This window comes from Mustela lutreola, chromosome 17 (assembly GCF_030435805.1).
Source record: "Mustela lutreola isolate mMusLut2 chromosome 17, mMusLut2.pri, whole genome shotgun sequence".
Classification (NCBI taxonomy): Eukaryota; Metazoa; Chordata; class Mammalia; order Carnivora; family Mustelidae; genus Mustela; species Mustela lutreola.
This window is the reverse complement of record NC_081306.1, coordinates 36,254,270-37,332,779: the sequence shown is the minus strand read 5'-3', so window position 1 is coordinate 37,332,779 and position 1,078,510 is coordinate 36,254,270. Positions and strand designations below refer to the sequence as shown.

The 1,078,510-nt window shown below is 44.4% G+C and overlaps 1 protein-coding gene, 3 long non-coding RNA genes and 4 pseudogenes across 6 annotated transcripts; 3 read left to right on the top strand and 5 right to left on the bottom strand.

Annotated features, from left to right (window-relative positions):
* Nucleotides 1-110,077: 110,077 nt before the first annotated feature.
* Nucleotides 110,078-110,143, bottom strand: LOC131820247 (U4 spliceosomal RNA; annotated as a pseudogene).
* Nucleotides 110,144-155,249: 45,106 nt separating this feature from the next.
* On the bottom strand, nt 155,250-1,022,367 carry SDK1 (sidekick cell adhesion molecule 1). 3 transcript variants are annotated; one of them, XM_059154465.1, is made up of 45 exons: nt 1,021,885-1,022,367; nt 665,469-665,628; nt 653,672-653,778; nt 651,411-651,558; nt 498,921-499,054; nt 388,579-388,690; nt 387,745-387,935; nt 379,775-379,858; nt 376,103-376,297; nt 373,685-373,801; nt 372,366-372,533; nt 370,369-370,471; nt 368,020-368,196; nt 358,801-358,937; nt 337,152-337,299; nt 336,107-336,247; nt 329,938-330,119; nt 303,674-303,789; nt 301,740-301,932; nt 291,707-291,805; nt 285,592-285,783; nt 282,873-282,994; nt 262,002-262,111; nt 260,281-260,431; nt 259,450-259,687; nt 250,697-250,812; nt 249,164-249,353; nt 247,091-247,189; nt 233,808-234,002; nt 230,894-231,095; nt 226,599-226,702; nt 224,147-224,217; nt 217,572-217,707; nt 216,091-216,150; nt 214,058-214,159; nt 195,520-195,635; nt 193,418-193,604; nt 191,719-191,856; nt 185,379-185,540; nt 184,426-184,551; nt 174,364-174,528; nt 171,306-171,443; nt 168,467-168,587; nt 167,870-167,999; nt 155,250-156,444 (listed from the first exon to the last, which is right to left on the bottom strand). In XM_059154465.1, exons 1-45 carry the CDS (start codon nt 1,022,111-1,022,113, stop codon nt 156,193-156,195), a joined length of 6,564 nt encoding a protein of 2,187 aa, XP_059010448.1. In that variant the 5' UTR covers nt 1,022,114-1,022,367; the 3' UTR covers nt 155,250-156,192. The 3 variants fall into 3 exon arrangements, with proteins under 3 accessions (XP_059010448.1, XP_059010449.1, XP_059010450.1); XM_059154466.1 differs by lacking the exon at nt 216,091-216,150; XM_059154467.1 differs by lacking the exons at nt 155,250-156,444; nt 167,870-167,999; nt 168,467-168,587; nt 171,306-171,443; nt 174,364-174,528 and adding an exon at nt 178,113-178,421.
* On the top strand, nt 273,045-291,836 carry LOC131819414 (uncharacterized). Its single transcript, XR_009349179.1, has 3 exons — nt 273,045-273,181; nt 279,695-279,907; nt 291,732-291,836. It is a non-coding gene; the product is annotated as an uncharacterized LOC131819414 (long non-coding RNA).
* Nucleotides 584,594-595,609, top strand: LOC131819415 (uncharacterized). The gene is made up of 3 exons (XR_009349180.1): nt 584,594-584,695; nt 593,400-593,527; nt 595,356-595,609. It is a non-coding gene; the product is annotated as an uncharacterized LOC131819415 (long non-coding RNA).
* Nucleotides 656,215-667,930, top strand: LOC131819413 (uncharacterized). The gene is made up of 3 exons (XR_009349178.1): nt 656,215-656,346; nt 660,677-660,806; nt 667,581-667,930. It is a non-coding gene; the product is annotated as an uncharacterized LOC131819413 (long non-coding RNA).
* LOC131820246 (U4 spliceosomal RNA) lies at nt 661,555-661,624 on the bottom strand (annotated as a pseudogene).
* Nucleotides 734,043-735,301, bottom strand: LOC131819411 (glyceraldehyde-3-phosphate dehydrogenase-like; annotated as a pseudogene).
* A 29,881-nt stretch (nt 1,022,368-1,052,248) lies between the features above and the next one.
* LOC131819393 (small ribosomal subunit protein uS2-like) lies at nt 1,052,249-1,053,090 on the bottom strand (annotated as a pseudogene).
* Between the last annotated feature and the right edge of the window lie 25,420 nt (nt 1,053,091-1,078,510).

Here is a 1,078,510-nt window from a genome sequence, read left to right as displayed (position 1 = left end):
CCAAGAAGGTGGACCGATGCCTGGGTTCCTTCAGCGGCTCGGGTCCCTGGCTGCGGTCTGTCCTGGAGCCTTGAGTCACGCTCACGACTCCTGCCTCCTTAGTATGCCAATCCCATCTGCTGTTGGTTGTAACCCAGAGCCAAGGAAGTCCTACCTCACATGGAAACCGAGGCTCCCTGGTGTCCAAAAAGGCTTGTCATCAAAGTGGGATCCAATTATGTTTATTAGCCAACACTTACCGAGTCTGGAGAGTAGAGAGCTTTACAAGACCAAGAATCAGAGCAGAATGGCTGCAGCTCGACTCTGTCAACCAGAAACACAATTAATCAAAGCAGTGCGTTTCCCAAGCTCCCTGCCAGCCTGACGCTTTACGGTATTGGGATATGATTTAAGAGGAAGCCGATGTTACAAAGCGAGGGGACTGGCGTGCCTTAAATACGAACACTCAGACAAACAAGGGAGGGGAGGGGTGGTCACACTGATTGCTCCGGGCTACACGTAAGGTTCCTGGAGGGATGCCGGATCTCCTACAATCAGACGGGGAGTCTAACGCGGGACGCTTCCTCCCTGCTCCACACACAGCCCAGCTTCCCAGGACACAGGGTGGGGACTGGGCGCGGATTCGGTACTGGGTCTGCCTGGTACCTTGCAGAGACACCGCCCTGGGTCCTCAATGGTCGTCTTCCTCCAAGAGCAAACCAGGCAGCAGCCTGCGAGGGAGCAGTTTCTCTCCTAAAAGGCAAATGTGGAGTCTTAAGTCTTTTGAAAGCAGAGCGAGGATGCCAGGCACATAGCGGGTGCTCAATAAATAGTATCAAATAAATGGGTGAGTGAATGAAGTTTACTCTTCCCAAGCCGCCCGGATTCCAGGGGAGGGGACACAGGTCCTGTCACTTTGCGGAAGGAGCATCAAGTTAATATTTTTAGAAGAGCAGGTGGGACAGGAGATAGGGTTGTGGTCACTTTCAGAAAACGCGACCTGCCGAAGATTGGAGGGAGACAGTGACGCCAAGGAACCAAAGATTTGGAAGAACCTCCTGCCAATCCCACCCAAGGCCCCTATTTCTGATTTACATAAGGGAGAGGCAGCAGAAGGGGCGTGGTCTGTGGTCCAAGCTGGGCTCCTCCCTTCATTCCCAGAGTGACCTTCGACCCGCACCTCCCCCACATGTGAGAGCTGGAGTGTGCAGTGAGTGGTGGCCGAGGTGCCTGTTAGGGTCACTGCCCCAGGTCAGCTGCCAGGCCCTTCGCACGTCTTAACTGCCGTGCATATGGTCTGTATGTGACACGGCTTGTGCTGTCAGGAAGACTGATGTCTACCACAGACTTTGTTGGGACAGGCAGATTTTGCGGCAGAGAATTTTTTTTTAATTTGACAGACAGAGATCACAAGTAGGCAGAGAGGCAGGCAGAGAGAGAGAGAGATAGAGGGACAGAGGAAGGGAAGCAGGCTCCCTGATGAGCAGAGAGCCGGATGCAGGGCTCGGTTCCAGGACCCTGGGATCATGACCTGAGCCGAAGGCAGAGGCTTTAACCCATTGAGCTACCCAGGTGCCCCCTTTTTTCCTTTTTTTTTTTTTAGGGCTTTTTTTAAAGTTTTTTTTTTTTTTTTTTTTTTAAGATTTTATTTATTCTTGAGAGACAGAGAGAGCGAGGCAGAGGCAGAGGGAGAAGCAGACTCCCCACTGAGCGAGGAGCCCTATGTGGGGCTGGAGCCCGATGTGCGGCTCAATCCCAGGACCCTGAGATCATGACCTGAGCTGAAGGCAGATTCTTCTCCGACTGAGCCCCCCCTAGGCGCCCTAATCTGTGGCAGAGTATTGCCAGAGGAGGAACACTGGGGAGAGTCCAATGACCCAGAGGTCCTGCATTTGTTGAGAGAATGGCTTGGACCCAGGGAACTCGGAGAAACAATGCTGGAGGCAGCCCCGGTGGGGTGGGTCTCGGCTTGGCAGCTCTAGGTGGGCTCTGCTGTGTGCCTATAAAATCAGAATCAAGGGATTTAGTCTCTGGACTTAGATAAATTCCACGATTCTCTCTAGGTGAGCGCTGCATCTCCCACGCCAGCCTCCAGTAAGTCTCTGGCTCAGGGTCAGGATCAGGATGGGGCTGATTCTGTATTCTGCCTTGTAAAGGGAGATGCCCAGTCTGGGCCCCCACTCAGAGGCTGGTCTTGGGCTGACCCTAGATTGCCCCAGGTGTGGAGGGAGCAGAGGAAGGCGCCGTCAGGTTGGGGGCCCCTGCACCTTTCTTGGGATCCGGAGCTCTGAACTGAGCTTTGGCAATGTTCGTTGCCATCTTCCGAGCAGCTCACGGTGCACGTTTTGTGCCTGTGTGTTTCCATCTGCAGGATCTCTCCTCATTCTCTAACTACCTCACAGGGATATAAAATGCCTGCAAAGTACTTTTTTGTTCGTTAGACAAAAAGAGAAAAAAAGGCCCTACCGAAATAGAAGATATTATTAATACCGCACGATGGTAAAAACGGTGATCAGGGAATTGAGAATTAAGGCATTATGGGACAGCCACGGCAGTGAATATTTTAGAAATAAAACATACATGATAAAAGAATTATCACAGCTACTAATTATAGAACAGGGACTATTAAGGGAATGGAGGAAAGTCTGTGCCGAGGGAAAAATGGGAAGAAAATTGGTGAGCAGAGAAAGTGGAAAACGGAGTGGGAGAGAAATATTTATGTGCATTGTCTTTTCTGTTAGTGCCGTCTGAGATGTGATGTGTGGAAGGGAACAGAGTCCTTTGGAGATGGAAGGGACCACTGCTGAGTGAGAATGATTTATTTTAAATGTTTATACTGAGGAGGTGTAATTTACATCTAGCGAAATTTACCCTTATTAGTGTGCAGTTCTACGAGTTTTGACAAATATCATCATGGACCCTCCCCCGCAATGGAGTTCTAGAACATTCCATCATCCCCCAAAGCTCCACCTCCTCCTTTTGACCTCCTACCACAATCTGCCTTACACCCCCATCCCATCTGGAGATGTCCCACCCCAAGGCTGGGAATGACTTCTTGATAACCAAATCCAGTCGATGCCCTTGGGACAGGTTAGCTGTCAATGCAATGGAGTGGGGCCAGGAAACAGGTGTGCGCAGAACGGAGGCCCCGGCCCTGAGGGGAGTAGAGAGTAAAGGAGACATGGAATAATTGAGACCTGAGGGTCCTGATCCCCTTAAAGGGAGAGGCCAGGCTGCCCATCTGAGGGATGAGTTTGGGGCTTTGGATAAGGTGTGGGAAAGGTGGGGACAGCCGGGAAGGATCAGGAGGAAGGGGAGGGGGTCACACTGTGGGGGACCAGAGCTGGCCTCTGGGCTCCGTGTGGTCAAGGAAAGGGGACGGTGAAGGGAAGGAGCAGGAGGTCAGTGTGCAGCAGGGCTGAGGGTCTGGGACAGCTGCAGGGGACAGGGGGCACAGAAGCAGTGCTGCGTTGGCTCCCCACAAGCTTCCTGTCACCAGGCCCTTTCTCGGTGCAGCAGGAGGAACAGGATCAGGGCTTCCATTTTCCAAAGCACCTGTCTACAGCCTGCTTTTTTTTCCTGATCAAATTCACCTTGAGCAGACAGTCCTATTAGACTCCCTCTGCACCTGTCCTACCTCCGGGCAGGTGGACATGTGCACTCAGCTCTGACAAGAAGACTTCTGGTGGTTTCTGTCTCCAGATCCAACTGGAAGCCTGCGCAACTCACATGCCAAGACCGAGTGGCCGATGCCAGGCTCCCTCCCAACCTTCCATCCTTCCTGACGAGTCGAGGAGAGTGTGTCTCGGGGTCCTGCCCTTGCTTCCACTCACTTCCTCGGTGATCTCGGCTGCACTTAGAGCAGACATCCAGCCGCAGCTCTGTCCGGCGGCGCAACTCCCGAGACCACCCTGCGGAGCCTGCCTGGAATACCTGGTACACGGCTCCCCCAGTGCCCTGACTCTCCTCCATGACACACACCTGTGCACCCCCACCTGGGCCCCGGTTTTCTCTCGTGTTGCTGGTCCACCTGTCCACCACCCATCTGTGCCCAGGCCCCTCTCCAGGGGCACCAGGACATCCCCTTCCCGGCAGATCTTTGCCGATATTGGCACCTGCCTCCGGTTCGGGTGCCCTCCTCGACACAGAGAGTCTGCCAGATGTCTGGTGGCTGGTTGGTTCAAAGAGCCAAGGTCAAGACAGAGCTGTCTCTTCGGGCCTCATTCAAACCAGGTCAGGCCAACCTGAACCAAACCGACAAACCAAACAGCTTTCCCGTAAATCAGACTCGAAGGGCAACTCTCCTTGCCTGTGTGCATCTGGGAGGAGTGGTCGGTCGCTCAGAGCTCTGCTCGCACAGGGCAACGGGCGACCTTGCCGTCTGATTACAAACAGTTCATACCCAGTGCAAAAAAAAACCTTGAAAAACAAAACAAAACAAAACAAAACAAAATGAAAAACAAAACCCCTAAACCAACCCACAGAAAACACAAAGATTAAATATCCCTCACGAAGCCTGCTACCCGGAGATAACCACCACCAATACTTTAATAATGACCCTCTCTGGTTTTTAAATATCTGTATACACCCACCCATAATACACATTCTACGCACTTATAGGATGATTTCTGGATGATGATAAAATTATATATTTGTACAAAATTAAAAAGAACATGTTTACAAAGCTAGCAGCATATTGCAGAAGCTCTCTGCAACAGATTACGAATTTCTTTCCATCATAAATCTTCTCCTCAACCTCAGTTTCTATAGCCGTACTGTGCTAATTGCCCAATTATTGTTATCTTTCAAAGATTTTATTTATTTATTTGACAGAGGGTGGGAGGGGGAGAGAGGGAACAAGCAGGGGGAGTGGCAGAGGGAGAGAGAGAAGCAGGCTTCCCACTGAGCAGGGAACCTGATACGGGGCTCCATCCCAGGACCCCGGGATCATGACCTGAGCCAAAGGCCGATGCTTAAGAGACTGAGCCACCCAGGCGCCCCTGTCCAATTATTTTTTTAAGGGGAAGTTTCTTGTGCATTCTTTCTAACCTTGGGTGTGTTCCCAGTTTCTGTCTCGTTTAGCTCTCAAGGCAACTGGCCAGGAAGTCTTCCTGCCGTCTTGCAGGAAACACGGCTAACAGGAGCTTTGTGAAGCTACGTGTTTTTTGGTACCTGGAGTCAGAACTCCTCGCCAGGTCCTCTGACTTCAACCGACATTCTCTCTCACTCTATCTCAGCTGCCTTGAACTCACCGACAAATTAAAATTCTCCAGAAGTTATCTCTAAGGCGATTTTCACTTCTAAAATGATCTTTTAATAACTTTGAAGAGCCTACGCGATCTCTCCAGACTTTAATATACATTTTATATGCAAACGATGCTGGAATTCATAAAGAAGCATTATGTGTTGTCATGACTTGAATCACTGGTTCTCAAACTTTGTTCCTTGGAGCTGGGGTGCCGTGGGGCCCTCCCAGCACAGGGCAGAGAGTGAGGGGGTGGGCTGGTCCTTGTTCATTTCAATCACAGCAGCTCTGACTGCCTGTGACTCTTCATATGGGGGCTGGGGGGGGGTGTCTTTGTATCCACAGTGACTTTTCCTTCGACAGAAGCATTTAGATACTAATAAATAAAATATAACCGAATAAGATGTTCTCTGTGAGTTTATGAGAGATGGAACTGCACACCTCAGATTCTATAATGAGATGATTAAAAAGGCATGATCCTGCCATCCAGCCGCACAGCCACACTCAGAGGAACAAAGCAGACATTTGGTCCACACATGGTTTTAGGTGGCTTAGCAGAATAATGTGTACTAAAAATAGGAACACATACAGAGATAGAATCTGCCTCAGGGGGACACGCAGGACAAAGCAGGACCCTGAGGAAGAGCTGCCCAGGGAGGGAAGGGGAGACAGAGCAGCGTGGGGATGAGGGCGTCCACCCCAGGGGGCTTCTGGCCACACGTGGTTCGTGAGCCCATGTCACCAAGGAGCCTCTGTGGGACCGGAGTGTAGGGAAGGGGAGGTAGGGGTAAAAGCTGGAGAGCGTCCCACTTCTCAGAGCAGGTGGGACCTGGGATTAAGACTGGGGCATGGTTAGGATTTTGGGCTTGATCTTAAGAAAAGCAGAAGCCATGGACGGTTGTAAGAGGGTGTCCTGAAGGATGGAGTGGGAACAGGTGTGTGTGCAGAGCCCAGGGCAGGGGAGGGGGAGGAGGAGGAGAGCTGGGGCTCAGACACGGTGCAGAGACGGAGGGACGTCGGTGGAGTCTGGAGGGCTTTGGGAGGTGGAACTGGCACATCTCTGGTTGGCTTTGGTTACCCCCAATTAAGGGAGAAGACAGTGAAAGTGCTTTGTAAATGGAGAAACTGAGCCGAGAACACGTGAGTTCTGATGAGCACTGAAGGGTTTTCTTGGGTAATGGATCTGGCAGGACTGTGTCCTTTCTCTGGCACCTGGTGAGAAAGGCAGCCCTGGCTTCCATTTTTAGATCGTTTTATTTATTTTATTTTCTCGTTGAAGTAGAGTTGACATACGGTGTTATCTTAGTTTCAGGTGTTCAATACGGTGATTCCACAGTCCACGCCATACACGGTACTCATGGCAGTAAAAGCACTTCTCATCTCTTTTACCTCCTTCACCCCTCCCCCCACCTGCTGCCCAGGGGCAGTTTGCTCTCTGCATTTAAGAAGCTTTTTGTCTCAAAAAAACTGAGGTTAAAAAAAAAAAATTACATTAAAAAAAAAAAAAAGAAAGCTTTTTGTCTCTTTCTTTGCCCGTTTGTCTTGTTTCTTAAGTCCCACATATGAGTGAAATCACACGGTATTTGTCTGCCTCTGACTTATTTCCCTTCGCACGATCCCTCTAGCTCCATCCACGTGGTTGCGAACGACAAGATCTCCTTCTTTTTTTTATGGCTGAAGAATATTCCGTTGGGTGCATACACCACATCTTCTGCATCCATTCACCTGTCAGCGGACACTTGGCTGGTTGCAGATAATGCCGCGATTCTAAGTACAGGCGTGCGTGTGTCTTTTCGGGTCAGTGTCCTCCTCTTCTTCCGGCTGGTGGTTTTGTTCACCGTTGGAGGCAAGTCTAGCCCCTGCTGCCGCAGACACACCTCCATGTCCCAGGGCTCCTGTCCCTGGCGCCCCCTTCAGGTCACAGGCTGATGCGGGCGGGGCTTTCTGGAGCCACTGCCAGGTTCCTTGTGGGGGGGGAGGCGGCAGATCTGCTGAGAGATAGGGCACCTGCTCTACGCCCTGCTGAGGGGAGACAAGGTGTCCCTCCTGTGGATGCTGGGGACGCAGATTCCAAAGACGGCCACAGTGATCTCTAGTTCCGTGTGTTCTTCTAGAACCTTGCCTCCTTCATCAAGCTTCCCTTTACCTTCTGAAACCGAGCAGCCCTTCAAGACAGCCTCAGGGAACACAGTCCGGCAGAAAGATGCCATGTGGCTTCTGAAGCGAGGTCTTCGACGTAGGGCATACTTCCGCCTTGTTCTTGTGTGACACTTGCTCTCGGATGTGCCACCATGCAGTGAGCGGGCCCACGCGGCCACGCAGAGACCACACGGGGATGCTGAGTATGGGTGCACTGGCAGCCCAGTGAGGGCTGAGCCAATGGACCAGCCACCAGATGTGTGAGCCAAGACCCCCTTGGGAGACCACCCCGACCTCCAGTGAGGCCCCCACAGCCTGGGAGCCCCAGGTTCTCTGACCCTGCCATGCCCTGCCCAATTCCAGACTCACAGAATGCAGGCACAGAACGACACCCTTGCAGCACTCAGGTTTTGAGGACAGAACCTTCTGGATGCCCCCGGCTTCCTGGCCTGCCTTGTAGAGCCTCAGCTGCCCGCTGCCTTCCCTGGGCAGGGGGGCCTGTGTGGGCGGCGTGTGAACGGCTCCGTTTGTTGGGTTGAGCTTTATGTGGTTTGGTCCCGAGAGAGCCTTTGGAGCTGTTGCACACCCTCTAAAACTCAAACTAATTAAGCTCCAAATTAATTACAAACATAAGGAAATTGATCAGAAAAGCAATGTATATGGAGAGGAGAAAGGAAGTGGAAGTCAAGCCTGAGACAGAAGGCCAGAGGCTGCTCCACTAGCAGACGCCCTCCTGTTGGGGGCGTGGCTGTTTCTAGGCAGGGCCCCTGCTGCTTCCTCAGCATCAAGGTTCTGGAAGGCTCCACCACACCACGTGCACGTGAGGTTCCCTGCTTCTTGGAGCCTGACGACTCGCCCCTCTGTCAGGTGGAGGGAAATTTGGCCCCGTGGAGGCTGTGGATGTCACCCTCGCTGTGACGCACTGAGAAAAGGTCCTGGTAAGGAGTGCCGTGCCCATGTCTGCAGGGCTCCCGCGGTCCTGACCCATCATAGTGTGAGCTGGTTCCACCGGAAGTGGGGGGCCAACCCACGGAGGGCAGTGGATGCCCCTGAATGGTTCACCTGAGAATGGTTCACTTTAGGTGATGTGAATCTCACCTCTGTTAATGATTGCAGCAGCAATGAGAACATGAGAACACCTCCGAGGAGCCGACACTCAGATGAGAAGGACTGTGGGCCCAGAGGGGCCGGCCTGGCTCCCAGCGGGTTTTGGGGGAGCCAGGATCTGAATCCAGGAGGCCTGCTCTTGAAGCCTGAGCTTTTCACCACGGAGCAGTTTGCAGCAACATTTTCCAGGGAGAGGGATCCTTCTTCACACAGGGCCACAACCTCGGCTTTTTAAAAAGACGTATTCTAGAAAGTACTTTCCTGCTGTGAGAAGAGGGGCCCGTCCTCACTGTATGTCCCCTTGCCGTGGCCTCCTCGGCTGGTCTCAGTGCTTACTGGACGCTGGGTGGGCTCCACAATGCTGGTCCCGTGGGAAACCCAGAATCAGAGTTGGGATCCGCTTGGCAAATTAGGGTTTAAGTCCAAGCAGCACAGGGTGCCTCCTGCGGTGGGGACGTTGGACTCTTGCTTTCGGCTTAGGTCAGAGCCCTGTGTCGGGCATCTGCCTGGGGTTCTCTCAAGACTCTCCCTGGGTCCCTCCCCCTACTCTCGTACATATGTGCACGTTCTCTCTACATAAATGAAATATTAGAAGAGTGTATATATTTCCAACATAATAATAATCCTGAGGTCATAGTTTCCAGAGACGAAGCCCTGCTCAGGACCTCATGGCTGCTCAGGCTTTTAGAATCTTCTATCCAGAACCACAGGTAACTCTGTGCTAATTCAAAAAGAAATTCTATGTATTGATGGGGATTGGGCTACATAGGGCGTGCTTTTGTCCAAACCCTTTTAAAAATCTGTGCATGTTGGGGCGCCTGGGGGGCTCAGTGGGTTAAGTGTCTGCCTTCAGCTCAGGTCATGATCCCAGGGTCTGGGATTGAGTCCCAGGTCTGTCTCCTTGCTCAGCGGGAAGCCTGCTTCTCCCTCCCCCACTCCCCGTCCCCCTGCATGAGCTCACTCTCTTTCTTTCTCCGACAAATAAATTAAAAAAAAAATCTGTGCAGGGTGGCTCAGTGGGTTAAAGCCTCTGCCTTAGGCTCAGGTCATGATCCCAGTGTCCTGGGATCGAACCCCACATCAGGCTCTCTGCTTGGCGCGGAGCCTGCTCCCCCCACCCCCTGCCTACCTCTCTGCCTACTTGTAATCTCTGTCTGTCAAATAAATAGATAAAATTAAAAAAAAATTTATGCATATCATTCTATGCAAATTTACATAAAGGATAGTAAACAGACTAGATAATGATATGCATGCGGATGTATTTAGGAAAAAGCGTATTGATATTTGCAATTTCTTTGGAATGCATCAAAAAAAATAAGGGAGGGGCGGGCGATGTGATGGATAGATAAGCGATAAGGTCAGCACAGCTGAGTGTTCACGGTGGAACCCAGGTGTTGGGCGTTGACTGCAAAATTCCTTCCACCTTGCCGCTCATTTGGAACATTTCATGATAAGCTGTTGGGGGAAAAGCGCACTCTGGGGTGACCCAGTCCCGGGGGGCCAGGTTCATCAAGCCTCCCGCTGGCTGGGTTCCTGTCCCACTCCCTCCCCTTGGGGGCGGTGGGCTGTTTGGCAAAGCACAGCTGGGCAAGCAGGAGCCCCTCTGTGCAGCCCACCTTCATGAAAGCCCTTGGATTCCCTTTCAGATTTATTTTTTTAACGTTACAGACATTTCATTTCCTGGTGAGATGAACATGCCCAGCTTAAGGCTTTTGTTTTTCTTCTGAGAGGCTTCTGAACCTGCGCTTGTCCTCTGGAGTCATTTCTAAACCGTCTTAGTTACTGTGGCTTTGTAACAAGTCCCATAGCAGAGTCCCTTCTGCTTCTTCACGCCTCCTTCTCCGGCAGTGCCCTGTCCCTTCCTGGCCCTGCGTGTTTCCCCGTGAGTTTGAGTAGGCTTCCTTTAGAAAACTGTTCAGCCGTAGCTGCTGAAGCTGACCTGTTTCCGCCGTCCGGCCGGGAGGATCTCCCACCCGAGGTACATGTGCCAGTGAAACGCATGAAGTCCCCCGCGGGAAGCCCCGCCCACCCGCTGGCCAGTAGGGGGACGGGTGTGTGTGTTGTGCATGGGTGCCGCTCGGAATGCTCCGCAGCCGTGAAAACGGAGGGATCACCACCACACGCGGACTCATCTCACAAGGGGTGACTTTCAGTGAAGCAAGGCAGACGGGAGGCTCCATCCCACGTGATGGCTCGTATATAAAAGACAAAACCAGCCCCGTCACCTGTGCCGCTGGAGTTGAGAGAGAGGGTACCGTCTGGGGGGAAACAGTGGACTGGAAGAGGGTCCCGGGGCTTTTGGGGTTCTGGTCATGTTCTCTCTCCCCTCCCCCTCATGCCCTCTTCCTCTCTCCCACTCCCGCCAGGCCGGGAAGCCTTTCCGGTCTCACAGGGGAGATGCCTTCTTACCCTATTCAACTTGCTTCTCCAATCTCATGACATAGGAGAGAACGTTCTAGGCCTCTGGGCACAGATTTTTGACACTCCCTCTCTTCAGGTGGTCCTGCCACAGACTGGGGGTGGGGGGCTTATAAACAGCAGACATTCATCCCTCACCATCCTGCAGGCTGGACGTCCAAGGTCAAGCTGCCAGCACGGCCAGGTTCCAGCAAAGGCCTTCCTGGCTGGCAGATGGCAGTGGACTTGAGGTGCCCTCACGAGGTAGAGGGGGTGGGCAGCGCCGTGGGGCCTCCTTTATGAGAACACAAAACCCGTTTGTGATAACCCATTTAATAGGAACCCTCCACCATCATGACCCAAGCGCCTCCCATAGGCCCCGCCTTCTAACACCCACACCTTTGGGGGTTAGGATTTTGACATATGAATTTTGGGGGTCACGTTCAGAGCGCAGTGATGGCTTCCTTTCTTTCTGCATTTCTGCTCTGGCATTCATTGACTGAAGCACTACCAGCAGGGTCAAAGGACGTCTCGGGCGTGATAAGAGCATCACTTACGTTTTGGAATCACAGGGAGGCGATGTGAATGTATCCCAGACCCCATTGTGAACGTACCCAATGCCACCGCACTGTCTACAAAAGTTCATTTTTACGTGGTGCGGCTCTCACCCCAAGAAGAAAAAAGAAACAAAAGGCATTCGTTAAGAATTCAAAAACAGGACCGACCTGCATTGTGGCACAATTTCCGAGCCGGGTGCAGGGAGTGAACCCAGCACCTTTAAATCTATCCTTGCTAATTGCGGTGAGCTCAGACTCCTGGCCGTGGCCAACCGACTTTATGTGATTAATTTAGCAAATGTCATGGTCAAGAGGACAAGCTGTGGAGCGTACTGAATGGGGTGGAGGCTCGGCTCTGCCACTTACGGAGTTCTCTGACCTTGGCGAGGTTTCTGATTCAAGAAAAATTGTTCATTTATTATCAGCCGCCCGAGAGGGAAGGCCTGACTCTTCTCGCATAGCCTGTGTTTAACTTTTAAGGTCTCGTGAACTTTCCCCCTGGGAAATGGCAGATCCGGCCACGAGACGTCCAAGAAGAAAGGGGGTAATCAGAAGTCCTAACACTGCCCAGATGGTGCCGAAGGTTAAGAATAAAAAAACAAACCACGGGCCGACTGAAAGCGCTCTGGGAGTCACAGATCGTGAAATTCTTTGTGCTCCTGTCCCTTTATTGGTGAATCGGGAGTGATCACGTGACCTGTCTTGGTGTGGGCAGGATAGGACGGGGGTGTTCGATGCCCAACCCGGCAGCTGAGAGCTTTGCTGGTCTTCCTGTAATTCTTTTTTTTTTTTTTTTAAAGGTTTTATTTCTTTCTTTGACAGACAGAGATCACAAGTAGGCAGAGAGGCAGGCAGAGAGAGAGAGAGAGAGAGAGGGAAGCAGGCTCCCCGTTGAGCAGAGAGCCCGATGTGGGGCTCGATCCCAGGACCCTGAGATCATGACCTGAGCCGAAGGCAGAGGCTTTAACCCACTGAGCCACCCAGGTGCCCTCTTCTTGTAATTCTTATTATTATGAATTCACCTGCCGGTTCTCAGGGAGTTCGGTGAGGGCAGAAAATTGCTTGTTTTCTTCCGTGCTATAGACTCAGTCTTGAATAGCATGCCTGGCCCTCGATAAACAGTTCAGTGAGGAATTGAATGAATTATGTTAATATTCAAGATGCAAACCAGCCTGTGCCTTTATCTCTGGTCTGAGGTTGAGCCACATCCTTCCGCTGCTCTAGGTCTCACATTCCTGGTGCCCCCCTTGTGGTGCCCAGCAGAGCCCCCGGGAGGCTCCAAGAACACGTTCGCTGAATGAACGGCCACATCACGGACACTCATTGGACTCCTTGAATACAGAAGATTCCGAGGAGCCTGGCTTTGTGGTTGGGGAGAAGTGTTTCCTGGGAGTTGAGCCTGGTGGGTGCAGAGTCATCGATGCTCTGGGTGACTCTGGACAGTGTAGGGTTGGTGGGACCGGCCAGCTTTGTCTGAAGCAGCTAGAGGGAGTCAGCAGCTCTGAATGGCTCCTGCGTTGTGGACGGGTCCTCGGGGCCGGCAGAGCCGAGGAGCTGGATGGCCCGTTGTAACCCTTGCCGCGGGAGTCACTCCTCACTCCGGGATCCGGCCAGGATCTCGGCTGGCCTCGGCGGGGCGGGGGGGGGGGCGGTGAGCAGTGATTACTGACCCGTGGCTAGCGTGGACCAGTGTGCGGGCCTGAGGCTGCAGCAAAGCCGTGGCCGTGAGCATCTGAGGCCCGAGGACCTCCCATGAAGATGAGGCTGGTGGCCCAGCAGAACCAGACTTGGGAAGCAGTCGGGGGTCAGGGGGACACACACACTGTCACCTTCCACTGGTTGACCACGCTCTGTCTCCAGGTCCTCCTGCCCTTTCTGTCTGTAACTCTGGCTTTAGCAGAACCCTACTTTTGTGTACCACTCGGCGGCTGCCCCGACACCTGCTTACGGTGACCCACCTGTCACCCACAAGGAAGATGAGCTGACCTGCTGCCTCCTGGGGCCTCGCCAGGTCAGTACGGGCCTCATTTTCTGATCAGCAGGTCTTGTTTGCCCAATTATTGGAACAGTTTAATTGCATGTTGCCTTTGTAGGTCACAGCAATGCTCTTTTAAGTCCCCGGGAGCTGGAAGCAGAAGCGGGATGGCTTAGAACAGAAACGTATCCTCATACGGGTTCAACATCAAGGTGTCGGGGGCCACACACCCTCGGAGGGCTCAAGCCGAGGATCCTCTCCTGCCTCTTCCAGGTTTTGGGCACTCCGGCGTTCTGTAGCTCGTGTCACATCACTCAACTCTCTGATCCTCTCTCTCCCCCTCTTCACAGGACTGTCTTCGGGGGGCACCCCACATCTCACATCCCCCCTCCTTCTCTTACAAGAACCCCCATCATTGGGTACGGGAGCCACCCACAACCCAGGACGAGCTCATCCCAGGATCCTTAATTACAGCCTCATGGACTCTGTTTCCGAGGAAGGGCGGATGCACAGGTCCTTGGATCAGGACTTGGGCGCATCTTCATGGGGGACACTATCTGATCTTCCAGGACACTCTGGTTGCCAAGGATGAGAAAAGCACTTGAACTCATTCCTTGTTCAGGATCTGGCAGGCAGTTGGGTCCTGTAGCTGGGAAGAACAGGTGAGCTCTTTCCACTTAGGATCACAGCCTTGATTGTTGTCCCCTAATGCGGTCTTCTTCCAACCTTCGAGGCCCTATTTATGAACCTACGCACACCTTTACAGAGAAATGTCTCACGTGCTAGCTCTAGGTTCCTGGCTGGAAACTGGGTGGCTGGAGATCTTCTCAGCTGGCAGGTGACGTTGGGTGGACGGAGGGGGAGGCTGGGTTGCACCCGGTGCCTGGAAGTGTCCTGTTGAGGCCCCGTGGGCAGTGGGCAGGCACTAAGTTCGTCGTGATGACTCTGAGTGTGATATGCAAGACACAGCCCCACCGGGACATCCAGGATTTCTATCGTCCACACGTGGAACTCCGTCTGGTGGGAACGAAGGGACGGGAGAGGACATGTGTCCAGGAATGAGAAGGAGCAAAGCGGACAGATGTTGCAAGAAGATATATTTATCCATCCCTTCTTTAGCTAAAAATTCGTTAGGAAGCAAGAGGTTCCTTCTCTCCCTCACCTGCTTCTAAATCAGACGAGATCGGGCGCGTTCAGGGTGGTATGGCCGGAGACACCTGCTTCTAAATCAGACCGATTTTTATTTTAATACTTTTTTTTTGAAGGAGAGAATCCTAAGCAGTCTCCACACCCGGCACAGAACCCAAATGGGGCTCGATCTCACGACCCTGAGATTAGGACCTGAGCTGAAATCAAAGAGTTGGACGCTTAACTGTGCCACCCCGGTGCCCCCAGACTGATTTTCCTGTTTAAATGTCAGGGAAAGTTTTGATTCCTTGCGATAACATCATTCATTAAGAAGGCCTCATGTAGCGTGCTGGGGAAGGCTGCTATCAGCCGTTGAAATTTATCCCCTTGGCATTTCATTCGGGATTGGGAAGCCTGGGCAGGCCATACGCTACCTTGTTCTGCCTTGTTCAGCTTGGACTTACTGCTCGATGCAGCAACAGAGAGTGTGGGCTGCAAATCCCGGCTCTCACCCCTCGGGCCCTGAATAAGACGTCTGAACTTCTTTACCAAAAATCAGATTCAGATATCCCTTCTCCATATTCAAGTGCAGTGACCTCCCGCAGGCTTTGTCATCTCTTTTTTGCAAGGCTTTATTGAAACCTCTGGCTCTGTGGAATATTTCTCGGGTTGCAAACCTAGAAACGTGCGCAGTATGAAAACACTACATTCCTTGCATCAAAACGTTATCCATATTGATAATTAGCTTCCCGTTTGCAACCACAATCGCTCCCACTTCCCTGAGACGCCCACAAACGTTCACTTATTTCCTAGGGTCACGTTGTGTTTCCCGCATTTTCCCTTCTTTCTGCCTGTTTCTCGTATTATGGCCTCGATTCACGGTGGTCATCGTCCTCCTGACTCTCTTGAGTGGGCATATCATTGCCGCTCATGGCCACGATGGTCTGAACATCCCTCTTCCTTCTCCTGTTCCCCCTTAAACAAGCCTCCTAAAAGTGTTTTTCTAGACAGGCCTTCATGATTCTCTTTCTTGTAAACTTGACTAATTGGCTCCCAGAGCCGTTCATGGGGAGGCATTCGTGGGGCTGGGTGTGGGGGATTCCCAGAGAGATGTTAAGGCCGCTTAGAACAAAAGACATATTCGATAAGGTTATGGGAAAAGAAAAAATAAATCCAAGCCGCGAAAAGGAACAAACAAGCTCCCTCAAGGACTAAGTCACTGTGATTAAATTTCATATCTGGAACTGGAAATCCTATTGGTCTGGGCAGTAAGAGAAGTCGTGTTGCCTGAGTCCCATTATTTAACGGGGAATAAAGCCGGCCCATTTGTCATTTTCCGGTTTCAAACGATAAAAGGACTTTCTCAGTGATTGTGACACCAGGGACACTGAGCAAAGTAATGTGCAGGACAAAAACAAGCTCGACCTGAAAGATTCCTGCCCCTCCCCCACGCAGGACCTGGGACATTCCCTCCTCGGGGACGCTGCTGGGTGACTCATCGAGAACACCCCCATGGGACTGGAGAGGGTGCCTGCTCAAGCCAAGAGAACGGAAGAGCGCGTTTCCTCATGGGGCAGCACCAGCTGCACACCTGCGTAGACGCTGCTCTCTGCACGGCGGCTTGCCGTGGGCCCTGCGCTCCCCGGAGCCGCTCTGGGTTTCCGATGATAAGACGAGCTCGTTAATTTCACCTGGGGACGCGGCAGCAGGGGGGCTTCTCCACGCACCTTATCCTGCTTCCCGGACTGTGCAGCCTTGCCCCTCTGGCTTCGGCACTCGGCCCCCAGTCACCACCTGGACCCTGGAAGGTCTGCAGAAACAAGGCTGCTGGCCACGGCGCATCCGCCAACTGCTCGGCTGGCCTCTGCTGCCTGTTCGTGGATCCGAGGGCTTTCCCTTTCTCCGTTTCTTCTTTCGCTTTGGGAGAGGGCACCTTCTTACCATCCCCCCGCCCCCCAGCTTCCTTGAGCTATAATTTACAAATAACATTGTGAAAGCAAAAGGTGTACAACGTGACAATTCGATGTGCGTCTGTGCTGCGAAATGCTCCCGGCAAGAAGGCTGGCTAACACGTTCTTCAGCTCCCATCTGGAACTTTCCAAGAAGTGATGCATAGGAGTAGATTTGTTTTGTTTTGTTTTGTTTTGTTTTCTTCTTTTAAGAACTTGCATGCCTGAATAGAATTCTGCTTGATGGATAGTTTAAGCATAGAATTCTAGGCAGGGCCGGAGCCTTCTCTCTGAATTTGAAGACACAGATTCTTGCCGTGATGGTCTTTTTAGGATGTGATTCACTTTTACATCAGTACCTTGAACGAAGCATCTTCCTCTCCACGATGGGGGGTGGGGCGGGAGTGGGGGTGGTCATCCTGCTGGGTGACCAAAAACTAGGCACTGAGGCTTAGCCACGTTGACCCATAATTAACCATCCCAGCACAAAGAGACATTTCCTCCGGACTTTTCACCGAGAAGAGAACCTCCTAAATGCTGGGAGAGTCAACACCTCTGTCTTCTTTTTGGAACTGCGCTGGGCTACCGTCAGAGAAGCATTGTTTAGGTATCCTTTTTGCTCCTTATGGTTGTAAATCCTGGCTTAGTTTCATCGTAAAAACGGTCCTCCTCAGGAAGAAGGGCTTAGGTTTCAGAATTTCCAGAAGTGGGGTCGCGGGCCCCACCCGGCTCGTGGCCAAGTCTACACGCGGGCTCTGGTGTCTGCTGTTAGGAGCACCTGTGGCCAGCGGCACGGGGGACAGCCCCCTCCTGGGCTGATTCAGCCCAGGACTTGCTGTTCCAGCTTTGTTTCTGGCAGGAGCAGATTCCCAGGAAGGCATCATTGTACCGGGTATGAGGAGAAGAGCATCAAGAGGGTCCACGCTAGGATCCACAAGGCTGCGTATGCTAGAGTCAGACTTGTCTGTTCCTAGTATGAGCTCTGGGCAGCCTTTTCATTTTCCAGGATGGCTCTGGAACTTCAAATTATCGGGCAGCCCAAGGTTCAGCTTCGGGAAATGTGCACATACTTGAATCCTCTCAAGAATTGAACTCCCAGCCCCCTGCGGTTACTTCCAAGCTCAAACTCACCGCTGGCTAACGGCGACATCTCTGGGGATCCGAGTGCTTGACCCAGAGCTGTCTGCTTTACTTCTCTACCTTCAAGGGATGCCCCTTATGGCTGAGTTGAGCTTGGAGGGGAGAGGGTGCTTGTCTACGGACTTCAGACTTTAAGCTTTGAACGAGTTATGTGTGTGTGTTTATATAAAGGTAGAATCACTCATGCACTACAAGAGAGATGCTTGACGTTATCAATGAGAAATTACTGTACTGAATGGGATGTACGAGCCGATGCACAGACCGATGGTGGTAATGTTGCTGGTAATCCAGCTCCGATGCCTTGTCCTAGGACCAGCTTCTGGACAGGAGGTTAGGAGCTCATGTCTAGAAGGCCAGTGGGCAGTCCTAGCTGCAGGCTGCTCTCCACTGTGGGGTTTCCTTCCCCCAGACCTGAGGCTTGTTTCCCCAATCTCACTCCTCCCTGCTGAGACCCTGGGTGCCCAAGTACTGTCGAAGAATTTCCTGGACATCTTCCCTCTGAAAACACAATAATATTCTTTCGACTTTTCCCGTATCAACTCCTTAGTAGAGTTTTGGGACCCTGTTTTGCAGTTAAAATACCCAAATCACAGCTGAAACTCAGTGATGGGAAGTTTTGTTGTGTTGTTGGTTTTTTTTAAAAGTGACAGAAGTGAAAACTCAGAACAAGTTTTTTTTTTTTTTTTTTTTCCTTTAGCAGTCTCCATGCCTAGTGCATTAAGGCAATAAATGTGGGGCTCGATCTCATGACCCTGAGATCACAACCTGAGCTGAGATCAAGAGTCGGACGCCCAACTGACTGAGCCACCCAGGGGCGGCACAGGACAGGTGTTTTATTTTCTCTGTCCTTTGTGGACTGGTGGCATTGTTCCCACTTTCTGTGCTGAGCTGGACAACTGGAAGGGGAGTCTGCCTTGTCATTGACTCATTCATCTCTCACTTATTCACTCAACAAACATGCCTTAGACTTCTGTAAATCTGCTGGGCTAGAAGAGGTCACTGGTGTCTGAATTTCCTAAACCCACTGGCGTTCCAGTAGGGCTCAGGAGATCCATGACAGAGATGCTGACTGGGCGTTCGGACTGTCCCTCAGCTCGGGTTTCCCACGTGTCCTTGGAGGTAAGAACTCAGGGGTTCTGAGATTCAGCAACAACACAGGCATAAGCCAAACTCGTCAGACAGACGGGGGTTACGCTGGCCCCACAGACAGGGTAAGATGATCAGTACCTATGATACTCGGAGAGAATTCAAGAGGGACTTGGAATTCTGTTTCCATATACCCTCTGTTTTCTCTCCTTTCCTGTATGTCACCTGTGAATAGGAGCTCCCCTCTAACTGCCCGGGAGAGGGAGCAAGCTGCATTTCATGTGATCTGAGTCCTTGTTGTCCCTGTTAGAAGGAGGGTTCTGGGTCTTTAGATTAGTAATACGTTTTGTTTCTTGCAGGGTTTTGTGATTTTGATGAGAAATGTTTTAGGAAGTATGGTAGGATGTGGGGGTGAGTATTCTGGAAACTTCCATCGGATAGGCTTGTTGTGATGAGGCCCCCGTGGTGTGGACAGTCTCAGTCGTGAGCCCCTTGGGATGCAGCTGGCTGTGGTAAAGCTTCTAGAACCTCTGCTTCCTGGGGTCCCAAGTATCATCTGGCGTGCACTGGTATCCAGGAGAGTGTGTCCAGGGGTGTATGTGCACGAGTACATGGGTGTGTGTACATGAGTGTGTGTGCGTGTGTTGATCTGCTCAGAGGCTGAAGATCGCTGCCGCCACAAGGCAGTGCTGGGTGAGGTGCTGGTCAAGGGGCAGACTCTCCCTGGGCTCACCAGCCAGCTCTGCCAGCTGAAAGCTGGGGGATCGAGTTATTCAACCCTGGGGAGCCTCAGTTTCCCCATGTGTGCTGCAAGGACGATCCTAGCACCTACCTGGGGATGTCTTCTGAGGACCGAGGGCGTTCATGGCAGGTGACGCTCCGACAGGACTCCAGGCACGAGGCGAGCCGCCGACGCTGCTGGCCGAGGTCACGGAGCCCCGCACTTCCTGGCCAGGCCCTCGTGGGCTGCAGAAGGCATGGAAGTCTAGATGGGTTTAGACCAAAGAGATAGGTTTGCTGAATGACTCCATCACCGGCTTCCCGAGGATCGCTCGTGGGGCTTTAGACCGTCCCCCACCCCCACCGCTGTGTGAACTGCTCGTTCCTACAAACACACTTCACTCTTTTCTATCAGGACTGAGGCCCTGCCTTGACATCGCCCGCTGTCTGCACTGTCCTCTCTCTGTCCTACCCCGCCGCCCCCATTCTGTGGGCACACGGGCGCTCGGGTGGGCTTTCGCATAAGCCCACTTCGTTGTTTTCTCGATTTAAAAAAAGATTTTATTTATTTGAGAGAGACAGAGAGCTCGAGAGGGGGAGGGGGAGGCAGGGGAACAAGCAGGCGTCCCACTGAGCAGGGGGCCTGTCGCGGGACTCGATTCCAGGACCCCAGGATCACAACCTGACTGAGCCACCCAGGCGCCCCTGTTTTCTCTATTTTTGTGGCGTTACCTCCCTGTCTCTAACAGGAAAATGAGAGTGACAGATTATCCTGGACCTTATTGTCTTACAGTTTTGGCGAACTGACTTATCTTGGATGAAGAGCCAGAAGGCAGCTCTGGGCTCAAAGCCAGCGGCTCCAGATGTTGGCCTGGTTGGGACAGCGGCCGCCATGGCTAATGCTCGACCCTCCCTGTCCCAGTGACTTGCAGGAGGCTTCCAGCATCACGCCGCATGGCCGTGTGTGAATGTCACAAGGGCTGGTACTGGTGACTTGACTGGTCTGTTCACAGAGCGGTGTGACCTCTGCACTCTGTGTCTGTCTTGGCCCGTTCTGGCTGCTGCAACAAGATACCGCAGACGGGGCGCCCTAGACACCACAGACCTTTTTCTCTTCAGTCCTGGGGGCCAGACATCCAGGATCAAGGCTCCAGCAGGTCCAGTGTCTGGGAAGGCTGCTTCCGGGCTGACAGTTCCCTGGGACGTCACAGGACAGAAACAGTGAGGGATCTCGCTGGGGTCTCCTTTATAAGAAAGCCAATCCCAGTCTTCGGGGCTCTACTCAAGCGGCCCCCTCTTGTCCTCATGGCCCCTCCCCCTAGGACCACCACCGTGCGGGTTAGCATTTCAATATGTGAATCCCCCTGGATTTACAAGGTGGTCGTGCCAAGCAGAGAAGATGTCCTCATTCACAGATTCATTCAAACCCCTGTGGCCCCCGAGGCACCCTAGGAGCCCGGGCTGCAGAGACAAGCAAGGTGCAGGTCCTCCCCAGGAGGGCCGCACAGTGTAGCAGGAGAGACAGCAATGTCATTATTGCATATACGGTGTGACCAATGTCACGGTAGGCACGTTCGTGAGGCACCGTCGGGTTTCAGAGGAAGAAGTCGGGTGAGGAGGCGTGAAATCCTCACGGTCCCACACCACCTGCGTGGGAAATGCCCAGATGACCTTGCTTTAGTGGCACTTAGTGGCCAGGACACCTGGCCTGTGGGGTTTACTGGCAAACAGTGACAGCATCAATGACCTCTGTCACAGAAGATATTGCCTCAGGGTTTCGAAGGAGCTTCTGAAATTTGGAGAAACATGACGGCAGAGGTAGCCAGCACCGGGCCCTATGACTCAGAATCCGGAATTCAAATCGTTCGTGTGTTGCTGTTTAAATTTCAGATGAGCATTTTTTAATATTTAAAGGAGCTAGAATAATACAGTAAAGACGATGTATGCTCTCTACCCTCTCCAGTTTTAGTCTCTCCTTTTCTCTCTCCAGAGGCACTATACCATAAATTCAGCTTGAACTTGTCTACTCTGTTTATAAGGATTTCACCACGTGTCCATGAACGTATATTTCTATACCGAATGGTAGAGAATCACTTCATGATTTTTCCACTTTCACGGAAGTTCTCTGTTTTGTATAACATAACATCCAAAAGCTTGAGTTTTTTTTTTTTTAAAGATTTTATTTATTTGACAGAGAGAGATCACAAGTGGGGGGGGGTGTGGGAGGAGGAAGCAGGCTCCCCGCCTAGCAGAGAGCTCGATGCGGGAATCGATCCCAGGACCCCGAGATCATGACCTGAGCCACCCAGGCAGCCCGAAAGCTTGAGTTTTAATACAACATTGTGTTTTCCAAGCCACGGGCCTCTTGATACATATATTAGCTTATTAATTTTAAATGCTGGATGGCATTCTTCTATAGAATGGCTGTTCTAGGATTTATTTATAATTTTTTCCTACCGATGGACCTTTAAGTGGTTCTATTTTTCTGCTCTGACCGGCGATGTTGCAAAAAGCGCTGTTCCCACAGCTCCTGGTGGGAGCTGCCAACATTTCTGGACTGCAGTTTGTGTGTCTGCTTTCTCAGATAACGCCACGTGGCTCTCCACAGCAGTCGTGCCCTTTTTCAAACCCGGCATGCGGTGGGGCCTCTTTCTATGAAACCCTTGGTGGCCTCAGGCTCTGTGATTGGTCAGCTAGATGGGAGACACGGTAGCGTGCCGCAGCTGTGGGCTGAACTGGTCTAGACGCCCACGACTGCTCAATGTAGCTTTCCCTGGAGCTGGGTTCAGGGACGTCATGGCATTTGCTGGAAATCGGCCCTGATGGCAACATTTGCACCACGGAAACTGGCAAATGGCTGCGAGTCAGGATTTTCCTCCTGGAGATTCAGGTGATAAGCACTGACCACCATGGCTCCGAGGTCCACTTTCAGCCCCAAACCCCGTCTTCTTCACTCCCAGGTAATCAGACCCGGGACAGACTCCACCCGTTGGTGGCCGTGAGTCTTAACACTGTGTAGCTGTGGCAGCTGTCATTGTCACGGAATTAAGCACGGCCTCGGCCACGCTGCTTTTCTGGACTGAATCGGACGCCAGCGAGAGGCTCTTCTGGAAGTGAATTTTTAAAATTGATATAGACTGCACGGGGTGCCTGGGTGGCTTAGTGGGTTAAGCCGCTGCCTTCGGCTCAGGTCATGATCTCAGGGTCCTGGGATCGAGTCCCATATCGGGCTCTCTGCCTGCTTCTCAGCCTCCTTGTGATCTCTGTCATATAAATAAATAAAATCTTAAAAAAAATAAAATTGATATAGACTGCAATGGAGTCTTTATTGAAAGGCTATGCAAACACACATTTAAATACATTACTACCCCTGTTCTGAAACTCCTTTACCAGTGAACTCTTTTGAAGCTTTAGTTCTCCCATTTAACAATATTTTGGGGGAATCTGTTATACAGCATATGCCATAATCTGCTTCACGCCTTTTTACGGGGGCCGAGTCTCCATTTTATGGATATGCCACAAGCTGATCAGTCCTCCACTGACGGGCGATGGGGCTGTTTCCCATCTTTGCTTATATACCAAATGCTGCAGTAAACAGGTTAATGCCTGGGCCGTTTTGCATTTTTGCTAAGGCGTATTAAGGATAGATTTTTGGGTGTAGAGTTTCTGGGTAACATACAGAACACTTTTCTGGGGGAACGGCTTTACTGAAGTATAATTTATACAGCATAAAACTCAACCCCTGTTAAGTGCAGGTTCAAGGGTTTATACTAAACTTACACATTCTGCACCCATCCCTGTGATCCGATCTTAGAACAGTTCCGTCACCCCTCAGATTTTCTCGTACCTGTTCCCGACCTCAAAGTCAGACAATTACTGATCTGCTTGCCATCTCTGAAGCTCTATCCTTTCTAGATATTTCCTATGAATGAAATTATACAACATGTTGCTTTTCGTCTTGAGCTGCTTTCATGTAGCATCTTGCTTCTGAGTTACCTCTGCGCTGTTCACTGCACCAGCAGCGAACCTTTCTAGTGGGGGGTCATGGGCCACTGGGCGGGTCCATCATACTTTGCTTATCTCTCCACCAGCTGATGGACACCCGGCTGTTCTAGCAGGTGTAATCCCGCAGTGGTTTTAATCTGCATCCCCTAATGACTAAGGATACCAAGCATTTTTATCTTCTGCTTATTAACTATCTGCCTAACTTTTTGGTGACCTGTCTCTTCAAGTCCTTCGCTCATTTTTAATGGGGTTCTTTGTCTTCTTCTTACTGAAATGCAGAAGTTCCTTATATATTCTGGATACAAATTCTTTATCAGATACACCATTTGAAACTATGTTGTCTTAGCCTGTGGCTTGTCTTTTTGTTTCCCTAATGGTGCCCTCTGGAGAGCTACAGTTTTTAACTTCAATAAAGTCGAATTTATCTCTGTTTACAAGGATTGTGATTTTGTCGTCAGATATAAGAAATTTCTGCCTAACCCAAAGTCACCAAGTTTTTCTTCAAGGCCTCTCTTCTAGATGTTGGAAGATTTTCATTCTTATTAGGGATTTTCATTCTTATATTAAGGCCTATGATCCACTTCGAGTTAGTTTTGTACGCGATGTGAAGTAAGGATTTTAACCCTGTTTTCCCTTCATGGGTATTCCGTTGTGCCCACACTGTTTACTGAAAAGGCGATTTCTTTCTCTGTGCGTGGCCTTGGCACTCTTGTAATAAATCACTGAACTACCCGTATGTGGTCTAATTCATAATTCATTTCCTTCTTCTATGTATCTCTCCCCTTTCAATAGGCTTTTACATAACCCTTGGGGGTATCACGTTTTTTTTTTTTTTAAATTAGTCTCTTTTACTGTTTGCTGTAGGAGCTCCTCTTCCAGGAACTCTAGCCCAGGTACCCTGAAGGGTTGGATAAGACGAGGTCTGTGTAGGTGTCCAGGGCTGTCCTTTGAAAGTGTTTTCATTATTCGGCCCACTGCCCCAATCCCAGCCCTCCTGCCCCCCGGGGACCCAGTTTATGGGACTCTTAACCTTGGACCTGGCCAGGAACCCACCCACTTCCCATGGGTCCTGGCTTTGCCTGGAGCCTTCCTGAGACCCCCTAGAGATGTCTAAAATTGCAGTAACACCAGCCTGGGAGCCTCTGGTGTGCTTACCATTCAGGGAGGTTAGGAGATGCCCCACAAAGTCACAAAGTGTGCATGTTTATGGCCAGTATAACCCCTTTTGAATTACACTCCATCTCCAGATATTTGGGTCTTTGCTCTCTGCCCCAGCTGGTTGAGAAACTGCCGGGTAACCGCCAGCTTTCATGGGCCCTCCCCACACAGTCCTGGCCGACTCTGGAAATCTTCATCTTCCAACACTGGAGCTCTGGCCCCATTAAACCCTGACTCCCTTCCGCATCCCTGGGACCCACCTTTCAATCTCTGTCTCTGCGTGTTTGACTGCTCCAAATGGAAGGGCGCTCGGTAATAGAACCGTACACCATTTGTCTTTCCGGACTGACCTTTCACTCAGCATGACATCCTCATGGTTCACCCACGATGGAGCAGGTGTCGGAGTCCCCTTCCTCTCGGAGGCTGACTGATATTTTCCTGTACGCGCAGGCCATATTTTGCCTCTCCGTTCATCCGTCCACATGCATGTTGCTGCTTCCACCTTTGGCTAGGGCGAGCAATGCCGCTGCGAGCATGAGGGTGTGAACACCTCTTCTGGACCACAATCTCAACTCTTGGGGGTCAATGTCGGGAGGTAGAGTAGCTGGATCCTATGGTAATCCTATTGTTAACATTTTGAGGAAATACTGTATTTTTTTATATTCCCACCTGTAAAGCCCGAGAGCTCCAATTTCTCCACATCCTTGACAACACTGGGTATTTTCTGTGTGTGTGTTTTTTTTCCCCCCTTTTGGTTAGAAGCCATCGCAATGGGTACGTCTACCCCATTTTGATAAAAGACTCATTTACCCCTGAGCCACTAGATTATAAAGATTGGCTCCAGATAACTGGCTCCAAGGACTTGACCAAGGACTTGATGGAGGTCAATCAAGGCTGGGTTCTTCGGCTAGCAACAAGTCAGTGAGGGTCGTTTCTGGATCTCAAACACCAGGTGGTATTTTCATTACAGACCCTGCAGGCATGCTCCGTTTCCCTGGCCGGAGCTCTGACTCCTCCTGCCGCCGAGCCCTGTTCTCTGTGCGCCGAACTCTTCCTCCTTCTGCAACAAGAGAAGAGGGGAGCGTGTTGAGCCGATAGAGGGTTAAGAGAGAGCAGATGAACGTTAGGGGAAAATGAACGTATCTCTGAGCATTTCCACTAAAAGCTGGGAAAACTCACCTTTCTGTCTCCCCTCTTTCTGTGAGGGAAATTGTGTGAGACCTTGGCTTCCTTGAACCGGGTGAGAAAGTGTTGGATGTTCTTGACATGCCCATGGGGCCGTTATAAGGATCAAATGAGATTGTAACTGAGCAAGCACTCGGGTTTGAAGTGTTACGTCAATGTATGGGATTGTTATTAGTGTCCCGTGGATCTCTTAAGACAGAAAAGAAAAAAATAAGCCTCCTCCCATGGGGTGTCCCTGGCAAAGAGATGGCCATGACTCTTGTCGCCCCTGCCACACCTCCCTTTCTCTGCTGGGGCCAAAGTCCTGGCCCCAGGAATTTAATCGCCATTGCGGATTATTTTCCATTAGACTTTGCTGCAGCTGGACGTTCCCACTCTATTCTGAATCAGGTGCATTTTGTTTTGCTTGCCCACAGAATGTTTAAAAATTATTTTATTTTGTTGGCAAACTACAGAAGTCAGGGGAGTCCCCAGCCAAAACCCCCAAATCTAGGTTTCTGCCTTTTTGGGAAAAGCAAGAAGACAGGGCTACCTCGGGATGGCTCTTTCCGCCTGCTAACCGAGGTCCTTTCCCCACCGGCTTGGCTCACCCTGGGGACTCGAACTACAACTCTGATGTGAACCAAGAACCCACATGAGGATGGTAAGCATGAAACACAGCAATGGTCTCTTTGGGGAATTTGGGAACAACACTGAGTAGACTCGGGGAATGTTTGATTTTGGGGTGTGTGTGGGTGTGTGTCCCTCCAGGGGCCTGGATGGGGTCATTGTCCTCATCTCCCGGTGAATTAAATCCCTCCAGAATGCCGGGAAGCCAAGTCCTCTGGTGGATAACTGTATCAAGGCTCAGAGAGATTTTGAAAAGAGGCGATTCTCAGGGTAAGCCTACAACCTTGAGTGTTCCATATTAAGAGGAAAAAATCCCAGACAAATTTGCAATATAATCAGGTAAGAGGATCCAGGATGGTGAGGGGGTCCGGATACCAGGGTATGAACTAAAATCCTGGGGTAATGCCAGCAAAGCGGACAAATAAGACATCCCCCTGCCCCCAACAGCCATGTGGCATCAGTCCGTGGACAAGAGTGTCTTTGTGGAAGTCCCTGGAATCCAGGTAGGAGACTGTAGCCTCAGCACAGTCCACGACCAAGGAGAGGATTTTAATAAAGAAGGGTTCGAACCCAGGCAGCTGGTTCGCCAACAGTGGTCTTGGCCACAGCCCCAGAAATAGCTCTGGGTCCCCGAGAACTTGGCCACGCCCTGCTGGGCTTGGTCTTGTCACCATCACCAAGTACCAAAGGGCTCAGGAGTGGTTATGTCCACCCATGTTGGGGTAGTAGGCACACAGACCTCAGTACTCGCTGTGACCTCTAAGTGGCTTGTGAACTGGCACCAGCCCTTCTTGGTTGTGGTCTGGGGGCTGCCGGCGAGAAGCCCATTGTAGATTCTGAAAGTGCCCTTTAATGGACTCCAGAAATAGACATACAATCCTAAAATTCATATGGAACCACAAAAAAGCCTGAGCAACAAAAGCTATGTTGAGGAAGAAGCTATAGTGGTCCAGCAGCACGGCGTGGGCATGAAAACAGACATGTGGGGGCGCCTGGGTGGCTCAGTGGGTTAAGCCTCTGCCTTCGGCTCAGGTCATGATCCCAGGGGCCTGGGATCGAGTCCCGCATAGGGCTCTCTGCTCAGCAGGGAGCCTGCTTCTCCTCATCTCTCTCTCTGTCTGTCTCTCTGCCTATTTGTGATCTCTCTCTCTGTCAAATAAATAAATAAAATCTTTTTTTTTTTTTTAATTTTTTATTTTTTATAAACATATATTTTTTATATACATATATTTTTATCCCCAGGTCTGTGAATCACCAGGTTTACAACAGATGAATGGATCAAGAAGATGTGGTATATATACACAATGGAATACTATGCAGCCATCAAAAGAAATGAAATCTTGCCATTTGCAACAACATGGATGGAACTAGAGCGTATCATGCTTAGCGAAATAAGTCAAGCAGAGATAAATAAAATCTTTAAAAAAAAAAAAAAAAGAAAGAAAACAGACATGTGCACTGACAGAACAGAACCGAGAGCCCAGAAACAAATCCTTGCACATACGGCCAAATAATATTTGATTGTAAGGCCAAGTTAATGGGGGAAAGAGAGTATTTTCAATAAACAGTGTTGGGAAAACTGGATATTCACATGCAAAAGGCTGACACTAGATCCCCATCTCACGCCACTCCCAAGAATGAACTCAAAATGGAGACAAGACTTGAATGTAAAACCTAAAGCTCTAAAACTGCTGGAAGAAAACACGGAAAATCCCCTCGATGCTGGTCATGGCAATGATGTTTTAGATACAATACCAAAAGCATAAGCAAAAACAAAGACAAAACAAACTTCTGCATGGCCAAAAAATAAAAAATAAAAATAAAAATCAACCAAAAGAAGAGGTGAACTGCAGAATGGGAGAAAATATTTGCAAACCATGTATCTGACAAAGGCTTAATGTGCAAAACACATAAAGATCTTACACAACTCAATAACAAAATAATCAGAACAGTAATAATCTAATAAAACATGGACACAAGGGGTGCCTGGGTGGCTCAGTGGGTTAAAGCCTCTGCCTTCAGCTCAAGTCATGATCTCAGGGTCCTGGGATCGAGCCCCACATTGGGCTCTCTGCTCAGCGGGGAGGCTGCTTCCTCCTCTCTCTGCCTGCCTCTCTGCCTACTTGTGATCTCTGTCAAATAAAGAAATAAAATCTTAAAAAGAGAAACAAATAAACATGGAAAAAGGACCCAAACAGACAGTTTCCCAAAAAAGAGATATGAATGACCAACAGGTCTACAAGAAGGTACTCAACATCACTCATCATCAGGGAGATGAAAATCAAAACCACCATGAGGTCACCTCACGACTCCTAAAATGGGTGTCATCAGAAAGGCAAGATCTAACAAGGGTCCACGAAGATGTGAAGGAAAGGGAACCCTTGGGCACTGCTGCAGGGAATGAGATTTGGTGCCATCACTACAGAAGGCAGTAGGGGGGTTCCTCAAAAAATTCACACCAGAACTACCACGTGATCCATCAAGCCCACCTCTGGGTATATAACAGAAGGAAAAGAAAGTACTGTCTGAAGGAGAGGTCTGTACCTCCATGTTCATTTTAGCATGATTCCCAGTAGCCAAGACGTGGAAACAACCCAAGCATCCATCAATGGATAATTGGATAAAGAAAATGCGGTGCATATATAATGGAACATAATTCAGCCTTAAAAAGAAGGAAGTCCTGCCATCGGTGACATGGATGGACTTGAGGCACGATGTTAAGTGAAATAAGTTAGAGAAAAACAAATATGATATGATCTCATAGTAGAATAAAAAAAGAATGGTGGCGATCAGGGCTGGGGGTGGGGGAAATGGATGGGTATTGGCCAAAGGGCACACACTTGCAGTGATAAAGTGGAAATGTTCTGGGGAGATCTCAGACTCCACTTAATGATGTTGTATTATATTCTTGCAGTTTGCTGAGAGAGTAGATCTTAAATGTTTTCACCCCGAAATAAAATTGTCGTGATGTGATGGATGTTAACTAACCCGGGGGTGGGGATCACTTTGTAACATGATGTTCAGACTTTTGAGGTTGTTGTGCATTGTCTTCTAGCACCATTGTTGCCAAAGAGAAGGTAGAATCCAATGTGATGTTTGTTCCTATGCAGGCAATGCTTTCTCCTTCTGCCTTTTTTTTTTTTTTGGCCTGCTTTGTAATCTTTTAGGACTTTCCCCTTGTGAAATTTCCCAGGGGTGCTCTGTAGGTGCTAATGTGTTTCATGCATTCTGACCAACTTTTAGGGAACTCAGTCAACCCCATACGTGTGTCTTTTAGAACTCTGGATAATTATATTAAGAATTTTTTCTTTTCCTCATTCCCACAATTCTCTACATACGAGATTCATATTAGGTGTCTCTCGGCGTGGTTTCATTATCCAGAAATAATGCATCTCTAGCTGCATCGGTCTGCTGGTCATCTGCTCTGTTGAGTTTAAAATTTTTAATACCATATTCTAAATTTCTTTGACTTGTTAATCGGTCCTTTTTATAAAATTCAAGCCACCCTACCTCACCCCGGCCTGCCCACACGTATCTGTCTTACTCTCACCAGGCACTGCTTTATTTGGGGCAACAAAGTACTTCATGAAAAAACAGAAACCTTTTCGGTGTCAGTTTCAGTATTTCAAAGAGCTTGAAAATTATGTATTTGTGGTTGACCTTCACCTTGGTCAAGTGGGGAAAGATCTGAAGAAAGTAATGCAGCTAGAAGTGCTACTGTTTTCAAAAAATTACTCCTGTCAAGGCTAACGCTACCAATCTTGAGATTCATTTTAAACTGAAGCAACCTGGGACTTATTCTATTCTCCAAAGAGGGACAAGTGAGCTAAACAGACAGTGTCTGAAAAGCTTTAGGAACTCTGCCACTGCTATTCTGACTTGTCACACAGTTCTCTCTACGCACCTAAATTTAGATTGTTCCTTGTTATGAAACCAGGACATTCCGTTTTTGTTCAAAAAGGAATGACACAGAAGTCAGCTCAGCTGCTTTTAATTCATAAAACAGACTTAAATTTAGCCGAGGAAATAAAGATGTTAATTACGGCATTATTTATAATAGCACACACTGGAAACAACCCAAGTGGTCAAAAAGGAGAGCAGAAAATAGACCATGGTACATTCAATCAAAGTATATTATGTAGATATCAAAAATGATAGCTACGAAGATTCAGCGGCACGATGGGAAATACTTCTGTAAGGTTACATGAAAAACGGGACAGAAAATTGCAGGTGCACTACTGCTATCATCATGCGTATGTAAATACACTTGAAAATGGGAAAATAAAAAAGAAAGATAAAAGAGAAAAGGGAACAGATTAGGATGTTTCTTTCATGAGGGAGTTTTTGTTTTTATTTATTTATTTTTAAAGACTTTTATTTATTTTTTATTTTTTTATTAACATATAATGTATTATTAGCCCCAGGGGTACAGGTCTGTGAATCACCAGGTTTACACACTTCACAGCACTCACCATAGCACATACCTTCCCCAATGACCATAATCCCACCACCCTCTCCCTATCCCATTCCCCCACCCCCGACAACCCTCAGTTTGTTTTATGAGATTGAGTCTCTTATAGTTTGTCTCCCTCCCGATCCCATCTTGTTTTGTTTATTCTTTTCCTACCCCCCAAAGCCCCCACATTGCCTCTCCACTTCCTTATATCAGGGAGATACGATAATTGTCTTTCTCTGATTGACCTATTTTGCTAAGCATAATACCCTCTAGTTCCATCCACATCGTCGCAAATGGCAAGATTTCTTTTGATGGCTGCATAGTATTCCATTGTGTGTGTGTGTGTGTGTGTGTGTGTGTGTGTATGTATATATATATACCCCACACCTTCTTTATCCATTCATCTGTTGATGGACATCTAGGTTCTTTCCATAGTTTGGCTATTGTGGACATTGCTGCTATAGACATTTGGATGCACGTGCCCCTTCAGATCACTATATTTGTATCTTTAGGGTAAATACCCAGTAGTGCAATTGCTGGGTCATACAGTAGTCCTATTTTCAACTTGTTGAGGAACCTCCATGCTGTTTTCCAGAGTAGCTGCACCAGCTTGCATTCCCACCAACAGAGTAGGAGGGTTCCCCTTTCTCCATGTCCTCACCAGCATCTGTCATTTCCTGACTTGTTAATTTTAGCCATTCTGACTGGTGTCAGGTGGTATCTCATTGTGGTTTTGATCTGTATTTCCCTGATGCCAAGTGATGTGGAGCACTTTTTCTTGTGTCTGTTGGCCATCTGGATGTCTTCCTTGTAGAAATGTCTGTTCATGTCCTCTGCCCATTTCTTGATTGGATTATTTGTTCTTTGGGTGTTGAGTTTGATAAGTTCTTTATGGATTTTGGATACTAGCCCTTTATCTGATATGATGTTTGCAAATGTCTTCTCCCATTCTGTCAGTTGTCTTTTGGTTTTGTTAACTGTTTCCTTTGCTGTGCAAAAGCTTTTGATCTTGATGAAGTCCCAATAGTTCATTTTTGCCCTGAAAAGCAGGGGGGCTTTTGGTGATGTTCCTAGGAAGAAGTTGCTGTGGCTGAGGTCGAGGAGGTTGCTGCCTGTGTTCTCAAGGATTTTTTTCCCCAAAGACTTTATTTATTTACTTGACAGAGAGATCACAAGTAGGCAGAGAGGCAGGCAGAGAGAGAGGAGGAAGCAGGCTCCCCGCTGAGCAGAGTCTGATGCAGGACTCGATCCCAGGACCAGAGCTGAAGGCAGAGGCTTTAACTCACTAAGCCTCCCAGGCGCCCCCTCCTCAAGGATTTTGATGGATTCCTGTCTCACATAGAGGTCCTTCATCCATTTTGAGTCTATTTTCGTGTGTGGTATAAGGAAATGGTCCAGTTTCATTTTTCTGCATGTGGCTGTCCAATTTTCCCAACACCATTTATTGAAGAGGCTGTCTTTTTTCCATTGGACATTCTTTCCTGCTTAGTCGAAGATTAGTTGACCATAGAGGTGAGGGTCTATTTCTGTGCTCTCTTTTCTGTTCCATTGATCTATGTGTCTGTTTTTGTGCCAGTACCATACTGTCTTGATGATGACAGCTTTGTAATAGAGCTTGAAGTCTGGAATTGTGATGCCATCAACTTTGGCTTTCTTTTTCAATATTCCTTGGGCTATTTGAGGTCTTTTGTGGTTCCATATAAATTTTAGGATTGTTTGTTCCATTTCTTTGAAAAAAAAATGGATAGGATTTTGATAGGGATTGCATTAAATGTGTAGATTGTTTTAGGTAGCATAGACATTTTCACAATATTTGTTCTTCCAATCCATGAGCATGGAACATTTTTCCATTTCTTTGTGTCTTCCTCAATTTCTTTCATGAGTACTTTATAGCTTTCTGAGTATAGATTCTTTGCCTCTTTGGTTAGGTTTATTCCAGGTATCTTATGGTTTTTGGGTGCAATTGTAAATGGGATTGATTCCTTAATTTCTATTTCTTCTGTCCTATTGTTGGTGTAAAGAAATGCAACTGATTTCTGTGCATTGATTTTATATCCTGACACTTTACTGAATTCCTGCACAAGTTCTAGCAGATTTGAAGTGGAGTCTTTTAGGTTTTCCACATAGAGTATCATATCATCTTCAAAGAGTGATAGTTTGACTTCTTTTTTGCTGATTTGGATGCCTTTAATTTCTTTTTGTTGTCTGATTGCTGAGGCTAGGACTTCTAGTACTATGTTGAATAGCAGTGGTGATAATGGACATCCCTGCTGTGTTCCTGACCTTAGCAGAAAAGCTCTCAGTTTTTCTCCATTGAGAATGATAATCGCGGTCGGTTTTTCATAGATGGCTTTGATGATATTGAGGTATGTACCCTCTTTCCCTACACTTTGAAGAGTTTTGATCAGGAAAGATGCTGTACTTTGTCAAATGCTTTTTCAGCATCTATTGAGAGTATCATATGGTTCTTAAAGATTTTTATTTTTAAGCAATCTCCACACCTAACATGGAACTCAGACTCACGACCCTGACTTGCCTGTTCTACTGATTTGCCTGTTCTACTGACTGAGCCAGCCATGTGCCCCTTGTTCGCTTTTTAAAGCCAAGATCTTGCCCTCCCTTCCCCTATATTCATGTTTTGTTTCTTAAATTCCACTTATGGTGAAATAATATCATATTTGTCTTTCTTTGACTGACTTGCTTTGCTTTACCCTCTAGTTCCATCCATGTCATTGCAAAATGCAAGATTTGGTTTCTTTTGATGGCTGCATAGTATTCCATTGTATATATATACACCACATCTTCTTTATCCATTCATCTGTCAATGGACATCTGGGCTCTTTCCATAGCTGGGTTATTGTGGACATTGCTGCTATAAACATTTGGGTACACATGTCCCTTCAGATCACTACATTTTTTTTTTTTAAGATTTTATTCATTTATTTGATAGAGAGATCACAAGCAGGCAGAGAGGCAGGCAGAGAGAGAAGGGGAAGCAGGCTCCCTGCTGAGCAGAGAGCCCAAAGCGGGGCTTGATCTCAGGGCCCTGAGAAAATGACCTGAGCTGAAGGCAGAGGCTTAACCCACTGAGCCACCCAGGCGCCCCAAGATCACTACATTTTTATCTTCAGGGTAAATCCCTAGTAGTGCAATTGCTGGGTTGTAGGGTAGCTTTATTCTAAACTTTTTGAGGAACCTCCATACTGTTTTCCAGAGTGGCTACACCAGCTTGCATTCCCACCAATAGCATAAGAGGGTTCCCCTTTCTCCACATCCTTGCCAATATCTGTTGTTTCCTGACTTGTTCATTTTAGCCATTCTGACTGGTGTGAGGTGGTATTGCACTGTGGTTTTGATTTGTATTTCCCTGATGCTGAGTGATGTGGTACATTTTTTTGTGTGTGTGTTGGCCATTTGTATGTCTTTGGAGAAATGTCTGTTCATGTCTTTTGCCCATTTCTTGACTGGATTATTTGTTTTTGGGTGTTGAGTTTGAGAAGTTCTTTTTTTTTTTATTTTTTTTTTTTTTATTTTTTTTTTTTTTTATTTTTTTTTATTTTTTTTTTTTTTATTTTTTTATTTTTTATAAACATATATTTTTTATATACATATATTTTTATCCCCAGGTCTGTGAATCACCAGGTTTACACACTTCACAGCACTCACCAAATCACATACCCTCCCCAATGTCCATAATCCCACCCCCTTCTCCCCAACCCCCTCCCCCCGGCAACCCTCAGTTTGTTTTGTGAGATTAAGAGTCACTTATGGTTTGTCTCCCTCCCAATCCCATCTTGTTTCATTTATTCTTCTACCCACTTAAGCCTCCATGTTGCATCACCACTTCCTCATATCAGGGAGATCATATGATAGTTGTCTTTCTCTGCTTGACTTATTTCGCTAAGCATGATACGCTCTAGTTCCATCCATGTTGTTGCAAATGGCAAGATTTCATTTCTTTTGATGGCTGCATAGTATTCCATTGTGTATATATACCACATCTTCTTGATCCATTCATCTGTTGATGGACATCTAGGTTCTTTCCATAGTTTGGCTATTGTGGACATTGCTGCTATAAACATTCGGGTGCATGTGTCCCTTTGGATCACTACATTTGTATCTTTAGGGTAAATACCCAATAGTGCAATTGCTGGGTCATAGGGCAGTTCTATTTTCAACATTTTGAGGAACCTCCATGCTGTTTTCCAGAGTGGCTGCACCAGCTTGCATTCCCACCAACAGTGTAGGAGGGTTCCCCTTTCTCCGCATCCTCGCCAGCATCTGTCATTTCCTGACTTGTTGATTTTAGCCATTCTGACTGGTGTGAGGTGATATCTCATTGTGGTTTTGATTTGTATTTCCCTGATGCCAAGTGATATGGAGCACTTTTTCATGTGTCTGTTGGCCATCTGGATGTCTTCTTTGCAGAAATGTCTGTTCATGTCTTCTGCCCATTTCTTGATTGGATTATTTGTTCTTTGGGTGTTGAGTTTGCTAAGTTCTTTATAGATTCTGGACACTAGTCCTTTATCTGATATGTCGTTTGCAAATATCTTCTCCCATTCTGTCAGTTGTCTTTTGATTTTGTTAACTGTTTCCTTTGCTGTGCAAAAGCTTTTGATCTTGATGAAATCCCAGTAGTTCATTTTTTCCCTTGCTTCCCTTGCCTTTTGCGTTGTTCCTAGGAAGATGTTGCTGCGGCAGAGGTCGAAGAGGTTGCTGCCCGTGTTCTCCTCAAGGATTTTGATGGATTCCTTTCGTACATTGAGGTCCTTCATCCATTTTGAGTCTATTTTTGTGTGTGGTGTAAGGAAATGGTCCAATTTCATTTTTCTGCATGTGGCTGTCCAATTTTCCCAGCACCATTTATTGAAAAGGCTGTCTTTTTTCCATTGGACATTCTTTCCTGCTTTGTCGAAGATTAGTTGACCATAGAGTTGAGGGTCTATTTCTGGGCTCTCTATTCTGTTCCATTGATCTATGTGTCTGTTTTTGTGCCAGTACCATGCTGTCTTGATGATGACAGCTTTGTAATAGAGCTTGAAGTCCGGAATTGTGATGCCACCAACGTTGGCTTTCTTTTTCAATATCCCTTTGGCTATTCGAGGTCTTTTCTGGTTCCATATAAATTTTAGAATTATTTGTTCCATTTCTTTGAAAAAGATGGATGGTACTTTGATAGGAATTGCATTAAATGTGTAGATTGCTTTAGGTAGCATAGACATTTTCACAATATTTATTCTTCCAATCCAGGAGCATGGAACATTTTTCCATTTCTTTGTGTCTTCCTCAATTTCTTTCATGAGTACTTTATAGTTTTCTGAGTATAGATTCTGTGTCTCTTTGGTTAGGTTTATTCCTAGGTATCTTATGGTTTTGGATGCAATTGTAAATGGGATTGACTCCTTAATATCTCTTTCTTCTGTCTTGCTGTTGGTGTAGAGAAATGCAACTGATTTCTGTGCATTGATTTTATATCCTGACACTTTACTGAATTCCTGTATAAGTTCTAGCAGTTTTGGAGTGGAGTCTTTTGGGTTTTCCACATATAGTATCATATCATCTGCGAAGAGTGATAATTTGACTTCTTCTTTGCCGATTTGGATGCCTTTAATTTCCTTTTGTTGTCTGATTGCTGAGGCTAGGACCTCTAGTACGATGTTGAATAGCAGTGGTGATAATGGACATCCCTGCCGTGTTCCTGACCTTAGCGGAAAAGCTTTCAGTTTTTCTCCATTGAGAATGATATTTGCGGTGGGTTTTTCATAGATGGCTTTGATGATATTGAGGTATGTGCCCTCTATCCCTACACTTTGAAGAGTTTTGATCAGGAAGGGATGTTGTACTTTGTCAAATGCTTTTTCAGCATCTATTGAGAGTATCATATGGTTCTTGTTCTTACTTTTATTGATGTGTTGTATCACATTGACTGATTTGCGGATGTTGAACCAACCTTGCAGCCCTGGAATAAATCCCACTTGGTCGTGGTGAATAATCTTTTTAATGTACTGTTGAATCCGATTGGCTAGTATTTTGTTGAGTATTTTTGCATCTGTGTTCATCAAGGATATCGGTCTATAGCTCTCTTTTTTGGTGGGATCCTTGTCTGGTTTTGGGATCAAGGTGATGCTGGCCTCATAAAATGAGTTTGGAAGTTTTCCTTCCATTTCTATTTTTTGGAACAGTTTCAGGAGAATAGGAATTAGTTCTTCTTTAAATGTTTGGTAGAATTCCCCCGGGAAGCCGTCTGGCCCTGGGCTTTTGTTTGTTTGGAGATTTTTAATGACTGTTTCAATCTCCTTACTGGTTATGGGTCTGTTCAGGCTTTCTATTTCTTCATGGTTCAGTTGTGGTAGTTTATATGTTTCTAGGAATGCATCCATTTCTTCCAGATTGTCAAATTTATTGCCGTAGAGTTGCTCATAGTATGTTCTTATAATAGTTTGTATTTCCTTGGTGTTAGTTGTGATCTCTCCTCTTTCATTCATGATTTTATTTATTTGGGTCCTTTCTCTTTTCTTTTTGATAAGTCGGGCCAGGGGTTTATCAATTTTATTAATTCTTTCAAAGAACCAGCTCCTAGTTTCGTTGATTTGTTCTATTGTTTTTTTGGTTTCTATTTCATTGATTTCTGCTCTGATCTTTATGATTTCTCTTCTCCTGCTGGGCTTAGGGTTTCTTTCTTGTTCCTTCTCCAGCTCCTTTAGGTGTAGGGTTAGGTTGTGTACCTGAGACCTTTCTTGTTTCTTGAGAAAGGCTTGTACCGCTATATATTTTCCTCTCAGGACTGCCTTTGTTGTGTCCCACAGATTTTGAACCGTTGTATTTTCATTATCATTTGTTTCCATGATTTTTTTCAATTCTTCTTTAATTTCCCGGTTGACCCATTCATTCTTTAGAAGGATACTGTTTAGTCTCCATGTATTTGGGTTCTTTCCAAACTTCCTTTTGTGGTTGAGTTCTAGCTTTAGAGCATTGTGGTCTGAAAATATGCAGGGAATGATCCCAATCTTTTGATACCGGTTGAGTCCTGATTTAGGACCGAGGATGTGATCTATTCTGGAGAATGTACCATGTGCACTAGAGAAGAATGTGTATTCTGTTGCTTTGGGATGAAATATTCTGAATATATCTGTGATGTCCATCTGGTCCAGTGTGTCATTTAAGGCCTTTATTTCCTTGCTGATCTTTTGCTTGGATGACCTGTCCATTTCAGTGAGGGGAATATTAAAGTCCCCTACTATTATTGTATTGTTGTTTATGTGTTTCTTTGATTTTGTTATTAATTGGTTTATATAGTTGGCTGCTCCCACGTTGGGGGCATAGATATTTAAAATTGTTAAATCTTCTTGTTGGACAGACCCTTTGAGTATGATATAGTGTCCTTCCTCATCTCTTATTACAGTCTTTGGCTTAAAATCTAATTGATCTGATATAAGGATTGCCACTCCTGCTTTCTTCTGATGTCCATTAGCATGGTAAATTCTTTTCCACCCCCTCACTTTAAATCTGGAGGTGTCTTCGGGCTTAAAATGTGTTTCTTGGAGGCAACATATAGATGGGTTTTGTTTTTTTATCCATTCTGATACCCTGTGTCTTTTGACAGGGGCATTTAGCCCATTCACATTCAGGGTAACTATTGAGAGATATGAATTTAGTGCCATTGTATTGCCTGTAAGGTGACTGTTACTGTATATGGTCTCTGTTCCTTTCTGATCTACCACTTGTAGGCTCTCTCTTTGCTTAGAGGACCCCTTTCAATATTTCCTGTAGAGCTGGTTTGGTATTTGCAAATTCTTTCAGTTGTTGTTTGTCCTGGAAGCTTTTAATCTCTCCTTCTATTTTCAATGATAGCCTAGCTGGATATAGTATTCTTGGCTGCATGTTTTTCTCGTTTAGTGCTCTGAAAATATCATGCCAGCTCTTTCTGGCCTGCCAGGTCTCTGTGGATAAGTCAGCTGCCAATCTAATATTTTTACCATTGTATGTTACAGACTTCTTTTCCCGGGCTGCTTTCAGGATTTTCTCTTTGTCATTGAGACTTGTAAATTTTACTATTATGTGACGGGGTGTGGGCCTATTCTTATTTATTTTGAGGGGCATTCTCTGAACCTCCTGAATTTTGATGCTTGTTCCCTTTGCCATATTGGGGAAATTCTCCCCAATAATTCTCTCCAGTATACCTTCTGCTCCCCTCTCACTTTCTTCTTCTTCTGGAATCCCAATTATTCTAATGTTGTTTCGTCTTATGGTGTCACTTATTTCTCGAATTCTCCCCTCGTGGTCCAGTAGCTGTTTGTCCCTCTTTTGATCAGCTTCTTTATTCTCTGTCATTTGGTCTTCTATATCACTAATTCTTTCTTCTGCCTCATTTATCCTAGCAGTGAGAGCCTCCATTTTTGATTGCACCTCATTAATAGCTTTTTTGATTTCAACTTGGTTAGATTTTAGTTCTTTTATTTCTCCAGAAAGGGCTTTTATATCTCTCGAGAGGGTTTCTCTAATATCTTCCATGCCTTTTTCGAGCCCGGCTAGAACCTTGAGAATTGTCATTCTGAACTCTAGATCTGACATATTACCGATGTCTGTATTGATTAGGTCCCTAGCCTTCGGTACTGCCTCTTGTTCTTTTTTTTGTGGTGAATTTTTACGTCTTGTCATTTTGTCCAGATAAGAGTAAATGAAGGGGCAAGTAAAATACTAAAAGGGTGGCAACAACCCCAGGAAAATATGCTTTAGCCAAATTAGAAGAGATCCAAAATCGTGAGTGGGGAGAAAGGGGATAAAAAGAGGTTCAAAAAGGAAGAAAGAAAAAAGAAAAAAAAAAAAAGAAAAGAAAAGAATTTTTTTTAAAAAAGAAAACACCTAAGAAAAATGTAAAAAAATATATATATATATTAGATAAACTAGTAAAAAATCGTTAAAAAAGAAAAAGGTAACAGTTAAAAAAAAAAAAAAAAATTTTACCCGAAGGCGAGAAAAAAAAAAAATGAAAAAGAAAAAATTAAATTAACTGCAAGACTAAAAAAAATCACAGGAAAAAAGCCATGAGTTCCGTGCTTGGCTTTCTCCTCCTCTGGAATTCTGCTGCTCTCCTTGGTATTGAAACCGCACTCCTTGGTAGGTGAGCTTGGTCTCGGCTGGATTTCTTGTTGATCTTCTGGGGGAGGGGCCTGTTGTAGTGATTTTCAAGTGTCTTTGCCCCAGGCGGAATTACACCGCCCTTACCCGGGGCCGGGGTGAGTAATCCGCTCGGGTTTGCTTTCAGGAGCTTTTGTTCCCTGAGCGCTTTCCGTAGAGTTCCAGAGGACGGGAATACAAATGGCGGCCTCCTGGTCTCCGGCCCGGAGGAGCCGAGAGCCCAGGGCCCCACTCCTCAGTGCGCCCTCAGAGAACAGCGCCCAGTTACTCCCGTCTGCCTGACCTCCGGCCGCGCTCCGAGCTCACCGAGCCTGCGACCGGTTCAAGGTAACACGGAGCTGCGAGCTTACTGTCGGCTCTGTCTCTGTAGCCGGCTTTCCCGTTCCAATACCCGCAAGCTCTGCGACACTCAGACACCCCCGATCCTTCTGTGACCCTGCGGGACCTGAGGCCACGCTGACCCCGCGTGGGCTTCGCTCCGGTTTAGCCTCTGGAGCGATGTCCCTCCGCGGAACAGACTTTTAAAAGTCCTGATTTTGTGCGCGGTTGCTCCGCCGCTTGCCGGGAGCCGGCCCCTCCCCCCGGGGTCTATCTTCCCGTCGCTTTGGATTCACTTCTCCGCCGGTCCTACCTTTCAGAAAGTGGTTGTTTTTCTGTTTCCAGAATTGCTGTTCTTCTTCTCTTCGATCTGCCGATGGATTTTCAGGTGTTTGCAATCTTTAGATAAGCTATCTAGCTGATCTCCGGCTAGCTGAAGCAGTCTCAGCTTGCTACTTCTCCGCCATCTTGACTCCTCCCCCCTCGAGAAGTTCTTTATGGACTTTGGATACTAGCCCTTTATCTTATGAGACATTTGCAAACATCTCCCATTCTGTTGGTTATCTTTTGGTTTTGTCAGCTTTTTCCTTCATTGTGCAAAAGCTTTTTATCTTGATCAAGTCTCAATAGCTCATAGCTTTTGTTTTCCTTGCCTTAGGAGACATGTTTAGCAAGAAGTTGCTTCAGCCAAGGTTGAAAACAGGAGGGGGGGCGGTGAAGGGCGCTGGGCATTAAGGAGGTCACGTGATATCATGAGCACTGGGTGTTATATGCGACTGATCACTATACCTCTGAAACTAATAATACACTGTATGTTAATTAATCGATTTAAAAAGGGCAAAATTTTACAATCTGAGAGTACTTTTAAAATATTACATTATTTAGGAAAATCTTTAGTGAAGATAGGGAATATGGTAGAGCAGTGAGTGGCCAGACAGAGTTCCGGAGTCTGGCCTGGGCTTGGAGGTTCCCCAAACTGTGTTAGCTTTTGTGTTGCCTTTGGGCTATTGTCTGCTGTGTTTTCCCCCTCACTAGCTCATATGCTGTGTACTTTTTATACTTCAAACAGATCTTCTAAAGTTCTAGTCTAGTACCATTATGTATTTCTTTTCCTTCTTTTTTTTTTTTTTTTTTTTTTAAGATTTTATTTACTACTTTGGCAGACAGAAATCACAAGTAGCCAGAGAGGCAGGCAGAGAGAGAGGGAGAAGCAGGCTCCCCGCTGAGCAGAGAGCCTGATGCGGGGCTCGATTCCAGGACTCTGGGATCATGACCTGAGCTTAAGGTAGAGGCTTTAGCCCACTGAGCTACCCAGGCACCCCATGTATTTATTTTTTTTTTAATTGTATTTTCTATCATTTTATGGGATTTGGAGTCAGAGGAACGTGATGTTTAGTATATTATTTTGCTTTGTCCCTGTTGTTTATTCTTCGTGGACTAATCAGCGATTATAAAGGCAGCCTTGTGCACAGTCTTTGTTCTTCTAATGCTGATTCTCCCATAAATCTTTTTTTTTCCCCCACCACAAAGCCTTACCGATTGTTTCTAGAAGCTTAACCCATGAAAGCTGGGCGCAGAATAGCATATGCTGTTTCTAGCTATACTGTAGGATTTATTTCAGTCTTTAGTGATTTCTTTCTTCTTTGAATCATATAAGCTCCATATTACTCATGGTATAGATTACAGATTCTCGCTCTTTGCTCTGTGTAGCGTGGGCAGGAGGAAATGTGAAGCATTGATGTAACATCACATTGAAAGTCGCAACTCGTGGGCTTTGAATTTGGCTGAGGCTTCCCCTTACGGACCAATTTAATCTTACTACGTCAAATTTTGTTTCACTTGACACATATTTCATGATAGACCATTACCTGGGTTGGCCAGCCTGGACCTAGTCATTAAAAAAAAAAAAAACCAAAAAAACAACCCAGCACCAGTGGGGAAATATTTGGGGCCAACTAAACTGTGGGTTATTAAGACAGCAGTCCCATAACTATCCACCCTTGAAAATGTGTCTACTAGAAATTTCAAAATTACATTTGTAGCTGACATTTACATTTTGCATTATATTTACACTGGGTTGGGCTAAAATAGAGAATCCAGAAACAGGTCCATACACATATGATTAAATGATTTTTTGACAGGGATTCCAAGGCAAACCAGTGGGGGGAAACAGTCTTCCCAACAAATGGCATTACAGTAATGGGATATCCGTGTGGGAGACAAGTGAGGCATCATACCACAGACAATATGAACTCGGAATGGATCACAGACCTCAATGTGAAGGCTTAAACTATGAAGGTTCTAGAAGAATGCATAGAGCATTCAAAAAATTTTCAAACAGGACACAAAAAGAAAGTGGTGAAATTTTAAAAAATGGGTAAACTGGACTTTAGAAGACATTTAAAACTTTCTGCTAGGGGCGCCTGGGTGGCTCAGTGGGTTAAAGCCTCTGCCTTTGGCTCAGGTCATGATCTCAGGGTCCTGGGATTGAGCCGGCATCGAGCTCTCTGCTTAGTAGGGAGCCTGCTTCCCTCTCTCTCTGCCTGCCTCTCTGCCGGCTTGCGATCTCTGTCTGTGAAATAAATAAATAAAATCTTTAAAAAAATAAAAAATAAAAAATAAATTTTGGAAAAAAAAACCTTTCTGCTAGAGAATATCATTGAGTAGATAACAGGGCAAGTCACGTGATTGGAGGATTTGTTTGTTTGTTTGTTTGCAATATTTGTCATACACATATCTTACAAAGGACCTGAATTGTACAAACATTCTTACAGCTCAATAAGAAGACGGATTGCCAGATTAAAAAAAAAAATGGGCCAAATATTGGAAAAGACAATTCACAAAAGGTGATATTGTTGGAAGGCGAATCTCCATGGGGTTCTTGTGTTCCCGCACGGTGGAGGCCTTCCGAACAAAGAGCTGGCTCGAACAGCAAGCCTGTGCTGCAAGCTAGAGAAACTGCCACTGGAGAAATTTAGAGAAATGCCTCCCTGGGGAGGTCTCTGGATAGGAAAGACACCATCTCCTTCGTCTTCTTGAAATATTTGCTTACATTTCAGGGTAATGAATAATCTCTCTTCAGAGGCGAGGACCAGCAGCTAAGCAGCCACAGAAAAGGTCAGAGTCTTTTAATTTTAGGGTCCCACGGTGCACCCCACTGCGCGTACAGGTAACATCTGGCCTTCGGCGCCTGGCCCTGCGGGAATTAGGGTATGGGGAAATGGACGAGATGCTGCTCTGTTCATCTGTTTGCTGTGAGTAATAAACCTTCCCTGTCTCTGCTCCAGGAGTCTTGGGTCCTTCTGTTGCAGCCTGTGTATAAAAATTTGGCAAACTAAATAATTAACTTGCATGTCGGGGAACATCCCAGGCCCTGTCCGGATTCTGATTTCACGCGTCCAGCAACGAGCCTCGCGTGACATCTTTGGCTGTTGGGGACAGAACGGGCATGATGATCTCGCTAACTGCAGCCTCTGGGCTCCAAGGGGAGGCAGCCTCCCCCACGAGAGTCGCCACTGAGGAACCCGTGGGGCTCTGGGCTGGCATTTCAAGGCTGCTCCTGGATCACGTGACCCTTGAAAAGCAGCTGTCCACGTGCTCCTGAGCTCTGGTGGAAACGGGATGTCTGAGCCCTGGATGTCTGGGATTCTCTGGTGGAGATTTCCACTGCTCTGTGACCGGCCCGTGGACCCGGAGCATTGGTGCTGTGGACAGCCTGGCCCCAGCGGTATCTTTGCTTTGTATGAGAAAGTGTCTGGGGAGAACGCTTTGTCTCCCGCTCTGCTGTCTGAAGCCACACGGGAGTTGCTGGCTCTGCTGGGGTCCTTCATTCACAGTTCACAAAATCTCCCCCGGACGGCTGACCCCCGACAATGTCTGCTAGGGCAGGACAGCCTCGGCCTGAGCGGGGTGGGCCAGCTCCACTGGCGAGGGCAGCTCAGACTCTTAGACCTGGGCAGATCAAGGACATCCCGAGCTGGGGTCATGCACTGTGGAAACAGAGCATGGTTGCTTATGGAACTGTCCAGATCCCTCCCGGTGGTGGCCGTGACAAAGGCCCCGACGGGAGGGACCAGATTCCTGCCGTAGGTGGGAAGGTCCGCAGTCACTGGGCACTCGCTGTGCTCTCCAAGCAGACCCACGGGAGGCACGCGGTGGATGGAGCCCGAGATCTGCTCTCAGTTTTCCACAAACAAAGCCGGGTCAACATCCAAGGGCACTCCTCCTTGGGCACGAGAGGAGGGGCAGATGCAGAGAGACAGAGCTCTGGCGAGGGAGGGAATGAGAATTTAAAATGTTTCTAGATGCTGATAAATTGCCTTCCAAAGCAGGATACAAATGTTTTGTGTCCCACCCCTTGTGCTTTTCAGTACAGGGTTTAAAATATATTTTACTGAAATACAGAGCATCTGACTTCTGTTTTATAGTACTCTTTTTACTTGAAAAGCTCTAGAAGTCTAGCACCTGATGCACTGCTTTTCACTCAGAAATATTTTCAGAGCACCTCCTCCCAGCCGGGCGCTGTCCTAGATGTGAAAACGCAGCTGGAAGCAAAACAAAGACCCGTTCCCGTGGAGCTTCTGCCAAGAGTGGGCCCAGCCCGCAGCACCCAGCAGGATTGCAGCACAGGCGGTGGCCGGCACTAGGAGGAGGAGTAGCATAGGCCCGGGGGCTGGGGGTGGGGAGCGGAGGGGGTCAGGGGTCAGGACAGTTTCCTGCAATGTGGTGTCATTTGAGCAACAACCAAAAAGAAGCCGTCGGTATCAGGATCAATAGATATTGAGTGCCTGAAGGTATGTTGTATATAGAAAACCCAGGCTCACAGCCGCATGTGTCCAGGAGAGGTCACACGACTGGCCCCAGCCAGTGGCTGCAGAAGGAGGGCCGTGGATTTGAACAGATCGCAGACCCTGCCTGGACCAAACGGACCAAACTGACAGCATTGTCCAGACCAGGGAGCAATAGGGCTTGTTTTAACCAATGGTGCACACACCAGTGGGCTCATTCTGTTCTACCCACAGCAGAAGCTGTTGGTTATTAATTAGCACTCCCCTGTCCAGAACTTAACCCTGGCACTTCTGCTCTGTGCGTTTCCTTGTGGGCCCATGCTCCTACTCTGCATTTGCAAGGGCTCTGCTTTGTACATTTTCTTTAAGCTCTGGCTGTCTTTGTTTTTATGTTTCGACCGTATCCATTCTGATCGGAATAAAATAAAGATACAAAGAGTCAAAGATCTGAAAAGGCCAAAATTAATTTTATCTGCAAAGCCTTGCACAGGTGAGCATTAGTTCCATTTTGGTTTCTTGGTGGTCTGTGGCCTCTAGCATTCTTCCTCACTGCTGCCGGTCCCTGCTGAAAGGTGTTGGCCTGGCGTCCTCACCCGGCCGTTGTGCCATGAACGATGACCACTGGTGGAAACCAACTCCCACGAGGCTTTCCGAGCAGGTCTTGAAGCCAGTACAAGGCCAGGAAAACAACTCCATGAAACTCAGAAGCAAAAGACAACTGACTTTCTATAGCAGATGGACTGCCAGAGGTTTGCAGTGGGGCTTTCAGCTGCCCGGGTCTCTGGGGAATGTTGTTCTGGGGTTGGTCTGGTGTCTGCTTGGCTACTCTCTTGGCCCCTGGAGCCGAGAGCTGAGCCACGACTCAGCCATTTTTGCTCAGGGTGCTGAAGATGTCCGGTAGCACAGTATCACTTGAGGCACAGACTTTGTCCTCATGGTCTGTAGTGTTCTAGGACGCCATTCAGTAAAGATATAAATTGAACACAAAACATACTGTCCAATGCCTCGTGTATGTCAAAGTGGGATTTATATACTATGCTGCTCTCTAATATAAATTACTATTGTTGTTATGTTTCTAATATAATGATATGATAGAATATAACAATATAATGTAATATTCATAGGATGACTTGGTTGTTTGGTCATCTTAGTCCTTGGAGGAATAGCTTTAAATCAGACAGAAAGAGCAGAAATCCAATTTGATTGTTAAATAGCTGGGATTTAATCCACCAAAACTTTGCTCAGTAATTAGGTTGGAACTTTGCGTCTTGAGCTTTAATGAGCACATAAATCGATGGTGATCCTGTTTAAAATGCGAAGTCTGGCTCAGAACGTCTGGGGTGGGCCCTGAGAACCTGCGTTTCTGACCTGTTCCAGGGGGTGGGGGGATGGGTGCTGCTGGGCCGTGCACTGCATTCTGAGCAGCAGGGGCCTGGGGCCTCCCCGTGGCCAGCCTGGAGACCCCGGTGTGCTGGGCACTGAGATCTCTCTCTGCAGCAGACCCGGGGGCAGTGGGGGGCCCTGCACGGCCCCTCCTGAGCTGAGAGCAGTCCACCCTTGGACCCCAGCTGTGCTGCTTTTCTCCACGGGCCACACTGGGCTAAGAACTAGCTTTGACTTTAGATACCAATGGGACCATAGGTATCATCACATTTTTTAGATTTCAAGGGACAGAAAACCACAGTCCGAAATGATCTTGATGAAAAGGAGACACTGGTTCATGTAGTTGGAACATGTGGGAACAGGCCTGGCTTTAAGCCTTCAAGTGATGTTACCTAGACCCGGTGTTTTGCTACGTTCTCCTGGTTCCACTTACCACCAGGAGGGGGTTGGCTCCCACCGTGTGTTCTCGGACTCCCATCCGACCCAGACAAGCCCCAGATGGCTGGGCCACGTCAGACCTCATGTCCTCCAAGTTCCAACCTAGAATCTTGGCAGTGTCTTGTCTCCTATTGGGTCACAGATGCCCCTGCTTGTATGAATCACAATCGGCGAGAATTAAGTTGTGATTGAATGGTGTCCCCAAAGAGATGTTGAAGCCCTAACCGCCAGTAACTGTGAATGTGACCTTATTTGGAAGTAGGGTCTTTGCAGATATAATTAGTCAAGACGAGGTCTTGAGGGGCTGCCTAACCCGGTATGACCGGTGTCCTCATTAAAAGGAGACAGCCGGGCACGGGGATAGAAGGGCGCACAGGGAGAAGGCAGGCATGGGGGTGAGGCCTCCACGAGGCAAAGAATGACCTAGACTGAGAGCAAACCATCTGAAGCCGGGAGACAGGATGGAAGAGACACTCCCTCACGGCCTCAGAGGACCCCCCGCCCCCGCCATGCCCTGCCCTCGCCAGCCCAGCCTCCAGGCGGAGGCAGGACCTGCACGTGGGTTAAGTGACGCGGTCTGTGGACTTCGATGCGGCGGTAGTAGGAAAGGAATGATGCCGCCTAGGGCCGGCGCCATCAACCTTTGCATCACCCTTGGCTCTGTGCCCACCCCCACGACCACCCTGGGGCTGCCCTTCCTTCTCTCCTCTGCAGACCGCCCCGGCTCCTTCAAGCGGCCCAGGGGAGAGAGGCCCGCTGGACCACTGATGCCCCAGATGGAGTCCCCGGGTTCCAGGGGACAGGTAAGAACCCCAGGCAGCTGAGCTCCAGCCTGAGTGTCTGCTTCCTGAGCTCCGGCCGCCCTGACAGGCGTCCAGGCCACGCTGCCCTTGCGCTCTGAGGACCGTGCTTCGAGAAGCCCTGCCCGAGCCATCCTGTCCCCGAGCCTCCCTCATTTGGGAGGCTTAGCTCCAAGTCTTATGTTCACCACCTCGTGAGACTGCTCAGACTTTCCTCCCTGCCCATCTCAGCCCCGGCTACGCCTCGGGGAGCGGAGTGTAGCCAGCCTCGTTTAGAACACAATAGACGCGCAAATTGCCCATTGGTGTCTAGATTTGGAAGGAAAAGCTGAAAGCCTCTCTGCGGTTTGTGCGTCCGCAGATGGACCCTTTTACCCACGACATCTTTCCTTTCAACGTCCCCAGCATTGTTCACGTTTATATACATCTTGACGCGCCTCACCCCGGTTCCCCAGGACCCGGCCTAATTTACAACGTTAAAAAGTGAAATCGCGCTTGCTTTCCCCAGAGATTTAAAGTAGGGAGTCATTAGTGCAAGCGCCGTTGGTCTTCGGCTGTCTGTTCCTCCGCTGTGCTGCATGGGCCAACTCGATCATCAGCCCCCTGCCAGCTGCCGGCCACCGGCCATTGCCCCATGCCTTCTCAAACAGGGGGATAACGGGCTCAGTTCTTCTTCCTCCCGAGGCACCCTTTACACGGGGCTGGCAAATCCCTTCGTGCCTCTGACCAGTGTTCCGTCTTCCTCCTCCCGGCTGCTAGGACTCAGGGAAGAAAGCTTACCCCAACCGGGAAAGGTCCCGTCCTCGCCAAAGAATCTCAGAGCAGAGTAAGGGCTTGGTCAACAAAACATCAAATCTGTGTCTCATTTACCCAAAAGGGACACCCAATCCACCGTGCAGGCAGGGCTGTCCTCTCCCTCAGGAGGAATGCGTGGCTGTAGAGGGCTGCGTGGAACACTGGTTGATCGGGACAGAGGGCACGGGGACGGACACCTGAGCCCGCGGAGGGTACAGCAGGTCCAACCACTGGTCACGTTCCTTGAATGCTCCCTTCTGTGGGCTTCCTGGCCCCCCTGTGGCTGGGCATTTGCTCTAGCCAAAGGGGCGTTAGCAGGCTTGACACGTGTAGGAGCCCGAAGTGTGCTGCTGGGATTATGCGTACACTCCTGGCCCTTGACCTTCTACCTCGACAGAAGAAGAGCTTCCCCTGAATTGTCTCTGCCCTTTTCATCTGGACCCCCAGGGAACACACGCGGTGTAGACTAGAGTCTGAATCCTGGAGGTGGATGGGAGAGACCAGCCAGACGACTCAGAGACTCCTCAATGAGCCCAGCATCGATCAAGAAGCACACGCCAGTTTTCTTTGCCGCTGAGGTTCTGTGGGCTGTGTGTTACACGGCGATAGCTGACTGGTACAGAGGCAAAGGCCCTGATGGAGAAGTTGAGATGCGAAATAACAAAACTGCCTCACCTCCAATTTACCTAGACGGGCCCTGCTCCCCTATCAGAAACCGCAGGTCCGTGCGTGGACTTTTCAAACACCAGACTCGTTTCTGCCTCCCTCGTTATGATTTGCAGGGTAATGATGTCATTAAACCGCTTTTAAAACGTCCACATTAGCCAAGTGATGGGATCATAACCAACACTTTGGCGAGATTTCAAAACTGAAGGGGAGTTGTGAGGTGGGTTCATTTGTAATAAAATGAAATGACTCGGAGGTTTTAGTTTTCAATTATAAAAGTTCTAGTGCCAAAGGCTCAGCTGTGCAATTTAGTCCTTAGCGATTTTCACTCATATCTTCTCAGCACTTGACATCTAAATACCGGGGCAGTTGACGGCTGTCAGGGGGTTCCACTCATGCGTAGGGCTGTGCGCGGAGCTGGGGGAGGAACAGAGTGAAAATGTTCTCCGCTCTTGGGGAACGTAGAACTTAGAGTATATACCTGAGCAGCTAAATAGATCAATTATTCACTTAAAATGCTGCAAGAGCTTTCACAATGGGCTCTTTAGGAACCTTCTCTTTATAAACCATTATAATGATTTGTGTTTATTTAAAATAATTTACCCAATATAAAAAGGCACAAAGAAAACACAGATTGCCAGTCATCCTAACATTCAAATAACCGCTGTTAACATTTTAATGAATAACTTCACATTTTTTTTTCAACGCACATACTAGGTAATTTTGTACACGCATTTCTTTCTTTCTTTTTTTTTTTTTAAAGGTATAATATTGCTTTTTTCATGCAATGTAACATGGCCAACTTTGCTGGTAACTGCTGATCTATGGCATAATTATAGAGGCTGCCAAGCATTCCTTTGCAAGGATATGCCATGATTTGCTTCATCAGTTTTCTATCCATTTAGATTATTTTCTGATTTTCTGGTTGTAAAGAGCAATGCAGTTAACATCCTTATACATTTGTGTATGTCCAAGGGTCCCCTTATAACCAGAAGACAAATGGCCCCCTGTGGAATTTCTAGATCAAATGTCCGCTTTTTTGAATCAAGCCCTGGATATATTTTGGTACACTGACTTCCAAAGACTCTGTTGTAAATGTCTTCTCTAAAAAATGTTCATTATCTTGATTGGATGATTATGTCACAATTCAAATACATAATGGATATGAATCTCTCCCCATGTCCAAGGCTATGTCCATGTTAAATGTGTAAGTTGGTTCTAAAAAGTTGATGTCCTTGTGACTCCGTCAAGAGCTCTGAGTTTTGGTTCTTTCAACGCATGTCCGTCAGTCCTTCCCTTCCCTGTTGTAAGCTCTGCACCTCTCCCCCCACCCCGGGGGGGGGGCCCAGCCATACATGTGCAGGGGGAGGGGCACAGGCACACTACTGCGTCTCTCCTAAGACTTGGGCTTGACCTTGCTCTGCACACTTCAGGCACCTCCCCCGAGCCCACTGACCCACGAAAGTGGGGTTTTCAGTAAACCAGTACTAACCTCCTCTGAGCAGCTGGGAAATCACGGGACTGGAAATCACGGCAGCCTGTAGGTTCCCACGGTTCCTGGGTTCCCCCATGGTTAAGGCTACTCCTTCAGCCACTTTCACTCCTGCCTTGTTTCTGCGGGTACAGGAGTGCCCTTCTGGATCTCGTTTCTTTAGGTTTGGAAAGAGAGGGCATTACAAGCAGATAGGGAACTCGTAAAGGGATTCATGTGGGTGCTGGATTTCACGGCGCCTTGTAGGATCAACGGGTCTGGGAAGGAAGCACTTCCCGCTGTGACGGGGAGGGCTTTCCACTGCGTTTCTGGGTTACCCCCTTCAGCCTCTGGTCCCCGAGTCCTGTGTCTGAGCCCGTGGAATGTGAAGGCAGCTCAGAGACGAAATATAGGAAAAGCAGAGGTAAGGGCAGCTGGAGGCTGTGACAAGGGGCTCCCTCTGGCCCTCCCCATGGAGTCAGTCCAACTTGCTCTCCCCCATGGTGCTGGCGATTCCAGATGCAGCGCCCCCAGGGGGCTGGTGCAGGACACGGACCCCTTCCTCCAGTCCAGGCGATGTGGCTTTGGAGCTCTCTCTGGGGGCAGGGGAAGGTTGCTCTCCGATTTCCCACTCTTTCCCACCCCATCCCCTGTTTTTAAGAGGAACATCTCATTAGGGCATTAGGCCCACAGAGGTTGAAAATAAAAGGATGGAGGAAAAAACTCATTGGCAATATACTCCCCCAAAGACCACCGGGCTCAGGTAAACAGCAGACAGATTAGAGTTGAAGCTGAGACGCGTGATAAGGCCTGGACCTCGTCTCTGCCTAACGGTCACAGGTTCCAGGCAGCAAGAAGACACAGCTGTTGGAAGGACGGAGCACCGGACAGAATGGCCCCCGCACAGAGGGGGCTAAGAATGCACAGAGCGGCAGGGGAAACGGACAAACCCCCTTTTGCAATGATTTCAATTACTGGAGGATAATCAGGCAAAAGCAAGCAAGGATGTGGGAGAGCAGCACGGATCGCAGCAACGGCCTAGCGGACCCTCGCGGAATAACACGGTCAGTGGCAGGGCCGCAGCAGAAGCCAAGGGCAGTGAGTGGAGGTCGGAGGCTGCACAGTAGCCCCCCCAGCCCCAGGCCAATGGGAAGACTTTTACATGGCCCCTGTCCTCCGACCACGTCGCGATTAAGCCAGAAGCTAATACAAAAAGATGAAGTTTTAAAAAAAGTGCACTGGTTGGGAATTTAGTAACACATGGCTAAATTAGTTGTGGGTTAGGGAAGAAATCTGTTTGGAAGTAGAAAAAGAGCCCAAAGTTGATTCTTTGGGGAGGGAAAAAAATGCACAAATACACAAAAAATACACACACACACACATACACACAAAGACAAATTTCCGGCGAGTCTGTTACAATGGTCGTGTCACCAATGAAGAATTATAATTATTTAAGATTTAAACAAAGAATGCTATTAACAAATACAGCTGATCTGGGTTCTTCCGGCGTCCGTGTTTTATTAAGTGACCATGAACTCTGAGTGAGTGAGCACTGAACCCCCACTCCCTGGGGGAAGCCGGCCTGCGTCGCTGCCAGCCTCTGGTCACAACGTTTTCATCAGGCGATCAATACATCACCTTGTTTTATGTGTATTTCTCTTTAAAGACACCTTATTTAATATATATTGTTGATTCATTAACAGCAAACCCACAGCCAACAGTGCTATAACTCACGCCTGAAGGAACCTTGACTAACTTGTGTGACTTCTCTGCAAACGGCCTCTAGGCACGTAGCAACGTGCGTTATTGCTGGGCTTTGGGGACATTGTAAACAGCAAAGAGCTTAAAAATGCAAAAATCACACCAGCTAGATGCAGGAAGGACCCTTGCTTGTGCTACGAGAACCGAACGAGGGCCACGGAGAGGGTTGGCTGGCTCGGCCATGGCCAAGAACCTGTGCCTTGTGTCAATGTTCTGTGTGGGTTGGGGCTCCGCACACCCACGGCTCTGCGGGTGCTTATTCCGAGGTTACACGTAGGCGTTAGTGCACAGGCAAAATCGGGAATTTGGAATCTGTAGACAAGAGGGATTGACTTCGCGGACCAACCTATTTTTTTTTTTTTTTTTTTTTTTTGAAGATGACTTCCTTTAGAGCAGTTTTAGGTTCGCAGCGAAATGGAGAGGGAGACGCAGAGGTTTCGCATATGCTCCCTGCCCCTCCCCCAGCACAGCCTCCTAGCTATCCACATCACTCACCGGGATGGCACCTCTTTCTCGAGGATGGGTCGCAGTTTACCTTAAGATTTGCCCTTGGTGTTGTACATTCTGTGGGCTTGGACGAATGGATAATGGCGTGTAATGTAACAGAGAAATTCACTGCCCTAGAAATCCCATGTTCTGCTTATTTCTCTCTCCCTCATCCCCCAACCCAAGAAACCACTGATCTTCCTACTGTCTCCATAGTTGGGCTTTTTCCAGAATGTCCTGTGGTTGGAATCATACAGGACAAAGCCTTTTCAGACTGCCTTCTTTTGCTTGAAAACATGCATTGAGGTTTCCTCCTCCTCCTCTCAAGGCTTGATAGAAATGAGCTTAGTAGCTCATTTCTCTTTTGCGCTGAATCATATTCCCATCTGGTTGGACCACAGGGTATCCGTCACCTACTGAAGGACATCTTGGCAGCTTCCAAGGTCGGACAGTTATGAATAAAGTGGCCGTAAGCGTCTACGAGCAGGCTTTCGTAGGGACGGAATTTTCCAGTTCGTCTGAGTCAATTCCCGAGGAGCGCCGCTGCGGGAGCCGCTGGTGAGGGCGCGTGTGGTTTTGTGAGAAACCGTCAGACTGCCTTCCACAGCAGCTCTGCTGTCTCCCGTTCCCACCAGCCGTGCAGGAGAATTCCTGCTGCTCTGCGTCCGCGACAGAATTTGGTGGCGTCCGTGTTCTGGATCTGGGCTGTTCTGCTGGACGTGCCATGTTCGTTGTTTTAACCTTTAACAGCAACTCTTTGTGGTTTTGACTTGGGTTTCCCTGATGATACATAATGTGGGACATCTTTTATGTGCTTATTTGCTTGCCATCTGTAACAATTTCGCTAAGGTATCTGGTAAGATCTTTGGCCAAGGTCCACTTTTATAAAGGTGAAAGAAAGCACAGAGCTGGGATGATCTGAAGAATTTAATCTAATTCCTGGACTCAGCTAGACTATCATCTTAATGAGGGCGAAACCTTGTGTTTTGGTCATTGCTGAGTTTCTAGCCCAGAGAACGGTGCTTATTCCATGACAGGAGACCTACCGGTTGAATGGGTCTTGACCATTAAGTAAGACATTCGTGGATTTGTACAGGGTCAGCAAGTGTGGCCTGCAGGCCAAATCTGGCCCTCAGTTTGTCATTGTAAATAAAGTTTTATTGGGACACAGACACACCCATTTATGTACATGTCGTCTAAGACGGCTTTTGCACCACGAAGGTGGAGTTAAATATTGCAAACGAGACTGGTTGGCTCCAAAAGCTGAAAATTACTATCTGGCCCTTTACATAAGTTGTCACAGCCTCGGATTATCTGTCAGGTCAGTCTGTTGCCCGAGGAGGGGCAGCACCCTGGAGAAGGGACGGGGCACCCTTTTTCGAGTCCCCAACACTTCCTTTTACTTTATGTATCATTGGTTTAGTCTCACACGGTACCGAGGCTTCAGATGCTACGGATGGCCAGAGAGCGGCACCTCCTTCCTGGTGTCCAGTCTGGTGGGGCAGAAAGCGATGTCAATACAGGTCTGCTAGCCTCACAGGTAACTCCAAAATTCAAAAGTTCTCCAGATTGAAAGTTTTTTTTTAGAACTCTTTTGGTTGCAAAACCTGACCTGAACTGATGAGAGACTATTTATAATCATTATTTTCCCCACTTAGTCTGAATATTCATGTGTTTTCCTGCAGAAATATTAATGGATTTGATTACAGGGTGCTGCCCCTGGAGTCTTCGGGCTTTTTAATGTAATACAGAGCATCCGCAGTGCATTATCTTTTGAAAGCCGCAAAGTTGTGAATTCCAAAACACATATGGCCCAAGGGTTTCTGAGTAGGTACATGGGCCTCTACTGGTGACATGACACGGTATGGTTATAATTCAGTTGTAATCAGGCCTCAGCTTTGATCAGGAGAAGGACAGTTCTGGAAGGTGGGGCTTGGTGAATGGGTGTGGGGGGGGCGGACTCAGGAAGCAGCCCTTTGCGGGCACCTGGCAGCTGAGCCTGGGCTATGAGCACAAGTAAAGGATTCAGGCTGTTTGGGACGAGACAGAAGGACGATGGGGCTGTTGTACCAGAAGGAAATTGCGGGATTTTCCTAGGATTCATTCACCTCCAGGCAAAGTCAGGACGTTTATACTATACGGGTGTTCTGCCCATGCTCCCTCTAGCAGGCAGCTAACTGCGCCTCAGAATGGGGTCTGCGAGGGTCTCCATGCCCCTGCAATGACAGAGAGCCCCCTCCCTTGTTCCTGACGTCATTAGCCCGGGAGTCAGTGCAGGTGGGCAGCGTGTCCCGGGCCGAGCGGGAGCTTCGGGCCCACAGGAAGGCAAGCGCCTGGCCCTGAAGTCTTGGCCACTCCCACCCCACTGCAAAGGGGTAGAGGGGGGTTGGTCGAATGCTCAAAGGGGCTGAGATGCTGGCTGAGCAGGGTGAACAGCAGACTGGGAGTGCCCTGGAGAAGCAGGATGACAGGGAAGCAAGATGGAACCAGAAAACCAATGAGACCATCCACTCATGGCTGGTGTTGGTGGTTGGTGTTGGTGTTTCCTTCTTGTGGGAGCCAATCTTTTTTTTTTTTGTTTGTTTCCTCTTCTTACTTGGGACCAAATTATGCTTCCAAAAGCTAGTCATTTTTTATGGACTGATTGAATGACTTCATTGACTTGAAAGAACTTTCTGCCTACTACCTTTAATTGCTTTTTTTCCTTTAAATCAAAGGTGCTTAGGTTCAGTCCTGGATCGGCTCCAAATTAAGTGATTATACGTTGTTGCCTTGATCCTCACCCCTAATTTCCTTCAAGTAAATGGACTATTCACATCCCTGCATAAAAGTAACGACCCATTCACAGAAGGAACACCTGCCAGGGTGGGTGACTGGCTTCCCAGGGAGAGCTGAATTTGCACAGGTAGGAAACTCCCTCAGAAGTCTTACAAAAGGGACCAAACCAGAGAGGGAAAGGGGGATGGTTGGTTGCCAGGATGACAAATTAAGAAGCACGGTGCTGGGGCGCCTGGGTGGCTCAGTGGGTTGGGCCACTGCCTTCGGTTCAGGTCATGATCTCGGGGTCCTGGGATCGAGTCCCGCATCGGGCTCTCTGCTCGGCGGGGAGCCTGCTTCCCTTCCTCTCTCTCTGCCTGCCTCTCTGCCTACTTGTGATCTCTGCCTGTCAAATAAATAAATAAAATCTTTAAAAAAAAAAGAAAAGAAAGAAAGAAGCACAGTGCCCGTGATGCGGTTGCTTTTCTTTTTGGATTCGATTCATGAAGCCATGGGGGGAGACCATCTGAGGACTCATCCTGCCTGCAGCGGGGGGGCCTCTGGGGACACGGGGGGACACCGCTGAGGGCAGTCCTGGGGGAGGCACGGCTCCAGCACACAGAGGGCAGTCCTGAAAAGAGGCACGATCGGCTCTCATGACCATGTTTCAAGCGGCCGATGCCAGGTCTCTGGGTCCATGCCCGTTCTCCTAGCTTCTGCAAGAAGATCTTTTTGTGTGACACCAAACCCTTTGGAAAGCCATTTTTTTTCCTGGGGTGCCCCGAAAAGCGAAGAACACAAGTTCCTGTCATGGAATATAATCTAGTTAGAACAAATTTCCCAGGCATGAAGGTGAATTAGCTACAGAGGCGCGGACTGGCGGGGAACTGCCTGATTTGGTGATTGCCATCTGCTCAATTATCAGGGTGATAATTATTTGAAATGACCTTCCAGCCCATCTCTAGGAGAGCACAAGAGTAAATATATCCCTCAATCCGTTAACTGTTTTTCCCCCCCTTCTTCTTTTAACTTTCGTGTCTTAGCTCCGATTGAATGCAGGGAATTTAGAACAAATGGACAGACTGGATGGGGACACACGGGTGCCTGTGAGAGGTGGCAGAGTTGGGAAATGCATCCCAACCGCATTTTCCAGATGGGAGGGTTCGGCCTGATGGGGACAAAAGCAGAAGAGAATCCAAGGTGTCTCGACAGAGGAACGAAAGAGGAAGCCAAGCTCCTGTCTTGTGAGAGCTGCTCTCTCCTCCTGAGCTCCTTACCTCCTGCACACATCACCTCCATTGGTGGCCTCTGGGGACCTTCTTGGAGGCCCAGTCTGCCAGCATGGGTGCCTTCACTAACGTCCTCTCTTAAGTCTCCCTCCAGTGTTTCCAAGATGCCACCCTGCGAGGTGCCAGGGAAACAGTGCTGCGGCAGAGGCAGGCGAGAGTCCCTCCAGGCTTGTGGTGTAGAGGAGGACACAGAGGAAGCCCTTGTAAACCATGAATAAATCATGTAATTACAGACTGTGAACGGCTACAAAGGGGGGAAGGCAGCGCAGCAGACCAGCAGATGGAGAACGCCTTATGTAAGAGCTGAGGGCGGGTTTCTCAAGCCAAGACCTAGGGGAGAAGGAGCTCACCTTGCAAAGGAAAGATTGTTCTGAGCATGAGGAGAAGCAGCTGTAAAGGTCCTGTGGCAGACTGCCGCCAGATTTGTTCTGGAAACTAAAGGCAGAAGCAAATGTGGTCGCGGTGATGTTGCTTAGGTGTTGGATTCATCTAGGATAGATTTCATCAGTGGTCATTAAGTTCCCTGAGTATACGGGTTGTATTCAGCAATTTGGGGGAATTTCTCAAATTGCTAAAGCAAAAAGCCCAGAGTGGTGGCAGTGAGGAAATTTTCACAGAAAGGAGTTGTCAGCACCTTCCAGAAATCAGGGCGCATGGCTTGGAAGCCTGACACGCCCACCTTTGGCTTTTCCTGTGGGTGAATTATTTCTCGTGTCTCCATGTTGGGAAGAAAAAGAATTAATAACCCTCCAGGAGCATGCCTGGGCCCTATGGTTTATATTTAAAGATTTAACATCACCCATTTATAACATCTTCATTAATTTATGAGGTTATAGTGTTGTTAGTTGCCTAAAACTCTCGTGGAGACACTGTAGGATAGGAATAAATACGAAAGTCATTACCGTGATCGTGTCTTCTGAGCCTAGGGAGGCTGAAAATAAACCATCAACTGGTTTGGGCGATTTGCTCGACTGACCGCAAACCGCTGCTTTGTTGTTAATAAGTTCAGTAACGGCAAGCTACGGAGACGTCGGGAATAAAACGTCGCACTCGGAAGAGAGCTTCATATGGATTAATGACATCATGTTGGAGGTAGGGAAGCAATCGATAAACACACAATATGGACAGAGGCCAGAGGCCCGTCTAATGCTATGTGAGAAGCCGGGCTCCGCGGGCTCCGCAGGCAGACCCAGTCGCTGCTCAGCGCGCATGGCCGGCTGACCTCGGGACGTCACTCGAACTCTCATGCCTCAGTTTCTTCACTGACGAGAGGATGGCTTCAGTACTACCCCCTCTCACAGCGTGATGCTGGCCAAATGCGACCTGAACACCTGTAGAGGCTGTGAGCTAAGACATTTTTTGCATTTTTATAAAAAGATTTTATTTATCTACTTGACAGAGAGAGAAATAGCCACAGGCAGAGGGAGAAGCAGGCTCCCTGCTGAGCAGGGAGCCCGATGCGGGACTCGATCCCGGGACCCTGGGATCATGACCTGAGCCAAAGGCAGACGCTTGATTGACTGAGCTACCCAGGCATTTCAATAGAAATACAAAAACAAATTCCAAACAATTTTTATCTGCTTGTTAAGTCGAGTTCAGTAGGACCTCTATTTTCTAGTCGTTGATTTTCGAATGTGTATAGGGTTAATAGAACTGCCATCTTCAATGAATATCTCAAAATGAAACTTTCCATTGCGTCCGAAACCAGCTCTCTTTATAACCAGTGCACTGGCCGTTTCTTCTGCATTCTTTCTCAGTTCTGTGCTCTGTCGGAACAGGAACTCGACCTTCACACGACCTTCCATGTTCACTAGGTCTCAGCCAGAGACAGTGGTCAGTCTTGACATTTTTTGCAGCCATGTTTTCTGTTGGTGGGTTTCATATAACTTGCAGGAGTGGGATGAGGCCCCATGGGACCCCCAAGGATGGGTATCCCTGGGGTGCATTCCTGAAACATGCTTTGAGCCATGATGACTTATCAGAAAGAGAGGGCAGGGCATTTCTACTCCTTTCCCTGAAACATCCGTTTTAGGTAACTCGTGGTCTTCCTCTGAAAGTTTGAGGTTCTGTGATTTTTGGTTTTCCAAAAATAGTTTTCACTGCGGTGTTTTCCAGAGTCCCAGGCAGCTGCCTTTGGACGGAGGACTTCTTTCAAAGAAACCGCGGTCACGCTGCTAGGGATGGTTTTGCCCTTGGAATGGATACGTCCTTAAGGTATGTTCTGTCTGGGGTCTCGGCACAGATGGGCAGATTCCTTTAGCATTTCAAAGTATTTCTAATCAGCCAAAAATATTTAATAGGTGCTCAGAGTTATAGTCCTAGATGCTAGAATTTCTAATAAAGAGCAATCATTGTCCTTGTTCCCACATGGCTCACGGTTTGAAAGGGAAAAAAGGCTATCGGCAGACTCTGTTCTAAAGACAAAGTCACAGAGGTGTCACGGGACGTGTACGTGGAAATCTTTGGTCTCCGAGCTTTGCTGGCGCAGGCAGATGTCCGGTGTTACCATCAGCCTCAGCCCGTACAAGAGAAGGCAGGGAATTTACATGGGAGGCGAGGAGACGGGCAGGGGAGGGGTTCTTTGGAGCGGGAGAGGGTTGGTGAGCCTTTGCAAGAACACGTGGGGGAACCTGGTGTGAGCCCCGTGGAGTGGGCACGTTATCAGAGTCCCTCCCAAGAACTGCAAGGTGACAGGGCTGTAGGAGCGCCCCCTGGTGGCAGGGCAGAGGGTGAACAGGTTGCCAAGGGGCATGGGACCACATGCTCCGCGCTGGTTGCGGTGAGCAGGCAGTGACCAAATGTGGACTCAAGCAGGGAGCCACCCGGAAGGTGACTCCCATCCAAGGAAGGCTGCCTGGGAGGCAACATGGACTCGGCGGGCGGGTGGACGGCAAGAAGTCTGGGGTTGCTGGAAGCGGTCCGACGGAGGAGGCACTGCTCGGGTTGGGGACAGGTAGTGAGATTTCCTGTAGGGAATATGCAGGGGAACCCCCAAATACCCTCAGAGCCTCTTCCACACGCAGGGTGTTCCAGCCCAGAGCACGACCGCACCAGCCAAGAGTCGGCTTCCCTCCCGGTCCCTCTCCTCCTCCCCACGGAGCCTGCCCCGGGGGTCCCGACGGTAGCAGCGGGTGAGTGTGTGTGGAGGCGGAGCGGGACGAGGAAACAAAGGGCCCTTCTCCTTCCCGTAGACGTTTTTTGATCCCAAGGGCAGCTCAGCTGATGGAGGAAAGACATTTGAGAGTCAGTGATATTAGACCATTTTTATACTTTATCCCTGAGAAAAAATGCCGCTTGTTGATAGTTTCTGGAAGTGGCCCAAACCTCTGTGCGATCTGCCGCAGACGTCATTAAGGAGTCTGAAGAGCCAGCAGCAGGAAGGACAAAGCGTGCTCCTGTCTCCCGCTCCGGTCTCGCTCTGTCCATCGGTCTCTTACATGGGGTTTTTGGAAGGACAGGAGAGCTCAAGTCGAATAAGGGATTCATCCCCATAATTCAAGAGTCACCATCCTTTCCAGGCGACTCTAGAATTCATGGCTTATCCTGGCTCTCCAAACATCTACCTTAGAGGAAAATGTTACCAGTGTACACGGCTCATGACGCCCCGGGACCGAGGCATTTACAAGAGTTTTGTTCAAGCCGCGGTTTTGTGGCCGCTGGAGCCCAGCGCCTGGGAAGGGGCCGGGAGGAAGCAGGGAGAGCCTGGCCGCCATACAAGCCTGGGGGGCTCCTGGCAGGAGTGTGTCTGTCGGATCACCCCCTCTCCCAGGCTGAGGGGGCCCTGGTGGCCGCCCGGAGCTCCTTCCCCAGAGGTAGATTCCCCCAGGAAGAGATGGACTCTGCAGCCGAGTCTCCCGAAGCTGGGGGTCCCGTGGGCACAACCCAGTGTCCGCCACTGGGGGTATCTCCTGTCTGTCAGGATCTTTGAAACCAAGCCCTCGAGACTGGCTGTCTCCCTTCCCTGATCCACTTCCCTGCTCGGAGCATCGGGCAGACACATCTCTCCCTGCTACTCAGAGAGCTCAGGTTCATGGCTATAAGCAGCTCATCTCGAATGCGCTATGAACGTTATTTCAGAAGGTGCTCAGATTTTTATTGTTATTTATTTACTTTTAAAAGATTTTATTTATTTATTTGTCAGAGAGAGAGAGAGAGAGAGAGAGAGAGAGCGCGCGCACAGGCAGACAGAGAGGCAAGCAGAGGCAGAGAGGGAAGCAGGCTCCCCGCCGAGCAAGGAGCCCGATGCGAGACTCGATCTCAGGATCCTGGGATCACGACCTGAGGCAGAGGCAGCAGCTTAACCGACTGAGCCACCCAGGTGTCCCAGTGCTCAGATTTTTAGAAAGCAACACACCTGAGGTTCAGATCCGTACCTTTCTCACGAGACACACACCGTTAGAACTTCCAGAATTCCCCCACTGCAGTTTCCGAAGGGCCAGACCACCAGCAGGAGAATGCAGAGACCACCAGACAGAGGGACAAGAGGAGGCATCCGTGGCTCCTTTAAGCGCCGACCTGCTCCTCGTGTCTGGAATCCGGGCTTTCCCCTGATCGCACCGGCCCCCAGCCCGACCCGTCTCGCCCGTGACAGGTTTCACCTTCACCAAGGGTGTCTCCTGCAGGACGGGGCTCGAACCACCCAGAGGAACGCTTGCTGTTTGCCTCTCCACCCTCCAGCGGCACCCTCATCCCTCGCTGGGCTGCAGAGCAGCAAGGAGAGGGGGCTCAGCTGTCAGAGAGCTTCATGTCAGGAATGTCAGGTCCTCGTGGCTGTTTTTCTCAATTGTGTTTTCTGGATAAACATATTTCACTCTGCTTGAGAGCTAGGTCAGCATCCTGTTCAGCTTTCTGCTGTGGAGAAAGCCCCCCGGTTCTCGCTTGGTCTGCATGTAAGTGTGAGAAACTGTCCCTCTTGTCCACTTTCAACTTTTGATTCAATCTGGAAGAATTTAATGTATTCTAAAAATATGCATATGATTGGGACGCCTGGGTGGCTCAGTTGGTTAAGCGGCTGCCTTCAGCTCAGGTCATGATCCCAGCATTCTGGGATCGAGTCCCGCATCAGGCTCCGTGCTCGGCAGGGAGCCTGCTTCTCCCTCTGCCTCTGCCTGCCATTCTGTCTGCCTGTGCTTGCTCTCTCGCCCTCTCCTCTCTGATAAATAAATAAAAAAATCTAAAAAAAAAATTATAAAAAAAATATGCATATGATTGCATTAGTTTCCCAAGCATATTTAATGGTGCAAGTAGCTTCTAATGTTTAAGAACCAACCGACAGATAGAAAAAAAACAAGATTTAACTTGAACATTGACTTTTATAAAATGTGTACCTTCATTTAAAAGGAGAAGTACAAAGCTGTAGTCTGGGAGTTTGCGGTTACCTTACTGGATATGGAGTCATCTGGAACCCACTGGAAAACCGACATCACATTTTGCTCAAGAACTGCTTGTGTTTGGAGTGCCTGGGGGGGCTCAGTCAACTAAGCGTCTGCCTTCAGCTCAGGTCATGATCCCAGAGTCCTGGGACCGAGTCCCACATCAGGCTCCTTGCTCAGCGGGGAACCTGCTTCCCCCTCCGCCTGCTGCTCCCCCTGCTTGTACGCTCGCTCTTTCTCTGAAAAATAAATGAATAAAATCTTTTTTTTTTTTTAAATTTTATTCATTTATTTGACAGAGAGAGAGATCACAAGCAGGCAGAGAGGCAGGCAGGGAAAGAGGGGGAAGCAGCCTCCCCGCTGAGCAGAAAGCCTGATGTGGGGCTCGATCCCAGGACCCTGAGATCATGACCTGAGCTGAAGGCAGGGTCACTGAGCCACCCAAGTGTGCCAATGAATAAAATCTTAAAAACAAACAAACAACAACAACAACAAAAACGTGTTTATTCACTGTTTGCCTGCCAAGAAACGCCCCTGTCCTAGAAGAAAATGGGGTCAGAGGGAACAATTCAGAAAATGAGATCCGAGAATTCTACACTGATTTTCTTTTTTTTTTTTTTTTTTAAAGCAGGCTCCATACTTAGCATGGAGCCTAGTGTGGGGTTTGACCTCATGACCCTGAGATCAAGACCTGCTCTCAAGTCAAGAGTCAGAAACCTAACCAAGTGAGCCACCCAGGTGCCACTCCCACACTGACTTGAGACAACGCGGGTCTACTTGGCTACGCACGTCTCTCTCTCCATGGACTCCGTGACGGTCTTTACCCCCCGGTGCTCATTGTGGTCCAGCCTCTTCCCATTAGGGTTCACGGCAGAAGCGGCAATGCCCTTCCCAAGTGACCCGTCAGTTTTGGTATTTAAGAGCGAGTTCCTATTTGTAGGAATCCTACTCATTTCTTTAGGAAACGCTGATAGGGCCGATTATGAATGCTGCACTATGGAGGGCGAACGCAGATGGAAGCCATCCTCTGTCTTCAAGGGCTCGGTGTGCTCCTTGGGAAGGTAAGGCATGGCCACAATGACTAGTGTACAAGGTGGCATGGGAGAGATGACACAGGACATCTGCAGGTGCTACGGACACCTGGGAAGGCAGAGCTGACCTCCAGCCACACACCGGATTATTGTGTCTGGAGGCGAGGGGCACATTACCAACATGGTGGGCCTTGATCCGGACTCGGGAATGTGAGCAGGCGTGCAAGCTTCTCCCGCCACCCCTTATCATGTGATGGGAATCTGTTTCCTACGTGATGGTTAAGCGAATGTCCCAGTTTTGAAAAAGGCTCATTAACTGGAAAAGTTTCAACTGAGTCTTATTCTTACTTCCCAGAGCGTTAGCCCACAGGGGTCGGCTTCGCCTCTCATCACTGATGACGAACATTGAGAGGCGTTTCAGTGTCCTCGTGACACACAATAGTGGGGTGAAAAACAATTTTCTTTTTTGAAAATTAGGAACTGTAAGAATGCACCTGTAAGCAGAGCCTACCTGAAATCTTTGGCTTCTCTAGTCTGAATTTAGTCTCCTTGGGAGATGGAATGTTAACTATGCTGATCTAACAAGAAGTATTTTCTTCACTGTTGGGGGGCACCTTTATAAAATATCATCTTTCTCCGTAGTCTTGAAGAGAACCGTGTCTTCTAGATGTTTCCATTGGGAAAGGCAGTCTCCTGTGGGTAACACTCCCACCCCTGCTCTGCCTCACAGGCACAGACTTGGGTCCGGGGCACATCCTCACCGGGGCCAAAGAGCTCCGCCCGCACCTGCTGACCGTCTTGTGGGGAATGCCTCCCCTCCTGCAGAGCCAGCGCCTGTCCTGGGCTCTGAGTGTGTCATACGTGCATCATAGGGCACCTGGCCAACCTCACTGCTGCATCTGTCCTCCTGGGGTGAGGCGACAGGGCCCCCTTGCTTTGGCATGAAAAGGTACGTGCAGGTTTCTGCCCAACACCAGCAGCCAGGAGGGACCCGGGGCCACGGGGTCAGACACCCACCACTGAAGTGGATCCTGTGAAGCCTCTTCTCGGGGGGGGGGGGCACGGCATCCCAGCCAAGAGGCCGTGGGCACAAGCACATGGAGCTCCGCGCCTGGTGACCGGTCTCACCCTGGAGAGCCCTCGGTGGAGGGGCTGGCATGAGTAGGGAATGGAGGAAGGCCAGGAGCTAGAATACATCAGGTCATGTCCAAGGAAGCCGTACATCACCGGCGGCAGTTCGAGACTCCCAGCCCGGTTGTAGGGTACGTGGAAATGCTTTTACTTCCCCTATTCAGTAAGTTCCGGGTCCATAAATTCCCTGGCACTGTCACTGGTATGGAAATGAGAAACTCTCGACCAGCATAGTTGATATGCACTCAAGATTCTGAAGTCTGATCTGAAGCATGGCACGAACATCGTAAGCATTCAACCTATCTCCCCTTGATCATGAATTTAGATCAGGAACCTCGGTCCATGGGATGGAGTTGTCTGGAGGCTCAGAAGGAAGGAAGCTGGGCGGTTTGCTTCACACTCACCCAGAGCCCAAGGCGCCTCTAGACACGATGACCAGCGTGTGACCCGGGGGTAAATATTGATGTCTTGAGTGATCCAAGCACTGGATGAAAAACTCATTTGTGTATCAGTTATCATTCTTAGAATGTTGTTTAGAAATGGGGCTCTATCACAGGCTTGCTGCTGGCAGAGGAGGAGCGAGACCGACATTCACAGCGTCAGGCACCACACCGACAACGTCTGTCTCCATGGCCGTGTTCCTACTATCTCTGACTTAGGGAGGGGAGAACACGGCCAGTGCAGCCGTGCGGGCAACCTGCCCCACTTACAGCCAGCTTCCCAGAGTCCTCGCCCTGGCTGAGCCCCGAGCCCTCTGCTCACCTGGCAGTCGGAGATGCCGGCTCTGGTGGGAAGCTCCAGCAGGCCCGTGTCTGAGGTCCATCCCTTTCGAGAACTTTCAAGTAGGCAGCTTTGCAGGTCAGGAGAGACAGATGCTCCTTGGCAGCGCTTTTTGTGGAAAAGATCCGTGAGTTTCTGTTAATCACAAGCTGAATGTGAGCCGAAGCGCCATGCGACGTCCAAGCAGTAACGCTAGTTGCTGGAAACAGGTGGTTTAAACCAGCCCCTGGTCGTGGGAACCGACACTGCCAGGAACAGGTCCGTCTTCCGGAATGCCTCTCCTTTATTTCGAGAGGGACACTGACAAATGAAAGAGAATGGTGATGTGGGCGGTGGGTCTGGAAATTCCTTCATGTGGAGGAAGCTCGCAGGAAGGAATTTGGTGGGGGAGGGTTTGTTCAGCCAATGTCCAGGAAACCCCTCCTGTATGCTCAGCTCTGTTCTGGATGCCAGGATACGGCCAGAACCCAGTGGACACGATACCCGCCATCAGGTGACTACAATTCTGGGTTGGTGGGGGGACGGACACAAAATAAAACAAATCATTAAGCAGTCTGCTAGATCATAGGGAAGTGGGACAGGGCCTGTGTGGGGTGAAGCTGCAATTTTCAATGAAAGCGTCGGCAGGGACCCTATTGATGATGTGACATCGGAATGGACCTCCAAGAGGTGAATGAGGGTGCCACCTGGGAGATGTGAGATGGGCAGCCAAGCAGAGGACAGCTTCAGCAAAGGCCTGAGACGTGGCAGGCCTGACCCCCCAGCAGCGTGACAAGCCGGGGGTGGGCAGGGGGAGGAGGGAAGCGGCCTGGGTCAAGGAGCTCCTTGTGAAACCCCGCCTGCACGGGGAGCTGGGACCTGAGGATGTGGTCGGCAGGGAGGCCGGAAGGGGAGGTTAAACCAGCAGAAAGGGGACTCAGGCTGGGTCCTGCCGTGGAAGGGGTGAGGAAGGGGCCGGTGTGCAGGGCCTTGAGGGCAGGGGTGCAGCAGCTGTGGCTGAGCAGTGGATGGACAGAGCTGCATTCACTGAGCCCGGAGCGCATGGAGTGCTCGGGCGCATAAGGGTGGGGGGAGCCTGTTGGAATGGGAGGGAAGGAAGTGGGGTTCTGAGTCTGAGGGTCGGGGACGGCTGGGCTGGGGGGGCCTTTCGGGGTCCTCAGCACAGCAAGGAGATGGAACCGAAAGCCCCGAGCCCGGGTGGGGTGGCCACTAAGGGAGCGTGTGGAGCTGGAGAGGGTCCGGTGTCTGCATACACCCCAAGGTTCCGAGGATTGGGGGAGAGCAGGACGCAGCCCAGGGGTCTGGGAAGGAGCCACCGGAGCAGTGGGAGGGAAGCCCAGAGGGTCTGTGTCCTGGAGGCCAGGCGGAGAAAGTGGCTGGATGAGAAGGGGGTAACCACATGGCATGTCACGTGTTTTGCTACTGGAACCAGCAAGAGGCAGGCTGAAGACCGAGCGTCGGATTTGACAGTGTGCAGGTCCTGGCGGAGTCGACAAAGAGCCGGCGACATGAAATCGGCTGGAGAGGTGGCAGGAGGGGAACGGGTCTCGGCTCCAGAAGCAACATCAGGACCGGCGGGTGACGCTGGTAGGAAAGAGCATAGGCCCGCTAGGATCACCCATGCGGACCCTGACCAACAGGGACCTCCCTGACCGGACCTGGCCCAGCGGAAACGGATGTGCACGTTCACTGGGAACATCATGGCAGGATTCCTGCAGCCTGTGGAAGGCGGCCTGCTGTGACTTAAAAGGTCACTTAACAGCTCTAAGACTCGATCATTCACTTTGTCTTGGGCTCCGTGAAAGTCACCTGCCAGGGACCACACCGTCCTCGGGAGCGAGGACATCCCGTCCTGGTGATAACATCAAGGCAGACAGGAAGCCTCTGTTTCCGCCCCGTGTTCTTTTTCTTTCTACAATTGTATTTACATCCCCAGCTCCTCTTCCTAAACTGCTGAATGTAGCCCAACGCCCCAAAGGAAGACAAGAATTCTTCGTAGGATCAATACGCAAAATGGAAAGAAAAGCGTCAGAAAGGAAGCTGCACAGTAAGCAGGGCCTCCTGGTGGAGAAGAAACAAACGTTCTAAATGAGTAATGAGAAGGAGCCTCATTCTGGCGGAGCCACATGGGGTGCTCACAGGCGCAGCACAAAGAGCCGGGGAACCTTTGTTTCAGCGGGAGGACGATGTCCGGGAGCTGCCGAGAGCCATCTCGGGAGGGAGGCAGAGCCACACTGGCACTTTGAATTAGAAGGCGGCTGGAGTTTTGAAAAAGAGGCCTGGTGTGCGGTGTGGTTTTTCACAAATATTATTTTTATGTTTTGGCCTGAATTATTTGTTGAATATCGCTACCCCGTTATGCCCTTTGATTTCCTGGGAGGCGGACATCGCTTCCTTAATGCCTATGTGTTTCCTGCCTACGGGTCCTCGCTGAAATGTAAGCTCCCGGAGGAACCTTAAAGACCTTCTCTGTCTTGTATACGGCTTGGCATTTCATAGAAGCTTGATAGGAATTTGTTTATTAAATTTGATTTTACGTGGTTGAGGCTATGAGAACAACCTCCTTTTCCAGGGTTGGGAGTAGGTGAAGCTCTAGGATGGGTCCAAATAAAAAAGAGATGTTGTCTGCCAGACAGCAACCATTCCAAGCTCCCTTCTCCTTTGTTTATCTTCCACTTTCAAGAATGGAAAATGGCCAGTTGTTGGCTTTCCCGTATTTTAATTCTTTTTGCCACAAGGGATTATCATAGACCACAATCCTAAGGGAACATGATGATGGGTTTCAATGAAAGTTTTTTCTCTGTTGATAACAAGAGAGAACCATTACAGGAAACGATCTCTTGCCACTGCCCCCACTGTTTCCTGCTTTTGAGGTCATGATGCCTGGAGCTGCAGCAGCCACCTTGTGACCATTAGGCAACAAGCATGAGATCAAAAACTCACTTCTTGGAGATGAACGAGCAAAAAAAAATGAAGTGATCTTGGAATTCTGACAACCCTTTTAAGTTAAGGGCAGCCACCACTGAGGACTCTGAGGCACAGAAGAGTTTACTAACCTGTTTAGGTTCACCTAGTGAGCTCAGCCACCAGAACTTGGCCTTAAATCTATGTTCAGATCAATTCCAATTTCCCATGGACTCTGCACCCATGGGAGGCAACTGACGGAGGCAGTGCCAGCTCAGTGGGTTGGGTGTGCATGGTCTGGAAGAGATGTGGAGGAGCTTTTTCCAAAGCGAGCTTACCTCCCTGGTTGTCTGGGGGACTCAGTCCTGGAACCAGCAGCTATGGGATGAGGAAGCCCAAGTAACCCCTGCCGAGAGACGGCACTGAGGTCACAGGTGAGCCTCCCAGCCCCCAGCCCAGCAGGGGTGCCAGTGAATGGCCAGCGCCAGCCGCCAGACTCAGGAGTGAAGCTGACTCCCTGTGCTGTCCGTGGGGTGGTCACCAGTCCTATGTGCTCATTTCAACTTAACAACTGAAATTAATAAAGTTTAAAATTCAGCTCCTCAGCTGCACTAGCCCTGTTTCAAAAAATGCTCAAAGGCCATTGAACACCCAGCTTTCCTGTTTGCCCAGCTGCGGCCTCAGACAGGTGAAGGAGCAGAGACGGGAGACAAGCTGTCCCAAGGGACCTATGTCTAGAGTCCTGACCCACGGAGCCTGGAAGCAAAACGAAATGGTCACTTCTTGCCTCTGCGTTTTGGGGTGGCTTGCTGGAACCCCACAGAAGGGTGTGCTGGGATTGCATAGCTGGACAGGCATGGGCAGTGCCTGGGGACAGGCTCTCCGTCCCAGCAGCCAGGCACATTGGTGCAGGGTCTGGAAGGGACAAGAATCCCTTGGCCAGGGATACGGTTACTCCTGTGTGAAATGTCCTCTGCCTGGATGCCGGTTATCGGGGAAGTTTGCATTCCGGCCTTGTTTTGACTATGGCCTTGGAGCTCCTCTGCGAGTCATCAGAAGCTGAGTCACTGAAGAGGGGTCGTCCTGTGGACAAATCTGTTTGTCTCAGCTCCATTTTACTCCCCTGTTTTCCCCTAAAGAGGTTACCAGTGACTCTTTCTCGGTGACTTTTGGACAATAATAAAAATACATATATATAAATTTCACCTTGGGTGTAATAAAAATCACATATATTTTATAAATAGGAAGGCAGCTGCTATGACCAAGGTGTTTTATTTTTTGGGCAATAAAAGGGAATGTGTTTGAAGGTTCTTTTTTTTTTTTTTTTTCTCTACGGTGCATCTTGGCTATCAGAAAATCTGTTATTTGGAGTAAAAATCAGTAAAGAGAGTACAGAGTGGAGTACACAAAAGTGTTGATTTGCAGTAACATTTCAAGCAGAGGAGACAAAGTTTAGATCCGTTATAACTACGTATTTGGTAGCTATTTTTCTCTGTGAGTTTCCTCCCACCTGCGAGGTGTCCAGACGCAGAAATGGGGGTGTCTGAATATAGTGGTGTGTGGCCCTTGGACCACACTTTCTGCCACGTCTAGAGAGACGAGTCACAGGACCCCTGGAGCTGGCTGAGTGACTGGTCCAAGGGAGAGTGGTTTTATTTTCACTCCGTTCTTTTACGGTCATCTAGAACATGGGGCAAAGTTTGGGGGGCCCAGAGCATAGCGTAAGTGTGAACGGGGGTAACCAAAAGAATCTGTGTTTCACGCCCATTCTGTTCCTAGGCTTGGTTGAGAAGACATTCAAACAAGGAGTTCTGACAGCCTATATCTGTATCTACCTAAATATCATGGTGGTCAGTTTTATGTCAACGTGACCTCCACGGGGCACCCAGAGTGAGCACTGCTCCTGGGTGTGTCCATGGGGGTGTTTCTGGCTGAGACGAGCTTTGGAGTCCGTGAGCGCAGGAAAGCAGACGGCCCTCCCCGGTATGGGCGCATCTCTCACCCCCTCCCTTGAGGTTACCGAATAGAGCAAAAGATAAATTCCTCTCTCCCCGTCTTCTTCCTCTGCTCCCTCCACCTGCCCCCTACCCCCCATTCCAGTCTGGGAAAGCTTTAGTAAAAGCCATGGAGGGAATCCTATTCAATTCCACGCACAGGGGCTGGTCCGGGTCCTGGGGGGCAGAGACCGTGCCCCGCCCGCGGGAGCAGCTGTCCCTCGGCCACTCCGGGGTCGGCCCCACACTCCCCCAACACAGTGCAGGGGACCCTCACCGGCACGAGAGCCACCCTCGTGATGGCTGCCATCTATTTCCTCCGCAGAGAAGGCACAAACCAGGACCCTCGAGATAACGCACCTGTTTCTCCCCAATTCCTCCTTTCTCTCTTGATGAATTCGCATTTGTGGTAGAAAAGCCAGACAATGAACTCAGCAGAGAGATACAGAAGGGAAGTTGCCAGAATTCTGTCCCCACCGCGGAGCCCATCATTAGCGTATTAAGGTTTTCTCGTCTGTACTGATTTCCATGCAAATGTGCGCACGGTGTTTATGGTATCAGGTAATGCTGTGATCTGCTTCTCTCACTTAAAAATATATTCTGTTTCCCATGCAATTTTCTTTGCAATCAAACGAACTTTCCAGCCTGAGTCGGGAAGGACAGGATGGAATAATCAATGCTTTTTTATGCTTATTTGCTAGTTGAGATTTTTATAAAGATTTGGCCTCGTGGGTAAGGGTCACAGGATCCAAACGTATTACCTGAAGGTAATATTAACTAGAGGTTATTAACTAGAGGATTTAAATAGGTTCAGCAAGAAAAGGAATTGACAACATGAGTCTCTAAAGGATGCAGTCTGCGTGGCTGGGTTAGTCCTAAAACAGCTCTTCCAGGGGTGCCTAGGGGCTCAGTCAGTGAAGCATCTGCCTGAGCATCTGCTCAGGTCATGGTCCCAGCGTCCTGGGATCAAGCCTCACGTTGGGCTCCCTGCTCTGCGGGGAGCCTGCTTCTCCTTCTCCCTCTCCCCCTCCCTCCCCGGTCATGCTCTCTCTCTCAAATAAACAAAATCTTAAAAATATATATATAAAACAACTCCTCTAGATGTGAACCAAGAGTATGGAATTCAGCTAACGGAAGCAAGAGGGCAGTCTGTCTGTAGTAAATGTTCTCTCCAGGATCTCTTTGTTAGAACTTAGGAAATTCTGGCTAGCTCCATGGGGTTAAGGCCCTTGCGTTTCAGGGTGAGGGCAAGGGCCGTCCGTGATTAGTGGTTGCGATGGACTACTTGTGTCTCCTCCAAACTCCTATGTCGATATCCTGAATGTGAGAGTTTTAGGAGGGGCCTTTGGGAGGTGACTAGTTCAGGAAGGAAGGTGGGCCCTCCTGAGGGCATCAGTGCTCCGAGAAGAAGAGCAGGACGTTTCCTCCATCTCTCTCTGCCACACAGAGGACACGGCGGAAAGCTGTCCATCTGCACACCAGGAAGAGGACCCTCGTCGGGAACCCGACCCCGCAGGGACCCCACTCTCAGACTGCCAGCCTCCGGAACAGTGAGAAAGACACGTTTGTTATTTTAGCGCCCGGTCTGAAGTTCCAGACAGTTAGAGTGGCCTGGACTGAGTCCGACGGTAGTGAGCAGAGGGGCTGAGGCCGGAGGTGCCTCGCGGTGAGACATTCCAAGCGTGCCCGGCGTGAGCCTGCAGTCCGGGGGCCTCCCGCACCACCCTCGGGTCCAGCAACTCACTAGAAGGGCTCGGACTGGAGAAGATGCTACAGTCCCAGGGAGGTTTATCGCGGCAGAAGGGCGCTGGCTGAAATCGGCCAAGGGACAGGCACGTGCGGCAGAGCTTCCTGTCGTCCCCTCCCGGGGAAGCCATGCGGACAGCACCGATTTCTCCAGCACCGACGCGTGACCATACACACGGAGCACTGCCCACTGGGGACACTCACTCATGCCTCAGGATCCGGAGCTCTCACTGGGAGTCCGTTACCAAGGCATGGCTGACCATCCGTGTGCCCGAACTTAGTCTGCAACCTCTCCAGAGACCAAGCTGATTCTGTGTGGCCCCAGGAGGCCGCCATAAATCTTGCTGTTAGTGTCGACTGTCTGGCAGGACCCAGGCGTCCCCCCTCCCCCGGGAAACAAAGGCACACTCGTATCAGGAAGGACATTCTATCAGGAAGGGCTTTAGCAGTGACCTCCCAGGAGCTGGTCAAGGGCAAACCTTCAATGTACACGGTTCGGACACCTGGGCCTGATGCTCAGCCCTTTTCAGCCCCAGCCCGTGGCATCCGTGGCTCCCCACGCATTTACACTGTGGTTCAGGTGCCCCCCACGCCGTCCATGCCCTTGACTTGAATTTGTCCCAGGGTTGAGATGACAGCTGAGCAGGGACCTGCCAGGGACTGCCTCCTGTTCAGCCGCTTCTCTTTTTTTTTTTTTTAATTTATTTTTTATTTTTTTTATTTTTTATAAACATATATTTTTATCCCCAGGGGTACAGGCAGCCGCTTCTCTTTATCTTGCTCTTGGATCTGATTGAGAAACTAAGAAAGGATTTTTTTTTGGGGGGGGGGGTGGGAGGGGACAGGTGGTGACATTCCCTCTGGTATGTGGATAGGCAGAAAGTAGGGGCCTGGAAAAGGGAATGCTAGCTAAACAGAACCAGAAAAGCTTGGCTTGCGGTCAAAAGAGAAGGGAGCTGTTCAGAATCTCATGGAACCACACCGAACTGGAAGGGTTTAGCCTCTCTGGGTACTCGTGGTTTAATGAACACACCCGCGGGCAGCTGTCCAAGGGAGAGATCAGAGGGAAGCTACAAACAATAACATCCTGATCAAAATAGAGTCCTGTTTCCCAACACCACACTTTAGTGTTCTAGTGGTTCAAGTCATTATTACGATCTCCGTAAAAGATACCGTGAATAATCGTCACAAGCATTTTCCCTAGGTGGCTCGAAGAATTTTGCTTGAGGATGTCCTCAAGGTGCACAAAGAATCCACACACACACACCTACACACCCCAGCCCCTTCCCGTGTCACATACACGGGCTTAAGGAATCAAGCGCTCAATACCAGACTCGTGTTTTTTTTTTTTTTTTTTTTTTTAGGCATTCAGTGGACAACAAGCATGTCCTCATTAAAGATCATGGAAATGCAAATGAGAGCCTTACTTACCGGTCGGAGAGATGGAGTGGGAAACACTGGTGAGGATGTGAATCAGTAGGAATAGTCACGGATGGCCAATGACCTTGCAGGGCCTCTGGTGACCATACTCAGTGCTGGGAGTTGCCCACCCCCTGCTGGAGAGTGGAGAGCCACTCCAGGGCCTGGCATATGTCTGCAGGGACCCATCTGGGCAGGTGCACAGTGGCAGTGTCTACAGAGACAAAACGACGGGAAGAATCTAAGTGTCCGTCACGAGGAGACGAGGCAAATGCGCAGTCCTGACCACACGATGGACACCACGGGTGGTTCCTGTGAGCGCGGACCCTGCTTCCAACTGCAGGCACCTGTGATGGGAACCACCCAACCCTCCCTCATGCAGCAAGGCTGCAAGTTCTCGGTGTTAGCAGCCCCGAGAGCCATCCTCCCGCGGGGGCTGGGGAAGCCGGCGGCTACAGAGCTCGCTGGCCTGTCCTGTGCATCTCTGAGACGTGTCCCGGGGCTGGAGCCCTGTGCCGAGCCTTTGTTTATTTGGAGGTGATATAAAGAGGTCGGGGGTGGGTAAGAGAGGAGATGTTATTATTTAATAGTTATCGTTTATTACTATTATTTTTATTTCCCTCCAGGTAAATGACCCAGCCCCTCAGCCTCGTCTTAGGGTTGGGCCTTTGGGGGAAACACAGGCTACGACCTGGCTGGCCACAAGCTGTCTCTGGGAACATTCCAGCAAACCTTTGCAGATGTCCCGCAGGCTCCTCTGCGAGCAGGAAACATTAATTGTCTCTGCTTCACTCGGCTCTCTCCGCTGACCCTGTGCCCTCCTCTCTGTAGCCCTTGGCCAGGAGAGGAAGGCTCCGACCTCCCAGATGTGCCCTCATCTGTCACCAGACAGGAGCCCCCGTGGCCGTCAGCTCCGCTAACTTGCTAATGACACGCCAGAGAGAGGTTTATCTCCTTAAAATGCCTCTGTGACACCTCTACAGCTCATATTGCAAAAATCTCTCTTCCGTTCTAGGATGTTCAGGAACTGTAGCACACGCTAGACTCGCATCCGAGCAAAAGCACGCGGTTCTACCCAAATGTTTGATACAGAACCTTGTTACTCACTTGCATCTCCTCATCCTCATACTCTAGGGTCCTCCTACCCCACAGGCGGGGGAGGGGTGTCCCTGCCCGGGTGGGGGGGTACTGATTTTCATAGTAAACATGGGATGACCCCCGTCCCCCGGAAAAGCGTGTCCTCCACACGGTATCTATAATTGGCTTCTTGGCAGTTACGACCAGTCAGCTACATTACTAGGGACGAAATAAAATCAAAACCAGTGATCCTGGTTTTGTTTACAGGAGCAGCTAATCAAACTGGTGTCATTCTAGCTTGAAACTGGTCATTTTATTTTTAACAAGATTTTATTTATTTATTTGTCAGAGAGAGAGGGAGAGGGAGAGAGCACACAAGTAGGGGGGAGCGACACAGGGAGAGGGAGGGGCAGACTCCCCGCTGAGCAGGGAGCCCCATACGAGCTCCATCCCAGGACCCCGGGATCATGACCTGAGCCGAGGGCAGACGCTTGCAAGACGGAGCCACCCAGGTGCTCTAAAACTGGGCATTTTAACTAAACCCAGGACAAAGCCTGAAGAAGGGCTTTGAGCCTCCAATATATGCCTGACTGAGGCTGAGAGCAGGATGGCCCACGTCTTTTTATGTTGTCTCAGTCTCTTCTGGAAGACAAAGGATGATAAGATAGGTGAAAGCAGGTAATTTTTTTTTTTTTTTTTTTTTTTTGGTCTCAACTAGGAAAATCCCAAATGAAAGAGTGATATGAAAAAATAATTAATTTAAACAATATTTATATTTTGGCTGGCGAATTAGTTTCACGATCTTGGTGGGATTATAACACAGTTCTTTTCAAAAAACAATTTCCAAAACATCACTGTTAAGAAGGTAATGAAAAGGGCGCCTGGGTGGCTCAGTTGGTTGGACGACTGCTTTCAGCTCAGGTCATGATCCTGGAGTCCCGGGATCGAGTCCCGCATCAGGCTCCCAGCTCCGTGGGGAGTCTGCTTCTCTCTCTGACCTTCTCCTTGCTCATGCTCTCTCTCACTGTCTCTCTCAAATAAATAAAATCTTTAAAAAAAAAAAAAGAAGGTAATGAAAAGCTACATGCATTAAAGGAAAAACAAAGTTACATTCTTTATATGTAAGGGCATATCTACAATATTATATATTTAAGATCATGTTTATCTGGACGCTGGGGAATCACATGGGAAGAATTGGCCCTGGGAGCTAGTCACACATTTCTGTTTTTAGCTAGATCTTCTCCTAATGTGTGATCACTGGTATTCTTCTGAAAAGCAAAGGTTTTCAATGTTGTTCTATTTTATTTTTCACCAGGTTGCCTGTGGACTTCTTCAAAGTGGTTTTTATGGTTCATGAATTGGAAATCCTGGACACCCTCAGTGAATTCTTCTCTGGTATTCCTAACGCTTTCGATGACAAAAGCTGACTCTCGTGTGCAGGTGGGGAGGGTCCCGTGAGCACAGGGCAATGCCAGTGAACGGAGGTCATGGTCAATTCTATGACTTCCGTGTTTAAATGTGTAAGCATTTTAGTCCAATGTGTAAGCATTTCAGTCCAAATTTTTACAGATCCCATCTTTCTGCTTCCATTCAGAATATTCTCAGTTGACAAATATTTTCATGAATCAAAATTCATGAAGGAAGTTTACTCTAGGATTCTTTTGAGCGTTTTGCTGATCAAAGATGTGGGCAAACGACACGTACTCTGCAGTTAAAAATCAGAGCGTCATTGAGAGAGAGTCTTCCTGCGAGCCTAGACCCAAGTTTAGAATCTTAAAATGCAGTCTTGTCATGGTTTGAACGCACACGATTTCAGTTTACTTCCACGCTGGCTTTTGTGGGAACACATTCAATACCTTCCTGATTGCTGACTTTATTTTCAATAATTGCATTTTGCTAAGATCCTCAAGTGCCGAAGATCCTTTGGAAATCCTTGATTACTTTAATTAAATATTTCCAACTGATTTTGTAAAAAAAAAAAAAAAATGCACCCAAAACTTGGAGGATTCATATATTTACAAGTCACTTACCATTACTGGATATTTAAATAGTTTTCTCTGGGGGTGCCTGGGGTGGGTGCGGTCAGTGAAGCATCTGCCTTCAGCGCAGGTCACGATTCTGGAGTCCCCGGATCGAACCCCATGTCGTGCTCCCTGCTTGGTGTGGAGTCCACGTCTCCCTGTCCTGCTACCCCTTCCCCAGCTTGTGCTCTCTCCCCATCTCATATAAATAAAATCTTTAAAAAAAAAAAAGTTTTCTTTAAAGGTTCAGACAGTTCTAAAAATGCATCTATGAGAAACGAGGAGAAGTGCTGAATTTTTCAAAAGGTTTGCCATCAGTTTTATTTCAGTGTTTTTGTAGTTCAGTTACTCTGTGCATAAATGAAACACTGCAAATTGTGACAGGCCCAGTTTCTGTTTGCACTGGCAGAATACCGCCGTGTATCTGGAAATAATTATGTGTGTGGCCCAACCAAGTTCCGGATGTGTCTTTGCCCCACAGAGCTTATGGTTTGGTGGGAATGTTGTTCTGGCCTTGCTAGGAAGGTTCTCCGGCAAGTGCACTGAGTTATCACAGTCCCCGCGGTACGATCTCCAGCTCTGGACTTTCTAGCTGAAGTTCCCACAGCATTCATCACAGTTTTAGGTATTTTATCTTTGGCGGTATGCATTTTCAAAGGGGATGGGGAAAAAAGAATCAAACTACAGCTGGGATGAACTGAAGTCCTGTCGGACACATTTCTTGGCCCTGACACAGCACTGACCTCCCGTGGCCGCTGGTGGAAGCCTCCGGCGGAAGAAGCAAGGACATCAGCAGCTTCTGCTCCACGCTCGTGCCCATGTGCTGAAGCTCGGGAGCAGGAACGAGCCATGCGAATTCAGAAGAGCCGTCGTTGGATCTAAAGGCAAAGTCACGCCTCAGAGATGGCCGTGTAAACGCACCGGCACACGCGGTTCCACGCTATCCCCGAGCGGAGCTCAATGGCAGTGAACTTCTGAAGCTGACGCTGAGCTTCTCCAGCGAGTGTGCCCTTGCCTGGTTTGCGTGTAGGGGGAGGGGGATCCCAGGGCTCCCGTGGCAGGTGCTCAGCATCCACAAGCAGGGTGTGTCAATTCTGTCTCCATCATCAGGCGTTACCAAACAAGAGGACACATAACAAGAGGACACATAACTAGTCATGGATTTACTCCGCGCTAGATGTCCACGCTACGAGAGCGGCGCGTTCGGGGCATTCTAACAGCCCTGCCACGGGGCCACCCACCCTCCACTTCCAGACGAATTTCTCCTGCGTCCCTGTGCTTCTTGCTGGCCTCACCAGATGGGGGCTGGCAAGTCACCGCCTTTTGTAGCTGAAGCCCGGATAGCTCTGCTGAATTCTCTCCCCCAGCCCCACTCTGCAAGTAGTCATTGGTGTCTAGCCTCTCCTGTCCGAGCCTGCTCCATTCCAGCAGCTGCTTCCATTCACCGAGGAGTCCCCCACGCGCTGTCCTCTGAAGAGAGGTGTTAGTGTGTGTGCCGGGAACGGCCGGTCACTCCGGGCGCTCCCACGTGTCTCCCATGCTGCGGGACGATGGCTTCCGGACACGCAGTGAGCTGTCCGAGGGGGCTTCTTCGAGGGCAGCGGCCACAGCGCTGTGTTGTTAGACGTGAGGAGTCCTGGGCCAGCGGATGTAAGCCGGTGCTGTTTCAGGTGACAGGTAAACACACAGGTAGCTCACAGACTGCACACAGAGGACAGGCGACGCCGACAGAAGACGCATGACAGACAGTTCTGCTGTCAAGGACTTCTGAAGCCAGCTGGGCTCCCGCGGACCACGGATATTTGGCGCACGGGCTCTTCCGTGACATGTGCGGTTGTGGTGTGCACGGAGAAGCCTTCTGCGTGAGAAATTTGTCATTAACTCGGGTTTTAGTTTCCTTATTTTATTTTACTTTACTTTTCAAATTTTAGGTTTTTTTAAAAAATTTTATGTATTTATTTGAGAGAGAGAGCTCACACAGAGGGAGAGGGAGAAGCAGACTCCCTGCCGAGCAGGAAAAGCTCAACACGAAACTTGATCCCAGGACCCTGGGACCATGACCCAAACCTAAAGCGGACCCCCAACTACCTAAGCCATCCAGGCGCCCCTAGTTTCCTTATTTTAAAAATGAAGAAAGATGCACTTCCTCATCCTATGAAGGTGGGATACCGAGTCACATGAGGGTAACAAGCATGCTTTGAAAAACGTGAACAAAAAGCCCTCCCTTCACCTAAGAGAAGGATGTCTGATCTAAGAATTCAGTCTTCCAAACTGCATCCACATTTCTGCCTGTTCTTCTTCTTCTTCTTCTTCTTTTTTTAATTAATTTATTTATTTGAGAGAGAGCACGTGAAAGAGAGAGATCATGACCAAGGGGTAAGGTCAGAGAGAGAAGCAGACTTCCTGCTGAGCAGGGAGCGTGACATGGGGCTCGATCCCAGGACCCCGGGATCGTGACCTGAGCTGAAGGCAGACGCTTCTTGGTGGAGTCCCCCCCCCCCCCCCCCCCCGCCAGGCACCCATCTGCCAGTTCTATCAGGGAAGAGAAATGTGGTATTTTTCATTCCAGCAAGGTAAGAGACAGGGGTAGAGATGGCGGTTTCTCTATATTCTTTTTTATTTTTTTTTTTAAGATTTTATTTATTTATTTGACAGGCAGAAATCACAAGTAGGCAGAGAGAGAGGGGGAAGCAGGCTCCCCGCTGAGCAGAGAGCCCGATGCAGGGCTCGATCCCAGGACCCTGGGATCATGACCTGAACTGAAGGCAGAGGCTTCAACCCACTGAGCCACCCAGGCGCCCCGGTTTCTCCATATTCTTATATGTGTTTCCTCTTCTTCCAACTAAAAGATACCACTTACTATGCTTGATTTTTTAAAAAAATATTATTTATCTATTTTATAGCTCTATTGAGAGAGGAGGGGAGTGGAGAAATTGGGCAGAGCCCAATTCGGGGTTCGATTCCATGACCCTGAGATCATGACCTGAGCCAACACCAAGAGCCAGACGCCTAACCGACGGAACCACCCGGGAGCCCTGTGTTTGATTTTCTTAAATTAAAATATCTATACACACATTACCTACGTGTAATTACAAAATCAAATACCATCACCAGGCTTATATCAAAACCCAGTGCTCCTTTGTCCCGAGTCCTGTTCCTCACAGAGAACCACGTGTCATGTTCCTATCATGGCAAGATGCACATATAATTTACCATTGCAACCATATTTCAGCGCAGTCTCCGTGGCATTGAGCACAGTCACGCTGTTCTCCAACCTCTGCCACCGTCTGTCTCCAGAACACTTCGGTCTCCCCACACAGAGACTCCGTCTGGCTTGCTCTGACACCCACTGCCTCCGCAGCTCCTGGCAGCTACCATTCTGCTTTCTGTCTCTGGGAACCCACGACTCCCAGGACCTCACAGAAGTGCAAACATACAGGATTCCTGTTTTGGGACCAGCTTACTTTACGGAGCATAATGTCAGGGTCCGTCCCTGTTGTAGCGGGCGCCTGAATGTCTCTGCTTTAAAGGCGGAATAATATTCCATTTATGCATAAATTTGTGGAAAAATGGAACATGCTGTTTATAAACCACCACATACAGAATGTAGTGGGCACATTTTGGCTCTCCATTCCTCTGTCCCTGGGCACTTGGGTTGTTTGTACCTTCTGTCTATTGGGAACAGTGGAAAATCACACCTGCCTCAGGTAAGGTGAGGCGTATGGGTCCCTAACTTCTCCTGTGGGTGTTGGAATGTCTGGGCTACAGAATCCAAGCTGTGCTGCGAAGGCGCTGTGCCCCCTCCACCTGCCGGAAGGGGGAGCCCGTTTGCAGGGAGTGAGAGACACGCGTCAGTACACCTGTTAGCAAACCTAGGGAGGAACCGTGAGGGCCGTGAGGGCCGCTGTGGATCACCCAGATCAAAGTAACCAGAGATGACAAATGAAGATGTGGTAGAACCTGGAACCTCGGGCCCCGAAACTGCTGACTCCTTTCCGATCCCTCCCCTCAGGAATCTTATATGTCCCGTCCCTTACCCGTAAATACTGTTTCGGAGCGCCCCGCCCCAGATAGCCATGGCCACGGTTGGCTGCGGGGGGAGGTGATGCTCTGGGGGCACCTTCCAGCAGCCCTGAAGCCTGACAATGGGCCTCGCAACATCCCTTCCAGGATGCGCCTTCCACTGGGCCTGCATCGTCCCCTCCTGGGGACCCCCCTGGCTTGTCCTACTCGGTGTCTCCCTTGGTGGTTGCTGTCCTCACGGCCTGGGCCCGGGTCTCCTTCCTTCCTGCTCTAGGTGTGTCGTTCTTTTTGGCTGGGATCCCACCAAAAAAGAGAAAGGAGCCCCCAAGGTGAAGTGTAGGAGGTTGCAGGTCACACAGCAGGGTCCTGCGGCCACGCCGGCGAGCGCAAGTCCATGGACGCGGGACTCGAGCAGTCTCTGCAGCGAGCTTCCTCGATGACCTGCCAGCGGCCCGTTCGTCATTCTGACAGTGCCCTGACAGTGCCAGCTGCTCCCTCCTGTGGGACTTCCTCATGCCTGAGTCCCACCTGGCTCACAGTCCTGCGGCACGGTCTCAAATGTTCACCCACACAGATGTGCCCGTAAAACATGGCTTCTGGGTTTCCTACCCCGGGTCTGATTTTCCTTAGGAGGGCCCCACCTGGCTGGAATCGGGGGTGGGAGGGAGACTACCCCTTCGTCTAAGCAGCCTCTGCCACCCTGAATACCATCTTCTGGATGCATGATTCAATCTACCAGTGTTCCTGCTCTCCTGAGGAGGCTTCTGTGGGTAGAGGAGCGTCAGGGAGCACCCCTGGCCTCATACCTGCTGGTCTCCAGTAAGAGGGGCTGCTCTGCCCCATGTGCGTTCTCTGGCTGGTATCCACTGGGGAGCTGTGCTCACGGTCCCACTCCCAGCTTCAGCGGGCATCTGAAGCTGATTCCTAGCTGGGCTCATCGATGATCTGTTTTCTTGCCATAGTTCCAGGAAGCCTGGCCAGTGCCATTCCCGGCAGGGTCACTCCTTGGTGGGGTTGGCGCTGAGACCCCCATCCCATGTCGGGGTCCCGTACTGTCTTGCTTTGGTGCAACTTGCATCAGGAACTTCTCCAAAACCAACTTCTCTCTGAACCCTTTATTTCCCAGACGCACTCTAAGACAGAGAGCTCAACCGGGCAAAACATTTGCTTATCAAACAACTGTACTTATCAAAACTTCTTGATCCTTGCCTTACGGCGCCTGCCGAACCCCAGCTAATGTGTGGAGAGCTTGCAGGATCCCCCTGTGGGCTCCCTATTGAGAGATCCACCCTAAACCACTGAAGACACATCGTGGGCTGGAGGGTGGCCCCAAAAGATACGTCCGCATCCTGATCCCTGTAATCTGTGCTTGTGGCCTTATTTGGGAAAAGGGTCTTTGCAGATGTAATCAAGGATCCTGAGATGAGGAAACCATCCTGGGTTATCTTGGTGGCATCCGAGTCTCGTCACCGGTGTCCTTCCAAGGAACACAGAGACAGGAGGGGAGAAAGCGCTGCGGCCGTGGAGGCGGAGCCTGGAGTGGGGCGGCCGCAGGTCCAGGAGCACCAGCAGCCACCAGGAGTTGGGGGGACGAAGGGCGGGTTCTCCTCTAGCGGAGAGTGTGGAGAGGGGGTGTGGGCCTACCGGCGTTTAGTTTTGGACTTCCGGACCCCAGGACGGGGGCAGGAGAGATGTTTTCTTTAAAGCTGCCCAGCGTGTGGCGACTCGGTACAGCAGCCACAGGAAACGACGACAAGCCTCAATATCAAGACCCCTTCTGTGTCGACCTCTGACCCCTGTCTGGGGCGCCGGCGACTGCTGAGGAAGGGTGATGGCCGCACGCCGAGGGTCTAACCTCAGCTTGCCTGGTCGGCACCTGTGCGTGGGCGATCACTCTCTTCTCTTATCTTGCCTACTTTGTCTTTGCCACCGGGTTACCGGGGCTCCCGAGACCCTGCACAGGACACACCTACACGAGTGTGGAGAGGTCCCCGATTGAGAGAAAACCACCCCAAGAATGCCCCTTCATGTGCGGAGTTGCGCCCTGGGACCCGTTGCATTCCTCTGAGGCATCTCGGTCCAGAAAACTGACGAACTGATTGGTCTGCCCACTGGCCGGACATCTGCTGGATGTACCTCTTTGTTTGCTTATGCAGCATTTTACCAAGACCCGTGGGAAACCGGAGTTGGTGCAGAAAAGTAGTTCATGGCGTAGAGAGTGGAGAATACTTGAATAAAACAGATCAGGTGGGAAAGAGGATACAGATCCACAAGGAGCATCACGGGTGCTCTGGGGCCCACCACTGTCAGAATTACTGAAGCTTTGCCCGCTAAGAGCCGTCACCGCCAATGACAGAATTACAGCATGCTTAAAAACACAGAAGTGAAGGAAACGCGCATTTTTTAAAAGATTTTATTTATTTGACAGATAGAAATCACAAGCAGGCAGAGGCAGGCAGAGAGAGGAGGAAGCAGGCTCCCTGCAGAGCAGAGAGCCCAATGTGGGGCTCGATCCCAGGACTCTGGGATCATGACCTAAGCTGAAGGCAGACGCTTAACCCACTGAGCCACCCAGGTGCCGCAGGAAACGCGCATTTAATAACGTGGGTGTTTCAAGACCTGCTACTGTGTTGGGATTGGTAACAGCCAGCGTGGCACCCACACGCCTGGGTTTCCCAGGACAGTCCAGCTTTCAAATGCTCACCTTCTGGTCGGATTCTGTGTTGTAACTGGAGCCCCAGGCTGTAGGAAAAACCCAGTTACCCGGGAGAACGATTCTGTGCTCTTTTTCAGGAAATATCCAAGTGGCACCAAGAGGAAAGTCACAGATTTTGGACTCTGACACCATACTACCTGTGACCTTGGGCCAGTCACTTTACCTCTCCCGGAATCTGTTTCTGTATCTGTAGAGTAAGGATGGTAGCTGGTAAGGGGTAAATGAGATCACTCGTGTTTAGGGATGACTGTGTGGAGAAGGACCATGTTCCTCCTCTCTTAGTCCCTAAACATTGTCACTTGTAAGGTGATGACCTCCCTGGTGGCTCCCAGCTCGAGGGGAACTGGAATATCAAACCAAATCATGGAATTTCAAGTTTTAAAAAATTAGAGTCTAGATGGAAGGTAAAGAAATTTGGTATAAATATTGTGGAGTCAGCATCCCCAAATTTCATGTCACCCTGGAGGAAATAACATCTGAACGGGGGGGGGGGCGGGGGCAGGCAGTAGGAAAGAGAGCTGACGTTCAGATGCCGGCGAGGGTTCTGCAACCCACATCCTCCACCAGGTGGACAAGGAGGAGAGAATCTTCTGGAAAGTTCCAGGATCTGAGCATGGAGGGGATGCCTGCCCTTCCAACTTGGGAGAAGTCCTCTTTAATTTGTTACACGGCAAGTGATAACCACTACACCCTCGCTCTCGGTTACCACTGGGTAACCGTGAACACTGTGCTTCCCATTTTTCACCCGTAAAATGGAGACTTTAACACCAGTGCCCCGCCTACATCCCCCTGGTCCTACCGGGGGTCTCTGCAGATGGGTCTTACACTTACTCGCAGCTCCCTGTGTCCCCCACCTAAGTCCTCTCTCTGCGGCCACAGGAGGGCCCCGGGCCCAAGCACGTTAATGTCCCAGGAGACACCCTCGGCCAGTGCAGAAAGGGGGTGCTCGGTGAATGCCCCAGCTCCCTCGCTGCTGGGGGAGGGCAGTTAGGGTTGTTGTGCTTGCAGCCTCTGCGAGAGTTCTTTTTCCTGCCCCCAGCATGGAGAAGGCCTTTTATTTATTTATTTCTTACTAATTTTTTAATTTTTAAAATAAACCTATAATGTATTTTTATCCCCAGGGGTACAGGTCTGTGAATCGCCAGGTTTACACACTTCACAGCACTCACCATAGCACATACCCTCCCCCATGTCCATAACCCCACCCCCTTCTCCCAACGCCCCTCCCCCCAGCAACCTTCAGTTTGTTTTGTGAGGTTAAGAGTCACTTATGGTTTATCTCCCTCCCGGTCCCATCTTCTTTCATTTATTCTTTTCCTACCCCCCAACCCCCCCACGTAGCATCTCCACTTCCTCATATCAGGGAGATCATATGATAGTTGTCTGTCTCCGATTGACTTATTTCGCTAAGCATGATACCCTCTAGTTCCATCCACGGTGTCGCAACAGCAAGATTTCATTTCTTTTGATGGCTGCATAGTATTCCATTGTGTATATATACCACTTCTTCTTTATCCATTCATCTGTTGATGGACATCTAGGTTCTCTGCGAGAGTTCTCATGGCGAGAGCCTTCACATCCACACACCTGGTGGGGGATCCGCCCTCCTCCTCTGTCTCCTTCCCCATGTCCTGGCTGTGCTGCTCGGTACCACCATGAGATACATTCCTTGCACCCAAATCTTTGTCTCAGGCTTTGCTTTATGGACGACCCAACCTAAGACAGCGACAGTAACCTGCTCTCTGGGTCGCTGGCCTGACCCACTGAGGCGTTGTGAGTGAGGATCAGCTGTTCCTTCATGGACACTGGCCAGGGGTGCTTGGAGGCTCTGCCCTTGACACAGCCTGACTCAGGGCCACTTCAGCCACAGGGGACTCGGTCGTGGGTGACTTGGCCGCGTGTGGAGTCCCTTCCCTGCCCCTTGCTTCCCTCTTCCCTTTCTTCTTGATCACATCACCAGCTTTCTATTTCTTCTCATGGAAGAAACAATATGTAAACACAGAAGGTTCGAAATCTGAATGCCACGTTGATGCATAAGCAGAAGCGTTACCCCGATAACTATAATCAGCATCTTTCTTCCTGAGTGCTCCCTCTCCTAAAGGAACAAACCGTGCCATCCCGATGTTAGGGAAGGCTTTGCAACCTCCGTAAAGGAGGTTATGAAAACGCCTGGACGGTCGGGCCGCGTGGGGTGAGATTCCTTTGGGGGTGGTGCGGGGGTGGTGGGCAGTGAATGAAGTAAGTTAAGACGAAAGGCAGTTCAACGCGCCTCCTTCGGCCTGAACGGGCATCAGGCTTCCATGGGTTCTAAGTTACTCAGAGTTGTGTCCCATGAAATTACCAGGAGCCCCAAATTAGCAAATTCTGGATTTTTTTTCTGGGGAAGCACAAGGACAAGCTCCTGAAGCCCCCGGTCCGATTTTCGTCAGCTGGTCAATAGTTATTTTGTGCTATGTGTGCCGGTGTCTACGGTCACCTTAGGGCGCACTGTTGGTTGGTTAACTTTGACCTCTGGACGATGGCATCGGGACACGGGCCCGAGCAAGGCTCATCTCACACACACGCATTTTGTCCGTAAGGCACGTGGCAACCTCCCAGGCTGGGAAACATGAGCCAGCACCTCAGTGCCACGCCTGAGGGCCGTTTTAACAGCAAAATTCCCGACAGAAAGCACAAACAGGGGAATCGGGTACATTGTTCAGTGTCCGTGAGAAGGACACTTGCTTACAGAGGGAGCTGCTACAAGCGGGCAGTGCGTGGCCTCGTTCCGTTCTGCTCCACCTCCGCCGGAAACGTGTGCGCCGTGTGACCGTGAGGGCCACGTCCCCTCTGCTGGTTCACGCACCGATGTCCTAACTCTGAGCACCCCAGACAGTGGCTGTGTGGGAGACAGGCCTTTACAGAGGCGACTGAGGTAAACTGAGGTCACGGGGATGGGCCCGCATCCAGTCTGACTGGTGTCCTCAGGGGAGACTGGACGCAGGGAGACCGCTCTTGTGGGCCGAGGAAGGGCCATGCAAGGACCGGCGGGAAGGTGGGTTTGCAAGGTGAGGAGGGCTGACCCTGTGACATCCTGACCTCAGACTTGCAGCTTTAAGACTGCGAGGCAACACATGTCGGTTCTGTGAGCGCCCATGTGCGGTGCTTGGTCCCGACGACCCCAGAGGCCTGACAGGCACCCCGTGGTGTTGCTGGCCTGTGTGGGTTCCTGGGCGAGCCCAGAGGTGCTGTGGGCACTGATGGGGGGTTTCAAGTCACTCTTAGCCAGCACACGGGTCCCTGAATGCCGAGTCCATAAATGGGGAGGGTCGGCTGGGCTGCCACCAACTCCAGGGCCCGGAACATTCTGTGATGCCCCGATCAGGCATCTGGGCTTCGACGGAATCCTAGCCCCTTCGCAGAGGACAGGCCAGGATCTCAGAGGTGTGAGAGGGTAAAACGGGGCCTGAAGGAGAGAATTTCTCATCCAGAGCCCGGCTCGGATTGTGTTCTGTGGGCTCTACTGTTTCTCAACGCAGTTATAGCTCCAATTCCTTCCACAAATATCACTAACTTTGTTTGAAGTCCTGAACACATTTTAGGGGGCCAGAGCCCGACGGATGCTATAGGACAGCCTGAAAACCAAGGGGCACTGACCACCGCGACAGCCTGACCCGCAGCCACGGGGACGCACTCCTCTGTTGTTTCCCGGCAGGGGTCACTGATTTACACAGACACAAGTGCCCCCTTAACCAGCAACCTCTGGTCGCTGGCTGGGATCTCAAGCCTGACTGGGAGGGGTGAGCACTACTCATGATCCCCCCAAACACCGACCTTGTGACACTGCCCGTGCGTTCGGCTGCTCTCATCATTTGCAGATTCTGTCTCTGGGAATTCGCTTTCCTGCTAAAATCTGCCCGCGACCCCCAGAGCCAAGCTCGCGGTGTGTCCGCGCGCACCAGCAGACGCGGACAGGGCAGGGGGGCATGGGGAGGGTCTCGGCTTCCACGTCCCCAGCAGGGGTCCGGCGGAGTCCCGCTCTGCCCTCCGCCACTGCCACTGCTCTCTCTGGGAGTTAGTCCTTCTGCGACAAGTTCTAACTGGTTCTTGTTTTATGGATGTTAAATCACTTCAGATATATGAATATTGTTTCTTTCCCTGTTTTGGCCTGTGGCTTCACACGAGGGCAAGTCTTCCTTCTACTCGTAATTCCCATTTCGCCCCATTTCCTCACGTTCACCCTGCACTTCCTGGGGGGACTTCTGTCTCCGGCGCTGGTCTTGGCTCCCGTGGCTACCGCCCAGCCAGGGCCTCCCTCATGGCTCTTCCTGAGACACGCGGCCACAGTCAGTCGTATGTCTTGCTGTTTGCCAAGACATTCCCAACCACCAGAGAAGACACTGTGGTGACAGCGGAGCTTAGCGAGGGGACTGGGGCCAGGCCTGAGGACGCTGCTGAATCCCTAGACTGGGATGAGCTGTACCCCTGGATTTTTGTGAGAAGCCAGCTTGACTCGAGCCATCCGGCTGCCGCACCAAAAGCTTCCAGTGACTCAGGCACGAGCCACTCTTCATCCTGGCTGTCACTGCTGTCACTGCCTAGGGCTCCAGGTGACGGACCCTCACTCCCACCATTGGCAGACTCCTGGCTGCGGGTCTGGAGTCACAGCAGCCACCACCGACTCGTGGCCCCCGTCCTCGCCACAGTGCAGCCCCCTGGAGCTGCGGCTTGGCGGTGACTTCCTGGATTTCCCCTGAGGAGCCGTGTGCCTGCTTTGTGTTTCGGGGGGACCACCGAGTGACTTTTCTTTGCTCTCCGAGCAGCGCCCTCCCTCTGTTCATCTCCCCAGCTGACCCCCAAGCACGCAAGGTCCAGCACCTGTAATAAACCTCTATCCCATCCGACTCAGGGCGGCTCTGCTGAACCCCAACAGACATACCAAGAAGAAAACGTGAAATGGTTAAAATTCCCCAGGTGGCTGCTGAGACTTGGAGTGGCTGGAAGCCTTTGCCTCTGACCCCTGCCCCCGGCCCCGTGGGGCCCGTCAGGAGCTGCTGCTGTGAGGGCGAGTGGGAGTCTGGCCCCGAGGGCAGAAGCTCACATTTTGGACAACGGACATGTTGTCATTCCTTTTTTTCCTGCTTGGTCGAGCTCAGGCCACTTATGAGATCTTCATCCTTCTGGGCTTTTCTTCCTTTCCAATTCTTGGTTGACTTTCGGATCCTGTCCATCTGGGTGACGCTGTTTCTGAGATCCTGGGTCTGTCTCCAGCAGCCAGAGCCTAGCGAGTGGGCCTCATGGGGAGGTTCCAGCATTTAAGGTTGTGATTTCATTTCTGGTACGGACTTCAGGTCAAATGTTTCTTCCACCGCCTCGAAGTCTCTCTGTAATCATTTCCAGGTTTTCCTGCAGGGACTGTTGCGGTGAAGATTGCTCTGGTTGTAATGGCGGGCGGGGGGGGGGGGACAGGGTGGTGTGATTCCCCCCCCCCCCATGTTAACTCCATTCCCAGTAATCTTTTCCCCAACATCCCAGTCTCCAGTCTGACTGAATGGTGGCAGATTCATGGAGGCCACACATGCTTCCTTTTTGCTTGAAAGGCCCGCTCCTCCTTCCTGACCTGCCCGCAGGCTCTCAGTCTGAGTCACTCCGCTGGGAAGGGCTCGCTGGTCTCCCAGCAGGAGCGGAGCCCTCCACGCCGTCTCTGGGTCTCTGTGGCTCATACATCTGGAACAGCATCTACCTGCGTTGTGCATCTGGGACCAAGTCTTCTCCCTCATCCGACTGTGAGCTTCTCAAACATTGGGAACTCCGTTTATTAAACTTTTACAATCTGCACCACGAGTCTGGGAAGACTATACTATACGTGTGCATTGGTCAGCTACGGCCACAATCACTTTGCATAACCAATCGCTCCCAAACTCACTGGCATTGAGTAACGAGCATTTATTTTGGGCCCACATGTCTGCTGGTTGGCTGGGACTGGATCCAGTCTAGGTATGGTTCTGCTTGGTTCCCAGCAGGCGTTCAGTTCGGGTCTGCTCTGGGTGTCTCTCATTCTGCAGGGACCCCTGAGGCACGTTCTTCACACAGGGATGGGCTAAGGGCAAGAGGGCAAGTCTGACTGGATGAGCATATTTTGAGCCTTTGTATCTCACTGCATTGGCCAAGACATGACGTACAGCCAACCCTGTGCTGTGTTGTGGGGAGACCCTCTGCCTGCCACGGAGCCATGGCAAGGACGTGCCTACACGACTGCACGGGGGTAAAGAGTTCACACCTGTGGTTCGGTCTAACCCAGGGCACTTAAAACATCTGTTGCATCAAGGAAGGAGTATTCAAGACATTCAGGAAGATTCCTCAAGGTTGCATAGAATTTAGCAACTTCAAATTCACGCACGTGTGAGACCGGACTTTGGGAAGCTGCTTCCTCTGCATCCATTTCTTTTTTTTTCTTTTCTTTCTTTCTTTCTTTTTTTTTTTTTTTTAAGGATTTTGTTTATTTACTTGACAGAGATCACAAGTAGGCAGAGAGGCAGGCAGACAGAGAGGAGGAAGCAGGCTCCCTGCAGAGCAGAGAGCCCGATGTGGGGCTCGATCCCAGGACCCTGGGATCATGACCTGAGCCAAAGGCAGAGGCTTAACCCATTGAGCCACCCAGGCGCCCCAGTCACGTCCATTTCTAAAGGAGCACTGTTGGTCTCAGCATCAGCCAGAGCCTCCGCATCGTGAACTGACAACAGCCCAGCGTCGAGAAGCCACACAACACAGCGCCATCTGGGTAACCCTACGTCCAGCCCTCCTGTTCCCTCTACTGACATTCTCGTATGCATCAAACGGGAGCAGAAGGCTGAAACCATGTTAAACTTTTGGAGACCATCTTATTTTAGCAGACCATCTCTGCAAGATGGGTTTTGGCATATGTACGGCCCTCTTAATAAAAGCTTTCGAAAGAACAAATATTTTGGCTCCTTACTGTTCTTTTCTTAATGTTTGTTCTTTTGATTATTTGTGAAATTCTATTAAAGAAAACCGAGGGAGATGGGCCCTTTCCAGCTCTCAGCCCATTGACGTTAATCCTAGGGATTTTTATGCAGTGAAATTTGTTTTTCAGGTTCATTTTTGTCGTGTTGGTGCAGAATTTCTCTTCATAATTTGTAGAGGTCCAGAGGTCAGGCATCATACGCATAAATATTTATTTCCTCAACAGTTAATTCTTACTCCAAAAATGACTTTGGAAAGTTGAGGGAATAAATTTTCATTATGGAGCAGAAAACGTTGAATAATTTAATCGGCGTTTTCAAAGACCTGCCTACAAAACAAAGGTAAGGCACATAGAGGGAGGAGGGATGTTGGCATAGTTCATATGGGGAAGTCTGCCTGGTCCTGAGGGTCAGAGGGGGACAGGCAGGGACAGAGGAATCACATCAGGGAGTGACTCAAAAACCACCAAACCTACTTCTGATCTGATTCCCCATCACCTGAAGGTGGAGAGAAGTAAGGTGCGGTCATATCACTAATTGCCAGGGCCGGGAGGTCCTGCCCCCCTTTATGTCTTGTGTATTTCATTCTAGAAGGCCCTGCTCTAATACTTAGGGAAGGAGATGAGGTTGGGCTAGGATATGTCTCATTATCATCATTTCTATAAAAACCACATGAGCTGTTTTGGACAATCTCTCTCTCTGTCATGGCACAGTTGCCCCACGAGATTTTATAAAACACATCATTTGGGTGGGCATTCTTGACAAAAGATACCCAGCTTGGGCACTGTTGGCCTTCCTTGTGCGGCCGCCCGGTGCACAGCAGGGTGTGGAGTGGTGTCCTCAGCTCTGACCACCTGACCCCAGGAGTTCTGCTCCCCTGGGTGGTAACCAAGAATGTCTCCAGTCATTGCCAAGTTGCTCCTTGGGGGTGGGGGGGGCAGGATAGTCTCTGGTTGAGAATCACTGCTGTAGCCCCATCGAAGAACCATTATGTGGTTGGTAATTGGGTACATGCAAACTAAAACAGGAATTAAATACTATTTGCCTCACGAGGTTTGCAAGCACATCAAGTTGGATAATGCAGAATGTCGGGAAAAGTGCAGGGAAACAGGTTGTTCCTAGCAGGAGTGCTGGAACAGGTGTGGGGGTGGGTGTGCAGTTGGTAGTTTCTATTAAAATTATAAATGCAATATGCAATGACGGGAGACTTCCTTCCAGTATCGACCCAGAAGAAACAGCCACACTTCAGATGAGGAAGCATTTAAACAACATTCATTGCAAAATTACTTGCTATAGTGAAAAATGGAAAGTCTACGTGTCCGTCCACAGATCAGCAGCTAATTACATTGCTGTGACTGCCGCTACGGACTATTTTGCAGCAGCCAAAAATAATTAGGTGCCTCTGTGTGTACTGACGTGAGGGAACATCGAGATGCAGCATTAAGAAATAAAAGGCAAGTTACCAAATGAAAGATACAGGATAATTTCTTCTAACTTCCACTCTCTCTCACACACACAAACACCCCATTTTCCTCAGCTACGCTTTTGTGTCTGTAAATAGGAAAATGTAGAGAAATATGGGGAACACTGGAAGCGGGAGGGCCACCAGGACCGCCATCTCCTCTTCCTTCAGGATTGGGGAGGGCTTTTGGTGGTGAGTCTAGAAGGAGAAGGGGGGTGAGCTGAGCGGGAAGCGAGGGCTTTGAGAGCCTGCCTTTCAGAACTGTGTCAGCTGCTGAAGCAGAAGGAGAGAGGTCCTGGTGAGAGAGAGGGCAGGGGGAAGCATTTGGGGAGACAGTGCAGGGCAACGTTTGATCAAAAGGAGGGCATCAGACACGCGTGTGCATGGCAGCATTATTCACAACAGCCCAACGGTGGAAACAACCCGGGTGTGCCCCGAGAGGTGAATGAGTAAACAAAATGGGATCCGTCTGGTGGATACTATTCAGCCACAAAAAGGAAGAAACGTGACACCTGCTATGACACGAGTGAGCCTTGGAAACACGGCGCTCAGGGATGGGAGCCTGGCACCCAGAGGCCACACTTTCTGGGATTCCGTTTATATGAAATGTCTAGGGTAGGCAAGTCTACAGGGGCAGAAAGCTGGCCGGCGGCTGCTGGGCGTGGGTGGGGTGGGGAGTAACTGCTGATGGGGATGGGGTGATGGGAAAGTTCTAGAACTAGATAGAGCTGTGGCTGCACAACGTTGTAGATGTGCTAAATGCCAGAGCTGCTGACTTTAACACGATTAATTTTGGTTTTTTTTGTTTGTTTTTATTTGTTTTTTTTAAAGATTTTATTAATTTCACAGAGGTCACACGTAGGCAGAGAGGCAGGCAGAGGGAGAGGGGGGAAGCAGGCTCCCCGCTGAGCAGAGAGCCCGATCTAGGACCCCGGGATCATGACCTGAGTCGAAGGCAGAGGCTTAACCCACTGAGCCACCCAGGTGCCCCAACATGATTAATTTTGTTACAAGAATTTCACCTCAAGAAAAAAAAAATATAGATATATATATATTCTGAAGTAAGCGCATCTTCCTCTGAGAACTAACGAGGAAAGAGGCCAAGTGACTCTTCTGTGACACCAGAGCTCAGGGTGAACCCTTTGCGCAGTTCGTGTTTGTCGTGGAGGACATGGGGAAACTGTTCACTCTGTTAATTAGCTTAAGGCAAATACTTGGATTCCTGACAAGACACTGAGGAAATAACTTTGCCAAATGCTTGTTTCAAAAACATGGAGAAGGCGCTGCCCCGGCCCTACCTGGAGCGGAAACAGTTGCGAACACAGGTAACCTGTGATAAGCAGAGTGCCAAAGGGTGCTTCTCGTTTAGGAGAAACACAGAGAAGGGAATTCTCAACTCCAACTCGACTCCAACTCAAAGGGAAGGAAATTTCCGAGGTGGGTATTCGGTTTTGCCGGGGTGTGGGGGCTCAGCAGGGGTGAGGCTGAGCCCCTTTAAGGGCAGCCGAGCACCCAGTTTGAGCAGGGGGAGGCGGCAGAAGGAAGTTTCCCTCCAGCGGGACAGGCCTAAGGGAAAGGCTCTGGGTGGTCCTGCACATTCTCACACCCGCTCCTTCGTCCGCTCCCGGACTGTTCCCCATCTCCCTTCAAACCCCTAACCCAGAGCCCTCCCCACTCCCACCCTTGTTTTAAGAAAATGACTTTGTGTCCTTCGCAGCTGGGGCCACCAGACTGAAGCCCTCTGACTCTCGCTTCTTTCCACCTGCTACGCGGGGGCGGGGGCCGGGAGCCACCCCCAGGTAGGCCTGAGCCCTCCCCACCGTAAGCCTGTGCTTCCCATCGCCCCCTGGCGGTCACACGTGTTACTACAGACGAGCCAGCGTGGCTACGTGATTAGTCACTCAAGCCCAACAGTGTACGTTAGGGTTCTCTCTGGGCGTCGCTCACCCCGTGGGTTTCCGCCGACGCGTAATGACACGTACCCGCCACCACTGTATTGCATGGAGTAATTTTTCTGCCCTAAAGATCCTCTGGGCTCAGCGGCTTTATCCCGCTCTCCGCAGCCCTTGCCATCACGTCTCCCTAGTGCCACCTTTTCTAAACGCCGTGTCGTTGGAGTCGCACAGCGTGTGGCCTGCGCAGGCTGGCGTCTCCTGCTCAGCGACCTGCATTTAAGGTTCTTCCACGTCTTTTCAGGGCTCGATGGCTCGTTTCTTCTCACTGCTGGGTAACAGTGTACTGTCTGGGTGGGGCACATCTGTGTCTTCATCACCTCCCCGAGGGCGTCTGGCTTGCTAGAGCACCGCTGCCCTGCACACCGGCCATGGGGGTTTGTCCCGTTGGACTTCCACAGGGGCCAGCGCCGATGGCTCGGGTCCTTCTCCACTCTCCTCCCTCTTTGTCTCTCTTTCTTCCCTCACGCCAGCTCACTGCTCAGCTCGGCCCCATCCTGCAGCCTCTCATGCATTGCGGTTCTCAGATCGTGGTCCCCGGAGCAGCGGCAGCTGAGAACCCACCAGAAACGCAAAGAAACCCCGAAATCAGACAGCGGGGCGGGCCTGGGCTACTGAGTTGGCTCGCTCTCCTGGCGGATGCTGGTGGGTGTCCAAGTTAAAGGGCCACCACACTCCTAGACAGACAGCTCCGGGCTGTCCCGGCACAGCCAGGCTTCAATCCACCCAAAGACAAGGTGACATCTTCACGCCCCGTGGAGCAGACGGAATCAGTCGGACGGTCACAAGGGTCAGCGCAGGGTGCGCAGAAGCTGGAAGGCTCGGGCGCTGCTGTGTGAGAAACGGGCCGGGGGCTCCCCAAACAGTGAAACTGAGTTGGGGCCCGACTCAGCAGTTCCCTTCCTCCACACCCGTGAGAGGGGCAAACGTGCCCACACGTACATGCGCACGGCCCTGCTCGGCACACTGTCCACCACGGCCGGGCGGCAGAGCGCCACCCAGCCACGAGGGCTGGAGCAGTGACCCGCGCTGCAGCGCGGCCGGACGTGGACAATGTGAAGCTCAGCCGGAGAAGCCGGGAACCAGGCAGCACGAGCTGTGGGATCCTGCTTGCGGGAAGAGTCCAGAGTCTGCAAAGCCACGCAGACAGCATGTGGGTCAGACAGCATGTGTGGGTCAGACAGCACGGGGCTGTGGGTGGCGGGGTGACAGCTGCACCCATCTGTGACTACACGAAGAGCCACGGGCACGGTGCCCTCGCAGCGGACCAGCTGCAGCTCAGGGGGGCTGTTCAGAAGCAAACTCTCGAGGGTTCCCGCGTGGCTTTTAATTAGCAGGCTGGACCCCACCCTGCTTGCCCTCCTGCTCCTGCGGCCACACGTCCTGGGCCCCACCGCCTCCCTCCTGGGGTCCCGCGTCTTTCCTGGGCCGTGCCTGTCGCAGTCTGTCAAGTGTCTCTGCTTTTGTTTCACTGGCACCCGGTTCTCTCCCGGGACCCTAAGCTCCATGGAGCCGGGCACCAGCTCTCAGCTCTCCAGCACCGAGCACAGCGCCCGGCTCTGCAGAGAGGGGGCCGGATAAACACTAACCATATTAACTAATATTAATGGAAATGCTAATTTGCTTCCCCACACCTGGCGGGAATGCATCACTCTTCTCCAAATGTGTGTAAGAATCATGATCACTGCTTTCCTCCTTAGCTGAGAATAAATTTCTTATAATTACCCATCTTTTGAGTTTGAAATAAGCATGAAGAAGACAGAGTCACTGATTGTATTAGGCTAACTGGCCCATACTCCGAGCTGACCTTTTCGTCCCCAGACTCCTGTTGCTGGAGGAGGGGAAGGCCGGGTGTTTAAACTGGGCATGTTAGAGACACCCAAGCTAGAACCTGGAAGTACCCCCTTTGTTAGCCCATCTGAAAGGCGGGTTCTGCTGGGATCTTGATGGGAACTTGTCAGACTTACTCACTCAACGTCAGTCTGAGGTTTTAAGATAGTTATTATTTCCTGAGAGTCTATTACAAGAAAGTCACAGAAAAGCATGAGAATGAGGGATTGCTGTCAGGGCAACAGATTTTCCCAAAAATAAAGTCAAACGACACTCAGCAAACAAATTCTCTGATGGAGCCTGGCTTCTGTCCAACCACCAGCCAGTATCAGTCTGCACGGGGGGCTGTAACAAAAGCCCCACACACTGGGGGGCTTCGGCAACATACACTCATGCTCATAGTTCTGGGGTCTGAAAGTCCAATATCAGAGTGTCGGTAGGGTCGGTGTCTCCTGGAGCCTCTCTCCTTGGCCTGGAGATGGCCATCTTTTGCGTCCTACGTGGTCATCCTTCTGTGTGTGTCTGTGTCCTCATCTCCTCTTAGGCGGACCCCAGTCCCACTACAATAACGTAACTGTAACTTAATTATCTCGCAAGAGACCCTATCTCCAAATGCAAGCACATTCTGAGGTGCTGGAGGTTAGCATTCAACATTTGAATTTGGGGGAGGGACACAATTCAGCCCCCACTACTATCTACGTAAGTGACCAACGGACAAGGTCAGAGAGGACCCAGGCATATTTATAACCCCGTCCGGAGTCGTTAAGGCAGGATTAGATATTCTTTGAGTGATACTTGGATCAAGAGTAGAGAAAACATGCCATCACTCACGGGACACACAGTTTTATCAGTTAGGACATGTTTACTTATTATCTTGATTAATTTGAGAGCAGCCTCCACAATTTTGGTAAATGTGACAAAACTGTCACTGGTGGGTTCATTGCTACTATGAACAAAGGCCGTTTCTCATCTGATGGCAGGGCTGGATCCAGCACTTTTCTCTCTGGCCAACTTCTCATGCCTTTGGAGACAATTCCTCCTACCTCATTTCTCAGCCCACTGGCTGGTGGGAGTTTTCAAGCTGTGCAGATTTGTTAAGAGGTATTTTTAGGCAAACGGAGCCTGTGGACCTTCCCTGCGTTTTTCTCACCAAGGGTCCCCGACGGTGCATCCTTTAGCTAGGGGCTGGGGCTGAACTATCCTACTGAACATCTCGGCTAGCTTTAGAAAAACAAAAAAAATACACTGCCTTTATGATTTTCCTTAGCAGAAGACCTAGAGAAAAATCCCATTTGTCCCACTCAGTGTGCTTCTGCAGCCACTAGCATCTGCCAAGCATGACGTAAGGTGCTCCTCTGGCGGGACCCCTGAGCTTGTCTTTGATTCAGGGTCTAGTCTCTCCATTCAGCAGTGAAAATTTTCTAGATGTTTCTCAAAGTGTGGTCCAAAGATTTCTTTTGGTCAACTGGGATGCTTGTTAAAAATGCAGATTAGAGGGGGTGCTTGAGTGGCTCCGTGGGTTAAAGCCTCTGCCTTCAGCTCAGGTCATGATCCCAGGGTCCTGGGATCGAGCCCTGCATCCGGGTCTCTGCTCAGCGGGGAGCCTGCTTCCTCCTTTCTCTCTCTCTCTCTCTCTCTCTCTCTGTCTGCTTGTGATCTCTGTCTGTCAAATAAATAAATAAATAAAAATCTAAAAAAAATGCAGATTAGAATTCTCTTATGAACGTATCTGTGAAAATTTCCTCCATGGTCCAATAAAAAAAAAAGACTAGTAAAAAATGTAAACTTCATTTTCAGCTGCTGAAAACATATGGAAACACACTGAGGACAGATCTGAGTGCAGGCAGCCCAGATGCCACAAAGCTCGGAGCAGAACAGCAGAAGCACATTTCTGGAGCACTGGAGACACAGCCTGATGGGCAGATCCTCTCGTTGGTGGCTCTGATGAGCGCAGGAAGAAAAAAGGTGGACAGATGCCCCCAGATGCCGCTCAAGTCTAGAGACGTCTGCACAAAGAATCATGGAGATGTGTCACGTTCCAGGAAGCAATCTGTCCTTGCTGCAGCTCCCGAGACAGACCAGGTGCCGTGAGAGTGTGTGGGCTATGATGCTGCGGGGGCCTCCCTACCTTAACTCATTCAGTAATAATATGCATACACATCTAACGTATACATAAACTGTGTGTGTGTATATCTATGTCTATATATATACACACATGCATGTCTAGATACATGTACTGCAAGAAAAGAGAGACAGCAGCAAACATTTACAGACAAAGACTACTCGAGATATTTTGCATTTCCTATTGCTGCTATAAAAGATCATCACTAAATTGGTGGCTTTCAAGAACGCAGATTTATTATCTTCTAGTTCGGGAGGTCAGACATCTGAGAGGGGAGTCAGTGGGCTGCGTTCTTTCAGGAGGCCCAGGGGGAGGGCTGTTTTCTTGTCTTTTCTAGCTGCTGGTGGAACCCACATTTCTTGGCCCATGGCCTCTTCCTCTAGTTGTCAAGCCAGTAATGGCTAGTGGAGTTTTTGTCGTATTTTATCACTTGGATTTCTCTCTCCACATTTAAGGGGATCTGTGATTGCATTAAGCCCATCTGATGAGCGACCTTAACTCCATGTGCAACATTTATTCCCCTTTGCTACACAACACAGTGTAGTCACAGGGTCCATGAGTCAGGATGTGGATATCTTGGCACAAGGTGGTCGGGGAGGACAACATTATCCGGCCTACGACACCGCAGCACACAGACGAAAACTGTATCTGCAAACAAACATCTCACCGTGGGTTTTTAAAACTTAAGGAAACAATCTCAAATAGAGGAGATGGAAAATAAAATGTCCAAAATATCAGGTGAGAGAGAAGGAAGGTAAAGCGGAAAGTTGACAGAACTCAGGAAAAAGATAGAAGAAAGAAAACCGTCTCAGGAAGGCAGAGGGGGTTGGAGGAACAAAAGGGATACCATCAAAGCTAGAACCAATATAAAATAGCAAAGTGGAAGCCTCCTTCTCAAGTAGAGGACAGAAACAAAAAGAAAAAAAATCTAGAAGAGACAGTTTTAAAATGGGGTACGGAGAGGGTGATTCAGAAGCCGTGGGAGAAGAAAGCACATATGGAACTGGGGTCCCCGAAGAAGGAAGCCAGAAGGGCAGAGAAGAAATATATCAAGATACAACTCATGAAAACATCTTCAAAATAAAACAAGGCTTGAGCCTGTGTGATGAAGAAGCACAACATGGTACCTGCAGGTCATGCTAGAATGTTCCTGGCCGGTCACTAAACTTCCAACATAAAGAAAAGCCTCCTTTGGGCGGTCACGCACGAAAAGGAAGACATGGGGAAGAGATCTCAGATGTTTTTATAGTAATAAAAATAGAGGAAAAGAACAGAGAAATGCTTACAACATCCTCATGGAAAGAAGATGTCATGATTACACCTCCATCCAAACTCTCCATAAAGTAGCAAACCTACCCACAGAAATACCTCTGACCTGAAAGAGCTATGAACACGTCATTCTACGAGTATGTAGAATGTAGCATACACCCAGAAAAAGGAGGAAATTTTTCAAATTCTTTTTACGAAAAGAGCATACCCTTGACATTCCTACCCGCCAGACAGCAGCGGGAGCAGACACGGTAATGGTAACAATAATCTCTCACGCACGAATGCAAATGAAAAAATTCTAAATAAAATCCATCTACGGCAAGATTCCATTCTTTTTTATGGCTGAGTAATGTTAATTATACTTCAATAAAAATATATTAATGAACTAACCCAGCAACATTTTCAAATCCGTCATGACCAAGTACGCAATTATGTGAGGAATATACGAACAATTCAATTTGAGGAAATCTAATAAAATAATCTAATTCAAAGGAAATGAAAAGATCATCTTTGTTTTAGGCTAAGAAGGCATTTGAAAAATTTCAATATGCATCCTTCCTCATCCAGCATGGATGCGTAATAAAACATATTTGTCCCAGCTCAAAATCCAGCATCATTCCTAAGGGCAGCCCCCTAGAAGGGCTTTCACTACAATCAGTAATGTGGTAAGGATGCTTGCTTTCGCTATTATTAGTGAACATTGCACTGGAGATTCTAACCTATGCGAGTAGACAAGAGACACCACCTAGAGTCTTGCCGGAGGGATGAAACGGGGGCCTAATAAAGCCTCTGAATCCAGGGGCCACTTTGCAGGAAACACAGAGACCAGGGGGTCACGCTGAATTGCACTGTGGGATTGCGATCAGCCAAAAATACCCCAGAACTTTCCACAGGTGAATTGCAAGGAAAAAAAAAAAAAAAGGATGGAGGGCAATTGTAAAAATAAATGAGACTTAAGAGGAATTGCATGATTTTTAAAAAGTGGGGAAGACTGAATGATAGTGTCCTACGGATATGCCCTGGGTGACCAATTTATTCAGAAAAGCAAGGAGGCTGGGCGCCTGGGTGGTTCAGTGGGTTAAGCCTCTGCCTTCAGCCCAGGTCATGATCTCAGGGTCCTGGGATCAAGTCCCACATCGGACTCTCTGCTCAGCCAGAGCCTGCTTCCCCCTCTCTCTCCGCCGGCCTCTCTGCCTGCTTGTGATCTCTCTCTGTAAAATAAAGAAATTAAAAAAGAAAAAAAAAAAAAGAAAAGAAAAGCAAGGAGGCAATGACCCAAGGGCTCAGGAGAGTGGTCACTCTGTGAAGGGGGAGAAGTGGCAACGGGACAGATGGGGACGGTTTCCAAGGAGGCTCTTCTTGTCCTGGGTGTTGTTTACGAGGGTGTTTGCCTTAAAATCACTCATTAAGCTATCCATCTCTTTTGTGTGCTTTTCTGTGCCCATGCATAGAATTTTATTTTCCAATAAAAAGGTTTTTAAAAATGCCTAACTCTGCATGGCTATAAACCACCATAAAAATCAAAAGTCAAAAAGCAAACTGCAACACCGTGTTGGCAGCTTCTATCGGAAGCAAAGCGTCGGCGAGTTCCTTCACATTAATAAGGAAAACCAACAGCAGGTTATTACCAACTGACAAAAGCCAGGAATGAGGGGCTTGAAAATATACAAAAGGGCCTCCGCTCCCACCTGCGGGGGCACCCGTGGCGATGCTTCCCCTCTTTTCTGGACCCCATACCCTTGAGGTCATGTGACTGGCTCTGGCCAATGGCATGCAGTGGAAGTGAGACATGTCCCTTGCAGGTGGAGGCATTAAATGCGTGTAGAAGAGGCTCTGGTCTTCTCCCCTGCTGCCAAAACAGTCCTGGGAGCACAGTTATGACGGGGGAGCAGAAATGACCCGTTACGGGGCAAACAGCTGCGGGGACATCACTGGGCCTCACTGGGGACTTCACGGGAGCAGGACACAAACCCCTCCTGTTCTAAGCCACTGAAATCCGGGGGCTGTTGCCTGGCATCACCTAGCCTTTCAGAGTGTTACGGATGTCCTCAGTGTGCCCTGTGACAATTATTATCTCGGTCCAGACTAGGCAGAAAAATGCTGCTGTTGCCAGCGGTAAGTCATCAACTGCATCTACAAAGCGGGGAGACTTCGAAAATGCAGCTGATAAGATGAAAAAAATGACAACCATTTTCGTAAAGCGGGATATCTTCATATTTCAAAATGATACAGCACAGACAATAAGTTTTGATGACCCCACAATTTCATTTATTTTGTGATCTCAACAAATGCACTCTATTAAAGAAATAGCCGACACTTTCTTTATTTCACTTATTTATTCAACAAATATTTATTGAGCGCCTACTCTGAGTCTGGCACTTAGCTGGGTGATATATCAGGGAATAAAGGAAGTAAAAATGCCTGCTGGCCTATAGTTTACATTCTAGTGGGGAGACATGGACAATAAACACACACGGTACATAAATACGGGGCACAGCATGACAGAAGGTGTTGAGGGCTACAGGGAAAAAAATAGAGCAGGATAAGAAAGATGGGGAATTCTGGGGGAGCTGTTGGTACTTTAGATGAGTGGTCAAGAGAGAACTTATTGAGAAGGTGACCTTTGTCACAATTTGAAGGTAGAGAGATGCTGTCAGGCTGTCAGTGCTCTAAGGGAGATGAAGCAGTCTGTGCAAAGGCCCTGGGGTATTAAAGGGAAAACAAGGAGGCTGGAATGGAATGTAAAAAAATGTGTGAGTGGAAAACAGAAAAGGAAAGAGAGAGAGAGAGAGAAAGAGAGAGAGAGCGAGCAGTTGGAGGACCCTGTAACAGCCTAGCATATGGAAGTACGAGAGGTGATGGGGGAGCTCAGATTCTGGGTTCCTACTTTCAAGGTGGAGGCCAAAAGATTTCTTGACGGTTTGACTACATGAAAAGTGTGTATGAGAGAGAAACCAAGAATGTCTCCAAGATTTTAGGCTGAGAATCTGGAAGGAAGGAGGCAACCAACTTAGGTAAGATCCTGAGTGCCATGGCCTCAGGAGGAAGGTGGAGCTCAGTGTCAGATGTGTCAACTGTGACATGACAGCAACACTGGTTCCTCGTAGCTGCCATAACAAATTCCCATGAACTATATGGTTTAAAACATGAGAAATTTCTTCTCTGACAGTTCTGAGGACTAAAGTCCAAAATCCAGCAGGGAGCTCCCAGGGAGAATTTGTTTCTGGCCCCTTCTAGTTTTGGGGTGATGATGAGTATTTCTGGGCTTGTGATGGTACCATGCTAGGCCCCACTCTGGTGATCACCATGCTTTCTCCTCTTCTGTTTGTGTGTCTTTTATAAGGGTGCTTGGCACTGGGTTTAGAGCCCGTGATATAATTCAGGATGATCTCCTCATCTTGAAGTCTCTCAATTACATCAACAATGACCCACCCTTTTACCCCCCTAAATAAGGTCACATCCACAGATTTGAGGGATTAGCACATGGACATATCTTTTGGGGGGGGTCACCATTTAGTCCACTATGTGTCTTCAGTGGTTTAGGGTGGGTTTTTCAATGGGGAGACCACACCAGGATGGCACAAGCTTCTCCATGTAATAGTTTAGGTTTGGTGGGCATAATAAGACAAGGATCTATCCTTTGGGTAAACATTCAGGAGCACAATTGCTGGGTCATAGGGTAGCTCTATTTTCAATGTCTTGAGGAACCTCCATACTGTTTTCCAGAGTGTCTGCACCAGCTTGCATTCCCACCAGCAGTGTAGGAGGGTTCCCCTTTCTCGGCATCCTCGCCAGCATCTGTTGTTTCCCAGCTTGTTAATTTTGGCCATTCTGACTGGTGTGAGGTGGTATCTCATTGTGGTTTTGATTGGTACTGCCTGAGGCAAGTGACGCTGAGCACTTTTTCAGGTGTCTGCTGGCCATTTGTATGTTTTCCTTGGGGAAATGTCTGTTCATGGCTTCTGCTCATTTCTTGACTGGATTCTTTGTTCTTTGGGTGTTGAGTTTGGTAAGTTCTTTATAGATTTTGGATACTAGCCCTTTATTTGCTATGTCATTTGCTAATATCTTCTCCCATTCTGCTGGTTGTCTTTTGGTTTTGTTGACTGTTTCCTTAGCTACGCAAAAGCTTTTTATCTCCATGAATTCCCAATAGTTCATTTTTTGCTTTTGTTTCCCTTGTCTTTGGAGACACGTCTAATAAGAAGTTGCTTCTGCTGAGGTCAGAGAGGTTGCTGCCTGTGCTCTCTCCTCTAGGATTTTGATGCATTCCTGTCTCACATTGGGATTTTTCAGCCGTTTTCAGTTTATTTTTATATAAGGTGTTAAAAAGGTTGTCCAGTTTCATTCTTCTACATGTGGCTGTCCAATTTTGCCAACACCACTTGTTGAAGAGACTGTCTTTTTACAAACATAGTGATCTGAAGGGGCACCTGTACCCCAGCGTTTACAGCAGCAACATCCGCAACAGCCAAACTATGGAAAGAGCCCAGATGTCCATCAACAAGTGAATGGATAAAGAAGATGTGGTCTATATAGACACAGTGGAATATTATTCAGCCATCAAAAAAAAAAGAAATCTTATCATTTGCAGAAACATGGTTGGAACCAGAGAGGGAGACAAAGCATCAGAGACTCTTAACTCTAGGGAAGAAACTGAGGGTCGCTGGAGGGGAGGTTGGGGGGAGGGGGTAACCGGGTGACGGGCATGAAGGAGTGCATGGGACGGAAGGGGCGCTGGGTGTTCTGGGCAACTGACGAATCCCTGACCTCTCCCTCTGAAACCCATAATACACAGTATGTTACGTAACTGAATTTAAATTGAGAAAAAAACACGGATCTAGAAAGAGTTTTGATAAATATACAATTGTTTACAAGTAAACCCATTGCCCAGTTGGAAGGACCTTCTTGGGAAATCTACGGTTCATGTAAGCTGATCTGACAAAGTTCCTCAAGCAAGTGGAGAAGTCTGCACTGCTTTACAGCCGTGTGTGTCTGAGCGAGAGCTCCCAGTTCCCACTTGGGATAATTAAGCTGGACTCAGCTCTCAAGAGGGCAAGATGATATCCTGATCTCCTATCTCCAGGCCAAAGCCTTGGAGTGCAGGCACGTTACAAAGAAGACAAAGGAGAAAGCTGACGGTAGAGAGCCTCTGCCATGTCTACTGCTGGCACTCTTGGTGGATACTGGTTCTACCAGGGGCCCCGCAGGCCTCCAGGGCAGGGGGACTGTGGCAGGGGGAGGACAATGGCACCACCTTTCCATGCAGGACAGTGCTCCAAGTGGAGACACCAAGTCATACCAGATATTACCCGTTAGCCCCTATTACATCACATCTCTAGAGCTAGAGGAGGTCTTCAGGTCATTTGCTGTAACTCCCACATTCTTGGGCAAGGACCCCAGGGACATACCAGTAAGAATCTCACTGTGCATATCCAGGGCACTGATGAGAGGGCTGGGTTCAGATCCCAACTTTTGTCCTTCCCGTAACATCTCTGCCATAGCTACCCACAGATCCAAGGAGGTAACCCTTAGAGGAGGGAGCGGTTCTTGGTTAGGGTTTTTAGTTCCAAGCAACAGAACCTGAATCTAGTTAATTAAAGCAGAAAAGGAACTTATAAGAGGATTTTAGGGAGCTCCCAGAACTCCAGGGGATCTACGAGTCAGGGATAGAGGCTGCTTTGCTGTGAACCGTGTCCCAGTTCACACTGGCAGGAAGATGCTGCAGCCGCCACCTTGGGGCCCTGCCACGTCAGCTTCCCCCACTGGCCTCTCTGGTCCTTAGCACTGGGGCTCTGGACACTGGACACAGCTGCTCTGTGGTGGCCGCTCTTGGCAGACTGTTCCCATGAGGTCCCTGCTCCTTTGCCTACAGGCTCTGATTGCAATTGGAGCCAGGAGCCCTTGTCTGGCTTCCTAGGAGGTGTGAAAGCAAGGAGTTGGCACTTTCAGTCTGTCTGATGGAAGGTCTACAGGCAACCGTGCCTGGTTCCCCAAACACAGAAGAGATGCTCAGATGCATGGGGGTTGGAAGTAGCAGCAAAGTTCACAGCAAGAAGCTGGGATCCCCCCACCTGAGATGGGGACACAGTAATCAACCTCCCCCAACAGTTTTGGTCACATCACACTCTTACACTAAAATTCTTAGTGCACCCCATTTCATGGCAAAGCGCTCTGGTCACCTGGTCAGGGCTCTGTGGTCAGCATCAGCCTGCCTGTCCGGGCTACCTCTCAACAGAGCCCCCCACCCTCCCTCTGCTTGGGTACAACAAGCCACTTAATCACCCCACCTTCTCTGTTGGTTGGTTTCTTTTTTAGGTGAAATTTTCATACAGCAGCATGTGCCAGCCTTAAACGTGATGACCTACGTGACGACCTGATGAGGGCTGACACATGCGAACACCTGTGTCAGCCGAACCTCTATCAAGATACAGACTTTTTTATTTATTGCCTGCCTCATTCCCTCCCCAGTCAGTCCCCAGAAACAACTACTGATTTGCTTCCTGTCACTATGGATCTGTCTGTTCTAGAACTTCTCATCCATGGAATAAAACAGTATGTCCTTTCATTGTGTCTAGTTTATGTCACTGGCAAAATGTCTGTGAGACTCATCTATGCCATGCCGTCGTGTGGGTTAGCAGTTAGCTTAGGGTTCCTGCTCAGTGGGCCTTGGGAGACCGTAGAGCTAATGGGACCTCGGTCACTTTCAGTTGATCCCCGAGACTGGCCGAGGAAGGAGGAAAGCGGGTCACATGGGTTCAGAACCACCTCAGAACCACCAGACTCAGGCCCGGTTTTGTCTTTTTATACACCGATGCTTTGGGTCAAGTTTTGTTTGGGGATGAAAAGATGATTTTCTTTTCTAAACATCATGTGGGGACCACGAGCTGGTCACCTTAGGTAAGTGCACGAGTGCCTGTCCCCTGAACTGAGAGCACCTTCCAGGCAGAAACTACTTTCATCGTTGGGTGAGCCTGAGATTTTTATAAAGTCTGTGAACATACATTTGGCTGCTCGACATGCGCGAATCTGGAAGATTCCCCAAACCTCAAGACCCTACCTGCAGCGGTCTGGGGCCTCCCTGGTGAGATGAGACACAACACCGGTCAGGAGTCCTTGCTGCGTTTCCACAGTGAGCTAGACGCGGTCGCGTTCAGAGAGCAGGGGCCTCGTGGAAAGCCAGGAAGCCTGGTAAGCGCTGGCGGAGCCCTGGGAAATACAAAGAAAATATTAGAGGTGGGGGACACACGCGATACGCTCACTGTGTGATCGTTGCCAAGCCATTCCCGTGTTCTTGCACAGTCGGGGCTTTCTGGGCACATGCTCCTGAAATCTGAGATCCTGGACGAGGAACAACTTTGGAACTTGGCTGGCAACAGCGTGGTGGGAGGATTTCAGAGAGATTTGAGGCGAGTGGTGGGGAGTAGGGGCTGACAGCTCGTGCGAACCCAGACCCGCCTCTCCCACACCACGCCCCAGGGTTCTCCGTCCTGGCAGAGACGGGTGCTCCATGCTACACGACGTCACGCCAGACCCAGGTTCCTCTCCTCCTGCTGCTCCCCCGTCCCCTAGACTCCTGTTCCCACCGGACACACTACAAGCACCATTGCTCCTGCACCTGCGTTCCAGCCTCTGGGAAAGACTGACTAAGGGCAGACACGGGAAATTCGCAGTTTGCTCTTAGGCCAAAAGGGCACCTTTCTCTTCTGCTCAGTTTCCACTGGCCCCTGATAGTCACATGATCATGAGGGGGCTGAGAGGGAGGCTGGGAGAATCCCTTCTGCTCACAACCCTCTGATTGGCCTCTAAGGGTCACATGACCACATTAAGCTGAAAGGGAGGCTGGGAGGTGTAGTCTCCACATGGGGGGGGGGTGCCCAATGCCACTGAAACTCCATTAACTTGGAAAAGGGAAAGAAAGAATTTGGGAAGACAGCAGGAAATCCTTGAAGGATGGCGGAATTAATTCATCAGCGCGGATGGGTTTTCTCCTCCCCTGACAGAGTTAGGCTACTTCTTCTCATAAGCACCAGTTCTGCTCTTTACGGATCTGCCCTGCCTCCTGTGCTTCTGTGGCCCAGAGGAGAGGACTGTTCCGGGCCTGGTGCCCATGTCTGTATGTCTCGGGGCAAACCCCTTCTCTTAGGACGGGCAGGCTAGCTGGTGCGCTCCTCAGCCTCCACCAGCCCCCCTCACTCCTCGCCTCCCCCATCCTGCAGGGTTAGTTCTGCTCCGTCTGGGCTGGTTGTCAGTCTGCGCACGTACCCTGAAGTCCGCGGACTATCTCTGTTTTCTGGTTTCCCCAAAAATGGAGTTTATGGGGTTTTTAAGTTCTCCTTCTTCTTTATGCATGATTTCCAGGAGGAGACATAGAAAAACCATCTTATGGAGCTATGTTCATTCTGAAAGGCAATGGACTAGTTTAACGAGTCACTTTATTCTGGTTAGGAGTCAAGGACTTAGCCTCTCGGGAGATGGTGGTAAAAGGGATTTCTCTGTGGGGTGAAGAGACTGCGGCAAGTAGCAATTTAGGCTGGTGGCAGAAAATCGTCTTGATTAACGACAACAAGATCCAACGAGGAGGGGAGAATGCATCTGAGTTAGGGTTGGAAGCAGAACAACCTTGGTAACATAGCTCTGGGCAACACGCGAGCTGGTTTTCCAACACGGAAATTGGTCCTGATGCACCTTTCCTAGGATCATAGGTAATGATCCTATAAGAAAAGTAAAACAAAACAAAACAAAACAAAAAACTCCAGGAAGGGAATGTGCAAGTGGCCCTGGGTGAGTTCAAGAGATTTCCGTGGGCCATGGTGGCCTGTGCTGGGTTCAGCAACTATGCGTCATAGAGATGCAGAGAGCAGAGGTCTGGGAGACGCACTGTCAGGGCTGCAGTGAGTCCCTTCTGATGTCTCCGGCCACTCCAGCCACATCCAGTGGATGTGGCTCGCAGCGTGAAATTTTCTCTGCAGCATACAGATTTGACATGTTTTCCTTCCAAAGCAGATTGCTGGCCAGAACTGGGAACACTTCTGTTCCCACGATGTGAACCACCGCCAGGTAACTCCAGATATTCTTCGATGCGTTTCGATAAGGCAGCATGGCTTTCTTCCAGGAATGCCTCCATTCAGGACATCCTCAGTAAGCCAGGTGCCCCTTTTGGATGCTGAGGTTGGGGTGTTCCATTTTACAGGTAAATAACCGAGACTCACGGCTTCTGGTGTCTTATTCAGTCACTAAGATACGAAAGTGGCCAGGTGGCTGGGGTAGGTACTGCTAACTGTCTCTAAAACTCCTCATCTCCTTCTTCCTTGCTAAATGGAACTCAAATTTAAGGCCACAATGCACCCGGCCCCAAGTGATGACTTATGATTGACAATCATGACAGAGCTGCTTTCTCAATTCCTCCGCCCCTCCTGCAGTTAGATGGAGCCATGAGATTCAGATCCGACCCGTGAAACCCAATGGAAACACTGCTCCATGTGGCTCTGAAAAGAATTTTGCTTTTTTTGCGGGGGAGGGGGGATAGGGGAATGTGGCTCACAGGACTTCTCATAGTTCTCATTGTTTTGTTAGCAGATGTACTATCTGGTGCTTCTGCAGCCATTTTGTAACTATGAGGAGATTGCAGGAAGGGAAGGAGGCAGGAAGGAAGGAGAGATGATAAAGAAGAAAGGGAGAGAAAGAAAGAAAATCAGGAGCCTCAGACTTAACATGGCCTGGGTCCCTGATGACATTATTAAAACAGCTAAAGCAATGCCAGCAATTGTCCACTCCACATTTCTGTGAGTAAAATAATCCTCTCTTTTAAAAACCCATGTTGTTCACATTTTCCCTTAATTGCAGCCAAATGCACACCCAGAAAAGTAGCAGAGCCGAGTTGGACTGTCTTCAGAGCTGTCTGACCCCAAAGTCCTTGTGGTTCCTACTCTGCCATGGGAGCCACTTGGCAGAAGACTCCTCAGGAGGTTCTCAGAATCCAATGGAACATGGCAAAAATGTTACGCAAGAAGGTCGGACTGGAGGAGCCACACGCAGGATGCTGAGTCTCACCTTGGTGGGTGAGAGTCACCTAAGTCCTTCCTGCCTCACTTAGCCCCAAGTCCTCTGGACTGAGGCCGAGCCTGCCCCACGTGTGAGGTCTGAAGTGTGCGGGGGGCGGTGGGGGGGGCGGTATGTCGCTTTGTCCAAGGCAGGGAATCCAGCAGCACCGGTCCTCACCAGGCCCTCTGAATGGACTAGGAAACCACTATGTTTCTGCGGAGGAATAGTTTCAGATTCTGCAGAAACAAATTACCCCAAAACTTAGGGGTGCAAAACAGAATTCATTCTATTTTGCTCGTGATTTGGGGGGGATACGAAGGTGGGGAGGAGGGTTTGGCAGGCAGTTTTCACTTGGGTCCCTCATGCTGTTGCCACTAGATGGTGGCTGATGGTCAGTGGTCTGAGGACTGAGTGGGGATGGGCGTCCGGGATGGAGTACCCAGCAGCCTCCCTCCTCAGGCTGGAGGTCGATGGAGCTGGGGGCTTGAGCACTGGCAGCTGGTCTCTCCAGCATGGTGGTCTCAGGGCTGTTGTATTTTTAACAAGGCACCTGGTTTCCCCCAGAAGCCTCCAGAGCAAGTCCAAAGAGAAAGGGCTTTTTCTGATCTGACCTTGGGAGTCACACACAGCATCATTTCTGGCTCATCCCACTGGTCACCGACAACTCGCTAAGGTCAGCCTCGCTCTGGCTGGAGGGATGCAGAATTAAAGAATTCTAAGCAAGTGTTTTTACAACCAAGCACAATTATCCTGAAGGAGATTCTGCTGGCAAACTATCTAGAAGGGAAATATTCTGTTGGCCAACAGCACTGTGCTGAAGGCAGAGATACCCAGAAATTGTAGACCATGTTTTCAAGCAGCTGTTGTCTCTTTTCTGATCGGAAAATAATACAAGTTAATTGTGAAAGCTCTGGAAAGCAGCAAGTTAAAATCATGCCGCATGTAATCTCACCCAAGACAGAACCATTGGTAACATTCTGATGTGTTTCCTTTCAGATCTTTTATTCCTAAAATAATCTCAGACCACCCTTAGTTCTATGTAAGAAATGAAATAGGATAGGGGCTGGAACAGGCCTGAGGATTGGGAAGTTACTTAGATGTGCCTGTCAGGGGGGCCTCTTGGAGGAGATGGTGTTTTCACTGAAACCCAAATGATAAAAAGGCTTGGGGGAAGAAAAGCCAGTGCAAAGGCCCTGGGGTAGAAGAGGATCTGGTATGTCTGCAGACAAGAAGGGGGTCCAGTGAGCCTGGAGTGCATTGCATTTCAGGAAGAGGCATAAAGTAGGGTAGATGTCATCAATTAGCAATAATCGCGCCTCGGATAAACCTCATTGGCTACGATACTGCCACTGCGCAAAGCTAGGGTAGATATCATCAATGGCAAGGCTACACAGGGCTTACATGCTTTGGTAAGGAGAGTGGATTTTATCTTAAGTGTGATGGTGAATTTTAAGTAGAGCTGGAGAAAGGATCCAATTTAAAAGCAATTTTTCCTGTGTGTTTTAGGTTGCTGGGGCCACTGTAACAAAACACCACAAATGATGTGGCTTGAATAATAGAAGTATATTGTCTCCCAGTTCTGGAGGGCACAAGTCTGAGGTCAGAGTGTCTGTGGGGTGGGGTCCTTCTGAGGCTGAGAGAGGGAGGGTCTGCCCCAGGTCTCTCCCCATCCACTTTTGATGGGGCGCCATCAATCCATGGCATTCCTTGGCTTACGGAGGCATCAACCCAATCTTTGCCTTCGTCTTCATGTGGCCTTTCCCCGTGTGATGTATGGGTCCAAATTCTCCTTTTGATGAGGACACCAGTCATATTGGATTATGACCTGCCCTGATGAACCCATTTTCACTTGATCATCTGCAAAGACTCTATTTCCAAACAAGATCACATCCCAAGGACTCGGAGTGAGGGCTTCAACATCTTTTGGGGGTAGAAGGCTCAATTCAACCCATCAAATTGGTGTTGCATGGGTAGATGAGTTTGGGAGCAAGTGTGCAAAGCAGAGGTCTGACTTCATTCCCTGAGCATTGCGCAGAGTCCCTGCACGGGACTGACAGTGTCCCCACTGGTACCCTACCCCCAGCCCGCAGTTATGAGGCTCCTGGGAGGAAATCAGGTTAATAAAGGGACAGCAGGGACAGGCTGAGCAGCAGTCACCTGCAGGCCGCAAGGGCTCAGGGTCCAGCATTCCCGCCGGTGTGAGCCTTATTCCGGTCCCACCTTGGACCCCGAGTAACTGACGTTCCTGGGACAGTGTAACCGACCTCGTGCTGCTAGCTTTGCTCTCTCTGCACTGCCCTGCATCTTTATTTCCATCACGGGTCCCAACCTGGTAGCCTGACCCCAGCTCTGTTTAGAAGGACGCCCTTTCCTCTTGCACTGAAAATTCAACATGGTGGCTTTGAGAGAGGAAGTATTTAAGATCCTGACACCCTGAATGGAGACAGTAAATCCAGGTGGCTTTAGCAGGGCCTTGAGGTATGGGACTCTTATGGGCTGAACTGTGCCCTCCCTGAAGTCATACTTCACAGTCTCAAAGGTGACTGAATCTGCAGGTGGGGCAGGGAGAGAGGTCATTAAGGAAAGCTGAGGTCACGAGGGCGGGTCCTTCTCCGGTCTAACTGGTATCCTTGTAAAAGCAGGAGATGGGGACCCAGACATGCACAGAGGGCAGGTGCCTTGAAACCATGGGGTGAAGACGGCCATCTTCACCTGTGCGGACCTCATCCGTTCATTCTTCTCCATCGTTTTGGTCAACAGAGATGATAACTTAATTTTCTTTCCAAAATAGTGCAGGCCCAGCATCAGCATTTTTGGCCATAGTCTCCCTTACTGGCCCTACTTTTATATCAACGGCTATTACCGGAGAATATAGTCTGTGCCAGGCAGGAGGCTAGGATGACATCATATGTGTGTGGCCGTGATCCCAAGCGGCACACAGCAGGTTTGGGGAACCTTCCGTTCTGGGAAGGCGGAGGCATTGGGAGAACTCGTCACGTTCTGAACTGGACAACAAATTAGTTGCTCCTGGGATCAGTTTTTTTTGTTTGTTTTAATTATTTTTTGAACTTTGTTTTTACTTTTGGTCACCCGGGGACAGAGCTATCTTTCCATAAGATGAACCATATAAGTCCCCAGAAGATAGGAGAGAGATCTCCAGCAGATTTCAAGAGGGGAGGACTATTTTAAAATAAGGGGTTGAGAGGGCACCTCACTGGAGAGGGAAGAAGAATAAAGTCCTTTTTTTTTTATCCCTACCTTAACTCTGGATTCTGAAGTCTGAAAAGAAAGTACTGCCGAGGTCTCCCTGTTTCCCCCAGATAAAGGACCCGGAGCCACGTGACTATTGATTACAGACCTTGGAAAGGCAGAGGGGGAGCTAAAAGTCAAAATGAAGGGCCATCCAGTAAGGAGAAATACATTTTTTCCTCTATGGAAATAAGCTCTGTATTTTAGCCCGGCACTCATTGGGAGATATAATTAACGTGGGGCAGGAAGACAAGACAAATCACAGCAAACTGATTCAGCAGAAATCATCTCGGAGCTGGTTATTGACCTCAGCAGGGGAGAGAAAAACCAATCATGGAGGCTCGGAGCTGCCGGTAAATGAAATGCACCCTCCGCCCCCCGCCCCCCAACTCGGTCCTCTACTTGGGATGAACAATTGTTAATCTGCACGCAATAAAATAAGAGCAGCACATAAACAATACTCAGTGTCTTAAAAAATGAAACCATTAGTGTAACTGCATATGCTGCTCATCCTTTCCCTCCTGAAATGTATGAAAAATCCCTTCGCCGGGGCCAATTAGGATCTTCTACCCCTTGCGCAAGGAGGCTACTTATTATAGGTGACAACATAATGCTGAAAAGATGCTTAGAAATAAAATCCAAGCTGTAATCATTTGGCTGAGTAAGACGCCCTGGCTTTGGCAGCCTCCTCTATTGGCTGAAAATCCTCCTTTCCGCAAAGGTTATGTCTCTGTTTACTATTTATTATTGCGCGTGTGTGGCTGGCTCGGGGCGGTGGTGGGGGGTGATGAACAGGAAACGCGGCCCACGACGTGGGTGTGCCAGAAACGTTTTATGTCCTCCGTGTCTTTAAATCAACTTAATTTTATCTCCACTTGGCTGGTGGGCACGCAGGAGGCATTTTGATGGCATGTTCCCACTGCAGCTTTTTTCTGGAAATTAAGTCTCGCCTTTTTGTGGAGTTCCAGGTGGAGCAAAGACAGCCGAGAGCAGAGGCAGCCCCTGCCAGCTCCTGTGGACCCTTCAGATCTGAAGCCCCTTTGGTGCCTGTGAACTAGGTTTGGGGTCGTGGGACATCACGTGGCCACTGTCTCTGAGGTCAGGGCACAATTTGGGGTGTCCCTTTCCTGCCCTGTTACTTTTACACCACACACCCAAAAGATCTTCTTCTTCTTCTTCTTCTTCTTTTTTTTTTTAATCTGAAACTCTGTCTCCACAGTTCCCTCAAGGGCTCACTTCTCTCTTCCAACTCTGTGTTCCCAGGGAGCTTAAGCTTTTGAAACTAAACCAGGTTGGGAAAAACGTATCGCGCAAGCACTTCCCTTCCTGCCCCAGATCTCCTAATGCTGACGGAATCAATGGGATGCGCCGTGTGAACTCTGAATTTCTGTCAAGTGGGGACTGTGGCATTTCTGGTCTCTGACCTCTCCTTGTGTCTTGCTGGGCCAGCTCTTAAAGAATCAATAGGGGGAATCAATACGTGTGCGTCTAATGATGCGATCTAGTGTCTTCTAATGGACGTTTTTGAAGTTGGCACTGCCATCAACTTTCTTGTCAAAATGGAAGCTAGTATCTAAGATGGTGGGTTCGAGATAACGGCCACAGGACCTTGGCTGTGGGGTCAGCAGGATCCTGGCGTGTTTGGGTTATGAACCATCTTGAAAAAGTGAGCGTGTCCCCAAGAGTCATTTGTTTATTCATTCAAGCTAGTCTAGAAGCAGCTGGAAATTTCAATGAATATGAATAATTCTTTCAAATCAAGCAGAATTAGATAAAGATGTGCCTGGGCATGCCATTCAGATGAGGGTAATGAAGCCGTCCTTTGTAGATGAGGAACGTGGCTGCCCTACCAGCAGCAGACAAGGGGTTTAATGATCTCCCCAGTAAAAAGAATGGATTCACGCTAATCTGTGTTTCTCTTTTACTTCTGGTTTCTAAAATGCACTTCAGGTTCCAGTTCTGGAATAACACTTCCACTGTATTTTCTATTGTGTCTAATCATAAAACCTGGGCAGTGTGCATGGGGCAGCTACCCGAGGACCCTCAGAAGAAAACCGTGCTGGCAAGACTGGGGAAGAAGACCAGGATTTAAAGGACCTCCAGTGGTGGGGAGTTTGCCATTTTTCCCCTTCAGTGTTGCAGCCTGGATTGGATGTAGCTGGAAACCCACATGGGAGCTCTCGGGGCACAAGCAGAGAGCACTCTGGGGAAGATGCTAGCTCTGGTTTGAAGTCAAAGAAGAAGGGGCTCCTAATCCCCCAGAAAATTCCACAGAAAGCACAGCAGTGCCCTGAGCTTCCTTTTCTTTCTTCCTTCTTGTTTTCTCCATTCTCCCATATCCGGGCCGTTGGATAATCCCAGAGGTGGTGGCTGGTGAAGGGGCCGGCAGAGGCCCAAACTCAGAGAGGGGAGATTCCCATGTTCAGTGGAAGTACGACCCTCAACAGGTCGCTGACCCCAGGACTCTCCTCTCCTTGTCCTCCTTCCGCAAGGGCATGCAGTTCTGACTGCAGAGGGGGCCACCAGACTGCAGAGCCTTAAGCTTTGGCCAGAGGACCATAAACGGGGCCTCAGAGAGAGAAGTGGAATGCCTCGATACACTTAAGGTTGAAACCATACAAGGTACGCTTTCTAACAACAGTAGGGTTCAATGAGTGACTGATGGCAGGAGAAAAATTTGGAAAACTCACAGAAACACGAAATAAAAACACACTTCTAAATAACGTAGGGCAAAAGAAGAAATCACAAACAGACTCAAAAAGTATTTTAACATGAATGAGAAGAAAATGCAACATACCAGAACTTAAAGAATGCAACTGAAGAGTGCTTAAGGGAAATTTATAGTCATAAAAAACAAAGAAAGAAGAGGAATGATTCAAACCAATCCAGCCTGTCCACATTAGCAAACAAGAAAAAGAAAAGTAAGCAGACCCCAAAACAAATAGAAACAAGGAAACCATAAAGAATAGTGCAGAATATGATAAAATAGAGAATAGAAAATCAATGTAGAATATCAACAAAACACAAATGGGTTCTTTAAAAGATCAACAAAATTGACAAACCTTATATAGATTGACCAAGAGGAAAAACCAGAAGAGTCACATTACTAACATCAAGAGTGAAAGAAAAACATGCTTAGTGACTTCACAAAAATAAAGATTATAAGGGAATTCTGTGAACAGTTATAGAGATAACCAAGAAAACAGACGAGAGAGACAAATTCCTAGAAATTCACAAACCACCAAAATTATCTCAGGAAAAAATAGAAAATCTGAATAGATTTATAGCAAGTAAACAGTTTGAATCAGCAACAAAACTTCCCATGAAGGAAAACCTACAACCAAATCATTTCACCAGTCAATTCCATCAAACACGGAAAGAATAATTAGCACTAATGCCTAACAACCTCTTCCAAAAAATAAGAAGAGGAAGAACATCTACTAACTAATTCTGTGAGACCAGAATTACCCTGATACTGAAACCAGACAAAGATATCACAGAAACAAAAATACTCCAACACAATATCCCTTATGCATAGAGATGAAGAATCCTTAATAAAGTCTTAGTAAACGATGTCCAGCAACATATGAAAAGATACGCCACGACCAACTGGGATGAAAAGTGAGGTTGGTTTGATATATGAAAACAAAGCAATATAATAAAAACATTAAGAGACTAAAGGACATACGCCATATGATCATCTCAATGGGCACGGGAAAAGCATTTGACAAAATCCAATACTCTTTCATAATATAAACAGTCAACAAACTAGGGATAGAAGGGAACTTCCTCAACCTGACACAGCATCTATGAAAAACCTGTACCTAGGACAGTTATTGGTGAAAAATTGAAGGATTTCCTACTAGGATCAATAAAAAGACCACCAGGCCTGCTTTTACCACTTTTGTGTCATGTTGTACTAGAAACTTCAGCCAAGGATAGTTAAGGAACAAAAAGATATAGAAAATCCAGTTTTGAAAGGAAGAAGTAAAACCATCTCTATTTGCAGAGATATGATTTTATATTTAGAAAATTTCAAAAAATATGTTTAAAAAAACCCCCAAACCTATTAGGACAAATGATGAGGTTAGTAAGGTTTCAGGATGAGAGATCCGCACACAGAAATCACTCGTATTTCTCTACACTAGCAATGAATGATCCTAAAATAAAATTAAGAAAACAGTTCCTTTTATGATAGTATCAAAAGAGTAAAATAATTAGAAGTACATTTAATAAAGAAAGTTCAAAACTCATACATATTAAACTACGTAACATTGTTGAAAAAAAAGTTCAAAGAGCTAAAGAAATGGAAAGACATCCTATATTCATGGATTAGAAGACTCGTATGGCTACGATGGCAATGCTTCCCAAATTGTCTACGTATTCAAAGCAATCCTGACCAAGGTCCCACCTACCTTTTTTTCTTTTTGCAAAAATTAACATACTCATCCTAAAATTCATATGGATATGCAAGGGACCCAGAATGGCCAAAATACTCTCGAAGAAGAAGAATAAAAATGAGTACTAACACCCTCCCACTTGAAAGCTTATGACAAAGCTACAGTAATCAAGATAATGTTGTACTGGTATAAGGAGTGATGCTCAAATCAAGGGAATGGAATTGAGAGTCCATAAATAAACCCTTATATTTATATTTGATTGATTTAGAAGAGGCTGCTGAGACAGTTCAGTGGGAAACAATAGTCTTTTCAGTAAATGATGCTGGAACAAGTAAACAGCCACATGCCAGGGAACAACGTGGACCCCTTCTCCTCATGATCCACAGGTATTAATTCAAGGGACTGTAAACTCAAGTGTGAGAGCTAAAACCACAACTAGAAGAACACACAGGAAGAAATCTTCATGACCCTGGGTTAGCCGAGGGTTCCTAAGATATGAAACCAAAAGCACGAGCCAGAAAAAATAGAGATAAATCTGACTTTATCAAAATTAAAAACTTTGGAGCTTTAAATAAAAACATCAAGGGGCACCTGGGTGGGTTAAAGCCTCTGCTTTCGGCTCAGGTCATGATCTCAGGGTCCTGGGATCAAGCCTTGCATCAGGCTCTCTGGTCAGCGGAGAGCCTGCTTCCCCCATCTCTCTCTGCCTGCCTCGCTGCTTACTTGTGATCTCTGTCTCTGTCAAATAAATAAATAAATAAATAATCTTAAAAAAAGAATAAAAACACCAAGAAAGGGACAAAACAACCCACAGACCACAACAAAATGTTTGAGGATTTATATCTGATAAGGAACATAAAACCTCTTATAACTCAGTAATAATTGATTTCTTATAAAAGATTATTCATTTATTTGACAGAGAGATGGAGATCCCAAGTAGGCAGAGATGCAGGCAGGGGTGGGGGAGGCTCCCTGCTGAGCAGAGAGCCTAAGGCATGGCTGGATCCCAGGATCATGACCTGAGCTGAAAGCAGAGGCTTAACCCACTGAGCCACCCAGGTGCCCCAATAATAACTGATTTCTAAAAAGTAACCCAATTTGAAAAACATGGGCAAAGGATCTGAACAGATATTGCTCAGTAGAAGATACGTACACGGCCAGAAAGCACACAAAAAGATCCCAAACATCATAACAAGTAGGGAAGTGGGGATCAAAACCTCAAAGAGCAACCATGTCCCACCATCCAAGATGGCTGCAGTCAGCAAGACAGAGGACACGAAGTGTTGGCAAAGATGGAGAGAAATTGTTACCCTTGTGCACGCTGGCAGGGATGTGGGATGGATCAGCCACTTTGGAAAGCACTGGGGCAGTTCCTCAAAACGCTAGACACAGAGTTATCGTCCAGCCTGGAACTTCTGCTCCGGGGTTTCCACCCCAACGGAAATGACAACACAGAAACCTCGTACCTAAAAGCGCACGGCAGTACTACGGGTCATCTCACCGAAGGGGAAGCGAGCCGGGTGTCCACCTACTGATGGAACTGTAGTCTGTGCTCTAGCCATGCAGTGCGATCCTTTTCAACAACACAGAACAAATTACCGAAACATGCTACCATGACCTTCGAAAATATGCGAAATGAAAGAAGCAGTCACAAAATACCACGCTCTCCTCTGTCTCTAGTGCGCAGAATGCAGATCGACAGAGAGAAAGTAAATTAGCGTTTGCCTGGGCAGGAGAGTGGAGGTCACATGGGGGGGGGGCGGGTGAATCCCAAGGTGCAGGGTCTCCACTGGGGGTGAGGAAACTGTTCTGAAATATGATTTACGATGGTTGCAAAACCGAATATACTCAAAACCCATTGAATTGTACCTTTTAACTGGTGAATTGTACAGCGTATGAATTCTTTCTCTCTCCATCTTTGTATGCATATATTTAAAGGATCAGCACACGCTTCTGGCTGATTCTTAGGACCTCTTTACCGCTGACATCAGAATTTGTGAGTGTTAAGATATGACGATATTCTGGGCTAGGGTCTTAGCTGTCGGCAGGTGGAAGGGCAGTGGGCGTTGGCCCTACGCATCACAATGGAAGCCTCCATTAATCTGGGCAAGAGATAGCAGGTCTAGGATGCCTGTTGTCAAGCCCCAAGCAACCCCAAGCCCTGGCTCTCAAGAGGACCGTGGGACAACCCCCACCCCCAAGTTGATGACTCCTCCGGCCTCAGGTTGCAGCCACGCTGCGTGCTCGTGGCCACTTTGGGAGGAAGAACAGAGAGCACGAGATGCACTGAACACATTTCCCTGCCAGAGCTCTGGTCCCTATCAGGTGTGTCCTGCCAAGACCTTTGGGGCTGGACAGACGATGGACAAGGCGTGGCGGGGGGATGGCGGCTGAGGCTCCTCTCCAGTGCCTGCTGCCTCTCAGGGGGCCAGTCTGCAAAGCGTCACATGTCACACGGGACTCCTCTTGGGGGAGCATATGCAGAGCAAAGCAGGGAACCCCCACTTTAGCAGTGCAAGACCCTACTTAATCAGAGGGAGCCATTTTGTTGTTTATGCAGTAAACTTAGATTGACCCTACGCAATAAACTTAGATTGACCCTATGCAGTAAACTTAGATTGACCCTGCCCCTCCCAGAGGAATTTACTTGCAAAGCCCAGATACAAGGGCAGGTCAGGCCAGGTGGAGACATCCAATCAGTGGGGCACGCCTATACCTACTAGGGTGAATTGTAATTCAATTGGCTGCCCATGTGTGACCTAGCAGGACTGTGCAGTTTTCTCTGTGTATTGCAATCTCATTGGCCACCTGTGTATAGCCCGGCTAAACTACCTCTATAAAAGTTAATCTGTGAGGCTGGGAGGGGTCACCTCTTTGCAAGAGACGGCCCTGACCCGTCGTCAGTTTGATTCTCGATGCTTGGCGCAAAATAAAGCTTTGCTTGACCTTCGCTTTGTATCAGTCTCGCTCCTTTGATTATGGACCCTAACAAGCACCAATCTTTGTGTCAGCTCTGGTCCGAGGTCCTGATCTTCGGGGGCCGGGAAGAACAGTTGGAGTCCTAGGAAAATGCCGCCCTACAGGAAGCCACGTGGGGGCTCCTGGGGGCACCCTGGAGGAGGGAAGAGGCTCTGGGAGGGGGAGGTGTATTTTATTAACCATCTCTTCATAGTCTCACTTCTATGTACACCCCTCCCTTGGGGGGGCAATGACTGACCCCGGCTTGTCGCCATTTGGGCAAGCCCTACAGCGGCTACACTGTTCGATGCTTCGCCGGATATCTAGACTCTGAAACCACAGTGTTAGGGCTGTGACGGTACATCCGAGCGAAAGAAGAGAATCTGGAGGAGGTGGTGGGATATACCAGACAGAGTGGCTGGGCTCGTCATGCAGCTGGTTAACATGAATCACATTATGTTGTTTGGCTCAGACATAATCCTACATCTTCTTTATTATCGGTGCTCCTGCCGCTCTCCAGGAATGATGTCGTTAACTCTCATCAACAAACTATGACACAGGCTGGCTCTCCAGGCTGGGAGGGTTTTTGGATTTCAGGTGACATTTTAGACATTTTCGCTCTCTAGGAATTTGGGTCATTCTGTGCGTCGTTAAGGACTTTTTACCACGTGGGAAAATAATCCAGGATTGCGCGCGGTCAGATTCGAACGTGGAGCAGGAGCGTGTTCGGTTGAAGGTCCGTGGCCTTGAGGGGTCACCACCTGCCCCTGGTGTCCACGGGGGCCCTGCTGGCCTCTGAGGTGCTTCTCTGGTTTCTGACAAAACACCTGCCATGAGTCTCAGTCTTTTTCTCCCCCTGACATCTCTACCGACGTCTAAACTGGAATCACATGATGTTCTGATTAGAAGGTCAGTTTGTGCCGATGGCAGAAAATCGAGGAAATGCACAAAATTGTGAACAAAACAAAGACTGCCCCAAGGCACCTCCCAAAAGCCAGCGTTCCCCTCTTGGCGTGTCGCTGTGCTCTCATTTTCCGCCATTGTGCACGGTTTTCCACGGCCTGACGTGCATCAAGCGCTGCTCTGTTCGGGATTTTATTTTCCTCTGTGTCGCTTTGTCTCTGTATTTACTCATTTCAGATTCGGATCTTGCTTTCTGCCCCATAATGTTTTATAGCGCACATTTCCCAAGGCCGTTCTGTAGCGTTTTAACTGGGATGTAGGACGGTCAGACAAGCTTATCATGGTTTATTTAACTGTACACTTATTTTTACATATTTAGGAGATTTCTTATTTCTGGTTGTGAGTAACTTTGTATCTCTATCTGTACCTCTGTGTGTCTGTGGATTTTCTACTTGGGTCGAAGTTGCTAAGTGAGATTCCTGGTCCAAGGTGTAAATAATGTGTGTTGGGAATGCTTCTGCCCCGGGGCTCCTCCAGAAACCCTGGGGGGCTTTCTATTCTGCGAGAAGTTGAATGAAAATGTCCATGTCGTTGCCCTTATACTCAAGAGGCATGCTACCTTTTCTAGAGCCTCGAAATTTCAATTTTTAAAAAAAGATTTATGTATGTATTTGAGAGAGAGAGAGAACACATTAGCAGGGGGAGGAGGAAGAGAATCTCAAGTAGACTCCATGGTGAGTGCAGAGCCCAATGAGGGGCTTGAACTCACAGTCCTGAGATCATGACCTGAGCTGAAATCAAGAGTTGGATACCCAAGTGACTGAGCCACCTGGGTGCCCTGGAATGTCAAAGATTTTAAAAAAGATTTTATTTATTTATTTGACACACACAGACAGAGATCACAAGCAGGCAGAGAGGCAGGCAGGGTAGGGGGGAAGCGGGGTTCCCGCCAAGCAGAGAGCCCGATGTGGGGCTCGATCCCAGGACCCTAAGATCATGACCTGAGACGAAGGCAGAGGCTTTAACCCACTGAGCCACCCAGGTGCCCTCTGAAATTTTAATTTTTAATACTTCATTTTGCACTGTTCTGTATTTTTGGTGAGTACATCAAATATTGTACATGTTTGGTAGTTATTTTTCTAGTTTTAGACTGGCTTCAGAGTCATTGTTCTTCGCGTACACTGTAAATGTTTCTTCCCACTTTGTCTTTCCATTTTTAATTGTGTTCATGGGTCCCCCCCACCGCCGATTTCCGTAGGTTGGTATAATTCCATTAATCTTTGGGCCGTTTATTTTGTCTTGTTATGCCTGAGAGTTCCTCTCTACCTTGAGTCTCTCTGTATTTCTTTCCACATGTTGGTTTGGTTTTTATAGCGAGCTCTTTAGACCATCTATCATTTATCTGGTATATGATACAAGGAAGAAAAAGGACCCCTTTTCATTCATTCACTCCCGATCTTGCTGCATTTCATCAGTGAGCGGTGGGCGGTGTGAGATGTGCTGCCGGATACAGGAATAACGACTCGGGATTAGGGACCAGGCTGCCAGGTTTCATGTCCCCAACCTCTTAAAATGCAGAGAAATGGCGGGCTTTTTTGAAGCATTAATTTACTACTTTTACCTTGAGATATAATTCACATACCCATAAATTCACTGATTCAAGGTGTCTAATTTAATGGTTTTTATTTTTTTAAAGATTTATTTATTAATTTGAGAGAGACAGTGATGGGGGGAGACAATGCATAGCAGGGACAGAGGGAGAGAGAGAAACTCAAGCAGACTCCCCGCTGAGCCCAGAGCCTGACTTGGGGCTTGATCTTTCGACCCTGGGATCATGACCTGAGCTGAAGTCAAGAGTCGCACTTTCAACTGACCGAGCCGCCAAGGTGTCCCTGAATCATTCCGTGGTTTTAAATAAACTCACATTGTTGCACATCTAATACCATCATCAATTTTAGAATGTTTTTATTACCCAAAAAAGTCTATCCCGGATTATTTCCTATGGAAGGAATCACACACCAGGTGGTCCTCTGTGATGAGTTTTTGCCGCCTGGCCTGTTTTCAAGGCCCCCGCACATGGCTGAATTCAGCTCAGCTCCCGGGGTAAGCTGTATCTGATTTATCCATTTTCTGGCGGACAGACACTCAAGCCATTCCTACTCTTCGGCTGCTATGAATCCTACTGCCGTGAATACTCCTGATCATCACGTGCTTTCCTGTCCCGTGGGCATGTACCTAGGAGTGGGACTTCTGGGTCCTACGGTAACCCCATGCCTGTTTGACGATTGGCCCGGCTGCCCCCCAGAGTAACTCCCCCTCCTTCCATTCCCGTCCCCTCCACCTCTCTGTCACTTGTCTGACTTTTTGATGACAGCCCTCCTACCTGCTATAAAACATTACCTCCTTGTGGCTTTGATTTGCATTTCCCTGATTACTAATGAAGCATTTTTTTTCATGAGCTTATTGGACATTTGTAGACCTCCTTTGGGAAGAAAATAGAGAACATATAGAGAACCATAGCCTATGCCTATTTTCAATTGGGTCATTTGCTTATTATTGAGTTGTAATAGTTCTTTATATGTTCTAGATATTGTCTCTTACCAGACCTAGATTTCTATCTAAGCACAGGCCCCGCCCAATATAGGATTAGCAATTTCGTTTCCCTCCACTCTGTGGATTTTCTTTGCAATTTCTCCACGGTGTCCTTTGAATCACAAAAGTTTTGAGTTTTGATGATGCCTCAGTGTATCTATTTTGTCTTTTGTGGCTCAGCGTTTTGGTGTCTTATCTAAGAATCTGTCCTAATATAAAGTCATGAAAATGTACAGTTGTGTTTTATTCTAAGAATGTTACACATTGAGCTCTTGCACTCAGGTTTCTGATCTGTTTGGGGTTGATTTTTGTGACTGGTATAAGGTAAGGGTCCAATATTCTCAGCACCATTTGTTGAAAAGGCTATTTTTTTCTCCCATCAAATGGTCTTGGCAGCCTTGTCAAAAATCAACTGCCACAGACGTATGAGTTTATTTCGGGACTCTCAGTCCTACGGCACTGATCTTGATGTCTACGCTGCGCTGGCACCAAGCTTTCCTGATTGTCACACTTTGTCGTGAGTTTTGAAATCAGGACAAGTGAGTTCTCGAGTTTTGCTCTTTTTCAGGACTGTTTTTGCAATTCTGTGTGCCTTGAATTCCTACGTGTTTTAAGATCTTGTCAGTTTCTTCAAAGAAAGGGATTTAGGAGGAATTTCAACAGGGATTGTGCTGAGTCTGTAAATCACTCTGAGGAGAATTGCTACCTTAAAAATATTAAGTCTTTTGTTCCATTAATACGGGATATCTTTCCATTTATTCAGATCTTTAATTTCTTTCAACAATGGTTTGTAGTATAAAGCGTAAATGCTTTTCACTTCTTTTATTAAGTTTATTCTGATGCTTTAAATTCTTTTTGGGTGCTATTGTAAATGGGATTGTTAAATTTTGGATTGTTCATTGCTCATATATAGAATTTTAACTGAATTTTTTGATTAATTGGTCTCGTATCTTGCAAACCTGATACTAAATTAGTTAACATTTTACCCGGCAAGTGTCTGGCCCATAGTACGCATAATATAAATGCTTAAAATAATGAAATAAAATAATACAGTGAAATGAAATGAGACTTTCACAAGACGTAACAATGGTCTGCATGACTTTTAGGCATGGGGTACTCTAAATGTTCTTGAGTTAACTTTGCCTGCTCATTGTTACCTAAGAAGTCATTTGTCTCTGTTCAGATGTACTGGTCTTCCGTCTCCATTCTGCATGAGCTGGCTGGGGATGCCATAACCGGGTACCACCTGCCGAGTGGCCGGACCATCAGAAATACTGTCTCATGGTCTGGAGGCCAAGGGGTCGGCAGAGTCGCGCTCCCCTGCAGGTGCTGGGGGACGATCTGGTGGCTCCTTGGCTGGTGGTGGCATTGCTCCCACCTTCCTGTGATGTTCTCCACGTGTCTTAGTGTGGAGGTGGATGAGGGACACGGTGGGCAAGGTGTGCGCTAATACAGGGCTGCTGGCAACGGGGAGAGGGAGTCATTGGGCACTGGGGGAGCCGGCATCTCAGGCACACCGTGAAGGACTGTGGGCCGTGGCAGGTATGGAGGGGGGAGAAGCCAGTGGGGCCCGAGAAGCCATGGAGGGGGTGTGGGCATATCTGCAGAAGATGGACACATTCTGGTCCTAGAGCCCGAGGACGGGCACTGTTGAGCCCAGCAGCTGGGCTTGCGGTGGCCACGTATTTGGCCCACGGCTGCTGTGACCGGGGACAGGCTCTGCCGCGAGCCTGCGTGGTGACATTCTCACTCCAGGTTGACTACAGGATTAATTCCCGCTGTGCCTGGCCTGTTGTGCATAGCGACTCAGTCAAATTGGTTCCAGACAATTCCCCTGATGGTGACCACGAGGATTTATGCAAAAAAGGACGTCGACTTAATATCCTTCTTCGAGGCTGTGCTTGTTACGGATCCAGCCCACACGGGGGGCTGCTAAACCTTTCTCGGTCCGCAGCTCCCCGGGCCTGCCTCATTTGTTAGGCTGTGACCCCACGGTGAGGCCGGAATAGGGCTTGCTCATAACCACAGCTGGAAAATTAAATTTTATTTCCAACACATCTTTACCCTTCGTGCTGCTGATCTGTCTGGCTCCAAGCCAGTCTCCCCGTGGCATTGGGTTTAATATGTGGCCATAAACCCCTCAGTGTTGCAGCCACTATAAGCTGGTTCTGGTGTCACTTTCCTCAACACAGTTAATTAAATTCCAAGCACAGTGTGCACACGAAGGTTGTAAAACTCCTTGGCTGGAGAGAGTGGGTTGGACGCATCAGGCGGACATTCAGATTCTCTTCTTACAATGGTGTCAACGCAGAATGAGTGGAAGACATCTGGGGCTGGACGGGAAGCGACACCTCTGAGGTCTTTTCCGAAACTGCACGACGCTCCCACCTGTAGAGACTTACCCAAGGGAAAGGAAGACACAGTCCACAGGAGGCTTTCCCAAGACACAGGTTTCAGCCCCAAACTGGAGATAGTTTAAGTGTCTGTCACCAAGGGAGAGGATAACCGGACGGTGGTACCTCCAGGCCATGAACTATCGCTCAGTAATAAGAAGGAACAACAGAAAAAGCACATCCTGGGCGATTCCATCGTGTGAAATTCAGCGGCGAGCAAGGCTAAGCTGCAGTCACAGAAACGAGAACACCGGTGCCTCGCGGTGGACACAGAAGGGGCGCGAGGAAGCTCCCTGGGCTGATTTGGAAATAACCCATGTCTCGCTGATGTGGTGACCGCAATGTTCTGTGTGTTCATCAAAGTGTAAGCTTTCTCACAGGTGCATTTCGCTCTATGTAAATGTTACCGCATAATAATAATAAAAAAAATAGTTCCACAATGATCCAACCCTGAGAGTTACCAGAAACTGGGGGGCTCAGCTCACTTACCTGCTGCGATGGAACCCCGCGGGCTCCAGCCAGCGTGTGTGACGGACAACGGTGCAGACGGTAGACTGGGGATTGCAACCAGCATTCACTCCCTTGCGGGTTTTCTTCCAGACCTTTCCAGACATCCCCCTGGCGGTAGAGCCTGAGGGATTTCATGCTCTGCTAAGTGCAGATACTCCACCTGGAGAAGGACCTTGAGGGTGGGGTCCACCTGCCGGAGAGAAAGCCATGTATGAAGTGGCTGCTGAATGAGCCCGGGGTCTGATGCTTATAAGGAATTCCGTCTTCCTGAGCTCTGCGAGGGTCCGTCTGCCTGCTCAGAACCGGGAAAGGAATTCTCTGTGGAGCAGGTGCTGTGAGTGTGGGTGACATTGGGGGGAAAGGACCCGAGGCTCGGTGGACGTCGTCACATGTTTGTGTGTCTCTCCCGCCGGGCTGGGGTGGTTTGGGCGCGAGAGGGAGACATACTGATTGCTTTTAGGGTTGGTGTGACCTTTCTTTCCCAGGAGAGCCTGTGTCTTCCCTCACCGGCTAACTCACTATGGCCACACAAAATTCTCCGTCCCCATGGAAGTTTTCTTCCTGGCTCCCCACCCCCACTGCTTCTGTCAGTGGTCCAAGCACCCACCCACTGCCTCAGGCACAAAACCTAGTTTTTCTTGATTCTTTCTTTTTAAACACACCCTGCTCAACCCACTGGCAATCTCATTGCCACCTGGACCTCAGCCTCCTCACTGGGCTCCCTGCCTCTGACCTCACCCTGGGATCAGGTCCCGCATTGGGCTCTCTGCTCAGCAGGGAACCTGCTTCTCCCTCTGCCTCTGCTGTTCCCCCTGCTTGTGATCTCTTTTTCTTTCTCTCTCTCAAATAAATAAATAAAATCTTAAAAGAAGCCCAAACATAGAGACAACTGAAATTTGAACCCTTGTGCACGTTGGCAGGACTATAAAATGATACGGGCACCGTGAAAACCCGTATGACGGTTCCTCAGGACCCTTACAACATGACCCCAGAACCCAACAGCTCCACAAAGAACGGAAAGCAGAGACTTATTTGCTCACCCGTGTTCATGGCAGCACCACGCGCAGTCATGGAAAAGGTTGGAAGCACCCCAAGTGTCCACTGATGGATGAATGGCCAAGGACATGACACACAGACAAATGGACAGACATTGGAATATCGCTCCTCTTTAAAAAGGAAGGAATTCTGACACGCACCACCACATGGATGAACCTTGAGGGCACGACGCTGATGGGAATAAGGCAGACACAGACGATAACACTGGCTGAGGCCACGTCTGGGAGGTCCCAGAGGAATCACGTTCACAGGGACAGAGAGCAGGATGGAGAGGACCCTGGGCTGGGAAGGGGAGTGGCCAGAGAGTGTTTAACAGGTCCGAGTTTTAGTTTTAGGAGATGACATCCTATAGAAATGGATGGTGGCAGTGCCCCTGAACTGGACACTGAAAAATGATTAGAACAGTGAATTTTATGTTGTGTGTAGTTCACCCCAGTTAAAGAACGAACTGAGCTACTTTTAGTCTGGGAGACGGGCCCCTGGACGCCTGTGGGAGGCTACCCTGTTGAGGGGGTTGCTGGTTGGCTGTGCCAGATCCCTGGCCCGCCTGGGCATCAGTCAGAGCCGGAGAGGGGAGAGGTGAGGATCGCAGAGTTGATAGCTCGCCGCCCGCCCGTGTCACATCCGGGACCGTCCCCGCACAGCCAGAAGCCAGCCACCCCTGCCCTTGTCTGCTACCTGTCCACTGCCCTGCGCCCCCCCTCACTCCCCTTCCAGCGTCCAGCTTCAGCAAAAACACTAAGTACGAATTTATTTTCATGTGAATTATTGTTTAGGTTTATGTATATATTTGAACATTCACAAGAGTTACAAAAATCAATCATAGGCCAATTCCTAAAAGACAGGTGGTTGTGGTTTTGTTTCCTCCTAGCCTTTCTTTCCGAGCGTTGTTTACGAAGATGAGCTAACATTGTCCGCACAATCCTGTGTTTTGATGTTTTCCGCCCTGGATGATCATTTTGGCCTTTTCCTATGCTGTCCACATTCTGCGGCGTTACAGCTAGCACACCTGCGTGAGACGGCGCCGTGACCCCGCCCCTGTTCATATGGCTCCTGCTTCGTTTCTAATTGTTTCTATTTTGTGAAAAACGTGCCAATAAGCAACTTTTCTTGAGAATCTTTTATTTATTTATTTATTTATTTATTTTGGTACACATTGCCAATGATCAATGGCCATACTGGAAGAGACTTCCACATTTTTTTTTTTTTTGTTGACGTGGACTCATCAGGTCAAAGGTGGGAATCATTTTAGAATCTCTCCCACACACTGCCACTCTGTTCTGCTAATGACGACGCTTGCTTTCCATATATTTTACTTACCACTGTAAACCTGTATGCGAGCATGGTTTATTTTCTGGGTAGTAGCAGGGCTCAGACAATTTCCTTTGGTGACTGTGATCTAAGCCCTTTTTTAAATTTTTTTATTAATTTTTTTTAAAGATTTTATTTATTTGACAGCGAGAGATCAGTAGGCATAGAGGCAGGCAGAGAGAGAGAGAGAGGAGGAAGCAGGCTCCCTGCTGAGCAGAGAGCCCGATGCGGGACTCGATCCCAGGACCTTGAGATCATGACCTGAGCCGAAGGCAGCGGCTTAACCCACTGAGCCATCCAGGTGCCCTATTTTTTTGTTAATTTTTTAAAAAAAGATTTATGCATTTGACAGAGGAGAGAGAGAGAGAGAGAGATCAAAAGTAGGCAGAGAGGCAGGCAGAGAGAGAGGAGGAAGCAGGCTCCCTGCTGAGCAGAGAGCCTGACATGGGGCTCGATCCCAGGACCCTGAGATCAGGACCTGAGCTGAAGGCAGAGGCTTTAACCCACTGAGCCACCAAGGTGCCCCCTGAGCCTCTTTTACTTGTTTCAGTATTATTTTTGTTTTCTAGGGAGTTTGGAACAACTTCGTTTCACTGAGGGTGTTCATGCTTCCGACTCTTTCCATGTTTCATACATGCACTTAACGTATGTAATATACATTATATAACTGTTATATAATATATGCATGTTATTACATAATAGTTATCCTATAACAATAATTTTAAAGTTCCAACGTGGTAGTCAAATACAGCATTTACCAAGTCCCGTTTCTGGTCACCAGCGAGGTTGAACGTCCTGTCCTCCCCGACGTTTACTTACATTTGTGTTTCTTGTTTTGTGAGTGTCCTTTGAATGTTTACCTGCGGGCCCTGCTGTTCTTACTGATTCACAAAAGCTCTTTATAACTGAAGTTATAAACGAACACTTCATCTGTCGTATTTTTGCAGACCTTTTGCCCACCTCACTGTTGGCAAGCTTAATGAAATGGATCCATGGTATTCCGGACTCTCTCCTCCCCCGTTTCCACGGGGCTCACTGTGGACGGGTGCTGTAAGGGAACTGTGTGGGGGTGGCCTGAGGCGGTAGGTAGAGCCTTGGGGAGTCTGGGGTCTCCAGACCCGAGTTCAGGAAGCTGCTTACCATGTGCATTTGGGTTGCGTAATCTCAGCATCAGAGAAATGTGCAGAACGAGGTCAGTTGGAAGGGAAAAATGGGCCCTCATAAGAGATCACTAGAAGCTATGTTTTTTTTTTTTTTAAAGATTTTTATTTATTTATTTGCCAGAGAGACAGCACAAGCAAGGGGAACACTAGGCAGAGGGAGAAGCAGGCCACATGCCACGAGGATGCCTCTCTCAGACGCCACGCGGAGCAGAGGAGAACGGACGAGTAAGAGCCACAGAACAGGACCAGAGCATGACCACGTCCGCACAGAGTGCAGACACAGGCCAGCCTTGTCCATAATTAAGTGCTGAAGAAGTAGTAACCTGGGGGGTGGATTAGTGGCCAGGCCGTGGAGGACAAGGCGGGGAGGACCATGAGGGAAACTTCTGGAAGCTGGAAGCCATCCGCATCTTGACGTGGGTGATGGTCACGCAGGCGGGAACACAGGTAGCGACGTGCCCGCTGTGCACGTGGGATTCGTGTGGTTTACTATCCTGGAGTTATGGCTTCGTAGAAGTGGGTTTAAAAAGAACTAAGAAGAATCATCACCCAGTCAGATAACTCCGGCAACGAGAAGAACCACACTCCGGTAACTCATGGCGAGAAACTGCTGCCATCCGTTTTGGGAAAACGAAGTCTGATCTTTTGAGTTGTTGTTCTCCGGACGTCCTCCCTGAAGCAGAAACACACACTTCCGCAGACACACTTGTCCAGGCCGTTGCCGGCCGAGGGCCTCGTCACTGAAGTCTGCCACACGTCATCCGTGCTGGGCAGCGGGGGAAATGCTCTGAAGTGCATCAGTATTCACGGCAAAATCGTCCTCCCCTTAACGCTTCATTCAACAGGATGTGTTTCAGAGATTGGAAATATGCAGATTTATTTAGTTTCTAAAACAACGCCCTGTACACGAGGGCCACCGAGTGCGTCTGCAGCAGGAAACGTTTTAAACCGTTTTAACATTCAGAAAACCGTGGGTGGCCCCTGCGGGGCACACCTGTCGCTCCCTCACCGTCGGGCGGAGGCAGAACAGGGCGCCGGGAAAGACACATTTCCTGCTGCGGATCTTCCGTGGAGAAGGGAGGAAAAAGCGAGTTCCGAGTGGTGGTGGAGGTGGTGGGGAGGGGAGGGGGCATCGGACTTGAGGCCCGTAGGAGGCACTCAGGGAGTTCTCAGACGTTGAAGGAATCAAAGGAGATTAAGCAAAACAGCCCAAAGTTTCTCCTCTGCTAACAGCTCGGAGCGGGTCTGGATAGATCATCCCAGCTGAGGACTAGCCGTTCCCCCTCCGGCTCTGCAGTTCTGTCCCCCGACGTGTGCTGCTGCCGCAGGTACACCCAACCCTTCCCGCAGTCATACGTGCTATGTGCTATGCGTGCTATGCATGGTGGGGAGGGAGAGGGGAGAGGTGCACGGGGATTTGCACGTTCCTAGGTGTCCGGACTAGAGTTGCTGCCCCAAAGGGCCCCCGCTCCCTTGCAGAATCCCAGCCAAGTGCAGGGGATACATGCCAGCTCGGTTAGACCACCTCTGTGCTTTGCAGCCTGGCCTGCAGGGGCCGGCGTGAGCAGATGACCGTGGCCTCGGGTCATAATTTTTAGCTCCAGTAAAATCCTCTCATATATATATATATATTTTTACACCTGTTCTAAATTCATTTGGGCTCTGGGCCTTTTAGGCCAGGCTAATAATGTGCAGGGCTGGTAAAAGGCAAATGAGGCTCGTCTGGCCTCGTACTGTCTATAAAAAGGGGAAAAGAAAACTCTGAATATTTATGCCTGGGGCCCTGGACCCAACCCCCTCCATCCATCTGGCTCCCATTCCCAGAAGCCGTAAGGAGCCAGCTGCCACCCCCCTCCGCCCTGACAGCCGAGCTTCCTGCTTCTGTGGGCACCCCTGCCACTTCCTTCCCGGTGTTTGGCACCAGAAATGCTCCAAGGCGTCCGGTGCGGGGAAGCATCGAGGGCACCACCCAAGCCATCCGGCATTTGACCACTGGTGTCGGCATGAGGAACCAGTGCCGAGAAAGACATTCGGGCGGTCGGGGATGCCCGCTTGGCCAAAGTTCACGTTACGCCGTCTCGATTTTAGGAAAGATCTACATCGGTGCCTGTTTTCACGAGGCAAAAGAAACGTGAAGAGGATTTTCACTTTTACGAGAAAAGCTGCTTCCCTTACTAAGGTATGCCATGGTGGCTTAGGAAAGGTTTCATAGAAACATTCTCCTTTTGGTTACTAGGGGAAGCCCGCATCTAACATAAACGCTCCATCAGCCGGCGTCAGAGTCGTTGAAGTAACAGGGATTCTGGCGAATTAAAAGAGGCGTGACATCCTCTGACTAATTCCACTGCGCGAGAAAAAGACGTATTTCATTGTGGTCGTTAAAATGTTTCTGGAGCGTGAGCGGACTTCCCTGTGTCTGCAAACCCCGTCTAGGAACATCGGCCTTTCTAGGACATCAAGATCATCTTGGTTTAAGGAATCCCAGGGCCAGAGAGGAAACGGGCGAGTTCTAGAAGAAGGGGTACCGCAGGCAGGCTGGCGAGTGTGCATCGCTGGCTGTCCCGGGGCAGACGCCTGGATTCCCGGTGCTCACCAGTTTCATGGTGTAAATTCTCGCGCGTGCCTGACTTCAAGCGGCCGGTGTGACATCCTTGCGTGTGAGTGGGGGTGACGTGTGTGACCGGCTCTCTCAGCTGCTTACCAGCCAGAGGCTGTGCTGCTCCCAGAGGCTTTTTATTTATTTATTTTAAATTTCAGCTATGAATTTATTCTGCTATAATCTGGCATCTTTTACCTAAAAATCAAGTGCAAAAAAAAAAAAAAACCAAACCCAAAACAAAACTTAGGCGGGTAACAGTTCCATGGGGGTCATCCTACTGCACCCCAGTCTGGCCAACCTGGGGGCTTGGGTTAGTTTCTGGCTAAAAAGAAAAAATGCTGAGACAGTATAGACTCTGTCTTTTCCTTTAAGATGCTCCTTGATGAATAGGAACTCGTCCGAGAAAGCTCAACTCTCTCTGCTCAGAGACTGGCCTGGACTAGAGGAAGGACTCCACCGTTCCCCAGCACTTCAAGTCACTTCTCGCAGGAGGAGCTGCTCTTTGAAGCACGTCGCAGAAAGCTGCACTCGCTCCTCGTGTGGGCAGGGTCCCAGGAACCTCCTCACCCCCGGCTCCAGGCCGGGAGAGGGTAAGCCACGTGGGCTCTCCACTTCCGGCGGCTCCTGCGTCACTGCCGTTTACCTGCGGAATTCCTGCTTCTAGGTGTCCCCGTGGTGGAGGTGGTGGTTGGGGAGTTGGGACAGAAAACACAAGGAAAAATAGCGCCATGGCTGTACTTATACCTGCAGACTTGAGTCCTGTGGGCCTCCTCCTCCCCATCCATCTTGTCCTTCCTAAAAATACTGGTTCGGTACGCACGTTAGTGGTGTAACGGTGTTGCCCATGTTTCCCTATATCTAAGGGCTTTTGCCAGATTCGGGGAGCTGGAGGTGAGAAAGGTGGTTTCTCCAGCTGAGAGAAGCCAGGATGACGGGTGAGCTCCATCCTCAGGGAGACCCCCCCTGGGCCTGGGTTAGCTGTGCTCACAGAGCTGGTTCTTTTCCGTTGGTGCCTCTAGACGCAGCTCCGCTTATTAATGTCTGTGTCTGGCCCTCCGGGGTACGTCGGGTGATTATGGGTACCATCAGATGCCTAGGAAAGCTGTATTAGAGAAAGATAAGCCGGATGGAAAAGATGACGAGGAAGAAGGAAGAGGAAGGGAACGTGATGATGGAAAATGAAAGGAGTTTTAAGACCCTGACACTGCTCCCCCGTCCCCCGCCCAGGCATCTCCCTGGCCCCCGCGCACCCCCCCCCCCCCCATTCCCCTGCCTGTTCTGTGGGACCGGCTTGCCGACACCAGCCCCCTTGGAGCTTTCCTGCTGGCGAGGGTCCAGGAGAGACCAGGTCTGAGCCGTTTCTGCTCATCATCCTCTGCGAAGACGAGGCTTGATTCCAAAGTTCCATTTCAACCCCCACTTCTAGAGCGGCTTCTGTGACTGAAAACAGGTCTTGCTTGGGGTAGAGAAGTGACTTGGGAGCAACTCCAAGGAAGACCTAGATGCATGACCCAAGGAAGAAAAAGGAAAAACCCACAGGGAATCAGATCATGTGTGATGCCGGCTCTTTCCAGAGCATTCTGAAGAAGTGTGGCGGCAAGCTGGCGGGGCCGACTGCCACGTGCTGACAGCCTTCGCTGCGTGCCAGGCCGATGACTCTCTGTTACCGCGTCCAGGGTCTCAGATGAGTCCCCGCCGCTGAGCTAGTCCATCTGTTTCTTTGCTGGGAGTTAAGCCGGGGGGATGTCATGAGGCGCGGATACTCCTGCTCAGGAGTAAACGATTGGCGTTTAGTCTCATGGAACAGACCTGAGGGAAGACAGCTGAGATCGTGCACAAAGAGGAGCTAATCCCCTGGACTGCCCAATCTTTTTGGAGATGTGAGGAAACCCAGGGGTCTCTGGGGCCTGCTGCTGACTTGAGCCAGATCCGAGGCTGGAAACCGGGTTTGGGAGCTTGGGTGCTAATAATACGTTGAAAAATGTGGGAAAGAAACCTTCTGGAAAACTGAGGCCCAGACTGACACAGGCTGTCCGATGTTCTTTCGCCGTGCAGAAGTGGGGGAGGAAGGATGGCCCAGAAAGGGATTAAAATGTGGTCTTGACCCTAAAGTCGCCACCAGACGCCTGTCCAGCGGTAGAGATTTAGTTGTCCCAAGCAGTGGAGGTGAGAGAGATTTCGGGACAGGCCTGCCCAGGACCTCTCAGAGTCCCCTCCCCGGAGACCGCCGCTGGTGAAGGCTCCTAACCCACAGACACCACGCAGAACCTTGCTGCCCGGACAGCTGGCTATTTCAGCTTCAGCATAAGGATAGATGGTTTTACTCTGGACGCCTCCGTTGGGTAGATCTAGTCATTTCCACAGCGACCTGCCTTTATTTTCCAGCAATGACTGCCAATTTGCAGGCGACTGCTCCCTTCTTGGGTTCTGGCACGGTTGCAAAGAGTCACACCATATTTTTCAAAGCCATCAGAGTATGAAATGAACCTATGACTATGAAAAGGGGCTTCAAGCCTATTAGCTGATGATTAATTCCCATCTCGGGTTGAGAGGGAGGACACGACGTTGCCTGCACAGAGAGCTTGGGTTTAACTCGCTTCCGGCCAAGGACACACGTGGAAGAGGTAAGCGTGAGCTGGAACCTGCCCTTTGGTTGGTTAAAAGGGCATAAGACTCCTTCACGTATAAGAACAGGCTATAAGAACACACGTGATGAGGACAGAATCCAGGATGACCAGGTCGGGCTGCTGCCCCCGGAGTGGCTGGTGCGGACACCAAGACCGAAACCAAATGGGCCATGATGATATTTTAAAAAAACGTGCCTTGAGCCAAAAGGTCCTGGTTGGCTAGCCTGGTGTTTTGATTATTTCTTCTCTGAGAACTTTTGGATTATGCAAGCTCCTATCATTTCCCTCTTTACAGCATACAAAATCTGAGTATTTAATTGTAAGGATATAGCCTAATAGGATTTCTCTACCCTGTTTCCATCCACTTCTTACTTTACCAAAGGCTACAGTGAGCTCCAGCTAGACTGAAAACCTTAGTCTTCACTGTATGTAGAATATTCCAGGAACCCAGCTGGCCCACGTGATCACGGCTTTGGGACATGTAATCCCCTCATTCTGCTTTCGGACATGTAATCCTAAGAGTTTTGGTGTCAGCATCACCACCAAGCAAAATAAAGCACAGACAGGTCCACTGCTTAGGAAGACAGTGGTCCTTTTGCCACCCAGCTTCCTATCCCAAAATCACTTTCTGGTTTCTACTGCCATCGATTTGTGCTTTGGTCTGTTCCTGGACTTCACAGGAAACCCCACACTTCATGTACTCTTTTGCAATTGGCCTCTTCTGCATGACATAATGTCTGTGAGATTCATGCACGCTGTGTATCAATCACAATGTATCCAGAGTTTGGGGCGCCTGGGTGGCTCAGTGGGTTAAAGCCTCTGCCTTCAGCTCGGGTCATGATCCCAGGGTCCCGGAATCGAGCGCCACATCGGGCTCTCTGCTCCATGGGGAGCCTGCTTCCTCCCCTCTGTCTGTCTCTCTGCCTGCTTGTGATCTCTGTCAAATAAATAAATAAAATCTTTAAAAAAAATGTATCCAGAGTTCGTTTCTTCTTATTGGTGAATAGGACTCCATGGCCTGGAGTTTGTTTACGCACTTTCTGAACAAATCCCCAATTTACCCACTTGGCGTTGATGAGTGCTGGGATGACGGACAAGGCTGCCATGAATCTTGTGCACATGGTTTATGTTCACTTCTTCCCAGGGAACACCCAGGTAAAGACTCGCTGGGTGACAGAGTAAAGGTGTGCTTAGGAGACGCGGTTTTTGGATGGGAAGGAGCCATCTTCTGCACCCCCCAACGACGGGGGCGTCCCAGCAGCTCCACACCCTCACCAACGTTTGGTAATGCCAGCCTTTTAGGTGGTTCGCCATCCTGGTGGGCAAGAAGGGGTTCTTCCCCTTCTGTGTGGCCGTCTGCTCTCCATCCTTCCAGACCAATCAGACAGCTCCCTTTCTTGTGAGGCTCTCCTGCTTGACGCTGTTCCCTCCCAGACTTCAGTGGCCTTGCTGCTGAATTTGAACCACCCTCGAGCTCCCTGAGGCAGCAGCTGTGCTTTCTCTGTCTCCGTCTGCCCACCCCTCCCCAGTGCCTAGCAATGTGCCTGGCCCAGAGGAAAAGCCCGAACAAGCCCAGTGAGTGAAAGGGGAGTAGAGACGGAGTTTGAGGCTGGTTTCTGATTCCGAAGTCTTGGCCTTTCTGATTCTTTTAAAATGGGAATTTCGAGAGACGCTGAGGTTAAACTGTTATGGCATTATCAATATATGGATTGATGGTGTCTGATACCATCTCCCGGTCCTCAAATTCCATAGATCACAGCGGGCAGTGGCAGCACAATTTGTTTTGCTTGAGTCCTCAGAGGGCAGAGGGAGGGAGTGGAGCCCCGGAGGCGCTGTCCACGGCGCGCAGGGTGCTGCCTAAACTGTGCCTTTCATATGGACCCGTTTTAATAAAGAAACCGCCTCCGTGTACACTGGAGAAGGTGCTCGCCTTGCTAGGGGGGTGGTGGCGGCTTCTGCTCCGTCCTCACGGGGATCGCCAGCCGTGATCACGTGGGCCAGCTGGGTTCCTGGCTGGTTCTACGCTCTCCCTTCCCCATCCCCGTGTGCTATATGTGAACTGGCCTGGATCTCCCCTACTGGACTCCAGTTTCTCTATTTAGCCAGCTCTGTTCAGCCTTATGCACTTCTCAAGACCCCACTCAAGTTTCACCCAAGCCAAGAGGCCTCTGGAAATTCTAGTCTTTGCCCCGTGCCCAGTTCAGGACCCTGCATCCAGGGGAGGCTCGACTGCTGGGTTAGCTTTGAAGGTGATGGGGCTACGGCGATGCCTCCATGGCCAGGGCATAAGGGAGACTGGGTGTTCTAGAGCTGAGACGACAGTGGGCCCTGCGCTTGCTGCTGTCACCCCCTAACAGGGAGATGGGCAGGTGTTTATACAGCGCGGCACAGGGAAGAAGGCCCCAAAATGCCTTCCCTTGCTGTTGGGCAGAGGATTAAGTGAGAGGCTTACCCCCAGATTTTGCCATATTTCTTAAAACATTCCAGTTCAGGGGTGCCTGGGTGGCTCAGTGGGTTAAAGCCTCTGCCTTGGGCTCAGGGCATGGTCTCAGGGTCCTGGGATCCAGCCCTGCATCGGGCTCTCTGCTCAGCGGGGAGCCTGCTTCCCCCTCTCTCTGCCTGCCTCTCTGCCTACTTGTGATCTCTGTCTGTCAAATAAATAAATAAAAATCTTAAAAAAAAAATTCCAGTTCAAATTCCAAAGTCCTGTAGAAGAAGAAAGTCCTGTTCCTGGTGATCTCCTGCTGTGTCATTGCCGCTTAGCCCCTCAGGGGCTCTCTTCCACCTTCCCAACCACCGTGTCCTGACACAGCGGGCAAGATGGCTGGGTCACGACACGCACAAACACTTGTGGGGTTAATATGAGCTGTTTCCAGGTAAACTAGAAAGACATCTAGCTAGTACCTGTGGTTTAGAATTTCTAAGATACTAATTACTTCCTAAATAAAGCTACACTGATTTAGGTTAAAACGGAAGAACAAAGGTGGACGTTAAAGAAAGTTATGGAATGAATTATAGTACAGATTGTGCTTGGATATGGATAAAATAGTCAATGCCCAAAATTCAGAGAACAGTGCACTAGCCCAAAGCCCCGATCACAACGGAAGAAGACCAGGCAGGAATTTAAATCATCGGCTCTTGGCCTGTTGCGATTCCCGCTCAGGGGCGGGAGAGGAAGTGGTCCGCATGGTCTGCACACTTGTCTGTGTGGCTCAGCTACTTTTCAGCCTGAAAAATTAGCCCTGGTTGGTGCTTGCATTTGCAAAATAGTCCAAGAGGCGGGACTGAGCGGCAATGAATGGGCTTTTCCTTACACAGAGACGTCATTCCCAAGGACGCTCCACGGACAGGGACACTGGGGCCACTCACGTCTGCCTGAGCATTTCCTGCCTTGTTTCCAGGAACTGGAAATCCCCCTCTTTCCTTTTCCACCATGGTTGTTCCAGAACGTTCTGTCTCCCTCTGCTCCACGACACACCGGGATCGCCCTAATCCGCAGCACCTGCCGTCCCTCCTGCCGCGAGCGCCATGTCCTTGGGACACGTGAAGTGACGAGGGTGATCACTAACGTCGGCAGGGCCAGGGCTGACTCCTCACACCTTCGTCAGAGGCCCCCATGTCTGCCCTGACGTGGCCGAGGGCCCCCAGCGTGCGGCATTTCACGCAGCACTTCACTCTGCCTTATCTCCTCCACATTAGCTCCCGCCACGGAGCTCACGTCACTCACTGATGTTGCTGAGTGTGTCACCTAGGGATAAGCAGGGAGCCCTCCCAACACCTTCCTGACCCTCCCCGAGGCCTCATTCTGCTCTGAGAATTCAAGTTTGGCCACCAGGCCCCACTCTGCCCCATCTGGATCCCTGGATGCCTCTGCCACCACCCCCAGGTGTGTCTCCAAGGCCCTAGAGCCCAGCAGGCACGTGTCCATGGGCCTGGAGATTCACAGCCCTCCCACCACCATCTTTACCCCCATCCAGCTGTCCCCAGCCCCCCTGATTCCACGAAAGACACTGTACAACCCCATCCTCCCCCAGTCCCTCCCCCAGATCTAGACAGGAACTGTCGGCGTCCCCACACTGACAGGCCTAGGAAGTCTGGGTTCAGGCGGGAGACTCAGCAGCAGGTGCGTGACACGGGCCACTGGGTGCATCCAAGTCCCCACAGACAGGCTTGGAACGATGGTCAAGTCCTCAGGCTGGAGAGGCCTGGGCAGGCCCTGTGAGCTGCACCTACAGCCGCGTGCCGCTCCCGAGTTGTCCCCAGAGTGCCAGCCCGTGCACTCTCCTGCCTCATCTCCCTTTCCAACCAACAAGAGGGGAAGGCGGTGCTCCCTCTTCCTTCCCAGGCAGGATCTGTGCTTCGGTTTCAAGGTGCTGCGCTTGTTCCTGAGCTGGGGGCACTCAGTGCCACCAGCCTGCCCCAGGGACACACTCCTGAGTCCTGGGAGGAAGGTGTGCTCTCCCTGCCGGACTGCAGAATTTAAAAATGCAGGTTATACAGCGCAGAACACCATGATTTGCGTGGACCCGGGGGACCCATAGGGAGTGACCGGATCTGGACCCGCAGTCCCCGTGCTTGCTTTGCTTCTCTCCCTGCGGTGTTCCCACTGCCACTGCCACCGGTCTGTGTGGTAAGGACATGATTTTTACACCTCCGTGTGACCTCTTCATCGTGTCATTTTCACTGCTGCTGCCAACTGCAGGCACAGGAGCTGGATATGCAGAAACGGTGGTGGAGACAGGCCCTCGGCCTCAGAGGTCTGAAGCTGGGACTGGGGGAGGCCGCAGGGGGAGCTGCCTGGGAGTGGCTCCGGGAAAACGACAGGGGGTGCAGCAAAGATGTGAGACCAATGACGCTGGCACACAGGGGCAGGAGTCTGCACGGAGGGGTGGCCACACAGCCCACTCTCAGGAGGAGGGGTGGTGCGGAGGGTTAGAGAGAGAGGGCTTTGTCGAGCAGGAGTGTGAGACTCACACCTACCCGGCGTACCACGCGACAGGGGCCTCCGCTGTCCCACTGCGGTGGGAGCAGAAGCAGGGGGAGGTGGATGCCCCCTGACCTGAGCTCTCATCCACCATCAATTTTCCCCAAAGACTCTGTATTCTTTTTTAACTTTGCTTTTATCATTATACACAGATAGCCCACAAATATATTTTCTTTTTTTTCACTGTTGGCAGATTTACTGGCATATAACGGACATATAAAACAGACATTTAAACACACACACACACACAGAGTCATCCCCACAATCAATGCAGCTAACATATCTGCTCCCCATAAAACTCGAATCACTCCCTCCTGCACCCCATGAACTGTCTCTCACTTGCCCCTTCCCCAGTGAAAGACCTGCTTTTGTTGATACGGATTTGCTCATGTTTACCCTAGAATCTTACATAGGGTAAAAACCACACGGCACATTCTCTGCTTGGCCTGCCTTCTTCGCCCAGCAGATTATTTTCAAGATTTGTCCATGGGGCTACGTGTATTCTATACCCACTCCTTCTGTGGCTGAGCAGTGTTGTCCCATACGAACGTCCCACGGTTGGCTTATGAGTTCCCCTGCTGATGGACGTGTGGGTTGTTTCCAATAAATATCCTTTCATCCTTTGAGATAAATAACTAGAAGACCTAACTTTTCGGGAGACTCTGAAACTGTTTTCTAAAGTGGTTGTACCTCCTGATTTTGCTACCAGCAGTGTATGAGGGTTCCAATTCCTCCAGAACCTTACCAACACTTGTTATAGTCAGTCATTTTAATTTTAGCTCTTTGGACAGGCACGTAGGGGTACCTCCCTGTCATTTTTAAAACTATTTTTTTACAGGGATGCCTGGGTGGCTCAGTTGGTTAAGCCGCTGCCTTTGGCTCAGGTCAGGATCCCAGCGTCCTGGGATCGAGTCCCACATCGGGCTCCTTGCTCAGCAGGGAGCTTGCTTCTCCCTCTGCCTCTGCCTATGCTCATTCTCTCTGACAAATAAATAAATAAAATCTTTAAAAAAAAAAAAAAACTTTTTTTTTTTTTTACAATGGTCACAGATACACAGGGAGTTGCAACATTATCACGAGTTCCAATATACCTTCACCTGGTTACCCCCAATGCTTTCATCCTATGTGATGCTAGTACAAGAGCAAGGCTGGGAAGCTAACCATGCTACAATGTGTGTGTGTAGCTCTATGCACCCTATCGTATTCTGGATTTGTGGAAACACCACGGCAATGGAGACACACAACGGTTCCGTCACCCCAAACGTCTCCCTCCTGTCCCATCTCCCCATCAGCCATCTTCCCACCAGCCATCCCCAAACCCTGGCAACCACAAGTTTCAAGACTGTTGTATAAATGGGACCACGCATTTGTCTCTCTATTGACACAATACATTGATGAGACTTTTTTTTTTTTTTTTTGAACTGAGCTCATCTGATTTTAGCATGAGGCTAATACTTGCCTCCTAAAATTTGCTGGGAAGTGCTCTCACCTTTTGTTTTCTGGAATGGATTCTATAGAATTGACACTAATTTTTCTTTAAATATTTAGTGGAGCTCTCCAGTGAATCCATCTCAGTGTGGAAAAAAATTTTTTATAGGATGCTTGAAATTATGAATCAATTTCCCTGATAGCGACAAGGCTATTCAGATTATCTATTTCCTACTGAGTGCTTTGTAGTAGTTGGTCCTTTTCAGAAAATTCACCCACTTCATCCAAGTTGTCAAATTTATGTCTGTAGAGGTGTTTGTCGTATTCCTTTATTATCCTTTCAACGTTTGCAGAATCTGTTAAGGACATCCCCTAATTCATAAAATTGTGTCTTTTTTATTCTTAGTCTTGTTGGAGATTTGACCATTTTCTTAACTTTTTTCAAATAACCAGCTTTTTGTTTTACTGATTTTTATCTATTTTTTTTTAATTTCCTTGATTTCTTCTCTTATTATTTCCTTCTCCTTGCTTTGCTTTTATTTTATTTTTTGTCTTTTTTCCAGTTTCTTGAAGTGGAAGCTTCAGTTACTGATTTCAGAATGCCCTCTCCTCTAATGTAAATATTCAGAGCTAGAGATCCCCTACCGAGTTCTTTGAGCTATTACGAATTCAGTGCCATGTGTCTTTGAAATTTCCAAGAGACTCCTTTGCCCCATGGATTATTTAGAATTCTATTTTTTAGATATCAAATATTTGGGGGAATTTCCTGTTACTTTTCCAGTATGGATTTGCAGTCTGGGTCCGATGTGCTCAGATTACACACTCCATACAATTTCACTGCTCTCAGATACATTGAAATTTGTTCTATGGTCCAGGATATGATCTCTCTTGGATAATGTTCCATGAATACTTGAAAGAAATGTGCATGTGGCTGTCTTCGAATGGGGTTTTCTATAAATGTCAATTCATCCCTATGGTTGATGGTGTTGTTGAGCTTTTGTTGTAGCCTTATCAGTTCTTGTTTAGTTGTTTTATCAACTGTTGAGAGAAGGGTGTTGAAGTCTACAATGGTGACTGTAGACTGGCTTGTGTCCCCCCTTTCAGTTCTATATCAATTTCTGCATGTCACATTTTAGTTCTGTTGTTCAGTGCAACACACATTCAGGATTGCTGTGTCTTCTCATCTAACTGACTCTTTAATCATTATATAATGTCTGTTTCTAGTAATTTTCTTTGCTCTGAAGTTTGCTTTATTAGCCATTTCCTTTTTTTTTAATTGGCATTTTCTATTCCTTTACTTCCCACTTACTTATATCATTATATTTGAAATAACTTTACTATAGAAGACATATAGTTTGGTCATTCCCCACTCCCTGTCAATCTCTGTCTTAGACTTGGTTTATTTAAATTATTTACATTTAATGTAACTATTGAAAGGTTAGCACTGCCTTTTATTTTTTGTTCACAGTGTGTTCTCCCTGTACTATGTTTTTTTCTGTTTTTGTTTCCCTGCCTTCCTGGGGGGGTTCATGAACATTTTTTTCTTCTTATTTGTCCATAGTGATTTTCAGTGTCTCTTGAAGTTTTTCAGTCACTGATCTAGAATTATGTACATAAAGTATTAATATACATAAATAAAGAGCCATGGGCACGTCACGTGCATCCCATGTATATAACTCACTACAGTGTATTTGTGTCAACATTTCAGGAGTTCAGGCGAAGTACAGAAACTTACATCTCTCTTCATCTCTTACCCCTCCCATTTATATAATAATTGTCTTAAATATTTTTCTACTTACAATGAGAATACATTAAAAAGTGTTGTCACCTTTGCTTCCTAAGTTGGAAAACTCAGAAGAAAAGCCCATCATATTTACCCATGTTTCTGTCTTTCTGCTTCTTTCTTGTTTCCTCAAGGTCCCCCATTTTTTTTTTTTTCTGGTTTCATTTCCTTCTTATCTGAAGGCCTTCCTTTAACAATATTCTTTTACAGATCTTCTGGCTACAAATTCTCCTAGTTTTCCTTTATCTGGCACTATTCTTAATTTCCCCTTTGTTTCTGAAGGTTACTTTTGCTGGATATAGGGTTGTAGATGACAATTCTCTTCTTTTAGCACTTGGAAAATGTTGTGACACTTCTTTCTGGCCCCCGTGGTTTCTGATAAGAAAACACTATACTTTGAATTATTTTTTCCCTAGAGTTAATGTCCCCGTTTTTTTTTTTTTTTCTTTTCTGAGTGGTGTTAAGATTTTTCTGTCTTTAGTTTTCAGAAGTTGACTATGATGTGTCTCGACACAGATTTCTTCGCATGTATCTTTTTGGGGTCACTCAGCTCTCTGACCTTTTGTGTTTATAACTTTTCCCAATCTAGGGAAATTTCAGCCATCATTTCTTTAAATACTCTTTCATCCCAACCCCTCTTTCTTTTCTCTTTCTGGGACTCCAATGACCCAAATCTTTTATTATAGATTTTTTTGTTTAGCTTCCAATGTCTCTGAGAGTCTATTCATTTTGTTTTTCAGCCTATTTTCTCTCTCGTTTTGGGTTGGGTAATTTCTATCATTCACCGATTCCTGCGTGTATCCTCACTCTTCTCTCTACACTAAGACTTTAGTTCAGTTATTGTATCGTTCTTTTGGTTTTTCTTTCTATCTCCTACTTCTTTGCTGAATTTTTCCATTTTTTTCATCATGTTTGCAATTGCTCCTTGAAGTTTTTTCTTTTTAATGATGGCTGCTTGAAAATCTGTCAGGTAATTCTAATAGCCATGTTTTTTTGGTATCGGCATCTGTTAACTGTCTGTTCTCATTCAGTTTATGATCTTCCTGGTTCTTGGGTCTGGATCTTACTTAAACCTTGTGTTTTATTACCTGGCCTCCTCTGACAGGCGAGGAGGACAGTACCTTGTTCCTGCCAGGTGGGGGCGGGACTCTGGGTTCTCCGGTTGGCTTCCACAGTCTCCTGGGTGTGGATGGGTTTGTCATTACAGGTGTGTGAGTGTGGCCTTTCAGGGTCCCTGTTGATACCACTTTGGAAGGGAGAGGAACAGGCACCTCATGACTGTTCTCCAACTGCCTTCTACTGACACTGGGTGGCAGCGGGGGTCGTCCTACTGCGGAGTGGTGGCAGAAATCCCGACTGTCCACTGTACCCACTTGGCACCACCCCTGCCCCTCTTGGGGAGGCAGAGGAACGCTGTGTTACCTCTAGGTGATGGTGGAAGTCCAGGCTGCCTGTGTGATCTTGGCCCAGTCTCAGCCTTCCCCTTGGCCTGATCTGAAACCACCAGGTGGCAGCAGGAGGGAGAGGTGTTGGGACATCTTGTCACAGTCTGGTGAGGTGGGAGTGTGAACTCTGTTTTTGCTGGCAGGGGTAGGGGATGCCCTGTTCCCCGCCCCCCCCCCCCCCCACCCAGTGGTATTTAGCTGGAGTAGAACAGTCATGGTCTAAAATGTTTCTCTTGCTTTTTTTTAGACCTTTGGTTATGGAGAACAGAATTTCCTTAGGGCTTTTTTGCCTGCACCTGTTCCAGATTCTGTCTTTCCCCGCACCTTGCTGGAGCTACATGAGGCCAGAAACCAGAGACTCTGGCCAGAACATGGAAAATCTGGTCAAAACCCTGAGAAGTACCACTGTGTCCACCACTATGTCGTTCCTTGACTCCTGAGGTCCTTCTCCACTCTGCCAGCTTCTTTCAGTTTCTTCCGTTTGTTTTATCTAAATATCCAGTCCAGGATATTACCCGTATTTAGTGGAAGGAATAGCAAAAAAGAAAAAATAAAGGCAAAGAAAAGAAAGCACATATACTCAATTTTTCCAAAGCATAAAAAACCTGTGCTTTTTCTGTATCTTCTTTTTAAACACTTGACTTCCCTTGTCAGACTCTCCCACCTTAAGATCCTTCCCCAGAGCTAATTAGTTCCCAGTTCCCGTGTTTCTTCATAGCCACGCCCCCCCGTATTTACCTACACACGTTCACACCTACAGAAAAGGATAGTTTTGCCTTCTATAAGTAGTCAAATGCTATATATATTGTATTTTAATTTGTTTTGTCCTTTTATTTTTATAAATGGGGCTCAAACTCATGACCCTGAGATCAACACCTCAGCTGAGATCAAGAGTCAGACGTTTAACTGAGAGTCACCCAGACTCCCCATGCTTTGTGCATTCACTACGTCTCAGGAATCCTTCCATGTCACTACACAGGGACTGTCCCCATTTATTTTAGCTGCTGTTAAAAAGGGAAATGCTGGGGCGCCTGGGTGGCTCAGTGGGTTAGGCCTCTGCCTTTGGCTCGGGTTATGATCTCAGGGTCCTGGGATCGAGCCCTGCATTGGGCTCTCTGCTCAGCAGGGAACCTGCTTCCTCCTCTCTCTCTGCCTGGCTCTCTGCCTACTTGTGATCTCTCTCTCTCTCTCTTTTCTTTAAGGAAAAAAAAGGGAAATGTTCTCCGTGTTATGAATAAATGTAATTTATTTAACCACTGCTATATAACTTCCGTTGCTTATAATTTTTTGTGATTATAAACAATGGTGCTATTAATCCTGGCTATTTGAGTGCAACCCCAGACTGAGTGAAAATATGGACAAATCATGTATCTGATGAGGAACTTAAATACAGAACATATGAAGAACTCTTTTTATTTTCAAAAAAGATTTTATTTATTTGACAGAGAGAGAGATCACAAGTAGGCAGAGAGGCAGGCAGAGAGAGAGAGAGAGGGAAGCAGGCTCCCCACTGAGCAGAGAGCCCGATGTGGGGCTTGATCCCAGGACCCTGAGACCATGACCTGAGCTGAAGGCAGAGGCTTAACCGTCGTAGCCACCTAGGCACCCCCATATGAAAAACTAACTCTTAAAACTCAATGATACGAAGACATGTGGCTCAATTTAAAAATAGGCAAAGAATTTCGATAATTACTTCTCAAAAGGAGAAAAATGAATGTCTATTATGTACACAGAAAGATGATCCAGGCTATTAGCCTTTAGGGAAATGCATATTAAAACCACAACATCCTACTTTATGCCCACTGGGGTGGCTGCGATGACACAGACATACGATTACAAGCATTGACAGGGATGTGGAAAAATGAGAACCTTACACTTTGATGTCGGGAATGCAGAACGGCACAGGCACGTCAGCAAACAGCCTGGCAGCTCCTCAAAATGCTACAGTTGCCCCGTGATCCGCAATTCTACACTCAATGTATGCGCTCCGATGAGATGAAAACCTGTGTCCAAACATTGTTACACAAATACTCACAGTGGCGTTATTCGTCATAGAAAAAAATTAGAAACGACTGATGTCCATCAGCGGCTGAGCAGATAAACAAAATCTGGTCTAGCCACACAGTGGAATATTATTGCGGGAAACAAACAAAAAAAAGGAATGAACTGCTGATTCATGCTACCGCGCGGATGGCTCCTGAAAACGTGATACTCAGTGAAAGAAGCCAGTTCAGTAGGCTGTTTATCTGATGATTTCATTTCTAGGAAATGTCTGGAAGAGGCCCATTTGTAGAGACGGGAGGTAAACGAGGGGTTGCTCAGCCCTGATCTAGACCCATGACCCCCCCCCCCCCCGGCCCCACCTGGGAGGGGGTCCCAGGACCTGCTCTCTCACAGCAGGGGTGGTGGCCTGCCGGGAGGCTCGCGGACACCTCTGCCCTTAGATTCTCGGTGAGTGTTCCACGTACAAGCCAAATCGCACAATGCACTCTGCTCTGCATTTCCTAATGTTTTTATCATTTTTTGTCCCCATAAGCCCCGTATTTTTAAGATCTTATCCACTCAGCAGATTTCTTTCCCCTTTCCTCAAAGAACAACACGGTCAGCTCCTTTTGAGTTTTTGGTGGAAGGCCTTCTCCCGCTCCCGAGGGCTTACTCAAGATGGAAACCAGTCCTCCTGCCCCCTCCCCAGTACCACTCCCACACCCACTCTACTTCTCCTTCTATTATATTTCTCACCCCGAGCAGCTGAAACAATTTCTGGGTGTTGTCTGTTACTTATATCTGGATCCCCTTACTTGGAAGTTGGTTCCACAGGAGGGGTGTTTTGACTCATTGCCTGAGGTGTCCCAAGGCCTGAGACCTCGCCTAGTGCTCAGGAAGAGAGCTGTTCAGGACTGAGTGACTGGTACCTCGTACTTGGCTTTCCTTTTGGTTTTGTTTTCAGAATCAGGTACTACCACAATCATGATCATCTCTTGAGTATTCCGTGTCCTTGTTCTACAGCTGGGAAAACTGAGCTCAGCGTCAGTAAGAACCCAGCGGCACAGCCTGGGTGCGAAACCAGACAGCGGGCCTCTGGAGCCCACCCCTGGGCACCTGCCAGTGGGGGGGCTGACCCCTGCATGGACTACGAAGGGAAAAGGAGATAACTTTCCTTTGGGCATTTTGAAAAATTGAAAATATGAAACCCCCTCACAGGACCTCAGGGAACCCCTAATGGGAATGGGCTGGCCAGTTTAGAAACACTCATGGGCAGTGAGAGTCTACGGCTCCAGAGAGCAGGAACGAATATGCAGGTGCATTTCAATTTAGAGACTGCCCCAGGGTTGTGACCGCATCTGCCGTGGGGCCAGCTTCTGGAGACCCTTGTGGGGTTTCAACTGAGAAGACCCCCCCACAAAGGCAGAGCCTCCAGGGGACGGAGGCAAGCAGCAAGCTCCCTCAATCCGGGACATCTTGCAATGTCCTCATCTTCTGTTTAGCTGCCTCCTGCTGCCCTGGCTCTTTCCTAAGCCCCAGCACGATGATGAGACCCTCTTCCTGTCAGCCAGATAGGAGCAGGGTGTCAACGGAAGGCAGACAGATTGGCTGGTGGTGGATTTGGCAAAACCACCACCTCTCCGAGTGCAGATATGGGCAGCGGGGGTTGTGATTACAATGACTTCATCTAACTGAGTGTTTCTGGCATTAATCTTCTGACTTTCCAATCATCTCTGCTAATAGCCACCAGGATTCTCCGCAGCCTCATTGAGATTCCAGTGCATTTCCAGTTTTAGCCCAAGCTGGATTCTGAGTCACTCAAAGGCAGTAGACAATTCAGAGACCACATTTAGTGGTGATTGTTCTTGGCATGATGAAAACAGCCGTGAGTAGAGGCTATTCAGGAGGCCAGGACAAAGAGGACATGATGGGGGAGGTGGGAAAGAGGGGACAGGGCAGGGGGAGAGCAAGGCTTGGCTCCCTGTGTCTTCAAGTCATGTGTTAAATATGCAAATACTTCCAAAACGTCATTAATAATTTTCAAAAATGTATGACGCTTTCCAGTACGACAGAATTCTAAGTGGAAGATGGGACTGAACCAAGGTACAACTTCTTAGCTAAAAGAGCCTAAACTGTTCCAAAACATGTTGACCGCAGTCTTGTTTCAGGGCAAGGGGGCTGAACCAGGGTCGTGGATTTTGATTTGGATGGGGCTACTCCGACCTAAAAGCCTATGAGCAGGAGGGGGTTGGCGGCGAATTCTGGGTGTGGTTGGTGTGGGGCAGTATGGACCTCTTCGTCAGAGCAGGTGCCATGGCCTTCCACTTCCGGTCCTCCTGTGCGTGGCTGGGCAGCCAGGCTCCCACTGGAGGCCCCATTTCTTGCTCGAGGTGCCCTGAGCTGATGGCCGCGGTGACAACATGAGCCTGCAGACAGCTTTCCTACCTCCTTCTCACTTACATCTCAAAACAGCTTAGTGTGATATTACAGAAAATAAACAACTCTGAGAGCATCCGCAATCTTCCCAGGACCACCACATGGCTAGGTCATGGCCCACTCTCTTTAATTCATGTCCATGAGCAGCAGCCAGGATGCCCAGAACAGACAGGCACTGGGGGGTGGGGAGTGTGTAGCTGTCAGCCTGGATGCCCTGGTACCATTTTCCTCTTCTGTTTGAAAAGATACTGTGTGTGTGTGGTGACAGCTTCAGACCGTGCCCAGGATGGAGGCAACCACTGTGACTGTGTTCTTATCTGTCTTTCCAGAGCTGGTCTCTGTACATCCTGACGTGCATGTGTGTGTGTGCATACACACACACACACACACACACACGAATGAGAGCACACTGTTTTTTGCCCCTAAAGGCATAACCTGAGGACTGCTCTGTGCCCAAAGATGTCATTTCAGCTCACATGTTCAAACAGCTGCGTAAGTTCCAGTGTGTGGACACAACAGATTTCCTGCCGCGGGTGGCCTGGGACATCTGCGCTAGAGGTGGCACTGGGCCAGAAGGGCCCTGTCTCCAGGCCCATGTGGGGGGCGAGTGGCACTGCTGAGGTCGATGACGAAGGCGGTCTCCCCTCATTGGGGTCCCTGGGACACTGAGTGGCCTCTCTGATCAGAGATGCCCTTGGAGACCTTCTAAGTGGCTCATCTGGGTCTCTGCCTGGCTCTGTCACACCTCCTCTCTGGAGGTGACAGTCCCCAATCTTCTGGCCCTGAACGCTCTTGAAAAAAATGTTCCCTATGGAAGAACATTCTAGAAAAAAACGTTCCCTAAGACAGAGAGAGCACAGGACTCTCAGCTGCAGGCTCTGGGCCTCTACCAGCTAAATGCAATTTTCCTCTTGGGCTCCCTCTGGGGACCCCACTGGGCTCCTCACCCCAAGTCATCAGGCCAATTATGCTGTCTGCTGGCTGGAGTATCCCACAGAAACATCTCAGGATGCCTCAGAAATACGAATTTTTCGTTAAAATAGCTGAACCTGGATCACATTCAACCCCATAATGTAGTGGTTTGCTCAATGACTGTGGAATATGGTCTTATCTAAGGAGAAGCAGGACATTTTAAGACCGTGGAGCCCAAAATTAACAGCTTGGAATTTTCGCCCATGCTGGCTGTTAATTGGCTTAAGCCATTAAAGGGAAAGAAATTTTGGCAAATCCTGCAGCACTTGTACAAGTGAGGCTGTGGACACGATCAGACCATTTAACAAGAGGCATCTGGCAAACCGATCAATTTAGGAAAATGGGCTGTTTCATCAGAAGGTTTGCAAAAGCTTCTGTGCTTCCCAAATAGTGCCTGAGAACAGTTCCACCTCGAGACAGAACCAAACGCCTAAAACCCACAGAACCCAGCAACCACCATCGAAGTTGCGTTTTCTGGGGAACATGGTGAGGCCCTGTCACCAGCCTCCAAACCTCTTCTTGCTTTGCCTTTTATCTTTGGGGCAGCGTGGCTTGGTGCCCGAGGTCAGAACCGGGGTAGATAGAGCCTGAGAAGAGTCACCTCAAATCACAGCAAGGTGAAGGTCGCGGGGTCAAGGCCACTCCCCAACCCGGTCAGCTCAAGGCCCACAGCGCATCTCCAGCTCAAGCCCTCTGGCTCCTCTCCCCAGCAGGCAGATGTCTGGTGAGGTGTGGTGGCAGGGCTGGTGAGGGTCCCCTGACCTCCAGAGATGGAGCCCTGCCAGACCAGAGCCATTTAGAAACATTTCATGATTTTTACAGAGTATTTCTTTTTTGTCCCCCAAATACCTCATTTTGCAGAAAACACACTTTGGGTTTCCATCCATAGCTTACTGCAAACAAGGCCCCGCCTTGGCTCGCAAATCTTTTCTGGAATGACCCACCATTTGTGTTACCCTGAAGACAGCCCCAGAGACTTTCTCCTGAGCCCACGGAGCAGAGTGGCTGCTACTTCCAGGCCTGAGGGCCCTTCCTGGCCCCACAGGCTGGCCCCCTCCAGCTGGTGCACGGCAGCCGCTCAGAGAGCTCAATGCTCCCCGGAGGGCGACGACGCCGGTCCTCCCGCAGCCCCCCAGGAGCAAGAAGCAGGGTTCTCCCGCTGCAAGTCTCAGTCTCAGGCTAACCTAAAGCAAATAGAACTCATGGAGGGAAGGTCCCCAGCGTTCTCCATTGGCAAGAACTGGCACAAAGTAAGGCGATCTCCCTAAAGAGAGGCAGAGGCGCCTCCAGCTTGCTCTTCTGCTGCTGGACCCTCAAGTTACAAGGAGGGGCCAGGCACGCCACTCCCTCCCTACAGCCTAGCCTGGGCACTTGTCACCTGGGAGGCGGGCCTGTACCGTGCGGCCTGGGGGAGAGGCGATGCCGCAGGGACAGCAGGGGGGGAGGGGCAGGTGTGCACGGAAAGGCAGCCAAAGCGCGAACCTCCCCTCTCCATGTCTGGCCCAGGGGCCCAGCTCTGCTCGAGGCGCTTAGTGGAGGGCCGTGCCCAGGTCCCCTTTATCCTGTGGATCCGGCTCTCCGTGAAGGGCAGGAGGAGCCAGAGCCCCAGTTCCTTTCCGCGGAAGCCTGGCTCGTGAGGAGGCAAGTCCCCACTGCTTCCCGCCCACGGAGGCGCACTCTGGGCTCTCTGGGGCCCGGCTCTGCCGGACTTGGGGTGCAGGAAGCCCCCAGCCCGCCGCGCTGCTCCGCTCCTCCCCCTCCCCCGTCGCCAGTCCAGTCCCCAGGAGCCGAGGCTCCGCGCAGCCAGAACTCCCGGCTGCGGCTCTCACCCATGTCGCTTTTCCCGCCTGGGGCGGTCCACCTACCTGTCACCCAGCACGGCGGTGGGGTTTCTCTTCCTGGCGACGAATGCCACGTTTGAAAAGGCCTTCCATGAACTTTTCAACAAGGACAGCCGTCCTGAGGAAGCTCTGCGCCGCCCCGGCAAGAGAACGCGAAGGTCTTCGCTGCGTGCGGGAGGCGAGCATGCGCAGACAGGGCGCCTCCTGTGCGCCTGCGCACAATCGCGCAGGTGCCTCCCGGGCACCAGGTGCCCGGCGGCACGCACCCGCCTTTTGAAGGCCCTGCATCTCGGGCCCTGGGGGAGAGCAAAACCCCTCCTAAAAGGCAGTGCCGTGGCTCAGGACCCCGACCCTGCGTGCCCCCAACCACCTAGGTTTGGAGCCCGATCTGCCCCCTTGCCTGCTGGCTTCGCCGGGGCAGGTGGCTGCACCTCTCCGGGCGGTTTCTCATCTACAAACAGGGAGCCCTGACTGTGCCTGCTGCCCAGGGCCTGGGGGAGTCTCGTGGATTAACACAAGTAAAGAACACAGAAGGCCGCCTGGCAAATGGTCGTGTTCAGTAACCAGCCGCTGTCTTGGACGGGCAGGTGCAATGGCAAATCCTGGGGACAGCTGGAAATGTGGAGATTTCAAGGTCCTATTTATGGACGATGGAAATTAGGTGGTCAATGGAGGCGGGAAAAAGAGAAAAATGAAAACGTTCTTACCTCTGGCTTGTTGTTGGCAGAGCTGGCTTCTGGAGCAAGAAGGCAAAATTGGAAGTACAGGCCCCCGTGCCCCTGAGATCTGGACCCCTGTGCTCCCTGCAGGCAGCAGCCCTGCTTTTCCCCAGGCCCGGCCTGCACATGGGAATCACCTGGGTTGCTTTTCAAAAGAGAAGCGGATGTCTGTCCCAGCCCTCAGAGATCCTGTCTTTGCTGGTCCGGCTGTGCCCACAGCACTGGGATTTGCGTGCGTTCCCAGTGATTCTGAAACGCATCACGCACGATGGAGAGCCACCCCCGGATGCAGATGGGGATGTGGGGAGGGACGCCTCTTCTGGGGGCTCAGGAGGGAGGCCTTGCTGTGGGCCGCATTCCCGCCAACCAACGGTAAGTTTGGTAGAGAGCAGTGGAACCTTTGGAGAGCACGGCAGGGGGTGGCCCTACATGGCCAGGTGCCCCTTCACCCCCACCCCACGTCCGTCTCTCCGGGAGAGCCGAAATCCCTCTGACCTCCGCCCTGCTGTCTGTGCACACCTGCGTCTCACCAGAAGTGGGGGCTGGGATGGCTGTGTGTGTGGTTCAGGCCCGCACTGGGGTTCATCTTTACAGCTCTAGGATTCATGAGTCATTGCATCAATTCTTGAAGAAAACCACAAGCGAATAAGGAACAAAATGATGTTTTTATTAAAAATTGTACCCATAGCACCTCTCTGTCTTCCTATAAGTTTTTTTTTCTTTTTTCTTTTCTTTCTTTCTTTTTTTTTTTTTTTTTAAATGAGATCTGGTTTTCTGCACAATTCCAGAAAACGTTGTCGGGAAAACTCCAGGAGTGACCTAAGCTCTGGATAACCCAGAAGGCGATGTTGGGGGTGGTGATGAGGGGTGCCTCTGCAGACTAGCTTGGTTCACGGATGGCTGCAGTGTTTCTGCCTTCCCGACCCTGTTCATGCTCCAGGGATGCTGCGTTAAGGACAGCCGGCTTGGGATATGCGGATGGGTTGCTCATTGGGGGAATAACTACACTGTGTGCCAAGAATTCGTAAAAACTAGAAACCATGCTACGATCCATTACGCAAACACCATGCTTCAGTCCAGTCGTGATCAAGTACAAGCCCAGCATCCAAAGACTTTACAGAGCACGCGCACGACCCTCCCTCCTGGCCGTGTGGCCTCCTCCCGCGCTCATGGGGGCATGGGTCCCCACGTTGCCCTAGGCCACACCGTCCTCTGCTACGACATTTTATTGGGTACTTCTTAAAAGTATGACAGTGAGAGCAGCGGAGGGGAAGGCCGGGGGAAGAGGGGGTCGGTATGGGCCTGTGTATCCAGGAAAAGGTGCGTGAGGCCATGCTGATGTGGTTCACGCCGGCTAGGTGTGGGGACTGCCTGCAGCTGCCCCGAAGCTCATCTGTCTGGGAAAGCTGGTGCCCAGCGGAGGGGGGCAGCCCCATGCATGCCCAGCCCTGCAGCTCCAACAGAGAGCCCGGCCGCTTAGCGGGTTCATTCTTGCTCACCTGTCGGAGCTGTCTCCAGGGACCCACCCGAGGGTGTGCATGGGCGGGGCTCAGCTACTGCTGGCCGGAGAGCACCTGGATGACGTCACTAAGGAGGAAGGCCAGCGGCAGACTTTCCCTCTTGTCTTGGTTAAAGAAATGTTGCTTGTTCGTGTGAGATATTTTGTTTTTCCTCCGTAAAGGTGAGAGGCCGGGAAGTGACGCTGGTCCAGGCGCGCACTGCTGGGGGAGGCCGGAACCGGACTGGAAACCTCCCTTTCCCCGGTGCAGCCTCTCCCGAGGGCCCAGCTGGAAGGTGGATGCTGACGGTCCGTCCGCAGCCTGCGCCGCCTCAGTTCCACAGAAAGCAAGTTCAGGGAAGGTAGAGAAAGCTCAGGGAAGAAAAGGAACCCCCCCCCCCCCAAAGTGTCATGTCGCAGCAGAAACCCGCAAAACAAAGAACACAACTCAAACCAAATCGTCCTCATTCCAACACGTCCTAACCCTTTCCCCCATTATTTAAAGCAAAGTCCATATGGCTTAGAGAGCGAAGTGCACAGGAGGCAGGGTTCGTCGGAGTTCTTCCAAGAAGTTCCGCTTGCAGCCTCGAGGTTTCCTGCCCCCTTTCCCGGTGGTGGAGGCGCGGAGAGGAAGGAGCGGAGGCTCCAGACCCGAGGGGCGTCCTGTCCAGTGAACTGCGTGCGGTGGGTGATTCTCACACACAAGTGGCTTTGGGCAGAGCGTCTAGGATTTTTGGTTTCGAATATTTCTGCCTCCACTCAAAAAACGAAGGCAGCAAGGGAGGGAAGGAACAGGAGGGGATTGAGAGAGAGAGAAAGGAACCTTTGCATACCCTCTAGTTTTCGGAAAAACTGAAAAGGGGCTTTTCACCCAACACAAAACTCTCCTCGGCCTGAAAGCAGAGGCTGCCATGGAGGTGTAGAAGGAAGACAGTGGAGTGGGCACCATGAGCTCTCCACGTGGCCCGGAGATGGGCTCCCCCACCCTCAGGGCACCGCAGGTCACCTGGGAGAACAGCACATGCCTCGCTCCCCTGGGCCTCGGGGGTGTCAACAGAATGGCTGGACAGTGTCATGGCCACACTCCTTCTGGTGAGGTGGGGACACCGGGCCGTCCCCGAGCTCTGGGCACACTCGGGCTGGCATTAGCGGCTCGCAGCATCCACCTGGACCTAGGCTCTGGCCTGGAGAGTCGGCCACATTAGACCCCTCTTGCAAGAATAATGTGACGGCTGGGCCGCACCTACAGTTTGGACTCTCGGTTTCTCAACATAGTTCATGCTATTTTCATGTAGCTAAAAACGAAAACAAAACAATAGCAAAGGGGGAAAGAAAGAAAACGTTTCCAGAAAACCCTTTAAGGCTAGAAGCTGGGCGGGGGTCGGGGGCGGGGACAGCAGCAGCACTGGTGGTCAAGGCAGTGTGCAGTGGGCGCAGCAAGCAGACCCGGGGGCAGCGCTCGGAGGCAGGCCGGCGCCCACCTGCGCAGGAGGCCTGGCGAGGAGGCGGCAAGCTGGGGCCTCGTTTGCTCAGAGCTGTTTTGCTTTATTTGGAGACACTGACGCTTGTCGTCTTTCTCATGTACAAAGCTAAACAATTAATAAAAAGGCACCTGGAGACAGCAGAGACTCATTCATTTCATGTGACATATTTTAAAAAAAGATAAAAAGATTTAAAAAATACTCTGGTTAACAATGCACACGTCTTACACAACAAGCAATTATTCTGCAAGCGCCGTCTGGTTCTCTCTGGGTTAGTGGGGTTGGCCGTGTGCTGTGTTCTCGGGAAGGAGCTAGCTCGCTAAGTGAGGGCCAGCGTGGCGGCTTCCGGCCCCGGGGGTGGTTTCCTGCTCTGCACCGTTGGGTTTAAGGAGAGAAAGGAAGAAAAAGCCCCGGTGTTTCACCGCTGCAGTGACACAGGGTGAGGCCAACGGAGTCATCGCAGGGTCTGAGGACCCCACCTTGCAATCTCTTGCCCCCTTGCCAGGAACCTGGATGCCGATTCCTTGCCTAGAAACTGCGGAGGGAGAATATTTCAGAGGTGGATGCCGTCAGGTCGAAAAGGGCCCAGCCCAGGGCAGACTTCACTCTGCGGCCCCAGGAGGCAGCGAGAGCCCAGTTGGTCGGTGTCACCGATGGGGACCCTGGTGTATGACTGGTTCTCCGGAGGCACAGGAGGTAGAGAAGCGGAAGGAGCGCCCTGGATGCGGGCGGACAGCTCCCTGGATCCCCGCTCTTCCTCCCCCCGCAGCCTCCCTAGTCAGGCATCGGGATCTCGGGAAACCCGGGGCAGGGGGCTGGGGGCTCTGAGGCGTTCCCGCCATTGCACCACTGAAATACACCTTCTCGTAAAAAGAAAAGAAAACAAAGAAACCCGCTTCCTGCAGCGATGTTACAAAAAGCCGTTAAAAAAACCTTCCTAATTGAAATCTAGTGTCCACAAGTAGGTAAAATCATCACTTATCAGAATTCTCTTTAAACAAAAGCTTGAGCTCAGTTATTGGAGTTGATTGTCTTAACAAAAGGAGGCTGGGAGGTCCGCTGAGGCCCCGCTGGGGCCGTCACACGAAGGAAGAGAAGCCGGTGAGTGGAGTCCGGGCGCCAGGGCCCGTGGGCGCAAACACGGCGCTCTGCGTGGTGACCACGGTGTGCAGGTGCGGCCCCGCCTCGCTGCCCGCCACAGCCTCGTACCTGTGCGGGGCACGGCCGCCCGGGGCCCGCCGCTTCCACGAGTTGTAGTAGGTGGGGTCGCTCATGTAGTGGTTGACGAAGGAGTGCTGGGGGGGCGCGTCCTCGGACTCGGAGTCAGTGCCCTGGGGGGAAGATGAGATGTGAGCAGGCGCATGGGAGAGGAAGGAAAGACACGGGGGCGGGGGGGGGGGCGGCGAGTATGGGGGAGGGGATGGGGTGGCAACAGGGAAGGGCAGCCATGAGGGAGCAGGGGGGCACAGCCATGGAGGGACGGGTGGCCACATGGGGAGGGGAGGGGCGTCCCGGGGGGGAGTGGCCACATGCAGCAGGGCTGAGCTGGAAGTGGGGAGTGGCCAGGAGGCAGGACCAGAACTAGCAACCCAAAGTTCCCACCCTCTGCCCCTTCCTCCCCCGACTCCCACCCTGCACACTAGGAGCGCCCACACCTCCCCGGACGGACAGCTCCCCCCACCGCCCCCTGCTGAGCTCAGCATCTCCCTTGTGTTCACATAGGAACCATGTGCTGTCCCAGCTGCTCCTGAGCCACCCTGTATCTGAGCCTGTCGAAGGAGGGGTCTACATTGCTCCTCTGCCCCAGGACAGCCTCCAGGGGGTGCTCTGTGCCCTCACAGGGCAGAAGCCCTGTGTGGTGGGGGGAGTCGGAAAGGCCCAGAGTCCTCCGCTTGCCCAGGCTTCCAGTGTAGGCTGGCCCAGAGCACGGGGAGCCCGCCTTGAGCACACAAGGAGAGAAGCAAGGGCTATCCTCCAGGGGACACAAATTCCGCGTGCTGTCACCTCCAAGAAGACCTCTGGGGGAGGCCTGCTGAGGAATGAGGCCCTAGCGAGCCATGAGCTCTCAAGGACGCACCCAGCCCCTGCTTCCCTAGGCCCCAGAGAGACCTGAGGCCTCGCCGGTGGTACAGAAGAGCCTGCCCTGGGAAGGCCAGTCTGCGAGGGTTTCATTTCCTTTCTTTTTATAGAATAAATCCAAAGTTTCCACAAAGAACATTTAGTCCACATTGTCTCTATGTCTCTATACCCGGTTTCTGGGGGTTGATTTTAAACCACTAGAAGCAAGGCCCGCTGGGGCAGTGGATGGAGGCCGTTTTCCCAAGACAGTGGAAGCCCTCCTCCTTCCCTGCCCCAGAGGCGCTCTGTGGCCCTGGGGCCTTCCTGAACTCTGGGGAGCCCTGCTACCTGCCGGGGTGCAGCCCGCAGTCTGGCCAGGTTCTCTGTCATGCCCCACACCCTGAAAACACAGGGGGTTCCTCCCTGCCCTACCCGGGATGGAGCAGAGACTGTGGACACCTCAGATATGCCAAAAATGGGTCCAGAAACATGTGCCTGTCCAGGCTTTCAAGTTCAAGGTAAGGGAACAGGAGCAGGTGGCTAGGTAAAGCCTCTCCCATTCCAAGATGCCCTGGCAGGGCTCTGTCCCTGACACCCCGCATGCCTCCTCCCTGGGCTCCAGTGCCTGAGCTCTGACCTTTTCCCTCTCTACAGAGGGTGTCAGGAGGCCCCCAAGCCTGTCTCAGAATCACCAGGGAAGTTTCAGAGAGTGAAGATTACTGGGTGTGGCTCCTGCTGTCTTGATGGAGAGGGTCTGGGGCAGGGCCCTGGAATGTGCATTTCTTAGACGCTCTGGAAAGATTCTGATCGGTGGTCAGGGAGTGAGGGCAGGGAAGGGAGAGGGAGCCGACTACTGGCCTCTATCCTACGTGTCGTCTGTATAGAGACTCATGAAAGCCAGAGAGGGTCCTTTGGTACCCTGAGCCACTCTCCCCCATCTGATGGGGAGGGCATAGCCCGTGTCACCCACATGCAGGAAGCTCGACCCAGGGACTAGTGCTGTTCTCCTCCCGAGGAGCCGGTGCTGTGTCCTGTGAGCGGGTAAAGCGGGCAGACGTCCCTTTGGACATCAGGGGGAGCTGGAACCTCCTGGGATTTTCCAGACACAGACTGAAAATCTGGCTCTCGCTGGAACGTTTACAGGAAAGTAACAATAAGTCACGGAGCTGGGACTCCTCAGGACGTGAGACGTAAACTGTTTATGTTTCGACCCAATCAGAGCGCGTCTGTGGTCCCTCTGCTTCTCCCTAAGTCGGAGCTTGCATAAACGCAGGTATGATGAGCGGCTCCCTGACACATCCCAGGACACGGACGGCACCCAGCTCCGCCACCAGCGGACAGCGGTGGTGGAACAGAGCCAGGACGAGCCGTGTTTTAGCAGCCGTTGTGCACACCGAGTGACACCCCCGTCCAGTCTCTTGACACTGCACAGCGGCCGTGAACCGGGGATTTTTATTCCTATTTTAGGGATGAAGAGAGAGGCTCAGAGAGCAGTCATGTGGCCGGTGTCCCAGGCCGAGTGGGAGCCGCCCAGGAACTGGCCGTCCACTCCAGCCTCTCCTTCGTGTCACAACCCCCCCACCGGTCGGTCCCAGACCCACCGTGCTCTGCAAACCAAAGGCTGTTTTTGTAACTCACCCCAAGCCTGACCTGCGTGGGGCTAGTTTGGCAGCTAACCCCAAGCTGAACTGATGTGAAAATGTGTAGTGTGAACAGTGTTTGGTTTTGCTGCAGGAATGCTAATGGGTTTGATCGGTGATGCTGCCCGATCCTGCCGGGGCCGTGGCCTCATGTCCCATGCATTCCCACACCCGGAAAACACCGAGTTCTTCAGTGGATCTGGTCTCAGGAGTTGCAGATAAGAAATGCGACACCTGTAATTCCGGCAGCTAAGGTTTGTTCTTCCTCTGTTTTCCAGAGGCTTTGTGGGGCTTTGAGGTAAAGCTCTGTGTACATCGAGATGGACAGGAACAAGCACAGAGGTCACCTGAAGGATCAGGTGGCAGCTGTGTTATCGGCCCCCGAGCTGGGTTTGTCCCTTCTTCAGCCGTCTTGGCTGTAAGTTTTGCAAGTTCAGGAGCAAAGAGCTCACGTGGAGATGCGTCGGGGGAAGCCCCCTCTTGAGAAAGGCCCAGAACACTCAGGATGTGGACCGCAGGTCCCACAAACTGGAGTCAGGGGTCATGGTTAGCTGAAGACTGGACGTAAGCTTGAAGATTTTCTCCCTCTTCGCACTGAACCCTCCGGTGCTCGGAGGCCGCCCCATGCACCGTCCATTCCAACCATGAAGGATACGCGGGAGCAAGAATGTGAGAAGGAGCAGCTGGATTCAATCTCCTCACTTTGTGTCTGAAAGGACTGAGACCCGCACAAGCATATGACCTTCTCCAGGTCATACCCGACCGGGGATGGAGCCAGGCCAGACCCAGTGCTGGTATCACAGCCGAAGGTGGCAGAAACGAAGCCTCTTTCAAAACACGTTGGACACCTTCCAGGTCAGCTGTATAAAGGGTCAGGTCTCTGATTGGAGGAAATGGCCACACGCAGGAGTCCCCTGTGGCCCTGTCCAACACTTGCTTCTCCCCTGTCTCGTGACCCCGGCCCACTCCTCTTGCTGCTGTCTGGTCATGGAGAAGCCCGGCTCACAGTCGCCAGGAGGCAGCAGATCTAGAAGGGACTCCCATGTCCTTGCAGGAGGCAGCCTTTCCACGAGCACATCCAGCCCGGATGCGGGATGTGTCCCACCCCCACATGCCTGTTTATGTGATGAACTATACAGTCTCACTGGAGAAGGCTCAGAAGCTTTATCATTATGTTTTCTCAAGCACAGACCTCAAAGTCCTACGGAATGGAGAGAGGGGTCTGTGACAGATGTGGGTGCTGAGAGGAAGCCCCAGCAGGAGACAGTCCCGTGGTTGTCTGACTCACAGTGATGTCCCAGTGTGTGTGTCTGGGCTTTGACCTTCCCAAATGAACTTCAGAAAGTGATCCTTCTCTGCCTGTCCTTGTCCACGGGATGGATGGCCTGCCCCTCATTAAACAATGATTGGTTCATGGGCACGCATGCGATTTAAGCTGAGCCAATCAGAATCCTCCTTGGGACTCTACAGGGCATGGGGAAGGGCAGGGTTTTTTAGGTGGCAAAGCTGGGCGCTGGCTGTGCGCCCTGAGTGGGCAGGGCCCAGAGACCCGGCCAAGAGCCCCTGTGAGAGGAGAAGACCATCTTGCTGAAAGACAGGAGAGACAGGAGCCTAAGAGTAGAGGGTCACGACTTGTTAAGTCCAGTCTCCAGGCTCCTGCTCAGCCCTCGGCATCACCTCCATGAGAGAGCCCCGAATCCAAATGCCACCCTCCCCTCCTCTGCCTGCTCTGTTTATTGTTTATATGACATTATTATCTTTTAATGGGGATGTATTTTAGCAAGTTAGAATTATCGACAAAAAGGCAATGCTGCAGGATCCTTTTTATTTTATTTTTTTAAGTTTCCTGTGTGATATGAAGTAGTGATGTGTGTTGGTTTCCCAGGAAACCAGAGAAGGACAGCAGGTGATTGGACGTGGTGGCAGTTTCTAAAGGTGCACAGATGCCTGGCAAACGGCTAACAGAGATAAGCTCAACACTTTCGGCATTATATATGCAAGATGAAAGAGTCAAATATTATTAGGGAATTAATTAGGTATGAGGGGGTTGGTCTAAGTTGGTTGGAGCAGGAGAGGTTTTGAAAACTGTTTATTTAGATTTTGAGAACAGTTTTTCTCATGCGATTTGAAGAGTAGTCCTGTTATGCAGTTGCGTGAAAACCTGGTGACAGACCCTCTTATTCCCAACTGGAGAAAGAAAGGAACCACAGCAGGTGTCCTGAGACACTGAGTGCCTGACTCAGAGCTGCTCCGATCAGGCAGGTCCTGGGGCTCCTGTGAGCCTATTTGCAGAATGTCCTCTTTAAGCAATAATCCTGAAAATGGGTCAAAAGATACCCTGTGGAGAAAGGGACAGCATCACTAGCTTCTTAGTGAAATACTAGCTTCGCAGAAGAGAACTTCCAGCAAGGACCTCGCGGGTTTCTGCCTCCTTCCTTCCTGGGGCTCTGCAGAGGAGGGTGGGGAGGAGGGGGAGGGCATTAAACTCTTGACGAAGCCCAGGGCCCAGAATGTGCCTTACTCTTCACACCTGACATCTTAGCGTGCAGTCGATTTAAACCTAGAAGCTGCCTCCGGTAGAGAGGATTACTATCTGAAATCTAAACCCAGTCCTAGTTGAGACAGGTGCCCAGGTGGGTCATTCTCTCCGGGACCGTTGTTGATCTCTCTGAGGGCTCTGCCTACAGTTCCATACTTTGACTCTGTTTCTGTGCATTTGGGGTTAAGGAGCCAGGTCAGAAGTCATCATTGCCAGATTTAGGAAGATTGTGCATCTCCCCTCTGAATATCAGGACCTTCAGTTATGAATGGAAAAGGTGTTTCCAGAATGGCTGGGGAGGAACTAGCAGATTCTCATCCTGGTGGGAGAATGATTTAACTGAGCAAAGCTATTTTAGAAGCAGGCATTTAAAGTCTCTGGAAATAGTGGCGAGGACATATAGCAAATGGAAAAAGCTTTATTCCTGAAAAATCTAAATTTCTCTAAGAACAGCAAGAGTTGGAGGCATTGAACAGTGACCTGTATCAACGCCCCACCCATGACCCCCAGCTCAGGTATGGCTGAGAGAACTGGGTTCCCTTGCTCACCTTGTCTTCACCCATAGGCTGGATGCCCTACATCGCTTGTGGTGGGCTGGGAATACTGACCCCCGGATGCCCCTACCTCGGCTAGCTTGTAGGGAAGATGATCGACACTGGGAGGGGTGGGCTCAGAAGTCCAGGGACTACCGTGTCTACCCAGTGCACTGCTTGCACAGTGGGTAAGTCATTATGGGAGAGGAGGGCCACTGTACCCACCCCCAGCTTTGGTGCTGTGACATGGAAGAGGACACAGGAGAGAGAGACAGTCCATTAGAACTGAGAGCTTTGGAGCTCTCCTTAGGGGAAAGGCCTTGTTTGAAACAGAGCATGCCTAAGGGCATTGCTGAAAACAGCAGGGTCCTTTGGGATGAGAAATTAAGAGGAAGCTGGTAGTTCCATGATTGTAACAAGTGAGGCAATCAACCAGCCAGAAGTTTAACAGAGAGGACCAGGGAAAGAGAGACAGCTCAGGAGAGCCCTCTTGGATCAGAGCAAAATACAGATTGATAATATCTTGCCCCTACAAAAGGGCTATACTTTAACTGGTGCAAGCTATGGAGTAATGGAGAGCCTGGGGGGGATTGTGAAAAGTAATACAGCCAGCCAGCGGCGGAGGTTAAGAGCTGGGTGTGATACCAACAGGGACAGACCATTCGGAATCTTAACGGGAGTGAGAAAAAGAGACAGAGAAAGCCTGGCTGGGACCATCGTCATCCCTGGTATTCAGGGGGCCTGAATGCATCCCTAAGGCTGTTCCTTCTCAGGGGTGGCATCAGAGTCCACACTGTGGAGGAACCAGATTTCCAAAGAACTAGTCCAGCCCAGTCACTAAATAAGAAACAAACAAATCAGCAAACAACAAGAACAGTCCTTGGGGTGGAGGCTATCAGTATTTGGAGTTGGCACAATGACTAATTTGAAAAAAAAAGGATAGAGTGTGCGGTACATGGGACAAAAAGCAGGCAGCCTCCAAGGAGGCCCAAATGTTGGCAGACATAAGACTCTGAAAGCAACTATTATGATATATTCACAGAACCAAAGGAAGCTATGTTTAAAGAATGAAAGTAAGATGACACTATTGCACGAAGCAGAGAATATCAATAGGGATAGAAATTATTTAAAAAGAGCCAAATGATAAGTTTTGGCATTGAAAAATACAATAGCCAAAATGAACAATTCATCAGAGGGCCCCCACGGTACGTTGGGTCTGGCCGAGGAAAGAATCAGGGCACGTGGAGATATCGACAGAGGTTATGCAATCTGAAACACAGAGAAGAAAGAATGAACACGTACAAGAAAGAATGATGACAAAAGAAGAGAGAATCTGATAAGTGTATAGAGCACCCGTATGCGAGATAGTCACGGCAGCACCAGGATGAGCGGAGAAAGAAAGAGGCAGAAAAAAACAGGGGAAGAAATGACTTAAAGCTTTCCAGATTCGATCAAAAGCATTAATCACACACCCAGAAAGTTCCATAAACACCCAGTAAGATAAATGGAACCAAGTCCGCATCCACCCACCTCAGAGTAAAAAACACAAAGACATAAACTCTTGAAATCATGGGCAAGGGAACTCATGTAATGTTAAGGGTTGGCTTCTAATCAGAAAAAAGCTGGGGGACAGAAGATAATGGGGCAACGTAGTCAAAGTGTTGAATAAAAACTGCCAACCAAGAATCTTCTGTTCAGCAGAACTACTTTCAAAAATGAAGGTGAAATAAAGACATTCTGAGATAAACAGAAACATGAAAATTCATTGCTAGCCAACCTGCCTTACAGGAGATATGGAAGGAAGACGGTCAGGTTGAAAACCAGTGATACAGACAGAAATTCAAATTCATACAGAAAGATAGAAAGTACCAACAAAGCTGATCACCCATGGGTAATTATAAAAGATAGTATGATTGCACATGTCTTCTCCTTTCTTCTCTTGCTTGAGTTAAAAAGCGATTGCATAAAGCAGTATGTATATGATTGTATTATTGGGCCTATAATGTATAGAGATGTAACATATTTAACAATAACAGCACAAAGGAGAAGGTGAAGTAATGGCACCCAGTGGTGACTTGGACCCACAAAAAGAAATGAAGAGGACCAGAAAAAGTACATAAGCAGGAAACACAGTAAACTCTAGAAATAGACTTGCTCTCCCTTCCTCTTTCAACTTCTTTAAAAGACATATAATTCTATAAAGTAGTAACTATAAAAAAATGTATTCTTGAGTTTGTAACAGTACAGATATACAGACATAGCATGTATAATAATAGCACAGAAAGGGGCAGAGGCCATAGAACTGTATTGGAATAAAATATCTATATGTCAGTCAGGTTTAGTATAAGACTTTTCTTTAAAGATTGATTTAGTTATGTGTGTGTGTGTGTGTGTGTGTGTGCGTGCGTGCGTGTGTGTGTGTGTGTGTGTGAGAGAGAGAGAGAGAGAGAGAGATTGAGGGACTATGTGTTCATGAGCTGGGGTCGGGGGCAGAGGAAAGAATCTCAAGCAGACTCCCTGTTGAGCACAGAGCCTGATGTGGGGCTCGATCCCAGGACCTGAGATCATGACCTAAGCTGAAATCAAGAGTCGGAGGCTAAACCAACTGAGCCACCCAGCTGCCCCCAGTATATATCTTAAGTAAATGTTGGTACTAGAGCAACCACTAATAAAACTAATGGAAAAAAATACAGTAGAAGTAAAAACAAGCAAATTAAAATAGTACACTAGAAAATTTTCACTTAAAAAAGAAGACAGTGGGGGGAAAAAGAGGACTAAAGATGTGAGACCTATAAAAGACAAACATCCAAAGGACAGATATAAATTCTACCTTTGCCATAATTACATTAAATGTGAATGGATTAAAGAATCCATTCAAAAGGCACAGATCAGCAGAACAAAACTGATAGGTACCCAGCTACATGCTGTCTGTAAGAGATACATTTTAGATTCAAAGATACAAACATGTTGAAAGTAAAAGAATAGAAATGATACACCATGTCAACAGTAACCAAAAGAAAACCCTAGTGGTTGAGTAGTGTAAGACAAAATAATCTTGAAGACAAAATTGTTACCAGAGACAAAGAGGAACACACTAATATTAATGAAAGGCTCAATCCGTCTAGGAGACATAGCTATCATAAACATATATCCACTCAAAGACAGAGCACCAAAATTAAATGGACTGAACTGGAGTGAGAAATAGATAATTCAACAATAGTTGGAGACTTCAATACATTAGCAGATGGCAGAAGATCAAAAACCTAGGTGGCTTCCATAATACTGGGAATCAGTCAGACCCCACAGACACATAAGGAGCACTCCGCACTCCGCACGTTCATAGAAAAACATGCTCTTTTCAAGTGCATATGGAACATTCTTCCAGCACAGACCGTAAAACGAGACGCAATAAATTTTAAAGGACAGAAATTATATAAAGCATGTTCCTGGGCCACAGTGGAAGAAAATTAAAAAATCAATAACAGAATGACATTTGGGAAATTCACAAATATGAGGAAATTACAAACACTCTCCTAAATAACCCATGTTCCAAATGGGTGAATTGTGCAGTATGTGAATTCCATCTCGATCAAGCTGTTTAATAAATGTGGCTCGAACCAAGCTCTCCCATCTGAGCTGGCACTTTCGAGATGATGAACGTCCCCAGGTCCCTCTGTTGGGATTCCGTGAACGTTTAGTGCCTACAAATCTCCCAAATGCATTAGGTTCAAAGATAGGACCTAGCAAGATGATAAAGTGAAGAATTCTGGAAGAAAGATGGGTCTTCCTGTATCTACCTGAGCACCCAGGGGGCAGACAGAAGCCAGGCATGGAAATTCTCAGCTGGAGGTGACTGTCAGAGCTTTCCAGGGGCCTGGACCCCCAGACCCTAGCTGAAATTCTGCATGTGCATAGAGAGAGTGTCTACACCTCTCATAGGGTGTCTGATAGAGGCCTTGACCCCAAAACCAGTAGGAAGCATGAGAGGCATTTGTGGGAACTTTAAAAGGAACCCCTTCCTCCTGGCACAGGGCTTGAGCTCAGCCACAGTCCTAGAGCTAGGACAACTTGATTCTGTGCAGCAGGTCTGCAGGGACAGATGGAACTGGGAGCCTGGCACTCAGATCTGCCTCTCAAGCCCCCTACCCCCACCCCCCATCAGTGCATATCCAGGAAAGACATACATGTACGCGTGAGTATGCCGAGCTCATTTAACAATCCTCCATAAAAAGCAGCTGAATTTGCATCTCAGTACACCCCATCGACCCATTTTGAGAATGTTTTCACCAACAGAGAGTTCAGAATTCATGCATCTAACCCAGGCTGCTGACCCGGGGGCGCTGAGCTGGAGGGGACGGTGGAGGCCGGGGCTCAGATGACCTCATATTCAGTCTGGTCGGCTGGCCAACGGAGAGAATCGGTCTACGTCATGGGGTGGTGTGAGCAAGGGCTGAGTGTGCCCGACCCACTGTAGGTGCTCCATAGTGCTTGGCCTCTGTTGGCCCATCATGAGCTTGGCGTGCAGGGCTAACGCAGGAAGTTCTGTGAGTCCCGTCTGTGGGGCTGTCGAGCTCTCAACAGCCATGGCCCCTGGGAATTATGGACAGACCCCGGGTAGGGGTCCTGCGAACGCATCTCTAATTGCTGCCACAGACGGTGTCTGCTGGAAGGCCATCCTCTCCTTCCCAATGTGTGGCTTTTGATGGAAGCAGCTAGAACAGCTCCAGAACAGCTGCTCTTTCCTTATCACAAAGCGGCAGCTCATTTTTGCCGCATTTCACTTGACAGCCCCTTGATTTCAGACAAATGTACCTTTCCAAACCTCTGTGGTGCTGCTTGCTGTTTTCCCCAAGCCCGAGGCTACTGGACAGACAGGGTGCCTGGCGTCCTTCGTAACAGAAAGCCGGAAGCAAGCGGGCGCAGAGTCACACGACACCTGCCCTGTGCCCCATCTCACCTGGACTTCATATACAGAGCACAATTTAAGAGAAGCCATTTTATTGAGCCTCGGGGCTTAATAAGGCCTGAATTCAGGTCCAAATGAAGGTGAGACTTATTTTAGATTAAATATTGATTTAGCGTATGAATGCCAAGAGGTAGGGCAGGCCTACGTGTCCAGCAAATGGCTTGGTGATTTTCCTCTCTCTCAAGACTTGGCATATGAGAAATAAAAGAGCTTAGGGACTGATGGAGGACCACCTCCCTACGGCCATATAGCTGGTTTTGCTCGTAAATGCGAGGCACGGAGGCCGCACCCTCGGAGTGGGGGCATGCTGCGGGGGCTCGGGGTAGGGGGGCTGAGCCCCTGAAGGAGCCTCCCTCCGCTGCCCCTGGATGACATCCTCCCCTGCCTGCTCGCTGATGGAGGCCTTGCACCCGGGCGAGCTCAGCTCTGCACATGAACACAGGGGCCCAGAAAACCTTACATATAGGCAGGCCCGTGGGTCCTGGGCAGGGTACATCTCCTTAGGGGCATCTCCCTGGTCCATCTGCTCAGTGAGGACGGGGACAAGTCAGAGCTGCCCAGAGCCTCTAACAGTCCCAGAATGGCAGTGGCTAAGTCCCCCTTCAGCACAGGGAAGCAGGGCAGGTGGGAGGGGGAAGGGCTGCCAGGGCCGGGGTGCCAGGTTTGGTGGCTTTTGCAGGCTGAGGCCGCCCACCCCCCCCCCCCCCCAGCTAGGGTCTACAGGCCAGGTTCTATGGTCACCACCAGAAAACACGCTTTATTTCCTGAAGCCACACAGAAAGTGAGCTCTGGGATCAGAAGCCACTTCGGTGAGGTATTGATCTGAGAGCCGGCCCAGCACCCGTGACCTCTAGGCCTGAAGGGGCTAAAGCATGGACTTTCCTCATCTGTAAAAGGGAGTCACTTGCCACCTGCCCTGTTGGGTCCTGTGGCTTTGAGACGCGGATGGGACCCAAGGGGCGGCACCTTCGGAAGGCAGAGCACTCATCACAGAGGCAGGGGACGGCCGCAAGCACTGACCTCGGATTCCGAAGCGTCCACCGACTTCTCCTTAAGGTTGGCGCTCTCGGTCAGCACAGCTCCGTTGTACTTGTTGCAGATGTCCTCATCTGAGTAGTGCAGCCCGCCGGGGCTGGGCCGGGGCGGGGACCTAGGACAGGGACGGGGCCGCGAGGGACGGATGTGGGCTCAGGGCAGCTCTGGGCCGCGGACACCTCCCCCGGGGGCCTCCTGACCCGCCCTGTGGCCGCCGTCACGTCGGTGAGAGGACATCCTTGCTGGCGATCAGTCCGCCGCAGTGTTGCGTGGCGGTGAAGCGGGACTTCACTAATCACACGTGCGCAGCCGGCCCCCTAGAGGGCCACCTGGGGGCGGGGGTTCTCCTGAGTTCACTCCCCTCCTGTCTGAGATCTGCCTTCTTTTTGTAGTTGCAGAGGAGGTAGGATGTTTCTTGCCCCCTTCCCTTCCTGCCTCCTTCCCAACACTGCCCTGCTGGGGTTGGGTGGGTGCCCGTGGGCACGGCGGCATGTCTGCGGCCGGCCACCCACCCTGGCTGGTTCAGGTCTTCGGGCAGATGGGGGCACACTGAGGGGGTGGTTAGAGCGACTGCAGCCCTACCTGGTCCCGTTCTTCTTCAAGAAGGTGTTCTTGACGTTGAGATGGCGGCTGTTGAGCTCCAAGGCAGCAAACCCTCCGTTGTCCAGGGTCACGGTCTCCTCCATGTTGGAGATGCTCTTACCTGAAGCAGGCACGGGAGAATGGGTTCAGAAGTTCCAGGAAAGAGCCCAGTCCCAGCTGGTCAGCCTACGGGTGTTCACTGAGTTCCGGCCGGAAGCAGAGCCCAGACCCGGGCTGGGGCTCACAAGACAATCGGAGGCACACGGGGGAAGAAGCCGCGTGTTAAGGATGACGCTGGGGCATTTCCGTGTTTATTTTGCCCGACACCAAAGAACTGAACTGGTGTTCTTACCAGTATCTGTCATAAGAGTTTCTAGAGTGCATCATCTTTTTTAAAAAGCAGGGAAATTAAATATTGAACACATTTCAAAACAAAAAAACTCACGACCACATAACAACAAAATCTCAGTAGAAAGTAGATTTACAAGGGGCGACCATGAAGGTAGTGGACAGGGCGTCTTTGGGGTGGTGAAAATGTTTTAGAGTTGGCTGTAATGATGACTACAGACATCTGTCGATATACTAAAAGGCACTCAAAACCTATAAATTTATAAATACGTATGGAAACATATTTTAAAACATGTCAGGAGATCAGATGAATAACAGTGTAGTTGGGAGAAACCAAAGGGCGTGAAAGGTTTCCAGTGGCTTTTGGTCCTCGGGGCCGTCCCTGTACTGGGAACTGGAAGAATCTTCCAGACCTCCTCCTCTGCTCCTAGAGGCCCACAGAGCTCCCCCTGGAGTGCATTTTTGACATACTGGCTTGTTCCTTACTGTCTGCCTTCCATCTTCCCCGGCTGGACCACGGCTCGTGGAATTGGGGACCTCTCCAATTTATCTCCCACTATCCTCCGGAAGGACTCCAGGTTCCCTAAAACCCCATGGCGCCCTCTCTGCTATGAACCCAGCGCCCCTGGACGGGCCCAGATGCTTGACGTGCTCGCAGCAGAGGAAACTGACAGAACACAGGCAGAGGGAGGACGGAGCTGCTGGCCAGTGGGATGTGGGCGGGTGAGAGGGCGAGCAGGAGAAAACCGCTCTCAGAGAAGAAGTCCCGTGAGAAGGGGGTTGTGAGGGGAGCAAGCGGGAGGGGGGGGGCAGGCCGTAACTGCAAAGGTCTGGGTTCTGCATGGCTACCGGCAGCAAAGCAGACATTCCAGTAGATGAGTACGGTATCTTTTATTTTTTTTCCCCCCAGGCTTCAATTATGATGTTAAATTAATACTCCAGGGTAAGGCTGAGTATCAGAAGCTGCAGGTCAGATCTGTCTTTTCAGGCCGGTTTTCGAGATGCAGAAGGAGAGGGAAAAGCAGGGAGATTTTCTATGCACCAGACGCAGGGTTCTGTAATAGCATTAACTCAGTAAAATGACATGCCGTTCATACATAGTAAATCCCATAGGAATAAAGTCTGATTTACGAACACTTGTTAGAAGTGAATTTATACAGAAAAAAATAAATCCTTTCTTGGAGGAATGAATTGCTTAACGTTAGGAAAGCAAATGGCGAAGCGCCTGGTTCTTTTAACCCTTCAGGAGCAGTGAGGGGTGGTGCAGGGGGGCGGGGGCAGGGGGGTAGCTATTCAGCCCAGTGGCTCACCCGTCTGGGGGTTGAGGCACCCACTCGTCTGTGGGAGGACCCCATCAGGGATCCAACTTCCTAAGAAGCAAAGACAGACGGGTCCAGCCATGGGACCCGTCCTCCGCTGCGGTGATGTCACAGAGCTGGTCCCATGCGTGGCCCAGCTACAGTTGTGTGTGTGTGTGGTAGGGGGGAACGCATCACCATCCAGAGCCCAGTCACAGTCTGCTGGTGGAAAAAACAGGTCTCACAGATGATTATGAGAGTTTTTTAAAAAATTGAGGAGAGCAGAACACACGGAGTGTACTAATCTTAAGTCTCCGGGTTGCGGGTAGAACCACCATCCACATAGAGAGTCAGAGCAGAGCACTCTCGGAACCCTGAGGGGTTCCCTCACGGCCCTTCTCTATTGATACTTCTCTGCCAGGAGAAACCATTGTTCTGTCTTCTAGAAACTTCCACTCATTTGCCTTGTTCCTGACCTTCCCATAAATGGGTCCAGCTTTGCCATGTTCCAGCTTTGCCCCATATTCATTTGTCCATTTCTCTGATTCGGGGTGGCTCATGCAGCAACAAACACTTATTAAGCACCTACTGTATGCCAGCCATGGAGCTTATGCTTGGGGAAGCAAAGGTGAGCCGGGCGTCAGAGGGTTTAGAACCGGAACATGGGATGTAAGGTGCGGTACATGCTCTGTGGGTCTACGGCTGCACCCCGTTGTGTGTTTCCACATATGGGTCCGGGAGCCACACCAGCATTTCTGAGACGCGCCTGGGCTCACTGGGCTCATGATACTGAGAGGTACGGTGAGTCATCTGTTTGATGCTCTGTGTGTCCTATTCAAAAATCCTGTTGCGTTTGGGCAATGGTGTGGGTGAGGGAACAGTCTCAGGGAGTCCCATCCACCCACGAGATGGAGAGGATCCAAGACACAAGGCTTGGATCCAAGACACAAGGAGCCAGGATGTGAACCTGGGCCTCAAGGGTCGAGGGCACTTGCCTGCTGCCCAGAGCTGCCTCCCAGAGGAAATCTGAGGCCCGGCCTTGGTCACCCACAGGCAGACAAAACGCAAAGCCCTCACCCGGATCCCGGATTGAAGCAGAGAAGATGCGAACATTTTGGCTCCTGAGTGCATGGGCTCTTCTAGAGGTGGGGTGGGGGGCGGGGCGGGGAGGGGTGACAAGGCAGACGCCCCACCTGTGCTGCAGCTCCTGTATCTCCGGTTCTGTCCGTGCAAGACCAGGGCAAACACCAGCAGCAGGATGACGATCAGGCTGGAAAGGGCCATCACCAGCAGGAACCACCACTCCTGATAGAACGGGGTTTCCACTTGAGCTGAGGGGCACAGGAGCACACGGTCACACGGGATGGACACTGCTGCCACCAGTTCGCGGTGGCCCGGGGCTGGGGAAGAAGGCAGTCTCGGGAAGATGAACTCCGCCCCCTGCTGGGGTGGGTGGGGTGGGGGTGGAGAGGGGCAGCAGGTGGGCTGGTTTCCCAGACACAAGCTCCTTCTCTGTGGGAATCGGCTGGGGCCCCTCGGGCACCCTTGCCACCCTGTCCCAGAGCTCTCCCTGTCCTTGCCCGTCCACACCATGCTTCACGCCATATCCCCCGATTTTATCTGCTTATGGATGTTGTCCGGGGGAAATGGAGGAAGGACCAGCGAGCCTGGATGTCTCTGATCCTCAGTGCTCAGGCTTCCCTCCCAGATGGCCCCTGGGGCCCCTTACCCCTCTCTACGACGGCCGCCACCCTATAGCCCCTTCTGGAGGCTTCCCCTCCTCCTGACATCCCCCCCAACCATTCAGCCACACACTGTCATCAGAGAGATCTTCCTCGATGGAAACAAAGCATCCCTTCCTGAAAGTCTTCAGTGGCCCATATGAGCCTTGGGGCTCAGTCCAAGCCCGTGAACCCCATGAGCTGACTCCTTCTTGCTCCCACCCAAGGCGGATTCCGTCTACACCTGCACGAACACTGCTGATTGCAAGCCCTCTCTGCAGGCCTCTGCCACCACGGGACTCCCCAAGGCCTGCGCTGTGCTGTATTTCCTGCCTCCTGCAAAACTGAGCAGAACCACTGGCCCCCGTCTTGGGAAACATTTTTTGAGAAACAAATAGTTTCACTTAAAAGTTGCTTTGAAGGAGGACACCCTTCCTACTCATGTTTTATTCTGTTTACTAAGAACAGAGACATGGGACTCGCTGCTTGGGAGATGCCGGATGGCCCTGGGGTCCCGCTGGTGCCTTCCACAAGCCCCCTGCAGGGGAGCTGGCTGGGAGGCACCAGATCAACAGAATAGGAAGCCCTTGTCCGCCTCCCAGCTGCTGAAGCCCCCAGAAGACGCTTCTGCCTTACGTTAAATCTCTCACCGGTTGGGTAAAGACTGTGCACACTGGGGACAAGAGCGGGGAGCTGCCTTTGGGTAATGCAACGGTGCAGGGCTTCCTGGGACACGACAGCATTTTGAATCCAAAATATATCAGTGGTTTTCAGGTTGCACATTAATTACTCTGTATAATGAGCCAACAAATTCCAAATGGCCACCCAGGTGGGCGTGGAAAAGAAAGGCCTGGGTGCCCACAGGACCCTACTCCTGGCCCCTGGGGCAAGACCCCACAGATCTGCGGTCAGGGCTGCTGCCCTGAAGGATGGAGGAAGCTGACCACTGTCCCACTGGCAGCCGCGGTTGGCAAGGGCGTGCAGTGGGCTTCAGAGGACAGCCCGGCCATGGGCTCCATGAACAGAAGGGCGAGGGGCTTGTGTTCTCCTGCAGGAAGGAGCCTTTGCCCCTGGCTGTGTGTGTGTGCAATGAAAGGCTCTGTGCATTTTGAATTGCTTTACCTGGGTTCCACAAAGGAACCAAGAGGGGCAAACCTTGACTTGCTCGACTGGGGTGAGGGGTGCCCAGGGTGTCCTTATTCTAGTCTCTCTTCTGGAGGGCATGTTAAATCTTTCATAAGAAAGTGATGGAAATGAGAAGATTTTGATTTTGCTACATCTTACTGCTACAGAAGCCCATGGCGTGCTGGGGCTTCTCTTGGCAGACCCCGCCACGATCCGCGAGGACTCGTGGGTCCGAGACTGCCCGCAGGTACTGTGCTCCCTCCAAGGTCATGGCAAAGAGGGACAGAAGGTATTTTCAGTTTAAACAAGAGCAGTCAGCATCTTGAACGAATCTAGAGGCTGGGGAAGAACAATGTGTTTCTCTTGGTCCCAGGAACACCCCATGTGGTTTCTGGCCTCGCCTGCCCCCTTGCCTGAGCCGCACCTGCTCCCTGCCTCCTCCACAACTGCACGCCCAGCCTGTCCCCTGCCTGCGGTGGGTTGCCAGCTCCCTTTCTAATCGCCTCCGCGCTGCTCCCTGCAATCCCTCCAGCTGCCTGGCAGATCAACAGTAGAGCCCCAGGCGGCATCACCACTGGGTTGGATGGGGTCCCTGCAGGATCGTCCTCCAGGCAACCCCAGGAACGCCAGGTGCAGGCGGGGCAGAAGCTGGCCTCTGCTCCCCTCCTTGCCTGTTGTCTCACGACGAGGACTTTGTCTCTGCTGCTCTCTTCCCCTGTGGCCTCACCCCCATGCACTCTTCTCCAGCCAGACACATGCTCCCTCTTCTGAGAAGCCCTTCCTGATTTCCCCGCATCTGTTACACCCCTTGCCATAGGGCTGGCGAGGGCAGCTAGTCTGTCATCAGCACCCCATGAGCTCTGGGAAAGAAACCTTGCCTCTTCCACCCAGAGTGGAGCCTGGGGGTCTTTGTACCGGTTGGTGACTGGCCCGGGAGGCACATGGGCCCCTCAGCAGTCTCAGGGGAGGCCTGGATCAGACACACCTGGGTCAGGTGCTAAGACACCCCAGCCCTCCCCGTAGCTGCCGGGACTTTGCCCAAGCCTGCCCAGCAAGGAGCGTTCAGCTGACGGGAGGGGCTGGGGGCTGCCTTCCCCTGGATGGATGGATAGACAGGACAGTGCTTAGCTCAGGCTGACTGCTCCGACTCTGGCCTGGGTCTTTGATTAGGAAAAAATGAGACAGAAATTAAGACTTGCTTAAACGCAGCCTGGTGAGGACAGTCAGGGGCCCGGTGGCGCCCGCTCCCCCAGTACCGTGTTCTCCAGGCTGGGCCTGTGCTGCTGGTACCTGCACGGCGCGGGGCGCTGTCCTCTTTCTTTGCACCACGGCTCCCAGCCCTCCCCACCCCCTCCAAGGGAAGAACTGTACCCAGAGTGTCCCCTGCTTGGACAGGGCTCCCTACCTGACACGGCCGTGGAGGGGCTGCTGGGCTCCCCATAGCCCGCCTGGTTCACGGCCACCACCCGGAACTCGTAGGTCACTCCCTGCCTGAGCTTGTCCAGGCTGACAGTGTAGGACGTGGCGCCTCGGGGGATGTCCTTCGCGAACACGTCCCAGAGGCCTTCATCTGCAGAGATGACACAAGGGGAGAGGGGAGGGGTGCTCTTTTTCTGCTTCCGATGCGCCGCTGTGAGCTCCCTGCCGCCCTCACCAACGGAGCCCCCGTGACATGAGAGCCAGAGGTGGGGTGCGCGGCCGGGGGCCGCAGGCAGGGAGGGGGCCAGCCCTCTCCTCGTGCACAGGCTCTGCTGCAGCTGCAGGCTGGTGCACAGTGGCGTGTTGCGGAACGTTCTCCCTGCCGTCGGATCCCATCGGATCCCATCAGACTCCAGGCCTCCCTCTGGTTTCTGACTTATGTCATCTTCTGTTGAGGGTTTCTGGCTCCCTTCTGGCTGGTCGTGGTCCCTCCCGGCCCCAGGATCCCGCCTCCCTGGCCAGCCTGCCCATCAGTCTCCTGCCGTCCCGCACACCCGAGCCAGGGTTCTGGGTTCTTTGGAGCACCTGCCACCCCCATCCTAACTGGAGATGACAATCCCTCCAGAGGCCCAGAGAGAAAACTACACGACAGTGTCTTTACCAGCCAGCTGTGAGCGCGGTGAGGCTGTGGGCAGACATGTCACCGGCTCATTGGGAGGAAAGGTGATCAGGACAACCGGCATAGAGATGCGGGGGGTCAGGGGCTGTCCTTGTTCACCCTCGGGACTCTGCCCTGCCGGCGCACACCAAACCCCCTGAGAGGTGCCCTCCACTTTGCTCATCCGTTGGACTGGCTGCAGCATCTGATCTGCCCGGACCCCAGCTCGCTTTTTCCATCTCTGCCCCGATGCTACCGAATATGAGCGCAAATGAGACAAACACATACTGAATTCTGAACACTTGCACGCCCACGTTCATGGCATTATTAACAATAGTCAAAAGGTGGCAGCAACCAAGCATCTGTCACCAGATGAATAGATAAACAATGTGGTCCGTCTGCACCATGGAATAGCATTCAGCCTTAAAAAGGAAGGGAATGCTGGTACCGGCCCCAGCATGGGTGTACCTGGAGGACATGACGCTCTGTGAAAGAAGCCGGATGCAGAAGGATGAACACTGTGAGACCCCCATTTATAGGAGGCCCCCGAACGTGTCAAAATCACAGACACAGAGAGTGGATGGCGGGGCCAGGGGCCAGGGGCTGGGAGAGGGGAGGAGTTATGGGTTCAGGAGGACAAAGTCTCAGTTTGGGAAGATGCAGAAGTTCCGGAGACGGATGGTGGTGATGTCTGCACATTAGAGTGCATATTCTCAATGCCACTGAACCCCGCACTTACAAGGGGTCACAACGGTGAATTTTATCTTATGTATTTTTTGCCACAATAAACATATTGAATTTATCTAAACTCTGACACATGGGAAAACATTCATAAAGTTGACATTAAAGCCAGAAAGTCAAGATGCAGAAAGACAGGAAGCCAGTAGATCGGACTCTAGATTGTAGGCATCTCCCAACAGGGCCGAGGGAACGTGATCAGCGGTGTCGGTCATCAAAACCTCATAGAGAGCACAGCACTGTGGCTGAAAGAGGACTAGAGTCTAGAAAGTGTGTGTGCCAAGCCTGGCCCTAACATGCCTCATCTGTGTGACCTTAGGTGGAGCGCCCAACCTCTCTGGGCCTCAACTGCAGAATAGTGACAACAAAGGCATCTACATCGTAGATCGGTTTGGAGGGTTAAACAAGGTTCTATCCGTAAAGTGCTTCTAACAGTGCGATACATAGGGGAAACCGTGCATGGCCTGCGTATATATAAACCCAATCTCGAAGGAGGTGCTTTGGTAAAAAGTGGGCTCCGAGCCCAAAATGTTCATTTGAAGTGCTGATCCTTTATGAATTATAATTTCTTTTACAGGCACAGGTATGTGATCTTTTTAAAAAGAGCAGAAGATCTGGCGAGGAGAGGCGCGCTTGAATATGCGTGCTCACGCACAGACAGCTTTCCGGGGAGCTGAGGGTTATCTGGCATCAACCTTATCACGCGCCTCGGAACACCAGATATGCTCAAGTGGATTAGCCCAACGGCACACAGAAAGAAAATTGCTAGTGTACAAGTCCATATTTGCATAGGATTTAGAGTTTGCACCGATTAAGTCCTTACCGCCACAGGTTAATGAAGGAACAGATGTGAATGAGATTTTAAAGGCACAAACCTCTGCAGAGGCAGAAAGAGAGCGCAATGATTATTTGTTTCTAAATATTCACAGTTACACTCATTTCTCACCAAGGTACCCATTACCACTAATAATGTCAAAATGGCAAGCCATAGCTTCAAGTCTCCCCGTTCTGGCCCTAACAGGTTGAGGTTTGCACATGGAATGATGGCTGTCTAAGATGTTCGTTCAGATGTTCTGCACAAGAATGATCGGGGAGTAATGGGGGCAGAGAGTGCATTTTCTCTCCACAAGCCACTCCCTGTGCCTCGGGAGCCCCCGGGCCCCCGCCCCCTGCTCTGCTGCTTCCCATCCACACACGTGATTGTTCCACAGATACTGAAGTTCTCACTCTTTGCCTTGTTCCACCATCGGGGAATCAGGTGAGATTTCTGTTTAGATGAGCAATTCGTTAAGTTCAAGGGCAGGGGTGGACGCAGCTAAACAAGGTCATTCTTCCCTTTCAGACTCTTCTTGACCTCACGCCCATCCTCCAGCAAGAGATGCTTGCTTCCACCAGTGGGCTTTCTGAGCACTCCGTCGCATTTACCTGTCCGCATCACTGGGCCCTCGAGGTTTTCACGAGTTCCATAAATACCTATTGATGTGATTATCTTCCCATCCGTCCACCACCCATCTGTCCATCCACCTCCCCACCCAGCCATTTATTCTTTCCTTCCTTCCTTCCTTCCTTCCTTTCTTCCACCATCTGTCTATCCATCCATCCATCTACGTATCTCCATAGTCCTTTGCAGGACCTAGCACAAGCAGGCTTCTAGTGAATGCCCACCCCATTTTATTTGCACTTACTATGAGTAAGCCACTATTCTAAGGGCTTTAAATGTGGACTGAATTGGGCAGTGTTTTTCCTCTAAAAAGACTGACAGGGGTGCGTGGGCGGCTTAGTCAGTTGAGCATCCAACTACTGATTTCAGCTCAGGTCATGATCTCAGGCTTGTGGGATCGAGCCCCGTCAGTCTCTGCACTCAGTGTGGAGTCTGCTTGAGATTCTCTCTCTCCCTCTGCCCCCATACTGCCTCTCCCTCTCTCTCTCAAATAAATAGAATCTTAGAAAAAAAAATAAAATAAAAGAGTAGACTGTTTTATGCTACTCAAGAAACTAAAGAGAAAAAAAAATAGGCTCTTTTAAATGAATGTTGCTTAAACCATTGCAATGAAGGGGCTAAGCGTGAGAGGTATTCTCAGACTGTTCTGAGTGGGTCTGAACTCTTCTGGAGTGGGTTCCCTGAGTGTCTTTTGCATTAATGTTTCTGTAATGCTTTCCTGCTACCGAAGAAAAAAAAAATTATTTCCCCTTCCTCTGCCATCACCTAAAAGCCACATTTTATTTTAAGTGTTCTGTCATAGCTCCAGGAATTGCATGCATTTTTCAAAAAAAAAAAAAAAACATTTAAAATATTGATAGAGAATCTCAATGCAGAACAATTTATTTAGTGATCCGTTTACACTGAAAAATGTTGGGGGAGGGAGAGTCATAGCAAGAGAATTTCCTCCTGAGCTAACAGAAGAAAATGTCCTCGTTTTTATTTTGCTTAATTTTTCCTTGCCAAAATTAGCGCATTCGGCATTTTGGCCATCGCTTGTAATTCACCGGGTGATCTATCTACACTAACATTTCCATTGTGGTCCTGAGTGGGTAAGGAAAGCCGGCCAGCTGTTGACGCGTCCACTCTGTTTCCGCCGTGGATTGCTTTTCTCATTTGTATTATGCCGTTAAATATCTCAATAAATCAATGATGGAGAAAAGTATCTCTACAAATTAGGGGGAAAATAACATTACAGAACTATTAGCTATAATGAGGTTTGTGCAACTGATTTTCCACGCACTGGGATAATCCCCAGCGCTGGATTCCCATCTCAACCAACACGTGGGAGGCGTGCCTGTCTTTGCACAGACTACAGGCCGCTCTGGGGATCTGACTCAGCAAGCCTCCGGACCCCAGGTGAGGCTGCCCCGTGCCGGGACGCTCAGGGGACCCCAGCCTGGCTTTCCCTCCCCATTCGGACAGCTCCTCCATCACGTTCCTGGGAAACTCAGGATGGGCCAGAAGAGAAGAGCAGAAGTGTCTTCCAAAGCCGCTTCCCTGACTGCCAGGTGTCTGGTGCAGAGTCCCCGGCTGGCACAGGGCTCTGAATGTCCTGGCTGGCCTTCAGGCGGACACCTCCTGATGTCTGTGGGAGGGGGGTCCAGGGCGGGGAGCGAGCCCAAATCACGTTTGTGTGGGGCCAGTCCTCCCTCCCCATTCCTGGACGCCTGAGGGAGCACCTGCCCGGACTCTCGCTACCACCCCCGCCCCCGGCAAGGTAAGTGCGTGGGACACTGCTGCATAATGAACCTTGCAAGAGTTCCTATGGGGATCCCATTGGTCACGCACCCCAAGTCCCACCGGCCTCAAGGGAGGCGCACACACAGTCTGGCTCCTCAGCGGTCACGTGTTTCTTTAAGGAATGTGAACTCTTTGCTTTGTCCTTGCTGCCTTCACGGCCTTCTCTGTGCCCTAAACAGGCGGAGAGGCTGATAGTAAAGGTCCTTAAAGAAAGAACATTTTTGGGGCACCTGGGTCGCTCAGATGGTTAAGCATCTGCCTTCGGCTCAGGTCATGATTCCAGGGTCCTGGGATCGAGTCCGGTGTCAGGTTCCCTGCTCGGCAGAGTCTGCTTCTCCCTCTGCCTCTGCCCCTCCCTCTGCTTGTGCTCTCTTTCTCTCTCTCAAAGAAAGAAATAAAATCTTAAAAAAAAAAAAGAAAGAAAGAAAGAGCCCTTTTCCCACCTAATAGCTTTGGCCACCTCGGAGCCCACCTGCCTACAGCAGACAGAACGTGTCCCTTCTCATCCTGTGGCCCCCGCCTCCCCTCCGCCCGGCAGCAGGAGGCACATCTGCTCCCAGATAATGTCCTAATAAACCTGGAAACATGAACACCTCTCTTCTCAATTGAGATGGAGCCCAGCTCAGGCACATCGGCGGGCCGCTCAATTTACCCCTCCAACGCCCGGAACCGAGCTGTGTGCTGCCGGTACTCAGACAGACGCCAGGCCCCCACAAAAGTTTGATTTCATGGACAATTAAACAGGGTCTCCATGCTGAATGAAACTGTCACTCACGGGCCCCAGATTTCTGGTTCCACTAACTCACGCAACCAGCAACGTGACTGTCAGCCCGCAGCCCGGAGCAAAGGGAGGCCTGTCAGCTATTTATTTCTTAAACACTGCCTTTTCTCTCTGTGTCAGTGGTCAGTCTCCGTTCGAAATCTAACTGAAGCAGTGGGGTTCAAACATGAGGCTAAATACCTTTGAGGAAAAAAGAAAAAAAAAATCACCTTTTATCTGATCTGGTTGAAGGCAGGAGATAAAATGAGATGAAGGTCTAGAAGCAAAGGGTACCTATGCCCAGAAGGAGGCGGGCACCGGGCAGGAGGACAGGAGGGAGCGCCGGGCCGGGGAGGTTGGATCAGCGGCAGCCGCCCGCCTGCCTCCCGCTTGCCACATTTGCTGACTTGGGGATTTCCATCGGTTTTAAACCTTTGGAATAAGGCTGAATTTCTTCTTTGTTCAGCCGGAAAGTCCCAGCGCCAAAGATGGAACATGAACAAAAAGAGCGGGGAGACGCAGACAGGTGTGTGTGGGGGGGTGGTGGGGTGCGATCAGGGCCCGGGACCAGGGGCCTGTCCTCTGGCGGGCCAGCTCTCTGCTCCGGGCTAACCACCCTGTTCGTGAAAAAGCGCTGCCTGTGCCGGGTCGGTCCTAAACTTGAATTTCACGGCTGCCTCGGAGAGGAAAATATATTTATAGCTCCTTTAGTGCCATTCCAGTCTATTGTGTAAATATGTAAATTTGGTTTCGTGAGCTACACAATAAAATGCCTTGGGATAATTTGTGTAAATAAATCATCTGCATAAGCCCACTGCACAGCTTCCATGGCCTTCCGGGGAACTTTGTGACACGGACTCGGAGGAAACGTAGCACAACCCTAGACGGGCCTCTTTCGCAAGGCTGTCCCTGGCTCCGTGCGCTCACTGACTGTCCTTCCCGGGAAGGAGAGAGTCCGCGTTCTGGCCCAAGACGCTAATCTCCTAGCTGCTGTCAAGTGGGCAGTGGGGCGACCCCGCGGAATTTGCAGCGGTTACCGTGACAGTGCAGGAGAGGAAGAGGCTGTGTTGCCACCTGCCCCTGCCTGCCCCAGCCCGCTGGGTGCCTCGTGGCACCAGCCACTAAGCTGATGAGCTGCCTGTCTCCCTGGTGCAAGGCGGAGACTTGCCTGGGTGGGGAGATGGCAGACCCAGCAGACAAGTGACTCGGGCTCTCCAGACACTTGGTGGCAGGGACCCGCGGGGGCCAGGTGGACTCCATCAAAAATAAGTCCTCCTCATGGCAACCTGGGCCCATCTCCCAGATCCCTACTCCCCTCGAAAATCACTCCCCTGCCTGGAGAAAGTCTTGCCAGAGAGCTTCGGTGGAGAAAATAAGATAGAGCATTTAATGTTTTGTGTAATGAGGCCTGTAATAGATGACAGCTGAGATCCAAAGCCCTAAGGCACCAGCAAGGTGTTTAAATATTGACAATCCATAAAAGCATTTCATTTGCCTCTGAGTTGCTGCTGGCCTCTGTCACGGGAGGGAGGAGGCACCCCTCTGTGGGGAGATGGTGAACCCCGAGGCCGCTGTGGTTTGGTCCACGGTACAAAAGGGGAAATTGGGCAGAAGAGAGCAGAAGTGAAATCTTCAGCGCTCATGGAACAAGACAGCATCTCACAGGTCAGCCTCCTTTTGCATCGTGGTCCCCGGGGGTCGGTTTCCTCATTGTGGCGCCAACTGACGGAGCTCAGGGTCCTGCGGATCTCTGGAGGTGTCCACCCGGCCAAGGCCCTCGGGGAGCGAGGCTCAGTGCGAGACCTAGCCCCGCGTCCTGGTTGGCTCTTCACACCACCGTGCAGACTGCCCAAAGCTGTGCTCCTTCCAACAGGCCACCTGCTTCCTTCTTTAGGGTAGATGGAAGTTATGCTAACCCCATGAGAAGCCTGAGAATCAAAACCTCCCTTTTGCTCAGAAGATGCCAGAATATGCTCTCCTCTGCTAGGATTCTGAGCCCATGCAGCCATGTCTGGCTGCTGACGTGGTCCATTCCCCACGCTGACCTCTGACCCGGAGATGCCCTTTCCAAAGATGTGCTGTTGCCCTTGACTCCTTAGGACATCATCGTGGGATACACATGTGTGTATATATATGTATTTTTAAAATCTTAAGCTGAGCTTTACATTTTGAGATAATTGTAAACAGAACCGCATGCAGTTACGGGAAATCATGCAGAGAGAAACCATGTGTCCTCTCTCTGGAGTCCGCCAACAGGATCGTCTTGCTGACACAGCCCAGACATGGAGCATTCCCGTCACCCCAGGGACCCCACTGAGGTCCTGTCACAGCCACTGTTTCAGCGGGGGTTGGCAGGGGGATGGTCCTAACATTCTAGTAAGGGAGCAATCCCTCGGCAGAAGGAGGGGAGTTGGCAGGGGTCCGCTGTGTTTGTGTGTCCTCTAGTGCAAGGCCTCTCACATTTTCTCGGGCCAGAGATTCCATTGGCAGCCTGCTGACTCTGAAGGGACACCTTCTCGGAATGGCTTTAGTTGCATAAAACATGAAGGGAAGCCAGTTATGCTGTTAATGCTTGTAAGTACCTAGAGGTGACCGAAGGTTCCCGGCAGCACCGTCTCCCTGGACTGCGGACCATGTGGGTCATGGGTGGTTTTTGTTGGGTGACCTGTTGGGCTACGTGGTTCTCTGGAAGGCGGGTACACAGGCCTGGATTTTGGGGGGCACTGTAATGCCAGGGCCACGCTGGGTGATGAGGTCTGGGCAGTGTTCAGACGACGAGGGAAGCCATGCTGTGAGGCGCCTGCGAGGCCGGGATGGGGTGGGAAGCAGCGTGACTTCTGTTGCTGCCAATTCCGCAGGCTCTTCAGCTATGCCTGTGGTTTCTTACCTACTGTGGGGGGAGGGTTGAATGGTGTCCCCCCAAAACTCACGTGCTCAAGTTCTGATCCCCAATGTCCCAGCATGTGACTTTATTCAGAAATAGGGTCTTTGCAGATATAATTAGTCAAGACGAGGTCTTGGGGGGGTGCCTAACCCGGTATGACCGGTGTCCTCATTAAAAGGAGACAGCCAGGCACGGGGATAGAAGGGCGCCCAGGGAGAAGGCAGGCATGGGGGTGAGGCCTCCACGAGGCAAAGAATGACCTAGACTGAGAGCAAACCACCTGAAGCCGGGAGACAGGATGGAAGAGACACTCCCTCACGGCCTCAGAGGACCCCCCCTCCCCCGCCATGCCCTGCCCTCGCCTGCCCAGCCTCCAGACAGAGGCAGGACCTCTGCCCAGTGTGGGCCCCGGGGCTCTGGCAGCCGGAATAAGTGAACACACCTGTGCTCACGAGGCAAGGACAAACTGGATTTCAGTTAGGGGTCAGTGATGTCCACGGATCTCAGGAATTCTCAGGAGCCCCTTGCTGGGCCTGAAAGCTCACAAAGCTACCTTTGCAATGAATGCTCTCCCCAGATTCGGGGAGAAAAGCGTCGAGTTGCTTCCTTGGGGTAGATGCGGCCCCCATGGCTCTCGGCTGGGCCCAGACCTCACTGGGCCCGTGTTTGAAGGTCTTGAAGTCTCAGAAAGTGCTCGGGAATCACATGTCCTCAGCGGGGCACCTGCTGTCCACTCTCGGGGCTGCCTACTTTCAGAGCGACAGGCTGGTAGGGGGCCCAGTGGATACAGAAGGCCCATCACCGATTTGAGACCCCTGCTTCCAGAACAGACCAAGTGCCTTGTTCAATACAAGCTCCCAGGACCCCTTGGGTGGACGCGCTGAACATGCAAGTGCTTGAGCCAAAGAATTTCCACATCGCCCTTAAAGGATGCTGTTTTGGTCTCAGGCACCAGATTTTCTACTTCGGACTTTCTGGGAGGGGCTTGCGACTAGTCATCTCTCAGAAGCAGTTTGTCCGGCAGTCTGACACAGGGATGAATGTGACCCTGCGGACCTTCCCTCTCAGTCCAACGGCTTCTTGAAACATCCTACTATAGTGATGCCCAGCGCCGTGGGCGGGCTCCGGCGGTGAGCTTTCTGCTGGCAGCCCTGGCACACCATGGGTTTTCATGCTCAGATACGATTAAATGTGCCGCCCTCTGAAGGTCACTGGACGTGCTCTGTGTTCTTTGTGTTTGGTGACACCCCCTAGCTCCAAGGACTAAGGACTGGCTCAGCGCAGCAGAGACGGATTTTCCAATAATGTCCGTGCTTCGTTATTACCGCTTGCTGGGAGGGAGGGAGCGAAAACCCTTAGGGCGGACAGGGCAGGGAATAGACCTTAGACCTCATTTTCAGGAGCCTAAAGATGGGACACATGACTTGTGGGCTTCACTGTGATCACAAAGGAGTGGGGCTCAACTGGGTGCAAAGATGCAGAGCCCGAGATGAGCCCCTGGAAACACTCTTGGATTCCCACCGCGAACAGGAAGCGTATGCAATTGTCCCCAAGTTTGTACGTGTGTGTTTCTGAGGATGACAATGACCACGCCTCTAGGGACGCACGCTGTGGCGAAACACGGAGACTCTCATGCCCACGAGGTGACGGAGCAGAGGGAGAGACATGCCTAGCATTTCATCAAGTTCCCCTCATGTCTGTGTTGTTAGGAAAAGGCTGTGAGGAAGCCGAGGGCTCGGACTCTCAGGCGTCCACCTTGACAGGTGTCCCGGCCCCACCCCTTACCTGAGGGCCTGGCCTCGATGACGTAGCCGGTGGTGGGCGTCCTGCCTGCATTCCCCTCGGTCCACTGCAGGGTCAGTTCGGAGGCTGACTTGGTGACCAAGACATCTCTGGGGGACCCTGGGGAGCCTGTGGGGTAAAAGAGACAGGGGAGGGTGGAGATTGGCACTCGGGGGGCTCCTCATGCCCCAGATGGTGCCTGCCCTGTCCAGGCTCTGTCTGCTTCTCCAGGCAGATGGCTTAGCCTTGCCTGGTCACACTCTGCTCATCCCAGATGTGGGAAGGCTACAGTGGCCTCACATGGGGCCAGTGGTGGGCCAGATGTGAACAGAGACAAGCCATGCAACAGGCCTAGGACTGTGCCTGGCATGTGGTGGGCCTGCCGTGAACCTAGATCCTGTCACCCTCGCCCTGCTGAGAATGCAAGCAAAGGCCAGAATCGTTTAAGTGGGAAGCTATGGGGCTTCTTTGCACGATGTGAAGACTTCACACTTCTTTTGTATATCTTATTTCCAAAATTCACTCATTTTGGGGGTGCCTGGTGGCACAACTGGGTGGGCTTTTGCTTTTGGCTCAGTTCATGATCTCAGGGTCATGAGTTCGAGGCCTGAGTTAGGCTCCATGCTCAGTGGGGAGTCAGCTTGGGTTTCTCCCTCTCCCTCTGCCTCCAACAAAAGTAAATAAATAAACCTTTAAAAAATTCACTTGTTCTTTCCAAGGCTTTCCAGAAAATAGCCCTGAACATTACGTGTTTAAGACCTAGGAATTTGCTCATCTCTGTTTAACAAGTCCATCTGGAGAGGTTGGTGCTGGCAGGAGCTTTTGAAGATAACCTGCTGCCGAAAGACCTCTGTGTTTCTGTTGCTCTTGGTGGGCCACCACCACCCGGGCTGCTGTGAGGACGGGCCCATCTGGCACGGCAGTGGACAAGGGGCCCTGGGCGGAGCTCCACTTACCCTCCGCTGGCCCGGCTGTGACGTTGGCTTGCAGCTCGGGCCCGTAGGCGATGGTCCGCGCCTGCACGCGGAAGAAGTAGGTGACTCCCTTGGTGAGATCGCGCACCTTCAGCCAGCGGCGCCAGTTCCCCTTCACGTCCACTGTCACCACCTTGCTCACTCCTGCAACCACAGAGAGAGAGCAAAGGCGCGGGGGAGGGGGGGTGTCTGGAGTCAGAAGCGCCAGGAGTTCCACTCATGTTGCCGTGACAACAGTGACGGTGGCCCCTACTTGCAAAGGAAGGATTTCTTACAATTAGGAGGAGTTTAAGTGGTGGTAATGGCCAATTTTCAGCACAGATAAGTGTAATTAGAGTTCAAGGCTGATAAGTGGTGCTAGCAAAGGGAAGAACCAGCCTCATGGGGCGACGCAGGGAGGCGGCCCACAAGTCCCATCTTGTGCCGGGGAGGCTCCCCTCCCCCGTGAGAGGTTCCCCTCATGCCCCAGTCAGGTTCCCCTCCCCACGGACTCTGCGCCGCACAGGCTCTGTGTTGCTTATTTTGGTGACCCAGAGCTTCCCAACTCTGGAGAAGAGAGCACGGACCCCCTCAGAGACCCCTCTTGGGGGTCTCCAGTCCGACTGGGCTGGCCAACCTGTGGCCTAAAGGCCCCCCAGCCACAAGTGAGAACTTGGTCCTTGGACTTGGAAGCAAGGATGAAGAAAGACCACCATACCAAATATCGAAGCCCTGATTGAGCTAGGAGGACAGACAGACAACAGGTCGCGGACATAAATGAAGTGAACGTGTTGTTGGCTGTATTCTGTGTCATGAGAAAATCAAGATTTAACATTTGGGGAGGAAGACGCATAGTGAAAAGTATATGATTGCAGCGTTTTCCAGGACAGAAATGGGGCTCCCTGGTTAAACCAGTTTGAAGATGACGTGTTCAAAAAAAGTCTCGTAAGCTCCAAGGCCAGGATTTCTGAGAATTTTCACCCCATGTGTGTCTATGGGGCATCCCTGGGGGAGGATGAAAGGGCACCCTGCTCTGACATTAGCCAGGAGAGCTGGCCAGGAGAGCAAATGGATCGTCCAGGGTGGCTGTGGCCGGGCCTGCCCTCTGTGTGGATGGCTGGTCCTATCCCCACCCTTCATCCACGTGTAGCCTTGAACTCAGAAGAGCCCCACAAAGTGTGTTCTTTATTACAAAACGGGTTCACCCTTCAAAGTCATCAAAGCCAATGTCTCTTGTCCTACAGTTGTCCCAATACCTTCTGGCAGTTTCACTGTTTTCACACCATGCCTTGTACAGAACATTGATTCAGCTAAATGAGTCTCTTCCAGACTCTTTCAGAATGATTCTTACCATGTTTGAGTGACCTCTGAATCTGAGGTTCCTGGGCCATTTCTGCCCTGAGAGGCTACCCTCCTCACCTTGCACGGCTCAAGAAAGGGGTTTCGGGATGACAGTTTGCACAATGACCATCATTGCAAATGGGTGGGATCTTCTTGGATATAAAGTTATTCTGCATAGCACTTCCCCTCTTTTTAATTAACAAATGCCTTCCTTTTCCCCAGAGCAGAAACAAAGCCATGTGCAGATTTTGTGAATTCCATCCCACTAGGAGGTAGAGCTGGTCCGACCTCCCCTGCATCTCAACGATGTCAGAATCTTATTTATTTAGTCAATTTTTAAACCGTGCCCTGCACTACAAAGCCCTGGGGTGCAATCACATAAAATACTACCGTTTAAAACATTAAAAAGAAACATAAAAGTAGCTCTGCTATAAAATCCGTTCCCCAAGAACATGACTCAGGCTCTGCGTGGCTTGGTGCTCCCCACCATGACCATGGGACTGGCCCTGGGGAGGCAGGATGAGGCGGGCCCATCTTCTCGATGGAGTGACCCCCGGGGCCCACTGGCAGGGGGAGGCTACTGGGCTTTCTGCCGCCTTGGCCTGGGCTGGTGAGTTTGCCTGCGTGAATCCCAGGCACCACCCAGCGCCTGGGCCAGGAGGCAGGAAAAGCAGTCAGTAGAACCACCACTACTCGACATCACCATTTCACAGCGTCCCCCATTCTTGATGGCACAGACGTGTATAAACTCACACGTCATGTCTTCTGCGATCTTCGCAAGAGGGCCAGCATTCCCACAGAGTTCATAGGACTCTAGCCCTCCAGGAAAGATGCCTGAGGTTTTCACTATATTGGCCGCTCCATGTCTGGGGCATCGGGAAGAACCACAAACAGTTCAGAGACCCACCTGCTATTTTCTTGATTTCCTGTTGGAAATCTGGATCCAGCGTGAGGGCAACAGGGGTTGGGTTTCTCCAGGAGACCCCCACTCTAGGGCCCTGCACATGGAGCAGTTTGACCAGCTGCTGCCCTAGGGGAGGGGACCCAATGAAGACTTCCTGGAGCCACAAGAGGAGCCCCCGACTCCTGCCTGCACCCAGGAGAGACAGAGCTGGGTATGGAAGTGGGACAGTGAGGGCCACAGGAGCCTGCCTGAGGTGCAGGGCAGCCTGACCTCAGCAAGGCACGGGATGCCGAGCTGTGTGTTTGCCATCACTGCCTTCTGTTCAGCCCCTCTGGCCTCATCTCTGAGCATCTGGTCCTTTTCACTATATAACGACACACACCGTCCCATGAGCAACTGAAGTTCCCCTTGCCCCTCGCCAGCCCCAGGTCAAAATGCCCCAAAGGGCCTAAGGCTAGAGAGAGGTCACGGGCGAGGCTCTGCCCTTTCCTGGCCAGTGTTCTCTGCCAGGACTGGTGGCTGTGGTCTGGCCAAGCCAGGGATTCTGGCAGATGCCATCCGACCAGGCAGGCTCACAGTGACACTGATGTTAGTGAGGAGCAGAGCAGGGGCACCCCAGAAGATCACAGGGTCAACCAGGGTGGTGAGCTCTGCTCCTCAGCAAGAGCCCGTTGGCTGGTGGCCAGGGAAGCCAGATGATGGGGGTAGGACATGGGGGGCCCGTGGCTGGCCTCACCCCCGGCTGGAGCGGGGGTTAGGGCTGTTTCACGATGGGTTCTGCAGTTGAAATGGAGGGTGCTCTGACTTGTGGAAAGCCTGGAGCTCAGTGGCAGCTTCAGTGTTTCCCATCACCAGCCCCAGGCCTGGACCAGCCACGCGACGGAGCAGGAATCACGGAGTCTGGGATGTGACTGAGCCACCAACGTGGTTCAAGTTTGGGAGTCTGGACGGTTTGCTCTTGAGTGCCCCAGGGACCTGAGGAAGCCGTGAGCCCCGAGATGCTGGAGAAATGCATGAGCTGCCAAACTCTCCTCCTGCCCTGACTTCAGAGTAGATCACGCTCACTGCCCAAGGCCAGGAAGATCCAGGTGGGCGGAACCAGCCCTCCTAACACAGAAGAGACGATGCTGGTGACCCACAGTCTTATTACTTGTGGGAAGAGGCGAAACGGTGCTTCCAAGTGACTCCACGTGTTGTCACTCGAGGGAGAAGGGCAAGCGCCACAGATGGCCAGGAGACACTTTGATGACCACTTGGTACGCTCCTCTCTGTAGCCTTCATGCATGTTTACTTGCAGAAGTACAGGCGTTCCAGAGGTTTCCCCATCATGGTGGCTCTCGAACCAGCCTGCCCCAGTTCAAACTCCTTGTGAGTTCGCAATACCCCCCTGTAGCCCTGGGTGGCCATCTCAAGGGCTCGAAGCCTGAGTTCTAGGGAGATGTGAGTAAAAGCGGCCGCTGCACCCTGCAGCCGCGGGAGGACTCGGACCAGTGCGTGCAGGTGCTTCACACAAGCCTGGTCTGTAGAGTGCGCTGCACCATCGCACCTACGATGACGGGCATGCATGTGGGGCTGTGTTTACAGGGAGCACCGAGAAGCCACGGGTCAGCCACGCACGAGGGACCGGAGTGTCTAGCTACATCATGTGAGTGATGCCGTGTTGCTGTGTTTGCTGGACCACAACCCTGAACACACCAGGGAAACCACATGCACGATCGTCTCCCTGGAAGGTGAGGCGAGGCTGTGGGTTCAGGTACATGGAGAGCCAGCGGGACTCTGGGACATCGGGACAGCGGAACTCGGGGGACAGAAAAGCAGGGCCTGCCGTGGCTCGTGACCAGGCAGGGACAATGGCCGTAGTCTTGCTTGGACAGCAAGTACTTTTACAACACTCGGGGAGCCATTCTGGGTGCCAGGTCGAGGGGTGCCTGCCACGGAGTTTCTAGAGATTCTGCAAACCCATTACTGCCCTGATTTGGAAAAGCCACTTATCTGAGGGAGCACGGGCAGACTCACTGTCTTGGTGAGGAGGTCGCGAATCTTGGTGACCCTCTCTCCTTTGCGTGGCACTAGGGTACAGTGTCTGCAGCGTGGTCTCATGCTGTGTGTGCATGTGTGTACACACCTGGGCATATGTGTACACAATATTGGGCAACAGGATGGACGGTGTCCAGCGGCTCTCTGCCCTTTGTCCAGGCACTACGAGCACGTGCAGATGCTCCTTCTGATTTGTGCCACTGGGACCCTGACCCCCACCACGCCCTGGCCACTTGGTCCCCAGACAGGCACCCGGATCTGAAAGGCACACAGCAGGTGTGACTGAGCCCCCGCGGGGCCAGGGCTGTGCCCTCTGCCATTCCCGAGCCACATCCTGCCCGGCCTCTATGATTATTCAGCAAAGTGTATCAACGGTGTGAGACTCTCGCTGCATGTTTTTGTGTCTCTGATTTGGGATTGATGTTTCCTGCAAGCATTTCTTCTTTCCTAGCACTTCATAAAATAACAATGAATTTTATAGTCAATAATGGCATTTTAGATTCGAAGACATAAAATTTCGTGCTTAAATTTTCTTCAAATCAACCCCCTGTTTTACTTGAACATACTTATTTTAAAAGGAAACTTTTATCATGGCTTTAAATGGAGTGCCAATATTATTTGATGTGTTGGTTGTATTTTTTCCTCCTAGACATTAAGTAATCTGTAATGGTTACAGTCTGGCTGTATGTTTTCCAGGGGGAGCCTGCCCTGGGCTGGTCTCCCTTTTCTGGCCCGGTGCTGGGCAAACAGCAGGCGAGGAACAAAGTCTGTGGGGCTCTCCGAGAGCACGTCAGCTGTTAGTGGGGAGGAGCGAGGGGTATGCGAGAGATTACGGCAGTGCCAGAGAGAGTAACACAGCAAGGACAGGGCTGTGCCCGCGAGCGACCGAGCCCGCGGCTACTCCCTTCACTTCCCTTGCTAGGCGGTGCGCAGTCTCCACTGCAAACACACGCATCCCCCGTCCCCACTTCTCACCCCCAGACCCCCAGTTCCAAGCCCCTTGCCAGGTGCTGCAGTGTCGCTGGTCTTCCCGGGCCCGAACCTCTGTGCTGGGCCGCGACCCCTTCTCCCCAAAAGCTTCTGTATCTTCTCTTTCCATCTCAAATTCATCTTTATGCCTTTGTCATTGGGTCTCTCAGGCTCCTCTGTGTGCAAGTATTTCCTCTGCTCTCCTTGGAGGGTCTGTGCTTCTGCTGATTGATCCCTGGAAGTGTGGAGCTGATCAATAAATCTTTTCATTCCACGGCATTGAGACTGTGGTTGTAGCCAGAGGGGGGCCTGGTGTGTGTGGGCCAGACCCTCTTGGGCCCTGCCACTTCAGCCCTGGTGACACGGCCGTGGTGACACGGCCCTGGTGACCGGTCCTGCTGTTCTCATGTGACCTCCTCCCCACTCCTCAGGCTTGGCGTCAGGACCCCGGGCCCAGCCTAAGTGGCCCATGAGCAGTGGAGCTTCCCTGGGAAGGCCTTCGCCTGGGGCTGGGAGCTCGGTGTGCCTGGATCCTCCCAATACTGGTCACCCTCACATCGCGGACCATTAGCAGGTGTATTGCTTCTCTCCTCACTGGAATACAGACTCATGGACTCAGGGAAGCAAGGATCTTGATAAACAGTTGGGTGAGGACCCCTGCTTCCCCAGCTCTGTGGATTCCCGCATCTAGAATAGTACTTGGCATGCAGCAGGTGCTTAATAAAGACTCGAGGAAATGAAGGCGTGAAGGGTGTCAGCAGATACACCTCTGAGGACGCTGGGGGCTCAGCGCCCTTCCTAGGACGCCCATGGAAGCTGATGGGCCTCTGTGCTCCCTGTGGTCCTAACAAGTGGTGCCCACGGGGACGCAACAGTAACAGGAGAACTTGGATCAAGGGGTGAAGGTCAAAGGTGTCTCATTGTAAGTCAGTCGGGAGAGGGCTGTTCTGGAGCCCAGGGCGCGGGGCTTCTGGTCCCGGCCCTGCCACGACTCACAGGCCTCTTGTGGGTGAGGCTTCCCACAGTCAGCCTAGGGAGTGGCGTGTGTGCCCCAGTGAGGCCAGCCATCCCTGTGCTCCCCTCAGGCCTCACCTTGGACTGGTGCTAAGGGCTCGTAGACCACTCGGTAGCCCTGTAGGACGCCGTTGGCTGCTGCTGGTTCGCCCCACGAGACGTTAAGCGTGGTAGAGGTTATTTCTGAGAACGCCAAAAAGCTGGGGGTCCCGGGAGCTGGAGGAACAGAGCATAAAGGGGCTTTCAGTCAGGCTGCTTTATTGGTCATTTACATCCACGTCTATGCCTCCGCATAGGATAAAAGTGCTATTAGATGTTATTTTCAACTCAGTAAGTCTCCACGCTCTGGAATGAAAAGATTTATTGACCGTCTCTGAACTTCCCAGGATTAATCAGAAACCGGGACCCTCCCGAGAAGAGCAGAGAAAATGACGGGGTTTAAACGCAAAGGAGCCTGAGAGACACAGTGACAGAGGCGTAAAGAGGAATAAGACAGGCAGACGCAGAAGGAAAGGCAGATGGCTTCTGGCTTTGGTTCCAGCAAATGAGGCCGCTGGAGGCCCTGCCCACCTCACCTCCCTTGCCTGTGGGTTCAGGGGGGCCCTCTGGAGCTCCACCCTGGGGCTGGGGAAGGGGGGCCCCAGCCAGCCACTTGGGGCGGGAGAAGCTGCCTGTGGGCCAGGAGGGCCAGGCATGGGGTCAGGGACAGAGCCTGCTCCCTGCCCCCTTCCCTGGGTTCTGTGGAGCGTTTTGGGGTCCAGACTGATCCCCAGAATCAGCACATGTCCTCCTGGCTGCGCTCCCGTCAGTCACCCTGTGACCTGCCAAGTCCTCGGTACCCTGGGGAGTAACAGGTGACCCAGCTTAGATTCCAGAAGCGGCCCCTCCCGGCTGCTGGCTGAGGCCCTCAGGAAGCCACCCTTGCCCGTTGGTCAGTCATCTCACGGGAAGGACCCGTGATGCTCGGGAGTCCCCATCTCCAGGAGATGAAGCACCTGGTAGGTTTCACTGGCTGAGCTCATGGTCCTGCACAGGACAGGTGTCCCTGGCTCTCCTGGCCTTACATTTCCTGGGTCCCACACACGAAGCACCTCTCAGAGATCCCCGGGACCAGCTGCATTCCCTGGGAATTCCTGACCACTTCTTAAGTTCTCCAGGCTGCTTGGGAAGCTGAGAGGTAGGAGAGAATGAGGCTGGAAACACTCTGTGTGTGGGGACGGGCAGCAGGCAGGATGACCCCCGGCTCCATAGAGCTCTTGGGCCTGGTTGGTAGCAGGAGTCAGGAAGGTGGCAGGAGCCGCTTCCAGTGGTCTGTGGCCTGGAAACCTGGGGAGCACCTGATACTGTGGCCTGGGCTCCGTGCACAGGTGCTGGTCTCCCAGTGGTGTGGACGTGCTGGGGTCAAGACCCCAGTAAGAAGCTCCCTAAGGGAACCTGATGGAGGCCTGGGTGCGGACTCAGAGTCTGCCTGCCCTCCGCAATCCTAGAGGGTCCCAGGGAGAACAAGCACCACTCGCAGCCCTCTCAGGGGTACCGGAGGCCGCGACACAGCAGGTGGAGGCCAGGCCCTGGGGGAAGGAGATGAACTGAGCCCAGGCCTGCCCTCTCCAGAAGGCACCCAACACACAGCTGTGTGTTACAGGTCAGGCAGAGCAGAGAGCAGTGCGGACAGAGAGTGAGGCCCGCTGTTTCAGCTGGGCTTGGAGGCAACTATAGGTTTGGGGGCGGAGGGGTGCCCAGTGGAAGCCCGGGGGAAGGAAACACATTGCGCTCCTACCGGCCTGATGGGTGCGTCCCTGCCGGGGGTCACTCTGCGGCCCGTCTCCCGCCGCGTTGAAGGCGGAGATGCTGACCAGATACTGGGTGTGGCTGGTCAGATTCTTCAGCTTCAGCACGGTCTCTGGCAGGAACAGGACCTTCATCTTCTCTGTTTCGTTCTGGCTGTCTGCCTCCCAGTAGTAAACCTGTTGGAAAGAGCCAGAGGTTAGAGGCAGGCCGTGGGGATGGGGGTGGCAGCCCTGTTTTGGAGCTCATTGGGGAAGGGGCAGGCCCAGTAAGCAGGACCGTGGGCCTGAGCCCAAAGACCCTGGGTGGGGCCACGCTGTGGCCGGGAAGGCAGAGAGCAGGGGAGAGGGAGGTCTGAGCCAGGGTCAGGCAGGGGTTCCTCAGCTGCTACTACAGTTTGGGAAGCCAGTAATTTGTGTTTCTGAGTTTTTCTTCCAGCCTTGGAGCTTTGCCTAACTGAACACAGAAGTAGCACTTTCCTCCAGCTCCCCGTGAATGCCTTCCCCCTTCCAGAGCTGGGGGCTTTTGCTTACGGCCTCTGCCCCATTCCTCAGTCTTCTGGACAGGAGGAGACCGACTGTATTCATCCCTGCTACAGCCTGTGCAGAGAACCCGAGGCTCAGCCCTGTGCTCCCACGGCAGGTCAACACGTGAGTCTTCAATCCACGTGACATGAAAAATAGCCCGGGGAGAAACCAGGTTGGGGTCAGCACTGTGGGGAAGGCCCCGTGCTTCTCCCAGATGTGTTTCCCCTCCCCCAGTTCATATGTGCTTCTGGGCGAGTAGATGCCCGAGTACAATGGCTGGACGAGGTGTCCAGGATCGCTTCCCTGGACAACTGGCCGAGGACCGCCGCCCTGTGCCAGGGCCAGCCCGGCTGCCCAAAAACAACACCCATTCATGGATCCACCTTGGCTCTGCGGGCTGAAACCCAGCCAGGCCTTTAGAGCCGCTGGCCCATAAGGCAGCCCGCCGCAGAGCCGGGGAGTGCCTCCCGCATGGGTGCGCACCCTGACCGCGGGCACTGCCGACTCGGCCCGGCGGGGGCCAGCCTCTGCTCTCCCAACTGCGCACATCCGATCCTGCACTTGGTCAGGCCTTACTAACTTGAGATCAATACCCAAGTTCAATGTCTTTATCATTAAGGAAATTAGAAAACATATTTTGGACATACATAAATAGCATCTTGCCTCCAAGCTCACAGGACTTCGCATTACCTCATTCATCACTGTAACAGCCCTGCCGTGGAGGAAGGTATTTATTTTCATCAAACACTGACAAAAATCATTTTTAAATGGACATTTAATTGGCCCAATAGTCGTCGGGGTAGGTTGGCCCACAGAAGCCGATGACTGACTGAACTGGGCCGGCAGAGGGGAGGCGCTGGGGGGGTTTGCCGGGATCAGCCCGGGGCCGCTTTCTTTGGGGGCGCTCTAGCTGGGTCTTCTGAGTTCTCTGCACAGATGTGGCCTTGCAGACGGGCGTGGGGGGCTTCCTGCCCGCCGGATGAACCTGCTCTGTGTTATCACCCATTGGCCCACTGCCTTTCTTTTGCCCCATATCCGAAATGTTTAGCTAATGTGGAATCCTGAGTTGAGTGTGGTGGTTCTCAAAGTGGGCTTCCTAGGAACCCCCAGGGAACGTGTGAGAAATGCAACTTCTTGGACTCCCCCCCCAGACCTCATGAAATATCCAATAGAAACCCAAGGGCAGAGCTGCACTAGAAAACCTGCTCTTCTTTAGGCTGCTCCGTTTTACTCTTAGCAGAGATACTGGAGGCTCCCAGAGTGGGTGCAGGAGCTGGAAGGGTTCCTGGCTGGGCCTGGGAGGGAGGGGCTGCTGGGCACAAGCCAGCTGTGCAGGGCACCGGATCCCCACCCCTGAGCCCAAAAGGCAAGCTCAGGCTAAGCCTGTTCCAGCTGCTCAGGATCGCCTGTGGCCTTCTGGGCGGACGGTCAGCTGTATGTCTGCCGGAAAGACACGAAGTGTGGCCAGGGTTCCAAAAAGCACTTGGGAACTCTGGGGAATGAGGCCACTTATCCTGGCCTACAAGTGACCTGGAAGGAAGAGTCAAACCACGCGAGAGAGCATTGCCTTGTAGCCCTGGATGTTCCCGTTCTGGCTTTCTGGTGGTGGCGGGTCCCATGAGACCTCCAGCTGGCTGGCCGTGAGCGGGGTCACCTGGATGTTCTGCGGAGCCATGGCCGGGGCTGAGGAGAAAACAGCACAGGACAGAAGCTGAGGCATCTGCTGACATGTGCAGGGCCCCTAAGTCCAGAGGGGGCTTCCTGAGAGCCTGCCTAGGCTGTCCAGCTTTTATGCCTGGGAACCCTGCAAAACGTTCCCAGAATCACGTTTAGAGATGCATAAAATACAGTCTGGACAATTACAGAGGAAACGGATTCTATTGAGACACAGTTGGCAGAGTGTTCATAAACAAGGGTATGATCTGCTCATCTGCGTGCCTCGGGAGTGGGATGCGGGGTGGTGCTGCCAGGCTGGGCTAAGGGCTGCTGGGACATCAAGGTGTGACGCGTGCGGGAGGATCTGTGGTTTTAGCACCAACTGGGGGCGTTTGGGGGCCTGTTGCTGAGTGAGTGGCAGGTCCTGCAGGCCTCGGGGCTGTGTCACTACGTTAGCAGTGGAGAGAGGCACTGCGTTTTGGATGGAACATGGAGAGACTAAGACATCCGCGTGCCCATCCCAGAAATCTTATGCTGTTGGGGCCCTGTTCCCTGGGGCTGCAGATGCAAGGCTGGCCCCTAGTGGGGTCAGGAGCACAGACTGCCCTGCTCCCAGTGCCCCTGCTCCGAGGGTCCTTAGGGCTCCAACACTGAGGACCTGGTCCTCCCGCCCCGAGGGCCACACTGTGCCTGGTGAGGTGGGGAGGACACTGCGGCCGTTGGCCCCTGGGAATCTGGGAGAGTTCAGAGAGCACATGCGTACATGCAGAGCCTGTCTCCTTTGTGTCTATGAGCTCTGCGCCGTTTCTGAATTCCTTGCGTGATGGGCCACTCTCTGCCCCCCTGGGAGCTACTCCCTTGTCCTACCTGCCAGTGCACTGCACCAGCGGGTCTGTGCTGGGCTGGACCCCTGGGCCCCAGGAACTGCCTGGGGGCCTTGATCTGTGGGCCCAGGAATATTTCTGGGCCATGCACGGAGACGACACAACAGCTGCTGTCCGAGGGTGACGGCCCCGCACACATGCTCTCAGGAGAGAACGACCTTCGAGAGTCACCCCGTTCCCCCCCACCATGTAGAATAAAATAGTAATTAACACCCACTCAGCCTGACACCGACTATTTATTTTGTTCTAACTGTGCGGCTCCCGAATTATCGCTGCCCACCCTGCCGTTAATGGAAATGTTAATAACCCACACCAGGTTGTTGTGACAGATGCTCGACCTCATTATCAGAAATTCTTATTTACCGCTCCATTAAACAACAGAATCACACAAAAAAACAATTCAATCAAAACTAACTGGAGGAATTTTAACAGCCACATTAATAATCCAAAACATAAATAAAGTTAATGTCTTTTGCATGTTTGCCATCGGCAACTCTATCGCAAAATTACTGTTGTACAATTAAAACGTGAAAGGCAAAATTGAGCACGGCCATTACCCTGGCAGTGGGTTAGAACCTTCTGTGTGTGGCCCCCTGCCCCCACCCCGGGGTTCTCCTCCCCAAAGCTTGGGCTTTCGACTGTTCTCTGGACGTGGAGGTCCACAGAAACGGGGCTCGAGGCGGCTCCCAGAACTCAAGGGCCATGTGCTTCTTGGCTGGGATCGTCACATGCTGGCCAAAACCCACCCACTGTCTTGTGTAAAGCAGCCAAGCTGCATGCACTGCTGTCCCCAAGCTGAGCTGCTGTGATGTGCTCACCAGCTCTCCTGCAGCCCAGAGCTTTTGTGCCATAAAAATGCTGTGGGGAACAAGGATTTTTTTGATGATGACATAAGCAGGGAAGAGAAAAATGCGTGTAAACACAGAGCGGAGCATGTCAGTTTTGAGGCATTATTTCCTTGGTTCCCGAAAGCATTTGAGTCTCCGTGCCAGCAGGACGACCCGACTTAGGGAGGCTCTGCTATTTACAACCCCAGATACAGTGCTTGTTGGTCTTTGCGGGTGTGCGGGGGGATGGGGAGGCGCGGATGGAACTCCCGGTGAGCCCTTGCATGCGTTCTCCCCAATTCGTGCCCGTGCTGCACGGTAAACACAGAAGTCAGACCTGGATGCTTTCTTAACATGCATGAAATCAGGGCTAAAGAGCATTTTCGCACAGCAGTCTCCAGGACACGCTGAGACACAGACTGCCCACAAGCAGCCCCGAGAGCTGGCTTGCAAAGGGGATACCTCATGTCAGGGCTGACGATCCTGCCAGGCTGCTGGGAGCAGGGCCTCTGGGGGGGGGGGGAAGGGTGGCCCCTGCTACCCTGGCCACAGAGGCCACAGAAAGAGCAAGCTCACAGAGGAAGCAACGGAGGAACTTACAGGCTCCTGCACCTGAAAAGTTCTGGAATCTTCAGGGGTTCTGGGTGACTGCATAGGGAGGCCCGGCATGCAAGCTCCCCAGAGCAGGAAGGGCAGCGCTCTGTCCACCTCACATGACCACCGGGCCGACATGCTGCCCCAGAGTGGCCAGCAGCTGCTGGAACCATGTGACTGTGCCCGGCTCAGTCTTAACTTGCTGCTGAGAGGAAAGCACTGGCTCACGGCCACCTAACTCTGTGCCCACCAGGTCCTGAGTAGACCTGGTCACTCCTCAGGCCTGAGCTGTAGACCCTCCCTTGTCAGCATTTAAGAGCTTCCACTATGAGGTCCGGCCCCTGGACAGGCCCTGCCCTGTGCTCTCACCATGGAGAAAAAGAGATGACCGTGGTTGCCTGCTTGAGAGAGTCAGGGAAATGTTCTATCCTGCAAGAATGAACTGTGCAGACTCACCCATCCATTCAAACTACCCACTGCCTCCGAGGAAGGGTGCTGTGGCCTGTGATATCTCCCTCCGAGGGGACCACATGTCTCCCCTTCTGACCCCAGTGTAGTCAATGACAGGGAAGCAGTAGGGACATGTGGGCAGGAGTGACCTAGGCCACCTCCCAGAAGAAGCTTCCTGAAGGTCCCTGGCCTTCGATCTCCCCTTTCCCCACTACCACCTGAGCAGCAGTTCCCCTGCGGGGGCTGACTCCTCAGTCTGTGTCTTGGGGAGAAGACAACAGGGAGCAGGAGAGACACAGTTGGCCGAAGAGAACAGGGAATGTGAGAGAGAAATGGCCGCTGGTGATTAAGCCGCTAGGACTAGGTGACTGGTTGTCGCCACAGTGTAATGTGCTGACATTTTCCTGAGTATCCCCCAGGCCCTAGGCTTGGCACTGAGGTGTGGGTGGACACAAAATGCAGCAACACGTGTAACAAGAGAGAGATCGCAGTCATCATGATAGCGCGTGTAATGGGAAGACAGGTTCAAAGGGCCATGAGAAGTAATTTCTGGCTGGGGGACACGGGGTCTTTCCTGGAAAAGGGTGTCTTTCAATAACGGGGAGGATTCGACATGTGACTATGGGCCTGGGAAGCGAGGGCCACATAAGGGGCGGGAATGGGAAGGGCGACGGGGTAGGGTATCTGCTGGGGTCACATCGGACAGATGGTCATCCAGGTGCTAGTGGCACCTGGGGCCGTGCTGGGCTTCTGCCAGTGCTGAACCATGCTAGGCCATGTCAGACCATGCTAGATCATGCTGAGTCATGCTAGGTCATGGTAGGCCATATCATATCATGCTAGGTCACACTAGGCCATGCTAGGTCATGTCAGATCATGCTAGGCCATGATAGGTCGGGCTAGACCATGTTAGATCATGCTAGGCCATGCTAGGTCATGTTAGATCATATTAGACCATGCTAGGTCAGGTTAGATCATGCTAGGTTGTGCTAGCATTTTAGATTATGCTAGACCATGCCAGGCCATTCTAGATCATCTTAGACCATGATAGGCCATGCTAGATCATATTAGGCCATGCTAGGTCATGTTAGATCATGCTTGATTATGCTGGACCATGCTAGGCTATGTTATATTATGCTAGGCCATGTTAGACCATGCTAGATCATGCTAAGTCATGTTATACCATGTTAGGCCATGCTAGATCATGCTAAATCATGTTAGACTATGCTAGGCCATGCTAGGCTGTGCTAGGTTTCTTTCACTTTCTGTAACCCAGGGATTTATTATTTGGGTAGAACAATTTTTTAACTGATGCCTTGAGGATCACTGTTAACATTTCAATATAACAAGACAAGTATTTGTTTGATATAATAAAAAAATTACACACTCATCAGTTCCCTTTAACTACATCACCATTTTTCTGGCCAAACACGCTGATTTCCTGTCGAAGAAAACAGGAAATAGAATTCTCTAACATAGTTTACCTTCTCGGCAAACTCTGCCAATACAATTTGTTCCTCTCGGCCAAGACACCTGGAGACAGACTCCGGTTCTGCGTAATTATCTAACCTCTGGGGCCTTTGCAATACAGAAAGGAGGCTTAACTAGATCATAGTTCTTCAGCTCAGTGGGGGGCAAGTCAAGACTGGAGACGGAACAATGACTCAGCGCAGGAACCTGGGAAAGGAGCAGAATCTCAAAAGGTGAGCAGAGCCCGGAAACACAAAAGCTTCGTGCACTTCTGGGGCAGGGGCACAGTCCCTAGAAGGAAGATAGGAGAGTCCCTGTTGTCACCCAATGTCAAGTCCAATGCCAGGGGCCCTGCAGGAGGCCAGGCAGCTGCCAGGGCCACCCAGAGAAACTCCGGGTCTGTAAACGAGTGCTCAGTTCGACATCGTACTGCGATGTTTAAAAAAGCCTACGACAGAATTCAAAGTGAGGAGATCGTGTTTTATAAATCTGTAATGAACACAAAAGACACGGATCACCCTTTTCTCAAGCGGAAGCCCCTGCTCGCCAGAAGCCTACAGGGCCTTTGGAAGAGCGTGCTCTCATCTAGTCTGCAGCTGCTGGAATCATGGTGACCCAGCAGTGGGGTGTGACCATGGTGCTGAGGGCGGCGCGGGGGTGCGCATGCAAGCCTTTTGTCTGGGTTCGCCTCACCCCCATAACCCCAGGCGGCGGGCTCTCACCGCTGCCTTTCCTGCACGGGAAGACTGAGAAGGGCCCGGCCCCGGGACTCGACTCACACCGCACTCGATGCCAGGCAGCCCAGCGTCTAGCACAATGCACAAGGGACGGCGGGGGATTCAAGGCCACGTTTCTGGGTTCCTGGAGCAGCCACTGCAGCCCAGCCCCATCTCACTCAGCCTGAGCCCCTCACTTGAGCTCAAATGCCCATTTTTCCTCCAATCTGCTCAGTGCTGAGCGGGAACTAACACAACTCTCAGGAAGCTTAACAAGAAAAATCGGGAAGCAGGTCCCTAAAACTGTCTTCAAAAACAGTCAGTGTCAAGGACTCCAGGCTCTGAGGCTGCAGGTGCAAGGTCATGGACGAAGCCCTGGATGGTGAGATTAGGATCTGGGCTCAGCCTGTGGGACTTGGGACACGGTTCAATCTCTGCGCCTCAGTTTCTTTTGCAAAACAGGAGAAAAGACCAGACTGAACAGGTCTCAGAGGTGAAATGAAGCAACCCTGCGGCCAGCAAGGAGGAGGCACTCTGTAACGCAGCCTGAACACAGGATCTTGCTCCAAACTCATTTGTTCAGTAGGTGTGGGCAGTGTCCTGGGCCTGCTTTGGCTGTGTCCCCGTGGGGACTGTCAGTAGTCCCATCACTGACATGTTTAAACATCCGCCCTCCTCTCAGTTCCTTTGTGGGCCAGGAGCAGCCCAGGTGTGTCCTTGACACTCTAACTTCCACAGCCTTGGAAGCCGGCATCCTGATGGCTGATGGTGGTGGCGCTCCATGGTCCTGCCTCCTGGTACTCACACCCTCCCTTGTGTGATTCCCTCCTGAGAGCACGTGCTTCTGACCAGCAGAATGTGTCAGACACGGAAGGTGGTGGCCCCATGATTGGCTTCCAGGAGACTGTGCTTCCCCACGGCTAGCGCCCATCTGGCTGGCCCTCTGTCCTACCCTTTCCCAGCAGCCATGCAGGGAGGGAGCCAGCAGCCATGCAGGGAGACACCCCCTGCAGAGGCTCGCTATGACAAGGAGCCCAGGGAGGCTTTTGTCCAACAGCCCATGAAACAGAGACTTGCCAACACAAGTGCGCTTAGAAATGGCTCCTTCCCCAGTCCAGCCTTCAGATGAGACAGCTGCCCTGCGTGCCACCCTGGGTGAGACCTAAAGCAGAGGACACAGCTCAGTTGTGCCTGAACACCTGGCTCCCCCCCACGGTGGTGTAGCACATGCATGTTTTTTTCAAGCAGCTGCCCAGGGAACATTTGTCACACAGCCTTTGATAACCAATCGATAACCAATACAGCCAATGAGCATAAGCTCCTCTAGGAAAGGTACCCAGCTGAGGCCCAGTCTCTGCACACTCTGGGCTCAGACAGATTGGCTTGAATTTAGTGTAGCCCCTGTGCTAAATGCAGGCTCTCATGGTGTTCAAGCGACCCACCATTATGGTCACACGTGTTCATAAGCAGCCTGGACCCACCTCTGGGCTGGGCACCAATGAGTGTGCAGAGGAAGACGGCTCTGGCCTTCAGAATGGTGGGTGTGTTGCAGGAAATACGGGAGTCTGGAGCAGTGTAGGGAGTTGGAGAGTCTCTGCCATGGGTGCTTCCCAGCAGGAACAAGGAAGAGGTTGGGAGCCCAGTAGCCCAGTCCCTGCCAGGCCCCACCTTGCTGGCAGGAGACACGGCAGTGAAAGCTGCTCAAACAAGCCAGCCATAAGGCCTGCACCTGTTGTGGGGTTTTCCTCCTTGCCTGTAGAGTGAATTTCCCATCAGAACAAGACCCCGGCCTACAGGCCACGACTGGACTGGGACCGCTGGTGGTCTGTGCAACGCAAACCATGGTCCCCGATTCACCAACCACGTCATATGCAGTTTGTATTTGCAAAACTCACGATACAGGGAGGATGTCTGCTCCCATTCCACACCTTAGAAAACGGAGCCTAAAGGGGCTTACGTTGTTTGTCCCAGAAGGGGCTGGATTTGCGCTGGGGTTTGCATAACTGGGAGGCTCGCTGATTGTCAAGGACAGGCGTCAGGGAGCTTCCCATAAAGGGCCGGGTAGCGTTTTAGATTTTGAGGGACGCATGTTCTCTGTCACAATGACTCAACGCTGCCTTTGTTTGGCAAATTAGTCACAGACAGCGTGTAAATGAATGGGCATCTCAATAAAACTCCATTCACAAAATCAGGCACTGGATTTGGCCCATGGGCCTGCTTTGTGGACCCTGCTCTGGGTCAGTAACGCAAGGATATAGCACCTGGCGAGGTGAGGGTCCATGATCCGTGTGTCAGCTCATCTTTGAACACCCACAAGCCACAGGTGTACTTGGAGATGGCTGGGCTGAAGCTGGGGGGTGCCCCAGCTGTGAAGACCAGCTGTGGGCCCGCTGTGTGGATACAGACAGCAGACGGCACCCGAAGGAGGGTGGGGGCCATGACAAAGGAGCAAGTGACGGTGCTTTTGATGTCGGGGACTGTGAGTCAACCAATGGTGACCAGCTGACGGGCTGTGGGCATGAGGGCTGCAAGGTGTCAAGGCTGCCCTCCAAAGGTCGGCCTGGAATTTGGAGATGCATAGAGGCACTGACCCCGGAGCACATGGGGGAGAAAATTCAGGAATTCCACGGGTCCAGAAGGCACCTAAGGGTGCAAGAATGAGGCAACCACTCCAGGAGAGCAGACTGACAGAGAGAGTGAATGGCGCCAGGGAGAGAGCAGAGGCAGAGCCCGGGGGCTGGGGGTCGTGCTACAGAGACGGGGTCTGGTATTGGCCAGAGTCAAAGGAAGCAGTCCTGGACCTGGTAACAAGGAGCTCAGAGCTTGGCAGTTCCAAGGGCAGACGCGGCGAGGACCCATGGAGCTAGCCCGTCAGCTTCTGCCCATACTCCCGGCATCCCCAGTCGGCGGTGAGACAACACATGAAAGGAGGGGGGGTTCTCAAATTCAGCAAGAGCTTGGCCAGGAAGGAGAGACACAGGCAAGGCCAGGCTCTGCGGAGAGACCAGGGGGTCGGAGCACTTCCAAATCCACAGCTCTGTATTGCCAGCAGCCCGGTGGCCAGGTGTGGACACCCTGTCCCCACGTGGCTGCTGACTCACACACGTGGGAATGATGTCTCCTTTGTCCCCGGGGACAACCAGTGTCTACGAATCCAGCAGGCCTGCCATCCAGGTGGGGCTCTGGAAGGTGTGAAGGCCCCTTGGCCAGCACGGCTTGACCCCAGACAGCCTCACCCACTTACAGGGCCCAGGCCAGGCTTCTCTCTCCACCCAGAGTTTGCGCTGCTCAAGGGCAGGACCTGGGCTTCCCCCTTCAGGGGCCCCTCCAGCTGCTGAGGGAGTGGGCGCTCAGCAGTGAGGTCTCTATCCCCCCCCCCAGTACAAAGCTCAGAGGAGCGTCCTGAGAATCTGCCCAGCCCAGAACTTGGACTCCAGATGGCGTGATGTTTGGGATCTTTTCCAAATAAAGCATTAGGATTCAAATATTCTCCATAACCTTCCTACGCTGATGGAAATTAGGTTAATAGAAATGTCATTTATCTACTAACATTTCATCTGCTGGGGAAGGCAGTACTCTGTGCTGCGGAGCACATGGTGCAGGAGAGGGATACCCAGAGCTGTGGGACCAGGAGATGCTGCTAGGTGGGAAGGGCCCCAGGGCCTGTCGCAGGAGCAAATTCTATATCTCTCCCTATGAACAAGAGGGATCCACTGAGGGGTTGAAATCGGGTTGGGGAAGGATCACTCATGCCGGGGTATGGAAGCTGGGGTAGTCGTGGTGATTCTAGAACTTTCCATGGGTCTCTGCTATAGGGCATCAGCTCACACCTGTGCCCTTGGTCTGGGACCCTCGCGGCACCCCAGCACTGACCAGACTGTGGGAGCTGCCCTCCCTTCCTCTCACCTCTCCCAGGCCACGTCTGACCGCACGGACGGCCTAATCCTGGGTGCAGCCCTGCCTCAGGCCTCCCCTCACCCCCTCAGCACCCCATTCCCCATGTGCTTGCAGTGGCTTTAGAATCAACACAGCTGCCAGACTCTGTTACCTCATTCCCCACGCGGCCTTAGGACAGGAGTTCCTGGAGTCAGGGATGCTGAAGACAGGCTGGAGGAGGCAGCAAAGGCCAGGGCCATCCCTAGGAGCTCTCTCTGGTCTGGGAGGGGACAGGCAATGTCCCCACTCCCTTATCAACGTCTACTGGGTCAGCTGGGGTCAGGCCCAGCAACACAGGAGGCTGTCGCTCTATGGGGACTCTCTAGTCTGGTCTCTGAGGCAATGACTCGGGACTTTGTGCATCAAGAAAGCAAACAGTGTGCTGTGGCCCCTGAGGGCAAGAAGGAGCCCCAGGACCCCTGGCCACCTCCAGACTGGGTGATGGCCTCCGGGCACCCACGGCTCACCTGGGGCCAGAGATAGCGACTGGCCTGGCCCACAGCAGGCTCTCACATCCCAGTGAACACCCGCCACACCATTCATGATCGCTGGCCTGTAAGCCCTGTGTCTCCACCTGCACACTGTATACACACTGCATGGCCCACCACACGACAGGCAGGACCTGCTATGGAAGCTGCCTGTGGTTTTGATGCTGTCAGGACCCGCGTCCATTAGTAATTACCTGGAGATCGCAGTGCATGATGCCGGGGAGAGGCTGTGGCCAAAGTGCCCTTGACTCCTGGCCTTGCACCAGGCTCAGACCAGCAGAGCTCCAGAGCCTTCTCTGGCCCTGAGGCTGGAGCCGGGCCCTGCGTTGCTAGGGGGAGCTAAAACGGCAAAAAAAGTGGTGCCATTCCTCCCTCCTTCCAGTCAGCTGCAATTAAAAACTCCAGGACTTCCAAGAAAGGTAGAACCTGCAGTTCCTAGTAAGTTTCTTGTTCTTTAAAAAAAGAGCCAACCAACCATTCCAAGATGCTCGCAGCCTTGTGAAGGGACAGTCGGGCCCATCATGACCCAAATGGCCCCTAAACCAACCAACGAGTAGAACAGTGCCTGATTCTTTTCCCTTTTAGGCAAAAGTTATTGGGGTCAAAGAGCAAAGGTCAGGGCGCTTTCCACTGGGTGCAGGAGAAAGTTCTGACTCCCTCTTTCGGAGGAATTAACTGTCAAGTCCTTCCTTTCCCTGGGGCGGCAGTCGGGCTCCAGCTACTGTGGGTAGAGTGAGGACAAGCTGCTGGGGGATCAGGGCTCGAGGTGACGATGCTGCGGGGACCGAGTTCAGCAGGTGACCCGCAGGGCAGAGCCGAGTGCAGCTCTAGCAAGAGGCACGGGGAAGAGGTGAGGGGGTTCCAGAGAGGGAGGGTGGGAGAGCGGGATGACTGTGGGGTGCACTTTTCTGTCCCTTCAGAACGTAACACACATCCCGTCCAATCCCAGCAGAATTTGCCGAAATGACTATAAAGTTCCTAAAAATGGCTGAGAAGTTCTGTGAGTTCTGGGGAGTGTTGCGAGACAGGAAGAATGGTGATAACGCACCCACGACAGCGGCTGGTGGCATGAGTGCGACGTCGCAAGAACCCCCGGCCGCGCCCCGGAGCATTGTGGGTCCGGTTGGTCGGAGATGGAACTGGGGAGCGGGTGCGAGAAGCAGCCAATGAGAAGCTCACGTCTGCCCAGCACCGAAACGCATTCCAGATGTGCTCCAGAGTTTCAGGAACCAGGGACCCACGCCAATCTGGAGGACAAGCCGGGTACCTCCCGGGCTCTTGGACCAGAAGCAGACCCTGCAGAGTGAGAGGTTTGACCACAGGAAACTCCGCGACAGACAACAGAACAGGGAAACTGCGGGCCCTATGGGGGGTCGGATGTGATGTCCCTGATGCACACGGAGCTCGCACAAATCACCCCCAGGACACTAAGACCCCGTGAGACATGTCGCCGTGTACGGTCGGGGCATTCAACAGCATGGTAGGGATGACAGGTCAGTGGCCAGAACACTAGTGAGATACACTGTCACCTAACAAGTGAGGCAAGAGCCCAGTGTGGAAGCAGAGAGGCCACATGACCCCCATCCTGGTCCCCAGGGTGCGGCATGTCAATGGGTTTCAGTTTCTTCAAGCAAGAAATGTTTATGTCCTTTGAGCCAGGGAGTCTGCTTCTAGCATTTTCTCCCAAGGACAGAATCAGAGAGGTTATAAAGGATTTGCAACAGTGCTCACAGAGGCTTGATTTATGTCAGCAAACCCCTGCGCCCTGTGTCTGTGCCAGTCCCTCTCTCCCAGATGAACAGCAGGGGTAACCCCGGGGATGGTTTGTGAAGGTTGTCCACCATCTAGACCCAGCCCCGCATCTGGTGCCACCTGTCTCACCCGGGAAAGGCACTCCCTGGCCCTGACCCCCCATTCCTTATACAGCAGTGAGCCCCACTTGCCTGCTCCCCCAAACCGCTCCCATGGGGATATTCTGGTGGCCTTGATGCTTCTAGCCCCAGACGAGTCTCCAGATACAATCCCAGACCTGGCTTCCACCCACCACTGCCAGAGCCCAGTGCAAGGGGCAAGATCGGGAGAAGCCTCTGGAGGCCAGGAGGGGACATCTTCCCTCTCTGCTCTCCATTGAAGAGCCCTGTGCTCCCTGTGGGGGTCATCCCCTGAACCAGCGGGGCAGAGAGAACGGGCACATTCAAAGCATCGGGGGGATCAGCGGGTACAGAGGAACCTCCTGTCCTCTCTCCTGAGTGGGAGCAGCTATGGGCTGCACTCAGAGCCTCTGCAAACAGGCGGGCCCACATGGGTCACCTCATGCACGTTCACGGGAAGGTGCTGGAGGCGCTCATGGAGGAAAGCGGGCATAGAAGCCAGACTGGAGAGCAGACGGACTACACAGGCCTGGCTGCCCTGACCCCATGGGGTTGGCAGTTGGGGGTAAAGTCCCAGCCAGGTTTTGCCTGGGCTTAATGCTTATGGGACCACAGGGATGGGGAGGTTGTGGCCAGCCTGGGAAGGCCAATGCTGGGCTTGTCACCGTTGAAGCAGTGGAAAAGGGGGAGCAAGGGGAGCCTTGAAGCACCGGGCCGCCTGTGAGCTGCTGCCGATGGCCCTGGGGCTCTTGACGGTCAGAGGGGCTGCTCCAAGTTCGGCAGGATTCTGACTTTGCTTTCAGGGCCCAGGCAGACAAACACCTGTCCAAGGCCAGTGACAGCATGGTCAGGCCAGGAGGTGGCCCTGGGCCTGGTGGCTGGACCTTTCTTGTAGCTTCTTTTAGCCATATGCAAAAGGGACTGACAGCTTCCCCGGCAGGACTGCTGTGAAGCCCAACCTTGTGAGCCCATCCTGCTCGGAACCCTCCGTGGATTGCCTATTCCCCTGCGTGGCGATCTCTGTGATGGCAGCTTTTCAAGGCAGAGAGTCAAAGGGTGAGACCGACCCTGTGTTTCCTGCCCTAGAGCAAGACGGCTGCCCCATGAGGCCCCTGAGCATGCACCCCTCCCCTCCATGGCAGCCTGACTTTCCCCAGGCGCCCATGGCTCTCCCTGCCAATCACACCTGGGCCACACATCGACCCCGACTCTGCGGGCTATGCAGCATGCCCCTCATCCTGGAGCCAGCCCGCAGTCTCTAGGCCCCCCGCCAGGTTTTGAACATCAGGTGTGTCCGGGCCAGCAGCTCAGGCCTAGGCCGAGCACTTGGCCTCTTTGGTCACTTCCTGGGCCAAAACTGCTCCTGGCCACCATCACCCTCTCTGGCCGGGGCTTTCTCAGGGTTGACATTGGCTTTCCTTTCCTCTGCCATGATCATCTCGGCTCTGTGGGTGGGCTCCTCTGCGTTGGGAGGGGGGCGCATTCTGCCTTTAAACCTGGACTGAGGCCCAGAGGGGAAGCAGGGCTAGAGGTGGGCGGGGGCTGCTAACCCTGCCTCACCCCTGGAGTGAGGGCGGCATGACTGCTGTCTGTGCATCCCCGGGCCAGGCGCCAGGCCAAGGACCTGTCATTCTTCAGGCTCACTGAATCTTCTCTGTGACCTATGACAGAGGCGCCTGGGCCTGTTGCTTCAGGAAATCGAACCCCAATTCACAGGGCCTCTACAACACTCCTGTCTCCCCAAATAAGACCCTTTGGTACAAGTCCACCCACTCCAGGGGCCTTGGCCTGCACAGTAGAGTCGGGGGGCTACAGGGTCCTGATGGGGCAGCTGGGATGGTGTTGATGGGGTGAGGGCTCCCTGCTCCGTGAGAATGGGGGCTGTTATCCCCCCTCCCTGGCAGCAGGGTGTGTATGTGGGGGGGGGGTCTCTGCTTCTACAGCCCCCACCATCAGAGCCGGAAACAGGTGCTCTGCCTTCAGTGGTCCCCACAAAGCATTCAGGGTGCAATCAATTTTTGACTAAAACAGAACAAGGCTCAGAACAGAAAGCTCTGGGCTTGGTTTGGGGCCAGTCAGGTCTGCTGTGTTGTTTTGTCAGAAGCCCTTAGGTTTCTGGGGTCCCCAGATGCGTGCCCTTCTTGAATGGACAGGGGTGATGGGGCAAACAGGAGCTGGGGCTTCTGAAGCCTCTGTTAGGGCGCTTCCTGTGTGTCCCTGGCCCTGGGGATCCCCACCCCCACATGGCACTGCCTGCTGTCATTCGTCTCCTGTGTCCATGCTTCCGAGCAGGGCTGCCGGCTTCCCTCCTTCCTGTCTAATCTGGTCTTGTCCCTTCCCCCACTCCTTCCCCACAGCATTGCCGGCAAACCATGGAGTCCTAAGGACAGTGGGGTGGATAGGAGGGGCTCTCCGCTCTGTGGAGCACTGAGCACAGACAGACCACAGACGGCGAGTGCAGAAAGCTGTGTGTGCAATGTGTTCCGGAAGAGAGGAGGGAACCCCAGCTCTGCCTCGAGAGAGGCACGGCTACTCCCCAGAGGCACGGCTCCAAAGCAGGGCTGGAGGAAGCCTGCAGGTCCTCCCAGGACACGGAGCAAGAGCAGGGACTCTAGACGACACGGCCAGTGTCTGTTCCAGGGGAGAGCGGCTTGGGAGGCCTGGAAACACAGGCAGCAGCTGATGTTATTGTCCCAGCGCAAGAGGGCAGCCTTTGCCAGAAAGTGGGGGCCCATCCTTGAGGAGCACATGTCTTGAAGGCCAGGATGTGGTCTCCTTTTTCTAGCCCTGTAGTACCCGGGACCCCGAGAACACAGAGATGGGCTTGGAGATCTCAGTGGGGACAACTGGAACAGCAGTTATGTACCATGGCACCCCACACAGGGTCCCTCTCACCCCTCTCTGAAGCAGCTCTGGCCACTGGCACTCTGCCATCCATGCGTGTGGACTGTGGCAGGGAGCACCCATTCCCCTAGGGATCCTTCCTCCCATCTGGCCCAGGGGCCCAGGTAGAGATGACGTCATTGCCTGGCTTTGGGGACCTCAGACCACTGGCCACTGTATCTGGTCTGCAGAAGGCTGTATCACTAAAGGCCAGCTCTTAGGACCGAGTGGGTTTCCTCTGCAGATGTCACTGAAGGGAAGCTGTCTTCTTGCTGCCACAGCAGCGCCACTGTAACAAGGAGCCTCCCCAAGATAGGAGCAAACTGACAGGACAGTGGAGCCAAAACGAACCATCAAACCAGCCTGTTAGGGTGCTGGATCCAGCCATGCCTGAAGCTAGACCTTCAACTTTTCTGTTACATGGGTTAATATATGATTCTTTCAGCCCAAGCCTGTTTGGGCTGGGCTTTTATTTCTGGCAAACTGGAGTCCATACTGATGTATTATTTTTACCCATTTGCGATGCCTGGACTCAGAAATCAATCTCAATTAGAAATTTCCTAAAAATTACCTTGTCTCCATGAGGTGAAACAGATTTAAATCCTGTATGTTTGGGCTAGACCCAGAGACCCCCTATTCTAAACACCTTGCTCTGCAGATGAGACCAAGGGAGTTAAGTAACTCACCCAGAGTCTCAACCATTCATTCACAAATACTGACCCACCCCGTGTGGTCATGTTCTCCACATTCATCCTGTAGGAAGGACAGACGAGTTAGGGACAGAGTTGGCATGAGGCTCTGAGTGTCCTTAGTCCTAGCTCACAGTGCTCCTTTCTACACCGTGATTCCTCAAGTCTGGGGCCCAGAGGGTTCAATTGACTTGCCCATGGTCACACAGTCAGTAACTGGCAGAACTGCCTACGAATGGGTGGACTTTATTCCAGAGCAGCCAATGCACGCTGAGAAGGCTGATTCCCTGTTTTTTCTATCTAAACTCCAAAGACTCCCTGATTTCATCTGCCGGGGCCGTGGCCCTGGTCCTCCCTGACTCCAGCATCTCAAGGCCTAGAGTCCTGGTCAGTTCCTATTTGCATCTGACTTGGGCAGGCAGGTCTTGCCCTTTCTCCCCCGGGGTGCACAGCACACCCTCTCCTGGTATCCGCCAGGCCACTCTGCCTCTGTGCTCCGTGTCCTCGGCTGGTCTCTCTGGAAGGCTGTCACCCACATTACGGTGGAAGGAGTGAGCATACAATTTCCTTCCGTATCCTGCTCCCTCCCTCCCTGCCCCCATCCAAATTTGTGCAGGAGAGAGCAGAACTGCAGGGACGTGCGCATGCGTTCTTCCTGTGCGGTGCTTACAAGAACCCCCTTGCACAAAGCCTAGCCCATAGCACTTAGCAGCCTCTCTGGTCCCTGCTCCTGCCGCCTGCTTGCCTCCCCAGAGTGCACTCCTGTACCCTGCCAGCTGACCCCCTTCCCTGCCCAGGTGCTGTAGGAGCCATTGATGGTACATGTGTGTGCCTGTGTGAGCAAGGGTACTGGGGTCACAGCAGTCACAGGGCAGATACCACTGTCATGTATCTCCTTGCTTCAGGAGGAGACCTCCCTGATTAGCCCCATCCCCCCACTTACTCCCCCCTGCTCTGAGACATGAAGCCCACCCACTTTATCTCAGTCCATCTGGGTGCTTCCCAGTGCCCAGGATTCCCACAGCTGCTCTCCTGCCTCGTCCTCATGGGAGTCTGGGGACCTCTATTTGCAAGGCAGCAAAGGTATTCAGGTCCCCTTTGGTCCTAAGCTCAGGATGGGGAGCACTGTGAGAGGAGTGGTCCTGGTCCCACGGGGAAGGAAGACAGGACCGTCCCATCTGATAATGAAGGTAGAGGTGTCCACACTGCACCTGAGACTCAGGGTACAAAAGGGGAAAGCTGGACCTGTGGCAGGGCAGCGGGGGGGTGGGGGGTGGTGGTCAGAGAGAGCTTTCTGGAGAAGCAGCCCCTGGAGTCAGGTCCTGGGTGGGAGTCAGGGGAAGAGGGAGCACGAGGAGGCTGAGCAGTGCTCCGTGCACAGAGCCCACAACCATTCAGGAGGCTTGAAGAGCCACTTCTCAGCACCTCCTGCAAGGGCCCTCAGCAGCACAGCTGGCTCATCAGAGCGTGCGAGTGGGGTCAGACAGCCCTGGAGCCCAGGCTTACCAGGTAGGGTCCCCCGTTTTCCATCTGGGGGCTATGGGGTCCAGGAGGCTGACACCGAGATGTGGGGAGACAGCACGGGGAGCAGGTGGGTGCCGGGAGGACAGGTGCCCTAGGAGTGGGGGCCCCTCCAGGGGAGTGGAGGAAGGTGAGAGGCCCCGGGGAGCAGAAGGATCCCCCACCCCACCACCTCGGTGGCTCCCCCTGCCTGTCTGTCATGGCGTTAGCTCAGCGCTGCTGGATAATACCGTAGAGGCTGTCCTCACAGCACCTGGATGGTGGGGACCAGCCAGGTGTCCCCGTGCAGACGGGAAGAGACGAAATCTGAGTGTGCACATGGCAAAACGTTCCCCAGGCACGAGACTAGGTGCTGCCGCGTCGGGTGAAAGCACCCCGCTCGTGGGCGCAGGTGCTAGGAGACATTCCGCACAGATTCCTAGACAGGAAACCTCCAGGCCACTGGCTGGCTGGGAAGCAGGATGGGGAGGAGGGACAGCTGGATGGCAGGGGCTTCTATCCGGGAAGTGGGGCTCTCTCCCCGTGGGGGTGACGGCTGCACCACAGCTGTGCACAGGGTGTGCGCTCCAGGCTGCACCCTCCGCTTCAGGGTTGGGGGGGACGGCTGACCTCACACTGCTCGCGGTTTGCCCTGATGCTTGCTAACCCGCCAGCGTGCAGTGGAGCGCGGAGCAGAGCATAGAGGAGAGCATGGAGCACGGCGTGGAGCACGGCACGGGGCGTGGCTCAGAGCCGGAGGAGAGCACGGAGCGGAGGATGGCATGGAGCATGGAGCAGAGGACGGAGTGGAGGATGGCACGGAGCACGGAGCCGGACGTCAGGCCCACGGCAACCTGGCCAGTGCACACAGCCCCCCATGCCTGCCTGCCTCCCTCCCTGGTGCTAGTCTTCTCCTCGGAGCGTCTGCCTGGGCCCCTATAACTCAAGCTCTGCCTCCAGTGCCACGGGCCCCTGATGCAGGCCGCCAGCAGGCTGCCAGGTGCTGCGGTTCCAGCTGGCCGGCAGACCCCCGTGCTGACCAGTGTGGGCCCAGGTGCCAGAGAGGGCTGGAGAGCCCGCCTTCTGGAGGATACTGGGCACGTCCTGTCCCTCCCTGCCTGTGCTCCTGCCTGGCCTCGGCCTGGGGAGGGAGGCTCCTCTGAGGGGAGGCACATCTGCCCAGAATACTGGCTGCCCAGCCCCCATCTCACCACGCCATTTAACCCCTGGGGGCAGACGTACAGCGCCACCAGCACAGCCTATGCTCTAGGCATCACATTTCACTCGGCCTCACTTGGTGCAAATGTTGCTTGACCATTCCAGAAAAGTCTTGCTCAGTTAGTCCCCCAGTGCTGTCATTCAGTTTCTAACAGTAATGTTAGAAATGTTGAAAGGTCTCTCCAAATGTTGAAAGGTCACCTGACAGGTTTCTGCGGGCTGGCCCAGCGGCCCAACCACCGTCTCCTGCAAGCCTGGGGCTCTGACCTCAGAGGGAATTCCCGTGGTTCCCGGCCTGAAGCACGATGCTCTCACCACCCCAGCTGACCTGAGCAGGAGCCCCGGCAGAGGAGGGGAGAGCGGGCAGTGCCCTTGGGTCAGACAGGAGCCCAGTCTGCTCTCAACATAACATGATGTCTCTCTGAAGCCTCCACACAAGGGACAGCCCTGGAAACAAACTCAGGGGCCGCGTCTTATCTAATAGGGGTACAAACAATGATCCATGTGATTTTCCCATACAGGAGACCGGGCAGTTTACTGGGGGGTCAGGCCGATGTGTGCCAAGCCGAAGCTGGGACCCCACCAGGAACTGTGGGACACTGAGCACAAATGTCCTGCAGAGGCCAAGGTCCCCACGCACCTGGATTCCCGTGGAGGCAGCAGCCTCCCCATGGAGCACATGCTGGGAAGCACAGGGAGGGCTCTGGAGGTAAAATCAATCCCTGAGTCTGAAAGCAAGACTGCACAGGTCTCTCCAGCCACCAGGTCAGCCCAGCCCTCGGCAGATCTGTCTTTCCCAGGAGAGAACCTGGAACCTCCCGGAGGTGCAGGTGGCAGTACCAGGCTCCTCAACATGGGTATGCTGCCGGCCCCTGAGGGCGCCATGCCAGGTCTCACGGAGGGCAGTGGTGCCCTGAGCTTACCAGCCTCGCCGACGAACACCTCCACGGGCGCGCTGGCTGGGCTCTCGCCGATGATGTTGTAGGCCGTCAGGATGACCTCGTAGCGCCGGTACCTCTTCAGACCTACAGGCGGAAGGAGACGGGTCAGTTGGCTTGAGACCACCTCTCTGCCTTGGAGCAACACTACAGGGCCACGGGGCAGAGCGGGGGCATCCCCCGAGGGTCTGTGGAGCGGCCTCCTTCTCCTTCCCTGGCCCAGATGAGCAGTTCCTGTATGCAGCCGCAGGCCTGCCACCAGAGGTAAGAGTAGAGGCAGCAGGATGTGCTGTAGGCCAGCCTGTGGCCCAGAATCTCTCTGTAAGAACGGACATGGAAGACCCTGGTGTTTAAGGAGGAAATGCACTGGCAACACAAAGCCCTCTGAGTTTTTAACCACCACGTCCCGGGAAGACAAGGGCAGGTGAAACCACATATATAGGGTTCCACAGGCTGAGCCGAGCGACAGGTTGGAAGTAGCTGACCTGTCAACGAGAACACTCTGGAAGGTTCTGCTAGTTCATACCACTTCATCGTCGCTGGGCTTTCCTGAGGCCGTATGTGCGTGTCTGACCCCTGGGTGAATGGTGACTTAGCTCAGACTTCAGATCTCTCCTCCTGGGGTCCACAGAGGTTCAGTGAATCAGAACACCAGGTTCCTGCCCCTGCTGGCTTCAGGGACATGCAGGGACCCACCCTTTCCTGCTCTCAGCCTGGCTGCGGCTGTGCTGCCTTCTGTGGCTCATGCACCTGCCTGGCCTGTTTGCCCCAGCCCCATGCCTGGAGACCATGTGTCTCCTCAGCATCAATGGAGACAAGCCAGGGTGGACATGGGCACGGTCAGAGTCGAGCAACCTCTCCTTCATAACCCGGACCCGGACTGCAAAGCCTGGAGGTCCAGCCTGGGAAGCCTCGTCTCTAGGACCTGGGTTTCACCGAACTCCCTAAGCTGCTCTTCAGCACGGTGTCATGGGAGACGAGGCGCTGGGTGGAGGGGTGGTGGCTGGGTAGGGATGCGGGGCAGACTGCAGAGCCCTTTTTAGGGGAGCAGAGTGGAGGAGAAAATGGCATGCCTGAGTCTCCCCGCCCGGACTCCCACCCCGGCCATGAGGGCAGGGCCAGCTGCCCAGGCGCTGCCTGTGATGCGGTGGGTGGTGCTCACACACTTTAGGGTGTTGGGAAGGGCCAGCCCCTCCTCCTCCCCCCTTGTTTATCCACATGCCAGTCCAGGGAAGCTCCCGGCACAGGGGGGAGTCACACTGGGGGGCCCCTTCGCCCTACCTCTGGACCATGGAACCCTGTAAGGGCCAGGAGCGTGAGAGCAAGCAAGGTGGCAGCCAGAGGGAAGGCATGATGAATGGGTGGCCGAACAGGTGAGTGCACGCAGTGGGGCGCTATTCAGTCTTGAAGACATGGAGCGTCCCAGCTGTGCCCCAGCAGGGCTGAAGCTGGAAGGGATAGAAGCCAGACAGCAGGGCAAGCACTGCTGCAGTCCTGGAGGACTCCGACACAGAAACAGAAAGGACAGGGTGGGCGCCGGGGGCCAGGTGGGGGAGGGGTGGGTGTTTCACAGAGACGGAAGCTCGGTCCAGGGAAAGGGATGGGCCCTGGAGGCGGGCGGTGATGGCTGCACAGCAGTGTGAACGTGCTTAATGCTCCCAAACTGCACGTTCAGAAACGGTTACAATGGTACATTTTGCACATATTTTACTGCAATTAAATACAGAGTAAAAGGAAAAGGTCAAAGGGAAGCAGAAAGGAGCTCTGGCTCCCTCTGAGTCCCCCAAACTCAAAGACCAGCTGTCAAATGCCTTCCCAGTTTCTGTTCTGGAAGTGAACTTTCCCGTCTCCGCGATGGTTTTGGTGTGTTGAGAAGCAGCGCTGGAGAGGGGGAATTCCAGAAACTAGAGCCATCAATCCCGGCTGCTTCTCACTTGGTCCACTGAGAGGCCAATTGGCACTGGCCCCCGCCTGCCCCGCGGTCACGGCGCCTCCTGCTGAAGGCGGCGTGCACTTACGTGTTAATTCATACGTCGTTAACGTGGAGCTGCTGTTCACGGTCTTGAAGCTGCTTTGGGCTATTAGGAGTAAGCAAAGCAGAAAGGCAGTTAGCAGGCAGGGAACAGTTACTGCAAACGATGTCTGTAGACATGGTGGGTGGGCTGGTGCTGCACTCGGAAGCCGCTGTGCTCGGAAGCCACTGGCCGTCCATACTACCGCCTCCACACTCCCCGTTAGCAACCTGGGGGTCCCCACCTGGCTTCCTGAGATAGCCAGGGCACCTGGCCCACGACAGGGATCAGACGAGTCTCTGGCACGACAGGGCAAACACCACTCGAGGAGCCAGGAAATAGGTTTCTCCCAGGGCGGCAACTTTTCCAGACACCCTGCGGCAGGCACGGTTGTCTGGGTTCAGGTGAGCACCCTGCTTGGACGGGGACGAGCAAGCTAAAGACTGTGAGCGCCTGTGCAGGTAAATGGACCCAATCACATCCTGGGTTCTTTTACTTTGTGGTTTTGATTTTGCTACAAAGCCCAGGAAGATATTATCTGGCCACTGGCAAGGGATGCCTGCGGGGCGGGGATGCGGGAGTGTGACCAAGAGCACGGGAGGCAAATGAGCCCGTGGTTCCAGTCAGCACACTTCTGGGATCAGCCAGACGCAGCCGCCGCCTGTCTGGCAGGCCCAAGGCACAGCCTGTGCTGTGGTGGGAGGTGGACAGAGCAGGGATGCAGTCCTGGAGTTGCACGTTCTGATGTGACACAAGGATGTCACACGGCAAGAGGAATCTTCTGTGATACTGTTTGGGGGATGCCCTCTGACTCCCTTCTGAGACAGGAAGATGCCCTTTCCAGAAGTTCTAGAAGCTGCCTCAACTGCTGTTGGATCCAAGCCTGGGGAGCAGGTGGATTGGCTCAGAGTGAGAGGGCTGTGCACCCCATGAGGCTGGGGTCCCCCGAATGGACCTCATCAGAGCATTAGGCTATGACCGGCCTCTGTTGGCCCCAGATGGGGTGGTGGCATGGTGTCCTGGGAGGGCCTTCCCTCCCTAACATACCCTACCAGCCTCACGCAGGCAGGTGCTCCTGGCTGGCCCACTGGAAGGCACCATCCAGGAGCCCCTTGGTTCTTCTAACCTCCTAAGCACTTACCTTTGCCAGGCCCTTGTGAGTTGTACCTTCCTGTGTCCTCGATGGAATCTCTTTTCCCTGACCACCTATCTCAAATGGCTCCTCCCCCGGGAACCTTGCCCTGATCTCCACACTGGGAGTAAGTCCCCAAAGCCCAGGGGCTCTCTATGGGCTACCGCTCTCTGTGCACACCTGGGCTGCCACAGACCTGTCCACCCCAGTGGCCATGCCCCCTGGAGGAGAGCCGCATCTCCCCTGGCCTTCCAGGGCATTTCCCACCATGCCTTGCATAGAGCTAACATGCACAAGGGTTCCTTTCCTGGGTGCATGGTGTGGCACCTGTGCTGGGATGGGATAGGTGTCTCACCTGTAAGCTCGGCCCGTAAAGCTGAAGGGGTTTTGAGCGTCTTGGACACGGTGGCTGAGGATGCCTCAGACTCCAGCTCCCGGTAGTAGATCCGGTAACCCTGAAGAAGGCCGTTCAGGCTCTCATCCCTTGGAGGCTGCAAATACAGCACGATCAGCGTGCTGGCAGGGCCTAGCAGCCCCGCTTCAAGCTGAATCAGCCAGCTGTGCTGGAGAAGTCACTAAGTCAAACAGGTTGTCCTTGGTTGTTTATGCACAAAAAGGCAGGTGCCACATTCATGAAGAAGGGCACAGGGGACCCCCAGGTAGAGGATTGGGCTCTGAGAGCCCGAGTTTCCTGGTGCCAGGACATGGGCACTGAGCAACTTATCCCATGTGCAGACCATACTTGTAGGAGCCCCAGGCTAAGGCAGGGGACTCCATCCCAGGACGCAGGTGGGCGGTGAAACTGCCTGTTGCCTGGTGAACTCTGAGGAGCTATGCATGTGGGCCGGTTCTGCGTCACCCACCAGCTGGCCCCATCCTCTCCCTGACGGCCACCCGGGCTCATGGCAGATTCACAGGGGGGCCCAGTGACTGCTCCGCATGCCAGGTCACCCCCACTCTTGCACTGACTCAGACCTAAGCCAGAACCCCCGTGGTCCCTCTCATGACAGCTGGTGTACAAAGAGCCTGGGGTAGGGTAGGTAGGGCAGGTGCTCATTCAATGTTTGGACACGCTGTGGACTGTGAATGGTGGGAGACGGGCCCCGAGGCTCAGAATTTAACCCACACCGGGTTGCGCACCAATGTGCACAGAGGTGTCCAGCCCACATTCTCCCTCCCATCAGTTCCTGTTGATTAATGAATCTTGGGAGGGCTGCAGTAGCCAGAGAGCTGGCCTGGGGGGCCAGGGGCTCTGGGTCCCGTGTGTCCTCTGGAACGCTCAGCAAATAAGGACAAGAACCATCCAAGCTGTGACCAGACAGATGGTAAAGGGCACGCCCAGGACCCCTGGCTACAGCAGAGTCATGAAGCCAGAGATAGGGATGGACGTCAAATTCCCCATGACATCCACACGGCTACTGTGTATGGGGGTGTCAGAAGCACCTTCGTAAACGCTGTCCTTGTCCACAGTAGAGGCCACAGCTTTGTTGTAGGAAAACCCCTTGGTGGTGGGTTCAGCTGTGCCCTCCATGAAGATATGAAGGTGTCCTACCCCTGGTATGTGTGGCGGCCACCTTACATGGACACAGGGTTTTCAGAGCTTGCAGTTATGATGTCACACTGCAGTAGGGAGGGCTCTCATTCAATGACTGGTTGCTTTTTCAGAGGGTAATTTGTTTGCATATAGAGTCCTGAGTCCTGCAAATACAAGCTAAACCTCCCAACCCCTGCCAAGCCCCCAAACAAAGTATCTACGGGTCTTTTCAATGACACCCAAAGACAAAAGGACCACCTTCAAGCCTGAAGGTCACGAACAGCACAGCTGCTTGAAAACATAATGGCAAACTTTGGACGGATGAACATGAGCAAAGTATCATAATTGCTAATTCACACGGGGAGCCTGTGTTCCACATTATCAGTTGCTGAACATGAAGACAGAGCATATTTGGAGAAGCAATTTAGGGTCTAGCCATCATTTGACAAATACTGAAGCAATAAGAAGATCCAAAGGTCCTTGGGAGAGCCCCTTGGGCACAGCCCTGGGAGAGCTTCATGGGAGCCGGAAGCAGAGATGGGCAATGTGCTGTGATACCGTGACTTAGGAGAAGAGTATCTATTTCATCATTCAGATGAGCCAAATATGTTCCTCATACATGTGTCTTTGTCCAGAGTGACAAAGCTGTCACTTGTTATGTGAATGAGAATATGGGCTGGTCACCAGGAAAACCAACCTTGTGATCAGAGGGTTGGGACTTTCGGTCCCATCCCTGACTTCTGGGGACAGGAGAGGGGAGTTTCAATCAATGGCCAATGGTCGGTGCTTTCATCAGTCAAGCGTGTGCAATGAAGTAATCAGGACAGCCCTAGAGGATGGGGTTCAGAGAGCTCCCGAGTCCGTGAACATGCAGAGATCCGGGGTGGAGGGCATGGGAGCTCTGTGCCCCTCCCCCAGACCCTGTCTGGTGCATATCTTCCATCTGGAAGAGGCAACAGGCAGCAAACACCCCACACAGGGTGGGTGTGTCCACGCACATCATGGGGCTGGAGGATGGAGGGGAAGGGCCGAGGCCATAGATCCTGGGCTCACGGACACTTCTGATGAAGGAGGAGAGGGTGCTTTCGAGGCACAAGGAGAAGAGGCCACATCCACATCCGACAGGTGCAGCTGCTACCTGTGACACAGTGGGACACACCCTGATGCTGCCCTCTGGGCTTGAGGAGGGGCACAGGTGGCCACGTAGCCTGGGGGCAGCCTCGTGAAGTCTGCGGTAGGTCCTGGGCACAGGAAGGGTAGGCTCCATGGCAACTCTGGGGCCTGCCAACATGGGATTTGGAATTGGGTTTAACCACTCCTTCTATTTCTAGAGTTTGGAGAAAACACATCTGTCATTCGTGAAAGACTCTGGACCCCCTGGGAGGTATCAGTAGGGCAGCTCCATGTGACACATGGAGAATTCTAGAAGCCATGGGCCATGTTCAGGCTCTAGATTCGAGTCCTGGCTCCTTGCAGTGTGGGCTTGGGCTGGTGGCTCGCCCACCCAGGCTCAGCCCTGTGTTCATAGTGGGTGGAAATCTGGCCCGATGGGGTCTAGCGCCTCCTGTGACTCTGGACAGAAGGTTCCCTTTCAGCCACAGATCTGCTCTATAGCCCTCGGTCCTGACCACACTGCAACTGCCGTTTCTGCCTCCACACTGACTGGTCATAAGTCCAGGGCTATATATTTTCGTTGCTGTTTCCCTGCAGCACCCCTGATAAGCTTTGGTCATGGCGGGCACTCACTTAGGGCTTATGGTTGTGAGCTAGATTTGCTGACATCCAAGATCACCCCATCTCGGGTTGGTTTCATCCTGGACTGCTTCTCTGTCTGGGAGACACTGTAGCACAGGAAGCCTTAGAAAACCTGGTTCCAACGTGCCTTCCCTTGATGCCTGGTGCTGAGTCCCAGGGGCTGTCACACCCTTAAGCCTCTACCCAGCTGTGGGTGATGCCCAGATGCCCATCTCTGCCATTTACCTGGGAGCATAGAGCGGGGGAGCGTTCATCTTGCAAAACACAGTCAGAAGCCCCCTCCCAGCTCCCCCTCCACTGTCTTCCCAGTAACACATCCTAGGGCTCTGCCCAGTGAACAGAAGCTCTGCAAGGCCTGGAGTCTGGCTTATCCACCTCTGGGTGCTCAGACCCTACACAGGAGCTGGTCCTCTGCAGGGGATGGAGCCCATGTGAGAGAAGGAACAAACCCCAAACATATCTTGAAGAGCCCTGTGGCCCTCTCTCCTCTTTCTGGGTGGTGGTCATGCTCCTCTGTGGAAGGCGCTTGTCACAGCCCTGAGTTCACACTCTGCTGGGGCCCATGTGCACGATGTGATCTATTGCTAAGAAGTTTTTAGTTTTTGGTTTTTTTTTTGTTGTTGTTTTGCTAAAAAAATGGCCTGAAAATCCACTTAGGGAAATCTCTAGCTACCCCAGGAGGGAACTCCACTTGAGTGACAGACTATATGAGCCACTGGAAGTTTCTGAGCAGCCAGCTTCAATGTTGTGAGCAACTCAGAAAGGCCGGTGTCCATTATGAGTGGCACTCAGTGTGAACACAGTGCCGCCACTGTCTAGAACACACGCTCAAATCCTCAGATTTCAAATTGTGCTGGATCCCATGAAAGGCAGGGATTGATTATCCTACCAGGAAAAATCAAACCTGACAAGTTTCTACAGAGGAGACGTTTAAGTGGGTCAGCAGCCTTGAAATTACAGGCGGTGTTCGCATTTTTAAACAAATTACTGGAAAAAAAGGGGTTTACAGGTGAAACATTTCATTTGGAATGCAAATCTATATTTAAACATAGTCTCTTTGTTCTGTTCGTGCTGATTTAGTAAATTACTCATAATTTTAATTATACTTCAACTGCCTGGCGGTTGATAAGCATTTATTTCTACAATACATCATATTGACCACCTCCTGCTCTGGGCTTCTTGCAATTAGTTTGTTCTGCTGGGCTCTGAACAGGGACAGCTGATGGACACGCATGCCAAGTTCCTTTGGTACAGCTCTCCCCCATTCACAGAGCTGTCCAACCACAACCATGGGGCTCGGAGCCCCCCGCGGGCGTGGGGGCCGGGACGGCGGGGGACGACAGCCACCGTGTGGAGGTGATGGTCCATCCAAGCCTCCAAGCTGCTTTTATAGGAAAAGAGCTTACCTAGTTACCGGCCAGCCAATTGCTACATGTACAAAGAAAATGCTAAATTTCTGGTAAAATTTAGCACAGTAGAGAAGACCAACTTTTGGGTCGATTAAGTTAGTAGAGGATGGGGAGCAGAAGCTCTTGGGACCTGGAATTCCCACTTTGAAAGTCTCCCACCTCCCACCAAAGGCCCTAATGAAAGTCAGGGGTTTGAGACCTAACAGACCTGCCTCAGAGCCCCTGGAGGTCACCTTTGACTTCCCATTTTTACAGAGAAAGAACGGGAGCCGGAGAGGCCTGCTGGGGTCATGTCATCCACTGGCAAACAGGGGTCTGCGGACCTAGAGCCAGTGGGGCCCCAAGACAAGCTCAGGGGATGAGGCCGCCCAGAGGCAGTGGGGGAGCCAGCCCCATGCTTTCCCCACACTCTGGTGAGGCTGCGAAAGACAGAACGCCAGGCAGTGAGTTTCCACGTTCACTGGAAGACATCTGGAACTGTCTCCTGATCACCTGTAAGGGATCCCTCACTTCTGAGACATGTCACTTGGCAGTGGAGTGAAGGAGGAGCCCACTCCATCAGTACCTGGAGAGTCTGCGTGTGGCTCGGAGCCCAGGCTATGTACATCGGGCTCTCATCCCTTCCAGAGCCACCGTGGCAAGTCTGTTCGTTTGACCCGCATGGAGTTTCCACCTGTGCTCCTTGCTCGGGGTCAAACTGCACTCGAGTGGAACTAACAGCCAGGCTGCCACCAAGCTGCCCCACCAGGGTAGACAGCAGGAACCTTGAGCAGTTAGGAGCCACTCCGAGAATTCTGCGAGCCCCCTCATGGCCGACACCCGCATCCCAGCCCTGTCTGCCTGCCCTGACTTCCCGCCCAGCATCCTGCTCTGTTAGCAGCCCTGGGAGGCCGGGAGGGATCCTGACTTCTCTCCCTCTTGCTCCTTGCTGGGCACCAGTTCTAGCCTGGAGGGGTCTCTGGCATGCTCTGTTCCGGCCTACAAGGCCCCTGGAGGCAGTCCCTGTAGGACAGTTCCCCCGAGGGCCTCCTCTAGGTGTCCCGGTACAAACATGGGTGGTTTACCCACCCACGCCCTCTGGGCCATCCCTTTCCAAGGGAGTCCCTTCCAGTCCTCCCCTCTTGCCAGCCTCTGCCCTTGGCTGGGCACAGCCTCTGCCTCTCTAAGCCACAGTTTGCTCTAAGTTTCAACATTACCTGGGCCCCTAAATCTCCTGACCTCGAACCGTCCCCTCCTGCCTGCCTGGTCTGGATGTGATGTTGGCACTCTCCTGGACGATCTCATTGACAGAAGCAGCTCGGCTGCACGGGCCCCTCCATGGACCACCAGCCCAGTGTGGCCACAGTGGACACAGACCGGCACACCTGCTCCCTGCTCCGACCCCACGGCCCCGGCTCTAGGCCCTGCCCTCCTCTGGAAGGCCACCCCATTCTGGGCTCAGGAACTTCCCTGGCTGCCCAGAGCTCCCACGACTTTCTCATTGCTGCCCTCGGCCCTGCCTGTTGCTGTGCCGGTTCTGTCCGGCCTGAGTCCAGACCAGCTGCTGAGCCCTACCACCTGGCCTGGTTGAGCCCTCTCCACAGACCTGTAGGCACCCTCGCTGGGCTTGCCCGGGGCCAGGGCAGCCCTCCACGCAGTTCTCCCCTCTCTTATTTTTGTCTTCCATGTACGTTGCTGTTGACAAGAGTATCCAAATTGGAAATGAGGCCAAGAGAGAGCAGAGTGTCCTTTTGACATCATGTTACTGTTCACGGCCCCCCAATGTTACTTGATTGTCTAGGATAAGGTGCCTTGACGGGACTGTTCCCTGAGAATTAACACCGGGCACGCAGGGAGGATGCACGTAACCCCGTGGGTATTTTGTCTGTTAGTAGATGATTCCTGTAGAAAAGATCACTCCCCAGCCTATGGTTTCCCTGCCCTGTCCAATGCCACCTAGTTCTGTGTGTACCACGGAGGCCTGCTGGACCGTCCTTCCCCAACAGCCTGGAACACTCAGCTCAGATGCCCCGTACCAGCCCTGCCATCCTGTTGGCCCTCCCAGGGAGCCGTGCTCAGGCCCCTTCCCGCAGCGCGGCTCAGGGGGTCCGTGGTGCTCCCCCCTGCAGTGGGCATGCCAACTACGCAGAGTCCCGTGGCCTGCCACCGACCCTCAGACATGGGGTCCAGCACCGGGCAGGTTCCGGCCTCAGATGCAGGTTCAGGACACACCCTGCCCTTCCCGGGCCTTACCCGCCACTGGATCAGGACCGAGGAGGTGGTGTGCGGTGTCACCGAGATGAAACTTGGAGGCTCTCCCGGAACTGGAATCCAAGAAAGGAGAAAGCGAGGATTAGCGGGTTCTGCTTGTACTTGGCTGCTGTTCCGGAGCCAGCTCCCTCCTGGTTCTGGCGGGGAGGCAGGGCCAGGGACCCGCTGGTGGGGTGGGGGAGGGGGTGGGCGGCTGGGGAAGCGGGCAAGCCAGCATCCCTGCCTCCGCCTCCCTCCCTTCCCTGTAGTTGTCCTCCACCTGCGGAGCCCAGCTCCCGCCCAGACTGGATCCTGATGGATGTGACAAGATAATGTCCTGCTTTTGTCCCTACCGCCCCCCAGCCCCCAGCAGACCCACACAGGACATACAAAGGCGCTGGGCTATCTTTGGGAACCCTGCCTGGGGAGCCTTCCTGCTGTCCCCCATCTTCTCAGGGGCTCTCCCTAAAGGAGAGGGAGCATTTGTTGGAGGTACTTAAATCAGAGAGGCTCTGACTGGGACAAAGAGCCCATCCAGGCCTGAGTGCTCTTAGTTTCCGACACTAAGGGAGGGAGGCTGAGTTCTGGGGTGGAGGGAACGGCCGCTATTTTCGGGGCAGCGGCCGTGACCGCTTGGCTCTGCTCTCTGGAGGGATACGGTCAGTTTGGCTCTGCCCGTGGCCATGGCTGTGCCCTCCATGCTGGAAACTACAGTCCTGCCCCATTCGAATGTCCCGCGCCCCTCCTTGGACACGCCTTCCCTACACCTCCGCTCCCACTGAACCTGTGCGGTCCCAGTTGGCATGCTAGGTTGGCTTTTTCATGGCTGCTCACTCTAAGGTCCCAAGACTGTGTACCAGATGCTCACCAAGAGTCACTGAGTGGAACAACTGAGGCTGTTGTCCCCATCCTGCACCTACCTGACCGTCTCAGACTTGGACTCTTGGTCACCGGCTCTGCGTCTCCTCCACACCTGCTGGGGCACCCAGCACCTGGGACATGCCGGCATCAGCCTCACCTACAGCCCCCTGCCTTCTGGGGAGCCCCCTAGCCTGTGCTCTCTGGCCTCCTGCTGGCCTGAGGTCCACGGTGGACCCTTACCCAGCTTTCTGGGATTTCACGCTGGATTGAGGGGGTCTCACACCTCAGCCACCACAACAAGGAAATGTTTATCAGTGAGCGATCCACACATCCAGCCCAGGGCTCCCCCAGCCCCGGAGTCTGTCCGTCCCAGCAGATCTGTTGTTCTGGAGACAATCTAGCCCAAGCACAATACAGTCGACACAAGGGGACTGCAGATCTCGGAAGAGAAAGAGGACAGGGTCGCTGCGGCCAAAGACAGGATTTCAGTAACAAAGGATGCAGATAGGCCTTTGGGAACCTGGAGAGGCCTTCAAATGCTTCCCCCCCCCCCCCCAACAGGCCAGTTCAGCAGGAGCCCAAGCCATGTAAGGGCAAAGGGAGTCTATGATATCTTCCTCACTGGCCTGCGATTTCCTTAGACTCGCCAACAAAATTAGCTTGCTGCATTTCCCTCTTTCTTTTAAGCATCAGTGCTTCTCCCGAATAGAACCCCAGCTGTGTTAAATGTAAGACGAGAAGACGAGCCACAAAGACAACCACAGGGTTTCTGGCAGGGCCTGTCCCAGCGGCAGTGGGAACCCTGGGTGTGCATGATCTCTGCGTGAGGCCCAGAAGCTGGAAGGTTCCCCCTGAACCCCTCCTGTTGGTCCCCAGCTTGCCTGAGGCCTCATGTTGGTGAAGGCAGGCTCCTGGCTTAAAAAGGAGAAACATGGCAACGTGGTGAGTCAGTTCCCAATGCCATTGGGGGAGCTAAAGGCTCAGGCCTGCAGCCCGAGATCCAAACCCCCGCATCTGCAAGGCAAGAGCGATCCTCCCGCCCTAGAAGTCGGCCTGCCAGCAGGCCTGGCAGGATTGGCGCCCGAACTCACAAGGATCTTTGGGCCTGCTCCTCTGAGGTGGGAGAGGGCGGGTAAGAACCACCTGGAGCTCTCGGGGGATCTTAGCTCCTTCACTTCCCTGGGCTTCCGTCAAAGGGCAAAACTGTGGAGTGGTTCGTGAATGAGAAAAATGGGGAAACCACTCAAAATGCAGCTACCCTTCCATATTTATTTTTAATGACCCTATAAATTATTCAATTTCTCGGATGCTAATGGATTGTAGGGGTTTGGAAGCCAATCAAAGGAACCTCCGTTCCACTGGCCAGTCCTTGAAGTCGGCTTCAGGACCACAGGCTGTACGGAGCTCCGAGCAGTCTTCTGCTAACTGAATCCTCCTGCTCGCCAGTCATCGCCCTCCCTCCCCGGCGCGACCCCTTCCTGGCTCGGGATGAAAGCGGGGCCTCTCTCCCTGGGAGCCCTTGTCTTAGGGCCCAAAGGCAGCAGCCGGCCAGGGGCCCGTGTCTACACCCCTGCCTGGGTCCCAGCTGGCTCACCGTCCTGCAGCGTGGTCACTGCATCCGTCTCTGCACTGAAGTCACTGTCGCCGATGTCATTGGTCGCTTTCAGGCGCAACTTGTAGGAAGTGAAGGGTCTCAGCCTGAAACACAGATGAGCCGTAAGGGCCTGAGCCCTTCCCTGTCCTGCCCCACGCTCTGCCCATAGGGAACAGGCAGCCGGGAGGAAGAGGCCCTCGCTTAGGGACCAGGAATCCGTCCTGCTCCTGCCTGGGGCGGCCCTCAGGCAGCCGGCACTATCCTCCCCACCTACCCCCAGCGGCTGAACGTCCTGGCCCGAGGGTGGCTGTTTTACACCGGGCTCTTCCTGTAATTAGAGCCTCTCCTGCAAAGCAAATCACCGCTCTCTGAGGGACTCAAGAATTTCTCAGGAGGAGCTAATTACCGCAGCCCTCACACGATTCAGAGCGTGAAACCCCGGCCCGCCTCGCCGCTTCCTCGCCCGCCCGCCAGCGCACCTTCGTGGAGGCCCGCCTGTCCCTTGTCCCCACAGAGGGCCCGGCCAGGCAGTGTGATTTCCATTGTAGGGATGAGAAAACTGAGGCCTGGCCCCATTAAAGTCCCTTGTCCCTGGCTTGGCCAGGACTGGAGGAGGATCTGTCTTGAGGCTGCCTCTAAGACCAAGGTAAGGCCAACTGTCCGTTGGAAACAGGGGAAAACACCCCCAACTGTCTGCTGAAAGGGATTTGAGGGGCCCTAACAGTCCGGGTGCATGGCTCGCGGCCACCGCGCAGGCCTGCCTGCCTCCCTCCATCGACCCGGTCAGTGTGGATGGTCTGAGCTAAGCTCTGTACCACACAGACAATGGAACAGTCCTCTAAGCAGATGAGCTGCAGTTTCCTTGGGTCCCTGGCTGGCCGGCTCCTCTGGCTGTCCTTGTTGTGACTTCTAAAGGAGCTGATGAGGAGAACAGCCGCCCCTGCCCCATGGACCGCTGTGCTGTTTGGAGCAAAGCTCTGCCCATGTCCATCTCCCGGACCAGGAGAGCTGGGTGGCTCTGGACTCTGCCTGCTCGCCCAGCTACCGGTGGGCAGACCCTCACTGCCTCCAAGCCAGTCCTCTGTCCCCCTCCCAGGCCAACCTGGAAACTCATGGGTTTCAAACCGAGCACCGTGGAACACCAGAAGCTCTGAGGGGTTCTCTAGGAGACCAGGGGGGCTCCCATGCCCTCTGAGTTAGCCAATAGCAGCCCCACTCCCAACTGGTTTGCAAGTGGGATCTGGGGAATTCTTGGCCTAGAGGAAGAATTCTGCATTTTCAAAGACCGATGACCATCTGTGGACACAGGATTGGAAGAATCTTCCTCTGTGTTTTCACATGCCCTCCTGCCTAAGACGGGATTGCACTGGTTCTCTGTCAGCCCCCAAAGGTACTCTGTCGGCTCTTCCGTGCCACGGCTGGTCCGTGACCGCAGGCCTGTCTCCTGGCCTCTCTGTGCCCCTGTTCCAGCTGGAGAAGCCATGCCAGGTGACCTTGCCTTGGCCCTGGCTGTCCTGGGGGCGCTTCCAAAGTTCCACCCTTAACAATGATCTTTGCTCGCAGCTTCTGGGGGAGCTATCCTTTATCAAGTTAAAACAAATAACTTCCCATCTGTTCCTAGCTTCCTAGGAGCTATTTTATCTAATTCTTGTGACAACCGCATGGTTTTCTCCTTTGGTTCCTGCCTCAAACACCTGAGGCCCCACATTTGCATTAGCTTCTCCTCAGATTAAAAGGCGGCCCAGGGCAGTTGCCAGGAGTGAGCACTCTGGAGCCAACCTGCCCCCACACTGACCCCCACATCACCTTGGGCAGGTCGGCCCAGGGCAGTTGCCAGGAGCAAGCACTCTGGAGCCAACCTGCCCCCACACTGACCCCCACATCACCTTGGGCAGGTCGATGAGCTGCAGGCGCCTCACCTGGGCCGACCGGAGCAGGGGGTCGTGAGATGGTTGTGTGGATGGCGTTGAGAAGCGCTTAGAAGAGACTGACACAGGCAGCGCGCTCACTGAATCCTGGCTGCTCTCCCCATCAGGACCCTCTGGCTACAGCTCACAGGCTTCAGGAAGAGCCCGTGCCCTGAGCGCTGTCCTCTAGGCCTGTCCATCCCCTCACCAGCCCCACCGTGATTTGTAAGGAACAGTTTGCTTCCTTGACAACAGTCTGCCTTTCCCACAGGGACACACACCGCGGTGGCCTCTTTCACTGCTATGCCCTGAGCACAAAGAACAAGGCCTGGTGCTCAGTGGGTCTCTGTGAAGGAAGGGAGGGAAGGAGGGACGAAGGGGGTGGGATTCAGGAGGCGTGAGCGACGACGCAGGTGCAACAGCTCGGCGTCTGGCACGCGCCGGCGCGTGGGAAACGACCCCCGTCCTTGAATTCAGCGCTTATGCTCACTCAGCGCGTTACATTTAGGACACACGTCAGACGCATCATTGATCCGTTTGTGTTTAGCACCTCACTGTTTTCCAGAGCTTTCGGAATATGAGGCCAGTGGCAGCTCCTCCTGTTCCCACCCCCCAGGGGGGCACACAGCAGGGGTGAGGTACGCATGTCAGATGGCTGGAAGAGTCCACCCGGGGCCTCAGGTCAAGGGGAGGGTGTGTAGAGAGCAGGAAGCTGAGTTCCCAGCACGAGGCCCACTTCTGGCCCCCTGCATACCAGGACCCCGAGCTGTCTGGGGGGGCACGCAGGGCAAACTCTCGCCTCAGAGTAGGAAGCCCAGCAGGTGACTTTCCCGGGAACCTGGCCTTCGGTGTGTGTCTGTGATGGGCGCGGGGGCCTGGAGGGGACTGACCACAGCGTGTCCCACACCAGATCAGACTGTCACTCGGCAAACTTCCAGTGGGAAGTCCCCTGCACACACTCGTCTGATCTCAGGAGGCCCCGGGGACAGAGGAGGCCACTGGAGTTTAGTTTTCTCCTCTCTTTCAGAGGAGAGTGCGGCCGAGTGTGGTTCATGAAGCCCCCTGGGCACACTGGGCCATGCCTCCCGAGGCCCGGGGTTGTGCCGGGGGTGGGTTTTCTGGGCTCTGGGGGCAGTGAGGGGTGGGCAACCAGCGGAGATCTCCGAGGGGCCAAGAGCAGGGCCTCTCGGGTGGTGTAGCTGCTGTTCAAAGGGTATGAGGGGCACTGGCAGAAAGCTGGGGGACAGAGAGGGACTGCTTTGCATGGCCTTCTGAGATGGCGGCCTGGTCGCTGCCGTCCGTTCCGGAGGCAGATCTCGGGCTCCCAGAGCTGAGAGGAACTGCGGAGTGGCCCCCCACTGTGGGTTCAATGAGAAATGTGGGTGCGATTTCCCAGCACAGGGCCCAGAACAGGGGGCAACAAGTACGTGGTGTTCTGTCTGAAAGGTGAGAGGAACATTGGCGAGCCTGGGAAATGGGGTCTAGGCCTCCTCCCCCGTCCCCGTGAGCAGGGCTGGCTGGGGTACTGGCATCCTTGGAGCCTGTGGGCCATGCTCCTTTGTGGTCCCCGCATAGACTGTTGTGAGCTTCATGGAAAGTGACCATAATCAGGGCCAGAGAAGATGCTGGCCGGCTCCTTGGACAGGCCTTCCCACCGGAGATCCAGGGGGCTTCTGCAAGATGGTGTGAGCCTGTGCAGCCCAGAACCCCCAGGTCGGGATGCAAGGTCTAAGGTCACTGCTGAGAACCCTTGCCTAGACAGTTATGTAGCCCTGGTCCCTCACCCCAGAAAGGGGTACCCTCATCTCTTACTGTAGAGGGGCGTGGGAACACGGGAAGGGGCCCAGATGAGACCATAGGTGCCAAGAGTGAGCTGCGGTGGTCAGTACCGCTCCCCTCCGCCTTTGCCCGGTGGATCCCTCAGTAACTGGATAAACTCTGGGTTCTCAGGGTCCAGTGGGGACACCCCTCCCATTTCCCTGAACAGCTATCACTAATGGATGACGGCAGCCGTCGGGGCCATCAGCCGTGCCAGCTAGGAGAGAGAGCACAAAGAGAAGGTGCGAGTCTCAGCCCGTGACACCCCTTCCACACACACACCCCCACTTCTGCTTCTCAGGGGCTCGGGGGATGGAGCCCACATTTCCAGGCTCCCTGGCCCTGTGATCTGTGCCTCTTCTCTCCCTGGGGCTTGGGGCGTGCCCGCCACCTGCACAGGGCGGAACCTAGAAGGATCAACCCGGGGCAGAGGCTGGCGGGGCTCCAGGAGGGGGAGTCCGGGTCCCTGGTACAGGGAGCTAGAGAAGAGAGGGGAGCTGTCCGGCTGTGTCTCTGGCCCCCAGATTCCCTGCACTACTCCCTGCGGAGGGCCCGCCTGCCCCTGGGTACCTTTCGACAGCACAGGCTGTGGCCTCATGGCTGACAGACGAGGAGTAGGTCTGCCACTCGCCCCCGGGCAGCTCTCGCACCTGCACGGTGAAGTAGCGGATGGGGGAGGCCCCGTCGCTGCCCGGGACCCACTGGAGTCGGAGGCTGCGTGCGGTCACTTCGGCCTGTGGCACCAGGAGCTCTCTCGGGGGCGCTGGCCGCTCTGCAACCGAGAGAGAACAGAGCGGGGACACGTAAGAGACTGCTGCTCCCGGAAGGCTCCCTGCGGGCAAGGGCAGAGAGGGCCGAGGAGAGGGAGTGGACTCCGGGGCCATGGCTGACTCGGACCCGCCCCAGCGGGAGCTGATTGGAGACCCTGGCTTGCTCCCGGAGCGCTGCTCTCTCTCAGACAGCAGACAGACAGTCAGATGGGAGGGTGAGCCCACGCGTGCTCCCCAACGACCACACGTCCCCAGGGGAGTCTCGAGAGACATCCTCTCCCTCCGGTCTTGGGCTCAGAGCATCTGTCCTGTTGAAGTCCTTTCCCTGGAAGCCACCGCGAGGCCTAAGCACAGACAGAGGCCCACTCAGCTCCCCCGGGGAGCTGCTCTGTGCCCAAAGCGCTGGTGACTGGGGATGCAGGGCATGGGGCCGGGAGCTGGCTCCTGAGCCCGGATCACTTCCGTCACGCGTCTCCTCACCCCATCGATTGCAGCGGAGAAAATCCACAGAGGGAGGAATAATTGTTTAATTGTTTATCATGAAGATTATCGATCCTGTTGAGAATGTGTTGTGGGTAATAAAGCAGCGACAGCTGGCTGGCTGGCCCTGTGGTGACAGTGGGGGGAGCCCTGCCCCCTGATGTGGTCTGTGCTCTGCTGGGAACACACGCTCGGGCTGCCCGGTTCTCCTCACCCGGAGCAACAGGCCTGCGTCCCCTCATCAGCCTGGGCATCTGGCAATGGGCAAAGCTCTGCTGGGGTGGGGGTGGGGGTCAGTGGGCCCTGGAAGAAAGCCCCTTGGCCCTGTGGGCCCCAGGCAGCTGGTGCGGGTGATCGGGGCACAGGTCGGGGTACAGGCTGGGATGTGGGTGTGCATCCCCCAGCCCCATCAGTAGCAGACCCGCTGTGGACCGGGGATGCCTCCTAAAAGGCACGCACGTTTATGCTTCCATCTGGATTGAAGTCACACCAAACTATTAGCAAACCTGTGTCTTTCCCTGGGACTTAGAAAGTGCCGGATTCCCTTCTGGGGCTGTATCCACTCTGAGGAAGAAGGCAGGAGCCTTTGCGAGAGGCACTTAGGGCCCCGAGCATGACCCAGACAAGGAGGAGCCGGACGACCTGGGCAGGAGGGATTCTCCTGCGGCCTGTCCTCTGTCTGGCCAGCCCCCACCCCCAGCTGCCACCCTGTGCCAGGACCATAGGTTAGACAGTGTCTGTGCTGATAGCCAGGGCCCCAAGTGTGCTGTCTCTCCATCAGCTTCACGCTCCGGCATCTCCGGTGACTTCCAGGCTTCCGTCCTCCAGTTAACAGTAGAGGTAACTGTTGTCATTAGAGGGGCTGTGCAGTTGTCATCGTCCTTGGGGGACTGAGGCTCAGTGGTTGGTGTCGGGGGACTCACAGTGGGCTGAAGGGTTTGGTCTTCCCCCGGAAGATGGAGCCTTTGGAAGATCCAAAGCCACAGACAGGTGATGCTAGCATCCCTCTGTTGGCCACTGGAAGGGTCAGCCGGGTGTTCTAGCCGGGGTGGCCACCGAGCAGCCGCCGGACCTTGGTGGGCCCTTCCACCTTGTGGGGCACCAGCTTCCCCACCTGCTTGGCCTGCTTGTGTGGGAATTAGAGAGAGAAGTGGGCTGCCTTGCCTGGAGCGTGGCCAGAACATGGTGAGGGCTCAGCGCTCAACAGCCTCCTTTGCCTTCTACCTTTCGTAGGTTTCAGACTGGCCCTTTGATTCTCAAGCACTTCGATTCATCTCATGCCTCCCTTAGACTGTCTGCTCTAGATTATGTCCTAGAGCGATTGCACAGGCCGCGGAGACACGGGCTCACCCTCTGAGCGTGGGCGCTGCACCAGCTCTGCCCCCAGAGGCCTGCGGACCGTGCTGGCCCTCGTACTTCCCAAGAGGCCACCGGGTGGGTGCCAGGGCACAGACAGGGGAAGGGCCTTGTCTGAAGTCACACAGCTCCAGAGCCTGGTGCTTGGGGACTCCCAGATGGGAGGTAGGACAGGTCATTTCTCCAAGCAAGTGCCTTCCTGTCATCCTCTTACTGAGACGTCTGGGACTAGAGCTAGGGTGGCCCTGGGGAGGGAGCCTGCTGAGGCAGATCCCAGAGCGAGGCTGGAGGGCATGTCAGGGGCTTGCTGAGATGAGAAGCCACAGCAGACTGCTGTGGGAAGAGGCGGCCTGGGGCCTGGGGAGGGTGTCCATGTCCCTTTCCCACAGCTGCGTCCCTGGCCAATAGCTGACTCTGTCTGGGCCCCACTTCTTCTGCAGAACGGGGGCTCACAGCACTTCCTTTGCCACGCTCTGGTGAAAATAAACCAAGACAACGTACAACAAGCACCTCACCAGAGCCTGGAACAGAAGCAGTGTCCATGAAGACAGATCTCTGCAGGACCGCTCGGTAGTAGATGTGTTTTTTGAGCACCTGCTCAGTGGGGTACATGGGTAGGAACATCAGAGACCTGGTGCCTCGCTTCAGGGAGCTGCCCTCAAACGTGGTGACTCAGACCCATTCTGGGCCAGTTACACAACCTCTCTGAGAGTGGAGAGGGACGTTCCTGCCTGTCCGGTAAATGTCGGGCTGTGTAGACACTCTATGGTGCAGGGTCTGCCCTGGGAAGCTGTGGCCCAGCAAGATCATGACTCCCGCTCGGGCCCAGCTCTCCGCCCCGGAGCTCCACGACAGTGGATGTGGGCCCTGGGTCTTACCTCTCTTCTCAGTGGTGATGACGGTGGCCTCCAGCGGCTCCCCCCAGCCTTGCCTCGTCTTGGCTGACAGCCTGAAGATATACGCAGACTCTGGGGCCAGCTCGGTGGCCGTGAACTGTCTCACGGTGGCACCCACCTCCACCGTGGTGAACGTGTTGGGGCTACTGCTGGCCAGGCGGTAGGCGATCTGGTACCCTGTGGGTGAGGCAGGAGGGCCATGTGTCAGTCACGTCAACCCCCCTCCAGACCCCCACATTCCCGCCACCCCCCACTCTGCTTTGTTTCCCCGACGTCCTTCCTCCTCCACCGGCATCTGAGAAGGGGAAACGTCGCGGTGACGGACGGAGCCTTGGAACACTGGGCCCCCATGACCCTCATTCCCCTTCATTCTTCCTGCCCCCAAGATGTGGCAACAGTTTCATCTTCCCCACAGCTGCTGGAGCCCAGAGGACGAGGCGGGAACCAGCTGGTGCTCCTGAGGGGCAGGCCCAGTGCTCCCGCTTTTTCTGTCCTTCCTTGTTCCTCCCGTCACCTCCCTTCCCCTCACAGGGCCAAGGGCAGTGCCTCCCTCTGGAACGGTCCTCCAAGGGCGCCCTTCTCCCATGGTTACATGTCCTTCCTCTTGGTCATCCTCCCTATCTGCCCGCAGATCCCAGCTTTGCTGTCAGCCCCTCCTCTGTGCCCACACCCCAGGAAACCCCAACATGGCCCCCGACTTGGGGGGCTCCCCACCATGTAATCCCCCTCCTGCTGAGGAGGCTGTGGGGTGCATGTCATCTGTTCTGGGGGGCTTCTGTGGCTCTGAAGGGCTCCTAAAGTTCCGTGATTATCAAGAGATTATGGGTGATCAGATGTTATTAACGACCGAGCCACCCAGCCAGGCTGTACCGAGACCCCCTCTGCCCACGTCTGAAGAAGCAGCGCCGACTATCAGCCCCAGCCTGGGATACAGCACGCGTGGCCTCCCCGCCGGCACCGACTGCTATGCTCTGCCCTGATTAACACCAGAGCTGGTGGGGCACGGTGGCCTCCACCAACACGGATGACAGCGAGCCTGCTCTGGTGACACAAGGACCTCCTGGGCCAGGGGACGTGGCTAGCAGAGCTGGACTCTGTCCTCCACCAGCTCGGGCTCGGCTGGCTTCCTGGGGGCGGGACAGTCGCCCACTGACCAAGCCCCAGGAACTCCACGCTGCCCTCCCGCCTCTCCGGGTGAGACGCCCCCACTCCTTTGCTGTCCTTCTCGCACCTTCTTTGGCTCAGTTGGGGCCCAGGCCTATGGGTGTCTTCCCAGCTCCCAGCTCGTCATTCATCCAACAACACGAGGAGCCCCAACTGGCCAGCTATGAGTCTGGGGGGGATGGTTCCATGCACCCAGCATCAAGCTGCTGACCACTGTAGGTCACTGCCATTGCCACGCAGACCAGGAGTCGGGCACACCCTGCCTGGTCCACAATGATGGCCACTCACAGGTCTGCTGTTTGCAGGACCCTGTGGTTCCTTCTCCTCCCGAGGATGACCAGCTGCCCTCTAGCCTCTGGCCAGGGTGTTCTAATAGACGACTGTCCTTTACCATTTAGGGACTGATGACCTACAGCCCAGAGAAGCCGAGCTGAGCTTCTCTGTACCCTCTTCCTACCTTTCTTTCCCTGGCCCCATTGTAGGTGGAGGTGTCTGGGGCTCTGGTGCCTTGGGACATTGGTCCCAAGCCTTTGGAGAGTCCTGGACACCTCGCCTCCTAAGGGTGAGGACACCGTGGTCACTGTAGCCACCACAAGGGGCTCTCCTGCTGACCTCCTGGCTCCCTGAGCCCTCACAACAGTCAGGACAGGAAACCTACGAATCCTCACGTGGCCACAAAGCGGAGAGAGGGTAAGTGGTCTGCCTGAGGTCACATAAGAAGCCGCCAGCAGAGCTGTGCTGGGAGCCCTGAGCCAGTCCCACTTTCTTCTGAGTGATACTGTTCCTGTGAAGAGAAAACATCTGCCCCCATCCTCCAGCAAAGGGAGATTCCCCTTGCCCAGTCCTGGCTGCTGGAGACCATGCATCGCAGCACACCAGAGTATGTCTGAGGGATGATAACATGTGGGGTGCGACCAGCACATGCTCTGAAAGCACACCTGCCCAGAGTGCGATTCAGGCTCTGGGAGTTCTCTGCTGTGCCCCCTGGGTCTCCGCATGTTAGGCTGCCTGAGGGGGCTGTGTGGCCTGGATTGACCCGCAGGGAGGGTGCCGACCATGAGTGGAGGGGAGGGAAGGGGAGCTGGGACCCAGTACCAGCTGAGCATCACGCACACTCATTCCAGGTTGTAAAGTGATCACAAAGGAAGGACTGTAGGCAGTTCCCCATCCTCTGTGGCTGCAGGACTCGGCATTCCCACCAGCTCCTCTGCCTGCCGCTCTGGATTGTCCTTGGTCACGTGGCCTCCAGGGAGTTTCACCCCCAGACCTCTGGGCCTCACCCGCACACCTGCTGGGTCTGGCAGCTCCGGGGAAGGGCAGTGAGTGCGAGGGCAGCCAGGGACGGGACCCAGACAGACATGGGTCAGACTCCCGCTCGGGCCCGTCGGAGCTGGGGATGGACCAAGACGTAGGAGGGACACCCCGGCCCTGCCACACCTGTCCAGTTTGCTGTGTGTTGTGCGTTCTGCACTGATCCGGGCACAGAGCCGATGCTGAGTTCAGGCCTTCTGTGCGCGTTGCCTGATAGTGGCCTGTGCTCCGGGGCCCAGACTGCGTCCCTGGCCAGCGGTCTTCTGGCCAGAACGGGGTTTCCTGTCCCGGAATTCGCAATTGCATTCATCTTGGAAAATTCCTCTCCTTAAGCTGCTTTTTTTTTTTTCTTAATGAAGGCATTAAGATGTTCTATTGCAATGTTTCGTCATTACTCTTGAATTGTATTACACTCACACAGCTCACAAATAACATGGGAGTGTAAGGAATGAGCTTAAAGACACCTTTTCCTGCCCAGGCCCCAGCCCGCCAGGTCGGCTCTGCTGGCTTCTTGGGTGTCTTTCCGGAGAGTGTCGGAGAGCACAGGGTTGCTGAGGCCTCCGTGGAGACGCGTTCGTCCTTGCCTGAGTGTGCACGAGCTGGGCCCGCATCCTGCCCCGTGCCGGGCTCTCCTTGGTAGCACCCCTGGCTAGGCATTCACTCGGCCACAGGTCTGGCCCTTCACAAGTCTCGGCATCTGTTTGTGGCCCTTCTCCTCCCCATGCCCGAGTGTCACAATGTCCTCGCCTCTGACGGTCATGATTTCCACAAGGTACTCAGTCCCTAATTCCTCCTACAGCACCCATGGACTTGACCCTGGGAATGGGGTGATGTCGGCGTACGTCCTCCCCCAGCTTGTCAGTCACACAAGGCTGATTGCTTACAGTATTGCTTTTCTTTCCCTGCTGGTCTGTGCGTTTAGCTCTGTTATCTGAGCTATTAACTCTGAACTTCGGCTCAGAAACTTACCCGGGGCTGTAAAAGTTATGTAAATCAACGCTCTTAAAGCACTTCTGACCTCAGGATGCCTCTCTCTGGCTGTTACGAGTCGTGTTATTATTTTTATGTTGTCAGGATTTGCAGCGAGGCTGGTGGGGGGACTAGCGATGCCTGCTCAGCTGATTTAAAGCGGCGCACGGGACAGATCAAAGCTTTCAGGGAAGGCAGCCGCTGTCCCAAGGCCATGTTGCCTGCTTGGGGATGTGGTCCATACACAGGGGCTGAAGCGAGCCTCCTGTAGGACCGGTGTCAGCCAGAGGCCTTGGTGGTGACCCCTTCCCCGCCCACCCCGAGCATGTGGAGGAGGGTTGTCTGCATCCAGAACAAAAAGCACGTTAATGACTGACCAGTGACATTAACATACGCATCTCCCTCAACTAGAGAAAGAAAGCAAGGCAAGATATTTTGCAAAGACAAACTGACCTTTACAATGAAGCCCAGAGGCCACACTGACAGACACAGACGTTACCTAGAAGAACATGAGCAAACATAACATTTTTAAAACCTCAAGAATGACGTGGGACCTGGTGTCAGTGAGTTCGGCCATCTGAATATCGTTCCTCGTGATGCAGAGACACCAGCCCTCCTCAAAAAGACAGAGATTTGCTTTGCGCCGGAAGCAGGCTGATGTACGTGGGTCTGGGGCTTGGGCCCCGTGCAAGGGCACATGGGATTTCTAGGTGGGAGGAGCTGAGCAGGTGCTGTTTTCACCGTGTGAGAACACACGCCTGTGCCCGAGGGAGCAGGGAGACACAGGGACCACCTGCTTGCACACGCTACCCCAGCACCTGGAGCGGGCCGACAGCCCGCCTTGCACGCACAGGTCTTGGCCCCCCAAGGGGCCCAAGATTGCGGCCTGCAGGCCATTCCTCCATACTCAACACCTCGGCCGACCCCAGCGCAACTCCCAGTTTCTCATTTCCAGCCCCTGAAGCAGAGTTAGAGTAGGCCACCCCCAAATATGCCATTTTCGCCTCTTGATTATTTTGGATTAAAGTTACTTAAGAAACGGCCAACGCCGGAGGGACGCTCAGACACTCCTCTGTCCTCCTGAACACAGGACGTCAGTCCCCCTTGATGCACCAGGAGGAAGAGAGCAGCCTTGTCGCCCGCCTGGGACAGGTTAGGGCCAAGGTGGCTGTAGAACCCTGTTCACCAGTCGACCCCCAAGCCCAAACTCCTGGTCTTGCCAACTCCTCACCAATTCACTATTTCTTTAACTCAAAGGCATTAAAAAACAGACTGCTTTGGTCACTTTTGAGCCTCCGATCTTTGGGACTCCTGTACACACAAAATTAAATTTTTCTCCCGTTCACCTTTTGTCAGCTTAATTCTTTGGCCAGCTGTAAGACCCAGAAGGGAAGAGGGAGAAGCTCTCAGCCCTACATTGTTTTGCATCAAGCAAAAACTCGCCCTACTTATTAGCACCTCCCACTTATTAGAGCAGCGTGGGAGCCCCGTTGTGCCCGGGGTGGGGAGGGTCTGCTGCTTCCCCAGCTCCTTCCTGCTCTAGAATGGTAGAATTCTGATGATCTGAAGAAAAGAGAGACAAGTGGAAAATAATCTGGCCATTCCACAGGACATTTGCAAGGAGATTTTGAGGGACGGCAAGGCATCTGGGAACGGGGAGTGGAGGGGCACAAACCAGTGCCCAGGGGCGGATGCCAGCACAGCAGAGAAGCAGGAACTCCGAGGCCAGGGTTCCTCTGGAAAGGATGGGTTGTTTCAGAAAGCAGACAGAAAATCTGGGGTTGTCTGGAGGAGGCTTGGGATACCTGCACCAGGAATAAGGTCAGGGTGGTGGGTTCGGGGCCCCTGCAGCAGGGTTTGGAGTTCAAGCTGCCGCTAGGCATGGAAGGAACATGACAACCCAAGAAGAATGGCCCCCCACCCTGCCCACCCCAATGCCAGAGCCCTCAGCTGCTGGGGCCCGGAGCACCAAGGAGGGGTAGAGCGTGTGTCAGGATGGGAGGTGGCCTGAGGCCCAGGCCCCTCTGAATGTCACATGCCATGGGACGCTGTGGGTCACCGTTGGCCACACCGGCCCGGAGAGGAGAACGGAGCTGATTATGCAGGGGCAGGGGCTTGACAGCCGGGGGCTCTGCTCACACCAGACACTTTCTGTTCTATGGATGTTGTTGCCTGAGTCCTGAGGGGCCCAGTCGGCTCCAAGACAACCCAGGGTGAAGAGTTTGCTGGGGAGGCGAGCCCAGGAGACAGAGGAAGCTCACAGATGGCGCGAGGAAGCAGTTCCCGGGCTGGGCCCTCAAGGCTCTGCCTGCTTTTGGGGGTGTGGCAGGGGTTATGGCAGTGACCCCCCAACCCTATTATGGGCCTGCACTGCTGGCAGGCAACTTCCCCAGGAGCCTGGCCCCAGAGCAGAGAGTGCCTTCGGGCACAGTGCCCTGCTGGCCCCAGGACACAGCAGGCCAGGTTGTGTGGGGCGATGCTGGGGCCCTGAGGGCCAACGGCGTACATGGCACCTACCACCACCGAGGTCACTCTTCCTGTCTTAGGGACTGCTTGTTATCATTTTTCTACACTTATGAAATGGAAACAAAACCAATTTTACTCCAGGTGCAGGCTTTTCATTCGTGTCTTCTCACCACATCTGGAAAGCCTCATTCTTGTCCTTCAGGAGTGTGAGTTTGGATTGGCTGGAATATTGCACCGCGCGGACCTGCCCCCCGAGGCGCTACCAGCACAGAGCGGGAAGGGGGTGTTTGCGGCGGGCTTGTCCTGGGCTCCTCTGCCACCGAAGCACGGAGCCCACAAAGCCCACTTCCTGCAGCCATGGCATTGATTCAAGCAACACACGAACAGCAAGGCCCAGCGTCGCCCCTTTGCAACTGCGGGAAACCCGGCTTGTCAGCTCTGCCTTTGTTCCGGCTCCTAACACGAGCTATTGGGAGAAAGTCCCCAACGTGGGGTTATGTCCTTTCCTCTTCTCTGCCCTCAAGTCAGGGTGATGTCCCCCAGTCCTCATTCTGTGGCCTGGTGAACATAAAGACGGGGCACCTCAAACGTCCTTAAAATGCTACAGCCTCAACGGGCAGGAGAGGAGAGCTTTTCCTGTGCACAAGTGTGGAAGGAAGCAGCCAAGTACCGGTTCCTGCATTTGTCGGGAATCACGGGAGATAGTGTCATGGTGGAAAAGGCCAGTTACGGAATTACACAGCTCGAGTGCCATCAGGGACATAAGCGTGCTGGGTGTCGTGGCATAAGGGCAGAAGGCTGCGCTGGGGGTTAGGAAAGAATGGGCAAGCCGAATGAATACCAGGAGGGAAACACGGCCCGAGTGAAGTCTGATTTGTAAGGTTATCGGTGAATTATGATCATACAGGCATTCTGGGGAGCAAGGCCAAGTATGAGCCGCACTGATCCAAGGCGAAGATGGAAACTACGCGAGCTCTGAACATGCCCAGAAGAGGGAAAAAAAACACGCATCCTGAAAATCAGAATCGGGAAAGGGTGTGTGTTTCAAGCCCAACACCAGTTCTAGAACCTTCTGCTATTGGAGATGCAGGAGGAGGTTCTAAGATGCTTCTGTGCTGGGAGCCTGCTGGGGTGGGTGTGTGGCTCCTGGGAGGGTGGGTCCCAGCTGCCTCCTCAGATGGGGTGACTGTCGACCGCACCTGGAGCCCTCCGGGGGAGCTGCGCACAGCCTGTTGGGGGGTGGGAGGCTTCTCCTGAGTTGCATGCATCCTGGGCGAGCGAAATGCCCCCATCTGAGAGTCGCCTGTTCAGTGGTGCGTCTCTAGGGCCCGCTTGGGGGCCTGAAGCCAAGGCCACCCATGGGGCACGGTGCTGCTAACCCCCTCCGTAGCCTAGTGGGTGGGTGTGAGCGGTGATGGCCCTGCCAGCACCCACGACTTGTTGGGAGAGCCCACAGCCACAGAATGGCCCCTGGAAGGCCCAGCCCAGGCACCGTATGGCTTATCTGCGTGAGGGCCGGGGGCAGACAAATGCAACAATGGATCAAAACTGTATTTGCAAACAGGGATTACAGTCCCTTGCGATCCTAACTCTCAGCAGAGTCTTGGCACCCCCTTCTGTAATAAGCTGAGGGTAAATGTTAGGCCCTCGGCAGGCAGGTGGAGGTGGGGAGAAGCTCTGGTGTGTGTGCGGGCAGCCCCGCGTGGGTTTAAAGAGCACATGCCGCATGTCAGCTTGGCAGCATTTAAGGGAGAGCGGAGTCGCCAGCGAGGGAGGGAGGGTGACCGTGCTCAGGGGGCTCCCGCCACGTCCCCCAAAGGCAGGCTCTAAATGCTAAAAGCTCTCCACAGTAAAATATTTACGCAAATAAGCAAGTGTTTTTCCCTGCAGGCGCTTGGTGCTGTTTCAAGCTGTTAATCTTTTTTGGAAATGCAAGAGCATGTTTTGATATAGATTACCGAAGCCTGGGCTGGGGAGGAGTTCATACATGCGCCCCGAGCAGGAGCACTGATTCGAGGTCTCTGGGTGGGAAGCCAGTGGTGCGAAAAAGATGTTTCCCATTCTCTCCCTCGAACACTGATCTGAATCTTCAGGCACTGTTTTCTCATCCTTCCTACGGCATCTGCAATTTGATGTGCTAGCTGTAATAATATCCAGGTGACGGGCTGCCCAGACAACATTTGTTACCGTTATAACTAAAGGCCATTAACACAGAAGACGCTCGGACGTGGTGTTTTTCTGCATTATGGGTAGACAGAGCACTATTTTACCTTTGCTTTGCCATGGTCAGAATGCACGAGGTATTAAATGATGCTCTCTCTTCACCTGGTTTTTATTTTATTTTATTTTTTATTTTATTTTTTTTTTATATTTTATTTATTTATTTGACAGACAGAGATCATAAGTAGGCAGAGAGGCAGGCAGAGAGAGAGGAGGAAGCAGGCTCCCTGCTGAGCAGAGAGACCTATGTGGGGCTCGATCCCAGGACCCTGGGATCATGACCTGAGCCGAAGGCAGAGGCTTTAACCCACTGAGCCACCCAGGCACCCCTCTTTACCTGGTTTTTAGTGACCACCCCCCACCTGGCACCCCCAGGGACTACAGATCAAAATCCAAACTTTTGAATGTCCCTTATAGCCTGAAACCAACTTCTGCCCTTTCTGGTTCTTCTCCTGTCTTGTCCGTGTGAAACCTCTGCTTGGGATGACCAGCTAGATGCGGGCACCGGGCGAAGACTTGGGGGACAAGAAAGAATTCTCCAGTCCAGGAGACATAATGAAATACTAAATAGACATGCATGTGAGCAAACATTTGTTGAATGCTTACCACGTGGCAGGCGTTGTCCTAAGGTTCTCATGCACAACTCAGTTAACACTACAAGGGAATGTGTTATTCCCATTTGAGGGATAGGGAAACTGAGGCACAGAAGGCCTCAGTCCTGTGCCTAAATTCATCGGCCTGGGCTACTGAGTCTGCAAGCTTGCCCACATTGCTGTTGGCCTGTCCAGAGTGTGGTGCTTCAAACCCGGGGAGAGTAGGGGAGGATACCCAGGATTCATGAGTTTATTATGTAGACACAGCATTTCTGAAGGGAGAGTGTGACATGTAGGGGAAGAACTCTGGAAATGTTCTAGCACCTTCTCCCAGTTAGTCTGCTTCCAGGCCTGCATCCTGAGGAGATCATCAGAAATGCTGTTAAGATTCACCTCTAAGGACGTCGGTCACATCGTTATTTCTCACTGCACAATTGGCACATGATCCATATTTTTAAAAAATTTTTAATTATAATGTATTTGCATTTCAACATAACATTTTTGGGATGAATATGTTTGCATCTTGGACATCCAAGCAGCACTTAAGTATACAGAGAAAAGTCTGCTTTCGGCATCTAGTAAACCAGATGTCCTGAAAAAACTTCCTGTTAAGACATCCCAAACTGGGCCACCTGGGTGGCTCAGTGGGTTAAAGCCGCTGCCTTCAGCTCAAGTCATGATCCCAGGGTCCTGGGATGGGGCCCCGCGTCAGGCTCTCTGCTCGGCGGGGAGCCTGCTTCCTCCCTCTCTCTCTGCCTGCCTCTCTGCCTACTTGTGATCTCTGTCTGTCAGATAAATGAATAAAATCTTAAAAAAAAAAGACATCTCAAACTAATAAATATGGTATCAAGAAATGAAAACCCAAGTGCATGGTTGAACCAGCAAGCGAGAAGGAGAAATCAGAGACTGAAAAGGGAACAGAACAGTAAGAATTGAGATGAAGCCATGGGCAGCCCAGGGATAGGAGCAGCCAACAGACCTGCGAGGCTGGGCGCGCTCATCTGGGGTTGGGGACCCTTCCACACGTGCACCCAGGGGCAAGCGCCAGGACACTATAGATGCTGCATACATCCTGGTCGGGTGTGTGCAGACACAGACAGTGGGGTGTCTACGCAGGAAAGATTCATGACGTGGGAAGAGAAGAGCAAAGTCTAAAAACAGGCAACCATGATATTAGATTTTTAAGCTTAACTTTAACTCTAGGAATATCTTATAGAAAACCGAAGAAGAGATAAACACAAAATCCCTTGGGGGTCCTGGCGGTTGGCCGTGGTGGACGGGGCAGGAGGGACATGTGCAGGTCACCGTCGCTAAACACACTTGTAATACGACGGAGAGGCTGCCTTCTAAGTAGGAAATACTTTGTGCTTACAAGTTTAGAAAAATGATCGGAAAAAAATATTAACGTTATTTTTTGGGAAGTGGGATTGTGGTGATTTTCATTTTTTCCTGTTACATGTCTGAATTTTCTATTTTTTCAAAGTTTAGAGTGAATGTGTTATTTTTATCTTATGATTGTCCTTTTTTATTATAAATCTTTCCAATATAGAGAAAATGCTGGGAATAATAAAGATGGAACACCCAAGTGTTCATCGCACCAACTTGAATAAATTTAGACATTTTGCCAAATTGGACTTCTTTTTTCATATAAGAGAGAAGATGAGACGGGGTAGTTGAGGCCATCCTGTGGCCCCACCAGATCTACTTCAGAGGCAACGTCCCTTCTCAACTCGGGGTGTATTCCTGTCCGTGAGTTCACATGTGCACGGACCGTGTAGACCCATGAATGGTGATAATCACACTCATGGAGGTTTCTATGTACAGGAACCTTCTCCCACTGGGTGTATTCTCCCCCCGAACAGGCTTGTGAGACTTCCTCATGCTGATTCATGTAGGCCTTGGTCATTCCTTTAACTGCTGTGGAAAGTGTCCACAACACACCTTTCTGTGGCCTGACTGATGGACACTCGGGTGTCCTGTCATCAAACACGACATGGCAGGAGTGTCCCATGCATGTCTCCTTGGGTACAGCTGTGAGAACTCAGGCTTATGACCTGACGGGAAAGGTCTCTGGGATTCAGGGACAGAAGTGCTCCCCTCGCCCAGGCATTCCAGATCATTCTCCAGGAGTATGTGAGTGAGTGAGTAAGTGTGTGTGTGTGTGTGTGTGTGTGTGTGTGTGTATGTTTGCCTATGTCCCTGTCTCTCCTGGGTCATATCCGACCTTCTAGGGCTCTAAATCTGAATGCTGTAAATGCCATCTCATCGTGGTGTGAATTCTCTGTTCACAGCGCTTTTTCAATCAGACGTACAAACGTTAGAAATGCCCTTTGAGGTAAGTGACAAGATTTTACCTTTGGACAGTGAGACTTGCATGGTGACAGTGGGCACGGCCAGGCAGGGACAGGCGTGGAGGGAGCTTGCAGATGGAGACGACATCAAATGTGACGTTAGAGGCACAGAAGGGCAAAGGACCCGCAAGTACAGTACAGGGCTGGCCCGGGGGAGGGCAGAGGCCTCAGCGGGAGCATTGGGGGTGGGCAGGGGCTGCTAGGCCTGGGGGGGTGGGGACAGGGCCTCCCTCCTCGGCAGGCTGGGGAGACTCTGCTTCTTGGAGACTCTGGGTACTGCGACAGGTTAGAATTCACATTTTGTGCTCCAGATTTCCTGTCTCGTGGAAAGCTGGGGCCGCTCCCTGGGTCATCAGACGTTTAGCCCAGTTCCGTCCAGGAAAGACAGCAGTTGGCATGGTGCTAAGGGGGCTCAGGGAGGCCTGTGGCCCAGCCATGCACTCTGTGGACCATCTCCTGCCCCAGTCTGGAGCATAAGGCACGGGGCCTAACAGGGGTCTGCAATCCTGTCTCATCTGGCGGGATCCAAAATACACATTCTACCAGCAGCTTCTTCTGTGGCTCATTGTGGTATTAAGGTACCAAGAACCTGTAGTTCTGAAGGTCACCCAATTCAGAAATACTCTTAGCTAAGTATTCCACCCAGCAACCCTGGGAATGGCACCAGGAAGGGAGAGACTGAGCAGGGCCCTAGCCTTGCAGCAGATGATGTCGGCACGCCCCAGGCTCCGTCCTCCCTGTGTTCATGAAGCAAGAACTCAAAAAATATTTGCCTCTCTGTGTAGTTATTACCTAAAAGACAAACCTGATTATGTCACTTTGCTGCTCAAAGTCCTGGGGTGACTCCCTACTGCCCTCAGCACAGATGTTTTAAAAAAGTGTTTTTTAATGAAGTAAAACCCCCTTTCAAACCAAATCTTAGAATCCTTATGTCAGAAGCTGGCGGGTATGAGTGGTGATTGTTACTACCTGTCTGTAAGTCCAATAATCTTCCTGTAACCACCCAGTGCATAAGCAGACACACAGGGGGGTCTGCTGCGAGTCTGGACTGGGGAAACACCCTATTGGATGCTGGCCTGGGTCTGGAGAGTAGACCCAGCCTGGGGTCCTGGCTGTTAGATGCCTGATGTCACCCATCTGGGCCCCTGGGCACTCCCTGCATGGCCGGCCCGACCATCCCCAGCCGTCCCCAGCCCGGCCCAGCCCACGTCTCCAGGCTGGGGTCTGTCTACACTGCCACAAGCACGTGGCATTCCGTCTGGTGAGTGGGTGACCCTCTTCCCTTCCTCCAGGGCTGCAGAGGCCACTCTCTAGCAAGATCCAGCCCCAAGGCTGTCTTCTGTCCGTGGCGAGCCCCTCAGCCCCAGAGACCTGCTTGCGGGGCATCTCGTGAATGGTCATTGGTCAGCTGTCATATTGCATGGTCCTCGTGTTCTCGTGCCTCTCCCTGACAGTGCCAGGAGCCACTCACATCCCAAGGACGGGCACCTCTTGTTCACTCCTTATGGCCCACCATGCACGCAACACCGTGCATGGGAGAGGCCCTGAATTTGTCATGCCGAAAGGGTGACTAAATGAGGGAACTGATTTAAAAAAAAAAAAAAAAAAAAAAAAAAAAAAAAAAAAAAAAAGACTTGCTGCCTTTGGGGAACTAAGAAAAATTAAGGCTTTTCATCAATGCTATCCGAGAGGCCTCCCTGGACAAAACATTAAAAGTAAACAATTTCCCGGGGACCCAAGGCACACAATTCACTCTGGAAACTTCTTAAAAGGATGAGGTGAGGGCCTGGCAGCCAAGGATGTTTCCCAGAACTGGGGAGGGAAACCCGGGTCTCTGGCTCCCATGAGGAATGAGGCGGCTGCTTCCCAGATGCCCATGGAAACAGCCTGGTTATTTCAGAGCTGAAGGAAGGGCCAAAGACAGATGGTTTTGTTGCAAACCCCAAACAAATGGAAGATGTTCTGGGCCAACAAAATGTAAATTTCAACCTGCAAAGGAACCTCAGCACACAGCTTACAGGACAGAGGAGGTACCCTGCTTTCCTTCACACAGAAAGTGCCGGGTGGCGGCAGGCACAATTTTTTTTTTTTTGGTTCAACCTCTTTGATGTGTAATAAAAACCAGATGAAATCAATGTAATTGCTATTTTCCTCTGAGCTATGATCTCTTTAATCACGGCCGCTTCCTTACCCAGAACGATGCCGTTGGGCTCTTCCGGCGGCTGCCACACGATCCGCACGGATGTGAGTCTCACTTCTGGGAACACGAGCCTTACTGGTGGGCCCGGGGCTGGAGGGAGGAAAAGAAACCTGTGAGCCAGGTGTCGATACGGGGCTACAGGGGGACGTGATGAGGTTACAACGTTACACAGGGCTCTGTGGGCTGGCCAAGTGTTTGCGACCATGGGTGACTCTGTTCATGGACCAGATGCTCCAAGGCCACGAATGGATTTTGGAATCTAACTGGCTCCATGTGGCCCCCTAATGGTGTTGAGAAAACACCTCATTTAGAACCCAGCTCAGCTGCTTTTCCAGCCTCCAGAAGTGGTGCTCACAGACCGTGCTGGGAGCCCGTGAGTGCAAGGGGAGTGAGGCTGCAAGTGTGCCAGGCCCAAGGTCAAGATTCTGCCAATGTGGGCTGAATCCTTTCGGGGGCTTGACACCTGCTACCAGGAGTTAGATAAATCCGATGGCCTAAAGTCCCTCCCCATGTTTACAATGAATGATTTTTCCCCTATGCATCGTCTTAGAAAATTAAGAGTTGATGTGCACAAACATGTATAATAATTCTGTGTGGCGTGGTGCCATTGCCTACCAGTGTCATGGCCCTTGTAAATATATTTACTTAAAGGGGGAGGCGAGTGGCCAGTCCAGAACTTCTTGTTGGAACTGAACAGATTCCCAGGTAAGAGGCAAGGGGCTCAGAACAATGAACACAGAGATAGGATTATGGGTGTTACAGTCATTCTGAGGCTGCTGAATTCTGCCTCTCACTATTAAGTAGAGAACAGTATTTAAAATTTTAAACCTGTGGTTTAGATAAATCTGTGACCCTTGTGTTTGGTAACATAAATGTAAGGAGGGTATAGGTTCAGAAGCCAGGACCAGCTGCAATTATGCGAATTTCAACAGCAGGCTTATGTGGCCTCTGTCCCCTGCCCTGTCCCCAAGCTGCATCACTGGGATCACACTGAACTGCGGGAGTGGAAATCGCACTGTGGGAGAAGAAGGAAAAGCATTCTGTGAGTTCCAGCCTCTACTTTAGAAGGAGGCAGTTGTGACTGGCCAAGGTTGGAGGCCCCTGGTTCTTTCCGTTCCTGTAACCCAGGCTGCCATGGGTTCGCAGAGCTCTGCTAACACCCTTGAGGCCACTGCCCCCGCATCAGACCCCAGCCCCCCCGGGGCTCTGCAACCAGGACAGGACAGTGTGCAGAGCTCCTTCCTCTCCTCGACTCAAGCCCAGCGTGCTGCCATCTCCCAGGAGAGCACAAACCACCGTGGGGCTAACTGAATGACCTCGGCAGACGTGTACCAGGAAATCGAGTTGTTGCATTTCTGTGAGAAGCTTCTGATCCCTAAGGTGTGTGTGTGGGGGAGGGGGCGGGGAGAGCTGTATTTTCCCCTAGAATATATACCACTCCTCCCTGACTATTTGCTACAGCCCATGTAAAAATAAAAATGTAAAAAGAGATAACCTTTAAGTGTTTGACATCTACAAAGTGGAAAAACATATGTGCTGATGATTTAGACTTCCATAAAAACAGAGCTGTCAAGAGGCGCTTGTTATCCCGGCCTGGAAGCATGGGTGCGGGGAGTCTGGAGCCCACGGAGCCCACGGAGCCCGCTGCACGCGGGGCACGAACTTCTAGGGACCTCTTGGCGTGCGGACTGCGGGAGCGGCTGGCACCAGGGAAACAGAGGCACCCAGGCTCGGGGGGGTGGGGGGGCTCCTAACCCGATCTGTGCAGACGCCGCCAGCTGGAGCGGCTGGACGTTTTACGGCCCCCACCCAACCCGGCCTTTACTGTGAGGCCTCTTTCAATTTACGACCGAAATTCGCAGAGGTTCATAATTAGGCTGTAAAAATTCACTCCGGGCTGAAATTGGCCATATAAACGCTCAGTGACTGAAAAACAATCCTGTTTTGTTTTTCTCAACTGAGAAAAGGTGGGGAGAGGGGGTGGTGGAAGTGGTTTGAAAATTCAGTTACAAATGAGCAGCGCGCTCGGGTCGCTGGGGCTGCTGGAGCACGCTGTGACCGTACCGTCGTCCTTGGTCCGCTCCAGGACGAGGGGCGAGCTGGGCACGCCGTTGCCGATGCGGGTGAACGCCAGCACCTGCAGCTCGTACAGCACGAACTTGCGGAGTCCTGCCAGCAGCGCCGACTGCGTGTGGTTCCCTCGCACGACGTGACTGCGGGGCTCGGGGTCCAGGTCTTTGGCCCGGAACAGGATCTGAAACCACAGCGTACACGTGTGCGGTCACGGGGGTGTGGGTGCCAGGAGGGGGTCCCTCCAGCTCACGGCCAGGACCAGCTGACTGCGGATTCTCCGCCACAGCAGCTGTGTTCCAGGCTTACGGGTCTAGTTTCCATACACTGGTGTTTTGGGGGAAGCGGGTCTCCGGGGCAGGAGGAGCTGGAGTCATGACCCAGGCCAAGGCTGGGCGGGCTGACCCCAAGCCATGACTAACAAGATCCGAGGTACATGACAGACAGTAGCTACACCAACCGCGGCCACGAGGACGAGGCCTCCATCACAAACGCAGACAGTGTACCTCCGGCAGAAGGAATCAGTATCCCCCCGCCCACCTTGGTTTCCCAGCTTCTTGGGAAATTGGGCTCCTGCCTCAGGACAGCTGCTGTAAGTCCCGGAATCCCGGGCCCCACACACAGACACAGCACCCTGGGAGGCGCTGCTCCATGGCCCTGCCAGCTGCCTCTGGTTTGCTAAGTCATTCACAGCTCACCCTTCCTACGCGGGTCCCTCAGTCGGGGACCCAGAAGGCCATGGAAGATGGAGGTCCTCAGGGAGGAGCCTGGATGCCACAGGCAAGCTCTCTTCGCCGGGACCCAGGTCACTGCACCTGCCCAGTAGCAGTGCCATGTCCAGCAGGGCCCGAGGCAGCCTGAATGCCCAGGGAAACAGGTGGGGAGAACCAGAGACTAGGGATGGAAACCAGGAAAGTGGGGAGTACCCATGCCCAGAGGCCGTGTGGGGTGGGGTGTAACAGACCAGGGTGGAGGGGGGCTGCTGGGCACATCCGGGAAAATCCATCCCTCCGCTCTGGGGATGGATCACAAGCACACGTGGGTAAGTAAAAGTAGGACTGAACCCAGCAAGGGCTCCTGGAGAAGCAGAAAGGCGTACGCCCCCTCCTGCGCCCGCCATGGCCCGGGATTGCCCACGGTGCTGGAATGCCCGTGTGTGAGCAGGTAGTTTGCACTGACTCGGCACAGGCTAGGAGCAAAGCGCTTCTTACAAAATCAAACCCACTTGTTTCTCAGGTCAGACTCAGAGCCAGCCACCACGGGTACTCCTGTTGTACAAGCCTGGAAGCAGAGGCTCGAGTTTACGCAGCCAGCTCCCATCAATGCCTTGTCTGCGCCTATGTTAGGAGGTCGTACCCAGGCCTCATCCCCAGGTGGGAATGAAGTTTAGAGGAGACAACAGATGTGAACGTCACAACACAGGCTCGTGCTGCAGGTCTGGACGTCCCTCTGCGCTCCTTGGTCTAGGGGAGTGACACGCGGGAGCACCTGCATGGCCTAAGCATGGAAGAGTCACCCCCAACATACCTTGTAGCCCAGTATGAGCCCATTCTGGTCCTGTTCAGGCACCGAAGCCCATGTCAGTAAAATCTGGGTGGAGCTGACGGCCTCAGCCGACACGTTTTCAGGCGCGGCTGAAGGAACTGCAAAGGCGAGTAAAACAGATTGGTACCCACAGTCCAAAGGCTTCTGTAAATAAAGGTCCAATTTTTACCCAATCAAGTTGTCCTTGAAAGAGCAATGAATTCTGAGCATTTTGCAGTGATCAGATTAAGCCTGCAGCGGTATAACAGAAATGTAAATCTCTTTAATATTAGCAGCAAATTCCACAAATCCGGGGTACTTAGGAGCTCAATCTTACCTGAATCCACCCAGCAAGAAAATCTGCTTGGTCTGTTTTTATATTAACTTGTGGGACCTGCAGACTTTGATCTTAGATCACTCTCACACACCAGTTCATCTGCAAAATACATGGTATTTTGAGAGGGGGCAGAGGTGCTGGTGAGGAGGGGACAGCATGGTCTGCATTGAAGGGGACGGGAGGGAAGATTTCCTAGGCACTGAGTGCACGTCTTGTCCTAGGGGTCTCGGATCCACTGTCATCTCTAAGAGCCACAACAGCCCTGGGAGGCAGGAGTTATTAGCCCCATTCTGCAGATGGAGAGACCAAGGCTGGAGGACCACCCCCCTCTTCAATGCATTTCAGTGAGGGCTTTTTCACAAGATGGGCCTGCGGATACAAGCTATGCAATTCTTGACCTGTGTATGTGTAGGATTTTATTCTCTTCTGTTTAGGTATATCATTGAACAAATTTCAGTTTGTCTTCCATGTTTGTAATGGTTCGGATAGAAAGTGTGTAAGGACAAGAGTCAAGGTTTAAAAGCAAGGCTTTATATTCCAGATCATCTCAATTTGCTTTGAGAGTTTCCTTGTGAACCCATTTAAACTTTATTCCGACAGAAAAGAGAGATCCCAGAGCTCCCCAGCAAAGTCAGGGGATGCAGTGTTCATGGACAGGCACTGAGCACAAGGCAGTTGTTGGCTGTGGCCTGAAGGTCACACCTCCCACCACCTTCCGGAGCCTCCACAGTTGAACAGGAGATGAAATCCTGCAAGCCCAGTGGGTTTCATGGAGAGTAATACAGGATAGGACTTGGCATTCAACGTGGGAGGGACCACTCTGCAGAGGAAGGAATGGAGGCTCTGAGCGGTCACCTGCCCACATCCCTAGCAAGGGACAAAACCATCTGAAGCTGAGAGATACTGAGGTGTTCACAGGGAAGGAACAAGCTCACAGGCTGCGGAGCAAGAGCAACTCGACAAGAATCCCAAGCCATGGGACCTGGGGAAGCTGCTCTGCTCCTCTGGACCTTGACTGTCCCATCTGTGAAATGGCCAAGTGCAGCCCACCCGTCCTCGAACCTACCCTCTTTCTCCCCTGTGCCCATCCCCAGCACTTGGCTTTGCAATGAGGAGGCAATCCATGGCTCTCTGTGCTGAAGAAAGTGAGACAATGACACCATAAGCTCCCTTCCCTACTGACAGAGGGTGAATGAAAGGCTGCCAAGCCCCCAGCCCTCGAGGCATCCATCCCTTCTCTGCAGGCCACCGTGGCTCTGTGAACAGAAGGGGGCGTGCCCTCAAGTGCACCTCAGAAGCAGGGATGCTCCGCTCACAGGGGCTCTGGCCACCCTCCATCCACAGCCCCACCCACCCTCCTTCCCACAAGTACTCTGTCCTCCTAGCAAAGCAACTGTAGGCAGCTCAGTCATTTGCTCTGAACACACAGTAACAAGGGTTCACACAACAATGCTGCTCTCCGATGTCTGATTCCTGGATTTTCTTCACTGAAGTGATTTGGTCTTCATTATGGGTTGAACTGTGTCCCCCTCCCTGCCGGCCTCCATGTGCTGAAGTCCCAACCCCTGGCAGGTCAGAATGGGACTTATTTGGAACTAGGGTCACTGCAGATGTCATTAGTTACATGAGGCCATACTGGCAAAGGGCAGCTAATCCAGCATGACAGGTGTCCTTCTGAGGGCAGCGCAGGAAGAGACAAACACGCATGCAGGGAGGCCACTGTGGCAAGTCTGGAGGGATGCGGCCATGAGCCTGGAAGCCAGCAGGAACAGGGACAGGGTCCTGGAGCACAGCCTTCCCCAGGGTCTGCAGAGGAGCGGGGCCCTGATGACACCTTCGTGTCCGACTTCTGGCCTTCAGAATGGCAGGAGAGTAAATCTGTGCTGTGTTAAGCTCTCAGTCAGGGGTGCTATGTTACAGCGGCCTGGGAAACTAATACTGTCTTCAAGAAAAAAGCGCCAGGAGTCACACAGGTCCTCGAGGTGCTGTCACCTTATCTTCCAGCTTGGCCAGGTCACCACCACAGCCAGTGGCTCCTGCAGACAGAGGCCGAGAGGAGCAGACCAAGGAAAGCCCGAGAAGGCACGTTGCTGAGGGAACATGAAACCTGGGGGGTAGGTGGGAGGGCTTGGCACCTTCTGGTCCCCAGACAGTGGAGCAAAGACCTTGGCTCCAACCACAAGCCCGATGACTTCCTGGCCTCCACGGCCCAGCGGTGGGCCTGTCCCCGCTACTCACCACATCAACCACCTTCAGAACACAGGCGTTAGTTAGACTGGCTGCTGGTGGAGGCCAGTCAGCGTGGCCCCAGAACAGAAGAGTCACCTGCTGGTGTCTGTCACATAAGGGTTTAGGGATCTTCCTCATACTTTGAGAGAGAGAGACAATGTCAGTCAGCCCACACCTGCAAGATACACCTTTTCTTCCCAAATATGTCAGTCGGGAGTCATTCCTATGGTTTGTCAGTCGTTCAACAAAATAGTAGTAATTTATCTGAGCAGCTAAGTGTCACAAAAAAGAATATTCATAATTTCAAGCTTCCTCAGCCCTCTAAGGGATACGTGCTTGCCACCCATAATTCCCTGTGTCTCCCGTGACTTCTGGTGGCGGCTCCCACAGGGCTCATGCACGTTCTCCGTGTCCGAGGGGGCTCCTGCCATGGCAGTCACCCCAGAACATCACTCACACATATGTTTATTGTGTTCCAGAAACAAGGGATACTCCGCTACCTTGATTCAACTGTGAACATGACTGTGAGTCATGACTCGAAGAACAGGCAAGATGACAATTTATCGGACTCTATTTAGAGTAAGATGAGAACTCCACAGGTGCTACGTGCCCACAACAGCAGTGCTGCGTTCTAAGAACCGTCCCTGTCTGTAAGAGAGAGAGACTGTTGTCATAGCAACACAATGCGTCTGCCTCTGCAATCTGTAATGGTTTCCTGTGGGCCCATGTGTGACACGGCGAGTGCTCAGTCCTCACCACGGATCTACAGATCACACTGATTTTCTAGGATGTGGTAATATGTGCATGCGTGTCCTGAAGGGCGTCCACTGTCCCAGAGAAGGAAGGCCACCCGGTGAGTGGGATGACTGCATGTGGCACCAGGCGCTTGGCTGGGTGTCCAAGGACGGAGCCACAGAAAAAGGCCACACTCGGGATTCAGTGTCAGTGGATTCAGATCTCACTGGGATCTAGTCTGCCATTTAGTTACAAAGTATCTGTGGTTTTAAGATTTGGTAAGAAAAGAAAAATCTTTTCCATTATCTGTTTCGAGGTAGATTTAACTTCCTTTCCAACCTGCCATCTTGCATCTGGGGACAGCGCTAGAGATTCCTTTCATGAAGAACAATTCTGATTAAAATGCTTCTCTTTTCTTCATCTGCTCTCTCTCCAGGATTCCTCACGGCTCAGTCTTTTGAAGTTTAGGGCCTCATTTATCCTTATATCATAATAAATCAGAGGATGTCATGAAGCTAGTTAGAGCATACATCAAAATGGGAAACGTCTTTTCAGTGTGGTTCAAGATGTTCTGCCCTGTGCTCCCCACACCAGCTTTCCGTACGGCCATGACTATGCTATATGAGAGGACCCCTGTGTGGCCATCTCCACAAGACATGCGTCTGCAGTTCTGTTCTCCCCATCGGCTCCCTCCCCCACTTGCCTCCCCATCAGCTGCACTCCACCCCTGGGCCTTGCAACACCTGCCCTCTCCTACCCACCCCCATGGGCTGAGTGGTGCTTGGCAGGATCTGTTCTAGGAAGGGGCGATTCCTCTGCTGGACCAGGGAAGGTAAGACATCAACATTGCTGCAATGGGGAGGGGCCTGCTTGTCAGAAGTGAAGGGTTGCCCCAGTAGGAGGTTCTGGAAGCACTGTTCAAAGGTGGAGGTGCTGAAGCCCCAAAGGACCAGCAACAGTGGAAAGGATGCCAGAGAAGGCCCCAGGTTGGGGGGACCAATGTCTGAGCACCAGTACTCTTGGTGGAGAGATCAGCCCAAGAGGGGTCCTAGGAGCCCACCTTTCCTGTACCCCAAATGTCTGAAGTCTGAGTCATCTCATCTTGAAGATCAATAACCCTATTATTCAATTTGTGATGAAAACATCTGGAGAACCAAAACTCTTCTAATTGAACAAACATTCCATTAAAAGCCAAAAAATAATTTTCTGTAAGCCAGAACCATCAAAATAAGAAAGAATGTGTGAGCATAAAGCAGAACTTACATTGCAAAGACAATTTCAAGACCAGAAACTTTCTCAACAAGCAAATGATGAAATCGAAGTGGTTAGTTCCGGGGGCCTAGTTCCAGCCTGTGATTGTCCTTTAGCTGTGCGAAAATATGTCTGTGTTGTTTTTGTCAACCAAGACAAAAACAAACTCATTGTGCCTTTTTTTTTTCTTTTGATACCAAAGCCGCACCTTGTTATTAACTAAAACACAGAAACACCTACAAAAGCAAACAATATCATTCAAGAGAGTCTCCTCAGAGTTACCAGGTAGGAGGCTACACAAGATTGTCTGAAGGGAACAGAGCTAGAAGCAAGCATCTGGGGTGAGCTGACGCATAGAGTGATCTCCTCCGCATTCTCCTGACCACCGTAAAGAGAGCTTTGCAGCAGCTGAACAAATTTCTATGAAAATATAGTATCACCTCAGCAATTTTGCCATGGGTTTGTCTTTTGAGAATGTTCTTTGGAAACCTAACAAAACAGTATTATTTTCCATTTTTATTACATTTTATTCAACCTTATGTGTTATTTAGCTTACAGTTTCTGGAACAAAATCCTTGAAAAGTAATTTAGCTTTGTGTAACACTTGAGGTTAACAGCTATTTTCCCTCAGCTCCTTCAAGATTATTCTCATTCCATTATGATTCCATTGTTCCATTGTCCTCTGGCCGCCACTGTTCTTGAGAAGTTGGCTTCATATTGTCTTGTCTTCTGTAGGTAAGATGCCTTCCCTCCAAGTGTTTTCAAGATTTTCTTTGGCTTTCATGCTCTACAGTTGCAGCATAATGTGTTTCGGTGTGGATTTATTTTATTTATTCTGTGCAGGATTCACTTTTCTTCAGTCTGATAAAGTATCAGTTCTCAAGCTTCTCGGCTATTATCTGCCTATATTTTCTCATTCTCATCTCCTCCCCCCTTTCCCTCTGAGTCTTATTAGTTATATGTTGGGCCTTCTCATTCCATTCTTTATGTCTTTTAGCCTCTCTGTCACGTTTTCAGTCTCAGTGTCTTTGTACTGTATTTTAAGTTATTTACTCATACCTAGCTTCCGGTTTGGTAATTCTCTCTTTAGCAGTGTCTAAACTGCTTTTCACCTAATGGTAGCATTTTATTTTCAGTGGCTGTGTCCTATTTGTTTTCTTAAAGAGTGCTTCCAAAGTGGCATCTGAATCTTTACCTAAAGTTTTAATGCTTTATTTTCATAATTTAAGACTACAGCCTTATTTTATATTTATTCCAATTCTTATCAGGATATCATTGATGAACCACATTGTGTAAGATTAATGTGTACAACATGTTGATCTGAGACACTTATGTACTGCAAAGAGACTACCACCATAACATTAGCTAACACATTGAACAGTCACAAAATTATTGTCCCTTTCTTGTAGTGAGAGCATTTAAGATCTACTCTCCTGGCAACTTTCAAGTATTTAATGCAGTATTATTAACTATAATGATGATGCTATACATAAGATTACTCAGAACTTATTCATTTCACACCTGGAAGTCTTTAATAATTTTAAACTTATATGAATAAGTAAAGAATTTATATAAGTAATTTTATTCTTATTACATATTCTCTTTCATACATTTTATGTATTTTAAAGCAATCAAGGCCCTATTTCCTCCCTACCTCCTTTCCTTTCTTCCTTCTTTCCTAAAACAAAAAATATCTTACTTTTACTCATACCAGAATATTTCCTTGTGTGTTTGAAAGTTGTAACTTTATCTTTAAAAGCGGATTTTTCTTTGGGACAAGTTGGCTGTGGCAGTATCTCTCCAGAGGTGTTTCCTACTTTGGTTTCCCAGAAAGTCTGGCCTAGAACTGTGTTTCTTTCTTCTTTATTTTTCATTTTTTGTTTTGTCTTTCAAAAAAAATTTATTTTGTTTTTGAAGGATAGTGAAATCATTTATTGGGGTATAATACATAAACTTTCAGGAGGAGTGGATCACTTTTTTCCTGGGGTAAGAAGATTTTCCAGCCAGTGACGATGGTCTTCATGGTCTTCCAGTGATGTAGAAAGTGCACAATCTTGGAACCATACTTACTGTAATATCACTTAACACCTGTGATTGTCCAGCTTGTTTTTAAAATTTTATTTTAAATACCCCCTAAGGTGTTAGGGGTATGAAATAGAATCTCATTGTGGTTTTGGTTTTCATTTCCCTGGCGGTGAATAATGTTGAACATTTTTTCATGTGATTACCTGACCATTTGTATGTCTTCTTTGGAGCAATGTCTGTTCAGATCCTTCATCCAATTTTTAACTGGGTTGTCTTTTCATTGTGGAGTTGTAAGAGTTTTTTTTTTTTTTTTTTAATGTACATCCTGGATATGGGTCCTTTAACAGATGAATGATTTGCAAATACCTTCAATGATTGGGGGACTGCTTTTAATTGTTTTCTACTTTATGGTGTTCTTTGAAGCACAGAGGTTTTTGTGTTAGTGAAGTCTCAGTTATTCTTTTGTGGCTTGTGCATTTGGTATCTGGAACCAAGTTTTCCATTGGTTTCTTTTCTAGGAATTTCTGGACCCAACAGAGTAAATTCAAAACTCAAACCTGAGTTGGGCACAGGACTTAGAGTTACATATATTTTTCCTATTCAGAGTATGGGTAGACAGGTGGACTTCCTGTCTACTTCCTGTCTCTGGGCAGAGATTTTCAGTCTCTCCTTTCAATGAGGGTTCAGCATTCAGGAGCCTCATCTGTGTGCAGAGGCCTTGATTCTAACTCCCTACCTTGTGCAAACTTGTGGCTGAACCTTCTATCCCTGGTTGCAAGTCTCGAAGATCCCAGGATGGATGTATACCTCCCAGGCCAACCCCCTGGGGTGGCCACAGGACTAGCTCAGCACTTATGGGTTCAGTCCATGTCTGCCTCTGACTTCTGGGGAGTTCCTCTGGTTTTCTTATGAGGACATCAATATGTTCTAAATCTCAATGATATTTTGTCCATAATTTTCTAGTTAGTTACAGCAAAGTGTTTTTTTTTTTTTTAATGTTTTCTTGCTCCGCCTATTGCTGGGGTTAGAACAGTCCCCTTAGAATGTTTCAAGTCCTCCTTTTTGTCACAAAGACTGAATAGAGCTTTTTAGAAATCCATGTGAACACAAAGCCACAAGCTGAGTGAGTGTCTCGATCTTTTCTTTCTAATGTAATAAAATCTACAGCCTGAAAGAAAGCCAGGAAGGCATCTGAGCCAGCCCAGCAACTCCAGCAAACCCCTCTTCAAAAATCGGTCCTCTTGGAAGGGGAGCGGTATGCTTCCTTCTCTTCAGGAGATAACCTTGCCATTTCAGACCAGGTGGAAAGAACTGGTCTGTGTCACTGTGCGTCTTTAAACATGACTGGAGCCCTCTTTGTCACTCCACTAACTCACACCAGGCTAGCAGGGGTCCCCTAAACCACAGGTTAGCCTGCAAAGCCTGGCAGATCAGGGGAACTCACTGCAGTCTGGACTGCAGCCCAGACTACTGAGTGCTGACCCGAAGTACTTAGTACTTTTCCTTTCCTCCCCGGGCACCAACAGTAACCCCGAGCCTGGTGGCTTTGTGCAGAGGGGTGCGTGCCATTTATGGACAGGTGTTAGGGGCCAGGGGGTGTACGCTCTTTGCTTCTTCTTCTTCCTCGGGTAGCTGGGCCCAGACAAGGATTGGGCCAATAGCACAGCAGAGTCTAGGTCCCTGAATTATGAGGAAGAGAGCCTCCTGCCAAACAGGACCCCCGTCCTACTCAGTCATGAGTTTGAAATGAAGCTCTGCTGTGTCAAAGGCAATCGAACCTTCGAGGGGCTACTTGTTAGTGCTGGGGAGATGGTCTCAGCCCCTCCCACACACTACTTTGTCAAGAGGAGGTCCGGAGTGCCTTGTGTTATAAAGATCTCCCTCAGAATCACTACACACCCTTGCTTACTATCATTAGGGTGAAAGTCATACCTACGTTAAAAGATAATACCATGAGTCCAGCCCCTAGTAAGACCCATGATTAATTTCAAATTAGTGGCTTGGACTCTAATGACATTTTCCTGAAATTCCCACCGACATTGACCTAATTAATGGGTTAGGAAAGTATCGGCATAGACACGGCGAGGGCGGGCAGAGTCACTGAGATGTGATGTGGGGACAGGGGACACGGAGCCCCATCTCCAGGGATACCCAGGTCGGGGCTGAGCCTCTGCCTCACCTGACTCCCGCGTGCGGCCCCGCACCACCTCGCTCCAGGGCCCGGCCCCGATGGCGTTGAACGCTTGCACCTGGAGCTCGTACTCCGTCCACTCCTCCAGCCCCTCGATGGTGAACTCCCTTTCCAGCCGGTCGTGGATGACCTGCGCCAGCGCCGGGGCCTGGAGGTCGGGGCGCCAGTACTTAATCCTGTAGCCCACCGACTCGGGGTTCCCGTTGTACTGGGAATCAGGCAGCGGCTGGAAGCAAACGACACGCGTGGTGAGCCGACATCTCAGAACCACCCCGTCAAGGTCCCCAAGCATCCGCCAGTCTTAGCAGGCCAAGTCCATAGAAAATACTTTCCAGGGGGAATAGTCTTAGAACCTCTACCACGTTGTTCCCTGGAACTCTTCTTTTGTTAATTAAATGAAATCCTGTCAGTAACTTGGGCTGGACATAATTTCTTTTAATACATTTTGGCTTAGTTTTGTGGGGGAAAGGTTCTGAATAAATGTCAAGCCGCCTCTCCTACAAACACCGAGTGTTGGCTCCGCGCTCACCCAGCTTAAGGACTTACGGGTCCGGCCTGCAGCACCACTGGCTTCCCTCCCCCAGAGACGACTACTCCAGTCCAAGAAGCCAGTGAGTAATGCTACTCATTAACAGGATCTCCTAGGCTGGTCTGCGACCCAACACCAACTGTGAAATGCAATACTTTTTGGTTTAACGGAGAGATTAGCTCTGACTAGGACAAAGCCATGACTGAGACACCGCTAAGCTCTGGCTTCACGTGCAGACCTGGATATTCCAGGCGACTGTCCCTGCAGCCAACATCCGGCCCCCAACTCACCACCCAGCGGAGCCGCAGGCTGGTCTCACTGGCTGTTCGCACAGTGATGCTGGTGGGGGCCACATCGGGGGGGGCCTGCAGGGTCTGGATGACCCGGGATGACTGGCTGAAGGGGCTGGCACCGACGACGTTCACCTGCCTCATGCGAAACCTAGACAGAAAGCCGCGGACAGAGTTATTCTGCAGGAAAGACAACAAAAACCCACCACCTTCTCAGGATGTTCTGCTGTGTGTCTGTGTCATGAAGGCTGTCCCGAGGATGCCCTCTTTCCACCGGCTTTCATGAAAAATGCAAATTGTGTATTTGGCCCTTCCCACTAGAGTCTCCAAGGAATGGTAAATTTGTTCCAGCGCAAAGATTTTAAATTCCCAAGCAAAGCATAACTGAATGGGTTACATGGCCAGAAATCTATCAGCAGATGCCATTGGTTGACTTGTGTTTAGGGTAAGGCCGGGGTCAGAGGGCGAGGAGCCAAATGATGGCCTTCAGAGTCTGGTGACATTTCAATGAGCACGGGTGCCTGGACCCCATTTTCTGTTGGCTCGGGGGAGGAGCACTGGCCCCAGAACCCACACCCCAGGACTCGGACCCCATTGGAACTGAGACCTGAGGCAAATCAGACTTGCCCCCATTTCCTTACCTACAGAATGAGGGTGGCATGGACGTGCTTTAGAGCCTTGATTAATATTTTTGGTTCTCTCTCCTCTATTTATTTGTACAATTACTTTGACTGAACTTCTCCCCAGGAAACACGCCCTGAGCACACACGCGCATTCACCACAGGGGCTGGGAGAGGAGAGGGGTCTCCAATCACAGTTTCTGACCTTGGCGGTGATGATACAGCTGGTACCAGTTTCACAGGGTAAGCTTGGAGCCCCCGCAGCTCACTGTTTGAGAAATGTTTTTTTCCTCTAAAAACAAGTGTACAGGGCCTTGATCCATCTGCTCTGATCTCAGGGAGGATGTCACAAGGAACAGAGTCTGAACAGCAGCTCTCATTAGGCATTGTTTTAAAAAGCTCTAATGTCGGTATTATACCAAAAAGAAAATGTTCTTCATGAAGATGTAATGTCACCTTTTACTCTCTGAATTAGTCATTCTTAGTCTTTTACTCCCTGATCTTATGAACAATGACATTATCAAACCCAACATCTGGTGATAACTGGAAATTTCATCTCGGTCAATGATCTTACGGGAAGTTATAACGTCTCTAACGGCTTGTGATCACGCTACCCTTTGTTAAAGCCAAGGATTTACTGCCTGGATAGGTTTCAGGATCAAGAAGCAAAAGGTTATGCAGCGTGTTAAGTGTTTGATTAGTGAGCCCCGTCACTCCCGCGTCCCAGGATGAGGAAGGAGAGGACGTTCCAGGGAAGACTGCTTTGTTTACGCACGCATGTTAATAGTCCCAAGTGGTTGTGGACTTTGTGGGGAAAAGCCCCACCTCTTGGCTACCCATGGCTCTTGGTATTGAGCCCAGTGGAAAAGTGAGCCATTGCAGCTGGCGCTGATGGCCGGAGCACTGCGGGGCCAGCATTGGGTCTGCACCGGGAATAGTACTCAGCCATGCATCTTGCTCCTAAGGATCAGTGGACCAATAATACCTCTTGGAAATGTCTCAGTTAAATTCATGGAATTGGGTTTTGCTCTTCTAGGCTGAAGCCAACTGTTGGCATTGCTAGCCTTCCTCCTGTGGTGGCTTATCACCTGCTGCTCTCACCTGTAATGAGTGTACGGCGTGAGGTTTGGGATCTCCAACATTTGGGCATCAGGCTCATTCTCCTCCTCGTAGAGGCTGACCCACTCCTCCTCATCACCGATGGCTCCAACCTATGGGAAAGATGATGCTCAGATGGGATGGATGAACTGGGGCACGGAGATGGCCATGTACAAGATGTGTGGCTGCCTGGTGTCTGTCAGGCTGGGCAGAGCCATGTGTGTCTCCAACATGGGCAGATAACTGGATCTGCACACACACCCTCAGCTAAGCCCTGGAGATATGGCTCCTGCTATTCCTGCCAAGGTCAGGACCTAGAGGATGAAGTCTCTGGGAACAAACTCCCCAGGGCTAATCCACCATGGGAGAGGACCTCCCGTGCCATCCTGCCCTTCCTCCTGGTTGACAGGCGAGGACTGTCAGAGAGAAGACTTGGTCAGGATCCCACTTAGGGTCCAGAGCCGTTTCCACTACACACTGACCAAGTGGACTCTGTCTCTCCCTGTTCCCACCCTGCCAATTTCTGTCCCAAACACACACCAAAGAACCAGTGCAGGCCTTGCACGGAGAAGGACTGGGCCCTGCCCTGGGAGTCAGACCAGCGGGCCAAGTCAAGAGAGCCATGAAGGGAGACAACATGACTTCATACCAGCCAGGAAAGCCCTAATTCTCCAACACAGGTTTCTGCATCCCTGTGCCAGGCACACATGGCCTTGTGCAGGCCATGTGGCTCTGGGGGACCCGGCGGACACGTGTGGAGGGAAGGTTGGGAGTGCAGAGGGGGTTTCAGGCCAAACAAGCGGGGGTGAGGTGTGTCAGCCCAGGCCTCTTTGCTTTTAACGCTCCGTAAATCTGTCAGATGACAGTGCAGAAATGTGCTCATTAAGTCTGCGGAGAGATCATTCGGCAAGTGGCTGGAGGTGGCTGGAGGATGGCTTAAGAATTTAAAGTCTTGGGTAACTGGAGAAAGGTTCAGGAGGGCATGGAGGAGGCCAAGCAGACACAGAGCTGGGTGGCCCACCTCCTCCAGAAAGCTAAGTGCAAACTCGAAGCTCGGAACAGCCTGCATGGAAAGCACAGACACAGTCTGGCAGTTCCTCAGAAAGTTAGACAGAGGATGACCCTGTGGGCCAGCGAGTCCACGCCCAGGTGGATGCTGGGATGACCTAGAAGCTGGTCCTCTAGGGAGCATGCGAGCACTTCTGTTCCTGGCAGCTCTCTTCACAGTGGCTACAGGGGAAGGCCTCACGAAGGTTGGTCACAGGAGGCACAGAGGAACACCGTGGTGTGTCCATACGGGGGAGTCCTAGTTAGCGGGACGCAGGCACCTATCAGCCTATGGCATGGGTGAACCTCAAAAACACGAGGCTAAGTGAAAGAAGCCAGACCCTAAACACCACGTTTATATGAATCTACTTCATAAAATTCACAGAATAGGTAAATCCAGAGTCAGACTGCAGATGGCAGGTGCCAGAGGCTGAAGGAGGAGGGAGCTGGGAGTCACTGCTTAATGGGTACAGCGTTTCCCTTTGGGGTGTTGACCCCAAAACCAGGTAGACGTGGAGGTTGCGGAGGGTCTGCACTCAGCATTGGCTCTATGCCCGGCTCAGGGCAGAGCACGTGGCACACAGAAAGCGGGACGGGGTGGCTCAGTGGGTTAAGCATCTGCCTTGAGCTCAAGTCCTGATCCTGGGGTACTGGGATCGAGCCCAACACTGGCCTTCTCTGCTTGTGCACTCTCTATCAAATAAATATATTAAATAAATTTTGATAAGAAGTGTTAAAATGTGGGACAATTGGCCAGAACCATTTAGTAGAAAAGACCTAGAGATCAGAGTCCACGAGCAGCCGGGAGACGAAAGCAGCGAGGCAGTTGAAGGCGGCAGTAAAATCAGAAAACGAAGCAATTTCCACCACTGGCTGGTGACGGGGGGACAAGGCGGCCAGCCTCCTCCAGTCCTCAGCCCTGGGACCCCCACTGGAGCCTGCAGACCCTCACTTCAGAGACACAGAAATGAAAGAGGGAGAAAACAGACATAGATTGAGGCTCAATCCAGATGGCACAGAAGCATGTCTTGGAGAACAGGTGGGTCAGGCCAGCCACAGACAGCACTGCATGCCCGCAGGGCCCAGGGCGGTCACCTGCTGCCTCCACTGTGCCTGTGAAGTGGGAGAAGCCCGGCAGGGGAAGACCGGCCAGCACTGACCATGGCCTGGGTCCATGCAATGCTGCTGGGCAGATGGAGGTGAGTCCCTCTGCAGGTGTGACATCAGGGCAGCGCACTGAATGTCCACGTGGGAGCCCTGCGTGTGGCTCAGTGTCCAGCCCGCAGGAGACGCAGTGGGCGTCTGTGGGATGAACGGCTGAGGGCCGGTCTCGGCTCCGCACAGCTCACAAACGCCTTCTGAACCCCCAGCAGCGGGGCGGGGAGGTGGGGAGGGCGGGAGGGCTGGGACCACGTTCTCTGCTCAGTTATCGCCGTTCTAGACATGAACAAGATTTATGAAGGCCATAAAGCCCAAATGCTAACAATCCAGCTGCCCTGTATTGAGCAGCGGGCCCTGCGGACAGGGCCTCACGGAAGGATCTGGTGGTTTCTGAGTCCCAGGTGACAGGGATCCCTGGGAGACTGAACCAGAGCACCTGTACTCTTCTTGGAAGACAAGTTTGGGGCGGGGGGAGGGAGAAAGAAAGAAAAAAGGAAGAAGAGCCGACTTCAGTTTCGGGGCAATCTGTTCAAGAGTTTTTATTTACCGCCAGATCCCAGGCTGAGAGGGCGCGGGCGAGTCGGGTACTCGGGACACTGGGGGATGGAGGCGAGCGCCGGCCATGGGTACCTGCTCGTGGCCATTGGACACTGCGGCACCGGTGCTGCCTGGTGCCTTCATGTCTTTACGTGTCTGCCCGCATGTGGGGGAAACCTGCTTGCTTGGTGCCACTTTTTGGCTAAATCCCCAGCTCAGCCGTGGAGCTCTCTTGTGTTTCCCCAAAGCCACTCCCCTCCCTTCCTCTCTCCAGGTGCCCTAGCCTCACCCCTCCAACTGTGGTTGGAGCTCCTGGGGCAGAGGGATGTCCCCAAGCTAAGAAACATCAGGGTGGTGGTGACAAATGCTTGGCCTTGACCCTGGCTGTTGGCATTCCACCTGCCTGGTTGCCTCCCTGGCCTAGAAGCATCCTTCTGCCGGCCGGGTGGCTGCCCTGACCCCATGGACATCACCCCTCCCCCGCCATGGCCTGCTCCTGGCCACACAGCTGCCATGGTTGACAGGGCTCGGCATGTGGTCTCAGCGGGGTCAGCAGCAGTCAGCTGCACTGGGTTCCAAGCCCGTTTCACTCACGTGCCTGTAAAGATGGGTGGGGAACTGGCAAGGCCTCCTTCCCGGGCCCGTGGCGGGGCTTTGCGAAGGGAGGACAGGATGAAGCAGCAGGCTCGTTTGGGTCTTGGGCCAGGCTGGCCCACAGCTCCACCGCCAGGACGTGGGGTGGGGGGCATTGGATGAGGACTCCTACTTAGCCTACCTGGGGAAGGGGGTCCCCCAATGGAGGGCCGCTGAGCAGGGAGGGCTCTCCTTCTGGGGTGCCAGGGCCCTGCTCACCTCCACCAGCCCCAGCCTCTTCCCTCCTGAGAAGGTGGCCGCTGGCTGAGGGCAGGGCTGCTGTTCCGCCTCCAGCAGTAGGGCTGGCACTGATGGCTGGGGACCCCCAAGGTCACACTTCCTGCCTTCTCATGGAGCACTCTGTTTCCTTTTGTAAAAAACCTGGATTTGAACGTGTGCCGAGTGAGCAGTGAGGCCAGGTGGCCCCGCACAGCTTCTGGGATCTTCCTGCCACTTCTCCGCGCAAAGCCAGTCTGTCTTTCTGGGGAGGCATCACTCAGCCTTAAACACCTGTACCTCGTGAATGTTCTGCCATCTCTCTGGAGGGCGCCTCCCCCTCCTGCTCCTGTCCTGGTGATTGGTGAACTCCTCCAGAATCCACAGAGCACCTGGGCCTCTGGGAAGCTTCTGCGACCCACACCCCACCTCCCCCAGCTCTGCCCCCCCACCCCCACCAGGCTGCTACCTCTGCGCTGTCGGGCATCTTCCCTGTCCCTGACACACAGCGCTCCTCCCACATGTCACAGCCCCTTAAAGACACGACTCTCCTACAAACACAATGGTGTGTGTCCAGGATTCCTTGTGCTCACAGATGAGGGAACCAGCAAGGGTCTAGAAATGGTTCAGACAATACCAGATTCAAAGAACGCGGGGTCCGCGAATGAGGACGCTGCGACAAGGTGGCCAAGTCAGAAGTAAGGCCAGCTACAAGAGCACGGCGATCATAACCTCTGGGCGTGCGGCTTTCTGTCTCCTCTACGGTTGCATCGAACTTCACAGAGCCCAGCCGAATCATAAACAGTATTAAGACAGATGAGCCTTAGGAGTCAGCGCACTATGGCTGAGGGCCAAATCTGGCCCACCTCCTGTTGTTGTAAATAAAGTTTTATTGGAACATGGCCACACTCGTTGGTTTGTGTACCGCCCGCCAATGGCTATTTCCATGCTCCCGTGGCAGAGCTGTGTGGCAGAGCTGTGTGGTTGTCACAGAGACCATCTGCCCGAAGGCCTGAAGTATTAACTGCCTGGCCCTTTACAGGAAACGTTTGCCAGCCCCCCTCCAGAATTTCACGCACAGGACATGCAGCACTCCCTCTGTCTTGCTTCCAAGGTGTCTTGCCACATGTGTTCTCCCTTTTGTCCGCATGAGAGCCCCCAGGCATGTTCAGGGTCTTACTCCTCTCTGTAGCCCTGGCATCTCCCCCAGGGTTCCAGCCCAGGCTGTTGGCTCCACAGACGAAGGAACATGAGGGAACACGTGCATGGTTTCCAAAATCGATATTGAAAATGGGTTGTCCTGCACTGAGCTCCGAAAGCAGATGATTACCGAAAATGTAATTTTACTTACGTACCTCTGAAGGGGGGATGGGGTGCTTACATTTCTATAATAAAAGGTTTATATTTTGATCTAAAGCGAACAGAATTCTTCTTAGTGAGAAACAGAAGTCTTTTTAACACTTGCTGGGCTCCTCTGGCTCTCTAGTTAGATTTCAAAACCGTCATGATGGAGTGTTCCAGAAGTAACTGGCTGTTCACTAATGATGCACTGGACATACAGTGTGGCAGAGCTCTTTAAAGATGAAACAAATCAGAGCTCCATGGGGAAGCTGGGATTTTGACGGTTTTTTTCTTCTGCTGCTTCTTTTAAAGCTAACAAACAGCACTTTACAATACTTAATACAAAAGCAGAAATGCCACACATTTCAAATGCCTCGCATCAGGGGGTGGTCGTTAGGACCCATTAGGAAGCAGCTGTCCTTCTTAAAGCCCCAGGACTTGCTGTCCTGCCCACGGCTCCGACAGGCACATCTGCTTGGCTGGGAGGGTGGGCTCTTTTGGACATAGGTACTCATTTAATACCTGGTGCGGGGGGAGGTCCCGGACTACCCCCTGCCCTTGCCAAGTGGGTTTTTCCACCAGAGCTGGATTTGTCTGTCCTAGGAAAGCCTCTGCTGTCAGCGGGGCCTCCAAGGAGTCGCGGGGAAGCCAGCCTTCCCCGGGGCAGGACCTCCAACACCCCGCCGAGGCTACAAGGTGAATGGCTACTCAGAGGACGGTCATTAACCTCATCTTATGAAAGGAAGCCGCAGACAGAGAGGGAGCCCGGGAACCCGCATCTGTGCTGGGAGAGGAGGGAGGACGGAGCCGGGCGGGCGGCAGGAGAGCTAGGAGAGGGAAAAAAGAGTCTCCAAAAATTCATTCCATGGAACCCTGCCAAGCCAAGTGCACCCTGCTGGCTGAAACTCTGGTGTCAGCGGGAAAACTTGCGAGTCAAGCAACTTCCACACTTCCCGAGTCCCCTCTTGTTCTGAGTGCTGTCCCCAGCACCCCTGCCAAATGAAGCCCCCACAGGGAGGACGGGGGACAGATGGGGCTTCTCCGCATGGTGCTGCTGGCGGGTCATGCACAACCAGGAAGGGGCTGAGGCCTTAGCAAGGCCCAAGGCCAGTTCTCCAAAAGGCCCCACAGTCATGGGGGGATTGTCCGCACACCTGACCAAGGAGGGATTGTTCTTTGCAAAAACCTGAGCCATGTTCCCCAGGCCTCTCTCCCGTTCACAGCTGGGCTTGCTGGTTATTTATTTGTTCTTTCCTAATTGTTTAACACCCTCTCCATCTTCAGACTCGGGAGGATTGGGAAATGACGGGTGAGTCTTCTACCACGTGGGGCGTCAAAAGCATTGGGTTCTCCTCTGGCCTTCCAACTGTTTCCTCTCCTTTGCCTCCAGTGACCCCAAAATGAAATCTCCATGCGGGTCTGTCCTGGCGCTCCTCCTGCTGTCTCCCTTGGCATCGCTTTCCTCCCTCCGCGGATGGCTCGGACCCTTGTATGTGGCCTTCACTCCTACGGACCGCCAGGTGGACTAGATAAGTTCTGGCCGTCTCTGAGTGAGTCCCTCGGACCCCACAGGCCTGCAAGGGCCCCTGTTCTCTCCCTGCCAGGATGCACCCCTTGTCCGGGTTCCTGCCATCTGGTCACGATACCACAGCCCTCTGTCATCAAGGATGGAAAACCTGGAGCCCCGTCTTGGTGCCCTCGTTCTGCGCCGTGCTGGTGGCCCCCACTGCCTCTCACAGAGATCTGACTCCAGTGATGCAACCCTGGTTTTGAAGCTCCTGACCTGTTGTTTGAATGACTTTGATAGTCTTACTCAGTGAGTTAAACACAGAAGAGAGACTTGCTTATAAAAGACCGAAGGTCCAGGCCACTGACCACTGCCTGTAGGATCCATAGGGCAGTCGCTGGACTGGTGAGTCACTGGCCTGGTGATTTGCCTCCCTGACTGGCTGTTGGAAAGCCGCCAGTCTGATGGCACCCTGACTTGCACCTCCGGGAAGGAGCCCCCTCCTCGCCAGTCACCCTGCACAGCACATCTGCTTGTGTCCCTCAGGTACAGGCCCCAGAATGCTGTGAGTCTCGGCTGCTGTGGCCATAAAGGCGGATTGGGCATGGGGGCAAGGTCTTCCCTGCTGCCCCGCACTCCAGGCTGTCCCTGGCCTCACCTGTGCTCCCTACTACCCAGTCCTTCCTGTCTCACCTCCCCTGGGCTCTCCAGGTCTCCCCGACTTTACACACAGTCCCCAAATGCATCCCCATCCAAAAAATCCTTCTAGGGACAATTTTTCCATGAAGCGCTCCCCTCCCGCGAAGAGGTTTCTCCCATAGGCCCTCTGTGCACTCCTGACAATCACTTTCCGGGAGCCTGGGTTGTGAGCATGGCTGCCTTGAGGCTGGGGGTCCCCTCCTCCCGTAGTGTCCCTGCTGCCGTGGGGATGATGAGCTGCTGTCCCCAGCACCTGCCCCTGCTGATCTCTGAAGTGCAAGTGGCCTTCTCTGTGCCTGTCCCTCCTCACTTATCAGATCCAACTCATCTCAAGGACAAACAGGAAATGCCCACACCTCCCTGTGCTGCTTCCCAAGATGCCGAAATGCCAGCGAGGACTTGGGCCCCATTGTGCTTGGAGTGGGGCCCAAGGGGAATGGCAGGACAGGCATGGGGCCAGGAGAACCGCCTGCTACCTGCTGCCTGCTTTGTGATGCCGAACCCCGACCTTGCCTGTGAAGCGAGGACAGCAATGACATCCCCTAAATGCCACCAGGAGACTCTGACAGGATGGGAGGTGTGAAGGGCAGGGGACACCCGGATGCGTGGCACTATGCTGTGATACCCCGGGGGTAGTTTCCCAAGGACAGTCTTGGGCAGAAACTAATCAGGCCATTCCTATGAGCTCCAGCTTGCATTCCTGTCTCCTGTCCCGCCTGCTCACACACCCACTCTGCAGCCGCCCCGCCTTCCCCCGCAGATATACCGCCACGCTTCCAGTGTCCTTGATGTCTGGAGTTCTGCTGGCCCTGGAGGACTCAGCCCACAGCTCTCCGTGATGCACTTTGCAAATGTAGACCACGGACCCAGAGCCCACACTGCAACCCTCCTCCCCGGGGCTCTAGAGCTTTGGGCGACCGTCCCCCGACCCAGTCCCCCAGGGCCGGGGACCACACAAATAGCCATTATGTCCTAGAGCCACTGGAATTCCTCCAACTAGCCATCCTGGGCCTGCTCACCCCGCCTCGCCCGCTCCTTCCCGGGTAACCCGCAAGAAGGCTCTCACCCACGGGGCGGCCGCCTTCTGCCTGCTGACTGGCCCTGCTGCCTCCCCGTGTGAAATCCCACGCACCCTCCTCTGCAGACTGTGAGGAGGACTCTATTTGTGGTGAGTCATCTCCTGACCTGTTGGCCTCACCCCGCCTGAATAAAAACAGAGTTCAGGTTCTACAACCGTAGGACACGCGCAACTTTGTGACTCTACCTTTCATGCCACCGTGCTCTTGGCTCCAGCACCTTCCTCCCTGCCTAAGGCCTGCTCACCCTACCTCGCCCCACGGCAACCTCGCATCCACAGGAGCCTTCCTTGGCCGCTCCGGCCAGGCCCCCGCTTACTTTTGGGCTCCCTTCCAGCCGCAGGTGTCATCTGTATTGGCCAGACTCCAGGTCAGCCGTCCCTCCCACGTCCCCCAGCCTGGGAGGCTCTGGAGCTCTTTATAATCTGGCACTGGGCACGAGCCCCCAGACCTGTAGCACGGCAGGTGCTTAAGAAATGTTTGCAGGGTGAATGGGTGACTGAGCGGAACAGAAACAAAACCCGACGACTGGAAAAACGAAACACGGGTGAACCTAAAAATCCAACATGAGAATTAGGACGAGAGATGCTGAGCGGTCCTCAAAAAGAATAGGAAAATATTTCTCTTACGACGCTTAATTCGGTTTGACAGTTGTGACTTAGCTATACGTTGACCTCCATTTCCTGAAAATGACATTTGTGGTAAAATGTTTCCCTTGGACTGACCCACATTGTCCCTTGCCCTATGGTATTTTTGGCTCTGTGGTATTTTTTAAAGTCCTGTAAGAGGACACAGAAGGATCTGATAGACTAATGAACAAGAAGGCCAGTTCAAACCGTTCATCTTCTATAGATTTCCCACACTGGTCAAGAAATAAAAGAGAAGAGTCCTTGTCAGGGTGTTATTAAGCACAATCAAGCCGACACTAAACATTTTGAAAAATCCGAGCGTGTACGCTGCCGCCGCCTCTCACCGCGGCGCCCAGACACTTAGGCAGAGGTGTTGTCCCTCTTATCCAGGTGACAGAGTCATCGCTGAAGGAGCCAGAGAGCGGGTGACAGCCCTCCTTTGCATACTCAACAGGCTATTCAGAAATAAAGTCGCTCTTTTTCTTCTGATTACGACAAAGCAATTCCACCAGTCAGAGCTCATGAGCGTCGACACGCTGACAGATACTGATGAAGAGAGCCACCGACGGCCCTAACCTCCCTCCGCGATGAGGGAAAGGGGAGAGAGAATTAGTGATCAGAAGTTCCCACCTGCAGATCTTGAAGTGATGAGGCAAAAAATGTCTGGCCTCTGTTGCTGCAGGAGACAGAACACACTGGAAAGCCTTTCTAATGTCAGCGGTGACAGGAGCAGGTGGACCGATAGAGAAGGAAAGGAAATGTTTAGAAAGCATGGGAAACTCTGTCCCTAGAGTTTGTGCCGTGACCCACACTCCCAACAGGGCACCCTTCTTCCACGTTGTAGGCCCTGTTCTGGGCCGGAGGGGAGTGCCCACAGGACAGATGGGGCCCTGGTCTCACCAGGCTTATGTTCCCAGGAGACTCTGCAGCCAGTGGAGAAGAGCCTTTCTGTGACTAGGAGGAGCAGCTCGAGAGGTTCCGGCCCTCCTGGCTCGTCTGCCTCCTGAGCAGGTGGGATGTCAGTGAGCCGGGGGCCCAAGCTGGCCCAAGCCCTCCAGCCCAGGTGAAGCCTCCGAGCCCAGAGTGACACTGGGAATGCCCCCTGCCATGCCATGCACAGCCCTGGACATTCCAGGGAGAGCTGGATTTGACATTTTTCAAGCTGTGGGATTTGGGTTCTGTGTGAGTGAGTTCTAAGTACCGCCAGCTTGACTCTCAGCGGACACTTTGGGCGCTCCAGCAGGGCTGGCATCCGGCCCCGGGAGCCTGGGCCTCTTCCCAAGGGGCATGGCCTACCGTCACGGGGACTCTCAGCCCTCCTTGGCTCTCTGAGCTGGCACAGCTCCTGCCCTGAACTGGCTTGACTTTCCAGGTGTTTCTGGGTGTGCTCCTGCAGCCTCCCCAAGAACACAGTCTTTCTTCCTCAAACGCTTGCCTTGACCTTATTATTTTTATCATGAGGTTCCATTTATTAAATGCTTGATATGTGTGTGTCCCACGCTAGAGCCTTCAATGCCCAGTTCTTCCCATCGCACGTCCCGGTGTGTGTGGTCTTCACCCTCAGCCAGCTGGTGGGAGCCCATGGGCCCTCCCATACCCAGGGGCCTCAAGGCCAGCTCTGCACCAATGTCCCTAGGGGCCTGCTTTTTGGTGCTGTGCTTTGCTGCTCAGCCTGTCCCTTTCCAGCCTTGCCTGGGGCTGAATGGACCACAGGGGTCCTCGCTGGTCCCACCCATCCTGCAAAGGTCAAGGGCAAAGCTTCCACTATGAGTACCTTATTGCAAGAAACCTCCCATCTCTTGGCCTCCAGATTTACAAATTTGCTCTTTAACACTCTGATGGATTCTTAGAGGGCAAGAAATCACTGAAAATAGTATACAGGCAAGTGGACGGTTTTGAGCAATAGTTTACAGGAGCTGAATGTGTACACCTCCTATTTTCAAACGCAAGGTCTTCATAACTTCAGTCTCTTTGGAGGCCGACAACCATTTGTTCCCCATTGGAAGGCTGGGGTGTGAGTGTCTCTCTATCTGTCAGAGCCACGGCTGCTTTTCCCCGAGGCTCCAGGTTGGTGCAGGACTGGGCCACAGGGAGTGGATGAAAGTGCAGAATGGAGGTGAACCCAGCTGAAGGGAGTGGAGGAGGAGAGCCATGGTTCTAGAATTCTCGGGCTTCACACTTGGCTTTAAAGCCCTGGCAACCTGGGCATGAAGAGAAACACCCAGGCTGTATGGGCTTCTACCTGGAAGAGGAGAAATGAGATACACTGGTCCACCTGGACACCTGCCCCGCGGCTCACTGCTGGGAGAAGTTCACTGCGAGAGGCCACGCTCACAGGTGGGCATCTAGCACCCAGGAAAGAAAACAAAGCCCGGCCATCTGTTCATCAGCTCTTGATCCAGTCCCTCGGCGGGAAGTGCCCCGGGAAGTAGAGAACATTGATCGGCACCTCCACTTTTTCCAGGAACGCTGTGGACGGGGGGCCACCCTGGGTATCTGGGGTGCCCCGACCTCCATCCCCACTGCTCTATAGTTACGGAGACTGCAGTCGGCAGACTGGCGCTTTATTTTATTAGCCCATGACGCTCTCTGAAACAAGTCCTTTTAAGAAAATGGTGCCATTATGCACAAACAAGCAGTAAGCGGGCTTTTCTTCCCCTTCCCATTTTTGGAATGGAAACAGTTTTATCTGTACCACTAGTACCTTCATTACAGGAAACCTGCTCGAAGCAGCCTTTGGAGGAGACCCGATGTTATTGCGGCTGTTAGAGCACCGTGAACGGCTGCAGACGGCAGGGGTTTATGGAGGGACCGAGGAGGCAAACAGGAGCGGCAAATGAAAACATAAAACATTTGCATTTTCCCGTCTATGTGCACCATAAAAATGCAGGGGGACAGGTTTTGCTCACCTACAGTCAGAGGTTACTAATTAAACAAAGCATTACCGAGCCAGAAATGCCTATAAAAGCTGCTTTCTAGAACTTTAACCTACATCTGAGTGTCGGATTACTATAGGGCCTGGCAACGCGCTCCTCCAAGGATTAGGATCTTTTCTTCCATAATTCACTGGAGAGAACGCCAAGTGTGATACAACCTTCCTTGTGTGCTTTCAAAGCAGTCAGAATTTAAAGGAAACTTTTCTGCAAAGATGATGTGATTGAGAAGTGGATCAAAGGGAAGAAAATACCAGTATCCTGTCACGAAGTGTTTGGGGAGCCAAATCTTAACACCTACAAGGCCGCTCGGACATGATGTTCACAGCACCTGGAGATCGGGCGCAGACATCGTCTTCTTCCTGGGCCTCCACCAACCCCCAAACCAGGGCGGTGCCTTCTTCCCGCATTTTGCACAACCCCAGGCTCACTCTGAAATCACCCCCTGCTTTCAGTGTGACGAGTCATCAGATGGCCGCCTCCTCACCAGCCCTGCTGCTCTGGCCTCTTATTCCTCTCTGAACTCTGGCTCGTGGCCAGGTGCAGGGCAAGAGAATGCTGGAGTCTTATGGCATAGAAAGCCTGGGTTCAGCTCGCATCCATACAAAGAGAATTAGGTGAGGAATATTCCAGAGGCTTTGCCTACCCCAGTGACCGTCTCCAGGGCCCTGTTGCTCTGAGTTTAGGAAAGTTGGAGCCTGACTTGACCATGGAACCCACTGAGATGTTCTCAGAGGAGTAGCTGGTAAGCTGAAGGGAGGCTTCACAGGGGGGACTCGACACGGGCAAATCTTATACACAGAGGTCGGGGACATATCTACTGCGGCCCAGAGTGGATTTCATTTGTACAGAAACTCATGCCTAGAGAAAGCAAAGGCGTGCTCATCTTGGATCAGAAATACGACAAAGTGTTCTAATTCTCTCACAACCCCTCAGAGGAGGTATGACTATCCCTGCTTCACAGCCCAAGAGCCTGAGCTGGGTGGCTTGCTTGTGGTTGTGCAGCTGGGACATGGCAGAGCTGGGGTTTAAGTTTCAATGGTTCAAGGCCATTTGCCCTCATGTCCCTGCTTCATATGGGCACCAGGTAGCCTCAGGGAACTTGTCTGTGGCCTTTCCTGGGAGGTGAGTCAGACGGTGATCCATGGATGGTGGCAAACGCCCAGGAAGGGGAAGGATGGGGTTTCCCAAAAGATCTCACAGCCAGAGTCTGGCAGTAGGAGTGGGAATAGGGGCTGCAGACCTGCTCTTCCCCTGGATGAGGGCCAGTGAGCATTGGAAGGCGACGTGCGTGGGTTGGGGTACATTCCGCCAGGACTTTGTAGAGAAGTAGCAGTGGAGTGTCTGCCAAGGTCTTTAAAGAAACGCCCTTTAAAGGCATACCCTCTGCAATACATCTTCGAGATTAGTAGGAACAGGTTGCAAAAAGAAAAGCAGGATTGGTTCAGCCAAAAGGAAATAAAAAAGGATATTCAACCTAACCTTTGCCACATCATCATGAGATTTCCCTGAGATAACTAAGTATATGACTGAAAACGGGTCCAACATGTTCAACCCAAACTGAATGGACTAGGACAACAGAAACCAGGGTCGCAGTCTGTTGAAGGAGTCAGTCCAGAAGTTTGAGGAAAAGGGCACTTTTCATGTGGCCAAGCAGCCACTGGAGAAGGCCACACCAGCTCTGTGATGGAACCAGCTGGGGCTCCCAGCACACCACGTGGTGAAATGCTCATGGCTTGTCTTCTGTCTTCTTCTTCGCCATGACCCTGTCCAAAGGAGCCTGGGAAAAGTCTATAATCCTTACCTTCTGGGCTTTGGAACAGAGCTTCTGTTTATAGATGACTGTTTACTCTCTAGGAACATTTAAACACAAATTGTCCAGATAATGAGCTTCAGAATGAAAAATTCTCTTTGGATTTTCAACGATCTACACCACTACCAGAATCTTTAGGCTTGCTGAGTGAATTTTAAAATACTTTGGAGAGAATAGCTATGAGGGACTTCCAGTTTGAGCAATATGGCAGACAAGATAAACTTTAAGCTTAGCCTCCTGCCCCAAAGCCAGAGCAGTGCTGGATAGGCATGACGGATGTCTTCTCAGATGCCTGCCGGAGTGCTGGGGAGCAAGGGATGTCTCTCAAGACCGACGTGAGTGGGAGTGAAGCTGTAGTCAAACCTACCTTGAAATCTAAGCGAGCACTGCCTGTGGGAGAAGGTGCTTATAATAATCACAGCCTCTGGGCGCAGAGAGAAACACAGTGGACTTGAAATAGGGACATAATCACAAGTGTGACTGGCTCAGAATTAAGACCTAATGATTAACTTAAGATTTTGGCGACTTCAAAGTGCATGGTACAATTTTTAGGGCAGCTGGTGGGGGAAGGTGGGGTCAGGGCCCATGCAAAGGTGTCCAAGCAGGTGCCAGCCCCCTCAGGTGGGAGGACTGCCCACTTACAGGGGGATTTGGCAAATCAATAAATAACCGAGGTGAGTGGGAGCCAATAAAGGCTAGTATGAATGTGGAAAGGGGCAGCTTGCACAAATAGATGCTATTGAAGTGTATTTGGAGGTGCTGGTATCAGCTAGTGATTGTCAGTGTATACAGACAGATACGGAAATAGACCGAGGTGGAGACATGTGTGTGGCCGAGGGTGTGTATTTCCTAGCTCCATGCACTGGAGGAGGCCTGGAGATCCAGGGGCAGTGAGCGCATCCAGTGGCCAGATCTTGGTTTCTAAATACCGCTCTCCACTGAAAGGACCCAAGGGTCCTAGGAGAAATGGGAAAACAGAGCAGCAAGAAGAAGAGGATCCTAGAGTACTCTGTTGTGCCGGAAGGCGAGGGTATGCTTAGAGTAATGGAGGCACGTGAGGAGAACACAAAAGCCAGGTGGGAGGGCCAAAGGCAGGAGGGTCAGAGCACCAACGGAAATAATGATACAGTGGATGAGAATCTGTTCAGTAAGATAGGGATCCGTGTGTCTACACTGATATCAACAAATAAATGAATAAATAAATGGGAGGAGAAAAATTGTCTCCTGCAGGAAAGTCCAAACAATAAACACAGAAGAAATGATTGAATCAGAAATGTTGCTATTTGGCGCCCTCGTTGTTCTAATTACTTCAGGCAAGAAATTTCAGTGGATGGCAAAAGTAGTGGATGTGAGTGGGAAGGGGAATGAGATTTTCAAGAGTCTCAAAGTACCTCCCCACAGAAGACTTAACAAACTGTGAAGCAGAGGAAAGCAGCTCTACCTGGCAGACGCCATTTTAATCACATGAGCAAAATTAACTCCACCAGTGACGGGATCTATCCACATCTTATTCAGCCCAACAGGATGCAGAGGGAAGAGTCCAGCATCACTTCTGTGACATTCTGACCAAAAATGGGTGGCCTGGCTCTACTCATAAAGAAATGTACAGGTCAAATTGAGGGGTCTTCCAGGAAAAGAAGGGCTTATCACCCTCAAAATCATTAATCACCCCCAAAATCAAGGACTGGCTGGGGAACTAATCCAGGCTGAAGGAGACTGGAGAGATGAACAACCCCAGCGGCAGTGTGTCACCTGGGGCTGGATCCTTTTCCCACTGAGGACACATTGGGCCAATGGACCAAACTTGCACGGGGTCTCTGAGTGAAGGGAACTTTTTGTAGTATTCTTACGACTTTTCTGTAATTTTGAAATACTCTCGAGGTGAAAGGCAAACATGAACTTCAGGGAAATCTCAAACTCCCTCTAGAACCTTTAACCACTAGTTGCAAGCCGAGTCGCAGTGAGCACAGCACCCTGGGCCACTGACCGGGGGAGTCTGTGTCACTGACGGCACTGCACCAAGGACCTTCACCACCTGGGACACTCTCACACAGGTACCGGGGGAGCATGAGCCCTGGGGAAAGGCACGGAGCCTGCCCAGACCATGTTTCCCTGTGGAACTGGAGCCTTTAAACCCACGGGAGGAGACATGGAGACGTCAGATCCCTATGCCCTGCTCAGAGACCCAGCGCCCAGAGTCCCTACAGTGGGACCAGTACAACAGGAACCGTGGCTCTTTAATTCACTGTGCCACCCGGAAGTTCTCACCCACAGGACAATGTTCCACCCCATCCCACTCGCTAAAGCTCAGCCAGGATTGGGAAACCCAGAGCGTCTTCGGAAGATGCCCTTGAGGCTCCTGGTCTGTGTCCGAGTTCTGTGTCAGCAGCCCCACCTCTTACCCTGCCTGGAGGACAATCAAATCTTTGCTTATGAAAACTAATGAGAAAATAAACTATTGATCTTAAAAGCCAAACCAACAACCAGAAAAGTCCAAGTTCACTTACAAACATGAAAACGACAATTTCAGCTCCTGACTAAAGCAAACAAAAGAGCCAGCATGACCAAGCTCTGTTTATCCCAGGAACACTGCAATGGCTAGACACTAGAGTATCAATGTACATCATCTTACCAACAGATGATGGAAGAAAAACCACGAACGACTCAACAGACACAAAATAATACTTTGACAAAAATAAACATGAATGATTTTTTAAAAATCCTAGAACAAACAAAAACCCCACAACTCCTAGCAATCAGGATTAGAAAAGAGTTGTCTTAACCTGATATAGGCTAGGTATAAATACAAAAATATACCATAAATGTTGTAAATGTCATAACTGATGATAAAGCCTTAACAGAATTTCTTGAAAGTTAGTAATGAAACAACCACTGTTCTGTTACTGTTTCTGTTCAATACACTATGGGAGTATTGAATTATATTCACCCCCCCATCAAGATTACAGAATAAATACATTAAAAGAAAAAAAAACAGAGAAACAGGATTTCAAAAGAAGAGAAAAAACGGTCATGATTAACAGACAATAGGACTTCTTTGTAGAAAACTAGGGTAGAATTAATAAAATAAGAAGAGAATTCTCAAGAGTTTTCTGGCTACGACCCCATCCCATAAGGCCGAGATGCAGCTTAGTGCCAGTCATTAAAATAAAAAAAAAAATATTTAAAAATCAATTGTGATCTTATATGCCAGCAGAATGTCAGAAAATGTAATTAAAATTATATACACATTAATTAAGCTTCATGGTGATCTTGCAAATAGTACTACTGACCCCATTTCACAGATGAGGAGATTAAGGCTCACAAAGAACTTAAGAAATATGCCCAGGATTGCAGAGCAGGGAAGGAGGGGGGCAAGGCAAAGCACGCACAGGTCTGCTTGAGGCAAAGCCCACACTCCTTCCACAAGTTTTCGAGCCATGCTGATGGTCCCTGACTTTTCCTGTATTTTTTCAGAATGAAGTAAGGGTAGGAATAGATAGCCCAGTGCTTTTGCCAAGAAGAAAACAGCTGACAAAAGTAGATTTAAGCAAATAGAAAGGGTATACGTGTCATGTTTCTGAATAGAAGACCCACCATCCTAGGACATCAACAAGAGTAGCCAGACAAATCCTAAGCATGGCAAGGGCAGGGGGTGCGCGTGTGTGGTGGTAAGGGTCAGGAAGACCTTACCAGATACGAAAAACACATTTTAAAGCCTCTATAATTCAAAAATGTGGCATTTGTGCATGAGTAACCAGACTAATAGAACAGAATAGAGAGTTCAGAAATAAACCCAAGTACCTATGGGAATCTAACATTATAAATCAGGAAGAGGGGGAAAAATGGGACTTTTTATTAAATGGCCTTGGGATAATCACATAACTATTTGCAAAATCACAAAAATGGATTCATACCTCAGTCCACATATGAGGTCGAATTCCAAATGGTTGGGGAGCTAAATGGCAAAAAAGACAGTGGTGGTAGAAGTCAGGTGAATTCCTTCCTAACTGGAGGGTGAGGAAACCTTTCTGCCACTGACAACCTAAAAGCATGCAAGAAATGATAAATCTGACTTCTATTTTTTTTTTTTTTTTGGCATGGCAGAAATTCAAAGATATTGCTGATGGGAATGCAACATGTTTCCACCTGTGGCAGAGGGATCTGTTAAAGTCTAGAGAATTTACATATTCATTGTTGGATCTAGTGATCCCACTCCTAGGAATCCATCCAAAAGATTCAAGATTCAAGGCCGAAGACAACTTTTCAGGCAGAATAATAACCCGACCTGGGAACTCCACACCCTAATTCCTAGGACCTGTGAGTACTCGTTACCTGACTTTGTAGATATGATTACTGTTAAGTGCTTTGAAATAGGGAGATTATTCTGGATTATCTGGGTGGGTCTGGCCTGTTCCGAGTCTCTGCCAGTGGCTCAGATAGGCAGGAGGGTAGTCACAGATAGGAGGAGGAGGAGTCGAAGCCCGAGAAGGACTGGACCCATCACTGGTGGCCCAGGGGGTGCAGGAAGCATGGTCACGGGTGGCTGTGGATGCTGGGGATGGCGATGGGCAGCTGGGTTCTAGAACCAAAAGGGGTGATTCTGACAACACATGAATGAACAAGGCCAGCGACACCCTGAATTTAGCCCAGGAAACCTGTGTTGGCCTTGTGACCTATAGAAGTGTGAGTTAGTGCACGAGTGCTGTTTGAGCCACATAGGGTTTGGTCCTTCAACACAGCAGGAAGACAAGGGGTGTGCACTGCAGGGGGAGCCCTGGCACGTGGGCATGGGGAGGACTGCGTCTGCAGGAAGGGACAAGGAAGATCTGCCTGCAGGATGTGCAGGGGTCCTCAGGACCCGCCTTCAGGCCAATGGAGTGAGAAGCAAGGAACACAAGTGTGTGTATTTGTTTATGTTGCCCATAACAAGGAAGGGTAAACCAAAATCTAACATGGGACTTTTGGGGGACAGAGGCCACAGGATAGAGGGGGAAAGAGGAACATGAAGGTCTCTTAATAGACTTTTTCCATGGTTTTGACTCTGAGCTCATGCGAATGAGTTACATGTTGGAAAATAATGTAAATTTCAAATATTTTAACAACTTTTTAAAGTAAAATGATTTTTCAAGAAAGTAGTCATTAAAAAATGAAAGCAAAAGAACAAAACGAAACCCAACCCTGAAATGAACGGACCTAGTTTTATATGAAGCTGCTGATGTAACCACACAGAGAAAATAACTTAGAGCTCCGTATTTTGTCTGTACATCCATAGCGCGACACAGCCCAAGGACAAATACACCGCATTCGGCGGTCTTATTGTGAGGCGCAGTGTTGAAATTATCACTGTGAAACTCTTTGTACGAGAGTAGGAGAGAGAACATAAGTAATGATGTCAATATTTCTAAAAACACCATTTTAGAAAAAAGGTATTTCAACCATGAATTCAAAGTTAGAGTAATCTTAAGTTTGACTGGAAATACCAGCATGAACTCATGATGCTTTTTTTCTCTGTCCCCTGGAAAGGACTCTGAGATCATACCCTGAGCCTAAGGCAGATGATTTATCGACTGAGCCCCCCAGGCACGTCTGATACAAAGGAATATTTAATTAATCATATCAGGTGTGATAAGGGCATTATAATTTTGAAAGTATCTGTATTTTAATGTGAAGTTTTTATTGAAGGAAATACAGACATACAGTCAAGTACACTGACCACAGGGTGTGCACTCAGATGTCCCCCACATCCTGACTGAGAAGCGACACTCCCAGCGTGCCGGGGCCTTCAGTCACCCTCTCCAAGATGGGACCCCAACACCAAACATTACTTTTTCTTGTTTTGGAACTTTATATAAATGGAATCAAACAGTGTCTCCTCGAAAACCTGAGTCTGGCTTTGCTTGCTCAACACCATGTCTGTGAAATTTTGTCCGCAGTGTTAGGCGCACATATAGACAGAGACGCAGCCTGAAAATTTCATGGTGGAATGATGTGCTGTCTGAGATGTGCTTTAAAACACTGAAGCCAAATCAAACCATTAGGCTGTACACCTTAAACTCAGTGACAGATATATGTCGACTATTTCTCAGTGAAGCTGAGGGGGATAATGTATAAATGTGTATATAGAAATAAAATTACGTCCATGTGTATCTACATATGTATAAAGAAGTTAAACTACCTAACCAGGTGAGTTAGAATTGGTCTTCATGAGATAAAGTGATTTTTCTCCTGTATTTTCCTCTCTGTGTTTTCAAGTTCACTGTTCTCATTTTGGTTTTCATTCACCGGGGACCTCTGTCCTCAGCTCGGTGTGAGGTAGGGACGTGCTGTTGATTATTTCCTAAGGAAACGGGTTGTTCAGGCCCTTCTGTGGATGTGCCCCGACCAGCTGATTCTCACTTTCAGATTCCTGCATCTGTTTTCAGAAATTGTTGCTTAATGGCAGTTTTGTGGAAGCATGTGGACTTCATTCCCTGAGTTACGGCCAGTTTCCGAGAATGAGTTGTCTTACAACAGAATACAAGCACAGCGACAAAAGTCCCTGAGATTTTACTGGAGGAGAGAACTGCTGTGACACTTTCTCTTTCCACAGTTTGTCTCCTCAGCTTTTTATCTCCTGCTCTTGTGGGAACTGGAACTGTGGCTCATGTGGTGCCCCCAGTCCTGGGGAACCCCGCGTCCAGGACCCTGTGGGATTTGTGCCTGGGGCTCCCTGAGCCCAGTGCCTCCCACCCTTGCCCACCCTGGCACCAGTCCTCAAGCCTCTGCTGGTCCTTGACTGTGATGTGTGTTCCTTTCTCCCAAGAAGGAAATTCCTCCTTTCCGTGTACTGCCTGGAATAGTGCTTGGGAACAAACCTGCTCTCTACACGTTGCGGACACGTTCCCTCACGCGATAAAGTTGTACCAAAAAAAAAAAAAAAATCTTATTTGTACATTTGGCAGCTTATTGTTACATGGAATTCAAAAGAAATAAATCAGCTATGCTATCCAATTTGGGGACCTAGTTGGAACCGAAGCTCAAATGTAAAGTCCTCTTATCACTCCATCTACGGTCCATGCAGACGTCAGCCTAACAACCTGTCCCTCTTACCTTTCTACATCCTGCCCCCAGCAGCCCATCGTCTCCAGTCTCTGACTCTCGTCCTCCAAGCCCCCGTCCTGCGAGGCACTGTGCCGCCGACTAGCCATTCTGTAGACGCATTAGACTCCATGGCCCTGACTCCCACGCGCAGGGCCATGAATGACCGTCTGGAAATCCTGCAGTCCCTCCCTCGAGAGCATACCTGACCCTCGACGATCCACCTGGAGATGGAGGTCTTCCCATCGTAGCCTGGTCGGAACTGAAGCGTGGCTGAGCGGGGGCTGATGTTGGAAATGACCAGATTAGACGGGGCGCCAGGGAGCTCTAGAGACAAAGGAGAGAAAAGACATGGAGATGCAAGTTCTCCCAGCTCGGGAAACGCACCACACACGTCAGCCAGTAAATGGTTTCAAAATGCCTGGATTTGTTTTCAAAACCACGTGAGAAACACTGCTTCCCCGGGGACGTGACCACCACACGATCCTTGTGCTCTGCGTGCCACATACTAGGCCCCACGCCTCGGAGGTAGGACGAGGACACATATTCATGTGGTCTCTGGATTAGCCGCCCTGAAGGTCAGGACTTACTCATCTCCGTGCGGGCAGGTAATTAACAGATACTCATTGAAGGAAGAAAGGATGAAAGGATGTGATGCTTCCAGGCTCTGAAAAGAACACAAGCAAACGTCCACCCTCCCCTTGGTGAGGACTGTGATGCCGGGCACGCACAGTGGGGCGGGCGGGAGACAGCAGGTGCCGCGTGGGGCTGCTGCGTGTGCGGGTCCTGAGCCCGAGGCCCCGGGTGTGGTTTCCAAGACAACCGCGTTCAGGTTTAAGTGCAGAGCTCTCCCCACTCTGCCTGAGCTCAGTTGCTCTGGCAACTAAGTGGGTGAGAGGGGGGTTCTGATGGGGCTCCCATCCTGGGAGGTTACCTGGGGCTGCAACCAACTCACTGAATAGAGACCTTCAGCCAGGCTGCCCCCCAACCCCAAAGAGCCTGCCCTACTCACAAGCGAGATGCCGCCAGTCTGATATGCGGGCTCCTGTCTTACCAGGCAACACAAGCTATTCCGGGGAAAGACTCGGGGATGGAAAGAAGGAGCGAGGGACACTGTGCAGGGGGCAGGGGCGGCATGCTGCGTGCACAGCGTCTGAGGGGCGCCTCCTGGTCCAGTCCCTGGTCCTGAGGGGCTGGAAACCCAGACTCGCACGGGGACGATCGAACCGTTTCAGTGATCTGTTGGGCACTGGCGCAAGGGGCCTTTTTGCATCTCGTATAATGAATCTGAAGCGGAAAATGTTGACATCGAAGGACAAATGACACTTGTCTTTGTATGTCTCTGCTCGCTGGGTTCTCTCCATGGTGCTCTAGACACGAACGGATGTGCACTTCCAGCACAGATGGTGGAACACAGTCCTCCAGAGAGATGGACGTCCTGGGGGACGCCTTCCCAGCAACGGGCGACCTGACCTCTCGGGGAAGTGGCAGCCTCTCCAGTGCTTCTATCCCCCGAGCTCATGAGGGTGTACTTGGCACAGAGGGGCTCACAGCAGAGGCAAATCCTCTGGTCTGCACCCCCCCCCCGCCCCCACACTGAGCTGCTTTAGAAGCCCCTGGGGTCCTGCTGTGGGGGAGGGCGCAACTGCTGCTCCCCAGCAGGCAGGGCAGGTGGCTAAGGGCCTCTAGAAAATGTCCTCTGAGCTTGCCCTGTGCAGGGGGGAGGAAGTATGGCACCTCCTCCTCAGCGCCCCCCAACAACTCAGAGGGCTGTCGGGCTCTCTCCAGACAGTCCCTGGGAGGGTTTCCTGCTTTACTGTATGTGTTTTACATGCTTTGCATCCTGTGCAAGAGAACAGTGGGCTCTGAACACAGGTCTGGAGGCGCAGGCCACTCTAGGAGGGAGTGCTGATTTCGGAGGGAGCTTCAGGGCCTCGTGTTCGAAGACTGACCCGCATGAGGCAAACTGACATCTTTTTTTTTTTTTTTTTTTTTTTAAATATTTTATTTATTTATTTGACAGAGAGATCACAAGTCGGCAGAGAGTCAGGCAGAGAGAGAGAGAGAGAGAGAAGCAGGCTCCCGCTGAGCAAAGAGCCCGATGCGGGGCTCGATCCCAGGACACTGAGATCATGACCTGAGCCGAAGGCAGCGGCTTAATCCACTGAGCCACCCAGGCGCCCCCAAACTGACATCTTTTAAAGAGCAAGAGGCCCACAGCAATAATTGCAGAACTGAACCGAGAGCCCCACAAGGCTTCCTCACATTCCCTTGTATTTGTGAATTCCCAGAAAAAACACTTTCATTTCGAACACAAACTTAAAATCTGAGAGAAAGGAGTTGAGTGCAGAGCTCTGAGGCTGAAATGAGTGTGCTGCACATTGAGGAAGGTAATCTGAATTTCCAAAAGGACAGGACAGCAGGGATCACTGGTGCCCACACCGCAGAGTGACCAACAGGCCCGTGGGGACTGTTGCCTGCATCTGGAAGACCTTCCCTTCTCTCCCAGCTCTTCCTACTCCCTTCTCTTACTGCAAACCAAATCGCCATGGTTTTGCTGAGTGAACAAAGCTTTATGCTGCCTATTCTTTGTTTTAATATCCATGCCTCCTCCTGCTCACTCGGGAGGAAGCCTGCATCTCCCTGTCCGTGGACCCTGACCGATGGTCTCCCTGGAGGACAGGATCCCGGGGCCAGCTCGCTCCCTGGGGCACGCCCCCTCCAATCTGCACCCCAACTGCAGATGCTGGAGGACAAGGCCCACGTTGGGTCACGATCCACTCGCCACCCCACTGCCCCCTCAGGAAGCAGACATCCCTCTTCCGAAGGACCCCAGGCCCGTGCACAGGGTTACCACCCACCCAGAACACCAGCAATCTCAGAGCACCATGCCCTTAAAGACGTGGCCGCAGGGTTTTACTGACCTGGGGGCACTCCAGAAGAAATGGTGGATGAGGTGGCCAGGCCAGTCCCTGCGGCGGTGACAGCGGCCACATCGATGGTATAGGTGGTGAGTGACGACAGTCCTTTGATTTTGTACTCATGCGTCGTGTTACTGAGGGAGTGGGTGAGCCGGGAGCCGTTCCTACCGTACACCTCCCAGGAAACCTGGTAGCCTGGGGAGCGAGAACACAGGGTTAGCTGGGCTGTCCAGGCGCTGCTGTTGTCACTGAGGATCTGAACCGGCAGGAGAGCCCGGCAGGTGTGCTGAAGCCAGGAGGGAACCTGCTGCCCCGCCCACACGAGACTGCCAGCCAGGCCCTTCCTCCATCCACGGGGTCCCCATCCCCCTGCCACCAGCGGACAGCGGGAGCCCGGCCCCCAGTGCCCGAGCTGGCTTGAGGGAAGATGAGTGATGGCTGCCAGCCTGCGGTGGCTGATTTTATCTCGTGTCAAAGTGTGAGCGCGTTTCATCAATATTTCCATTTTTATACACTGATATTTTCATTACACACCACTCTAAATCAGGAACCTGCTCCTGGCTTGCCACTAATTCGTGGAAACACGGCCACTTTTTCCTCCTGAAATAATCGATGGACGCTCTCTGCCACGCAAAATGCTTTCCCTAAAAAGTCTCTCTCTGCCGGAGTGCCTGAGCTCTGCTGTGTCCCCACTCTCTGAACCTCCTGTTCCCCTGGTAAAATCTGATTCTCCCCTGGTCTCTGTTCAGTTCAGTGGGGCCTTGTGACCACAGTTTATCCAGCCCCAGATTCCACCGTGACTTCAGGCTCAGAGAACGCCCCAGCGATATCCTGAAGCAGCCCCCACGGAGGGGAGTTTATGTGGTTGGAGGCCTGGCAGAGCATCTCCTCAAGTGGGAGACACTGATGGAAGGCGCTTGTGGGTGCAGAGGCAAGGGGGTGCTGCTGAAAACGCTTGCTCCTCCTTCTTTCCAGTCAATAAACTCAGGGCGAAGCACCAAGAGGCATCTTAAAGCTCATTCTGATGAAAGCAATAAATATAGTTAGAAACTTGTGCTTGCAGGTAAACAAGAATTTAGAGAGCATCTTGGGACTTTAATATTTTGAAAAACAAAACAAAACAAAAAACACCCCCCCCCCAATAAAAAACCCAAATGTTAGAAGCCGCTGCCTGTCTGCAGTCCCACAGCCTGGAGACTCGTGTGTGGACACCAGGCGCGCGGGCTGGGTGGTGCTGACAGGACATCCGGGACAGCAGCAGAGGGGCACCGGCCATGGCCCCTGCCCTGCATGTGCATCTCCCATTACCTTCTGGTCCCAACACAGGCCCCTGTGCTCCGCGCAGCCTACCTGGGCCATGGGCTCCGCCAGACCGCCCACGGCCCTGCTCCCTCCAGACCTCAGACTCTCCCTCTTCACACTCCCTGCGCCCCATGTCCAGCCTCTGCCCTCCTCAGTGCACCAGACCAATCAGTTCTTTTCATTTTGTTAATTTGGGATTTTGGATCTAATGGTACAATCACCAATCAAGCCTTCTGGGCAATGAGTATCAGGACCTTCAAGCGCCCAGTGTTCCCAATGTTCCTGGCGTTCCAAGCACGTCCCCTACATTAATTAGTTCATTCGGTCCTCACAGCAAGACCTCCATGTCATCATCTCCATTTGCAACAGAGAACACGAAGGTGCAGAAGGGTTCACGAGCTTACTGGAGACTGGCAGGGGTTTCTAGGGTTGGCCCGAGCTCCTGGCTTCCCCACAGAGCCTCCGTCCGTGCACGGGCTTCCCTCTGAAGCGCGGATGTGCGTGAGTGTGACTGGCCACCCCCCTGATCTTGGTGGGTCACTCCCGATACATCACTGAACGATCTGATCCTCGGAATCTTTCCTGAACATCCAGGAAGAGAGGGCTTTATGTTCCAAGCTTGTCTGCCAGGTAGTTAACTTGTTTAGAAGCTGTTCTTGATCAACATTTATGAAAACACAGCATGCGGCTCGTCATGGCAACCTGGACTTCAAGCCTGGAGCTTCCAGCATCCTTGGGAGGGCAGCGCTGCTGGGGTCTGTGATGTCAGGCTTGGGGGTAGGGTGGCATCATGGATGCAGATGAGACCAAACGACACAAGAAAAGCCCCCCCCCCCCCATGCTGGCAAGAGAGCATGGCCCGGACAGCTTGCTGCACACAATGGACAGAGCGGGATGCACGGGGGTGGAGGGGTGCTCGGGTTCCCACACCGCTCCTCAGCAGAGGGGTGGTACATGGCAGCTCGGGAATGGCCAGAGAAGGTGGAGGGGCTGCCCTAGCCGGCGCCCGGTGCCTTTGGCGGGTGGGTGTCCTACCTGCTCTGAATGCTGCCTAACCGAGACTAACGACTGCAGGAGCTTCAGAAATAATTTTCTGTTGATCTGAAGTAAATTCTCTACAGGAGAGCAGTACATCCAATCACAAGCTGTCTGTCTGCATCCTGGCCCTCATAAATCAGAGTTTACGCAGGGAGAGTGGAAGATGCTGGAATTCACAATAAGTGCGATGGGCAATTTGCTCGGCCCTCCAGCCACCCCTGCTTGGGGCTGCCCTCTCTTTTGGGCCTGAGGCTGTGCATTGTGGCTGATAAGGAAAGGTTTCTCTCAGTGTCTGGACCAACCAGGGGTCCCATGTGGAGGATCACGCCCGGCCCCTGTCGTCCGCCCCGCAGTGGCTCCAACAGCAGCTGCATCAACAGGGAGGCTCTGGCAGCCCAGTGCATGGTGTTCCGAGGCTGGCTTTGCCCACAGACCGGGCTTTTCTTCCACTCATGGGGGAGATACTCGGTCTGGAGGCTGGGATAGACTGTGGTGCTGCTGGCATGCCCTGTCCAGAGCTCCGTCCGTGGGGAGTGCAGACCTGTGTGCGGGGCAGAGCGCAGGCCCGGCCAAGGGCAGGGGTCACCGGGCAGGTGGCTGGATGGACAAGCAGTGAGGGGCAGGAAGAACGCCATTGGGTTCAGCTCCCATAGGCTTCTTCCTCTGCAGTTTTCCCCAGAGCTCCTGGGAACAGAACTCCTGGGCACAGTTCATAAGGGAAAGGAGACAGCACAAGCCAGACAGAGTAAGACAGGGCACGTGTGGCCACTAGGAGGGTGGAGGACCCCAGTGGGCGGCCATCGGAAGGCCGAGCTCCACGTAGACTATAGGCTCTGCTTGTAACGACACGGATTTGTTTAAATAAAATACGAAATGAGTTCATTAAGCCCTATTAGCTGGCGAGAACAGAGGATCATAAATTGCTATATTGGCAACCAGCGCTCGGCCGGGAAGTGCTGGCCCTGCTCGGGGGTGGCATGTGCCCGTGGCTTCCCTGAAGCTTTACACCAGGACTGAGGTGTGCGCTGTGTTCACAAAGGCCCACACGCGTGTGGAAGGAAGTCAGTGTGGACGTGCCGACGTCCACCCGGGAGCCCTCACCAGGTGGCTGCGGCTCAGCTGTGATGAAGCCCAAGGGGATGCTCCGGCTCTGAGACGGATGGTGAATGTGAGCCTCATTCCAGCCACAGGACCCCCAGTCCCTGAGGGGTCTGCTGGAGACTCTCTGCTTCCAAGGGCAGCCTCCCTCTGCGCGCTTCTGGTGTTTTGCTCTTTTGTTTTCCCTAGCACTGCCCGGCCTGCTTTGTTCTCCCTCCGGATGGCTTAAAGCAAAGTCAGACTACAAGGGCTCCCTTCTCTGCCCATGCCCCACTGCATCCGGCTTCTGGGCTGTGGCGGGGGCCTCTGTGACGGGCACATGCACACTGGCCATCCTGGGCTGGAGGCAGAACGCACGTCCTGGCTCCTGTGGTCCAGTTCCTGTAGTTGCTTCTCCCCTGCCCCGGAGTTCTGTTGTTGCTGGCTGTAGGTATGTCACAGCATCAGCTCTGGGGCCAGACCAGACCCATACACGTACTCTGCTGAAAAGCTGGGGGACGGGCAGCTTCAGAGCAGAGGTGCCCTCTGGGGTCTGTGGGGGGGCTCTGGATGAGCACAGGTGACTTATGTCATGTTCTGTGGATAAGAAGCAGGAGGGGTTGGCACCAAGAGGTTTCCTGACTAATGGGAGAGAAAAGAGGCATTTAGGAGAGGAACACAGTCCCCAGGCTCTGCCCTCGGGTACCCAGAAACCGCCCAGAACCCTAGAAACAGTGCAGGGACACCGTGATGCTGGGCACCTCCCGCATCACTGGGGGTGGGGGGGAGACATTCCCCCAGGGAATGTCCCAAGGGGATGACAGAGAGCTTGAGCTTGAGCTGTTCTCAAGGTTAGCGTCAGGGTATGCTCTGTACCCATCTGGGCACACATCCTGTCTTTGAGAAGCTGAGTTTCTGGTGGTTTCTGTGATACAGAAGCAGACACAGCATGAAGACCCATGTGGGAAATGAAGGAAATTAAGGTGGTGGGGTCCACTCTGACCCCACGTTCAAGAAGGTGGGCAGAGCCTGACCCCAACATCAGGAAGACGCATCCTAGCTGCTTGAAGAAGGAAATACAGATGTTTTTCTCTTTCAGTTCATTTCAAACAGCTGTTAAGTTGTTAGCATATGAATCAGTTGTTTGCACCAAGTGACCTCAGAAACAGCTGTCCGGGGCTTCTTTTGGCCCTAGGTGCTTTGGGAGACTTGGTGAGAGGCTGTGACCCCAGGAAGTTGGGAGACTTTCTCTGGTCTGGGGTTAAGAGCACGTTTCGAATCCCACCACCAGTGTACTAGCATCCCTGTGCTGGCCCGGTCCTCTGCTGGCCCTGCAACATGGGGACAGCACAACCCACGGTCTCAGATGCGGTTTGTAGGAGGGGCTTTGTGTGACTGTTTGAACAGGATCCTGTGAGGCTAAGGTGTTGGCATGTGGGAGTGCCCATGGCTGCCACTGTTGCTGTCCTGACACAGTGTGGCGGTGGGGAGTGGGGTGGTGTGGGGGGGCCCTAAGCTCTGAGGCTGGGCCCGGGGTACACACGTCACTGCTGGTCTCTTCAGTGCACCTGCTAGTGTGTGTGGGCTTCCACAGACTTCCGTGGGTGGCTGGGTGAGGGACAAGGAACGTAGCCCAGGGTCCTAGCAGACTCACAAGGGATGAATGAGCCTCACTCAGGAGCTAGGTCCCCTTGAAGCCTCAGGGTCCAGGCTTAGAGAGTGGAGGTAAAAGCCCTGGACGTGACAGGTGGTGCTGTGGGCAGAGTCCCAGAGGGATTCAGACCTCGTGGGACACAGACCTCTTGTCCCAGACCCAGTGGCGGAGCTGTGGGAACATGAGCTGCTGGCTTGACATTTCAAGAAACACGAAATGGACAGGGGTGCTGGTGGCTGTGACCCTGGTGTCTTGTCCCTGTAGTCCCATGAAGAAATGGACGCTCTGGGAGGTAAGGCGAGGCTTCCACCTTCCTGAGGCTGAAGCCACCTAGAATTTTTTTTTTTTTTTCAAGCCAAGATTTAAATTCACGTTAAAGCTCTTCTGTTTGAAAAAGTCATCAGAGCCCCACAAGACACAGCCTGCAGCCCAAGAGGAATTTTCCCGGACACCCGGCAAGTTGGCTGTCCTCACCTCGGGTCCCAGGGCGCTGGGCAGAGGACAAGGGGCGCCAGAGCCAGGACACCTGGCTCTGCTATGGGGCCCTGGTTCAGGTGGGGAGGGACTGGCCACTGCCTGATCAGCAGTGTCTCAGCAAAGCGTCCTGCACACTGTTGGCGTCCGAGGCACGTGTGCCTCAGGCAGGCTGGAGGCGGACCCTCCAGGCCTCGGCCTCCTCTGTCAGTGGGTCATGATATGGGCATGAACTTTACCGTATCGCTAAGAGAACTGTGGGGGGTGGTGTGTGTAGGGGGGATGTGCCAGGAAATGCCAAACTCGAAAGGTTTGTTAAGATAAGACTCGGCAGCCGTAGGCTGTCCAGGGCCATGCCCCACTGCAGGTAGGCTCCCGGAAGCATGCTGCCTGGTGTGCTGACTGAGCCCTGAGCCGACAGTCAGGTGGACGGGGTCACTTTTCGGAGAGGCCACTGGTACCTGTGCCCCAGCCAGCTGGGCTGTGTACAGCCAGCTGGGCTGTGTACAGCGATGCCCGTCTCCCTTGTTGGGACAAGCTTCTTTTTCCTTCTTCTGAGATGGGGATACTAACCTGTGATGACGCCGTTTCTCTCCAGGGGCTCCTGCCAGCTGACCTTGAGGGATGTGTCCAGGATCTCCGTGAAACTCAGATGTCCCACAGCTCCTGGTTCTAGCAATCAAAAATAAAGTCACCTGTTAACACCAGAGCCCCCTTCTCATTGGGTCAAATGTGTGTGGAAAGTTCTAACCAGGGAAGGGAAGTGGGAGCCCACGCTGGGGCCCACAGGCCGGACTTGAAGGAAACGCCAGTAAGAACCAAGAAGAGGGGAGGGAATTCAAGGTGTAGAAGGCATCCCGGACACATAAATTGTTTCATCGGCCGCATCCCAGCCATGCTGAGAACCAGACAGGCAGCAGGAGGTTCGTACACACCCCATTCTACTTCTCCTTGATCTAGTCTAATGAGAACAAGCAGGCTGGCTGGGCTCTGAGAAGCGGCAGCTGGCACCCAGTATCCCTGGACATGCCTTGCAGCGAGCATCTGGCTGGCATGGGGTCTCTGCTCTGTGCAGCCAGGGCCGCCCACTGCTGGAAGCAGGGTGATGCCCCCATATCCAATCCAGAGCTCCAGGCTCCCTGCCCCCACCCCCTTCCCCTGAGGGGCCCCACAGGGCCGGGCACTGTGCAAAAGTTCCAGCAACATGCGTTCCTTTGCCAGGAATTTCTTTGAACATAGCTGTTCGTGGCATGGGGGGCAGAGGCTCCACGTCATCCATTAAAACGAGGAGTTGCTGGGTTGGAGGCTTGTCCCTGGACAGGTAGCTGCTACTCTTAGTTCCTAGCTGTCTTACCACCCCAACACCATGTCATTTTTCAGAGGAACTGTCTGCCGCTTTGAAAAGCACCCAGAGAAAAAGTCCAAGAGGCCCAGTGTGAGGTGAGCAGTCCAAGGTCATGGACGTTCATTGCCAGGGGCCCTGACCAGCCTCCTGCCCGGACCCCTCGCCCTCTTTGCAGCTGTAGCATGCAAGGAAGGCCAGGCCTGGTCAGTGAGGACCTGGAGCCCCTGCGTGCGGCCCTCTCATAGGGCGGCTTCCTTCCCAGCTCTGTGGGGGTGGGCGTGGGGGGGCAGAGAGAGAAGGAAGCGCTTTACGGGAGGCTGTAGTCTGGGAGGGAACGGAGATGGGGCGAGGGAAGGGGTCAGAGATGGGCTCCACTGCTGAGGGGCCTGGGTGTGGGTCGGTCGGTTGGTTGTCTCCTGCAGCTGGTGGGGCCACTGGCTCAGGTTCACTCTGCCCCCCTAGGCCTCCTCCTTCCTGTGCCCAACTCTGGAGGCCACACTTGACTGAGTCAGGGAGGAAGGAGGGGAGGCTTGATGGGCAGAACCAGAGACAAAGCAAGAACAGGAGAATGGAGAGGAGCCAAGGGACCCACTAGCTCAGCACAGATGGAAGAGGCACACGCCCCGGCCCTGGCCCCTTCAGAGCTGCCCTGCCACATGCCTCCCCTGCTCTGCCCTGAACCTGCTACACAGAGATCTTTTTAACCAGACCACGATGCAGTAGTTCAAGCTTCAAATCGGACAGCATGTAGACAAGGGTGCTGGTTGTCCTGCCCGAGAGTGGAGTTGGGGCATTCCCCCATTCTGGCTGCTGTGGGGCTGGCTCACACAGATAGTGGGTTCAGTACCATCTTCTCACCTGGCACCTGGACAAAGCCTCCTAATACATCTAATTTTAAAAAAAGAAAAAAGATGGAAACAGCCTCAGCAAACACACTCATCTGGGTGAAACTTCCGGAAGACGTTTTATGGCGAAGCTCCAACCCCGATAAAGGCCACTCTTGGGGCGGGGGAGACATAGAACTGCTGGCAAATCCCACTCATCTTTCTCCAGGTTTGAGTTTCCAGAAAGACATTCTGACAGATTTTTGAACGGACTTGTTCTTTTTTCAATCGATAGAGCGGCAAAGAAAGCTTTTTGCTCCTTTTATATTGTCAGTGTTTCTGCTTCTTGGATTCCTGCCCAAATCTGCTGTCCCCTAGCTCTGCTGGAACCAGCTGGCAATGTCTAGCCTTAAAATTTATATTCTGTTTCCCCTGTACTGTGTTGCCCGCCTCCCCCACCACCCACTTGCCCCCCTACCCTGGGCTCTGATCGCGTCGGAGCTTCAGAAAAGGAGGCCCCCGGGATGCAGAGCCAAGGGAGGCGCCCTCAGCTGGAGAGCACATGGGGCCAGGCCAAGCCAGCCTCGACTCCCAACCTTGCCATGACACAGTCCATGCTCTGAACAGCATCAGGCCCCCCAGCTACCGAAAACTGGTGACTCTGTTAGAAAAATTCTAAAGAGGGGACATTGGTTCTAGTTCTCTCAATTTCCAAGAAAGAAATGTCAAATTGCTCTTTTTGCCTACTAATGGTGGGCAAAAATTCCCTTAAGGCTCCGCTTCCTGGCCACCGAGCTGAATGGGGTATGTCCCCACGGTGTCCGTCTGCTTGCTTAGCTAGCAACAACTGGGTTTCCGTCTTTGAGTAAAGAATTCAGCCAGGACTTTTCTCTCTTTTCTTTGGAAGGAGTTACCTTCTGCCACTTTGTCTTTTCAATCAACGTCCTCTGGAAAGTGAAGTCTGATACGACGCAGTTGGACATGGCTGTGGCTTGAGCAGAGTTGTCGCCCGAGCCTCTGCTTTGGTAAGTGAACTAGATGAAAACGTCCACGTAATGCAGAGGTGTAAGGGGGAGCTCCCAACATTTGCCCCCAGCACTGCCCTCCGCACCCCATCTACACACGGAAGGGAGTTGGGCTGAGTCTTCCTACGGATGAGTGCAGAAAGTACCCTATGTCCACGCCAGGCTCCTTCTTCCTCCGAGACCCCATGCGGGCCCCCTGCATGCCTCCCTGCAACCTCAGTCCCACACAACTGGGCCCACACCCCCTTGTCGCACACCTTGGCCCACCAGATCCCTACGGTGACTTCATCTGCTCAGGGGGCTTTACTTGCTGGGGACCTTAGAGCTCAGACACCCTGAGGTGTAATGGATTTCAGATATTTCCATCTGGAGTTAGAGCATATACTCAGTTACCTTCCTAACCCTTTCCTGGAAAGTAAGATCACAGTTGGGAATTGCCAGGACTCCCAAACCCACTCAGACACAGGGGCCCAGACACCCCGCAGTCGCCACACACCAGGCATGCCCCAAGTTGGTGCAACGTCTTCATCCACCCAAGACCCGTTTCCTACTTGGTGGCCTCATTGCCCCCATAGTCACATAAACCAAAGCACATTGAGTCATCCTGGATAATCCCTTCTACCCCCTATCAGAGAGCCCCCAAAGTCCCCATGACGTGTGCTCAGGATCCACCCCCCTTGCCGCTGTCTCCACGGCATAGGTGTGGGCTCTCTTCATATCATGCCTTCTTCCCGGCTTCCTTCACCTTGAGCTCCACAGCCTCTGCACAAAACCCGCAGAAAGAACTTCTGAAACACAGATTGAGTCAAAGCACACCGCTCATGGAGAACCTTCTGTGGGTCTGTCAAAGTGCCTGAACATAGCAGTTGAGACTCTTCTGACTCTGGTTTTCTGGGGCTTGTCCCCTCCCCGACCCCCACATGCTGCACCATGGCCACGCCAAACACCTCGCTCAAGTTCTCTCAACCTCGCATTCTCTCCTTGCTGCTACAGATGTGGTTTCTCCCACCTGCAATGCCCTCAGCTCTTCTCGGCTCATCTGTTAAGACCAGCTCAGCTGCCACCTTGTCTACAAGACTTACCTGATGCTCCTCAACCAGCTGCTCTTCACTGGGCGGCGGCAGCCATGTCTCTTGTCTCTTGTCTCAGCCATGTCTCTTGTCTCAGTGGCACTGGCCTCAGCCATGTCCCTCACGTCTGACTAGGTGAGAATCTCTAAATCTCCACTCACTTATCTTTGCAACCCTTTCAACACCCAGCTGGCTGCCTCGTACATGATCACAGACAACCTGCATATAAGTGTGCATGCTCGTTTCTGTGTTGGGAAGACAAATGAATGGACCGATCAAATGACATTTAGCTATAATACAATCACAGTAGGTATAAGACTTGATGAGACAGGCATACTTTTTTTTTTTTTTTAATGGAAAAGCTGAACTTGATCAGCCTCCTTTAATCCTAAACTCTGGTTGGGGGCAGTGTATACAAATTTATAATGCAAAAACAGATCTCACAGCAGAATACACATTATTCTTCTCAAGCGCTCATGAAACATTCACCAAGACTGAGCATGTGCTGGGCCATAAAGAAAACTTCCAGAAACTTAAAGGAATTGAAGTTTTACAGTGTGCTGTCTGACCATTATGGAATCAGGCAAGAAATCCACAGCAGAAAGACAATAGGAAAATCCCACACCCATGGGAACTAAATGGCACACTTCTAAATAAGGCATGGGCCAAACAAGAAGTCTCAGAGGGAATAAAAGCACATAGAACTGAGTGAAAATGAAACACAATATATCAAAATATGTGGGGTGCAGCTACAGCAGTGTGGAGAGGAAAATTTATGGCATTAACTCTTTATAAAAGAAATGAGGACAGGCGTCAAATCAATAGTTTAAGTACCTACCTCAAGAAATGAAAAAAGGAAGACCAAAAAATAAACCCAAAGCAAGCAGAAGGAAGGAAATATTAACAGAAAAAATCAATGAAACTGAAGACTGGAAAACAGTGGAGAAAATTCAATGAAATAAGAAGCTGGTTCCTCAAAAAAAAAAAAAAAAACCAAAAACAATAAAATTGACAAATCTCTAGGAAGAATGACAGAAATAGAAAAAGAGATTAGCAATATCAGGGATGAAACAAGGAAGATGAGGACATATTCTGCAGCCACGGGAGGATATGAAGGGAATCCTGCCAGCAGCGTTACACGCACAGACACGACAACTTAGAGGATCGGTTCCTCAAAAAATCACAAACTGCCAATGCTCAGCCAAGAGGAAGCAGACAATGAATAGTACAATAACCATTGGAGACACTGAATTTATAATTAAAACGCTCCCCCAAAAGAAATAGCCAGGCCCAGAGGCTTTCATTGGAAAATGCCACTAATATCTTAAAGACAGATTGACACTAATTTTACACAATGTCTTCTAGAAAGCCAAACAGGGGCTGGAGCACCTGGGTGGCTTTGTTGATTAAGCATCTGACTCTTGGTTTCAGCTCAGGTAGTGATGTCAGGGTTGTGAGACTGAGCCCTGCGTTGAGCTCTCTCTGTGCCCAGCGGGGAGTCTGCTTGGGATTCTCCCTCTCCCTCTGCCCCTCTTTCTACTTATGCACTCTCTCAACTAAATAAATAAATCTTTCAGAAAGAAAGGTAGGTAGGAGAAGGGGAACACTTCCAAACCTACTTTAGGAGGCCAGCGCTACCCTGACACTAGCCCGGACAGACAGAAAGTCCAGGAAAATAAAACTGCAGATCAGTATCTCCCATGAAACCCAAATGCAAAACATCACCCACAAAGTATTAGCAAACTAAAACCAACGACATGAGCAATAATTACACACTAGGACCGAGTGGGATTTCCTCCGAGTGTGCAAGGCCACTTCAACGTTTGCAAATCAATATGTACCACTGTACCGACAACTTGCTGAAAAGAAAAATCACAAGACTGTGTCCCTTGATGCAGTGGCAGCAGCTGACAAAACTGAATGCTCGTTAAGGAGGTCAGAGTCCAGGGCTGGGGTGAGAGTGGCTGCTGGGGTTCATCGGGGGTGCAAGAGGTTAGGGGTCTAAGAAATAGCTTCTCAGAGAAGGAAGTGAGTTCACCAGGAGCTCGGTGGGGCAGGGTGAGCACGGAGTTGCCACTTTCGGATGAGGGAGATCTGGGCATATTTGTGGGCTGACAACTAGTCAGTCTTCATCCTCTGATAGAGAGGAGCTGGGGTGAAAACAGAGGGACCCTGAGATGGGAGCAGATGGGGAGGAAGCTATCTCAGATAGCCTTGACCTCTGTAAATGCTGCCTCTGTGAGTACAGTGAAGCTGAGGCCTCAGGGAGCAGGGCAAGGCTGGGCCATGATGCCAGCCACACCCAGAGCCCTATGGTCGGGACAGGAAGAAGCTGGAGGACAGACGAGTGGCAGCCCCCAGTGACTTTTTCTTAAACATATATTAGTTACAATATAAAGAGATAAAGAGAGTACGTACCTACTGTAGAAGCAAGAATATATGGCAAAATCCAAACAAGAACGTAGAAACATGCATGATCACACCACGTAGAGCTAACAACTATGTGTCATGCAAGTGTGTTTTTATAAAATTTGGATCTCCTATAGTTTTGCATATTATTTTTTTTCACCTAACAGTAGATTATGACCATTTCTTCAAAAAACTTTTTAATAACGACAAAATATTTAGTATACTGTCATTCCATAATTTTTAAAATTACACCCCTCTGGAACACTTGCATATTTTTCTTTCTTTTTTTTCCCCAATTACAAATAACTGCAATGAGCCTTCCCATATTCAAGTCTTGGCACACATCTATGGTCATTTTCTCAGAGAGATTCACTAGATGATGTTTTCCACAGGTATCAGCTGGCCCGAGGACAGAGAAGGAGCTCAGTAAAGGTGCTCAGAGGGGCTGCTGGGTTGAGATGCCCCAGGGAAGGTCAGGCAAGGTGTAGCTGGGAGGCCTGACAGGGCATTCGAGAAGAAGGTAAGGGGATCTGGCAAGATTGTGGAGGAGTAGGAGGCCTTAGTTTTGTCTGGTCCCAGGAATCCAGCTAGAAAGCTATCAAATCACTCTGAACACCTGTGAACACAAGCAGAGATGGAAGAAAGAACAGTTGCAGTTCTACAAATAGAAGAGCGACTCTGTAAGGTAGGAGGTGCGGAGAAGTGAATCCAAGGTGATAGATCAGAAGACAAGCCATGGCGGGAGAGAGCTTCCATCAACTGGCACCGGAAAGTGATAGAGCGGGAGAGCACAAAATCAGAACTTTTAGAAGTTTGCTCTGATGAGAGACGGCCCTGCCTGAAAGGCACTCAGGCAGCACAGTGGGGCAGAATTCTAGGTAGGACAGTGTAGTCTCAGGATCCCTGGGATCACAGGAACGCTGGGGTGCCTGACTGTGGCAGAGCTCCCAGGCATCAGAGCGGGGAAGCCACCTGCAGTCAGTGAGCCCAGGAGTGGGGTTCTTAACTCGGGGTTGCCTCATACTGGAACTGTGGCACAGGTGGGTGACCGCACTCCGAGCAGGGGACTAGTAAGTGGCAGGACCGCAGCAAGACCCCCCCGTCCCTGTTCCTGGGGAGGAGCAGTGTGGGTGGGCGCCAAAGGAGTCTGCAGGTTGTGGAGACTCAAAGCATGGTCATGTGCCTGAGATAGACATGTTCAGTCACAGGCCAGGTGAGCCTGGAGTGCGTCCAGAGACCATGGTGGGGGACTGACTGCTTTTCCCTGATGTCTCACTGAGGAGTGGGGCCCCGAGCTGTTACCTCCAGGGCTGGAGACTGGGAGGCTGCCAGTACATTCTTATCCTCAAGAACGGCATGGAAAGGCTTCCGGAAACAAAATCCACATAATACAAACCCGAGCTACTTAGCCTGGTCCCTGGCAACAGTGATGCCATTCACAAGGGGCAAAGACACCTGAGAGTCAATGCAGTAAGGCCCTCCCCCAGGAGACCAGTAAGAACATCCAGCCAAGACCAAGTTTACCGGTCAAGGAGAATCATAAAACTCCAGTGCTAAGGGAAAGCAGTACACAGAAGTCATGGTTTTTTCCCCACGATTTTTTTAGTCTGATAATTTTATTTTTTTCTCTTTCCTTTCTCAACCAATTTCTTATTTTATCAACTCTTTTTAAAAAATCACTTTTAATTTTCATTTTTTATACTTACATTCTTCCCTTTCATTGTATTTAATTTTATTTTTATATATATCTAAGTTTTTCTTTCCTTACAATTTTGAGATGTACTTTCTTCTAACAAAGAGACCAAAATACACTCAGGATATAGTGTATTGTTCTGTTCTCTTCACCTGTCTATTTATATTCCTTTTTTGTCTTTTAATTTTCATTTTTATACTTATATTGTATCCTTTCAATGTATTTAGTTTTATTTAATGTATTTAGTTATATTTATAATGTTGGGATATAGTTTTCTAACAAACACCCCAAAATACACATAGGACTCAGTGTATTGCTGTGTTCTGTTCACATGTTTGATCATATTCTCCTCTCTCTGTCTCTGTCTCTCTCTCTTTCAGTTTCTGGTCTCTTCTGATTTGTTTAGTGTACATTTCTGAGGTCATTATTGCCATTTTAGTATTTGTTCTCTTGTTTATCTATTCTTCTCTGGATAGAATTACAAGATGGAAAAACTCACCTCAAAAAAAAGAACAAGAGGCAGTACCGACTGCCAAGGACCTAATCAGTATGGGCATTAAGTAAGATGTTGGAACTAGAGTTCAGAATAATGATTACAAAGATACTAGGTAGGTTGGAAAAAAGCATAGAAGACACTAGAGAATCCATTTCTGGAGAAATAAAAGAACTAAAATCTAGTCAAGTCAAAATCAAAAGGTTCTTAATGAGGTGCAATAAAAAAATGGAAGCTCTAACTGTGAGGAGAGATGAGGCAGAAGAGAGAATGAGTGATATGGAAGACTGAATGATGGAGAACAAAAGAACTGAGCAAAAGAGAGATAAACAACTACTGAACCGTGAGAGGAGAATTCGAGAGATAAGTGATACCATAAGATGAAACAATATTAGAATAATTAGGATCCTTGAAGAAGAGGAAAGGGAAGCAGATGATATATTGGAGCAAATTATAGCAGAGAACTTTCCTAATCTGGGGAAGGAAATGGGCATTCAAGTCCAGGAGGCACAGAGAACCTCTTCAAAATCAATAAAAATAGGTCAATGCCTTGACATATAGTAGTGAGCCTTACAAATTTCAGAGACAAAGAGAAAATATGAAAGCAGCTCACAATGAGATGTCTGTAACCTACAAGAGTAGAAACATTTGACTGGCAGAGGACCAATCCACAGAGACCTGGCAGGAATAGGGAATGTTGAACATATACACCTGAACTTTTTCACAACTTGAACAGACTGATTTCTCGAAAAGTTGAAAACAGAGCTACCCTATGACCCAGCAATTGCACTACTAAGGATGTACCCCAAAGATACAAATGGAGAGATCTGAAGGGGCACCTGCTCCCCAGTATTCATAGCAGCAATATCTATAATAGCCAAACTATGGAAGAGTCCAGATGTCCATCGACAAATGAATGGATAAAGAAGAGCTGGTGTGTGTGTACACACACACACACACACTCACACACAATGAACTGCTACTCAGCCATCAAAAAGCTGAGATCTTGCCATTTGCAACGACATGGATGGAACTAGATGGTATTATGCTAAGCTAACTAAGTCAATCAGAGACAGACAATTATCATAGGATCTCACTCGTATGAGGAATTTAAGAAACGAAACAGAGGATCATGGGGGAAGAGAAGAAAAAAAAACCAAGATGAAATCAGCAAGGGAGAGAAACCATAGGAGAGTCTTGATCATATGAAACAAACTAAGGTTTGCTGGTAGGGGGATGGGCTGACTGGGTGACAGGCATTAAGGAGGGGAGTGCATGTGGCACAATGTGCACTGGGTGTTGTATAAGATTGATGAATCACTGACCTCTACCTCTGAAACCAATAATACCTTGTATGTTAACTAATTAAATTTAAATTAAAAAAATACTGGAACAAAAAAAAAAGAAGAAGAAGAAGGGAAGGGGACTGGAAGTTGAAATCTGGGGGAAGAAGAGGCCATCAGGACCACAGGTGGACCACATGGCTCAGACCAGACTGTTTCTCTGGCCCTCTGAGCTCTTTCAGTTAGCCTGGCTTCCAGTTCCAGAGACCACCTCCTGCCGCTCATCACCAATACTTCCCACTGACTGATCTCCCTCAGTCACGCAGACTGCAAACTCTCTGAGGACATGGAGGTTCCTGATGACCCTCTCAGCCCCGGCCCGGCGTGGGATAGGACGGTGGTGGGGACCTCCCTGACGCCTGACTTGTGACCGTTGAGAAGACACGCAGTGGAGCTGTACTCACTGTCTTCATGAGTCCAGATGAGCTGAGGCGTGCTCGGAGGCCCATCCCCCGGAGTGGTGAAACACAGAACGGAGGTGAAGTACGCCGTGAACTTCTTCAGGTTCGTTATATACCCGTGGTGGACTCCGTGGAAATCTGGCGCAATGGTGACCACAGTGGTGGCCTCAGGGACCTCAGCTGGCCACGCGAGGAGCTATGATGAGACACGTGGAGAAAGAGATGCTTTTGAACTGCACATCTTCACTCTTGAGTCTGTTATCAGGATTTTTAGTTTGTAATTAATGTATTGTCAAAGAAAGCAAAGTCACAACTAAGAAACTCCATAAAGCCTACATTTTATAATGCCGCTAAAAATCTGGAGTTGAAAAGATATCTCACAGATAACTGAACACAGATATGTACATATACATATATTTTATACATGTATATAAAAACAAAATATCTAACTTTAACCCATGTTGGAATAATAGACACTCCTTAAACCTTCACTTAAAGATGTTCCAGAGTGTAACTTTTTTTTAACACTAAGCAATAAAGACAACACCATCTTTATTCGACTTAATCAGTACAAAGAAACATAAGCACAAATATCAACAAAACATGAACACAGATTTTTTTTCCCCCCCGGGTAGGCATCTACTCTGCCTCAAAGACAAGCCCCTGATTCAATAGGAACGAATCTTAATTATTTATGATTTCTATCACACTGGTTTTCTGAAAAGAATTTTAGGAGGTTGAGTCCAATTTTAAAGAAATATAGTACACGTACGCATTCCAAGGGAAGTCATTTTAACGTTTGGGCAACATTATGTATGAGCATGACTTTTAATTCCTTTGACACCAAACATTTCCCGGGTTAATTAGGTTTGAAGGTTGACATGCTGCAGGACACAAAGCGTATTTGTATAGATCAAACCCACACTGAGCCATTGAATGAATGCTCTGGTCTTGCCAATAAGACTTGACAGGAAAGTCAAGGAGGCAAAATCATCTTGGTTGATCAATATGATTTTCTTTCAGACAAAGCTTCTGAGTGTAGATTCCTCTGGGGAATTGAAAAGGAAAAGAAAAGGCAGGGCAAATTCTTAGCTACCTCTGCCTTTCTAGTGAAAACAAAAAAGTGTTTTTGTAAGTTGAATCCAAATGGGAGAAAAAAAATTTGAACCATGTGTCTAAGGAAATAATACTCTTTGAATCTGAAATTACCAAGAATTCAAGCAGAACACGTGGAGTCCTTTTTCCACAAAGATCTTCCCTGAGTTTACCTGTTAAGGCAGACCACTAGTGACTATGCTGTAGCTAAAACCAGGATGGGATCCCAAGTCCAACCAGGAGCTGATCTAGAAGGCAAGACGGACTACACCTTTGGAAACTGCATCCAAATACATCTATGAAAGTAAGAGATGCTGGTAGCTAAGGACAGAGGGAGGTTGGACAGAGGGAATTTTTGGCTCTAATTCAGGCCAGGTAGGTGCCCTGAATTCACTGAACAGAACTTTCTCTGATGTTGAGATGGGGAGGGACTAAATATCTTCATTTTCTAGAAGTCTCATTCCCTTGCATCGAGCGCCCTTTGTTCTAAGTTGGTGCTCCCGGGAGAGGTCTCTTCTCCAGGAAGATGTGGTTTGCACAAATACTGGTTCCAATCAACCCAGATAGGTTTTCCACTGCTAATTTAAAAATGGATAGCTTTTCTCAAAAGAAGTTGCTCTGTTACGTATGACCACCCACTTAAAAACTAATAATTTGAGTTTCTGAACCCATAGAGCAGAGAAGACCTTGGATAAATGGTGACACCCCCACCCGACCACCAAAGCTAACACACTTGGTAATTTTATGTGGTGGGTTCTCCTCAAAATAAGAAGTGGGCAGCCTTCTCATTGGTCACAAGACTGTGACAGACCAGGATGGCCATCCAGGGCTGAACCATGTACCTTGTATCCCTGGTTGATGCCATTGATGAACTGCTGAGGCGGAGGGTTCCAGAGGAATTGGATGGTTGTGGAATTCACAGCTTCTGTCTGCACGTTCTGTGGGGGTGCAGTAGGCACTGTTCCAAGGCAGTCGTGGAAGACGGCAAAACAAACAGTAGGAGGCCCAGTAGGGAGGAGAGAGGAGAAAGAAACTCTTAGCTGCCACTCATGATTCACAGGCCATTACAGCATTGAGAACAGGGAAGTGTGATAAATGTTTCTGGAAGCTAATAGTGGCATTACAAAGAAAAAGAACTGGGGCTATTTCTCATTTTCTGCGGGAGAATTCTTTAAGGCATCGGCGGAAAAGTGGACCGGATCACCTCATTCCATGGGTGAGGCTTTCTCAGGGATCCCCAGATAAATAGCGAAGGAGAGCTTTCTCCGGTTCATTTCTCAGTTACTCAGGGTTTGAGATCTAGGCAAGGTCTCATTGAGAGACCCCCTCCCCCAGCAGGTACCACTATGTTTCAAGTCCATTAATCCTCTATATGGAAAAACAAAAAACAAAAAACAAAAACCACCCTCTCCCATATGGATTGTTCATTCATTTGGAGGCTAAATTTCTCTTTATCTGTTACAGGGACCACCATTTTGTCTTTCTGTTATTGACCAGTTAAACACTTGCAAAATGGCTTGTATTCCAGAAGTTGCGATCTTGGGGAGATACTCATGCAACAGAAATAAGCACACAGCTCTCTGGGGCAGGGGATGCCCAGGACAGAGCAGTTGACTCTGCCCCAGGAAAGCACGGAAGTCTTCCATGAGGAGGCACCTGGACTAGGTCTGGAAGAAAGGGCAGATGTCTGAAGAGGAAAAGGCCTTCTCCATTGGGAAGATGGAGTGAGCAAGGCCTGCTGTTACGAAACCCTCTTGTACCATGAGAACACAGTGCGCGGGCTAGAGACGGGTCATACAGGGGCAAATGGGCGTGGGAAGTCGCCTTGGGTACTGCCTTGTGCCAAACACAGTGGCTGACGACGTACACGGCACACCATGGGGAATCCAAAGTATATTGAAAAAGGCAACGATGTGTTGTGGCTAGCTGTTGAAGGACGAGGACCTCTGTGGCCTCAGAGGGGACCATTCCATGGGTTGTGATCCAACTTTCTGCCAAAGAAGGTCTTGGTTCTCTAGGGCCTTGTTTCAAAAATAACACACAGAAGCCAAACGGATCCTTGGGCTCCAGGTAAAGAAATAAAGATGACACAGAGTCTCCCAGCACAGAGCACATGGGGACAGAGCATGGTCCTGCTAAAGATGGCTAAGCCTTCCATTATTCCCATCTTGTTAGGCAGAAGTGAAAAAAGCATAAAAGAAGTGAAAAGTGAAAAAAGCAAAAAAATTCCCCCAAGCCCCTCAAGAGTACACTTCAAGTCATGCTCTCTTCTTATCTGCTCTGGACTCTGGCTGTGATATTCCCCCATCCCCTGCCTCTGCACGTCGCCAAGCAAATGGTCCGTTTCCCCATTCCGCATTTTGTAGATTAAAAAAAAAAAAAAAAAAAAAAAAGGCCAGGGGATCCTAGTGCCTGGGATGAACGTGACATCCAAGAACAAGAGGAAGCTGAACTAATAACTATAAAACCTGAACCTCTCTTGAGCCCACAGGAGAGCCAAGGTCAGCAGGGCCAGTGAATGTTGAGAAAAGATGGGCCTCTTGGAGGAGAGAGCGTGGGAGTGCCGGCTCACCTGGGACAGAGCAGGAGAGAGGACAGGGGGACGCCGCATAGGTGGGTAAGGAAAACTCAGTTCAAATTCCTAACAAAGTGCTAGAGGCTCAGTGGGGGCTGGCAGGGAGAGCAGAGTGTGTGTGTAGGCTGCGGACGCCCAGACAAGTTCAATACCGCGGAGACGCAAAGGAGAGAATCACTAGGGCCTTCTCATCGGAAGCCAAGTGAGCCAGGAGCAGTAGAGTGATATGTTTCAAGTACTGACGGGAAAATCTACGGTCCCAGGCTTCTTGTCCTGGAAAAGCGTCATAAAGGCATTTTCAGGAAGACGAACACGGAGAGAATTCATTCCCGGCACACCTGTGCTGTGAAAAACACCGGAGGCTTGTGCGAGCAGATGGACACCGAGGCTGATGATCTATGCAGGGAAGTGGGTGATTTCCAGAAATGGCTAAGATGATGGTAGGTAGAGTATATTTCTTATTTTTGACTCACTCTCAAATATGGCTGACTGTTGAAGCAACCAAGGTAGCATTCCACTGGGACTTACAGCAGGAGTGCGAGTGAGACAAGGGGTCCCAACCCCTGAGAGATGGGGAGAGGCCCCGGGGCACCGACCAGGCTCATCCGCCGTACACGGGACAAACTTTAAGATCAACTGGGACTCAATGAGGAGATCTATAGTAAACCCCAGAGCAATCACTAAACGAGTCCGGAAAAGGGATCTAAGATAAGGCAAGACTGGGGAAAATAATGTAAATATAGGAATATCTAATTAATCCCGAAGCAGGCAGGCCGAAGGAATGGAAAAGGAGAAAACAGGAGAGGGAGCAAATAGAAAACAACTGGCAAGACGATAGATTTTAACCTCATTTTTCAAGTCGCGTAGCATGTAAACAGTACACATACCAACAAAAGACGGGCTATCAGATAAGAAGCAAGGTCCAGCTGTGTGTTGTCTAAAAGGATCTCACTTAAAAGGTGGAGACACAAAGAGATTACAAATAAAAGAACAGAAAAAAATACATGCTGAAAAAAATGACGCCTTGGGAGCACAGAGGGACAGCGCAGGGGGATTTTGGGGGTGAAAGAGATGGCCCAACTCCATTGCGGTTGGGGCTGTGGCTGCCGTGCGTTTATCAAACTGTATCCAACCGTACACCAAAAAGGGGGAATTTTTTTCGTATTCTGTAAATTATATCATTGGGAATCTGACTTCTAAAAAAGTGCTTTAATCTCTTTGATGTTTTTCTGCCCCCGAGAGGTGATGTCTGGGTCTGGGCCCCTTGCACAGAGGCTCCACGGGTCCTCCAACCAGCAGAATACCTCCCAGGCCCTACTGAGCCTGAAGCGTCTATGCTCCAGGCCCAGCCTCTCTGGGAGCACCCGGAGCAGCCCTGTAAGAAGGCCGGGACCCTGACAGCACCCTGCAGTCCCAGGGCAGCCCAGCCTTGCAGCTTTCCCCGCAGAGGCCCTGACTTGTGCTTGGATCCACGGCCACCCCCCGGCCCCCCGCCGCCAGCCCCGCCCAGCTGCCAGTGCACTGAGGAGCCACCCGTCCAGGCCCACTGCGGTTCCAGGCCCCCAGCACGAAGACATCTAAGAGAAGGCTGCTTGTCGTAAACCTCCAACTGTCTCAGGGAGAGGGAAGAGAAGTCCCGGGGGGAACTGGGAGGACACTCCGAAGGGTTTGGCTTCTTTTCTTAGATGCTGTGCCCGCAGGGGCCGAGGAATGCAACGCTCTTTGCGGGCTTCCTTCTGGGGTCTCGTGGGCCCAGTTACTGACTCTAGAATTCCATAAAACGTTCCCATCCGACGCCGCGAGAGTCCCTAGATAACACCACGCTGATCTAACGTTTTTAAAAACTTGGCATTTTTGCATAAATTAAATTGAACGATGATCTCCTAGGGCTCTAAGGGGATGTCTAGCAGCTCTGCATTTCTTTCTGGCACCACAACGGGCACGCGGAGGGGCTGCTGCTTGCCTGAGTCGGCCTGTTCAGCCTCACATCACGTCAGTACAGCTCTTCGCCTGCCCACATCTCAGCAAAACCCCGGGGAGCTGGGCTGCCCCTCATCAAGGAGGCAGTTCTGTCCTCCCTTCTCATTCCCCGGGGTCATGGAAAGTCAGGAGGCCAGCAGGGCTCTGCCGGCCGCACCCCTGCACCCAAGTTCATGGGGCTGGATGTGCGTTCCTTCCCAAAGTCCCGGGAAGCAGGTTCTAGAGCCTGAGATTCCTTTCTCTCGCCCACCTGGGGCTTTGTCCAAAAAAATCACCAGTTGTCCCAGCCACCTTTCAGCTTCTTGTCACCCTAATTATTGTCATCAGAAATGACTCACCAATACAAGGATGATGGAATTAAAAATTCCCTAGAGGGAGAGAAAGAGCTGTAGCCAGGAAATCCTTCTCCGCAGTGTTCCCCACAGAGCTGAATGGCCTTAATTACTGCAGGCCGTGGAACCCTCCTCTTGTAAGGAAAGGCAGGAGCCTCGCTCCCAGGTGGGACTTCTCTGCAGTCTTCACAGAAGAGCTCAGGGAAGCAGGGAGGGGCGCCTCCCGCTGCTCTGAATTAGGCCTCCAGGGATGGTTCCCTCCCCAGATAATTAGCATTTAAAGTGCAGTTCTTTCCTTGTCCCTAACTGCAGGCCTTGAAGTGGTCTGGTAAAGTGACAGGTGGTGTTATGCTCTTTTGTGGTTTTCTTTGCTTAAAAAAAATAAAATAAAAAAAAATAAAAAATCCTTTTTTTTTTTTTCCCTAGATGGTTCCCCCTGCACTGATCCTAGGATGCTCTCAGTCTTTAAATTCAACACAACTTAAACCCTGTCTTGATTCTCCCAGCCAAGGACGAGGAGCTCTGTCACATAAGCAGCCAGCACCCAGCACCCAAGGGCACCTTCCAGCTGTGGCACGTGGAGAGAGAAACCACGTGAGCAGTTTTAGGAACAGGAACTGATCCGTTACAGGCCAGCCTGTGGCCAGGATAAAGCCATGGCCAGAGGTGGGATTTCTTGGGATGGGCACGTAGGAGGCACCAACAGGAGGGAGGCCCTGTCCACTGGGTTATACCAGCACCAGAGTTGCTCATGTCCATCAATTCTTTGTTGTCGTCAGCCGTTGTTCACCGCCGCTGGAAAATTTACAACTGTTAAATTACATTTGAAAATCTTACCCAGGCTCCTAAAGGATGAATACCCAACTTTTGTAGCAACATGGACGGGACTGGAAGAGATTATGCTCAGTGAAATAAGTCAAGCAGAGAGAGTCAATTATCATATGGTTTCACTTATTTGTGGAGCATAACAAATAGCATGGAGGACAAGGGGTGTTAGAGAGGAGAAGGAAGTTGGGGGAAATTGGAGGGGGAGGTGAACCATGAAAGACTATGGACTCTGAAAAACAATCTGAGGGGTTAGAAGTGGCGGGGGTGTGGGAGGTTGGGGTACCAGGTGGTGGGTATTATAGAGGGCATGGATTGCATGGAGCACTGGGTGTGGTGAAAAAATAATAAATGCTTTTTTTCTGAAAATAAATATATTGAAAAAATTTTAAAAAATGAATAAATAAAATATTAAAAAAAAAAAAAAAAAAAGAAAACCTTACCCAGGCATCACGTATTGATGAGTGAGAGGAGCCAAAGTAAAGTCTCTATGCTTTGTGATTCCAACTACAGGATATCCTGGAAAAAGCAAAACTATGGAGGTAGTGCATCCATAGTTTTCGGGGGTGGGGGGTAGGCAGAGCACAGAGGATTTTTTAGGGGAAACTATTGTGTATGATTTCATCACGGACACATGTCATTACCCTTCTGTTAAAAGCCACAGGGGGTACAACACTGAGAGTGAACCCCAATGTGAACTACGGATCGTGGGTGCCAGTGATGTGTAGCTGAGTTCCTGGACTGTAACAGATGCACCCAGCATCCTGGGGGAAGCTGATGGGGAGGCAGCCATGGTGGAGAGGGGTATGGGGTACACGGGAAATCTTTGCACCCTCCACTCAGTTTTGCTGTGAGCTTAAAACTTCTCTAAAAATAAAGTCTATTTAAAACACAAGGGGCACCTGGGTGGCTCAGTTGGTTAAGCAACCGCCTTCGGCTCAGGTCACGGTCCAGGAGTCCTGGGATCAAGTCCCGCATCAGGCTCCCAGCTCCATGGGGAGTCTGCTTCTCCCTCTGACCTTCTCGCCTCTCATGCTCTCTCTCACTGTCTCTCTCTCAAATAAATAAATGAAAATTTAAAACACAAAATGAGCCGTGACTTTGCTAGACGCTTTCTGAATCCAGTCCGTGGTAACGACTTTCCTAGAGCATCCGTAGGGAGGCCCCAGGGCAGCAAAGTGCACAGCGCCCTCCCTGACATCCCCATCAGCCCATCTTCTCAAGTTCACTTCCATGTTCATTTTCACCCCGGCACACACAGAGGGTGTGCGCAATTATGGTTATTTCCTGGTGTGAGGTGTTCCCTGGAAAGATAGGAAGGATTTTTTAAAAATTTCCTTCTTCCTCCTCCCTTTCCCTTCTTCCTGGCTACTCATGTAAATTCAGCAAGATCTGATTCTTGATAGATTTCAACATGAATCCTGGGTTTCAGAAATATAAAAATGTTTTAAAATAATAAGCTACCTAAATAAATCAACTCATTAAAGAGGACAACAGAGTTTTACAGCTTCAAATAATTGACTTTTTGAAATATTTGGGATCAGAGAGTACATAATTAATATTTATAGGTCATGAATTTTTCAAAATTTCAGGTCTTTAATCAAATAGAAACGAACGTGTCAATATTGCCTAGTGGATGCTTCCCTTTTTTTTGGATTTTTTTCACTCAAAAAATTCATCTGTAAAACTTCTTAAGAATACATGTAGCACCCAAAGAACAAATAATCCAACCAAGAAATGGGTGGAAGACATGAACAGACATTTTGGCAAAGACGACATCCAAATGGCCAACAGACACATGAGAAAGTGCTCAACATCACTTGGCATCAGGGAAACATAGATCAAAACCACAGTGAGATACCACCTCACATTGGTCAGAATGGCCAAAAATAACAAGTCGGGAAATGACAGGTGTTGGCGAGGACACGGAGAAAGGGGAACCCTCCTGCACTGTTGGTGGAAATGCAAGCTGGTGCAGCCACTTTGGAAAACAGAATGGAGGTTCCTCAAAAAGTTGAAAATAGAGCTACCCTATGACCCAGCAATTGCACTTCTGGGTATTTACTCTAAAGATACAAATGTAGGGATCTGAAGGGCCATATGCACCTGAATGTTTATAGCAGCAGTGTCCACAATAGCCAAACTACGGAAAGAACCTAGATGTCCATCAACAGAGGAATGGATAAAGAAAGTGTGTTCTATATATACAATGGAATACCACGGAGTCATCAAGGGAGATGAAATCTTGCTATTTGCAATGAGGTGGATGGAACTAGAAGGTATTATGCTGAGCGAAATAAGTCAATCAAGAAAAGACAATCATCATATGATCTCTAATATGAGGAATTTGAGAGGCAGGTCAGGGGATTGTGGTGGGTAAGGAGGGAAAAATATGAAACAAGGTGGGATCGGGAGGGAGACAGACCACAGGACCCTCTTAATCTCATGAAACAAACTGAGGGTGGCTGTGGGGGTGGGGGAGTAGGGAGAGGGTGTCTGGGTGATGGACATGGGGGAGGGTATGTGCTATGGTGAGTGCTGTGAAATGTGTAAACCTGATGATTCACAGACCTGTACCCCTGGGGCAAATAATACCTTATATGTTAATTTAAAAAAATGCATGCAAACGAACTTTTTGAAAAGTTGATTTCTGAAGTCATTGGGGCCCACAGTCCACTGTAGGCACTTTATATTTAAATATATAAGTACTTATTAAAATTATTTATGTCTATATTATTGATACTATTTTGTATTTATAGAGACATAATGAACAATGTTCTGATTAAAGGGGGCCACTGGGGACGGCTGGGTGGCTCAGTTGGTTAAATGTCTGCCTTTGACTCAGGTCATGATCCCAGGGTCCTAGGATCAAGTCCCGCATCAGGCTCTCTGCTCAGCGGGGAGTCTGCTTCCTCCTCTCCTTTTGCGCCCTGCCCCCTTCAACCCTGCTACTTGTGCTCACTTTCTCTCTCTCAAAAAAACTCAGAAATAAAAGGAGTCATCAGGTACACCACGTCAGAGAGTAAAAGAATTTTCTACCCGGGGAATGTCAAGGCGATGATCTGAGACTGAAGTCTGTGTGCTCAGATCATCTTCTTCAGCCTGAAGTCAGTCTTTGATGGCAAAGGAAGGGGATGAAGTGAGCGAGGATCCCAGGCAGATCACGCCAGCCCTGATCCTATCCAGAAAAGACTAGAAGTGGGAAATTGGCTGTAGCTACAAAATAGGAAGGAGGGGTATTTACGAGTTTGGTTACAACCGTATCAGGTTGAGGACAAGAGGCTGGCTACAATGACCGGCTCCTGAGAGTTAAGACCAACGCTCCTCTCGCTGCTGCGGGATCCTCCACATTGCCGGACCTGCACAGAAACTGTCGGCGACACGCCTGGGGCTGGTGGGCACGGGAGACAGGACAGAAACCCCTTCTGAGGAATGTGGTGGGGAGCTGTGTGGACGACACGTCAGACGATGCAGGGATAAACTTAGTGGGAAGGCTATTGAAGCATGACGTTCTGACTCACTCTCAAAAGAAATGCTGAGAACGTTCCTTATGTTGTAAAAATGCACACCTGTGTTAGACCGAGCCTCCTGCTCGTGAAGCATTTCCTGGATCAGCTCTACGGGGGTTCTGGAGATGCCCTCAGAAGGAAGTGGGGAGGCCAGGAGAGCTCAGGAGAAGATGCTCTGCGAGAGGCCGGCTGGCAAGGCCTCAGTTGAGGCCTTCTAGGTGTCCTCACTTGAGTCCGAGGGACTGGGTTTTCCCACGCCCGCAGTAGCGCCATTAGCCACAGACTGGCCTTTGGCGGGGCAGGGAGCCCTGGGGGAGGCAACGGGCCGTTCTTGGGGGGGGGCGGTCACAGCAGTGAGCCCTGAGCTGGCCCTGTTCCAGCGCTGGGGGAGGGCAGGCAGGCCCCCCAGAGCAACTGATCGGTATGGGGGCACCGCAGCAGACACCACTCCAGACACACTAGGAAGGATGAAATAGCCAAACGCTAAATGGATGTTGGGAATAAACAAGGCGTCAAAGAACAGAGTTATAAGTTTTGCATACCAAAGCCAACAGCACGGTATAAAGATTTTACTGCCACATTCAATCCGAAAAGCCTCAGATATAAGAAGTCCATTGTTTTATTCACAGGGAAGTTCTCCTCAGTAAGAGGTGGCCTGTGGCCTCAGACTCCTCATTAAATGATGCTATCGGAATGGTAAATCTAGTAATATCCAAGACCTTTTTTTTTGTTACTGTTTTGTGAAAGACCAAAAAAAAAAAAAAAAAAAAAGAAAGGCATCCCTTTTGACAAAAGATTTCTTTTGAGGGACTGTAGATAATGCTACATGTCAGGTGAGGTTAGAACTACCAGTATTCATCTGCCCGTGATGCAGACTTTTCGGAAATAATGATCTGGACTAAGTGTGTCTCTGGGCCACCTGACGTGCCAGCTGTTGGTCTTCTGATAGCATCACTCGAAAATGGGAATTTTGTTTCCTATTTCTTTCTTTCTTTCTTTTTTTTTTTTTTTTTTTTTTTTTAGATTTATTTATTTTAGAGAGAGAGGAGGGGGAGGGGGAGAGGGAGAGAATCCATAAGCAGACTCTCCTGCTGAGCGCGGAGCTGGATCTGGGGCTTGATCCCAGGACGCTGAGATCATGACCTGGGCCGAAATCAAGAGTCGGTTGTTTAACGGACTGAGCTGCCCAGGTGTCCCCCCCACCCCGTTTCCGACTTCAAGTTCAGATGGAAGCCTATGGACTGTTGGAAAGCAGACCCTCCCAAGGATGTGTGAACTGTATTGTTCACTTTTGTTATCGGTTTTGGAGACTGGGTGTCACGATGAAGATTTGTGGAAGCAGGAGTTATTGGTACTAACAGTGGCTGAGTTAACTGACAATCTTTTTAAAAATATTATTTATCTATTTGAGAGCGAGCAGAGTGAGCGAGAGTGAGCACATAAGTGGACGGGGGTAGGGACAGAGGGAGAGGGAGAAGCAGACTTGCTGCTGAGCAGGGACCTGGGATGCGGGGCTCAATCCCAGGACCCTGGGATCACAACCTGAACCAAAGGCAGATGCTTAACCGATGGAGTCACCCAGGTGCCCCACTAACTGATATTTCTGAGCACCCGAGTGGACAGAGAACTGTGGATAGAGAACTGCCAAGACCTCGTGGAAGCATCCTGACCCAAAGAGGGTCAAAGCAGAAACTCAGCTTGGCTATGGAGTTAACTGTGCACTCGTGGTAAGAGAATGGATTTTATAATTCTAAGGAGTCACTGTTTGAACTCTGAAGGCAAAATATTAAGACTGACAACAACACCTGTGTAGATTCATACAAACACCCATTATTTTGAAATACTTGCTATGAAAAACATTTGCTCAGAATCCAATCCATTCACCTCATCACAAAAAAACATTCAACATTATGTCTGTCAAGGAAATAAAAGGAAAAGCTGTTAACCTAGGGGAACATTATACTCGTAAAGTGCCATTTAAGGAGGCTGAATTATCTGCATTCCGGTTATCGGGAAGGAAGAGGTTTCTCCTAACTGGGGAAAAGGTAGTAAATAATCTTCAAGCATGTGATCAGCTACTTGTACAAGTACTTTCTTGTCAGTGGTAACTTCCACGTACTTGAAGAGGTTAAAAGCCTGCACGCGGTCTGAACAGGGCCATCTCAAGAACAAAACCAGACACTAAGGCCATGACGTTCACCAATCAAGGTCAAGTATCTTACTATAGATCTTGAGAGTTATGATTGGGAAGGTTTACACAAATTCAGCATATAATAGTTTCTGTTACATTATCCAAAGGTGACCAATGAGGCTTAAAAACAATACTGTTATGAATCCATGGGCTGAAATGTATTTGAAGCTTTCCACTTTACTGTAATTATTACTAGCGTTGATTTTCACAGGTTCCCAACTTTAACTAGTGGGAGCCTCTCTAGGTGGGTATGAGTCTTTCCGACAAGCCCTCCCTGGCATTCAATGGTTTCTTTGCTTTTTCAGAGGTCAAGATCTAGCAGGCTTCTCTTACGTATTACCTGCCAGAGACCTGACCTGGAACCATCCATTGACTTATCCAAGAAAGCTTGTTTATTTTTGTGGTTCCTTGGAAGCTCAGTGCTCCTGGGTTGGTTCCAATTTCTAGACCTTTTTAAAAAATCCTTTTTGTTTTTTTCAGATAAAGTCATCATACTATTAATTCAAATTCAGAGTTTCAACTCTGGCAAAAATCTCAGTTCCCAATTTTAGCCTGTTTTTTCCCCTCCGGTTTTTGTTTTTATGCTTGGATTATATCCTGCTAGGGACACACTGTCAAATGATCATGGTTTAAACAGACTTGAAGTAATCGCTTTCTATTTGGTTATGCTACCAATCTGAAATACACTTATACTATTTTTTTTCAAAAATTGCCTTTCATTTTTTTAGAACTTTTTTTTTTTTTTTAAAGATTTTATTTATTTATTTGCGAGAGCGAGAGCAAGAGAGGGAAAGCACAGAGGGACAGTGACAGGGAGAAGCGGACTCCCCATTGAGCAGGAAGCCCAAATTCGGACTCGATCCCAGGACCCCGAGATCATGACCTGAGCTGAAGGGAGATGCCTAACTGACTGAGCCATGCAGGTGGCCCTAGAATTTCTTTTCTAAATGTTTTAAAGTTAATTTAGTTTCATAAACAGATCAAATAGATACATGGGCTTGAAGTTGATGAGAAGCCTGATTTCTATTTGTGTTCCCTTTCCCCACAGGGGCTGTTCTAGGAATGCCCGAGTTCCTTCCTGACAGCTGTGTGATGGTTTATGAGCCGGGCTTTGTCCCGCTACGACCTTGGTGATGGACATTTTGGTAGGTCTGGTTCTCATGGAACCTCCAGGGCTGCGCTGGACAGTCTCCTGGATGGGCCTTCCCATCTTCCCATTTGTTGACATGTGTCTCATTGAAGTAAGTTCCCACAGGTCGGGGGTAGATGGTCTTGCCAGTTAGCAGCATTAGAAGTTCTCCAGTTTTGGGTAGAAAATGAAAAGGAATTAGCAGTATTTTAAGATGAGACAGATAATTTTCATTTTGAAATATGTGAAACTTACAAAGAATCTGAAATTATATGAAGACTTTTTTTTTTAAAACTGTTTGATGGTGAGCTACCAAGGTATGCCCCTCGTCCCCCAAAACCCATGGTGTGTAATTCCTAAAAAAAGACATTCACCACCTGACCACAGGGAGCCGCAGAACCCAGAAAGTCAGGACTGCCTCTAACCCAAAATTTCTCCTCTCCGGTAAGGAGCCCGGCCAGATTCCGCGCTGCTTTCAATTCACGTCTCTTCAGTCTTCAAGCTGGAGCAGTTGCTCAATTCTTCCTCGACTTTCATGGCCTGGGCATTTCGGGGTATTCCAGACTAATCTGCTGTGTAATCTGGGCCCCATTTATGTCTGGTGTTTCTTCTCGACTACGTTCCAGCCACGTGTCTTAGCCAGGAGGAGCACAGAGCTAGTGCTCTGTTCTTTGGTGGAGTCCTCTCTCTGGTGCACGATTTTGTTCTGTCCTGTTGCTGGGGATGAAACCCCCGCTGCCAAGTTTCCCCTCCATAGAGTTATCCCTTTCCCCCTGTCAGTTGTATGCATTTTGGGGGGAGATGCTTTGAGACCATGCAGACCTGTTCCTCTTCGGACGTCCTCCCGCAAAAGGTGGCATCCACCGCCCTCTGCTGCCGGACCTGCCTCTGTTTGTGTCTTGTTGCCTTCCCAGCAGCAGGGAGCAAGCATGCCTGTTTCAGGCCTTATCACGGAATACTGTCAAATTTTCACATTTTTGCCAAAACGATAAGTGAGAAATGGTGTCTCTGTGTAGTTTCTCTTTGTGCTCCTCTTATTTTGGCAAAAGTGAGCATTTTTTCATGTGGCTAAGGCTCATTTGCACTTCTGTTAATTCTCTTTTCTTATTTCTTGACTTCTTTCTCTTGCTTACAGGTCTTTTTTCTTCTCTATTTTAGAAACTCTTAAGGTAGAGCTTAATATACAGCTAATAACAACTTGTGTAGGATAGAATTTGCTTTTTTTCCCCTCCTTGCTTTTTTTTTTTTGTATACAGAGTGTTTCAACTATTTAAACATTTTATGTAGTTAAATTCATCAATTATTTTCATTTATTACTTCTAGAATTTAAAAGAAAAGTTTTCCCCTCTTCCAGGTTATAATGGAATTTGCTAGTTTTTTTTTCTCTAGTACTACATGTTTTTATTTTTATTTAATTTTTTAGTTTTATTTTTTAAGATTTTACTTATTTATTTGACAGAGATCACAAGTAGGCAGAGAGGCAGGCAGAGAGAGAGAGAAGACAAAGCAGGCTCCAAGGCAGAGGCTTTAACTCACTGAGCCACCTAGGCAGTTTTAAAATAATTTTAAAATATTTTAATATTTAATTTATTATTTTTAATTAATATTTTAATTTAATATTTTTAAAATATTTAAAATATTTTATTTTTATTAAATATTTTAATAAATATTTTAAATAATTTTTACAATTATATTATGTAGTCACCATACAGTACATCGTTAGTTATTGGCGTAGTGTTCAATGACTTACTGTTCGCGTATAACACCCAGCGCTCATTGCCATCTGTGCCCTCTTTAATACCCGTTGCCAGGCCCACCCATCCCCCCACTGCCCTCACCTCTGAAACCCTCTGTTTGTTTCCCGGAGTCCATAGTCTCTCATGGTTCATCTCCTCCTCTGATTCCCCCCTTCAATTTTCCCTTCCTTCCCCTAATGTCCTCCATGCTATTCCCTATGTTCCACAAATAAGTGAAACCATATGATAATTGTCTTTTTCTGTTTGACTTATTTCACTCGGCATAATCTCCTCTAGTCCCAACCATGTTGATGCGAATATTGGGTATTCGTGTTTTCTAATGGCTGAGTAATATTCCAAGATTTTAATATGGATTTTTCTGACCCATTTGGAATACATCCTTGAGTATGGTGCAGGGCATGGCTCGACATCCACTCACCTCAATGCAATTTATCAAAAAGTCTGTCTTTGGGGCACCTGGGTGGTTCAGTGGGTTAGGCCTCTGCCTTCGGCTTGGGTCATGACCTCAGGGTCCTGGGATCGAGCCCTGCATCAGGCTCTCTGCTCCGCGGGGAGCCTGCTTCACCCCCCTCTCTGCCTGCCTCTCTGCCTACTTGTGATCTCTATCAAATAAACAAAATCTTAAAAAAAAAAAAAAAGTCTATCTTTGATTAGACATGCAAGATGCCACTTTTATCGTTTACTGAATTTCCAGGTCTAACAGTCCATTTCTAGATTTCCTACTCTGTTCCATTCAACTTCCCTGCCTGCACCAATACTACACTCTTTTAATTACAGAGCTTGATAATATATTTTCATTCCTAAAGGACGAGTCCATCCTTGCTGCTTTTCTTGCTCAGGATTTCCCCTGCTACTCTTGTTCATCTTCTTCTGGATGAGCTTTGAAAGTGAACTTCTCTAGTAAGAAAAAATATTCTGATACTGTTTTTGTTGAGACCATGGGGCATTTCTACATTAAGGTTGGGAGCACCACAATCACTGTGACAGTGGGTCTTCTCGCCCAAGAACACGATGAAACTCTCCATTTGTTTGTGTCTATTTGTATGACTTTCAGGAATGTTGGTAGTCAGCCATTTCTTATTAATTTCACCCCCAGATTTCTTTCCTTTTGTTTCCTTTATAATGCTTTCTGCTATTATAAGTGGGGTCTTCTCTTGGATTATAGCTTCTCGCTGTGTTTTGTGTTTACGGAGTCTCCTGTTTTCCTGTGTTGATTTTGGAACGGGCTAGTTTGATAAATTCTCTTATCGGTGACAGAGTTTCTCCAGGGGGCTCTTTCAGAGTTTCCAGATATCAAATTGTATTGTCTGCAGGTTAATTTCATTTATTTATGATTTATGAACTTACTGTCTGCAGGATAATTTTAGCACTTCCTCTTCAGCCCTAGTGCCTCTGATTGCTTTCTCCTGTCCACTGCTTTGGCGCACAATCTCCCTGCGATATTCAAAAGTGGAGAGTGTGGGCAGCCCATCGGTTCTCGTTAGCAGGAGCACTGGCCGTGCTGCCTCATTAAGTGAATGGAAAAATGGCCTCGGGGGCTGAGGCACCTATGCCCTTTATCAGACTGAGTAAATATGTATGAATTCCTATTTTATGACACCTTTTTACTACGGAGAAATGTCGAATATTGTCAAACATCCAGACCACATTCTTGGATTAAACCTCACTTGGAGATGATCTAGTACTTTTTCACAGGCTGTTGAGTTTTGTTTGATGATTTTGGGGGCATTTTTGCATCAATATTCATAAAGTGAAACACTAGTTTGTAACTTGCCTTCCTTGATACGATTTTTGTGTTCTCTGGAATTGTCTGGGATTTTTCGTGGCCCAAGACATGCTCGATTTTCATAAATGCTCCCCATCCCTTTATAGAACAGGGTGTATTTTCTCTTGCTAGGGTTCACAGTTGATACCTAAGTTCTACCTTGTTTATCGTGTCATTTAGGTATTCTATGCTGTGGCTGATCTTACTCTCTGTCCACGTCTGCCTGGGGCTGAGAGACATGTCAATGTCTCTTCTCGTTAGTGTCTCTCTGTTCCCTTCGCGTCCCATATGGTTTCTGCCTCGTGCAGGCCACTGCTGTGTTCCTAGGTCCACGAATGGATGGGGTTACTTCATGGTGAACTGCGGCTTTTGGCATTAAAACATGCTCTCCTTTGTCTTTTAAAATTTTGTTTTATATTTGGATCTATGGGTCAGAAATCAAGAGTATGTCACCTGCTTTCTTTTATTCCTGTTTGTCTGTATACCTTTACTACATCTTTTTACTTTTTGCCTTTCTAAGTCCCTTCCTTTTGGGTATCTCGTGTCTAGGGTGTCACATTAGGTTTTGCTTTGCCAGCCAATCTGGAAATCTTTTTAATTTTTATAGGCTAATTAAACTCCATTACAATTATTTATTATATTTTACATTTATTTATAGAATCAATATATATTATTATATTATATATTATTATATAATATATTATTATATATATTATATATTACATTTATTGATAGAATCAATAAATTTGGCTTCAGTTCTGTATATTGCATACACACATGTTACATACGTGTTATAATTAGACACACGCTTATTGCTATGTCTCTGTGCATACGTGTACATGTGTATGCTTCACTGTGTGGTCTAATTTTCTCTTTTCTTTGGCATGTTTTGGTAACTGGGAAGGTTTGTATTTTTGTTCTAATATATGCACACACTAACATGTTTACATAGCCCTGAAGTCCTCTTTTTTGATAATCTATTGGTTCCCTGCCATGGGCAATATGGCAATGAGCTCGTGAACTTGCATCCTTCCCTCCCTGGAAACACTGTATGTGATCCCACAAGCTGATGATCCACAGAAACACACCAGCTGGATATAGAAGGATTATTATAATGTGCTGGAAGACTTGTTATTTTGGCTTCAGATTCTCATTTACGCACAGAGAAGCCAGGTTTATCTCTGGTGAGGGCATGCCAATGTGTGAGTCCATATGTGTGTGTATACGTCTGTATGGGTGTGCATATGTGTATACAAATGTGTGTGTGTGCATGCATCTGTGTGCAACGGGGTGTGTGTGTGTGTGTGTGTGTGTGTGCCATGTTTGCATATGTGTATCAGGGCCTACTGTGATCAGGTCAGGTCCTTCCTTGGTGCTTACATGGTGACTATAGGCTTGTGGTCCCTGCCTTCCTGGGAGATTAGCGTCTAGTGGGGTAAGCAGACGTTTGTAATCCCATGCATAAGTGCTACTTGGAAGGTCAACACAGATTTCCCTCAGGAAGACTCTATGGAGGAGACAGGTCCTGAGCCAGATCTTTAAGTGTAAGTAGGAATTACCAGGTGCAAATGTGGATGGCAAGTTATTGCCTGGGTGTGTGTCTAAAAGGCACGGACACAGACTTAAGTCCATGTTCTACAACAACATCATGGTCCTGTTCTACGACATTACAATAACCAGAGCTCTGATACAGAATGCTTCCTCTGAGAAAATGTCACAGAGGCCAGAGCCTGACCAGGCACCCGCTGCTGCTAGTGCAGAGAGAGGTGTGCAGAGCAGAGGAGGAAATGCAAGGGCCCACGTGAGGCCATGGGGTTCACCCACAGCACCAGACCGGTGGCCCATTAGCTCCTGTGGGCACAGCGTCTCGGAGCTTCTCAGACACGGTCTTCCTGCTCTAGAGGTCAACCTGCACCTCTCCTGTGCCCAGTAAAGGGGCTTTTCCTTATTCTCCACTCAAACCTCACCTTCCACTCTACTGGCTGTCCTCCCAGAAGCCTTGGTTTTTCCCTTGGTGAGGGACCTGGAGCCGAGCTCAGGGCTCTAAGCGGCATCCAGCCGAGATCTGACTCCATGGGATTGTGATCTGCCTTGATTTGGAAAAGTGTGGTCTCTACAGGGAGATTGAGATTGTGGTCACAGCTGCCGTGGGTCTGGGTTCACCATACCCATGTGCCTCTTGCCCCCTGTTTTCTGCCAGGAACGTGTACTATTATTTACAACCCAGAGCATCTGATATGATGCCAGGTGAGCACATTTCCTGGACCGTTCTCTGTGGCTGAAAGAGTGTGTCTCAGACAAGTTCTCCAACAATGTTCTCCAGATTCTGTAAAAGCTTACGTGCAATACCCTTGAGTAAACTCTAGCCTGTCGTTACCATTCATTCGTGATTCAGTCTGTGTAAGCGGCAGAATCAGTTTATGGTCATTGTTAATCTAAAGGAAGTGGTGCAGACCACCGGGCTATCTGACATTGTGGAGATTTACAACACGTCAGGCAAAGTGAACCAGGTGACACTGTGGGAATTCATGGGGCCTCCCGGGGCAGGGGCCATGGGTGTCCAGGCCTCTGTGTTAGGACCATGCTTGCCTTCTGCACCCCACTTCTAACCCCCATCAGATGGGGGCAAACCCAGGCTAACGGCTAACGGTGCGGGGCAGCCCCCAATGATGCTGCAGAATCAGCTGAACTGAGCACGGAATGAAATGAGGGTGCTTCGCCCCACATGGTTTTCATCTAGTGAAGGAGCCGGGCTTTATCTATTGCAGATAAACCCGGAAAGTCTGCACGCTGCTGCAGAAGGAGTTAATCTCTTGTGGCTCTCAAGGGCGCTGGGGGGCAGCCTGGTGTGGGGCCATTCAAGGACCACCTTGCCTGGGAAATGGTCTCTTCACCTGGGACCTGTGCGCTGGGGATGGACACGGGCTGGACCGCAGGTCCTGGAGGGGCTCCCCACCCTAGGTGGCGCAGGGGCATTCGGGTCTTTACATCTGTTTTTCATTAGCCTTAAAGTAGATGATTTCACATATTAAGGATTGCAGTGTCTATCTGGAGCGTAGTGGGGATTGATGGGCATCCAGTTCTCCAGGTGATCCTGAGGAATTAAATGTCTCTGCCTTTCAAAGAGGGGAGAAGCCAGCTCGTTATTTGGAAGAATTACTGGCTCCACATCGCTTCATTGATGTATATATTACGATTTGTGTGTCGGGTGTTATCGTTAATTCCAGATCGTTACAGGCTATGGATGAGCTCTTGTGTTGTTATGGTTCTCATGGTTTGGATACACCTGAATGTTCCCACTGCATTAAACATTCCTAGCACATTATTAGCATAACAAATCTTGGACAAATAAGCTCAAGTATCTTTTTTTAATGGCCTGAATAAAAAAACACTTTAATACTTTAAAACTTTAGAAGCGTTGCGTGGCCCTTTCTGAACTTATTTCCCCCGATTTTTTTGGCCAGGAACTGAGGAGAAAACAGTTGTGACCTGTTTTTAGGCCAGGGAGGGGCAGTGCGTGGGGGCAGAGGAGGCGGGCACTGGCCTTTCCTTTGAGATTCTGAGACAAAAACGAGCAGGAGAGAAAGGAGGGCATCATGTTGAATATAGAGATGAAATTGGCACAGTCTTGGAAACTGAGGAAGAAACGAGAAGCATCTGTCTTTAGTCCGGCCTCTACTTACACCTTGTGTATTTTCATATCAGGCACTGTGCTTGGGTTTGGGGACACAGATACCAATCAAAAAAGCCCCCACCCTCGAAGAGTTCCCAGGCTTGTAGGGAAGACCAGTCTGTGGGACAAAACAAAATGCTTGCCACAGCAATTTAAAACTGGTTTGATTGTTCCTTGTGTCTTTCAGCAGTAGCTGAAGGTCAAGTCGTACCGTGGGGAGCCTCCCTTCACTCACGAGGTCATCTGCAGAGACCCAGGTACTGGAAGCTCCTCCAGCCCCCAGATCTTAGCACTGCACCCAGGACCATGACCCCACTCATGCCCCAACTCAGACCCTTGTCTGGTCTTTTATCGTGGGCTTCAGTGGTGTTCTCCTTGTGGACCCTGATCCATCCTACAGGCTAGTGGGAGCCTCTTCTGAGACGGATGCAAGATCCGCTGAACTAAGTGCCCTGTATTGCTTGAATTCAGTGTTCTTCAAACTGTAGGTCACAACTGCATTAGCAGACTGGGAAATCCATCCAGTGGTCACAGCCAGCGTTCATGGGAGAATGAAATAGGATAGAAAATATCGAAGAACATCACACCGTGTAAGGGTGGCTATTGTGCTGTGACTCTGTTGTTTCAGCTGTGTGTGTTTGTGTGTATGTGTATTTGTGTGTGTGTACTGGGTTTCAATGTCAAATAGACTTCCTGTTGTAGACTGCCATCTGAAATGACCACAAATTCCTGCAAACCCAGCTGCCGTGTGAATGGAAGTAAGGTGAGATCCTTCTCTATTCCATATTCAAGCTGCACTGGAAATCTGGAAGTAATTTCTGTGCATGTTTGATACACACAGAATGAAAAGAGCACAAATTCCAGCATTTTCCAGCTACGTGACTTTGGACAAGCTAGCTCCCATTTTTCTCTGTGAAATAGGGGCAGTGACACCTCTCTCACGACTGTCGGGAGATGACCAAGGCGAGGCGTGGTGTGTACGTGCGTAGCAGATGGCAACAAAAACCTGTATAGAGCAGCTTCCTCCCAAATTCTAGTTTCCTATCCTTTCCTTTCCTTCCCTGGAAATTCTCAAAGACTGAATCGAGGCCGTTCCTGATGGAACATCTCACATCATTTTGTACAGTTCTTACTTAATGTTGTAGGTGATTCTGGGAGAACCCGCTGCATTATCCTATTCTGTAGGCAAAGCCCGAGGTCTAGAAAGTCTTAAGGATTGAGAAACAAATCTTTTGTGCAATGTCATTTATGCCACATTGAGAATTTCCCAAGAGGAGATGGGAATGGAGCTTGCAAACAGAGTGTTCATTTATAATCCTTACTTTAGAAAACCTTTCAAAGCCCAAGTGAACACTTAGGAGCTTTTACTAATGTTTTAGAAATGTGGATAACCAAATGTTTTTTCCATCTCTTTAAATATGAAGTATTTCTCTTTCATTAGAAGGTAATGTTCTGAAACCAGAATAAATCATTACAGCACAAAAATACCTGTTACTGGAAGAAAAATGATAAAGAAATAAAACCAGAAAAAAAATTAAAACCTAGGTGTCCTTAAAATGATGATTTATAGTATCATTTGTCTTTGGACCCTTTATAGAAAAATCAACATCTGCGTCTTTGTGAACACAGTTAAGAAGCGGATGGAAGTTCACTCATCTACACGGACATATCTTAGGATGCTGCGGTTGTCTCTCACACTTATGCGCTAGCAGGATGCCATGCTCAAGCTCTCCCGAGATCCCCATGGTCACAGCGCATCTACACCAGGCTCTTCGGGGGAGCTGAACCGTTTTTAACAAAACCTGACTTGGGGAACCAAACACTGTGTCAGTGTTGGATTCGGACCCCTCATTGCTGTAATGACTGCAGTGCTCTCCTTCTCCTAAATGATTGGAAAGTTGCTGACGTTGACATTGGCAGTAAGGAAATGCTTGTAATTATATGGGGCGTTTCGTTATGCGGAACTTACACGCTATGGCCTTTTCCACTCACAGCTGAAAGCATATTGATTTCCAGAGCGTCTTGAAAGAAATTCCTCAGTCAATTTCAGTTATTTCCCATTTCATTTTGGGTAATCATGATGGAAGTTTGATGAGCGGGTCCCACACGAGCCGGGTTTTAGGCTGCAGCTCCTGTGGCCAGAGGGACCTTTCCTCTCACCCCCTTGGAAATTTCACGTGGCTGGCAGTGGCTTAGGGTTTTGCCGCTCGATTTGTAAGTTAGTATGTCGCATTTTAAAATGCCTAGAGCAGAAAAGGTCAGGGAGGCACTGCTAAGATCTATTCAATGGGATTGGTGGACAGGATAATGGCAGAATGGTGGATGGGGAGGGGTGTGAAGAGTCGGGGGAAGTGAGAAAGTTGATATTAAAGAACCCCCGCAATAAAATTAAAAAAAAAAAAAAAGAACCCCCACGTGTCCAAGATGTTTGCCAATGTCAAGAATGCGAAGAACCCAAGTTGACAAACCAGATGTTTATGATGGATCTCAATGATAAACGGGATTAAAAAGAAAGATGGGCCATATGACAGGCAAATAGGAGGGATCGATAGGCCATGGTGTTGACCTCCAGGCACAGATGACTTGTTGATCGTCTTTTGGGAGCTTCTGTGCAGTAAATCTACTCAAGAGCCAACAATCTGTGTGCCCAGCAGCAGGCAGGCGCCTCCCCCGCCCCCCCGGGGTCAATGCTTGTTTGCCCCTCTGTGTCCGCAGGGGGTGCCAGCAAGGGCCACCTGCGCGTGCGTGGCTCTGCCTCCCAGGCCAAGGCAGGGACGTTCCTGAGTTCTCTTTGAGAATGACCAGCCACTATGTCACACACCGCCTCATGGTGGCGGGATCCACACCAGCTCTCCCTGGCATTCCGATGCTTTCTCCAGAGGAGCTAAATCCAAAGAGCTTATTAAAGTCAGGACAAATTACATCTCATTTCCCCTGATGGATCAGGCGTGCCACTCGGCTGAAGGGAGGAGGGCAAAATCAGGCGGGCCGGACGGAAGCTTTATGTTTCCAGAAGCCTGGGTGCTTCCTGCTGTTCCCAGGGTGTCCTGACGGACTCCAGAATTATGTGCATATATGTTCCAATAATTTTCCAAATTAGGCTGAACAAAAAATTAATTTTATGAGTAATTCTCTTCCCCTCTAATAATCAGACATTGAAATTATTCTCTTTCCAGCTGCAAGGGCCAGCTCAGTCCTACAGGCTTTGTCAACACGAGGCAGTAACAGTCATGGGGCACCTTAAGCGCATGGAGAGGGGCCCCCAGTGTCCACAAGCTTGCTGAGCTGGTGCCCAAATGGACCATGAGCTGAGATCCCAATGCTAAGGGCTCGAGGAGCCATGCGGCTGGTGTCTGCTAATTCTTATGTGGGTGATTCCAAGGATCCTGAAGCCCTCCGCATGCAGTGGGCTGTGAGACAGGCCACACAATTTTATGTCTAGAAATTGCATATCCTCTGCATTTCACTCCTCAGCAGGAGTCGCTGTAGAATGCGAGGCAGAAACTGGTAGCTGCCCTCCACTGTCTGTCTCCCCTTCCTTTCTTAGCAACTGGCAGAAATGTATCCAGCCAAACGAGCACCTTTCTAGGCTTTTCTGCACAGAGACAGCCCATGAATTGTATGCCTAGTCAGCAGCAGAGGGAATTTCTAAGAAAGTTCTTCCAAGACGAGCATACTTGCATAGCTGGCTGCATGGTACAACACCCTGCCTTCCTCCTTCTAGAATGTGGGCGTGATAGCTGGTATCCCAGTAGCTAGCTTGCAGCCACAAGGCAAACTCTAAAGATGGCAAAGCAAAAAGAAGGAGCCTATCTGGGGGCCATGGAGCTGCCAGTAAGACCCTGTGCAGCCCAAGGCCCACTTGGGATGGGAGAAAATAAAAACACCCCTTCATTGTGTTTCAGCTGTTACTCTGGGTCTGTTTCCCGCAGCTGGACTCCGTTTCCAACCACTACGGATGGTGGAACCCTAACTCCTGCACTGTGTTCCCACCATGTAGATCCCAATAAAGTCCCTTTCCATGTCGATGGCAGGTTCCTCTGAGTCTCTCAGCTCGCAAGTCTTGGCAGCACACTTGTCACACCGATCTTTTGGACAGACAGGAAGCGACCACACCCGAGCGAGGCTGGTTTCGTGGGTAGGTCTTGCTCTTTCATCACAAATGTTAGTCTCCCCTCCCAGGCAAGGCTGCCCCAAATTGGACAGCGTTTCTGGTGTCTTCCCCACTCTCAGGGCTGTGGCCCATCACGTGACACTGGGCATGCGCTAGGTGCTCCCACCCCTCGAGATTTCCCTATTGGCAGAGATTGACCCCATTTCTCTCAGTACAACCGTCACCGCAGAGACATTCAAATACAAAGCAGATGCCGGGCATTGCCCTGGGAGGAAGGAGGGGGACAAACAGTAGCCACTGGGTATTTGTGTAGGCGCTCAGGGCTTTTCAAGGCCTTGCCTGTGTCTTCTCTCACACCCGCCCGTGAGGCAGCCAAGGGCACACACTCTACTCTTCCAGGGTATAATTTTACAATGGGGAACCTGTGGCTCACAGAGGCGATGTGCTTCTAGAATGCAGATAAGCAGTGACTGTGGAGTCAGGCCTTGATGGGCTAGCCAGAAAGGGCTGTTTCTGGACAGATGTGAGCGAGCTCGTGTGTGGGAAGACAGCTCACAAACCCGTGCTTTCCATCATCATCTCTGTAAATTATTCATGGCCCCTGCTGTTGCCATTTTTCTTCCTAATGCCTCACCTTTTAATCGGATCATTTTTTATCTGGTTTACTCTGCCCCTGCTCGAGACCAGGTCCCCTGCCTCCACTCCCCGGTTCTTCCCATCTGCGCATCTAAATCCTCTCTTACATGTGTCCTGTCTTGGGTAGGAACACTGATGCGGGGCCCAATTTACAAGCTGTGGGGTGGCTGACCAGGATTCTCCTGATGAGCAGGACTGGACCCGCACGGCGGGAGCACATGGCATGCTGGGGCCGGCCATCTCCCTGCCCGGGTACCCCTCCTCATGCGAGTTAAGCGCCGTAGCCACACCCAAGGGACAGGATCCTGATGCTGTGCTCCACAAGCATCTTGGCCCTGATTTGCCCTGGGGCTCAGGTGTGGCCCTCAGAGGAGGGCCAGGGTCGATGGCGCTTCCTGGTGAAGGGTCAGAGGCTGTCACAAGCCTGAGAAGCTCTATCAGGTGACCAAGGGACAGGTAGAGGAGGAAGTGTACAGCAGCATCTGGAACAGCAGGAAAGGACCCACTGCATTCAAGAAGCACAGGGTCCTTTCTCCAGGATGTTACAGGCATGTGAGCACATAGGAAGAGTCTAAAACACGGGTAAAGGAGAGGACTGTGTCCCCCAGAGGGAGGATAAAGACGCCCATGTTTCTTGTGGGCACGCCAGAGGCAGCAACACCAACAGGGAGGAAGATGTGAATTATGAGAACGTCCCCTGGGTGCCCTGAGACCTGCAGGGGCTCCAGGCTCGGGGCTCCAACACCAGCCCTCCAACACCCAGACAAAGGAAGACAACCCAGCTGCAAAAGCTGAGATACAGATGGGGAAATTACACACAGGGCGTCATCGAGGGATGTCAGCTCATCAAGAGTTTAAAAAAAGAATGACAGTATGAACCATACTCGGGCAGAGAACTAAGAGAAGCCACTTGTCACCTAGTGGAGGAAAGCAAATCCTCGCACCTAGCAGAAGCATCCTCAGTCAGTCTCTCCATCATCTGACCCAGAGGTGGGAGCCTGCCCCCTGCCACCTCTGCCTAGGCCTGCGCCCTGGTGTTTCAGACCAGAAACTTACCAGCACGCCCTTCTCACAGCCTGTGTCAGAGCTGTAGGAACCCATCCATTCATGGCCACATCACTGCCCTTGGGCCTGGAGTTGCTGTGGCCACTGGGTTGCTGTGGCCTCTGTTCCCCTGCACAGACGCCAATAGGCTCTTCCTCCTCATACGGCATTTTGCTCCTGTCGCTCACTGCTCTCAACCTTCAATGGCTCCCCAGTGCCAACGAAGCCAAAGCCAAACTCTAAGGCACAAGCCCTTCTCAGTGAGATGGAGCTGTGTTTCCCTGTGCCCAGCACGGAACTCAGACATCCCAGGACCAAAATGAAGCAGTCATCGTTAACAGCAATAAGGGATTGTTAATAGCAATATTCATTACTTTTAAGTATTTCCAAATTTATTGTTATTAAGTAAACGAATTAAAGCAAACATTAATTGTCCAGGTGCTCGGCTGTCTCCATTTTCCAACGAGTAATCAAGCCTCACGTGCGGATGAGCGGGTCCACCCTGGCTGTCTTGCATTTTAACTATTCCTGCCGGTGACACATTTCCCTGTGGAAGCAGAAATGACTGTGCTTCATTTATAAAGGAGGCTTTATGGACTTACGGATGATGATGGACAGCCAATCGATATGGGGTGATGATAACAGTATGTAATATCAAGGAACATTAGGTCTCTGGCATGATTTGGGGAGAGAAGGGGGCAGTTAGAAACCTTATCATTTGACAAAGGTCAAGGCCTGGTGGCAATAAAAACGCCAAAGCAAATAAACTCACACCTGCGAGTCAGCAGCGGCTAGAAGTGCCAAATGAAAGGAGTTGTTGATTTTGTGGGGGAACTGCTTCCCGTGACTGGGATCGGGGTGCTGCGGGCACACACAGCCGCCCCAAGACGGGGTCCATCCATTTCTTCCAGGTGTACCAAGAGCAAAATGTTTCTGAACGCCAACCTTCCTGTGGCTGAGACCCAGGTCCTCCAGAATGTGGTGCGGGGATCAGCCTTAAAATGATGGGGTTGGGGTAGAGCCTATGAAGGTAGGACCCACTGGCTTTATGTCATTCTGCCTGGTCATTTTGGGGAAGGGTGGGCGCCGGGAGGGGTTTTTTACCAACTTAATAAATTGAAATCCAAAAAAAAAAAAAAAAAAAAAAAAAAAGCACCAAGTTGCAAATTCCTTTACCAATAATCACAGTACACTACTCAAAAAAAAATTCTAAATAATCCCTCTCTTTGGAGAACGTCCACAGTATCGCCTGGGACTCCACAGCCAGCTTTACTGTGAAACGTAGCACGGTTCCAATTAGAAACTGGCGACTGCATGAATCTTTCAGCGAGCGTGTGGACCGCTGATGTGTGTGTGGAGACCCTCCTGGCCTTACCACCCAGAAGCAAGCAGCTAGAATTTCATCTGTGTCCCTTTCCCAGTCCTGCTCCACTGTCGGAGCACAGACCGGCTGACGTGATTCCTTTCTCACTGACCCCGAGAGGCACAGTCAGGCCCTTTACTTTTATTTCTAACAAGCTGCAGGCAAATTCGGCGCGCCCTGCTCCCCAGCAACCGTGCAGGAAAGCCAGCTTACCTCCCTGGAGGGTGTATTCGGTCACGGCCCTGCTGAAGACGCCCAGGCCCGCCCCGTTGTAGGCGGCCACCTGGATCTCGTACTGCGTCCAGATGATCAGCTCTGTCACCAGGCAGTAGTTGACCTCCGGGCTGGTGATGTTGCGCTGCTGGTGTTCTCCCGGCAAGCCGGCCAGGCGGTACCTGCAGTGGAGCAGGGAGAAACAGCTGGAACCAGGCAGTGGGCACACCCGCATTTGCTCCACGCAGGGGGAGGGAAACAAAGTCAGCAGACGAGAGCGAGGCCAGAGGGCAGCCCCGGAAAACACGGCCTCCTAAGCCAACCGTTCAAGAGGGGTGTTGAGTCTCCCAGCGATTTTAAGCTCTGGACAAAACTGACATCTCCACAGTGTGACGGGTAAGGAAAAGAGATGGCTTTTTAAGTGTAACTCGTCTGGGGAGCATGGGGACTTAGTACCAGAAGTTCCAACCATGATTTCTGTCGGGGTGTAGCCATAAGTGACAACTTGGGAGCGATGCTCTCTTCCCGCAGCTCTGAAATGTGTGGAAAAGCAGGGAAACCTCTTGGCCTCCTCTTCCATCTGGGTTCTAGATCTGTTCCGTGAGTGTCGCAGCACCAGAACGAGTATCTCTACATGGTGTTCCCATTTTTCCAATGCTAGTCAATGCTACAGGACAAGCTGCTTTGTAGAGGAGCTTTGCGGACAAAATGGGTGAAGGGGTTAACTGTATCGTGACTGCAGGTGGCCAGACTTACCAGGGTCATCACTCTGCAGTGTATGCAAAGTGAATTATTACGGTGTACACCTGACACTAAAACAGTGTTATAGACCAATTTTACCTCACTGTTAAGGAAGGAAACATGTAGAATAAATAGAATAATTCACCCCCCCAAAAGACATAAATTTAAAATTGTATTTATTTTTTAAAAAGTGACATACATATACCACATCTTCTTTATTCATTCATCTGTTGATGGACATCTAGGTTCTTTCCATAGTTAGGCTATTGTGGACATTGCTGCTATGAACATTCGGGTGCATGTGCCCCTTCAGATCACTACGTTTGTATCTTTAGGCTAAATACCCAGTAGTGCAGTTGCTGGGTCATAGGGTAGCTCTATTTTCAACTTTTTGAGGGACCTCCATGCTGTTTTCCAGAGTGGTTGCACCAGCTTGCATTCCCATCAACAGAATAGGAGGGTTCCCCTTTCTCCGTATCCTCGCCAGCATCTGTCATTTCCTGACTTGTTAATCTTAGCCATTCTGACTGGTGTCAGGTGATATCTCATTGTGGTTTTGATTTGTATTTCCCTGATGCCGAGTGATGTGGAACACTTTTTCATGTGTCTGTTGGCCATCTGGATGTCTTCTTTGCAGAAATGTCTGTTCATGTCCTCTGCCCATTTCTTGATTGGATTATTTGTTCTTTGGGTGTTGAGTTTGCTAAGCTCTTTATAGATTTGGATACTGGCCCTTTATCTGATATGTCGTTTGCAAATATCTTCTCCCATTCTGTCAGTTGTCTTTTGGTTTTATTAACGGTTTCCTTTGCTGTGCAAAAGCTTTTGATCTGGATGAAGTCCCAATAGTTCATTTTTGCCCTTGCTTGCCTCGTCTTTGGCGATGTTCCTAGGAAGAAGTTGCTGTGGCTGAGGTTGAAGAGGTTGCTGCCTGTGTTCTCCTCAAGGATTTTGATGGAATACTATGCAGCCATCAAAAGAAATGAAATCTTGCCATTTGGATGGCACTAGATTGGATGGAACTAGAAATTATGCTTAGCGAAATAAGTCAATCGGAGACAGACAACTATCATATGGTCTCCCTGATATGAGGAAGTGGAGATGCAATGTGGAGGGTTTGTGGGGTAGAAAAAGAATAAATGAAACAAGAGGGGATGGGAAGGGAGACAAATCATAAGAGACTCTTAATCTCACAGAACAGAGGGTTGCTGGGGTGAGGGGGGTTGAGAGGGTGGTGGGGTTATGGACCTCGGGGAGGGTATGTGCTATGGTGAGTGCTGTGAAGTGTGTAAACCTGGCAATTCACAGACCTGTACCCGTTGGGCTAAAAATACATTATATGTTTATAAAAAAATAAAATAAATAAAGTGACATACATGACCCTGGACTTAGAAAATGTATAAATTAGGAAATTGCCATGTGTACTGTGAAAGGACTTTGGCAGCATTATTGGGAAGAGCAAATGTTTTTCCTGATTTTGTTTGTAGAAGTGGATTAGTTCCTGGGGGTCGAGCGCGGGGCATATGCAGGGAGGACCTGTCCTGGGAAGACCTGCCTTGGTCATCCTGAGGCTTCAGGAATACCCCAAATCCTGTCCAAGCGGCGGCTCCTGCCTCCGGAAGACACGGCTTCATCTGATGAGGGGGAAAAGGTGAAGACAGGGGGTGCCCTTGAACGAGGGCTCTTGAGGCAGATTGGGGTCTGGCTCTGCACTGACACGGAGCTCCCCCGCGGGCTGCAGCGTCTCTCTGGTCCCTGCGCTGTCCCAGGTGGAGTGTCTGTGCATAAAGGGGAAGGCCATGCCAGGCTGCTGTTGTCAGGAAAAGGAAGACCGCCCCCCCTGCCCCAGATTCAGGCCCTTCCACGGACAACAGCTCTCTGAAGAGAATGACAGCTAAAAATACAGTATGGAAGTCTGGAGAAGGCAGTAAAAGGTTCTTCGTGAACGTCCGAATTTTCTGAGGGCAGTCTTTCAGCTCCTTTTGCTACAAACCACTTGTACAGGTGAGGCCCGTGTGGTGGGAAGATACAGGAGCAAGAGCAGGCAGCACTGGAACAGCAAGAAGGTTCCAGGCATCCTCCTGCCCCCTCCTGTCTGAGAGCAGCAGCTGTTCACAGGGCCAGAGGCGCAGGGACGGCCGTGCTCCCCCGTGACGGGCAAAAATGGAAGCCGATGCCTCACCCTGCATTTTTGCTTCAGATTCCATCCACTTCTGTTGCCTACTCAACTGCCTGCACCAAGCAGGTGTGGGCGCGCTTCCTAGCAGGGGGTAGGTTCATCTATAGGATGTCATGGTCTTCAAAGCCCACAGAGAGAGAGGCCTGGCATCAAATAAGCCACGTGCCAGAAAATCCCACTTAAATTCCCTGTCTACAAAATAAATAGCACTGAGACAATCAGCCATTTGGGAGAAGGCAAGGGTTGGCCCCCACCCAGCATGGCCCGGTGTGTGAATGGTGACCAGGACCACTTACAACCAACATGGCACACACTGGGCACTATCGCTTACAGAGAGAGCTCATTAGCGTGGACCCAACACGACACAATACGCCTTCCAGGGAAAAGCGAAGAAGTCAGCTCCAGAAGGCACAGGCTGGGAAGAAGACAGAGGGGCTGGGTGGCCTTGAGTGTGGTCTTAACGTCACGTCTCTGAGCCTTGGATTTTAACTCCTGAAAATGACATCATCATAATAGCCTTTCAAAGGGCTGTCACAAGAATAAGATGAAACAGTGGGTGCTGGAGAGCTGTGACAGTGCAGAACCCACTGAAGATACTGCTAATTTGGAAACGCCGCGCGTCCAGGAAGTATGCTAAGCAAAGACACTGAAGCCTGCACAAGCCATAGCCTCTCCTAGACGCCTGTTCATATGATCGTGCAGAACAAGCCACGGGATTCGTGTCTTGGAAGCGGGCTGCCTTCCTTTCCGCGGCAGGCAGGTTGGTCCATTCTGACCTGCGGCTCAGGGTGCTTTTGTAATAGTCACAGGATGTCTGGGAAGGTCACAATTAATAACAAAAGTGCAGGGCATTGTCCTCTGACTGGTGGGATACGTTGCCCGGGAGACGGTCTCAGGCAGAACAAGATGATTTTTTTATATGGAAATAAACAGGAGAATGTTTTTAAAGGACATAACCCCTACGCTCCTCTCAAAGAAGCACCCTGCCCATTATTATAAATATTTTATTACTGCACACACATCCTAACCACTTCTTACGGCCTGAGCCACGGTGGTGATTTATTTCCATTTTGTGCCTCCATGGATTCGGCTGTATGTCTGACACAGACACTTGAGCCCTGGAGGGCTCACAGTTGCAAACAGAGCTGATTTGCAGACTGGAGGATTATTTGGAAATGTTTCCAAGTAAATGCATTTTGGCATGGGCCTTTAATTTCTGGAAACTTTGCTATTCACAGGCCTTGGGTCGTACACCCTCATTTTAGGACTTTCTTGATTTAAACCCCTACAAATACAGATGCCCTCTTTCCCAGCACTCAACTCCACTGACACCATCACACAAGATCCTTTTAATGGTGGTAATCCCACAAAATAGAGAAACGAGCAGTTCCTGATGGGGCCTTGTAACATCAGAAAGATTTTCTTATTAAAGTCCTCGCCCCGAGGTTGGTTCTGCGGGTTGACTTTTAAAGTCCTTCCTTGGCAGCTGGAACCTGAGGACCCTTCTCTGTGCATTTGAGATGGAGGCAGTTGGGATGACAGGGTGGGTAGGGCCAGGTGGGGAGGGCAAGGAAATTATTTTCATTACCTGATGAGCACAGGCCATGAGTGACAGCCGGAATGGACAGGAGATCTGGGCCTGTGTGTGTGGGAAGCCCCAGCCTGTTTTTGGGAGGGAACTGGGGACTGCTCCAAGCCCACAGGTGCCCCCTGCCCAAAGGGGCCCTTTCAGTTTCTTATTGAAAGGAGCAGAGTCGGGACGCCTGGGTGGCTTAGTTGGTTGGACAACTGCCTTTGGCTCGGGTCGTGATCCCAGAGTCCCGGGATCAAGTCCCACATCGGGCTCCCAGCTCCACGGGGAGTCTGCTTCTCCCTCTGACCTTCTCCTCGCTCATGCTCTCTCACTGTCTCTCTCTCAAATAAATAAATAAAAATCTTTAAATTAAAAAAATAATAATAATAAAAAAGAAAGGGTCAGAGTGACCAAAGGGTTCCCAAGTGCTGATTCCAGTCCTCTAGTCCCCGTGACCCCTGCAAGACGGCCAGCTTTAAACCACTTCATGTAGATAATGATCTAGCTTGTGTTTAGAGGATAATTCACATGCTTGAGCAAGACCTGAGAAGAGCAGTGAAGTGGTTGTGATGGGCTAATATGTCACGCGTATGGATAAAGGTATGTTAAACCATGAGCGGATGATTGTATCAATAGCTACTGGGAAGAGCGGTCCTCCCTATGCAAAGAGCACAGAGCTAGAGCAGCTACACTTTTGTAACTTCTTATGTTTTTCTAAGACATTACATTTAGCTCCTTTCAACCTCTGTTAACCCAGTATTTGCTGATCACAAGCTCACGAGGGCACGAGCCTGATACTGGGGGGAAGGTAGTGATGGACACCCACAGTTCTTGCCCCATAAGGCTGGGGATGGATGCAAAGTGCAGGTCGTGGAATGAATATGTCTGTCTGTGGCTGTACCGTCTGTTAGAAGAGATTTCATAAATACCTTTTAACATGGCTTTACTTTTTCCTGTTCACTACTTGCATCAACAAACCACTGCAATTATCACATTTGGCGTGATTTCAAGATTAGCAATTTTGACAAAACAGATTTTTTCTCTCCTACCCAGCCAAGTTCTTGTAGAGTCCCCTCAACATTCTCAGAAGGCTGACTGCCCCATATAAGGCAGGGAAAGCAAAGTGGCCACGCTTTGGGCCACATCTGGCCTGTGGAAGTGTGAATTTGGCCTGCCCCATCTTTCAAAACATACAGACTTCATTGCCAATGTTTAGAAACTGTGAGATCGCAGGTAAAAAGTTAGGTTTTTAAAAATTTCTTTGAGTACACTAGGAAACCTGGCAATACTGAACATGTAAGAGCTAGCCTGGTAGCAACTGGTCAATTGTGATAATGTCAACTGCATTATTATTAATTAAAAATTATTCTATTAATAATGCATGCCCTAGGAAAAACTGAAACAGAAAGAAAAAATTTGGAATGAATAGCACACCTTGACCCCAACGCATAATATCCCCCTTCATTCTTCTACCAAGATGCAAGCTTCGATATGTACGCGGATATGCTATGGTTGGATATACAGAGGCTGCCCCTGCAACCCTAGAGTCCGACATCAGCCTGAGTCTCTTGATTACTGTTGGGCTCCTCTAGACCTTTCAGTTTGCGACCCTAGCAAAACAGACCCTGGACTCTTTATAATGAGAACCTAAAAATGGCCAAACACGGGCTACTTGCCTGAGGATATACCCACGCAGCACCCCATTGTGCTCTGTTTCTGGGGGCGGTTGCCACTGGACCATGATGGACTGATTGGTACGTCCACTGGCTACGATATTCTTTGGGGGAGCACTGGGCGGCTCTTCAGGTAACATCAACCTAGAGATAAAACATGGTGAGGGAAAGCGAGATTAGCATCTGAGACAAACGGTCCTCATTTGCATTCTTTGTCTGACTGAATCTGGAGCTTAACTATTTACCAAAATCAAGCGATGAACAAAGCCAGGCACACAGCTGATCAAACTCAGAGGACATGCATGAAATAGGTACAGCAAATCAACATAATAGAGAATCAGTTCAGCCAGCAAGCATGAAGACACAGGAGGTGACCTTATTCTGTCTGGATAACCCACAGCATCTCCACTCCGGGAAGGGATTATAAGCCTGAGCGAGCCAGGCCACTGGCCCACAGCCTGAGATGCCTTCCAAATTGTGTTTTTCCTTAGCCCTTTTAGTATTTCTCATACCAAACTCCCACATTTTGAAAAAAGTCACTTAGATCTCAACTCTCCTATGATTCGGGCCCCGCCAGTGTTCAGGTTGGTTGGGGTAGGCACACTGAAATGGGGGGAAGCCACGGTCCCAGGTCAGGACCATTCAGGAAGGTGCCGTGCCCTGCCAGATGCTTGCTTGTCAGGATGGTGGCAGCAGCTCCCGTTCGGCCAGCAGCCCGAGAGGACAGAGGGAGTGAAGACATGGTCAGCGCCTCATCTCGTGGATACCAAGGCCTGTGCTCTCAGAAACGCCTTGTGTTGGTGTGGCCGGAGCATTAGGGAAGTTGGAGACATTTCCCTCTGAGCATTGAAAGAAAACCTAGCTAGTCCAACACACGAGTGACTCCCTTTCTCTCTTCCTTCTGGTCTTTTCTGTGCATGTGTGGCCGATACCACTAAGGGATGCAGGTTGACTCCTTCTATCAATGTCTTCTTGTTAACTGGATGCTCAGTCTTGCTTTCGGGTCCCAGCTGCCCCGAGAGCCCACCGCGGCTGCGCGAGCACACACCTGCTTGTCTCTGCACTGTACTGGCCTTTGCCCACTTGATTCACGGCACACACCCGGAATTGATAGGTGCGAGCTGGAGTCAGGCCGCGCACGGTGACGCCTGTCATCTCGGGGCCGACATTTGACAGATGTACTTTCCATGGAGAGTCTGAAAGAATGAGCAAAAGGAATTCAGAACCACACAGACACACATCTGAATAATAATAAGAGAATGCAAACTACATTTCCATAAGTTCTCTCATTTCATTTCCAGGGTGGAGGGAAGGGTTATCCCTGTTCCCCAGAAGTGGAAACCAAAGCTTGTGGCCACATGGCTAGCCGCTGATAGCCACTGGGCCTGGCATTGAACTCCGAGACCTCCCGTCGTCCTCATGCTGCTGTCGACAAGCAAAGTGGCTTCTCCTTCAACCCGCATATGGCAGTTTGAACGGAACCAAAATATTCCTCATTCCTGCGTTCCCTGTCAGCGCACACGGTGAGGCAGATTGCAGATTTGTCTCCCAGAAAAGGATGCCGCACATGTCACCAAATGATAAATAAAAACTATATTCATTAACATTTTAATAAAAGAGGAAATGAGCATGATAAAGACAGATGGGCTGTGCATTTTGCAACCCATCTGCGTGGCGGCCCATTACAGCACCGCACCCCTCAGTGGCTTTGGCTGGAGACAGACGTAATGAAATTCGCAACTAGTTTAGAATATCTTTGCACCCAGCTTTCCGGCAGGTGTGCAAGAGCGACTCTGTCAGCCAAATGGGCTCTCGCCTGCAAGGCTTCAGAGGATTCTGCTGGGCTCCCACACCTTTGCGAGATTTTATTTTATTTTTTTTCTTTCAGTGCAGAGTTGAAACATGCTTTCTGGCCCGATCATTTCGTAGAATGATGCCCTGGAATGAACAGGACCTGGCAATGACTTTGAACACCCACTGTCACTTCTCATTTGGAATCGTCATGATGCCTGAGCTGCTTTTGCAAGTTATCAGTGAAGTGAAATTGGGGGAAGGGGGTTCTTGTGGAAATCAAGCCGTCTGCCCCCTTCCTTGGAAGTGGTGCCCGAATCTCTCTCCCCCACACTGGAGATGGTCAGAGAGAAGAGAGCCATGATTTCCACGCTGCTGCCAGCCGTGGGAGCCCTCCACACGTACAATCAACACCTCTTCAGCAAAAACCTACAGACCTAACTATGAGGATCACAGGTCTGTGCCTGGGAACACATGCTGCTCCCTTAGGAGTCACCAAGAAAGAGCCACAAGCCACTTCGAAATGAAATGAGACTCAAGGGCTGGCTCTCACAGCCAGTCGTCTACCACGGAGCTGGAGTTTGGGAGCCGGATTCCTCGACAAAAAGTTATGCCGCTCTGGAGCGGGATGCCAGTTGGGCTACAAAGGCTGAATCTTTTTAATTATTTCGAATAAAGCTGCCTCCAAAAATGGCTTTCTGGGAATGCAGTCCTCAGCACCAGCTGGGCATTTCAGTGTACTTGGCTTTTGATTCTCAGTGATCTAGGTAATCTACGTTGGATGAGGACCCCCTGCTCTTTCCTTCAGAGTGCAACGTGTGCATCCCCAGGCAACTACAGAATTGCTCACACCGATTTCTCTTCTCACTTTGGGAGTCTGAGACCCTTTTAGAAGCATTAAACATTTCATGGTGCTCTGGTCTGCCAAGCAGGCTCCTCTAGCCATTTGTGCACATGGACAACACAAGAACTTTCCCTCGCACCCCTGTAACTGCTGGTGGGGAGCAGCGCCTCTCCCTGCCAAGCCACACAGCAGTGGAGACATAGCTTCCCTCCAGAAGGCAGCCGGTGCAGAGCCGTCACAGCCGACTACGTGTTTCCATTGACAGTTGTTCATTTTTGTTTGAGCTTCTTCTATAAAGCAGGGGGGAGGAGGGGCAAGTCAAAACCACAGGGAGATCCACATCACAACCACAGGATGACTACTATAAAGAAAGCAGAAATGGCATGTGTGGGCGGTGGGGGGAATGGGGGGGAGAAGCTGGAACATTTGTGTCCTGCTGGTGGGGATGTGACATGGAGCAGCGGCTGCAGAAACCAGTATGGCGGCTCCTAACTAAAGGTAGAACTACCGTATGATCTGGAAATTCTACGTCAAAATATACGCCCCGACGAACTGAAAGGAGGGTCACGAAGAGATATTAGTTAAGAACCCGAGTGTCCACTGATGGATGGACAAATGAGCAAAATGTAGTCCATCCCTGCAATGAAATATTATTCAGCTTTGAACAAGAAATTGATACACACTCTGACAGGGCTAAACCTTGAAAATAAGGCAGTCACAAGAAGATGGGGAGTGTAGGATTCCACTGACGAGAGGTCCCTGGAGGGATCAGATCCGCAGACGCAGAGGCGAATGGCAGCTGCCAGGGTGGGGGTTGGGGGCTGGGGAAAGACAGGGAAAGACATTTAATGGATCCACGGCTTCAGTTTTGCCAGATGAGGATAAGAGCTGGGTGGCACGATGTGAATGTACCGACCACTCAACTGGACATTTAAAAGTGGCTAAGATGGTAAAATTTTATGTTATGGTGTGTATTACCACAATGAAACATTTCTTTTTTCAATATGGAAGAAAAAATGGGGAAATAACATAGCACTCCCGAGACTGGCATTGGTCTGAAGTAAGAGACACGTGCTGACTTATCCAGTGCAGAGCCAGGGCCCGGTGGGTACTGGAGCTGGACGGGCCCGTCCGCCTCCCACTACCCCTTGTCTCTCCTCACCTCCCTGCCCCAATCTGGGCCCTGGATGACCTGCCTGGCAGGGCTGGGCTCTTTTTTACTCACCGGGAGATGGCCCAAGACTATCGCATTCTTTACCCAGAGGTTCATGCTCTATTTGGGAAGGTCTACACCACCTCCCTCTCTGGGCTCTGCATCTCCCTTCCCTCTGTGTCCTGAGTTAGCCAGCTCTGGCCCCAGGGTCCTGGTGTCTCTCTCCACCCGCCCCTGGGCAGATCTTCCCTTTGCTGACTCTCTATTTGGATGTTCTAAGTCAAGACAGCCACCTGCTTCTCGTGGGGACCCTGGCCGAGGCAGTGTTCAATAAAACTTACCTCTGTCCCTCTCTTCCTGCAGAAGACCTCAGTGTCTGTAAGCAAACAGCTCACCTGCTCAGTTACCTACAGAGTCCAAGGTCAGAAAGAAGCAAACTCAAAAGGATGGTGGCCAAGTCCACTGACAGAGCCCATGTGTGTCAGCACAGAGGGGGCAGAGAGTGCCTCACGACCCCTCTCCCTCCCTCCCTCCCTCCCAGATTCAGCTCAGAGTATAAGCAGCCCCTCCAAGTGTGGAACCCTATCAAACAGCAGCGAGCCAGCAGATCTGAGGCTCAGCCCCAGTCTGACTCCGCAACAGGGCCTATTAATCTGCCCTGTATCCGGGGGCTCGGCTCAGTCCTTCGGATGCGTCCAAATAAAACTCTTTATTTATTCTCTTCCCTCTCCCTCATAGAAGATAAAAGATCTGGCAGGAAGAGAGATTAAACTGAAAACTAATACAAATGAACCCGATCCATCTCATGGGAACTCTGATTTGAACTGAAAAAAAAAAAAAAAAGAAAGAAAGAAAGTGGTGAGGGAAGGATTTGCTCCCTCCCAAGTCTCTGAACTTGAAGCTTGCTGAGAACTGGTGAAATGTAAAGGGCAGGTCTGTCCCTGACAATCCGTAAGCAAAATCCCTTTAGAAGATGCTCCTCCTGGTCCTCAGAAAGGAGGCCTCTGAGAGGTTCCTCTGAGGGGCTGGGATATAGAAGATTCTTTTGAGAAAGGAAAGCATCCCATAGAAGTTTCAATAGCTTTTTTCCTCCCCTTCAGGGATGCCTCTTGCTCCTCTGATCTAGAAGCCGAAGGAAACTTGGACTTTCCCAGTCAGGCTATTAAACACACCTCTGTTCCACGCGGCCATCACTAATCTTTCTCTTGGCTTCAAGTGCTGGAATCTGCAAGGAGTTAATCACTCCTTTGCTCTGTGGATTGGTGAAAAAACAGGCAGTTTTCAGTCGTCATAAATGTACTGGAAGCTTTTTTTTCCCCCTCAGTAAAAAGAAACTTACCATGTTCTCAGTTAAAGGTATCCGAGGAAGGAAAAGACTTTTTCAAAGAAAATTTTCATTGCCGGAGGGCCTGTAATTATTACTTAGCCCTAATGTCTACATGGTAGCCTCTGTCTGGACACGCACTCACAGCTGTAACCATGAGAATCTCCTTGGGGAGGAGCCATTGTCTCCTCATATGGGTCAGGAAACGAAGACTCAGGGAGGTATAAATACTGTCCCCCTGGCCTTACAGGCCGTCACTTTCCAGACTCGGAGGCAGACCTAACATCACCAAAAGAGCAGCTGGGCCTCCAGCGTCTTCTTTGTGAGATGCAGTGGGAAGTACCGAGCGACATCCAGGCACCAGTGATACACACACACACACACACACACACACATATGGTCCGAGAAAACACATAAAACCAAAAGCTGATGCAAATTCCTTCCCGTCTCTGGGCAATTAAAGAGATGCAGGAACAAATGAAATGACATCCTAAGGAAGCAATCGGCATGGGACATGGTGGGACATCCAGACGCCCTGGCCTCTTCACCAGACGAGAGTAGGGGAAAGGGAAGTGGGGCTCTTGTCGATCAAGAGACAGAAACACCAAAGTGATGGATGGACCTTGTCTGGATCTGGATTTATATTCAAAGAATCAACTACAAACAGTCAATTTTTTAAAAAGCATTTGAAGAGGACACAAAGAAATGGAAAGACATTCCATGCTCATGGATTGGGAGAACAAGTATTAAAATATCTATATTTCCCAAAGCAACCTACACATTTCATGTAAGCCACATCAGGATGCCAAGAGTATTTTTCTCAGAGCTGGAACAAACATTCCAAAGACCTGTAGGGAACAACAGAAGACCTCAAATAGCCAAGTAATCCTGAAAAAGAAAAGTAAAATTGGTGGCATCACAATTCCAGACTTCAAGCTCTATTACAAAGCTGTGATCATCAAGACAGTATGGTCCTGGCACTAAAACAGACATATAGATCAATGGAACAGAAGAGAGAGCCCAGAAATAGACCCTCAACTCTATAGTAAACTAATCTTCGACAAAGCAGGAAAGAATGTCCAATAAAAAGTCTCTTCAACAAATGGTGTTGGGAAAAGTGGACAGCAACATGCGTAAAAATGAAACTGGATCATTTCCTTATACCACACCCAAAAATAGACTCAAAATGGATGAAAGATCTAAATGTGAGACAGGAATCCATCAAAATCCTAGAGAAGAACACAGGCAGCAACCTCTTTGAAATTGGCCATAGCAACTTCTTTCTAGATACATCTCCTGATGCAAGGGAAACAAAAGCAAAAATTAACTATTGGGACTTCATCAAAACAGAAAACTTCTGCATAGCAAAGGAAACAATCAACAAAACTAAAAGGCAACCAATAGAACGGGAGAAGATATTTGCAAAAGATGTATCTTATAAAGGGTTAGCATCTAAAACATAAAAAGAACTTATAAAACTCAACACCCAAAAAACAAATAATCCAGTTAAAAAAATGAGCAGAAGACACAAATAGACATTTTTTCCAAAGAAGACATCTAGCTGGCCAACAGACATATGAAAAGATGCTCATTGTCACTCATCATCACGGAAATGCAAATCAAACCTGGAATGAGATATCACACTAGTCACAATGGCTAAAATCAACAACATAAGAAATAATGAATGTTGGTGAGGATGTGCAGAAAGGGGAAATGTCATACACTGCTGGTGGGAATGCAAACTGGTGCAACCATTCTGGAAAACAGTATGGAGGTTCCTCGAAAAGTTAAAAATAAAAATACCCTACAATCTAGTCATTGTACTACTAGGTATTTACAAAAAGATACAAAACACAGCTTCAAAGGGGTACCTGTACCCCGATGTTTATAGCAGCATTATCCACAATAGCCAAATTATGGAAAGAGCCCAAGTGTCCATTGACTGATTAATGGATAGACAAGAAGTGGTATATACATGCATTGAAATTTTGTTCAGCCATAAAAATGAATGAAATCTTGCCATCTGCAATGAGACAGAGCTAGAGAGCATAATGCCGAGTGAAGTAAGTTGGCCAGAGAAAGACAAATACCGTATGATTTCATTCCTCCGTGGAATTTAAGAAATGAAGCAAATGATCATGTTGTGGGGAGGGACCAAGAAACACTCTTAACTGTAGAGAACAACCCGGGTGTTGCTGGGTGGGGGGAGGTGGGCCGGGTGGTGGGGTAACCGGCTGCTGGGCATCAAGGAGGGCACGTGTCCTCATGAGCACTGGGTATAGTACGGAAGTGATGAGTCACTAGACTTTACACCAGAAACTAATATTACACTGTATGCTAACTAAATGAATTTAAATAAACACATAAAAAAAGCAATTTGGGCCATATAAATATGGACTGAGTATAAGATGATATTAAGGATTACCATTAATTTTGCTATATGTGATGTCATTTAGTTGAGCTATGTATAAAATCACTTAAAGTTGAAATGACATAATTTCTGGGATTTCCTTAAAAATACCCTAGCAAAACAAAACCAAAAAAAAAAAAAAAAGGTGGGCACTCGACGAAACCAATATGGTAATATGTTGATGGTATCAAAAATGAACGCACGAATACCTTTGTGTATGTGTCATATTTTTCATACTAAAAAGTTTCTAGAAAGTGACTGTTTAATCGCAACATGGCCAGCATTGAGCATTGTGACCATCTTAAATCATGTTTGGTAGACGAAAAATGCGATTTCACTGATGCTTTGCCTTATATTTTTTACTATGAATGAGAATTAACTTCTTGCATTAAAACAACTTCCCCTGGGGCGCCTGGGTGGCTCAGTGGGTTAAGCCGCTGCCTTCGGCTCAGGTCATGATCTCAGGATCCTGGGATCGAGTCCCGCATCGGGAATCTCTGCTCAGCAGGGAGCCTGTTTCCCTCTCTCTCTCTCTGCCTGCCTCTCTGCCTACTGTGAACTCTCTCTGACAAATAATAAAAAAAAAAAAAAAAAAAAAAAAAAAAAAAAACAACTTCCCCTGGGTTACAGAGCATTAAGTGAAAGACTTAAGATGCACATTTATTATTTTCTTAATGCTGATTCCACTGTGGTTTTGGCTACAATAGTCTGTGTACTGTGTCTCTTAAAATATAAGCTTTAGGTTATAATAATAATAATATACATAAAAATAATACCCATTTAAATAACCACCCACAAGATAAACTCCGCTGTTTCGATTTTACTCACTATTAGATCCTTCATACCTAGAAGCGTGCCTGACGTGGAGCAGGGGCTCGATCAGTATCTGTTCCGTGAAAGTACCTGCAATGTCCTGGGCACTGGGGTGACTTCATATGTACACAGGTAACCTTCACAAAACCTTGTGGCAGGTATGATCACCCTCACGTTCATATGTGAAAAGGAGACACAGAAGGATGGAATCACAGATCACAGTCTCATCTTTCCACCTTGGCAGAAACTCCCAGGTCAAGGCAACTTTGCTCTTTCCGACTTCTCATTACTGGTCATAGTTAGTATTGACTCCTGCAAGTCAAGAGCCTGGTCCCAGGGATGACCCAGAAGCAGAGCTACACTCTTGGCCCGAAGCTTCCAAGAGTCTCAGCCACGCCACACTAGTGAGAGGCTCTCCTTCCCCATGCTGGTTGTTTAGGATGTAAGTGCTCTGGATTTCTCAGGAAGATACTGCACACTCAGGATGGGTGAGAATCAAAGCCTGGGCACAAATTAAGTTGCTCTTTCCAATGGCTAAATGCCTCTCTGCATCAACAGTGGTAAGGCTGGCTGATGGCACGTACCCCTGATTGGAAGGGACAGGAGTGGCACTTGGCTTTTGTGTTCTTCCTTTTAGAACGCTAGAATTGCTGGTCTAATCATTAGAAGAACATCCCCAAATCCCAACCTAGTGACGTCCTACCAAGCACTTGACCTGCACTCCTTAAAACTTGTCAAGGTTGTTATAAACGGAATGTCTGAGAAACCGTCCTGCCAAGAGGAGTCCAAGCACTGCTAATGCGCTGTAGTGTCCTGGGTGGGATCCTGGGTCAGAACTGAGTGAATGTGAATAAAGCATGGACTTTAGTTAATAATAAATATGTCAATATTGGTTCATTCATTGTGACCAATGTACCACACGGATGGAAGATGTTCCCAAGATGGGAAACCATGTCTGGGCTTTTGGAAATTCTCTATCTCCCAATAACTCCACAAACATGAAACTATTCTAAAATAAACCAGAAGAGAAGAAAAGGCCTGTCTGTTCATGCTGAAGTGGACCAGGAAAGGGAGGTATAAGCTGGGGCAAGTTGCGTGGGACCCACACTGGGAGGCCCTGTGCACTCCGTGGGAGAAGAGAACAGAGCTGGGTGTGCGAGTGCACACAGTTCACGCAGGGAGGCGTGGACAGCAGGCTCAGAGCTGCTGCACAGCCGGGTTTCAAGCCACCGCGACCGTTCCTGATGCTGGAGCCGACGACGATGGGCTGTCCCACTGTTCCAGATGCAGCTCACTTCATCTCTCAGCGTTTGAGGGCCTGCTGTCCATGTGGTGGGGTGACAGCAAGGGGCCATGTCTTCCACAGCTGTGAACGGCAGTTGCTGAGTGCCCTCATGGTCGGAAGCTGGCGTCTGTTCTGGAAGGCGCAAGGACAGATGGGCCTGGAGCTTCTGGCCCACATTGGCACTGGCCCTGACTGAGGCTTCACAGAGACTCCTGGGGCTCTGAATTGTTTTCCTCAATGAGAGCCCCAAGCAACATGAGCCATCCAAAACCCAAGTCCACTCCGGGCATCATATGCCCATGAAGTGATGCGAGAAGTGTAAAAAAAATCAAAAACCAAAAACCAAAAACATATATATATATATATATATATATATATATATATATATATATATATATATACACACACAAAATTTATACTGATTATATATACAACTACACAAAAATTTCATATACATATAAAATTATCTATATATGTATGAAACACATCACAAAAATACATATATATTCATTAACGAAAACTTGGAAAATAGAGTATAAAAAAAAATGAAACCGAACAGGCCCAGGTACATTCTACTGCTTTTTAAAAACCATTTTCATGACTTCTCAAGCACTCTCTGCAATTATCTTCAAGTTTTTCAGACACTACTCTGACCTACGTTTCAGTGTCCAGCTCACTGAGCCACTGAAATTAATTTGGTGGGATGATCACTGTTTGCTTCTCAACAGTCAAGTGCCCTGAACATCCGGTTGTCACGAGAACTGAGAAATGGGGCTTCAAGGCCCAGACAACCTCTGTATGGCTTGGCTGCTCAGACCAAGAGTCAATCCCTGCCCCAAGCTCCTTGTCTGCGACAGGCTGGAGAGGGGACTCAGAGGCAAGCTCAGCGGGCACTACAGAACGGTGTCTCTTGGCTCATTCAAAGCTCGACAGGACATTCCAAGAGAAGCACAGATAAAAACTAGTTCTGCGGGCTGCCTGGGTGGCTCAGTGGGTTAAGCCTCTGCCTTCAGCTCAGGTCATAATCTTAGGGTCTCGGGATTGAGTCCTGCATCAGGCTCTCTGCTAGGCAGGGAGCCTGCTCCTTCCTCTCTCTCTCTACTTGTGATCTCTCTCTGTCAAATAAATTAAATCTTAAAAAAAAAAACAAAAAAACGAGTTCTGCAAAGGGTAAAGACGACTCTGGTTACAAAGTGTTATGGACGAATGGATACAGAAGATATGGTCCATATATACTATGGAATATTTTGCCTCCATCAGAAAGGATGAACACGCAACTTTTGTATCAACATGGACAAGACTGGAAAAAATTATGTTGAGTGAAATAAGTCAAGCAGAGAAAGTCAATTATCATATGGTTTTGCTTATTTGTGGAGCATAGGAATAACATGGAAGACACCGGGAGATGGAGAGGAGAAGGGAGTTGAGGGAAATTGGAGGGGGAGACTGTGGACTCTGAGGAACTAACTGAGGGTTTTGGAGGGGAGGGGGGTAGGAGGTTGGGTGAGCCTGGTGGGGGGTATGGTGAAGGACACGTATTGCACGGAGCACTGGGTATGGTGCATAAACAATGAATTCTGGAACACTGAAAAGAAATTAAAAAATAAATAAATAAAAATTAAAAATAAATAAGTAAATAAATTAAAAAACAAAACAAAAGAAAGTGTTACAAGACTGAGAGGCCTTGACTTTGTAGTTGCGCTGCAGTGTCCTGCTCGGCGGGTGGAAGGCACATTGGGAGGATGGGCCATGCTTGTGACACGAGACAACAAGGTCATTGGGACGGACAGGACGCCACGGAGCCATCACACATATCTAGAAAGTGCACTGAAGCACAAGTTTGGAAGGATTCTGTGACTCGGACCTGCTCACGGCAACCCTGGGAAAGAAGCCTGAGGCCTGAGTCATGGGATGGATGGTCACAACCTGCAGGGTGTGGCGGAGGCCACCAGAGAAACCTGTGTCAGGGAACTCCCTGACCTGGAAGTGGGGAGGCAGCAGGGGCTCTCTCCTAAGACAAGGGGCCAAGAAGCAGACAGTTAAAGTATGGTGCCCCCCACTTAGGGAGAGCTTTCTCTGCTGGAGATATCATCAGAGCAACAAAAAGTGTGCAGAGCCAGAGGAAAGAGGCCCCAAGTGTGGCCTTCAAGGTCGAGAATGAAAGCACTGAGCATCTGGGAACTAAGTGAGCCTCCCTGCCCCCACTACAGAAAGCAGCCAAAGCAACGCCAGGAATGGGCTTTGGGACATTATGCTCTTCACATCCAAGGGACTGGAACCTATGCACTGTGGGTGAGACCTCAGATGAGGCCAAGGCTTAGGCTGCAAGGGGATATGCGCTCCCAGACAGGACACGGGTGCTGAGCTGGAGAAGCCATCTGCTTCAGAGAGGTGGAGAGAAGTCAGGGGGTTGGGAACAGGGATTGGATAATTTCAGAACCAGAGGGGAACGGGGCTGTGGGCAGCAGCCACATCATGATGGTGGCGGTGTGCCCACGCAATGGGTCGGACCTTGGAGAGCTCGAACTTTGGCTGGCTGGAAGCAGGCGGCCCTCTCTGCATTAGCACCAAGCAGTCATAGCAGTGTATGCAACAGGCTTGAAAGGGCCTGCCACAGGGGCGCCCCAGCAAGGGCTGCAGCAGCGCCCCCCCCCCCCCGACATCTTCCTGGAGGGCAGGGAGTGGAGAGGGCGAGAACCCCCAGCTCCCCACCTCAGCCCCTCTCTGGGCCCAACGCACAGCAAGAGAACCACAATGAGTGTCGGTGACACAACTCTGTCTTCCCGCACGGATTTTAAAATTGGAGCAAATGCCATTAATGTGAGGTTCAATATGCAAAAGCCCCAAGAAAAATGAGCTGAGACATAAAATACTTCCTAACAACTCTGAGGCTATTAGTAGATACCTGCGTGAGCTATGTTTCAAAGACAGCATTAAAACGATTGGAAGCATAAAGAACAAAGTCTCTGCAATTTTGGCAAGCAAAACAGCGCAAAGCCTGTCAGCTTTAAAGCACATAATAGCAAGCCGGGATGAAGAAGTCGAACACGCGGTGCAGAGCCAGGCGGGAGTGGATTGCACTTGGGAGCAAACGAGCTCATGGGGAGCGGGGTGCAGCTGCTGGGCGCTGGCTGAGAGGACTCTGGGACCGCAGAACAAAGAGCTGAGCCACACAGCTTAGAGTTATCCCTGTGAAGGACAAGGGAGCCCTCCTGCCTCCCCAAAGATTCTAAGCCCCGGAGAATGCCCCCCAGAAACTGGTCATAGGCAGAAAGTGCCCTGCTTGAGAAAGCTGAGGCCATGGCACTGTCCTGTGCCCAAGAAGACACAGGCTTGGGGAAAGTGCCCCCCGGAGCCCAAAACATCCCCTGGGACTTGGCATGCTCCAGCCAGGTTAGCTGATGACCCGCCCAGGACAACGCCCCTTAGTGGGCTCGAAGATCCCAGGCCCAGCCCCTGGCCTCCCAGGGGTCTTCAGCACCCTTCCTTCCAGGAGCTTCAATCACCAATTCAGAATGAGCAACCTTCCTGCTCGCTCCAGCTGCCTCTGTCCCTCACACCAGGACAGAGCTGCCCACACACCCTGCCGGGTCCATCTGCCAGGTTCAAGTTGGTTCTCACGGCATCACTCCGTGACCTTGTATGGCCCTCTGGGGATCAGAACTGTGGTCTGGTCTCCCTTGGTCTCTGCATGTGCATGTGCGAGTGTGTATATGCACACACACACACACATACACACAGAAGCTTTTAAAAAACATTTCAACATCTGAAGTGAAAATACATATAATATTGGATACAAAATGAAAATGAAAAATAAATAAACCCCCAAATAAAAAATAAACCCAAAATCATTAAGGAGGAGAGGACAGTGCTGAGCTCCTAGGAGGTAGTCCAGCTAAGCACTCAGTTCCGACTGCTCTGGGTTTCCTGGAGGCCAAAGAGAAAAGTGATATGCTGGACAGCAGAGTTTGAAAAGAAAGCTGCTAAGTCACCAGAGAGAGACAGGCATTGTCTCGGTGAGACACCCACCGTGCAGATCCCTCCGGCCTAGAAACGAGTATGGCATTAACTTGTGGAAGATAGTGTTCCTTTCGAAGTTAAGGGAAAATACCTTAATTTGGAGTGTGAGGCTCAAGACCCTGGCATCATGATGGGGACCAAGGCCCTTGGCGTGTCACCTTTTAACTGTGGAGGGCAGGACCTTAGGAATTTACCTCAGGGCTATGAAGCCGAGGACGTTCATAAGAGGAAGTTGTAGGCTATTGTTACATGGAATATTGCTATTTTAGGAATAACTGGCTCGACAGAAGAAATTTCCATAAAGATATTTTAAAAATCATAAGAACCGTGAATAGGAAGAATGTACTAGATCATGAAGAATTGTTTCAAATCAAGATCCTGTTCATTTATATGAGCAGGAAAAGGCTGCAGGGGAATGAGGCCTGCTGAGTGCTGGTCCTTGCAGAAGGAGGACGGACTGAGAAGGGCCACAGGGGAGCCGCCCAGCAGGTGGAAACATTTTGTACCTTACTTGAGGTAGGAGCTATGTGGTGTACGTGTATTTGTAAAAAGTCACTTAAGATCTCTGCATTTCAAGATATGCGAATTATTTACCAGTATGCAACAGAAGATCACTATCATATGTAGTAGCAGTAAACCCCTGGCAGACATTCCACTGAGATCAGAGGATGAACAAGAGACTCGCTACTAGGCTGATTATTCTTTTAAATTATTCTGGCCAACCCTGTAAGATTAAAAAAGAAAAAAGGAAAAAACAAGTCCTTATTATTTGGAGTAGATGTGACTGTCTACCTTGAAAACTTAAGAGGATCAACTGGAAAATCATTAGAATAATAAGAAAATATGGAAAGTGGCTAGACAGAAGACAAACACTCGAACATCAGGACTATTGCAGTATCCCAACAATGTGAGCTACCTCCAAGATGGAATAGAGGGAAAATCTATTCGTAGTAGCAACAGAACAGAATCTTGGCACAACTTTCACACAGAAGTACAGAGCCTGTGGTGTAAGCCAGCAAGCTTCCCTACATGATATAAAAAAGGAGCTAATGAAATGGAGAAACAGGTTATTTTCTAGGTGGAAAGACAGAATCTCCAAGAAGTCAGCTCTCATAAAACTCATGATAGGTTTAACATCACTAACAAAAGTCAATGGAACTATTTTTGAAAGCTGACAAAATAATTCCAATTTTTTTTTCAGAAGAATAAACAGGTGACAAGAACTAGCAAAATTCTTCTTTTAAAAAAGATTTTTATTTATTTGACACAGAGAGAGAGAGATCACAAGTAGGCAGAGAGGCAGGCAAAGGGAGAGCGGGAAGCAGGATCTCTGCTGAGCAGAGAGCTCAATCCCAGGACCCTGAGATGATGACATGAGCTAAAGGCAGAGGCTTTAACCCCCTGAGCCACCCAGGCACCCCAAGAACAGCAAAATTACTAAAAGATGAAGGAAATTGCTTTATCAGTTATTAAAACACATTTCAGAACCAAAACAATTAAAATAGAGACCAGGCAGAAAAACAGACGATTAATGAATGGGTCCAAATAAACCCCAAACAGACCTTTATAGAAATAGGTCCTCTTCATACATAAAAAAGGGAAAAAAAATCCATAAATAAATGGAATAGTCATGGAATTTTGTTGGGAAAATGAATGTCATTTGGAAAAAAATAAAAATCACATGTCAGGGTTTCCATCTAAATTCCAGATGAATTTAAGAGTTAAATATATAAAAAAGTAAAGCTTTAAAAACAAGAAGAAAACTTACAAGAACCTGTATTTTATGCTTGTGTTGAACTATCCAACCAAATATACAAGTAATGAAAGAAATCACAGAGGAAAATATTAACAGATTTAACTATGTAAAAATCAAATACTTCCGTATGTCAGAAAGTAATACATAAAAATTAAGAGTAAAAAGCAAACTGAAAGAATATGTGTCATATAGGACAGAAAAAACCCTAAGGCTCTGATACAAAAGCAGAGGAAAAGAAACAGACAGATCATAGAGAGGAAATACAGAAAGCCAAGGAACTTGGAAAAATGTGTTCAGCAGGACCACTAATCAAAGAAATGCAAAGTAAAAATCTTCCGAACGCAGACATAGGAGAGTATCTTTGCAAGCTTGGGAGGAGGAAAAATATTCTTACAAGTTTCCTTCTAGGTATTTTCATTTGTTGGTGCCCTGCCTTCGCTGTGCCCTCAGGGCCTGGTTTGCTGCCAGGGTAATTCAGCACCATTGGAGCAGGTGACCTGGAACGGTGCTCCCCATCCTAGAGCAGGCCTGGGACAGCTTCCCCCAGAGCAGGAGCCTGGAAACAGTGCCCCCTCCTCAGAAGATCTAGAATAGTGCCCCCCAGAGGAGAAGACCTGGAGAGAGTCCCCCCCTCTCCAGAGAGGCTCTAGAACAGTGCCCACCCCGGACAGGGAGACCTGGGACAGCACCCCCTCCCTCCGAGAGCAAACCCTGGGAACAGTGTTCCCTGGAAGGGGAGACAGGGGACACTGCTCAGAGGAGATGCTACAAGGAGTTGACTAGAGACAGAGTGGCAGGAGTGGGGAGAGAAATCCCGTAGCCTTGGATATTGGCGGGTGCAAGGATCCACGGGCCGTGCCTTGTTGCTAAAGCTAATGGGCAAAGTAGTGAGTGGCTGGAGGTAAGTCTGGAGAGGCAGGTGGCAGCTGGGTGACGAAGGGCTCTGTATATCACGCTCATCAGCCTAGAATCTATTCTTTAAGCAATGAAAGGTCTCTGGTGGAATCACGGCTGGTTGTGTGGCCAGAAGATGGCCTAGGGATCAGTCTCCAGGCCGTGCAGAGCCCTGTATACTCTGGGGGAGCAGAGTACATAGCCAGCCCCGCTGCAGCCCCTTCTCTGAGGGACCTCTGAAAGGTTTCTAGCAGGGGCTTCACTTGGGCACATGTGAATTTCGAGGGCTCCCGCTGATGGCCCCGGGGAGGGCACACTTGAGGAAGCGAACTGGAACGGCTTGTCTGATGGGGTGAAAACTAGTCAGGGACAGAGGCTGCAGGAACAGAGGGGGCAATGGGTTGGAGAAACATTTATGAGGTGAACCTTACTATCTGTGGGGAACAGAGTCAAAACGATGTTTGTTTAACTTGAGAAGGAGCAACTGTGGGGGAAACATGATGAGTTCTGACAGTATGAGTTTGCTGAGCCCATTGGACAGCTGGGCAAGGATGTCTGGGGGACATTTGGTCACGTGAATCTGGGGTCCAGGGCCGAGGTCTAGGTCACAAACACATTTTAGGGGACAGCCCCCTGGCAACAGGTGAGCTGTGGTGGCACGGGGCCACTAGCGGGGGGGGGGGGGGGAGAGGAGGTGAAGACCCATGAGCTGAGCAAGGAAAGAAAGGAATGTCGACATTGTAGGGGAGAAGAGGAAAGGAGGTCTCCAGACAAGTCACAGGAATGGCCAGAGGATCGGGAGAAGAAGGGCTAGGAAGCCAGAAGGAGGCAGGAGTCAAGTCAACGGAACAAGTTGCTCTGGGTGGCGGGAGATCAAGGGCACGGGCTGCACAGCTGTTGGGGAGGACCATAACCGCTCCCTGCATCTGCCCTTCAGGACCAGGAGGCTCTGGTCTCTGCAGAGAAAAGAGGAGGGTAGGGCTGGGAGGAGGAGGAGGGATTTTCGTGAAGCAGAAAGAGTCAGGAGGGAAGGAGAACTGGAAGACAGAGGGCATCAGGCATTAATTCCTGGAGGACCTGGGACAGAGGGGCTGGCTTTCATCTCACAAGGGACTGTCGTGATTGCTGTCAGTCACTGTACTTCAAGTAAGCTCTAGATTTCTATTAGTGTGCATGCCTTTCAATAGTAACAATTACAAAGTTACCTTATATTTTAATTAAATTCAAGTATTGTAAGACGTGATGGCAAAACCACAACTGTGAACACCTGGCTCTATTAAAAAAAAGGGAAGGGAAGAATGAAGCTCCGGGCTCTGCATAAAGGTGCTTGTTCCCCGTGACTGCTCATGGGGAGACGTGCGCTACGGTGTAAAAAAAAAAATTCATAGGAAAGAGACAATCTTTCCAGCTGGAGAAAGACCTCAACTCTTCTATTTCAGCAGTGGAATAAATGCCTTAGCGCAGCTCAGGGACCACATGCAAAGGGCTCAGTTTGAGGATTAGATTAAAACAAGGTTCGCCTCTCCCAAAGATCAGGGTTATCGCGAAAGCTCATTCGATGAGTACCTGTGATTCTCATACTGTATGAGGCCAACTCACGCGTCTGAAAGGATACATTTTTTTTTTTAAAAAAGGTAAAATTACGGCTCTCATCCAAATACAAAACGAACACATGCTAAAGATTTTAGGCAGCTCATTAATTCAGGATGGAACCAGTAAGGTGCTCCAACAGGATGAAAAGTGAATTCGAAGTGCACACTCCAAATGAATTCGCATATAGATGCAAACCCGGTTAATGTCTACAGAGTGATAACCGGTTACTGCAAGACCCACTTATAACCCAGACATGATTTATTTGCATTTCTATGGATGAGAATTATTCTCATTACCCTTCAGTTCTGTCCGAGCCACGGAGCTGTGGAACAGCTTGAAAGCAATGGAAAGTGTGGGCATCTAGAGACAGCCAGCCCCGAAGGCTGCCGGATGAGACGCCTGGTAATGTGGGTTTGATCTGTCTCTGAGTCCACTTCAAAGCCCTCACAGTTTCTTCTGGCAGTCTCCTGCCTTGTTATCATAATCATCTCAAAGAAAGATTATTCTTGATCCAACTCAACAAGCACTTAAGAGACTGGGCCAAATGCTCTAGCTGTTCACCAGAATTCTCGACCAGTTCACTGCATCCTTGCTATGAGGCTCTCTTAACCCAGGACCCCCAGGGTCCCCTTGCCTGCAGACCCCGTGTGCTCTCAGCCCTGCCCGGCAGGTACCTTGAACCAGGCCTTCAGACGCTGCTGGCCTCTTTGAACCCTCATTCAGTGAGGAGAATGATCACACCCCACAGAGAGGCAGTCCTCTGGGTGCCCGCGAGGCCCAGTGTGCTCTCCGTGGAGGGTTTTGACTCTAGGCAAGTGCACAGACAAAGGCTCAGCGGAAGCTGCAGAGTTCTGCTTCATGAAAGCTCTGGAGAGGCCCTCTGGTAATGGCTGGCGTGTGGCGAGGGCAGGTGTTGCTAAGGGCCTGCCGCCACCACAGAACCATGCCAGTTTGGCCCCTGCAGGAGCCACGGTTTCCAGGAGAACGGCATGCTGATCGGCCTGTGAGGAGGAGCTGGCTGCAGAGAGTGGCCCGAGTAGCCGGGTGGATGGAGTTATTTAGAGTCGTCTGCTGGCACAGTGCAGAACGTAGGCCAGATACAATTTCCATTTTAGTGTATTGCTGCTAAGCTGTTCTTTCTGACCATAATTAGCCAGCATGTTCAGCTGTTTCTTAAGGGCATTGCTTCCTAGTAAAAATAAAAACCAGATCCTTGGCTCAGGAGACAGTGCAGGTCTTCCTTTTGCCATGGCAGAAACAAGGCCCACTATGCAACCGGCAAGGCTGTGAACTGTTTCGGCAAAGCCCACAGAAGTATTTTGCACAGTAGAAATCAGAATCAGCACACAGATAAGCACATCTTTCCACTCTAGGTTCTTCATGTAATAATATTTTGAGCAGTAATAGTAAGAGTGTAGATCACTCTGGACTCTTCCATATCACAGTCTCTCTAGGAAAAACAGATGGGAGTTGGAGCCAGCTCCAGAAAGTTCCAGTCAGGAGAGACAGACACTAATGAGGGACTAATGATGTTCTTAGACCCTCAGACCTGCAGGCATGTGAAGCGACTGAACGGCCACAGAGAGGACCCGTGTATGCCAGGCTCTCTGCCGGCTGTCACAGGTACAGGGAGAATCGGGCTTGGCCCGCCCTTATGGGGTTCACAGTCTCCCCGGAAGACACACATGTAGACCAGTAACTATCATACACAGTGCCAAGTACTCAAGGGATAATTTACGTAACGGTACAGAGACCCCAAGGAGGGAAAGAGGAAGCCCGCCTGGGCATGATGGGGGTGTGGGTCAAGGACAGCAGGGAGGAAAGCCATAACTGAGCTAGGACACGAAGAGTGAGGGAGAATTTTCCCAGGCCAACACTTCCACGGCACCTGGCAATGTCCTAGCCCATTCCCCACTGTCTGTCGAAGCTGGCTATTCTCGCCGAGTCTCGAGGCTCATGCTTTGGGGCCTTTGCTGAGGCTGCCCCGTCCTCTGCCTGGCCCATGCGATAACCCTGTCCCCTTCGAAGGTTCTCTGCTTCACCTCCCAGCTGGTCCCTCTTGTACGGGGTCTCACAGCACAAGGGAGTCCTCCCGCGGGAGCTCGTTATGTGGCAGGATGTGGTGATGAGTGTGACCTTCTCCCTGCTGTTAACGAGCAGAGACGGATCACCTCGGCCCTGCAGCCCAGCAGCTGGCAGAGTGCGGGGGGTGAAGCCGATGCGTGGCTGGGATTTAGTGTTGGGTGAGCGGACGCACCGGTGGAAGGCATGACGGCTCAGGAAGTCTGCTTCCTGGAAGAACCCAGCACACATGCCATCTGCCGAGAAAACAGCAGGTATGGTGTTTTGAAACGATGTCTTATTTTGGTAACCTGAGGAGAGTGGTGCACTGGTCTTAAGGGAGAGGGTCTAGGACTGTAGTCCGAGGGTGGCACAAAGGGACTTGACCAGAGAGAGCTTTGTTTTGGTTCACTTGCCAGGTGCCCACCAGGTGTCAGGACTGAGGAGACAGAGACTGGCGAGCCTGGTCCTGGTCTCAAGGACACAGATGGCCAGCGGGGTCATGTTTGTCTGAACCCCGAGGGCAACACTTCTGCTTCTGCCTCCACCATCTCCATACAGAAGGTTCTCACAGGCTGCATGAGCGCAGCAGCCTCAGGAAACCCTCATCATCTCAGGAAGGTTATTTTAATAAAGAATGCCGATGCTATCCCCCCTTGACCAGAGCTGTGGAGCTGAAGCCACGATGGACAGTGACATGCAGACTGGGTTCCATTCATACCCAACCCCCAGAGTTTGAGAAAAGAGACCAGGTGGGCTCTCAGGGGTTCCCCGGGAAATGGGGACCAGGACCTCGGGCATGCCTGGCTCTTAGATGGGGCTCACAACCCAAGCCATCACAGCTAAGGGTGTAAACTGAGAAACCCAGGCGATGGGACTCACATCTTGCTCCTGGGACCTCCCTCAGGGGACCGTCTTGGGAGCCACCACCCTTCAATGAAGGCAGCTTCGCGGAGTGGGTCCCTTTCACCTCCGCACAGATGGAAACCTACGTGTGCCCTCCTGGGTCCGTATTCATCTCAGAACCACAGCAGAAGTGCTAGGAGGAGACTCTGCTCCACGGACAGTCTCTGTAGCTGCCCAACGCTCGTTAAGAGCACAGGCTGTGGAGGCAGACAGCCCCGGGGGGAACCTGCCGTCACCTCCCACGGGCCCTGTGATCCCGGCCAGTGACTGACCCCGCAACTCAGCAGCCTCTGCAGGGACATGAGTGTCAGACAGGCCCTGCTGCAGCGTGAGCATGTGGGGATTAGAAGGAGGATCTCTTGTAGGAGACGAGGGGCAAGTGTGAGAGATCGTTAGGAGAGAAGGTGAAGTTACTCATTATGGGACATGCAGCTGGGTCGGCGGAAGTGAGCAGGGCCCACCAGCCTCGTGCACTCCTGCCAGCCTGACTCAGGTGATGGGACCCCGAGAGGGCACCATTCCTAGCTGTCCTGGAATAGAGACCCATTTATCAAAACAATATCCTGAGAAGACAACCCATGGGCCCGTGACACGGAAGTCCAGAAGCCCAACTCCTTGTGGTCTGGCTCACTCCCCCATGGGGGAGGCCCGGGGAGGACTGCGGGAGCACTGGGGAGATAACATGATAAAGGGAGAGTGGCGGGGGCAGGTGCCACCCCGCAGGCACCCCGGACAGTGGGTTTCATTGTAATAAGCCCTGCAGGGTGTATCCAGGGAGGACACGTCCTTCATGTTTTAAGATGTTTCTGCTTGTGGCAGAATGCTTTGGAAAAGAAGAAGAGTAGAAGCAGGGGGACAAGTTAGAGGCTGTCTTGGTGAGAGAGAACGGGGCCTACAGAGCTGGAGAGGGGTATAGGGACCAGCTCATCCTAGGACACAAGCCAGCAGCGTGGGTGAGCTGGGGACGTAGGCGTGGGCCGGGCAAAGGAGAAAAGAACCAAGGACTCTTCTTGGCCTGCCGGCCTGAGCAACACAGGCCTCCCCAAGGGTGCCGTGGGGCTGGATCCGAGACTTGAATGCTCACACTAATGTGGTGAAGACCGCCAGGGTTAAAAGGACTTGAAATCACAGTCTGAAGAATTCACACAGCCTCACACGGAAGCGTGAGGCCACCAGAGATGGGGAGGGATGATGCTCTGTGTCTCACTCCAGAGGTCCGGGCAAGGATGCTGAAGACCAAGATCTCTTTTCAGGGAAAAGAGGTCCCTTGAAATCACAGGAATGCCCATGACTTCCTAAGAAGAGATTGCAGGTGGCAGGGAGGAGAGATGCTGGGGAGCCTGTCACATGGCCCATGGGGAGGAGGGAAGGACCGGCAGGGCTGAAGCAAAGCCAGAACATGCTGACCGAGGCCAACAGGTGGAAAAGGCGCAGGCCTGGGAATACTTAGCCCTTGTCTGCGCCAGAGGAAACATGCAAAGACGCCAACTAGCATTGTGCTTGGCTCCCAGCCAGCCCCAGGTGGAGGCAGACTGTTCCCCAAGCCCGAGTTTTCGCAGGGGGACGGTGCTGAACGGGTGTGTGCGCGGCCTCCCTGTGGCGCCTTGGCCTCCAGATCCGGCCTCTCACGGGAAGACCCAAGGCTTCCTTCTCATCCCTCCTGGGTGCCCAGGTCACCTTCTATCTCCCCCAAAGCCAGAGCTGGGGTTTTCACTGGAACTCAGCAAAGCATCTGAGCATTTGACCAGTCGTTCGGGGTCTGAGCCCGAAGTAAAGGTGGAGGGTGTCACGTGTGCAGAGAGCAATCTGACAGCTGTCCACAGCAGTGACTCAGCTTCACTACTTACTGTTCTCAGACAGCTCCACGATGTAATAAAGCACCGGGCTGTTTCCATCAAATGGTCGAACCCAAGACAGCATCACTGTGTGGCTGTGGGAAGAGTTCAGGTTGGCCAGCAGATTCTGAGGTGAGTGAGGCAGTTCACTTGGGCACAAAGGAACAAAAAGAGAAGAGCGCACATCAGAGTCCATGTTTAGCCTGGTCTTTACGCTGCACAGTCCTGGTGGGCAACGCCTGGGAGATGGAGAACATAAAATATGCCCCAAACCCAAATGCTCCTCCCCCACGGCCCCCCCAAACCCTTCCTTGTTCACAGTGTTGTTTTTTCTACCAGAAATTTGATCTGATCCTTCCCGTGGAGATTATGCCCCCGACGACTCTAACTTTTGTTGGGTGCGGAGGGCCAGTATCTATACAGTACGAATATTTAATTGAGAAAACTCCATCTGCAATTAGTTCTTACAACTTGAAGCTGTTAATGGAAATGCAGGAAGCCATCACCAGGAAAAAGCTAGGAAGTAAGACTGAACACGAGAGTTTTGGACGCTAGCGCATGGGGTCCTTAGCTGAAGCGCCGCATGAATTCCTGGAGGGCTCCCTACCGACGGCATGGGCTGTGCTCATTCCATCTTCTGCTGGGTAACAAACAGGGTTTGGGGAAAGGACTCAGGGGAATGTGGAGAAAACTGTAACTAATAAATGCCCTGGAAACGGGGACTAACACATCAGCAGGGCTCTAGAATGGAAACACAATGAGAGCAAATGAATACCGCCAACTGTTTACGGGGATTTACCACGGACAAAGCTTCAAAATCCAGCTGCATGGTTTCTGCCACCAAGGGTCCACTGCCAGACGATCCTAAAAGGCCCCAGGCTGGGGTTTTCCCTCTCCATCTCACGGATCGTGGGCAGCACCCTGTTCCATGGCCACTGTTGGTAACGGTTTCTTCTAGAAATGTCTCCAGGCGGTGGTGGGAGAGGGGTTCCACGTGAACCTGATTCACCCACTAGCTAGGTTTTGGTCTCTCTTAGGCATCAATTACTGCTGGCCCACATAGGTCAGCACAAAAAGCCATAATTATGCTTGATATTTTTAATTTTAAAAACGTACTCATTACACTGTGAAATTTATTAAGCTGTTAGATGCTTGTAGCTACCTAAGAAACACGGCTCTCTCTAACCCAGGCACACTGTTAATAAACAGAATAATATTTCCAGGGTAGACTGAAACTTTAAATTAGTACAATAAAGAAGCAATGTGAGCCCGAGACGTTAGCTTGTTTTCCCTTTAATTGTGAGTTGGTTTTAAATCAGAGGGACCTGTTTGTTATTTCTCTTTGAGTTCTCCAGTAACTGATTCTCCCTTAAATGCCCAGTAAAGGCCAATCTGAAGGGAATGTCAGCGTAAAATACTTAATCTTCTCCCACACCCCATTTCCTATTGAGATCAGTTTGTTCTGAAACCTACACCAAAGTTGTTGAAACAGTCCCACGTGACAACAAACTGAGATAAACTTGGATAAATAAGCCGAAATAAGACTGTGGTATCGTCAAGTGTTGGTCTGGTCTTCACCCCAGGATCCTGAGGTAGAACTCTAAACCCCTGGAAGTTCCTGAGGGACAGTCTTAGATCTTCGCGGGGCCCCCGTCGGGCCACACCTGAGTTTATGCCAACAACGGCACTCAGGGTGGCCCCTGCAGAGTTCCAGGAGGGGACTCGCTGTGCTGGAAAGACCAACCATGTGGTTAGAGGGTTGGCTCTTTGAGCCAGTGAGATCAGCTAGACCTTGTGATCTCCTGGAAGGAGAGGGGTGGGAGCTGGGGACTGAGCTCAGTCATGTGGCCAGCAACTAGGACATCCCAGTAAAATCTCTGGACACCGAGCTCGGTTGAGCTTCCTGGTCAGTCATCAGACATCTGTGTGTCAGGAAGATGATACCTCCCGAAGACGCGGAAGCTGCGTGTTGGGGACCCTCCCAGACCTTGCCCTTGCCTCTCTTCATATGTCTGGACTTGATTTTATTCGTTATAATAAGACAAATATCCTAAGTAGGGCACTTGACAGAGTTCTGAGCCTTGTTCTAGGCAATCCTCCACCCTGCTGGGGTCATGGGAAGCTCCAAGCGCTAGTGAGCTGGTCAGAGTCACAGGTGGCCTGGGGGCTGTGGAACTGTGGCTGGTGTGGGAAGCGAGGAGTGGTGCTGGTGCCCTTCAGCTGTGAGGTACGTGCTGACTCGAGGGGATCAGGATCACACTGTAAAGACTTCCCCTAAAGTACGAGGTTTTCTCACACGACAAACACTAACCGGGAAGGCTGACTGGGTTAGTTGGTGTCCCAGGCTGTTTTTCACTCAGGACACTGCCACGCACTGGCCTGAGGGCCACCCCCTCTCACTTCCAAGTCGGGAGGAGAGATGCACATGTAGCCCCAAGGCTTGGAAGCAGATCCAGGAGCCGTAAGAGCCTGGAAGGACCAGGGTGATGGAAAGAGGCACTGGGAGGTCCTAGGAGGATCTCACAGTGGGCAGGAGGCAAGTCCAAGGACACATTTCAGAGGAACAATTTCTGGAGGCTGACACTGCTCATGACTTATTCTTCCCACCAAAGCCAGGGTGTTAGTTTGCTCGCCTTCTCTCAATCAGTGGTTACACACCCATCCCCGCTCCCACATTCACCGTCACACACATCTAAGTAGTCCCTACGTCTGACCTACTATACCTGAGAAATGGCCAGAACACTAGCCCCTCATTGCCACAGACTGGCCTCAGCACAACCGACACTGGCTCTCCCGAGAGCCATGACATGCAACCCTCCCGAAGGGCCTGCTGGCTGCCTCTGCACAGGGTCATGCCGTGAACTAGCTCCCGCATCCGCTGTGACCCCCTCCCACACTCTTTAGCCCCCTCCCCACACTGGGTGCCCTCCTGAGAGCATCAAAATTCCAGCAGCTCCCTGAGCAGAGCCATTGCGTGAGATGTCCCATTGACTGGAGGAGGGTCATGCCAATCAGAAACTCAGGCTCCAAGGCTTGGTCTCCCTCTCACCTTCGACTCATTCTTGAGCAGAACCAATCACTTCTACCTCTTGATTCTCATTGCTGTTTATAGATTTTTCCATTCACCAAACATCTTGAAGCCCTACAGGGGCCAGAACCCCACTGTATCCTGTCTGATTATGGATCTGCCTTTCTCTAGGGTAGGAAATTTCTCTCCTCCCTTCTTAGCCTCTTTCCCTGGATCCCAAGGGAGAGGCTGCTACTTTCCTGCTCTCCCAGAGCCGACAAGCTACGCAAGGAGGGGCATGAGGTCCATATGCAGACTGGGACACCTCAGGTCAAGAGCCACAGGATGGTTCTGAAGATAAGGTTGGGCTGGAATGCAGGGCAGGGCTGCATCAAGGATCAGCTTATGGGGGGGGGGGGCGGGCACATGGCTGGAGGGGTACGGTGGAGATGGAGAGGAGGCTCCCTTAGGCAGAAAGGATAAGGAAGGAGAATGGCCTGATGGCAAGGCTAAGATTGGGGGTGGTTTGGGGGGTAGCGGTGGGAACGCAGGGTTTGCGCTCGGTCACAGAGGAAGGCAAGTAAGAGATACATGTGTTTAAAATTTCTGGGCTAGCTCTGTGACATCGACTTTCCAGGGCTGGAACCGGGACCCCCCGGGTATGGTAGTTCACTGGAAACTGTCCCAGGGACTGGATAAAATACCACATAACATCTGTGTATTGGTCGGGAGAGAGGACAGATTCGGAGATAAACGCTGGGTGAGAGGTTAAGGAGGGAGTCAGGCATCCAGTGAAGGGGCGCACAGCATACTGGGGACAAGCCTGGCAGAGTGGCCCTTCTGGACCTTGAGTTTAGATGAACTGGACCCAAGCCTGTAGGGGAACAGGCTCCTATTAGACAACAGGAGTGTCAGCTTGCGGCCCCAGAGAAACTACTGCGTCTCTGTACACCCTGTCCTGTGGCCTTGCGTGGGCCACGCTGGATCCACTTCTAAATCTTGAAAGCACATCTTTCCCACACCTGGGAAAATATGAGGGGTCTTCCACTCAATTTCAGATCACGCTTCTCTCAGCCTATAATGAGAGCTAAGAAATGCCCAATCTGACAGGTAACCAGACAGCTTTTTTCTGGGGGAGTGGAGTGTTCCGTAGACTATGGGCCAGTCACAGCCACTCTGGGAGTGAGAGAAAATGACCTGAGCACTTGCCCCTGGAGGGTGCTTGTGTGCAGTGCCTGCCTGCCCCTCAGAGCTGGCGGAGTCTCACTCAGGCTGTGATTCTAGTAAGAGTGGTTTCTGACTTCCCTCCTCCTCGCTGATCAAAAGCCACCAATGAACGAGAAGGCCCTAGGGCCTGGCAACATGGCAGCCAGGGGCCTGAGATGGAGGGGAGATTGAAAAGACTTTGGAACTACAAAGACAAAGTAGACCTGAGACATTCAATGTAGGAACAGGGAGCCACAAGCCCAGTGGTGCCCAAGGATATGACGTGATGCATCAAGAAACAATGAGCCTCCATCCACCACTGCCCCCACAGAGTCTTCTTCATGGGCTCAAGGTCACGCCCAAGATGGTGGCCCAATGAGCAGTGTAACCTTTTACATACACCACAGGACTTGAGAGTCGGAAGGAAATTTAGATTTTTTTCTAGTTCCGGCCTCAGTCCTATAGGAAAATCCCCTTTATAGTATCTCTTGTGTTCAGTACTACTTGCTTCTCAATGCAAAGAACTTTTTAATATACATTGGAAACGTAAACTGTTTCTTTAAATGATAAGTTTTGGTTATCAAGAAAATTAAGCTTTGTGCAATACTTGACTGACCCATCAATAACCGATAAAGGAGGCTTTAATATATTCTGAATCCATTTCAGAGAATCTTATCTAATAGGAATAGATTGTGTCTCGGCATTTCTCTGCCAGCTTTGAAAGAAGATAAATGATCAGGACAGTGACTCACAGACAGTGATATGCAGACAGGGTGACAGATGAAAGGGATCCGGGAGCAATGGGAGCGAAGTAGGTGCTGAGTCACGTTGTAATTTAAAGAGAGCTGGGGGGGAGTCACCATCAAGCAAATTACATCACAAGACTATTGGAGATGAACAAGAAACCAAGACTGTATGGGAAGGATATTAAGCCAAGTGCGTTAGGGGAAAACAGCTTTGAAAAAGACATGAAGCAATTGGCAAAATTGTGGCCATGGGGGGATTCACTGTGCAGAACAGGGTCAACTGAGTATTTTTCCAGGTGGAAGCGCTGCCCCTTTAATGCACAAATGATGATCCCGGTCAAACCCATCTTCTCCGACCTCACCCAGAGAATGAAGATGATGGGAGCCTGAGAGCCATCGAGAAGCTGTATTAAATTGTTCACTCCTTATTATGGCTTTGTCAGATGTTGCTTTATTGAGAGAAACCTCGCCCACTGCCTCAGGGACTGATCATCAAGTCAGCTCCATAAATTAGGTTTTTCTCTGTACTCCAGGCTCCTAAGAATTAGTCTCTGATCTCAGAAGGAAAGATGCAAAGCTAATTGGGTCTTTAAATGATTAATAATTACTCAATCCATAAAACCCTAGGAGCCTGGTCCCCTGGGTGTGTTCAATATAGCAAGATGCTTTGGGGTATGGGGCCATCCCAACCTAGCTCCTTCCTGTGAGGCACCTGTGAATTAGCAGGGAAGACACGGCCACCCAATCAGTGACCGGCATCTCATGATGGCCTGCATATGGTTAATTTACAGGGCACAACGTAGGACCATGGGGATTTGTGGGAGCCTCTCATCTCAGGGAGGCGATGAAGGCAGACCCCTCATAAATTAGTCTTCCTCTGTGATACCAATTACACAAGCCCAGTTCAACCTCATGGAGGGAGTTGAGGCTCAGTCTGATGTTTACGGGACATTTATACTTGGCACTGTTCCAGGCACAGAGGGTTCAGCAGCAGAGAGACATACGTAGTGGGTCTGAAGGTCACAGAGTGTGGTCAAAGAGAAAGCAAGATAGAGGGGAAACTTCCTGGCCCTGGGTGTGGGAAGGCTGCCCTTGCTGAAGGAGTCATGGCCCTTCTTGTGAGATGGTAAGGGAGGAAGAGGAGCTGTGATTTATCGAACACCCACCTGAAACTGGCTTCCAGGCCAGGCTTCTACAAACGCTGGTTCGGCCAAACCTCACAACAGCCCTATATGGCCATGACAATGTGTCCAGCTCACGGTAGGGAAAACCAAGGCTGAGACATGGCAGCTAACTTGCCCAAAGTCAGGAAGCGAGGTGTTCAGTCCCGCCTGGCTGGTGGGCAGCACCCCCCTGAGGATCTGCTGGCCCCTGTAGTCCTGCCAGGACTGTGCCTTCTTTAGCACTGTCCTAGTGGTAAGGTGACACATATTTATCTGGCCAGGCTGGCACAGAGAAGGGCACTGAAACTCAACACAGACATGCCGAGAGCAAGCCAGCGGACGGTCTGCTTCAGCAAAGCCCACTTCTGACGCCCCTAATTTCTATATTTAACAAAGTAGCTTTTAACTCAAGTGGGGAGGTAGGGGAAGCAGGCTTTCAGCCTCTTTTGAAGGACACTATTTAGCCGTAAGTACCTCTCAGTCACTTCTGCCATATGAGATTTTTCCTTTTTTTTTTTTTTTCTTTGTCATCTCAGTAAATCACAGAAATGTTACGGAGCTTGATTTGAAAGTTCTCTGAGAAGCAGCAAACACCCTGCAATAGTGACTTATGACTATTATCATTACTGTTGTCATTACTGATGTCGTAGAGTTAAGACCTATTTGGATCTAAAGATAGACCACGCTGTAACCTACAGCTTCCTCAATTCATTCAGATTTGCAAGAGTGGAGTGTTTATTACACTCACAATTCACAAGGAGCCACGGGCTTCCAAATCAGCTCTGCAACCCATTGTACCTAAATTGGTTTGAATCACAAATCTGCAAATATTTCTATATTTAGGGATGAGGTGTTTTACCATTACAGAAAGCCCATTATTTTATAGATACAGCAACATTTGCTGAAAAATGCATTTTACTCAGAGGAAATCAAATAAGCAAATAGAAGGGAAGATATGTAAATCAGTAGAACATAAAAACTGTGCGGAATAAAAAGCATGCACTGTATTGGAAGCAAGCAATTTGGCTTCTGCTGACAGAGTCTTTACGAAATGCTAACACTTATTTATTTGATACCAATGATGGATGATCTAAGAGTTCTCAAAGGTAGTTTTAAAAATGGGAATAGCACAGCGGATTATGTGACTTTGCTGGTCATATACTCCGGTATTATCAAAATACGAAAAAAAAAAAAAAGATCCCAAATGTGACAGAAGGAGGAAAGACAGGAGGAAGAAAGACAGAGGGCCAGAGCCGAGTAGGGGTTTGGGAGTGGGGGGCCTGAGCTCTCCATAGTGGGATCCAAGCCTGTGTGCTTAGGAGGAACAGCCTGGGGCGTGTGAGCCTCAGAGCGAAGAACCAATCAGAAGGAGGACCAGCCAGTGGCCGGTAACCTACACACATTTATCCATTCATGGGCACATCTACCCGCCAACATATATTTATGGAGCCTTGCTGGGGTCCCAGCGCACCGCCATGCACTTAGAGTCCAAAGCCGTGCCATCCAGGTGTGTCCACTTCAGTAGGGAAGGAATGGTGAAAATTCACACCCCGCCCCCAGACAACCAGGGCTCTGGCAGAAGGTCCACTCGAGGGCCAGGAGGCTGTGAGACATCCGGTGTCCTGACCCAGGGGCAACCCCCTGGCCCAGCCCTAGAGGAGGCATGAGCCCTTCAGGGGGGATGGCAGAAAACAGAGGCCCCACCACGGAGGCAGCAGCAGGCTAAGCCTCCGGGCGAGGGCTAGGTGAGCGTGGAAGGCAGAGAGCCCAGGGTCAGCAGGTACGGAAGCTAGAGCTGGGGCGCTGAAACCTGGCACGTCCACACATACTCGGGCAGCTGTCTGGACAGTGGCCCCCAGCACACTGGCCTGTGGCTGCGGCACCAAACCCCCCACAGGTCTCCTGGGGCTGCAGGGCACCCACTGCTCCCTGACTAACAAAGGACGTTAGGTAAGGACGTAAGGTAGACGTTATCTACCACACGAGAACAAGGGGTCATCCTACAGAGGCCAGTGAGGAGGTAGAAGGGGCTTTTCCAGGTACTAGAGGCACAACATAAGGCTTTTCTGGATTTGCTGCTACACATCATTAATCCACCAGATTTCACCAAGAGAGGCTGCACAAAGTGGCCCGTCGGCTCACCTGCTCGTGGGTGTGTGCAACAGACACGGGACGCCGTGCGTAGCACGGAGCCTGAGTTTTTCTCATTCTCATCCCCTCGGCCAGAGTCTAGGGATCCAAAGACAAAGGAGACTGGCCCTATATGCAAACCATTCACACCGCGTGTTCGGGAGTGGCTTTAGTCTGTAGAACCCTTCCCAGATGGAGGGGCAGAGAACTTTCCTACGGGCCCAGCAGGGCCCCTGTTGGCTGCTGGCCTCACCCCCAGAGCTGGCTGTCCTAGGACACCAGGCTCACACGGCTGCCGTATCTTCGGAGTCACTGTCGCATGTGTGCTCAGGGACTGTGTGGGAGGACACCATTCTTCAAAAAATAAATATGTCAGAGAAAGGGAATTTGTCGGCAGGCTCCTGAGCCCCTGCCTGAGAACAGAGAGCAGCTGTCCTAAAGAAGGCCCATGGACAGAGGAGGTCGGTGGTTTCCCACCCGGGCCCCAGAGACCCTCCCAGAAAGTCCAGGTCAGCCTCTTGCTATTCTCAGGATTTCCAGAGACTTCGTAGAGAGTGTCTTTGCCCACAGAGAAGCAGCCAGCTCTCACGGAATGGTCTTGTCTCACCAGGCCGACCCCAACATTCCTCGCCAGTGGCGAGTGCTGGCGGGCATCCTGCCACAAAGCAGACTGAGTGTTCCTCACACATGATACGATGAGCAGGGCCCGCCACGAGGCGGTGCCAATGCGGGAAATGAGGGAAACCGAGAGGAGGAGGATGAAAACCAAGTATCAACTTTCTAAACCAAGAGCGCAATGTTTTAATTTCGAGGATCCGGTGAAACCCCAATGTAAGGCCATGGCCTCTGACTGCTGGCTTGGGACCCACTATGGCACCACGTGTGTTAAGTGGCAGTCACTGGGAGTCAGGACAGCAACCCGTAATCCTGCAGATAATGGGGAGGCAAGGCAGTTAGGCTTCGCGGTGGCGACACTCACATCACCTCTAGCCGGGCCGTCCTGGAATCGTTCCCTCCTTCAGACACGATTTCACAGGTGTAGTCTCCAATGTCACCCGACCACGTCTGGCTAATGAGGAGGGACCCGTCCTTCTCTACCACGATCCTGGAACTGCTAGATGGGGTGATGACTGTGTTGTCCTTCTTCCAGATGTAGCTGTAGACCAAGCACCAAGTCACGAGTTAGAAAAGATCTCCAGTTAGGAGCCAGCCAAGAGCCTAGAGTCAGGATCTGGGCCACAGGCAACGGGCCACCTTGTGAGTGGACCAGAAGCCACAGCACCGTGCTCTTTAAATGGGTGAATTTTATGACATGGGAATAGATCCAAAAGAAAGAAAAAAGAAAAGCAACCAGCTATCTTGGTCACAATACAACAATAGATGCTGAAGTCAAAAATGGGTCAGTGAGGACCATGGAGAACACTGATCTGTTCTTTGGGTTTAGGGATGGAAGTCTGTCGTGTCATGATCACACTTGTCATTTCCTAAATCTACTTCACCTTCCCACCCAGGAATGCGCCTGGAAGAGGGGGTTGTTGACCAAAGAGGAAGTGGTGACTGTCCAAAAACTCTTCAGAGGGGAACCACCCAACTTCTAGAAAAAGACAGATTGTACCTCATAAACGTGTTTTCTTAAAATCCAACCGTTCTGGCAGAGTGTCCTTAAAACTGCATTTCTTTCTCATTTAATTTGTTATTTATGACCACTTTCACACATTTTTCTTTTTGAATGTAGGAGCACTTAAGAGTGTGCCCAGCATCTGGCTGTCAGTGGACAGGAGCCACTACTCACTGCTGGATGGGATCAAAGTGCTGGCTTTCCTTTCCAAAATAATTTGCCTAGACTTACAAAATGTACCCAGTTCTTTTAAAAGTTTAATACACACAGAGCACAGACATTAATAAACTGCTTATCTGCAACTACCCTGAAACAGAACAGACCTGGTCTCCCCAGAAGGAAATGAATAAACTGCTCACTCGGGGGTACAATGTTCAGCTGCGATTGTCCCTTAGGGCCCATGCTCTTGAGGCAGAGAAACCCGGGCACGAGGAGTGCCCCAAGAGTGAGCGATTGAAGTCCTCTTCAGGAAGGAAGCTCCAATTTTGTTTGTTTAATCATACATAAAAGCTCTGAGAAACCCACATGGATCCAGAGGGATTCCATGTAAGCTCACAGAGTAGCAGAAAACCAGCTTATCTGTCCTTTCTTTCTGGAATCCTCTGCCCAAACCATTTAGAGATGAACGGGTTCTTTTCTGGGAATGACAGCTCTCACGAAGATGATCTCCATGGATTCCCTAGATAATCCTGAACCTGTTAGTTTCTGCTTGTTGGTTTTGCATCCGACATTCTCATAACTAAACCAAACTTGGCTTCTGAGCTCTGGGGAACTCCAGAGAGCCAGGTGGAGGCACGAAAATTCATGATTTGCCAAACACCTGCCCAAGAAGAGTGAGAAAGCAGCTCAGTCTCTGAATCCAGTTAATAATGTATGTGGCAGCCACCACCTCCCTCTGCCCAGAGTGAGACGTTCCAGAAAGAAGGAATGCATCTCGATTCTATCCATTTGGCTAAGCACATGCCTTCTGGGCTAAGGCCAGAGAGACAATTCTAGGAGGACTTTATTTTTCTTTCTAGATTTATTTTCCAGGCTGGTTCTGAAAATTAAAAACTACTCTGAAATTGGCCGCTCTTTGGGAAGAAGCTTACCACCCACGGTCACCTGTGTCTGCTGTCACACATTTACCTGGAAAGTCACATGTTTCATTGCTACTGTCCCGTCTGAATCAGACAAAGACCAGATAGTCCGATGCCTTTAGTGGAGCTTCGAGGCACACAGTCCCGTCTTTACAAATACTTCCTATATGCACAAGGGGACTGTGGTTGCTTTTCTTCTGGGTGTGGGTCTCCCTTGCTCCCCATTTCAAAACGAAACCATCCCAGAGCAGAGAAAACCCCTCTTGAGTATTGCACGGCCCAGCGTAAACACCACTGAAATCCTATTCGATCCTTCCAGATTTTTCTCTCATTAAGTATCAGCCTCTGACAAGTACGTTTTACAGATAGTGTATTAACCTTGGCAGAAAAATCATGAAAAGCTGTACCGAAGTCATGAAGTGGAACATAGCTCACTGTAAATAATACATAAGGCTGAAGTAGAAAATGGGATTTGTGTGATTAATGATGGAGCCCAAGACTGTGAGATGCCGTAATCAGGGATCTGTGGCTGAAATCAAAGCTTCCCAAATTCTCCCTTCCCATCTCCACATCAGTTCCTAAGCTCCCAGGACATCAACGAGCCCCAGATACCGTAAGTGACGGAACTGACCGGAGGGCAATCCGGGGGTCGTGAGTGGCTCCACAGTGCAGCGTGGCAGTGGTCCCCTTAATCACCACGCGGTCCTCTGGAGGGTTAACGATGGACGTGCGATCTGTGAAGACATAAGTCACAGCTCAGACAAAATTACACACTCCAGAGTTTTCTCCCTCAGGGGGAGGAGGGGAATGAATTGGTCATCTGACAACAAAACCTCTAAGTTTTCTCTCATCTTGGCAAAGCGAGCGTAAATGGAAGCGCTGGGAAACACTCAGGGAATTGAAAGTGAGCCTTCCCAGGCTACAGTCGTCGGGCCTCCCTCCCCACAAGGGCCGCTCCCGAACCTCTAAACCCTCTGGGAGACATTGAGAATGACAAGCATGTGCCGGGGTTTATGAGGTTCTGCAGTCTTAGGTGAGAATCTTGGTTCTTTCCCAAGATCATTAACATTCTGGTCATTTCTGCTGTCTGCACAGCACTTCATGACTTTGCAAAGTGCTTCCATTTATATTGTTTTACTTAATCTCACAACAACCTTGGGAGGGCTGTGAGAGCACCACTCCTAGGTTTCCGGACTAGAAGGTGGAGCTCAGTCAGAGGCGTGGTGGCTCACCCAACAATGGGCATGGGTCAGGGTGGGGCCACAGCCAAGGCCCCAGCAAAAGCCCTGTGCTGGGGGTCTCCCCTTCTGCATCCCTCTGAGGTGAACACTGCTCTGGTCCCACCAACAGAGCCTGAAATGTGGGAGACATAAGATGAGGTTGGCCCCTAGCCCAATTGCTTGTGGCTGAATGTCCAGGAAAACATGCGAGCTTTACTGTCCGTGGAAGGGGGAGGCAGGCTGTATGAGCGTACCTATTGCTCTAGTGCTATTAGAATCTGAATCTTAGCAGATCTACAGAACTTTCTGATGAGTGACCTACAGACATGCAGACATCAACTCTTCACAAGCTGTTAAATATAAGGTTAACATGTTAGGGACATGTGACCAGTTGGAAGTGGGTGGACACAGTGGGCCACGAAATAAAACAAAAATCTTTTTTTTTTTTTTTTGGGTATCCAAAAATATAGGGGAGGGGATGAGTTCATTTCTTTCTAAAACTCCTGGTGTTTTTAGAATACCCAATAAATCAGTAAGGTCATTGATTAAAGTGCACACAAACTGTATCGTAGAGAGCAAAACAAACATGAAATAAAGCATGGTAATTCGGTTTCTCTTTCAGGATAGTGTTTTAACAAATTCATCACTGATGCAAATTAAAAGTTTTTCTCTATAGACAAACTTTATAAAAATCGTGAGCCCTGTCTTTTGATTTTTTTAACAATGATTTTATTATTATTAATTTTAGTAACATACTTATAGATGAAGCAAAGAGGAAAAAGTATGCCAGGGAGGGAAGCTAAAAGTTTTGGCAGGGGAGGCGGGGGGGTTGGTGGTGGGCAGGGCAGAAATACTCAGTAATGAATCCTTACGTCTGGAAAATGATCTGTTCTCCATTTCAGAAAACAGTGTTCTCGATAAAGAAACAAAAATTGGAGAAATAACAAAGATTTTCTCCAGTTCACTCCTAACATAGAAAACACTCATGTTTAGTATACTAGGAGTGTTTGAGTTGGTTATAATGATATTATAGAAAAAAACCATACTTTCTCTAAAACATTAACTCTTGATTCGGTTTCTTTACGTGAAGCTTCCAAAATTGACCGCCTCACTGGTTTTGTCATTTGGGCTCATTTGGGCTAAAACCCTCTCTGCCACCGACTGTAAAAAGTCCCTCTTTTCTCTCTCCTGAAATGTCCCCATTAAATATTTGAATACAGTTTCTAATTACGCTTTCAGAAACGGAAAAATTAATTACTCGACAGATTTCTATAAATTAGTTGTAAAAATAATCATTCTCTTATGATTCAATTAGAGAGTCCAAGGACATATTGACATCCCTAAGCACAGCTGACATGGCGATTAAGCTGTGATTAACAGAAGGTTCCACATGGCCTGTGGTCCTTACTCCAAACAGTTAAGGCTGCAGACGCGTTCAGGGACCCCTCCGTGTTGGCTGCGTAGCAGGTGTAGCTCCCAGCATCCTGGAGGAAGACGGGGGCGATCTGCAGACCCCCAGACTCCAGAAGCATGAACCTAGGAATCCGCACGGAGCCACTGGCCAAAATATGTTTTCCTGAAGAAAAGTCGAGAAAGCAGGAGGGTTAACACCAAGACCAAGGAAATGACTTGAAACAATCATAATGAAGTGAAAACTATACGTACAACAGTAATCAAAGCCATTCCCTTTAACATAATTTAGGATAATGGAGACCAAAAAAATCTTAATTGTCCGAAATTGAGAAACTTGGTTAAATAAATTATGAACCATGTATGCGGTCATTATCTCTGGCTGACTGATACTGAGTTTCCCTTATATCTGTATGCGCTTGAAGATTTTCTATGTAAAGCTACCATTACGTTCTGATCAGGAGAGCAAAGGATGTGTAAGATAAAAAAACACCCTCTTGCTTGCTGGCCTGGAGCTCCTCAGACTTTTATGTTTGAGCGCCATGGTCTGAGGGTGTGGCGAGGCCTTTACGTGAACCCACATGTGTCAGCACATATTTATTAAGAACGGACCACATGTGTGGTTCATTTAGTGACACATGTGCCTGCGGAAGGAGCTGGAACTAGAGAGCAAGCCCGTGGCATGAAGCCCCTCCTCACGGGGACTGAAAACGTGTGTCAAACGAGCCAGAAGCATCTTTCTCTCTCGGTTTCCTATTTCAGTAAAGCTTCATCCCTCCGCGGCCACTCTGCTAAGGGACACCGAGAAGGACCTGGGTGTCACCCAGGCTTTGGTTTCTCTGCCTTTTGTGAACCGAGGTCTCAACGGCTTACGTATCCTATCAGTTTAAGGTGTGCAATCTCAGCATCCTTCTTTCTTAAAAGAGCAAGGATATTATTCTTAATTTTTAACAGAACCTTCGTTTTACAAATAGGGACACTGGGTCCTGGCGGCACGTCTCTGAATCCACTCCCTGGTATTTTGGGGGAACCCCTTCATAAGCCTAAGGAGCTCTATGAAGGGCTGAGGCAGAAAACAGGGATATTCCCATGTTTTAAAACTCGGCTGTTTCCTCTCATGGAGGTAAGCTCCGTGACGCTCCTGGGAGCCTTGCCTGTCCGGCTCACGCTGGTGGCCCGGGCGTCTGACACTGGGTGGGTGCCCCACAGGTGGCTGCCAGTCTTCACTGAATGAACGAAGGAGGGCGGGACAAAAACACACATGGCTCGGGCCGATGGGCTCATCCCCGTGTGGACCAGGCTGCACTGGCGACCTACCTCTCCTCCATGTGATGGCGGGCTTGGGGGCTCCGGACACCTCGCACCTCAGGACGGCCATCATCCCATCGGTGACCGTGGTGTCCATCGGAAGCTGAGTAAACGCTGGGGCGACATCTAAGCAGGAGCCAACAGGGAGATACTCAGTGCGCTGTCCCCAGACGCGCTCAGACCTGCCTGCCGGGGTAGCCCATATGGGCTTTTATGGGACTAATCACAGAGATAACTGTAGCAATAAAGGAGGAAAACCTTTCAGGAGTGACTATAACCTTCCCTTATTTGTCCCCCAGGAGCTGCCTGTGTTTACAACCTGAAGAGATCTCTAGTCTCGTGGCGGAATGGACACGCAAGTGGGCGAGCGCAGGAGCCCGGAGCAGCTGCTTCAGGTGGACATTAACCAGGGGGACAGTTATTCAGGTAAATCTAACAAGCTCGCCTTTAGTACTTTTGGAAAAATAGAAAAACCGAATTTTTGAATATTAAATATTACCCAAAGGATGACACTTTCACAAAATAACAGATTTGAAGCACATCAGTGAGGGATTTCCAGAAGTGTCGGGGCCCAAGCGCTGGGGGTATCTTTTTATCCTTGGGGGTTGGCACGGGCCTCCAGCTCCCGAGAGCCCCCAGTCAGACTGAGACGGTGGTGAGTAGCTCAGGCTGGCTTTAGCGAGACTCAGCAACTTTTTCTACTCTGATCTGCATGTCCCCAATCCCATGAGGGCCCTGAGGTTCCCAGGACCAGTGGATGAAACTCGGGACCGAAGCACTGCTGCCACCTCTCCTGCTACCACAAACCCCCTATGCCCCATGGATGCCACCACCAAAGCAAATCCCAGAGCCCCCTGCTTCCCTCCCTGGCTGGGGCCCCCAAGTCGACAGTACAGTGGCCTCCTCCCGGGTCCTAAGCCTTCCGCTCTTCCCTGCATTGGACATCCTACACCCGGCCATCGGTGCCCTGTGGAAGCCATGAAGGACACCCTGCCACTCCCTGCCGAAAGCCAGTAGAATCTTCCCTCAGGCTCCTGGGCCTTCACCTTGCTTGTCCCTCCAGACTACCTCCTAGCATGACCCCCGGCTCCACCAGACTGCGTCCCCACCGTCTCCTTGCTCCCTGCACACACACCTCCCCAAGCTTGTGTCTGGAAAGCACCTGCAGCCTCCCCCATCCCGTGACACCCATGTCCCCCAAAGCTTTGCACCTTTGGGCCTCAGCTCCGGCAGCATCACAAGGAACGCAACCTGATCACCCTCAGAGAGGCCTCCCTGGTCACTCTGGGCCCCGCCTGTCTGCTCGTTTCCCAGCCCTCATCCCCGGCTAAATTACCCCTCCTCTGCTGTCTGTCTCCCCGCTTCCTGACCTCTGTCCTGGAGGCGTGAGAACCTTGCATGTCTTCCTCGGAGCTCTGTCCCCAATCCCCACAGTGCCTGACACAGATGCTGTATAAATGTTAGTTAAATGCATGAACTAATATAACACTGTGTTAACTATCCTGGAATTAAAATAAATTAGGAAAAAAAAAAAAGTATGCCCACCTGTGCCCCACAGCCGCCCGGCCGACTTGTAAGATATACTTAAATAATTCTAATTGAGCAAAACTCAGTTTCTGGCATAAGTACTCGATACTATTGCCATCATTTGAAGCGATACTGGTTTCCTATGCTCTAAACCAGAGATTGACCCCTGGACAAGGTTCAAGGTAATGACCCCTACATTACCAAAACACACACACAGAATCCTTAAATTCCTAAGTTCAGGCAGGCGACAGCCGTCTGCATACGGACATGATTTGCTTCCTCAAGTGGCTCTCACACCTGAGGATATCAGCATTTGGATTCCAAAAGGTATAATTCCATAACCACTAAATACGACTTCATTTTAGAAAAATATTACAACTGTGGGGCTGAAAAAGGAAACCCACAGATACAGTGAAAACCTATACCTTCACTTGAGTTTTCAAAGACAGGGTGCCAAAGTATTTCTGCTAATGGGGTAATAAAAGAAACTTACAGAAGAACTATAATTATTCGATAAAACTAAAATAGAATGTGAATATAAAAAAAATGGGAAAAAGATCAAAAGAAAAAAAATTAGGAATGAGCTATTCACTGAACAGTCCTTCCAGTTCAGTCCAGAAAAGTGGAGATACTTGTCCCATCACTTCTCAGCAGAGAGGAGAGCAAGAGGCTCTCCTGAGTGCAGGTCAGGTGGCAGGGCATAGGGACAATGGGGCGTATTTGCTGCCTGGGGGCTTAGCATGTGGGCTTTCGTGGGCCGGAGAGGTGGCCCTCCACAGTGGGTCACTGCTGGTTCCCACATCTTGTCTGTTTGCAGAACAGATGCTACGGTTTTCCGAGTGGGGAGCTCTGGCTGAGGGTCCAGCGCAGGGGGTCTGGCTGCGGCGGGGCAGGACTCACTGGTGACGTCCAGGTAGGTATAGGTCTGGATCTCCCCTCCTTCATTACTGGCAAAGCACTGGAAGACCCCCGAGTCCTCAGGACGCAGCTTTTGGATCCGCAGGCCTCCACTTGACAGCATCTCGTACCGGGGACCCTGGAGCTTGCCGATGGCCGTGGCGTCCTTGAACCACTGCAGAGTGGGAAGAGGGACCCCTGCACAGGAGTGGAAACAATAGGGCATTTGAAAGAACTCAACTGCAAACACTTTATGTGAGGGCTGAGGAGAACATGTTTCAGACGTTACAAGGTGATAGTTTGGCGGCATGTTTCGTCTAGAGTCCCTTTCTCCACCTTGCACAGTGTTATGTGCAGAGAAATGGACACAGAGAAGCAGCAAGAGGAAGTGCAGTAATGAACTCTGGATCTGCTGGGCTGCAGATCATTCTGGACCCCCCGAGCCGGTGCAGACTTGTGCTCTGGTCTAGAGAGAGAGGGATTCCAGCCGTGACCATGACTGTCCTGGGAACAGACAGGGATCAGGAAGGCCCCTGCTGCCCTGTAGTGCCCGCCTCTGCCACTCGAGGCTCAGGGACGGGCCACCAGGACCGGAGACACATTTGGAAGGAAGTGGTCACTGCAACCTTGAAATGCTGCTGGAAGATTAACCCCATCAGCGCATGCAGATGTCCCCAGTGCCTGGCACACGGCCAGTGCTCAGTGGCTAGAATGACTCTGATTAGGACTAACCATAAGAAGAAGGCATCCTATCGTTTCAGCCGTCTCCTGCCGAGGGGGCTGGACATCACCGATCTAAGCGGACGTCCATGGCAGTGGAGGACGGCGGAGGTAAATCACCCGAGGTACATGTGGGAGGAGGCTGAGGGGTCCTGAGGGGCATTTAGCTGTGGACGTGGGAAAAGCTGCCTTGGCTCCCAGACAAATGCGAGTCCAGCAGGAAACAAGGTGGGGTCGAAGGATGGTGCCACCCCTGTCCCTAGGAGCTAAAGGCACTCGAGCAAGGCCAGCACTTGGAGCAGGAGGACGGAGGGTCAGACTGAGGCTGGCTGTGCCTTCCTCATCTCATTCCTCATCTAAATGATGTTACAGTGAAAACTCAGGCCTCGGTCAGTGAGACCAGAGCTCTGCACCACCCAGCTGGTCCAGTGGATGGTGGTGGGGAGGCTGGGTTTGGGAGGAAAGATGCAGGGGACAAAGGGCAGGCTCACCGGGGCAGAACCTGGGTGTGAATGATGGGACTCTGCTCAGCCTGAAAGCGTGAGGACCTCTGTTGCTCGGCCCCGACATGGCCATGCTCAGTGCGTGGAGCCTAGGGCATGATGAGGCGTGTGCTAGTCCCTGGTGCCTTACTGCCTAGGATGACCTCTGACCTGGGAGACCCCAGTCTCCTTCCCTGGGCAGCTCCCACGGAAGCTTGTGTGACTAGTGGTAGGGGACACTGCCACCTGGGTGTGTCTCTGACCTCCTAAGCCACCTATGCCAACTGGGTAGACACAACAGGCTGTGCACAGTCACTCTGCCAAAATACATGTGACAACATGGTCCTGAGCATGGCGGGTGCGTGTATGTTTGCTGTGGGCCCACAGGAAGCATGCAGGAACGTCTAGGCTGTTTCTTTACCCCGGTTTCCCTACCTATGAAATTAATTGAAATAATACCCATGTTGGCAGGATTCACGGTGAAAAGCATACCCAAATCCCTTGATTCCAGATGCCATGTAGGTGTAAGATGTCTTCTTTAATAAATAAAGTTAATGTCGTGGAATATTTCAAGATAATGTATTCTCAGATTCTGTTCTTTGCCTTAATTATGTTTCCTGTCACTTTTCATTAAATCAGGAAATTAAAAAAATCCATTTCAAGGTAAAAGCATAACCAATTCATGTAAAATCTCCTAAGAGCAATTACATGATCGAGCCTTCATGAAGAGTAACCACTTCGCATGCTGCTGTAGTCTCATTGTCAAAATTTTAAAAAAGCAGTAAATTATCTGATGGCAACGTTGAAAGACCTGCTCAGTATACATGTACACGTCTGTATTTACCAAGAAGTTTACCCTGTAGAAATCATGCAAAAAAGAGCATTCTCTTGTCAAGGGAAGGGCTTAAGACTGTCATTTATTGAAAAATAATTGTTAGTATATGGGGAACCGGGAGTCTTTCTGTTTTGGGGTGATTTAGGGTCATAAACAGAAACCTTATCCCCAACAGTGCTGCAGATTCTGGTTTCTAAAGTCTGAGCACTCGAAATGCAGTGGAGTTCTACTTCTAGAGCACCGCTGACCTTGAAAAAAACAGTGTTTATGCCAGGAAGAGAGCAGTGGGTCGCACTGTGGGACATTTCCATATAAAGGTCACATCACTCTCCCCTAACCCATCCCCAGGATCCTGAACAGAGGATGGCCGCAGAGCAGATGTGCCAACAGTGCTCCTGAGACCTGCCCAGGGGGCTGGGGACTAAGCCTCCCAGGACATAGGCTCCAAGTGGAAGCACAGTGGGTAGAGGAGGGTGGCCTGTGGCAGACCCCGATCTCTGCAGGAGCCATCAACACTGCTCGGAGCACAACCCCACTCCCTTTCAGAGACGGACAATGACATGTCCGTACCCGTGGATTGCTGGCATGAGTTCTAGGCCCAAACCTCAGCTCTCTGGGAGAAGCCAAGTGCCCCGGCCAAAGCCCTTGCTTTGGGAGCTGATGGGTCTGGGTTTCATTCCTGTCTCCATTGCCATGAGACCTCTGGCAGGTTGTCTAGTCTTTAATGAGCAGCTCCTATATGCCAGATGCTGGGCTGGGATTTTAGAGGTATCTCATCTCCTCTCCCTGGTTCTGTGCCTTGAGCACATTACTTAACCTCACTTTCTAAGATCTTGTTTTCGTATGTGTACTCTGAGATAATAATTTCTCTTTTATGGAGCTGTTTTGGATATTTACAAAATTACTAATCCTTACCCTCCAAGCTCTTAGAATGAAATACCCACCCTTAAGATGGACAAGTTTAAACATTAAAAAAAAAAAAAAAAAAGGTCTTTTCACTGGCAGTGTCTAGTACACTAACATAGCCTTTATTAATGAAATTGCCTTTAAAAAGCCTGTCTCTAGGAGGGGGGTTCGTATAATTGTTGATGCTGCCTGACCGTGGACAGCTTGTCACCAAGATGGGGGGGGTGAGATTACTAGAATAATGAAGAAAAAGTCAACCTGAAGCAGAAAAAAGAGAAAAAGAAAAAGAAAAAAAGGAAGGCTTCCTGTTCAAAGACTTTAGAACCACCTCTCCCACTGCAGAGCACGCGTCGTCACCAGTGCCCGTCGCCCCACAGACGGAAGAGCACCTCCTGCTCCAGGTCTTGGGGAGTCATGGTCTTGTGCAACCAGAGTGTTTGAAAGGGGTTGAGAGGACAAGGCTGTCCATCTCCGTGGGGACAGATGGGGTGAAGTTTTTCTTCTTGTTCCCTCGGGTGAATATTCTTATCTCTACTCTGCAGGTGAGGAAGCAACAGCTCAGTTAGGTCGAGGTCACCTTCCTCAAGGTCACATGCCCAGTAACTGAGTTCTGCCAGGATCCAAAGGCCCTGTCACTAACATCACACTCAATGTGTGTCCCGACAGTGATGAAAGTGCCCCTTCGGTCCCCCTGCCTCACAGCGGCCCGTGGAGCAGCCGCCCCACACTCACCCATGGCTCGACACACGATGTCCACGGTATCTTCCACTTCCGCTAAAATCCGACTCTCGGGTTCAGCAGTAAAATACGGTGGCTCTTTAAACAAGAAAGAAACAAAATAGCCCCTAAGCAAAAGAAGTGTATTTTGGGAGAACTGTCTGGCCTCAAAGAGCTCAAAACCCTTTTAAAAACTATTTCTGGAAAGTTCTTTCGCCGCCATCGTACACGCGAACTCAGAACTCAGTGAGTGGGGCTAAAGGCGGTTTATCAAACCTACGGTTTCAGAAAGCAAATTACTACTCAGGGTGATGGCTACTTTTCTGTTTATGGGCTTGAATCATGGAATATCTTAATTCACATTTTAGAAGGACTGTCCCGAGAGGTTCATAAAGGTTTATATTTACAGCACAGTGGTTTATAGGCTAGTTTGTTTCCATATCCAAACCAAACCCCAACGCACGCGGGGTTTTATCCAATAAAACGTCACAGCCGGGCATGGGTCTGTGTCAGGGGACCAGGAGGCCCATTAACATATTTTTTAAAGTCTTAGTGGTTCTTCTTCTCCAAAATATAGATTTACTACTTCAATGGAAGGCTAAATAACGACGAAGAGAAGAAAGAAAAAGGGCCTCTCATCCATCTTCAGGAGCAGAGGAAACTCCACGGCTTGTGTCTCTCCAGCTACTCTCCTCGCCCATTGAACAGAACAGTGGCGGGTGTATTCGCAGTGACTCTCTCCTTGGAGAGTGAATTGCAACAATCTTTTCAGTTTTCTCAGCAGAACCTCAACGGTGGCCTGGCCAGATTCAGCCGGTGTGAAGGTGCCAGTGATTTCATTACTGCGATAACAAAGGCTGCTGAATTCCCTTTCTGTGTGATAATTAGTCTCTGGGCACTGTCTTCCTGGGTGGCTGATTGCCACTGTCACCGCGTGGGGACTGGGTAGCGTGGCTTGGCATGCCTCCTGCACCGCCTGGGTCTTTAAGACAGGGTGGGACCCACAAAAGGGAAAGGAGACATGAGCACTTAAGAAAAGGCTGAAGGTTTCTCCGCGGCGGGGGGAGTCTGGGACCCCCTCTGCGATGAGCCGGGTCACTCGGGCACATGTCATCTGCCTGAGGAATGGGCTGCCCCCTCGCCAGGTGGACACGGAGTCCTCGACTAGGTTCTGGGTGTGCGTAGACCAGGCTTTGGAAAGACACACCGCAAAGATTCACGGTCTCTTTTCAAGCTGGTCTTCGCTGCACACCTACATGTTCACATTCAGCTGCATTCCCTTCATCAATAATCATGACAGCAGTGAAATTTATATTCCGACCATCCTGGAGCTGCGTCCTGTCGCAGCCCTCATGTGCGGGTCATGCCCCATATTCATCAGTGAATGGGAACGTCGATATCTACCTCCACGGTCTGATGAAAGAGACATAAGTGAAAAGGAAAAAAAAAAGACCAACTGACAGAGTCAACATTTGTCCGTGATTAATTATGGTTCTCCTTTTTTAAATTAAACATTTTATTTTGAAATAATTAGAGAGTCCCACGCAGTTGTAAGAAATAATAGAGATCCCAGGCTTCCTTCAGTTTCCCCCAACGGTGACACCTTGCACAACTGCAGTCCAACATCACACCCGAGATACTGACCGACCCGACTCTCACCTCCGCCGTCTGCCTTGTATGTGTGCGTGTGCATGCAAGCACGTGTGCGGGCTTAGCCCTAGGGGACATAATCAGTGAGGGCATGTCGACCCATAGTCTAGAGGCAGAATGGGACTGTCCCCCAAGGGTCCCACATGCTGCCCTTGCAGGACCCTGGCCACCCCAACGCCCTTTCCCTCACCTCTGGCAGCCACTCATCTGCTCTCCACCTGTAATTCTTTCACAGTTCCTGAATGATACAGGAATGGAATCATACCATGTGCAACCTTCAGAACTGGCATTTTTCACTTTACCCAAGTCCCGTGGGATTCTTCCCAGAGGAAGCACACTTCGATAACAGACATACGCATAAAGAAATGGTCAACATCTACAGGAACAGTGGCCATCTTGAGGCACTGGGTGCAACGGCCAGTGTCCAGTGCTGCTTCTCCTCCCTCTGTGATGCCACCCAGCTTTCCCCCTGGGGCCAGGGGAGGACCTAGCATGGGGTCAGAGACAGGGGGTGCTCATCACATGTGGCCCAAAGTTGGCTCGAGCTGAGCAGCGGCACGGCTCCAGGCCTGGGGTGCATCAGAGACCTGGTCAAGGCCACTGGCCTGTGAACACTGCCCTTCCCCCCCCGACCCCCCTGCAGACAGTTACTGTGGGAACCTGGCACTAATTCACCCACCCCACACACTCGGCAGCCTGCCTGCAGAGCCACCAGGCTCTGGGTGTCCTGCTGGTGCATGCCAAGGGCTCTCTCTCTTTCCTGGAGCCAATAACCAGGGAGGCTTGCATGGCTGACAACTAGAAAGGCGAGGAATGGCCTGGGCCAAGCAGGTTTGTTCATTTACTGATACTCCGGTCTTGTTCCCGAAACTTTTCCAGGAGGCTGAACAAAGCAGAGCGGGCGCACAGCTGCCAAGACCCCGAAAGGCCCCTGTAGCTTCTGATGGTAATTATATTTCTTTCCCCACCATATGTGTGATGATTTCGCTCAGGGCTGACCCTTCCTGTCGACATAATTCAACAGGTGCTCAGAAGAGACCTCTTCTCTTGATCCCCAGCTACTTTTACACGTAGTCAGCTCAAACGACAAAAGTGGGAGCACACGAGGCGCGTCCACAGTGCAAGGACTGTGGGCTGAACTGGAAGCTGGTCGTGAACTAGTATGGACTCCCGCAACCACTTAACCTCTAAGGGGCAAGTGTGTGTCTTAGCTAATTGGCAGCCACCGTTTCTAGAAAGGGCACACTGCCAACACCGGTGCACATCAGACTTCTAAAAATGTATCACAAGTACAGCGGGTAAGTAAAGCTCGCAATCACAATAACACTTTTCTCTCTCTTGAAACAATATGAAGACATCAGGAAATCAGGAAAACGTTCCCATCCCTGTTCAGAAACAGCCAGTCATGCTGATCATCCTCCACTGGCCTTGTCTCAGAATAGGAGGTGGGATGTCTCCCTGCCAGCCTAAGGGCAAGGCCTTTATTGAATTCCCCACCTTCCAAAATGCCAGGGTCATACAGCACTCACCCTGGCCTCATGGAGGCAGCCATGGCGGATGGCCCCTGCATCCCAAGGATTCCTCGTGCTCTCCTGCTGAAGCCCCCACAGATGAGTGGCAGGGCCTGTCGTGAGTAGGGCTTACCATGAGACCCGAGGGTGTTCCCTGTTCCGTCTTTCCTTCTGCTCCAGAATGACCATCCCATGCCAGGAGATGTCCTTGACTCGCCACCATCATCTACACATGGTGTCTCTGTCTACTGTGGTGGGAAGAATGGCCCCAAGGTGTCCACCCCCTAGTCATGGGGACCAGTGAGCCCGTCACGCTACATGGCAAGATGGCCTCTGCTGGTGTGGTTAAGGCTGTCAATCTTGAAATGAAGAGCTGACCTTGGATCAGCTGGGTGGGCCCAGTCCTATCACCAGAGCCCCCAAAAGCAGTGGCCTCCCTGCTTCTGGAAGGGGAGATGAAGAAGGGAGTTCAGAGTCCTGCAGCACAAGAAGTCCTGGCTTGTTGGAGAAGAAGGTGGAGAAGAAGATGGCTAAGCCAGGGGGAGCAGGGGGTCCTCTGGGATCCCAACCAACAGCAGAAAGGAGGTGAGGACCTCAGTCTTACAACCTGTGCACAGGCTTCTCCCCACCCCGAGTGAGCCAGGAGGTGGCTTCTCCCCAAGAGTCCCCAGAGAAGAGCCCAGACCCGTTGAAGTCTTGATGACAGCCCCATGAGACCACCAGGAGAGGAAGTGGCTGAGCCTGTTCCCTGGGACTATGGGGCCCGAGCAGCCCTCATACTCTGGCTTTCACACAACAGATGCTTGTCTTGTTGGCAAATCCTAAGTCGGTCTTCAAGATCAGCCCCAGTGCCAGTCTTCTGAAGAGTTCCCCCCAACCTCCTCAGGCAGGGTGCCCCCTCCACCTGGGACCTTCCTCGGAGAAGAACTGTGTCCTCCTCGTCTCTGCGCTGGTAGTGCCTGGCACAGTTTGCAAGGAAACACTTAAAAACCCTCCACTGGAAGAAAAGATACAGGAGATCACCGAAGACCTTACAACCTTGAAGTCCTTCCGGGGAGCAGGGGTGTCCCATTCCAGCTCTGCAAAGCCTCTTTCGTCTTCTGCCCACACTGGCCCTTCGGCAGGGTCCTGCACACACCATGTGCTCCACGGATGGTTGGCAGAGCAGCAAGGAGGGCAGAGATGGCCAGGGAGCCGGGAAGGACAGACAGTACATGAAGAGCACGCTCATGGCTCCCTGCCTGCTGAACCCCACTCCATCCCGGGGTATTACAGCCGGCCTGCCCATCCCGCATTCAGAGCAAATGACCCAAGTGCCACTGGGCTTTGCTTCATACAAGTTTCTCTCTTGTTTTAGAAACAGTTCTGTAACAGCTCTATTTTCTGAACTTTACTTGGCAACGTTTAGCTCTACAGGTTAAGTTCCAGCTGTCACATCAGCTCCGATGATTAATGGGGGTGCTTCTAACGTAGGCCGTATGTAGAGCCAGAAAGAAGACATCTTGAGTTTATCCTAAACCAGGGCGGGTGGGTTGCAAGGCCCGCCGCAGGGTTCTGGCCTGGCCTTATGCCCGAGGGCCTCTGCGCCCCGCACTTGCTGTGTGAGCTCAGGCACCTCTGCCCGCTGTGCGCGCTTGCTGTGCTGAGTCATCCCTGCCTCGTGCGCGCCTGCCTTCCACACCAGACTCCTGGATGCCGCGGCCCACGGCTCCTTCTTCGCCACATTGTCATCAATGCCCAGAGCGGTGTCCGAGATGCAAACTCAAGAAAAGTTAAGTGGAGGAAAGGAAGGAAAGCGGGAGGGCGAAGGCATTTTCTGTTAGGATTCAGACAGCAAAGAGTGGCTTGGTCTCAGCCCTAGAGAACCTTCCAGCACAGTTGTAACTCCTTGATTGGAGCATGTATCAGCCTGCCGATGGTGCAAGTAATCTGGGATTCTAATGATACGATTTTGGCATTCCTGAATGATCCATGTCTACAAACACCAGACCAGCCTGAGAGGCACAGAGATGGCTCTGGACAGCAGCCACTCACACTGATGCGTGTCTGAGGGCATGGACACAGACACTCACGGACGCAGGGTAAGCATGTGAACGTCAGTGACAGGAGACAGTGTTGGTCTGTCAGTCTGGAAAGGAAGATGTACACGCTGTCTCACTGAATCTGAGACTTTGCAGCTATAATTACCCTCAGGAAAGAAAAAATGCTTCCAGGGATCCTGAGACACACCCTGAATTCAGGGACAGCTAAGGAGAAAAGTGCATGTCACGTGACCATCGGTAAAGAGCTGAAACAATGCCACAGGTGGGAAAACAGCCCTCTGCCCACACCTCATCACAGAGGCGGCCATCCCCCCGCCTCTGTGACCAGCACTACCTTTACTCCCACTCACAGTATGAACCCTGATCATTTCCTACCTCGTCTACAGCTTACACATGTGGAAACTGAGGCCAGCAGAGGCAAAGGGACTTTTTCGAGCCCATGAGTGGTGCCTAGAGGGTCTGAGCCCAGGCCTGTCCCCACAGCCCAGCCCAGCGGCCCACGGTTTATCGGGGAGGTGATGGAAACACCACCAGAAGAGGCAGGTCAGCTGCAAGGAGCACATGACCAAGTGAGCTCATCTACTGGGGGCACTGGAAGCCAGGACCTCCAGATCACACCCCCGTCGCAGGAGGGCGGGAGCTCAGCTGTCTGTCCACTGTCCATCAGACCCCGCACTTCCAACCTGCCGCATGGCGGGCGCCGTGGCTCCAGTGGCCCAGGAAGGCTGTGAGGGAGGAACGGTGGTGCGAGTAGTTGAAGCATGTGTGGGCAGGCCATGGCATCGGTCTCAGCATGTGGAGTGTGGGGAAACGCTCGGGGAGCATGTGGAGGGCAGGGCGGGAGAAAGAGCTGAAGAGCAGCATCGGGACGGAGCAGAGGCCCCCTGGAGGCCGGTGCTCCCTGTCGCATAGACGGCCACCAGGACTTGCAGCAGATGGGACGCAGCCCGCATTCCTGTATAAACCTCAGAAATCTGGCAATATGCTATTGAAGTTGACAGGCAGAGGAAACAACCACCCGGTCCTGTCTTGTTCCGTCAGCCGTGATGGAAGTCCCTGAAAGCCAGCATGTTTCCACCTTCCTGCACTGGCCTGCTTCAGGGACAGCTGCCTGCCGGGCCCCACAGCGCCCCTGGGAACCTCCTCCCAGTGCACTGCGCCTGGGGCCACAATCTCCCAACCAATCTGGATTCACAGAGGCCCTCCTCAGGACTTCCCCAGGACGACTCCTGCACAGAATCCTCCCTGCCATAGCAAATTCTTATAAATAAAAGGGAATGTAAATCAACATCCTAAAGACGCAGAGTTGTGTCCCTTTCAAAGTCTGAACACAGAGCGGCACACAGCCTGCTTTGGAATTCACTTGTCAATGTGAAACCAAAGTTCATAGGATAGATTTAAATATTTCTAAAGGGAATTATGATGGAAACAAACATTCCAGTTCACAGGAAGATAAATTTCTTCTCTTGTTTAAATCACCTTAAGATGTTTTAACACAATACAGTCCTGTCTCCCGGAGATGGACATGTGCTGAATGTTAATTTGGTTCTATCTATTACACGCTATGCTCACAGGGGGCGGAAGGATGTCATCGCGGGGCACAGGCCTGCGGTGTTTCCCTCCGTGGGGAGCACAGGAGGAGAGGCAGCAGGACAAGCAGCTCAGACCCCTAGTGTGGAGTCTGCGGTGACATGCGACTCGAGGTCTGCCTTCCTGATGCTTTAAAAGTCTTTACGCTCCATTTGGAGGGACGGATGGGTTTGCGTGTATTTGGCTGGGTCGTTTCCAGGCCATGGAGCTATTTCTTCATGATCAAAAGGAGTGTGACACACTCAAGGCAAACTGCCTTTTACTTGGCATTTCCTGATACCTTTGCTAATTTCACAGGAGAACACAGCTTCTCTTTTTTCTTAGTTGGCAAAGTGGCAAGCTGTGACACATGTCCTGTGAGGAGCCACAGTGCTCCCGAGGGCTCTGCCGACCTGACCTTTCTCGTTCTCATTCCCTTCTTCCGGAAGGAGACAAGAGGTAGAGATTTTCCTCCCTGGTGTTGCCTCGGCTCCTCCTACCTGCAGCGGCCACTATCCTGCTGGACAGGTCACGGTGAGAGTGACCACAGCCACTAAGGGGACTAAAAGTATTACAGGAACCGAAGAAACGTGAGAAACAAAGGCACTGTCCTCACAATGTACCATAATCTTACCATAATCCGCAAATACCCTGAGGATTTCCTTGGCCACCAAACAACGCCCACTCCCTGAACACTGACACTTTCTAGCGTCCACAGTGACTCCCGGGTGCTGAATTTTATCTTGCTCTCTTTGGTTCAGGAGTGGCCCTTAGCGCACATCCTAGGAAGCAGCTCTGCTCTCCCCTTTTCACTTAACAGAAGATAATATCCCAAAGCTTCTTTTTTTCTGGGTCAAATAATACCAATAATGGGATAATCTCTGAAAACTGACCATAAACGCCCAGTAAGGGCTACAGCAAAGCTTCGTGCTGGAGAGGCCAGTGCCAGGTGGCATATGTGACAAGGACCTCACCACACCACTTCTCGAGCTTTGTGGTCAGAAGGATTCAGAATCACAATTCTTAGAAGAACTCAGAACATGAGCGCTTTGGGTTCAGTGGGGCTCATGTTCTTGGAGAAAGAAGAGCAGGATGACTCTGGAAAGTAGCCTCCGAGTCACCCTCCTTTTCTGAGTTAGAAAGGGTGCTGGCCAGAGGTGGCTGTTTCCGGGCTGCTCCACAAGGGGCCACGTGCCTCCAAGCCCCGCATTACCTATGATAGCCAGAAAGGCTTGCGCTGTGGCCGCGTCGAACACGCGTCCTCTCAGCGTCGCCTCACAGACGTACATCCCGGTGTCGGCGGACGTCGGGTTGCTGATGGTGAGGCGTCTCCCATGGCTGTGGAGCCCCCCAGCGACCTTCATCCCGTTCCTCTTCCAGGTCACGTGCAGCTCCTCGACAGGCCTGGGAGGGCGCAAGGCATGATTGACAACAACGGTGAATCACATAGGTGGCAATAATCGTAATTTCAGGCATTCAGCACAAGCCTGACAAAGCTAATTCTACCAGGAACCACGGCGGGTTGAACAATGGACATTTAAAAATCAATCCAGATGCGGCCCGACTCCCTCACGGCGCGCACCGACAATACATTCCGCTCAAGGGCTATTGAGCAAGGATAGCTAATTGCGGCAGCGATGGACCATAAGTGCTAATGATTCCATTTGCTCAGGAAAAGAATGTTTAAAATAAATACTGCTAGGGGATGTGGCTACATGGGAGGCATGATCATGGGAACCAAATTCTGGAGCGACCGCTGATGAGGCCGAGAACACCACGCCCTGCCGAGGAGAAAGGTGCTTCTTTCCTGTGCACCCACGGAGGCCCTCCACCAGCACCTCGGTACGTTCAGGGCACGCACTGCAGTCCCAGGCTTGGGAAGTCGGGCCCTATTTTCCCAGGTGTGTCATGTGTGTAGCCCAGCTGGACAAATGAGACCAGCATGACTGCTAGAACAACAAGCACACGCGTGATGTGGCTTTCGACTGAAGGGCCATCTCATCAGTTACAATGGATTTGTACCCCAAGGGTGGGACCCGCTGCATACCTGGCATTGGCGATGCATTCCAAGGTGGTCTCACTGGATCCGGCCACCACACTTCTGTTGCCTGGGGGGATCACAATGACGGGCGCCATGGTTTCGGGGGTGCCAACCTCTCCTGTGGCAGAGAAAGCAAAACTTCATGGGACTCTCCTAAGCATGGAAGATGTCAAGACCGGAACATAACACATGGGGGAGTCTTTTCAAGCCACTCTGATGGGACACCTGAATGTCACGACCCCACGCTGACCCATGAAGGGGAGCCCTTGGGCATGGTCATTGTCCCTGGCCTTCATCGGATCCTGGGGTGGAATCCACAGCTGGTAAGTGAAGATCCCTGCTGGGAGTCAAGGGACCCAGTGCTGGCTCCGCATTGTGGGGATAAGTGCTTTCGAGTGTGGAGCGTTTCCCAAAATGTTTGCTGACTTTATTTTTTTATTGCCTTAAGACTTCGCTTATTGAGTTACCTAGTCCACCCGCTCTTTTCAAGTCTGCCCAGTTCCACAAATATTCCATGTGTCAGGCACTCTACCGGGCACGTGTGCAGTTAGAATGGGGCTGGTGTTCTTACACGGGCGTAAATGTGGCTCTCCAGAGCAAACACATTCAATCAGCAAAGTGTTCTGTTCTGTCCGTGTACTTTCAATCCCTTTTTCTTCTCTGAAAAGTAAATATCCTGAATCCACCTCTGTTTTGTGAGTATCAAACTATAAATAATTTAGCTTATACTTCTGGTGACAAGGGAGAAAAAAGTATGACACGTCTTTGCCACTTTTCTCTAAAATACATGTAATATCAAAATTAAACTACCCACGGTACACTTTACTGCTGTTTATTTAGGGGAAATGAAGACAGATCAAACATTTTTAGAATGGGGATTTCGACAGGGGGTATAGAAGGCAGAGACTGGAAATAAAAATAAATTTAGATTCTGCAAATGCGAAATGCTTCATCTGGTACCTGACACTAGAGAGCTGGGCCCCCATCCCAGCACTGGGGACAGCTGTGGCAGTGAGGCCCTCGAGTGCCCACCACCCAGCACGGCAGTGAAAATGAGGACTGGCCTTGTCTGTGTTCTGCCTCTATTGCTTAAGCAGGATGTGATTTAAAGGTCCATGTGAGGGGCACCTGGGTGGCTCAGTGGGTTAAGCCCCTGTCTTCGGCTCAGGTCATGATCTCAGGGTCCTGGGATCGAGCCCCACATTGGACTCTCTGCTGAGCAGGGAACCTATTTCCCCATCTTTCTCTGCCTGCCTCTCTGCCTACTTGTGATCTCTGTCTGTTGAGTAAATAAATAAAATTTTTTTTTTTTTTAAATTAAAGGTCCATGTGAATCACACACACACACACACAAAGCTTGAGGTGCACGCAGCCACCATATTAATTTTTAGCCTATATGTTGATGATGTTGATGGAAACCGGTGTCTACGAGTCCCAGGGGAGGCGTCAAGCCCTTCCCAGCCCCTCTACTCCCAAAGCTAGCCGGGAAAGGCCTCTGTGGGCACCTTCTGAGGACGCTCTCTGCTCAGAATATTGTAGAGGCCGCTGGGCTGCTTATCGGATTCCTGGGGAGATGCTTGAGCACTGACACTTTCAAGATGGGGCAAAGGACAGACCTGACTGCCAATCAGATTAACAGCCTGCCTGTCATCTGTGAAAGTTGCTGATGAGAAGAAATGACCTGAGAAGCTAATATTTGCAAATAGTTAATGCGAAGTGAAGGAGAGCAGGAGCGAATGCTAAAAGGTCACTGAGCAAGGTGCTAATTTGGCATTAATCACCGCTCAGCCACGGTGGCAGAAGAGGAAACCCATGCTCAGCACTTGTCACCGCCCGGAGAGGATAGGCCCCCAGCTGGTGGGCCTCGGCGGCTCCCTGACCCCGGGACACTGTGCACGTGTGACACCAGGAAGCGCCAAGGTACAGCCCCTTGAGGGCAGGGCGAGTGGGACAGAGCAGCGCCACCCTGTCCAGGGTTCTGGCCATATTGACAGACGGAGCAGCAGGCTGATATTTCTGTAACTCACTGTCACACGTGCTGACATGTGCCAGGTGCCTTGCCTGCGGGGTTGGCTGGACAAGTCCAGTGACTCTTTGGATTTGATTTGGGGCACAGGACACTTCTGGAGAAGCAGGGGGTAAGAGGTGCAGATTAAACTGCGATCGTTCCTCATGGGAGCATTTGTGATCGGGGGGCGGGGGGGGTGAGGTGACCTTGACTCCTGGGAGCCGCCACAGCAAGATCAAAGCCGCGCTTCTGCTGCTGAAGCTGCTGTCATGATATTTCAGTGCCATTTTACCCAAGGAGCCAGAGGGCACACCTCCCAACTGCAGGGGCGGTGCTCACGACAGCGCAGGACGCTAGCACTCCTTTCTTTGAAACACTGATATTTCAATTGAATATGCATGGGCGCATGGATGACTCCCAGGTGACCACTAGGCTAGTGAACTGGGAATTTCGGTCATGTGAGAGACTATTATTCTGCAGAGACCCCAGATCCCAGCGTGCAGAGACTGTCCCTCTGAGCCATTTGTCCTTGGTGGAGGAGAACCTTCCCTATGTGTCCGTCTGTCTGTCTGCCCTATTTAGCTGCTGACTACTCTGCATACAGTAGCCAGGCAGGAAGTAGATTGTTCCAGAGACAAACTATTACGTCTTCCCTCTGTGTCCAGCTCCAGCCCACCATCAGCCCCGCCGTGGCCCAACACACTTCAGGCGTCCCCAGGCCACTACCGTCGCCCCCGCGGGGCCCATTCCGCCATCTGAGAGCATTTCTCCAGAAACCGGTTTCACCCCCCATCTGTGAATCGTTTCTGTCACTTTCTTTTTGTCATTGTGCTCCTCCCGTCTCTTCTTCCTTTACTGCTTTTTAGAGGGTTTTTACTTCTTTTTTAAGTGAGAGGTGGTAATAGAGGTGCTTTATCTGCCATTCTGAACCTGCCATGCTGACTTATCTACCAGGTTTTTTTTCCCTCACATTCAATTTTTAGAAGAGAGATGCAAAGAAGAATACCCAGGCATTTCAAAAAGAATAAAACGACCTCTTTATTTCTGCTATTCCACAGTGTCTGAGATACAAAAGCACTCAAAATCCTTAATGATCGGTTATTTTTTCGTAAGTATTCCACAATAATGAGTCACTATACTTCCACAAGGAATAGTACCCTCTCCTTCTCTCCTTCAATGCTCTATAGTAACACAAGATTTTTTAAATACTATATGCCAATGTATTAAGAATTATTCCTGAAAAGAAGGCACTTTACCAAGCCTCCTGTGTAGCAAGCAAGCCTATTGCTAAATGACTTGCAAATGTTTCCCCCATTTAATCTAATGGCAAGACAATAAGAGACCTATTACTGCCCCCCCTTTTACAGCCGAGAAAACTGAGGCCCAGAGTCACGTGACTTCGAATGTCAGAGAAAGGGCTTAAATAAAGGACCGTCTCCACCCAAATTTGTCAGCTTCCTTTCACTTAATGCTGTCCGCTCCTGGTAAAAACTCTGGTGGTGCTCAGCTAACGAAAAATTAAATTAACTAGAACGCTCCTTCCCCCAAGCATTTCCTTAACGGAGACTTTACCGTTGTTTTCCACCTGAACAGTTCCCAGGCTGGTTGGAGGTGAAGACGCTGAATCAAGAGGCTTTCTGCAGAGGTCAGCAACAAATGGGCAGCAGGGGGCTTTGGTGGCCCCAAGGCTGATGCTCTGTCGTTTTGGAAATCCAGCATCTGAGCCCAGAAACTGCACCTAATCCTCGTCAATCTCCCCCACCACGAACCCCTTAATCACTGGAGAGCTGAGTAGGGGGAAGCTGTCGAGGTTGCATGTAATTAAAAAGTACTTCTAAAGAACATCAAATCTCTCAAAGACAAAAAAGTTCAAAGTTCCCCTGAACTCTTAAAGCCACAGAGCTGTGGAAAAAGGAGGGTAAGCGGCAGACACCCTGTTGTACGGCTTTAGGGGAAGAGAAAGCATCGGGAGACAGACTCAGGCCTGGAACCCAGCAGGAGTAGGGGGGAGTGGGGAGGAAAGCCAGCCTGCGGAGGCCTCGGCGCAGGGCGTTCCTGGTGGGGGATGCAGTGCCAAAGAGCCCTCGCTGCCCGTGGGCTCAGGGTGCTTGGAGGAGCTGCAGGGGGCCGCAGCAGCGCAAGGGGAGCTGTGGGGCAAGGGGCGGGGACGGAGGGGTCGGCTCAGGGAGGGCCCTGGGCCCTGGGGAGAACTCTGGGCACTATCCTAAAGGCAGGCGGGCAGAGGACGGGACAGGGGATGACATAATGTGAGCCTGTTTTAAGACTCAAACCCTGGAATCCACCCTGGGGGTCAAGAGAGGACACGGGAGGTCAGGCAGGTGACTGCAAGCCTGGGTGGTGGGGGTGGAAATGAGGCGTGGGGCACTCTTCGAGGAGTCAGAGTTTGCTGACGGCTGGCGAGGGGGGATGTCTGTGGAAGAGGAGCTGTGGAGAGGGAAGCTGCCGACTCTGAGAGGGAAAGACCAGGTGGGGTTCAGGCTTGTGGGGAGCAGTTCAGGAACGGGGTTTGGGATGTGTGCTGCGGGGTGGACGCCAACTCCTCGCGCGGTTCTGCAGCGACCCCGGCATACCCCCCCACCCCCCACACTTGTTCTTCTGCCTTTCTGCTCCCAAAGTTCCCTCTTCCATCCTGCCTCCAACACCACCGCTGCCCATTCCTCAGAAAGCTAAAAATTAAAAATACAACTACCATATGATCCAGCAATCCGATTTCTGGGCATGGACCCAAAGGAAAAGAAATCACTGATGCCAAAAGATGGCTGTAGCCGCACGTTCACAGCAGCGTCATTCACAACAGCCAAGACATGGAAACAACGTACACGTCCACGGATAAAAAACTAAAGAAAATGTGGTGCGTTTATGGAATATAATTCAGCCACAAGAAGAAAAGGAATCTCACCATTTGCTATAACACAGATGAACTCTGAGGACGTTGTGCTAAGTGAGAGGAGTCAGAGAAAGACAAACACCGTGTGATCTCACTTGCATAAGGAAACCCTAACAGCGGAGCTCACAGAAACCTAGCAGAGACAAGGGTGTGGTAAAGGCAGTCAAAACGGACCAAGTCTTATTTCTAAGATAAGTACGACCTGAGGATGTAATGTAAAAAATAAAAGTCTCTAGGCACTGACAAATGTCCCCTGTGCAGCTCAGCTGTCCCCAGCTGGGAACCACTAGCTGGCTATAGGTCACACTCCTGGTCAGTAATATGGTCAGGAATAAAAAAAACCTTTCTTCAGAGTTAAAAAGAAAAGGAAAGGAAAGAAAGCAGCCCCCTGCTGTAGGGTGGTAAGCAGACAGCCTCTCCCTAACCAGGGTCTCTGTGTCCACCGGGACACAGCCTCTTGGGGCTGTCCCCAGCACAGCACACCAGACACTAACGGAATTCAGCATCGGTCTCTGCGCGCCTGTGTCCTGAGCCTGTCGAGACCCGGTCCCTACCCCAGGTGGAGCTCAGAACCGCTCCTAAGGCCTACCTCGGACACTACCACCCTCTAACATGAGGCTGGTCTCCTCCTGTCCTACCAGCTGTGGTCCCCATAACCGTGCCCACCCTGCTCGCTGCTATTTCCTTGCATTTGGCTGCAAGGACATCCTCATCCTGAGCACAAGCAGTGATGACCTGATCACTGTTGGCCACTAGCCCTTCTGTTGGACACGTGGACATGGGGATGTGGGGTGCTGGCCCAGTCTCTGGGAACAGACTCCATCAGGTTCCTCTGGCCTGGTCCCCTACTCTACTCCAAGCTTCTCTCCCTGCCCCCAACTACCCTAGGATGAGGGTCCCACAAGTCCAAAGGCTGAAAGGCACAGTTACAAAGAGAATAGTTTTGAATCCAGTCAACCTGGAAATGCCACCATAGCTCCTAATTGCTTGGGAACAGGTCACCTAACTTCTCCAAGCCTTATGTGTTTTGTTCGTAATCCGATAAGCATGTCACAGGGCCGTTACAAGCATGGGAACATGTATGTGGATCTGTAGATATGTGTGTGTACATGGGCCCGACACAGAGAGAGAGCACTGTCCTCCCCACTGGGGTCCTGAAGGTGTTTGGGGCCGGTGTCCTGGCTCATGAATATGAATACTCCAAGCCCCGAGAAGGCCTGGAGCACCAGGTCACAGCTCACAGGCAAAGCAGCACTTGGAGCCCGGAGCAGACACCTTTCCCCCACACTCCCTTGTTCCACAGATATCAACATCTCATTAAAAAAACACAGAGTTCTTTCTTTCAAAAAAGAGTCTGTGCCCTAAAGGAGTGGAATTTTCCAGGCCATCTGAGACAGCAGATCCCACGTTTTGGTTTTCACTATTAGCACCACTATCTCGAGTTTCCTGATTCACTGGTGGGTGCTCCTGGCAAATACGCCTCAGGAAAGCTTTGCAGCAGGCAGCTTGGGCAGGGTTGAGGTCATGGGCTCAGTTGCCCGCATGCTGCCTCGTTTTTTCCCGGGGACACGCCAGAAAATAATGAGGTCGAACTCTGCCCTCCACCAAAGGGTGCTGAGTCCCACTGGCCCTGAGGTACAGAACCCGGGCACGGCTCCCACATAAATGCGTGCGAGACGAGCAAGCCATGGGCCCTTCTCACACACAGCGGACGTGTCCCGGGAGAGGCGCCTCTATGGGAGGAAGGACGGTTCTAGGACAGCTCTGAGATCAGCTCTGCTTCCTCAATGCTTAGTATTGTCTGCAGCTACAGGGTTTCCAGTTTTCCAAACTAAGCATCTCATCAGGAAGCTTGCAGGTTATGGAATCTACAGGACTATTTGAAATCTCAAAATCTTCCTGCTCCGAAAAGAATCAGCCCCGAATTTGGAGGAACAAAGGAGACAAGAGGGTTGAAAACAAAGGGAATAATATAAGACAGTGAAGGCTCCCAGTGTTGAGCAATGCGTTCCTCGGTTTTGTCTTTTTTTTTTTTTTAAATCTTTCTTCAATGCCAATAATAATAACACATGTTGCTCGTGTTGAGCAGATGACATTAGCAGTTACAGAAAAGCTTTTTAAGATTCAGGCCACCTGCTTTCTGGACAGAATGGCAGCAGCCCCGCCCAAGCCAGAGGCGCGGGTGCCCCGGCTCCTCCCGCACGTGACTCTCAGGTCCCCACATCACCATGTGCCCGTGGGTCTGTCCACCTTTAAAAAATATTTTTAAAAGATTATATTTATGTATGTGAGCGAGCGAGAGAGAAAGAGCATGAAAAGAGGGAGCAGCAGGCAGAGGGAGAGGGAGAAGCAGGCTCCTTACTGAGCAGGGAGCCCAACACGGGGCTCAGTCTCAGGACTCTGAGATGCTCACCGACGGAGCCCCCCAGGTGCCCCTAGGTCTGTCCACCTTTTGGAATAAGGAAGGATGTATGCATTAATCATCTTGGTATGAACCAATGTGCTTTGGCCATAACAGCCCTTTCTGCAGGGCCTCATTGAATGAAGAACCAAGGCTTGTGCACATAGAACAGGGTTGGTTATTGTCAGCAGAGCATCTACGGACAAGAACAACATAAAACTGCCTTGAATTTCAAGTGCACAGTGGCTAGGCACGTGGTGGTGCTGGGGATTCCAAGTTTTAACCCCCAAGGTCAGCGTCATCCAGGAGGCGTGGGTCAGTAGCGGAAGCCGCCCGCTGACAGAGGGAACGCGAACAGACTGTGTGTGGCTAGGAAAGGAGAAGGCAGGGACACCCCAGGACAGGGTGGGTGTATGACAGCGAGGTCCATTCTTCCAGGGGAATCGGGAAAGCCTGAGCCATGTCCTTGAGAGATGGACAGGCATTCACCAGGCAGAAGAGGGAAGGAAAGGCGTTTTGGGAACAGAAAATGAAGAAGGTGGAAACCCGTCCAGCGTGTACGGGAAAGTGTCAGTTCCTCTGGAAGCTGAGGGGAAGTGCTTCTGGGTGCGCCATGGACTCTGTCCAGTGAAGAGGACCCTGACGAGGGGACCGTGCTGAGTAGGAGACGGTAGGACACCATGGGGAGGAAGAAGAGAGAGCAGAGGTACTCTTGGTGCACAGAAGTACTCCAGGTGGCTGGCCGGTGTGGTTTGGGCAGGCAGCAGAGCGACTCAGGGGTGAAAACTTGGAAGAAAGAGCGGGACTGGGGGTGAGGACACTGGCGTGTTAGGATGGAGGAGGAGGAAGGAGTTTCTGGAGAAAAGGGTCATGTTCAGGTGCCTGTGGGGTGTGTAGGGGACATCGGCTGGTCGGCGAGGGAGCAGTGACTGAAACCCTGAGACTCCTAAGTAGACCTCTCTGGGAGAGAGGAAGAGTAAGGACAGGAGGCAGGACTGGGGCAAAGCCCCGCAGCGCACCTCTGAAGGGCGGGCGGCCAAGTCCATGTAGGACTTGGGGAAGGGAGGAGGAGGAGAAGGAGTTTCCGGCGCCACCAAAATTAGAGTCTATGCCGTTCTTTCGTTCCAAGTGGACAGGAATTTCCATGTATAAAATCAAGGCTACTTCTGCTCAGTTTTTTTAAAAAATTAAAAAAAATTTTAATTAAAAAGTTTTTAGATTTACATTCAATTACTTAACGTACAGTGTATTATTAGGTACAGAGGTAGAAGCCAGTAACTCATCAGTCTTCTGTACCACCGAGTGCTCATTCCATCCTGTGCCCTCCTTAATGCCCATCACCCAGTCACCCCATCCGTCCACACCCCCAGCAGTGTTTCCTACGATTAAGAGCCTCTTATGGTTTGTCTCCCTCTCTGATCTCATCTTGTTTTCTTTTTCTCCTCTTTCCCCATGCATGCTCTTCTGTGTTGTTTCTCAGATTCCACGTATGAGTTAAATCATGTCGTATTTGTCTTTCTCTGACTGACTTATTTTGCTGAGCACCATACCTTCTAGTTCCAGACGTGTTATTGCAAAAGGCAAGATTTCATTCTTTTTGGTGGCTGTGTAATATTCCATCGTATATCTATTCCACATCTTCTTTATTCATTCACCTGTCGACGGACGTTTGGACTCTGTCCACAGTTGGGCTGTTGTGGACATTGCTGCTTTAGACACTGGGGCAAGGGTGCCCCTTCGGATCACTGTGTTTGCATCCTCTGTCCTGCTTGGCTTTTGAAGACCAACCTTTGAATTTACCTTGTGGGGCAATGGCTAAGGAAGGCAGAGCTACACGCAGCTGAGACGGCTGACCTTCGGCAACAAGGGCTGCAGTGGCCACAGACACACAGAACAGAGCCGGGGGTGCTCTCTGGTCACTTCCGTGGTGCAGTGTCTGCCAACAGCCTGGCTCTAGCCATCCTCAACCTGATTTCTGACAGTACGGAGGGTCGTTTAATTGGTCAGTCTTGTGATTCTTGACCTTCTCCCATGCACAGCAAGGGACGCTGGTGCTCTTTCAGGGGAGGAGTGAAACTGCTCCAGGATATTCCGCTTCAAGAAAATCAGGTGGCTTTTCTGTTCATCACTTACTTTTGCAACCACTTGGAGTCTGTCATCTTTCTCTGCATTATTAAAATGGCTTGATAAAGGGATTAAGTGCTTTCCTGCCTACAAGCACCTCAACAGGTATGTTTAGTTTGATTTCCCGCCACCCTGGGGGGCCAGCGTCTCAGCAGCTCGAACCGCCAGGTGCACATTTTTAAGAGAATGACATACACCCAAGTCCATATATGTAATTTATATATATATCTCCAAGGATTCTGAGAAATCAGTAATTTTTTTCATTAAAATGTGCTCCATGGGACGCCTGGGTGGCTCAGTTGGTTAAGCAGCTGCCTTCGGCTCAGGTCATGATCCCGGCGTCCTGGGATCGAGTCCCACATCGGGCTCCTTGCTCCGCAGGGAGCCTGCTTCTCCCTCTGACTCTTCCTTCCACTCTGTCTGCCTGTGCTCACTCTCACTCACTCTCTCTGACAAATAAATAAATAAAATCTTTAAAAAAAAAAAAAAAAAAAAAATGTGCTCCAGTGAAGGGTATGTCGGTACCACAGACCAGGTCATTCACTAGGACCCCATGAGGTGATTTTTCTTGTGGCAGGACGCGGACAACGTTAATAGGAGCGGTTCTATGAAAACTGAAATAAACAGCATGACTTCTCTCCTGATAGGAAAAAAAAAATCTTCTTCGCTAAGGAGAAGGGTCCTCCTACCTCTTTCGTTCCCCAGGTTCACCTAATTTCTCGTCACCTGGCTCCGGAAGAGGCGAGGCTGAGTCCTAATTTCCGGGTTAACAATCTGTGGTGAGAGGAGGTGTCTAAGGAAACTTCCCCACTCTTCGAGATGCCGTGTCCCTTATCATTTGTCAGCCAGAATGTGGTCTCGAACTGCGATGATGTCACGCCGGTGTGGGGAGGGGGAGGCGGGCGTGTGGCACCGGCGACAAGCTCGGGGCGGGGTGGGGGAGGCAAACCCCATCACAAATGCTCTGCCAGCTCTCCTGAGAGGAGCACGCACCAGCTGACCCAATCCTTCTTGTTTACTGTCCAGTAGGAGGCGGGAAAGAAAAATGGCAGGAAATGCAGCAGTCTATGCCATTCACAATTTTATCTTTGCATGTACTTCCATTTTTATCTCACTACACTTCTGGACTTTTCTATTGACAAGAGACGATAAATAAAATAATATGACAGTATGACGAACAATCCCCCAGTTTCTTTTCTTCTCGTTTATAATGTATTTGAGAACTTGTGCATTTGGAAATGAATGGAATGTAACAAAGAATGTGTTTGCATCAGCTCTGTACTGGGCCGAGAAAAATGAAGGAGATAGAAGACAGCTTTACAGTGGGCTTGTTTACCTATTTCTTTGGGGATGAGCATAAATTGGCAGGCAGAAGGCAGGATTTACCATGCCTGGACACTAGAGTGACCCAAATATCTGATTCGAGATATAGGAGCTGATAAACTGTTTTTCATTTAAACACCTAAAGGCACAATCTACCACTTCATGTTACAAGAACCATAGCCAACAGAAAAACTGGTTCTACAGGCAGGCCGGGTGGGCTAGAGGGCTAAGAGAATCTGTTTTTCAGGAGAGTAGGTCAATTTCCTGAATGGCAGTCTAAAATTATTGAGAATGTAATTAGGAACAATAACAGATCACTTTTAGCTTTAATGAAGACATTCCCTTGAGTAAATGTGCCAAACATGCAAATCTGGGCATGGAGCCCAAGCCCACCAGGGCAGCTGATGCCCACCCGGGGCTGTGAGCAAGGGCGAGGGGAAAACACAGGACCCCTTGGCAGGGGCCTTTGAAGGCTCCGTCTTCCTCCACCACCCAAGCTGGAGGAGTTCTCTGGCCAAGAGTTTTCTTCAAAGTTCAAAAGAGAGATGCAAAATATTTAGAGGTTGGCAGATCTGTAGGAAGAAGATCACTGCATTTACTAAGGAAGGGATGAGAACCACGTTCGACTTTTTCTAATGACTACCAAGCCATCATGTCGAGGACACAAGCGACCCTGCCTGGTGATCTCCGCCTCTGCCACCTGGAGGGCCCTGTGCCGGCCCCCATGCCTTGCTCAGCTTTCCCCTGGCCCTTCACCACCTGACATACTGCTCACCGGACTTGTTAGTTTTGTTCGTCCGTGTCTCCCCGCAAGCTTGCAAGACCAGGAGGCTCAGACAGTACCTGATGTTTTGTTAGGTGCTCAATAAAAACCTCTTACGTGAACTCGGGTGGAGGTCTGGGACAAGTCTTTCCTTCTGGTGTTTTGGAGAGAGCTCTACCAGGCTGGCTGCCACAGGGCTGAGGAATAACGGTGTCACTAGGGAACATTCTGCTCTGGGCCCTCGGCCATGCCACGGACAGCTGGGTCTTCTGTGCCTCAGTGTTTCCCTCAAGGCTCCAGAGTCCAGAGTTTCACTGTCATCAGACCCCATGGCATCCAGCCGCCCCCTTCTGACCTGAGTGCCCCACATGACCTGCTCCCCCGAATCCCACCCATGCAACCAGGCCTGGGAATGTGTCACTTCCTCCATGAAAGTTTCCCAGGCCCACAGTAAAAATGATCCTTCCACTTTGTACGTGTGGTGCACTTTTTTTCCTTATTGTGGCTAAATCTACTTAACAGAAAGATAAGCATTTTTAAGTGTATGGTCCCATGTCATTAATTCATTAATTAATGAATTAATTCATTCATTAATTCACTTTTTTTGTAACCATCACTGCCAGCCATCTCCAGAACTTTCTCAGAAATCTTCCCAAACTGAAATTCTGTCCCCAGGAAACACTGACCTCCCCCCATCTCCCCTAGTCCCTGGCACCGATCATCTACTTTCTGTCCCCGTGAGAGTTTTATTCAAGGTGCCTCGTATAAATGGAACCACACAGTAATTTTCCCCTTTGTGACTGGTTTATGTCACTTAGTCTTCAAGGTTCACACGTGCTATAACGTTTGCAAAATTCCCTTCCTGTTTAAGGCTGGATAATATTCTGCTATAAGGACGAACTGCATTTTGTTTATCCAGATCATCAGTGAAGTCGATCATCTTTCCACGTGCTTGTTGGCCATTTGTGCACCATCTTGGGAAAATGTCTATTTGCGTCCTTCGCTCGGGGTCTTATGTTGAGGGTTGCAGGTTGCTTGCTGTGACGTAGGAGTTCTTTACATATTCTCGATATTAATCCCTTATCAGACCTAGGATGCGCCAATATTCTTCCTATCTCATGGGTTCCCTTTTTACTCTGCTGATAGTGTCCTTTGAGGTAGAACTTTTTAAATTGTGATGGGGTCCAATCTATTTTTCTTCTGTTGCTTGTGCTTTGGGTGTCATAGCCAAAACAGTGTCACTAAATCCAACATCATGGAACTTTCCCCTGTGTTTTCTTCTAAGGGTTTTATAGTTTTTGGCTTTTGATTGTTCTGAATACAAGTGTGCTGTCCATAGTTATAAGGTATGTGGTGCACCGTTTACACGTGTTGGAAACATCCTGTAGCTGGTGGTGCCCGTGTCCTGCCCGCAGTCTCTGCTGCTCACTCCTCATGGACAAGCCCAGGGCCCTCTGCTAGAAACTGGGGTTCACACCTGAGGTTACTCGAGGGTCAGGTTTATGGCTGGCCCTCTGTGGGAGTCTCAGCCTATCAGTAACCTGTGCTGTGTGTGGATGGCCTTGTGGTTCTTAGTATGATTACAGCATACCTTTCAGCAACAACCACTGGGGCTGCTTGGGCAAAATGAAGGTTTATTAATCATGAGACTTGGGAATTAAGCAACACTGCCAGGGCCATGCAGGGAGGCGGCAGGTAGAAGGGGTTCTGCTTCTATGGGGGTTGCGGGTGGGGGCCTACAGTTTCATAGGCTCACTCTTTATTGGTGCATTAAAAACATAAAAGCAGTCATTTAAAGTCCAGGAGGAGAAAAAGTAAGCGGCCCAAGTGGTCAGTTATCAAATTCAACTCTGAGCTCTAAACAAAGAGCCTCGGTACGGAAGGCAGCCTGGGTCCACGTCTGGTCTCGCAGCTGGCCGAGTGTTTATGCCAAGACCCCCATCTCTGAAATGGGTGCTGGACATTGTGGCTTAAGTCAGGCACTTGCATCACAAAAGGGAAAAATAAAAAGGCCTGTCAGGGACATTCCACGACTCTGGCCCACAAGTGTGAGGTGGATACACAGGCCAGAAGGCCAGTAAATTAATATTCCTGAAAGTTGTACTCAACCAAGAAGGCGTAAGTGGCACTAAAGTGGCTTCTGATCTCTCCCCGAGGTCTCCTGGGTACTGAGAACAGGTGCTCACAGAGGCGATGGGCACGCTGTGTTCTCCATATCGGCGCCTTGCTCTTCCCCATCTCCCTTACACACCCTACACCCCTTTACGTGTGTGTCTGGGGAGCATGTCTAAGTAATCTATTGCACTCACATCTTCATCAGGCTCACATACTTGGTTTCTGGGGGAAAGTAGGACAAGATCCTCTCTCCTCCAGACAAGGGCATCTGTATAAGCTCTCTGTTCCATCCACGCTGAACTCCTTAAAGGCGTGTGATGTTCATAAACTCCTTTATGCTCAAAGCCTCTGGCAAATCGTAAGTGGCCTAATAGATGCTTACCAGACTGAACGAACCTAACTTACATTTTCCAAATAGATCTGCAGATCGATTCCTAAAATATCAACATCTCTTCCCAAGACAAGAGTTGTACACACAGATGTCTGCAGAGTAGCATTGCTGGGCTCCTGGGGTATGTCTGTGACTAAGTGCCAAGCTCACATCCTGCGGAAAATCAGATGTTCTTTACAAAGCATGGGATTCACAGACAGAATCTGTAACTAGAAAAGTGTCTTTAATAGATAAAACAAAGAACAAAGGAATTCAATCCTGAGTCCCTGGAGAAAAAAGAAAATTAACTTAACAAATGCCCTGAGCACATGAGAGAAAGAAAACTAAAAAGGAGATAAGTAAGAGAGAAAGGGGTCACAGTCTGTTCAGCAGAACAGAGCTCAAAAGTCACAACTGTGCCCTCCTCCTTAAAATACAATAAGGATCTTTAGAAAACCAGACTAAATTGAAGTTATTTTCCCTTGCAACAGATACTACTGTTCAACTCAGAGACTAGAAATTATGGCCGTCGGAACTCCAGGTGAATTCGTAGTCTGGTTATAAAGAAGCCTGCCCAGGAAACCATGCGGCTGGTGAACAGTCCCAGGGCTGTTATATTTTGAAGACTTTGCTTGATTGGAACAACATAAAATAGAACGCTTTGTATTTTTATATCCTTCCCCAGCCGTGTGAAAACAGACAAAGCTGAGGGCCAACATGGGATGAGAAATGCATTTCTCAAGGCTCTGGCTCCTCGCCAGAAGTGGCACCCACGGACCAAGAGATGACCCTCTTTTGATTTTTCCATATGAGGCTGATACTGTAAATAAAACCAGAGCTTTTCAAATTAGGAATCCAAAGCCAAATAAAACCCTCATTTCCATTATTAGTATTTCGTAAAACTTAAAATTCTCAAAGGTGGTTTATACAGAGAACTGAAGAGAGATTTTATCAATCGCCTGGCATTTTCTTATGTATCCCCACTCTAAGCACAAATGTTCACACAAATATATTGATGAACATTCCCCTTTGCAGTGTTTTGGGGTCATCAGTTTCGCATTTATTTCACTGTGGAGGAGGGCACACTCTGAAACAGAAAATCTTGCAGGATTTCTATTCCAACCATCTCAAAGCAATGGTGAAACGTAAATGTTCCCAGACAATAAACAGTGAGTGAGCAACCTGAAGGACAGCCAAGCCCCTCAGCCAGATGCATCCCCAAATCAGTTCAGGAATGGAGCCGTGGTCCGCTTTCTGACTTTAGGATAAAGGAGCATTTCCCTCTGGACAAAGGAGCGGGGACTTTACCTCACCTCTCCTCTAGGCAGGGCGGGCAGGGGCTGGACCCTCTACCATCAAGGTGGCCCTGACTTCCCTCTGTGCCAGGGCAGGGGCTCCGCGGCTCATCAGCTGTTTAGCAGCCTGCTCAAGGAGCCCTGACCCTGAGCAGTGTAAATAATCAGGCTCAGAAGTGGGCTGCAGGAGAGTGCCACATCCAGTCTGACCACATGGGTAAGACAGGACTGCGGGTCTTGGTGCTCTCTCTCTCTTCCTCCTATCCATCATGTGCACTCTTTCTCCCCCTGTCTCTGGGAATTAGGTGGGTCCTTGTCCTTGTAGAGGGGCACAGCAAACAAGGCCACAAAATGAGGCAGAACACACAGATGCTTTGAGAGTGAAAAATGAGAAATCACAACTGTAGAGGTATTTCCCCGTCTGTTTCTCCTATTTTATTTTATTTTATTTTATTTTATTTTATTTTTTGGAAGTTGCTATATCAGAATTACCCTTGGGTGTCACAACATAGGTACAAACAAATCAGGAAATCTTAAGAGAAGAAAATATTTCTTTTCCTGTCTGCCCTAGCTTCCATTAAATGAATAAAGTCAGTCCCACAGTGCAAGAACAGAGTACTCAGCTAGAACAAGACATTTTCTGATGTGACCCAAGGTTATCTATTTAAACCGACTGGTTCTCTACTCCATCTGCTATGAAGCAAGGTTTTTTAAAATGTCAACAGAATCTCATTTATATTTTGGTCTAAAATCAACACCTACAATAAATCTAAGGTTGATGACAAGAGATGGAGAGAATGTATAAAGCAGAAGCTGGTTATAGAAAGAATTAAGTACAAAAACAGAGCTAAGATCCCTCTTAAGATACATACTTACAAATGCATTATCACGAGTGTTACTGAGAGCAGAGTGTATTGTTGGTGGAAACATAAGAAGTCTGTTCACACAGACAGGACGGCAGGTGAATAAAAAATAAAGCCCTAATCCCATTTATGCAGTTGTTCAAATATATTAAGAAAGAAGCCGGTCAGTTGGGCCTATTTAAAATGTGGAAGGTCGATGATTACTCAGCAAATCTGGACTGTGCAAACGATCAGTTCAAACAAATGAACACTAAGCGCATTTCACATACTTAGCAGTCTTCTGTAGATTGCAAGCTGCGTGGGTGCTCAGCTTTCTGTGAGGCGGCAGGAGTAACAGATTTATAGAGAATTTATAGGAAATCCAAAAGCGATTATGGCAAATCATTAAACAACAGGCACCTCCACCAAACCTCTCCCAAAGCTCCCAATAAGAGGATGGCATCTATTTATTCCAAAATTTGACTTAGTCTCTGTTCAATTGCTGAGACAACTTGTCGATAAGCAGTCAAACGCCCCATAAGCCTGCACACAGGGAGAGAGGGAAAGGGGCTGAAGGCAGGAAGGCACTCTCTGGGTAGCCAGGTCGATGGGCCTCGGGATGCCTGGTGAAACTCACCGAGGGGAGGCAGAGCGGAGTGTTAGGAACCTGGAAGTGACCCCATACAACTGAGTATAAGTCAAGAATTCTCCCCAGAATTACTCCTCCACAAAGAGGAACCTGCCTTTTGTTGAGTCTTTGCAACATGTCTGAAACAAATACGTATTTTGAAATTTAAGTACTGTTTGGGGAAGACACAATAGTCTAACATAACCTCAGCTGGAAGGCTGTGGTGGTTACTTGAAGGAGTCCATTTTTAGAAGAGGCATAGAAATTTAACATGGGTTTTTTTTTTTTTTTTTTTTTAACATGGGTTTTGTAATTATTTTCTGGGGCTAGGACCTCTCATGGGTGAGTGTAGGTTACTGTTGTGTGAAAGACTCTTAGACATCATCTGAGAAGCGAAACGTGAATCTGGTTCTGTGCAAGCATAAAACGTGATGAGAAAGCTCTCCCGGGCTGGTCCAGGTAGTTCCACGGTACGCAGACACGGGAACAGCACTGTGCTGAAAGGATGAACAATGGGTTGCTTGGAGGGAGAAAAGGGGGCAGAAATAAGACTATCCTGTGAATATTTGTTATTATTTACACAAAGAAAAATAACAAAAACAACTCAGTATAACAGATGAGGAAATCATTCTCTTATAACCAGGCTTTTGTAAATAATGGTTATAGATAAAGATGCTCTGAACAATGACAGAAGTAACCAGTCTTACATACATTTATAAATATGCTTTTCTTTTCCCAAACCTGGTCCAAAATTTACTTTCCTTTGAGAGTCCTTTCTGGTTAATTTCAACCCACTCACTAATTAGCTTAGTTTGACATCAGTAGTTTCAGTTTCCAGAGCACTGAAGACCACATAGGGTTTTACACCCACTTTTAAGAACTTTTTATTTGTATCTTCTAAGTCAGTGCTTCCCAAACCTTCAGGGGCAGAGGGGGGCACCACCAGGGTACCCTGTGCACACGCAGTCTAAATCAGGTTCTTCATCTAACCAGCCGCCGGGTGAGGCCTATGGGAGGAGGCAAGCCCCGGGACCACCAGCAGGGAAAAGGCAGCAGGAGGAAGCTGAGTCCAAAGATCTCTGTGCAGCACTGACATTCCCCAGAGAGTGTAGATAACAACCATCTGTGGAACTTCAGCCCTGCACGAGGGAAAGCAGGGGGAAGATGGGCAGAGCCTTTGCAAGGTCAAGAGAGGACTGATGTGCACAAGGAAATAATGATAATGGGGCCATCACGGTGCATAAGAAAAGACTCACAGATCGGTCGAGCAGACACGAATTAGGTTTCAATAAGGCAAAGTGAGCAAAACTAGGGATGGTGGATGGGAGGGAAACTGTGAATAGAATTACAGATTCCATCAGCGGAAAGTTTTCAGAGATTCTAAAAATGACAGCAAACATTTCTTATCTGTTACATATGGGTAGACACTGCGCCAATCATCTTGCGTTCGTCAATATGTGTATTTTTTATTGCTCCCATTTTGACAGAAAATTGAGACTCACAAGGTAGGTCACCTGCTCAGCCTCACAGGGCAGAGCTGGGATACAAACCATCCAGGGCTCTAGGGCTAGAATTTGTGCTCTTAACTGCTGCCCCAGCCTGGCTCCAGTGAGAAGGTCCAAGGTGCGACCATGTACATGCCACCGAGGGGAAAGCCCACAAAGAAGACTGAGGAACCCCACAGCCAGAGAGGTCATTTCAGAGCCAAACCCAGGCTGATCTTCCTGAAACCCCGGCTCCTCATTCTCAGACTCTGACCGCTTCCCCAGTGCCCGTTGATTCAAGCGTCACCGTGAGCTAGGGAGGGAGGCGTCACCTTCGTGATTTCACCCCGTTCTGATTTCGTGTCTCTAGACCTGAACTGTGCTAAGCCACAACTTTGGGCAGCTGCTTTTTTATTTAAAAAGTTTCATCACCATAATCAAATAATATTTGTCCATGTAGGTGAAATGTGCACACGGTCATAAAATTAACTTGCGAAAGGTGTTCAATTATATCAAAGAATCGAGGCATTTTAAACTAAATAACATTATTAGCTCACTACAGGGAATTATATACTGAAAGCCTAACGAAAAGAGGTGTTCAATTATCCAGAGAATTCAGACCAAAAATCTACTTGCACTTTAATCAGCAGGCTTGGCAGCCCCGATGGTTCTGGATACAGTAGAAAATGACTATAATTTATGTGAACTGAAAATTCTATTAATTTTCCTATACCTTTTTTGAAGTTCCATCATTAATTGCTACTAATGCTTCCTAATCAAGACGGAGCCAGTCACCGAAACAATTAACCTATTTCTGAAGGTGCAAATGGAAAGATAATTCATCAATTTCCTAATTTTTCCCCTGCTGCAACACCCGCCTGGCTTTTGTTACTAAACACTCTTCTACTCAGAACACGCAGCGGCCGCTGTCAGCAATCAGGAGAAAACAAAGAATGTGTTCATTCGTACGGGTCAGTCCTGTAGTTGTGGGCAAGGAATAATCATTTGTTAACTTACGTAAGAACCTCAGGTGCAACCACAATTTCCCCTCTATAGACATAGAACGGAAAGAAAGAAATACACAAAGAAATACACCTCCAAATCCAACCTGTTTATGAGATTAGAGGATATGATTTTTACTCAACTTTCCCAGGTGGCCTAGGATGGGTCCCGACAAGCAAGCTGGACTAATGGGTAGCAGCTGTGGCAGACGAGTCCTCTCCTGCGGCTGTGGGGGATACGTGTGCTCTGGGACCGTGGCGTGCTGTAGGCCCTGTTCAGGGCCGGGGCCGGGGGTCCCAGGGCCCAGGAGTCCGGGTTCTGGCATTCTGCCTCACCAGCTGCAGGAGAAGTGGCTTAGGCTGTGTGAGGACTCAATGAAATAACCTATGTAACATGATTATAACCCACGTCTGGCACATAGCAGGTACTCAACAAACTGAATGCCCCGAAATACCTGATTAAAAACAGGATATTAATGAAAGAACCCAACATTTACTGAATGAAAACAGATAGTCTTTTGATAAGTCATGTGAGGGCTCTGGAATGTCATAAATTTTTAAAGCCTTCTTAAATACCAACATGTTAGTGACCTTTTACGCATAGATAATGTGAGGTCAGACCTGGTTCAATGAGAAACCCCAAACCCACACCGTGAAATCTAAGGGAGAAGAGAGTGTTAGCCCCTACCAGCCCATCAAGCAAAACATGAGCCAATGGAAGCCCGCTGGTGGATGGATCAGGAATTCATCTGTGGCCTGAAACCCAGTATTGGGTATCCTGAAGGGCCCTAAGGGTGACGGGGCAATCCAGGCCAGTTTTTCTTTGTGTTCAGGTTCCTGTGAATCCTGCTGTAAATATGGCTTCTGCCTCCTCTCTCTGATAAACACAAGGGATTACTGTTCCTGTTTTACACATAAGGAAACTGATGTATGGGAAGTCGAGTAATTTGGCCTGGGTCTCCCAGTGGCTGAGCCGTTGAGAGAATGTGATCCGCACAACCCAGAGCCTGCATGCTTAACCACCAAGCCTTACTGCGTCTTAGAGACCCTTGTAGGAACCCCCTCGGTGTTGGGGGGGGGATTGTAAACTCAAAACCCATCTCATGACATTTCTCTGTAAGCAACCCCAGGGGACACTGGGAGCAGAAGATCGTGGCAAACCGACACTTGTGGACGCCTGCTCTGGGCCATGCTAAGTGTCCACACCTTGAGGCCATTCCTGCTGCTCACCATGAGCCAGAAGGCCTGTCATCTTGATGCTGGGAGTTCAGATGAGGCGGCCCCTCTCCTGTTAAGAAGGACCATGTACAGGTCTGCTCGGCACCACAGCCCCGATCTTTCCACCCTGACTCCGCTCTCACTCCCCACCCCTCCATCCCAGCATATTTGAGGAGGGGCTTATTCTGGGGCCCAGTGATGCAGCTGACCCTCCCCCTGGAGCGGCCACAAAGACTCCCCACGGGCTCTGGGTCCACAGGGTCACACACTCAGCAGTCCCCCTTCCCTTGAGGATGCAAAAGGGGCACAGAGTTTGTGGGACTTACTACTCTAATTAGAAACTTGTGGAAATACAAAGGGTTATTAAAACAATTCAGTGCACGCCGTGGATGGCAGCTTCCAGCGGGAAGCTTCCAGGGGAAACTTGGGCATGCTTCGTCCTGTGAGCAAACCGAGAGCGTGGGGCTATCACTTTCTCCTCATCGCTTTCCTTGTTTTCAGCACCGGTTGTGTTCACAGAGGGTGCAAAGTTCCCAAGGTGTCGAGGGTTCTTTGCAGATAACGAGGAGTGATTCCACCTGCTTGTGCTCTGCCTGCTCCCTGGCAAGAGGGCACCTGGCTTTGATTCTAAACCAGGCGGTGGTGAAGCCTGAGGGCACTGGGACTCAGCTCCACCAGCCCCTCAGAGAGCAGGCTGGCCTGGGTGCTCTACTCTATGTTCAGCATCAGCAGACAGACTTGAAGTTACACCTGGATAAAGAGAAAGAGGGAAAGCGAGTGGACACAATTAACTGTCAAGGGTCAGCTGAAGAGGCTGGCTGCAGCAGGTCACAGAGCACTTGAGACTCTAGCGGACGTCCCTAGTCGCAGCGGGGTGAGAACTAGCGCGGCTGTAATCAGGAATGAGGATCCAAGAGCTGAAACAGCAGACAAGAGGTCCAGCTCCTCTGAAGGCTGGCCCCGTCACCCCCATCACACACATACGGGAACGGAAAACAAACACTCCGAGTGGGAGGAATTATGACAGACAGGAGGAGGGTAATGGGTGAAGAAATTCATTATTATCTTCAGTGCCACTTGGTAAACTTGAAAATTAACATGCCAAACTCTCTGAGGGATGGCTAGAGGGAAAGCTTCAAACATGGACATGGTGGAGGGGTGGTGAGCTTCAGGGCGGTGCTGTTTTTCCCTGTGACTTTCAGGAACCTGGAGAACGTCCTCAACACTACTTTCATCAGCAACAAAATGGAGTGTAAGAGGCCCAGAAGGAATCGGGTGGCACCATTTCTCCGTCTGGTTTGCTGTGGGACATAAGCGCGCTTGTGACCAGCACTGCCCGGGACGAGCCTGAGCAGGTGAGGCGGCAGCTGTCCGTGCTCTGAGCACCTGCTCATCCCGTTGTCTTGGCTACGTTCCCTCTGCTCCGGAGTGGTTTCTGCTCCCCATTCCCACCTCCAGAGCCACCATTCTGCCCAAGCCAAGTCCAGTTTGCCTCTCTCCCAAGAAATCATCAGGGGCCAAAGCAGAAAACATAGCCCGCCTCACCTCTGTCCTCTCTCATCCCCTGTCATTCCATGGGTTATCAGGCTGGGTCCCTGTCCTCTGAAACTCACGGGAGCTCAGCTTTTCCCTGTCCCCATACCACTCGCTGCCTCAGGCAGGCTGTCCTCAGCCCCACCTGAGGATCACAGCTGCCCACAGCCCTGTGAGTCTCTGAGGTTACAGTCCTTAGATCATCTTAAATGCCCTCACTACAAAAAAAAAAAAAAAAAAAAAAAAAATCGAAGTTCTGCCCCTAGGTGATTTGAACCCACCCATTTTGCACTTCTTAAATCCCTACAGAAATGTCCAAAGGATAAAGAAAAAAAATAGGGGAATAAATATATTGATACTGAAAACCAGGATAACCACCATCCACAGGAGAATTTTTGCAAGAGGGCACTAAGGCACCTGGTTTGAGCAAAGCCACTCTGATCTGGAACCCCCCCCCCTCCCCAATCTGCAGAAGGAGAGCCGAAGGGACGACCCCTGCTAGACAGCCTCTTCCAGAGAGCACATCAGAGCAGTCTGTGGGGCTGGGGCTAGGGGCCCAACTGTGACCTCCTCAGGACAGAGCACTGGTTGGTGTTGGCATGAGAGGCTAAACATAAACTCGCATGGTGCGAACTTGTTAGGGACAGAAATCAGGTGACAGTAGACAAGCAGTTCCCCATCTTTGAAGTGCATCTGTGTCACTAGAGGGCTTGTTAAGGCACAGATTTCCAGGCCTTGTCCCCAGAGATTCTGCTCCAGTAAATTTGGGGTGAGGTCTGGGAATCTGCACTTTTAACATGCACCCAGGTGACGCATATTACCAGGACACAGCTGGCCTGGGTACCCAACTTTGAGAACTTCCCCAGAGCAGCGAGCACACGTGAGAGAGGAGCAGGGCCCCGGCAACCTCTGGATTGTGAAAACTACGGGGGAAAGAATTCTGACGGCCCTGAAATAAAAACTGCCTTCGCCCCATTAGGGTGACCTGTAGATGCCTCACTACCATCTACACGTTCCCTAATGTGGCAAAACAATACCTAAATAGTCCTAATAACAAGGCCATAGCGGAAAAGGTCCATAAAATAGAGATTGATTAATTTAAAGACTATGAAGACATATCCCTTTTTGAAAAAGAACACTTCAGGAAATTTCTAAATCAAATTGATTCAGATGAATCAGAAAATCTGAATTGAATAAAAGTCCCATTGAGAGGGATTAATACATGAAAACAGAAACATCTTAGATCAGGAAAGATGGGTTTTTTTTTTTTTTATGAGAATACAAATTGCCAAAATTAAAAATGCAACAGATGCCCCAGAGAACAGACTGGATAGTGCATAAAATCAGATAAGTGAATTTGGCTGGAATTGAGAGATTTTCCTAGAATTTAGAGAAAGCAGATTAAATGAGCTATGATGAGAAGATGAGCAAAATGGAAGATTGATCCAACAGATCCAGTGTGAGCACAATAGGAATTCCAGAAGGTGAAAATAGAGTCTGTGAGAGAAACATATCAATCAAATTAACAATGTGGAAAAAGTCCCTGATGTGAACAAAGAAGATCTGCATCTTCAAATAAAAGGGGTTTACTGAGTACCAAGAAAGAGAGAGCCACTATAGTCATATCCCGACAAAAAGTCTGAGCTTCAGGGACAAATCAATAAAACTTAGAGTCTAGATACATGAAACATGGTATCAACCAGGAGAAAACAAAACCCAAACCCAAAACCCAAAACCTTCCAAATTTCTTCTCTGCAGCATGAACTGATAGAATAAAGTAATATCTATGATGTTTTCATGGAATTAAATTGTCAAAAGCCTTCTTTTATTCTTTTTTAAAGATTAAAAAAAATCTATTCTATGGTGGGGGGCAGAGGGAGAGGGAGTTTTTTTTTATTTTTAAAAGATTTTATTTATTTATTTGACAGACAGAGATCACAAGTAGGCAGAGAGGCAGGCAGAGAGAGAGAGGGGAGGAAGCAGGCTCCCTGCTGAGCAGAGAGCCCGATCCGGGGCTTGATCCCAGGACCCTGAGACCATGACCTGAGCTGAAAGCAGAGGCTTTAACTTGCTGAGCCACCCAGGCGCCCCGGAAAGGGAGTTTTAAGCAGATTCTGTGCTGAGAACAGGGCTCGATCTCCTGACCCTGAGATCAGGACCTGAGCCAAAACCAAGAGTCAGAAGCTTAACCAACTGTGCCCCCCAGGTGCCCCTGTCGAAAACATTCTAAAGAGGTCAGTCACTGGCCATGCCTTTTTCTCAAGGAGTCTGACAATTGTATTCCATGTGACACCCAGTGGTTTTCTGATAAACACGGAACAACCAGCCCTGATGCGTACTATTCGCCAATTTCCGAGGTCCAAGCACGCCGGCCACGGCAGATCTTCAGCTGCAAATGTGTTGTCATGGAGTGCGGATTTGGGAGGAGATGCCCACAGTCAGCTCTCACTAACTCACAACTGACCGAAACCCCTCTCTCAACCCTCAAAGTTAATTGGCCAGGACTCATGGCTGTCAGGATCTGCCCATCATTTTTATCTAAAGGACAGACATGACTATCAGCCACCAGAGCTGTGTGGTTGAGCACATAAAATTGAGTCTGGTGGCAAAAGGAAGCAAAAAGGCTGGTGAAGGAGAGGACAGGGCCTCGAGACCTCCTGAGTAGCTGGAACAGAGTTCTGGGTCCAGGGAGTTTGTATTTCTGGCTTTTCACTCTGGAGGAATCTTGTTCTCAAGTTACATGAGACCCCCCTCCCCCATTTCCTATTGTTCCTATGAGCCCCATGCCCCCATTTTTACACTGGAGCTAGCAAATCTGTATGGGTGTCTATTTCTTATAACTCAAAAGCTTGACTGCAACATAACAGCTCTGCTTCTAGGAATTTATTGTAAAGAGATCATTTTGATGTTCGCACAGATGGAGCTAAAAGGATATTCACCATTCTGTCTGTAACGGTGAAAATCTAGAGACAATCTAAATGCCCAATGGTTGAGAGCTAGGATGATACACTTATAAGACTGATAAGTTTGCTTAAAAAAGCAAATGAGGCAGCTATTTAAAAGGAGACAGTAGTAGATAACACTGTACAAATAATGAAATATTAAGTAATGAATCTCACAAAATAGTATCTATGGTATAATCCTGTTTTGCTAAAAATGTTAATTTTTTCTGTTTGCATGAAAGTGTGGGAAAGTGTTAACTGTCCCGAGTCTGGGCTATAGAGTTGCGAGTTACGGATATCTGCTTTTTGCTTATTTGTATTTTCTCATTTTCTACAGTTAACATTATTACTCCTCTAATAAGGAAAAAAAAAAGTTCTTTTACTTATATATCAGTTACAGGAAGCAGGAAGTTAAGCTGAAATTTCTTGGTCTCTGCGGCCTTCCCCTAACCCTTCCCTGAGGACCGGGACAGCACTTGTGCACCTGTGCTTGCAGTTCCTGTGGCTGCCACAGGGGGCACTCAAGACACCACAAAGCCTGCCTGCCTTCTGCAAAGGGCCTTCAGTCTTTTCACAGGGGGTTCCACAGCCCCTGCTTCATGCTGCAGCTGTTGGGCACTTACCACCTATTGCTTTCCACTAGTATCTGTCCTGTTCCTTCACTATTTAGTGTTGGCTCGTCCTTCACACACCCTCCCAACCACCTTCTTCTTGGGCTATTTTCTCGGGGGTCATCAAAGCCACCCTAGAGTAATGTCTCCCAAATTTCCATCTCCAGCCTCATTCTGGGAGCTTAGGTGCTGAATTGCCTTCTGGAAATTTCCATCTTGGGATCTAAAATAGTGTATCAAAGCAGAATCCACTGTCTCGTTGTTCTTCCCATCCTGCCATGCCCCAACCCCAAACCTACTCCTGTATCATCCCAACCCCTGGGAACATCACTGGAGCAGCCACTCAGGCCAGAAACAGGAAAGTCACAGGAGATGCTGCCCTCTCTCTATCCCCATAAATTAATATGTGTGGCCTCTACATCTCCCCCAAACTCCCAAGTGTGTCCTTTCCTCCACCCTCACTGCTGCTCTCTTAGTTCAAGTCCTATGACCTCACATACAACACACTCAAAAGCCTTCCTTTAAGCTGGACACACAATGTAGCCAGATGATCTTCCTCAAACACTCCTAGTTTTAAAATCCTTCCCTAATGAATTACTGTGACCGCAGAGAGAAGTCTGGAAGTCTCGGGTATGTACAGCATGATCTTCCCCTCCTGAGCCCAGATCCCCTCTCAGCAGCCATCAGGCGGGGTCATCACCTTCCTGGGATGCACCCGTCTGCACAGGGTTCCCTCTGGCTGCAACTGAACTTTCACCCAGCCCTCCCTGCTGCACCCCTGCATCCAGAAAAGCCAGCTAATTATTGTCTCCTCTGTAAAGCTTTCCCAGACTTGGCCCCTCCCTCAGGCTAGTGAGGTGCCCCTCCTCTGTGACCCCAGAGCCCCCTGTGCTGATGCTGGTGTCACAGCACTGACCGCGTCTCTAACTGTTGTTTTGCTCTCCTCCCCTTGGAGGACTGCAACCTGCCTGAGGTGCAAGTCTGAGATGTGAGGTGTGTGTGCAGCCTGACCTGTCCCCAAGTAGACTGTCGATCCCTTTAAGCCAGCAGCCATTAACTGTCCCAGGGGGCCCGGAACAGCAGCAGGCAGACAGTTGATAAATCAGACTTTTTAAAAAAGGATTATTTATTTATTTGAGAGTGAGTGAGAGAAAGAACACGAGCTGGGGGAAGAGCAGAGGGAGAAGGAGAAGCAGGCTCCCTGCTGAGCAGAGAGATGACATGGAGCTCGATCTGGGACTCTGGAATTGTGACCTGAGCTGAAGACAGATGCTTCACCCACTGAGCCACCATGGTGCCCCTAAATCAGACTTTCTAAACGCTCTAGATGCTGGTGCTCTTAGAAACAGAATCTATGGCGCATGAAACGTGATGTTTTGGTCAACGCCCTGATGTTAGTGACACTGTCCACAAACTTTTTCAGTTTACCAGGAGTAAGGGAGGGACTCTGGTCCCTCTGAGGCCGCCAGTCTGCTCCTGCCCCTGCTGTCATCCATCGCCAGAGGTGGGGCGGGGGGCGGGGCATGCATGGCCTTTCTGACGCTCGCCCTGCAACATCAGAGGGGCCCTGGGGCCCCAGCAAAGACAGAGTCCCACGTCAAGACAAGAGCGATCCTGTTGACGCTGGTGCACCCTGTGAGCCATGAAGCCAGGGGTTCCCCCTACCTCTTGCCTCTGCTCTGCAGACCAAACTACGTGTTGGTTGGTTGCCAGGTCACTTTCATTCTGGCCCAGGAGAGAAGCCCGGCTCCTGGGATCTGCGGGGAACACAGGCAGGGCCAAGGTGAAGAGAAGTAGAGGGAGATGAGGCAGCAAAGACAGATTATGGAAGAGGAAGTATAGTTAATAACAGTAATTATATTAGTGATAGCATGAATTATTCATATTTAGTTAATAGTTATTGTATTAGCAATGATAGTAATAGTCATGAGTTAGCGGGCTAATGAGGATCCCACTGAATGCTGTAATAATAATGGACGGAAAGATAATTCCAGGCCCACAGATCAATCTGAGAAGTGGTGAAATATAACCCTGTCAGTGACGTGGACGGGTCCATGGGAAGAAGGCAGTGAGAAGCCGCATGTGCGGAACAGCATGTAGACGGATCGGGCGGCAGAAGAAGGCAGGCTCTCTGGAGAGTGGTGGCTCCGACAGCCTTCCCAGAGGCCCCCAGTGGCCCCAGAACTCAGAGACGCTGCAGTGTGGACTCAGAGCACACGCAGGAGTGAGGACTCCTCCCAGGACCCTGGCCTCCCATGTGTCTGGGGCGGGAAGGCAGCACCTGCGGCGGCAGGTCTCAGCCCCAGCCCGAGGATACGCTGCCCTGCCTCTGCCCATGAGGGGACGCCTATGGAACCCTGAGCCTGTGGGCACAACAGAAACCAGAGCTGCAACAGAAGCTGTCTGGGCATTAGTAGGAGTTTGAGCCGAACCTGTGAGCACCCTCCCCCCCATCTTCCCAGGGTGCCCATACAGCCCGAGCACAGGGAGAGTGGGTGGGTGGGTGGGTGGGTGGGGGGGGGGGTGGTGTGTGTGTGTGTGTGTGTGTGTGTGTGTGTGTGTGTGTGAAAGCAGCAACGTCACTCAGAGAACATCTGTCAGGTGTCCAGCGGCTCCTTCCTCAGAACTGGAAATACATGGCACGACTCATGTTTTTAATTTGACAGTCAGTTGCGTGGGAGCGCCTGTAAGCCTAGCTGAGGCAGCTGGCCGCCCTCCAGCAGGAGTCCTGACTTCCTTCCCACGGCCCATGGCCGCCTGCCGCAGGGGCAGGTTCAGGTTCAGGTGCTAAGGCCTGCCCCACCCCCGGGCGCCCGCAGCCCTCCCTCAGGAAGCCTTTCTCGGCCTCCTTCCACGTGGGCTCTAAGGACACTTCCCATCTCCTCTGGGACAGGAACCCTCTCAGCTGGACACCTGGCGCTGGAGTCACCCTATGGACTTGCACGGCTCCCACAGAAAGCAGACGCTCAGTCAACGGGAGCTGAACGCCTGATGAGAGGTGAGCTGAAAAGGAGACACTTGCCCACGAGACAACGGAAGGAAATCACAGACTTAACACTAGCAAGTGTTTGATTTTCACTCAGTTCCAGATTAGATTCAAAATGATAAGCCTGAAAATAATGTTGTGTATGTGTAGTCCATGCAACAGACTGAGTCCTCCTGTTTTCTACACTACTTCTGGCGTCATTTGATAGAAACCAACTGCTTACATTGTAGTTGGTTTCTTAAGTTGGTTTGTTAAGGGATGATGGTGGTATATTTAGATGGAGAGCTGCTTTAGGCGTATGAGCCTTTGGGTCTAGGGGAGTTGCTCAAATGGAGAAATGCTATCAGGTACTCAGGCCTTGGCAGAAATTTGGTATGGCAAATGTATATCTGTGCCCAACCAGGAATTGCTGGAGAGCCTAAAACCCAGTATCTGTCTATCTACCTTACTACCTTACCTACCTATCATCTATATAACATTTCTTCTTCCATCAGATGAAAGATAATACAAAGTGTATAGAATTTGGGAGGAATATTACTAAATTTCTCTAATACCTAATAATTCAGTAGAAAGTTGCTGTTCAATGTTTTTCCTAGAAATACAATGTGCGTGCATGCACACACGCACACACACACAGAGGCAAAGTGTGTAATACAGGAAAATGTGAATAATCCCGAGCCAGACTCTTAGTGATTATTTCAGGCTATGTTAAACCTTACCTAGGAATTGCTTAAAATTACCGATTTGTCTGTAACACACAGTCGACTTTCAAATGTCTGTAAAGACAAGGTCAGCCGTAGTACAAATAATCCCTTTTTCTATCAGAACGCTAAAAAGTAACAGGACAGACTTTTCCGAGTTTAGCTCTGTTCTCACTTAGTAGAGGCAGTAGGGACAAATAAATGGACAGACAGCGGTTACAGAAAAAAGAAAAAAAGTAAGTGTCTACACATCTACCAAATGGATAGTTACCCCAAACACACCTGGCCACACCGGGCTTCTTGATGAAGCGCTCCGAGTAGAAGGCGCATACAGTGTGCGAGCGCCTGTGAGTCACCCTGTGGCTCAGTGCTAAGCTCTTGAGGGCACTTATGTCAATTTCCATAACTTGGAATTGGCCGCAGGGAGAGAGAAGTACAAAGACTCCCTGCTCCACCCGGATCCTTCCCTCATGGCCACAACCACCAGCTTTGCCGAAGAGATGGCGAGATTCAGGGAGAAACGAGGCTCATCCCACCCCTGCCGCTGCCTAAGGGTTCATTCTGTTATTTGAGAAATATCCTTGACCCCCTGGGCTCCAAGGTTCACCTCGGCAGAGGGTCTGTAAGGGTGAGTAATCGGGGACTGTGAGATTTCCGAGAGACCTGTGCCTCACAGACTGGACTGACAGACGGCACACAGAGCAGGCCTGACGCCGGCATCCCCATCACCAACCCCCACACATGATGGGTTCAAGCTCCACAGGCACTTAGACCGCAAAACACATGCACGTTTGGAGACTTCCGAAATGATTTCTTTTAAAAGTTCAGATGATGGCAGGGGTCTCACTGAAATTCTCAAAAACCAAGTAGATTGACCAATCAGACTGTATGGACTTTTCTTATCATTCCATTCAGATTTTAATTACCAGACGGGCTGGAGCTGTCTGTCAGCCCATGTCACTGTGCTCCTCGCAGGTTCCCCCCACAGTCTGTCCTCCAGCGAAACATCAAGGTGAAACAGACTTGGGGGAGCACACTGTGTGTGCGGGACCATCCTCGAAGGCCGCCTCCGCCATCGGACAGCCCGCCCAGGAACATCGCAGCAGCACGTAGCCTGGGTCTGTGCGGCGGCTGCACACACACCATGTCTAAGTTCTCAGGAGCAGGAAGTGCTCTCGGTGGCTAACCTTATGCCATCCCATCTCTGCACAGCCTCGCTGTGACTGCGGTGCCATCTTCCCAAGTGTGCCTGTATATACACACGTTTCTTCATTTCCCTAATTTTTGACATAGTCTATGCCTGCCCCCCACTGTCGAGCTCAGAAAAGGGAATGTTATAACCATTTAGAAGATCTGACATGATGACAATAAGATGAAATAGCGTAAGAAACTAAGCAGGAACAGAGAAAAGGCAAACACTGTAATAGCGCAGACAAGCAACTTCCAGCAGCAACTTACTTGCACCTAATTATGATAAAGGCATAAATGAACTGTGTAATGTGCACACTTTAAGCCACATATAAGGAAAAACTGCAAATGGGCTTTCGCTAAATGCAAAACGTGCAGCCACCTCCAGTCCGGGCCTTTGAAATTGCTCCTTACCTTTCCTCAACATATGGAGGGGGCTCTTCTATCTTTATAATGAGAGCAGGCAGCTTCTGGAAAAGCAGGCACTGCTAAGGAAGGGTGTGAGGTACTGTAGGACAAGCACAGGGCTGCGGCCCCAGGGCAGCCATGAACCACACATGTCCTCCGCCAGTCACCTCCCGGGCCATTTTCTTGGCTTGCACAGCACATCAAGAGAAGAACAAAACCAAAGACCAGGGAGAAACGTGAGGGAAAATCAAAGAGAAATGGGTAGAGGCCAGCATCGGTCTGGCCCCACATCAGTTTCCTTATTTTAACCACACACAGAGGCGACAAGAACAGATGAAGAGGTGGCTGTGGGTGAACTTACCCAGGCAGGTTTCGGGGAGCCGAAGGCTGCTATGACAGCAGCGATACATTCTGGGGGAAATAAAGGACAAGCTTGGGGGCCAGGCAGAGGAGAAAGGAGAGAGGAAGGGAGAGAAACGGGGCGATCCAGAGGAGGCCAGAGGCCTGGAGCTTGGAGAATGGCCCTGAATGGGGGCAGCGGGCTTCCAGGTGATGCCCTGAGGGGCGGCCTCAACCTCATCTTTACCCCTTTCACTGACACAATCCTCCTGGATCACAGATTTTGGGCTTAGAGGTGGGGAAGAAGAGCCACCAGAAGAGACCAGGAAGGCACAGCACGCTTCTGGCTCGGGCTTTCTCCTCCAAGGCTTCTCAGGCCGTATCTGTAGGGATGACTGGTACAGCGCCAAGGCCCACACTTCTTGTACCTCTCAGCCAAGTCAGTGTACAAGTGAAGAAACCAGGGCTCCCTGCCAGCCCTCTAGCTGCCAAGCCCCTTAGGTTCACCTTCCTCTCTGTGCCCTCGAGCATCTTGAGGCTTAGGCCCTCACTGCCTACCTGGAGGAGAGGCCAGTCAGCCTGTGGGGCCCCTTGGAGCCCGCTGGGGCCCACGCTCTGGGCTCTGCATCTGGGGTGGGCTTTCTGTCTTCACCCCAGTGACACTCAGCATGGGCAAGCGCTCCTTCTTCCCTCCCTGCCCTTCCCTCTGGAGAATGCCGTGTTCCTGAACCACATCCTGTGGGGTATAGGTGTCCCGCTTGCTTATCTGTCCACACACAAACACTGATGGCTTATTGGGCACCAGCTTTTGGGAAAAAGAAGTTTTGTGGTCAAATAGAAGAACTCTCCCTCTTCTCAGAGTTCACAAGAATGCACATTAGCGTATATATGAAAGCAGAATTGGTAAGAAGCAAGGGCACCTTCCTTTCCCGTGTCCGAGGAAACACAATTCTGAAGGTGAGCCCCCAGCTCCCCTTCTGCACACCAGCCCCATCCTCCAAGAACACAGCTGTCATCACAGAGCTCCCTATCTCCAAACCCTTCCGTGACGACACAGAATATACTCCCAGGTCCCTCCAAGCTCCTCTCTCACCTGGCTCGTCCTGCACACTTACTTCCTGCCCTTGGTCCAAGTAAACGGGGCCACTTGCCCGGCTTTGCTGCCCCGCCCCCATCCCTCTCCTGGGATGTTCTCCCTTATCTCCAAATCCTGCTTCCACGCAACCTTCAAGGTGCATCTCAAATGTCTCCACAGCCAGATGAATTCTTCATCCCATCCCACATCTTTTATGTGCACCCCGGCCCCAGAGTATTTGTGTCACACACCATCATGGGGGACCTGCTTCAGATGTATCCTATTCAACCTCATATATGCGTGACGTCTTTTCCCCAATACCTGATAGAAAACTGGGGACAAAACAATGGTCCAGTAAGGAACTGGCTGGCCCGGCCCACTTACCAGTGGGCCTTGAGGAGGTCACCTAAGTTCTATTGCTGCTGCTTTCCTCAATGGAGGGCACAGGCATGGCACCAGGTAAACACGGGTTTGACTCCAGCCCTTCCACAGGCAGCCAAGGTGGCTGTGTTGAGGACACGTACATTCAACTGGAGTCATGCTTTATTTACGTGTCATTTCACCTTCTGTCCCAGCCAAAAAACAGGCTCTACGGAAATTTCCCAGCTGAGCCACACTAGCTGCCACAGAACAGGGAGCCGGCATAGAGTCAAGGGCGCCGTGTTGCCGAGGCCGCACAGAGCTAGCACAGGAGAAGAGCGGAAAGCCAGGAGAGCTGTGCAGGTGAACTCTAGGAGGGAAGATCCATGGGGCACGGAGGAGGAAGCCCACTGTGCCCCATGGCATGTGTCACATTTATGGGATACAACAGGACGTCGATTATCCAGACTAATTGGGGATTTAATGATCCGAATAATCAATTTTTCTGGGTAAGTGCTCATGATGGATTCAAGAGGAAGAATCAAGGGCTACTCCGGCAGAGGGGCCAGAGACTGACCTTTCAGGGGCCCTAGCTCTAGAGGGTGGCATTGAGGACTACTTGCAAGCGGAGGGCAACCAGGAGATAAAGCGGCTTACTTCTACTCCTCTCATGTGGATGTGCCCAGATTCCACGCTTGGACACAAAAGCCCCACTGGGGTAAAGGGCAGAGGGTAGAGGCTTGGGAAGGCTTCCATCAGGACGGTGGCACCAACAGAACAGAATGGTCTAGCCAGTTAATATCTCCAGTGACCTCGGAAGGCTCAGGCACCTTCCAGAATGCTAAGGAAACAGACTTCCTGGCCACAAGAACCTGGTCCCTTCTGGCGGCATTCTACTTCGTGCGGCCCTTTTCCCTACACGCGCAGAGTCTCCCACACAGACAGCCGTCGGAGGCATAATACAGTTTAAAAATGTGCCTCACAAGAGGCGCTTCTGAGCAGAGGACGGTGCTGGGGCGACGCAGCAGCACAGCAGAATAATCTGGTTTTGTTTCGTCTCTGAAACGTTCCAATTCTCTCTCCTCTGTGGTTCTGGGCTGGAGAGAGAATGAGGTTCAGAGCACTGCACATTCCACCGAAAAATAATGGGACTGTCTGCTGATGCAGCGGGAGGCAGGAGCCACTCGGACAGCATTGCATTGTTTTCCCACGAAGAAACAATGCTCCCACATCAGCACCACCAACAAAGTGAACAGTCCTTTCAGATGGTCTTTCAATCCATGAGCGCTTTTATTACTTTTATACATTTTAAATGAACCTTAGCCTTGGCCTCTACTGCCTCTCACATAAAACAGTCACTTCCCCGGGGGCGTCAGTGCCCAATGATCCCTACTGCTCATTTATGTTTTCAAGGCTGTGCTGTATTTAACTTTCACTGGAAAGGGGCTGATTTATGCATTAAGAGGTATCTTTAAGCACGCAAGGTACACAAAAAGATAAAGCCATAGATCTTGCAAATTAAGAGAAGATTCTTTAATCGTTGAACTCCTCTGTAGTAAATTTCAAACTACTTGTACCTAGGACTTGCGTATTTGTTTATTCTAAGACCTAAGACAAGGTCATGCTGCGTGGCACCTACAGAGCAAATCCATGTGTACACCCTTGTTTTCTGGAGGACAGTACACCCAGCACTGCGGGGACCACTCACGTGGTGCCTGCCCTCTAGGCGCTCCCCAGCCTGCCCTGTTCAGGAGAGCCGGGACCTGTTGGAGTATGAACGTGCACTGGTGCTGCAAGGTGGCCATGCCAGCCTGAGCAGAGGCCGCAATGGCAGGATCAGGGACGGTCCCCGGGATGCGCCCACCCCACCCCTACTCTCCTGGGTGCTCCTCACACTGGCTGATAACACTCCCCATGGAGTAGATGGGGCATGTGCCCCATGGCAGAGGCAGGACTGAGGCCATCTGGTCACCACCTGAGACTTTGCTTGGGCATGAGGCCAAGTTGGAGAACAGACGAGCCCGACGTGGAAAGAAACCCAGTCTGAGGAAGCCAAGTATGTGGGCCTAGCTATGTCTGAAGACCACCTGCCCTTGGGCCCTTCCGTTACCTGTGACAAGAAATTCCGTATCTATTTCTAAAGTGCATTACAGGAATAAATAAACTCAGGGCAACCAAGAAGAAAGTGGGCCAAGAGGCAGAGTGAAACGGGCTGCCTTTCTGACCGACTCCCCACCCCTGTTCGGCCGAGAGAAAGACCATGCACATGCAGCCTCATGTTCTGCTCCTGATGGACCATTCCTAGACCTCCCAACATGACCTGCAGCAGTAGAAAGAACATCTATGGAAGCAGGGGACTTCAACTCTTGTCTCTCCATGTGGCTTATTCCTGCTTCACTGCAAGGCATCCAAAAAATCATTTTGCTCCCTCCCGGACCCCAAGGGATGCTTTCCTTCCCTTCCACCTACTCTAGATATCTGGGAAGACATGGGGAAAACACATTTCTTATATATCTACTTACAAAAGAGACATCAATAAGTATATTAAAAGTGATTTGGAGGAAAGAGGCAATAATCCAATGTTAGCTAAGGTGTGATGAGAGTGTGAGATGAGGGCCGCAGAGTACATCCAGAAGGGACTGTAGCGGCTGGTTGTGTCGGCCAGACTAGGCATCAGAATATCCTGACACGGCCATCATGCCCTTTAATGGGTTGCTCCTTGTGAATCACCCAGCTATTTCTCTATGACCCACCCATTCTGGTCACAGCTGACCGGACCCAGGTGGCCATCCCCCCAGCAGCCCATGAAGGGATCTGCCAACATCACCGAGGCTCATGGCAGCTAACCAGACCAAGCGCTCCTCCTCCTGGATGGAACAACTTTCCCTTCAGTCCTACCTTCCTATTGCCACGTGTGCTCATGCAATGAACACGCCGTCACTTGCTGGAGCCCAGAGGAGCATTTGTTTCTTGCAGCCCATTATGCCAAGTGTTTCAGACACACATCTGGCACCCTCTGCGTTAGCAGCAGAGCTCCGTGAGCACCATGCCGGGCTCTGCTCAGCCCTCCCTACACTGCGCCATCATCCTCCCACCACCTGTCCCACTGACTGGGACCCACGTCTCACTGTACTGCTAGACAGAGCCGAGCACATTGTGGGTGCTCCGTGAATGCTTTTCTAGGGACAGAAAACTAAGTGGCAGTCAGAGGAGTGGAGAGGAAGACCGGGAAGCTGTATTAAAGTAGAAGTGAGTATTAGGTATTAAGCAGTATTAGGGCATCACCTCAAACCCTAAACAAACAAACACTCACCCGAAGGAATGATAAAAATAAGCAATACACACACAAACACACACTCAATCAATTTTGGTACCATCGAAAACCACACTGGACGCACATGGTGCGCATAGCTGAGCAGCACGTGACAAACACTGGGCAACGTGGGGCTAAACCCAGAACATCATAAATGTTATCCAAAGTAGAAGCGAGCTGAAAGAAGACCCTCACTACCTCCGCTGCTTGAGTGCTACATCTCTAGGAGCCATTTCATTTTGCTAATCACATATTTAAAGAAAAAGCAGAGAATTACCACTCCTAGGTCTATACCCCAAAGGACTGAAAACAGGGACCAAGACAGACACCTGCACAGGAATGGTCACTGCAGCACTATTTGCCACAGCCCACAGCTGGAAACAACCCAAACATACATCATCAGGGAAACGCATAAGCTGGTTCTGGTACATACGACGGACTAGTGTTCAGCCATAAAAGGAATGAAGTTCTGCCATGTGCTACAGGGTGGGTGAACCTTGAAAATGTCATGTTAAGTGAAATAAGCCAGACACAAAAGGACAAATAGTGTAAGATTTCACTTATACGAAATATCTGTAATCTGCAGGTTCATAGAGACAGAAGGTAGATTAGGGGTCATGAGGGGTGGCGGGGGAGGAGGGAATGGGTGGTTATTAATATTAATACATAACAGAGTCTGTCTGACATGATGAAAACATTCTGGAAATAGATATTGGTGATGGTCGCACATAGGAAAGCAGTTGATGCCACTGAATTATGCACTTGAAATAGTTACAGCGGTTATGTTCTACATATTTTTAGCACAGTAGAAAAATAATCTATTTACATTTCTGATTTTAGCTATCATGAACCCCATTCCTGGTATAAGCACATAAAAATCTAGATGAGATATAGGAAAGAGATTTAAAATTTAGAGCTAAGCTTGGTAGAAAAAGAATGGCAAGTAGTATGTGCCAGAAAATGACACAGGCCAAAAGGACAAAGGAGTACCACCTGTGTTCTGTAGGAGTCCTTAACCCGAAAAATTCATTTAAACCAATTTCAGACCAATAAAGCCATGGGGGCAATGGCCCAGAGAAACACAAAACCATTCCAGAGCAACACACGTACCGTCCACGAATGTGAGAATCGATTGCTGATGAGGATCAGCTCACCCGCAGTCAAAACACAGCCACCACTGGGAAGAGTCAGTATATTAAAAAGCAGGCTTTCATATCCCTGAATTTGAGATAATAGAGTAATCGGAGAGACCCTGTAAATTAAGGAAGTTTGAAGTTATGAAGAACAAATGAAAATTGGAAATTCTAACAAAAAATAGAATGATGTGAAAGAAAAAAAAGGTAGATTTTAAAAGTAGCAAATAGAAATTTCACAAATGAAAAAATGTAGTCATTGGAATACAAAATTCATAGGTGAGGTTAAACATCAGATGAGACAGAGCTAACGTGAAAATAAAGCTAAATGGAGGAGAGATCAAGGAAGTTTTCCAGAATGTAGCAAAGACAGATAAAGAGATAGAAACTAGGAAAGTGAGGGTAAGAGAAAGCAAGGGGAAAGAAGGCGGTCCAATATGCATTTACCTAGGAGTTCTAGAAAGGGAGACAACCAGAGACAGAAAAGCAGTCTTCAGAAAAAGGAAAAAAGCTGAGAATTTTGGAACTGCTAAGATGTGATTCCTCGGACTTCAGAAACATGGTGACTGTGAAGTAGGACATAAACCATGTTGCAGACAGCAGAGACGTGGAGAAAATCTTAAACACAACCATAGAGAAGGATGACCCGCGAAGACATAATTGAACTGGCAGATTTCTTATCAGAAAAATAAAGTGGCTAGAAGAAAACAGAGTAACAGCATCAAGGGGTTGAAAGAGAGTAAACAATCAACCGAGAACTTATGAGCATCTAGACTATTACTCAGGATCCAGGGTAAGATCACCTCCAGCGGCACGCAGGCGTGTGCAACAAGTATGCACTGAGGCATTACTTATGATCAAAAAATACTGGAGACCATTTAAGTGTTCATATATAGGAGACTGGTAGGATGAAGCATGGTGCAGAGAGTTTGTAATGCTGGAAGAAAGGAACAGGGGAGACCTCTGTGAACTGATGTCCAGGACGGTTAAATGAAAACAAAACAGGAAACAAGGTGGTGATGAGTATCTAAGAAAAGAAATGCTTATATTTTTATTCATATATATTCATATATAATCTAATTCATATGCCATAGAAGTCACCCTTCAAATGTGCAGCTAAGTGGATTTTATCATATCCACAAGGTCCGGCCCCCATCAACACTACCTCATTCCCGAACACCTGACTACCCCAGAAGAAACACCGCACCTTCCAGTGCTCACTTCCCACTGCCCTAAAACCTCGGAAACTGCTAACTGACTTTCTGTCTCTATGAGTTTCCTGATTCTGCACATCTCATATCAAGGGATCACACAGTATATGGGACTTTTTGTCTGGTTTCTTTCATGCAGCCTGATGTTTTCCAGGTTCACCCACTTTGTACCATGTAGTGGTATCTCCCTCTTTTCTACGGCCCAATAGCATTTCATTGTTTGGACAGACCACATCTTATTTCTCCAACCATCTGCTGTGGACATCTGGGTTATTTCCACCTTTTGGATACTATTAATAATGCTATTGAAAACATTCATGTGCCAGTGTTTGGGTGAATGCAGGCTTTCTCTACTCTGGGGTCTCCACCTAGGAGCAGAATTGCTGGGGCATATAGTTAACTCTCTATTGAAATTTTTGAGGAGATTTTAAGTTGTTATGTGTTGTCTGTACAGCTGTACCACTGTTCATTCCCACAAGCAGATAGAAGCATTCCAATTTCTCTGGTCATTTTCCATTTAAAAAAAAATCCTAATCATCATCCTAGTAGATGTGAAATGATATCTCATTGTGGTTTCATTTGCTTGTCCCTTAAGATTAAATATTTTCTCATTTGCTTATTGACCATTTGTCTATCTTCTTTGAGAACTGTTTATTAAAATCCTTTGTTTTTTACCTTAGATTGTCTTTTTATTGTTCAGTTGTAAGAATCCTTTATATGTTCTAGACAATAGACCTTACCAGACATATGACTTGCAAATATTTTCTCCCATTCTCTGGTATATGCTTATTTTTGCAAAAAGAAATTTCTATGATAGAAAGGATATACCAGGAACTTAGGATGCTGCCTGTGTACGGGGAATGGTTGGGAATGGGGTACAAGGTACACATAGGGAAGTGGTAGGGCTTCTCTAAGTGTGTCTTTTTGTGTGGTTTCAACTTTTGAACTATGTCGATTTATATTTCCAAAAATATAATATTATATCAATAGGGACAGAAAAATTTTCCTACAATTGAATCATACGGAAATGAGTGAACCTAAATGTATAATACACCAAGATAACAGTAACCAAATAGATAACACAATACACAGAAGAGGAAAAAAAACAATCCAAGAAAGCTTAGAACTCAATATCTGACTGTAACTCTCCAGAGGGTATCTCCTCACAAGCACAAAAACAAGACAAACAAACAAACAAAAAAACACAAGAAAGAAATCTTGAATTGTGCTTAGTGACTTTGAAGTAGGTGGTTGTATTAGTATGGCAATTCCAAAACAATTTAGTGTGAACTACAGAATTGGGAAAATGAATAAATGAATTAATGCCTTTGGGATTTGGTGTTCTCACTGTTGGAGAAGGGAGATGCAAATATGAAATGGGGGAAGGGAAGAAAAAATCCTAGGATATAGATACTGACCTGGAACTTTGAAGTCCCAGCATAAACTATTAAAACAAAAACTGCTTACATATATATACACATATACATATATGTGTGTGTATATATATATATGCGTGTGTATATATTTGTGTAACACACACATACACAATACACACTTAAAAAGATATACATGATGTAGTTATTACATATCATATATAATAACATATACATATCTATCTATATAAACATCTTCTCGTTCTGTCCAGTGAGAGTCTAGAAGCAATCATAACTCAGTAGTAATGAGCACAACTAATATCCAGATTCCCAGATCTTGGGTTCTAAAGACCACACCCCAAAGGAACCATGGCTTCTTGGAACAATGGCTGATGGCAGGGAAAATTCAAGGTGAGCGCGGAACACCTTGTTTGTCAGAAAGCAAGAAATGCTCACAGTCAGATAAGAGCATATTGAAAAGATAGAGCAGACACTCTGAATGGACTCTTCCCCTCCCCTGACCAAACACGGAGCAATTTGAGTCTCAAAGTGAATAACTGGAGGATTATATTATAACATATTGTATTAATAAAAGCACCCACAGGCCCCTTCTAAAGGATTTTAAAAGTGGAGGTCTGGAGATGTAAGAGCAGTTCTTTGCAGAAGAGTGCTAACCCAACAAACACAGACAGATGGTGGAGGTTCCGAGCATGGTCGTGGTGGTGCCCAGCCGTCACGGTCATATCTGACTGACGCCGAGAGTCTTCCAGGAATGCTGAGCCGCCGCATAGACTACTGGGCGACACAGCAGTTACACAGTGTCAAAGTATCACCGCACAGATTTCTAACTAATTACAGAGGGGGAGTGCACCTTCATGTTTGGAGAAATCTGCTGGCCTCCATTTAATCAAATCATCACTTGACCAAAAATCATCAATAATGAGACAAGTGACACCCAGTGGCTCTGGTGTGGGGCACTGAGATGGGCAGAGTATTGCCAGGATGTCTAACCTGAAGCTAGTGCAGAGGAAACAGTCGGATACATTCAAGATTGAAGAATATTCTATAAAACAGCTGGTCTGGGCTTTTTGAAAGTATCCATGTCAAGACAAACAAAGGGTGAAGGACCTCGCAGATTACAGGGAGGGAGACAGAGGGACGTGAGAACTAATATAGAACTAACACAGAGACTAACATGCGATGCTTAACTGGGCACCAGAGCTGAAAACTATCTCTGGTGTTCTTTATTGTTATAATTAGGGACATTTAGATGTGGGCTATCTGTTAGATAATAACACTAAATCAATGCTCAATTTATAGAGTGATAATTCTACTGTGTTATGGAGGAGAATCCTCGTTCATAGTCCATACATGCTGGAGTACTTAGGGTGGGGGGGGTCTCTGACAAATTCTCAGATGCTTCAGTCTAAAAGAAAGCGGAGGGAGGACAGAGAGAGAGACAGACAGAGAGATAGAAACATAGAGACCAACACACAGAGAGAGACACACAGAGACACAGAGAAAGTAGAAGTACCAAGATGCTAAGAATCACTGAATCTCGGTGGAAGGTATAAGATACATATTTGACTTGTCTTAGACTTCTGCAGGTTGAAATTTCCCAAAATAAAAGAGGAAGAACATGAGTGAGCTGAACTGAAGATATTTTCAGGCGATTCCACAGGAACTGACTTCTGGAGGAGGTACTTGTGGGAGAGGGAGGCTGGGGTGTGAGAAGCCCCAAGGAGTAAACCATGTTGGCAAATGTATCTAAACACTAAGTGTGAGAAGTAATTGTACACATTATTATAACTAACCTGGGGATTAAAAACAGGATAGAACCAACACAGAAAACCACGAAGATAGGAAACCTAGAAGAGAGGCTGATTGCTGTGGAAATTGGGAGAGTCCATTTATATTCAGAAAGTGTTGCCTAATTTTAGACTCCATTAAGTCAATTGTGCATGATAAATATTTGAGGGTAACTGCTTTATAAAATGGAAATATTTATGTAAATTAAAAATACACAAGCGATATTCTATAGAATTACAGGCATGAAAATATGTCATAAAATAGGAAACCCTGGATTAGGAGTCACCCCAAATTCAGGTTACTGTTTTCTCAGGAAAGAGAGGAGAAGGGATGAGAGAGGTTTGTTTTTCAGTAAAAATAACCTCATTTAAAATGTTCCTATTTGTTACATGTTGGTGGAGTACAATGGTACCAAATTACAGCTTCTTACATGTCTGAAATATTTCACTGTTAAAAATTTTTAGGAAGAATCCACTCAAATACTTTTCAGTTCATGTGGTCAGGCAGAATGTGAGCAAGAGAACCAAAACCCAAGGGGAGACTTTCAATTTGCTCAGACAATTCCTGCAGCTGAGCCTGGCACTGACCTGGGGGGAGTAGGGTGCTCAGGGTCAGGAACGGCCCCTGGAGGAGTGTCAGCCTGCAGTGACACCTGAGGACGTGGACAGTGGACAAAGGCATCAGGGCAGAGAAGCAGAGTGGCAAAAACACAGACACAACACAGCAGGGCGTTCAGACCTTGGCTTATGGTAGGAAGGGAGAGGTTCTCACCAGCCTGGAGAGTGCACAAGTAGTAGCTCCCTATCTGGAGAGCTTACCCCAGACCAGGAGCTGAGCTGTGGGCTTTACCTGCCTTAGTGCTCAGTCTCCCCAGTTGTCCAAGGAGTCGTGGCTGCTCCCATCACACCGACAGGGAGACTGATGCACACAAAGGATGGGTAGTTCTCTGCAAGTCACATGGGATGGGGAAACAGAAGACTTGTACACAGGTTCTTCAGAGTTCAAACAAGTTGTGACCTATAGGTGAAGGTGAGGTATTCAAGAACCTTCAACAGAGGAGGGCATGAACAGACATGCCCTGAAAACACCCCAGTGGATGTTTTGCGGCAGGACACCTCTGTAGGGGACTGAGCGTATGATATCAAAAGTAAGGCTGGCTTGCCAGGCCAAGGAGGGGGAGTGCCTCTGTCTCCTAAACCGTTCTCATGCACTGATTCCTACCTGACGATGCCAGCAAATCTGGGGAGATTACAAGAAAGATGATATTATAATAAATTTCTCATAATTAAATCCGGAACCAAAAAGAAATCTAGAATTGTGCTATTATAAAAATAAAATGAGGTACATACAAACTGTTCTACCTTCCTGCGTAATTGGAAAACCATTAATGCAGAATTTATGATAATTCATTCAGGGATTAGGCTAAAAAAATTTACATTTGTACAAAGATAAATTTTTCTCAGCAAATCAACAATATAAATAAGATGTTAGAGAGTGTAGAACTTCTTTGCACTTATAAATGAAAAACGTTCATGGAAATAAAATCACCATCTATTTATTAAAACATGTTCCCAAAGAACTCTAATTGCTTAGACTTAGTTTGATGATCAAGGGTGACAAGATGCCTCAAACACAATAAAACTAAAATTCTAAATTAGTCATTCAAACTTTTTATGAATTCAGATGACTTATCATTAGTCAGAATTACTAAGCGCCTACCTGCTCTTTTGTTTCAGAAGTCTTATTTTCCTAAAGAGAATAGGATGTAAAAAGCAAAAGACGAATGATAAAGTTAGAAAACTTATTTGCAATACACAACGTCTAAAACCAATAAAAAATGGACAAAGTGCATGAAAAATAATTGACTTAATTATCATTGTCTTATTTTCACAATTACATGCATATATAACCTTCCACATTTCACCCTGAAGTTTTAGAAGTTGTTTAAACAGAATTCTTGGGCAAAGACATGGGAACGTCATAGTGAAAAAACACAGGAGAAAGTGTAAGGTTTTCCCGGTTCCACCACTCTTCTACCTGAAGAAGCTCTGGCACCCAGGTGAGACCCACAGTGCCCGGCTCCTGAGGCTGCGCTCGGCTGCCAGACCACCAGGCCTTCCAGGGTCGTCCCCGGCCAGAAAAAGCTCGGCTCCCAGAAAAACAGAGGGACCGGAGCCATGCTCCTCCAGCCATCCCAGGTCCTGCCCCAGGCACGGATGTGCCAGGGCTGACTGTACATGCCTGCTGCCAAGCGCCGGCCATCCAAGCTCAGCCCGCTGCCCACGGTCAACTAGCTGCCCACACCCACTCACCATGTACACAGTTGGCTCACCGCCCAGGCCCACCCACCATGCCTAGGGTCGGCTCACTGCCCACGCCCACCCACCATGCCCATGGTCCACTCCCTGTCCACGCACGCCCATGGTTGACTCAGTGTCCATGCCCACAGTTGCCACACTGCCCATACTCACAGTCAGCATGCAGCCCATGTCTGGCTCGCTGCCTGTGCCCATGGTTGGCACGCAGTCCACGCACGCCCACAGTCAGCTCGCCATCCACAACCATGATCACCATGTCGTCCATGCACACCCACTGTTGGCTCACCAACACGCCCATGGTGGGCATGCTGCGCACGTCAGGCTCTTCACCCATGCCCACAGTTGGCACACTGTCCACGCACACGGTAATCACAGCGCTGGTGCACGGGGGAGAGAGCAAAGGGGAGCAGGCAGGGAAGGAAGAGCAAAGTGCAGGGAAGGAAGGAGGAGAAAGCAGGGAGAGGAGAAGGTGAGAAAGAGAGAAAGGAAAGGAAGGAAAAAGGAGATGAGAAGGGCGAGGCAGGGGGAGGGGAGCAAACGTGGCCAGTTCGCTGCGTCCGCTCTTCTCCTGCAGGGCTACAAAGGAACACGCATGCGCACACACCTGCAAACACTGGACAGCGTGGCCGCGTGGCTGCCGGCATCTGAAGCACATTTGTGGAACATGTGAAGTGCAGGGATGGGAGCATTTTTCTGAAAGGTGGAAGCAACCCGACTGTTCACAGACAGCTGAGGATGAGCGTGGTCCTCACGTACTTAGAAGGAAGGGTTCTGACATGGGCAAGGATGAACCTTGAGGACCTGGCGTTGCGAGAAATTGGCCAGACAGAGCAAAACTGTTATGTGCTTCCACTCCTTGAGGTGCCCAGAGGTGTCAGAGTCATCAAGAACGAACTCAGATGGAGGCGTCGGGGCTGGGGGAGGGCAGGCGGGGAGTGTATGTTTCATGGTGCCGCGGTCTCAGGTGGGTAGACAAAGACTTCGAGGGATGGATGGAGGGGGCAGTTGCACAGTTTGAATGCACTCAGTACTACTGAATTGTGCACTTAATATGGTTAAAACAGTAAACTTCCTTACGTGTATTTTACTACAATTAAACATTCTTTATTTAAAAAGCAACTGGAGGGGCACCTGGGTGGCTCAGTGGGTTGAAGCCTCTGCCTTCAGCTCAGGTCATAATCCCAGAGTCCTGGGATGGAGCCCCACATCAGGCTCTCTGCTCCGTGGGGAGGCTGCTTCCTCCCCTCTCTCTCTCTCTGCCTGCCTCTCTGCCTACTTGTGATCTCTCTCTCTCTCTCTGTCAAATAAATAAAATCTTTAAAAAATAAAAATAAAAAGCAGCTCGAAAGGAATTTTGCTTTCAGCCATGAAAGAAAAGAGGCTTCCGATTTATTCCCCCACCTTAACCAGAAAACCAGACAAGATATATGAAACAATGATTTTTAGAGGCTGGACCACAGGCCGCCTAGGACAATGACCCCGAGAGAAAGAAAGCGAACGGGCGCCCCAGCTCACTGCCTCAGATCAGTTTCCAATGCAGCAGGAGCGAACCCAAATAGATCCTACAAAACAGAGTTCAGCATTTTGGGGGCCAGGAAGTCAAAGCTGGTGGGAGCAGAACCCACAGAGGTGCCAGTGTACACAGAGCCTGAGGGATCTGTGAGGGTGTCCCCTCCAGGCTTTGCTGAGTGCTGAGGTGGGCATCTGGGGTCTGTGCAAGGCGGGAAACCACCAAGGCTGGGGATTTCGAGGTGGAGGGCATAGAAAGGATGGAGAAAAGGAGCAGGCAGCACAGCACCAAGAGCTCAACAAGGCCACAGCTCCCACCACACCAGGCACTGGATAGACTCTATCACCAGCAGAAAGAAGAGGATGTCCACAGGGGAAGAAGAAGCACGAAAAATGGTAAATATGTTAGCAAATACAAAAGGCTTTTGTTTCTCATTTTAAAAATTCTTTTAAAAATCAAACAGGATTAGTAAAGACATGAGACTAGGACAGCTTTGTAACTAACCTGACCTGATAGTTACAAAACATTCCATCCAACAACAGTAGAATATGAATTCTTTTTAAGTGCACACAGAACACTTGCCAATATATTCTGGGTCATAAAACAAATCTCAATAAGTGTAAAAGGATTGAAATCATGCAAAGTACATTCTCTGATCACAAGAGAATTAATCAGAGGTCAATACAGAAAGCTATCTGGAAAAATCCCCAAATAGTTAGAGTTTAACATCACACAAACAACCTGTGAGTCAAAGGAGAAATTACAAAGGATATTAGAAAATATTTTGTCATGAATGAAAATGAAAACCCAACATATTAAAAATTTGGGATGCACCTAAATCAGCACTCAGAGAAATAGGTACAGCACTTGTATTAGAAAAGAAGAAAGGTCTCCAATCGGTGATCTAAAATCCACTTTATGCAACTTCAAACACAAGGAACACAAGACTGGGGAGGGGGCGGGAGAGGAAGCAAGTGTGTCTGGGACCTTCAGGGAGCTGGCATCTGCCCTCATGATTGCTGCTTCACAGTAGCAAGATGTCTGCGCTCTCCCTATTTTTACATGACTTGTTCCAGGCAGGAAAATGAGAGAATGGCAAAGTGGTGCTAGCCATGTCTTTCTCTCTTTATTCTAAGCAGAACACTTTCCTGGAAGTCCTACCTAGCGAACTCCCACTAAATTCTCATTAGTGAAACTCTGTCACATGGTCCTGCCCAGCCAGAAGGGCCTCGGGACTGCAGGTTGGGTCAGGCAACCTACCGTGTTGGCCTCATAGGTGAAAGGACCTGATTAACCATAAATCGCATATAAAAGTGAGGGATTAGCCCAATTATGCCCCATAACCAAACATATGAGTCAATTCTTGTAGTGATTATCTAATCAAATCCATGGGTACCAAGCTCCTGACCTACTTTTTATCACAAACTTCTTCCACTACCATATGATTTTTCCCACACCCTTTGGATATTTTGTGTTCTTCTTATCCTATAGTAAAAACTAAGAGGAATGAACGAGCAAACGTGCACTGTCAGGGATATGTTGACGATGAATAGGTACGCAAGAAGCAGAACATCATTCTGCCTTCGTTTCAGTACATACCGCACATATAGTGAAGCGCACCTGTTTTTGGCACATTCAAGGTCCTGACCCTACAGGTGTCCAGGAAGATGCTCCCATGAGTCTCCAGGAGACCCTGAGGCCTCGCAAGGCTAAGGAAGGCACGGAATTCCTTTCCGTGACTGAGTCCATCTGGGGAGTTTTTTTCCCAGACACCCTGTTAAGGCTCTGTGGGGTGGAGGCCACACACCCCACTTGCTGGGGGCCCTGTGTTAATGCTCTGCAGAGACTTTAAGGAGGTTTCCCGACAGACAGACAAGGAACCATAGCATCCCCTCAGTCAGTCACCAACCTTCCAGGTGCAGACTGTGAAGCCCCCAAGCCCAGAAGGCTACAGGGAAGCTATTAATTTAGCAGGAGCCGTGCACATTTTAAAACTGCTCCTGATTTAAGTTACACGAAGAAGTAAATTAAATTTTATGAAAGCTTTGACTTTTAATACTATCGGCAGTATATTAAAATGTTCTGAAGATTATTTATGGTACATATTTTCTAAAACTGGTCCAACTTCAATGATGGAAAGCATGAACAGCTCCAAGCAGAAGTACTTAAAACCCTCCAAGCCATATTTAGAGTGGGGGACCTTGGGAGACATTGCTTCAGAACTTTCCTTGTCTTTCAGTGAATTTATTCCCGTACCTTAGCCATTGCTGCAGTGGCGGTCATGACGAAACCAGTCAGGATCACCATCAGTCAAACTCAGAGAGGCCCAGAGAGGAAAATGCCAGGCACATGGCCTCGGGCCACAGGTGGTGCTTAGAGCAGCTCTGCCCCGGGTGCCCCTGCTCGTGTAAACCCCGTGTTCCTAGAGCAGACCACACTTCCCAAAAGATGGCTCAGTCTTACAGAAGCTTTGCAGGAATCGGCTATTCATCTAGAGTGCTAACATGGTTTTCTTGCTATCGGAAGATCGAGATTTTTTAAAGAAATCTTAGTTGACGTATGGGGATAAAAATGTTGAGTTATTAACCCCCACTTTAAAAATAAGGAAAGGAATAAGTGACCACATCATAAATTTCAGAAAAATTATAGATTTTCCCCTTGCTTTCTGCTTAAAAAGAGCAAGAAACCACGAGGATTGTGGAATTTTCTCTCCCCATTTGATTCGATTACATCTTTCAGGGACCCACTCAATAGGTTAACCATTCCAGATCGTTAGAGGAGTAAGAGATGCACCCTAATGGAAAATGAATGACTAAATGGTTTATGACATAAGGATTAAGAAGTCCATTGAAGGTAAGCCTGTAAAATCCTTAATACCAGCCCAGGAAATCAAAGTTGGGTAAAAAATATCAGCGGGCGAATGGGCGGCCCAGGAGACAGGGTCAAATGAGTTGAGATAAGCAAGCGGGGTCATGAGGTCACCACCTTCAGGAGAGGGCAGGGCAAGGCCCACAGCCAGGTGAGCCAGCCAGGGGGCAACAGGTGAGAGCTGTGGGCACATTCTGAGTGTCTGTGGAGATATCCGGAGATATCCGGAGTGTGACCGCCCCTGTGGGCATGAGCTCCAGCTTGGAACACATGCTCTGTTCCTTCTCCTCCACCAGACCTGCTGAGGCAGGTTTGCAAGAAGAGAGCTAGGCCGGCCAGAGCGCAGGAAGCTGACACCTGGGGGATACTGAGGGATGGAGACTGTCCAGCCTGAAGGATCTTGGGAGGGCACAGAAGGCACTTGCAGAGCTGCCTTGTGAGGCAGAGACAGCGATCTTCCTAACAGCCAACTAGCACTGGCAGGCGTCGGCATATTTGTTCTCATGGGAAGACCATGGGGTGCACGTCGGGGGAGCTCAGGGACAGCTAGGTGTCCTGAGGCCTTCCTTCCCACAGCCACCCAATCGGGGACCTGGCAGAGCTGGGCCTGGGTGTCAGATGCCCACGCTCCTAACTGCTTTGCTTTGCTGTCCCTTGACACAGGGGAACTCGGGCCAAAGCTCAACAGGGAGGGTCGGATTTGGACTCTTTGCAACTAAAACTTTTCTCACAATGGGAACTGTACAAGAGAATTTGAACAACAGCCCTGGAGGCCAGGTTCCATTATGTTTGTTTCCTAGGCAAGGGAACACACCCAGAGAGTTCAAGATGGCCCATGTTCCACATCTGGTAAATGGCAGAATGAGACTAAAACTCAAATCAGCCTCATTCCTAAACCTATATTCTTCCTGCTGCAGCCCAAGTTTTTTTTTTTTTTTTTAAAGATTTTATTTATTTATTTGAGAGAGAGAGAGAACATGAGAAGGGGAGGGTCAGAGGGAGAAGCAGACTTTTGCCAAGCAGAGAGCCCAATTTGGGACTCGATCCCAGGACTCCAGGATTATGACTGAAGGCTGATCTGAGCTGAAGGCAGATGCTTAACCAACTGAGCCACCCAGGCACCCCAGCCCAAGCTCTTTATGGTGCAGCAGGTGTCCTCACCATGTAAAGTGGTTTGGCAGAGAAAGCGTTGTCCTCAAAAGCAACCCAAGATGCTGTTTAATCCAACCCTTTGCTAACAGTTGAGAAGGACTTGAGATCCACAGAGGAGAAGTTGTAGGCCTAAGGTACGTGAAGGGTTGGCTCAGCTGAGGCCAGAACTCAGGGTTCATAACTCCCCACAAGGTTCCTTCTGCTGCATGGATCGGGATGCATATCTGGGTGACCAGCTGAGGCCGGAGGTCCCCTAGTCCTGTGACTTGTATCCTGCCTAGATTCCGCCTCTCCAAAAATGCAACCCAGGGGTTCTGGCTGATTCACCACCAGGGTCCTTTACAGAGTCTATAGCTAGGAGAGACGGAACCACTTGTTTGAAATCCCCTTATTGTGACTCCCCAGAAGGTAAAGGGCGCTCCCACCCCATTAACTCTGGGCTTGCCATGTACCTCGTGGGAGGAAGCCACAGCGTGACAGTTCCCAGCAGAGGCCTTCTGAGGTAGTGTGTTGCCACTTGCCCTCTGGAGCTCCTGCCCCCCACCACGAGCAGAGTGCAGCCCAGATGGCGGCTGCTCATTCAGCCGTCTTGGCATGAGAAGGCATGGCGAGCACAGCCAAGCTCCACGGAGCTGCAGCTGACTCACAGGATCCTTAAGTGAAAAATAAACATTGGTCGTTGAATGCCACAGCAATCTGGGGGCTGTGAAGTTACTGCAGCAAGAGCTGACTGATGCGGAAACTGGTCCATGGAAATAGGGGCTGCCATAACCCTATACCCATCAGTTTTGGTCTAGGTGATGGGAAACCAGAGGACTCTTATGGGAAGTCGGAAAAATGGCAACCCAAGGTATGCAGCACTGAAACATTTGGCTAAAAATATCACTGTGATAACTTAGAAGGCAGAAAATGTACTCACTAAACCTGTTTCGAGGCAGAATGTTACCTGTGTGAGTTCATTGTTAGAGGATGCCTTTACATCCATGTAGGAAAGAAATGACCCTCCCCCTGCAAAAAATACTTTTAATGCTTTGCAAACACCACTGAAAGGGAGTGTAGAAAATCCCCAAATTCCAGGACTTGCAGTATTTGAAAATGGTACTATTTCTCAGAAAACCAAGGGTGGTGATCAAGGCATCACCTCCTGGCGAAGGCCAGATCGAAGGGACAGCTGTTACCGGCTTTGCTGGAATGTCCAATTAGCTTAGTGTGGCCTTGAAGAAATTGCTCCATTGCACGAAATGCTCTAGGGAAAGACATCCAGAATTTGGTCTCCTGGATGCACTAGGAACTGCAAGTACTTGTGCTTGAGTCTGGAGAGAAGCCCCTGGGCTGGAAGGACTGTGAGCGCAGCAGGCACATGAAGCCACTGGCAGCCACGGCTGGAGACTAAGGCAGTGGTTTCATGAAGCGTGAAACATACTTGAGCCTGAATTAAAATTGACTATGACCATCTGAGATCTAAAATCACCCTTAGCTTCCATCTTTTCTGTGGGTAGGAAACAGGCTAAGAAATCTGTTCGGGCCTATCTCTGAGCACCTTTCTAGAGGTAAACAGCAGACTGGGTTCTCCCAGGGGCCTCTTCGAGGACCAGTCCCCACTCTCTGCATCTCTCAGGGACCTCAAAGTATTTCCCCCACAGGATATGAAGACTCACACGCATGGCTGTGGGGCTTCTTCCCTTCTTCCTTCTATGGGAGTGCTATTGAACTAGTCTGGTCCTTGTTTGAACATTAAATATGGGAGTGGGGGGGGGTGGGAAAGGACGGGAGGAAGCAATTGACTTGCCCTGTTGGTTCATGAGAAGGTGAGTCTAGAGGAGTTGTATCTGGACATGCTGTGGAACTTGACGCCGATGCCATAAATGTATACTACACGTAGGTTGTCTTGAGGCCAGGATGAGTGTATTTCCATGTGGGAGGAGAGTGAATGCGTGTCCACGAGAGGGCAGAGTGTGGCAGGCTCGATCTGGTGCTCAGCATCACTCCTCAGGTCCCCGCCCATGTCATTTCCCAGCAGGGCCCTGCCACGTCTACTCTGGCCTTGGGCACGCGGCCCACTTGGGACAATGGGAATAGGAGCTGAAGTGACAGCTGGCCAGTAATCCCCAGCAGAGGCTTTAGGAGGCATTGTGTGTTTCTGCTCACACTCTGGAGCTTCCACAGGGAAGAGCACGTGACCCAGAGAATGGCCGCTCCACCAGAACCTGGGTCCCCACATAAGAAGTACCAGCTGAGTTGAGCCAAGCCTGGCCAAGCCCAACAGAGCCCCAGCTGACCGGACGACCCACAGTGAGAAATACACGTTCACCGCCTAAACATCTGCAGATTATCTGTTACCGCAGCAAAAAACGACTGATGTAACACTCAGGCACAATAACCCCAGACCCGGGCACCTGGGTGGCCCAGTGGGTTGAAGCTTCTGCCTTCCACTTAGATCATGATCCCACGATTCTGGGATCCAGCTCCACATCGGGCTCTCTGCTTAGCGGGAAGCCTGCTTCCTCCTCTCTCTCTCTCTGCTACCCTCTCTGTCTACTTGTGATCTCTGTCTGTCAAATAAATAAATAAAATCTTTAAAAAAAAAAATAACCCCAGACGCCAGGCTACCTGGAGAGGCTTGGTGTTATCTTTCCTCCTGATTTTTGTATTCAGCAGCTTTATTCAACAGAAATATAATCTAAGTCACACATATAACTTTAAATCTACTGGTGGACACGATAAAAAATTTAAAAGAGGTAAAAAGCTTACAAATATATTTTATCTCACCCAGCATATGTAAACTATTATCATTTAAACATGTGATTGACACCAAAACTTTCTTTTGGAACTATTCAAAACACGAACGCACCATGCACCACTAGCAGAAGACAGCGGTGTGAACGAGCCACATTCTGAGGGCTCAGCAGCCACATGTGGCCAATGGCTACTACACTGGATGGCATGGGTCTACAGAATGGCTCTTCATCCTGACTGGAACTTCCACAGTGAAAAGAAGCCAAGGCACAGAATTCTGGTCCCAGGTCAGTGGCCAGTGGTCTCTGGGACTCTGAGCGAGAGGCAGGTCTGGGCGTGGTCTCAGCATGAGGGAGGAAGATATCTTCCACGCCTCTTGCTGCTTTGAGAGCTCAGGAAGTGTCAAACCAACACAGACTACCCAATCAGTCAGGAATTCTCGGTAAATGATAGAAAGCCCCTCAGGCTAACTCAGCACAAACCAGGAAGAAGGTGGGGAGGTTGCCTGGAAGGTTCTCAGGAGCTTACAAAACTGGAAAAAGGCTGGTGGGCCGGTCTTAGCAGACAGGCCAGCAGGAGCTAAGCTCCCTCTGCAACAGCTCCCTATCTTCTCGTGGAAAGAGTCTGGCAGGCTGCTGGTGGCACTGCTGTGGGACCTGTAACCTTCGGACACCACCACTGTGAGCTCAGAAGTGGCCATGGCTGCTTTAAAGGAGCCTAGCCATGCCTCGGTCTTCATGTCACCCATGCTGCTTCCAGCGTCCTGAGAGTCCAGGGAGATGCCCTGTCTTGGATGCCCAGGGCCAGGATGGGGAGAATCACCATCCTTTAAGATTCACTGCCATCGTCGCCAAGGTGAGGGCTTGCGGACAGGAGGTGCCTGTCCTCCTAATAAGAAGTTTGCAGGAATTCAATGAAATAGTCTTATATCCTCCAGCATTCCATCATTCAGCTGGATTTTGGAGGCAATGATTAGACATCGCTTTCAGTCTCCGTTCTTAGAAGACTTCAAGGAACCAGTAGCGGTTTGTGGGCTTTTAAAAAAAATTTTCAAGGCCCAGAGGACAACAAGAGCTCTGGGCGATTTTGTAAGGATCCTTAAAGTAGTATCAACAGGTCTCCTTTAAAAATTAGTGGCAGCACACGGCACCTGGGTGGCTCAATTGGCTAAGTGTTTGACTCTTGGCTTTGGCTCAGGTCATGATCTCAGGGTGGTGGGAGACTCTGTGTGGAGATGGAGCCTGCTTGGGATTCTCTCTCTGCCCCCTCCCCACTCTCTCCCTCTCTAAATGAAAGAGAGAGAGAGAGAAATCACATTTCAATCAAATTCAAACTTCTTAAAGTTATGGCAATTTTCAGAAGTACGTATGGAATCATTTTTAGATAAAATGAAAAAAAAAACTAACATGAATATGGCTTATATAGAATAGAATGAGAAGAGAATGAGTCAAAAGAGGTGCGAACCCTGCCAGTCATGCACCAGTAACTTACGGGGGAAAACAGCGATTCTCACGATAGGTGCATTCTTCCTCCTGGGAATTTTTGCTCCTCTGTACAATGCAAAACTGAAATCTACTACTCTGCAAGTCCTGATAACCCCAAATTAGATCTCCACTAGAATTCTAAGATCCTGTTCCTGTATAATTTATCAACGTCATTTCTACTGTGGTGATACTGCTATTGTTTTGCGATGATACACTGTACAAAGTGCCGTTATCAAGGAATTACATTCTGTGAACAGTGAACACAGTAGCAGTCTGTTAATGCGGCACCATTGATTTATTCGATACATTTCTCTCTGGGCTTTCAAAAGCCTCTGTCAACCCACTCTACACCCGGGCGTATATTGGCATAAGCCCTCCAGAGGCCGGGTGCAGTGTGTGCCCTGTGCTATTAGCAGCGGAGGCCGGGCTGTGGGATGGGGCAGTGTTACAACTGTGGCAAGGCATTAAGGGATGGGTCATTCTCCTTCGGAACAAGAATTATCTCCACAGTTTTCACAACAAAGAGCCATGTGAGGACAACCTGGGAACAGCTGTAGAGGTAGGACTTCCTCCTTTATCAGCTGGGATCTGTGCAAGTCAGGCAGAAGGCACAGCATCTGTTATTTTCTGATGAAAAGAGAGTCAAACTTCAAGCATCCGTTTCAAGAGAGCACATCCAAGGCCTCTCTAATCTGATGGACTCCTTTTGGCCGAATCATCTACTTTTTAAAATACCCTTTGGAAAGTATTTGTACAGCTTTCGTGTTAATGTGGTAAGACCTACATCATTTGATTGTCACTTTTTTCCCCCTATAGAACAACCCGATAGAGCAAAGAAAGAGATCGCCAAGTGTAGGTGAAAATTTGCAGGTTCCTACACCAGCAACAGACCTCACATCAGTTGCTGGGGGGAAGAAGGGAGTATTCAAATGCATTTTTTTTAGTTGTTTAGGTTTCAAAACAGCTGTGTGAACAACTGTTGATTGATACCCCATGATGATATTTCATTCCAAGGAGATTTATCCCCAACCATAACTTAGAGAGAGAGAAAAGAAAAGGTGTTATAACTAATATGATGTACAATATGGAGAGTATCATCTGCATAAAGAATCCTCAGGACTGGGGTGGCGGGATGGGGGGGATGACAACATGCTTTCTTGATTTGTTAAATAACCAAACAAATACATCTTATTAGTAATAGCAACCTTGGCTCTGGGCATTTCTGACGAATTAATGAGCAACTGACATTTACAGCCCATGGCAAAATTCTTCCAGCCTTTTGGAAACCCCCAGGAAATGCCCTAGGCAGGCCTTGATCATGATTGTTTAATTATCATTACTTCTCTGAGTGGGAAGGACTGTTCTGGTACTCACTGGTGCCTAGGGGTCCTTGCCCTCCAGCCCTTTCTGGGCACTTGGGGCTGCCCTCCTCAGCCTCCTTGTGACTCGTTGGGAACACGTGACAAGGCGTGGGCAATGTAATGGAAACAGAGAGGGCATCATCATTTCGGGACTGAATTATTAAAAACCCAAGGAGTGTCCGGTCACTCTTGTGACCTGCCACAGGTAGGGGTGTGCTTGGGATAAGGGAGACACAAGATCCAAGCTGCCTGATCCTGGAGTCACTGTGTGGCCCTGCAGTGGGCTCTGTGGGTAAGAATTAAACCTTGTGTGTGAAATCACTCAGATTAAGAGCCTTGTCTATTTATTACTCAAAGTTTGGATTATAAATGCATCGCTCCGGCAAACATATTTGCCCAGCCTCATCGGTTTCCCTTCAGACCAGGCTGAAATCTACTTCATGGAAGCGATTTTGCTTTGTACCCCAAGCGCCAAAGACATGTAACCTGGACAGAGGCCAAGCTCAAGGAGCAACTATTGAACTGAATCTCAAGTCAAATATGTGGACTGGCTGGAAGGAGGGAAGTTCCCACAGCGGGAAGAACATGAATGACTCACAAGCGTTCCTGCAGCAAGTTGCTTAGTCCACTAAGACTCGGTTTTATTACCCGTCAAATGAAAATGACACGATGACCTCCCGCAGACAGTGCCGCCTGCCCACACCCACCCACCCTGCCTCTGTGCATGGTGCACACCTGCCGCCCTCCCCGGGACAGCACCTGGATCAGGACCGGGGACAGCTCTCTCTGGCCTCAGGGCCTGCTCCGCCTTCATCCCCAGACGCCAGACCTCCCACAATGATGGCAGACTTCAGCCTCTACCCTACCCCGCTGTCAGACTGACTGCGGGAGAGGTCGACTTCCTCCCTCAGCTCTGAGCTGGGTCAAGGATGCTGTCTGCGCTGTGCACTGAGCTCTGGTCTTTCCGGTACTACCAGAGTGTAAACCTCCAAGGGGCTGCCTTGCCTTCTCTGTGTCACACATCACTCCCATCCTAGGACTGCCTCCTAAATGAACTCCTTGCTCTGAAATTCTTGTCTCAGGGGATGCCTCTGGAACATTAAAAGCTCCTAACTCAGCTCAGGGTCTAAGTGGGAACATTCAAAAGGAAACAACATGCAAAATGCACTCCTGTGCCCTCTCTTCAGAAAGAGCTTAATAGATGTTAGCATTTGTTACTGTCATTGTATTTATGAGGGACTCTGGGAGGAAATGAGAGAGAAGAGAGGCCTCAGTGGAACTGCACACCTAATGAAGGCTGGCACTGCGGTATAACGGGAAATGAAGTGGGCCAGGGGTCAATCCAGTAATTAAGCAGCATCTATCCCGTTTACTGAAAGATGTGATAATGATGCCCTAGCACTCACCAGCTTAGGGGCGAAGACAGGCACACCATCAGGAGGAAAGGGTGAGGGGCTAGAAGTGGCAGCCAGGATGCCCAGCACCAGGGCCAGACCTGGCTGACCTGACACGAGGAAGACACAGCTGGAGAGCTTACATCTAATGAACAACCTGTGTAAAGAGGACAATTGTCCAAGGTCTGCAGGGCCTTCTCAACAAAATGTGAGGACCGCGCATGTAAGTTCTAGCCCCAAGTCTCGAACAGTCAGCCCATGAGCTGCTGTCCGCAGGGCCCCACCCCGCAGGCATCAGCCAGCTCACCTACATCCATTCACAAGGCAGCCAGCCCTGAGTAGCTGCTGGTTCACTGACATCTGTCCCTCATAACCAGTCACTCCAGGCTGTCACGACCCAGCATGTGAGGCCACCCTCATTCAAGTTCCTTGTGCGGCACACACTGTGTTGCAATCCAGAGGCGGCAGACTCACATGTGGGCAGGTTCGGGTGCAGGTAACCCTGACCCACCCCTCCCGCCAGGACAAGAGCAGCACCCAGGGTCTGGGTGGTCAGGGGAGATACCTTCCTTCCCACCCTCTCCCCATTCCAGTTTGTCTACCCGGAGGGACACGGCCCAGTGGTGCGGAGAGGGGCATAAGAAGCCCCCGCTGCAGGTTGCCTGGGTGGTTCAGTGGGTTAAGCCTCTGCCTTCTGCTCAGGTCCTGATCCCCGGGTCCTGGGATCGAGCCCCATCGGGCTTTCTGCTCAGCAGGGAGCCTGCTTCTCTTCTCTCTCTGCCTGCCTCTCTGCCTACTTATGATCTCTGTCAAATAAATAAATAAAAATCTTAAAAAAAAAAAAGAATCTCCCCACTGCTAATCTGGAATGACTTATGGGGGTAGGGGGCAAGCATGTTGGTCCATGTCAGGTGGGGGACGTTCCTGTGTGCTCCTGCCCTTGCCGGACCTCCCCTCCTGCTGGACTTCTCCCTCTGAGGGAGGTGCCTTCCCCCACCCACCTGTGAGCCTCCTGAGGGAGTGACTGTCCTCAGCCTCCAGTATCTGCATTCTCAGCACTGAGCACAGGCCTGGCACACAGTAGGTGCTCACAGACTGTGTGCTGGAAGGATGTTAAATAACAACAAGGTCTGGCAAGGCGCTAAATCTCTCTAGAGACTAAGTTTCCTCATCCAGGAAGTGGAATTAACTATGCCTTCTGCTTAAGGTTGTTGTGAGGAGGACACACAGTCATGGCGATAAAGAGCAGTGACAACAACAAAGGAAACTGTCCAGTGGATTCAGTTCAGACATACTAAACACCCTTTAAGTGTTAAGCATGTGGAATTCAAATGCAAGGGGCCCTCAAGGAGCCCAAGTCCAGGACTGAAAATATGCAGAGTCATCCAAAAGCAGTAAACACAGCAGTCCCTCAGGAGACTGTACCCCGTGGCAGCCTTGCATGCTTGTTCGGAGGTGCGACATCATCTCCGGTGAGGGCAAACAAAGAAGGATTACCTGTAAGGGGGAGGTGACCTGAGCGCACCTGTGTTTTAAAGGTAGGGTTTTGGAGGCCATGTGGAGCTTGAGTAAAGGGAGGAGGCGGGAGGGAGCAGAATGATGACGGTACTGCGTCTGGGAGGACCACTAAGTGTGGGGCAGCTGCGGGAGCAGAGGAAGACAGGGTTCAAGCCCCAAGGTCTCCTGTCACTGGGCACAGTGACCACTGACTGGATACACCATGGGAATGAGATCTGCAGAAGAACTCTTAGGTTTCTGGTTCTGTCTTCACGGTAAAGTCTTCATTTCTTAGAAGGGACATGAAAGGCCTTAATACTGTGGGGTCATCGAACTCCTCCCCTGGCTCATGTGACTGGTTCTGAGGTTACCCTTCAGGGTGAATTTCTGGAAGTCAGTTTTGCAGTGAGGCAGTCTCAAATGACAAAGAGCTTCACACACACACACACACACACGGAAGACATACTGTGACAGCCCAAGGTCTTTCAGATACAACCTTTTACTGATGAGACCAATCTTCCTTTTTAAGTTCGTTTGAGACAGAGCAAAGGACTATACAAAAAGGGCTCTACAAGCTGTTCAACTTTCAAGAATCATTTTTCCCCCAAAAGAAATCTTAGGAGAAACTTCAGTGTGGAAAACAGGAAAGTGGGAGCCATCCTGGATAAGTGTGTATAGTGGGCACTCCTGGAGCCTACCCACCAGCCAACCAGCTCATCTGCTTAACCCTTGGAGGGCCTCTAGGCACCTCCCCAGGAACCCTAGGCTCTGGAGGACCCCATGGAAAAGCCTTTGGGTGTCAGAAGTCGTGCCAGTAACTCAGACTAACAGTTCCTATGTTCCAATTTCTTATGAGGGTCCCATCTGTGTGGCCCTCCCAGCCAACACATGTACCGATCTGTGGAAATGGGGCCAATGTTCCGTTTCAAAAATTACATTTGAAGGGAACGAAAGCCAGAACCATTTCTCAGGTATGCATGAATAAATTGTTTTCTGCACTGATATAGTACAGCAGTTCAGAGGAAGCAGAAAAGTCTAAATTATAGAACATTTTTTAAAAATTCAGTTTCATTCATTTTAACTGCTCAAATGAATTGCTGACCAAGTGGTTGGTTCTAAGGAGAGACCCTGCCAAGCCTGCTTTAGTAAAAAGAAAAAAAGAAAGGAAAAAAAAAAAAAGGTTCACTTGTAAATAGTGACATCAGTGGTATCTGAGTCCTTAAAAATAGTTTGTTCATGTAAGTCGGCAGAACGTGCCCCCTATGATGCTATCTACCTTCTAAATTAGCTCTGTGTATACTTCTCTCACAGTGCAAGGGTAAATTTCGTTCCAGGCTAGGCTAGATGGTCATAAATTCTCAATGAGTAGAATCTAAACAGATTCAAGCACAAATTCTAGAAGGACAGAATCACTCTTTAGGGTCAGATTATAAAGGAGAGAGGAAAGATCAAAGCCCTGAGAGAAGGATGCCTCCAGGAGAAAGAGGGTCTCCCGGGGAACACTGGCCTTGACCATCACTCCCAGCATCCCCAGGTCAACCTGCCTGTACCGCCCCAGCCGCCTAGAGCAGTCTGCTGCCCCCCACCTGCTAATCCCCGCCCGACCCTAACATGGAGGGAGACTGCACGTTGACCTCTCAGGAGAAGGCCAACCTAACACATGTTTAAAGACACGTGGATACAAACCATTTATATACAGTAACCCCTCTGGATTCTTCTGAAACCATGGCCCCTACGGGTAAAGTTCCTCTTCTGAACCTGAGGGTGAGCAGCCACCCGGTTACGTGCGCCCCCTAACCATCCTATAACCATGTGTGGATCCGAAGCCTGCGCTGGGCACCGACTCCAGCCCCATTATCCCCAGGATTGGTGACCCTGGATGCACGGGGTTTCCGAACGCTCCTGCCCTCGCTTGCCGCAGCTCAGAGCCACCGCTGGCCAAGCTTGCTCTCAGCCCGCTCGCCTTGTGACTTTCTGTCCAGGCTGTGTGGCTCCTGCCACGTCCCCTGGACCAAGAGAACATGTTTTGGGGAAAACCCAACATGAAAGGAAGTGGGTGGAAGAAGCGCAAGCAGCCATCTGGGAGTTGGCTCAGGTGCTTCTGAGCTAAAGGATTTTTGTTTTTCACCTGTCTGCGTGTTCTTAAAACAAAACAAAACAAAAACCCAGGGCATTGTTTTAAAATGTCACCACACATCTGTGCATCGCCACACTTGTATTTTCATCTTGGCAGCCCTCCAGGGAGGCATGAAGTTCATGTTGGGCCACGTTCCCACTGCCATGGCCCAAGTGCTAATCACAGGGTCAGGCCCTCCTCACCTGCTGGCGGCTGCTGCGGCTCCCTCCCACCTTCCTCCATCTCTCGTGGCTACTACATGTAGCTGGTCTGCAGCCCCCACCAGCTGTTAGGAACTTATTTCTAATAGAGCTAATATTTTAAAATCAGTCCTGCCAGACACTGAGGCATGCCTGACCATCCTGAAGTCATGGGACATACCCTTCTCCCTGCAGAGCACAGCAAGAATTACGTTCATTAAAAATCTTTCCATAATGACATCCTTACTATCAAAGGGCGCAGAGATGATTGACCTTGGCATCTAGGATTAAGGCAGCATTATTTTTCTTGATTACCAGCAGCAGAATAGAAGGGAAATTATAAAGCCATTGAGAGGATTAATACGGCCTTGATCTCTCTCTCCTGGCTCTTTATCTCAAGTGATTAAAATTCTGCAGGAAAAAAAAAATGGTCATGTAGCATACGCCGGCTGCCACAGACAGATACAGTATCAGCTCCATGCATCAGCTCGCAGTGACAGCCTCGCAAAGGTTAATTATGCATGCTGTATATAGTTTTAGTCACTTTAATCAGAGCACTGTTCACTACAGACTAGGCTATAACTTTTCTACAAGCAGGGGAAGCAGTTCAGGCATGGCGGTGTTTGTGTAGGGGAAAAAAGAGAAGAAAAATGGTACATTAACCACAAAAAAGAAAGATAATGCAAAAGCTATTGACTGAACAACAAGATTAAACCAGGTGTCCATCCTGCACACGCACGGAATGGTAAGTGGCTGGAGCCGGCCGCTGGGAGATGAGGTCTATCACGAATCCTCTCTGCCAGAATTCCCGGGCACAGCCTGGCCCCTGGGGAAGGGCTTGGCCTCCAGGAGTTGGAGGGGGGCTATGGCCCCTCATTCCAACCAGGTCTGTGTCTGCAGGCAAGCGCTGCACCAGATCACCTTACAGGCACTTCAAACTCCCTTCCAGATCCCCTGATGCAAAGCACATGGTTTACTACGGTCCCCCAAGCGTCATCTAGTCCCCGAGAGGTCAGCACCATGTTATGATGGGTGCCAAACCCTGCATCCCTGGTTTTTGACCACTTGTGTGTAGCAATGCACTCTGAGTCACACGTTATTGCAAACCACCACGTTCACCCTTCCAGTTTCTTGGTTTGGTTTCACTGTCAAAGCCTAGAACTACCAAAAGCTTTTTCAGTGCTGTGGATACTATAAAAAATCAGGCAATTTATTACACAGAGAATACTGAGAATTCATTACTCCTACAGAAGAGAAGAGGGGAGACCAGTGGGTACATTCTCCCAAAGAAAAATTGCTGCCTGATATAAATGTTGTAGTTCAAGAAACTGTCAGGACATTTTTTACATTTTTCATTAGGGTTACCTATATTAGAAAATGTTAATAAAAATATTTTTCTGACCTTAACCTGGGTGGCAATTACACAGATGTATTTACTTTGTAATAATTCATTCAGCGAAGATTTTTATACTTTTCTATATGTGTGTTACAGTTTCATTAAAAGAAAACTTAAATGTCACAGGGCAGCCCTGAAGTTAGCAGAAAAATAATGGATCTTCCAGGACTATGGAAAGGAAAAGTGGCTGGCAGGACTCAAAATACTCTTCCATTCTACCCTCTGACTTTAGGCCTCAATGGGTGCAGGCTACCCGGGACTCCAGGATTCTGGAAAATGCAGTCCTCATAGTTGTGTGATGAAAGGACTTGCTTTGTTTACTTCAAACTTTAAGAAGCTTTTTTAAAGGTACTAATTAATTTTAGGGAGAAAATTCTCTTACTTATCAAAGAACATAGAAAGACTTTATTTTATTCTAAAACTTCCAAGTGTGGAGATAGGGATGCCACCTATGCTTTAAGGGGACTGTAATTTGGAACCAGCTTTCCCAAGTGAAGTTGGTGATCTACTTCATTCTTTAAATGTGCATTCTCTCTGTCCAGCAGATCCACATCTAGGAATGCATTCTAAGAAAGTAACCATGTCTGAATGAAAAGATAAACATCTAAAGCAGTTCGCTGGAAGTCCACTGATGGCTTGATGGTTTATTTATTTAATAAGTAAATATCAGTTAAATAAACCAATGGTTTATTTATTTATTTAAATTTAAATAAATTAAATTTATTTAATTTGGGAAGTCCGTATAATGGCATTCTATGATAATGTTATTTACTGACACGGACACGTTTGTGATACAGGAACTAAACTGAAAGGGAGGTTTCAATATATTGTGTTTTATATGTTCCCATCCTCATAAACATTTATGTTTTTACAGGAAGAAGTATGGAAGGATAAACTTCAAAAGTTGACAGTGGTTGACAGGGTTGTGGGTGACCTTGCATTTCTCTTCCATAATTTTTCTCTATTCTCTCATTGTTTTATACTTCCATAGTAAAGATTTAAAAGGAGGAAATTGCCTAAAGATTTTTAGCTGGAAAATAGAGAAATGTCTCCATTAGATATAGTTCACATCTCTATCAATTAACCAACCCCAGAAAGGTGTGACTTCAAGAGTAGGCACGTGGAATTGTGAGGCAGCAAAGGAGCCCACAACAGAGATTATCACTCCCGCCCAGGGAAGAAACTGAGGCTGAGAGAGGATGGCCACTCAGAACACCGGGAGTACGGAAGAAGGGCTGATGCCGGTGGCTGTGGGCCAAAGCGGCCCAGGGCTTAGGGGCTTGGACAGGTCAGGTTGGCCATCATGATTAGTCAGCCACTCATTCTGATGGATCTGGTGGCCACTGTGATTGATTAGCGGTCTGCTTCTGGCCAGAACTTGAATCCAGATGTCTCTGATTCTGAAACTGGATCCTTTCACTGTGTCCTTTATGCTATGAACATGCTGCCCCTGAATCTCAGAATTAAGATTTCTACATAAGGGAGGGAAAGGATAGTGGGAGAGAAGCTATTTACTTAATCAAAAAAGTCTTTGCTTTATGAAAAAAATATAGAATTCATTTAAAAAGAAAATCCCCATTAATATTACAATATATTTCAACTCTAAAAAAAATATTTTAGGGACATGGACTAAAGTATGATAGAGCTGTATTAAAATGTTAATGTTTGGGAAATCTGGGTGGCTCAGTTTGCTTAGTGTCTGACTTTTGGTTTCAGCTCAGGTCATGATCTCATGGATCCTGGGACTGAACCCCATGTTGGGCTCTGCACTTAGTGGGGGGTCTACTTGGGGATTCTCTCCCTCTGCCTCCTCCAACTCCCTCCCTCTCTTTCTCAAATAAATCTTTTCTAAAAATACTAAGGTTTGATGAATCAGCTCAATGTCTATATCCCGCCTTGCTAAAAAGATGTCACATGGAAGTATGGTCACTTATCTTGGTTAAAAGAGTCACTATGACAAAAGAAAAGACAATAAGTATCCATGAACCATCAAAAAAAATCTGTCCTTTGGCCATTTAAGATATATTATAGCATTGCACTTTGAGTCTTGAAATCTAAAATATCAAATGTAGTCTTCAATATCTTAAACTTGAAATGATGTTATGAGCTCTCTGAGGTCATCTCACTGTTTCGACATCTTAAAATCCTAAAAATAACACCCAGATAAAAAGCACTCTTCTGCGACTGATTACTGAAAACATCTATTCACTTAAATAGAACAAGCACTGGTAAGAACATGTTTACACTGGATTCCTCCTGTCTTGTTGAGAGCCCAGGAAACTTAAGTCATGATTCCTTCCACATCCACATTCCACTGTGCAAGATCCTCAAAAGAGGACCACAGCCCTGGGTGTCAAAAATGTGTTTTGCACTTTTTAGCTGATCACACATTCCCAACCAAAAGGAGATTGGTGAAAATGGCACCAAAAAGCTAGAGATTAGAAGAAAAACGGGGGAGAAAGTTGTGGCCTTACCCCAGGCCACATTGAGTCAAGTGACAGGGTTTCTGGGAGATGACGGGAGAACATCCATGTGTCCCCAGCAAACACAGAAGAAAAGGCCCCGAACCTGGCTGCTGTTCCTGCAGCCGGGACTGCCATTTAGAATGTTGTCCTCTTTCCTGTGGTAGCAGGGCCACTGTGGTGGATGTTTCCTGGTGATCACATAAGAGCTTTTGCAAGAGAAATGTCTGGAGAGTGAGGGGGAAGCATTGCACCTGATCTCTAGGGGCTTAGAAAGGGACTGAAGGACCCACAGGTAGAGGGCATGCATTCCTCCAGAGTAAGGGATCCTAGGTGAAGATCCCTTGGCATGAGTGGGTCTCAGGAACATTCTTGGGGCTTTCACAGGAGAATGTCACCTGAAACACGTATGCCAGTTCAAGAGTGTACTGGTCAAGTAAGAACGTCCCTGCATCCTTTCTTTATACTCCTCCCCACCCCAACCTCTAACCAATCTTTCCTGCCCTAGCCCTAAATCTCCACACTGTGAGGGTTCAGTAAAACCCACAGCTAGCCTGGAGGGCAGAGTAGAAACAGCTGGAGACACGAAGGAGAGGCCGATCACAGTCCCCTCTCCCACAGCACCCAGTTCAACACAAGCCTGAAAGGGGAGGAGGATCGACTAGCTCAACAGCATTTTCTGTATGTTTTACCAGACAGTCTAGCTTCTGAACTGGAGATTATCTGGAGTGTTAAAGTAAGCAAAAGGCTATTTATTGTTCTGAGTGACTTGAAAGGGAAATGCTAGGAACCAGATGTAGTGAATTTCTGGCTCCAGCTCCTGCATGTAGACACTCGTAAAGAGCATCCCTGCCCCTCACAACAAGCAGTGCAAACCAACAACTTCTCTTGAACCTGCCAGAGAACAGAAGTGGCAGGGCAAACAACCCCAAATCTAGAAAGAGACAGGCACCTCCGTGGAGAAACAGGACACAAGCACTTGCTTGTTTAGAATGCCACTCAATAGGACTCAGGCACAGAGGAAGATTCTACTAAAAGTTCTAACGAAATGCCTAAGGCCAACAGGGCTAGCATAAGTGCACATTGTCCCAGGGGGTCATGGACAGAAAGGGGCTAACGGCCTAGTGTAGGGTTTTCCTCCAAGAACCCAACCAGGTCTCACAGGGAAGGTCAATGGGGATCAATGAGAAAGCTCCCTCCATGGCACTGGCTGGGACTGGGGAATAGCACCACTACTGAAACTCTGCCCTGACTTCTCTCTTCTGTGCCCTGAAGAACAAAAGCCATAATCCATATGGGGAAGAACAACACATGGCCTTAAGGCACTGGAGGAAACCTGCTGCAGCTGGGAAGGGGGATGGCAGCCATTGCTGCCCACACTCTCTCTCCTAAATCCCCAAAGGAACAAAAGCCTTGATAGGCAGGAGAAAGAGCAACAAAACTATAGCCTCAGGGCATTTTGGGAATCCCACTAAGTAATCCTAGTAAGGTGGGGCAGGGAAGTGGGGGTGGGAGGTGAAGGGGAAGCTCTACCCCAGGGGGAAGGCTGGAATGTATGGTAGACAAGTAGGACAGATAGCAGAAGAGCAGCAACAACTTCTAAGGGGCACACCTCCAAGCCTACATCCACAGGGTCTGCCCAAGAGTGAGGCTTAATCAGAACACAGAACACCTCTGCCCTGGTACCCCACACACTAAAAATCAGTGAGTAAAAATAACTGAGGAATACAGCTGGGGACTCTGCAAGACACAGATTCCTCTGGGGAAAAGTGCAAAGAGCATCCCCAAAGACAAACTGGGGGACTCCAAGAAAGTGGGGGCAGACAAGGGAAACAGAAAAACCCTCTGGAAAATGAGCCCACACTGTAAACAGAAGATGTTGCTAGAGGAATTTGAAGCTCCAGTTGAAGGAGGGCAACCGCAACAATAACAAGCTTTAAACCCAGCCCAATCCCTGACTGAGTTAACACACCCTCATACTAAAGCACTAGCAGAAGAAAAGGCATGCATATTTCTGAGCATAAAAAATATTTAGCTAAGTATCTATCATCTTAGATAATCTGGCTTTCAAAAAAAGTATGAGGCATATGAAAAAGGCAAAGAAGAACATTCCATGAAGAGATAAAACAATCATCACAATAAGACTTAAGATAGGATGTTGATGTTGGAACTAAGGAATTTTAATTAACTATGGTTAATATGTTAAAAGCTCTAATGGAAAAGGCAGATAACATATAAGATCAAATAAGTAGCTTTACACAGAAATGAAAACTATAAGAATTAAATGGAAATGATAGAAATAAAAAAATTATGGTAATGAAGAATGCTCAGGAGTACCTCTGAAAGAAAAGACTACTGAACTCTAAGAGTGATCAATAGAATAGCAATCACCAAAATGGAAATTTAAAGACAGAAAAAAAGGTGAATAAAGCAGAAGAAAGCATGCAAGAATTGTGGGAGAATATAAGCAATCTAACACACACAAAGTTTAAATAATAAAGACAGAAGGAAAAGAGAAGAAACAGTTGAATAATGGCCACACATTTTCCAAAATTAGCGACAGGCTCCAAACTATAGATCCAGGAAGCTCAGAGAACATCAAAAAACATAAAGACAATACAAAACCTCTAGATATCATATTCAAACTGCTGAAAACAAAAGTCAAAAAATCTCGAAGAAGAGGGAAAAGACATTACATGTAGAGGACCAAGATAAGAAACACAGAAAGCTTCTTGTCAGAAACCAGAAAAACAAGACAACAACGGAATTACATGAAATTTTGAGAGAAAAACACATCAGCATAGAATTCTATACCCAGTGAAACTCTCCTCCAAAAGAGAAGAAACAAAGACCTTTTAAAGAAAAACAAACAAACAACCCCCACCTCCAAAACTCAGGGAATTTATTGCCAGAAGACCTGTGATATAAGAAACATTAAAGAACATTCTTCAGGCATAATATGATACAGATCAGGAACTTTGATATACACAAAGAAGTAAAGAGCATCAGCAAAGAAATAAATGAAGGTAAAATAAAATAGGGTGCCTTTTCTTATTTTTAAGTTATCTAAAATACCAGTGACTGTATAAAGCTGTAATAGCAACAATATATTGTATGTTGATAGCATATTTAAAATTAAATATATGATAATAATAGTAAAAGAGATGAGAAGGAGGAATTGGGAATATTCTGTTTTAAGATTATACTATATGTGAAATAGTATATATATTTGAAGTTTGACTCAAATTATTTGAAAATGTATATTGTAGACTCTATAACAGCCATGACAAAAGTTTTCAGAAAAGCTGTATATAATCAATGAAACCAAAACCTGTTTTTTTGAAAATATCAATAAAAGTGATAAACTTCTAGCCAAGCTGATAGAGAAAAAAAAGAGAAGACACAAATTACAAATACTGAGTAAAAGAGGAAACATCAGTGTTGATATCCTATACTTAAAGGATAATAAAAAAATACCACAAACAATTCTATGCCAATAAATTTGGCAATTTAGAATTTTTAAGGACCAATTCCTTGAAAGAAACAAACCACCAAAACTCACTCAAAAAAAAAAAAAAAAGAACACCTGAATAGTTTTATATCTATTAACAAAATCGTATTTGTAGTTGTAATTTTTTAAAAAGATTTCATTTATTTATTTGACAGAGAGAGATCACAAGTAGACAGAGAGGCAGGCAGAGAGAGAGAGAGAGAGAGGGAAGCAGGCTCCCTGCTGAACAGAGAGCCCAATGTGGGACTCGATCCCAGGACCCTGAGATCATGACCTGAGCTGAAGGTAGCGGCTTAACCCACTGAGCCATCCAGGTGCCCGATTGTTTTTTTTTTTTTTTTTAAAGATTTTATTTATTAGTGAGAGAGGGAACACAAGCAGGGGGAGTGGGAGAGGGAGAAGCAGGCTTCCCACCACGCAGTGAGCCTGATGTAGGGCTCAATCCCAATTCTGGGATCATGACCTTTCTAATCTGATCTAAAGACACAATTCACTGTCAATCAACTAATCTCTACAAATATCTGACTAGTACAGTTCCAAAATATCAAGATCATGAAAAACAAGGGAGGAATGAGAAACTATTACAGATTGGAAGAGACAAAGTAGACATAAAAATTAAGTACAATGTAATAGCCTGGAGTGGACACTGCAACAGAAAAAGAATGTAAGTGGAAAAATAAATGAAATCTGATTAAATTATGTTTTAGTTAATGGTGATGCACCAATGTTAATTTCTTAGTTTTGATAAATGTATTATGGTTATATAAAATGTTAACTGGATGGGAAACTGGATGAAGTGTATAAAAACTCTCTCTACTAACTTTGCACCTCTTCTATAAATCTCAAATTACTTAAAATTAAGTTTACTTTCTTTTAAAAATAAGTAAATGGCACCGGCTGGAGATTTCCCTCAAGGAATCAGGGAAAGACTAGTCTAAGGATAATGTTTTAAAATTATATTTGGAGAACATAATTAAAGTTATTTATCTAAAAATGATTATATCCCTCTTAAATTCTGCTTGTTCAATGCAATAGTTCGATGCTTGTTCAATGCAATAAAACAATGTTTTATTCCTGATAACCATCTATTGGCACATAATGAAATCAGCTGCCTTAGTCAAAAGGGCCAGAGAATTAAAAAAAAAATGAGAAGTAGCAACTATTTGATTTATTAGAATGAAAGCATTAACTTTAATATATCAGAAACTCATGGAAACTCTGGTCGCTAGATCATAATATCCTGATGGAGTTTTAAAAGTGAAGCATTATGTAGGTTTACATAAACTTTTCTGAGTGCTGACAAAGACGTAGTATTAAAGAATAATGCACATTTAAATGCTTTTTACTTTTCTGATCATCTTTACTTCTAATGATACAAGGACAGTCCTGCATTTATACAGAACCTTTTACATTACACCTGGAGAGATGATCTAAAATAAATCCCCAAGATGTTTACCTTCAAATACTCAGGGAACAATAAGTATCAAATGGCATTTCTTTTGAATAAAATTACTTAAAGAGCACTTTCTTTTTCTTCTCTGTGGGAACAAAGGAAACCCATATGTGATTTGTTAAAGGTTGCAGGCAGTGCTATATTGGCTTTTAATTTAACTGTACACTGTAGGCCTCCTCCCTTTTGCTTGGCAGCATGATATTGCCATGCCTAGGTGACTACCAGAGAGCCAATGTTCCACCCCAGGTAAGGTCTCAAAATTTTAAAATTTTGAAGAGTTAAAAATAGTGTGTCTTTATTTTCTTACTTGCAAGGAAAAACCACCTGGCCTGTGGAAGCTGAGCACTGGGTGTGCAGGGAGAGAAGAGGAAGAATAGGTATGAGAAAGGCAGGTAGAATTTTGGGTCATTTGGGTTGACTTCAGAAAGCTGGAAGCTGGCCCTGACTCCTAGCCACCACACTTCCCTCTGGGGTTTGCTCCCAATTGAGATCTTGGAGAAGTAAAAATACAGCAATGCCTATCTGCACACTGTTTGTTTCCACTTACTTTTTCAAAAGAAATCTTCAAATGACAGCCTTCTGTAGCCAAGTAGAATGCCCCACACAGAATGACCAGAATTAGCTTTGTTTTTCTCAAATGAGAGATGTCAATCAACTTATTTCCCTCTTATATTATTGCCTTTCAACAAGGTAACACAATAATTTATACTTTCTTATATAGAGCAATGATATTGTACAAGTCCATTATTCATCTCAGAATACTAGGCAGCAAAGGCAAGCAATGTATTTGTCTTGAAGCTAAAATGATGCCAAAGGAAACTCCTTTTTATAAATAGCTTCTCTTGAACATGCCTATGCGTGCACATTAACAGGGTATTTGCCATTTAACTTTTGTTACAGACAAGAAGGTATATGCCATTGTACATATGTGCACAAGAGGTGCCCTTAGTTTCTGAAGAAATACCATCAACAGGAGTGTTGGTTTACATTCATGCTAATGTCTGATATTAGGATGTAAGTCTAGATTTTTTTATCATGACAGAATGCAGAATTAAAATATGGGTAGATACTTGTGGAAGAAAAGTGTAGATGAAAGAATAGGGTTTGACCACAGTAGAAGATCATATTACATTATCTGGCTATGAAGACTTTCACATTTTTTAATCTAATAATAATGCAAGTTATGTTTCCAACAAAAATAGCAAATTTATTAACCAGATGTCACCCAGTCTGTAAAGCCAACTTTGATAAGGTAGCTTTCTTTTCCTATTTCTTTTTTAATAAAGTCTAGTTCCTTTGTATGGACGGTTTTAATCTCATTATATCAAGGGTCTGCCTGATGGTATTTAATAATCGCTGCACTTCCCTGAGACAAACCTCTGCTCTAATGGTACCAGTCAGTCACTGCAGTAAACTAAGCAGCACATTTTTCAGAATCAATGATTGGTGACAGGTTTACTTATTGTTGATTAATAAACAATAAATGGTAACATCCCTGGTGGGTAATGTCAAGTTACTTGATTGTATTTCCTTCCAATTTATAAGGCTGACCTATGGCTCACCAGTTGGGCATTTCTTCTGAATTTACATGCCACCCACGGGCAGTCCTTCATCATGGCAGCAAAATATGCCAGGATTCACATTCTGCTCAACATTTGAACCAAAATCACTCTTGAGATATGAAATAGGGTTTTATATGAGAAGTTTCATGTCATCTGTGAACTTTGATCATCTCTAGAAAGATGTAAAGGATAAGTAATGGTCTGCCAAAAAATATTTATCTCTTCCATGAAAGAAAGAAAAGAGCACGCTAATGCAGTGGTAAACCACATTGCCAATGGATGATAGCTAAGAAGTAAAACACACTATTATTTCTAAAGAAAATTATGATGAAAATTTAAAAAAAAAAAACATTGTCTCAAAGGTGAAAAATAATCTAGAGATCAAAAAGTGTATTTTAAGTTTTTAAAAATGTTTCAATCAGGGGCACCTGGGTGGCTCAGTCTGCTGAATCTTGATTGCAGCTCAGGTCATGACCTCAGGGTCGTGGGATTGAGCCCCGTGTCAAGCTCCATGCTCGGCATGGAGTCTGCTTAAGATTCTCTCTCCCTCTCCCCCTCCCCCAGGTTGTGGGCGCATATGTTCTCTCTCTCAAATAAATCAACACATCTTTAAAATAGAAATGTATCAAAGGGAGCTGCATTTTTATATATCTCTAAACCAAAATAATCAAATTCCCTTTTCTTAATGTGCTTGTGGAAAATACGCTTTCAATGAGGAGTCCACTTTTTCTCTCCTAGGTTGAAGGCCTTCTATTCTTCAGGTGGTTTGAACTCGTCTCCTCAGACAGACTGGCCAGGGCCAATCCTGTTTCATTTGAATCCTACAAGGTAAAATTACTAAACACACTTTTTCTGTGTTTGCTTGAACCTTAGTTTGCCTTTGTTCTCCATTATCACTTGGGGGACTATGGCTTTTCCGTCAGCCCCAGGAATGAAAATCCACACCCACATATACTGGTCTGTCTACACTCCCCTAGTGCCTTGCCCATCACTCTTAAGGACAGAGGAAGGAGGTGACCCTTCTGGTGTCCCTCCAGTCTGAATCCCTGCAGGAAACCCACAGCCAGGTCACCCCACTTGGGGGACATGTGCCATCTTGGTGATCTAGCTCCACAACTGGTGGGATCTATTTCAAATTCTTCAGCTTTCCCCACTCCCCCCGCCCCCTCCCCGCTGCTTCTCCATTGTTGCTGCCCTTAAAACATACACATGGAACAATGGTATACTCTCCCAACCTAACCAGCTTGGCTTCTGCAGGTACCAAAATCAACATTTAGTCTCTCCGTTGAATTAATCTGTGGCCCACAGATGCTGGGTGGGGGGAGACCACTGCCTCCCTTGAATTGTATGAAATGTCCCGTAGGTGTGCTAGTTTGGAGACCCAGTGTAGCATTCATCATCTCAGACTACACTCCCCCTTGTAGCCACAACTCAGCTACTCTGGCTTCTCTCCTTAACCTAACAAATCCCTTCCCTCCTGAGGCCTTTGTACTTCATCTCTGCTTCTACCGTCATCATTCAAAGTACGCATCACTCTCCGGAATGACTGAAGTTAGGTGCTTGTTGACTTGCTTGTCATCTGTCTTCCCTTCTGGGATGGGAGCTCACTAGGGCAGGGTCACCTCTGTCCTGCTCACTGCAGAATTTCTAGAGCCTGAAACAGGCCAGAGTTGTGAGAGATGTTCAATCAATACTTGCTGAATTAATGAAGACCTGAATGAATCAACCTTTCAAAGTGGTTTGAGATCTAAGAAAAGCTCTGATTTGGTTTTTCCACATGATGGAAATCAGCCTCCCAATAATCAAAAGGGCTGTATGTCATATATTCTAAAATATCTAAAAAATAAACTAGCATAATATAATCATAATCTTCTATTCTCTTTGTCTTCTGATCTATTCTTATGGCTCCCTTTCTTTTCAAATGTGCATCAGAATCTCCTTTCAGATATGCAAGCTGCCTTGTTCACTGTTGTTCTCTTTGCTTTTCAAATGCATATTTAAAGTTTGTTTAAAATTTTGTAGTTTACTTTTGACTACAAGGGCTTCCCTTCCAGGGTACCTGGGTGGCTCAATCAGTTCAAGCATCTGCCTTCAGCTCAGGTCATGATCCTAGAGTCCTGGGATCGAGGCCTGCATCTGGTGTCTTGCTCAGTGGAGAGCTTGCTTCTCCCTCTCCTTCTGCCCCTCACCTTGCTTATGCTCTCTCTCTTCCTCTCATTTTCTCTCTCAAATGGTCAAAGGGCACTGGGAAGTAGTGGGAAGCTGCACAAATGTATGGAGAATGTGGTCATGGCTAGGAACCCCAAAATGCCAGTAACTGACATCAAGCTGAAGAGGGAACAGAGGATAGTCTGTTGAATATGGAGGATTCCTACTGGACAGTATATGTCTTATCCACTTCTGTTTTCTTTTTTCGTGGAGAGAAATCCATTCCTGATTTCACTATCTGTCTCTGTCTCTTTCTCTTCTTACTCATTATCTCCCTCACTGCAGAAAGAGGTGGAACTTTACCTAATTCGTGAATGTGGGAAAAATAAATAAGCAACATGTTTAGCTTAGCTTCTCACTCTTTCTCTTTCCTACGCAGGCTCTCCCAAGGACATACACCTGTTTTGGTCCTCCACGCTCCTTGGAGGCAGCACATGTGCTAAGGCCAACTAACACCAAGTGCTAAGTTCAACACTTGCTCTAGTGTTAAAGAAACCCAATTCCCTGCAGATCTTAGCCACATTTTTAAACTCTGCTTTACTAATTATAAAGATAATATCTTAACCTCCTATCCGCTCTACCCATTTGTCATGTTCTGCAACAGATTGAGAACTTAGACTGAAAGGAGAACTTGGCCTGTTTACTGGGCTCCACAAACTCTAACTGTTGTTAACATACATTTACTTTCTCTCACTCCCAAAACCTTACTAAAATGATGTAAAATATATATATTTTTTAATTATTGGCCTATAAGTACAAAGCAAGCCAGAAGAAAAGATACAAAAAATTTTGGAAGAAGAAAAAAATGATGGGAAGTTACAACTCAAGTGCCTGTTTAAGATACCTTTATTTAAAAAACTTTTTAAATTATTATTTTTTTAGATAGGGGAGGGGCAGAGGGGCAGAGAGAAAGAGAATCTAAGTAGGCCCCATGAATAGCATGGAGCCTGACTGTAGGTCTTGATCCCACAACCCTGGGATCATGACCTGAGCCTAAAATCAAGAGTCATGAGTCAGACATTTAACTGACTGAGCCACCCAGGCACCCCTGTTTAATTTACCTTTAAAAGGTGAGGCAATTTCTACTGTAGAACCCAGAAAGGAGGCAGGCCTTGTAGACTGCAGGTTTCACAGAAGGCTTGGTTGAGTGTGAGGCTGGAAATGCTCCACAGCTCCAAATAACTGGAGTCTTCTTCCCAGTCAAAGGTTAGACACACACACACACACACACACACACACACACACACATTACTCAGCCATAAAAAGAATGAAATCTTGCCATTTGCAACACCATGGATGGAGCTAGAGTATATTATGCTGAGTGAAATAAGTCAGTCAAAGAAAGACAAATATCATATGATTTCACTCAAATGTGGAATTTAAGCAACAGAACAAATGGACAAAGAAAAAAGAGAGAAACCAAGAAACAGACTCTCAACTCTAGGAACAAATGGATGGTGACCAAAGGGGAGTGGGTGGGGGGCTGGATGAAGTAGGTGACGGGGTTTAAGAGTACCCTTACCACGATGAGCACTGAGCAATGTATGCCAGTGTTGAATCACTATGTTGTACGCCTGATCTAATATAATACTGTATGTTAACTCTACTGGCATTAAAACGAGAAACTTAATTAACAACAACAAAAAGTTACACTGAAAAGGAAAAAAAAAACCAAACAAACCATGTCAGTCAACTACTTCATACGCCTTGGAATGCCCACTGTGGTTAAAAAGGAAACAGAAATTAAGTGTTGGCAAGGACATGGAGAAGTGAAATTCCCTATTGTTGGTGGGAATGGGGACGTTTGGGAAGGCAGGGTGGTGGGTCCTCAGAAAGCGAAACACAGAATAACCACAGGACCCAGCGATCCACCTGGTGGCACACAATGAAAAGACCTGAGAGGCAGGCTCTAGACAGGTGTCTGTGCAACCCTGCGCGCGGCAGCAGGATTTGCAGGAGCTAAAAGTGGGAGCGCCCTGAGTGTCCACGGGTGGATGGATGGAGAAACAAAATGTGGCTCGCATATGCACAAATGGAACAGTCCTCTGCCTTGGAGAGGAAGGATATTCTGACACCTGCTCCAACATGGACGAACCTTGAGGACAGCAGGTAAGTGGTCAGCCTCCAAAGAACAAATCCTGGATCATCCCGCTTATATGAGGTGCCTGGTCATCAAACTCAGAGATGGAAAGCTGATTCAAAGTCACGGGGAGTGCAGGGAGGGGGTGACAGGCATTTATTTGTAATGGCCCAGAGTCTCTGTTCAGGAAGATAAGGAAAGTTCTGGAGATGGAACAGTGATGGCTGCACAACAATGTGAATGTGCTTAATGCCACTGAATTGTATAAGCAAAAATGATTAAAATGATACACTTTATGGTACGGATATTTTACCACAGTTTTTTCAAGAAAGGACTTGCTAGGCAATCAGGTGCTGAAAAGGTGCTAAGCCAGCAGTTTAAATGGTGAGGAGTGGGAAGAAGTTTTGTCCAGAACTCCTCTCAGAGAAAAATGTCTGGTAAGTCCATTTATGTGAGAAGTGAGGCACTCCGGGGACAACACCTGCTCCCGGCATTCCTCCTGACATGTTTGCATCATTTTGCCGAGTAGAATATTCTAGTAGCTCTGGAATATGGAGCTAAGGGAAGATACCTCAGATACACAGCCCATAATTCAAACTCCAGTTCTGTCAGAAAACGGCAGACCTTTCTGGTACATACAAGGAATGCCACTCACATAGTATTCACTGATATTGCTGAACAAATAACTCAGATGACGACCTTTTCCAAATCAAGAACTGGGAAGCACTACCTGAGGAAGGGATCTTTGTGATTTGGAAACATGAAACATGTAACTACGAAACAAAAAATCTGATAAGGTTGCAGGAGTTATCTTCAGTTACACACACTTAACACACAGCTTTATTGAAAAGAACTAACTGTCAAAAATAATCCTATCCCAAAAAGATGCAGTCTCCATGTCGTAACCAGGCAGACGGACGGCACTGGCCTGGAGAAGCTCCCTCAGCCAGGGTTTCTCCATCCTGGCTGCACCCTGAAGCCTAACAAGGTGCCTGCGCCTGGCATCTTCCCCTGATGAAATGGCTCTCGGAAGGTTCTGGGACTTTCCAAAGCTCCCATGTGGCTCTGACAGGCAGCCAGGGTGGGGAGCTGGTCTAAATAAAGGAAACCAATTTCCCGATCATTGTGCAAGTGGATGGATCTGCAGACGCAGTAATTCAAATGAGATGTCTGTGCAGGAAACTCCCACCACCATCGGCAAGGAGCTTTTTGGAAACTCACTCTCATGAACTTTATACAAAATAATTCCCCCGAGCCTTTGTTCTGTGCTTGGTCACTCAGAGCAGCCAGCTAGGGCCTCGCCCTCGCTCTCAGGGGCCCTGCGGAAAGGGGCCCTGGAGCCAGGAGGCTCCTGCCCCTCACCAGCGGCTGGGATTGTTTTCCACGCAAGATCCCCACCTTTACAGCGGGACAGATAAACACAAACTCCTAATTCAGTAATCAGGACAGATAATTGCATCCTCCTAATTGTCTTCTTTTCTCAGCTTAGGTTCACATTGATGGGAGACGGTAAAATTAGTCCACAAGCCATGTGAAGTTTGCTACTTTGCTGATTAAAGCCTTAATTGATTCAGAATGTTTTACAAATCAATCTCTGTGAATCACTTCAGGCGCATGAAGGCATCTTATAAAGAAGTGTAGCCCCAGACAGGGTGTGGAACGAGCACCAAGTTACCAGACAGCCCTTCTGGTGAAGACATTGAAGTGCTCTGTGGTAGGAAAATGAGTCTTCCTTTCTCCCATTTGTGTTCAAATTACTCATTCCGTTTCTTTTGGGTGGTCCCCGAGCAGCAGGGGGGGTCAACGAAACCTCTTCAGCTGAAGCACACAAGCACTCCCTAAACCCCAGAATGTCTCTGTGGTGATTACCCTCCTTCAGCAGGCACCTGATGTAAGCGCCAGAGCAAGGATGCCCGGAGATGCTCTGATCTTACACAGACTTCAAAGGAAATGGGTGCATTTTGTTCAAACAAAATGGCTTCACTTGAGCAAGGATCAGGAACCTTTCCCCATCTGGGTGTGCGGTGTCGCACAGAACTTCACCCAAAACATTGGGTGCTGGACACACTCTTGCCTAGCTAGCTCCTACTCAGGACCGCGAGGACTATTTCCAGTTGACATCAGTGCAAAGAGCCTTCCATAGATGGCCTTGCAGTCACATGCCAAGTAGTTCTCAGAGCAGTGAACCTAAGGGGTATAGAGCTTGGGAAACCAGCCTTCGTTATGGTAGGAGCTGATGGCTTATCAAAATGATTGCCTTAATCTACACATCAATTTCCAGAGTTTTGAAAATTCCGTTATCCTAAACCCTGCCCAACCCTAGGTATTATCAGACTGGATATTGGATATCACCAAACTTCTTAAATGTTCAACAATTTAATGAGTGAAATTTCTACTCTATTTTAACTTGTATTTTCTAGATGAAGAGTGACCTTGTCCATCCTTGCATAAGCTTAGTGGAAATATGTATTCACCTTTTATCAACTGCCTTGTCATATCCTTTGCCCATTTTTGTCCTTGAGTTACTTTTATTTCCAAGGTAATTACTTCTAGAATATGAAGTCTTTGTATATCAACTGTGTTGCAAGTAATCATTCCGGTCTGTCTCTTGTCACTTAATTTTGCTTATAGGACTCCTCATTATACAGAGGTTGTAAATTTTGATGGGATAAAGTATTTTCCTATTTGTTGCACAGCTTTACATTTTTGTTTCTTAAAAAGGTCTTCCATATACCATTATTTTCTAAGGATTCACAGTGTTTTTGTTTACATTTGTGAATTTGATTTATTTGGAATTTATTCAGATAAGCATGGTGTAATGACAGAGGTGTCAAGGATACTGTGGTTGGCTAATCAGTATTATTTCAATCCCTAAAAACTGGTCTAAGCCAATGACCATTTGGCTCTCCCCTGGTGGCTGTGATTGCCGTTGATCTAATAAGGCAAAAGGGAAGGAATTTTCATGGTGTGGTTTCATCTCCTGATGAGGAGGCATGAAACCCTAACTACTACCAGCCGTCACCTTGATGTGAGATGAAGCCAATGCTGAGCAGGCCGAAGATGACAGAGCAGAGAAGCAAGAAGAATCTGGGGCCCTGGTGACACCATGAGCCACACCAGGACCTGTTCTGCCTTTGGACTTGGTGATTACAAATCTCCTTACAGTTAAAAACAAGTTTGAGTTGAGGTTTTCTGTTGCCTCATGTCCAAAGCAATCTAACTGATAAGTGGATTACATCACATACGAGTGCCACTACCCTGCAGCTACCATAAGTAATGCCCCAGAGAATGAGACATCCCAAAGAAAAGCCACCTTAAAAGGAGACAGCTAGCCCAACCCCCCAGCTGACAACAGGTGGGGCAGAGAAGAACCTCCCAGCTGAGTCCTGCACCAATTCATGAACCATAAGATCATGAGCAAAAAAAGAGGTGATGTCATAAAACAACTAAATACGGGGGATAGCTGTTACACTAGATAACCAAACAGTACATTTGCACATTCCTGCTTCAATGTGACAAATTTATTACCTTATGCTAACAGGGAAATTCTTTCCTCTTTCCGTAGCCTTTGTATAGCTTGTGCTGGGGACTTGTGCTTCCGGGAAGATGGCCTAGATGCATTTCCCCCAAGTCCTCCTGCTAAACAAGCATATCCGAAAACCCTGTGCTTTATGTAGAAAGCAAACTCTGGACGGAGTTTCAAATCCCTTTGAGATTTTTCTCCATTCTGTCCTCATCCTCCCTCTCCAGAGAAAGCCATGGTTTACAGTTTGGCGTGATTCTTTTCTGGATCTTTCCCAATTCATTTATCTGTATATGCATGTACTAATAAAATGTATAAAGGACTCTTTTGTGTTTTTAAAAATAACCCAATCAGGGGTGACTGTGTGGCTCAGTTGGTTAAGCATCTGACTCTTGATCTCAGTGTCCTGAGATCAATCCCCGCGTTGGGCTCCAAGCTAGGTGTGGTGCCTACTTAAAAAAAACAGAGAGGGAGGGAGGGAGGGAGGGAGAGAGAGAGAGAGAGAGAGAGAGAGAGAAGTAAACTAATCATACTATATGCACTATTCTATGACTTTCTTTTTTCCACAGAAAAAGAGTTTTGGAATTGCAGCCATACTCGTATATACAAATCTACTTCATTACCTAGAACTGATCTGTTGTATCTCATCATATGGATGTATGAGGGTTTATTAAAGGCTTCCACATTCATTCTTCAATAAACTTGGTAAGTCTCATCATTGTACTGAATTTATAGATTAATCTGAGGAGAGTTGATATCTTCACATAATTGAGTTTTCCATCCTCTAACATTTTCTACCACCCCATTTGTTCCTTCTTTCAAAATCTTCAGTGAAGCTCTGCAGATTCTTATGTATTTCTTGTTCGGTTTATTAAAAAAATGTTTAAAAGTTTAGCTTACTATAGTGATGGCATGTTTTAATTTTTATTACCTTTCTATTATGTCTTTCTAAATAGTTATTCCTGATGAACAGGAATGTTGATCTTGTATCTAAGCATCTTTCAAGACCTTCTCATAAATCCTAATCCCCAATAGATTATCTTGGATTTTCTGTGTCAGCAATCACACTGCCTGAAATAATGATACTCTGGCCTCTTTATAGTACCTATAACTCTTTTCTTTCCTGTCTTTCTGCCCCTCTCTCTATTCCCCCACCCCTATTATTTCATTTACTGTGCTCAGGATAATGTAATAGCCGATACTCTTGCCCAGATCCAGTCTTTAAACTCAAGACTTCTAATAATTTATGACTAAGTTGTTTCCAGTAGATTTTTGTTAGATACTCTCTATTTAGTTAATATGCTTTTCTTCTACTCCCAGTGGCTGATTAACTTTAACAGTGAATGGGAGTTGAATTTTTTCATAGTGTAATTCTAAACCATCCTTCCATTTTTAGGTGTCCAACCCACCAAATTAATTAAGACTGTCATGGTGTCTTGGCAGATCCCTTCTCAGCAGGAAATATCTTTGCGATTGTGTGTGTGTGTGTGTGTGTGTGTGTTTAAGATTTACTTACTTTAAAGAGAATGAGGAAGAAAAGGAAGGGGCAGAGGAGGAGGGAGAGAGTGAATCTCAAGCAGAGTCCATGTTAAGCATGGACTGCAATGTGGAGCTTGCTCTCAAGACCCGGAGATCATGACTTGAGCTGAAACCAAGAGTTGGACACTTATATGACTGAGCCACCAAGATGCCCCATCCTTTGTCCTTTTTAATACCATCTGATTTGAGTTCTAATTTCTCTAATATCTAATATAATACTGTTAAATCACTTAACATTTGTCTCGTTTGTCTTTGCATCTGGTTACTTTGACCTTCCTACATGAGATGAGAGATATTCCTTAGAAATCACACATAATCAACTGCTTATTAAAAACCCAGTCTGAAAGGTTTTGTCTTTCATTAAGGTGAGTTTGAATTAGTTACATTTACTGAGACTACACATCTTTGTAGTGGTCCTGATATCTTGTTTCATATATTTATTTCCCATGGTTTCTTCATGTCTTTTTTTTTTTAATCCTCTTTTCCAATCCTTTCTGGGATTGATGTGATTCATTCCATTTTTTTTTTTTTCTCCAGTTTGGAAGCTATCCATTCAGTTTCTATTCTTCTAGTGGCTATCCTTAACATTTTAACATTTACTTGGATGTACTTTTTCCTTATGGCTAGACTTAATCAGTAGGTGTGTCCTTCTGAACAAGATAAGAAAGTGTGTATACTTTTTATTCATTTCTCCAGCACTCCCTCCCTCTCTTCTCCCCAGACCATCAATATTTCTCATTGTTGACAATTCTCGGAATTTTGTTTTGTGTTGATAGTCTATACAAAACATTTAATAATAGGTTTAGCATATTCTTTATTCATTTTTACTTCATTTGTATATAGTTTTTTTTGCTCCTGGAGTATATCCTTTATCGATTCTTTCACAATGAGTAGGTGGCAAATTTCTGAGACCACGACTGTCTACAAATGTCTTTGTCACTTGAAAGACTATGGTATAAAGTTTTACATGCAAAGTTATTTTCCCTCAGAATCTCTACTAGAAGTATTCTATTTTTTCTTTCAGGGCTCCTTCAGAATACTGTGTTGCGAGGTTTCTTTGTTGCTATTTCTACTGGCACCCAGTGAATGCTTTAATTTGCTTTGCTTTGATTATGGAAATTCCTTAATATTACTTTGCATAGCACTTCCTTCACCTTCCCCTGACATGAAACACCTGTTACTGAATAAATGCTGCCTGTAGAAATATGCCTATTCACTTCTTCCCACCTACATCATATGTCACAGTTTATCTGTGGCACATGCTAGGGGGGTTCCTAAGCTTGTTCTCCAATTGTGTCCACTGGTTTCCTCCATCTCTTGCATTTTTGTCTCCACAGTCCGTCTTTACTTTCCAGGATGTGCAGTTTTTCCTGATGAAATCTTTTCTTGTATGTCTCCCAGAACAATAACCTGTGTCTCCTCTGTAGGTCTTTTCCACTTGCTCTCTTCAGTGCCTCCTCGAATGAGTATTCTTTGCTGAGTTTGTGTCTCTTTTTCCTGGGGCTTCCCAGATGCCCAGTGACTCTGAATGTTATGTGCATCTTTGTCCTGGATATTCCATGTGAGAATCCTGCTGTGGGAGAAGGGATGGGGTGCTGCTGGCCAGGATGCTCACCTAGATGATCTCCTTTCCTCCTCGTGTATGGCAGAACCCACCATTCTTTAACTCCCACTCCAGTACGCACAGCTCTCACCTGCAGGCAAATGCATCTGGGGCCCAAGGGGGATGGGATGAAGAAGTAAGGTGTGTGCTGACTCCTGTGGATGGAGTTGGCAGAACTCAGGCTCCCTGCGCAGGCACCGGGTCCCATCCTACTCTCCCTGTCTTCTGCCCCTAGTGCTTCTCCCACTGTCTGTAGACTTCCTCTTAGGCACTCCCACTTACTTCTGCCCTCTAGGAATTCCTTGTAATAATATATCCCTCTATGTCCTATCTGTGCTATTGATCGATCTACATATCAATCATCTACCTGTCTTCTTTTTTGATTCTATTATTTGGAGTGAGAGGGGAAGACTATGGTAGATTCTTAGTCTGCCCTCTGACCTAACCCCTCATATATTCTTCCTGTATTTTCAAAAGAAAATACTGCAACATAACTGTTTCTATGTTTTCTAATAAATACAGGCACTCAGAGTTACATGGCTCTTTTTAAAATTTCATGAGCAAATATTCCTTAAATTATATTCCATTGTCATTGTCTGTATTCTGAGATGTGGTCACCATCTTACCCTAGGATATCCAGTCATCATCAACAGTTAATAATAGGGACGGGTAATAAGTATAGAGACTGCAGGCAAGGAGCAGAGAGGGGAACATAATTCACATTTACTGAACGTCTACTGTGTTCTGGGGGCTCTACTTATATAATCTCATTTAATTTGCACACATATTTTGTAAGGTGTGGATTGTTATGTTTATTATTCACATTTTGCAGATGGGGCATCTCACTTAGGCTTGAAGAGCTGCGGTAACCTTCCTGCACTCACAGGCCTGGGAGGAGGAGTTGAGATCTGAATAGAGGTCAGATGATTCCCAAGCCCTGCTCCTCCACCAAAACTCGGCACCAGATTGGGCTCCTATGAGTTTTCCAAGAAAGTGAGGTTTGCTCTATCACTCTCAAGTATTTTATTCCTTGGAGTTATAATCTCTATTCTCAAACTAAGAAATTTATAAGGTTTATTGCTTAAAAAAATAAAAATAATACATATATTTACACGTACATATACAAAATCTAATTAGAAAATTTTTCTAGCAAAGCTTTCAATATGAAAATCACTTGATAAAAAAAACACACACACAAAGTTTGTGAAACATAATAGGTTGTGAGGTCCCTGAGGACAGTTGTCTTTATTACTATATCCCCAGCATCCAACACCTACTAAATGCCCTCCAGAACTGTTGAATAAATGAGCAAAAAACTCCAGAATCTACACTCAGGACTGCAAATGTTTCCCAAATTAGGGGCACCTGGGTGGCTCAGTGGATTAAGCCTCTGCCTTCAGCTCAGGTCATGATCTCAGGGTTCTGGGATTGAGCCCCAAGTCAGGCTGTCTGCTCAGCAGGGAGCCTGTTTCTCCTTCCCTCTCTCTGTCTGCCTCTCTGCCTACTTGTGATCTCTGCCTGTCAAATACATAAATAAAATATTTAAAAAAAATGTTTCACAGATTAGTCTGAACAACAGATTGCTTTCCGTCATTCCCACCAGCAAAATCAATACAAGCACAGGGTATCCTCCAAAGGGCGCACACCCGTTTCTCCACACTGCTGCGACGGAGGACAGAACTAGTTAGTGGCACTGCAAGCTAATCTTTGGCCCTCATGTGAGGTCATTCCCTCTGAAGGACTCTGGGGTCAGTGACAAAAATGACAATGGTACATAGCATTTAAAGACAAAAGAGACATGTTTTTCTTTCCTTAAATAGCATGCCTTCAAGGTAAATTTCAAGAAACAAAACAAGCGGTATCTCCTTGCCTTTTACAAGACTCATACAACCGATGTGTGTCCAGTGGTGAGCCCTGTACCCACAGCAAGGAAACCGCAGCTTCCAAACATGCGGGCTGTCCTTCAGGGACATTCTACCCTCATCACTTGGGCTGGGCATTTCCATGCTTCTACAGGATGCTGGCCCGAATCATTTTTGTAATTGACAATTCAAAATGACTTAAATAATCCCAGGAAAGAGCAAGAGTAGACCCCACTCTTGCACATCACTTCTCATGAGTAAGAGGAGCCAGGAAATCTTACTTGGTTGTCCAAGGAAAAGCAGAGCTCTGGTCCGAAGCAACCCTTCCTTTTCCTTTTGTTCACCCAGATTAACTTCACTTCGGTTCCACAAGCAAGCTCTCAATGCCCCAGCAGCATTAAGTAGTTTAAAATATACCTCAAACACGTATTTCCTATTAGGGACACATTTTTCTCTTATTTGTCAAAATCTGCCAGGGGTATGAGAATGAACTGCTTTACTTATAGCCTGATTCTTTAATAACAATGCTTTAAATCTTATTTTTCTCCCGCTAGGGGGTGTCTGAAGCAATTCAGCCCTTAAGCTTTGATGTTCAGTCCTTCTCCAAAGGCCACCTCTCCCATGTCCACATGGCCACCTATGAGGACGAGGCTTCCCGTAAATCACGTCCATATGCCCCAGTGCCCACAACTGTCACTTGGCGAATGAGGCTCTTCTTAAAAATACACTTCTTCACAGAAGTGTATGATTGGCAAGTTTTCACATCAAAGATATTACTTATCTCAATTATTAGTTCCTTGGGATTGGTATTTTCCAAATATAGCTCCATTAAAGGAAACACTGATGACAGAGCAAGAGTGATACACACACGCTACAAAGAAGAATATTATGCTTCTATCTTTATGGAAAAATGAAGCATAAATTAGCTTTAACTGAGATTCTAAATATGTTAAATACTTATAACATTAGTAACATGAAGCTGAAATTAAATATCAGTTTCTTAAGAAATATGGAAAAAGGATAATTCCTTCATTAAAATGTTAATATCACCCAAATAATTCAATTTCTGAAAAAGACTGTATCATGTCTTCAAGAAAGACATTGTCTCCTAAAAGCTTATTATTCATGGTAGATAGCATCTTTGTCTGCTCTTAACAAGCTTTAAATGCATTTTAATAAAATGATAATTTTTACTCCAATTGTGAGCTACTAATAATGCACACTTCTTTTTTTTAGTCGGCCCATCAGACAATTTTTGGAATATTTCTGAAGTGTCTTATTTTTATTAATAATAAAAATAATAATATACAATAGTTAAAACAAGACAATAGTAAGATAATTACCACTGTACTTAGTAATTCTACAAGAATAATAATTATATAATAATAATTAACATAGGAATGACTTTACTACATGGCAGGCCCTGTTACATACCTCACATGGACTTAACGAACACTCCACACAGTCCTGTGAGGTGGGTGTCACTATTCCCAGCATGAGACAGATGAGGAGCTAAGCAGAGGTAACCAGGCCCACATGCCTGCTGGCAGAGTGGCCAAACTCATGCAGGGGGTCTATCCCCAGGGCTAGTGTTCCTCACCCCAATGGGCCACCCCTGCTTACTGGCTTTGGTTAGAGGACAAGCAGTTTGGAAGACAGTAACACAATTATAGAAGGATACACCTTCCATATATTTTTAAAGATTTTATTTATTTGACAGAGAGAGAGAGAGTGAGTGCACGCAGTGGGAGAAGGAGAAACAGACTCCCCGGCAAGCAGAGAGCCCTACCTGGGGCTCGATCCCAGGACCCTGGGATTGTGACCTGATCAAAGGCAGACACCTAACCGACTGAGCCACCCAGGCACCCTTGCCTTCCACATTTTAGCTTGCTAGGCAATATCGAAGAAACCGTGCTATGCCTCCTGTTCCTACCCAACTTGTGAATTATTGGTAATTTCAACTTGTGAAAATATATCATTATTCCTAACTTCTGAATTCTCTTTTTTGTAAAGCTCATATGTTATTGTGGTGCCAAACACTGCATTCATAATTAAAGGTCTGTCAGCTTCTCTTGTACACACTTCCTATGGGACCCTCCACACAGCTTTTTAAGAAAGATTTGCTTATGATTTTTGAAAGTCACATAGATAGGTACAGTAACAAGAAAAGAAACCAATGATCCCAATACCCAAAGGACGGTGCGTTGTACTATAGATGATGGTTGCTATCAGCAACATTCCAATTTATTATCGAAATGTATGCCCTGTTAGAATCATTCGTCAAAATGAATTCTACTTCCTGCTTTAAACTGAAATTCACCAGTCGGTATACAGCTCAAGAGATCATCCACATTCATAATATTTTTCTGCCAGATTCTCTCAAGTCAAAAAATTACCCTCTCAATCAATGAATACAATATCAAACCGTTTAAACAGATTTTCCTCAGAAAAATGATCTTCCTAAAGAACAACAAGTCAATTTTCTTACAAATATTCAAGAGGTTTAATTTCTTGGCATCTGAAACTATCAATTCCTTTCCAAGCAGGACTCTGGGCATTGTACTTAACCTAGGGACCCAACGTTGGAAGGGAGGTGATGGTCTAGAAGGGAGCTCAGGCCTTGACAGGCGAGGCGGGTGCTCGGACTGCCATGCTGGAGGCATTAGGACAGAGGTACAAATGCACTTAGGACACCAGATACAATTTCACAAGAGAGGGGATGTGTGAACCATCTTGGAAATGTTGAGGGTAGAAGTAAAGAGAGTGAGGGCATTCCAGACCAGGGAACTTTTTTTGAAGAACAGAAGAGTGGGAGAGGGGTGCATTAATTTGGGGAGAGGAGGAAAAAATCTGGAAAACCTGAAATACTATACGTAGGCTGGGACAGGTGCGAAGAGTCTTAAGTACCAGGCAAGGAGAGAAGACCTTAAGTTCTGAAGAAAGGAAGTGGCACAGAAAGTGAACACCGTTGCCTGGGCTTGGGCACCTAATGGAGGAGGCCACTGCAACAGCCCCGAGTGTGGTCTTCAAACCAGGGCACCTCCGACCGGGGGTAAATTGATGCAAGGAACGTTCTAAGCACAGCCTGTTTTAAGAGAACCAACTTCCAGATCTTCAACTTGTATACATATTTTCCCCTAAAACCATCTGCCTGAGAAGCCCAAGCTTCGGGCTCTCCCTCTGCCTTCCCCTTCACCACCACCCAGCCACTTGAAAAGGAAAGGCTATTATCTTTCTACCCTGAATTGTCAAGACTTACCACGTCGAACAAAACCCTTCTGGGTCCCAAACCAGAGAACCAGTTTGAGTTCCTGTCATTAAGGTACCAAAACATAGATACCCTTAAACCTGTCTCATTAAGAGATAAGCTTCCATTAAAATTTGTTTAATAATTATTTATGAAATCTGTAATGATATACTTAATGGTATTCTGATCTAATGTTCTTTGCAAGGAAGTATGATAAGTTGATCAATGACAATTTTTGAAGCATTAAAGAAAATTCTGTTGGGATCAAATTCCACGGGGGTGGGGGGAGCAGAAGTCAATTATGTCCCAGTACCCCTCCAACTGTCCAAGAAAACATTTTTCACATACTCTGGAAATAGATGGCGATATCAAATCACGATAGGAATGAGCTATTCCAGTAGATCCATTCTGAAGAATCAAGTGAGTTTTACTTTTAAATGTCAATATTCATAATAATATCCCTGGCAACTATTTGCACTCATGAAAGTCATTAAAAACGTGCAAGGAGGTAGATGGCTTCCGTTACTTCTTCTGTGAAGAAGAGCAGCGAGAGTGCCCGGAGCCCCCCTCCAGGGTGGAGACAATGAGGGCCTGGGCACGACAATCGGGACGCAGCGGGGGCCGCGAAGCACATCTGAGGCTGAAATACTGGGCTCTGCTGTTGCAACCAGGCTTGAATCCCACCTCTACCACTTACTTGCCTCGTGGCCTTGACTAGCCCTACATCTGCGGGTTCCTCTGTAAAATACGTCCCTCAGCGTAGCATGTTATAGGCCCTGGAAAAGTGCTATATAAAATTACTACTATTTCAGAAATAGAACTGAAAGAGTTTGGGAGCTTTATGGAACTAGGTGAGGAATTTAAGACAATCCTCTGATTTCCAGTTGTAAGAGGTCTCAGTGATAGTGAGACAGTACTGGGTCTGGGCAAGGAAGGAGGCCTGGCAACACAGAGACGCCGGTCCGAGAAGGCTGTGTGAGAGCCCAGCACTGGAACACACCATCACGAGAGCCCACTGGGGCTCCAGGCCCAAGAGACCCACACTAACAGGAAAGGGCTGTGAGGCAAGAACAGCTCGCCCAGTAGGACCTTTAATGGGGAAAGGATGCAAAAGACAGAATCCAAGAGAAATCCTGAGCAAGAGCTGCCTGCGAGTTCACAAAACTGGAACAGGGGGGCGCTGAGGAGACCATCACGTTGCCCACCATCTGGAGATGAGCAGGTCACTTCTGACCTGTTGGTGGCAGTGCCAGTGGGGACCAGCCCCCAGAGGACCACGGAGGGCGAAGGTCCAGGAGAGGGAGTCCAAGGGTGTTTGACAGCAACTGGGGGTTTGGACACGACACCGAGGAGAAGACACTGAGTATGCTTCCATACCTGCAAAGGCAGGGGAGGGGACAAAGGACAAGGCGGAGCCAACCTCCGAGAAGACAGGGTCAGGGAAGTAGTGGTGGGGGTGTGTCAGGGTTGAGCAGGAGCAGAAATGCCCATAGGATGGGTCAACACACAACAGATTTGGAGGGACTTTATAGAGGGATGGCTGGCTACTTCTCAAAGAATCAGGGAGGCGAGCAGAGAGCGGGGGCTTGGGGAGAGGGCATCCAAACGTCAGCTCTGCAGGGAGATGGGCACCCTACATTATGTTCAGAAATGACCCATCACAGATAATCCAATTCCTTAAAGAAATGTCCTTCTCTTTTCAAAATCAGAGGGCAAAATTCCCTTAACGCATTTAGAATTCTTACCTTATGCTCTACTTGTTTATACGCAATAAACATAATTTATAGGAAATCTTTATTGAGATCCCTTTAAGCAGTATATTAACTACAAACCCAAAGGGACGTGCCAGCACATTTTTCTTTTCCTGTGTGTGTGTGTGTGTGTGTGTGCACGCACACATGCCTGTGGTTGGGTGTGGGTCCCCCTGTGAGCTCTTTTATTATTCAGCTCATGAAAATGAGAGTGACATTTATCAGCACCCTAAACTTAAAGTTAACAAAATTTCTACAGCTTTCTCTCCTCCTGCTATGTGCGAGTTACTCTCATTTACTTCAAACAGAAACGCAAATCCGTTATCAAGAAATACAAACCCACCTTTCTTCTTTAAGTAATTGGGAATATGGTCTAAAATTATTAAATTAGATTTCTGTAAGGTTGTATATAGGACAGCAGTTCAAATAAAGTATTTCTACTGAACTTATTCCAGAAACCACAATTTCAATCTGCTTATACTGATGATCCAGTCACTTTCTAAATGTATCCAGTAATTTTCTCTATCCACTCAAATATGTTATTTTATTTGTATTATTTTGGGGCTCGTATAGCAAACAACCTGTTCAGCGTTAAATAAATATTCACTGCAAATGGAATTTCTTTTTAATTGACTCAGCTGCATTTGTTAAAAAGAAAAAAAAAACACGTGTCTGAGAGAACGCGATCTGGGATGCTGGAGGGAAATGCACAGCTTCAAGGACACTGAATCAAGAGCAGGATGTTTCAGAGGGTGGTTTTGTGATCTGTTTTCAAGTCTGACCCCTCCTGCCTCCATTCTGCTGTTGAGCTTGGCTGTAGACCTGGCAGTCTCAGAAGAAGCTTTTCCTCTTCTCCCAGCCTGAAGTAGCTTTGTCCCCCAACTCTGCTCCCCTCACTCTGCTGTCCCCAACTGGGCACTACCATAAGCACGTGTTGGGACACTGCTCTCAAGCCACCCTGGCCCTCGGGAGCCCCCTTTTCTGCCTCACCTCCCTGGGCCAGGCCACTGAGCCCCGTAACTTGTGTGATAAGAGACGTTCTGCTGAAGCATAGATTCTGACTAATTAAGTATTGTGTTAAAAGCCCTTTTCTTAAAGCAACAACATTTATTTGGTAAGTAATGAATGGATTAATTCAGGAGGTTCTACTCATAATGGATTTTGAATACAGGATCAGACTTTTTTTTTTTTTTTTTTTTTTTTTTGGAAGAGAGTAAGTTTATGTTTTTATTTATTTATTTATTTTTTTTTTTTAAATTTTTTATTTTTTATAAACATATATTTTTTATATACATATATTTTTATCCCCAGGTCTGTGAATCACCAGGTTTACACACTTCACAGCACTCACCAAATCACATACCCTCCCTAATGTCCATAATCCCACCCCCTTCTCCCCAACCCCCTCCCCCCGGCAACCCTCAGTTTGTTTTGTGAGATTAAGAGTCATTTATGGTTTGTCTCCCTCCCAATCCCATCTTGTTTCATTTATTTATTAAAATTAAGGCTCTTGTTTCATCAGACCAAGTCAGAAACACGGTAGGTAAATAGATTTGACTTTTGTCTCCAAGGCCTTAGGCAAACAGTGATGTCAAAGGCAGCTTGAAGAGCTGCATTAAGTGGTACTTTTCTTCCCCTCTCTTTCTCAAAATTCTTCATTATCGAAATTATGGTTAAGGAAGTGGATTTTTCTTTGGCTTAGCGACATTTGGTTTCACAGTTGCCTGTTGCAGAAGAGATTAAGTTGCCCAAAGCCGGCTATCTGGGGGTTGATCAGACAAGGTGTAGACTTCAAGCTTGACTGTTCCCTGAGAACCAGGACAGCACATCTGGGGATCCCTCTAGGTCAGCACATCTTGGGGCTCCCCTAGGTCTTAGTCACTAGTTTGGGGTGAACCTGGTGATGCCTGGCTGAGTCTACTGTTCTCTCATCTCCTACCCCTCTGTACTTTTTCTTAGGCTTTTACAACTTACAGTTTTGACTGCCATTCTACATTGGGCTATGAAAATGTTTAATCAGTATAACATTTATATAATTTTTGCAGGTATTCTTCATATATTTTATAAAAATTTAATTTTGTTGGGCCCATAAAACAAAAGTTTAGATAGGGCTCACCTGGTTGCAGTCCTCCTTTTACAGATGAGAAAACTGAGGCCCAGATCGCCAGCAGCCAGATGCCTATAGAGCTCTGTCCTACAGTGGGATCTCTCTGAAAAAGACGCACACTCTGGACCCTGAGGCTGGCTTTATAATAGGAACCTTTCGTAGAACAGCGTCTGAGAGCCCATGATAATATTGTTTCAGTGCTTAAAGAAACTAATTAATTTTCATCAAAAGCATTATGAATAAAAAAAATCAGATGTGCTTAAAAATGAATTAAAACTAATGAAGGAATATCATCAATTGAAAACAGGTTGATTTTAGTTAATTCAGAGAAGAAAGAGCCAAGTCCTCCTTGCAGGTGATAGGGTTTTAACAATTTATTCTTCACAAAAAAAGCTCTTTTCTTAAATAGCTGGAGACAAAGTTAATAAATCATATCCGGCCTGTAGTCATAAAGAAGACAGTCTGAAACCAGAATATTCAGCTTGGTCCAGAACACAAAGCAACATGGGCCGATGCAGAATTCTGAAGTAAACAGAAGTCAATAGAAAGTCAAGGGAAGTGGCTCTGGTTTTCCCTTCGGGGTTCGTTAGCATCCGGCCCCATGCTGTCAGGAGGACTGACCTACAAGCCTGTTAGCCTGGCTGAAGCCCAGCATGGAGGAAGTCAAGGACACGGAGAAGGCACGGCAGCCCTGAGCTGCAAAGTTCCTTGGTCATGAAGTACCTGAAGGCTGCCCACGAGATTCATTACTTCCTAAGTCCGAAGTGACTGAGGGGTATAGGTAGGGGCTGGATGCATCTTCACCAAGGAGGACTATGAGTTGGGCCACCTTCCTTTCCATCATCGACCTATGTTCTTCTGAGAATCCTTCTTCAAGGAGACACGTTTGGTTTCCGCTGGGCCTCCACAAACACAATTTCCTGGCTGCTCCTGTGGTGACACCACATGATCGCTGCTAGACAGATTCAGTCTGTCTGCCCCTGGGTTGAGCACTGAGAGGGAGGCAGGTTCCTGTGGCATAGGTGGCAAGAACAGCCAACACAGGCAATCTCCGCCTGACTATCCTCAGGACTCGGAAGGCCTCTGGATACCTGGCTTAAAACGGGCAGTTCAGAACTGGTCACTCAGTGCTCAGTGTCTACGAGGGCCCAGAAACTCATTAGAGTGAGATGTCTGTCCTTCTCGAATGATGAATAGTGCTCTGCAGCAGAAGGAATGGGCCTGCTCTAATCTGGGGCCCCAAACCGCAACTCTTCTCCTGGGGTGTGCCGCGGACACTCATGGTGTCCCTCGCAACACGGAGGCCTCTGGCCCCATCAGATCTGCCAACTCAGATGAAGCGAGCCTCTGGGGGAGTTCACACCCGGATCTAATGGGCAGCCCTCTCAGATCTGGTATCCAGCCTTCTGAATCCCCAGCACACAGCCATGGCCATGTTTCCAAGGGCTATGTGTGCCAATGGCACAAGGGAAGATGTAAGGTGCTATCGGGTTGCGCCTGCATAAAATTGGCCAGACACCCAGGGCTCCTGGCAGAACAGGGGCCTGTGTATGGGAGACAGATGGAGCTTGCGATGAAGTTTAGCATCTCTCTCATTAGGCTGGGCTTCCAGGCATTCAACTCCTAGCCATCTCCCTAAATTGACCTGAGGCACAGAGCTGGTCCCTGTTTCTCTCTACAGCAGTCCTTCCCCAATTTTAGTGAGTCCCAGAATCACCTGAGAGTTTGTTAAAATCCAGATTCTTGTATTCTATTCCCAGAGACTCTGGTCAGTAGGTATGGGGTGGGAGCCTGAGAATTTGCATGTCTACTGAATGTCCAGGTGAGCCTGATGCTGCAGAGCCCTGGACCACCCTTTCAGCAGCAGCTCTGCTCAAGAACTCTGCTCCTGTACCAGTAGCAGCAGCCCCAGGGAACTTGGTAGAACTCCTGGCTTCCTCAAACCTGAATGTGCATATGAATCACCTAAGTATCTATTTCAGATGCAGAATCCCACTCAGTAGGACTGAGGTGCAGCTCAAGATTCTGTACTTCTAACAAGATCCCAAGATGATGCTTTCCTCTCTGGTTCAAGGACCATACTTTGACTTGAACCAAATAACTTATAGCCCTGGCAACACAGTAAGATCTCGGGGATGCCTTCAAGAAAAGTCCTGAACCCACCCAGGTGATTTTCATGGGCACTTAGGGTTAAGAAACTGTCATATACTTAAAATACTTTTATTCTCCTTTGTCACTTTTCGTGTGATTATTGTTTAATGGCCTGGCATGTTTATAAATTTTGCGAGGTTTGTCCTCTGTCTGACCTTCTGGTTTTCAGACAGTCCTGGTACCCCCACAGTGCCCTCTGGAGGTTCTCCTATACCCTTCCCCACTTCACCTTTCATTTGTAAATCAGTCAGAAAACTCACATCTGGTATTTTTGCCCACTTAGTCCACAAAAGAATTTTGAAAAACTATATCCCCCCTCACATAAACTTTATATTTAAGTATTTACATTTAATTCTAGTGTATTTTAAGTGAAACTTTAGATCACTCTTTCAAATGTATCCAAAGAGATCTAGATATGATTGTGGTTTCATTCCAACTATCCTTTATCCCAAAATCTCTGTTTTAATACCTGGAAATTTTACATCATTCCTTTCTCTCAATCCATGCATAGAATTTTATTTACTGTCATATATATTATGTTTGAAAGTCTTTTATCACACTTCTCTACACAAGAAAGGATAGATATTTCTTTTCTTTTCTTTTCTTTTTTTAAATCCATGATCCCAAAACTTTAAATGTTAAAAAATTCTGGTTGGTCATCCATTATAAAAATTAGTAATAATAATCATACCAACATTCATCATTACCAATTTTGACAAATATTGAACATGGAAAAGTATACTTTTATTAGAAATACCTCTCTTGTGGACAAATGATCCTATTTAAAAAATTAGTTCATGTATTCATGGATGAATATTACTTCCAGCTAAAATCAGAAAGCATTCAGCATCAATTTTATTTCTAGTTTTTGTTTTTATAAATGTATGCAGTGAGAAAACTTATTTTCATACATAAGCATATGGGAATGGAAGGAGTTTTGTTAGAACAGTGTTAATTCCTTGACATCATTCCAATGACTATGCCCTAAATCACACAGTAATTTATCATCAAACATTATTTTTAATGATCTATTGGCTGACAACTTGATGAGGTCCTCCTTCAATTTTGCTGAAAGCTGGGAACTATAGGCTACCTGACCTTAAATAGGATTTCTTACCCCATTGTGAAAGTCACCCACTTTCTCAGCACTGGCCTATCTTTAGAATTGTCCTTGGTCTGGCAGGTGGAGGGCTGGACAGTCCAGAGCAACGCACCAGGGGAGACGAGGGGGGCCCTGGGCTGTGAAGGGAGGTGGGAGAGGACCTCACAGTGGGAGGCGCTTCCTCAGGCACCACTGTCCAGGAGACAGAATGTGTGTCCATCGTGGAAGCCAAGTTTGGTAGAGCCCCCCGCACGGAAGGTCCCTGCAGTGACAGCCCTGATCAGAAATCCCTGATCTGGAGGACTCCAGCTGTTCATGGTGAGCACCGCTGGCATGCCTTCACCCAAACTCCCGCCTGCAGGAACCAAGCAGACAGGCGGCTGAAATCACCCCATCGGGCAGGGTGAGATGCTCTCTACCTCCTTGTCTAACTTTTACTGCCCTATTTTGGACAGAGACTGGGGAGAGCAAGAGTTCTCTACTATAAGAAAAACAGCAGCATGGACATTATAATAACTCTTGCCTGGCTGGTCTCCTTATTAGGGACACAGCCTGGGAGAGTTGTGGCCATGGCCAAGGAGCAGACGTACTGTGGAAAGTGAGTCACATCCGCTCAGCTCAAGCTAACTATTGTCTTGAGGGGGGTGTGGGTCCAGGTCACCAGATCTTCAGTGTTTGGCGGAGTCCCCTGGCTGCTAAAGCACTGTTCCCATTGGGCCCTCTGCTAGGGCAGGGCTTTGTTCTTATCTGGGAAGTGGGTACGTCTAAAGTCTGTGAACAGAGAAGTTTCAGTGGCTGCTCCCTTCATTGTGGTGGCCTTCCTCCCCAGCTCTTCATCTAACGGTTCTTACTCAACCTTAAGGTCACAGTCAAATACCAGTTCCTCAGGGAAAACCTTCCCAGTCCCCCAGACCTGTGTGGGTGCCCCGTGCTGGGATTTCCATAGTGACCTGGGCTTCTCTCTCAAGAATAAGAAGAGACTTCATTTTTTTTTTTTTTTAAACTCTAAAACACCTGCCTCTTATAATGCTTTAAATCTGCAAAAATTTAGGGGTGGCTAATTATTTTAAATTTTGGGGTGGCTCAGTTGGTTAAGCATCTGACTCTTGATTTCAGGTCAGGTCATGATCTTGGGGTTGTGAAATCAAGCCCCACATTGGGCTCCACACTGGGTGTGATGCCTGCCTAAGATTCTTTCTCTGCTGCTCCCCATGTGCCCCTCCACCCCGCTCTCTCCCTCTAAAAAACTTAAGATAAATCTACAACAATTTAAAATCCACAACAAATGTTTTCCCCAAACAAATCCTGCAGTCCCTGGGGAAACAGAAGCCTCAGCCCCCAGAGAATGCTCCAACTGCAGCCCGTCCAAACTGGGAATGTGGGCCCGGCACGGCCAGCTTGTCAGGTGTCATTTAAAACTGAAGAGTTTGTCTTGATGCAGAAATACTAGTTCATATATTTTTAGCGGTATTGGGTGGACTAAATGGAACAGAGCCCACAGATGGATGAAGTGGACACGTCCTCTAGAGGGAGGCTGTACTTTGGGAAAGAAGCCACAACAAGGATGGGGTGGTTGTTAGGCACTGAACTGTGTCCCCCTGAAAGTCGTATGTGGAAACCCTAGTCCTCAATACGTATTTGGAAAAAGGGCCTCTAATGAGGTAATTAAAGAAGCAGGAGGTCATAGGGATGGGGCCCTAATCTGATGGGACTGGTGTCCTTCTAAGAAGAGGAAAAGTCACCAGCTCTCTTCCTGCCACTCTCCATATGCGCAGAGGAAAAGCCGTGTGAGGACACAGAGTGAAAACCTCTATCAGCAAGCCAGCAGAAGAGGTCAACTCTGCCAGCACCTTGTTCTCAGGCTTCTAGCCTCCAGAACTGTAAGAAAATAAATGTCCGTGGTTTAGAACCCCAGCTGGTGGGATCCTGTTTTGGCAGCTCTAGTGCCCAATGTTGTAGTTTTAACTTCTCCATCCAAGTTATTTTATGTGTATGTCTATAAGTTATATACATAACTTAAACATAAGGTATAAGGAAATCAATTTTTACAAATCACATATTGAATGGCTTAAAGATGAAGAACTTTTATGAATAGTCCATTTGTAAAGCAACTCATCTTCTGAATTACAGTCTGACACACTGGGCTCACGGAGCGTGGGTGCTGGCGTTCTTTCCAGGCTCTGGCAGTTTTGCCCACGGAAGGGCCCTGCTCAGGAGAATAATGAGCCCATGGCCCAAGGGCTGTTAATACTACTGACTGGTTCTATTTCTCACATAATCCATCTCTTAAAAATGTCCCCCATTTTCTCTATGTAAGTCTACACCAATGGCCATATAAATAAGATCTATTGGAGCTCTTCCCCCCGAAGTGTTTCTTCAACATACAATCTTGCCTATCTTTATATTTACCAGCCCAATCTTTTACAGCAAGCAAAGGACTAGAAATGGAAGGGGCAGACACTTAGGATAAATGGGAAAATGACTACTCCCTAACTTAGGACATCCCGTATCATATTAAACATGCTTGTTGGCCTTCCTATTCCACCAACATAAGCTGGGATGGCAGAAACCAGTCTACCTCGATGTCAACGTCCGACACAGTGTTGGCACTCACTAAGTCCTTAGTAAACATAGGTTGAGTGAGCAGATTAAAGGATGGATGGATGGATGGATGGATGGAAGGATAAATGGACCAACGGACAGATGGATATGTGTTCTGAAAGAAGCAGGGATTCAGGTGAAATGCTCACGGACAAGGAAGAGGTGGAAATATGGAAAGGCAGTGAGAGGACTCCCTGGGGACTTTAGGAGAAGAGCCTGCTCTGCACAGGAAGCTTAAGGAGACAGGCTAATTTAATCTCCAAGTGAAATTGTGCCGCAAGCAACACAGTGGATGTCTTTCTCAGGGCACAGTGTCCCAAGCACTGCATAAGACCAGGAGAAGCATGGCCTGGTGCGCGAGTGACAGTGCCACACAGAGGGAAGCCAGCCAACAGTGGGCCAAGTGGCCACAGCACAAGAAAGAATTCAGTAACTGAGGCGAGGCTTGGGGACATGCCTTTCATTTCAGGGCATCTGACTAAATCAGACCAATAATTTGAACAATTAGGAGATAATCAGAATGTCACAGCCATCGAGGACTTACACTGTTTCATGCAACTTTCCACTTGAAGACTGAATGCTCAGCCTGGCCCTGAGGTCTGGAGAGAACACCTGATCCAAGTGATACATGAAGTCACAAGAATGAAGGCGTTCTCCAGGGTGAAAACAAAAGAGCAGAAAAGCAAAATGAAATAGTACACTAAGGCCTAAAAACAATGGAGAATCCTCACATTCGGGGGTTAGGAGAACCAGAAGGAGCTATGAACACCAAAAGAGAAAGAGCTGGCAGACGGAGCAGGACAGAGTTGGTGAGCAGGCTCTCGAGGAGGTAGAATTGGAGTTGAGGGAGGATCAGGACGGAGTGGGCGCGCGGAGAGGCGTGCAGCCCAGGGCTAAGCAGCAGAGTTGGGAAGGCAGTGCTCTGGGTTCTAAGCAGTCTCACTCCTTCACTGAATGAGCCCTCACGAGGTCCCACTGCTTGTCATGTGTGCCTCTCGCTACTTTTGGGGAATGGAAACAAAAAGCCTACTCTCATGAAACATCCATGCTGGTAAGAGATTGAGATGGGACACTTAACTGGAATGAGCGTGTAGGAGACGCAGTCTTGCTGGGAACACTGGTAAGGAAAACAGGGAGCAGACAACAGGACAGCGGTTGCAACCATCCTTAGCTGAACAGAGTGTTGTTCAACCCCCAAACTCCTTGCCCTCATCGCGTCACCAGGAGTGCATCTCTCCATAATGAATGAAAAGGTGACAGAGTTCTGCTAAGGATGCTTTTCCAATCTGGGAGCAGAATTTACGCTCCCCAGCCTGCGCTTCCACAACACTCCCACCTCTACACACTCCACTGGGCACCCCACATGTCCCATCCCTGCCATTCACTCGTGGTCTGCCTCTCCTCAGCAAAGCTCGAGCTCGTGAGGGGCAAGAATGTGTGTCATCCCCAGTCTCCTCAGCATCAAGCATCCGGCCGCACATCTGAGATGCATTTCTGTTTTCTGAATGAAAGGGCAGGAATGAAATCTGAATTTATAAAAGGAGAGATTATATGCTGTGGAACAAAAATGAAGTACGCAGACCATAAAGGCAGAAGGAAATCCCAGGGCAGCCTGCCCAGCTGCCTGTTCTGTAGAGACGGACAGTAGGGTACAGAGGTACAGAGGTGCTGGGCGACTCCGGGACCCTAGGCTGAGTACACAAAGTGTTTCCACAATGATGACAAGCTTACTTTGTTATGCCTTCTCGAGTATTCTTCCAGGCTGGACTGATAGTCAAAATCTACACTGACCGACAGAACAAAAGCCGATGGGGGCATAACGGCTTACTACCCATCTGTTGCATACAAACTTATGAGGGGGATATGATCTAGCTAATCTCAGGCCAGCATAGGGTTCAAGTCAACTAGAAGTTCCTGGATTTTTATCAAGAACATGCTTACAGTCATGATTTTGTGACTATTATAACTAAAATGCTCAGAACACTGCCTGTTCATTTCATATTTCTTTATGGTAGCAACATTTTTGCATAATTTTTTTTCTGAGGCTCTTTTCTCATTTCAGGAGTTTTCCTACGTAGGCTAAAAAAGTGTGAATCCACTTCAACTTTCTGAAATGAACTGAGAACCAAAGGTCCACTTCTGTGTGTGGTCTCCTGCGTAAGTCATCCTGATGAAGGTGCTTCCCAAAGACTTAAGGAATGGAAAGGGAGAAGTCTGAATCCTGAAGCACATTTGTGCTGGAAAGCTTCCCACTGGAGAACAAACTGTGGTGTAATTCAACCCTGTCTGCCTTAATACAGCCTCAGAGTGACATCCTGATGGGGAAATATATTGGAGTGCACTACGGTCAGCCCAGGAAAGTGAAGGGGGCAGCACAGCGTGGGGCCTGCCACAGCATGATGGTTATAGCCCCCAAGTCCATTCCAGTTATACAAGCAAACAACTAACTAACCCCCCGGGGCCAGCCGGCGGGTCGCCACTGCTGGTTTCCTCTGTCTCCAGCTCCGATGCTGACTCCTTAGTCCACACTGGGGACCAAACAGAAAGACAGCTATTCTTCTGGGAAATCCACTACGAGCTACTGCCCCTCTGGGTTGGTGTCTGAATCTTGCTCCCCAGGAAAATCACAAAACGGTGACAGCCTTCAGAATTCCCAGATGGTCGTTCAGTTGTGTAGCCAGGGTGGACTGGAAAATTCTTACCTCACATTTTCCTAATCTGTGGAACTGTTGGGATTCCGCCTGAAAAAGCTACACTTAGCAAATACCCCTGGGCAAACAGCAAGTTACACTGACAACCAGCAGTCACGTTTCTTGTAGCCCCTACAACACATGCAACAACAAGACAGAACTACACTAGGCTCCGAGGGTAGAAACCAGCTTTGTGCCTAGGAGGGTCTTCCTGGAGATCGTAAAAGGTGAGAGGGTACAGGTTGGGTGATTCCCTGAAAGAACAAAGAATCACAGGTAGTTCTATTGCTAGGAACTTGCTAAGTAGAACACACAGACTGGGTCTACATCTTAAGACCAATTTCTGGTTCCTATTATTTCTGATATAAATTCCATTGGCTTGTACACCTCAGAATAAAGTGTTTTGGAAAAGTGGGGAGTCCGGCTCTCTGGGTTTGGTAATGGTCTTCAGAGCTGCTGAGTGACCTTTTACTTTAACAGATGCTTTATGCTTGATTTTCTTAAGGCTTGATTTAATATTCACAAGCACACTGTAAAGATCTACAATTTTAATTATGTGCTATAATTGCCTTCTATAAGAGCCGAAAGAACATCATTTACGGTGATCAGCGATAAAACATTATGACAAAGCTGTAAAGGAAGAACGGGACTGTTACCAGAAGGTGACCAGTTGTTAGGCTGCAAACAGAAAAGCAGCAACCGGAGTAAGAACTTTCAACATGAGCTTAAAAGCCGAAAATGATCTGTAATATAAATAATCTCAACCAATAAAACGGTGAAAATCTCTTTGGGAGCAGACAGACTGGGGTTGAAAGTAAAACATGTAATTAACTGTGTGGCTTTGTGTTGCTGTTTATTCCCTTCATCTGCTTCCTCGTTTGTTACATGGGGATAATACTGACCCCTTAGGGCTTTTTTTAAAAACGAGGGCTGAGATTATGTATAATAGTTACACACTGGACACACAGAGCAGACACTCAGCAAATGATGACTGCTTCGCCTACCGCAATACCCTGCAATTTTCGTGCCCCCCGAAGTTCCTAGGTTGAAATCCTAATCCCTGAGCTGGACACAGGAGGTGAGGGCATCAGGAGGGGGGGGCTTCAGAGGGTAATCAGGTCACAGGGATAGAGCCCTGTGAAGGAGATTAGTGCCCTTATTAAAGGGGCCCTTCCTGTCGTGTGAGGGTACAGTGAGACGTCTACAGCCCAGAAGAGAATTCTCACCAGAACCTGACATGTTGGCCCTCTCCAGCCCCCAGAACAGTGAGACAGAAATGTCTGTGGTCTGCAGCATTTTGCTATAGCGGCCCAAACTATGACAACCGTTCTCATACACTTTAATTCCACGTCAGGCCAAATCATGCCTTCCCATTCTTACCTGACTGCTCGAAACCTGGGCTATCATGCCTGCCCTCCACAACCCTGGCCATTACTAAAGACATTGGTTCCTCTCTCCGCGTTCCCTCCATATCAGAAAATCACATATTATCCTTTTCCTGAAGGATGAGCTATGAAGACAGTCTAGCCCAGGTTGGACAATGTAGAGCTTGCAAACCTCAGAAGTTCTGAAGGAAGACAAATTGAACAGGTGTTTCCTGATTAGTGCCTTCAGAACACTGAGCCCATTCAAAAAAAGGAAAGGGGACACCAGGAAGAACAGAGTGCGATTATTTGATCCAGAAAAGAGTGAAAGCTCGAACACCAGGGGGACTAAGCATGGTCGTCGACTCTAGCCAACCACTGAGTAAACACAGCTTTTCACAGAAAACTCTATTTACAACTAACAACTGGTTCTGTGGCCTCATCTCGGCTGATAACCACGACTTCGCTTAGGATCTCCCCAGACGAGATGTGCGATGGATGTATGTTAGAGACGATGAAATGATTGCAGGGAAAATTCAATTTTCCATCTCCCTTGCTTGTGCCCTCTAAAAATCGCTTATCTTTTCATATCAATTATAGCGACAGCAAGAGCAGACGGAGTGCTTCAGTGAATGTGGCATCCAAAGGGATCTGGGCTGGCAAGGTTCTTATCGCATGAGTGAGTTGCAGTGTTGAGTCCCTCCCAAACCATGACAAGTTCCGGAATGTTCTGTTTAATTATTAAGCGCCTGCAATGACAGGATGCTAAGTCCTTGGTCACCTGAATGTGGGCATGCGGCTGTTTGCTGGCTAAGGTGAAGAAGTGAGATCCTAGAGCCAAGGGTAAAATTATCAGAGCCACGTCTAGTCACAGCCCTAGACTGCCATGGTCAGAAGACTTTTATGTTTAGATGTCTGAATATAATATTTTCGATTGGTGTATTTTGCAAAGGGGTAGGAGAAGAGGTAGTTTTGAAAAATATTAAAGATGGACTTTGGGGGAGTTTTAAAATCTGATTAGGCAAATCACTACCAGATGACCCTTTCTGCCCTTAAAAAATCATCCCATATTGGGAGAAGCAAAGGAATATGGATGCTTTGTTTACTGAATCCACTTGGTCCATCATTCTGGGATGTGGCTCACTACCCGGGCAGAATCTGCCACAGCAGGTCCCCAGGAAGGGGTGGGAACACGAGGATGGGTGTGCATGTTGCCGGGACAGACCACGTCTTACTCTGTACCCTGCAGGGTGTACATCATGCACTGCATCATGGGGGATGGCAAGCGTGCTGTTAGGAACTGGAAGTTACTGCTGCACCATCCATCAGTTAGCGCTGACTCTCACCTCTCCCACCACACCCTTTGGCCCATCTGGGCTCTGGTGAACAAGTGGGGTCTCATCACAGCCACCCAAGTGTCCCTCTGTGGTTGCAAAAAGGTGCGAGTCTCTGGGCTGTGTGTATGTGAACAGTATGCAGGCTTTACTGAGACTGTTTCTTGGGAGTGGGTATGGCATTGGAACAGCCTCCCTTTTTAAGTCAAAACCAAGCCCCTCTGAGACTTGGGTATGGAAAAGCCCCTCACCAAATCTCCAGTACAACGGGAGGGCTACTTCCCCTGAGCTCTGCCTTCTCCTCGGCTTCCCTCACTTGGACACAAGTTGACACCAAATCCCATACAGCATCCAAAATATATGCTGTTTCCTTTTCACAGGAAAACCTAGGGGGTTGGGGGCTCAAAGAAGCTCTGCCTTGAATCCCTAACTCCCCACTCACTATTCCTGTAATTTTGATTGATTAACTAACTTCTTGGGGCCTCGGTACCCTCAGATTTGCAGTGGTGTTGGTCATGGATTCACAGGCTGTTGTGGGATTTAGTGGCAAAATGTCCACAAAATGCCAATCCAGAGCTCAAGGCTCATCCGGGCCCTACTTCTGCCTCTCCCTTAGGGACTCCCCGAATAGTACACTTATTTACAAATTATCATCAAATCTGCATATAGCTCAGAAGAGTTTCTGCTCTTACATCACCTAGAAGAATTCTGCAAAACTCTGTGCTCTTCCACAGCTGATGTGAGCCATGTTAACACCTCATGTTTTTTAAGACCGATTTCAAGGATTGCAGAGAACAGAATTTCTCATGTATTTTAATATGTGACTATGCTGATGTATTTTAATAATAGAGAAGGCTGCAGTACTCTTTTATGTGTGTCCAAAGGAATCCAGATACCTGACTGGATCTAAGTGGGTGGGTCTAAGCATCAGATACACATCATCATGCACTGAGAAAAACAAATGAATGAGCTCTAGTGTTTAGTGGCCAGAAATCTGTCCTCACTCCTTTTTCTTCTTGAACCTGCATTTTCATTCCACATCTCCCAAGGAATTTTGTCATAATTTATTACGTTCAGTGATTCAGAGTATTTTATTGATCACCCTATCACACCCTTTGATAAGGTATGCATATAAATTAAAATTTCCCAGCAACCATATGGCTCTGGGGTTAAAAAAAGTTCTCTTGGATTGAGTTACTGTTACAATTATTATTTGTACTCAATTAATCAAAACAAACATATAACCGATTTTGATGAATACTGCCTATAAAAGAAAAAAAAATCACTGAAAATGTATCTCTCCTTGAAATGGACAAGAGGTTTACGCTGATTCTTACCCTACCTCCTTTCTGTAGATAAAACTCCTGTGAAATTATGTTCATGTAGAAAAGCGCATGAGGATGGGAGGAATTTTATTCAAGGATATCTCTGAATTCTTTTAGTCCCAGAACAAAGCCTAGAGTCGCGGTGCTCAGCACACACAGGCTTATTAGCGGCTCTGTAACGCTCCCTACTCCATCAGGTGACTCTCCAGGCTGTTCTGTCCACATGCTGATTCAGATATCTGGGCAGCTTCCAGCCTGTGGCCCAGCCACAGGGAATGGGGAGCACGAAGGTGGCTTGCTGCCTCTTACATTCCTGGCCTGGAGGTTACATACTTCATTCCACTTACATTTCAGTGACTAGAGTGAGTCACATCACCACCACCCCACCCCAAACTGCGAAAGAGCTGGAAATGTCTTCCTGTCCTACAAGTTGGTGCTGTACTGTGTTAGCAATCTTCCCAAATTATTTGTAATAAAATGTCAGCTGACAATGTGTGTGGGTCCTGCCTCATTTGGTGGACAGCAAGAAAGTGAAAATACCTAATTTATAAAATGATATATTTCCCCACTATTAGAGCTCTTCACTTCCACAACTCTGACACTGATGTTTAGGATTCTTCCTCCCTTTGGCGTCTGGTGATTTACGCCCTCACACAAGGCCTGTATTAAAGGTTCAGGATGTGTGTGATTCGAATCCTGTGAGGGGGGAACCGGGGCAGAAAGCCCCTGGGATTCAGCACACACACCTGATTTTAGGAAGAACCCAAGAAAGCACCTGGAAATAGACTCCCTGAAAGGTCTATGGCCTGCTTGCCCCGCAGAAATCCATGTGTCCCCTGAGAGGTCTGCCTCGCCCCGTGTGAAGATGGCTGCTTTGGGAGATTGGGGATATGGGACTATTCCTGATTCATTCAAAGGTTTAGGGCACATTACAATTCACAGTTGAACCTGATTCCCTAACATCTACCAAGGGGGAGACTGGACTGAAGATGGCCAGAAAGGGAAAAGATGGGTAGTGTGGGAAGAGAAGACGAGCGATGGCAGGGGTAGGGAACAGATAATGCAATTTTGTTACATGGGCTGTGGAGAGAATTATGGACTTATTATTGCCTTCCTCGTTTCTGCTTTTTATTTTATTTTTTTTCTTTTAAGCTGAAGTCTGGCTGGGAATCACCAGTTCTACTTGACTCTAAACCTGTCACTAATCCATATAAACATACATCTGTGGTTCAGAAACAAATGTGAGAACAGGCATTTTTATCTGTTTTTAAAACCAGAACCATAAAAAGAAAACTGATCTTCACTAATACCATTTATTACACAAAACACATCTCTGGGGGGGATGGCTTCATGTCATACAGTATAATGTACATGACCTCGGGGGGAGAGCTAAACATGTTCATTTTCAAGAAGGTGCACAGATGTGTTTGTATCTGCAGGCTCTCAGAACTTGCCACAGGTAAGCGTCCTTGTGTGGAGTGGACCCTTGAACAACATGGGATTTGGGTTGCTGCACCCCACACAGCCAAAAATCCGTGCAAAACTCCCCCAGAACTTAACTTCTAATAGTCTACTGTTGCTGATTACATAAGAGTCAGTTAATATACATTTTGTGGGTTAAATACATTATATACTATATTCTTACAATAAAGTAAGCTAGAGAAGAAAATGTTATTATGAAAATCATACAGAAGAGAAAATACATTTACAGAACTGTATTGGATATTGGAAAAATTGTGCGTAGAAGAGGACCCATGCTGTTCAAACTTGTGCTCTTCAGGGGTCAACTGTATTTGGTTTTAACTGAACTAACTCTCACAGAACAGATATGCGGATGAAAGTGACCATGGGAAGAAGTTCAGAGTCAAGGTGCTCCGAGGGGAGCACGAATGAGGATGACAGACAGCAGCACGCAGGTCTGCGCTGTCTGTGCAGGCTCTTCGTAGGCAACCGGACCAGATAAATAGTTCTCCTGAAACATATGTCACAAGAATTTGTCCAAAAAACTAAACCATCATCCGGAAGACCACTCACAAAGTGTTTATTGTGCCATGAGACACTAGGAACTAAAGACCAAATGAATCTGAAAGTTAATAAAGGGGAACCCCACTGACGTGGGCTCAGGGAGTGGGAAGGGAGGGCTGGAAGGGAGAGCCCATGCTTGCCCTCGATTACAGGAGGAACTGTCAATTACAGACCCAAGCAGAATGCAGACCAGGAAAGAATCCTCAACTCCAGGCCCCTACAGGGAAGGACATGTAATGCATCTCCTTCAAGAAGTCAACCATGCCTTTGCCTGGGAGGCTTGGTCAGTTGAGCATCCAACTCCTGGTTTCAGCTCAGGTCATGATCTCAGGGTAGTAAGACTGAGCCCTGCATGCAGCTCTGCACTCAGAGGGGAGTCTGGTTGGGATTCTGTCTCTCCTCTCCCCTGCCCCTCTGCTGCTCACTCTCTGTCTCTCTCAAACAAATAAATAGTCTTTTTAAATAACAGAGCAAAACAAAAAGAAACGAACCACTCCTGCAACTCAGCCAATGAGGAACTGTCATCACCACGAACTCTTGCTTTTCTCCAACAGACTTTTGTTCAAATTCCCCTGCAACTTTCTCCTTGCTCTCCAAAAATAACACTCCTGTTTTGTTTCTTGAACTTGCCTATGGTTTTGCCATAGTTTGCTTGTCCTGAATTAGATACTCTATTATTCCTGAATAAACCCACTTCTGCTGGTAGAATAACTTGTTTTATTTTTGAGATTAGTGAGATGTTGCTGATGAGAAAGTTCCTTGAGATAGCATTTATTTCACCATCGTCGCTTTTGTAGGATAGTTACGTGCTTCTAATTTATAAATAACTGAGTATGCACGTATGAGGTGTGAACGCACAAGGCTTATTTACCGATGGAGTACCTACGGAATTGCTCTAGGGATCCCAGGGTACACTCCATTCTGCTCATAACCAGCTCCAGGATGCCGGGACCAGAGAATGTCTTATGCTTCATTACACAGCCCCCTTGGAAGGTTCGATACATCCTAAATGATTAATTAACTCATTACTCTACCATAAAGTACACTTTCTATTTATGTTTCTGAAAATTCTGGCCGTGAAGTTCCGCCCAGTATATGAAGCTATAGCTGTATTCTAAATTCATCATGTGTGGTGTGGACCCTGTCTCTGGACAGGCTTCCAGTAATATTGCCAACCATTCCTATTGCGTTGGGAATCCAACCCATGTCAGGATACACTTGAAGGTCTTCCGCCTCGCCCTCTCCCAGAAATATCTAAGGCAGAAAGAAAATGCGAGAGAATTTTATCTGGGCACACAAAAGCCATGTTTTACTGGGTGGTTCTCTCAGACGCCTGTTCCTAGACATTATTCTCAGGAATCCACTTTCAACTCCTACACATATATGAGGTCTGCACTTAAATTAGCATTATAGAGGACAAAAGAATGTTAAGTGGTCTTCAGAATGAAAAGCAAGGGTTTGTCAGCCTGAAGGAGGATCGGCTGAAATGATATCCTATCTGCGGATGTGGTTTGAAGAGGAGGCATTAAAACGAAAGAGGTGGAAACACGGGAAGGAGATGGGCACCGCTTCCTTTTCAACCCTCCTCCCCACCAGAGGCTCTCATTACCCTGGCCATCTCACACGCTGGGTCAGACCGAGGACGTGCCAAGGTGTGCATAGTGGCGTCTGCACAACGATGGACTCATCATCCTGCAGAATTCCTCTCATCTCCCGACTCTACCCTTTTTTTCTGATTTTAAGAAGAAACTCTTATTCACGTATTAATTCAGTTCAGAAGATCTGATCCACCAAAGTTCACTCAATGTAAAATCTTCAAAGTGAAAACCGAAAGCAGGTTGACAGGTTTATAAAGCCTGCCTGGGTTCGACCTCAGAATAGAAACGTCTACTCTCGGGTGAGCTCAGCCCATTCTTTTTCTGGCGCGCACCTGAGCTGCGGGAGCGGCTATGAAAAATTCATGCAGGACGCTTCCAAAGTCCCACCTACGTCCTTAACATCTGCTGGCTGCACGTCACATTAAAACTTCAAAGCGAATCCAGCCCTGAGATGGCAGCGGCTTTCGCTGTGGAGCAGGAGAATGGATAGCTCGGAGATGGCCTCTCCTTCTGGACAGGAAGTGTCTGTGCAGAACACACTGCAATTTGTCTTCTTAGCCCCACAAAAGGGGGAGAAGTGGGAAGAGACAGTAACACCACCTCCCAAACATGCACGGAACAGTGGGCAGCGTGGGGAGGGGCTGCGTTTCCCTTCTAATTGCCATGCTTTTTTAAAGATTTATTTATTTTTTATCTCAATCCTCTTCCTATTTTTTCTGCCTATAAGCTTTAAATATAGCCAAGACATTTAGAGACTGAAAAGGGGGTGAGGTTTTGAGCTCTATAGTTCATCACTGTTTGGGAAGATACATTATTTCCTCCTGTTAGCTGGGTGTTAAGGGCATCACTCCTTTAAACGTTTTGAGACAGGGCTGGCCCCTGGGTGTTCTTCCACTTCGACACTGGGCTGTCCTGCAGTTGGAATGGCTTATTATTATGACAGGAAACAAGAGGTGGGGCCGCCTGGTGCTCTACAATTTTAAATTAATTACAGTACGATCCACCAGGAATTTAATTTCCAGTACCTGACCACCTCAATCGTATTCCCTACATAAACCTTCCTTATTTTAGCCTCCTGCTGCCGAAGAAAAATTTATCTTCATTAAATGATAATGGGCGATAATACCTTTTGATTCTTCAAAAATGCTGGCTGGCAAGTTTTTAAGAAATGTCATCAGTCTTGGTTGGTGTTTTTACAAAGCCTCCATCAGAAAACAAAACAAAACAAAACAAGATATCTATGTCTGCAGCACACAGCATGTCCTACCACGAGCACGGACGGGTCTTGAGGACACCTAACCCCATGATAAGCCCAGAGGTGTTTCATGTCCCCCTTCCCTGGCCTCACCAGGTGCTGGCCATGGACCTGAGAGCGGGTTCTGCTGCTGAAAGCATTTGCTGTGATCCAGAAAGGAGCAGCCCTTACACATACAGTTCTGGAGATGTCTACAGATTTATCAGTATTTCTCGTCTTTAGAGGTTTCAAAAGTAGAATTTTCAGTGAGAAAATGCATAATAGAGTGCCATTTAACTTTTAGCTAAATCCAATATGTCAACAGAATGTTATCCTGAGAATCAAAATAAGGCTGTTTCCTCCACCCTCTGATTCCTCGCACGTTACTTGGTCCCAAATAAAAAGCAAAGAATATATAAGGAAACAATATGCAGGTTTTCTCCCAAGATTTACAATAAGTCCATCCACATCATCAACCTCTTTCTATCTCACCGTCCACACATTTTACCTGGTGCCAATGAAAAGATAAAAATATACAAGGGAGCAAAATGCAAGGCAGTTAATTATAATATTCATGAGCTGTTTCCAATATACTTCTTGGTTGGAGTAGAAACTGAAATTATTGAAAAGAATTTACATATTCCAATTACCTAACACCATGGTATTGCATTAGGATGGCGACTTGCAAATTCATTGTATTAGTTTTATTTCCTACTGGCCATTCTAGAATGGGCATGGGGGAAACTACAGGTACAGACTATTCCACAGCTCTGTGATAGTAGCATCATGGTAACCAGATGATTTTTTCCTCCCTCTTCCAACTGGCTAAGGTCAATTTCCTTGTTTCTGACCCAGAATTCTCCCAATCTGACCAATTATTATCCTGGTATATATATTACAATTGAGTGCTAAATCAATTTTCTAACCAGAATAAATGGCTCTAACTGTAAAGCTCAGAAATCACTAAAGTAATCAATCTATTTGATAATATAATTTCCATCCTTTATTATCAATATTGAAAAAAATCTTGGTAAGTTACATTTGTTTCTATTATGATTCAAAGGGTCCTTTAAATAGCACATCATGGCCTGTGTTTTGTGAAGCCCTCATTCAGTCAATGCACATAACTCTCCAAGGCATTAAAAAGGCCACAGTGACAGCCCAGTCTGCACCTAGTCTGTGCTCTGGAGACCAGGATTCAGCTCCGAGGAATGAGGTGCTGACGGCAGGATGACGGCCATTGAGGAGCACCTACCAGGAAGGTGACAGGCCCGTGGCAGCACACTGTGGTCTCCTGCCCCATGTTTGCTAGAGACATTCACCCAGTCAGTCTACTCAACTTCACATAATCATATCCCTCAGGGAGCACAAGGAGCAAACACTGAACACTGTGATCCAATCCTATGTATGACATGAGACTTTCCAAACCACCTGTAGGGAAAAGCTGCCCTTCGAGGTGTTTCCTAAAGAGACAACATCTACTACTACACAGACAAACCCATTTAATTCGTTTTTATTTGATGTGATCATCGAGTTTTGAAATTTACAAGCATTTCCCAACTGTATGCTCTTAGGAACAGTGTCATTGCATTTCATCCCAAGAAACTTCACGCTGCCAACATCTGGTGACCTGCCTGAGAGATGCACATTTTAATCTCCTATAGCCCAGAGCTCTTGCTTCTGGCCATTTCCCCCTGCTGCAGCAATCAGCTCTAGCTAGTAGACTTTTTAGAGCCTTCTTTTAAAGGCCAAATGTTTAAACTGAGTTTCCTCAAACTTAGTTTCCTCAAAGTAAAATTTCCTTAAATAAACTAAAGGTGTAACTGTAATTTGTGTTCTCTTCATTATTCAGTTAAATCAGGTAGGAAAAAAAATGGTCAGCTGATTAAAATTAAGAAATATTGTTAATCTGAGGCACCTGAGTGATGCAGTCAGTTAAGCATCTGACTCTTGCTCGGCTCAGGTCATGATCTCAGGGTCATGAGATCAAGCAAGACCTGTGTGAGACTCTGCACTGGGTGTGGAGCCTGCTTAAGATTCTCTCTCTCCCTCTCCCTCTGCCCCCTGCTCTCTCTCTATCTCTAAAATAAATAGATAAAATTTTGAAAAAAGAAATACTGTTAATTTTAAAGCAACTTAGCATATATGTATTTTCTCAAAGATCTTATTTTTAAATTAAACTTATATAAACTATGCTTAATCTAGTCCCAAAGAAGGCTCATAGTTACAATTCCTCATAAATCAGGATTTTTTGTTGTTGTTCAAAACAGTATGCAGTCACAGTCCGCGGAAGCAAAAATATTTTAAATCCCCACTCAGATAAGAACTCACAGTCAGAATTATCTGTTGTGCTCTGTTTTCTGCATACCACTTCAAAGAAAGCAACTATTGGCACTGAATCCATCTTAAACCATCACCACTATCTCAGAGGGATTTACTGTGAAATATCCCATGAGACATATATTAATTAAATCAAGATTTTTTTCACTTTCAGAATTACCATTTGGAATTTCAGAACTCACTTGCGACACTCAAGTGAATGAGGGGACTGGTCTTGTTCTCCCCGTTCCGCTCGTTGACGGCCTGCGCGTAGTAAGCCCCAGCGTCACCCGCGGTCGCGGCGAGGATTACCAGTTGGTTCTCCAGCGTGATGGCTCTGTGTCAGACAAGAGACAGGGTCAAAACCACTCCATGGGACTTCTTGTTCGTAAGGCAAATTAATTTATTAGGCCAACTAGAAAGGAATGTCCCAGATACAGAAAAGCTAGAAGGATAAAAAAACAAACGTACAGGCAGACCTCAGGAATATGGTGTTGGCTAAGTTTCCTGCGCAGTTCACACTCCTGCGGGGAGGGTCTGAACCCTCTGACCCTTGGCTGTGAGGAAGACAACATTTTGGAACAGATATATCTAAGGTATGTTGAAACTCAAAGTTTCCTATGGGAATGTGTAACAAGTTAGAAGAAAATCCAGAAGAGCTGGTCTTTTCCCTTCAAGTAGGGCTGTTTGATCACACAATGGTCACAAACCTTGCAAATGCAGGGCTAGATCACCCCAAACCTGGACTGGGGGCAAAAGAATTCACTGCAATTTCCTTCACCTCCCAAGGAGCCTCATTAGAGCCTCTGTACCTCTATTTCTCAACTAGTGGGTTGAAGAAAAGTTGCCAATGGGCAGTGCTGACCCCTTCCACTTGATTTTCCCATAACCACTAATGCTAAGACTGCAAATTTTTCACCTGGGCCACCTCCCCTCGTTCCAGAGCACGGTCTAGCCCATCATCATAGAGACCCTCTCGTATGCCCCAGTTCTGCTACAAAAAGGAACCTCAGAGATACATTTGACCCACCACCTTCTCTTTAGAAATGAGAAATAGAAAAGATCATAGAGGTTAAGTTATTTGTTCAAGGTAATAGAGCAACATGACAATACCAGAAGGAGGACCTGTCTTCCCACAGGTGGACTAGTGCTCTGCTGGGCAGATCACACACAGACTCACCAGACTACTTATTTAAAAGAAGAGGAAGAAAAGTAACAAAGATATAACTTCCATAAATCCAAGCAGCTTTCAATGAAAATAAATGTCCTAGGAGTCCTTTGCTCTTGCTATAATTTGCAGAATTTGTTAACAAAGCAAAAAATACAAAGGGTGGACTGGGCGTTGCAAGAAAGACACACATTCTGAGCACCCAAGCACTCTTTTGTCCCAGCTCTTATCCAAATGCCAGAAGCACCCAGGATCTGGAGTGAGCTGTGTTGCTGCCCACAGGGTGTTCCTCTACAGGGAATATGTTTATTTGTTCATTTTAAATCCTAGACAGTTGCCGCCCTTCCAAATTCAGGCAAGATCTCTGTTCTTGTAACATTAAAAAAAAAAAAAAAAAAGAATGTAAACTGCATGACCAATCTGAATTTTACTATAATAATAATATTTTTCTTCTTGCTACTTTCTGGAAAGCCCCTTTAGACACTCTCCACTTTTGCACATTATACAAGATTATCTTACGAAGTTACTGCTTATTCAGGATTCCAAAGGATATATTGCAGTTTGAGGTCTCTGTGACTAACCTACCTCTTTTCTCACTTACGAAAATTTCCCTATTAACAATTTTTCAATTTTTAGTCCCATAAAAATATCTCAAAGAAGTTTTACTCTAATTATTTATGACTCCTTTATAGATTCCTTGATAGAGCCATAGAAATTGTTCCATTTTATTTTAGTATATGTTACGCTGGCACCTAAAATTAAATATGAATATTTATTATACCTAAGTTACACATTTAATAGTACAATTTAAAAAACTGAATATGTCATAACTTCTTTCCCTAACATCTAATTTTTGCTGTAGTAATTTCAAATATGCCTAGTATCTCTCAGAATTATTCTTCAAAAATGCCTATTAATTCTCTATATTATTTATGACATTGTCTCAAGGGTATTGAAAATGAAAAGTACACATAAAGAATAAAAATATTAAAGTTTACATCTATTATAATTTGTATCTTTAAGTTCATTTTTTGCCCTTCTAGGTTTTAATTTCTAGATGATTTTAAATCAAAACTTATGAAGAAAAACTTGTCTAAGCCAAAAAAGACAGCACAAAAATGCCAAAACTTTAGAGAACACTAGATTAATGAGGATCAGTTCCCCAGAAGACTTTATTCTTTCTTCTCATCCAACTCTTTCTGAGCAGAGCATTTATACAAAAGAAACTGAGTTTTTAAAATGAAAATTGAACCATCTGAAGACATTCTTCTTAATTTCAGATGATTCAGATCATTGTTATAATGCTTAAGAACAGCAGTTTTTAAAGACACTGAAGCAGGTCATTTACCATGCATTCATTCTGAGTCTTCCTCCCTAACAGACCCCGATGATTCTGCTGTGCCCACGCCCGGCCCAGGTTGCCATGTATGCCATGAAGCTGGCCCTTCCTAGCACCAGGTTTGGATCTTCGTCATCAGAGGCCAGTTCAGGTACGGGCACCACATGCAAGACCCGAGGAAGTGGCATGGGACCCAGGCTGCCCGGCTAGACAAAGGGGAGGAGCACACTTGGGGGCGAGCTCTCACCCCTGTTGGAGAACAGGCAGGAGGTCCCACACTTAGAGGCCGCCAGCTACCCTCACAACGCTGGGGAAAGCATGTGTAGACAAAAGCAGGAGGGACAGAATTTTGAAAGTCAGAGCACATTAGACAATAGCGTGAAGGAGATGATGAGAAAATAAGCTAAGTGATCCTTTCCTGTGAATCTCCTACGTGTCCATAAAACATTCTGGGAAAACATCAGGTTACTGAGCTGGGGGCTGACTTCCCACATCTATTCCACATCCTCACCATTTTACAGTAGGCCTCTGGTTTGGAGAATTGACCCTAACCAGTCTAAACCAGTCATGGTGATCCAATCCCTCTTGCCAGGGACTGACAGAGGAACCCGGGCGAGAGCCGGTTGGCCTGGGGCAGTTATCTGGTGACTGTCCTTGCCCTGAGGCAGTCACACCCAAGTTCTTCTCACCGGACAGAAGGGCGGGATTGCCATGTCCTCCACCAGACATGAATGAAGAAGCGTGCTGTCCAGATGTTCACCTTGGCAACTTTATGGCCACGAAGGGAACAACCTTAGCATGAAGCTAATGAGGTTGGTGGCAGGACAGAGAGAAAAGGAAGTAGCTAAGTCCTTTGCCTTGATAACCTGACTGAGTCAATGACCCAACCAGCCTGCAGCCCATCCTCTCTGGCTTCCTATTCCATAAGGTGATATACTTCATTCACGTTTAAACTTATTGAAGTTAGGGTTTCTGTTTCCAGAAGTCAAATGAATCCTGACACAGATACAAAACAGCATGGACAGGAGCACCCACTTGGGGTTCAAAGAAAGAAGAGTGTGTCCTTGGTGCATAGAAAATAATCCTGTGTGTTTCTCTCTGTATGTGTATATATAAATGTTAACAGCACTTAACTTTGAGTGGTAAGATTATAACTAATTGTCTTTCAATTTCTGTATTTTAAAATATCTTTCCACAATAAATCACTTTTGAACCAGGAGAACAACTTTCAGAATGAAAGCAAGGCATGCGTTTAGTACTTTGCCCGTCATACAGACTATTTGGCTTTTTTAATCACATAATTCCAAAGTACTAATTTAAAACTTACATTGACCTTACAGGAATCTTATAGCATTAAGTCAAGGAGATTTTTACTTTATTTTCATTTTATTAAAATAAATGTGTGTACGGAATTATTTCCTTAGCCTTCTCCCATTTTAATTCTACATTTCAAAATGAAACATTCTAATTCCATTGGATAGTAATAAAGAAAATAATACAGAAATGAAAAGTTCAACTCACTAAAGCTTGGGAGAGCAGAGTGCCATACTCATGAGGAGCAGGTTGAAGGGTTGCTAGCTGCCGACCGTAAACACAGGGACGGTTCTCAGAGAGAAATTGGCTGTCCTGAGATGCAGTGGTTCAGAGGAGGACTCATTTGGAAGGGCACATTCTAAGTGCTTTTGGGCTCTGCACTTGATTCTCCCAACATTTTCTTGAGGGAGTTGGCAAAATGAGAATTCTCTATTTCAGGGAAGTTAAAACCTCAGAGGCGATCCCTGGAGTCGTTGACCATCAGCTCTGATAAAAATCACCTATGAGGGGAAAATGCCTCTGAACACCTAGATCCAAGGGCTCAGGCACTGTCTGCATGGGGATGGAGGCTGGCAAGCAGTGGGCATATCTACAAGTGAGCTTCCTGCCCTGCTTGCCAGTGTCGGAGATCCTCGCTTTCTTAACGCCATACAGAACACTAGCTTTCTAACCTGCGGCCCTGACATGTTAATAATGGCAGCACCAGCTTGGTGGCTGCCCTACTTGCCCTCCCCCTCGGAGCTGCCCAGGATGGGGAAGGAAAGTGAGGGTAGACACTGCCCGGATTGCTGTAGGAAGACAATCTACTAACCATATTCCTTATGTAGTTACATCTGAGTTCCCAGGCCTACCTCAGAGCAGAGGCCATATGAACCTGAGCAAGATGCACACAGCCCAGGTCCCAAGGAGCTTAGATTCAGTGCTTTTATGAACTACAGGAAGTAACAGGAAACATTTTATTGACTTTCCCTTAAGAGTGGGAAGGGAGAGGGAGGGGCCGTTCAAGCTTTCCACCAGCTTAGTTGCCAGTGTGGTCCATGCCTTGCCAAACACTTCAATTTAATCCATGCAGGGACTCTTTCCTATAGGACGTGTGGTTAATTTCATTAGGGCAAGTATATGGGGAAATATAATTAAATTTACATAAATTCTTCCATCTATTCTACATCAGCTGTGAACCATTAATTACAGACACAAGTGGGGGTACATTAGAGGATAGGAATTCTAAATGATAACTCCCTTAAAACTGTTTGGATCTGAAGCCTGTTCAATACGCACGTGTTCTGTCTTAGACACAGTTGCCGCCAGTATTTAAGCACGGAGCGTGAAAAACATGCACGTATTTATATTGGCATAGTTTCTGTGATTGTTCATTTTTGGAGGAACCCAGGAAGAAAGGGGGTCACCTGACCATTCAGTGAGACTGTACCAAACACCGGTGGTGTATGCAACACTGTCCAGGGAAAGTCATAGGGAAATATAGTTCCTGAACACGAGGATGTAGCTTAATGGGAAGAACACACCCAAAAGACAGAGAAAGAAAATGATAGGTCTGAGAAGTCCCAAATATGTATTTTACAGAATTTTAAAGGAGGAGTAGAGAAGCCAAAGAGGCAGCTGGAAATGTGGAGGTCTGACCACATCTATCTTCCCGGTGACAGCTTCTTAGTACAATGCGGATGAGATGTCATATTAGAAAGACAGGCCAGGCTCTCTAATCAAGAACACATGTAGCAGCTCAGGAATAGGAGGGCTGCTTCTGGAGGTGACACGGGAGGAAGTCCCATCCTCGGCTCTGCCGAGCCTCGCACCTGAAACTCTGGTCAAGGGCTCCTACTTGTCCTGCCCCAAAGGACAAAGCATCCACCTTTCCCCCCAAACTGTGGGCCTGGCCTGGGGCTTCCCAGACTGCTCGCCAGGAGCAGGCACTGGGTGGGCATCAGGGTCAGCTCACCTAGCAGCAGCAGAGAGGGAACTTCCGTGCGCCGTAAAGAGAAGCAAAGAGGGACACCCTCCTGAGTGCACAATGTCTGTCTCTGAGTAAAGCAGAAGGGACACCAGAGCTCAAAGCTCATTCATCTCCAAGACTGCTTCCTGGTGGGTTGAAGTAAAACGTGGTCTGCCTTCAAATTAAAATCTCAAATGGTCTACAGAGAAAGCACCCCCTCGTTCTGCCAGTACAAGATGATTACAGACGACGGGTAGTCAGTCCACAGGTAGACCCAGGCCAAGGGAAGTACAGTACTCTGTGCTGAGAGAGGTCCTGGAAATGCCCAGATTAAGGATGACCTAGGTGGGTCAAGAGGCCTAGAATGAGGTCTGGCTCTGGTTTGTTCCCTCAGGCTCACTACTTGGTTTTGTCATCTATGAAATAGGGGTGACAGTACTCATCACAACGGCCTTTGTGTGCAAATGAGGCAGTGCTGGGAGTGGGGCGGGTACGAAGTCTCTGCTCAGTGTCCGATGGATCTCAGATGTGGTGCGTGTGGATGGCAGGTGGTCAGATAACAAATGTAGTCAACTATCCTCCTTCTAGGGCTAAATACCAGATACTTTTTAGAGTTTTACTGAACAGGTGGCCATACAAACATGGCCGAGTCGCTGATATCATCAAGTCATCCGAAGCTAGTATGACCTGAAGCCATGTGCACAGAGGCCAGAGGGACGTTTCAGCAAAAAGGCCCAGAAAAGCCTCCTTTCCCGGTACCCAGCCCCCCATCTCCCACTCCAACAGCAACACCTACGATATTAGACTTTAATGCTGGAAAAGTCCCTCGCCTCTTCTCAGCACCTGTTGATATGTCAGTAACAGAATCCATCCTTTTCCTCTTGGAAAGATACTGCACAACAGAAGAGAGAGGAAAGAAGGAAAGAAATTTCAGAATAACCTGATATACCACTGAAGGGTCTATTCCATCGGGATTTTCACCCAGGAGAAATGTATTTCTTTACAGCAGTGCTTCTTAAGTTTTCTAGCTACTTTTACGTATTTATTTTTCTAGTTTAGTCATTTGGTTTTTTAAAAAATTTGTTTTTCTAGTTACTTTTAAAAAGGATTTTAATCAATGAATATTTTACCCAGGGTCTTTTGTTATTTTAGGCTAATGGTTCCAGTTCTGGGCACGAATAAGAGGTCACACCCAAATTCTGGCCTGGTCATATGCGGAAGAATGAAGTTGACCGAGGAAGGTTCAAACAGAGCTGAAGTTCAGGCATAAGAATTCCAGCCACATTCATTTTTAACCCCTACCAAACAAAACAAGTAGAAAAAGAAAAAAGGCTCAGCACAATGTGTAGAATGAGTAGTCAGGTCCTTAAACATTGGCTCTGACCCAAACCGTAAAATCTACTCAAACTAGAAACCGTTAAAAAGGATGACAGAAAGACGTCTAGAACCCAGAAAGGCCCCAACCAAATCCTCCCCAGAGGGGGCTCTCCTAAGAGCCTCTCCAAAGAGTGGACAGATCTGAAAAAATTCACTTTATATATGGCATCATAAAAGCAATACGTATGTCAGCCCAGAATTAAATGTGTATTGCCATGGCCAACTGAGACACTCTTCCCTGAACTGATGGCCTGCAGAGTGAGGTGCCGCCAAGACTGTGGACACAAGAACCCCCAGTGAAGGCCCCCAGCCGGCGTGTGCACGCCTGTGTGACCACCAGTCGTTCTGAGGCAGCCATCCCCGCCTAGTGGGCTACGCTGGGAAGGCTGAGCCTGGCAATTCAAACATCCAGACAAGTCAGACAGTTTCTCTCCGAATCTCCCTTCCTTCTGCACATGGCATATGGAGGCTTTCTCCCTCCTGCAGAAGTAGGGGCAATGGGCAGAGCACTTGACCTAGCTCTGCATGGTATCGCCTGGGTGGGGTCATGTCGTTGGGACAGGATCAAGCACAATGAGTACGGCCATGAAAGAGAGTGCTTCTTGAAGAGCAAACAATAGGGAGGAATGCTGGCAGATCTCTGGGGGACAGAATGCTTCTGGAATGTTCTCTCCCTTGCAAGTCAGTCATGGCAAAAGTTTCTCTTTAAAGGAAGGTAATTATGACAAAGAGCTTCTGCTCTTTGTTAAACGGCCTTTGATGATTCAGGGACAAAGCTGTGTCTGCAGAGCACACGTGGCCGTGGCACAGTCACAATGCCTCAAGGATTATAGCTGCTGCTCTGTGGTGGTGCCCCTGCACGTGCTTCAGGGAAACACACACTCCCCTGACTGTTGGGCAAGAGCCCTGTGCTCCAGGACAGAACTCTGCCAGCAGTGAAGATGACAATAAATCTACAAGAATACCTGACGTTCCTATAACTCTTTGCTTCTGGAAACCACCAGTATGGGCCATGGCCTGTGTGTATAAACCAAAGGCTCCACCATACAGCCCACAAGCCTTCTAGGCTCACGTACACAGCCCGGCAAACAAACACAGGGCAATGGCAAAACAGTCAACAGAGCAACTAATTTATAAATAAGGCTGGGAGGTATTTACAATACTGGGCTCCTAAACTAAACCCTCAGGAAGGTTTACCACATCCCTTGTTAATGCGAAATGAAAATATTCTCCGGGAGCGCAGGCTGGGCTAAGGGCCCAGAAGACCTTGCATTATTTACCTTGCACTGGGAGTTACTCCAAAGGTGTGGATCAGTGGATCCAACAGAACTGTTAGCCACAGCTGGGAGATGGACAGTCGTGTTTTTTTCCCTGAGTTCTGACAGGTTCCTCTGCGTTCCATGTCAGCAGGGGTGAGCCTGTCTGTCTTCGATGTATCTCCCTGAGAACGGGCCCCCTGGTTCCCCCCGTTCATTCCATGACCTGGGGCTTCATGCAGTTCCACAGAAGGAGCAAGAAGCCCCTTTCAGCCATCCTCCTCTGCCAAGCTGCTCTGCCTGCCCCACAGAGTAGTAAGGGGCAGACTTTTCTGAGCACATTCCAGGGGCATGGCATGTGCTCAGAGCTCTGAGCACATCGCCACAGCTGATTCTCCCAGCACCCGGTGGTTGTGACCAAGAAGTGGATGGAGACATCACTGCAGGGGACCATCCTCTACCAACCCCCCCGCACCCCCTGCCAGCTGTGGGCACTGAGCAGGCTGCTTGTCTGTCAGTGGGGATAACAAAGGCATCCATTGCTTAGCACTGGCATGAGAAACAAACGAGATAACATAAAGACTGATTAGCGACATGCCTGGCATATGCCCCCAACTCCAAAATGGTGAGCTACTGTTGTCACCTCTACTTTACAGATAGGAAACAGATACTATTAGAAGAGAAGGAATTTTCCCAAAGAAAGCAGAGGAATCAAGACTTTAACCCGGTCCCCTTCACCGTACCCACCTCCACCCCACCTACCCAAGTTCCCTCACCTGAGTCTAGCTGCCTTCCCTCTCCTGGTGGGGCACAAGGCCAGGAACGGTATTTGACACAAACCTTTGTCCTGGTGTTCCAGAGCGTTCCGGCCTGGGTGCATGCCTCTCCCTCCTTCTCATCCTCTCTTCCTCCCTCCTCTGTCTCCATCTCTCCCTGTTTTCATCTGTCCCTTTCTGTCTCTCTCGCCCACTTCTCTAGGACTCAGGTCGGGCTCCCCAGTAACTAAGACAGTGCCCAGAATGAGGCAGTGATCATGGAGCGGGTGATGCACTCGGCTTTGTCAAAGTCCCAAGGGTTGATGTCTACCGGGAGGACCACTGCTCCACAACAGGCCAGAGCTTAGCAGGGGAGCCCCAGGCCTCCGAGGTGAATAAGCAGGAGGTAAGGGGTTCCTCCTCATATCCTGCCAGAACCCACAAGCCAGGCCTCCTTGGTCACTCTGGTAGGAATTAACTTCCCCATGAGGTCCAGCCATTGCTCCTGCTAACAAGAGGCAGAGATTAGAGGCTTGGGGTCGGCTATGAAGATTAGCAATCATTTCCTTTGGAGACAGACAATCCTTTCTTCTCAAGAACTACCCACTTTAGACTTTTCCAGGAAAAGCTTTATAAAACCATTTGATTTGGACATTAGGATGTATCTAAACTGAGAAAATGGGCAGGCAAATTCAGATTTGCCAGGGTAAATGGTGATATGCCCAAAATATAGCCGTAAATAATTTAAAGAGGATCATTTTGGGAAAGTCTAATGAAAACATTATTAACCATGACAATACACCTGTGAGTTACAGGCCGTGTGCGTATTTAGGTAACATCACTCACAGTGCCTAGACACCCCACATGAAAACAAAATGAGGAAAATGGATAAAAATAGAAAGAAAAGGGTAACAGCCACTTTTCCCAACTGTCTCCACTTCCCGCGATTGTTAACGATCATGCAGGTCGTTTCCATGACAAACATAACATAGTAACATAAAACGTAATTGCCTCCGTTTGTCTTCATGGAGAACGGCGCTGTTGTTTGTTAGGTGCTGATGGATTTGTTCTTGGTCCTTGGCCACATTTCTCAACAGGCATTTTAGGTTTGCCCCCAAGCAAACCCGCATCCTGGCCCCAAATGATTACAATGAACCAGGCACTAGGACTGAACAGAGTGAAAGACCACAACCCACTCTTTGCCAGAGTTACCCAAAGGTAAAGCCCTCTAGGAGTCCCTGAAGGAGAGGTCAGCCTTGCAGGGTGGACAGGCAGGAAAAGGTGCGGCCCCCTCCCAGACCCCATGTGTAGCGTAGGTGCTCCCTTTGAGTCTACAGAATGGTGGCCCCAGGGCTGGCCACGTGCTAACCCTCAAAGCCAGTAAATATAAGACCTCACGTGGCAGAAGAACTCTGCAGATGTGATTAAGGATTCTGAAATGGGAAGATGCTACTGGGTGATCTGGGTGGGTCCAAGTTATCACAGGGGTCCCTAAAAGGGAAAGCAGCCAGAAAGAGAACTGAGGGTGCAACTCTGTGGGCTTGAGGGTGGATGAGGGGCTACAGGTCTAAGAACACTTAGAGCTGGAAAGGCAAGAAACAGGTTCTTCCCCAGACCCTCCAGAGGAACGCAGCCCTCTACACACCATCAGACTCACATCAGACTTCTGACCTCTAGCACAGCAAGAAAATAGACCCTGAAAATAGACCCTGGCAAGAAAATAGTCACTGAGTTCGTGGAAATTTGTTACAGCAGCCACAGAAAAGCCTTAAAAACGTTAGTTCTCTGGGATCCGTTTCTTCATCTCTGAAACGAGAGATCTCTGCCTACCTCCCAGGGCCATCTTGTGTATTAAAAAATCAGTTGGAAGTGTGTACATGCACTTAAGCACGGGGCCAGGCACTACCAATACTCAACAATGCACGTCCCACATCACACCACAGCACGGACACAGAGCTTTCTCTGACTGGGTGTTGGCATCCGTGTGCTTATTTATGGTGAGACTTTCAATCAAGGGCATTTGCAATCTCTCTCTTCCTCCCCTGCGGGGTCTTACCAAGCAATCTGGGGTGGCAGCACAGTCTAGAGAAGGAAGAGTCTTGGGAATTCACAACAAGGAGAGAAACAAAGTCTGGAGTGGATCCAGAAAGGGAGAGGGAGACCAAAAAGGCCAGGCTGGTGGGGAGGTCACTGAGAAGAAGGAGAGAGGGTGGAAAGAGAAGTTGTGTGGTTCACAGGAGTTTCAGAATTCTTTGGAAGACTGGTAGTGATTTGAACGTTTCTGACAATCTCCCTCTTAGGTGGGCCATGTTTTATATATATATATCTATATATAGTTTGCCAATGATCAGAGACTAGCACAAAATGTGTTTCACTCATTCCTTCCTTCATTCACTCACTCACTCATCTTACAAATGATTGTTAAACCCTTACTAGGGCATTTCCTGTTAGATAAGAGAATATCAAGGGGTTTAATTAGTCGCCACATTCCAGCAGAGAACTGTGGAGTCAGACAGTCTCTCGCAGTGGTTAAAACCGATGGTTCCAATTCCTGAGGCCAGATGTGGTCTCTAAATGCCATTTCCACATGAAGAAACCAGTTCCTTGTGGAGACATGGTTGATGATGGGCCTTTGCCAGGAAATGTACAAGATACACCTTGAACATGCTATTATCACACAGGCAGGAAATGATCAGAGGCTAGGTCACATCACAAGGACTCAGGATTCTACTAAGGAATTTCCCGGGATCCTAAAAGGGCATGATTTCAGCATCATAAATCAGGAAGGAAGGTTTTAAGATACAAGATTATAAGCACAGAAAAACCAACTGTGTTTCCGTGTAATGGCAACAAACATGTGAAAACAAAAATTAAAGATATAATATCACTCATGATCACTCAACAGATGTGAAAATTATATTTATGTGAAGATCTGATAAGCATGACTAGGACTTACATGTGAAAAACTACAAAAACATTGGAGGAAAAAAAACCCTCTAAATATATGGAAAGACATTGATTTCATAAACTGAAAAACAACAAAGATACCAGTTTTTTCCAAACAGATAATCTGATTCCTATCAAACTCCCAGAACTATTTTTTTTTTTTTTTTGGAGTTGTAGCGAAGATTTTTCTAAAATGCATGGAACAGTATGGTATCGGCAGGTAAACAGACATAGAGACCGATAGAATAGAATACAGAATCTAGAAACACACCCATAGAAGTCTGTCCACCTGGTTTTTGAGCAGGATAAAGATGCAGTTCAATGGAGCAACAAGCATCTTTGCAGCAAATGGTGTTGTAGCAACTGGACATTCATGAGGGGAAAAAAAGGTTAATCTGGACCTCACCCTCATACACCTCATCCAAAAATGGACTCATAACAGATCCAAGGTGTCTATGTAAAATGTAAAACTATAAAATTTCTAGAATAAATTCAAGCAATATTCTTTGTGACCTACAGGTTGGTGTACTTCAAAAGCACAACCCGTAAGAGAAAAAAAAATAATAAACTAGAATTGAAAAAAAATAAAAACTTCTGTGAAAATCCCTGTGAAGGAACAGACATATTACAGATTGGGAGAAAATATTTGCAAACCACAAATCTAAGAACATACATCTAGAAGATATAAAGACTCTCCAAAGTCAACAGTGGCAAAAAAAAAAAAAAAAAAAAAAAAAAAAAAAAAAAAATCCAATTAGAAAACAGACAAAGGACATGAAGAGATGTTTCACTGAAGAGGATATACGGATGGCGAACGAGCCCAAGAAAAGCTGTTCAACATCACTAGCCATTAAGGAAATGCAAATCAAGACCACGATGAGCTATTACTATATAATTACTAAAACAGCTAAAATTAAAAACAGTGATGTGAAGAAACTACATCCTTCCTTCACTGTTGGTGAGAACATAAGATGGTACAGTCACACCAGAAAATTGGCTGTTTCTTGAAAAAGTTGAACATATACTTACCATTTGACCCAGCAGTTGTACTCCTGGACATTTATCCCATATAAAAGGAAAATTCACATTCACACAGGAGCCTATAGGCAAACAAATGTTCATGCAGCTTTATTTGGAATAGCCCAAACCTCGGAACAACTCAAGCGTCCCTCCACAGGTGAAGGGTTAGGCAAACTTTGCCACTGCCACACTAGAGAACACTACTGAAGCAATGCACACTGGAGAACACTACTGAAGCAATGACGGCGGGCTATCTGCAGATACACGCAACTTGGATGGATTTCAAGGGCACTATACCGAGTGAAGAAAGCCAGTCTCAGAAGGCCACATACTGTAGGACTCCACTTACATCATTGTTCTTGAAATGACAAACTTACAGAGATGGAAAACAGGTTAGCGGTTGCTAGCAGGGTGCTGTAGGGAAGGGAGTGGCCTCTGGGAGACCTGGAAGGTTGTGGGGCAGCTCTGTGTCTGGACTGCAGTGGTGGGTACACAGACCTGCACATGTGATAACAGGACACAGAACTAGACACACACGCGGGACCAACATCAATCCCCCAGTTCTGAAACTGCACTGTGGTTATGTAAATATAACCACTGGATGAAAGATACACCAGCCTCTCTGAAGAAAAGAGGATTTTTGCAACTTTCTGTGAATGTATAATGTAGGATTATTTTAGGATAAGAACAAAAGAAAAACAAAACCAAAAAACCATGCCAGAGAAAAGCAAAAGAAGGAACACTCTTAACTCATTCTATGAGATAGAATGGTTTGGAAATGAAAAGCAAGCCGTTTTGTCCTCCCAGAGCAAGGAGAGGCAAATGTTGGAGAGTGATAACAGAATAAAACAGGATGTTCCATGTGAAGCCAAGGTTATATGATCCAGACAGAGAGTACCAAGTGCAAGGCCCCAAGATGGAATAGGCTTGGTGGGGTGTAGGATGTTCAAGAAGCCAAGGAGGTAAGAGGGCCATGTCATCTGGAACCTTCCAGACCTTATCAATGTGAAGCCCACTTCCTGCTTTGGCCAAGCTTGAAGAGAGACCCTCGGGGTCAAGGAGGAGGATGACACGGACAAGGGTACTGTCAGCACAGTGACAACCAACAGTGGACATGAATAAAGTACATGAATGTAGCTATAAGAATGCAAAAATACACAGCTGAAGCCAGTCGGTGAATTTAAGAAAAAAAAGGATTGAACAATTCAGTAGGCTCTCAGGGTCATGAAACAGGAATTTATGTTTTTAATTATAACCTTACAGTGATATTGAAAAGAGAATAAATTATATGCACTATGCTCCAAAAGGTAGAGACATATTAGAAAAGTTCTCATTAAAGCTACCATGAAGAAAAAAAAAAGTTATGGTGAAATATTACTTTTGGCTATTTAAAAAAAAATCCCATTATATGAAATAGCTAATTACACAAGAATGCCTCCTAAATGAAAAAGGGATGTGTCTTATGTTATTGTCTGCATTCATGTCTTCCTTTGCTCCCAAATTCTCAGCTTAGTCCAGCTAGCTCAACTGTGCTTTGGGATGTATTAGTAAAATAAAGGAATTTGCTAAAAACTGCATTTCACTATACAACTATTTGAGTTTGGGCCATTTCAGTTAGGGCACAAGGAACAAAGGAGTTGACAAGAAGAGAAGTTAAAAGTGAGTTAGCTTAAGCAGAACCCAGGCTTAGGACAGGAACAAGTCCACAGAGTCCAGGAAAGGTGAGGTCAGCCTGCTGGTATACCCGGCTTCCAGCATGCCTCTGCAGGTGGGTAAGATATCTCAAAGGACACAAAGGACTTTCCTCTTTTGATGCAGGAATAAGCTGTGTAGGAGGGATATTGATAACTCTGAACACTGTGGTACTTTATGAACCATCTGCTATGTGGAGGAAACAGCACTTTGCATTACAAAAACAAAAGATAATTAGTAGTCATGAGCCCAGTGATAGGGCTAGACATTTTCACCAATGAATAACAGGAATAAAGATATGTATACATCATTACTCAAATACCAAAGTGGCTAAGAGGTGATAGGGCCAGATTTTTTTTATTTTACTTTATTTTATATTCTTTTAGAAATAAGAAAACAGAATTGCTCCCTTTCCTTCAGTTCACCAGACTATAAAGCAGGAAGCCTACCTCACTGAAGCCTGCTCATAAGAGTCTGAAGATCAAGTCAGAAATCCACACCCCTACTGTAATCTAACCAAAAAAAAGTCTGGTTCTTATTGTACGTACTTGAAGATTCTAATGAAGCCTATGTGAAAACCTAACTAGCTGGGAAAAGTATACTGTTTCATCTCAAAAAGACATGAAACCAAAGCTTAAACCAGAAAAGGAAAAAAGAAAAGTGTAGAATACAGTTAGAAAAAAACATGAGTCGAGCACCCATGATAGAGCAATGTAGTCAGTAAGACAAATGTCTAAACAGATACAAAAGCAGAGAGCTCCAAATCTGCCATCCCACAGAACAAGTAAACCCAGAGAGTTACAGAGGCTCATCTGTCAATCTAGAATGAAGGATCATTAACACAGTCACATGCCTTCAGCATGCAGAAGCCAGAAGAGGTCTCGGGAACGAGTGGGGACACAGAAAGGTGTTTCACTCTTCCAGGTAAGATAAATTCTGGACCATAATGATATAATTTCTTTCTAGATTTAGTTGAAAAGTTTACCAACGTTCTAAGGAACACCCCAGTTGAACTTTATGAAAATGGGAAATAAATATTTTTTAAGTTTATAAGAAGAATGAGAAAGTATTATGAGACCGCGAATTGTTTTTTAAAGGAAGAATCAAGATCCTATCAGTTATAGAATGACATTAAACCCATACCATTGTAAGTAATGACTGAATAATGGATGATTGAAGTAGGAAGGATAAATTTTCCTTACAGGAGGATTTAGATTAGTAGATGTGGAAGGAATGAGGAAAGTAGAAAAGCGACTGTGAGGAAGTCGCGGCAAGTTGATGCAGACAAGAGCCGCGTGATGAATGGTAAAATTAGTGAGCAGAACTTTAAGGGAAAAAAGGATATTTGTATAACCTCAAAGTATCCACCGCAAGTATTTATTGTTTGTGGTGGTTTTAAATCATGTCCACACTTTCTCTCCATGGGTGGAGTGTGCACGTGGCCAGACTAAGAACACATCTTGGGAAAGAAGAAGCAGGAGTTTTTCAGGGGACGCAGTCGGCCAACTTCACCTGGAACAAGTGACCAGGGCTGACGTCAGCAGTAATCCCTGAGGCCCTGATCACTGAGGTGAGAAGTTCACCCTCTGGGACCCTTCCTCCTTTTCTACTACACAGATTAACATGAGAAAACACCAGCTAAGCCCAAATTGGGGGAAATTTTATGAAACAACGGGCCAGTGCTCCTCGTCAAGAGTGTACAGGTCAGGAGAGACAAGAAAAGACAAGTGTCACAGGTTGGGGGAGACCAAAGAGACACGAGGACAGACGGCACACGGGGTCTGGGGCTGGAGCCCGAACCCGGCACAGGGTGTGAGGAGAAAGGTTCAGACAAGCGGCACAGAGTCTGCAGCGCGGTCAGCAGCCTCATACCCAAGTGGGTTTCTCAGATTTGATAATGGCCCCAGAGCCAGATAAGCTGGTGAAGGGGGTACCGAGCTCTTGTATGGCTCTGCTATCACTCTAAAATTATTCCAGAATAAAAAAGTGTTTTCACATGAAAGTGAATAAAACCATGAAAAGCTGACATCTCTGCAGAGAGCCTCCAGACATGACACACCCACGATTACCATGCAGCGAAGGAAGCGCTGTGGGTCAACAGGATGGCAAGATGGTCCAACAAATATCAGGGAAATACTAGCCAGCCATTCAGCAAGGAGAAGTAATTAGATCCTTCCCTTATGCATACAGCACTATAAAATTCCCACAAGAAAAGATATTACGGAAGAAGGCTTCATGCGTTGTGACATACACATGCAGGACCCTGCACAACCCTTTTTTTTTTTTTTAAGATTTTATTTATTTATTTGACAGATAGAGATCACAAGTAGGCAGAGAGGCAGGCAGAGAGAGAGGAGGAAACAGGCTCCCCGCTGAGCAGAGAGCCCGATGCAGGGCTTGATCCCAGAACCCTGAGATCATGACCTGAGCCAAAGGCAGAGGCTTAACACACTGAGCCACCCAGGCGCCCCCCTGCACAACCATTTAAAAGACTGAATTGCGGTGCCTGCGTGGCTCAGTGGGTTAAGCTGCTGCCTTCGGCTCAGGTCATGATCTCAGGGTCCTGGGATCGAGTCCCACATCGGGCTCTCTGCTCGTCAGGGAGCCTGCTTCCTCCTCTCTCTCTCTGCCTGCCTCTCTGCCTACTTGTGATCTCACTCTGTCAAGTAAATAAATAAAATCTTAAAAAAAAAAATACTGAATTGGAGGGGTGCCTGGGTGGCTCAGTTGGTGGACTCTTGATTTTGGCTCAGGTCTTGATCTCAGGGTCATGAGATCGAGCCCTGCGTTGGGCTCCAGGCTTAGCGAGGAGTCTGCTTAAAATTCTGCCTTTCTTACCCTCTGCCTTTCCCCCACCTCTCTCTCTCTCTATGAGAAAATAAAAAATAAGTAAAAGACTGAACTGGGGCAATACAAGCTGAGTTCAATGATTTTTTTGTATGCATTGCTGAGTGTGAAAAGATATATAAAATGCAATCCAATTTTTACAAATGGTGGCAATGAAAGCTGTGTGTGTGTGTGCGCGCACATATCTACATGGGACTACATGACTAGACCAAAAATAAACAAAAGAGAGAAGATCCAGTAGAGGCTACCAACACGGGTTGGACAAAAAGAGGAGAAGCGGGGAAGGGAGCCTTAAGGAAAAGGGGGGGAAAGACGAAGGGAAGAACATGTATATGAGCACAGTTATGTACATTTAAAATGATGTGTGTATGTGTTTAAAGATATTAAATTTTAAGAATTAAACATCATAATACAAAAATAAAATTTAGTAAGTGTCTAACTGCTGAAGATAAATGTACTTTTTACAAAGTATGAAAACCGTGTAACATAACAAAGAGATTTATAATAAACCTGACTACATAACATTTGTAATTTTAGTTTATCTAAACTAACAAACAAACAAACAAAATCAGAAGGCAAACTGGCAAGAATATATAAAACAAATACAAAATCCATTAAAAGATTAAAATGGAATATTGCGCATTTGAAAACCACTCAGCATGATGAATAGCCAGAGGAAGGCAAACAGAAAGGGCGGATACCACCACTGTCCTCAAAGAAAATCCAGTGGGGCACACAGTGGTCCAGGTGCCATGGCCTCAGTGGCCATGGGGAGGCCGTCAGAAGTGGTTGCGTCCAGGATATCTGCTGCAGTTGGGGCTGCCAGGAATGTTCCAGGCGGGGTGCTGCAGGTCACAGAGCAAGAAGGCCAGGATGAATGGGACCGGCACTGTGCGAGAAGGCTCACCCCTGTCTCCAGGGAGCTCTGCTTTCAGCAAAGGATACCAATATGCAAAGAGGAAAGTGGCCTCAAAGGCTTGCTCTGAGACCCACTTCTATCTCCTAGTAACTTCCTGAGTAAGAAATGCTTTTTCACTGCCAAAGAAACCTCTCTATTTGATGTCTCTTCCATTTTATCTGGTCAGCTGTGGGCATTCCGTTCTCTCAAGCTTAAAGATCTCATTCGTCTTCCCTTTATTAACCTATACTGATTGCAGAAGTATTTTCTCTCCCTTTCATCATTTTTTCTTCCTCCCTGACATGTCACAGGAAGCAGAACTTAAGACCTCTAAGCAAATCCAGAGAGGGAAAGACAGACAGCACAAATTGTTGTGCTCCACGTTACCGGCCCCCAGGCAGGCTGCCTGGGCCCACAGAGCAGTCAGTGGTTTTGAAAGCCAAAGGTTACGAATTCCATTTCTTCGCGCTATCGTGATGTCTGTGCGCGCGTCTGATCATGAGTCATTACCTTCCCAGAAACACATTTTATGAGAGCTGAAGCTAGATTTATCGTTCTTGCTGATATTATTCTGACTGTAATCAGTCAATTTCACAGATTTTACTACTTGACTCAAGAAAGAATACAAATGGGTCCAAACCCACGCCCGAGACTGTCCTGTAACGGTGCGCTGTGTAGAGAACACCTGCCACTTCCCGGAGCTCACACTTCAGAAGGGGACATTTCACATCAAGCCTCAGCTCTCAGTCTACTGTGATGGGTTACAACACATCTGTGTCACTTTTCAATTTACTGTAATTTAACTTTTTGTGATTAATACTACAAAGGAGAGAATGCCAGCTGAAAGACACACTTAACAACCAGGCGCCCCAGGGACAGGTAAAAGAAGACTTTCTTTGAGTGCAGTCAATCCGCCCCTTGTTGCTCTTTAAGGACACCGAGGCCCCTCTTGGGCTCCATTTCTGAAGGAGGTCTACGCACTCTGTGTCTGTGTCTAGGCCCTTACACATCGCTCTCCGTCATAAACTCACAAGGGGATTGTGAGACTTGACTGGCCTCTCCTACAGGAAGAGCCTGGGGAGTGCACTGACAGCCCAAGCTCCTCTGGCCTGGCATGCCAGGTGATCTCAGTTGACAAGACATCATATCCAATATTCTTGAACAGGAAAAAAAAAAAAAATCACAGGACAGCACATTGTCCCATAGAAGCATGACATGGAACTGAGGAGGCCAAGTCCTCACTAATAAAGTCCATCTGCTCTGTGAGGACGTTTGGGTCTGGCTGAGAGGCTCAGGAGGCCATTTGCTGTGCTACTAACCTTGGACAAGCTGCCCGACCTCATCAGGGCCCCAGCAGATGCCTCCCGGGACCGCCGCAGGAAGGGCATGAGCTGGCCCATGCAAAGCTTTGGGTACAGAGTTCACCTTGTAGCATAATAGTAATGATGACAGCAAGACAATTCTACCAGTATTTTTTATAATCAGCCCATTCACCTTCCCTTAAAGGACAAATTTAGTGCCTAAGAATTCATGTAAGACCACAGGCAGAGGGTCTAAAGCTGATGTCTTCTGGGCCCGCCGCATGGAGGAGTGGCGATGAGGCCCAGCAGGGTGGGGTGTGCCCCAGAGCTTGCCCCCTCGCTACACATTATTTTCCTGCATTCATTTCTTTCTTCCTTCCTTCCTTCCTTCCTTCCTTCCTTCTTTCCTTTCCTTTCTTTAGCTTTCCTTTCCTTACCCTTTTAAAAGTTTTCTGGCCTTACTCAGATATAATTGGTGTATTAACATCTTTCTTTTATTTAAAAAATTATCAAAAAATGAAAGAAGTGGCAGCTAAAATGGGAATGTTAAGTAGGAAGTTCAGGATCATGTCTGCGGCCTGAGGCCGAGACATCCCACACAGCAACACTTTATGCCTTCAAACTGCAAGCCGGGTGGGTGGGTGGGCATTCGCGACATGCTCCTTTTAATCTGGTATTGTAAAACTGAAGTAATTTATTTTTTTCTAAAGGAGGTAAAATTATAAAATATAAAATGAGCTCAAGGAACATATTAGAGAGATTTTATAAAGATAACGTGTTTATATAGAGAACATACTGACAGTTTCCATAGGGGATGGGGATCAAAGAGCGCATTTATCGTGATGAAATAAAATGATAAAAAAGATAACATGTTTATTAAAACTAGGACAGCTGGGCTTGTGCTAAGTCTGAGGACCCCCTTCCAGAGGCTGGGGGGGTACCTTCAGAGTAAGAGGCTTCTGAGGAGGAGGATTTTCTTGGTCTCCTGAGAGCAGGGCAAGGAGGGCCCTATTCCTAGACATCCCTTTTAAGACTTCACAGGGAGGGGTCCTAATCAGGCTCAGGCAGACAGAATTCTGGTTTCCAAGGTGACTGCAGCTGAGCAAGAATACTGCCCCCACCCCTGCCCCCTCGGGCATTCCCCTTCTGTGACCCTGGGGTGACCAGTTGACCGCACTGCACAGCCATTAAGGAACTGGCATTCTGAATGCTGACACCCATTTCTACTTTAGATCTCACTTCCAACAGCTCAGTAAGTGGCAGAGGATTGGAAGGTTAAAAAAGATGCAGTTTATAGCTTCCCAAATCTGAAGAAAAAACAAGATTGCTTAGTTGCTGACAATAGCTATAGAGCAAAGAGACGAGGAGGGAGCGAAAGCTGTGAAGGGCAGAGGCTCAAGGGTCTACTTAGAAGTTCACACGCAGAAAGGAACCTGGAGACCGTCTAAGGCACAAGGAAACCTTTCATAAGCTAAAAGTGACCATCATTGTGTGTGGAAAGAGGCAGCACTCATCATGTCAACGGCTGGGGAGGCTTCTCTTCGAGGGCACAAAGATCTTCAAATACACAGCTTTTCTATTAGAAGATACATCTGTGTGGCTGGTTAATCTATTAATAATGATCACGTCTTTTCAAAGAGGAATGTAAGACGACAAGATTCAAAGCTGAATAAGGGAATCATTTATAGGATCTTACAAGAGGCAAGGGCTGCCCTTCAAATTTAGAAATTTTCTTCTATAGAAATAACCACAATATTAAATCTATACACCTTACACATTACTGTAACTATTTTTAAAAGGATGCTGGGGGGACGCCTGGGTGGCTCAGTTGGTTAAGCAGCTGCCTTCGGCTCAGGTCATGATCCCAGCGTCCTGGGATCGAGTCCCACATCGGGCTCCTTGCTGAGCAGGGAGCCTGCTTCTCCCTCTGCCTCTGCCTGCCATTCTGTCTGCCTGTGCTCGCTCTCTCCCCACCCTCTCTCTGATAAATAAATAAAAAATCTTTATTTAAAAAAAAAATAAATAAAAGGATGCTGGGTAGAGTTTCTCATAACAGGACATTACTCTTCTTAATGGAATGAATTTTTTCATCATCCTGTCCATAGGATTCCAGCCTTTGACCTTTCTTCCATGATCTCCCACACAATTCTGTGTATTATCCTGAAATTTTTTCTTTCCCATGTATGAAAGGCTTGAGTTAGTACAATGTTAATATTTCATTGTTTCAAAGCTACACCTAAATGCATTCACTGAACTTTCTCTGTCAAAAGCTAGGCTGGGATGTGTGCTGGAAGAGGGTACAGTGTATCAGAATCTAAGCAGGAACCAGCAAGGGCTCTGATGTTCAGTAAACAAGCTCAGAGTGAGATGCATGGAGAAACAAAGAGGATGGATGGGTGGATGGAAGGAAGCATGGACATAGGGACAGATGGACAGATGGATTAGCAGGTGGGTGGGTGGGTAGTTAGATTTGTGTCTGGGTAGATGGATAGGTGGTTTGATGGGAGAGAGAAGAAAGGGGAATTCCATTGGACAGTGGGAAAGAGAGTAAGAGCATGAAAGCTGGTTTGTATAACTCATTTATTAAGCAACAAACAAGGGTCAGCTCTTTGCTGGGCCTGCTTGGCAGCGAAACACTGAATATAAAGATGTATAAGCCACAGCACACCTTCAAGAACATATGTCTTAATAAGGAAGGCAAATGAAAAAATTAAGCTTTTAATGTTCACTAGAAAAGAATAAGAAAAAGGGAGGAGGAATGCAAGAAGGGACAGAGGGAGTGACACATACGGGCAGGTGCTCAGGTGCTCTGTGGGTCAGAGCCACGAGGCTCCCCTCAGAGTCAGGATCTGGCCATTATCAGCATAAAGTAGGGGTCCAGGATACTATCCTGAAGCCTGGCAGTTCTAAGAGGTTTACTTCAGACATCTAGAAGCTTTGTTCCTTATTTGGCCAGAGGATCTGGAATCAAATACACATTTTGCCCTGGTCACCTAGAGTAAGGTCTCTTTCAGAATGGATCCCCCCTTTAGAGACAGGGAATTGGAGGCTTCCAGGACCTGAGAGGGCACCTGCTGTGAGTCCCTGCCTCCCCAGTCTCCCCAAACCACCACCCAGGAGCTGTTGGCATCGTCCCATTCAGCCTCAGACTGGGTCTTGAAGGGACGAAGACCAAGCAGGAATCCCGTCAGCAGCCTTATTCCATTATCTAGTAGGATCCGGAACACTATACTGCTTTGGGCTCATGACCAGAGGGCCCGCAGGGGCCTTTGAAGAACAGCTGCCACCAAGTCTTTCCTCATGTCTATACCATGCCTTGGTCCACAGAACATGGTTTCTGCCATTAATTCCCTCATAGTAACTGAAACTCTGACATCTGTCTCATTCAAATCAGTTCCCAAGGGTTAACTGCGCTGCCAGCCTCTCATTTCACGAGCTGTAGTTCTATTAGGTAGGCTGATCTAGCAACTTGGTGCTCACGCTCACCTAAATTTTGCTTCTGTCCACCAGCTCAGCCCTCAGCAGTCAAGCCAGCACTTTCATTATATTTAGCAGATATCAGACACTGCTCAGCCACACAAACATGAAGTAATCCTCCTAACATGCCAGAAACTAGGCACTATTATTAGAGACCGAGGCTCAGAAAGGCTAAGTAACTTGTCCAAGGCCACACAGCTAGTGAGTGCTACGGCTGTGATTCAAACTGAGCATAGGCTCCAAAGCAGAGCTCCTCTGACCACTGTGAAAACTTCAGCTAATCTCCCTGTATTTCCGTCTCTCTCTGATCACAGCAGTTCCCTGTCCCACCTCTCTCCAGGTCCCCAGGCCCACTTTGAAAGGCAATCACTTTCAAGTCTTTCTACCAAGGCAAAAGCCCTCTTTTTGCTTTGCCTCTGTGTGGGCCAGTCAGCGATGATCTCCCAGCCCCAAACCCACCCTGGGACAGTCCCTTACCCTGGGTGCGGGGCTGGGGCTCTGCAGACTGCTTTGCCAGCCAGCAAACTGCTCAGTCCTGTCGATGAGTCCTGCTATGGAGACCCTGAAAGGCGGGAGGAGAGGGAGGAATTCCTTCCCCTAGCCAGCTGTTAGGTCTGTTGGCCCTGACAATGTGCCCCAGGAGCTGACTATGCTCCAGGAACACTGCCATTCCAGCCTCTAGCTCTTGTTCCCAGGACCGGCGAGGAGGCCATGCAGTCTGAAGACGCTACTCTTCATCTTGTACTGCCGCATCCTTTCTGATGGGCATTCAGAGAGTGCTGCTCAGTACAGCATATGAATAAGCTAAAGGTATAGAAATAATGACATGAAAACAGTGCAGCATGCAGAATTCTAATGGAAAACATTCTAAAAATATGGCGTATCTGCCTCCAGGAGCCGACCACGTTTTACATGCAGATCGGGTGGCTGGTATCACGGACAGCCGCTCGACTCCAGCCCATCCCCCTGGGCCAGGCCAGCCTGCTTGGCAGAAGCTAGAAAGCTCAAGACCACATCTGCAGACTCCAGGTTTCACATGGCAATTGCAGGCACTGGTGCAGGTGGTGGAGACGCTTCTCTGACAGGCACAGACACAGGGGCATCCCGCTGTGGTTCTAAGGACCCTGTAAGTCCCTCACTTCCCGAGAGGAACAGTATGGTGCTGTGGATGCTGGCATCCGGGGAGGTCTCTCCTGGAGCCAGCAGGCCCCACAGGTGGCTTCCTGCTTCCCAGGGAAGCAGAGGGAGGGTGGACCAATAGCCCTGCTTTAAGACCACCCACCAGGACCCCCCTCCCAAGAGAGGGCTGGTGCCTTGGCAGTCACCTGGGAATCATTCTCAAGCTCAGTCCAGAGCCTGCCCCCAAAGTCTTCCTGCTGGCCCCAAAGGCGTTGAGCTCTCCTTCGGCTGCTGTCTCTGTTGACTTCAGAGAGCGGCTTCTACCTGCCCGCCCCTGACAATGGCAGCAGCAAAACTCAAGTCCTGAGGCAGGAGGGCCTCCAACGAAATGACCTCTTAGATTTAGAAATGCTTTTATGCAGCACTTCCTGAAGCATCTAAACATCTAAGGGAGAGCAGAGAGAGCAGACAGGTTACGTTTCTGCCAAGTGGGTCAACTTCACTGGAGTTTTAAGAGTGCATCTCTCTGGGGGGCGCCTGGGTGGCTCAGTGGGTTAAAGCCTCTGCCTTCGGATTGGGTCATGATCCCGGGGTCCTGGGATCGAGCCCTGCATCGGGTTCTCTGCTCAGCGGGGAGCCTGCTTCCTCCTCTCTCTCTCTCTCTGCCTGCCTCTCTGCCTACTGCCTGCCTCTCTGCCTACTTGTGACCTCTGTCTGTCAAATAAATAAAATCTTAAAAAAAAAAAAAAAAAGAGTGCATCTCTGAGTTAACTGGTTTATGGAGAATCAGCCAACCTTATATAAAGAAAGGACAACTGTGGATAGGGCTGGCCTTAAAAAAAAAAAAAATCCTCACCTAGAGGAACGAATCTTGCTAGTATAAAAAGGTACTTTGGGAGTCCTGGAGATACAGAAATCAGGGGAATCGGAAGAGGTTTTGCACCAATGCCTTAGAAAAGCTAATGTTTTTAAAACTCGTTTCTAAAAGTACTTACTTCTGTTTATATTGGTTCATGGTTAGGCTAAGAAGATGCTCTTCAAAGCAGTGAAATATGAAACACAAATATGTCTTCAGTGAGATCATCTTTACTTTGTTGTTGTGCTTTGCCACCCTTGCCTTTCTGCAAATGAAAGAAATATTTTCTTTGTACTTTCCAGAATTAATCAGAATTTAGATGCAGATATTTAGAAAACAGAATTTTGTCAAGTATAATTAGCATTCCAACAATGCCAGAAAATTCAAATTAAGTGGGCAAAAAAGGAAAAGAAGATTAAGGACCTCAGTACATGCAGAAAAGTTTTCTTTATGGGATTTAGAAACTGATTTCAATAGTGAGTCTTTTCCGGGATGAGAGAATTTTAATGACAATGAGCACATTGTCAAGAAAAGTCATAGTTCTTATTCGCCACCTGAGGACAAAGGCAATGTTCTCATGGTCACAACTGAAGTGTCCAGGAAAGGACTAGCAACTTGGCTTGAGCAAAGGAGAGAACATGGCTTAAAACTTTCTGCTACTTCTGATTTTATTGTTTTAAAACGATGACGTGGAGTTGCAGGGATACATTTTACATAAGCTGGTGTGTTTCTGGAGGAGGATAAGAAGAGCCAAAGGGATCTGTAGGGTACGAACTGTAGGGAAGCAACTACTTATGCATATTAAAAAAAAATCTTCTTAAAGAGGTAAGCCTACCCCTTTTCTCCCTCTATCCCGGATGCAAGTGTGCATCCCATCAGAAAGATAAAGACCGTAAAGAGCATTTATCGTACAAAGTTCATTTGTTATCAGGACAAAGAGATGGCACAGGGCTTCGGTGCACCCACTGGGGCAGAGGAATAGCGTCACTAATCACAAGATGTCCAGTGGTAGCCTTTGCGTCTTTATCTGCACCCTCTTGCATGGAGAAGCTTCTAAGGGCACTCACTAGATTCTTCTCTCCTTGTTTTGTGTTCCACATAGATGACTGTCACTACGCCAGAATTTAAGATCCTGGACCTAACACGATCTGGTGTGCATTTAGGTGCGAAAGGAGAGAAAGTGCTAAGTAGTGCCCACAAAACAGGTGGTCTATATCAGGAGTTACCATGGTTCCTCTGTGCTAGGGATATTGCTTGACCCTGCAATGGTGGTCAACACCAGTTGCTGGCTTTCCATGAAGATGGCAGCTCTTTGAGAGGACTGAGCCCCAGGTCAGCCAATCCTGTAAACCTTATAAATGCTGGGTTCTGGAAGGAGTGTGGCAAGGGGCAGGAGGTGGAGGGAGACAGTGAAACCAACAGACTGATTGACACCAAAGAAAGAAAAGTGGAACAAAACGAGGGAAACAGTCTGGCCTCAGAGTGCTCCACCGTGACCCTCGCTTTTCGTGTTTGGCATGTGATCACATGTGTGTTTTACATCCATGACCGTAGCCGTATTATCTGACACCACCAGATGACAGGATCCATGACCGAATAAAAGGAGGCAATTCATGGAAACCGTGTTTATCTGAGATTCATAAGACATTTACTCAATATTTACCTACCACTCTGCATAGGGAACAAGATAAGCACATGGTCCTTTTGATAGGATGGTGATGTGAGTCATGGCGGTGGGGGTGGAGGGGCGCCAACTGTGGGGGGTGGTCTCTGAAAATCTGTGGTGCTTCGGGACATTTTTGAGAGACTGCCTATTCCTTCCTTAGGCTCTTCAGACACAGAGCTTGGAAGGGTGCTTGTAATCACCAGCGATTGTATTTTTCAAGCTAAATCCCTGCATGTGCTGAGCAATTTCCCAAATGTATTCTGTTTTCTATCCCCTTTCCCTCCAGTAGACAATTACTTCATGAAGGATTTATGCCAATATTCTGCTAACAAATTAATTATTTAGTTTGTAATGTTTCCCTACATTTTCTTTTGTTTTGACATTTTCGAAGCACACTGGCCTTAGTTAAATAACTATATTCTCCCCAGATCTTCATTTGGTTAGAAGATCCTAACTTTTAAGTGGCATTAAAGGAAAAGAGATGCATATCAAGACCGTTAGTATCCCAATACAAAAACTGGCTTCCACTCATTGATGTTTACACAGAACCAGGGTGGACTTGCCCCATTCTGGCCTTGACTCGAACATCTATGGGACACTTGTTTTTGCCACACTAAAAGAGTGTAGCTTCCTGGGCAAAAACCAAGTGCTAGTCAGTGTCTCCCTTCTGTCTGGAGAGTCACTTGTAACTCCGGTGGTTACAGCACTAAAGATGGATCTGCCTGGCCCTTCCCCCACTTGTAGATGCGAGTTTATTGCACATCTTTTGAAAACTACCCTGGCCCCGATGGAGTTCCCTCCCAAGCCCCAGAGAGACACTGTGGTGAATGTCAACTCCACACTCACCCTAGTTCAAATTTCTCGGACCAGATGGTACACCTAGTCTTAAAGGTAGTGTGTTTATTTTTTATATCAATCAATTCAAAATAATATAATTAGAGAAAAACTCTGCAGCATTCTTAGCCAAATGATAAAAAAAGGAACATCCATAATTTAATACTGTCTTTGTTAATTTCATTTTACTCCAAGGCATTCAATTAAAGTGTCCTGCAATGAAGCGGGGCTGTCGTGGAATCCCAAATCCTATTAAGTGTCAAGGATGTTAAATGTACAAAACTAACAGATTCTTTAGTCTCAAACCATTCCAGGGTTTTACGGCGCTGCCAGCTAGCCTCCCACCTGAGCAGCGTCTGCCTGGAGAGGCAGTTCGTGAGGTGTAATCACTGAAGCCCTTGAAATAATCGACCCCACAGGGCCCTTCAACCTTACTCAGTTTACATTAAATAATTATGAGCTCATCATTTCATTCCCGCTTGTGTTTGAAGCCAGCCATTCCATCAAGTATGTTCTGTCAAGCTTAAATATATTCTAGTTTATGGATCTTGCTAGATTCATGTTTGATCTAAATATACTTGCGTCTGCTAGAAATGTACGGGGTGTACTCGACCATAATGAAACACGAAATACACACTCATGTTTTCGATGCACAAAGACAGATGCACGCGAGCCGTCTCTTCGGGTGTGAAAAAAGAACTGTTTGGTGGAACAGAAATATTCTCTGACTATATTTGTCAGATATAACAAGATAAAGAACATGAACTTTAACCTGGCCGGCTAAATGGAGTTTCTCAAGGACGCTTTTGTTCAAAGTCCAAAGCACTTAACAAAAGGATTATTTTTAGCATCTAAGCCAGGAAGCCTTGTTCTAACATAGAGTATCACTTTGCTTCCTCATGCTGACAGATTTTTCTTCAGGAAAATGCTATTAAAATATGGACTAATGTGAGTTCAGAAAATTCTGGCTTCAGATTAACCTTCTTTCTTAATAGGGAAAACAAAAATTTGCTTAAGGTTAGAAATGTCTTTCATCTCGTTCGTACATGGGTGGTTGTCCCCAAGATGGCAGTCGTAATGTCACAGAAATTGCTTGGCACCATTTGATTTCTCTGAACATAGACCAAAAACATTTCTTTTGCCTAAAAGGAAAATGAGAGAATGATCTCAAGAAAGACCTGCAGCTACTCATGTAAAATAACACCGTGTCAGCAAGCACTGGCTACCAAACAATGTCCATCATCCCCTGCAGACCACTTCTCAGCAGGAAGCCAGCCCTGGTACAGTCTAGAGCTGGGCTGAGCTGGGGGACTGCATTCCTTTCATAATCTCCTTAAAGGAGCAATCCTTTAAGGACTTCTGCAAAGTCCCTAAGCTTCAGAAAATCATTACAAAATAATTTGTAAACACACATCGTAGGACAGTACGAAAAGCTGTAACGTGAGGGTCCATCAAAAACTTTGGCATGCTTGCTCTGGGCTCGGGGCAACACATGACACCAGGAGCTATGAGAGGAAACAGGTGGCAGAGAGAGGGCTCGGGTTCTTGCCAAGTCTGCTGTGGCGGCGTCAGCACAAGAACATGAGCCTCGGTTCCGGTTCCTGTTCCACCGTGGATTTGCAAATCCACACCAGAGGACGTTCCCCTGCCTGTAAGTGACAAGCCCACTCCCTGTCCTGACGGTGACACCAGGTGAGGATCAAGTTGGATTACAGGAGTAAACACTCCGACAGCCGTAGAGGCTTCCTCAAACATTAGCCTATTTGTACAAAGACTTAGGGATATCTATTAAGCAGCATACTAATAAAGGCAAATTAGCGCATAGCCATCTGAATATAAACGATGGGACAAAAGTCACTTGAAGATCAAACTTGTGTTTCACTTCGGTCTGCAGTTAAAACATTCATTTTATGTGTCAAGTGTTTTTATCATGATACAAAGTTTGGGGCCCTATGGTAACACCTTTATCTCGTCCTACATTAGTGCCAAGGGTATAGAGAGTAACACTAGAAAGGGTGAGCTATGAAATGGATTTGAGACAAAAACATCATCATTATTAATGATGAGGAGGCAGGTGTGTGAGGCGCTGGGGAATGCAGAGATGAAAATGAACAAGTGGGAGTGGGGAACAGACAGGGTTCTCCTGCGAGATCAGCATTCATGCAGGTATATGCAGCTCTCAGTGATACAGCTCTCTGCGTGTTACCATGGAGACTTTGAGAAGTTTCACTATATGGTTATGCAAGACTACTACATGACGTTCTTAGGTCTCTGTAACAAAGCCACGGTCCATTTCTGTTGCATGTCCTTTTCAGATTTATCCTTGTCCAGGAAACCATCTTATAGGTACATGATTAGGGTCTCTGCTTTAATTCTTCTAGGAAAAAAAAAAATACATTAGTGAAGCACTTCCTTTTCTCTTTTTCCAGTGGTTGTTGCTTAAGTTCATTACTGTGGGCCATTAGTATACTCGCATTTTGATCAACTGCTCTCATACATGGTAACTACACGTTCAAAATCCATGCCACGAGCTGGGTGATTTACACCCAGTCCCCTATCACTTCCATCCAAGTCTTGCCGCAGCTCTGCAACAGGTGGAGGAGGGCGGAGAAGGGTCACACAATCCTCCGCTGGACTGGTTCTTCACGTGGGACGAGAAATGTCAAATGAAATAGATTTGTTTAGGTGATAGAAACAGAGGCCTTACATTATCCAAACACAAGCCTGACAGGAGATCTTTTCAGGATGTAATTGAGAAGCACGATGTGGGTATGGTATGTAGGAGAAACAAGTCTCCTCTGCATTTCCAGAGCACCTTGTGTGGACAGCCATCATTGTCCTCTGCACACTGGACGGAAGCTGTTTGCTTCTAAGTTCATCTCCCCCGAGGACAGAAACGTCCTCCAAAGCCAACAGCTTTCCTTCACCTACTCACTCTCATGTATTCATTCAACAGACACTGAGCACACGCAGTCGGTCTGTTTCCTATGATGTTCATGAGCTGAGGGCCTGGCCTGTGGCCTGATGCGCAGCAGGTGCTGAATGAAGGACCCGCGGGAGGCCCCAGAGTGGGGAATGGATGACAGCTGGCCAGGACAGCAAAGAGGAACAAGCTTTGTGAGTCAGCATGAAGACCGGTCACAAGCAGTTAAGTTGTAGGAGAAGGAGAATCAAAGACATTAATCAAAAAGGATTTCATTTAAAGAGGTAATAATGACTGAGCATAGGAATTAAACAGGAAAAAAAATGAAGAGAATAAAAATGTTACGGAAGCCTGAAAACTACTTTAAAAGCCTCAGCCTGCATGGTCGGGACAGAAGTGCACATGTCAAGGACAGAAAGATGTCGGGCCTCGAAGAGCCTGCCTGCAGACAGTGAGGAAAGGCTTTCTTGGAAGGTTGGGAAAGCCACCCAAGCAAAGCTACAGGCCGCTTCAGGTAAAATGCAGAGTGCCGGACAACCTTACGCAACTGCCAACATCCAGTTGCTTTTGACCTACAAACTGGCCACTGCACAGAGGCCAACGTAATAGAATTCAAGGAGGCCTAAGAAAAGGCAAAAACAGTGAAGAAAGACTATTAGGAGCTCAAAGAACAAACACCCAGTACTATTCTAAGCCTCTAATTTGACCCATATTTACTGAAAACCAGTGCATGCAGAGCAGCGACCCAGGTAATTCCAAAATGACTGAGACTGAACATTCGAGAAGGGATTTCCTCCAGGAGCAGGAGTGGAAGAGCAGGAACAGGGCTGCTCGCAGAGCTGACCCTGCCAACCAGCGTCTGGACACTGTCCAACCTTCACAAATCCTCAATGGGGGGACCCTCTGGAGAGGAATTATCACCAAGGCAAAAGGCCTCCCTCAGAGAAGAAAGCATGAGTTTGACAATTTAATCTCATTTAGTGGCCCATCATGGTTTGTCAGACTCTGACGGTCAGTTACTCAGATATGAATATCACAAAATGACTTTAAAAGCTCAGGCAAAGAATAGAATTCAGAAGATCATAAATCCTGGAAAAACACCTCCAAGTTTTGTAACTATTTTTTAGATTATAAAATCAATGCACTCTTTTCTTAGAAAACTTGGAAAATACAGAAAACTGTCAAGAAATAATCTGGCAAAGTCACCAATTTCTGAGAAGGTAAAGCATATTGCTTTCCATGGTGGATGGCTTAAACTGGATTTGTTTAAAAACCAAATCCATTCCATGAAGCAAAGAGAAATGCCACAGATGGCAGTTTCTGTAAGCAGTCCCCAGGCAGGTTAATGGGATTCAGAACCCAAGAGACTAACTCAATCCCTCCTATGGGTGACGGAGAGGACGAGGTAAATTTATTACAAGAACGGCTTCGATTCTTCGTCCCCCACCCCACCCCGGATCTACGCTCTTTGCAGTGACTTTTGAGTGCCTCCCATGGAGAGATGGGACCTATCTCCCTTTCCCTGGGATCTGGGCTGGTCCTGTGACCTGTTTCAGCTGACACGGTGCAGCAACGGGGCGAGGTGCCAGTTCCAAGCCAAGGTCTGTTCTTCCGCAACGCGCAACTGCTACATAGATAAGGGCAGGCCGGCCTGCTGAAGGGTCAGAGACCACACCAGGAAGAGGACTGCTGCCTCAGACGAGGCTATCCTCCGTCAGCCCACAGCCAGCCATCCCCACAAGTGTGGCTAAGCCAGGCTGCTTCAACAGAGCCACCGCCTGACTTTCAGCTGACTGCAATCCCATGGATGAGCTCAGCTCAGACCAGAAAATGCACTCAGGTGACCCTGAGATGCATGAGCAAAGATAAATGCTGATACTGAACCAGAAGGCCAACTGGCCAGAGACCCCAGGAGGGAGGAAGAAAGCATGGGACACTCATCACCACCCCAACCATCAAAAGATACTGATCCCAGCCTGGTGTTGCACAATCCCCAATGTGGTAACAGAAGGCAGTCAAGACTGGCTGCTCCCTCACCTGAATTGGACAGAAGTCCCATCGACAACCAAAGGTGAGCCAAGCAGCTCCTAGAAATAGGCTAGGGGTCTATCAGTCAGGAGCACACTAAGAAAAAGCAGTCAAAAGAAGGGCCTTCCTTCCATACCAGGCTAAGATTCCTTTCTTCACCTAGAGATTGCCGGTGACTGGCAGCCACGACCAAGGAGATCTTTTCACAAGTCTCCAGGCTGGAAAGCCCCTTTGTTCTCACAGATTTGAGACCACGCTCACATAGCCAGCTGGCACAAACCTAGGAAGTGCTTTCCACCCCCAACAGGCAGAGGAATCCAACCAAAACAAGGAGCCAGTATCAGAAGTTCTGTCCTTTCTCTCAAGCGTGACAACGCTCTCCAAAGCCAGAGGTACTGGGCAGTCCAGCCTACAAGAACTCTTTCTGCCCCATTAGAAAGCATCAGAACACTAGTGGGAGACCCACAGGCATCAGACAAACTCAGCAGACTAAACCAGCATCACCAGGGCTCTGAAAATGAAACTGTCATTGTCATTAATTTGCCAATGCAAATGAAATGAACCAATTCTTTGAGTCACAAATAGCCAAAATTCAACCAAGATGAAATAGAGTAGTCCTATGCTGTTAAAGAAATTAAATTTGTAAACAAACAAACAAAGAAAAAAACCCACAAAAAATAAACAAACAAAAACAATAAAACTCCCCAAAAGGAAGCTCCCAAACCAGATAGTTTCACTGGAGAATTTTATCAAACACTGAAAGATGAATTAACACCAATTTTATATAACCTCATCAAGAAGATAAAAAAGCTTACACCAAGCTATTTTTATGATGCCCGTATTATGCTGATACCAAAACCAATGATGGCACAAAAAGGGAAAATTATGGTAAGTATCTCTCATAATCTCTGATATAGAAATCCTCAATAAAATATTAGTGACTCTTAATCTCACAAAACAAACAGGGTTGCTGGAGGGAGGGGGGTTGGGGGAAGGGAGTGGGATTATGGACATTGGGGAGGGTATGTGCTTTGGTGAGTGCTGTGAAGTGTGTAAACCTGGTGATTCACAGACCTGTACCCCTGGGGATAAAAATATATGTTTATAAAAAATTAAAAAAGAAAAATTAAAACCCTACAATAAAATACAAATATAAAACTAGATAAAAAAAATATTAGTGAATGGAATCCAAGAATGTGTAAAAGAATTACATACATATGACCACATAGACTTATACTGGGTGTGCCAGGCTGGTTCAACATCTGAAAATCAGTTCATGTAATCCATCCTACAGACAGGCTAAAAAAGAAAAATCACACAATATCAATTGATACAGAAAAACTATTTGACAAAATCCAGTATGCCTGATAAAAACTCTCAGTGAGTTAGTATAGAGTGGAATTATCTAAACCTAACAAAGAATATCTACCACAAACCTACATCGGACTTGATACTCAAGAGCAAAAGACAACGTTTATCCTTAAGGTTGAGAGTAAGAGAAGGATGTCTGCTCTGACCACTGTTATCCAGGGCAGCAATGGAAGTTCTAACCACCACAGTGAGCAAAGAAGAAGGAATAAAAGGCATACAGATTGGAAAGGGAAAAGTGAAATCATCTCCTTTTGCCAATGACCAGATTTTTCTCTGTAGAAAATCCCAAGGAATCCAAAAAGAAAAACCTTCTGGCGCCAATAAATAAGTTAAGCAAAGTTATAGCATACAAGACAAACACACACAAAAATCAATTACAGTTCCATTTCCGTACACCAACAACAAACATGGAAATTACAATTAAAAACACAGTATGATTTATACTCACTCCAAATTAAATGAAAAACTCAACTATAAACTTAACATCTACAGACTCTGTATGCTAAAAATTACAGAATGTTGATGAAAGATATCAGAGAAGAGCTAAATAGATGGAGAGATACACCATTTCTTGGCAAAGAAGATGCCACATGGGAAAGCTATTGGTTAGTTCTGAAGAGGTCTGTAGGGTTAGTGCAACTCTGATCAAAATTCCAGCAAAATATTTATAGATATACAAAGACTATTTTAAAAGTTATATGGAAAGCCAAAGGCACTAGAATAGCTAAAAACAATTTTGACAAAGAATACTGAATTAAGAGGAATCACTCTACCCTATGTTAAGAGAATATAAAGTTACCACAATCAAGACAGTATGGTATTGGCAGATGGGGAGACACACAGATCCAAGAAACAGAAAAGACAACCAGAAATATAGAAATATGCACAACTGATTTTTGACAAGTCACAAAGGTAATTAAATAGAGGAAGGATAGTGTTTTTAACATTTGGATATTCATAGGAAAAAAGAAAATTAACCTCACATCTATACAGAATTAACTCAAATGGATCATGGACTTAAATGTAATACACAAACTTATAAAACTTGAAGAAAAAGACATAGGAAAAATTCTTTAGGACCTAAGACTTAGTGAAGAGTTCTTAGATTTGACTCTAATAGCATGATCCAAAAAAGGAAAACAAAACAAAACAAAACAACTTAACAAATGAGACTTCACCAAAATTTTAAACCTCTGCTCTGTGAAAGAGTCCATTTAGGAGGATGAAAGGAGGATGAAAAGACAAGGTACACACTGGGAGGAAATATCTACAACCCACCTATCCAAAAAAGGATTACTATCTAGAATATATAAAGAACACTTAAAATTCCAAAAGAACAACAAAAAAATCAATTTGAAAATGGGCAAATGAGGAGTGCCTGAGTGGCTCAGTCAGTTAAGGGTCTGACTCTTGGTTTCAGCTCAAGTCGTGATCACAGTCAGGGTTGTGGGACTGAGCCCCACAATGGGCTCTGAGCTCAGGGAGGAGTCTGCTGGAGCTTCTCTCTCCCTCCCCCTCTGCCCTTCCTGCCCGTGCTCTCTCTAAAATGAATAAATAAATCTTTAAAAAGAAAATGGGCAAACAATACAAAGACATATATGAAGGGAAAGATAGATGGCACAGAAGCACGTGAAAAGATATCCCCATCATTAGCCATTAGGGAAATGCAAGTTAAAACCATGATGAGATAGCAGTGCTCACCTTCAAGATGGCTAAAATTCAGCGACAACACCACATGCTGGCAAGGACGCAGGGAACCTGGACCACTCAAAGGTTGCTGATGGGGACGTAAAATGGTACAGGCACCCTGGACAGTGGTTTGGCAACTTCTTATAAAATATGACGTACAGTTATGAAAAATACAGCAACTGCACTCTTGGAAATTTACCAATGATAAGTGAAAGCTTATGTTCATTCCAAACTTATATACAAATGCTCACAGTAGCTTTAGTCATCATAGCCCAGAGCTATAAATAACCCAGGGGTAGGGCCATGGCTGAATGATTAAACACACTGTGGTGCATTCACACCCTGGACTACTACTTAGCAATACAAATGAATGAACTACTGATACATGAAACAGCATGGATGGACTTCAAGGGACTTAAGCTGAGGTCCGATCTCAAAACCAGTATCAAAAGGTTACATACGGGGCACCTGAGTGGCTTAGTGGGTTAAAGCCTCTGCCTTCGGCTCAGGTCATGATCCCAGGGTTCTGGGATCGAACCCCACATCGGGTTCTCTGCTCTGCAGGGAGCCTGCTTCCTCGTCTCTCTCTGCCTGCCTCTCTGCCTACTTGTGATCTCTGTCTGTCAAATAAATAAAATCTTAAAAAAAAATGGGGTGCCTGGGTGGCTCAGTGGGCTAAGCCGCTGCCTTCAACTCAGGTCATGATCTCAGGGTCTTGGGATCGAGTCCCACATCGGGCTCTCTGCTCAGCAGGGGGCCTGCTTCCCTTCCTCTCTCTCTGCCTGCTTCTCTGCCTACTTGTGATTTCTCTCTGTCAAATAAATAAATAAAATCTTTAAAAAAAAAAAGGTTACGTATACACCATATGAGGCCATTTATGTAACCTGAAAAGACGTAATAACAGAAACGGAGGAGAGACTGGTTGTTGGAGGATGAGGGAGATGAAGTGGAGTCCGGGCCGGCGAGGTGGCTCTGAGAGGGCCATGGGAGGGCCGCTGTGGTATGGCATTGGCTGAAACTTGACCACACAAACTTACACGGTGGAGATACACAAACTTACACGGGATGGACTCACACAGATCTAAACACATGCACACAACCAGTACAGGTAAAGCTGGGGAAACCGGAATAAGGTTGGTGAGTTCTATCAGTGGCAATATTGGTGGTGAGATTGCAGCACACTTGCGCACGATATCATCATCGTGGGAAACCCGGGAGAGGGGACATGGGATCTCTCTAGATTCTTTCTTACAGGTGCATGAGCTTCTACAATGATTTCAAAATAAAAGATTTCATTTAAAGTGCTCTACTCTCTGGAACTCAGTGGAAGCCGCAGACAGGGCGCCAACAGCAAACAGGACCACCACAGCCATGCCACAGAGGTCACTTAGCACACAGACAAATCGTGGACATGAGAGAAGAGAGGTGCCGGGAGTCTGACTGTCCCCCAGGGAAGTGCTTCATTCTGCGGTGCTCCTACAGCAGGTGCACCAAACAGGATCTAAGGGAGCGGGAAGGGAAGAGCGGACCAATGACAATCTGGGTCATGGGAGAGGGTGGAAGGAAAGAGGGAGAAGAGGCTTCGGAGGGACGGGCACAGGGCTTTCAGAAACTGTGAGTGCTGGGGACTATTTCTAGTCATGCCTTCAGGACTCCTACAGCGGCGGACCAGAGCTTGACGCTGCACACGAGGCAGGTGTGAAGCGTCAAGGGGTGTGAAAGTCTCTGTCAGGATGTGAGAACATGCATGCATATACTTTGCTGCACATATCCCGTGGCCCTGGAGTTTTCAAGAAGCAGTTCTAGACATCCCAAATGCATGACCCACACCTACGTGCGCTAATCAAAGTATCAGACCGCCTCTGAGAAGGCTGCTGGGCCAAGGACCACGAAGAAGTTTAATGACAAAGACTTGTCTGTTTAATGCAATACTGTCTTTGAGGTTACTAACTTTTTATTTCACTTCCCTAAAATTTAAGGATCAGGATGATAATGAAATATTTCATTGGCATGCTAAACCTGCTCTATGTGCCCATTATGATATTCTTCTCGAATATGGGGGCCTTTACCCTCTGTTTCCTTCCTTCCTTTCTTTTAAGATTTATTTGTTTTAAAGAGAGAGAGAGAGAGCGAGAGAGAGAACTTGAGTACAGGGAGGGCCAGAGGAAGAGGGAGAGAGAGTCCTTAAGCAGTCTCCCGGCTGAGCACAGAGCCTGACACAGGGCTTGATCTCACAACCCTGAGATTAGTACCTGAGCCGAAATCAAGAGCCAGACCCTTAACCGACTAAGCCCTCCAGGTGCCCCTACTCTGTACTTCTACAGCGTACATCTATGCTGCCACTTGTGCTTCAAACCAACGGTGTCTCAGGAGAAACTGCCAGAGGAGAGGGATCATTGCTACCATGGGGGCCATGGCCACAGTAAAGAGAGCAGAACTACTCCAACCTGCAACCAAGAATGAATGGGACATATTCAGGCAGGAACCAGGACCCCATCGGGCTTCTGCCTCTTCCCTGCTCTGCAGCCCTAGGCAGATGACTGTTCTCTGGTCTTCTCAGGCATGAAGGGTGGGAGCAGCAGGGCTGACCCTTTGCCCGTGTCAGGGCTGGAAGGGGAGAGTCATATAAATGACATGAACAGTAACTGGCTCCAAGTAAGCATTCAGAAATCATCGCTCCTTGCTTTAATAAGAAGCCATCCCATGACAATGATGACCTCTAAGGAGGAAAACTGTCAACTTTTTGTCTCACTGCGTATTTTTTTTTCCTTCTAGAGAATTCCAAAGTTGTTTTCTTGTCTTGCTTTGTTTTATGAGGCAGCACATCATAGTTTAGGCCAAGAGTCAGGCCTCTGATTGCTTGGTTGGGGTCCCAGCTCCTCCACCTAACCCTGGTTCCTGGGCCTGTGACCCTGCATCTTGGTGGCTCTGTTTCCTCACCTGTGAAAAGACAAGCAGGAGACTGCCTGTCTCTTAGGGTTGCTGGCAGGAGAAAAGAGCTCAAGTCTTTAGATAAGAGTGGTGCCTGCGTCCAGGAAGCGTTAGCTATCACGGATTTCACTTTGTGTTAAAATGAGCACTTACAAAGAAAATAATGGGAAATAAACAGGAGGAAAGCTTACCATAACCTCATCCTCATAGGTCTTGTCCCAATGCTCTCTCAGTACCCCCTTGTGCTTTTAAAAAATATCTCTCTGGGCTGCTTTTGTTCTCATTCTCCTCAGCAGTTATTTCAAACCGGCTCCGCTCAGTCCTCGGTCACCTCCCTGAAGCCAGCTCCAGAGCATCCGTGGGATTCCCAGCCTTGGAGGATCTCTTGACATCCGCTGTGGGCCTTTCCTTTCTCTGCAGCACCTCCACGGCCGTCCCTCCAGCCTGTACGGCCCCTGTCTTCCCCTCTCCTGGGCTTACCAAGGCACCTCCCTGATGCCCATTCCATTCCATTCTTCTCCAAACTTTCCAAAATGGATATACTGTTTCTACTTCCTTCCTATTCCGAATTCCTCTGGCTTTTCCTGCAAGGATTGCTAACAGGCTCCTTCTTTCCAAATCCAAGCAGCGGCCACTGGAACTCAACCTTCCACTGGGTACTGTCACTTTTCTTTGGTGGCATTTAAATACAACCACTTTGAGCTTGCTCCAAGGAGTAAATATTATCCCTTCGTATCTTTCATTCCCAAGTGTCTACACATCAGAGGCTCAATATATACTGGTCGTCTACCAAGAAAATCTAATTCCAAAAAAATTCATCAGAGCAAAACAATCCCTAATTTCACCATCAATTACTATTTGTGATTAAAAAAAAAATAACAAGCAAAAGCTATTGTTTATTGATCATTTACTAAAACCTGGGCACTATTCTAGGTATCCACATTATATTATTCCACTAAATAATTACGACAACCCTATTTGGTAGGCACAGTTACCACCACCTGATAGATAAGAAAACTGAGGTAGAGGTGTGACTAAATTAGAATAAAAATCAACCTGCCCCGACTTCAGAGACCTCACTTGTAGCCACCATTCTTATTTCCCAAGGTGAAAAATAAGATAACACACTTTGCAATTCGTAGTGGCTGGATCATTTTCTTGGAATAAAAGAACTTCCCAAGGCATGAATTTAGAAAATGTTCAGACTGAGAAAAAAATGGATAACTAGTTTCCTTATTTTACATTAACTAATGCAAATCAGATACCAAAGAGATAAATAGAATCATACACAACAAGAATAATGCCCTCTAAAAATCAATTATTACTAGAATTTTACACGGAATTCAAGATGCCAATCCTCAAACATGACGTTTCTATACATCACAGCAAATCTTGGCCAACTGGCCAGAAATGTTATCTCTTGTAAAAATGCCATTTTAAAATAAATGGTTGGTGCACTTATTAAAAACAAGTTCTGATGAAGAAAATGATTAATTCTTCACAGTGAGGTTACTGCTACTAGGTTCTGTATTTCAGTGGGGATGATGGGCTAAGAAGGAAATAAACAAGGACCTTAAACCAAGGTCCAAGAAGTATTCTCAATCCTGCTGGACCCAAAGCCTACCCCTTTTGAACAACAAATATTTAATAATGCCCACCTACTTCACTCTTCTGAGATGAAATTCACAGATAAAAATAACCAGCCTTCACATATAATTTCAAAAAATCAATATAACACCCAAACAGCAATAGAACGGGTTGGGGGAGGGAAACGATAATGACCGTGTGTTTCAATCTCTAAATGCATAAGCTCCCTACGCTAGAGGCATAATAAGGCTGGTGGATGCTTGTAGCTCTTTCTAATGAATATGTCTGCACGCATAAAATAGGAGTTTAAAAACCATTCCGTATGGAAGTACAGGGAGACAAAAGAGTAGAAGTTCAGGAGGCAGAGAGCAGAGCAAGCACTGCTAGAAAGCAGAAACTGAGCAGGCGGCCTTTGTACAATCAGTAGGCACGCGCTGGGCTAAGGAAAGAGACATAAAAGAGTGTGTTCCTTATTTTCCGCTCATATGAGATGTGAGAATAACAGCTACCTTTAGGGGGGCAGCCATCATGGAAATAGTTCATGCTTCCCAACTGCATAAGGTTTTCATGGTTGTGTGTGTGTATATATATATATATATATATATATATATATATATATATTTAAGAATTCATTGACTGTGGGGTGCCTGGGTGGCTCAGTCATTAGGCATCTGCCTTCGGCTCAGGTCATGATCCCAGGGACCTGGGATCAAGTCCCATGTTGGGCTCCCTGCTCTGCTGGGAGCCTGCTTCTCCCTCTCCTGCTCCCCCTGCTTGTGTTCCCTCTCTCACTGGGTCTCTCTCTGCAACACACATAAACAAAATCTTAAAAAAAAAAAAAAAGAATTCATTGGCTGTGATGTCTTCATATAATAGAGTATTATTTACCAATAAAAAGGAAAAAAACTGCTGGTATACCAAACAGCATGGATGAATCTCAAAACCATTATGTTGGGTAAAATAAGCCTTGAGCACATACAAAGCATGAACAGTATACAGGATTCTATTTGTGTGAAGTTCTAGTACAGGCTAAACCAATGCTTCTCAGATATTTTGGTCTGAGTATCGTCACGCAGCCCTAAAATTATAATTCTGAGAACTCCCAAAAGCTCTGATTTATGTTGGTAACTATTTCTATTTGTCATATTAAATTTTAAACTGAGACACTTAAAAATATTTGTTGATTCATCAAAAATGGTAATACCAAACCTTACATATTAACACATATATATATTATGAAAGATAATTATATTTTTAAAACAAATTAAAAGAATGGTACTGTTTTACATTTTAGAAAATCTCTTTAATGTTTAGCCTAATAGAAGACAGCTGGATCTTCATATCTGCTTCTGCATTCAATTTACATATTAAAACACATATTCATTATGATTGCTTTCTTTTATTTCTCCTTACTATCAAGGTGAGGACATTATACCGATTTTCTGAAATTATATGTGTGGGACTTTTTTTAAATCTATGAATTTCATTCCAGGACAGTAAGGAAGCTCGATTAAATATCTGCTATAAAAAGGTGGGGGGTTATTTTGTCCAGGAGGATTGAAAATAGTGCCTTAGATCATGTTTTATGTATCTCTTCCTCCCTTAGCTCATTATCCTCACTGAAATAAGGACCCTACCAGCAAGAACACTAGCACACAAAACTTGACTTTAGAACGGGGAAATCCCATGGGACACTCATCAGGGAATGAGATGGAAAAGGGCAAGCAACATCTAAGAAGCATTACAAAAATATTTTTGACCCCAGGTTCCCCTTCATGGGTTTCAAGGTCACCAGTGAATCCCAGACCAGAGCTAAGCTAACCAATGACCACAAAGTCCAGAAGAGCACTCTCCCTTGGTGGCTGGAACATGTTTGATGGGAAGGGGCACCAAAACCATTCAGGGGGATGGTGATTTTCCATAGGGTCAGGCTTGCTGTGCAAACACGGATGCATTTGTAAAAGTGGCTCAAGTAAGTAAGTATACTTACTTGCATTTCATTGTGTGCAAATTTTACCTTTAAAAAAGTAAACAAATACTGAACTCCGATTCCAAGTATGTGTGGTGACACATCCTTGGGGTGCCTGGCTGGCTCAGTGGGTTAAAGCCTCTGCTTTCAGCTCAGGTCATGATCTCAGGATCCTGGGATCGAGCCCCACATCGGGCTCTCTGCTCAGCAGGAAGCCTGCTTCCCCTTTTCTCTCTGCCTGCCTCTGCCTACTTGTGATCCCTCTCTATCAAATAAATAAATAAAATCCTTTAAAAAATAGTATGTGTGGTGAAGTATTCAGGGGTGAAGTGTTCAGGGGTAAAGTGTACTAATGTCTGCAAGTTACTTTGAAATGCATCAAACACTAAGAGGGACTGGTAGAAAAACAGAGGTATGGGTCGGTGGATAGACATGTGATGAAGCAAACAGAACAAAATGTTAATTGTAGAATCTAGGCAGAGGATATAAGAGTGTTCACTTTATAATTCTTCCTATATTTGAAAATGTTCATAATAAAATGTTGAAAAAATTCAACGAGCTGTATACTTAAGATTTGTGTGCTTTAGTAATCTTTTCACAAATTTTTTGAGAGAGCATGAACAGGGAGGTGGGTTTGGAGGGGCAGAGGGAAAATGGAGAGAGAGAAATTCAAGCAGACCTATGCCCAGCACAGAGCCCAGGGCAGGGCCCAGTCTCATAATCTTAAGATCATGACTTGAGCCAAAATCAAGAGTTGGATGTTTAACCAACTGTGCTACCCAGGTGCCCCATGTACTTTATTATATGTAAGTTACATGCCAAGAAAAAAGTTTAAACTCTTAAACTATTACAAATACCAAGGTTAGGCTAAGTAATAAGATACTAAGCTTATTTGCAAATGATAAGAGAAAGAGGACAGACCCTTTGAGTATGATATAGTGTCCTTCCTCATCTCTTATTATAGTCTTTGGCTTAAAATCTAATTGATCTGATATAAGGATTGCCACTCCTGCTTTCTTCTGATGTCCATTAGCATGGTAAATTCTTTTCCACCCCCTCACTTTAAATCTGGAGGTGTCTTCGGGCTTAAAATGTGTTTCTTGGAGGCAACATATAGATGGGTTTTGTTTTTTTATCCATTCTGATACCCTGTGTCTTTTGACAGGGGCATTTAGCCCATTCACATTCAGGGTAACTATTGAGAGATATGAATTTAGTGCCATTGTATTGCCTGTAAGGTGACTGTTACTGTATAGGTCTCTGTTCCTTTCTGATCTACCACTTGTAGGCTCTCTCTTTGCTTAGAGGACCCCTTTCAATATTTCCTGTAGAGCTGGTTTGGTATTTGCAAATTCTTTCAGTTGTTGTTTGTCCTGGAAGCTTTTAATCTCTCCTTCTATTTTCAATGATAGCCTAGCTGGATATAGTATTCTTGGCTGCATGTTTTTCTCGTTTAGTGCTCTGAAAATATCATGCCAGCTCTTTCTGGCCTGCCAGGTCTCTGTGGATAAGTCAGCTGCCAATCTAATATTTTTACCATTGTATGTTACAGACTTCTTTTCCCGGGCTGCTTTCAGGATTTTCTCTTTGTCATTGAGACTTGTAAATTTTACTATTAGGTGACGGGGTGTGGGCCTATGGAAATGATATTTATTGAAATAAAACTCCCAGACAAATGACATATTACTTAAGTGAAGAAATATATGGTGTTCTCAGGAATAATGAGGGTTGTTTTTAAATGCAGCATTAAAACAATTTGCCATGTTGACATGGGATAGGCTACTGATAAAGGATCCCAGAACATATAGCTCACATCCACAGAAGCCTGGGTGGCTCAGTTGGTTAAGTGTCTCCCTTCAGCTCAGGTCATGATCTCAGGGTCCTGGGATCAATCCCCAAGTCAAGACCTGTCCCTGCCCCGCCTGGAGCCCCAGGTTGAGCCCCGAGTTAGGTTCCGTGCTCAGTGGGAGATCTAGTTGCCTCTCTCCTTCCCCCTCTCCCTCTGTCCTTTCCCCATTTGTGCTAGCTCTCTCTCTCTCAAATAAATAAAATCTTTAAATACACACACACATATATATAAATAGACAGATAGATAGATATAGATACATCTCAAATCCCTGTCACATGCCAGGCCACAGATCATATGGGGGTCTCTGAGACTTACAAGGAAAGAACTGAAAAGCTGTGACAAAATGACACTGTAGATTACGGGTGGGGGGGGCAGTCTCAGGAGAAGACCGAAAAACAGCAGGCAACCCCCCAAATCAACCACTGAGTTATATGATTTTATAACTTATTTTGTGGGAACGTGTTACAAAAATTAAAATAGAGAGGATGACTATAAATGACATCTTAAAAACTTTCACTGGTGTAGATTCTTTTAAATCTTTAAAGTGTGATATCGTCATAGTTCATGCTTGTGGTTGTACTAATTAAAAAACATTTGGTCCTAAGTCTGTTACAATGAAACCCAACCCCCGTCTGTTACATAGTTGCAGGGCGCAGTCAGAAAGGAAGATGGATACAGGTGTGTTTACTGGCAGCTCCCACTCCATAGGGCATTGCTAAAATTGTGAGTGGCTCCTGGTAACGTTCCCAACAAAACAAAGTAGAAATTTCCCTTAATTTGTGCAGTAATTGCATTTGAAGAATTTCAATACATGTTAAAGCACTACAGAAGTGCTATATGTTTATTTAAAAAATGGAATACTAGGTCCTGTGATGAATAGAGTTTACGTAAACATCAAGGGGACATGTGGAAAACACAGGAGGGCAGGGAGCCGTCTTCAACATGCAGGACCGTCCTGGCCCTGCACATGGTCTCACCTGGCTCCTGTCCTCTTGAATACTGTCCTCACTGGGACCACCAGACATGGGCCCACAAACATCCGTAGGAGACAGTACTCCACCCATTAAACACTGATCTAAGGTGAACAACGGTTTGTTTTAGAAACATTTCAATTTTAATTGCAGAGAAATATTCCCCAAAACAGAATTAAGAGGCTAGCACGTACTCATTCCCAACTCACTCCGTCTAAAAAAATTTTCAATCTCTTTAAACAATCTGTGGCCAAGTTGTTGTTGAAAATAACCACAAAGACATGCTCAGGTTCACATTCATCTACTGGTATTTTGTGACCATCGTTCACCACAAAAAAGTATTTCAAATAGCAGCTAAAGACTTGTCAAATGAAAACAGTATTTGCTTATTCCTGGCCTTGGGCTAGGTTTAAACCACTGAGCAAGAAGTGAAAAGCTCCATATTCTGCTATTCAAAAATCAAAGCCAATTTAAAAACTTCACACTTGTTCTTAAATATGATTCTTATGATTTTGTTATTAATTTTCAGATTATTCAACTTCAATGTTCCAGTACTGCATGATCTCATAGCCTGAATGTTCCCATCTCCACAACTGACCTAGCCACAGCAGCCGTGCATAAATCTAGCCTAATCAGCCTGTATCATCAAAACTCCTGAGTCATGCCTATGTCCTCACTGCTCGTCCCCAACATCCTATTTGGTGTCTGCTTTTGTCTCCTCTCCTCCACCCCCATCATCCCTATATAAGGATTAGGCTCAGTTTTTTAAGGCAAGAAAAGATGAAATGGCACATGAATTCATTCATTTAGATAAGCTGCCACCTAATAACTAAAGAGGTCACTAAGTATGGATCAAAAGAAAAATCTGCTTGATAAATACAGTAACTTCTGGATTTTCCAAAGAAATTAAGGGGAAAAAATCAGTTAACTTTAAAAATCCATATGTAATTTGATAATCAGAAAGTTCAATAAGGAGGGTGCTATTCATTCTACATTTCAGATAAACAAAAATTTTGTAAACACTTACATTAAAATTAAGTGTACAATATCTGACCCACTCCTATGTCCCACGTGAATTAAAAATGTAAGTTTAAAAAAGATTATGCAAGCAAATGTTTATAGCAGCTTTATTTATTTATTCATTTAGAGCAGCCTTATTCATCACCACCCCAACAAATAAAACATCCTTCAACAAGATGAGTATATAAATAAATCGTGATACATTCAGACAATGGAATACTACTCAGCATTAAAAGGAATGTGATGTTGATTCACATAAGAGAATGAATAAATTTTAAATGCACTTGGCTCGGCAAAAGACCTGAAGATCCCATTTGCATGACACCCTGAAAAAGGCAAAACTATGATCAGAAGCAGAGCAGTCGTTGCTGGAGGCTGGAGGGAAGGACTGCAGGGGTTTTGAGGGTGATGGGACCATTCTGGACGGTAGTGATGGACGCGCAACTCTATGCTCCTACGGGTCTCACTGAAAGGTTCACCGTGGAGGGAAGAGGAGTGGCAGGTTGGATAACTAGGGGATGGGAGTAGGGAGCACGCGTGTATGGAAGTGTTGAATTACTATAGTGTACCCTTGAAGCTAATAGAACACTGTATGTTAACTAGAATTGAAATAAAAACTTTAAAAAAAAGAAAGAAAGAAAGGGTTACTACAGAGTGAACTTCATTGTTTACAAGTAAAAACAAACAAATGCCAGCTGGGATACTGGGAGAAGACAGGATGGATGCAGAGGGAGGTAAATGAATGACTAATGACCCAAGTACGCATGTGCCCCAGATCCTCGTGGGCGGGGCTGGGGGGTGAGACCCCAGAGCAGATCCATAAGGCAGTGTGTGGTCACGGCAAGGCTAATCAAGAAAGGGGCTCCAGAGAGACATGGCTCAGGTGGTCTCTCTGTTTCTCATAGGCATACGAGTTAGCAATTCTGAAACAGTGTACATGTACTATAGGGTTAAAGAAGTGAGTAAATTGTAGATAATGGGAGTTAGGTTTCTCACTGGCAGAGAAAGAAATGACAAATAGAAAGCACAGGAAAATGGAGTGGACCCATGGTCCTGCATTATGGTCAGAGATGCCAGCAGGAACTCATGGTTATTTTAAAATATACACAGACAGCTAGGGAAATAGACTTGCAGGTTTACATGGGTCAGAATACACGCATATAATTGCAAACTCTGTCCATGGAGAGGCCTTGGAATGTGGCAGTCCAGCAGCAACAAGCACCCGGCACGCAGATCTTCATTTCTAACCCATTTTCCAATAAAAGAAACCAGGGATCTTATTCTGGGGCTGGTGCAGGTCATTTATAAAAGAAGCCTGGAGCATCTCCTGGTGCCAGAAAGTGAGGAAGTGCTAAGAAAAAAAAAAAAAAATCAAATGGATACAGGAGCCAACCTAGAAAAGCTCCAAGGTCAAAGCTGGAAGAATTTGAGGTATAAATTAAAAACAGACTAAAACCCAAGGAATAACATAACTGTCCACATGTCAAATAAGAAATGACTGAATAGAAAACAGATGAGGAAAGGGACAAATCTGCAGTACAGAAGAAGTCCAGATAGTAGATGCAGAAGAAAAAAAGGAAACAGGACATAATCATAAGGACCATGACAGGCGTCACCTGCAGACGGACGTTAAAACTGGTGGGATGAAAGCTGAAGGAAAAACAGATGTTTGCCTGGCCTCGAAGCACCTCCCCCAGAATACAGTATGTTGACTAACACACGCCCACACAGTACTGGACAGTCTCCCCTCCAATGTGGAGCTCAACGCCCCTCCGCCCGAGTTTGGGCTGGATCAGTGGTTTGCTTCCAAGGAACTGCAGCGTAATGCGAAATCCACATCTGGTCTTTGTCTGGGGTCCTGGCAGAGATTTCTTAAAACCCTTGGGATTTTCTGAGTGATAAGGGTGATACAAGCATCTTTGTCTCTAAGAATACAATTCTTGGAGGGCTCCTATCTTGCTTCAGAGTGCAGAGCACTGATCAAAAACTTATAACTTGCCCCTCAAATCCCCCAACCTCACCAATGACCAATGAATTCATCAATCAAGTCCAAGTAATGGATTTGCCATAAACATGCCTAAACTGAGGGGTGCGTACAGCTTCCAGGTTGGCGAGCACAGGTGGGTGCTCGGAGAGGGACATGCCCAGAGAGGGCTTGGAAACTTGGTAGCTCACCCCCTCCCATACCTTGCCCCAGGACTCTTCCACTGGCTGTTCCTGAGTTGCATGCTTCCGATTATGAAAAATAAAGCATTTTCTTGGGTCATTGTAGGGAATTATCAAACCTGGAGGGGGGAGTCATGACAACTTCTGAGGTTGTAATAGGTTTAGGTAGAAATGTAGGTGCCTGAGCACCCCATTTGTGCCTGCCTTCTGCAAGAGAGGCAGTCCTGTGGGGTCTGTGCTGCCTCTGGGAGTTGGTGCCAGAGAACCGGGGAGCCAGTGTGGAAAAACATCACATATTTGGTTGGTATGAGAAAAAAACTCCCAGGAATGAAATGTGGGAACAAACAGCAAGTGCGCCACGGGGAAGCTTGTCAAGCCCTACCTTCACCAAGTGGTCCAACTTCCCGCCACCAGGAGTAAGTCTTGTTGAACTGTACCCTGAGATAGGACAGCAACGAGAAGGGTACATCTATGGTATTTTCCCCCAAAACCCATAATCAAGAGGAAACATCAAGAGGAAGCATCAGACAAGCTCAAGGGCAGGAACATTCCACAGAACAGCTGACCAGACTCTTCAGGAGTGCCAAGGGCATGGGGTACTGGGGAAGGCTGGGAAACTGTCACAGCAGAGGGGACTAAGGAGACACGAGGATGAAATGCAACATGATGTCCTGGGTGGAACCTAGACCAGGAAAAAGACCTGAGGAGAAAAAGTGGCAAAATACAAATAAAGACTGATGTCTGGTTTTCAAAAGAAAGGTACGAGCTATTGACATACACACAACAGTAAGGACGTGCCTGTGCATTGTGTTACGGGAAAGAAGCCCAATCCAACAGCTCCATTCTGTATGTATCCATTTACATGGCATTCTGGAAAAGGCAAAACTATAAGGTCAGGAAACAAGTCCATAGTTGCTTGGGATCAAGGGGGAGGGAAGGAGCTGACCTTCTGGAGGTGAAGTTCTGTATCGTGATTGTGGTGGTAGTCCCTAGACTCTACATCCTTCAAAAAGACTGAATTTTACTATGAACAAATTAAAAAGTAAATTTAGTAGATACCCCATTGTCCTTCTTAATTTAAAATTTCTCACTGACATATATTCAGTTCGCACTTTGCTTGATATATTTCCCAGTACAAAGTAAGAGATGGAATGTGCCGAAGACCCTGGCCAAGCCACGTACACCAAGAGAACTACGACCCATGTGACAAGTCAGGAAGGCAAACACGTTCTCTGCACCAATGGCCGAGAACGCTTGGGACTTGGGCAATGACCACTGACTTCTCTACTTTTGTTCCCCCAAATCTTTTCCAGCTCAGGACCAACCAGAGAAAGCCAAATATGTTCCCCAAAGCAATCCTCTGGGATGCCCCCTTCTAGCCAGCTGCCTCCAGCTTCCCCCGGGCTACCACCAGCCTCCAAGCTGACTCCCAGCCTCTCCTGCTCTCCCTGCTGAGCTTTTGCCCTTCCCAGGCCCGCCTTTGCATATCCGCCTTGCGAGAGCCAAGTATTGCCAGAGCAAACTAGGAATCAATAGTTTCCGTTTGTTCTCCTTTGCTCTTGGTTCATATCCACAGAAGCAAGCCCACTTTATAAAACAAAGCCTTATCAGAAATTAGATAAAACATCCTCCAAATGCCATGTAATCAGCAATGCAAGAAGCTCCAGCCGCAACCCAACAGTAGAAAGGAGGCTGATGAGGCTCCCCAAGCTGTAATTCACTTTCAAAATCACCAAACCCTTTGAACTCCCGTATTCCCCCAACTAACGCTGGCCTTGTTTGCACACTCACTGTTCACTGAAACAGATACTATCTTGTCAAATGAGGCTTTCTTTCATCATGTTTGAATTGTTCACTGATCGCTGTAACCACTGACGAGGGACTTTGTTATTGTTGTGACTCAGAAACCAGGTCGAGCTGTTAGCGCAGTCAGCAGTCCTGGGAGGACTTGGAGGGGCAGGAGGAGATGGGAGGGAAGGATGGCATTATGGAAAACAGAGAAAGAGACGAAGTGGAAAAAGAGAACTGGCTTTTTCAATAAAAGTTGACTTTTCTTGGAAGAATACAATGGAATTAGTTATGGACTGCCTCCCAGGACTGATAAAATGATTTCACTCCACAATAATTTAACATTTTAATGCTTCCTATAAAAGAGTTTTCTTTCTCACCACCTAAAACAGCTTGCCAAGTTAGTTGAATTTCAGGGGAAATATTAATATGAGCTAAATTAGCTGATGTAAAATTAAATTATTCTGACAGAACAACACCAAGCAAAATTTGCTGAAAGAAGCAATAAATTAAGGAACCTTCTTAAAAATGCAATATTCAATTATAACTTAAATATATCCCTGGGGTATGAACCAAGACAATTGTATTAAAAAGTAATAAGAATTTCTCAGAGAAAGAATTTCAGTTTTGTTGAATAAAACCTCTCCAAGAGGCAATTTCATTAGCCACCACAACATCAATGTATGTGATGCTCCAAGACTCTTGGAAGGACTGGCTAATTTAAAACATCTTTTACAACCAATTTCCATATGGTCTAGTCGTTTATGCTTACACTTTGAGCAGAAGTCTTGAATGGAAAGCCAAGGGGAATACTAGAAATATCAAGTTTTCTTTTAGAAAGATTTGCCTCATCAGATTTTTTTTTTTTGTACTTCACTTTTTTTCAGAATTTTATTTTATTAGTGATGTTGAATTCTTCCCGACGCGTTATATTAAGTGTAGTACAAAGATGAAAAAAGGGCAGTCATTACTAAAGCGTCCAGTTCTAGCTACTTCAAGCCGTGCCTTTTAGAATGTGTTATTTGCAAATCACAGCCATATTCAGCCTACAAAAGCCACTTCACAAACCTAGGGGTGTCATCACAAACATCTCATGGGTGAGAACAACTCCGCCACAGTCAGGCCCCTTGGCACTTCCCTGTGACAAACAGCCTACGGAACGTCTGCTGGCTCCAGTGCCTCAAGCTTTCTAGTGGAAGGGTCCAGAGCCAAGTGCAGTAATCTGAAGGTATCTTCCTATCTTGGGGTGACTGCAATTCCACCAGCTTTACTCCTGTCTTCTCTTCTACAAAAGCCTTCTGCTCTGCATTTCTCTTCTTTTTCTATTAAGGTTAAGTGGCACTCACTCTAGTTTAGGATATTTTCATTTCTTGTTTCTCTAATACTGATGGTGATGTTTCTGCTCTTTTTTTAAATTATCAATGATTTATTACAGTAATGAAATATGGCTTGAATATCTGAAGTTTTGAGAAGAATTCAGAAATCAAGCTCATAAAATGACAGTTTATACTTTTTATTTCCATAAATTCAGGTTATAAAAACTATAAAGAAATTACTGTGAAATTACTATTGAAATTATACTCTTCCAGATATAGTTAAGTTATAAACAAGTTATGAAATCTAGCTTAGGAATGACAGTGTCTGGAAATAGGGCCCCAACCCTCATTTCTCTCAATTTTTGATCATCATCCCAGACATCTTATTGATCTGACAGCAATAGGATTCAAAGACTATGTGGCAGTTCAGTGGATGTCCTTTTATTTAGTTAGAGAACTAAACTATCTTTAGGGTGGGGGGAAAGTATTTAGGAAAAGTTGGAATTTAAAACAGATAACTAGATAGAAAAAATATGCAAATACTTAACTGTATATTTATTACAAATCTCATTGGAATTTCAGAGGGAGAGTTAAGATACTAGACTGTGAAAACAAATGCATGCAAAACAAAATGGGGAAGCACTGAAGGGAGGGATGTCCCCCACAGACCACTCACTCCATGGAAGCCTACCTCACTTATTCCGGCAGGAGGATTTTCTCCTGGCTCAGGAACAACCCGGCTAACAAGACACCACAACCTGGCCAAGGAGAGGCCGCCCCAACCTCGAACACTCACTTGCCTCCCAAGAACATTTGTTCAGAACAACCCCTCCATGCCCATTCTCCCTGCTTCCAGAACCCTCCTGTGCTTTATTCTCCGGACTTGCTTGTGGCTCACCACAGTCTGTGTGTCAATGTACTGCGGTTCTTCTACTATTCTGGAGTAAACCTGATTTTGCTGGCTCAACTGCTTACCTTTTCTCTTGTAAAGGTTGACAAGCCTCACTACTTATTTACAAGTAACAAATCAAGAGTTTTTCACATATTGTTTCCAATCATAAGGCTTTTTGCCTTGGAAGATTAGTCTCTTGATTTATAACAATAAAAATGCAAAGAAAGAAATAAATCCCATACAGATAAAGATGAATTCTAAAATCAAACTCCACCCAAAAAAGCAATTTCTATAAATGCTGTTTCTAAAGGCATCTCCTGATATATTTTTGATTTCTTAAACACAGAATTGCACTTTGACCAAGACTTTCAAACTTCTCCCAATGCTCACTAACAAGTAAAGTTTCCCTATGACCCTTGTTTTCTCATGTTGTTTGCATTTAATTCTATTAAAATCCTAAGGTCAGATGACATTAGAAGTACCGAGAGCTCTTGCAGAATAGTAATTATGTATCAAAGTGGAGGCCCAGAAGCAGTGATGTTCAGGAAATCATTTCAATGAAAGAAAACCAAAAGAAAAGGGTCTTTGAAGTTTTAAACATGCATTAAGATAAAAATAATTGATCTAATAAATTCATTACACAGATTGCAGTTCCTAATAACAGTGGATAAAAGCTTAGGGAAGACAAGTTAACAAAGTCAGTTTCAGGCTCCACCATCAGGCTGGGCAAGATGAAAACAAAAATTGCAGTCTATGTTCATTCATATAGGCAACAACATAGGAAGTGTCTATTAGTTAACCTCTACCAAAAGGTTGTTAGGAAATGTAAATCAAAGGAAGCAAAAGAAATTCTTTTTCCATTGGTGGAGAGTTCATTTTACCCTCTGCTCACTGGAAATATACCTCACATGAAATACTGTCTTAGTCTCTCCCCCGTCATTCCTGATGTTTTTTAAAATTGCATGTAACCACACAAATTTTACAACCAGGGAAAGAAATGGAGGTAGGAAACAATTTTCCCGGGGCTTTCAGGAGGGAGTGGTCATCAGAGGAAAGATCAGGAGGGGTGCTGCGGCCCATGTGTGCCCATTACTGAGTAAGGTGGCCCCAGGACCCCCAATAAATGTCCTGCCTCAGACCCCCTCCCAGAACCTGTGTCAGCTGTGAGTCTGATCAGAGCTCTGCACTGTCATCAATGAAGTGTTGAATCATTTCTTTTGAGGAAAAGGATCTTTTGTGAGAAAGTCTGTATGGCTGTCAGAGAAGCCTCACTGGATGAGACTCAGTCCTGTGGCAACAGTCCATGCTGGACAGTTACCGATGACTAAGTTGCCTTTAGGCTTGGAGAATTTAACTGCATTCACAGTCCGCCCATTTCTCTGCCTCCCAGACTCTCCTTTTTTACAGCCAACTATCTGGTCCTGCCCTCATGTTCTGTTTGCTACACGCAGCATCCTGAGGTGAGCAATTGTGGCGCAGCAATGAGTTATGAACGCAGCACTGACTTCAAGGTTTATGGGACAAGAAGTAAAGAGGGCATCATCCTAGTTTTATAGCCTCTTATTTGATACCTTGAGAAATTTGAGACCTTCAGAAGGCTGAAATGCACATGAAAACCGCCAGCCGAAATTTAAGTTTCATGTCAGTGGGGGCCTCAATGTTCTATAATGTCAGAAGCGCTGGCAGCCAGGCAGGGACTGGCGGGAATGCTAGGGACCCAGGTGGGAAGGGGTTCCCAAGGCTTTCCTGGGGAAAGCAGCTGCAAGGGGGATCCAATCCTGCTGGGGATGCAAGTCCCTTCTAGAAGAAAAAGTCAATCCTCACAAACGAAAGTTTCTGCACACATAGGTATATATTTTTACACAAAGAAGCCTGGTCTTGACATCTGCACCCTCCGTTCTATGGTCATCACCCTGAGGCATCTGCACATCACTTAAGCAGAGAAAGGTGCAGAAGAGAAAGGTGGGAACAGGTGGTAAAAACAGGAATTGTTTATCCCATTTGACTCCGCCAAATATTTTTTATTTCACTAGTATTTACCTACAGAGAGCATTACCTATAAGCTACACATTTAAATACTTTTACACTTGTTGATTTGGCCCATGAAAGTGGATGTCAAAATGAAATGGTTTGCCTTACTTCTCACTTGTCTGCAATGCAATTAACACCTTTCACATTTTTTGCTGTCCATCTACTCACTTTTTTTTTTTTTTTTTTTTGCTTAGATCAAGTGCCTCCCTTTAGAGAGCGCTGTGAGAGCTTAATAAATCTCTAGGCCTTCTTAGCAATGATAAACTGATACTATTAAGTGCTTTTAATTGAAGCATGTCAAAATAATCATATCTTCTAAGAGTAAAAATCTTTGCGAATTTTGTTCCATAAATTAGATCAATTTTGCCCTGGACAAATAAATCTTGTCTTGGTCCCTAAACACGCATCTTACCATAGTCTGTAAAAGCCTGTGTGAGTTTTGTACTAAAAAGTGTGGGGAAAAAATGCCTGGGTGCTAGCAGCAACTCATGTTAAACCAAGCTACGTTGGTTCAGTGGGGAAAAGCTGACAGCCTTCCCCTTGAGATCAGAAACATGACAAGGATGTCCACTCTCACCACTGTTGTTCAACATAGTACTAGAAGTCCTAGAAACAGCAATCAGATAACAAAAAGAAATAAAAGGTACTCAAATTGGCAAAGAAAAATTCAAACTCTCTCTCTTTGCAGATGACATGATACTTTATATGGAAAACCCAAAAGACTTGACCCCAAACTATTATAACTCATACAGCAATTCAGTAATGTGGCAGGATAAAAATCAATGCACAGAAATCAGTTGCTTTCTTATACACTAACAATGAAAACATAGAAAGGGAAATTAGAGAATCGATTCCATTTACTATAGCACCAAGAACCATAAGGTACCTGGGAATAAACCTAACTAAAGAGATAAAGGATCTGTACTCAAGGTACTACAGAACACTCATGAAAGAAATTGAAGACGACACAAAAAGATGGAAGACCATTCCATGCTCATGGATCAGAAGAACAAATACTGTTCAAATGTCTATACTGCCTAGAGCAATCTATACTTTCAATGCCATCCCAATCAAAATTCCACTGGCATTTTTCAAAGAGTTGGAACAACCAATCCTAAAATCTGATGGAAGCAGAAGAGACTCCAAATTGTTAAGGAAATGCTGAAAAAGAAAAACAAAAGTGGGGGCATCACGTTGCCTAATTTCAAGCTTTACTACAAAGCTGTGATCACCAAGACAGCATGGTACTGGCACAAAAACAGACACATAGACCAGTGGAACAGAAGTAGAGAGCCCAGATATGGACCCTCAACTTTATGATCAAATAACCTTTGACAAAGCAGGAAAAAAATATACAGTGGAAAAAAGAGAGTCTCTTTAATAAATGGTGCTGGGAAAATTGGACCACTATGTATAGAAGAATGAAACTCAGCCATTCTCTTACACCATACACAAAGATAAACTCAAAATGGATAAAAGACCTCAACGTGAGACAGGAATCTATCAGAATTCATAGAGGAGAACATAGGCAGTAACCTCTTCAACATCGGCCACAGCAACTTCTTTCAAGACATGTCTCCCAAGGCAAAGGAAACAAAAGTGAAAATGAACTTTTGGGACTTCATCAAGATCAAAAGCTTCTGCAGAGCAAAGGAAACAGTCAAGAAAACAAAGAGGCAACCCACAGAATGGGAGAAGATATTTGCAAAGGACACTACAGACAAAGAGCTGATATCCAGGATCTATAAAGAACTCCTCAAATTCAACACACACAAAGCAGATAATCATGTCAAAAAGTGGGCAGAAGACATGAACAGACACTTCTCCAATGAAGACATACAAATGGCTAACAGACACATGAAAAAATGTTCATCATCACTAGCCATCAGGGAGATTCAAATCAAAAGCACATTGAGATACCACCTTACATCAGTTAGATCGGCCAAAATCAACAAGACAAGAAACAACAAGTGCTGGAGAGTATGTGGAGAAAGGGGAACCTTCTCACACTGTTGCTAGGAATGCAACTTAGTGCAGCCACTTTGGAAAGCAGTGTGGAGATTTCTTAAGTTATTAAAAATAGAGCTACCCTCTGACCCTGCAATTTGCACTACTGGGTATTTACTCCAAGGATACATATGTAGTGAAAAGAAGGGCCATCTGTACCTCAATGTTCATTGCAGCAATGGCCACAGTTGCCAAATTGTGGAAAGAGCCAAGATGCCCTTCAATGGATGAATGGATAAAAAAGATAAGGTTCATATATACTATACGGTATTATGCCTCCATCAGAAAGGATGAATACCCAACTTTTATATCAACATGGACAGGACTGGAGGAGGTTATGGTGAGTGAAATAAGTCAAGCAGAGAGAGTCAATTATCATATGGTTTCACTTACTTGTGGAGCATAAGGAATAACATGGAGGACACTGGGAGATGGAGAGGAGAAATGTATTAGGGGAAATTGGAGGGGAAGACAGACCATGAGAGACTGTGGACTCTGAGAAACAAACTGAGGGTTTTGGAGGGGGGAGGTGAACCTGGTGGTGGGTATTATGGAGGGCACATATTGCATGGAGCACTGGGTGTGGTGCACAAACAATGAATTTTGGCACACTGAAAAAAATTAAAAACAAACAAACAAAAACTCCAAGGTATGTAGGCACACCCAGCTGGGAGAGGCGAGGTTTCTGTTTTCATTTTTGTTTCTTCTTTTTAGTTCTGACTTGGTCCAAATTAATGTTTATTGCTGCTTTTTCCACCAAGATGGCTTTGTTACCATTGCTGGCATATGAAAGACTGGACCTGCAGCCCAGCAAGCACATCAACCACAGAGAAGCCCAGGCCACTGCTCCTGGCACCTTACAGGAGGAAGAAAGAACACAAGGTGCTTTTCTTCTTCTTCTTTTTTTTCTAAGATTTTATTTATTCATTTGAGAATGAGAGAGCACACAAGCAGGGGGAGGGGTGGAAGCAGAGGAAGAACTAGAAGCCCTGCTGAGCAGGGAGTCAGATGCAGGATTTGGATCCCAGGTCCCTGAGATCATGACCTGAGCTGAAGGCAGCTGCTTAACTGAATGAGCCCCCCAGATGCCCCAGGGTACTTTGCTTTTTGGCCCCCCAGAGTTTAATTGTGAGCAAGCCCTGGTGCAGGGGAAGGAGCTAGACTAAGCAGCAGGACCACTTCTGTCTGTCATTAATCAGAATCTTGCTTTCTTTTCTTATTTCAGATTAAGAGTTGGTGTTCTCCTTTTCTAGTGAATGCGCTAGTCTGTCCATTAGTCTATCCATTAGACCATCTGATTACATTCTGGAGGCGCGGAGGAGTGAGACTATGATCTATCAAAACATTTCTATTACTGACATGTTTCCATCCACATATGGGATGTGTCTCTATTCCCGCTCTCCTCATATTTATCCTAAACCGGAATATCATTATTGTTACAGAATTTCTGTAGAACAGAAAACGTATGTCTAGTTATGATGAATCGGATATCCCTGAACCACAGTGATGCTGTGAACAATATTGAAAATAAAAGCAAAGTGTTGCTGAGATTCTGAGTTTATGTATAGTAATTATATGGTTGCACCAAGTACTTTTGAATTTTGAGATTTGTTTTTGCTCGCAGTCAAATAAAACAGGAATGAGATTTAATTCACCCTATGATTTTCCAATGGTAACAAAACCAGAATTTTTACAGTTCAATACATGAAGCATGAAGAAACTGAACATGTATTAGAATTTCTAAAGCAACTGCCTGAGGCTCGCTGATTTCAGTCTCTCTCTCAGATCCATATGATTGAATAATATATTTCAATAAAAACATCGGAGCTTAAGGGTCCTTAATGTAAAAGTGGACATTGAAGGAGACCTCAAAGGGGCAGAGCCAGCTTTAGGCCAGACGCTATGCCATCTAACGAGTATTTGTCAGGATCATATCATAAGCCCATTATAATTTATACAGACTATTCATGTAACTGTTTCAAGATAAAACTGAATGTATTTTTCTGACATAATACATATTTTTTTCTAAGTGAACAGTAATACCTATCCATTTTAGAAGATTTAGAAAGAAAAGGAGAACATAAAAAGCTCCCTTCACTCCAGCACACAGAAAACTCTGGCACAGCCACTAGAAGTTTCTCTCAGCTTTTCCATGTATATACACACGATTTTCTTTCTCAAAACTGAGATTAAACTGCGCCTGCTTTTATCATCTCATATCATTAAATATTGTATCATTGTATTATTGAATAATGTCATATAACATTGATTATATAGTTACTGAATACTATACAATATAATCACAGTATTTATCATATACAATATAATAATGACCATATGCTAATATCATTAAAATTATATAATGTAATATTGAATCATTGCCTTCTTTGAAACGTTATTTTTCCTATCAGTTTCTTGGTTGGAACCTTGGACGCATGAAAAGCCTGGGGCAGGACGGCCCTTCCTGCCTTCCCATGGCTGTCACTAGCCCCACCTCTGGGTCCTCTCTGCCCCATCCCCTTGTTCCTTCCTGCCTGTCCTACCACCGACATTCACACATGCCACTGCTCCAGGCCCCTCTCCCTGACTCCTACTACTTTTCCGTGTTCCAGTGTTAACTGCTTCTCCAGGGCAAGCTTCATGATGGCTGTCCCCAGCACACACAAGTTCTCACACTCAGGCCAAGCTAAATGCTCCAATGAAAGGGCTCTTATCTCTAGCACTACCTCTTTAAACAATGGCGAGCATTTCCTTTTGTTCTTTTATGTTTGTGTTACATGCCTCTTCAATATTTGTCTTCCCATCTTCCCCGCAGGTACCTAGCTTCATTTCCTACCCACTTCAGTTCCGGTACCTGGCATAATGTCTTAGTAAACAAAATACATAGTGTGAGCACTTTTCATCATAAATTCCTAAAAAATAGAATTCTCAAATGTTACCTAATTTTAAATGCCATCAGTAAATATTCCCATGTATCCCTCCAGAAAATAGCACAGCAAGCATGATACTCCACCCTCAGAAGTACACACAAACACTAATTACTAGATCAGTATTTTCTAAATGCTGTCTTAATTAAAAGCAAGTGAGATGCCTTTTCCCATGTATTTGCCTGCTAGTGGCAGATCTTCTATAATACCCTGTTTGTGAGCATATCTGCATCTCTCCCAATTTATTTAACATCATTTTCTAAGTAGTTGGCCATCTGTGTCAGTATTTTTTGAAAAGTCATTTCTATAATCATTGCTTTGATATTCCACTTTTGTTGTTCTTAAATCAAGAGTCTTTATCTTTTTTTTTTTTTTCAAATTTTTGTCTTATTGTTTCTAACTTAGGATCTTCAGAAGTTGAATATCGCTGTATCAAAGTGCCAAATGTATCTTCTAGGAGTTTGGCTGAAATTGCATTTAATCAACCTATCGATCAATTTGGACAGAAATGGGATCCTCACAATGCTGAGATTTCCCATTCAGGAAATGCGGTCATATAGTCAAGATCTTATTTGTATACCTTTGTAAAATTTAGATTTTACAGAGGTCTTATACACCTCTTGGTGTACTTGTTCCAAATATTACATTGTTTGGAGAATTTCTTTCTGTGATGTTTTCTATATGGTTACTGCTAGTTAAACAGGCAAGTTAATTATATGAAAAAAAATTTTAATTGTGAAATAAAAAGGGTGTGTGGGTGGCTCAGTCAGTTAAGTGTCTGACTCTACGTTTTGGCTCAGGTCGCGATCTTGGAGTTGGGAGATTGAGCCCTGCATGGGACTCTGCACTGGGCATGGAGTCTGCTTGAGCTTCTTTTCCTCTCTTCTCCCTTGGCCCCTCCCCCTACTCATGTCTCTTTCAAATAAAAACGATAAATAAACAAAATCTTAAAAAAGTAAAATGAGAAATAACATACATATCAAGGAATATATGAAACAAAAGTAAGTACTTACATAATTATGACCCACATCAAAATTTAGAACCTTGCCAAAATTCTTGCCTGGTGCCCCTAAAAGAATTACCCCTCTTCACACCAAAACGAACAACTCACAAAAACCCTGATGCAATTTTTTTTCAAAGTTTTTTTTTTTTTTTTAATTTATTTGACAGAGAGAGATACAGTGAAAGAAGGAACACAAGCAGGGGCAGTGTGAGAGGGAAAAGCAGGTTTCCTGCTGAGCAGGGAGCCTGATAGCAGAGCTCAATCCCAGGACACTGGGATCATGACCTGAGCCAAGGCAGACACTTAAGGACTGAACCACCCAGGCGCCACCCCCCGGCCTCCTGCCGATGCATTTCTTGATCCATTACCACCTATGCATTCATCTCTATACATCATAATTTAGTTTTGTCTATATTTTGAACTTTATAAAAATGCGATTATAAAATAACCATTCTAAGATACTGACCTTTTAAATTAAGAATGCAAAAAATATTTTATTTTACATTAATTTATTCCCTCTATAATGCTCTTCCATTCTTTATATAGATTAGGGTTTCTGACCTATATTACTTTCCTTCCCTCTGAAAAGCTTCTTTTAACATTTCTTTCAAGACAGGTTTACTGGCAATAAATTTTTCAGTTTTTGTTTGAGAAAATCTTTTGTCTTTTGAGAAAGTCACTCTTGAAGGATAATTTTTACTGGATATGGAATTCTAGGTTGCTGTTTTATATTTTTTAATTTAATGCATAATATTTAAATAATACACTCTACTCTCTCCTTGCTCGAATGATTACCAGCAAGACTTCTAATGTATTTTTTATTCTTGTTTCTAAGTAATGCATTCTCCCCACTGTTTTTTTCCCCCCCAATATTGTCTCTTTGTATGGTTTTCTATGGCTTGAATATGATTTGCGTAGTTTGAATATGACTTTTGGAATTTATCCTAATGGGTGTTCTATGAGTTTCCTAGAAAAGCAGTTTGGTGTTTGTAATTAATTTTAGAGAATTCTCAGCTATTGTTACTTCAAATATTTTTCTCTTCTCCTTTTGATGTTATTATTCTTATTATCATATGTTACACTTTTTGTTAACTGTCCAATAGTTCTTGGACATTCTGTTTCATTTTTTTCTCCTTACATTTCAGTTTGAGAAGTTCCCATGGTCACATATTCAAGTTCACAGATTCATTCCTCATCCATGTCCAGGCTACTCAGAGGCTACCAAAGACTGTTCTATCACGGTGTTTTTGTCATTGTTGTTGTTTTTCCTGGCATTCCCTTTGATTCTTTCCGGGAGTTTCCATCTCTCTGATGAACTGTCTGCTGCTGTACTGTTTTTCATTAGGGCCCTTGAAATACGAATCACAGTTATTTTAAATTCTCTGATAATTCCAAAATCTGTATCGTACCTGAGTCTGGTTCTGATGCCTGATTTGACTCTTCAGACTGACTTCTCTTGCTTTTTATTTAGCATGCCTTGTAATGTTTTTTGAAAGCCAGGGATGATGGATGGGTAGTAGAAACTGATGTGAAGAGGCATTTAGTGTGAGGTTTTGTTTGGCTGGCTAGCAGCTGGACCGTTTAACATCTGCTGTCGCTGTACTGCCAGAAACAAGTTGCCTTGTTGTTGTCCTCCCCTTCTTGTTGTCTTCAGAATCCTAAAATCTCCTGAAGTAGAGCCTATGTCTTGCAGCAGTTTCAGTCGCCATCCACTATAATTACATGGGACCCCTGCTGATGTGGTGGTAGGTGTTTGGAAGGGAGAGTATCTATAATCTTATGATGAAGTCTCAGTTTTTTAGTGGGCTGAGACCTTAAGAAGTATATCTAGACCATTTTTCTCCTTCCTTACATGAGACAAGAAGGCTACAGGAGGCTAGAGCTGGTGAATTGTTCTGCTCCAACATTAGATAAGGTTCTGATGAGTTCTTTTCTCTTACAGAACTGGACTCTGTAGGGAGAATGCTCTGGGTGTATTTCAAAATGTTTGCTTTTTTCTCTTCCCTGCCTGGAACAAGATGGAGTTTTTCTTCCATTTTTATAGTAAGAATATGGGAAGATTCCAGGAGATAGACCCCACAAAAATATGGGAGCCCCCTAAGACTGAGCTTCCAAGAATTTTAAATCCCAGACTAGACCACACTCAGTCTCCAGAAATTCATCAAAACCACCACTTCAGTGTTCTCATCATCTAGTGGCTCAGTGGCTTCTGTTGAGGTAGCTGACCTCATCTGTGATTCTCTGCATTTACCCGTCACCCCAGCTTCTGAGGTGGAGGTCTGCCCTGTGACCTTAATTATCTGATGGATCTTTAACAGTGAGAACATGTAGTTTCAAATTACCATCTAGAATCATGCTTTCAGCTTCTGAAAAAGTTTCTTTTGTGCTTCTCAGAAGGAGGATCTGACAGCAACAACTTCAATTTTTATCTGGGAACGTCTTTATCTTCATTTTTCAAAAATATCTTTGTAAGATACAGGGTTCATGGTTGACAGCTCTTTCCTCTGAGCAGGTTGTGGGTTATCCCACTGCTTTCTGGCCTCTATTATTTCTGGTGAGAAGTCAACTGTTAATCTTATTGGGGGTCCCTGGCAAGTAACAGCCATTTTTCTCTCTTACTGTTTTTAAGATCTTCTTTCAGAAACCGGGTATTTTAGAAAATACACTATTGCAACTCTGGGTGGGTATTGGTTTCCCCCACTATGGGGCTTGTTACTCTTATTTGCTTGTTTACTTATTTATTGACTGGTTGAATTATTTTAGTAAGGTGTATTTCTACCTGAGAATGCTAAGGGTCTGACACTGCTCTTTGGGAATACTGATGGTCACCCTAGATGACAGTGTTTTTGCAGGGTCTTTTCCTGAACATGCCCAGCTGTTAAACTCTACTAATTGCCAGTTGATTGTTTTATTGTTTCCAATAATACCTTGAGGCATAAATCAGTCAATAAATGATTTTAACCAAATCCTGGCTTTTTTGAAAGAATGGATTTTGAAGCCAGTGTTTGTTATTTGTTCTAACTTCAGGGGGATCTCCCTCCCATCACTGGCCAGAAAAAAATCTCTTAGAGCTCTGGAGCTAGGAGTGGGGGCAATGGCAAATTTCTCTGAGTGTCATGCTAGGAACTGAAAAGAGCTAGTGTTTAATTAACAGTTAGTTCATTTGATAAAGTTTTGGAAAGGAAACATTATTTAAGCTGCAAATGGTAACTGATCTCAGATAATATCTTTAACTGAAATGCTTAACCTCCTATTGAATTACTAACTTAACACAGAACAGCTCCATTACAAATTCTAAAATGAATCTCTTTTTGGGTATCATTTTAAACATCATCTATAGTGAATCGAAGTCAGGACGCAGATTTCATGAACTTTTATTAATTTGGATAGATTGTGTAAGGACAAACTTAACATTCTTTTTCATCTAGTTAACACCAGTGTTGATTTATTCTTAAGCAGGCCACAGAATTCAGGCATCCCTCCCCAGTTCCTTACTGAGGACCACCTGTGTGTTGGGCCGCTGCTCCAGAGGGGGCAAGTCTAATGACAGAAGTAAATTTTAAAACAAGTATAATCAAATATCAACATGATCCTATAGGTAAGTGAAGAGAAGTATCGTTCCCTAATTCCAGTTATGGATCATGAGGATGAGACAGGTTCTATGAGCCTTCATCTTATTGGGAACTTGGGCAAAAGGAAAGGAGCTTTCAGTACAGGCACAACCAGGGCATGAAACAGGTCTACATCAACAATTCCTGACATGCATTCTCAGGGTAGATGATCTGAAATATTTTGAAAATTAAACTCTTGGGGCCCACTCCTCAGAGATCCAAGGTCAGAGCTGGGGGATGGGACTCCAGACCAGGTGTCCTTGGTGATCCTGATTTGTATTCAAATTTGAGAGCCATCTGTCCTGAGAACAGTCGTTGTAGGGTGTGAGGACTGGGATAAACTCCACCCAGAGATGGCCGAGATAACAGCCTTCTGAAACACCACCCAGAGAGCCTCTTCCAGTCACCCATAGTATTCCATTCATTCCCCCATTTCATAAATGTGTACTCATCACTTTATTGCTAGTCACCATACCAAGGGCTAAGGCAGCAAGAGCCAAAGAAGACAGACATAGCCTTGGACAGTCAGGGACTGGGGGGTGATGCAGATACTAACTGCATGATCAAAATGGGGTGGGGTTCTAGAAGGCAGCCAGGACACCTGCCACAGCTCCATAGCCACTCACCCATCAGTGCTCTGACCCCCAGAGTGGGGAAACTTAGAACGTACGGCTCTGAAGAGAGGACCAAATGAGTCCACTTAAAGCAAAGAGGATGCTTCTGTTACTGGTGGTCTCCACGTATCAAGGGTGAAAAATAACTCATGAGACAGTCTCTGTTGGATGAAATACAACAAATAATTTATTGTGTGCCACCATCTAACTGAACACATTCAGAAGGCCTCCCAATGTAATAACTATTTTCACGCCATCTTGTTCAAGTTCTTCAGAGAAAGTATCTACTGGGAAACTGAATTTTACTGAAAAGGCCTATTTAAAGAAGCAAGATGCCTCTGGAAGATCCTTTAAAGTCCAAATACGTTATAAAGGTAGGCAGTCATAGTGATAGAACACTTGCTTTTCAAAACCTATCAAAGTGCTTTATGCTTATCATTGAACTGCCTAATGTCTGTTCTATTTAATTGGGGGAAAAAAATTACAGAGCCTCAGGGATGGGGTCACTTGCCAACGTGTTTAGACAAATGAACAAAATGCAAGCCCATAGCTCACCAAGATTACACCCTACAAACTGGGTTGCCGCCCCCCTCCCCCAGATCTGTGGATGACTTCTAATCAAGATACTCAAGCTCCACACCTAGGATGGCCACTCGAAGAAATGTTGACTAGCATGTAAAGGAGATCCAGCTGGCACCCCAACAGTCCATTGAGGGTTAAACCTTGAGCTGGTTCATAGGCTCTTTCTTAGATGCTTATTGTGGCATCTATGGAATCCTGAATTGAAAGATTCACATCCTCTCTGCCACTAAATTCATAGGCATTTCAGCACCTCAACTGAACAAATAAAGAAGATGTATTGTAGGGATTAATTAGTGTTTGCCTCTCAGTCTCAGAACACCTCACATGGAGAAAGCAGAGAAATGTGTTGCGAATAAGAATATAAAAGTATAGTTATTAGCACTGAACAAAAAATATGTGACGAGACAGGACTGAGAGGGGACTGAGGGAAATGAGTAAATATGAATGTTATAAAGCAGAAACTTATTGTGTAAAGTTTTTAAAAAACTTCCTGTCTTTACTTTGGATTTTTAGAAAGTTCCACTTTATTCTATCTAAATAGCTCCAAATAATATGTCAGCTCTCTCCTGACAAAGTGCAAAAGTATATTTTTATATTCATATATGTTTATAAATTCTTCACCCATTTGATCACAACAATTTGAAAACAGGCAGTTTTTCCACACCCTCCTGACAAAACACACCAACAGCTGGGGTTTCCCAGTTCACCATTCTGTACCACTACTCTTAAAAACTGGAAAGCCAGCTGGAATAAACACTCCCTCCTTCATCATTTCCTCTTAAAAATAAAATAACAGGAGGCTTTTCTCCATGGGGATTCCATTCTGTTTCTTCATAAATCTCAATACTTATTTTAGTTTTCTGAACATGCTATATAAGAGTGGTGTTTATATTCCTGGGGTTTGTGTCATCATTATGTAAGTGACAGAATAATTACAGACAATGGGTTAAGAGACAGAAACATTATCTATTTAAAATGCCTACTCAAGATGTCTACTGAGGTAGATCTCAACCACCAAGTAGCTTAAAATACATCATGTGTTTTTCTCCAAAGCAGGAATACCAAAAGTAAAAGAATATACAGGAGAAAAGTCATTCTGACAGCTAGTAGGTATCAACTGGCTTTCTTAGTATTTCACCAGTTCTGGTACATATCTGCCTCCCTGTATCCACTTTTGGGAGTAATGTCCTTCTCTATTGATGCTGGACTTGGTCATGTGACTTGCTTCACATTGGTTCAGTAGCAAATGTTACACAAGTGGCAGCTTGAAAAAGCACTTATGAATTTCTCCTTTCTCTCCTGAAACTACTACTGTGAAAACATACCTGTGTGAGTCTTATGGAAAGATATGGGAAACAAGTAGAAGAGAAATGACTCCATCTGAGGCCATCCTTAATCAGCCATTCCCAGGCAACTTGTTTTCCATGACCATGGATGCAATAAGGAGTCCAGATAAGCAGAACAACCTAGCCAACCCACATACTCATGAGAACTAACAAAAAGTTACTCTTTGAAACCACTAAGTTGGAAGTGGTTTGTTACACAGCGATAGCTAACTTATACACTACTCAATGGAAAAGCAGAGAATATTAAACTGAGAAGCAAAATTATCAAAATAAAAGCTATCCTGAGGTCCATCTGGGACCTTAAGCCTGATGCTGTATTTCAAAGACTGATGGCAGAGCCATGAAAATGCCTCTAGTTTGGGAGCCAAAGCAAAATCTTCAAGGCCAGAGTATGGTGGGTACAGTTGCCAAATAGCTGATTATATATCCTCTTGCTCCCTCCACCCTCTTACCACATCTGAGGCTCTTCCACTTGGCTGCCTCTTGATCTGTTTGCTCTAGCTAGTTTCCTGGAAGGAATATGGGCCTTAATTTTGTGAGTAAAGAAAAATGATCTAAGATCTGGAACCCAAGTCACAACTCTCACATGTCACTGGCTTCCTTCCCAGAGAAAAAGGCCATTTGTCACCACAGCCTCTCAGTCCTACTGCCAGGACACTTAATCTTCTGATGGGCTCTTCCCACTGGCACCAGTCCCCTCTCTTCCTTCCTAGAATCTTCTTGTTCACATCTCTATTACCCTCCATGTCCTACACCCCTGTCATTTTACAATCTGCTCTTTGAAAAAGTGGACACAGATGGTCCCAGAAGATTCAGAGTCTTGGCAATAGTCTTCTCTATCCACTGGCTTCTCTCCCGAGCTCTTACTCTGACTAGGGCTAAAGAAAGCAGCCTGATGCCTTAGCTGCCAGAGTCCTTAAATGACAGGCGGCAAGGCATGAAAAGTAGGGGAGAGCCTCCACCTTCATTCACAGACATTTAATAAGCAGTCACTGTGTGTGGAGATGAGATATCCCTTCTATATCCCAGACTGACCATTTCTTAAGCTACAGATGTGAGTATTCATAGGTCACCTATGTCTCAAAGGAATACTCATTAATTATTCCCATTTCCAAGCTATTTGCCAGTTTTCCTTGTGAGGGCAGATTTCCTTCCAGGGGCCATCAAATCCATATGCATCTGCATCTAAGCACTAACTATAGACTGAATAAACAGTGGATTTCACACAGGCACCGATTATTATTTTTTTTCCAAATGTTCTGATTAACAAAATACAAATTACTGTAAATGCCGCACTAAATCTAGAGTCATGTATGTGTGTGTATGCATATGCACTGGCACCACTATGCATTTTCTCAGTTATCAAATAATAAGAGTTCAATAATTATGAGACTCCTTGGAATTTTTGGTCATTAAAAAAAGGTCTTCATATTCTTTTTTTTATGTTAGTCACTACAATACACCATTAGTTTTTAAAAAAAAATTTTAATTTAATTTCTTTTCAGTGTAACAGAATTCATTGTTTATGCACCACACCCAGTGCTCTATGCAATATGTAACCTCCATAACACCCACCACCTGGCTCCCCCAACCTCCCACCCCCCCGCCCTTCAAAACCCTCCTTGTTTTTCAGAGTCCATTGTCTCTCATGGTTCATCTCGCCTTCGAATCTCCCTCAACTCCCTTCTCCTCTCCATCTCCCCATGTGCTCCGTGTTATTTTATATGCTCCATAACACCATTAGTTTTTGATGTAGTGTTCCATGATTCATTGTGTATAACACCCAGTGTTCTATGCAATCTGTGCCCTCCTTAATACCCATCACTGGGCTAACCCATTCCCCACACCCTTCCCCTCTAAAACTCTCAGTTTGTTTCCCAGAGTCCACAGTCTCTCATGGTTCATCTCCTCTTTTATTCACCCCCCCTTCATTCTTCCCTTCCTTCTCCTAATGTGCTCCATGCTATTCCTTATGTTCCACAAATAAGTGAAACCATATGATAACTGACTTTTTCTGCTTGACATATTTCACTTAGCATAATCTCTAGTTCCGTCCATGTTGATGCAAATGTTGGGTATTCATGCTTTCTGATGGCTGAGTAATATTCCATTGTATATATGGACCACAACTTCCTTATCCATTCCTCCGTTGAAGGGCCTTTCAACTCTTTCCATAGTCTGGTTATTGTGGACATTGTTGCTATGAACACTGGGGTACATGTGGTCCTTCTTTTCACTACATCTGTATCTTTGGCATAAATGTCCAATAGTGCAGTTGCTGGGTCATAGGGTAGCTCTATTTTTAAATTTTTGAGGAACCTCCACACTGTTTTCCAAAGTGGCTGTGCCAACTTGCATTCCCACCAACAGTGTAAGAGGGTTCCCCTTTCTCCATATCCTCTCCAACATTTGTTGTTTCTTACCTTGTCAATTTTTGCCATTCTAACTGGTGTAAGGTGGTACCTCATTGTTTTTTCTGTTTGTATTTCCCTGATCGCTAATGATGATGAACATTTTTTTTCATGTCTGCTGGCCATTTGTAGGTCTTGTTTGGAGAAGTGTCTGTTCATGTCTTCTGCCCCTTTTTTGACTTGATTATTTGTTTTTTGGGCGGGTGTTGAGTTTGAGAAGTTCTTTATAGATCTCAGATATCAGCCCTTTATCATACAGGGCTTCATATTCAAACAGACTAAGTGGAAACCACAGTTGTAGCAGTCATTCTAGTACATTCTAGTAGTTTCATTCTTAAGTTGACCTAGGGTCACAGACATTCTCTGGGGTTATCTAACATCTTTCAGACATTAAATATAAATAAGTCTCAGGGTCTAGGGGAAGGTGCACCAAACAAAAACTAGAGACAACATAACCAATTATGTGTTTCTCAATCTTGGCACTGTTGACATTTTGGGTCAGATTGTTCTTTGCTGTGGCTGGCTGTATGTGCATTGTAGAATGCTCAGCAGCATCATTCACCCTTCACCTGACCTTCACCCTTCACCTGGCCTTCACCCACAAGATGTCAATAGCACCCCTCCACCCATTTGTGACAACCAAAAACATCCCCGGATGTTATCAAGTGTCTCCTAGGGGATAAAATCCTCCCCTGCCCCTGAACCACTGATCTAGACTACCATGAATATCTGAAGATAGCACTACTAGAGTGCATACCTTCAACATCACACAATTAAACAGTATGTTCCTTTGTGAAAGCCTATTTTCCTTTGGGCTAATAAGCAATTTCACACCCGAATACATGACTGTTAACTTTGCCTCTAAATTGAAAATAAAATATTATGTGATTTATAAAGATAAAGACACTTAATTTCACTGGACCTTACATCCAAACTTCCACTAATACTCCAAAATAGTTTGATGCTGTGTTTGATGCCTGCTATTCCAGCAGGACAGTGCTGCCCACAGAGATTAAACTAAGTTATCAAGTGGAATCCTACACTGACAACAGCTAATCTGAAAGGCTAAGGTCATGAGGTCTACGGAGATCCTATATTCTTCCTCAAGTTGCCGTCCTTTTTTGTTTTTAAATACAAGTTTTTCTACGTATCTTGTTGACATGAACAAATTCATTCTTGAATGTTGTCCTTTTGATGGAAATTTGAGGTTGTTTTATATTGCATTTCTTCTATGAGTTATAAGGGCTTCTGTTGCTGTTTCTGTTTAGAAGATCTGCTCTGTCCTAGGCACTAGACTGGTGCTCGGGAGGCATCCGACTCCGTCCTTATAGCACAGGCAGATGGACCCACTAGTGGCAACACAATGGGACACATGGTAGAAGCCAGAGACAGAGCTTTCCGAACACATTCACAAGTGCTCAGCTCTGAAGACATGGTCTCTGACTGAAAGTTAATATAGGGGAAACTGTCAGATAAAATAAGAGGGAACACCATAGGCTAAGAACAGGTAAAAGCTCAGAGTTCTAAGGAGCAGGAGTCCAGGAAGGTCAACCTCCATGGCAGACAGGGCTACATGTCATGTATCCTGGCAGTTGGCAAAGGCAGGCCAGCAAAGTGACAGATCCAGAGTATTTTTTCTCAAAACTCTGGCTCCCTCTCAAATATCTATTTGCACTCCTAGATTAGCCACTGGAGTTTGCTAACTCACAACTATGTAGTCTCTCCCCTCACCTCACCTCAGTAGTACAAGGCCCTCCTCCACCTTTGACTACAAAGCAATTCTTAGAGGAGTTCGGAGGTTCTCCCCAGGTGTAAAAGAAAGACAGTAATTTTGATATGTTGTGGAATCATAGTGTGGGTCACTCAGCTAAGAGCTGGGCAAGTACTTCCCACCTTCCTTCCTAACTCAGTTCTCAATAAATAAGTCTTGTTTCCAATAAGTCACCTATGGTCTAATAACCCACAAAACTGATCAGATTCAAAGGAATATACATAGAAGGCAGTGAATCCTGAAGTAATCTTTGTAGTACAGACAGAATATACTAGGTAGAAGTAGTTAAAAAGAACCCTGCAGTGGAGAAACCAAACACACACTTCAGCCAGGTGGTCAAGGTCAGCGTCAGCAGTGAAGAGTCATGTTGTGTTCACAGGGCATGACCTTGATATAACATGGTGAGAATAGCATGTTACTTCTGTGGTCCTCTTCCCACACACTTTGAACTCCTGTCTAACCATGAGGAAAAAATATCAGAAAAACCCTAGTTAAGGGACGTTTTACATAAATATATGACCAGCATTACCCCCGAATCATCAAGGTCATAACAAATAAACAAGTCAGAGAAACTATCACAGACTGGAGGAGCTTAAGGAGATAAGCTGACCAAGTGTAACTATGGGTTCCTTGGAGGGGATCCTGGGACAGAAGAGGGACATTAAGTAAAACAAAGAAATTCCGAATGAAGTATGGACTTTGGTTAATATGCCTTGTTCTTCATGATTCCTATTTAACCACTGTCCCTGGGAAAAACACAAGGTTGGGCAGGGGAGAAGCAGCCTCATGAGAGCAGAGAAATAACGCAGAGGGCTTCAATGCCTGGCAGTGACAAGCAGGTGGTTAAAGATCATGGTAAACCCAACATCACACTTTCCTTCCAGAATGCAGAGCACTGGAATGAAGCTGCTTCCTATTTAGGGATTCTGATTACACATTACATCAGCAAGCACAAACAAATAGAACTCTGATTAAATCAATATGGCAACAAGGTTGCTTTTTAAAACTAAAAGTAACTTGCTCCTCTATCTGCCATGTAAACAATCAGGGAGGGATACTTTCTCCAAGGCCTATTTATGATGGCAGTGAAAATTTTAAGATTCAATGCCCTTCAATAAAGGGAAACATAGTTGTCTAACAGCAAGCCTGCTTTCTTGTCACAAGCATGTCATGGCTGTAGAGACCGAAACGCACGTTCCTGAGAGTGTCACTTCAGAGACCTACCTTATTCATGATCTATTTATCACGGAGACAGGCAATTACAGTTTGATTAGCGTGTAATGAATGGCATTTCTTTCCACTATATCTAGCAAAGTGGGTGAGCAAAAACCTTTTGTTGTGACTTACACCCCTCTGGACTACACAGGGAAGAGGGGGTTAGTGACAAGGTGTTGGGTGAAGGGGGGAGCTGGGCCCGGAGGTGGACTGTTCACTAGAACTGTGCAAGCAGGAGGTCTGCTGGCTCTGCGGTGAGCTATGACTTCCCTTAACTCCTGAGTGCACGGGAGAGCCCAGAGTATTTAAGTTTTTGAAGCATTAAGTGTGTAACTCTTTCAAATTCTCATTTGTAATCTTAGAAATGATTCGATAACAAAGAATAAAATCAGAAACAACAGCAATGCAATGGATTAAAACCAATAAAAACAAATATTTTAGAAAACTTACTAACAAAACACAAAACAAAGAATTCACGTATTCCCTTAAGTGAAAACATGCAAAGAAGTGACAGTTGGGCCTAAGATCTTGCCATAAGGCTATAAAACAAAAACAAAAACAATCCACTTTGCGTAAGTAAGAAATGCCTATTGCTGAATTGCTACTGCCAATTTCGTTGTTTGCATCTATCATCTATCTTAATATTCAAAAGCCTTAACTTTGTTCTTCATTAACTGATCAGAGTTCATGGATTTTGGTAAGCATCCCTCTAAATCCAATCCTTAAAAAAGAACGTTTCTGTCAATTAGGTGGCCGTCACTTTTTGCCTTAGTATGAAGATCCTTACAAACTGGGGGCTGGTAACTAGGTTAAAATGTTCTCAGCCAAGAACTTCTCAGATCCTGAGACTCTCTGAGGTGGGAATTCCTGCTTTGTCTCACTGGGATGCTGGGGTGCTGGGATGGTGGAAGGCGATGTGGCTTCAAGCATACTTAGAAGATCAGCAATTTATTTTCCCCTAAAGAATTTTAATAGTGTCCCTCTTGCTCAGAGATATCGGTGCCTGAATACAACCTTATTTCTCTGAAACTAGTCATTATTTTGTGATGTAAGCATGTTTTAGCCCAGAATCAATTGACTGTTCAATACAATTGAATTCCTTCTGCAGTAATTTTAGAAACTTTATTACAGTAGTAAATTGTGGTTTCAAATCAGATGTCATTCATGGCCAGGCTTACAGGGAGAAGAAGACCGTATGCGCTCAGGCTGGTAGTCGCAATTTTCTTCCCTCCAGTGGTCTTGTTTTGGGCAACTGTGAAGTTGGTCGGCTTCGGGCCAAGTCACTGGGAGCAGAGGGCATTGAAGACCTCCTCAGTGCAGCTCCCCTCTCTGTTCCTGGGGCCCCCATATCTCTACTGGTTATTTATATAGAGAGTGGAAGGCAAGAAATAAACTGCAATTTTGAAATTATAATAATGTTATTGATAGTATTAATGGTTGCTTGAAGAGATCCTTAATTACAGATTCTTCTGTCACTGTAAGTGGAAAACTTTTTTAAAGTATGAAATTGGTCAAAACCTAAGTCGTCTTCTAATTTCAAGGAGAAAAACCAGAGGGTTATTTTCAAAACAGCGCATCTGTGGACCTGCCCCGCCCTTGGTCATACAACAACACCCTTAGATGCTGAGGTCTTAACGCCTGAGTTGATGAGGCCAAGCTCTCAGCTTGTAAAACTCCCAGGAGTGGCACCCAAAGACTCGTTTCCTTCACCCTGCATTACTGTACCTCTCCGGTAAAAAGAAGTATGTTTTCGTGAACTTTTCAGAACCCCCCAGCAAGTTTTCCTTCTTGACTGAACTCTAATCAGAAAAACCAATTCCTTGACCAACTGAAAGTGAATTCGGCTTTCTAGATCTTTCTCTTTAAAGTACTTGTTTACACCCGTATTTGGGGGGAATGTGGCTGTGAAAGAAATTATAAGCAAATGCAGCTGAAAAAAGCTCCCATAGCAGCTGGGTTGGCTGTCCACCAAAATCCATTTGTCTGTTTGTTTGTTTCTAAAACACACATTTCCACCTGGAGAAGTGCCCCTCAGGCAGAAACTGTAGGTCCAAGCCCTCCTGCAGATAGGTGTGGCCACAGGACAGCACCCTTCCCAGGAATACCAGCACGGATGCTGTTAAGGCCTCCAGGCCAGGCTCTCACAGGGGAGCCAGAGCAGAGGGCACTGCAGAGCGGCCTGAGCCCGTGTCTCTGGATCTCCTCAAGGAAGACAGCAGGCCAGGGGAAGGGAGCACCTCTCCTGAGCTTTGCTGGGAAACTACTGGATAGTGTTTGAACGCCACGTCTGCGTCCATTTGTCACCACAGCTTGACAGAGGACCCTCACCTCAGAAGACGTAAACACAACCGCATAAAAAGTTTTCTCTTGACCTCACCTCTCAGCACACAAATTCTGCTCAGACATAATAAGCTGACAGTGCAATAGAATGACTACTTAATATGCTGTGTTTTACATGAACACAGCATGAACTGTCTTCTTACAGTACTCAACCTTCATGAATACAGTACAGCTAGAAATTCAGGTTTTATAATGAAAAGTTACATTATCATTAGGTCAACAAAACAGATCCAGTTCTCTCACTGATGTCTCTCATTTTGTTATTAATGTGTGAGTGAAGAAAAGTGAAGTACTGTCTTTCAACTTCTGTGCTTGTTAAGTCAGCAAGACATTGGAGTAGCCCTTACAAGTTCATTTTTAGCAACAACTATCTTATTTTTCAAGGGCTTATATTTAAGATATAAAGATTTTTATTCTAGTACTTCAGGAAAGTACCCTCTGATTTCTATGGTAATCATATAAATTTATGTCGATACCTCAGCACATTATTTACTTTCTCACTTCGAACTCTTAATTTATTACTCAATAGGGACAAAGCTAAGTTTTGAGTTCAGAGGTTTTTTATTTTAGAACACACTTGAAAAAGGCCCGAGAACAGAATTATAGAGTTACAAATGCCTTCCTAATGGATATGCTCTCTGGCCTTGCAAAAGTGACTTAACCTTACTGTTTCTGTTTCCCAAGTGTGAAATTGAATATTATATGTTACCTCTTTCTTCTCCCGAAGAGTAATGTGAAGTTTAAAATTTGTAACGCAATTTCAAGGTGAAAGGAGTTTATAAATACTAAGTACTCAGGCTGCTTCTCCTCTCTGCCTTGGGGAAATACATATTTCCTGAGAGTGGAGGAGAAAAGGCCAGAAGGGGAATGCATATGTGGCCTTGGGAGCCAGAAGCCCATCTGTTCCAGGGTTGGGTGTGACCCAAAGAATGGGCTGTGGGGTATGTGACAATCCCTGTCTCCAAGGGACCAGGGACCTGGGACCAGATGTGGGGGTCTCCTGCTTTCCCCGGTGCACATGTCTGGGTGCCGTGGGGATGTCAGGGCACTGTTAAAGGCATTACAGCCCTTTAGGAGCACCCCTGCCTGTCCGGCATTGGGTGGTGCGCTACGGAGTGTTCTCAGTGCCTCGGTGAAGAGCTCCCCGCTCTGTAAGAGCCCAAAGACAGAAACCAAGGTCGGAGGCAATCCAGGCCAGGGGTCTACTGTGTGCTCGACCCCTGGGGGTGTCCCTGCAGGAAGCAGGAGAACCCCGTGGCTTCTGCTGGTAGAAAGCCTTGTCCCCACAGCTGTGGCCCAGGTGGACTCCCTGGGAGAGCCACATTTCTGGGCTGCAGTGCCAGGAGACAGAAGCTGCTCTGTTTCTTCAGCTCAGCCATTCACTGTTCAGGGATTTCCTGTCTGTGACAGCGGCTTTGGCATAGGATGTGGCTCCTGGCCTCCCCTTCCTCCATCAAGCCCCCCAAACCAGAGCCCTCTTTTCATGTAAATCCTCTTAGCAAGATTTAGGACACATAATTAGGAGAAAATCAGGGGATAACTGCCATACGAGGAAGAGGTGACAGGACAGCAGACAGTCCACGATGGTGCTCTGCTTCCTGCTCCTAAGTCTTAAGAAAATAGTGAAGAGCACATTTCCATAAGCTCCCAGCTCAGAGTTTCTTTTCTTTATGGGACATATCTCCTCTTCCCGCTTCTTGCCCTTCCTCGGGGAGAACACAGTGTACTCTCCAACCCTGTCCCTACTTCCTTGAGAAATTCCAGATTCCATGAAGTCTGGTTCCAGCAGAACTGACAACACAGGGTCTTTTGCTTCATAAGGGGACACCAGTGGAGGTGAGAGCAAATCACTGCAGGACTGTCTCTGAAATTTGGGAGCTTACACTCTCAAAGCCTTGCTGTTATTTGATTTTTGCACATTCAAATATTATTTGTTACTTTAAGAACTCTGGATTTGAAATAACTATAGAGTCATAAAAAGTTGTAAAGAACTATACTGGAAGTTACTTCCCCTAACCTGAGAACTTTTATCATGGCTGCTGAGAATTTTTAACATGAAAGATAAATGCTTTCTCTGTGTCAATAGATATGCTCATAAGAGTTCCCCTTTAGCCTTTTGATATGATGGATTACATAGATCAATGTTCAAATATCGAACCAGCCCGGCATACCTGGAATAAAATCTACTTATTTGTGGTTTTGAGTTCTTTTTATACTTTGCTGGATTCAGTTTGCCAATGTTGTGTGAAGGATTTTTGCATCTATATTCATTAGACACATCTGCTGATAATTTCTGCTTTTGTGCTTTTTGATTGGCCTCATAAAACGAATTGGGAAGCGTTATGTACTTTTGTATTTACTGGACGAGACTCTGTAAAACCACTGTGTTTTCATCCTTTAAATGTTTGGTAAATATCTCCAATGAAAAGATCTGGGCTTGGAGATTGGGGAAGAGGAAGTTAATTACAAATTAAATTTCTTCAGTGGCTGTGGTACTGTTCAGATCATCTATCTCACATAGGGTGAGTTTGGGTACTTTGTAACTTTTAAGTACTTGATCCAATTAATCTAAACACATTTATGAGCCTGATGTTGTCTGTAGTTTTGTCTTTTCACTAGCTGTAAGAACTGTAGTGATATCTCCTATTCATTTCTAATATTAGTAATTTATGTCTTCTGTCTTTTTTCCTTCTTCTGGTATTAAGGAAGGCTCTTAAATTATTGATTTGAGACCTTCCCCTTCTTTCCTTCCTTCTTCCTTTCTTTCTTTTTTCAAAGATTTACTAATTAACTTAGTAGGGCAGAAAGAGAGAGAGAGAGCAGGGGGAGAGGTAAAGGAAGAGGGAGAAAGAGAATCTCCAGTAGACTCCAGATTGAGCATGGAGCTCATCTCAGAACTCAATCTCACGACCCTGAGATCATGACCTGAGCATTCAAAGCCAAGAGTCGGACACTCAACTGACTGAGCCACCCGGGTGCCCTTCCTCTTTTCTAGTATAAACATTATGCTACAAAATTTTCCTCCCAGCATGTCTTTAGCTGCATCCCACAATTTTGGTCTTTTCTACCTCATTTCATTCAGTTCCTTGTATTTCTTTTATTTCCTTCCATTATCTCTGATCCATGAACTACTTAAAAGTATACTGTTTAATATCCACATGCTTAGAGATTCTCCTGTTATCTTTCTGTCATTCGCTTCTAGGTTGGTTCTATTATGTTCATGGAACATACTTTGTATGATTCCAATTCTTTTAAACTTACATTGAGGTTTGGTTTTATGAGCTAGGCTAGGTTCTATTTTGGAAATGTCCCATGGGTACTTTAAAAGAATGTGTATTGTGTAGAGTTGTTCTAAAAATGTCAGTTAGATCTTGTTGGTTGGTGGTGTTGTGTTGTCAGTTCTTCCTGTCCTTGCCATCAATTGCTTCTGTCAATTGGTAAGAGACACCAAATAAAACTGGGGCTTGTGCCTCTGTCTCAGTTTAGCTACTGTTTCCCGTGCTTTGAAGTTGTGATGTTCGGAGCACGCACAGTGAGGATGCCTGTGTCTTCATGGTGGAGTCATCCTTTCGTCCTTAAGTAATGGCCAGTTCTTCCTTTTGTAATGGTCTTTGCTCTAAAGTCTACCTCGGTGGATAGTAACATAGCCATCCCTGATTTTTCTTAAATCAGTGCTTGTATGTCACAAATTTCCACCTCCTATTTTCAACCTATATACACATCATTACGTTGAAGTGGCTTTTGTAGTTACGTAGTCTTGACATCCTCTCTGCCAATCTCTGTCACTTAATTGGCATATTGAGACTTTTATTCACTCTGTTTCTCATTCTTCCTTTCTCTTTTGTTGCCTTACTGTGGGTTGTTGAATGATTTCTAGGATTCCATCTTTTTTTTAAAAAATATTTTATTTATTTATTTAACAGAGAGAGAGAGAGATAGATCAGAAGTAGTCAGAGAGGCAGGCAGAGAAAGAAGGGGGAAGCAGGCTTCCTGCTGAGCAGAGAGCCCCATGCGGGGCTCAATCCCAGGACGCTGAGATCATGACCTGAGCCGCAGACAGAGGGTTAACCCACCGAGCCACCCAGGCGCCCCTTCATCTTAATCTACTTATAGTGGCTTTTAGTATCTCATTTTATGTAGTTTTTGGGTTTTTTTAAGCAGTTCTCTAATTATTACAGTAGACATAAGTAACTTGTAGGAACACCGTACTACTCCCTGCTGTCTGAATATAAATGTCTCAAGTACCCCCTCTCCATACACTTAGCACCACTTCATATGGTGTAATTTTTTTCAAGTTCCAAATATAAGAAACTCATAGGAGAAGGAGTCTGTACTGTTTACTTTCATCCTACCTCTCTGTTCTTCTTTCCTTTCCACAGTCTCAGATCTTCTCTGGTCATTTCCTTTCTGTTGGGAGGGCCTCCGCCAATCACGCTTCAAGCACAGGTGTTGTAACGACAGGGTCTCTGAGTTGCCGCCTTCATTCCTGAAGGACATTTTTGCCAGGCACAGATACAGAATTCGCAAATTGCCAACTCCTTTTTGTCAGCCTGAAGAGTTGTAATTTTTCTTTACTTTTTATATGCTTAAGTATGATACATCTTTGAATTGATTTCATTGATCTTTATCTTCTTTGGGATCCACTCAGCTTCTTGAATCTGCAGGTTTGTAGGTTTTTTTTTTCCCCCCAATCTGGGAAGCTTTTAGCCATTATTTCCTTGAAGGCTTTTCCAGCTCCACTCTCCTGCCCCTTTCCTTCTGGTATGCTGACAACTTGAATGTTAGATAGCAGATCCTAGAGGCTCTGTTCTTTGTTTTATGTTGTTGTTTTGTCTTTTTAAGTCTATTTTTCTTTTACTCAGACTGAGTAAATTCTACTGATCTACCCTCATAGATACCAGAAATGTTATTAAATTAAAATATATCTGGTAAGATATATTTTATTCTGATTTATTTATTTTTTTTATTTTGATTTATTCTGGTAAGAATATCTGGTAAGATATTCTATCCTTGTCATCTCTACTCTACTACTGAGCTCATCTACCAAGCTTCTTATTCTGATTATTGGAAGCTTCAATTCACTAATTCTTACTTGACTCTTTTTTTTTAAATTTCTTCTTCTTTGCTGAGATTTTCTATTCTGTCATTTCTTCGAAAAGAATTAATAAATTGCTATTGAGGCACTTTTATGAGGGCTGCTTTAAAATCCTCGTCAGGTCATTCCAACATGGGGTTCAATGAAATGTTGGCTTCAGTTGACTGGTTTCTCATTCCAGTTAGGTTTTTCCTGGTTCTAGGTATGGTGAGTGATTTTCAGTTGCATCCTTGACATTCTGGATATTATGCTGACCTGATCCTATTAAATAATACTTCATTTTGGCGGGCAAGGCTAGTTTCATGTATAGGGTCTACAGCTGTCTTCTGTGTCTGTAGCTTCAATGAGAATTTATTTTGCAGAGCTATTCAGGTTTCATCTGTTCTATGGGACCTGCTCAGGCTCCTGCTCTCTCCCTACTATTGTTATCCCTATGGTATCTCTAGGCTACCTTTGTCACTGGTTACGAGGTAGGGGATACCTGACCATGTGGACTGAGAAAGCTCCTCTGGGCCATCAGGTGCTAGTAGGCTTCTCACTCAGTCTTGGTTGGTACCACCTGAGGAAGGAAGCCCACCTGATCCATGTTCTTCTGGTAGGTATGGATCAGAAGATGCTGAATCAAATAGTTTTTAATTTAATAACATTTCTGGTAATATTAAGTAATTCATCCATTTATAGTCTGTAGTTTATCTGCAAAAAGTGAAATAAAACCTTAAGTCTCCAATTGTATGTGGACAATTTATGACAATCTAGTGTATTTGTGAGTAGTGTTGTTTGATATCTATCATTAACTGATACTAATTACATGTGCAATTTTGGAATATAGTGAACAATAAGGACAATTACAGTCTTAGTATCTAACAGATTTTAAGTCATCATTTGAGAAGTTGAACCAACCCAGAGATGAGCATTCTTTCTATTTGATTCTTCACTTATTTTTTATTTGAGTTTTAATGTATATAATATTGATTCACAACTTGAAAGATCAGAATTATAATCAATCTAAGCCCACACTACACTCTCTCAGAGCCCATGCTAAAGTCTAAAAAATGGTGTCATTTATTAATTTCATTGTAATTTGCACTTAATTAGAACCTCTCTCTGTTTGAGACTTATAGACAAAACAACTCATTCTGGCACAACTGGGAAATAAGATATCCTACAAGAGCAAATTTCTCAGGCATTTAGTGCTCAATGCTTAAAGCCTGGAAACTTGTTTTAGAATCATTATTTAAATAAAATTTTTGAAATTAATTACACTGCAGTTCTCTTCCTTCTTAAATAAAGGGTATTTGATGACATTTAACCTTTTCTTGATGTCTCTGGACCATTTTCACAATTTGTGTGTTGTCCTATAGTGTAGAGCTAATGATACCATCTACTTACATGATACGTACAGAACACAGGGCACTTCAAGGGCATCATCTTACTGGTATGAAATGGGCAAATATTACAGTTAATATTCTCAATTTGGGAGGAAACAGTCTCAGGGAAGTTGAATGACTAGTCGCTAATTAAACAGCCCATTAAAAGGCAGGGAAGGGGTTAAAAAAGCTAACATTCACATTGTGCTTTTATCGAACCAGAGCCCTTTTCCTGAATACTATTTCATTTCATTTTAATAACACTAATTATTATCCTTCATATTTCATAAGGAAAGTAAGGCCTGGAGATTTTAAGCAACTGTCTGGTCACAGAAGGAGCCAGCAAGGCCTCTGCCTCTTGATCCTGCGTTGTTTGGAGTTCCAGGGTTTTTAAATCCCCTCAGATCTGAAGTCCAGGCTGCGTCTGCCGCACCGTATCTGCAGGATTATTCACACCTTCACGACGTGGCTTCAAACACCCAATGCTCTGCGATCCCACTCCACATTTTACATCTTCCATCCCCTCTGCTGCCGCAGGGCTGTTGGCTCACTCCTGGCTGCTGTCTGTACCCTGTCCTCTCACTGTTTCTGATCTGATATTTCAAGTGTGTCTGTGGACCAAGATGAAACAGCCTTTGAATTAGGGTCTGGGGAGCTCTCCCTTTTAAATCAAGCCATGAATTACTGTGATGCCTATCTTGGTTGTGCAAAACCCACTTTGCTGATTCCTGGTTCCCATTCATGTTCTCGATCCCAGTGATTACCAGGTAGAGGACTCATTAACAAGTGACAGGTTGTGACTGTGTTGTCTTACAAGCAATATTACACAAGAATGAGTTAAATATTAAACTGTGGAGTGGTTTTGCTTTCCAGGCTAGTGTATTCTCCAGACGAAAGCTCTAGTTCAGATTCTGTGGCTTAATGATCAGATACTGCAACAGAAAGCTGGGAAAGGTATCTGGTGACCGGCTCTTATTCTGATAGAGTTGGCATAGATTTGAAAAGATAAGTTTCTGGGCTTTCTGGTTACAACTACGAGAGTCTAGACCAAGCCTAATTCAATGGTAAAAGATGGTGTTGGGGAGAAAAAAGTGGGGGGAATCTAAGATCATGAAAGCAACCAACGCAGAAACTCCTGAGGAGAGGCAGAGAAAGTGTGCACTCCTGTATGCCTTTCCTTCCCAAACCCTTTCTTTCTTTAAACTCTTTGGAAACCCCTCCTTCCCCGCCCCCCGCCCCAGGATTTCTTCAGGCACAGAAAGACAAACAACCACAACTGTCCTTTACATGGAGCCTCAGTTCCCAAAGGACACTGAAGTGAAACATCATTATCTTCTATATCCTAACAGAGGAAGATTATGTCTTCACCATCGGTCTATTTGTCGACCAGACGCATGCAGCTCTGAAACAGGTGTTGGTCTCCGGGGTGCGCTCACACCTGCTGGCTTGCCAAGAGATTCCCCGCACCCTCCACCACCTCCTGCAAGCCAACTGGGGCCACGGCCACACAGGGCTGCCCTTTGGCCCCAGCCACACGGCCACATAGATGTCTCCTTGGTTGTATCTCTCCCCTCCAGATAGGTTTGGGGCTAACAAGACAATGGGTTTGTACCTTCTCAAAGACTTTTGAAAATGCTCTAACCCAAAGCAGGGAACTGAGTGGTGTGACCAAAGGGTCTGTGGGGCAGATGCTGTGAGGTGCCGGGGCCCTCACAGAGCCTCTCAGTGGACAATCAGCCACATTTAGACTCAACTCTTTATGTAAACTTTTCTGAGCCTTTCCTCCAGAACAAATTTTCGTGTCCAGGTATACCCCCAAGTGTGTGTGTGTGTGTGTGTGTGTATGTGTGCGTGTGTTTGTAACAACAGAACCTCTGTACACTACATGTCTGTCTACAAGCCCATGTTGCGTATGTCATGAAGTCAATGAAACCTTATCATCTTTACAACAATGGGTGACAGAGGCGCCTGGGTGGCTCAGTGGGTTAAAGCCTCTGCCTTTGGCTCAGGTCATGATCCCATGGTCCTGGGATCGAGTCCCACTTCGGGCTCTCTGCTTGGCGGAGAGCCTGCTTCCCCCTCTCTCTCTGCCTGCCTCTCTGCCTACTTGTGATCTCTGTCTGTCAAATAAATAAATAAATATTTAAAAAAAAATAATGGGTGACAATTATGGTTCATGACATTGAGCACTTCCTTTGCTCCAAACAGAAGCTTTTCACATTGTTTCATAGGAACCTCCCAACAACCTTCTTATGTAGATACTAACATTACTCTCAATTACAAATGAGGAAACTGAGCTTTAGAGAGACTTAAGTCACTTGCCCACATAGGACAGCTGCCTGAGAGAAATCTCCCAAAGGGTCAGCCATGCCAGTCTCTTCCCAGACCCCTGCTTCCCACAGCAGCCAAGTGCAGAGAGGATCAGGCTGCACCCCACTCAATAGATGCTCAGAATGAAATTCCAAAGGACACAAATGGTCCAGAGGGCCTCAAGGGTTCTGGTCCCTGCCTCTCTCCATCCCCACTGCTGGGCTTCTCCTCCTGACTTACCATATTCCCATCCATTCATTTCCTCTTGCTTCTCCAATAAACTTTTCTGCTTTGGGGTCTCTGAGTGTGCCGGGTACCTCTAAGGCCTGGAATGCTCAAACCCCACGTATTTACTGGCTCATTCTTAAACCTCAGGAATCAGCGCAAGAGTCACCTGCGCAAGGAGCAGTCTTCCTTGACCATCCACCAAATGACCCACCACCTGTGTTACATGAATCTGTTTCCTTCATATAATTTCTAGCAATCTGGAATTATCTTGTCTATTCATTTGTTTGTTAACTGTCTGTCTCTGTCTCCCCCACATAAACCTAATGAGTTCAGATATCTTATTTGTCTACTCTTTGATGTATCCTTGAAGTATAAGTGCAGAACTAAACAAATCTTTAATGACAAAATCAGTAAGTTCATAACAGCAAATATGATGGAAAGTATAGTCTCCTAAGGTAAAGGAGAGTATTTATTTATTTTTTTTAAATTTACTTGTTTATTTTAGAGAGAGCAAGCAAGTGAGTGGGGGGGAGGGGCAGATGGCAAGGGAATAGTAGACTCCCCACTGAGTGTGGAGCCTGATGCAGGGCTTGGTCCCACAACCCTGAAATCATGACCTGAACCGAAAGCAAGAGTTGGACGTCCAACAGGTCACCCAGGTCCCCCAAGAGTTTTTTTCATTTTAAAGGGGAAAAAAAAGAAAAGCTGCAAAAGTGTTTAGAAATACTTCTATGTTGTCTAAAAAAGTCAAATGATAACATTTCCTGTGATAAAAGAGACATTATATCAACTTTCTTAAATTACATAATTTGAACTTTTGGACACAAAGCTTTTCTACTTTCTGAACAATAATAAAAATTACTATCAAATTATGGTTGATGAATTCACAAAAGCACCTCCTGGGAGCTCTCTGGAAATAAAATTTAATTTTAAAGTTTGAAAATGACATGAATGTAAAAGAATAGCTTTCAAATGTCCTTGATATTTTAGGAAAAAATCTCTATATTACTCCATGAAGCCAGTAATAAAGTTATCAGCCAGGTAGTTATTGATGATACAGCATTTGGTTTGCTGGGTAACAGCATAAGGCGACCTGAAAACAGAAATAATCAAAGGCCAGTGCCCACACTCCCAAGACATTTTCCAAGATGCAGATGGAGGTTGGCTCCTGAGACTGCTGACCCAGCGGACTCCCTGTGGCCTCCTTCTGGATCCTCGACCCCTCCTGTTCAAGCACTAGCACACCCCGCACGCCCTCCCACCTTTCCGCCTCAGCGGCCACTGTTCTAACACATGACAGAACACAGGAAATGTGGGAAGACTGTTCAAGAAAATCTAGGAACTAGACAACTACTGCAAAGCACTGTTACAGCCTGTTCTCATATCAAAACTGGAAACAACTCCAACGAGAGCTCTGTCCTTAATCATTCCAGCATGTGAACTTCAATAAAAAATGATTTTATTTGAGCAATGCATTATTTTTCCTGGCCTCCTTAAAATGGCATGAAATGAAGGAACAGTGGACAAACAAGCTCCTGGGTGTCCACCATGTAATGATCCCACGTCAGGCTGGTCATCCTGAAGGACACGGGGGTATTTCACATGACCTCTCTTACAAGAAACCCAGGTAGGAAAACAAGATGCCAACAGGGGAAACAAGGGAAAAACTAATTATAGCATACCGGGGGCTATAAGTATCACAGAATTTGTCACTGAAAAAAGACACAAATATCCATTCTCTATCTGTCCTAAAGGAGTAGAAAATAGAAAATATGTGCTAAGCATTACCTAAAGTTAAATAAGAAATGCTCAGAGTTTTAATGTAAGTCTATGTAAGTCTTGGTGCACCAGCACAACACGCTCTGCTCCCTTGAACTTGCAGCAGAGCTTGCAGCAGAGCTCATCATGAGGTCCTAGGTGATAAGCACCAGAGGCGAAAATCTGTGATTTCTAACCTTTGTACGTGCTGGTGAGCCAGAGTCTCCTTTGATTTTAGAAGTTTAGTTCCTCCCACAAAGTAGCTAAAGAGTTTTGCAGAAGCCAAATTTCAAGGTAAGAATTTTACTTTTAAAAACAAGGAACCATCTGCTGATGCAAACCAACAGACACACAAAACTTCACAGGATGAGACCGCAACCGAACAAAGCCGCCTGGAAAAGGGGACAATTCGGACCCAAACAACATCTAAGAAGACTGCTTTTTAAACCCAAAACATTTTATTTTTTGAAACAATTTTAGATTAACAGGAAGTTGGAAAACTAGTACAGAGAAACTCCGTGTGCCCTTCATCGGACTCTCCGGACACATTTTGAGTGCAGTGCGATGAGACACCAGGAGGCTGACGTGGGGACAAGGGCTGCTCTTTAACACATGTGCAGCTGGCCTCACCCCTCCAGTCAGGGTGCAGAACTTCTCTGTCACCACAAACACCTCCTTGGGAGGACCCACTCACTCCACCCCCAACCCGACATCCACTAACTGGTTCTTCAGGTATGTCATTCTGTCATTTCAGGAATGTTCTATAAACACAGCAGTTTGAGAATGTTCAGGGTCTCTTTCCATTCAGGATAACTCCCTGGGCTCTCGCCAAGGGGCCTCGCTGGTAACAGTTCATCCTTTATGACGCCGAGCAGCATTCTGCGGGATGGATGCCTTACCCTTTGTTTACTCATCACCCACTCGAGAACATACAGCCTATTGCCAGTTTCTGGCCACTATGAACAACACTTCTGTGAACAAGCGGGGGCCCATTTTGTGCGGACATAGGTTTTCACATCTCTGGGATGAACTGTTGTCTTAGAATCAGGGTATGTTCTGTTTTATATTTGTTTGTTTTTAAAGAAACTGTCAGACTATTTTCCAGCGAGGCCAGACCATTTTACCTTGCCCCCTAGGAATGTCTGATCCATGCAGGTTCTCCAGATCCTTACAGGCATTTGCTATCAGTTACTACTTTCTATTTCAGTGATTCTAAAAGCTGCACGGTGATATCTCATCGTGGTTTTAATGTGTATTTCTCTGATTGTCAGGAGTGTTGAGTATGTTTTCATGTGCTTATTTGCATTCCCCTGTCCACTTTCATGGAATGTCCCCTCAGGTGGCTTGCCCATTTTAGAACTGGGTTTTCTACCGCAGTTTTGAGAGTTCTATGGTCTGGACATGAGTGCATTTTCAAATACATGGCTGGCAAATACTTTATTGAAGTCTATAGCTCTTTAGCAGAACTAAAGTTTTAAGATTTGAAGAATTCCAATTTAATGCTTTTTTCTTTTATGGACCATGCCTTTGGTGGCATGCCTAAGCACTCTCACCAACTCTTAACCCCACAGATTTTTCTCTTATGTCTTCTTCTGAAAGTTCAGTCATTTTACATTTAACATTTAATCCAACACATTTTGAGTTCATTTTTGTATGAGAAATAGGGTTTAGGTCAAGGTTTATTTTTTTGCCTATGGATGTTCAATCATTCTAGCACCACTTGCTGAAAAGACCATTATTCCTCCTTCATTGAATTGCTTTGTACCTTTATCAAAAATCAGTTGGCTGTACCTATGTGGCTCTATTTCTGGGCTCTCTGTTCTGTCCCATTGATCTATGTATCTATCCCTACGCCAATACCACAGGGCTTTTCTTACTTTAGTTATCTAGTAAGAATTCAAATTGGATGGAGTGATTTCTCCCACTTTATCCTTCTTTTTCAACATCATTTCAACTCCTTTGCTTTACCACATACATTTTATAACCACCTTTTCTGTACCTACAAAATGATCTTGCTAGAATTTTGAAAGGAACTGTATTAAACCTACCTATACATTGGTTTGGGGAAAACTGACTTCTGTCAATCCATGAACATGGCACCTCTCCCCAAATATTCAGATTTTGATTTTTCTCATCAGTACTTCACTTTTTCAGCACCAGGCCTTGAACATATTTTCTTAGCTGTACACTGAATTATTCCTTTTTAAAGCAACTGTATTTGTATTTCGATTTCCATATGTTCACCATTATTATATAGAAATGTGGTTAATTTTTTTAATTAATTTATTTATTTTCAGAAAAAACAGTATTCATTATTTTTTCACCACACCCAGTGCTCCATGCAATCGTGCCCTCTACAATACCCACCACCTGGTACCCCAACCTCCCACACCCCCGCCACTTCAAACCCCTCAGATTGTTTTTCAGAGTCCATAGTCTCTCATGATTCACCTCCCCTTCCAATTTACCCCAACTCCCTTCTCCTCTCTAACACCCCTTGTCCTCCATGATATTTGTTATGCTCCACAAATAAGTGAAACCATATGATAGTTGACTCTCTCTGCTTGACTTATTTCACTCAGCATAATCTCTTCCAGTCCCATCCATGTTGCTACAAAAGTTGGGTATTTGTCCTTTCTGATGGAGGCATAATACTCCATAGCGTATATGGACCACATCTTCCTTATCCATTCGTCCGTTGAAGGACATCTTGGTTCTTTCCATAGTTTGGCGACCGTGGCCATTGCTGCTATAAACATTGAGGTACAGATGGCCCTTCTTTTCACGACATCTGTATCTTTGGGGTAAATACCCAGGAGTACAATTGCAGGGTCATAGGGAAGTTCTATTTTTAATTTCTTGAGGAATCTCCACACTGTTCTCCAAAGAGGCTGCACCGACTTGCATTCCCACCAACAGCGTAAGAGGGTTCCCCTTTCTCCACATCCTCTCCAACATATGTTGTTTCCTGTTTTGTTAATTTTGGCCATTCTAACTGGTGTAAGGTGGTATCTCAATGTGGTTTTAATTTGATTCTCCTTGAGGGCTAGTGATGATGAGCATTTTTTCATGTGTCTGATAGCCATTTGTATGTCTTGATTGGAGAAGTGTCTGTTCAGATCTTCTGCCCATTTTTGATATGTTTGCCTGTTTCGTGTGTGTTGAGTTTGAGGAGTTCATTATAGAGCCTGGGTATCAACCTTTTGTCTGTACTGTCATTTGCAAATATCTTCTTCCAAAGATAAACTCAAAATGGATAAAAGACTTCAACGTGAGACAGGAATCCATCAGAATCCTAGAGGAGAACATAGGCAGTAATCTCTTCATTATCAGCCACAGCAACTTCTTTCAAGATATGTCTCCAAAGGCAAAGGAAACAAAAGCGAAAATAAACTTTTGGGACTTCATCAAAATCAAAAGCTTCTGCACAGCAAAGGAAACAGTCAAAAAAACAAAGAGGCAACCCATGGAGTGGTTGATTTTTTTATGCTGTATCTTATGATGTTAGAGTTTTTTTTATTCCAGGTCTTTTATCCATTTTGAGTTTATCTTTGTGTACGGTGTAAGAGAATGGTCGAGTTTCATTCTTCTACATATAGCTGTCCAGTTTTCTCAGCACCATTTTTTGAAGAGACTGTCTTTATTCCACTGTATATTTTTTCCTGTTTTGTCGAAGATTATTTGACCATAGAGTTGAGGGTCCATATCTGGGCTCTCTACTCTGTTCCACTGGACTATGTGTCTGTTTTTATGCCAGTACCATGCTGTCTTGGTGATCACAGCTTTGTAATAAAGCTTGAAATCAGGTAACGTGATGCCAGGAAGGTTTGTTTGTTTTTTAATATAGATTATTATTATTATTTTTTAAAAGAATCCTCAAAATTGGGATCCCTGGGTGGCTCAGTCAGTCAAGCCACTGCCTTTGGCTCAGGTCATGATCCCAGAGTCCTGGGACTGAGTCCCACATTGGGCTCCTTTCTCAGTGGGGATCCTGCTTCTCTCTCTGCCTCTGCCTGACACTCTGCCTATTTGTGCCCTCTCTTTCTGACAAATGAATAAATAAAATTAAAAAAAAAAAAGAATCCTTGAAATCTTCAAGGTTGACCATCACGTCAACAGCAAATACAAAGTTATTTTTCTTCTTTTCCTAACTGTATGCCTTTAGTTCCCCCGCTCCGCCCAGCCCTCACTACAGAGCTGGCTAGAGATCCTAGTACTGTGTTGAAGGGGCGTGCTGAGAGTGGAGAGATACCCTTGTCTTGTCACCAAGTATGGGGGGGGGCACACACTCAGTATAGCACCACTGAATATGATGTGAGCCATAGTTTTGTGCATTCTACTTATCAAGTTGAGGAAGTTCTCTCTAGTACGAGGTTGATTTTTTTTTTTTTTTTGAATGGGTGTGAATTTTGTCAAATTTTCTGCATCAATTGATACGATCATATGACTTTTCTTCTTTAGGCTGTTAGTATGGTTTACTGCATTGACTGATTTTTGAATACTGAACCAGTCTTGCATAACTGGCATAAATCCTAGGTGATCACAATGTATAATTCTTTTAGATATACTGCTGAATTTTATTTGCTAACAATTTGTTAAGGCTTTCTTATTTGTACTTATGAGGAATACTGGTCTGCAATTTTCTTTTGTTGTGTGAACTTGTGTGTGTTTTTTTCTGTTTTGGGTATCAAAATAATACTGCTGATTCATAAAATTAATTGAGAATTATTTCACCTTCTTCTATTTTCTGGAAGAGATTGGGTAGAATTGCTGGGGTTAGAGGAAGTTGGTTGTTTTTGTTTTTATTTTAAAGTTTGGTACAACTCTCCTGTTAAACTATGTGGGCCTGCAGATGTCTTTTTAGGAAGGTTAAAATTTTTAAATCAATTTCCTTACTAATTACAGGGCTTTTCAAATTGTCTAGTTCACATTGAGTAAGTTGTGGCAGTTTGTACTGGTTGGGAAACTGACTTATTTCCTCTAACTTATCCGATTTTGCATGTAGGATTATTCATAGCATTCCCTTATTTTCTGTTCGATGTCTGCAGGGTCTGTAGTGCCATCACCTGTTTCAGCCCAGATACCAGGAATTTGTGTCCTCTTTCTTTTCTGTGTGTCGGTTTTATTACAGGTTTGTCTGTCTTACTGATTTTTGTAATTAGCCTTTTTTACACTGATACTCTCTATGTTTTTGTTTTCAACTTCATTGTTTTCCTTCTCATCTTTGTTCTTTTCCTTCTTTCTGCTTACATTAGGTTTACTCTGTTCTTATTTTTCTTAATGTTGGAGCCTTGATGGATTTTAAACTTTTGTTCTGTTCTAATGTAAGAATTTAGTACCACTAAGTTTCCCACTTCATCTGCTTTAGGTGTATCCTACCAATTATAATATGTTGTGTTTTAATTTTTTTTTTTTTTTAAGATTTTACAGAGAGAGAGAGATCACAGGTAAGCAAAGCAGCAGGCAGAGGGAGCAGGGGGAAGCAGGTTCTCTGCTGAGCAGAGAGCCCGATTTGGGTCCCAGGACCCTGAGATCATGACTTGAGCAGAAGGCAGACAGATGCTTAACCAACTGAGACACCCAGGCGCCCCTTTGTGGCTTCTTTGACTCGTGGTATTTTGAAATATGTTGTTTCCAGGTATTTGGACATTTTCTCGCTACCTTTATGTTATTAATGTCTAATTTGACTCCATTGTGGTGAGAGAACATACTCTATGATTTCAGTTATTTTAACTGCATTAAAGTTTCTTTTTGGGTAAGGACAATGACTGTCTTAGTACATGTTTAATGAGAGCTGAAAAGAATGTATACTCAGCTATTGCTGAGTGATGTGTCCTATAAATACCAATTAGATCCTGTTGGTTGATAGCATGTCTAAGTTATTCAAATCCTTGCTGATTTCCTGACTAGTTGTTCTATATAATATTGAGAGAGGGTTATTAAGTCTCCCAATGTAAGTGTGGACTGTGATTTCTCCTTCCACTCTATAACATTTATTTCATGTATTGCAACTCAACTGTTATATATCTTTGGAATTGACATGTCATCCTGGTAGATTGACCCATTTTTGTTACATCACTTCTTTGCTCTAAACTCTATTTTAGCTGATATTAATCTAGTCAGTCCTGAATTCTTTTAATTTATGTGTGCATGGCCTTTTAGGTCCTTTTACTATCAATGTATAATTATTTTGAAATTAGTTTATTTGTAGACAGCATACAGTTGGGTCATGATTTTTTTTTAAACTAGCCTACCAATCTCTGTCTTTTCACTGGTATATCTTAACTATTTATACTTACTGCAATTACGATATTTTGGGGTTTAAATCTCCCATTTATATTTTTGTCTGCTGCCTGTTTTCTCTTTTTTTTTTTTTTTTAATTTCTCTGATTTCTTTTTTGCTGCTCCCCTCCTCCCCTGCCAAATGTTACTTAAATATATCCAGAATTCTATTTTGTTGTATCTGGTGTTTCTGAGTGTATCTCTTTACATAGTGTTTTAGTGGTTGTTCTAAGTATTACATTTTAATCACATAACTTATGATGGTGTGCTTGTGTCAACATTTTACCAATTTGAGCAAAGTATAGAAACCTTAGCTCACTTTAGATTCCTTATCCTACCCCATGTATAATAAGATTATCATCAATATTTCCTCTACATTTCCAATAAGCATTTTGCAGTCTTATACTTTTTGCTTCAACCATCAAACATAATTTAGAAAATTCACAAGTATCCTCAAACTATTCCAAGAAATGTAAGAGGAAAGAAAACTTCCAAATATATTCTACAAGGCCAGCATTATCCTGATACCAAAACCAGATAAAAAACAAAACAAAACAAAAACTCAGACAACAACAAAAACAAACCCACAAAAAAGAATCCTACTGGCCAGATCCCTGATGAACACAGTCGAAGAAATCCTCAACAAAATATTAGCAAGCCACATACAATACATGAGAAAGATCATTCACCCTGACCAAGTGGGATTTATTCTAGGGAATGCAAGGATGGTTCAATGTTTGCAAATCAATGTGATACATCACATCAACAAATTGAAGGATAAAAAACATAAGATCATCTCAATCGATGCAGAAAAAGCATTTCACAAAATTCAACATTTACTCGTGAAAGAACTCTCAATAAAGTGATGTTAGAGAGAATATACCTCAACACAATAAAATCCATGTGGAAAATGCACTGCTAAAATCATACCCCACTGTAAAACAAACAAACAAGATGAGGAACAAGATAAGGAAGTCCATTCTTGCCACTTTTATTCAACTGGAATATTAGTACTGGAAGTCTTAGCCAGAGTAATCAGATAAGAAAAAAAAAAGAAGAGGCATTCATATCAGTAAAGAAGAAGTTAAGCTGTTACCATTTGCAGAGGACATGGTATTATACATAGAAAAACCCAAAGACTCCACAAAACAAAAACAAAACCAAAAACAAACTGGAATAAATGAAATCAGTAAAGTTGCAGGATACAAAGTTAATATTCAGAAATCAGGAACATTTCTATATATTAATAACAAAGTAGCTGGAAGAGAAATTAAGAAAATGGCATCACTTCTAATTGCGCCAAAAAGAATAAAAGACCCAGGAATAAACTTAATCAATGAGGTAAAAGACCTATACTCTAAAAAGTACAAAACATTGATCCAAGAAATTGAAAATGACACAAACAAATGAAAACATATTCCATGCTCATGAACTAGAAGAGTTAGTACTCTTAAAATGTTCATATTGCCCAAAGTGATCTACGATTCAGTGCAAACCCTATCAAAATACCAATAGCACTTTACAAAAAACCAGAACAAATAATACTAAAGTTTGTATGGAACCACAAAGACCCTAAATAGCCAAAGCAATATTGAGAAAGAACAACAAAGCTGGAGGTATCACAATCCCAGATTTCAAGATACAATAATAAGCTATAAAGATCCAAACAGCATGGTACTGGCACGAAAATGGATGCATAGATCAATGGAAAGGAATAGAGCACCCAGAAATAAACCCATGATTATATAATCAATCTATGACAAAGGGTGCAACATATACAATGAGCGAAAGATAGTCTCTTCAATAAATGGTGCTGGAAAAACTGGACAGCTACATGTAAAAACATGAAACTAGGCCACTTTTTAACACTTTACACAAAAATAAACTCAAAGTGGATTAAAGACCTAAACATAAGACCTGAAACTGTAAAAAAATCCTAGAAGAGAATATAGGCTGTAATTTCTCTGATATGAGCCATTGAAACATTTTTCCAAATATGTCATCCTAAATCAAGGAAAACAAAAGCAAAAATAAACTACTGGCACTACATCAAAATAGAAAGCTTTTTTACAGCAAAGGAAATCTAAAGCAAAAGGCAACCTACTAAATTGTGTACGATATATCCAGTAAGGGGCTCAAATTCAAACTATATTAAGGACTTGCACAACTCAACACCAAAAGGAAAAAATACTTTTAAAAAATGGGTAGTGGACACATGAAGAGATGCTCAATATCACTAAGCATCAGGAAAATGCAAATTAAAAACCAAACTGAGATATCATTTTATACCTCTTAGCTATCATTTTATACCTCTTAGATGGCAAACATAAAAAAGACAAGAAATAGTAAGTGTTGGCCAGGATGTGGAGAAAAAGGAACTCTCATACACTGTTGGTAGGAATGCAAATTGATACAGTCACTCTGAAAATAAGTATGGAGAGTCCTCAAAAAATTAAAAATAGAAATACCATATGATACAATAATTCTACTCCTGGGTATTTTCCCAAAAAAAAACTAGAAATACTAATTTGAAAAAAAGACATGCACCCCTACATTTATTGCAGCATTATTTATAATAGCCAAGATACAAGTGCAAGATCTAAGATATAAGCAAGATATAAGTGTCCACTGATAAACAAGGAGATGAGGAAGGTGTTACAGACACACACCCATGCATGCGCATGCACACACTGGATTACACAGGCATAAAAATGGATGAAATACTGTCATTTGAGACAACATGGCTGGACCTAGAGGGTATATATGTGAGATAAGACAGACCGAGAAAGAAAAAAATACCATATGATTTCAGTCATATGTGGAATCTAAAAAAAAAAAAATGAATAAACAAACAAAAGGCAGAATCGACCTTGTTAATACACAGAACAAAGTGATGGGGGTGGGAGGGGAGTGGGAGATAAAGGCTTCAGTTCTGGAATGAATAAGGCACAGCATGGGGAATATGGCCAATGATATGGTAATAGCTATGTATGAGGATAGATGGTAGCTACACTTGCGGTGAACATAGTGTGATGTATAAACCTGCTGAATTATTATATTGTATACCTGAAACTAATGTAACATTGTGTGTCAACTATACTTAAAAGGAAAAAGAAAAGAACATTTATATGGAAAAGGTAAGTATCTTATTTATGCATTTTGTTCTGTTTTTTTTTTCCCTTCTTGATGTTCTAAGATTCCCCCCACCTTTTTATTTCCTTCATCATTTCTGTTTTTTAGAGTGCTTACTTTAGCTATTCTGTAAGAGTAATTATTATAACAATACATACTCTTTTCATTCATCTGAAAATGGCTTAATTTTCCCTTCATTCCTGAAAGATAGTTTTACTAGCTATGGAATTAGTAGTTGACGGTTCTTTTCTTTTCAGTACTTGAAAAATGTTCTGCCACCTTCTTATGCTCTCTGTAGTTTTTTTTTTTTTTTTAAGATTTTATTTATTTATTTGACAGAGAGAGACACAGCAAGAGAAGGAACACAAGCAAGGGGAATGAGAGAGGGGGAAGCAGACTCCCAGCTGAGCAGGGAGTCCAATGCAGGATTCGATCCCAAGACCCTGGAATCATGACCTGGGCTGAAGGTAGATGCTTAAATACCGAGCCACCCAGATGCCCTCTCTGTAGTTTCTAATGAGAAATCTGATGACATTAGAATTTTTTTGTTTACTTATAGGTAAGGTGCTACTCTTTTTGACTGCTTTCAAGACTTTGTCTTTAGTTTCAGAAGTTTAACTACCATGTCTCTTGGTGTACATTTCTTTGGATTTATGCTATTTGGAATTAACTCAGATTATTAAACTGTAGGTTTGCATGTTGTGCCATGTTTGACATCTTTCAGCCATTATTTATTTAAATACTTTTTTAACCCTACTCTCTTCCTTCTCTCCTTCTGTGATTCAGATGACACAATGTTAATTTTTTTTTTGTCATAGTCCCATAAGTCTCAGATGCTCGTTTTATATTTTTGTTTTAGTCTATTTTCTATGTTTTTTTAAATTAAGTAGTTTCTACTTTTATCTAATTTTCTAATTTTATCTTAAAATTCAGAGATTCTTTTCTTTGCCCTCTTCTTTCTGCTGTTGAGCCTATACACTGAAAGACATTTTTATTTAAGTTACCATATTTTTAAGTTCTAAAATGTTTGTTTTGTATTGCTTTATCTATTTCTTTGCTGAGACTTTCGATTTATTTCACAGGACATAATTCCCCCTCCCTCTTTATTTCCAGCATGCTTGAAGGTGCTTATTAAAACACTTTTATGAATGTTGCTTTAAAATGTGGTCAGATATTTCTGAAATCTGTTTTACGTTGGTGTCTGTTAATTATCTTTTGTCATCCACATTGAGATATTCCTTGTTCTTGTTATGTAAATGATTTTTCAATTAAAACTTGGGTATTTTGAATAGCAAGCTATGAGATTCGGGATGATACCTAAATCTTCTATCTTAGCCAGCCTCTTTTGACACTACTTCAGTGGAGGAAGTATAGTCCTCCCCCTCACTACTACCAGGTGTGGGTAGAAATCTGAGATTCCTACTTGGCCTGTACTGACATCCAGGAGTGGTGGTGGAGGCCTCCTCATTAGTGCTGGGTTGGGGTGGGGGTTCACACTCCAAACTAGGTCTGTTGATATCTCTCCGGAGAGGTGGAGGGAAGTCTATCACTGTTCCTGATTTTCCTTCTACTGACATTATCGGGGAGGGGATCCTTTTTGCCACTGGGGGAAATTAAAGTCTATTGGCCTCCTAGTGAGAGGAGAAGGGCACCTTGATAGTACCAGGTCTGAGTAGAAGGCCAGACTCACTGTGTAGTCTCCACTGAGGCTAGGGAGGGGACTCATTACTATCCAGAGGGATGTAAACCTGGGCTACACACACAACTTCTTTTTTATTACTCTGGACAGGTGTGGGGGATAAGAACCTCATAATAGCCTGCCAAGACTGGAAGTCTAGGGTCCCCACTTGGTCTTTGCTTGTGGGGTTTGTGAGTGTGCCCACAGTGTTTTCTGTAGTGTTTATTGCAGTAAGGTAGTTCTTGTCTTGATAGGCTGTTCCCTTTTTATGGTCCCTTAGCTAGAAAGGGAAGGTTTCTTGGAGGCTTTTTTTTTTTTTTTCCCCTGTGAGCCCACTAGCATCTTGGTTTTTGGCTTCTCTGGCACCCAGTTTAATAAATATGAGGAAAATAATAATATCAAGGAATCCACCACTGTGTCATTCATTGAGTTTCAAGGTCCCTAGGCAGTCTACCTCCTCCTCTCCATGATTCAGTCTCCTCATGTTTTTCATACAAAATGTTCAGGGACTTTAGCTGTCCTTTGAAGGGAGGGGTAGAGAAAAGTAGGTCCACTCCGTCTCTCCAGAGACATGAATTGGGAAGATTCTTTTAACAGTTTTTCCTTCTCTTCTACAGATTAATGATCAGCAAAATAACATTCAAGGATCATTAGCACACAGAAATGCCAGAGGAACAATAACAACAGAAAAACCTACACAAGAGCGAAGCAGGAAGAAGAAATGAATAAATTATTAACTCTACACCAAGTTTGAGGGGTTGGGAGGGATGTGCCTCATCTGCTTAGCTTAGGGCAGAAGATGATGACGGAGAGGTAGAGATGGTAAAAGAACTATTCAGGGCAAAGAATAAGAAGCCAATAATAATTAAAGAAAAAGGAAGGAATCAAAGTGTCTTAATATCATATGGCCTTAGGAAGTAAAAAGCAGGAGACTTTTTTTGGGGGGGAGGGGAGAGACAGCATGCATGCAAGCAGTATTGGGCAAAGGAAGAGAGAGAATTCCAAGCAGGCTCCACACCCAGTGTGGAGCACAACGTAGAGCTCAATCTCACAACCCTGAGATCATGACCTGAGCCAAAATCAAGAGTTGGACGCTTAATCAGCTGAGCCATGCAGGTGCCCCAGGAGACATTTTTTAAGGTTTCATGTCAATGTTTAATGCAGCAAAATGGAAGAGAAGTTCTCCATATCATTAGCCTAGTATTGCTCAATTCCATTAGTTGAAGACAAAACCTAATTGCTGAGAAAAAGCAGAGGCATAAGTTCCAAATCAGCCACTGACATCCTAGAGACACACTGTGAATTACAGCAGGAGAGAAAGGGATGAATAATTAGCACTACACAAATTTCAGTATTGTGGTTTTTTTAATGATTTGAAGTCACATAATTTTAAAATTGCCTTGTACAAATTAAATTCATTATTGTTATTTTCTGAAGGTATCAGAAAAAAACCTAACAAGGAATGGTTGACATTCCCTTCATTCATCTCACCTAGCTTTACTCTCAGAGTTGGTCAGAGATAGCTAGAGAAAGAAAATCAAGAAAATAAAGGATATCTTTAACATTGCAATGGATTTATCCCTCCAAAGTCTTCAAAGTTTTCCTATACCACAGCTTTGCTCAGCACTGCTGTTCTATATATATATGCCATGTTGCTTATATATTTTTTAGGGATCACAACAGTAAGTACTATAAGTCTTCTTGCTGCTGGGATTGACACCTTAGGGTGTTAGAAACAATAAGATGCTCCTCCTTTATACTGGATCACCGTTTATAATTACATTTTAGTACCTAAATTCAATAAACTATTTAATACATTAGAGAATGTTATAAAACAATTAAATATGATATTCCTTTCATACTTTAATTTTCTTAATCTTGTTTTGTAAGTTAACACCTAGGAAGTATTAGAAAGAATTCTGAATAACCTTAAATACAGATGGTGACGCAAAGGAAGACAGAAAAGCATACTCTAGAAAGTTGGACTACATATTTCAGAGCACCATCACCCAGTCCTGGAAACAGAAAATAAGAATTATGTAGGAATTGATGAGGGAGGAATTTTCATCATCACTGGTCGGTCCTTCGATCAACCACTGATCACTCACTGTCAGTGCGCTCTACCCCCTGAAGGAGACAGACCCAGCAACCCATGAGTCCTATCCTATGTTCTGCAAAGGGAGAGAGTGTGTGACAAGGAGTCTGGGGCAAGAAGGCTCGTTAGGGGTCAGAGAGAGGAGCACGGATTTGAACCAAGACCACCACAATGGCACATGTTATCTGCGAGTTCTGAGGCAGAGAGAAGAGCAGAGCATGTAAGCTGAGACTGTCGTCTCTAGGAGGCCATTTAAAGACCTGAGAGTAAGAAGAAGGAACCCAGAGAGATTGCTCAGAATGGAAAAAAAGAAGGTCAGATACAGAATGCACCAGGACACCAACATCTTAGTGACAAGGTAAAAAGGAATTAAGAGGAACAGTTCAAGGAAGACAAAAGAGTAATGTTGAAAAGGCAAAAAAGATGTGTCAGAAAGCTGAAAGTCATAACAGTTCTAATGCTGCAAAAGGCAAAATAATGTAAAAAGTAGAAAATGTCCATTAGCTTTGATAACTGGGTTGTCACTGAAGAACCACAAGAAGGCAATGGCAGTGGTGTCTACTGGGTGTTAGTGTCAATCACCTTCAGGGTCCCCCACTACATATACTGCCTAGTGGCTCGTATTTTCTTCTCTATGTCCAGGCATTTATATTACTCAGATTAATAAACAAATTTTACAAAGGAAATAGGAAAATGTTTATATGATATGGATCTCAATTAAATACATTTGGTTGAAATGCTTAATGCATTGGCAATGCGTTTCCCTGTGTTTTATATTTCTGATTTTGTAAGGATACTCATGTCAAAGTATATCACCTCCCTTCTAAGTACAGCAAACTCTAACTCAGCCATTAAAATGATTTTTTACAAAGTTCTTGACAAATGAAAATATCTAGGATATAATCTCAGTTTGAAGATGTTTACAAAATAGTTTATCAAATAGGATCTCAATAAATAAAAACATACATATAAGAAAGCAACACGTGACAAAATGTTTGTAATTGCTTACAGAAAATAGCGTTATGGGAGATTTTTTTCTGCTTACTCATACTCTTCAGTATTTATCTAACATATCACAATAAGCATGTGTTTTATATAACTTTACTAGCCATGAAGAGGAATAATTAAACCCTATTATAAAGCCAAAATCAATTTTCTTTCTTCCCACAAGTGTGTTTATAATGCAAGTTCTTCGAGGGAAATACTTCCTGTATTTGCTGTGTGAAGCAGCCAGAAGAGATCACATGGCTTTGGAAGAGAGCAGTCTCACAACAACTCGAAGATTATGTGCCAAAAATATCTGTAGTGATCAGGAAAGCGTGAGCTCCACAGCACTATGGAAAAGCTGCATATTAGAGTGACTCTGCCTGTCACCTGCAGTCCCCAACGAGCCACCTCTGTGCCTGCTTTCTTGGGCAAAGTATTTATGTACCAAAACAGTTTCAGAGGCGGCTTGATCAATAAGACGATGCACAGAGAGATACCAGAGCATAGAAATGCCTATCACTGCGGGGTATGTGCTTATACACATGTCAACTTTTCATTTCATAAAAGAAATGATTCGCAGCAAGACTTGCAGGTTACTAGGAAGAGTCCTGTTGTTCTAGTGACTGTTTCACAAACATGCATGGTGATATGAATTATCAAGGCCACTTGTGAAAATGTAGATTCCTGGGCCCAACCTCTAGGATCAGAATCTCAAGAGATATGGCCTAGAAACCTGTGTTTTTTAAGTTTTCCAGGACACTAATAGCACCAAGGTCTGAGGATTGTTTTCCTGAGAGTATTTCAGAGCATCAGCTGAACCGCTCACTTTTCCAATTTCCTAATTTTCCTTCTGCAACTGTTCCCAGGAAATTGTGCACACCCTTTTCAGACCAGCGTGAAGAAGTGCCGGTGCTCCTTGGAGATACCCTGGTCTGTAACTATCATTTCAAATTTCACTACTTGTCAGCCTTCCCTCCATGCATCCGGAAAGTCTGCTAGAAGTCAGCTGCTGTCCCCTTTGCCAGGAGTGGCCACCCACTGGTTCCATCTAACTGAGAGGGCCCAAAATACCAACATCATTTCAGCCATTAGTCCCATTTCTAGATTATAAGTCAGACTAATAATCAGAAATGTGACATAAATTTATACTTTCATCACCACATCAGGTAAGACAAAGCAAAACAAACACCAACACATACACAAAAATCAACAGGACACACTGGAATGAGCCCAAATAGAGAACAAATAATTTATGATACATAACTAAAAAAGCATTCCGCAGACCTACAAGATGTTTTTAAAGAGTATTTAATAATATGAGAAATTCTCACTATTTAATGGTCACTTAAAGGAAACAACAAGACAACATACAGTATGGCCTCAGATGCACACAAATGTGGGTGCCTACGCATGCACACAGGCACACAAAGAATATATCAAAATGTTAATAGCAGTTATTTTGGGTGGGTGGGTGATCTTAGATTACATTTTCTTGGTATTCCAATATTTTCTAAATAGTCTATAAGACATATATATATATATTTCTCTCTATATATATATATACACACACACATATACATACACATATAAATACACACATACATATATGTATGTGTGTATAAATATTTTTAAATATATATAATATAATATATTTAAATATACATATATCTTTAAATATATATATTTTTAAATATATATAAATTTTTTTTCTTAAAATATATTTTAAAATATTTTTTAAATGTAAACTCCATGCCCAGACTGGTACCCAACCTGGGGCTTGAATGCTCAACCCTGAACAGAGATCAAGAGTCAGTCGCTTGGGCGCCTGGGTGGCTCAGTGGGTTAAGCCGCTGCCTTCGGCTCAGGTCATGATCTCAGGGTCCTGGGATCGAGTCCAGCATCGGGCTCTCTGCTCAGCAGGGAGCCTGCTTCCCCCTCTCTCTCTCTCTGCCTCTCCAACTACTTATGATTTCTCTCTGTCAAATAAATAAATAAAATCTTAAAAAAAAAAAAGAGTCAGTCGCTTAATCGAATGAGCTACATAGGTGCCCCAGAAAGAATTCTTTAAGAAAAAAAAGTCAGAAGTTACTTGGGGTCTTGGAATAGGAATTATAATTACAGTAATATTTATACAATTAGTTCTTTAATGTTTGTCTCCCCAATTATAAATAAAATTAGAGTCGAAATCATATGCATCTTGCTCACAACTATACTCTGAGTGCCTGGCACATTCTAGGAAGCTAATAAATATTGATTATGAATAAATGAAAGAAAGGAAGAAAAACAGGAAGGGAAGGTGGGAGGAGGGAATGGAAAAGCAAGGTCCGGATGAATGTGGCAGACAAGGAGCTTGTCCGTCAACTTTTTTTTTTTTTTAATATTTCATTTATTCATTTCAGAGAGAGAGAGCACAAGCAGGGAGAGAGGCAGAGGGAGAGGGAGAAGCAGACTCCCCACTGAGAGGAGCCTGACATGGCGTTTGATCCCAGGACCCTGGGATCATGACCTGAGCTTAAGACAGACACGTAAACATCTGAGCACCCAGGTGCTCCGTCTGTCAACTTCTAAAGAGTGTCCCTGTGGCCTAGCTTCTGTGGGGCATATGATAAACACTGAACATGTTGTGTATATGAATAAGTCAATAAACAGATATTTACTTCTTTGAAACTTTTTTCAGCTTTATTGAGGTATCATTGACATAGGAATCCGTAAGATATTTAAAGTGTTTGTCACAGTGATTTAATATACGTGTACCTCGTGAAAGGACCCTCATCCACTGAACACGTGAGGATTCCTTTTACCTGTCAGCTCGACTGGGCTAAGAGACGCCCACATGGATGGTCCAACGTTTCTGGGTGTCTGTGAGGGTGTTTCTGGAAGAGGTCAGCATGTGAACTGGTAGACTGAGTGAAGAAGATCTGCCCTCCCCAGTGTGGGGGAGACCATCCAATCTCCTAGGGCCCCAAAAGGACAAAAAGGTGGAATCAGGGTGAATTCACTCTTTCAGCTTGAGCTGGGACGCCTGTCTTCTCCTGCTCTCTGGCTTCCACACTCCTGGCTCCCTGACCTTCAGGACTGCAATGGGAAATTGCACTAGTGGCTTTCATGGGCCTCCAGGATGCACACGGGACATCATAGTGTGGACCAATCCCTCCTAATGAATCTCCAAACCAGCTCTATGTATCCTATCGGCAGTTTCTCTGGAGAACACAACCAATACACCCGTTAAGAGCACCCAGCGCCCTCTATCGTCCTGAGTCTGCTCAGTGCTCAGAGTGTCTTGGCATCTTCATGTTCTCCCGCTCCAAATGGGCACTGCTTTGGTCAACTCCATATTGTTTCTCTCACACAAAGGCTATCGACTTCTCCCAGACTTCCCAAGCCCCGCTCTGCCCCCAGCTTCTCTGTCTCAGCAGAGGGCCCTGTTTCTTTACCGACACTATTAAGTATAACATTCCCACCTGATTCTGCAGAGCCTACAAGAGGTCATAGATTAGATGCTATATTATCTTAGGGTCCCCTGTACTCTTCTCTCCGTGTTTATCACACATGCAATGGCACCGTTATTCTTGGTTCCCTGTTTAATGACTGTCTTTCCCACTCTGCTATAAGCAACTTAAGAGCAGGGACCATGTCTCATTGGCTCATTGCTGTGTCCCCAAACCTGGCACAGTATTGGCACAAGGACACAGCTAGGTTCTGATCTCCAGGAAATGAGCAGCCTATGGATGAGGTCTAGCAGGAAAGGGAGAGAGGGAAGCACGCTATGAAATGGGCAACCTGTGATCTCTTCCCAGGCCTCCTGCCCTGCTGCTGCTCCTCTTTTCATGAAACTTAACCATCATTAAGTGAACACATCATCCTAAAATTGTTGACGAGACCCCCCTTCAGGAGGATGGGCTGAGGATGCCACTGGTCTCCTTACCCACACCTCCCCCTGTCCCTCGAGCCCCAGGTCCTGCATTCCGCCTGCAGAACATTTGCCATGATCCACTGTTGTAGGAATGAGGCAGCGTCCTGCAGCATCCCCTACTTACCACCCTCTCTTTCCCGGTCCCTCTCCTCAGAGCTCATGGATCCCCAAAGCAGCCACACCACTGCTTACTCCTCCAGCCCCTCTCTCCTTCTCAAGGTTAATCTTGCTCGCTAAAGCTACATTCCTCCTTTCCAGTTTCCCTTTTCCCTTTCTCCCTCTGTCACTTCTGCGTCTCCCTGTCACCTTCGTGCATCCTTCCAGCCGGCAAGAGTTAGGAACTCCCTGATCCCTCCTTACTTTCTGCTTCCCTTCAATGCCAAAGTTCTGGAAAAGCTGTCTCTGTGGCGTTCACTTCCTCCCCACCCAGCACTCGTGGTTTTTTTTTTTTTCCATTCATTTTTTTCCCCAAAAGTTAGTATGTGCTCACAATATAGAAGGTAAAACACTCCCAAAAGTGGCGGTAAAGCACCTTCCTGCCACTGGTGTCCTCAAGCCCCACACTCCCCTCACATGCAACCCTGCTAGCAGCGTCTCCTATATTTTTCCAGAGCACACATGCACGCACATCTTAGTCATTTTTTATTCAAATGGAGGCATTTGTGTGCATTTTTTACCCTTTGCCTTTTTCACTTGAAGTATCTTAGAACGTATCCTACATAAGTGTATCCAAAGCTGCTTCATTCTTTACTGAAATGTAGTTGCCATATGATACCCTATTAGTTTAAGATGTACTGCTTCATTAAGGCAAGAACAAGTGCTATGAGCCCGGATTGTTCTCTCCTCTGACTTGCAGGCATGCTAAGCACAACTGAAACCAGACCGAGGAGCGACGGACATGCACTTGTGTTGGTGCTGCGCAACCAAGGTCAGGGCGGGAGAATCAATAAGATTGGTTCCCATGGATCATGTCAGATAATAATCTTTTTAGTTCTTTTTAAAATATCATACCACCAGAGAACATTTGTCTTCTACTTTTTATTGTGAATACCACTGCCTCCTTATATAGGTCCCTGAGGAGAGGAGAGGGTATCCTGTTTTCTGAACCATTTCTAGCATGTGGCTGCTCCATGGAACTGGTGTTTGTAAATTTCCACAGCTGAGGTGGGAAAGTTGTCCATCCTAGTCTGAAATTCGGTCTGTGGTCCACCTCGCGCTTCGGGAAACAGCCAGATCTCTCCCTATCATTAGACATTCTTCTTCTGTGGCATGTTTACTCTGGTTTGTGACAACCGTACAAGTGAAGGAAAATCTGAGCCATTTCTTTCTCTCAAAAGTTTGACATTCAGAAATTTCTAATTGCTTTTCATATGCATTTGACTTTATTTGTGTTGAAAGGTAATTTTAGGTATGAAACATTGGTGTAATTGTCTGAAATAAATCAGTGGGCTTCTTTCTAAACAATAAAAAATAGGAGACAAGTATCTTTTTTTTTATCATAACTTGAAGAAAATTTCTTCCAAATAATTTTCCTTGAAGAAGAAAATCACCTGATAAGGACAAACACAAAATATTTGAGTATTTCGGGTGGGTCATAGTCTTATAAGGGAACATTAGCCCAGTGAATTGCTTGTAAATCCAGGCTAACATATTAACGTATTTTATTTCCAAAGTGTTTTGAGACCACACAGTATGAAAGGTGTTATATAAATGCAAAGTACCACTTTTAAATTAAATTTTCTTGGAACTCAAAAGACAAGTCATATGGCTTTTATTAATGTAAAGTTTATCTTGACCTTGCAGCAGAGAGTATAATCAAGTTGAAAAAATATTGGTATAATGTTATAGGGGTTAAAACAAACGTGGAATCTTAAAAAGAAGAAATGCTTCCCTACTTTTCAAACAAGATTGACTGTGTGACACTGGCTTGGTGATTTATCTGTAAAAGTTATACCGTGATCTCATAATTCAGTATTGGTAGGGCCACTCAATGCATGATTTATTAGGTTTCTCTTTATCCTAAATGCCAACAAAAGACACAGGCTATCCAGCGGGCTTACTTTTTCACTGACTACATGTAAAATGTGCACGAGAAGCAAAATGAGGATTAAAAGAGAGTGAACTCTTGCCACTATCACTGAAAATTAATAATAAGCCACAAATGAATTATTACAATTTTGGCAAACAAGCAAAAAATTCTATTTACTCATGGTCCTCAGAGGAAAAAAAAATTGTTATGGTAAAAAAAGGTCAATGTTGTCTGGTGCTTGAGACGGAAGTACAGCATGTCGGTTCATACTGGATATGGGGTAATCACCACGTGGAGGCCCAGCCAGCCAGTGCTGGGCATAATGTGAGAGCCAGGAGGAACAATGTGGATTGCCACACTGACGGACGGCCACCAAGCTGTCTGTCCCCCTATTTGTTCAAAAAGTTAGATCTGCTCTGGGTTATAAACTGTAAACCTCTCCTAAGAGCAACACTGTCACTGGGTACTTCTCCAAGGCAATATTCTAAGAAATGGACAAATATATTTGCAAGAGCATTTAGCAAATATGTTTTGTAGCTCAACAGCTCAAATACAAAACGTTCATTTCCACACAGATGATCAGAACAAGCATTTCTAAACTGGAGATATTTTTGTTTGCAGTAGAAACATATGTTCTGGATGTCAAAACATTTCTAAATAAAACATGATTCTTGCAAAAGGTATTTAATTTGGCAAATATGGGCTTGTGTAGACACAGACACAAAGTGTTTTAAAATTATGTATGGACTCATCAAAAGTAAAAATAATAACTTCCAATTATTTGCTTACTCTCTGAAAAGAACTGAGCAAAAGCTTTTTATCTATCACTAATTTAATCCTGGTTTTTATTAAAAGTGAGAAACAGAGAAGGAAGCTGAGAACTGAAGAAGTAATTTGTGCAAAGTTCCACAGACTGTAAAAGAATGGAATCGCATTGGGTTGTAAGCAGTAACAGCAACGAAGATGTTTAAGAGACTTCTGAAAATAGTCCATTTTCTCATATAATAAATACTTAGAGAAAGGGAGCCAGGGGCTAGTGGCTCAGTGATGTCAGTCAACAATCTTGCCCCTTCTACCTTTCTACAGATGGAAGGGAAGCTAGGAAACCTCAGGGAAGGATTAACATAATTTTCATAGAGAAGGGCTTGGCCAACAAAAGTTCTCTGTAAAGAACAGACAGTAAAAAGTTTCAGGTTCACAGGTACATGGTCTCTGTCCCAACTACTCACCCCGACCTGTGTCACTGGAAATTGGCCACAGATGATGCGTGAATGAATAGGTGGTGTGTTCACAACAACACAAGTCTAGTGGAGGGTGCTGACTGGCCTTGGCCAGCTGTGCTGACCTGACGAAGGGCAGCCGGGACTCGGCCAGGGCATGGGCAGGTGCTCCAGGTTGGCAAGAACAGAACCACAGTCCTGATGAGAAAGCCAACCGGCTCCCGGGCCTGACACACAGCACACCTAGACCTCGAAGACTCGGAGTCCACACTCCCAACTGCTATGCAACTCTATCATTTCGCCTGGAACAAGTTCAACTCAGAATCCACACACATGGAAGCTGGAAGATACTCTGCACACGATTTACTCCCACAGAGGAAGATTTTAGATGAAGAAACTAAGGGCTGTGGAGTATGTGACTTCATGGAAGTCACAGGATGAGCCAGAAGCAGAGAAGCAGAGAATTGTGTCTCCTGATGCCCTTGCACCACGAGTCCTTCCCCTGCTTCTCATCGGAGGAAAGCAGCAGCAGTGCTGGCATCTATGGAGCCATCAGAAAGTGCTGGCCACCCAGCACCAGGGTCATTTCTTCTCTGTGACACCCTTCAGTAAAGACACACTTATTCCTGCTGGGGTCTCACTGTGTCCCAGGTCACACAGCCAAGAAGTGCCAGAGCCCAAATGAGAACCTGGGTTGGCTCTGCAACCCGGCAGCCTGTACCAAGCACCTCCTGCACACTCCATTGCTCTCCGGGATTTTAGAAAGGCTTGGAACGCTCGGAAGAAACACGCAGAAAGCCTCAGTTGCTATAAACTGCAATAACGCAATTAATTTGGCGGACACAACACTGAGAAAGGAGTTTGGAAGCAGCTGCAACATTACCACACTCAGCACTGATGGTCCTAAAGCGCTTAATGCTTGCACTGCCTTGAATGTAGTTAAAAACAGTTTCCAGAATAGTTTTCCTTTTGGAAATATTCTAACCTATGGAGAAAAACCTTTCTAACAATCTTGGAACGTGTCACGGCTCTACTCTCGTTCCCTTACTCTGGGCTATTAGTGGGTCTATACTCCATTTATCACTGTGCTGAGCTCACAGAAAAAACAAAGTGCTTCCCATAGTGTATTCAAAGCAATCTGAATCTAGAAACTTTAATTATGATTTTTCTTTTTTCCACACATCCTGAGAAGCCATAGGACGTAAGACCCCATTCCCCCCCTGCCTTTTTTTGTGGGGGGAGGGGAAGGCATCTAGAAGAGGCAAAGTCCTTCCTGTACCTTCCAATGCCTCTTCCCAAGTGACTTCATACAAATTAAGTTCCGTGCTTAGCTTGAGGCTGCATCCCACAAGCATTCCTTCCTTTATCCTCTCAATAAGCACTTTAAAACATCAGATTTTTGAGATCAATGCAGATTCCACTGCAGCAGTAAGAAACAATCCTCTGGTGCAGATACAGAGCACCCCCGCCCCCAAGGACCTCCTGTGGCACCTTTCACAGTCACTGGCACCCACCTCACTGACCCCTGGTGACCTCTAATCTGTCCTCCATCCCTTGAACTTCATCATTTCAATAATGGCACATAAAGAGATTTATAAAGGACGTGACTTCTGGGGTTGAATCTTTTCATCACCTTAATTCCTTGAAGATTCTCCCAAGGTGTTCATTCCTTTCTGTTGCTGTGATGTATCCCGAAGCTTAATTAACATTACCCAGTCAGGGGACACTGGGTTTGTTTGTTTGTTTGAGTTTTCAGTGATTATGAGTAGAAAATACTATGAATATTCATGTATTGATTTTTATGTGAACATGAGTTTTCACTTCTTTGGGAAAAATATCCACATGAAATGGTTTGTTCTAAATGCTATCTTGATCAAGTTTGATCAAATGCTATCTTGATCAAGGACACCCTGACTAGGACCAGTCAGTTCCTCTTGAGCATCGGATAAGTCCACACCCAACCACTTCTCTGACATGGCTCTCATGTTCCAGGACCACTGTGCACAAGCCCTCATTACTCTGGGGCCAGGCAACAGCAACCAGGGACAGCCTCTAGACCCTGCAGGCTACTGAAATTATTCAAATTAGCCAATCCCCAAGGAGCCCAAGAAACCTAGATAATGTCATCCTGCTTGACACGGTATCTGTCTGCCACAGCTCCAGCTTGCAACTACCTGCATGGCTCTACTGGAGCCTGGCCTTTTCCTGTGGAGCTCTAAGTAACAAAGAGTTCTATCTTCTTACCTATCCTAGGGTCAGCACGCAGTGTCTAGCCATGAATCGAATCTTCAAATCTTATAAAATAGTCCAAGACTGCATTTGATGTGTTGTATGTAATGGCATTTTTAATTTTATATTAAAAAAAGTCAATCTACTCCCATAGTTGTTGTACCATCTTACCTTTCTGCCAGCAAGGTATGTGAGTTATAATAGTAGGGTTTTTTTCTTTTTTTTCCCTGATGCTTTTTATCAATTTGAGGAAGTTCCACCTTCATTCCTAGTTTGCTGGGAGTCCTTACCAAAATAAACGTTGAATTTTGTCGAAAGTTTTTTTCTGCATAAACTGATTTGATCATGTTTTTTTCCCTCTTTTCGACTGCTGTTATAATGGGTTACATGAACTTTCCATGTTGAATCAATCAAGATAACTGAAGTAAATCCTACTTAATCATGATATGTAACTTGTTTTCCACATTGTTGAAATGGATTTGCTAATATTTTCTTGATTTTTATGACTAAAGGTGTGAGAAATATTGGTCTATAGATTTTATTTTTTTTTAACTGCCTTTATCTAGTTAGGGTATCAAGGTAATATTATTTTCATAAATTAGGAAGTTTTCTCCTCTCCATTTCTTTGGAAGAGAGTGTGTGAAACTGGCATTCTTTATTTTTTTTAAAGATTTTATTTATTTATTTATTTAACAGAGAGAGAGAGTTCACAAGTAGGCAGAGAGGCAGGCAGAGAGAAAGGAGGAAGCATGACCTGAGCCAAAGGTAGAGGCTTAACCCACTGAGCCACCAGATGCCCCAAAACTGGCGTTCTTTAAAAGGCTGGTAAAATTGGGTAAACTTCTCTGGAAGCTCACTTCAAATGCAATGACACTGGAAACTGTGGGCAATTTTTCATAACAAATTCAGTTTCCTTATTGGTTATGAGACTATTGAAGTTCTCTACTTCATCTTGGTTGAGTTTTGGTGGTTTTTCCTTTTTAAGGAATAGTTCAAGTCACTTAGGTGACCAAATGTATATGTGCAGAGTTATTCATATTACTTCTCTCAGTTTTTTGCAAGGACTATAGTGATTCCCTTTTCATTTCTCATATTGGTGATATTGGTGATTTGTATCTTTACTTCCTTCTAAGTCTTGCTATACTTTTGTCCACTGTACTGTTCTTTTCAAAGATTAAGCTTTTTTTTTTTTTTTTTTTTATCTTTGTCAACTTTTTATTTAAATTTTAGTTAGTTAACATATAGTGTACTATCGGTTTTAGGAATAGAATTCAGTGATTCATCACTTACATACAACACCCAGTGCTCATCACAAGTGCCCTCTTTAATACCCACCACCCATCTAGCCTACCCCCCAACCACCTCCCTCCATCAACCCTCACTTTGTTCTCTATCCTTAAGAGTCATTTATGGTTTGCTTTCTATTCTCTTTCCCCCTGCTACCTTATGTTCATCTGTTTTGTTTCTTAAATTCCACATGTGAGTGAAAACATACTATGTGTCTTTCTCTGACATATTTCACTTAATATAATACACTCTAGCTCCATCCATGTTGCTGCAAATGGCAATATTTCATTCTTTTTGATGGCCAAGTAATATTACATCTTTTATATATAACACTTCTTCTTTATCCATTCATCAGTTGATTGCCACCTGTGTTCTTTCCATAGTTTGGCAATTGTTGAATAATGCTGCTATAAATATCAGGATGCATGTATTTTGAATCTGTATTTTTGCATCCTTTGGGTAAATACTTCATAGTGCAATTAGAACCAGCATTCTTTAATAACAACTTTTTTCCCATTTTTGTTTTCAATTTCACTGGTTTCTACTGCGACCTTTATAATTCCCCTCCATTTCCTTTGGGTGTATTTTGTTCTTCTTTACCTAGTTCCCTGAGGTGAGAGTTTATAGCATATTGAGACTCTTCCTTTTTTCTAATGTAAGCATTTTAGGCTATCAATTTTCCTCTCAGCCCTGCTTTACCAGCATCACAAAAATTTTGACATTTTGAATTTTATTATCATTCACTACTCTGCATTTTTAAAAAAGTTCCTTTGTTTTCTTTTTGGCCCAAAGACAATTTAGAAGTGTGTTGATTAATTTCCCCATGTTCGGGGGGTTTTCCTGTTGTCTTTTTGTTACTGACTTTTACTTTGATTCCATATTCCAAAGAATATTTCTATATGATGTCAATTCTTTTCATTTGTTGAAGTTTGTTTATGGCCCAGGATAATGTCCATCCTTGTGAATGTTCCATGCATACTTGAAAACATTTACTTTGTTTTTGTTGGGTGAGGTGTTCTATATATGTTAAGTTCTATTGGTTGATTTTGTTGTTCTATCATTGTTGATTTGGCATGTTTCTATCATTTACACTTACTATAATTATTCATATGTTAGGGCTTGAATTTGCCATTTTATTGTTTGTTTGTTTTCTGTTTAATGTGATTCTTGTTACTCTATTTCTCTTTTCTTATCTCCCTGTGGGTTATGTAAACATTTTCTGGAATACATAGTTATTTCTTTCTAGTGTTTTCCAGTATCTAGTGTTTAGTACAGTTTTCTTAGTGGTTGATGTTGGTATTACAATATACATATATAATTTACCAATCCGAATGAAGTTTGAAGACCTTACTTTTGCTAAGGTCTCTTTACTTTCTCCACTTTTTAAATGAAATCATTTTAGTATTTCATCTACATATACTAAGCACCATAGCAGATGCTGTTATAATTTTTGCCTCAACCATCAGATACTATTTAAGAAATTCAAGGAAAATAGGAAAATCTAATAAGTTTACCCCTATTTTTATGCATTCCAATGTTCCTCTTTCTGAAGTTTCAAGTTTTCTTCTGTTACATTATTCTTTCTGTTTAGAAAATTTCCTTTAGCTATTCCTTAAGGATAAGTTTGCTACAACAAATTCTCTTAGTTTTCCATCACCTGAGTATGTCTTGATTTCCTTTCATGCCTGAAAGAAGTTTTCACAAGATATAAAATTTGCCATTGACAATTTTTTTCTTTCAGTATTTGTAAATGTAAAATGTTCTTCCACTTCCTTTTAGCCTCCATGGATTCATATGATGGCTGCCATTAAAATTCATGTTCCCCTACAAGTAATGTGTCATTTCACTCTGACTTCAAGACCTTTCTCTTTTCTTTGGTGTTCAGAAGTTTAATTCTCTTGGTGTGAATTCCTCTGCATTTATCTGATTTGGGGTCATTCAACTTCTTGAATTTGTTGGTTTATGTTTTTTTGCCCAGTTTGGGATGTTTTCAGACATTATGTCTTCAAATACTTTTGGCTCAACCTTCCTTCTTTTCTCCTTTGGGTGGGTCCTGATGATGTGAATGTTACTGTCCCACAGATCCTTATGGGTCTCTCTCTTTTTCCCCCCAAGTCTATCTTTTCTCTGTTACTGAGCCAATCCAGTGAGTTTTTATTTTGGTTACTGTATTTTTCAGTTCTTTAATTTCCATTTTCTTTTGTTACACTTCTTTGCTGAGCTTTTCTATTTTTTTCATTTCTATGAAGAAAATTAATAATTACTTTTTGAAGTACTTTTATGACTTCATAAAAAAGTTTTTAAAACTTTTTTTATGAAAGTTTTAATATAATACACTCTATTATATGTATTATATTATATTGCATCCTTTGGGTAAATACTTCATGGTGCAATTATGCACTATATAAATATAAAATATTTCCACATAATGCCAACATCTGATTTCTTTCTGTATTAGTTTACTGGCTTTTCTTGTAAACATTATGATTTTCCAGGTTCTTAGTATGATAAGTCATCTTTGGTTATATCCTAGACATTTTAGAGGCATGTAATAAGTCTTGATCCTATGTAATCTTCTCTTTCTTGCAGGGATCCCCTTGCTTGATGTGTAGCATAAGGGCCAAATGGGTGTTTTATGTACAGCTTTGTACCAGCCTCCTCTAATAGACCCTAGCAAAAGCAAGGGCACTGACTCCCACTACTTCATTGCCTCAGAGTGAGAGCAAAGATCAGCTCTGCTGTGGGCCCCACAACCACTCAGGAAGAGCAGGGGAAAGGCTGACTGCTTTGTTGCTGCACAGTAGAGCTGAAGTTCCTGTTCCACTGGGCCCAGCTGAAACAAATGTGGGGTGTGAGGCCCAATGGTAACTTGGCCATTTCTCACCAGCTCCTTAGGTCTTGTGGCTATTGAGTTGGGGTGATGCTCAGCTATAGTGAACACCAACTATTTTCACTGGGCAGAAGATGGAGGATCAGTTCCATGCTAAGTCCTGCCAACACCACCCAACGGGCAGCTCAGAGTACTTGCCTATATTGATAGAGTGGAATAGGAATAGAACACTGACTTTCACATGATGCAGTAGTGGGGGAGGGAGAGGCATTTTTTTCCCTATTTGTTGGCTAGCGTAGCACAGATGCTACCAAGAAAAAAAAAGGCACCTTTCTCTGAGAACTTTGGCTAGCAGGAAGAGGCTTTTTTTGGAGTGTGTGTGTGTGTGTGAGTATGTGAGAGTGTGTGTGTGTGTGTGTGTGTGTGTGTGTTTTGCTGGTTCACATGAGTGTTATCTATAGGTCTTTGTCTAGGACACATGAGCAATAATAAGAAAACTGGGGGATCTTGCCAACACCTTGATCCTTAAATGCCAAAGTTCCCAGGCAGGGCTTTTATTTCTGCTTTTCCCAGATGTCCTATGACTGTTTGCTGTGTTATATCCAGGAAGTTTTAGTTCTAAGGGAAGAACTGGGGAGCAATGGGGCAACTCCACCTTGGCAGAACCTGAAGTTAATAAATACCTCCTGAATGCCTATTATGTACCAGGCACAGATGAGCTTCTTATTCTCATGAAGCTAACTAAATTTTAATAAACGATTACATAAAAAATAAGGGTAGTAATTGAGTGCTCTTATGGGCATGCCCAAACCTACTTAACTCCCCACAGAAATCTATCTACTTCTTCCAGTCTGAAATTGTTTTTAAACAGAGCTTAAAGGCATATATCTCTTAAAGATAAAAGGCATATACAATCAGTAATTTATTAAACAAGCACAGAGTATGTGCTGGGTCCTGTTACAGGTATTGGGAAAGCAGTAGAGAACAAAATAATGAAAAGACTTACACAGATACAGCTTACTTCTACTGGAGGAGATGGGCAAATACAATAAACATAATTCATAAGAAGTCTATAATCTACATTCAATCAATTCACTCAATGTCAACGCCTTACCAAGTAATACCCTGCCTGAAAATCACTCCCGGTAAAAACGGCTATTTAATTTATAAATCCAGATGCCTTATTTCAGATCCTCCTCTGTTTCGAGAGAGGAGAGAGGCTTTGTAATGGGTGGCATTACAGAGCTGATGTGGGAAAAGAATTCTCAACAAAGAAAAGAGAAAACGCAGGAAGGGGAGGTTGGCGCCAGCTGAAGGCAGACATCCCCGTGCGAGGAAGGTCAGAGTCTTCACCACAACAGGCAAACGGATGCTGACCTGGACGGTTCAGCACATACATGTGCCTTGGTGGGAGCACCGGCATTAGCTCTGTTCCAAATCTCAGAACAACTGCGCATGATTTATGACGGCTTCATTATGAAGCAGCTTTCTCTCCTCTGGAAATGTTAATTTACGAATCAGAAAAAATGCCATTTTCATCAACAAGAAGCAGCTGTGGCATTGTTGAAAAAGTATTAGAATCACAAGACATGGCTTGCTTTTTAGCTCTGCTGTTTAGTAAAACTTGGGGTAAGATCCTTATTTCCTGGTGACTCAATTATCTCATCTGTAAAGTGAGCATAATCATATCTATGCTGCCCATCATCTCCCAGAGTTGTAAGGAAAGGTAAGACACTTGTAAATTTTGATCTAGTATATTTTTAGCATCAAAATCTTCACCCAGTGATCTGACATGTAGGTCCTTTACAATTCCATTAATCAAAAGCTGCTTTAACTGACATAAGGTTATTTTGAGTGTTCCTTATTTCATTCAATGATTCACCATTCCACCACAGAGACACTGATATGTTTGATCACAGGATGCTCCTAGAACCCACACCCACAGTATTAGGTAACACACAGTGTATGGACTGTATTACCCTTCCAAACGATGAAAAACAGAAAACTCTGAATTTCAAAGCATGTCTGGTCTCCAGGGGTCCAGAAAAAAAAACATTCTGGACTCTATCCATTTCAACCTGATCCAATGAAGGGAGGGTTAATCAGTGAAGAAAAGTTATCCTTTGGACATAACACCCATGGCTTCAACAAACAATCTTTAAGTGTCTACTACGTTCGTCCCTTATAAATACCAGAGACACTGAATGGAAAAAAAAACAAAACAAAAAACAAAATGAAGCAATACATTAGGAGCTTATATCCTAATAATGGAAGACATAAAATAAATATTGTAAATAAGTATAAAAGGCAATTAAGTGTAATGGAGAAAATGAAAATAGGCATTTTCTCAAAAATTTGAGACATGCTTGCCTTTATGACCCAGCAATTTCATTCTTTGTCAAAACCCAACAAAAACATGTGCTCACGTGACCAGGGGACATGTGTAAGTACAGTCTTCTAGCAGCACTGTTTGTCATAGTCTGATGAGGAAACAATTCCAAAGTCTATTAATGCTAGAATGGATAAACACACTGTCGTGCACGTATACCATGGAATATTAAACAACAATAAAAATGAATGTTTGCTTTCTCGAACAAGTATGAATTTCATAAAAATTAACATTGAGTGAAAGTGTTCAGATGCAGTAGAATACACACAGTAAGATTTCATTTATAAAAAGTCCAAAAACTGAACGATAGCACTTACATGGCAAAAATGACAAAGAATCACAGAGTAGTTACTATACACAGAAGTCAAGAGAGCTGCTTTTTTAAGGGGGAAAAAGGAAAAATCTGGGGCTTTTCAGATGACACAGTGATCCTTTTCTGGACATTGCTTCTGCAAATACATACTTTATGATAGTTAAAACTGTACAACTATATTTTAAAACCCTAGATATCACATCGTAGCAGATCACAGAAAAATGCAAATATGGTACAGAGAGGTTTAATGTACCCTCCAAACAACTTCCCCTAAAGATAAAATACCAAGCCACAGTATAATGATCAAAATCAGTACAGGTGCTGGTACACTCCCCCAGACCTTATTTAGATCTCCCTAGTGCCAGAGGGACTCATCCGCACGTGCATATAGTTTTATGCCAGTGTAACATGTACATAAATTGTGCAAAACCACCACAAGCAAGACACAGAACCATTCTGTCACCACAGAGATCCCTTGTGCTGCCCCTCTCTATTCACATCCGTCCCTCTTCCTGTGCTGCCCTCCTGAGCCCTCCTGTCTCCCAAGTCCTGGCAACCACTTCTCTACCTCCGTAACTGTGTCCTTTTGAGAATGTTATCTGCATGAAATCATACAGCATATAAACTTTTGCGACTGGGTATTTCTCACTTAACACAATGGCCCTGAGATCTGCTCAGGTTGTAATAGTAAGTTCATTCCTCTTTGCTGCTGAGTAGTGTTCCACAGTAAGGATAGACCACAGTTGGTTTAATCATTCATTCACTGAAGAACATCTGGGTTGTTTCTAATTTTTGGCTAATTACAAACGAGTTTCTAAATTTGGCTATAACAAATAAAGCTGTTGTTAATGTTTGCGTGCATGTTTTTGTATGATCCTAGTTCTTCACTTCTCTGGAATAACTGCCAAGAAGTGTGATCACTGGGTCATATAGTAAGTGTATTGATATTATTGATAAAATGATTATAAATCTTTCAAAAAATATGTGGCTTGCCCATACGTCCTCCCAGTCCATAGTTTCTTATTCCACTGCCTTCACAACATCTGTTACACAGCAAAAGTCTCCAGTTTTGATGAAACCCAATTTACTTACTTTTCTCATTTATGAATCGTGTTTTTGGTGCCATGTCTAAAAAATCTTCACTAATTCCTAGGTCCTGAAGATTTTCTACTATGCTTTTTCTAAAGACTTCCACAGGCTTACATTTTATACCCAGATCTAAACTGCACTCTTAGTTTATTTATGGTTTTTTGCATAAGCTGTGAGTTTTAGGTTAAGGTTCATGGTTTTTGCCTTCTGATGTCCAGTTTCTCCAGCACCATATGCTGAAAAGTTTATTTTTCCTCCACTGAACTGCTTTCTTTAAAACTGTAGTAAAAAATACGTAACATAAAATTTATCATTTTAACTACTTAAACGTACAATTTAATAGCACTGAGTATATTCACAACATTGTGCAACCATTGCTATTTCTACATCTTTTTCAACATCCCAAGTGGAAATTCTGCACCTATTAAACAAACTCTCCAATCCCTTCCTTTTTTTTTTTAAATTTCTTCTCAGCGTTAACAGAATTCATTGTTTTTGCACCACACCCAGTGCTCCATGCAATCCGTTCCCTCCTTAATACCCACCACCTGGCTCCCCCAACCTCCCACCCCCTGCCCCTTCAAAACCCTCAGATTGTTTTTCAGAGTCCATGGTCTCTCATGGTTCACCTCCCCTTCCAATTTCCCTCAACTCCCTTCTCCTCTCCATCTCCCTATGTCCTCCATGCTATTTGTTATGCTCCACAATCCCTTCCTCTCCCAGCCCTTGTAACTTCCACTCTCCTTTCTGTCTCCATGAATTGGCCTGTCCTAGGTACCTGCTATAATTAGAAGCAGACGGTATTTGCCCTTTTGTGTTTGGCTTTTTTTCCACTTAGCATACTTTCAAGGTTCACTCAAGTCATAGCATTTTTCAAATGTTCCTTTTTATAGTTGACTAATTCTCCACTGTATGTATAGGTTGCATTATCTTCATTATTCATCTGCTGGTAGGCACCTGAGTTGTTTCCACCTTTTGGCTATTACGAATGATACCACCACAAATGAGTGTGCAAATATCTGCTTAAGTCTCTGCTGTCAGTTCGTTGGGGCATATACCTAGGAGTAAAATTGCTGGGTCATGTGCTAATTTTGTTAAATATATTGAGGAATCACCAAACTTTTCCACACCAGCTGCACTATTTCACATTCTCATCAGCAATACACGAGGGCTCCAATTTCTCCATATCTTCAACAAGATTTGTTATTTCCTGATTTTTCCTGTTTTTATAATAGCCATCCTAGTGGGTGTGAAGTGGGTATCTCTTTGTGGTTCTGATTTGCATTTCCCAGATGACTAATGATGCTGAGCATCTTTTAATATGCTTTTGGCCATTTTTAAAAATCTTCTTTGGGGATGTATCTATTCAAATACTTTATCCGTTTCTTAATTGGGGTGTTTTTTTTTTAATGGTTGAGTTGTAGGAGTTTTTAAAAACATGTATATTTTGGATATTAATACCTTAACAGGCTTGAATTTGAGGGATCTATTAGATTTCCAAGTGGAGATGTTTCATAGGCATGATAAAGTTTAACTGACAAAGTATGGTCTGTGGGTCAAATCCATCCCAGGTCTGTTTTTATATTGCCCAAGCTAAGAGGCCTGAGGTCACTGTATCTCTATCCACAGAAGTCAAAAGGAATACCAAACACTTCCTACACTCTATTACTCACATTTTTGGCCAATTATCTTCCTTTGCCCAAAAACATTAATCCAAGTATGCCCTTTATCCCGTGTTGCTGAAGCCAGATTCTATTGGCTCACATGTGCCAATTTTGTGCTTTTCTATCCAAATCCATATGAGATGATTCCATGCTGGTAGTTGAAATCTGTTTTGGTGGGAGTATTAACACCACGGAAATTGGCAAATGCTATCAATTAGGATTTTTCCTTGCCAAAATCCAGCTACTAAACATTTAACAGCACAACACTGCCTTTATCCCTGTTGATGGGTAAAGCCCCAGAAGCTTAATTTTTCTCTCATTTCTTACACTCAAACCCCTAGATATCTCTGCGCATCTCCTGCTTCACTGCATCCCTCTTTGGTTCCACAGTCTTTAACCACTCTCAGTGTGCCTAAGGGACTCACAGTTGAACCCCCGCAAAACGCCCGCTTGGTTGGTCCACCTTTTCTCTGAATTTTTCCTTCCTTGTCTTGCTCCACTTGGAACCTGGTTCTCCCCCGTTGACCCTCCTGTGCTTGCAAACCTCTCTGGACTTCCCATAGCCTCATACCACTGGACTTAGAGCTGAGGCAGCTGTCATCCTAGCTTCACAGCTCTGTCCAGTCCACTCTACCTTCTTCTTACCTGCCTCCATCTTTAAGCCTCATGTGATCTAACTTCATTTCCCACTATCCCCTCACCTTCTAGTCAACTTCTGATGTGGTCTCTCCCTTATTTTTTATGATCTATCTCTTGGCTCACCATTTCCACATGCACATTGATAGTCCTTCAATCCACATAGGATCAGTCTGGGCTATCCAGAGATATTTCCTCATTCTCTTTTTGCTTGAACAGACTTCCAAACTTCAAAAGTTCTTAGAAACTCTGTGATCAAAGAAATCTCCCTGTTATCACCTATTACAACTCTTTGAAATAATCCCTTATTCTCTATAAAATTATATGAGTTTTAATGAGATAAAAGCTCCTATGTTCTTATTTCCAAGAATAGTTTATAATCATTTTATCAATATCAACATTCAAGAAGAGATACTTATAATTGAGTTTTATTATATAATTCTCAAATGAAATCAACATTTGAGACATGTTTTCCTACACAGAGGTGAAAACTATGGTTAGCCACATAAGGAAGTGACCATGCCAGCAACCAACTACATAACACAGCAGGAAAGAGAAGCTCATGAAAAGAAGCTTATGTTGATGACAGACCTTTTTACCTTCCCACAGTAGGACAAAACAACCGAATGCATTAGGAAGGCATAAAATTCAAAATATTTTAAGACTATACCAAGGCGTTTCACAATGGTTGTGGATCAATTCATATAGCAACACACCAGCAGGGCTGAGTTCTGCCAATATTTTGACATTTTAAAATTTCTGATTAGAAGTTACTAGGATTTTTAAGATTCTCATATGAGCTAATGAATAAGGAGAAAGGACAGGATGCTGAAAAGAAGAACCTGTTAACCAAAACCATATGACTCGAGGGAGAACACTATTCCAGAAGGCTAATGCTATCCTGTCATCTTCTCTATTGACACTGTCCAGCCCTCAGATATTTCCATCCAGTGAATGATCCTGTTGATCATGAACATCTCCCAGAGGATTTATTATTGCAATGCTTCTTTCTAGTTTCACACTTCCATTCTATCAAATGTAGTCAATATCCTGTCTGTAGGATGAAAGTATTGCAGATAAAAATCAATTCCCTTTGGAACTCATTTTCTGTAAAGCTTGGTGTATCATTGAAATTTAGGAACCACTGCCTTTCAAATTGGTCAAATGCTACAAAAAGGTATCTTAGTATTGTAAGAATTTATTCGCTACCAACCTGACTGCCCCACAGCCAAAAGAAGTTAAAAATTAAAAAAAAAAAAAAAGTTTATCCTCTAAAAATGATAGAAAAAAGAAAATGAAAAGGAAATCACTTGGAATACTACAAAAATATATTGAAAGATGCACTTAGAAAAAAAAATTAAAAAGTTTTGGAAGTTAGTTTGAGCTTTTAAGCCCAACCCAATGCAGGTAGTCCAAAGCAGTCCTTGGGCTGAGGTCTGTTGGGGCACGAGTGTGTCCCTGAATGCTCAGAGCTCTCTCAAGTCCTCTCACTCTCCTCCATATCATCTCCTTCACGGAGCCAGTCCCTGAGTCTATGAATGAGGTTACTTCTGGACCTTTCCAGGCACTGGTTTCCAGTTCATTATCTTCTTCATCTGTGTATCCTCTCTCTTTCAATGATGCCTCAGTTTTTGTCTCAAGAGTTCTCAGCAGAAAGATGAATTTAGATAAAATTAAGTTTTTCATACTGGCCTACATCCAATAAGGCCAAGAAACGAAAGGCACTTCAAGGTGTTGAGGGTGGTGTGGAGTACAGGATGACTTGTCATATAAGAATAATGCATGGTAAGCATTCAAGATAACCCAGTACTATGGAAACAGGACCAGTGTGGAAGCCATCTGGGGGCATGTCTCCATTCTCACTGGAAGTCACGGACCTCCTCTTCACAATTCTCTTCCCCTCAATTCTACAATCCTTCAATTTACACAGAATAGTCACAACACTATGACCCACCATTCCTCAGAGTCACCAAGAAAATTCCTCAAAGACCTCAGGAAATTTTATATCCCAAAGCATTGTTAAGTCCTCCCAGAAGCCAAAATGACTTCAGAGTAGCTATTTCTCTATTTCTAGGATCCTTCTCCATTTAGGTGTAAGCAACTGCTATGTATGCATTTAACAGTTGGAAAGGGAACAGTCAAGTTTAGCAGATTTCCTCACATTATTAAATACAAACAACAAGTAAGCAAACAAACAAACAAAAACACACAGCATGTGTGACCCAATTAAATTAGGGGGAAAAAAAGCCTTATAAAATGGTTTCAAGATTTCCCACTAGTGTTACAGATTTCATTTCCTGCTCTTATTTTCTACTTAATTTCATTACAAAGCTCAATAAAAATGCTTTGGACTTTTCAGGACACTCTCTCCTCAAGGATTATTTTTTTGAATGACAACAGCAACAACCAAAAATGTCTTTAATTGGCTTCCTACCTAGAGAAAGACAAACTTATTTTAAATAATCTTAACTAGGCTTTTTTTCTTCTCCTATTAGCTCAGTTTTCAACTTGTTAACAGGTACAGCAATGATCATATAATCATACAAACTCTATATTCTTCTCATATATATTGATGAAAAAAAGGATAACATCAGTTTATACATTAGGAGTCCATAACAAGAGAAGGGATAACAATCAGGGCTACATTCACTGGGTAATACAGTGATATTATTCTATTTTGGGGGGGATTAAACTGATTCCATGTATTTCTTTAGAATTCATAATTCTAAATATTAGAAAATAGGTAAGAGATTTCTTTGATGTGTCCACACTCATGTAATGTAGAGTCAAAGGAGCTTTAGAGAACATCAAGTACAGCTTTGTCATTTTTCAGGTAGAAACTGAGGCCCAGAAAGAGGACGTGACTTGACATTTAATGGAAGAAATAGGACGAAAGGCCAGATCAGATTCCTAGCGTAGTGCTTCTTCTTTCCTCTAATGATATTTAGGGAGCACTGACAGCAAGTAAGAACAATGTTGTGCAATCAGTGACAATGCCAGACCAGTCAGTTCTCATCCTCAGAGACCTTACAACTTAAGGGAAGAAACAAACCTCAAGTAAAGAGTTACACAAGGACCTGGTAATAACTACAGCAGAGAAAGATGTGGGATGTGTTATGAGAACAAATAGCAAGACACCTGACTTGGTGGAACTGGCGAAGTTCCCTAGAAAAAGTCACTTTTGAACTGAGCATGGGAGGGTGACCATATAATTTACCACACAAGCCAGAAGTAGAGAGGACACCCTAAAAATAATTAATAGGCATTAACTGATCTACAAAAGACATGAACTGGCTCTGCATGGCCCAACGAGGATGGAAGGTATTTCTGGAGCAGAAGGATAAGTCCATATTAACCAGGTGAAATGATGGAGTATCCTGGGCAGAGGGACGAACCAGTAAGAATTCCCCGGGTCATGAAGAACATGGTTCATTCAAGGAAATAAGCTAACATCTGCTGGAGGCTTACTTAATGTCAGGCATTATGTTACCACTTAACACGTTTCATCACATTTAATTCACACACACCCCTATAAGGTAGACACTAATAATTCAACTTCAAAAAAGAGAACCCAACTACGTAAGCTCAAGAATTTGTCCAAATCATAGCTAGAGTAAGCAAAAAAAAACAAAACAAAACAAACAAAAAACCACCAAAACACAAACAAAAAACAAAAACACTAAGATTCAAATTCATGCAGTCTGACCCTAGATACTGCGAGTCTGACCATCATACAAAGTGGCATGGCTGAGTTTCAGACATGGAGATGAAGCCAATAAATTAGACCACATGAGGAAGTAAAGAACCATATTAGATAGACCTCATAGGTTACATTAGGGTTTCTGGTTACTCAGACCAAGATACTAATGGATTTTAAGCAAGGGATTGGCACTGTGTTCACGACTAGCAAATCATTCTGTCCACAACAGGAAGAATGGATTAAGTAAACCAAAGCAGACATAGGGAAAGAAGTTATAACACCCTGGCAGAAATTTATGAGAGATGCAGCAGCTGGGGCAGAGATGGTGACAGAGGTGGACACAGAGATGGGGGTGGTTTTGTGGAATATTAGGTGGTACAATAAAAAGAACCTGGTGATTGGCCCGATGTAGTGGTGGAGGAAAAGAAGCATCAAGGACAATTTCCTGTTCTGGCTTGGACAACTGCTGGATGGTGGTGTCATCTACATAAAGAAAGGAGTACTGGAGGGGAGTCAGGATCTTTGTGAAGTGAAGCGGGACAGAGGGAAAACAGGATCAATGTGCCTTGGAAGATCTAGGAAAATGCCATGAAGAGGGCATTGAATACAGAGGTCTAAAGGCCAAAGAAGTGGCTTGGGCTAGAGAAATAAATTTGTGAGTCATCTGGAAATACTATACTTGGTAGGTGAACTATGGACTTATGTGAGATTGCCTAAGGAAAGAAAATAAGGTGGGCAGGTAAAAGAAGTCTGAGGACCAAAGACTGGGAAGAGTTCAAAGCAAAGAGAATTTTTGGGGTGAGGGAAGTATTTTATACCTTAATTGGAGTGTGGATTAAGAATGGCATGTGTTTGTCAAACTTCACTGAACTGTACCCCAAAGAGGGTGAGTTTTATACTTTTTTAAAGTTAAGGAGGACGCCTGGGTGGCTCAGTGGGTTAAGCCGCTGCCTTCGGCTCAGGTCATGATCTCAGGGTCCTGGGATCGAGTCCCGCATCGGGCTCTCTGCTCAGCGGGGAGCCTGCTTCCTCCTCTCTCTCTCTGCCTGCCTCTCTGCCTACTTGTCATCTCTCTCTGTCAAATAAATAAAATAAATAAATAAATAAAGTTAAGGAAAAAAAGACGTTACTTCTGGGTAGAAAAGACTCAGGGAGGAAGAAGTTGGGAGAGAGACTTGTTCTTCGTGCCCTGTACATAGCATGAGGACACAGATCCCATGAGAATGAGGCACAGTCATATTCAAGAGGACGGGCACTGGAACGGGAGGTGCTGAGCTATAGGGGACAGAGGTGGCATTCTGTCTCCATCTCTCTTTGGGCCTCACACCTCTCATTTCCCTTCTCCTGGTAGCCCCTATGCCATATCCCCCTTTGCAGAATGGCTTCCTCAACGAATTGTGCCCCCTCTGTAACTCTGTGACTCCAAATGATTCATGGCTTTGGTTTTTCCAAGAAACAATTCTATGGGCTTTATAGTGTCTGGATTTCTAAGCACAGCTTTCTTTGAAGATTATAATTAGTCAATGACCAGCCAGTGCATTAATCGCTACTTCAGAGGAAGAGTCATGTGGTTCAAGGATGGTCCACCAGGTTCTGTCCTTCAGTAGGATACATGACTGTAAGGCATTTTCTAGAGAAGGAGGAATAAACTGGAAAGGTTTATTTTATGTCATCAAATAGGATTTTTTAGAAGTTACAGATTTAATGGACCCAGGGACAGTGTAACTGAGACAAAGCAATGATATAATTAACCAAAGGTAAAGAAGTGAGAAACGAGATGTGTTTCAAAAAAATAACAAGTTGCCTAATCTGCGTAAAGCACAATACTTTCTGTAGTAGGATTAAAAAGACATAAGCTGGGACATGCTCAAATGAAACAGATGTCCCTGGGTGGAGAGAGTGCCCGAGAGCCGGGGTCAGGAGCTGAAGAAACAATGAGACATATGATATCTCAGAAGAAAAGGCTACTTTCAGAATTGTGGTGGTAGAAGTTCATTCAGCTGTACTCTGCTCTTCCTGATGGAGGAGTATAATTAGTGAGGGTTGGGGAGCAGGGCCGGTCATCAGGCAGCCTGAAAAAACGAGTTTGAAAGAACAAAGATCTGGCTGTGTTTCTCTGGCCCAATCCAAGAGAGAAAAAGAGATTGATTTGGATGCATATAAAAAACCCAGGTAGACTGCTGTAAAGACAGAACAAAGTGTCTAGCCTCACTGTGGCTCAGAATAAATATTTGTTAAAATGTCCTAGCTCCTTTTGTCTGCACAGAAAGCAATTTTTGTAATACCAACGTGGCTTCCTAGATACTGTGATACTGGAGAGAGGGTGGCCTAGAGAACAGATATGAATATAATGGTTGTTGGAATGTGCTATTCCTCACTGTAAATGGGTGTTTAGCTCTTACATTACTATCTCTCCTCTGAGTAGGATCAATTCCAAGGGTTCAGAAAAAAAGTAAAAATTAAAAAAAAAAATAAACACAGCACTTTGGGATGTGCAGAGCTGAGGACTGATTCTAGACATGGTGATGAATTGCTGTACAAGCCAACTCATCTTCCCTGACGAGATGTTATCTCTTCTTAGTGAAACTACAAATAACAGCAGATTTTTGAGTAGCTCTGAATATGAGAAAAATAGACAAAATTTAATCATGAGTGAAGCAAGTGACACTATGGGGGGTTTTAAATTCATATACAATTATCAGAGTAACATTTAGGAAAATCTACCAAGTAAAGTAACATGGACCATGAACTGGAAGATGAGGGCAGGAAGATAATAAGGCAACAACCAGTCAGAAGATAATAAGAACATAAAATGATGGTGGGTGTGGGGAAAAAAAGGGACCTAGAAGAAGGAAAAGGAAAAACAGACAGGGTTTTCCCTCATGACAAAAATCAACAGCATGTAGATTAGGGACTCAACTGTGAAAGGCAAAACCATAAGGCTTTCAGAAAATAACTTAAGAGAATATCATCATGCCATAGGACATGGAATGATATCTTAAATAGAACTAAAAAGGCATTAACCATGAAGGACAAGGTTGATGAATACAACTATAGTACAAGTAAGTTCTTCTCATCAACAGACACCCGAAGAGGAGAGAAAAGGCAAGCCACAGAGATGTGGACTTGTGCCCAATGTCTCTAAAGAACTCCCACAAATCAGTGAGAAAAGACAGGTAACCTAATACAGGGAATGGGCAAAAGATCTGAAGACTTAAACAAGCACTTCACCAGAGGAAATGCAACTGACAAATGAACATATGAAAATATACTTAACCTCATGAAGTAATCAGGAAAACCACAATCAGAACCACCGTGAAGGGTGACTCTACACCCACTGGAATGGCGAATATTTAAAAATGTAACAATTCCACATGTTGACAAAGAGTTGGAGCTCTTAACTCCTGTGATGATGGTGGGAATGTAAACTGGTTCAACCACTTTGAAAACTGTTTGTGAGATCTAGTGCGGTTGTAGACAGGAATATTAGGGGCCCGTGCATTGGGAAGGATGCACCTGAGTACTCACAGCAGGGCTGTGATTTCTAATCATAAAAACAAACAAGACTAACGATCATTCACAACAGAAGGATAAATAATGACATTCACACGATGGAAAACCATACATCAATGAACATAAAACACAATTATAAAGGACAACATGGACAAATCTCAGACACATAATGTTGAATTAAGATGCAAGATACCAGGGGCACCTGCGTGACTCAATTGGTTAAGTGTCTGCCTTGGGCTCAGGTCATGATTCCAGGGTCCTGGGACTGAGTCCCACATCAGGATCCCTGCTCAGTGGGGAATCTGCCTCTCCCTCTGCCTCCCTCTGCTGCTCTGCCTGCTTGTGCACGCTCTCTCTCTCTCTGTCAAATAAATAAAAACCTTTAATAAGAAAAAAGGAAGCAAGATACGAAAGAATACATTCTATGTGATTCCATTTGTTAAAAAAAGATGTAAGTGGTAAAACTCTAAAGGGCAGCATAGAGGTCAAGTCTTCTGGAGGAGGACTGGAGGGTGCTTGGAAAGGAGCCCCACGACAGGCCACGTTCAGTGTTGGAATCAGAAGTGGTCACATGGGTGTTCACCTGATAATCATGTATCATTCTCTACACATAGGTTTTATGCAGTTTTCTGCATCCATACATATTTCATAATTAAAGTCCCTCCCCACCTCACCCAGTAGTAAAATCTGTAGGATTGACAGTTAACGTACTACAGGTAGGAAAGTGAAAAAGGAAGAGTCCATCACAGAACCGATATGACTGGGAAACCCCTGGTGGCATTAGGTGAAACAGGGACATCGACAGTACAGCTGGGCTGCAGAAGATGACAGATGACAAAGTAATGAGTTTAAGGTGACAGTGGTTTAATACTCATAGAAATACAGAAATGTTGAAGGAGAAACAAAGATATGAGTTACAGTAGTAAAAATACATATTTATTTTTTTCTCTTAATATTGTCATATTATAATCTTAATTCCACAGAAGTGCTCTTCTAAAATAAACTAGTTTATCTAAAATAAAGTAAGTGACATTTGCATGTGTTGGCTGGTAAAATCTCCAGGCAATGTGCCTCTCGCTCTTAACTGAACAGAGCGAGGATGAGCATTATGGATTATGGCTTGCTGGAGCATTAAACCTGCGAGTCCTCTTACTGATGTGAAGCCCCCGGAGTTAATGTAGGGCATGTTCCCGTTACACTATCAGTGGTAACCAGCACTACCAGTCCTCACGAGTCAGCTACTTATGATTTTTCATTTAGCCCTGATTTCTCAAAAATAGCTTTAAAAAAATCATTCTAGGCCAAAATGTTCTATAAATTACTCATATAAAAAATAAATGTGTTATCATTTTAATAATGGAATAAATAGAAGCTGCAGAGTCCCAAAGATGCATTTTTGATAATAATGTAACAAAACTACATTTGAACAACTATATAAACTTCATGGGTATGTATTTCTCAAATGAGAATTTACCTACATTAGGTCAGAATAACCTGGCAGGGTGCAGAGATAGGCACAAGGAATTGCATATGTCATAATTCATTGGGATTTTTATTTCTTTTATCATTTATTTTTCTTCGGGGAGCACTTAATCGAAAAACAAATCCCTACCACACAATTTCCCAGACTATACCAGACTATAAATGCACACAAACTAACAAAGCACAAGTCCTTAAAGAGAAAAGTAAATTAAAAACCCACTCCAATTCCAAGTTCAAAAAGAGTGTGAAGAGTGTGAAATGAGTGTACCTGCAAACCTCCCTAGTGACTCAGCAGACATACAAAAGAGGAAATGTGAGCGTTTATCCCTCATTTCCCTCCTTCAAGACCTGAGGCAGGAAAGGCGAAAGTCAGCATACCCCTACATACCACTGTTAACGTGAGTTCTCGCTCTTTGATTTCTTAATTTCCACTAACGTACTTTAACAGAACACAGTATGAAAAGAAAATTTATAGTAGGCATAAATCAAACAATTCTTTCAAATAAATACCAATTGTTTGCGATGTCCCAGGAACGAATTTAAGGTCTGAGAACACACGGGCAACTAAAACATGGTGTTCATCTTCAAGAAGGTCACAATGCAGAGAGAAACCAACAAGCAGACTGTTCCCTCACGTCGCTGACGGGTGCCACAATGGAGGTACAGGTGACAGGGGACCAAACAAGTCACTCTGAAGCCGGTCTCCAAGAGCAGCTAGGCTGAGGAAAGCGGCCTGAGAAATATTCTTAGAGAAAGTGATAGGGAAGATGAAAGCTGAAGCCAAAGTAAAACCAGTCAGAGGAAGGGCACTGGAGACAGGAAGCGCATGCAGAATGGTCCTGCGACAAAGGAGAGCCCATGGGGGGTGGGCACGGAGTGTTCGGTGTGGTGGGGAGATGTGAGGAGGCCGGAGGGAGGCTGGGGCCAGATAAGGAGGACCCCAGCTCAGACTTCATCCTGAAGACAAGGGAAACCGCTAATGGTCTTTAGAGGAGGGGGCCGTGTGTGACTTGCAGGAAGATCTGTTTAGCCTCCAGGGTAGATGCTGGACTGGTGGAAGTTGGGGACAAAGGACAAAGTTGGCGACCTAGAGATCAGCTGAGAGTTTCTGCAGGAGTTGGAGTAGAAAAGCTGACCATCAGGGGCGCCTGGGAGGCTCAGTGCATTAAAGCCTCTGCCTTCGGCTCAGGTCATGATCCCAGGGTCCTGGATTGAGCCCCACAGTGGGCTCTCTGCTCAGCAGGGAGCCTGCCTCCCCATCTCTCTCTGCCTGCTTCTCTGCCTACTTGTGATCTCTGTCATCAAATAAATAAATAAAATCTTTAAAAAAAAAAAAAAAGAAAGAAAAGCTGACCACCTGAACAAAGGTGGTGGCAGTAGAGGAAGAGAATTTCGGACTGACTGGGACTCGAAGGTGAGGCACTGGAGGACTCCAAGGAACGTGGCATAGAATGTTCTAAGTTTCTCAGCCTTTTCATTAATGAAGCCAACTGAGAGACTGCCTTTATCACTAAAAATCAATGTAAATCTGTTAACAGAGAGAGAAAAAACAAGGAAAATGGCACTCAGTGTTTCCAACAGGAATGGACCGTTGATCTCTTTTCTCTCCAACTCTGGGCAAGGGGAGCTCTCAGCAGGCTGAAGTGTCAGAGACCAGGGTCCCACACCACATCTCAGAGTAACCTCAAATTACCACTCCTCACTGCCTTTTGTTGTAGCATTATGTCTCTCCCAAAGGAAAGGGAGAGGGAGGAAAAAAGTAAGAGATGAACTCCCATGACATCAGGCACACAAAGCTCATTCCTTCACTCCTTCTCACTCATACGTTCATCAAACCAATCACTACCTCTCGCGTGCCAGTGTGTGTGGTGCACTGTGTTGCACGCAGGAGATGCAAAGGTGAACAAAAATACATCCCTGCTCTCAAAGAATTCCAACCTAGCTTGATTTAAGGTAGTAGTAGTAGGAAGAGGAATAAAAGTGTGGTATTCTCTATTTTAATTGATGTATACGTTCATAGGAATTATCCCTTATGTCAAAGAGAGCTTGCAGAACCTGCTTGAAGCTTTCCATAGGTCAGGCTATTAGTTATCAAGTGTGATGGAAAAGGGGCCAAGGCATCGCTACAAGGCGGAGATGAGGCTGCATGCTGTTTGGGGTGCATGGTGGGTCTTCCTGCACAGGGACATGAGCAAAGAAGGCACAGGGAATTCACGCCTGAAACCTACTTCACAGATGAAGGGCCTGTCCACAAGTTTTTATAGGTTTGGAGAAAACAACAGAGAGAAAGTCCACTCTTGCAGAGATTTAATATAATTAATTTATTTCTTTACTTTCATGTAAACTGAAAGATTTCTGAGTCAGTCAAAAGAACCCACTCAAACTTACAAAGGTCTTAATCATTCTGCTGTTAATTTGGTTCATATATACTCTTCCTGAAAATGGCACACTGTTCTTTAAAGTCACAGTTATTTTTCAAGTATGAAGATAGAAAAGTACAATTTGGATTTCCTGGAGGCAGTGCTCTTTTGTCTGAGAGCCACAGCGAGATGCCAAGCTGTTAGAGCTCATGCGGATTTCATCTACTTCCACGACCAGAGGGACAAAAAGTTTCCCTAGAAAGAAATATAAGCACACCAAATGCTGAATCATACCACTTCTGGTTTCCAAATTGATAAGCACAACAGCAACGGCTTTAAGATGACCACAGTAAAGTGTGCAGGGAGAACAGAGTACACATACTCGATTTTCTCACTGCCCTTTCTCACAGCACAATTGCATTTTAGCTGGAGCTGCCCTGAGCTGTGGGGGCAATTAACGGCCTGGCGTTTCTCATTATAAAAATGCTGTGACTAAGAGTATCCCAGTGACACAGCTTGGTGGCACCGTTCTGACTTGCCTTGTATTTTACATCTCCTTCAAGGCATATGTGTTTTTGTCAGGCATTCTACCAAGAAAGAAAAATGCCTCCCTGTGAGCATGCGGGAAACGCTGGCAGAGCTCATTTCAACAGGTGTGCTTCAACAAGCATGAGTGTTGTTCACAAGGAAAATTTGCTAGAAAGCTTGTAAAAGGCGTGACTAGTCACCAGCCACTCTGAGAAGCCAAGATGAGATCCTGGGGTCAGGGAAGATCCTACAGCTGATTTTCCCAAATCTACAATGCCTCGCATTCTATGGGAGTCTATCAAGCTCTTCCTAGAGTGACGCTGATATATTAGGTAGCAAATTGCTTTGCAAATAAATTCTGTCCACAATACATTTCTGCCTTGCTTGGCATTTACAGGATAGTTAGCTAATGTTTCCATTAGCTTCCTCAGAGATGCAGAGCCTTTGACAGCAGTAGGGAAAACATGTTACTGGAATATGGCAACGTTTACCCCCACGGGAGCCATACACAAGCAAAGTGGCCAGCCACCTGGTCTGCCAAGGTAAACATTAGCAAATCTGAGCCCTAAGCTGGGGCAGTCCTGGGCAGACAGAGACGAGCTGGTCACCTACTTGTCATACACGCTCCCTTGCTAGCCACATGGTATAAAAAGTATCTCTGTTTCCTCACCTGATCGAATATTTTCTTGTACAAATCTCTCAATTACAGCACGAAGCTCTCAGAGGACAACTTCATAAAAAGTAAACAAAACCATGAGGAAACCCAAATCAAGACATGTCTAGCATAAATATTCAAGTTCCCTAAATATTTTATCTAGTTGAGAACTTAAAGAAGAAACAATATGCATGAAATAAGCTTTGGTTTTTCTGATAGCCCCCCAAAATTACCCCACTTGAAGACAGAAACATAGATGTTCCTTTCTCAGATCCAGGATGTTTTAAAAGATTTTATTTATTTATTTGCAAGAGAGAGAGAGAAAGAGATTGAGAGAGAATATGAGAGAGAGAGAGAGGTCAGTGAGAGAAGCAAACTCCTTGCTGAGCAGAGAGCCCAATGTGGGACTCGATCCCAGGACTCTAGGATCATGACATGAGCTGAAGGCAGCTGCTTAACCAACTGAGCCCCCCAGGTGACCAAGCATGTTTTATTATCATTGCAAATCTTACTCCAAAAACTGTACCATGATTCTACTCACTTTAAATATGAATAAGAATCAAAACCTCTTATCACTACAACAGATTTTAAAATATGGAAACATTTGATTCTATTTAGTCTGAGTACATTGACTAATTTAAGACAAAATAATCTATGCATTCTTTCAAAGTCCAAAATGAAATCAAGTGTACTAGCTGTCTGATATATGTGTGCATATACAAATACATACATATCTAAGCATGTATGCATATGCATGTGTATATGCATATATTATATTATTTATGTTTGTGTGTGCACATGTATTGGTGTGTATGTGCACAGGCATGTGTGCGTGAATATGTGCACATTGTGTTTATATACGCATGTGTGTACTGAGGTAGCTATGTGTAGACGTCTGTGTACGTACACTCACATCACACATTTGTAGATTTATATGCACATGCACGTATAGGTATGTGTGTACGCATTCACATGTGTGTGTATGCAAATATTACTCTACACTTGGGAGACATGTTTCGAGGACACTAAACACTTGTGCTCTCGATAAATGAGCCATTCCCCTGACCCTGAGATCTGTGAGTTTCTGACGTCCCACGGCAGCCCTTGGTGGCACTGTCTGACTCCTAGTACCTTCTCCAGCTTGTCAAATAGGGTCTTGAAATAGACAAATGGCTTATTCATTTTGGGACTAAAGCACAAGGCACAGAAAGGAGTAGGAAGAAGGGACCCTGCTCCAGGTCTCCTACTGAGAAACATTCCTCTGCTTCTGGTTACCAAAGAGGATGTAGCCCCAAAGAACAATGGGACATGTTCTGATCATATCTTCAAATTCTATACAGCTTAACTACAACCCACCCTGTAAGACCTATTTACTTGAAGAGAACTAACACCAAGAGGATGATACAACCATTGCCTCTTCCTCAATTTGAAACATTCAGATTCCTAAAAATAATAATGAGTAACGCGACTTACTACCATTCTGATGTCCTTCTGGGATCCAGGTGCTGGTCCAAGCCCTCTGATTTCACAGGTGCTACGCAAGTGATCCTTTCCCTCTGATGAGATAAATATTATTAGGAATACCGGCATCACAGAAGAGGAAACTAGGGTAACAGAGAGGTTGAGTAACTTGCCCAAAGTCACACAACTATGAAATGGCAGAATCAGGGTTTAAACTCAGGCAGCCTGATTTCAGAGTTCACTCTTAGCCATGACTTTGTATTGCTTCTTTGCAAGCTGTACGTATTATCCTCTTTAAAGATACTAAGAACAGTAAGATCATAGAAAATGCTAAGACCAGGGCATTTTCCAGTAAATATTTAGAAACAGTATTTTTCTATCTTAATCATTAGATGCTTTTCAAAAATTCCATGATCGCCACAATTCCTTACTTCATTAGATCCAAGAAATGACTAAATTTTATCCAGGGCATTTACAATGTATTTAAATTCGGTCAGAGATGTTAGCCAAGAGCCAGACATCACAGTCACAACTAAGGACCGGAGATAAGCCAGTGGCGGGCTGCCAGCCCCTTCCCTCTCTCTGACTTTAATTAACACAAGTACTCCTGGACATTCATTCCATAGACAAAATTCTTCATTTTATCTAAATGTAGTTCAAGAATATTAACCCACAGATAGCAGTTTCTAGCCATATTATGATTTCTTTGTCCATATCAAGTTTGAGAATAAAAAAAGGTTAATAAAATTATTGACAGTAAATGAGTTATTCGAAGAACTTGGCACAACACAGATTTCTGACAGAATACTAAGCTCAACAAAGCAGGTAAGTAAATGGCCATCTGGATCTTCGGAGTAGGTACTCATGGTTGAGCAGTGATTTCACGGGACGACAGGTACGTGTGAAAATAACTGAGCACAGGTAGACTTCACGTAGGTAATTTCTAAATGCCTGAAACAACTCAGCATGGGTCATTCACAGAACTGCTCCACACATAAACCAAAGACACTGATTATAGAAGTACAGTATGCACATTGTGCATATGACTGAAGGACAAAATTGATCTCTTGGATAGAGCGATTTACCTTGTCCAGTACTGAATGAGCACATCCAGACTGAAGAAGGAAAGGTTCACACTCTCAAAGATGAATGAGTGCTAAGGATTCCTCCCCACGTAGTACCTTCCAAGGTAAACAGTGCAATTCCGTCAGTGGTGATAAAGACGAAGCACAAAAACACAAAGAAAAATTGTCCTAGGTGAAGCATGAACTAGTGCTGTTATGGCTGTTCGATCCCAAACTTTCTAATCTGTCCACAACACATTTTTTCCAGAGGGCCTCCTGATCTGTGGCTGTGGCGGAGAGTGAAACTGGACCTCTTCCCAGCCAGGCAGCACAGCTGAGCCCATTATGTGAAGGTTTTCCCAAAAAGGTGGCGAGAGCTACAGAGCACAGGGCTTTCCCTTGCCCTTCGTCATGACCTCTCCCTCCTGTGCTTTGCTGATCTTCCTCTTCATTTCTACTTGACTTCAAGACCACGTGTGGGCTGGACTCAAGTGAAACATTCTCCCCGCGACTCCACGGCTCCACGGCGTGCAGCGCTCCTGGCGGCCCCTCCCTTTCCTGCGGTCTCCTTCTTCTCATGGGCATCTTATTTCTTGATCCTTCACCAAATGCTGGAGTTCCTCAGCTTGCTTCTCTTCTTTTCTGTCAAAAATCTCTCTCCCTAGAAAGGCTCACCCACCCCTGTGGTTGAATCCCACAAGTACACTACCCACATATGGATGGCTCCCAATTTCATATCCCCAGCTCAGGTCCCCCACCGGAGCTCCAGACTTGTGTACACCCACATGCTTTGTTGATCTCTCCACCAAGATTTCTCACAAGCCTCTCAAACCAAACATACCCCAAGCCCATCCTTACCCCCGTTACCATTATTTCAGTAGACACGTACTGAAGGAGTCGAATCAGAAACAAGAAGTCTGGCTCCCCTATACACCTGCTCCATCTGTAAGTCCTATCGATTCTATTTAGTCATCCTTAATTTGTTATTATTTATTCATATCATAACTATTGATTCTGCTTTAACCAATTAATTTGTTCCGTTTTCCCCATTTCCTCTTTCCCATCTTCTTTCAGGCTATGTAAGCTCCTCTTGTCATGATGTTTGCAAGAGCTTCCTAAGTATTCTGGTTCTACTCTTGCCCCTTACTATCCATTCTTCACAAAGCAGCTAGATTTTCTGAAAGCAAATCAGATCAAGGCATCCTCCATGTCTTTCAACCACACTTGGAATAAATCCGAACCCTCTGGGGTGCCTGGGTGGCTCAGTCAGTTAAGCATCTGCCTTCAGCTCAGGTCATGATCCCGGAGTTCTGGGATCTAGCCCAGAATTGGGCTCCTTGCTCAGTAGGGAGTCTGCTTCTCCATCTGCCCCTCACCCCTCTCATGCTCTCACTCTCTCTCTCAAATAAAATAAAAATCTTTTAAAAAATAATTTAAAATATAAAACCCCAGCCTTCTGCCATGCGTACATAACCAGGCCTCGCTGACCTCATCTGGGACTGCTTTCCCCTCCCACAGCACGATGACCAGGCCAGCTTCCCTCCAGATCTCACACCTCCACTGGGCGCTTCCTGACTTCAGTTTCTCGGCAATACCCAGAATGTCCAGCCCCATTTCTTCCCATTGCTGGCTTCTCTCCTTTAATTCTGTTCTAAATATTATATCCTGGGCTAGGCTTCCCTCATCACCCAATTCTCTTCATGTGTTTGTTTGTTTGCCTATTTTTTGGTCTGCTTCTCCTTACTACTGTAAATCCTGTGAGAACAGGGAGCTGTGTGGTATCATACGCGTCCCTGCCAGAGTGCCCGACACAAAGGAGACACCAGCCAAATGTTTGTTAAAGAAATGAAGGACATCTTTTCTTTACCCAGGTAGAATTTAGCTCATGAAAGGTAACCAAAGAAGACCCACTGAAATATTTAATGATGATCAATAAGGGAGGAAAAAAAGAATAAAAAAAAATCACTGAATAAAGACCATGAAGTGTCAGAAGGTCACAAAGTGTATGATTCCTTTTATATGAAATGCCCAGAACAGACAAATACACAAAGATAGAAAGCGGACTGATCACGGCCAAGGCCAGGGGGCCACGGGTGGGACGACTAGAGGGTCTGGGGGTCTCTTCTGGAACGGTGGAAATGCTCTGTTAGAGAGTGGAAATGATTGTCTAACTCAGAATATACTAAAGATCACTGAATTATACACTTTAAAATGGTGTATTCTTTAAAAAAGAATTTATGATAAGTGAATTACAGCTCAATAAAGCTATTATTTAAGAAAACAAAGAGGCTAGGCCGGATGAACTATGAAGAAGTAGCTACAATCCCTCCCCTCACTAGCTTGTGAGCCCTTCAGAGTCAGGCTTGTGTTATTGATCTCTTTATCCCCAGAGCCTCACACCTGCTGACTGGTGGGCAGACCGAATGAATGAGTGACAGCTTTGACATTCGGGACTGTCCTCTGGATGCAAATGCTTGAGCAATTCCATCTAACTAGGCTTTGGTCAGATCTGATCACAGCGAGGAATGAGCCCGCGTGAGAAAAGGAGTCCAGGTCACACAGACAGGACATTCTGCAACTCACAATAGGCTCTTCTATCCGTTACCATATTTGATTATCACAAACAAAAATGAAAGTGCTGCGAGGTCAATTCTATTATCACCTGCATCTTATTGAGGCAGAAAAGGCACCTTCGGAAGCTTCAGGCCTGCCGCTGGGCACCACATCACATGCAGCATCATGGAGCCGGAGACGGGGTGCCAAATGCCCAGCAAGGACCTTTTCCCCCTTCCCAAATCCCATGTGGGCAAGCTGAGTGTCATAAACATTCCCCAAAATGACCAGAAAGGCATCATTCAGGCACTGAACTCCATCCTTGGCTCTGTCACTTACATTGTATTTGACCTTAAATCACAGAGCCACTTCTTCCCCCACGCAGTCATCCACAAAACTGGTATGGTAAGACATCCTCTGCTTCCTTTCCTCGGGTGCCGTGAAGATTCAGAGCAGCCTTGTGGAGGAAATGCACGAGTCTCCAGAGCGTCCACACGGGCTGCACAGCACCCACACCCAGAGGCCAGCCCGCTTGGCCCATGGCACAGCAGAGCCCCAGCCGACACACTATCAGTGTGTGTCACATCAGGCAGTCACGATACTGCTTTCACCCCGTATCACAGGTAATGGAGCTAAGTTGCTCAGTTATTAAGTTAGGTCTGCCCAGAATCAGAAAATGATTAAAGAATCCAGCCGGTTCTCACAGTCAGCCCTTCTTACTTAAATGTCATGTGCTTTCTAAAGCCTACCCTATCCCCCGCCCCCCAATCTCCATCTGTGTGGGGTCTTTAACTCACAGTTTGTGCTCCTTGATCCCCTTTGAAAACATGATCTCAAGGACTCTGCAGGCTGTACTGTACACCCCCACCCCGCTCCCTGGGCCATCCCTGGAAATGCTTCTCTTCCCACCTGTGGACACAGGCGGCCAACTCTAACAGCACCTCCTGCCGTCGAGCTGGCCCACCACTCATCTTTCTTGACCCGCCCCATTCCCCCAGTGCCTCAGCCTCTGCACATCACAGCCTCCTCATGGTCCTAGCCCCGAAGTGCATACACACCACGAGTCACACATAAGGGGACTTGCCCTGTGCTCTGACCACATCCCTTCCTTCCTGATGCTCATTCCCTTCCTCTGTTGTATGAGAGAACTTCACTTTGGTAGCCAAGATTTCTGCCCAAGGACTCTGGGGCAAGCCCAGATGAGACCTGTCTTGCCGTGACACAGAGCCCCCATGGTGCCTGTAGAAACTGAACTGCACTCCAAGCGCTGGCTCTCCTTGGATATACAAGATGACATGCATCCTGGAGCATCACTAGAAGCTGCCCTCAGGGGCCAGGCCCTATGTGTGGATTACAAAGGAAACAGTGTTACAAAGTCTTCTTGACTTATTAACTATAGCAGTATCCCCTTGGCCAGAGTCCAAAGCACATTTCCTTTCTAGAGAATTTGGTGCTTCAGGAGTAACTTTCATGGATGATGCCAGTGCAATCGGGTACTTGTTAAATGAAGAGACAAGTGAATGAATCAGTGGCCTGTATTTGGGAGAGATAACCAGTGGCCCTGATAATCCAAAAGAGAAGCTAATAAAAGTCACTTACATTTGACTGTGTAATGAACTACACATTAGATGCACAGGCAGCAATGCTTCCCTAATTACCCAGCCAATACCGAGACCTGTTGAATCTTCCAAAGACATTATAACTGGGGGAAGCCGAGGGGGCAAGACTTGTGTTCTGTACCACAAGGTGCCACTTGATTGAGGACAGGAGTTTCATTATGGAAATAACCTAAAGAACCACAGTTCCAGAGGACTTGATACATGGTGGATTTTCAATACTAGTGCACATTCATGTGTATGGAGAGTATACTGAGCAGAGGCAGAAATGATAGAGACCAACAGAGGTACATTACATTTATAGGTTAGAAAGCATTTTCACATCTATAATTTTACCCAACAAATGCATGTTCCCTGTAGTAATTCCAAGAGCTTGGTAAGGTAGCTACTACTCTCTCTGTTTGAGATGTCCCACTATATTACCTTGGCTGGGAATAGTTAAAGGATTTGGTCAAGGTCATGTAGCTCCTAACTGATGGAGCCGAGACCAGGACCATAGTTTTCTGTGTCTTAATTTAATGTACATTATCCTGCACTATCTCCCCAGAATGGGTCAACTACTACTACTTATTCATTCAGGAAATACTTACCCATTCATCTAATAAACACTCACTATTTGGGATGGCCAAGTGTTTTGCTAAGTTGCCGAGCCTTCAAAAACAAAGAAACAATCCAATTAAAATCAGGCAAAGCAGCGGAGTACGCACTTTTCCAAAGAAGATATTCAGACAGCCAACAGTTACGAAAAGGTGCTCAACATCCCTGATCATCAGGGAAACGCAAATAAAAACCATGTCGAGATCTCACCTCATGCCTGTTAGGGTGGGTATTATCAGGAGGTAACAGGTGTTGGCGAGGATGTGGAGAAAGGGAACACTGGTGCACCACTGGTGGAAATGTAAACTGGTGTAGCCTCTGTGGAAGGCAGTTTGGAGGTTTTCCATAAATGAAAAGCAGAACTAGTGCACAATCCAGTGATTCCACTGTGGGGTATAGATCTGAAGGAAATGAAATCACTGTCTCAAAGAGATGTGTGTAGCCCGTGTAAACTGCGGCAACGCTCATCACAGTCAAGGCATGGAAACAAACTAAGTGTCCATCGACAGATGAATGGATGAAGCAGATGTGGTGTATACTTAAACACACACACACACACACACACGTGATGGAGTATCATTCAACCTTTATGAAGAAAGAAATCCTGTTCCTTGTGGTAATATGTATGAACCCAGGGGACATCATGCTACTTGAAGTAAGTGAGACACAAAAAGACAAATACAGTGTGAGCTCACTTACACTTGGGATCTAAAAAACAAACAAACAAACAAACAAACAAAACAAAACCCACCTGAATTCGTAGAAAGGAAACAATTTGGTGATTACCAGAGGTGGTGGTAGGGGGAAAAAGGGGCGAAGGGGGCCAAAAGGTATAAACTTCCCGTTGTAAGATAAGTAGGTTCTGGGCATATGACATACATGGTGATTGTAGTTGAGAATACAATATTGTAGGGGCACCTGGGTAGTGCAGTTGGTTCAGAGTTTTACTCTTGATTTCGGCTCAGGGTCATGAGGTAAAGCCCCACATCAGGCGCCATTATAAGCACAGAGTCTGCTTGAGATTTTCCCTTCCCTTTCCCCCATCCCCGCTTGTGCTTGCTTCTCTCTCTCTCTCTCTCTCTCTCTCTTTCTCTCTCTGGGGTAAAAAAAAGAATACCATATCATATATTTGAAAGTTGCCAACAGAGTAAATCTTAGAAGTTCTCAATAGAAAAAAAATGTTGTAACTGTGTGGTGATGGATGTTAACTAGCTTTACTGTCTGTGGTGATCATTTTGTAATATATATTTTAAATCATTACACTGTTCACCTAAAACTAATAGAATGCTATATGTTAATTATATCTCAATAAAACTGGGGGGGAAACACAAAGAAAAACTTTTCCTTGCATCTAGGGTTTATAACTAGTAGCAAACAATCAACTGTATGCAAGGGGGACAGAGAGATATATGACAGCCACAAAGAAATCCGTTATTTATTAGAAGCATTTAAAGAATGCCTCCCACTCAGATCATTGCCATTGCAAAATGTAATGTGGATACCGATTTAGCAGCTAAAAAGAGAGCAAGGTATGATTCACATAACACATTCTAGGCTTGACAACTTCAGAATTTATTGTTCATTAAAACTGTATTTTAATTATCCTAGTTTTAATTAAAGCATTATGTAGAGTTGGTGAAATGCAATTATGTGCAACTGACTTGAGATGTATAATAGGCTAATATTTGTAAAGAAATGCATTATTGTCACTAGATCTGCTCATGTAAAATGAAGTGGTATTTTATTTTCAAATGAAAAATTGGTACACAGAATATTAAAGTCTTGTCATTAAATACTACACTGCCAACTCAAATGGAACCAAGTAATTCTAAGTTCCCCACCCCTGCCCTTCGGCAACTCAGAGTGGCTCCCTGGCTGAGAGGTAGCCTGATCCCAAAGCAGGAGGATGCTGGAAGCTGCCCACACACTCTCAAAAAACCCTACTACACAGAAAATGCTTTAACGACCTTCACCAAGTCCATCCACGTCACTGATAGTGCAGGACCCACTGTCAGCGTCGGCGACCACCAGCCACAGCCCAGAACCTGATCGAATGTTTAAGGGTGACCTTCCATTTAATAGTGTCAAAATGCCTAACAATCTGAAAGGAAACATGAAATTCTCGGGCAATCTTGGGTCTCCTCCAACCGTGCACAGTGAGGTCTGCCCTGAAGTACTGAAAGGCAGAAACGTAGTCAGCATTCCGGAGGCCATTCGCTGAAGCAATGCCGTGCTTCCCATCTCTCTCTCTTCCCTATGTCCACAGACACTGATCTACATGCCCTCATATCAGCTCAGACCAATGGGACTCCTCCTGGATATGGTCAGAACAACAGGAACTTCCTAGGTGTCAGAAACCAGCACTTGGAAAAGCCCATAGGACACATATGGGAGCAAAGGCAGACTGGGGCACAGTGGTACCCACGGCCTCAGCACATTGTCTACCCATGGGTCCCTTCCTGCCAGTTAGCACTAGGTCCCCAGACATTGACACACAAAGCCATGCACAGAGCCACATGTACACAGGTCATCATTAAGGAAGCATGAGGACACCATGGGGTGGGAGGAAATACAGCATGTATCCTCTTTCACCTCCTCAAACATTAATTAATAAATTACTTCTCATTCATTACTTCTTGTTAAATCTCAGGACAACTCAGGACAGAGACCATCTGCCTGCTCCCAAGTACAGGAGAGGCACTGGGAGGTGATGCGATCCGTCACAGGGTAGACTCCGCCTACGTGGGTGTCTTCATCCATCTGGCTGCTATAAATTCCACAGACGGGGGGGGCGGCCAGTACACAAGACACATTTCTCTCACAGTTCTAGAGGCTGGAGATCAAAGCTCAAGGCACTGACAGACTGGGTGACTGGACTGAGCCTCTTTCTTGTCTGTGGCCACCTTTTGGCTGAGTCCTTATGTGGCAGAAGTGGGGAGGGAGCTCTCGAAGGTCTCCTCCACGAGGGCAGTAATCCCACTCCCGAGGGGTCCACCTGCATGACCTAAGCACCTTCCGAAGGCCCCACCTCCTAACACCATCACATGGGGGGTTAGTATTTCAACAAACGAACTGGGGGAACAGAGGGAAACACAAATGTTCTGTCTACAGCAGAGGGATTCCAAAGTGCCATACGCTGGAGGACCCACCCAGAAGAGCAGTTCCAAAAGGGCTTCCCAGAGCCTAGTCCATCAGAGCAAGGGCCATCAGTGGGACCCCCAAAACTGTCGCCTCTCCTTCCGAGCCCCAGCTCCTCTGAAGCCTTTGTGGCGGAGTCAGAGCTCCCTTTACTCTCCGGAACCCCCTGCTGGGCTTTGACTCACTCCCACCACCTGCTGCAGAAGGAATCTCCTGGCTCTGCATCTCCCTAGTGATGCGGGAAACGGAGGCAGAAAAGAAATGAAGACAAAATTACATGTCCTTATAACCTGCAGCCCACTGACGAATAATTGAGCCAGGCAGACCACAACATTCTTCTAGCAAACCCCAACTGTCTTAATGTTGATACTTTGCTAGAGGGGAAAACAGCCTTAGCTTGATAACAGTAAGGCTCCCAGTATGCCCAGAGTCTTCTTTAAGGGTGCTGCTTCTCCCCCTGCCTCTGCCCCTTTCCACGGCATGTGCACTCCCTTCTTGCTACCTCTGATAAATGAATAAATCTTCAAAAAAGAAGACTTTTTTTTAGCATATCAAAGTCCTTTGCACACCTCCCTTTTTCCCTACCTCCCCCAACCCCCAAGTATATAATCGGCCATTCCTAACAACCGCAGGGAAGCAGCTCTTTCTCCTGTCCTGACCTTTAATAAAATCTCCCTTTTGCACCAAAGGCGTCTCAAGAATTCTTTCTTGACGTTTGGATCCAGACCCCAACAAAACACTACTAATCAAAACTACATCACCAGGACTCCTCCTGCTGCTGTCATCCCACGTGGCTGAGCTCCCCTGCTGGGACCTTGGTGACTAACGCTCTCACCTCTGCTGATACGTTCTCCCGTGCTATCCCCGCCCCACATGCGGGGTCACCCTTCTCAGCCTTGCCAACCCCTACGAGAGTTCATTCTGAAGTCCCACCCCAGACCCCCGACATCACACCCCGGGTCTCCTGGGGAACAGAGTCTCCTCAGCAGCATCTCTGTGGGCCCGCTCCAGGTGCGTGAGGTCGCTGTAAACTGGGAGAAGGGAGAGAGGAGAGAGCACAAAGGAGCCCATTGGCCTCCGCTTTACAGCGTTGACTCGCAGGATGACTTCAGAGAGGAGGCCTGAAGCCACCTGTCGCTGGACAGTCCAGCTGGGGTGGTGTGGCAACTTCTCTTGCTGGTCTGCTCCCTCTCCCCTACATAGACCCATTCTAGGCTTCCATAAGGGTCAAGTTTCACCCTACAAAAATTTAAATTGGGCCATCAGTGTGCATTGCAACACTCACTCTCTCAGTTCCGATGGGAGGAGACACCTGCTGTCCGGGACTGGAGGGAGTGGCCAAGGTGAGGATGAGTAGACCGCAGGGCCCCGCGCAGCACTTCCCCTCACTTCCCCACTCAGTCGTTCCTCTTCCTTCGCGGGCTCCCGTGGTCTTCTGACTCCACACCGCCATGTATGACCACCCCACACTTCCTCCCTCAGATGACTCTGAGTCCACGGAGAGCCATCGCCCCCTTGCAAACTCCCTCGATGTCCTTGTTTTTCACTCCCATGCGACAGACAAACTTCACTTTCTCTGATCCCAATTAGTTGCCTTCCCTACGACTGCAACAGAACCTGTAAAGCTTCCTGAAGACCTCCAGTAGCACAAGCCGCAACCATGCATGTGCACTCAGGTGGTCCCAAGGGCCTAGCATGTTTCTCCATTTGCTTTGAGTCCCGGGGCGATTCAGCACCTTCCCGCTCATCGTGTGCCATACTCCACTCTGAACTCATACCTCCTCTCAATACTCACAGAGGAAAGAAAACCCTACACGCCCTCAATTTCCCCTAAGAACATCTGCCACACAACACACATCCACACCTCATTAAGCTTCTGTTGTGACAGTGGAAGCTGCCCTTGACTCTCTCTAAGGCTCCCTGCTAAAGGCCCCCCATGTACAGGTGTAAGCCTGTGGACCCCACCATGCCAGGTCCTCCCTCTCATGCTGCTTGTGTGTGTGCCCAGGCTAGTGGCCTCTCGCCCTCCGTGGATTTTGCTCCTCTAGCTACATTCACGCTCCCTAGACCCTTCACATTGTCCTTTCCTTCTGAAGAACTGCTTCTGCCAGCATACGAATATTCTCTGGTATTTCCCACCTCAACAGAAAAACCACCCCCTTGATCTCAGGTAGCCCATGTGGACACTAGCCCTTTCTTTGCAGCCATTCCCAGTAAAAATATGCCCAAAGAACTATCTCCACCTGCTCCCTCCACCTTCCTTATCTTTTATTTAAACATAGTAAAACCACAATTACTAAACATTTACTAACAGGAAAAAAAAAATCAAATGAAGACCAACATTTCTAACTTTCTACTTCCTTTCTCCTCAAGCCCACTGTTGGTGGGTCTCTCAGGGGAGCTCTCAGAAAAATACATTCCCAGTCTTGTCCGAAAATATCCTCACACCTCCCTCAATTTGGACACTAGATTAGCAGGATGTGGGTTTCCACAATTACAGTTATAGCCCTTGGGATTTTGAAGCTGTTAGTCCGTTATCTTCTCTACTATCACTGCCCACAGAGATCTAATGGCTGTGCCTTTGAGGCAACGGGAATTACACGTATGGTTGCTGTTAAGATTTCTTCTTTGTCTTTGAAGTTCAACGGTGACATTATAATACATCTAGATTTGGATATATTTTCATTTGTCCTATTTGGAGTTTAATCTGCCTTTTGACTCCGAGGATCCATCATTTTAGGAAATGCTAGGACAATTATCGCTGAACATTATCTCCTTCCATTCTTCCCAATCTTTCCCCCTTCTTCTTAGAGCTCGAGTGATTATTCTATCCTCTTTTTCTCTCTTAGCCTGTCTTCCATATTTTCCATCTTTTTTATCTCTGGGCTTTATTCTGAGTTTTCTTCCTCACACCCACCTGGACAATATTTCCCAATTTAGCTGCATAGTGTCTGCTCTCTCACCGATTCAATTGACTTTTTAGATAAATAATTATATTTTTCACTTCAAGAGGTTTAGTTTTTCCTATTTGGTTCCCTCTAAAATTAACACATTAAATGATATTCAACATCATCAGCCATTAGGAAAATGCACATTAAGAACACCCTGAGTGATAATCACACACCTATCAGGATGGCTAAAACAAAAGACAGTGCAAGCACGAAGTGTGAAAGAAAGGGCTGAGAAACGGGATCGCCCAGACGCTGCTGGGGGCAGTATAGCATAGTACGTCTGCTCTTGAAAACAGCTGGGCCTTTCCTTACAGAAACTAAACATGCAGCTACCATGTGGTCCAGCACCTGCATTCCCCGGTGTTTATCCCAGAAAAACAAAAACTTCTGTTTCCACAAAAACCTGTACACAACTGTTTATAGCAGCTTTATTTGAAATGGTGGAAAACCGGATACAACCCAAATGTCCTTCACCACCAGCTACACAGGCTGTGGTATGTCCGCACCATGGAACACGACACAGTGAGAAGGAGCCAACCACCAATGCAGGCAATGACCTGAATGAATCACAGAATTACGATGAGTGAAGAAAGCCAGCCCTACAACAGATTGCACGATTCTACTTACATAACATGGTCTAAGTGATGAAATTATAGAAGTGGAGAGGGTGGGTGGCAGGGCTGGAGGAAAGGGGCGTGGCCATAAATAAGACTGAATAAGACTAGAGGGACTCTCTGGTGATAGGAATGTGTCCTGTTTTGACCCTATCAAGGTCAATATCCTAAATGTGATATGGTGCAACAGTGCAGCAAGGATCTCACCACTTGGGGAAACTGGTTAAAGGGTGTACGGGCTCTGCCTGTATTATTTCTTACAACTCTATTTGAATACACAATCAACTCAAAATACACAGTTTAATTAAAGAAGAGGGAAAAAAGGACAAATACTGCATGGTTCCACTTACATGAGGAACTCTGGAGAAGTCAAAATCAGGGATAGAAAGTGGAAGAGTGGATGCTGGGGAGTTGTTACTTAGTGAGGGCAGAGCCTCAGTGTGGGAACAAGAAAAGGTTCTGTACATGGATGGTGGGGACAGCTACACAGCAATGGGAATGCACTTAATGCCACTGAACTGTACGCTGAACCAGGGTTAGGATGGTAAAGTTTATGTGATGTATTTTACCACAATCTCAAAACATTTTCCAAAAAAACACAAACTCCACAAAGACTTTTTACGGTATATGGAATAAATCCAGATTCCTTCACAGACTCTGTTGCCTCCAGGTCCCGTGTCTCTTGTACTCCCTTCTGCCTCTTTTCCACACCCCAACCGCACAACAGCCCCTCCAGCTGAGCAAACACGAGCAGCTGTTCCCTGGGTTTGCAAGTATTTGCCCTCTCTGCCAAGAATACTTGTCCTCCAGCTCCATGCAGGGCAGGCTCCTCGCCCTACAGACAGAAGCTGAGAAAGCAAGCAGCACGGCAGGGCAAGTGGGCGCTAGGACACTGACCAGCTGCTGCCCTCTCCCTACCTTAGCAGCCATCAGTCAAGTGGGGACATAACGGGACGACTCATTGGGCTGTTGGGAGGAGCTCACGCATCAGTGCTGGCACTCAGAAATATTAATAATTACTCTTACTAAACACCATCCTGAGAGTATCACAGAAATTGTCTTGAATGAAATAAGCCAGGCACAAAAGATTTCATATTCTATGATCCCATTTATAAGAAATTCTGAAATACACAAACTACCCTCTGGTAATAAAAATTAGATTAGTGGGCAGGGCTGGAGAGAGCATGTGAGTGCTAAGTGCACCAGGGAACTTGACTGGGGGAAGGGCTGACACTTGTCACATATTTGCTAGAATTCATCCATTTGTGTGTTGAAAATCTGTTCGTGTTGTATATAAATTATAACTCAGTAATGTGGTTGTTAAAATGTCGCCTGCCCAGAGAGGCTGTCCTGGGCCACCCAGTGTAGAGCAGCGACCAGATCCCTCCCTCTCCCACTCAGCTCTCCCATCCCAATCCTGGTTCATTCCCTCATGGTGCCTGTCCTCCCCTGAGAGTATCCTGTTTATTAACCTGTTCCCATGGGAGGCCATAGCTCACTGATGGCAGGACTTTCAATGCCTCATTCACCTTTCTACCCCTGGCAGCTAGACCAGTGCCTGGCAAAAGATTAGCACTCAGTAAATATCTACTGAATGCATGAGGAGAGGGAGAGGCAGAACGGGCCTGCCCTTCCACGAACATGGCTGAATGTGAACACCAGAAAGGACTTCAGTGGTCATTTAGCACACCTTCCCCACTTTGACATGAGAAAATGGAAGCAAAGCAGAGAAAGTAATTTGCCCAAGGTCGGACTTAATGATGGAAGCAGGTCTGGAGCCCACATCTCCTAGTCTTTTTCACTTATAGCAAATAGGACTCAATTCACATGTATAGACATACTCTATAAACATTCACAAAATGCCTATAAAATATAATATAAAAATTTTAAAAGCATATTATTTTGAAAGCCCAGTTAACTATAAAAATATTATTACAACCAGATCTACTTCATTCAAGCATTAAGTTGTGACTTCCACTACAAGCGCTAATTTAAACAAATCTTTCTTGAAGCGATTGAAATGAAATGGTAATAAGTTAATGGACATTCGAGTATTTAAGCATGGACAATTACGAGTCAGGCTGTTTCCACGTCGCCTGGGATGCTGTTTACTGCCCATACTTCACAATTCACATCTTCCCTGGCAAGTCATCCTGCAAAAAGCTGACTGGAGGTTGAAATATTTAATCTATAAACTTCGCATTCCCCGGCAAACACAGGCAAGTACGCTGTGCTTCCGCATTCCCGTCAGGTAGGCTGCCGCACGCAGTCTGAGCACAAGAACCTGCAATTAAGCCAGAGAATGGCACAGTACAAAACAAGTTTTTGCGTCCTAATCTGATAACTGCCGACATAAATTACCTCCTGGAGGTGGGAGAAATATTGCACGACATCAACATTCACATTTCACATTCTGAGAAATAAAAGGAAACAAAGAACATATATCAAAACCAAAATAACAGAACAATTTTATTATCAAATTAGACGATATTTATAAGACAAGTTATCCTCACCTTTGACATGCAAAGATAGCAAACTAACTATTTGGATTCAGTAAATCAGAAAAACAAACACGCATTTTTTTTTCATCTTCTTAAATAAAACCTATAATTACCTATTCAAAATTCCAAGTATAACTTAGTCTCATTTCTTTTGAAGTATAGTTTGCCTTTTCTAAGATAGACTTCCTCCTTCATCAATAGCATTTTTTCTCAAGGTTATGTTCCCCCCACTTTTGGTGAGGAAGTTTACAAATATTATTGACTTTACTTCATATTTCTTCACACACTCAGCCATTCCAGGAGTGTGTATCTGCTGCACAAGACGGAGTTCTCAGAACAAGAATGTTTTCAATGGTCAATACCCTGGGGACACTGAAACTCCTGGAGGGAACGACCTAACATGCCACTTGGGAGCGTGACTCTCACCTGCTCATGTCTGAGGGTGAGAAGAGTGAGCACTGCGGGCAGCGGGCACGGGGCCCCCCAGCACTGAACACACCTGCGTTCGTCTTAAGACTTCACCTTTCCTCCTCTGTCCCACCTTCCCAGCTTAGGAGTCTCCTCCTGCTTCTGCAGCCTTCTTCCCCATCTGCCCTGTTACGTGACATAGTTACTAGTTCCAGGAGACTGGACCTCACACTCCTGGAAAGCCATTAAAGTGCTGACTGGCTCCCTGTGACTTGGCCTCGAGCACCGTCCAGGTATGCATCCCCCCACCCTGGTCCCGCCCTCTCCCCGTCCTTCTCCTGGCTTGGTTCTGAAATGCTTCAAGTTCTCCAGTTCATGGTCCTTTAGCTCGGTCAAACTCATCCTCTGTGACCTCTGACCAAGAGCATCTCAACTGATACTATGAACTCTTTGGGCTTCGCTTACTGACTTAGGTGTTTCATACGGAGCATTAAAGAGGTCTAAAAATCACGAACATACTAACAATGCCCAAGTTTAGTGAGACCTCTTTGCTGACCTTGAGTCTTATACAAACAACTATCTCACGACTGGATCCTCGTGACCATCTACTATGCATCTCAAACATGTACAAAACCAATTCTAGACACCCACCCCCAAATAGAAACAGAACTTGCTTTGCCCGCAAATCATCTCTCCCATTCAGGAAATGGTAAGCCCATCCTATCAGCTGTGAAGGCCAAAATTCTTAGAGTCCATGGCTCCTCTCCTTCTCTCATACTCACAGCTAATCCAGCAGGAAATCCTACACAGTCTACATTCAGAATATATCAGTATCAGCCACTTCTCACCAGCCCTCCCCAAACCTGAGTCACCTGAGCTACTGCAGCAACCCCCTACTGGGCTTCCTCGTTTCGGATTCTGCTGCCCTATAGTCCATTCCTCACAGAATTCCTACCAGATGGATCACAAGGGAGATCACACTGCTGCTCTGCTCGGATCCTCAGAACAAATGCCAAAGTCCTCACTCTGGCTAAGTCACCGGCATCTAGGAATCGGGCCCAGCCAGCTCGGGAACCTCCTCTCCAGCCCTCTCCCTCGCTCTGGCCGGGCTGTTCCTCCAACACATGTGCCGTTCCCTTACCTCGGGTGCTCTGCTCACTGGTTTACCCCAGGCCTCCTCCCCAGACTTGTTCCAACCTCTGCTCAAAGAGGTAGTTAGGGGAGAGACCTTCTCTGATTTTACATGTATAGCAACCCAGCTGACGCTTGCGTTCCCCACTCCGCCCCTGCTTCATTTTCTCCTCACTATTATCACCAGCCGGCATGTCATCTGTTTCCTTCTACTTGGAGACAGGGTTCCTGAGGACAAGGACTTTCTTTTGTTTCCTGCTGCATATTCGGTGCCTAGCACAGCACCTGGGATGTGGTATGTACTCTATAAGTACTCAGCAAAAAAATGGGGGAAAAAAGCCCAAAGTGCAATCAGAACTTCGTGAGTTTTTCCTTTACCCTCATTCTGACGGGAATGTGCACCAGCTCACACCCACCACGGGGACTTTCACTTCAGCTAATTTTCTGGGATGGTGATGGATTTTTGCTGCTCCTTTTGCTGCACAATTTAAACCTCCTCCTTCCACAAGTGTATAGCTCAAGAACAAAGAGGCTGTCGGGGATCGGGTGCTGGGTTTTGCACACAGCAGCTGCCCTCTCTGGCCTGCTGCCCCCACCCTGTGCTACACACACTTCATTTCCACCTTACCTCCCACGAGGCCTCTGAATTTCATAAAGCCCATGCCTTAACTAGATAACCATGTTTGCCTTCTCTTTTGTTAAAAACTTCTGAAGTTAGGGACTTACAGACCCGATACATCGAATACATAATACACTTGCAGGCAGGCTCAGGGCTAGATGGACAATGTGTCTATGTGTGACTGTGGCTCACGGCAACCTGCAGTATTTCAATTTGAAGGCTGGTGTTCTAAAAAGGAAGAAATAGGAAAATAAGAAGTATAGGGAAAGAGATTTCAAAAGCACCAAGAAGGTTTGGCAAAATAAAGTAAAAAGAAGAATGAGTGTGATGCAGAAGACAGCATGAGACTCAGAGCCAGACAGGCCTGGGGTAGAACCCTAGCTCTGCCATTGGTCAGCGGTGTGTCCTTGGGTGGGCTGGTTAACATCTCCAATCCTCAGTCTGATCTCTAGAAGCACAGCTAATTATACTTCTTCGGAAGACAGCTGTGAGGATCAGGGAGGATGTGTTTAAAGTAGGTTCTCAATAACAGCTGCTGTTAAAATTATTAATAGGCAATTCAACTGACTTTACAAGTTAGGAAACATTAGAATTATTATTTCCCTTGAAAATGAAAAAAAAATCATTTAATTGTAAGCCAAAGCTCACATTCTGAAGGTCACAGTGGTGAGGCACCTGGGTGGCTTAGTCATTAAGTGTCCGACTCTTGGTTTCGGCTCAGGTCATGATCTCAGGGTCCTGAGATCAAGCCCTGCATAGGGCTTGGGGGTCACGGAGGAGCCTGTTTGTCCCTCTTACTCTGCTCCTCCCCCTTATGCTCTCTCTCTCATGTAAATAAATAAAATCTTAAAAAAAAAAAAAAGTCAGGAGGTAGGGCTGGCAAGACGAGGTTCCTCCTCCTCGTGGCAAAGGATCATCTCCATAGCCATGTTAGGGAACTGACGGGTATAGAGGCTTGACCTGTTTCCCTATAGTGAAACACTTTCAGCCAAACGTTTCAGTTTTTAAAAGACACCTCTAGTGGTGCAGAACAGATCTAAGCCATCTGACTCCTGTCTGCCAACCGCTTGGGCAGGGGCCATGCAGAAATGCCCTCCCAACTGCTATCCAAAGCCAAACTTTCTTAGAAGTATAAAGCAATTTATCTTTGAATGATGTATGAACTTAGGAAGAAAACCACACGGGCACTGATTTATGACATCTTGCACAGCAGGGACTTAATAAATATGGGGGTGATGATGAGGTGGAAAGTATGAAACAAAAGGCCTTGCAAATGTGGAAATATCCATAACCAGCCTCATCTCATCTCATCTCCTAAGGGGGGGGGGGGGGAAGATCACCAGTGTATTATTCTACCGAGATTGGAGATTTATCAATAGCTTCTCAGATCATTTGTTCGATGGGACACTAAGTTAAAGCCTACTTAGCATCTTTACATTAGTGGCTAGCCAGGAATTGAATGGTTTTAACAAGAATCTGCAAGAAGAAAAAGAAAAGCTTATAAAATTAAGAGCTGTTATTTCATTCTATCTCCTTCCATACTTCTTGAATAAATGCTGTCTTGTGAATCTGGCTAGATGGCAAGTCAACAGGTGACAGGCTGTACAGCTGCTTGCTGCTGAGTTAGACTAATCCTTCCACCACGGACTGTGTTCCCACTGACATTACTTAGAAGCACCGATTTTGGAGAGGAACTTAGTTCAATCTACCCACCCTTCCCTAGCATTCATCCCAAGCTGGCCCAGCCCACATTGTGCTCAATACTAGAAATTTCCAGAATACTTTGCAAGAGTCTACCTCAGCTGCCTTTGTTCAGTCTAACAGCCTTCTAAAAGAATGAAAAATTGATCCCTGTTCTTTGTTTCACTGACCTTGAAAGACATTTATTATCATCGGAATCAATACAAACGTGGACACCCAAGCAACTCTTAATAAAATAAAAAGGAAAGCAGTTATCTCACTTTCTACTATAATTAGTATTTTTACTAAATTTTTAAATATGGCCTTTATACACTTCAATATTTTTCCTGTTCCGATAACAAGACTAGAAACATGTTTTCAATAAGGCTAAGAATGGTCTGGTGTCAAGCAGGTTCAGAGGCCCAGGCAGAAGAGCCATAGAGCCTGGTTTAGAGAAGGGACCCCATGGATGGGCAGGTAGGGAGAAAGCAAGTTGACACCTCACAGTGACTTTCAGAGTTACATTTAAAACCTTTCCAGCAAACTATTTTATAAACATATCTGTTTTAGAAAAACAAAACAAAACAAAAGCATTTTCTTCTCATGAATTTTTATATGAGTGCAACCATCTGACAGCGTAAGTATGTGACTTTTAGCCCAAGCTTATAAGCATTTCATGATTCTTTCAGAAATGTTCATCCTGAAATGTTCATATTTGGTACATTATCTTTAAATTATATTGCAGAATGCCCAGTTATGAAATATATACCAAATGTTCTTTTTAATCACTTAAAGCTCCAAATGAAGAAAATCTGTTTGGCATTAGATAAATACCTTGAATGTGGGATAGGCAGGAACACCTTGAAATAATGCTTAACTAATCACAAAGCAACTCTTTTGCAATAGATGGGCGAACCACTAATTAGACGAAGGGAAATAAAACTGTCACGATAGGATAAAAGGATAAAGAGAAATAAGCGGTAATTACTGTTTTATTGTCAGAGAAAGTAGTATCAAACATGGCTGAGTAAAAAGAGGGGGAAAACCCCCACAGCTCTGTAAGTAAATACCAGCACTCATTAAATTAGTACTTGGAGCTAAACACAACTCAGGGATGACGATGACACCTCAAAAAGTGCATTCAAGAAAGGGAAAAACAGACCATAAGGACTAAGTAAGGACGCTTCATTCTGGGCACGCAGCATCCCGAAGAGTAACATGACACGACAATTGCTTTAAACTGCTTAAACATTTCCAAGCCAAGTTTTCCAAAAAGCTGCTTAGAAGGACTGGGGGAAGACTACCAGACCAGGTCATTATTCTTTTCAAGGCTTAACTGATACAGTGAAATTCATTAAATAATAGGTCAATGGTGCCAACAAGTGGAATGAGTTGTGTTTTAAAGTTTGGAGCAACTTACATTCTGTTGCTGGGAATGATCTTGTGCCCTTCTCTGAACCAGGTCACTTGCGGTCTTGGGAAGCTGGTGATGGATGGTAAGTTGAGAACTACTGCATGTCCTTGAGACACTGTTTTCCTCTGGTCTGCATCCATGAAATTTCCCATATCTGCAGAGAAAAATCAGACCCTTTAAGTTCAGAAAACTTTTTTGGGGGAGGGGGAAGGGTCAAAGATGGAAATAACTATACATTACAGCAAAGTCACCGACGTTGCTATAATTAAGCAATAAGACAAGAGAGATTGAGCAGTAATGCTGATGAGTGCAGATCTGGGGGTGAAGCGAAGCATGAGGCAGAGCCATGTGCCTCCAAAGTGCCCACAAAAAGCATTAATCAGCAGAACTTCATGGTCTTTGTGTCGCGGCAACACTACAATGAAACGTTTGCAACTGATTTTAATATTGGAATAAACTGTGGGAAAGCATCCCACCACCACAGAGATAGGAATGAAGCGCCTGCAGCTCGCCCCGCAGCTCGCCCCATCTCCCCCGTCTCTCAGGCTGGTTCCGCCCAGTCAGCCACCATTGCCCGGTTCAATTTCCTTTAATCTGGGGCAAGCAGGCTTTGTTCCAGTCCCTGTGCTACCAGTAAACAGCATCTTTTTAAAAATGGGTGTCACAGAAAAAAACCCAGTCATCAGAATGTAGGTATAAGAGGCCAATTTTTAAATGAGTAACATTTGAAACTTCTGAAAAATGTCTACATCATGCTTAGATACAGATATATGTGTATACACACGTGGCATATGTGTATTCCTTTCAATGTCTATAAATTTGGAATAGTCCATAGAAAATCTTTATTATCTATGCATGTTTTTATTCAAAGGAAATTATTTCCTATGTAATAAGCCGCATTTAATATTCTAGGAAAGAGATGAAACAAACTAATGAAACAGATTAGGAAAATAGTCACGATTATTTTCAAAGTGAAACTTGTTATCAAAAAGGAGGAGGAAAGAGAAAGAAGAGAACATCCAAGAGCCAGAGATAAATGATAGAAACAGGGTACAAATAATTGACCAAAAAAAAAAAAAAAGCCCCAAATAATATTACATATAGCATTTAATACATGATAATAAATTCCAAGCTGTTAACTTATTCAAATATGTTTGGGGTACTGATCTAAACTTTGTATGTATTAGTTATGTTTTCAATTATTCAGTTGAATAGAAGTTCTCAGTTATTCTGCAAAAAAATTTAGCTGAGTAACTTCACAACAATTCAGAAAAGTTGAGCCTTCCTAATTAAAAACATAACTACATGTATACAGGACCAGCTCCTTACTCAGTCACTAATAATTATAGAATAGTAGGGTAGTAAGAAATTACTTTATTTGATATAGTAATGCTGAACACTATAGGCCTTACCTGTGGTCAAAAAAACAAATAAGAAAACATTCTAGTTACTGGTTGACAGCTCAGTTTAGGAACTCCCTAGAGTTCTCTGAAATCTGTCGTAACATAGTAACATGTAACTTAAAGCTTCATAAATACTGCTTTCTTTTCAACGACAAGACATTTTGGTAGTAAATTCAAAACAAAATAAAGCAGACAGGCCATTTTAGAGAGACCTGACCCTTGACAGATTTTGGACTGCAGAAGTATTAAGTGCTTTGCATTGGCCAGCCTGTCTCCAATTCCTTCCAAATACAACATCAAACACAAACTCCCTGCACTCTGGTATCTCCCTCAGTTACTTTTACTCCAAATGGGTCTGCCCCACAGAGACCTCATCGAGTCACTAACAGTAATGCCATCTAGAACATTGCTATCCACCTACTTTTATTGTGTAGCTGAAGGATTTTTAAATAAATCACTGGAAAGAACTAATTATGAACTGACAAAATTTTACCTAACTGGGTTTAATTTGTTGTTTGAAAAACATTTGAACCTGAGTATCAGAAACGCTAAGAGCAGCTAATCATAAAGCAGAAGGCATCTTGTTACTACTTTGTTTTCTGGCCTCCACAGGGCCTGACAGAGCCCCTGACTGCTGGATGGCCAGGGAGGGCATTGACCTCATTAGCCCCGTCACCACCATTGGACCAGCCTCACTGACTGTTTACTTATCTCCTAAAACCTTTAGCAATTATTCTGTTCCAAAGAGAATCCAAGACAGAATCTCGATTCCTACAATGGTTAAAAGTGATTTTGATCAGCATTCCCCACAGACATTTTGTTTCTGTTATTTATCATTCGGAGACTTTTCCAATGCACACATACATGCGACTTGAACTTCTGATCTTCTCTGCAAGAGAGCTCCCATCCTGTTTCGCACCACACAGCGGTAAAACCCAGCATCAAGCCTCTGTAAAGACGGGATAATATACCTGCCAAATACCAAAAAGAAGTGTTAATGCTTCTATATCTAGAGCAGCTCTGGCATCTCAATTCGCAAGTGCTCAACAAATATTTTATTTTTGGTAAACTATTGTCTGTGCAATCCTTCTCTGGTCGACACACTCACCAACCGCCATTTGTGAGATTACGTCATCGATGTCTGTCTCCCCAGCAAGGCTGTCAGTAATTATTACCCCAAGCTAGGTTCTAGATCTGCCTTGTCCATCACTTGCCCTTGGCACCTAGCACAGTGCCATGCATGTAGTAGACAACACTCACAAGTCGTTGAAGAAATGACAAATGTAAAATAGTTATAGGTCATTACAAGTAAACTAGACCTTTCAGTAAAAGGTGTTTATAATTCTCTCAGAATCTCTAGAAGTCATTTCTAGAACTGACAATAAACTTTACATAATGTGTCATGTTACTCTACCTAAAAATTCAAATAACGCTTTCAGGATGAGATACAGGTGTCATCGAGGCAAAGAGAGCAGTGACATGGTCACACAATTCCCCTCTGTGCTCACAGTTACAGACCCTCTCCCCTACCAAAACAACTCACACACTTCCCTCACTTCCTTCTCCGCATGTGGACTGACATTAACTTTAAAAATGTGGGTAACTGAAAGGTGACTTCATTGGTATTTCTCAATGCTATATGACTCTAAGTAATCACGTCCTTCAAATCAATGCCTTTCTAAAAACTTCAGTAACATTTTATAGAAGGAAAAAAAGTAGTTAGAAGATACAGATTCCATAAAAGCCCTGCTTTCGGTTTACTGTTAGCTTTATAACTTAGGATATTTTGAAATCCATAAGCAAGTACAATTTATAGCCAAGGACCACTCCAAGTGAGTGTTATAGCTCCAGAGCCCAAACCTTTCACAAGACCTAAGAGGGTTCATTAATTGGTTTCTAGGCCATGTCCAAAAACAAATCAAGAATAAGGCTGAGTCCTGGACACTTTTTACAAAAAGTGATTTGCCTACCACAAAAAAGAAAAAGAGAGCTAACACCCAATCGAATGGTAGCCTATTTCCCGAAAAGAGAAAACTCAGCGATGCTATCCTTTATTACAAAGATGTTCTGTTAATAGTTATCTTCAATTTAAGAATACTTCTCACAAAGATAATCAGAGAAACTTTTAAAAATGAGGTAAAAAGCACCATGAACGGTACACTTTCTTGGCTCACTTCCTAAGCATAGCTTGAAATTGCTTACATTCAACTGATTGCTCATCTTTTTACTCAAGTATGTCCAATTAGTCAACCTGAAAAAGGAACTTAAAGGCATAATTTTTAAGTGAATAAAACATTTGGACAATCTAGGTAATTCAGCACTAAGCAAATATTAATCAAAGTATGTTTTCCCTCTGATAATGATCTTGATATTCCCACGACAAGATTAATAAAATCTTTTATGAAAAATATTACTGAGTTTTAATCTTCAAAATTTTATTTCATTCTGGGCAATGGCTCATTTCAAAAAATTAATTAGTGTGGATAATAAGAATAGTATCAAACTGAACACAGAGAGTCAATACCATTTATTTAAATTACAAATCAAGGCTAGAAAGATGAGCAGCTTTAACTGTCAGATACCATGATTATAAATAAGGAGGAGTTTTAAGATTAAACTACAATGAAGTCCACAAAAGTTTTTGGAAACGAAATAACACAAGTTATAGGAGTACATACTTGAAAAACTACATGAACAGTTTCATCATTGCAACATTTCCATATTTAAATAATTGTTATCCATTCCATTTTCTCTTTCTTTTTTGCAGTATCCTAAATAGATTTTAAATTCTTATGAATTTCTATAGTAATCCTATGTACTAATGAACAAAAATAGCAGTGTTTTCAAACCACAGGGAGGAGCAGATACAAAAATGAATATTAGGCATATGCTGTTTTGTACCATCTCTTTAGTCTAATGTCTCGCCAGGGAAAAAATATACTAAAAAGTTGCAAAGTACTCCACCTATTACAGGAATTCCTACACAAATTATGTTCACCTAACAGATGGGAATATTCACTGTAAGCCTATTGTTTATAAACACACATTTTTAAGCAGAGAAAGTTTCCTGGCTCTTTATAAGAAAGTATGATAAAATCTTAGCACCATATGCCACTAAAGTATAGAAAATGCCTGCTCCTTTTTCAAATAAACACAGCAGGGAATGTTTGTACTCACTGTAGAAAGGCAGAATTCTACTAGACCAACAGAACATTTACCAGGGCTAGTTCATTATCAGGAACAGCAAATTAAAGAAAACCAAACACAAAATCACAGCAAAACCAAGGGTTTAAATGTCCATTCCTGCTAAGTAGGAGAATACCTCAGCTCTGAAATGCCTCTCAAGATGGGCCATGAGAACCACCCCAGAGGTTCTTTAGCAGTGGCTCGAGCTCTATTCCAGGCCACAAACAACTACTTGACTAGCCCTGCCTGGAGTGAACAATTGACATTTTTTGTCTGCCTGGGATCTACGCCATTTTCCTGTGTTTGGAGAATTTCCACTTGGAGTCTCGGTGGAGGAAGACCCCTGGACACAGGTAGGAGATGATGCGTGACCACTGGCCACATGTAGTCTGGATTTTGGGGTCTCAGGCTGGTGATACACAGGAACGGGGCTAAAGGACTCATCTAACAGCAGTGGTGCCAGGGCGCAGCGGAGCCCGGGCCGCAGGGGAGCAGAGCAGTGTCCACTGCCAGTCAGGACAGTGGCTCCAACAACAGCACCCCGGCTCTCACAGGACTCTCACAGGACTGGCTCTCAGGCTGATTTGGCTCTAGGGGGCTCACCTCACTCTGCTCCTGCCCCATCTCCAGCTTGCCTGGTGACTGATTCTAAGAGCAACCCAATGTCCATGCAACAGCTTCCTGTTCCATTTCATTACGAAAGTTTGTTTCTGTGGCTGGTCCTAGAATTCCCCAAGTGTCTACTCTACAGGACAAAGCAAAAATAATCCCAGCTGGAAAAGCTTCTGAAGCTATCAGGCACTCACCATGGTCACAGAAAAACCCAAATAATGCCTCTTCAAGTCATCTCTCTTTTCAAAGTCGTGGTTTCCTGGTAAAGCACTAAGAATCATTAGGCAATCAACAGTCCCTCAAAAACTGGGATAAATGAACCTGTTAGGAGTTTTCTTGAACACAAAGCACTAAAATTTGAGGAAATGTCTGACAAAATACTGCCTGGGAGCAGACAGGTTACTGTGGAGCAGATCTTTTAGCAACAGTGAGATACTATGACTAAGGACACAGGTCGACAGACCTACGCTGGTTCTGAATAATGAAGGCACATCTGCATTTCTCTCTCTTACGTCAGGCAACATAATTCAATCCAAGAGAGAATTTTCATGCCCATTAAAATTAGATGTAAAGCTTTTTTTTTTTTTTCTTTGAATGGGGGTCTTACATCTATTTCATGCCACTCCAGGTGAGACTATCCCCTACAACTCCAACTTGTTATGCTGGTATAAAAACATCTATTTTGCATGAAAATAAGCAACCAAGTCCTATAATAAACTTCCATATCTTGGCCCAGAGCCCAATCTTACTTTCAAAGGGAATAAATGGTTATGGGGGAAAAAAAAACCCTGAAGTAATTTATACCCTTCCTGAAACTACTTTGATTCTTCTTTTGGAGATGTGATGATAAATAATTAGGCTTTCAATTTTATTTTTATAAATTTCCTACACGAAATTAAAAAAGCATAATCAAAAGTGGGATCAGTCAGTCCACAGCTTTCTTTCTCTTTTTTTTTTTTTTTAAGATTTTATTTATTTGTCAGAGAGAGTGAGAGACAGTGAGCACAGGCAGACAGAATGGCAGGCAGAGGCAGAGGGAGAAGCAGGCTCCCTGCCGAGCAAGGATCCCGATGTGGGACTGGATCCCAGGACCTGGGATCATGACCTGAGCCGAAGGCAGTTGCTTAACCAACTGAGCCACCCAAGCATCCCAGTCCACAGCTTTCTTTACAAACAAAATACTGAAATGAAAAATCGAGACTGAAACATGTTAAGAAAAAGATAAAGGACCCAGAGCCTTAAGCAGTGTGGGACTATGAGGGATTCTACTTATTTTAGCCAAAATGTTCACGACTAATTCACGTGAGCCAAAAATATAACTGTTATTGTGGTGAGCTGCACAGTTCCTAGAGGACAGGGCCAATGGAGAGTTAGCCAACAGAAGAGTGACGATAAACCAAGTCAAGAAAACTGAAGCCAAACAACTTGGGGAACTAAGCCCTTTGTGGGAAGACACAGGCAGGGGTCTGTTCAGTTCAGGGGGGTGATGAAGAAAGCAACTGGTTACATGTCACCTAACAAAAGAGTTCTGAATTCAGTAGACTTTTCCTTTTGGTGAGTAGGGGGCAGAGCAGGTTAAACAAAACAAAACAAAAACAAGTAGAGGAGTCTCCTGTAGCTTAGCAATAAAGCATAATGAGATGCTTCGGCTCAGCATCTTAAGATTTTTAAATACTGTTCTTGTATCCTGTAATATTGCTGAGTCCACTTACTAGTTTTAGCAGCTTTTTAAATAGATAATGCCGCATTTTCTACATAGGTGATCGTGTCACCCTCAAAAAAAGACATTTCTCTGTCTTTCACTTCAGATGCCTTTTTATTTCTTTTGTGTTGGTTTTCCTTACTGCTCTGGCTGGCAAGTCCAATCCTGGCATCTGCTGAGCTTCCTGCCTTGGTGGGTTTACAGTTTTCATCAACTGTAAAACATTTTCAATATTATTCCTTCAAATATTTCTGATCCTGCCTCCTTAGGATTCCAATCACACATGCATTGGAGTTGTCTAGCTTAAGTTGTCCTGTAACTTATTAGCCCTCATTTCACTGTGTTTGATTCCCTTTTATTTTTTCTAACTGTCTTTCATTGTGGATAGTTCTGTTGCTATACCTTTAAGTTTACTAACATTTTCTTCTGCCATGTCTAATCTGCTAATACCCATCCAATGTGTTTTTCATCTCAGACATTACAGGTTTTGTCCTCAGAAGTTTGATGTCTGCCTTTTAATATCTTTCATGTATGTATTTAGCTTTGATCACAGGGAATACATTTATAACGTTTCAATATCTTTCCTGGCTACTTCTAATACCTGTGTCAGCTTTGGCTTAAGAGATTAATAGACTGAATTTTCTCCTTATTATGGATCATGCTTTCCTTTCTCTTTATGTGCCTGATAACCTCTGATTCAATTCTAGACATTGTGAATTTTACCCTGTTTGGTGCTGGAAATTGCTGTATTTCTATAAATATTCTCAAGTTTTACTCTCTGATGCTTGAAAATTACTTGAAATTCACCTGATCCCTTTCCGGTCTTGTTTATAAAATCTCAGGCAGGATCAGAGCTGCATTTGGTCAAGGGTTAATAATCCTCATTACAGACCTAAGATCATTGTGTATCCTCTACTCAATACCCTCATAAATTATGAGGTTTTTTGGTATGGCTGGTGAGAATAGGCCCCCCACCCAGCCCTCCGTGGTGAGCATGGGAAGAACCACCATCACTTCTGGGCAGTCTTTTCCTGGGCCTTGGGGAATCTCTTCACGTGAATGTGCTGATGAAAATTCTAATACTCAACAATAAACCTCTACGGATACCTAGTACTCTTTCTCTGGTACTCTACCTTGATCTCCCTGGATTCTCCAATCTCTCCAACTCAGGAGTCCTCCAGACACATGTGCACCCCTGTGTGTGGGTCATAGCCTGGAAATTCTCGCACAGCATTAAAGCTGGGGCAATCAGAGGGCCCACTGATTTTCTGTTTCTCAGGCATCACCACCTTTGGCTGCCTGATGTCCAATGTCTTAAACACAACTGCTTCATATGTTTTGTCTGGTTTCATGTCTCTTTAGATTTCCTATCTGGGGCTCTCTTTCATATCTCTTAATGAAGTTTTCCACTTCATGTAGGTTCTTATAAAGGTTATTCCCAGGTATTTAATAATTTTTATTGATATTGTGAATTTTTTCATCTTTTTATAAGACATACAAAAAAGTTACTTTCTTCCTTAACCATTCCTATTTTCTTACTGGAATAAAAAAAAATCATCATTATCTATCAAACTTCTTTTATTGATACTGTCACAGAAAGTGAACCACAGAGATAGGTCACCTAAGGAGATGATAAGATTTTTCACAGTTTATAGTATCAAAATATCCCTCCTGTTTATAACAATGAATATCATGCCTACCACTAAGAAATTATTGGCTTAGATAACCATCTATTCATATTGAATATAATTATTTATCTCAAAGTAGAAAATAATTGAAAATAAATATTTTCTAGAAAAAAAAGACAAATCTGCCTATGACAGCTATGAAAAGTTGGTTTAATTGCTGAACTACTACAATTCTGCCTAAATGTGGATACAAGCATCAATATGAAAATCATCTGAAACTCACTGAAATTCATTGTGCAGTTTGCAACACAAGCAGCAAAGAAAATGCTATTTTTGGTCAAAGCTAGAAAAGCTGAGTTTATATGATGTGCCCTTTATAGGATAATTATTTTCTATTGACACAAAGTGGGGGTAGGGGGAGAAGGACTCAATTTCAGTGAGAAAACAGCTACCATTTTCATAAAGTAGCCATGTTTTTCAATTTGAGACTCGGAATGGTCTCCTGAAGGTTAACATATGACAGCTGAAGGTGCTTGTTGGAAGGAAGTAGATGAAAGAGTAATTTGAAAAAATAGCATGAGATTTTTGGGACAGGTTTTACGTCTAAAAAAATGATGACAAAATACAATGGATCCTTGATAACCCATCTGAGTGTCTGAAGCCCTCAGTGAACAGAATATAATTTATCACATCTACCCCAAACCATTCTTGCTTTAGAATAACCCATTTCTTCTTACTCAGTTTCTAGTGAAATGGGAATGAAGCTTGTATCTCATTTTAATGATCCACCCATGCAATCTTGCAATCTTGCTTCAAAGACCCACAATGCTTTGCCTTCCTGTGGATCACCCAGAGTGTGCCAAATTAACAGGTAAATCTGCTAATGCAAAGAGCAATGCAAAAAAATCCCCACCTCTTTGTGTATTTTAAAGTAAACACCAAAACTATTTCACCATAAATCTGAATAGTTGCATGTACAATAATGGCATGGTATATGATTCAGCAATTTTTTAAAGATTTATTTATTTATGTGTGTGTGTGTGTGTGTGTGTGTGAGGGGGGGGGGTAGAGAGAGAGAGAGAGAGAGAGAACCAGAGAGAATCCACAAGAGGATTCCCTGATTCCAGGACCCTGAGATTAGAGCCTGAGCTAAAACCAAGAATCAGAGACTTAACTGAGTTGAGTCACGCAGGCACCCCTGATCTAGCACCTTTTTTTTTTTTTTTTTTTTTTTTAAAGATTTTATTGATTTTTCTGAGAGAAAGAGAGAGTGCCCAAGCCAGGGAAGTGGCAGGCAGAGGGAGAAGAAGTATCCCCGCTGAGCAAGGAGCCCATGCCAAACTTGATTACAGGACCCTGGGATCATGACCTGAGCTGAAGGCAGATGCTTAACCAACTGAGCCACCGGGGAGACCCTGATGTAGCATTTTAAACAAAACTGTTACACTGCTGTTTTACATGTATCCAGTGGAATCTAAACAATGATTTTGAAATCCATATTATCCATTTTTAATAATGAATTCTTTAACAGATAGAACCTTCATACTGTTCTTTTTTATTTTTTTACTCTTTGAACTTGAGTTGTTAATCTATTTACCCCATAGAATTTTATTCCGACCTACTTTCAATTAGCAATAATCGTGCCTCGGATAAACCTCATTGGCTACGATACTGCCACTGAGCAAAGCTCTAACGTATTTTCATGCCTGAAAGATACTTATTGATCATCCAACATACTTATCTGAAATAAAAATACACATACAAATGGCAACTTTAAAAGGATGCCCTTTGATCAAAAGATCCTAAGTGCTTATAAAAAGTCTTCCATATTACACATTCATTGCAATTATTACAGTTAATCAAAACAACATAAATGTGTTAATTTTGAAATACAATTATTAGGCATTTGAAATTTAGAAAGAAAATGTCTCTTAATGACAGGAAAGTGGCTGGGTTTTTGTTTTTGTTTTTTCAATTATTTTAAATTTCATTGACTGGGAAGTTATTTAACACTAGAATAAACAGAATTGGATAGAAATTAACAACAAAGAGAAGGTATTGACCACATATTTGTGGTCATTTAGGTGTTCATTTAAATCCAATGAGTACACAGGAAAAGCAAATAAACAAGTAGAGAAGAGGTGGAAGCATAGCAGCAAGCAAAACACAGGAAAGTAATAAAAAATGGGTATGGATTGAGAATATTAAATAATCTTTTTTGCCAAAGTTAATGAAGGTGTCCTCTGAATAAATGTTTGAGAAAATACAAAGCCCTAACCTTCCTCTTGTGCATGTTCCTTCTATATCAAGATAGAACATGGATCTGATCAAAGTAAGAAGCACTTTTTACCACGTTCTTCCTCAGATCTCCAAATGAGGCCTCATCACGCTCTTATCTCAGAGGAGGGGAAAATGCAGACAGACTGTGCTTCATAACAGAATATTTCTCAACTTCATTCTTCTTTCTAACAAATCCCGAATACTCTCGTCCTACTCTGTGTAAGGGGACAAGCCCCAGGGCACAGCTGTAGGTTTGCCACCTAGATAAAACAAGATGCCCCTGCCTGCCATGGGTCTACCTTGCACACATTCTTTGCTTTGCTCTCATTACCTATTCCTTGAGGCACAATATGTTCTCTGACAGCAGCTGGAGAATGGAAAGGAGGGGGGGTTGTTAAAACTGGTATAGCTCCTGCTGCTCATCTACACAACATATCTGAATTTTTAAAAGCCCAAAACTGATTAAAATATCCCATTTATAGTATCTACTTTCCCCTAAAGAGAATATGTAAAAGGAAAGAAGTTCCTCTGCGGTTGTTTAAAAGAGTCCAACATTTTGTTCAAGCTGAAAATTCTGAACTACACACTTGTCTTGCACCCTGGAGAAGCAATTCCACAGGAAGACTCAGGGAAAGTGAGCCTTCCTTCTGTGAACTGGGAGAAAGCACAAAGAGGGCAGGAAAAGAGAACCATAGTGCTCATACAGAGGCATGTTCTCAGTCAGCTCAACATCAGCAAAGACACATATGGAAACTGAAAATCTAGAAAGCAATTCCTTTGCCACTATCCAAGGCCATGTTCCCCAATTTGAAGACCATCATTATAGATCATCCGTATTACTACTTTTTTATAGGAAGAACAATCTGGAGTCTTCTGCAACTTCATTCCTTTCTTCCTGGGGCATACAAAGCATTATGTCATTTCATTTTTATTAGAACTCTCTTCGGTGGCTTCTTTTTTGTTTGTTTGTTTATTTGACAGAGATCATTAATAGAGAGGCAGGCAGAGAGAGAGGGGGAAGCAGGCTCCCTGCCGAGCAGAGAGCCCAATGTGGGGCTTGATCCCAGGACCCTGAGATCATGACCTGAGCTGAAGGCAGAGGCTTAACCCACTGAGCCACCCAGGCGCCCCTCTTCGGTGGCTTCTATTATATCCATTTTACAGATGACAAAATCAAGATCAAACTGGTTAGGGCACTTGTCCAAAATGACACACAGGAGTTGAATAGAAGTATCTGAATTCAAGGCACCTGCTGCTAAAGCCCATTACTCACACATGGTTCTCCTTTGTAAGCCAGCTTTTCTTTTCCTTTCTTATGCCTCCCCTACAAAACCAAATCCCTAACACCTCATTATACTAATATACAATGTCAACTCGGATTTATTAGCACATTGCTTGTGGGCCAGAAAACACACCATTTTACCTGCATTAGAGCCCTTCAATGTTCACAACACCACAAATGAGGTATGATCATCCCCATTTTGTAGGTATTCCTGGCTTGCCTGAGGTCACATTGCTGATGCTAACTGGTGGTGAGCTGGGATTCAAACCTGGGTCTGCTGATGTCAACGTGCTCTAATCGTTGCTGCAGCTTATGTCATTAAGCTGGAGCTCCAGCTCCAGATGGAAGCTCCAGCTTCCATCTCTCTCTTTCTCAACAATTATGATTAATTGTTCCTACAACAGCAGATACTCTGATAGTATAGGCCTAATAGTGAAAGAGGAGGTCACAAACTTCTATGTCTACAAAGAGCAGATAGATAAGGGAACTGAGCAAAGCACAGTTCTTCTGTGTGGGTCAGCAGAGCCAGGTGGCCAGGCCTTCTGACTGATTAAGAGAGACCAGAAAGCGGATTTTTATATGAAATCTTACAAGTGTTAAATGCTGGCAAGCAATTAAGAGAGATATCCATGTGTATATCCATATATATTTTCAACTGATTTTTTAAATACATACATACCCACATAGTGGGCAGGCTGGATGTGGTTCATGGGCCATCATATTACAACCTCTGACTGTTTTTTAAAAATTTTTAAGGCTTATTTATGAAGTTAACTCTACACCCAACATGGGTGTAGAGATCAACACTGAGATCAAGAGTCACGTGATCTTCTGACTGAGCCATCCGGATGCCCCTAACTTCTGACTTTCAAAGTCAGTGAGTGATGGGCTATGTCCCCCAACCCCTGAGCCATGTTGAGAAGCCCATTACTCTATTTAAAATACCTCTGGGGGCGCCTGGGTGGCTCAGTGGGTTAAGCCGCTGCCTTCGGCTCAGGTCATGATCTCAGGGTCCTGGGATCGAGTCCCGCATCGGGCTCTCTGCTCAGCAGGGAGACTGCTTCCTCCTCTCTCTCTGCCAGTCTCTCTGCCTACTTGTGATTTCTCTCTGTCAAATAAATAAATAAAATCTTTAAAAAATAAAATAAAATAAAATAAAATACCTCTGGACAACCAATTCTCTTATTTCCATTAAATAAGAGCATGACATTGCTGATATGGGGACCTCTGGGACTTTTTAGGCAGTCACTAACTCTCTGTCCTCACTCAGAACTACAGCGTCTGTTACAATAACCTTTCCATAGAAATGGAAGCTAAATAGGTTTAAACCTGAAAGACCCAAGCCTTGCCAGGAGACCAGGAGGTTTAGAAGCTGGTACTGTTGGCCCTGGGAGAAGCCACAGCTTGCGTGTGACCTCATCTCGGCCTCCCCCGACCTCAGTGCTTGTTCTCTGCCCCCACACCTGGCGCAACCTCCTTTTTTGCTGCTGGAATGAGAGGCTCTGCTCATGTCCCTCCCTCACAGCTTCATCTTCTCCCATCCTGACTCTAAAAGTTAGCCCGGTAAATTTTCTGTTGACTGCTCAGAGCTCCAGAAACTCCGGATTTAAAGATCTCTGTTTAAACATTCATGCTCCTTAAATAGGAAAACACTGGTGGGTGGGGCTGTTGCCACAAGACAGCAGATTTATCATGCTAAAGCTGTTATTTGCATTCCTCTGTAACTATAGCTTTTTTTAGTCTGGTAATTTCACTAACGGGCTTCCTTTTACAAATATAATGATAGACTTCCTAGGTGTAAATACAATGTAGATCAGAATATTAAATCACATTCTAATTAATTCTATTCCTTTAATCTTAATGCATTAGAAATTCAATAAAATATTTTCACCCTCTGTGCTATTATGGCCAATAAGGCAAATATTCTAAACACAACTTGAAATGGAATCTTATTTTCAAGCAGTCAATTACTTATATTCGCTGGTGTAGGTGGTGAGCTCACGGTCATTGTGCATCCACTTGAACTCTAAAGGCCAGCTCCCTTCAGCAAGGCAGGTGAGAACAAGGCGGTTGCCTTCCAGGTGAATCTGTGGTAGGCCCGGCTCTGTTTTAAAATACGGCACAACATCTTCTGAAATATTAAAGAGAGAGAGAAAGTGAATGAAGCACACATGAAAATGGCATTCATCCAATTAACCAATCACTTATTTAAACAGACCTACTTTTAAAGAAGTATAAATGACGGCTATTTGGCCCAATTAAGTAGCCAATAATCCTTGACCCCTTAGAAACATGTAATACCCTGAATGATATTTCAGACGGCTGAAAGCTCAATGATCAGCATCACTGGAAAACATCGGATAAGTTCATCCAAGTTATTCCCATTTATGATTAATATCTGTTTAACAAAGGGGCATAAAGGGCAGTCTCTGGTCATGCAAGTCTTGGTTTTAACTAGGCATTATATTTTCAAAGTAACAACCAAGGGTCAACATGGAGGCTCTAAAAGAAATTTCTTCATATAACCTTCAGTTGGTTAAAAAAAAAAATAACTAGGGTAAGCAAGATTAACATGCATACATAAATGACAGGAATCACCATCCAGCTTCCATCTCTCTCTTTCTCTAGCTCACACATACCCCTTGTCTCTTTAGGGCATTCTGCCAGGCTGTAAAACTGGAAACCTGTGTGTATTGATATACTAAAATCCTGCACAGCAATGGGAATGCAACAACTATTGCCACCCACATACACACACCCACCTCTGAATCTCAGACACATGTGGAATGAAAGAAGCCAGAGAGAAAGAAGTTACAGCATATGCTTCCCTCCCAAAGTCCAGAAAAGCTCAAAACCAGACAAAACTAAACTGTGCTCTTAGAGGTCAGGATAAATGTCACCTCTGGGGGATAGGGATGGTGTAGGGGTGTAACAGCATGGCTTATACCAAGCAGGCCAGGACCTATCTCTCAATGTGATTACACAGGGCACTTAACTTCATGAAAATTCATGGAATATTATTCTGTGTAACATTTGTACAATTTCTCTATGTACACTTCAATAGTTAAAAATACATAAATATGAACACAGGACACTTAGCTTCTAGTTCTGGGCCCATCCCGAATTTTCTACATGACCCTGATTAGGACACGGGGTTTCTCTTTCTTCAACACTAAAATAAACAGAATTCTAGCTTCTTACTTTACGAATACAATCCCCTGACACACCTGCCTCCCTCAGGCCCCAGACCCTCTCTACTTACACATGAACACTCTTTAACTCTGAAACCAGGTTGAGCCTCTTCCTGTGTGTTCCTTCCCACCCCCACATACCCCTTGTTCTGTATGAGCTGACTCGTTCTCATCCTTCCAGCTGACAAACCTCTCCCCACCAACATGCCCCAACAAACCATGACATTTGTTTCAGTCACGACACCTACAAGATCTTGAAATTAAGAGTGCTTATAGGTTATCCCAACTCCATGCCCTCTTCTTGACTACTTCTGAATCCCAGCACCTAGAAAAATGCCAGAGGCAAAGTAGATACTGAATAAAATATTTGCTGAACAAATAAAAAGAAAAACAACAACACAGATAACAGTTAGAGTTGGTAGTCACTGAGCATTTATTATGTGCTGGAAACTGTGCTAAGCGCTTTGTATGCACTACCTTATTCAATTTTCACGAAAGTCCCATGAGAGAGATGTCACTATTTTATACCTTTTACAGATGGGTAAAGGGAAACCCAAGGAAACTAACTTGCTCAAGGCCACCCAGACAGTAAGTGGTAAAATCACCATTTAAATTCAGATAATCTGTTACGGAATCCCTAAATAGTATACATAATGACTCTAAATGCCATAGGTGTCTTCTTAAGGAAATCTCAAGAACCCGCATTTTAACTTCAAGTTTGGATAAATTTGTGGAATTATTAAACTAGGCTTGTAAATTACTGTATTTTTAACAAATTAAGCATCAAATGGCATATTAACAGTGTTAAAACTAAGACCGTATTTTTACATTAAACTGTAGTACATATAACTGGGTTTTTTTGTACTTAATATATACAATTTAATTTTTTAAGGTTTGCTTATTTGAGAGAAGAGAGCGAGAGAGAGAGAATGTGCGTGCACAAGTGGGGAAAGGGGTAGAAGGAAAGAAACACAAGCAGACTCCATACTGAATGTGGAGCCCAACTCAGAGCTCGATCGCATGACCCTGACATCATGAACAAAGCTGAAATCAAGAAGCTGATGGTCAACGAACTGAACCTAGGCACCCCAATATATATTACTTAAATATATACTTGAACAACACAGGGGTTAGGGCCACCAATCCCCAGAGTCAAAAATCCACATACAACTTTGATTCCCCAAAAACTTAACTACTAATAGCATACTGTTGACCAGAAGCCTTATCAATAAAAGAAACAGTTGATTAACACATATTTTGTATATTGTATGTATTATATACTGTATAATATAGTAAACTAGAGAAAAGGGATGTTAAGAAAATCATATGGAAAATACATTTATAGTATTGTACTACAAAAAAAAATGTATAAGTGGGTCTACACAGTTCAAACCCATGTTGTTCAAGGGCCAATTGTACAGAGTTTATTTTGCCATTGTGCTGATCACTACATTCTATTACTGGTACATGGATAATAGAATATTGCCAATCTCTTACTACTATTCATTCAGGTAACTAATGTTAAATTGCACTCATGAATGTGTTAAGAGCCTATAAAAAAAGATTTAGCTTAGTCAATGGGATGTTATACAGAAGTTAAACAGCAGTAGGATTCAAAAACTCAAGTAATACCATGTGCAAAGGCCCTGTGATGGTAGCAAACATAGTGAGTAACCCTGGGAAGTACAAAACACTGAAAAACAAGCAGATCTATAGACGCATAGAAGACAGAGCAAATGGAAGCAGGGTGAACAAGGTCTAAGCTCTTCTTACTGGTTGATGCAGGCAAGGCAAGCTAAGACCCTTGTTTCCATGTAATCTCTGTAGGATTTTCAATGGCACCACTTCACATTCAAAAGTGTCCTTGTGTGAATGATAAATTGTATGACCACCCTATTCACTGTCCTTCGTCAAAGTACTGCCAGTATTATGATGATAATGATGATTAGCCTTTATTACAGAGGGACAGCAGACAGCCTTTGAAGGGGCTGTGCTGTTAAAAGCTCATCTGGCCACACTAAGGAGAAGGAATTAACAGGGGCCAGAGCGGTGGGAATAGACCACTTAGGGCCACTGTGGTGACCCAGCAAATGCTCTCAAAGGTGATGGGGGGTTGGGCCAAGGTAACAGTAGTGGTTGTAGTGGTGGAGATGGAGAGAAATGGGTAGCTTTAAAATAGTATTTACGTAGCAAAAAAGAAAATTAGTGATGGACTAAATATGGGACTGAGGGAGAGAGGTATCAAGAAAGATTCTTAGGTCTCTGACTTGCATGATTTTCTGTTCAACACACACACACACACACACACACACACACACACACACATTTTGTTATTAGTGCTGGGAATACAATGAGAATAAGGCACAGTTGCTGTCCCATAAGAGGATACAGGCTAGGTGTGATGCAGGACTAGAGGTGGCAAAGTGTCCAGCAATGTGACTGAAATTTGTGACTGACAGGAAAGCAGTCAATCCTCGTCCTGTTCCAACGTGCTGCGGCACACCACCCTCTCTGAGTTACGCTGCAAGGGCATCCCCAGGCTGCCCGCCAGCAGTGACAGCCTGTCCAGGGTCCCTCTTTGCTACATACTTCAGCTCAAAGCGTCTGCTCTCATGGCCTCATAAGGCTGAAGTGTGATGACTACAGCTTTGAAACCTTGAGGCTGACTGAGCTCGGGGCTTCATTAGTGCCCTGCCATGTGCACCGTATTTAATCACTTCATATGGCTCCCGTGTCCTACAAAAATGAGTCATAGAAAATACATCTTTTAAAAGAAAAAAGGCTTCAAAATAGACACTCAAGGATGTGAATTTGGTTTTACAATCGACAGAGTATCGATTTAATATATGACTGTTTTTAAATGTAAATGATACCATTTCATTTTCTCCTAGAACTCATAGTTTAGTAAACACGTCTATACTCTGTACAAATTGTGCTGCATATTCAGAACAAGCAGGAAAATAAATCTTCTTAAAGAATAGTTTCATGCAGCTGGCAAGCAAATATCTTGTGATCCAAATGATGACAGAAGTGTGATTAGTGCAGACACTAATATTTATGGTAAGAGGAAGGGGAGGCAAATGCGTCCATGCTCTGGGATCTTACGTGTGTAGGTGACAGTCATTACACGACACAGATCAGTGTACAGAGTAACAGGGTTATTGCTCTGAGCTCAGAACTATTTACCACTGAAACACATGCAGATCATGAAATTCAGAGGGCATCAAGGCAACAGAGCTCAAAAGCTTTGGTGACCAATAAAAGAGACGGAAGGATTGGTATTCAGGTCTGCAGAGACCTGACAAAAGCATATGATCCTTATATACCTTCAATGGAACAGAGAAAGGTCTGAAAAGATCCATAAAGACAAAAATGATTCAGTTACCTCTAAAATAAGATCATCAAACTTGGACCTGGGGAAAAGTCAGTGGTCTACCTGGTGCTTGTTGAGGTGTTTGTGTACATGTGTACTTATGTATGTGTGTATATGTGTGCACATATGTGTTTTCCCAAATAATGACTAACAGTTCTCCCTCTTCTTGGGAAAAATGAGTAGACATTATTAAGCCAGCTTCTTTGTCCTTAACAATGAACACTGTAAGACCCTGGGATGAATTACTATGAAAAACTCTGAAATTTCCATTTCCAAATGCTTTTAAATAGAATAGAAATCAGTTATGAACATGAGAGTCTTGTCTGTCTGGATAACACAGACTTCAGGCTCAGCCAAAGGAGGGGAATGCACGTTATGCTCTCTCGAGATAACATCACCATTTTATGATGTAGAGGTCACTTTCCCAAATAGACTTTCAAGGTTTTGATATAATGTAAATGGATTTAACTTTACCCATCTGACATAGAGATAATCTTCTGCTCGTGTACAAGGGGACCACAACCCATCTTCCACAGCAAAGATCATTTACTTCTGGGGGAAAGCGGGGTAGCAGAACACGGTCCTATGGCCCCAGGTTTTCCTACCCTGAAGGAGGTTTTCCTACCCTGAAGGAGGCTGAGCTTGCCATGGGTTTTAATTATCTGCTCCATCATGGAAAACCATGGGTCTACTACCAGAAACTCTCTCATGGCAGAATGGATAGGAATCAACAGCTTGTTGCCAATAGAGTCCAATGTCAAGCTCATCTGTGACTCTGCCAATGAGAGAGGTAAGCCCACGTAATCATGATCAGTTCTAGGACCTCACCTTTCTCCTCCACTTAAAGTGATAATGAATACGAGTAATTATTATTTCTCCCACACAGCAGAGGAGCCAAGTGCACCACAGATGAGGGGTGTCTAACACAGATGAACCCCAAACGTTCTGGTAAAGTGACGATGAGTGCTATTAGGTCTTGGTAATCAGTGCTGTCGATCAGGCAAGGGTCCGGCGGGAAGGATTAGGAATTGCAGCATGAATGGAGCAATCAGCTGGAGCAGGACCTTTTATTACTGAACTCGGCTTTTTCGACAGCTGAATTTCCCAAGGCGACTAATCTTTTGGTTTAAACCACTAATCTTCCTTTCAAAACTTCTTTTATATCAAATTCAAACATTTTCATGCCCCAAGCTTATGAATTCACAGCTAACGGAAAGTTTTATTTTTCAAATCCCAGGGAGAAACAAAAGCACAGGGCATAATGCATCATTTGTGAACACCTATTCTGAAAAATACAGGTAGAAGATCCTTTTCTGGTAAATATAGTCCTTCAAATCCCTGCTGCTGACAGGTCATTAGGCACACCTACTGAAGCCGGGGCTTCAGTCTCACAGTGTGTTGTGCTTTCTCATGATAGTAATATTCATCTTTTTAAAAGCAGTAGTTGTGCATTTCAAGTGTATTTCTGAGGTAAAAATGTAAATATGATCAGGTATGTTCTACTACAGTTAAATACGTAAGTATGGAAAGGTGAACCCTTCAATGACGTGAGATGATCCTAGAAGATAATTCTCTCTGGAGTGAGTCCTCCATATGCTTTAGGACAAGCTGATGCAAACTGTGCTTTCTGAGACCACCTACAGAAGCCCTTGCTGTTTACAGGTGAAATGAAGGAGGAGGCAGCTCTATTACCAGACTGAGTTCTCAGGCTTCATTCTCCTAGCTTATCAGAAATATTTATAATTATTTTCCATCATATTCTGTGTGTCTAAAAGAAAAATCAGTCAACGTCTTCTGTATGTCACTTTATATATTTCCACCACTGCTTTATAAAATAAATAAGTATCAGAAATCTCAGCGCAGAAAGTAGCTGCAATTATGTATACTCTCGAGCATGTCTTAGTGGGGGACTGCAAGTTTCACAGCAAGGCCAGTCGCCACTCTGTCCTCTGAGAGCCAGAAGACCCTTCATGCCCTCCTCATACCCACAGGGCCCAGTCCAGGAGAGGCATGGCCTGGAGCTCATGGTTGCTAAAGTCTTGTGGTCCCTGGTTCAAGCATTTCCTGAGAGTCTCAGACAGCTGATCCCTGCCCCGAGGAGCCACAGTCCAGGGAGTGTGATGCTGGTTACCAAGCCAAGAGCAATACCAAGAAGCAAGAGGACAGAAGCAGGAAGCTGCTGCCTATGGGACCCTCAATGGGGTCCCTGTGGCAGAAGTGTCTACAAGTCAGCCAGCGAAGGAGCTGAGGGGGCATCAGTGCCCAAAGAGCCCAGGGCAGCTAGACTCAGACTTCCCAGGGGCCCAGGCTCTAAGATCTCACAGAAATGTGAGGGCCTGGGTCCATCTCTTAGCGCTGCCTATGCTGCACCATGGCTTTCAAAGGCATCTGAAGGCTTATTAAAGAACCATTCCATCCTTGATGACAAATGAGAATTTTTTTAGATTACAGCACATCTCCACCCCAATTAAGAAGTGAGCCTGTGCAAGCCTCTGTGTGTGTGTGTGTGTGCGCGTGTGTGTGCGCGCACGCATGGGTTTGCGTGTGTCTGGCCCATGAAAGGTAAGCAGGGCTTAGGAGCATCCTGGCCACCCAGGGGCAGCCTCTGAGGGAGAGGGATGGCCTGGTGTGGAGTGGCAGTGACTGACTGCTAAGCTCGGTCAGGGGTTGACTTGGGGGAGCCTGAGCACATCACGTAAGTACACCTCACCCCTCTCCCAAGGCTCTTGTCCCTTTGTCTTTTGGAGGGCACTATAATCAGAGGAGAGAAAGCAGAACAAAGCTCCCAGTACATATTCCCAGATCTCACCATAAAATAATCATTTTGGACTCAAAAGTTTGACTAGAAGTGTGGGATTTTCTCTGAGTAGTGTCTGCAGTCTTCTCTTGGGATCTGGATCTGTGCACACGAAAACCCAGAAAGCAGAGGGGCCCTCAGGTTTCCATTAAGCAGTGCTGCAAACAGCTGGATGATACATTCAGTCAGGGGGAAGTCAAACTGATTATCTCTGTTTTCTCTGAAATCAATGCGAATTAACAGAGTATTTAAGAGAACTCATGGGGTAAACCTACCCTTCCTAAAATTTCCCCCTAAGAAACCATTCAAGCTTTCAGTGAGATTAATCTACAGCGAAGCTTATGGTAGAAACATAAATGGTTGTATTTATGTACTGGTTTGATTCTGCACCGTGCTAATATATTTCAGCATATAAATTAATAATAAGAAGAGGCAGTGGGATAAAAGCAATTCCCCTACTTCTCCAAACTGAAATAAGCTTCCAGCTCTCCAATATTTTATTTCAAAGTAGAAATGCACTAAATTGTCATTCTATCGTTTGTAGCAAAAAAGTAGGACCAACCAATATAAGAAGAGTTATCAGAGATAACAAACATTCTTCTTGAACATGGTACAGTATTTCTTTCAAATAATCCTGGAAGTCCAACTCTGATTAAATAAAAGGCAGAAAAATCCATGGAAAGAAATTCACAGGTGATTTACCTTGCCCTGCTTAGGCGCTTACCGTGAATTTATGCCATGTATGTACTGACATCAAAAGTGAGACTCAAAGGTACCCCAATGGCAAAGATTTAACTTTAGACCAAGAAAATTACATGGGGAAGAAACTTCTTATGGATATCAACGTTCCAACAGATAAGGCCCATTGATCTTGGCCAACTTACAAACTGTAAAGTCTCCCCACTGAGAAGTACTGGTATATGGTGGCAACTACAGCAAGGATCCTGGAACCAGACCGCCCAGGTACAGATCTCAGCGCTAACCATTTCTAGCTCCTGAACTTGGTAACCCTGCTTCCTATGCGTGGGTTTCCCAATCAACAAAATCATAAAACCAACCTCCTTTACAGCAACAGTGAGCAGACTTGCTGGTCTCAGGAACCCTTTACACCCCAAATTCTTGTTTATGTGAGTTATATCTTTCTATTATATATAAGAATGTAAAACTGAGAACTTTGGAAATATTTATTAATTCATTAAAAATAGTAACAAAGTTATCATCCTATAACAAGCTTTGAAAAATTAATTTTCCCCAATTAAAAAAAATTATTGAAAAGAATGGCACTTTTTTCCCAAAATTTATTTAATGTTTGGCTTAATAAAAGATGACTAGATTCTCATATGTGTTTCATCTCCTGCAAGTATGTTGTGTCTGCTGAAGGACATGAAAAAGTCCCACCTCTCACAAACATGTAGCTGGAAAAGGGAAAAGTATTTTAATAGCCTTTTCAGATAACTGTGAATATTCTTGCTACTGCACCAAAACTGAACGAGTAGCAAGATTCATAAAGATTAGTTGCCATTTGGGATCTGTAACTCTATCAGTGAAATTCTGGTGCCTTGCTACATTAAAAACTCTTGGCCTATCTCACACTTTGAGTGGATTTCTTATGCCTGCATGACTTTGTTGGTTTGCTAACTTCTGTAGCTCTTCAAAATGTTGACATACTTTGTTATGCAATATAGAAAATACCGTGTTAATATAGCTCCATATCTCATCAAAAAATCCCTAAATAATGGGAATTGTCCAGCTCAGGGTTGCATATATAAAATTTCCAAAATTCTAATTTTTACTTAAGAGCTCAGTTTTTAGGGGTGTCTGGGTGGCTCAATTGGTTAAACATCCCACTATTGACTTCAGCTCAGGTCATGAGCTCAAGGTGTTGGAATTCCCTTTCACCCTCTCACCACCCCCACTCACGGTCTCTCTTTAAAATAAAAAGAGAGAGAGAGAGAGAAGGAAAGAGAGAAGTAAAACCAAAAATCAATGGATCAAAAGCCTGGTTTTTTAAGGAAAAAGAAGTGTAAAGCTCTAATAAGATATAGTGAGAAATAAATAGTGAAGAAATAGTGAAGAAATAAACCACCAATAAGAGCAATGAAATAGGGGATATCACTACAGATTTTGCCATCACTAAAAATACAATGAGTAGCTTTAAACTCATTAATTTGAGATTTAGAAGATGTGAACTAATTCCTGAGAAACTATAAACTACAAAAATTCAGTCAAAATGAAATCTACAGCCCAAAGAGTCAAGGTCTAGCCATTGAAATAAGGAAGAAAATAAATAAAAGTTATACATATTGGAAGGGAAAAATGAAATTGTCCCTATTTGTAGATGACATGATTATATCTGTAGAAAATCCCAAAGAAGCTACAGGCATGCACGCGTGTGCATGCACGCACAAACACACACACACAATTAAGGAAAGTGAATTTGTAATTAAAAAGCTTCTGAGAAAAATCTCCAGACCCAGATGGTTTCACTAAAGAATTCTATCAAACATTTAAAGAATTAACATCGACTTTACATATTCTTGTCCAAAAACCAGAAGAGAAAGAAATGTTTCCCAACTCATTTTTGAGCCTAGTTTTACCCTCATATCAAATCTTGGCAAAGATAATACAAAAAAGTCAATTATATACCAATATCTCTACTGATCTTAGACACAAAAATCTTCAACAAAATATTAGCAAGTCAAATACAGTAATGTATTAAAAGAATTATATGCCAAGATTGAGAGGAATGTATTCCAGGTATGCAAGGCTGGTTCAAAATTTGAAAAATCAATCAGCATAATTTACCATATCAATGAGTTAAAAAAAATCTGTGATCTATAAAAATGCAGCAGAAAAAGCATTCAACAAAATCCAACACCCATTCATAAAGTTAAGAAAAAAACCACTCTCATCAAATTGGGAATAGAGAGCACTTTCTTTATAAAGAAAATCTACCAAAACCCTACATCTAATAACATCTTACTGAACAGTTAAAAGACTGAATACATTTCCCCTAAACTTGATAACCAGTCAAGAATGTCTGCTCTCATCAATCCTAGTCAAGGTCTAGCCATTGAAATAAGGAAGAAAATAAATAAAAGATATACATATTGGAAGGGAAAAATGAAATTGTCCCTATTTGTAGATGACATGATTATATCTGTAGAAAATCCCAAAGAAGCTACAGGCATGCATGTGTGCGCACACACACACACAGATACACATATCCCTTCTAGAATTAATAAGTGAATTCAACAAGAACTGCAGGATACAAGATCAATACACAAATCAATAACATTTCTATAAACTACCAGTGAATAAGTAGAAATCAAAATTAAACAACAATACCATTTACAATTACTCCAAATAAAATGAAATGCTTAGGTATAAACTTTAAAAAACTTATCATGATCTTTATTCTGAACATTATAAAATGCTAATCACAGAAATCAAAGAAGACCTAAAAAAAAATTTAATGATATACCATGTTCATAGATTTGAAGACTCAACATAGTGAAGATGTCAATTCTATGCAAACAGATGTACAGGGTTAATGGAATTTTTGTAAATACACCAGCGACATTCTTTGTAGATATACACAAGAGTATTCTAATATTAATACAAAGGCAAAGCAACTAGAATATCTAAAATAATTTTGAAAATGAACAGAGGTGTGCCTGTGTGTCTGAGATGGTTAAGCATCTGCCTTCGGCTCAGGTCATGATCTCTAGGTCCTGGGCTTGGGCCTCACATCTGGCTCCCAGCTCAATGGAAAGTCTGCTTCTCCCCTCTCTCTGCCTCTGCCTCTCCCCCTGCTTGTGCTCTGTCTCTTTCAATGAATTTTAATAAATCTTAAAAAAGAAACTAAAGAAGAAAATGAGAGGTATCAATCTTCCTGATTTCAAGATTTATTATATAGCTATAGTAATCAAGACAATATGGTATTAATAGGAGATAAGAAATTTGAGTATCAATGAGTCCAGAAATTCTAACCAGTGTGTGACAGAATTCCCCTAAACTTGATAACCAGTCAAGAATGTCTGCTCTCATCAATCCTAGTCAAGGTCTAGCCAGAGTAAAATAAAGAGGAAATTATTAAAATATTGATACACAAAATATTCTCTTAACTGAGAGATGTAAGTATTCAAATTAAAAAGCCTACTGAATGTATAGCATAATGAATTTTAAAAATCCCCATATCAGGTTACGCTGCTATGAAATTTCAGAGCATTGGGGATCAAGAAAAGAGACTATAATGTCCAAGTCAGAAACAACTAGTTCACATTAAAAGATGGTAAATATGAATGTCATCTGACTTCTCAACAACATGGTCAAAACTAGAAGTCAGTGGAGCACAGCCTCAAATTTTGAATAATATTTGCATCTCAGAATTCTACATTCAAATTATCAATTAAGCATGAAAAGATACATAATATATATTTTCATATTAATACCTATTGACACTTTCAGGGTCTCAAAAATATTTCTCATGCATGCTTTCTTATGAAACTACTAAAAGACGTACTCTACTAAAATTAGAGTATATATTATGGATGAGAAAGAGATGGAATTTAGGAAACGAGACAGGAGCAATGAGAAGGGCCAGGAGCACATCTATATGGAATACCTAGAGCACAGCTGGGTCAGGAGTCTTTAAGAATAAAGAAAAGAGGATGCATTGGGCTGGGTGGGAAAATCATAATCTCAGGGGCTGGAAGTCTGAAAATAAATAGTAATAGGAACATAGACAAATAAGTGAGGGGAAATTAAGTAATTATTAACTTCAGAAAGCAAATATTTTGAAGAAATATAATTACAAAATATTTTTAAAAATTAGTCAAACATTTTAGATTGCTTTAACTAAAAATTTTGATATAATTATATTTGAAAAACAGAAGGGAAAGCATGAATGTTGGACCATATAAGGATACAAAGTACTCATCTTCATAACAAAAAGCCAAAAAGGGGGGAAAAGGATAAAATTTGATAAATGAAGGACTAGTATTCAACAAAGAATAATTTAGGGAGGAGTGGAGCAAGAGACTTCTGAGTTTGTTTTGTTTTTAAATTTTCCTTTATCAGCCTTGCAATTCTATTGGATTTTAGTAAAAATTTAACGTGACTTTAAAAATGAAATCAATTGTCACATATAGCCTGACCTCAGCCAGTGGTTATGTGTGAAGTTTTCAACTAACGAGATTGCAGCATGCTACAACCCAGTTAGAATGACAAAGGAAGGGAGGAAGGAAAGAAGGGAGGAAGGGAGGACAAGAAAAGAGGGAAGAGAAAGAAAAGAAAGAGAGAGTATGGTATTGGCAGAGACAAAATTTTAAATCAAAAAAATGAATAGAGAACCTAGAAAAAGCCCAACACAAGTACAGCCAACTGATCTTTTACAAACGTGAAGGACAATTCAACAGAGAAAAGATTGGGGTGCCTGGGAGGCACAGTTGGCTAAGTGTCTGACTCCTGGTTTCAATTCTGGTTGTGATCTCAGGGTCACGAGATCAAGCCCTGTGTCTGGCTCTGCACGTAGTACAGAGTCTGCTTGAGATTCTTTCTCCCTCTCCCTCTGCCTCACCCAATCATGCACTCTCTCTCTCCCAAATAAATAAGTAAATATTTTTTTTAAAAAAAAGAGTGAATATATGCAGCCATCAAAAGAAATGAAATCTTGCCATTTGCAACAACATGGATGGAACTAGAGCATATCATGCTTAGCGAAATAAGTCAAGCAGAGAAAGACAACTATCATATGATCTCCCTGATATGAGGAAGTGGTGATACAACATGGAGGCTTAAGTGGGTAGGAGAAGAATCAATGAAACAAGATGGGATTGGGAGGGAGACAAACCATAAGTGACTCTTAATCTCACAAAACAAACTGAGGGTTGCTGGGGGGAGGGGGTTTGGGAGAAGGGGGTGGGATTATGGACATTGGGGAGGGTATGTGCTTTGGTGAGTGCTGTGAAGTGTGTAAACCTGGTGATTCACAGACCTGTACCCCTGGGGATAAAAATATATGTTTATAAAAAATAAAAAATTTTAAAAAAAAAAGAGTGAAGACAGAGCAACCGTATATCCAGAAGATTAAAAAAAAAAAAAAATAGAGAACGTAACCTTCTTATTTCATATAAAAATTAACTCAAATCGGTCATGGTTTTAGGTATAAAACCAGAAAACTGTTAGAAATAATATTAGAGAAAATCTTTAAAATCTACAGCTAGGCAAAGAATCTCAGACCTGACACCAAAAGTACAGTGCATTAAAAACAACAACAATGGAGCGCCTGGGTGGCTCAGGGGGTTAAGCCTCTGCCTTCAGCTCAGGTCATGATCCCAGGGTCCTGGGATTGAGCCCCGCATTGGGTTCTCTGCTCAGTGGGGAGCCTGCTTCTTCCTCTCTCTCTGCCTGCCTCTCTGCCTACTTGCAATCTCTCTCTCTCTCTGTCAAAGAAATAAATAAAAAATATTAAAAAACAAAAAACAAAAAACCAACAACAACAAGTTGAATCTTACCAAAATTTAAAACATCTGCTCTCTAAAAGCCTCTGACAAGAGGATAAAAAGACGAGCACTGATTAGGAGAAAATATGTCCAAACCACATATCTAAAAAAGGACTAGTATCTAAAATACATAAAGAACCCTCAAAAGTCAACCACACAAAACAAATAATCTAAATAGAAAATGGCTAAAAGATATAAATAGACATTTCACTGAAGAGGATCAATGGATAACAAATATATACATGAAAAAATGTTCAACATCATCAATCATTATAGAAATGCAGATTAAAGCCCTAATAAACTTATCAGCACATATCTATCAGAATGGCTAAATTAAAATAATAGTGACAACACCAAAGGTTGATGATGTGAAAACAAAAACAGAACTGGATTACTCATACACTGCTGGTGATGCATGAAGTAGTACAATCATTCTAGCAAACAGTTTGGCAGTTTCTGATAAAACTAAATATGTATCTACTATACAAAGCCAGCAATTGCACTTTAGACATTTATCCCAAAGAAATGAAGAATTGTGTTTACATAAAAACCTGTACAAGATGTTAATAGCAGCTTTAGTCATAACAGGCAGAAGCCAGATAGAACCCAGATATCTCTGTACACACTACAGGGCATCCAAACCATATTACACCGCTAGGTAATACAAAAGAGCAAACTACTGATACACACAACAACCCAGATGAATCTCCACAGAATTCTGCTGAGTGAAAAAAAGGATCTAATCCCAAAGGTCACATACAATAGGATTCCTTTTATATAGCATTGCTGAAATGACAAAATCACAGAAACAGAGAAAAGACTGGTGGTTGCAAGGGCCAGAAATGGGGGTGGGGGGAAAGGGGGTGGGGAACATGGGAAGGGCAAGAACATAAGAGATTCTCTGTGCTGACTGCATGGATGTCAGTTACCTGGTTGCAATCACTGTTTCAGATATTTCCATTGGGGAAAACTGAGTAAAGGGCACAGAGGTACACGGGATCTCTCTGTATTCTGATAACTCGTCTGGATGTAAGAGTCTCTTAAAAAATGTTTAATTAAAACAATTGCACTGTGAAGTGTATTGTTAAGGAATGAATATGAAAGCCACAAAGTGGAAGAAAATATTCTGGTTACATACATCTTGAAAAACTTGTATCCAAATTATATAAAAATGCCCACAACTCTAAGAGTAACATGGAAGGAAACAAATAAGTAAAAGGAGCCAAAAGGCCTGAACATGGACTTCACAGAGAAAAAGGAACCAACAGCTAATAAGCACATCGGAAGTGCTTAACATCATTTGCCGCTAATGACTACATGGCTCAGTGGGAAAAAACAGACAACACTAAATGTAGGCAAATGTGTGTTGCCACAGCAGCTCTCCTCTGTTCCTGTTAAGACTGTACAAATGGCACAACCACTTGGGGGAAAGGTTTGGCAATTTCTTACAAAATTAAACAAACATCTACCCAATGACCCAGAAGTTCCAGGCCCAGATATTTCTTCAAGAGATATTTCCTGAAGAAAGTACACATCCACTCAAGTAAATTTACATGAAGAATCACAGCAGCATGATTTGTAATACCCTAAACTGAAAACAACAGAGAGGTACATCAATAAAAATGAAGAAACTGGTAAACTCAACACCATGGAGGAATTTCAGGCATCACGCTGGGTCAAAGAGGCCAGACAAAACCACCCATGTTACACTACTCCCTTTATACGAAATTCAAGCGCAGGCAAAATTAATCTATGTGGAAAGAAATCAGAGAAATGGTTGCCTACAGAGACGGAGACTGATTGGGAAGGCATGCGTGAGGGGATCTGCTGGAGTGACAGAAACGTTCTCTATCCAGACTGAGGTGGTAGCTATGTGAATGTATACATTTGTCCAAAACTCATTGAGTAGTACACTTAACATCTGTGAATTTCACTGTGTAGAAACTTGACCTCAGTTAAAAGTCCTTAGGGCCTCCATCTATCCACCCTTCATAATGGAGACACACCTTCCTCACACCACTTTAAGGCAGTACCTGCTGTCCACTCTGGCGGTCACTAGCATTTTAAAACCTAAGCTCCTGTACGATCATGCTAACTAGTTTGCTATCTGTTCTTGGGCTTTCGATCCTCCAGGTACCATTTAACTCTTCAGGTGCATCTTATCTCCCAATTAGATGGAGGAGGCAACATTCTTATTGGACTACTAGCGCTACTATCTAACAATTACTGAGCATTTACTGCATACCCGGGAAGAAATGTTTTAATAAACAAAATATCAGGTATTTCTGCAACAACTCCATCAGATAGAGGTCATGTTTTTATGCCCATTTTACAAATGAAAAAACTGAGAAAGAGATTAGGTACCTTGTTTAAGACCACAGAGACAGTAAGTGGTAGTATCAAGGTCAAACCTCTTTGCCTATTCCATGACCATGCCTTCTGCCCACTGGCCCTCTGGTTCAGAATGTAAACTAAAAATGAATAGAAACATAATTGCATGACAAAATACTAACATTAGTGTTGGTGAGTTTTATATCTGAGGGAGTAATTCATGTTTCTCTTTCAAAAATCAGAAAATGTGCACCAAATATGCCTCTTACCTGAGATTACACGCACAGATAAGCACTATTAGAAAAGCCCCCAGAGATAATCAGTGCCACAGTCACAGACTTCATGCAGGTAACATTCAACAAGGTAAATTGAGGTATAAAAATGAATATATATAATTTCCTACAAGCAAAAATTACATAAACCCACCAACACTACAGAAAAACCACTGTTAAGTGACCAGCTGAATAGCTTACATAATTCAGGTAAGACGGGGGGGGGGGGGGGGGGGACTTTAAAAAAGTGAGAAAAACGGCTACATTTTATTTCAAGCATCTGAGAGTTGCTGAGAACAAACTGGAACTTACAGTGTGACAACAAAGCCATTTCCATGTTGTCAATTTAATTTATAAAATTTAAAACACAAAAGCAAGTAGAGATGAAACCAAACAAAATTATCTCTTTACACACAAACCTATTAGAAAATGATTAAGCTCTAGATACTAATGATGACTTAGCTTTATCTAGAGCTAACATTTTCTTACTGTTAATGAGATGCAGATAGGACTCTTTAAGTATGCTTGACTCAAACTAACTTCACTCTTGTCATGGTTGTAAACTTCATAAAAGCAGAGACTGATATTTCCTATATCTCTATTATCTCTAAACCAGCAAGCCAGTTTTCATATAGTCAATAGTATATTTAGGCTAATAAGCACATGAAAAATGTTCAACATCATCTGTCATGAGAAAAATCAATATTACTATGAGATAACCCATCTCAAACCACCCATGTGAAAGGCTATCATCAAAAAGACACTAACAGGTGCCGGCAAAGATATGGAGGAATTGAAACCCTCAAGTGTTGCTGGTGGGAATATGTGGTGGAAACAGTCTGCTAGTTCTTCAAAATGTTAAGACAAGAGTTATCATAGGACCCATTATTTCCACTCCTGGGTACATGCCCAAGAGAAATGAAATGTGTGGGTTATGTCCACACAAAAATTATACGTGAATGTCCATGGCTAAGAGCCAAAATCCGGAAGCAGCCCAGAGGTCTGTCAAGTGATGGCTGGATAAACAACATGTGGCATATATATCTAAGAGATGAAATATGACCCAACAATTAAAAGGAAGTAATAAATACATGACTCATCCATGCTGCAACATGGTTGATCCTTAGAAACATGTGGAATGGAAGCAGCCAGTCACAACCATGCATTGTGTGTCTGCATCGATAGGAACATCCAGAAGAGGCAACTGCACACAAAGTAGATGGATGGTTACCTGGCAGAAAGGGAAGTCTCGGTGGGGATGGGCCACTAGTAGGTATGAGGATGATTTGGGGATGTTCTAAAATTAGAGTATGGAGATGTTAGCACAACTCTAAACATACTACGAATCTAGAGTTGACACTTTAAAACAGATGGATTTTATGGCTATAAATTCTATCTCAATAAAGCTGTTAAAATAGTATATTTAGGAAATAATAATAGCTATTTGTGCTACACACGGTGAGTACTATTATTTTTACTCTCTTACAGATGAGGAAAGGAAGGCACAGGAGGGTCAAGGAATTTGCCCTGGGTTACACAGTTGGGAAGTGGCAGAGCCAGACTTGGGCCCAGGGAACCTATCTGCAAAGCTTATTCTCTTGCCCACTGTGCCATGCGTGCTCTTGAAAAGAGCCAGCCTTCTGTGTGTGGGTGTCAACTGAGGCCAGTGAGCAGGAGGAAGAGCACGGAGACTGGAAGGGGGGCACAGGAGAGATGACAAAAGAAGTAGGGAAGGACAGTTACCTTAAGTTTACACATATATTCTTGAAAGCTAAAAGGCTCTCCCCAGTAGCAAGGGGTACCCTCTTTTGGATCAGGTCCTTAGACAAGGCTAAGCGATGCAATTTGGGAATGGGATGCAAAATATCATGAAAAGGTGTTCCCCAAGTTTTCTTCATAGTAATCATGTTCCAAATAAGCAGAATTACACAAAGAGGAGCTAAAGTACTTTTAGAGCCACCAAGGTCTCCAACTAAAACAAAATTTGAGGAAAGGTGGGAAGAGATAGCCCACGGGGAAGTGGTCTACACTGACCCCAATTCCTCTAACTAGAAAGGGAGGTCAGGGTCAGCAGGCGTGCATACAAATCAGCAAAGGCCAGGGCCCCTGATGGAAACCCTGAGTGCTGAGAAAAGCAGCATTACTGCCTAAGAATGTCCTTAAGGTCAACAACAAATAAGCCTAAAGATGAGTAAGACTTCTTAAAACAGTACCTAAACCCTAGCTTGTTGTCACAGATACTAACTCCAATACTTTCCTCCACAAGTGGTGGAGGCAGGCTCTCTTCTGCTCCCCCATTAAGCTCCAGCGGCAACACTAATTTGCATGAGAGTCAACAGCGTTTTTACAGAGGAGCTCTCTTCTCCTAGGTTCGTGTCCCAGCTCTTAGTAAGCCGTGGACAAAGTGGGGCAGGAGGGCATGGACTCCAGATTACTCATCCCCAACTGGCTCCTTTCCACCTTCACCCCAAGAATATTAACAATGTATTAAAAACCCTACACCAAACCAGTTTAGCTCTTCAAAACCATACAGCAAACAGACTTTCAAATTGTCAGAAAAAATGTGTAAGATGTGGCAATCTAAGCTTTTTCTGGATGTGTGATTCGACCAAGTTCCTCTTTGTCTAAAGAGGTGACATTTACCCAAACAGGACTCCCACGGCAGGAGTCCCCAAGCTCCTTCTGCCCACTGTGCATTACACAATAGCCATGTATAGGAACGTCTGGTGGCAGTTCAGGAAGGAAACAGAACACCAAGATAAGTAAACAGAGGATAAAACCCAGCTCAGGGAAAAATAAATAAGTAACCTTCACCAGGCCGAATTCAACAGCAGCAATACACAAACTGCATCATTAAAATGACCAGGAGGTAGAGGAAAGAAAAGGGCAGTAGGTGGAGTTATAATTATCTGGACTATTAAAAGACTTAAAATAGATGCAGTTTCTCAAATCTGCAAGGCTTGAACCCTGAGTGCTCCTCATTCTGCAAGGATTCTGTTCTTCTCAAATGTTTAGATGTGAGGGGGAGAGGGGAATGGCAATTATATTTTAAATGGCGTGTAATCTTTTTACCATAGATAGCTGACATTTTATAGTAAGACATCATTTTCATTTCAAACTGTTGGGTGATTCTTATAATGACTTGAGGAGCTCTAAGGAAATAAAGTGCCAGCAGGCGGTCAGTCAAATACTAAGAAATTCCTCACTCCACAGGCAGTAATCAGGTTGAAATACTTCCTCCATTACTTCCAAAAATAGAGCAGATAGTGATACACAGGCCTTCCGAGCTTCAAAACTATGATTTCCACAAATGTTAAAAATATATTCATTTGTTTTTATATGGAACCATCAATAGCCTTGTTTGTAATCTGTATCAGGGTATCTAACAAAAGTAGCTTTTCAGGGAAATTTATTTAAATCTTTGCCTCTCAAAGGTTAGACCCTATCTGAGGCTGACTCTATCTGATCCTGATATACCTACAAAAATTTGAGAATCACCAATTTAAATGTTTTCCTCTCTTTGGACAAATTTTGCAAGCAATTTAAAAATAAGCCTCATGTTTGAAACCCAATAAAAACTGGCATACGTGCATCCTAGCATGTCCATGTGCACACACATAGGCATACACACACACACCCTAGTACGTCCATGTGTACACGCACATGCACACACCCAAATGAGTTACAAAATTTGGGACAATTCCAGCAGCAGTGACCCCAGCATGCCAATCAGCGCTTTTCCACCCATCAGTAAACAGCAGGCCCACTGCAAATTCTATCAAGAAATACACCAAAAGCCCTCGGTGCGTATTCTTTCAAAGGAGAAAGCCCCCGCCATTACTATGATTGTTTCTCTGAGCGTCGGTGTGAGCAGCCAGTATAAGAGATTTCTTTAATTTAATGACTTTCACAGCGTACCCAATGCCAAGGCCTCTGGGCAGACACACAAAGGACACGCAGAAAGGAATTAATAATGGGAAGGCCTCCCTTAGGTGGCCAGTGATCCTCCCCACGTCAATCAGATGAGAATACTGAATTAACAGCTAGGTCCTGCCATACCCTGCAGGCTCAGAACAGTTTAAAAAGGGTCTACTGGGAGGTTTCAAAAACTTGGGTCCTGGCACTCAGTATTATGATGCTGCCAAAGGAAAAGGGTAATCCTTACAGCAACTGCCATCTAAACATAAAAACTTGAGAGATAAAGGTCAGCACTTTAAATTGCCTGTAAGTTGATCTGAGCTCTCCGCCTCAGAAGAGTACAGCTCTAAAGTCAAAATGCTAAACTGCAGAGCTCCATCTATAAAGACATAACCAAATATAATTAAAGAATGATTATAATATAAACAGTGGTTCTTAACTCGGATGCACATTGAGATCCCCCAGGGGAGCTTTAAAAAACACTGCTAGCCAGGCTCTCCCCCAGGCCAGTTACATCTGCATGTCTGGGAGCGAGGTCCCGTCAGTATTGCCCAAGTCTCCCTTGTGATTTTAGTGTGCAGCTAAGGTTGGGGGCCCCTGCAAAGAGTAGAAACAGATCACATACAGTTAGCTGAAACTAGCAATCTTCCCTAAAATAGGTTGACTTCTGATTGTAATTAATAGAACTCTGCTGCATAAAGCAAGAAATTACTATGATTTAGTGATTTCAAACTTATTAAGTATTCATTTTTTAGGAACCACACAGCACATTCTACATTGCCAATTCATTCTTTGGTAGGGTTTACCTAATTAAATTTGTTATGTGATTTTAAAATAATGAGCCTTTGTTCCACAGAGTTTGATTTTCCAGTTTGTCCATAACCTGCCCTCCTGTCTTTCAACTGCAGCATTATCCGCTCACACTTTAATCAAGAGGAAGGCAAAGGATATGGAACCAGGAAAGGCGGCAAAAATTCTCTTTCTTTCCTTCACACCAACTAGAATTCATGAAAGACTACGTATGCTACTATTTCAAAACCACTGAAGTTCAACTTCTAGCTACATGTGCCCATAACAGGTACAGAAACTGGATAGGCACCCCCAAAGGTCTGGGGCACAGCCGGAAGCCACCTGCTCTAAGTGACCCATTTCAATTTCAGCTTTCAGCTTTACAAACCCTCCACGTTCACCCTCTGGCCCTGACACAGTTGTATTTACACGGACATGAAAGCCAACATTCCACTCGTTACCACTTTTCTGTATATCCTAGCACAGAGCCACAGAACAAGTTCAAGCAGCACACAATTCTGGTTAAGTAGGGACTGGGATGAGCACAGATACTGAGAGTTTGGATAACCTAAAGATTCCACTTATCCATACTTTTCACAGTGTTCAAAAAGTATTATCTTAGGATTATTTATTTAGTATTATTACAATAAGACATTATTTTTTAAAGATTTTATTTATTTATTTGAGAGAGGGAGAGAGGCAGAGAGAGCACAAGCTCAGGGAGAGGCTGAGGGAAAAGGAGAAGCAGACTCGCAGACTCCCCACTGAGCTGGGAGCCCAACATGGAGCTGGATCCCAGGACCCGAGATGAAGGCAGCCGCTTAACCATCTGAGCCACCCAGGAGCTCCAGGCATTACTATGTAAGTAATAATCACGGTGCCTTCAAATATTTATTTCTTTATTTACGAGAGAGCAAGAGCAGGGGGAGGGGCAAAGGAAAGGGAGAAGCAGATCGTCCGCTGAGCATGGAGCCCTATAATTGAGCCCCTGTGGGTCTCAATTTTAAGGACTTCAAGATTATGAGCTGAGCAGAAATCAAGAGTCAGACACTGAACCGTGAACCACCCAGGTGCCCCATATATCACAATATCTTCAAAAAGTAGTGGTCATAGCAGCCAACACTAATAATAAATGTAAAAATGGAAGGAAGACATTCAGGCTACAGAGACGTTGCTGATGAGCCAGAGGAGTCTGAGCACTTATGGCAAAGGGCACACACACACCCGTGCGATCGAGTTTTGTTGCCCCTATGGGTGTCAGTCCTTACATCTATAGAAGGGGGATAAAATGTCTACTCCCCCCTCCACAGAGTGCAAACTGCACAACAGCTCTGAGCTAATATCAGTACAAATTAACTCCTGCCCCTCACATCTGATTTAATGTCTCATGTCAAGAAACTAACATCCCAAACCCAAAGGAAGTGTCTCTCGTAGTAAATGACAACTTCAAAATCATTTTTGACAAGCAGAAGCCACGTGAAAACAACTATGGAGAAAAAGGAGAGCAAGTCAAATGCACATTTTGATTCTCTTATTTGGATCATCCAAAGACAGTAATCCAAAGTAACTCTGCTTTTTTTCTCAAGTTTCTCACATCTAACAAATTTCTTTATTCTAGAATGCAGCAAGAAGAAACTAAATCAGCCCATACAGATGTTGATAAAACCCGATCAATTTAAAATGAATAATTCAATCAGTGAGGTGTCCAAAAGGTTTCACTAAATCTTTTCAACATCTTTCTTCAACTTAACATGAAGCTACTGACTGAAGAGATTTCTATCACCTCCACAATGAAGCTGGGAACACACCCTCAGGACCCCGATACCCAGCACCCGTCCAGCACATTCATCACCCTCACACAAGTCACATAAGAAAAACTAAATGCTTCCAGCCAGGATCTTTTAGAAGTGATTTTCTTAGCCAGAAGCTTTTTCTGTTTGTAGTTCTTTGGTTTTTGGTTTTCATTTCCCAACCTGCTATATAGCCTGCAAAACTATTCAGTATAGACTGTAGTCATTAATATATTGCTGAAATAATACTCTGATTTACACAGATCTACAAGTATCTGCAGACTAAAATACATACTGTTAAAGGTATGATGTTATTGATCTGACATTACAAACCCTATAGCCGGGCTCTTCACCAAGTCACTCTCTACCTAAAATAATAGGAATACTTCTCTTTAAGAAACCTTATATTTGACCAACAAATCAGATGGTGACAAGTCACTTAATTCCTCTATAACAGCTTCCTTTTCTGTAAAATGTGAAAAACAGAGTAAAGGACTCTTGGGTTCCCAAAAGATTCACCTAGGGTCCCTTTAAAAAGTGCTGAATGTCCCTGGTACATGTGAAATAAGATTCAATTTACAAAGAATTGATTTACCCATAGTTCTTCAAGAGCAATTCTGTATTGGCACAGACGTAAGTTTATTGGATCAATGAACCATCCAACACACTTTTATTGAACATTTAGTACATGGAAAGTATTGTGTCAGTTACCGAGAACACAAAGGATAAGACAGGGTCCCTGTCCTGGAGGAGCTTACAACACAGATAAGGAGATTGGATGAAACATGGGAAGCTAGGTAACGACCCAACACAGGTCATGGAACATTGTGATGGTTCATTTTATGTGTAACGAGATTGGGCCAAAGAATGTCCAGATAACTGGCTAAACATTATTTCTGGATGTGCCTGTGAGAGTGTTTTAGGAAGAGATTGGCATTTGAATGGACAGATTGAATAAAGCAGATGGCCCGTCTCATCATGGGTGGAGATCCTGCAACCCACTGAAGGCCTGACTGGACAGAAAGGCAGAGGAAAGTTAGATTGCCTTTCCTCTGTGTGACTGAGGAGCTGGGGCACTGATCTTCTCCTGTCCTCAGCGGTCCTGGTTCTCTAGCCTAGTCCACAGATTGGGGTAGAATCTACATCATCAGCCCTTGGGCTCTCAGTCCTTCAAACTAACTACACCACCTTTCCTGGGTCTCCAGCTTGCTTCCTGGGACTTCTCAGCCTCCACAGTCATGGGAGTCAATACTTTTAATCAATCTCCCTTTGTCTCAGATAGATATGTGCTGTTGGTTCTGTCTCTCTGGAGAACCCTGACTAATGTCAAGCAGCAAATGCTCAAAGTCTCAAACCTTCCAGCCCTCTGACTGCCGATCCCTGCCACCTTCTTCCTCCAGTCCTGCGCTCCTGTCTTTGGCAACAGTCTGACTGCCACATTTTCAATTCTTCCCACTGTGTTAAGACTTGGCTGTTGTGTCTGGACCCATAACCAGTCCTTTCAACAAGATTTCACATATGCCCAAGCATTCCTCCCTGACCTACCCTTGGTCCATGTCCACTATGCCAATCCCCAAACCTCTGCACTGTGCCCACTGCCCTCTCTTCCTCCCCCTCCTCCTCAGGCCAGCAATTATGCTGACTGCTTTGCCAAGGTGCTCGCTAACCCTGTATGGACCCTCCTTGCTTTAAAAAGAAATCTCTTATGGAGTCCTTATCACATTGGCTCTCTCACACTCCTCCAGCATGTCACCTCTGCAGAAGTGGCAGAAATCTCTGTCTCCATGGAGTGCTTTCCCCCTTGTCTGCAGTAACATTAAGAAATCCCCCATGACATCCAGATGACAGTTAAGGTTACTCTGTCCTTGGACAGAGGAATAAAATTGCGCTGTTGTCCTTTCCTGCATACTGTGGGAAGTCCAGAGCCCTCCTCAATTTCACTGCTAATCGCCAGAGATGCGTTTTCAGGGCCACATCAGCTGGCCGTACTTGCTCAGCTCACAGCTGTGGACCCCATGGCTCAGTTCTTCTGCCAGTCCATGCTGACCCAGTAGAAATTAGCCCCCACCCCCCTTTCTTGGCATGATTTAAATTCTTCCTCTTCACTTCCTCTTGTCAAAGACACTCATGTGTGCGTGGCCAAACTGAAAGTTAGGACATATGAGCAGTGGCTCCTCCCTCTCCCCCTAATAGTCACACACCTCTGCCTCTCTGCTCTCCCAGGCCAGTCCATCCCCGGAAGTCAAATGCCTCACTCTGTAAAGCAAAGCAATTCAGTTCTCTAACCAACCCCGGCCCCCCAACCCCATCCACTCTGGAGCCACACGTGCGTACTCAACAAAGAGCCATAACGTCTGTCTCCTTTGGCAACACGGGAATGGCAGAGGTCCTGAAATGTGAGTCTTCCACGTAATCCCTCTGCCACCAGTGTTGGAAGGTGGAAGAAATGAGTTATTTCCCCACTGACAAAACTTAGAGCCCATCTTTAGAGGTGAAAGGGGCTAAACCTGTTGTACTGTTGGGTTTTTCTTTATTCATCCCCCAACCTTTTCTCACCCCCGATGTAACTTCTAGTTCCCACCCTCCCTCCCTCCACCGCCAACCTGCAAATCTGAGTGCCACCAGGGCAGCACCCACTGTCTCACCCAGAACTCACCAGTGACCACGTGCTTAATACCACCCCTTCCCTCTGCCACCTGCTCCTGTGCTCAGGGCACCACTTCTGCTTCTGTCATTGGTCCTCATTCTAGCCCGAGCTGCTCCTCCTCTCTTCCCGTGCCAGCATGTTCCCAGTGCTCATCTTTGTCTCCTTACCCCCCCAATCCCTGCAGTCTACACTACCATCCTTTCAGCCACCTATAGGAGACCTCCCCCCAAATCTTCACCTCTGGTTCCTCTTGTTCCCAGTTCTGATGTATCTCATCAGCCACCTACTGGGCATTTCCTCTCCTTCTCCTTCTCTCTATTGTTTGTCTGGACTATTGGGAAGCCAGCCATCCTTAGTACTCAGTGCCCCTCCCTGTCTAGCCCATGTATCCATCAGACCACTCCTGCCCAGAGTGAGCCCTGGGTGACACTCATCAATGAAAAAGGGATTTTGACTTTGTCCAGGTCCTCCAAAAGGCAGAGCCCGAGGCAAGGACTACATGCCAACACTTAACTTGGGAAGTGAAAGCTAGGCAGGAAGATGTGTAAGAACACAGACTCAAGGTAAGGAGAGATGTGAAGTAATGGGTCATCCCAGGTGCTGCCATGGCACAGACTCAAAGGTGCATTGGCTCACTTGCTAGACATGTCCAGGCACACAAGACATCTCTGGAAGGTTCTCAGAAACATGCACACCTTGGAGGAATCCACAAAAGAAGAGAAGATGGGAAATCCACCAGCCTGGCTCTCTGATTCCCACCAATGGAAATTCATCTCTTGAAGAGCTAAGACCCCCAAGACGCTCAGGCCCTTGGGTGCCGATCTGGCAACACTGTGGGTGTGGCATTTTATCCAAGTCCAGATATAAGGAGGCCACTAATTCAGAACTGTGCCCAGACTGAGAAGCCAGGCAGGGCTGGGGCTACATGTTAAACTGGCAGGGAGTGCTGGGAAGACAGCATTCCAGAAAGAAAGAGGAGGCCAAAGAACTCTAATAAGGTGTGCCTGGTTTGTGCCCCACTCAGGTTCTGTGGTCAAACACGTTTGAAATGGCACATAATGTATCCCCTTCCAAAAAGTCACAAAGCATCTCAAAGGCTCTAAGAAATCTTACATTAAAGACCTGTTTATTTCCCAAACTTAATTAAGCACAGAACCCTTTTCACTCACAATATCCCAAATGAGGTCAGTAAAAACATGATTTAGAAAAAATATTCAAATCAACTTACTTTCATGGCTGTACAAACTTTAGAAACTTCTCCATCATCAACGATCTCAGGTTAGCATTGGTGCCTCCTGCGATGGTGAGGGGCAGGGTACCTGACCCCACACCAGGGTTCTAGCCATAAACTGTGGGCATGTAAACTTTACTCCAACAAGACTGGCCCCCAGGCCACCAGGCTTTCCTCTGCTGGTAATGTTTCCTCCACTGCAAATGCCCCTCACCCCCCAACTACCGCTGAATCAACCCACTGTCAGAGACGCTGCCTGTCTCCACACCGGCTCTTCCGGTGGTCTTCCCCTGAGCCTTCCTCTGTATGCCAGCCTCTCAGAGGGCATGTTGGACTCTCTGCCTTTTATTCAATACTTGTTTTATTCTCCTTTTCAGCGGCCAGAGACTAGTATGTTATTCATTTCTGTATCTCAAGAGACCCCCAAGTAGAGGGTCTTGCACGTAATAGCTGCTCCATGAATGATACAGAAATAGGTGCTATGAACTGGACAGAAACAACCTCTCCAAAACATAAACACAGGTGTGGACTCCAGTGTTTTAGCTCCTCATGCAGTTCCAGTGATGGATTGCTGACTCTCCTTGTGTTTTAATACTGTTCTAAACAGAAGCTGATTTCAAGGTAAATAAAATACTCCTTATGAATTAGTCACCTTTAAGAGCAATTTGGCGTCAGAGTAAGAAAGTTTCTAAATAGTAACATAATAAACTGAAAATTTGTTTACTAAGAAAGCAGTTTACTCCCGGAAAGATGGAGAATGTTATTTTAGAGCAAGAACTGCCAAACGTACATACTCTCAAGCATAAATGATAATCTTCATTAGTCTGAGAGCTGTAAACAAGGTCCTGCTGATATACGGCCCACTTGGCTACAGCCAGGGCTGAAATGCAAGAAGCAACAAGAGGCCTGAAAAATGTTTACACCAATCTGTCCTCAGTCTCCAATTTGGTTTCTTTATCAAAATGCTTTTACTCCCCTCTACCCCTGCTCCCACCCCCATTGTCCTTTAGGCCTGGGCCTGAGTGACAGAAGGGAAGACCTTGGGACACAAGTCTGCTCCAGGGTTGTGAACTCCTAGATGTGCACCCATTACTGTGCAAGTCCTGTACTACCCACCCCAGTCCTCTCCTGTATGCGGAGTTTTCCTCTATGGCACCTGGAGATCCCAAGTAACAAAGCCACCGACCACAGAGCTGCGTGGAGACAAGACACTGGCACCAAGTCCATTACTTTTATGAAGCCCCCTTTTTCTGAGAAAATAACAGGGAAAATATCTGAGGTGCATGCGGAAGAGGGGAGGGAAGGTACGGAGAGACCCCTGGGTGCCTCTTCAGTGTCACAAGGTAGAGGCCGCCTCTCATAAATGTTTCTTCCTCTGATCAGTCCTGACAGCTTCGGATTTCCTTCACACTTGGATGCCTGCCTCCTTGGTGTGTGGACAGAGTAGGGATTGCCTGAAGATATAGGAAATGAGGAAATTCTGACTCTGCCCTCAAGAAGCTGAGAACATGGTTGGGACCATATAACCAAACAAAAACTGAGTGCAAGTCCATTCCTTCATTTCTAGAAGAGAGGATGCTTTCTTCACAGGAATGCTGAAGTACTAAGTTCTCAGTTTATGTCACTCCAATTGAACTTAACAGACAGAGAGAGCACTTAGCACAGCTCCTGACACACGGGGCTCCAAAAACAGCAGAAACATGAACACGTTCCATGGTGGTTCCATGGAAGAAGGGCAAGTTGTACTAAGGACAGCACAGAAGGTTGCACTGGGGCCAGGAAGGCATGAAAGAGCCCATTCCTCGGGCACACAGACCCCAGCCAGAAGCACGCCAAGTCCAAGGTGGTTGAGGGGTGGCACTGGCCTGGCTGAACTGTGTAGCCTGCGGCTACGACCTGCCAGAGCTGGGATGTTGGACTGGGCACCTCCTTCCAAATGGTGTTAAGTAAGAGGACTGACCTTGGAGCAGTGTTATTAGCTATCATCATCACTACTGGCAGGAGAGGACTTGTAGAGAAGTGTAAGGAAAGGAAACGCGCAGTGGGGGCGGTGGTGGTATGGCAGTGGTCTGGGATCCAGATGGAGAAGCACAGGTTTAATTTAGGGTGGGCTCAGAGGCAGGGGAAACTCTCCAGCATGGCCAGGCTTCAGGGGGATTCACATGCGGGCTGGTGTCTGCGAGGTGGACCAGAGTCAGGAGTCATGTCAGGAGGCCGAAAAAGCGCAGAGGAAAGATGATGAGAGGCCGCCCTCGGTGGTGGACGTGCAGTCAAAGGCCTGCAGCCAGCGGGGAAATCAAACCACTACTCCCATGGGCAGTCCCAGCAAAGGGCAGCCAACCTCTGTATAATTCACAAATCTTCCACCTAAACCAAGGAAGATCAAGAACAAAATGCAGAAACTCTAGTTTCCGGGACAATAAAACAACACTCCCTTTCATTTATGCACATGGGCTTAACAGGCTGCACACCGCCCCACATGTGACCACGCCACATGCCACAGGGATAAATAAGTCAGGTCTCCTCCACTGCAGAAAATGGTAGACTTCATTACCACCTGTTTTAGGTTATATTTCTAGCAAGTTAAAAATACCAGCAGCTTTACTGTAATGAGACTAAAATTCTCAAGTAAGGCAGTCGTTTGCAGGATCACAAAGGGCACGGCACCCGTGAACTGGATCAGTTCCCTAAAAGACCCACAGGAAGGTATCAGGGATCTCCAGCTGTCACTGCTGCCATCTGGCTCCACACTGGGACTGCCTGCTTGGGCTTTCTTGGCTCACACCCCAGCCCCCAGACGAAGGCACGGGCTTTCCCTGAGGAGTCACAGGCAGCCAACCCTGTTCCCCAAGCCCCTCCTGGTTCAAAGTCAGACTGCGGTGTCTGGTGTCACTTCAGGAGCCCTTACCTGGGCCAGGCCGCTCTCAACCCTGTAAACAGTGGTGACCACAGGGGCCCTACTTGAGGGTGACATCCATAAAAGTGCCGTCGGAATAGCACGGCTTTATCATCCTCCATTATGTGTAATGATCCATAAGAGATCCAAGGCACAAGTGGTTTGATGGAAAACTGTGTCGAGAGCTAGAAATGATTGTGGGGCTTTCTCTAATTACAACTTTAACTCTGTTCTAAAACGTAAAGTCAGATTTGTCATTTTCCTTCTCCACTTCCCTTTTCGCTTTAGCTTGAACACAGTGCAGGTAAACAAACACAGTCCTAACAGTAGCAGCAACACTGAATCACTGCTGACTCGGGTCACACGGGGAAAGACTGGGCAGAGATGAAAGGCTTCGTCTCCTATTTCTCTTGGCCATTCACAGGCCTCGCTCCAGAGCCTGCACCTTTAATAAAAACTAAATAATAGATTTACAGCCTCCTGGTTTGTAACAAGACAAATGCTATTGTGTTTTGGGTTTCAATGATACATGATAGACTGGGAAGCTTGTTTTTAATTCATTCCCGTAACTTTAAAAGAACAAAGAAAACTTGATGGGCTTGAATGCTATTAATAAGTTGATCCCCAAAACTTTCTCCAAACAGATTTACGGCCTTTAGTAAGATGGTCCCTTTGAAGCTCCTACTTAATGGAATTTTATTGTTTACCTCTAGACTTATGTTACTTGATCTTGAAAAAAATCAAAGCCTGCCGAAACCCCTATTTATAGCCATGTGGTTTTTTTTTTTTTTTTTCCTTCAGAAAATGTATAAATGTATTCTTTTAGCTTAAATAAAAATACCAAATGAGATGTTGTTCTGGACTGAATGTTTCTGTCCTCCCAAAATTCACATGCTGAAGCCTTAACCCGCAGAGACAGTATTTGGAGCTGAGGCTTTGAGAGGTAATTGGGATTAGGCGGTGTCATGAGAGTGGGGCCCTCACAAAGGAATTAATGCCCTTACAGGAAGAGACGCCAGAGTGTCCTCCCTCCTCTCTTTCCCCGCCATGTGCAACACGTCTGCGAGCCAGGAAGAGAGCTCTCACCGGGAAGTAAGTGGGCCAGCCCCCTGATCCTGGGCTTCCAGCCTCCAGAACTGTCAGAAATACATGTCTGGTGTTTGAGCCAGCCCTTCCCCTGGTCTGTGGTATTCTTCTACGGTGATGAAGCCAACTCACACGGGTATCAGTTCAAACTTGGGGCCTGTCTTCTGAGAAGCAAAGGAGGTTTCTTTGGCTCCTCATGAGTGTAAAGCAGTAATAAGTCGACAACTTGAAGGGGCTGGAAGGAGAAACTGAGAGAATTACTTCCCTGCCCTTGGGAGATACCAGTGGCTGCAATGGGACACCTCATACTCAGATGACTAGAATTCACACAAAGTGTCTTTTACACCATTAATCTGTGAGCCCTTTAGCTACTTCTTTTCTTAATCCTACAACTCTAACATCCTCATTCCAGTAGATTTTCTTTTACTTTCACCTCTTATCACTTGTTCTTTTATTTGATTAAGCACTTGATATGCTTCATACCTTTAAACGCAATGTTTTCCCTCTGAGTTTCACCCTCCAGGAGGCTCCGCGCTACACCCATGATTACTCTCCTTGAACTGCGCGGAATGCCAGAGTGTGGAGAAGGTCGTAGAGTGGGAGTGGAGGTCTCCATGAGCAATGGTAGGCACCCTTCACACAGCACTCACCAGAGTGGGGGGTGTGGGAAGGAAGCTGGGGATCCTTCCTGAGCTCATACCCTCTCAGCAACAAGAACACAGACCCCACTGGCTACCTTGAACCTAGGTTCTGGCATCAGTAAGCAGCAGCAGAAATGCCAATTCACATACTGGGTCCCCCAGGGACTAGCTAGTCTGCTCTGCAAGGAGAGCTGGGCCTCAGCTGGGAAGCGAGTCTATCCATGTCATCAAAGTAAACTATTGGGATTCCTGCCCTATCTTCAGAACCAAAGTGAAAATACCAGCTCTGCAAAGAATGACACCTAATATATAGCCCTTTCTTTAGTAAGTAATCAGTACAGGCACACAGAATTGATGAAGCTATCAGGAAAAAAAAAAGATTAAAAAAATATAGTATTTAGGTTTGGCCTCATTACACAGTCAGCTTTCCTTCCTTCCTTCCTTCTTTCCTCCTCCTCTTCCTTCTCCTATCTGTCTGAGTGAGCGCTAGAGTGAGAGCGCCAAAAGACAAAGGACCACAGAGGCTTCCAGGGCTCTCCCTAAGCCAGAGAATAGAAGACCAGAAATCACTGTGGCACCTGGCCACAGCTGAGGGGCACAGCCCAGTTCCCAGAAAGCCTTCCATTGTTTAGTTAGCTTTGGCCTTGATGCAATCTGGATAACCCACCTAACCCCTGGGGAGAGGATCATTTAATTATTGTTCTTCCTCTTCAAAGGCTGGCTTTGGAGGAAGTTCCCTAACCTGGTGCCGGGTGTGACTGAAAACACACAGCCCGTGTGTCCTCCCAGTACCACAGGGGTTCCGCAGTGGGCAGCTGCATCTCCTGTCCTGGGCCATGGCTCTCTGACACCTGCTCTTCCCTGGGCCCATGAGTAAAGAGATCCTCCCCATTTCCTGTTGATGACGAGCATACGGAACTCCAGGACTGGCCCAGCAGAGACCAGCCCTCTGCTCAGACCCTCCGGCTCATGATTCTGCCCACTGTCCACACCTCTGGGTCATCTGTGCCTTTCCTGCCCTCCCAACCAACAGCTGCTCAGCGCCAACCTCTTGCACAATTCCAGTCCTGGTTCCACAGCTTCTCCTCCACCAAGCCGGTCCATTCTCAGCTGAGACCACAGACAACTTTCTAAGTTAAGGGTTTTGTCAGATCCTGGCAATATTTAAAACTGATCCACAGCTTCTGCACTGCTCTGGGATAAAGCGCAGATTGCCTCAGAGCAAGCTCAAGGCACCGTCCCAGCAAGGCCTACTGGACCTCACACCCAGGCTGTACACACAAGCTCCAGGTGCTTTGCCCTTTCCCTTGTTTGGGGGGTCACACAGGATGCTGCTTCTGCCAGAACACTGCTCACCCCAGCTCCTGCTCTCACCAGCTTCTACCCACCTTTCAATGGGACACTGTCCTGTACCCCTAGGAACAGGGGAATACCCCAACTGCACCCCATACTTCACCTCTATTGCACTTATACGCTGCTTAGGCTGTGCGCTTGTCTGAATGGCCTGTGTAACTAGAACCTCTAAAGGGGCACTGAGAACGTCTGTCTAGCTCACATATCAACCCCATACCAACCACCATGCCCATCACAAAGCAGGCACTGGATAAAGAGCCACAGATGAATGGCTTTCCATCTTTTCTAAAGGAAGTTAAAGAATAAGAATAAGAAATAAAAATAGGTAACAGAAGCTACCATTTATTGAGCTCCTACACTGTGAGACAATTTGCAAGGCCCTTTCATGTGTTTGGTTTATTTAATCCATGCACTTTCTGGCACTTTCCAGTGGTCTCCCCAATGGCCCTTCAGTGATGGGTGTCTCTCTGGGACACACAAGGAGCTATCAGTCCAGTCAGACACAACGCCTATACCAAGCCCAGGTTTTCATACCCATTATGAAAATGATCTGAAACTCTGGCCCTGAGAGTCTAGAAGATCCTAATCCCTAAGAGGCTCCACATCCTCTCCCATGAGGCATTTTTTTTTTACCTCGGATTGCCATAAATTAAAACACCTCACTTTACAAAAATTCATGAAATACCATTGAACAAATTAAAGGTCTATCAAAGTCATTTTAAAAAGAATGTAAATTACTTGAAATTAGGAACCATTGACTTACTAGTTTTCCTATCATCTATAGTATTCTGATAGTAAATACCCAGCAGATATGTATTGAATTGAATTTTAAAATAATTGTTGCTTCTTGCTTATCTGAAAGTTGAAGTTAACAAGTCAGTGACCTTTCTTTGATGTTAGGCACTAGTAGTTAGCCAATTAATCCAGTGTACATAGAGGTTCGACAAGGAGGTTTTGAAGATTTTCCTATTAGGATAGCAAGTGAGTAATTTAAATAAGAGAGAGGAATAAGCGAGTAAGAAGACAATGAGGGATTTTTAAGGATGAGGCAGGGTTTTTAAGAGTTTACCAATTAGCTTAAAAAATACAAACAGCAGGCCACCTGAGTGGCTCAGTGGGTTAGGCCTCTGCCTTCGGCTCAGGTCATGATCTCAGGGTCCTGGGATCGAGCCCCGAATCGAGCTCTCTGCTCAGCATGGAGCCTGCTTCCTCCTCTCTCTCTCTCTGCCTGCCTCTCTGCCTACTTGTGATCTCACTCTGTCCAATAAATAAATAAAATCTTAAAAAAAAAATATACAGACAGCAGATTTAGCTCAACATTAAGAAAATAAGTCACTTTACATCTCCTCCTAACTCACACCAGAACTGCTTGTCCTCGTTAAAAATCTGATTCTAATTCTTCGATTACCAAGAATGCTATATTCGATGAGCTCACAGGTCTCAGAGTTGATTATTTTAAAGAGGGTTTTAGATGACCTAATGGTTTTTAAGATGCATACTTGGGATTTCCTTGATAACAAACTCTAAAACAAAAAGCTACTTTGTGAACAGCAAAGATAGCCTGGGATAACACCAGTAACATCACGAACAAGATTTTGTGGGTTGATAATGTAAAGCATCCAAAATAAGTTGATATATATATATATAGAGAGAGAGAGAGAGACAGGTATTCCTGCTGTTACACTTAAGTAAATAATGAACTTCAGTAATCCAACTCTAAATCAAATAACATAGGACACTTAACTGGAATATTTAAAACAAGCATTCCAATGGGAAGATCCTAATTTCATTAAATACATATATTTGAGAAAAATATAAAATATCAGCTCCCTGGGAAAACATAAAACAAATTTATGTACTGTGAGTACAAATATCTCAGTACATACTCTGACAGGGAAATTCTTAACACAGATGGTAAACACATAAATCACCATAGATTAAAGAAGCATGCATGAAAAGTCAGCAAAGTGAAATCTGATCATTTATGTATTGACAAAAATCACTGAACAAAATAAAGAACATTAATTTGTGTTAAAATAAAGCACTTTGTGGCACAAAGCCTTTGGGGACCCATTGGTGCAGGAAATCACACCGACTCTCGCCTGCCTCCACATGCCATGCTGGGGGACGTGACCAGGCCAGTGCCATCTGTTGACTGTGACAGAAGTAAATGATCGTGTTGTTATAAACAAAACTATCATTAGGAAACAAGCGGTATCTCTAGATGAGACAGGAGTTGAGAGAGTCTCACAAGAGCAAGGGATTAAACGGGAATCCTCATCACCAGTGAGATGAAGACAGCAGTCTGGGGAAAGGGAACCATAGTTAAGTGATAACGGAAAAAAGACAGGGAGGAAGCAACCTAAGGCTCGTCCCAACCCAAACGGGAGCTGGCACTATGCGAGACAGGAGCGCCAATGGTTTCTGTCCCCGCATCTCTCAAATAATGGAACTGTTGTGTGGGACTGACAATTGTGAGGAAAAGAAAGTGAGAAGCAGAAAAGATGGTCCAAAGGCCAAAGTTAAAGACACTCTGAGCTTCAGCAAGGTAGCAGCATAGGAAGACAGCAGTTTCTCACACAAAAGACACACCAAGGGACACAGCTCCCAGTAAAATAGTAAACCAAGTGTTAGCTGCGTGTCACAGAGAACAGACCCTAACCAGTTTAAGTCAAGTTCTTCCCCTGAAAGTAAGCAGTCTGTGATGCAGGATGAAGATGTGAACATTTCCTTCAGTAAGTGCAAAGCAGAAGCCAGCGATGCCTGGGTACAGACACAGGGCCTAACCGGCACAGGATTGCCACACCAGCATAGAGAGAAGGGCCTTCGCTTCTAGTCCTGGCTCTCACAGCAGGGTCACCTTGTCACCTACGTGGACAGTAGCCCTCCGGGACCCTTCCTAAGGCTTTATAGCCAGGACACTGCTCATTAAACCACAGTGTCCACCGCATCAAACGTCTCGAGAACAATATCCGCTGGTCCTGGCCTCATGAATGGCTGTGCTTCTCTGCAACAAAGAATTTGCTTTCACTGCTGAGCCTTGGGAAGCCCGGGCTGGGATTCCCATGTCCCATGGGCCAATGTGTAGCGCTACCACTAAACTCAGGTATCTTCATAGCAAAAGACCCAGACTCTCCACATCTTTTATCTGTCACACATCTGGTTCTAGCGTGTGAGCCTACTTTCGTTTTTCTTGTTTTTCTCATTTCTGATGTGTTTGTTTTTTGTGCTCTTTGTATCATTTTCACCAGTTTTAAATACATTTTAAAACTAAGCAAACTATAAATTTTAAATGAGTAAATAAATACAAAAAATACAAACTCATTAATTTTTCAAGTGAGAAAATTAAGGTCCGAAGAACCGCTGGTAATGATGTACAGATAAAACATGTCGCACTAAATATTCAGTGATAAATTAGAGCAGCTAAACTAAAAATAAATGTTTATTTATATAAAGAAAAAAAGACACTAAATCAATTTGTCTAATTCCTTTGGGAAAATATCTTCTATTTATTAACGACACCAAATGTACATGCTCCTAAGTCAGAGCAAAACTCGTTGGAATCTGAATGGTGTTTGAAGGGATGTTGACCAACAATATCCATCACATATAATCCAAGTTGAGGTCAGCACAGGAAAAAAAGACTTCATGTCAGGGAGTCTGCTAAAGGTAGGTTACCAAAGGTAGAATTCATTAATTATAAAAGCTCTGTCTGCCAACGGTCTGCTTTTTACCATAAACCATTGGTACAAATCATTTCTGAAGTCTTTGGGAATGTGGTAATGGATATACTTGTTGGTCACACAATATTTACCAGAAAGAAGCCCAAAGGATACCAGAAGAAAAGGTCAAAATTCAACTAGACAAAACTCCCTGAATGTTGACCATTTTAGGCATTGACCGATGAACCATCCACAATTCCTGATCAGAAGCATCTGAAATCTGAGCATAGAAAAATAATGTGGTGTTTACTGCTCTAACAGAGGTACCGAGTTGTGGGAGCAAAGAAAGGGAAGACATTTTCATCTGGACAGAAATTAGGGATGGCATATGGGAGTCATCTCAAGTAGCTGACTAACTAAGATTAATTAAGTAAATGAGCTGATTTATACCTTATCATTAGTGGCCCTGGTTCAGACAACACATCTTTTAATGACTACTCTCTTGAGAACATGTAGAATGAAAAGAAGTAAATGACTCAGACGCTGAGCACGTTTGAACCAAAGTACCATGAAAACTAACCATCTTACATATTTCACTGATTCACTTTTTTCTTTAGGGCGGCAGTTTAGTTCCACCAGGGCAAGGATTTTTGCCTACTTTGTCTAAATGCTAAGACACACAGTGGGCAATAAATATTTGGGCAAATAAATATTTAGTGAATGAACAAACCAATGATAGATTTTTATATTTTTTTTTAATTTTTTTACTTTTTTATTTATTTGACAGAGAGAGAGATCACAGGTAGGCAGAGAGGCAGGCAAAGAGGAGGAAGCAAGCTCCCCGCTGAGCAGAGAGCCCAACGCGGGGCCTGATCTCAGGACCCCGAGATCATGACCTGAGCTGAAGGCAGAGGCCTAACCCACTGAGCCACCCAGGTGCCCCCCAATGATAGATTTTTAAATGTGGTTTGTACCAGAGGTGCCTGAGTGGCCCAGTCAGGTAAGTGCCCTACCCTTGGTTTTGGCTCAGGTTATGGTCTCGGGGTCATGGGATTGAGTCCAGTGTTGGGTTCTGTGCTCAGAGGGGAGTCTACTCCCCCGCCATATCCATGAATATTTAAAAATTAAAAAAAAAATTTGTGCCTAGGTCTACCCCATGTTCTATTTCCAGGAAAAATGCTATAGTGACAGCTGCCACTCACTGAGCATTAATGACGTACTGAACAATCTTCAGATCCTGTTATAAGTTCAACCCATCTAATTCTCAGAGCCCAGGGGCAAGTCACAGAGGGATCAACATCTTGCCTGAGGCCACACAGTCAGCAAACCAAAGAGCCCCGCTCTCTCTCTAAGCAAATAACACAAAATGTGACCCAACAGATACATGCAAAGATGTTCATCACACTGCTTTTAAAAAATCCTACAACGGGATGCTTGGGTGGCTCAGTCAGTTAAGCATCTTTCTTCTGCTCAGAGCATGATGCCGGGGTCCTGGGATGGAGTCTCATGTGGGTCCCTGCTCAGAAGAGAGCCTGCTTCTCCCTCTGTCCCTCCCACCACTTGTTCTCTCAATCTCTTGCTCTCCTCTCTCAAATAAAATCATAAAAAACAAAAACAAAAACCCTAAAACAATCTCCTGAGTTTTGTGGGAGTCTTTTTATTTGACTGTGCTCTTAAAAACTGCAAACTGTTCCACGGCATGTACTTTTAATTCAAATGAATGATGGTGTTCTGCTACTCATCTCATTCAGCCACTTCCTCTCCCCGCCCCACCACTGCTCTGTGACACCTCACACCTTGCCCTCTGTGCACAATAGCTGCAGTTGCTTCCAATCGCTCCATGTGTGTAGTCCCCACATCCTGCCCAGTTGATCTCCTAGAAGGGCACCCAAACTTCCTGCTTCTAGAACTAACAAACATCGCCACAAACACCTTGTCCACATACATTATTCAATTACTGACAACGTCCTTGGGACATAAACCCAGGAGAATAAATTGAACCATTCTGTGTTCCTAATTCTGTTAAGAACTTCCAGACTGTTCTCCATTACAGCCGAAGTCTACATTCCCACTATCACTGCATGAGAATTCCTAAACTCATTTGTCAGCTTTCTAATTATTATTACTAGTTTAATAGTGATGATCACATCATTGTCTCCATTCTCATTACTCTGGTTACTAATGAGTTTGATTGACTTCTTCATATGTTGGCTAGCCTTCTGGTTTACTCTTTGGTGAAACAGAAATTCCTATCTCCTCCTCCTTTTTCTAGTAGGCCTGCTATCTCCTTCATACCATTCTGAAGGAGTTTCTTGCAGTTTTAGACATCGACCCACTAATAATTTCTTACAGGTTTTGGACATTGCATACATCATCTCCCTTTCTATCACTGGGCCATCTGTCTCTGGATGCCAACATGGCATATTCAAAAACTTAATCAAATTCATCAATTTTCTCCTTTTGTTGAAGTTTATCAAGTTCTTCAAAAACAACCAATTAAATTCTGGGAGAGATTTAACTGAATTTAAAGATTAATTTAAAAAGAACTCATGTCTTCTTAATTCTACACCCAAGAGAATAAAAAATCTATTACTCCCATAATCTTGTCTTTTATTAAAATTAAGATTTTTTTTCTCTCAAGTGGCATTATGCATTCTTGATTAGTTCACAGATACTATATAGTTTCTGTTGCTATTATGAGTAATAGCTTATGTTTTATTACATTTTTAATTGGATATTTCTAATATGGAGAAATTATATTGATTCTTATAGACTGAGCAGATATACCCCCCAATGTCACCAAACTTATTAGTTCTAATAAAGCATTTATTACATGCTGTTAATTAAGATGACCTTATTGTCCATAAATAGTGATAATTTTATCTATTCCTTTCAATACTAAGCTTTTATTTCTTTTTCTTTCTGGATAGCATTCCTCAGGATATCAATGCTTGGTTGGTCAAGCAGCAGCAGAGATAGTGAGAAAATGTGACTCAATATCTCAAACTCCATTCCACTCTACCTCTATCGAGATAGGTCTGAAATCCAAAAGCTTAATTTCTCAGGCTTCCTTATAACCACGATTGTGGAAGCAGCTTGGAATCTGTCACTTGAGGGTCACTCTCCAAAAGATTTAGAAGAGGGAGGCAAGCCCCTGTTCCAGTGGATGCTGGACAGGAAGCTTGGGGCAATGTGTTTGTGGGACCTGAGTCTGCATTTGGGTATCTGGTTATTTGCTTGCAGGGATAAAAAGCAAATGATGCCCACTCTCACCACTCTTGTTCAACATAGTATTAGTAGTCCTAACAACAGCAACCAGACAACAAAGAGAAATAAAAGATATTCAAATTGGCAATGAAGAAGTCAAATTCTCTCTCTTCACAGATGACATGATACTTTATATGGAAAACCCAAAAGACTCCACCCCCAAACTACTAGAACTCATACAGCAATTCAGTAATGTGGCAGGATACAAAGTCGATGTACAGAGATCAGTGGCTTTCTTATACACTAACAATGAAAATACAGAAAGGGAAATTAGAGAATCGATTCCATTGACTATAGCACCAAGAATCATAAGATACCTGGGAATAAACCTAACCAAAGAGGTAAAGGATCTTGAGGAACTTGAGAGGTACTCAAGGAACTACAGAACACTCATGAAAGAAATTGAAAAAGACACAAAAAGATGGAAGACCATTCCATGCTCTTGGATTGGAAGAATAAACATTCTTAAAGTGTCTATACTGCCTAGAGCAATCTATACTTTTAATGCCATTCTGATCAAAATTCTACTGGTATTTTTCAAAGAGCTAGAGCAAATAATCCTAAAATTTGTATGGAATCAGAAGAGACCCCGAAATGCTAAGGAAATGTTGAAAAAGAAAAAACTGGGGGCATCACATTACCAGATTTCAAGCTTTACTACAAAGCTGTGATCACCAAGACAGCATGGTACTGGCATAAAAACAGACACATAGACCAGTGGAACAGAGTAGAGAGCCCAGATATGGACCTCAACTCTATGGTCAAATAATCTTCAACAAAGCAGGAAAAAATATACAGTGGAAAAAAAGAGAGTATCTTCAATAAATGGTGCTGGGAAAATTGGACAGCTATATGTAGAAGAATGAAACTCAACCATTCTCTTACACCACACACAAAGATAAACTCAAAATGGATAAAAGACCTCAACATGAGACAGGAATCCATCAGAATCCTAGAGGAGAACATAGGCAGTAACCTCTTCGATATCGGCCACAGCAACTTCTTTAAAGATATGTCTCCAAAGGTAAAAGAAACAAAAGCAAAAATGAACTTTGGGGACTTCATCAAGATCAAAAGCTTCCACACAGCAAAGGAAACAGTCAACAAAACAAAGAGGCAACCCACAGAATGGGAGAAGATATTCACAAATGACAATACAGACAAAGAGCTGATATCCAGGATCTATAAAGAACTCCTCAGACTCAAAACACACAAAACAGATAATCATGTGAAAAAATGGGCAGAAGATATGAACAGACACTTCTCCAATAAAGACATACAAATGGCTATCAGGCACATGAAAAAATGGTCATCATCTTTAGCCATCAGGGAAATTCAAATCAAAACCAGATTGAGATACCACCTTATACCAGTTAGAATAGCCAAAATTAGCAAGACAGGGAACAAGGTGTGTTGGAGAGGATGTAGAGAAAGGGGAACCTTCTTACACTGTTGGTGGGAATGCAAGTTGGCGCAGTCACTTTGGAAAACAGTGTGGAGATTCCTCAAGAAATTAAAAATAGAGCTTCCCTACGATGTGCAGTTGCACTACAGGATATTTACCCCAAAGATACAGATGTAGTGAAAAGAAGAGCCATCTGTACCCCAATGTTTATAGCAGCAATGGCCACGGTCGCCAAACTGTGGAAAGAACCAAGATGCCCTTCAACGGACGAATGGATAAGGAAGATGTGGTCCATATACACTATGGAGTATTATGCCTCCATCAGAAAGGATGAATACCCAACTTTTGTAGCAACATGGACGGGACTGGAAGAGAGTATGCTGAGTGAAATAAGTCAAGCAGAGAGAGTCAATTATCATATGGTTTCACTGATTTTTGGAGCATAACAAATAACATGGAAGACATGGGGAGATGGAGAGGAGAAAGGAATTGAGGGAAATTGGAGGGGGAGATGAACAATGAGAGACTATCGACTCTGAAAACCAATCTGAGGGTTTTGAAGGGGCGGGGGTTGGGAGGTTGGGGGAGCCTGGTGGTGGGTATTATGGAGGGCACGTATTGCATGGAGCACTGGTGTGGTACATAAACAATGAATTCTGTTACACTGGAAAGAAATAAAAAAAAGAAAGCAAATGGTAATGAAAGTGGCAGCAGCAGCAACTTCTGTCCTCTAGACTATAACTACTGTGGGGTGACCTTGAAATCTACCCCCAAGCCTGCTCCCCGAAACCTGCTCCTTTCCAACAACCTAAGTACTTAAGCCACTGCATCTCTTTCCACCTAAAAACCTGAAATGTTTTGTTGTTTCCTGCACTAATCTGTGGCTGACAGCAGTATATTTGTTTTGTTCCTAGTGATATAAGGAATTATCTAAAATTTCTCCATTAAGTTAGACTTTGATACAAGTTTTGGTATGAAACCTTAAAGAAGACCTCTTCCCTTCCTAATATGTAAACTGTGTGTTTTTAAAAATCACAAATAGTTGTTGAGCTTTATCAAGTGCTTTTCCTATGCTGTTTGAGATAACCTTATTTTTCCTTCATTATATTAACATGTAGTACCGCATTCACAGATTTTGTGATTTGTGGCTTCGGTAACATTTAGGGGTTGGGCATCGTTCTACCTACCTTCTATTTTCTGGAAAGACTTGTAAAACATAATAATTGTTTCTTAAAAGTTTGCCAGAAATCACCTATAAAATTCTCTCTGGAGATTCTGGGAAGCAGACTACACGTCTGTGTATTGGTCTGATCATTTACTGATCTTATCTTGTTATCTATTCCTTCTCATGGCAATTTTGACATTTTGCATTTTTTCTGAAAACATACTCATTCTACTTAATTTTATTCTCCAAATTTATTAGTATATAACACTTCTTCCAATATTCTTTTATCATTTGAAAGTGTCTTGGGTTCATGGTTATTTCCTAATTTTTTTTATTACTTTTTCCTTCTTCTTCAGTGTGTCAGAGATCTTATTTAGCTTTCAAAGTACCAGCTCTTAATTTTCTTAAACATCTGTATCAATTTAGTGTTATTATTCTGTACTTTATTTGCTTTTAATACTTATCTTTATTTTCTTTCCTCTTGTTTTTTTGGACTTTTTTTGTCATCCTTTTTTACCAAGATCACTGCCTGGCTCACTTTTTAGTCTTTCTTGTTTGCTGACAAATTTAAGACTCTAAAACCTCTTTAAGTGCTGCCTGGACTCTATCCCACAGTTGGGACATTTCAGTTCTCAATAGATCACGATTTCATTTTTTATTTCCTTTTTTCCTTTATAATCTAGAAATAAGATACTTAATTTATAACCACAGGGATTTTATGAGGGGGGCTGTCATTTTTTGGTAATTTCTTGCCCTATGGTGCCATATTGAAGGACCCTAAAGTCTATCACTCCCATTGTGAGGACCCTCCAGGCTTCCTGCATGGTACAATAATGGTTTGTCCTCTATAACCATTCCCTATGAGCCCCCACAATCACACTCTGTTGAGTGTCTAGTTCTAGGCATATTTTTAATAGCCAACGCTTCTGACTATGTTGTCCAGCTCTTCTCCGTGCCTGCTTATTTTTTCACAGCAGGGTTTAGGTCTCTGAGAGAAGAGTGTTGAAACTCTCCCAACACAATTGTTGATTTTCTCTCTCTCCCCCTCTGCAGTTCTATTGTTGGTGGTATATTTTCAAGCTGAATTGTTAGGGACCCATATTTTTGAGGAGTATGCCGTGTTCTGATGTTCCTTTTATCAGTACAGAACATCCCTCACTCTCTCCCTTATAGTTCTTTTAAGGTACCGCTACTTTCCCTGGGTTCCTGTGTGTGTAGGATCTCTTTTTTTATCCTTTTATTCTCAGCCTTCTACTGCCTTTCTTTTGAAGTATGTTTCTTGTAGATAACTCACTTCTGTGTCTTATTTTTCCATCAGGTCTGAGACTTCCCCTTGATAAAGGATAACCCAGTAACAGGGTTGCAATTACTACCACATTCTATGCTGGCCACTCTTTTCATATTTTCCATTTAATGTAGTCCTTTCTGTCTTTTCCCTCTATCATATCTCCTTCCCTATTTTGATTAGACAGAACAAATACCTTCCTGCTGGCATAAAAGCCCATACCCCTGTGTTTTGTGAGTGCAGTGGCCCTGTAGCCAAGTATCTTTGGCTTCTCTTCCACTCAATCCTTCAAAAATGTCTGGAACTTTAGTCCCAAGTTACTGGGCCTGTGGTCTCTTCTCTTTGGTCCTTGACTTTTTTTTAAAGAAACTGATAAAGCTAATTCTCACTCAGGACCCACAAAATGGAGGCCACCTTCGTGGCCCCATCTATAGCACAAGTCAAATCCTAACCCAGCCTTGAACTACAGGAAACACCTGCCAAGGAAACCTAACACACATCAATCACAATCAACCCACAACGCTTTGGCTAGCTCCCCTTACTCCAGAAAAGGGGACTTGGTAGCCTTCCCAGGAAATCCCCGACCTCCCAGCCCCTAAGGCCCTGCTTCAGCTCTGCTGCTCCTAACACTCTACTAAATGCCCCCAAATCCCTTAGAAACAGGTTCTACTGCTTATGAAGATCCTTGTAAACAATCCGTCGACTGTTTTCCCTTGAATAAAGGACATCAAACTTCTTACTAAATTGGATTTTTTTTTGATCATTTGACAATCAATAAACTTTCGTAGGGGACCTGATCCTCCTTACTTCCCTTGTCTATTGGAGCTGCCTGGGCGCTCACTGTCCTGCATATTTAAATACTTCCTCCAAACATACTTCAGCGTAGGTCTTCACACAGAAAAAGCCTTGTTCAGCTGGAAATAAAACCCAAAGTAGTGAGAAAGGTAAGAGCACAACTTCGTGTAAATGTACTTAGCGCCACTGAACCATAAACTGAAAATGGTTAAAATGGTAAATTTTTATGTTACATATATTTCATCACAACTTAAAAAATAAAAAACTTTCTTCCAGACTCTCATGACACCCCTGGGCTGCTTCCCCACTTCCCAGTGATGCCCAAATTCCAGAAGCCTTCAGTCTTCACCTGGGTCCTCATGTTTCTGTGGTGAGTTCTCAGCACTAGAGTTTTTACACTTTCTCAGAAGTTAGTTTGGGGTGAGGGCATCCATGTCTATGCTACTCTACTTGGTTGGAACTGAAAGCCTGCATGCTGCTCTCTGTCTTTAAAACCCACACAGGAATAGGCCAAAGTATTTTCTACGATGAACAGGTCTTACTTGAATAAACAGAAAATGTTATTCTAAAGCTAGGGGTCAAAGCTGATAATGGCCAGTTATTTTTGGAAACTTTACAATATGGTCTAAATTCTCTGAGACAGGGTCCGCCTTGTACATGGAATCATTTTTCACGAGGGCACCATGGGAGTTCCCAAACATCCACATGATATTCCCCAGGTGAACACTGGCGCCAAGGCAGCGTCTTGTGGTGATATGACATTGCATTCTGTCCTAGATCTACTATGTAAACATAGCTGTGGGTTGCTGAATAACAGACACCTAAAATATTTATTATGATTGCACATTTTCTCTGTATTTTCCTCACTGGCACTTCTGTTAAATTAATCTTTCTCAATCCATTTTAACAAGAAAATGGAAGCAAAAGTGAATTTAGAAAGAAAACCATGAAAAGAAAGTAAAATATTCATAAATTACAGGTTCCTTGTAAAAACATGTTCTAAATGCAAGGCCAGCCCAATGGTGAATCCTATTTGAATACATATTCACAAAAACTTATTTAGCTGGCTTGTTAGAGACAGCACATTCTGGAAGGAAACCTATGTTTCTCATAGCCTGGCCTCTGGCAAGGTCTCCTTCAGCTTCAGCATGTAAAAATGTAAAGGCCACAAGGAAGCCATAGAAAGAAACACTAAGTTAAGTAACCAAATTCAAATTTAGGGGTCCAGTCTTGATTCAAAAATGGTTTACTGAGCACTTACTATGTACCAGGCATCATGCCTGACCAGCAACTAGCAGTGAAGGAAAATGGACACACCTGAACCCTGAGTAGCAAGTCTCTTTAGGAGTCATCTACCCAGGGGAAACCCAGTGGCCACCAGGATATTTACGGTCTCCAGGACTCTCCATTTCTACAACCACACTTATAATTTCTAATAAGGAGAAAGGCACTGGGAGGTGTGGGGATAAATAAGTAACCAGAAAGGAGACAGTATCTTTCTTTCCTCCATGAGCAGTTCTGTCCCTGATGCCTGAAGAAAGCAGCAGTCATGGACAATCAGGAGGGTGGCTTGAAAGTTGGTGCAAAGTTGGCAGAACGTCCTAAAGACAAGAAGTAGGCTTTAGACTTTGGCAGTAAGCTTTAGGGTTCTGAGCCCAAGAAGACAGTGAGGGAAAGTTCAAAGACAGCATTCTAATAAAACTCTAGATAAACATCCCTAAATATCCCCAAAGCTTCACCAGGCTGCCTGGTATGTATTTGGTGCCATTCTATACTACTCTCAAGCTCATCATCTAGAGACACATTTTTTGATAGAAAGGGGGTTGGGGGAGGAGATAATAAATGCCTTCAAAATGTACAAGAGAGTGTATATTAGATACCATAAGTGTCAAGGGATAAAGTGAGAAAGGGGAGTGTGGCTGGTGTTAGGTGTAAAGATTCACGTGGGACGAATGGAGATGACCTCACGGCAAGAGTGACTTCTGAGTAAAGACCCAAGCAAGGTACAAGAGCTAGTCATCTGGATCTCTGGACCAAGAGCAGGTCTGACAGAGGGAACAGCACGCCCAGAGCCCTAAAGCAGTGGCGAATCAGGCACCCTGGTGGCCAGAGTGTCTGGGACAGAGAGGAAGGAGGGGAGGTTCCAGCGAAGGCCTTCACTCCAGTTAGACGGGCCGTGCAGAGCACTACCACGGCCTGCCGTGTGTGTTCGTGCTGCTGTGTGGAGACACAGACACCAGTTACAAGCAAAAACTGGGTGAAAGATGGCAAAAGCTCTCCTGAGGCATACCAAACATGTGAAGAGTTTATTTCAGCAGAACTTGATTGGAGTGGGGCAGCACCAAATGGGGAGTGGTTAGGGCCCCTCCGCCCCAGGGGCTGGGAGAAAGAGCACGTGTGATAGGAAGCAAGGAAAGTCAACTGCGTAGCAGCTTGAAGGCTGGCTGGCTGCTTGTTGTGACCCGTCGTCTCGAGCCTTCGGATTTTGTAATCTTGGGGCATTCAAAGGCATAGATTTTAGTCCTTCTGTAGGCTGCTAGGGCAGTAAAGCCACTTCAGCCCAAGAGCTTCCTTGTTGCATTAACTTAACAGAGATGAGGGTACGAGTCTGGTAGCAGAAGGGGTGGCTACAAGTGATCAAATTCAGGATATATTCTAAGGTAGAAACAACAATATTTCCTAATTAACTCGATGTAAACTGTGAGCGAAAGAAACAAGGATGACGGATCAAGGATGATGCAACAGTTTTTGTGCCCCAAAAAACTGGAAAGGTAGAGTTGCCATGAACTGAGGTGATGAATTCAGGGGTAAGGAAAAGGTAGAAGGCATAAATTTGGTACATCTGCATATTGATAATCCTTCTTTAGGATGTAATTAATTGGACATCCACATTTCTCCAAAGTGAAATAAGTACCCTAGAGATATGTATGTTAGGGATCTTCAGGATACATACAGAACATCTCCCAGTAACATATTATTTTAGGATAAATAACATTTAAAATAATTTTGCAATAAAATAAACATCCCTAATATGAAGTAGGATTCAAAATTTATACGGGTTTTTAAGATAAAACACCGAACTTCAAAGAAATGTGTTTGTGACAGGTTGCTTTGAGCCATATTCTGGTCTCCTGGGGCTGTGTATTTCTCTCTCTGCCAACAGAAGTTTTTCTGTGTTTTTCCAAGTTCTGAGGAGCTCAGTACTTTTTAGGCTTATTCAACATCAATGATCTTGAAATATTTATGGAACGTCAGGCACTACACTGGGAGCTAGGGCTAGCATGGTGAACAGAACAGATCCCTGCCCTTAGGAAGTCTATAGTCTACACTGACAACACTAGATTAACCTGTGCTGGCTTCTGTTCAGGCAGGTTTTTAAAGGAAAAAGCATGGTATCATTTTTGTCTGTACTTTGCAGGATTACTTGGAAGTTCAAATATTTATGACTACGATAACAGTTTAGGAACTGTAAACAGATACGCAAGGGACTTGAATGGACACTGCTTTTATAACAGGGCTGCAGGCAGAAAGCAGAAGTTACTGGAGGACACTTAGGGGCGAATCAGAGAGGAGTACAAATGAACAGTTACATCTGAGGATGTAATGACTCTGTCTGGGTACTGAGTGGGGCTCACTCAAGAAAACATTAAACCACACATTTTTTTGTTTGTTTGTTCTGTTTTCTAGCAGAAGTAACATAGAAATTCACTGGTAAAGAAAACACTGTTTCCTGAAAATGAACCCAAGCTAAATTCACACAGGTCTAAGTGTAAGTCACGCTGGACAACAGGATGGGTGGTCATGGTCACTACCATTTTCCAAAGGACACAACTGCGCTGCTCAGACGGGGACATCCTATGCTGATGAGCTCTGAAGTCAGAGTGCACAGTGGCAAACTACTGAATTACCAGGTCCTTGCAAGAGTCATAATCCTGCACAATTCGGGATTTTATTTACAAGTGCCCATCTGACGTTTGAAACCATCATAATCATTCATATACCATAGCTAGGTTCACCACCTGAGTCACAAACTAAAAGCTTCGAGGAAAATACCTTCAACTGGAGAGGACATGTGAGTCTCCTATTTGCATTCTTCCATTCTTAAAACATACATCCTGTACGTTGCAAGAAGATTGAAAGCATCCAGCCACTACTTCTCATATTCATTATTCATCAGCCTGCCCTCAGACTTTGCTATGTGACCTCAGGTGTGGTAGAAAAAGTGACTGTGAGGAGTGCCTGGGTGGCTCAGTCGGTTAAGTGTCTGACTCTTGGTTTCGGCGCAGATCATGATCCCAGGGTCGTGGGACTGAGCCCCGTGTCAGGCTCTGTGTTTACTGGGGAGTCTGCTTGAAGATTCTCTTCCTCTGGCCCTCCCCATACACTCACACTTTCTCTCTCTGAAATTAATAAACAAATCTTTAAAAAAAAAAAAAAAGAAAAAAGTGTGGATTTGTGGTACAATCATATTTGACCAACAAAAATTTATATTAAAAGCTCATAAATATTATGTCTTCTTCAAATGCTACTTCTGATAGTCTAATTTTGATAGGCTTTTGATTAACAAAAGAAAAATTCTACTAAACTCAAAAGCTGTAACAATTAAGTCTAGTGTGGAGTCATTTTTACATTCACGATTTAACTCTCGTTTAGATGTCTTGTCCTGGTAACAAGAGAAACAGGCTGAGGGGGCAGCTCCTGGACCCCAGTGGTCACCCTGTTGGCCATGTCCCGGTCAGCCCTCGTGCACTCTCCACCAAACCCCTTCATACAGGCACAGTTGCAGGCTTCCTGTCCACAAGACTCATGCTGTACCAAGCACAGCCCCTTGCGCAATGACTGGAAAAGTTAGCCAGGCCAACTTCAATCCTCCTGAACTTTGCAAACAAGCCTCAGAGAGATTTCCTTCCCTTCTCACTGAAAGGCTGTTAGGCAAAGACACTAAAGGCCACAAAGGACCCCACTGTGGAGAATGCTCATCAGCAGCAGAACCCAAAATTTAGTAAGAAATGGAAATAGAGGACGCCTGGGTGGCTCAGTTGGTTAAGCGACTGCCTTCAGCTCAGGTCCTAATGCTGGAGTCCTGGGATCAGGTCCCGCATCAGGCTCCCTGCTCAGTGAGGAGTCTGCTTCTCCCTCTGGCCCTCCCCCTTCTCATGCTCCTGTGCTCTCCCATTCTTTCTCTCTCTCTCTCAAATATATGAGAAAGAAAGAAAGAAAGAAACAAACAAACAAACAGAGAGGGAGGAAGGAAGAAAGAAAGAAATGGAAACAGTGCCTATGTGCCAGGTCCCAGTCTCAGAAGCCCAGAGCTCTTGCCACAATTCCTATGAACTACTCTAAGATCCCTCTATTGAAAATCTTAGAGAGATCACTGCATTTTCACAAGCAGTTGTAAGAAATAATAGAGATTCTGAGTACCTTTCCTCAATTTCTTGCAAGAGTGAGTAACATTATGCAAAACTATAGCAGGATATTGGGAGCAGGACTTACATGGACGTAGTCCACTGTTCTTACTCTGTTTTCCCAGTCTGGCTTTACTCACGAACGTACGTGTGTGACCCTACACAATTTCTGCACATGTGTCAGCTCATGTGTCCATCATGACAAAGGTCACTGGCATGGCTCCTCTGTAACCACAGCCCCTTCCCCCTCTCCATCTCCTCGATGGTTAGAAAATGCCTCATCAGATCATCAGCTGCATCTTGTTTGAGTTGTGGTGGTTTGTACTTCTAGACAAATTGTCCTTTTCTTCTCAGATGGCAAATACAGAGGAATAATAATGCTCCTTATTATCCTTTTAATGGCTTCAGGATCTGTAGTGTTACGCATTTCATTCCTGATATTAAATGATTTGTGTACTATCTCTGTCTTTCTTAGTCTTGCTAGAGGCTTATCAATGTTATTGATTTTTTTACGAAGAAGCAGCTTTTTGCTTCCTTGATTTTCATTATTTTTTCTTATTTTCAATTTCATTGGCTTTGGCTTTTTACTCTTTCCTTCCTTCTGCTTACTTTGGGGTTTTTATTTGTTTGTTTGGATTTCTTTGTTCTTTTCTAAATTTCTGGAGGTAGGAATTTAGATTATTGATTTGAGACCTTTCATCAAATTTTATGTATAATTTAGTACTATAAATTTCCCTTTCTGAACTATGTTAGCTGCACTGCCCATACTTTAATATGCTGTGCTTTCATTTCCATTTGGTTCTAGTATTTTGTATTTCCTTTAAGATCTCTCTGACCCATGTATTATTTGCAAGTGTGTGATCTCATTTTTACGTCTGGAGGTTTCCTGCTGTCTTTCTCTTACTGATTGCTCATTTGCAGTGTGTCAGAGAACACACTTTGAATGACTTCAACTGCTTTAAAAGCACTAAAGTCTGCTCTACAGCCCAGGACAGGCTCCACCTTAGCAAGTGTCCTGTGAACTCTACTACTGTTCCGTGGTGTGTCTTAGAAATGCCAGTTAAGCCCTGTTGGTGAATGGGTTGTTTGGCTCTTCTCTATTCTTAGAGATCTTCTGTTTAGGCCATTACCCTGTCTAGGTTCAGCATCAAGGTCCTGGCCTACTTTTGTGGGTTATAGTTCCAAAGACAGCCTAATTTTCATAGCCTTTACAGTGTTCTTTTCGTCTGCTTTATTTATCTGGTGCTGGTGGGACTCCCTAGGGTCCTGCTGGTGCAGAAAGACTTTCCCCAAGCCTGGTTGCCCCATGTCTCTCAGATCAGGCCCACATGCTGGAAGAGGCTTCCCTGGCCTAGTACTTATTGTGACAGGGTCCCCCCTTATCTGTACCTCCTGGCCACCAAGTGTATCTAGGCAGGAAAGGATTGGGCCACTTCTGGTGGTGGTATCCTGTAGCAGGAGCTGCCAGATGCCCGGGTGTCTCTCAGTGAGAAGAGGTGTCTCAGCCCAGCAGGGAAGGAGATCGTGTACCCTGGTGGATAAATGGTGGAGTGGATCCTACTATCCTCTCTTGCTACCAGTGCCAGGCTTGCTCCTGTCCGATCCAAGGAAGGAGGGGGGCCCACCTGAGCTGCCTTCTGTTGCCAGTTTAGAGGTCAAAAATATCAGGTCTGGCTGGCTCCTCCTGGTGAGGGGAATGTGACAGGCCCTGACACTCTATGGTTCCTCCAGTGCAAAGGCCCCAACCTTTCAGAGTCCTCTTTCTTCGTCTCCTGCATTATTCCTAGGGTTTACAGTTGTAATTAGTAGAGAGGAGGAAAGAGAAAGAGATCCATGCTCTCTTGTCCAGACTAGAAGTCACAAGTTTCTAATTTGAGTCTGAGATTCATCACTGGAACATAACAGTCTCATAGACTGCAGTGAATATGAAATAGATGCCACATGTAAAGCTCTTAGCTCGCTGCCTTCTATGAAATAAGCACTCAGAAAATATCAGCTACAGTTCCACAATAGAGAGCAATAATTAAGTTTTGTGAAATAAAATGTATGAATAGAAAAGGCCAGAAGGAAATCCATTAAATAATTATACTTCTAGACGGTAGGATCATGAGTACTTTTAAATTTTCCTCTTTTATATTTCTCCGTGTCTTCGAAATGTTCTACAATTAAACAGGTTTTAGTTTGAGGATAAAAAATGTTTTAAAAAGAAGTATAATCTAAATGTGCACCTTATCACTCTTAAGGTACTTATTTAAATATCTTCTGCACAATCTTCAGACACAGTGAGGAAGATGATGAATGCTACAGTAAGGTCTAAACCAATCTTCCCTTTCTAGGTTTATGAGACAGAACAAAATGACTGGGCTTTGTTTTGAGAATGCAATCATTATTGCAGTCTTTCATTTCCCTTAACCCCTGGACTAACCTAATTAGCAAACTGCATGACAGCTAAGATAAACAGCTTCATATGATTCATAGCCATGAATAAGGTTAAGATCCTACTCCGTGGTCAGTCCAGCTCAGAAACATTGCTTGCCATCCACTCAACAGAAAGGAGCTCTCTGAAATGAGATCCGCCAAAATGAACATAATTATCTGTAAAGAGAAAAATATGTATCATGAACTAAAATACTGGCAAATTCTGCCTTCCTTTCAGACTGTGTCAGCTACGATATGAAGGGAGAAGAGGCAGGTAAAAATCCGGCAGCCTCCAGAGAGTGGAGCGATCCCACGAGCGTTCACCCAACAGAGAGATCCCGAGGCCCTGGGACTTGATTTCAGCTCACCGGAAAATCCCATCTTAACCAAGTTGTACCAAACTGAAACCAATGCTCAGTTGTTTTTTTTTGTTTTGTTTTTTTGTTTTTCCAGTTAGATTAAAAGATTTTTAAAGCTTGATAACAAAACTCACAATTTATTTTTGGTCTAAATCCATTAAGAAAAACTTTCTGGACGAAAACTTTTAAAGTTGTTTGTTATATAAAACTTCTAACTTTAGGGGGAAAGCGAGGTCAGCTAAATCGATGCTTCTGGTTTTATTTTTGGATAGCATTAATTCCAGAAAAAAGGACAGAGAAGGCATGCAAGCAAGCTGGAAGTTTAACTGACTTGAAAATTATTAGCATAATGGTGTATAAATATATACATAATTATCCCATTTTGAAGCAAGAAAACTTCAGTGAAGGTTGTGTCCAACTTTAGGCTTGCTTGACCTATAAAGTGATGGAGAAACACTGCAGCTGACTTCCCATTTGGGTTTGAAAACTTTTACCAGGATAATCTTGGCAGATTGTATTACACATGAATATTAAAAATTCATTTTATTTCAAATATCATAAAATAGTACACAGATGCTCATTTTAAATAATTCACATACCCATCAGGTGCTGATATAGTAAAGTAATATGACCTATACTAATAAATATTGCATCATCAACACAGATGTGCTGCTTCTTTTTTTTTCCCCCCCGGGTTGTAACTCTTAAAAACATCTTCTCCTAGCCAGCACCCGCTGTAATATATAAAATACAAAAGAACAAAAAGGAAAGAGCTTCTTTAAACAAACAAAACAAAAATTTAGTTTGTATGATTTGAAAGTAGGCAAGGCTACTAAATAGGTTGTCGTTTCTCCTACTATGCTAAATTAAAATTGTTAAAAGCTGGTTGAGTTTATCCAACACTTGTATAATTTACTTTAACCTTTACTACTTTTAATAATCATGACTGGTAAAGGAAGGTTTAAAATAAGCCTATGTTCATTTCAACTAGACTTTTCAGCAATATTGCTCCAAAAATTATAAAAACTATTAAATTATAAAAACCTATCTTTTATAGAGTACAACATTTCTTAGAAATACCAAAACATGAAAATAGAGAGGTGCCAGAGCAGCTCACTCAATAAACATCTGCCTTCGACTCAGGTCATGATCCCAGAGTCCTGGAATCGAGCCCTGCTTCAGGCTCCCTGCTCTGCCGGAAGCCTGCTTTTCCTTCTCCCATTCCCCCTGCTTGTGTTTCTGTTCTCACTATCTCTCTCCCTCCCTCTCTCTCTGTATCAAATAAATAAATAAATAAATAAAATCTTAAAACAAACAAACATGAAAATAGAAGGAAATATGACAGGAGTTCTTACAAGCAATCTTTTCTTTCTTAAGCCATCACCTGCACAGTAACATTAATAATATCACATAAAGCCTTTCAAATTTTACTTTACATTTTAATAACTATAGAAAGTTCCTGAACAGATCTGTCAAGTGGATATAATCAGTACAAGAGAATCTCCAACTTGTTCTACATGTTCTAGAAGTTCACCTTTAGTAGCTATCCATCAAACATAAGGATGAAAACCAAACTATTATGTCATAGGTAGGCAAAGAGGTATTATAATTAACAATATTCCGGTAAAATCTAGGAAGGCATAACAGTAAGTATCCAGCAATAACTAAGAAGAGGTTCTGTGGGTGGAGGGAACGTGAGACAGGTGCTCTAACCAAGTCTTCCTTGGAACTACTCTAACTTAATCCCTAGTAACATGTGCAGTAATCACAATTTTCTTTTTGCCGTAGAACACTGATTTTGAATATACGAATTCATCTGAAGAGTACATTAGAAAAAGAAAGAAAATGCAAAGAAGTAAAATATAAAGGTTTAAAAAAATCCCAGATGCTGATATATTGTGGATTTAAACATTGCAAGATACCAAAAACTTGCAGCCTTTCTAATAAATCATTTATAATCTCTGCTATCTCGATATATAGACATATATGCTGAGATACATATATACATAAATATATTGAGATATATATGCATGCATATATTTATATGTAAAGCTAAAAATTCACACTGACTTCACAAATATCATCATCCTGATAACCGTGCTGTTTAACATCATATTTTTTATATATCTAAATATACATTTTTAGATGCAGATTTCAGGAGACTGCAAATGAAGCTGCATTGTTTTGTTTTAGTGTTACATGTACTGAAGTAGAATCTTTTCCATCCTGGCTAAATTTAACTGGCCTATGCAAAGAAAAATAAGTCATGATTCCACTCTCCGTTTGCATATTAATTGGTCTGCAGTGAAGAGAAGACAATAATAAAAAACAATGCCTTAGTGTGCATTAATAAAACGGTTTACAGAAAGATCGGCAGTGTTATTATTCACGGCCAACTTCGACAATGCCTGTACTTTTCACATTGTAGTATAGTAGATTAAGTCAGTGCTGAAAAGTAAAAACCACCCCCCCACACGCCCCGCCCAGAGACCAGGTAAGAGATCACAGGATGCAGCCGCCCTAAATTCATTCTGGAGTGCACTATGATTGACGATGCACCTCCCCCCTATTTCACAAAGAATACTGCAGGACATAAAACTCCCTGCTTTGAAAAGAACTTTATTTTCCTTCGCCACAAGGGATAATACTTAGCACAATATATTATTTTAAAATTTTAAGTAATATTCAACTCACAAGGAATTCTATGCACATCAAACATGTCATGAAATGTCATTGTTTCAACTCTGTCTCTTGTTGGTTGCGGATGAAGGTTCAAAAAGTATGTGGAAGAAAAATAAAGAACACTGTATCAACACGGTGGCAGCTTCCACAAAGAGAATGCTTCCTTACAGGAAGACAAGAATTCACAGGAATCACATTTTATCCAGTAAATTCTTAATTCTATCAAAAAGAACTATATGCATGAAAGAACAAAACACCAGAGTCTTAAGATGGTCCATATTTTTATAGAACTTGGAAATATAATGCACTTCTACTGACTAGATAATGGAGATCAACAGAAATCATGTGGTCACAAACTTTGCTGAAAGACAGAATTCAGAGACTGTGAGGGCAGAGGGCTTCTAGCCTCAGCACCTTGGCTACAAGGATTCTATGGAAAACAGAAACTTACTGCTATGACTGGATCTTAACAGAGCCCTTTGAAAAATGCTAGAGAAGGAGACATATGGCTCAGAAAAGTGATAAGATTTTCTTCATGAGCTTATTAATATGTTAATTCATAACAGATGATAAAAAGGATATAAAATATCAACTCTGTATTTTACAAAAGCCCAAAGTTCATTAGAAACTGGCCAATATAAAAAAAAAAAAATAGGGATACAATACTTCTAACAAATGAGGATCCATCTTCAACAGAAAAATAGTAAGTTGTTGAATTCACCAAAAAAATAAAATTATTCAACCCACGCAGCCTTTCTGAAAAGTGATTATGAAATTCACTTCCAAAGTCTTCAAAATGTGAGTATCCTTTGACCCAGCTATTTCACTTCTAAGAATTTGCTCTAAGCAAATTAATAATCATGGCTCCACTTATCAATTTATATATTCATCACAGCATTATTTATAATGACAACAAAATGGAAACAGTCAAATGTTGAGCAACAAAATGTCTCTCCTTTAGGAAATGTAACACAATGACATCTAACAGCTAAAATGTAGCATGTGGCTTTGGAGTAAGTCAAACCCAAACTTGAATTCTGTTTCTATGTCTTGCATATTTAGAATATATAGAATAAATTATCTGAAATTGATTTTTGTACATAGGGTAAGAAGAGTGCCTAAAATTATTTTGCTCCAGAAGTATGGTCAGTTGTATCAATGATATTTATTAAATAAACCACCTTTTCTGAACTGATTTTTGCCAGCATGATCACACATTATATTACCTGGATCTCCATTCAACTGATCAATTTCAATGTTAATTCACACTTATTTAATTGTGGGAAACTGACAGTACATAGTGCAGGGTTTATAACTGTCCTACACTAAAAATTTTTTAAGAATTTGAGGGCAAATTTTTGGATTTACAGTGGTACTTCAGGAACAATTTACCTTTAAAAGGATAAAACAAAAAACAATGGTGGAAGACTTTGGCTGTACTTTCTAATACATTCTTCAACAAGGACATGTGAGTCGACCTGATAAGGGAAGGTTCTGAGAAGGAGGTGGCCAGGCAAAGAACAAAGTAAGGAAGTAAAAAGCCACCTTCCAAGGCTAAGGTGTATCTGTGACTTGAGAGTGATGAAATATGCTCACATCTTCAAACCAGTTAATGTTTTTAGTTTCCTATCCTTGCTTCCTTTACAGAAGCTACTACTATTCTAGCCAATCAGGTAAGAAATATGTAAGACATGCATGTTACAAGATGATGCAAAGAGCCAGTCAAGATGAAGGGACTAGGTAATACTATTATACTTAATATTATGAACTTGGTCAGGGATTCTCAATCTTTTCAAGAATGAGGATCCCTTTTTTAATGTCAAAAACCTAAACTGAACTCATATGGTAGTAACTTGCCTTTTAGTATTCACTGGTTGAAAAATACATAACAAAAACTACTAAAATTACAGTAAAGCTTTTATATAAATGGACTATATTACTCATAATGGTAGTTGATATATACAATTATACTTTATAATCGACAGCTCAATCTATTACCCAGATATAGTCTTTGCCCAAGATACATTTAAAATCCAATTTTATTGTCAAAAATAATTTATTTACCAGATAAATCGCCCTGACCTATAAAATTATTCCACATTTTCTATTTAAATCGATAAAAATTATTACTGGTAAATTATAATTTTTATCTAATCTCAAATATTGGGCTATTAAATCACTTAAAGTAGAATAAAATGTTAATACTTTACTTTCAATATTAATTTCTAAACCTACTATTAAGTATAACTCTGAAACCCTAGGATTAAACCATAATAAAAATATCTAAAACTCAAGAAAGGACAAGGTCGCATGCCTTAAAAGAAAAATGCTAGTGCTGGTTAACTGTGTATTAACATATATACTCTACATTTTTAAGCTGAGATTCTCAGAGATTTTCCTCACCAATCTCATTTGGTTCAATTAAAAGTGCCCATCCCCCAAATCCATCTGTTGAAAACTGACCCCCAATGTGACAGTATTAGGAGACAGGAGCTGGGGAGGATGGTTAGGTCATGAGGGGGGAGGTTTAGTGCCCTTATTTATAAAAATGACATCAGAGAACTCCCTTGACCCTTTCACATGTGAGGTCACAGTAAAAAGATGACCACCCATGAACCTAGGAAGGGGACCCTCATGAGACACCAAATCTGCCAGTGCCTTGATCTTGGACCTCCCCGCCTCAGAACTGTCAGAAATATGTGTTTGTTGTTTATAAACTACCTGATCTATGGTAGTTCATAGCAGCCTGAACAGACTAAGAAAATGACTTTTTTGTTTCTTGCTGGTATTTATAATTTTATCTTACTGAGATGATGAGTTTTAAATGCTGGCAAATGAATAATTTGTACTTTTCATTTTACCAAACTCTAACAGGTAGGTAACCTGATATTGAGGCCAGTGGAAGGATAAACTTTGCTCAAACGCACTAACATTACAGATTTCTACATTTCAGGGTAGTACCCCAGCAGTAAGACAGTTCTTCCTCAAAGAATGACCATTTCTTGGGACGCCTGGGTGGCTCAGTTGGTTAAGCAGCTGCCTTCTGCTCAGGTCATGATCCCAGCATCCTGGGATCGAGTCCCACATCGGACTCCTTGCTTGGCAGGGAGCCTGCTTCTCTCTCTGTCTCTGCCTGCCTCTCTGTCTGCCTGTGCTCACTCTCGCTCTCTCTCTCTCTCTGACAAATAAATAAATAAAATCTTAAAAAAAAAAAAAAAGAATGACCATTTCTTCTTGTGAAATGATGGTCTTTATGCAATACACTGTGGGTCAAGGCTACCCAAGCAGCCCACTGCAGCCTGTCCTTCCCTGAATTGGAAATGTCCCTTTCACACCTCTGGCACTGGGCATCTGCCACACTTATGCTGTTCTTTTCTTTCCAGGTCCTGCCCACCACTCCCTTGCCCAGTACCCTGTGTACATCTAATACGAAGTAAGCATTCATGGTTCATAATGTTGAAGAGATTGTAAGACAATATTTTTACAGAGCCTTATTTTTTTAATGGCTCTGTCATACACTCTCATCTGATACCACATGAGCTAAATCGATTATGACCTTCATTTTCCACAAGAAGGACACAGAGGACTAGGGGGGCTGAGTATCTTACATAAAGTTAAATATTTCTTAGGTAGCATCATGGAGCTTTAAATGCATATATTTCTAACCTGTTTCCATTGTCTTTTCTGGACATCAGTGCTGGTCAGAGTGTGGTCCCCAGGGCAACAGTCTCACATGTCCTGGGGACTTGTTAGATATGCAGACTCTCAGTCCCCATGCCCAATCCCCCAAACCAAGGTCTGGGTATTGGCAAACGCTCCAGGCAGCTCTGATGCACTCTCACATTGGAGAACCACTGCTCTACATTGCAAGGGCCGAAAGTGTGTCTAATTATGTGCAGACTTTATGAAGAGTTGTTAAATTCTTTAAATAACTAGACTATACTAATCTAGTATTAGTATACTAATACTGGCCTCATCAAGACGGAGCAGAGCAGGGACAGGAGTTCTCAGAAGTGCCATCTTGCTTCACCAGCCGCCATCAGCAGCAGTACCCCGAGCCAGATCATGAAATGCTGAGCATCCAAAGGGGCTGCAGGCCCCTGGACACCATGGGAGAGGGCTGCCGGCTGGTTTGGTTCAGTCACTGAATGATCGCATGGTGCTGTGAGCAATGTGCTAGGTACACAGAAATGGCCCCTCATCCCTCCTTGAGAAGTTCATACATGAGTGGGAAAAAATACACACTAAGAACTAGGATTTGGATTAAGCCTTGAAGGATGAAGAGTATAGAGAACTGAGAGTTCTCGCAGCGAACAGCAGCAGCCCTACCTTGCTAGAATCAACTCCACATTCATCCTTTCTTTTCCCCCAAATTTTCAGTCATGTTGGCCTAAAATTGATTGCTAATGCTAGGCCACCTGGCACTCTGCGAAACTGTTTGTGTTGCACACCGCTGCAATTTTCCAAACCCCTTCATCAATTCTCTGCTTTCCTGTTTAATTTTTTTCCCATCCCTAATAGCTTTGACACCAGTGATTGTTTTCTTTCTGCATAATTTGGAAATGTCTCTAGCGAAAAGCTATTACCGATCAGTTAAAATTCCCCCCTGAAGTTAGCCTTGTTTGGAAGATGTCTGTAATGCGTGGTTTCAATCCTGCTGCCCACAGAATATTCCAGGTCTATTGTGGGACTGTACTTCCTGCCCGCTCCGTAAGGTATGGCTCCTCAGCATTGTCTGCCTAGGACTGCACCGGGCAGAAATCCCCTCGCCCACCCTCAGTGGATATGTAGCCTAAGTATGAAATAAACTGAAATTTTAAAAACTGAGAATCCTCAGGCAGCGCTCCATGGGCACCCTGCTCTGCCTTTAAGGCTGCTGGAGGTCTAATGCTGCTTGATCCGTGTCACTTCCTACACTGCCTTGGCTGACAAAATGCGCTCTGCTCTAAATTAAGTTGCAAAAGAAAAAAAAAAATGTCTTTTGAATTATTCTGGCAGTTATAAACTGTTGGAAACCAAGACGGATACATATGGTCCTTGGAAGGTGAAGAATTCTTACAGAACTATACTAGAAAATTTATAAGCAGTCAAGCATGTCTCCGTAGGCATTTAAAAATGAAATTGATGCTATAAAGGCCAGATAGTCAAAAGCATTTACTAAAAGAGAAAAGCCTTTAGCCAAGGGTAACATAATTTATGAGCAAAATAATTCAAATACAAAAACTATACAATTGTTACGGTCGAGGAAGGAATTAAACATGTTGAAAAGAGCAGAGATGGCAAGTGATAATCACCTATGTAGAAATAAGTGGTCATTTCTCAAAAATAAAATAAAGTCTTTCTTAATGATAAAAAAATAACAGTTTGTATAATTCAGATTGCTGTTGGTATTTATACTATCAGGTAACCAATAAATGAATATTTTGAAGTAATTTAGAAACTAACATTCATTAAATGCTCTAGGGGGAAAAAAAAAGATCTTTTTGAACAGAATAAACCAAAAATGAAATTCAAACAATGTGAACATCAACAGGATTTAAAATGCATTATAAAAACGACATTCTTCTAACTCCTGTCCATGTCTGTAAGCCTGTATGCCACAGTCTCAGAAACATACTGAACGCCATTCCAAAGCTTTTCTCAGAATAAGCAAATGGTCTTAGAGATCTTAAGACTTGCCTTTGTGTGGTTCTGGGTCCTCTCAATTCCCTGCTATCAGAAGTGGCCACTGGAAGGGTCCATCTAGTCAAGTGCAGGCCATAAGAAAGGGGTCACCTCCCACCCACCCTGCCTAGCCCACCCTGACTGGGCTGCTTTCATACTTGAAAGCTCCATCTCTTTTTTAAGAACAGCTGTCCAACAGGGTAGGAGTCGGACCTTGTGGCTTTACTCTCACAATCACAACAGATAAGGAATGTGTTCATCAAAACTAAACACACAGAGTAGAACAGGGAGGCCAAGGAGAATGGCACCTACTTCTTGAAAAGGCCAAATCCGATCACAAATGCCATCTCAATGATAACTCCTCTATAGCGCTATTTCAATTTTTCTTGCTTGTGGTAGAAACATTATTTTATCAATTTTTAAAAATAAAAATGAGGAATAACCCCAGTTAGCTTGGTGACATAGCTCAACACATGTTGGCAGGAAACTTGGAAAGACAAATAAGAATCACTCTCAAGCTTGCCCCAGACACAGCGGGGAGAGCAGCAGCAACAAACTCGGACTCCCACAAAAGTTCCTCTCCCCCAAGGAGGCTCTGGGACCCGGAGTGAGACAAGCTCTGAGGGGACAGAGGATGCTCTTGGTAAGGGCCCCCCATCCCCTTACTTCTGGTCCCCTTTTCAGGGAAGCTTCTGATGCAAGGGTAAATCCTTTTTCACTTTCCTTCTTAGAAGTCTTCCTTTGTCTTTGATGTTTTTTTCTCATTTCTCCATTTGCTCTTTAAAAAGGCCCCTTTTGGAGCTCTTTGCCTTCTCTGAAGACACTTGTAGTAAAAACAGAATAAAACAGCCTTTTAAACAGAACAAACCAGTGATCACCAGGAAAGAAGCTGATGAGTGAGCTAGGTGAAGGGAATTTAAGAGGCACAAACTTCCAGTTATAAACTAAGTAAGTCACGGGGACAAAAAGTACAGCATACAGAATATAGACAATAATATTGCAATAACGTTGTATCGTGACAGGTTGTAACTACACTTAACCGTGGGGAGCACTGAGTAATATATAGAATTGTCAGATCAAACTCCTGCACACCCAAAACTAATGTAACACTGTATGTCCATTATGCTTCAGCAATAATAATAAAAAATCTAAGCCTACCACATAACTTTCAAGAGAGGTTTAAAGAGAAATAATACCATATCACCAGTAACTACTGCAAGGCTTTTTTAGAGATTAAAATATCTTCTGTTTTCATATTTTAAATATTTTTCTTTTAATATTTTTATTGACTACAATATTAATGCTACTTTAATCAAGCAATACAGCATGGACAAGTTGTGAAATGCTAACCTACCATATGTCAGGCATGATAACATTTACTGGGCAGACCAACATGCTTTCCCATCTCAGCCCTTGCTAGATAACACAGGCCTGTACAAAGCAGGGGCATGCTCATGAACTCTACAAAGCAGAGGTTGAACAGGATATTTTTGATAACACTGGATCACCCTTCCAACATTCTTGTTGGGAGTAAAAACAATGTTCTAAGCTGTTTTATGTGAGGCTTTCATAATCAGATTTATGGACAATGCTTTTACTCATGGAACATCTAAATTATGTAATATCAGGTTCTGACATACTAGAAATTTATCAGAGATTATTTAAAAAACTCTCATTGTGAATGAAATTTCTAGAGTTTGGCATTATCACTGAGTACTTATCCAGCAATTAAATTTTTATATTTAAAATTTTTTTTTATTTTTTTATTTTTTTTATTTTATTTTTTTTTTTTTTAAAGATTTATTTATTTATTTGACAGAGAGAGATTACAAGTAGGCAGAGAGGCAGGCAGAGAGAGAGAGAAGAGGAAGCAGGCTTCCTGCTGAGCAGAGAGCCCGATGCGGGACTCGATCCCAGGACCCTGAGATCATGACCTGAGCCGAAGGCAGCGGCTTAACCCACTGAGCCACCCAGGCGCCCCTAAAATTTTTTTTTAAAGATTTTTTTTATTTGACAGAGAGAGATCACAGTAGACAGAGAGGCAGGCAGAGAGAGAGAGAGAGGGAAACAGGCTCCCTGCTCAGCAGGGACTTGATCCCAGGACCCTGAGATCATGACCCGAGCCGAAGGCAGAGGCTTAACCCACTGAGCCACCCAGGTGCCCCTTAAATTTTTAAAAGAATGTGAAATATGCAAGTTGCTGCAGCCACTTTGGAGAACAGTGTGGAGATTCCTCAAGAAATTAAAAATAGAGCTTCTCTATGACCCAGCAACTGCACTACTGGGTATTTACCCCAAAGATACAGATGAAGTGAAAAGAAGAGGCATTTGTACCCCAATGTTTATAGCAGCAATGGCCACGATTGCCAAACTGTGGAAAGAACCAAGATGCCCTTCAACGGACGAATGGATAAGGAAGATGTGGTCCATATACACTATGGAGTATTATGCCTCCATCAGAAAAGATGAATACCCAACTTTTGTAGCAACATGGACAGGACTGGAAGAGATTATGCTGAGTGAAATAAGTCAAGCAGAGAGAGTCAATTATCATATGGTTTTACTTATTTGTGGAGCATAACAAATAGCATGGAGGACATGGGGAGATGGAGAAGAGAAGGGAGTTGGGAGAAATTGGAAGGGGAGGTGAACCATGAGAGACTATGGACTTTGAAAAACAACCTGAGGGTTTTGAAGGGGTGGGGAGTAGGAGGTTGGGGGAACCAGGTGGTGAGTATTAGAGAGAGCACTTATTGCATGGATCCCTGGGTGTGGTGCAAAAAACAATGAATACTGTTACGTTGAAAATAAATTTTTAAAAAAGTATAAGAAACTAGTTTAGTTTATGAAGGCTTAAGTATATATCTACTAGCCCTTCTTCCCTTGAAGATTCTTAGTTTTTGTTCCTTTGTTTGAATGATATAGTAACAATACATAAGGACATTTAGTTCATCAGAATTTTAAACTAAATGCCTAATAACACCGTGGGTTAATAGTTTATTTTCCTGAGTCATACACTAGAGTGTTATCTGTACTATGGAACTAATTCAATCTATGTCAACAATCATTTGTTGAAAAGCTCCCCTATGTAAGATACATGACCAGATGCAGAAATTAATCATACACATATATCATATGAAGTGTGCAGTCTTGCTAAAGAAAAAAGTAAATCCCAAAATATCATTTGAGGGGCGCTGTGTTGGTGCAGTAGGTTAAGTGCCTGACTGGGTTTTGACTGAGGTTGTGACCTCAGGGTCCTGTATCCTGAGACTGAGCCTGGCATCAGGCACCATGCTCAGCAGAGTCTGCTTGAGATTCTCTTCCCCTCTCCCCGCCAATCACCTGCTCGCTTTCTCCATACACACACACACACACACACACACACACACACACTTGATAAGTGCTGTATCCATGGCACATACAAAGGCGTATGGGAATAACAATAAGCAAGAGTTAAGGACAGCTCTAACATGACTGACATTTTCAACTGTCCCTGAAACACGAGATCTCGGGAAAGAGAGAGAGTGAATGGGATGCTCACAGGCTGGGGCACACGCGTGAGTAAAGATGTGAAGGCATGGAGCACAGAGTGATCAGTGTGTGGTGTAGATGACACCCACTAACACCCACTGCAGCACTAGGGTAACAACAGATCAATCTGTGTAACTCTGAGCACATGGAAATGCAGGGAAGGAATGGAGTCGATGGGTTTTGTTTGACCGACTAGATAATTTCTAACTCGCACAAAGCACTGATTAATTTACAACTAATTAAACTTTTCATTTCAACAAGTGAAAACATCTTCTATTAGTCCAATACATTAGAGAGGATGTACTTTGTTATACTCAAGGATATACTATGTTCAGTTTTGACTTGAGATGCATATGTCACTTGAAAAACATTGATCAAGTTTAGCAAATAGAAATAATTATGACAAATGTTTGAGAGACTTTTGAAATCTGTTCTTTGGTAGATAACATGACAGAAAATTAATACTGAGACTTTAACTGGGCTTCCCTCCAATAAAATAAAACCTTCTGGAATAGGATCTACCATCATAATTCTCCTCAGACAGACAAGATGAAGGCTCATCCTTTCACGGTGAAGATATAAAGAGAGTGGTTTCCTTGACAGTTTCATGTAAATTCCTTGAAATATTTTAAATACTCTTTTAAAGTATTATATTACAGATATATGAGTAATGGTTTTCAAAATGTCAAATTAATTTATATGAACTTGGACTCTTTTTTGCAAAGCTTTAAGGAAATAACTTCAAAAACAAGTTTGATTCCATTGATGCCTAAGTCACAGTCTGGACGTGGGTACTTGGGCCAGACCAAAGCCAGCCACACAATGCTAACATGAATCCTCTGTATTCAAGATGGACTCACTGTATTCTCTAATTACATGATGTCTCCACACCATACATACACGTCACAGCAGATCTCCATCAACCTCCCCCAGATTTCTTGCAAGTTTTCCCTTCTTTAGATTCAAGTTCAAGTTCACTGTTCCTCTCTAGCTCTTTAACTGCTCTTTTTCAAGGCTGTTAAAGGATTCTCCTTCATCTACCTGCCTCTCCTAGGAAGGTTCCCAGCAGCCTAGTCCCCCTCCTGTTGATTAGCTAGAAACCACAATATGAAGGCTCACACACCAAACCTGACCCAAATCTCTATTTCAGTTTCCTCAAAGTATTACAAATTTAAGTTAAAAACAAAATCAAGATATTTCATGTTATGATTTAGAGTTTTGCTTAAATCTGACAAATTGAGAGCTTTGTCATCATGTCTACCGGCTGTGGCTGAGCAGCAACTGCCCCCATCAGATAAGGCTTGTGCTCTCCAACCAGTGCTGGCTACCCTGATGCTGAACCCAGCCAGCAGCAGTTTTCCATCCTAGAGTGGACACTCTTCACTCATCAGTTTGGATACTGCAATGCACCGAACTGATGAGCCGGCCAGGGCAATGTACCCAATAATTTTTGTAACCTTACTCATGCCCATGACTCACCTCAGTGTAGACGATCACCATGGTGATAACTGTCTCATTTAATCAGTCTATAATTGTTATTGAGCACCCATACATTCCATGAATTATGCCAGCTGCCAGGCGTTCAAAGATCAATGAGAGGTGCTTTCTTCATCTACATCTAGCATCATCCTGCTCTAGATGAGTATGCAGGGGGGGCCAGGCAAGAAATCAGTCTCTTCTGAGTTCCAGCCCACAGTCTCCAGACCATAAAGACCTTTCACATGGATCCTCTAATGGGGCAGCAGAAACTCAGCCTGTCCAGCTTAAAGCTCTTGCAAGAAGCCCCCTCCTGGGCACACGGGTGGCAAGGGCAAAAACCCCACAGCTCCTCTTTCACTTTCCCATTAAATCCCATAGAACCATACAAATAAAATTTTAAACCAGACATACACCACCAAGTCTTTGAAGGAATTGCCTAAAATGAAGCGTGGTCTTTTCAGCCATGCTGCAACATCTCAATAAGTAAGAGGATGCCCTAGCTACAGGGTCCCAAACAAGGAAGGAAACACTGAACTATTTGGAAACTAGGTGCCATAAGCAAAGAGGAAGGAACTACTGGAAAACCCCTCCTCTGGATCTTCTTGTACCCCTTGATGGTGGTAGGGAGGTTTCAACCCACAAACAACAAAACCAGAAGTCATACCATATGAGCTAAGCCACACCATTTAGTGACTAGGTTGAAAAGTCAGAAGGGGGCACCTGGGTGGCTCAGTGGGTTAAGCCGCTGCCTTCGGCTCAGGTCATGATCTCAGAGTCCTGGGATCGAGTCCCGCATCGGGCTCTCTGCTCAGCAGGGAGCCTGCTTCCCTCTCTCTCTCTCTCTCTGCCTGCCTCTCCATCTACTTGTGATTTCTCTCTGTCAAATAAATAAATAAAATCTTTTAAAAAAAAAGTCAGAAGGAAGATGATACCAATTTGGGAGACAGGACGAAAGGTAGGAAAAGGAATGCAACAAAAGCACCTCTCCAGGAGACCCCATTCTGCATCTCGATGCCTACAACTATAAAATTGTGCCAGCAGTACAAATGTGTTTGGGGTCTCTTTTTTCCCCCCATCTTTAGTTCCTGAAAACATTAGCCACCAAAGTAATTTCCTCTCAATAGGACTAAAGAGCTCCCCCTACCATGCCACCTCCAAGTCCATGACATTCTGGGCTGAGGAGTGTCTTAAATTCCTGTGTCCTAAACCTACCACAGAAGCTGTTGGGTTGGCAGATACAACAGGGCCATGTGGACCTAATCAATTCCCACACAAAAGGAATGAAATACCAATTCCTTGGTGACATCCAAGGTAGCTCACAGTGTGACACCATCCCCCTTTCCAGGTTAAAGGGGATGTACCTTAAGAATGAATAAGGATAAGTTGCTGACAGGGTAACAGGAAGATGGCTTGGAATCAAAATTACATTGATCTTCCGAAAATAACAGAAATTCAGTAGTTCTGAACTTACTTCAGAATTAATAGACGGAAACTTATTAAGAGACAAAACTAATGAAAGGATATCGATTCTTAGAATGATTTAATAAACAAATAGGTCTTCCAAGATAAAGACGACAGAATGAAAGCATGTATATACTTTTTTTGGAAACCTCAATGAAATGACAGTGAAGGGATTTTCTTTTAAAGGTAAAGGGAACAGAGGAGAGAATATAAGACAGATAGATAGAAAATGTTATAGTCAACAAAAGATGCCAGAATCCAAAGCTGGCAAAAGGGTATCTAACAGCAGACATGATTTAGGATGCAAAATCCCCAGTGGATTTCGGCAGCGGGGCTGACCTACCTCCCAGAAGAGTGTGAAGGACAAAATCAGGGGAGGCACAGCGAGCAACTGGATGTTCTTCCCCACTAAGCACAACCTGGTGCCTGCCCTCAGGCTCTCAGGACAAGCACTGAGATGTACATTCTGCAGAGGATAACACGGGACACCTGGGCTCACAGATATAACTCCAGGACAGTGGTGGCTGCCGACCTTCCTGAAGAGAAACTGAGAAGAACTCAGTTTCCCGGATAATGGCAGGCAAGCTATCACCCTCCACATAGGAGACAGAACCTTCTCCAGGCAAACTGACCTGCTTAATGGAGAAACACCTAATAACACCAAGATCTCAAGTCAAAACCCCGGACTCAAAGGTCCAGTCAGACCACCCCACAGTCAGGACTTTGGCAACCAGTGGCTTAGAAGAACATCCGACTCACAGAAGCGACTTAATGAATACTCAGCTAAAGCAAAACTGGAACCTGTCTCTCTCTCTTTTTTATAATGAACTTGTAGTTTGCTGTACTTCTCCATCCCAAGGCATCACAGTGCTGTTGTGGAGAACTCAGGTCACAAGGAATAGAGCACCAATTCCTTAGCATACCCTCCCAGGTACTACCAACCAGAGACTACCCCCCTTTCTGACCTTATTTCCTATCACAAGCCCTGTAAAAGCCACACATACTGGGCCAGGGAAAAGAGCTTTGGGCTGACCCAAACCTGAGACCAAACCCTGCTTCTGGCCCTTCCTAGCTGCATGACTTTGGACCAGTTACTTAAACATTAAGAAAAAGATGAATAGAAGGCATTTTTGGGGGGCGGGGGGGCTGGGCACAGTATACTTTATTGATGGTACATGACAAGGTAGGGCTCCCCAAGCCCCTCCCCTTCTTCAGGGGGTCTGGGATGGAAACAGTGGAGGTTGGGAGATTCTCAGTGTTTTAGGGGATAAGTTGGGGCAGGGATTCCCCAGCAGCTGAGGGCCTCTTTCTTCCTCTTGCTCTGGCTGGGGCTGGTGGTTCAGGGGGCTCTTATTCCTTGGAGGCCATGTGGACCATAAGGTCCACCACCCGGTTGCTGTAGCCAAATTCATTGTCATACCAGGAAATGAGCTTGACAAAGTGGTCATTGAAAGCAATGCCAGCCCCAGCATCAAAGGTAGAGGAGTGGGTGTCACTGTTGAAGTCGCAGGAGACAAGCTGGTCCTCAGTATACCCCAGTATGCCCTTAAGGGGGCCCTCTGATGCCTGCTTCACCACCTTCTTGATGTCATCATATTTGGCAGCTTTCTCCAGGCGGCAGGTCAGATCCACAACAGACACGTTGGGGGTGGGGGTGGGGACACGGAAGGCCATGCCAGTGAGCTTCCCATTCAGCTCAGGGATGACCTTGCCTACAGCCTTGGCCGCACCAGTGGAAGCAGGGATGATGTTCTGGGCAGCCCCTCGGCCGTCACTCCACAGCTTCCCAGAGGGGCCGTCCACAGTCTTCTGGGTGGCAGTGATGGCATGGACGGTGGTCATGAGTCCCTCCACAATGCCGAAGTTGTCATGGATGACCTTGGCCAGAGGAGCCAAGCAGTTGGTGGTACAGGAGGCATTGCTGACAATCTTGAGGGAGTTGTCATACTTCTCATGGTTCACACCCATCACGAACATGGGGGCATCAGCAGAAGGAGCAGAGATGATGACCCTCTTGGCCCTGCCCTTCAAGTGAGCCCCAGCCTTCTCCATGGTGGTGAAGACCCCAGTGGACTCCACAACATACTCAGCATTACCCCATTTGATGTTGGCGGGATCTCACTCCTGGAAGATGGAGATGGACTTCCCATTGATGACAAGCTTCCCGTTCTCATCCTTGACTGTGCCATGGAATTTACCGTGGGTAGAATCATACTGGAACATGTAGACCACGTAGTTGAGATCAATGAAAGGGTCATTGATGGCGACAATATCCACTTTACCAGAGTTAAAAGCAGCCCTGGTGACCAGGCGCCCAATACGGCCAAATCCGTTCACTCCAACCTTCACCATCGTGTCTTGGGCACGCGGCTGGCACTGCACCTGAAGATACGGCTGTCTGTCGAACGGGGAAGAGCAGAGAGCCTAGAAGGCATTTTTAAAATTGTGACAAAGATACACAAATACAGATATGTTTAATGAAACAGACACAGAAGAGTCCCTGGAGTGTGATTCCATTTATATGATGCTTGGAAAGAAACAACTAATCCAGAGGATAGATGCCAGATCATCAGTGGTCTGGGTGGAGAGGAGGGGTTGATTTAAACAGGATTTGAGGGACTTTTATGAGATTATTGAAATGTTTTACATCTTAAGTGCAGTGGATAAAAACCTCATCAAATGATATAGTTAAAATCTCTGCATTTATTATATATAAATTGTGCTTCAATTAAAAAATAGACTAGGAAAAATGATGATAAAATATTTTTAATGAGGTATGATTTAATAGTCAGTAAAGAATATGGGTTTATAATTCAATTAAACAACTGCTGATTGATAATTATTTCATAATAGCACGGTATTTTTATTAAAATGGATTTTCCATAATAAAATGTGAATTGTTAAAAATATGAAATATATGTAAAAGCACAAAGGAAAAAGTCACTTCAAATTCACCACCCAATATGTGCATTTTTTTTTAAAGATTTTATTTATTTATTTGACAGAGAGATTACAAGTAGGCAGAGAGGCAGGCAGAGAGAGAGAGGAGGAAGCGGGCTCTCTGCTCAGCAGGGACTGAGGATGCGGGACTCTATCCCAGGACCCTGAGATCATAACCCGAGCCAAGGCAGCAGCTTAACCCACTGAGCCACCCAGGCACCCCCAATATGTGCATTATTAACATTAGTTTTATTTAACTTCAGACATTTTTCCATGCAGATTTTTAAAAATCATTCTGCTAATATAATTCAAACATGAAGGAGGAAAATTAAGATTTAAGAAAAAAAAAAGAATTAAAAATTAAATTTCTTAGTAATTTGTAAATTACAGCTACCAGATTTGGGCTAGAAATATGTCCAGAAATATGTTTACATAAAGTCATTTCCAACATGTAAGGGGAAAAAAGTAAGTTGCTAAGTAGTATCTGTACTGTGATTTATGTACATATACTGACCCAGGCATGAAAAGTTTCTGCAAGGATGTACAGAAACCATTAGCAGTTTTGAGCTCTGTCACTGGAAACTTCTGTTTGCTTGTAATCTGTTTTGTTTTCATTGGAGGTGGGGGCAGACTTTCATTTTATACAATTTGATAATGTCTGAATTTTCCACCATGACACACACCCACACACACATATATCATTTGCATTACCTAATTACACATGTACTTTTTAAAAAAAAATTCCTATAAAGAAGTATTTTGTCATATAATAAGGGAATATTACATAGCTAACTGAGTAGTATAACTCAACTTAGAAAACAGTCTTCTTTTCTCCGGTCTTAGGCCAGCATCCTTTCTACACAGTAGCCACAAAAAACAAGGTAATCAAATGTTGTTAAAGTTAAGAATGAGAGTCATAAATTTTAAAAATGAAACATTCAACACTGTATACAATTAGAATAATATAAATTTTACTTTTAAAATAAACAGATAAACAAAGGATTCTTTATAGCCTACCACAGTTTGTTTTAATGTAATAAAAGAACTACCCACACTTCACACAGTCATACTAATGAAAAATAATGTCCAAGTTTTTTTATTTTATTAGCTTTGATAGTTCTGAAATAAATTGGTACATTTTATTAATTTAAACCATAATGAATTTTTCTCTTTACAAGTGAGCATCTATTAGTAAAACAATTTTGAGAAAATATCAATCACTACTCCTTCTATGAAAACACTGAACTTTCTTTGTGATATCTGCCTATTTTTTACATTGGCTTAAAACATTTAAATTATTTTTTGGGGAAAGATTTTACTTATTTATTTGTCAGAGAAAGCAAGAGCAAGCAAGCAAGCATACAAGAAGGGGGAGCAGCAGGCAGAGGGAGAAACAGGCTTCCCGCTGAGCAAAGAGCCCAATAGAGGACTTGATCTCAGCACCATGGGATCATGACCTGAGCCTAAGGCAGATGCTTAACTGACTGAGCCACCCATGCATTCCTATTTTTATTTTTTTGAAGATTTTATATATTTATTTTAGACACAGTGAGAGAGAGATCACAGAGAGAGAGAGTGAGATGGAGAAACAGACTTGCTGCTAAGCAGGGAGTCTGATGCAGGGCTCCATCCCAGGACCCTAAGATTATGACCTGAGCCGAAGGCAAATGCTTAACCAACTGAGCCACTTGGGTGCCCCTAAAACATTTAAATTATTTTTATGAAATAATTTCTCAACAACTAAGTATTAATAATGAGGAAAATGACCCATTATCTTATCATAATTAAGGGTCACAGTAATGAAGTATCACTTAGAAGGAGTCCTCAACCACAAGTAGGTAGCAATTCTACCAGAATAAGAAGCGTATATTGTAATTCATCAGTCTAAACCCAGTTTAACCTCTGAATTATAGTGAACTTTGGGGAAGGAGAATTGTAAAACTCCTGAAAACAAACCCTCCCATTCAAAACAAGGCAAGAATTCTACTCCTGATTTCCCCAACAAAATCAACCACACCACACAACAGATAACATTAATATTTAAAAATCAAAACAAAAAGCTTTCAGAAGTTATTAAGCCTCCTATGCTAATCCAATGCAATATCTAATATCCCTAGAATTTAAGTCTTTTCTTATGTTTAATTTAAATAGCTTTCAGGTTTTGCTAGTTAAAAATGGAAAATTTAATACATGAGAACTATATAAACTAACAGCTAGAGAACTATAATGAAATAAGATGGATCACTCTGGGGGAAAAGAAGGCATTTGACATCCATCTATGTGCAAAGAGTTTATAACCCACAGACATTGGAGGACAGCTTCCAACATAAAGGACAAAGACCAAAACAAACAAATGTAAAAAAAGAGTATGCAAAATAATTCAATACCCATTAATGATTAAAAACTCTCAACAAAGTGGGTATAGAGGGAAAGTATTTCAACATATAAAAGACCATATATGACAAACCCTTAGCTAACACTGTACTCAGTAATAAAAAACTGAAATCTTTTCCTCTAAGATTAGGAAGAAGACAAGACTCCTCACTCTTACCACTTTTATTCAACACAACATAGGAAGTCCTAGCCATAGCAATAAGATAAGAAAAATGATAAATAGCATCTGAATCAGAAAGGAAGAAGTAAAATTGCCACTATTTGTAGATGACATAATACTACATATAGAAAACACTAATGAATCTGCCTAACTGTTAGAACGAATAAGCACATTCATTAAAGTTGCAGAATACAGAATCAATATGCAAAAATCTGTGCTGTTTCTACACATTAATAACAAAGAAAGAAAAATTAAGAAAACAATCCCATTTATAATTGCATCAAAAAGGGTATTATACATATGAACAAACTTTTTTAAATTAAATTTATTTATTTTCAGCATAACAGTATTCATTATTTTTTTCACCACACCCAGTGCTCCATGCAATCCGTGCCCTCTATAATACGCACGACCTGGTACCCCCCCGCCACTTCAAATCCCTCAGATTGTTTTTCAGAGTCCATAGTCTCTCATGATTCACCTCCCCTTCCAATTTCCCCCAACTCCCTTCTCCTCTCTAACTCCCCAACCAAGGAAATGAAAGACACTGAAAACTCTAAGACAGCAATGAAAGAAACTGAAGAAGACACAAATAAGTAGAGATATTCCATGCTCATGAACAGGAAGAATTAACATTGTTAAAATGTCTTTACTAGCCAAAGCAATCTATACATTTGATGTAAATCCTATCAAGATCTCAAAGGCATTTTTTCACAGAAATAGAGTAATTTTAAAATCTGTATGGAACCACAAAAGATCCCAAATAGCCAAAGCAATCTTGGGGGAAAACACACACACAAATCCAGAAGTAACATCTTCTTGATTTCAAATTATTTTACAAAGCTACAAAAATAAAAACATTATGACACTGGCATAAAAACAAAATACAGATCAGTGGAACAGAACTGAGAGTCCAGAAGTAAACCCATACATATAGGAATAATTAATTTATGACAAAGGAGCCAAGAACATACAATGGGCAAAGGACAGTCTCTTCAATAAGTGGTACTAGAAAAACTGGACAACCACATGCAAAAGAATGAAATTAGGCCACTATATTATACAATATGCAAAAATAAACAAATGGGACTATATCAAACCAAAAAGCTTCTTCACAGTGAAGCAAACCATCATAAAAACAAAAAGGCAACCTACTGAATGGGAGAAGATATTTTCAAGTCATATATCTAATAACAGGCTAAGAAGCAAAATGTATACAGAACTCATACAATTCAACAATAAAAATCAAAGAAGCTGGGTGCCTGGGTGGCTCAGTGGGTTAAGTCTCTGCCTTCAGCCCAGGTCATGATCTCAGGGTCCTGGGATCAAGTCCAGCATCAGGCTCTCTGCTCAGCAGGGAGCGTGCTTCTCCTTCTCTCTCTGCCTGCTGCTCTGCCTACTTGTGATCTCTCTTTCTCTCTCTCTCTAATAAATAAAATCCTTAAAAAAAGTCAAAGAAGCTGACTTTAAAATGGGCATAGGATCTGAACATTTTTCAAAAGAAGACATACAGATGGCTAGTAGGTACATGAAAAGATGTTCAACATCACTAATTATTAGGGAAATGCAAATCAAAACCACACTGAGATACCACTTTGTACCTGTTAGATGGCTATTCTTAATATTTTGAGGAATCTCCACACTGTTTTCCAAAGTGGCTGCACCAATTTACATTCCCACCAACAATGCATAACAGTTCCCTTTTTTCCAGATCCCCTCTGATACTTGTTATTTCCTGTCTTTTTAATAATAGCCATCTACATGAACCAGCTATCCCATTTCTGGGTATTTATGGAAAGAATATGAAAACATGAACTCAAAAAGATAAATGTGCACCCCTATGTTCACTGTACTATTTACAATAGCCAAAATGTGGAAACAACTTAAGTATCCATCAATACATGAATGGATAAAGAAGACACACACACACATACACACCCACACACACACCATAAAGAATAATAAAGTCTTGCCATTTGCAACAATAAGGAAGGACCTTGAGGATATTATGGTAAATAAAATAAGACAGAGAAAATACCACATGATTTCACTCTTGTGTACAATCTGAAAAACAAACAAAAAAAAATGCAATATAAAAACACATAGATACAGGGAATAAATTGATTGTTACTAGAGGGTAAAGGGATTGGGATGGGTGAAATGGGTGATGGAGGTCAACTGTATGCTGATAGATGTAAACCATACTTCTAAAGGTGATGAATTTGTAGCGCATATAGATGTTGAATTATAATGCTGTACACTTGAAACTCATATAATGTCATATGCCAATTTTACCCTAATTAAAAAAAAAGATGTAAGAAGGAGCAGCAATGAAGGAAGAAAAAAATTAATATCCTAAAATTGCTAAGAAAGAAATACTGTGAAACACTGGATGGCGGAAGCCAAAAGATGGGCAATAGGAGAAAAAAATGGACTAAAATAGGAGGGTCACAGCAATCTCAATAGGAAACTAGCAAGAGCTCTAAAAAAGAGATCAAAGACAAAAAGACAAAGGAAACAGTCAACAAAACAAAGAGGCAACCCACAGAATGGAGAAAGATATTCACAAAAGACAATAAAGACAAAGGGCTGATATCCAGAATCTATAAAGAACTCCTCAAACTCAACACACACAAAACAGATAATCATGTCAAAAAATGGGCAGAAGACATGAACAGATACTTCTCCAATGAAGACATACAAATGACTATCAGACACATGACAAAATGTTCATCATCACTAGCCATCAGGGAGATTCAAATCAAAACAACATTGAGATACCACTTTACACCTGATAGAATGGCCAAAATTAACAAGACAGTAAATGATGTATGTTGGAGAGGATGTGGAGAAAGGGGAACCCTCTTATACTGTTGGTGGGAATGCAAGTTGGTGTAGCCACTTTGGAAAACAATGTGGAGATTCCTTAAGAAATTAAAAATAGAACTACACTATGACCCTGCAATTGCACTACTGTGTATTTACCCCCAAAATACAGATGTCATGAAAAGAAGGGCCATCTGTACCCCAATGTTTATAGCAGCAATGGCCACAGTCGCCAAACTATAGAAAGAACCAAGATGCCCTTCAACGGACGAATGGATAAGGAAGATGTGGTCCATATACACTATGGAGTATTATGCCTCCATCAGAAAGGATGAATACCCAACTTTTGTAGCAACATGGATGGGACCGGAGGAGATGGGACCGGAGGAGATTATGCTGAGTGAAATAAGTCAAGCAGAGAGAGTCAATTATCATATGGTTTCACTTATTTGTAGAGCATAAGAAATAACATGGAGGACATGGGGAGATGGAGAAGAGAAGGGAGTTGAAGGAATTGGAATGGGAGGTGAACCATAAGAGACTATGGACTTTGAAAAACAATCTGAGGGTTTGGGATGGGTGGGGGGTGGGAGGTTGGGTGAGCCTGGTGGTAGGTATTATGGAGGGCATGTATTGCATGGAACACTGGGTGTGGTAATAAACAATGAATTCTGGAACACTGAAAAGAAATTTAAAAAATAAATAAATTTTTTTAAAAAAGGCAGAAGATGAACTAATCAATGAACTAATACCAAAAATAAAAAAAAATACCCAGAACATCAATTTCTACATTTCAGAATAAGCAGAATACCTGGTACTGCTATTTTTCATTATAAACTTACATGTTAATTGGCTTTATTTCAAGAGTACATGCATAAACTTGATAAAAATCAAAAATATTTAAAGCATTGCTTACAATATAATCCCTTACTGTCTGGAGGATACACGTAATTTATTTTGACATCACCCTCAGAACAATAAAATTCACAAACTAAAGTCACATATAAGCTATCCCTTAACCTCTCCATTTCAAGTCACATTGTTTCCTTAAGTCTTTTCCTTAAGTCTTATTCAACTTGTCATTTTACATAGTAGACTTCACATTCTTCAGCCCTGTCTGTACTTTAAAATGGAATTCTAATCAGTCTCATCAGAAGCAATGCTCATTTTCAAGTACGTTGTAAGAGAGCAGTGGCAGTTACCTACCATATTGTATTCAGGGTTTTCACTATGTCCTACTCTACCTTTATCACATGGTTTGGGCTTGCTGTAACACTTGAATCATTTCCTTTTAGACCTAGACATGCATATCAACTATTTTCCATATGTATTTGGGTGTTTTTATTTTTCTACCCACTGGTATGAATTCTTTGCCTCAGGTGCCCATGTTTGTTATAATCTTTCCATATCACTCTTTATCTCCATATTTTCTCCATTTATTGAGCGCTTATATTGGCCAAGAGGATGGTGCTTTTGAGAATGATTACCCCAGAGGCAGGGAGCAGAACAAGGAAGGAAAAAAGGCATGAGATGACAAGGGACTAAACCAGGGCCATGTAACAGAGATGGAGAGGAGGGAAATTTCTAGAGGTATTGAGGCTGTAAACCAGGCAACGTTTTAGCAATTTTTAGAATGGAGAGTGTAAAGAACTTCAGGATGATTCTCCAGTCTACAGGCTAGGTAAAAGGGTGAGTAACATGAGACCCAATGAGAAAGAACACAAACTATTTTCTTTTTCTTTCCTTTTTTTTTTTTTTTTCTTGGTACCTACCAAGACTGATGACAATGTTCATAATCACTACCTGGAGTTAACATTGTAGTTACAGCAGAAAAGCTCTGGGATTGGAGACAGGATACCAAGTCCTAAACCCAAGGTATGTCGGGTCTTAGTTTGTTTACATCAGGGAGATTTCCAGAATGTTCTCTTAAGGCTCAGTTTACTCACATGGGAGGGAAGGTGAACGTACCAGGTAAGGCCCAACATGCCATGAGTCGGTGATCTCTCAGCAACCAACCTTTCAGAACAAAGCAGTCTGGGGAAACATGAATAATAGACACAGCCAGTGGAGGAAAACAGCACTCTGACATCTCACTTGCTTCCCTGGACCCTCACTCTGATGATCCTCCTGAATTCTGATTTACCATAAACAGTAATCCCTAACAACTTGAGTTTCATAAGCCCCGAAGAACAAAAAGCAAAACCAGAGAGGGTACAAGAAAAGTTACCAGAGGTAGATACAACAGCAGGAGAAATGTCAGCTTATTAGTAATCTGACCACGAAGAAAAAAACTTAAAAGGAAGGATAACACTTAGCTACTTCATGTTAAAAATAGTGGCCCCAAGTCATCAGACAAAAAGGCTAAATTACATTGAATATCCTCTGATTAAGAAAATGGACAAATGTAAGAAGGTATAAACTGTATAATATATTTTATAAAGATTTCCATCAAAAATGGTTAGGTTTAAAAGATTTTAGTCCTTGAAGGTGTAAGATTCAGTTACCTGGAAAACTAATTTATGATCAGTTACCTGGAAAATTCCATCTTATTCTGGAAAATGACCAGATAAATGGGGTGTCACTGAATGTGCTACTTTAGTACAAATAAATGAATCAAGCTTAAGACAAAAGCCTACTTAATTTCTGGACAGCTTATTCTACCTGAACTGCAAAGTATTTCCTATGAATTCCTTGTATTTTTAAAATATTAATGTGTAACACTTTATACTATTCAGGTAAGCATAAGTAATAAACTAAAATGATTTCTTTTCCAAAAATAAACTCTCCCACATATCACTTCTACAAATATCAGCACCCAGGTGGAAGCAACAAAAACAAGTGAGGGGTTTAAGTGAATTATCTACACTGATGGGGAAGAAAATACTATGGACGATACCACATACTGAATATATTAAGACCATTTATATTTGACTATCTGGGATGTACTTAGTGACACAAATTAATTCCTTATATACTACCTACATTCTAACCAACCTACATTCCTCCTGGCTAGTCTCTGGCTAGGAAAATTTGGGACTCTATGAAAAAATCCAAAAGACAAATTAACTGCTCAAATTTCAGGTAGTTTAAACTCAATTTTTTTTTTAATTTTAAGAAAGTAAAAGTTAAATTTATCCTCAATGTGGTCTTCCAAACATCCCTTAGTCAAATAAAGACCAAACTTCTGCCACACTTCTCCCAACCTATAACTGAAGTAAAAAAAAAAAAAAAAAAAAAAAAAAATCATGAACATTTCAATGCAAAATTCAGGGTAAATAAAGGACTTCCACTAACCACTAATACAGGGCAGAGATTAAGATCAATCCAAAATGTGCCCCTGAATTATTCAAGTGAAAAAAAAACAGACTTATCAAAAGATCCACATTTAACACCAAGTAAAAGCCCCACATTGCAGTTCACAGGTCAGTCCTTTGGCCTGACAGTCGGGAACAGATCCAGTATTCAGAGTAGAGTTCACATTAGTCAGATCTTGTTACACTCTTAAATGAATGATTCATTCACTGGTACATGATGCAGAGCTATTTTGGTAGAACATTCTAACAGCATAATTCCAAGCACCAGCCATATCATTTCTAAACCAATAAAAATTCAACAGGGATTATCAACAGTACAATAAGGATTTTTCAGGGAGGAATGAATTTTAATAATATTTAGATCTGACCTTCTAGATAGTTGTCTATGTTTTTATATAGAGAGAGAAACAAGGGCAAACAATTCTTTCAGAAAAATATGTGATCACATAAATCTATTCATAATTTCATAGACTCACTAGAATTATTCCTCATGAAGCAAACAGAGGCTAATATTCCAGGTCTGAATTTAGCTACCCTGGCTACATTTTTATTTCTCAGTCATGCACATATGGTAACTTCATATTCAAGGTAATCTTGAAATAGAGGATTTTCCTTATATGCGTAGTTATTTGAAAGTAAGTATGATTGTCAGTAATATCACAGACAGGAATAGGCTTTTCCCTCTATTGTTCATTCCACCCGTGTGTTTTTCCTCTATAAAATATGAATGAATCTTCCAAATTTCAGCCCCTTCTTCTCCTTCCCAACTTGGTTTACTTATTTCTCTCATGGCTTACAGGCATTCCAAGAAAAAGTTTTAGTAAATGTCCTCTATAGGTTATCACACAGATAAATAGTATGATAAAAAGACACTTTTCCTTCAGTAGCTTGGAAAGCCCTAAAATTTTAATAAGGATTAGCCACTGAGAAAAACAGAAAATTCAGGAACTTTCACTGGCAGTGCAGGAAGGTAATGAGCAGCTGTGAGATACTATGAAACAGTCCTTGCACCAGAAATATCTAACTCTACTCTTAGGCAAGCTGAAGTGTGTCATTTCTAAGACTCTTTGGTTTACTGTATCATTTTAAAATGTTTGTAAATAAAGTCATTGTCATTTTCAGCTGACATAATCGACACTTACATATAAATCACTAGCGCGAGTATAAATTGGTGCTGGGTTTGGGGAACACAATTTAACAATACTTTTTAAGATGTCCTTACAAGTTCTTATTCTTTTATATAGTTATTACATTCTTAGAGCTCTATCCCAAAGAGTAGTCTTAGGTATAGAATTTTATCCACAAAGGTATTCATTATGTAATAGTAAAAACTTAGAAATCTGAAACTATACGATGTTGAATTATGACTTACGTAGATGATGGAATACTATTTTTTTACATTAAATGGTTGCTTATAGGGGCACCTGGGTGACTCAGTCAGTTAAGCATCTGCCTTCAGGTCAGATCATGATCTCAGGGTCCTGGGACTGAGCCCCGCATCGGGCTCTCTGCTCAGCAGAGAGTCTGCTTCTCCCTCTCCCCCCAACCAACTGTTCGTGTTTTCTGAAACTCTCTCAAATAAATTTCTTTTTTTAAAAAAATGGTTGCTGATAAGTAATGTTTCAAAGAAAGGAAAATGGCTATGTGGTATATGCTTAAAAAGGCAGGACATGGAATTGTTATGTATAGCATGATTTCAACTATGTAAAACTACATCAGATAAACAGTAAAGCAGTATGCCAAAAAGGAATGCTTATTATGTGAGTGAGTAAGTTCTGTTTTCTTCTTTATATGTTATTATAACCGCCACAATGCACACATTTCTTTTAAATTCAGAGGAATAAATGAAGATAATTGTTACAAAGGTGAGTTTTGCTCTGTATTTTAGGTGTAATTGAATTCCTGAGTGGTTGGGCAGGAGAGAGCTGAGCTGAGGCTATTTCACTATGGCTCTGGAAAAATATCTGCACGGATCACTCTAGCTGCTAAGGTGCCCTCCAGGTGTGTAAAGGGAAGACCTTGGGTTAAACCAAAGGAAGCCCTTGGAAGGAGGAGGAAGGCACGCTGCTGGTCCTAGGCCTTGACACAGTCGTCACAACACAGCTGGGAGAAGTGATTGCCCACCATTCCCAGGAAAAATCCCATGATGCCTTAAATTACTGTGTTTTGTTTGTTTTATTGTAAACTTCAGCCACATCAAGGACTTTCAGCACCTCAGGTTATCAAACATTATACAGATTCTTAACCACACAGAACTCTCTGCATGCAGTGAGTGGATTCAGTTCTCCTGACCTCTATACGCTGCCACTCACTACGCCTTAAGGAATAGACCACTGGCCATGTCCCTACATGCTCAAATTCTTCTCCACTCCAAATAGCCCAATCCCTTCTTTCTGTCCCTGAAATTGGGCTGTGCCCTGAAACCCTCTGTAGGTCTCCCACACCCCCTCTACCACTGCCTTGAAGATGGTATGCCACAGCTGGCTCCGGATCTTCCCCCTCATTCCAAGCTTTCTGTAAACTTGAAGAATTAACCTTAAACCATTTGGATTATTTTCCTATCACTGCTATAACAAACCGCCACAAACTCAGTGGCTTAAAACATAAATTTACTACCTCACAGAAGTCCAAAATGGGCTTCACCAGGCTAAGACAGAGCTGCCGATTTCCATTTCCCTGCCCTTCTAGAGGCCTCTTGTATTCCCTGATTCCAGGCCTCTTCCTCCACCTTCCAAGTCAGTGGCTTCTTCAGTCCCTCTGGCTCCACTACCACCAGCACACTGTACTCTCTAACCTCCCTGCCTCCTTCTTAGAGGCACCTTGGTGATGGGATTTGGTCCACCCAGACAAAGCAGAATAATCTCCCTATCTCAAGAAGCTTATGGTAATCACATCTGCGAAATCCCTCCATCCTGTAAGGCAACATATTCATACTATTCTTCTTACCAGACCACTCCACCCTACCTGCTTCTTGCTAAAACCAGTTACATACTTCCTGGGTACTGGGAAAACTGTAGCACTGAGGTACTCTTTCCTCCCTTACACAGTTTCTCTCATCATGCAAGAGGCACACAGAAGATCCGTCCATCATGCTCTCTCAGTTCTTTCTGTTATTGTTTCTTAAGAAGTTTTCCTCCAACCCAACTTGGTCACCTTTTTCCATCAGGAAACTCTAGTGACCTTGGCCAAATCAGTCTTAAGTATCCTGCTATATTCCTGCTCAATTATCAAGGCCCTTACATTATACAATGGGAACTCTGTCACAGGCAGTTCTGCTGCTGTATCCCAAATAAGAACGGGCTTTCATCAAGACCTCCAATCCACTGTCCACCAGAAAAGCATCTTTTTTTTTTTTTTAAAGATTTTATTTATTTATTTCACAGACGAAGATCACAAGTAGGCAGAGAGGCAGGCAGAGAGAGAAGGAAGCAGGCTCTCCACCAAGCAGAGAGCCCGATGTGGGGCTCGATCCCAGGACCCTGGGATCATGACCTGAGCCGAAGGCAGAGGCTTTAACCCACTGAGCCACCCAGGCGCCCCCACCAGAAAAGCATCTTGACTGGTCATTCCTCTGTCCATACCCTACCTCAACCTCTATCCAGTTAAGATTCCATGGCCCATCACTACAGTCATGCTCTTACAAGCACCCCTAACTCCCTGTCCACGTCCATCTATCACAGACACCTGGAAAACCCAGTATCAGTTATACCCAGTGCTCTACCCCTGCCTCACTCACACACAAAGAGCTGAGCATGGTTCATGAATGTCACAAAAGCAACCTCACTCAGTATCACGTGAAAGTTCATCTTTTCAATGATGAATCCCAGAATTGTTTGTAGCCATAACTTCCTAGAAATCTAAACTCCTCCATGCAACAAGTACACCAGTGCCTAAGTCTTGGTTTCTAAATTCTGTCTTCCGCTAAAAGGGAACCAGGGCTTCTGAATGAATAGTTGATTCCAGCATAAACACAAGATGAGCCTGGAAAGTGTATTTGCTCCAGGAAGTAAGGAAGTACTCAGAAGGATGGGAGCATGTCAAAAAGTCACAGGACCCTACTTGAAGGGGTTTTCATGAACTGAATCTTGGGTAGTTTGAGCATAAATAATGGTGGTAACAGATATAAATAAATACCTAAGTAAATGGGAGATAAGGAAAGTTCTTCCTTACAGCAGAATTCCTGCTAATAAATGTGGAAGCAATGATGGAGTTTAAAAAAAAAATCACTATTTGGCAACCCCCACAGCAGCAGCTGATTTAGGCGGGGGTCATCAGTGGATGCTCATGTTGGTGGGCAAACTTGATGGGGCACAGAACACTGGTGCTGTCTTGAGGCATCTCCTTTCAAATACTTATCAGTCACAAAGGGAGAACTGGTGACCAGGTGATCACGGCTAACACTGCCGGTGGTGGAATAGGTCAAAACCACATGCCTCCTGATGAGAGTGCTAAGAACACTATCGATTCTGTGCTATTTCTGCCGACATCCCGGCCTGAGTCTGGATATGAGGGAACACTGGACAGATGCAGGCTGTCTCAGTCGTGTTGGGGAATACCAAGGTGAAGACAGGAAGAAGACTGACAGACAAAGGGCAACAAGACGTAGCACGGGGACCCTGGAGCAGAAAGCAGACAGAGGTGCTATTGGGATGAAAACAGAAATGCAAACACTATATCTATGGATAGGACATACCGAGTTATAGTAACACCCACTGCTAACTCAGATATTTCTCTTGTGGTAATGAAAGGGAGTATTCCTGTTTTTGTGTGTTTTGGTTTTTGGTTTTTTAGCAAACAAGCTCACAACCCTTCTTTACTAAAAATCCTCCACCTTAAGGATCAATCCTCCACTTAAAATAAAATTCAAGGGGAGCTTGGGTGGCTCAGTGGGTTAAAGCTTCTACCTTTAGCTCAGGTCATGATCCCAGGGACCTGGGATCGAGCCCCGTATCGGGCTCTCTGCTCAGTAGGGAGCCTGCTTCCCCCCTCCTTCTGCCTGCTTCTCTGCCTAATTGTGATCTCTGTCTGTCAAATAAATAAAATCTTCAAAAAAATAAAAATATAAATAAATAAATAAATAAATAAATAAATAAAATTCAAACCTTTCCCTGTGCCCTGTTAGGCCCTGCTATATCTCCAACCTCACCTTCTTCCACTCACACAATGGCTGACTACCATCCAGCCCCCACACTTCCCGTTGCCCTGTAGACACTCCACACTAGTACTGCTGCAGAGCCTCCCCACTGCTGCTCCCTTCCCTACAACACCCTTCACTGTATCACATCAAACAGCTCTCTGCTTGAATGGCACCTCTCCCAAAAGGTCTTCCCTCACCAAGCCCCATGTCTTCAGCCCTGTCTTCGCACACTATTGTTCTACAATGTGTTGTATTTACTTGCTTATTGTCTATCTCCCACAGCTGAATGTAATTCTTAGAGGGGCACCATATTCACTATGATATTACCATTACTTATGTGCCTAACACATTATGGGCATTTAATAAATAACAGACACAATAACAGAAATGTATATGTAACAAGTTTCTGTGAAAAAGAAATATAATCGCCTGAAGACATACACTCAGGGGCATCTGAGTGGCTCAGTCGTTTAAGTGTCTGCTTCAGCTCAGGTCATGATCCCAGGGTCCTGGGATGGAGCCCTGAATCAGACTCCCTGTTCAGTGGTGATATTGCTTCTCCCTCTCTGTGATCGCTCTCACTTTCACTCTCTCTCAAATAAATAAATAAAACCTAAACCTTAAAAAAAAAAAAATGACAACACAGATAAATGGCAAAATAACAGAGTCAATGACCACTAGCAACATCAATACCAGACCAAAGGTATGCTATTAAGAGTAGCATTTATGTAATTATAGAATACTAAAACTGAAGATAGATCTATAGCAATTTAACTGACAACCTTCCATGTGAACACTAAAAAAGGTAAGCAGAGAAAAGTCTCAAGAATAAGGACTTTCAGGTCTAGCCAAATGACAAATAACTCCATAATAATATAAAGCTAAATCTGGAAGACATATATGGGATTCAAAAATGCATACTCCAGTGGTTTGTATATGCATCAAGAATGAAAATCAAGCAAATAAAAGACTATCCATGGCTCTGTGCAGCCATGAAAAAAACAAACAAACAAAAAGAAACAGAACCAGTACACAAATGAGACAGATTGATGACATGAAGGAAAATCTGACAAAAATAAATGGAACTACAGGAAACAATCATGATGGTGAAAAAGAGAAATGAAAGCAACCGTTTCATCCAACATTCCTGAGCAAAGTGATGGAGGAAAGTATAGCAACTTAAAATAAAAATTCCACCAAGTAACTATCTGCAGACAATGAAAAAAATCCAAATATATAGAGAATACATATACTCACATTACTGAATCCGGGGAAAATACAAGATATAAAAAAGAGGCTTATAAAATCTCAACTTAAAAACAATTGTTATTAAATGGAAGTTATATCAAATCATAGGGCAAAACAATGACTTTAAAAACTTTCTCTAATAGATGAAAAATATTGCCAGTACAGTGAAATAGATATCATAACAAAAGTCCGTGATAAGTCCTGCAATGTAAAATTGAATGGTAAAAATAACAAATCCTATAAAGGCTGAACTGTGAGTTATTTGAGAGCAGAAATATATTACTGTCTCATTAATCTCTATCCCAACCCCATTTTAAGTCCTTGGTAAAACTTAAGTTTTATTTAAGTGAACAAAATTACATAGGAAAAATTATTACATTAAATGTGATAGTTTTTTACCGGCCAGAGAATAGGGAGTTAGGGAACTCCAGGGAGAAGTCAGCCACAAAGCAACTGAGACAGGAAATAATAGGGCGTGTAGGGGAAGGCACTGGAAGACCAACTAACTCTACATATGGCTTCCATGGTGACACTACCTATTTCAGAAGCCATCCCTTTATCAGGCATGTGACTTTAAGAGAAAAGAGAGGTGACAAGGATTAATCCTGGCCCATTTCAAGAACAGAGGTCTTTGCAATCAGAAAGACAGTGTACATACGGCAGTCATAAAAGCATTTTCCAGGTTGCTGGTATGGGGGACACTACTGAGTTAATTCTACTCTCTCAGCAACCAGCCAGTTATAGACCGTATTCAGAGAGTGGAGGCATGATACTATCAAGCTCTCAGAAGAAAAGGAAGACATGGGGTCTAAACAAACAGAGTGAAGAAGTTGTTTTCTTGAGTGCAAATGAGCAAGCTGCCCAACACAAATTCACTAGATGAAAGAAGGGCAGAGGCAGAAGAAAAATGACCTGATGTGCCCAGAACCCACTCCAGGTGGCTGGAATCCATAGGGAGATGCCTACCCTACTTTATAAGAATAATTTGCTCTCTTTTATGTGTGAACTCCATTTCTGCTCCCGGGCAGCTGACTGTATTTGGAGAAAGACACACAATCATACTGACTGGGCTCCCTTTAAATTCATGATCACAAACCTCAAGCAGGACCTTGTGCTGCCTAGCAATCCCACTGTCTGTTCTCTCCCCTCTCCCATGCCGCTAGACGAAAATTATGTACCCCTTTCCTCAGATCTCATTTTCAGCTTGTTCCTGTTTCTCTGAGAAAATAAATGCCATCAGAAGAGCCCCTGCATAAGCACCCACCACCTCTACCCACCTGCCTGCCCCCGCACCTGTATATTCTGCCCTCTCTCCTGGGACTATAAACGGGCCATGCTTCTACCCAAGGCGAAAACCTGCCTTTGTACACTAGATCAAAAACATAATTCCAACAATTCTACTCTCTCTCTCTCCCTATTGTTGACTTCTCCCTCTCCCCTGGATTTTTATTCCTGGGCCTACAAACATTCTCCCATTAAAATTTTCAAAGCCTCTCTTGAAAGCCTGTTACTCTCTCTTCCAGGTACTACTGCTTTTCTCTACTCCCCTTTACAACAAACTGCTCCTTGAAAATCTCCAATTTCTTTCTTCCCACTGCTTCTTGAAACCACACCAATTAGGTTTCTATCAAGATCACTTCATCAAGACAGTTCTTCTAAGGTCATCACCAATAAGACTGAACCCAATATTCGAGTGTCAGCATCCCTCACTAGACTCAGCAGCAGTTCGCAGAGCTGACCTCCTTTCCTGTGGCTCCCAGGACACCATCCTCTGCGTTCCTCCTGCCACTCTGCTTGCTCTGCCCAATCTCCTTGCTTGTTTCCTCTTTATCACCCAAATCTCTAAATATCCGAGAGTCCAGTGTTCAATTCAAAAGACCTCTTCTCTGGTTTATCTTCCCAGACCTCCTTCGTGGCCACACCCACTCCCGTGGCCTTAAGCCTATTGTTACTCTGATGAGCCCCCATTCACATCCCTAACTTGGACCTCTCCAGAGCAGAACACAGATTTGTACATCCAGCTGCCCTTCTGACAACTCTACCTGGCTAGGTACTTAAGAGAGTCTCACAGTGAACATGTCACCCTTCAACCTGCTGCTCTCAGTTTCCCCATTTCAGTGGGCAGAAACATAACTTCTCAGTTCAAAAATGCTAAGGTCATCCTTGGCTCTGTTTTTCTTTTTCTTTTACAGGCACATCTGTACGTGGACATGCGTAGATGAGCACACAGACAAACACACTTTGTATCTAATTTGTCAGCAGAGCTTAATGGCACAACCTTTGAAATAGATCCAAACACCTCCTACCACCATTTCTACTGCTACCATCTGGTCCAATGACCTCCATATCTTTCTTGTAGATCATTTAAATCACCTGACTGATCTTCCCGTTTCCATCCTTGTCCTTTCACACTGTTCTCACCATGACAATTAGAGCAATTATTACAATGTAAGTAGGATCTTGTCATTTTTTCCTCCACTCGAAGTTCAACAATGATTTGCCAACTTATTCCAAATAATTATTAGCCAAGGTCTTTAAAATGCTCTAGAAGGGGCGCCTGGGTGGCTCAGTGGTTTGGGCTGCTGCCTTCGGCTCGGGTCATGATCTCAGGGTCCTGGGATCGAGACCCGCATCGGGCTCTCTGCTCCGCGGGAAGCCTGCTTCCCTCTCTCTCTCTCTCTGCCTGCCTCTCTGCCTACTTGTGATCTCTGTCTGTCAAATAAATAAATAAAATCTTTAAAAAAAAATAAATAAAATAAAATGCTCTAGAAGGCCCTACATGATGTTACCTTGACCCCAGCCCTCATATCTCAGAGCTATGGTTTCTGCTATTCCTTCCTTCTTCCAAGTCCTTCCCTCACATCTCTACTTAGTTCACTCCCTTCCTTCCTGCAGGTCTTTGTTCAAATGTCATCTTCTCAGGCAATACTTACTGAATGAATGAATCAATGTTGTCAACAAAGCTGATGTGTTGACCATAGAGACTCAGGTCAGGCACTGCAGGATTTCAAACCCTATGATGGAATCACAGGGCAAAGATGAGAATCCAGACTTAGAGGAGACAAATTGGTACAGATATCAAGTTGTTGACTGACAGTGGGGCCTAGACCCATAATTACTGCAAAACTGTGGCCACGAAACTGAGTAGAAAACCAAACGCACAACTGTAAGACTGCTTGGTGATGACAATTTTAGAACAAAGAGACTTAAATTATCTGTTAGAGTATAGATGAAATTAATCATCCAGTTACACTGCAGACCTCTTGCTGAGAAATATGACCTAGCTCTGGTGCCAGTCTGCACACTGTCAGAACAGAAATTAAGAATAACACTTAGAAACTTTATGGCAATTTGACTTTGCTGTGACACACTTTGTGGCAATTTGACTTTGCTGTGACACGTCAGTGAATATGATCAGAGTATATATCAGTTTGGGTTCCATGTGGTTTGAGTTACACACTAATCATGTGCTGAATCAGTCTGCAATGAACCAGAACCAGGGGTGCCTGGCTGGCTCAGATGGTAGAGTAAGCAACCCTTGATCTCAGGGTTGTGAGTTCAAGCCCCACAATGAGGACAGAGCTTACTTTAAAAATAAAAAAAAATAAAAAATAAAAAGAAAACGAAAAAGCTATAAGGTATGCCTTTTCAGTAGCCAAAATACAATCATCTTCCTGATTTCTTCCTCCTATTTCTTTCTTTAAATATATAAAAAAACTAATGTTTGCTTTTCATCATTTTTTTTAGTAAATCAAAATTCCATTCAAGTCTCTTTGGACAATATATACCCATAATAGATTGCGATTTGGAAAGGGCTTTTTGGTTGTTGTTGTTGTTGTTTTTTTTTTTTTTTAACTGACACAGATAGGTTACATGTTCTCAGAGCTTTCTGATATCAAAGGGTTTCCATTATAACTTTTTATCTCTTTTCCTAAACCCCCTCAGTCTTCTATCTGTCCCCTATGACAGTTCCATCACATTACCCTCTAATTAATGGTTCAATCATCTGCCTTCTCTATCAGACTGTTCTATCTGTAAGGACAGGCACCAGGTCTGAATTATAAAACAGCTTATTCCCACACCTAAAATAATTCCTGGCTCCTACTAGTTGTTCACTAAATACCTAATGAACAAGTGAATAAATAAATTCATCTTGTATAGATAAGCGAGTCACAGGTGACAGAAAATTTAGAGGCCATCAACTGGTAGAAGGGAGAAGGACATGTTTCCTAAAGAGGGGGACACAAGACAATGGTATGATTCTCAACTGTGCAAATGAATGAGCTTTACTGCAGAAACTCACAAGCCTATCATCAGACAAACCCAGTGAAAGGGAAGTAGATTTTTGCAAGGGAATGCAAAAAAAGTAAAAGAAGATATTAGAAATGCAGTAATTTATGATAACAACAGCAAGCACAGTTAAAGAAAAAAAAGTTTCCTTTGAACTAGAATGCTCTCCCTACACTATTCCTGAAAATTGATTAGGTACCTGCTAAAGCGAAGAACAAGAGGGGGGGGGATGGGAGGGGCACATGTGTTACTGTCACTGGAGCAAAACTAACTCCTGTCTTCTGATTTCTGACACTTAACAAGTTGTCCTCCTGCTCTGGGAGGTTGGGTGCCCCAGGCCTGCCCATTCTGTACTAATTCTGGTGCATTACATCCTTTGGGGTATCGTAAGTGCTGTGAGAGCTTCATACCATCAGGGATAAACACAGTGAAAGGTCAAAGGAGATTCTCTCCAGGCCTCTTTCACATCTTAGATAACCTCAAAAGACTAGCAGCTGTTCATCAGACAGACAAGATAAGAAAAAGGGCCACTTGCATTCACTAATCCAACACTTGTTGGTAACTTCCTGTGTGCTGCGGACTCTGGGCCCACAGAGAGCTACCTCAGAAATCTCTGTCCTAGGTCTCCTCCCCTACTAGGTTAGAAGCCCTGTGATGGCACAGCTGACATCCTCCAGGATCCGGTACTTAACACACTTCACTGCATATAGAAACACAGAAACTGTTCACTAGGAAGAAAATATGCGGTTTCACTTATGATTCACAGATGCTTCTGCAGTATTTGCTGGCTCGTTAAAATTACGTCATTCAGGTCAGCTGCATATGCTGTTTTTCAAACCTTCAGGTTTTCTCAAAACTATACAAATATTGTCATTTCTAGTTTAAATATGATACCATAAATTTTTTCCCTTTACTTAATCCTGATCAACATCATCTGTCTCATGATACAAATGTTAAAGGTATACCAATTTACCACTTTGTATTAAATTACAAATTTGCCTTGAAGAGGGTTTTTATAAAACTATTACCGGCATTCTGTATGGTATAATTAAATAAGTCAAACTAGCCCTTAGGGACCTCTTACTTTGAAATGAAATTTTAGAGCCAAAGAGTGCCAGTAACCTTTAGTAAAGTCATGTCTAAAATGCTAGTCTGAATTTAACAAACTAATCAGATCTCCTTAGAAAGGGCTATTTACACTTTCTGATGTAAAAACTTGTGAATCTCCATCTCCCCAAACAGAATTAATGAAAAAAAAATTATTTTAAAACAAGACTTTTACAAAGGGCACTGTGAGCCTTCAAGCCTTCAACCCCAGACATCGGTGATCCGGGTGGGGTTGCTCCAGGGTGTCAACTCACCCCCAGGCCTCTGGCAGTTTAGAAGAGGATCAGAAAGCAGCAGCCTTCAAAGGTCAGCCCAGGTAATCCCAATCATCAATCACTGATTTAATAAGCCTATCATGACTCCTTCTGCAGCCATACCCTATAACAAGCACTGGGGCAGCAAGATGCTCAAGTCCCTGCACCCAAAGAATGCCAAAGTATTTACTGTATGCCTCACAGATAAGTTATCTCCTTAAAAACTAGTAAATATATACATGTATTTATTTAGCAGGAAGATTATTCAGCTTAGTTTAAGCTGTGCCATCTGAAGATTCTCAACTTATCTCTAAGAATAGCTGCAGGGAGAGGGCACTGGATAAGAATTAAAGCTCCGAATTTTGCTTCTTATGACACTGACATGCTGAATGATCTTGATAAAGTAACTTCAGATTTCTGAATTTCAGCTCTTCATATTCAAATAGAAAAAGCAATTCTTTCTATTCTGAATGCGCTATGAAGACGGCTACTGGAAAAGTATGTGAAGCATTACAAGTCTGACAAAGGAGAAAAGTTCACCACTCTTACTGACATCACAGTCTTACTAAAAAGAGGGAGACAGAGAGAGAGATTTACTGTATACAATAAAACCAAAAGCACCATCAATGAAGGAATTAATGAATTCCCCTCTGCTTTAAAACCGTAAAACTCTCACGACATTGATATTTAAGATGACCAGAGTAAGAAGGTGCTTGGTGATGATGGTCCAGATTGGGTACCCCATTCCCCGATGACAGCAGCACCTGACCATCCATCCTAACTCCACCTGGCCCACCTTCAGTCCACCCAGCATATTGCTCCGACACTCATTTTTACACTAGTTTCCTCACTTTACTTCCTCACTCCACAACAAAGTGGTTTCCCATTTTGGAAATGATACCTAGATTCCATTCCATGACGGTCCAGACCTTCCACTATGTGTATATATTACTTCCTGCTACTTAATTAAGTCAAGGGAGCCCTTTTGCTGCCACACAAACACACCATGCCCAGTCCTACCTTGTATTTGTTCAGGTGATCAAGCTCTTCCCACCTTGTATTAACTCCTCAATCCTTACAATATCAAACCCAAAACAGCCTGAAACCCATTCCAGTGTTTCCGTCTATATAAAGCCTAATTTTCCACCTCTACAAGTTCTACTTTCCTTTAAAAGTTCTAAAATATGGGGTACTTGTGTGGCAAGCCTCTTCCTTCAGCTCAGGTCAGGTCATGATTCCAGGGTCCTGGGATCAATCCCCGCATTGGGCTCTCTCCTCAGCAGGGAGCCTGCTTCCTCCTCTCTCTCTGCTTGCCTCTCTGCCTACTTGTAATCTCTGTCTGTCAAATAAATAAATAAAATCTTAAAAAAAAAAAAAGTCCTAAAGTACCAACATAAGTATTTAACACAAATCCTCTACGAGTTTTTACCAACTCTTATGTCAGGACTGATTCTCTTAATTTCTGTGTGCCCATTACTGGGAAGAACACAGTAGTTAATATATAGAAGCAACAGGTTTATAAGAGAAAAAACAAATACTGTGTTAAAAAGAGCAGCACCCAAAGGACAGTCGTGCCCTAACCCCTGAAACCTTTGAATATATTACTTTACAAGCTGAAAAGGATTTTGTAGAATAATGGGGAGATTATCCTGGATTATATGGGTGAGTCTAATTTAATCTTAAAGCAGAGAGTCCCTTGAATGGGATTCAAACCGCTGTTTCTGGAGAGAGCCACATGGGAAACATGAGAAGGAAAGGGGGCAGCTTCTAGGAGCAAAGCTCAGCCCCCAATGAAAGCCAGTAAGGAAATGGCTTTACCCCAACAACCTCAAGGAACTGAAGTCAGACAATGTGAATTATCTTGGAAGCAGACTCATCTTCAGAGCTTCCAAAAAAGGACTTGGCCCTGCTGGCACCTTGATTTGGGCCTTGTGAGACTCTAAGCAGAGGAAATAGTTGACCAATGTCGTATCTAGACTTCTGATCCACAGAACTGTGAAATAATAAATAAGTGTTGTTTATTTGTGCTAATTTGTTATGGTAGCAACAAGAAACTAATCTAACAACCAGGGCAGCACAAGGTCAAATAAGAAAGTACACATGCGGGCGCCTGGGTGGCTCAGTGGGTTGAGCCGCTGCCTTCGGCTCGGGTCGTGATCTCAGGGTCCTGGGATCGAGCCCCGCGTCGGGCTCTCTGCTCAGCGGGGAGCCTGCTTCCCTCTCTCTCTCTGCCTGCCTCTCTGTCTGCTTGTGATCTCTGTCTGTCAAATAAATAAATAAAATCTTTAAAAAAAAAAAAAAAAAAGAAAGAAAGTACACATGCCAGAAGGCCATTTCAGACATGCTATCCAAACATAAAGGTTCTTTAACTGCTGGTATGTTGGTTAGATAAACAATCAACATGCCCACTTGAACAGGGGTAACAGTAAAGAGCACCCTTAATATTTCAGTTTTTAAGGAAACCTTGGAGCAATTCTCATAGCCAAACCGAATTTTAAACTAAGTGGGTCAAATATATCAGAACTACAATATATGGTAGGCTATTTGCTTCAACTGCTTTTAAAACAAGGCAAGAAACTTACACTAAAATCTCCAAATTCAGGCAAAACATCCCCTTTTGTTCCAATCAGTTTTCTTTAACAGGGTTAGGGGTACAGTCCGTACAATAAATAGCAAAGTTAAATACCATACAGGCTATTTGCACAACTATGGTCCTATTAATACTATACCAGTGCAGGGGCGTCTGGGTGGCTCAGTCAGTTAAGCATCGGCCTTCAGCTCAGCTCACAATTTCAGGGTCCTGGGACAGCCCGTTGGGCTCCCTGCTTAGGCAGAAGTCTGCTTCTCCCTCTCCCTCTGCCCCTCCCTCAGCTCATGGGCACTTCGCTCTCTCTCTCTCATGCATAAATAAACGAAATCTTTAAAAAAAAAAAAAAAAAAGGAAATATCTTAAAAAAAAATTACTGTACTAATGCAATAACCATCCAATGGCTACCTAAACAGCACAGAATGCTCCTAACTCTTGACAAACTACACACAGAGAAATCAGTGGAACCAGGCAGCATTTATCCAGATGTTCTGGAGGAACACAGAAGGACACCATGAATTGGTCAAAGTCCTGAAACCATGTCATTCACAAGATCACTGTTCTAGAAGACAGGTCAGACATAATGTAATACCCACAAGGAGGGCTCCAGAAGAGACTGTGATATCTTGATATCTACTATCTTTACTTACCTAACTAGCATAATGACAGAAACATAAGTAAAACTTTTAATCTAATTAAAGTAATTTAAATAACTTTTTTGTCAAATCCAGAATCACACGCTCAATGAAAATATGTTTGGAAAATAGAAACACACACATAAAATCACCAACAATCCTAACATCCTGAGTAATCAATACCATAATTATTCTGTTAGGTGTTTTTCTAATTCATACAATGTTTGCATTCCAGTGGATGTGCATTAATACCTCTTATTAAAAGGGCATTACACTTTTTTCAAGTTTGGCATTATGGAAGTTGTCTTCTACAAGGTACCTTTTAATGTCCTCACAAAATCGTATGATTCTCCTCTTAACAATAACTTCCATTTGTAGAAATATAAGTAGATTCAATTTTTTAAATATTTTACTTGTTTTTTTATAAACATCTCTGGATATAACAGAGCCAAAATAAAATTCTGGCTGCACCATTCACTAGCTTTGTGATACTACAGAAATTACTTAGGCTCCCCTCTCCCCCACCAAAAAAAGGAACAGCACAGTACTACCCCCACAGAATTATAAGGAGTTAGCTAAGTTAAAATATATAAAACACTTACAACAGTACCTAAAACATGGCATGCAATACAGAGATGCTGGCTATAACTGGTATTATTTCCTACAATAAATTCCAAGATGTATAAATCACTGCATAAAAGTCTCACACTTTTAAGAATTTCTAATATGTACTACTGATTTTTTTTTCCAGAAAGGAAAGCACAAAATAAGTTATTCACCCAGAAGAAATGGATTTTCCATTTAACTAAGCACCGTAAGTACTATTCCACTTACTTTGCCCTATTTCTTAGCCTTTGGATTCAGACCTTCTGAAAGACAGGCAGAAGCCTTTCCCTCTTCAGAACATGAGTGAATTTTTAAACACTTTCCACAGGCGCTCACATTTCTTATCTCCTACCTTCCTACCTAATCCTTCCTTCTTCCTGTATGTTCTGGAGAGTCGACAGTTTTATTCTCCTAAAATACGAGAAAAAAAAATGTATTTTCCTGACTCGTATCAATAGTGGGTATACTATATGAACTTAGCCTATCTTCTAGGCAAAAACAATACTATAAATATCAACCCAAATATCATAATATCTTACTGAAATACTTTGAAAGATAAATGATTTTTTGACAAAAAATGGCGGAAAACTGTAACTTAATTTAAGGAGCCAAATTGGTTCTTTAAATACCCTGGTAGGCTTTTCCACCAAAAAGGGGTACAAAAAATGAACCAATAAACAAAATACAAAATGAATTACCTTCAGACTAAGAAAAAACATGTAGTCCTGGCCCAAGGTAGCATAATAACAGGGAGTTTGTTTTCTGAAAAGAGTAATTTCAGCTATAGTGTCAGGTGCCAAAAAAAAAAAAAAATGGTCTTATTCAATGATGACCTAGGAGAAGAAATGTACCAGGAATTCTCCAGATGTGCTAAGAAAAGAAAGCATTTGGTGGTGGTAAAATTCAAAGCTAATAGACCATGTATCGTAAAAAAGCTGAGAACTTTATCGGAAGAATGGGGGTATCAACACCGACAACTTACGGGTTACACACTGAAGATAATAACACAGCCTGCTCCAGAGATGACAGGCCCTGAGCTATGAGTCATGAAAGGTGACATATTCGTGGCTCCCTACGTGGTCATGGGCCTTCTCTTAATGAAAGAGGCTCAATAAGTTCCTGCAGAAAGCATGCAGAAGTGATGAGACTCATCAAGAAGAGGGTTTGTAACACAGACCATTACTTGACTTCCTCCTCTAAGGAACACGATGCATTCGGTCACGAAACTCTGCACAGGTTCAGCTCAAGAGGAGATGCAATAAATCAAACAAAAGAAGCTAAAATAATGAAGAGGATATGAGGCCCACATAACGACAGGTTAAAAACATTGGTGCTCCTATTGGGTATTTACCCTAAAGATACAAATGTAGTGATCCAAAGGGGCACATGCACCCGAATGTTTATAGCAGCAATGTCCACAATAGCCAAACTATGGAAAGAACCTAGATGTCCATCAACAGATGAATGGATCAAGAAGATGTGGTATATATACACAATGGAATACTATGCAGCCATCAAAAGAAATGAAATCTTGCCATTTGCAACAACATGGATGGAACTAGAGCGTATCATGCTTAGCGAAATAAGTCAAGCAGAGAAAGACAACTATCATATGATCTCCCTGATATGAGGAAGTGGTGATGCAACATGGAGGCTTAATGGGTAGAAGAAGAATAAATGAAACAAGATGGGATTGGGAGGGAGACAAACCATAAGTGACTCTTAATCTCACAAAACAAACGGAGGGTTGCCGGGGGGAGGGGGTTTGGGAGAAGGGGGTGGGATTATGGACATTGGGGAGGGCATGTGATTTGGTGAGTGCTGTGAAGTGTGTAAACCTGGTGATTCACAGACCTGTACCCCTGGGGATAAAAATATATGTTTATAAAAAATAAAAAAATTAAAAAAAAAACAAAAACAAACAAACAAAAAAAACATTGGTGCTCTACAACTGCAAGAATCGAGAGTTTTGTGCAATGTTGAATGTGACTTTAGTATGGGGCGCTCCAATGACAGACCCGGAGACCTGGTTTCCTGACCTAAGGGTCAGAGCAACTGCTGCCATGCGTTCAGAGGCTTCACAGTGAGCTCCTGCCAGAAATCTAAGGAGGCTCACTAGGACTCCTCATTCACTTACAAATGTTGTCTACAATACAGGTCACCCAGGAAAATCAGGGCTGCTCCCCCTTAACCCTAATCCTCTGAGAGATCATAAACAAAGGCAAGCATACCCCTCCCCCAGCCCCCAAACCCCTTTCTTTCTTAAGAAAGAAACCTTTCTTTCTTTCTTTCTTTCTTTCTTTTTTTTAAAAGATTTATTTATTTATTTATTTATTTGACAGTCAGAGATCACAAGTAGGCAGAGAGGCAGGCAGAGAGAGAGATGGGAAGCAGGCTCCCTAGAGAGCAGAGAGCCCAATGTGGGGCTTGATCCCTGGGATCAGGACCTGAGCTGAAGGCAAAGGCTTTTTAACCCAGTGAGCCACCCAGGCACCCCTGAAACACAACCTCAGAGAGCTACCAGCAGGCTGATGTGATCCAACATGGCACTTCACAGCTCTTTCAGTGAGTGCTTTCCCATGTCTCCAAATTACAGGTAATGAAGTCTATTACAGTTAATGAATTCCTAAGAAAGTACTTCTCTTTGACTGATTTTGCATCACTTTCTTTTAAAGTAAAAAATGTGTAAAGCTAGATATATTTCAAATTGTTAATTGTTAGACAATAACCATAGTTCTTCACACCAGACTTTGTGAACTTTTTCAAATTATCGTTTATACAAACCCATAATAACTCATTTGAAAGGCTATTACACCCTAATTAATATATTTTTAGAACACTTTGCAAAAGTATTGTTAGTAGTACACTAGAAAATGAATTCCTTAAGAGGTCATGGAAGCTCTAAAAATACTGCATTTAGAAGTCAGAGTATTTTCATAAAAGGTTTGCCAACTATTTCTTTATTTCTTGAAGTGCAAAATGCCTAAATGTTACTTATTGTATTCAATTATTAGCTTATGGAAAATAAATTTGAGACACAAAAATTTTGTGTTAAAAGCATATAAAAGACGTCATCAAGCAGGATGGTGTGGCACTCACAGCTTGTGTGTGTGCACCTGCAACAGACTGTATAGAGATGCACGTATGTTCAAACATAGTACACACATACAATACATAATGTATAGTATATGTAGTATGTATTACATAATATGTAGAACACATATGTACAATCTGCATATTATAAAATATACATTATATAGGTATATAAATAAATGTATGTCCCTTCTTTGAAAGTGGACCAAAACAAGAAAGTATCTTCAAGTTAAAAGAACAAAGGAGTTCTAAAATTTTCTTATATTTTTTCAAGTTTTGCATTAAAGACAATACTTTAGTTCTCATTGGATGAATTATAAGTATAAAATAACAATTAATAATGAAATAAATACATGTGCAGAAAGCCCTTCTAATTATACTACACGAACATTTTCAAAGATCAAAAATGAAAAATTTCAGCTAAATCTCACATACAGTGAATTTTTTATTAGCTTTTTTTCAATTTTCAAAATTGGTCAAAATAAAGTGATTTACTAAAATACTGATGCATTTGTAATTCAACTAGAGCCGATCCTTGAACAATGCAAGGGTTAGAGGTGTCAACCCCCATGTTGTCAAAAATCTATGTATACCTTTTGACTCCCCCAAAGCTTAACTACTGATAGCCTGTGACTGACCAGAAGCCTTACCAATAACATAAACAGTTAACACATATTTTGTGTATGTATTACATACTGTATTCCCACAAAAAGTAAGATAGAGAAAAAAAGTGTTTTTAAGAAAATCATAAAGAAAAAGAGAAAATACATTTATAGTACTGTGCTCTATCGAAAAAAATTCACATATAAGTGGACCCACACAGTTCAAACCTATGTTGTTTTAGGGTCCACTATAACTTATAATTTGGAAAATCAAGCGATCTATAAAATCAAGTGAGTTGAAAAACAGTGAAAAATGTACAAAGCAAAATTTATATCAATGGTTTTCTTCGGTTAACCCTTACATGATCTGAGATGACACCCAAATATGGAAACAAGAAAGTCACCTGTTATTTCAGTTCTAAATCTTGGAAGCCAAGAAAAGTCTGAGCATTTTAAGAATACATTCTAGGTTATGGAGGACACAATTTTATCAAAAGCACAACTTTGAGCATAAATTACCTAGCATTTGACTACACAATATGTACTTTTAAATGCAATCATTCATGAAGTTACAAGTAGAGTTGAAACTATGAGTTAAACATAATTTCAGTCCTGCCATTACCATATTGCTGCCCTTCAAAACATTTATTAAGGGCCTTATAGACATGGATCTGTGCCAAGCAATTCATAAGGATGCAATATTTGTCCTCCAGAATTTTGCCAGTCAGAGATACCTCTTTCTAAATTCAATTTAGACATTAAATTCTAAATTCAATTTAGAATGTTCTTTTCCTAAAATACAAAAGTCTTTCTTCCTATGGGACTATTTCTCAGGATGGTCCCAAGAGTTTTAAGAGTGAACTCTCAGTCCAAGACATGCGCACTTTCACAACAGAGCAGAATGAGAAGTCACCGCTCCTTCAAGTCTGGTCTCCTCCCAGATGAGTCCAACCTCTCCCTTCTCTCACCCAAACCCTCTGCCCACAGAATACACTGGGTGACGTCAAGGTTAATAGTGTCAAAGGTATTTCCCAAGCCCAATAATGTCCCATCATAAAAACTTTGCATTCAGGGGTTAAAGAGCATAAGGAATTGTTTTTCTAATTAATATTAGAAATGTTACCTTTCCTTTAATTACACATAAATGTTAGAGAGAGAGAGTGACAGAGACAGACACAGACACAAACCTAAATAAATAAAAATGAGGTGGAGCAGAGATGGCTTATTAACTAGCTCAGTATCCATTCTCCCATTTCTCCTTACTCATACAACTCCTGATTCTCAGCTGGGCACAAGACATTGTATCTTGTCCCACCGGCCTACAGTTCTGGCCGACAAGATGCAGTGTTAAGTGTTGCAAAGCAGCTTTCAGAAACCTTTAAAGAAAACTGAGCTTCTATTATTTGTCCTGCGTTCCTCAGCTCCCCTCTTTCCTGCATGCGGAGATGCACGGCAGTTGAACAACAGCACCCACCTAGGACCATGAAGAGGCACTGCAGAAGGTAAAGCAATGAGTCACATGGAGCCTGAGTTCTAGTGATGATGGACCCACCACACCACCCTGGACAACCTGCCTTTTAAAATTTAAGAGAGCAGGGGCACCTGGGTGGCTCAGTCACCTGCTTTCAGCTCAGGTCATGGTCCCAGGGCCCTGGGATAGAGTATGACATCAGGCTCCCTGCCCGGCGGGAAGCCTGCTTCTCCTCTCCTACTCCCCCTGCTTGTGCTCCCTCTCACTGTTTCTCTCTCTGTGTCAAATAAATAAAATTTTTTTAAAATTCGAGAGAGAAATAAGCCTCTCCCTTGTTTAAGCCCCATGTATTTCTTAGTAAAGGGAAACTAAAGTTAACCTGATGGATATGTAAATTTCCAACAAATATATTTATAAGTTTAAACTACATATTTTCCCTTCTTTCATTAACAGAATATACAAATTAACACATAAAAACAAACCCAAGACACAACAGAAAATCATGCACTATATTCAATTTATGAGATGCAGAAATGCCTATAATAAATCTCTTGCAGGAAAAAAAAAATAATTCTTTGAAATTAGAGTAAAAAATACAGTCTCCATCAGTGAATCTGTAGACATTTGCTCTGAAACAGATAACCTCTCTTGTCCTGCTCTTTCTTTTTCATTTATAAAACACTAATATTTTCTTTATATTGTTTGTCATAACTCTTTTAGCCACATGACTCTTAAGTCTTCATTAAGAGGCACTAAAAGTGACAAAGATTTGAATAAAGAGATTTGCTGTGTATGGCAAGACTATTTTTTTTAATGTCAGTTATTCCCAAATTGATTTATAAGTTTAACACAATTCCCAAAAAAATCTCATGATTAAAGGAAAATGTAGATATAAATATCAACTTTCTGGATGATGTTTCTACATTTCAAAGCAAAAGGAGAAATCATAAAAGAAATAAAATTAATCTACTTTGACTGTATTTTCTACCAAACTCAAAATTTGAAAATGAAAATATTACAATAAAAAGCAAACCACAAACCTGGACAAAACATCTGTAACAAATTTGACACAATATAGCTAATTTCCTTACCATATAAAGAGTTCACAGCAAACTAATAACAATTTCAGAACATGAAAAGACAATGCACAAAATAAGAAATACAAAGGGCTAATATGTATTTAAATAACTTTTCATTAATATTCCAAGACAAGTAAATCCAAATAAGAAACCAGGTATTAGAAAAATTAATGAGATTTTTAAATGGGAACTTTACAATAGTAGCTACCTGGGATTGAACCGATAAGGTGCTTTCATGCCCTGCAAAGCAGCACAGCTAAGCAGATGCAGAAGGAGACAGATCACATGAATCCTGGCTCTGCCTGTATCATCTTTCTGGGCTCAGTTTTTCTAGCAGTAAAGCAGGAATAAAGCACGTGTCCCACCATGTAGGGTTTTGGGGAAGATTTAGCGAGAGGAAACCTCAGAAGCACTAAGAGTAGTGCTTGGAACTACTAAGAGCTCAGTCATGTTAACTACTATCATTTTTATTAGCATAATTATTGGAAAGCAACACCGTAATATGTATAAAGACCATCAAAATGTTTCTACTCTCCAAACTAGTCACTTAACTTCTGGGACTGTACTCTAAGAAAATAACCTAAAATACCAGAAAGATTTTTATGCACCATTATTTTAATGCACTTAAGTGGGAAGTGGGGGGTAAAGGGAAATCACAAAATTATATTTACCCCAAATGTCAACTATTCATACAAATAAGCACAGAAATAAAGATTGAAAGGAAATAATACTATTAAGAGTAGATGTCTTGGAAAGATAAAATTATGGCTGATTTTCCATTTTTTGCTTCTTTAAACTTTTTTTATATTTTATGAATTGTCTACAATAAGCTCACTTAGAGAATTTTTTTAAAATAATTTTTTAAAGATAAAAATTTTTAAATTTTTTAATAAAGAATTTTTAAAAAATAATTTTTATTGCCATGTATCACAATTACTAGGGAAAAAACTAGACTGGAGGGCATTGCACAATGTTAAAAAGTCAGGAATAACTGCTAAATAAACATTTCAACAAGCCATTTTACGAGTCTGACAATTTGATTAGCAAATTTTACTTATTAGTTAAGCATTCATTAAACAGGAAAATTTTAATGTAAAGCACTAAGTGAGGTAAAATGACCCAAATAATCTACTTATTGAATTTTAAAAATTTAACTTGGAGGAACTGAAATTACTTTTGAACTACAGTTTTATTTAAAATCTTTATCCCTGAAATCAAATGTGAAATCTTGAACACATAAATATATTATCACTCTGCAAATGAGAAGAATAATCTGAATACAGTATGATTTTCAGAATATAGTAAATTATGTTATAAATGTCCAACAAGCAAAGGAAATAAAATTTGCAATCACTGTAATAAATGAACAGATGCCGCCTATGGTGAACTTCAGTAGAAGTGAGCATGGCCTGGAGTCACTCTCTACTCCCCTTTCTCAGATCCGGAGTCCATCACAGAAGTCAGTGGGCTCTACCCTCAGAGATGTCCCTGTCAACCTGCCCCATCCCTTCTTCTTCCTGGATTACTTCACTAGCCTGGACCCTGGGCCCCAGCTTTCAGCCTCAGCATGGATCTCCTAAACACAGCAGCCCCCATGGCCCTTTCCTGTTGGTCCTGTTACTTCTTGTTTTGATGGCTCTCTATCTGATGCAAAGTAAAAAATCAAAATGCCTCCACAGGCAGTGATGGCCAGGCCCCTGTTATCTCTCCAGCTGACTTTTCTTTTATGGACCACAGCTGTCTACAGCCCTAGGACTGCCGGCTACTCCTGGGAACCTGCTGACCATTCTTCTGCCAATCTTTGCACTCACCAAAACTCACTTTCCTGAGAAACTGAATTGCATGCCCTCACTCCTCTCAAGTGTTTGCTCAAATGTCACCATCCTCATGGGGTACTCCTCAATCACTACCCTGAAAACTGCAGGCAACCGACACCATCACTTATCCCCTGCTCTTTTTTTTCCCTCACAGCATTCCTTGCCTTATGCCATACTGCATAATTGAGCTTTGTTTATTATTTAGTCATTGTCCCCTCTGAATGTTGCTACAAAATAAAAGGGAAGGAGTTTTTCTCCATTTGGCTCACTGATGTCTCCCAAGCATCTAGAATTTAACTGGCACATAGTACATGCTAAATAAATGCATACTAAATGAGTGAAAAAGGTGATATATTTACCATGGTGCACATGCTTACCATGCATGGGAAATGTGCCTAAAAATAAATGTAAAATATTACATGTCTCCGTTTTAACACCAATGACACTTAATGTGTGCACTGCTAAAAATGATTACCATTACATATCAGGAAACTATCCTCATGGCGGAGAAAAACATGCACTGGGATACCTTTAAAGAATGTCAGAAAAGAAAAACAAAGGCATTCATTCCTCCAAAGCTAGCCTCTCATTATCCTTCAATTCTTCATGTAATCCTCCATCTGCCATGCATCAAACAATACCATTTGAGCAGTGAAGACTTTATAAATGACACTTATTCTGGCAACAAAATTTTCTGTGCATATCAATTACAATTTGAGTATTCAGCCACTGCTTCCCTATGAAATTTAAACTGCCTGAGAGACACTGGCTTTCTCATCACTTGGGCCCTGTTCTTCCCTGGCCATCCATGGTAACTAGAAGCACACAGTAGCTTGCAAGGGTGAATTAAGATGCAGTAAAAACAAAACATAACAAAAAAACAACAAAAACCCCAAACCCTAAGAGATCTACTTCTGGTAAGGCTGTCTCTTAGAACCTAGAGGAACAAGATTATAAGTGAGACCTGGTCAGCTCTAAAGCAGCAATTCTTCCAGCTACAGCTGTACCTCAAAGTCACATGGGGAGCTTGGAAAACTATGGGATCCCTCCCACTAGAGGTCCTGATCCTCACATGTAGCATGAGTTGAGAACCACTGATCTAACTCATTCTGTTCTCTAAAATTTAGCTTCTAAATGCTCATTTCTTATGTGTATTCTGGGATTCTCTGTGCTCTTTTCATTTTCTTATAGAAATCCTATACAGGCCAATGGCAGAGAATACCTGTCCTATGTGAGTCTGCCTTGTGACATCAAGTGGAGACTCTTATGGTAAGAGCAGAGAAGTGTGCAGTCTAGGGGAAGTTACCTGGAGACAGATCAGCTCTGCTGAGAACACAGTGAGGAGAGGAGTTGGTGGGACGAATACTAAAAAGGAGGAGTTCTATAGAGAAGTCCAGAAATCTACAAATGAGTGCCCTAGACTCTCTGTCTGAATACAAGCCGTACATGTATATGATGAGATTCTAAGAAACAAGGCAAAAATCAAGAAGGATGACTGGAGTGCATCCAGCTAGAAGATACCAGATCCCCACAGGAACCTCCTTCAATACCTGGGGCACTCACCAGAGACCCAAAGACCATGCATTAGAATTAAGATAAAAAGGTGTGCCTGCATGGCTCAGTCAGTTAGATGACCAGCTCTTGATCTCTGCTTAGGTCTTGATCTCAGGGTCATGAATTCAAGCCCTATGCTGGGATCCATACTGCTCATGAAGCCTACTTAAAAAATAAAATAAAATGAAATAAAATAATTAAGCTAAACAAATGCCACTGTAAATATTCATCCAAGTAAACAACAAGTAAAGTTTTGCCCACCAACAGGACACAAAAGACAACTCAACAAGGTAAGGGTTGTAGACATGTAATGTAACTTGCTGACAGAATAGAGACTTACTTTTTGAAAGAAAATGCAACTCTTAATCAGGAGAAAAATCAGACAATATAAATAGATGCAGCAATGACAGATGATGGAATAGACAAGGACTTCAAATGAATGCATAAATACATTTGAGGATTTAAAGACAAACAAGAAACATAATGAATATAGATGGAAATATGTGGGGAACATCTAGAATTGAAAAATGAAATGATATAAAACATTACTGGATTTGCTTAAAAGTACATAAACACAGGAGAAGAAAAGATCAGTGAATCTGAAGACAGGGCAATAGAAACTGTACAGACTGAAGCATGGAGAGAAGCCTGAAAGAAATAATCTGGGTAAACAGAAATCAAATACACTATACCTGTCACTGGAGCTCTGGAAGAAGAATGATATGCAAATATAACATTAAAATTTTAGCAAATTAGTTAAAAATATAAGCCTAAGCCCATATATTTCAAAGGCTGATAAAACCCAAACAGAATAAAAACCAAGAGAACACACCAAGTCACATCATAATGAAACTCTTTAAAGACAAGTGACAAATAGAAATGCTTACAAGTGGCCAGAAGGGAAAAACAAGATAAATTATACACAGGAATAGATAAGAATACTTCCTGACTTTTCATCAGAAACAATATAAGTCAGAAGACAATGGAAGTACTTCCTAATCTTTCAGGAGAAAATAAAACCATCACCTTGGAATTCTATTTCCACTGAAATGTCATTTAAAAATAGAACCAAAACTGGTTTTCAACCAAGGAAATGCTTAGAGAAATTGTTTTTGAAAGACCTAAACTGCCAGAAAAACTTAAAAACGGCAAAAGGACAATGTTACAAGATGCAAACCTATACCCACAGAAAGCAATATAATGCATCCTCAGTGGTAAACATGGATGAACATAAATCAATTTTTTCACTTTTTTCAATTTATTTAAAAGACGACTCAGAGTTAAAGCAAAAACACAAACCGCTCTTAACACCTGTAACATAAAATAAAGATAAGAGATGGTAAAAGCACAAAGGCCAAGAATGGGGAAATGAAAGTATACTACTTCAGTGTATTATCTTTCATATGAAAGAATATATTGTTATTTAAAGACAGACAATAAATATGTGTATTGTAAACCCTAGAGCAACCAGTAAAAATCAAAAAGGTATAGTTAGTAAGGCAAAAGAGAAATAATAGGTCATACTTAAAAACAATCCATAGGAAGTCCAGAAAAAAGCAAAATTCCTACTTACTTTCAAGTATATACAACCTGAATATTCTAAGGAAAATTATTCTAATAACCAAAGAGACTTATCATATTTTAAAAAGCCCCCCAAAATCTAGAGTTGTGTATCACCACTTGAAACTTCACATATTTTATTTCTATTTATTTAAACTATTAGCAAGGCACATAAAAGATACTCAAAAAATATTCACTGAATGAACAAACTGTGCTTTTAGCATAATGCTTAAAAACTATTATCTAACCCAAGGTCTCCAGATTAACTCCTATGTTTCCTTTCAAGAATTTTATAGGTTTAGCTATAAAAAAAAATTGAGTTAATTTTTGTGCAGGGGTGAGGTAAGGGCCCAGACATTCCCTTCATATGCATATCCAGTTGTCCCAGCACAATTGGCTATGAACACTATTCTTTTCTCAATTGTCCAAGCACTTTGGTTCAAAATCAAGTGACTATAGGGGCACCTGCGTGGCTCAGTGGGTTAAGCCTCTGCCTTTGGTTCAGGTCATAGTCTCAGGGTCTTGGGATCAAGCCCCAAATCGGGCTCTCTCCTCAGCAGTGAGGCTGCTTCCCACCTCTCTCTCTGCCGGCCTCTCTACCTACTTGTGATCTCTGTCAAATAAATAAATAAAATCTAAAAAAAAAAAAAGTAACTATAAATGTAAGGGTGTATTTCTAGACTTTGAATTCTATTCCCTTGATCTAGACCTTCCTCTATACCATCTTTTGCCTATACCATCTTGATGACTGTAGCTCTGGAGTGTTTCAAAGTGAGAAATATGGATCCCCGGGCTTTGATTTTTTTTTTTTTCAATATTGTTTGGTGATTCTATGTGATTTTAGGATCAGCTGGTTGAATTCTGCAGCAACAACAACACAAAAATTCAGAGGGTATTTTTATATGAATTGGTTTAACATCAACTTGGGGAATAATGCCATTTTAATAATTTTAAATTTTCCAATCTATAAGCATTTCTTGTCTTTTGTTTATTTAGATCTTCTTCAATTTCTTTTAACAATGTTTTGTAATTTTCAGTGTACCAGTCTTGCACTCTATTTATATTCTTAAGATTTCACTCTTTTTTTTTTTTTTTTAAAGATTTTAATTATTTATTTGGGAGGGAGAGAGAGAGAGAATGAGCTGTGGGGAGGGGCACAGAGACAGAAGCAGACACCTTGCTGATCAGGAAGCCCAATATGGGGTTCTGATCCCAGGACTTGGAAATCATGACCTGAGCCAAAGGCAGCCACTGGCCAACTGAACTACCCAGGCACCCCCGATTTCACTCTTTTCAATGCTGTTGTAAATGTATTCATTTTTCTAAATTTTATTTATAGATTTTTCTCTGCTATATACTATGTTTGACAAGACTCACTCATCACTGGCTGAAAATGAATACTATGAAATATTATGAATATCATAAAACTGATAATCCAGGGGCACCTGGGTGGCTCAATGGGTTAAGCCTCTGCCTTCAGCTCAGGTCAAGATCTCAGGGTCTTGGGATCGAGCCCCACATTGGGCTCCCTGTTCAATGGGGAGCCTGCTTCCTCCTCTCTCTCTGCCTGCCTCTCTGCCTACTTGTGATCTGTCAGGTAAATAAATAAAATCTTTAAAAAAACAAAAACAAAAAACTGATAACCCAATTCTTCCAAATATGATTGCTGGAATTCCTCAATCTTAATTAATATTTTTTTTACTCCCTCTTTTTCTCTGGAACTGCTAATTCCTTAAGAACCTCATAAATATGTACGATTTAAATATTATGTTAATATTCACTTGCTATTTGCAGGAAAGGACAAGACTGCAGAGAGCATACCAGTATCTCCATGTAATTTAATTAAAAGACATCTAAAACATTAGATGATACAATAGCATTATTATCTCATCCACTGTCCTCAACATAATATATAATATTAATGATAATACCATCTATTAGGTAATTCCAATTTTACGAAGAAGAAAATATTTTACAAACATGAGTTCATTAATCCCTGCAATACTGCAATGGTTTGGTAGGATCAGGATTAATATCTTCCTCTTAGTTTTATAGCCAGGAGAAGTGTTACGTATCACAAGTAAACAATGTCCTCAAGGTCATTCAGAAAATCAGAAGCTGGAGCTGATTCTAACAAAAGTCCCCTTCATTTGTCAAGAAATAGAAGTGGTTTGCTTATATAAAATATGGAGTCATAAAAGTGTACACATTTTGCATATGTGATCATTCTTTAAGTGTTAGAAGTGTTATTAAAAATAAATCTTAGGAAAACATTTTGTAAAAATTTTTAATTAAAACAATGACTGTTTAAACTCTCTGAAGAAGCAATCCGCAATGAATGATACTTGTGTACACTGAATTTTCATCTCATAGGTTTGTTTTAATGGCAGTGACTAAATAAACCCTAATTATAACATTCATATGTTTAATCAGAGTAACTAAATGACAATGTGCTTATGTATAAATGGAATTTTTGTTAAAGGTCTGTCTATCACTAGAATTTCAACTGTAATAAAAAGCAGTTATCAAGAAATACTTCTGGTATGGGAAGTCAAAACAAGCAGCAAGAGTAAGAAGCAGCTAAAATGGCTGCAGAATACTCTAAATTTCCAGATGTCTATAAATCAACAGGAACTCATGATATGAACCTTGAAGAACATGAAAAGTAAGAATTATTTCTTTCTTCCATTGCTTTTGAGAGCTTGTGGATTTTCTATAAAAACAGTAAAGAAGTTAAAAGGATGGCTCTACTTCAAAAAAAAAAATCAAAGGAAGATTATGATCATTATGGACCAGTATTGTTTAAGTCAGTAACTGATAAGATTAGAGAAAAAATTAATGAATAAATCATTCTATACTCCAGTAGATAAGTACATGTACTGAATCAGCTGAAAGGCTATGAGGAAAAAAAAAAAAAAAAACCAAATTGCTCCAGAATGATCTGCATTAATAGTTCATCTATTTAGAATTCTGTTTCATGAATACATCAGGTTTCCAGAATACACCCAAGAACACAAAATAAATAAAAACATGTTTCTGGGTCACCGAAACAGATGCCAAAAATTCCACACATTTAAAGCATTTTATGCACAGGCCAGCCCTTTAAGCTGTCACTCAGAATCTAATTGTTCTAATTTCAAACAATCCTAATCAAGATTTTTCTCCAATTCTCTAGCCCATTGCAAATTGGACAGCAAGTGAGAGAAGAGGAAAAGGAAGAAAATCAAAAACTAAAAGTCAAGTAAGGAATTGAAGAAATCTCTAGGGAATCCCATCAATCCAGGAGGAGTTCTCTAAAAATACTAACCATGAAAGGTGACCCAAAAAAGAGCTCAAGCAGATCACCCTTCAATGACATGTCCCAACCACAGATTCAGCACTTTCAGTCCACAGTTTATCTTAGCCTGCTAGCTTATACTACAAGCACATATGTGGCATTAATGGTCATCCAAATAAAGACTTCAATAGAGAAGTTAGAAATCAAAACAATCATAAGGCAAACAAAAGCAGTATAGGGAAAACAAAGATTATAAGGAGAGAAGGAAACTTCAAAAAGAACTCATTATAATTTTCAGAGATATGGTAAAGATACTGCAGCTATTAAAATAAGAACAGGGTTCTATGAAAAGGAAAAGAATGAGAAAAAGAACTCTTAAAAATTAACAAAATGATAAGGAAAGAAAGCAAAGAGTTGGAGGATGAAGTTTAAAGAAGTCTCCAGAAAGTAGAGCAAAAGGTCAAAGAAATGCAAAAGGAAAGGAAAGGGAAAGGAACGGGATGGAACAGAAAGGAAAGGAAAGGAAAAGAGAAAAAGAAAAGGAGGAAAGAAAAACGGGAAGGGCAGGGCAGGGCAGGGCAGGGCAGAGCAGGGCGGGGCCAGGCCAGTCTAGGAGGCATAAACCTCCAAATGAAAGGAATCCCAGAAAGGACAGACAGGGAAAAAAAAAAAAAAAAAAGTAGGGGACAGTATCATAAAGAAATTATTCTGGAAAACTCAAAACTGAAAGAAATCAGCTTCTGGGTTATAAAGGACCTACTGAGCACCCAGCACAATGGAAGAAAATTGATCTCCACCTAGGCATGTTATTGTAAAACTTCAAAACACTGGGGGCAAAGAGAAATTCTCACAAATAGCAAAGAAAAACTGTAAGATCACATCAAAGAATTAGGAAGCAGAATGGCTTTTTAATTCTTGACAATACTGGAAGCAAGACAATAGCGTGGTACCTTCAAATTATGAACAAAAGTGATTTTCAACCAAGAATTCTCTAAGCTATGATTCTAAAGATTAGGGTAGAATAATTTTTAAATATGGAAGATCTCAAAAAATGCATCTCCCATACAGTTTTCACTCAAAAGATACTAGAGGTGGTGTTCTACCAAAACAAAAAGAAATAGTAAGAAAGAAGGAAATGTGGGATACAGGACGCATGACATGCAGCAGAAGTAAGAAAATAGCATCCTCGGAACACACTGAAGAATGATCCCAGGATAGGCGCTATACAATTAAAGAGGGAAACGTTCCAAAGTTCAGCAACGTGACTCAAGAGATAGACATGTGAGGATTGTTAGCACAAACCCCTCCCTGCAACAACACTTCTTTTAACAGTCTTTTCTACCTAAGCACAAAATGCTCAGGTTGAGCCTGACCCAGTCTCATATGTACTTGGCTCATCCTAACCACAAGCTGATAGTGTTTCTACTCTCCCCGACCCCAACACCAACTCCCAGTCCTACTTTGATGCCTTTATCCACTGAGGACATTCCTTTTACCCTGCAATGGCTACTGGGGTCTACTTTGGAAAGCTGAGGATGGTACAGGGAATGCAGAAACAGAAAACAGAGTAGTGTTCATCTCCCTTCCATATTTCTGCCAGGCATCTAACACAGGACCCACACAACAGCCCTATCCTGACTACAGTAAGCCCTAAGCTGACCAGGACTTGTTTGTGACCTTGTCCACCATTCCCAGAAGGGGCTTTGTAAACTCGAGGGATAATGAAGCCCAGCCATGACCTAGGGATTCAGTTCAGTCTCTCTAATTTTAGGGAGCCTACAGTGGCAATGCTGCCCTTCTCTTGCACAGCTAGGTTTATATATAAGTCACTCAATTTTTCAAAACAATAGATTGCTTTATGCAAAATAACAATGTGGTGGTTAACCTGTAAGGAAGAGCTAGGAAACATTATGGGCTTACCTCTGAGGCTGAGGGAGAAGGAAACAATAGAGGAGGAGCACATGGGAGGCTAATAAAAAAATGATAATGTTTTCTTGATCCAGAAGCTGGATACTTAGTTGTTTTGTATTGTTCTTTAAACCATAACACACATTTTATATAGTTTCCCTCATGTGGTACACACTTCACAACTTAAAAAAAGAAAAAGATGGGGTGTCTGGGTGGCTCAGTGGGTTAAAGTCTCTGCCTTCAGCTCAGGTCATGATCTCAGGGTCCTGGGATCAAGCCCCACATCGGACTCTCTGCTCAGCAGGGAGTCTGCTTCCCCATCTCTCTCTGCCTGCCTCTGCCTACTTGTGATCTCTGCCAAATAAATAAATAAAATCTTTAAAAATAAATAAATAAATAAATAGAAAAAGCAAAAAGGGCAAAAAAAAAAAAAAAAAAAGGCTGAAGCATTAAGGAATGATTGGTTAGTAAATTCCATTTTAACAAAACAAGTCAGTGCACTATTCAAATGACTGGAAAGCCATAATAGTCTCATAATAAAGGTGCACTGATGTCCACAGCAGAGAGCTACAAGAGTGATAATCATCATCTACCAAAAAATAATACATAAGATGTAAAAAAGAGCAAGTAGCCTAACAAGGCAGCATGCAAATTAGTAATGTGTATTATCACTGTAAGTTATCAAATTAAATCAGAGCATAAAATAACTCTGGAAAGATGTCCATCTTAAAGAAGCCATTTAGTGATAAGCTGGGTACAATCCCAACAATTCTAAAAACTAGATTTTCAAAAAAAAAAAAGAGTTCTAGAAGCATCATCATAACCAGGAGTTGCAGAAAGGGAACCCTTGACCAAAATGTATTTGTATTACAGTGTGACATGCCAATATCAGGTTTAAAAAAAAAAAAGAAAGTATAAAAGCCTACATTTTAACTAAATGTTGGATTTCCACATATTCTTATCAATTAACCAATAAAAGCTGGCTCTGAATCGATGGTATTCATTTCCCAACTGATCTTTACCTGCCTGTATGGCACCAGGTCCCTTAATCTCCCTTGTAGCAGGAGAATAAGTGCCTTTCAGAAGCCTGAAAGAGAGATCTGGGTTGGAGATAACTACAAAGAAACCGTCAGCATACAAGTGAGCGCAGAAATCCTGGCTGTGCACGAGATTATCCTCGGAGAACATAAAGTCAAGTAAGATAAAGCCCACTCGTCAAATTCCAAGAGCTTCCAATGCTGAACAGGTAGACAAGTGAAGAAGCAGGTAAAAGAGAGAGCTGGCATGTCAGTGAAACTGGAGGAGAACAAGGTGAGAAGAGGTGTTAGGGAGCCATGAGAGGAAGGTTCAAGAGAGGAAGTAGCAACAGCTATCAGCAGCGTACAGAACAGGAGCCGGTAGTAAAACAATCTTTATTTTACCACACAATGTTCTGGGCAGCACATTAAGCACTTGACGCATTTTACTTAATTCTCTCAGCCACGCGATGAAACACCTACTATCATCACTCCTAAGAGTAACGCACTCAAATCAGGCAAGCTAGAAAACAAGGAGGCCAGGACTAATAGTCACTACACCTAAGTTTTCAACTCCTGCAAATTCTACAGGAGACCTACATTCCAATTATGAGTACACATTCGTATATGGTCGTTAGAGTATAAAATATTCCACATAAAAGCTGTTATTTTCGAGGTAAGCCGTGAGTTGTTTTCTTTTCTTTTACCCCCAACCCTAACACAGACAAGAAACTAGGATTAATTTTACAGATCAATTCAAAACAAGTTTCAAGAATAAAGTTTTAAAACTTCAAATTAAATGTAGTCCAACTTAGCCTTAGGGTTTTAAATGGCCAACTTTTGAAGGCTGGTTTCTTTAAATCAATTATGATCGATATAAGCCAGATGGCTGGCCTGTCAAACGGGATAGAGCTGTCTGCATGATAAGGTCACTGCATCTGTCACTGGGAGACTCTGGGAAAAGTGTCACATCCAGAAACTCCCTAACCTCACAGCCCATATATCTGAGAGAAGTCCATCAGGGATTAAGACGTGCAGTGAGGGGATTAGATGGGGTTACAGTGTTTGACAGTGTTTGTCTGTCAAATTATTGTTTGCATTTTTTTATTGTGGGAGTAAAGAGAGGAAACAAAAGCAAAGCACTTCATAGCCAAAATGGCATCTAAGGGGGTTACCCAGGAACGTGATTTTATTTCTTTGACTTTAAACCACTGTTACCCCATCTTACTACGAACAATATAATCTTAACAGGCGCCATATGATGTCTGATATCAGGAAGGACAGTGCCGTGATTAAACGCTATTTCTGTGAGGATGTGTGTGGTACGGGTTCAGACAAGATCATATGTGGTATGATATTGTCATTTGCAAAACCACCTCACACCTACTGCTTTAGAGAGTTGCTCCAGAAGAGCAGTGACTGGAAAACCATAACATATTCCTAATAAAGGTGCAACGATGTTTGCAGCGGAGAGCTACAAGAGTGATAAACATCATCTATCAAAAAATAAAACATAAAAAAGAGCAAGTAGCTTGACATCCCTCACTAATACTGCATTTATTCCCATGGAGGCACAGGCCTCTTGTGTACTTTTCTAGTTCATATTTGTAGCACTGTGGAATCCTAAGTTCAGGACAAAATAATCTAAATAAGACAGGAGTAGCCATCAGGCTCATGTAGAGTTAACATCCTTCCTGGAGCATATTTTTAGGGTCTCTCTTCTTAGCTAAGCTATAGATTCAAGTCAAAACTCCAGAATAAGCCTGGTCTTGTCCATTAAACAACATTTCTATCTAGAAGGATTCTAACTCTTGTATTTGTTGTCAACATTTTTCATATGGAAAAATGGCATGACCACCAATAAGTATTTAATCACTCTATGCTGAAAATGCACAGGGGTAGAAATAGGAATGTGAGGACTCAGATTGTTTGGTTGGTTCACAGCCACAATTAAATCTGGTGACCTCTAAAGGCGAGTCTGTTCATGCATTACTAACCTAACTGTGGGAGTTAAAGAATTTTTATCTTCTGCCTGTAGAAGAAATTAGCCAAATTTAGCTTGAATTTGTATACTTTCACTACATTAAATGAATTAACCAATGGCCCATTCTTTACGCTTTCACAATGTAACAAATGAAACTGAATTGAGAAGCAAAATATTCAGAATCTAGACATTCTTCATAAAATAGGGAAATTCAACATGTGAAAATTCATTATTCTGAAATGTATTAAGCGTGAGCCAATGCATTACACTTGGCCTGAATCCTCAGTTTTAAATTTTCACCTTCACCATACAAATGTTCCAAACAACTCATTTGCAAATGCAGAATATGATTGTTCCTATATTTTACAAATAGGAAGCAACAGAAGATAAAGTAGGTACAGAGAACCTCCTTCCATAATGCTGATGATACAGTGTTAAGACGGAGCCTGATACCCTGACAAGGCTATAGAGACTTTATAATATACATAGCATATAAGATTATATTTAATTATATACACACACAACTTGCGGGCTAGAACTAATAATGGTGAAGACAGTAACAACAGCTAATACAGAAAGCATATGACATCACTGGACATTATCCTCAGAGGTGTAGATATGCTAACTTCTTCGCTGTGAGACAGGTCCCACGTTATGACCAATTTAGGGATAAGGGGCACGGCTGGTGGAGAGGTATGTCACACAGTAATGACTCAATGGAAAGCAGGAGTTCAAGACCAAGCATTGTGCTTCCCGGCATCCAAGCTCTTAACCTCTATGGCATATCATCTCTCTTCCTTGAGAAAAGTTCATCAACAATATTATTTTACTATTAAAACCCTATTTGATTTTACAGTGACAAACCATATGATAAATATGCTCTAATTATATATAAATTTTCTTTGGAATTTATGAATTGAAATTTTGAGAAATGTAGGTAAACAGATCTACAACAGGATAAGATGTGAACTCAGGAGAGAGTTGGCATATCATCTCCACGGCTTCCGCATTTTAAGTGCCTCCAAGCTCTGAGAACAGCATGTGTGAAGGCACAGAGCTGTGATGGGACATAAAGTGGGGCGTGTGGAAGACAGTAGAGGAAGCCAAGCTAACCAGTGTTGCAGCCAAAGTCAATGGAGATCTCGTGAGAAGCATGACATCATCACCACTGTTTTTAAAGAGAATAATCTTGTCTACCTTGTGGAGAAGGCAGAACTGTTACATGCTCCAGCTGTGGGCTTGAACTAAGCCAACCGTAAACAAGAGGGAAGTCTCACTGAGAGAACAGTTTTGAATCATAACGCGCTGTCATCAGCAGGCTGTGGATACTAAGAAAAGCACAGAGACTGTGCTAAAGCTTCAAGCTTGAGATGGAGGCGACATCCCTCCTTGTTAGCCAAGATAGGGAATGCCCTGGAGTAGGAGCACTTTAGAAAGACAGAAGGTTTTTAAATGTCTTTATTACAAATTTAAAATCTGGGGAAGCTCCTTTTTCTCATTCAAAGAGTTCGCAAATAGACTAAGTCCTTCACTGAAAGATATCATTTGTGAGTAGGCAGATGAGATCTGTGGGCATCAGTCCAGCTTCTAACAGGCAGTCTCACCATTGAGACTAGGTTCATCCTAAACTTAACAGAGAAGAATAAAATGTATACAGTCCAATAGGGAGTAAACTGTGCCCAAAAGACACTCCTGGATCAGTCCCCAAGTTTTCCTCTTAAGATGAAAAGTGTTCCTGTCCCACTGGCCCTTCGGATGTTTCCCCAAATTTACTAATATTATTCTTTTTTTGAGTTTGAGTTACAGTAGGTCTCAGGTCCTAGAGGAGAGGAGGACAGTGCTAAACACTAGCCCATAAAATATAATGGCCTAGAACTCAAAGTTAGGTTGCAGACAGACAGACAGGACGCCAGGGGATCAAGAAGTGGAGAAGTCCCTATATCACTTCTTGCACACGATAAATGTTTACCAAATAAAGTACATACAGTAATCTCTGAACTATGAAGCATAATCAGAGAATGAGTTGATTCAAACAGGTGCACTTTGCAAATGTTTGCACTTACTTTAAAAATTGGGCTAAAGTTTTAATAATTTTGGTGATTTTCCCAATATAGTCCGTGATTTCTTTCACAGAGTATATAAAACAGAACACTTTTTCAAAAATTTGTAATTTCTAACATGATTTTTCTTACAATAACATAATGTTATGCTACCCTCAGAGTTATTACTAATTGAGAGATCCTTACCACCACCTTAAATGGCCCCAAACTAGTATAATCCCTTCTTCTTACCCAGGTCTGATGACCCTCTCACTTCTAACTGCTCCATCTAGCACTACTCAGACCTCCCTCCAAATTCCTATCTTTAATCTTGACTGCAATAGAATAACATATAACAAAACTCATTAAAATTATATATAAAGTAAAACAGACTGATTAAAGTTTAAAAACCGTAAGTCCTCCCTATGTAATATAAAAGGGACTTTAAATAGCTATTTTAAATGTTATAGGGAGGAGGAGATGTTCATTTGCATTCTCTTAGGTTCTTGGAACATACTGGACTTCTAATAAACTGGATGACAGTTTACTAAAGAAAAAAACCTAATTTTTCAAAACCCACCTAAGCATAATACAAAACTGCACTCTTCCAATGAACAGTCTGTACCAGAACTTTTTTTTTTTTTTTTTGCCTGCTCTGGCTATAACAGCCCGTTGAAACATTTGATGACTTGTAAGCTGCTTGAACTATATTTCCAATTCAAACTGGAAGTCTGGATGAAGGATTTGTAATGGAACTTCAGTGCCAATTCAGTCTGGTCATTCCATGTATAGACAAATTCAGACTGATCTACTACAGCAAATCCAATGTTCCGTAAGTCACAGAGGCTATGTCATAAGTGAGAAAGGATGATCAAACGCAGTATTGGTGAGCTAACACAAGAATGATTCTTTTAACCTTGCAAGAGAGAAATTGAAACTGAAAAGCCTTAGCATTGCAAAAGCCCAGACTCATGAAGAAAGGATCCATAAAATTCCTTCCATAACTCTCCTTTTCTTTAGTTAGCTAAATAAAGGAATAGGCCCCCAAAAATCAAATTTCTTGCTTAATTATGAGTATTTTATCAGTGTAGGTACTGCCTTGTAAATATGTATAAATTAGAAATCAAGAAAATAATACTTTGTAAGTGAGAATAGCACACTGCTCATAAAGTAATACTTTCAGGGGAGCCTGGGTGGCTCAGTGGGTTGAAGCCTCTGCCTTCGGCTCAGGTCATGATCCCAGGGTCCTGGAATCGAGCCCCACATCGGGCTCTCTGCTCAGCAGGGAGCTTGCTTCCTCCTCTCTCTCTCCTTGCCTCTCTGCCTACTTGTGATCTGTCTGTCAAATAAATAAATAAAAATCTTTAAAAAAATAAAAAAGTAATACTTTCAGTTCTTTTTTTGAGTAAAGAATCCATAAGCATCACTAAAATCTGATTAATGAAATAACTCAATGGACCGAATTCTGGTCTTGAAGATTAAAAACAGAGTTTTAGCTCTCAAGTAATGGCAAGGATGGATAAATGGACGAAAATATCTTAAAACACAATACATGCATAAACTACATATTATTTGAATATCAAATTCCCAGTTTTTCTCAGATCATCTTAAATATAAAAATTTTAATCATTAGTCAACTAAAGACCAAATTAAGTTCTGTGTTCAATCAAGAAGAGCACACTAAACAGCTGCATCTTTCTGTTTGCCATTATTGTCAATGAGCTGGGACTTTGTTTTATAATTACAGTCTTAATAGGATGTCAAGATGTTACGTAACAAACAAAACATCAGTCAACCAGAAAGCAACAGGGCACTTGTTAAGCATGAACTGTGCTATCCTGGATCCAGTCCACCGTGTAAAGGAGGAGGAGGAGCACTGATGAAGAACTGTCCACACATGCCTTTAGTAAGGTCATCCCAATCTCACAGACACATCTGTCAGCCACCAGCTTTTTAATTAGAGACATTATTCTTTAACTCACAAATCTGTCCCCACACACAACAAACAATTTCAGCAGAGGAGAAAGTTTGAGATGAATAGAAAAGACTTCCGGAAATGTTGAGGATTTAAATATGTGGTTATTATTCTTTTTTCCTCATGTTTTAAGTCCCTAAAAAACATGCATTTGAGGAAATTTAAGTTTTATCCTGCCAAATGCCCAAATCACATCAGGCTTTGCAAATGAAATGAATACCCTGCACTATATCCAGAAAGCAACAGGAAGTCAATGTAAGCCGAACAAAGTAACGTGTTCCATATCGTAAGAGCACCTGTATTCACTGAATCAACTAAATGGTGGTCAATAAGATATTTTTATCTATGCTAATTACTATTTCTAATTCTTAAATTCTGTTTAAGAGCAAGGACTCTTTAAATGGCAACTTTATACTTTGATTACATAATTGTTGGCATATGAGAAAAAGCATCTGGCTTGTAAACAATGTTGGATTTATTGCTCTGATTCATTTAAAAAGCCATAACACTCATGTTACATTCAGTGGAGCAAAGAGACAATATCTAAAGTTCTACCTCAGCTAAGAATGTGTGTACTGCCTTAATTAGTAGCTGTGAAAAGACTTCAGGAGAGATAGAGTTGTATGTTTATTTCTTTTTCTAAGTAAATCTCATCAGGCAAAATTAGGTAATTCTATACAAGTTAAGACTGCCATCACAAGCGTTTATGAATGGGGGGAAAAGAAATGCTTTAATCTTTAATTCATTTTATAGGCAATTCAACAACATATTTCTATCACATCTACCATAAAACGGCAACAACTGCATTGTTCAAAGCTCTCAACCAGTGGTTCTTACCCTGGATTGCACACTGAACTTGTTTGGGATCTTTACAAAATACGGATGCCTGGGTTCCACCTCCACAGGTTCTGATGTAATTCGCTGGGGGAGGCAGTCTGTCTGAGTAACGTAGACTTAAGTGTTTCCCCAGGTAATTTAGTGCCCCAAAGGGGCTGCCACTCTAAGCTTCAGATGGCTCCTCAGAAATTCTAGTCTTCACAGTCACCAAACAGGGATCTATTTGCAGTCCTCCCTGTGAGGACATCAGGCTAGGAAGACAGGCTGACCTTCTAGCTGTGGTCTCACTTTATGTTGGTCAACATGAGAGACATCTGAATAGCAGCCAGAGTGAACCCCTTCACAACCTGGGAGAATGGAGTGCCTGGCTCAGTGGGTTAAAGCCTCTGCCTTCGGCTCAGGTCGTGATCCCAGGATCCTGGGATCAAGCCCCGCATCGGGCTCTCTGCTCAGCAGGGAGCCTGCTTCTACCTTTCTCTCTGCCTGCCTCTCTGCCCACTTGTGATTTCTGTCTGCCAAATAAACAAATAAAATATTAAAACACACACACACACACAACCCGAGAGGCGTTGACATCCTGCTCACTTGAGGCTTCAAACCCCCATCACATGCGCACTTACATCAGGCAATCCAAACAAGACCCCTGTCCTTCTTCTCCTGTCATCTATAAAGTGAGGTTACATGAGGGTTAGAGCAAAGGTGTGGGGAAAGGGATCTATCTGTTGATGGTGGCTATTTCACCACTGCAATTTTCAGCCCCTCAGGAATAAATGCCAAACAGAAGCAAATTTGCTGTGGGAATGCTGGACAGGGAGAAACTACTACGCTCCTAGTCTTCTGGAAATGCCTTAAGAGATGAGAGGGAGTATGCTTCATCAAGGCCTAAAAGAAGCTCCCTGCCCACACATGGGACTGGGACTCCCTGCAACGTCCTATAAAATGGGGGGTGTGGGGTTGGCAGGCCTCTGGAGTCAGGGGTGTGGGCTCACGCAGTGTTTTCCCTTCATGAGCCATTTCAAGCAGTGGGTCTCTTGGCATGTAGTTCTGTTTCGTGTGTTCACACTGAATGCCATTCCTGATAGAGAGTTACATGGAGGAAGCCATGGCATTCCCTATAGTAAATGCTTAACCTAAGGTCTCTAAAGGAGTATCAGAAGAAAAGGAATGGCAATCTTTAAAATGATGTACAGAACACATGAATGGCTGGCAATCACAGGTTCTCAATAAATATTTGTTGAATTAATGAATATATTTGTTCTATGCCAGATGTGATCCCTATGCCAAATTTCATACCCTTTCCCCAAGAGTAACAAAACAATCCTAAAAGAGCTGTTAAGAAATATAAATCCTGGGAATTCATTTCTCTTCTGCTAATTGGTATCAGTGATAAGGGCTATTAACTTAAAATATGCCTATTTTCTATGAAAAGAATTTAATAATCCATCATTCATATTAAATTACCTGGATGCAAAGTAAGAAAACTAGCTGTCACAAGATTAAAGTGTTACAAGATACACTATATGAGTAGTAATAATTTTACTTAAGACAGACTTCTTTTCATTTAATTGGTACCTATGTCTAAATATCAAGAGAAATAATTCCAGCGTGAAGGCAAGTGACAATATATCATTTTCGTGTATTCTTTCAACAAAAAAGAAAGAAAAATAAACAAACCACCAGTAAGCACAAGGCAAGTTAAAAAAAAAAAAAAAAAGTTCACCCTGAGAATTAGCTATCCAAATGTATTGGCCTTTGACTATTTTATGTCACTGGCAATATCATTTCTTCATGACAGGACTCATTTAGTGACACTACAATTCCCATTAATTCAGAATTTTACAACAAACTTGAGCTAGTAATTAGTTGGCATGAATCCTGCTGCATTACCATATGTACTTTGTGACCAAATTTTAATAAGACCATCTCATCTGTATTCACACCGTGCTGTTAGGCCTATTATTTTTTATATGTTGCCTTAAAATAAATCTACTTTACCTTTCACATTAGAAACTTTCCTTGGATTACAAATAGGCAGGAAAAAATTTTTTGAATAAAAACAAACTAGGTAGCTAATCCTATCTTGACTTGCACCTCAATCTATCTCAAGATATGCACCTTTCCTTATTACTAATAATTAGTTTCTGGAAATCCAGTACTCAGTGCTGGATGAACAGTAAAACATGAGTGTGCATGCACACACACACAAAATTTCTTCCCAAAATCTTAAGATTCTGAATTAGAAAGAAAATGGCAAAAATATATATATCTAATATACCAATAGTAAACATGTGCGTGCACACACACACACACAAAATGTCTTCCTAAGATCCTAAGATTCTGAATTAGAAAGAAAATGGCAAAAATATATATATCTAATACACTAATAGTAATAGAGGATTTTATATCAATTCTCAGTGATGCAGCAACTATTAAAGACAAAAATTATACCAAACTTTTCATGATAAACTCAATTATTTATAGCTAAAATGTTGCTTGTTAAGTTACACCTGAAGAAATAAATACATAAGTCTGTAAATTATTTGATGTCCTAGCTGATCAAGTATTCCACTGTGTGGACAATAATACTGGCTTCCTGCCCAACTACCATTCCTGCACCCTCTGCTGTGCCCAGGCTTTAACTTATTCTCAGACCCTTAATTTAGATCATTCTGCCCAAGGCTTGCGTTCTTCAGTAAAGGCTACTGTCAAATATGCCAACCCCAACTTACAGCAAATGGTTACTGCAGTTGCTACCCACAGTAGTCTCCTTCACAATGACTGGTTTAGTAATGGACCTGTGACACAATCCTTGTGCCTCAGAGGGCTTGGTGGGTCTCCAGGAAGCTCCTGAGAAGGTCTTACACACACAGGCTCTTAAATGGGACATTTACTCTTGTTAGTCTCTGTTCATTTTCTGTGCAAGCCATCCTGACACCTTGAAGAGAGCCTGTATAGGAGCCCAAGTCCTAGCTGGAAAGCTAAGAAAGTGAGAATGGAAAATATGGGTGAAATGCAGGTTTTTGATGATGTTGCTGAGACCCCCAGTCAACAATCCCTCGAATTACTCTACTACAAGGCTTCTTGTTTTGTATATAATAAATTTCCTTTCTGCTTAAGCCATTTTCAGTTGTTTTTCTACTACCTAAAGCATCCTAACTCATGACCACAGTAATGGGCTTCAAAAATCATCTCACGATCATACAACACTTACAAAACATGATTACATATTATGCCATAAACTAATCCTTAATTTAAAAGAACAAATTATAGGGATCAGATTCCCTGAAGATAATGTAATAAAAACTAAAATTCATGACAAAAATAGTCAAATAAGAGAAAAAAATTTCAATTCTCATCAAAAATGAAATCACTTGTCAAAGCAGCTACAGAAGCAACTGTAAAATCTTTAGAAAATAATGATAGTAAAGATGTTACACCCCAGAAAAGAGAAAAAAGATAAGAAAAAAGAGGCGGGCTCTCAGCAGCCTCAGGGCAGCATCCTCCTCCTCCTCACTTCCTTTTCTTTCCTTCCGCTTCTTTCTGTTATCCTCCTCCTTTTCCTCCTTCCCCTCCCCCATCTCCCTTTCTTCTCTGGAGGGTACAGTCCTCAGGTCCGTGAGCTCAGGCAGGCGCTACTGTGGGTGCATCCAGACCAGCACCTTTTGACTTGGGATTGGTTAGAAAATAATGCCTGTCTGAGGAGGAGAGAAAATGGTGGAGAAGTAAGAGGTGCTGTTTCAACCTGTCCCCTAAAGTGAGCTGATTACCTACCAAAGAACTCTGATCACCCACAAAATCAGCCTGAGGTTAGAATTATACACTTCGGGATCTCTGTGAGGGCAGAAAATGCCAGTGGACAGAAGCATTCCAGGATGCACCTTGCCTGCACCACGATTGATACATTCAGCTACAAATATGTTCAGCCATCTCTCACCAAAATGACTAGGAGGAGGAAAGCCCAACAGAAGAAAAATTCAGGGACTGGGCCCTCTCTATCAGAGCTATTGGATATGGACATAGCATGTTAGAAAGGGAATTCAGGCCAACAATTATCCAGGCAATAGCTAGGTTGGAGAAAGCCTTTGATGACAAAATGGAATTGATTAGGGCAGAAGTGAAAGTCACCAGGGAGAATGTTAACAATGTTCTCAATGAGTTCCAATCTAATCTAAATTCTCTAAAAGCTAGGGTAACTGAGGCAGAAGATAGAATTAGTGATCTGGAGGACAAACAGATAGAGAAAAAGGATCAGAAGGAAGACTGGAACAAACAGCTTAGAAGCCATGAAAACAGAATTAGGGAAAAAATGACGCCATGAAACATTCTAACATCAGAATTATTGGAATCCCTGAGGGGTGGGAGAAAGAAAGAAAACTAGAAGATACAGTTGAACAAATTCTCCATGAAAATTTTCCCAATCTGGCAAATGGAACCAGCATTTGTGTACTAGAGGCAGAAAGGTCTCCCCCAAGATCAGAGAATCTAGAAAGACCTCGAGACCTGATTGTGAAAATGATGAATCATAATTTTAGACAGGAGATCTTGAAAGCAGGTAGGGGTCAGAAATCCCTTACATACAGAGGAAAGCCCAATCAGAATAACGTCAGAGCTATCCACAGAAGCCTGGCAAGCCAGAAAGGGCTGGCAAGAGGTATTCAGGGCACTAAATGAGAAGAACATGCAGCCAAGAATACTTTATCCAGCAAGACTGTCATTCAAAATGGATGGAGAAATAAAGAGCTTCCAAGACGAGCAAGGTTTAAAAGAGTATGTGATCACCAAGCCAACACTGCAAGAAATATTAAGGGGGGGTATCTATAAAAGAGGGAAAAAAACAAGAATATCATTGAACAGAAATATATGGAGACAATCTATAGAAACAAAGACTTCACAGGTAACACGACGTCAATAAAAACGTATCTCTCAATGATGACTCTCAATGTGACTGGCCTAAATGTGCCCATAAAATGGCTCAGAGTTGCAGATCGGATAAAATGACAGGACCCATCCATATGTTGTCTACAAGAGAACCATTTTGAACCTAAGGATACGTCCAGACTGAAAGTGAAGGGATAGAGAAGCATCTTTCATGCCAATGGGCCTCAAAAGAAGGCTGGGGTAGAGATTCTTATATCAGATAAATTAGATTTTAAACTAAAGACTGTAGTCAGAGATACAGAAGGACACTACATAATTCTTAAAGAGACTATCCACCAAGAAGATCTAACAATTGTAAATATTTATGCCCCCAATATGGGAGCAGCCAATTACATAAGGAAACTGTTAATCAAGATAAAGAGTCATATTAATATGAATACATTAATAGGAGATCTTAACATGCCACTCTCAGTAATAGATCACCCAAGCAGAAAATCAATAAAGAAACAAGAGCATTGAATGACACATTGGACCAGATGGAATACAGAACATTCCACCCTAAAACAACAGAATATTCATTCTTCTCGAGTGCACATGGAACCTTCTCCAGAATAGACTACACGGGCTCACAAATCAGGGCTCAACTGATACCAAAAGATTGAGAATATTCCTGCATATTCTCAGATCACAATGCTTTGAAACTGGAGCTCAACCACAAGGAAAAGTTTGGAAGGATTCAAACACCTAAAGACCACCTTGCTTAAGAATGCTTAGATCAACCAGGAAATCAAAGAACAACTTAAACAATTCATGGACACCAATGAGAATGGAGATACTTCAGTCCAAAACCTATGGGATACGTAAAGGCATTCCTAAGGGGGAAATACATAGCCATCCAAGCCTCCCTCAAAAAAATTGAAAAATCCAGAACACACCAGCTGTCTCTAAATCGTAAAGAACTGGAGAATCAACAACAAATCAAGCCAACTCCACACCCAAGAAGGGAAATAATCAAGATTAGAGCAGAGATCAATGAGATAGAAACTAGAGATACAGTAGAACATATCAATGAAACTAGAATTTGGTTTTTTGAAAGAATCAATAAGATCGATAAACCACTGGCCAAACTAATCCAAAAGAAAAGAGAGCAGGTCCAGGTTAATAAAATTATGAAGGAAAAGGGAGAGATCACAACTAACACAAAAGAAATAGAAACAATCATCAGAAATTATCATCAACAGTTATATGCCAATAAGTTAAGCAACCTAGATGAAATTGATGCATTCCTGGAAAACTATAAACTTCCAAATTTGAACCAGGAAGAAACTGACAACCTGAATAGACCGATATCTAGTATCGAGATTAAAGCAGTGATCAAAAGCCCCTCAAAAGAACAAGAGCCCAGGACCTGACGGATTCCCTGGGGAATTCTACCAAACTTTCAAAGAAGAAATAACACCTATTCTCCTGAAGCTGTTTCAAAAAATTTAAGCATTAGGAAAACTTCCAAACTCTTTTTATGAAGCCAGCATTACCCTGATCTCCAAACCAATCAAAGACCCCACCAAAAAGGAGAGTTTCAGACCAATATTCCTGATGAATATGGATGCTAAGATTCTCAACAAGATCCCAGCTAATAGGATCCAACAGCACATTAAAAAGATTATCCACCATGACCAGGTGGGATTCATCCCTGGGTTGCAAGAATGGTTCAACATTTGCAAATCAATAATGTGATAGAACAAATCAATAAGAGAAGCAAGAAGAACCACCTGGTCCTCTCAATTGATGCCAAAAAAGCATCTGACAAAATCCAGCATCCATTCCTGATTAAAACACTTCAAAGTATAGGGATAGAGGAAACATTCCTCAACTTCATAAAGTCTATCAATGAAAAACCCACAGCAAATATCATCCTCAATGGGAAAAAGCTCACAGAATTCCTGCTGAGATCAGGAACACAGAAAGGATGCCCATTCTCACCACTCTTGTTCAACATAGTATTAGAAGTCCTAACAACAGCAACCAGACAACAAAGAGAAATAAAAGGTATTCAAATTGGCAATGAAGAAGTCAAACTCTCTCTCTTCACAGATGACTTATACTTCATATGGAAATCCCAAAAGACTCCACGCCCAAACTACTAGAACTCATACAGCAATTCAGTAATGTGGCAGGATACAAAGTCAATGTACAGAAATCAGTTGCTTTCTTATACACTAACAATGAAAATACAAAAAGGGAAATCAGAGAATCAATTCCATTTACTATATGGCACCAAGAACGATAAGGTACCTGGGAATAAACCTAACCAAAGAGGTATAGGGTCTGTACTCGAGGAACTACAGAACACTCATGAAAGAAACTGAAGAAGACACAAAAAGATGGAAGACTATTCCATGCTCATGGATTGGAAAAATAAATATTCTTAAAATGTCTATACTGCCTAGAGCAATCTATACTTTCAATGCCATCCCAATCAAAATTCCACTGGCATATTTCCAAGAGCTAGAACAACCAATCCTAAGGAAATGTTGAAAAAGAAAAACAAAACTGGGGACATCACGTTGCCTGATTTCAAGCTTTACTACAAAGCTGTGATCACCAAGACAGCACGGTACTGGCATAAAAACAGACACATAGACCAGTGGAACAGAGTAGAGAGCCCAGATATGGACCTCAACTCTATGGTCAAATAATCTTCGACAAAGCAGGAAAAAATATACGGTGGATAAAAGACAGTCTCTTCTATAAATGGGAAAATTGGACAGCTATACGCAGAAGAATGAAACTTGACCATTCTCTTACACCACACACAAAGATAAACTCGAACTGGATAAAAGACCTCAACATGAGGCAGGAATCCATCAGAATTCTAGAGGAGAACATAGGCAGTAACCTCTTTGATATCAGCCACAGCAACATCTTTCAAGATATGTCTCCAAAGGCAAAGAAAACAAAAGTGAAAATGAATTTTTGGGACTTCTTCAAGATCAAAAGCTTCTGCACAGCAAAGGAAATAGTCAACAAAACAAAGAGGCAACCCACAGAATGGAGAAGATATTCCCAAATGACAGTACAGACAAAAGGCTGATATCCAGGATCTATAAAGAACTTCTCAAACTCAACACACACAAAACAGATAATTACATCAAAAAATGGGCAGAAGATATGAACAGACACTTCTCCAATGAAGACATACAAATGGCTACCAGACACATGAAAAAATGGTCATCATCACTAGCCATCAGGGAAATTCAAATCAAAACCACATTGAGATATCAGCTTACACCAGTTAGAATGGCCAAAATTAATAAGACAGTAAACAACGTGTGTTGGAGAGGATGTGGAGAAAGGGGAACCCTCTTAACACTGTTGGTGTGAATGCAAGTTGGTACAGCCTCTTTGGAAAACAATGTGGAGATTCCTTAAGAAATCAAAAGTAGAGCTTCCCTATGACCCTGCAATTGTACTCTTGGGTATTTACCCCAAAGATACAGATGTAGTGAAAAAAAGGGCCATCTGTACCTCAATATTCATAGCAGCAATGGCCACAGTTGCCAAACTGTGGAAAGAACCAAGAGGCCCTTCAACGGATGAATGGATAAGGAAGATGTGATCCATATATACTATGGAGTATTATGCCTCCATCAGAAAGGATGAATACCCAATTTTTGTAGCAACATGGATGGGACTTGAAGAGATTATGCTGAGTGAAATAAGTCAAGTAGAGAGAGTCAATTATCATATGGTTTCACTTATTTGTGGAGCATAAGAAATTAACACGGAGGACATGGGGAGATGGAGAGGAGAAGGGAGTTGGAAATTGGAGGGGGAGATGAACCAAGAGAGACTATGGACTCTGAAAAACAATCTGAGGGTTTTGAAGGGGCGGGGGATGGGAGGTTGGGTGAACTTGTTGGGAGGTATTATGGAGAACACGTATTGCATGCAGCACTGGGTGTAGTGCATGAACAATGAATTCTGGTACACTGAAAAGAAATTTTAAAAATTAAAAATTAAAAAAAAAGAAAAGAAATAAAGCCAGACTTATAATCAGAAAAAAAAAAAAAAAAAGCATAAAATTGAGGAGATGGGAAGTAGTCAACAAATTAATCATTTAAAGATATCAGAAAGCAAACAGCTATAAACAAAATAGAGAAAGGTAAAAGATAAAAAGATGAATCTGGAAAAGGGCTGACAGAGCTGAATGTCTTTGAAGAGGGCGGGGAATACATGCTTTTAGCTTGTCTGATTTAGAACAATTAGAAAAAATACAATATGCAACAGTAGGAGTAAGCAAAATTGCATAACCTCAGAAACAGATAGTATAAAAATTTTAAAGGACATTACATTCAGGAACAGTACGAAATCTGAATACTTTATGGTCTTCTCATCACCATCCCCCTAAGGGGACTTTCTTAATCAATATCCTGCCCTTGAAATTAAATGTTAAGGAGTAAGATTTTGTTGGGTAGGACTCAGCTTTGGAGGGCCATAGGCATTGTAATTTCCAAGGTTTTTTGTTTGTTCATCTGTTTTTGCCTCCTCTGGAACTCATACCAATTTTCATAATGTTGTCCTTGTTGAGAATACATGCAATAAGTATAATGCTTTAGAAAAATAAGGACTTTCCAACTGATTCAAGAGAGAAAACACAAGAATACCAAAAACAATGTGCAAAGTTGTGAAAGTTTTCAACAAATTACTACCAAAAAGTGGACACAAATGATATTACATATAGATAATATCTAAACTTCAGAGTTTCGTCATCCTTACACTAGACCAGGAGTGGGTAAACTGAGAGCAGCGGGCCAATCCTGGCCTGCCACATGTTCTTACACAGTTTTCCTGGAACACAGCTGCACTCTGCCTGTTGTCTGAGGCTGCTTTCAAGAACAATGGCAGAGGTGACTAGTTATGATAGATAACATCTGGCTCACAAAACCTAAAATATTTATTATCTGGCCCTTTACATAAAGATAGCTCACGCAAATTTTCAATTCAAGTATAACCTTTATGGATTTAATACATAGTTTTAATACATGTGTAAGATAAATACAAGCTCATATAGCATATGACCATTAAGAAAGGCAGAGTATAATGTACATTCTTATAAAACACATGTGCAATGTTTATAAAAATTACCAAATATTAGAACAAAAGAATATACTCACAAATTTTAAAGAAAGATAAATCATGTTAATCTTTTTAAATGAAAGAAATGGATTGAAGTTAAAACATATTTACAAAAAGTGCTATCTCCATATTTACCTATGTAGCTATAAAACCTTACATATAAATGTGTTTGGGAATAAAGGGGGGAAAAGGAAAAACTTGCATGTCTTTTACATATAATAATAGAGCTTACAAAAAGAAGACTGAGAAATAGCCTGAGCGGGGTCAGAAAAAAATTCATAGCATAAGATTTATTTACTAGAAAAAAAAAGATATATTTACTAGAAAACATAAGACACTGAAAAGTAGTAAAGTTCTTAACTCAGAAAATAATACTAAGAAAAAAAACAAACCTCACAAATAAATCCAAAGAAGAAAGTAGAATAAATCATTAAATACAAAATAAAAAAGAATTAGGAAACAAAATAAAATACCAGGACATTTGAAATCTAGGTACTTTAAAATGATCAAGAAAACTGGCAAAGTTTTGTAAGTCTAGTTAAGAAAAAAAAAAAGTTTGGGCGCCTGGGTGACTCAGTGGGTTAAGCTGCTGCCTTCGGCTCAGGTCATGATCTCAGGGTCCTGGGATTGAGTCCCACATCAGGCTCTCTGCTCATCAGGGAGTCTGCTTCCCTCTCTCTCTCTCTGCCTGCCTCTCTGTCTACTTGTGATCTCTGTCAAATAAATAAATAAAATCTTTAAAAAAAAAAAAAAAAAGAAAGTTCAAATGAATGACAGTAGAAATGGAAAGGGGAAAATAACTTCAGGTTTGAAAAAGATTATTTTCTACCATAAAATTTTAATTTTATGGGGCGCCTGGGTGGCTCAGTGTGTTAAGCCGCTGCCTTCAGCTCAGGTCATGATTTCAGGGTCCTGGAATCGAGTTCCGCATCAGGCTCTCTGCTCAGCAGGGAGCCTGCTTCCCTTCCTCTCTCTCTGCCTGCCTCTCTGTCTACTTGTGATCTCTCTCTGTCAAATAAATAAATAAAATCTTTAAAAAAAAACTTTTAATTTTAAAATCTAGGCGGAATAGATAACATACTAGAAAAATGTACTAAAAACTTCATAAAATAAAAACAAGAACAGACCAAATAATCACAAACAAAATTAAAATGACAGGTAATGTTTTAACTCTTAAAAAAAAAAAGAAAAGAAAAGAAAAAGAAAAAGCACTAAATTCACATGGTTTTGGAAGTTTACTAAATCTTCAGGGAATAGATAGTTTCTTCTATAACATAAAATTGCCTTAGGACAAAAAAAAAAAGATTTAAAAATAAAGCTACGTAACATATTTTACGAGACCAACATAACTGTACTCATCAACAGGATAAGAACATAAACTTAGATGGGAATAGCAGTTACTATTAAGAACATGGAATTAACATTTTTAAACAATGTATGATTTTGAAGTATAAAAGCCAGCCACATGTTGAGACTGTGTGGGGTTTATCCAAGGCATATACAAGTAGTTAACGACAAAAAAGGGAAAAGAAAAGAAGTGCCAATGCTTTTACTATATTAATGTATTGAAGGAGGACAAAAAAAAATCATAAGATTATCAAGTAGAGCCTGAAATATCATCTGATAAGATTCAACTCCAATTATTAACAAAAATACTTAGCAAAACCAAATAAAGGATATATACCAGAAATTCAGAGAAAAATTTACATTTATTGGTAAAATATTACAAGCATTCATTAAAAAGAAGCGTAAAACAAGGAGATACTTGCTATAAACCCACTACCTACTCATTGGGTTTTGCAATAAAACAAAAATTTATAGCTATAAATATAGGAAAGAGCAAGATTACCATAACTCACAAACAATATGATTATTCACCTACAAAATCAGAAGTAATCAACGGAAAAAATAAGAAATTTTGGCAAGTGGGCCACATACAAGGTCAACACAAAAATCAATAGCTTTCTTACACCTCCAAAATAGTCAATTTAGGAATCTAACAGAAAAAAGCAGCATAAACACTAAAGTGGGTATAAAACTAAAAGAAATGTTTCAGATGTTTATGAAGACAACTATAAAACTTTACTGAACAACATAAAAGAAACCTGGAAAATAAAAAGATATACTTTGTTCAAGAATGGTGAGACTCAATAAAGTAAAGTTGTCCCTTTTTAACAAATTCACTGATAAATGTAATCCCTATCCCTACCAAAATTCCAACATGATTTTTCAGGAACTCAACAAGCTAATCCCAAAACTCACATAAATAAACAATATATAAGAAAATGTTTGAAAAAACCTTGAAAAAGAGTATGAGCTACACAAAACAATACAAAAGCAACACAGCACTGTCTTAATTGGTGTATTATTAGTAAAGAAAGAATTAAGAAGCCACAAAACCATCAACATCATCATTGTTGCCTCGGTCTTCATCATAGCTAACCTTCACTTGGCACTCAAATGTCAGAAATGCTCTAAGTTTGTTACATGCATTTAATTCCCACAATAATCCGTTAAACTAGGTATTTTCATTACCCCACTTCACAACTGAGTAGACTAAGACACAGAGAGGCTAAGTAACTTGTCTAAGGTCCCACAACTAGTGCTCTGCAGAATCTGCATTCAAGCCCAGTACATCTGCTCGTAGTAACCGTAATGAGCTGTGAGGTACAGCTCACAGAGTTTGAGAAGTAACGGAGGTACAATTTCCAATCAATGGACACTCTGAATACTGTCACATACCTCTCTATACCCTTCTGCTCCCTGCTCTGTACCCCAGGAGACTGACCTGTTGGGACTACATAGTGGGCTCCTGTGACTTCCAGTTAGTTTCATCCAATGGGGAATCAGGGTAAGGAATTAGGTCAAGGGAATTGTTTTGGCCCCTGAACCCCATCCACCCCCAAACGCCCACCCCCTTTCTATACTGTCTCTACTTTCTATATAGTTGCCACTGGGCTCACGACCTGCTGGACAAAATGCCAGAGCTCCTATTAGATGGCCTTTCCACTCACCCCTCCCGACATCTACATTCCTCTTGCAAGACCTTATGGCTTAGAGCCTCACAATGCAAAAGGCAGTGGTTACCTACTTCATGGCCCAACAGAGTTCCTTTCCATTTCTCTCAACTGCCACACATTTGTGAGAGTCCCATTATTAAACTCTTCTCAAATGATCCCTGTTTGCTTGCACAACCTGTTTTCTGCCAGGACCTAACTGATACACTGAGAAAGGTTCAGCAATCAATCAGTTATCCTTTCAGGAAAATGAATGGTTAAAGCCCACAAAAAATAATCTAGATAACTGAAGATCAATATATTCAAACTGAAACTCTATAAATATTAATAGAAACTATAGGAAAGTATTTAATAACCCTGAGTAAGGATTCCTTCTTCAAAAAAACACAAAACTTAAAACACATGATGAATTCAATGACATCAAAATTTTTAATTTCATGTGACAAAAAATAAGCCAACAGATTTGGCAGAGAGAACGCGTAGTATAAGAAAGGATGAACAATTAAAGCATGTAAAGAATGTGTCAAAACGTCTATGGGAACAATAAACCACACAACATTTCAGTGAAAGGACAGGTTCTACTAAACACATTGTAAAGCTCCAGTAATAAAACATCTATTACTGGAGTTTGAAAGATAGTGGTTTCATCTTACAGACAAATGATAGATCAGACACCCTAAACTACATACCTAGTGAAAACAATTAAAAACACGTAAAATATTTCAAAGAAAAGTATACTAAAATGTATTTCTGACCAGGCAAGAGCATAAGAAATCAGCAGGAGGAAAAGTGGAAGCTGGACTTAGGCGCAGTGAGTTTTCACCATCTCTGAATTCCAGTGGCCTGGAGTATCAGAAACAGGCAGTGACGTCTAAGGTCTCTACAGAGTGGGAAGCTCAAAAGAGACTTCTGAACGAAGCTGGAATCCCAAAGTCCTTTGATCACAGTGTAAAGGTGAGTGAGAAACACATCCCTGTGTACAAAAGAAAAGCAAAGAACTAAGTCTTTTTTACTGGAATAGAAGGGGAAGCTCATCCTTAAGAATTTATAACCACCAGGGGGCCTCACACATGCCTGCAGCCTAGATTGCAGCTACACCATCAGCAAGTCCAAAAACAGCCTTAAGCCAACAATTTTTAAATGCAGTCTTCAGGTAGTTGGAGCCCTGGGCAACTGGCAAAAGCAAATGCAAATACCCTCTGAAGGACAGCAGCTTCAACTCCATATTCAAAGCATTACTGACAGCAGCCAAACAGAGAAAGAGGTGAAGGATTAGCAAGCAATTCACATAAGAAAAAATATACATAAACAATAAAGAGAGAACACAGAAAAGACATGCAAAATCTCACCCTTACTAACAAAAGACATGCAAATGAAAACAATAATCAAATACCACTTCACTCACTTTATCAGAAAAATTTATGAATCTTCTATTAGGTGCTAACAAGGATGTGGGGAAACTAGATTCTCACATGTTGCTAACTCATCTATTATTCAACAAATATTTATTGCACTCTTAATATGCACTTGGTATTATTTTGGTGAAACATCAACTCTATTTATTTGTGTTCTAGTAACCAGAACCAAACACCAAATAAATAAGTATATGTTAAGGGGAGAAAGAAGGGTGGAGAGTTAAAGGCATCAAAGAAAAATAAATCGGGGTAAGTTTATGGGGCAAACTTTTTCTGTAACTGACCAAATAATACTATGGCTGCACAGGTCAAACGGTCTCAGTCAAAACTACTCAACTCTGCCAATGTAGCAGAAAAGCAGCCATACCAAAATACATAAATAAGTTTGACTGTGTTCCAATAAAACTTTATTTACGAGAACATGCAAAAGGCCAGAAATGGCCCTCAAACTATAGTCTGTCAACCCCAATTACAGAATGAAGAACAAATCATTTTTTTTCTTTCTGAACTATGGTAAAAGTTTAAGCTATAAAGAAAAGGACAAAAAAAAAGTCTAACAATTACCTGTATACCCAACATCCAAGTTTAATATGGACATTGTGCTTTGTTTGTTTTATTAATATTTTCCTGGATTATTTCCAGGTAAATGCGAGGTATCAGGATAGGGCCTCATGCATACTCAGCATACACCTTCTAGAAATAAGGATATTTTTCTATATAATCACACAACTGTCACAGATAACAAAATTAACAATAATTCCTTCCTTTCAACTCACCCTCAGTCCATATTCAAATTTCTAAAAATGTCAAAAAATTACAACTGGTTTCTTTGATTCAGAATCCAACCAAGACCAACACACTGCATTTGGTTATGAGTTTACTCTGAAGTGAATTTTAATCTCCAGTGATCTTCAACATTTTTTTCCCATGACAGATGAAGAGATCAGACTGACCATACTACAGAATGGCAGACCTTAACAGATTTCAATTCCGTTCTGAATTGTATGCCTTAGAAAAATTCTCCAAAAATAGCACAAAGAATAGTTTTATTAGTAATAGCAAAAAAAGTGGAAAAAAAGAGCCAACCTAAATTTTCACTGATAATGAATAACACATCATTATTTATTCATAAGATAGAATTTCATGTAACAGTTAAAAGTTACATGTTATGCCCATATGTATTTACATGGGTAAATCTAAAAATAAGTAAAACAGCATTTAAGAACAAACATAGAATTCTATTTATGTATTTTTAAAACTACACTTTCATAAAGGAATAGCGAACACTGTTCATAAATGTTCACCTTCTAAAAACATGTACATTACCAAAAAAATAGAAACTAAAACAACAAACTAATCTAGATCCTCCAAAAGCTTTCCTTGCAATAAAATACACAAGACAAATATTTCAAACTCCATTCAGGTGCACAGCTCAGCTGCAAAAATGAAAGGGAACTCCTTTTCAAAGGATAGAGTAAATAACCACACAACATAAAGATGGAGCCCTGGGGCACCTGGATGGCTCAGTCGGTTAAGTGGCTGGCTCCTGATTTCGGCTGAGATCAAGCCTCACAGCCAGGTCTATGCACAGTGTGGAGTCTGCTTGAAGATTCTCTTCCTCTGCCCCTCCCCCTATGCATGTGTATGTATACTCTCTGAAATAAATAAATCTTAAAAAAAAAAAAAGCACAAACACAGATGGCTTAAGATGGTGACACAAGAATGGAGAGATTCTGTTTTTAACAACTGCACAAAAAACAGAAGGTAAGACCTTGGGTCTGTATAAAGTGGGAAATTATAATCAAGACAGAGCAACTAAAGGTCCCTACTTTATGTGAAAATATAACCTAAAAAAAATTAGTAATAATAATAAAATAAATCACAAAGCAGACAGAAAAGGTAACTTGCCCTTTTTGAGTCTGATTGTTATGTTTCCTTTTTCTATTGACCCTTCCCATGATATTTTCTTTCCTTACATGTTATCATTTTTATTGTGAGTTCATATATCTGAAGATTTTAACTGTAAAAATTCTGTGAGGGCTATGTCAAGGGAGCCATTCTCTAGAGATGATTATGTTTTTTCTGAAAATGGCTGCTAGTGTGGGACTACTTCAAGTTAACCGGTCTGTTTGGACTGTTTTGGACCTAACAGATTGGGTAAAATGAAATATGAATAATTTGTGAAGGTCAGTTTGTGATTAAAATTCACAGATTTTATTTTCCTGCCTTTGTCCAGAATCAAGACCAAAAAGGGCAAGTTGCCTTTTCTAGCAACTTGTTTTTACAACTTAAGTTGTAACAACTTAAGTTGTTTTCTAAAAACAACTTAACAACTTAATATAAAGTTAAGATACAGAACATGAGGTATGGTGTTTGGTATGTTTTTAAAAATAAAAGGTAATTAGAGCCACAAGAAAGGACCAAGAAACAATGAAAATATGACCAAGCATGTTTTACAAAGAATACATTTTCTAAAAATAAAATAGAATCACCTAAATAGAAAATTAGATACGGCTTCTAGGAAAGAACTTGTGAACCAGGAGATGGGAAGAGTAAGTTACCTAGAAGGCAACATAAGACAACCAGCATTAAGATAATATAACAGCACCCCAGAAGAAAATGATAGAGGGAAGAAACAGCAATTGCAAATATTCCAGAGTTGATGACAGACATAAATCCTCAGATGTGGGAAGTATAATGAATCCCAATACAATCAAGATAATTATGATGAATCCACACCTAGACATCTTATAACAAAACTACAAAATACCAAAAACAAACAGACCATCTTAGTAAGAAAATTCAATTCACAGAGAACTTTCAATGGCAATAGAAGAAGCCCAGAGAAAAAAGACTACTTTATGTTTCAGACAGAAAGTAACTGTTAGTCAAAAACAACAAAAACCCAGAAGGATGCTCTGAAATGCAAGACAAAAGCTGGGTCAAGAAAATAGTGAACATGATTAATTCCAAACAACTATAACCATATAAAACAACAACAATAATAATGATACTGCATTTGGGGTTTACAAAAAAATGAGAACTAAATATACTAGAAAATAAGAATGTGGAAAAGAAATGACAAGAACTAAAATCATTTAGTGGTCCTTGGAGTGTAGAATGGCAGAAATACAATGGTAAAAATAATTCTTAATATATTTATAATCATAAGTATATTATTCTGAATTCTTTAATTAAAAAGTACAGACAAACTGTAAAAAATTCATAATCTACAAACATGATGATTACTAGAGGATTATTCACCACAACCAAGGGATTTACTGCCAGCTTGGTTCAACATCCACAAATCAATCAATGTGATACACTACATAAATAAAAGACAAGACAAGAACCACATGATTCAACAGATACAAAAAAAGCATTTCACAAAGTACAACAACCACCCTTCTTAATTAAAACTCTTTGCAGTATAGGGATAGGATACTTCAATATCATAAAAGCTGTCTATGAAAAGCCCACAGCAAATATCATTCTCAATGGGGAAAAGTTAACACACCCCCCCAAAAAAATCCAGTCAAGAAATGGGCCAAAGACATGAAACAGGCATTTCTCCAAGTAAGACATACAAATGGCTAACAGACACATGAAAAAATGCTCAACATCCCTCAGCATCAGAGAAATACAAATCAAAACTACAATGAGATACCACTTCACACCAGTCAGAATCTCTAAAAGTACAAGTCTGGAAAGGAAGGTGTTGGTGAGGATGCAGAGAAGGGGAACCCTCTTACACTGTTGGTGGGAATGCAAGTTGGTGCAGCCGCTCTGGAAAACAGCATGGAGATTCCTCAAAAAGTTGCAAATAGAGCTACCCTATGACCCAGCAATTGCACTATTGCATATTTACTCCAAAGATGGAAATGCAGTGATCTGAAGGGGCATGTGTACCCCAATGTTTATAGCAGCAATTTCTACAACAGCCAAACTACAGATAGAGCAGAGATGTCCACTGACAGATGAATGGATAAAGAAGATGTGGTATATATACAATGGAATATTACACAGCCATCAAAATGAAATCTTGCTATCTGCAATGACAGGGATGAAACTAGAAGGGATTAGGCCAAGTAAAACATGTCAATCAGAAAAAGACAATTATCATATGATCTCAAGCATATGATGAATTTAAGAAGCAAGGCAGAGGATCATAGGGGAAGAGAGGAAAAAGTAAAACAGGATGAAACCAGAGAGGGAGAAAAACCATAAAAGACTCTTAAACTGAGGATTGCTACATGGTAACCGGATGATAGAGGTCATGTGATGTAATGAGCACTGGGTATAATAGAAGACTGATGAGTCATAGGCCCTTACCTCTGAGACCAATTCTGCATTAAATATTAATTAACTGAATTTAAATTTTAAGAAAAGTTTAAAAAAAAGACACAAAACATAAGCATATTGGAAGACAGACGGTAACGGAGGAAAAAAGATACAGCAGGGAACGACTAACCAGAAATCTGATGCAAGTCTCATTGGGCTGAAATGGGCAATCCTCCCTTCTGGGGGCCCTAGGGGAAAGAATCAATTTCCTTGACTTTTCCAGTTTCTAGAAGCTGCCCGCATTTTTTGACTCATGATCCCTTCCATCTTCAAGTCAGCAACAGTTGATGGAGTACTTCTCATATCACACCCCTTTGATTTTTCTACCTCTGTATTCCACATTCAAGACCACTGTGATTACAATGGGTGGGCCTACCCAGAAAATCCAGGATAATCTCCATATTTTAAGATCACATGATTAGCAATCTTCATTCCTTCTGTTACCTTAATTCCCCTTTACCACATAAGTGAACATATTCACATGTTCTGAAAATGAGGATATGAACATCTTGGTTTTTTTAGTGGGTGGGGGATAGGAAGGAGGAAGACATTATTCTCCCTACCTAATAACATAGCCTCAAAATTTGTAAAGGAAAAATTGAGAGAATTTGGAGAAATTTACAGGTACATGATTTAGTGGAATATTTTAACAGTATCTCAGTAATTGCCAGATTATCAGACTAAAAACAATCATTAAAGATATTGAAGATTTGTACAATATAATTTAGCTGATTAACAGATATTTTTAGAACCTGTATGGAACAGCTGGAGAACAGATACTCTTATGCAAATCTGAAACATTTACAAAAAGTGATCACATAGTGGGCCATAAAGCAAGTCTTTTTTTTTTTTTTTTTTTTTAAGAATTTTATTTATTTGGCAGAGAGAGACCACAAGTAGGCAGAGAGGCAGGCAGAGAGAGAGGAGGAAGCAGGTTCCCCGCTGAGCAGAGAGCCCGATGTGGGACTCGATCCCAGGATCCTGGGATCATGACCTGAGCCGAAGGCAGAGGCCTCAACCCACTGAGCCACCCAGGCGCCCCCATAAAGCAAGTCTTAAAAAATTTTAAACAATCTACTTAATATACCTCAAATTCTATGAATATCATATTACAAATCAGTATTTCAAAAAATAAGGAAATGTTTATTTAAAAACACATATCTAAATAACTCATTGATTAAACAAAAAATAATTAAAAAGTTAAAATACTTACACATGAATAATGAAAGTAACATGTACTGGAACTCCCAAGAAGCAACAAAAGTGACAGAAAAATTTATAAATATAAGTGCTTAAATTATTTAAAAATTTAAAAAGATAGACTTGGGGTGCCTGGGTGGTTCAGTCAGTTAAACAGCTGCCTTAGGCTCAGGTCATGATCCTGGTGTCCTGGGATTGAGCTCTGCATGGGGCTCCCTGCTCAGTGTAAAGACTGCTTCTCCCTCCCCCACTGCTTCTACCCCTGTTAGTGCTCTCTCACTCTTGTCGTCTCTCAAATAAACAAATAAAATCTTAAAAAAAAAAAAAAAAAGGCTGAAAGCAATGAACTAAGTATCTAATTTAAGAATTAGGAAAGGAAAAACAGAATAAGCCTAAATCAGGTAGAATAAAGAAAATAATAAAAGAAATTAATTAACATAGATTCAACAGAAGTTCAACAAAACTTTGAGTCCTTGAAAAGCCTAATAGAATTGATAAATTTCTAGCAACACTGAGCAAGAACTAATGATCACTGGGTATTATATAAGATTGGTGAATCACTAAGTTCTACCTCTAAAACAAATAACACATTGTATGTTAATTAACTGAATTTAAATTAAAAGAAATTTTAAAGAAAGGAAGGAAGGAAGGTCAGTCCCCACACAAATGCACAAATGAAAACAAAGATACAAATGTACAATTCATGGTAACTGGATATTCAACTGTATTTGAATTTTTTTTAAAGAGAAGATGTAAATATGGGAATCCTGAATTCTCTTTCTAATAATTACATTTGTATGTATTTAAATATTTTCTCCAAATTAAAAAAAAAATAGGAAATGAGTGAAGACCTCATTGACAACAGCAATAATATTAAATGCTTAATAGTACATTACCAAGAAATGTGGAGAATCTAACTCAAAAAATTAGGGACATAAAAATACTTGATATATAGAGATTTGCCATGTTCTGGTATACACAGAAAAAACAACATAAAAAGATGCCAAAACTTCAAAATTTATAAGATCACTTTATAAAATAAAAAGAATTCTAACCAATACCAAGGAGTTATAGTAAAGGCAGCTTTTAGATAAACAGGTCTGAGCAATGCAATGTTGAAAGAGCCAAGAGTGATCCCCAGCTGAACACAGGCTCATCAGGTGACCCACCCCAAAATATCCACAGGCTCAAACTTAACAATGGGCTACTTATCCCTATGTCGTCATACCTCCTCACCTTCCCCCTTTAAAAACAGCCCCCACCCACTACTCCTGGTAGACAGTCTCTGCTTTGCTGTCCTGCCCTCTGTCCCCTTGCAGATGTTTTCAATAAATTTCTGTCTCCTTTCTTCTGCCTCAGGTGAATTCTTTCACAGCCTGTGCCACAGGTTTCCACATGATCTTCGCTCCACATTTGGGGGTCCCCAATGTGATGGCTTCTGTCACGCCTACAGGGTCTCAGTCCTTCACCTGTAGGCCTCGTGATGTAAAGTGAAGTTGCTTCTCCTCCAACCACTGCCTAGAGTCCGAGTCATACATTCACCTCTTAATAGGTGAAACAAAGAGGAAGTCCTTAATTATGGAAACTAAGAGGATGTCAGTTGGACTAGGCCTGAATTTCATTCACAGGAAGGGGCCTGGGATTTTGTTTTTAAACTCAACCAGAGTCAATGGTTGGGTGAGGTCATCCAAACTACACTGCAGCTGCAGAAAATGGTTGGGGAGAAAGAACTAGAGGTTTGAAATGCTGACTACAAAGACACTCACAAATTTAGCTATATAAAAATGCTAGATTTCAATTTAGAAAATAAACCCACCACTTAAAAAATCAAAAGATAACGGCACAGTAATAATAATAATAATCACACACAAAGTAAAGTTTAAAAAAAATGGTAATGTCCTATATGATCCCAAGGCTTTGGTAATAAAATCTTGAAGGATTTTACTAAGCTGTATAATTTGGCAGAAAAGCGGAATATAGATTTCAACAACAATCATAACTGAGGGGGGAAAATGTCATGTCTGTTTTAAAAAACATTAATATTGAAATCACTACTGACCAATGTTTGAAAATACAACCTTGTAGTGTTGGATGTTCACAGGTAACAGTAACTGAAGAAGATGGTCTACATGAAAATGACATATTGCTTTGGATCATGGAATCCTGTGTAATGTTCAGGTCAATAACATAAAAAAAAAGCCATAAAAGGTGGAAACTGATCAACAGAAGAAAATACAGGAACAACTTCCATATACATATTATATACATTTGAGGAAGTACTTCAAAAGCTTTGATGAATGAGACAGAATATAAATAAAATTAGTCATTTCATCCACAAGTGAGGAACATTGTTTAGAAATAAGGTTTAAATTGGTTTTCAAAACACAGGCTTAAAAATATACAGAGCCTTTTCCATGATGAATAGAAGAAGTTTTAATTAACAAAAGATAATAAGCAGGATATTTAAACAGGTTCCAAAACAAAACTGAAGATAATAAATTACAGTAGAATTTTAAAGGAAAAGTCAAAATGTTTGAGTTAATTAATGTTTTGGGGTAGAAATCATATAGAACAATGAATAATTAATACCTCATGGTGCCATAGGAAACAACAGAAGAACTAAGGTAATTTTTTTAAACACTGCAGAACCACTATGAAATCACATATTTGTACATGAAGACCATCGTGTGTGAGTATAATATACTCCATTCTTTAAAATGTATATACAAGCTGGACTTGAAAAATCAATTTCTTGACTTTTAGTCCAAATCCCCTATAGAATTTTACCTGATGGGGCAGGTGGGGGGGATAAACGGAACAGGAAGGAATGGTCATAATGTAACAAGTAATACCTAAAAGGAAATCCTTTTAAAAAATCAAACAATTAAAGAAAAGTAACTACTTTCTAATAAAACATTAATAAAATAAATTTTGCTGATGAAAATTAAATGCAGGGAGAAGAACATGAGTATGCCAAGCATCTACTGTGCCGCGTTTGGTTTCTGCCAAACCAAGTGACCGTACACTGAGTGAGAGACAAGTGCTCTGAAGGGAGGGCACCCTCCTCTGGAAGAGCTGTTGTAATAAGTCTGTATTATTTGGCAGATCCATAAGGAGAAGCAATATTGAAGAAGTCTTCCCAAAGGACCCTAGAATGAGTAATAAGTTTTCCACGGAGAGTGGGTGGGGCAGTTAATGGCACAGGATTGGGAAGAGTGGCAGGGCCCATGGAGCAGCGATTCCAGGCACAGCAAGAGAACAAGCCATGGCTGAAACACAACAGAAAGCAGCCGACAGCTAATCAAGAGGGACAGTGCAGGTCCCAGATGATGATGGACCTTGTTATAGGCCATGTGCTACAGAAGGGACAATGGGAAAGAACTGGAGAGTCTTAAGCTAGAGAATGCCATGATCAAATTTGTTTTAAAAATATTGTCCCGGGGACATCTGGGTGGCGCAGTCAGTTGAGCGTCTGCCTTAGGCTCAGGTTGTGATGGGATCGGGCCCTGTGTCAGGCTCCCTGCTTGGAAGGGAGCCTGCTTCTCCCTCTCCACCCCACTTGCACTCTACCTCTGTCGCTATCTCTCTCTCTCAAATAAATAAAATCTTTAAGAAAATAAAGTTATCCTGGTTGCTGCATACAGGATGGACTGCAGGGTAACCAAAGTAAAAACAAGGAAACCAGTTATGGTGTCGCTACAATGACCCAGCTGAGAGATGGCAGTCCTGTGAATGAATATGATGTCATTACAGGTAGAGAAAAGCAGGTGAGGGAGAAATAGAGGAGGTAAACATGGCAAAACAGTTCTGTGTTACATATAAAATATGGAAGAGAAATGTTTATCTAGATGGAGGATGGTGCCATTAACCAAACTAGAGAACACCTTTTGAAAGGGGTAGTGCCAGGGAGAGACTGAGGTTAGTAATGAGCCCAATGAGCAGGAAGTGTCCTTAAAACATCTCATGGAGAAGTCCAGTGAACAGACAGACGACCATGATACAATCCCACATAACAGGCATCTACCTCATATTATAGGTAAAAAAGTCAAGGCCCAAAGATGTCAAAGCATTTGCCTCAGGGCACCCAGCTAGCAAATAGTGGAGGGCATCTTATGCCCCAAACTATTCTGACTTGAAAGCCCAAATCCCTTCCATTTCCCTTTACTGCTGTGGTAGCCAGGAATATTTATGACTTTGGAAAAATACCCTAAGCAAAGTAAAGGTAAGATAATGGTCTAAAATGATCACCTAGTTTCTACCACACTTCTTGAACTCTGTTGTGTTCACTGTCTTACTTTAGGAGCTAGGGCTCTATGTTAAGGAACAAGTTGGAAGTAGAATATAGGCAACTGGAAAGAAAAAAATGTAAGTAGTAATTCAAGATATAATAGTAGCTGAAGCTGTAGGGGAAATGTAATGAATAAGCATATGGAAGCATAGAGTAGAATTCAAAAGGCTTTTATGGAGGTCGTTTTAGGACTGCTATCATCTCCCTTTATGCAGGAGTCCCATCTAGAGAGGGGCAGTCCCTTGGAGGTTTAAAACTCCACAAAGCTATTCTTCAAGCCAGCCTAGAGCTCTGTTTATGTCACGTACCTACTAATAATGCATACAACACAAATCTACAAGGATTATTGAAGAGGTAAATTTGTAAAGCATTTTAAGAGGTGCAAGGCACACAATTACAATAAGCATTCACACACAATTTCATTTTCTGCATATTCTTCTAATTGATTCTGCTGGTTTGGGGGAAGGATTTGGGATAGAATCAGCTTTCTGAGAGATGGTATAAAAGACCTAGAGTATGAAATTTGGGTTTGAGGTTTTGCTTCACTTACTTTAGCAAACTGTTTCACTGATTTGCAGGTGTATTTTTTTTCCATCTTAGATCAGAGTCAGCCTTGCTCCAGTATCTTGGTGTATATGAAAATATTTTGTGAGCCAGAGGAGCCATACAAATAAAAGGGGTAATGATGATGAAGATGATGATGGAGAAAGAAGAGTAGCAAGAGGGGGAAAAAGAGAAGGAGGGAGGGAAGGAAACTTCCTTCATTTTCTTCCATCAGTCATGGTCAAAAGTGTTTCTTCCCTAAGCCCTGCAAGCAACCCCAATAAAAATGGCTGTCGTCCTGTGTTCTAATGTTTGCCCTACTGTTCCCAAGCTTGTAACTTAAGCAAGTTGCTGGCTTAAGTTTCTTCAAATAGACTGTCAGTAATTTAGGTCCAAAGTTCGAAATTTTGAAAGCCTTCTGGTGTTATACAAACTTTAATCACATAGTAATTCATTTCCTTTAAAATTCAAATGGTAAGGGCACCTGGGTGGCGCAGTCAGTTAAGTCTTCGACTCTTGGTTTCAGCTCAGGTCATGATCTCAGGGTTCTGAGATCAAGCCCTGCATCGGTCTACACACACAGAGCGCAGAGTCTGCTTAAGACTCTATCTCCCTCTCCCTTACCCTTTCCTTCTCTCTAAAGTAAATAAATAAATCTCTAAAAAAAATTCAAACAGTACTATCCCATTTATTTCAAGCCTTCATAATGGGGAAGTAAACATTTTTAACTAAGTATATTAAAACCAGTAATTACTGGTTACAAAATATTCTGTGAAGATTTAACAATAATAGTTGTATATATTTGTTCTTTTAAAACATACATATTAGTCTTGTATTGTTTCCTAACTTATTAGCCTCATCACTCTAATTAGATAGTGCATCTCCTCAGGAAGGAAAAAAAATCACTAAAACTTTTCATTTCCTTTACACTGTCTAGCAACACAATGGACATGTGCCAGATTCACAAATAAAATTTGTGCAAAATGTAGAACACGTAGAACACGTAGAACACGTAGAAGCCAAACTGTTCTTTTTAATCCCTCTGCCTGCAGCAAGAGCTGCTTCAAAATTATTTAAAAAACAAAACAAAACAAAAACAAACCCACAACATTATGGCTAAAAATGGAGTTCTGAGGATATCAAGAAACAAGAGATGCAAAATAATATTTATAATCCTTCTTGCCAACAAAAGAATAGAACTATAGATTTACTATCCCAAAACATAGTGGGGTGGGAGCCAGAGATAAAGGATGAGGAAGCACGCAGACACACTGGAACAATACCACTTCTTCTGCATAAGCAAAAACACAGAAGAGGGATATGAAGATTACTAAAGTGAAAACCTGACTCAGGACTACGATGTATGCTTCAAGTAATAGCGACTGTAGTTATCAATGATTTGAAGAGTTTGATTTTTTTTTAAAGATTTTATTTATTTATTTGACAGAGAGAAATCACAAGTAGATGGAGAGGCAGACAGAGAGAGACAGAGGGAAGCAGGCTCCCCGCTGAGCAGAGAGCCTGATGCGGGACTCGATCCCAGCACCCTGAGATCATGACCTGAGCCGAAGGCAGCGGCTTAAACCACTGAGCCACCCAGGCGCCCCTTGATTTTTTTTTTAAGAGTAAAATGAGCCTTTTCAAATCAAATGCAAAATACTTCAATATTTGTTGCAAAGAAACTGCACTTTACAATTGAGGTTTAACGAACGAAGTCCCAGAGAGTGCTTCAAACTAGCAGAACTAGGCAAGTTGTACATTAAGAACAGAAAGCCAAATGGACTATAATAAAGTCAAACCAAACAAAGCTTATTTTGTTCTTGGCTACTAAAAGAAGCATTTTATCTTTCTTTACATGTTACCAGTCCACTTGAACACACGGCTTGCCTGTGTAAACTGACAGCATTTCTTACTCTAAACTTCTTTGAAGTGCTTAGGCCAAATTGAAAACACAACGTAAATATGCCAAATTGAATTTCATCTGAATTAGCTGAAGACTATAAACTGACTGCTCATATTGCTAACTTTATTAATGACTCCTTAATTAACAAGGTTTTAAGTACCTGTAGTTTGAGGATTAACACATATTAAAAATAATGGTGTGAAATAACCCAATTTACAATATCAGGAGTTGATAATGATTTTACAGAAAGAAACAAGGTTTAATAAAAATAATCTAGATTCCTAATACCACTTACTGACAATCACAGCTTTACATCATGCTAAAATTACATATTTATCTCCTCATTAGCAACTAATCTCACTTATTCTTCTTGCCAAACCAATTATGAGAAAATTTTCAGACTCAAAGGAATTAATAGGACACTTGGACCTCTCTCAGTCTTCTCATGACTTAAGTAATTACCAAGTACTTATATATGAAATCCAAATAGTTTTCCTAAACTAATTAATGAAATGAAGGACATCAAAATGTTATCAACTAATAGCAACTCAAGTCCCATATTCCAATAGTCCTCAAACAAATATAATAATTGCCAGATGTTGACAGGGTCTTTCTGGTCAACTCAGCGATTACTTGGGGGATGAAAATGGGGCGGGGGGAGAGAGGTAGTTGCTTATCAAATACAGCAAACTATTTATGTGATAAGGGAGTATTTTATAGGCAATACCTTGTATATTAAACAGCTTCTGGATTCTCTAACTCTTTAAGCACATAATACAAGGTGGATAAATGATTATAGCAGAAATTAGCATTTATACGATATTTTCTTCCAAGCAGCTCAAAATGGAGAAACATAAGGCTAAGTCATTTTCTCAAAATTTCATAAAAAGCCTGGAATTTCTGAAAAGAAATTTAGAAAGCTTGATTCTTCTGTCAGCCTATTTTCTGTGTCCTTTCAACCATTCATTTCAGAAATCAAACTGTAACCCTATGTTGGACTTTCTTATTGCTTCCTCTCCTTCCACACCCCCAACTTCAATAAAGAGTTTCCATCATACCCTGTTACAGGTTCTTCTTTCTCCTCAAGGTTTTCTCATGGACTGTAAAGGTTCAAAGCAGACTTTTTACAGATGTATTCTGTGTTATAAATTAATTCCATTAGCTCCTCTTAGCTTTAAGTTATTAAAAGATTAAAATTAATAGTAAATCAGAAATTCAATTTAGTTTGAGTATAGATTTTGTATTTCTTTACTAAAAGTGAAGTACTTTGAGAGATCTTTAAATAATTGCATACAGTGTTTTAAGGATTGTATGTGAACTTCCTCTGAAGCCTACAGCATACCAGATCCTACACCTGTGAGGTTTGTTCCTGGTAAAGAGTACAAATCCGGAGCTTGGCACAAAATAAGGTGTGTGTGTGTGTGTGTGTGTGTGTGTGTGTGTGTAAAAGGAGGGAGGGGGTCAGCATATGTGATGAGGGAGCCGAAGGCAAGCTGAGGACAGAACACAAGCAGACACTCCACAGAGCCTGCCTCCCCTGCCACCACACTCAAGGTGGGATATGTAGGACATTTATCCAGCACTCCTGGCTGCCCTAAAGCTAAGGGCAGGAAAAACAAACGGTTAATTTAGACATTATAGTCCTGAGGAGTCTCCCTCAATTTACAAAAGTCTTAGTGATTGACAGGAAAAAAGCATTCTTTTTTTTAAGATGTTATATATTTATTTGAAAGAGAGAAAGTGAGAGAGAGGAAGAGCATGGGAGGGAGCAGGGTCAGAGAGAAAAGCAGACTCCCCCGCTGAGCCCAGAGCCAGATGGTGGGCTGGATCCCAGGATCCTGAGATCATGACCTGAGCCAAAGGCAGATGCTCAACCACCCAGGTGGTTGACCTGAACCACCCAGGTCCCCCAGGAAAAAAGCATTCTCATCAATAACCTAACTTCCAGAAGGAAATGTAGATAAAATTAAATGTCCTCATAATCTCCACCCACTAACAAATACTTAAGGCAGGAAGAGCGTAAAGTTCATCCAGGAAGCTCCCAAGGGTCTTAATATTAAGGCCTTGCTAGAGGGAAAAACAACTTTAACTTGACAATGGCAAGGCCTTCAGTATCTTGTAGGTCATCTTCAGCATATGAAAGTTCTTTTGAAAACCTACCCTTTTCTTTATCTCACCCAACTTCCAAATATATAATCACACACCCCCACAAAGCTGGCACAGCAGCTCTTTCTGCCCACAAGTCCAGTCCCCTTGCTTTAATGAAACCACCATTTTGCACCAACGACGTCTCAAGAATTCTTTCTTGGCTGTCCACTCCAGACTTCACCACACCCAACCTGAACCTATGTTCAAAAACTGTATCATATTCAAGTCTGAAATCTTTAAACTCTAGATTCAGAAGAGAGCAGTTAAAAATTCTTCCGATGACGCTAGGCCCCAACAGAACTAAAAATGAACAGAACCTCATTCATTTCTTCTCCAGAGAAACAAGTACAATTAAAAAAAGAAAAAAAAAAGGTAAAATTAATAGACAGAAGTTGCTTCCGGCCATCAATATTTTTGCATGAAATTTATGTCTGTGCTGAAATAAAATATTCCCTCATACCAAGTAAGGCAAATCTCTGAAATCTTTAACCTATGATTAAACCGCTGAACAATATAGTTATTTTCCTATGTCTTAATTCAGGGAAGCAGCTTCACCTGATCTGAAATCTTAGGAAGCATTTTCAATTTCTTAGGGAAAATGCCTGACAGACTTCTTTTTAATCTCCCTTTAGATAAAGCTCTCTGAAGATCAAAGGGGCTTCACTCAGGCAGATGTGTTTTGCTGTCAATGGCTAAGAGGGAAAAACAGACTTCAAGCAAACTGCTCAAAGAACCCTTAAATAATTAGGCATTAAATAGAGAATGCAAAGTCCTTAGAAAGGTCAATGGATAAGGAAAACCATGGCATTCACTCACAAAAAAAACCCAAAAACAAAACAAAAAAACCCAAAAACCTTACTTTGGAAAACCGCAAGAAATAAGCCCTGGCTGGAAAAACCAAATCACAATGAACCAGATAAGCCCTCCATAAATACTTAAAAATACTGAAATACACAGTACCTAATGCTACTGACTGCACATCATCAGTTCTACTCTATCAAAGAACTTCTGATGAAATCAATTGATAAAAAATTTCAAATTGAAAACCAGCCTGTAGATTATCACATGATCAAAAAAACAATCCTTAAAGCTAACAATGTATTGCTAATGAGTACTTTGTAACTTCATGTAACCAGGGAAAAGCCCAAATTATTTAAAGTTAGCTCCCAAAATTATATCAGGCGACTTGTATTTATACCCTTTCAGAAAACACAGTATTGGGCACAAGAGAACTGTGTTTCACAAGTAAAAGAAAATATGCTTCTCTTGGAAAAGAATGTCTCATGTGAAAAAGGAATAAAGGAATGCTGAACATACATACCTGAACTTTTTTCACAACCTGAACAGACTGATTCTCTATGCTTTATTTCTTCCATCCAAAAATACTGAGACAGCTATTCATTTCTTGGATATATTGCATTATAAATATCTGAGGTGGAGAATTACTTAAATCCTCATTCAAGAAATACAGTAACAATAATGATTATGTCACTTACGTATAACAATTAGAAACTCAAAAAGCTTAAAAACTATATAAAAGCAAGATCTCTGATAAGTTTGTGATGCATTTTCAGATTTCTCCAAGCACTGTTCAGTGCAAAAGTTAATAAATAAGGACTTAGGCTATGGGCAAGAAATAAATTTTCATTTGGAGAATTAGTTTTAATTAAATACTGTCCAATTTAAAACACTTAAAATTAAGCTTATTTGTAATCCTACCTCAAATCAGAAGTCCAAAAAATGTAGAATGAAATCACTTATGAAGAAATTGTTCATAAGACAAATTCTTAAAGGTTTCAACAAAATTTGTGCTTAAGCAATCTTGACAGTTGCAAAGATGGACTATGATTTCTGTTGTAATTTAGCAACAGGTACCAAATTTAAAAGAATTTACTATGAAAATAAGCTGAAAGCAGACAAACTCACTCAGGTAAAGGAATATCTAGTCCATTTTTCCAAAAATCTATTACATAGTTATTTTACCAGGTACAGTTTTCACATGTATCAAAAGTACAATGGACAATTCTTAAACACCATCAGTAGAGATCTTAATTACAGGAGTAAAAAAATATTTTCTTCTTCATGAGAAATATAAGTGGTATTTAGCTCCAATTCAAATTTTGGTCAATGTACAAATTTTACGGTCTTTAATTAACAGCAAATTTTAAGAGCACTTTTCCTATTATAAAAATATGTGCTTGTTATAGAAAAAAGTATCTTATTGATCATAAAATGTGTTCCCCAAGAAGCATAGGGCAAAGTAGAAAGGATCCCAAATTCTACCACCCAGGTATAGCCACATTTATCAATATTTTGGTGTCTTTCCTTAAGATGGTGGGTGTGTGTGTAAAGAGAGAGAGAGATTTTTACAGCTTATTTATCAAAAGAACTAAAAAAAAGATACTAATAAAAAAGAACTAGATGTTTACTATGGATGGTGTGTAAGTATTTCTGATTTTAAGAACTCAATGCCTCCAGTCATTTGCTATCTATCTAACACATAGTAAATCATTAGTCAGAATCCTTAAGTATGAAAATTCCTTTTATGTTGTTCAATTCAACTTGGCTTGGAGAGGCGGATGGGGAGCTTTGGGCAATCCTCTTGACAGACTATCATAAGCATTTGGATAGCTCTGCCATTATTAGCTAAAGCCACATAAGAAAGGAATCAATTATTTTAAGTGATAAGTAAAAACGACAAGCAATTTCATATGAACTGTTGTTTCCATGAATTTTTTTAAATTCCTCTTTAATTTCCTGGTTGACCCATTCATTCCTTAGTAGGCTGCACCTTAGCCTCCATGTATATGAGTTCTTCTCAACTTTCCTCTTGTGACCGAATTCTAGTTTCAAAGCACTGTGATCTGAAAATATGCAGGGAATGATCCCAATCTTATGGTACTGGTTGGAACCTGATCTGTGACTCATGATGTGATCTCTTCTGGAGAATGTTCCATGGGCACTAGAGAAGAATGTGTATTCTATTGTTTTGGGATGGAATTTTCTGAATATATCTATAAAGTCCATCTGGTCAGTGTGTCATTCAGAAGAGGAGAAATTAAGGAGTCAATCCCATTTACGATTGCACCCCAAATCATAATAACCTAGGAATAAATCTAACCAAAGCGGCAAAGAATCTATACTCAGAAAACAACAGAATACTCATAAAAGAAATTGAGGAAGACACAAAGAAATGGAAAAATGTTCCATGCTCTTGGATTGAAAGAGTAAATATTGTGAAAATATCTATGCTACCTAAAGCAATCTACACATTTAATGTAATCCATCAACTTTTTCATGGAAATGGAAAAAATAATCCTAAAATTTGTATGGAACCAGAAAAGACCCAAATGGCCAAAGGATTGTTGAAAAAGAAAACTAATGCTGGGGGCATCAAAATTCCAGACTTTAAGCTCTATTACAAAGCTGTAATCATCAAGACAGTATGGTACTGGCACAGAAACAGACATATAGATCAATGGAACAAAAGAGAGAGCCCAAAAATAGACCCTTGACTTTATGGTCAACTAATCTTTGACAAAGCAGGAAAGAATATCCAATAGAAAAAAGATAGTCTCTTCGACAAATGGTGTTGAGAAAATTGGACAACCACATGCAGAAGAATGAAACTGGACCGTTTCCTTACACCATATACACACGAAAAAGACTCAAAATGGATGAAAGACCTAAATGTGAGATAGGAATCCATCAAAATCCTTGAGAAGAACACAGGCAGCAACCTCTTCAGCCTCTTCAACCTCAGCAACCTCTTCAACCTCAGCCAAAATGCTCAGTATTAGTTGGCATCAGGGAAATACAAATCAAAACCACAATGAGATACCATCTCACATGGTCAGGCATCCATATTATGCAGCCATCAAAAATGAAATCTTGTCATTTGCAATGACGTGCACGAAACTAGATGGTATTATGCAAAGCGAAATAAATCAATCAGAGAAAGAAATATCATATGCTCTGACTGATATGTGGAATTTGAGAAACAAGGTAGAGGATCATAGGGGAAGTGAGGAAAAAATGAAACAAGATGAAGCCAGAGAGGGGGACAAACCATAACAGACTCTTAATCTTAGGAAACAAACTAGACATGTGTCCAAAGACAAAGGAAACAAAGGCAAAAATGAACTATTGGGACTTCATCAAGATAAAGAGCTTTTGCACAGCAAAGGAAACATTCAACAAAACCAAAAGATGATGGACAAAATGGACAAAAGATATCTGTAAAAGTCTTATCAGATAAAGGGCTAGTATCCAAAATCTATAAAGAACTTATCCAACTCAACACCCAAAGAACAAAAAATCCAATCAAGAAGTGGGCAGAAGACTTAAACAGATATTTCTCCAAAGAAGACATACAAATGGCCAACAGACACAGGAAAAAATGCTCAGTATTAGTTAGCATCAGGGAAATACAAATCAAAACCACAATGAGATACCACCTCACATGGTCAGAATGGCTTAAATTAACAAGTCAGGAACGAACAGATGTTGACAGGATGTGGAGATAGGGGAACCCTCTTACACCGTTGGTGGGAATCAACCCTAAGCTGGTGCAGCCACTTTGGAAAACAGCATGGAGGTTCCTCAAAAAACTGAAAATAGAGCTATCCTCAACCCAGCAATTGCACTACTGGGTGTTGGTCCCAAAGATACAAATGTAGTGATCTGAAGGGGAACTTGCACCCCAGTGTTTACAGAAGCAATGTCCACAATAGCCAAGCTATGGAAATAGCTTAGATGTCCATCACAGAGAGTCAGTTATCATACGGTTTCACTTATTTGCGGAGCATAACAAATAACATGGAGGACATGGGGAGATGGAGAGGAGAAGGGAGATGAGGGAAATTGGAAGGGGAAGTGAACCATGAGAGACTATGGACTCTGAAAAACAACATGAGGGTTTTGAAGGGGCGGGGGGTGGGAGGTTCGGGGAACCAGGTGGTGGGTATTAAGGATGGCACGTATTGCATGGAGCACTGGGTGTGGTGCAAAAACAATGAATACTGTTAGGCTGAAAAGAAAGTTAAAAAAAAAAAGACAAAAAAAAAACCCAGTTGAATGGATAAAAAAGATGTAGTATGTACACACACACACACAGGAATATTATGCAACCATCAAAAATTAAATCTTTTTTTAAAATATTTTATTTATTTATTTGAGAGAGAATGAGTGAGAGAGAGCATGAGAGAGGAGAAGGTCAGAGGGAGAAGCAGACTCCCCAAGAAGCTGGGAGCCCGATGCGGGACTCAATCCTGGAAGTCCAGGATCATGACCTGAGCGAAAGGCAGCTGCTCAACCAACTGAACCACCCAGGTGCCCTCAAAAATGAAATCTTTCCATTTGCAATGACGTGCATGAAACTAGACGGTATTATACAAAGCGAAATAAATCAATCAGAGAAAGAAATATATGCTCTCACTGATATGCGGAATTTGAGAAACAAGGTAGAGGATCATAGGGGAAGCGAGGAAAAAATGAAACAAGATGAAGCCAGAGAGGGAGACAAACCATAACAGACTCTTAATCTTAGGAAACAAACTGAGGGTTGCTGGAGGGGAGGGGGGTGTCAAGGGTAAGGGGGTTGGGTAATGGACATTGGGGAGTGAATGTGCTATGGTGAGTGCTGTGAATTATGTAAGACTGATGAATCACAGACTTGAACCCATGAAATAAATAATACATTATACGTTAAATAAATAAATAAAGGGTTCATGTCTGTCCCTTACATCAGTCCAGAAAAACAGCGTGATGGAAAATTACTATAGCACCTTCTATTCACAAAGGATCTGGTCACCTGAACACGTCTCAGATATGGTTAAGTCCTCCTCTGTGTCCCTGCAGTTGGATAGGATTTTAGACCAATGGATAACTCAGCATCGACTCCCTGAAATGCTCTACCCATAAGGTGTAAAATCCTTTAGTAAACACCAATATAATACTCTAAGCTGATTCACCAGACACTCCTTCCAGGCCTTCCAAGTCTGCCTGAATGTTCAGATAAGCAGATAAGAGAAGATAGATCCACCCACATTTAAAAAACAAAAAACAAAAAACAACAACAACAACAAAACAATTTTTTTTTTTAATTCATTTGGCACAGAGAGAGAGAGAGAGAGAGAGAGAGAGTCCAGGCATGGGGAGCTGCCAGCAGAAAGAGAGGGAGAAGTATGCTCCTCACTGAGCAAGTAGCCCGATGTGGGACCCAATCCCAGGACCCTGGGACCACAACTGGAGCTGAAGGCAGATGCTCAACCAACTGAGCCACCCAGGCATGCCAAATCCACCTACCTTTATAGGACTTTCCCACCTTCCAAAAAGTAATTAATCAGGAAGACTGTGTTTATAGTACATGGTAGGCTAGATCTTACCAATAACACAACACTATACAAAACTCAGCAATTAGAGGGACATAAAGATATGAAAAAAAAAAAAAAAGAAAGAAAGAAAAGCTTTCATAGGTATCAAATAACAAGAAAAACCAATGGTTAGGGACATCAGAATATCTCTACTAGAGATACATCTTCTCAGCTTTTGTCTTCAATTGCTGAAATATCAAATTATGCTGAGGTTTTCACTATGTTTTCTATGCCCATTTCTCAAAAAATCTTCATTTTTTGGTTTAAATAGTTTTATTCATCGTTGAATTTGTACATGTTGTACAAATGTTGGAAAGAATTATGAGAACTTCTAGAGAATGCCATTGATTGTCACAGGTGACAAACTAGACATGAGAGCCTCTGCTTTACCCCAGAAGCTGGTCCATATCATAAATCAAAAAGTTCTGAGGATTTGTCCTCAGAATTCCAATATTCACTCTGAGTGGAAAATTAACTGCAATTTGCATTGGGAAGCTCTCCAACAGCGGTCCCTCTCACAGAATTAGTTTCACCACACTCAAATTTCTGATTCTTGATTCCTTTAAGAGTGTGTGTGTGCACTCCCTATTCAGGGGTATTCCTCAGGTGTACTACTGGCTAGCAAAAACGTTAGCATGAGCCACTCAGGTATATTATTTTTTTAAATACTCAGTGTAAACTATAATTTAATGGCAAATTATAAAGTAAAATTACATATATGTACATTTTTCTCCAGATAAAAATTAATATATAAGGTCATGATATATTTTGTAAAAATCTGCTATAAAAACATTGAACTGGGAAATAATTCATAAAACTGAAATGTACTTCAGCCAAGGTACTTTGTTTATATGTGAATGTTAAACATACAATGCATTGTATTTTTTTAAGATTTTTATTTACTCATGTATTTGACAGACAGAGACCATAAGAAGACAGAGAGACAGGCAAAGAGCGAGGAGGAAGCAGGCTCCCCACCCAGCAGAGAGCCCGACGTGGGGCTCGATCCCAGGACCCTGAGATCATGACCTGAGCTGAAGGCAGAGGCCTCAACCCACTGAGCCACCCAGGTGCCCCATAATGAATTGTATTAAGAAAATATTTATGGTCCTGTATTATAAATGTTGGCTTTAAAAGAACAGCTTTTCTAGGTGTTTGTGGGTGGCTCAGCCAGTTAAGTGTCTAACTTCTGATTGTGGCTCAGGTCATGGTATTAGAGTCATGAGATCAAGCCCCACACTGGGCTCTGCACTAAGCATGGAGCCTGCTTAATTTTTTTAAGATTCTCCCTCTCTCCCTCTCCTCTGCCACTCCGCCCCTCCTCCTGCTTGTGCTCTCTTTCTCTCTCTCTTAAAGTTAATTAACTAACTAGTTAATTAATTAAAGTATAGCTTTTATTTAAAAAAGAGAGAATGGAAAGTCATGCCAAGTTTCAACTTTACTATCTTGCTAACAATAAAAAGCAAAAGTTTCTCCATCCCAAAACACTTTATAAACTTGAAATGAGCATTTGTATGTTTCACTTGGAGAAAGATGTGCCAGTGTAACAATACTCAGAAATAAGTACATAAAATATTTAAATGCCTGGTTAAGTCATAGTTAAAGCATCCTAAAGGAGGCTGATTGTTTTCAGATTAAAACTGTCAGAAAAGGAATGATTAAGAGTAACAATATTTTACATCTGCTTGGCCTTCTGGGTTCCACAGCCCCAAAGATGGGAGACACAGCTCTTTACAGGTGTCTGGAGTGGGATTAAAGGAGAAAGATGGAGTCCACATGCCTGGAATGTGTCAAACAAGCCAGTTCAGGTGCCAAGGTTACCATCATACTAGGTCCTCCTCATACAGCCTGTTATGGAAGCAATGTGTTAAAATCAGACACTCACATGCACAAACAAAAGGGCATTACAAGATTACATTACAAGAGAGACAAGCAGAATGAAGATTCACAAAGCCTAAGTCCATCATTTTTTTCCTTGAAGCTGCAGTAGTTTAAACATGCACAGAAAACTCACTTTAGAAAACTTGAAATTACAAACACTCCTATAGTAATAATCATGATTGTCTGATGATTAATTGGCACTTATCATGGGCTGGCACTGTACTATGAAATTTTCATTCATCCTTCCTCCTAAAGAGGAGAGAGAATCTTAAGCAGACTCCCCACTGGGCAGCCTCCATCTCACAACCCTGAGATCACGACCTGAGAGTCAAAATCAAGGGTCCAACGCTTAACCCACTAAGCCATCCAGATACCCTTACAATCCCCATTCAACAGATGAGGAAGAAAGGCTTTTACAGAAACTGACTCCTGTAAAAGCGTGCTCACAGTCAAATAACAAGTATCAGAGCCAGGGCTCAAATCCCAATCTATCTGATGTCATTAATTCATTCTTTCCTTGTTTATTTGCTCATTCAGAATATGTCAGTCCCAAGCAAATAATACTAAGCATTTTGTAGCACCAAGGTTAAAATGCTGCAGTAAAAAAAAAAAAAAAAAAAAAAAAAGACCTGGTCCTTGATGTCATGGGAAATTAATCAAATTATCACTAAACTAAATGTCAATTTATATGTATACAAAGGACTATGAAGGACAAGGAAAGCCTACAAGTCCTCACCCAGTCTCCACAAGAGTCAGGAACAACCTCCCTAAGGAAATGATGCCTGTGCTAACATCTGGAGGAGGAAAGTTAGGTGAGGGAAGAATAAGAAACAAGTGTAAAGCCCCCTAGCAGGAGGGAACAAGGCACTAACTCACACATCAGAGGAAAGGAAAAGAGAGCAGAGAGGTAAAATTCAGACCACATAGTCCATATTAAGAATTCCAGCCTTTATCTAACAGCAAAGGGAAGGCACTAAAGAACAAGCAGATAGGGCAGGATGATATTATTGTTGTGTTTCAGAAATCCTGTTGGCAATGAATGGCAAACAGACAGGAAGGGCTTAGGCAGCAGCGGAAACAGGCAGGACAGGTGGGAAAGACATTTGGGAGGAAATGTGGGGATCATATGGATAAGGCATTAAGAATGACTCCTAAGTTATGGAGTGCTTGACCAGATAGAAGAGCTTGGCCTAGTATATGTTGAGTCTGGGGTACCCTCAAAACACCAAAGTGAGAGTTGATGGTTGGATACAGAACTTGAGAGCCCAGATAAATTTGAATCATCAATATATAACACGGTAGAGGACTATCCAAACCATGTTCATGAAAAAGGTTAGAAGATTATTGACTGGGAACAGAATAGAATTAGGACTAGCTTTGGGGAGGACACTATACGACTGGTAGATAATGATATTCAGCCCCCCAAAAAATATCAAGAGAAAAAGCAGGGGTCTTTCAGGAAGAAATTAACAAAGAAGGCTTATTGTAACTATTTCAAAAGGACTGAGAGACCAATAGTGAAGAGTCCTACTGAAAAGTCAAGTGAGATGTGAACTGAAAACATCCTTTGGGCCTGGTTTCCCTGAGGCCACTGATACCCTATCCAGGGCAATTTTGGTAGAATGATGGAAACAAGACAAGTTTCAGTTGAGGCAGCAAATACAGACAACTCTTTCCGGAAGTTTGTTTTAAGTGGGAAGAGAGAGAAAGAAGGCATTAGCTAGGTAGATGTAGGGTTGGGGAAGGTCATGGTTCTTTTTTAATATAGAAGAGTCTTGAGTACATTCAAATGCTGATAGAATTGCTTAGGGTCATGAGCAGCAATTTGAATTTTAAGAAAGGAAAAAGTTAAAAGATAAATTGATAATACACATTTCTTAGGAGGATAAAACAGGATTGAATTCCAAATCCAAGTGGAGATAACTAATTTTAAATATTTAACAAAAAGAGAAAATGCTGAAAATGTATGTAGCTCACTCATTACTAGAAGTAGGATATTATAAGAATTTTTAATTTAATGGCTTCTGTTTCTCTGTCAAGTATAAGGTACATTATCCATTGAAAAGATGGGACAGAAGAAGGATAGGGAAAACTCTAAGGCAAAAAAAAAAAGAAAAAAAAAGAAACCTCACAGAGCACTTGGGTGGCTTTGTCAGTTAAGCATCTGCCTTTGGATAGGGTAGTGATCCTGGGGTGCTGGGATGGAGCCCCACATCGGGCTTCATGCTCAGTGGGAGGCCTATGTCTTCCTTTTCTTCTGCCTACCACTCCACCCTACTTGTTCTGTCAAATTAAAATAAGATAATAAAATAAAATAAAACCAAACCTTGGAATAGTTTAGTGATGACCAGTCACACAACTGTGAAGTACCAGAAGGATTCTAATCCAGAACTTAAAACTTGAATTCAGCCCTCATGCCATTCCACAGCAGCTGCTGCTCTGTTCTCTGGCCATTTAGGTTTTTTTCTTCACATCATTTTCCCCTTTTCCCCTACTCTGACTCTTGCACAAAGACATTCTGGCTAGTGAAATCACAGGGCTTCTCAGGGAGATGTGGATGTTGGCTAAAACTTCATGAGCTTGTTATATCGCTCAGAGTGATGGTTTTAAATAACAAGAGTCCAATTTTAGATGTATTAAGTAGACAAGGAATTCATGGGAATGAGACCATGTTGCTCACAAAACTGTCACAATAGCTGGATGGAAAACAACCCTCAAAAATGAGCAAGAATCAAAAAAAGCTAGAGAAAAGCCAAGATCCAACAACAGAAAGGCTGTACTGGGCAACCTCTGGGTCACAAGGTTTCTTACCTTGATTGTTCTCCAAACTGATTTCTACAATATACCAACCATCACGCATGACAGGTAAAAACATTAAAATGTGCACAATCCAGTTAAGTCCTATGTATGTATATAATATCCTATGAAACTTCCATATCAGATATGTGTTTCAAATTGGCTGAGATTTGGTCTTGAACGTTGTTGATGTATTATTTAGAATGTAAAAAGAAACATTTCTCTATCAAAGATAAAAAAGCTGCTCTTCAGTCAAAAATCTAGTCTACGATTTCTTATTTAAAAATGCCAGCGGTGCCTTCGTAGTTCAGTCAGTTAAGCCTCTAACTCCTAATTTCAGCACAGGTCATGAGTCAGGGTTGCTGAGATCAAGCCCCAAGTTGGTTCCATGCTGGGAGTGGAGCCTGCTTAAGACACTCTCTGTCCCTCTCCCTCTGCCCCTCTCCTTTTCTAAGTGAATGAATGAATGAATGAATGATAAAAATGCCAAATGATAAAAAACAGAGCAATGAGGAAATACAGGTAACTAGAACTGGTTTCTATATGTTAAACAATTTTAAGATTCATTTATTCTCCAGTTTATAATAATTGGGCTAGGTTTTGTCCTGAAATTAGTTCTTTTAACTGATTCATTCATTCAGTCTAAGCTACTTGACACCACAAACATAGTTGACCCTTGAACAACATAGGTTTGAACTACAGGGTTTACTTACACCTGGTTTTTTTTTGTTGTTGTTCAATAAATACAATACAGTACTTATAAGTGTATTTTCCCTTTTTTATGATTTTAAGAAGATTTTCTTTTCTCTAGCTTATTTTAGTGTAAGTATACCATATATAATACAAAACAGGAGTTAACTGATTGTTTCTGTTACCAGTAAGCTTCTGGTCAAGTGTAGGCTATAGTACATAGTTAGGTTTTGAGAGAATCATTAGTTATATGCACATTTTTACTGTGTAGGGGTTGGCACCCCTTACCCCCGTAGTGTTCAAGAGTCAGCTGTATTCCTAATTAGTCTCAGATCGGGACATTAGGCAAGATAATATAACCTATAAAATAAATATAGACATGGTGGGGAATGGCAAGATTCAACTCCTTATATTTGGAAATTGAGTAAATGAGATTTTGTATACATCAACTGATTTGACATACTGAAATAGTATAAACTACCAAACTCCTGTTCTCCACTAAAAGCACATTTCCAAATTTCTTCCAAAGATTAAAAAATAATCATTTATAAAAGCTGAACTGCATCAAATAACAGATACACACAAAAAAACTTCAGTTTTTTAATGACATAAACACCTACAGCCTATAGTAATTTACTGATTCAGATTTTGAAGCAGAATTTCTGAAAAGTAGTAATTCACTAAGCTTTCTCAGATAAAGTGATTTAATTTACCAATTTCCAACTTTCCCAGACTCTTCTTATAAAAATCATAACTCAATCACACCAAACTATAATATGGCAACCAGGTCACAGTATGTGACCCACATGCACTACACTTGTCCCCATTCTACCATTTAACAGATGAAAACTTAGAAAGCTTTTTCCCATTAAAAAGATAAATGCCATTATGCCTAAACTCTCCAGGAAAAAGCAGTTTATGGAAATAGGAATGCCATTTACTTTCTTAGAATACCACCAAATCTTAGTAGATTAAAAAAAAAAAAAAAAGACTAATATAAACACTTATCCCCAAATCAGTTAATTTTAAAATGTTGAACAAAAAAGCAAAAATACTCAAAATTAAAATCACTTTCTTTGCTACCCAAAAGCAGGCAGAGTTCTAAAAATTAACATATTATTTGAGAAAACTAAATAAAAGTGACAAACATCTTCTCTTATCTACACAATACTTTTCTCTTTTTCTGCTGTAAGAACCCCAGTCAGTTCTGGGTTAGGCATCTGCCTTCCACTCAAGTCATGATCCGGGGTCCTGGGATCAAGTCCTGCAAGGGGTTCCCTGCCCAGCAGGGAGTCTGTTTCTTCCTCTACCCACTCCCTAGCTTGTGCTCTCTCTCTCCCTCTCTCAAATAAATAAATAAAATCTTAAAAAAAAATAAAGAACTTACAATTAGCAGTAGAGAGGGAGAGGAGGCCACGGACAGGACTTACAATAGCTTTAAACAAACTGATCATTGTGGTGACCTCACTGGCCTTGATTAGTGACAGTTCCAGACAGTCTATGGGACTGAGTTCTGCCCAACAACAGTTCTCAGCTCTGGAAACACTAATCTGTGGGGTGAGAACTTGGGAAAGCATCTGCTTTCTCAGTTTTAGAACAGAGAGTGAACAAATACATTCTGCAGGCATCTCCCTTCATCTCTTGGACCTTCTCCCTACTTCCTGCCTGGAATAGACAAGTGTTGCCACGACTATGAGGCAGCAAGCATAGGGACAAAAACCAACACTGTAAGGAAGCAGAAGCAGAAAGACAGGAAGAGCCTGAGTTCTTGATGGCACTGGGGAACAGCTATATCCGGTCCTGTCCTGAATATGTCAACTTCAAATAAAGTTTAAAAAAAAAAAAAAAAAACAGGGAAGATTCATGAGGTTCAAATCATTTGGAACCAGACACATTTCAAAGTGATAAAATATATAAAAACTTCATAACTAAAAGCATAAGATTATGCAAAAAGGGGTATAAGAATTTGCTACAAATTTAATACCAAATTCCTACTAAATGGACAAGATACTTCAAGGCATGAACAGACAATAACCTCATGCGATTTGTTCTTTAAAACTACAAAATCTGAGGCACCTGGGTGGCTCAGTGTGTTAAGCCTCTGCCTCAATCTCCACACTGGGCTCTCTGCTCAGTGGGAAGCCTTCTTCCCCCTCTCTCTCTGCCTGCCTCTCTGCCTGCTTGTGATCTCTCTCTCTGTCAAATAAATAAATAAAATCTTTAAGAAAATGCAAAATTTAAAATAGAATACACTGAAGTCATGCATTAAAAGATACATAACTGTAATGATGTCAGTTGTCCTCGAGCTGACCTACAGATTTAATGCAATTCAGAATCTTAGCAGAGTACTTTTACATGTTTGCATGTATCTGTGATTTGACATTGATTCTACAAACTTACAAAGAAATACAAAAAAAGTCAATAATAAGACAATGTTGAAGAGAACAAATTTAGAGACTTTCATTACCAAATTTAAAGTCTACTTATAAAACTATAGTCATTAAAATAGTGCGGTAATCTAAAAGGTAACCTATGGAATGGGAGGAGATATTTGCAAATGACATACTGAGTAAAGGGCTAGTATCCAAAATCTATAGAGAACTTATCAAACTTAACACCCCCCCCAAAAAAAAAATCCAGTCAAGAAATGGGCCAAAGACATGAAACAGGCATTTCTCCAAGTAAGGCAATACAAATGTCTTACAGACACATGAAAAATGCTCAACATCACTCCACATCAGGGAACTACATATCAAAACTACAACAAGATACCATCTCCCACGGGTCAAAATGGCTGAAATTTAAAATTCTGGAAACAACAGATATTGATGAGGATGTGGAGAAGGGGGAACTCTCTTACACTGGTGGTGGAAATGCAAGCTGGTGCAGCCACTCCAGAAAGCAGTATGGAGGATCCTCAAAAGGTTAAAAACAGAGCTACCCTATAACCCAGGAACTGCACCACTAGGCATTTATCTGAAGGATACAAAAACTGATTTGAAGTGGCACATGCACTCCAATGGTTATATAGTACAGTGTCCACAACAGCCAGATTATGGAAAGAGCCAAGATGTCCTTCAACACATGAATGGATAAAGACGACGTGATGCATGTGTGTGTGTGTGTGTTCACACAAACCCTATGGGGTATTACTGAACCATTAAAAAGAATGAAATCTTGGGGTGCCTGGGTGGCTCAGTGGGCTAAAGCCTCTGCCTTCAGCTCAGGTCATGATCCCAGAGTTCTAGGATCGAGCCCCACATCGGGCTCTCTGCTCAGCAGGGAGCCTGCTTCCCCTGTCTCTCTCTGCCTGCCTCTCTGCCTGCTTGTCATCTCTGTCAAATAAATAAATCATTAAAAAAAAAAAATGAAATCTTACCATTTGCAACAACATGGATGAAACCAGAGGGTATTATGCTAAGCAAAATAATGTCAGTCAGAGAAAGACAAATGTCATATGATTTCACTCATATATGGAATTTAAGAAACCAAACAGATGAACTAGGGAAGGAAAGGATAAACAAAACAAGATAAAAACAGAGACAGAGGAAACCATAATGGAATCTTAACAATAGGGCACAAAATGAGGGTTGCTGGAGGGGAGGTTGTTGGGAGGACAGGGTAACTGGGTAATGGGTATTAAGGAGGGCACTTGATATTATGACTACGGGGTATTATATGCAACTGATGAATCACTAAACTCTATCCCAGAAACTATATGTTAGCTATATGTTAACTAAATTGAATTTTAAAAACCAGTATGGTAACAGCATAAGAATAAAGAAAAGATAACAATAAAACATAATCTCTACTTGCTTAGGCAAATAGAGTCTTACATAAACACAGTCACTTAATTTATGACAAATATGACACTGCAGTGCCTAAGAGAAATGATTTTCATATTAATGATGTTGTGTCCAGACACACATATGGAAAAAATACTTTTTTTTAAAAGTAAGCTCCACACCCAGCATGGAACCCTGTGTGGGACTTGAACTCATGACACTGAGGTCAAGATCTAGGCTGAGATCAAGAGTCACTTGAGCCACCCAGGCCCCCCTCCATGGAAAAAATTATTCTTGATCTCTACCTCATACTCATATATATAAAAGCCAATTCCTGATAGACTGTATACCTATTAGATTATTCTGTTTCGTCCAGGATTCTGACCACAACAGTACTTTATAAAAAAGAATTATGAAGGAAAAAAGGGAAAGATAATAATAATACTGTAGAAATAATATACTGGCAGACAAAACACCAGGAAAGTGGTAAGATCCACTGAGGTGATCTCCCTGTGTACGAAACAAAAGGTAAGAGAACTGTACAAGAGAAGAAGAAAGAAAATTAGAAGATAAATCCAAGAGACATACTCTAAAATGGAAGAAGTTCATTTATTCCTTCATTCAATAAATATTCATTGCATAGAGTACTTACTCTATAAAGACAGTGTACTAGACACTCAGGATAAAACAACAAACAAAAGAGACAAAAATCCCTCTAGTTGTGCAACTTATTTTCTAGCAGAGTTCCACATAGCAAGAAAGGAAACACAAGAGGAAAGACAATGAGACATTTTCCCAGGACAAAAAAACAGCTCCCAGATCAAAGATGCCCACAAAGCCCCATCCCAGAGCCACAACACATCAAGAGCTATCAACCCAAAGTTTCAAATCATCAAAAAGATCTAAAAGTAGTCACATTTTTGTACATCAAATAGAAGCATTTGAATGTCATTTTATTTCACAGGAAAGAAATCACTTGAGGCTGCAAGGCAATGAACAAAACTTTGAAAATTCTGAAGGAAAATGAATTTCAACCAAGAATTTCATACCCAGATAAGTGTGAGAGTAAAATAAAGTCATTTTCAAAGATGTGAAGTGCATAAAAACTTCCTTCTCACATGTGCACTCTTAAGAAAATCCCAGAGGATGTGCACCAACAAAAAAGGATGGAAATAGGCAATAGAGAGACAGCAAAGGAGACCAGCAAAGGAAGGAGGCAGAACGTGGTGACATGCATTCCACATTGGGAGCTCTCGGGAAGGCCCATGGAGCAATTATCTCAGATTGAAGCTAGCTCTTAGAGGAATAACTTCAAAGGAAAAAAAAAAAAAGAAAGAAAGAAAGAAAAAAGGAAATTATAAGCCAACTAGTATGTTTGGACATATTAAGCTCAGCTTCACAGAGTTTAGGGATAAGCTAATAAAATGTACATAGAAAACCAAACAAAACAGAAATCCATGAAGAAATATCCACATGGATATAGTATGCACCAATAATCAACAGTCATAAAACGTAAGCACCAAGTTCTGATTCGACCAAAACTTATAAAATTTGGAGGATGAAGGAAGAAAAAAAAAATGTATATGGAATGCATGGAAGACTTTGGGAAAGGGCACAAGAATCAATTGAGAGAGTTATATCCTCATCCTGTAAGACTTCTGAAAGCCAGAAAAAAGAAGTGAATCAGTCAGGGATGCCAAGATTGGAGGCAAAACAAAATGACAGATGTCTTATGAACCCCAACCTATAAGAAGAAAGCAGCCCAGGCTTGGTGTTTCTCCACCTCTAAACTAGCACAGGAGGCAGCTAGGTAAGCTCATTTTTCCCCTTAATCAATAGGAATCCCATCAGTGATATACCAAAAAGGGGGTTCAATTAAGAACCTCACAGACAAGTGGCAGAAACCTCATTCCTCTTCTCCACCATATCTGAAGGTCCCTTCTTCCATTCGAAGTCACCAAGCAGCCCAAAACAGAAAAGCACCTTCTGCACATTCAGGAGACAGCAGCAGAAATTGCTGCAAGACCTGTAGACACCAGAAGAAGATAAACAAACAAACAAACAACAAAAACAGCTCAAAACAGCAAAACAAAGGCTCTAAAAATTAAGATGTCATTGGAACCACTAACAAAAGTTGATCAGTACTGAAGTGCGGAACCTAAACATGGTGAATGTGAGTTAAAATAAAAGGTATAAATAGGAACTAATACTTGATAGACAAAATATCCAAGACACAATTAAAAACCTTATGTCATACCCAAAACCAAGAAAATCAAAACTGAATAAGAAAATACTATCAGTTGATTCCAACACTCTAACACATGTGATAGAACTTTCTGATTAGAACTGGATTTAATTTTTAACTTTTTATTTGAGTATAATAGACACACAATATTACATTAGTTTTGGGTATATAACATAGTGATCTGACTTCTCCAAATATTATGTTCTGCTCCCCACAAGCATAGCTACTATCTGTCCCCATAAACCACTATTAAAATATCACTGACTTGGGCGCCTGGGTGGCTCAGTGGGTTAAGCCGCTGCCTCCGGCTCAGGTCATGATCTCAGAGTCCTGGGATCGAGTCCCGCATCAGGCTCTCTGCTCAGCGGAGAGCCTGCTTCCCTCTCTCTCTCTCTCTCTGGCTGCCTCTCCATCTACTTGTGATTTCTCTCTGTCAAATTAATAAATAAAATCTTAAAAAAAAAAAAAAAATAAAATAAAATAAAATATCACTGACTATATTCTCTATGCTGTGCCTTTTATTTCCATGACTTATTCATTCCATAACTGGAAACCTGTACCTTCCAAAATTTGTATGACTGAAGTCCCAGAGAGAGAGGTGAAGCTAGTGGGCTGAAAGAATATTTGAAGAAATAGTATTTCCCAAATTCAGCAAAAGACATAAATCTACAGATTCAAGAAACTGAATCAATCGCAAATATAATAAATCCCCCCAAAATCCACACCAAGACAAATTAATGAAAAACTAAAGAAAGAAAAAACAACCCTGAAATCAGTGAGAGACAAACAATATCTTACTTATGGAGGAATAACAATCCAAATGACAGATTTCTCAGCAAAAACTATGGAGGCCACAAGGAAGTAACACATTCTTCAAGCGCTGAAAGAAAAAACTGTCAACTATAACTTCTATATCAATAAAATCATCCTTGGGGAATGAAGAGGGAATAAAAACATTCTGAGACAAAGGAAAACTGAAAGAATTTATGCCTAGCAAACCTTTCCTTAAAGAATGTCAATCTTCCCCCATACACTGATCTATTGGTTTAACACGATTTCTATCAAAATCCAAGTACAAATATAGACACTGCAGACACAGACAAGAGTTCTCAATAATTCCTATGTAAAGGTAAAAAATCTAGAATAGCTACAACAATCTTGACAGAGAAGAACAATGTGAAAACAATCACTCTACCTAATATGATACAGCCTACATTAATCAGGATTATGAGGCATTGACATAAAGACACATAGATGAATGGAACAGAGAACCCAGAAATACACACATCCAAATATTCTTGGTTTATTTTTGACAAGATGCAAAAGATAATTCAATGAATTCAAGAATAGCCTTTTCAACACATTGAGCTAGAGCACTTGAATATCCATGGTATCTCAAGTCTCCAATCTTACACAAATCTAACTCAAAGGGATCACGGACTTAAAAATAAAGCTTAGGACTCTAAAGCTGTTTGAACTGGAGAAAATCTTCAGCATTTGGTAGGCAACAAGTTCTTAGACCTGATTCTTAAAAAGCATAATCAAGAAAAAATTGATAAACTGGACTTCATCAGAATTAAAAAGCTTGGCTCTCTGAAGATCCTGTTAAGCGGATACAAAAATCCACAGACCAGGAAAAAATGTTCTCAAACTAGAGAACTCTCAAAACTTAAAAAAAAAAAAAAAAAAAAAAAAAAAATCCAACCTTACAATGGGCAGAAAACATGAACAGAGATCAAAAGATGTTCAAATCAACAGCCATTAGGGCAATCTGAAACCACAAAGAGCTATCACGAATGTCTAAACTTGAAAATGAGGAGGATGCCCAATACTGGCAAGGATGCAGAAAAATGGTGCCATTCATAAATTGCTGGTGAAATATTAAAATTATACAGCCACTCTGAAAAAGAGTTTGACAGTGTCTTATAAAACTGAACATGCAATTACTATACACCCCAGAAATTGCACTCCTGGGCATTTTTGCCAGAGAAACCTGCACATAAATGTTCACCGCAGCATTACTGGCAATATCCAAAAACTGGAAATAAATCACATGTCCCTCAGTGGGCAAATGGTTGCACAAACTGCGGCAGAGATCGTGGAATCCCCCTCAGCGATAAGAAGGAATGGAACGGCTGATAAGTATAACTAAGATGGTCGCTTCTCGGCCTTTCGGCTAAGATCAAGTGTAACTATAACTAAGATGATGTCCAAGGAAGTTATGCTGAGTGAAAAAACAAATCCTAAAAAGTTACGTAGTGTGACATTTTTGAAATGACAAAATCCGAGGAACTGAAAACAAACCAGTCATTGCCACTGACTGGGGACCAAGGTGGTGATGGTCATGAAAGCACCACAGGAGAGACCCTTGGAGGAAGACAGCTATTCTGTAACTTGACTGTGAAAAAAAATCTCCATCTGTGATAAAACTGCACAGAATTTAATGCGCACGCGCGGTCACACACACACACACACACACACACACACGTGCGCAAGTAAATCTAAGGAGATGTGAACAAATTTAAATACATTTATTAACAAAAATAAAAGTTCATTTTTAAAGGGGAAACTTCAAAGAAAAACAACATTTAACACTGAAATGAATGATAAAGGTGAAACTCTAGAAACGGAGTAGGATTTTATGATCTATCAATTTTATCTTGGAACTTGGTTTTCTTTTTTGTATACTGTATTTATACATTCTTATTGCACAGTGCCTCAAAAATGTTGTAGAATAAGACAAGTAAATTGCAACTGATCAACCTTGGGTCTAGGTTTCTTTAAGAAAGTAGAAAACAGTTGTTATTTACCATGAATAGTAAATTATATCAAAAATGTTGTAGAATAAGACAAGTAAATTGCAACTGATCAACCTTGGGTCCAGGTTTCTTTAAGAAAGTAGGAAACAGTTGTTATTTACCATGAATAGTAAATTATAATGAAAAAGTTAGCATTTTAATGAAAATGGCAAAGCTCTCCACTTTAAAAAACCTTATAACCTATACTTTCTAAAATCTCCCTGCTTTTCTTCTCTCCCACCTCACAGCCATGATTTGTAGCAAAATGGGGTAATGAATAATATTACTTTATAGACCTAGACTAACACACACATCAGTAGTTAACCCAGCAAACCTGAATCACAATTCTGGGAGAACTAAAGAACACCAGTGTCTTCTTACTCTTTTCTACTCTTTTTCTACTCTTTTCTTGAGTAAAAAAAATGCTGTCCAAGTATCAAGTTGAGATGCCAGCTGTCACCTCACACTGGCTGTAGGTCAAAGAACACAAACAGGTAGCCTCTCCTTCTAAGCCAACATATGTCTGGTGTAGTGAGGTGAGCATGTGCATCAGAATAACCCAGGTGCTTGTCAAAAACACACATTCCTGGGCACCTGGATGACTCAGTCAGCTAAGCATCTGCCTTCGGCTTAGGTTGTGATCCCAGGGTCCTGGGATCGAGTCCCATATCAGGATCCTTGCTCAGCTGGGAATCCTGCTTCCCCCTCTGCCTCTGCCTGTTGCTCATCCCACTTGTGTGTTCTCTCACTGACAAATAAATAAATAAAATCTTTAGAAAAAAATAAAGACAACAAAAAATTTACTCTTTTAGATTTCTGGAGGTCAGAATTCTGAAGTCGAGGTGTTGACAGGGCTGCCCAACTCTGCAGGCTCCAAGGAAATATATTTTCCTTGCCTCTTCCAGCTTCTGGCCACTTGTCAGCATTCCTTTGCACATGGCCACACTGCCGCCTCCTCCTCAGTCTGTCTTCTCTGTGTGTCTCTCTTACAAGGACATTTGTAGTGATATTCAGAGCCCATCCAGATAACCCAAGCAATCTCCTTATCTTCAGGTCCTCGATTGAATCACATCTGCAAAGACCCTTTTTCCAAATAAGGGAATATTCACAGATCTGGGGATGTGATGTTGGATATTTGGGGATGGGGGGTCATTTTTTATCCAACCACAGACTGAATCAGGACCTCTGGTTGTAGGGTCTAAGGGTCTGCATTCTTTACATGCCAGCAATGCCCCTCAGCCAAAGTCAAGTTTCAGAGCCACTGTCATAAGCATTAGGAAAGGCATCTGCCACAGTATCAAGGCAGTTGCCCTGTTCGGGCACTGGTATAGGGGCTTCATCACAGTGGGACATGGGGGTCTAAGTTCTGCTCTGGTTCCAGACACCAGTGGCAGGGTAAGGACAGAGAGTCTGTGGCTGCAGGATCAGTTCTACCATGGTGTCAGGATGGAGCTGAGGCAGCAATGCATGTCCTTAAAAATTACAAAAAAAGAAAAAAAGAAAAGGTCACATGTGGTATTCTCATGGTTGATTAGGGTGAAATGGGTTAACTGACATCATTAGGGACTTCCAATGAAGTATGCTCTGAGTTGGGAAAAAACATCAGAAAACATAAAGGCGGAGGGTAGGGAAGGAAGGGATATCATAGCAGCAAGAGGAATCTGATTATGAAATAACGTTATAAGACTTTCAGAAAGAGTAAACAACGAGGTGGTGGTGGAAGCAAGAGAAATGTCCGGTGTCATGTAACTGTGTATCTCTTTGAGTTCTAAATGTCAACATATACAGGACAGTATTCTGGGAAGTTTTTCTATGAAATAACATAGCAAGATGGAAAATATTTTCCTTTTCCAGATATTTGCAAGACTGCATTATGATGTTTGTCATGAAGCAAGTAAACACAAACCTGAGCGTTTTCTTAATGTGACATTTTAGTAGTAAAGGTTTTAATTAATGCACTTTCAAAGTAATTTTTTGCCTTTTATTTTCTATACAACAAAAACAGGATTAACTTCATTCCAGGGATGCTTACAGATAAGAATGTCCCTAGGATTCAAAATGAATAAATCCATGCTATTCGTGTGTTAAGTACCTCACTCCCAACCTGCCAATTTCCAGTATCAGTCACCTGCTTCGGAGAGGGACAGAAAGAAACTAGATGCCTAGCAAAGGCAATAAAGCCAGCATCTAAGAATCTGAGATGTCCACATCCTCCCAGAACCCTTAAAGTACTCTTGTTCTGAAAAGTTTAGATGAAATGCTACCTGTTCAAAAGAAAGATGACATGGCAAGGGCCTCAAATAAGTTGAACAAATAAGACACAAAAATGTCTGTAACTTGATTATTCTTAATCATGTAAGTCAGCTTCAATAGCCCTTGATAAACTTAAACAATTTAACTCAATAAAAAATTTAATCCTCTGTTCCTGGCTCTAAGATACAAGTTTATTCACTCTAATGAGTTTTGAACAAATTATTTTTCCTAGATACAAAAAAAAAAATCAATATTACAGCCAGAGCTCATAAGCAGAGAAACCTGTGTACTATGTTAACACACTCCCATCTGGAACCCATTTTCTTGGCAGTGCCCAGAACAACACCTTTCTGTACCTCACAAAGTCCCTCCCTTACTGCACTGGTTTGATTATCTGAATACAGGTGGCTTTCAAATGGTCAGTTAGTCGAAAGGAAAAAATGTTAGTATCTTGAAGCAGAGCAGGTCTCCTGGAGGCTGAAGGAACCATTTAATTTTGTACATGTATTGTTCATTGAATATATACCTTAGCTTAAATTTCAGTAAATTGTTCAGTCCCATGTTAAACATAAATTCTCAGTGTCAAAACATTTTACATAATGAAAGACCACGGAAGTTGGATTACATCCACTTTATTCCACTTCCATGTGGCTGCATCACTGGCAGGAACCACGGCGGCGGTGGCCACGTGCAGGGGTGTGTGTGCTATACGGCTCCCCTCCCCGTGTCCTCAGTCCCCTAGCTCTCTATCTCTTCTCTCTCCTTCCTCAGAAGGCACCCCCCAATTCACAAAGGTAAATGCAGCTATCCTTGTTCTTACTCCTGCCTGCTCTGCCTCTGACCCAAACGTGCCCGCACTTATATCCTGTCCTTTTCTCCCCCCACCCCGTAGACTCTGCCAGAAAGGGGTCCCTATTTTTTTTTTAATACAACTCCATGTTCCCTCATCTGTTTAGGGACCTCACATCAATTACCCACCCCATCACCTTTATTTTTACTCTCTAATCCCTAAATTTAGGACACTGCTCAAATCTTGTTCATCTTACACACACATACACATACACACACACACACACACACACACCTCCCTCAATCCTGCATCATCTCCTCCTAGGTGCTGTACCATCTACTTTTGTTAATAGCCAATCCACCAAGACAGAGTAATAGTACGCTTGTCACCTCTTTACTTGCCACTCTCTGTGCAATCCGTATTAACAGCCATTTATCAGTGCCACTTGAGGAACCTGATCTGGCCTACCCCACTGATAACCTCTTTGCTGCTGAGTCCAACAGAGGCCGTGATGAACTGAGCTGACATGAAATTTCTGTGCCATCTCACCGCGGTGATGACTGCTTCCCTTTGGAGAGTCTCTCTTCTGGCTGCTCTCTTCCTATTTCCTTCCTACTTTCTGGCTGTTCCATCTCTGTCACCCTCCCAGGGTGCTCTGCCTTCATATATCCAGCCCTGTTCTCTTTCCATGCTGTTATTCCATCTCTGCAGCCCCAGGATTAAAATCACCACCCTACACGCTGACAACATCTAAATCTTCAACTCTCTCACGTGCCAAGGTCATATCCATTCAGCTGCCCGATAAGTACCATCATTTCTCCCCAAAGGCCTCAAAATGTTTAAATCCAAAATTGAACTCAGTATCTTCCCATTCCCAAATTCACTACCCCCTCCTCGTTTTCATGGATCAAATCCCCAAGTATCCACTCACTCCAAACCAGAAATCTAGGTATCATCCTAGCTTCCTTTCCTTTCTTCTTATCCCAAGTCGGCTATTCCCTGAAATCTCTAAATACACTTTACAGTTCTCACTGGGATAATTACGCCTCTGTCCTACCAGTTTTCACGACTCTGGACTTAACACCACCTCATCCATCCTTTACTAGATCTCCAGAGAAAGTGTTCTCAACAGCATATCTGAGAAGAGCACCCTCCTGCCTAGTGTCCTACTTTAGTATAAAATCTAATCTCTTTAGTGTGGGGTTGGGGGATTTTCAAGACCTCACTATCAAGAATCTCTACACATCATCTCTGACATTGATAAATACACAAATACGCACATATATGCACCTGATACCATCATACACAACTTGGAATTTATCCTAACATTACAGTCAGCTGGATCTTCGGTGTCCTTATGTACTAATACTCCTATCTGAAAGCTTCCCTCCATCCAATCATCTTCTTTTTGCCTGGATAATTCTTTTTCTTCGTTTTGAACTCAACTCGAACGTCACCACCTCCAAGAAGTCCTATAGATCCCATGCACCCAGGTTGATTTGCGTGTGCCTGCACCACGCTCTTTGCTTCCAGAGCACTCATGTAATTGGTGAGGCACAGTGTTGTGATGATACAACTTACTGGTTCACTAGCTTGTAAACTCCCAGAAAGAAAAGACTCTGCCCTTCGTCACTATTTGCCACACCTCATGGAATGCCTACAGCACAGCTGACGCCCGGTAAAAGACGAATTAATGAATGACCAAATGAGTCACACAAGTCCCTTTGCTGCTTGGTAACTTTTGGGTTTACATGCTGGATATCCAGTGTAGATACTGTTTTGTGATGAAATAGAATAATTTCAGAATATTTACCTACTCTAAATATTCATCAGAAACACATTATTTAATAGCCACATACTACTCTAACCTAAGATACCGTATATTTTATATGCTTATGCCCTTACCGTCAGATAGTATAGCAGTAAGGATGCCTTGTACTTCAAGATCCTATTTCTAATTATAAAGATGATCTATCATTACTGTATTGCAATATATAGTCAAATTTTCTCAAACCTGTAATTGATACAATTCTTCTTCCTGGTTAGAGATGCAGGAATCCCCTTTGTCTCTCCTTCACTTAAAGAGGATTTCAACCACCTCCATTCTGACATCAGGCTGTACTTTCTAACTCATTAAGTTCTTCTCACCAGCTTATCTTTAACTCAGGCAAAAGACCCAGTGGGCAAAGCATCCCAAGAAGAAACCGAAACTACCCCTGAAGCAACAGGGACTGCCTGGTACCAGCAAGACCCCGTGTGAGTGATGCTGAGACAATGATCTACCTGACCTTTCCTGCTCACCTGCTTGTACCCACCAACCTTTATCCCACATTTGCCTTATGTAAACCTAGACACATTTTCAGTACTTTGCAGGCTCTGAGACATTAATTCACTGTCTTCCAGTGTTGGCATCACTGAAATAAATTGTTTCACCATCACCCCTTGCTCTGCCTTTGGATTCTGTCATTCTGTCAGCAGTGAGGGGCCAAACCTGGTCTATTTGGGACCCCCAGAGCCAAGTGCTCTTGCACCCTCGTGCCTCAGTTACATCATCGCTTGTATGATGGTGCATAAACCCACTGGGCGTTCCCCAGCAAAAAGACTTTGTAAAGTATCATGATGGATCACCAAGCCCAAGGACTTATTTCCAAAATGCATGAAAATAAGATGTCTGGATTTGATCTCCTGCTGTAGGGCTTACTGTAAGGATGAACCCAAAATAAAACTGTGAAGTAGACCTTCAGGTGGCCTACAGGTCTCTGCATGTGAGGTGCCCTGACTGTAACTGTAACACAGCCTTTCTTGGAGTGCCATCCCTACGTAGCTCATGCCATTGAGGAAAAGGAAGGTCTCTGTGAACTTAATTTCTCTGCATATGTTTGAATAGAAAAAAAATTTTCTATATTTAATAAATTACTTTCTTCACAGTGCTTACATGGTACTGCTTTTGTAGGAACACTGAATGAATATCCCAAATTTTCCCACTTTTTTACTCAGGGTCTTAAAATTGTTAAGTTACATCCTGATCAGTGAATTTGTTCACAGCAATAATCCTTCTTGTACTTGCACTTTTAGTCAGCAACAGTAAAGAGTATCAGGTAGCATTTGACATTTGAGAGCAGAGAAATAACCTTTCCAATTTACTAAATCCTGCTTTTAAAAAGTCATTACCTTACTGAAAATGGGTTAAGCTGGAGAAGAAATATAACCATTTAAATATTTTAAAAGAACACTGATGGCATTTAAATTCAGAAGGGAAAGGATGGTTTACTTACTAAATGGCATTAGCATAATAAATGGCTAGCTATCAGGAAAAAGGCAAAGCTTGGCCCCTCGGTCCCACCATTATAAAAGTAAATTCCAGATGAATTAAAGATCTCTGTATAAAAAATAAGACAGTGACATTCACAATATGAGAATTTAGGAGAATGTCTGTAGAACTAAGGATGGTAAGAAACCCATGAAGATATAAAGACACCTAATAGTGATAGCATTATTATTAGTACTTAATGTATTATTTATTCTGTAACAAATTTATTTGTTATTAATTTATTTGTTATAAATTTATTATTTATTCTATATCAAAAAAATCACAAACCCCTCCATGTATATACAAACCCCTCCATATGTATAGACCAGTCAAAAAAAACTGCTTAAAAAAAATGATCATCAAAGAGTAAATACCCCTGACTTAGAAAGCACTCCAGCACAAACTCATTAGAAAAAGGCAAGTGGAAGGAGAAACAGGCCCATAACATAAAGAAGAAATTCACAGAAGATCAAATTGAAGTGGCCAATAAGCATCAAAAGATATTTAACTCTACCAAAAATCAGAGTGCCACAGCAAAAAAATGTACTGCTTTTTATCCATCAAATTAGTGAAAATTTAAAAGACTGAGAATATCTAGAGATGTTAAGGATGTGAGAAAATGTGCAATCTCATATGACCCTATTAGGACTACAACTGCAGTAAACATTTGGAAGAAGATACAATATTTATACAAAATTAAGTCTATACATCTTTCCTTTGACCTGAAAGTCTCATTAGCGGAAATCCACCCTTTGGGAATAAAAGCACTGCTGTATAAAAAACTAAAGACACACAAGAAAAGATGTTCATCTCCTCACTGTTTATAATCCCAAACAACTGTTCCTAGAGCAAAAGCAATACAAAACTCTCACAGGAAATTACCCAAATGTCCGTCAACAGGAATGACTGAGTAAATGGAGAGACATCCACACTTCAGATACTCTACACTATGGTTAATTTTACATAGCTTTGATTTATATCTATTGTTGTGTTAGAATGAGAGGGAAAAGGTGATTTAAAGACTTATATAGAGAGAGAATGATCCCATTGTGAAACATGTAATTATAGTTAGTGGGGTCAAATAAATGTGAAATGTATAGAATACATGTAAGTATGTGTTTGCACTTATTTGGGCATGGAGAAAGGCACGGAAAGATAAACTCTACTATGTTAACATTAGCTGGGGAGAGGGAGAAAGGATGGAGGAGAGAGGGCTGGGGAAAAATAATTAACTTTTCCTTTATGATATGTTAATTGCTTCAATTGTTATAATTAAGTTACTTAATTTTTATAATTAAAAGAAAAATATTGGACACAAAAAATCTCTAATTGTAGCTTAATATATAATATTTATTATATTAAAACAGATATAAATAATACTGAGTTATAAATCTGTTAGGTGGAAAAGACTTTTTAAATGAGATTTATTCTATTTGTATCCTCAAAGATTTTAATAAGATTGCAGATTTAGAGCTCTATAGCCTTTCACTTGCATGAAAAAAGGGGAGGGAGTATCTAAAATCCACTGCACACCCAGACTCATTCACATTTCAAACTGGTTCATTAATTTCCCCTTCATGGAATTCATCTTTTTTTTCAACTTTTTTCTTGAAAGCTATTCTATTGATTACATGGTGTCTAAAAAGATGAGCCATGTAACTGCAAAGTCTGAAAAAGATTTTGAAGAGAATAAATTCATGGTAAAGCAATAAACTCAAAAGCAAACCCACTTAACAGTACAGTTTAACATCTGCAAACACTTGTAGCTAAAGCAATACCCTGGGATATTAGCTTGACTCTGTGTAGTGCCACTGATTCGATATTAGTTATTTCTTAGAGACTGAATTCAACTACAGTTTAATCTTGTTTGAAAACAGGTATTGCTTCAAATTGTTAACTTGTTCTACAAATGCTATTTTACAATACATTGTAAGGAATCTACTAGAGAAAATTAAAAGCAGAGACTTGATAAATCCAATATATTTAATTTGAGAAATTTTCTTCAAGTAAGTTGGTTGCTCTTACTCATAATTCTTTTTAAGATCCTACTTTAAATATAAGTCACATAAAGCATTGAAAAAGTAATTTTAATTTTGTTGTGTGAGAAGGGCTGGTGGAAATTTTACAAACTCTTAAGATTTCCTGCAATATATGCAAATATACATAAAACAAATATAAGTTAAACTGGATGAATATTATATTCTCCTAGAGAAAGAGTTTATTCTTTTTTTATTTAATGGCCAACCTTTATTTGAAAAATATAAAATCATTAAAGAGAGCTTCCTGATTTCCAGATCCAGACCAAGGAGAATTATGTCTCTCCATTCTCCCTCCAAGTACAGCTGAACACTTTTAACATTTCATATAAAACAATTATTAAAAGACTCTGAAAGTCAGAGAAGGAAGTCAGACTGGACCCCAGGACCCAAAGAATAACAGGGCAGTATGTTGCTTGGGTTTTGTCTTGGGTTCATCCCAGATTCAATGCTGGAGAAGATGGCAACCTAGAAAAAACAATCAAAGTAGATCCAAAAAAGGGCACCTGGGTGGCTCAGTTGTTAAGCATCTGCCTTGGCTCAAATTAGATTCCAGGGTTCTGGGATTGAGCCCTGTGTGAAGCCCTGTGTAAGCCCAGCTTGAGGCCCTGCATCCAGCCCCGCATGCGGTTCCCTGCTGGGCGGGAAGCCTTCTTCTCCCTCTCCCACTCCCCTTGCTTATGTTCCCTCTCTCACTGTGTCTCTGTCAAATAAATGAATAAAATCTTTAAAAAAAAAAAAAAAGACCAAAAAAATCTCCAAGGAAAACTTGTTTTCTAACCAAAGGACTAAGAAGGGCACAACCTAACAGACAGAAAACTTTAGACCACTCCACTTTTGACCACTCCACTCCAAACACCAGGGGAAAAACAAAACCTCATACCTGTAAGCAAAAGCCATCTGGGCTGCCTTGACTGCCATCCTTGCATAGGCAAATGGAGGTGCTGCTCCCCCAACCTCCAGGAGTGGTATCAGAGAAGACAAAGGACCTTCATCACCACCCACAGTAACAAGTTCCAGCCTCTGCAGCTGAGTCATATGAAGAAATGGGGATCACTGCTTAGACAAAGGTAACTCCCTGCATATTGGCCTATCAAAAACAGAATATTAATCAATGATGGCAATCTAACACCTGACTGGGAGCAGAGCTATACATAGCTAGAGAGGGAAGCACAGACATGGGATTCGCTAAAGAGAACAAGCAGTGGACAATAAGGAGTATGTCCAGTGGTGGGTGACTCATTTCAAAAAAAAACTTTGACATACTACAGTGTTCTCATAAAAGGAATGGAATTTTCTTATTCTTAGAAGGTGTAAGGGAAGAGTCTTCCCTCTTCTTAGAACTCCCTACTATTATAATTATACCTTGAATCACCCACTCATTGAACAAATATCTATTATTCTAAACTCAGGGATATAAAAATGAGTTAAGAGAGAAAAGGGGAGGAGGAGGTAAAGAAACTAGTTTGAAGAGAGTAAAATCAAAAGTGACATTAAAAATAAGGACATGTGAAGCTAGATGTTTGGGAGACATTCAAGTGGAGATGTCAAACAGTTATTTCTTAGGGACTGAATTCAAATACAGTTTAATCTGGCAGACAAACTTAAATACTGTAAGTCCACTCTACTGGAAAGGCCACTGGTGAAAGACAAGGAACTGAGATCTGAAAGTATCCATCATAAAGGAGAAAGGAAGTAAAAGAACTTGCCCTTGGGCAGGGGCGGGGGCAGCAAACAGGAGAATAGCAATGGGGTAAAGATTCCTGAAGATGTAAGAGAGCTACAGTGTATGTTAAAGAGAGGGTTGGCACGGGAGGAAGGCTGCACAGTGGTATCTCTGGAATCTTTCTGTTTCTTGTCCGTCTTCCATGCTTATTGCCAAAACAACTGTAGCTGCTCCCTTTCCCCAACCCACCTGCACTCTCTTTTCAATCCAAGTTCCAGTTGTAGCCATAGAGATTCTTAACCAAACTGAAACGTGATCACATTACCTCCTTTCTTTAACCCCTCCAAGGGTTCTCTTTGCTCTTGTAGCACCAAAGATACCTGGCTTTCTGGACCCTGCATGTTCTGGTTCTTCCTTAACTCTCCAGAACCATCTGTAATCTGACCCACTGCCCTTTCTGTTCCAGTCTCCCTGGCCTTTTTCTCCAGGAAGTTTATGCTTAGAAGTTCATCAGCCATCTGAATAGTATTTCTCTTTTATATTAAATGCCACATTATAAGATGATAACGAATAATGCTCTTTTGTTATCATGCCATTTCTGTTAACAGTATTCTGCATTCAAGTCTTCAAGTGATATTGGCAGATCGTGTTCTGCTTAGCTTTCACTGAACTCAAAATTACCTTTTGGCACTTTATTATGGAACCTCTAATGGTGATCTCACTAGCCTGATGATATAAATTTATAACAAAGAATCTAAAAATAAAAGCCATTATGCTTGCTGACCATCAAATGAAAACAGATTTACTATCTTCAAGGTCACTCAGGGCTGAATTTAGCAAATTCAGTTTCCCCTTGGCAATCACAGATGAAGAAAGTAAGTACAAATCAAACCAGTATCGAGGCTTCTGTAGCCCTTATTTATGCCAGCTGTATGAGAAATATTTAAACTTGGTATTCAGCTAGCATTATGGATTTTGTAACTAGTCATCATCCCCTTCATTAATAAGCAGTTAGTGACAAAAATCAGATCACATCATCTGCACAGTTAATTACAAGCTGGAAAATATTCAGGGTATACAAATTTTATTAGCATGGCTGACATCTGTCAACTATTTTGGTTAATTACTCCTGAATTTGGATTTTAGCCTTCAACTATTTCAAATTTTAATATATTTGACATAAGCAGTTTTCAAGCAACCATTATCTCTGTTGAGTATTTTTCCTATTCCTATTCTAAAATTGTCAGAAATCAGTACTGTTAGCTCTCATACTGACATAGTTCATTCTGCAGCTAAATAAAATAAATCGTTAATTGGCAGAATACTATCTACCACATGGTTAATATTTTTTGTCAATGCTTATTAAATACTCCCTGCATTGCTATTTAAGACATAAAATATTTTGAACTCTCTAAATTACATGTTAAGGATATAACCCTAAAAGTTTTCTCTTAACTTCAGAGTAGAAAAGAGCATCTGGCTTTGGTTTTTATAGGTTGGATGTAGAAAGATTGTTTGTGTTGCTTTATAAACAAACACATTGCCTATCACTGCTTTAGTCTCAGAGTCACTCATGGTGCATGAGGGCAAGCTTCTGGGAAGAAACTCCTTTGGAAGTGGAAAATGCCGCTGGCGTGAGAGAGAAGATCATAAGGTCAGAAGGTATGTGAGAGGGAAGGCCAAAGGGCAGAACAATGAATTGACAGGAAGCAAAGCAAGGGTAGGTCACCAAACACACAGTCCACATTTTCACAGGTGGTTACTGGTTAGTGAGAACATAAAATATGAAAGATAAAAAGCGAAAAAAAATTATTATGCCAAAAACACAAACTGTACCAAGTTCAGTGAGCCCAACCATTTGTTTTTAATCTGTCCGTGACAATTTTCTGTATCCTTAAAGAAAAGAGCAATTTAGACTACACTCTGCAAAGGCAGAGTGGCCATCTGAACCTAGGCAGTCTGACTTCAGTGCCGTCAACCACGCCACTATCCTTGTTCAAAAAGATCTATTCTCTACATTAGAGAACAGAATAGGCCCACTGTCAATGACAAATATGTTTCCACTTGTCCTTGAAGAATTGGTAATTTGCAATGACCTGGGCACCATTCCATCTGTTGTCTTTATATAAGTCAAAGCTTAGCCTCATTACTGTAATTGACACTCTTTCAGAAAAATATACAGTCCCAACATGAAAGGCTATATTCTATAAGACATGGCTATCCAAATATCTGTGGTACCCTGACCTCTCTTTCCTTCATAAGCAGAAGTATGTTGTTCCTATTATTAATGGTTTAATCTTTGTTGCTTGTGTTCCTGTGTCTTTCCTACAGAAAACACTCAAGAAAGGGTAGTTCATTAGGGGAAGATTTGGATATTCTTGGATCTGTGGCTTAAATCCATCCTAACTTCACACAAAATGCCCTTCATCTGGTATGGTGTCAACAGACAAGATGAGTATACATATTCATGGTCGACTAGCATCTGTGGGACAAAGATGCTTGTGGGGGACTCAAGGCTCCTATTTTGGATAAGACACCGCATATTTAGACATCTCATATTAGATGAGAATTTTGATCGGGTGAATCAAGCAGAAAGACTAATCCCCACTATCCTGCTTATCCAACTGAGGCACACTGAGTATCCCTTTCGCTTTCTTTCTGATCAGTAATCCTAAATGGCTTATATTTTAAAGCCAGATAATGGTTTTAAATTTCAGACACTGAGACATTCTGCTTATATATTGTTAAGATGTCAATTCTCCCCAAACTGACCTATAAATTTCAGTGTAATCCCAAACAAAATCCCAGCAGACATTCTAGTAGAAATGGACAAGTTGGTTCTAAAATTCATATGGAATAGCCCAAACATCTGAACAACAAAGTTGGAGAGCTCGTGTTTATTCACTCCTGACTTCAAGAGTATTATAAAGCTACTGTGCGGGTATTGCAGTACTGGTGTATGCAGAGACAAACAGATCAATGGGACAAGACAGGGAATTCAAAATTAGACCAAAAAACACATGGACAGTTGATGCTGGAACTACTGGAACTACTAAATAAAAAATAGAAAAAAAAATTGGATCCATACCTCACACTATACACAGAACTTAATTCAAAATGGGCCATAGGCATAGATGTTAAACCTAAAACTATAAAACTTTTAAGGAAAAAAATTAGGAGGAAATATTTGTGAGCTCAGGCTAGACAATTTTTCTCAGCTATGACACCAAAAGCACAATATTCAAAAGGTTAATTGGAAAACTGGACTTCACCAAAATTACAAACTTCCATTCTTCAAGACACTGAAGAGCATGAGAAAGCAAGTCACAGACTGGGACAACACCTGTGAAAAGTATACACCTGGTACACTTACTTCCCAAAGAAATAAAGAAATAAAATCTCAAGATTCAACCAAAAAACCCACCCAATGTTAAAACAAAGAAAAGATCTGAACAGACACCTCACCAAAGAAGAAACATACGGCAAATAAGCACATGAAAGGATACTCAACATCATTAGTCATCAGGAAAGTGAACACCAAAACCGTAAAGAGATACCTCTACACACTTCTTCACAAATGCTAAAATTAGAAAGACTGGCCATACCAAGTGCTGGCACGAATATGGAGAAACTAGAACTGTCCCAGAGAACACGATGTAACCACTTTGGAAACAGTTTCTTAAAACAGGTGCCTATCATAAGACCCCACCACTCCAGTACTATGCTTTGCTCACAAGAAAAGGAAGCCTATGTCCAGGTAAACACTGTCACCCAAATGTTCATGCCAGCTTTATTTCTAAGAGCCCAAACTTTGAAGTTGTCCAAATATACATCAACAGATAAATAGATAAACAAATTGTGGTATGTTTACATGATGGAATGCTTACACAGCAATAAAAATGAATGAACAATTAATACATATAGTAACATGGATAAATCTCAAAATAACTATACCAGACATAAAATAGAAGACATGTTGTATACCTTTTTATGTTTGTTTCAGGTGCGGGGGATTGAGAAAGAGGAAGAGGCAGAGAGAATCTTGAAGCAGGCTCCACACACAGTGCAGAACCAGACACGGGGCTCGATCTCACAAACCTAAGATCATGATCTGAGCCAAAATTGAGAGTCCAATGCTTAATTGGGTGAGTCGCCCAGGAGCCCATCTTTATATAAAACTCCAGAAAATGCTGGGGGGCCTGAGTGGCTCAGTTGGTTGGGTGACTGCCTTCGGCTCAGGTCATGGTCCTGGAGTCCCAGAATCGAGTCCTGCATCAGGCCCCTTGCTCAGCAGGGAGTCTGCTTCTCCTGCTGACCTCTCTCCTCTCATGCTCTCTCTCTCTCACTCTCTCTCTCTCAAATGAATAAATAAAATCTTAAAAAAAAAAAAAAACCTTCAGAAAATGTAAATTAATCTGTAGTAGATTAGGTGATTGTCTGATCGGTGATTGATGATAGGGGCATGTGCAAAGAACCTGACAGAGGAACTACAACTCTGCTCAATGTAATTTCAGGGGAAGTTTATACACGCTTACTATCTTGACCGTGGTGATGATTTCCTGATGTATACATATCAAAACTTACCAAAGTGCATACTTAAAATATTTTCAGTGTATTATATGTTAAAAATACCTCAGTAGACTTGTATATTAAAAAAAAAAAAAAATAGACCAGTAAGGTTAATATGGGAGCTAATTTAATTAATGTCTTATTCTGTTCCACCTCAGACGCTTCTAGCACAACAAAAGGGCCCTCTGGTAAGAAAGGAGGTCTTCCTGTGTGTAGTTAGAACTGTGCTGGCCATCTGACAGTCTTCCTCTCACAAAGATGATGGCTTTAAGTCATTGTAATAAAACTAAATAATGTATGAAAATGGTTCTTTACCGTTTTATAAAGCAAACTATGATATCTCATCCAACAGTGTATCAGATCATTAATAAGCAAATTAAAAAGAAGAAGAAAAAACATTTCTTTTTTACCCCATTGGAAAGTATTAACAGGGAAGATACAGGACATTCCAGCAACACTGACTCAGTGTTTGTGTACAGATTCAGTACAAGTATTCACATGTGGAATTTTGGGTTTAGCTTACCTATCTTCACATATAACTGATTACTGTCCACTAAGTCAGTGTTAGGAAAGGTCAACCACACCCCCAAACAATCTTCTATTATTCTTGACTCTCTATTTCTCCACAGGGCTGTCAGGAATCCAACAGTGGTCTCCAGCGGAACAGCTGGATCTGGGGCTTGCATGATTCTCATGTGCCAGGATGGCTTGGGAAACGTCCACTTTACCAGTTTTTGAGAAAGAAAGTGGCATACATTTTGGATGGAATGTTCAATCATAGGAGTGAACATTTGCAGTCATTTATCTTCTAAAACAAGTTAAGTATATAGTGTCTACACAGTTGAGGTTCAACTAAAAACCGCCACGCACTATACAGTCAAAATGCTCAACAAAGGAGAAAACAAGGATGAAACAAGGAGGGAAAAAAGGAGAAACAAGAATGTTGACAATGAGGGAATTAGTGAAGAATTAACTCTCAGGACTAGGATGTATGGAGGGGATGGTTCCTCGATGTGAGAGGAGACGAGTCTCTGAAGAGAGAGATTACAAACTTAAGTGGAGAAATAAAGACTCAAAGATGACAGTGGGCAGTGAAGATGAAGACCCATGCCAGCTAAGTGACAGGCCAGAAGTGGACCAAGACACAGCCTGCTCCAGGGCGAGACTCCTGCCTACCCTGCATTCATGCTGTCTGTGGCACTGACACATGGGCAAGAGGCCTTGACAGTGGACATTTCCTGAAGCTTGGCGGTATCTCTGCAGCAGTCTGCATTATGCCAATGTTTTCAAGGCCTGTCTCATACAGAAATCGTAGGACCTAGAGTACACTATGGCTTAAAGACAAATTATCTTGCATACATGGCACAGTCTGTCTTCTCTGTCTTTTTTTTTTTTTTTTTTAAAGATTTTATTTATTTATTTGACAGGCAGAGATCACAAGTAGGCAGAGAGGCAGGCAGAGAGAGAGGAGGAAGCAGGCTTCCGGCTGAGCAGAGAGCCCGATGCGGGGCTTGATCCCAGGACTCTGGGATCATGACTTGAGCCGAAGGCAGCAGCTATAACCCACTGAGCCACCCAGGCGCCCCTGTCTTCTCTGTCTTTAAATGAAGGTGTTGAAATTAGCTGGAAAACAGATGACATAACTATAAAATGATAACCCTTGTTACATGCGTTTTTGAAGAAGTCATTTTCATTGGGAATATGAACTAACAATGCCAGATAGGTCTCAGTTGCTAATTTTGGCTTAGTGTTAAATATAATAGATAAAAGATTATCAAAAGACCATACAACGTGGTGTTTTAACAGCACTGTCAGGGGTAGGCAGGGAGGGAGGGAAGAAATCAGCAGCTCTGGGGAGGTCAGTTGCAAATATAAACCACACAGCCTTAGATAACGTAATTGTTCTAAGTCCATTCTGTCATTTGCAAAATGCAGAATAACCAAGCCTGCCCACACAAAGTCTTGGGGTTAAGACAATCAAATGAGTTAATGTAAAAGAGATGGTCCCGTCTCTCACATATGGAAGGAGGATTCTCACTCTTGTCATTATCTCTTTCAGGGATGCTACTGTGTGCTCTCTTCACCAGTAAGCTCCAACACTACAAAAGTTGAAGCTTCAGTGCAGCCATAGATTCTACAAAGCTATCTGAATAACTGTTTGTTCTCCTTAGTGTTAATCAGTTTTAACTACTGACATCTAATACGGCCTTATAAGTTCCATAAATTTCCACATTAAAAAATTTTGCTTTTCATATACTATAGGACATTTGTGTTATTTAACCACTAAATCACTCTACTTAAAAAGTCAAATTTCAGGGGCGCCTGGGTGGCTTAGTGGGTTAAGCCGCTGCCTTCGGCTCAGGTCATGATCTCAGGGTCCTGGGATCCTGTCCCACATTAGGCTCTCTGCTCAGCAGGGAGCCTGCTTCTCTTTCTCTTTCTCTCTCTCTGCCTGCCTCTCTGTCTACTTGTGATCTCTCTCAGTCAAACAAAAAGTCAAATTTCAGCCTTGAAAATAATAACATTCACTTTTTTTTTTTCCCACCTCTAAACCCACCCCTCAGTTCTGGGAAATAACGTTAGAGGTTTTTTGATTTTTTTTTTCCCCAAGAATCATTTATTACTTATCACTCTGTTTGGTTTTCAGACCTACTGTTTGCACTGGAATATCTTCCTTCCCCCTCGAAGGGCAGTGAACAGTAAGGTGAAGGACTACAATCAGACATCCTGTATTAATTTTTAAGGACTGTATTAATTGTCTTTTAGTGTCATGAGATCTTCAGAAAAGTAAAGTAATGTTAAACCAGATAGGTCTCTCCTGGATTGTTGAAGAGGGGCTGCTGACCCCTAGATACCTAAACTCAGAATTTTTCTTTTTTTGGTGTGACTAATCTATTAAACATTCTAACTTCTGCATTTTTATTCAATAAATAATAATGAAGTAAAGATGTACTTTCATTAGACAACACTGTATGGTCTACACAGTTTCCTGGAGAAAGTAGATGAGTTTTGTTTTTTTTTTTTAAAGTAGGCTAGCATCTTTCTGGCTTTTATTTATAACTCTAGATCACAGGTTTTAAGGAAAGAGGGAGAAAGTGACACAAAGGTTCTGTTCTAATTTAAATATTCTTCACAATTTTGTAGTAATTACTTCTTTTAAGGTTCAATCACCTTCTAAATAGTACATGATAAAAAGAAGAGAAAAATATTACATGGTTCATAGCCAAGAACTTCAATAAAAGTACTTTCTAAAGTTTAATCATTATTTTCATTTTCTATTTAAAAATTTTCTTTTTTTATCATCTCAGTTACCAAATTTTAATCTTCATTGATCAAAAACACAAAACTCCTTGCATACAAATTTATTCAGGTTTGCAAACATTAAATCATCATTAGATTAGAATGACAAGCATGACAAAATTAATACTCCAAAAGAGGTTCAGAGAAATATAAAATCTAAAATGTATTGAATTAGGTTTTAAATTGAACCCATACAAGCTTAAATTCAATGAAAACTGATATTGCACACTTTTTAATCAATTATTTCATAATCATCTCCCTAAATCCTTTAATTTACCAAGAAATCCTATCTAAAAAGTTTTCTAAAGTCAGCCATAAAATACCACTGAAATGCAAATTGGATCTAAACTTCCACTAAATCCATCAAATGTCACCTTACTTCAATTCATCAAATAACTTTATATGACTGAATGTAAAATGTGTCCTCAGTGCTCATTAGTGTTATAATTAAAATCCATATTATATGGAAAACAAAATGATATAATTATTTGAAACCATTATGGAACTTAACTCTTTAGAATAACTTATCACATAAGCCGCATGATGCTAAGCTCATTTACAACCTTAAACATAATTTTACACCTAATTTCCAAAGCTACCATTTAGTTGAGAGCAATAGTCTTGCCTTTTTAAATATTTTTAGGGAAGAGAAAAATCTTTGTTGGTTCCTTTATATAATCTTGTGGCTAACAAGTGATCATAGGGCAGAGGGTAGAGCCAGGGCCAGAAAGTGAAGTCTGGGAGTAGTCACCATAAATCCATGAGAAAGGATGAGGTCCCCAGAGAGGATCCCCAGGAAGCAGACACAGACAAAGGGGGTGGGACAAGTCAGACAGTGAACTAACATGGGGCTAGAACATGTAAAACAGCACACAGATTAATCACCCCTTAGCCCTTCTTTAAACAGTAGCCCCCTTACTAAAGTCACATATCAAAATACGTGGATTTGGAAATAACATTGAAGAGGATTTCTAATGTAATCTGTTTTAATGCTTAGAAATAGTTTGCTTTTCTCCCAGTCGTTACCTTCCATAACATAAACAGTGAGAAAAAGAAAGGATTTACATTGATAATCATGCAAAGAGGCCTTTGTAAAAGTATTAAGGATCACAAAAATAAACTGACTTTAAGTTAGAAATCTTTAATTGATTTGAAGCTGAATATATTGCAATAAACTGATCAGAATAAGAATTATATAATTTGGTACTTTACTCTCTGGGATATAACTTAATGTCTTATTAGTGAGATCCAGATGGGGACTGGACAATTAGGAAAAATCCCTCAAAAACTGATCTAGAATTTTAGCTCATCATCTTTCCTCCAGAAAAAATCACTTGTGAAACAGGAAGACTTAAAATAAGCATTGCTGGGGTGTCTGGGTGGCTCAGTTAAGCATATACTCTTGATTTTGGCTCAGGTCACGATCTCAAGGTTGTGAGATTTAGCTCCAAGGCAGGGTCTGCCCTGGGCCTAGAGTGTACTTAGGATTCTCTCCACCCCCCCCCCCCCGCCAATCCCCACCACTCTGAAAAAAAGGAAGAAAGAAAAAAAGAAGAAAAGAAAGGAAAGGAAAAGAAAAGAGACAAAGAGGGAAAGAAAAGGAAAAAAGAAAAAAAGATAAACATTGCTATGAAATGGGTCTCTTGTAATCCATGTCTAAGTTTGCTGGGGATCAACAGGGAAGCAAATGAAGGCTCCACCAGGATGTGCACTGCTTATGCAATTCACAACTCTGAAAGCAAAATGGTCTGAGTTGCTGATGGCAGGAACTCAACACAACATGGGGAAGGATCTAAAGAAGCAGAGTTAGGACCATCTGTGTTTGGTCCAGCTGACTTGGGCTGGAATCCCAGCTTGGTCACTTAACTGGAAAAATGACCTTAGATGAGCCCTTGGCAGCTTTGAGCCAGAGTTGACCTCATACATGAAATGGGGATGATATTTACAGAGTTGTGAGGATTAAAAGGAAGAAACATATTCTGTCTTCAACAAATGGTAGCTATAGTCATGGCACCCCATCGTATTGGAGAGAAGCGGGTAGCACTTGTGGTTCAGCATACTTCTTCAGGGTAAGTGCAAGGTAGAATATTTAGGATAATCATCCTCAACAACAATAACCAAGAGAGGACTTGAAAAAAAATTCTACCTCATACACAAAAAACAAGGGGAACAAAATAGAAATTCTCTCACAGGTCCCTAATTAAAGAAAAGTCAAATTAACATATTCATCTGCATTAAGTGGGTCTTTGAAAACATGGTTTCCTAATCTCTCATCACATTGGTTCTCTGACCTGGTGAAGTGAGTAGCACAGTAAGCACACTTTCTAAATCTGGATTTTCAAAGAGAAAGAAAAAACAGGTTGGATGGATCCGTGCTAAGGTTTCTGCCTCCTTTCTGTTATTAATTCTTCATTGAACTTCCTTCAATTGACTGCTTAAAAGGAACACTGCTTTAAGTAGTCCAATATGTGGGATAAGGATTCTTCTTAACATTTCAATAAAGCACTGTAGTATTTATATGCAAAATAACCTGACTTTTCAACAAAAGATAAACTTACTAATAAATCATTAAGTTCACAGAAAACTTTTAATGTAAAATTGTGTTTAAAACACAAATTTTTGAAGTCAGCTGCAGGAGGCATGTAATCTGTAAGGTTGTCAAGCTCGTGATGTATGAGAGTCATGTTAAAAATGAGAGTTTCTCAAATTTACAATAGTTTGGTTCTTTTCTGCTAAGCACTGACTATTGCTCTGAAAAATTTTCTGAGTCAATTCAGCTGGAATGGCCAAAAGATTTCTAACATGTTTGTATTTATTACTAGTCCCTAAAGGCTGACATACAAAGATTAATAATTTCTTAGCCAAGCAGTCTTTAATGTTGCAATTCACTCAGTCATTGTGCTGGAATTTTTTTTTTCTATATAATATAAATGCAAAGAAGAAGGAAAGTAAATAAGGAAGGGAGAGAGAAAAAGAGATTGGAGATACAGAGAGAGGAGAAGGGGAAGGGAGGGGGAGGGGTGGAAGAGGAGGAGGAAGGAAGAAACTGGGGAGAAGGGGGAGGGAGGGAGGGAGGAGGTAGAAGCCCAGAGGGGGAAGGAGGAAGGGGAGAAGGGAAAGAGAAGGGGAGGGGGAAGGGGAGGAAGAGGAAAGGGAGGAAGGGAAGAGAAGAGGAAGAAGGAGAGGAAGAAGTGAATTTATTAACTGAATACAATAATCTGAGAACTGGGCTCACCTTTCTCAGAGGCAAGTAGTAACACAAACCTAATCCAACCTACCTGACCTCCCAAGGACTGAAATGACTAAATCAAACATCAGTTTGCATACACCTTTTGAATTGTGGCTATAAACCAGTAATTGCAATGTCAAAACATTTGTTGTACTCCAAAACTCTACAAAATTGATCTTTGGTTTAACATTCATTGGAGGCCAAATGAAATTGAGGACTTGAACAGCAAAACCAGATCATTTAGGCAAAAGTGCGCGTATTCTCTAGTCTCCACCTGGTTTCACTTGGACTTGTTGAATACAGTGCTGTCACACTTGGAATCAACTGGTCAGCATGAGTTATGCTCACTGGCATCTCTGGGGATATGTTTTGCAACCAAGCTTCATCTTGGAATGAAATGGAAAACTAGAACAGAATAGAAATCTAAATACCAATATAAAAGAACTCAAAGATTCTAGTCACTCTTTCCTGTAAATGAGCATTTGCAAGTTAGTAATAGCACACTATGAATGAGGCCTGGGTTCCTTACCAGATTCAGATAGTTGTCTGTGTCTCTAGTCACTTGATCTCTGTGCTTCAAGGGTTTCTCTGTGTAAAAGCCAGCAGAACACATTTCTTTCCTAAAGTAATATACTTTTCAAATAACTAAGACTGTTATGCAAATTCGACATAAATATACAAAAAAACTACCATTGCTTCCTACTACTTTAATCTTTTGAGCTTGTTTACATTTTAGCTTTTAGGGTATATTTCACCCTCTGGAGAATTAATTCCCAAGTAGGCATAAGATTTCCAGAGTACAAATCAAACCTTCAACACTGCTATATCAAAATTCCAGCAGCAGCAGGAACTGCAAGTGCCTACAGTCATATCTGACTGGGTCAAGATGACATGGTGCCAGCGTGAATGTCGACTCAGCACCAGCATCAAAATGCCAAGACCAATAAGATGATACCGATGTCAACAAGATAGCAAATATGTGGCAAAAATGGCACTAATGTCATTCCATACTAGAAAAAATTAACTCTGAAATCTAAGGTATGGACACAGTCTTTGTTTGCTGTAATCTGCAAAAACACTATTCTTGGAGTATTTCACATAAATTTGCTGAGCTCTTGTCATAATTCCATGAGACTAGTTTTTTTTCTCATTCTATCCAATGGGTGTGTTTTTTTAAACTGGTATGTATAAATTTAATTTTTGTCTATCACAGTTTAAAAGATTGAGAAGAGGTTGAGTGTTAAAGAAATGCTAGGGAGAATCTTTTCATAGACCACAGGCTTCTGGTATTAAAAAAATAATCACTCCTGATTTGTATAAAATCTTTCTTATTATTCAGTTTGTACAAATCAGAAGGTACCTATATTTCTATCTGGTAGATCCCATTCTACATATGAGGAAGTAGACAGAGGTTAATATGCTTTCCCAAGGTCACAAAACTAGTCAGTTGCAAAATAGATTATATCTCAGAGCTCCAAATTCCCTATCCTCCTCTTAGTCCACTGGGCCATGCTGCTTCTCAGACTGAAGTGGAAATAGATTATAATAAAAGATTACCATAAAAGTTTGATTCTTCCATTCACCACTTCATGAACTGCCTTTACAAGTACAATACTGAAAAATTGATTTGGAATTCACCTTTGATATTTTTCACTGCAATGAAGCAGCAAAGAATGTGACTAAAAGTCATAGTCTCACTCAGAGTCTGTACCAATGTTTGTGTCTTCAGATTACTCACCTCAAGAATCAGCCAGCTATTAGGATTCTGGTTAAGTAAAACAGATACATTTGTTTGAAAATATCTTTCAGAGTTTTCAAAGTCTACTCCTGGTCCTTCTTTGATTTACAGTTCTTTGGGAGCTATTGATTATTAGGAATACTTTACATGTAAAATTTTAATTGAAAACACAGAATGTGTGGCGATATTTTTTTCCTTAAAGTGGTAAAACATAGAAAGCCAGAAGCAAAAAAGCCAAATACAACTAATGGTAACAGACATGAGCAGGCAGTTCCCATTCACCCTCTGCTCTGGTTCCAATAGAGAACTGAACCCCAGCAGCATGAGGGGAGGGCAGGAATCAGCTCCCCAGGTCACAGAAAACCATACTAGTGATGGACACCTAACGAGGGATAGAGGCCTAACCAGGACAGAGGCCCACCTAACTGAAGTCATTCTGTCGTTGGATTCTGCAATCAAGTCTCAGAGACTGTCGTTAGAATCTGCTCATCACTGCAACTGAAGAGATATAAAGCCATGAGCCAGGAGGCAGTCATGCAGGACTATATGCTCAAAGATCTGGAACATGCCAGTTGATGGAGAGAGAAGAATGAAGAGGACAAAGAAAAGCTTGTTTCAGGTGGCGTCAAAGCCAGAGAGGCTAAGGTAGTGACAGAGAAGAGGCAGAGAAGCATCTGAGTATGTAACAGAGCCCCAGTCCCAGCCCTTCCGGGCCTGGCGATTCTGTGACACACCTCACCTTACCTTAAAGCTGGTGATTCTTTCAGTAGAGTCTGTCTCTGCTACTTGATAGCAAAAGAACCTTAATTACTGATTAAGACACAGTCCTAATACACAAAAATAATTTACTAAGAACATGTATATAGTCAGAGAAATTGAGTGTAGAGTATCAAGTAGAAACACAGACAGACTGCCATTAATGCACAGATATGTAAACATTTAATTACTTACTAGAACTCTTTTTTTTATGTGTAGTGTGGCTGACAGGAAGGGCTGCCCTCAAGGTAAGGAGCAGATACCAGGATTCCTGAGTCGGGACTCAAAATGCAGTATTTTATACAAAAATTATATGCATTTTAAATAGTACAAAAAGATATATATGAGGAGATATAGAGACACGGGTACCTATAGATATGCATATGAAATAGGCTTTTGCAGTATGATCCAGGTACCAAATCACATGTTCAAATATATTTCTAAAGGAAAGTGCATTCTGAGATCCATACAAGAGGCTTAGTTCAAGATCAATGATAAGAAAAACATTCTGTAAATCTCTTTTTTTTTTTAAGATTCTATTTATTTATTTGATCTATAGAAAGAGTACAAGCAGGGGAGTGGCAGAGGAAGCGAGACAAGCAGGCTCCCCACTGAGCAGAGAGCTCAATGCAGGGCTCAATCCCAAGACCCTGGGATCATGACCTGAGCCAAAGGCAGACGTTTAACAGACTGAGCCACCCAGGCAACCCCATTACTTCCTTTTAATAATGTTTCAGTCTGGTACTACTTACTTAAGAGCTATGTGATATATTAAAGGAGTCTGGGGGCACTTGGATGGCTCAGGTGGCTCAGCATCCAACTCTTGATTTCGGCTCAGGTCATGACCTTAGGGTCATGAGATGAAGCTCTACACTGGGCTCCTCACTCAGCTCAGAGTCTTCCTAGGATTCTCCCTCTCCCTTTGCCCCTTCCCCAACTCTCACTTGCACTCATTCTCTTTCTCTCTCTCCCTCTCTCCTCTCTCTAAAGTAAATAAACAAAATCTTTAAAAGAAGTCTGGGTTTAAAAAGGAAATCTGAGCCTTACCACTTGGTAGTTCTGTGAGCTTAGAAAAGTTACTCAATTTTTCTGGGTCTCACTCTAACAACCACTAACAAGGTTTTAATGAGAATTACATAATTAATAAATAAAAGCCATGCACAAGGCCCAGCATATTAGAGACACTAAATAATGCCTCTTATTTTTTCTTTAATCATAGTTTTCTCAGCCTTCATCTTTCCAAGCCTTAGTAATAACCCTTTCAGTCCATCTCCTTACCATAGCTCCGCTTTACCCTGAACAACTTCAGAGGCTCCAAATCAGGCCTCCTCAGTTGTAGAAGCTAGACTGCCAACTCAGAATCAGAATCACTCAGATTGAACTATTTAACGTGGATTCCTACTACCTGCCAGCCAGGGAATGGAGCAGAGACCCTGGAAGCCATCCTTGAATCCCAGAAGCTGAAGGTTAGATCAGTTAATATCCCTACCCACTCTGCTTATCTCCAATCCTAACCAGTATCTCCACCACTAACTTTTTAGCCACTTTTGTCCATTTGGCTGCTGGGACATTCCTTTCCTTCTCAGGAATTCTTGTTTTGTTCTGGGTCAGTCCCTCCTTCATTCTAAGACTGAAGAGTCTTGATTCATTCTAAGAAACTCTTATAAAGTCAGGTGTGTCCTGAGATTCCAGAAGATTTTTGCAATAATCCATTTTTCATGCAAGCCCTGGCAATATTACACAGTCAACCCAGTTACAAAGAGAAAGATCTTATAGGACTACAGACCAGATCAGACATGCTGATGATTTTTTTTTTAACAATTCACTAGTAATTCAGATCCCATCATATTTGAACAAAAACATCAAGAGAGAGGTTGTGTCTTCCTACAACATTAGAGGCCAGAGAGTCAAAAAGTTAATGGGTCTCTAACACTTTTTAGCTATGTGATGCTGTTAAGCTCCTGAGACTCAGTTTCTTTGTAAAATGATTATAATATTCAGGTTGTCCTTGATTTCCATAGTTCTGAGATATCTGCATGTCAGTTACCACAGTTTAGGTAAATAACAGTGCACCCCCCAACAAGGTTCAACTGTCACTTACTATGGCATATAACCATGAATGATTATATGAAGAGACAAACTTCACCACTAGCTCTTCAGTCCATAAATCACTACCTAAGTAACAGATGTGTTTTGTGATCCAGGACCAATCGCATCCCTTCTTTCAAAGCCTGTGGGCAACTGGTCCTTGTGCCTCTGTTAGTTCATGCACAGACAGCAAAACATGCAGCCGGTGTTGCCTCACTGTCTCTCCCAGTGATAAATCCACTCAACATCTTTCAAAAATGGGTAATCCAAAGAGAATACTCATCCAAACAAAAATTAAAGAACAAACAGTGGTAAAACAGGAGGTGAATTTTGAATCAAACCAAAATGGGATTTACCGAAGCAACAGATGACCATGGGACTGTTAACACCATCACCGTTTGAAACACTGGATGTGCAGCCATAGGTACATAGTGTAGTCAACTCATTTATCAGCATAAATGAGCAAAAGGATGGGTGGAAGATATCTAGAGGAAGTGATGCCAGCAAAAAAAAAAAAAAAAAAACCCTTCACATTAAAGGAACTCTAGGAGGTATTTCATAACACCGAGTGCAAAAAGGATTAAGATCCTGAAAGCAGAACCAAACCTAGAAAGGTGTATGAAAATTCATTAAGGCATAGCAAAGGTGCTCTATATTATATGTTACATGACAAGATGAAGAAGAGAAAAAATGCTCACACTGTTCCTGACAAATTTTTAGTTTCCTGCCAACGTTTCTAATATTTTACACTACAGTGTACTAAATCAGTATTAGTTCATTTACCTACACATTTATAACAACAGCAAGGGAGTTTTTAACATTTTAACAAAAATTTTTAAAGGTCTGGAACTACTACAATCTTTCCCATTGGTTATTAAGATCACTTTGAATAGTCTAGCCTGAACCATCATTGTCATGGTTTTGCTTTGCCCTGCAAAGCAAGGACTGCTGCACATCTTCTGGAAGGCTGTAGTAAGAATTAAATGACATGATGTTCACAAGATATCTGTCAGGAGGTGAGGCTGGGAAGGCAAGCATGGGCTAAATTCTGAAGAAGGCTAAATGCCCTTTATGCTGAAGATTAATTACAAATTCCTTAAGGATGACAGGGAACCATGGAAAGTTTGATTTAAAGAGAGTGGTAGGACAAGATGTGCACATTAGAAAAATACCTAGTTGTAGTGGGGAGAGTAGACTTAAGGAAAATTTTACTAAAAGAAGCAACTGTATTCAAGTTAGGAATCTCTAAACTAAAGCCAGGGCCTTCAGCATGGAGGAACCATCTTTAAGAAATATTTAAATGTAGAGCTGACCAAAGGCAGTGACTAACTAGAGACAGGTACTGAGAATGGCTGTGGCCTTCTAGTCAGTGTCATGCTTGCTAACATTTGCTGAAAGTCATGTGCCAGTTACTGTCTTAAGGACTTTAATCCATCTTCATAGTAAACTCAGCTAATGCTCCTAACAAATTTAGGAGGTACATTCTCTTACGATTATCATTGAGAGATTAGGAAAATGAGACACAGAGAAGATAACTTGCCTGGGGCATACAGGTAATAAGTGATGCTGCTGGGATTGGGACCACAGTGCCCAGGTCCAGAGCCATAGTCTGAACCTGACCCTTATCCCACTAACCCAGGGGACCACCTTCATCTTTTCACCCTATCGCTGCATGTAGAGCCCTCTTGTGCTATCTGTCATCCCTCCCCAGTAGGCTGCTTTCCTTACTTCTGACCTTGAGCAAATACTTATTAAGCAACCAGGATAGACTAACACTGTCCTTTTTTAAAGTTCCATTTAAATCTAGCCCAGATCAACTGCTTATTTCCTGGCAAATCTTTTCTTCCACACTGTAAGTTGAGCAATTGCACAGAACAAGAAGAAAAGAAGGAAAGGACAATTTATCTGAGAAGAAAATAACATAATTTCATGAATTTTGTAACTCTACCTAAAAGCTGTCATTTATAGATCAAAATTTTTTGTGAGAGGAAGAACAGCACTGTCCATGAGATTATTTTTTAAACCACTTGAATCTAGCTTTCCATTCTAGGTGGGCTCCTACCTCTTCCATGCTGTTTTTAGAAAGACAGGTCTTCTTGAAAGAAAGCCTCTTAAGGAACAGTGTGCAAAAGATCATGGACTAACACTTCTAGGATTTCCAAAGCAGTCTGCTAATGTCCTAGACACAGTACTGGCTTTTCCATCTTCTTATTTTCCCCAATTAATGACACATTTTATCGTTAAGTCCCTTTAAAAGTAAACACATATTTCATTTTTCCTTTCCTGCCTAAAAGGTAGATACAGTTGCTTCAGTTATTTCCATCAATGGGATTCCCACTGTATAAATTTATTTTCTACTCTATTAACTGAGTTATTTATTGAGTTACAGAAGGGGTCCAGGTGAATTCCAGAACTACCTAACAGAAGAAAAACAAATCTATCACACTAGTATTTAGCCATATTTTACTTATTCAGTTTATGCCAAAATACAGAAAATTGGTAGAAGATGATAATTTAAATGGGTTACCAAAGAGTTTCTCAGAAATCAATCTCCCAATCATAGATTTATGCTCAAAGGGAAAAACAGTCATTCAGTTCGTGATTTACGCCAGTCATTCATAAAAGTCTTCAACAGATAAGGGCCATAAATCTGCTCTCAGTAAAGTGTAAATCATTGCCACAGGAGGGTAACACAGGCCTGCCTCCCTGAGATTACTCAGCTGCTGAGCAGCAGCTTATGGCAAAAAAAGAGAAGATAATTTTTAGTTCAGTAGTTCCTACAACTTTTCTATCACTTGCAAAAGAGCTGACAATTTTATGACCGTCAAGAATGGAAAAACAAAGACCTCAAGGTTTGAATACTTTTACCATACATTTGCTGTAATAAACACATTAATAAGTAAAAACTTGATTTAGTTAGAAATGGCTTTAATCAGATGTGGCTACTTTTAAAAAATTAAAAACATTTTGCTGACCATCTTAAATATTTCAGGTTTTATTTTTCTGAGAATAAAATGTGTTATAGACAAATGAATTTTTTTTGGAAGGGGAATTCTTAGAAAAGTAAACTCAACTGCACATCAGCCAGATTATTGGCAGAAAAAATGATTAAGTTTTGATGCAATATTATTGAGACGTATCCTCACAAATCTTTTTTTTCTTTCCTCAATAATACTGAAGTCTCCTGTTTCATGGAGCATGAAGAGATTTCCTAAGTATCCTACACAAGTCTAAGCTCATAAATCCCTTACACTTGAGGGTAACATAGCTAGGTTGAAATGTTAACATAAAATATTTCATCTTTTTACAATTTTTTTCAAAATGAATTATAACATCCCTAAAATTAATACATATTTGCCAAAAAACATATATTGTTCAGAATGTATAATGGTTTTACCTACTTTTACTTTACTATTTACCAAGAACCTAACACTAGAACACTTTTACAAGATTGAATTATAATTTTCATAACAAATAAATTGATACAGTATCTATCTAATTTCCTGGTCCCTGGTTGCCCAAAAAGAATTTTCCTAATCCATTCAGATATCAAAAGCAAAACTAAACCCAGTTTAATTTACTGGGTCCTATAATACATTACTACCTAGAAATATACTTCTTTTGCATTTAGAATTCTCTGTATGGGAAATAAAAACGCAAAATAAAAAGCAATTGACTCCATCATTAAAACACAATTCAGGGTCTTTATTGATTGACTCTTCATTCCTGAATTTATTATTTTTATGTTCTCACTGCCCAAAAAAAAAAAAAAAATCCATCTTATGGAATCATAGAAACCAGCTTATCTCAAGAAATTCTCCCTGTTGAAGATTGAATTAGCTCTGCTCTGCACTCCTTTTGCTCAGCAGCCAATCTGCTCAAAAGTTCACTGTTCTTTTGATAGGAATCATGAAAATTAACTGCATATTCTCCTCTTTCAAAGACAGAAAGCTCAGGTCCTGGTTCCTCAATAAAAATTTTATTCTTCTCTAGCATCTGACAGAAACCAAGCCAACTATATTGGCCATAAAAAATGTAAATTATTGGAATCATTTGTGCTTAAATTTTCTTGGGAAAAGGATGACAGCTTTCAGCAACCAAATTATTCTTTTCTCTTTATATGTTGGATCTATAATAGTTTCCTTTTACTCTTTATTATGATTACTCCTTAGACATTTCAATTTAAGAGAAAAAGGAAGCAGCAAAAATAATAATAATAATACTTTGAAATTAATCTATGATATTAATGAATGCTTATTAGACTTTTGCAGGTATACAAAATTGGCCTGTCCATTAATATCTCTGATAATATGCAGGATAAAATGAGATAAAAATAAAATACTTAGCACAGAACCCTAGAATACTTAATAAATGCTACCTATTTTGATGATTACTTTTGAAAATCAGATCAATTGTTTCTGGTATGTTTCCCTAAATGACTGGTCTATCATATTTGCACCATTTCCCACACCTTAAATATGCCCACTTCAATCCCACCTTTAATCCTCAGGCCCCAGGTTTTGCCAGAGTAGAGCTCTCAATTAATTAGATATGCATGTTAACTCAGAGCTACAGAAAGAAACAGAAAATTCATAGATAGATAGACAGATATTATATATAGTAAAAAATTAACATATATACATATTTTTAAACTTTTGTAAAGGTGTTAGTAAGGAAAGAAAACTGTTTACGTTCTACAGTATTCTTCGTTCAAGGAATTGACTTAGCTTCACAATATAGTAATAATTATTTAGATCCAATTCAAGTTCCACTGGTTGCATATAAGATTTGAGTTCTTTTCTATTATAGTGTTGTGGGGATTTCACCTTTGATTTTGTCACTGCCTGCAATATTTTAATTTTTTTCTGAAAGGATTCATAGTTAGAACAATAGCATGTGTGAAAATACTGATCCTTTAACCACCTAACAATAGTTTAGCTAGGTATAGAATTCTAGAGTCTGAGCTTCTTCCACCTGAAGGGAACATGTTCTATTGTGATCAGATACTTGTCGAGTTTTCTTTATTTTAAAATTCAGAAATCTCATTATAAGTATATCAATAATTATTTCATTATATGCCTATTGTTACTGCTGTTATTAATCAGGCTTCATGCTTTCTGATTTATTCTTTGATTTCAGGCACCATCCAGTCTATTTAATTCCCCCATTGAGCAACAGTGCTTCCCATTTTCAAGAATTCTTTCCCAAAATCAGGTTATTTCTTTTTCACATCAGTCTCTTATTTTATAGATTCAGCACAATGCAAATTTCATTAAAAACTTACTAGGTTTCAATTTAAACGCCATTTGTGTACTATCCAATGTGGATGCAAGCCAGAACCTAGGCTATCTGGCCTTTTTTCGGGCTAGTCATAAAAAACTAGGTCAGCTCTGTGGAAGTAAGGAAGTAGCACTTAGGTTCCACAGGAGAGGCTCAGCCACTCTAGGGATCTTAAGTTGACGGAATTGATAGCTCACCTTAAGAACTTTGCCCACTTTCCAGAAGAATCTCAAATACTCAGAAATCAAGAAGGAGCAGCTCTACTATTTGAGGTTAAGAGCAGATTCTCATAAACCCGCAGTACTCTAAATGTCATCTCTAAATTAGAGAGGAAAGGTAAGTCTTGTAGTGTAACAACCATTGCCAAGTCCACAAGGGTACCAACCCAACCAAGAACAAAAAGGCACCTCACCGCCTAGTGGTGTTCTTTAATTTCAAATACTTAAACAATGTAGAAAATGTCCATTCTCTCTTGATTTCATTTCACCATACAATCAGTTTACGTACGGTAGTAAGTGCTGAAAATTAAACTTTACATATCTAAATATCAAAAACATGAAATTTTTAACATATTCATAAAATATTTAAGTCAGAAGATTTTCTATCAGAAAGTAACAAAAAATTTGAAATGCAGTTTAGAAGACTGAGTAATTGTGAACATGATGATTATTTAGTAACAAACTAAATTTAACATTGAAATAATTAGAGGTGGGTGTATTGACAAGAAAACTTTTGTTAAAAAAAAAAATCACTGATAAAAGGCTTTAATATACCCTTTCTCATTTCTACTACCACTTAATGACATAAAACAATCCCAGTCTTACGCTTTAAAAACAGTTGTTCTGAGATGTGATAAATTCTTCCAGAAAAATTCTCATGTTAAAACAAATACAATGAGAAAACATTCAGTTTCTTTTAAACAACAACTTATTATAATCCTACTTGCTGCTGAGCCACATACCAAGCTCTATAAAAGACAATGTATGCCCCCAAATTAAGCAAAACCTCCCCTTACCTCTCCCCAGTAGGCTGTTAAGGCTATTAAGATCTATGATCAAGAAGCAGCACAGACATACAAAATGCACAGGAGTCATTCATTAACACCTAACTACTTGAGCATCTCTTCTACATACAGTAAAATGATTTGACTACCGCTCTGAAAGAAAAATTAATGAGAAAGGGAAAATGCAGAAAGAAGATCAGGAGTGTGTTGAAACCATCTGAGCTGTAAAGTCTTCCCTGCTGCTGCCAATCCAACAAACTGTGCAAAATAAAGGCTATTTCACCTTAACCTTTTAAAATCTTTTAGGTTAAACAATACTTTGAAATTCACCAACCCAAAAAATTAACAGGAAAATTTTAACGCTAATATGACAATACTCTTAGTCCTACTATAATATTATTTCTAACACTTTTAAATCTAAAGGACATCAAATTGAATATTAAGTAGTATTTTGTTTTCACTCTAGGGTGTTCTTTTCTTTGCAATAACTATGGAAGGCGCTCCAGAGTGCCACTGACAAAGAGGGTTGAGTGCCAAAGAAATATTTCAAAAACCCAATGCTTTGGTGGCACGTTCACAACCACAGAGGCTGGATGCATTTCTCATTATTATCTACTTCTGAGTCATTGGTACATCTCAAACGGCTTTGCATATTTTCCAGTTTTACTTATTTATCTTTGCTTTTCCACATTTCCCCCTTTTGATTGTAGAACTTCTAGGCAGGGATTAATACCAGGCCAAACTGAGCTTAGTTTTGTTCTTTACAGAAAGCTGTTAATTCCCTTTTAATAGTGTAGCATATTTCTTCAACACTGGTAATTTCAGTACTTAATTCATACACAGATAGTTATCAACCTAAAGACAGATTATGTCCCAAAAGTGTACATGTAAATCAGTTGTTGGAACTAGGAACATATTTTCCCATGTGATTAACATTGAAGGATGATGAGGATTCCTGACCAGCTTTCAAAAACCAACCGAATCCACAATGAAGCCCCTATCACAAAAGAACGCTACAGAGCTGAGGGTGGTGTCCTGGAAATCCTCATCCGTTCCAATACAGCAACTCCCTTGCAGGCTGCCCTGGCAGGAGAGAGCAGAAGCCTCTCCTGGGTGTGTCTCTAGAAAGTCACACTGGAGGTGAAAAGGGAATAGGTGCTCAAGCTTCTGGGGTGAGAACATAGGCAGAAGAGAGAATGGTAGCCAATCCCAAGTACTGACTTGATAATCAAGTTCCCATGTGGGTGTGGCACATTACAGTAGGTAAAAATGTGGATCCTGAAGCCAGAACACCTGTACATGAATGCCAAGTCTGCCACCCTGGGTAAGTTACTTAAGTCCTCTGGGCTTCAGTTTCCCAATCAGTTAAAAAAAAAAAAAAACAAGGACAGCTTTCTCACAGGATTTGTTGTGAGGAGGAAATGAGTTAGCATACATCAAGTGCTTAAAACAGTCAGCTGTCCCAAAGTGGTGCACGTACTTGTTACTATGATTAATTTTCCTAAGTAGAACAAACCAAGACTATGTACAGCACTGCCGAGAGCACTCTCCGAACGCATCCGGAAGGTCTTCACAATGCCACTTCCTCTGTGTAAGAATTTTCACATTCTTTCATCCTTATGTGGAGCATTGGTTCTATTAAGGTTCTATTTCAAATCCCCTTGAGCATAGAGATGGAAGCATACATATTTTTTGATGCAACTGATAGTCTGGTTTCTTTTTTTTTTTTTTTAATTTTTAATTTTTTATAAACATATATTTTTATCCCCAGGGGTACAGGTCTGTGAATCACCAGGTTTACACACTTCACAGCACTCACCAAAGCACATACCCTCCCCATGTCCATAATCCCACCCCCTTCTCCCAAACCCCCTCCCCCCAGCAACCCTCAGTTTGTTTTGTGAGATTAAGAGTCACTTATGGTTTGTCTCCCTCCCAATCCCATCTTGTTTCATTTATTCTTCTCCTACCCACTTAAGCCCCCATGTTGCATCACCACTTCCTCATATCAGGGACATCATATGATAGTTGTCTTTCTCTGCTTGACTTATTTTGCTAAGCATGGTACGCTCTAGTTCCATCCATGTTGTCGCAAATGGCAAGATTTCATTTCTTTTGATGGCTGCATAGTATTCCATTGTGTATATATACCACATCTTCTTGATCCATTCATCTGTTGATGGACATCTAGGTTCTTTCCATAGTTTGGCTATTGTGGACATTGCTGCTATAAACATTCGGGTGCACGTGCCCCTTTGGATCACTACGTTTGTATCTTTAGGGTAAATACCCAATAGTGCAATTGCTGGGTCATAGGGCAGTTCTATTTTCAACATTTTGAGGAACCTCCATGCTGTTTTCCAGAGTGGCTGTTTCTTTTTAATGACTGCACTTTTGGCTTAGTGCTAAGCAGAGGGGATCAAGAACGTCTGGGTTACTCTTTGCTCTTTCTGGACCAGAATGCTCTGAACTGCCTGCTTGTGATTATCTGTACTAAGGTGAATATTCCATTCCATTCACAATCACTTAAAAAAAGAAACCACAGTATGCCCGGGGATTTATTTTCTATCCTATTGTAATTTGGAGCAGTCTGACAGCATCTACCAAATTAGTAAAACTCAAGAAAAGGTGCTATCATCAGAGAAATCATTTCAAAGTGTTCTAGTGTTTTACAGCAAGTATTTATGATTTCTTTTCTTCTAGCCTATTTTTCAATCTCATTTCTGCCCTTACCACCCTACTAAAACTATGCCTTCTAAAATACCTAATGACTTCCATTTGCAAAATCCAAGAGGCAACTTTTAGACCTCCACTTGACATATCTCACCAGTATATGTCACTGCTGGACACTACTATTCCAGTCACTCAACAGAAATCTATTCAGTATAGACCACCCACCAGGATCATAATACACACAGTGGATACAGCATGAAACAGACTGTCATGGCAGGCAGAGAGGCAACAAATAAATATTTGCATAAGTAAATATTTGATTACAATTGTGACAAGTGTCACTAAAGAGAGATACAAGTGGTAGTGACTACATATACTTATATTTGCCTTAGTCCACGAAAGCAATCAAACCTAGCCTGGAAGGTCAGAGAAAGTTCGTATTTAAGTATACACTTTAAGAGTTAGTAGCACCCGGCCACAGAAAGAAGCAAAATGGGATTCATGGAAAGAAAACAGCAAAGGCAGAGGATATGGGGCTGAAAGAACCTTGCTCAGCTGGAGAAACTAAAAGAACATCCAACTGCATGTAGCAGAAAGAAGAGAAGATGCTGGAGATGCGGGCGAAGAAAAGGAGACAAGGAGGTGCTGGAGATTCTATTGGTTAATACAGCTTTAAAGGGAAATGGTATACATTTTACCCTACAACCACAACTAAAGCCTCAATCTCCAAATGTCTAGTTCACCACACCAACCTGCCTCCCTGTCTCTACTGAGTTATTCCACAAATGAAGAACCACTCATCTATAACTCATTTGTTTCGTAGTTCTTTTTCTTCATATTTAACATCTGTGAGATGGGTTGTATCTTATAATCAATGACATCTTACAATTAATTGAGAGCCCTTTTCTTAGTGAGACATAAAATAACAGTGTATCTTTTTAATTAGTGGCATGTGAGATTCAATTAGATATAATATCTATTTTATATATTATATTTATATATATTTAATATCAATTAAATATAATATCTGATGCTGAATGGGTATCTGATTGAAGGAAGGCAGACTGTTGTAGTACCTTCATATGTGAAAATATATGACTTCACCACCTATAAAAACAACTACCAAAATGTGCTCTGACAGAATCCCTTAGGATTTTAACTGATTTTACAGGTTCCCATGTGTCAAATTTCTTCTAAAAAGCTGAGTACATTCCCATACTGCCAAGGCGCTGGCTGAAGATTCTGTAAGACATAATTATAAAGAAACAAGTTTCAACAATTGTCAAGACTGGTAAAAATCAGGAGTATCAGTACTAGCAGGGGAGAAAAAGGAGTGCATAGGAAATGGTTTACTTCTACTACCTCTCCTAGTTCTAAACAACTAAGCATAACCACAAATAAATGACTGGGACTAAAGCAGATGGGTTATTACAACATGAGCTTCAGTAGAGAGTGGGTAACATACAACACTCCCAATAGGTTCTAGTAAGCTCTGTTAAAGGATATAGATTAGGCTTCAAGTCAAAATGGGGTTCCTATGTCCTGCCTCCTTAGCAGATTCTGAGCAAGGCTTCATCGATTTACCCATCCACAAAAAGTCTGGGACACAGAACCAGAAACCATACAGATCAGGCTGGTGCTGCCTGGACCCCATCTCCCCTGTTCATTTTTGCCTGGAGGCAAAAGGCAAGAAGTGAAGGAAAGCCTTGTCTGCCTGTGAAGCACTCAGAGAGAAACAGAACAGAGGCCATGTGGAGACACAGTACTTTCACCCATGTTAGTGTCAGGTTCCAAAGTTTACTATTTGCCATTCTTTCTCCCATGAGGAGAAGTCCATAAAGACAAACAAGGAAGAGACCCCAAGGGGAAACAGAGTTCTTCTCCTCTATAACACAAAGAAGTGAGACCTACACCCTCCTGAAAGGTGAGAATTGAAGTAATACTACTTCCAAATCTGATCATAGATACCTTTCTTTCTACAACAACCTAAGCTGTGTAATTTGACACTTGATACAACAAAGCCATAAAGATTTATAGGATCCATAATCATTACCTTGACAACGAAGCTAAAATCTACTATCATAAAATACTCCATACTTTAAAGGAGACAGCAATGACTTTTGCAGCAAAGATATCTTTTATCCTGCTTTTTGGCACACACCATCTGCTTTATTAGCATGTCATGTCATACAGAACTGCTCTTGTAATTGCAAGCCTTGTATTATGATAACACTAGCAGAATATGAAGGTATGGAAGAGACAACACGCTGAGAGGGAGACAACAGCTAATTTATTTAGTCTTGCCCTACCTTGTCCCAAAATTGTTTAAGCAGCCTAGTATTCATTTGCCTCGCCATTCAAACTATGTTTTCCCACTTATATGCTAGGCATATTGTATCAGACAATGGAGATAAAACAGTAAGGAAAACATGGTTAATATGGGTTTTTTTATTCTAAAGAAATTGACAGTCTCATAACAGAAGTAATTTGCTAAATAGATGGTAAGGAGAAATGGCAGCGATTCTGATGTCCAGTAGTTGGGGTACAGAGCAAGCAGCACATGGATGGGTGTGTGTCCTTCACATCCATTTTTATACTTTTCCAAGTACATGGCAATACACAGCATTACTTGATGGTTTTCTTGACTTACATAGATGATCTTATACTGTATCTATCACTCTGTGACTCAGGTTTTTCCACTCCTGTCATGTTTTATGGTTTTAAGTCGGCCCCTGCTTACACATACACAAAGCTGCTGCACACAACACACCTGCCATACAGTCTCCCACTACAGGATTATCACACATTCTATTGACCTTTCCTCGCCAACAGATACTGAGGCTGCAGTTCTGCCCTGAATCAACTGATGCATCCAGGAACCTCATTTTTATCTATTTCTGCAGCACATGCAAGTTTTCTTTGAGGCCATCTAACCTTCCAGATCTTGTTTCCCTTTTCAGTCAGTTACTGTGATGAATACAAAATAAAAGGGCTATAAAGCACTTTCTAAATAGTCAAGTTCTACATAACCATAAGAAGTTAAATGCAGATTACTATGTGACTCGGCCATTCCACTGCTTGATCTATAACCAAGAGAAACAAAAACATGACCTCACACAAAAACTTATACATGAATGCTCACAGCAATATGATAGTATTATTTGTAGTAGTCCAAAAGCAGAAACAGTTCAAATGTCCATCAACTGACGAATAAATAAAATGTGACACAGTCATACCATGGAATATTAGCGCTGAGAAGGGGGAAAGTACTGATCCCAATACAGCATTGATGAGCCCTGCAAACATTATCCTAACCTGGGAAAAGAGGTGGGGAAAGGCCGTCAAAAAGTCACATATTTATAATTCCATTTATATAAAATAGCATATCATAAAAAGAGATAAATTCATAAAAACAGAAAGTGGTTGCCAGGGGCTGAAGGGAAGAGATATAGGGACTCATTTCTAATCATTTTGGAATTTCCTTCTGAAGTAATGACCATATTATGAATTAGATGGTGGGAATGTTTGCATAACCTTGTGGGGAAGGCTAAAAACTTTAAAATAGTGAATTTTATGCTATGTGAAATATATCTCAAAAAAAAAAAAAATGCTTTAAACTATAAACTGCCCCAGAGAGGAACTTTGACTTACACACACTTGCATCCCATAAAATATCTTATATATGGTAAGCTCTCAATTTATATATTTACTACAACAATACTATGTACACCAAGAATCTCATTACTCCAAAATAATTAGAAAGTTCACCCCTACACTATCCCAATCTATATCTGTTCTCTGATTTCAGTAAGATGAAATGTAATTCTTATGAAAAGAGGGTGGAGGCCATCCTAAATTTAGTGCGTTCCTAGATTATGGGTGTTCATAGTGTGCCATCTTCCAGTACTTGATGAGGAGTGAAAATCTACCAACAAGGAATCCCAGGGAGCTCAGTCAGGCTGGGTCACAGGTTGTGGGGGTGGAGGGGGAGGCACGAGCAGAAATGGGACAATTTCTGTCCTGAGCTTAGCTCCATATAATCCTCCCACCCATGCGCACAGACAATTTGAATTGCCAAAAACCTGACTTTATTATACAAAAGAAAATCTATTTAATGGTAATTTACCTAGTCTGTTTTCTGCTTCTGGTTAACTTTGAAACAATACACTAATTATGTATATCATTACATTGTGTCAGATTAATTATTTGTAGGTTTTATCAACATGAAACCCCATGGAGACTTCCTTCATTCCTCATTCAAAGTACTTTTATTGAAGCACTACTATCCAAGACAATAGGTTCATACTTCGTCAACCAAGTTCCAGACCTTGTCAAGCCCTCACAGACATTAAACAAGTTAAACTCCAGAATTCACTGTATGTTACTCTCAAGTTCTAGTCACATCAGCTCAGTCTTTTTTAACTGTGGAAAGAACACACACACAAAACAGAGGGAAAATGAGAAGAATTAGTGTGAATAATAGAAAACATTGCATGAAAAAGGAGCTTTTCCACATTAACATTAACACACTGTTCATCTTTTCCTTGTAGTGTATTTACTGCATTTCAGATTTACTGAGAAGCATCACAGCTGTGTGAGATAAATGAGTGGATCTCTAAGCTGACAAATGACATATGAGAACGTTCTATTGGTAAAATATATGAATTGCAAAAGGGGGGAATCCAAATTTTAGCTCCCAATTGATTTATATCACTGGATCATGTTTCTGTTTCTTAGGATGATAATTGTTTTAACTTGATAGGGAAATAAGTTTAATCTGTTAACAGCAAAGAGAGACTTGGACTGCCTTTCCTTAAGTCTCATTCTGCTTGATCTGCATGGAGCACTTGACAACACTGCCCAACAGATACATTTTGAAGCTCTCTTACCCCTCAGTGTGGAAACTACATGATCATCCTCTTGTCCTCTCATTCTAACTCTGCTTTGTCTTATACTGATCTTCTCCCTTTTCCCCTTGTTCTTTCCTAGCAGCTCTCAAAAACCAAGCTTCATCCTCATCCTTCTGTGAGATTTTCTGTTATACTTGTTATTAAAAAGCTCTTCTTCCAGTGTCTTAAAAGGGCCCTGTCCATTTAACATTCAAAACAACATCTGCGTCAGGCATCTCATCCTCTGACTTCCCTCTACACCACACAGGCTCTGTTGAAGAGCTTGTTGTCACAAAGGAAGAAAAGAAATAAGCCTAGTTCAAATTCTGACTCTGTCACTTACTAGTTATGTCACTTCTGACAGAGTAGTTAGGTTTCTGGAGCTTCCTCTTCTATAAAATGTGTATAATAATCTCCAAAGGGATGTTGGATTAAATTGTCATGATAATGGTGACAACATTTAAATATTAGTTATTATGTGTCAGATACTGTTAAGCACTTTACACATATTAACTCATTTACTCTTCACAAGAATCCTGCTATTACACCCATTTTACAGATCAGGAAACGAAGGCACAGAAAGCATATTCACCAAGTCCCATCACAGTTGTTAACAGGCATTCAATAAACAGTGGCTGCTCTCATACATACCTTTATGCTGTGACTTCCAAGCCCATAGCCCATAAAACATAGATGTTCATTCACTTGAACTCTGCAGAGGATTTCCGGAACATGTCTCACCAACATAAATGTAACGATGTCAAAACTCAAACTACACCTTTCATTTCCCTCCAGCCAGCCTATGTGAACACAGCACATGGTTCTCAGCCTTTCGGGATGATGACACTCAGGACTCCTCTTTTCTCCACTTCCACTTCCTTGACTCCTGTCCTGCCAGAGAGCCTGATTCCAGAGCCAAACCAACTACACTAAATGTATGCTTCCAGAACAATTCCATAACTAATATAAAGTTTGATGGAGACAAGAACTGGCAACACCTCAAAGCCCATCCACAGGGGATGTCTGAAAGGCAACCAAGGAATAAGAGGCAGAAACAAGATTCCCTGCCTGCACAGGCAACCAGATGATAGAGGCAGGAGCAAATATGTGATCAGACTGCAATTCATTCTCAAAGTAACGAAGAGCACTCTTGAAATGGCCCTGACGGCATCCAAAACAAAAACCTAATAAAACCTTTAAAGACACCATCGCGAGGGAAAGGTGGGGATGAAAGTTGATGAAGACTGGTGAATCTTGAGCAAGGCAAAGTAGTGGAAAAACACTAATCCGTATTGAATAAAAAGCCATGTTAATCAGACACAGAAGTGTGTTTACATTATCTGGTTTTGTTTTTATGTCATGAAAAAGAAAGCAAACTTGTATCTCAAGAGTGGGGAGGGAAAGAAGCTAACCCCAGTAATGTCATTCTTAGAGGTTTCATTTTATTTTTTTTTTTTTTTTTTTTTAAGCACATCATAGATTTTATTTAACTCATTCGTTAATGAGTGAACCAAAAATATGCTACAACTGGTTCAAAGGAAAAGGCAAAGAACAGACACACTGGTAGCAGGATTCCGGAAATTAATTTGCTTAATAGATGCAAAACTCATTGATAGGCACAGTATGAGAGCCACTTGTAGTCTATGAGACACAATTCATTTGCATTTCTATGGACAAGAATCATTTCCATCATTATCCATTTTCTGCAACTTACAGAGATGCAAAATCGCTCAAAAACCATGAAAGGTAAAGATAAACTGAAGGAGTGCACTAGAGAGGATACCTAGTCATCTTTTTGCTTTCTCACCCCAAGTCTTTCACAATTTCCCAGTCACTAATGGCCAACATTTGTTAAACATATATTTTTTATATACATATATTTTTATCCCCAGGTCTGTGAATCACCAGGTTTACACACTTCATAGCACTCACCAAATCACATACCCTCCCCAATGTCCATAATCCCACCCCCTTCTCCCCAACCCCCTCCCCCCGGCAACCCTCAGTTTGTTTTGTGAGATTAAGAGTCACTTATGGTTTGTCTCCCTCCCAATCCCATCTTGTTTCATTTATTCTTCTACCCACTTAAGCCTCCATGTTGCATCACCACTTCCTCATATCAGGGAGATCATATGATAGTTGTCTTTCTCTGCTTGACTTATTTCGCTAAGCATGATACGCTCTAGTTCCATCCATGTTGTTGCAAATGGCAAGATTTCATTTCTTTTGATGGCTGCATAGTATTCCATTGTGTATATATACCACATCTTCTTGATCCATTCATCTGTTGATGGACATCTAGGTTCTTTCCATAGTTTGGCTATTGTGGACATTGCTGCTATAAACATTCGGGTGCATGTGTCCCTTTGGATCACTACATTTGTATCTTTAGGGTAAATACCCAATAGTGCAATTGCTGGGTCATAGGGCAGTTCTATTTTCAACATTTTGAGGAACCTCCATGCTGTTTTCCAGAGTGGCTGCACCAGCTTGCATTCCCACCAACAGTGTAGGAGGGTTCCCCTTTCTCCGCATCCTCGCCAGCATCTGTCATTTCCTGACTTGTTGATTTTAGCCATTCTGACTGGTGTGAGGTGATATCTCATTGTGGTTTTGATTTGTATTTCCCTGATGCCAAGTGATATGGAGCACTTTTTCATGTGTCTGTTGGCCATCTGGATGTCTTCTTTGCAGAAATGTCTGTTCATGTCTTCTGCCCATTTCTTGATTGGATTATTTGTTCTTTGGGTGTTGAGTTTGCTAAGTTCTTTATAGATTCTGGACACTAGTCCTTTATCTGATATGTCGTTTGCAAATATCTTCTCCCATTCTGTCAGTTGTCTTTTGATTTTGTTAACTGTTTCCTTTGCTGTGCAAAAGCTTTTGATCTTGATGAAATCCCAGTAGTTCATTTTTTCCCTTGCTTCCCTTGCCTTTTGCGTTGTTCCTAGGAAGATGTTGCTGCGGCAGAGGTCGAAGAGGTTGCTGCCCGTGTTCTCCTCAAGGATTTTGATGGATTCCTTTCGTACATTGAGGTCCTTCATCCATTTTGAGTCTATTTTTGTGTGTGGTGTAAGGAAATGGTCCAATTTCATTTTTCTGCATGTGGCTGTCCAATTTTCCCAGCACCATTTATTGAAAAGGCTGTCTTTTTTCCATTGGACATTCTTTCCTGCTTTGTCGAAGATTAGTTGACCATAGAGTTGAGGGTCTATTTCTGGGCTCTCTATTCTGTTCCATTGATCTATGTGTCTGTTTTTGTGCCAGTACCATGCTGTCTTGATGATGACAGCTTTGTAATAGAGCTTGAAGTCCGGAATTGTGATGCCACCAACGTTGGCTTTCTTTTTCAATATCCCTTTGGCTATTCGAGGTCTTTTCTGGTTCCATATAAATTTTAGAATTATTTGTTCCATTTCTTTGAAAAAGATGGATGGTACTTTGATAGGAATTGCATTAAATGTGTAGATTGCTTTAGGTAGCATAGACATTTTCACAATATTTATTCTTCCAATCCAGGAGCATGGAACATTTTTCCATTTCTTTGTGTCTTCCTCAATTTCTTTCATGAGTACTTTATAGTTTTCTGAGTATAGATTCTGTGTCTCTTTGGTTAGGTTTATTCCTAGGTATCTTATGGTTTTGGATGCAATTGTAAATGGGATTGACTCCTTAATATCTCTTTCTTCTGTCTTGCTGTTGGTGTAGAGAAATGCAACTGATTTCTGTGCATTGATTTTATATCCTGACACTTTACTGAATTCCTGTATAAGTTCTAGCAGTTTTGGAGTGGAGTCTTTTGGGTTTTCCACATATAGTATCATATCATCTGCGAAGAGTGATAATTTGACTTCTTCTTTGCCGATTTGGATGCCTTTAATTTCCTTTTGTTGTCTGATTGCTGAGGCTAGGACCTCTAGTACGATGTTGAATAGCAGTGGTGATAATGGACATCCCTGCCGTGTTCCTGACCTTAGCGGAAAAGCTTTCAGTTTTTCTCCATTGAGAATGATATTTGCGGTGGGTTTTTCATAGATGGCTTTGATGATATTGAGGTATGTGCCCTCTATCCCTACACTTTGAAGAGTTTTGATCAGGAAGGGATGTTGTACTTTGTCAAATGCTTTTTCAGCATCTATTGAGAGTATCATATGGTTCTTGTTCTTACTTTTATTGATGTGTTGTATCACATTGACTGATTTGCGGATGTTGAACCAACCTTGCAGCCCTGGAATAAATCCCACTTGGTCGTGGTGAATAATCTTTTTAATGTACTGTTGAATCCGATTGGCTAGTATTTTGTTGAGTATTTTCGCATCTGTGTTCATCAAGGATATCGGTCTATAGCTCTCTTTTTTGGTGGGATCCTTGTCTGGTTTTGGGATCAAGGTGATGCTGGCCTCATAAAATGAGTTTGGAAGTTTTCCTTCCATTTCTATTTTTTGGAACAGTTTCAGGAGAATAGGAATTAGTTCTTCTTTAAATGTTTGGTAGAATTCCCCCGGGAAGCCGTCTGGCCCTGGGCTTTTGTTTGTTTGGAGATTTTTAATGACTGTTTCAATCTCCTTACTGGTTATGGGTCTGTTCAGGCTTTCTATTTCTTCATGGTTCAGTTGTGGTAGTTTATATGTTTCTAGGAATGCATCCATTTCTTCCAGATTGTCAAATTTATTGCCGTAGAGTTGCTCATAGTATGTTCTTATAATAGTTTGTATTTCCTTGGTGTTAGTTGTGATCTCTCCTCTTTCATTCATGATTTTATTTATTTGGGTCCTTTCTCTTTTCTTTTTGATAAGTCGGGCCAGGGGTTTATCAATTTTATTAATTCTTTCAAAGAACCAGCTCCTAGTTTCGTTGATTTGTTCTATTGTTTTTTTGGTTTCTATTTCATTGATTTCTGCTCTGATCTTTATGATTTCTCTTCTCCTGCTGGGCTTAGGGTTTCTTTCTTGTTCCTTCTCCAGCTCCTTTAGGTGTAGGGTTAGGTTGTGTACCTGAGACCTTTCTTGTTTCTTGAGAAAGGCTTGTACCGCTATATATTTTCCTCTCAGGACTGCCTTTGTTGTGTCCCACAGATTTTGAACCGTTGTATTTTCATTATCATTTGTTTCCATGATTTTTTTCAATTCTTCTTTAATTTCCCGGTTGACCCATTCATTCTTTAGAAGGATACTGTTTAGTCTCCATGTATTTGGGTTCTTTCCAAACTTCCTTTTGTGGTTGAGTTCTAGCTTTAGAGCATTGTGGTCTGAAAATATGGAGGGAATGATCCCAATCTTTTGATACCGGTTGAGTCCTGATTTAGGACCGAGGATGTGATCTATTCTGGAGAATGTACCATGTGCACTAGAGAAGAATGTGTATTCTGTTGCTTTGGGATGAAATATTCTGAATATATCTGTGATGTCCATCTGGTCCAGTGTGTCATTTAAGGCCTTTATTTCCTTGCTGATCTTTTGCTTGGATGACCTGTCCATTTCAGTGAGGGGAATATTAAAGTCCCCTACTATTATTGTATTGTTGTTTATGTGTTTCTTTGATTTTGTTATTAATTGGTTTATATAGTTGGCTGCTCCCACGTTGGGGGCATAGATATTTAAAATTGTTAAATCTTCTTGTTGGACAGACCCTTTGAGTATGATATAGTGTCCTTCCTCATCTCTTATTACAGTCTTTGGCTTAAAATCTAATTGATCTGATATAAGGATTGCCACTCCTGCTTTCTTCTGATGTCCATTAGCATGGTAAATTCTTTTCCACCCCCTCACTTTAAATCTGGAGGTGTCTTCGGGCTTAAAATGTGTTTCTTGGAGGCAACATATAGATGGGTTTTGTTTTTTTATCCATTCTGATACCCTGTGTCTTTTGACAGGGGCATTTAGCCCATTCACATTCAGGGTAACTATTGAGAGATATGAATTTAGTGCCATTGTATTGCCTGTAAGGTGACTGTTACTGTATATGGTCTCTGTTCCTTTCTGATCTACCACTTGTAGGCTCTCTCTTTGCTTAGAGGACCCCTTTCAATATTTCCTGTAGAGCTGGTTTGGTATTTGCAAATTCTTTCAGTTGTTGTTTGTCCTGGAAGCTTTTAATCTCTCCTTCTATTTTCAATGATAGCCTAGCTGGATATAGTATTCTTGGCTGCATGTTTTTCTCGTTTAGTGCTCTGAAAATATCATGCCAGCTCTTTCTGGCCTGCCAGGTCTCTGTGGATAAGTCAGCTGCCAATCTAATATTTTTACCATTGTATGTTACAGACTTCTTTTCCCGGGCTGCTTTCAGGATTTTCTCTTTGTCATTGAGACTTGTAAATTTTACTATTATGTGACGGGGTGTGGGCCTATTCTTATTTATTTTGAGGGGCATTCTCTGAACCTCCTGAATTTTGATGCTTGTTCCCTTTGCCATATTGGGGAAATTCTCCCCAATAATTCTCTCCAGTATACCTTCTGCTCCCCTCTCACTTTCTTCTTCTTCTGGAATCCCAATTATTCTAATGTTGTTTCGTCTTATGGTGTCACTTATTTCTCGAATTCTCCCCTCGTAGTCCAGTAGCTGTTTGTCCCTCTTTTGATCAGCTTCTTTATTCTCTGTCATTTGGTCTTCTATATCACTAATTCTTTCTTCTGCCTCATTTATCCTAGCAGTGAGAGCCTCCATTTTTGATTGCACCTCATTAATAGCTTTTTTGATTTCAACTTGGTTAGATTTTAGTTCTTTTATTTCTCCAGAAAGGGCTTTTATATCTCTCGAGAGGGTTTCTCTAATATCTTCCATGCCTTTTTCGAGCCCGGCTAGAACCTTGAGAATTGTCATTCTGAACTCTAGATCTGACATATTACCGATGTCTGTATTGATTAGGTCCCTAGCCTTCGGTACTGCCTCTTGTTCTTTTTTTTGTGGTGAATTTTTACGTCTTGTCATTTTGTCCAGATAAGAGTAAATGAAGGGGCAAGTAAAATACTAAAAGGGTGGCAACAACCCCAGGAAAATATGCTTTAGCCAAATTAGAAGAGATCCAAAATCGTGAGTGGGGAGAAAGGGGATAAAAAGAGGTTCAAAAAGGAAGAAAGAAAAAAGAAAAAAAAAAAAAAAAAAAGAAAAGAATTTTTTTTTAAAAAAGAAAACACCTAAGAAAAATGTAAAAATATATATATATATATTAGATAAACTAGTAAAAAATCGTTAAAAAAGAAAAAGGTAACAGTTAAAAAAAAAAAAAAAATTTTACCCGAAGGCGAGAAAAAAAAAAAAAATGAAAAAGAAAAAATTAAATTAACTGCAAGACTAAAAAAAATCACAGGAAAAAAGCCATGAGTTCCGTGCTTGGCTTTCTCCTCCTCTGGAATTCTGCTGCTCTCCTTGGTATTGAAACCGCACTCCTTGGTAGGTGAGCTTGGTCTCGGCTGGATTTCTTGTTGATCTTCTGGGGGAGGGGCCTGTTGTAGTGATTTTCAAGTGTCTTTGCCCCAGGCGGAATTACACCGCCCTTACCCGGGGCCGGGGTGAGTAATCCGCTCGGGTTTGCTTTCAGGAGCTTTTGTTCCCTGAGCGCTTTCCGTAGAGTTCCAGAGGACGGGAATACAAATGGCGGCCTCCTGGTCTCCGGCCCGGAGGAGCCGAGAGCCCAGGGCCCCACTCCTCAGTGCGCCCTCAGAGAACAGCGCCCAGTTACTCCCGTCTGCCTGACCTCCGGCCGCGCTCCGAGCTCACCGAGCCTGCGACCGGTTCAAGGTAACACGGAGCTGCGAGCTTACTGTCGGCTCTGTCTCTGTAGCCGGCTTTCCCGTTCCAATACCCGCAAGCTCTGCGACACTCAGACACCCCCGATCCTTCTGTGACCCTGCGGGACCTGAGGCCACGCTGACCCCGCGTGGGCTTCGCTCCGGTTTAGCCTCTGGAGCGATGTCCCTCCGCGGAACAGACTTTTAAAAGTCCTGATTTTGTGCGCGGTTGCTCCGCCGCTTGCCGGGAGCCGGCCCCTCCCCCCGGGGTCTATCTTCCCGTCGCTTTGGATTCACTTCTCCGCCGGTCCTACCTTTCAGAAAGTGGTTGTTTTTCTGTTTCCAGAATTGCTGTTCTTCTTCTCTTCGATCTGCCGATGGATTTTCAGGTGTTTGCAATCTTTAGATAAGCTATCTAGCTGATCTCCGGCTAGCTGAAGCAGTCTCAGCTTGCTACTTCTCCGCCATCTTGACTCCTCCCCCTTAGAGGTTTCATTTTAGCAGCCTGACAAGCCAGCACTATGTGCCTCCAACTGTCAATAGGGCCGACAGAACCACTTAAGCTAATTAACTAGCTAGGTCTTTAAAATGCAATGGGAACTGTACATCAGCATCACTTAATTATTGCAAAACTGGAGGCTGCTAAATAAATATTGCAAAGCCTTCCGTAAATAAATGGCACTGCCGTTCTATCATGCATTATTACCAAAAGTGAATATAGTTGAGTGTGGAAAAGCAAATAAAATTCTAAAAGCAGAATTCAGAATTTGTATTAATATAAAACGACTTCTAATTAATAAGTAATCTACGGTATTGCCCAACATATCAACTGTAAACAGTTAATTCAAGTACAGGTCAAATCAATAAGTTTATATAAACAGATGCTTCAAAAGAATGATCAATTCAACATATAAAAGGCAAAGAGTAACTGGCTAAAACCTCCTGGAACAAGAAGATAAATGAGATACTCACATATATTAAATATTTTTTCAGTAATTTATCAAATGGGATGCTGTATAGAATTTCCTCATGACTCCTTCAGAAATAATAACCAGAATGTAAATTTTTTTAAAAATCAATAAAGCCACAGTCTATGGTTAAAGACTATAAAGAGGATTGTTAAGTAATAACATAAAATCAAGGAAAGCAACATTTTAATCATAAAGTGGATTATGCGAGCCCAAAGTAAAGAGTGAATGCTGGGGTATCTGGGTGGTGCAGTCAGTTGAGCGTCCCACTGATGATTTCAACTCTGGTCATGATCTCATCAGGGTCGTGGGACTGAACCCCACACTGGGCTTCACGCTGTGTGAGCAGTCTGCTTGGGATTCTCTCTCTCTCCCTCTTCACCCTCCCCCCCACACGTGGACACGTACCCTCTCTCTTTTAAAAAGGTAAAAGAAAGTAAAAAGAGTGAACTATGGCATTCTCCAGGTCATGACAGTACACTGGTCTTCACCTGATTCTTAGGTCTTGTCAGTGCTTCCCAGCTTCTGCCTGTACTACCTCATAACACCATGCCGGCTGGGAACAGGACTACATCTGCATCCTTCTCCAGAGCCAAGTACAAAGCCTGGAAAACAGCAGTCAGGCAATTAGTAGTCATTAACGAATTTGTTGACACATCTGTTTCTGCCACAAAAGTGGAAACTTCCTGAAGAGAAGGAGCAATTCTTACTTATCCTTGTGTATTGAACACCTAGAATAGTGCCCAACATTTAATATGCAGCTAGGAATGTTTGCTCAATGAAGGATCTTTATTTTCAAGTTATAGCACCCACCTTGGGGTTTTATAATGCAGGTAAATAATATATGTCTCTCACATAAAGCTGATTTCCAGAAAATACATTTATTAGATGAGAGGACTGGGTTCCCCAAGTGACACACTGAGATAATCATATTTCTGAACATAAGGATGCTGTCGCTATGTGTATTTTTCCTTCTTCTTTGTATTCTTTCATTTGTATCTTTTCACTGCAGCTATTTAAGCACATTGCTGATGCCAGCCAACCATGCACTGGCCACACAAATTACCACTTCACATGATGCAAACTCTGGAAGCCTGGCCCTGCGCAAGAGCCCTCACAGAAGCTTTGTTTTCTATCAGTCACTGAAAGAACACATGTTTGGTAATGGCCATTTGTTTGAAAATCCTGCTGTGAGCTATCAAATCTTTAATATCAAGTTCCAGAAATCCCAGTGACTTCTGAGTAGGTTGTGAACTCCAGGGCGAACAGAAGCTACCATGTAGAGTCTTGTTTGACCCCAAGCATCATTAGAGCAGACCAGTAGTCATTGTCTCAGTTCACTGTGTGTTGTGGGGAATTTGTTTTTCCCCATCCAATAGATAAGCAGAGCTATTGTGGGTGAAAAAATAATCTCTGCCCTTTCCTCTAGGGTTCTTGATTCCATGGGTTAACAATTCTCTGTGCTCAACCACTCTGCAATTTACTCAGCCTTGTCTACAAAGAGGTAAAAATCAGAATAGTTATTTTCTGCTTTTCCATTTTAGTATAAAAGAGGACTTCTTACATTATAAATGTACTGCTCATGCTTATACTACAAACTGGAAACTTCATCAATTCATCAATTGACTTTCTAAATTCATTCTGTATGTATATCCATGCTTGTATACATGCATAAATATAACTCTTGTGTATGTGTCCACTTATTGTGGACATTATATGTGGCTTACACACAAAGTCTTTATTAAAGGATCAGAGAGTGATACTTCCTCTTAGATATTCCTTCTTCTGAAACACATCCAAAAACTGGAAGTCTGGTCTCTATCCTTGTTTCGCATCCTTGTGTGCATAGTAAAGCTAAAGGCTTTCCACATGATGTTTCATTCAATCTGCAAAATGACTCATGGAGAAATCAAAATTCAAGGGAATTACTAAATTGGCCCAAAGGTGAAGAAAGAGAGACAAAATGTAAACAAGATCGGTCTGTGCCCAGAATACCTGATCTTGACAATAATACAGCAAGGCAGTACACTAGGGGAGGAGAAAAAGAATTCAGCAAGTTCCTTCGGACACAACTGAAGACGTGAGAAACACATTTGCTACTTAGGTACAAATCTGTTATTTATATTGCCTGAGATATCTGAAAAGTGTTCCCACAGATTTTATGTATATTGCATTTATATATATAGTGTGTGTGTGTGTGTGTACGCATTTTTAACACAAAGATTCCCATGTAACACACATATCCAAATTCTATGCCAAGCTCATATTTCAATGCATCAGCTTTTAAATGGGGGGAAAAAAAAAATCACCTGAACCAACCACTTGGTTAACTTACTCAAGAGGGTTTTTTTTAAGAAAACTAAACAAAACTATAATGGTGAAGAAAGAAATAAAATACAATCAAGACGACTGACTGTAACTTTCTTATAGGGTCAGTTACTAAGCCACTACTCCTGTTCTATCAACCCTGCACTATACTGCTCAAGTAAAAATTTTTTTAAAGCGTTATCTCATGATACCACTCTCCTCTCAAAATCCTTCTCTGTCTACATATTACTCCAGCATGGGATAAACTCACAAGCTTTCAATGGCAAAAGGCAGGTAAAACAGTCAGGTATGAGACTGTAGAGATTGTAAAAGATTGTAGAGAATGGGGAGATCACACACCTGTAAAGGTGGTTTGACGTAGGATAAACACTGAAACCAGGATAAACACTGAAACCAGTGTTCAGCCCAGTGGCTACTTGTTTCCAAGCTGTGCACTTATAGCATAAAACCTTGCTGTTTTGTCAAGCAATAAGGATCTAGGATTTCTGGACAGGGCATGTCCAAGTTTTATTCCCAATTAATCTACCTCACCCATCAAACTTCAGGCTCCTGTAAAAGCAGGGTACTTGATAGAGCTATCAATAAGATACACGTACTTCTTTCAGAAAGTATCCCAGGACCAAGGAAGGTTTTACAAATGAGGAAGTTGGACTAGGCCAATCCTGGAATTAATCTTTAACAATGGGAAAATTGAGACTTGCTAAAGTCACAAATGGTGCTTGTAGGCAAGCCATAATCAGAACCCAAGCCCTCTGGCAACTAGTTCAATTTTTAAATCCAACTGTTTCTGCTCAGAATCTTTCTGCATTTGGCAACTCCTCTTATGTAAAAAGTTCATTTGAATATTTTCATTTACTTAATACAAACATAGAAATCTCAATCTTATTATGTACATTAAAGAACACAAAATTAACAAGTTACAGTATTTTTAACTCCATGCATTTGAAAATACTCCAAAATAGCTTTTACATTCTTGTCCAATCAAAACACATTTATTAAAATATCAATTACAGCAGCATTTAAAAGGATCCTTTATTGTACCACTGGACAGAAGTGAACCATTTACCAAGGCTGCAGTTGTTCAATCTCTGAAGTAATTGACCTCAGTCATGTAAAAACACTGACAAGAGTCAACTGGCTTTTGGCCCAAAGGAGCTTTCAAATCCGGTTCAGAAGTATATAATAATTCTAAACATCTCAAACAACTTTTCCAATAAGTATTCTTGCATCCCTAAACTAATGTCAAGGTAAGGGTAGACGAATATACTGTTTAGATACTCAAAGAAAAGACAACAAACTCCATTAATACTAATGCTATCAATTCTTGGTTACCTGAGAACGACAGGCAGATATAGATACATACATACACAGATACACATCAGACTGCTTTAATGCAATGTGGGATATGCTACTCCAGTACCCAGACAGATGTGCAGTGCTCCCACCCTTTTGTGATTGCACAAAGGTGAACAAGCAGTATGGAAACGGACAATAGCAACAGACTATTTAAATAGATAGTAACCAGTGGGCTATTTTACACCAAAAACCTGATATAGTGTTCTATCTCCGTTTCTTATTATTCTTCTGGGGTTTTAACTCTTTATTCAGACATCTAGGTATCATCTGTCATTTTCTTCCTAGTTGCAAAGGAATTTTTATGTGCCTAAGTCATTATCCAAACAAGCACTCTTTAAATTAGAACCAAAACATCTGTTTTTTTTCAGTGACTTTTGAATCTACACCACAAATCAAACAGAAAACACTGTCAAATAGTCACAATATTAAAATAATCTGAGATGGGCAGTAGTAACTAAAAATTCTCTAGTATTAATTTCCAAACATTTGAAAGAAACAATCATTCATTACTTTTGGGGTAGGGGAAGTAAAATAAAATCACAAAATTTTAAATCAAAGGAAACTTAGAGATCTCCTAATGAGTAAACTAATGACAAAGAGAGGTATGGAAATGTTGGTTTATGTGATTTATAATAAACCAAAGTATGCATAATTAAATCTCTATCAATCAGGAGCCATTTACATAAAAGCTAAATAATTTAAGTAAATTTCCACAGAGTCATAATACAATCTACTGTTGACTTCAGAATAAGTTTATATTAACTAATAGACTCAAACTTTAAACACATTGGTTTCTATTTTTAACCTATACAAATAGTGAAGGGAAAATTGCAATCAAAACGAAAAACAACATAGTGATTTATTTAAACACCTCAAAATGTCATCATAAAATGGCCTACGTTAAAAAAAAAGGGAACTACTTCAAATTATTTGCTTTTCACAATGCATATTCTTATTTCACTTGGCAAATTTAATTGTGTTTTGTGTATGACCTTTAAAGCATCATTGTCACAGCTTGATGATAACATCCAGATAATTTCAATAAAACATCTACCACAGATGGGAAGTAATAAAATCATAATAGAAATGCTCAAGCCTTATAATAGTATCTAGGAGAATTTCTTTTCTGAAACTTAGTCTATGCCTCCTCAGAAATGAATATTGTGCTTCCAAGTGAATTTCTCAGGAAGACACAATAAAAACTATTGAAGTGCCTCTCCCATTACTCTCTGAATAGCCAAACTTCACCATCCTGTATGCCTGATCATTCAATTCTTCAGACCTCATTAACGCCTTTCCTAAGAATCTCAATTAGGTCTTATACATATCCCCCGAATACCCTACTGAGTACTAGACACTAAGCCACATGGAGCAGTCTCCTCTTTAAGGTCTTTTTGCATCTATTTTCTGCACATTATTTTCCATAAACGACACCATTTTATCATTCATGATCTGCATAAAGCCATACCTCACAAGCCAGATTGAGTTCCATAAGTTTTCTGATTCTTTTATATCTCCTACAATGACTAGCACAAGATACACATATAGCAGGTGCTCATACATCCCACTTGAAGAAAGCAGTAAAGATTTTCACCCAAATATATGAGACATGAATATAAACTCCTAGCAAATGCCATGCACTGGCCTTCAAGTGTAGTTAAATAATGATAAAAACTGAAAGGTTATATGTATTTGTACAAATGGCATTTGCTCTCATGTTGACCAATATTTAAATGCTATTTTATATCTTAAGTATTTGAGAAAATAAGGGGTAATTTTTATAGTCAAACATTAGTAGATATAAGATCATTACAAATAAGCAGTATTATCCCTATTCTTTAAACATGGCAACTACCCAAAGAATAAGTAAGAAGTAAATCCAGAAATCAGGTCTTCACAACCAATGAACTGTGGTTGGTTTGGGCTATTGTGGCCATGAGTCACTTTGTTATTTTCCCTAACAAACCACAAAATTACCTTTTTCTATGGATTCCACATAGGAAAACTTCTGCGAATACTGTTTGACCCTACCAATACTGCTTTGATGAATGTTTTTCAATAAAAAAATTTGCCAATGCAGTGCTGTCATTCTCAAGCCTGCTATGATAACACTTCTGTTAAAACACACTCATTCTTTACTATACCTTTGTAAAATAACTTGAAGCCTAGAATTTGGTATCTCCAGTTTTGCTTCTTGTTTTCAAAATTGCTTTGGTTATCAATGTTCCTTTGTGGTTCCACACAAGTTTTAGAATTTCTTTGTTCTGTTTTGTAAAAAATGTTATTGGTATTTTTATAGGAATTGCATTAAATCTGTAGCTTGTTTTGGATAATATAGACATTTTAACAATATTCTTTCTGTTGTCTTCAGTTACTTTCATCAATGTTCTACAGTTTTCAGACTACAGGTCTTTTGACATCTCACGGGTACGTTATTATTTTTGTGCAATTGCAAATAGGATTGTTTTCTTAATTTCTCTTTCTGCTACTTCATTATTAGTGTACAGAAATGCAAAAGATTTCTGTACATTAATAATGTATCCTGTGACTTTATTAGATTCATCTATCAGTTCTAGCAGTTATTTTGGTGGAATCTTTTTGGTTTTCTCTGTAGAGTACCTTGTCATCGGCAAATAGTGAAAGTTTTACTTCTTCTTTACAATTTGGATCCCTTTTTGCTTCTTTTTGTTGTCTGATTGCTGTGACTAGCACTTCCAGTCCTATGTTGAACAAAACTGGTGAAGGAGGACATCCTTGTCTTGTTCCTGACCTTAGGGGGAAGGCTCTCAGTTTTTCCTCATTGAATATGATGTTAGCTATGGGATTTTCATGTATGGCCTTTGTTATGTTGAGCTATGTTGCCTCTAAACCTACTTTGTTGAGGGTTTTTATCATGAATGGATAGTATACTTGGTCAAATGCTTTCTCTACATCTACTGAAATGATCATATGGCTTTTATCCTTTCTCTTGTTAATGTGAGGTATGACATTGATTGATTTGTGAATATTGAACCACCCTTGCATCCTGGGAATAAATCTCACAAGATCATGGTGAATGATTTTTTTAATGTATTATTGGATTCAGATTATTAGTATTTTGTTGAAGATTTTTGCATCTATGTTCATCAGAGATATTGGCCTACAATTCCCTTCTTTTGTAATCAAAAAACAGTATGGTACTGGCACAAAAACAGACACATAGATCAAGGGAACACAGAATAGAAAACCCAGAAATAAACCCACAATTATATGGTCAATTAAGTTTCAACAAAGCAGGAAAGAATATCCAATGGGAAAAAGACCATGTCTTCAACAAATGGTGTTGGGAAAACTGGACAGCAGCATGCAAAAGAATGAAAGTGGACCGTTTTCTTACGTCATACACAAAAATAAGCTCAAACAGATTAAAGACCTAAATGTGAGACCTGATAAAAATCCTAAGAGAACACAAGCTGTAATTTCTTTGACATTGGCCAAAGCAACTTTTTTCTAGATATGTCTCCTGAGGCAAGGGAAACAAAATAAAAAACACACTACTGGGACTACACCAAAATAAAAAATTTCTGCAGAGCCAAGTAAACAATCAACAAAACTAAAAGGCAACTTATTAAGTGGGAGAAGATATTAGCAAATGATATATCTGATAAAATGTTAGTATCCAAAATATGTAAAAGAACTTATACAACACAGCACCCCAAAAAACCAAATAATCCAATTAAAAATGGGCAGAAGACATGAACAGACATTTCTCCAAAAAAACACATACAGATAGCCAACAGACATATGAAAAGATGATTAATATCACTCATCATCAAGGAACTGCAAATCAAAACTATAGTGAGTGGCTAAAATAAAATACACAAGAGACAACAGATGTTAGCGAGGATGTGGAGAAAAAGGAACCCTCTTGCGCTACTGGTGGGAATGCAAGCTAGTGCACCCACTGTGGACAACTATATGGAAGTTCCTCAAAAGTTAAAAATAGAACTGCCCTATAATCCAGTAATCGCACTACTGGGTATTTACCCCCAAAATACAGAAACACTACTTTAAAGGGATACATACTCCCTTATGTTTACAGCAGCATTGTTTATTATAGCCAAGTTATGGAAGCAATCCAAGCATCCAAGCATCCATCAACTGATGAATGGATAAACAATCTGTAGGGTGTGTGTGTGTGTGTGTGTGTGTGTGTGTGTGTGTACACAGGCACACACACACACACACACACACACAATGGAGTATCTTTCAGCTACAGAAAGAATGAAATCTTGAAATTTGCAATGACTTGGATGGAGCTAGAGAGTATAATGCTAAGCAAAATAAGGCAGAGAAATATAAATACTGTATGATTTCACTTGTATGTATAATTTAAGAAACAAGAAAGAAAATGAGCAAAGCTAAAGAAAGAGAGAAACCAAGAAACAGACTCTTAACTATACAGAACTGATGGTTTCCAGGGGGAGGGAGGTGGGAAAATAGGTGAAACAGGTGATAGGGATTATCATGTCATGATGAGCACCAGGTGATATATGATATTGTTCAATCACTGTATTCTACACCTGAAACTAATGTAACACTGTATGCTAAATATACTGGAAGTAAAATAAGATGAGATTTTTAAAATATTCTTTAAAATGGGAAAACTATAATTGTTTAAATTTCCATTTTCTTAGTTACCTTTCTATTCTGATCCTGCCTTCATGATATTATGCTCGACTCCTATTCAATGCAGTTCTGGGTATTGCCCCCAAATCTTCACATGATAATTCTAAAACAACTTTCAACACTTGCACAACTCATGAACATCATGCTTTAAGTATAAAATTCAGTTAGGACAGCATTATCTGGGTATTTATTGGGCTCCAATGACAGTTCCTGTACTTTTACTAAACTGATCAGAGCACATTATGAAGCTGAGGGTTACAAGAAGGCAAAAGGTGGCAGGGACCTAGGGAGGGTCAGTATTAGAAAACTACTCATCTCAGAAAGACACCAATGTCTATCACTTCTTTCGTAATCATCTGTCTTGTCCTGATAGGACTTAGACCAGTTGAGGCTCCATAGAGATATAACCCCGAAGTAATTCCTCTAGCCATAAAAATGGCTTTTTAAAAAATTTTTTTAAAAGATTTTATTTATTTATTTGACAGACAGAGATCACAAGTAGGCAGAGAGGCAGGCAGAGAGAGAGAGGAAGAGAAGCAGGCCTCCTGCTGAGCAGAGAGCCTGATGCGGGGCTGGATCCCAGGGATCCCTTGGACCATGACCTGAGCCGAAAGCAGAGGCTTTAACCACTGAGCCACCCAGGCGCCCCATAAAAATGGCTTTTAAAGCTGAGGTAAAAGCTCCTTTATAAAACTCCACTGTGTAACTGATTCCCATGTCACATGTTAATGCAGAGGCAACCACAACTATAAAATATTGTCTGTTTATATATACACGTTTTCAATGATGTAATAAAAGATGAACACACTAATCCAAAATAAAACTGGGCCTTAATCATAATATATATTATATGTATATTATACATATCCTCATGTATCTTCAATCCTATCCTTAGGTCTCCCCCTACTTAAGATGACAACTATCTGGAATCCTATACTTTTAACAGTTACATGTTCATGTATTTTGTATTTTATATATATATATATATATATATATATATATATATATGTATACATATACACACTCCTCACATATAAATACATATGCATATATAATGTAGTTATATATGTATGTGTTCCTTTAGTCCTAAGTTTATAAAATTTGTAAATGGTATACATAATCTCCAGGGATTAACTGTTTTCACTTGCTATTAAAATTCACCCATTCTGGGTGGTGCAGAAGCAATGAATCTTGGAACACTGAAAAAAATAAAATTTAAAAAAAAATTTCATCCATACTGGGGGCAGAAGCACAGATCTACTAGAATAGTAAAATGAGGAACTGTGTAAATGCTCTCAACAACAAAAACAATGAAAATGCCAGCACAATTGTGAAAATCAACTTCTCAAAATTCTAGAAATTAACTAAAGGCTTATAGAAAACCTAGCATTATCCTAGAAAAACTGTTGAACTTTGGTTAGAACAGCTGAGTTTATGACATTTCAGTAGGGTCTACTGTATCTTCCACTCCTGAGCTCTGCAGTAGCTTTAAAAACAAGCAACCCCACAAACCAGCCACTTTCCAAACACAGTAACTGACAAAAACCTGTAGCTCTGCAGACTTCAGGTTTGGATCTCCTTAAAACCACCATCTCCAGAACACTGTCACTATTTGACCTATTTCAGCTCCCTAGAAAAGCCCAGAAAGCATTATTATCTGATGTCACTCAGAGCTCACTAAGTTAGAAAAGCCCTCATCCCCAGGGTATCTGTCAGAGACAATTAGCTGCAATTGATTAACATTACCACTACTAGAACTGTCATACCAGTTAGGCAAGCAAGAGCCTAGCCAAAAATTTAAAAGGAAGATCTATGGAATAAGATGTCCACAGAAGGGTGCCTGGGTGGCTCAGCTGGTTAAGCAACTGCCTTCAGCTCAGGTCATGATCCCAAGGTCCTGGGATGGAGCCCTGAATCAGGCTCACGACCCAGCAGGGAGCTTCTCCCCTCTCCCTCTGCTGCTCTGTCTGCTTGTGCTCTCTCTCACTCTCTTTGCTTCTCCCTCTCCCTCTGCTGCTCTGTCTGCTTGTGCTCTCTCTCACTCTTTGTCAAATAAATAAATAAAATCTTAAAAAATAAAAAAGGTGTCCACAGAAATTTTTAAATGTATCACAGAAATCCTTGGAGACCTATGGCTCCACACACATATATGTTGAGCTATGTTCATGCCCAGAACAAAAAGCTGAGGAGGGCCCAAGTCTCTCACTTCTGGATGACTCTGAGGCCCTACACTATAGAAAGTGAAGGCAGGCACAAAAAGTACCTGAGTGTTGAAAGTGTGAGAGCCACTCAGCACACAGCACCACTCATAAAAGGCTTGAAGACTTACTGGTAAAAGGAATTTAAGGAAATCTTTCTCTAATCATCTGTTGACACTAATAAAACTAGGCAGAGACTTTTGCGGCTACACACACCAAACAAAAGAGACTTTAGATGATTAGTTTGAAAAAGCAACTATACAAAAAAAGAGCAACATAACAAGATATCCTGGGGATGTGAGGAATTCTGATTTCTAAAGTTTACATATCATTTAAAATTTCCAGTTTGACAAAAAAATTATAAGACATGCAATGAAGCAGGAAAGTATGGCCCAAACACAAGAAAAAGATCAACAGGAGAAGGGAGTTGGGGGAAACTGGAAGGAGAGGTGAACCATGAGAGACTATGGACTCTGAAAAACAATCTGAGGGGTTTGAAGCAGCAGGGGGTGGGAGGTTAGGGGAATCAGGTGGTGGGTATTAGAGAGGGCACGGATTGCATGGAGCACTGGGTGTGGTGCAAAAATAATGAATACTGTTATGTTGAAAATAAATTTAAAAAAAAAAATCAACAAAAACTATCCCTAAAAAAGCCCACACTTTGGACTTACTAAACAAAAGCTATAAATAACCTATCATAAGTATTATCAAAGAACTAAAGGAAATCATGTCTACAGAATTAAAGGAAAGTAGGGCATCTAGGTGGCTCAGTCAGTTAAGCTTCCGCCATCAGCTCAGGTCATGATCCCAGAGTCTTGGGATTGAATCCTACATCAGGCTCCCTGGTCAGCAGGGAGTCTGTTTCTCCCTCATCCTCTGTGTAAGCACTCTCTCTCTCATATAAATAAATCTTCAAAAAATAATAATAAAATAAAAAGATAAAAGAATGTATAAAAACAATGTCTCACAAAATAATGAAGGTTAATAAAGAGAAAGACTTTATAAAAAGGAACCAAACGGAAACTCGGCAGTTGAAAACTATAACAACTGAAAGGAAATATTCACGACAGGGACTCAACAGCATATATGAACTGGCTGAATAAAGAACCAACAAATCTGAAGATATCTCAATTTGGGTTATCCAGTTGGAAGAACAGAGGAAGACTGAAGGAAAATAAAACTTCTGAGATCTCTGGAACATCACCACATATACAAAGATATGCACACTGGGAGTCCTAGAAATAAAGAGAAAAAATTGGCAAAGAGTATATTTGAGGAAATAATGCCATTGCAGTTTTTCGCTCCAATGTAGAAAGAACTTGGAAGTCATCACTTACATTCTCTCAACAGAAAAGTGCTGGAAAAAAAAAAAAAAAACACTAAAAAACGAACAAATGTAAGACACATCAGATAACTGAAATCACAGGGCAAAGAGCTGTGCCAAAAACTAGAGACAAAGAATCACAGCTTACTAAGAGGAAAGCCACTAAAAAGCCAGTAGCTGACTTAAGTTAAACCACTAATTCAAATGTTAATAGACTACTTGCTTAAGACTGAGCATAGATTAGCATGAGAGGGGGCCCAGTCTTAGGGGATTCCTACATTTTCATGAGTTTTACTTCTGGAGCCCTACCAGGTACTCCCAATGAAGACTGAAGAAAAGTTGCAACATTCAGCTGGCAGGGGGAAAGGAAAAGTAATAATTCCTAAATACACCCAGGAGGAAAGTAACCATTTGAAATATGCCAACAGCATTCTGTTCCCCAAAACAAAGACCTGCCTTCAAGGAAAACTATTTGACAGAAGGAAACTGAACTTCAAGAAAAATAATTAAAAAGGCAGTCCCTTCCAGCATTCTTGCCACAAGTAAGTGAAGAAAGCAATGTTATGGAGGTGTCTGAAGATCATATCCTACAGATGTAAGTCCACTAAAATAAATAAATAAATAAATACATACATACATACATACATACCTTGAGACTTGATAGTAATATTACAGAATGCTTCTTTCCCACAATACCTTAACACCATACCTAAAGGGCTCCAAGAAAATAATAGTGACTACAGTTTAAAAAGAAAAAAAAAGAAAAACCTGCAAAATACAGACTCTATTTAGGAAGCAGTTCCTAGGGCAGCATCATAAATAAATTAATAAAATAAAATAATGGGGGTGGGGGAGCAAGGATATGAGAGGAAACTAAAGCTTCTAACACCTACAGTAGTTACAGCAAACACTAAACCTAACTCCAAGCCAGATAAACATAAAACCTCAAACTAAATGCCTACTTACTGCAGATCCTATTACCCAGATAATATGTCCAGCTTTCATCAAAAACTATAAAGCATACTAAAAGGGCAAGACAACAAAGTCTGAAGGAACAAAGCAAGCATCAGAACCAGATTCATATACAGCAGATTTTGAATTATCGGTCCAGAAAATTAAAGTAACTATGACTAATATGTTAAAGGATCTAATAGGGAAAGTGTACAGAATATGCAAAAATATAAGCAGGAGAGATGAAAATAAATAAAATAAAATCAAAAGGAAATATCAGAATTCAAAAACAGTGTAATAAATGATGGCCAAAAAGTCATGTTTGATGAAAAACATTAAATTACATATCCAGAAGTTCAATAAACTCCAAAGAGGATAACTCAAAAAGATCTACAGCTAGACAACAAACTGCTGAAACACAAAGAATCTTAAAAACATCAGGAAAAAAAGACTCATCTACTACAAGGGATCCTCAGTAAGATTAAAAGCCTACTTCTCAGTAGAAACCATGAAGACTTTAAGACAGTAAGGTGATGTATTCAAAGTGGTGAAAGAAAAAGGCTATCAACCAAGAATTACATATCCAACAAAACTATCCTTCAAAAATTAAAGTTCAAATGTCAAAAAGAAAACCTAAGAGAGGGGCACCTGGGTGGCTCAGTCATTAAGCATCTGCCTTTGGCTCAGTTCATGATCCCAGGGTCCTAGGATCAAGGCCCGCATCAGGCTGTGTTCCCTCTCTCACTGTGTGTGTGTGTGTGTGTGTGTGTGTGTCTCTCTCTCTGTCTCTTTGTCAAATAAATAAATAAATAACTGTAAAAAAAGAAAAGAAAAACTGAGAGAATGTGTGACTAACAGACCTGCTCTACAAGAAATATTAAAGGGATTCCTCCAATCTTAATTAAAATGAAACTAAATGGCATCTCAAATCCACATGAAGAAATAAAGAACATCAGGAAAGGATACTACATTGGTAAATATATAAAATAGTATAATTGTATTTGTGGGGGAATGGTCAGAATATATGGAACACACCTAATGCAATAGGTGGAAGGAAGAAATTTACTGCATAAATGCCTATGTTAGTAAAGAAGAAAGATCTTAATCTAAATGTTTACCTTACAAATGTAGAAAAAGAAAAGGAAGACACATGGAAGGTAATCATAAAGAAATAACAATGATGAGAGAGGAAATAAAGAAACATGAAACAGAAAAACAGTAGAGGAAATAAATGAATTTTTTATAAAATAAACCTAAAGTACCAACTATAGGCCCTTTAAAAATATTAACAAAACTGACAAACCCTTAACTAGACAAACCTTTAACAAGAAAAAGGAAAACAGACCTCCAAAACAGGAAAGATATTACCTCTGACCATTAGAAATTAAAAGGATTATGAGGAAATACTATGAACAACTTTGTGCCAATGAATTCAACTACTGAGATGAAATGGACAAATTCCTAGAAAAGTCACAAATTGCCAATACTGGCTCAAGAAGAAATAGAAAACCTATACACATCTTTAACAAGCACAGACATTGAATAAGCAATTTAATGTCTTCCCACAAAAAACAGTCTAAGTCTAGACAGCTTCACTGATGAATTTTATAAAATATTTAAAGGAGAAATAATCCCAATACTCTATTTAAACACTCTTTTAGAAAGTAAAAGAAAATAGACACTACCCAATTCATCCTATGAGGTCTTATCCCCCTGACACCAAAGAAGACATCAGAAGAAAAAGAAGAAGAAGAAGAAGACCACTACAAACCAATATCCCTCACAAATATGGATGCAAAAAAACAAAACAAAACAAAAAACCCTGAACAGAACATTATCAAACCAAATACAACAATATATAAAAAGTATTATAAGCCATGATAAAATAGAAAATACCCCAGGAATACAAGGTCGTTTTAACAGCTGAAAATCAATTAACATAACATGCCATACTAATAGAATAAGGGCAAAAACCACATTAAAACTGCAGAATGTGCTTTGGCAAAACCCGATACCCATTCATGGTAAAAGTTCTTAAACTTGGAGTAGAAAACAATTTCTTCAGCCTGATAAGGTGTATTTGTGAAAAACCTAAAGCTAATACCATACATATAATGAAACATGGAACTCCTTCCCCCGTAAGATAAGGAACAAGAGAAAGATGTCTGCTCTCATCAATTCTATTTAATATAGTACTGGAAGCCCTACTTGCTCAAAAAAATAAATAAGTGGCATTTAGTTTGTAAAGGAAATAATAAAACTATCTTTCTTTTTGCAGATGGCATGATCCTCTAAACAGAAAATCCTTAGGAATACACATTCGCGCGCTTGCAAACCAAAAAACAAAAACCTATTAACATCAATGCTGAAGGATAAATACAAAAACACAAGATCAGCATACAAAACCAATTGTACTTCTATATATGAGCAAGAAACAACCTAAAAATGAAATTTTAAGGGCATAATGTCATTCATAATAGCATTAAAAAGAATAAAATACTTATGAATAAATTTTAAAGGTGCAAGACTCACACTCTGAAAATTATAAAACGTTTTTGAGGAAAATTAAAGATATTTTAAAAATGGCAAGACATTTAATGGTCATGGATTAGAAAACTCCATTTTGTTAAAATGGCAATACTCCCTACGTAGATTTATAGGTTCAATGAAATCCTTATCAAAATTCTAGCAGCCTTTTTCACAGAAATTGGAAGAAAGATCCTAAGATTTATATTAAAATGCAAAACATTTAAAATAGCCAAAAATATTCCTTAAAAGATTTTACTTATTTGAGAGCAAGAGAGTGAGCAAGAGTGAGAGAGCACAAGAGGAGAGAGGGACAGAGGGAGAGGGAGACACAGACTGCTCGCTGAGCAGGGAGCCCAACACCACCAGGCTGAATCCCAGGACCCAGAGATCATGACATGAGCCAAAGGCAGATGCTTAACCAACTGACACACTCAGGCACCCCTAGCCAAAACAATCTGAAAAGGAACAAGTTTGGAAGAATTTCACATCTCAATTTCAAAACTTATAAAACTCAAGTTATTATGATAGTGTGATATTGGCAATAAAAAAGAGACAATGATAGGTAGAACAAAATTGAAACTAAAAACAAATCCTTTTATTTCTAGTCCCTCGATTTCTAACAAATTTGGCAAGGCAATTTACAAAGTTTTGAAAACTTTTCTCCTATGTTTCTTCTAAAAGTTTTAGAACCTTGAAGTCTGTGATCATTTTGAGTTAATCTTTTTGTGTGGTGTGAGGAGGTCTAAAATCATCTTTGTGTGTATATCCAGTTGTCTCAGTTTCATTTATTGAACATACTCTACATTCCCTAGTGAATTGCCTTGCCATATTTCTTAGGACACCAAAAGCATGGTTCATAAAGGAAAAAACTGAAACTGAACCTCATAAAAATTTTAAATTTCCACTTCAAAGACACCATTAAGCAAATGAAAAGACAAGCTACAGACTGGAGAACGATGTTTGCAAAGCAGATATTAGATAAAGGACTTGTACGGCAAGTCTTTTAACTCAGTAAAAGTAAGAAATATGACCAAATTAAACGAGGGACAAAAGATATGAACATATATATCACCAAGTAAGATATAGGAATAGCTTATAAATGCATAGAAAGATGCTCAACATCATTAGTATTTAGGAGAACGCAAATTAAAACTGCAGCATCACTTTACACACTTTAGAATGACTATAATAAATAAGTCAGACATTAACAAATGTTGGTAAGGATAAAGAAAAAAACAAAAAAACAAAAAACATTGTTGGTAGAACTATAAAATGTGCAACCACTTTGGAATAGTTTGTATCTCAAAAACTTAAAAAATAAAACTACTACACAACCCAGCAATTCTACTCCTAAAGAAAGAAATGAACACAGAGGTTCCGTACAAACATTTGCACACTAATATTCAAAGCAGTATTGTCCATAATAGCCCCAAACTGGAAACAATCTAAATATATATCAATGGTGAATACATCAAATGTGCTTTCTCTACCTAATGAACTATTCAGGAATAAAAGGGAAAAAACTAAACACATGTGCTATGTCAAGGCTGAACCTCAAACATTATTTGAGGTGAAGGAAGTTAGACATAGAGACTGTATATTATATGATTTCACTTACATAAAATGTTGAAGTTTTGGGCAAAAAGTAGATTCTGTTGCCTGGAGATAGAGGAGGGTGGAGCCTGGAATTAATTAGAAATGGGCAGGAGGGACTTTAGTGCAGGAAAGAAACGTGAATGAAAATGTTCTAAAGCAGATTTATGGTAATGGCTATACCATTCGATAAAGTTACTAAAAATCATTAAACTATATTCTTGAAACGGGTGAGTTTTAGGATATATACAACATAGTTAAAGTTGTGCGGGGGCACCTGGGTGGCTCAGTTGTTAAGCGACTGCCTTCAGCTCAGGTCATGATCTCAGGATCCTGGGATTGAGCCCTGCATCAGGCTCCCTCCTCCGTGGGAAGCCTTTTCCTCCTTGGGACGCCTAGCTGGCTCAGTGGATTAAGACTCTGCCTTGGTTCAGGTCATGATCTCAAGGTCCTGGGATCAAGCCCTGCATCAGTCTCTCTGCTCAGTGGGGAGCCTGCTTCCCCACTCCCACCCCTGCCTGCCTCTCTGCCTACTTGTGATTTCTGTCTGTCAAATAAAGAAATAAAAACTTTAAAAAAAAAAAAGTTGTATGGAAGGAAAATAAATGAGTTATTTAAAAAGATATCCATATCATTGCATATTGTATGATTGTTATATAGAATTCCACTATATGAATATGCAGAGTTTATTCAGCTACTTTCCTTTCAATAAACATTTGGGTAGTTTTGCAAAATTTTTGCTATTAAACAATGCTATCAAGAATATCACATATATGTGCCTGATACACATGGCAAGAGTTTCTTCTCTTAGATATGTAACTGGTATTCAAAGGGCTAAATTGTAAAGTATATGGATTTTCAGTTCTGTGATATAATATCAGACTTTTTTTTTCAAATTTGTAAAACAATCAACACTTCTACCAGCCATGTGCCTAAGATTCTATGGGTCCACATCTTCTCCATATGACCCTTGGTCTGAAACTTAAACCACGACGCTAGAGACAAATCTAGTCCATTCATTTGAACTGCTATATGGTATTCTGAGGTATGAATAAGTCACAGTTTATCTTTCTACTCTCTTCTTATGCATAATTTCAATGTTTACCTGTTTTTCACTCTTAAAACTGTGCTGTAATAAGTATTTCTGAATAAACTTCTATGGATCAAGTGCAAAAGTTTCTCTATGGCAGATACTCATCACAAGAATACACCAGAGTTCCCATTTGCCCACATCTTCTGTATCAACATTTGGTATTGACAGAGAGTTCACTTTTGACTATCTCATGGATGCTGTTTTAAATTGCATATCACCTTTTATGCATAAGAATGAACTTATTTTTATCTATGTATCGGATATTTGGACTTCTTTTTATGCAAACAGACTAGTCATACTTTGTTCCTACTTTGATTCTGAATCATTTCTCTTTTTCTTACAAATTTATGAGTGGTCCATCAACCATTTTAAACACAAATCTAGCAGTTACATTTGTTACAAGTCTGCTATGTGGTCTGCCTTTAAAATATATATGCTATGTTTTGGTCATACACAAGGTTTTTATTTTAGTGTATACAAATGTATTTACCTTTTCCTTTATGAGCTGCGCTTCTTATTCGAGAGAAGTTTCTCCACCCAGGTATCAAAAAATATGTATCCTTTTGCATTTACTTTAAGAAATATTGGCAGTTTGGGATTTCTGGGTGGCTCAGCTGTTAAGCATCTGACTCTTGATTTCGGCTCAGGTCATGATCTTTTTTTTTTTTTTTTAAATTTATTTTCAGCATAACAGTATTCATTATTTTTTAACCACACCCAGTGCTCCATGCAATCCATGCCCTCTATAATACCCACCACCTGGTACCCCAACCTCCCAACCCCACTGCCACTTCAAACCCTTCAGATTGTTTTTCAGAGTCCATAGTCTCTCATGATTCACCTCCCCTTCCAATTTACCCCAACTCCCTTCTCCTCTCTAACACCCCTTGCCCTCCATGATATTTGTTATGCTCCACAAATAAGTGAAACCATATGATAATTGACTCTCTCTGCTTGACTTACTTCACTCAGCATAATCTCTTCGAGTCCCATCCATGTTGCTACCAAAGTTGGGTATTCGTCCTTTCTGATGGAGGCATAATACTCCATAGTGTATTATGAACCACATTTTCCTTATCCATTCGTCCGTTGAAGGGCATCTTGGTTCTTTCCATAGTTTGGCGACCATGGCCATTGCTGCTATAAACATTGGGGTACAGATGGCCCTTCTTTTCACAACATCTGTATCTTTGGGGTAAATACCCAGGAGTGCAATTGCAGGGTCATAGGGAAGTTCTATTTTTAATTTCTTGAAGAATTTCGACACTGCTCTCCAAAGAGGCTGCATCAGGTCATGATCTTGAGGCCCATACCAGGCTCTGTGCTTGGCACAGAGGCAGCTTGGGATTCTCTGTCTCTCCCTTTCCCTTTTTCCTTCCCCCCACTCACACTTTCTCTAAAATAAAATCTTTAAAAAATATATATTTCAGAAATTGTTTTTCTTACTGACGTCTTAACCATTTGATATTTACTTTTGACCCTAATGTATGCTAGGTATCTAATTTTTTATCTTTATTAATATCAATGGCCAAGTGTCTTGCCATAATTTATAAAACAGATCATTATTGCTCCCAGTGACACTGTGATGCCATTTCTATTATGCATGAAGTTCCCACATTTATGTGAGTATTGTTCTGGCTCTCTGTCCTCTTCCACTGATCTATTTTCTATCCCTATACCGAAAACATGCTTTTACATAATAAATTTTATAACCAGTGTTGAAAACTAGTAAGGTACAATCTTTCCTCTGTGGCTATTCAAGGCTCTCTACTATGTGAATTTTAGGAAGTCTGTCAAACCACATGTAAAGAACACCTCTTGGATTAGTACTGTACAGTTACAAAAGGCATAAGGACAACCTCCACAAACTACTATGGAGAGAGATCTCCATATCATGTACATATTGTTTTGCTTATTGTTAAGTGAAAATGAAAAAGGCAGTACGTGTTCATAGTCAGTATTTTTGAGAGAATAAAGAAGAAACTAAAAAAATAAAAAGGGACATGGATTGATCTTTCTATATATTCTGTCTTAAAATAGAGACATTGAAACTATGTAATAGCATGTAATTTCCAAAAATTAAATAAAAACGAAGGAAAGGCAATTCCTGAAACAGAAAATGAACTGAACTATACATCAAGTTGATAGTATAACCACGCAGAGAAAACCATTACAAGTTACCGTAAAACACTCAATTTTAACTGCACCTCTCTCCACAGGGATATAGCCTAAGATGGCGAGGGAGGCAAAGAACTGCAAAGAAATGTTAAATAGCATATCTAGACTTTTTGTAACTAGAAATACTGGTACTGTTATTTTTAAACTATTATTCTTATATCAGGATGAATCAAATGAGTAGTGTAATAAGGAAGCTGGATTTGCAGCCAAAGAGGAAAGGGATACCAATACAAAATCAAAGCATCTCTAGTAATCTTCCATTTGAATTAGGAGCCTCCGTTTTTCACTTAATTTCAAATAAATGTATAGTGTATTATCATATTACTATGACTATATATGTGTGCATGTGTCTATGATTTCACAGATATGTATGTATTTGTATGTATTCCTAACTCTGACCTTGGCAAACACCAAAAAGCAATAACCCTTATTGTGGCTTCTAAATATTGTTTCCACTAAAAGGAGCAGGATTATTTTCAGAAATCACTGATTCCAGGGCTAGTCAAGAAACATGGAAGGTGAAACTAAGACAACTTATTATTCTAGGAGTAACAAAACTGTCAAAAAAGAATGAGGGTCTCATACTAACAAACCAAACCTAAGCGCATATTAAGCATCATTACATATCGTGACCAAATTGGATTTACCCAGGAATGTAAGAGTGTTTCAAGCTAAGAAAATCAATCAATGTAACACCACATTAATAGAACAAAAGAATAAAACCACATGATCACAACTGACAAGAAAAAGCATTAGGTAAAATCCAATATCCCTTCATGATAAAAATACTACCAAAAAAAAGTAGGCATAAAAGGCAAGTTCCACAGAATGATGAAGCACGTTTACCAAAAAAACCCACAGCTAACATCATTCTCAAGGGTGAAAGACTGAAAGCTTTCCCTTTAAGATCAGTAATAAGACAAGGATGCCCAGTTACACAACACTTTCCTGAAAGTTCTAGCCAGAGAACTTAGAAAAGAAAAATAAATAATAGGTGTCCAAACTGGAAAAAAAGGAAGTGTCAGCAAGGACACAGAGAAACTGGAACCATCATATACTGTTAGTAGGAATGGAAAATGGTGTAGCTTCTGTGAAGAACAGTTTGGCAATTCTTTGTAAAACTAAACATAAAATTACCCTATGAATGAGCAATTTCACTCCTAGGTGTATACTTCAAAAATTAAAAACAGGGTCTCATATTTGTATGCTAATGCTCATCACAGCATCATTCACAATAGTCAAAAGGTATAAATAACCCAAGTGTCCCTCAACAGATGAATGGGCATACACAAAATATAGTATATACATACAATGGAACTTCAGGCTAAAAAGGAATGAAATTCTGATATAATTTACAATACGGATGAACCTTAACATGATCTTATTTAAGATGAGCCTTGAAAACATTATGATCACGGAAATAAGCCACTTGCAAAAGGACAAATAGTGTATGATTCCACTTATATAAAATATCTAGAATAGGCAAATTCACAGAGGTTTGTGGAGGAGGGAATGGGGAATTATTGCTTAAATGGCTACAGACTTGCTCTTTGGAATGACAGAGTAGTTTGGAAATACTGGCAATGCTGCCCAACAACTGTACATCTATATATATTTTTAATCACAAAAATAATAATGAAGTTGTATCAAAAGGCCATAAGATCTAACTTAAGGGGGCCTCAATTGGCCAATAATGTGACAATTTGAGTATCAATAAAACTAGTAAAACAGTTTAAAGACTTCAAATATATAAAAGTTCATGAATCAATAAAGATATTAAATTTTTTTAAATCATTGCTCCTCAGTAGAATCTACTAGGGTATCACGGCAAATTAAAGATGGCTGCAAATTCTTTCCTTCTCCAGGAATTCTCAGCTGCCACGGAAGAAGTCCAACAGTTCTGACCTACCATGCCTGAGCGGACATGTACAGACTCTCTGATCAACAGTCCCAGGTGAGCCTACACTTCTATCTATCCTTATCAAGATGCCAGACATGGGAGTGCAACCATCTTAGACCTTCCAGACCCACCCATCCACCAGCTGAACATCTTCTTCCACAGAAGACAAAACTGCCAGTCAAGCCTTCCAAAATGTCTGACCTATCAAGTCATGACATATAACAAAACAGTTGTTTTATGCCCCCCTGAGTTTCAAGGTAATTTTTTATGCAACAGTAAATAACCAAACAGACATCAGCTCATTACTCTGAAAACTGATGAAAGGAAAAAAAATCAAGCATTTATCCTGTCTTTCCAGTATAAACTATTTCAGGGTACCTATATAGCTGATGATGGATAAGATCTATAAAGAATTCTATCTAGTTAAAGTATAAGAATGACATAATTAGAAATGTACTGTTTTTCAACCCCCAAGGAAATAATGATTTGGGGCAATAATCATCAGTAGATGCTAAAGCCTCAAGTGGAAGAGAGGTATGAGGTTCACACCACTGGAACACATACACACACTTAAACATACACATACCCAACAAATCAACTGCATAAAATAAAAATGGGGGGACCATTATAAAAGAGGCTTAGGAACTTAAAAATCCTAATGTAAGGACTGTGTTTACATCTATATCCAAGTAAAACTATAAGAAACTTTTTTAGAGACAACCTGAGAAATCTGAATACAGATGGAAAATTAGATGACATATTATTTAGGTAAAATAATGGATTAGTAGTTTATGTCTTCGAAAAATAAGTACTAAGTTAGAGATTGCAGGTAAAACAATTACAGGTAAAAATAGCAAGACAATCTCTGGACCTGTTTTAAAATTCTCCAAGAAGGAGCCCCTGGGTGGCTCAGTAGGTTAAGTGTCTAACTCTTGGTGTTGGTCAGGGAATGATCTGAGATTCATGAGATCAATCCCCGCATGGAGCTCCATGCTCAGGGCAGAGTCGGCTTGTTCGCTCTACCTCTGCTCCTCTCCCACACCTACCCCCCCACTTGCACATGCATTCTCAAATAAATAAATAAAACTGTAAAATTTTCCAGGAATATAAAACAACACATTCTCTCCTTAAATTCCCAGCGCTAAAACAAGATTGCCAAAATGCTGGTAACTGTCAAAGCTGGGTGATGGGCACATGGGGTTCGTTAAACTATTCTCTTTATCTTTTGTAAAGTTTAAAATTGTCTGTGCTGAAAAATGTTAAAAGTATTCAGTTATTGACTGGAACTGAATTTATGAAATAAAGTAGGAACAAGAGCCATTGCTATCATATTGATATCTTCTGTTGTAAATGTGGAACATCGGTGCATTTATTTATGTCTCTTTTTATACCTCTTTAAAGGACTTGTGTTTTTTTAACTTTATAGTATATTTTGCTATTGTGAATATATCATAAATACTCTTTTAAATATATTTCTATCATTTACTAATAGAATACATTTATCCACATTTAAATAATTTTTAAAAAACATTCTGGGTTCAGTTATTTTTTACAGGAAAAAAATCTTTTATTTTACAGCAGAAAAACTAAAAGGAAAAAATAACTTCTGAATGTACTTTAAAGCAAAATTTCCAGAGACAATTCTATTCCACAAAATAAGGCATCCTTTTACTTCTGGTATTGCTATAAGCAACTGCTTAGATTCCAAGTGCATTTCTAAGTCCTACACAAGGGGAAAAAAAAAAGGTCATGTGGGGTTGATAGGACAGAGGAAAAGAAGGATAGAAAAATCATTTTTAAGAGTTGACTTCTGTAGAGTCCATCTATTATTTCCCTGCCAGCCCAGGGCAAAAATTACAAGTAAAGAAACAAATCGCAGAAGACCTGGCACCACTTTCTGCAAACTTCCTTCTTGTTCTTTCTTGTCCCTTCTCAGTTTGATATTAATGTTGATTCTGTGTTCAAGATGTTTTTACTCCACTCTAAATCTTACCTGGAGCAAAAGGTTAGGAATTACCAAAGAGCTATGGTAGTTAATTTAAACTTCCAGAACTCCAAATTTGAAAAGCAGCCATAGTAAACACTGATGCTATGAAAAAGTGACATTTTTCCATTTTTGTTTTTGTTTTTTTAAATTTGCTAGAGTCCATTATCTATTTTTTACTTGCTAGAAGATGTATTCATTTCCTAGGGCTGCCATAACAAAACACCACAAACTGGGTGGCTTAAAACAACAGAAATTTATTCTCTCATAGTTCTGGGGAACTGAACTCCCAAGATCAAGAGGTCAACAGGGTTGGTTCCTTCTTGAGATCTCAGAGGAACAATCTGTTCCATCCCTCTCTCCTACCTTCTGGTGGCTGCCAACAATCCTTGGTGCTCCTTAGCTGGTGGCAGCACAACTTTGACCTCTGCTTCTACCTTCACATGGCATGCTCCCTGTTTGTCACAGTGTCCAAATTCCCCTCATCCATATAAGGACATCAGTCATTGGATTAGGGACCACTTGATCATGTATGACCTCATCTCAACTTGATTAGAGCTGCAAAGACCTTATGTCCAGGTATGGTCACAATTACAAGTTCCAGGTAAACGTGAATTTAGGGGAACACTGTTTAACTCAGTACAGGATACATGTCAAATAAAGTTTCTAAAATAAGAGAATACACACTTTTTTATATACGACTTAGACAATTTTAATTAGATCAGTTAAGTCACTGTCAGTAGTAAACATTTTGAAAGCTGAGGAGCAAATACAAACTCTTGTACATATGACATATGTTTAACACTAAAAAAATACGATTCTCTACAACCTTGCTACTCAAAGTATGTTCTGTAGGCAGGCTGTCAGAAGAGGCACACTAGGACTCTCAGGCATGCACTGAGGCTGTACTCCACAGGCAGAATTTCTTCCTGTATTTTACCATAACCAACAATTAGAAATAAAATTGCAGGGCCAGATGGCTTCATAGGTGAATTCAACCAAATATTTAAAGAGTTAATACCTAGTCTTCTAGATCTTCTCAAACTATTCCCAAAAATAGGAGAGAAAGGGAAAACCTCCTAATCCATTTTACAAGGCCAGCATTACCCTGATACCAAAACCAGAAAAAAACACTAGACACACACATACATAAATACACACACACACACACACACACACACACACACAGTACTAGAGGCTAATCACCCTGATGAACATGGATGCAAAAATCCTCAACAAATTATTAGAAAAACAAATCCAACAATACCTTAAAAAATCATTCACCACAATCAAGTGAGATTTATTCCCAGGATGCAAGGGTGGTTCAATATTTACAAATCAATCAATATCATACCTCACATTAACAAGAGAAAGGATAAAAAACATATGATTTACAGACGTAGGACAAATAATCCTAAAATTTGTGTGGTACAACAAAAGATCTGGAATAGCCAAAGCAATCCTGAGAAAGAACAACAAAGCTGGAGGTATCACAATGCCAGATTTCAAGATATACTACAAAGCTGTAGTAATCAGAACAATATGGTACTGGCACAAAGATCAAAACACAGATCAAATGAACACAACAGAGTCCAGAAATAAACCTAAGCTTTTTAGTCAATTAATCTAAAACAAAGGAGGCAAGAATATCCAGTGGGGAAAAGATGATCTCTTAAAAGGTGCTGGGAAAACTGCACTGCCAAATGCAAAAGAACGAAACTGGATCACCTTTTTATACCACACGTATAAATAAACTAAACAATGAACTAAAAACCTAAATATGACACCTGAAACCATAAAATTCCTGGAAAAACACACAGGCAGTACTTTCTTTGACATCAGCTATAAAAACATTTTTCTAGATATGTCTCCTACAGTAAGTTAAATAAAAGTAAAATTAAATTACACCAAAATAAAAAGCTTTTGCACAGTGAAGGAAACCATCAACAAAACAAAAAGACAACCTGCTGAATGGGAGAATATGTTTGTAAATGACATAGAAGATAAAGGGTTAATATCCATGATATATACAGAACTTACACAACTCAACACAGAAAAATAATAATCCAATTAAAAATGGGCAGAGGACCTGAATAAACATTTTTCCAGACAGACGGATGGTCAAAAGACACATGAAAAGATGCTCAGCATTATCAAGCCTCAGGAAAATGCAAATTAAAACCACAATGAGATACAACTCTATACCTGTCAAAAAGGCTAAAATAAAAGAACACGAGAAATAATAAGTGTTGATGAGTTTGTGGAAAAAAAGAAACCCTCCTGCACCACTGGTAGGAATGAAAATTTGTGCAGCCACTGTGGAAAGCAGCATGGAAGCTCCTCAAAAAATTAAAAACTGGTACCTAAGTGGCTCAGTCCATTAAGCATCTGGCTCTTGCTTTAGGCTCGATCTCAGGGTATTGGAACTGAACCCCATGTCAGGCTCTGCATTAAGCAGGAACTCTGCTTGAGGATTCTCTCTCCTCCTCTACCTCTGCCCTTACCTCCCCCTGCTCTGCTTGTTCTCTGTAGAAAAAATAAAAATTTAAAAATAAATAAATAAAAACAGAAATCACCTTATGATCCAGCAATCACACTATTGGGTATTTACCCAAAGAAACAAAAACAGTAATTCCAAAAGATGCGTACACCCCATGTTTACTGCAGCATTATTTATAATAGCCAATGTATGGAAGCAGCCCAACTGTTCATTGACAGGTAAATGGATAAAGAAAATTTGGTATATAAATACACACACACACACATATATATAGGTACATACATACATATATATTATACACACACACACACACACATACAATGGAATATTACTCAACCACATAAAAGAATGAAATCTTCCATTTGCAACAACACAGATGAACCTAAAGGGCATAATGCTAAGTGAAGTAAGTCAGAGAAAGACAAATACCATATTTCACTCATATGTAGAAATTTAAGAAACAAAACAGGCTCCTAAATATAGAGAACAAACTGGTGGTTGCCAGAGGGGAGGTAGGCAGCAGGAATGTGTGAAATAGATAACGAGGATTAAGAGTATACTTATCTTCATGAGCAGTGAGAAATATACAGAATGGCTGAATCACTATATTGTATACTGATAACTAATGTAACATTGTATGTTAATTATACTTGAGCAAAAAATAAAAGAAAAAAGAAGACATGAACAGTACCTTCAACACCTGACTTAAAAATGTCCTCAGGTATTCAAATTCATCACTTGTACTTTCTGCTTTCCATAAAACCACAGAACATAATTCAACTAAACTTTCTGCAAATTTATTAAAAATCTGCTTCCCCCAGTTTCCAATAATAAGTTCCTCTTATACTGTTGGTGGGAATGCAAGTTGGTGCAGCCACTTTGGAAAACAGAGTGGAGATTCCTTAAGAAATTAAAAATAGGGGGCGCCTGGGTGGCTCAGTGGGTTAAAGCCTCTGCCTTCGGCTCAGGTCATGATCCCAGGGTCTTGGGATCGAGCCCCACATCGGGCTCTCTGCTCAGCAGGGAGCCTGCTTCCTCCTCTTTCTGACTGCCTCTCTGCTTACCTGTAATCTCTGTCTGTCAAATAAATAAATAAAAATCTTTAAAAAAAAAAAAAAAAGAAATTAAAAATAGAACTACACTATGACCCTGCAATTGCACTACTGGGTATTTACCCCAAAGATACAGATGTAGTGAAAAGAAGGGCCATCTGTACCCCAATGTTCACAGCAGCAATTGCCACAGTCGCCAAACTGTGGAAAGGGCCAAGATGCCCTTCAACAGACGAACGGATACAGAAGATATGGTCCATATCTACAATGGAGTATTATGCCTCCAACAGAAAGGATGAATACCCAACTTTTTTAATAATTTTTTTATGAACATATAATGTATTATTAGCCCCAGGGGTACATGTCTGTGAATCGCCAGGTTTACACACTTCACAGCACTCACCACAGCACATACCCACCCCAATGTCCCCAGTGTCCATAACCCCACCACCCTCTTCCTACCCCCCTCCCCCCTCAACCCTCAATTTGTTTTGTGAGATTAAGTGTCTCTTAATCTCGGGAGGTTTGTCTCCCCCTCAGTCCCATCTTGTTTCATTTACTCTTTTCCTACCTATTGTGGACATTGCTGCTATAAACATTCGGATGCACGTGCCCCTTAGGATCCCTACATTTGTATCTTTAGGGTAAATACCCAAAAGTGTGATTGCTGGCTCAGAGGGTAGCTCTATTTTCAACTTTTTGAGGAACTTCCATGCTGTTTTCCAGAGTGGTTGCACCAGCTTGCATTCCCACCAACAGTGTAGGAGGGTTCCCCTTTCTCTGCATCCTCACCAACATCTGTCATTTCCTGACTCGTTAATTTTAGCCATTCTTACTGGTGTGAGGTAGTGTCTCATTATGGTTTTGATTTGTATTTCCCTGAGGCCAAGTGATATGGAGCACTTTTTCATGTGTCTATTGGCCATCTGGATGTCTTCTTTGCAGAAATGTTTGTTCATGTCCTCTGCCCATTTCTTGATTGGATTATTTGTTCTTTGGGTGTTGAGTTTCATAAGCTCTTTATAGATTCTGGATACTAGTCCTTCGTCTGATATGTCGTTTGCAAATATCTTCTCCCATTCTGTCAGTTGTCTTTTGGTTTTGTTAACTGTTTCCTTTGCTGTGCAAAAGCTTTTGATCTTGATGGAGTCCCAATGTTCATTTTTGCCCTTGCTTCCTTTGCCTTTGGCAATGTTCCTAGGAAGAAGTTGCTGTGGCTGAGGTTGAAGAGGTTGCTGCCTGTTTTCTTCTCAAGAATTTTGATGGATTCCTTTCTCACATTGAGGTCCTTCATCCATATTGAGTCTATTTTCATGTGTAGTGTAAGGAAATGGTCCAGTTTCATTTTTCTGCATGTGGCTGTCCAATTTTCCCAACACCGTTTGTTGAGGAGTCTTTTTTCCATTGGATATTCTTTCCTGCTTTGTCGAAGATTAGTGGACCACAGAGTTGAGGGTCTATTTGTGGGCTCTCTATGCTGTTGCATTTATCTATGTGTCTGTTTTTGTGCCAATACCATACTGTCTTGATGATGACAGCTTTGTACTAGATCTTGAAGTCTGGAATTGTGATGCCTGTCTAATAACCAACTTTTGTATCAACATGGACGGGACTGGAGGAGGTTATGCTGAGTGAAATAAGTCAAGCAGAGTCAATTATCATATGGTTTCACTTATTGTGGCGCATAAGGAATAACAGGAAGACACTGGGAGATGGAGAGGAGAAGGGAATTGGAGGAAATCGGAAGAGGAGACGAACCATGAGAGACTGTGAACTCTGAGAAACAAACTGAGGGGTTTGGAGAGGAAGGGGCTGGGCGGTTGGGTGAGCCTGGTGGTGGGTATTATGGAGGGCACGTATTGTACAGAGCACTGGGTGTGGTACATAAACAATGAATTTGGGAACACTGAAAATAAATAAAGTAAAATTTTTTTTTAATTTAAAGATTTTATTTATTTATTTGACAGAGATCACAAGTAGGCAGAAAGGCAGGCAGAGAGAGAGGAAGGGAAGCAGGCTCCCTGCTGAGCAAAGAACCCAATGCAGGCTCCATCCCAGGACCCTGAGATCTTGACCTGAGCCGAAGGCAGAGGCTTTAACCCACTGAGCCACCCAGGCGCCCCATAAAAATTTTTTTTAAAGTTCATTTCCTTCTGAGACCTAAGCATCAGAGCCTTGAACCTATTTATTTCTACCAACAGTCCATTCAAGGCAGCCTAGGTTTTTTCCCAGGTATGCACCACAAAATTCAATCCTCTAGTCAATGACCATTTCCAAGGTCCCTTCCACATTTTTAGGTGTTATAATAGCACCCCACTTCTGGTACCAAAATCTGTATTACTCTTCCATTTTTGCTATAATAAATTACCACAAATGTACAGTTTAAAACGACAGAAATTTGTTCTCTTAACAGTTCTGGAGGCCAGAAATCCAAAACACAAGCATAAGAGGGGTAAAGTTAAAGTGTGGGCAGAGCTGCACTCCCTCTAGAACCTCTAGGGGAGAATCCATTTCCTTGCCTTTTCCAGCATTCAGATCTGTATTCTATGGTTCATCACCCTTTCATTCATCTTTGAAGTGAGAGGTGTACCATCTTCTCCAACTCTTGCTTCTGTTTTTGGGTCACGTGGCCTTCTTCTCTTCTCAAGTCAATTCTCTCTCTCCCTCTTCTAAGGGCATTTATACTTAAGGATAATCTCACCATTTCAGCACCCTCAGCCACCTATGCAGTTCCTTTCAGTACTGAAGGTAGCACTCACAGGTTCCAGGGATTAGAACCTGGGCAACTTGGTAGCCACTATTCAATCTTTCAGACTGTACAAGAATGCTATTCCTCCCTCCCATCCCTTCCTGTACCTCACCCACAGTCCTCCCAGAGCTGGATCCTTCTTATTCCTCTGTCAGCTTTTGGTTAAACCCACTGCCTCGGAGAGGCCTCCCAAACATCCCTATTTATAAGTTGACCCTACCTCTGTCACAGCAATGATTCTCTAACACAGCTGTTTCTTGCTATTTCTTGCCAAGGAGGTATCACACCTTCTGTTGATTTTATCCACTGATTTCTGTACCTACTGATCAGCTGCCTTTACTAGTGGAATGTAAAACTCCATTTGGGCAAGTTACCTTCTCTTTATCCTTTCTATACTCTATCCTCAAGCAAAGTGCCTGACACATAGTAGGTATTCAAAAAGCATCTGTCAAATGAATATGATAGAAATCCCTCATTTAAACTGAGGTTTCAGGGCGCCTGGGTGGCTCAGTGGGTTAAGCCGCTGCCTTCGGCTCAGGTCATGATCTCAGGCTCCTGGGATCGAGTCCCGCATCGGGCTCTCTGCTCGGCAGGGAGCCTGCTTCCCTCTCTTTCTCTCTCTGCCTGCCTCTCCATCTACTTGTGATTTCTCTCTGTCAAATAAATAAATAAAATCTTTAAAAAAAAATAAAATAAAATAAACTGAGGTTTCATGTTTCATAAAATATTACATTATATATGATAGATGTACACATACATATAGCATGTATAAAATTATTTGAAATTTTAAAAAATTAATAAGAAGTAATTTTTAATATCTTACCTTCATTAAAGTCTAAAAAACATGTTTCAAACTACACCTACCATTCAATAATACTCATTACCTGTATGATGGGTATTATAAAAAGAAAGCCCGCATTTCATAGTTGAAAACCTCAAACCATTTTTTAAAATGAGGTTTAATAACATTCTTCTTCCTTTCTTCAGTCACATAGCACTTGAGAGATGGGACTCTGTGGCTGGCAGAGACCACTGAAGCTTAGAGCCTATATAAAAACATAGTACAATCAAAAATTTTTTAAAAATACCACAATCAAAGCGAATGAGAAGAGAATTTAATCAACGTTGTACAACTGCCCTGTTTTATACCTGAAATAACTGAGGATCAAAGAAGCTACCCTGCCAGAATCACAAATGTGGTCTAGTCACACAGCCAGAGTCTCCAGGTTTCCAGTCCCAAGCCCTTCTATTAAAGTATAAATACAGAATCAACCTAGGGCAATATATATTTATAGGAACACAGTGGTTTATACTGTGAGCTACGGAGCCAAACAGCTTGGGTTTGAATACGGCTCTCCCACTTAACAGCCAGGCAACCCTGTGGAAGTTATCTATTTCCCATGTCACACAGTTTCCTTATCTGCATGTAAGATTAAGTATTATGATACTAGCTATTATGCAGCATTGTTATAAGGACTCAATTCCAATATGCAAAATTCTCAGACTAGTTTGCAGCACATAATAAAAATGCATGGACTTTATCAAGCTTTATTAAGCAATATAGTTCTTGCTATGGATGACAAGTTTCTGTCCCCCTAAAATTCATATACTGAACCTCTATTCCCCCGGGTGATGCTGTTTGGAGGTGAGGCCTTTGGGAGATAATTAGCTCATGAGGGTGGAGCCCTAATGAATGTGATTAGGGCCCTTATAAGAGGAGACACAAAAGAGATGATCTCCTTCTCCACCATGTGGGGATGCGTCAAGAAGATGGCAGGCTACGGGGTGCCTGGGTGGCTCAGTCGATTAAGCATCTGCCTTCTGCGCAGGTCATGATCCCAATCCTTGGGATCAAGCCCCACATCAGGTTCCCTGCTCAGTGGAGAGCCTGCTTCTGCCTCTCCCACTGCCCTTCCTCCCCCAACTCATGCATGCAAACACCTGCTCTCTCCCTCTCTTGCTCTCTCAAATAAATAAATCTTTTAATAAGTAAGTAAATATGTAAGAAGATGGCAGTCTGCAAACCAGGAAGAGGGCCTTAATTAGACACTGAACCTTCTAGCTCCTTGATCCTTGATTGAGCCTCCTGAAGTATGAGTTAATAAATGTTGCTGTTTAAGACACCCAGTCTACAGTATTTTACTGTAGCTGTCTAAGATACATATTTTTGCAAACACAAAAGTGAAAACCAACATTTACCTTCAAAATACCGAGACCTGATGTAGGATAAAATTTCCACAGTGACTAGCATATACAGCTCTTGCATGGTGTTGTCGGGTGTTAGATTCTATTCTATTTTGGTTAGGAGACAGTCTTAGCAGAAAGTTGAGGTTGTTTCTAGTGCTCACTGCCAAAAAGGAGAGGGCTTCAGATATGAAACATGCACCATGAGAGTGAAACCCTGCGGGGAGGTAGGACAAGACAAGTGACCCATACCTGCTTTGAGTAGATGAGGGTCCTCTAAAAGCAAGCAATCTTGGTTGGTGGAGGGGTTGGTTAAAGGTGGTCTGTGTCTTTTGAAGGCAAAAGGACAGATGGAAAAACCTAAATGACCCCAAATTGGGGCCACAACATACGCATGAGCTCCGCACAAAAGTGTCCAGGTTGCAGTCATGACTGGCAGTGGAAATCATGCTGGGCACCATGCACACTGGCCAAAGCTGGCCCAGCATGGAGAAGGAGGCATGTGCCTAAAAAGGACAACTCTCTGTTATCTGTCACCGCAGAGAAAATACACGTTCAACCGGGAAACTTTTTCTTAAATGCAAAAAGGCACTTATGTCCAATCAGGAGTGTGAAATAACTGAAGGTTATGCCTTAGCTCTCAAATTGGAAGACCTAAATTCATTATTTGGAGTTCTCTCTGGCTGTTCATCCCTTCATCACTATGTAGTATTCCTTAAAATGTCTTTGAACACTACAGCCTTGTCTCAATTATGAGATATGGTGTTTCCTTTTGGAAAACCTTTTGGGTCAAAGTGTTAAAAGGGACCAACAAATTCTCTCCCAAAAGATAAACATGGTAGCATGTTTTTCATACCTATTATTTTAGTGCCTTAGAACTAATCCAACTGTTACTTACTTCTGTAAAATTCTCCAGTAGAATTTATATCAAAATACATGTGCTCTTCTTCCCTTTCTGCATGGATATCTCTGTCCCTTCATGAAGGAAGTAACGGAAAAAATGTTACATATTTTCACTAGCCACATGGTGGTAGCAGTTGTAATTGACAGAAAGCCCAGAAGAAATGGAGTCCCTAGGACTGACTCTAAGCCATGAAAACCAAACTGGAAGGTCTGAGTTTAATTTTCATTAGGAAAGAAGCGTTTCCTTGCAAATAGTGAATGAGTGGACTGGACATAGCTCCTGAAGGAACATACTTATAGACATTCAAAAGAGTTTACCTCTGGAGAAAGAGAAAAATGCCTTAACAGAGAACATGCAGAACAATCTGAACATCATGAAGGACCTAAGAAAAATTAGACACTCCATCTAGATGACTCTTCGAACACTGAACATTTTTTTATTTTGAGAAAAAGAAAGGGTATACATGCAAGGGGTGGGGACAGGGAGAAGGGAGGTCAGCGATGGCAAAGGGAGAGACAGAATCTGAAGCAGGCTCCATGCCCAACACAGAGTCAGCCCAACACAGAACTTGATCTCGCGACCTCGAGATCATGACCTAAGCCAAAATCAAGAGTTGATACTAAACTGACTGAGCTACCCAGGCACCACCACCCCCCTCAACAAAGTATTTTTAAAAGATGAGGATGTTTTAAAAATTATTGCAGAGGTCTGTCATGAAGCTATATAAAGCTAAATCATGTTCTTACAAAACCTTAACCCTAACCCTTTAAAAAGGAAAAAATTTCTACCCAAAGTGTTAAGAAATTCCTGATACCCAAAATAATACTCTGCATAGTTCTAAAAGTACCACCACAAAAAACACAATACATTTCTAAGACATACAATGGAAAACCAAATGTTCCACATCTTCAAATATCAGTGACTTTACATGATAAAATGTTACTATCAAAATTTTACTGGATGCTAATGCATAAAAGGAGTGTTATTCCTATGTTATTCCTACCACAGAGTATTTTTGGAAGTTATCAATATAATTTTAAAATAAGTAGCTCTATTATTTCCTATTATTACCAACTCAATGTGTCAGGAGAAATATTTTCTCATTGTTTATTTAATATTACTGGCTAATGAAAATATGTAACATTTTTTCCATTACTTCCTTCATGAAGGGACAGAGATATCCATGCAGAAAGGGAAGAAGAGCACATGTATTTTGATATAAATTCTACTGGAGAATTTTACAGAAGTAAGTAACAGTTGGATTAGTTCTAAGGCACTAAAATAATAGGTATGAAAAACTATACAACCAAAAACATATTTGCTTCAAAGAAAATTTCATTAAAATTCAGAATTACAGAATATTGTAATACCTTACTAATATTCATAGTGTGACCTTTATTTCACCTTATAAAAATATATAGAACAAATGTTTGATAGTGATCAAGAATTATGAAGGAAAAAAGTAAAGCAGGGCAGAGGGATAAAGAGATACCTACAGGGACAGTTTTTAGGTGGTCAGCGAAGAAAGGCAAAGCAGCCCATAACCATGTATAGAACAACATTCCAGGAAGAGAGATCAACAAGTGAAAAGGATCTCAGGTTAAAATCATAATGATACTACTCTTGAGGCGTTTTTAGTTTTCAGAAGCTTTAGAGGAAGGTTTTAGGTTTATTTGTTTTTTAAGATTTTATTTATTTATTTGACGGAGAGACACAGTGAGAGAGGAAATACAAGCAGGGGGAGTGGGAAAGGGAGAAGCAGGCCTCATGCCGAGCAGGGAGATGGATGCAGGGCTCGATCCCAGGACCCTGGGATCATGACTTGAGCTGAAGGCAGAGGCTTAACGACTGAGCCACCCAAGCACCCCAGGTTTTAAAATTTTGAACAAGAATGGAAAAGTCCATTCATTATTCTCCACTAATCAGAAAAATATATTTTTATGTTCATAGTTCAAAATTGTCTTCGAGGGGCGCCTGTGTGGCTTAGTGGGTTAAAGCCTCTGCCTTCGGCTCAGGTCATGATCCCAAAGTCTTTGGATCGAGCCCTGCATTGGGCTCTCTGCTCATCAGGGAGCCTGCTTCCTCTTTTCTCTCTGCCTGCCTCTCTGCCTACTTGTGATCTTTGTCTGCCAAATAAATAAATAAAATCTTTAAAAAAAAAATTATCTTCGAAAATATACTGTTTTCTTATCAAACATATGTGAAATAAAAATGTTAGGTTAACCACATTTTTTTAATAGAGTGTTATGCCATATCGGGATCAATAAGCATTCACAGCATTATTTCCAAGTAATTAAAGTTTTAATACATTCCATGTATTACATTATATTCCAATAATACTACAAGGTTTAAGTATTATTTTCCTTCATCGATGAGAAAAACTGAAGCTTAGAGAAAATCTGCAACTTGTCTAAAATCACATGGATGGAAAATGGTACAATGTAGGCCTAAACTGGATGTCCTGACCCAAAATCCAGGGCTTTTCCTTCTGACACACTTAATACTGAAAAAGTGTGAAAAATTAATGGTAGTCTGTCCATAATGTATCAGGTGTCCCTAAAAAGATCATATCCATCTACATACTTGTGAATTGCACACCTTGTTGAGGCTATGGTGTGGTTTTCTGCATCATGAAGAAGGCCGTTGGGAATATGCCATGGACTGGTAAGATTTTTTCATCCATTTACTCAACAAATATATTCTGATTTGACTACATGCCAAACATTGCAGATATCATATGGATTAAATACGTGTGCATATGTGTACATTTATCCACATATGTGTGCATCTACCCTTATAAATGTGTCTATTTATTTATACAGGTGGGCTTATCTAAGTGTATGTGTAAGTATAGCAGATAAGCTATCTGCTACATTTGAATGTTGCGGTTCAAGATCTGGGAAGGAGAACTATAGCTTATAATAGTATGTCCCAAAGTGGTTATGGAACACAAGGTCACAGTGAGAGCTTAGGATGTTCATAAGTTATTATGTGAAACAAGAATTTCTGTCATCAAGTATTTTTGGGAAACACTAGATGAGACAATGTTAAATTGATTTATTTGTTCCCTCTAGATTTTCTCAGATCTTTCAGTATATTAATGTAAATTGTGACACTTCTAAAAGCACACAGCATGTAGTCTTTCCCATATTTATTGAACCACGGAATCCTTTTTGAGAAACCATCTCCTAGAGAAATTAGTATTCTTCACACAATTCTTCAGGATATATGGCTATTGAAAATAAGCACTATTCAAGTTAACTCTTTTGGAACCTATTGTTGACTACAAAACACTGAAAAGTATAAAAAGATTAAAAGACAAAGTTTAAAATATATATATTTTATTTTTATTTTTAAATGCTAAACTTTAAGTAATAGTAATGTTAATGTTATTTAATAGTCAATATTAAAATATTAAAACTTTCTTCTATGAATAGCTATAAAAGAAGTTTCATATCAGATATGCACAGTGATAATTGTGCATTAATTCTATCTAATTATTTAAGGCCTAAGCTAAGTTTGTACAAAATACAAAAATGAAATCTATTTATAAACTTTAGTTCTATAAAGTACAATGTGTATAATAAATGATCATAGTTGCTTTTTGAAATATGAACTCTTCTGTTATCTTATATTTTGAAATATAAGAATCTACTGTGGCTCCTAAGATTAATTTATTTAAGTTGTTCCACTAAAGGGTTTAAAAAATGTCCCTCTAAAACATAAAAAAAGGGCCGTGTGTACTGCTGTCCTCTGGACAAGACCATTTGTCCAAGAAGGACTAGTCTAGTTATTTATTCAAATGATACTGGCACTTAATAGGCTCTATGCATCAAAGATGTTTGACAATCATTAACCTTTTAGGGCTACAGTAATTTGTGCAATTAACTTGGGGGAAATTATTTTTCTAGGTCACATAATTAATTGTCAGTGCCTTTTTTTTTTAAGAATTCTTGAACCTGAACTAAAAGTTACATGAAAATACCAGACTATACAGTTTAAGATTAGGTCTTCAACATAGAGTGTACAATTAGCCTAACACTTTTTAAGTGTTTCAAATATGCATGCAATCTGACTTAACAGAGGCCAAAAAAAGTTGGCCATATATCCTCCCCAAGCTTTGTAAATAACCAAACACTACCATAGGCATAACTTGTATCCTCTTAAGAAAGACTTTAATGCAGAGAAAAAAAAATTCCAATTTCTTAGTTCAGATTTTAAATGGGAGTTTTTAACTGAAGTATGTGAATATAACTTAAGAACTAATATTTTATTAGTGAAGTGAGAGAGTGTGTGATTTACTTTTAATTAATACCGCTGACTGATACCTGTGGGTGTTCACAAGTCAGAGATGAAATGAAAAGAAATTCCTGCCCTTCACCCAAAACAAGCTGAAGAAATGGAAGAGGATCAGGTTGATTATGAGTCAACAAGTACATAGCAAGTCAGAAACCTACTGAATTAAAAATGAATCCACATTTCTCTAGTGACTACCATTTATTGAATTGGATATTGTGAAGAATACAAATATATGTATATATTTGATTTTATATATACTTGATTTTCTATGACTATGGATTGTTTTTATAATCAGAAGAAAAGTGTTTTTAAAAGAAGCTGTTTATCTTATGGTTTGGCTTAGAATGTGGTATTAAAAAGAAGATTAAACAAGCAGGCTAACAACTATCACAGTTTAGTTCATTTTTATGTTTTATTCATGTTGTGAGAAAGTAGATTTGTAATGTCTGTTTTCTTCTTTATTTTTGCCAATATTCCCAGAAGCTCTCCACCTCCATTCTGATTTGTCGGTATAGTCAGGCAAAGTTAACATCACTATCAAAATATACTCAAATTTAAGGGAAACTAAGTATGTTATTCAAAAATTAGCATTAATGTGATATATTGTGATAATTTTAAAAATCAGGATAATTAAGACTATAAATATTTTTAAATACTACAACAGAGTATGGCAATTAAAATACCTAGGGTAAGTCCTGGCACAAAGTAGTCCACTGACCTTGGCAAATATTTTGTTAAGCATGTTAGGATGAACCATACATTTTCACTACCTTATCACAGGCAATTTCAAATGATTCAATCTACAAGAGTAATTAAGACCACTTTGGAGTCAAGAGATGCAGTTCAAATGTGATCTAGAGCAGGCTATTTTAAATTATTTGAACCGAGGTTATGCTATCTTTAAAAATGGAGACCAGGGACGCCTGGGTGGCTCAGTTGGTTAAGCAGCTGCCTTCGGCTCAGGTCATGATCCCAGAGTCCTGGGATCAAGTCCCACATCGGGCTCCTTGCTCCACAGGGAGCCTGCTTCTCCCTCTGTCTGCCTGTGCTCGCTCTCACTCTCTCTCTCTTACAAATAAATAAATAAAATCTTTAAAAAAAAAAAAAATGGAGACCAAACAATAATTCCTGCCTCATAAGTCTTTCTCGTAAAGACTGCAAACTAACACAGAGAATATGCTTAGATTTTGTCTGTGTCAGAGCACGTCCTTAACAAATGCCAGTCATTATTATACTTTGTTTCAGAGACAAAACTATTAAAAACATGTCTTAACTGTTTTTTGTATAAAATTTTGGTTCAATACTTCTAAAATGTTCTTAGGTACCACTCAAAAATGTCAACCAAAATTTTTAAAATTCTTTCAATGTAAGATAATGGCCCTGAGCAGACTGGTGGGACTGAACTCCATTCAAGGCATGTTCTTGAACCATGGGACCAGGCTCTTAATGCAGCCCAACTCCCCACCTTTCACTCTCCCAAACTCTTTACAATGTTATCAATGATCTTGTCCATCCTCTCCAGACTACAGGCCTGCCAGCTCTCTCCAACACAGAGGATGATGCCCTTCTCATTTCCCAGGGAAGACAGAAGACAAAGGCCACCACTCCTATTCGCTGTTGCCAAGCTACAAAAGTCCCTCTGTATCCACACATCAATCCTTCCTCCAACCTTATCTTTCCGCCGGGGCTCTGGACCTCCACACCTTCCACCTCTCGGGAAATAAAATCTTTCTATAATCTCCTTTCTCAAACACCTTCAAAGTTCAACCATGCTCTCGTATCACCTTTCCCACACCCACATGTCCCGGCCCCAATCACTTCTCTCCTTTCCCTGTCCCTCAGGTTAGAATCGGTTTGCCTCTGAGAGTCATTTGCTATCACTGTCACTGCTTTATCCCTCTTTCACTCCGTAGCTCATGGCCACCATTGAAAATAACTTTTCTCCAGGAACACCAATGGCTTCCTTTCGCTAAACCTCAAGGTAACACCTTGGTGCTTGCATACTTGACTCGGCAGCATGTAGGGCTATGTAAATTCTGCCTTCTTCCATCTCCCTGGGCTTGTGTAACACTATGATCTCCAGGTAACTGCTTTCTCACCATGGTCATTCCTTAGTGCCCTTTGAGAATACGTATTCCTCTGTTCCTTCAAAACTAAAGTTCCTCAGGGTTCTTTCACTGATTTTCTTATTCTGTATACTCCTGTGAACAATCTTAATCACACTCTTGACTTCCATTACCATCTATAAGCAAGTAACTCTTGTGGCTGACACAGCAAGTTGCCCAACCAATGCATACCCTGTCCCTTATTCACAGAACCTTGCTTTTGCTCGAAAGAGCAATGAGCTCTCTTTTAAAAACAAAAGCTTCATTTCTCAGTTTCTTTGTGGTTGAAGATGGTTCTGTGACACGTTTCCAGCCAATGGTATGTAAAGAAAAGTCTAATGGGTAAGGTTTCTGTGAATGGTATTTCTTCTGATAAAAAGGGACAAACTCAACTGGAATATCCTTCCTCCTTCTGCCTGTCTGGATCACAATATTAATTTCTAGAGTTGCAACAGTCACCTCATTATCATGAAGTCAGAAGCCATAAGCGGATGGTTAATCAGGAAGACAAAGACTGGGTCCTTTATGGCACATTAAAAAACTACCATCCATGTCCTAAGCTTTGAAAAGTTAAAATTAAATGTAAACATTGCTTTCTCTAAATTATTTAAGCATTTGTTTGTCTGGGTTTAGGTTACTTGCTGAATACAATTCCACCTGTTAAAATACCAAAGTTGGCTAAATTAAATTGCCTGCTTCTCAAACACACAACCTATTCTGCAGACACTTCAATGTTTTCTGTGACTCTTAAAACACTATTTATAGGATACAAAGATTTAAAATCTTTCCCAATTATGAACTACGTAACAGCTTTAAAACAACTCTATCATGAGACACTGGTAAGAAATCTCAAGTATTTTTCTTCTACTGCATTTGTTGGTTTTGCTACTAGTGGTATGTCATTTTCATCAAGTACATATTAACATCTTTATAAAATCATAATGTATACTCCTCTTCACCTATTTAACACACTCTGCATTTTTACATATAAGCCAAACCACAAAATAAAGTTTAAGAATTTTTTTATTATAAAAGCAATCCACACTCATAAAAAAAACTGAAAATATACAAGTCTAAAAAAGGTAATATCCATCTCCCAATGATAATGTTTTTGGTATTAGTGTATTTATTGCTTTCCAATTTATGATATGTAAGTTTGATCCTTTTTTGTTTTTTGTATGTTTCCCAGATTATTCCTTGAGGCTTCTTAGCTCAAGACAGTTTATCTAACTTTTCTCCTTTCAAAACTCTAAAAAGTGAGAGAAGAAATATACAATAAAAATAAATCCAAATAGCAGTAGTAAATATTCAGGAATAACAGCAGTGGACTATATTCCCCTTCATCTATAAGGTCTTTTCACATCCTGTGCCCTCATCTACTACTTCTCTTCCCCCATGTCTCAGGCCAACTGTCACTTAGTCCAAGTAGAATTCCAGGGCAATCCCTCTCCCAGTAGCTCAGCCCTTTTGTATGTCCCACAGTGTAAACCAGTTTTTCCACAGACAACATGTACTTGTGAGTCCCTCTCTCCTCCATGAGACTATAAATTCCAACATGATAGGCTCTGTTTCTCCTTTTGTTTACTATTCTTTCCTAAATACCCATCACACTAGCATCTGTGAAAGAGATGAATGAATTTCTGGAAAGAATATAAAATGGCAGGACACAATGATGACAAATCTAAAGAAATACAGGGAACCTGTAACAGTTGAGAAGTTTCCCCAGCAGAACCTCAGAATAATCCCATTATCAGTGCAGTGCAGGCTAGAAGAGGGAGCTGACCACAGATAATTAGCCAAGTAATTAACTAGAGACTAGAAGACCTGAGTTAGTCCTCCTACTTCAAATGCCTGACTCAGGTGTTTGTTCCAGGAAAGGGGTGGGTGGCCGTGGGCACAGAAGTCTGAGAAAGGTGTCCTAACGGAGAAGACAGCTGAGTCCACAAAGAGATAAATTAAGTGGAGCAATTTGATTCACCCAGCAGGCCAGCCAAGGGAATGCCCTGCCCTACAACATGCCTCTTGCCTTCCTCAGAAAAGTGATCTGAAGTCAAGCTCCCATATTTGAACCTTCATTTGTCAACAGGTAAGGAGAAATTCTCTCTTGAGCTTAGGAAATATACTCAGTCACAGTTTCTTACCAAGAGATGTGAAAAGAAATGCAAGGAATACAAAACTTTGAGGTAAACAAATAGCATAGAAGAGAGGCACCAAACTAATAACCAGAAAAGATAGTGATGGGGTTAGAGGTTACAAGGATGGATTTTGGGAGTCTGGATCTGAATCCTAACTATGATTTCAGCATTTCCTCAAGTGTAAAACAAGGATATGTGCACATTCCTAACCCCTTAGTAAACAGTTAAGACAGTAAGCAGAAGAAAAATTCATGGAAATAACACACAAAATAAGAACAGGTCATCTGAGCGCATGTGTCTACTTCTCCCACCAAAGGCCTTGTGAATGGAGATAAAATTTTGTATTGAAGTAAAATCGAAGAATCCTAGAACACAAAAAATGGTGCCATCAGCAGATTAAATATTTTATGGTTGCCTAGAAATCATAAAAAATGAGGGATCAAAAATATAAGGGACTCCTAGAAGTCAGAGCAATGATAATTGTGGCCCCAAACAGAAGAATGAGAGCAATTCTCAAAGTATCCAAGAGAAGCTTCCAGCTCAGAGTCAACAAACACAGACAAGAAAGACTGGCTCAGTGGGTTGATTAAAAAATACAGTCTGAAACAGCCAGACCAATAAGCATCCCACATACGACCCAAAGTGGATGATGTATCTGGGGAAAGCTCCCAGATGTTACAGCTTGAGAGAAGAAGACAGCTCCAAAGTTCTGCAAAAGATAGGAATGGGGGAGAGGGGGAAGAAAAAGGAAGTAGCAACTGTGCCTGGAAATACAAGACTACTGAAGCACTTCAGAACAAAATAAAGTCCTTCCTAACCCAACCCGCCTGCCCACTTCCCACCCAGGCAGAAACTAACAGGGAAAGCTGTCATGCAATGTGCTCCACACTCTACATGGAAGGTGTAGAAAACCCTCCCTTTCAAGGGAAGAGAAACCTGGGAAAACAGACCTATATACCTTAATATGAAACTTGCTAATTAATTTAGTCCTCATTCATAACCATGAACAGTTAGCCAAGGATCATCAGGTCCTGGAGACCATCTACCAACATGAGAGAGGAAAGAAGATTAAAAAAAAAAAAATACCGGGACGCCTGGGTGGCTCAGTTGGTTAAGCAGCTGCCTTCGGCTCAGGTCATGATCCCAGGGTCCTGGGATCGAGTCCCACATCGGGCTCCTTGCTCGGCAAGGAGCCTGCTTCTCCCTCTGCCTCTGCCTGCCTCTCTGTCTGCCTGTGCTCGCTCACGCTCTCTCCCTCTGTCTCTGAAAAATAAATAAAATCTTAAAAAAAAAAAAATACCAACAATTATTGCTGAAAGAAAAGCAATCAAGGAATCTGAGGTTTAAAAAAAAAAAAAAGAAAGAAAGAAATTAATTCTAATTGGTATCCTTGGCAAGATTCAAGAGCTATTATACCCATTACAGAACAGACCTGTGAAAAAAGAATTTATCAGAAACAATAAGGTATTTTTATTTTTATGTTTTTTTAAAAAGATTTTATTTATTTACTTGAGAGATATAGAACACAGGAATGGGGGATGGTGGGCAGAGGGAGAAACAGATTCCCCACTGAGCAGGGAGCCTAACTTGGGGCTTGATCCCAGGACCTGGGATTACAACCCAAGCCGAAGGCAGCCACTTAATGGAATGAGCTAACCAAGTGTCCCAGGAACAATAAGGCACTTTTAGAAGTTAAAAGTAATTGGTCAAACAAAACTTCTGAAGTGGAGTTAAATGTTAGAATAACCATGGCAGAAGAGAGTAGGAAACAAGAAGTTAAAGTTAAGGAAATTACTGTGGGCACCTGGTTGGCTCTACCAACTTGGTAAAGCATACGACTCTTGAACTTGGGGCTATGAGTCTGAGACCCATGTTGGGTATACAGATTGCTTAAAAGTTAAAAATTTAAAAAAACAAAAACTTAAAAAATAACATAATGTTGAAAAGTAAAGAACAGATCCAGGATGGTCCAACAGGGATTTCTCAAAAGGGAAATAGAAACAAAAGAGGTGGGAAATGGGGGGTGGGAAGCAGAGGAAATTGGACTTGCCCAAAGATTCTCATTGAGTTCATCATAATATATACATCTTTCTGTATCACAGAATACATTTATGTAAGTAGAATAGCTAAAGTCACAGTGAGTAATCACTTTGTAACTGCACTTTGAGACATGTTGTCAGACCGCCCTCCAGAAGGGGAGACAAATCTACATTCCTGCCCATGTTTTCTAACCTTGCTGCAGATTCAGAATTCTCTTTAACCTCATAGACATTTTAACCTCTGCCAATCTTATATGAAAGATCATATTTTACCTTGTTCTTAATTATAATTCTTAGGTAACTATTACTCATTCCTTTATCGGTAGTTCTACTTTGTGAATTGCCTGTTCATGTCCTCAGCCATCCCATCTACAAAGAGTCTTACTAATAGTGATTTTCAAGAGTTCTTTATAATACAGGTCACTAACATGTTTTCTTACCTTGCAGTTTTTCTTTCTTCCTTACACATATCATTTCCTTGTCATAAAGAAGTTCTTGATTTTACTTTATGGTTTGGAGATTTCATATTCATAATTAGGAAGTCCTTTTCTACCCCAAAAGTATGAAAATATTCAGCTTTACTTCCTTCTAAATACATTAATGGTTCCATTTTGTATTTAAATCTTTGGTCTATCTGGAATATCCTTGATAAAAGGAGTATATATAAGAAGAATCTAACTTTTCTTTTCCCCAAATAATGCTGGCTGGCTAGTTATCCCAACACCATTTATTTAACAATCCATATGATCAGTTACCTACTGCTGTATAACAAATTACCCTGAAACTTAGTGGCTTAAAACAGCAATGAACATTATCTTACAGTGTTTAGGTAGATCTGGAATTACAGAGCAGCTTAGCTTTATGGTTCTGGTTTGATGATCCTAATGAGGTTCAAGGCAAGAGGTCACCCTCATCTGCAATCATCTGAAGACTTGACTAGGGTTCAGAGAGCTACTTCCAAGATGGCACACACTCATGGCTGGTAGGATGATGTTAGCTGTTGACTAAGGTGTTGGTTCCTCCCCACATGAACCCCTCCATAGGGATGCATGAGTGTCCTTATGCCGGAGTAGTTGGCTTCCCCCAGACCAAATGATCCAACGGAGCACAAGACAGAAGTTGCATGTCTTTAATAACCCAACCTGGGAAGGTGCACGCTATCATTTTCATAATATCCTTTATGTTACATAAATCAGCCCTATCCAATTAGGAGAAGGGGCTAAAAAGGGTGAAAATGCTAAGAGGCAAGGATCACTGAAGGACATCTTAAAGAGTGGTTATCTCTTATCTTTTTTCCACTAATTTAAAATAAAAAAAATTAAACATATATTAAATCTCTACATATGTTTGGGTTTACTTCTAGACTCTATTTCATTTTCCTATTCCTGAGCCAATATTATAATAACGATTATAACTTTATCATAGGCGTCTTATGAGCAAAGGCAAGCCTACCCTCATTGTTCATTTTCTAAAATTTTCTTCACAACTCACAAATATTTATAGGCAAACCTTGCTTGATTGCACTTGGAAGGTATTACTTTTTTTAAAACAAATTGAAGGTTTGTGAGAACCCTGCATTGAATACGGTTTTTCCAATAGCATTTGCTTACTTTGTGTCTCTGAGTCACATCTGGGTAATTGCCACAATGCTTCAAACTTTTCTGACTATAATTATATTTGCTATGATGATCTGTAGTCAGTGATCTTTGATGTTAATACTGTAACTTGGGAGGTGAGATACCACAAACCAAATCCATTTAAGACACTGGATAAATGTTTTTTGTGTTCTGACTGCTCCAGTGACCAGCTATTCCTCCATATCTCTCTCTCTTTTGGGAGACTTCCTATTTTATGAGACACAATAATACTGAAATTAGGCCAATTAATAACCTACAAGTTCCCCTAAGTGTTCAAGTAAGAGTCAAGTCTCTCATTTTAAATTGAAAGCTACGAGTGATTAAGCTCAGTGAGGAAGGTATGTCAAAAGCTGAGACAGGCCAAAAACCAGCCCTCTTGCACCAAACAGCCAAGTAGCAAATGCGAAAGGAAACTTCTTGAAGGAATTAAAAGTGCTAGTCCAGTGAACACACGAATGATAAGAAAGTGAAACAGACTTATTGCTGATATGGAGATAGTTTTAGTGGTCTGGATAAAAGATCAAACTAGCTACATATTCCCTTTAAGCCAAAGCCTTACCAGAGCAAGGCCTTAACTCTCCTCAATTCCATGAAGACTGAGAGAGGTGAGGACACTGCAGAATGCAAGTTTGACGCTAGCCGAGGCTGGTTCATGAGGCTTAAAGAAAGAAGCCTTCTCCATAACATAAAAGTACAAAATGAACATGGGGTAAATGCTGATATAGAAACAGCAGCAAATTAGCCAGAAGATTAGCTGAGATCATTACTGAAGGTGGCTGCACTCAACAGAAGATTCTCGGTGTAGATGAAACACCCGGAGAGAAGGGGATGCCTTCCAGGAATTTCAGAACCTCCATACCTGGAGAGAAGTTCAACGCCTGGCTTCATATCTTCCAAGGACAAGCTGACCCTCCTGTTAGGGGCTAATACAGCTGGTAACAGTAAGTTGAAGCAAGTGCTCATGTACCATTCAGAAAACCTTCAGGCCCTTAAGAATTATGCTAAATCTACTCTGCTTGGCCTCTGTAGATAAAGCAACAAAGCCTGGATGACAGTGTGTCTATTTACAACATGGTTTATTAAACATTTTAACCCCACTGTCAAGACCTATTGCTCAGAAAAAGAGATTCCTTTCAAGATATCACTGCTTGCTGACAAAGCATCTGGCCACCCAAGAGCTCTAATGGAGACAGGCAGCAGGAGAGATGTCACTTTCATGTCTGACACGACATCCATTCTGCAGCCCATGGATCAACGAGGCATTGCAACCTTCATGTCTTATTTAACAAACACACTCTGTAAGGCTTTTGCTGCCATAGACAGTGATTCCTCTGATAATTCTGGGAAAAGTCCATAGAAAACTTTCCAGAAAGGATTGGTCATTCTAGATGCCACTACGAACACTCATGATTCATAGGAAGAGGTCAAAACATCAGTAGTGACAGGAGTTTGACAGACGTTGATTCCAACCCCCATAGATGACTTTGAGGGTTCAGGACTTTGTGGAGGAAGTCACTGCCAATGTGGTGAAATGGCAAGAGAACTAGAATCAGAAGTGGAGCCTGAACATGGCACTGAACCGCTGCCATCTCACACTTTACCAGACGAGGAGCTGCGTCTTCTGGAGGAGCAATGAAAGTGGTTTGTTGAGATGGGATCTGCTCCTGGTGCAGATGCTGTGACCACTGTCACTACTGTGACCACAGAGGATACAGAGGATGACATCAACTGAGCTATTAAAGCAGCAGTGGGATTTGAGAGGACTGACTCGCACAATGAAAGATGTTCTCCTGTGGGTAAATGCTACCTACAGCATCAAACGCTCCAGAGAAATCCCTCCTAAAGGGAAGACTCCGTCAGTGCAGAAAACATCATTGCTGTCTTATTTTAAGAACGTGGCATGGCTACCCCAACTGCCAGGAGCCCTTATCAGTCTGCAGCTACCAATATTGAGGCAAGACCCTCCACTAGCAACAAAGATTAGGACTCCCTGAAAGCTCCCATCTTAATTAGCATTTTTAGCAGTATTTTTAAAGTACGTATATTTTTTAAACAGAATGCTACTATACACTTAATAAACTACAACATAGGGTAAGCATAACACTTACATGGACTAGGAAACCAAAAAATCCATCTGACTTACTTTATTGCAATATTTAATTTATTTCAGTAGTCTGGAACTGAACCCACAACATCTCCAAGGTATGCCCTATTCCTGCAAATGAACTTCATATTAACTTTATTAGAATGAGGAACCAGATTGGCCTCTATGACAGTGTTGAGGATTTTCACAGGAGCTGTTGGGAAAATGGGTATATAGCAACAACCAACATGTTACATGTATGCTACTCATAAAACTTATTTTAATTATTATACATTTATTCTTTCACCAACAAATATATATGTAATGTCTATTATGTGGCAGATAGTATCTAGATATGAAATGGTGAACTAAATTGACAGTCTCTGTTCTCTGAAGGGAGTGACAGACTATAACAAAAACCATGTCACATGGGATTATAAGTAAGTGCTATGTGAGAAAAGCAGAATCTGAACTGGTGTGAGTACAAGGGAGCCAATTTTGAAAACTCAAAGCTCTCTGAAGTGTTACTTAATCAGAGATTTGAAGGCTGAGTGAGTTTGACCAGGTGTGTGTGTGGTAAGGAGTGGGGAGAGGATGGTTAGGAATTGGTATGAGCAGAGAGAACACCATATGTAAAGGACCTCGGGTGGGGAAGAACTTGATGTTTTCAAAGCACTGAACACTTCATACACTTCATTTGTAAAAGTGCACCCTAGCAAATTGCTTCTAACAGTTCATCAGTTGACCTTTTTGGTTTTTCTAACCATGTAGTATCTTTGAATTGCAATAATTTTGCTTCCTTTCTGCCTTCACTGTTTATTTTTCAGTATCAAATTAATACTGTGTCACGCTTCTAAAAAGAAATTTTTAAATGGCCTTAATAACCTTATTTGGGTTATTTAAATTAGTGTTTATAGAGTTACACTCTAATAAGTGATGTTGACTGTTAATTAGAGACATATCTTTGATGACATTTAGATGGAACACACTCTTTAATCCTTCTAAATTTTCCTTTTAAAACAAGGATACTAAAGTTTATCAAATAACTTCTTTTTTTTTTTTTTAAATTATTTATTTTTTTTTTTTTTTTTTTTTATTTTTTATAAACATATATTTTTTATATACATATATTTTTATCCCCAGGTCTGTGAATCACCAGGTTTACACACTTCACAGCACTCACCAAATCACATACCCTCCCCAATGTCCATAATCCCACCCCCTTCTCCCAAACCCCCTCCCCCCGGCAACCCTCAGTTTGTTTTGTGAGATTAAGAGTCACTTATGGTTTGTCTCCCTCCCAATCCCATCTTGTTTCATTGATTCTTCTTCTACCCACTTAAGCCTCCATGTTGCATCACCACTTCCTCATATCAGGGAGATCATATGATAGTTGTCTTTCTCTGCTTGACTTATTTCGCTAAGCATGATACGCTCTAGTTCCATCCATGTTGTCGCAAATGGCAAGATTTCATTTCTTTTGATGGCTGCATAGTATTCCATTGTGTATATATACCACATCTTCTTGATCCATTCATCTGTTGATGGGCATCTAGGTTCTTTCCATAGTTTGGCTATTGTGGACATTGCTGCTATAAACATTCGGGTGCACGTGCCCCTTTGGATCACTACATTTGTATCTTTAGGGTAAATACCCAATAGTGCAATTGCTGGGTCATAGGGCAGTTCTATTTTCAACATTTTGAGGAACCTCCATGCTGTTTTCCAGAGTGGCTGCACCAGCTTGCATTCCCACCAACAGTGTAGGAGGGTTCCCCTTTCTCCGCATCCTCGCCAGCATCTGTCATTTCCTGACTTGTTGATTTTAGCCATTCTGACTGGTGTGAGGTGATATCTCATTGTGGTTTTGATTTGTATTTCCCTGATGCCGAGTGATATGGAGCACTTTTTCATGTGTCTGTTCGCCATCTGGATGTCTTCTTTGCAGAAATGTCTGTTCATGTCCTCTGCCCATTTCTTGATTGGATTATTTGTTCTTTGGGTGTTGAGTTTGCTAAGTTCTTTATAGATTCTGGACACTAGTCCTTTATCTGATATGTCGTTTGCAAATATCTTCTCCCATTCTGTCAGTTGTCTTTTGATTTTGTTAACTGTTTCCTTTGCTGTGCAAAAGCTTTTGATCTTGATGAAATCCCAATAGTTCATTTTTGCCCTTGCTTCCCTTGCCTTTGGCGTTGTTCCTAGGAAGATGTTGCTGCGGCAGAGGTCGAAGAGGTTGCTGCCCGTGTTCTCCTCAAGGATTTTGATGGATTCCTTTCGTACATTGAGGTCCTTCATCCATTTTGAGTCTATTTTTGTGTGTGGTGTAAGGGAATGATCCAATTTCATTTTTCTGCATGTGGCTGTCCAATTTTCCCAGCACCATTTATTGAAAAGGCTGTCTTTTTTCCATTGGACATTCTTTCCTGCTTTGTCGAAGATTAGTTGACCATAGATTTGAGGGTCTATTTCTGGGATCTCTATTCTGTTCCATTGATCTATGTGTCTGTTTTTGTGCCAGTACCATGCTGTCTTGATGATGACAGCTTTGTAATAGAGCCTGAAGTCCGGAATTGTGATGCCACCAACGTTGGCTTTCTTTTTCAATATCCCTTTGGCTATTCGAGGTCTGGTTCCATATAAATTTTAGCATTATTTGTTCCATTTCTTTGAAAAAGATGGATGGTACTTTGATAGGAATTGCATTAAATGTGTAGATTGCTTTAGGTATCAAATAACTTCTTGACACCTACTTAAACCACACACTTTTCCACCATTGATTTGTTCATAATTTCAACTATATTATTATTAGTACTGAGCAAAATTCCACTTGATATTATTTTTAAATTAATTGGATTCTAGTTTCTAAAATTTAAGTTTCATTATCAAAATCCTGCATTTGGGAAAATAACCAAAAAATAAAAGCAAATTTCTAAAAATTCAGAATTTGGGTAATTCTTTATTTTTAAATAAAATCTATCTTTATAATTTGCAATTCTGCCAATACAGTCTACAGAGTCTGCTATCTTATATCATACATCATGTGCTATCTTCTAAGACTAGCTTGTTTTATTTCAGTGTATATCCCTTAAGATCCATTCAACTGAACATAACAAACTCTAACTCCCATTTCCACAAAAAAGGAAATTAACCATTCATATAATTATCACTACAGAATGTAGCTAGTTTTAAGATTCCTTAGTTCCCGGCCCAATGACCTCAAAACTTTGGATTTTTGCCCTCTGTTCTATCCTCTCAAGGTCGTAGATTTGTCATCAGATTGGCTTTCCTTCTACTTTCAAAATGGTAGTAAGAGGCAACTGGGTGTGTTCTGAAGCACAAAAGTTTCAATTTTGGTAAGGTTCAATTTATCAAATTTTTCTTTTATCTCTTGTGGTTTTCATGTCAGATCTAAGGAAGTATTTGCCTGGCTCTATGTGTTTCTAAGAGTTTTGTGTTTTGAACTCTTATATTTAGGTCTGTGATACATATGGAATTGATCTTAGTGTATGTGTGAGTCAGGGCCCCAAATTCATCTTTTGGCATGTGGGTATACAACTGACCCACTTGTTAAAAAGTGGGACTTTTCTTTTCCATTTTGCATTGAATAGTCTGTTCAACAGATGGCACTGAGACGATTTCCTTCCCATTAATTGGCTCTTAGACTAAGCATAGCCCACCCCACAGAGCTAAGGATGGAATGGATTCCTGACAAAATGAGGAATCTTTTTAGGAAAAAGGTAAGGAAAAATGGATAACTGAAAGACAACCAACAAGGTGTTAAAAGGTTAAAAAAAAAAAAAGTTTCTCATCTCTCTATATTCAGGAAGAATAAGTACCACAGTTATGATCTGTTTGGAATAATTTAGCAACAGAAGTGAGTATATGTGTGCTGAGGGGCATTGCTGGCACTCTAGCCCTTACTTTCTCCTATTAATATTGCAAATCTTTATGGGTTTTCTCTATTCAACTCAATTTAAGTAACTTATATTTTCCTGGAAAAGTATCCATTTGAGTTTCATACTTATGACTATATGTTGATGCCTGAACAACACAGGTTTGAAGTGGGCAAATCTACTTATATCAGGATATTTTTTTCCATAAATACAGTATGTGTATTTTCTCTTATGATCTTAACATTTCCTTTTCTCTAGCTTTTTTGTAAAAATACAATGTAACATACAGAATGGGTTATAAATAAGGCTTCTGGTAAACCACAGTCTACTGACTATAGGGAGTCAAAAGTTAAATATGATTGGCACCCCCTCATCCCACATTAAGGGTCAACTGTATAGTCACACGATATACATTTTTTCCTAAGTAGCCTTTTAATTCCTAATTTTTCATGTTTCGTTTTGTCTCAATTAGGCTACCTAAAGTCTAACCTACTATATACTAGAGTTTTTTCGCCAAAGAAGTAACACTTAAATTTATCAAGTGTACTAGTATTCTGTTTTCACAAATTTTTATTTTTATTTTTTTAAGATTTATCTATTTGAGAGAGAGAGAGTGTGCAAGTACAAGTAGGGGAAACAGCAGGCATAGGAGGAGAAGCAGGCTCCCTGCCGCAGGCGCTCGAACCAAGGACCCTGGGATCATGACCCGAGCCAAAAGCAGACTTTCAACAGTCACCCAGGCACCCTCTTGTATTTTTATGTTTATTAACTTTGTACATATTTTCTTTTAGAACATCTGAGTTGAAGTGCTTTTTATTTACTTTTGCAAAGAAATCTGAATACATTACTTTCCTCCATGTCCTGCTTTGATCACATCTCTGTGTTAATATGCACTTCCCATAATTTTTTCTAGGACCTTCTAGACATTTTGTTAGTTTTGCTTTCCTCTTTGATCCAATCAAAAGTTACTTAGGAGATGAGGGGCACTCAAGAATCTGGGTTTTTGTTTTGTTTTTTTAAATTTTCATGTATAGGGCGCCTGGGTGGCTAAGTTGTTAAGCATCTGCCTTCAGCTCAGGTCATGATCCCAGCGTCCTGGGATGGAGCCCTGCATCCAGCTCGCTGCTCAGCAGGAGGCCTGCTTCTCCCTCTCCCTCTCCTCTGGCTTCTATTTCCTCTCTCGCTGTCTGTCAAATGAATAAATAAAATCTTAAAAAAAAATTTTTTCATGTATATTCTTGAAATTTCATTGTGGTTAATGTATTTTGTACTATTCTCAGTTTGTTGGAAGTTTAGATTTACAATCTAGAAAAAATTTTCCCTGGGGCCCTAAGAAAACATTGTTTCTTTTTGCATGGCAAGGCCGTATATGTATATCTCTTAGAGCAGCATTAACGATCAGAGTATTCATAACCTCTACCATTCTTATCTAACTTAATCTCTTCAAAAGAAACACAATAGTATGTCTCATTACTCTGCTTTTCTTTGTGTCTTCCAGTAATGGTTACTATGATGTAACCTATCCCATAAAAATTATTTTACCGTGGCTTATACCTTTCCTCTTCATGATTACTTATGTCCCATTTTAATGCACTGTCTTATAATAATAGAACTTCTATGTTCTCTTTGTTTCCATTTACCAATTTAAGAATGTAACTTCTATAATAAAGCTTGAAATCAGGTAACGTGATGCCCCCAGTTTTATTTTTGTTTTTCAACATTTCCTTAGTGATTCGGGGTCTCTTCTGATTCCATACAAATTTCTGGATTATTTGTTCCAGCTATTTGAAGAATACTAGTGGAATTTTGATCAGAATGGCATTAAAAGTATAGATTGTTCTAGGCAGTATAGAGATTTTAACAATGTTTATTCTTCCGATCCAAGAGCATGGAATGGTCTTCCATCTTTTTGTGTCTTCTTAATTTCCCTCATGAGTGTTCTGTAGTTCCTCAAGTTCAGATCCTTTACCTCTTTGGTTAGGTTTATTCCAGGTATCTTATGGTTCTTGGTGCTACAGTAAATGGAATCGATTCTCTAATTTCCCTTTCTGTATTTTCATTGTTCCCTTTCTGTATTTTCATTGTTAGAAAGCCACTGATTTCTGCACATTGACTTTGTATCCTGCCATGTTGCTGAATTGCTGTATGAGTTCTAGTAGTTTGGGGGTGGAGTCTTTTGGGTTTTCTATATAAAGAATCATGTCATCTGCGAAGAGAGAGAGTTTGACTTCTTCATTGCCAATTTGGATACCTTTCATTTCTCTTTGTTGTCTGGATTGCTGTTGCTAGGACCTCTAATACTATGTTGAACAAGAGTGGTGAAAGTGGGCATCCTTGTCTTGTTCCTGATCTCAACGGGAAGGCTGCAAGCTTTTTCCCATTGAGGATGATATTTGCTGTGGGTCTTTCATAGATAGATTTGATGAAGTTCAGGAATGTTCCCTCTATCCCTATACTTTGAAGTGTTTTAATAAGGAACGGATGCTGGATTTTGTCAAATGCTTTTTCTGCATCAATTGAGAGGGCCATGTGGCTCTTCTCTCTTCTCTTAGTAATTTGTTCTATCACATTGATTGATTTGTGAATGTTGAACCATCCTTGGAGCCCAGGGATGAATCCCACCTGGTCATGGTGGATAATCTTTTTAATGTGCTGTTGGATCCTGTTTGCTAGGATCTTGTTGAGAATCTTAGCATCCACATTCATCAGTGATACTGGTCTGAAATTCTCCTTTTTGGTAGGGTCTTTGCCTGGTTTGGGGATCAGGGTAATGCTGGCTTCATAGAAAGAGTCTGGAAGTTTTTCTTCTGCTTCAATTTTTTGAAACAGCTTCAGGAGAATAGGTGTTATTTCTTCTTTGAAAGTTTAGTAGAATTCCCCAGGGAATCTGTCAGGTCCTGATTTCAAGCTTTATTACAAGACAGCATGGTACTGGCATAAAAACAGACACATAGACCAGTGGAACAGAGTAGAGAGCCCAGATATGGACCCTCAACTCTATGGTCAACTAATCTTCGACAAAACAGGAAAAAATATACAGTGGAAAAAAGACAAAATGGTGCTGAGGAAACTGGACAGCTACATGTAGAAGAATGAAACTCGACCATTCTCTTACACCACACACAAAGATGAACTCAAAATGGATAAAAGACCTCAATGTGAGACAGGAATCCATCAGAATCCTAGAGGAGAACATAGGCAGTAATCTCTTCGATATCAGCCACATCAACTTCTTTCAAGATATATCTCCAAAGGCAAAGGAAACAAAAGTGAAAATAAACTTTTGGGACTTCATCAAAATAAAAAGCTTCTGCACAGCAAAGGAAACAGTCAAAAAAACAAAGAGGCAACCCACGGAATGGGAAAAGATATTTGCAAATGACAGTACAGACAAAAGGTTGATATCCAGGATCTATAATGAACTCCTCAACACACACAAAACAGGCAATCATATTAAAAAAAAAAAAAATGGGCAGAAGATATGAACAGACACTTCTCCAATGAAGACATACAAATGGCTATCAGACACATGAAAAAATGGTCATCATCACTAGCCGTCAGGGAGATTCAAACTAAAACTACATTGAGATATCACCTTACACCAGTTAGAATGGCCAAAATTAGCAAGACAGGAAACAACATGTGTTGGAGAGGATGTGGAGAAAGGGGAACCCTCTTACACTGTTGGTGGGAATGCAAGTTGGTGCAGCCTCTTTGGAGAACAGTGTGGAGATTCCTCAAGAAATTAAAAACAGAACTTCCCTATGACCCTGCAATTGCACTCCTGGGTATTTACCCCAAAGATACAGATGTAGTGAAAAGAAGGGCCATCTGTACCCCAATGTTTATAGCAGCAATGGCCACAGTCGCCACTGTGGAAAGAACCAACATGCCCTTCAACGGACGAATGGATAAGGAAGATGTGATCCATATACACTATGGAGTATTATGCCTCCATCAGAAAGGATGAATGCCCAACTTTTGTAGCAACAAGGACGGGACTGGAAGAGATTATGCTTAGTGAAATAAGTCAAGCAGAGAGAGTCAATTACCATATGGTTTCACTTAGTTGTGGATCATAACAAATAGCATGGAGGACATGGGGAGTTAGAGAGGAGAAGGGAGTTGGGGTAAATTGGAAGGGGAGGTGAATCATGAGAGACTATGGACTCTGAAAAACAATCTGAGGGGTTTGAATGGTGGGGGGTGGTGAGAGGTTGGGGTACCAGGTGGTGGGTATTAGAGAGGGCACGGACTGCATGGAGCACTGGGTGTGGTTAAAAAATAATGAATACTGTTATGCTGAAAATAAATAAATTTAATTAAAAAAAAAGAATGTAGCTTCTGTAAAAGAAATATAGTCCGGTTATTTTTAATTTTACGTTTGGTTGGTGGGTTTTTAATGCTCTAACTGTAGGCTGGGATCCATTTTCTTTTGGATGACCCAACTTCCTGATCGGCAGATCTGGACTAGCCTGAGAGCCTGTATTGCTAACCACCAATCATCAGATATTGTATAAATACATCCTCACCTGCCAAAAGGTCAGGAAACTATGCAGCTTCACACTCTTCCTTAAAGTCGAGAAATAAGCTAAAATCCAAGAGTAGCTTCCTCCATGGATAAACATTTATCTAAGTAGCTTTTTAAGGGATGAAATATGAATGCTGATGTTTCACACCTGAAACAGCCATTTTATTCTGTATGAACAAGTTAGCTAAATACGGTTACCAGGCCACAGACTTCTGACATTTAATAGACAAGATACTGAGACAAACCTAATTTGTGTTCCTTTGTAGGTAACCTGCTTTATCTCCTGGGCTTGTTTTATCCTTACAACTCAAATATTTTTCCAGGATAGATCTAAGTAGAAACCTTTTCTCATTACTTCTGACTGGTTCTCAGGAGACCCTTCTGATATTTACTAACACTCTTCCTTGGCACAGGAAAGTTCAATCATGATTTCCCTGATTACTGTTCTGGTTTCCCTGCTCTGGAACACCTGTTGAACTGAAGACCTGTTATCAGTCATCCACATCCACTTTTCACACACGTCTTTGTCACTTTTTCCCCCTGCATTCTGGACGTATTCTCAAGTTTGTCATCCACATTACTCTTCCATTTTTTCAAGCATCAAGTCTTAACATTTCTACTGTCCTCTCATCCTGATTCTCAGGATTGTCTGGTTTCCTTTTTACTTGAAGCCATGATTTTTTTTTAAGACACAAGATTTACACTGTTATAAATTCATAGTAAATTTGCTTACATGTAATCCTTTGCAGAAAGATGTACTATGTCTTCAAAGTAATTCTTTATATTTTAGAATCTTTCCACAAGCCACATGCAAGGCATCCTCTATGTCTGTTGAGCAAGAGTTCTATTGAGATCTTATGTTCTTGCATAATACGTCCTTAGTCTCCTCAACGCCCAGTAAATGCTGGCAAGTTCTCAGACTGAAACTTTGAAATGAGATGTGTCCTACTCTCAGCTGGACTGGTAGTGTGTGACATGTTTTCCATCTCATGTAAGCATGTGGACAGAGTATCTCTCTTCCTGCTCCGATTGGTACTCCTGTCAGCTGTCACACGCACCATACATAATACATGAAACTCGGGCACCCAAGGCCCTTCCTATTTACAAAGCATTTCTTTACATTGCATGCATTCAGAAATGTAATGTACCCTCAACAATCTTCCCCCGACTCCTGCTGCTGGGTGACATTTGGGGAGTGACAGTTTTCAAGTGAAAATAAATAGAAAATAACCAGTGGAGACAGAAAGGGGCAGGTTAGGAACACTGGTCTGACTAGCTCAAAAGTCTGCAAGAGACAAACTTTTGCCACTCAGTATAATCCCTGTGCTTCCTGAAGTTAGGCACCATGAGTCAATCAATTTTTCAACTGTGTCTTACTTTGCGGGGGGCTATTTGCCTTGTTCTAGTTCAGAAGCAGAACATGTGCTATATAGGCCAAAAGTGGTCTCAACCAACATTCAGAAGCTTCTACTCTGATCCTGGCACATGACATTTACTTTATAATGAAAATGCCCATGTTTTCACCTTCATGGACGTTTTTTAATGGGAATTGGGAAGCGGTATATCAAGCCCAAGTAGTCCGCACCACATTATCTCAGAAATGTCGGACCTAAGAGTTTAAGTAATTACACCATCATTTTAGTGAGAACTGAGAGCGTAGGCTGCACTTGTGCATTTAATGCCTATTTTTCTTAAAAGACAAGATTACTTTCCACATCACTCTGAAGTCAAGCTACAGGCTTATAAAGAACAACTGACAGCAATTGTTTTCTCATTCCCTCAAGAGTTAACATTCGTGTAGCTGTCTCTTTTGGTTGGCATACCCCATACTGAAGAAAAAGAGCCATCTGCCTAACTGTCTAAAAAACACCACTTGTCTGATATTCCCCTGCCAGAAAGGAGACTGCTCTGAAAAGCCACGTATGCATAGAGCAGATTCACTGTTGACACATTACCACACCAGCAAAACCATACCCTCTAAATCATACACATAATTCAGTTTAAAGTCAGATCTTAATTCACATTTTATCTTAGGTCTGTGTTCATTCTGTTTATGACAATTCTGAGTCTGAGTGATTCAAATAATATTAATGATATATTTTAAAAACAAAGATTGGTTTTAGAAGTCCTGTTCATTTGGTAGTAACATGCTGTGTCCCACAGATGAGCTGGTGCTGTGAGCCAATGAGGCTATAGGTATTTTTAAGTGAAAAGAGATGTACCACAAATTTTAAGAGTTTAGCTTTTCATTTATTATGAGAGAAGCAACTTCAAATCTCTAGGTTATGCACAGTTTACTGAAATCTGTAATGTTTTATTAATATACAGTTCTTCACCACCAGTTCTTTGGTAGGAGCATAAATGAAGACCTGAAAAAATATCTGATGCTATCTTCTCTTGTATGAAATAATTTGCTTCAGTATGAGGCATAAGAGAGATCAAGACTAAATACTGGTCTCAAAAAGCTGTTCCATAATTGAGAACTTTTTATCTCCTTTTCCTCTGGACCAGAAGACCCTATATACCAAGGGTTAGCAAGCTTTTCCTCTAACACCCAGATAGTAACTATTTTCAGTCTTGCAGATCATAAATCTCCATTGCATCTATTCAGCTCTGCCACTATCAAATGAAAACAGCCACAGACAATCCTTAAACAAATGAGCATCACTGTGTTTCAATAAAACTTTATTTACATGTTAAATGAGGCAGCAGGAAGCAGCATAGAGCAATGAGGTGTAACAATCTGAGACAATACACAATTTCACAGAATTACATAGACTCGACTCATATTTAAAACAGGGAGCAATATTTATATTATTTAATAGCAATCAGATTTTATGTTGAATGGCTAACTTTTATTCAGCTCTTATGTGTCAAGCACTGTCCTAAGTGTTTTACATTAATTGCTCATTCAGTTCTCATAACAATGCAGAAAAGTTTGAAACAAAGTTTTAAGACATAAACTACATACCAGGTCCTATGAGGCTGCTTTTCACTTCCACAAATGAAAACAATGAATAAAAGGGAAAGTAAGTATGTAAAGGCCCAAATGGCACATGCTTTGGATTCAAATAACAGACTTTGCAAGTCCTCAAGAGTTCCCCAGGACTGATGTCTGCTACTATCTTTACTGGTCAGAGCTCCAGCTCCACCATCTCATAATCCAAACTTTTTCATGCCAACTTTAAATCTCAAATTATCAATTTCACTCAATGCTCTCTAACCTATACTGTTTTTTAATACCACCAAAACTGGATGGAAATATGGTAGTAAAGATATCAGATGTGAAATCCCGCTGATAAAATTTGGAATGGAAGGCACCTGGGTGGCTCAGTGGGTTAAGCCTCTGTCTTCGCTCAGGTCATGATCTCAGGATCCTGGGATTGAGCCCCTCGTTGGTCAGCGGGGAGCCTGCTTCCCTCCCTCTCTTCCTGCCTGCCTCTCTGCCTACTTGTGATCTCTGCCAAATAAAAAAATAAAATCTTAAAAAAAAAAGTTTGGAATGGCAATGCTTCCTACAAAAGTGAACAGGGCAATGGGTGATTTTTAGATGTTCAATTAAACAGTAGCCTAACAGGAAGACATAACTTTGATGTCAAAAGCACATATACAGAATGCTCTTTCAGGAAAGGAGAAGCTTAGGAACACCTTCTTCTCTTTGTAATGCCTAAATATGATCAATCTTACATAAGTGACTCAGGAATATTTAACTAAATTTAACATATTTTATCTGTTCCAGATTTTTTTTTAACTCACAGATGTCCTTATTTTTTTTTTTTGAACTTTTTAAAAGATTTTATTTATTTATTTATTTATCAGAGAGAGAGCACAAGGCTCATTAGGAGCAGCAGGCTTCCCACTGAGAAGGGAGCCTGATGCAGGACTCAATTCCAGGATCCTAGGATCATAACCTGAGCTGAAGGCAGATACTCAACCAACTGAGCTGCCCAGGCATCCCACAGATACACTTATTTTTAAGTTTACTTTTAGATGTTCACAATAATATATATGTAATAATGTGACAGGACTCCTTCTGGCTGCGGATCATTTTCTCTTACAATTATCACTTAGATAGTGAGGAGAGATCTGATGATGTGATAGTATCACTGTTTAAGTCTTTCTGCAACATTCATCCTCAAAAGGAATATTTCAGCGGCAGTATCCAATAAATAGGAATTTACCATGTTCTAGTTATTCTAATTTTCTAGGGAAAAAAACATTTTCCTATTTTGTGCTGTAATAATAGTGTACATTAAAAGTAAATAAAATCTAATCATCATCATTATCATCCAAACAATATACTGATTTTCCAGGAGAAACATGATTCAATTATCCAAGCTTATACTTAAGGGGAGTGATTAAATTTGCTCAAAAGAACAACAAGGAAGTAGCCAGTTAAACCAGTCAAAGGGGAGTTAAAATATAATGGTCTAGGATTGGCAGACTGTGCCCCATGACCCATATCTGCCCACTCTTCTCTCTCTCCCCAATTTGCCTTTTTTTGTAAGGAATATTTTACTGAAATACAGCCATGTCCATTCATTTACGTCATGTCTAAGGCTCCTTTTATGTTCCCACAACAAAGGTAAATAATTGTGACAAAGATTATATGGCCTGCAGAGTCTAAAATATTTACTTTCGGCCCTTTGCAGAAAAAGAATGAAAACCTCTATTCTAGCAAGAGACCCAAGGAACACAGACCATGAAAATTAATTACAAAGAAAAAAGCAGCATGAATGCAGTTCTACAAAAATAATTAACATCACCAAGCAACCATTTTACAAATGACAAATTTAGGATAGACAAAAAGCCAATAGTGGCATTCTGTGATTTTTGTGGTATATGGTGAGAAAATTAATCAACATAGGACCCAGAATAACGCACTGTTAGCAGTAGTTGATTTGAAATATAGCCCAAAAAGGGGAGCAGCTAGAGAATGCAAACATGAAAGTAATTCCTAACTTTTTTACCCTATCTATGTAGAACATCTGCATAATGATCTAGAGCATATGAAACTACAACTATAAAAAAGATCCATTTTAAAAAACTTGTCCACCCAAAAAGCAAATCATTAAAACAAACAGCAAACTGGGATGTAACAATTCATCTCCTGAGGAGATAATGTTCCCTTCCAGACAATAAGTGCCAAAAACCTGATAGACAAATAGGCAAAAGACATGAACCAACAGTTGATGGAAGAGAAAGTACTTAGACATTTTAAGATGCTCAACTATACTCATAAGAGAAATGTAAATTAAAACCACAGTGAGACACCTCTTCTTACCTATCTGGCAAAATGCCATTCTCCTGGCAAGGTTGAAAAGAAACTGAAAAATAAAGAACATGACTGATAAAAAGTACAATTCCAAAACATCCAATAAAATTACACACACAAAATTACACAGTACTTATGCAGCTATAAAAAGGAGGAAGATCTCTCTATATACTCTTACAGAGTAATCTCCAGGATATACTGCAAAATAAAAAAAGCAAGATGGAGATCAGAGAGTACAGAATACTGCCTTTTGTAAAAGAAAAAAAAACAAACATTTGTTTTTTTAACATTTGCTTATTTTTACAAAAAAAATTAAAAAGGAGGGTTAGAGATGGAAGTGAGGGCTCTCTAAAAATTTTTTACTTAATTTTGACTTTTGAACCTAAAAACGTATGTATGTGTATACATATGTATATTATATACACACATATATCAGTGTCCATGTATACATAGATATATATACATATACACATATAAAGAACTAAAAAAAATGAAAAATGCAGATGTAAAGAAATGGAAATAAGTGATAGAAATAAGCATCAAATAGGTAAAATACCTACACAGAGAATTGTTTGAAGAAACATTTACCCTCAGTACTCTGCACGTCCTTAGTAGTATGTATTGAAAGTACTCCTTTAAAAACAAAAACAGGGGCGCCTGGGTGGCTCAGTGGATTAAGCCGCTGCCTTCGGCTCAGGTCATGATCTCAGTGTCCTGGGATCGAGCCCCGCATCGGGCTCTTTGCTCGGCGGGAGCCTGCTTCCTCCTCTCTCTCTCTGCCTGACTCTCCGCCTACTTGTGATCTTTCTCTCTGTCAAATAAATTAATAAAATCTTTAAAAAAAAATAAATAAAAATAAAAACAAAAACAAAAAGCCTGCAAAAAAATCTTAAACTTTAGTAGTTTTAATATTGTGTCATTTTAAAACATGAATTATTGTAGGTTAAGCAAACCAGTATTTTCAGTATAAGAAAAAGGATAGGAAAAAGGATAAAAATATAAAGTGAAAGAAGGGAGAAAAAAAATCTGCTGACTTCAAAGTATCAATGTGAACGCAATTATTTTAATTTCCTCACTCTGACCATGAAAAAAAATTTTAAGCAATGGCCTCCTCTTGCAATAGCACCCAGATCATGGTTTCTGTACATCCTGTTCCTCTAAAAGAAACCAGGGCTTTGTGGAGAAAGGTCTCCAGGTCTTTAAAAAATACATGATGAAAAGTGACATATTCCAACTGAAAATGAATGACACATTTAAAGCCTTCAAGATCTTTAAAATCAAGAGGCATTTCCATCACCACCATTCTCTAGCAATCTACTCCTATATAAGTTATTCCATTCATTTTCTGCCTTCTTCATGTGCACTGGCTTTAGATTTCCAATGCAGCAGTGTGGTCTTCTATCAGCAAGGTCACAGGAAATAAGATAAATATACAAAACTTTTATATGCCAGCAATGAACACATGGACACAAAAATTAAAAATACTGTTTGTAACTGTCCCAAGAAAAATTAAATACTTTAAAAAAATTAAATACTTAATTTACAGGCCTTTGTATAGGCCTTATATGACAACAACAAAAAGTGCTGACAAAAGAAATCAAAGAAGAGTAAAACAGAGAGACACACCATGTTCATGAATTGAAAGACAACACAGTATAGGTATCAATTATCCCAAAACTGATCTAAGGATTTAATGCAATTCCTATCAAAATCCCCAGAAGGCATTCTGTAGATATAGAGACAGTACTCTAAAGTTTGTATGGAAATACAAAGTAACAAAAATAGCTAAAACAATTTTGAAGAAAACCATTTATCAATTTTAAATCAATACCTGATTTTAAAAACTTATCATATAACTATAGTTACCAAAGACTGTATAATATTGGGTAACAGATACATAGATCAATGAAACAAAATAGAAAACCCAAAACAGCCTTCAAATGAACCCGGCTGACTTCTGACAAGGTAGAAAGCAACTGAACAGGAGAGGGAAAAAATGCATTTCAACAAATGGTGCTGAAGCAATTGGACATCCACGGGTAGAAAAATGAACCACAACTATACACAAAAATTACTCTGAATCTATCATGGACTTGAAATGTGAAACAGAAAACTATAAAACTTTTAGAAGAAAGAAATATAGGAGAAAATCTTCAGGATCTATAGCTAGGCAACAAGTTCTTAGATTTGACACCAAAAGCATGAGCCATAAAAGGAAAACTGATTAATTCAATTTCACCAAAATTGAACTTTTGCTCTACAGAAGACCCTGTTACAAGTATGAAAAGAGTCTCCACAGTGAGAGGAAATATTTGTAAACCATGTGGCTGACAAAGCACTAGTATCTAAAATACATTAAAAACTCTCTCAATGCCAATAGTGAAACACAATCTTATTAGAAAATGGTAGGAGACATAAAGAGACATCTTCCCATTGAGGACCTCCAGATGACAGATAAGCAAATGAAAAAATGTGCAACTTTAGGTAAATGTCAATTAAAATCCAAATGAAGTATCACTATACACTTATCAAAATGGCTAAAATGACAACACTAAATGCTGATGAGGATGGAGAGAAACTGGATCGTTCATACAATATGTGTAACAATGCAAAATGGCACAGCCACCTCGGAAAAAGCTTCTCAAACATTAAACAGTCAACTAACACACAACCAACATTTATGGCCATAAGCCCATTTTTATCAGTTTGCAGAATAACCTGTATGCAAAAGTTTATAGCAGTTTTATGTGGAAGAGTCAAAACATGAAACAACCCAAATGTCCTTAATGTCCTTCATTAAGCAAACTGGCATATCAATAGCATGGACTACACTCAACAATTGAAAGAAACAAGCTATTGGTATACACAACAACATGGATAAAACTCAGGAGAATTATGCTGAGTGGGAAAAAAGACAATCCCGAAGACTACATTGCATATGACTCCCTTTATTTAATTCTTAAAATGATAAAATTATAGAAATGAAGAAATATTAGGGGTTGCTGGGAGTGGTGTTGAGGGCAGCAGGAGGGAATGCAGGTGTGGCTACAGAAGGGTAACAAGAAGAATCTTTTCAATGGAAATGTTCTGTACCTTGACTGTATCGTCAGTATCATAGATACGACACTGCTCTCTATAGTTGGCAAGATGTTACCATTAGGAGAAACTAGTTTTTAAAAAAGGGCATGGGGGGGCGCCTGGGTGGCAGCCTCTGCCTTCAGCTCAGGTCATGAACTCAGGGTCCTGGGATGGAGCCCTGCATCAGACTCTCTGCTCAACAGGGAGCCTGCTTCCCCTCTCTCTCTGCCCTGCCTCTCTGCCTACTTGTGATCTCTGTCCGTCAAATAAATAAATAAAAATCTTTAAAAAGGGGGGGAGGGATCTCTCTGTATTATTTCTTACAGCAATAGATGAATTTACAATTATCTCAAAATTAAAATAATTTAAATGAATAAAAAATTTTAAATGAGAAGTTACAAATGTTTATTCCCTAAAATTATCCAAGTTTTTCTTAGGAGTCTACTAAAATAAGCCTAGAAAACTATGACAGGAAAGTACTACAAATAGTGCCCAGAAGTACCTTTTAGATGATAAATGGAAATGTTTTCCAGGAAGAAAGCTGGGTTTATAGTCATACAATTCTCAATAAATATTATTTTCCTTAATTATATGTTTCAATACTATTTCTCCTATTGCACAGTGTTAGCTTACAAAATAAAAGCAAACTTTTTATTTTCTTAAAATTAATGGATTTTAAGTCTTAGGTATTCCTTCAGAAGTTGGAGAAGAACAAAAGTAAATTATACTTTAAAAAAAACACTTTTAAACTTTAATGTCTCAAAGAAACTTAAAAAGATATAAGAAAAATATGAAAAAGGCATTTTTAGATACAGTAAACCCAAGAATAATTATAAATTTAGTATTGTATAAATTTCCTGCTGCCGTATATTTATATTCAAACACCATGACCAAAATCCTACTCAAATAAGAGAAGATTCAGGTGGGTCTTAGATAAATCTTCTCCAAAAGGAATCTTCAAAAAGACAGTCAAGAAAAGGTAAAGAAAGGTTGCAATTATACCCAGCTCACACACACACTTGTGTACTACACTGTGAAAAAAACAAATTATACAAAGTCATAATCAGCTACCTAGCGCCTCAGGGATATATAAGGTTCTCCCAGGGTTAATTTTATCCAGATTCTACAGTAAGAGTTATTTATCACAGTACAGTCCTCAGATCAAAATGCTATTACAAGAACTAGGTACCTTCACTCAGGAAAATTATTTTTCTTTCCTTTCCTTCCTGCTCTAAAATTTCAATAATAAACCTCAAATCCTTTAAGTCTGAGAGGTCTGCAATAAAGTGTGGTACCAAGACATAACTCAATGTAGAAAAAATGAGGACTGCCACTGAAAAATTCACCTGCTCCAATATATAGATCTGGAATACTTAAGACAGGTTTTTTAAAATGCCAAGTTGTACATATAGCTCACTTTCGTTAGCTGTCACCAAGACAGCATGTTAAATAATCACCCTGTAAAGTTCACTGGTTATTTTGAAATTGATTGAGATTAGAAAGCTGCCCACCTATATGGGTCAAGAAACAATTATAATGCTCTAATTGTTTTTTCTTTAATAAATATGCAATAAAGACCATATATACTTTGCATGATCAAAGGAGAATTCTAGACAACAGTTCTAAAGAGGAGGCAACCACAGGGTATAAGAGATCATCAATTTGTAGATTTAAATAGAGTGAACCAAAATCAGGCTAAGGGTGAACAAAGAACGTACAGGACAGGAAGAAAAGATAAGAAAGTAGCCCAAAGAAGGAAAACAGATGACTAGGAAATTAATATACAAACAAGAAAACCCACCAGTAGGTGGGACATAAAGTAGAATCAAAGAAGTAACACAGAGGTACTATAAGACAATTAAGTATTCTTACCACAAATGTTTAGAAAATTAGTACTAATTCAATTGAGGTTTTTAAATTAAATCATTTTAATATAGAAACTGCAGTGTCAAAGATATCCAATCATATTTTTTTTTCTGGACTCTAAGATTATCTTTTGATTGGGCACCTGGGTGGCTCAGTCAGTTAAATGTCTTACTCCTGATTTCAGCTCAGGTCATTATCTCAGCGTGGAGGGATGGAGCCCCAGATCAGGCTCTTTGCTCAGTGTGGAGTGTGCTTGAGATTCTCTCTCCATCTGCCTCTGCCCCTCCCCCTGCTTGTGCATGTTCTTTCTCTCTCAAGAAAATCTTTAAAAACAAACAAAAAAGGATTATCTCCTGATCATCTTAAATTTCTTAAAACATCACTTTAAAATTTGACCAAAGTGGAAAGATGGCAGATTTGACTGTCAACTTGACATTTTGATTCTTCTGCACATGTTATACATACCAACTGGAGTCCTTGCTATTTGAATGCATTGAGTTGCTCCTCCGTGTTAAATACACCATATAACACATAGGCAGAACCATTTCCAGCATGGAAATTCCCCAGATCAACAACTCTCCCAATCCCCAGTGAGCTCACAATTTGCTAAGAATATAGTCTTCCCTTCTTCTGGGGAAGGAGGACTGCCAATGCAGTGAACTGACAGCTTAAGAGCTTCTCTCCCACTGCTCCAGAACGAGGCAGGCCAAGTGGTTGGGAATGCAGTCACAGCACTGGGCCAAGGTTACAAAACTTGAAACAATCAACCCAGCACAAGCTTGTCACATGTTCTTGACATGTTTTAAAACATGCAGGAAAGAAAATCGTCCACATGCACTCTCTAATTTGCTCCAATGTGTGTGCGCGTGTGCACACACACACACACACACACATACACACGCAATTCCCTAACATTACAGGCCTAGCATTTGACTAGGCTACCCCAGAGCTACATATTTGCATAATAGTGTTCCTGTGAAGTCTACTTGCTTTAAAATATCTGTTGTCTTCTGCATTGGTCTAGTAAGAATCAATCCCAGATGTCACTGCAATTTAGGTAACCCAGGAGCTTTGTTCACGCATTTGACACATTGTACATGGAACACCTCCTTAAGGCAAATAATCCACAGGGACAAGAGAAAAATACAACAGTGAACAAAACTAACTTGACCCCCTGTCCTCCTGAAGTTTGCATCCTAACACTAAACAAATAAACTAATAGAAGTGGCTGAATGTTCAAGAAAGAGCGCTCCCTCCCATCCAAGAATGCTGAAGGCCATGAAAGAGGAAAGAACACATTTCCTCATGCCCCTGATGTCATGTGGCTTGCAAAGACAACAAACAGCAGAAGGGCAGAACCAGACATAAAGTGGAGAAAGTGTTTTACTTTGCTTATAAAATTTCTTCATGAAAGTGTCTATTGCTATAAATGAGGGGAAAAAAACCCAGGGGCAAGGCAAAAGCCTCAAAATTCACCCAACCAACCAAAAAGCCTTCCTCAATTTGTCCTAAGACCCTAAGGGTCATAGCTACAGCATGAATTCCTCCCTCCAAGGCTTTACTACTGAGTATTATTCCTTTTTAGAGTGATCTCCAGAATGCCCTGAATAGTAGCATCCCCCAAAGAGTTCCACAAACCCAAAAGATAACTGTCTTGAAATTGCTAAACTCTTGAAAGTAAGGTTGTAAACTCAAAAGTGAGAGCAGGCTCTGGAATTGGCGCATCTGTTTTGGTATTCTCACAGTAGTCCCAACAGCGAGCCCCCCAATCCCCTGGACTATACTGTCAGCAGCACTGAGAGACCACATAGTAATCCTGTCCTGAGAACAGACATTTTCGAGAAAATATTCAAAATGTTTTATTTGAATGTTTTTCTGGCCAGACACAAAATGAACTCAGCACAGGAAAGAAAAAAAAAAAAAAAATCATGAATTTTAAAATCACAAACTAAAAGCCTAGACTCTATAATTTAACCACAGTGGCCTAACAGGATAGTTCCTAATGTGTTACCTTCCTTTTTTTTTTTTTTTTTTTTTTTTTTAAATATTTTATTTATTTATTTGAGAGAGAGACAGTGAGAGAGAGCATGAGCGAGGAGAAGGTCAGAGAGAGAAGCAGACTCCCCATGGAGGTGGGAGCCTGATGCGGGACTCGATCCCAGGAATCCAGGATCATGACCTGAGCCGAAGGCAGTCGTCCAACCAACTGAGCCACCCAGGCGTCCCATGTGTTACCTTCCTTAAGGCATCGTTCATACTTACTAATTCTGCATGGAAAACCACCACATAACAGGCAAGCAAGCATGACCTCACCACGCAAGTGAGTAGCCCTGGGGTGGAAGGCCTCTACCTTTGTGAGAACCAGAGTCCTAGAGTGACGGCCCGGCTCATGCCCCCTGGCTGTGCTTCCTCTATGGACGGCATTCTTCCCAGGAGCTCTGCCTCAGAGCCAGGAAGAAGGCCACTTGGTAGCCCAGAGACAAGTAGCAATCCAAGAAAAAAAGGCAGTCTTCTTGGTACTCCTGTGTAAGAGTACCAAATGGGACATCAAATGACCCGGTCGTTCACATGCCCACCCTTGAGCTAAGGGTGACCCACCATGAGCTCCATGCTGGGGGGGGGGGGGGGGGGAAACAAGACAGGCACAACAACTGTCAGCTTCTACCAAACTACTGCACTCAGGCACAGGCACACTGTGTGGGATGAAGATGGGGTTTGCAAGAAGAACCAGAAGACAGAAGAAAAACCATTCTAGACAGAAAGCTATAGGTGCTGCCGCTCACTCTTAAAATCTTACGCTGTTATATAGAGGCAAATAAGAGAAGAGCAGAGCTGGAAATGTGAGAAGAACAAAGACTACCCTTGACACACATACCCATACCTGTATTCCTTACCCCAAAGTGATACCTCAGGAAACCCTTTTGTAACTCTGGACCTCTGAGGATTGGTCTGAAAACCAGGCTTTAATTTAAAGGTTTCTGGGGGAAAGCTGCACTAACCTTCTAAACCAGGCCTTAGAAATGAGTGTTCCATATGCTTATTTATAAAAATCATTATTTAATCCTTATTTGCAACTGAAAAGAAAAACTTAATAGTTAAAATATTTAAAGCTTTTATTAAATCCCTAAAATCCATCACATTCTGGCACCATATAGAATGAATTTTTATTTACTGAAGTGCAAGTACATATAAAGGTTTCAGAAACCAAGTCCTCCAGGGGATGACTGCCAATTGGTTTAATTTTCAAAATCAATATCAATGCTCAGAGCTGCTACCACCTTCAATCCTACAGAAAATTCTAGGTGCATAGTAATTCCAGACAGCACTTAATTCTATTTTGAGATGGCTTTTATAGAAAAACTTTTTTTATGAGTCATACCTTAACTTATGCTGTAAGCTTGAAAGAACATTTTAATGACTAGATTAACTAATTGTTCCAGCTATCCTCCCTCATTAAAGTAACTGACTATGAAACAAACTGTCAAAAATCATCACTTCTACTTCATCCAGAGATGAATGGGAACAGCTTACACACCAGTCCATGAATATCATTAATAGTTTAAAGTTTTATTATACTATGCTGTTTTTGTTGCTATACAGTTTTTTAAAGCAAATAAATGGGGCGCCTGGGTGACTCAGTGGGTTAGGCCTCTGCCTTCGACTCAGGTCATGAACTCAAGGTCCTGGGATCAAGCCCCGAGTCGGGCTCTCTGCTCAGCAGGGAGTCTGCTTCTCCCTCTCTCTCTCTCTCTGCCTACTTGTGAACTCTGTCAAATAAATAAAAAAAAATTTTAAATAAATAAAACAAATATAATTGAGAAATATACCTGAACATAACTCAGACACAATGAATGGGGAAGAAAAAGATATGCTTAATCCCAAATCATAAATCCAATTGCAGAAAAAACTCATGGTTAATCTTTCCTTAAGAAGATACAGTCACTGCAGAAGATATGCTCAGTGGTCACAGAATAGTATGTGCACTTATCAGGACATCCTAAAACATGTTCCTAGCCCTTTACTCATTGGGATTTATTTGCTTTTCTCTTCCATCCCTCAGGTCACAGCTGTATGATATCTAGAGAATCTGAGCACTTGCACCATTAGTTTAAAAACTTGGTTCTGTTGGTTTGTTTCTGTATCATGGTCAACTTAGAGTAAACAAAAGAATGGAAGGGGGAACAGAAAGATGGATGGAGACAGAGGCCAGAAAAACAGAGGAGGAAAAAACCTGATAAAAAAGACAAAGCAAGAGAAAACACACAAAAACAAAATATCACATTTTCTACAACCATGAGTATGAATGTGTACATCAACAGGAGTGTCTAGAGTCTCTCAATGATTAGATTTGGATATAAAGACATGATTCCAAGGAGAAATAAATGAGAGAGAGACTTAAAAAAGATTAATGTGGCCAAAGCAGGTATTTTTCTGATGAGCTGAGATTTTCAAAGGAAATGATGAAAGACATCATGTGTATAAAAGTATGGCAAATTACTGACTTAAAATTAGCATCAGGAAACTGAATCTCAGAACAATATGAGGCTTTCAAAAAGTGAAATCAGTTTCATCTAGTTATATTACATTTTAACAATTTCAGCAAACATGTAACTCTACACCTACTTGTTTGGCCAAAGAAAACAACCTTCAGAATCCATACAGAAAACTAAACATGAGAAAAAAGAAACTAAAATCCAAAGACAGGTGAAAACAATGAAGGAGTAAATCTCAAGATATTCTAAATAAAACTCAGCCTCCTAACTTGTTAAATCAAAATATAGGAATTTGAGGATAAGTTCATGGAATACCTCTCTTATAGTAAGAGTAACACACTCCAGGGCCTCTGGGAGCCAGAAGTATCCCACATCTTGATCTATGCGATAATCACACAGGTGTTTATTTTACAGTTGGTTGAAATGTACATCTGCTTTACGCACATTATTTGTGCTGTATTTCACCAAAAAACAAAAAGACTAAACAATTTCAGAGGTGCAGATGACTGGAGGAAGGCAATGTTGTCTCCATTTCCAACTTATAGACAAACCTACTGTGAACCCCTGGAAGATCCTCACAGACCACAAACATTCATACAAACTAATGAAACTGACATGGGAAGCCTTATTCTACAAGGTCATTAATCCCCTCTTTCAGCAGTGTTCTTCATCAGGAGCCACAGTCAGTAAAAGCTAAGTTGTGTCCCACTCCCACAGTGCAGGCCTCATGGTAAGGGGAGAGGAGGGTAGGGTGGAGGAATGTCATGAATGCTGGGACAACTGTGTGATTTCTAACTCTGCAAAACCAGCTGTAAGGAGAATTAATTACTAGTTAAATACTCTCTAGAGGACGAGTCTGGGGATATGCTGCAAAGGTCTATGCCCTTCCCAACCTGGGAAGGTAAGAATATGGAAAGCATAAAATAGATGTAATGGATAATTAATCTGGGCATGATAGATAAATTTAATTCCTGGGATAGTTTCTGAAATTTCATTAAAATATAAATAGTAAGGATGATTGCCTAAATGAATAAACTTTTGGACAGGCAGGTAGGAAATTGACGATGTTCCCATTACAGCTTCCACTTTCCTTGAAAGGCACCTTGGGAGAGAGAAGAATGGGGAAGAATGGATACAGAGGACAGAAGACTGACTGGAAACAGTGGGTGTTTTAAGACTTTACAAAGGGCAAATAGTATATTTGCAACAACAGAGGTCTGTATTTTAAAAGTAATTCCATTATCTATGTGAATGACAACTCATTTATATTTTAGCAGACTTTTAGTCCTAATTTCGAAGAATATTCATGATCAAGTTTTAGATAGGAGTTACTCTGAAAAAAAAATAAAACCTTGCTGCACCATCAAAAAAAAAAAAAAAGAAATTTTGCCATTTGCAACAATGTGGATGGAACTAGAGGGTATTATGCTGAGCAAAATAAATCAATCAGAGAAAGACAACTATCATATGATCTCACAGATAGCAGGAATTTGAGAAACAAGACAGAGAATCATAGGGGAAGGGAGGGATGAAGCAAGATGAAACCAGAAAGGGAGATAAACCATAAGAGACTCTTAATCTCAGGAAACAAATTGAGGGTTGCTGGAGTGAAGCGGGCTGGGAGGGATGGGGTGGCTAGGTGATGGGACACTGGGGAGAGTATGTGCTATGGTGAGCACAGTGAATTGTCTAAGACTGATGATATACAGACCTGTACCCCTGAAATAATATATTCTATGTTTAAAAAAAAAAAAAACCTTGCTGCATGTTAATATATTAATGAAATTATCACCCAATATGACTGAAAAAGAAACATATGTGCCCAGATAGGTCCATCCTAGTTTAATCAAAGAAAAGGAGAAAATAAATGAATATCTGTTTATAATAATATGATTAGAAAGTAGATCTTTCTACTTTCACATACAGCTGGTTCCTGACCTAATGATAGCTCAACTTAGGATTTTTCAACTTTTACATGCAAAAGCCATACTAGTTCAGTAGAAACCAAACTTCAAATTTTCTATTTTGCTCCTTTCCTGGCTAACAATAGCAGTGTCATACTCTCGTGATAGCTGGGCAGCTTGAGCCCTGGCACCCAGTCAGCAATGCCATGATGAGCATAACCAACGCACTTACAACCACCCTGCACCCACACAGCCCTTTTTCACTTTCAGCACAGTATCCAATTAATGACATGATATTCAGCCCTTTATGATAAAACTGGCTTTGTGTTAGATGATTCTGCCCCACTATAGGCTAACTCAAGTGTTCTGAGAACAACTGAGGTAGGCGAGGCTGAGCTGGGGTGTTTGGTAGGTGTATTCAATACATTTTTGACTTAATGATATTTTCAACCTACATGGCCTTTACTGGGAATTAACCCCACCATAACTCAAGGAAGATCTGTACAGTAAGTACGGTGGATTATTTTTAAGTACAGCAGCGAGAATTCTTTAACATAGTTTAGCCCAGCAGTTTTCTTATTTAACTTTGCTTCACTTTATTTCATTTTGAGATATTTAAGCACAGCATAGTCAATCATATTTTGCTCTTATCCTTCGGGATATGTTTTTAATAAGGGCAAGGGTTAAGGCCTTAGCTAGCAGAGTAATTTAAACAGTCTACTCTAGACTTATAAAGTCAATATGAATTCCCAATGAAATGTAATTAACTGTATGTGATTTAATAAATATGTGTCTTTGATATACATGAAAAAAATACAGACTGATCATCTGACTTAATTTTTTTCAGAAGCTGTTAAAGCATTAAATGACTAAAAATGTGCTTGCAAATGAAATATGAAGACTGTTAAATTTAACTTTTATGATGCTTCTTTTATCAACATTTTTCACAGAAAATTAATTTCTAGAATGATCTTAAATACCAATGAAAAACAGCATTTCAAAAACAACATTTTCCTTTATGTTTAACTTTCCAGACATAAACATAAGGCCTAAAATAAAGTCATTATCCTGATTTGTCCACAGCCCTGCTTTTTTGCCTGCCTTAAAAAATAATCTGAATCTTGGTGAAATGGACAGTGGTCTAAAATGTTGCTTTAGAATCCAATTCAACCATGAAATGTGTTACCTGGGAAAGTTGGCCAACCTCACTTAGGTCTGATTTCCCAGCTCCAGGCTCAAGGAATCACAGCAAGGACCACATGAAGTGCCCCATAGAAAGCAGACGGCAAGCCAGCTGAGACAACGGAGGTGCCCAAGTACGTCAGACTGCTTCTGTTCACCATTTATATGGAATCCCCTCTGAAAGTCCTTCGCCCAACAATGATAAACACGACCCCCTACGGCTACGATTCTCATGGCCCTTGTACCTTAATCTAATTATTGTGGTTTCTGTTCATGACAGAGTAGAAGCATCATCATCTGTAAGTCTAGGAGTGGTGGGCTGCCCCACTGGGCATTCAGAAAGACACATTTCTGGGATGAACCTTCAAGGAAACTACACATAGGGCACAACTAGTAAAAGCAACACATTTTTTAAATTTTTACAGAGAAGAAACATATAATATGGGTTAATAACAAGAAGTATGAAAAGAACTTTTATCACAGTTACTTTGTGTTTTAATTTTTTGTAAGTTATGGTTATTTAAAATGACAGGAGTCCTTGTCCATATATTTTATAAATCCAAATATGGGCTAAGTTTATACGAACTTTTATTCTAAATGCCATCAAGTTTCAAAAATAATGCCGAAATTAAAGGCATTCATTAAAACTTCTAAGTAGTGAACCAGGATAAAGTAAGGCATGGTAAGAGGAGTGAAAAAGGATATAATCTACTTAATAGTTGAGTTTTTCCATGCCTTCATATACATCACTTACATATCCAGCCTCTACTCAAAAAAGAAACTATAAATTGGGATAGCGTGGAAATTAAAAACAAACAAAAACTCATCAGCCAATGGGATTTGATCACCAGAAGCACACATCTACCTGACATTTAACATGCCTTTCTATGCTTTGTTTTTCCTCAAGATAGAGCCTTTCTACTCCAGCAAACTCTTCCCATATACAGCGTGTTCCTGCATCCATGACATGACAAATTATTTCTTCAACCCGGTGTCTGTTCTGCTTTAGATTCTCACTCTTTCAAGCAGTAGGCCTGAACTCATTTCCTTACGAAGCTGGTAATGCCTGAATCTTTTTGAAAAGGAAAGAGAAAAGGAACAGGGAGGGCAGGGAAGTAAATTTCTCTAGATCCCCAACAATCTGTAGTAATGGAAAAAGTCTTTCTTTTCCTCAAAAATAGAAATGAGAAAATGTGGTTAAATCCCAAACCTGTACATGTGTGAGAGCCTAAAGGTGCCTCCTCTGTTACCATTATTTAAATAGAGAAGTAAAAATAATCTACTTCAACCTACCGGGGCCTCAATTCTCTTAAGTGACCAAGGTCACTACAGACTTAGCTGGTCTTCCAGCTCTAGATAAATAAAGAGGGGCCACAGACCTTGAACTAAAAGCAGCATATAAATATTCTATTTCTAATAAATCCATGGACTTCTTGGTCATAACATACCACATTCCAAGCAGGAATGAGTTTTTAGCTCAGAGACTTACTTTCCTAATCCAACTTAGATGATCACTAGCCTTCAGGGAAAAGAAAATTTTCAAAAATACTAGAGCTCTCTAGAATATAGAAGTATCAAATACTTGAACATTAAGAAAAATACAGTGTGAAGGATAACACTTTTTAGTTACTATGCTAAGCAGCACAGCGACTTTTTTTGGTTTTTAAATGACAATTTTTCGTCCTTCTTGTACTTTCATATAACTATTAATTTATAAGACATTTGCAAGTATATTTCTTAATTTTTAGACATATGGAGATTTTCCTGTTATCTTTTGATTATTGATTCTTTGAATAATTCCACCATAGTTAGGGAACATACTCTATGGGATTTCAAACATTTGTTGAGACTTGCTTTTCAGTCCATACATAATCAATGGCAAATGTTCCATATGTGCTTAAAAAAAAATGGGTTATACAGGAAGCGTTTAAATAATGTTCTGTGTATCATGCTCTTTAAATCACCTACATCCTTCAGAATTTAATGTCTTTCAGGTCTATCAATTATTTAGAAGGGTATGTTAAATTCCCACAGGAGTGTGATTTGGCTATTTCCCTCTGTCTCTGTAAATTTTGCTTATATAACTCACATCTATGTCACCAGGTACCTAGTTTTTATAGCTGTTGAACCAAACATTTTACCATTTTGTAGAGATTTTCTTCATCTCTACTAATGTATTTTACCTTAATGTCTCTTTTTTTTTTTTTTTTTTTTTGACAGAGATCATAAGCAGGCAGAGAGGCAGGCGGGGTGGGGGGGGGGGGGGACCAGGCTCCCTGCTGAGCAGAGAACCGGATGTGGGGGATGCGGGGCTCCATCCCAGGACCCTGAGATCATGACCTGAGCCAAAGGCAGAGGCTTAACCAACTGAGCCACCCAGGCGTCCCAATGTCTCTTTTGCCTCTTATCAATATATTTATACCAGGTTTCTTTTGATAGAATAAACCTGAAAAATAATTTTCTATTTCTTTTCTTTCTTTATCCTTATGTTTTAGCTATGCTTCTTGAAAACCTAGCATCTCCTTCAGTCTGGGTTTTTTCACCCATTCTGATAAACTTGGTCTTTTTTTTTTTTTTAAGATTTTATTTATTTGGCAGAGAAGACACAGCGAGAGAGGGAAGAGAAGCAGGGAGAGTGGGAGAGGGAGTGCTTCTCCCTCTAGGCTACCTGCTGAGCAGGGAGCCCAATGAGGGGCTTGATCCCAGAACCCTGGGATCAGGAACTGAGCTGAAGGCAGACACTTAACCCACTGAGCCACCCAGACATCACGAGAAACTTGGTCTTTTAACTGAATCGTCTTCTCTCCTTAGACTTATTGTAATTACTAACCCACTTGAATTTATAATTATGTTACTTTGCACTGTTTTTCCTGCCTCTTCTCCATTTTTTCTCTTTGTAGAAGACAATGGTGCTAAGGTCCATTTTTTCCTAATTTTCCCCCTTGCATTCCTTTTGAGTAATGACAGTAAATTATTAGGTAAATAAAATGATTCATCAATTTTTATTCTTACTTATATGCTTGTTTTCTCATTGAGATAGGGTAATGTTTAACTTTCCTAGTTAATAAATTCTTATGCTTTTTGCTGATAGCAAAACACAGGACATAAAATCTTTATGAAATTTTGCTACAACTACCATCTGGTTTTTAAGATTAACCAATCCATGAAAGTACAAGGCTACCCCATTAAAAAATGATGGCAGCAGACATTTAGAATAACTGCCATTTAGGCAGTAACCAAGCTGCTTTCAAATTTGTTTTTATTCTTCTAGTTTTATCCACTGAAACTTAGGTATATTAGCACAAAATAGATATCCATGCATCAGATATTATTGATCCTTGCAGCAACCAGATGTCACTAATTGTGTTTACTCAATCATCATTCTCTTTTAACATCAAGCCCACAGTAAAAACCATCTGAAGCCAAATTCCTCAAATTCTGTTTTTTCACTTTTAATGGGGGAAAACTGATTATTATAATTGTCTAATTTTTTTTAATTTCAAGCCAACTTTCAGGTGCATGATTAATTACAAAAGCAAATAAATAGGAATAAAGTTTAACATTATAAAATGGAGCAAAATCAACATGACATATTTGGCAACTATAGAAGTAAAAGCTGAGGGACACCTGGGTGGCTCAGCCAGTTAAGCATCTGCCTTTGTCTCAGGTCATGAGAATTCCATATTGGGCCCCAGGCTTAGCGGGGAGCCTGCTTCCCCTCCTTGCTTGAGCTTTCTCTCTCTCTCTCCCTCCCTCTCTCTCTGAAAAATAAATAAAATCTTAAAAAAGAAGAAGGAGAAGAAGAAGAAAGCTGTGACCTCACTAGGAAAATGCTAGCTGGCCACAGCCAAATGCCATACCCAGAAGCAATCCAGGATAAGATCCTCAGTATTATGGTCCAGAGACCTCAGACTCAGAAAAAGAACCTTAAACAAACAGGCCAAACAAACTTAAAGGCAATCAATTATATAAAGCAGGAGGATATTTTATCTATATTACTAGCTATTTATAAGAAAATGAAAAACTGCCAAAAAGACGGAATACTGAATACTTTCTTTTTTTAAAGATTGTATTTGAGAGACAGAGCATGCGCAGGGGAGAGAGACAGAGGGAGAAAGACAAGCAAACTCCCCGCTGAGCACAGAGCCTGACATGGGGCTTGATCCCAGGACCCCAATCATGAACTGAACCGAAGTCAGACATAACTGACTAAGCAACCTAGGTACCCCTGAACACTGAATACCTCTGATCACTGTGATCTGTCTTCATAGGTGAATTACACTGGAGAACAATTAATATCAAAAGAGCACTCAGGAGACTGGAATCCCGACAGAGTTAGTTATTTATTGGTTTTAGACATTTGTGGTATCATGTTGTACCACTCCACTATGAAAATATGCCTGCCCTAGGATACCATCTCCAATACATCACCCTCTTTAATAGATAATGTTCAGACAGACACTGACAAAAAAAATTTTTTAGCTTACTGCCAAGTGATTTTTTTCCTTTGTGGCATATTCACCTCTTTATTGCTTTTAGATTATGTCCTTTGCTGGTCTGGGGGGGTCTCTTACTCTTTCCCTCTGATCCATTACATACTAACTGACTCAAACTAAGTTACCCCTCCCAAACCAAACTTGCTGTTATTAGGGCCCCTCCCCCACACTCTACCAACAGCATGAACATTCTTTTTTTTTTCCTAAAGATTTTTTATTTAATTTATTTGACAGAGAGAGATCACAAGTAGGCAGAGAGGCAGGCAGAGAGAGAGAGGAGAAAGCAGGCTCCCCACCGGGCAGAGAGGCCAACGTGGAGCTCGATCCCAGAACCCTGGGATCATGACCTGAGCCAAAGGCAGAGGCTTTAACCCACTGAGCCACCCAGGTACCCCATGAACATTCATTATTGTATTTCATAAAAAAAAATGCATAAAGATGGGATATATAAAGGCCCCAAACAGAACTTCATCCTCCTGTTACTACTTCATTAATAGTCCAACAATGCCCAAGGAGTAAACCTCTCAGATCTGCCAATCCAGGATGCTATCTCAATGTACATGTGGTTCTGGCCCCAAAAGTCAGGTGTAATCCACCGACTACTCGCCCATATGCCTCACTCTTAGTCCTCCATGTGCCTCCACATAGCTGGCCCCTACTAGAGAAACAGAAGGGCAGCTCCTTTCTGGACATCCTAGTCACACCCCCTCAGGTCCAAGAGCCAAGGAAAATTCCAACTTATAAACCAGAGTTCTTCCTATCACTCTCTCCCCAGCCTATTCACTCTCCAGCCTGAAGAGCTGACCTCTTTTTCAGATGAAGGATTCCCAAGAATGAATTTCCCATTAGGTAATAAGGAGCCATAGTATAATAAGGGTAAGAAGCTGCTCTTATCACAAATCCACAGTCTTCATAATGTCAAAGTCATACATTTACATACATGATTTTTTGTGTTTGTTTGTTTGTTTGTTTTTACTGCAACCATAGGGCAGCTGAAGGCAATGAAAGACAAAGGAAGAAGGCAGGAAAAGTAGGAAGAAAAGATGCTATAGAAGGGAAATAAGCAAAATGCCAGAACCAAAGTTCACTTCCAAGATACTACTGCCTAGGTGGTAAAAAGGAGCAGGAAGAGCAAGCCAGCCACATCAACTCTCTGCCGACATGTATAAAACTGTGAGGATACCTTCCAGAGATAGGACAGAGCCTAACAACATAAGAAATGAATAAAGAGTGTCATGATATTTTATATGATAAGTGGCTTATTACATCTGCAACTTAAAACTGGAACTCTACAAATAAACCTTCTGTAATGAGTAATAAAGCAAAAGCTATCCTCTATTCGGTGTTTGCTACTATCTCCTAGACACAGTACTGGTTACTTTTTATCCTCTACTTCATTTGATGTGCTCCAAAAGATAATACGGGTGAATAATTAAAAAAAAAATTTTTTTTCACTACTGAGTTCTTAATTAAATCAGAGTTTAATTAAGCATAAGGTCACATAGCTATCAAGTAGTGAAACCAGGAATTGACCCAATTTTAGGGCATAACCCAGATGCACTAAGTGCTTAACCCACTGTTCCATGCTGTCTCTGATGTAAGCATTATCCCCACTTCAGAGATGAGAAAAATACAGAGAGGGTTAATCTACCAAGGTCTCATAAAAGTACAGGGCTGAACTGGGACTTGAACTGCTTCATTTTCACTATTATAACAATACCCCTTCCCTTACCTAAATGTTTCATGTTTACATTTTTTTTACAAAACAGGATTTTTTAATTTAAGCTCCATCCTCATTTGTTTTTCAAAGGTTCAATTCTACTTTCCAAAGGGGAAAAGAATTCCATAATGTATAAGTGACTAGATACTAAGCTACACTGCAATGCATAAATTATTCCCTGGGAATTATTAAGATACTTAAGAAGCTTGTATTAACTCTTTCAAGCCACAGGGGTATCATTTAGTGTGCTGAATTCTTAATTTACTAAAATGGTACCCAAGAGGTTCAGAAGCACATAACTTCCTCTGAGGGCATAGAGAGAAAAAAACTTATAAGACTGTTTAGGAATATAAACTAAATTCAGAACACAATTAAAAACCACGCTACAGGGTAATACTGTTCTAGTGGATTAGCCCCTGGCCTTAAGAATTTGGTAGAAATGAAACTAAAGGGAAGTTGGAAATATCTAGGTCTTCTGGATAGGAAACCACCTTGGTGAGAGTATTTGGACCCAATGGTTAGGGTGTACACTTGAATGATTCATCACAAAGCAAAGAAAAAGTTATTTCGTTCCTGCTTCATCAAGTACTTTTGGCAGAGACAGTAGGAGCAGTGGCTTTAGGAAGAGTCTCCAGGTTTCCTTTTTTTTTTTTTAAAGATTGTATTTATTTATTTGATGGAGAGAGAGATCACAAGCAGGCAGAGAGGCAGGCAGAGAGAGAGGGAGAAGCAGGCTCCCCGCTGAGCAGGGAGCCCGATGTGGGGCTCGATCCCAGGACCCTGAGATCATGACCGGAGCCGAAGGCAGAGGCTTAACCCACTGAGCCACCCAGGCGCCCCTCCAGGTTTCCAACCGGAAACCACTACCTTCCCATTCTCTCTTTGCTGATAGTTCTAACCTCTCAGTCTGTCTTCCTAGAATACTCCTCCATTAAGTTGAAAAGAGATCTGTACCCTCATGCTCACAGCAGCATTATTTATAATAGCCAAGACACAGAAACTGTCTAAGTGTCCATCAGTGGATGATGGAGAAAGAAAATGTGGTATATACACAATCAAATATTATTCAGACACAAAGAATCAAATCTTGCCATTTGTGACAACACAGGTGGAACTTGAGGGCATTATGTTAAGTGAAGTAAGTCAGAAAAAGAAAAATACCATATAATCTCACATATTTGAGGAATCCAAAAAGTAAACCCAACTTATCTCTGAGAACAGATTGGTGGTTGCCAAGGGTAGGGGGTGAATGAAATGGGTGAAGATGGTCAAAAGAGACAAACTTCCAGTGATAAATATATAAGCCCTGAGGGTATGCTGTATAGCATGGTGATTACAGCTAATAATAATATATTGTATATTTGAAAGTTCCTAAGAGAACAGATCTGAAAAGTTCACATCGTAAGAAAAGAAACTACGTGTCGTGGTAACTAGACTTAAAGTGCTGATATTTCTCAATGTATACATGTCATTTTGTACACCTACAACCAATATAATGTTACATGTCAATTATATTTCAAAAAATAAAAGAAAGAAAGAAAGAAACAAACAAACAAACTGAGTCCAGTCATCATACCCTGGATTCAAATCCTGACTCAGCCACTTTACAGCTATGTTATCCTGGATGAACCACTGAACACTTCCTCAAGTGTGTTTAATGAGGGCAATAAGAGACCTACACTCATTTAGTAAGGACTATGTAAGATAATGCAATGAAGTGTTTGCATTAGTGTTTAACAACTGTTGGCTCCAATTATTATTATTATAAGAAAGGCACCATAGAAGAGAGTACATCTGGAGAACCTCAAGTAGTTTCAGATAACAGGACAATAGACACACCTCTGTGGTGTTGAAAGAAAGAAGAAACCATAGAGTTAAAAAGAAAGCAGAAGCCAGATGAGCAGCCTTACAGCAAGGCTCTGCTAGCCCATAGGATGCCTCTAAGTGAACTAGAGACACACCCACCAGCAGCCCCAGAGCTTGGACAAACTGTTGGAAATTGACTCCTTAAGCTGACACCACCAACTTTATTGTGAGCAGCAGTTCTGCAAGCTTAAAAGTTTGAATTTTATCCTGAAGATAATAGGGATCCCATGAAAAATTTTAAGAAGAGGATGAGATAATCAAAGTAGCAGTTTAGAAAAATTCAGTGTAAATCTTAAAAATTACACCCAAACTAAATATAGATTATCCAGGAATACAAACATCAGAAACACTGAACACGGGGCGCCTGGGTGGCTCAGTGGGTTGAGCCGCTGCCTTCGGCTCAGGTCCTGATCTCAGGGTCCTGGGATCGAGCCCCGCATCAGACTCTCTGCTCAGCGGGGAGCCTGCTTCCCCCTCTCTCTCTGCCTGCCTCTCTGCCTATTTGTGATCTCTCTCTCTCTGTCAAATAAATAAATAAAATCAAAAAAAAAAAAAAAGAAAGAAAAGAAACACTGAACACTAAGACTGTTCTAAAAGAATCTTTTAAAAGGAGAGAAAACAAGAATTCAAAATTATAGCCTGTGATGAGTGCAATTCTAGCAGGCTGATAATGGCTGGACACTGATAGCACAGCAGTCCAAACTAGACCCAACAAAGATATCCAACAAAGATATCCAATAATACTGTCAAAAGCTAATTAATGTGAAAAAAATCTCGAATTTCACAATACAAGGTCATTTATGACTGAGGAGGAAATACTCCAGGGAAACACTAAAAAGAAAGGCACAACCAGAGTAAACAGTTCAAGCTGAAAGATCTTTTTAAGAACCCATTCTGGAATTTGGGTTTCTGTGAACATATCATAGGTCCTGTTAAGTGACCTGTGAGGTTACCATACTCCTCTATCTTCAGATTAAGAAAAATTCTGGAAAAATGACAGCACATGTTATTGAATGGTGTTAATTCTTTGCAACTTAAAAAAATATGCAAATCATAAGTAAAATATACTTAATGTGTTTATATCACTAAATAGGACTTTAAAAAATTATTTTTCAAGAAACCTGATCTAAAAAAAAAAAAAAAAAGACAGCTACTTTGATTTTTTTTTCATATTATATTTATGTTGAATTAAAAATTTAGCTCAGGTCTTTAATTCACATTTGTTTTTTAACATATGTTATATCCCAAAACTTTTTCCAATCAATGTTCTCTTTTGAAATTAAGATATTTAAGCTATGGAAATATGGTCAATCTAGAACAAGCCAGATCCTAAGGAAACCAGAAAATAGCTTTTATCAGCATAAACTTTTTTACTATACAACGAATAAAACCTGGAAAATAAAATCCTCCAAACCCAAAATGCTGTTTCTAATGACATTTTGTCCACATACCACAGTGTAAATCAAATCATGTTCAACAAAGCTCCAAAGTGCAGCAACGAAACTTCAAGGCTCCCATAGTTTTTTGTAACATATTTATTTTAAAATCTGTAATGAGGGGCACCTGGGTGGCTCAGTTACTTAAGCATCTGCCTTGGTCTCAAGTAGTGACCCCAGGGTCCTGGAATAGACTGCTCCCTGCCCAGCAGGGAGTCTGCTTCTCCCTCTCCCTGTGTTCTACCACTGTACCTGCCCCACCACCCAACCCCCAATTGTGCACTCTTGCGCACTGTCAAATAAATAAAATCATTAAGAAATAATAAAATAGGGGCACCTCAGTGACTCAGTCAGTTAAGTAAGTGTCTGCCTTCAGTTCTGGTCATGATCCCAGAGTCCCAGGATCAAGTCCCGCGTCAGGATCCCTGCTCAGCGGGAAGTCGGCTTCTCCCTCTGACCCTTCCCACTTCTCATACTCTCTCACTTTCTCTCTGCAATAAATAAAATATTTAAAAGTAATAAAATAAAATAAAATCTGTTAATGACGCACGAGTTGTAATCACAGGGGTACAAACCTCAATGTTTTATATATAGAAGTCCCTGAAACTACTACCCTTCATAATCAGGTTAGTTTCTACTTGTATAAACCCTGAAATAAAGTTTCTCTTGGTACTGTTATAAAAGGATATGTATGACTTGCAGTGATCATATTGGTGATCCTTGTCTTCTGAGAGACTGTTACATTTTTTATGTTCACTCTCACAGAACTATAGTACCAAGCATGCTTCTGCAATACATATGTGCTGAATTAAATCATAAACCAGAGCGGGCTCAGGGACATCCGATGCAACATGCTTTCAGCATTTATATTCAGTCCAGCAACAAAAAAAATGAAGATATAATATCCATCTATCCTGAGCTCCTCATGTAGTTCTACTGTTTCTTGCAAATTTGGGGACTTTTTCTACTTCTGATAATAATGAGCAGCTGTCACATTTTTATTCAGCTTGAAAATAAACTTCCCATAATTCTTTTTAAGCTTCTATGTCAATATAACTAAAACACATCTTGAAGTTGCAAGAGAAGCTATTTTTAAAAGCTATTAACTACTACCACTACTAAAGTAAATCAAGTTTCTCAGATATCATACAAGTAAAATAAAACGTAGAAAAAAACTGGATCCTAAGGCCAATATGATTGCATACATTACCCATAAATCTTCAACTCTTTTTTTTGTTTGCAACCATCTAATTTCTGTTGATGAACATGACTTTAAGTAAACATTATAAATATGAGTTTATAAGATACCCTTCCGTATAATGGCATAATGACAAACAATGACAAACATGTAAAACACAATATGAAAAACTGTCAGAGTCACAAAAACAATGCCAGAAAAGCACAGGGGCCTGAATAACTTCACAGCTGAAGAAACAACACAAAGAGAAGTTTAGAACATGAACTGGGGAGCATCTGACAGTGTCCTGACAGACATTGTATTTGGTCACAGAAGAGAGCTACATGAACAAAGTGGCTAAGCCTAGCCATTTAAGAGTGTGGTTACCTTCAGGAAACAACTATGATCTAAAAGAGGATGTGCACAAGAAAAGCACTATGTGGGTCTGTTTTCAAGTTCACTTTTTGGAAGTTATTATACAAGTATACTTTGTAAACAACTTACATATAATATATAGGAACTCTATGCGTTGTCTAAAAATGAGTAAGTGTGGTGATATTACACAGACCACTGGGTGAGGTTTTAGTTGTCTTTCCTTTTCCTTCCTTCTGTCCCTTCCCTTAATACATATCCCTCTATATTTTTCTCCAACATATAATCATATAAATACAAATATAGAAGTTTTATTATTGTTTGCTTAACAACAGAATCAGAATATATACACCATTCTGCAATTTGATCTTCATACTCAACACCTCTTGAAATTTCCTCCCAGACACCTGACATGGCTCTATTGCTTCTATTTCATAGCTGCAGATGGTCTGCACTTATAACTTTTTTAAGCATACCTCAATTAATGGTCATTACCTTTGCTTTCTATTGTCTCTGCAAGCAATGGCACAATAAAGTATTCTCTGGCCATTGCTTCACATGTTGGCAGTTTATTCCAAGATAGAGTCGCAAGAGTGAAATTGAAGTCAAAGGGCATTATGTGTGCATGTGATACATATTAGTATGTATGCACACTGTATGGAAAATTTTTGTAATTGATGTTGTTGGACTGCTTTCCCACAGAGCAGTGTCAAATTATGTTTCTACCTTTTCTCCCTATCTCCACCACAACTAACAGTGTAGCTTTTTAATTTGCTGTCCTCATTATCACTTTATTTTGTATTTTTCTTCTGACTAGTGACTACTAGTAAATTTTAGCAACTTTGCATGTTGGTGACCATATATATTTGCTTCTTTATTATTTGATTAATCAGATTTACCCACTTTTCTTTAATCAGTTCTCTTAATGTCAATTTGTAAATATGTATTATTCCTTTATTACCTGAATTGCAAAAAAAACTATGCAAATATATTTATTTTTATATTTTATAGTGAAAATGTTAAGATTTCATATCACCAAATGTGCTGTCATTTTTTTCATAACTTTTGAGTTTCCAATCTTGGTTTAAAAAGATCTCCCTGGTGCACAGGGGGTAAAAGAATCCCCCAGAGCAATTGGCTTGGAGAGTGGAGGGGCCAAATTTTGTCACTTCTGATAACAAGCTGGGCTCAGTGCATGGAGTTCTAAAGGTCAATGGACTTGGCTTGGATAGAGCCATGACAGCTGAACTGCTCTTGGACAGAATACAGGCAAATAGTCCACTGACATACAGACTGAAAACAGTAATCTGAAGAGCACCTGGGGCACATAGTTGGGAGGTTATTTGCTCATTTTGGAGCATATCCCAGAGAGATTGCATGCACAGAGAGACTTCCAGGAACAAAGGAACTAGCAGGCATCTCTTCCCTCCCCAACCCTCAGCATAAGCACAGGGTCACCTACTGGAACCAGCACAACTCCTACACTTGCTATCTAACTTGCTTACACAAGCCCCTGTCTCCATGCACCTATAAAAGCACCCTTCCTAGACATGCTTGCCTCAGTCCCAGCATGGCAGAACCCTTCTCCCAGAAGAACAGCCCAAGCCTCTGCTCACAACACATCTCCTGACCTGGGAGTTTTACAGAACCTTAGTTTCACTGGCAGTGACAACAGATCTTTTTACACAAGCAGACCAGGGCATACCTAGTTAAAACTTGCCACATTCAGGCCAGGGACAAAACACTAACCACAACAGGTAAAGGAAGTCTCTATAGACAACTGGCGTAAAGGATAAAGCAAACAGGATAAAATAGCTGAGGACACATAGCACATATTAGAGACACTCTTATGAACCCCAGGCCCTGGGGAACAGGAAACACTACATGGCAAGGCACTACAGAACCTCTTTTTCATAAAGCCATTAACCCTCAAGGACCAGGAGCCATAGGTGACTTATCTAACACAGAGAAACAGAAACCATGACTCAAACAAAATGAGAAGACAGAGAAATTTATTCCAAATGAAGGAAGAGGAAGGCCGTGGCCAGAGATCTAAGCAAAACACATATAAGTAACATACATAATGGAGTATTTAAAGCAATGACCATAAGGATATTCACTGGACTTGAGAAAAGAGTCAAAGACATCAGTGAGACTCTTTACACGAAAATTAAAAAAAAGAACCCATCAGAGATTAAAAAAAAAAATCAGAGATGAAGATTAGAAACACACTTGATGCAATGAACAGCAAGCTAGAAAAAGCAGAGCAATGAATTAATTACCTAGAAGACAGAGTAATTGAAGGTAATCAACGTGAACAAGAACAAAGAAATATATATGCAAAATGAAGACTTAAGGAACTCTGTGACTGCACCAACCTCATAACATTTATATTATAGGAATTCCAGGGGAAGAGAAAAGAGGGCAAAAAATTTATTTGATGAAAACTTCCCTAATCTGGGGAGAAAACAGAAATACAAATCCAGGAGGCACAGAGATCCCCAGCAAAATCAACAAAAGCAGATCCACACTATATATATTGTAATTAAACTGGCAAAATATAGCAATACAGAAAAAAATGTTAAAGTAGCAAAACAAAAGAAGACAGTAACATACAAGGGAAACCTCATAAGGCTATAAGGGAATTCTTCAGTGGAAACTTTCTAAGCCAGAGAGAACGACACAGTATATTCAGAGTGCTAAATGGGAAACTGCAGCCAAGAATATTCTGTGCAGCAAGGCAATCATTTAGAATAGAAGGAGAAATAAAAAGTCTCCCCCAGAAAAACTAACAGAATTCATGACCACTAAACCAGCCCTCCAAGAACTATTAAAGTTGGACTCTCTGAGTGGCAAGGAGAGACCAGAAATAACAATAGGTGAGTAGGAAATGCAAAAGCAGTAAAAATGAATATTTATGTAAAAAACATCAGTCAAAGAACTCACAAAATAAAAAAGATATAAAACAAAACAGCATATACCTCAAACAGGAGGAGAGAAATAAAGAATTGTATCAAATTTAAACAAGCAACTTAATATGGACTGTTATATGCAGCAGATCCTATTAACAAACCTAATGGTAACCATCCACAAAAATCACTAATAAATATGGTAAGAATAAAGAGAAAGAAACTCAAATACAACACTAAAGAAAATCAGCAAACCATGAAAGGAAGACAAGCAACGATCAGAAAAGTTCTGCAGAAATAATCACAAAATAAAATGACAATACTTACCAATAATTACTTTGAATGTAAATGGAGTAAATGTTCTAATCAAAAGAATATGATGACAGAATAGATTTTAAAAAAGGATACCCATCTATAGGCTGCCTACAAAGACTCATTTTAGACTTAAAGACAACTACAGATTAAAAGTGAGAGGATGGGGGGCACCTGGGTGGCTCAGTGTGTTAAAGCCTCTGCCTTCGGCCCAGGTCATAATCTCAGGGTCCTGGGATCTAGCCCCACATTGGACTCTCTGCTCAGTAGGGAGCCTGCTTCCCCCTCTCTACCTGACTCTCCACCTACTTGTGATCTCTCTCTGTCAAATAAATAAATAAATCTTTTTTAAAAAGGTGAGAGGATGGAGAAATATTTATCATACACATGGATGTCAAAATAAAGCCAGAGTAGCAAAACTCACAGTGGACAAAACAGACATTAAAGCAAAAGCTGTAATAAAAGACAAAAGATATTTATAAAAATGTAAATTAAATAAATTCAACAAGAAGATCTAACAATCTGCACTCAAACACACAGAATAGTTAATAACAAATATTAAGGAACTAATTGATAATAATACAGTAGTAGGGGATTTTAATACCCCACTTAGATCAATGGACAGGTCATATGAACAGAAAATCAACAAGAAAACAATGGTTTTGAATAACACAGTGGAAGAAATGGATTTAACAGATACGTTCAGAATATTCCATCCTTAAACAGTAGAATACACATTCATTTCAAGTGCATGTGAAACATTTCAAAGACAGATCACATATTAGGCCACAAAATAAGCCTGAACAAATTCAAGAAGATCGAAGTCATACCATGCATCTTTTCTGACCACAATGCTATGAAACCACAAGTCAATCATGACTCAAAATCTGGAAAGATCACAAATACATGAAGGCTAATTAATATGTTAATAAACAATGAAATCAGCTATCAAGAAATACAAGAAAAAAGTACATGGAAACAAATGAAAATGAAAACACAATAGTTCAAAATCTTTGGGATGCAGCCAAAGTGTTCTAAGAGGGAAGTTTATAGCAGTACACAGGCCATGGGGTGCCTGGGTGGCTCAGTCATTAAGCGTCTGCCTTCAGTTGTGGGTATCAGGCTCCCTGTTCAGTGGGGAATCTACTTCTCCTATTCCCTCTCTCCCTTCCCTCCCCACCTCCGTTCATGCTTTCTCACTCTCTCCTCAGATAAAATCTTTTTTAAAAATTCTGAATTATGGGGCTTTCAGAGCCTGGCAGATTCTCAGGAAGGGTAATATTTAAAGATCCCCCAATTCACCAGAAGACATCCGACCTCAAGCAATGGTAATTTACTTGGAAGGTGAAATGTGATTAAGAATCACAAGTAAGGGGTGCCTGGGTGGCTGAGTGGGTTAAGCCTCTGCCTTTGGCCTGGGTCAAGATCTCAGGGTCCTGGGATCAAGCCCCACTTCCTGCTCCGCAGGAAGCCTGCTTCCCCCTCTCTGCCTGCCTCTCTACCTACTTGTGATCTCTCTGTCAAATAAATAAATAAAATCTTAAAAAAAAAAAAAATCTGAGGGGCACCTGTGCAGCTCAGTGGGTTAAAGCCTCTGCCTTCAGCTCATGTCATGGTCCCAGGATCCTGGGATTGAGCCCTGCATCGGGCTCTCTGCTCAGCAGGGAGCCTGCTTCCCCCTCTCTCTCTGCCTGCCTCTCTGCCTACCTGTGATCTCTGTCTGTGAAATGAAAAAATAAAACCTTTTTTAAAAAATTCTGAAATATGATACACTGATGAAACCTGAGAACATTACACTAAATGAAATAAGGCAGATATAATAAGGTGATCACACTTAAATGAGGTACATGGAGTATTCAAGTTCACAGACAGAAAAGTAAATGGTCGTTGCCAGGGGGAAAGGAACAAATTCAAGAAGATCGAAGTCATACCATGCATCTTTTCTGACCACAATGCTATGAGGAAAGGAAGATAAAAGGAGCTCTAGAAATTGATTGTGCAATGTGAATTAACACTACTAAACAGTACACTAAACAATGGTCAAGATGGTAAAATTTATGGTATGTGTATCTTAATTTCTAAAACAAAAACATTTCAATTGCTAAAACAAACTTTTCAATCGGATATGCAGTTTGGAGAAATTTTTTGTTACTTTAATATTGAAGACATTTAGTTCTATAGATTTTTCCCTCACATATGGTTTTCATTGTCCTTTATATAAGCTTTGGTAGGTGATGATCTTTTGATTGTTTTGACCTAAATTTATTACAATTTACCTGTGTTTCTAGTTCTTTTATGTGTTTAGAGAGTGATCTGGTGTCTACTCATCCTCACTGCCATATCCTCTTCATAAATGCAAGCTTTTACCAATTCATAAGGTTCCCTGTAATAATGCTGAGTGTTTTCAGCCTAAGTTTCAACTACTCTGGTATCAATACTGTCATTCCACTTTTAATCCTTGTGCGGAATCTTCTTGCTCATATCTAGTTTCATCTTTAACAACTGGATTTGAAGTGTTGCTCATAATCTATTGTATTAAATCAATTTCTAATCCTGTCTTCTGATAAACTCTAGTCCATTCACATTTTTAAAATTTATTGTAATTGTAGATTCACATGCAATTGTAAGAAATACAAAGAGGTACCCATTCACTCATGATCAACTTTCCTACAATGGCAACATCTTGAGTAATCAGGTACAATACCATGGCCAGGATATTACACAGTTGAGATACAGAACATTTCCATCACAAGAATCCTAGAATCCTTTCATGTTGCCTTTGGTAGCCACATCCTTCACACCCTCATGCCCCTCTTAAACCAGTAACAAGTTCTCCATTTCTAAAAGTTCATCATTTATGAATATATAAATAGACTCACACAGTATGTAAACTTTCAGTATAATTTTATTTTTTTATTTTATTATGTTATGTTAGTCACCATAGAGTACATTAGTTTTTGATGTAGTGTTCCATGTATAATTTTTTAAATTCAATATAGAGATTTAGCTACATCATGGGTATCAATATTTTGCTCCTTTATGAGTAGCCACAAGGATATAGGTGCACTATGGTTTCAACATTCACCCAATGAAGGAAGGGTTTGTCTCCAGTGTGGGGGTCACCATCCTCGTTAGTATAGTGGTGAGTATCCCCGCCTGTCAAGTGTGGGGGTAAACAGATAAAGCATCTATAAACATTCCTGTATAAGTTTTTATACAACAATTTTCATTTGTCTGTGATAAATATATAGAAGTGCCAACTCCTGCATCTTACGGCAAATTGCACACTTAGTTTTATAGGAAACTGCCAAACCATTTTCTACACTGATGGTTCCTACCAGCAGCATAGATGTAATGCTGTTTCTCTGCATGCTTCTCAGTGTTTGGTGGTGTCAATTTTTAAAACTTTACCTTCAGCAGTGGTTTCTTCTGGTAGTTTTAATTTCCCTAATGGCTAATAATGTTAAATGTCTTTTTCTGTGATTATTTGCCATTTATATGTCCTCTCTAGTGAAAACTAGACTAGAAAAATAGACTATTGGGTCTGTGGATGTCTTTTGCCCATTTCCTAACTGATTTTTGTTCCTACCGAATATTGGTAGATAGATAGGTGAGAGAGAGAGAGAGAGAGAGAGAGAGATATCTAGATATAGATATTTACAGTCTTGGCAGATATAGATAGATAGATAGATAGAAAGACAGATATAGATATAGATATAGATATAGATATAGATATAGATATAGATATAGATATAGATATATACAGTCTTTTGGCAGATGTGTTGGTCACAAATGTTCTCTACCAGTTGTAGCTTCTCTTTTCATGATTTTTACATGGTCTTACCAAGAGCCCAAGTTTTTAAGTGGGTTCCAAGTGATCAATCTTTCCTTTTGTAGACTGTGCTTTTGGTCTCAACACTGAGAACTCACTGTCTCATCCTATGTCCTGATGACTCTTTTTTTTTCCCTTTCACTTTCATAATTTTGCATTTAAATATAATTTTTAGTTAATTTTATGTAAGATATAAATTTCAGACCAAGTTTCACCATTTTGTCTATGGACGTCAAATTGCTGACAAGGCTATCCTTCCTTCATTGAACTGCCTCTGCACACTTATCAGAAACTAGTTGAACATATTTCTGTGAGTTCGTAGGTTATCTCATCCCATTCATCTATATGACTATCCCTCTGCCAATACCATACTATGTTGATTACTGTAAATATAGGGAAAACTTTAATATCTGAATGTTTCCAACCACTTTGTTCTTTTTTCAAAATTATTATTCTGAGGCCTATGCCTACAAAATTTTGAAAACCTTGCTATGTCAAAAAAAAAAAAAGATTTTTATAGAAACTGCATAAAATCTCTGTCAATTTAGGAAGAACATATTTACTACATTTAATCTAATATATGAACACAATATGTGTCAACATTTATCCAGCTCATTGATTTCATCATCGTTTTATAATTTTCAGTACAAAAATTCTTTACAACTTTATACCTAAAAAATTCATATTTTTGGAACACTTATCAATAGTATTGGTTTTAATGTCAGTTTTCACATGTTCTTTGTTAGTAACTAAAAATGTGGTTGATTTTGTGTATTTATCTTGTATGCAATTACGATGAGCTCATTGTTCAAGTTTTCTCCTAAAATTCCTCAGGATTTTCTATTTAAATAATAATGTAATCTCCTAGTAAAAGATAAATTGTTTAACTCTTTTTCTTGCTTTATTGCAGTGGCTAGAACTTCCAGTACTATTTGAATAGCAATCGTTAAGAGTATACATCCTGGCCTTCTTCCCAACCTTAAAAGGAAAGCATTCCACCTTTCACTATTAAGTATGGTCTTAGCTAGAGCATCTAGCTGAGCCACCCAGGTGTCCCTTTTTTTGTTGTTGTTTTCTTTTTTTTGTTTGTTTTAACTCACCGCTTAGGAATCAGGGTTCCAGGATTGCTGCTGCTATGGCCTCCAGGCCCAGCTGGACCATATAGAGCACACCTACCTCCCCAACCTGCCTACCATCCATCAGCATCTAGTTGAGGAAGTTCTCTTTTCCTAGTTTTTGGAGTTTTTAAATCATTATGAATGTTGGATTTTATCAAATGCTTTTTCTTGGTCAAATGATAAGTCACATGTTCTTCTTCTTCAGCCTGAAGATATGACAGACTATAAACTGATTTTTAAGTGTTGAACCAGATCTGGATGCCTGAAATAAATCCCGCTTGCCCATGTTAAAATTTGTGTATACATATACATATATAATATATATGTACATATGCAGTTAATACATGTATCAGAAATTTCATTACAAATGGATTCAATTTGCTGACATTTTGTTGAAGATTATGGCCTCTAAGTTCATGAAAGATACTGACCTGCAGAATCTTTTACCTGATTTTGCTATTAAGGTAATACTAGCCTCATAAAATGAATTTGTGTATTTTCCCTCCTCTTCTATTTTCTGGAAGAGATTACATAAAATAGTACTAAGTCTTCTCTTGATTCTTCCAGTGAAACCATATAGGCCTAAAGATTTCACAGGATCCTTTTAATGAAAAATTCAATTTATTTAATGGCTACACCACTAATTCAGGTTATTTCATCTTAATGCAGTTTTAGTGGGTGTTGGTTTTTAAGAATTGAAAACTGTTCCCCTAAGCGGTGAAATTTATGAGGGTAAAGCTGTATCATTCCCTTATTATTCTTTTAATATCAGAAGGATCTGTAGTTTTATTTACTGTTATGTGTTTTCTCCCTTTTTATCTCTTCCAGTCTTGCTGGAAGTTACCAATTTTATTTTTCAAAGAACAATTTATTTCATTGAATTTTTTTTTCATTGTTTTCTTAGTTTCAATTTCCTTCCTTCTCCTTGCTTTGGCTTTTTCTATTTCTTGAGGTTAAAAGAGTGGGTTACTGATTTTAAACCTTTCCTCTTTTCATATAATTATTTAGGGCCATTTGTTAGTGCAAATGTCCTATACTCTCCACTTCTGCTGGACAGTGACCAACCAAAAGGCATGTGTGTCACTGGAGGTGGTAGAGTCAACTCCCAGCTTACCACTAAAACCGTGTGCCGGAGAAGAGGTTCTCTTGATCTTGAGCAGGGTGAGTACTGACACACAATTTTCTTAGACCATCCTTTTCCTCCCTCCAAAAATTTTCTTAGAACATCCATCCCTCCAAGAAGAGTTTTTTTCTTCTGTTGGCTGTTCAGGGTTGGAAGCTTCTGCAGTATGCTGGCCAGGATGCATAGGAGACAATATGGAAAACTAAAGAACCCACCCTCTTGTCATTTCTAAAGTCCCCAGGTTCCTAGACTGTCCACCACCTTCTTTCCACCTTTCAGGGTCTTCCTACGCTTGTTTGTTGGGTTACCTCCTGGAATTTTGAGCAGAAGATGGTAGACCTGGGAGGGATGAACTGCTTCACCTTGGAAGAAAGGGAAGTCTCTGGCTCACTCACTTTTATTTCTTTTATCTTACATTGCTCTTTTAGACTGTTTCCACCTTCCCTTTCCTAACTCCTACTGTTTTGTTCAAGTTGTTATTGATTCCATTGTTTCTACTAATTTGAAAGTTCCATATTTGTATCATTCTTTAATGCTTACTTTCTCTTACTATAATCAATCACATATTTTACTATTTCGTGCAAACTGCCCCTCCCCAAAAGACATTTTAATCTTCCATCTTCCACTAAGAACTTTAAAAAATTTCACTACCCCACCTTCCAATGAGCAAACATGTGAGCACCCACATGCCAAAGGAAGCATAAAGCAAGGAGTGAAATTAAGTTCCTGAGAATGAAACACATTCTAGTGGGAATCAGAAAAATAGAAATGTACTATTATGTATCTATCCCAGTAAGTTTGTTGGGGAGACCAATGTGTAAGATGCTTAGTAAGCCAGACAGAGACAGGAGGTAAGGTCAGAATGACGGCCAGGACTATACACAGAAAACCTCGCAGGCTATCATAAGAACCTGAAATTTATATTCTGGGTGCAATGGAGTTTACATGCTAAGTGAGCAGGATGAACTCACTCTGGCTATTGGGTACAGAAGAGTAAAGTGAGGGTAACCATTTAAAGTGATGATGGTGGCCTAGGATGGCAATAGTAAGGATGATTACAAGGGACAGTTTCAGAATTTAGTACTTTCAGAACTTATGGGTAAGGCAGAACCAACAGAATCTGTTAATGAAGTGAATGTGAGAAGTGAAAGAGAAGATTGAGGACAGCTCAGGTTCTGGGCCTGAGTTACGGGTAAATCATAATGCATTTTAGTAAGATGGGGTACACTAGGTGAGGGGTAGATGGGGAGGAAGAAAACAAGAGTTTGGCTTTATTAAAAAATAAAAAATTTTATTTATTTATTTACTTATTTAATTAAATAAAAGAGTTGGATTTTAGATGTATTAGACACCTACAAGGACATCAATGTAGGCCACTGGAAGCACAAGTCTAGATTTCTGGGAAAGGCTGAGGCTAGAAATAACTAAGGACAAGACTATCCACAAAGAGAAAAAAAGAGGGACTGAGACCTGAGGCAAGGAGAGGAATCAACAAAGCAAACAGAGAAAGGCTTTTATCAGTGAGACAAGAGAATAACATTTCCTGGACTCATTGAAGAAAGGTTTTCAAGAAGGAAAGAGTAACTACAGGGTGTCAAATGCTCACAAGAGGTTGTTTCTAAATTGCCAGAACATTTTTATTTCTCTCCTCCTCCTGTCCTCTGCAGCTCTTAGACCCCAGGTCCAAGAGTCTCTGTGTCCCCAGACACTTTGCTGACGCTCACCTCCTCACTCCTACATTCCACAGGGTTGTAGCTACTTCCCACGATTTGAAAGTAACAGGAGATAAGGCCAGAAGAATGATTAAGCAGAGTTCACACCCAGTTAACAGCTTCTCTCCCCTCTCAAGCTCAGGCTCCAGTCAGCTGCTCAAAGGGAGCAGAGTGAAGTGGAATAGAAGTTGCCACGTTCATGAACAGAAGAATCACGCTCACAAGGACAAGTCAAAGTACACTTGGTTTCCCTCTAAAGCTGGTTTTTGAGGGAAATTTCAAAGAACCAAATTAGAGGGAAACCATACATTTGTGGAGAACATCACAGCCTGACTCAAATTACTCCAGTCTTCTACTAGCAAACCACAGAGATGAGTAAGCAAAAAACCACATTTCCCAGCGCTCTCGCTACTGATGTTCTGGACTGGACTCAAGTTGTATCAATCAGATCATGATAAATGTGAATCATATAAAAGATAAATTTGTATGATCCAACTGAGTTACAACTGAATCTGGATTAAGCGGGGAGAGAAACAGTGTGATATATCCATGACACGCATGTGGATGACAGGCAGGACAGCAGGACTGTGGGGTCAGGAGCTGAAGAGCAGTATCCACTTTCCACTTCAGCAGGGAGCTTCCTGATCAGGCTGGAACATCAGCTCCCTTGGCAGCCCAGTTCTACTGGGTGGATGTGGGAATTGCTTTTGGTGGTCAGGCTACAGAATGCCTTTAAACCCCTCACTCAACAATTGAGCAAGACACTTAGTTCCTGGTGTTAAATCCCTTTCTGTTTAAAGTAGGAAGAATTAGATCCTGTTTTCTACAGAACTGAACCCTGACCGATACAAATAACAGTCTTCAAAGTTGTTGTAATTCACACAAAAGTACTGAGAAATGTGTCCACAAGAGCAGATAAGGCATTAGGAATAGGCAGGACAGATTAAATAACAGAAACGAAGTTGTTCATTAACATGACAAAGTTCAGGTTTAAGAGCTAGAGATGACCCTGAAATCCAGACGGAGTATGGAAGGAAATAGTCACCACCTAACCAGAAATCAGAGATAATGAAACACACGAAAACATGTAGGAGCCCAACCAGAGGCAGGTGGATCAAAACTAAGCCTTCCATTGTTGCAGTGAAGATGTTTCTTTGACCACATTAAAGGGTAACATACAATTATGAACTATAACGAATATCTTCTGAGAAAGTGAAATGTTCCTTTCCTACAACTCTCCAGAAGTCAGTTGACTCCCTAGAAGTAAGAAATTCCAGATATCCGAACAAGTAGGTTTTCGAACATCACAATTTTGCCAATAATTGGTCCCATCAGCTCTGTGTATTTTGGCCTTCAATAGGAATCAGGAACCTCCAGAGCAACAGAACCACAGGAAACATACTAGTTTCCAATTTATTAAGAGATCTAGGGTGCCTGGCGGCTTAGTCGGTTAAGCTTCTGCCTTCGGTTCACATCATGATCCCAGGGTCTTAGAATCAAGCCCCACACTGGGCTCCTACCCAGTAAGGAGCCTGCTTCTTCCCCTCCTCCCTGCTTGTCCACTCTCTTGCTATGTCACACTCTCTCTCTCCCTCTAATATAACAAATAAAATCTTTTTGAAAAATAAAAAATAAGAGATCTGAACTCATTCACAATGTACCTGTGAGAATTCCAAAGTCAAAGACACAGTCTAAAGTAAGCAGTCTCCTCCTTCTTGGCAACACCCTAACAAAAGATTGTAGTATACTAAAAAGGAGAAATCTAAGAGCCTTTTCTAGGCAATGAAACCCATTCCCCAAGCTCAACTTAGCTTTCAATTCTCATCAGTGGTAATGTCAAAGTAGTAAGCTGAGTAACTATTTAACTTAGAATGCTGATATTATTAAGGTACCTTCAGTGATATAATGAGAATCATATAAAAAAAAACTTGGCAGATTTACCAAAAATACTTTTTTTTTTTTTTTTAAAGATTTTATTTATTTATCAGAGGGCGGGGGAGAGAGCGAGCACAGGCAGACAGAATGGCAGGCAGAGGCAGAGGGAGAAGCAGGCTCCCTGCTGAGCAAGGAGCCCTATGTGGGACTCGATCCCAGGACGCTGGGATCATGAGCTGAGCCGAAGGCAGCTGCTTAACCAACTGAGCCACCCAGGCGTCCCCCAAAAATACTTCTTATATCTACTCTCGGGGGTGGGGCGGGGAGTTATTTAGAAATAGAAACACCTTACTGGCTACATGTCAGAACCTTTAAAAGTATTACTGTCCCCTACAGCACATTATGACATTCCTAGAAACTGTTCCAAGCTCTACTAACATTAATTTAATTACAAAATGCAGAGTCTTTCTAGGGCCTAGAAATATAATAATTCTTTCTAAAATAAACAGCAGCCATTTACATGTATTATAAATGGCAATAAAATTTGTTTTTCTAAATAGATAACAGATTCCATTATCATTCCTTTATAATTACTCTGACTTCACTTATTAGAAATGTGAAGGAGGGCAATTTTTAAGTTCTTGAATCCTACTGAACCATATCCCTTTACACCCACAAAATAAGAATTTATATCTACATAAGATATAACACGAGAATAACAGGAATAATGTGAGAACAATTTACAGCGCTGACATTAAAGGATGGAACCCTGCTAGGATTAATTTGTACAGCTCTAGTCATACTTATCAGTAAGCCATGCCCTGTACATTAATTATCTGGGGAAAAATTGAGGAGATTTAAAACTATAATAATAAAGAAATATTTAACTGTGTATGACCAAAAATAAATCAGTTAAAATCTCAAAAAAAAATCTCAGTTATCAGTTAGTAGCAAAATTTTTTGAGATGTTAACTTTTAATATAGTAATAGTTTAAATAAAGCATTTTTTAGTCTGCAATAAATTAATCATCTTCTTAGTGTAAAAAATCAGTGTAATGTTACTTTGAAATAAGGCACAACAAAGCTATATTCTGAAATTCTGAAAGTATATTTTTAGTACCTATAATGTGAGTAGTAACAAGTGTTTTACAATAAATATGCAAAAACATGTTGCAAGGTCATATTTTATCATAAAAGCTAGATTTTATGACAATACCTTTAAACATATTTCCAAGTAAAACATCTAAAAGTTTGTTGGTTACTGCCTTAAATAAGCTGCACCTGAGATCACCTTCAAGGAATAAGTGGTTGAGATGGTCAACTTGCCTATAGCCAATCTAATGGATCAGGCAAATCTGTCACCTAAAAGTATGCTCAGACAGGACACCAAAAGTTCAAGCAAGAAAAAAAGATAAATTAGGGTTCATCAAAATTAAAAACGTTTGTACTTCAAAGAACAGCAACAAGAAAGTGTAAAACCAACCCACAGAACAAGAGAAAATATCCAGAAATTACATACCTGATAAGTTATATCTAGCATATATAAAAAACTATTACACTTTAAAATTAAAAATGGGAAAGGATCTGAATAAATATTTTCCCAAAGATATGCAAAATGCCAAAGCACACATAGAAAGATGCTCAACGTTATTAGCCATCAAGGAAATGCAACTCAAAACTATAATGAGATACTACTTCACAGCTATTAGGATGGCTATAATTTTTAATTTTTTAAAAGAAAACAAGCATTGGCAAAGACGTGGAGAAATTCGTATTCTCATTGTAAACTGTTGGTGGGAATATGAAATGATGCAGCGACTTTGAAAACAGAGTTCTCATATGACCCAACCATTCCACCTCTATGTATATACCAAAGAGAAATAATAACCTACATTCACATAAAAAGTTGTATACAACCACATTATTTGTAACCACCAAAATGAATAAACATGTCATATATCCTTACAAAGGAATACTATACAACCATAAAAAAGAATGAAAGACTGATTCATGCTACAAGGTAGATAAACACAAGATGCTAAGTGAAAGAAGCCCTATGCAAAAGGACCACAAATGGTAAAAATCCATTTATATGAAATGCCCAGAATAAGCAAATCTATAGAGACAGAAAGTAGATTAATGGCTAATCTAATAAACCACTAACTAGATTAGATTAGGGGTTAAACTGATAGAGGAACTATAGCTAAGGAGTGTGAGATTTCTTTTGGGGGTAATGAAAATGTTCTAAAATTCATTGTTAATGGTTGCATAACTCTGAATATACCAAAAGTATTTGAATTTTACATTTTGAATAAATGAATTATATCTCAATATACCTGTTCAATGAAAAAGTATATAAAGGTTTCTTTTCCTCCCAAGGAGATCAAAATGAAAAGGGAAATAATCTGTTCCTCTTCAAAGTCACAAGAAGAGTACCTCATGAAGGGGATGCCAAAAGTGTGGGAGCAGAGAACCTGAGCCTATAGGAATACCAACTCCTGCCTACAAAATGAAATATGGCTCAGAGACAAATTATTTTTCAAATTTAAATTTGTCATTAACAAAACAAGACTTTAAATTTAAAAAAAACTTAATGTTCATTGTATTTAAAAACATACCTACTTTAATGCCAAGCGGCCGCAAGAGAGGGAATAAACCCCATTCATAAACACAGTCAGTAACAAGGTAACACTGGTAAGACCTTTTGTGTGGGTAATTCAATACCCTCAACAGTGGTTAGCTGTGCAGATCCAGCATTACCAGGCTAGAAATCCACCTGTAGGATTTTCATGCAAGAATATGTCAAGCTGGAGCACCTGGGTGGCTCAGCCGTTAAGTGTGTGCCTTCGACTCAGGTCATGATCCCACACTCCCCTTGCTTGTCTGTCAAATAAATAAATAAAATCTTAAAAAGAAAAAAAAAAAAAGAATATGTCAAGCTACACATACAAAGATGTCTACTTGCATGATCATTTTTGAGGGTTTTTTTTTTAATATTTTATTTATTTATCTGACAAAGAGATAGAGAGAGAGTACAAGTAGGCAGAAAGGCAGGCAAAGGGAGAGGGAGAAGCAGGCTCTCCAACGAGCAGGGAGCCCGACGTAGCACTTGATCACAGGACCCTGGAATCATGACCTGAGCAGAAGGCAGTGGCTTATCCAACTAAGCCACCCAGGTGCCCTGCATGATCATTTTCAATAACCAAAAAGAATAACAGCCTATAAGTCCATCAAGGATTGGTTATGAAAGTTATGGTATATATGGAACACTATGACCAAAAAGAAAGCAGAACTCTGGTTAACACTTATAGAAAGACCTCTAAGACACATACAAGAAAAAGCAATAGGCAAGAGAGGATATGTTCCTATTAGTAAAATTTTTTAAATGTGTATATTACTGATATGAATAAAATTATTAGAAAAATACACAAAAAATTTAATAGCTATCTTTGGGTAGAATGATTGAGGGAAGGAGACTTTCACATAGTACATTTTCCTGCTGTTCTTAAACCAAGTTTTTTTCTCTCTATAAATAAGTTATTAAACCATACTGCCCTTCTGTGTAAAGTTTGGGGCATGGCTTACAACACCAGCAATTTAGATCACTTGAACGAAGATGTCAGCATGATCTAAAATGAAATCATCACCACTGTTTACAAGCAACTTCAATATCTATGCCTAAAAGCAAATTCAAAAAGGTCATAAATGTAGACTTAAAACAGGCCTAATTCTGTTTCATGATATATTACTTCATTTCAAATTACTCAATGTAACACCATAATGCACTAATAAGATTGGATAAACACAGTCAGTAACAAGGTAACACTGGTAAGACCTTGAAAGTGAAAACATTTAAATGTATCTTACCATTTGCCTCTAGAAGGCATCTCTATTCAATAGTCATAGTATTTCAACTCTGTATTGCCACATTCTTCTTCCCATTTTCAGAAGAATGTTAAACCTGTATGGAATAATACCATGCTAATAACATGCTATTTGGGGACAGCCCTAATTTGAATATGTTCTACAAATTAACCTAATTTCACAGCCTCCAAAAGAACAAACCAGTGTAAACTACTGTCCTCTTTTTACACATGCATAGTCATCAGGTATCAAAATACACGGGGTATCATTCAACATAGAAAAAAACAATTATAGGTACAAAAACCCTTTGGGCTAGAAGCTTTTCAAAATTCAGACTTCTTTGGATTTTAGAAGGGTAATAATACAACATTACATAACATCCCTTGGGGTATGGGAAAGCACACTGTAATCAAACACATTACTATTTCTGCAAAGAATTGTATGAATATTCACACCAAGTGGAATAAATAAAGACATCTGTTCAGGTCAAGTTTTGCCTCCAAATGAGTTATAAAAAATATTTCTGAACTTTTTTTTTATTTTGAAACTATGGGAATGGGATTGTGGGCCTATACTGAGCAGCTTTCTAGCTAGAAAAATATATTTTTTTAACTGAAGAGATTTTCTTATACAGCAAAATCAATTTAAATATCAAAGTTAAGTCCTAGTTTGAAGAAATGGATGTGTGGAGCAAAACCTGACACAGATCATCTCAGGGTTTCCCAGAAACCCAAAAGCATCATTTGCACCACATAACAAATCACTTGCTTTCATCAGCAGTATATAAACAAAATCAGGAAAGTATGAGGAGCCAGAGAGGAGATATAATTTATTGCTACCTAATTAGCAGCTTCTTTTTTATCCCTGAATCTCCCACACATGACACATATTCATATATACAGTTGTCACCCTTCACCACCACTCTCTTCCCTGTTTTGTTTTCTCCAAACTAAAGATCCCCACCCAGCTCCTTCAACCATTCCCTGTATGACACTATTCCCTAATTTCACCACACTGGTCACTCTTCCGGATATCCTCATTTGTCAACCTCACACCCAGAACCAAATGCTGCAGACGTTGTATGACCAGCACAAACTCTAGTTACCTTCTTGCAACGGAACCTTATCTTTACATCCCTATCTTATCAAACCTAAGTGCTAAACCACACAATGTAATTGGTATAAAACCAGAGAAAGAAAACCAACTAATTCACTACTGAATTAAGATGTATAACCACTTCATACCCAATATGTATATAGAAGGATACTCATTCTCAGTAATAAGTGAAGAGATATAAATAAAATAAGATATTAAATAATTTAACACAGATTAAATGAGAATATGTCTGGAATTTGCTTCATAATAAATGGGAGGAAGGGAAACAGGTACAATGTAGATCAAACAAGATTAACCATGAGTTGAAATTACTGACCCTGAGTGACGGATGCACCATCTACCATTGCTTATGTTTTCATTCATCACAATAAATTAAAGCAATAAATTTTGAATGAAGGAAAGATGAAGTGGGGGGGAAGGCTATCAGTTTGCATATTTCTGATATGCAATAATAATTTTTAAAAAACAGTGCTGGGAAGAAGATACAGACTGAGTCTATAAGAGTTAAGGAAAACATGACTAACAGTAGAAGAGTAAATATCCATTGAAAATAGTACATCTATATTTACAGATTTGAAAACTGACAGATGGTTGAGTGAACGATTAGAAAACAGCATACAATTTGATCCCACCTTAATCAGTATGTACCCTCCCACACACATAATACAGGCACAGAGAGATTTCTGTAAACTAGTCCATCAAAAGGTTAACAGTGGTTACATCTGGGGAGGAAGATCTCTGTTGATTTATACTTTATGCTTTTCTATACAATTCTTTTTATTTTTTAAATGTATTTTTTATTTATTTTCAGCATAACAGTATTCAATATTTTTGCACCACACCCAGTGCTCCATGCAATCCGTGCCCTCTATAATACCCACCACCTGGTACCCCGACCTCCCACCCCACCCCACCCCCACCCCTTCAAAACCTTCAGATTGTTTTTCAGAGTCCATAGTCTCTCATGGTTCACCTCCCCTTCCAATTTCCCCCAACTCCCTTCTCCTCTCTAACTCCCCATGTCCTCCATATATAATTTTTAATGAAAAAGTACCATTTTTATAAAGCCAAAGCCATTAGGATGAAGAAAACACAAACCACCTTATTAAAGAGATATTATTCTACACCACACACACACACACACACACACACACACACACACACACCACCCTCACTCCCCCCTAGTAGAATTCTACCTTTTTCTCTGATTAGCTCATTCCCCCCATGAGAGTGTATATGGGCAAAGCCAAGTGACATGCTCTTTCCTAGGTCTTATAAATGGAGATTTGCTCCATGCACCTATGTCATGGTTTTCATAAAGCCTGGTTCTTTGATTATAACAACCTTAAGATTTTCCTGTTCATGAAAAATTAGTTGAGCAAAAGTTCATAGAGAAAATAAAGGGGTCTAAGGATTATTTATAAGACATTATTTACCAATTGTTCTAGTCCTTTTTTGCAGATATAAAACTAACTGACTGAGCAACGTTAATTTTTCACAAGAAGCTGGTTTATTTTGTAGATATACACTCGAATCCCTTAGGACAGTTTCTATGATGGAGTTATTCTTATATTCTATCGTCTATAATTAAATTCACTTTGGTTCATGAGAACCAAGACTACATCTAAAAAGCTTCTTCACATGCCTACTACAAAAAAAAAAAAAAAAATTAAATTTCTAAGCACAATGCCTAAATTCTCATTTTACAATGTACCCATATTCTTTTAAAGTTATTTCTTGAATATCAATGAAAATAAAAAGCAAAATTACTTATGTCATGTATAAATGTAAGCAATAATCCACGAGGTTAGAGAAATACAGAATAATAGGTTAAGAGGCTACATATAAAAATTAGGACATTATATAAAAAGATGGGATTACTATAATATATGTAATTAGAAAAAATAGGCTACAGATGTTCAGATCATGAATCCTTGCATATCAATGTTTAGGATATGGTCTATTGCTTGAAGGTCTACAACTCATCCATTAGAGCACTATGTCAGAATCTGTGGGGTTATTTTTAAGATTTTTTTGAGAGCATTTTTTTTAGAGCATGAGCTCGGGGGGAGAGGCAAAGAGAGATGGAAAGGCAGACTCCCTGTCACCAAGCAGGGAGCCTGATGCAGGGCTTGACCCCAGGACCCTGGGATCATGACCTGAACTGAAAGCAGACCCTTAACCTACTAAGGCACCAAGGCACCCCCAGAATCTGTGTTTTAAAATGGGCCTGTGAAACTCAGGTATGACATTACTCCAAAAAGTAACTGGGTAGAGAAATTTAAGAAACCATCCTTCTCAGACTAGGCTTTTTTTTTTTTTTTTTTTTTTTTTTTGGTAACGATAGTGATAAACACAGTTCCAGAGACACATAACAAACCGGTATTCCAGCAGAGTCTACCACATTATATGTGACTGGAACCAGTGTCCTAAAGCTTGTTCTCTGTTAAAAAAGGAAAGTTTGAGAGTGCCTACGTGGCTCAGTGTCCATTCGTTCCAGCTCAAATCATTAAATTAGGATCATGAGATCAGACCCTCACTAGGTTCAGTGCAGAATCTGCTTGAGATTCTCTCCCCCCACCCACTACCCTTCCCCTTGCTCACACCTGCATACTCAGGTGCTCTCTCTCTCCCCAACTAAAATCAAATAAATAACTAAATAAATAAGTAAATGAGTAAATAAAATCTTAAAAAAAAAAAAAAAGGAAAATTCAACATGGAAACCTTGCCCTCTTTTTAAAACAGAAAAATTAAGCCTGCAAAAAATTTCCTTTCTAATGTTCAATCATAAGAACTTTCAAACATGTCAACTCTGAAATATTGTCCTTTCCTTTTTTCTGACACAGGTTTAATAAAATTATACAAGAGCACAACTAGAAATTCTGGTCTTAAAATATAAAAACCAACAACCACCTCAAACTGACCCCATTAGGATGACTTTCCTAAAGAAGAGTTTTCTAGTTTCTGTTTAACAACAAAAGAGCTTATTACTGCTTTGAGAGCAAAAACCATTTTTCTAACTAAAGGTTAGAAAATTGGGAGTTTATTTCCTATTACTGAGAAGATAAAGAATCTAGCCCTGCAACACCTTTGATCGCTACATCTCATCTGTGCAGCAAACCCTAAGAGCTACCTCCTAACTACTCTTATCACATGCTCCAAAAATTTTAAGGAACAACCACATCTTAAATTAAAATAAAAGCAATTTTTAAAAAAAGGATTAAATAGGCTATAAGTTTATGAAAGTAATGGGCAAACAAATCTCTGATTTCAAAGAAGCCACAGGATAAGTAGGCTTCTGGGGTACTGGTAATCATTCTAATAGGTTTTTATATTAATTGCATGCATGATGTTCCATTTGTGAAAATGTATCAAATATATATTATTTATGTACTTTCTGTATGTTTGTTTTGATAAAAAGTTTACTTTTAAAAAGTTCTGCTTACAATCAAAACAATCTGCTCAGTGATTTCAAGTGAATCATGTTTCCCTAGAACAATACATACCAGATTTCATTATGAGGACTAACAGCCCACAAACTCATTTCTCTCGAACTTATTTCTACATTATGAGATACATGATTAAAATCCTTGTCACATGTGCAGGAATAAGAGACCAAGGGACTTGAAGAAATGGAAACGTCGCACAAACCCTGACCTTAAAGGTAAGGAAAGAGATACCCTCTGGCTAAAGCAGAAACCTTACCAAACCTGTCAAAACATCACTCAACTGTAAACACAGCAGTAGGCAGAATTTTAAGTGTCCCACCCCAAGCTCTAGAACCTGCGGATATAATGACATCACTCCTGTGGTCATGTTGCATCTTACAGCACATGTGACCTTCAGATAGGGTTTTTATCCTGATGGGCCCGGTCTAGACACACCAGCCCTTATAAGCACATAGTTTCTCTGACTGAAAGCGCAAGCAGTCAGAGATTTTCCAAGTATGAAAAGAACCTGATGTGCCGTTGGTTTGTAGAGAGGCTACATAAGAAGGAAGGCAACTGGCCTCTAGAAGCAGAGTAGTCCCAGCAGCAGCCAACAAGGAAATGGGACATCAGTTGTGCAAACACAAGAAAGTGAACTTGATCAACAGTCTAAATGAGCTTGGAAGTGGATTTTTCTCTAAAGTCTCTGGATATATTATGATCCACCCAAATGCTAGCCCATATTTACCGTATATTTTCTTCCTATCTTTTATAGCAAGCTCTGGAAATTCAATAAGCACAGGCATAAATGATAAAGAAGAATTATACAATGTACTCATTCATTCCACAAGCATTTATTGGGTTCCTGTTATGTACTGGGCACTGTGCCAGGTGCAAGGATTTTATCAATGTATAAAATAATCTCTGAAGTTCTCAGACTAGCTTAAGACACTATTATAATCAACTATAATGAGGAAGTTACAAAGATAGGGAGATGCACAGGGTACTATGGAAACAGTGTGGAGGACAGAGGAATCAGAAAAGGCTACAAAAAGGCAGTGATGTCTGAGGTGAGAGTCAACAAATGACCTGAAGTTTGCCTGGCCAAAGGTAGGACAGGAAAGAGGCTAGAGAGCAGTATTCAGAGTGAAAGGAACCTGCAAAACAAAGGCAAGGAGGCAAAAACAGTATAGTGTGTTCTGGAGAAGGGAGCAACAAAATAGAACTACCAGCAAGTCAGTAGTATTTCAGGAGTGCCAAGTGAAACCCAAGAAGAGACTGCACTGTAGAGGGAAACAAGGCTCAGATTATGAGAAGATCCCTGAATGCTGCAGGAAGAACCATTATTAGCTGAGATTCATGGTGAGATTTAGGTTTTGGAAGCTGTACAGGGAATGGATGTGACCAAAAATATGGGCACAAAGTTCAGTTAGAATGAGAACAGATTTGAAAAATATTTAAAGGAGTAAAATCCAGAGGATTATAATCTGACTGACTGGCTGTGGCAGGAGAAGGAAAGGAGTCAGGGAAGGAACAGTCTCAGATGTCCAGCTCAAGTGACTCAGTAGATGATGGGGACACCAAGAGATGGAAAATACTGGCTGAAACCAGACTAGGTTACAGAAGACTTGGAAATAGCCTGGAAAGGTGTTCAGAGACGTCAAGAGGCTGAAGAGCTTTTAATGTTAGGCTCAACTTGTTCGGCTTTAAGATTTCTAAGGGTAGACCTCAGATATCCATTGAAAAACCTGTTCGTCATTGTAGCTCACATAGGAGCTATGTAGTTCGTGCTGTAGCTCACATAGTAATGGGGGGAGGACACATTCAGGTGGATACAGAAGAAAAACAGGGGATATATATGCAATATTTCCATACAGAAACAATGGGGCCAAGCAAGAAATGAGACAGGTAGGCAAAGCAGGGTCTGAGTAACATTTTTTAGTAGTCAGGAAAAGAAAAATGTTTTCATGTATTCCATGAATACAAATGCTTATTTACTACAGGCCAGAAAGAGCACTGAATGATGCAATGACAATTCTGACTTGAGGAACACTGTATTTGGGGTGCTGGTAGGATGAATCACACCCCAAGCTCAGAGCAGGGACTGGAGTGAAGAGATACAGATGAAGTCATCTGTTTAGGAATGACTGCTGACAGAGAGTAGATGAAATTACAAGGAAGAAAAGGCCAGAGAAAAAACCCTGAAGAACATCTACACTTACGGGGTGACAAGAAACAGCAAGAAACAGCACAAAACCTTACACCTTAATTGACACAAGACATTCAGCTATAACTAACTGAGCATGAAATAAGTTCAAGGCTCTGCGAAAAACACTCCCTGGTTGGGGTCTGTACAGTACACAAAAAGAGTCTATGTACACATAATGATAACACTATGTGAAACCTGTGAGTACTGTAGTGAAGTTGCAAGCAAATGGTATGAGAGATGGGGGCCCTATTATAGTTTGGGTGATTTAGGGAAGATTTCATGAAGAAAAATGCATCAGAGTTGACTGTTCAAAGAGGGAAAGGAATGTAAACACAGACAATAAGGTAACAGAAAAAAGGGAAATTATAAACAATAACAATGGTGGACTTTCACATGCATTTGGAGTCAATCTTTGCCAACTACTCTCATTTGTAAAAGGAAAGCGTAAGAAAAAGCTGAGTGTAGCTGAGAGAGTTGGTTTGTGGCAAGGAAGAGAGACACCTTCCTCAGTTTGGTGCAAGTGCTTCTTAATGTGTTCTATGACCAAGAATCAAAACCCAAAGTGGATATTCGCTTAAATGTTTAGACTGTCACTTGAAAATAATAGATCCATTTATATAAAGTATAACAATCATCTCCTGCAAAACACTCATGAGGACCCATCTCTGGGGCAGCCTCTGCTCTTGGGGAACCATAACTCTGACACTATACAGCAGCTCTTACAGGAATAAAGGAAGTTAAAATGTAATGGTAGCACAAAAGAAGTAATCCAGGTAAGAATAAGTGAGTTTCTACTCCGAAAGAGATCATATTTAAGATTACAGGCGTTTGCTGCAGTAATCTCACTTCGAAAAATCTATCACACAGATAAACCAACACAAGTGTGAAAATACCCACAATGTAAGATTATTCAATATGGACTATCTGGAACAGTAAAAGACTAAAAATAACACAAGTAACCTGGAGGTCGGTTGAATGAACTTGGTATAGCTATACAAAGAGGTACTGTGCAAACAGAGGGGAGGGAGGGTGGGAGGAAGGGAATCCCTATGAACTAATATGGAGAGACTTCCAAATTATATTATCGGATTGGAAAAAATCAAATTACAGAAAACTGTATAATATGCTGCCTTTTGTACATGACAGAGAAAATGAGACTATATTTGCATACTCGCTTTTTTACAAAAAAAAAACACAGGAAAAGTAAGTAAGAAACAAACAACAGAATGGAAAAAAATATATATTCAAACCATGTATCTGAAAAGGCCTTAGTATCCAAAATACATAAAGAATTCTTACAACTCAACAAAAAGTGCATTTTAGGGATGGATGAAGAAAGAAGAGACATTTCTCCAAAGATACACAAATGCCCAATGATCATATGAAAAGGTGTGCAACATCATTATCCATTAGGAAAATGCAAATCAAAAACACAATAAAGTACTACCTCATAGGGGCACCTGGGTGTCTCAGTGGGTTAAGCCTCTGCCTTAGACTCAGATTATACTCTCAGGGTCCTGGGATCAAGCCCCACGTCAGGCTCCCTGCTCAGCAGAGAACGCTTCTTCCTCTCTCTCTCTGCCTGCCTCTCTGCCTACTTGTAAACTCTGTCAAATAAATAAATAAAATCTTTTTTAAAAATGCTATTTCGTAATCTAGTATGACTATATTTTTTTATTTTTATTACTTCGTACCTTAGTATGACTAAAATTAATTTTTTTTTTTTTTTTTAGATTTTATTTGAGAGAGAGGGAGCGACAGTGAGAGAGAGCATGACAGGGGAGAAGGTCAGAAGTAGAAGTAGATTCCCCACAGAGCTGGGAGCCCAATGTGGGATTTGATCCCAGGACTCCAGGATCATGACCTGAGCTGAAAGATCTGCCCAACCAACAGAGCCACCCAGGCACCCTAAAACTAATTTTTTAAGAAAGGAATATAATAAGTGTTGACAAGGATATAAAAAAATTAAATTTCTCAAAAAAATTAAAATTCTTATACATTGCTGGTGGGAAAGTAAAATGGATCACCCACTGTAGAAAACAGTTTGGCAATTACTCAAAAATTTAACATATAATTATGTGATCCAGTAATTCCACTCTTAGGCACATACTCCCAAATAAATGAACACAAGTACTCATACAAATACATACACACATTTTCACATCTGTAGTGTTTGCAATAACCAAGAGGTAGAAACAATGCAAATACCCATCAATGGAAGAGTGGATAAAAAGAACTGTGGCATATTCATATAATGGAATATTTAGCCATTAAAAAAAAATGAAGTGCTGATACACAGGACATGGATGGACCTAAAAAACATCATTAAGTGGAACAGGCCAAACACAAAAGGTCTCCTATTCTCCTATTGTATGATTCTATTTCTTTTTTTTTTTTTTTTTTAAAGATTTTATTTATTTATTTGACAGACAGAGATCACAAGTAGGCAGAGAGGCAGGCAGAGAGAGAGAGAGAGAGGGAAGCAGGCTTCCCGCGGAGCAGAGAGCCCGATGCGGGTCTCGATCCCAGGACCCTGAGATCATGACCCGAGCCGAAGGCAGCAGCCCAAACCACTGAGCCACCCAGGTGCCCCTCTATTTCTTTTTTTAAGATGTTATTTTTATTCGACAGAGAGAGAGAACACAAGCAGGGGATTGGCATGCAAGGGAAGAGGGAGAAGCAGACTCCCCACTGAGCTGGAAGCCCAACAAAGGCCTGGATCCCAGGACCCTGGGATCATGACCTGAGCCGAATTCAGACACTTTAACTACTGAGCGACCTAGATGCCCCTATGATTCTATTTCAATGAACTATCCACGACAGGCAAATCCATACAAACAGAATGCTGACTGGTGGTTGCCAGGAACTGGAAGGGGAAGGGGAGAAGAAAGCATGAGCACTTAATGGGTATAGGGTTTCCTTTGCAGGTAATAAAAATGTTTTGGAACTGCATAGAAGCAATCATTGTGTAACACTGAAAAAATGTACTGAATGCCACTGAACGGTTCACTTTAAAATGGCTATGTTCAGGGCACTGGGGTGGTTCAGTTGGTTAAGCAACTGCCTTCAGCTCAGGTCATGATCCCAGGGTCCTTGGGACTGAGCTCCGCATCCAGCTCTCTGCTCAGCAGGAAGCTTCCTTCTGCTGCTCCTCTCCCTCTGCCTGCTGTTCTGCACGCACTCTCTCACTCTCTGTCAAATAAATAAAATCTTTGAAAATAAATAAATAAAATGGCTATTTTTACAGTATGTGAAATTTGCCTCAGTTAAATTTTTAAAAAGAGAGAAGCTAATAAAAATGGTTACCTGAGACAGGGGATGGGACAAAAAGGCTGGAGGGATATGGGTGTCAGCAAGACCTCTCCCTATGTATTCTTATATAGCTTGACCTGTAGATATGTTTACAAAGTATGCAAAAACAACTCCACATTTATTTTATTAGTCTTAGCCTAAACAATGACTTTAGTCACAACATGACTAAAAAAAGAAAAATGAGAAGCATTTTTTTATATATAAAATCCTTTTTTTTTAAGATTTTATTTATTTGAGAGAGTGAGTGAGCAAGTAAGCAAGAAAACCCAAGCAGGGGGAGGAGCAGAGGGAGAGGGAAAGAAGCAGTCCTCCTGCTGAGCAGGGAACCTGACATGGGCTCCATCCCAGGACTCCAGGATCATGACCTGAACTGAAAGCAGACGCTTAAACGACTGAGCCACCCATGAACCCCAGTGAGTATTTTTTTGGAAAGCAACTTCAAATACCATAAGATCTTTACAATATGTTGACATTTTAAGAGAGAGAGAGAGGGAGGTAGGGAGGGAAGTTGATGAGATCCACATGGCAACATGGGTTGTTCCTGACTTCACTCCCTCTCACAACAAGAACAACTATTCAAGAATGAGAACAGCAATGAGAAAATCCTAAAACACCAGGGTGAATGTGAAGCATGCCCCTGCAGCACAGAGTAGACAGCAGACTGCACCGAAAGAGTAAGAGAAACAGCTATAAACTGACCACATTGCCCATCCCCAAGCCAGCAAAGCACCATGCCTCCAAAGAGGTCTCCACTGAGCCTCCAGATCCTCCAATGGGAAAAGATGATGGGGGGTGGGGCACAGAACCTGCCATGCACCTCCCTACCAACAGTGTGAGTAGCTATGTTGAAGCCACTAGTCTCATCTCAATGGGGACTGCGAGGGAATCTGCAGGGACCAGCCACTGGAAAAGAGACAGTAAAAAGGGGGTGGGAAAGGAAAAGCAACAATCAACACAAGGATCTTGGTGGACCAAGTCCATACCCACAGTGCCTAAGAAAAGTAATCCTGGGCACCTGGGTGGCTCAGTTGGTTGGGTGACTGCCTTCAGCTCAGGTCATGATCCCAGACTTCCAGGATTGAATCCCACATCGGGCTCCCAGCTCCTTGGGGAGTCTTCTTCTCCCTCTGACCTTCTCCTCTCTCATGCTCTTTCTCACTCATTCTCTCTCAAATAAATAAATAAAATCTTAAAAAAAAAAAAAAATTAAAGAAAAGTAATCCCAACCAGCAGGATTTGTTCATCTGTAGAATTATGTCAGTGGAACTGTCCAGGGAACTCTGCAGACTGGCTTGATTCAGATCCTCAAACAAGGAGTTTTGCCAGCCCTAGAGCCAGTCTGCCCCAGTCTGCCACCAGAGTTGAGTCATAGTCCCATCCACAGCTGAGAGTGTCTCCTGGCCACATCTGACAAGATGGACTGGTGGTAACACCTGAAAGTCATGCAGACCAGTGGCACTCAAGTCAAGAGAAGAGCACATAGAGCTGATAGTCTGCAGAGCAAAACCAGTGGGCCCGTTCATCCAGGAAACTTAGGGTGTGGGTCAGCTTGAGTTGAGACAACAAAGAGCTTTGCTGGCTTCAGAGCTGCTTCTCCTACTGTGCCCAGACAGGGAAACTAATTCATAACCTCAGTCATTTTTTAATATAGCCTCCAGCCTGCCCACCAGCAAACATAATCAAGGTGCATGGAAAACTACACAGCCCACCCAACAGCCCTGCTTATAGTGGCAACTGAACAAAGAGCACTGCCTGTAGCTTTCCCCCCTCTGATGGCCTCACATGTCCAGGGAATTTAGTGCACACTCTGGCCTGATTCAGGTCTCCAAGTAACAAGTCATATATGCCCTGGGTCCTGTCTGGCTTCCCATAGCCCAATCTATGAGTGAATATAGTATTATCCTTAACCTTCTCAGTATGCCTGACCAAAGAATCCAGGCAGCCACAGGACCCAGCTTCAAGTATCACTTTAGTAGTGTTCAAGCCAGCAGTCCTATCTAGCTCTTCTCAGAAAAGGGTACAAAACCTATCTCCAACCTCAAGTTGCCTCACTCAAAAATAGACAATAGCAGACCCCACCTGCATAAGGACATTATCAAGAGGTGCAGAAACCCAAACTGAGCTGACTGATGAAGATCAGTCTCTGCCTAAGCAAACCTGTAAAGACTGGAAAAGCAATCTGATTACTCAAATGAGCAGATACCAACATAAGGAATCAAGGATCATGAAGTACCAAGTAAATATGACACAACAAGCTCCAGTAACATAAGCTCTAGTAACATTTAAAAAAAAAAATGGAAACCTATGAACTATCAGAAAAAGAATCAAAATAACCCGCTTTAAAAAGTTTAATGAAGGGGGACGCCTGGGTGGCTCAGTGGGTTAAGCTGCTGCCTTCAGCTCAGGTCATGATCTCAGGGTCCTGGGATCGAGCCCCACATCAGGCTCTCTGCTCAGCAGGGAGCCTGCTTCCCTCTCTCCCTCTCTCTCTGCCTGCCTCTCCATCTACTTGTGATTTCTCTCTGTCAAATAAATAAATAAAATCTTTAAAAAAAAAAAAAAAAAAAAAAAAAGTTTAATGAAGGGACACCTGGAAGGCTCAGTTGGTTAAGCATCTGCCTTCAGCTCAGACCATGATCCTCCAGGGTCCTGGGGTTGAGTCCCACATCAGGCTCCTTGCTCAGCGGGGAGCCTGATTCTCCCTATGCCTACCATTCCCCATGCTTGTGCTCTATTGCTCTCTGAGAAAAGAATAAATAAAATCCTTTTTTTTAAAGTTTAATGAACTAAAGGAACACGGAAACAACTAGAGGAAATCAGGAAAATGAACAAAATAAGAATAAAGCAATAGCACCGTCAAAAAACAAAAACATGGAAGAGTAAACCTAGAGGTGAAAAAATATAGTACAAATGAGTAATTCAACAGAGGGTTTCAAAAGCAGATTAAACATACTGAAGAAAAAAGTCAGTAACCAGGAAGCTAGAACATTAGAAATGACCTACTTAGAGAAGAAAAAAATGGCAAAAAGAATGAAAAAGAGTGAAGTAACCAAGACTTAGAATGGAAAAGAATGAAAAGAATGAGACACAATGGGGGCGCCTGGGTGGCTCAGTGGTTTGGACTGCTGCCTTCGGCTCGGGTCATGATCTCAGGGTCCTGGGATCGAGCCCCGCATCGGGCTCCCTGCTCCGCAGGAAGCCTGCTTCCCTCTCTCTCTCTCTCTCTCTCTCTGCCTGCCTCTCTGCCTACTTGTGATCTCTGTCTGTCAAATAAATAAATAAAATCTTTAAAAAAAAAAAAAAAAGAATGAGACTCAATGAAAAGAAACAATATTCACATTATGGAAATTCCAAAAGGAAAAAAGAAAGGCATAGACAGTATTTTTAAAGGGATAGTGGCTGAAAACTTCCTGAACCTAGTGAGAAAAAGACACCCAGATCCATGGGGTCCAAAGGAACCCAAATAGGTTGAGCCCAAAAAGAGCTACATAGACATATAACTTTTAAAAGTCAAATTAAAGAATTTTAAAAGTAGCATAAGTAAAGAAGTTAGATACAAAAGGCCCCCCACCCCCATAAATCATTTGGCAGGTTTCTCAACAGAAATATTCTGTTACGCTGAAAAGAAATAAAAATAATAATAATACTGTTCTTGAAAAAAAAAAAAAAAAAGAAAGAAAGAAATATTAGGCCAAGAGAAAATAGGATGACATATTCAAAATATGAAAGAAAGTAACTGTGGGGAAAACTGTCCTTCAAAAAAGGAGGGATAAAGACTTTCCCAAACAAATACAAACTAAGGGAGTTCACTGCCACTAGATCTCTCTTACAAGAAATGCTAAAAGGAGTTGAGTGGAAGAAAAAGGATGCTAATCAACATCATAAGAACATAAAAAAAGGAGTGTAAAACTCACTGGTAATGATAAATATATAGTCAAAGTTAGAATGTGCAATTTGGCAATGATTGTGCATAATTCACTTACAACTCTAATTTAAAAATTAAAATGAATGTAGCAAAACTTACCATAATTATAGCAATGTGTTAATAGTTACACAGGATAAAAATATGTAAGATCTAAGAGTAATAACCTAAAATATGAAAGGGAGAAGTAAAAGTATAGTTTTGAAATATTATTGAAGCTGTCATCAGCTTGAAAGAGGTTATAATTAGAGGATATTTTATGTAAACCTCACGGTAACCACAAGAGAAAAATCTGTAGCAATTATAAAACAGAATATAATAAGTCAAAGCATAGTGATATCAGAAGAAATCAAAACTTAGAAAAGCAGTTGAAAAAACAAGAAACAATGGATCTACAAAACTACCAGAAAACAATGAATAAAATAGCAATAGTAAGTCATTACCTATCAATAATTACTTAAACAACAATTAAATTCTCCAAGCAAATGACACAGAATGGCTAAATGAATTAAGAGTCAATGATATGCTGGCTACAAGAGACTCACTTTAGCCTTAAAGACACACACAGAGTGAAGGAATGGAAGAACTCGATTCAAGCAAATAGTAACCCAATAAAAGCAAGAAAGTAGAGATATTTGTATCAGACAAAATATGCTTTAAAATCGGTAAAAACAAAGAAGGTGAATGCATAATGATAAAAGGATCTATCAAGATATATTAATTTTAAAAAAAAGATATATTAATTTTAAGTATTTATGTGCCCAACATCAGAGCACCTAAATATATAAAGCAAAACCTAACAGAGCTAAAAGAATAAACAGTAACACAATAATAGTTGAGGGTTTTAACACCCCAGTCTCAACAATGGATATATCATCCAGGGAATCAATGAGGGGACAGAAGATTTAAACACTACAGACCAAATAGATGTAACAGACATTTACAGAATATTCTATCCAACAGAAGCAGAATACACATTCTTCTCAAGCACACAAAAAAAACATTTTCTAGGACAGACCATATGTTAGGCCACAATGCAGCTCCCAACAAATTCAAGAACACTTAAATCACACCAAGTATCTACTCTGACCACAATGGCATAAAACTAAAAATCATTAACAAGAGAAAAACTGTAAATTTAAGAACACACAGAAATTAAACAATATTCTCCAAATAACCAGTGGATCAAAGGAAAAATTAAAAAGAGAAATAAAGTTTGAAACAAATCAAAAAGGAAACATACCAGAGCATACAGTATGTAGCAAAAGCTGTTCTAAGGGGGAAATTCAGAGCAATTAAGGTCCTACATTAAAAAGAAATACCTCAAAAAAACAACCTAATTGTATGCCTGAAAAACAAAAGAACAAATTAAGCCCAAAATTGGAAGAAAGGAAATAAAGATTATAGCAGAAATAAAGGAGGGAAAAAAAATAACCAAATTACTGGTTCCTTGAAAAAGATAACAAAATTGACAAACCCTTAGCTAGACTAACCATGAAAAGAGAGGACCCAAATGAACAAAACTATAAATGAAAAAAGAAGACATTACAAATGATACCATAGAAATACAATTGTAAGAGGCTCCCATGAACATATACACACCAAACATTCATACATTAACAGGATCATACACCACAATCCAGTGAGATTTAAGGGATGCAAGGATGGTTCAACTACCACAAGTCAATCAACAGGATACAATAACAAAATGAAAGGTAAATCATATGATCACCTCAATAGACACAGAAGAAGAAAAAAAGCACTATACAAAATGCAACATCCATTTAGGATAAAAACTCTCAACAAACTGGGTACAGAGGGCATGTACCTCAACATAATAAAGTCCATACAAAGACAATCCTACAGCTCACATCAGCCTCAGTAGTTAAAAGCTAACAGCTTTTCCTGTAAGAACAAGAACAGGACTCTTGGCAGTTTTATTCAACACAGTACTGGAAGACCTAGTCTCAACAATTAGGCTAGAAAAATAAATAAAATGTATTCAAATTGAAAAGAAAGAAGTAATACTGTCATTATTTGCAACTGACATAATACTACGTATAGAAAACCTTAAAGAAACCACACACACGCACACACACAGAAAAAAAAAAAACTTGATAGAACAAATGAATTCAGTAAATTTGCAGGAAACAAGACCAATATACAGAAATCTGCAGTTTTTCTATACACTAGTAACAAAAGCATCAGAAAAACAAATCGAGAAAACAATCCCATTTACAACTGTATCAAAAAGAACAAAACACCAACAAACAAATATAACCAAGAAGGTGAAAGACCTGTACACTAAAAACTTTAAGACACTGACAAAAATTGAACAATACAAAAATAAATGGAAAGATATACCATCATCATGGTTCGAAATAATATTGTTAAAATGTCCATACTACCAAAGCAAGCTACAGATTCAATACAATCCCTATCAAAATTCCAATGGTACACTTCCTACAACTAGGACAAATAATCTAAGATTTGTACAAAACCACAAAAGATCCTGAACAGCCAAAGCAATCTTGAGAAAGAAAAACAAAGCTGAAGAAGTACTGTGCTCCCTGATTTCAAACTATATTACAAAGCTATAGTCATTTCAAAACTATGGTATTGCGGGGGGGGGGGGGGGGAGCACACACACAGATCAATGTAACAGAATTGAGAGTCCAGAAATAAATCCATACATACATGGACAATTAATCTACCACAAAGGAACCAAGAACATACAATAGAGAAAAGACAGATTCCTTCAATAAATAGTGCTGGGAAAATTGGACAGCCACATGTAAAAAATGAAACAGGACCACTATCTTGTACCATGTACATATTAACTCAAAATGGATTTAAGACCTGAAACTGTAAAACTTCCAGAAGAAAACACAGGCAGTAATCTTCTTAACATCATTCTAACTGACATCTTTGTGGATCTGACTACAAAGGGAAACACAAAAATAAACAGGACTACATCAACCTAAAAAGCTTCTGTGCAGCAAAGAAAACCATGATCATAACAAAAATGTAATCTACTGAGAGAAGATATTTTCAAACCATATCACTGATAAGGGGATAATATTCAAAAAATATAAAGAACTCCTACAATTCAACAACAACAAAAGCTACAATTAAAATATGGGCCAAGGACCTGAATCGACATTTTTCCGAAGAACACCAAGATGGCCAACAGGCACATGAAAAGACGTTCAACATCACTAATTACTGGGAAAATGTAAATCAAAATCACAATGAGCTATCAACTTGACCTGTGAGGCTGGCTATCATCAAAAAGACAAGAAATAACAAGTGTTGGAGAGGATGTCGAGAAAAGGAGACCCTAACACATTGTTGGTGGGATTGAGAATTGGCACAGCCACTATGGAAAACATTATAGGAAGTCCTCAAGAATGGAACATGACCCAACTATTTCAATCCTGGGCAATTACTTCCAATACAAAAATGCTACTTCAAAAACATACAGGGACCCCTATGTTTATTGCATCATTATTTACAACACCCAGAATATGGAAACAACCTAAGTGTCCACTGACTACAGCCATAGAAGAATGAAATATTGCCATCTACAACAACACAGATGAACTTGAAGGGATGATGCTAAGCAAAATAAGTCAGAGAAAGACAAATACGATATGATTTTAGTCATATGTGGAATCTTAAAAAAAAATGCACAAACAAAATAGAGTCATAGATACAAAGAACAGACTAGCGGTTACTAGAGGGGAAGGAGGTTGGGTGAGATGGTGAAGGAGGTCAACTGTATAGTGATGGACGGAAAATGGACTCTCGTGAGGACTCTCTGTAATGTGCAGTTTCTAATTATATATCATTTAAAAAGATAGGGGTGCCTGGGTGGCTCAGTGGGTTAAAATCTCTGCCTTCGGCTCAGGTCATGATCTCAGCATCCTGGGATTGAGCCCCGCATCAGGCTCTCTGCTCTGCGGGGAGCCTGCTTCCCCCCATCTCTCTGCCTGCCTCCCTTGTGATCTCTCTCTCCATCAAATAAATAAATAAAATCTTTAAAAAGAAAGAAAAAGATGAATAGGTACTTGAGATATAACATAAAAGGTGATGACTGTAGTTAACACTGCTCTGTGATACAAGACAATCATTAAGAGCAAATCTTAAGAGTTCACATTTTTCAAGAAGAAAAAATTTTGTTTCTTCTTTCTTTGTATCATATCTCTATGAGATGATGGATGTTGGCTGAACCTACTGGAACAGTCATTGCACATATATGTCAATCAAACCATCATGCTACACATCCTTAATTTACACAATGATGTCAATTATTTCTCAATAACGCTGAAAAAAAAGAAAAGCCATGGCTTGTTTTTCATGTGAATTGACCATTATACTATTTAGTATCAATCACGTAAATGCCTTGAGTTCTTCTTGCAGGTTCTGATAGACACACCTCAATCACACTCCTTGGCTTAACCCCCAGAGGTTAAGTGGTGGCAGGACAGGCTAAAGCTCACTGCCCACAGGCCTGGCCACCCAGGAGTCCTCATCATTACTGCACTCCAAGAAACCTTGCGTACTCTGAAATAAACTCACATTAAGTGGTCCAGGAAAATCAATGACTTTCTAATTCCTCTTTACTTTGATTTTGAGGCTTCTTTTAAAAACAAAACAAAAACTCTCAAACTAATCCATAGTAACATCATTCTGGATTTTTTTAAAAAATAAGTTTCAAAAGAGATTTTCTTTTCACATACAATAAACAGACTTAAATACACTAGGTTTTCATTTCAAGAGCCTTCAGTTGACATGCCCTAAAATATAAAGTTTTTAAATGGCAAGGTATCACTTAATTCTATATTACATTACCAAAGGTTAAATTTCAGAAGAAAAATACAGTTACTTCAAGAATTTCATGATCCTCTGTCAGAGTCAACAGGCTACATTCAATTTTTATCAAGTACAGGTTTAAAGACTGCTTAGCCTTAGCTGATATTTTTAAGCCACACCTTCCTGATAGTACAAACATACTCATTTCTCTGATTCCTGAGATCCAGCAAAATCACTTCAAACAATTTTTGTCAAGTTTAATACTATATACACAGTTTGGTCTTATTTTATAAACAGCAGAAGATATACAAAAAGGTCCTACTTCCTTTCTTAACACAGATGAGAAACTGAACAAATTCCATACCTCAAATTGGACTTATTCTGAGGTGGCTGTATCAATTACTATTTAAACAGAGCAACTGCTCAAGATATACAAGATATTTGACTAAAATCTACAAAGACTAAACTGGCACCACAGATCTGATTTCTGACGACTTACTTGTAAAGAACAAAAATGGGTCGAAATGGGTCCTCTATCTTCAGGGTTTTCCTATACCAACCAAGAGAAAAATCAACCAATGTTAAACAAAACTACTTTTTTAAAGGAAGAACTGTGATGCTGAAATATACAATTCTGAACTCTATGCAGTGATTTATAGGAACAGGAGTTCTTGTTCTATATGATATAAAAATATAGAAAGCTAGTTATTATTTTATATAATATAAAAATATAGAAAGCTAGTTTACATGTAGCTTTCTCCAGGCTTCAAGGTATTATGTGTAAAATAATAACAAGGGATGGGGGGGTGGGAAACAGAAGAAGGCTAAAACCGCGAAGGAGGGCAAACATCTGGAAATTAGAATCAAGTGTCTAGAATGTCTCACTCTTTGGGTGTGTACACACGTGTAAGGGGGCTGGGGAGGAAGAGGGGGACTTGTGTGCAAAGCAGAATCACCTGGAGTCTTAAACCCCACACATCAGAACAGAATGGGCAAAGGAGAAAGGAGTCTGGAAGAACTTTCAAAACGGCTGAAGAATTACGATTCTGCCACACCATAATCCTCCCACCACTTCTGGGCAATTCTATGAAGCAAAGAGAAATTCATTTTCTCCCTTTCTCAGAAAGCCTTTGGTACACAGTCAAACCATCATCTTTTTAAATGTTCAAAATTTCACAAAAGTAAATGGGGGAAGAAATGATTATTAAGAATATGTTAGATTTAGGCAAATGGAAGAGAAAATCAGATTTTTAATATAAAGAAACAGTACACAAAAAGTGAAATTCTTGAACAGAATATTTCAAATGTATTTTAGTGCTGCATTTCTATGTATTTCCTTCAGTGATTACAGTTCTACATCAAAAAGGAGATTTGAGTTGGCAACAGGCAGACTAGGAACATGCAGGCCATTACCTGGGAATATAACCAATCCTTGCTCATCACTGTGGCATACAATGACAGACACTTAAAAGAAACAAGAACATTAAGAATATTAAACAGTACAAATACGCATCATCCACATAGTGAAAATGTATCAGGGCCAAGAAGCCAAAAACCACTATTGAAGAGGGCACAAAGGAAACCTCTAAAATATACGCTGGCTTGCTTAGATCACACCAGCTGGTGGATATAGATGGAATCACACTGTGAATACCTTCAGCTCACTAGATCTAAACCCCAAGATGCTCTTACAGACACTCAACTCCCTTAGGAGGGCCCTACGCACATTTCTAGGTGAGCAATCCTGACTCCTCCAAGCATGACAGTTTGACAGAGCCCTGTCAAGTGAGATGCACGTACCCCCTGTGAAAAGGGTGGGGGGATTCCGAGTTTGACTTCTTGTATCCTGGAGCAGAACATTAAAATAGCTCAGTAACGCAGCCCATCTAGTTTACAGACACCGTATTTTTCTATTTTGTACACACTATACCCTGCATAACATTCCCCATGAGGCCCCACTGCCTCTGACTTATCATTATCCTGACAGTTTTTAGTGAACAATGGGTTGCTGAATTCCCACCCTCCCTATGCACACTCTCCCCCCACTCAGGACTGGCCTCCTAGGTCCAACCCCAGACAGGCCCACACCACTGAAGTGCTTCTGTGGCCTCTCAGCCCTACATGTATTACTCTCTGCCAGTTGCCATCTGTATCCAAATCTCAGTTCTATCCCAGCTGAAATCCCAGTCACAAAAAGAATCATTCTGCCTAGTGACTTGAAAAATTTCGATTGCTGACATTAAATTCACTCTGGAGTATCATCAACAGAAATATTCCTTCTCTGTGAGGTTTTATAATAAACCACAACTGATGGTACCTAATGCAATGACAGAGATGATATGAGAGGTCAGTAAAGTCATCAACAAACTAAGATACCGCAAAAAGTGAAAGAGATACACAACATTCTTTGTTGAGGAAAGGTTAGAGAGGGAAGAGGGAAAGAATACAATGGATTGGAAGAAAAGGACGGACCACAAGGTAAGTTAAAATGTCAAGAACTATGTAAGGCCTTCTGTATCTTTTATTTTAGTTGAGGAAGGAGAAACACAGTAGGGGTTCATCTCAGCTGATAAGTTAATGAGCACAATAATAGCTATGATTTGTTAAGCAAGACACTGTGCTAAATGCTTTACACACGTTATCTCCTCTAATCCTTACAAAAACCTTGTGAAGAGATACTAACTTTTCACTTTATAAAGGAGCAAATGAAACACAGGTTATGTAACTTGGGCAAGGTCACACAGCTCATAAATGGCAGAGCCAGGATTTTAACCCAGCTCTTAAACTCATGACACTATCATGTTAAAATGCCAATACACCATGGCCAATGGCTTAAAAGCACGTTCTCTATGTATTTAAAAATGAGATCGCTACACGTGCTAATATAAAATTGTGTCCGTAAGATACAATGTTAAGTGCAAAAAGACAAGTGTGCTGAGGCTGGTCTCCAAAGTAATATAGTATGCTCCCTTCTGCATCAAGTCAAGGGCTGGGAGAAAAGATACCCATGGTCGCACATACAAAAAATATCATTGAAAGAATATTCAAACTGGTAACATTGATGGCCTCAAGCATAGGGGAGCAGGAGGCTGAGGATCAGAAAAGAGCCTTCTCGGTACATATACTTCGGCATGGTGTAACTTTTTAACCCACTCATGTAATTTTTCACAAGAAATAAGCACTACATAATACAGTAACTGTAAAAGCTAAAATCCTATAATGGAAGATACCCTACACCTCTCCCTGCCTTCCAAGGCTGAATAAAATTAAAAGACTGACAACAAAGGCACCCCTATTTTAATCATGCATGCTTTCTAGATGTTTTCACTTATGAAGAGTACCTATTACCACTGCTCACATCCTAAACATGGACCGAGCATGCTGGCACACACAGAAAGAAGGACTCCTGTGAACATGGGAGGAGAGACTGCGGGTAGGAAACCTTGGTGAGACGCGGAAGAAACAGGCTGCTCGAAAATCCTCAGTAGACAGACAGGAATGAGCTGAGGCAAGCCCACTCCCGGCAGGTCCAGGGAACACAGCTACAGAATCCAGCAGAGCTGCAGAAATGTGGAAGGAAAATGAAGCACAGAAGAATCTAAAGCAAAGTTAGGAAAAAGAATTTCCATTCCCTAATTAGTCTGAAAATAAGAAAGATGAAAACAAAGTCAAAACACATGAAGACCGGAATTGGTTGAAATTCAGTTAGAAATGTGCCTAATTCAGAATCAATGTACATTCCTTTGCTTGCCTTCAAGTATTTACTTTTAGGACCGCTATAATTTTATATTTATGTGATTCAAAATTATTGGCAATGCTTATTATTAAGCACCCCTGCCCCATCCTTTAAAAAGTTTGAATACCAATTGCTCAAAGAAAAGCAACTCTGAGTAGCTTAAGCAAAAAAGGAGGATATACTGAGAAACATGAGGAAAAGCAGAATGTCCACACTTCAGGACAGACAAGAACCAGAGCAGCTTTGAGGCTGCAGACATTCACAGAGCATCATGAAAACAATTCGAGAAATGACACAGCAGAGAAATGGCCAACAGAGGCCCCCACTGTGGACCAGGACCATTCCCAGAAAATGGTACATTTTTGTAAGCCAGGTGTCATCCTAAATGCTGCCTACCACACTACCACACTCATACCTAACACTCTCATTTACCATTTACTGTGTATCTAATATGAACATATTAAGTTCTTAATTTATGTAAAATATTTCAATTTAAAATTACTTCTAATTTTCATTTATAATTCGATGCTTCAAGTTTTTTGTGCATAATACCATAAAAACTTCAATTTATTGATTTGATATTGCAGTTGCTATTGGGAGAATTTGACACCAGAGTCATAAAACAAAGATTGAGCAGCACTAACCAGAAATCGATGGTACAAATGTGTTTATCCATCCATCTTTCAAAGAAGTTTCTGTTCTTCCAGGGAGTCTGTAATTTAAGATACTGCATATGTTTTCAAATAAATGAACAAAATAGGGCCCAAAACTGTAATTTAAGTTCAACATGCCAAAATCTCAGACCCCCCATTAATTGAAACTCAGCATGAACCACTGAACTACTTTAATACCATAGGCCTCCTAAAATCCACTAATACCACATTATGGTAAATAATAATTGTTTTTATAATTTTTTAAAAAGTTATAAATGCTTAGTTTTGAAAATCAAAACATTTAGAAAAATTTCCCATAATACAGAGATAAACACTTTCTAGAAAGTTTGGTCTATCCATTCATACTGGCTGCACAGATTATAAAACAGTTGCCTGTTTCCGCCTTAATATTACATCCCCATTACTTTTTAAACCTATTACACTTTTCTGTAAGATTTTATATTATTTCAAAAGCAATCTAAGCCCCCTTATCGACAGTCAGAAGATAGAGAAAAGTAAAAGAAAACAAAGAGATGAAGAAAACCAAGAGACAGCTGCTATTAATATTCACATCTCAGTGTGCTGCCAGCCCCTTTCCTGTTCATGTATATACAAATAGCTCTGTATCAGGGAAACTTCCCCCATGTGTTCAGGCCACATGCAGAGGGGCAGCACAGTGCAAGGACTAAGAGCAGGGGCTCTGCGGTCAGCCAAAGCTGCATTCAAAACTCAGTTCTACCACTTACTAAGTAGTGACCTTAACCTGTCTGCACACCAGTTTCTTCATCTACAGAATAGGGCTATAACAAGGTTAGAAGTTCTGCAGAAAAAGGTACTATCACAGGGCCCCACACATGAGAAGCGCTCAGTAAAGACAAGCTATTACAGTGTACAAAGCATGCTATATTTTCATTTTTCACCTAATGTATTCTGAACATCTTTCCATGTCAAATAGCTCCACTTCTACAACATACTTAAAACCAATACAGTACAGTTTTTCCTCCTACACTGCATCAGTCACTAGAAAAGAGGACAGAAAAATCAGATCCTCTTCATTTTGGTCAGGGTCACCCGCTGCTAACACATACAGACAGAGGACTCCAACCAAGCCAACCTGTTCCCTGAAATTGGGGAACAAGAGAGCAGTTCTCTGATGTTTCCTTACTAGCTGGTTAAGGGGAAGTCACAGGGAATATGAGGTTTGGCTGGGGTTTTGTTTGTTTTGGCTTGGTTTTGTATTATTATTTTTTTTACAAACATATTTATTGTCAATATCATCTATGATGAAATTAAGTTTATTTACCCAAGAAAGAACAACCTTTGAAACAAAGAAATTGCAGTTTAAAAAAAGAAAAAAAAAAAACTTACGCTGCGTTTGAAGCTAAGGAAATGCTAAATTATAAATTTTCATTCACTACATCTCCATCAACACAGAAGCACACCACAACTTGGGCTTCAGGTTTGATTCCACAGAGAACAGTTGTAAGAGAAACAGATGACCTCTACCTTTCCAACTATAATATTCTGTGATACTAGATTTAAGTTGTTTTCAAAGTCAGGAGTTTATTTAAAACAATCAGCCGATAATAACATCTTGCCACAAATCACAAATGTCTACATTCTCACCTGCAATTAATTCTGATCCACTGAACTTCTTTATATCTTAACAATGTTCCTCCATATGTCTGCTCTTCTTCAAATGTTATTAAAAGTACTTTATCCTTGGGGCGCCCGGGTGGCTCAGTTGGTTAAAGGGCTGCCTTCAGCTCAGGCCATGATACCAGGAACCTAGGATAGAGCCCCACAGCAGCAGGGAGCCTACTTCTCCCTCTCTCGCTCTCCCTGCACGCGCACTCATGGGCTCTCTCTCTCTCCTCCTCTTAAAATCTTTAAGAAAAAAAAAAAAAAGGAGTTTATCCTTGTTCATTTAATCTAGCTCCCAGCTAAGATCTAAGTCCAATTTTTTTCACAGCTAAGATCCCCATTTGGAATGTAAAGAACCCCATTTTGGAATATGTTGGCTAAACACAAAAGTCTTGATGTTGGTCCTTCTGTCTGGCAAAATTCTGTCATTATCTAGACACTAAATTCCTTGCTCAGGTTTCTGAATCCCTAGACTCTAACATGGCCTGCCTACTTGTATCCCTGCTAAGATCCTGTTGAAGCTCATCTCTCGGGTTCCGAATCATCTGTCCACCTGAAAGGGCTCTTCACAATCAACTATATTTTATTTTGTCAGTGTGTCTCCACCTTAAGAAGCAGTAAGCTCCATGAGAAGGAACTATGTTTTATCATTTATAAATGATACAAAATCAAATGATGTATCACTGATATAATTTTATCAAATGATACCATTATCATTTGATCATGTTTTATGAAAGGTAAAGCAGTACCTTTATTGCTTTACACAGTGCCTTGCTCCCTGAAAGCCCTCAGTAAGCACTAAATGAACGAACTCCGCATCCCTCTCTCTTAAGCTGATCTGTCCACTCCACATCAGTGGAAACTGCTAATGCTCGTTTTTCCCAAACCACAAGGCTTTTCATGGAGTAAATTTGAGAAACTGCTTCCAAATACTTCACAATTTGCTATTTGCATCTCACTCCTTCCTCTGGTTTCAGTTTCTTTCTTCTTGAAGAACACCTTTTAATAGTTCCTCCAGCAAGTCTATGAGGGATCTTTGTCTTTATCTACAAAGGCTTTATTTCACTTACTCCTGAACATTACCTTATATGGACTCAAACAAAATCCCTGCCAGTCTGGACAACAGCTTCCCTCAGGTTGCTTTTGCTTTTGTCTTGTTTCTAATATTTCAACCACAGTGTGTCTAATTTATTTTTATTTAGCCTACTTGTGGTCTACTGCACTTCTTGGAACTCAGAACTTAGGCCTTGCATTTATTATGGAAAATTTTCAGCCATTATATCTTCAGATAGTGCCCTCCACCACCCCCACTATTTCCTCTTCCTAGAAGCTCTCAGAAGGTGGTACTAGACTTTCATACTACAGGTCAAGAATGAGTCTCAAGGACTCGTTTTATGTCTCTTCACCCTTCAGAACTTCATTCCAAGCAATTTCTTCAGACCTTAAGAATCAGTAATATGGCGGCACCTGGGTGGTTCAGTTGGTTAAGTGTCTGCCTTTCTCCAGGTCATAATCTCAGGGTTCTGGGATCATGCCCCACATCTGGCTCCCAGCTCAGCAGGGAGTCTGCTTCTCCCTCTCCTTCTACCTGAGAGCTCCCTCCCTCCACCCCATGCACTGGTGCTCTTTTTCAAAGAGCTACTGAGTTTACTTTTAAAAACCATAATTTTCATTTCTGTAAGTTCTCTTTGGTCCTTTTCCAAATCTTCTAATCTGTGGTGTTCTTTCGTTACAGTCTTATCTCTTCTGTCTCTAATAATTTTAACAAAGGAATCTCGGTCTTATGTCCCAGGAGTACCTCCTGGAATACCAATTCTCCTACTAAAAACTCCTGCCCACTCTTCTTCATACTGATTCATTTCCTTGTGTGGCTGGCAATTTATTTACTTACTTACTTACTTATTGCAAGTTCATCTTCAGCATGAACTGTTTCTTCCTTGAGAATCCCACATTTTTCGTTTGCTCTCGAGGACAGATTCACACTTATTTCTAAAGGCTTCATTTGTTTCCACAGTTCTGTACTAATTTCTGTACAGTTTCTGTACATAGTTCTGTACTAATTCTATACAGTTTCACACTAATTTCTCAGCTTGAGGGTTAGTTGCACTGTAAGAAATGTTAAATTTTAACCCATCCTCAACGTGATGGACAGCTTTGGGATTCAGATGGTTCTTGTATTCTTTTTATTTCTAATTATATACAACCTCAGAAGGACACATGTTTCTTTGCACTTCCTTGAACTAGGTTTTTCTAGTCTTCTTTTCACAGATGGACACCCTTCAAAGTTTTATGTAGGAAGACCTCAACCCCACTTTCCTTCTTCATAGAGATCTAAGACCATGTCTCCTGTTCCTTGCTGACACCTTCAGGATCAAGCCCTTGAAGCCTACAACCAGATCTGAGAGCAGGGCAGGCCTTGAGCTCCCAATCATACCCTGGCTTTGAGGTCTCCTTTCACTTCTGGCACCTGGGATTTCCTGGTCTATCAGCCTCAGGAATGCTTCTGTTTGTCCTTAGTATATTTCGTCCACAGTTTCCAAGTGTTTGTAGCAGGTAGAAGTCCTCTAAACCAGCTCTGGTGGCAATGTTGCTAGAAACCTGCGACAGTCACAAAATATGAAACTCAAATGATCACTTCAGGGAATTGTGATGATTACTTACCATTTTGCCAGATGACAACAGCCAACTTTTTTTTCAACCTTGAGAATAGTTTCCAAATTGGTATAAATATTCCCAAGGCATTTTAAGATCATTTTGTCCCTATACATTTCAAATGCCTTCATAGTTCTTTTTCCTTGATAATTTCAACAAAAACCACACCTGTTGACTCCATTTTCTCACTACTCATTCATTCTGTAACCAACTTCAATCCGCTTTATAGCCCTAGAACTCTTTTGGAATTATACTCAAAAAGATAAACCTTTCCCACCTAATCAACAAATCCAATGGTCCCTTCTTTGCTCTCATCGTACTCACCTCCCCGCAGCAATACTGACTATTGCAATTTTGCCACCCTACTATCACCCCAGTTAAAATACTTATTCCAGTATTACCACTATCATTATCTACCTCACTTCCATCACTCCAATCTCTTCCTCCTTCAGTTTATCAAGTCAGTCAGATTAATAGCGCTACACTCCAGTCACGTCAACTGTTCACACTCCCCACTCTGCCCTACAGTGGCTCATTACTATCCAGTACTATGGGAAAAGAATAGGTGAACGAGGCACAATCCTGTCCACAAAAGCATAAAGAATAAGACCACCACCTAACACCGATGGGATGTATGCTACGTAATTGCTAAGGTGCTAAACACCTTACCTGCAACCATACCAACTGATCCTCACAGCAGCTCTATGACATAGGTGCAAATACTATACCTACTTCAGGAATGAGAAATACTAAAAGATGACTAAGCCAACCTTAGGGAGCACAGCTAGCAAATGACTCAGTCCATTTTAGGCCAATCCCATCCTCTTAAACGACAGACTATACCTTCTCCACAAATATTTACAGCAAAAGCCCAGACCTCACCTTTGACTGAAAAATATGTATCTGATACTTCGTAACAGCTGTTTGGATGCCCCAAAAGTACCTCACATTAACATATCAAAACCCGCAAAAATCACAACCATACTGCCCAAACTGAAGCCGTCCAACCTCAGCAAATGACTACACTAACCAACTCGTCATGCCAGTCAGAAACCTGAACATCTCGCATGGCATCCTCCTTCCATATCCAAACTATTACCTTACCAAATCCTGTCTTTTTGCGGGGAGGGAGGGTGTCCTAAATCTGTCTCTACAACATCTTCATCTGTCCCTCTCCAACACTACCAACCTAGCCCAGTCCAAACTACCTTCTCTCACCTCAACTGCTGATAGAGCCTAACTTACCTAGAGTGATGCATTCTGGTTTTTCCCAATCTACTCTCAGCTTTGCAATCAAAATGCTTTCTCCCCTTGTTGAGATTATGCTTTTAAAACAGCCATCTGACCCTTTCACAGATTTTGGACTCCGGACCAAAACTTTAGGCCAATCTTTTACCTCAGGTTCTGAAGCATTAGAAATGTTAAGACTGATGATAGCTGTGTTTGAGTCACAGAGATAAAGCCAATTTTCAGTGACAGTCAAGAATGACACCAAACACAGGAACAGAAGCAACCTGAGAGAGGATGACAGAGAGGACAATACCTGAGAGGTTTTGAGCACTTGGCTCTAGTTTTTCCTAAGGTAGATCTGAATCCTAAATTTGCCAAGTTTCAAGGTATTCTTCTTGTTACACTGTGATACCCCAGGATGCCTCCAATGAAATCCTTTTTTTTCTTAAGTAATTCAGACTGAGTTTCTAGCTTGCAGCCAAGAGTCTTAGCTAAGAAAAAGGAAGGAAAAAAACCTTAGAAGAGCCAAGAAGACACACTTAGAAACGGGGGACATGCCTACAAGGCAAAAATAAAACAAATTTGACATAAAGTAAAAATACCTTTGGCCAGATAATACATAAATATGTTCAATATTTGTAAACTTGTGTATCTCCTTTAAAAGATGCTACATAAAATGCTATAGGGTAAGAGCCATGTTTCCTTTTATGCTCTGCAAATCATCACAGCTTACCATAAATCTAACTACTAACAAAAAAATTAGAAGTAAAAGCATAACTGTACAATAACATAAAACATGAAGTTGCATATTTGGAAACCCACTCTCTCTGGCAACAGTTTATACATGTGTTTGTATAAAGAAATTGTCTTTTTCTAGTAATACTTTACCAATATTCTATCTGCTGATTGTGATTTGCATTGTCAGGTACTATAAACTCATCTTGCTCACAGTCAAATATTTTATGTATTACATAAGTATACTTACAAGTACTGTAACCATAGAAGGAAAAAAAAATAGCTGTGAAAACTATAGATTATATCCTCTATAAACACTTTTTCTGTTGCCATCTGGTGGTTCATGTATTAAATCAACACTGACACTCATTGTATATAAGGGCTTGGTCCACAAAATGAAAATCCCCTATTCTTTTTTCCACCCCATTTAACACATAGGGAGAAGGCAAACAGAACCGACCTTCACTTTGGAAATAGTCCCTTTTTCATGAATAAAGCACAAATACACAAAATAAATAAAGGGTCGCACCAAAGAACCCACAGAAACTACAACTCCTGGAGATGATCACCCTTACCTAAGTAGGATAGGTTATACCTATGCGATAAAAGCTGTAAAACTCCCTCCTTACCCGAATTATTTTTCCTAACTAGTCATCTACTTGGGTTGCTAAAATTCCCACCACTGATTATTCTTAATAAAGGCAACTACTGGGGCACCAGGGTGGTTCAGTTGGTTGAGCATCCAACTCCTGATTTCAGCTCAGGTCATGACATCAGGCTTGTGAGTTGGGAGTCCACGCTGGGCTCCACACTAGATGAAGAACCTCTGTTTAAGATTCTCTCTCCCCCCCTCTCTACTTCCCCACCACCCATGCATTATATAAACAAATACATACATAAATACATAAAGGCAACTACTGGCACTCCTCTTTAAGTAGACATAGCCATTCTTTGGTTGCCTCCCTATATTGTTTTTTTCTTGGAAAGATCATTCATCTTTGTAAAAATCAGGCTTATGTATCTGACAGCTTCCAAACCTCTCATGATAAGTAATCATGTCTAGAATACAGAGGAGAGTTCTGAAAGAGAAAAGGAAACAGAACATTGCACCAAATGTTAATTTTATCCATGTAATAATACAGGCCCACAAGTCTAGCCCATTCTCTACAGCCATATCTCTAAAGGCTGGCCTTGTCAGTTAAATGGATACCTAGCAAAGCCAAAAACAGTGCAGAAACTATAGTCTTGCCCATGTTCAACAAGCTAATCTCCAAAGATCAGTAAATTAATAGAGTTACTTGACTGACATGTGTTGTCAAGAAATTGGATTATTTAACTGATAGCTCTTATCTTCACTAGACATTGTATATCAACAGAGTGCCACTAAGCCTGTTAGTATGAAAAACAGTTCTTGTGTTAATTTTGAGGGCCTTTTGATTTACTCTGAGTCCCTAAGGAATACAATTAACCAACATAACATTAGGTTGAGCACAGAAACATCAACAAACACCATCTACCAATCTCTTTAAATTACTGATGGTCACTGTCCTATAAATATAAGCATTCTCATACCCATCACTATTTCATATCTTTTTAAACTTCTCTCTGCATTAATTACCTCCAGTATATTTCAATTACTCTTGCCCTTTCTTCTTCCAGCCATTTAAATAAATAAGCATTTCATATTTTTAAGGAAATTTATTTCTCCAAACTGTGGGCTTACAGAGATAAATTATGGTACTAATTCATTTTACAGAACCTAAAGTTTTGAACATGAACCATTTTCAGGCTAGAGTAAATACATCATGCGCTAGACAGCAGAGAAATTCTGTACTGCATCTTAGTGGTCTTTGATATTTTAAATACCCTGGAAAAAGTAAAATGAAGAGAATTAGGTTCCAAAAGCTAAGACATATGGAGTTACAGAATCCCCAGAAAGGACACACACTAGCATCAAGTAAAGGGCAAAAAGGATATGACAACATACAGAAAATCAGAGAATCAGAGCAGAACAATTTTAATGATCTAGTCTAACCCCTTCCTTTCACAGGTGAGAAAACAGACCCAGAGAGGCTAAAAGATTTGTTCATATTGCAAGTTAGTTAGAGTGAAATAAAAACCAAGTCTACTGACACTTAGCCCACCACCTTTTCCATTCACCACATCCATGTTTCTAGAAAAGCTTTGCAAAAGTATTCTCATTCCCACAAAAGACTGTGGGGGCAGGGGGCAGGGTAAGGCTTTAGAGTTGCCTGTCAAGAGGCCAGACCACCTAAATACTAGAATAGCAAATATATAAATAACTAGGGCTTCCTAAAGCAGTGCTCCCATAATATCGTTTATTCATTTTTATATTTAGATATAGCAAGAATAGTGTTAATACAAAGAATCTCTAAGACTAAAAATATATATCTCCAGAACCAGTCTCAGATATGGGATCAATAAGTGGCAGGTAAGTACCTGTCCAACTCTGACAGATTTTTGCATTGCAGAGATTCACTGAAAAACTTGGGACTAATTTCTATATGCTAATACAAAAAGATGGCAGGAGGTCCCATATTCTCTGTCCCAGTTGACAAAATATATTGGTCAGGATCATGGGTACAAATGCTTATGCCTTTTTTATTAAGAGATTTACAAATATGGGGGAAATTTAAGAAAGTAACTTATAGGTATGTTGGAGCCTAATTACAGTAAAAAATATACAAATAACAAATATACAAATTAAAATGATCAGTTACATTAGGTAGAAATGTATCATCACTTAGCAAAAATATTTAACCAAATAAAAAGTGAAATATCTTCACATTTTAAAAAATAATTCTACTATAACTCCTCCTTATACCTTTCAACTTCATTTTTATTCCTCACCCTCAGCTTTACTCATCTTCCATGGATTTGGACTTCAAGGATCTACTCTTAAAACTACAGCTTTTAGGGACACCTGGCTGGCTCATTTGGAAGAGCATGCAACTCTTTATCTCGAGATTGTAAGTTCAAGTCCAACACGAGATATAGAAAATAAAAATAAAAATAAAAATTTTCTTTAAAAAATACACCTTTTATTATTTCTTGCAGAAATCTAAGTTGTGACCTAGTAAAAACCAGTTTCTCTCTTTTCCTACTCACTCTGGGTCTGTTCCATTCTGTAGATTTAGTCAACTAACATTACTGGCCTCTAATCCAGAGGACACCTAGAGGATGGCCCCAAGTTCATGTTTTGAAACAGAAAACATGGAAGGGCACTAAAGAGTAGAATATAAAGGCAACTGGTAGGTAGAATTTAAAGACATCTTACTAGAGTCCACTTAATTACCCATCTAACTTATCAGAGTTCCCCTTTGTTTTGCCCAATATTTAAGAGGTAGGGAACATGTAAGGGAAACTTCCTAGTTAGGTATAATCCCAGTATTGTAGCTAAACTTAACCATGTAAGATAAAAGGCATGCTGAAGCAAACTAACAAAAATTCTGTACCTTACAAACCCCACCTCTTTATTTTGCATGTAAAGGACTTAAACGCATGTACTTGAACGCAGATAAAAGAATTTTCCAACTGTTCCTCAAAGAAATGGTGGTACACTCCCAGTGGTCAATTCTGCGGCACTCGTATTTGCCAGCAGACTGCCATAACCTAGTCTCAGTTGGAATTTGAAAATTACAGTATGAAAAAAAATTCTTTGTGAAGAAAAACTCCAAAATGGCAATAGTCATTTTATTATGGGAGAGGAATGGGTCTATGGAGGGGGATATGCATATTTCCTCTTCTCTCTTCCAAATTATCCAACGGAATTTAACAATGACAACAGTAAATACGGGAACCTGAACTTTGGGGCCCAGTAACAACAATACAGTATTTAGAAAACACCAACCACCAATTCCCTTGGTACTGATCTGATGGTTCTCTCTCCCCATAGAAAGCTCTAGGCTACATGGAAGGCAATCCAGCCGACTGGTTACAAAGAGACTGTGGATTAAGCAGCCTGCTTTCCATTTTGGCTCCATTAGTCTCAGGACCTCAAGCCAATTAGTTACCACCTCAGTGCCTCAGTTTCCCCACAGGTAAAATGAGTACAAAATGCTACTTACCTCTCAGGGGTTGTTGGGAAGAGTAAATGAGCCTACTTATAAAGCACTTAGTGTCTGGCACATAAGAAGGCCTAATAAAGGTTAGCTACAGGTGGCTATACATAAGGCTTCATAGAGGGTGATAATTGCTTATTACTGGATTTACAAGACAGTTACCAACCGAGTGGCCAGTTGCCATCTGTTAAACATACAGTAGCCTAATAAAATGTAATCAGTGAGTATCTGAGCACTTAGTGTAGCACTCTCTGTGAAGACTCTCCAGTAGAGCAGGTAGTCTGGAACTCAAGTTCCAGATGAAATTCAAACCATAAAGCAGTAAGAAAGGGGGTCCAAGAGCAAAAGGCGAAACCAAATGCTTCTGGGATAATAAAAGCATAAGGCCCCAAGAGGAAGCTAGATTTGCGGTAAACCCAGTTAGCACCGTTTTGTGACTTCTTCACCAAACCAGTGGCAGAGAAGCCCAATTAGCAGAGCTTACCCAAGGCTGGGAACTGACCTGAGGAAAGTGGTCCAGGTAGGAGTCCAGGTAAGCATCCAGACCACGTGTAGTCAGACTAACAATGACAGAGAACTGAGGGAGATTACAGGATTGACCAACAAGGATAAAACCAGAGCACAAACAGAGAAGCATCACCTGGGGAGCTTTTGTAAATGCACAAATTCATCTTCCAGAGACCCTCTAGATCAAAGGTGGAGCCCAGATGATTCTATTTTTCAAGTTCACTGGTGATTCTGATGCATTCCTCACACTAGCACAAAGTAGGAGCCCAACAGTGGGAATAAACAGAATAAGTGATTAAAAGCAGAGTTAAGTCAGGGAGAAACTTCAAAGTTTGAGATCACAGACATGAAACAAGTTTAAGTGAAAAGCTCAAGGTGCATAAAGGTCACTGGAATTTGGGGGGCAGTGGAGTGCTACAAAACGACAAGGCCAGCAACAAGGTTAAAGGGGAAATTGCATCATGTGCAATTTCTCATTTAAAGGGTTAGAACAATGGTTCTCAAACCTGCCTGAACATTGGAATCCCCTAAGGAGTTCTTAAAATCTGACACCCAGGTCAAACCTCAAATTCTGGAAATGAGATCCAGGCTTCAGTATGGTTTAAAGCAACCCCATGACTCCAATGTGTACCCAAGGTAGAGAAACATGAGCTAGAGAGGCTCCAGGAAAGCAGCAGGCTACTGGAATGAGGAAAGACATAAAGCAATCTAACTCAGTGCTCTCAAACCCTAGTACGTATCAAAATCAACTGGAAAGCAAGCTGTGTTCTACAGGATCACCAAATTCCCCAGGAAACTCTGATACACACAAAAGTTCGAGAACCATCAATCTAAGTGACTGGCAATAACTCCAAAAGAGAAACTGAGAACGATGGGCAACCCCAAAACAATAACTAAGAAGAGCATTTCTACCTCTCAGCCTGAAGAGGCTATAATGAACATAGGAAGCCATACTAAACATTTCTAGAATCAATAAGCCAGTCAAAAGATCTAGCAGTAAAACTAGGGCACCACACATGCACCTGGGTGGCTCAGTTGGTTGGGCCACTGCCTTCGGCTCAGGTCATGATCCTGGAGTCCCTGGATAGAGTTCCTCATCGGGCTCCCTGCTCTGCAAGGAGTCCGTTTTTCTTCCTCTGACCCTACCTCTCTCTCATCCTCTCTCTCTCTCTCTGAAATAAATAAAATCTAAAAACAACAACTAGGGCACCACAGACTAAACACATATGATACTTATGACCCAGCCATCCTTCACTTCAGAAGGCATCTCCCCAAACATTCAAGTCTGGGGACACCTGGCTGGCTCAGCCTGTGGTTCATGCAACTCTTGACGTCAGGGTCATGAGTTCAAGCCCCATGTTGGGAGTGGAGCCTACTTAAATAAACTCAAATCTGGCTCCTTGGTGGACAATAATAAGAAAGCATGCATTGCCACCTGCCTTTCAGAATTAAAGACTTAAGTCTTTAAGAATCTAGAAGCGTTACAGACAGACAGACAGACACACACACCCCAATAAGCAGAGTATAACTCAGAAATTCTCATTACCATGTAGAAAGAAACCCCAAGGCATATTTAAGTTATATTTGGAAGATCTGAACCTTGTTATTTCTCATAATGGCCAAATGGGTAACTTAGGAGAGGTAAGTATATGTAACTTTCACTACTCGATGTTGCACTTTTCTCCTAAAATATCATGACTAAGCCTAACCACATGAAATACCATTAGAAGAAAAACAAAGAAAAAATAGGAAATGCTTCACCTAGTGACACAATGATACTGTACTTATGACTAGTTCCAGCTTGGTGTTAAGTATTCCATTTAGAATGTTACATTTTATCTGATAAGATTCAAGAGAATATATTCCCTTGCATATGACCAACTCATCATCCCATCAGAAATCTCTATAGCAGCAGCAGAATTTTCATTTTCAAGATACATGAGCTTTTGTCAAATGGTGACATCTCTCCAGTAATATGAATTTTCAATATGATATAAAAAATGATGGATATATTACACATTTCACAGAGCACAGAGAACAGAAGCCTGTCAATGAATTTAAAATTTGTGACAACCCATTTGAAATTTTACACTAAAAGACCTGTACACTTTCATAAACCATATAAATGTAAAACAGGTACCAATGTTTTCACTTGCAACAAGGAATAAAATATTCCTTCCTATCAAAGTTTAACTGTTGCCTTAGTGCATTTTAATTACATATTTTCATCAGCATTACAGCTGTAAAAATGCGACACATTATACAGCCGTCAGAGTGCAACCAATAACTTGAAATCCTTGTAATATACTTTAAAACAAGGCCACCGGATTTGCCCCACCACCACCAGGACCCCCTTGTGAACTTGGGCACAAATCACCAAATGTACAAATGTGCAGGGCTTATTGCAAAGTGCAAGTCACTGCATTTAAAAAAAGAAAGAAAGAAAATAATAAACACCATCTGCATTCTAAAAGTCAGCCCTAAGTGATTTAGCTTTCTTCATCTGAACCTGGCTTCTTTAGCAATCTACAGATCCCATTTTACAAAATGACTTAATAAACGCTTTTCTACCGAAGTCAGTCATTAGGCAAAAAGAAGCGTGTGCGCACATACACAGAGAGAGAGAGAGAGAAATGAAGATTTTCCTAGTAATGGAGGAGTTAACCAGAAATACGGCGATTTGTTTTCACGCTGCAAAACCTGAAAGCAGGTGTTAGGAGAGCCGGGGGGGGGGGGGGGGGCGGGGAGGAGCCGGGTTGAGATAACGTTAGGTCAGCAAGAACGAGAGAGACCCGAGAGTGAGTGCCTGCACTCTCCGGGGCCAGTTGTGAGTTCCTACCTTGCAGACGTGAACACATCCCAACTGTTACACGTCCCTTCACGTCCCTCGCCGCCACTGGACACAGCGCACGGCTAATTGAAGTTTAGAGCGCCGGCTCCTTCCAGGGACAGTAGTATCCCCCGCCACCACCCCACGCCGCTAAAGAACCCCCAAGCCAAGCCAGCTTGGCTCCAGCTGCCGGCAACAGCAGGGGTACGCTAACCCGAGTTAAAGACCTTCCCCGGAGGAGGCACCTACTCCTGCCTGCATTTTTGTTATCTGCTTCCAGCTTCACCCTTTCCAGACCAGCCAACTTCAGCGGAGAAGGATGCTACGCGCCAACGGGTTTTTAACAGGACCCGGACGGAGGCGGGGAAGCTCCCCGTGCAGCGGTCCTCGGCGTCCTAGGCGAGCGAGGCTCCGGGTTAGAGACCCCCGCCCCGCCCCGCTGCGCTCTCGCCGGCAGCCCAGGAGGGGGGCAAAGCCACCCGCACCCAAAGTTTTGCTCGCGGCTGTCTGCATCCCCCTCCCCCGTCCCGGGCTCCGGCAGCCGGTCGTGCGGGATCGCGACCCGGGCAGGACCGCACGGAGGCTCCCACCACGCGCCCCCCAAGTCCCACGGAGATGCCGGCCCGCCGCCCGCGGGGGGCGCCGGGCTCCGACCAGCGGCCGGCCCCCAACTTGGGCGGCTGGGGCCGCAGGGCTCCGCTCCCGCCGGCGACAGAGCCCCGCAGGGCTCGTCTGGCGGGCGAGCGCTCCCGCGGCCGCCCGGCCCGCTGCGTCAAGCCCCGCCGCCCGCCTCGCGGCCCCGACGGCTCGGGCTCTCCCCGGCCCCGCGCCCCTGCCCCGACCCCGGCACCAGCCCCGCGCCTACCTTGAGCCAGCGCCCGGAGCAAGTGCAGCTGCAGCGCCAGGAGCGCCCACCATCCGCGCCTCCGGCCCGCGCTCAACTTTGTCGCCGGCCGCCCGCCGCGCTCCCCCGCGTCCCGGCCGGGGCTCTCGGGCGCCGCGCGGGCTCCCCGGGGCCGCTGCCGCCGCTCGGGGCCGGGCGAGGACCCCCGCGGCCGCCCCGGGCCCGCCGCGCCGCCGCCGCCCCGGGCCATGCTGAGGAGGAGCCGCCGCCGCCCGCACCCGGCCTCGGGCCCCGCGAGCGGGACGGGCGGGCGGTGGCCGCCGGCTGAGCAGCCAGGTGCGGGGGCCGGGGGGCGGCGGAGGGGCGCGGCGGAGAAGAAGTTGTCAGCGGGCGAAATTCTTGTCAAGCCGCCCCCAGCGCCCCCGCAGCCGGAGCGCCCGGGCCGCGCCGCGTCTCCCGGAGGGTCCGGCCGGCGCTGAGGAGGAGGAGACGTCGCCGCCACCGCCGCCCCCGCCCGGCGCTGAGGAGAAAGTGCGCCCGCCCGCGCTGGCGCTCGCCCTCCGCCGCTGCCGCGCCCCATTCACAGCCCGGCAGCACGCGCCGCCCGCCCGCGCCCGCCGCCGCCGCTGATTGGCCGCAGGGAGGAGGCTCGCGGGACTCGCGCCCCGCCCCCACGCCCTTGCCTGTTTTCAAACTCGCCGCGCCCGCCCGCCTGGAATTTCGCGCCGGGCCTCGGGCTCGCCTCGGCGGCTTTCTGCGCCGGCTGCGCCCCCTAGGGACGCGCGGAGCGTACTGCAGGCCGGCGCCGTCTCAGCACGCGCTGGGCGGGCAGCTCGGGCGGGGGCTGCGCGGGCCGCAGGGGTGGGGGCGGGGGCGGGGGCGGCTCGGGCCTTGCTCGACTCCAGGCGTGCGGTCTCGCAGGTGGGCTGGCGCACCCGCGGCAGAGGAGTAGGTGGGCCGGGCGGCGGAGCCTCTGGCGGGTGCAGGTGGGCGCGCCCCTCCCGGAGCCTCCAGCCCGCCCTCCTCTAGCCGGCCCTTCCCTCCCCGCCCCTGCCCTGCGATCCGCCCGCTCCGGCCCCTAGGTGGGTGTTCGAGCGGTTAAGCGCTGAGTTACTGGGATTGCAAAGGAGAAACAAGCGCGATCGGGTTTCCAGTTCTTAGCAACAAAAGGCACCACTGGGTGTAGACCCGCCGCCTGTTGCCAGCAGTGGACGCTGGCTTTGGAGAGGCGTCCAAGGTCATGTATGGCCTGCGGGGACCACAGCGCCGGCCGCTTCCCGCCAAGGCGGGGGGTGGGGGCGGTCTCTGGGAACCGTCTCCTAGGGGAAGGGGTCCTTGGAGGAAGGATCTCTTAGGGAGAGGGTGTCTTAGGGGAAGGGTCCCTTAGGGGCAGGGTCTGCTAGCGGGAAGGGTGCCCTCGGGTGAAGTTCTTCTAGCGGGGAAGGGCGTCTTGGAAGCAAGGGTCTCCTAGCGCCAGGCCTGGGGAGCCGGGAGCAGGGGCGTGGGGCGGGGCGCTGAAGCTCAGCCGCATGTGGTAAGCATTAGCAGGGTTTATGGGGTGAACTAAGAGCTGCGGGGGCTGGGAGGCCAGTGTTTTTGTGGGAGGAGGCCTGGAAGGTGACACACAGTCTGATGCTGTTGGCAGTTGGCCTGGAGGAGCCTGGGGGCATGTGATGATTGAGATCATGTAAGTGGTGATGGCAGCGGGACAGGGCGTGCGCCTGGTTTGGTGCTGGATCTCTAAGAAGCACTGGGTGCAGGTTCCCTGTGATTGTCCGTTCGTTGCCCCAGGCGAGGGAGAGAAGAGCCCGGTCTCGGTCTTCCATGTTCATGCGAGGGAACTAGCTCCCGCTGCCAGAGCACCTATCAAGCGCTACCCAACCATTATTAAGTCTCAGCAATGACCATGTGAAGGAAAGATGGGGAAACTGAGGCCTGAGAACCATAGCCAAATGGTGGAGGTAGATTCAGACCAAGATCCGTTCCCAGGGCTTTGCACCTTCCCAAGCCATGCAAGGAGGGCCAGAGAAGTGAGAAGCAGCCCAAAAGATGGCTGTTCTCTGAGAGCATAAGGAAGCACTAGTGGGCTCTGCCAGATACAGCACAGATGCGCCTTGCGGCATGTCCTCCCTGAGGACAGGTGGATGAGACTGGGAGGGGGGCGTGTCTACTTTTATTTTCCATTGCAACAGCCCTGGGTCCTTTCTAACCTCAGGGCCTATATGAGAGCCTACCAGAGAAATAATACCTACTGTGCGCTGTGCCCGTACTGTGGGCCATCCCTGGGCGGGAACATCATGCCACTAATCCCCACCACCCCCCTGTGTGAGAGGTGCTGTCCCTAGTGCAGTTGGGGACACTAAGGTTAAAGAGGTGAAGCTGCTTTGCTCAGAAGTGGGGGTGGGAGTGAGGGTTATGAGTGGAGCTGAGGGCTTTGGGGCCCTAGTCTTTCTAGTTGTGAAATCCGGGCAAATTGCTAACTCTAAGTTCCCGTAAAAAGTTAGAAATAATTCCCATCTCACAGGGTTGTCACAAGGGAATGAGATAATTCACACTCAATAAATGCTAGTTTCCTGTTCCTCCTACCAACTTGGCAGTGCTGTCCCAAACTACCCTTGCTCTGCCCACCAGTGGAGTTTGGTCCATATTTAACCTTTTCCTTTCAAATAGAAACATATGCCCATTATTTTCCTTGCAAGTAGCAAGCCGTGCCCATAGGCCCTTACAGTATAGGCATGAATATGGCACAGGCAACTTCCTGAGTTCAGGACACTCAAAAAAATATCCAGAGCCTCTTTTGCTACAATTTACTTTGCAGTTCAGAGACAGTTTTGTGGAAACTTGTTTGGAAATTGGAAAGCCTAAGCCATAGGTAGTAAGAGGAGCATTGATTTCTCTGCTACTCCATAAGGTCCTCCGATTTTTTATTTCAGTATCATCCTGGGTCAGTGAGGCTCTAACATTGCCTCATTTTACAGCTGAAGGCTCAGAAGCTACAGAAGTTTAACATACACAAAGTAATCATGTTAAAGCTAGAGTAGGAATCTAGCTCTCCTGAGTGCTATTCTAAATTTTTTTTTTTCCCTGCCAGACTATGTTGCCTTTTACATGACTCATTAGATTACTGTCTTCAGGGATGTGTTTAGACTGTAGCTATTCTTTCTGAAAAAAAGTAATACACAGAAACCTCTTTATAATGCTCAGAAGAAGACTAGTCAGCACAGAGCTGGAATATTTCTGCCTAAAACAGCCAATTAATCTCCCCCATAATTTTATCCAGCCCAAAAAGGTCTCAAGAAGAGAACACTTCATCCTTGTATACTTACCTTTAAAAATCTATAGACACAAATATAAAAAAATTAATAAAATTAAAGTCTTTAGCCACATATTCTAAAAGACCATGAGATGGAGGGATTTTACTCCTTAAGAGCTGACTTACTTTTCTTTTTTAAAATGAGTTGCAGGTATCTCCTGCTTTCCAGAGCAAAAAGTTAGGATTTCCCCTGTTTAATTAAAGAGAAAGAAAGAAAGGAGTTTTCGAACACATGATCATTTTAGTGGAGTTGGAACTGTAACTGAGGCCACCAGTGTCTTCTTCATTGCCATAACCTAAGGCCTTGCTACTCTAGGTGTGGTCCACTTGCCAACGGCCTTACCTGGGAGCTGATTCAAAACACAACATCTCAGGCCCTTGCAGGACCTGCTGAATCAGAATCTACATTTTAATGAGGTCTCCAAGTAAATTACAATTTGAGAATTACTCCATATCTCCTAAAAACAGCTCTCTTTCCTGTTTTCTCCTCCCTGTCTTTTCTTTTGTTTCATTCTGTCTCTTTTTTCCTTAGAGAAAAAAAGAAAAAATTTTCATTTTATTTTTTATTTTAAAAGGAAAATATGCAATTTCATAGAAGACCAACAGACTCAACTGTATATAAATTAAAAACCAAGAACATCCATAAAGCACTGTAAAAAAAAATGTTAAGAGAAACAAGCAACAAACTGGAGAAAGTATTAATCTATCTACATATAAATAGCTTTTGTAAATCAATAAGAAAAATGGATGAATAATCCCCACAGAGAGAGGGGCAAAGAACTAAACAGGCAAGTCAGGAAGAAATACAAAGGGAAAAAAATGTGTTTGAAGAGTGCCCAAAGAAATTGATCCAACAAATGAAAAATTAAAGTAACAGAACTTATAAAAAATGTTAAAGCACTAATGAGTGCAAGTGTTGGTGAGGGCATGTGGAAATGGACAGTCATACTACTGGTGGAAATATACACTCACAACCTTTCTGAAGAGAAACCTGCAATTCATAGCCAAACTTTAAATACACATTGTCTTTGATCTAGCCATTCTGCCTCACAAACGCACAGAGGTATGGGTCCGAGGTTGTCCATTGCAGGATTGCCAATAATAGCAGGAAACAGAAAGCAATCTAAATGCCCATCCAGGAAGGTTAAGTACAATATGGTACATCCACACAATAAAACCTCCTATGAGTGTTAATGAAGTAGAGTTAGACGTATGGATCCAGAAATGTCTACTGTATTCAGTTACATTTTTTCTTATAAAATTATAGAGAAGTATACATAGAATAATTCCCCTTTATGTTAATTTTATTTTTTTCTGCAAGGATGCCTGCCAAACTTTAATGCCCGTCAGGGGCTACAGAATTGCATGCTTGTCTGTACTTCTTAAATTTTCAAATGTGCCTTATATTTTATTATCAAAAACAAATAGATCTTCTCTTTAAAAATCAAATGGTGATAAGCCTAAGTCCTTTCTTTACCCATAACTCATTAACAAATGTCCCTTACCGATTCTCAGTGGTTCTTCTGAGAAAAATATTCCCCAGTCCTATTAGAGGACAAGTTGCTGCATGAATTTGTCTCCAAGGGGATGGCGTCGTGCCCTTCCATGTGCAAATCAAGGCAAGGGTCGTGGGGATTCCTTGCATCTGGTTTCCACAGTCTTCTCCTGATGGGAAGTCTACCCTCTCTCCATGCCTTGGTAACTCATTCTAAACTCTCTGCCAGCTGCTAATCCCAACCCACCCTCACCTTTGTTCCGTCGCTTGGCAACCGACTAAGGAGACACCAGGTGCAGCTTTTGATCCCTAATGGGGCGTGGGCTTTGGTTACCTTAGAGCCCACTCCGCTTTCTGAGAACTTTTTAAGAAGCAAAACTCTCGTGGGGGCGCCTGGGTGGCTCAGTGGGTTAAAGCCTCTGCCTTCGGCTCAGGTTGTGATCCCTGGGTCCTGGGATTGAGCCCCGCATCGGGCTCGCTGCTCCGCAGGGAGCCTGCTTCCTCCTTTCTCTCTGTCTGCCTCTCTGCCTAGTTTCTCTCTGTCAAATAAATAAAATAAAAAATTATAAAAAAAAAAAAAAGAAGCAAAACTCTCGTGAAATGTTCATATTAAGGAAGCCATGAAGGAGAGAGGTACCAGAAATGTACCAAGCCTCCGAAAACTTCTGCCAGCCCTCTCTCAAAATAACCATCCCTCACCTTGCAGACGGCTTTCAAGTGTATAAAGCCCAAGTTCGTCCTGTGTGTCCCAGACCAGCGACAGCAGCAGCACCAGCACCTGGTTAAAAGTCCAAATTCTGGGACATCACCCCAAAAGACAGAAGCAGAAACTCCCAACAGAATCTCTTGGGAGCAGAGACCAGCACGCCAGTTTAAGAAGCCCACCAGGTGACTCTCATGCTTGATGAGAAAATTTGAGAACAATGGGTGGAAAGTAATTCTTTCCCTTCTTAAGCTTCAACAACTATTTATTAATGTCCTGATTTGTGCCAGCCCCAGGGCTAGCTAGGCAAGAGGGAAATAAACAACTCCAGTAATCGGATGATAAGAAAAGCACGTGAGGGAACATTTGAGAAGGCTCTCACAGCCGTGGGGAATCGGGGAAAGTTGTCCAGGGAAGTAAAATCTAAACAAAAATTCCGAAGGATAAACAGGAGTTAAATCAACAGCCTGGAGAAGAAGGCAGGCTTCCAAGCAGAGGGAATGCCATGTGAGGAAGCTCAGAGTGGGAACTTGAACATGAGAATGACGGAGTCCCGCTGAAGGTTTTTAAACAGTGGAGTTTCATAATCATATGTGATTTAGCAACATTATTCAGGCGATGGACTGAATGAAGCCTGGGCAGTCAGAAGCCAGGAGCCCTGAGAGGAGACCTTTGTGACCATTTAGATAGGGAAGGACAGGGACAGTTAGATGGAAGAGAAGAGGCAAAATAAGGAGCTATTTAGGAAGTGGGGCCCATAGAAAAGGGAGGAGGCCATGGAGGATAATGACACCTGTTTTCCTGTTTAGGCAGCTAGAAAAATGATCATTTGCTTTCTTAAGCAAGTGAACACTGATGGAGGAACAGAATTGGTGGAATAGACCCCTGGTGACATCTTGCGACGTGAAGCCTTGGCCTTGGAGAGGGCAGGGCTCTCCAGTCCTCTGCCAGAGGATGTCACGAGGATGGGCGAGGGGTACAGCTTCATTGGTGCGTGGTCAGGCAAAGCTGGGGAAGACATAGCTCATCTTTTCTTCTTTCTCTCTCTCCTATTGCTCTCCTCAAAGAGGACCTGGCTATTTTAGGGATAGAAAGAGGACGAGAATTGGCAGCCTTTGGGAGTAGAGGGTGGACGGTTATATATATTACTTTGGAGAAAGGGACAGACTTTAGCAACAGATTCAATAGACATCTTTACACCTGGTTTTCACATAAGTACTTTATTTAATCCTCACAACAACCCCTGTGAGACAGGAGCTATGTTTGTGCACTTCACTAAGGCTCAGGAAGCTTAAATCACTTCCCTGGGGCTATCCAACCCGTAACAAACAGGTAGAGCTGAGATTTGAACCTATGTCTCCTGACACTGTCTCCTGCCCTTGGAGTAAGCAAGACAAATACTGTACAGTCAGCACCACGAGAACAGGATCTTAAAGAGCATTTTGTTTAGAAGAGGAAGTTCTAAGTCAAGTGAAAGAAAGATCCTACATTCCTCTGGGAACAAGGCAGGAGGTTGAATGGATGATTTGGGGCTAATATGAACACCCCTTCAGTTCCATCTTCTGCCTGAGATGCTCAATCCCTTGGTGTCCATCTTCGGGATCATTCCACGTGGGGCAAGCTCTGGTTCCCACTGTTTCGCTTGCACAAAATTATAGCCAGCCTTTCCGCAATGTCCACCACCTGCCCTCATTCTGCACTCTGGAGCTGTATGCAGTTGTCTCCGGTGTCTCCTCAGGGCCCAACAGAGTTGTGGTGCACAACAGACAATTAACACATATGAGCAGGGTACATGGTTGAAGGAGCTCTGGATGGAACACAGCGAGGGCTGGATTTTAATCTAGTTCTACCATCCATCAGCTGAATATGTTTGAATAAGCCACAGTCTCTCTTTTGGCTCAGTTTCACACCAAAATGAGATGTGAAACAATCACTTTGCTCACTGGAGGGTCAGGAATTCAGTGAGGGCATGGTAGAGAAATGGCTAAGGACTGGGATCCCCTAGAACTTTCCACTCAAGGTCTGGCCCCTGAGCTGCGATTGCTTGCAGGTTGGCTAGACTGGGACTATTAGCCAGACTGCACACATGTGGTTTGGGCTTCCTCACAACATGGCTGCCAGATTCCCCCAAAGGAGCATCTGAAAGACAGTTTTTGTGAAACTGGATGGCCCCTTCTGCGGTAGCCTTGGAAGTCATCACTTCCAGTGCAGTCTGTTGGTGGAAAGCAAGTCCCTAAGGCCCGCCAAGATTTGAGAGGCATAAGCAGACTCTACCTCTTGATGCAGAGGAAGCAAGTTCCCATTGTAGAAGAGCACACAAAGCAGGTATTGTTGTACACATTTTGGAAAACACAGTCTGCCAGAGATCTTTCCTGGGGGCTCCATGAGATTCTTGAAGGAAGGGGATTTTGCAGGTACTTTTCTCCTAGACCTGCCTTAGAAGCCTGTGGAATCAGATTACAAATACAGAGGCCTCCACATGAACCATTCCTTCAACGAGGGGCACATTATAGATGGAATTATATCCCTCCATCAAATTCATTTGTCAAAGTCCTAACAGTACCTCAGAATGGGACTGTATTTAAAAAGGTAATTCTGTTAAAATGAGGTCATTAGGGTAAGCCTTAATCCAATCTGACCAGTGTCATGGTAAGAAATGGGAATTTGGAAGCATGAAGAGACACCAGGGGTGCACACAAAGAAGGACCACCATGTGAAGAGACAGCAAGAGGTTGGCCACCTGCTAGCCAGGGAGAGGGGGTGCAGAAGGAACGTACCTGCCAACACCATAATTTGGACTTCCAGCTTCTAGTCCTGGAATTCCTGCTGGTTAAATGTCCCAGCCTGGCCTCCCCAGCCCAGTGCCCTTGCCTCCAGAGCACCACCACCCACCTCCCGGTCCTTGCTCTTGTTAACCCAGGATGCTTCTACATAGATGCCAAATGGAAATCTTCTACAGGGTCTTTGAGTAACCACGTGGTGTGGAGATCAAGCTCCTCCCCTTCCCACCGGGATGTATGTCATTATCTGAAAAGGGGTTGGGCCGGCCAACTGTGCTCTGTACTCTGTGCCCAGAAGGTGCTTCCAGACCCAGATGTTTAAAGGAGGAAACTTCGGGGTCTTCCAGTCCCTGCCCCTCTTCCCAGGGAGCCCACTGTCCCTCTTCCCCTCTGTCCTTGGGCTCCTGGGGTCCAGTGGTGGCTGTGTTCCTCACCCAAGGAGTTCTGTGCAAAAAGAGAGAGAGAGAAGAATTCCTCTCTTATGAGGTTTGGGATCCTTAGTGGGAAATTTGGGGTTTTCTGTATAGCTTTTATCTTTGGCTCTTCTGAGTATATTCAATTCGGAAGTGAAACTGATTTTATCTGCTCTGTCATTCTGAAAATTTCTTGGCTGAGAGATGAGCATGACTTCAGAATCACATAGGGATTGTGGGAAGTAACTTGGTGATTCTCATATTTGAAGAACCTTAAGAAAGTTCATATGCTTTGCTCCCAGATTATACTCCAGTAGAAATATCTTTAAAATGACAGAAAATGGGAAGCTTTGTGTGCCAGAATGCTTATCTCTGCATTGTTTGTAGTAGGAAAAAATCAGACAGAATTCAATGTCTAAGAGTAAGAATTACTGTACATTATGGCTTATCTACTTTGTGGAATACTATGAAATCATGAAACGTATATTTTTCAAAGAACAATGACATAGGAAAATGGTCGAGACCGCATTAAATAGGGAAAACTAGCTGTGCCATTTTTATTTTACAAAATTTGGAATACACGGGTATGTACTGGAGGGATGGACAGAAAGATAGATAAACAAAAATTAAAAAAGAACTGGAAGAAAATGCCCCAAAATATTAAGGGTATTTTTTCATTCTTTAGACGGTCACTGATGTGTTTTTTTTTTTTCATTAAAATTTTCCTTAGCTTCTAAGAAGTCTAAGATGAATACATATCATTTTAGAAGAAACAAGAGGTAAATTAAAATAAGTTATACTTTGGGGCACCTGGGTGGTTCAGTCAGTAAGCATCTGCCTTCAGCTTGGGTCATGATCCCGGGGTCCTGGGATCAAACCCGGAATCGAGCTCCCTGCTCGGCGGGAAGCCTGCTTCTCCCTCTCCCTCTGCCCCTGCCTGCTTGTGTTCCTTCTCTCGCTGTGTCTCTCTCTGTCAAATAAATAAATAAAATCTTCAAAAATAAATAAACAAAATAAAATAAGTTGTGCTTTAACACGGAGGCGGGACGAGCAGCTCTCTCCCTCCCACACGAAGAACGAGCAGCCTTTCCACAAACTCACACTCAGCGACATTGGGAATTTTTAGAATTTCTCCTTCTCCCTAGTTCTCGCCTTTCTTTCTCTTTTGTTTACCTTCTTTTCTCAGAAAACATACAATGGAGCCATCCTCTTGGCCCCACTGATTTCATTCTGGGACCACCAGTGGCACCAAAGGCCGTTTGGGGGGAGGACAAAGAATCACAACATTTGAGAGCTAGAAGAGGCCTCAGAAACCATCCAGTCCAGTTCCATCATGTGTCCTGATGTCGGCCAGAAAAGCAAGAGTTGAGCAACAGAACATACCAGTTTGCCATAATAAGCCATTATGGGTCTCTCAACCATGAAGTTGCCTGAATCATTTTTGAAACTATTTGTATTTTGAAGTCTGTACTATTTCCATAAATCTGCTACCCACTGTGGGAAGCACAGGATCTGGGGAGGGAGGGGCATGGTTTAATAGGAACACATGTGAGAAAAGGCTCCAGGCTGCTCTCTGGCTGCCTGTTACTCTGTGGGAGTTAGCCATGTGTGCTTGGGGTCCCAGGCTAAGGCAGGGTCAACATGGTTGTGCAGAGAACAGGATGAGCTGGCCAGTGTCGGACTGACTTGAACATGGTGGGAGTGATGTGTTCAGTAATGAGTGGCCCAGGTTAAGAGTGACAGCCACAAGCTAGAGCCATAAATCTAGTGAAATGGTTGGCACAGCCAAGGATCTTTAGACTAAAATGGGAAACACTTCAGGTGAAGTGGTGGCTATTTTTACACACCTGACTCTGCGCACGTTAGTAGACTGCATTTTGGCACGGGGGGGGGGGTGGAGGGGAGGGTGGGGGGGAGGGTGGTCCCTATTCAGGGGTCAGGTGAAATTCAGTGAAGGGAGAACTTTCTAGAATTTGGAGCTTAACCCCACTAAATAAGCTTCTTTGATAGGTAGTGAGTTCCTTGTCCATGGGGGTAAGTAAAGACCAAGCAGCCAGGTTTCAGGGATGCGATACAGAAGAGAAAGCAGCGGGCAGAGGGCTGGACTCAATAACAAGTAAGACTCCTATCGACTCCCCTTCCAAATCTGAGATTCTGTCCCTTCTATTTTATTTGGTAACCACTCTATCTGCACTGTGCCTTACCCGCAAAAAGACTTCTACTTAAATGTTTATGGAGATTTTATCCACAACAGACCCAAACTGGAAGCAACTTGAATATTCTCAGTAGGTAAATAGATAAACAGTACCACGGTCCCACAGTGAAATACTATGAATCGACGAAAAAAAAAAATGACCCTGCTACTGACACCTGCAACAGCGGGGATGGATCTCAAAAACACGATGATGAGAGAAAGAAGCCAGACACGGCCATGTCCCTGAGAGGCTCTAGAGCAGGCAAACCAATCTACAGCAAAAGGAAGCAGATTGGTTGCCTGGGGTGGGGGATGGGAGTGATTGACTCCAAAGGGGCACCTGGGAGCTTTTCTGGGGCAGACAGACACATTCTACATCATGACAGTGAGGATAGTTAGGGGGTGTGTACATTTGTCAAAGCTCCTGGAACTAAGCAGTCCCAGTGTTTAATTGTATTTAAATGTCCCCCAAAACAAAGTTGATTTTATATATATTTTTTAAATGCGATGCTTTGTTAACAGAAAGATACAAAGCTGCTTCCCTTTTTTTGTGACAAATAAATGTTTCAAAGTGTTTCTGAAGCATGGAGGGTTGCCTCCTCTCCCCGGTGTCCTCATGGTCCAGTATTCTGTGCCCCTGTCCACTGCCTTGACAACGTTCAAGGGTTTCTAGGTGGTACTTGCATCCTCGGGAGCTGTCCCTTTTCCATGCTGAAGACACCTGCCTCCCCACCATGCTCTTCCCTCCCCCGGGGCCAGTGTGGCTGGCTCAGGACATTCCTCCACTCCATGCATCTATCCTGAAATACACACAGTATCTCTCCACTAAATAGTTACTGAGCACCTATTGTATATGGCCCACTTCTCATTTTTGAGGAGCTCACAGTGCAGGAGGCCAGCTTTAAGCAGATAACCTTAACATGTTTCAAAGAAGGAGGTTTTAACTGTGAGCAGCTATGGCAGAGCCCCTTCTGTCCCTGGAGGTCTCATCGAGAGGGAGGAGTTTGAGTTAGGATTGAAAAGGTATTAGGAACTTACAGGATCCTGGGCCCTCTCTGCAGAAGGAAACACCCTTTTCAGAGGCAAGGAATCACAAAGGGAGAGCAGGGAAAGTTAAGAGGGAGGACCAGCCCTGGCCAGGGTGGAGGACGTGGGGAGAGAACACTGGAGGATGAGAATTTCCTAATGTGGCCGGATGATAAACTATCTTTCATGACCCAGAGGATCCAGTACTCCGTCCTCATCTTGGCTGACATGTTCCAGAAATAGTGCACGGTGCCTCTTCAGCCCTCTCCTTGGGTGGCGGCTGACAGCTCCAAGTTCTTTTTCCCTGGGTGCATGACCAGAGCCAGCCCCAGCGAGGCTTGCTCGCCACTGATCTGCTCTCGCACTCAGCCCTGAAGACCTCCTTCCGTTTGTCTCCTTTGGCCTGGCGTCTCAACACCCAGGAAGGTCCAAGGTCACGTGCTGAGTCCCTGGCTTCACCGGGCACATTTTCTGTCACATCGTTTGCAAAAACACCACAAAGGACCATTTCCGGGGCTCCTTGCCAGGGTCCCTATGGTTGACACTGTTCAGGCCACAGCTGTCTGTTCATCTCTGCTCTGTCTCCCTCTGCCCCCAAGTCATAGTCTCATCCATTAAGGCACCCTCCCCTGCCCACTCCACACTGTGCCAGCTGAAGGTTTAAAAATAGATTTCGGTGCAGAGTCTCATCCAGGGCTCTTTGAAAACCTGAAATGTTATTTCCATGTGTTTCCTTTTGTATGTGTTGACTCCCTAAAAGAGATGTCATCAAGCTCTGTTTCTGTATCAAAATAAATGATGCTTTTCTCCCAGAATCTTTCCTTTCCTTTGGTGCTGGATGATCACACTACTTACCGTAATTCACCATTTCGCCCAGAGCAGAAGTGACATTCACTTGACCATTCTCACGGTCTCGCTGGAAGACCCCTCCCTGACAATTTTACAGCGGACATCTTGAAGGGCCCTCCCACCCTTGACATGAAAATGGTCAAAGAGATTTAGGCAAGCCATTTGCAAACTCTTTTTTTTTTTTTTTCTTTTTAAAGTAGGCTTTACCCTCAATGTGGGCTTGAACTCATGATCCTGAGATCAGGAGCTACATGCTCTCCTGACTGGGGTCAGCCAAACACCCCGCAAACTCTTTTTTAAAAAATGTTAATATTAAATTAATTAAATTAATTAATTAAAATTAATATTTTAATTTTAAAATTCATTTATTTGCCAGAGAGAGAGAGAGAGCACAAGCAGGGGGAGCAGCAGGCAGAGGGAGAAGCAGGCTCCCTGCAGAGCAGGGAGCCCAATGCGGGACTCAATTCCAGATCCTAGGATCATGACCTGAGCTCAAGGCAGGCGCTTAACCCGGTGAGCGACTGAGCAGTCCCCAACCTCTTTTTTAGGAAATTTTGTTTAACGATTCTGGAGAGGAGATTTATTCATTCAACAAATAAGAATTTAATGCCTTCTCTGTGCTGTGCGCTTTTCTGGGTTCTTAGAATACATCAGGGAACCAAAGTTCCTTACTTGGGGAGTAAGTTCCTTACTTGGGGAGGGGAGGAGAGCAGAGACAAGACAATAAGCACAATAAATAATTACACCACATATTCAAGGATAATAAGTGCAATGGGAAAAAGAGAAGACAGAACAGAGAAGGCAGTATATCCCCATGGAGAAGGTGACATTTCGGCAAAGACCGGAGAGGAGGAGGGAGAAAGGAAGGGAAGAGGGGTTGAGTATGAGATTGTCTCGGGAAAAGTGTTGCAGGCAGCTCGAGAAACCCCGCAGGGTTCCTGAGTAGCAAAGAGGCCCATGTGGTAGAGGTGAGGTCAGCCGGGAGTGGGAGGAGGGCATTCAAAGCCATGATAGGAACTTAAGGTTTGGGCAGTCATAGCCATGTTCTAAACCAGAGAGTGCCGTCATCTGAATTATGTTTAAAAGGTCCATTATGGGGGCGCTGGGTGGCTCAATTTATTGAGTGTCTGCCTTTGGCTCAGGTCATGATCCCGGGATCCTGGGATCGAACCCCATGTGGGGATTGCTGCTTAGAGAGAAGCCTGCTTCTCCCTCTCTCTCTCTGCCTGCCACTCTACCTGCTTGCTCTCTCTCTGTCAAATAAATAAATAAAATCTTATTAAAAAAAAAAAAAAAGTCCCAGGGCGCCTGGGTGGCTCAGTGGGTTAAGCCTCTGCCTTCGGCTCAGGTCATGATCTCAAGGTCCTGAGATCAAGCCCCACATCCGACTCCTTGCTCAGCAGGGAGTCTGCTTCCCCCTTGCTTTCTCTGCCTGCCTCTCTGCCTCCTTGTGATCTCTCTCTGTCAAAAAAAATAAATAAAATCTTAAAAAAAAAAAAAAAAGTCCCATTATGTAAACCAGATAATAGGGAAGTCACTCTGTTTAAGGGGAAGAGAAAAAACAGACCTCTCAATGGGGATGATCCCAAATTCCTGGGGATCTGCAAAGTCTTCATTGGTTTCATCTCTAAGGTCATTGTTTTTATTGTATTTTTTTTTAAGATTTTATTTATTTATTTGACAGGCAGACATCACAAGTAGGCAGAGAGGGAGGAAGGGAAGCAAGCTTCCTGCTGAGCAGAGAGCCTGATGTGGGGCTCAATCCCAGGACCCTGGGATCATGACCTGAGCTGAAGGCAGAGACTTTAACCCACTGAGCCACCTAGGCACCCCAAAGTCACTGTTTTTAAATATAGGTTTTATTATAATTTAGGTAAGGCCAATAATCAAGAGATGATTGGCATTGAAAAGATAGTTTGCTACTCACAGTTCCACAAGGAGAGCATCCTCCCTGCCACACAGGTCCCGATGGCGAGCCCCAGGGTCTGCCAGAAGGCAGCGGCTAGAAGGAGAAATGTGCCCAAAGGCCTTCGCTATTGTTTTCTCAAGAAGGAATGTCAAGGCAGGGGCATCGGGCTTAGTATGGTTAGTTTGGATAATTTCATTGTGCTTGGGGGGCATAACGGGTATCCTTGGCTGTCCCCCCACCTGAGGCCATGGAGGAGAGTATTAGGGAGTGGGCTCTGGGCTGATTGGTTTGCACGTGTAAGGGGCACTTCTCTAGGGATTGGTTAACCTTGGGAGGCCAGCTCCTCCAGGGCCAGCAAGCATCAGAAACACAGAATAAAAGGTATGATGGATACACAGTGGTCCTCTTTAGTATCACCAAAGGAGCTTTAGAAACAGAGTGACCCCAGGCCTGTCGAGTCTGCACGCGGGCGAACTGATGAGCCCTCTGAGCAGCCAGTGTTTCACACCCATTCCTCAGAGGAAAAGCAGGGCCTGAAGGTCCTGGCTTGGCCCCCCCCACCCCCAGCCGGCCCACTGCAGGATCCAAGCCAGGCCACTTTCCCTCCTGGAGTTTGAGTTTCCTCTTCTAGGAAAAAAGGAGCATGTTTCATGTAGATGAGAACCTACAACTAAAATGTTCAGTGATTCGAGCAAGCTCTACAAATATTGTTGTTCCTGTTACTTTGCAAATCTCTTTTTTTTTTTCCTTAAAGATTCTATTTATTTATTTGATAGAGACACAGTGAGAGAGGGAACACAGCAGGGGGAGTGGGAGAGGGAGAAGCAGGCTTCCTGCTGTGCAGGGAGCCCGATGCAGGGTTTGATCCCAGGACGCTGGGATCATGACCTGAGCCAAAGGCAGACCGCTTAACGACTGAGCCATCCAGGCACCCCACTTTGCAAATTTCTTATCCGGATAGCTTTCCTGAACATTTCAAAGTGGGACTCTGGAGGAATGTTTTCCTCTTTCTTTCCGAGACAATTACTTTTCTCTGCTTCATCTGACCGGGACTTGTGTATTTTGTCTTCTTCCCCTAAGATACTGGGGGTTCCTTAAGGACAACCAGTGGTCCTTCGGTCTTTTATCCTTGGTGCCCAGGGCTGCTTCGGGAACGCAGCTCCCAATAGAGTTTGTTGGATGAAAGCAAGAGGCCTTGACTACTGGTCAATAAATATAGGTTGTACTGAATCCTCCCTCCTTTCCCTTAAGTCCAGGGAATCCCCTGCAAACACTTTTATTGCATAACAATGACATTGAAGACATAAAAGGTCAGGGAGGCCTTCACAGGTTGTTAACCTTCTGCTGTCCGAGGGTGACCGGCTTGTTGCTTCTGAGTGATCAAAGCGGTAGGTATGTTTCTTTTACCTGACACATGTGTTGAGTTCCCACTAAACACAGACACAGCTGGAGGCCCAGAGGATAGGACACAGTCCCTGTCCTCAAGGAACTTACAGCCTAGCCTAGAAGACACACAATGAATTCTAATATGAAGGACTCTTCTGCTATCACAGCTCAACTACGACTGGTTCCTTTATAGGAGTTTACCAAGGTCCACCATTTGTTTCATTAGATTTTCCAAACGTAAAATTCGAGGAAGCCAGCAAATGATATTGATGAGGCTTCCATGCTGGAGGTCAAGAGGAAAGCCTTGTAGCCTTCTTTTAAATAAATAAATAAATAAATGCAATAGGGGAAGCTGAGTGGCTCAGTTGATTAAGCATCCAACTCTTGGGGTGCCTGGGTGGCTCAGTGGGTTAAGCCTCTGCCTTCGGCTCAGGTCATGATCCCAGGGTGCTGGGATGGAGCCCCGCATCAGGCTCTCTGCTCAGCGGGGAGCCTGCTTCCTCCTCTCTCTCTGCCTGCCTCTCTGCACACTTGTGATCTCTGTCTGTCAAATAAATAAATAAAATCTTTAAAAAAAAAAAAAAAAGCATCCAACTCTTGATTTCAGCTCAGGTCATGGTCTCAGGATCTTGGGATCTCAGGGTCCCGGGATCAAGCGCCACGTCAGGCTCTGTGCTGAGTGCAGTCTGCGTGGAACTCTTTCTCTCTCCCTGTCCTTCCTGACCCTGGGTGCTACGTGCATGCACGTTCTCTCAAACAAATAAATCTTTTAAAAAATAAAATAAAATAAATGGAGTAGGCAGAACCTGACCCATCGAATGAGAGATTAGGTAGGCTGAGACAGACAAAGCCAGATTATATATCCCAATGCCAGGAGCCTAAATAAGAAGATGGCTCTTCTGGATCCTTGGCAGTGAGTGCAGATCTTAACGTAGCTGGCATCTGGGAGAACTGGTGGCAGGTGGACAATTGATGAGACAGGCTTTTTGGCCAAAATCTATGCCAGAAGGAAGGGGAGGTCAGATGGAAGAAGCAAAGCCGGCCAGAGAGAGAGAGGAATGCAGCAGCGGTGCACGGACACTTCTCTGAGGAAGGACATGCCAAGGAATCCCGGCGTGTGGCAACTCCATCCCACGTGACAGGACCGCTTTGCAGTACTCACCACCCACCCCGCATGCCCTGCCTGGAGACGACAACGTTTGGAGAGAAACATCACCTAGCACTTGAAATGAGCCAAATTTAATCCACACTTGATGGAAACCTTTCATTGCCAGGCACAGGTGGGCCCAACGTCTTATGGAACATAACATAAAGGTCAAGTGGCTTTGAAGGTCAGTGTCATTTTTTTTTTTTTAATTTGAAACGTATGGAAAAGTTGAAAGAATGGTACCATGAACACGCCCGTACATTTCCGCTAGATTTACCAGGATGAACGGTGTGCTATTCCCTGTCTCTTTCCCTCCCCGTCCTCCTTCTCTTTCTCCTCTCTGAACTTCCCCGTCACCTTGGAATCATTCCTCAGGCTTCTCCTCAAAATAAGGACAGTCTCTTATTTTTTTGTTTACATAGAACCTCTCACTGAATCCTCACCATTCGGCGTGGTGCGTACAGGAGGTATCCATGTCCGTGTTGCGCTGACAAGGATTCTGATGCCGACCTCCCACGGAGAATTCATATGACCTCAGGTGTGGATACACTTCCCCACCTGTTCCCTGAATGGATTTTGCAGCCGCTTTGTTTTGTTTTCTCTTACCTGCCCTGGGACACATCAGGGCAAGCCTGTGCTGTGTGTCTGCTCTGTCCCTCAGTCGCTCCGCTCGGAGCATGCCCCGCCTCGTTTTGCTGGCTTGATTTTCATGATATTGAATGTTTTGCAAGAGTCCAGGCCAATTGTCCTTTCCAATGCCTCAGTTTGTGCATCTGCTGAGTGTTTCCTCCTGCTCACATTCATATCCAGCCTTTGGACAAGAATGAGGCTGATAAGGCCTTGTCAGTGCCTTGTGTCGGGACACACAGCATCAAGTGGACCCATTGCTGGGGACATGAACTTCGACTGCTTGGTTAAGGTTCTGCAATGGCCAAGTCCTCATAGAGGGTGATGGGCTGCCTGACTCTTTCCTGCTGCAGGCGCTTTAGGACCCTGGCCTTGACTAACGGACAATGATTGGAGCAGGAAGTCATGGAAGAAAGGCACCCAAAAAATAGACAAAATAATAGCAATTAATGACTGAGCACTTACTGTCCATGAGGCAAATGGCTGATATTTTTCCATGGAGTGTCTCATTTAATCCTTGTAACTACCCTGTAGTAGGTGTGATGGTCCATGTTGAACTGATGAGACTCAGAGAGGGTTAGCGATGTGCCCAGAGTCACACAGTGAGTGGGGCAAAATCATGACTGAGCCAAGGCATCTGGCTGCAAATCGACATTTTACCTATCATGGAAAGACCACAAATTCATTGTCTGCTGGGGTTGTGGGGAGAAGCACATACCCAAGAATTAGCTCATCTGCTTACCTGCTCCCTCTAGAAGGACAATATGGTCAAAAGTGTGCTCTAGCAAAACATGAAGAGAGCATGAAAAAGAATCAGTAAGTTTGTGAAAACCAGAACACTGTCTTAACAAAGCTTAGTGGATGAAAAGTGCAGCATTACAGAGAAACATGGAGATAGAGGCGTCATTTTACCCTTGCTGGGTGGTTTATGGTCCTGATCCCAGGGTCCTGGAATTGAGTCCAACATCTGGCTCCTTGCTCAGCTGGGAGCCTGCTTCTCCCTCTCCCTCTCCCCCTGCTTCTGTGCTTTCTCTTTCTGTCAATAAATAAATAAAATATTTTAAAAGGAGAAAGAATGAAAGTGAATATTTATTTAGAATGAGTAAAAACTCACCACAAATTAACACATTTGAAAAAATTGACAAATATCACACACATCACAAAAATCCAAGCCTTGGAGAGAAGCCCACATTGGAGTCTTGAAGTTTAACACCATTAGTGTCCCCGAAAGTCTCTCTGGGCTCTGGAGTCATTCTTGTTTTCTCCCCACAAAGTCTGGGAATCTACAGCTTGGAACAGCTCCCGGTTAGCCCTGTCTTGCCAGCCTAGTGTCCCTACACATCACTATCATTTCCTGCCTGGACTGTTAGAATGGCCTCCCTTTACCAGTCTATTCTCCACACAGCTTCCAGAACTCTCCTTCTTAAAGGTCTGTGGACTAATCTGTGTTCTCAGCCCTACAGTCACTCCCACAACACTTAGCCCTGCCTGTCTAATTCAGGAGCTGTGAGCCCAAGTGGCTGTTGAGCATGCAATGTGGTTCCTAAACTGAGGAAATCCATTCTAATTTGATTTAATTTAAATTTAAAAATTTAATTTAAAGGCTGATGCCAAATTCAATTATTAGAAAACCTCTAAGTATGTTTGGACAACCTGGATATGTAAATCTACTTCTTCCGCTGTAAACTTATGAAATCTAAATACCGATCAAGTATTTCAGATAAAAACTCGGCACCTTAGTTGTGCTAATAATGTAAGATATACACCAGACTTCGGGAAAAAAAATAGTATGATAAAACTAATGACAAACATCTCATTAATTTTTATATTGATTGCATGTTCACATGTTAATATTCTGAATATATTGGTTAAATAACATATTATTAAAATAATTCCACCTGTTTCTCTTACTTTTTAAAATGTACCTGTTGGAAAATGTTAAATTACATATGTGGCTTATGTAATATTTCTCACTGGAGTAAAATCCAATCAATGTTCTTCCTACATGAGCTGGTTCCAGTTTCTCTCTGACCTTATCTCCTAAGACTTTCTTCAGGACTACCAGGTACAGTTGTCCAGGTTGTGGCCTGAACAATGATGGCTGATGGTAATTAGTCTACCTAGAAGGCATACCTTTTTCTAATTAACACAAAGATACTGTCTGGGCTAACAGATGCCCAGACCTGCCCCTCACTTTCATGCTATCCAGTTGGCCTTGCTCTCTTACATTATGCCAGTTTTATTCCTGCTTCAGGGTCTTTGGACTTGCCCTGGAATGCTATTCCCATTGGCTTATTCCATGAGATGATTTAAGGTTGCTGGCTTAATGCCAGCTCTGCAGAAAGGCCGTCTATGATGACGTAGCAACACATTGTCTAAAGTGGCACCCGACCCCCCTGCCACTCTTTGAGTTGATCTACTTGTTCTTCTTAGAACTTACTTCCACCTGAAATTATATTGTGTATTTACTCACTTGTTTGTTTGTCTCTCCCACTGGAATATAAGTTCGTGAAGGTGGGGGCTTTGTCTTTTTCACCAGTGTATTCCCAGTGCCAAGAACAGAGATGGGCACATAGTAGGTGTGTTGACGGAATGAATAGATTCTTATCTCAAAAAATGGCGACGGCATTTGATGAGGTACAAAAACGCTCTATAAGAAGTTTGGATCACTGAAAGGAAGAAAGAGAAGGACGAAGTGGAGGAGGAGGGGAGGGGGAGAGAGGGAAGGGGTGGGGAAGGGGAGAGGGAGGGGAGAGGGAGGGCGAAAAGAAGGAGTAGGAGAGGAGGAGGAGCTTGTCCGAACAGCAACAGAGAATTCTCTGAACAGAGCCAGACACAATTTGGTCCCCCAGATTTTGTTATGTAGTTTGCAAAAGACTTTCAAAGCAATCCCCTGAAAATAGGCCTTTTGATGATATTAAAGAGGAAGACTTCCAGAGATTCGTAGGAAACTCATTTGGGGAGCTAGATTAATCTGGACACTTTGGTTATAATTAACAGGACTACATACATTAGCTCAAGGGATAAAGGACTCCTTGTCCCATAACTGGAAAGGCATGGTGCCACTCTAGCTCTGGAGACCACAGAAACTGGTTTCTAGGGGTGCCAACCTCCTATGTCTGCCATATTTCCTGATTCCTCCCTACCCCTTGACTCTCGTTCTCAGTGCTTATTGCCATCTCTCTCACCTGCATCGAGTAGATTTTTTTCCACTGGAGAAGTGAGGAAGGGCCTTAGATCCTCTTCTTTCAAGATCTGGATTGTGTGTCTGAATAGAAATAGCTCTTCCCAGGCTCTCTTAGAAAAATTTCAAGAAAGGATTCTGGCTGACCCATCACTGGACCAATCACTGTGGCCAAGGGAATAGTGTCCTGCGATCGGTGACCTTGGCACAAGCACCAGAATGAAGCATGGGGGGAGCTGTCGCCTAAAGGGAGAGAAAGTGGTAGTGGTCCAGCCAGCTCCCCAGATGGGCAGTGGTGGAAAGAGGGCGTTCTCACAGGTCAGTCTGGCTCTGAAGCTGATACTTCAGTCACTAAGCAACACAACTCCCTGATCACAGACAAGGTCAGCATCCTGCCAGGAGAGCGCAAGCCACCAACCCAGTGGCTCACTCCACGTTTGAAAAAGGATGGTAGGACTCATAGATGTTCTCTACGGGGGAAAGGATGAAAAGAAATCAGTTAACAGATTGAATGGACTTCTAGCCTCGGTCTACAGAGGCGGCTCGAATGGCTTCTACTGTAGACAGGTACTAGATCAAACCATGGTCAATACGGAGATGTTCTAAGCCGGGCTGGAAAGAAGCGAGGGCAGATAAATCGCTGCAAACAGATGGCATCCACCTGACAGAGCTGCGGGAGCTCAAGGATGAAATCGGGATGGTCGGTTGGCAGGAGTGTGGGACCTGTCAGTGCAAATGGCTGCCGTGCTGAAGAGGATGCAGGCTCACAGATGTGACCCTGTCTGTAAGAGCGCCCCACCGGGGCCTGGGGAATTACAGCACAGATGAGTCAGCTCTCAGCCTCCATCTGGACCCAGCTGAAAGTAAGAAGAGAAAGAAGAGGAAACCCTGGACAGGGCAAGGAGGAAAAGGGAGCAGAAGCAACCACGCAGGTACCGCCCAGAGCCATCACATCAGACGGCTACCCTGGAGTCCTCCAAAGCCCAAGAGGGTGAGTCAGCATGGGCACCAAGGGATACGGATGGCTCTCATTCCCTGCATAACCCAGAGCAAGCAGCCCATCTGTCTGGGAGAGAGGAGGTTTTCCCAGCCATGCTGTCCTGGCTCCAACCCCAGGATTCTGCCCCCAACTAAACTAAGGAAACTTGGACTGCTTGAAAACTTGCCTGAGCCTGTAAAATGAGGATAATCACTCCTCACTTTTAAGGCAATGTTGGGGATTAAAACTGATAAGGAAAGCACCTGGCAGGTAGCAAGCAGGTAGGTAATAAATGGTGACTGGGATCATGCATCATTCCTGGAACCAAAGAACTTTCCAACTGAGTTCCACAGCACCCTAGGGCCACTTTGGAGGGTCTTCAAAGAGGTCAGGAATTAAGACTCCAGGCCTCCTCCCCTGTTTTCCCGAAACAGCTTTGCTTGTATTTATTTTCTATGTAAGATTCCTTTTGAGAAAAGGTGTGGTATGGGGGAGTTCTCTGACCCCCTCATGTCCTATCCCCTCCTCACTGCTTAAGGGGTTGCCAAATGTAATTAATGATAGTTCTACATAATAGTAATGCAAGTTCATTTGCTTCTAGATTTACTGCCTCAAAAACTCTAAAGCATCTGGACCTTCGGTGCAGTGGCTGAGGGCATGAGCTTTGCAGGCAGACGGTCTGGGTCTAAATCTTACCTCTGACTTTACTCACTATGTTGCCTTAAGCAAGTTATTCAATGGCTCTGGGCCCCAGTTTCTTTCTTTATAAAATGAGTTTGATTATGATAATAATACTCATTATACTCATCAGGATGTCCTGAGGATTGACTGAGTTAATACATGCCAACTACTAGGATGGTGCCTTGGTGCTATTCATGGCTACTGTTATCACCATCACCACCATCACCATCATCACCATCATCACCACCATCTTCATCACTGTTATCACCATCTTATCGCTGTATCCACAGAACACTGTGATACTCTCCCCTGTCCTCCAACACAGAACAAAGAACAGTAGTTTCCTTGGCTTTGACTGTGCAGGAAGCCAGAAGCTGGACCCTGGGACCTGCACTGGGGACTGAGTTGGAAGGGGAGGCTGGAGGGTGGCCTGTGGAAGGTGGGCTCCCATTTAGCCTTTATCTGAGTCTGATTCTAAAAGGACTGGCAGACAAGCCAGGGCAGGAAAGAGATGTTTTCTGTGTTGCAGTGTTCCCTGGGTTCCTTATTGTTATTCATAACCAGGTGTTTTTTGATTGGGTACCTTCTCTGGTCTTGATCTACACATTCACACCCTTCTGTGTGTCTAGCGGTGACAACAGTGGGTAACTAAGGGGTTCACTCCTACAAAAGGTTTGAAAAACATGTGCTCAAACTTTCAAGACTTCAAAGAATTTTACTCACTAAAGACCTTTTGAAATAATTGAGCCACTGACCAATTGAGATGAGGACTGTTTTGACACAGGTGGGGAATGATAGAGATCAAGGAGCAAATGGTAGTAGTAAGGGGACACAGACATTCCTCCAAAGGGAGGTGCAAAGAGCAATACTCCTGAAAGATCAGGGCCAGCCAGTTTAATTTAATATTCTTTTACAAGAGCTGAAGGAGGTGGGGGGTGGGCACAGAGAAAGTTCAGGGTTAACAGATAAAAGGACAAGGGATGGGAAATTGGTGACAGAGAAACAAGAAGATCTTAAGACCATACAGGTGGGCAGGAAGGAAGGAAATGAGATCAAATGTGAGCAAGTTCAAGGTGATATACTTAATAAAATGGGAGCCCTTGGAGAGTGCCCTCAGCATACTGCTTCAGCAAAGTCACTGTGCTCCAGACATCAAGAACAATAAAAAAGGGAAAAGGAAGGCTGTCTGTCACTTACACATTAATGTCATTTCTACATTCCGCCTCCCATTCCTTATATTTGGGGGAGGTTCTGAGCTCTAGCTGAGTAAGTCACAGTGTTGCCAAATCTGGAAACAGCTGAACTAGGGGACTGGGTCAAGGCTAGTTGGGGGAGTGGTGCACAGGGAGCCTGTTATCTGCTGAGTGGGCCATCTGGCTTGTTCAAGTGCTAATGGTCTTGTTACCTTCCAGAGGCTGACCTACAGAGAGGATAAAAGCCATAATGCTGCCATCACTTCCCGAGATGCCCTATCAACTCAAGTGGTAGATGGCTGTGTTTTTCTCTCCAGAATGCTTGTGTGCAATCATTGATCTTCCAGCCCCTGTGGCAAGATTTGTGAACCACAGATACTTAGGCTGAGCTGGCTACAAAGCTACTTCCTATTTCTTGTGCCCTGTAGTTCAATGCCCAGTGTCAATTTCCCTCTTGTTTAGATTTCTAGTGTGAGCTCATTGCATGAATGGCCCAAGAGAACTCTCCGACCAGCTGGCTCTCTCAAATGAGCACATTCTGCCTTTTTCACTCCTCTGTTTTCTTCCATAAGGCTGAGTGTAAGAGCAAAGGAGCATTGGCTTTTAAACAGTATTATGTGTCATCTAAATAAATACATTTCACTGGGGAAAACATGCTAAATATGATATTCCCATGAGTCACAAAACAGCTGTGCTGGCTTTGCAGCATAAACCTGCTCCCCCATCAGTTCTAAAGATTAGAGAAGAATGGAAGAGTCACATTTCAGAATGGGTGATCCCCAGAGAAGCAGGAAATGGTCACCTCCTGCCATTCTAGGGGGGCCTTATGAACGGCCATGGACGGCCCTTGAAGAATAGCACCCAAGTAAAATGTAATGAGGGTCCACAGAGCTCAGCACAGATCTGGAGTTCATGGAGAGGGAGAGAGATGGGCAGAGGGAGAGCTACAGAGCAGAATGATTACATCTCCCTTTGCTTTGATTCCTATTATAATTAAAAAAAAAAAATCAAACCCCACATGGTTCTACCCACCCACCACCACCACTGTCAAGTGCAAGGAATCTTGAGTTCACAAACAAATGGGCTGATATTTGCAAAGCCACTTTGTAAAACGCAGAGTGGTATTGGCAGAGTTTAGTTGTCATTATTGTCATATAAATGACCATTTAGGCTTGCATCTTTCAGTAGACTTGGTGTGTTGGTGTGGGGACTGGGGAGAAGCACTTTAGAATAAAGTCAACCCCATACATCTTAAAATGTCAGAGAGTCTTGAAGGATGGTTTTGGCTGTGACCATGTTCACTGCATTGAAAATTCAGGAGGCATGAAACAAAAAGGGTGGGTATGTCATTTTACTCTCCCAGATGGCAATTTAATTCTGCATTTCCCTAACCTAATTAATGGGAGGCCACCCATGTCACTGTAGTGGAAGGCTCACTGTGACATTACCATGGTTTCCTACTGCACTCTACAAAGGTGAGATTGCCTAGTTTCTTAAGACACCATTTTCAAGAACGATTTGAGACTGTGCCCAGGAGAGAGCCAACAGGCAAAAGGTATAATAAGGATATGACCCTCAACTGTTGAGTGAGTTTTGAAGGAGATTATCCTAACAGGACTGTCACCTTCAAATCTTAATCCTTTTGGACCTCTACAAACAGCCTATCAGGCTCCCTTTACTCATGTCTGAGAATGCCTCTGGCAAAGGTAGACTAAGGACATTTCAGAGGGAATGAGCAATAAAGAGGCCAGGTCTAAGATGCCAGAAGCCCTCCATGGTCCATCTCTCCCCACAGCCCTGACTTTGATTTGGGACATTCCTTCTAGCTGCTCATGAATTTCTGAAGTCAGTCAGCCCCGATCCAGTGCTGAGAATTACATGTGGAATGTAGTCTTCTAATAAAAAAAAAAAATCTGAAATTAAATCCTTGTGTCCTTTGATAGTATCATTCAAAAGCAAAATTGCCTGCTCAATTATCCAGACAGCACTTTTTGCCTATGCAGAGAAAAACGACACACAACAGAGCTAAGATACTTAATACTATATTTTCAGATGCAGAGACCCCAGAATATCTTTGTTAGTGTAATTAATTTAGTTGAATCATGCCTACCAAGAAATTCTTAAATTATGGTGCTATTTGAATAGGTGATACAATTAAAAAAAAAACCTCATATTTATTGTCAAGTGATAGGAAGAAATTGAGAGAGGGATGCAAATATTACCGTGAAGGCTTGAACAACCACAATTTACTGCGAAGAGATAAAAACCAAACACCTCAGCCACATTATCGCCATAATTGTGTGCCGTTTACCCATCTTGTAAAGTAAACGGATCATGAAATGTGAGAGCACGTTTCAAAACATACATAGAAGGTGTTAGAGTGATTTTGCATGGGCTGCCTGACTTAATTGTAAATTGTTTTTCTTTCAGCAGGAAGTGAAAAGGTATTAATTAGCAGTGATTTTGACAAGACTGCACGTCCGTGGACTTGGGCTCGGAGAGGACTCTGCCAGAGTGCTTGCGTCCCTCAGAGGTGCCTTTTGGTTTGGGTTTTCTTTTTCTTAAGGTATGAATGGCATTTTGTCGTTTGCTGATCCCTGGTGTGGGCACACATAGGAAGATGCGAGATTTGATAAATGTATGAGTGGCTCTTTTTTTTTTTTTTTTTTTAAAGATTTTATTCATTCATTTGACAGACAGAGATCACAAATAGGCAGAGAAGCAGGCAGAGAGAGAGGAGGAGGAAACAGGCTCCTCGCTGAGCAGAGAGCCCAATGCGGGGCTTGATCCCAAGACCCTGGGATCATGACCTGAGCCGAAAGCAGAGGCTTTAACCCACTGAGCTACCCAGGTGCCCCAGTGGCTCAGGTTTTAACGAGGAACATTTCTCCTCTCGCTCCAATTGGCAAAAGGGAGATGCTGCGTTGCACGGCACGGCCCCAGGGAGCTGCCAATGGAGGAAGATGACAGCAGCCACTGTACAAGCTGCCTCTTACAACTTCAGAGGAGCTGGCACCAAATCGAAATCTCACTTGACACTCCCTTCCTTTCCTTCCCAGTGACTGGTTCCACGTCTTTTCCACCAACAGGTTTTTATTCTCAGCAGCCAAAATAACTTATTGGTTTCCACTGTTCTCCTTGGCTGAATTCTCAAGAGCACCGCCTCCCTGCCTTTCTGGACAGACTCTCTATAATTCATTTGGCATCTCATCACCACCTTACCGCTCTTCCTTCCTCCCTTTCTCCAGAGTTGTGATTCTTTCTTCCTTCTCAAGTCGAAGGGAGAATCGCAAGCACAGAGACACCGTCGAGTTCGGGTGAAACTGAACAGGGATTGAACTCTACCTCGTTTTTGCTTCTTCGTGGAAAGATCCTCGGTGTCACCCTCACACGGCTAGTGAATCAACTTCACTAAGGCAACCAAACTGTCCTTTTCCTTCGGGTCAACCTCACGGTTCGGCGTTTCCCACTCTCAGGCGTGACTATTAATGGCCTCATCTCCAGGAGCGTTTTCTGAGTTCCACGTGTCCTGTTTTACCTGGATAATTAGTGCCGTCCTCTTGTTTGCCCAAAAACAAAACCGTTATGATGTAGGTTCTTTAGGTCGGTGGGGAATGGGGTCTTTGCGCATGGGCAGTGGGTCCGGCGGTCAAATTCAGACTGCCACCTTTGGTAATCCATCTTTCCAGAGATTACAAAATTCTGATCAGCTTCCCTGCTGTAGACAAAACAAAGTGGTAATAGGGAAGTGAGAACGACTCGTTTAAAATTCAAATTTGGCTGTGGTTATGCTTAATGTGTGTGCGCGTTTCACACCACCCTTTGTTTTTACTGTTTTGTTTTTGTTTGTTTGTTTGTTATGGTTTGGGGTGGGTTTTTTGTTGTTGTTGTTTTGTTTTTTTGTTTGTTTGTTTGTTTGGGGTTTTTTTTTTTTTTTGTAGTTTGGGCTTGAGACTTCCATTGGTCCGTGACTTTCGGTGATGGATTCCAGGGAACCGTGAGCAGTCAGGGGGAGCATTGGGCGTGGGGGGGGCAGGCTGCTCCCTGAACAGCGGTCCACCCTGCAGCCTCCCACACGCCAGGGAGCAGGTAGAGGGGGCTCAGCTTGCCAACACTCTCAACGCCCAGGAAACAGAGCGTGTATCAAGAAACTGCAGAGCACCCCCCAGTGCAGCTGCAGGACCCACCAGCACGCATCTCCAGCACAGCATACCTTGGTGTCTTCCTCTGTAAGTTAACGTTTTTCACACATACAATGTGGAGGAGTTAACGTTTTAAAACGCTGGCTGCAAGTGAGGGACTGGAACAGGGGCACTGAAGAGAGGCAAACCTTGGACATATGGCTAAAAATAATACCTATATTCTCCCTTTACAGATTTAATTATTTTGCACCCCTGGTGAGCTGCCTTAGGGCTGAGATGCGCAGTCGGTCCCAAGCTCCTCCACAGTCCCTGACACTTGGTTGTTACTGTATTTAAAGCAGACATCAGACAAGAGAAATGGGAAACTGAGGGTCAGGAGGGAGTTTGGGAACACTGGCAAATCCACCTACAGCTGTCGGCAGGACACCGGCTCCCTCAACAGCCATAGGTCAGGATCCAAAATTTAGATCTCTCTCGACACTGCTTTGCAGGGCTCAAGAGGAGATGTTCTTCCTCACGTGGAGCGTGGAGCTCCTACCTTTCACCTGGATCAGCACCAAGGCCGTTTAGAAGACAGCCCCTCCGGATGAACCTCCCAGATGTCATGCTGAGACAATGAAGCCAGCCATTAAAGAAAATACACTGTGGGATGTTGCATGATTCCTTCATCCAAAAGTCAAAAACAAACACAATTTATGGGGCGATTATTGAGAGGGGACTTAAGAGAACTTTCTTCAGCACTGGCTTCTAGATCATGCTCTGGATTTATTTGCTTTGTAAAGATTTATCAAGTTGTGCACTTGAGATGTGTGAATTCACTGTATGTAAGTTACACCTCATTAGTTATATCTTTACATAACTTTCTTTCTTGCCCTCTCTCCTTCTAGCTCATAAACTATGAAAAATGTCAAACATACAGAACTGTACAGGGAATGATAACTTACATTCTGTGTACTGATGATTTAACCTTAACAGTATTTTCCTTCAAATATTTTTTCCCTCAGTTTTGAAGAAATAAAACATCATAGGTGGGGGGCGCCTGGGTGGCTCAGTGGATTAAGCCACTGCCTTCAGCTCAGGTCATGATCCCAGGGTCCTAGGATCGAGCCCCGCATCGGGCTCTGTGCTCTGCGGGGAGCCTGCTTCCTCCTCTCTCTCTGCCTGCCTCTCGCCGACTTGTGATCTCTGTCTGTCAAATAAATAAATTAAATAAATCTTAAAAAAAAAAAAAAACACCCATCATAGGTGGAACTAAAATTCTTGTTGTATCTGTCTCCAGCCCCATTGCCTACCCTTCCTCTCCAGAGGTAACCACCACCCTGCATTTAGTGTTTTTCATTCCCATTCGTGTTTCTATATCTTTCCAACATAACTATCTCGTGGAGCCATAAAAGATACACAGTGTTGTTTTGCGGGCTTTTAAACTTTATATAAATGGTATCATATAGTTTGAGTCACTTTGCAACTTTCTTTTTCAGGCAAGAGATTTTTGTGTTGAAGCTCAGCCATCTGGATCGGTGTACCTCCACTTGCTTCATTTTAATATTATGTAGTGCTCCACTGTCAACATAATTGCAACTTATTTATCCATTTTCCTAAAGATAGACATTTATGTTGAGTGGCAAAGTCTGTTGGTTGCTTCACAAGTGTGCTTCCTCCCTCCTCATTAAGACCCCACTTTATGCAGAACAAAACATGAAAGGATACATTTCCTCAACTGTTTTATTCCCAGATGGGGCCATGTCTATATTTTGGCTGCAGGGGTTCCTGAGTGGGAGTAAAGAGCATCAGACTGGGGCATACCCTTCTGTTTCACATCTTTCCTCTTCCTTTTGCTTCCAACGAGGGTTTGACAGCTGGAGCTCCACCCCCATCTGAAACCACCACTTGGAAAGTTCCTTGAGAAACCCTGTTGGGATGAAATTCAGTTTATAAATTGACAGAGAACCAGTATCTTTATTACACTGAACATCCCTAAGCTTGTATATGATTTATCCATGTATTACAACAAAACAAAACCCACCTCTGGTCATGCTTTGTACTTTTCTCCACAAAGTTTTCACATGTTTGATGTGTTCCCAATAGGTCTAAATACTTTTGGTATTTGAGGTTTGGACTCATGACCCTGAGATCAAGACCTGAGCTGAGATCAAGAGTCAGATGCTTATCTGACTGAGCCACCCAAGTGCCCAAATTTTATTTTATTTTATTTTATTATTTTATTTCCCTCATTAAAACAGACCTCAACTGTATGTTTGTTTCTATTCCTATCATTGTTATTTTTTTTTCTGTCCCCCTTCTTAAGAAACTGTTTCTTTTCCATCAGCTTTCTTTGCATCGTGTTTGCCTTTGTGGAAGAACAGCTTAGGACCACTCAGTGGTTGCTCCTACCCACTCAGCAGCCTGAGCAGTGGGAGTTGCTGACCCATCTCCAGCAGCAGGCTGAGGGCTCCAGTCTTCAGTGGGGAGCTGCTGAATAGACACAGAGCACACCTGCCCACCCTTAGACAAGTCTGCAACTTCAGGTTCAGTGGCAGTGAATGCAGGACCTGGGGCAGTCCACTCACCCTGAAATTCCTTCTTGATCACAGCGTTTTTAGCAGGAGCCAGCTCTCCCTTTTCAATCTCTTTAGGATCTTTCTAGAAGTAGAGATCAGGCACGACCTCCTACGGGTGTTCCCGGGAAATGGTGCCACGCATGCTCAGAACTTCCCCGGGGTCAACACCCACCACATCAGACCTGCAGAGTGAGCTCTCTTCTTGTTGTAAGGGATGGTGATGTCCCCCCAGCACAGGGGAGAGTCAGTGTTACACAGAGCAACAGTGGCCAGGTTAACATAACACATCGCTGTGAGAGGCCGGTGGTCAGCCCCAGGATCTATAACCACCAGAAGGCTGGAATCGTAGAAAGCTGCCTGGATCTGGTTAGTGAATGTTCCAGGAGTGAAGTGGCCAGCAACGGGAGTGGCTCCAGGAGGAGCAGCAAATTTCAGCACAGCTTGCTGGCCAGTGTTCCTAGACCACATGACCCTGACATCAGCTGGGTTTTCAATGGCAACAATGGTGCAAGCTGCCAGCAGAAGCTTCTCTCAGCTTCTCATCAGATTCGTGACAGAGATGCTATCACTTTTCCTTTTGTAGATGGACTGTTCCTTTTGGAAGTCAAGGTTGGGGCCACCTAGGTAGGTTTCTGCTGCAAGGAGCATTGTGAAAGTTTCCTTTTAAGTTATGACAGGAACACAGAACAACACTGTATGGACCTCTCTCTGGGTAATGTGGAAAGACCCTGTTTTAAAATCTTGCTAGAGGCTTGTCTATTTTAGTTGTTTGATTAAAAAGCCTGTTTTTGTCACTTTGTAATATTATTCCTCCTTTAACTTCATTTTCTACATTGTTCATTTTCACAGATTATATTTTTTTACTCTTAAAACAAAAAGTGGCGTTTTAACATAAGCACTACTAGTTCGTTGCATTTGCCAGTGCATTTAATGAGTTTTTGTGCTGTTTCTCGTTTCTCAGGCTTTTCTTCCTTGTTCACTTCCCACTGACATTGAGTATCTACTGGTAGTAAAGTCTTCTATTTGTTGTACATCTGAAAAATACCTGTTTTGCCTTGACTGCTGAATGATAGTTTAGCTGGGTATAGAATCCCAGGGACGGTGTTTTTAAGAAGACTTCTTTGCCGTGCTCATTGCATTTTATAATTACATACATTATGTGATAATTTGAAAAATGTCCATCTCCTACCAGGATGGTTTTCCTTTGTTTTGTCCACTGCTGTGTATCTCAGTGTCTAGAACAATGCCAGGCACAAAACAGGCACCTAATAAACAGTACTGAATGAATAAATGAATGAATGAACCCTTCACTAGGTTTTTGTTCTCCAAGGGCAACGTGGGTGTCTCACTGCTTGGGGCTAAATCCAGTGACGTGCCTAGTGCCTGACACGGTAGGAATTAAATGAACATCTGCTGCAGGAATAAATGAATTCATCCAAGTTCTAAAACCAAAGACCAAGAATAGTACTCTTAGAAACTAGTGTCATTTGAAAAAGCAACCTTTGGAGTCATGTAGGCCCACATTTTGTTTTAAGATTTTTATTTATTTATTTGACACAGAGAGAGAGAGATCACAAGTAGGCAGGGAAGGAGGCAGAGAGAGAAGGGGAAGCAGGCTCCCCGCTGAGCAGAGAGCCCAATGTGGGGCTCGATCCCAGGACCCTGGGATCATGACCTGAGCCGAAGGCAGAGGTTTTAACCCACCGAGCCACCCAGGTGCCCCAAGGCCCACATTTTCTTTCTAAAATATTTTCCCTGGGGTTAGCTACAAGGGAGTTGGGGACAGAGAAGGGGCTTTCATGAAAGCAAGGCCTTCCTTGGATTATTTCCCTTTTACCAAATCTGCACAAACTTTCAAAGACCTGTTCCCAGAAAGGATAACATTCTCCGGCTTAACAGGGACACTGCCTGAGACCTTGTTTTTGAACAACCTAGAACGCATCATCACTGACGGCTCCTTTAAGGGAAACAGGTGTCACAACAGGAAAGATGACATCCAGGTTCAGACTGTACGGACAGGAACGGTGACTAATAAGATATTCAGCTGTTCTGCGGTGGCCTTAGCAAGGACGTGTGGCAGAGCCCCCGGATGCCTAAGTGTGAGGAAGTGCACTGGGATTTGCAGTGAGGCCCATTTAGGAAGGAGGCAGGGGCCTCAAGGCCCATTGTACAGGAGGCTTTGAAAGAGTTGGCCCCCTGGGAGCACTAATGTGCTTCGATTTGGCCATTTATAAAAGGGAAGGAACTATTAGGACGTGGAAACAATGTCTGGCCTGCACCATTTAGAGGACACAGGGGTCACCTGTGTGTCAACCAAGGAAGAGGGTCATTCATAAATCCCTGAGTCCATTCGTCAGCCCTGAAACTCAGCTCACCAGGCCTAGGGTGGGTTGGCAGGGGTGGTGGGGGATGCGCTGCTGTGTTTCTCTACTTTCTGGTCAATTATAATAATTTGCAGTTGAATGTCTGCTCTCACATGTGGTCCATCTCCAGGCAATGTCCACAGACACAGATGGTACCTTGTCCCACTCAAGCCGCCTCCCTCCTTTGGAGGAGGGCAATGATCTTGTGACCGATGTCCTCTGCCAGTTGGTGATGGGGCCACCATGCTTATCTCTGCCTCTGGTCACCCATCAGATCACACAGCTCACCAACAGCCAAGCTGGAGAGTCACAAAAGAGTGGGGAAAAATGAGTTTTAAAGATGCCAAGGCAAACGTGTTAGCAAGATTTTAAAAACATGTTTTCCTTGGCTTGCAGAGAACAGAGAACAGACCTTTTCTCAAACTGCATCTCCTTCAGCCATGACGTCTTCCCTGAAACATGGAAGTATAAACAGAGAGCAACATCCCTTCCAAATATTGGTTCAGATGTGGGCCGAGCACAGTTGCCAAAGGAGAAGAACAAAATCGGAAGCAAAAAAGCAAATTATTCTCACAGGCATCAAAGTGGGTTTCCCAAACAAAGGAAAGTGCTGTTTCTTTGTTAAGGAAGGGGGGGAAAAAGCCATTATGGAACATCCTTTACCCTTTAATGCTGATGTATGACAAAAATGCTTTTGCTCTGATCTCTGATCTGCCGTTCAGTTCTGCCTTTCAGGGACTCTCTAGCTTCCATGTCCTCGAGAAAGGGACTTACTGAGTGGCTTTAAACATCTTTCAAGTTAAGATTAACAACAACAACAATAATAAAGTAATAAATTGGCCCCAAATCTTGGCACAACCTGAAACCATATGTTCTGAGAGTTGCTTCATTCACTGGTAATTAAGTTTTCTCCAACCCCCACCCCCACCAATGAGACTTTTTTTTTTTTTTTTTTTTTGATCCAACAAATAGCTCTAAGCATGTGGGTATCTTGATGGAGACTCCTCATCTCTTTTGAGGATCAAATCCTGGCTAGCTATGTTTGAAGTTCAGAGCCCCGCATGGCATCTGAGAAGCATTAATAAAATAGTAGCACATATGTGGAGTTATTCTGAAACTCCGAAGACTTCATTCCCAGGAGGGACATGTACAATGACGCACTGACTTGAACAATAACAACACCACAAAAGGAAGTGCTCCAAATCACTCTGACATGATGGGATCACATATGTGGCTTTGTGCCCCAGGCCACCCAAAGAACTCAGGTGCGGGGATGCCTGCATATTGTTGGCATCTCTTCTAATCAATGCCCAGCCCAGACGGTCACCAGCCCTCTCCGCAGCAAAAGTCACTGAGCATTTGGGCATATGTACAGCTTGTTTGCCTTGAGTTAGTGCAGTCTCACAAAACACAGATGTTTTCCTCTTAATCCTGTTTGTACTTCACAGTGGTCACACTTGGTGTCATTTGGCTGCAGGAATCCCCTCTAGGAATGATTCTGCAAGAGAAAGAGTGTGTGCATGGAGCCTTCTGATTTGGGGCAACTCCCCGTCTCTCTGCCAACCTTAGCACGGTTAATTTATTGGAACAGAATGGGTTATGAGGGTGAGAAACTTACAAATTCTCCCCCCACTTTTTTTTTTTTTTTAATGCTAACTACAGAGACTCTAGTCATCTGGCCCTTTAAGGTAGGTTTATGACTATGTTTAATCAACATTTGGATTTGCACTCCTCCACCAGGATTTCTTGGCTTTCCTGAGAGAGGCGCATGTCTTTGGATCCAAGAGCTCAGACTAGGGGGTGGCTGGGTGGTTCAGTGGGTTAAGCTGCTGCCTTCCTGGGATGGAGTCCCGTATTGGGCTCTCTGCTCAGCAGGGAGCTTGCTTCCCTCTCTCTCTCTCTCTGCCTCTCTATCTACTTGTGATCTCTCTCTGTCAGATAAATAAATAAAATCTTAAAAAAAAAAAAAAAAGAACTCAGACTAATGGCAAATGGTCTGGGTTCAAGTCTTGGACTTCCTGCTTCCTAGCTGTGTGGCCTCGGACAGAGAGCACTTTGCCTTTCTGGGCTGTTTCTTCATCCATAAAGAGCAGGTACAAGGAGCTATGTCATAGGGCTGTAGTGAAGATTAAGGCCAGCTCAAGGATCAGAGCTTCGTAACGAAGCAGACAGAGTGTGGATTTCTCTTCTGCCCACAGAAACACGCACCTCGCCCCCTCCTCTGCCTCAAGGAGTGAAGATCGCTATGAACCATGAAATTATCACAAAGCTCACCTCGCTGCAGTGCTCTGGTGCAAGATTCAGAACAGCTCTAGAGAGACCGTTGGTCCTTGATGAATGGGACATGGGGCAGATCAGTCTGGGAGCATAAAGGAAGATCCAGATTCAGGGATGGTGAATGAGGAGGCTACTCTGTGCCGGGAAATCTGTTAGTCTATTCCCGTGTGTGGTTTTGTGTGATATCCACGATAGAGATGTACAGGACGGGTATCACCATGATTTCCACTTCATAGATGTAATTGAGCTTTAGGGAAGCTACGTAATTTGCCCACCCAAAAGCTCTCCCTGCCTTCAGGGTAAAGTTCCAGAGCCCAAGGATTCTCCACGCAGAGACCCTCGGTCCTGTCATCTACACGTCTCTTCCATTCCCAGGTGTACCTTCTTCCTCACTATCGCCCAAAGGAAACCCAGTGTTCTTTTTCCTGCCTTAGAGGAGACTGAAACTCCCACAGCTGGCATTGCAACCAACAGAAAACTCAACCCCCAAAAGCACTGAACGTTAATGAGAGCCTTTACTGACAATTTCTCACGGAAGGCCTTCGCACACAGAGGGATGTCCTAAAAACCCACTTTCCATACCTCTCCCCTCAATGCTCTGGTTCTTATGGGAGCTGCTTATCTCATTTTCTTCTCTCCTTCATTAATTCCTTAATGCCTCTCCCTTGTTCCTTTCTCACGCAACCCACCCCCTGTCCTTCCTCAAGGGGAGCAAAGGGGCTTCTCCAGGCTTCTGTCCCGGTCCTGTCCCTTCCCTGTCCTGGATAGCATGGCAAGACCAGCATGGAGGGTGTTTGGAAGATTGCAGATATGTCTGGATTTTTTTCCTTTGTCAGATTCATGTTGCACTGTAGCAAAACTGAGCCGGGGATTAGCGTGCTACATGGGCCTTACCAGGTCTTTTCTCTTGAGACTGGCTGTGCCCAGACAGGACCCCCAGCCCCTCCCCTGCCTGAACAACCATGTTACCTGGAGGACTGGTGCAGGTGCCTTTCCTGGGCTCCCAGGCATCTATGACCTTGCTCACACATGGTGGTCACCATGCCATGCTGGATTATTTGCTCATAGATCCATCTTCCGCCTCATTTCCAGTCTCTTGAAGGCCCCACAGTGATCTTGGCACAGATGATGGCTTCTGTTGTTTCTTAGAATGATTTGAGCAAATAAGAATTGATTCTTCTCAATGACAAAAAGACAAGAGGTGGGCTGTTACAAGGGTGGACTCGCGGCTGCCATGGGGAGACAGGGCCAGCCTCTCCATGGTCCTGAGGTCTTTCCCTCCCGCTGGAAGCCCCATCACTGCAGGATGGCTCTGGGGTTCTAGATGGCGCCTCTGTGTTCAAGAGAGGGAGAACTAGTTATCCAATCAAGGCAAGCTGACTCCCTGAACTTCTCATGGAAATGCAGTGGCTCTCCTAAAACTCAGCCCAGCCATGGATGTGAACCAAGGGGATCTCACTGGCCTCTCCTGGGTTGCAAGGTGATCTGATTTGTTTTTGCATTTATTATTTTTTTTATTGGAGTGAAATTCACGGGACATAAAGTAACCATATTAAAGTAAATAATTCAACGGCATTTAGTATGTTCACTAGGTTGGGACAGTTCCATCTTTACCTAGCTCCAAAGCATCTTCATCACCTGGGAAAGAGACTCAGCCCTTGGTAAGCAGTTTCTCCTCATCTCTCCCACCTGCTGCCTTTGATAACCACCCACCTGCTTTCTGTCTCAGGAGCTTTACCGATTCTGCGTACTTCCTGTAAATGGAATCCTACCACATGGGACCTCGGGCATCTGCCTCACTCTACATCATTCTGAGGTCCAACCCTGTTGCATCATCTATCAGCATTTTGTTCTTTTTTATGGATGAATACTTTCAAATTGTATGGCTGTCCCCCATTTAGCCCGCCCAGATCTTTGAACTGCTGTAACCTGTAACTTGAGCCCAGGCATGCTGGCTCCAAGTTCCCCCTGGGGATCTCTGCAGAATGCTGGGGCCTGGGCCCCAGAGTGAAGAATTACATAGAGGAGGCTCTGGTGGTCGCCTGGTTCCATGAAGGGAGTGGTCATGATCCTGGGATGGAGAGGGGGTCATTTGGGGACCTACTAGAAACCATCTTCCTACTTCCTACTAGAAACCTACTTCCCAATCCTGCTGCAACCCCCTGAGTACCTTCCTTTTAGGAGAATTTGCCTCCTGCATCCACTTAGAACCACCAAGGAAGCAGTAGCTATCTTAACCTGGGGTTATCCAACCCAGGACTGCCTCAGCTGGAGCCCAACCAAGAACATTCCTCAGCACTGGTGTCATTTTATGTCGTTCTTATTAGTAATCATATAGGATTCATAGCCGGTTGACTCTTTACTCTTGCCAGAGGCTGATGAATTGGCCAGACGCAGGGATCATTCTTCAATAATTAAAAGCCTTTATGGCTTGCAGGAAGAAGCAAATTTGCGAGGAGGCGAGTATCCACCACAGATCTGGGCAGTGCTCCTCCCAACCGATCAATGTCTGCATCCACTGTTGGCTGGTGAACTGTTCACCTCCGACTTGGCCTCTGGGACCTCAGTTCAGCCATCCTAAATTACCCTACAATATATCTGCAGAGATCAGGCACTTCCAGCCATCCCCTGACATCTGCATGTGGACCAACTGGTCCAGGGACACTGCACGATGGTCCCTGAATGAGCTCAGCACCTAGGAGGTTTTGCTTGGAGCTACTGTTCCAGCCCCTTTCAACTGACTCTTCTGGAAACTCATGAACCTAACATCTCCAGTCATCCTGGCCCCCAGGAAGGATTCTGTCTTCCTAGGGAAGGACCCAGGAAGGAAATGCCCAGTCATCAGCTTATGACAAGTGACAGGAAGGGTTAGACGTGATACGCAAAAGGCAAAAACAGACAAATACATCCTGAGATGACTTAACTTTTCTCAAAAGCAGAGATTTTATTTTAGGGTGAGGCATCACTGCATCATGCTTAGGACTCTTGCTTTTGAGTCGAAAAGACCTGACTTCCATTCCACGCTCTGCCACTTACTGGCTGGGTGGATAAGTTACTTAACCTCCCTGAGCCTCTGCCCAATCTTACGAGGAGTAAGGAGGCTGATCCTGTGAGGTGCTGTGCCTGCCACAAAGTAAGAACTCCAGTAAACTGTAGCTGTTAATCGTTTTCGTGATTTCCCACATCCCCATTTCACTTGCCCCTGTGGATCCAGGCAGGTCTGCCAGGACCCCTCCTCTCCAACCTCCCCCATTTCGGTCATTCCAATCCAAGGTTTTATGGACTCATATCTTGCCAGGGCGTTTTTCTTAGGGGGCCCTCTATGCCAGGATGGGCCGAAGATTATAAAGTGTGGTTAAGAGTTTCAAGGTCAAACCTAGTACTTCCTATGAAAATAAAAGATGGCAGTACATTACGTTGTCAAGTTAATACAGTGTGATGAAGCATCTCCAGACTGCACATCCTGGAAGACTGTAAAAGTCTAATAGATTTAGGGAAACTGTACCTCGGGGAGCGTATTAGACAGCACTCATCAATGGATCAAAACTGTCTTGGAGGCTCACTTCCCAGGGAATGGCAGTGCCCCTTAAATGATTGCTTTCCCTTCAACAACCTGGAGATAAATTGTACTTCATACATTAACTTTACACGAATGGGCCACTTATTTTGACTGGAGAGTGCACCTTATTTTACCCTAAATGAAAAAGCATATCCTTTGAAAGCCAAATTCTGCATTCTTTTAAATTACTGTGAAATGACATAACACCATGTTAATTTCCCCAGCTCCGTCTCCCCTGACTTCAGACGTGTTTGGACACATTCAGCTTTGAGCCCCTACTGGTGAAACCTCTCTGATGATTCCAAAGGATGTTTTGATGCATTCAAGCTTTAATCAGTTATACAATTAGCAGGGTGCAAAGTTGGTGCCTCTGCTCCTAGAGAGGCATCATTTCGATGAGCTTTGATCCTGGGAAGAAATGCCATTTTACAATGAAAATGTTAACAAAAACAACTAACTGGACCAGATAGACTTTTTAAGAGTTACCATGTGAAATTGCCGATTTATTTTCCTCGTTTTACACACTCCTAAGATTGCATATGCTTTCACAACCTGAACAGTCACTTAGGAGTCTCTGTTCCAGGGAGCTGAGTTTGGATGAAGAATCGCGCTTGACAGATTCTTGCCCCTTGCTTCTCATGCATCTCTCCGTGAGCAAGGATTTAATCTCTTCCATGGGGAGGAGTGCTCAAATTGAGTGATTTACATCCCCTATAATTTAAATCGGCAATGCATCATGGTACCCCTCAGGGACCAGGCCGTCAGATGGAACATCCATTACCAGGGTCTTGACTCCTTAGGCAAAGAGACAAGGGACTGTGGGGGGAGGTTAGGCACATCACTTCTCCTACAAGTTTTCTGAAGCCATCCTAGGCCAGCCCACATCACAGGGGAAGGGAAACAAGTCCCATCTCCTGATGAAAGGATTGTCCAAATGTGCATCCCCCTCAGGTTCCCCACTGCAATCACTAACACATGCACGGCAGGGAAGGAGACTTGCTTGGGAGACTGTTACCATCTGAGGCCCATTGTTAAACCATAGTAGAGAAAGGAGGTTAACAAATACACATGCTCAACTAAGCAAAGAGTGCTTAAGGTCATTTCTAGAATCTTTACAAAATAAATTTGATTTATTCTTTTTCCTCATCCTCCAAATCTAAGTGATTTCCAAGATTCACTAAATCTAGTCCATTTTGCTCTCTAAATATTATGCATATTTCCACTTCTCTCCATTTCCACCACCACCATCATCACCACTACCACCTCCATAATCATCTCCACCACTACCACCACCACCACCATCAACATCACCATCACTACCACCACCATCACCTCCGTAATTATCTCCACCACCACCACCACCACCACCATCACATCCATTGTCATCACCATCACCACCACAACCACCACTACATCAACATCATCACAATCATCACCACAATCACCATCACCACCACCACCACCACCACCACCACAATCATTATCATCACCACCTCTACCACTATCACCATCAGTACTACATCCACCATCACCATCACTATCACCACCCTCAGCACCCCCACCATTACTACCACCCCCATGATATTCATCTAAGCTACCTCCATTTCACTTCAGTAGCCTCCTATTTAGCTGTACCATCCTGACTTCTCTCAGTCCAGTTGTCCCACCGCAGAATGATTGTCCCAAATCCTGGTAATGTCACTGCCTGCTCATAACTCTCCAATGGCTTCCCAGCATTCTTAAGATAACAAGAAAATTATCTATTATGGGGAACAAGCCCCTCTACCTCTCTAGCCTCATCTCACATCAGGTTCTCCTTTGTTACCTTAGTTCCAAGCCAATCCTTTCCATTTTTTGTTTTTGAAATATTTTCTCAACCCACATGTTTTGCTAAACATTGGCTGCCATTTCCTCAGAATGCATCTTGTCAGCAGAACAACAGTCTTTGTTGGCTTTGAGAAGCTTGGAGGAACAGGCAGTTCCTCCTTTACCTCCAGATAGATGTCCCTGTTCCCATAGTTTCTGCAACTCTGACTGGCCCAACCCAAGAATAGCAATGTTGTGCCAGAAGGGCATGGGCAAGTTGTACTAATCATCTCATGAGCTAAGCCATCATCTCTTTGTCAGGAGTTGGCCATGCTGGAGAGTCTAGCATGCTACCTTGTCAGCACACACTGCTTTTGGGATTAACAAATTCACAAGATTCAAGTTCCATCTAATGGTGACTGAGGTTTCAAGTTGTCTAAATGTATTATGTTCCATAAGTTGTATATACACAGAGATCTAGATAAAGGATTCCACCAGGACTGGGCATGATGTAACCAGGACTGTCTTCTGTTCCATTGTCTCTTTTTGTTCTCTCATCCTTTGAGAAGCATGTCCAGTGTTACACCCTCCTTCCCTAAACTCGTTTGTGAAGTTACCTCCCCCTCGAATTCGTGACGATCCTACAAAGGACCTTCAAAGAGCAGTCATGAAAATCAGAAAGGTCCTCTATGCCTAGAGACAACCTCATCCTAAATCACACAGAGAATAAAGATGAGGAACAAGAACTCTGCAAGATGAAGGGCACATGGGTGGCTTAGTCGGTTAACCATTTGCCTTTGGCTCAAGTCATGATCCCAGAGTCCTGGGATCGATTCCCACACCCCCTGATCTCAGAACATTCAGCAGGGTGTCTGCTTCTCCCTCTCCTTCTGCTGCTCCCCCCGCTTGTGCTTTCTCTCCCTCTATCAAATAAATAAATAACATCTTTTTATTTTTTTAAAGGAAAAGAGGGCACCTGGGTGGCTCAGTTGGTTAAGCAACTGCCCTTGGCTCAGGTCATGCTCCCAGAGTCATGGGATCAAGTCCAGTACTGGACTCCCTGCTCAGCAAGAGTCGGCTTCTCCCTCCGAACTTCTCCCCTTTCATACTCTCTGTCTCTCTGCCAAATAAATAAATAAAATCCTTTAAAAAAATAAAAAATAAATTAAAAAGGAAAAGAAAAAAAAGAACTCTGCAAGATGAAAAATCTAATCTCAGGTCTTTCACTAACTTAACACTCAGGATCCTCACCTGTGAAGGGGAAGAATTTCTGAGTCACCTTGAGAGGGCAGGAGTTCAGAGTTTCTCACCCCACACAGACTTCCTCAACTCTTCCCGAGTTCTGGGTTCTCAGAACCCCTTTTCCTTTATTATAAGTCCCCAGACACAATGAACTGAATGTTGATATCCCCATCCCCCAAGTCCATAGGTTGAAATCTTAGCTCCCAACGTTACGGTATTAAGAGGGAGCACTTTTGTGCCATGACGTGGGACTCATGGCTTTATAAAAGAGGTCTCGGGTGCCCGGGTGGCTCAGTGGGTTAAAGTCTCTGCCTTCAGCTCAGGTCATGATCCCAGGGTCCTGGGATTGGGCCCCGCATCAGGCTCTCTGCTTACCAGGGAGCCTGCTTCCTCCTCTCTCTGCCTGCCTCTCTGCCTACTTGTAATCTCTGTCTGTCAAATAAACAAATAAAATTAAAAAAAAAAAAAAAAAAGAGGTCCCAACATTCTCCTTTCCTCCTTCCACCATGGGAGGACATGGCCAAATAGCCATCTGTGAACCAGGAAGCAGGCCCTCACCACACATGGAAAGTGCCAATGCCCTGATCTTCCCAATCCCAGAACTGTGAGAAATAAATGTTTGTGGTTTAAGCTACCCTGTCTATGATATTTGTGCTCTAACAGCCCAGATGAACTAAGACACCAGCCCAGAACACAGTATTGAATATATATTTGCTAATGATTGCTCACTAACAGCTTCACATTGTTTAGATTTCTTGCCCCAAAGAGATGGTAAAGATTCCCAAGGACAAAGACTGGATGTTTTATTTCTCTGAAAGAACAAAGACAGGACAAAGCTTTCTGGTGGGCTGGAGATATTCTGTACCTTGATCAGGATATGTGTGCAAACATTCACCAAGCCCAAAACTTAAGCTTTGTGCACTCTACTGTACTATGTTACACCTTCATAACTGAAGACAACAATAACGATATGACAATTTATTAAACACCCATTATGTACCAGGCACTGGGCTAGGGGCTTTACGATTTATGATATTATTTTTATCCTCATTTTTTTTAAGATTTTATTTATTTATTTGACAGACAGAGATCACAAGCAAGTAGAGAGGCAGGCAGAGAAAGAGAGAGGAGGAAACAGGCTCCCTGCCGAGCAGAGAGCCTGATGCGGGACTCGATCCCAGGACCCTGAGATCATGACCTGAGCTGAAGGCAGAGGCCCAACCCTCTGAGCCACCCAGGCACCCTTTATCCTCATTTTTATCCTCAGGTGAGGTTGGTATCATCCTCACTGAACAGTTGAACAAACTGAGCTTCAAAGAGATGAGGTAGTCTGTCAGGGGCCCCACAGCTGGTCAGTTCTGGAGTCACAAGCACCATTCATGCATGTTCAACTGAATCTCATGTTCTTCCCAGCTGGGCTCACCAGGGCCTCAAGGGAAAACAGAACACACACACACACACACACACACACACACACACACGTGTGCACATACATACCCATACACACACTTATTCAAGATGAGCTTTCACATTAAAATTCCAAAGTCTAGAGGGAGGGGCAAGATGGCGGAAGAGTACAAGACCTAAATATCATCAGGTCCCAGGGGTTCAGCTAAATAGTTATCAAACCATTCTGAACATCTACAGACTCAACAGATAAAAGAGAAGAAGAGCAATTTTAGGAACAGAAAATCAACCACTTTCTCAAAGGTAGGACGTGTGGAGAAGTGAATCTGAGGCAACGTAGGGGAAGATAGACTGCAGGGGGAGGGGCCAGCTCTGGGCAAGTGGTGGAACAGCAGAGCACAAAATTGGAACTTTTAGAAGTCCATTTCACTGAGGGACATTGCTCCAGAGCCTAAGCGGGGGTGCAGCTCTCATGGAGACAGTATGGTCTCAGGACCCTCAGGGTCACAGAAAGACCGGTGGTGTCTGAATGTATCAGAGCCCCCAGGTATCAGAGCCAGGAAGCCGACTGCAGAGACAGAGCGGAGGCAGGGCTCTCAGCTCGGGCTTACCTTAAACCGTGATCTGAGGCAACTGGGCCTCTGCTCTTCAAGTAGGGACCCCACAAGTGACAAATCTGGGGAGACTCAACTTCTTGCCCTGGGAGGAGTGGCACAGGAACACGTGGCAGGAATCTGCTGGGTTTGGAGACTCCAAATGAGGCTGTGCACCAGAGATAGAAAGGCTGCATCACAGACCAGGTAAGCATGGACAGCGGCCAGAGACCAGGGAAACAGGAGGGATTGACTGTTTTTCACTGAGGGTGCACTGAGGAGTGGGACCCAAGCTCTTGGCTCCTACAGGCCATTGATCGGGAGGCTGCCATTTTCACTCCCTTCCTCCAAAGCTCTACAGAAAGCATTCAGGGAACAAAGCTCCCAGGAATGAATCTGAGCATATTACTTACACTGGGCCCTGGGAAGGTGGTGCAATTCCATCTTGGGCAAAGACATTCGAGAATCAAAGCAACAGGCCCCTCCCCCAGAAGATCATCAGGAACATCCAGCCAAGATCAAGTTACTGATCAATGAGAACTGTGGAACTCCAGAGCTAGGGGAAAGCAACACATAGAATTTGTAGATTTTTCCCCATGATCCTTTAGTCTTTCAAAGTTAAATTTTTAAAATTTTACTTTTTCCTTATTCTATTTTTTTAAGTTTTTTTTTTTTATTTATTCATTTGACAGTTAGAGATCACAAGCAGGCAGAGAGGCAGGCAGAGAGAGAGGAAGGGAAACAGGCTTCCTGCTGAGCAGAAAGCCCAACACAGGGCTCAATCCCAAGACCCTAAGATCATGACCTGAGCCATAGGCAGAGGCTTTAGCCCACTGAGCCACCCAGTGCCCCTTCTTATTCTATTTTTTAAATTTTTTCCTCTTACCTATTTTAATGTTTTTTAACTATTTTATCCTATCAATATCATTTTTAAATTTTTTAAAAAAATTATCATTGTTATATCATATTTTATCTCTCCATTGTATTTAATTTATTTTTTTGTATACATAGGCATTTTTTTTCTTTAAAATTTTGGGATACAATTTATTCTAATAGATCAAAATATACCTTAAATCTAGCGCTTGGCTTTGTTCTAGTCTCCAGCCTGATCACACTCTTTCCTCTTTTTTTTTTCTTTTTTCAACCAACTTATCTTATCAATTCCTTTTTTAGAATCGTTTTTAATTTTCATCCTTACAGTCATATCCCATCCCTGCATCATGTTTACTGTTATTTTTGCATATGTGTGTATGTGTGTGTGTGTGTGTATACATATTTTTTTTCTTTCTTTAAAATTTTGGGAGGTAGTTTCTTCTAAGAGACCAGAATACACCCAGAATCATCAAATGGGTGGCTCTGCTCTACTCACCAGTCCAGTATATATGTATATATATAATATATATATATATATACTATATATGTGTGTGTGTGTGTGTGTGTGTGTGTGTGTGTATGTATGTATGTATATCTTTTTATTTTTTCCCCTTTATTCTCCCCCTGGTTTCGGGGTCTCTTCTGATTTGGTTAGTGTATATTTTTCTGGGGTCATTGCTACCCTTTTAGAATTTTGTTCTCTCATTCATCTATTCTTAACTAGATAAAATGACAAGACAGAAAAACTCACCATAAAAAAAAACAAAAAAAAAAAAACAAGAGGCAGTACCAATGACTAGGGACCTAATCAATACAGACATCAGTAATATTCAGAACTAAAGTTCAGAATGATGATTATCAAGGAGCTAGCTGGGATTGAATAAAGCATGAAAGATATTACAGAATCCCTCTTTAGAAAAATAAAATCCCTTTATGGAGAAATAAAATAATTAAAATCTAACCAAGTTGAAATAAAAAAAAGTGATTAATAAGATGCAATAAAAAATGGAGGCTCTTACTGCTAAGATAAATGAGGCAGAAGAGAGAATGAGTGATATAGAAGACCAAATGATGGAAAATAAAGAAGCTGAGCAAAAGAGAGACAAACAATTACTGGACTACAGGGGGAGAATTCGAGATATAAGTGATACCATAAGACAAAACAATATTAGAATAATTGGCATCCCAGAAGAAGAAGAAGAAGAAAGAGAGATAGGGGCAGAAGTTACCTTGGAGCAAATTATAGCAGAGAATTTCCCTATTTGGTGAAGGGAACAAGCATCAAAATCCAGGAGGCACAGAGAACCCCCTTATATAAAAATAAGTCCACACCCCATCATCTAATAGTCAAACTTACAAGTCTCAGTGACAAAGAGAAAATCCTGAAGGCAGCTCAGGACAGGAGGTCTATAACATACAATGGTAGAAATATTACATTGGCAGCAGACCTATCCACAGAGATTGGCATGCCAGAAAGGACTGGCAGGATATATTCAGAGCACTAAACAAGAAAAATATGCAGCCAAGAATACTATATCCAGCTAGACTGTCATTAAAAATAGAAGGAGAGAAAAAAAGCTTCCAGGACAAACAAAAACCAAAAGAATTTGCAAACACCAAACCAGCCCTACAGGAAATATTGTAAGGAGTCCTCTAAGCAAAGAGAGATCCTATAAGTAACAGACCAGAAAGGAACAAAGACAATATACAGTAACAGTCACATTACAGGCAATACAATGGCTCTAAATTTACATCTTTCAATAGTTACCCTATTCTCTAGAATGTAAATGGGCTAAATGCCAATTCAAAGACACAGGTGTCAGAATGGATTAAAAAAACCAAGACCCATTGATATGCTGTCTACAAGAAACTAATTTTATTTATTTATTTCTCAAGATTTTACTTATTTGACAGAAAGAGACACAGGGAGAGACAGATCACAAGCCAGGGAGTGGGAGAATGAGAAGCAGGCTTCCCACTGAGTGGGAGCCTGATGCAGGCTCAATCCCAGGATCCCAGCATCATGACCTGAGCCAAAGGTAGAGGCTTAACAACTGAGCCACCCAGGCACCACAAGAAACTCACTTTAGACCCAAAGATGCCTCCAGATTCAAAACAAGGGGGTGGAAAACAATTTACCATGTTAAAGGACATCAAAAGTAAGCTGGAGTGGCAATCCTTATATCAGATAAATTAGATTTTAAGCCAAAAACTATCAATAAGAGATGAGGAAGGATACTATGCCATACTTAAAGAGTCTTTCCAACAAGAAGAACTAACAATTTTAAATATCTATGCCCCTAACATGGGAGCAGCCATATAAAACAATTAATAATAAAATCAAAGAAACACATTAACAATAATACAATAATAGTAGGGGACTTTAACACCCCCTCCCCCACTGAAATGGACAGATCATCCAAGCAAAAGATCAACAACAAAACAAAGGCTTTAAATGATACATTGGACCAGATGGACATCCAGATATATTTAGAACATTTCATTCCAAAACAACAGAATGCACATTCTTCTCTAGTGCACATGAGACATACTCCAGAATAGATCACATCCTGCGTCACAAATCAGGTCTCAACCAGTACCAAAAGATTGGGATCATTCCCTGCATATTTTTAGACCACAATGCTCTGAAGCTAGAAATCAATCACAAAAGGAAAGCTGGAAAGAACTCAAATACATGGAGACTAAAGAGAATCCTACTAAAGAATGAATGGGTCAACCAGGAAATTAAAGAAGAATTTTAAAAACTCATGGAGACAAATAAAAATGGAAACACAACTGTTCAAAATCTGTGGGACAGGGCAAAGGGGTGTAATCATTTAGTGATACACGCCTTGTAACTATACCACTATATCTTGATACAAACCTTGTAACTATATAGTGATACAAGCCTTGTTCAAAAAACAAGAAATGTCTCAAGTACACAACGTAACCCTACACCTACAGAAGCTGGAGAAATAACAGCAAAGAAAGCCTAAACCCAGCAGGATAAGAGAAATAATAAAGATGAGAGAAGAAATCAATGGAATAGAAACCAAAAGAACAGTAGAACAAATCAACAAAAGTAGGAGCTGGTTTTTTGAAAGAATTAACAAGATCGATAAATCCATGGCCAGACTTAATTATTAAAAAGAAAAGAGAAAGGACCCAAATTAATAAAATTGTGAATAAAAGAAGAGAGATCACAACCAACACCGAAGAAATACAAAAAATTATAAGAACATATTATGAGTAGCTATACGCCAGCAAATCCGACAATCTGGAAGAAATGGATGCATTCCTAGAAACTTATAAACTACCAAAACTGAACCAGGAAGAAATAGAAAACCTGAACAGACCCACAACCAGTAAGGAGATTGAAGTAGTCATTAAAAATCTCCCAACAAACAAGAAACAAGAGCCCCAGCCAGATGGCTTCCCAGGGGAATTCTACCAAACATTTAAAGAAGATTTAATACCTATTCTCCTGAAACTGTTCCAAAAAATAGAAATGGAAGGAAAACTTCCAAACTCATTTTATGAGGCCAGCATTACCTTGAACCCCAAAACCAGACAAAGACCCCACCAAAAAGGAGAATTACAGACCAACATCCTTGATGAACACGGATGCAAATGTTCTCACCAAAATACTAGCCAATAGGATCCAATAGTACATTAAAAGGATTATTCACCACAACCAAGTGGGATTTATTCCTGGGCTACAAGTTTCCTCCAACATCTGCAAATCAATCAATGTGATATAACACATTAATAAAAGAAAGAACAAGAACCATATGATACTCTCAATAGATGCTGAAAAAGCCTTTGACAATGTACAGCATCCTTTCTTGATCAAAACTCTTCACAGTGTACAGATAGGCAGTATATACCTCAATATCATCAATGCCATCTATGAAAAACCCACAGCAAATATCATTCTCAAAGGGGAAAAACAGAGCTTTTCCCCTAAGGTCAGACACATGGCTGGGATGTCTACCATCACCACTGCTATTTACTCAGTGCTCATCACCACTGAGTCCTAACCTCAGCAATCAGACAACAAAAAGAAATAAAAGGCATCCGAATTGCAAAGAAGTCAAACTCTCACTCTTTGTAGATGATATGACACCTTATGTGGAAAACCCAAAAGACTCCACTCCAAACTGCTAGAACTCATACAGGAATTCAGTAAAGTGTCAGGATATAAAATCAATGCACAGAAACCAGTTGCATTTCTATATACCAACAGCAAGATGGAAGAAAGAGAAATTAAATAGTCAATCCCATTTACAATGGCTCTCAAAACCATAAGATACCTAGGAATAAACCTAACAAAAGAGGCAAAGAATCAGTACTCAGAAAACTATGAAGTACTCATGAAAGAAATTGAGGAAGACACAAAGAAAAGGAAAAACGTTCCATGCTCATGAATTGGAAGAAGAAATATTCTGAAAATGTCTATGCTATCTAAAGCAATCTACACATTTAATGCAATCCCTATCAAAATACCATCAATTTTATTCAAAGAAATGGAACAAATAATACTAAAATTTACATGGAACCAGAAAAGACCCCAAATAGCCAGAGGAATGTTGAAAAAGAAAGCCAAAGTTGGTGGCATTGCAATTCCAGACTTCAGGCTGTATTACAAAGCTGTCATCATCAAGACAGTATGCTACTGGCACAAAAACAGACACATAGATCGATGGAACAGAATAGAAAGCCCAGAAATAGACCCTCAACTCTATGGTTAACTAATCTTCGACAAAGCAGGAAAGAATATCCAATGGAAAATAGACAGTCTCTTCATCAAATGGTGTTGGGAAAATTGGACAGCCACATGCAGAAGAATGAAACTGGACCATTTCTTTATACCACACACAGAAATAAACTCAAAATGGATAAAAGACCTCCATGTGAGACAGGAATCCATCAAAATCCTTGAGAAGAACACAGGCAGCAACCTCTTCAACCTCAGCCGCAACAGTTTCTTCCTAGAAACATCGCCAAAGGCAAGGAAAGCAAGGGCAAAAATGAGCTATTGGGACTTCATCAAGACCAAAAGCTTTTTCACAAAAAAGGAAATAGGCAACAAAACCAAAAGACAACTGACAGAATGGGAGAAGATATTTGCAAATGACATATCAGATAAAGGGCTAGTATCCAAAATCCATGGAGAACTTATCCAACTCAACATCGAAAGAACAAATAATCCATACTTATACAGAAAGTAAATATACTTATATTTACAAGAAATGGGCAGAGGACACGAACAGACATTTCTGTAAAGAAGACTCCAGATGTCCAACAAACACATGAAAAAGTGTTCAACATCACTCAGCATCAGGGAAATACAAATCAAAACCACAATGAGACACTACCTCACACCTATAAGAATGGCTAAAATTAACAAGTCAGGAAACAAAAGACATTGGCAAGGATGCCGAGAAAGGGGAACCCTCCGGGGAATGCAAACTGGTGCAGACACTCTGGAATACAGTATGGAGGTTTCTCGAAAAGTTGAAAATAGAGCTACCCTATGGCCCTGCAATCCCACTACTGGGTATTTACTTTAAAGATACAAATGTAGTGATCTGAAAGGGTATGTGCACTCGGTTTATAGCAGCAATGTCCACAATACCCATGCTATGGAAAGAACCAGATGTCCATCAACAGATGAAAGGATAAAGATGTGGTCTATAGGGACGCCTGGGTGGCTCAGTTGGCTGGACGACTGCCTTAGGCTCAGGTCATGATCCCGGAGTCCCGGGATCGAGTCCCGCATCGGGCTCCCAGCTCCATGGGGAGTCTGCTTCTCCCTCTGACCTCCTCGCTCATGCTCTCTCTCACTGTCTCTCTCTCTCAAATAAATAAATAAAATCTTAAAAAAAAAATTAAAAAAAAAAAGATGTGGTCTATAATATGGTATATGTATACAATGGAATACTGTGCAGCCATCAAAAAAAAAGGAATTCTTGCCATTTGCAACAACGTGGATGCAACTAGAGGGTATTATGTTAAGTGAAATAAGTCAATCGGAGAAATACCATTATCATATGATCTCTCTGATATGAGGAATTTGAGAGGCAGGGCAGGGGGTAGTGGGGGTAGGGAGGGGAAAAAAAATGAAATAAGATGGGACCAGGAGGGAGACAAATCATAAGAGACTCAATCTCATGAAACCAACTGAGGCTTGCTGGGGGATGGGGGGGGTAGGGTAGCTGGGTTATGGACATTGGGGAGGGTATGTGCTATGGTGAATGCTGTGAAATGTGTAAGCCTGATGATTCACAGACCTGTATCCCTAGGGCAAATAATATGTTATATGTTAATGAAAAAAAAATTCCGAAGTCTGGCTCAATGATGGGCATGATCTCAGGGCCATGAGATCAAGTCCCCCATTGGGTTCCACGCTCTGCGGGGAGTGTGCTGGAAATTCTCTCTTTCTCCCTCTGCCCCTCTTTCTGCTCTTTCTCTCTCTCATAAGTAAATAAATAAATCCTTTTTTTTAAAATTTTTATTTATTTATTTGACAGACAGAGATCACAAGTAGGCAGAGAGGCAGGCAGAGAGAGAGAGAGAGGAGGAAGCAGGCTCCCTGCCGAGCAGAGAGCCCGATGCGGGACTAGATCCCAGGACCCCGAGATCATGACCTGAGCCGAAGGCAGCAGCTTAACCCACTGAGCCACCCAGGCGCCCCAATAAATCTTTTTTTAAAAGAATTCATTTATTTGTCAGAGAAAGGAGAGAGAGAGACAGTGCACGAGCAGGGAGAGCCGCAGGCAGAGGGAGAAGCCGACTCCCTGCTGATGTGGGACTCCATCCCAGGACTCTGGGGTCATGACCTGAGCCAAAGGCAGATGCTTAACCAACTGAGCCACTGAGGTGTCCATAAGTAAATAAATCTTTAAAAATGACAAATTCATCCTTCCCAAGCAAATACAAATACGAGAACATCCTGAACAGACTTGCATAGGCTGAATCCATGACATTGTTTCCAACGCCTCCTTTGCACTAAACCACCTGAGTGTCTTGTTAAAATGCAGATTCAGATCCAAGGCATCTGGGGTGGGATCAGGAGTCTACATTTCTCACTGGCTCAGGGGAGGCTGTGCGGCTGGTCTGTGATCCACACTTTACAAAGTCAACCATCAGAGCAAATTTCAATGCACGTGGGATCAATCAAATCATTAGTAAAACACAAGAAATTGCTTGGAAAATTAGACAATAGCTCTTGCAAATGCAAAATATTGGCATTGTCCCCGGACAGGGTAAAAATGAAAATTTCCTCCCAAGTGATGCATTTGAAAAGCCCATTTCTGATGGGTCCAACCTGAAGCCTGGAGGTCTCTGGCTTCTAAGTATCATGTTACCCCAGAGCCCAGCTTACCCCAGCTCCCAGGGACAACAGAGGAGGTAAACCCAAGATCTCTTTCTGTCGGAGGGAGCCCCTCGGCTCTGCCTGCAGTCCTTGCCAGTGGTTTTCACACCTGCAGCCACAGGTGCCGCACGGTCACTGGAGCAATCCCTGAGTCTGGATTCGCAGATGAATGTGAATCACAACCTCTTATTCCACCATCCTTGTCTCTTTTCCTCCCTACACCCCAGGTTTTGCCCCACGTCCGTCTGCATGTTAGCAGCACACTCACAAAGGAAGGGTAGAGGAACTGTCTTTTTGCAAAGTACCAGTCCTCGGTTCAGACAGAAAACGGGATTTGGTGCCGGGTTCCTCCACAACAGCTGTCTCATTCATTACTGAGGGATCAAAATAGCTGTTGGTAAGAACTCCTCTAACTTAGCTTGACATACCTTTCAGTCCGTAGCAAAGGAACTTCTCATCCGGCCAGCTCTTGTATCCTCATCAACAAATTTGCTCCCTAAAGATTATACAGAGGCTCAGCAAAAGGGAAAGAAAGAAAGAAAGAAAGAAAGAAAGAAAGAAAGAAAAAAAAAAATATATATATATATATATATACATATGGAGAGAGAGAAAGAAAGAGAGAGAGCAATCCCTGTAAAGGTGTTTTTATGCTTGGTGCTGGCATTGTTACCATGTAATTTCATATACACCCTGAGACCTCAATAATGTTATTCTTTGGTTTTTGCTGCCATTGTTGGCATATATGCTGAGAGGGAGTTTTTCGTTGGGTTTCTCTCTCTGGGTGTGTGCCTCTTTTAATGTCCCAAGCAGGCCACGAGGGAACGACAATCGGAAGGCTGAGCGCATGTGAGGAACAAAAGAGAAATACGGGCCTCGGTTCGGGAACGCAGAGGCGGTGATCAGCAGCAAGTTAGCAAGTTAGGTCTGGAGCTGCCAAGAACATTCACCCCGATAGCTGTCTCTTTTGTGAGATGCTGATACACAGGGTCTGCTCAGCATTGCCAGCGGCTTTGTGGACAACCCTGTTATAAGCCCTTCGCAAAGCTCTAGCTATTTCGCTGTTGTTATGGGAACGGTACAATTATGGCCAAATTGGAGCGGTGATGGGGGACAGAAAAGAAAGCGGACTGGGGGTGGGCAAAATTGCTATTTTCCCCCAAATGCATTTTGGCTGATCACCTGTGCCGAGTGTGAACAACAATTGGGAAGGGCAGGTAGCAGAAACCCTGCGTGGCTTCACGGATTATACGCCTGAATTTGGGTTGGGGAGGAAAAAAAAAAAGAAAGAAAGAAAAGAAAAGAAGTTGCCTTTAAGAGTGGAAAGATCACGTCCTCTTACTTTCTTTGTAATTTCACAAAAATACTGTAATTGTGCATTAGAGCAGGAAGTTCAATGACGTTCAAAGATTCTATGTGGCCTCTTTACTTTTGTTATTGAAGTTAATACATGCCTGAAATATGTAATTTTGCAATTTATGGTTTTTGATTGAAAAATCTAAAGTAGCAGTCGATAATCTTCCAAAAGGATTGTTATCATTATCCAAGCAAGTCAAGCAAATGTCTGTCTACAAGCTAATTAAGATAGCAATCAAAAGCCAGGGAAATCCATGCTCTCTGAAACGGGCTGTTTTTTTTCCAAGCCATAGGCGGGAAGAGGAGGTTACTTACCATAAAAATGGTAACATGAGTTCACACAATGCTTCCTTCCTTCCATCTCCAAAATCATAGAAATAATGATTTCTATGAAATTATAGTAAGTATAAAAATATGTTTTAAGACTTAACCGCCCTTGAAAAACACCCAGATTCTTTGGGAGTCAAATCTTGGAGGGTAAAGCAAACAGAAAATTGACTCCATGTATCTGAGGCCTGGGTCATCTGAGGAGGACTTCCTTACTCATGGATAGTGGCCCCAGGTGACTTCCTGAGGGGGCAGGAATGAGCAGAGGCACCTACTGAAAGGACCTGCTGTCCAATAACACCCTGTCAATGTCCCTAAGGGACAAGAACCACAGGCCACCAATATAAGAATCCCAGAGAGCTAGATTGAGGTCTCCTTACTTCAGCTCCTGTTACCTGCTGACTTTCAACAAATATTTCAGGCACACTATAAAGCAAGAGGAAACAGAGTCTGAAGACACAAACCAAGCACCAGAACCAGACTTGGATACGACCCAGATGTTGAAATTATCAGGCTGGGAATTGAAAACAACTATGACTCATTGGCTAAGGGATCTCATGGAAAAAGTGGACAAGATGCCAGAACAGATGGGTAAGCAGAGATAAAGAACTGCAAATAGAGAATCAGAAGGAAATGTTAGACATCAAAAACTCTGCGACGGAAATGAACGTTTTTGATGGCAAGCTGGTAGATTGGACAATGGTCGAGGAAAGAACCAGTGAGCTTGAAAAATGTTGGTAGAAACGTCCCAAACTGAGATGCAAATAGAAGGAAGAATGAAAAGAAAGGGGCAGAGGGGGACACAACTACACAAAACGGTGGGACAATTACAAGATGTACAACATGTGTGTAAGGGGAATGCTAGAAGGAGAAGAAACAGAGAAAGGAACAGAAGAAATATTTGAAACAATAATGGCCGAGAGTTTTTAACAATTAACAACAGACCCCAAACTACATTTACAGGAATCTCAGAAGACATCAGGAAGGATAAACACCAAAAAATCTATACCTGGGCCTATCATTCAAACTGCAGAAAATCAAAGACAAATGGAAGATCTTCAAAGAAGCCAGAGGAAGAAAACACCTTATGTACAGAGAACGAGGATTAAAATCACATCAGAGTTCTCTTCGCAAACCACACAAGCAAGAAGAGGATGGAGCAGAATATTTAACGTGTCATAAAAAGAAAACAGAGCCAGGAAAGCTGTCCTTCAAGAGTCAGGAAGAAACATGTTTTCAAACACAAAGTGAGTAATCTGTCTCCAGTAGACCTACCTTGTAAGAAATGTTAGAAGAAGCTCTTAACTTGTTTCTCTTTCTTGTGTTCCTTTCCAGGAAAAAAAAAATCACACACACACACCCACACACACATACCCTTAGGATATCCCAATTCTCTTTTGCAATTTGCTCTTTTCTCTTAACAACATATCCTGGAAAACACTCTATCAGTTCTTAAGGATCTTCCCCATTGCTTTCTCTGCTTCACAGCAGTTGACTGCATGGGTGTACCATAATTTTTTCAAGGAGTCTCCTAGGAATGGTGTTTGAGTTGTTTCTAATATCTTGCTATGAGAAACAAGGCTGTAATACCTGGCCTGTTCATGTGCTGTTTTAAATTTGCAGAGGTGTCTTCAGAGTAAATCCCTAAGAATGGGATCAGAGTGTCAAAGGGTAAGTGCTTTGTAGTTGGTTGGATAGCACCATATTTTCTTCTGGAAGGAATAGCCACTTTGCATCCCATTGTGTCTTCTTCAAGAAAAAGTGTCATTCAGGTCTAGAATTTCTCCAAGAACAAAAGGAAAGAGATGGTACCTAGGTGTAGTTTTAATTTCTATTCCTCTCGTTAAGAAGCGAGTATCTTTTCATATGTTTATGTGTTTCATGTTTCTATGCTACTTGTACATTGATTTTTATGAACTATCTGATTATGCCTTTTGCTCAGTTTTCAATCAAGTTTGTGGTCTTTCACTCCTTTTTAAAAGTATTTTATATATTAGGGACATTATTACAACATATATTAGAGTTTATAGTATTAGGGACATATATTTGTCTATAATATATTTTATACATATTATACTTATATTCCATGCTTTCTCATTTAGTGTGTGTGTTTTACTTTGCTTGCATTGACTTTTTTAATCATACAGGGGTATATTTTTATACAATCAAATGATCAGTCTTTTTATTGATTGCATCTGGGTTTTTCATCACATTTAGAAAGAATTTCTCCATATTCATGTTGTAAAGGAATTCACCCATAATTTTTCAAAAAACAGTTTACTTTAGCTTTCTAATCCATTTTGAATTTATTCTAGTTTATGGTGTGAGGAGTGAATTCAATTTTGTCCAAGTATAAATACCTACTACAAAACCATTTATTAAAAAGTCTACCTTTGGGTTTCCTGGGTGGCTCAGTTGGTTAAGCCGCTGCCTTTGACTCAGGCCATGATCCCAGGGTCCTGGGATCAAGTCCCGCAGCAGGCTCCTTGCTCCACAGGGAGCATGCTTCTCTTTCCGCCTCTGCCTGCCACTCTTCCTGTGTTCTCTCTCTCTCTCAATCTGACAAATAAAATAAATAGATAAAATCTTTAAAAAAAAAGTCTATCTTTTCTCCCAATGATTTGAGACCTCATGTTTAACACAGACTAAGTTTTCTTATGTCTTCGGGTCTGTTTCTGGTTTTTGTGTTAATCTTTCTTATGTTGATCTTTCCATCTACTTATGCCCTAGCATAACCACATTCTTACTCAAAGAAGCCATATAATATGTTTACAGTAGTTAGCCTTTATTTCCCTTTTGTGTGGTTTCCCTGCATTTAAACATTCAAATCATCTTGTCTGGCTCTGGGGGGGTGCAGGGCGGGGGGTGACAACATGACATTTTTATGGGG

What these genes read in the sequence shown, in the direction of transcription:
- SDK1 (XM_059154465.1), bottom strand. Translation starts at nt 1,022,113, where the DNA reads ATGGCCCGGGGCGGCGGCGGCGCGGCGGGCCCGGGGCGGCCGCGGGGG. An exon ending in GACCCCCGGATTGCCCTCCG is followed by an intron (nt 368,197 to 370,368) that starts GTCAGTTCCGTC and finishes CTTGGTCTACAG; the next exon opens with CTACATCTGGAAGAAGGACA. An exon ending in GCCCTTAGCACCAGTCCAAG is followed by an intron (nt 185,541 to 191,718) that starts GTGAGGCCTGAG and finishes CTGTGGTTGCAG; the next exon opens with GAGTGAGCAAGGTGGTGACA.